At 36.3% G+C, this 1141702-nt stretch overlaps 4 protein-coding genes, 1 long non-coding RNA gene, 1 other non-coding gene and 2 pseudogenes across 11 annotated transcripts; 1 reads left to right on the top strand and 7 right to left on the bottom strand.

Annotated features, from left to right (window-relative positions):
* Positions 1-6539: 6539 nt before the first annotated feature.
* Positions 6540-6660, bottom strand: LOC122211314 (annotated as a pseudogene).
* A 4702-nt stretch (positions 6661-11362) lies between these two features.
* Positions 11363-59283, bottom strand: LRRCC1 (leucine rich repeat and coiled-coil centrosomal protein 1). Of its 2 annotated transcripts, XM_042924120.1 has the most exons (19): positions 59101-59283; positions 56560-56765; positions 56194-56259; positions 51380-51547; positions 48341-48516; positions 48035-48241; positions 33307-33500; positions 32887-33034; positions 31459-31607; positions 27612-27816; positions 26371-26510; positions 24549-24750; positions 23966-24151; positions 23046-23220; positions 22003-22166; positions 18384-18592; positions 18153-18290; positions 14365-14500; positions 11363-12076 (listed from the first exon to the last, which is right to left on the bottom strand). In XM_042924120.1, exons 1-19 carry the CDS (start codon positions 59187-59189, stop codon positions 11954-11956), a joined length of 3081 nt encoding a protein of 1026 aa, XP_042780054.1. In that variant the 5' UTR covers positions 59190-59283; the 3' UTR covers positions 11363-11953. The 2 variants fall into 2 exon arrangements, with proteins under 2 accessions (XP_042780054.1, XP_042780055.1); XM_042924121.1 differs by lacking the exon at positions 48035-48241 and having other exon boundaries at positions 59101-59282.
* Positions 59284-59384: 101 nt separating this feature from the next.
* LOC122211037 lies at positions 59385-67834 on the top strand. Its single transcript, XR_006198430.1, has 3 exons — positions 59385-59758; positions 65160-65312; positions 67751-67834. It is a non-coding gene; the product is annotated as an uncharacterized LOC122211037 (long non-coding RNA).
* A 10964-nt stretch (positions 67835-78798) lies between these two features.
* Positions 78799-92355, bottom strand: LOC122211036 (solute carrier family 7 member 13-like). Its single transcript, XM_042924122.1, has 4 exons — positions 91689-92355; positions 87002-87133; positions 82151-82512; positions 78799-79074 (listed from the first exon to the last, which is right to left on the bottom strand). The coding sequence occupies exons 1-4, from the start codon at positions 92353-92355 to the stop codon at positions 78799-78801; spliced, it is 1437 nt and encodes a 478-aa protein (XP_042780056.1).
* Positions 92356-137836: 45481 nt separating this feature from the next.
* On the bottom strand, positions 137837-137944 carry LOC122211338. The gene has a single exon (XR_006198638.1). It is a non-coding gene; the product is annotated as a U6 spliceosomal RNA (small nuclear RNA).
* Positions 137945-224278: 86334 nt separating this feature from the next.
* Positions 224279-929206, bottom strand: RALYL (RALY RNA binding protein like). 5 transcript variants are annotated; one of them, XM_042923553.1, is made up of 9 exons: positions 928602-929206; positions 606344-606622; positions 375725-375800; positions 349950-349982; positions 320240-320287; positions 309261-309424; positions 277015-277128; positions 261073-261245; positions 224279-225156 (listed from the first exon to the last, which is right to left on the bottom strand). In XM_042923553.1, the coding sequence occupies exons 2-9, from the start codon at positions 606597-606599 to the stop codon at positions 225139-225141; spliced, it is 882 nt and encodes a 293-aa protein (XP_042779487.1). In that variant the 5' UTR covers positions 606600-606622; positions 928602-929206; the 3' UTR covers positions 224279-225138. The 5 variants fall into 5 exon arrangements, with proteins under 5 accessions (XP_042779487.1, XP_042779489.1, XP_042779486.1 ...); XM_042923555.1 differs by lacking the exon at positions 261073-261245; XM_042923552.1 differs by lacking the exon at positions 224279-225156 and having other exon boundaries at positions 260995-261245.
* LOC122211328 lies at positions 369792-369900 on the bottom strand (annotated as a pseudogene).
* On the bottom strand, positions 560479-561604 carry LOC122211249 (glutamine synthetase-like). Its single transcript, XM_042924385.1, is given in 2 exon segments — positions 560479-560999; positions 561002-561604. Coding segments are annotated over 2 exon segments (1104 nt in total). The 5' UTR covers positions 561585-561604.
* Positions 929207-1141702: the final 212496 nt, after the last annotated feature.

The raw sequence follows: 1141702 nt of genomic DNA, 5'->3' as shown, positions 1-1141702 counted from the left end.
CATAGTCATGTCAGTCCACATGCAGGTGGCCAATTGAATTACAACTTACCCTATAGTAACCATTTGAACTAGCCTATCACTCTGGTCAGAATTGGCGGGCAAAAGGCGGGGTTTACATTCTTTGGCGGTTAGGGGTTCTGCCTTCCTATATGAGCGGGTTTCCAGTAAGGGTGTGCTCAGTGGCTTGACTAGGGTGGGGGAGTGTCTTAAGCAATAAGTAGGTCATATGGGGGTTATACATGAGATGGTGGGTATAGCACAAAATGGAGTTAGTCTTGCTCTGCTTGTCCAGGGGTAGGGGATTTTTGTTAAATTCCTTGGGTCCCACAATCAGCAATCAACTTTGTAAACAGAGAAACTGAAGTGTAGTCAGGGAGGCAGTGAATTGCCAGACTCACAACTAGACCCCAGATCTCCTGCATTTAGAAGTGTTCTTAATGCCTTATTGGAATCATATACTGTGTTACTTAGACTACTTGGCGCTCATAAGTTTGTGTGCTACGGTGATAGCCCAAACCATTTATGGTAAATGAGATGGCACACAGTTCTGAGTAAAAAAAAAAAAAAAAAAAAAAAAAATTTGTCATTCGATTACACATTTTTGAGAATCAGGTCTAAATTTTAAATGAGTTTTTTTTTTCACACTTGGAATAAATGCTCAATATATACTAGGTGAATGGAAATTCTATATGACAATAATTAAGAAAGCTTCATGCAAGATTTTACTTAATTTAAAATAACAATAAGCTAGCAAAAGCGGCTCACTAAAATGAAGTGAAATATTCAGACAGCGACATTAACAAGTAAAACTATACAGACCAAAAATGAAGTGAAATATTCAGACAGCATCATTAACAAGTAAAACTATACAGACCATTTATAATAAAAAATTTGTTTCCTTTTCATAGGTACAGAGCTTTATTTTTTTAACATTTATTCATTTTTGAGAGTGAGAGAGACAGAGCATGAGCGGGGGAGGGGCAGAGAGAGAGGGAGACACAGAATCAGAAGCAGGCTCCAGGCTCTGAGCTGTCAGCACAGGGCCCAACTTGGGGCTCAAACTCACAGACTTCGAGATCATGACCTGAGCTGAAGTCTGACGCTTAACCGACTGAGCCACCCAGGCACCCCCATAGGTACAGAGCTTTATAAATAACGAGATAGTCTTCATTTTAAGCCAAAAATCCAAGAAATCTATAAGCAAAATGTGAAATTAAAAATCTGAAGTAAAACATGAAAACTGCAACTAAAAAAAGTTGAACAATTTATCTGAAAATAGCTTTTCCTGTGGATTTGGCATTAGCAAAATCAAAGACACATTTTGCAAATTGATTTTATTAATAGAATTAGACACTATAGTGCTTACTAAGAAGGTTTTACTTTTAATTTGAAGAGGGAACATTCTGCCATAAATGCTGGGATGGGAATTGATAAAAAACAAAATTATTGTAATAAAAAAAAACCCCTTACATTTATGTTGTGCTTTAGTCAGCTAAGGGTGCCATAACAAAAATAGTGTAGTAATTCTCACAGTTCTGAAGCCTGGGAAGTTCAAGATCAAGGTGACAACATGGTCAGGTTCTAGTGAGAGCTCTCTTACTGGCTTACAGACTTTCTCTCCATGTCCTCACAAGGCAGAGACAGAAAGAGCTAGAAAGATCTCTAATGTCTCTTACAAGAACCCTAATTCCATCCTGAGGGCCCTACTATCATGACCTCATCTAAACCTAATACCTTCCAAAGTCTCCCTCCTGAAATACCATCATACTGGGGATTCAGGCTTTAACATATGAATTTGGGGAAGACACAATTCATTCCATAGCATGGAGTATCGCTTCATAAAAGCTATTTTGGAAATTTTGAAAATTGTGTGTTTTTTATTTCAGTTTTTAAAGGTTTTTTTAAAAAGCAATTATTATACTGTTAATGATGCTAATAAGTCACTTTATGATAGGAAAAAATAGGATAAAACAGGCAGAGAGGGAAATAATTAGGACCTGAGGTCCCTGGGTGGGGAAAAACACATATTTTGGAACAATGCTGGGAGTGTCAGACCACAGCAAACCCCCTCACGCTTAAGGTTCCTCTTAAGAAAGTAACAGACCACACTTACTCCCCTTCAGGCTTCCCTCAGGAATTTGACAAAAGACCTAACTGAAAAGAAGTAGTAGACCATGAAACATATGACCCACAAGGAATGATATGGCCATAGACTACCCCTCATAGAATGGAAACAAGTCAATCAGTAATGGACAACCCAGCACCTAGAATTGTCCAGCCAATAAGGGAGAAGAAACCTGAGAAGGAACAAGTGGGAAGGGAAGGAGGTTGACCAGAACCTTATAAAACAAGGACCCTCGCCTATAGTCTTTGGTCATTCACTTTGAATGTCCCCTCTCTGTAAAAAGAGACTTCCTACTACTCTTACTTTCTGATCTTATACTCTAATAAACTTTTGCCTGTTGCTTATTTTGTGTCCACCTCTTCATTCTTCAAAGAGGAGAGACAACGAACCCCGGATATTGAGGTGAAAAAAAAAAAAATCCTGCAACAACTTGAAATTTATTTTGCAGTGCTTTTGTATTTTTCACAGTAAATTTTTCCTTTGTTTAAATTAGCTGGCGTTCAACTAGAAAATATTCACAAATTAGCCATTTCAGTTAGTCTTCAAAATGTTATGTCTGTTAGAGAAGCTAAAATTCACTTATACCACTTGTTCCCAAACTTTACTGAGAAAAATCATCTATGGTATTTGTTAAAAATGCAGACTGTTGGATCCAAACCTCAGAGATGAAATCAGTATTGATATGAGAATTTGACTTGGAGATCTGCAGGTTTTGGTTTCAGGTAATTCTCACACACCTGGTGAAATACACTTTGTGAAAAAATGAATAACACCATAAAAAATAATGAAATTATCCTTTTCCCTAAAAACAGCTAAAAATCAAAGGCTGATAATACAAAAGTCTTCTTATTTTTTTGAAATTTCTGCTAAGGAAACTTTAAGAAACATGAAGTTAAAAAATCAAAATACAAATAATCATTAAGAGGGGTGCCTGGTTGGCTCAGTGGATAGAACATACAACTCTTGATCTCAGGGTTATGAGTTTGAGCCCCCTGTTGGGTATAGAGATTACCTAAAAAATAAAATCTTAAAAAAAAAAAAAGGAAAAAAAAAAACCCAAATGTGCAGAATTGTGTCATAATATGGTAGTTAAATATTTAAGAAAATCAAACCAAGTTTTAAATTTTTTAAAGATTTTTTTTATTAAAAAAAAATTTTTTTTAATTTAATGTTTATTTATTATTGAGAGAGAGACAGAACACGAGCTGGGAAAAGGCAGAGAAAGACAGGGACACAGAATCCAAAGCAGGCTCCAGGCTCTGAGCTGTCAGCACAGAGCCCATCATGGGGCTCGAACTCACTAACTATGAGATTATGAACTGAGTCCAAGTCAGAGGCTTAACTGACTGAGCCATCCAGGCGCCCCAAATATTTTTTATTTTTAAGTAATCTCTACACCCAGTGTGGGGTCAAACACGTAACCTCAAGACCAGGAGTCCCATCCCTCAACCAAATTTTATTCTGGTCACTGGTGATGGCATACTGATTTTTAAATGCATGAGCCTATTTAGTGGTCATGATTGGTTATAACTTCCAACTCTCAGGTCTCCTGGAAAGTAACAAACTTCCATTGAAAGGCTGCCTTCATCAGCTTTATTTCTCCCTTACTTAATCTGTTCTGAATTAGTAAGAATAAAATTTGGCTTCTTATTTTTCCTTCCCAAACTTTGCAACACACAAACATCTATCTTCTGTATTTTCTAGGTAAAATAAGCAAACAAACAAAACAATACTACCAAAAAACAACAAACTTAGTTAAAAAATATGTTTCAAGGATTATTAATCCCCTCATTATGATAAACATATTCTTTGTCCATCTAAAACCTGCGTGTTACAAAATAGGATAAGTAATGTAAAGACCTTGTCTTCACAAGCTTGTGCCCTATAAGTAGAAACAAGAAATGCCAAGTACATTTAAACATATATAGAAATAGAATTCACACAGATTTGAGAGAATTTAAATTTTATATGGTGACTTGTATTCTACCATACTGCCCTATCAAGGCAGTTTACAGAAAGAGCACATGTATCAAAAATATGGGATGACATTAAAAGAAACAAAAAGAATTGCCTCCAAAGCTCCTTGAAGAGTGGTATTAAGAATTCTAATTCTCAGGGTGCCTGGGTGGTTCAGTTGGTTAAGCGTCGACTTCAGCTCAGATCAGTCTGTGGGTTTGAGCCCCACGTGAGCTCTATGCTGGCTGCTCAGAGCCTGGAGCCTGCTTCAGATTCTGTGTCTCCCTCTCTCTCTCCCCCTCCCCTGCTCACACTCTGTCTCTCACTCTCTCTCAAAAATAAACATTAAAAAAATTTTTTAAGAAAAAAAATTTAAAAAATAAAGAATTCTAAAAAAGTTAATGCTTATGATCTGATATGTGGGGTCTGAATTTCAACCATACATGTTCAAATATAAGAATAAGAGATCCAAGTTTGTTATAACAAAGTATAATTCAACTAGTATACACTGCAAACTTCTATTATACATTAACAGTCCTCTAACTGCTCTTGTAGATAAAAAGGGAAGGCAAATAGGGTCAAACATTTACTGAAACTGAATGTCATTTATACCTTCCTGAAAAATCAAGTTGCTTAGCAACCCTCTTCCTTGGAAACATGGTTGCTAATACCATTTCTGTGAAGTTTTAGTAAGATAAAAATGCTTATCACCAAACTACCAAAGCTTAAGAAGACAGCTTGTGCAAATAACGAGCCATCACATAAAGGCTTCTTGATTATAATATGTTGCCCCAATTAAGACAAAAACTTATACATCTTACCCTCAGATACAGACCCTTCGGCAACTAAAACCTCATGTCAAAAGACTGTTGAAAATTTTTGGATTTATCACCAAGAGGGACTTTTCCAAGTCAAAAGTGTTGCTGTCGAAAGATAATTTCTCACCACTGATGATCCCCACGTCATTCAATTCCTTGTGCAATGCCAGGACACCTATTCCCTAGAATGAAAAACAAAAGTACTCTAAATAAACAAACAAATAAGCAAATCCTTCAATATGACAAGAGGTACCCAAAAATTATCTAACCTTAAAATATGCAGCATACTATCTTCGTCTACTGCAAACTGTTTTATTTATAAAAATACACACTTACATAATTATATGTATGCCATTTTTAACAAAAATAATTTATTCAGCAAAAATGAAATTCAGGCTCATCAGCAAATATTTTCCAGCTAAGTCATGTTAGCCATGAACACTACCAAATCAAATAATATGTTCTTTTAGAATCTCTGAGAAAAAAATGCTTTGTAAAATGGAAAAAAATGGAAAAGTCAAAATAATACTTTTGGGAATCTTTCATCAGTCAGTGGACCATCCAATAACTTATCTTTTTCAACGTGTGCACATACTACTGGTATCACACAGAATGATTGTAGCTGATACATGGTCAAGAACTTCTTCATTATAATACTTGCATGACTAATACGGATTAGGAAAAATTTTAAATAAACATAACCAGAACATCAAACTAGTGACTTATGTTATTTAAATTGTGGCTGATAAAGGGATGTAATTTTTAAAAGTAAGTTAGTTTCAAAAGTAAATAAAAAACTAACAAGAAACTAACAATTTGTGTGGTGTGAAAATGTGATGAAAATCATGATGATAAAACTTATGTGATACCGGTTTTTAAGTGTATTAGTTTATTTAGTGACCATAATCAGTTATAGTTTGGTAAACATTTATCTTTTTTAAAAAAATTCTTTAATGTTTATTATTTGAGAGAGAGAGAGAGAGAGAGAGAGCGAGTGAGCAGGGGAGGGTAGAGAGAGAGGGAGACACAGAATTGGAAGCAGGCTCCAGGCTCTGAGCTGCCAGCACAGAGCCTGATGCAGGGCTCAAACCTACAGACTGCGAGATCATGACCTGAGCTGAAGTCAGCTGCCCAACCAACTGAACCAACCAGGCACCCCAGTAAACATTTATCTTTTAGTTGACAGGAAGAAAACCATTTTGCTCTTCTAGTCTTTTTTTCTTTTTCTTTTTGACAGGAAGTAGAATTTATTGGTGGACATGAATAAGGAGGGGGCACTGCTGAGCTCTCATGAGTGCAGAGTCCAACATTTGTCCCAAGGGGCCACAATTAGGGATGTATTTGACCCCCACCCATCTGGGATGAGCCACTTTTCAGCACCATACCTTCAAATTCTTCCACATTAAACTTAATAAAGCTTCACTCCTTAGAAATGTGGATCTTCTGGTGGCTAGGGAACTTGAAGTTGGCCTTGCATAGGGTCTCAGTCACATGTGCCTCGTTCTGCAGGTTAGTATGGATGGACATGATGACTTGGTCGATGTGGACCCTGGCCACCGCCCTAGAGCTTTCCAAAATATCCCGCATACCTGTCTGGAGCCTAGATAGCATGAAGTCAGACATCAATGTCCACTGGAAAGGCCTGTCTCCAAGGTCCCTTGGGGAACCCATACAATCAACAGGCTGCATACACTACCAAAGAGGTACTATTTGCAGCCATTGCACCCTGGGTATCCTTCTAGTCTTCAGCCAGTTGTGCATCAAGGAGAATTTGCTCTAAAAGTTCAGAATATTTATGTGGGTTATATTAGTAAACAGAGCAAGAACACAGAGCAAGATTTCATAGGCTCAATAGTATTTACAAAATAGTAGGTGATGCATGTCAGCATTGTAAACACTGGGAGCAGAAAGGGCATCCCAGGACTGTAAAAGTGGACACCAATGTTGTTTACACTACTGTTCAGAAGAAAGTATCTGCCAATCAGGAAGCCTCTCCACCTCAAAGATTTAAAAATAATGGGAAGAAGTGGCACAGACAGATCCTCAGTGTCCCGCCATGATCCATATGCTAAGAAAACAGAATCTAAAAGTGAGACAGTTACATTACCAACAAGTACCGCAGTATGGAGATGAAAGTGAAAAACTGGCTAACAAAAATAAAGTAATCCATTCAGAGCTGTGGCAGCTACAAGGGCAGCCTATGGCAAGGTGGGTTGGGGAACAGGAGGATTCTTACACCCATGAAGTGTTAAATAATTATCTACTACGGGCAATTTTTCCCTACAATAATAAAATCCTGGAAAGATTTCAAAGATTCTTATGATATTTAGGCTTTAAATTTTCAAGGTTGTAAAAACAACCATCTCTTTAGGATTGAATAAAAGTATATTCCAAGACGTTTATGGAATAAAAAATATCCAACTTCATTTATAAAGTACTGCTTAATTAGATTGTTGTATGAGAAGACTGCAATTTGTACACTTCTTGGAGGAAGATAATGCAAAATTTAGTGTAATTACAGATGTTATAGTTAACAATTAACTAACAGATGTAACTACTTCTAGCCTTTCCAAAGCCTGGTAGGGGTCATGCTGGAAAATTGCACAGTAGCCTCTTGGAAAAGAATGTTCGGAAAAGAACATTCTGATTTGATGAGTCTCAGAGAAGACCCCATGGATTGATCCTCCCCAAATTCATTCTCAGTAGGTATATCCAACCAAAGAAAGCATGCTTGCTATTGTTTTGATTGTAGGTGGCTGTGTGCCTGACTCAAGACCTGTTTCAGGGAGTGACAATGGGGTGAGAGATTGGGCAAGGGGCTCTAGGGGCTTCCGATGAGAAGCAGTTAGATCACACTGTGATTTACACCCCAGGATGTGGTAATAAATGTTGGAAACACCAGTATGACAGAACCATAAGGAAAGAATACAGTTAGACTCCAGGCACTCTGAAAGAACTAAGTTATGTATTCTCGAACAGGCACTTGGACAAAAATGGTGGTCACACATCCACTTAATCTATAAATAAGTCAATTATACTAATATGTTCAGCAACTTGTGTCTCCCTGGATCATTGTGATTTAAGCCTTAAATTAGGCATGAGCAGCAATCTCATATCTCCAAAGGAAGTAAAGAAATAGAGAAGATAATTAGGGACCACCATTAGTGGTGGTATTGCTAGCCCATAAATCACAAATCAGATGGGACATCAGTCTTCTTGATGACAATCTTCCCAATGAGTAGTCACAACTTTGGCAGTGTTATTCTCCTACTCCATAAAATGTGGATTCATCTATTGTTGCAGATTTACTTACTGGAACTTGCAATGATGAGATCAACCTAAGGACATTACTGCATCATCCACTACATTCATGATCTTTAAATATTAGTAGGGTTTAACGAAGAAGGGTAGCAACTGCTTATTTTCTAATAAAATAGAGATAAATTGCTATTCCCCTAAACACTCTGGCCATGTGGGTGAGCATTTTGGAATTCCAAAGGATGAGAGCAGGTAGAGTATCTTTTCCAATTACCCTTCAGAATAATAAACTGGAACCTCTATACCTAACATCTTAACTTTGTAGGAGCTCAGGAGTATTGAAGACAGCATATCTTTACTTTAGGAATTTGGTGTGTTATATGTGCTAAGATAAGCTAGACTAGTGAGTTTAAGTTGAGGTACTTTCAAATCAAGATTTTGGACCCAGGGTGGGGGAATTGGACTAAGGTGGTCAAAAGGTATAAGTTTCCAGTTATAATATATATAAATTCTGGGGATGTAGTGTACATGATTATAGTTAACAGTTCTATATTATGTATTTGAAAGTTGCTCAGAGTATATCATAAAAGTTCTCATCACAAGAGGGCGCCTAGCTGGATCAGTTGAAGGAGCATGTGACTCTTGATATTGGGGTTGTGAGTTCAAGCCCCACATTGGGTGTAGAGATTAGTTATAAATAAATAAAACTTTAAAAAAAGTTTTCATCATGAGAAAAAAATTGTACTGTGTGGTGATGGATGTTACTAAGTTGATTGTAATCATTTCACAATATATACATACATCCTATCATAATTTTGTACACCTTAAACTTACAGAATGTTACATGTCAATTAATCTCGATAAAACTGGGGGCAAAAAGATTTTGGATCCAGAGATAGGTTACAGTATAGGCAGTCCTTCTTGGGCTCCATACTTCAGAAAGCCACATGATTTTTTAAACCTCTGATCTTTGAATCTTATCTATGCAAACCTCCCCTCCCCACACAGCCCTGGCCTCCACATACACCGATCATGGGTCAATATGGAGCCCATTTCTCTATCACACCTTTTCTTTGTGATTTCTTATTTGACTCATAGATTTAGAAGTTGCTGTTTAACTTGAAAATATTTGTGGACTCCTCACATTTCTTTCAATTTTAATATTTTTACTCTGGGTAGTGGCTGTCATCAACTTTTCCCACTTGAAGTTAGCTTCTTGGGGGTATAAATTTCTGATTGTCATAAAGTTTGACAAGCTTAGAACCATTATTTCTTCTAATATATAGGTTAGTTACATTTTATATATATCTTATTTAGAATTTATATAGATCACTCATGTCTCTCCCCTCTCCTTTGGTACTTCGCTGTACGTTGGTGCACTTCATGCAATCCATGTTTCTGAGGTTCTGCTTATTTTCCCTCAGGTTTTTTCTCTTCTTCAGATAATCTCCATCAACCTCAAAGTTCACAGATACTTCTGCCAGTTCAAATGCACTGTAGAGACCCTATAGTAAAATCGTTAATTTAAAAATATTTGTGTATCTACTATTGGTGAGCACTGTTAACATACCTTACTTTACTTTTAAAGCATGGTTTCCTTTAGTCCTTTGAATATATGGTGGTTGCTTTGAAGTCCTTTTTAAGGCTAACATCTGGGTCCCCTTGCAACTACTTTTCCTTTATACTGTGTATCAGTTCCACTTTTCTATTTCTTTGTATGTCTTATGTATTTTTTTTGATAAAAACTGGGCATTTTAAGGAATCTATTGTAAGCTTTTGCTGTTCTTATGGGGATTTAGCAAATTTTCTTGAAGAAATGTTTCATTTGCTGCATGCTCATAGGAAAATTTTCAGACTTTAAATGGGTGTTTTAAAATACTTTTCACCAGCTGTGGCTGTAAACCAGGTCCACAGAGTTCCTTGCACTGCCATTCCAGAAGTGGAACCTACTCTGATTTTTCAGGAATAATGTTTGGGTTTTCTTAATGGCTGTTGTAGGAATTACAATATGCATTTTAATTTATCAGTCATCTTTAGATTAATCTGACAAAATAAACTCGAGTATGGCTGTATTTCCTCCCAACTTTGTGTTTTTTTGTCACACATATCCCAATATATATGCTGTAAATTCAATATAGTGTTACAATTATTGCCATAAATGTCTTTTAATTAACAGAAGAAAAAATGTATTTATATAGTCCTATGAAAACTTACCCACAGGGATGCCTGAGTGGCTCAGTCAGTTAAGTGTCCAACTCTTGACGTTGGCTCACGTCATGATCTCACAGTTCATGGGTTTAAGCCCTGCATCGGGCTCTGCGCTGACAGCACAGAGCTTGCTTGGTATTCTCTCTGCCCCTCTCCCCGCTTGCTCTCTAGCTCTCTCTCAAAATGAATAAACTTAAAAAAAAAAAAAAAAAAAAAAAAAAAAAAAAAGAAACTTACCTACATGTTTATTGTTCCCAATAGTCTTCATTTCTTCCAGTGGGTTTAAGTTAATGTCTGGTATCACTTCCTTTCAGCCTTTTAGAAATTGAACATTTCTTTTAAGGTGGGTTGGCTAGCAATAAATTCTATCAATTGTCTGGGAATGCCATTATTTTGCATTTATCTTGAGAGTTTTGCTGGATATAAAATTTTTGATTGACAGTTCCTCTTCTTCCCATATCAACTGTGTGACTGACTGCCCTCTGGCCTCTACTGCTTCTGATGAGCAGTCAATCGTTCCTCTACATGAATCGTATTTTCTTGCTGCTTTCAAGAATTTCCCAAGAGTTTGACTATAGTTCCCAGGTGTGGTTCTCTTTGTGTTTATCCTGGCTTTTACTGAAGATCTTGGATCTGTAGGTTAATCTTTTTCATCAAATTTAGGAAATTGTCAGCCATTATTTTTCCTCCTGACCTCATTGTGCATGTTTGTATGCTTGATGTTGTCCCACAGATTTCAGTAGGAATCTTGCCTCTAATGAAATGGAGCCCTCTCTTTTAGAAGCATTTGCATTTTTTTCTGATTGCATTTAATTTTTAAAACTTACTTCAGTGGCTGTTAGTTCAAAATATTCTTTCTTTTAGAAATAGTATTTAGGTTTTTTCCTTTTTCTGCATGCATAGGAGCATAAGAGATGACAAAAGTTAAAATAAGAATTCTTTTATATACAGTGATAAGAAGGGAAAATGAGCATGGAACAGTAGTGTTGCTGCTGAGGAACAGACAATGTTCATAAAACCTTAAGTATAATCTTTAATGAAAAAGTCATATGCATTCTAAAAAAGGGGTCATTATGAGTGATGTGGAGATGGTTACCTGTGCTTTGTTAAGAATGCCACATCTTTATCATACAGACTTCAAAGCTTTTCAGCTACACTTACGAAAAAAATGGAGCTACATCAACTAAAGGATGACCAATATATATATTAGTTTTTCATCAACACAATAATGTAACAACAATGATGAAAATATTTTACCTCATATAGTCTAAATACTAATCTTAATTTCTATTTACATATTTGTAGGCAAATGTGTAATTGCCAAACAATGTATATATAGCACAGAAACAAGAAAGTGTCATAAATCTGGTTGATAGGTTTTTCTAATACACATATTATCAACAATTTATTATAGAAACCTACAGATACAATTAAAAAATACTTGATCAAAAGTCTTTTAAAATATAATCAGAATGAAATGTGTACAAAGAGACATTTCAAAGTCGTAGCAGTTACTACTATTACAATATTTAATCATTTTTACAATAGGTCTGCTGTTCCATTTCAATTAAATTCATTCTCAGAAACATCACATTTCTCGCTGAATTTCAGTTAGAGCAAAAGCAAGTTGCTTAATTTTTTCTTCCATTGCTTTTTTGTTCTTGCATGTTTCTTGCAGAAGTTCACGCATTTCTTCTTCAACTAGATGAACCTAAATCAACATATAAATTCACTTTTTAAAGAAAATATATTTTAAAAATGTATTCTGAAACAAAAAGTCAACACTTTACTCTCTTCAATTTTGTAACTTGTGGTATTCATTTAAAGCAAAGAGGTTAGTAAAATGTAACTTGTTCAAATACTAATAGGGAAATCAATGTGTATACTGTACACAAAGTACTTACATGTATATTGTCTATATCTCATGGGTGCTTGTGATGAGCACATAGGCATTTATTTTAACTCTATTTTAGAGCTTAGAAAATTTGTTCAAGTTATACAGCTTCTCAGTAGCGTATATGGACAGAAACCATTCTTTTGACTTAATCTTTCCACTGTCCTGTACTACGTATGAATAAGGAATCATGAGTTCAAGTAAAATATCAGTTCCTTATAAACTTTCAAAACAAATAACCTCCCTTCCTAAAGAAATGCTTTAATTTAGTCTATCTCATTTCTAAAATTGCTGTGGGTTATAAACTACCATCTTTTTGAAAGATAATTTTATCATTTCTTCCTAACCAATATTCTCCTAGGATTCTTTGTATTTGATCCTACTAATTTCTGCTTGAAATTCTCCTATGATACAACATTCCTGACAGTACTATCAATATGACCATTCCTTTCTGTTTATCTCCCTCTTCCTAATCTCTAACATAGATTTCCTAATTTTTTTTCCCTGAGAAAATTAGTATTTCTCCTAATTTAAATTATATTCATGTGATAATTTACAATGTTTTCATGATTATAACATTTAAGCTCTGGTGCCATTTCTCTAACTCTCAAACAGACACATCCCTTTGATATTATTAAGTCATCGGCACTAGAGGTCCAATATCAAACTTATTATTTCCCTTTCAACTAAGGGCCTAATCTTAGGTTTTATTTGGTATTACCTGATACACCCCTGTTAAACTTGGTAGATTTTAAAGAAAACTTCTGAAACATCTGTTGACATGAAATAAAATAAAGAACTACATTTTGAACAAGTTATACTTCCTTATTCATTATTTCCAAAGACCTTGTTGCTTCCTTCTTTGCACATAGACTCCTGAGGGTAATGTCACCTAATCACACAACTGTAATAATTATATGGAGTCACTCTTTCTGTTTATGAACTCTTTCCCAGTCACTGGTTTCTGAGTCTCTAGTCGTACAGGTATCTCACTTTCTTATTGCCACTTCAAAATCAAGGAAAAATGGAAATTTACAACTGTTCCACTGATCTAGTAGGTCTCAAAAGAGGGGACATATCAAACCAAACAGGTGTTACCTGCTGAGTTTTAAAATAACTGGGTCTAACTAAAATACAAGAGACTTAGGAAATCAAAGTCTCGGGGAGGGGGGGAAGCTCATGCATATGTATTATTAAAAAGCTCTAGGGGCATCTGGGTGGCTCAGTCAGTTAAGTGCTCTACCTTTTTTTTTTTTATTTATTTTTGAGAGAGACAGAGAAAGTGAGAGGGGGAAGGGCAGATAAAGAGGAAGAGAGAGAATCCTAAGCAGGCTCTGCACTGTCAGCACGGAGCTTGACATGGGGCTCGAGCTCACAAACCGTGAGATCATGACCTAAGCGGAAACCAAGAGTCGGACACTTAACCCACTGAGCCACCCAGGCGCCCCTGCATTCTACTCTTGATATCAGCTCAAGTGGTGATCTCGTAGTCTTGAGATCAAGCCCTGCATCAGGCTCTGTGCTGAGCATGGAGCCTGCTTGGGCTCCTCTTTCTGCCCCTCCCCAACTAGCATATGTGCACTCGCTCTCAAAATAAATATTAAAAAACAAAACAAAACCAACAAGCTCTATAAGGTGATTCTGATGTTGCTTCTGATTTAATAACACCTAAAATTCCTGTCGATGATATTAAATATCATTCAAGATTATCAAAGATAGTCTTAAACCCTAATTAACAAAACACATCTTGGGAGTTATTTCCAAGGTAGTGATGAATTGTACTTATTCACATTCTTACCCTGCCTATGTGTAACCAAAGGTGCTTCCATATGAGACTGATCAGGAATACGTCAATTTTTATTCAGAGATCATGCAGCAGGTGCACATCAGAATCAAACTTCTAATTTTGGTTTCCTTAGAATTCTACAACTAGTCTAAGTATTACTAGCATTTTGGCCTGATTGCACAATAGTTTTGGCAACATTCTTCATATCTATTCAGTCATTAAATCATAGTGCCTTTTCTCTTTATAATTCTCAAAGATATAATTTATTTAGCTATAATAATTTAATACTGATTATCAAAGCAAATTTTATTAATAGTACCTTGAAATTTGCAGAATCAATGTATTTCTGCTTTTCACTTGCTAGTTGTATTATTTCAGCTTGATGAGCTTCAACAATTGCATCAACTTGTTTTTTAAAGGCATCATCCATACTATGAAGCTTTTCCACAGCATCCCTTAAAAAAAAGCACAAAAACCGTATTATCTTTGTTTATAAAAATTAGGCTTTCTTTTCTTCTTAGATGGCAGCTCTTACACTCACTTTTTAAAAAATGTTTATTTATTTTTATTGAGAGGGAGAGAGAGGGAGCACGTGCATGGGAGAGGGGCAGAGAGAGGGAGAGAGGGAATCCCAAGCAGGCTCTACGCTGTAAGCACAGAGCCCGACATGGGGCTTGATCTCACAAACTGTGAGATCATGACCTGAGCAGAAATCGAGTCAGATGCTTAACCAACTGAACCACCCAGGCACCCCATCTTACATTCACATTTTAATGGAAGTATATATAACTCCATTAAATAGAAGAAGGTATCCTGGGTAATAAAAGACATAAGTAGTTCACCCAGCAGAATCTGTTAGTAACAGAACAGGGCAGGATAACATCAATGAAAATTTGTTACCCTTTTATCCTCTAAAAGTCAGAGTACTCTGGTTCCCATTTATTTTGAGTCTCATGGTATGATATATAAGCACATTCACAGATGATTGCTATCAATTTTTTTTCTCTATGTGTTTGTAGTGTGATAATTTGAGAAGTGTACGCTATAGGCAGGTTTAGGTTTATGAACATGTAGATCTGACTTTTCTATGCTAATGTTTAACAGATAAAACCCTGTGTTAATAAACACATTAAACAGTACTGTATTCACAAAATTTTAGTGCTATAAGTTTCTTAGAGGCAAAAAACCAATTCCTTTATATTAAGTATGAATAATTTCATTTAAAAAAGTTAAGTCCACAATGAACATATTTTCTGCTTTTGGCATAGCCCATAGTAATAGACTGAACACTGGGTCCGTGAATCAAGTCTTTCTTATGTTCCCAGATGCAAGCAACCCTTAGTAGCTGTATGACTTAAGGGCAAGTCACAAAACTCTGCTTTTAAGTTTTTTAAACTATACAAACAGGATAATCCTACCTGTTCTGCCAACCTCACAGAATTATTGTTGGTTGCAAAATAAGATATAAGAAAAAAACCAATTATGTATTTTTTAAAAAATTTATTTATTTAAGTGATCTCTATATCCAATATGGGGCTCAAACCCACAACCCCAAGATCACGAGTCACATGCTCTTCTGACTGAGCCAGCCAGGCACCCCAATTTATGTATTATAAAAGGCTATATAAATAAAATCTGTTTTTATTAAAATTCTATTAAGTTAAAAATATTCTATCTTACATACTAATCTTAGTCTACAATGCATAAAAGCATTAATGTATACAATCAGGTCTTTACTGTTTTGCTATTAACAACATGACAAACAATGCAATATAAGAGATTTTGAAAACTGTCAGGCTTTATGATTTATATTAACTTTAGGAACTGCTATTTATAGGAAATGATTATTTCTTTCAGGATATAAGAGACTCCCAATTGTGACAGGCAGGAGAGAAAATTTCAACAGGTTCCAAGCCAAAGTCCCTGTATTAGTGCTGGTTGAAAGCAAAGTGGAGCAGGGTCCATTAGCAGACAAACAAGACTACTGTCAGTCAAAACCTTTTCCATTTACACTGAGTTAAAATATAAGAAATCAAATTCCAGGTTCTATTAGATTTGATATAATGGGAACTGACCCCTACATGAGATTTTGCTGTTTATCCATACCACTCTTTAATCCTGACCAGAGTTTAACTGATCATTAAACTGTGTTACCTATTTTTCAAGGCAGCCAACTTTATAAATTATTTTAAGAAGTCCAGTTACATAGTTTACAAGGTGAAGCCTTCATTTCCTCTATGGGATTTCATAAAATCTACACACCGATGGCACCCAGGTATACATTTTCTTCCCCTTCTTTCAAATTAGCTCTCATCCTCAGTTTGTGCAGGCCTGCTACTGAAATCCGTTCTAGCTTCTTCAGGAGTTCACTGCCCCTGGTAGTTAAGGGACTGCCCATTCTAAACTCCACACAGAAGAGCCAAAAATATCACTAGATTTTCAATCAGTTTGAAAATAATCACAGTCATAAAAAAAAATATTCACCCAACAATTACTACTATGTGTTAGGCACTAAGTACCAAATAACTCATACAAGCCATATATACACATAAATACATTTACATATGCTTTTTACATCTCACCCATCCCAATTCAGTGTTTACATCAAAAGATCTCCCACAGAGGCAACACAATCCTAGACTTTAGCCTCTACTGCAAAGCTGTAATCATCAAGACAGCATGGTATTGGCACAAAAACAGACACATAGACCAAAGGAATAGAATAGAAACCCCAGAACTAGACCCACAAAAGTATGGCCAACTGATCTTTGACAAAGCAGGAAAGAACATCCAATGGAAAAAAGACAGTCTCTTTAACAAATGGTGCTGGGAGAACTGGACAGCAACATGCAGAAGAATGAAACCAGATCACTTGCTTATACCATTCACAAAAATAAACTCAAAATGGATGAAGGACCTGAATGCGAGACAGGAAACTATCAAAACCCTAGAGGAGAAAGGAAAAAACCTCTCTGACCTCAGCAATTTCTTACTTGACACATCTCCAAAGGCAAGGGAATTAAAAGCAGAAATGAACTATTGGGACCTCATCAAGATAAAAAGCTTCTGCACTGCAAAGGAAACAATCAACAAAACTAAAAGACAACCGATGGAATGGGAAAAGATATTTGCAAATGACATATCGGACAAAGGGCTAGTATCCAAAATCTATAAAGAACTCACCAAACTCCACACCTGAAAAACGAATAATCCAGTGAAGAAATGGGCAGAAGACATGAACAGACACTTCTCTAAAGAAGACATCCAGATGGCCAACAGGCACGTGAAAAGATGCTCAATGTCACTCCTCATCATCAGGGAAATACAAGTCAAAACCACACTGAGATATCACCTCACGCCAGTCAGAGTGGCTAAAATGAACAAATCAGAAGACTATAGATGCTGGAGAGGATGTGGAGAAACGGGAACCCTCTTGCACTGTTGGTGAGAATGCAAACTGGTGCAGCCGCTCTGGAAAACAGTGTGAAGGTTCCTCAAACAGTTAAAAATAGATCTACCCTATGACGCAGCAATAGCACTCCTAGGAATTTACCCAAGGGATCCAGGAGTGCTGATGCATAGGGGCACATGAACCCCAATGTTTATAGCAGCACTTTCAACAATAACCAAATTATGGAAAGAGCCTAAATGTCCATCAACTGATGAATGGATAAAGAAGTTGTGGTTTATATATACAATGGAATACTACTTGGCAATGAGAAAGAATGAAATATGGCCTTTTGTAGCAATGTGGATGGAACTGGAGAGTGTGATGCTAAGTGAAATAAGGCATACAGGGAAAGACAGATACCATATGTTTTCACTCTTACGTGGATCCTGAGAAACCTAACAGAAGACCATGGGGGAGGGGAAGGGGAAAAAAAAGTTAGAGAGGGAGGGAGCCAAACCGTAAGAGACTCGTAAAAACTGAGAATAAACTGAGGGTTGATGGGGGGTGGGAGGGAGGGGAAAGTGGGTGATGGGCATTGAAGAGGGCACCTGTTGGGATGAGCACTGGGTGTTTTATGGAAACCAATTTGACAGTAAATTTCATATTAAAAAAATAAAAAAAAAAGAGAAAGATCTCCCACATATTTTAGGACTTACTTTTGTAGTTCAATACTTTTGTCTCTTTCCGCTTTAAGTTTCTTTTCCTTGTCTTCAAATTTTTCTTTTACTTCTTTTACTTGCATTTCCAGATGACTTAGAAGCTCTCCTTTATCATGCCACTTCTGACTAAGTGTACTAATACAAAAAGAAATAATTTAAAAAATAAAATTAGTTATATGAAACTATTAAGCCACATTTTATTTCTCAATAGGAAATACTATATAATACCTATAAGCTTTTCTAATTTCTTCAAGTTCTAATTCCTTTATTTTCAACTGCTGTTTTAGTTTTTCTTTTCTTTCATTGTGTCTTTCCAGTTTTTCAATTACGTCATCCAGTTGTAAAGATTTTTCATCAAGTTGTTCTTGGGTACATTTTTGTATTTCAATGATCTTTTCTTGTAATACTTTGATTTGTTCTTCTTTTTCTTGTACACACTTAGAGAAACAAAAAAACAGCACTTTATTTTTATTAACCCAGATGTCTCATTTTCTATTTGGATTTAATGGTTTAAAATGATTCTAAAAACTACAGATTAAAAAATAAACTGAATATTCACTAAGTGTTTTCAAAAAGATTTACAGGACATTTTTTAATAACAATCAACAAGAAACATCACTACTACTTTGTTTTAAGTGCTATTAAGAAAGATAAAATTCTAGGGGCACCTGGGTGGCTTAGTCAGTTAAGTGTCTGACTTCTGCTCAGATCATGATCTCACAGTTTGTGGGTTCGAGCCCTACGTCAGGCTCTGCTGACAGCTCAGAGCCTGAAGCCTGCTTCAGTCAGATTCTATGTCTCCCTCTCTCTCTCTCTGCCCCTCCCCTATTCATGCTCTGTCTCTCTCAAAAACCAATAAACATTAAAAAATTACAAAAAAAAAAGAAAAAGGAAGATAAAATTCTTATGCCCTTTACACTTTTTATTTCAGTAAGTTAGCAATTATCAATCATGGAGAAGGAAAAGCGGCACAATAAAAATTTTCAATTACTGTAATTTTGCATTTGAAAAAATGTTTGCATGACAGAAAGAAAAAGAAAACTCTAGGTGGATGACAGATACAGCAAAGACTGATATGCACAGTACATGTGTGGCACTAATTAAACTGCTATTTCTACTATATTCAACAGAAGTGCTTTCTGCATCAGGATGAGCAAATAAATGCTTTACCTCAAAACAAAGCATGATTTTATCACTATTAAAATATCACATAAGAACAGGGTTTACATCTCCCCAAACTTTTTATGCTATCTTCTATACCATGAGCCAGACTTTATCCTGTATGTGCATACTACAAATCAGAGGATAATGAAAGATCAAAACCACCTTAGGCAGCGTTAAATGTCTGCAGGGATTAGGCTTCCTATAGGTGATTTATTCCAATGACTATTTCTTTGCTTTGTGGGGGCATGCCTGGATGTCTGGAACAGTCTGCTACATACCGACTACTGGTATCAGTCTCTGTAAGTGAGAAAAGATGAAATTGGCAGTTCTTATTTTTTCCTCTGCCCCACTCCACCTTGCCTTTTTTCCTTTTGGGAAGAAGATGGAGGCAAACACACAAATACTGGGAAAGGCCAATTTAAGTATATATTCATAAGAATTATAAACAATGCAGTTCAATTCCTCAGTGTGTTACATATGCAAAAATCTAAGCAAAGATGTTGGGTAGTCTCCTAGTCTTGACCAACATTTGCAAAAAAGTCATGAATTGTTTATTTTGTCCCCCTGACTCTCTGAAGCACTAAGAGTGAACAGTCTTGACATATGTTCTGGGAGTTCACAAAAGCTATAAAAAATTATTATGAAATAACCCTATTAATCAAAAAGAATGATAAACATTGCAGCATCAGAGAGTACTATGACCCAGATATACTGAAAAATACCAAAATAATATATGGGGCAGAAACAGAATTTTTAAAAAAACTTCTGCTTCTGATTTCCATAGTCAGAAGCTAACTACAGATTCCATTTAATTGAAAATATCACACTCCAAAACATCAAACATCAGTATCAGGTTCATTTGCCTTTTGCAGAGACTTGTTCTCTCTCTATAAACTTTCAATATGAGCCACTAATTTCCCATGATTTTGGGCTAGAGAAAATCCTGAGAAACAACACGATCAGTGACAAACTTTAAAAGACCTGAAGGTTTTCTATTCTATGAACATCCAACTTAACAATAGATAAAGGTCATTATCGGTTTTAGATGAATTTACTGCTGAAAGAAATTATGCCTAACTATCTCTCTCTGTTACATGGTTGGTGGGAAAGCACCCTAATACTCACACCTGTGAGGCTCTGCAGTGTTCTCTAAAGTAAATGTAGTAAGTTATGGGAAAAGAATGATGGGTTGAAAAATCTGAACTTTTTTTTTAAAACCAAAACTCTAAAACTAAAACTCAACAGTGTTTTGGCTCCACTGTATCATTCATTACTAGTCATTTCCTTCCTGCTCTGAGACTGACAAGAAGGCAGTAGTCTTCTGTAGAAGTAGCTTTGTCAGATCAATGTCTTGTACCCATAGTATCCCCTGCTTTGCTTTGTGAAATTTAAAAAGCAAATCACAAGTCTTTCTGTTTCATACTTAGCTTAACTCAAAGGAAAATATGTTTGGCTAGAATTTTAAAACAAGAAAAAAGGCTTACTGCTAAAAAATTTCAATAATTTTCACTGTAAGTTGGCATGTATCACAGATATATTTGAAATTTTGGATATACTGAAACCAAATTTCAATGGAGTGAACAACAATGTAATTGCTTAGAATGATACAATTCAGGCATTCATGGCCTAAACCTAGCTAAGGATATAGCAACATGGTGATACAGATTTATTTTCTGTACTTGATAAAGTCAAGTTCTCAAGGAGTTTCTTAAAAATGACTAAGAAAAAGAAAATTAAATGTTAGGCAGTTATAGCTACTCTGAAGAAGTTGTTACTTCTACTTAATCTCATTTAGAAGTTTTTTAAATACTCCTTTCTCAGTTTTTACACTTTTTAAAAAAACATTTATTTTTAGAGAGAGAGAGAGAGAGAGAGAGAGAGAGAGAGAGAGAAAACATGTGTGAGTGGAGGAGGGGCAGAAAGAGAGGGAGAGGGAGAGAGAGAATCCCAAGCAGGCTCCTCACTGTTAGTGTGGAGCCCAATGCAGGGCTCAATCTCACGAACCCTGAGATTATGATTTGAGCTGAAATCAAGAGTTGAACACTTAACCCACTGAGCCAGCCAGGCTCAGTTTTACACTTTAAGAGATAATCTCTAGAAGAAAATTTTGGAGATCAAATTTGATTCAGTACTCAAGATAACTTTCAAAAAAATTTCTCTGGAAAATTTTCATGTAACATACTTTGAAACAAGTGAACCTAGTAGTATTCTCTATTAAGATATGCCATATTGGAGAAGAAGGTGAAATGGTTTCCCCTGGGAACAAGCATAGTTTTACAAACTATTTCTACTTTTAAATACAGAATAGTTGGGTTTTGTCACAATTTTCAGAATTTAGCAATATTAGAAGATCCTAAACAGTGCTCTAAATGGATATTTTAAACATATAAAACATTAATTTTCTTAAGATTCCTAACCCTTTAATGACATTATTTTCAGTTATTTCACAGGACCATGATAACATCCCATAAAATTCTGAGGTAAAAGTAATTTAAAGTTAATAAAGGCCATACAGTCATTTTAAAAGGCAAAGGGCATAGATTACATAAGGAAACATCTGATAATCTGTCCCAAATTCCACAACAGTTGGGATTCACTGAGACAGATATTTATTCGATACTCTGATCCACAGATTTACAAAACTGCCACATGCTCTTTTCCCAAAATAAAGTATCAAACTTACAACTTTTAATTTTCCAATGGTTTCAGTTTGGTCTTCTATGATTTTGCACTTAATTCTTAATGCATCATTATCACGTTCATTTGCCTTTCTCAGAGACTCATTCTCTCTACATAAACTTTCATTTTGAGCCTCTAATTTGCCACGATTTAAGGCTAGAGACGATCCTGAGAAATAAACATCATGAGTTACAAACTTTTAAAGATCTTGGAGGATTTGTATTTTATGAATATCTAATTTAACAATGTAAATAAAAAGTAAATAAAAAGAAAAACTGAATAAAAACCCAAAATACATAAAGCATAATATAAAAGGAAACAGGAAAAGAACCAAAAGGCCCTTTAAACACCTGTGGCTATTTGGAAAACCTAAAGCCACAAACCAAAAACAAGTAACTCAGACATGTGATATTTAATTGATCAACTTATGACATTCAAACAATCATATTAAAGATTCTTATATGGAATGGACAAATGAGCAATTCTCCACTAAGACCAACATCTAGCTATTCATAATTTGTAATCTATGAAGGCCATAAAACAGTGTCTATCTCTTGCTTTAGTGATTGGAAAAGAAAGGAGACTAAGAGTAAATATACCTACACCTAAAGTGGTTTTCATTCATACACTATTCTCACATTTCTCTATGTATAACAAAAGTGTTACCAAATTTTTAGGAAAAAACATGAATACTGCATACTATACAAATAATTTAAAATAATTGTGTAAGAATTATTTCAATGACTTAGTTAGTTGAAGCACTGTAAATGTATACCTGATCAGAAAAGTAACCAAATTATGTTGGGAAGAAAACCAAAATTAAGAAAAAAATCAGAGCTGTAACTTCCTAACTAGTGTAATAAACTATTTCACATCTTAGGCATTTCATTTGGCTGTTTGGCTGGCAAATGCTTACTTATCCTTCCATATAAAGTGTTGCCTTTTTTTGGTATGTCTTAGGCAGAATTAATGAGCGCTTGTTTTTCTCATCAATACCCAGAATTGTTGGTTTAGAAGAATGAGCTATTTTCCCTTTGAAAATTTTACCTTGTTGTGCCAGCTCATGCCCCCATACTTTTCTTTCTGTCCTTAAACCATAAATTAGTGATTCCTTGGCGGCTAGCTCAGAAATGAGCTGGACTTTTTCATGCTTGAGAAGTTCTATTTGAATACTCTTCTGCTTGTCATCTTCAATCAAGATTTCAAGGGTGTTGATTTGATTCTGTATATCCCCAAAAAACATCAAAAAAAAAAAAAAAAGCACAGTATTACATTTAAGTGCTCTATTTTTTACTTTTTGCATTTTAGGAGAAAAATTGTTATCTAACCAAATACAAAGTAAATGCTCCTAAATTTTACATTACAAAGGTTTTCATTTTAAGATAAGTGTACGTCATAAAATAAAAAGTCAAATTTTAAGGGACTATTCCTTTAAGAACGCTGAATTTTATTCTAATATCAGTTATCTTAAAAGAGCAACTACACATGTAATACTCAAAATTTCTCACCCAGCATTTATATCAATAATCTAAAGGTCACTTTCTGGAATTAAGTTTTCTTGGGCAAAATACCGCTAATGTTTAAAACTGAGACAACAGCACTAAAAAGGTTAATTTAAGAATTACTATAGCTAGGTCTATCTAAAGACAACCATCACCACCACAAGACTATCAGCAATTTGTGTGCCATTTCCCGAACCTCAACCATCTGAGTATCACCATCACAATTTCTGCTGTATCACAGACAACTGGAACCTATTTACCTAAGTACAGTTCTTAAATTCACTTATTTTATTTAAATACCATTTTAGTGTAAGCAATACAATCTGTGAAATTATTGTTTAATCTCCTAGTTATATTACTTTTCTCATATGCATCATATATATACTTAGCATTAAAATCATCACAATATACATGAGACTATGATATAAAAAATTAAAGAGGAAATAAAATGTTTCAATGTTTTACCTGTAAATTTGCTGCTGTTTCCTGTTTCAATTTCGAAACTTCTGCAAGTTTTGTTTTTTGCTCCTTCACCATACAGGTCAAATCTTTAATTAAAGAGGAAGATTCATTTTCTTTTCGTTGAGCCCAAACAAGAGCATGCTTGCTCTTTGCTAACTCAGTTGCAACATTTTCAAAACCATCTTTAACCTATATTTCAAAATTGCATTATAAATAGCAGTTCTCCAAATATTTAGAAACTATTTGTTTCTGTGGCTGTGTTCTAATAAAACTTTATTTACAAAAATAGGCCTAGGGTCTTTAGTTTGCCAATCCCTGCTCTATAGAAATAGGAGAGTTCAGGCTTCCCAATTCTTATTCCGGTGCTGTCTTTACTTGACCATTTATAATCTCACTCAGTTTTTGCAACAGCACTGAAGAGTAGCTATATTTTTGTGAAGAAACTAAGGCTCTAAGAATTTAAGTAATTTGCTTAAAATCATAGAGGCAACATGTAAATAAAGCTAGAATTCTAAAATGTAGTCCTCTCATCCAACCATATCTTGCTGATTTTGTTTTCAATAAAAAGCTAGATGCCAATTCTTACATCTTTAAATCTTCTGGCTTCAACAGTTAAAGCAATACGGAATTCATTTTCTAAATCCATATACTGTTGGTTTAATGTATCAATTTTTTCTTGGTACTCTTTTATATCTTGTTCATGCTTTCTTTCTTCTTTAGCTACTTCTTTAGCTAAGGCTTCTTGGAACTCAGCATCACTGAGAAACTCCCTTGTTTCAAGTTCTTTCCTGGAATGAAATACAAATAAAAATCGCAGGATGCTATTCATCTGGAAAGAAAAACTTTAAGGCTGTTTAAATAGTTATTAAATATTCTATATTCTCTATTGTTAACTTAAAATCAGCTTCTCACTTTCAAAAACAACCTAGCGGAGGATGGTAGTTAGACGAAGACTATATATATTCAGTGGTGATGGGGATAAAAGGGGTCTACTGTATCTTAACTTCACTGAGATAGTTCAGAATCATTTTATGATTTCTGAAATTCTTCAGGTGCATTTGTAGAAGTCAAGTTCTACTTCACTGTATCTTCTTTGACATACAACTGTGACATACAACTAATATAGTCTGACTGGTACTGGTGGTTGGTTAAGAGAAAAAGATCAGTTAAAGTGTGAAAGTATTCACTGGTCTTTTGATATATAGGGCAAGTTTATTTAAATATGAGTTAATTCTTTACAGTTTTCCACTATTTTTCCTGAATAAGTCAAACCCATAATACAAAATCCATTATTTCTAGTTTTGGTTTCTTTAAATCAGAACAAGAAGTTAAAAGATATCTGTGAAGGAAACTAAGTGCAAAATTTTAGATTTTTACAATTATTTCCCCCCTCATCTTTTATAGTCGTTCTGCCCCTGCACATGTTGACAATTTTCCCCGGTGCATCAAAATTTAATTTATACAGTAAAAATTTCATTTACATAAGGGCAAAAACAAAACAGGTTTGGTAACAAACACAATTAACTCATGCAAATACACAATTCAACTGGTAGGGCAGTAAGTAGATAACTAGCTGCAAGTGTTCAAATTATTGTGGACTCCACAGAGCAGGGCTGGCAAACTATAAGTGATGGACCAAATCTGGCCGGAGACTCTTTTTTTTGGAAATAAACTTTTATTGGAACATAGCCATGCCCATTCATTTACATATTGCTTATGGCTACTTTATTACTACAAAAATATAGTTAGGTATGGCCTGCAAAGCCTAAAATATTTTCTATCTGGCCCTTCAAAGAAAAAGTTTGTTGACTCCTGCACTACAGAGGAATAAAGACTATTGATTAATTTAACAGGTAGTTACCTGGAGGTCAATTAAAATAGTTTTCTCGGGGCACCTGGGTGGCTCAGTCGGTTAAGCGTCCGACTTCAGCTCAGGTCATGACCTCACACTCTGAGTTCGAGCCCCACGTCGGGCTCCTTGCTGACAGCTCGGAGCCTGGAGCCTGCTTCAGATTCTGTGTCTCCCTCTCTCTCCGCCCCTCCCCTGCTCACACTCTGTCTCTGTCTCTCAAAAATAAATAAACATTAAAAAAAAAAATTAAAAAAAAAATAGTTTTCTCTACTACAATGACTGACTTTTGGTTGGGCTTGAAAAAATGCAAAATGAGCTTCATTATTATAAGTTCTTACCTCAATAAAGCCACCTATTTGTTTTTAAGCTATCAGTTCTTTCTGTAAGACTGATTTTAATGCATACCTAAACATGTTATTTTCCATGAGCTGATTTTGTCAGACTTCAGCACTGATCAATCAGTCTAGTTTTCGGTAAGTGAATAAGGTAGGGAGGAACCAAGAAGCTTTCTTTCTCTATTTTTAAAAGTAATTTTCCTGATGTATTTTTCATTTACCTGTGTTCTTGTTCTTTCAATGTAAGAACTTCATGAAGTTGTTGTACTTGTTCCTTTTCTTGATGAAGAGAAGTTCTAAGTAAGTTTATTTCTCTATCAGCAGCAGCAGCTTTGAGCTCCATCTCTTGGATAAGTCGTATCTGAGTAAATATATACATTACAGTATTTAGATAATACTCTCCCTGCTTCTATTTTTTTTTTTTTTTTTTTTTAATTTTTTTTTTCAACGTTTTTTATTTATTTTTGGGACAGAGAGAGACAGAGCATGAACGGGGGAGGGGCAGAGAGAGCGAGGGAGACACAGAATCGGAAACAGGCTCCAGGCTCCGAGCCATCAGCCCAGAGCCCGACGCGGGGCTCGAACTCACGGACCGCGAGATCGTGACCTGGCTGAAGTCGGACGCTTAACCGACTGCGCCACCCAGGCGCCCCTCCCTGCTTCTATTTTAATGCTACTTCCCCAAAGAAAACGGACTTCTAAATAGAACCTGGTGACTAAGTTGATTTTTTTCCAAATTTATTAAATTAATGATGCCATGGTCACATAAAAGTACAGTCTTAGAAGCATCGGACTAGCATTAACTATTGTTTAGTTACATCATAGACCTTAATAACTTCCACTCAAAAGGCATGAAAATGAAATATCTTCGGGATCCCCAAAGAGACTTTTAAAACTTGGCTCCCAGAACATAAGCCTAATAACCTCCAATATTTCCACCAACTATTCTTAAAACTGCTTTGCAAGTGCTAGTCAGAAATAACTCCATGGTGGGGAGTGGGGGGCCTGATTGGCTCAGTTGGTAGAGCATCCGACTCTTGATCGGGGGGTTGCTAAGTTCAAACCCTACATTGGGTGTAGAGATTACTTTTATTTTCAGCATGAAAGTGACGTGGGGTGGAGGGTCAGAGAGAGAGGGAGAGAGAATCCCTAGTAGGCTCTGCACTGTCAGCACAGAGCCAGATGTGGGGGCTTGTACCCCTGAACCGTGAGATCATAACCTGAGACGAAATCAAGAGTCTGACACTTAACCGACTGAGCCACCCAAGTGCCCAAAATAAAATCTTTAAAAAAAAAAAAGAAAAAGGAAAGAAAGAATTCCACAGGAATTGTTACATTTAAATTAATTTTTGCATATAGTCTAACATCTTTGAAGTTTACTCTATAACAATAAAACTTGTTTCAAGATGAAAGCTATGAATTTGTGTTAATTCACATGGTTGATGGATTTAAAGAGAAATACCTGTGCTGCTTGCTGTTGTCCCTTCTGCCTCTCCATTTTTTCTAATGCTTTTTCCAGGGTTCTTAAGTGTCTAATGTGATACTCTTGTTGATCTCTTGCTTTGATTAATTCAATACTTAGATTTTTTACTTCATTTTGAAGTTTGTGAACCATAACTTCGAGTTGTGCTTTGGAATTTCTCTCTTTATATATAATTTCCTTTAACCTAAAGCGAAATTGAATGTGGTTTTAAGTATATTACACATACAAAAGGTTAAAAATTGTAGTAAATATTAAAGGTTACAGTAAAGAGGAAATTTGAAGTAGGTTTCAAATCCTCATTAGGTAAAAATGGCTGAAAAACAATATAATACAACTCTCTCCCATCCCTGAAAACACTGTGCCAAAAGGGAAACACTCCATACAAATTAATAAAATTTTATCTTATATGAACTTTGCTATTCAACAGCAAAACTTTATTAAACACCTAATTTGTTTCAGACATTATGCTAGGTATGGGCTTAAAAGCAAGCTAGATGGATTAAGATACAGCCTGTGCCTTCAAGGAGTTCAAGGAGAGGGAAGAGACATGGATACAGTTACAAAGCTGTAAGAGAGAATTGATATATAAATAGATACCTGGAAGTTAACTTTGACAAAGTATTGATCCCAGCTTTGTAATAGTTGGAACCGTTTGATTACAACTGAAAACTCTTAACTAAGTTAAAAGAGAGAATCTGTTGACCTACATGACCATTCAGAGAATGGGGTGCACTATTCTGAGGAGCCCCTGAAACCAAGGACATGAAGACCATAAGGGCTATTTGTAATTCTCTACAGGCTGGTTTCTGTTTTCCTAATGTAGGATTCCTTGTAAGTATGGAGAGAAGGAAATGGGTTCACATCCTAACAGCCCTGAGAACCAAATAGAAAAGATTATCTTTCTCTAGTTCAACTTAGAAGAGAGTTCTAGGAAAGGTCTGATTAGTCCAATTTGGTTCATATGCCCACTGTATGCACCAATCACTGTGGCCATGGACTAAGGCATTTCGTTTACCCAGCTTGGGTCAGATGTTCATCTCTTGACCAATATTATATAGGCAGAGAGGCAAATGATGAAAGAATACAAGTCTGGTGTTTGAAAATGGTACAACATGGGTGCCTGGTGGCTCAGTCAGCTGAGCGTCCTCTGACTCTTGGTTTTGGCTCCGGTCATGATCTCATGGTTTCATGAGTTCAAGCCCCGCATCAGGCTCTGCACTGACAGTGTGGAGCCTGCTTGGAATTCTGTCTCTCCCCAATTCCACTCTCTTTCTGCTCCTCCCTCACTTGCACTGTCTCTCTCAAAATAAATAAACTTAAAAAAATTTTTTAAAAAAGAAAATGGGACAACAAACAGCAAAGACACAGCCTCATGAATAAATTACTGAGCTAGGCAGCCACTCCTATATATATTTACTATAATTTCCAAGCCACAACTGAAAAAAGTACATATATCCATCAGGTGCTATAGAAGTCATTTCTCCAATTCTTATCCTTACTATGTCTCCTCTTCCCTTTGAGAGTAGTCTCCGAACTGGTCTTCCTTTGTTTACTTTCTCAACGCCAGTTTGGTGTGAAAGAGCATTAGCCTTTATTCTGTGGACCACCATATTTGGTGAATGAGGCAGAGCAGCTACGGATCAGTACAATCAGAACCATCCAAGCAAGAGATAAGGGCCTAAACTAAGGTGACAGTCTCAGGATAAAGAAAAGATAGTTCAACATCTTTTAGCAAGTAGAATAAAGAAGATACCAATACCAACTGGTTATGGGATATGAGAACAAGAAAGAAGCAAAAAAAAAATGATTCCTAAATTGCTAGCTTTGGTGGCTGACTGGATGAGACACATCATTTATTAGAACAGAGAATATAAAATAAGGGAGCAGGGTAAGTCTACTTGTGGACGTGCTGATTTAAGACACTTATGAGCAAGGTACACAAGGTATTTCTGGTAAATAATCAGATGATCAGATCTGTTGTTCATCAAGGAGATCTGGATGACATATAAAGATTTGGGGGTTTATAGGTTATGTGTTCAAAGCATAGTAGAGAAGATTGAGTTTCTGAAATAATGTATATTCAGAACATGGCACCTAGATGTTAGACTCTATTAGGGATGAGGAATGCAGAGTACCTACCAAGTCCCTTAAGGGGATATGAAAGTGTGTGAGGATCTAATGCCAAACGAACATTTGAGGTATAAATAAAAGGCAAATCAGAAATGATTGAAGCTGAATTTTTAAGAAAATAACGAATATATAACATGGTAAACATGGACAACAATGGAGAAGTTAAGCAAGGATAAAGATGAAGTGTGCCCAAAGCCTTTCAATTTAAATGGAAGCTGGCTAGCAGCCCCAGACACTGCTTCTTCAAAAATCCCATTAAATAATACCTACAATACAGAATAAAGCAAAAATTCATACACCTACAATTAAAAACAAAAGAAAACATAATGTCAAAGTCTGGAAGAAATTTTGATTAGAAGAAAAACAAAACTAAGCTAAAATAAAAACCACCCCTAAAACACTCACGCTTTGCCTCATAAAACTACAACTTCATAAAAGTGTGTGTGGGGAGGGCGGGGGGGAGGATATATCCTCAGGGTCCCAGGGGCTCTGTAAATCTACCACTGCACTCTGTTAGCTAAGTATGCACCTAATGCAAATAAGAGTACTGTTTTTCTGAGGCCGTCATAGACTGTTAATTTATCCATTCTGTTTCTTTACCCCTGACCAGCATCTTCTTATGTCAAAGACAGCATGTCCCAAAACAAATAAGGCAGGAAGTTGGTGGGTGGTGGTAATAGTAATAGTAATAGTAATACTATAATGCATCATGCTTATATAACAGAGGTTCTCAGAGAACACATGATGAGTATCATAATTTTCCTTATAATGCGTGGGTACAAAGTATGAGAGAAGTAGGTAGTGGGGAATGAAAAATAACACACAAGTACCACAACATTTTATGAGTTAAATGCCTAAAAGAACCTGGGAATTGGGCTAGGAGCTGTGTACATCAACTTAACTAATCTATTAAGATCGTAGAAGGGAATTTATCCACTGTACAAACAGATAGGAAATGGAACTGAGAACAACTTCCCAAACGCTATCTGTTGGCAAATACTGAATCTAGAAACAGTGTGCTCATTCAAGGATAAGACACATAAATCAACAAGAACTATGGAGAAAAGTCTTGTAACCGTTTGAGGAAAAGTATCACTTTAGAAATAATTACCTACAGGAAACAGAAGATGACGTTACTATAATTTCAGAAAACTGGTATTCTTACAGAATGGAGTAAGACAAACCTGCATTAAAGAATACGTACAGGACAAAAAAAACAAAAACAAAAACAAAAACAAAAAAACAGACAAAATGGGAAATGGAAATGGATAAGATGGAAAAACAGAAATACCAGAATAAGAAACTTGGGCTATCTGGTACCAAAGCCCACTGCAGAAGAGAAAATGCAACAGAGACCAAATATGACCTCCAAAGCTGAAAGTTCGCCAATCCCTACCCTTAACAGAAACCAACACTTTACAGGAAAAAACTGCCAATCCCTGTTCCAGTCTCTTGCTCTTCTTCACTTATAATACTTAAACTTATCTAACACTTCTCAGCTTGAGGGCAGCAGCTTGACGGCAAATAAGTGTACCCTGAATCCTTCATTTACAAAAAAAACTTATAAAGCATTAAATCTTTATATAAAATGAGTTCAAAACAAACTAAAACCACATACATTGTTTTTGGTCTTACTACAGCTAGTGTAAACTGAGGTACTCCAGTTCCAAGTTAGATTTACAGACTTTGCCCTTACCTATCTGTGGTGAGCATAGCCAGGGCATGAAAACCTTTTTTCTCCTTTGCATGTTTGTGCAGTTCATCAATATAATTCCTAAGTTTCTTTTCAGCTTGTTCAGCTTTCCACCTCTTCTCTCTCTCTTGGTCTAATTGTTGAAGGAGTGTCTGAAAAGAAACAATAGGGTTATGTGAACCTAGAAAAGTTACCTAACCTTTCACTGCCTCAATTTTATCATTTGTAATATAGAAATAATAGTTATCTAATTAAAAAAATTTTTTTTAACATTTTATTTCTTTTTGAGACAGAGAGAGAGCATGAATGGGGGAGGGGCAGAGAGAGAGGGAGACACAGAATTGGAAGCAGGCTCCAGGCTCTGAGCCATCAGCCCAGAGCCCGACGCGGGGCTCAAACTCACAGACCGTGAGATCGTGACCTGAGCTGAAGTCGGATGCTTAGCTGACTGAGCCACCCAGGCGCCCCAATAGTTATCTAATTTAAAGGGCTGTGGTAAGAATTAAACAAACTAATGGAAGTAAAGCACTATATAGAACAGTGGAGAACAGTGCCTGGTACATAATAGCCACTCAATAAATGTTAGCTGGTATTATTATTGTCCTAGTGATTATTATCTTTCAAACATTAAAGCCTCTATACTTGAGAATAGGGGGAGGAAACCAATGGCATGAAAGGTGTGATACAGGTTAAAAAGCAATTATTCTACTGGAACAACAATGCACATTACAATTGAAAGTGTAAGTAGCACTTCACAAATAAAGCAAGGGCAAATTGATGGAAAACATAAATCAATGTGTACTAAAATTCTTAACATGAGACTGATTAAGGCAAATACTGAAGAATATTTAAATTTCTAAAGGCCTTTTTTTTTTCTTTTTAAGTTAAGATCCCTGCCCAACGCAGGGCTCAAATTCACGACCCCGAGATAAAGAGTTGTACGCTCTACTGGGTGCCCTTAAAGCCCTCTTAATCTGGGATCTATGCATCCAAAATTGGGTTTCAGCAGAGTATGTGAAAACCTTGAAATTATACACATTTTTTGAGTGTGTAAAGTAGACTTCTCAGAGAAGACCCATAAATTTCCTTAGAAATTTAAAAGGGTCTGAGACCCAAAAGAAAGGAACCACTGTTTTAAGAAATAAGACTTTGAAAATTCTGATGTTTTTTTCTCCATAAGCATATAACAAATGATTTCACCAAAATCTGACCTTAGATAAATGCATAATTTTCATTCCTTTACAATTTTCAAAAATAGTGTTACACAAAATCTGTAAATCAGGAAGGGAAAAACAACCCAAACCATCACCCTAATAAAATTATATGCAGTATTTTTTGCTCATAAAAACATGCATTATTTTACTAGGACTAATTCTACATTTAAAACTAAGATTATTCACATTCATTTTTTCTTAATCTCCTATGCCATACCCGGTAAGTGGTGTCTTCTGAGCTACTATTGTCTACTTTAATGAGCTCCTTTTTCTGTTCTTCTGATTCTTCTAATGTATTACAGTTTGCTAAAGATGATCTTACACATAAGTCTTTAAAGAAAGGTTGTTTCATTTTACGATTACAACTGCAAAGAGAAAAACACAGGTAATAACTCGGAAATGTATAGTATTTATTCTACTTTACACAACTTAGGTAATGACGGTCTATCAGAGAAAGGGATCCTTTTGTGTAAATGTATATAAACGTGCTGATCAAATCTGAGCCAGCAAGGCTGAAAAGTCAAATCTCTGACATTAGAAAAGTAAGAAATATCGCTCTAAGCTTTAAAGGAACAAGCCAACAGTATTAACTTGTATCTCTGCGCCTTATTCATATTTCTAAAACTAAAACAATTACCTCATAAAAGGGTTGTTTTTGTTGTGGTGCTTAATAGTCTGAATAGTTTTGGAATAGTATGGGATTTTTGATCTTCGAGGAATTCTCCTATTACATTCTTTTCTGTTTCCATATTCGCTTTCAGAAGTCACATCCGTATCTCTTTTTGGTCTGAGATCTTTCTCGGGCACATTACTTATTAAAGAATCAGAAGTCTAGAATAAAAGAACCAACAAGGTTTGTTAAAGTTCAATTCAGTATAAAAGATTTAAATGTGATATTTCCTAAAACGTTATGATTTTTTACAAGATTAAGAGTTTATAAACTAGGTATGTTTAGAATTAAAGACAGGAAATTCAGCTTCTGTATGGACAAATAAGTTCCAACAAGGTTGATTCTCAAGACAGCAATCACAAACTCTAGGAAAAATATAAACAACAATAAACAAAAACTATTTGGATACCCTAGAAAGTGAACAAAAGCTGGCTTATTCTATAGCTGACACTTAGAAAAAATGACCAGAACAGGGTGTTTCTATTTTTATGGTTTTTTTCACTTGAGAGCTTAACACAATCAGCAGTACGTAGGGAATCTGAAGTTTCAGGTAGAAAAACCATACACCTTTGGGCCTAAAGAATCACAGGCTAGTACAGACTACAAGAAGCCAGTAAAACATAAGAAAAAATAAACTGCTGTCCAAGACAGACAAATTTATAGTTCGAGTGAAAGCAAGTTAAATGTTTCTACATCTGAAGTATCAGTCTTTGGAGGGCTGTAATAGCATCTGAAGTCTCCACAACCTAACATTCACAATGTCCAGGATAAAATCCAAAATTATTCACCATAGGAAAAACCAACAAAATATGACCTATTCTCAAGGGAAAATGCAATCAGTAGAGACCTAACTTGAGAGGACTCAAATATTTAAATAAGCAAAAAACAACAGACTATTACTTGGGTATAAAAAAAGAATGAGATATTGCCATTTATGACAACATGGATGGACCTAGGTATTTTGCTAAGTGAAGTAAGTCAGAGAAAGACAACACCATATGATTTCACCCATATGTGGAATCTAAAAATCAAAACTAACGAACAAACGTACAAAAAAATCATCAAGTGACCCATAAATACAGAGAACAAACTGGTGGTTTCCACAGTGGAGGGGACTGAGGGATGAGAGAAATGAGTGAAAGAGATGAGAAGGTAGAGGTTTCTAGTTATGGAACGAATAAATCAGCATAGGGAATACAGTCAGTGGTACTGCAGTAACACTGTATGATGACAGATGGTAGACATAATTGTGGTGAGCATATACAGAGTTGGCGAGGTCAAAGCTTATACACATAGTTACTATGTGACCTAGCAATTTCACTACTAGATACATAGCAAAAAGAAATGAAAACCTGTGTCTACGCAAAAGCTTACTCATGAATGTTCATAGCAGCATTTCTCATAAGAGTCAAAAAATGGAAATTACCCAAAATACCCAAAAAGAATGGATAAAATGTGGTATATTCACTCAATAGATTAGCTGACACACAAAAAAATGAAGTACTGATACATGCTACAAAATAGATAAAACCTGAAAACATTATACTAAGTGAAAAAATAGTCACAAAAGGCCACATATTGTATGACTCTATTTACATGAAATTTCCAAAATAGGCAAATCCAGAGAAAAATAAAATTTACCAGTGGCTGCCTAGGACTGGAGGGAAATGGTAGTGACTGCTAATGCGTACAATTGAATCGCACAGTAAGTGAATTATAACTCAATAAGGTGCTTATTAAAAACTGATTAAAGAAAAAAGATTTATCATATAAATTACAAGCATAAGAAGGCTGGAATGGCTATATTAATATCACATATAACAGACTTCGAGAAAACAATACTTCCAGAGACAAAGAGGAACATTTCATTAGGAAGACAAAGCAGTTGTAAACACGTACATGCTTAATACCAGAGCTTCAAAATATAATAAGCAAATGTTCAGAGAATTAAAGTAAGAAACAGACCAATCTACACTCTTAGATGGAGATTTCAACACCTTGCATGCAAGGGCTAGAACCAGACAACAAATAAATTTTTAAAAAATCACTATCAGCAACTGATAGAACTAGACACAAAAATCAGTAATGATACAAGTCATCTTAAAATACTATTAGTCATCCTGACTTAACAAGTTTACAATACACATTCTGTTCAAGTGCACAAAGATCCACCAAGATAGACCATATGCTGGGCTATAAAATAAGTCTCAGTAAATTTAAAGAGTAAAATTATCCAGAATGTTCTCTGACAAAATGGAAGGAAATTAGAAGTTACTAGCAATAAACATGTCTAGGAACCACAAATATTTGAAAATTAAATAAGACAGTTCTAAATAATCCTTGGATGAAGGAAGAAATCACAAGAGAAATTAGAAAATACTTACAGCTAGATGATGAAAACAGATGTCTAAAAATTTGTGAAATGTAGCTAACGCAGTGTTTAAAATTTTTTATTGCTTTAAATGTTTAATTAATTTAACTAGACGACTGGTGTAAAATCAGTAATCTAAGCACATTAAGAATCTAAAAAATTGGGAGTTAAGACCGTGGAGTAGTAAGAGGACTCTGGACTTGTCCCCTAAATACAGCTAGATCAACATTAAACCATTCTGAACACCTAGGAAATCGATCTGAGGATTAATAGAACAACCTACGTAATTTAAGGGAGAGAACACTGCAGGTACAGCACAGAGAGGTGAATTGAGGGAGAGAAGAGCTGTGGTGCAGCAGAGGGGAAGGAGCCATTTTCACAGAGAGGAGAAAGTCACAGGGTGAGAGAGAGCAGCATATTGAGTTTGTGCAAGAAGACACTCCCCCTGAAAGCCGCTAGAGGGGGAGTGAAAACATGAACAGGGGTCTGCACAAGAAGACTGTTCCCCAAAAGCAATGACAAAGGAAAAAGGAGAAGGTATCACTACTATCCGTTTTTATACACAGCAGTGTCTAAAGTTTCAGAGCTCAGCCTGGCTGGTGCTCTGGCAAAGAAGCAGGGTGGAACACCAGGAGCAGGCAGCAGTGTCCAAGGATCCCCTGGGTCCCCCGGGGAGAAGCAGTTCCCCTGCTTGGAGTGCATTTGGTACAGGTGATAAGCTCTCTCCCCAGGCAAAAGACCTAGTGGGTGCTATCACGCTACCACATTCACCCATATAAGAACAATGAAGTCAGCTGAGGGCAGCAAATCCTGGTGCCAGCTGTGTGTTGTGATTTACCATAAACTGAGCCACTGCCACGGCATGGTGATGCGACCATTTCCAGTGACAAGGTGGCCCTGGCCACAGGATGGTGAGATGCTCCCTCAGATCACTGTGGTTTCAAACCGTGGGGGTCTCTGAAGTGTGGGGTTCCAAAACAGAGCCTCACCTGAGACAAAACTCTGGAGAGGTGCTTCCTGGTAGGCAGACAGCTAGGACACAGACGGGAAAGGCGGGGAGCTGAGGACACAGGAGGGGAGACTGATCGTCCATCTGTGTGGGCACAAACATCCCACTCTGGAGACTAGAGAGCAGAGTGAAGCCATTTTTACCATTAGCCCGCCAATAAGTATCTACCCCAGTGAGATAAACAACGCCACCAAGTGGAGAACAGAACTGTTAAACCAAGTACCGGCCACCTGTGCCTTCCAGGCACATCTCCACTAGGATTAAGTCCATTGGAGAATCAGAGAAACAGGCCACTCCCCCAGAAGAACACCAATGCCTTCCATGAGCTCAGTCTGCTGATCATAGACTGCTGCAAAATTTCAGCTCTAGGTGATCTAGCTTCGTTTGGGTTTTTTTTGTTGTTGTTCATTTGCTGTTGTTGCTTCTGTTTTTTTGTTGTTTTTTTTCTTTTATTTCTTGGATGCAGAATGAACAAAATTTATTATTTTTTTAATTTTTAATTTTTTTTCTCTTTTCTTTTTTCTTCAAGCTTCTCTTAAGCAGACCAAAACAAGCTTAGGCCTACCTTCCTTTATTTGATAGAAATTTAATTTAAAATTTTTATTTCATCCTGTTATTATTATTATTGTTTTTCTTCCTCTAAAATGACAAGACAGAGGAATTTACCTCAAAAGAAAGAACAGGAAGAAATGCCAGCCAGGGATTTAATCAATGTAGACATAAGTAAGGTGTCTGAACTAACTATAAGGATACTAGTTGGGTTTGAAAAAAGCATAGAAGACATCAGAGAATCCCTTTCTGCAGAGATAAAAGAACTAAAATCTTGTCAGGCCAAAATTAAAAATGCTAAAACCGAGATACAAACCCAAATGGAGGCCACAAAAACAAGGATGGAACAAGGCAGAGGAGCAAATTAGCAATACAGAAGATAAAATTATGGAAAATAATGAAGCTGAAAAGAGGGAAACAAAGGTCAGGGATCACAAAGACTTATAACACAGTGATTTATTAAAATATAACAACATTTGTATCATAAGAGTCCCAGAAGATGAAAAGAGAGAAAGAGTGGCAGAAGGTTTACATGAGCAAATTATAGCTAAAAACTTCCCTAATCTGGCGAAGGACACAGACATTAAAATCCAAAAGCACAGAGAACCTTCATTAAATTCAACAAAAGCCAGGCATTGCCAACACATGTAGTCAAATTCACAAAATCCACTGATAAGGAAAGAATCCTGCAAACAGCAAGGGAAAAAAAGTCCTTAACCTACAAGGGAAGATAGATCAGATTTGCAGCAGAACTGTCCATAGAAACTTGGCAGGTCAGAAAGGAGTGGCAAGATATATTCAATGTGCTGAATGGAAAAATATTCAGCCAAGAATACTGTATCTGGCAAGGCTGTCATTCAAAATACAAAGAGAAATAGTTTCCCAGACAAACAAGAACTAAAGGAGTTTGTGACCACTAAATCAACTGTGTAAGAAATTTTAAGGGGAATTCTTTGAGGAAAAAAAAAAGACCAAAAGCAACGAAGATTAGAAAGGACCAAAGAGCATCACCAGGAACAGGTAACACAATGGCACTAAATTCATATCTTTCAATAATTACTCTGGATGTAAATGGACTACATGCTCCAATCAAAAGACAAAAGGTGCCAGAATGGATAAACAAAACAAGATCCATCTATATGCTACCTAGAAGAGACTCATTTTAGACCTAAAGACACTTGCAGATTCAAAGTGAGGGGATGGAGAACCATCTAGCATGCTAATGAATGTCAAAAGAAAGTGGGAGTAGCCCTACTTATATCAGACAAAGTAGATTTTAAAACAAAGACTGTACAAAGAGATGAAGGAGGGCATTATATCATAATTAAGAGGGCTATATTTATGACCCAACCTGAGAACACCCAAATATATAAAGCAATGAATAACAAACAGAAGGAAACTCATTGATAATAATACAATAATAGTAAGGGACTTTAACACCTCACGTAACAGCAATGAACAATTCGCTTAGGCAGAAAATCAACAAGGAAACAATGGCTTTGAATGACACACCGGACAGGATGGACTTAACAGATATATTCAGAACATTTCTTCCTAAAGCAACAGAATACACATTCCTTTCGAGTGCACATGGAACATTCTCCAGAATAGATCACATACTGGGTCACGAATCAGCCCTCAACAAGTACAAAAAGATCAAGATCGTACCATGCCTATTTCTGGAATATAATGCTATGAAACTTGAAGTCAACCACAAGAAAAAATTTGGAAATCCCTCAAATACATGGATGTTAAAGAACATCCTACTAAAGAATGAATGGGTTAACCAGAAAATTAAAGAAATAAAAAAATACATGGAAGCAAATGAAAATAAAAAGATGGACTGTCCAAAACCTTTGGGATGCAGCAAAGGAAGTCCTAAGAGGGAATTATATTGCAAATCAGGCCTACCTCAAGAAGCAAGAAAGGTCCCAAACCTAACCTTAAACCTAAAGGAGCTAGAAATGGAACAGCAAATGCAGCCTAAAGCCAGCAGAAGGGAAATAATAAAGATTAGAGGAGAAATAAATGATACAGAAACAAACAAACAGCAACAAAAACAGTAGAGCAGATCAACGAAACTAAGAGTTGGTTCTTTGAAAGGACTAATGACATTGATAAAACCCTAGCCAGACTTACCAAAAAGAAGAGAGAAAGGATCCAAATAGATAAAATCATGAATGGAAGAGATCACAACCAACACCACAGAAATACAATTGTAAGAGAATACTATGAAAAATTATATGCCAAAAAACTGTGCAATCTGGAAAAAATTTCCTGCAAAACAGAAACAGGAAGAAATAGAAAATTTGAACAGACCCATAACCAGCAAAGAAATTGAATCAGTAATCAAAAATCTCCCAACAGGGTGCCTATGGGCATCTGACTCTTGATTTCGGCTCATGTCATGATCTCACGGTTCATGAGTTTGAGCCTCCCCGTCAAGTTCTGCATGGACAGTGTGGAGACTGCTTGGAATTCTGTCTCTCCCTCTCTCCACCCCTCCCCTATTCTCTCTCCCTCCCTCTCTCCCTCAAAATAAATAACATTAAAAAAAAAAAAAATCTTCCAACAAACAAGAATCCTGGGCCACATGGCTTCTCAGGCATATTATACCAGACATTTAAAGAAGAGCTAATACCTATTCTCAAACTGTTCCAAGAAATAGAAATAGAAGGAAAACTTCCAAACTCATTCTACATAGCCAGCATTACCTTGATTCCAAAACCTGACAAAGACCCCACGAAAAGGAGAATTACAGGCCAATATCCCTGATGAGCTTGGATGCAAAAATTCTCAACAAGATACTAGCAAATCAAATTCAACAGTACATTAAAAGAATTATTCACCATGATCAAGTAGGGTTTACTCCTAGGCTGTGGGGCTGGTTCAACATATGTAAATCAATCAATGTGATACACCACATTAATAAAAGAAAGGCTAAGAACCATATGATTCTGTCAACAGATGCAGGAAAAGTATTTGACAAAATACAGCCACCATTGTTAATAAAAACCATGAACAAAGTAGGGAGAGATGGAACATACCTCAATATCATAAAGACCATATACAAAAGACCCACAGCTAATATCATCCTCAATGGGGAAAAACTGAGAGCCTTTTCCATACAATCAGGAATAAGACAAGGATGTTCACTCTTGGGCACGTGACTGATTCAACTGGTTAAGGGACCAACTCTTGATTTCAGCTCAGGTCATGATCTCATGATTTGTGGGACTGAACCCTGCATGTGCTGACAGAATGGGGCCTACTTGGGATTCTTTCTTTCCCTCTCTTTGCCTCTCACACTCTCTCTCAAATTAATAAATAAAATTTTTTTAAAAAGTCCATTTTCACCATTACTAGTTAACATAGTACGGGAAGTCTTAGCCTCAGTAATCAGACAACAAAAAGAAATAAAAGACATCCAAACTGGTAATGAAGAAGTCAAACTTCCATTATTTAAAATTTTTTTTTAACGTTTTATTTTATTTTTGAGACAGAGACAGAGCATGAACGGGGGAGGGGCAGAGAGAGAGAGGGAGACACAGAATGGGAAGCAGGCTCCAGGCTCTGAGCCATCAGCCCAGAGCCCGACGCGGGGCTCGAACTCACGGACCGCGAGATCGTGACCTGAGCTGAAGTCGGCCGCTTAACCGACTGAGCCACCCAGGCGCCCCAAACTTCCATTATTTAAAGGTGACATAATACTCAATGCAGAAAACCCGAAACCCTACTAAAAAGTGCTAGAACTAATACATTAATTCAGCAAAGTCAAAGGATATAAAATCAACATGCAGAAATCTATTGCATTTCTATATACCAATAACGAACAGCAGAAAAAGAAATCAAGAAATTGATCCCATGTGCAATTACACCAAAAACAGGAAGATACCTAGGAATAAGCCTAACTAAAGAGGTAAAAGATCTACACTCTGAAAACTATAAAACACTTATGAAAGAAATAGAAGAGAACATAAAGAAATGGAAAAGCATTCCATGCTCATGAGTTGGAAGAACAAACATTGTTAAAATATCTGTACTACCCAAAGCAATCTACCCACTTAATGCAATCCCTATCAAAATACCACCAGCATTCTTCACAGAGCTAGAACAACCCTAAAATTTGTATGGAACCACAAAAGACCCCAAATAACCAAAGCAATCCTGAAAAAGAAAAACAAAACTAAAGGGGTCACAATTCCAGATTTCAAGCTATATTACAAAGCTGTAGTGATGAAGGCAGTATGGTATTGGCACAAGAAGAGACACACAGATCAATGCAACAGAATAGAAAACCCAGAAATAGATCCAGAACTATAAGGTCAACTCATCCTTGACGAAGCAGGAAAGAACATCCAATGGAAAAAAGTCTCTTCAACAAATGGTGTTGGGATAACTGGATGGCTACATGCAGAAGAATGAAACTGGACCACTTTCCTTTTTTTCGTTTTTTAATGTTTACTTCCGAAGAGACAGCAAGCAGGGGAGTGGCAGACAGAACCACAAGCAGCCTCCGCACTGTCACTGCAAAGCCCAATACAAGGCTTGAACTCAAAAACCATGAGATCGTAACCTGAGCCAAAATCAAGAGTCAGACGTCTAACCAACTGAGCCACCCAGGTGCCCATGGACCACTTTCTTACACCATACACATAAATAAGACCTAAATGTGATGAAAGACCTAAATGTGAGACAGGAAACCATTAAAATCCTAGAGGAGAACACAGGCAGCAACCTCTTTCACCTCGGCTAGGCAGCTTCTTAGCAGACACATCGCCGAAGGCAAGGGAAAGGAAAGCAAACGTCAACTATTGGGACTTAATCAAGATAAGCTTCTGCACGGCAAAGGAAACAATCAACAAAACTAAAAGGCAGTCTACAGAATGCGAGAAGGTATCTGTGAAAGACAAATCTAATAAGGGGTTAGTATCCAAAATCTGTAAAAAACTTACAAACAACACCCAAATGCAACACCCAAAAACAAATAACCTAGTAAGAAATGGGCAGAAGACATGAATAGACAATTTTCCAAAGACATCCAGGTGGCTAACAGACACATGAAAAGATGCTCAACGTCATTCATCATCAGGGAAATACAAATCAAAACCACAGTGAGATACCACCTCACACCTGTCAGCATGGCTAACGTTAACAACTCAGGCAACAATAGACGTTGGCGAGGATGTGGAGAAAGAGGATCTCTTTTGCATTGCTGGTGGGAATGCAAACCAGTGCAGCCACTCTGGAAAACAGTATAGAGGTTCCTCAAAAAATTAAAAATAGAACTACCCTATGACCCAGCAATTGCACTACTAGGCATTTATCCAAGGGATACAGGTGCGCTGTTTTGAAGGGACACATGCACCCCCATGTTTTTTGTTTTTTGTTTTTTTTTTTTTTAAATTTTTTTTTTTCAACGTTTTTTATTTATTTTTGGGACAGAGAGAGAGCATGAACGGGGGAGGGGCAGAGAGAGAGGGAGACACAGAATCGGAAACAGGCTCCAGGCTCCGAGCCATCAGCCCAGAGCCTGACGCGGGGCTCGAACTCACGGACCACGAGATCGTGACCTGGCTGAAGTCGGACGCTTAACCGACTGCGCCACCCAGGCGCCCACACCCCCATGTTTATAGCAGCACTATCAACAATAGCCAAAGTATGGAAAGAGCCCAAATGTCCATCGATGGATGAATGGATAAAGAAGATGTGGTATATATATACAATGGAGTATTACTTGGCAATCAAAAAGAATGACATCTTGCCATTTGCAACTACGTGGATACAACTAGAGGGTATTATGCTAAGTGACATTAGTCAGAGAAAGACAAAAATCATATGACTTAACTCATATAAGGGCTTTAAGACACAGAACAGATGAATATAAGGGAAGGGAAGCAAAAATAATATAAAAACAGGGAGGGGAACAAAGCATAAGAGACTCTTAAATATGGAGAACAGAGAGTTGCTGGAAGGGGGATGGGCTAAATGGGTAAGGGGCATTAAGGAATCTACTCCTGAAATCACCGTTGTACTATATACTAACTAATTGGGATGTAAATTAAAAAATTAAAAATTAAAAAAAGAAACATCAGGTATTGGGGGGATGCAGAGAAAGGGGAGCTCTCTTATACTGTTGGTGGGAATGCAAACTGGTGCGGCCACGCTGAAGAACAGTATGAAGGTTCCTCAAGAAACTAAAAATAGAACTACTCTACAATCCAGCAATGGGACTATTAGGTATTTACCCAAAGGACACACACACACGACTCGGATATTTATAGCAGCATTATCAACAATAGCCAAACTATGGAGAGAGCCCAAATGTCTACCGACTGATGAATAAAGAGGTGGTATATATATATTCAATGCAATATTACTCAGACATCAAAATGAATGAAATCTTGCCATTTGCAACAAGGTGGCTGGAGTTAGAATGTATTATGCTAAGCAAAATAAGTCAATCAGAGAAAAGATGAATACCATATGATCTCACTCATTTGTGGAATTAAAGAAACAAAACATGAACATATGGAAGGGGGAGAGAAGGGAGGGAAATAAACCACAAGAGAGTCTTAATGACAGAGAACAAACTACGGGTTGACAGAGGGAGGTGGGTGGGAGAGGGCCTAGATGGGTCATGGGTACTAATAAGGGAACTTGTGATGAGCACTGAGTGTTGTATGCAGGTGATGAATCACTGAATTCTATTCCTGAAACCAATACTGCACTACGTTAATTAACCAAAATTTAAGTTAAAAAAAAAAAGGGAAAAAAAGAGCTGAAAAATGAAGGGTATACTCAAAAGTAAATAGAAGAAATAAAAAAATGTAGGAATCAATAATACAGAAAACAGAAAGCAGATAAAATTAACAAAACTGGGGCACCTGGGTGGCTCAGTTGGTTGAGTGTCTCTTGATTTCAGCTCTGATCTCATGGTTCGCAGGATCAAGCCCAGCATCGGGCTCTGGGCTGACAGCGCTGAGCCTGCTTGGGATACTCTGTCTCTCTCTCTCTCTGCCCCTTCCCTGCTCGCTCTCTCTCTCTCTCTGTCAAATAAATAAACTTAAGAAAAACTAACAAAACTGATTTTTGTAAAGAAAAACAAAGCCCTTGGTAAACTGACCAAGACCAAGAAAAAAAAAAATACATGAAATAAGAGAGAGAGAGAGGGAGAGAGAAGACACAAATCCTCATGCTATAATTAAAGTAAAAAGAAATATTCCTCATGAGCAAATATGTAAAACCCTCATAAAACATTGATTAGAAACTAAATCCAAGAATATACAAAAGGATCCTATATCATAATTAAATGAGGTTTAAAAAATGCAATGTTTGTTTAACACTTGGAAATTAATCAATGTAATTTACACTATTATGTGAGTAAAAAAGAAAACCATAAGATCAGAAAAAGCATTTGACAAAAAAATATCAACAACATCAGAAAACTCAGCAAATTTGGGACAGAAGTAAACTCCTTAAGTTGATAAAAAGGCAATTATGAAAAACATAAGACTAACATCATACTGAATTGTGAAATATTGAAGGCTCTCCTAAGATGAGAAACAAGACGAAAGTGCCCACTCTATTTATCATCAGTATCGCAATGGAGATCCTAGCTCTTGCAACAAAGCAAAAAGGAATAGCATAAAGATCAGAGAAGAAAGAAAACTGTCTCCATATGATCATTTATGTAGAAAATCACCAGGAATATAAAAACAAGTACTAGAACTAATAAGTAAATTTACCAAGGTCACAGGACCCAAGCGCTATATGTGTGTGTATATATATATGTATATATGTGTATATATATACACATATATACATATATATATACACATAAATTATATTTCACAAATAAGCAGCAATCATGGGATCTGAAACCACAAAAACTGTTTGATTTGTGATACTGTAAAACATAAAACATTTAGGAATAAATTTAATAAAAGATATGCAAAACTTGTATACTAAAACTACTGCTGAGAGCAATGAAAAAGATCTAAATAATAGAAAGACATATATAGAATGATTTCAAAGTTATGCTGAGTGTGGGGTGCCTGGGTGGCTCAGTGGGTTAAACGATCGACTTCAGGTCATGATCTCACCATTTTTGAGTTCAAGCCCCATGTTGGGCTCTGTGCTGACAGCTCAGAGGCTGGAGCATGCTTCAGATTCTGTGTCTCCCTCTCTCTTTGCCCCTTCCCTGCTTGTGCTCTGTCTCAGTCTCTCTCTCTCAAAAATAAACATTAAGAAAAAAAAAAAAGTTATGCTGAGTGAAAGAGACCTTACACAAAAGAGTATATATACTGTATGACTGCATTTATATTAGGTTCTGGAAGAAGCATTCAATAATCTATGATGAAAAAGTGAGAAAAGTGATTGCCTTGGGGGATCAGAAGACAGTGAGAAAGGGTAATGCTGAGCACGGTAATGTTTATCTTCTTAGAAGTTTGGGTAACAGATATATATATACTGTCAATTCAGGGAAAACACACATCTATATTTTACATCAAAAGAGATGATGGTTAAAAAAAATACTGAACTCTATAGTTAGTTATTTTGGGGGAAGTATACCAATGCTTAAGTGTTTTGGGGGAAGTATACCAATACATGTAATTTACTTTGAAATGTGTCATAAGGTACTTTTTCAAAATTTATTTTAATTTTTTTTATTTGAGAGAGAGAGAGAGAGCACACACCCAAGCAAGGGAAAGGGGTAGAAGGAAAGAGAATCTTAAGCAGGCTCCATGCTCGGCAGGGAGCCCGACGTGGGGCTCGATCCCACACCCCTGGGATCATGACCTGAGCTTAAACCAAGAGTCAGATGCTCAACTGACTGATCCACCCAGGTGCCCCATGTCATAAGACAGTTTGATAAATAAATAAATGGATAGTTATATGATGGAATAAGTAAAGTAAAATGTTGGTGGCGGAATCTAGTTGGTGGGTATACTGGTATTCACTAATAAATTCTTTCAAGTTTGCTCTAAATTTGAAAATTTCATCATAAAATGATAGGGAAAAACTAAAAGACAAGTCTTCACAGAGAACTCTCAAAATCAGTATAATAATTCTAAGTCCCATAGTTAAAAGTATCATTGTAGTATAACACATTTTCAGTAATTTAATGACTTCACTTATAAATTACTACTTTTGAAATAACAGAGTGTATACATCAACTGAAATTAAATTTTACGTTTACCTTCCACACCAAGATTAGCAGATAAGAAGTTATTTACCTAATTTTGTTTTTAATATGTGGAGCAATGAGTCATGTTTTTTCCCCGTTAGCTAGAGTCCTATTTTTGGTTACAAGGTAGGAAGAACTGTCACCATAACTGAGTAAAAAGCATGATGGTGGAGAGAATACCAGACTGGTTATTAGAGATTTGGGTCTGAAGCTCAATTCTCTTACTAATAAGGATGCCTCAAGTCCCAAGTTTCTTTTCCATAAAATAAGAATGATATGTTAATCCCTATCTACTTGATTGGGTTGTTGTGAAAATGAAAGGAGGATGGCATAAGAAAAGCCGCAAAAGTTCACTTCATATTTAAGTTACTCAACTTAAATCTAAGTTCTGACATTGGTAGAAGAATCAGCCATTAGAAAAGATGTACGATGAAATCTGAGTAAATGGAGACGTCTGAAAGCTCAGTGACATGTTATCAACAATATCAAAGAATGTATAGGCTGGCATTGTTGTCCCAGTTCTATTACAATCTACCTATGTGGCCCAAATGAAATCTCTAGAGATTTCTGGCAAACAAAATCCTTTCATCCTTATTAATTCACTGACCTAAGGTAGATCTCTTGTTTATTGAAGCACTGTTAGTATTTTAAGTATGATAACAATTCAGATTAAAAATCTTTTGAAGCATAAGTCCATTAGCGTTTTCTACTCCCCACACCCACCTCACTTGGAGGAAAAATTTTTGATTAAAATTTAATTACAAATATCTAGGTCAAACAGACTTTTGACTAATAGCCTCTTTGGGCTGTACCACAGTATTTCTACCTTACATCCAGGTAGGGGTTAAGTAATAATCTACTGCATTCTGGGAGGTGTGATATTTAAGAAAACAGCTGCTACTGTAGATCACAGCCAAGAATGCTAGAGCAAGGGTTGGAGACCTGAACAAAAATAAATCTAGGAATTGTAGTTCATCCACATAGTTCAAATATTCTAAAAGCCAGGGTACCAGTAGTAGGGGTAAAAAAAGAATTAATATCTCAGGAAAGTAGAGATTAATCTGGTGAGGGTCTGCTGTAAACAGAAATTGAAGCAGGAACTATGTAAATTCACTTGTCATTCAGCTCTAAGTTCTAGAAGTGGTTTTGATCATTAAACAAGTGAACATAATAGAGGCAATTAGATAATAGAGGATAATAGATAATAAAGAAATTCACATAACCTGTATGATAATAAACATTGAGTCCAAAGAGTTCTGAGTTTATTTAAGGTTGAAATAAAATGTGGGTGGGTGGAAATAATATGAAGTACAGCAGAACAAAGGAATTACATAATAAACATTTGAAGGACAAAAAGGAAAATGAGTGAAAAAATTGTGTTACCTTTTTCTACTACTACTATTATAAACTATTATTACAAATCCTATTTCTGCAAAGGAAAAAAAATACATACATACCAATATGTTAACTGTAAAGTGTTTCTGGTTGGTTAGCTTGTATGGTATTTTTATTTTACGTACTCTTAACTATTTTTTTCAACAAACACACTGCTTAGAAAAATAGGAAAAATAGTTACGTCATTGAGAAGCTGTAAAATTTGATCATCTATTTTCTGAAGTTTCATGTCATTATTAAAATTGTTTTCATGATTAACTTTCTCTGGCTCAGAAGATGGACACACAGATATAAAGGATGTCAAACCAGTATCTGTTGGTGATGCAAACTGATCCAAGGGAACTATCTCATCGATGGGTGGTGTTACCACTGGCATACTATCAATTATCTATGATACAGAAACAAACCAAAATCTTTTAAATTTATATTATTAGTCAAAATTTGAAGTTATCTTTTATATTAAAAAAAAAAAAAAACAATACCATACCTCATCTTCACTTATATTTAGTGGAGAATCTGAAGAAAATAAGTTATCCAAAAGACCTTCTAAGCACTGTAGGCGTGATGAATTTATTTTTGACAAATTTACTGGCTCACCAAATATGTTCTTGCAATCTAGGATTCTAAGCTGTGGCAACGTCTGGAGCAGAATTGCTCTGTACCCTTGGAAACAACATATTCAAAGTGAAAAGTCCAGGCATTAAAAAGTTAGTTATTTCTAGAATACAGTAAATTTATCAGCTACCAGATATATCTAAATGATAAAATTAGTCCTGGAATGCAACAAATAAACTTGTAATAAAAGCTCCTTGGTCCTTCTCTAATATGTAATCATTAAATACAAAACAAACAAATAGTACCCACCACCCATCCCACAAAATCCTCCTGGTGAAGATCAGAAAGTTAAAAATCACCATTGCTGGATTTATCTTTCATAAAATTGCTTTAAAGTTATATCTGCATGATACCAGTAACAGTTTATTTTTTTAACTTGTTTTTTTATTTTTTAAAATTTACATGCAAATTAGTTAGCACATAGTACAACAATGATTTCAGGAGTAGATTCCTTAGTGCCCCTTACCCATTTAGCCATCTCCCCTCCCACAACCCCTCCCGTAACCCTCAGTTTGTTCTCCACATTTATAAGTCTCTTATGCTTTGTCTCCCTCCCTGTTTTTATATTATTTTTGTTTCCCTTCCCTTATGTTCATCTGTTTTGTCTCTTAAAGTCTTCATATGAATGAAGTCCTATGATTTTTGCCTTTCTCTGACTAATTTCACTTAGCATAATACCCTCCAGTTCCATCCACATAGTTGCAAATGGCAAGATGTCATTCTTTTTGACTGCCAAGTAATACTCCATTGTATGTACATATATATATATATATATACCACATCTTCTTTATGCATTCATCCATCAGTGGACATTTGGGCTCTTTCCATCCTTTGGCTATTGTTGATAGTGCTGCTATAAACATGGGGGTGCATGTGTCCCTTCAAAACAGCACACCTGTATCCCTTGGATAAATGCCTAGTAGTGCAATTGCTGGGTCGTAGGGTAGTTCTATTTTTAGTTTTTTGAGGAACTTCCATACTGTTTTCCAGAGTGGCTACACCAGCTTGCATTCCCAAGTAACAGTTTATTCTGAACAGAAAGCCAAACATGTCTTTTATTTGTAATATGATTAGTATAAATATAAATCAGGTAATGTGGGTAACAACCAGAAATCCAGAATTTTGCTAATGAAGCCTCAAGCATTAGTACAATTAAACATCCCCAACTGTCCCCCTTAAATTACATATAACTAAGATTAAGATAGGCAATGTGTCAACTATTCAAGAATATGTTTATTTTCCCTAAGTACAATTAAATATGAGAAATCTGATAAATCACCATTAATTTGTGTTTTGGCTAAAAGAAACACTTTAATTTTACTTAACCATAATTTTAAACAAAGGGCAATGAAATGGTTGGGAAAACTCCAAAATAAAGAAGGAGGTCTGGCAAATTAATACTAGAAATTTTGAAGGGAGATTAAGTAATTTTAGTAATAAGTATCCCTTCAATTCTAGGGGGATGGCAATCATGTTATAATACCTCATCAAATAAAGTGAAAAACAAAGGTTCAAACTGTAGTAACTAGAGACTCTTAAGACAAACTGTTAAGAAAAAATCCAACTTGGGTAAGTAGAGAAAAAATAAAGTTGTTTTAGCAATAAGGTTTCCTTTCAAGAAAAGAAAACTGAAGTTCACTATCCTGATTGTTAGGGAGACTCTATATTATATCGCCTGAGGAAAATAGTTAATCTCAAATCTATTATATTCTTGTCTGAAGTAAAATTATCAAAACAGGTTTCCATTCTGGGAAAAGCCTTCATACAGTTGCATATTAATAACAGAATGAAGCCAACTCTATAGCCAACTTCTACCCAAGCAGATCTTTAGAATATATATTCATATTCTACATTTGTCATCTTATTGCTTGGTTAAGCAACTTGAGATTAGTGAGTTCTAGAAACTGCAGTCTGGTCTGCTTTGTATTTGCCAGCTTTCAGGGATTCTGAATTAGCTCAAATGGCATTTCAGCAGTGTCTTCTATATATCATATTCAGTTTAAGCTTTCTTTCTTACAAAAATCATTTATTTATTAATTATTTGACACATTCACAGATAAAATTTAAAAAGTATACAGGAGGGGCGCCTGGGTGGCTCAGTCGGTTAAGCGTCCGACTTCAGCTCAGGTCATGATCTCTTGGTCCGTGAGTTCGAGCCCCGTGTCGGGCTCTGTGCTGACAGCTCAGAGCCTGGCGCCTGTTTCAGATTCTGTGTCTCCCTCTCTCTGACCCTCCCCTGTTCATGCTCTGTCTCTCCCTGTCTCAAAAATAAATAAAACGTTAAAAAAAAAATTAAAAAAAAAAAAAAGAAAAAAAAAAGAAAAAGTATACAGGAAAAAATTTTCCTAACATTTCCTGATTTGCAGCTACCCTTTCCACTATTTCTGCATTTCCTGACCTCCAGCTACTTAATACCGGAGTTAGCCATTATTACCAGTTTTTGGTGTAGCCTTCTAGATATTTTACATATATACTCAGCAAATACACACGTTACCCTTTGCGTACAAATGGCAACCTATTATTTGCAATGTTTTGTAATCGGCTTGCTTTTCTTTCTCTTAACAGTATATCTTGGAGATAAGTGCATACCAGTAGCTAAAGATTCTGTTTTTTATTTTTTTATGCCTGCACAGCATTATACTGTAAGAATATAACATAACATAATTTAATTTTGAGGCATTCACTTATCAAGCATAAAGCTGTTTATATAGAATTACTTATCTGTTCATCCTGTGTTCTTTTAATGGCAATTTGTCTTAAAAATTATTTGCGATTATGGTTTTTTCCAAACATGTAATAAAAAGTTGCAAAGCTTAAGACAAATAAAAGGAGGTCATCAACACCAGTTGCTGGAAATAAAGGATCTTTGAATATTAACTATTACAAAAAGTATTAAATTAATTGCTCATACCTGGTACACGACAGACAGGGTTATCTTCTCCATTTGTCTCCAAAATGAGATTAGTCAAGAAGTGCAATCCTACCATACACTGAAGTAAGTGATGGATACTATCTATACAATTACTATGTAAGTCAATATATCTGAGTTTATGTTTAATTCCATGAAGGGGGATCAAACCTGGAGTACGGGGGGAAAAAAAACAAATTTTTTGATACCACCAAAGTCATTTTTCCAAGAACTAATTAAAAAATAATTTTTACATGGGTTAGATATTGAGACAAAGGAGCAGCATTAATAAGACTCTGCATATAGCTACAGCTAATAAATAAGGTATCCGTAAAGTCAATTTTTGTTTTGAAGGAACACAGGTTTAGCATCTCTTTGAGGCCCTAGCCTGGAGGTCTCTGGTTTTCTTCAAACACAACAATGTACCTCCCAAGGCCAATGTTATGTACTTCTATGAGAAGCATAAAGGCATGACTTAAGGCTCTCGATCAATACATATTTTTGATTAGTAGACATAAGCAAACACTGCAATATCCTTCAATTTTGTTGGTTTGAGCATAAAATACAAATAGCACCCATTTGATTTCGTTCCCTGGTACTAATTCTTACATGAGTGCACCTAGAGCATGGTAATGTTAGGAACTAGGTTTGTAGCAGAGGCGACTGCTGCCTGGTACCATTCTCATTGACCAGCCTCGGACTTGAGCTGCAGCTGTGATGAATGTGGCCATGTACACTGCCAGTGTCTCCCCGGAGCACTTCATGTTTCTCTTTTCTTGCCTCAGAGCTCCCTTCAAAATGGAGCTTTTGAGCAAAGGTGCAGCCTGGAAATGTAAGGGAGTTAAAACCTCCAGGGATATTCCCAACAGAAGGGGGACTGTCAGTGGATGAATGCCCTAGTCTCCCTTCTTTTGGAAAGACCATTCAGAGGTGTACTCTATATTGTTCCTCCTGAGGTCTTATATACAATTTTGCTTGGTTTAGTACTCTCCATATATAAATTCAACTTTACCCACCTTTTTTTTTTCCTTCAATTTCTTCAACCTGACTGGTATACTCTTCTCTTCTCCATCTTTATTGGGCTAATTTCTACTTCTGTTCCTTACAGGGTTGCCTCTTCTTTTGTTCACAGTCCTCATCACTGACTTCAACTCATCCCTCATGTCCTCAGAAAAGTCTTCTCTGACAACTCTCTACAAGATCAGATTTTCTCTCATGCGTTCTTGTAAGTACTCAGCATTTCTTCTTAATTTCCTGTGACGTTTCTAAGTCCTTGTTCCACGTTACTGGTTCTTCCTCTCATGTTTTAACTTTATGTTCCTCTTACTTTTCAATTTTAAAGGCTCATTCCTGGTCTGCCTTCTCTATTCATATGCTTTCCAGGATGTCCTACAGTTTCATGGTTACAAATACCATTGATGTGCCAAATCTACAACTCCAACTATGATTCCCAATCTCTAAACTGCACGTTATACAAATACATAAACACATATGTCTAATAGGGTTCTCAAATTTAAGACAGAATCCTTACGTCTCACCCCCTCAACTCTGGTTTTTCCCCCAATCTTTCCCACACAGTACCATCATCCGCCTGTAACTACAGAAAAAACTCACAGCTAATTACCTTTGATTCCTTTTTTCTTCATTTCCTTATCTCAATCCATCAGCAAATCCTATGAACTCTACCCCCAAAATATATCCATTTGCTCCTCTACACTATTTTCACCTTAATCCGAGTCTCTCCTAACCAATCACTTGACTTCCACTCCTATCCTTCTAACATTCATTCTTACTCAGCAACCAAAGTGATCCTTTATTTTTTTTTAATTTTTTTTTAATGTTTATTTATTTTTGAGACAGAGAGAGACAGAGCATGAATGGGGGAGGGGCAGAGAGAGAGACACAGAATCGGAAGCAGGCTCTAGGCTCTGAGCCATCAGCCCAGAGCCTGACACGGGGCTCGAACTCACGAACCGTGAGATCGCGACCTGAGCTGAAGTCAGACGCTCAACCGACTGAGCCACCCAGGCGCCCCCAAAGCGATCCTTTAAAAACACATATATCACTTACTTGTTTAAAGCCCTCCTATGGCTTCCTATTGCACCTAGAATAATATGCAAACTTTTACCCTGAGTATGAAGCTGTGATCTGGCCTTTGCCTACTTTCTCATCTGTTTTCTTAGCACATTAACCCCTCATTACTATGCTCTAGCACATTACCCTTCTTTCTGTTCTTTTATCAGGACAGGCTTGAAGGTGAGGTGCCTTACTGTTTTTGCATGCTCTTATATAAAGTGCCTTCATTTATTGAACACATAAAATATTATCATTCTAAGAATTATCCATTAGAACTTACATGGTTTCCTATATTTTCTTCATACTCCTTATTACAATCTGATATGAAGTCACTAAAACACACTCTTTTTAGGTATACATATCAATGTATTCTAACAAGCATATACAGTTGTATAACCACTACTATAATAAGATGCAGAACATTTCCATCCCTCCAATCAACATGTCTCTGTTCCCATTTTCAACCCCTGGCAACTAATGATCTAATTTCTGCCACTAAAACTTGCCTTTGTCAGAATGCCACATAAATGAAATCATACAGTGCAACCTTCTGTGTCTTACTCCCTGCACTTAGCCTATTTCTTTTTAGATTTATCCATATGACTGCATGTATCAATAGTTCATTCCTTTTTGCTCCCAAGCATATTCCATCATGTGGATGAATCACAATTTGTTTATTATTTGTTTATTGTTTACTAAGTGGTAAACGTATAGACTGTTTCCAGTTTGGGGAGATTATAAAGAATCATATAAACATCATTATATAAACAGCTATATAATCATATAAACATTCATGTACAGGGTTTTGAATAGACATGTTTTCATTTCTCTTAGGTAAATACCTAGAAGGACTGCATGATTATATGGTGAGTGTATGTTTAAGATTATAAGAAACCTTCAAACTGCTTTCCAAAATAGTTGTATCATTTCAGTTCTCCCCATAGTGTATGCAAGTTCTAGCTGCTGTACAATCTCACCAGTCTTTTGTACTGTAAGTTTTTAAAACTATCTATTCTAGCAGGTATGAAGTAGATCTGATTACAATTGTAATTTGCATTTTCTTAATCACTAAGGATGCTAAATATATACATATATTTTTCATGTGCTTATTTGCCATTTGGATATCCTCTTGGGGAAGCGTCTGCTCAAATCTTTTGCTTATTTTCAAGGGGTTGACATAATCATATTTTTTGTTTTTCTTCCTCACTACAATGTAAGCCCTATGACCAGAACCTAATCTATTTGTTGTTGTTGTTTTTCATCACTATAGAACAGTATGTGATATAGTGATCGTCAATAAATATTTGTTGAGTGAATGAACGAGCAAATCTTATCCAAGAGTCACATTCTTCAGATAAGGAAACTGCATCCAAATAGTAATAATATACTTTGCTCAACAGCATGTAGCAGTGACAAAGCTAGGGTTAATACTCAATTCTAATATTTTCACATCGTTGGGAAAAAACGTTTATTTTTTAATTTTTTTTTTTTTGGAGAGAGAAAAAGAGAGAGCAAGCAGGAGAGAGGGGCAGTGGGAGAGAAAGAGGGAATCTCAAGTAGGCTTCATGCCCAACCCAGGGTTCTATCTCAAGACCCTGGGATCATGACCTGAGGCGAAACCAAGAGTGGGATGTTCAACTGACTGAGCCATTCAGGCATCCCAGGGAAAAAAGGTTTTAAAAAATTAAAGTATTCTTGAGGCACCTGGGTGGCTCAGTTGGTTAATCATCCAGCTTCAGGTTAGGTCATGACACAGTTCGTGGGTTTGAGCCATGTATCAGGCTCTATGCTGATAGTGCAGAGCCTAGAGCCTGCTTTGGATTTTGTCTCCCTCTCTCCCTGCCCCTCCCCCAACTCGTACTCAGTCTCTCTCTCTCTTTCAAAGATAAATAAACATTAAAAAATTAAAATATTCTTGCCATTCCAGCTTAATGGTAGGGTTCTCTTTAATTTTCTGTATATGAAATACCTGGCATAGGGCAGTATTTTTGTAGTACTGGGAGAAAAATAAACACATGAATAAAATTGTTTCAAATACTGATAGAATTGTGAAGATAATTAGAAGAAATCCGCCAGTTCTAACAGATAATTCTAAGAATAATCATGAAACTTTGTTCATTTTATCAGTGTATCACTTTACTCAATTAAAAATAGGTAACAATGTTTAACTTTGTAGACATGCTAAAAGTCAAAAAGAAAAAAAATTATTTGATCTTCAATTCGCAATAGCCTTTAGAATGCTGTATACCCATATGGCCCAATATCTTAGCACTAGCCACATACGGCTTTTTAAAATTAAGTTAAAATTAAATTGCAAATTTAGTTCCTCACTGCACTAGCCACATTTTAAGTGTTCCAAAAGGATACATCTGGCAATTAGTTGTCATACCACACAGCATAGATATATAATATTTTCATCATTGTAAAAAGTTCTATTATAACTATTCTTCTTTATATGATAGTATATTACTTATTTACGATTAAAACATTATTATTCTCCCAAACTAAGTCTTTCCCATCCAAGTTTTTTCTGTTGCCGAGCACCCTAGTTTATGTTCCTATTTTTTTATTTTAGCTGTAGCTTTGGCACCAAAAAAAAAGAATTATGACTGAAGTACACTCTCTAGATGATATTTTGGTCAAAAATGGGATTATTCAGTTTTCAGCATGCTGAGCTCAGCCTAACTCATCACAGGTAGCAAACATTCAGCATTATAGAAAATATAAGATTATCTACTTACCACTAAGATCATTGATGTGGTTATAAGATAAATTCAATCTAGTCAGATTAATTAGTGTTTCAAGTCCTAAAATAAAATAAAATAAAATAAAGCCTTTAAGGAATTAAAATAATTATTTAGAGCTACACAGTATTGCTATTTCAGACAGTTTGAAGCAAATCCAGTCAGATAGCAGTGAAATCAATTTTATTGGCATTTTACAAAATACTTAAAAAACTGATAACTTTTCTTGAAGAAAACTCTTTATGTAGTAAAAGTTAGGCTCAGTTTTCAAAGGTTTATATTTTATTCCATTCTTTTGGGAAGAAGAAAAGCATTTAAATCATCTTTTTTATGCAAAGTATCACATGAAAATCACTTACAAACCTTCTATTCTTGTGATCATATTGCAGGACAAATTTAAAGTGCATAGTTTTGTCAGTGTATTTAGCCCTTCAATTTGAGTTATTTGATTAGATGACAGATCTAAGTGTTGTAAATTCCAAACATGATCAATGGCTTCAATTTTTGAGATGTTATTGCAATGAAGATTGATGGCATGAAGGGTTGAATCTAAAGATAACTCTGATATGCTACAAGAGAAAATATATGTTATCAAAAATAATTAAGGAACAGATTTTAAAATCATGACCAAATAATTAAAATCAACCAAATACCATGTAGATGATAATTATGTGCTCTACTCATTCTATAATGAAATCCTTCCTACTTATGGTAACATTTTAATATCTCATAAGGTACAGTGCTTCTTACCACTAATCAGTATTTTGGACCATAGAGATAAACAAGAAATCCATTCAACAGAGGCAAGTGACCCTAGGCATTTCTAGCTTGTACATACATCAGCATATAATGAAGGCTGTAATTGTAAAGGCCCTGGAATCATAATACCCCAGTTCAAATCTGCATTCCACCATTTTCTTTTGCTAAATTACTTAAGTGAGTTAACCTCTCTAACCCCCAGTTTCTTCATTTCATTTAACCCTCACAACAATTCTCAGCAACCAGTATTGCAGAGAATACTGAATATCCTCAGTATTCTGAGATACTGAATAAAGATACTGAAGTTTGCAGATATTAAATAAGTTGTCCAAGTTCCTATAGTTATTACCTGAGGCAGTATAAATCCAGATCTGGCACTGGAGTTTATAATCTTGCCTTATTTACCATTTCCGACAGCTATTTAACCAGAAAGTAGTTGGTTTCAAAAGAAACCATTAGTTATTGCTATCTGTAGTGAAAGTCTATTTCTAGTGCTATTTCTAGTGAATTCCATCCTCCCTTCTATAAATTTGGAATGCACCTTCTCTAAATAGAACTCATCTCTTCATTCTCTCAATTACTGCCATTTATTACCAGAACCTTTCCTGAAGATAGTAGTTCCAGGAATAAAAACTACAGTGCACATAGTTCAGAGATGCTGGGTGGAGGAACAGTTGGGAATAGGAACACACAATGTTACAGGCATCTGTTCTATGTTCTGTAGCAGCTACCATAGAGGAAACCTAACTGGTGAAAGTGCAGGTTTAGTACTCAGGGAGTAAAATAAAAAACAAGGGATTCTGGTGTGCTTCCAAATTAGCATCAAGAATTTCAAATTCAAAATTAAAACACAAAAACACTTTAAATATGCCATAAGATCATTCAGCTCCTCCCTTAGAATTCAGACTGAAGCACCTAATAACTCGTGGCAGAAAATTAGCTACTGTCATTTACTGAGGTATCATTTAGTGCCAGGCCTTATGCTATTAACACATGCTCATAATGATGTACATTTATTTTCTGACACATTTTACTTTTTGGAAATTAGTACTTTGCAGATAATGTGGTACAAGAGAAAAAGCAGACCCTGAAATTAGACAGAAATAGGGTTTAAATTTGAACTTAATCACTCACAAGCTGTGTGAAGCTGAAGAGCTGTTTAGATCCTTTAAGCCTCCTGTCACTTATAAAATTGCCCTCTTGCAGAATAATTGTGAGGATTAGTGATAACGTATATAATATGTACACATAAATGGCATTCAGTAAATAACAGCTATTATTAAATATAAATGTAAATATTCCTTTAAAACACATCTCCTTGGGGTCTTGTAGCAAATTTTAGATCAGAATCCAGAACAAGATGGTTTAATTATCAGCAGCAAGGTTCTGCATATGGCAGGGCATGCCACAAAGGAACAGCATGTGCAAAAGCACAGAGAAGCCTACTATGGAACTGCCAGTAGCGCAGTATGGCTAATCATAGAGTAAAATGAAGAAATGGTTAAGAGGGGAGACCGAAAAGGTAGGCAAGGACCAGTCAGTAAAGCAGAACAAAGAACTTAGTATGTCATGCATAAACGGGTTACATGAAAGAGGGAAACGACTAGCTAAATATGATGTTTAGCACTTTCAAAAAGTATATGGATATAGGTATCGTAGTGTTCTGCAAAGGAGAAATTAGAATGCAGGTGTAGAGAATTGAGGCAAAACTAATGAAGAGCAGTAAAACTTCGCTCCACAGCTGCTAGAGATACCACGGTGCCACTTTTTGTCAAAGTAAGAGAAGGAGCAGAAAAGACAAGACAGAACCGGAGAATGCTAACAATTACAGAACAAGTAAAAAAAAGAATAATTAGAAAAACGAGGAGAACCAGTAAAGGAGGGAGGATGGTTAAAGGCTGGTAGAGTCAGGTCGTAGGGCAGTTTCCAGGTTGCTCAGAAGTCCAAGTGGAAAGGAATAAGGACAATTCGTGGGACGAGGTACTTCAGAGCAATTCTGCAGCTCTAAGGCGGGAGAAAGCCGGACAGCATTTGTGTGTGGTCAGGGTAAAGCTGTGCCGCCTCCGCTGCACCGAGGCAGCCACCTACCCACAACTGCCGTCCGGGGAATGCGCGGGCTGCTTCTGGCTGAGCAGCACCCTTTACCTTCGCAGGCCTTTGTCCATGAAGCACAAGTCCCCGCAGCTGCTGTCGCCGTCCCCATTTTCAACTTCCGCCTCCACCGGCGCCTCCATGGAACCGGCGACGGGAACCTTGATCTTAACCGGCGCCCAGAGCTGGGTCGGAGAGCCCGGAACACGCCTCCTTGGTGAGCGGAAGTCCAGCCCGAGAGGGCGGGGCGATGATCCCCCCACCCGCCCGTCTTCCAACCGACAGCCGGGCACTTTCCCGCCCTTACGGTGCCGCAAAGAGGGAAACCTGATTTTCTTCCCCAAGGGCTTCCCTCCCTTTTACGGTATCTAGGGCGCAACTCTCGAGACTTGCCGTAAAGGGAAACATCATTCCGCGTGGTAGCTGTTGGGGAAAGAATGAGTTTTTCCTTTGAAGCTGTTCTGTATGATTTTTGCGTTTTAGGTGGCTGACTTCTGAAGCCGATTTGATAGCAGTTTGTCTTTACAGAACTAAGTTAGTTGTTCCCCCACCGGCCATTGCACCTACTGTTGTTGATTCAGTCAGTAAACATTTATGGGATGCCTTTACATATGCCAGGCACTTACCTGTGCCATGAGGAATAAGTTGAAACCCATTCTCGTTCCTGGAAGCATTCACAGTTCAATGGAGGAAACAATTGACGTGCAACAGGGTGAGTGCTAGGAATAGCACTGGAGCATTTGTGCAAAATGTATAGAGATGTGGGTAGTGGGAAAGTTTTCTAAACAGTTATTGATGACTGAGCAGAGTCTTACTAGGTCAAAGGGAATTCTGGAAATGAATGACGTTTCAGGTAGCAAAACAATACCAGAAGGTCGAAGAGGCCACCTGGTAGGCTTGCTCTCTAACTCATGGGAATATTTAAAAATGGAGACAAAAGGTATGTCAGCTCTGAACCTGTCACTGTCTTGAACTAAACTCTTTGGTGGTCCCTCATTAGCAGTCAAATAAAAGCCTAACTTTCTAATCTAATATTGAAGATATTTCCAGTCTTAAATGTTAATCGGTCTCCTACTGTTTAGCTATACCTATCACGTTCTAAAATTTGTAGCCACCATTCACTACTTCCTGTTAATCATGTGCTTTGTCATATGTCTGCAGCTCTTTCTAACCAGAAATGGAGGTAGAATCTCTTTAACGGTTCCTCGATTCTGGGCTTGCTTTTGCCTTTTTTTGGAGGGGGGCAATGCATTTAATTCTAGTGCTGGGCAGAAACAAGTTACTCTAGCTAAGGACACACAGCACACAGATACATACATGAGCCCAGAAGTGCTTAGCTGAACCCATCCCAAATTGCAAAATATGGTAGTTAAATGGTAGTTAAATAAAGTGTTTTGTATTAAGCCAGTAAATTCCGGAAATGTGTTATGTAGGATTAGATGATTGATAAGTCACTAATCTCTGAATATCCATTAAAATACAGATTTTCAATGGGGAGGAGTATTATATAGTCTTACCTAATACAAATAGCTGATGTAAGAAACAAATTATGTTATGGGTGCCTGGGTGGCTCAGTTGGTTAAGTGTCCAACCTTGGCTCAGGTCATGATCTCACAGTTGTGAAGTCATGGTTGTGGATTTGAGCCCTGGGAGGGGTTCTGTGCTCACAGTTCAGAGCCTGGAGCCTACTAACGATCCTGTGTCTCCCCTTCTCTCTGCCCCTCTCCCACTCACGCTCTGTCTCTCAAAAATGAATAAGCATTAAAAAAAAATTAAAAAGAAATAAATTATGTTGTAATGGTATTAAGTGTATTGGATCTTTCCTCCAAAATCATGGACATTATAATTAATTAATATATTGATTATGGTCACTGGAGTTAAAAAATCTTAGCACTTAAGAATTGACTTTTTTTTTTTTATAATTTTTTTTTAACGTTTATTTATTTTTGAGACAGAGAGAGAGAGAGCATGAACAGGAAAGGGTCAGAGAAGGAGGGAGACACAGAATCTGAAGCAGGCTCCAGGCTCCAAGCTGTCAGCACAGAACCCGACACAGGGCTCGAACCCACAGACCGTGAGATCATGACCTGAGCCGAAATCGGACGCTTAACTGACTGAGCCACCCAGGCGCCCCAAGAATTGACTTTTTAGGGGCACCTGGGTGGCTCAGTCAGTTTAAGCCTCCGACTTGATTTCGGTTCAGGTTGTGATCTTAGGGTCATGAGAGTGAGCCCTGCCTTTGCTCTGCCCTGGGCATGGAGACTCCTTAAGATTCTCTCTCTCTCCCTCCCTCTCGCCCACTCCACTAGAGTGCTTCTGCACGTGTGCACTCTCTCTCAGTAAAAAAGAATTGACTTTTTAAAATGATAGTTTGATGAACTACTTCTATCGTTTGTCTGGTTGTTGTTGTTGTTGTTGTTGTTTAGCACAAATGCTTAGAAACTGCAGTTTTGCTTTGAAATTCTTTATGTGCACACCAAAATTTGTTAACTAAGTTTCTATAGAAGACCTAAATCCTAAGTTTCAAAGAGCCTATCATTAATATTCTAAATAATATGTAATTAACACTTTTCAATTACTGTAGTCTGTAGTTTTGTATTTTTAAATGGCACTTCAGTTTGTTTTGGACTTGCTTTACATGCTGTCTATAAAGTATTCATGGGGTGGGTGCAAAATGGGCCATATATTTGGCGTCAGTCTTATTAGTGTGAGATCAAGATGAGATAGGCAGTCAGACTGGGCAGCAAGTTAGCATTGTGAGGGAGACAGAATGAATACTGTCTACTCTGGGAATATTTATTTAGAAAGGCTAAATGTGGGACGAAGGTGTGTGCAAGTGACAAAGCAAGAGGTGAGAATAGAAAGGTAGGCTTGACTCAGATCTTGGAGAACCCGCAACAGTTTGTTTACAAGTTGGCATTTGGTAAAGGAAGGTAGTGATGGATTGATGGTGTGTTGGTTGCAGCAGTTGTCAGAGTGAGGTTGGGAGGAGATGCAAGAACACAAGATAGCAGAGTATTTATTAAGCAGGAGAGTGACAGGACTAGATTTGTGTTTTATAACATTATCTCTAGAGACTGAGTGGAGGTGGTTTGGAGGGAGATTAGAAGTGACTATATAAATTAGGAGGTTGTTGCAGTAAACTGAGTGAGAAAAATGAAGGCCTGGACAAGGGAAGGAATGATGAGGCGAGAACACCTGAGGAGGTGTTAGTAAGTTAGGTTTTATAAGTTTTGTTTACTGATTTGGATGTGGGGTATAAGGCAGCTATGGTTTTTTCTCCTTTTTCTTCATCTTAATAGTTTTTGAATAGCCTTTAGTGTTTTACTGCATTCCTGTGGGATCAAAATGGAATAGTGGTATTATATGCTATAATTTGTATTTGTCTTTTTCTATTCGAATCAATGTAGCACTTTTATGCTAATTTCTCAGATGAGATGCACAATGGCTTTTTAACCAACTAAATATATGTAAACTTAAAGATAAAAACCCAAAGCTTTTAAAATTTTACAATGACTTTCTACATATGGATCTCACTACGGAATATCAGGTCAGTAATGTGGGCCCATAGAATCATCCCCTTTGTGACCTCTGGCCTTGAAAATATTGCATTACTCATGAATTCCAGTTACTTAATTGTATATATCACCCCCTCCAAACACATGCTGTGCTTGTATATCTCTCTTTGTCAACCATTATATACAATATTTTTGTAATTTGTATTTTTTTGGTGTGATATTTTATTTATCCAGAATATTTGAAGAGTTAGTTCTCAAAAAATTGAATGTTTTAGATATCCGAATTTCTTTTTTTTCTTAATTTTTAAAAAAATTATTTGTTTATTTTGAAAGAGAGAGAAAGAGAGAGCCTGGGAAAGGGGCAGGAACGAGGGAGAGAGAGAATCCCATGTCTGTTCAGTTCTAACTGAAGTCTTTTTCATTTAGAACTTACTATTGAGATATGACATATTCTAGAGGGCCCTGAAACATCCCAAAAGATTTGTTTTCTCTCCTTATAATGAGAGATGTTAAACTAGTTAGACTTATTTTGTATGCTAAATTACATGGGAAGCACTGTCAAATAAATGATGATAAACTTTCTTAGGTTAGATTATATGGGTGAATACTATTAATATAACTGTTCTAGAATGTATATAAAATTCTTAAAATTTTGATTTGTCCTGGTATAATGAATGTTATCACTTGTACTGCTAATTATTGAAGTACTGTGTGTCATGGAAATAACCACATTTCCTTGTCAAGTCCATTATAATGAGTTCTCATCAGTTCTCTAATGATGAACATTTTTTAAAAAGTCTTTGGTCATTTACAGACAGTTATTGTTTTACTCTGATGCTTTTATAGAAGGTTCCCTGCAAAAGTGCTTCATCCTCAAGGAGATTCATGAAAAGTACTTTTGACAAATATAAGTTTCTGATAAACTTAAGGTCATATAACTCAACTGGGTAAGAATTTCCAGAACTGGTGGGAAAACTGGATTCAAGCAGAACAAGAATTAATAACATGGGACTGAATGAACTGAAGAAGAGGATTATAATTTTTATGACTTCTTATTTGAAACATTGCTGGTTTTCTAATGTTTGTTTTTTCAGATTTAAGGAAACATTTTCATTTAATCTGTCTATGACTTACAGCAATTTGGTAAAACATATTTTTGTAAACAAATATGAAGGTTTTATCTTTTTCTCCCTACTTGATCCCTCCAGAATTTGGACACTCTCAGTGAGTTTTCTTATCTTCATGGCAATATAGTTATTTGCATAAGTTCAATAAGAATGTGTTCTCTTTATAATAGGATATAATTGGAAACATTGGTTATATTGCCAAGACTTGCCTACAATGTCGTTTTTGAGAGAGATACATAGACTCAGATATGACCGGACAGCTTTAAGGAACTAAAGTTGACTTTACAGAGCCAATGAAGCCCCTTGGAAAAATCAGCCTGGTACCTTGCTTCTAGGGTCCTCACCAGGTGAGAAAGGAAGGTCACTTCTTGCAGCTGCAGTAACCTCAGGATATTTTGGCATCCTTGAGAATAGAGGAATTTACTCACATATATAGATAATTGTAGGCAAGTCTGATAGCAAGTGTTTGGCTCAGCTTCTTTGCCTTAGAGACTGTTAAAAGTTCAGTCTGAAGATTCCTTCTGAAAAGTTCTAGCAAAACAGATTTTAAAGAGCCCAGGGCACCTCTGTGGCTCAGTTGGTTAAGTGTCCAACTCTTGGATTCAACTCAGGTCATGATCTTGCTGTTCGTGAGATGGAGCCCCCCATCAGGCTCCATGCTGATAGTGCAGAGCCTGTTTGGTACTCTCTTTCTCTCCCCCTTTCTCTGCCCCTTCCCTGCTTATTCCCTTTCTCTTTCTCTCTCTCTCTCTCTCTCTCTCTCTCTCTCAAAATAAATACATAAACTTAAAACAAAAAGAGCCTATATGGTCAATCACTATTCTTGCTGCACTTACGCAAACAATCAGGCCAAGTTTTTTTGAAACCAGACTTATTTTTCAAACAAATTAGTCTTAATTTGGCTATCTTTGGTGGAAATGAGGGTGATTTTAGAAAAATGAAATTCAATAGCACACCTTTGTGGATATTAGATTCTAGTTCCATTGTCTTTGACAGTTTATTTTTTGCTTATAAAGTGGACTGTATCCTGAATTTTGGTTTCCTCAAGTATCTGGCTAAGACTCTCCAAACTAAAATTTGCAAATTTCTCCCTTCTTTTGACTTGTAATCATTGAGAACTAAAGCTGCCCTTTTTCCTGAAGTCCTGCAAACTGAAGCTAGATGACATGATATTGATGTCAGAGAAATCATCCCAACTGACCATATTTAGACGATCTTTGTGCCTGTTGCTCTATGGGCCACTAAGAAAGATCACCAGAGACATTCAAACTGCGAACCAGGAAAATTTATCAGATTGTCACTGTCTGCCATCACTCTATCTGAATATGCTTCAAGGCTGACGTCTAGAAATCTCACTGGCAGCACTCAGACACTAGGTTTATACTTTGCTCCAACCATTAACCTCTGTTTTCCTTTTAATTCTATAGAGATGCTTCATATTAATTACCTGATTGCTTGCACAATATAGGCCTAACTTTGGAAGCCCATCTGCAAGATTGCCTCCTGAAATGAGACACAACTATTTAACTGAACTGACCTATTCCCAAGACTGAGGCTGATTCTTTGAGCTATGGAGTTATCTATCAGTTTGGCTTCTGGATACTTCTTCAAAGTTTTAAAGGTGAGACTGAAGGAATTTAGGACAAGTCTCCCCAAAATGTGCCATTTCCTTAACTACCTAGAACAATCTAAATTGCGGGGGGTTCTTTTCCTGAATCAGAGTTGTGACCGAAGATACATTTTATCTGAATTGCCCATCTGTATGGCAGGCAAATATCCATCCAGTTACCAAACATCTGTTCTTCTTCTTATTGCCTTGTGCATTGACCTCCTCTCCTTTGAAGCCCTAGGCTCCTCTTCCATTCCTTAGCTTCAGGATTGCAATATAAGCCTCATTTTATCTTTCTGTCTTTGAACCTCTCATGTTTGTGAGGTTCCCATATATACAAAATTAAATTTGATTTTCTTCTGTTAATTTGTATCATGTCAATTTAACTCTTAGACCAATGGGAAGAATCTTTGAAGGGTAGAGGAAAATTTTTCCTCCCAACAGTTTACATTCATTGACCACAATAATGTACTTGAACAAAATAAAGAAATGCTCATCAAAAAAAGTGTATGTAACTTGACATTTGAAAATCATACTCCTAAATAAATGTAAATCACAGTTTATAGCTGTGTAATTGAAGCAATCCATATCAAGATCTGTGGCATTTGACCAAAAATATTTCAGGAGAAAGCTAGAAATTTGAATGAGTTATTACATAACAGTAACACAACAGAAGACTGAAAATTAATGAACAAACTTTTAATTCAGTAAGCTAGAGAGGAGAATGACATCAGCAAGATAGTGGAAAAGGAAGTTCCAGCCCTCATTTCCTCATAGAAACACTGATTTAACAATGATACATACCCAAAATACCTTTAGGAAGAGCCCAGAATCCAGTTAAGTAGTTGCAATACTTCAGACTAGTACAAACCAAGAACAGTCACATTGAAAAGTCTTAGAAGAACAATTCGACTTTATCTACTTCAGCCCCTCCCAAAGCCCGTACAGCTCAGTGCCAAAAGAGATCACCTGGCCTCTCTCAGAGGCAAGAGTAGAGCCTTTGGCCTACTCAGGATGAAGGTCCTGGCCTTTCTGGGAGCTGTCTGAAGGGCTGGTTTCTGTGTCACCTCACATGGAACACTGATGGAACTGGTGTAGTTTGGTGAGGGCAGCTAAGAACAAAGGAACAGAAAAGAATGGCTTGCTGCATGCCCCATACAGCTCTGCTAGAGAGGGAGAAGTTGCAGAACTTGAGACTTCTTTACAGGAAAGAAAGGAGAACAATGGAGAATCCTTCCGTGGCCTGGCCTCTGATACAGCAGTACCTCTTGACACCAGAGGGAACAAATTATGGGTTGCTGAAGAAAAAGACAGACTAGAAAAGCAATAGAAAAAAACACAACAAAACCAAGAGTTGGTTTTTTTAAAAGATAGACAAAATTGATAAACTGTTATCTAGATTAACAGAAAAAAAGAGAAAAAATAAGCTAGAAAAAGAGAAAAATATACCCCAAATTAGATGATGAGAGAAGAAAATGTAATCAACTTAAAAGAAGCAAAAGGTCATTTGGTATATTCAATAGTCTCTCATAATTAAAATCTTAGCAAGTTGAGAGTAGATGATGATGCCTTAATTAAGTAAAGGGCATCTCCCACCTATAGCAAATATCATCATTAATATAAAACATTGGAAGTATGCTCATTAGAGTGATGAGCAAGATAAGGATTCCTGCTCTTTTAAGATGAACCAATGTTGTAAGAAAGAAAAATGTGTTTTAAGAATTTAAAAAGAAGAAATAAACTGCTTCTTTTGCAGACAACGTGGTTTTCTTCATATATTCTCTTGGATTTTCTAAAGACATAGCAAAATAATTATAAGTGGTTATGGAGTGAGTATAACAGGAAATATGCAAAATTTTATGGAGAACACTAAAGCTTATAGAAGGATTCCTCTCTTTCCCAAAAATGTTTAATTTAGAGAAAGCTATAATCATTATTATAAAGATGTCAGTTCTCCCCGTGTATACCTCAACTAAAATTCCATCACAGTAAGAATCCCAACTGAATCTTTTATGGAACTTGACAAAATTATTCTAAAATGTGTATGATTTCAAAAATTAAATTGGAAGGTGAAAAGAGATTTTATATTTGAAATGACTATACATTTTGATTTAATGATTTTAATGATGATGTCTTCAAGTTCTTGATGGTCACCGTCAATGAGAAACTACTTAACACAGGTAAACAATAAAATAAATTTACAAAATTACTTTTTTCACAGTCCTCTGTTGTGTGCCTCTACCATTTAGTATTCTAGCCTCTCTACTACCGCTCCATGGACACCTAGAATCCTGCATAAAAAAGCTGAATTATACAGCCAGATAGTAAGTAATAAGTTTGATGAGCAGCCATTCTTAAAAGATAAACAAAAAGTTTGATCCAAAGATTGAGGAGAGAAACAGAGGCTCCAAGAAATCTTTTGAAAAAATAAATTGGTCCTCTGCTTTTAGGGAAGATCATCCCCAGCCCTGTGTGATTAAGAATGGCAAGAATAATCACCATGGCACAAGCAGCTCAAATGCTCAGAATACAGGTAAGTTCAGTGAAGAATATTTTAATACCACTGATATAAGACCTAAAGATTCCTGTCCCTGTTGTGGCACTAAATATTAAAATATTTCCATGGGAAAGTTCTATTGCTCTTGGGAGTTGCATGATTTTTTGCCTTTTTCCATTTTTTAAATCCTGAAAAGTAATTTTGAAACTTCACAAGGATTGCCTTTTTTTTTTTTTTCCACTTTCCCTCCATGTTTCTGGAAGTTTTCCTTAATTTAGCCATCTCATCCCTTCACAAGCATTTTGTTACTGAATCTAATTTGGTTTATAAATGACTGATTAACTTGTGAATTGTCCTGCGATTTTGTGACTTCTTTTAAGGCCAGAGTTAAAGTGTTTCACATGTTAACTATTTTTTAAAAAATCACATATGCCAGTGAACAAGTTAGTCACAGCTAATTAAGAAAGGAAGGTTTCAAAAGTTCTGGGAAGAGAAGTCTCCTCTGGGGGTGTAACATTGATATTATTTAACTCTGAAAGAATAATTTGTAGATGAGTACCAAAAGAAGAAATTGTAGTTTAATGGAAAGAATGTAAACTTTGCATTTAAGTGGGCAAAGGTTTGAATCCCATTGTGTCACTTACTCTTGGTGTGGTTTATAGCAAGTTGTGTTATTTTTTTGGGATCCACATTTCCTCATTTTATAAATGAGGATAATAATTTCATATTGTAGGATCAGTGATGTACTGCTGAGTGACAGCATACATGTGAAACGTATATTGGGATTAATTTGTATATCTATATTGTCCATGGGGATATATGTAAACCCATCTAGTATTAATTGTATACAGGCAACTACTCTTCCTCTAATTTAACTTAATCTATAGGTATTAGTCCACCCAACATGTATTCATTAATTCAAACATTTATTCATTCATTACTTTTGTAGCAGGATGAGCGATGGAGAAATTAACTTGTGTTTTGTTTATTTTTGTTGTTGTGTTGTTCATTTCATGCATATTATATAATAAGCCAAAGATGGTCTCTGTACATTGGACCCTAGGTTGTTTACTTCTTCAGAGCAGACTAAGACCTATTACTTCAAACTTTTACACATCCAGTTGTTTTAAACATAGTCCAAATAAACATATTATTAGCCATTTAGAGCTTGCTTACTTTGCATACCCTGTAAAACTGCATTTAACCTATGTTAGCCACAGGTAAGGTAAGCCCGGGGCAATAAAGACCCCAAGCCACTGCTGCCCTTAGGGGCTGTCTGCCTCCAAGTCTGCCTACTTGCTGCTGAGTGACAACACCTAAATATACAAACCCTCCATCTGGGAGTCTCCTTTTCCCCAGGGATTCTCCTGTCTTCCTCCCCTTTTGGATGGTGGCTTGCCATGGCCTCTGGGAAGTCTCATGCTGTGAGTGATTTCCTCTATATGCAAACCAGCTCAAGTGTTGCTAAATAAAGCTCATGTGTGCTACCACCACCTCCTGATCTTATCTTTTTTTCTTGATCAGCCTCAAAATCTCTGGAACCCCCTAAAATGCAACAAATTTATCTAGCACCTACTATATGAAGGATCAAAACAGATAAAGACCTTTTATATTCTAGTCAGGACAAAGTATTCTACTCAGAAGAGATACATAAACAAATTCACATGCATATATAGTATGTCAGGTAGTGATGAATGAGGGATGTTTACTGAGGTAGAGTAGTAATGATGGTGGTGATGTTTGTGTGGAAGCAAAGGGTTAATATTTGGCAGAAAAATATTTCCCAACCACGGTGACATATGAGAAATTCACCTTCAGTTGGTCTTTTTGCAATACGAACTAAAGGATTGTATCCTTTGGGGGCAAATATGACTGTCTTGTTGGTTCTGATAGTTTCAGCTTGTTTTTTGATATTTCTGTAAGACAATGAGAGCTTGGAGCTGACTACTCTTCTGTTTTGCTGCCATTACACAATCTGTTTTGGTTTTAATCACAAATTTGCTAGCTTGTGGCTTGTATTTTTACTATGCTTATGATACTTATTTTTTTGAAAATTTAAAAATTTAGGTGTACATTCTATATCTTTTTTATGACTTGTGCTTTTTTAGGTTTAATTAGCTGATCCCTATTTTAATGTATTAAACTTATTCTCTTAAGTATTTCTAAATTTAAAATGTATACTTTTCACATTTAGGCCTTGCATCTGGATTTTTTTTTTTTTTTAATGGCATGTGATGTGAGTTAGGAATCCAATTTTATTTCATCCATGTGAATAAGCAATTGTCCTAATGCTATGTATTTTGGTTTGGAAATAAAATAGTCTGCAAATCTAGTTTTACACATATTTGATGTAGAAAAACTGTAGGGTTTTGATTCAGACAAACTGGTTTTTAATACAAACTTTATCACTTACTGCCTCTGTGAGCTCATTCAAGTGATTGAACTTTCTCTTATCCTGTTTCTTTACCTTTAAAATGGTGGGTAGTGGGGCGCCTGGGTGGCTCAGTTGGTTAATTGTCCAACTCTTGATTTTGGCTCAGGTTATGATCCCAGGGTTCGTGAGATTGAGCCTCACATCAGGCTCTTTGCTAACAGTGCAGAGCCTGCTTGAGATTCTCTGTCTCCTCTCTCTGCCCCTCCTCCACACATGCACACATGCCCCCCGCCCCCCTTCCCCCCCCCCCCCCCCCCCCCCCCCGGTCTCTCAAAATAAACATGAAAAAAAAATGGTGGTTAGTAATGCCTATTTTCTGAAAGTTGTTTTGACAATTAAAGACAATATATATAAATTACCTGGAGGCACTAGATTTTAAAATTAAATATTTTCTAGTATTGTTTGTGTTATTATGTTTTATATAACTCTCCTCTTGATTTATATTTTTTATTCAATTCTATTCAATTTAATTTATTGTATTCTTTTTTTATTCCTATTTTTGCTGCTACACTTTACCCTTTAGTATATACTCAAAGTTAAAGATTGCTTAGAACTTTTAAATGTTTATCTTTAAATAAATAGTTAACTCAAATATGAACCAATGCAGCATGTTTCTCTTAAGGTTTGCAAAGAGACATATTGTGTATTAGAGAGCTACTTTCTTTATGAGAATGGGACAGTGTCTTCCCTCTGGTTCTGTGTAGCCATGCCTGAGGACATGATTTCCTTTGGCATCAGGACTTCTAAGAAGGAAATGTTAACCAATAAGTAAATCAGTGAAGTAAATTAGCCACAAGTGTAAGTGCAATAATCTACATTTGGGGATATTTTCCCTAGGTATTTTAGCTCTCCCGTAAAAAAAAAAAAAAATTAGACCATTCATAGTATATATATATTTTTTAACATTTATTTATTTATTTATTTATTATTTTTTTTTTTAATTTTTTTTTTCAACGTTTTTTATTTATTTTTGGGACAGAGAGAGACAGAGCATGAACGGGGGAGGGGCAGAGAGAGAGGGAGACACAGAATCGGAAACAGGCTCCAGGCTCCGACCCATCAGCCCAGAGCCTGAGGCGGGGCTCGAACTCACGGACCGCGAGATCGTGACCTAGCTGAAGTCGGACGCTTAACCGACTGCGCCACCCAGGCGCCCCGACATTTATTTATTTTTGAGAGACAGCATGAGCAGGGGAGGGGCAGAGAGAGAAGGAGACACAGAATCTGAAGCAGGCTTCAGGCTCTGAGCAGTCAGCACAGAGCTTGACGTGGGGCTTGAACCCACAAACTATGAGATTGTGACCTAAGCTGAAGTTGGAGCTTAACCAACTGAGCCACCCAGGTGCCCCAAGACCATTTATAAAAAGTAACTTCTTACATAACCTTTGAAAGTGGCTTCACTATAACATATAATAGAAAAGAAAGTGACCTTGCAAACATCATAAACATATTTGAACATTTTTGGTGAATGCTTATCATGTCCTGGGTGAATTTAATTATTCAAGAAGCAATGGAATTACATTTTGTTCTGATGTCTCCATGCTATATCCCTGATCCTAACATGAGCCTCTTAGATGAGAATACAGCAGCTCAGAAATACTGAAGGCTGGGCTATCTGAGAGGAGCTGGAGCTGCAGCGAAACTCTGACCTGTGGCCAACATGTTAGAATTGTAACTAACCAAAAGGAGAGTGTTGTCATGAAAATGGTGGAACAGGATTTCTCTACCATCTTCCCCTTAAAGAACCCAATGTTGCAATCATCCACAGATGACAGAACCTTTGTGGAAGTCCAGTAGTCCAGTAATGAAGTTCTAGCACACTGCTGGAGCAAAAAATTTCAATATTGGACACATTGAAGAAGGTAAGGCAAACAGCTTGACTTTGCCCACATCATCCCTCCCCCAGTATCTCCCCCATAGCTCAGGCCTTCTTGACCTGTGATTTCTCCCACAGGGGAAAGTGAAAGTATGAGTAAATGTCTAGCTTCAAGATACTGCCAAAGAGGCCCACCTCTCTCTTGCCATATCCAGGTGCTGAGTGGTGGGCAGGGTGATGGGGAGTGGTAAGTGGCTGGGAGCACCACAACCAGGGCCCAGAATGGAACATATCACAGGGATGTGGATCCTGCTAAAAAACATCACAGTCCCCATCAGGAGGTCTGCCACGAGCTACTGGGAATCTTCCAACTCACTAACAAGTATCCCTAGTGCTTTGTGTACCTCACTTATGCCCAATCCCATTCCTTGGCTCCCTGGCCATCCTCTTGAGAGTTGAGAGAATGAACTTTTTCAGACAGCTAGTGAGCATGTGCAGACAGCTGGCTCAAATATGTGGGCCAGGGAGAAACTACAAGCTTGAGCACTTAGCATTGTGCTAGGGAAAGCAAAGGGGAGACTGTTAGCACACAGCCTGGATTTTCAAGATCAAGAAAATGCATACAAATTTAACAATTCTGCCATGAGAGGGAGTAAGAGTGTGGAGCAGGTGTACCCATAGAAAAGGGCTGAGAAAACCTTAAAACCTCTAGTAGGGCTGACAAAGTATTTCTCTCCCAAAGCCAGTTAATAAAGACTGAGAGAGGTGACTATTTTAAATGCAAAGACAGAAATTTAAGGTTCAAAGAACATGAAAAAAGAAGGAATGATGACTCCACCAAGGGAATACAATCATGTTCCAGTAATCCGGAGATTGGAGATCTGTGATTTACCTGATACAGAATTCAAAATAGCAGTTTTAAGGAAGCTTAATGAGTTATAATAAAAAGTTCAACAAAATCAGGGAAACAATAAATGAATAAAATGAAAGGTTAAACATATAGATAGAAATCATTAAGAGAGCCAAACAGAAATTCTGGAACTGAAGAATACAATGAATAAAATGAAAAATGCAATAGAGCGTATTACCAGCATAATAGATTAATCAGAAGAAAAAGTCTGTGAAGAAGAAGGTAGTTCTTTTGAAATTATCCCCTTAGAAGAGAACAAAGAGAAAAAAAAAACTGAAAAGGAGCAAAGAAAACCTATGTGAACTATAGGATACCATTAGAGAAATAATCTATGAATTATTAGAATCCAAGAACAAGAGATGGAGAAGGGGGCATAAAACTTATATAAAGAACTAATGACTGAGAACTTCTTAAATCTGGGGAGATATTTCAGCATCCAAGTTCACAAAGGTAGTATGTATCCCAGAATTTCAATCCAAAATGATCTTATCCAAGACAAATAATAAAACTGTCTAAAATTAAAGACAAAGAGATAATTTTAAAAACAATAAGAGAAAAAAAATTTCACACAAGGAAGTACCCATTAGGCTATCAGCAGATTTTTCAGCAGAAACCTTGTAGTCCAGGAGGGAAATAGAGAGCTAGAAAAACAATAGAAGAAATCAATGAAACTGAGAGCTGGGTTTTTGAAAACAAAATTAAAACCCTTTATCTTGATTATGAAAGAAAGAGAGAAAACTTAAATAAAATCAGAAATGAAAGAGGAGACACTATAAGTGATGCCACAGAAATACCGAGAACCATAAGAGACTAGTATGAACAATTATACCCAATAAAACTAGATAACCTAAAAGAAATGGGTAAATTCCTAGAAATATACAATCATGAGGAAATAGAAAATCTGAAATCAGAAAATCAGTAATCAAAAACCTCCCAACAAAGAACAGCCCAGGACTAGATGGCTTCACTAACACATTCTACCAAACATTTAAAGAATTAATGCCAACTAAAATTGTTCAAAAAAAGTCAAAGAAGAGGGGACACTTGCAGACTCATTTTGTGAGACAATTAACCTGATACCAAAACCAGACAAGAAACTACAACAAAAGGAACCTATAGGCCAATGTCCCTGATGAACATAGATACAAATATTCTTAGCAAAATACTAGTAAACTGAATTCAACAGCATATTAAAAGGATCATCCACTTCAACCAAGCAGGATTTATTCTTGGAATGCAGAGATGATTCAAAATACACTGTGGAGAATAAGCTTAGGAATCCCCCGGGGTTATACCAATGGGTTAACAAGGCATGAAGAAGTACAAAGCCATAGGATGCTCACAAATGAGTTTGGGTAAACAAGATTAGGACCCCAAGAGAGGGAGCGGGGTGCAAAGGCACCCAATACAAAGGTGTATGAGGTAAGCGAGATTAGGTATTCAGGGTGGAGGCGCCTCCCAACTTAGTATGATAGCATAAAGCTGCTTTCACAGGAGAGAAGGACCAAGTTAGGTAAACAGGTAATTTGGGCTATAGACCCCTGAACTGTGCTGCAGGGTGAAGTTGCCCAGAGTGGAGATGATTAACAAAAGAAAATGTGCCTTGTTAACCCTGAGGTTATTTCCACTATCTGTCTTATCCCCTAGGCTAGCTGAGATAAACAGAGTTGGTGCCTCATGTGCCCTGTAAACAACCTTCTGCCCGACTGCCTGGTGCCCAGATTTTGTTTTGTATTAACCCAAACCCCTAACTTCAAATATCTTCAAGATCCCCTTTCCCTCACATCCTCAAGTTAATGTTCACAGATTCATTGTCTCTTTGTGCACATTCATTGCCATGTTCATAAGCCTTCTGATTCTAATAAAAACGGGGCAAGGACCCTTATTTGGGGCTCTTGTCTCTTCCTGGACATTAGCTGTCTCTTGCTTTTCATCCTCCATCCCGCTCTCTTGCTGGCCAAGAGAGAACTTTAGAGTCTACAACAATACACAAATTAATTAATGCGATCTATACACCAGATAAACAGGGTGAAGGCTAAAAATTGCATGATCATCTCAATAAATGCAAACAAACAAAAACAAACTAATTGATAAAATTCAACATTATGATAAAAACTAGGACTCAAGGAGATTACCTTAACATCACGAAAGCTATATATGACAAGCTCACAGGTAACATTATACTCAAGAATTAAAAACCAGAAGCTTTCCCACTAAGATCAAGAAGAAGACAAAGATGTCCAGTCTCACCACTTCTTTCACATATTACTGGAAGTCCTAGCCAGAGCAGTTAGCCAAGGAAAAAAAGAGCATCCATGTTGGAAAGGAAGAAGTAAAATTGCTTCTCTCTGCATATGACATTATCTTAAAAGCTCTACCCAAAACTATTAGAACTAATAATTGAGTTTAGAAAAGTTGCAGAATACAACTATACACTAATAATCAACTAATTGCAAATGAAATTAGGAAAAAATCTCAATTTCAATAGCATCATAAACAATAAAATACTTAGGAATAGATTTAACCAAAGACATTAAGGACTTGCACACTGAAAATTATAAAACATTGATGAAAAAAATTAAAGAAAACACAAATAAATGGAGAGGTATCTCATGCTCGTGCTCATGTTCATGAAGACTCAATATTATTAAATATCCATACTGTCCAATAGATTCAACTGCAAGCCCTATCAAAATCCCATAGAATATTTTTTTACAGAGTTAAAAAGAACAATTCTAGAATTCATATGAAACCAGAAAAGACCTCAAATAGCCAAAACAATATTGAAAAAGATCAAAGCTAGAGGCATTGTACTCCTGATTTCAAAGTTTATTACACAAAGATATGGTTATTAAAACAGTATGATATTCATATGAAGACAGACACATAGACCAGTGAATAGAGAGCCTAGAAATAAATCCACACATATATGGTAAACTGATCTTTGGTAACGATGCCAAGAATACACATTGGGGAAAGGATGGTCTCTTCAACAAATGGTGGTGGGAAGGATGGATACGCACATGTAAAATAATGAAATTGGACCCTTATCTCACAACATATACAAAAATTAACTCAAAAATAGATTAAAGACTTACTGGAAAGAATTGAAATCAGGATCTGGAAGAGACATTAGTATTCTTATGTTCATTATATAAAATGTGGAAGCTACCTAAATGCCCACTGACATATGAATGGATAAAAAAGGTGATATATACAGAGAATGGAGTCTTTAAAAAGAAGGAAACCCTGCCATATTCAACAATATGCATGAACCTGGAGAACATTATGCTAAGTGAAATAAGCCAGTCACAGAAGGACAATACTGCATGATTCCATGTATATGAATGAGGTTATCTAAAATAGTCAAACTCATGAAAGCAAACAATAGAATTGTGGTTGCCAAGGGCTGGGGTAGGGGGCAACAGGAAATTGCTAACTAATGGGTATAAAATTTCAGAATACATTTTAGAGATCAATTGTACAACAAAGTGCCTATACTTATACTGTATTAATACTTAAAATTGTGTTAACAGAGTAGATCTTATATTAAGTGTTCTTATCACAATAAAGTTTTTTAAAAAATAAAAAATAAAAGGAATTCAGAAGAAACATAGAAACATGGTTGGACAGTTCTGACTTGGAGTCTCTCATGAAGTTGCAGTCAGGTCTTGGCTGGGCTACCGTCATATAAACGTTTCCCTGGTGTTGTAGGATCCAGTGTGAAGGTAGCTTCCTGAAATGACTATCATGTTGATGCTGGCAAATTGGTTTTTCTCCACTGTGTCCTCTCTGTGGGACTACTTGATTGTTCTTCCAACAAAGGCCTGTGGTTGTGACCAGAGCAAGCAATCCAAGAGAAGAAGGCCTCAGCAGCAACGCCACTTATGACCTAGACTTGCAGGTGACACACCATTGCTTCCTTCATATTTCATTGCTCAAGAGCAACCTGGACTCAGTGTGGGAGAGAACTGCCTCAGAGCATGAATTTCAAGGGGTGAGAAGTACTTAGGCTGTCTTGGAGGTTAGATAATATGATTTTAGGGAGGAATAGCAGTAAGAATATCCTCTCTCAGTTGGGAACTTACATTTTTAGTTTTCTCTATATAGTAGACAATTTCAGTGGAGTCATATGTCTGTGTACTACACATGCAAAAATATTTAGTATGTGAGTTTAGAAGAAAGCCTTCCTTTCCATATTATGGAAATTGCATGAGTATTTTTGGCAAATACCTTATATATAAGTTTCCTGGAGCTGCTGTAACAAATTACCACAGCCTGGTGGTTTACAACAACGGAAGTTTATTCTCTCACAATACTGGAGGCTAGAGGCCAAAATCAGTTTCACTGGGCTGAAATCAAAGTTTTGGCAGGGCCACACTGCCTCCAGATATTCTAGGGAAAAATCCATTGTTTGCTTGCTTCTAGCATCTGGTGGCTGCTGTCATTCCTTGGCTTGTGGCCTCATTATTCCTGTCTCTACCTCCAGGGTTACATTGCCTTCTCTTCTGTCTTGTCTACTATCCCTCTACTTCTCTTTTAGAAAGATATATGTGATTGCATTTAGGGCCTATGCAGATAATCTAGTTAGATGTCCCTTGTCTCAAGATCTTTAATCACATCTGTAAAGACTCTTTTTTCCATATAAAGTTAGATACAGAAGTTCTGAGGATTAGGACCTAGACATTTTTTTTTAATAGAAGTGTAGTTCTATATACCATATTATATTAGTTTTAGGTGTACAATATAGTGATTCAACAGTTCTGTACATTATGCAGTGCTCACCATGATAAGTGTAGTTACCATCTGGACTTGAACATATTTTTCAGCATCATTATTTAGCCTTCACACTTTGTAGAGGTAAACACAAGGGTTTGAAAGTGAAACACATTCTTTTGATTGATATCACTGTGAAGTGTTTAGACCAGTGAGTAGGAAGCAATATGTAGTTTTTATTAATATAAATCTCAGATTTATAATATTCTTTTTTTGTTTTTGTGGATGCATCTTACATTCATTCAATGAATGTTGATTAAATATCTGTTATCTACTGTTTACCCATGTACTCGTCTTCCTGACAATGACTCTTTTATTTTGTTTGTTTGATGGTTGTTGGAGGAAAGTGGTGAAAAACATGTTGGGCACTAGGGAACTAAGGCTTCAATTACAAGCAAAAGAATTAGAATTGTAAACAATTTGAGGGCTCTTGGGTGGCTCATTCGGTTGAGCATCCGACTTCGGTTCAGGTCATGATCTCAGGGCTCGTGGGTTCAAGTCCCACATTGGTCTCTGTGCTGACAGCTTAGAGCCTGGAGCCTGCTTCAGAGTCTGTGTCTCCCTCTCTCTCTGCCCCTCCCCCGCTTCCACTGTCTCTTTGTCAAGAATAAATAAACATTAAAAAAAATTTTTTTAAAGAATTTGAATACGTAGCTGGGCGGGGATTTGATATATGTAGTTGGGGATTGGGTATGAAGGGGGAGGTTTTGTATCTATGAGGGTATATATATATATATATATATATATATATATATAATTTTTATTTTTTTAATGTTTATTTATTTATTTTGAGAGAGAGAAAGAGAGAGAGCTCATGTGCATGCATGTGCATGAGCAGGGGAGGGGCAGAGAGAAAGGGAGAGGGAGAAAAACAGACTCCATGCTGTCAGCACAGAGTATGACATGGGGCTCAGTCTCACAAACCATGGGATCATGATCTGAGACAAAATCAAGAGTCAGATGCTTAACCAACTGAGCCACCCAGGTGCCCCTGGGTGTATACATTTTAAAGCAAAGATTGAATGTGCTTAGTCATTAACCACTTACAGATTTAGGGTTGCCTATTTACAAAAAGATTTCTTCAAGATGTTTTTTTCCTGTTGAAATACGTTCATCTTGGTCTTCAGGTGGTGAAACATTAAATAATAATTGTAAATAACAAGTGATTTTATCAAAACAAACAGAACGTTGATTAAGGTGAACATGAAGCCTGTAACCCAGAAGTCCACTGAAAATAAAGATAAACCCATAGATATACTCTACTTTAGGAGAATGAATCATTGGTGTCAAAATTAGAAACAAAGATATAGCTATGGATCCAAATACAAATGGCAAACGCACCTGAAAGTAAAAAAAAAAAAAAAAAAAGGATTAAGATTAAGATTAGTGATGACTTTTTCCTCAAAAGTTCAAAATTTCTATAAACAATGTAAGAACATTCTCTTTCTGTTTGGAACAAATGTTTCAAAACACCAGGGAGAAAACTGCAAATATATTTTCAAATATATTTAAAGAGACAGTCTCGGTAGTATATTATAGAAAGTACATCAATGGCAGACTAAATGAGTGTAAAAAGTGGAACAGTATTTATTTATTTATATTTATTCTATAGTTGTTATGAATGCCTACTCTATTCATCAGATATTGTCAACTTATTACTAAAATAAGTGCTTTATTTTCAAGCATGGGAAAAAAGATACATTATAAGAAATCATTGTCAAAAATAAAAAATTAACTATTCCGTTCTAGTATTAGTCATTGAAGCATTCTTAGTTTTGGGAATTTGGCATAACTGTAATATTTGGTTATAATGCCTCTTTAATTAGGCGTATACCAATTTTTCCTAGAGCAGCACTATTACATAATAAAAACAGCAGAAATGTTGGAATCAGAAAAGCCTGGTTGGAAATGCAAGCTTTGCAACCTTAACTGTTCATTCCTTCAAGAAATATCTACTGAATCCCTATGTGCCACTTGCCATGCTAGGGACACAGAGGTATTTAAGACAGATACAGAAGATTCCTCTCCAGGGAGCTTAGTGCCACTGTTTAGCTGTTTAACTTTGGGCTACTGAATTAATCTGGTCCTCAGACCTATTTGCAGAAGGGAGCCAGAAGGAGGCTCCCTGCGAGTCCTGTGGGGCCCATTGCACCAGCGTCCAGGGCTGCTGTCACTGCACAGTGAGACCCTTGGGGCCCTGCACCCTGTTTCAACTGAAGGAAGCTACATGGTGGGCAGGCAGCCACGATAGATAAATGTGTTCAGAGCTTTTTAATCAAATATTCCTGAAATATGTGTGTCGTTGCCATTTAAGTTGGGGGATAAAAGGGTCTTTTCCAACCCATTTGCAAAATGAGGTTTTATCTAATGCTGGTCTTTTGAAGTCTTTGTGAGCATTGTACACAGGGCACTTCAGTAAAACGTGCTCAACAAAATGGCATTTCTTTTTTAAAAAAATATTTTTTTAAGATTTTATTTTTAAGTAATCTTTACATCCAATAGTGCTCAAACCTACAACCCTGAGATCAAGAGTCATATGCTCAACCAACTGAGCCAGCCAGGTTGCCCCAACAAAATGACATTTCTTAATTAACTTTAGAACAGTGATTTGTATACATTTCTTACACTTCTCTGAGGCTAATGGGTTTTTTGAACTGCCTAGTAGAGTACCTGAAACATAGCAGATAGTTACTGCTTATTTGTTGAATAAATAGATGACTCAAATCCAAGATATTGTCATTCACTTTTTTCAAGAGGAGAAATGGCCAAAGAGGGAGCCATTTTGAGGGGAAGAAAGTGAAGATTGTCTAGACTAGTGTGTCTTAAAATACGGTCAGTCAGTGGACTTCTCTGCATAAGAACCCCCAAGATAATTGATAAACATAAACTCTTAGGGCCCAACTGACATCGACTAAATTAGAATTCTCAAGAGTGAGTCTGGGAATTCATATTTTAAAAAGCACACTTAAGTGGTTATTATGGTCACTGGCATGAAACATGGGACTCTCATTTTACTTTGTACACAATCTCTACATGCAGAAAATATCTTAAACGGGCCATTTTGATTGTATTTATGACACAATTAAAGACTTAAACAAACACTATTTGAAACCTCTTAGGATTTACATTATAGCAAGGTATGTCTTACATTACACCAAGGCAAAATAAATGAAAATAAGAGAGAGGGAAATAAACATAGATAAAGAATGAATTTGTTTCACAAAACACATGCCACAAAGCTCCATATAGATTCTGAAAGCTGTCCATCATAAGGTATAAGCAAATCAGTTATTTAGGAGAGGCCCAAGTATTCTTGATGCTAAGATCAGAAAAAAATTTCCTTAGTAGGTCCTTTACAGAATAAAATATTCACCAGTCTTTTTAAAATAAATATAACAAAAATATGGGCTCTGGAATCAGACTGTTTAGTTTAAATTCCAGCCCGGTATCTTTTAGCCAGAGTAATTTACTTAATCTCTAAGTTTTAGAATTCTCTTTAGTTAAACTGGGTGACTAAATGAACCTCTGCAGGCTGTTTGACCTGAATATGCTCATGCCTCCTTTTTAACTAATTAATTTTTTAACCTGAGGCTTGAACTCACAACCCCAAGATCAAGACTTGGACACTTAACCAACTGAGCCACTCAGGTGCCTCTACTCATGCCTTCTTCTAATTCACTTTCTATGCTATTGTCAGAATGGTCTTTTCAAATGAGTCTAATTTAATTTCTTATATGTATGATTGCTTAAGTAGTCACTGTATGCACAAGTGCTCCCATCTGATGGAGCAGCGTGGGGCTAATATCTAGCTTGTGCTTTCTTCACTAGGCTGTGCCTGGGCACAGAGCTATGTCTGCCTAGAGGAAGGGGTGCTTTTGTATATTTTGGATAAAGATACTCTAGGAGCCTACAGGGCCCTACTGACATTACCTAGGAGGTAGTGATTTTATCTTGCAAGTTAAGTTCAGGTTCACAATGTTTATAATAATCCAAACTGAGGCTTAGATTAACATCTTATTGATCTTATTGTAGAAAATGAAGACTCTATCAAGGATATGATTAAGAATGGAATGCCGTATCACCTATGTTGGGTTGTGCACTGAAGAGATGATTTTGAGTTGGGTCAATATTCCCCCCCTTACCCCAAAAGCATTGTTGTCTAGCTCCTGGAAAATAACAAAAGTGATAACTATATTCCTTGTGGAGAATCAATTTTGACCTTTTACTCAATAAGAAACAAGCCAAAAATAGCTCATACAGCCAATTATATACATCAGTAAACTGGAACATAGAGATCCAGATCAGATGTTTCATAAATTGGACTCTAATTGATTAGAAGCATCCCCTATAGGTTAAAAAAGTTATATTCCTAGAAATAGAGTAGAAAGTTAATATTAACATTTTTATCTTGATTTACCTTATAAGGTCTGGGTAGATTGGGGTCCTGGTACCTTAGTTTAAGTAAACCTATCATATATAGCCCTCTTAAAACCCAGGTTGCTAATCCTGAATATTTTATTAAATTGATTAAATCTGAGGCTATAATAAGACAAGAAGCTAAGATGATTATCTGGGTGATAGCAACAGTTGGACTGAAGTAGTTATTAAGCATGGAGAAGATCAAAGGCAGTTGTCCTTCTTGGCTTGCTGTGTAGAACAGCCTCGATGCTGAAAGCACTGTACAACATATGTTGCTAACTATTGAAGTTGAAATCCCAAAAGAAATGACCCATTGCATGGAAGGGATTACTTTATCCATCCAGGTGACAGCAACAGCATCTAAAAAAAATTTCAAAAGAGTCAGTCACTTTTGCTTCATTGCAAATATGGCAAAAATTATTCACTTCTTCTTGCATCTGTACTCTTTGTAACCTGACTTGGCCCCTTCTTCTGAGAGGGAGTTTCTTTATCAATTCTTGAATATGGCCTCGTGGTCTATTTTGGCCAGTAGAATGCATTGGAAGTAGTAGTTTGCCAGCTCTGAGCCTATACCTTGAGAAGTATCACATGTTGCTTGCTCTCTTGAACCCTGCTTAGCTACCATGTGAACAAGCTCAACCTAGTCTGTGAAAGACAAACCATAGTAATTCTGGAGCCTGGAAATGCATCTTACAGACTTCCAAATACAGGGAGCATAATTGACCTAGGGCCCTGGCTACTGCACAAAGAAATACATTGTGGCATTTCTACCAAAGCCATGCTCCCACAGGTTGTTCCCAGCTAATATCTGTGAGGTAGAGGCACTAAGAGGTACTTATTTATCTGATGGCCAACTTTGGCTAAAGGGCTTCCTGGCAGATGTGCCAAACCTTTCCTATACAGCATATGAGTCCAGGGTGTTTTTACTTATTTTTTCCTCTTTCTCTTCTTCACTTTGGGTCACACTCGCATTGTGATCCCATGGCTCTTCCAGCCTTACTTGGCTTCCTTCTTGGTTTCTCTAACACAAGCATTTCTCTTACTAAATTCATTGCACATTTAATTCTTTCTTGGCATTTGCTTCTCCAAGGACTCAAGCTAACCTACAAGCTGAGTCCCCAAAGAAACAGGAAATCATGGCCAACCTCAATAAAGCTGCTTACCCAAACTGCAAGGGACTGCAGACACACATATGACTCCAACAGAGAACCAGAACTGCCTAGCTGAATGCAATATAAATTGCCAACTTGTAGAATTGTGAACCAAATAAGTGGTGGATGTAAATCAGTACATTTTGGGGAGGCTTGTTTGGCAACAACAGATGAGTGATAGTCACAAATACTATGATTAAAAATAAGAATAGAAGATTTTCAATGGGGGTAAATATAGATGCTTAACTAAGGCAAATAACTGATACTAGAAACATAAGGAATTATGTTGTGAGGGCATCAACTATACTGCAAAATTTCTCCAAAATTATTGGCCATTGATTATAATTAAAGTAGAGCTCAAAATTATATGATACGATTGCGTTATCTTTACTACCTATGATGTACTGGTCGTTTTCATTGATAATGTGATGAATTGATGGTGGTTTAGTTCTTTTCTTTTTTTCAACTGCAAGTGCTTTGACACCTACAGTTTTGCCTCTAATAATTTATTTGCGAAGTTGAAAACATTGAGCTTTGTTTTGTAGGTATTTCGGTTCTAAAATTCTGACAATTTCTTATTAATAGTGTTAACAACCCTAAAATTCAGAGAGATGATTGCAATTATATTGTAAGTTTATTCACTATACTCCATTTCATGATTTTAAATTGCATTTCAAACCTTCTAAGACTGGAATGAGACTTAGGAGGAACTTGTCAGGGCTCAAAGGATATTGAACTTAGAATCAGTCTTACTAGTGTGACATCCATCACAAGGTAGGCATCTAAGTCAGGCTGGTAAGGTGGCATTGTGGGGGAGGCAGAGATAATAGTGTCTAACCTGGAAATGGTAAGTTCTTTAGAAAGGATGATATGTGGTGAGGGTATTCGTGCACACCTAACAGAAAGTTAGGCTTGCTTAGATCTTGGAGAACCTGCGGTGGTCAGTTTAGAAGTTGGTATTTGTGTATTTGGTGGTGACGGGGTGGTTGCAGCAGGACACAAAACAGAGAGTGTTTAAGCAGGAGAGTGACATGATTAGATTTATGTTTTATAACATCATCTCTAGAGACTGAGTGGAGGCTGGATTGGAGGGAGATCAGAAGTGAGTGTACAAATGAGGAGGTTGTTGCTGTAGCCCGATGAGGAAAATGAGGGTCTAGACACTGAGTGGGCGTGCGGAAGGGGGAAATACCTGACGAGCTGTTAATGGGGTAGAGTTTTACAGGACTTGCTGATTAGTTTGGAAGTGGGTGTAAGGCAAATTACAGTTCTGTCTCTCATTTTAATAGTTAAAACAAAATCCCCTTTAGTGTTACTACTGTATTCCTGTGAGACCAAATTGTGGGAAGGTGTAATAGTAACATGTTATTATGAACTTATCAAAATTTAGGGGCACCTGGATGTCTCAGCTGGTTGATCATCGTCTCAGGAAATGATCTCATGGTTTGTGGGTTGGAGCCCTGTATCAGGGTCTGTGTGGACAGTGTGGAGCCTGCTTGGGATTCTCTGTCTCTCCCTCACTCTCTGCGTGTGTGCTCTCTCTCTTAAAAAATAAATAACTTAAAAAAATTTATATTTTCTTGGGGCATCTGGGTGGCTCAGTTGGTTAAGCATCTGACTCTTGATTTTGGCTCAGGTCATCATCTCACAGTTAATGAGTTCAAGCCCTGCATCAGGCTTTATGCTGACAGTGTGGTCTGCTTGGGATTCTCTCACTATCCCTCTCTCTCTCTCTGCCTCTCACCCCCTCTCCCACTCTCTTTCTCCTCAAAATAAGTTAAACATTTAAAAACTTATATTTTCTTTTCATTTATTTTTTAATGTAACATTTAAAAAATTGTATTTTCCTTTTATTTATTTTTTAATGTTTATTTATTTATTTATTTATTTTTTATTTTGAGAGAGAGAGAGAGGAGGGGAAGAGAGAGGGAGAGTGAGAGAATCCCAAGCAGGCTCCAACCACTTTCAGCACAGAACCTGATGGGAGGCTTGAACCCATGAACCATGAGATCATGACCTGAGCCAAAATCAGGAGTCAGATGCTTAACTGACTGAGCCACCTAGGTGCACCTATATTTTCCTTTTAGAAGCAACATAACATTTTTTGTACTAGTGTCAGAGAAGATGCATAAAACCACCTTTTGACTTTTTGAAACTTGTATAGTTTTTTTTTTCAAAATACATTTCAAAACTTATTTTTGTAAAGGCTTTGCACATCAGACTACTCCTCTTTGTGACCTTTGCTTTGAAAACCCCTCCACTGCAGGGAAATTCTAGTTACCTGAGTATCCCAGTATGTTGGCTCTAGTCACAGCTTCTCCCAAACCACATGCACTATATTTGTACACGGTCAGATACCTCTGTTCCTGTCTTTCTATACAATATTTTTGTAGTTTATGTTTTTATTGGTGTATTACTTGGACTTTATCTAGAATATTTAAAGAGTGAGTTGTATCAGTAAGTGAACTTTCTAGATAACTTCTCTTCTTTCAGGAGTAACTGCCTTTTTTTAAATTAAAATTTGATGGAATTTTTAAAATATATTTCAAATACTACTCTGCCTTTTTAAAGTAAACAAAGTAATTTAGCATTTTCTTAAAGGCTTGGTGTTTCCAAAAAAAAAAAAAAAAGGCTTGGTGTTTTCATAAAAGTTTACCAGTTGGTTCTGTGGAAATGTTATTTGGCATTAGAAAAATGATATTTTTCTGATCATAAGTGCAACATGCTAATCATGGAAAATATTAACAATATGAAACAATATAAAAAAGGAAATAAAAACTGTAATTTTATCATTCACATGACACCATTTACTACTAACCTTTTGATATAACTCTGTTTAGTCACATCTATGGTGTCTACTATATCATTATTTGTTTTAATATACCTTATTATCTGATATATATTAATGTATATACATACTATTACTTGCATTGATAATAATCCCTCCTAGTGGTGGCAATACAGGGCTTTGATTTGGTTTGTTTGTAAATTGAGGCATTTTAGTGCGGTGGTTGAGAACATGGGTTTTGGAGTTGGACCACCTGGTTTTGAGTGTGTCAGTTACCAGGAATGTAACTTTGAGCACCATACCTAGAGGTATTGGGAAGAGCATTTTTTTTAAGATCAGATATTGCAACTTGCTGTCCACGTTTACAACCCACTACCTTCAGTAACCTGGACAAGACACATGCTTTTATCATAAGAAGAGCATGATGGAGACCCAGTTTTGGATCTTAACTCTGTCCATTACTTAACTTCCCTGAGCTAGTTTCCCTACCTACAAAATGAAGAATGCACTGCCTATTCCAAACAGTTATTTTGAGGATATGTATCTGGGTGTGCCCTAAAGGGTAGAAATTCTAACAAAATATCTCTTCTTTGCTTCTTGCTGTGCTTGCTCCTGGTTCTCTTCATCTCTTTCCCCTTTCTCCTCTGCAGCCCTCTCCTCCTTCTCTTTCTCTTTCTAATTCTTGCTTTTCACATTCTACTATCCTTAGATCTTTCCCTTAGCACATGCCCCTTCTTTATAGATCATTTAGGTGATTATTTTTCCTTTCCTTATAAAAACCAAAGCATGAATACGTCATGTTTATATTCTTAGGGGTGTATCAAACATATCTACAGTGTACAGGAGTCAATGTTTATTGAGAGTAGGTAGTAGTAGTGACTGGTTTCTCTCTGTCTAGACACATTCATACCTGCAGAGATGATTTCCTGAGGGGTCAAAACTGCCAGGTAGGATATATTCACCAATACGTAAACAACAGCCACCATGGGAAGAACGGTAATCAGAGCTTTGGGAATATTCTCACCGGGATTTTTTATCTCTCCTAAAAAACACAAATAAAGTTATCAGAAGAGGAAGTATTATTGTGGGACTTTTGAAGAGTTCTTTATAATAAAAAGAGGAGAAAGTATTGTTCATGGATCCATGCTTCCTTATCTACATGGACTGATTCTACATTGGTCCTGCACAAATTGTGCCTGAAAGCTTAGATTTCTCATTATTTTGTACTATTTTGTTAAAAATTATTATTCCGAAGTTATCCCATAAATAGACTAATATATTTTTTAAAAAATTTTAACGGGTTTATTGATTTTCAAGAGACAGAGAGACAGAGAGCATGAGCAGGGAAGGGGCAGAGAGAGAGGGAGACACAGAATCCGAAGCAGGCTCTAGGCTCACAGTGGTCAAACACAGAGCCCAACCCAGGGCTTGAACCCACAAACCTTGAGATCATGACCTGAGCCCAAGTCAGATGCTTAATCGACTGAGCCACCCAAATGCCCCATAAAAAGTGACTAATAATTTTAACTGTCACTTTGGGAAACTATAAAATGTTACATTAACACTAACATTTTATTTTCTTTGAGAAAGAGTGAGTAAAAGATAAAAAAGTTTTAACTTGTACCAAATTAATGCTTTCTTTCTCATCTTACTCTTTTCCCACCACTGTTCAAATGAACAGTAAAAAATTCCTTTAGGAATACTGTCTCTTACAACTTGCTTGGTTTTAATGTGGAAAATTTCTTTTGTCCCTAACATGACCAACTTTGGTCACATCCTTAAGACCAGGGAGTATTACCAAGTTTTAAATGTGTCCAGGGAAGCAGTGGATTCTTAGTTTGTGTTTTCTACCATATTCCTGTCTTCAGTGCAGACTAAGACCATGTCTTCTGATCTCCAATGACAGAAGAGCAGCCTGTGGTAGGTGCCCTGCCTGCTTAGACTCTCCTGTTTAGGTTTTCCATAAAGTGACGGGAAAGTTTTGTCTAATGGGCCTTTTCCCGTCTCTTATTTACATTTCTAGCTCGGGCCAAAAGTTACCATTTGTTCTCAGAAACCTTCCTCACGGATCTGGGGAACTGGCCTTTTTAAAAGTTACCCTAGATCTTGCTCTTCAGATCTTTGGACGAGGAGTGGATGCAAATCCGAGCCGGTGGTGCCATTATTAATGCAACTTCCTCTGAGGGTCAGCCAATGCTGCAGTTATCTCCTGGATTTCCTTAGTGCCATGGGAATTTGGAGCAGATTACGAAATCTGAGAGTTTCTTTAAATTGCTGTGAAGATGAATGTGTGTCAAGTGATCCTGATTTTCTACACAGCATGCCATGTCATCTTCCCTGATGCTCCCTTGCAAGAGTCACACAAGTCATGTTATGGAAGCAGAGGACTTTTGTTCTTTTGCTGTTATGTGGATAGAACTCAATTCCTGACAGTTGTCTATGTCACTAGAGACTCATTTTAATTTTGTCAGACCTGTTACTGAGATGGATGCACTAATAGTTTTGAGAGCCAATATAATTTCTTATTTCAGACGTAAATATAAAGGATGTATGGTGGTGCTTGGGGTTCAGTGGTGTCCCTTTAGGAAGCCCTAGCATACGAATCTGGACATAAGCTGTCTATTCTGTTTATACTTGGCCAGGAATATGACAGATCAGAAAATCTGAGGACCAAACTCAAGAGAAATAGTTATTTTTAGCCAGGGTTATGCCTCTCTTTTTTTTAATTTTAAATATCCTTATTTATTTATTTATTTTAAAAATTAATTTAATTATTTTTATTTTAAAATTTTAATTCCAGTATAGTTAAAATACAGTGTTATATTAGTTTTGGGTGTACAGATTCAACAATTCTATACATTACTTAATGCTCATCAAGATAAATGTATTCTTAATCCCCTTCACCTATTTCACCCCTCCTGCCCCCCACTTCCACTTTGGTAACCATCAGTTTGTTCTCTATAGTTAAGAGTCTGTTTTTTTGATTTGTCTCTTTTTTTATTTGTTCATGTGTTTTGTTTCTTAAAGTCCACATTTGAGTGAAATCATGTGGTATTTGTTTCTCTGTCTTGTTTAGTTTAGCATTATACTCCCTAGATCCACTCATGTTGTTGCAAACAGCAAGATTTCATTCTTTTTAAGGCTGAGTAATATTCCATTGTGTATATATACCACATATTCTTTATCTATTCATCTATTGATGGACACTTGAACTGCTTCCATAATTTGGCTATTGTAAATAATGCTGCAAGAAACATAGGGATGCATGTATCTTTTTGAATTAGTGTTTTTGTATTCTTTGGATAAATACCCAGTAGTGAAATTACTGGATCATAGGGTAGTTCTATTTTTAATTTTTTGAGGAACTTCCATACTGTTTTCCACGGTGGCTGTACCAGTTTGCATTCCCACCAACAATGCACACGGGTTCCTTTCTCACCACAAGGATTAACCTGTTTTGGTATACAAGAAGCCAGATGTATAAATTTGGTGTTGTAGACTTACAAATAAAGTTAACAAAGTGGGTAATGGTAGCCAGTCCCATGCAACTGGCCACAAGATCTGATGGAATTATTACACTTGTTTTATTGGGCCTTTTGCTTTAATAGTCTGCAGAGCCAGAAAATTTCAGTAGACCTTTCAAACACCATGTTGATCTGAAGTCATTCACATTTCATTACCAGTGCTAGGTGTGGGATGCTCATCCTTAATTCAAGGCTTAGTTTGTTTTGATAACAAATCAAGTCAGGGAGTAGGAGGTTGAGATGAGCAGTCCAAAAAGATCCCAAATTGGGTTTATAGCTGCATTATGCTGTATCTTCAGGTGATGATTACTATCAAGAACCTTCCCGCTTGCTCTAGTGAGATGCTCTACCTTAGAGAGATACTAATATCTGGGTATTTACTTTTGCAGAACACATAACTGCCCACTGTAGGAAAGGGCTTTTTAGAAACTGCTGGAGGAAGTTGGATTCAGTTGTCCAAGGACCGTGGCTCATAACCCAACACGACTGGGGAAGTGAGGTGACTCAGTGGCCCCTGAAGGATGCAGATCCAGTCGGTGACCCATGAAACTCGGCCTTCACATATGTCCAGTATTTCATGTGCTTTTTTAATGTCCAAGCTAGCTGCAAGATGATTGCTATAACAATTCATTTGTGCTAGATAAATTAAAGCCTTATCATTATTTGGAAAACCTTGATATTGGTTTAAAAATTCACTAATTTCACTGCCAGAAATGAAAACATTACCTTTGTCAATTATTAAAAAAGAAAAATGATAAAATCCTTAAAAATTATCTTAATTTTTAATAATCTACATGAGAGAACAAATATCTTAATAATCAAGGAATATCACAGATTTCAATAATTTGAGAATCAGGGCTTCTAAGAAATCATAATGAAAAGTTTTGATAAAATGTTACAGACATTTTAAGCATAAAATCTATACTAGTAGTGTGACATGTAGGGGAACAAGCTCAAGGTTTTTAAATTTTTAAAAAAATTTTAATGTTTATTTATTTTTGACAGAGAGAGAGAGAGAGAGAGAGAGAGAGAGAGAGAGAGAGACTGAGCACAAGCGGGGGAGGGGCAGAGAGAGAGGGAGACACAGAATCTGAAACAGGCTCCACACTCTGAGCTGTCAGCACAGAGCCTGTTGCAGGGCTCGAACTCAGGAACGGCGAGATCATGACTGGACACTTAATAGACTGAGCCACCCAGGCACCCCAAGTTCAAGTTTCTTATAGAAACTTTGCTTGGAAGTTTTATACAACTTCGCTATTTACTATATTTCTTAATATTTTATATTCTTATAATTTTATAAGGCAAATGAAATATCATGAATTGTTTTCTATTTAATTCTTTTGTTTACTCTAGGGTGCTATGCATCTACTACCACATTCTCTTGGTACCATAACATTGCAGGGGGCAACATGGCCGTATAGTACATGTGCATAGGGAAACATAGGCATTACAACACTCCTTGTAATTGTGAAAAATTGTAAGAACTTTAAACACATACTAATGTGAAGGTGTGGTAAAGCCATCCTAAAGAATGTTATGCAGCAGTTAAAAAAATGTGTTAGGTCACTAAGAACTGATATAGAAAGATCCCTGAGACATATCATGGAATCAAAATTAGGATGTGGCATTTTATCATTGCTGGTAGGGTGTGTGTGTGTGTGTATATATATATATATATATATATATAAATCTGTGATAGTCTTATTTTTTACAAATAGATTATATTAATGTATTTCTTACATCACTGATATTTAACTCAAAATGTCTTGAAAAAAATGCTAGAATAAAATGTAGTAATGTATGAGAGTGATCTTAATTTCCTTTTGAAAACTTTATATTATAAATTCCCACATTTTGAATAAGGGACATGACCTGAAGAATACTAAATTCCATATTTTCCATATAAATGGTAATATACTGAGGTTTGGTGATGACTAAACTGTGATATAACCAACTAGTCCAAAGAAGATCAAATTGAATTCCAAAAACCAAACAAATCGGCTATATCTTTCTCTATAGAACTGTAGACAAAACTTTAAGCCTGCTACAAAAGTATTTCAGAGATGGATTTACCTGCTATGTTGATCAGGATTGATGTACCAGAATATGCAAACAATCCTTGGAGTAAGGCTTCTGCAATCTGTGAGGCACCAGGAAGTTCAGCGTCGAAAGAATTCTCAAACTTGGCCACGTTCTCCTTTTTCCCAATCCCTAACAGTACAATCCCAGTAAGGGAAATGAAGCAGAGGATAGTGATTTTCATCAAAACACTGATAGTTTGAAACCAAGCCACTGTTAGCACCCCTCGAGTATTTAGAAGTCCCAGTGACCACAAAATAGCCAAAGCTAGACATTTCTTTGGTAGCTCTGGAGCTGGACACCTGGTATAGAAAGGCTGAATTATATAGGTAGATATTATCAAGCTTTGCGTAGCTATTCCTAAGGGATACATAAAAAATTTGATCCAAAGACTGAGGAAAGCAACAGAGGATCCAAGAGATCTTTTGAGGAAATAGTAAGGCGCTCCACTTCTAGGGAAGGTTGTCCCCAGCTCTGCAAGACTGAGAGCGCTGATGATAGTCAGAACAGCACAAGCAGCCCAAATACTCAGGGAGACAGCTATGTTCAGTGAAGAGTATTTTAATACCCCTTTAGGAGACACAAAGATTCCTGCACCTGTTGTGACACAAAATAATAAAATATTTCCATGGAAAAATCCTATTGACCTCAGGAGTTGCATATTTTTTCTTTTTTCTTTTTTTTTATCCTGAAAAGTAATATAAAAATGTCATGTGGATTGCTAACTTTTATACATTTCTGCATGATTCTTCTGCAGCATGCTTTGTTGATTTACATAAGCATTTTATTGCACTTAACTTTGTTTTAAAAATAATTAACTTGTGAATCGTTCTAAGATTCTGTAAACTCTTTTAAAGAGTGCCAGAGTTAAAATGTTTCACATGTTAATTATTTAAAAATTCAAACATACCTGGTGATAGTTGCACAACACTGTGACTATAATTAATGCCACTGAATTGTACTCTTAAGAATGGTCCAAATGGCAAATTTTATGTTATACATATTTTATCACAAGGTTTAAAAAGTTATTAATGTAATATGCCAAATAGCCCCACCCAAGTGTACAATTTAAAGGGATGAGTTATATGGTACATGAATTATATCTCAATAAATCGGTCTTTAAGAAAACACATATGTCGCTGAACAAGTTAGTCACAGCTAATTACGAAAGAAAGATTTAAGTTTGGCCAGAGAATTTTCCTTTGGAAGTATAAAAGTTGATATTATATAACTCTGAGCTAATACTTTTGAAAGTGTATTCCAAACAGAGGAATTGTAGCTTCATGTAAAAAATGTAAACTTTAAGTAGGCTCAGGATTGAATCCCACATCTGACATTTAGTAGCTGCATGATTTTTAGTAAGCTGTTTTATTTCTTTGAATCCCTATTTCCTCATCTGTAAAATGAGGATAATAATTTCATTTTGGGGCACCTGGCGGTTCTTGATTTCAGCTCAGGTAATGATCTCATGATTTGTGAGATCGAACCCTGCATTGGGCTCTGTGCTGACAGCATGGAACCTGTTTGGGATTCTTCCTCTCCCTCTCACTTTCTGCCCCTCCCCTGCTTTCTCTCTTTCTCTCTCAAAATAAATAAATAACCCTAAAAAATATTTTCATTTTATCATAGAGTCATTTCCATGGAGCTGAATAAATAACCTCTGTGAAACATCTATTAGAGTACTGACCTATCATGGCTTAATAATTTCACTTGTGTGTACTGATGCCTAACAAATTGCCCCAAAAGTTAGTGACCTGAAAAACATTCTCACACAGTTCCTGTGGGTCAGGAATTTGGATGCTGGTAGCTGGGTCCTTTGGCTCTAAGTGTCTCATAAGGCTTCAATCATCTGTTGACTGGAACTGTAGTCATCTCAAGGCTCCTCTGGGGAACGATCCACTTCCAAGGTCACTCATACAGCTGTGCTTCAGTTTATTGCAGGTTTCTGGACTAAGGACCTCAATCTCTCTTGAACTATTGGCTGAAGACCTGCCATCATTCTTCCTATGAGGGCCTCCTCATAGGGCAGATCGTAGTGTGGCATCTTGCTTGTTCCATCAGGGAGAGAGAGTGTTAACAAGACAAAAGCCTTGGAAGTGACATCTCCTCATGTTTGCTGTATTCCATTCATTGGAAAGGAGAATTCATAAGTCCTGCCCATACTCAAGGGGAGGGGATGACTTTAAGGCATTAATACCAGGAGGCAGAGATCATTTTGGTCATCTTAGCAGTAATTAAGTTGTATGAAATAAAATTATTTTGTGGAAACACTCACTCTTTTATTATAATTAGATATCAATATTGTCCCTGTGGATAGACACAAACCAGCCTATTAATAAATATATTTAGGAGCTTCCAGTCCTGGATAAGATCTCAAATTTAATAATGCAATATCCAAAATGTCCAGGATACAATAGAAAATCATTTGTTATATCAAGAACCTGGGCAATCTCAACCTGAGTGAGGAGAGACAATCAACAGACACCAATATTGAGATGACGCAGGTTTTTGAATTATCTGCCAAGGATTTTAAAGTAGCCATCATAAAAATTCTGCAATCAGCTTGTGCAAACATGCATGTAAGAAATGAAAAAGTAGAAGGAGCCAGGAGAGAAATAGAATATATAAAGAGAAACCAAGTGGGAATTTTAGAACCGAAAAATAAAACAAATTAAAAACTCGGTGTGTTCAACTGCAGAATGAAGAATATAGGGAAAGAATCAGTGAACATGAAAATAGAACAGTAGAAACCCCCAATTTGACAATAGAAAATGAACTAAAACAAAACAAAACAAAAGAATATTATCTCGGTGATTTTTGTGGGAATATAACACAAGAGCTAATATCTGTGCCATTGGAGTTCCAGAGAAGAGGAGAAAGAGGGTAAGCCTGAAAAGTATCCAAAGAAATAACTGGTGAAACTTTCCCAACTTTGTCAAAATATATAAATATGTAAATTTCCCAAGAAAATCATAATCAAACTTCTAAACACCAAAGGTAACATCAACAACAACATCAACAGCAAAAATTGAAAGCTACACGACAAATGACTTCTCACTTTTAAGGGAAATACAGTATTTCCTGAATAAATGTATTTATTTAGGCCACTACTGTCTCTGAGTCACATGTGTAGCTTGTGCTACTATATATGTGTTAGTACATCTGACATATGTTTTTTCATTAACTCACATTCATTCATCCATTATTTGTAGCAAGATAAAGTACAGAGACATTAATTTACGATTTGTTTTTGTTTTGGTATATTGTTTATTTTAGTCTACAAAAATTTATTGAGCACTTACTATGTGCAAAGCTCATAGCAGGCCAAGACCTATTGTATTCTAGAAAGGACAGACAGAAATACTTTTGTACCTTAGGGGAAAAAGAAGTAAACACAAAAGAAGCACGTGTGCATAATATGTCAGATGGTGATTCCTGATGACTGATGATAGTGGTGGTGGCAATGGTGGTGTTTGTGTGGAATGAAAGGGTAAACAATTAATAGATGATAGTTTCCTAAGTACAGGGACACTTGAGAAAAGTGTTAACTTTAACTGAACTTAGTGCAGTTGGAGGTAAATGAGTGTCTTGCTGACGTTTCTGTTTACTGATTCCTGATTGAAGGATGTTCTTAAGCATGCTGTAGCTGACTGGATTATTTCTTGTATAACTTGCAATTTTCTAACTAGAGTTTCAAGCATAAGAGAGCTGGATACGAACCAGTCCAAGTATATAAGACTAGCAAGTATTTAAGCTTAGGGACAAGAATATTGGCATTGGAGGTTTGAAGTGATTGAATATGTCATATATGTTGAAAGTAGACCCCACACAACTGCTGATGGGTTAGATGTGGTTTGTGAGAGATAGACAGAAATACAACCTATCAAGGTGTGTGGGCCTGGCAACTGGAAGAATGGAGTTGCCTTTATACTTTTCTATTGTACAGATACATCTATTTGCCTTTTGGTGAGCATTTTTTCACTATTAAATCCAGTGCAGCAATGAACACCTTTTACAATATCTTCTTAGATACAAGTTTGAGTTTCTCTAGGATATTTATAAGGAGGGGAATTGCTGGTGACACGAAACTGCTGTTTCATTGGATGGTTTCAAATTTTACTCCTTTGCCAACACAGTATTGCCAGACTTAAAGTTTTTGCTGATTTGATGGATGTAAAATTATATTTTAAAAGTATATTAGTCTTTGCCCATATTATCCACGTTTATTCTATTTTCTGTATTTTCCATCTTTTATGTCTCTTTCCCTGTTCCTATCTAGGTATTTTATTTTGATGCATCTTCTGGTTCACCAATTATTTGTTGTCAAGTGCTTCTCAGGGAAAAGTGGTGCTAAATGGCAAGGTCTCCTCTCTAGGTTTCCTTTGTCTCCAGGACTCTGACTCCTTAAACCCTTGATGCTTTGATTCATTTCTAATTCTTTCAAATAGACATTTTTATATTGTATACAGCTTTTTGTTGTTTTTGGTGGCAGGGTTGTTTTGATCCAAGCTAGTCCACTCAGTTGGAAGCAGAAGTCTCTTCATCTCAAACCTCAGTAAATTTCATTCTCATGCTCAATTGATTAAAACTATGTCCCAATATCTTTGATACTTTACTCTCTATATCCAATCCCTCACCAAGTCTTCTTGATTCTATTTTCAAATCATATCTGTTTCTGATCATATGTCTGATTCTACTACAAGTATCTTGGTCTAAGCCACTGTCATTTTTCTTTTAGGTAACAGCAGAAAAACTCATATCTTCATACTTTAGCCCCTGTCTTTTCCTGATCCATTCTCTATAGGAAAAGAGAATAGTCTACAAGTAAATCTTCTAATGTCTTTTCTTTTGTTGGTTAAATTGAAGCTTAAGTACATCATATTTATTTTCACTTGTGAATTCTAAACATTCACTTGTGAATTCTAAACATTCACTTGTAAATTTGAACATTTTCTTACTATTCTTTGTTGGTGTATAATTAATAACTGATCTTAAACTCAGCTTTATTGCTTAATAATTATTTGCTTAATGATACTAATATATTGATAATGATTTAGTTCATAAAAAATGACAGTTTGGGTGGGTTTTTTTTTTCTTTTCCTTTTTTTTTTTAAGTTTACTTATTTTGAGAGAGAGAAAGCATGTGCAAAGGAGAGGCAGAGAGAGAGTGAGAGAGAGTATGAAGCCAAACAGGCTTCATGCTCAGTGGAGAACCCGACACGGGGTTCGAACACATGATCTGTGGGATCATGAGCCAAAATCAAGAGTTGGATGCTTAACCAACTGAGCCACCGAGGCGCCCCTCTTTTCCTTTCTATTGTTTTTAAATCCTTTTATATCTAGGACCTACCTTGTAGAGATAAATGTAAAAGAATGGTTATAGCAGTGTTGTTTGTCACTGTAAAAATTTTAAAGCCACGTAAATGTCCATCAATAGGAGAATGAAAATATAAATTTTGCTATATTCACCCAATGCAGTATATCAAAGTGGTCAATATGAATGAACTAGAGATTAGTGTTAATGTGTGTGTTTTGAAAAACATAAAATTGAACCAAAACACCACAAGTCTCACAGTATATATAATATATAGCTTGTAACTATATAATGTTAAAATTTTTAAAATTAAAGCCATATATTATGTATGCATATATACATATGTAATAAAAAATATGATATTCAACATGAGGGTTACCTCTGGAGGTATGTGGGGAAATGGGAAGGGAGAGATGCATAGGGCTTTTCAATAATGTTTGTAATGTTTAATTTCTTAAGTTGAGTGTTTATGATATTTATTATATTATTTACTAAATTAAAAAAATGTTTAGTTATTACTTTAATCATCAGTTATAGTCCCAGCTTACAACTCCAGGGGTTTCCTATTGCCCTTGGAATAATATATCAGGGGTGTCTGGGTGGGTCAGTTGGTAAAACATCCAACTTCTGCTCAGGTCATGATCTCGTGGTTCATGGGTTCAAACCCCACGTCAGGCTCTGTGCTGATAGCTCAGAGCCTGGAGCCTGCTTCAGATTCTGTGTCTACTTCTCTCTCTGCCCCTCTCCCACTCATGCTCTCTCTCTCTCTCCTTCAAAAATAAACATTAAAAAAAAGTAAAAAAAGAATAAAATAGCAACATAGATGGTCTATGAGAATCTATAAGATCAGTTTCCTGTCTGCCCAATCTCTTCTTATTCCCCTCTCCTCTTGTTCAGACACTTCAAATACTTTATTCCTCACATCCTCCACCAGTTCCTAGTTTTCTTGCTGTAAGCAGGTTACTTTTTTATGTATGTTCATTTGTAAAATGTGGATAATAAAAGTACCTATGTTGTTGGGTTGTTGTGAGGATTAAATGTATTGGAATATAAAAAGTTCTGGAAACAGTACCTGGCATATAGAATATGCTTAAAGGTCACTGATGACATAATTGGAAGGACCTTTCAGAGGAAGTGATATTTAAGTGCCAGAGATTGAGAGAGAGGAGAATTCTATTTTCTTTTTAAATTTTTAATGTTTTATTTATTTTTGAGACAGAGAGACACAGAGCATGAGCAGGGGAGGGGCAGAGAGAGAGGGGGACACAGAATCTGAAGCAGACTCCAGGCTTTGAGCTGTCAGCACATAGCCTGACGCAGGGCTCAAACTCACGGACCGTGAGATCATGACCTGAGCCGAAGTCGGGCACTTAACCGACTGAGCCGCCCAGGTGCCCCGAGGAGAATTCTAGACAGAAGGAAGAGCATATGAAAACCCTCTTAGATGAAAAACAACTTGGTGTTCCCATGCACTGAAAGATGGGTATTGTGGCTGGAGTGTTAGTGAGTGAAGGGGCAAGTGACAGAAGAATGATCAAGTAGGGTCTTTTAGTTTATAGCTTACAAAGTTGTATAATAATGGGTGTTGTATTTGTACTGTAAACTCAGGAAGTCCTGATTGGGGTAACTTACCTCTGAAGTGGTCCATAATGATCCCTGCCTCCTGGTATTCACTACTTTTCTGTAGTTTCCTCCCATATTGTGCTAGCACTAGTGTTGGTCTGTGTGACAAAAGGATACAGAAGAGTTGGTATGTCAATGTTAAGATTATATGATAAATTATGTTATAAAAGACAATGAACTTCTGTTCCCCATCCCCTCTAGGCCCCTCCCGTCCCCTCCTCTCCTCTTCTTTTTCTCTTTTTCCCTGTCTTTGGGGGAGCCATTGGCCAGGTCATGAGGACATTTTATGCAGAAACACACCAGGTGAGGAACTGAAGCCTCTTGTCAAAAGTTTGTGAGTGAGCCATCTTGGAAGAGGAGCTTCCAGCCCCAGTCAAGCCTTCAGATGGTTGAAGTCCTGGCCCACATGATTTAAATCTTGATATATTCAGACCCATTCAGCTAATGCTCTCTCAAATTCCTAATAGGCAGGAAATATGAAATAATAAATGTTTGTGGTTTCAAATCACTGAGCTTTGAGGGTGGTTTGTTACACAATAATAAATAAGTAGTGTACCCAGCATTGCTACAGTAGGAACTTCAATAAAGCTAGGGCAAAATGGATGGGATCTGGTGAGTGTGATGTAGTAGTGGGTATTGGAAGGAATAAATTAGAGGTCCCATAAGGTACCCAGGAAGTATCTCTGCACTTAATTAACAGGAGGATTTATTTTACATCTTCCTAGCTGGTGAATTAAAGATTGTGAATACATTCCTGTTTTTGTTGCTTTAGGAACTGGACAGTTCAGAATACTGTAATTCTCAGCATTAGTGACTCCTTGTCGAGTCTCTTCCCATTTAAGATGACTGGGCTTGGAAACTGACCAATGGAGTGATTGGCTATGCTGAGGTGAATTAGTTTCGTCCAGCTCTGGTGTCCACTTGAAGTTATGGAATCAATATAGTATTTAATCTCCAAAAGTCAAATGTTTGCATTTTTTCTTGTTCTGTGGACTCTCCAAAAAGAGGTAAAGGCATATAGTAACTTCATGCCTGTCTATGCTGAGTTTCCAGGAATTATTTCATTTACCTTTACTCCAATTGACCTTATTATTGTCTTTATTTTAGAGATAGTAAGTAGGCTCAGAGAACTTCTATAACTTGTGAAATGTCCACATATCATGTTGAAGCCAAGATTTAAACCTAGGTCTTTTGATTCTAAATTTCATTCTCTAAACGATTGCTCTTTCCTACATCCCCACAGTGGTCAAAAACTCCTTCCCAATAAGTGGTAAGACTGAAAGTTAATATATGTCATTTGATCTGCTTTTCTTTCAGACTTAAGAATTATTTGTCTACACAAGAACTTTTACAAAATGATTTCACAACATTAGATTAGTTTCTTTTCTCCCTACATGTTAGAAATATGGGTCAAATTGTCATAGAGACCTCAGCTAAATCCAGATGAATAGTTTTTTAATGATCTCTATGTGGCTTTCACTTGCTCTGACTGAGGATGACTCCATGGAAAGGATGGGTGGGATGATAGACTTCGACTAAGGAAGGAAGTATCACAGACCTGGGAAGTGCCTCTTTTTTGGGGGGTGAGGAGGGAGTGCCTCTTTCAAGGCACTTTAAAGTGGAATTTAAAGAGTAAATACCTCTTTTGAACTTTTTATTCCATATCAGGTCAAAGATCTTCTTTTCTTTTTAGTAAGCTATGAGATCTGGGGCCAAGGGAGAACCATGGAGCAGTAAACTAGTTTGTATTTGCTCATGCCTACTGGATTGACAGCTTAGCTGCCAAGCTCAGAGTCTTTCTACACAGTCAGATAATCCCCATCCTTTCCCAACCTCTCTATAAAAAGTGTCGGGTGGCAGGCCATCAGTCCCTTTCCTAGAGTGTCATCCTTGGTGTATCCACACCATCTGCCCCATACACAGCCCAGCATGCCTCCCTGGGCTGTACAGAATCCATAAGATTACCTGTAATCTGCCAGTTTTGTGCTTATAAGTTATTTTGAGTCTGTAACAAGTGTCAAACGTGGTGTTTTCTTTTGACCTGTGTTCTATAAACCGGACTTCTTACTTGTCACTATAAAACATCAAAACTGTAACTCAAAGACCTGGATTCTGGAGCATTTGAATCAATTTTCAAACCGAATATATACTACCTTCAGATACCTGCTATTTATGAGTTTCTTTGTCGGACACATTTTTCCAGAAACCTCATTGAGACAACCTTTGAATGGAAAAGATGGACTCTGATTTGTTACTTATTCACTAGGTGATCACAAGACTCTCCATGTGTTATTCCCGTAGTAAGACAGCCCACATGTGTATGCTAGATCCGGTTTTCTCCTCAATTGCCCATATTTTTTTCTTAGCCTAAATTCTCTGATACCTTTTTGCCTTCTGCAGGATTTATCTTTTATCCTGAGTTAATCCTTTCTGTGCTCGCACTAAAAGTGGATATAATTATGTATAGAATAGCTATGCAGGTCAGCAGTGATCTGAGTGATGAATACAAATGGATAATGTTGACCAGTAGGATCATAATGACAAAAGCAGTTTCCGAGCAGTCAGTTAAGGTGTGAAAGAGAACAAGTAATTGTTAAGAACTGGTGTAGACTCTTCTTTGGTATTATCTCTGTATAACATTTTGGCTTTAGTCATGCAAAAACGTTGAGCCCCAATCAATAACAGGACATTTGTGAGGTAATGTCAAGAACCCAAGCTGAGATAGAATATCAAGGGAGACGCCACCTAAAGGCCTGTATACTTACTGTGCATTCACTTAGTCACCATTTGTACACCATTTGTGCAACCAGACATTATTTTATGTTTATTCTTATCTATACACTGTCTTGGAGGGTGAATAAGGAATGAATCCTTTTTTAGAAAACCTCACTGTCTTTAGGGGGAAAAAGAAAGCTAAGTAAGTAACCAATTGAAAAAGAGTGTGGACTGTGACATAATAAGCCCAGAAAAATTGATGGACAAAAGAGGAATATTTGCTATTATTAGTCTTGGGGGATTGGGTTTAGCATGCTCTATTTGGGAAGCAAGGCTTTGGTTACAAATAAAGAGAGTTATAATATGTAAGTGTTAGATATTAGATGTCTTGTTCTGGTTGTATTTAACACACACAGCATTTGTGTACATAAACATAAGGAGTATTACTCTGGTTAAAAAATAAATATGCTTTTAATAAGTCAATCATTTGCCAAATATGCATAACTTATTATTTTTTTTTTTTGCTACAGTTTCAGGTAGATTTTTCCATATTATTCCTTCTGCTGAAATATATTAATCAATGAGATGTATATCTGCTTGAGATAGATTAATCTCTTTTTTGGCAGGTGAAACATTCAGTAGTAATTGTGAAAAGCAAGTTATCTTGTTGAAGTATGTAGACATAAACTAGGTGAACAAAAGGCAAATAAAACCAAAGTCCACTGATGATAAAAAGAAAAACATATATATGGTGTGTGTTAGGAGACTTGATGACATGGCCATGATTCCAAATAAAAATGGAAACATACCAGAGAACAAAAATAATAAAAAAAAACAAAATAATTGACATGGAGGTTATTATAAATAATGATGTAAAAAAAACCCTTATCTACAAACATTTGTTCAATACTGAGGAAGTAGTTTAAAGGAAAAAAAAATATTTGCTAGTTCTTCCTGTTATATGAGAAAATAACCTGACAAAAATCTCGATAGGGATGGGAAATAGCAAAACTGAAGACTTTTACTTAATAATTTCACCATTTTGCTGAACCTCTCATTTTTCATCAGTCTGTGCCACTTGCGCATTCAAATCTCTTGGAAGGAAACATTCAGAAACATTTCGTACTATTTAAGCATAAAGTTTTTTCACTACAAAAGGTTTCTAACTTTTCTATCTTCAAGCAGACAATGTCAAAGTTAGTACTTCCTGCACTCTCACCTGATATATTATGTAATCTAATAATATATTATCTGTATTTAATTGCTTTTTGTACATTTTTGGCATAGAAGGACTACAAGGTTTGGATTCACTTTCTTTGATCCTCACCTTTTCTTAAAATGGCTCTTAACAATGTCTGTCTTTTAAAGTAGTTTGCGCAATTAAAGACTATATATATTTTTATATATTTATGTACACACGTAATTATATATGTAATTAAATAATACATGTACAGTACTTGCAAGCAGTAAATGCTCAATTAAATGTTATTGATTATTGACTCTATTGCTGTATTTTATGTAACTCTCTTCTCCTGTCTACTAGACTATGGAGTTGTTGTTGATGACATTATTAATGGCCAATTTATCTACGTACCTTCAAAGTGTTTAGTGTCTTCCGCATGTTAGTTGCTTGGTACATATTTTTTTAAAGTCTATTTATTTTGAGAGAGAGAGGGAGCATGAACAGGGGAGGGGCAGAAAGAGAGAGGAAGAGGGAGAATCCCAAGCAGGCTCTGCATTGTCTGTGCAGAGCCTGACTCTCGGGGCTCAAAGCCACGAACTGTTGGCATCGTGACCTGAGCCAAAACCAAGAGTCAGATGCTTCACCAACTGAGGCACCCGGGTGCCTCTAGTACCTACTTTTTGAATCATTAAATGATTCAGATGCAAGATTATCATTTATACTTCATTTTTTTTCAGTTGTGAAATGTGGATTTCTGGTCTTCACCCCAAGAATTAGAATCTCTAAAGGTGCAGTCCAGGAATATGAATTTAGAAAAGAAATTCCAAAGATATTGAAAACCTTAGCTATAAACTGTGTGCTCTCTCTCTCTTTTTTTTAACCTTCTAGTCCAAACTGTACCTTTGTGTATTGCTGTGGATATTCTGTTACCCTTTTTGCCATATACAGGATACACCATAAAAGAGACCCTTGATTACTTTTAGAATATGGTTCATTGAGATGGTAGCTGTATTTGTGGTGAGCATAGCATAACATATAGAGTTGTTGAATCACTGTGTTGAATCACCTGAAACTACTGTAACATTGTCAACTATACTTAAACATAAAATAAATAAATAAATAAAAATTAAAAATAGAATAGGGATCATTGATAAAATCAAGATTGTTTGTGACCTACCTCATTTCAAAAAAACCTTAAACACCTAACAATAATAAATGCTATATCGCAAGATATGCCCGCTCTAAGCCTATTTACAACTTAGTGACTGACCACTGATTTAGCTTTAAGCTTTCTAGCAACCTAAGTAAAAAGAAATGCATGATATTACTACAGTCTGGGGACCTGTAAAGAAAACTAAATAATCTGCCTAGAAACACAAGCATTCCTGATACAAATATTACAAATATTAGAAAAAAATTTCCTCAGTAGGTCTACATATAGGGAGACTATTGTATAATGTAAAATATATATCACTTAACAATCTACTTGCAGTAAGTGTTGGAATGAGTTGCTAGAGGTTGTTTGGTTAAATACAATATTTTGGTCACATGAACGATATAGATGGAAGGACATCCATCTTCTAGTAGACAATTAGAAGAAAAATTCTTCCACAGGCTTATATGAAACATTTCAGATGTAATAAATGTATAGAGAGGTTTTAGTAGTTTGAGGAACCGGCAGAATACTTCTATTTTCATCAGTCCTCTATAGATATTTTGCCTCTGAAGTAAGTTTTTGAAAGATGAATGAGTTTGAGATTACACTCCTTCACAAATATCTAGACTGTAGCTCTTCTGTATTGGCCACTAAAGGTGGAGATTTATGTACTGATAGACATTTGAGTTGAGAAATCTGAGAAATACTTGGCAAGTCTAGTTCCTCTATTAGGTCAGCTATGGTAGTATCATTAAGAGGGCACTCAAATAATCATTGGTCCCGAACGTTGGTCAGTTTCTTCACTGAGATATAGTACAACATTATACACTCCACCTATGGTCCTTTTTGACTCAAATTTCACTGGTTGTATCTGTCATAATATAAAAAGATCATTTGGGTCCTTAGCCTTTTACAACAAGGATCAGTCTTGTACTTCTTTTCCCCTGAGATTTTAAATTGAAAACAGCCTAAGAAACTTACAGACCAATAAATAGAAAATCCGTACTCTTGATCAAATACCCCTAAAATGGGCTCACAAAGGCTTGAAAGATTTTACATATAGATATGAGAAAAGATGTGCTAAAAGTAGAAAATGCTCTTTACAAAGATGAAGGAGGTATTTTATTTTTGGAGTTTGATTCACTTTGTAACATCTGGACAGTTTGGGCTCCTAGAATCTTAGTTTAAGTAAACCTATCATCATTAGCCCAAGTTGAATCTAGTTTATGAATCCCACATCGTTTATTAAGAGGATTAAGTCTGAGGGAATAATAACTCCCAGATCAGTATTATTTGAATAGGGAACAAAAATCAACAGGTTGTATTGGAAGCTGTCCAGCAAGGTGTGACATACTCTTTAGCTTTGGGAATCCACAACTGTAAACTCTCCTTTGACACACCAATCTCAAGTTCACCTGGTTGGTATATCCTCTGGGTAGCAGCCTGGCCAAAAGGAAGCCTAGAGAATTCAAAATTAATTCTAGTTCATTTACCTGGAGTCTCTTGTTGGATTGACATGGTCCTGAATTATAAAGATAATGGTCCTAGATTATAAAGACAATGTTTGCTGAATCTTCTTACAGTGGCCACTGTAGGTTTCCAGGAGAGAATATTTTAGATTCTGGAAAATATGGATGGACGGACAATAATGAGCTTTTGTTTTTCAGAGCCATTCTTGGAACCTTTCTCTTGAAGGAATATACCCTGGTGCTCCAAGCCAGACGGCTGACTATTATTTGATTGTTATCTCCCTTAACATTACCAAGAGGTCTATCTGAAACAGGAAGTGATGGCCTCAATTCAGCACCTCCTATGCAAAACAACTTTTAACATCTCCAGATGTTAAATTTCCATAATAATTACTCAGCCTTTGTGTTGGGATTTTTTCATCTAGTTAGGTCCAGGACCCTGATGGGGGGAAGAGGGAGCAAGGTTGAGGTCAACACTGCCTCATGGGGATCTTGTTAATTGCAGCCTTAATTAAATGCTCTGTGAGACAGCTGAATGTATTTGGCCCCAGCCTCTGTTAGTCAGGTTTATTAGAATAATTGATGGACTTGTATGCTCGTGGGACAATTTGCTGGAAGCCAAATGTAGAAATGAAGGGTGGGTATTATTGGGAGGCAACTTTCCAGAGGTTTCTTGCACTTATGTACAACTAGTGAGCAGAGACAATGATTGCCTTTGTCCTAGACTATATTTTCAAGGATGTTTGTGTAGTGAACTGCTAGGGACATAAAGATAGTGTTTCCATCTAGAAGAAAAGGAAGGTTTGTTTACTCTATAATCAAGACAGTGCCTTCCTTTAGCGTAAAGGTACGGGAGACTTATTACCTATTATAAAAGATTTGGATTCCATAGCTTGGGGTTCCTCTACTGTCATGTGTATTACCTGGCCTTTTTCACTTTGTCTTGTGGTAATTGAAGTTTGGGGAACCAGGACAAAAATGGCATTTTTGCTACTGATATTGCTATGAATAATAAATTGTTTTTGTCTCCAGTGCTGGCATTCATGAAACTGAGGATAACGTGACCTTGTAATCGGGGTTAAATTGCAGGCTTGTCACAGTTCTTTTTTTTTTTTTTTTAATGTTTATTTATTTTTGAGACAGAGAGAGAGACAGAGCATGAATGGGGGAGGGTCAGAGAGAGGGAGACACAGAATCTGAAACAGGCTCCAGGCTCTGAGCTGTCAGCACAGAGCCCGACGCGGGGCTCAAACTCACAGACCGCAAGATCACGACCTGAGCGGAAGTCGGACACTTAACCGACTGAGCCACCCAGGTGCCCCATACTTGTCACAGTTCTTGAGAGTCTTGTGATTTCTTCTTTGGCCCATGAGTTATTTAGAAGTGTGTTGTTTAATTTCTAATATGTAGGATTTCTCAAATTACATTATGTTTGTTGATTTCTATTTTGATTCCATCCATCATGGTTGAAAAAAATACTTTGCATGATATAAATCTTTTCTAATTTTTTGAGACTTGTTGTATATCTTAGTGTTTGGTCTATCCTAAGAATGTTTCATATGTGCTTGAAATAAATGTGTATTTGACTTCTGTTTGTGGAGTATTCTATAAATGTCAATTAGATCAGATCTGTATCCTTGTTGATTTTCTGTCTAGTTTTTGAGTGATGTCCTGACATCTCCAACTGCAATTGTTGAATTGCTTGTTTTTCCTTTCAGTTACATGAGTATGGCTTAATGTGTTTTGGGACTCTGTTTTTAGGTATGTATACATTTATAATTGTTATATCTCTTTCATACACTGACCATTTTATCATTGTGAAATGCCTTTCTTTGTCTCTAGTAACTTTTTTTTGTCTTAAAGTTATTTTGTTTCTTTTTAATATCACCATTCTAGTTCTGTTATGGTTACTATTTACATATGTATCTTTTCCCATCCTTTTACTTTCAACCTAATTGTGCTTTGAATCTAAGGTGTGTCTCATTTAGACAGTTTATAGTTGGATGGATTATTTTATTCATTCAGCCAATGTCTCCCTTTTTATTGGCGTGTTTAGCATATTCTCATTTAATTTAATTATTGATACTATTGTATTTACATCTGTCATTTTACTATTTGTTTTTAATGTCATGTCTTTTTTGTTCCTCTGTTCTTTTACTACCTCCTTAAGGGTTAAACAAATATTTTTAATGTGCCATATAAATTCCTGTGTTGATTTTTTAAAATCTACACTTTTTGAGTTATTTTTCTTAGTGGTTGGGCTGGTAATTACAACACACACCTTTAAATTCATCAAAATCGATTTCAAGTTAATTCTTACTTAATTTGAGTAAAATATAGTAACTTTGCTCTTTTTATAGCTCATTTCCTCTTTGTTTCTTTGTGTTGTTATTGTCATGTATTACATCTGTATAGTTTATAAAGTCTATGCTTTAGTGTAATCTCAGGTATTACTTTTTAATTCAAAGAAAAGAGAAATGTATATACAATTATATACTCAGAGCCCTGCATATTTACCCATGTATTTACTGTTTCTGGTGCTCTTTCTTCCTTCCTCTCGATTCAAGTTAGTTTCTTTCAGCTTGAAGAATTTCCTTTAGTATTTTTTATAGGTCAAGTCAGCTAGCAATGAATTTGCTTAGCTTTTCTGATAATGTCTTTATTTTGACTTCATTTCTGAAGGGTGTTTTCACTGGATATCAAATTCTTGGTTAACAGGCGTTTTTTCCCTTTCAGCACTTTAACTATGTCATTCCACTGCCTCTGGTTTCCATTTTTTAAATAAGTCAATTGTTAATTGATGTTTTCCTGTACATAATGAATACTTTTTCTCTTGCTGCTTTCTCTTTTTCTCTGCTTTGGCTTTCACAGTTTGCTTTGCTACATCTAGATTTGATTCTCTTTGTGTTCATTGTGGGTTCATTCAGTTTCTTGGCTCCACTTCCTGATGTTTTTCATAAATTTCTGGCATTTACAAGCCATTATTTCTTCACATATTTTCCCAGGTTTTCTTTTCTTCTTCTTTTTTTTTAAACTTGCCTGGACTTAAACTGAAAAATCCCATTTCCCTCATAGCGTAAAGCTAATGATGTGTCTGCTCATATTTTAATTCTTTTTTTTATGTTTATTTTTTGAGAGAGAGAGAGAGAGAGAGCGCCAAGGAGGGGCAGAGAGAGAGGGAGACACAGAATCTGAAGCAGGGTCCAGGCTCTGAGCTGTCAGCACAGAGCCTGACACGGGGCTCAAACTCACAGACAAGGAGATCATGACCTGAGCCAAAGTCAGACGCTTAACTGACTGAGCCACCCAGGTGCCCCAGCTCATATTTTAATTCTTAATTTAAATTTTTACATTTGGATTCCTAGATATTGCTTCTGTAGCTGCATAGCTTAGTGGTCAGTTAATAATTTGAGATGTTGCACTCAAACATCTCAAGCCCATAAGGCTACTACCCTCATACAATCTATCTCTGTGTGTGTTGAGAAGCATATTAAAACTTCAGCCAATTTTTGAGTCACCTTGGATTTTATTTACTGCTTGACTTTCATAGTCTTCTCCTGCAAATGTGTGCAGTTCTTCAGTCATCCAAGGATGTGTAAAGAGCTAATCTAGGTCCTGTCTGACACTCTTATTAAAAATTGGCTGGTTTGGAGGCGCCTAGGTGGCTCAATCAGTTAAGCATCTGACTTCGGTAAGGTCATGATCTTGTGGTTCATGAGTTCAAGCCCCACATCGGGCTCTGTGCTGACAGCTCAGAGGCTGGAGCCTGCTTCGGATTCTGTGTCTCCCTCTCTCTCTGCCCCTCCCTGCACATGCTCTGTCTCTCAAGAAGAATTAAACATTAAATTTTTTTTTTTTTAAAATTGGCTGATTTATAGTAACCCCAAACTGGACTGCAAACCCAGGCTAGCAAAGATGTAGACTTTATCTGTATGTTTCCTACTTAATTTACTACATCAAAGGAGGCAGCTCTGTGGCTTTTTACCTTCTGCCTCAAATCAGGTCTACTAATATTAACATGTCTAAAATTTTTGTGAAACTATTTATTATCTTTTTGCACTATGAACCCTGACAACTCACAAGTCTGATTTCCTAACACTAAAGGGCTCTCTTCAGTGAAAAATGTTACTCTCCTCTGGAGATTTAGGATCACAACAGAGTATTTTTGTTCCTTGTATTTCAACAACTATAACTACCATAACTTGATTTTGTAAATATTGTAAAGTGATTTTTCTTACTCTTAATTTGCATATGTAGTATGAGAGCAACAATTTTCCTTCCCATTTTACTGACATTAAAAATAGAAATCCTTACCAAATTCACAAAGCTGCAGTGTCTGAAAGGCACTTTTTACAATTAGGTCATTTTACTTCATATATATGGCTGTTTTCATTAAGCCATCTCTCTTCCCATAGCAGAACATTTGTGTGCTCTAGGAGTTCCAGAGTACCTTCATATATATATTTTCAAACTTGATTATCACTACCGGTGTGTGAGCTGGGCAAACAACACGTCCTTATGTCATTGAAGAGTTGCAATAACTGAGGTGCAGCATAGTGTGTATAGTATAATCAGCTTATTAATGATTATCCTTTATTTTTAGGACTTGATGATAACTAGAAATGTAAAGCTAAAAAATAAATACTTTATTAGTGTATCTATGTTCATATGTTAAGCTTAACCGAGAATTGAGGCTCTTCAGTTGGCCTATTTTTTGGACAAAAAACTTAGTTTCTTTACCTATGAGGTAGTAATTAAAATAAATCTTGAAAATCTGAATAATTTTTATGGTAAACTGAAATTATGTACTTAGAGATATATTGCAGAAGGATTCATACATTCAGCAATAGGAAAAGTTAAATAATTAAGCTCTGTATCCCCAGTAGATTTTGGGGATATACCTGGGGACAAATCATATGACATATATTTACTAGGGGCAGATGTTAACCCAGAGTGCCCATGATGTCCTTAAGGAGTATATTCTAAGGAATTTTAATAAATATTCCTATTTTTTCTATCGTATTCTAATCAACTTAATCTATTGTGTTCTGCCTTTTTTCCTTTTCTAATTCTTTATGCTTTCCATATTTCTGCTGCTAGACTTTACTTTTTAGAATATGCTCAAAATTAAAGATTATCTTTAAACTTTTATCTTTATCTTTTATCTTTAAATTTTAAACTTTTATCTTTAAATAAGTAAGTAAGTAAATAAATAAATAACCCAGACATGAACTAATTTATCATAATTCTCTTAAGGTATGCAGAAAGATCCACTGTATATTAGAAATTCCCTTTACTCAGGAGAATGAGACAGAATGTCTTTCCCCTGGTTCTGTGTAGCCATACCTGAGGGAATGATTTCCTTTGGAGTCAGTACCACTAGGTAGGAATTGTTAACCAATATGTAGATTAGTGCCACAAGGATAAGTGCAGTAATCACACATTTGGGGATATTGTTACTAGGGTTTTTCAGCTCTGCCTCAGAAAAAGGAAAAAAAAAGGCCAGTCACAAAAAATGTCTATATAGGAGTGCCTGGGTGGCTCAGTTGGTTAAACATCTGACTCTTGGTTCCAGCTCAGGTCATGATCTCAAGGTTTGTGGGTTTGAGGCCCATGTTGAGCTCCGCACTGACAGGATTCTCTTTCTCCCTCTCTCCCTGCCCCTTCCCCGCTTTTTCTCTCTCTCTCTCTCTCTGTCTCAAAATAAATACATTTTTAAAAATGACTATATACTGTTTGAAAGTGGTTTCAATATAACATATAGTAAGAAAAGGAAGTGATTCTGCAAAAGAGCTCATTTTTGTTGAATGTTTATTTACCATGACCTGGGTGAGTTGATTCTAGTAGCTATAGAGTTGTGTTAAATTCTAGGATTTCAGTGCTGTATCCTTGAGATACTGGACATGAGCCTTTTGGATGAGAACAGAACAGTTCAGAAACCCTAAACTCTAGGCCAAGAGAACTGGAGTGAATCTTTTCCTACCTGTGGTCAATGTGGTAGAATTGTAACTACCTGTTAATGAAGGGCTAGAATAGCAAATCTGTTTGGCCACAATATTGTAGAATGTAAGGGGAAACTCTCCTGCTCTTTTTCCTTTTTTTTATTTTTTATTTTTTATTTTTTTATGTTTATTTTTGAGAGCAAGAGAGACAGAGCATGATCAGGGGAGGGGCAGAGAGCTATGGAAACACAGAACTCAAAGCAGACTCCAGGCTCTGAGCTGTGAGCAGAGCCTGATGTGGGACTCAAACCCACAGACCGCGAGATCATGAACTGAACCAAAGTCGGATGTGCAACTGACTGAGCCACCCAGATGACCCATCTACTGCTCTTTTCATTGCTTGGATTATGTCTGTACATTAGTTAAAACTTGGATTAAACCTGAATGTATATTGCCAACACTAAAACTGACTGTGATGTTTAACTATTTGGAAAATATAAAGTAATATTATTAATTTATATTACACAACTCCCTCAAAATAATTCATATAAAGAGTAAAATGTAAAAAGTAAGCCCATAAAGATTTAAAGAGGCATAAATACATGTTAGTCTAAATCTTGAGATGGGGAAAGACTTTTCAAGTATGAAAACAATGAAAAAGTAAGAGATTGATAGTGTCATACCATAAGTATTAAAATTATGGTTTAAAAAGTCAAATGAACAAAATAAAAACAAATTTTAATGTTTATTTATTTTTGAGAGACAGAAAGACAGTATGAGCAGGGGAAGGGAGAGAGAGAGGGAGACACAGAATCCGAAGCAGGCTCCAGGCTCTGAGCTGTCAGCACTGAGCCTGACACAGGGCTCAAACTCATGAACCATGAGATCATGACCTGAGCCGAAGTCAGATGCTTAACCAACTGAGCCACCCAGGCGCCTCTCAAATGAACAAAATTTAAAAGTGAAGAATAAACTGGGAAAAATATTTGCCTGTCTTCTTAAAAGGAAGTAATATAAATAGTTATGAACATTTGCAAAATTCTTCCCTCCCATTAGTAGTCAAAGAAAAAGTGAGTTATAATGCTGAGATATGATTTCCATAGACTAAGGGACAAAAGAATGAAAAAAGTATGCTGATGCCAAGTGTGGTCATTTTAATTCACACTAATAGATTTGTAGAGCCCTTCTGGAAGGCAACTTCTCAACACATTTCTAAATATTTATATGCTATTTGTATGCTTCACTTAGTAATTATACTTTAAGATTTTTTTTCTAGTAAAGCAATGAGAAATCCACAGAGATTTACATAGAAGGATGCTGATTGCAACAAAAAGTGTAAAATTTTAAAGTGAAAAATTGGAAACAACTCTGGGAACCAACAATGGGAAAATGTTTAAGTAATGATCAAACTTCATATGGTAGATAAATGTGTGTTCATTAGAACCATTTATGCTTAATAATATTTGTAAATTCTCACTGTGTACTTTAAATAAAACAAAATAAACACAGTTATAAGAGTGTATGTGCAGTGTGGTCCCTATGTGTGTACTTACAAGATAATTGGCTACAAGCAATCTTTATTTTGATTTATATTTTCTGTATTTAAAATTTTTTCCCTGATGAAAGTCTGTTATAACTAGGAAATATAGACCATTAAAATATTTGTTCAATAGAGGGGTGCCTGATGGCTCAGTAGGTTAAGCATCTGGGTTCATCTCAGGTCATGATCTCTTGGTTCGTGGGTTTGAGCCCCATGTCAGGCTCTGTGCTCACAGCTCAGAGCCTGGAGCCTGCTTCGGATTCTGTTTCTCCCTGTCTCTGCCCTTCCCCTACTTGTGCTCCCTCTCCCTCTCTCTCTTTCTCTCTCATTCTCAAAAATATATAAACAATAAAAAATTAAAAAAATATAGTTGTTCAAAAGAAACTATGCAATTGCTGTCGAGTCTTTAAGCTGCTACAGTTTTGTGTTCACTTGTTTTAATTATAAAAACCTGGAAAATACTCTGTTTCCCAAAGTTGGAAAGCTGCATTCGTAGAGGGTTTGCGGTGTTTTTACCCATTTGATAAAGTAAGAGAGAAACCCATCACATGAAAACAACGTAGTATTTTTTTTAAAGTTTATTTATTTACTTTGAGAGAGAGTGCATGTGGGAGGGGCAGAAAGACAGAGAGAGAGAATCCCAAGCAGGCTCTGTACTGTCAGTGCTGTGGAGCCCGATGTGGGGCTTGATGTGAAACTCGATGGGGGGACTCGATGGGGCCCAGTGCAGGGCTCAAACTTGTAAAGCGTGAGATCATGCCCTGAGCCAAAATCAAGAGCTGGGTGTTTAACCGACCGAGCCACCCAGGTGCTCCTGTAGTATTTCTTTCTTAGACTAAGGTGCTTAATGTACATTAGGGATCCATAAATGTTAGTTTTATAATCTGGTTATTTTAATTATCACTACCTGAATTGTATAGAGAATGCTTCAGCGTCTCTAGGGTGCTTTAAAAACGTTTTGTAGTTCATTGCAAACCAGACTTAATTTTGACAAATGGGTCACTTAGTACACATATTTAGGGTTTTACATTTCCTCTCTCAATACTCTTACAAAGGCATGATTCATCTTTTCAACATTACTTATTTTTTTATATTTCCAGCTACTTATTGATTGAGGCACAGTGTTTTGAGCATCTGCTTCTTGCTCAACTATGCTAATCAATGAACATACAGGGATGATTAAGACACGGTCTGGATCCAGTTCACCATTTTGACCCTGGCATCTGGGCAGGCTTGGGGAACACAGTATGTCTCAGTAAGTCTGTTGAATTGATGACCCTTATTCTCCAGACATTCCTGTCTAGAGAAGACAATATATATAAACCAAAACTGTTTTTTCATAAACAACTGGGAAATTTATTATTGCATACATTAAGAAATGCACAAGTAGACCAATATTAGGGTTGTTTGATGCAGTAACTTAACAGTGTCATCAACAACCCAGGTCCTTTCTAGATCTCAGTTCTGCCTCAGATCCACTCACAGTTACAATATGGTTGCTGCAGTTCCAGACATCACAGGCAGGCATAGTAGCTTTCAAAGGCCAAAAGAAAACTATCTCTCTTGGTATGTTTTTCTTGGAATTAGGAAACCGTTTCTCAGCTTCCCATAGCTTGACCTTCCCTTAGGTATCCTGGTTTAGAATGAGTTCTTTTGCCTACACCTAAAACAGAGACTTTTAATATACTGGTTGTGTGCTTCAACAAGGTAATACTAACAATAGCTAAAATTTATGTGGTACCTACTGTATGCACGGAACTGTGTTTAACATTTACATTAACTCATTTAATCAAATCAGCCACCTTGTGGTATAGTATAGATAGATGAGGAAAAGTATAAGAAAGTATAAGAAATTAAGTATTTTGCCAAGTACCTAGCTATTCACTTTAATTCATTCATTCATTGAAATTAAAATTTATATGTCTTTACATATATGTTTATACATATATATTAATATATATTTTATTATGTATTATATATAACATATATGCTTATAAATAAATAAATCCATAAGGCCACAAAAGCCAAGAAACAATTCAGTGATGAATGAACCATGAGAGTGGTTTGGCTTCTTTCTTGGTGATTTTTCCACAGATTCTATATTTACCCACCCTGAGAGGTGCTCCCCTTTACAGGGACTGGATTAGAGCATTCAAATCTGACTCACAGCCACAAGCTTATCCTTAGCCTCTTTCTCCATTCTGTCACACGTGGCAAGATTATGAAGTCCTGTCTGTGCAGGTTATTGCAGTCAGATAAATAGATTTTAGTTCAAGTCTTGGCTGTGGGAACAGTGTTCTGAAGATCTCTAGACATATTACTATACTTACAAGCAAAACTCCTTGGGAATAGTCTATAGTTCTTTTTCTGGCATAAAAACAGACACATGGGCCAATGGGACAGAACTGAGAGCTCAGAAATAAACACAAACATATATAATCAATTACCATTTTACAGAGAAGCCAAGAATACTCATTGGGGGAAAGGATAGTCTCTCCAACAAGTGATGGGAACACTGGATATTCACATGCAAAACTACAAAATTGGATCCCTGTCTTACACACTCTCACCCCAAATTTGGTTCAGCTATTAAGATTGATAATGACACACATGCACTAAGAGGGTATGGAAAGGTTTATTATTCTTCTGAGACTTTTCATGAGGGACAGGGCAGGGTCCCAAGCAGTTCCAAAAATGTCTTGACAGGACAGGTAAGAGTGACTAGCTTGGGATTCTATGATGGTTAGGCAGTGGGGCTAGGATGAGAGTTTGCGTTGAATGAATGGGGTGAGGTTTGTGTGATTTTAAGTTCCTGACAGTGACAATGGAGAGAACACCAGGCTTTCTTGTCAGCTTGCTCAGATGTGGGCATTAAGGGAAAGGGAGTAGTGGGGCTTAAAAACTGTCAGCAGGCAAACGTCAAAGTGAAGTCAGCCTCTTTAAGAAATGGATTAAACATTTTGCATTATTAGAGTGTTTCTTTGATCTGTATCTCTAGAACACTAGAGAACACTAGAGCAACTCCAAATTTTGATATATTAACTGGTATCCTCTCTGCCATTCATTCAATCATTCTACAAACATTTATGAAGTGTCTAAAATAAACATTGTTTCAGATGCTCTGGATAGAATACAATCAGTGCCCAGAACAGACAAACTTCAACACTGTAGCACTTAAATTCTTTAGCATTGTTTAAAATCCTAGGCTTGAGGGTGTCAGGAAATTTTTATCTTGATTTGAAATCAGTTCCTACAGAAAGAATATATACCATTCTAATGGAGGAGTGGTCATGTCTGTGATCTCCATGCTAGTACCTCTGTCCTGTGAGAAAGGAGATGGCATAGTTGGTGACACTAAAGATAACAAAGTAAATCTTGTTATTATTGTCATTCCAAAATTCAAATGAAGAATTTATATAGAACTTTAGGAGAGCCTGTGTTTTGAGTCCCTTATTCCTAGTTGGGTCTGGTGGTCTGTGTTCCTTTCTACATCATGGAATGGTAGAAAAAGGACAAATATTAGAGTTACACAGACCTTGCCCTTCTCGTTTCTGTAAATGATCTTGTTCTGACAATAAAAGTTGCATGTGGAAGCACTATCGCTGGAGATGAGAGCACGGGATAAATTGTGGTTCCTGTTTCGATTTTCTCTGTCTTGCTGATCTCAAGGCCAGCTACAGTGATGAGAAAAATAGGGACTGGAGGAGTCAGGACAGGGGTATGTGTAGGGTTGGAAAGAGAACCAGGAAAAGATAGTATCTAGTTTACTTGGATCCAGATGACATGTGTTCTGGTCTCAGGGATCTGAAACTTTGGGGGAGAAGTAGGAGCAATGAGCTTGGCCTGAAGGTTCCTATGTGCCTTCATCCTGTCGGGGAATAGACCTGTTCAGAAAATCTAGCTGCATTGCTATCAGGAGGGAAAGGATGATGATCTTTGCATCACTTAAACGACTCAGTTGAGCAGAAACAGATTCTGAACTATAAACTGACACCTAGACCAAGAAACTCAGGAAGTTAATAAAAGATTGCCTCAAGACTTCTGGTTTCTGGTGTGCCATGTAAAAAAGATCTTAGAAGTCTTCACTTTCTCCTAAGAACAGCTTTTACAGTGGAACAAACTTAAAAATCAACAATTGGGGGCTCCTGGGTGGCTCATTCATTTGAGCATCTGACTCTTGCTTTTGGCTCAGGTCATGATCTCACAGTTCATGAGTTTGAGCTCCACGATGGGCTCTGTGCTGACAGCGTGGAGCCTTCTTGGGATTCTCTCTCTCTCCCTCTCTTTGTCCCTCTCTCTCTCACTTAAAAAAATAAATAAACTTAAAAAAAAAGAAAAAAAAAATCAACAACTATTCTTAGCTCTGAGAACTGAGGTCACAGAGAAAACTGTTGCCCCCCCAAATAGGAGAGACAGATGGGCAGATACAGAGAATCACAACTTATCCAAGTGGAAATTCATGAGGAGAAACCTCTGCAATGATCAGTACCAGGATAGGTAAACCTAAAACGTATTTGGTGACTTGTTGGAAGCTCCATGTGGACAAGTCTGAGACAGAAATTCATGGGGACTCAGTCATCTGAGGGTCCTCACACTTTTGTGAGTTTTACTTCTGGGAGCTCTACCAGGTCCTCATAGTGAGTATCAGAGAAAAAAATCCCCTTATATTTCTAGCAGGGGAAAGAGGAAAGGAACTATTTTGAAATATGCCAAAATGTCCTGTTGTTTTTGCTTATTTGTTTTTAATAGATGTAATAGACGTAACATTGTATGTGTTTCAGGTGAACAACCTCCTGATTCAATATTTGTATATATTATGAAATGATCATCACAATAAGTCTAAGTAGCATGTATCACCACACATAGTTACAAATTTGTGTGTTTGTGTGTGATGAGAACTTTTAAGATTTACTCTCTTAGCAACTTCCAAATATACAATCTAGTGTTATTAATTATGGTGACCATGCTGTACATTACAGTCCCATGACATTTATTTCACAGCTAGAAGTTTGTACCTTCACCAATATTGACCACCCCCACCTCCCACCTCTGGCAACCACCAATCTGTATGTTTTAGTTTTTTGTTTTGTTTTGTTTTTAGATTCCACATACAAGTACTATTTGTTTTTCTCTCTGTCTGACTTATTTCATTTAGCATAATGCCCTCAAGATCCATCCATGTTCTGTGTGTGTGTGTCTGTCTGTCTGTTTCTCTGTATACCACATTTTCTTTATCCATTTATTCATGGATGGACACTTGGATTGCTTCCATATTTTGGCTGTTGTAAATAATACTGCAGTCAACATGGTGGTGCATATATCTTTTTAAATTAGTTTTTTCATTTCCTTGGATGAATACCCAGAAGTATAATTGCTAGATCATAAGATAGTTCTATTTTTAATTTTTTGAGGCACCTCCATTTTGTTTTCCATAGTTGGCCGCACCAATTTACATTCTTACAAATAGTGCACAAGGGTTCCTTTTTCTCTACATCCTTGCCAATGCTTGTTATTTCTTGTCTTTTTGGTAATAACTATTCTAATAGGTGTGAGGTTATATGTTGCTATGATTTTGATTTGCCTTTCTCTGATGACTAGTAATGTTGAGCATCTTTTCATGTTCCTGTTGGTCGCTTGTATCTCTTATTTGGAAAGATACCCATTCAGTTCCTCTACCCAGTTTTTTAAAAAAAATTTTAAGTATTTATTTATTTTTTGAGAGAGAGAGACAGACAGACAGACAGAGCGTGAGAGGGGGAAGGGGCAGAGAGAGGGGGACAGAGAACCCAAAGCAGGCTCCAGGCTCTGTACTGTCAGCACAGAGCCCGATGCAGGTTTGAACCCACGAACCAAGAGATCATAACCTGAGTGAAAGTCCGATGCTCAATCAACTGAGCCACCCAGGTGCCCCTCTTCTACCTAATTTTTAATCAGATTGTTTTTGTTATTGAATTGTATGAGTTATTTACATGTTTTGGATATTAACCCTGTATTAGATATATGATTTGCAAATACTGTTTTCTCATTCAGTACATTGACTTTTCATTTTGTTGATGGTTTTCTTTGCTGTGCAGAAGCTTTCTAGTTTGATGAAGTCCAATTATTTATTTTTGTTTTTGTTGTCATTGATTTCAATGCCAATTCCAAAAAATCATCACAAAAACCAATGTCAAGGAGCATAACACTTATGTTTTCTTCTAGGAGTTTTATCATCTTGGGTCTTGTGTTCAAGTCTTTAATCCATTTTGAGTTAATTTTTCTGTTTGGTGTAAGATAGCGATTCGGTTTCATTTTTGTCCATATGCCTTTCCAGTTGTCCCAACACCATTTATTGAAGGGACTGTCCTTTCCTAAATATTCTTTCCTCCTTTCCTGTAAACTAATTGACTAATTATGCTTGAGTTTATTTCTGGGCTCTCTATTTCTGTTCATTGATCTATGTGTCTCTTTGTGTGCCAGTATCATACTGGTGGTTAACATATAGTAGTAATGGTTTCAGGAATAGAATTTAGTGATTCATTCCTCACATATAACACCCAGTGCTCATCCCAACAAGTGCCCTCCTTAATGCCCATCACCCATTTAACCCATCCCCCACAATCTCCCCTCCAGCAACCCTCAGGTTGTTCTCTGTATTTAAGAGTCTCTTATGGTTTGCTTCCCTCTCTGTTTTTATCTTATTTTTCCTTCCCTTCCCCTATGTTCATCTGTTTTGTTTCTTAAATTCCACATGTGAGTGAAATCATATGATATTTATCTTTCTCTGACCAATGTCTTTTTGATCACCAAGTAGTATTCAGTTGTATATATGTGTGTGTGTGTGTATCTGTGTGTGTGTGTGTGTGTGTGTGCATTTATCCAAGTTTATTCATTTTTGAAAGACAGAACATTCCCATGCATGCAAATGGGATAGGGGCAGAGAGAGAGGGAGAGAGAGAGAATCTCAAGCAGACTGCACAGAGCCCAATCTCACTAACTGTGAGATCATAACCTAAGCTGAAATCAAGAATGGGAGGCTTTACTGACTGAGCCACCCCGGCCAGCTCCCTGATGGCAGAACTTATCACACTCACCAAAACTTTATAGTTAGCAAGTGATCATAGAGTTAATATATACATTGAGAGTAGGTATGCCTTTGGAGCAGTCCGTGGTTTGAGAATGCTGTAAAAATGAGAGACTTTTCCTTTGACCTCTCTAGGAATCTCAATTTAAAATGATCAATCCATTTAACTTTTTAAAGGTTTTTATTTAAATTCCAGTTAGTTAACATACAGTGTGATACTGGTCTCAGGTGTACAATATAGTGATTCAACACTTCCATACCACACCTGGTGCACATCACAAATGCACTTCTTAATCCTACCACCTATTTTACCCCCCGCCCCTGCCCCCCCACCCCCAATCTCCTCTCTGGTAACCATCAGCTTGTTCTCTATAATTAAGAGTTTGTTTCCTGGTTTGCCTCTCTCTCTCTCTCACTCTTTTTTTCCCTTTGCTTTTTTGTTTTGATTCTTAAATTCCACATATGAGTGAAATTATATGGTATTTGTCTTTTTTGACCGACTTATTTTGTTGAGCATAATACTCTCTAGTTCCATCCATGTTGTTGCAAATGACAAGGTTTTATTAGTTTTTATGGCTAATAGTCCATTGTACCCATACACCGCATCTTCTTTATCCATTTATCAATCGATGGACACTTGGGCTGTTTCCGTAATTTGGCTATTGTACATAATGCTGTTATAAACATCAGTGTTCGTGTATCCCTTTGAATCAGTATTTTTGTATCCTTTGGGTAAATACCTAGTAGTACAATTGCTGGATTGTAGATTAATTCTATCTTTAACTTTATGAGGAAATTCCAAACTGTTTTCCAGAGTGGCTGTACCAGTTTGTATTCCCACCAACAATGCAAGAAGGTTCCCCTTTCTCCACATCCTCACCAACACCTGTTGTTTCTTGTATTGTTGATTTTAGCCATTCTGACAAGTGTCAGGTGATATCTCATTGTACTTTTGATTTGTATTTCCCTCATGATGAGTAATGTTGAGCATCTTTTCATGTATCTGTTGGCCATCTGTATATCTTCTTTAGAAAAATGTCTATTTGTTTCTTCTGCCCATTTTTTTTATTGGATTACTTGTTTTTGGGGTATTGAGTTGGAACTGCCATACTGTTTTCCATTGAGTCTGCACCAGGTTATATTTTCACCAGGAGTGCACAAGGGTCCAGTTTCTCCTCATCTACATCTTTCCCTATACTTGCTGTTTTCTGGGTTTTGTTTTGTTTGTTTCATAACAGCTATCCTGATAGGTGTGAAGTGTTATCTCACTGTGGTTTTGATTTACATTTCCCTAACGATTAGTGAGTTAAGCATCTTTGCACATGCCTTTTGGCCATTTGTATTTCTTCCTTGGAAAAATGTCTATTCAAGTCTTTTGCCCATATTTGATCAGATGGTCTTGGTTTTTTTTTTGTTTTTTTGTTTTTTTTTTAATTGGTGAGATGTAAGAGTTCTTTATATATTCTGGATACTAATCACTATCAGATTTCCATTTAATGGGGAAAGGACAGTCTTCAACAAATGGTGTTGGGAAAGCTGTATATTCAAAAGCACAAGAAAGCTGAACCTTTACTTTATACCATATTGAAAGTTAGCTCAAAATGGATCAAAGACCTAACCATGAGAATTAAAATTATAAAACTCTTAGAAGAAAACATAGGCCAAAATTTCATGAGATCGGATTTGGCAATGGTTTCCTGGATATGATCTCAAAAATGTAGGCAACACTGCCACCACCAACAATGATAAAAATAGATAAATTGGGCTACATCAAAATTATAAAATTGTGTGAATCAAAAACACTATCAACAGAGTGAAATTGTAGCCCATAGAATGGGAGAAAATATATGCAAGCCATTTAACTTTTAGGTGCTTTAATGCTTCCTACGGAAGTGACTATAAATATAGATCCATAGAAAAAGACAGAACATTGAGGCTAAAAGAAATGCTGTAGCTGATGATTGATCATACTTGACAGGCAGTACTCAGTAAAGTACTGGTCCATATAGTACCCTAAAAAGCTGATTATTTAGAGCCAGCAATTGGCTCCCAATTTCAAAATAGTTATTTGGAAAAAATCTGGTAGAAAATTGTGTGAGGATGATATGTAGCTCTGTAGGTGTTTCAGAACAGGTGCTGTGTGATGCCAGGCATCACAAAAATATCCCCACAGAGAGAACCCACTAGCCAGTATACTCAAACAACCATTGGTGGGAAACCATTACAAAAGTGATGAAGGTTTGTGTGTGTGTGTGTGTTTGTGTGTGTGTGTGTGTGTGTGTGTGTGTGTGTGTGTGTATGTCTAAACATTAAGAGGTCCAAAATAAATTCAAAGTGGATGAAAGACCTAAATGTTAAAACCATCAAAAACCAGGAAACCATCAAAATCCTACAAGGGAAAACAGGCAGCAAACTCTTTGACCTCAGCCGCAGCAACTTCTTACTTGACATGTTTCTGGAGAAAAGGAAAACAAAAGCAAAAATGAACTATAGGGACCTCATCAAGTAAAAAGCTTCTGCACAGCAAAGGAAACAATCAGCAAAACTAAAAGGTAACCTTTAGAATGGGAGAATATATTTTCAAATGACATATCTGACAAAGGGTTGATATCCAAAATCTATAAAGAACTTATGAAACTCAACACCCAAAACCAAATAATCCAGTGAAGAAATGTGCAGAAGACATGAATAAACACTTTTCCAAAGAAGACATCTAGATGGCTAACAGACACATAAAAAGATGCTCAACATCATTCATCATCAGGGAAATGCAAATCAAAACCACACTGAGATACCACATCACACCAGTCAGAGTGGCTAAAACTAACAACCAGGAAACAGATGTTGGCAAGGATGTGGAGAAAGGGAAACTCTTTTGCACTATTGACAATAGCCAAATTATGGAAAGAGACCAAATGCCCATTGACTGACAAATGGATAAAGAATATGTTGTATGTGTGTATATACATACATACTATGGAATATTACTTGGCAATGAAAAAGAATAAAATCTTGCCATTTGCAACAATGTAGATGGAAATAGAGAGTATTATGCTAAGTGAAGTAAGTCAATTAGAGGAAGACAGATATCATATTATTTCATTCACATGTGGAATTTGAGAAACTCAACAGATGAACATAGGGGAAGGGAAGGAAAATATGATAAGAACAGAGAGGAAGGAAAACCATAAAAGTCTCTTAAACACAGAGAACAATCTGAGGGTTGCTGGATGGGGAGGTATATGGGGGGATGGGTTAAATGGATGATGGGCATTAAGGAGGGCCATTTCTGGGGAGAGCACTGGGGGTCATATGTAAGAGATGAATCACTGGGTTCTACTCCTGAAGCCAAGACGACACTGTATGTTAACTAACTCGAATTTAAATTCAACAACAACAACAACAACAACAACAAGTATTCAGAGGGACACCTGAATGGCTCAGTTGGTTAAGAGTCCAACTCTTGGTTTTGGCTCAGGTCATGATCTCAGGATTTGGAAGTTTGAGCCCTGCATTGGGCTCCATACTGTCAGTGTGGAACCTGTGTGGGATTCTCTCTCTCTGCCTCTCTCTCTGGCCCACTTCTTGTTCTCTCTCTCTCTCAAATAAATAAATAAACTTGAAATAATAAACAAAAAACCATTAAGAGGTCTTGTTATCAATATCATGTAATCAGAGTTCCAAATGAAACTAAATGAGTGAATTAACACTAGTACATTTCAGATAGAACTTGAAAATGTATTGTCTCATACTGCTCAGTGTGGGAATGCAAAATGAGAAGAAAGAAAAGAAAGAGAAATATATAAGATATATATTTTTGTTGAACTACTTAAAATTATATATGTATCCAGTCATATTTTAAAAGTCAGGACATAATTTAAAAAAATCTATCTTCAGTCACACTCCCATCACTCCTGATGCCTTCTCCCAGAGGAAACCACTTTCTGTTCTTTTCTAACTTTGTCTTTGTATATAATTTTATTGTTATTTAAAAAAATTTTTAGTTTACATATCAAAATACTTAGCTAAAGAAAGTTAGCTCTTTTATATACACCTCCCTCCATTTTCTCTCTTCCCATCTTTTTAGTATATGTCTGCCACAGTTGATTAAATCAACATTTAGTTTTTACGTTATTACCTTTTCAATAGGATTCTCAGCTTTATTGTGCCCATATTTTCTCTTGTCTTTTAAAAAATTTTCTAGGGGCGCCTGGGTGGCCCAGTTGGCTAGGTGCCCAACTTCGGCTCAGGTCATGATGTCACAGCTTGTGGGTTCGAGTCCCTTATCGGGCTCTGTGCTGACAGCTCAGAGCCTGGAGCCTGCTTCCGATTCTGTGTCTCCCTCTCTCTCTTCCCTTCTCCCACCCACGCTCTGTCTCTGTGTCAAAAATAAACATTAAAAAAAATTAAAAAAATAAATAAAAACTTTTCTAAACTCTTTTGTGTACCTATGACATTCATCCCCAAATATTTTGGCAGAGTTTCAATATCCTCACTGTATATTTAAACATTTTTTTTTTTTTGCTCCTCTACCTTCCTTCCTTCCTTGCTTCCTTCCTTGCTTCCTTCCTTCCTTCCACCCTCCCTCCCTCCCTTCCTTCCTTTCTTCCTTCTCTTTTTATATTTCTTAGAGACCTCCCTCCTTCTGCTCCAATCTACACTGTTTACTTTCTATCCTACTTCATAACTGGAGTCCTGAGACTTCCCTTTTTTGATGATTCTGGGAATTCCCTTTACGTTTTACCTTTGTTGGATATTCTGTGTCCTGGATATGATGTTTTTATTTTATATTTTCGTGGTTTATTCTCTGCTGGTATATATCCTATAGGAACTTCCTGAGAAGGGCTGTAACTTTATTAGTGCTTTCAGTTTTTGAGATGTTGTGAGGTTCATCTTCTTATTGGTTCCCGCATGGTCTTCCTTGGCTTTTAGCTTTCTCTAATAGCGATGTCAGTTACTATCCATTCTTCTCCTTTCTAAGTTCCAAAATTTTAATACATATCTTATTTGCTGTTGTTTCCTATCCTGCTTTATTTATCTTTATGTGTTTATACATATTTTATTCTTTTCCTGACATTTAGGAGGGAGGAGGTAGCAGCATATTTGTTCAATATTCCACCTTAAACAGATCTCTCATCAAAGTTTTAGTTACCAAAATTGTTGAACGACTAATACGCTGTCATAAGGTGAAGGGCAGGGGAGGCTCAGGAAAAAAAAAAAAAAAAAAAGCTTTTCAAGTGCCGAGTTGGTGCATTAAATTGCTCTGCCAGATGGAGATTATGCCTTTCTCGCTGTTAAGTATATATATTATGGGCTTTATTTTGGTCTTATTTAATTTTAAGTTTCACTAAACAAAATGGACACTAGATGGCTCTATAAAAGCATATATATTCAGAATACTCCATTTAATTGAAGAACTTGAAGGCATCATAAAATCTTTGATAACAAAAGAAAATTAATTTTTTTTTAGGTATAAGAAAATGATTTTAAAACCACTATTAGCTATTAAGGCGTGAATTCAGAATTTTGTACATTTTCTAGGTGCCCTTTGTCGTCAATAAATATTTGTCAAATATCTGCTAAATGCCAGGTACTATGAGAGGTAATGGGTCTGTAGGAGTGAGTAAGATAGACATGGCCTTGTCCACAGGGGATTTACCAGCAACAAAAACTCAGAAATGAAGTAAATAATTACAAATGATAACTTAAACAGTTTCAAATATGTCGAGTTTTGTGAAAAGATATAAGATGCTATTGGAATATATATCAGGTTACCTAGTGTAGACTGCATCAAGTATGGCTCTGCTGAGAAGGTGAGGCTCAAGCTGAAGTCTGAAGGATGAATAGATTGTTAAAGCAGCTGGCTGAAAAGATGTGTTTTCCAGGCAAAGGAATGGCATAATTAAGGTTCCAATGACATGGGAGAGAACATGGAACTGAGAGAGGGTGAAGCTGACGTCGGGAGAAGTGGGCAGGGGGAGTGGGACAAGAGGAAGCTGGTGAGGTCCACAGAAGTGACATTGGATTTCATATTGCGTCTAGGAGAGGTGAGAAGCCATGAAGTGTTTAAGCACACTCATATGTGATTTACATTTTTAACAGATAATTCTTGTTACCTTGTGCAATATAACATGGGTCCAATTTTGCAAAGTTTCCAACTTTTTTCAAGTTGTTCAAATCATTGGATTAGTAATGGTCACCAAAAATAATTGAAATTGTTGTATAGGAGCAGTGGCTTTGAGGATCTAACCTAGAACCTAGTTAGGGACAAAGAAGTCCCCAAAACGGAACAATCAAAAGAAACTTTGGAAGAGAAATATGTATGAATATATGTTGTATGCATGAGTATGTGTGAATGTGAGAGTATATATGAACATATAATTATAAATGGTCACAGTCAACATGAGTTATTTTACAATTATTTACTTTTTCTGCTGTTTATTGCAGTTGATACCCGGTTTGGATTATATCATGAGGTGTGAAAGGATTGATACTGAGTTATGATGGCATAACTTTGCCTACTTTGGGTCATTTCTGTTCTATCATGAATAACACAATGTCCTCTGTGGTGTGTTTGTACTAGTTTAGCCTTTATTGTATGAATTTTCATTCGGTCCAATTGAACAACCCAAACAGTAGGAACACATTATAGAGTTTTCATAGAATTTCTGGAGTTGGAAAAGATCTAAGACATCATATTTTTTTTGGATTGCACACTATTTTATTCTTTTAGGGTATGTCAGGATTGGCTGGGAAGTAGATGAAGGTTCAGGTTGGCAATGCTCTGACCACACTTTCCCTTTAACTGGAGAAGTTCTCCCTATCTGTTGAGCTTTTATGCAATGTTTTCTTTGAAGAGAGCTTTGTGCTACTGCAAAGTTGGGAAAGTTCTGATCTTGTTCAAATACTCATTTTCATGGGAGGATACTGAGGAAAATGGTTGTAAATGGATTTTTCCAGATCCAAATGAAAGAAATAAGATTTTCCCCTAGACGTCTAGTATAAGAAACTCACTAATTTTATCCCAATTAATGAATAATTGGTGTGTAAATGAATTTGTGTGAGTTGTTTTAATGAGAAAACCCAGGTTTTGAAATAACAGAGTTCCCATAAAAAGCTGGAATTAAAAGTTATATAGTGGGCTCATGAAAGAAAAAAAAAACATTGTACCAGTGTGCGTTAAAACATTTTTCTTTTTAAAATTGTACTGCTTTGTTTAGATGGTTAGGTATAATAACCTTTACCTTAATCCCTTACAGGTAAATGGATGTCCAATATATATATATTTTTTTCTGGTTCTTTTTAGAAGTATTTAGAGGGAAGCTGCACAGGAATCAATAGAAAAGAAGTAGCAAAATATTTTTCAGTTAAGAATTGGCAAAAGGGGGGTGCCTGGCTGGCTGAGTGGGTTAAGCATCCGTCTGTGGCTCAGGTCATGATCTCATGGTTTGTGGGTTTGAGTCCTGCTCTCAGGCTCTGTACTGACAGCCCAGAGCCTGCTTTGGACTCTGTTATCTCCCCTTCTCTCTGCCCCTCCCCCACTTGTGCTCTGTCTCTGTCTTTCAAAAATAAAAAAAAATTAAAAGAAAAGAAAAGAAAATGAAAGAATTGGCAAAAGAATTAACTGTAGCCCCCAATAGATGCACTGTATTATTTTAAAGTCACAATGTAAATACAAAGACATGGCTGCCATTTTCAACTTAGTAAGACGTAAAGATTCAAATGCTGGAATAATAGGATAAATGCTCTTTTTTTTTTCTAGGAGAAAATGGATTTTCTTTTAGGAGTCTGGTTAAGAGCACCATGAAATATCATTGGAGGCATACTGTGAGTAGGAGTAATAATCACAGTATTTAACCACGATGGGATGTGGGTGAAAGCAATCAAAATGGTTGCTGGCAGTAGGGCTGGAGTGAGGTTTGGGGGGATCCCCTGCTGTGTCAGATATTATCCTTCAATTACTGGATCCAGGGATGGCTAGGAGGAGAGAATGAGGAACTTAGGATAGTAGTAACCATTTACAAGTAGTATAAGCACATTTCAGTGTACTGGTGTGTTCTGGCTGAGATTTAGCCCTTGTTATGGGAATAGTTTCTTTGAAAACTGTTGTGCTGGAAATTTATCTGGATCTACCGTATTTGTTTCTTCAGCCTCTCTACTCAGCCATTTGTGCACTCATGGATTTGCTCTTCAGATTCAGCTATCACTCTGGCTCATGATCCCATCTTTGTCTCTTCCCACATCTACTGATATTTTAGGATTTGGTGGATCAAGTGTCTGTATATTCCTGGTGACTGACCTCAGTTTATTGATTGTTGATTATTTTTCTATAATTTTGGTTCAAATAGTTCAAAGGATGCTATCACACTATTCAATGTAAGATGGGGAGAATATAGTGATAGCATGGGGACCTTTGAAAGTTAAAAGATGTAATTAGTGCAATTAATTCAGATGTACTTAATATTTACACTCTGGTAAAATACTTAAAATATTTGTAAGGCAGTAAGTGGTCATAAATTTAGACATTTCTAAAAAAAAAGATGTGATAAACCTCCTGAGTTAAATGAAACTTTAATTAATGATTGTTTAATTAATTTAAGGGTACTCAAAACTATACTTAGTTACTGGGTTATTTTCACCCTTGCTGTAATGAAACACTTCCCGACTTGCCTGATCATAAAAACCACGTATGGTGCTTATTAAAAAATACTTATTTATAGGTCCCTTTCCATATCTACTGAATGAAACTTTCCAGGGAAAGACCTAGAAATATGAATATTAAAAATTACCCCCAATTAATTTGGGAGACACTGTTCTACTTTGTAGATCATGTTGTTGTAAATCAATGTTGAAGAACAGTCAGAATATTTAGTAGAATATCTAGAAAAAATACTAGCTTCTCAGTTTATAGAAGTAATATTTTTATAGAAAATGCATTCATGCTTTAATATCTCAATACATTAAAATGGTATAGGAAAAAATGGCATAAGACTTAGAAATGGACAAAAAGATTTTTGGATGTCTTCAGTGGAAAATTGGCATTGTCTAACACACACTTCCAGGTTATATATTGTGATCAAAAGCTATTTTACAACTTCATAAGTAGTAGAACATTGGTGATTATGTAAATGATTCTTTTCCATAGAAAGACAAATTGTGTCCAATGGAAATGCAGTTAATTATTGTCCTATTGGTATTGGTCAAATTTTCCTGTTCTAAGAAAATCTATTATTTCAACATTTCTCTATCTATCTATCATCTATCTATCTATCTATCTATCTATCATGTATCTATCTATATCTGTCATATCTATCTATCCATCTATCTCCTCTCACTGATCTTTGGACTATAATTCAGGAGTTGTAATATCTCACTGATTTTCTCAAGAAATAATGAGTCAAACAATATCTTTGAGACATCTTCATCTTCATCTTCATCTTAATATTTACATGACATTTATAATTATACTCTTTAAAATTTTTCAGTAGACAGTGCTATCCACATCTTATTTATGTACCCTGAAAAGAACAAAAACCAAGCCATCAATTTCTCTAATATAATATTGCTTATCTGCAGGTATCATGTATTCAAAGAGTATGCATGGTGCCTGATTGAAATTAATCAACCACCCTAGAGCTTGGTTTTTAAAAGGTACATCTAGTGTTAAGAGTTTTAAATTATTAAGAAACAGCTTCTAGAGGCAATTCTAATCTGGGGTGATTTTCTCCACTGTATTAGATGACATGACACATGGCAGTTTTCAGAGCAGGAGGATCACAATTAGGGTACTGCATGGAAATCTAAACTGGGTTTCCTGACATTTGTTTCCTGACCTGGAAGAGAAATCTCTAACATGTGCCCTGGTCCAGATTGCCCAAGAATAACTGATACAACCCTGATTCCATGTTGTGTAGTCTCTTGCATAGGTACATTTTGCACATTCTTTATGAGTTTAGTCCTTGAGCTCGCTTATGCAGGAGGTATAAGACATGTTTCCTGTTTCAGTGACTCAGAGTGGAGGCAAACACATAAACTTAATATGATATTAATAATAGAAGGGGGTAAAACTATAAAGTTACCATGGAAACAGCATTACATGAGCAAGGGGAGTTAGGAAATTATAACACAAAAGGTGACATTTAAATATGGTCATACATTTTTCTCTAGAGTAGAATATTTATTTAGTCTTTTAATTAGAAAAGTAGTACATGAATGTGTTCTAGATCTTAAAATGTCAAATGCTGAACACACCAATGTCAAACATTGGACACACCAGGGAGTAGAAATGTGCCAACAAAGTGGAGGTATAGGAAATTATGGCACATTAGGAGAATATGAGTAAGTAGTTCAATGTCAGTGGGACATAGAATATTGTGACGAATGACTAGAGATGAAGTTACAAAGAAGGTTTAGGTAAAGTTGTGAAGAATTTTGTATGCTATGTTTAGATGTTTAGTTTTTTCCCCTTTTAGGCAGAGAAGTAACTTGATTGGATGTGTATTAGAAAGATCATTTTGGGAATTGACTAAAGTAGAGAGAGTCTGAAGGCAAGGCCTCTCAAGGAATTTTATATGCATAGTTCATTTTAAATCTCACAAAAAAGGCAGATATTTTGATTTTCTGAATGAGGAAATTGAGATCTAAAGGAATCAGGTCATTTCTCCCCAAGGTTATGAACAAGTAAGTGGTAAAACAGGGATTTGTCCTCATACTTCTAAGCCTAGATGCTTTGTTCTCATCTTTCCTGCCATATTTAGTTACGTACAGCAGTGTATGTTACTAATTGTGGAATATCATTCAGAGAGTTTTGGGCCTGGATATGAGAAGACTTGCATTCTTATCCTATCAGTGATCTTAACTAGGTGGGTGATTATGGGAAATCAGTGAAGTATTTTGGGATTTCATTTCACTGTAGAGTGAGGAGGTGGGTCAAGCTAATTTCTAGGTTCACTTCCAACCTTAAAAGTCTATGTTTTTTCATAAATATCACTATAAGCTGGTATGTTTAGAGAGAATATCACAGAGGATGTGAGATTATTATCATTTCCATTTCAATGTAAGATGTGATGATTGTCTTTTCTCTCTGTTTCTTTGGCATCATATATGTGCTTTTAATATAGGACATACCACATTAAATCGTAATTGCTTACAGGGGTGGTGTTAAAAATATTTAATAACCACTTTGGCATAGGTACATAAAAATTGGAGGAACCCAGTTATAAACAGGTGGAAAGGTCATTTGGTGCACACTAGCCCAGTATCAGTTCTAATCGCTTGCATGTCTGACTCTCCTCTGGACTATGAGTGAGTCACCGGCAGGAACGGTGTCATTCTAATTTTGGATCCAACATCCTAAGGCAATGCTTGCCTCATAGTAGATGCCTAAACAATATTTGTTAGATGAACAGACAATTTCCAGTGTGTCCTCAGTGTTTGACAAGCTCATGTGCTCAATGCATGCAGCTGTGTTGCATGAGCTTGTACTGAGAGAAAAGGACACTCGAATGGCTTTGCTTTTAGAAGAAAGCTGACCACCCTGGGGGCAAGCAGTGACAGAAGTACCTAGGATACTGGGCACTCATTAATTTCCAATGATCTTTTATTGCTTCTTTCTAGAGTCAGTTATAGCATAAAACTTGAACTACTTTAATTTTTTTCATAAAAAATATTTCAAGGGCAAAAACATCATTATGTCTTCACACTGACTTTAAAAGCTGTGGCATTTTCTAGTTACAGTAAAAAAAAAAGTCAATGTAAGTTTAAGTCTTATCAGCATCTCAGGGCTCTTCTTTCTTAATCTCTTCCTGACAGAAAGAGATTTCTGTCCTTTCCCTTATTATCTAATCATGTTATACTTTGATTGTGAGTCTTCCACAAGCTCAGGATGGCTGACTCATCATTCTGAATTTATCTTGGAAGCAGCTGTAAGAATTAAAAAAAAAAAAGTTGGTCAAGGCATGTTGGTTACAATTCCTTTTATTTGTACCATGAACTGTACAATCTCCTGTTCTCTTGTGGCCAGACTGCCCTAACTATAGCATCAGTGCCTGGATCAAACTGGTAAAACAGCTATCTTGAAGATGTGGTGCTTCAAACAAATGTTTAGAAAATGTGTTTCTTCAAAGCTGTAATGATTTTATGTGATTTTTTTTCTTGTTTTTAGTTCTGTGTAATGAGGTTACTTTGTCCCTTTCTTCTTCCGTATTACGATATTCAGATTTCTTCTAATGTAAACATTGGTTAATGTTTAGCAGGATTTGAATGTCCTCCAGTTATACATTTTAGTGTCTCTTAGAGACTTTTCTTCAAATAGATTCAGTTCTTCCATGTTTTGAATTAATGGTATGTTTGTGAGCTGAAACACGATGATGCATGTATGACGTGTGAAACAGAAGAATACAGGGACATAATTAAGAGTCTGCACTCTGGAATCTTCAGCCTGAATTTAAATCCTGGCTTTGCCGTAGCCCTCTTCCCCAATTGGTTGTACATCCTTGCATCCTTGAGCAAATTACTTTACCTGAGACTTGGTGTTCTGATATTTAAAGTGGGGTAGTAATAATACCAAGGTCATGGGGTTCTTATAAAACATTTAGCATAGGATTTGGAACACAGTAAGCTAAAAATTAATGTTAGCTTGAAAAGCAAAAACATAATGGAACTCCAAAGCTTATATATATATATATATATATATATGTATATATATATATATAGTACTACCCAGCAAGAAATAATGGTTAGCTATTTCAAAATTCATTTCGTAAATGAATTTCATTTCTTGACGTTGATTGATTGATTCATTCCCATACTTTATTATTATGCACAGCACTCTGTGAATATGAATGTAACCCCAGTGGTTACATTTGATTATTGCCTGCCTCCCATCCAGTTCAGTGTCAGAGTTACTCTTCTTTTACTATTTAAATAGTAATGTCTTGAATCCTTTCAACTGTGACGAGATACTCAACATCTTTCCCATGAACATTTTTCTATGGTCCTTTCTTGCTTCTACATATACTTCTTGAGTTGTTGGCTACTCACATCTTGTCCTCTATACCTGATCTTTTCTCTTCACTCAAGTCAACCCCAAATGCTCACCATCTTTTTCCTTCATTTCCTGCAAATACTACTCACAGTGACATTTATGTGTTAGACCTTTTATTTTCTGAAGGATTCCCTACATCTTGGAATATTATGTTGGATGGTCCAAAACTGAATATTTCATAATTTTCTTCCCTTAGTACAGGAAACTGACTTTGTTCCTGAATCTCCCATTCTTTCACCTTGGGTTGCTCCAGCCTTTCCAAAAGGCTTACTATCCATTAATCTCTTTTTTACACAGACCCCAGAGCTCAATGTTTCTCCACTTCTATTATGTAGACCAATTCAGTTCTATGTCTGTATTAGTCCATTTTGGCCATTTTCCTGAGAGTTTTATTTTTCTAAACAAATAGTTTCTCCTTAGGAGGAAATCTACTGCCAGCTTTAAAATAATATTCCCTCACCACCCTTAACTCAAAGATAAATAAGCTATAATTTTTGCTAATTCTCCACACTTTATTCCCAAAAGAGTGAGACTTTAAATTGTGAGTCAGTTCACTTCAACCCTCTGGTCAAAACTCTGCCTGGCTTCCAAACTCAGAGTAAGTCAAGGTCTTTGCAATGTTAATGGGCTGCAAGACCTTCCTGGTCATCTCTCTGGCTCCATATTGTCCTATTCTACTCCTTTCTCATTCTTGTCCAACAGCATTGGCTTCTTTACTGTTCCTTGAACCCCAAATCTACCATACACATATTCATCGAGCACATTTCTACCTCAGGGCCTTTGTACTTGCCAATCTTTCCACCGCGTTAACTGCAAAACTCTCCAGTGAGAGACAGTAATATGGATAAAGACATAAAAGAGTATAGTGCTTTTAGGAACCAGAAGACTTTTTTTTTTTTTTAACATTTATTCACTTTTGAGAGACAGAACATGAGCAGGGGAAAGGCAGAGAGAGAGGGAGACACAGAATCCAAAGCAGGCTCCAGGCTCTGAGCTGTCAGAACAGAGCCTAACGTGGGGCTTGAGCTCACAGATCGCAAGATGATGACCTGAGCTAAAGTCAGATGCTCAATCAACTGAGCCACCCAGGCACGCGGTAACCAGAAGACTTTTAATATGGCCTGACTTTAAGTTCTGTACATGTATGCAGGGCAGCATAACTCCAAGTATTGGCTACAAACCTGTTGTATTGGTGCAGATTTGTGGATAAGTTAATGAAGCTTCAGCATCTCTTAGTTGCATGAACTCCTTCTGAGGACCAGAAGAAACCTTATCAATGTATTCAGAAGGTTATACATTTCTGTAAAATTTGTAAAAGTAAGGTATTTTAACTGAGGTTGGTTAGAACGGTGGTTTCTTTTCATTCTGACTCACGTTTGTCACACTTCTCATGTTGAGTGGTGTTGGAATGGTTGCAGGGAATTTTGGGATCAGGTATCAGGGAAGATGAGCTGGGGATTCTTTTATTTGACTTTAGTGGAATAATATGTGGTTCACAGTCACTTCTGTATAGTTAAGTTTTTGCTAACTATTTCTGAATGACTTCCAGGAATGCTACAATCTATTGTACCAGCTAAGTGTCAAGATATGAAGTTGTAAGGCTAGGAGTCATATTGTGATGTGAATGTGTCCTTTGGTGCCCAACACCAGCAGGAAGGTAGTGGACAGGATCACATGAGAAATCTTCAGAGCCAGAAGTTAATCTGAGCAAAATTTGTCAACTCTTCCAGCTTATATACAAAAGAAACTGTCACTTCCCCCAGTTTGAAAACAGTTTTAACAATCTACATGCATTTCCTACTAGCTGAAACAAACTCCCTAACTGCATTTTCCTTTCTTGCTTTCTCAATTCCTGGTCCTGTGCTGCTGACTCAGCATGCAGGCTGGGTCCCAGGACCCAGGGGAGGTCCTGCAGGACCAGCCAACAGAGTTTCTGGCTGTGTGCAGGGTAGAAATCAAACTCAAGCCAGCAAGATGTGAAAGCAGTTTATTGAAGGTATAGAGAGATTTCAGGTACAGACAGATGTCTGGGGACCACTGAGGATTGTGGTCTGGTGTACATGTATTTTTGGCATCCAGGAACTGAGTAGAACAAAAACGAGGGCCCGGAAGTTACCTTGGAGCCAAGGGTCTGGGCACAGAGATGTCGAGCACTGATGGTCTGGAATATGATGAATATGATGGCTTTCTCCAGTCATTCTCACCTGGTCCTTCCTTAGATGTTATCTATCTAAAGAAATCATTGACTGCTTATCCCTTATGTGGAGGAATACACTATTTGCATTTTGAGGCATGTGTAAAGTGGGGGTGCAGGTCCTAGCAAGAATGGAAACAGGAAAAGGAACCAAAAGCAGATTTTATGGAGTCCTTCAGTTTCCCTATCTCACAGAGTTTGAACCTGTGCAGATGACACCCAACTGAGTGACGTTACAAATTCCTGCCGTCTAATAAGATTTAAAATAGCCCATCACTCTTACTCAGCTGTCTATTCATCCATCTTTGATGAACTATCAAATTTCCTCATAAAATTATTCTAAAATTTCTTCCTTAATCTCACTGGGATACTAACTCACACCCACATGACATCCACAATTGATACATGATTACAGTTACCAACCTTCCCTGTTTTCCCTGGATTGAGGGATTTCCAGGGATATGAGACTATCAGGGCTAAAATGGGAAAAGTGTTGGCTAAACTGAGATGAGTTGCTCGTCCTATGTATTCCTGTCTTATTTATCAAGAATAACAATCTAAGTGACAGCTAATGGGACTTTAATCTCCTCTGTGCCATACAATTACGCTTTGTTTTTCCCACCTGCTGGTCATTTATTCCCACGTGAGGAAAAATTATTTTTCCTTCTTTTCAGATATGATCCCTACAGCTGTGTCCTGCTACAGTGGCCTTTGTCTTTGGAATCCTGCCTTTTCAATTGACATCTCCTTTTCGTCATTTTAAATGTTACCCTTTCACCAAGTTTCCTCCTTTCATCTATAACAACTTCCCTTGGCCTTTTTCTACTTATGCTATCATTCTATCTCTCCTTCCCTCTTATAACAGATTTCTCAAAAGTACCCTATGATCTCTGAATTCCTTCATTACTTACCTTGCTTTTGTCCTCAGCATTTCACTGAAACAATTCTCTTAAGATTCTTTTAATAGTTCTCTAAACAATCGCCAAGTGGTTCAACAAAGAGTCTGTTGCTTTTTATCCTTCTGCTCCTTTGGATTCTCTGATGCATTTTCCTTGTTAATTTTCTTGAAATGCTTTTCTGTCTTGGCTTCTTTACATGGCCCCCACCCCAAAACTCCCTTTAGCTCTCATTCTTTCCTTTTGTTGCCTCTACTGATTTCTTTTCCTTTCCCCATCCTCTAAAAGTTGCTGTTCATCAGTGTGTTGGGTTTAATCTTTTCTGTATATGTTCTACTCATTGGCATTTTATGTATTTTCATAAGTTTAACAATTGTGTCAAAGATGGTTCCAAACCTTGCATTTTTATATCCAGACCCTTCTTGAGACTGGATAATTTATTCTTAGCTCTACCTTGGATATCTTTTAACAGAAATCCTTCTAAGCTCTAAACTTAGAATGTCTAAGTACAAGATGAGGATATGTTTTTTTTCTCCACACAAAAAAGCTCCTCTTCCCAAGTCCTCTTTCTTTTAATAGTACGTCTGTTTTGAGGCACCTGGGTGGCTCAGCCCATTAAGCATCTAACTTCTGATTTCGGCTCAGGTCGTGATCTCACAGTTTGTGAGTTTGAGCCTTGCATCAGGCTCTGAGCTGCCTGCAGTGCCTGCTTGGGATTCTGTGTCTCCCTCTCTCGGCCCCTTTCCTGCTCGCTCTCTGTCCCTCTCTCAAAATAAATAAAAATAAACTTTAAAAATATATTAAAAAATAGTATGTCTGTTTTTATAGTCATTTGTACTCAGACACTTGAGATTACATTCCTCCATCCTAGGGCGTTCCTTTCTCCTAACACAAATTTAATCAATTGTCAAGCCATGTGGAGTCTAACTCAGAAATGGCTCTTGCTTTTTTTTTTTTTTTTTTAATCCAGGCCTCCTGCCCTAGGTTAGGCCCTCATGACATCATATTAACTTCATGTCCTCATCCGTATTCCCTATTCCCATTTCTCATGTGTCACCACCAATTCATTCTGCACTCTGCTTCCTTAGACTGACTTTCCAGCTTCTCTAAAATATGACTTACAACTACTTTTTTAAACCCTTACTCTCTCCTAGTCATCCCTTGAACATGTATGTGCTCCTTTCCAAGTGGTCTTCTAGTTATTATTTAAATATCTTCTGTGATAAATCAGTGTATTGCCTTGTGCCCATGCTTCTTTCTATTTAGAGTGACACTGTCCCATTGTAGGCTTTTAAAATTCATGTTTAAAATTCATGATTAAAATTCATAACACTTCCTCTAATATCTTCTGAATCCTTCATCATTTGTGGCCTTTTGATCATTTTCCTCTATTACTTTCTTTTGTTATCTTCTTTTGGTATGAACCATATGATATCCTCATAAAATTAAAATTCTGAGATGACAGAGACTGTCAGACATTTTCATATGCTCTTTATAGTGACTTGTGCCCAGTTGATGCTCAAGCAATGTTGGTTGAAATGTAATGGTTTTAATTTTATATGTTTCAGACCGAAAATATTATTTCAGAAGATCATGAAATTGCACTTGTTTCTACTTGCTGATTGGAAAAGCGACAGCATAGCTGAAGCAAATAGTCACCAGGTGGCAGTGCTACAGAGCTCTTCCTAACTTACTGCATTCTCTGATAGAATTCTCTGGATAGAAATAATTTACTAGGACATTTTCTGCCCCGATCTATACAAAATCACAGAATCATAGCTATTGGCTTTGGAAGACCCTTATGTCCTGCATTCTAGGTGTTAAGATGAGGAAACTAAGGTCCAGAGGGTGTGTTTGTGTGTGTGTGTGTGTGTGTGTGTGTGTGTGTGTGTGTGTGGAGAGAGAGAGAGAGAGAGAGAGCAAGCTAGAGAGGATTTTCAGTTATTTAGATTTTTTTTAATTTATTTTATTTTATTTTATTTTATTTTATTTTATTTATTTTTTTTATATGGAACGCTTCACGAATTTGCATGTCATCCTTGCGCAGGGGCCATGCTAATCTTCTCTGTATCGTTCCAATTTTTAGTATATGTGCTGCCGAAGCGAGCACTAGATTTTTTTTTTATAGATAAGGAAAATGAAGTCATGACCAAGGAGATGTATTAGTTGGAACACTTTTGATTGTGTCATAAATTCAACACAAATTGTTTTTTAAAGTTAAAAAGAAAGGGGGGCAGTTTTTGGCCCAAGTATCTGAAGAGTCCAGGGATAAGTCTAGCTTCAGGCAAGGCTGGATCTGGGGTTCCAGTCTCTAGCTTTTTATTCTGCTTTCTGCTGTGGTGGTTTTATTTCAGGTTTTTCATTTCCCAGCCACTCTTGTCTTTTGTTATCCTTACTGGTAGGTATATCTGCAAAGAACACAATTTTCTTTCCTAACAGTTTCAACAAGAACCCCGGAATTGAGTCTCTTTAGGCAGACGTGGGTCATGTTCCAGCTGGAGCAAAGGCACCATTCATCTCTCTGAGAAATGGAGGTTGGTTTGGGGCAAGGTCAACATGTATGGTTTTCCATGAATAGTTTTTCATTTCAGGATGGTGCCCAGCTGAGGTGGTGACTGGGCACTGAAGTCTAGCTGGGCTCTGCTTGCTGAGACATGTGGGGCATTGGGGCTGCATCTGCTTAGATGGGAAATTTTTTCTAATGTGCCTCAGGTCACTGTATTCAAAAGAATGAATGAAAGCTGAGTAGGTTTAAACAAAAATGTCCACTTCTGGTGGCAATGAAAAAAATTATGGTTAGATGTGTTTTCCTTTTTCTTTATTTCTATTTCTAAATGGGAAGCATGATTGCGTTATACAAAATGTGTGGCGATTTAGAGTCAGAATGCCAACTTGGGATCTTGGCTCTGCCAAATGTTAGCTGTGCAAATTGAGAGGAGTTTTAATATTTCTCAGCTTCAGTTTACTTATAGATAATACTACATTTCAAGAAGGATGAAGGATTAAATGAAACATAAAAGCCCATCACAGAGCCTGGACACAGTAACAGTGCAATTAATGTTAATTAATTGTGGCAGTTTTTAAACATGAGCTCCAAATTCCTTGACAATCTTCTCAGAAAAGGATGGAGTCTATGTCCCCTTTTTTTGAGTTGGGGAATGCTTGTGACTGCATTAAGTAGTAGAATATGGAAAAGTGACACCATGTGACCTCTGAGCCTATCACAAAATACCACATAACTTCCTCCTGGAATGCAGCTTGAAATGCTTCTCAGAAGTTCCCTCTTGGGACACTCCCTCTTTGAATGAAGCCATCATGTGGTGAGAAGCTCGAGCCACACAGAGAGACAGATTTCCCTGCAAGCTTTCAGTGGGAGGAATATCAAAGAATTTTAGGATCGTGTTTTTAAAAATGCCATATGTTGTGTTAAGTACTATGGTGAGTGTGATTTTCTTACAAATACTTATTTCCTTGATTATTATAAAGATTGTCTGTAACTATAATGGTTAAATTTATGTGTCAATTTGGATAGGCTTTGGTGCACAGTTGTTTAGTTAAACACCAGTCTAGATGTTGCTGTGAAGGTAGTTTTCAAAAATGTCAAAGACCAAGCAAAGACTTGTGAGCTGAATTTGAACTCAGGACTACAACATCAACTCTTACCTGAACTTCCTGCTGCTCTGGTCTATGGATTTCAGGCTTGCTAGCTCCCACAAATGCATGATCCAATTCCCTAAAATAAATACCCCCCACGCCCCATATATATCATTATATATATTATATCTATAATATAATATATTTATATATTATATCTTTTTTGAGAACCTTGACTAATATAACTAAATATAGTAATAACAAGACACAGAAATCTTTTTAACATAGAATAATTTCATTTCCATCATTAGATGATTCAGGTACTTGATATCTGAATCCACACTTTAGAATTTAGAGAGTACTTATGCAGTTGTTAAATTATTCTACATATGGTTAAGGTTTGCAGCCCTAATAAGAATTTTAGCCTCATCTCTCATAATGCTAATCTTATATCTCTTATAATTCCCATCGTATAGAGCTCAACTCAGTAAGCCTCTGGGGATTGGCAGTGTGTGAACAAGTTTGCCATAGGGAGAGTAAAACTATTATTGTGAGGGCTGTGTGTCTACTTAAGCACATTCTGCACTGCCATTTTTTGTTTCACTGTCTCATAGACTCATTATGTAAATGTCATTATTGGGCAATTAGTATTTGCAGGTAGGTGTGGGAGAATAGTTTCCGCTATTGACATAGAGATTTGTGATCTGATGATTGGAGATGTTAGGCGACTCATTTACAAGTGTTCTCTTGGGGGAGTACATCAAAGATGCAGCTTCATGATTTAATGAATTAACTCAAATTACCCATCTTTTCCCCACGTCTTACCAACTTTTATGACTCCTATGTCTACCCATCTTTATGTGTCTCATCTGAGCCTTGCTGATGGAATCAACATAACTTTTTCCAAACTTCCGTGTAATCCTACTAAAAATGATTCTTCATTTTGTTAAATTATACTGAAATTTTAAGAGGAGAAACATGTAGTATAATGCAAAAATTAACCAAGAATCAAAAGACCTAGATTCTGATATTAGGTACCGGCTCTTTAAATTGAAAGGAGTTCCTGGACATACCCCCTAGCAGCCTCAGTTTTTATCCAAAATGACAAGTTTACAAATTTGGATTCTACTACTTGGTAACTAGTAAATTTTTACTTGGAACTGTTTCTGAAGAAATCCTTTCTCCAAGCTGTTACAGCGAGTCTTTGCTAAGATGTTGCTAAAGGGAAACAGCTGAGATGTGTCTAATTTATAGTTTATTAATTATAACCAACTGCAGGGAAAGGAAAGCAGCTATTAGATGGGGTGGGATGAAAGAATGAATTTTTAGAAAGTATAAGACAATAAAATATATTCTTCAGATTGAGGGGTGACTGAGCAGTTGATCTGAGTTGGGAGAGAGACTAATAAAAACATAAACTGTTGCTAGAAACGAGATGAAAAATGTCTTTTAAGGCTTTTAGGCAACTAAACAATCAGTTGGAGCCTCAGTAAGACTGCAAGAAATTCTCCCATCTGATGAAAAAGGCTAAAAGATTTGGTGGCATTATCGCCTAAAGGAAGGCAGTTCTAGAAACAGTGTGGATCCATGTAAATCTGCTTAGGACCTTTGGAATAAAAAGGTTTTGGGACTGCTTCAGATAAAGATGCAGCAACTTCTCTTCCTTCCGTCTCTCCTATAGTGAGCCTTTGCCTGTTTTTCTCTAGTGTCATTTCTGAACCAGTGGACCTGAGCCCTTTCTGAGTACCTGGCTGACTCTGAACCTTGCCTTTTGGTTTCAGCTCTCATTGGCAGCACCATCTGCCCAGTGGGCGTCTGCATCATTCTAACTGATCTGGAGCCCTACCCAGGCAGTCCAGTCTCCTGACAGGGAAAGTCCATGCTATTAAAAATTCAGTTATCTCCAGCTGTAGCTGTTGGAAGCAGAAAATTCCCTTAACTGGGAAGACACTTGCAGCAGTCCACAATAAAAAAAAATGCCAAAGCTCGTTCTAAGAAAATTCTCATTGAGAATATGAGCTTTCTTTGTAGACGTGATGATGAATGGAGCCCATGAAGTGCCTGGCTTTTTATATATGTATTAGTGTATTCTCATAGCAACTTTGCAAGTATTTACTGCTATACCCAGTTCACAAAAAGAAACTGAAGTTCAAAGAGCTTATTAGAATGTCAGAGCTACAGATAATGAAAAGCATCAGTATTCAAACCTAACATAGCTATCTAACTCTTTCCCCTACTTTGCTAAGCCTGCATGGCTCTGAATGTGCTACTTAGTTTTCTGTGTCATTTTACAATAACTAAATTAAAAATTGTAGTACTTGGTCTGTAAGGTTGTCATTTCTTTACTGAAATATATTTACTAATGGCTAAAACTTGTAAGCTTAAAGACTTGATAGAATAAAAAAGGTAGAACTAAAAGTTCAAGTACTTGGCCTAAAGAGTAACTTTTTAATAAAAATCACTTCATGCCTCTGAGACATTTATTTGTAAGATATTTTGCAAAGTTTTTAAGATTCAGTGTGTCTAATGAACAAACTGCACCTCTCGTCTCCCATACTGCATCATCAACTGTGAAGGGACCTTATTTATTTTATTCTCTAGTTTTCTGGGAGAATCACTTAATTTCTGATTCTGACAAACAGCATGAAACTGTTCAAATAACTGTCTCTAAAATGATAATTTTTATATTCATGGTACCTTTTGAGTATTACTGACATATTCTCATGTGATGACTTGGATTGGCAACATGGAAAAACTATTTTCCCTCCTGATTTGCTCTTTGTGGAAGACTAGGTTCCAAATGGATATGTTTACTCGAGTGTTGAAAGGTACTATTGAAATAATGTGAGAAAAATCCCATTTTAAGAACTATGCTACCAGATTACTTTAAATTTCTCCCAATGTGTTAATAAAATGCAAAGCTGGAACTGGGCTTTTTTGTGCTAGAGGCAATTTTTCTCTAGAGGTTTCTTTTCCTCTGCTTTGCTTTATGGAGTGTCAGATCATGGAGTCTTCTTTGGAATCCTAGGTAAAGCTCTTTTAAAGCAGGAATTGTTTCTTGTTTATCCTTGAATAAGCCAGGAAAGTAGCCATCTGTTTTGCTTAAAGGTTCTTAATTTTGATAATCTTATTAGCTTGGTCTTAGCTTATTGCCTTGGTCAGGTATTTATCATGCATTTTATTACAATCCTATCAGGTGCTATTGTTATCCTCATTCTATAGAAAAGGAATCTAAGAATCAGAGATGTTGAGGACTTGCCCAATTTTATGCAGCTAGAAAGTGGTGCAGCTAGAATTTGGCCCAGACCTTTCCATGTCCAAGATCCAGGCTTTTTTTTTTTTTTTTTTTTTTTTAATTTAACTTCATGTTAGTTAACATATGGTGTAGTATCTATTTCAGGAGTAGAGTTTAGTGATTTGTCACTTACATATAATAACCAATGCTCATCCCAACAAGTGCCCTCTTTAATGCCCATCCCCCATTTGGTCCATTCTCCCACTTGCCTCCCCTCCAGCATCCCTCAGTTTGTTCTCTATATTTAGGAGTCCCCTATGGTTTGTCTCTCTCTCATTTTTATCTATTTTGTTTTTCCTCCCTTTCCCCTGTGTTCATCTGTTTTGTTTCTTATGAGTAATATATGATATTTGTCTTTCTCTTAGTGATTATTTCACTTAGCATAATACACTCTAATTCTATCCACACTGATACAAATGACAAAATTTCATCCTTTTTGATGGTACTTGGTCTCTAAGGTTGTCATTGCTTTCCTGAATGTATTTACTATAGACTAGAAATTGTAAGCCTAAGACTTGGTAGAATAAAAAAGGTAGAACTGAAAGATCAAGTACTTGGTCTAAGAAATGACTTATATATATGTTACATGGAACGTATTTACTTAATTTCTGATTCTGACAAAAAGCATGAAACTGTTCAAGTAACTGTGTATATATTACTATATATATAGCAATAACTTGATATATATATCTTGATATATTTCATACATGTATCATATATACATCATATATACATATGTGTCATATGTATGTATGTACCTGACATATATAACTTGATATATATACATACATATAACTTTATATATATATATATATATATATATATATATATATATATATATGTGTGTGTGTGTGTGTGTATATATATATATGTATATCATATACACACGGTGTATATCATATACATACCACATCTTCTTTATCCATTCATCAGTCGATGGACATTTGGGCGCTTTCCATAATTTGGCTATTGTTGATAGCCCTGCTATAAGCATTGGGATACATGTGCCCCTTTGAGTCAGCATTTTTGTATCCTTTGGATAAATACCTAGTAGTGCAATTGCTGGGTTGTAGGGTAGTTCTATTTTTAACTTTTTGAGGAACCTCCATACTGTTTCCCAGAGTGGCTATACCACCAGAGTGGAAGAGGGTTCCTCTTTCTCTGCATCCTCACCAACATTTGTTGTTTCTTGTGTTGTTAATTTTAGCCATTCTGAGGTGACATCTCATTGTAGTTTTGATTTGTATTTTCCTGATGATGAGTGATGTTGAGCATCTTTTCATGTGCCTGTTAGCCATCTGGATGTCTTATATGGAAAAATGTCTATTCATGTCTTCTGCCCATTTTTTTAACTGGATTGTTTGTTTTGGATGTGGAATTTGAAAAGTTCTTTATAGATTTTGGATGCTAACCCTTTATCAGATATGTATGTCATTTGCAATATCTTCTCCATTCTAAAGGTTGCCTATAGTTTTGCTGATTGTTTCCTTTGCTGTGCAGAAGCTTTTTATCTTGATGAGGTCCCAGTAGTTCACTTTTGCTTTTGTTTCCCTTCACTCCAGAGACATGCCTAGTAGGAAGTTGCATACAGCCAAGGTCAAAGAGGTTGCTGCCTGTGTTGTCCTCCAGGATTTTCATGATTTCCTGCTTTACATTTTTAGGTCTTTCATCCATTTGAATTTATTTTTGTGTATGGTATAAGAAAGTGGTTTAGTTTCATTCTTCTACATGTTCCTGTCCAGTTTTCCCAACACCATTTGTTGAAGAGACTGTCTTTTTACCTATTGGATATCTGTATGCTGAAAACTATAGAATTGCTTATGAAAGAAATTGAAGAAGACACAAATAAATGGAAAAACATTCCATGCTCATGGATTGGAAGAACAAATATTGTCAAAATGTGTGTACTATCCAAAGCAATCTACACATCCAATGCGGTCCCTATCAAAATAACTCCAGCATTTTTTCACTGAAGCTATAACAAACAATCCTAAAATTTGTGTAGAACCAGAAAAGACCCCTAATAGCCAAAGTAATCTTGAAAAAGAATATCAAATCTGGAGGCATCACAATTTCAGACTTCAAGCTGTATTACAAAACCGTAATCATCAAGACAGTATGGTACTGGTACAAAAACAGACACATAGATCAATGGAACAGAATAGAGAACCAGAAATGGACCTACAAATGTATGGCCAACTAATCTTTGACAAAGCAGGTAAGAATATCCAATGGAAAGAAAAGATCCAGGCTCTTAGCCTCAGTGGTGTACTGTCACCTGTGGCCATGGAGTCCCTTGAATTTCATCAGAGATCTATTGAACCTAAGTCTGTCTTCATGAGACTTGCAAGAATAATTTTTAATTTTTTAAATATTTACTACATTTTGACTTGAAAGTAATGATGCTATTTTCTTAGTTTCTCTATCTTTCTCTCTTTTTTATTTTTTAAATGTTTATTTTTGAGAGAGAAAGAGAGAGAGAGAGAAAGAGAGAGAGAGAGAAAGAGAGAGAGAGAGAGCAAGTGGGTGAGGGGCAGAGAGAGAGGGAGACACAGAATCTGAAGCAAGATCCAGGCTCCAACCTATCAGCATAGATCCCAACACGGGGCCCCAACCCACAGACCGTGAGATCATGACTTGAGCTGAAGTCAGACACTTAACCAACTGAGTAAGCCAGGTGCCCCTCTATCTTTCTCTTTGGACAAAGAATTTTTAGTACCTGGAGTTGATTTTAGGTTTCTACAAATATTTTGTTTGAGCTTTTACACACTGTATTTTTTTATACACTGAATATTTTGTCTTCCATGAATATTTCTTAACTGTTGGTCCATGACTCAATGAACAGGAAAATACAGTCACTGAGTTGAAAAATAATACTAATAGCATAAAACTTAATGAGTCAGTTTAGGTCTTTTCTTTTCTTTTCTTTTTTTTTTTTTTTTTTTGGTTTCAATCAAAAACTTAGAAAATTTTAGCTATTTCTATAAAAATATTCATATTGCAAGAAGAGTTAATGAGTTTTTAAATAAAATATGAAGTCAGAAGTCATTAGCCTTGTGTTATCATCCAAATTTTCCTTTTGATTTATTACATGGGATAGAATAAATTTTCTTCTGCTCCCCTTTACTCCCAATTCTCCTCTTCTTCTTTCTCCTCTTCCTTGTAGCTTTTATTTCAATGTCTGAAAAGTCGCCATGACATAATTTTTTCAGTTTTGTTGAGATATAAAAATATATATATATATATATATATATATATATATATATATAACATTATATTAGTTTAAGCTGTACAACATAATGATTTGATATATGTATATACTGCAAAATGATTACCACAATATGTTTAGTTAACATTCATAACCTCACATACTTAACAATTTTTGTGTGTGTGTGTGATGAGAACCTGTAAGATATATTTGGTTAGTGTAACCTAACCAAATAAGAGTTTGTCTACCCGATGTGCAGGAGGCCAATAAAAACTAACACTGAGCTTTTGCAGTGAAGAAAGATGTTATTTGTTGGTGTGGCATGACCCAGGAGAATGGGGAGCTAATGTTCTACAGTCCTGAACTCCCCAATGGCTTGCAAGTAAGGGTTTTAAAGAGCAAAAGTTTAGGGCAGTGGTCTCCTGAGAGGTTGGATGCTGTTGATTGGAGGCCCGTGATTCATGCTAGCAGGTGCTCTGGTGCCAGTTTTTCTGATCCCCCAAAGATCTTTTCCATCTCAAGAAACTTGAAATTTGAAAAATATCTTTATTCTGTATGTTGAAGATTTCATTAGGTACATCTGGTGATTGATCCTATCTTTAACATAGTGCTGATTGTAAGCTAGTAGGGTTGCATTTCAACAGCTTCCTGGACTGGTCCAGCCATGCTTGGAGGCAATATGACCTTCATTGTTCATGTCTTCATCTGAACTGACAAGATGAATGTCAGTTTCATTAGCAACTTGCAAATATACAGTACAGAATTATTAACTATAGTCACCTTGTTGTATATTGCATCCCCAGGACTTATTTATCTTACAACTATAAGTTTGTACCTTTTGACCACCTTCACCCACTTACCCCCTTCCCCTGCCCCCTTGGGCAACCACCAATCTGTTCTCTGTTTCCATGAGTTGTGTTTTTTTTTAATATTGATAGATAAGTGAGATCATACAGTATTTGTCTTTCTCTGCCTGAGTTATTTCATATAGCATAATGCTTTCAAGCTTTATCCAAGTTGCTGTAAATGGCAGAATTTTCTTGACAGAAGAAACAATAACAGCAGCTACTATTTATTGAATGATCACTATATGCCATATACTATGATAGATACTTTGTATGTATTGTTTTATTTACAATAATAATATAAGATAGACAGTGATGTTATCTATATTTCACAGATGAAGAAACAGAGGCTCAGATAAGAAGGTTGGTTGGCAGAAGTCCACATAGCTAAGTCATTGGGACAGCCTGAACAAGAACCCCCATCTGTCCAGTGCCTAAGATGTTATCCTAAACCATTGTGCTCTTCATCAAGGCTGTAATAGTAACCTAAAAGAACACATCCTAAAATTAACCATCTTCCTTCCTTGGAATTAAATATGCAATTGGTAGTTCATTCCTATGAAATATATTAGGACTAATGGATAAAGAAGATGTGGTTTGTATATATAATAGAATACTACTTGGTGATGAAAAAGAATGAAATCTTGCCATTTGCAGCAACATGGATGGAACTGGAGGGTATTATGCTAAGTGAAATAAATAAGTCAGTCAGAGAAAGACAGGTATCATATGATTTCACTCATATCTGGAATTAAAGGAACTTAACAGAAGACCATAGGGGAAGGGAAGGTAAAGTAAGTTACAGAGAGGGAGGCAAACCATAAGAGACTTTTTTTTTTTAATTTTTTAAAATATTTATTTATTCTTCAGAGAGAGAGAGACAGAGCATGAGTGAGGGAGAGGCAGACAGAGAGAGGGACACAGAATCCAAAGCAGGCTCCAGGCTCCGAACTGTCAGCACAGAGCCCAACGCAGGGCTCGAACCCATGAACTGTGAGATCATGACCTGAGCAGAAGTTGGACACTCAACTGACTTAGCCACCCAGGCACCCCCAAACCATAAGAGACTCTTAAATACAGAGAATAAACTGAGGGTTGATGAGGGTAGGGCACTGGGGGAGGTGGGTGATGGGCAATGAGGAGGGCACCTGTTGGGATGAATACTGGGTTTTGTATGTAAGTGATGAATCACAGGAATCCATTCCTGAAGCCAAGACTACACTGTATGCTAGCTAACTTGACAATAAATTAAATAAATAAATAAATAAATAAATAAATAAATAAATAAAATTACTTACCTAAAACTCAAAAAAAGAAAAACCATAAAGAAATATACTAGGACTGTATACCAAAGGATCGAAACCTTTTAAAATATTAGAAATATATTTTATTGAAGAGCTCATTAATATGAGAAAATAATAACCATTCAACTACTTGAGTTAAAAATTTTTGAGATTTTAACGAATAAAAATTAAGTAAAACCTATATTTAAGGAGTTATAGCACCATTTTTAATGTTTGGAGAATATTAAGGTTTGGAGGGACTGATGTTTCTTCACTGTTGTTGTAAAAGTTCATGGCCAGTTCTGTTTGCAATAGAGAGTTCTGTTTACTAATTTCAGAGTGGATGAAAAGTTCAGAGACTTTTACAACTGGAAGAGACTTTAGAAGTCATTCAGACACATAACTTCAGGAGGTATAGCTCAGTGGTAGAGCATTTGACTACAGACACATAACTTGAAGTTTTCCAGGCAGATGCTTGTCTTATTTTTTCTTAAACACCTTCAGTGATGGAATATGTTCTACCTCCTGGGGCATCACATTTTATTTTACAGCTCTTGTTACTTCTTTCTTTCAATTTAGTCCAAATCTATATCTGTAATTTTCACCCCATTGCTCCCTTTTCTATCCTTTTCTAAGTTACAGCCCAGATCTTATTTTCTAGTGCCTATCCCCCTCTCCCCTCTTTCTGTTCTTTCCATTTGCTCCTTATGTAATTCTGGGTCCTTTTGTCATTATAATGGATTTTCACGGTATATCCTTCATTTAAAAAAAAGTTTATTCTTTTTTTTTTTTTTTTTCAACGTTTTTTATTTATTTTTGGGACAGAGAGAGACAGAGCATGAACGGGGGAGGGGCAGAGAGAGAGGGAGACACAGAATCGGAAACAGGCTCCAGGCTCCGAGCCATCAGCCCAGAGCCTGACGCGGGGCTCGAACTCACGAGCCGCGAGATCGTGACCTGGCTGAAGTCGGACGCTTAACCGACTGCGCCACCCAGGCGCCCCAAAAAAAAGTTTATTCTTAATTGTATGGTTCCAAACCAAAGACAATGCTCAAAGAACTACGGTTAGTAAACCGTAGAATGAAACAGTGCTGTTATCTTTCTTCATCTATATACCATATTTTATGTAAATAATATATACAAAGACTGAATGTGATAATTTCATGCAAACATTGGAAGGACTACTTAAAAACTCGGGGCATTAAACATATATATTTGGGATTTGGGACTGGAAAAAGAGAAGATTAGTGGAATCAGAAAGTAAATTGTTGAAAAGTTTGAGAAAGAGGCTGCTGAGATGGGAAAGGTCTCCCTCGTATACCTACCCGAGTCTTGGGAAAATGTCTGTGAATGTGGCATCACTATTAACATCTCCCTGTGGAAAATGGAAGACATACAAACACTATGTGAGCCACACTGATACCTTGGGACATAGAGAATTAATTTTAATAAATCTGATTGTAGATGCCTCATTTTTTTGCATTTATAGCTGGCACTTGAAGGAGTATTTTTCTAGTTTACATGCTTTTTAAAACAGTGATTGTTGGTGTTAGCAAATGTATTCCACCAAACCATTATAGATCCTGACAAGATATGAGGAAATTGTCATGAGAATCAACAATTTACGAAAGCTGACTAAAATGCACACAAGTAACATTTATGCCAATTTTTTTTTTTAATTGTGACAAAATTCTGGAGCCAAGTTCTAATATGCTTTTGCTCATGGGATAAGTTTTGGATTACATCCTGTCACCAATTTAGCCAACTTACAAAATCTACTATCTATTCTTCCACAATATCTTTAAATTTGGAATAAGCCATTACCATGGGCTTCATGGAGATTAGTGTTCTAAGATCAAGCATAGTGCTTTCCTGCTCCAGTCAATTGGTCAACTGAAGTAAGTCTGCTATATAACACCATAACAGCTTAAGCATAGTTAGTTCACCAGGGGACAATATGGGCTTCACCACTGAGGATGTGTCTGCAGAGTGCCTAGTGCAACAAGATTGCCCACGAATGGCAACAACTTGTTTCACCGCGTATTTTCATCCTGAACCAGCCAGGTCAAAGCAGACCTGACTGTTTTTGAGTTTGGTTTTGTTTTTCTCACATTGTTTACAAGTTTACTTGGCTTAAGGGGAAGATGTCCATCTTGATAAGAAGCTGAAAGGAGGGCTCAAATCCTTGAAAGCAGGTATTGTCTATGATATTGAGGCATTTTCATGTAAATTCATTTGTGTGGTGTTGTGTTTAGGCATGTCTGGAAGGCTGAAAGAGATGGTAAGATACAGTCTTGCAGATCTCTAGCTAGTACAATCTAAATCAGAGGAGTGGCCTCAGAAATGTTTATCTCAAATAACCATTCAAGTTTCATAGTATAAAATACATGAATGATGACAATACATTGTAAACATTGGAAGGAAAAATGTTTGTGGATCATTTGTTTTGTTGTTATTATTAGGTTTTGAAATGTATATATATATACATACATATATATATGTATATATATATACATACATATATATACATACATATATATATATATGTATATATATATACACATATACACGTGTGTGTGTGTGTGTGTGTGTATACACACACACACACGTGTATATGTATGTATATATTTTATTTTTTTAATGTTTATTTTTGAGAGAGAGAAACAGGAAGACAGAGCATGAGTGGATGAGGGGCAGAGAGGGAGGGAGACACAGAATCTGAAGCAGGCTCCAGGCTCTGAGCCATCAGCACAGAGCCCAACATGAGGCTTGAACCATGATTCGTGAGATCATGACCTGAGCTGAAGTTGGACGCTTAATCGACTGAGCCACTCAAGAGCCCCTGAAATTTATATTTTTATGTGGAAACAATTTAATGAAAATATCTTTACCAATTACAAAATTATTTTCAAGATTTCCAAACACACAAAAGCAGAGAGCATAATAAAACCCATATACTCATTACTCAGCTTCAATAATTATCAACATTTTGTCATTCTGTTTCATTTATTCATTTCCTTCTCTTTTATTTTTCAAAATATTTTAAATACACACACACATATATGAGAAGATATACATATGTATATCAGATATACATATTTATCCTGTTATATATTAAGAAGATACACACAGATACAGATACACACATGCACAGTGTCTTCTTTTAAAAATATTTTTTTTTACATTTATTTATTTTTGAGAGACAGAGACAGAGCACAAGTGGGCAGGGGCAGAGAAAGAGGGAGACCCAGACTCCAAAGCAGGCTCCAGGCTCTGAGCTGTCAGCACAGAACCCGAGTGGGGCTAAACTCACAGACTGTGAGATCATGACCTGAGTTGAATTCAGACGTTTCACCAACTGAACCACCCAGGCTCCCCTCACAGTGTCTTCTTGAACGAGGATCAACATGCAGCACTTTTGCTTTGCTCTTGTTGACATGTATGGTTTACATATCTCACAAATTAAGGAACTGGGGACACTCTTAGCTAACATGCTTCTCTCTTCCCAGCCCCGATTCCACTCCAGCACTCCCTCTCACTGTGCTCCCTAGGCTGTCCTTGCCATGGCACTTGTGTCTTCACATGCAGGCATTCTGTCTGGGGACATAACAAGTCCCTTCTAGTTTATGCACCAACTAGGGTAGGGTCCCACTGACTGGTCCTTTACCTAAGGGTCAAGTGTGGAGTTTGAAGAAAGTCAAACATTGGCTTAGAGAAGGAGGGCAACAATGAGAATTCAGAAGAAAGAGAAAGAAACAGATTTGTAATTATTTGCTGTTTGTGTTTGTGAAGGTTTCCTGAATGGAAATCCGGTTTGAATTGTACTTTAAAGGAAATCTATATAACATAGCCCCTTTAATTCTGAAATTTAATTAATCAATGACAATGAAATTTCCAAAGCTTTCAAAGAAATTTTTGAAATTAAGGCAAATGTAAAAAGGCTTTTATGTAAAATATTGTGATTTTACACTTATTCTGAAATTCCCTGCAACTTATTGTGATGTGGAAATTATGATACCGTTTCTTGTTCTGCTCCTTTGCTTCTTTTCCTATGACTAATGGCTTTACAGGGAGGGAAGTCTGTTTCATTTAAATCTTTTTTTTTTAAGTTTATTTATTTTGAGAGAGAGAAAGAGTGCAAGTGGGGGAGGGCCAGAGAGAGAGCGAGGGAGAGAGAGAATTCCAATCAGGCTCCACGCTGTCAGCACAGAACCCCATGTGGGGCTTGAACTCATGAACCAAGAGATTGTGTTCTTAGCCAAAACCAAGAGTCGGTTGCTTAACCAACTGAGCCAGCCAGGCACCCTGGAAATGTTTCATTTAGAATTACTTTCTGTAGGGGCGCCTGGGTGGCTCAGTCAGTTAAGTGTCGACTTCGGCTCAGGTCATGATCTCACAGTTCGTGAGTTCCAGCCCCGCGTCGGGCTCTGTGCTGACAGCTCAGAACCTGGAGCCTGCTTCAGATTCTGTGTCTCCCTCTCTCTCTGCCCCTTCCCTACTCATGCTCTTTCTCTCTCTGTGTCAAAAATAAATAAACATTAAAAAAAAATTACTTTCTGTAAATGGCATTAAATTTTATTTTGCAAATCATTCTGTTCCCACTCAGCTCTATTTTTGCAAAATTATCCTAAAGTTTCCCTGAAAAATCAAGTTAAAAAATTATAGCTACTTAATTAAAGATTATAGCTTAGTTTCATAAAGAATCCAGAAATGACAGGGGTGCCTGGGTGGCTCAGCCAGTTAAGTGGATGACTTTGGCTCAGTCCATGATCTTGCGGTTTAGAGCTTGAGCCCTGCATTGGCTCTGTGCTGACAACTCAGAACCTGGAGCCTGCTACGGATTTGTGTCTCCCTCTCTCTCTGCCCCTCCCTCATTCTCGCTCTGCCTCTCTCTCTCTCAAAAATAAATAAACAATAAAAAATGTAAACAATCCAGAAATGACAAGAGCATTTAACATTTTCCCTTGTTTCTTCTCAAAAACCAATACAACTTTTGAATTTTATGCATAAATTTCCAAAATTATGTAATTTAAAAAATAGAGACTTTAGTATAAGGCATAGTAATCACAAAACACAAAATAGGAATAATCAGCATGCTCTTTATACTAAGTGTGACATAAAACTCAATTAATAATACAGCAATACAATTGCTCTTCCCTACAAGTGCAGTTTAAATCAAAATTTTTGACTAATTATAGATTAGAGCTTATACTTAATCATAAAAAAACCAATATTTTTAAGCTGCATCTGCATTCAGAAAAGTTTGATGTTTTTTCTGTTATGATTTGTGACTCAGATTTTTCTCTTCTCACTAGTGCTTATTTAATGATTGCCCATTATGTTCATCCCACCTCCGCTGTCTGCTAGGAATCCTCCCCTAAATATTTCAGCTTTGAATGGTCTTCCCCTTTCTTGAATTCTTGTTGAAAATTAAATATTTTGTCAAAACCAGCAGTTAGCACCTACTATTTAAAATTCTTAATTAATTGTTTTATGTCTATTTTATGTGCCATTTATTTATAACCTCAGTGTTTCCATTTCTGAGAAAAACTAAACATTCATCATAAGAGAAATGTAGGACTCAACATAATACTGCTCGGTGGTTTTACAATATAACCTATCATTTAAAAGTCCCAATAATTTGGATTAATTTTTAACACTTGAACAATGAAGCTTTAATCTCATAACCCAGTTTTAAGCACAATGAGTGAATAATTCTTAATATTAGGAATTCAGGAATTGTTGAATGTTATAGAACAATCAGTTACATACAATCAATTAACAATTCTTCCAGCAAATGAGTATAATCAAGACCCACAGGAATTTATCTTTTGAGTGGTAAATTAATTAAAAGGCAGCCTGTGTTCCCTTCATTGTTTTCAACAAATATATTTATTCAATTCCTGCCAGTAAAAATGATTTTTCCTTAAGTATTCTAATTAAAATTCTATTTAAGTACTTAATCCTTTTAACCTATAAACAATATATTTCCTTAATGTGTATTTGTACATTCAAATTATTATTCAGTGTAATGTGGGGTTATATACTTTCCCAGTGTAGTTTGAAGTTTGCTTAGAAATAGTACATGTTTTATCTATGGCAACATTTCACATGAGTATAAGGCTTATACCCCAGTTAATCTGGAGGAATGTTTATCTTGAGTATGTCTGTTTTATTCACACATACATAGTTCCTTTTTTTCTTTGTCTGACAGATTATCTTTCTTATGAAAAATTTTAGTTTTTGATAAATGTAATTTAACCATTCTGTACCTCAGTTTCTTCATCTATCACGTGACAGTAACAGTGGTTCCTTCTTCATCAGATGTTGTTTGCATTACATGTATTTTATACTTATAAAGCACTCTAAGTGGAGGCTGGCACATGGTGAAGAAATGTAGCTATTATAACTGTTAGTTGTGGTGGCTGATGAAAGTGCTATCACAAAACAACACTAGTTGAAATAATGTTAAATAATCAATATGTCTGATTTTTACCTCCGTAGAATCTACAGTAATGAGTGGTCATTTTGCTGACATAGAATAACAACAATTTGGTGGGTTTTTTTCTCTCTGTTCCATGAGGACCTTTGAGTCAACTAAAAATTCAACCTTATATACAAAAGATTTTGAATTAAAGCACTATCAGGCAGCAAAAGTTTCAGCAGGTGGAAATATATTAACAGCAGAGAAATTATATTACATCTCACTTTTTTCATATATTTATATATTTTTATATCTTTTTCATTAAAATTTTTATTTCTCTCAAATTTGTGAAATTATATCTCAAATAATTCAACATCCTGGTCCATCGGTTGATGCTATTGAATGAAAGGAACATTTTCTAGAGCTATTATACTGTGAACCAATCAGAGAGAGGCTGAGAAGTTATACTCTGGACTGAGAGTCAGTAATGCAATAATTTATTTTTAAAGGAATGAAGATTCTTCACATGAGCAAAGAATCTTATATTGGGCCCCAGAAATATTCCATATAGAGTGAAAAGCCAAGAGAATATCACGATTTTTTTTAAAAAGAAAGGTCTATACTCATTAGGCTGTTTTACATGGACAACTTCTGTACAGTATAATCCAACTACTACTAATTGTTGTGAATGAGTGATTTAATTGCAAATGAAATAAATTATAAACAAAGATGGTATGTTTTTCTCCACCTAGGCTATCACATTCTTCATAATTGCCTTAAAATATTACAAGTTCTGCCTTAGGGAAGATTCACCCAAAAATTGTGTTATTGTATTAGGTTTATGAATTTAGAAAATGTTAATTGAGAAACTCCTTGACTCGTTACAGAGTATCTGTTTGCTACCTCTCTTTCAGAGTTTATTATTGTGAATGGGAATGATATTTGCACATTAACCTATAGTTCTGACAATACAAATCAAGATGTGAAATGTCTTTATATTTGAAAAGTGTTTGTTTTTTAGACAGAAAACCAGGGAAAGAATGTACTGCTAATAAGCCCATGCCTTCACAGTCCACTACTCTAAGCCAACCAAAAAAAACACCTTCCTCCCAGAAAATCAAACCCCATATCTGTCAGGTCTAGACCAGTGTTTGGTTTAAGACTTATAATTTTCTTAACTCTCAAGTTAAGATTTCTTTGATTGTAAGAAATAGACTTATAAAAAAATTTTTTTAACTTTTATTTTTGAGACACAGAGAGAGACAGAGCATGAGCATGGGAGGTGCAGAGAGAAAGAGAGGGAGACACAGAATCCAAAGCAGGTTCCGGGCTCTGAGCTGTCAGCACAGAGCCCAACACAGAGCTTGAACCCACAAACTGTGAGATCATGACCTGAGCCAAAGTCGGACACTTAACTGACTGAGCCACCCAGGCGCCCCGTTAGGAATAGATTTCTAAATATAATTCCATAGACTGCCAATGCTTACTATACTTGGAAACAAATTATTTTTTATTATTCCAAAATAAAACAACTGCCAAAAACTGAGCAGTTGCTATCATTACATTCATTTAAAAGAATATGTCACAGACTTTGAAAGTAATTCTAAAAAGAATAGAAACAGCTTCAACAATAGAAGTGTTATCAAATTGTGTGTGGTGAGCTGAAAACATCATTCACTCCTAATTTGTGCATTTATATTCCACTTTATGGTCAAAGGTTTGCGAGAGGTTAACACTTATTTGGAAATACAAGTTCTGGTATTTTAAAAAAGATAGTCACACTTTATTATAATATTATCGCACCTTTACTACAGGAATTTTTACCACTGTACATTAATAATATAAGTACAACAAATTCTTTCAATATAGTATTCTTTCTACTTTTGTGTATGGATTTATGGAAGCAGTATTTTTTGGTAATTTAAATGACAGTATTTTAAATTCTTTTGGGGGAGATAATTAGATGGAACAATTCATCTTTTTATTTGCTTGCTTTCTTCTAGCCAAAATGGTACATTCATAGAAACATTACCTGTGAAAATCAGCATAGTCTCCTTGTTAAAATATTATTTATCATAGCTTACTAATAAAGTTATTTAAAATAAAAGTTTTGGAAACAATCATACTTGACTTCAATCATGACTCAAAAATGTTCTTTCAGGAAATTCAGGGATTATGTGTTGCTGTAAAAGAAATTCTTTTGTTCTATTTTAGCAGTACTGAACTGGGTTTCTTGTTTTTCTGGAATCAGTAAGAGGAAAGCAGTGATTAATGAGCTTCTCAGCCTGCTCTTTGTGTCACCTGTGACACTGAAATAGTGCATTTGCCAAGTGTAAATTGTTATTTTCCTAAGCTCAATTATTAACATTAAATTTCTGTGAACGCTTCAAAGCAACTGAGGTAGGAAAGGGTCATAGTTGTCTGCCATTTGCCAAATAATAAATGTGTATTTATTGACTGTTTTAATAGGACACTAGTTTCTATTTACAAACTCCTCAAAATTTTAAAGAATTTATCAAAAGCTTGTGTGTATAGTGAGAAACACTTTTTTTCTTTCAATAAAATAAAATTTTATTTATGGCACAAAAAGTCCCATCTCTTTAGAAGTGGATGTTTCTGCATTATTAGTAGGACAAATCACATTGTTAAAAGGTCAACTGATTATTGAATGAGTCCAGGGGGAACTGCATCACTGTAGGCATACTGGGCTGGAAACAACTGGGGGGAAGTGAGACCCTGAATTAATGCAGAATCAAGTATTCTGCATTAATGTGATAATTTGACTAATATCTGTAAACTTCAGGAGAATAGGGTGTCATTTTCACTCAGCACTGCATTCCAATACTCTAGTACAGTGTCTGACACATAATTAATACTTAACAAATGTTGTTGAATGAATGCGATTGTGAGGAGATGAGACCCGAGCCAGATCACACCAGTCAGAGTGGCTAGTATCCAAAAGACAAGAAATAGAAGTGGGGAGCTAAGATGGTGGCATAGTAGGAGGATCCTAGCCTTGCCTGGTCCATCAAACACAGCCGGATACCTATCGAATCATTCTGAGTACCCAAGAAATCAACCTGAGGACTGACAGAACAAACTGCACAAGTAGAGGGAGAAAAGAGGACACATTGAGGAAGGTAGGAAGTGCGGATATGTGGCTTGGGGGACAAACAGATCACCCATGCTGCCAAGGGAGCAAGCCTTGGTTGTGGAGAAAGGCGAGAGAGAGTGGAGCGCACAGGGATACGCATAAGGCCACTTTCCCAAAGTCACTGGCTGGGAAAACCAGAGGGGCTGATTTTCATGAGTTTTTGCCACCCGCAGGGCTCAAAGACTGGAGTTTTAGAGGTCCCTAGGCTTGGCTGGGATAGAGACCTGAGGATGCTGCCCCACTGCTGGAGAGGAGGCAGGCAAACAACCCTCGGGCAGACTGCACCATCTGAGGACTGCCTAAGTCTCATGGGGAGAGACTGTTCATACTTTTTAGAATGCATCTGTGAGAGGTGGAATTGCCTCTCTTGAAGTAAAAGAGCCAGTGGGCACCATTTTATCCCTCTGCCACTCAGCATAAGTGCAGAGGCACCTGCTGAGGGTGGCTAACCCAGACACTTGCTGTTTAGCCTGCTTTGCTTTAAATCCCACACCCTTGTTCTCTTGTGTGACTGCCTTTCTGAGTCGAACATGAATCAGTCCCAGTGTAGCAAGACCCCTTCCCAGAGGACCAGTACAGGTTCCCATTACAACAGGTCCCTGAAGTTCTGAATTTTTTTAAATCAAAATATATTTATTTATTGTTTCAAGAATAGAATTTAGTAATTCATCACTTACATATGACACCCAATGCTCATCCCAACCAGTGTCCTTCTTAATGCCCCTCACCCCTTTAGCCTTTCTCCCCATCCAACACCCCAACAGCAACCTTCGGTTTGTTCTCTGTATTTAAGAGTGTCTTTTAAAAAAAAATTTAATGTTTATTTTTGATAGAGAGAGAGAGAGCATGAGCGAGGGAGGGGCAGAGAGTGAAGGAGACACAGAATCTGAAGCAGGCTCCAGGCTCTGAGCTGTCAGCACAGCTGACACGGGGCTTGAACTCACGAACCAGGAGATCATGACCTGAGCCAAAGTCAGCCGTTCAACCTACTGAGTCACCCAGGCACCCCTGTATTTAAGAATGTCTTATGGTTTGTCTCTCTCTCTGTTTTTATACTATTTTTGCTTCCCTTCCCTTATGCTTATCTGTTTTATACCTTAAATTCCACATATGAGTGAAATAATGTATTTTTCTTTCTCTGACTGACTTATTTCACTCAGCACAGTACACTCTAGTTCCATCCATGTTGTTGCAAATGGCAGGATTTCATTCTTTTTGACTGCCAAGTAATACTCCATTGAATATATATACCACATCTTCTTTATAAATTTATTAGTCAATGGACATTTGAGTTCTTTCCATACTTTGGTTATTGTTGATAGTGCTGCTAAAAATATTTGGGTGCATATGACCCTTTGGATCAGCATTTTTGTATCCTTTGGATAATCCAAAAACCTAGTAGTGTAATTGCTGGGTTGTAGTGGAGTTCTATTTTTAATTTTTTGAGGAACCTCCATATTGTTTTCCAGTGTGGCCTCATCAGTTTGCATTCCCACCAACAGTGCAAAAAGGGTTCCATGTCCTTGCTAATATCTGTTGCTGCCTGAGTTGTTAAATTTAGCCATTTTGACAGGTGTGAAGTGGTATCTCATCGTGTTTTTCACTTGTATTCCCCTGATGATGAATGGTGTTGAGCATTTTTTCATGTGTCTGTTAGCCATCTGGATGTCTTCTTTGGAAAAGTGTCTATTCATGTCTTTTGCCCATTTTGAAGCTTGGAATTTTAGAAGTCAGCAGGCCTGGCTGGTGTAGAGCCCAAAATGCTCTGTGCTTCTCCAGGCAGGCAAGCGACCTAGAGATAGACAGCATGAGATCAGTGATCTGAAAAACTCCTGTGACACACAGGGGAAGTTATTTGCTCCTCTGTAAATACTTTCGTGATAGCAATAAACATGGACTCCTGTTTCTGGGGACAAAGGAGCAGGTTGAACCCCACCTTCCCCCACACCTCAGCATATACAGTAAACAGAACAGCACCAACACTGGCTGTCTAACCTGCTGACACCAAGTCCCAACCTTCCCTGCACTCTGCTGGTACTGCTTTTTCTCAAACAAGTGTGCCTAAGGACCAGAGCAGTCAGCTGCTCCCCTGGAAGACCAGTACAGACCCCTGCTTGCACCAGAACTGTTGACCATAGAGTTCTGCAAAGCTTCAGCACTAGTGGAAATAGCATCAGGTCTCTTTTAACAAGCAGACCAGAGCACACGTAGTTAAAATTCACCACACTCTGGCCAAGGTCCAAAGACCCCCCACTGCAGGCAAGGATAAACGATGCAGAAAACTGACCTAAAGGATATAGCAGTCGAAACACAGCAGCAGAGTGCATGTAGCACACATCAGAGACACTTCCTGAAGCGCCAGGCCCTGGACATTATAGGAACTCTTCTTCATAAGTCATTACTCTCAGGAGCAGGCAACATAATGGGCTTTTATTTAAAAAAAATTTTTTTTAAGTTTTTATTTATTTTGAGAGATAAAGAGCACAAGCAGGGGAGGGATAGAGAGAGAGGGGGACAGAGGATCTGAAGTGAGCTCCACACTGACAGACTGACAACAGGGAGCTGAACGTGGGGCTCAAACTCATGAACCATGAGGTCATGACCTGAGCCAAAGTTGAATGTTCAATGACTGAGCCACCCAGGGGCCCCCATAACAGGCTTTTCTAACACACAGGAGAAGATGGAGACCTAGACAAAATGCCAAGACAGAGGAATTCATCCCCAAAATAAGAATAAAAAAAGGTCACAGCCAGGGATCTAATCGAAACAGACATCAGTAATGTACCTGATGAAGAATTTAAAGCAACAATCATAAGGATACCAGCTGGGCTTGAGAAAAACATGGAAGACAACAGACCCTTACTGCAAAGATAAAAAAGCTAAAAACCAATAAGACTAAAATCAAAAATGCAATAACTGAGATTTGAAATGACAAAATGTATAATGACAAAATGGAAGAAGCAGAAGAATGAATAAGTGATATAGAAGATAGAATTATGGAAAATAATGAAGCTGAATACAAGAGAGAAAGAAAAATTTCGGATTATGTAAGTAGACTTAGGTAACTCAGTGACTCCTTCAAACATAATAACATTTGTATCATAGGAGCTCCAGAGGAAGAGAGAATAAAGGGGACAGAAGGTTTATTTGAGGAAATTATAGCTGAAGACTTCCTTAATCTGGGTAAGGAAACAGACATCCAAATCCAGGAGGCATGGAGAACTCCCATCAAAATCAACAGAAGCAGGCTGACACCAAGACATATTGTAGTTAAATTTGCAAATTTAGTGATAAAGGAAAATTCTAAAAGTAGCAAGACAAAAGTCGTGCCTAACTTACAAAGACCTAGCCTAATAAGGTTAGCTGCAGATCTCTTCAGAGAAACTTGGCAAGCCAAAAGGGAGTGGCATGACATATTCAAAGTGCTGAATGGGAGAACTCTGCAGCCAAGAAAACTTTGTCTACCAAGGCTATTATTCAGAATAGAGAGATAAAAAGTTATCCAGACAAACAAAAACTAAAGGAGTTCCACTTATAGTGGAATCTAAGAAACAAAACAAAACAAAATAACAACAACCCCTGCCCCTGAAATGAATTTACAAATACAGAAAATAAACTGGTAGTTGCCAGATGGAAGGAGTATAGGGGAATGGGAAGAAATTCATTTTTAATTTCCTATTTTGTTTCCTGCTTACCTTTGTGACTTTGGAGGATGTTTCTCAAGGTCTTTTGTTGTGTCTCGGTCCCATTACTTCTTTTTCAGTTTTATTTTATTTATTTATTTTAAAAAAGTTTTTTAACGTTTATATTTTTGAAAGAAAATCATCCCCAGGGTGTGAGTGGGGAAGGGGCAGAGAGAGTGGGAGACACAGAATCCAAAGCAGGCTCTGGCCCTGAGCTGACAGCACAGAGCCCGACAAGGGCCTTGAACTCATAAAATATGAGATCTGAGCCTAAGTTGTTTGCTTAACCGACTGTGTCACCCAAACGCCTGCAGTTTTATTATTTTTTTAATGGAAATGATAATAATAGCAATTTTTTAGCAATATTTTTATTATTTTTTAATGGAAATGATAATAGCAATAACCCTATAGGCAGTTGAGCTCAAGATTATAAATTGCTGTGTAATTATGAGTTGTTAGTCATATTACTATGAACTGAATAAAGCAACTCAGTTTATTGCTATTTTTATCGTGGTGTATTTTTATCGTGAAAGAAAGGAGGTTCCAAGTTGTCCTCTCTATTATTCTGCTTTCTCCTAGGTTATTTTTTTTCTTTTTTTTTTGAGAGAGAGAGAGAGCGAGCATATGTGAGTGGGGGAGGGGCAGAAGGAGAGAGAGAATCTTAAGTAAGCTCCATGCCCACTTCAGAGCCAGACACGGGTCTAGATCCCACGACTCTGGGATCATGACCTGCACTGAAATCAAGAGTCAGAAGCTCAACCAACTGAGCCACTTAGGCTCCCCTGTGTAAGGATATTTTTAAATAAATATATGGTGAATGACTGCCATATTTACCACACATACCATAGGGAACATAAAGGTGTACTAGAATATGAGAGGCAGTTTCATGTAATGAAAGAAACTGAGACATTAAAATCCCGTCTCTGCCACTTGGTTACACTGTGACCTCAGAAAAGTTACTTAGCTGATCTGAGCCTCTGTTCTCTTATCTGTAAAAGGGATTAATAAATAAATGCTCACCTTACATGATTGATGTGAAGGTTAAGAGCTGTTAATTGAGTCACAAAAACTGGTATATTGCACGTATTCATCAAAAACGAATAGTTATCAATTAGCTATTTCTGTTCCCTTTCCTTTCCCTACCCTGGATTCTGGTCCTAAGCTATGTGATCAAGCATATGTCACTTAAATTTTTAGGCTTCATCTTGTCCATTTATAAAATGAGCATCTGGGGTAGGTAACTGCTAAAGTCCTTTGCATTCTTACATCTGGTGATTTCAGAAATGAGCAGTGTTTGCTTCAGCAAGGCTTCCCCAGACATGTCCTGGAGATACTGGTCATGATTTAGTCTGCTATGGATATGAATAGATGCAGTTGTAATGAAACCCCAGGAATCTGAGGGCCAACAATGAAGGAAGCCAGACGGTCATGACAAAGGGAAGCACAAAGCATTAGAGGCACATTTCTTTACTTTATAAAGAGATTTGGTGCCACTTCTATGCAGAACACCTATAATTCATGGACATGACAACCCTGACACTGTCACCTAAATCAGGGAAATCCTGTGAAATTCTCTTTCTCTTCTGCCTGCAGTGAGAGGGGTCAGAGTTTCACATGCCCCATTTATCTCAGCCTTTCCTACACTTTAAAACTTATTACCCAGCACCACTCTACAGATCAACAAATGCTCATTCCTTTAAATTAGTCTGGATGCCTAGGGCTGAGTACTCATTAGGAACCAACAAGAATGGTTACCTTCTCCAATGGACAGATTGCATCCAAAGTAAAGCAGACTTGAACAAGCATAGTGCATGCTTCTGAACAGGCATGTAGATCTGGAGGCAGCTGCATAGTGATGAAAGTTCCAAGTTCTTCTGTGACAAATGACATCATTAGAAAATGGTGGTGTCTGTGCCTTATTATATGGACATTGCCAATGATTTTCCATCTTTTGCTCTGCATCCAATATTATTGACCTTTTAAATTCAAATTTCCTTGCCTTAGAACTTCCCATTGGCCACTTGATGGTGTGTATAATGTATAGTGGCATAAAAAGGACCCACAAAAAATCTAAGGATATTACTCATGTCATTATTGCTCTGGAAAATAAGTAAACTATATGAATTTACAATATCACCCTTACATTCAGACAAGAGGGACCCTGGCCCTGCTATGGTTTTCCATTGACTGTGATGTTCTTAATGGGCCAAGGAGTCTATGGGGCTAGTGGGACATGCCTTTTCAACTCCTGCACCATTTCCCCATCTAGGCCATGTTCTGGGTACCTGGGAGCCTAGAATTCCATTCCCAATGTTGGACTTATGTGTGAAGTCCAAATTAATATTTTCCTCCAAATTTGGCCTCTGGAATGATTAATGATACTCTATTCTAAAGGGGAAATTGCATCAATGGTGAGGACATCCCTTGGTCCAAGGAGTGGCTAAGGAGTGGTTAGTTGCTGGATGAGAGATATAGATACAGCTTGGATATAGATAGAGCTTGGATGTGTAAGTTGGGATAGAAATACCTGTGGCATGAGAATCCTCATGGTGAGGGACAAGTCAGGTCCAAGGAAGTAGTGGGGAAGGTGTCAGGGACAGGAGCTGAAGTCAGTGTTGATGTGGGGCTGACTTTCCCTACACCATCACATTCCTGGGTGGCATTTTGAGAAATCCAAGAACTGTGGAGGTAGGAGGATATAACACGCTTTATTTAAGAATTTATTGGCTTAATTTATAACTTTAAATATTTGGATGTGTGCCATGTGAGTCTATGTTGCTCCTGCCTCAAGCTCCCCAAATATTGAGAGGTCTGTTGGTCCTATTTAGAAATTCATCCTTAGTGTGTAAATTGAGATACGATTCTTCAACTTTCTTGGCTGTCTCATACACTACTCCTGTTTCTTATTTGAAAAGAAATATGGAAACTCAAAGTTGGTTTCACAAGTTTTCATTTACCATTTGTTATGGTTATTGCCCTTGACTCCGAAGGGTTTCTCTAATGACCCTAAAAAGCAAATTTGTAGTGACATAGGTTATCTATTGAGCTAGTCAGAGGAATTGCAATATTGATTATTCTCAATTCCTAGACTTTGGGAAATATTGAAAGGATGTCTCACGCTCAACTTTAATATTAACGCCTGAATATTGGTCAAACTGGCTGCAGTCAGGGTCTATGGACCTGAGTCAGAGGATTTTAAACATTTAAGGTTCAACCTGATGGCTTTTCTCATACTGGGCCGCTGAAGAAAGGAGAGAATAAGAAAACTGGTTAAAGCACAAAGAAGGATTACTGGCTAACTTCAGAAAGATGCTAGAAAGTGATCAATTTTTATAGAATATATTTGAAAAATTTACAAAAAGTTAATAATAGTGTTGCTATCCAGAGTGGGAACATCTCTTTCAAAAACTTGTTATCCTGGAGTCTTGTACATCAACGCTTCTGACTTCCTAAGTACAGTAATAGCAACACCTATTTATATACCACTTGTCATTCGAGACTCTCAGAATGGTAAATAGCTGCTGTTTGGAATCTGCCTGTAGTTTGAATATCAAAATGACAGTATAGTTCAGAGCTTCATGGTTCACCTAAAGAATTTGTCTTGTTTACTATTTAAGTGCTCTAAGCTTCAATTTCATGATAATGGAAACTAAAAGGAGAGATAACTTCTTCACCTATGAAGCTGCATTCCTGTCTGAACCATAAAAGGGTTCAAGAAAATCAAAGAGTGACAAGGATTATGGTTGCTTTCATGTTCTGGGAATTGTTTAGTTTTAACAACTACGGAGAAGCTACTACTGTTATGAATCAGAATATATTATTTTTTCCTACTTTGCCTAGTATTACTTATTTTTATAATTTGTTGGTCTCTGAATCTAGGAGAAAAGAAACTACCATAATATTTTCTCCTCAGAAACAATAATAATTAGTAGATATCTCAATAACTTATCCAGTTTTTTTAAGATGAAAGTGATATATTGGTAGAGTGATTAGCATGATTATATTACTATCTTCAGGATAAGAGAAAAGGGAATTCTTCACCAAAAAGTAGAAATGAGAGGTGAGTGAGAAGAGGGCTGCCAGCAACTCCAAAATAAGCAAGCAATAACCTTTCATAAAAGATTACAAAAAAATCCTGCTTCATTGAACTTACCTATGTTCACCTTGTATTATCTAGTGGGTAATTTTCTCTGTGTGTGCACCCATAATTTTTTCTTTCTATAAATTTCATGAAATGAATGATTCATTTTTTAAAAAACTACATTGTCCAAAAACCAATGTACAAGAAGAAATAAAACTGACTGACTGCTATTATACTATTTCAAAGCTTCTTTATGCATCTGCAAGATAGGTTACCAACTCAATTTCAAAATAGTGTTAAAAAAAGGAGGTGAATGTTACCTACTGGTATAACAATAGCAAAAATTGAACAAAGACATTAATAATTATCACTGCAAATTCTTCACTGCAAAATGGAGTAAGAAATGACTACTGCTATCTAATTTTTTTCTTTTTCTTCAAATTATTATTTAAATTCTAGTTAGTTAACATTAGTGTAATATTGTTTTCAGGAGTAGAATTTAGTGATTCATCAGTTACATATAATACTCAGTGCTCAACACTACATGTGCCCTCCTTAATACCCACCACCCATTTAGCCCATTCCCTTCCCACCTCCCTCCATCACCCCTCAGTTTGTTCTCTATTGTAAAGAATCTCTTGTGGTTTGCTTACCTCCCTCTCTCTTTTTCCCCCTTCCCATATGTTCATCTGTTTTGTTTCTTAAATTCCACATGAGTGAAATCATATATTTTTCCTTTTGTGACTTATTTTGCTTAGAGTAATACTCTCTAGCTCCATCCACATGGTTGCAAATGGCAAGATTTTATTCTTTTTGATTGCTGAGTAATATTCCATTGTATATTCCATCCTATTTCTTCTTTATCCATTCATCAGTTGATGGACATCTGGGCTCTTTCCATAGTTTGGCTATTGTTGATAATGCTGCTATACACATTGGGGTACATGTACCCTGCCAAATCTGTATTTTTATATCCTTTATGTAAATACCTAGTAGTGCAATCCTGGGTCATAGGGTAGTTCTATTTTTAACTTTTTGAGGAACCTCCATACTGTTTTCTAAAGTGGCTATACCAGTTTGCATTCCCACCAGCAATGTAAGAGGATTCCCCTTTCTCCTCATCCTTATCATTATCTGTTGCTTCCTACATTGTTAATTTTAGCAATTCTGACAGGTGTGAAGTGGTATCTCATTGTGATTTTGATTTGTATTTGCTTAATGATGAGTGATGTTAAGCATCTTTTCATGTGTCTGTTAGCCATCTGGATTTCTTCTTTGGAAAAATGTCTATTCATGTCTTCTGCCCATTTTTAAACTAGATTATTTGTTTTTGAGTGTTGAGTTTGATAAGTTCTTTATAGATTTTGGATACTAACCCTTTATCAGATATGTATGTCATTTGCAAATATCTTCTCTCATTCCATAGGCTGCCTTTTAGTTTTGTTAATTGTTTCCTTTGCTGTGCAGAAGCTTTTTATCTTGATGAGGTCTCGATATTTCATGTTTGCTTTTGTTTCCCTTGCCTCCAGAAACATGTCTAGTGAAAATTTGCTATGGCCAATTTCAAAGAGGTTGTTGCCTGTGTTCCCCTCTAGGATTTTGATGGTTTCCTGTCTCACATTTAGGTCTTTCATCCATTTTAAATTTATATTTGTGTATGGTGTAAGAAAGTGGTTCAGTTTCATTCTTCTGCATATTGCCATCTAGTTTTCCCAACACCATTTGTTGAAGAGGCAGTCTTTTTTCCGTTGGATATTCTTTCCTGCTTTGTTGAAGATTAGTTGACCATAAAGTTGTGGGTCAGTTTCTGGGTTTTGTACTCTATTCCATTGATCTACATCTCTGTTTTTGTGCCAGTACCATAGTGTCTTGATGACAGTAGCTTTGTAATATAGCCTGAAGTTCAGAATTGTGATGCCTCCAGCTTTGGTTTTCTTTTTCAAGATTGCTTTGGCTATTTGGGTTTTTTTGTGGTTCCATACAAATTCTAGGATTGTTTTTTATAGCTCTGTGAAAAATTTTGGGGGCATTTTGATAGGGATTGCATTAAAGGTGTAGATTACTTTGGGTAGGACAAACATTGTAACAATGTTTGTTCTTCCATTTGCTATCTAATGTTTCTAAAACAAATGTGGAATAAAATATAATAATGTAAGAAAGAGTTGACAGTAAGCTACAAAGAGGATGATCATATTCCCTTAAATCTAACAGATCAAATATTTGATATATGAGTTACCCATACTTTGCCTGAGAATAGAATTTACATAGTTACAAGAATGTGGAAGGAAAACAAAAAATCCCTTAGAAGTAATTCCATGTGGTTACTCCACATGGATGCTAAATTCTGTATTCCTGAGACTGTGGTTCCCTTACAACATAGCTTCGATGATGCTTTTTTAGATGGGCAGAGCTGAGTTAATAGATTGTTCTAGAAGGATAAAAGGGCTCTTCAGACGTGGATCATGTTGCTCATTCTACTCTGTGGCCTTCTACAAACACCAAGGGTGGATGCATTTACAAGGTAAATACGTGAGGTGATGGTTGTGTTAGTTAACTTGGTAGGGGAATCCTTTCACAGTGTACAGATAGGTCAAATGATCTTGCACACTTTAAATATCTTACAATTTTGTTTGTCAATTGTATATCAATGAAGTAGAAAAATTTTAAGAAGAAATAGCAAAATAGTAAAAACCTCTGTTCTTCTAATATAGGAGAATACAACATTTTTCAAATAACGAAAAGAAAGAAGAAAGAAAAAGAATGAGAGAGAAGGAAGGAAAAAGCAGAAAAGGGAACACAGAGGGAAATACAATATGGGCTGAGGAAAGGGGGAAATTAAAGAGGGGGAGGGACGGGGTCTGTGTCCTTGACAATTGTACCTTGTGAGTTTTTGTGTAGTGGTGGCAGGAGGGTGATGTGAAATTGAATGGAACATTGCTAACACTGGATGTCAGATGTGTCTCGGTGTCCTTGTGAGATGTGTGTCTGGTGGTGGTTTATGTATTCCTACACAGCTCGCTTCAGCTGTGTTCACTTTCCCTTATTCATCCAGTGGTTATTATTGTTGGAATAAATTCAGGTTTTCACAACAAGCATTAAAATAGAACTGGCTATATTTGTGTAGCTTTTTCAGATAATTGTGGGTTTTTTTTTTTTTTGATATTACACCAAAATTCAACAAGTGATACGTTCTTAAACGTTAGTTGCAATGTAGAATCTAAACTGTATTAATGAGCTTTTCATACTCTTTCATTGAAATCCATGGCCTATGTTGTATTCTGAATGGATATTTTTACCCATGAATGATTTTGTAACATCATTTTTTGGCCACTTGGAAAATGGTCCACTGAGTTATGCAGACTTCCACATAGTGACACATTTCATCATAAAACATTTAAAAATCACATTTTTGGGGGCACCTGGGTGGCTCAATTGGTTAAGCATCCAACTTCTGCTCAGATCATGATCTCACAATTTGGGGGTTTGAGCCTTGCATTGGGGTCTGTGCTGATTGCTCAGAGTCTGGAGCCTGCTTCACATTCTCTCTCTCTCTCTCTCTCTCTCTCTCTCTCTCTGTCCCTCCCCTGATCACACACTCTCTCTCAAAAATAAATAAGCATTAAAAATAATAATAAAAATTTTTTAAAAATCACAGTTGTTAACATTGCCACTAAGCTCATCAGAAACCTCATTATTAGAGAGCTATACAGTAACAGATAAAGTTTCCCCAAATTCTCAATATTTAATAAAATTATTTTACCATATCATCAAAAACATTCTGAAGTGAAATTGACTTTTTTTTTTTTTTCAAAGGGAGGGTGTGTGGAGGTGAAGAAAACAAGGACTGTTGGTTCAGCTTTAGACCCACTGCCTTATTCAGGCTAAGGTACCAGCATTTTCATCCACATTCCTTTTTGTACCATTGAAGTGCAAATGTCAGCACAGTGAAATAGATCAATAATGTTTTAGTAGTTTTATGAAAATACTTTGACCTTACAATACTTTTGACCTGAAAGTGTCTCAGAGTTTGCAAATCATAATTTGGACTGAGCTTCTGCTCTGTACCAAAGGCTCTACTAGACCCATTCTTTACCTTTTATCATATATACAATTGGAAGAAACTCTGAAATTGCAACATTTCTTAAATAGCCTTAAATATCTACAGGAAATTTTCAGGGCAGGTTCTAGGTCAGCTCTTTTCAATAAACTGTCTTGGAAAGTGGAAAGGAGGATAATAGAATATTTTTCTTCCAAATTAAAAAAATCATTTCTGGATTTTAAAAAGTTAATGTTATATATGCATATTTTTTATTTGATGTGAACATTGAATTTTAATGGCTTATAGAAAGTATTTCATTACACTGATGACTTGATCTGTTAGAGTTGATGTTTCAGAATGTTAGTTGTCTTATGGTCTGAGAAAGAGAGTCCTGAAATACCACTCTCTACCCCCACCCCAGGATCACTGGTTATAATGACAATGGACTTCCTAAGACATAGCGTATTGAAGCTGGAAAAGGTAGGAGAAAGTGCCCCAGGAATTCTTACACTTAGAAAGAGGAAAGACAGATGTTCCCCAGTGGCTCAGTTGGCTAAGTGTCTGACTCTGGCTTTAGGCTCAGGGCATGATCTCATGGTTTGTGATTTTGAGCTTTGTGATGACAGCATGGAGACTGCTTGGGATTCTCTCCGTTTTTCTCTCTGCCCCTCCCCCACTTGCATGTGTGCTCTCTCTACCTCTCTCTCAAAATAAATAAATAAATTTAAAAAAGAAAGAAGAGAGACATGCATGAAAGAAAACATTTTAGTAGGCTTCACTAGGTGATCTGGTAACATCATTCTGAATAAGCTTAGCCCATATCTATCACTAGGAAAGCAGGATTGTCTCAGTTTCCATAGTTTGTCACAGAGGTTTGTATGGATGTTTGCTAAGAAGCTAGAACCTGGAAAAAAAATATGCCTTATGTTTTATCACAATGCAATGCATGTATTTGCCCCACATATACCTGATAGTTGTTGTTTAGTGAAGTTTTCTATACAGCCTCAATTCATTGATTAATTCCTGTCTCTTCTTTACACTGGCTGCTGGAGAATTAGAAAAGAGAGACAGAGAATAAGGATTTGAAGCATATAATGTTATCTTAATGCACATGGAACCGCTGGTATAACACTGGCAAGAGACATTTTCAGTTGGAAATTAGAAAATTGGTATGCATGATTAGGTTTAACTGCAACAGAAAACACAAAAAAGTCCCATAAATAATAGTGGCTTAAATAAGATCGAAGTCTATTTCTTTCTCTCATAAAACAAGCCTGGAATTTGGCAATTCAGGACTGTACAGAGTGTTCATTATATCATCAGGCATCCTGGTTTTAATATTTCTGTTCTGCACATCAGTATGTGGTTTTATCTTGAACTTCACATCACATTTCAGGCAAGCAACAAAATAAAAAAATATTATCTCCTCCCTTTAGGAACATCCACATGGCATTTTTGGTAATATCTCATTGACCCAAACTTAATCACATGTTTTAATTACCTAGCTGCAAGGGGAGATGGAAAATTTTGTTTCTTAGCTGAACACATGGATATAAAGTTAATGTTGAATGAAATTAAAGTGACTATTTTTCTGTCACAGAAATAGTCTCTGCTTTTGTAAACAACCTAGTCTTTTTCACCCCAAATATTCAAATTGGTCATATTTTAAGTGTCAGGAAAAAATATCTTAACATTGCAATTTATAAGCAATAAAATCTCTCTCTCCAAAGCCCAGAATTTGAATTTAGAGCTGAATAATTGAACAGTTTTAAAACTTGAGGTCCACATAAATAGTAAACAGTTGAATTTTAATATTTGGGAAGAATGTCTGTGTACTCTCCTCTTCTTCAGCCATGCAAGTCAAAACATATCTGTGGCTTTATGACAGCAGATTATATTTAAAATTCTATTAAATACTGCTTGAATATTAAAGAGAAATTTGAGAGATGCATTAAAGTTCTGATAAAACAATGTATCATCCCCTTGAATGTAGACTACTCCTGGGAAATGGAGGAACCAAAGTTGTTTTTCATCTGTGGTAACATTTGTTTTCTTGTTTTGATTGCACAGCCTTAGTACTAGAGAATCAATTTTTGGAAATGGTAATAAATATTGTTGATCAGACAAAAGGTAAGAAATTGATTTCTTCCTTCCCTTTGAAAAGAAAAGTCTAATATCAAGATAAATGCTAACCCTAACTGCAAATGTAAATTACAAGGGAGCTTTAAATAATGAGTATTTTTATTAGAGTAGACTCAATTAAATTTTCTGGATGGCCTTTTAGGACAACAGGGTGACATCTACAAAGTCAAATTTATTTAAAAGCTTGTGGTAAAAGGAAGAGCAATTATTGAAAACCCAGAGAGAGTTGATGATCATTTTCTAGGAGGGACCATAGTCTGAAATGTTTTGGTGTCAATAGAAATGCTGAGAACAATAACATGAAACATAATACAGAATTAGGATGTTATTATCTGCAATCTATTTTTTCTAAAGAATTTATTAGTGATACTAAGTGTACAAAAAATTTTACAATTTCATGTATGACCTTATTACAAGTACTTAAACATTACTTACAGGGTTCAATTCTCTCTCTCTCTCTCTCTCTCTCTCTCTCTCTCTCTGTCTCTGTATTGGCTTCATTTTTATAAAGACTGTGAGGCTGGAAAATGGCCAGCAGAGGCTTTGGCCTCACAAGACCCTCAAAGCTTCAGATCCTGGAGAAAATAAATATTTTTCCGAAGGCTCTGGGGAAATACCAGGGAGAACTCTGATTAGACATATCTAATGGAAGTCAGCCCTATGCCAACAAATGCGTGAATGAAGGGTATTTTCCCTAAGACAGCAATGTTGCATGCCTCTCTCTCTCTCTCTTTCATGCCCACACATATAATGCACCAGGTCTACTATAAGTATATTTTATTTTAGTTTGTGAGAAAATAATATGCAGCCAATTTTGGAATTACTTTATAGCCATCAAGACGAGTGGAACATCATTAATCTTATCTTTTGAATATTCCAATAACTTTCTATACTCAGAAACGAATTGAGAATTAAGATAATAGTATTTCAATTTATTTGAGAAAATGACTCACTTTTAGGTCATTTTCTTTAATCTACCTAGTAATAAAAGCTTTACTTCAGGACTTCAGAAGTGCTGGAAGAAGGTAAAATTTACTTTGAATACTTCAGAAACTATAAAAATGCTGTCTTTGAGTGTTCTATATTGATTATATATGTAGATTACCTTTTTAAACTGCCTTTCTTATGAGGTATTAATTTGTGCTTGGAATATTTTATGTCCTTGGTAACTTGATTGATTTTGAACCAAGTGAGTAAAACATAGATTCTTCACTTAAGTAAAATTCAATAGAAAGGCTTTCACCTGACATCAATCAGATTTTATTGAGGGTTTAATGTAATTGTCTTTGGTATAACATTTCATTTCATTAATAATAGAAATAGGAGTATACTCCAGATCTTGAAATGAATTGTAATCAGAACTATGGATATGATTCCAGATCACGTTCGAGTATAAATTTATTTCAATTCCAGCTAACTTGATAAATGATCATGCCTTACATGTACACAATTCCATTTCCATTATTATATTTTTCCTCCCAACAACCTCAAGAAGTAGGTAAAATTATATTAGCATAAAACTTGACATAAAAAAGTTATCCACAGTGGTATGGAGCAGTTGGAAGGGCCCCGGACTTCATGGTGGATTGGGACACAAACAGTAGGGATGGGAGGGCTTGGGTGCATGGAAGGATAGGGCTAGGAACACAGAACACAGTTTCATATTCCAGAAAGAACTCGTCAGATGTATGGATTATGGTATAAAATCAAATGGCTGCTGCTGATTCTCCTATATGTTTAGTTCTCATCTGTGGGATGAGAGTTCACCTGGCAGGAATGTGAGTGGCAGCACCTGTACTACAGAAGAATACTGGGTTTGGGAAGGAATAGACTAGGGTGTCCTCAAGGAAGAGTATGGGCTTATAATTACTGGGAGTACACCTGCAGAGATAGATAAACGTACAATATATAGTGTAAGTCTGGTATAGGGTTCCAGCATATTTGTTTCAAAAGCCACAGAAATGATATACCTGGTCCATAGTGAGAACACCAGATAAGTCAAAGCTTAGTCTAGGGTAGTAGTATTTATGACTTATCTGGGAGCCACTGCCAGACTTAGAAAGCCAAGGCAGTGATGTAAAGTCCAAGAGATGAGGGAGGCCATACAGTTTTAAAAGAAAACAATAAAGAATTCCTTGTTTTTTGGGGGCTGGGTGCTGGCCATATATCACAACAATGAGTTCACCTGTCTGTAGGCATAAGGCTTTTTGAGACATGAGGACACAGTTGATACAGGAGAAGCAAAATATTAGTTCGAGGGTGGTGCAGAAATGCAGTGGTCAGCGATGGGCTCAAAAATTCAGACAAGCAGTTAGCTTTAGGAATATCTATCATGAGTAAGAGGGCCTCAACCACTTAAAGGATTAAAATACTTTATTTTTTTTGAGAGAGATAAATGGGAAGATAATAAGGAGATTATATATATGATCTACAATACATAATAATATACAGTATCTAATATCAAAAAGGGCAAGGGATATGAACAGATGATTCATAGGAAAAACACTAATGAAAAAAAAATAAGAAAAGACCAAATTTTCTGATGTAGCAAAATAAAGAATGAAAGAAAGAAAGAAAGAAAGAAGGAATGAAAGAAACAAAGGAAGGAAAGAAAGGAAGAAAGGAAGAAAAAGAGAGAGAAAGAAAGAAAACAGGCAGATAATTTTTTGAACCATCAAACTGGCAAAAATTAAAAAGTTATAGGATCTACATTAGGTTCCTAGGGCAGCTGTAACAAATTACCACCAACTGCATGGCTTAAAACATAAATTTATTCTCCTACAGACCAGAAGCTGCAATCAGTTTCACTGGACTAAAGTCAAGGTATTAGCAGAGCTGGTTCCTTCTGGAGGTTCTAGAGGAGAATTTGTTTCTAGCGTCTAGAGGCCACTTACAGTCCATCCTCACATCACCCCGATGTCTTGCTTTCATCATTACATCTACTTCTACACCAAGTCTTTCTTCTAAAGACATTTGTGATTATATTTGGGGCTGTGATTGTTCTGGGGGCCCATCCAGATAATCTAGAATAATTTCAAGATACTTAACCTAATCAAAATCTATTTTTCACTTAAGGTAATATTTAACAGTTTCCAGGGATTAAGACCTGGTTCTTTGGAGGCCATTTCTCAGACAATCACAGCATCTATTGTTTGCAAGGTTGTGGGGAAATGTTTTTACTGACCAATATGGCAGTACCTGGCAGATGTCAGATATTTAGACTTTTGAGCCAGTAATTTAACTTCTAGGAATTTATCTCACAATAAAGGGTAGAGATATATATGTAGAAGGATGGTTACACTTAGGTGTGAAAAAATGGAAAGCATTGTAAATGTCCCTTATAATATTGCTTAAATTAATTATAGTATTTTTGTGTAATGGATGCACAATTGGAAGCACACTTTCACTGTAGAAAATTTGGAGAGTACAGAAAATGTGAAAACCGAAATAAAAAACGACTGTGCTAATAGTTAAGAGAAAACCTTCCAGTGTTTCAAATGTGTATAGCACATAAAATTGTAACATAAGATTGGGAACCTATTATAAATTCTGCATTGTAACTTGCATTTAAAATATTTTGATTATGGAATACATACAGAACAGTATGGAAAATAAAATACACAGCCTGACATTATATCTCAGAGCAAGCACCTAGGTGATCACAAGGGTCATGAAATCCAACATTATCAGCTTTGGCAGTTCAGAAACCCTCTGAAGATTTCCTCCCAGCCCCAATCCTTCCCAAAGGTAGCCACTGTTTTAAATTTTATGGTGATGAGTTCTTTGATTTTCTTTGTAGTTTTATTATCTAAGTTTTATTGCCTAAGCATAATTACTAACACCAAAATTTAGTTTTACCTGTTTTTGTATTTTATACATATAGAATAATTAGATATATGTTCTTTGTGTCTGGCTTTCTTCTCTTAAACACGAATTTTTTGAGGTTTATTCACAGGCTATAGTCAACTTACTTTCATTTCTATGTTGTGTAAAATTGTATGAATATATAACAACTTAATCTATTTTATCATTGATGCAAATGTGGATTGCTTTCATTTTTTTTAAACTATTTAAAAAATAATTCTGCTACACTTCTCTTCTGTTAATTGGTGCTTTTGTCCTCTCTCAATAAAGAACTTTAGTATGCTTTAACTCCATGTATCCCTCTCCTGTCTTCTGTCCTATTCTTGCCTTCTTATTTTAATTCTCTTATATTTTAAACCTCTCAAGACATCTAAACATTTTTATACAGTCATTATTCATTTGGGTGTACCCACATACTTATTATTTTTATTTCGTTTATTCCTTCTTGTATCTCTTTTTTGTTTAAATGTTATTTTTTTGCCTAAAGAATATCTTTTAATATTTTATTCAGTGTGGCTCAGCTAGTGGCAAATCATCTTAGTTTTATTTATCTGAAAATGCCATTTCATCTTAATTCTAAAAAATGAAATTTCATTGTTAAAGATTTCTAGGTTAGTAGTAATCTTTTAGCACATTAAAAATTGCATTTCATTGTTTATTGATGTTCACTAAATGTGTTGATAAATTAGAAGTCAATTTCACTTTTGCTCCTTTGAAGGTAATCTTTCTTTTCTTACCCTTAACATTTTCTCCTTTTCTTTCTTTTCACCAGTTTTACTATATTGGGCTAAATGAATAAGTAGATTTTAAACCCTGTCTAGTCTGGTTTGAGCTGCTCTAACAAAAATATGATAGACTGGGTAGCTTAAACAACAAATATTTATTTCTCATAGTTCTGGAGGCCAGGAAGTCCAAAATCAAGGTGCCAGCAGATTTGGTGTCTGGTGAAGTCCTTCTTCCTGTTGCATAGATTGCCATTTTCTCACTTGTCCTCATATAGTAGAAGGAGTGAGAGGGCTCTATGGGGGTCTCTTTTATAAGGATGCCTATCCTACTTGAGAACTCTGTCCTCATGACTTAATTATCTCCCAAATGCCCCGTTTCTTAATACCATCACAATGGGGGTTAGAATTTCAACATATGAACTTGGGAGGATATTCAGTCCATAGCAAACTCATTCGCTGAGTTCTTAATTTTACATATTTTATTTTTGTTCTAGATAATCCAATGGTACTTTTTCAAATATGTGATGCCAGTTGTGTATATTTCTTAGTTATTTGCTATATTTACAATCTTTTAAAAATCTCTGTGAACATAGTATTTTATCTCCTCAACCAAAAGCATAATTAGCTACAAGACTGTGTTTAATAATTCCAATATCAGAAGCCCTTCTTCATTTTTTTTTCTGTGCACTATTCTTCATGAACTCTTAACTCCTATATTATCTTAGAATATGTGTCAGACATTATGTTTGCAAAAAGAAAATGTTTGTAGGAATAATTATTGAGACTTAGTATGTTACTTTTTCTCAAAGAGTTTTTCATTTGCCTCTGTCTAGCATGCAGGGCACTAGTTATAGTTGGTTCTCATTATTCACTGTGGTTATATTTAATAAAATTACTGTGAGCACTGAATTTGCAAATATGGAACCATTGCTCTTAGGTGAAACACAGAAATAAGTTCCTGTGAGCCTCTGGTCACAACATTATCATCAACCAAACAATACCTAACCTTGTTTCATGTGTATTTTTATTTAAAGATACCTAGGGGCGCCTGGGTGGCTCAGTCGGTTAAGCGTCCGACTTCAGCTCAGGTCATGATCTCGCAGTCGGTGAGCTCGAGCCCTGCGTTGGGCTCTGGGCTGATGGCTCAGAGCCTGGAACCCGCTTCCGATTCTGTGTCTCCCTCTCTCTCTGACCCTCCCCCATTCATGCTCTGTCTCTCTCTGTCTCAAAAATAAACGTAAAAAAAAATAAATTAAATATACCTTAATTTTTACACACACACACACACACACACACACACACACACACACACACATTTCTTTCAAATAACTAGTTATATGATCTTTGAATGATTAAAAGCCAGGGGCTTTGGCTTTGGAGGCTGTTTGTATTATATAGGTCAACATCCTTGCAGAATAAGCCAGTCTCATCAGCATTGAAAAACAGCCCTTCCATATAACCCTTTCCTGTCACACCTAGCAGATATTAAACAAATTCTACTGTAGTTTCCTGATCTGCAGAACTGTTTTGCTTATTATTTTAACATTTTTTACCTATAACAACTTTTGAAATGTGGAGACCAGCAGCAGCTGAAAAGAAGGGTTTAACATTTTTCTGATCCTGGGTTACATGACTATACATTTCTGAGGCTAAAATTTTAGCCTCATGAGTATGCTCCTCAATATACTTTCCTTATGGTTGCCACCTCATGAATCCACAAATGTAGCCACTTTTCCATGGCTTCATCATACGTTGTAGATGTAACTTTAGCACCTTCCTCAGTGGCCTCGTTTACAGATTGACAACTTTTCTCTTTCTTTTTCTGAACATAGTGTATTGCTGACTCACTAACATTGAACTCACAGCCAACAGCACTAGAACTCATGCCCAAATGAAACTTATCTAGCACACACATTTTCTACCTAAGACACATGACAGCCTTCTTGTGCTTAGGAACACTAGACAATACTTCAGCACTCCACTTGGAGGCCATTTGTTTTTAAGTTTGTTTATTTTGAGAGAGAGAAAGAGTATATGCTCACACGCACTCATGTGTGTGTGCAAACAAGGGAGGAGCAGAGAAAGAGGGATAGAGAGAATCCCAAGCAAGCTCTGTACTGTCAGTGCAGAGCCTGATGCAAGGCTTGAACCCACGAACCATGAGATCATGACTTGAGCTGAAATCAAGAGTCAGATGCTTAACCAAATAAGTCACCCAGGTGCTCCAGAGGCCATTTTCAGAAACAAAATCACCACTAAAAAGCACAAAATAGGAAAAACGTGAAACTAAGTAGACTGCAAAAAGGATACTTGTGGTATGAAAGCTGACATAGGAAGGCAGAACATCACCTTATTTGACCTCAATTGGAAATATGTATGTTGAGTGACTCAAATTTTTTGCCACTTTGTGCATGTCCTCAAATGACCATGGAAATGCCATGATTATTGATTTGGGGGTTGCAAATAAATTTTAGTGAATAGATGAATAATCAGGATTGACTTTATCTGGTATTTCCTAAAACCAGTTTCAGGAATTAAGATTTTTGTGTCACCCAGATGACTAAAAGTTGGAATGCAGTCTTTGTGAAGGCAATTACTTCCAGTACACCCTTATTCCAGCAGTGTAACCTTTTGGGGTCCCAAATCAAAACATAGCTTTAAAATCCAACTTTCCCCCCATTATCCCTGAGCTGTTAAGAACATTGCTCAGTCACCCAGTTACTTTTTATCAGCCTAAGGATAAAATATTCCAAGACTTCTTCTCTGAATTTGTCCAGTCCTGTACCTTGTCCATGCTTTTAAATTTTATCATATCCTGATCATTTTTACATCATCATCATCAGATGACAACCTGTGAGATTGGATTCCAAGATCTTTTTAGCCTAAAACTTTGAAAAATGTACTATTATATTTTTATGAATTTGTTTTGTTAAAGCACAGGGATAGATCACACACTTGGGACTGATGGGAGTGTAGTTTCTTCTAAAGAGTATAAACATTTCAATTTTCAGTTATTGTGGGAAGAGGTCAAGATAAGGTTTAACAGATGGGTTTGAGGTTGAAATGAAGTGAGGGGTCATTTTGCTCTGAGAAATGAAGTGTTACTGGTGATGTTTTTTTGGAGAAAGCAGTAAGCTGCTATTAGTCTTGAGCAGGAGATCAAGATTGAGGAAAATATTCACCTGGTAAGGAATCTAGGTTAAGCCTGGGCCTTGACAGAAGTTGTAAGTTATTCCTTGTATTGAGATACCTTTTATTATATCTTTAGCAACATATTATTAAATGCAATAGTCTAGAATCAATTGTCCCATGGGGAATTATGGATGCATCCATTCAATTCCTGGTAGAAAGAAATACAGTTCTCTTCCTCTGACATCAGAGTGTATTAGGCCTTGGTAATAGACAGCTATGACCAACATAGCAGCGACCTCACAATAGCCATCTCCATTGGAGGTAGCATAACAAGTATATTAGTTTCCTAGGGCTGCCATAGCAAAGAACCCAAAACTGGGTAGCTTAAAACAACAGAAACTTATTGTTTCCCAATTCTAGAGGTTAGAAGTCCTAAATCAAAGTGTCAACAGGGCCTTGCTTCTTTTTCAGCTTCTCTGACAGCTCTACGGATCCTTCCTTCCCTCCTGGCTTCTGGTGTTCTCTAGCAATCCTTGGCAATCTTAGACTTGTAAATGCATTACTTGTGACACGTGGCTTTCTTCTTCCTGTGTGTCTTCACACCATCCTTATAGTGTGTGGGTCCAAATTTCCCCTTTTTATGACCTCATCACGTTTACAGGTACTGTGGTTAGGACCGAAACATATTTTTCTTAACAGGACACAATTCAATCCATAACAAAGAAGAATCCAAGAAAGAAGAATGTTAGGGATCTGATCCTGAACATAAGTGAAGCAGTGTCCTAGGACTGTTTTACATTCCTCATTGAGGCATCATTCTTGTAGGTTTATACTACATTGTAAAGTATCTTATAGCATAGGCAGTGTGGGGTATATATCAGGTAAGTTTCAGTCAAGGGAGCAGAGTACTGTGAGTTTTGGAATAAGACATTTATTATGGGGTTTATATCAACACAACTGTAGGATCTGGGGAAACAAAGGTCCAGAAAGGGACTTGGAAGTACAGGAAAGGAGTTGTTAACATGTTCATCTGAGAAATCTACCACATGTAGTCACCAAAGTGGAACTGAAAGGGAGAAGGTCTTGGGGAAATGCATGGGAAGCTGTTGCTTCTATTTGGCTCACCCCAGGTGTGGCTAAAGACAAGAAGTTGTTTTGGGCTTAGGACCACTGTCAGTGAGGAATATGAGCAATTAGGAAAAAGGATGGGGTGTGGAATGAAGGATAAAGTGGGACCTACTGGGACTACCTGCAGCTGTGTGTCATCATGTCTGATTAGGAAGGCTTTCACTCCCACATTCCAAAATTTGCCTGGGCAACTCTGTTGGCCAGTTCTAACCTAAAATATGTAGGGTGGGGGAATCCTAGAAACATAATTTTCCACTCTAACAACATGCCACAAGAGAAGGGCAGAGCTCTTCAGGGAGTCACAAACTGAACATGAAACAAATAAAAATTTATTACAAACTTAATGGAATTATAAGAAGGAGAGCTAGTGAAGTTGCACTAAATGGATTAGATTGTTTTATTTCACAGACAAGGAAAGTTAATAACATGAGCTATATTCAAATAAGGCTTATGAGAAAGAGAGTAAGCATTGTCTATGACCTGGGTATAAAGACTAACTTTCCCTTTTGGAAACTGAATGCAAAATTTAGGAGAACCAAATCATGACTTAATGTATTGAGCCACTGACTAGCACAGTAAAGTTCAACATATATTTGTGTACAGATTTTTTGTTTGAGTAAAGATGTTTAATCAGGTGCTCCCTTCTTCTCTTCCCTACTTTCTTTCCCTCAAAGACCAGGTCATCTGTATTAGCATTTTCCAGAGAAACAGAATCATTGGGATGTATAGGTATATACATATTTGTTTATGTGTGTGTGTGTGTGTGTATTGTGTGTAACAAAACTAGTAGAATATATGTAAATACATCAAAAATAAATAAAATATAAATAATAACATAATATAAATATAAATAAATCATATCTATTATATTTATTAGGAGGAATTTGCCTTATGGCATTGTGGAGGCTGACAAGTTCTAAGATCTGTAGGGTGAGTCAGTAAGCTGGAGACCCAGGAGAGCCAATGGTGTGGTCCCAGTTTGAATCTGAAGGCCTGAGAACTAAAAGAAGCAATGGTATAGCTTTATCCAAAGGCCATCAAGATTGAGATTCAGGAAGCACAGGTGTTTTGGTTATTTTAGAAGGCAGAAAAAAGCCAATGTCCCAGTTTGAAGGCAGTGAGGTAGAAAGAATTTCCTTGCTTAAGTGAAGGGTCAACAATTTTGGTTTATTCAAGCCTTCAACTGATTGGATGAGGCCCACCCATTTTAGGGAGGTCAATCTAATTGGCTCAGTCTACGAATTCAAATGTTAATCCATCTAGAAACAGCCTCACAGACAAACCCAGAATAACGTTTAACCAAATATCTGAGCACCCTGTGGCCCAAATTGATACATTAAAATAACTATCACATCACTGTTCTCAAAAATTTTACAGGCTTGGGCTTACTCATGCCCTGGAAAGAGCCTCTGAGTACTTTTGTTATTATCTCAAGTTAAGAGATTTAATTGTTTTTGCTTGTTTGTTTTGTTTGATTTTTTTCTATTTGAGTGTGTAAGAAAAAAACCCATATTAACCCAGGATTTCTCAATGGGAGGGGCTGTTTTTATCTCAAAGGCATTTGGCAATGTCTGGAGACATTCTTGGTTATCACAGTGCTGAGAGTGTGAGGGGCTTGACCTTGTTGTCTAGTAGGTAGAAGGCCAGAGATGCTATTAAACATCCTACAATGGACAGGGCAGCCCAATATAACAAAGAATGATCTGGCCCAAACTATCAACATTACCACTGTTGAGAATCCCTAAGCTGTAATCCAAGAAAGATTTAAATATCAACTTCAGTTTGGGACTACTTAGAAAGTTCTCTTTATTCACTGAATAAGCCCAAAAGTTGAGAGAATAAATAGTTTCAGGAGCTAAAAGTTGAAAAAAAAATTAGACTAAACAGGACATTTTTCAGCAGGGAAATATCCTGAAAAAGATGACCAGAGTCACTCAGAGATTTTAAAGATAAGTTTTCCTCCGAGGCATGGCTGACTTCTTTTCCAGGCTAGTTTACCAGCTCTTCATGCATTTGCTCAATATGAAAGCTGAGAGATTGTATCAGTGTTGAATAGAAACCGCTTTTCTCCTAAACCAGTGCTATAGAGGAAGGGATCCATTCATATCAATTTGGAAGGTAGTTGGAGCACATATGTGTACATTTTTAGCAGTGATGATCCATGATTTTTCAAGCAATACTCAAATACCAAGCGTGTTCTAATGAGGTTATATAATATTTCTGTTTTGTATTCTCCAAATGATTTCAGGAGTGAGGTGCTAGAACAATGGTCACTTCAGAGGACTGAATGCTATTCCTGGTGGTGTTTCTCATGGCAAGTTTTAGAAGAGGGTGTTTTGTGGGAATGCTGTCATGTTTCCCATCCACACTTTGTTTCACCAGCACCTATATCACCACACACATACCTACACACCAAGAGTAGTGCTTACATTGTGAATGTCTAGTTTAGCAACGAAAATGGAATGTAAGAACATTAATTTGTATAGCAAAAAGTTATCCCTTTTAGAAAAATAAGATATTTTAAAACCTTATATTTTGGGAATGCAAAGCAGCTACTCCTTTCTTATGCAAGAAACTAGCTCATTAGAAAAGCTGGCCAATTTACTTTGTATGGCACAGGCAAACTTTTTTCTTGTCAGTTTGGAGGCTCTAATGACCTAATTTGATCAACAGGAGAGATATCAAGGTTTTCATCTAAGTATTTTATTTATGCTAATAAAGATTTCTATTTTACATTTCATCTAGAATTTAAAGGTTTTGTACTTGTGTTTTGATAGAACAGTGTCTTTTTTATGTAAATGGTCGTATTGAAGCTTTCTATTCTTGGAATTGGAAATACAGATAGGCAAGTCATAAAAATAGCAAAGCATTTATTTCAGAAAATACCCTGAATACAGTAATTGGTCACTAAAAAGATAAGGTTGTAATTATGGCTTTTCCGAGAAATGAGAACCTGAAGATTTTATAATGAGATCATTTCTAATATCTGGCAGGCTTCATTTTCACAAATTCTATTTTAATATACATATGGGTTATTTCATTCTAGGTTATTTTATTTCTACTATCTAGGGGACTATAGTCTTTCTTTCATCTGTGAAAGTGAATGTATAATTTCCTGATAAATTTAATATACTCTTTATATTATGGTGTTAGCCATGCAGAAAAGCACATAAATAACTGAAATATCTTCTCTCTAAAAGGAGACATGGTATTATAATTAGATCATTAACTGTAGTATAATTGTTTATATTTACAGAAGTTAAAAATAATGTATTTTTTCTTGGTCATGAACCTCTGGATTATATCTAGATAGAAGAAATTAGACTTCATAAAATTTTCTGACCATTTTGGTGAGAGATTTGTTTTTTCTGTTTTCTTGTGTACGTATTTAATTCCAATGAAGAAATGTTAATAGTTGTTCTTAGGTCACCTTTATGTGAGGCCATGCACTTTATGATGCATTTCCCCCATGAATTATTTACATTTTGGGGCTGAGTTGATGTGGAAATCATTCCTGTAACATTTTTTTCTCCTTAACATTATTTTCTTGTTCTATTGGTGTAGTAGTTTATAGTGACAAGATTCAACTGGTGAAAGTAATTTGAAGCAAAAAAATCATTCCCTGAATCCTCAATGTATAGACACTTCTGAACAGGTTCAGCTGCTTTGGAACCCTTTGTTCTTTGTATATGCATCCTACTATGATTGTTGGATGTCAGAGCATCCTGGGTACCTTTTTTTTCAAGATGCCATTATTTCTTTAAGTGAGAGAAAGCCTACTTAATTTTTTTTTAAGTTTTTTCTTTTATAAATTTAAATTTTAGGCAGTTAACATATAGCGCAATATTGGTTTCTGGAGTAGAATTCAGTGATTCATCATTTACATACAACACACAGTGCTCATAACAAGTGCCCTCCTTAGTATCCATTATCCATCTAGCCCATCTCCAACCCACCTTCCTCCATCAAACCCAGTTTGTTTTCTATTTCTCTTGTGGTTTGTTTCCCTCTATTCTCTTCCCTGCCCCCCTTCCCATATGTTCATCTTTTTTTGTTTCTAGGTTTGCTAATTTACACACCAACCACAAGTGGTTACTAGTCACTCCCAACATCAAGAGAACTTGGTGCCATCAAGTTCTTTCTCCCCACCCCCCCAATATTAGTAAGAAGTGACAATTCCTTATTGTTTAATATTTATTTCCTAATTTAAAAAATATATTTTTTGACTATTCTGTATTTTTGTTGTTCTATGAATGGCATGTTCTTATGTTTTATCCTTTCTTTTTTTAATGTTTATTTATTTATTTTAAGAGAGAGAGAGGATGCAAGCAGGGCAGAGGGGTAGAGGGAGAGAGAGAATCCCAAGCAGGCTCTGTGCTGGCAGTAGGGCTCAATCCCATGAACTGTGACATCATGACCTGAGCCAAAATCAAGAGTCAGATGCTTAACCAACTGAGCCACCCAAGTGCCCCTGTTTTATCTTTTCTTAATATGAATTGTTGATCTTTCAGTTTTTGTTTTATGGGAACTCCCCACCCCCACACAATTATATGGATTAAAAACTCATAAATTCATATAGTATGATTTACTTTTAGTAATTGTCAGTGATTTTCATTTTTTATCTTGTTTTATTGCTTTGGTTTGAATTGCACATTGCATATATAGAGGCTAGAGCCTCTGTGTAATATTGACTATGTGAGGACAGATGCTTGCTGTAGATTTTTGATAGATATTCCTTGTCAAGTTAAGATTCATTTTGATCCTGAGGTGCTTGCGTGGCTCAGTTGGTTAAGTGTCTGCCTTTGGCTCAGTTTATGATCTTGCAGTTTGTGAGTTTGAGCCTTTGGTCTGGCTCTGTGCTAACAGCTCAGAGCCTAGAGCCTGCCTTCGGATTCTGTGTCTCCCCCTCTCTCTCTCTCTGCTTCTTCTCTGCTCGAGCTCTTGCTTTCTCTCTCTCTCAAAATAAAGAAGTAATCTTAAAAGAAGAAAAGAAACATCTGTGTTTGATTACCACATCCTATCATTTCTTTGTTTTCTGTTTTATTACTTTATACTACCTTCAATATTTCATTCCTTCTACTTGGATTTGGTGCTTTGTTCTTTTTCTAAGTTCTTAAACCGCTTTTGTAAATCAAAATTCTTTTTTTTTCTTTATGATCAATTTTATTGCCTCTGTATAAAAATCACATAGACACATCTTAGAGGATACTGACTTAAAAAAACTCGTTAAAAATCTCAGTATAGCATACACTCATAAAAGCTGCACATACCAGAAGTATAAAGTGCAATGAATTTTCAGAAGGTAAATACATTCATGTTACTATCCATCCAGATCAAGAAACAGACATCTTCAGCATTACACTGACTGCTTTTTTAAAAATTTTATTTTTTTAAATTACATCCAAATTAGTTAGCATATAGTTCAACAATGATTTCAGGAGTAAATTCCTTAATGCCCCTTACCCATTTAGCCCATCCCCCCTCCCACAACCCCTTTAGTAACCCTCTGTTTGTTCTCCATGTTTAAGAGTCTCTTCTGTTTTGTTCCCCTCCCTGTTTTTATATTATTTTTGTTTCCCTTCCCTTGTGTTCATCTGTTCTGTGTCTTAAAGTCCTCATATGATTGAAGTCATATGATATTTATCTTTTTCTGACTGACTACTTTTGCTTAGCATAATACCCTCTAGTTGCATCCACATAGTTGCAAATGGCAAGATTTCATTCTTTTTGATTGCTGAGTAATACTCCATTATATATATATACCACATCTTCTTTATCCATTCATCCATCAATGGACATTTGGGCTCTTTCCATACTTTGGCTATTGTTGATAGTGCTGCTATAAACATTGGGGTGCATGTGTCCCTTCGAAACAGCGTACCTGTAATCCCTTGGATAAATACCTAGTAGTGCAATTGCCAGGTCGTAGAGTAATTCTATTTTTAATTTTTTGAGGAATCTCCATACTGTTTTCCAGAGTAGCTGCACCAGTTTGCATTCCAACCAGCAGTGCAAAAGAGATCCTCTTTCTCCACATCCGTGCCAACATCTGTTGTTGCCGGAGTTGTTAATGTTAGCCATTCTGCCAGGTGTCAGGTGATATCTCATTGTGGTTTTGATTTGTATTTCCCTGATGATGAGTGATGTTGAGTATTTTTTCATGTGTTGGTTGGCTATCTGGATGTCTTCTTTAGAGAAGTGTCTATTCATGTCTTTTGCCCATTTTTTCACTGAATTATTTGTTTTTTGGGTGTTGAGTTTGGTAAGTTCTTTATAGATTTGGATACTAACCCTTTACCTGATATGTCATTTGCAAATATCTTCTCCCATTCTGTCAGTTGCCTTTTAGTTTTGCTGATTGTTTCCTCCGCTGTGCAGAAGCTTTTTATTTTGATGAGGTCCCAGTAGTTCATTTTTGCTTTTGTTTCCCTTCGGAGATGTGTTGAGTAAGAAGTTGCTGTGGCCAAGATCAAAGAGGTTTCTGCCTGCTTTCTCCTCAAGGATTTTGATGGCTTCCTGTCTTACATTGAGGCCTTTCATCCATTTTGAGTTTATTTTTGTGTATGGTGTAAGAAAGTGGTCCAGGTTCATTCTTCTGCATTTTGCTGTCCAGTTTTCCCAGCACCACTTGCTGAAGAGACTGTCTTTATTCCATTGGATATTCTTTCCTGCTTTGTTAAAGATTAGTTGGCCATATATTGTGGGTCCATTTCTGGTTTCTCTATTCTGTTCCATTGATCTGTATGTTTTTGTGCCATGTAAATCATAATTCTTCATATTTGTTATATTTCAATATATACATTCAGGCCTATAAATCATCCTCTAAGTATTAATTTAGCTGGATTTTAGAAGTAGTTCTAATTATTTAATAATACTTACTATGTTTTTTTAACCTATGACTTGTTCACATGTATTTTATTATTTTTCTGATATATGAGCTTTGGGGGCCCACTTTTGATGTTACTTTCTAGTTGTACTATATTGTGTTATGAGAAAGTAGTTTTTTTAGTATTTTTGTTGAGATTTGTTTTGTGGCCTAAGCCCTGGTCAGCTTTTAAATGTTTCAGGACTGCTTTCCAAGCATGCATCCTGATATTTTGGTGTAGACATATGCATATATATGTGCATATATATATATATATATATATACTCACATATTATGTGAGCCTTCTAAGTTATAGTACTACACCTTATTAATTTTTTATCTATATGATCTATCAATTACTTGTTTGTAGTGTAGGTTTAAACAAACCTCTCATTTTTATTGTAGATTGTCTAAATTCTCCTTATAATTCTGTCACTTACAAATACTTTGAAATTAGGTTATTGTGAATTTTTATATTTTTTGGTGTATTGCTTCTTTCACCATGTATAATGACCTATTTATCTCTAATATTTTTCTCCGTTGAAAACAATTTTCCATGATATTAATATATCTTGTGTTACTTTACTTAGTACTTCTTCTACGTATCTTTGTCATCTCATTACCAGTAATAATTTCTGTGTAATTATGTTTTACCACTATTCTCTATAAAAAGAATTTAGCTGCATATTTTTCCTCTTCAGTTCTTGTTTGCTTTTTTTTTTAATGTTTATTTATTTTTGAGAGAGTGCAAGCAGAGAAAGGGCAAAGAGAGGGGGACAGAGGATCTGAAATGTGACAGCAGTGAGCCCGATGTGGGGCTCAAACTCATGAACTGCAAGATCGTGACCTGAGCCAAAGTTGGATGCTCAACCGACTGAGCCACCCAGGTGCCCCTGCTTATTTTCTTCTTTTTAATGTATGCCACTAAGAACATACAAAGTCTAGATTATAAAGTCACCTGAAATGATTCTGCCAAATGGATGTTAATGTTATCAATTTAATATGCAATTAGGTTTATTTTGTTTCTTTAGTTAATTGTCACTTTTAGTAATTGTTTTATTTGATTAGTACTGTGTCTCTCTTCACCATCCTCTCATTTGGTTTGAACCAATGGTATTAGCTTTCTAAGTGTTCATCTTTTACTCATAGGTATATTCAGATTTATTACTTAATTTATCAGTTGATTATATTCTTTGATGCCCACCATGATGTAATTGATGAATTATTTCCTCTCTATACATATTTCCTCATTTTTTTGTTATTTTGTTATTTCTACATTCCCAAGTCATATGGCATTTATTTACCCCCTATATTATTTATGTTTTTAAAAAATACTTTTTAGGTGTAACAAATTACCCTCAAAACTTAATCTAAGACAGGGACTCCTGGGTGGCTCAGTCAGTTAAGCATCTGACTCTTGGTTTCAGCTCAGCTCATGGTCTCACAGCTTCATGAGTTCAAGCCCTGCATCTGGCTCTGTGCTGATGGTGTGGACTCTGCTTGGGATTCTCTGTCTCCCTCTCTCTCTCTGTCCCTCCCCCACTTGCACTGTCTCTGTCTCTCTCAAAATAAATAAACTTCAAACAAATTGAAAAAAAAACTTAACCTAAGACAAATGTTTATTGTATTAAGTAGTTTCTGAGGGTCAGCAGTCTACCAGTGCTTGGCTGAGTGATTCAAATGCAGGGTCTCTCATGAGGTTGAAGTTAAGCTGTTGGCTGGTATGGTAGTCATCTGACAGCTTAACTGCAGCTAGAGGATATATTTCGTTTTTTTTTTTTTTTTTTAAGTTTATTTTTGAGAGAGAGAGAGAGAGAGGGAGAGAGAAAGAGAGAAAAAACATGAGTGGGGGAGGGGCAGAGAGAGGGAGAAACAGAATCTGAAGCAGGCTCCAGGCTCTGAGCTGTCAACACAGAGCCAACGCAAGGCTCGAACTCACAGTGAGATCATGACCTGAGCTGAAGTCAGATGCTCAACCGACTAAGCCACCCAGGCACCCCAGCTGGAGGATATATTTCTAAGATGACTCACTCACATGGCTGTTGGCAGGATGACTCACTTCACTGCTGGTGATTGACCTTGGGCCTCAGTTCTTTGTCATGTGAGCTTTTCTTCAGAGTTGCTTGAGTGTCCTCATTACATGGCAGCTGAGTTCTCTCAGAGTGAGTGCTCCAACACAGAGCAAGAGGAAGCTTCAGTGTCTTCTATGACCTAATCTTGAAGTTGCATACCATTACTTGCATTTTTTATATTTGTTAGAAGCAAGTCACTATGTCCAGTTCACAACTGAGGGGAGGGGGAATTAGGCTATACCTCCTGAATGGGACAGTAGCAGAGAATTTGTAGGCATATTTAAAAACAAACAACCAACCAAGCAAACAAACAAACAAACAAAAACCTACTGTTCATCCCTTGGCCACAAAGTATTCTTGTCATATGCAAAACACACTTTCTTCTCCCAGAACCCTTAAGTGTTTCCTACCATTAACACATCACCTTGAAGGTCAAAATCTTGTCATTTAAATTAGCTCTAGGTACTTCTCAGGATCCTTGGGTACAGTTCCTTTGGTACATCTCTTTAAGTACAGTTCCTCTAGATCCGAATGCCTATGACTAAAGAGACAAGTTAGCTTCCACCTCATGTACCAACTATATGATGGTAGGATAAGCATTAAGGTAACCTCTCAAATTCCTATTAAAAGAGAAGGGAATTGGTGATAAAAGGAGTCACTCATCTATAGCAATTACAAAAATTAAGCTGAGCAAATGTTGGCAATTTCTAGATTAAGACTCAGTTCTATTCCTGCTAGGAATAATATCCATGGCTCTTGGCTGCCCCTCTGGGAGGTTGGCTCCACCCTCTGAGTCATCCTCCTTTTCCAAGAATGGTGACTCATGTTCACAGCCAAAGAGTTTCTCAGTCATCTTCATGCCAGAATTCTGAGTCTAGAGACCTCTTTCATTATGTCTTATCTCTGTCCTTTTTATTCTAAGATGGAAGTGTTTCTGAAAATAGAATTCTATTTAAAACTCTGTGGGTTTCCTGTGAATCTTAATGGGGACTCACTCCATTAGATAAAAGCCATGCCCACAGTCTCTTCAGGATAAGCCTCCTACCCCCTCTCTTAACCTTCTGCTGAGAATGCTGAGGGATAAAGCTCTTAAGCCTCTTAGAAATGCAACTGTTAGGAGATGCGCCCCAGTGAGGCATATCCTTAGGCTCTTTAGAGTGCCTTTGTCTCACTGAATGGTACTCTTAAGCACCACCTTAAAGCTGTCTGCAGTCTAAAGAAATAATTTTAATAAAGATTGAAGCCATGCCCTGCTTCATCTTTAGACCAGGTTTTCCTGGCAGTGCCCTTGATTTCATCTTTACTTGGAAGCCATTTCTTAATTTTAGTATCATTTGTGATTTGGTAAGGCTGGGAATCTTCAAACTATCAAGTCTTATGCTCACTTCGGCAGCACATATACAAACTATCAAGTCTTGACTCCTTTTAACAGTTATTATTATTTTTGCCTCACCTCTGTTCTTTCCCGTACTATTACAAACATCAAGAATAAACCAGCTTTAACATTACGATTAAACCTTTGCTATATCACCCAGTTCTTTAGGTACAATTTCTAATTTCTACATAGATACTGGTCACAGTAACACTAAACTTTCTGTTACTGTATAATGAAGATTCCCCTTCCTTCAGTTTCCAGTAACATGTTCCTCACTTCCCTTTAAGGTCACATTAGAAGACTTTTCAAAGTATAGACATCTACCCACAGCCTGTTCAAGGCATTTTAGGCTTTCACTAACAGCCTTGTCAAAGTCCTTCCAGATTAGCCCACTGCCAGGTTTCAAAGCCACACCCACATTTTCATTAATTTCCCATGAGAACACCCCACTCACAGCTACTAAAATCTGTGTTTGCGGTCTCTGGCCATGTAACAATTTATCTAAAATGTAGTAACTTCAAACAATGAAAATTTATTATCCCATGCAGTTTCTGAAGTCTAGGAGTAGATTAACTCAGTGATTCTAGCTTTAGGTTTCTTACAAGGTTACACTCAATGTACTGGCCAGGGCTAAGGTCACCTGAAGGACTGACAAGAGCTGGAGTTTCGGCTTCAAAATGGCTCACTCACATGGCTTTTAGCAGAAGGCTCAATTCCTTATCTTGGGGACCTTTCCATAGAGCTGCCTGAGTACCCTTATGACATGGTGGTTGGCAGTTGGTATTCCCCAGAGTGAGTGAGTCCTGAGAGAGAGAGAGAGAGAGAGAAAGCCATGCTTTCAAAAAATGGCATAGTCTCCAAAATCATACACCATCACTTCTGCTTTTTGTTTTTTTCCATTTGTAAGGAGTCACTAAGTTCAGCCCTCACTCAACAAGAGGGGAATTAGGCTAGGCCTCTTGAAGGCAGGTGTATAAAAGAATTTTGGACATATTTTAAAGCCATCAATTCCCAACTTTGTTGTAGTCTTAGATCTATAGTTCAATAAATTCACTGCTCACCATCAGTTCTTTTTCTAAAGTTCCCCGATCATTTATCGGTTGAGCGATTTTTCATACTAAATCTTCTAGGACACATGGGTACAATATTTCCTAAGTTTTGCATTTTCCAAATGGTCTCATTACTGAAGGTCAGCTGGGCTAGATAAAAACTTGTGCTTACGTTCATTGCCTTGAGTACCTTATAGATATCACTTGACTTTGCTTTGTGTACAATGTGTTTATGTGAAGATTATGACAATCTAATTTTATTTCTTTTATATAAGTGACTTGGATGTTCTTTTCTTTTGTTTGTTTGTTTTGCTTAGAGATTTTTCTTTAAATTTAAAGTATAATAATTTTATCAGTGTATGCCTCTGAGTTAACATTTTTATCAGTTTACCAAGTATACAGTATCTGCTTGCAATATATACACAGGGATATTTTTTATTTCTAGAAGTTTTCTTGAATCTTGAATTATGATATAAATACTTGCTGTGTTTATTGTTTTAGTTTTTTCATCAGGAAAAAAATGCATATATTACATGTGTACATGATTGTTATGAGTTGAATTGTGTCCTCGCCCATCCCCACCCCCAAAAAAGATATGTTGGAGTCTTAACTCCCAATACCTTAAATATGACCCTATGTGGAAATAGAGTCATAGTATATGTAATTATTTAAGTTAATACCTTGCTAGAGTAGGTTGGGTCCCTAATCCAATGTGACTGGTGTTCCTTATAAGAAGATGGCTGTGTAAAGATAGAAATAGAAAGCTATGTGACAATGATAATAGAGATTGGAGGTATGTAGCTATAAGCTAAGGAACCACCAGAGATTGCATGCAAACCACCAGAAGCTAGGAAGAGGCAAGGAATAACTAAAGGTTTCAGAGGAAGCAGGGCCCTGCTGACACTTTGATTTTGGACTTCTAGCTTCCAAAACTGAGAGACAACAAATTTCTTTTGTTTTAAGCCACTCAGTCTGCAGTACTTTGGTATAGTCACCCTAGTAAACTACTATAACAATCTTCTTTGCCTGACTTTCACTTGTACTATGTTCTCTCGGATTCTTTTTATTATTTGTTTCCTTTTTTTTTTTTCTTCTGTGAGGATTCTTTCTGTCACTATGTGAAGAGAAGTTTCTTTAGTATAAGATTCAGGATCCCCCTGATGTTTAGAATCCATCTTGTTTCAGTAGGACAATAAATACTACTATCACCTGCTTTCTTCCTTCCCTTTCACTTATCAGCAGGTGCTACCTCTGAACAATACTGACTCTGCCTTCCAAAGTGTGTCCCTCTACCCCCCAAGATGCAATCTCTGGAACCCTTCATTATAATTCCCCTTTGCCAGTGTTTGACACACCAGACATCAGACCTGCTTTCAGAAGTTTCTTTTCAGTGTAGAGCTCTTTTCTTTGGGAGACTTATCCTGCATTCCACCTCTGCCAAGACACCCCTACACAATTTTGTGTACCTCTTGATGGACTCCCCAAACTGCTCTGGTCTGGTGTCTGGGTACTTTTTTCCTCTTTCATATAAACTGGGGTTTGTGGGACTTTTCCTTTTAGTAACACTGTGAGTAGTGGTTATAAATGCTTTTAATTGGAAGTCTATTTATATGGACAGCTATAATTTGGAATCTGTATTATGAAGAAAATTTCAGTGAAGCTAAAACACTAGGTCTCCTAACTTAAAGGATCTGTATTCTCATTTGTTTGGAGTGTACACAATGACTGTCTTGGTTTCTTGAAAATAGGGATCATTGATGCTATGACAGTTCTTTAATTTTATAAAGCCAATATGGCTTCCACTTCTGTTTTATCAGTTCACAGGTTTTGAAAGTCATAGTGGAATTTATATCACCTGCATAAGATGCAGGGAAGTATGGGTTAAAATAAGAGTTCATAGGGGCACCTGGGTGGCTCAGTTGGGTAAGCATCCAACTCTTGGTTTCAGCTCAGGTCATGATCTCATGGTTCATGGGTTCAAGCCCTGCACTGGGCTCTGCACTGATAGAGTGGAACCTGCTTGAGATTCTCTCTTACCCTGTCTCTTTTCCACTCCACTGTTCATGCTCTCTCTTTCTCCCCCCGCCCAAAATAAATAAACTTAAAAAAAACTTAAAGAAATAAAATAAGGCTCATATTTGACAGAGACTAAGATCCTCAACTTCTTCAAGCTTCATTCCCCATACTTATAAAATGGTTTTATATTAGCTATTTGCATTATTGCTCTTAGTTCTATATTTGATAATTTAAGTGAGCATAATATTTTAGCCTGGAGCCTTGTATGTGAAAGGTATTCAAAAGTTGGCAGATGTTATTATTCAAAATAATATTATACTGAGTGAACCAATGATATATACACTAGTTTGGCTTATTAGCCATTTTAGCATTCTGAAATTGATTTAAACCACAAAACTCTTTTGAAGTCTTGGAATATATCCACCTGTCAAAGGAGACTGAGAAGGTGATTAAAAAGCACTGGTTAGAAAAAGATACTTGCAAATACATTTTCTCACTTAGCTTAGAATGGCACATGCTGATACATTTTGTTTTGGCAGTCTTGATTTTTATAAAGGCTCAGATTAAAATGAAAACAATTGAATTGGAAACTTTGTATCATCCACTTCAGAGAATATTACAACAACTTCTGCTGTGGACACAAGTGCATTTAAAGGGAATATATGCCCACATACATTGTTTATGTGATATTTGGAAAATAATATTATTTCCCTCACATGGAGCCTAAGGACCTCATTTAATTTTTTTATGAGAATTCAAAACTCATAAAGAGAACTGATGGTGTAGAAGACTGAACGTTTTTATTCTGTGGTAAACAGAGACAAGTTGACTTGCTACCCAGTTTTTATGTGAATATTCTGGTGTTACCATATTTGTTTCAACTATAATTTAGGGCAGTGCTTCCCAAACCTGGCTGTCTTTTAGAACTACCTAAAGAACTGTTTAAACAAACATATCCCTTACAACTATAGGGCCAACTAATCTTTGACAAAGCAGGAAAGAATATCCAATGGAAAAAAGACAGTTTCTTCAACAGACGGTGTTGGGGAAAACGGACAGCATCATGCTGAAGAATGAAACTGGACCACTTTCTTACACCATACATGAAAATAAATTCAAAATGGATGAAAAATCTAAATATAATACAGGAAACCATCAAAATCCTGAAGGAGAACATAGGCAACAATCTCTTTGACCTCAGCCATAGCTCCTTCTTATTAGACACGATACCAGAGACAGGGGAAACAAAAGCTAAAATGAACAATTGAGGCTTCATCAAGATAAAAACCTTCTTCACAGAGAAGGAAACAATCAACAAAACTAAAAGGCAGCCTACAGAATGGGAGAAAATATTTGCATGTCTGACAAAGGGTTAGTATCCAAAATGTAAAAGAACTTACCAAACTAACACTGAAAAACCAAATAATCCAGTTAAGAAATGGGCAGAAGACATGAATAGACATTTTTCCATAGAAGACATCCAGATGGCAAACAGACACATGAAAAGATACTCAGCATCATTCATCCTCAGGGAAATACAAATCCAAACTACAATGAGATACCACCTCACACCTGTCAGAATGGCTAACATTAACAACACAAGAAAAAATAGGTGATAATGAGGATGTGGAGAAAGAGGAACCCTCTTACACTGCTAGTGGAAATGCAAACTGGTGCAGCCACTCTGGAAAACAGTATGGAGGGTCCTCAATAAGCTAAAAATAGAACAGCCCTATGACCCAACAATTGTGCTGTTAGGTATTTACCCAAAGGATACAAAAATACAGATTTGAAGGGGACATGCAGCCCAATGTTTATAGCAGCATTACCAACAGTAGCCAAACTAAGGAAAGAGCTCAAGTGCCCATCGACTAAGGAATGGATAAAGAAGATATGATATATATATATATATACAATGGAATATTACTCAGCCATCAAAAAGAATGAAATCTTGCCATTTGCAATGATGTGGATGGAGCTAGAGTGTATTATGCTAAGCGAAATAAGTCAGAGAAAGACAAATACCATATGATGTTACTCATATGCGGAATTTAAAAGACAAAACAGATGATCATATGAGAGGCAGAAAAAGAGAGAGGGACACAAGCCATGATACTCTTAATAACAGAGAATAAACTGAAGGTTGAAGGAGGGAAATAGGTGAGGAATGGTTTTAAATGGTGATGTGTATTAAGAAAGGCACTTTCTATGATGAGCACTGAGTATTATATGTAGGTGATGAATCACTAAATTCTACTCCTGAAACCAATATTACACTATATGTTAACTAACTAGAATTTAAATTTGAAAAATAGTAAAAAAATAAACACACATACCCCTGAGTATTTCCTACACCTACTGAAACATCCTCTATCTCTTACAAATCTCCTGAGGTGATTGATGAAATTGTAATTAGAGACATTTCAGATTAGTCTTTATTTCCTTGGATTTGAATTAAAATGACAAAAAAGTAGGTTGTGTAGTTAGGGGTGTTAGAACAACATAGACTGCTGCTTCCCAAAGTGTGGTCCATGGATCAGTAGCTTCAGCCTCACATGAGAGCTTGTTAGAAATGCAGAATTTAGGTCTAAAGCCATACCATCCTGAATGCACCCCATCTCATCTGATCTTGGAAGCTAAGCAGGGTTGGGCCTGGTTAGTACTCAGATGGGAGAAATGCAGAATTTGTGCCTTTCCTCAGATATGGTGTATAAAATATGCATCTTAACACAATCCCTAAATGGTTTGTACATATACCAAAGTTCTAAAAACACCGACAGGAATTTTATAGAATAGGTTTTGAACTTTCTATCCAAAAACTGGACGTAAAACACTTATGAACCAGAATGGAGATGCAAGATCAAAGGGGGAAATATTGTTGGTTGTTTATATACAACATGAAACCTTCACTGTAATTGCAATTATAAAATCCTAGTTCATTGTTTAGTCTGAAGCTAGAATTGAGTTCACCCACTACACTCATTATTTCCTTGTTGCTTATAAACATATGTGGTTAGGAAGGTGAAGGTCTCAGTTTGAATTGTGTCTCATGCTTATCTCACTGACGTATGAAATATGTAATAGAGGTAGCAACAACTGCACAAAAGCAAAACCTAAAAGTGAAATACTTACCCTAGCCTCTGAGAAAAGATTGTGCAATGTGGCACACTTTATTTGGTGAACAATTTAATTTACTGATTCCTGCTAGGCTTTACTAATTAGCTCCACCTATCATCCCTGCCACACTGGCGCTTCTCTCTTAAATTTCCATCTTGTCACAGCTGTGTTTTAGAATTACTTAATTTTTTTTCATTCTTCAAATCGTAATTCCTTGAGGGAAACTTGTATTGTGTAGCTACAAATGTCCTCATCTGCCCCACCCCCCATTCCTAACATAATTCTTAACAGGGTGATGAGTAATTAGGGTGATCACATATCCTGATTTAACTGGGGCAATTCTAGAATAAATCTGCTGTCCCACAGTAGTTATATATAGCATCCACTTTCACTTTCAGAAATGTCCTGGTTAGAACTATAAATTATGTGGTCTTCCTGTCAGTAACGAAGATGAAACTGAGTTGTGCTTAATTTTAAGAAGACCCCTTCCTTCAGAGGAGCCTGAATAGCTGTTGCTACATCAGACTACTAACTTGCCCAGCATCCCTCCAGCTTACTCTACCGCCATTTCTTCCACCTTTCTTTGCGATAGCTATCTTTGATCAGTGTTAAAAAGCCAATGTTCAAAAGATCAGGAATGACTTGACACACTTCTTTGGTGCTATAGTATACTAGAAATAATTCACTGTCTATTGTAGCCATTTAATTTTATTTGAATTTCTCTTTATGGTTTACTATTTTTTTTTTTTAATTTTTTTTTTCCAACGTTTTTTTTTTATTTATTTTTGGGACAGAGAGAGACAGAGCATGAACGGGGGAGGGGCAGAGAGAGAGGGAGACACAGAATCGGAAACAGGCTCCAGGCTCCGAGCCATCAGCCCAGAGTCTGACGCGCGGCTCGAACTCACGGACCGCGAGATCGTGACCTGGCTGAAGTCGGACGCTTAACCGACAGCGCCACCCAGGCGCCCCTATGGTTTACTATTTTTAAAGTCGATTGTATTATACATACTGTATGTTTTTTTTTCAGCTTTATTGAGGCATAACTAAAAAATAAGATTTTCAGGTATTTAAAGTGTACAATATGGTAATTTGATATACATGTACGGGTGTGAAATGATACCCCCACTGAGTAAATTAACACATCCATCACCTAACATATAATTTTTGTTGTTGAGAACTTTAAGTTTTACTCTCTTACCAAATTTCAATGAGGAAATACAATGTTACCAACAATGATCACTATGTTATACATTACATCCTCAGACCTTATTCGTCTTATGTTAAAAAAATTGTTTTGATGTTTATTATTTTTGAGAGAGAGAGACAGAGACAGAGAGATAGCAGGGGAGGGGCAGAAAGAGAGGGAGACACAGAATTGGAAGCAGGCTCCAGGCTCTGAGCTGTCAGCATACAGCCCGAAGCGGGGCTCAAACAAACAGACTGCAAGGTCATGACCTGAGTTGAAGTTGGCCACTTAACCGTCTGAGCCACCCAGGCACCCCTCCTTATATATAAAAGTTTATATCCCTTTATCAGCCTATCCCTATTTTCCCCACCACTCCCCCAGCCCCTGGGAATCAGTTTTCTACAAGTTTGACTTCTTCTTCTCCTTCTTCTCCTTCTCCTTCTCCTTGTCCTTCTCCTCCTCCTCCTCCTCCTCCTTCTTCTTCTTCATTATTATTATTATTTAGATTCCACATATAAGCAATGCCATGCAGTTTTTGTCTTTCTCTGTCTAGCTTATTTCACTTAGCATAATGCCCTCAAGATTCATCCATGTTGTCACAAATGGCAGGATTTTAAAATGCTGAATAATATTCCATCGTATATTTATATCGCAACATTTATCCATTCACCATTAATGGACATGTAGGTTGTTACCATTATCTTGGCTATTGTGAAAAATGCTGCAGTGAACATGGGAGTACAGACATCTCTTCAATAAACTGATCTTGTTTCCTTTGGGTGAATACCTGGACGTGGAATTGCTGGCTCACATGGTTTTTCCATTTTTAATTTCTTGAGGGACCTCCATGCTATTTTCCATTTTGGCTGCACCAATTTTCATCACCACCAAGAGTAGACAAGAGTTTCCTTTTCTCCACATCCTTGCCAACATTTGTTATTTCTTGTCTTTTGGATGATAACCATACTAACAAGTACGAGGTGATATCTCATTGTGGTTCTGATTAACATTTCCCTTAAGATTTAGTGATGTTGACTGCCTTTTCATATACCTGTTAGTCATTTGTATCTCTTTGGAAAATGTCTATTTAGATTCTTTGTCATTTATTTATTTGTTTGTTTTAAAATGTTTATTTATTTTGAGAGAGAGAGAGAGAGAGAGTGTGTGTGTGTGTGTGTGTGTGTGTGTGTGTGTGTGAGTGGAGGAGGGGCAGAGGGAGAGGGAGACAGAGATTTCCAAGCAGGCTCCATGCTGTCAGCACAGAGCCCAACCCAGGGCTCAATCTTACCAACCGTGAGATCATGACCTAAGCTGAAATCAAGAGTTGGACGTTATTCAGTTTTCAATTAGGTTACTTGTTTTTCACTATTGAGTGGTATCAGTTCCTTGTATTTGGGGGGGTGGGGTGGGTATTAACCACAGATAATGTGGTTTGCAAATATTTTTTTTCACTCCATAAGTTGCCCTTTCATTTTGTTAATAATTTCTTTTACTGAGTAGAAGCTTTTTAGTTTGATGTAGTCCCATTTGTTTTAGTTTTTTTTGTTGCCTGTGTTTTTTGTAGTCTTACCCAAGAAATCATTGCCAAGACCAATGCCAAGGATGTTTTCTTCTATGTTTTCTGCTAAGAGTTTTATGGTTTCAGGCCTTATGTTAAAGTCTTTAATCCATTTTGAGTTGATTTTTGCATATGGTGTAAGATAAGGGTCAAGCACAATTTGGAATTTATAGCTCTGATGACATCCATTAAATCTAGAGATCATGATGAGGTACAAATTCAAAACTAAAGTTTTACCTAAACCTTAATTCATCTCATCTCTTTAAAGACCTGGATTCTGTAATGGTCTTAATTCTGCCACTTTACCTTCTCCTTTTCTATTTGTACTTTCTCATCAACATGGCTAAGTCCCTTTAATTTTGGGGAAAAGTCCCTTATCCCTAAGATCACCTCTCACTGAAACCCATTAATCAAGCTTTTTGAAAGTGAAGTCAGTGTCCACTGGATTTACTTTCTGATTTCCATAATTCTGGTTACTCCACTGATTATACTCTACCACATGTGATGTCCATTTTCCTCTCTTTCTTGTTATGATGCTATTGGCCTCATTTATATGTCCTGGGGACAGATGGACCTCAGTTCAAATACTGATTCCACAACTTGTTACCTGTTGACATTGGTCAAGTGGGCCTACTTTATCTTCTTGTAAAATGAGAAATACTTGCTTTTAGAGGCATGTTTTCAGGATTAAATAAACATAATATAGAAGAAAGCACATAACACATTGATTAATACTTTTTACTACTTCTTATTGCTTCCCCCCACTTTTTTTGAGTTTTTATCCCTCGGCTTTTAAGACACAATACTTAGCAAAGTCTCCTCTTACCCACTGCCTGCTTACTCCTCTGTTTTGTAATACTATCCTTTTTATAATTAAAAATTTTTTTCCTTAATGTTTATTTTATTTTTGAGACAGAGAGAGATAGAACATGAGCAAGGGAGGGGCAGGGAGAGAAGGAGACACAGAATCCAAAGCAGAGTCCAGGCTCTGAGATGTCAGCACACAGCCCGACGCGGGGCTCAAACTCATCAACTGCAAGATCATGACCTGAGCGGAAGTCGGATGCTCAACCGAGGCACCCAGGCACCCGTGTAATACTATCCTTCACTTCAAATGCCTTTTTGGTTTTCTTTTCTTCTTCTCTTTATATTATTTCTGAGGGAATTCATCTGTTGCATGGTTTCCTTTACTATGTATATCCTCATCACCTATAGATTCTTATCACTAAGCTAGATCAGTCTCTTGCAATCAGACTCAACTGGAAAATTCCACAGATATGTGGGGCTCAACATCTTCAAATCTGAATATTCTTTCCCACATTTGACCCATTTTTATATTTCTTTATCTAGCTACTGGTACCACTATTCACTCAATCTTACAAGCCAGAAACCTGAGAGTCATCACACTTTATCTTCATTGGAATTTTTGTGTAACATGTTACTCACTCATCAGTTCTATATTTTAAATAATTCTCAAATCAATCCTTACTCTGACTGTCGTAATTTAGCTCTCACTTGTCTCTTAACTGATCTTCCCGCCAGCCCCAGGCCATTGTAATCAGTGTTCCATATTATGGTCAGAATATTTATTTTAAAATACAAATCCCATTGTGCTAGCTTCTGTGTATAGGATTGTTTCAAACTTTTTTGCATGATATACAAGGCCTTCACTGACCTTGCCTTTGCTTACTTCTTGAGTCCCATCTTCTAAAGCTTTCACCCCTACTCTCACACAATCATGCCAAACCACTGATAATTACAGAGACCCAATCTTTCTTCTCTGTGTGATTTTTTTTTTTTTTTTGGTATGTGCTATCCATGTGCATGACAAAACATCTACTTAGTGTCATTTAAGACCATGCATAAAGCCTAACTCTTTCTGAAGTCCTTCTCAAAAATCCAGATAAAATTGATCACTCCATCCTTTTGTTGTCACCCCAACATAAACCTATCTCTATTACTTCCATAATAAATGTTTGAGGAATAGCAACATTCTTGTAATAAATTAAAAATGTCTTTACCCAATTGACTATTTTGAGTGGTGACACATATTTGGATGCATATATTCTGATATGCTTATTAAAAAATCCATTCCATTACTTTGTATTCAAAGCATAAACACAACAAGTATGTTATGGGACTCAAATTTGGAAAATTAACTGTTGCAGCTTAGAGATTAATTTTATTTGTGGGAATATATTTTCTGTCATTAAATCAAGGAACTGAGCTCTGCAGTGTCTCTGTGTTTAGACTTTATATATAATAATGTAATGGGTGGTTGCCCATTCTAAAAAAATAGCATTCTCAGAAGAATATGATAACATCCTGCCAATTCTAGTTTATGACTTTTTTATAATATGTTATTTGGTAAAATGATTATAGGATGATTAATGATTTGTTAAATATTTTCTACAGTTGCCTAGTCAAAAGACTTGGGAGATTTAAGTTTGAAAAGTCTATCTCTTAAATTATTTGCTGGTTTTCAGTGAAGCAAATAAAGAAAAAGGCAACATGTATTTTACCTGTCAGAAATGTAAATCTCAAAAAAAAAAAAAAAAAGAAATGTAAATCTCATAAGCTCAGCTGGAACTATAAAATGCATTTTATCCTTCTCAGGCAGAAGTACACATAAGAAAATGATTTGAAATACTGAAAAATAATGGGCACTTGGTTTTTAATCTGGAAGTCTTTGATGCTTAATGACATATGGTAAATATAACTGAATGAATAAATGAATGAAAGAATGAATGAATAATAGGCCAAATAACTTTGCATATTTTCTATGTGTTTAAATCAGATTTATCCTTGAAAATTATATTAATTTTTAATAAAGTATTGAAATGCCATGGCACTTCAGTACAAACTCTGTTTTCTTTTTTGGTCATTAACTTTTTTTTTTTTATATGCCCATACTAAGCTGGATGCTGAGGATACATAAAAGAATGAACAAAAAAAGTTCCCTGTTATCTAGAAGTTCACAATCTAGTGTGGGAAACAGAAGTATATACAAATAATTAAGAGATGTTGTGATAAGAGCTCTGAAAGAAATATGTAGAAGGAATGGTAAGAACTCAGGGGGCTAATGTTCGGTGCCAGGCAAGTGGGGAAAGGAGATGGAGTCTCAAGGAGGCTTGCTTGGATGACCACCAAAAAAGGTTCATTGTATTCAAAACAAGATAGTGTGTATGTTTGGATTCATATGAAGTTAATTCTCAAATTTAATTTTTTTATTTCAAATTTAATTTTTAATGCTAAGAAATTTTGTCTAAAGAGATTTTTCCTTAATAAAAAAAAAGATTAAAAAAAATCACAAACTTCTTGTGCACAGAAGACATCTGGTAACTCTGTGATGGGCCTTGGGAGCGTCCATGCACTGTCACTCCTCACTCTGTGCCCCACTGTTCAGCTCTCCTGGGATGTTGTCTGGGAGAAAGGGAGACTCAAATGTCCACTATAGAAGTTACAGGAACCTTCGCTCAGACTTTGGTGGAATGCCTCCTTCCTAAACCTTTTTGTTAATAATGGATTTTGCGTGTGTCTCATCATTAGTTTCTCCTTCTATTTAAAATATATTCAGATATCTTTTACTTTGAGACTAAGCATATTTCACTGATGAATTTCCCCATTTCCTTTCTACATACTACACATTATTATAGCCATATAAGTAACATATTGCAGAATTAGACTTTTTCCTTTATTAGGAGTTGGCGCATACTGGAAAAGGCAATAATATTTCTAAGATAATACCAAGAAGATCATCTCTTCAGAAAACAAGGAATTAAAATATAGATGTTAACGCCATGAGAAGTACACAGATTAGTAGAAACACATGAATAGTTCACTGACAGATAGAAACTGAAATAGAAGTAGTAAGAAAGTTCTCTGGGGACATAGACAAGACATGATTTTTACTGTGTGGAGAAGTGGCAGGGAAAGCATAGAGAATAAGTGGCATTTGATTTGGGCTAAATAATATAAGTTTTAGGAGTAGAATTTTGTGATTCATCACTTACATATAACACCCAGTGCTCATCCCAACAAGTGCCCTCCTTAATGCCCATTATCCATTTAGCCCATCACCCAACCCAACACCCCTCTACCAACCCTCAGTTTGTTCTCTGTATTTAAGAGTCTCTTACGGTTTGCCTCCCTCTCTGTTTTTATCTTATTTTTCCTTCCCTTCCCTTATGTTCATCTGTTTTGTATCTTAAATTGTACATATGAGTGAGATCATATGGTATTTATCTTCCTCTGGCTGACTTATTTCACTTAGCATAATACCCTCCAGTTCCATCCACATTGTTGCAAGTGGCAAGATTTCATATATCTATATCTATATCTATATCTATATCTATATCTATATCTATATCTATATATCTATATCTATCTATATATATATATATATATATATATCACATCTTCTTTATCCATTTGTCAGTCAATGGACATTTGGGCTCTTTCCATAATTTGGCTATTGTTAGTAGTGCTACTATTAACGTTGGGGTGCATGTGCCCCTTTGAATTAGAATTTTTATACCTTTTATACAATTTTATACAATTTTATACAATTTTATACAAATACCTAGTAGTGCAATTGCTGGGTCATAGGGTAGCTCTATTTTTAATTGTTTGAGTAACCTCCACACTGTTTTCCAGAGTGGCTGCACCAGTTTGCATTCCCACCAGCCGTGCAAGAGGGTTTCCCTTTCTCAGTATCCTCACCAACATCTGTTGTTGCCTGAGTGGTTAATGTTAGCCATTCTGACGGGTGTGAGGTGGTATCTCATTGTGGTTATGATTTGTATTTCTCTGATAATGAGTGATGTTGAGTATCTTTCCCTGTGTCTGTTAGCCATGGATGTCTTCTTTGGAAAAGTGTCTGTTTGTGTCTTTTGCCTATTTCTTCACTGGATTGTTTGTTTTTGGGTTTTGAATTTGATAAGTTCTTTCTAGATTTTTGATACTAACCCCTTATCCAATATGCCATTTGCAAATATCTACTGTCATTCCATTGGTTGCCTTTTAGTTTTGTTGATTGTTTCCTTCATTGTGCAGAAACTTTTTATCTTGATGAGGTCCCAATAGTTCATTTTTGTTTTTGTTTCCCTTGCCTCTGGAGACATATCTAGTAAGAAGTTGCTACGGCTGAGGTCAAAGAGGTTGTTGCCCATTTTCTCCTATAGTATTTTGATAGATTCCTGTCTTACATTTAGGTCTTTCATTCATTTTGAGTTTATTTTTACGTATGGTGTAAGAAAGCAGTCCAGTTTCATTCTTCTGCATGTCGCTGTCCAGTTTTCCCAACACCATTTGCTGAAGAGATGGTCTTTTTTCCCCTGGATATTCTTTCCTGCTCTGTCAAAGATTAGGTGGCCATACATCTGTTGGCTCATTTCTGGGTTCTCTGTTCTGTTCCATTGATCTGAGTGTCTGTTCTTGTGCCAGTACCATACTGTTTTGATGATTACAACTTTGTAATGCCGCTTGAAGTCTAGAATTGTGATGCCTTCAGCTTTGGTTTTCTTTGTCAGGATTGCTTTGGCTATTTGGGGTCTTTTGTGGTTCCATAAAAATTTTAGAATTGTTCTAGCTCTGTAAAGAATACTGGTGTTATTTTGATAGGGATTGCTTTGGGTAGTATTGACATTTTAACAATATTTGTTCTTCTGATCCATGAACATGGAATGTTTTTCCATTTCTTCGTGTCTTCTTCAATTTCTTTCATAAGCTTTCTATAGTTTTCAGCATACAGATCTTTTACCTCTTTGGTGAGGTTTATTCCTAGGTATTTTACGGTTTTCAGTGCAATTGTAAATGGGATCGATTCATTGCTTTTTGTTTCTGTTGCTTCATTTTGGTGTATAGAAATGCAACCAATTTCTGTACATCAATTTTATATCCTGCAACTTTGCCAAACTCATGTGTCAGTTCTAGCAGTTTCAAATTTTGGGGTGGTGGTTTGCCCCATAACCTGAATTCTCTGATGAGCCTAGGAAAAGTTGTTGATTTGGAGTAGCTGTTTTTCTATTGTAAAGATGGGAGTGCTGACTACCAAGTTCTTCACATGTTAGAACTATAACCAGAAGTTCTCTAATCTCTTTTCTAAGAACTTCTCTAAACCAAAGTAATTTGATCTGTATGGAATTGGTTGAACTATTAGACTATCCTTTCTGAGTCTGAGTTATTAATCTCTCTTTATGTGACTGCCATGCAAATCATGTAAACAGTACAGCACATGTTTCTGTGTGTATGCATAGGCAGAATTTAATATTAGCTCTCAACATGTGAAATGTGCATGTCCCTTTGCTCAGTATTTTTCTCTATTCAGAGAATATTCAGTGATTCAAATTCAAGAACACTCTGCTGTGGAAGGGAGAGTTTTAATCATCATAGAAGAGATGAAAGTCACCACTCTTTGTCCTTTAGAATGTCAGCTGCATAAACCAGTTCACTGTTGTGTTTTCAGCGACAGAACAGAGACTGACATCACAGTGGATTTTTAATTGTTACCTTATTCATCATCTTGGAGCTCCATTAAGGCTGGAAATTTGTCCATCACCTTGCTCAGTTGCTATTTCTTCAGTTGTTGTCATGCGGCTTCCATTAACTTGGCCACCATCTCCTCAATGCCATCTTCAGTCTCTGCCCATCAACCCGTCCAAGGATGTACCATTTTCCTCCTGGCCTTTACCATCTTTTGCCACTCTCCTAACCAAAACTGCAGTTGATGGAAGACTGAAGCACCCAGAGCTTAGACTATATGTCTGTCAGTGAATGGCCAAATGCAGCTGAATAACTAGCCAAATGTGGTGCATAAAGGCAGGGAAGAGAGGACATGATGGTGACAGAACAGAATGAAGGGTCAGTTCTGCCTCTGTTTCCCACTTCATATTTATGTTACCTTCATTTGAGATCCAACCAATATAGTTAATTAATTGGCAAAAAGGAAAGGTAGGCAGTTAGAAAGGTATTAAAATACCCTAAAAGACTGTTGGGAGAAAATTCTTCATGGTTTTTTGTTTGTTTGTTTGTTTGTTTATGGATGTCTTACAAGGAGAGTCTGTGTTCTGGACTACCTTTTAAGGGTGTTTTTGTAGGTGAATGGCCTTGGAAGATAGACATAGTGTCTCGAATTTCCGGAGCAAAGAGTGGACTTTCTTTCTTTCCAGTATAATAAAGATGGCTCCCTTAAGGGCAAAGGACAGGTTTACTTGCAACCCCTGTAAATATTTGGGTTCCCCAAACTTGCAGTTCCTCAGCTGTGACACAAGTGACTGTGCATAGCATCCACCAGGGCCCCTACTTATTGCTCGAATGTAGAGGCAAAGGGAACTGACAAACATAAGCTTAAAACTCACGCTGCTTGTTCTGCCATAAGTAATAAAGTCCATTGTCCTTGACCCAGAAGTCTTCCGTCTACTGTCAGTATCAATAAAATGGTAACAAGTTAACTTATTAGAGTGAAACTTGAGACCTTTCACGGTTCGTGACAAAGGTGACTCATCCTGTCATTCCCCCCAAATAAGCTCCCTAATAAATTATGTTTTTATTAACTATATTAGTATTTTTCACTTTCAAAATGTATTTTGAATGCAGAATATTTTAAAATTCAAAGTCTATTGATCTCCTTACAGTTGAAATTAAGAAATATTATTAAATTTACTGCAAGTTTATTAACAATTTGATGTACATAGATAAGCACTTGAGCTAGTGAAGCAGGTAGCAATGACTTATTAATATTCAACAACTCTGGGCTAATATAGTGATATAAATTGTTCTGTCTCTTTTCCTCCCTTCTGTAGTCATCTGAGTTACAGTTGATGATTCTAAGTCTATTTAGTGATTTAAAAGGAGAGATTTATTTTACCCTGGTATTGCGTTGTTCTCCCCAGTGAATTGTTCAATTTTTTCTTTATTCATTTCAGAATATCTTCTATAACTCTATTCTAAATACATTTGCTTTTACATTATTTAAGATAAAAATAAGTATTTAATTTATTGAAGCACCTATCAGTTCTATGTAGGCTTGTTGACAAAAATTGATTTTTAAAAACTGGTTTTTATTAGCAAGAAAAGAACTATATGAGAGTCAAGGATTTGGAGATAAAAGATACTTTATTCACTATGACATACAATGTTTTTTGTTATCATTTTCTTGTTTTGGTTTTTGGAATAAATATCTAATCTAAAACTCAAGGATATATTATTACTAATAAAATTAATAAAAAAAGGATACTTTTCAGACCTCAAACAGCATATGGATAGAAATAAAATCAAATGAATATCACACATTCATACAGTTTTTACTATTTGCCATATTGACCAGATACTGATGAGGAAATTAAAGTACAGAACGGTCAAGCAACTTGTTCAATGTCACATAGCTTGGAAATGAACAGAGGAGTTCTGATTTTAGGGCCAATGTTCTTATCTATCTCACTGTGTTGCCTCTCTTAAATTTCATTCTGTTTCTACACAGAATCCAGAAACACAGAAATCCAACTTGTTTCTGTCTTTCCTTCACCCCCACATTAAATTATGATATTATTATTAACCACAATCTACTTCCCCTTCCTCTAAAAACTGTATTTTCCTTCAGTTGTATACAGTGTCAAATGATTGAACACAAAACTGCAGAGGGTATATTCACACAAGACTTTAATAAAGTATATGGGGGCGCCTGGGTGGCTCAGTCAGTTAAGCCTCCAACTTCAGCTCTGGTCATGACCTCATGGTTTGTGTGTTTCAGCCCTACATTGGGCTCTGTGGTGACAGCTCAGAACCTGGAGCCAGCTTTGGATTCTGTGTCTCCTTCTCTCTCTGCCCCTCCCTTGCTGGTGCTTTGTCTCTCTCTCTCTCTCTCTCTCAAAAATAAACATTTAAAAAAAAAGATAAAGGATATGTCATAGCAAGAGAAAGATAACATAGATAAATATCAGAGAGGTGTGAAACATCCAGGTACAGCTCACAGGGCTCTTTCTTTGCACAAGATGTGCTTCATCTTCAGACTGTGGGCCACCAAGAGAGTACAAGACATCTTGGTTTCAGGGGAACGAAGGCACAAGTTTACTGGGGGTATTTTATAAACTACTGGTCATATAGTTGAAGCCACTGGTCTTGTAGCTAAAACCAGACTGCATAGCTGCTTACACCCAGTGCAAACTATTAATATGTCTTTTAAAATAATATATTGCAAACTATTAATATACATATTTTTTATAATATAGAATAGATCAAAGTTTTGTATAGTTTTCATTGATATGTGTTTGAATTCACTTATCTTTTCTCCTGTCATGATTCATCTGCTGTTATTCCAATCCAATATATTTTTCATTTCCCACTTTGCATTTTTTTATTTATAGAAGTTTCATTTGGACATTTAAAAATATCTCCCATGTCTCTACTTGGCACATTCAAATTTTTTCTAGCTTTTACAATACAATATAGTATAATATTATAATATATTACAATATAATAGCAACCATAATGTTTTTGTCTACAAGTTCTATCACCTGTATCATTTTGGTTCAGTTTCATTTAATTCATTTTTCTCCTTAATATGGCCATGTATTCTATATTTTAAATGCCTGATGATTGGTTCAATGCCAGAAAACAGTTTGGCCTTTTGAGTTAGGTGGTACCAAGGCAGCATTTAGTGTAAGGTAATTCTTCCCTACTATTGAGCAATATCCTTTTTAATACTATAACGAACATTAAGTGAATTGTGAAGTTCTCCACCATGACTGCTTTCCACTATTCCTGGCACTATGAGATTTCCAGGCACTGTTCCCTTTGTGGGTGGTCCTTCTTTAAACTCAGGTATTTCCCTCATATGCAAGTACTGATCAGTACTCAACTCAGTGCTCAAGGAAGAACCTCTGATGGTCTCAGGAGTTCTCTCTCTGTGCAGCTCTTGCTTGTTCTGTACACTAACCTCTAAATAATAGCCATCTTGGCTTTCCTGAATGCCTAGCTCTATTTCTTCAATTCAGATAGACTAGCTCAGGGTTTTGACTGGGTTCCACCTCATTACCACCACCTAGAAACTATCTTCAGACAGTAAGCTGAGGCAATTGTAGGCTCACCTCATGTACTTCCTGTGTCTCAGGGAATACCGTCTTTCATTATCCAATGACTTGAAAACTATTGTTTCATATGTTTTGTCAGATTTTAATTCCAACCCATGTTAATCTTGGCTAGAAGCAGAAATCTATTCATTTTCAATAAACAATGTGGATGAGCTAAGACAGATTGTCTCAAAGAATTTTAGATTTCAAACAGCACATTTTAATGACTAATTAGTACAATTTATTACTTTCTTGACCAAAGGTCATTACCAGGGTCCAGGCTTCCCTGGAGACAAGCATAGATGTACCAGAGAGACCAAATGCAAGTTATCCTTATTTGCACACAGTTCTCTGGAAATGCCATTGTTGTAGACATCCATATGTTGCTCTGCTGCTTATCATCATCTCCTTTTCTGCCTGGCTAGTCTTGTCTAACTGTCCCATGCCAAACTGAGCTTGTACTACCACTATACCTCATTCGCTCTTGAATCATTGCATTACCGAGCTGTGTTATAATTATGTGTGTACATATCTATCTCCCTATCACCCTAGGATCCTCGCAGGCAAAGACTATGTCCCTAAAGCATCAGTGCCTGATGGTCTTGGTGCTTCATAATAATACATTGAATGAAATAATGAATAGAATGAATGAATATTTGAATATAAGTTATTTTAACCAATAATTTAACACAGAAATATTTGGAAATTAATGTTAGAACTGTTACATAGTATTTTTAAGCTGTTATATACAATCATGTTAAAATACCTGTATTGTATGGAAGAGTAGTTTTCATTCCATTTACTTTTACCAAATTGTTTTATAGTTTCAAGAAATCTGGCCTATAATCACTCTTACAGATACTTTGTATTTCAGAGACTGGCTGAATCTTCTCTGATGATTACTTCACATAAGATTCTTGTATATGAAGCATACAAGACAAGTGGACAAGTTAGATTTTATTATCATAGTGTTTGTGGTTTTGACAGACCGTAAATCTCTGAGGTGAAAAGTAGGATTTTATTTTATAACTGAACATATTTTTGTTTGCCTTGACTCCGTATTTCTTCTTAGCAGTAGAAAAACTAATTTTCAACTCTCAGGTACTCAGTCCAGTCCAAAGGTGTTTCTGCCATATTTAAATATTATTATTTAAATCAGTTGGTCTCACAAATGTCTCCCAGATGGGATCTCTGTCTCCCATTCTGTTCCTCTGAATTGCATACAAACCAGGCAGAACATGTGTAGATAAGCCTTAGATAAGTTTGGGTGAGACGGAGTGGAGGAGGCATGTCTAAGCCCTTGGACTTACTTGTTGCTGTCTCCATGTAGCTTCAGATACCCATACAGTCTGTACTCTTGGCATGGGTAATATGTGATGCAGCTATGTTTGGTGACTTATGAATAATCTACTGCAGCTGTCTAACATGGAAGATTCTATGAAGCTTCCAACACAAAAGGAGCCCTTCCCTTTGCTTAGCGAGTTTACCTTTTGACTTTAATTTGACTCATGCCATCAGCTAACGTCTACAGCTTCCTCTGATTAAGAAGAATGCTATGTTGACATTAGTTTCATTTGGAAGATGTTTCAAAAAGCTTGAAGAATGGAATAACTTTCTCCTGATCACAGATACTCCTGAACTTTTAAGAAGAGCCCACTGGGGACTGTCCCAGGAAAAGGTGAAAGTTGGGTTGGGTGGGAAAGGAAAAATAACAGGCTGCTTTGTTCTCCCACTCCCTCGGAATTCCTACTGTGGAATTTGTCTCCCTCTCCTGAAGTCATGTATTAGCGCATTCTATGAAAATACATACCTTTTCAGATCTTTCAGTTTTCTGTTCTCACACTTGTATTGGTATATGTGGACTGGAGCAGCTGCGTCTTTGAGCAAGTAACCAAAAGAAAGTGGTTAGAGCCCAGTCACTATTCTCAAAATATATGCTGGTCCAAGGCATATCACTTGTACTGAGGCAGGTGCAAAGAAGGAAAACAGAACATTTTGTACTATGATTCATGTTATTAATCACTAAAATAAATAGCTCACATATTATTTTGCTTCACAGTAGACCATTCCCCAGTCAAGGCCTCACAGACTACTGTGTTCGAATTATGTGCCTAACCGTGGAAACTTCCAAGGAGTTACAAGACATTTTACTTCATTGTTCCCTAACAGTGGCTCAAATGGTCATTCAAGAATCCTGGGAGATCATAGAAATGAGTTGAATATTATTTAACTGAGTTGTCATGAGGCCTTCCCAGTTGTGCAGTCTTCTGTAATAAATTTGGGTTTTTCAGGAGTGAGAATTCAGACTGGTTCATCTCCCTTTGGCTACTTTTTTGCTTTAAGGTAGCAGCTGGAATTCTTTCCTGACAGATTTATTTCAGGTTATCAAACATTTATATCCTTAGCTCTTCTACTTCTTAGACATAGAAAGGAAAGCCCTTTTTCTAGAAATGAAATTGGAAAAAGTCCTTCTTATTTTCTTTTTGCTTGAGGCTATAGCTTGAATCCTGCTTTGAATTGCTTTTCAGTATTCTTTCATTAGGTAGGGATCTACATGCAACATGTGTTCAATAAATGCTCATTAAAAAAAAAGAAAGCCTAGTTGCTCAATTTAAATTACATATGAAACATAAAAATGACAGTTCTATTGGCATGTGAAAAAGAGGAACTTTAATATTTCATAACTATCCAAACTTTTGTATGGAGTCAACTTTTGTTGATTATATAGTGAAATAAGTGTTTAATCTAGTTCATTGTATGTGATGAATGAACTTTACTAATGACATTGATAAGATAATAAATGGAGAATTTGACACAATTTAGTTTCAGAAACATTTTTCACACCTATAGCATTGAAATTATTGGTAGATTTTTTGATAAGCCATGTTTTATTCACTGGGTCTGTGTCTCTATGAGAGGTTAGAATCAAGCGTGAAAGGAGACCTTCATCAGCATCTCAAGTAAAGTCACATATACAGTTTGTGTTTAAACTAGATATAAAGGAAGACAATGAGTATGAGGTCCAGATAAGAGAGTTGAAACAACATCCCTGGACCTGTCACATATCAATCTGTGCACACACAAACCCAACTAGGATATGACTATTCCCTGGGAGCCAGGCTGTGTGCTTTTCTCTCTCAGTGATTCATGTCTGGCAAGGGAGTGCTGTTTTACTATTTGTCTATAAAGAATAGATGCTTTCAGCCTTAGAACCTAACAAACAAAAATCATTAAAAAGTTAATAATACTTTCTTCCAAGTGTAAGGCTAAAACTAGAATTTTTAGGATATCTAAAATAACATAAACAGAACACAATGTGTAAAGAGAAATTATGACTCCAGAGAGGATTTGTACTTCAAAGATTCTTTCACTAGAACAGAAAATTGACAGCAAAGCTAACCTTAGAGAGATGCTCTTTTTGTTTGTTTGTTTGGAGGTGATCAGAGAGAAGTGAAGTTGAGAAGGATGAGTGACTCTAAGTGGGACTTCTTTCTAAACTTTTAAAATGCATCTAGCTCAAATAGTAATGCTCTGCAACAAGGGAACAGAAAACGGTGAAATCCATGGATGGCTTTCTTCCAAGGGCTTTCAGCCTCAACTTGAAAAGGAGTTATACATTAGATTACTGGGGCATGGGAAAGACTTGTGGGCAGGATCATATTGAGAAGACATATCTTGGGCAGATTTCAGGTTATCTGGCATTTTATTTGTGAGCAAAGTGGGGCCAATATATCTTTTACAGAACTCATCTTACCTGTAGACCTTCTCGGAGGTATATAACCTGGTTCTGTACCTGGGACAGGCTAATAATTTTGGACATTTTCTAATAGGCGATCATTAAGGATTTCTTTGACACAGTTACGTTCATGTGTGTGTATGTGCGCGTGTGTGTGTGTGTTTGTGTGTCTTGATGTGAAGGTGAATGAAAGAAGTATAGAAAAGGATATCTGGAGGTTGAACGCTCATTTAAATCTTGCTTGCAAAAAACAAAAGATCTGAATTTGTAGAACTCCCCCTCTCCTTTGTTACTGGTATTACATGAGCCAAGAGGCATATCGTAGTAATTCTTCTAACTGCCGACAGTTCTCTTTCTAATACAAGTCATGGTAAATAAAATTTTGTCCTTCTTCCGTTTTCAATAAATCAAGTTAGCACATTTTATTGATTTTCACCTTATTGTCTTGACCCCTTAATTCAGCCCTGAATACCAATGTATAAGATCTTTTTCTGCCCAAGACTTACCCTGAATGTTGAATGGGCTCCAAGGGGAAATTAGGAAGTAGGAATTGGGTACTGAGGTTTGGTGAAAAATGCATCATCCAAGAAAGAGTATGAGCTGGTGGGTAAGTGGTACTTTGCTATCTATACTAATTGGGCAGCATTGATTGCTACGTCCCTAATTCCCGAGAGGGCTTTATTTCAAAAGTTTAGGATACTTGTAACAATTTATAATAAGGTGTTAAATTCTGCTGATCATTCTTTCTGATAGATCCCTTACTCCAATTGCGCTGGTGTCATAAAATGACCATCTATGGGTTAAATATAAAGGCTTTTGTTTCAGTGAAACCAACATCTACTTCTAATACATGCATGAGGGACACCATAGGTATATCTTTCTATTTCAATCACCCAATTCCTCTGCTTTCTCCATTCTTGCCAGTAAAATTGCAGGAGGTTAGCCCCTTCACCGTCTTTGTTCCCAAATTATTGAAGATTTTGTTCATTCCTTCAGTTTTTTATGATGTCTCTGTAGACGACTTCCAAAACAACACCTTCAGTCCTGGTCACTTTCATGATATTTAATCCACATGCTAGTTAATTTCATACTGGATGTATTGATGTGCTCTAAAATCCAACATGTCTAAAATTAAAAAAAAATCTATTAATCTCTTCTTGATTCATCCATTTCTATAAACAACAATACCATCTTCCAGTTAACAAGACTTGACTGATATGTTCAAAGAGCAGGAAAGTATAAAGATAGAAGAAAAATCATATATAATCCCACATTTTTATCTTAGTTCATTTTTTATAATTTTGTGCATATAATTGCTATCTTTTTTTAATTCTAAATTTTCTACAATGTCATTAGAAATTCTACATAATTATAATTTTAATGATTACATAATTTGTGAATGCTCTTGAAACATACTTAGATAGATTGTCAAATTCATTCTCAAAACACTTCTCAGTTAGTACTCCTGCTAGAATTCTGTGGGAGTGCTTAAATATAAGAATTTAAGAGTTTAACCCCCGCTGCCTGCTAACCACAACTGAATGTTAGTATATTTTAATATTTGTTATTTTTATAGTTGTTAAACAAAGTCTCAATGTTACTTTAACTTGCAATCTTATGTTTATTAGCTAGTCATTGCAGTATTGCACTTGTTATGCATTAGTCAGAAGAGATGGCACAAACACATTGCTATGAAGTCCCAGTCTGGCCAAGGATACTGAATTTATCAGAAAAGAGATGGTTACACAAAGTAGAAGCAGATGTGATGTATATCCATGCAGCTTTTTCATTAATCCTCATCTCCTATGGGGTGATGATTGTAGGGTTTTTCCGAAGGTGTGAAAGAATCAGAACTATCATTTCACCAGTTTCTATTATACTCAGGATTATATCACCACTGCTAAAGAATTATACTAACAATGTTCCTGTAATGTCAATGTTCCTAACAATGTCAATGTATTGACAAATATCAAGCTCTCCTAGTTTCTGAGCCAAACACATCATTAGCAAGGCCATAGCCTCTTCCAGAAGGAGTCAGTGCTCAGGTGAATTGAAACATGGTCTTTGCCTCCAGCTAGTTGATGTTCAAGAAAAGATTGTCAGGTTTTGTTAGTTATCTATTTATGCCATTTTCCCAAGTATCTATTGATGCGCTTGACATTTCTTAGCATTTCAATCTGTTTCTAAATTAAAGATATCAATTTTAATGTTCAAAACTTTTTATAGTTTGTTTGATGTTATTAACTTAAGGACATTAATTTTTTTGTAATAAAATCTTTTCTCTTGTGAGTTCTTATTGCTTTTATGCATAGACCATTCTTCATCCAAAGAAGGGATAGTATAGTGTTAGTGAAGATCTTAAAAAGATTGACTCTAAAATATTGATTAAAATATTTACTCTAAAAGTAACTATTTAATTTATTGTGATGAGTAATGCAAGGAGTGGTATTAAATTTTATGTATTTTTAAAAGTGCCTAAATAATTGTCCCAGATATATTTATTAAATATTGTACCATTTTTATTGATATAATAAATGCTTTCATTAAATATTAAGTTCTTTCTTTCAGTCTTTATTTTTTAAATGTTTATTTATTTTTGAAAGAGAGAGTGCAAGCAGGGGAAGGTTGGAGAGAGAGGGGGACCAAGGATCTGGGCTCTGCACTGAGAGCAGCAAGCCCAATGTGGAGCTGAACTTGTGACTCTGAGATCATGACCAATCTAGGCAGGGCTCAAATCCAGGAACCACAAAATCATGACCAGAGACAAAGTCTCAACCGACTGAGCCACGCACGTGCCCAAATTTTAAGTTCTTTTTTAAAATGTTTATTTATTTATTTTGAGAGAGAGAGCAGGAGGAGAGAGGGGTAGAGAGAGAGTGAGAGAATGAAAGTGAGAGTGAGCGAGCAAGAGAATCCCAAGCAGGCTCTGTACTGTCAGCATGGAGCCCGACGCAGGGCTCAAACCCATGAAGTATGAGATTATGACCTGAGCCAAAGTCAAAAGTTGAAGGCTTAACCGACTGAGCTACCCAGGTGCCCCTAAATATTACGTTCTTATATATAAGCAGGGTGATCCATTAAAAAAGCTTATCTGCTGTTTTTTCTTTCTTTTCTTCTCTTTTATTTTGATTTCTTTAAAAACATTTTTTTTTAGTTTATTTATTTTGAGAGAGAGAATGAGTGAGCAGGGGAGGGGCAGAGAGAGAGGGAGAGAGAGAGAATCTCAAGCAGCCTCCGCACTGTCAGCACAGAGCCTGAGGTGGGACTCAAACTCACGAACAGTGAGAGCATGACCCGAGCTGAAATCCAGAGTTGGACGCATAACCAACTAAGCCACCCAGGCACCCCTTTCTCTTTGATTTCTTAACACTCTGGTTTAATTGTTATTGTAATGCAATGGCAAGTTTTTCTTTCTTAATTGCTTTCCTTCAAAATTCTTTTATTCGTTATTCACTGTATTTGTTTTTTTTTTTTAATTTGATTTTTTATTGGTCCAGTTGGAATTTAGAATAAATAAGAGTTCCATTAGAATACAAGTTTCACTGACATTATCATTGCTTTCCTAGTATGTGCAAGGCGTGAGCTGGTTGTCGGATGATGAAAATCTAGAGTAACACGCTGGTCTTCTCAAGACCTGTCATTTAGTCTAGAAGACAGGCAGTAAAACAATAAACAGGTACACAAATTATGAATCAGGAAGTACGATGAAACATACAACCAAGATGTTTTGGTAAAGATTAATGGAGTCAGGGCAAAGGAAGGGGAGACCTGCATCAGAATGGTATTTACCCTTAAGCCTGGAAACTGGTGAGCAAGTGCATGCTGGCTTTACAAAGAGATGGAGGGAGAGCATTCTAGACAAGGGACTAGCAAAGGCAAAGCCCTAAAGTACAAAAGAGCTCAGTGCATTGAAGAAACAGAAGAGGTAAGTGACCTCAGACATTAGAGCTTCATGGACAATGACAAGGACTTTGGATTTATTCTAGGCATTGAGATAGTATTGAGTTTTTAAATAAAGGTGTAGCAATTTATATTGACATTTTAAAAAGATGACATTTAGATTGCAGCTACAGGTAGAATAGAAACAAGGGAAAAAAGTAGGAAGTGGTTTCTGGAATATTGGAGACAGACTTGAGAAAAGTAGAGGAATTCGGAGTATATTTGGAGGTAGAAACAACAAAATGTGGTAGATTGAGGATGGGAGGTGAGAGAGAAGAAATCTAAAATGACTCCTAGATTTCTTGGCTAAGTAAATGAGTAGGGAGATGTGCCACTTACAGAGATGGTACTCTAGAAATAGGGTTCACTTTAGGTGGAAAAACAAGAGTTAAGTTTTGGCTTATGAGACATCCAAGTGAAAATGTCTGGTGAGAAGCTGGCTGTACAAAGAGAGAGGTCAGGACTGTAAATATACTTTTGGGACCCATCGGCATATAAAAGGGCATTAAAAGCCAAAGGAGTGGATGAGAGCTTTGAAGCTTAGGGGAAAATGTATATTGAATTAATGTACAAAGAACTGGTTTATTTATAACTTCATACTTACCGTCTAGGAACATCTTATATCTATTCATATATTCATACCTTTTATTCTATGAATAAAATTTTGTGGTGTGTGCTATATAGCTTTGTATATTTCTTATTGATTTTATTCCCAAGTATTTTAACATTATAAAATGCAACATTTTCATTCTATTTCCACAGTTATTATTTGTATATTACAAAGCTATGTAAGTTTTTACTTTTGTTGGATATTTTAAAAATTGTAAAATTCATATTTGAGTCTAATAGTGTTTCTTCCTACTTTCTTTAGCCAAGGAGGCTGATAATTACATCCTATCCAAACAAAAAAATGTTCTCATCCTTTCTAATGGTCACACTATTCATTTACATTTCTTATTTATTGCACTAGCTCTGTCTTCTAGGATGAATTAGAAATATTAATTTAAGGGGCGCCTGGGTGGCTCAGTCGGTTAAGCATCCGACTTTGGCTCAGGTCATGATCTCACAGTCTGTGGGTTCGAGCCCCGCATCGGGCTCTATGCTGACAGCTCAGAGCCTGGAGCCTGCTTCCAATTCTGTGTCTCCCTCTCTCTCTGCCCCTCCCCTGCTCATACTCTGTCTCTCTCTGTAGCAAAAATAAATAAAAACATTTTAAAAAATTAAAAAAAAAATAAAAAAAGAAATATTAATTTAAATAGACAGTATTTTTATTTTTAATGCAAGTTCAATTTCAGTATGAAGTAGAATGTTGTTTTAAGATGCATATTTGTGGGGGCGCCTACGTGACTCAGTCAGTTGAGCATCTGACTTCAGCCTAGGTCATGCTCTCGCCATTTGTGAGTTCGAGCCCCGCATCTGACTCTGTGCTGACAGCTCAGAGGCTGGAGCCTGCTTCAGATTCTGTGTCTCCCTCTGTGTCTGCCCCTCCCCTGCTCACGCTCTGTCTCCCTCTGTCTCAAAAGTAAATAAACATTAAAAAAAAAAAATTAAGATGCATATGTGTGTGTGTGTGTTTGCATGTATGCACATGCACATGTGTACGTGTGTGTGTTTTGTCATAAAGCCCTACTTGGTCATGGGGCATATTTTATATTTTGTTTAATTTTTTGATAATATTTTGATTTATTTCAGATTTTTACATCTATATTAATGAGTCATCTGTATTAGCTTTTGGACGTTACTTCTTTTGTCAAGTTTTTGTGTGAGAGTCATGGTAGTTTCATAAAATGTGTTGTATAGATTCATTCATGTCTTTTTATGAGCTCTGAAGTGGATTACATGGCAAGGAAATGAACTATTCTTTGAATATTTAATAGGTTACATGTATAAAACCTGTGAGCCTGAAGTTTCCTGGGGTGTTTATCCCTTTATTTTTAACTTCTTAATATTATTTTTCTTATGGCTGTCTTCAGGACAACATCACAGATTTTGGTTGTTTGGCTACTCAATATGTTGGTTTAACATATCTTCATTTATTGTTTTTAATGGTATTTTATCACTCTGTGTTTAGGCATTAAAAAAAATACTTTGCTTCACTTTCTGTTGCTGCTTGCCTACCTCCATTCCTTCCTCCTTCCCTGCCTCCCTCCTTCCCCCTTCCTTTGTTTGTTCTATTCTTTCTATTTCTTCTTTCTCTTTTGGGGTGCAGACAATGCTTGATTCTGTTACCTTTGAGGATTTGTGGGGTACATAATCTGTTTCTAATTCTATTAGTGATTACCTTTATATAAAATAGAGATTTGACACTTGTAAATTTCACCAAGGTTGAGGGTTTCAGATATATCCTGAGGATCTAGAAAAGTCCTTTAATCCTTTGAGGCACTTACGCTGTTTATATCTGCTGGTTGAAAGGGTAATTTAAAAAGTGCTCCTTGAGCCACTTCCATCAGAGCTATAAGGAAAAGGACTTTGGCATAAACTGTTCTTTTTATTTTGTAATGTCTTTTTAAACTTTTTTATTCTTGATATCTTTAGTCAGCTATTTCCTAACATTGTTCACTAGATTAAGTGCCATGAGAAAAAAAATGTGTCTACGTCCACTACTGCATGCCCATTTTCACATATAGAACAGAGTAAGGGCTCAACAAATATTTGATGAGTGGATGAGCAAGTTTCTCTGTTCCGATCATACCAGGCTATTCTCAGACCAAACTCACGTAGTTGTTTCTCAACCTGGAATGCAGGGATTTTTGGATTCTCTTCTTTATAGCTTATTCAGGACATAATAGCCCAAATGATTCTTCTAATCTTTGAGCTAGACCCTATCATTCCTGCGCTCACAATCTCCTGCTGTTTTCCCATCTAATGCAGCATAAAACCAGTGAACTCCGAATCACTTGTAAGGCTCTATGATCTGAAATCTTGGCATTTCTGTGGCTTCATCTATTTTTCTTTTCCTCATTTATTCCAACCCGGCTATACTGCCCTCCTTGTTGTTCCTAAATGCACCAAGTACATTCCCACTTCAGGGGATTTACTTGTTGTCCCCTATGCTCAGCACATTTTTCCCATAAAAGGTGACAAGGCTCACACCCTCACCTACTCCATCCACACCTTTGCCTGAATGCCATCTTACCAAGGAGTCTTCCCTGATCAGCCTATTTAAAATACCCTCTTTCCTTCCCTGCTTTGCCTTTTCCTCTGTGTTCATCATCATTATCATCTGCAATACTTTACATTTGCCTGTCAATTGGCCTATTAGGCATTACCCCCCCCACCCCCGCCCAGAAGAGTATAAGCTTTTCAAGGGCAAGAATTTCAGTCTTTATTATTTACAGCTGGACCTATATTGCCAGTAAAAAGTTTGGCACAGAGTTGGTACTAAATACAGAACCGATGAATGAATGAATAAATGATCTCTCTTTACTTGGAAACTGGAGCTGACATTACCTATTCAGTTTTCCTGTGTGCCACAGTGATAATGCATACACAGGTGTTAACTCGGCATATTGTGGTTGCTTAAGAAATCACAGCTTTTAAAACTTTTTATAATAAGGTAAAAACCCAGAACACACACTATTTCTTTTAATTCTCCAAACGTTTATGGAGAAGTAACTTGTTATGTACAAGGTACCATGCGTGCAGGATATAAGGGTAGAGAAGGCGCAGTCCTTATTCTTACAGATGCAACAGAATAAACATGGGGACTATTTTGCATGCTCAGGTACCCCAAATTCTTGCCTGAATCATAATTAGATCCCTAGAGTGGTTCTAAATATCTCAAGGGCTGATAGGAAGACTTTTGAACAACAAATAAGACATTCACTTATACATTCCTGCTCTCCCAAAATGCCTTTGAAACGCCAGAGTAGTGCATCTTTCTTTCTCGAAGTCATACTCTTTTCTAGGAATCTGCACATCTCTATAAAAGGTAGATCACAAACTTGCAGACTTCTGATGGATCCAAAGGTCTAAATCTCTGCTTTCATATATGCTATTTATACAACTCACATCTCTGTATCATCAATATATATGTACATTTATATCTACCGATGTATAAACATTGAGATATAAATCACATACTTTCATTGTGGAATATTTTAAGTGTACAAAAAGACATAGAGAAAACATAACAAGTACCAGTGTAACTTATACTTTTATGAAACCTTAACATTTGATATTTACTTGATTCAAAATATTTGATTCAAATGTATTTCCTAATAAATTAAATATTATAGATGTTATTTAATACCCCCATTCTATTCTCCCTTCTTTTTCTCACTACAGATAATCCTAAATTTGTTGTTATTTATCCTTGTGAGTTTATTTTTGTAACTTCTACAACTATTAAATCCTGGATATAAATCACAGATATGGTTTCATTCACCTTCAGATTCATATTAAAACAAAACAAGACAAAAATAGGACATACCATTTAAAACTCTCGATGTCTACCTTCTGAAAAATCAGGAAACCTGGCCAATCCAGGGCCATGTTTCTGGATCAGGCAGCCTGCTGGAACTACGAAGTGGCTCTCTTCTCATCAGCACAGTGGCAATTAATGTATCCTGAGTGGCTTCTTGCCTGTTTCTTTCATTTATATTTATCAGGCCTTTATAGGTATTTGCATTTGTGATTTCTGTTTTCTGAACTTTAACCCATTTAAGATAGTTTCCTTCTTATCTTCTGCTTCATTTCTACCTCAACTTATTTTGTTGTGTTTCTGCTTTGAAGTTTTGTTTAAAAGATGGAAGCAAAATGTGTCACATTGTCACCAGTGATTAGTTGACCTAACTTCACAAGCAGTGGGCCTATTTCCCCACAGTTTTCTTGAGCTGAATGCAGTGAGTAATGCTTCTTTTCTTTCCCCTAGCATTTCTATAATGGAACTGATGTTATTTAGAGTTAGAAGCCCACACTCCCTTTGTCGTCTCTTAAAAGCTCCCTTTTAAATTATTACACTAAATCTTCAGGGATTATAATCCCATATAATCTATACTTTGTTGATCTGGTATATATTTTATCCATATTTGTCATCAAAAGGAATTCTTAAGCCAGGAATGGGTAATGAATAAAGAGAAAGATCTATGATTTCATACTTCAAGTCCTGTGTGCAGAAAATTACGGCCAGTAACAAAGAATTGTACATTTTAATTATTCACTTTACTTTGAGAATAGTTAATGAACATCTGTGAAGGTACATACTCTCAATTTATGATAATGACTATTATAAATGCTACAGTTTGTTGAACATTAAGGATAGATAAATGGAAATGAGAAAAATATCCACATGTGGATTCTATTTATTTTAATATAATTTATTGTCAAGTTAGCTAACATACAGTGTATACAGTGTGCTCTTTTGGGAGTAGATTCCCGTGATTCAACACTTACATAAGACATCTCGTGCTCATCCCAACAAGTGCCCTCCTCAATGCCCATCACCCATTTTCCCCACCCCCCAACCCTCTGTGCTCTGTAATTCTTAAAAGTCTCTTATGGTTTGCCTCCCTCTCTGTTTGTAACTATTTTTTTTTCTTTCCCTTCCCCCATGGTCTTCTGTTATGTTTCTCAAATTCACCTGTGTATTCTCTTAATAGACAATGCCTGCAATACTGGGGCATCAGATTATCTATCCCAGGCAAATGCATCTCTTTGGCAGCAAACCAAGAAATCATCCTGCTGATTTTATTCTCTTGTAGAACTGTACACAGGTTCTATTCAGCTTCAGAATCCAAGTGCAACAGTCGCAAATTCTCTAATACTCATTATGGCCACCAAAAAGAGTGCACCACAGGTGTGCCTAGGTGGCTCAGTTGGTTGAGTGGCCAACTCTTCATCTCTGCTCAGGTCATGATCCCAGGTTGTGGGATTGAGCCCCGTGTTGGGCTCTGTGCTGAGTGTGGAGTCTGCTTGGGATTCTCCTTCTCTCTCCCTCTGCCCCTCTCTCCTGCTTGCTTTCTCTAAAAACAAAAAAAATAAAAATAAAAAACAGCATACCACATTGTGATTTTCACATTTCCAGGAAAGGTAAGTACATTCCCAATCCAGATCCTAGGTTCTCGTGTGCAAATTTTTAATTTTTGCTTTCACAATTTTATTTTTTATTTACTTATTTTTTGTTTTTTTTTTTGTTTTTTTTTTCCACAATTTTAGTTTTAGATAACTTTTGCAGGATGGGATTATATAATTTTTCATTAGCTTATATTTGAAACACATAAAGAAAGTAGATAAATTACCATAAATAAATTAAAATACAAATATAAGATACATACCCAGGTGATTTTAGATTTTAGTTTCTTTGAAAAAAGGAGGCCTTAATTCTTCTAGGTGTCCTTGGTGACATTACATGTACATGTCTCTCTGCTTTTAATGAGGAGCTTACAGTCATTCGCAGTGCACTTGTCTGACAGCACAAATGCCTCTGGGGTAGCTTTGCTTTCTATCCTGAAATATTTTCCTAAAATTCCATGTTTGAATGAAAAAAAATTCCTTCTAGAAATGTAAACAAGGATGTAACTTCTGTCAAGAATTGAGGGCCCTCTGGCTTTCTATTACATGGCAAATTAATGTGTTCTAGAATACCAGTCACTCCATGAAAAGCGTGGGTATTTAAAACATATAACACACATTTTAGTAAAGTTATGTCACTTTCATTATTGCACTAACTTTATGGCACTGCAGGGACATAAAAAGTCAAACTGAGTATTAAAACTAAGTGCACCCCAAAGGAAAGATACACACCAACTTTGTTTTAAAAGAAACAGTATTTATTAAGAAATTATATGCTGAATTCTCCTACAGTCTGTGAAGATGGTTTCTTCCATTTCCACAGCACAAGACAACAGCAAAGAGCATCTGGAAAACACTTGCAATGCTTGGGAATGGAGCGTTCCTAGTAATAGGAGATGCAATGAAGTGATATGTGCACTATTTAAACTTTTGGGAACCAAAAACAAGACAATCTTTCCTTGCCAATATAGTTTTCACCTGTATTGGCACTAACCTGTCCATGGGATCTCCTACTCACACTGCAGTACTGGGTAACAATTGGATCATTTCAGTTGAGTAGAGAATGCTCAATTTAATCACACATCAAAGCAACAGTCCTTTCACTATTGAATCACTGAAATACTTGCATTCTTTATTAATAAAAATGGTGCTTATGGAGGGCAGAAATATAACCTTTTCAAGTATTTTATCATTATGATCTAAAGTACTTTAAACTATAAATTAAAAATAAATTATAAAAACTAGCTTACGATGTATCTTTTCTTACATGACATTGTTGGAAATAAGCTTTAAACATAGAATTGCAATATCACCTGACTTTATATATGATCAACAGTAAAACATGCTAATCATAAAAATAGCTTTTACAAATATACATTTGTATACAGTGTCTCCCTTACCGTTCATAAATGTCCTTCACATTTTAAGACTTTAAAAGACTTAAAAAAAAACACAACATAATTAGCAAAGGGGAAAACACATTTACAATCTAAACCATAAAAACCTGACAATTATATAGCTTAGAACATAGAAGAAGTGGAATTTCTAAAATTGAACAATACTGTCCATTTTATTTATTTGGTTTTTTTTTTTTTTTTTTTAAATAAATTGAACCAAAGAAGCTGCAATCCAGTAAGAAACCTCCTTTCACATTTCTGGGGGTTGTCACAGTTTCTCTTTTCTGTTCTCGTGGCATCATTCATTACTTCAGATCACTTTATCTGTAGAAACTGGGAAAAGAAAAAAAAAGTATTTTAAAATATTGAGATATATGCTTCGTTGTTGATAGCATACGTATATATAAGTTAGGTTCTCAGGTGAAATCAGGAAATGATAAAAGATGTGGATGTTTAGGAAAAACACTTGAGAACTTTAGGTTCTTGGATCCTTCGTGGGAGGCAATGCTAAAATTATTTACATTTACAATATGTTATGAGTTTTAAAGATCCAGTCCATTTATTATTGCCCGAGATCAGCAATTATCTTCCAACCAGAGCCCTTGACCATGTCAGAGGGGAGCCACTTGAAGTCTAGGCTAGGGGAAGAGATCTGAGTTGTTTTTGCATTTTTGAGGCTCCTCACCAGAGTGACCATGGGACACTTCCCCTGTAACAGGCTTTGAACAGTGTGGTCCCAAGCCTTATGTACCCGGGAAAGGAGAAAAAGCAATACAGATTTCTGATCTGAGATACACAATCTTGGTTATAAGAGAAGAAAGCTAGATGCAAGAAGGGCAGTGAAAGACCCATCGTACAGCCATGAGCCAGAAACACCACATAAGAGCCAAAATTTAATTGGTAGAAGAATTGAATTGAGAAATTGCATATGAATACGAAGATAAAATAATGCAAGATTTCAGTAGCGGGAAAAGGCATGCATTTGTCTTAGAATCCTATCAAGCTGAAGGTTTATATTTAGATAGAAAATATAATTATACTTATTATCCCATCAACCTCAAAGTTTTTGCAGTTAGATGGAAAATCTGTATATATGTTTTAAGAGACAAAGACAGGCAAATCAAGGTATCAATTTGGATGGGAGTTGCTGTTGAGAAAAACACTGTGTGTCAGTTGTCAGTCCTGGGGGAGCAAATACCACCCACCAGTAATCAATCTCAGCGAAGGATTCCAAGCATTTTTGTCCATTGAATTTTGGTATCAGAGTTGGCGAGGAAAACAAAACACAGTCAGCATTGGGTGGAACAACGTTATCCAGCTCCAGTAGTGTGCTTTGGTCCCTCATGGCTAGCGAGTCCCCAAGGCAGCTGATTCAGGACAACTGGCCTATACATAACTCTTCCTGGCTGCAGTAAGAGGGCCCTGAACTCTGCCCCTTGGAGGCTGAAATACTGAAAGTTGTGTGTGACGATCATTAACATACACATTTAAGCAGAATACAGAAACACTCCTTGAATTTGAACCGGGAAAGATATTTTCATACAAGTGATAAAACTGACAGGCTTTGTGGCTCTCTGTTTCTTGGTAAGGAAGTACCGCAAGCCCAAGGCATGTTCTTACGTGGTGGAGTGGGCATTGAAAGACCATAGGCACAGGCTGCCTTTCCCAACAGTTGCTGAATCCTACGAATACCCAGAGATTAGGTAACTTGAGCTTTCATTAAAATTTTGAAGCCTATACAATACAGGGATTATGAAAAAGACTGAGTATGGCAGGTGGGGTGGTGACAATTGCTCTGGATGTCTGTTGCTCCAGATCTCACCTGGCCAAGGTCCCTTGTTGAAAAGTATCAGTGAACTAGTATGGTATTTTCTCTTCCTTCATGAATATGCATTTGTCACTCTTTTTTTTTTTTTTTTTTTTTTTTTTTGCATTTGTCACTCTTAAAAACATATACATCTGAGTAATTTCAGTTTACTGGGATGTTTTCTTCCTTAGTGAGTACGTATCTTAATTCTTGTTAGATATAGAATTAAACACAAAGTACTTGCAAGAATAGAAATCATGGTACTAATGTTTTTGTGTTAAGAAAAAAATGTTTGAATATTTGAACTGCAAATACTTGTGTTATGTAAGCGAATTTAGCCTGTTAGTGTGCCAGTCCTGTGGTTTCAGTTCTAAATATGCGATTAAAAATTAATTGAGATATAGGATTTCAATTTTATGATTTCAAATCTTATGACCAAATCTAAAGTTTGTACATGTTATTGGAAAGTCTAAGAAAATCTTAGGCCGTATCGATACATTGAATTCATCATATTTTAAGAATTATTTCATTCTCAGAAAGATATGTTAAACTAGACAAATGAATTTTAAAAACTGTATAAAATATACTAAATTTACAAATGCCATTTACAGTGTCTGAATGCTATTGAATTAAGAAATCTGGAACAATCATTTTTCAGAGGACTTTCAGTACTTTGTAAACCTTGCTATACTTGATTGTAATAATAAAGGCCTAATAATTTTGATTTTAAAACTTTCATAAATCAAAAGACTAAGAATTAACAAAATATGCACCCTTAATAGTCTAGTCTCTCATCCAAAGCATTTAAACTTACATCCTTTAAGGGCTAAGTACATTCTGATACTGTGATTCTCTCTCTCTTTTGCTCTTCTGCCCCATTTCCTCTTTCCTTTCCTCCTCCTCCTCTTCTTCCTCACCCAGTCTATACTATATGCTTACTGATCACACATGCATGTGTTTTTAAAAATTAAATGTTACTCAAATGTGTTCTTCATGCAGTTCCTAGCAGTGTTCTTGTACATACAGTCAGTAAGTCTTTAAAGCACAACGTTTTGAACTTATGGTACAAAGCAGGTGTGCCATGAGTTGTGTGCTGTAAAGAAGTTTGGGGTGCCTCGGAGGCTCATTCAGTTAGGTGTCTGACTTCGGTTCAGGTCATGATCTCATGGTTTGTGAGTTTGATCCCCGCATTGGGGGCTCTGTGCTGACAGACACCCTCACCCCTCTTGTGCACACACTCTCTTTGCCTCAAAAAATAAACTTAAAAAAAAGGAAGTTTTATACATTTTCTATATGCACATACCAAAAATGATCCATTATCAATGTGAAAATGAATATGTGAATAAATAAAATTATGTTTAACCTGTAGAATGATGTTGACATGTGAACATAAGGCATAGTGGTTTTGGGTTTTGACTGGTAACACTTGTGTTCAGGAAGGAACTAAAGGTCTTTCATTTATATGATTGCAGTTGCCCTCTTTCTTGTGAGGCCTTCATAGATCACTCTTATTACACATGCAAGATGTTTAAGATGCCACAGCAGCTGTGTATGTATTGAGTTTCTTCAGGTTAAGTCATGGCAGATAACATTCATTTAGTATATTCTTACACCATCCTGCTTGTCTCAAAAGAGGTAATGAGTGGTTGTTTAGAAACTATCCATTGTAAGAAGAGAAAAACAGCCTGCAGGTTTTTTGTGCATATTCCATTATCACTAGTATGATTTCTCCTTGCCCCTTCTTTTGCCTCTTGATTGTGAGTGATTACATAAAAATAATTATCCTGGCAAGAAGAAAAGGAGGTTTGAAAATAATTTACTAAAGTCTTACTTGCCATAAAGCTTCAAAGCATTTGCCCGTCCCTAGTACAAAACAAAAGCTCCATTAACTTTGCATTGTGAAGTAAGTGTTATTAACCATATGGATACAAGTCATGAATACAATTCTCCTTATCGAAAAACAATGGCAAAATATATTCACTAAGCCTTCCATAGAGCTTCCAGTCTGATAAAAGGATTGCTGTTTACTTCTAAAGGCAGGGGAGAAAGGGCACAACTATGACATTCTTGTTCCCTTTTTCTCAAGAATGACAGTCACTTGAGCTGATTGGCTTACTATAATGTGAAACTAATTGTGCTTTCCTTCTCTTGAATAGTGGGTAATTTATCTAGTGGCTATATGGGAGTCTGGATGCTTTTAAAACTAATTATCCTGATGATGAATGCTTTTCCAACTCTCAATCTCTCCCATTTCTGAAAAACAAAAACAAAAAGAGCCACTCAGATGGGCCTGAATTGTACTGAACCAAGCAATGTACTTCTACTTGACCAAGTTAAAAAGGAGAGTATTAATCTACAGGGAAAGCACATTTAATTTTAAACCTCATGAGTATATATAATATATATAATATATATATGTTTATGCATTTATTGATGTAAAATTGGTATATTTTGTATTGTAATATTTTGTATTGGTATATATTGTATTGTAATGTAATAATACATTATATTAGTTCAGGTGTACAACATAATAATTCAGTCTTTGTATATAAGGTGATCACAGTTAGTCTAGTTATCATCTGTCACCATAGAATTGACTCCCTTTGCTCTTTTTACCTCCAAACCACCTTTCCCCCACTAAAAACCACCAATATATTTTCTGTATCTCTGAGTTTTGTTTTGTTTCTTTTTTGTTTTTTAGATTCCAAATATAAGTGAGATCACATGCATGGTATTTGTCTTTCTCTGTCTTATTTCATTTAGCATAATACCCTCAAGGTCCACCCATGCTGTCTCAAATGGCAAGATTTCCTTCTTTTTTAATGGCTTAGTAGTATTGGATATATATACCATACCTTCTTCATTCATTCATCCATCCATGGACACTAGGTTGTTTCCATTCTTGGCTATTGTAAATAATGCTGCAATGAACATAGGGGTGTATATATCTTTTCAAATTAGTGTTTTCATTGTCTTCAGATAAATATCTAGAGGTGGTATAGCTAGATTGTGTGGTAGGTCTATTTTAAATTTTTTCAGGAAACTCCATATTGTTTTCCACAATGGCTACACCAGTCTATATTCCCACCAACAGTGCACGAGGGTTCCCTTTCTCCACATCCTCTCCAGCATTTGTTCTGTTTGTTTTTGATAATAGCTATTCTGAAAGGGGTGAGGTGGTATCTCATCGTGATTCTAATTTGCATTTCCCTGATAATTAGTGATGCTGAACATCTTTATAAAGGTATAGTAATAGGTAGAATAAATACACTTTACTAACAGTTCTGCCAAAGAAAAATCACATTTTGGGGAGCCTGGGTGGTTCAGTTGGTTAAGAGTCCGACTTTGGCTCAGGTCATGATCTTGCGACTTGTGGATTCAAGCCCCGCATTGGGCTCTATGCTGACAGCTCAGAGCCAGGAGCCTGCTTCAGATTCTGTGTTTCCCTCTCTTTGACCCTCGCCCTACTTATGCTTTGTCTCTCTCTCTCAAAAATAAACATTAAAAAAATTTTAAAAATCACATTTTTAAAGAAGCCTTGTGACTTTTTTAGTGTCAGAAATGACTCTGTTATCTTTCTAATTGAGATTTATAACTAATAAATAATGAAAGAAATATAGACAATTCATATTTTTTAGTTAGCATCCATAAAAGCAAAAAAGGTGAAAGAAAACATGTGGAAAATATAGGCTGTGTAACATTTTATAGAAAAGCATAGTCTAACAAGCAGGAGTTACCTAAATTTGTTGTCACCACCCAACATGTTTACTGAGTAACTGTTCAGCCATTCACTTTTTATAGACAATGTGAATACATTTGGCTTTTACAATTCAATTCAAATTTCTAAATAACATAAACATTCCTGGAAGCTACTGTACATTGTAAGGTAAAACTTGTTTTTTATTAATAAGCTCTTGGGGCCAGAATTGCATTATACTTTGCTAAAAGAATCACATCACAAAAACCATAAATGGCATGGAAACTAAGATGGCTACTCACTCACTGGGATGGCTACATGTGAAGGCAACTCCTCCATTATGTAGTTTTTGGAGGCTTAGTCTCCATTCCCGAGCTGATGGCCATTTAAGATCTAGGGGCTGGGGGATGCCGGAAACACAGGCAAAATTGAAAGTGTGGTAGCCCATCAGAAACTTGGAAATAAAGTAATTGGGCTGTCTTCTGAGATTTTTAACTCTAAAATCAAGACTTAAATGATCAGGGTAGAGAATATACAGGGTCACTTAAGAGAGGCAGAATTTTCTAAGTCTTTGAGTCTAGACTAGAACATAAGTGAAACTTACTAAATCTGCCAAAGAAAAGTGTTGATCTGAGGGAGACTTGTTTGACACTGCAAGTACAGAAAAGTAGGAGAGTAACTTCTTGGAGGGTAACTCAGTTGCACCCATTCGGGAGAAGGTGTTCTCCACAGAAAAAGGCATCCAAATCCTGGAAGTGAACCTAGACTATGGTGACAGATGTGGACACATCAGGCAATCTCAGAACATTCAATCAACTCTTTGCTCCAAATCCATGCTCCCCAGGCAAGACTTCTGATTATAATTTGTAACAGTATGCCCTTTGGAAGAGAATGCTCAGGCCAGAGGACACAAGACTGGCCTCCCTTTCAGTGATGGGAACCACCATAAATTCCTAAACAGATCTGATATACCAGATTGGTTACTTCACATTTCTCTGAGGTATTGTTCTACTCCCAGCATGCTGACAAGTAAGTTCTGTGAGCCTATGAAGCCACATACGGGTCCTTATGGATCTGTGTTGCTGCTATCTCTCCTAGTTTCCCAGTACTTGCCATACATATTTTATGGTCTTTAATATAGGCAATATTTATAAACTACATGTCAAAGAATATAGAATTTCATTGAACTTGAGCAATAAGAAATCAGAAATTACCTGACCCTCTCCTATTATAATAGGTGAAGATACTGAGGCCCAGACAGTTTGAAAGGCACGCCCAGGTAGTTGATAGAAACACTTACTAGACCCAGAATCTTGACTGCTATCCAGAATTCTTTTCCTTACATGTTTGGTTCTCAAACTTTAATAGGCCTCAAAAGTGGCATAGTAAATTCAGATTGCCAAATTTCTGATTCGCTAATGCTATGGTCTGAATGTTTGTGTTTCCTCAAAATACATATGTTGAAATCCTAACCCCCAATGTGATGGTATTAGGAGGTAGAGTTTTTGGAAGGTGATTAGGTGATGAGGCCAGATCCCTCATAAATGGGATTAGTGTCCTTATAAAAGAAGTCCCAGTAGGCTCCCTTGCTTCTTCCACCATATGAAGACACAGCAAATGACTGCTTGCTTATAAACTAGGAAATGGGCTCCAAGCAGACACCTAACACTGCCATGATCTTGGACTTCCCAGCTGCCAGAACTCTGAGAAATACATGTTTGTTGTTTGTAAGTTTCCCAGTCTGTAGTATTTTGTTATAGCAGTCTAAATGCACTAAGTCAGCTAGGTCTGGAATGAGGCCCAGGACGTCACATTTCTGATAAGTTTCTGAGTGATGCTGATTCACTTCGCTGTTGAGCAGCAGTCTTCTGTGAGTGGGCTGTTTGCCCTCCTATGTGTCCAGCTGAGAGTAAGATCTCTGTTCTTTCCTCAAGGCTACTTCTTAGAATTATTTATTTGGCTGGCAATCCCGAGAAGTGAGGTAACTCCTCTCTGGAATGAGCCATGTAGTTCTGTAATAAATCTTGTGTCTGGATAAAGAATAGGCTTGCTTACTGCTTATTGGAAAGCTGGATTCTCTATACTCAAGATCTCTCTTTTGTAGGGCACTGTACTGCATGTAGGCTTTACCTGGCAGAGGCATCTTGGACTTGGGTCCTGAGTTTAGGAAACCAGGACAACTATCCTGATACTCCTATGTCTTTTGCTTTGAGTAGCAAAGTCTTTTGTCTTATCAGCATCCATGGAACTAGGGATGTTTAATTTACTAGCTTGAATAGTTATTTTGGTAAGAGTTCTCCTGCTTCAGTTCTCCTAAATACCATCAACCTTACTTAAGTTGGGTCAATTCTGTTAATTCTTTCTTCCTTTTTTAAAACTTTCTTAATGTTGATTTATTCATGAGAGAAAGAGAGAGAGAGAAAGAGAGCACAAGTGGGGGTGGGACAGAGAGAGAGGGGGACCGAAGATTCAAAGCGGGCTCTGTGCTGACAGCAGAGAGCCTCATGTGTGGCTCCAACTCACAAACCATGAGACCGTGACCTGAGCCAAAGTTGAATGGTTAACTGACTGAGCCACCCAGGTGCCCCTAAGTTGGATCAATTCTTGATCAACTAGAGGGACTCTTAGCAAGTCATGACTCCACTGGCAAACCATCTTCTGGACGTCCTCACTTCTTTTCTGTCTCCATACCACCTCCTCTCTCCTTACTTACTTTTTTGCTTCTAATTCCTAACAGTTCATTTTTGAAATCCACGCCCATGATTCTGCCCGATAACTCCCATGTTTTTATCCTGTTCTCCATTTGTCTCCCAGTGTTCAAGAAATAAGTATGGCTAAGATACAAAAAAGGTCTTACATGTCTATAATGGATCACAAACATTCAAATAGGTAGGCTTTGTTATTCCATAACCAAATAGAAAGATGAAAAGACTGGGGAAATCACTTATTTGGTATAATATAATAGACTTAAGTTACTGCATGAGTAATGCTGTTTGATTTCCTTTTCTAAAACTGAAGGAAAATATAATACAATATTATAAAACCAGAATAAAATAAAAAATAATGTTAAAATAATTTAATTCTATGTACCAAATCCAAATACACTGTATTCCTACAAATATTATAAAGTGACTGCCAAGTTTTGCATCATTCATATTTTCATTTACTTTATGCGACTTATAGAGAGAATATAAAGTTTGATAGTGAAGTGACAAGAGTGTGGTAATTAATGTAAAAGTATAATTAGAAATGCCATCTTCTTTATGGATGCTTGGTGTTGGTTCATGGCTTACCATATGTGATTTTAAAAAACCCACTCTTTTCAGAGTTAAATGCCATCGTTTCCTATAACTAAATATGGCTCTCTCTAACAAGGACATTAGAGCAGTAACAGTTTTTAACATCTACACGCAAAGAACATTTGTGTTTCTAGAGTGCATTTCATTTAGTTAGTATCACAAATAAAATGCTAATAACGCAAATAGCATGCAGTCTCTTGGATTCATTATAGGAATAATTTGTTTAGTGAAGTAAGATGCAACAATGTCAGGAGCCATATATTGTCTTTTCCATTCTCGCTCCAAAGCATCAGAGAAGCAGAGTAGCAGAGTCGTTAATTAAGCAGGTGACCTAGGATTGTAGAGTGATCTTGTCTAACCTCCCAACCAGAGCAGCAGTGCCTTCCATGGTAATCACTGCTGATAGGTACATAGCTTTGGCCTGTTTACCTTAGGGGATATAGAACTCGTTATCTCACAAGACATTTTGCTCCTTTTGTAGAAAATCGTGGCCAGAAAAGAATTTGCTATTTTGAGTCTAAATCTGCCAAATGGCTAGGTTATATATTGCGCCCAAATCTAAGGAGTGTGGTGACAAGTCAGGCAGGTAGATGGAATTTGAGCATTACAGAAGTACTAGGTGGCTCCCATCTGTGGGGGTATGGATTCAGGTCAGATATCCTAAGATGGCAGGAGAGAGGAAGGCAGAGATCTACTACAGGGGGGAAATGGATTGGTATTCGAACTTAAAAGCTGGCATCTGAAGAATGAGACTTTCTGGTTCTGATTTATTTATTCATTTGTTTTTGGGGACCCTGTTTGTTCCCAGAATAAAGGAAGATCCGGTTATTAGAAAAAAGCCTAGAGCAACCGTAATAAGCTTACAGCAAGAGAAACAGCAAGAAGGTTTTAGAATCTGAGGCATTTGAATTACTTAGCTGAGGCTTCCTAAATTCATTCCACGTAGAGACTGGTGTGAGTTATTCTTAGAATCTGGGACTGGGCTAAATCTGTGGGCATGGGCCACAAATCATCATAATAACTCTTATTTGTATAGTGTATAGAAGTTTATAAAACACTTTTGATTTTCTTTATAAACCAGTGAGGTAGATTTTGGGGCAAGAATCATCCTCACGTTATTCATTAATTCTTGAATCAGAGAGTGAGCTTCTTGCCTGAATCAAACCCGGACTGTTTATTTAAGGCCAGTGCTTTCCTTAATATTCTATTCTGCCCAGTTGTGGGAAGGAGGAGAGTAGGGAAGCAGACTGGGTATATCATCAATTTTAGTACAGGTGATCTCAACTGGGATATGAAAGTACACTGGTGCCCTATGAGGAGTGGGAAAAAAGAGATGGAATTATTGGGGATGTACCAGGATTTGCACATAACTTACAACCTGCCTTTCCCTGATTTGTAGCAGATTTGCCTGGATTTTTTTTTTTAATTTCCATCTTGAACTAATTTAAAAGCCATTTTAATTAAAATTTTGCTTTAGTCATCATCTGTCTAAAGGAGAACATTTATGTTATAAAATACATTTGATTAAGAAAAAAGAACATTTAACTTTATAGTAAAATTATCTAATGTGGGTTACATAATTTTATTTAAAACATCTATGTAAAAAATTTAGTTAATACTGAAAAAAAGTTAATCATATTGCTAAATTTTATGATTTACCAGAACTTGGATATTCTGTTATACATACATTAACACAGTAACATTTCTTTTTTTTTCCCAAAACTCTTCCCCTGATACTTTCTGAACATAATTATGATTGTGTTTTGAGTATTCTGGGCTCACTGACAATCACATTTGAGTAGCTGAATTGATAAATTATAGTAATTTTATTTGGCACATAACTTGTGTTTGGTCATGCATCAATTTCTGACTTCTCATGCTAATTATATAGTGTCTAACAACCGTTAGTGACTCCCAATGTTGGAAATGGCAATGATAATTTTAGGATAATACTCCAAATTGTGTAAGTTAATTCCAGTGCTAGCTGCCAAATGCTGATTAATGCTAAGATTATTATGAACTTTGAAATTTCATATATTTTACTCCTTTCTATAGTTCTTTGAGTAATTTGTTTTGCATCACAAGAAGAAATATTTTAGAAATCATTTTATGTCTAACAGAAAAATGGGATTTAAAATTGATTGATTTAGAGGTATAAATTAAAAAGCCCTTGGAAATTGTATAGTTAATTCATGATCATTCAGAATAGCTGGGGGAAAGGCTGTCATGGCTATTTAACAATTCTCATTTAATTAAATTTACTGTATACACCAAACTATTAGAATATAAAAAAAATAGTTTCAACTTTAAAATTCAGTAAAATTAATCTGAGAGATCAAGTGACATAGTAAAGTGATGACATACTTAAGCTATTATTCTATTTTTTATCAGCATATTTGAGAAATATAATTAAAAAAAATCTGAAGGCTTAAAGCTTTGGGATAGTTCCTAGTAATAGTATTATCAAAATACTCTTAGCACTCAAATTAAGCTGGACAGAATAGAATCCTAGATGATTCAGAAGAGATTTCAGAATTTTGTAGTACCTAAAACTGTCATGATCATGAAAAATCCCAGAATTGTAATATAGATAGAAGGAATTAGAAATTGGGCTTTATCTGTTTTATGTGTGACTGATTATGTCCTATCCTCTGTAGGTGACTTTTTAAAACTAGGTTTTGGATATCACCTTATTTATCTGTGTTTTCATTTTTTTTTTATTATAAGAGAGTATAGAATTGAGAAACAGTGTCAGCTATGTGATTCTGTATGGATCAAGATAAACAAGAGCTTGGATCATTTAATTCAATAAATTGATGAAATAATTCAATATAAGTTGAGTTCTCTCCTAGAAGATTTCTATGAAGAAATCATCCCCAAATCAAACTTTTTATTTGAAGAGGTTTTTTTCTTTGTAATTAAATTTCTCTAGCAAGTCACACTCAGTGGACCTGAAAGGATGCTGTGACATCATCTGTTCATGAGACTTAGCTGTAAAAATGCACGGAAAACTCATGATGACTACACTCTGTTGTGTGCTAAAGAGGAAGGGCCCTGGGTCTATGGGGCTCTCTGTCGTGTTATCTACACCTGGCGTTATTTTGCTGAGTAAACACCGTGTGGTATTACTTGGCACCTACATATAATGTATGCTACATCTGCACTGCATATCTGAAGCTATACATTATTTCTATAGCATTTTACAGTCATCTTAATGAAGAGAAGTCTGAGGCACAAGGGAATAAAGTCACTTGCCCAGCGTCTTAATGAAGTGGTAAAAAAATAAATCCAGCCCAGAATTATATTATTCTGCTCTTACTTGAGGGTCACATTAAGTAAATACTTGATAGGACATAAACATCACAGAATGGACGCCCATGTCTGCAGGTAGGGCAACATGTTCTCCCAACAAACCTGCCTGTAAACACTTGGGGTGTTGGTGGGAGGTATTAGGGAAACAGTTGCTCAGGTGAAGTTTTAGGCAGAATGCTTCCACTGACTTTATTTGTTTGGGCCTTAGGAGCTGCATTTAGACTAATGGGATTTTGGTGGATAAGTGCTGGGAAGCTGATAGGGCAGGCACCTATGAAACTATTCTAAAAATCTCTGTTTTGCTGCAATAAATATGGGTAAGTGGAAGAGCACAGAGAATTCATTTCTGGGTCATAAGGAATTGCTTTATTTGTATTTACTTGTATATGTGTACATAGCCATAATACATTTTAAATAAACTTTATTAATTTTTAAGGGTTGATAGACAATGATGTTTTGTGATTAGATTGCTATATCTTTTTGTTGTCTCTCATTTACTGAACCCATTTAGGCTATGAAATGAAATAACCAATTTTATCACTTTATATGCCATAAGAAAGTACCATACCTCACATAGAAAAAAAATCAATTAAATAGCTGCACTTTTCCAACTTAATTTACTTCCAGATATAGTTACTCAATTTATGTTTACAGAGATGGCTTAAATAAAAATGTCCTTGCTTAGCATCAGTACATACAGAGATCAAATGTGGCCACAAATATCAGAAAAGAAAATGTATTTTGTATTTTAAATTTTGAGACCCCTTAAAGTTATGGGTAAAATTTAAGAAAAATTGGACCTGTTTTTGCAGTTATTACTTCTCATATGAATATTCTGAAATTTCAAGCTATTTAAATTCATATTATTATTATTTTTCTTATAGTAAAGGTTAAGAACAATTTTTAAAAACAGACAACATTAAATACTTTTCACAAGAACAAAGATTGTTTTGGGGCGCTTGGGTGGCTCAGTCTGTTAAGCGTCCGACCTCAGGTCATGATCTCACGGTTTGTGAGTTAGAGCCCCATGTCAGCTCTGTGCTGACAGCTCAGAGCCTGGAGCCCGCTTCAGATTCTGTGACTCTCTCTCCCTCTGCCACTCCCCTCCTCATGCTGTCTCTCACAAAATAAATAAACATTAAAAAAAGTTTTAGAAAATTTAAAAAAATTAAAAAGAAAAGAACCAAGATTGTTTCTCTTTAGCACACGGATACATTTCTGAGGAATGCGGTGCAGTCTAGGTGCTGAAAAGGTGAAGGTATGTATGTGATTTAAAAAAGAGCATTTTCAAATTATTAGATGAGTCACTAATTTTTGTGGGAAGGGAAGGTAACGGTTTTTTTGTCTTGAGCTATGAAAGCTATCTTACTTATATATAATAACATATGGCACCTATCACTGTATTTAACTATGAAATGTCTGTATGACTAATTGTGTTTTAGGGTACCTCCACTGATGTTAGATAATTTCTTTTGAGCTGTTAACTTCTTCCAGCCTCTGGGTTTTACAGGCTCACCAACAAAGTGAAAAAGGTAATTCTTCCTTGCTGATTTAGATGCATATTTATTTATCTTATATTCTCTTTATTTCTCTGATTGCTGAGGCTAGGACTTCCAGTACTATGTTAAATAACAATGGTGAGAGTGGACATCCTTGTCTTGTTCCTGATCATAGAGGAAAAGCTCTCAGTTTTTCCCCATTGAGGATGATATTAGCTGTGGGTGTTTATATACCAATAATGAAACAGTAGAAAGAGAAATCAAGAAATCAATCCCATTAACAATTGCACCAAAAACTAGAAGATACCTAGGAAAAAACCTAATCAAATAGGTAAAGATCTATACTTAGAAAACTATAGAATGCTTTTGAAAGAAATTTAAAATGATACAAAGAAATGTAAAATCATTCCATGCCCATGGATAGGTAAACAAACATTGTTAAAATATCTACTACCTGAAGCAATCTATACATTTAATGCAATCCTTATCAAACTCCCCATTAAAATTTTTCATAGAGCTAGAACAAAGAATCCTAAAATTTATATGAAAGCACACACACACACACACACACACGCAAACAAAACCACTGAATAGCCAAAACAATCTTGAAGGAGAAAAGCAAGAGTCATCACAATTCTGGACTTTAAGCTACATTGCAAAGCTGTAGTCACGAAGACAGTATGGTACTGGCATAAAAAGGGATACATAGATCAATGAAACAGAATAGAAAATCTGGAAATGAATCCATAACTATATGGACTAATCTTCGACAAAGCAGGAAAGAGTATCCAATGGGGAAAGGGCAGTATTTTCAACAAATGTTGTCAGGAAACCCAGGCAGCAACATTTAGAAGAATGAAACTGGGCCACTTTCTTATGTCATACATAAAAGTGAACTCAAAATGGATGAAAGACCTAAATGTGAGACAGGAAACCATCAAAATCCTAGAGGAGAACATAGGCAGTAACCTCCTAAACATTGGCCATAGCAACTTCTTACTAGATATGTCTCCTGAGGCAAGGGAAACAAAAGCAAAAATAAACTATCAAGGGGGAGCACCTGGGTGGCTCAGTCAGTTAAGTGTCTGACTCTTGATTTTGGCTCAGATCATGAGCTCACAGGTTCATGAGTTCGAGCCCTGCAACGGCTAACAGTGCAGAGCCTGCTTGGAATTCTGTCTCTCCCTCTCTCTTTCCCTTTGTTGCTTGCTCTCTATCTCTCTCTCAAAATAAATAAATAAACTTAAAAAAAAATTCTCGTCTCCCTCTCCTACTACCCTACCCTGCTTGCAAGTGCACGTGCTCTCTAAATAAATAAATAAATAACTAAATAACTATTGAGACTTCATCATGATAAAAGGCTTCTGCACAGCAAAGGAAACAATGAACAAAACTACAAGGCAACCTTCAGAATGGGAGAATATATTTGCAAATGGCATATTGGATAAAGGGTTAGTATCTAAAATCTGTAAAGAACTTATCAAACTCAGCACCCAAAAAAAGAAATAATTCAGTTGAGAAATGGGCAGAAGACGTGAATAGACACTTTTCCAAAGAAGACATTCAGATGGCTAACAGACACATGAAAAGATGCTCAACTTCATTCATCATCAGGGAAATACAAATAAAAACTACCAAGAGATACCACCTTCCACCTGTCAGAATGGCTAAAATTAGCAACACAGGAAACAACAAGTGTTGGCAAGGATGCAGAGAAAAGGGAACCCTCTTACACTGCTGATGGGAATGCAAACTGGTGCAGTCACTCTGGAAAACAGAGCTCCTCAAAAAGTTAAATATAAAAGCACCCTATGACTCAGCAATTGCACTACTAGGTATTTACACAAAGTATTTACAAAAATACTAATTCAAAAGGCACATGCACTCTGATGTTTATAGCAGCATTATCAACAATAGCCAAACTATGGAAAGAGCCCAAGTACCCATCAACTGATGAATGGATAAAGAAGATGTGGTATATATATACCACATCATAACAAAAAGGATGAATACACACACACACACACACACACACACACACACATATATATACACATATATATACACGCACCACATATTCTTTATATGTATATATATATATATATATAATATATATATATATACACACACACATCTTCATATATAGAATATATATATATGTATACGTATACATATATATATATAGTGAAATGTTACTCAACCATCAAAAAGAATGAAACCTTGGGGTGCCTGGGTGGCTCAGTCGGTTGAGCGTCCAACTTCAGTTCAGGTCATGATCTCACAGTTTGTGAGTTCGAGCCCTGCGTCAGGCTCTGTGCTGACAGCTCAGAGCCTGGAGCCTTCTTCTGATTCTGTGTCTCCCTCTCTCTCTGCCCCTCCCCTGCTCATGCTCCGTCTCTGTCTCTCTCTCTCTGTCAAAAGTAAACATTTTTAAAAAAAGAATGAAATCTTACCATTTGCAATGATGTAGATGGAGCTAGAGTGTGTTATGCTAAGTGAAATAAGTCAGTCAGAGAAAGACAAAGAAATACCATATGATTTCAATCCTGTGTTCAAAACAGATGAACATAGGAGAAGAGAAAAAAGAGAAAGAGGGAAGCAAACTATAAGAGACTCTTAACTGTAGAGAACCAACTGAGGGATGATGGAAGGATTGAGCAGCAGATGGGCTAAATGGGTGAAGGGCATTAAGGAGGGACTTGTTGGGATGAGCCCTGGGTGTTATATGTAAGTGATAAACCACTGAATTCTACACCTGAAACCAACTTTACCATACATGTTAACTAAATAAAATTTAAATAAAAACTTGACTTTAAAAATTAAATAAGTAAGTAAATAAATAAATAAATAACAGCATGCGTTAGATAGCAGCAAGGTAAGGGCCAGCAGTGGGTAGTAACCCAGAGGGCCACCTCCTCCTGAGAGTCTCAGGGCTCTGGGGATATACCACATAAAAGTGTTCTTTCATTTTTATCACTTCTGAGACATTAAACTCTGTAAAGTTCAAGGTACTTTTCTACTGTAATTTAACAAATCAATTTGCATGCAGGGTTTCTGCCAACTTCAGGTAGAAAATTGTGCAAAGCACATGACTGCAGGAGGGTGACGGCCAATCAGCATATCATCAGAGTTATCATCTCATCAAGCGTGAAGTGCAGGTCAGCACGACTGAGCTCCGTGCTCCCAGAGTGGTGCACAAACTGCTAAAGGCACCCAAGATAGTTAGGTGGGAAGGCGCGTTAAAAACTGACTCACATAGTGAGAAAATTACCCTTCTCAATGTTCTTTCTTCTGGTTTTCTGACTGCATTAATGATAAAGTGTCTGCTGGTATAGTTCTTACATTTCTCTCTTTTTTTTAAACAAGATGTATACAGGGGGCGGTTGCGCTTGGGGGGCTCAGTTAGTTATGTGTCTGACTCTTGATTTTGGTTCAGGTCATGATATGGTGGTTTGTCAGTTCAAGGCCCGCATCGGGCTCTGCACTGACAGTGCAGAGCCTGCTTGGCATTCTCTCTCTCCTCTCTCTCTGCCCTTCCCCTGCCTGTGCTCTCTCTCTCTCTCAAAATAAAAAATAAACTTGAAAAAAGTTAAAAAGAAATTACTGAGCTGAATTTAAAATAAATGTTTTGTTTTTTCATCATATTTACCTTAAATATACTTCCTATTTATAAAAAAGGATACTTGGTTTTTCATTTACTGGAATGAACTGAAGTTTAGTTTTAAAGATACATTTACTTTAAGTAAAAAAAAAAAAAGGGAGTCAATTTGATTTAAAAATTAAGTTAAAAATACTACGAGTGGTGTATAAATATGGAAAAATCATAAAGGTTCAAACAAATTAAAAGTAATAAAATTTGTAAGCACTAATATGTGAAAATATCTAAGGGTGGTGGAATCTTACAGACCCTGGGTGAATCTTGATTCTGCCTTTCATTAACAGCATGACCTCAGAGAAATTACTTAGCCTTTCTAAAATCAGCTATTTGTAAAATATCTATCCCTAAATTCATTTTATACAACACAGGAAATTATGTACATGAAAAAACTCAGTGTTGTTCCTGGAAGGTAAAAAGTATTTTTCCCTTTACTCCTTTTTTTTTCAATTTGGAATGAAATAAAAATCTTCCCTTTCCTTCTGTGTGTATATGTGTATATGTGTATGTGTGTGTGTGTGTGTGTGTGTATGTGTGTGTGTATACCTTATATCCTATTTTCTTAGCTTTTCTGCTTTTTTTAAAGATAGGCTATTTTCCCACATTTTTGAGACAACTAAGGCCCAAAGTGATTTCCCAACTTGTTTAATTCACACAGACTTATATGGCAGGGGTAGTTGTTACTTCCAGTAGACCAGTAGACCACAGACTAGCAAAGTTTGCTTTTAGAAACTGTTACTGAACATTATTAAAATGTATTCCTAAAAATGTGGCAAGATAGGAAATATTAAATATGCATAAGGTATCCAGAATACTTATCAGGTTCCAGTTGATAAGAATTCTTATCAGGTTTCCAAAGGGCTGTACTTGCATTTCATCTCAGGCTACCCTGGAGCTGGTGATTTTTCCATGTTCAGAGCCGTTCTAAAGACAGTGAAGGGTTTATAAGGGAAGAGCCTTAACCATGGCTGATAGTGTGGCCTGGTTTGCACCTGTGAGAATTTTAATGTGTGGGGAATCAGCCAGACATAGTCCCTGACTGCTTTGGTCATAAAGGTACACAGTGCAGATGGGTGAGCAGGAAGATGTCTCTTTGCAACTCGAATACTGCCTGGATTAAAACTTCCGTGCATTCCATGAAATGCATTTTTTAAGCAATTAACTTTTGGAATGTGGGGAAAGAATTGTAAAAGGTCAGCATCATTTAAACGATTAATCTCTTTTCCATTGTGATCCTGTCTGTTGAGCTATGAATAAAACTGAAAAAAAAAGTGCCACTTTTTCCTTTCTTTCAGTTTCTGATTTAATGAAGAGCTTTCATACCTTTTCCCATTTCTCCTTTCGCAGATTATTAGATTCAGTGTAGCTTGAGTAGGTATAACATTAGTTCCATCAGAAATACTGCTGTTAATGACTTTCTTAGCTTGCTCGAGTACAAGTTTCTTGCACTGATATTTATCAAAGAAGGTAGTCTTTTATCTATTCATTGATTTTTATTCTGAAGAGTTTTTAAAGTTCATTATGCTCAGTAACTTTAAAACTAGCTAGGAAAAAAAAAGATCTGTAAAGTCCTATGCATATAACACACTTGGTGATGGGTCAGCTGTATTTGGAGCACTAACAAAAATCTGAAACTTGAAAAAAAATTGGTAGTCATTTGGCAGATAAAATGCTTAGTCCACTAAGTTCAACAGCCTCTGGAAAAGGCAATGAGAGATCAGTATCTGTAATTAACTGACCCTTCCCCAAAACATCTATTAATCTATCCAGTAAATATAATGTTGGAAAATTGTCTTCTATAATTTGAATTCTCTTTAAGACTTTCGATGAATGGACAATCTAAGATATAGTTTCTGATATTTTCATATTGAGTATTACTTATGCTTAACATTTTATATTTAGAATAAAGAAACATAGCTAAGGGTTCCAATGTTTTCATAGATTCAGTATTATAGAAAATAAGAAGTATTACTAACATGCAGATCTGGGAAGAATAAAATGCTAATAATTTTTTTAAAATTTAGCATTACTAGAATGTTAGTGCCAGAAAATTCAAGGAATATATCATTGTTATGTCAGGAATCCTACATCTATTATTTAATAAGATGAATGGATAACTTCTATGTGCATTCTTTGAATATAGAGATAGGTAGGCAAAGTTTAAGACACTAATTTTCATCTGGCTAAACAATGTGGTGAACACACTCACCTGAGCTGTTTATGCTTCAGTGTCTGGAGTCTGTACTGACACAATTGTCCATAAAACAGTAAAGAGTGAAAAGGCCCCAGAGAATTTAACAGAATGTGCATCTAATATGCCATGGTACACAAAGGCAACATTAGAAACCAGGGAGGTAATATAGACAAAGTGTGGCTTAAATTTTATGACCCTTATATTACCATGGTTACAGTGCCATTTTTTATAAATGCCATTTTAACCAATGCAATTTGTGGAATCTTTATGTCTCCCCCTAAACTGGAAGTAATTCTAGTTATATTTATTCTTTGAAAGTCAAATGAAGCAAATCTACGTCTACTAGGCAATCAGTGAATTATTTTTTTCTCGTGAGTGGCTTAGAGAAAAATGGAAACATTTTCAAACATAGGTAATCAGCTTTGCTAAGCATATGCATAAGTACAAGTGTTCATATATTACGGAATTATTTTCTTATAGAAATAAAATTCTTTTGCTTTCTTATTCATTACATTAATTGCTTAAATTATTTTTATTTCTTAAAAACATTGTGCAAATATTAGCATTTTAAAATTTCACATATCAGGTGCCTGGGTGGCTCACTTGATTAAGGGTCTCTATTCTTGATTTCTGCTCAGGTCATGGTCTCACGTTTGTGGGATCAAGCCCTGGGTTGGGCTCTGTGCTAGACATGGAGCCTGCCTGAAATTTTCTCTCTCCTCCCTCTGCCCCTCCTCACTTTCATGCACCCTCTCTCTTTCTCAAAAAAAAAAATAAATAAATAAAATAAAATAAAACTTCACATATTATTTCAGCACTAATTTCCTTAAAGCTAGAGATTTAGAAAGCACTGGTAAACTAGTGGTAGTTAACAAAATTTACTTTTTACTTATATTACTATTACTTATATACCCTTAATAGGTCCTATATTTAAAATATCATGTCTATTTTCTTCAGTGAATTCCAAATAGACCTTTTAACTGGCAAATTCAAATTTGAACAATGAAGGGGTGCTTAACAATGAACAACTGAGTAACAATTAATTTAATATTACAGTCACTGTATTAGCTTTACGGAATATATGCAGATTGAAGAATATGTTTTAGAATATAAATCCTTAACTAGAATGTAAGTTTCCATCTGAGAATGAGGTGCCCTCCACCCCCAAAAGAGGCATTTTCTTTCTCATTCAATGACTTGTAACTAGCACTTAGAATGGTGCCTGAGCATAATAATCACACAATTAAAATAATCATAATAATCATTGATAAGTATTTGCTGGTTGCCTGAATAAAAATGGCATGAATGGGAAAACACATATGTAGCTAAACTGTTTCTGTTGCTTAAAACTCTTAACATCACTAGGACCCTCTTTGTAGTAGATTTTGCTGTTTGGAATTCTAGAATAATTTACAGGAAGAGAAATTATTTGTTTACCTCTCAGAATCCTAGAAGAGTTTATTGATTTAATGTTGCTTGGCTAGACAACATCAGAATTGTGGTGTGGATTTTAGCCATCTGGCACAAAAATAGGCTTTCTGAACAAATCATATATGTGGGCTATTTTAAGAACCCTATGTTATTGATATGAATATGTAACATCTTACTCATCCTTAATGGAATTACCTCTTAGGCAGCCAGAATACGACATGTCTACTCCATGGAACTCCCTGTATGTGTTTGACTACTTGGATGGGAATCCCTATCCATAAATGATCTAGTCTCTGTGTTCAGATCAATTGTGAGGAGACAAAGATCCCATTGGTGAGGATTAGGAGATGGGGGTAGAGTGAGATCTAAAGACCAAACACAAAAATTTAGAATTTGTCAAGTGTGATTATGTATAGCTAAGAAGTGGTAGACCAATCTTCTCTCTAAATGAGATAATTATGTACCTTCTTTTATTCCTTGCCTAGTTCATTCTTCTTACTATACCTATAGAAATGAAAATAATTTCTTCAAAATTGAAATCAGTGTAACTTTTCTCAGAGATTTCAAATGGTTGTGTCAGGCTACAAACTCCTATACTACAGTTCAACAGAGATTATCTCAAAAGAGTGCCTTGATGTATGACACAGATTGTTAATAAAATATGCTGGGGGTGGTGGTGCCTGGGTGGTTCAGTTGGTTAAGTGTCTGACTCTTGATTTCGGCTCAGGTCATGATCTCACAGTTGTGAGATCAAGCCCTGAGTCGGACTCCACAATGTGGAGCCTGTTTGAGATTCTCTCTCTCTCTCTCTCTCTCCCCCTCTGCCCTTCTTCCCCGCTCATGTGCGCTTTCTCTCAAAATAAATAAACTGTAAAAAAATAATAAAATATGCTGAAATTTTAAGACAACAAAAGTTGTAAGGGATGTGTATAAACACTGTAATTTAATCATTTAAATGTTTTCCTTTCAAAGTTATTAAAATTTCCTACAACTGGCACTTCATTAAATTTTGTTACTTGAGGGAAGAGATTAAGTTTGCCATACACATATACTTATAGCAGGGATTTTTATAAACATGATCTTATTTAATCCTTTCAATAACTTGCAAAAACTTCCTTTAACAGATGTTGAAGTAAGCCTCAGGGAGTCAATGATTTGCCTAAGGTCTTGTAGTTATTAAAAGACTTGCCCATCTGAATCTAAAACCCAAATAACCCTTCTGAATTGCTAAACTTACATCTGGCACTTTGTAAGGGTAAATGGAAATGCTTTTCTCCATTTAAAAAGGCAAAAAGACCAACTTATCCTTGGCTTTTTTCTTAGAATGTCTCTTTGGAGGTCCAGGGAATCTAGATCTTTCCTTCTAACCTTTGACATAAAGATAAATCCCATTAGGGGTTAACCTCATTCTCTAATGTTTACAGTGTAGTGATAGCTCCAAGATCATGGGCCAAATAACCTCTAGGTATGTGATAATGTTGAATTTTACCTGAGCCGGAATCCTGAGAAACAGTGAAGGTTAAGAACAACACTCTTTGCTGTTGCCCCAGTCCACCCTTTGTGTGGAAAATGGTTTACTGCAAGGAACCATCCTTCCCCATTTGACTTAGGTAAGACTTATTGATGCCTACTTGTTTACCTATGACACAGTTAGACATAGACCCTCCAAATTCCCATTCTTGGTCTCATAAAAGATTAGCTGAACTGTTTTATCCCTGTTTGATCAATGAGAATAAAATGCTTGTTAATCAAACTTTGGTTAAGCTCCTCTTCTTCCAGGACTCTGAACTTTGGCCCACTATCAGCCTGAGACTGTATACAACCCTTCTGGGCAGGGACCTTCTGGGAAAATAGGCTGGCCCCAGGGTAAAACATTACCTGATATATTATTCAGTTTGTCAACTTTTCGCCCCATTTTCCCATATCCTGTTAGCTCTAGCTTTGTTTACTCTTCTCCAGAAAAGGAAAAACCCTTTTAGTTTAACTCTTGAGAAGCTTGCAGAGCTTATGGTCAAGGCTCTTTATTCCACTAGCCCCATCCTCCCTTGCAATGATCTTTTCAAGTAAAGCATTTACTTACTAAATTTATAATTGTTTTTAATTTGACATATGTAAAAGGTAGCTCTGGATTGGGCTCTGAGACCTCTTAGGAGCTGTACAGGAGATTGTCACGAGGTTCGGCTTTTTGTCTCTTGGGGAGATAACTGTTCTGCTTTGCTGCGTAAAATGCATAAGATTTCATCCTAATGACCAAGACCTTAACATTCTCCCCAGCTTGACTAAACTTTAGATGGGTTTCTTCCAGTCCAGAGGCTCCTGACCTTCATTTTCTTAGAGCATTTATTTTAGAGAACCTACATTTGCAAATTATTTTTCTGCCCCTTTGAGATGTAAATCTTCTCCCAGCTTCTTGCCAGTTTTACAATGTAGGTATTTCTTTCTCAAGGATCTGCAAGCCTTTCCTTTGAAATGTACTCATCGAGGAAGATAGCTCCCCCTATCTCCCAGTCTCTTTGAGAGGGTAGGCACCTAACTTAGACAAGTAACTATTAGCTAACATAGGTGGCCTAATCACCTTGATCAACCTTTGTACTAATGTCTTCTGGTACTTTCCACCAACTCACCCAGGCTTAAAAACTCTGCTGACTTTTGTTTCCAAAGAGTTGAGTTCAGTCTTTCTGTTCCATTGCCATGGTCTTGAATAATGTCTTCTTTACCTGCTTAACTCCATCCAGTGCAATTTTTCTTTGATATTAACATTGTGATCACTTTAGTCCTACCTTCTATGCATATAAATCTGTGACTGCTTACTCAAAAATTCTATTTTCTGTTCTATACTTGGGAGGAAAGGGCCTTTTTGTTGGCAGGATTGTTTTATTTCTCCACAACTTTCATTACTAGCCTTTGAAATCTGACAGCTTTAATGCTTCAGATTGCACTACTTTCCTCTAGAACATTATGACATTTCTAGAAAAGTAGCTCTTTTTCCTTGTTTTTGTATATTTAAGCTTATTTTTGGACTGCCTCTCATTTCCAAGACTTCAGAACCTTTCTATTCACTTCCTTTTTTGTTTGCCTTTTTTGTATAGATACTCTGGGATGGTGAAAATATTTTATTTTGTTTGGATCTATACTCTCGATTTATTACACTGCCTTTTAACATCATTAGAGGTCGTTTGGAAATTACATGTCTACCACAATAGTTCTAACATCTCAAAAGCCCTTAGCTCTAAAGCCTTCGCTTTTGAATTTGCTATTGACCATGATACAGCCCTAGCTGCATTTGGAACCAATCTATCATACTATCTATCATACTCATCTGGGCGTAATTTAGTTTTGAATTCTCTGAAGTTTATTTTCTTATGAACTTGTGACTTTCAGCTTTTTGTGTACTTTCTGGGCTTAAAAATTGCAGATTGGGAGTGAGAGAGAGACTTATTTCTTGATTTGTTTTATAACTCGGTGTCCTAGCTTTGCTAACTAAATTCAGGTTACTTCAAATTTGCATTTTTATCACTCACGGGAGGTAATAATACAGAACCACCGAAAACCAACACAACAGTCAATACTGTTGTGTTGACTTTGATGTGTTGGTTTTAAGTCTCCTTCTGTTGTTCCTCCTCAGTGCCTTTAAGATGCACAGAATGCTGCTTGAATGACCTAGTGACTAAGTTATAATGAAAATGGTTTGCTTCTCTGCTTTGTATAATAATCCTCTAAATCACAGAGGGCATGCATACAAAAGTAATATTTAGAACCCAATCTGATTAGAATACACAATAAAATGTGCTTGAAATAGGAGAAGGCTCATAGTTTGGGTGAATCTGAGGACATATTCCTCTGTTTATCAAATATTCATTAACATTAACATGTGCTAAGCACCATACTAAGGAAAACGACAAAATAAAATAAGCCCTGAGAAATTCACAAATCAATAAGCCAGAAGGAATGGAAATCACTAATTACAATATAGCCAGTTAAGGTTGATGAGATATGTATGGAGTGTGGTCTAAAGAAAGAAGCAAACTCAAATGTGTCCAGGAAGGTTGGGGGCTTTGTTCAGGGATGGATTCATGAATTGTGACAATAGTCTTGAAGACACAAGATATGTTGATCAGCCAGACAAAGTGAGGAAGAGTATTCAAGTTAGAAGGAATAGCACATACACACAGTATGATGCAGTATGTCAAGGACCATCAAATAATTCAGCGTCCCTCTATCTTATCCACCTCATCCATCCTCCTGTGCCTTGTACCATATGCGAGAGGGATACAAAACCAAAAGAGACCATCTGGTCTGCAAGAGGCTTTAAGTTTAGTTGGAGAAAGAGACTTTTTAAAAAGTAATAGCAATGAACTGAGTGTTCTAATAGAAGTCTGTGTGAGCTGTGGAGGACATACTTAACTCTAACTGGGAATATCAGTAAGGTTTCTAGAGGGCGTCATATTAGAGCTGAGTAATAAAATAAAAGTGGATGTTCACCAGTATGAGGAATAGAATGACATTCCAGGAAAGTTAATTCCTGCCCCTAACCCTCACCCTGCAGGCAACCTATGTTCATTTAAATGCAATTTACAATATTGTACTTTTTTGTGCAAAACATCTTTCACTTGGCGTAATTTCAGTAGTTTGTTCCATTTTGTTGCTGAGTAGTGTTCACTGTATGAATATATAACCACACTTTATATATCCACTTTCTGATTGATGGATTGTTTCTAGTTTTTGGATATTATGAGTAAAACTGCTAAAATATTCTCACACAAGTACTTTCTAGACATATATTTTCATTTCTCTTGAATGCTTAGGAGTTGAACTGCTGCCTCATTATATTGAGTTTTATAAGAAATTGCCAGACATTTCTAAATGGTTATTACATTGTGTCTTCCTAGAGAGTTGGAATGTTCCATATCTTTGCCAATATTTCACTACATCAGTCCATTTAGCTGTTCTGGAAGATGTGCAATATTACCTTTTAGTAGCTTTAATTTGTATTTTCCTGAAGACTAATGATTTTAAGTGCGTTTTCATGTGCTTACTTCTTTGGTGAAGTATCTGTTTACCCTTCCTTCTTCATATACCATGTGCTCTATCTCAAGGCTTCTCCATTCTGGCTACACATTAAAACATCTTTGGACTTTTGCTTTGGCTCCATCCTGACTCTGATTTAGTTGTATAGCTTGAGGCCCCTGTCACTGGTATTTATAAAAAAGCATGCTTGATGATTCTATGTGCACCCAGGTTTGAAAACCTTATCGCTGTGGTCCAGTGGTTCTCAACTTTCTTAGGTATCAGAATCACCTGGAGGGCTTGTTAAAAACACAGATGGCTGAGATCCACTTCCAGAGTTTCTAATTCAGTGAGTCTGGGTTAGAGTCTGAGAATTTGCTTTTCTGAGAACTGGGATTTCTAACAAGTTTCCACATGATGTGATATTGCTGGTCCTGGAACGACCATGTGAGAACTGCTGCTTTAGCCAAACGAACCAACCCGACTTCTCAATAGACACCAGATTCTTGCAAGCCTTTCTTTGGTATATTCTGTTCTCTCTGTTGATGTCCTATCTCTTTGTGTTCCTTGCACACACTTTTTCATTCTTTAAGAACCAGCATTAATGTCACAACCTTTCTGAAGTCTGCTCAGATTCATTTGCTCCATCATTTGTCTGCTACACTCTACTGTGATGACTCACGTGATAATAGTACTTATCACACTGTTTGGTTAACATCTATTTGTTCTGACTGCAGTACTTCCCTCGTGTACCCATTGAGAGTGTTATAAGATCAGAAACCACTTCACCTTGTTCTTTGAATCTTTAGCCACAAACAATATCTGGCACATTACCGAGTTTCCACTATTTTATTTAAAGAATTTTTTTGGTTGTTGTGAGTAGCTGGATAAGTAGTAGAAAATGTGACATATAAGGCTTCTCACATGCTTAAGATTCTTTAAAACTACAATTGACCATCTGTAATTAAATTGGCAGCCAGATCACAGAAGCCTGAGAGCAAATGTACAGCAACAACTCAAATGAAAGCCACATATCATCATAGGTTACAGTTAGCATTATCTTAAAAAAAGAAAAGAAACGAAAAAGCATAAGAAGGGGACTTGAAAGGAATGACTTTGAATTGAATAATCCAGCAAGTATAAAATCAAAGAAAAATTTAACAAGATGAAAGCAGAGTATGATTTTTCTCAGCATATTTGTTTCCTGAAGGCTTTCTTATCAAATAAGAAGCGTTTTTTTAATAAATTCAATCTCCAGAGACTTTAAAAACACAAAGTTCCATATGAGGCTTGTTGTTAGAAATTTTGTAATGTTTTATTGAAAGCTTCACTTGCAAAATGAGATGGTAATGATGATGGCAATGATAACAATAGCTGCAATTTACTAGCTCACCGTGTGCCAAAGAACTTTAACTCATGATGTTCATGAGTTATCTCATTTAATCATTACAAGATCCCTATAAGGTAGGTATTATTATTCCAATTTCACAGATGACAAAACAGAGGCTGAGAGAAGTTAAAGAGTTTGTTCAAGGTCAGTATTCAAACCCATTTTTGGGGAGGGTTACCAGATAAATTACAGGAAGCCCAGGTGAATTTGAATTTCAGACAAATAACAAACTGGTTTTTTTTTTTTTTTGTTATAAGTATGCCTTGTGTAATATTTGGGGCATGATTACATTAGAAAATTATTCATTGTTTATTTGAAATTCAAATTTAAGTGGGTGTCCTGTATTTTTATTTGCTAAATCTGAAAACCCTGCTTTATCTCATGCCAGAAAAATTTGCATCAGACCACTATGTTGCATTGTGTCCTAATTCTCTTATATAAAGTCCATTCCCAATTTACTTACATGAAATTTATAGACCAAACTTCAAACATCAAGGCCCTTTACAATCTGGACTCCACCTTTCTGTTCTTCCATTCAGGGGAGTAACAAGTGTCAAGGCTCTGAGACAGGAGCTGAATGATGTGGGCCTGGAGGCCAGTGTGGCTGCCATGGAATGAGTGGGAGAGAAGTCAGAGCCAGATCAAAGGTTATGGAATGCAGGGCTGTGGAGATCACTGTGAGGACACATGTTTCTACTTTGAGTGAGGTAGGCAACTCTTGGGGTGTTTAAAACAAAATGACATGATCTGACTTAAGTTTTTTTTTTTTAGTGTTTTATTTTGTTTTGAGAGAGAGTGCAAGCCCAGGAGAGGCACAGAGAGGGGGACAGAGGGTCTGAAGTGGGCTTTGTGCTGATGACAGCAGTGAGCCAGACATGGAGCTTGAACTCAAGTGCAGCAAGATCATGACCTGAGCCGAAGTCAAAGGTTAACCGAATGAGCCACCCAGGCTCCCTGACCTGGCTTAAGTTTTAACAGGAGCATACGGACTGCTGTTTGGAGAATCACGCACAGAAGCAGGGATGTATAGCAGATATTCAGGCAGCAGCAGCTCAAGTGGCTGCTTTTCTTGACGGTGGGTTCAGGCTTCAACCTGTGTTACGCTGTGCTCTGTGTGACAACTTCCAACTCGGAGCTGGGGAGAAGGGCATCATTCTCTCAGCTTTAACTTGGAACCTGGTGTTTCATCCTGAGACCTGAAGGGATGCTACTCCAGGAGCACCTTGTGGGTGTTGCATCTTTGGGTGCAGAAGAGGCAGCGCTCTGGGCAGAGAACAATGTTCTCTCACAAGAGGGGACAGCAAAGGCTGTGGCAAGACTGTGCACTGCAGGGGAGAGCAGGTGGTAGACAGGCAGCAGGAGCACATATCATGTGTCTGAGCATAAATGAGGCATTTCTAGGATCTCTTCCACCTCCAACTGGGAGAGACTTGGGGGTGGGGCTGGCAAGGTACTACAACTGTTCAGGGGTTCATATGAGGCTGAAGGACTTTTATTATTAGTCCTACTGTGACCTAATTTACAGCATACCTGGATACGCATGGAAGAAACGGGGTTAGCAAGATTAAATAAATGAAGTTCAAGGGGATAAGAAAACACAAAGGGAGATGTGAAAGGATACAGTACAAAAAAAACCCCACAAACACTTGGCAAATTTTTAACTGAATGTCTGTTTTGTGCCAGGCATGTGCTTTTTAGACATTACCCCATTTATTGCTCACAACAATCCTTGGTCTGGCATATATTATTACCAATCCCCTTTTATAGATGAAAAAAGGTTGAGGCCAGTGAGGATACAGGTAAACAGCTTGTGCAAAGTCATGAACTGTTTCTGTCAAACTTCAGGCAGAGTTTGCATGTTGTTTTTTTCTTTTTTTAAAGTAATCTCTATGCCCAATGTGGGGCTCCAACTTATGACCCTGACAACAAGAGTTGCATGCTCTACTGACTGAGTCGGTCAGGCACCCAAGAGTTTGTGTTTTAAAAAATGTTTTAACATTTATTTATTTTTTGAGAGACAGAGAGACAGAACACCAGCGGGGAAGGGGCAGAGAAAGAGAGACACAGGATCTGAAACAGGCTCCAGGCTCCCAGCTCTAAGCTATCAGCACAGAGCCCAACACGGGGCTCAAACCCACAAACCGTGAGATCATGATCTGAGCTGAAGTTGGACTCTTAACCGACTGAGCCGCCCAGGTGCCCCAAGAATTTGTGTGTTTAAAAACAACTAAGCCATCAAGCCTCCTCTGGGGAGAGGTAAAAAGTTTATCCAAAGGAGCTAGGCAGAGTTCTTTAGCTAAAATAAAAATGACTGAAATAAAGAAAGATGCCAAGAAGAGAAAGTCTGAAAATCACTACAAGGAACACTTATTACAGAGACCAAAGCTCCTGACGAGGCAGGATTCCAGGCTGGAGAGCCAGGATATAGATGTCCACCTGTCACTTTTGCCTCCTATCAAGCACTTAGCCATCTCCCATTTCTGTTGAGAAGAGCTGGCCAATTAGCTGTAGTGGCCCTGGTCATTCATACCTCAGCAGTAAGTCACCCAGGCCAGGTCACTTGCGGGACGCATGCACCATGATTGTTCATCTGATCCCTAACTCTGTCCAAATTATGGACTGACAGAATTCAAGACGAAGGTCTCAATGCTGCACTGAAATACAGGTCCAAATCAAACAGGTTAAGTAACCACTTTCTTGCTTCCTTGTGATAAATACCTCTAACTAATTCAGTTGACACTACCTTTGGGAGTGTGTCTCCCAAGTTCTTGCTGGTTCCCTAGCTAGCATTCAGCCCAAATGATGAAAATGAAAAGAGAGAGATGCATGGCTGATAAAAGGGAGCACCCGGGCAAAGGATTTCATTAGGAAAAAAATTAAAAGTTTCAAAAAGGAGACATTTTCAGTCTGTTCATAAAGACTGAAAATATTGATCAGAGTGCTTTATGCATTTCAGTTTTTCAGGGGTGTATCAGAATGCTTGCTTAGAGGTCTCTCCAACTCTAGGGTTCAATTTGTGGTCCAAACCTTCTCCAATGTGCATAGAAATTCAATTCCTTAAAGCCTATGTGACTTGCTGCTTAATTTAAATTTAATTTGAGTGTTTTGGTAAATGCCGAAAGATGTATTACAACGTAGTACTCAGCGTGCATACCTAAGCATTACACAATCTAGCTAGGTAATTCTACTGTGGATTCTTACTAAATTTACCTGATTTGATTGTATGTAGTCAGCAGAAGCAAAAGTAATTACAAGTAGGTTTCAAAAGAGCTCAAATTCTCTAAAATCCATTTAAATGTTTGGTTTGTCTATAGTTTCCTTCGTGAATTGATGGTTTAGCTTTGTACTTTCAGACCTCAACCTGATAGAAGTACAGATTTCTGGGCTCTTTCCCAGATAATCCACATCAGCATTTTCAGAAAGCACCTTAGGTATTTGGATACAAGTCGACCAAGAACTTTGATTTGGAATACAACGAAGAACCTCTCTAAGGTCCCTTGTCATATCTGACAGCTGTGTATCGTCCTGGAGTGTATATACATAGAAGCTTGGGTAGAGTTCATTAGCAAGGTACTGAGCACTTACTTTTCTATAGTATTTCCATTATGACACAGACTACTTTTATTTTGGATCATGTTATTTTATTAAAAAGGTGATTACAACTTTGGCAAATTTAAAAAAAAATAAAAAAGCTTGGAAGATAAACATCTTATTTGGGAAGTTTCCGGTAGTTTTATAAAAAAATACGTTCATTATCTATCCATCCATCTGTCCACCCACCCACCTACCTACTTATCATATGAAGTATCTAATGTATATTGGATATTAAATATTTATTCTATAAAATGGTCTAGGAACAATGAAGGCTGATTTGAATATTTTTTCTACACATATACTGTTTTTTTCTACACATATTTTTTTTCTACAACACATACTGTTGCTGTAATTTGGTACCCTTTGACATAAAGTTCCAATCTTACTCCTGCCAGAAGTCTTTCTGACCACTCCAGCTCTATGTGATTCCCCATTAATAAACTATATTTCTCATGTGGTTTCTTACCATAATATACTGCTTTAAAAAAACCACATCTGTAGCCCTTATCCTCAGTCAATTTTTAGACTTCTGGAGGGAAAAATTATGATGGTCCTTCTTTATTCCCATAGCAAAAAACTCTGTGCCATTCATTAGTGTTCAGTCAATAAATATTTGCAAATGGATTTATTCAGAAAGAGGAATACGATAGTGTGGTAATGTATGTACAATGCATTAATAGAGTTCAATTTTAAATAAATTCAAATATTAATTTCTAAAAATTAATGAAATATATAGGCATAGATGATTATAGAATCACAAATTTTTAGCTTTGGCTGACCTCTCATCAATTATCAAGTACAAGTCTATTATTTTTTACATGAGGAAATTAGATTCTATAAGGCACTAAGCTACTTGAAAAAAAAGGAGCCATTTATGTGAACATTTCATTTCATACATAAAGCAATAGTTTTAGTTACCTTTGCATTTTTTGTAGCACCTCGTTCACACACAATAGGCACCAAATATCAGCTGACTGGATTGCTTCTTGGAAATCAATTTCACTAACTGGATATTTAGAACCGGATGATGAATAGATAGCTCATGCCTTCAGCTTCTCACATGCTTCACAAGGGATACCACCACCTACAGCTGCCCTATTAGCTTATTTTGCTGGATCTCCCTTGCCTCAGACAGAATTCTTGTTTCCTGTTCATTCCTGATTTTCTTTGAGCACCTGCCTGAGCATGTAGATTCTACCTCTTCTTTCTGACTCCTACTGCGTGTGCTAAAAACCTAATTATATTGTATCCTTGCTGAATCTGTAATAATATCTGCCTTTCTAAAAGAGAATATTTATGCTTTTATTTTCCTTTTTTGGGAGCCATGGATTATTTGATCTGGAAAGGAGAAAACAGTGGACACCAGATAGAGCAATTTTCTCTAGAGCAATCACTAGGAGGGACTCCCTAGTCTCCATTTAGATAGCTCATTCATTGTTTTCCAAGTCTTGGAACCAAAGTGAGATACTAGAGAAGGATTTAATTCTTCAGGACCCTAAGCTCCCACTTGTAACACAAGGGTTGAGGGAGAAAACCCTAGCGTCTCCAGGCAGAAATAGGTCTAATCAGTTACTTTCTGTGTGTTTAGAGTGTAAACCATACACCATGGTTTGGATTTATTCCCTTGGCTGCATGATCAACCCTTGCTCCTTCAGATGTGGTGTTCCTGGAACATAGACTCAGAGTAAAGATCAAACAGAATGGATTTTAGACATATCTGATATAATCTTACTATTTTGCTGATAAGAAAGTTGAGACTCAGAGAAGTTACTTGTTTAAGGTGATTCAGTTGGATTGGATAGTGATAGATCTGGGACTAAAACTGGCCATGCTGCCTCTTTCATGGCTGCTGACGTTTGGTAACTGTCTTACTTCTTAACTTCTTTTACTTTATCTGGTATTTGAAGTGATCTCATGCTCAGGTAGATGACCGATCTTGCAGCTGAACCTCGAAGTTCCTTGAAATTTTCATATATGGTGACTTTTCCTCTGAGCCCACTTCCATCACTGTCTCCTATAGATCTTCTTATCTCTTACTTGTCACATGTCTGAAATATCTCAGTCTCCAAGTACAATCATCACTTTTCTCATATGCGTTTCATTAAGAGAGTTCAAGCACAAACTATATAAATGTAAGTCAAAGGATGATAATCTCTGGAGAGTGAGGAGAGACAAGCATGACCTCTCTTTAAAGGCATAGGACTCTTATTCCCTTTCTGCCTCTATTTTCTCCTTCTCAACCCCTTCATGTGTTCCTGTCTTCCTTCCTCAGGTTCCCCAACATGATTCATCTAGTTATCTAGTCTTTACTAATGTCCTCAGTGCTCTTTATTTATTGTTTTTTCTTTGCACATATCTGACAAAAATCCAATTTTGAATATGTTGGCTTTCTCCCTGCTTCTATCAGGGCTGATACAAGTCAATGGAGGAAATCCCACAGCTGGGCTGACCAATGTCTCTACAACAGTGGTTCTTAAAGTGTGGTCCCCAGACTGGTAACATCAGTATGATTTGGGAACTTGTTAGAAATGCAAGGCCCAGACTCACTCAGTCTACTGAATCAGAAACTCTTGAAATGAAATACAACAATATGTATTTTAACAAGTTTCCCAGGTAATCCTGATACACCATAAAGTTCAAAAAATACTACTATATCAAATCTTTGTCTTTAACCTCAATTTGCTGTTGGTACTAGCTGTCAATCTTTATATGTTTTCTACATCAGCGATCCTCTATGTTTTGCATACTAGCTTCTTTAAATCTCCATTTTCCTCAAATCTGTGGTCCTGCTTGTCTCTCCTCACTCTCCAGGGATCATCACCCTCTGGCTTATATAGTTTGTGCTTGAACTCCCTTAAACACCTGCCATCAAATCCTCAGACTTACTGCAGTTAGTTTCAGTGCAAGAGTGTTCATTTTCTTTGTGTTGAAGGCCAGCCCATACACCATACCTTTCCCTTCAGCATCAGGAACTTTTTCTCTTCATTCAACTTCTCTCTCTCCACTGGCATCTTCCACCCAACCTCTGAGCTGTCAGCACAGAGTCTGACCCGGGGCTCGAACTCACGAGCTGCGACATCATGACCTGAGCCAAAGTTGGATGCTTAACTGACTGAGCCACCGAGGTGCCCGGGGGGTTTTGATTTTAAGTGTCATAAAAAGCCCTGTAGGATTTTAAGCAAGGGAGCAACATTACCTGATATATAGTTTATGAAGATTTTACCTTTCTTGTGTGGAGAATGGAGTGCATGGGCTAAACCAAGAAAATCTGCTTAGCTGTAGTGGAGATGTAACTAGCTTTGGGTTATGATTTGGAGGTAGAGTTAATGGGAGAGGATGGAGAGAATCAAAGGTAATCCTAGTCTTTTTGTTTTTAACAACTGTGTGGATAATGATGTTGTTAGACTGGAAAGGGATAAGATGACTGGGAAAAAAAAAACAAAAATGTTTTGTTCATGTTGAGTTTCAATTATTTATTGGAGATAGGCACATAAATGCTTGAGTCTAGAATTCTAGGAAGAGATCAGGGATAGAAATATAGATTTAGGAATCTTTGGCCTATAGATGACATTTGAAGCTCTAAGTAATCCTGGGAAAGTATGCAGAAAGAGAATGTATCCTATGACAAAGTTCTGGGCTACTCTAATATTTAAAATGAGTAGCCACTTGTATGGCTCAGTTGGTTAAGTGTCTGACTCTTGGTTTCAGCTCAGGTCATGATCTCACAGTTTGTGAGTTCGAGCACACATCAGCGTGCACTGACAGTGCATAGCCTGCTTGGGATTTCTCTCTCCCTCTCTCTCTCAAAAAATGTATATTATTAAATAAATATAAAATATATAAATAAATAAATATAAAATAAATATAAATAAAAATATAAAATATAAATTAAACATAAATTTAAAATATAAAATAAATAAATATAATTAATTAATTATTAATTAAATATATATATATATATATATATATCATGGAAGTATGGAGTGAAAATTTCTAACATAAGAAAATGAGAATGAGCAATTGGTAAGGTAGGATATTTTCTTAGAATTCTCCTAAACAATTCTCAGTCAAATTCTGCTGAGAAGTAAATGAGAATAAGGACAGAGAGGTAACGAATGGAAATGGGAACATGGAGGGCTCCAGAGACCCTGGCAAGAGCAGTCACAATAAAATGGTGAAATCAAAAGTCTGATTAGAATGGGCTGAGGAAATTAAGTTATTGAATTAGAGTCTGGCCTGAGGAGAAGCTGAAAAAGTTGTAAGTTCTTCATTCTAGTCCCTCTCAATAGATTTCTGAAATCAAAACCATTCAAAAAGTAACCAAAGCCCTTCAAACTGAGGCAGGCTTTTGGAGAAATAAGGGTGGTTATTAAAGACTCATATTTGAAAAGTTTAAATGAAGGTTCCATGCAATTTAAACAGAACTGGAATGTTAAAAAATCAATATAGAGCTCCATAAATGAAATTACTGACAGAGTGGTTACCATGCCGAAACAACAACCACCATGTCAAAATTAGTTAAGTAACAGTAAGTATTGTTAACAAATTGGAATCTGATATTACCTGGGATAAGTCAAGTTTAATATGGTCAGTCCACAGAGATATTTGAGAATTGGCAACACACACACACACACACACACACACACACACACACACTCACACTTGTCCTCTCATCATTTTTATTAGTCAATCCCTTTAAAATAGTATATTTAGTTTCATGGATGATAAAATATGAGAGACCACATCTTCATCAGCATAGATTTACCAAGTCCTTGGTGTGAGTATAAATAAAACACATAAAGAATCAAGTCTTGGCTAAATCCTTAGCTCATAAAAACTGGTTATCAAGCAGCACTAGCACTGATGATGGCGAACTGGCCATATACCAAGGGTCATCTTAGTCTGCAGACTATAGAAACAACCATTGGCCATACAACTAGTAAAGATAATTATCATCACTGAGTGATACTATTGAGTGAGAGAGGGAGCCATGTATCTTCCAGTAGATGGTCATTCGTTGCCAAGATATTATATCCACATGTAGTTCACATATAATTGCACAATGCAAGATTCTTTTTATGATGGAGCATCCAGAAGAGAGAACCTTTCATTTGGAACTTCAAATATAACTAATCTCATATATAATATTTCAACTGTCCATTAACTTACTCGGTCATATTTTAAGTTGGCAGAAATGTATTGAGCACTTATTATGTGCAAAGCACTGTAGTGATGTTGCCTTACATATATGCATATAAGAAATAAATAACCCCCAGATATTTTATCCTTATTTCAGAATGAGTGAGTGGCTGACATGCTGGTGCTGTTACCAAAGTGTGTGAACACCAAATGTTTAGTTCCTACCAGCTCATGACCCCCATCTTCATCGAAGTCCTCCTCTATCCCATCAGTCATCTCTTCTCCATCCGCATCTGGCCCTCCTTCAGCAGGCTCCTCTGTAGAGTGATCTGCATTCTCTGACACACATTCATCTTGGATCAGCTCTATACTCTCTTCCAATTGCTTCTTCTGAGCTTCTGGGGGGGAGAAAGCAAATGACTACTACCTTGGGTTGCTCATGAGCCATTTGGATAAACCATGAAAAAACAGTCTATGAAAGGGTAAATTCTGTGTGAGGAGGATAAGGTAATATTATGTTCTGGTTGAATTTATTCAGTCATGTAAATTACGTGCCTAATCTGTGTGCATTTTCATGGAAGTATGTTTACTTTTAAATGGAATTATCAAAAATTAGGAAATCTAGATGATACTAGTATATAAAGAAATAAATATTTACATAAATAGATGGATCTTTCCAGCTATATATATTCTTTTCTAATAGGGGTATACTCTTAGAGGAAAAAAATATAACAAAAACAGAGGGTAAAAATCACATAAAACATAGAACTTGTTCACTGAATGAGGGACGATGAAGAAAACTCATTGACAAGTTCAAACTTAATTGAAAAAGAAAAAAATTCCCCAAGGAAAAAAAGTACAAAAGCACATGTGTTGTCTTTCAGACAACTTTTCTATGTGAACAATAATTTGAAATTTTAGAGTCTAGATTCTAGACTAGACTAGAGTCTGGCAGATATGGTTAACTGCAGTGGTTACGAATAAAATTCTGGTGATGGATTTACTAACTTTGTTATGCAAAGCCAAAGTGGTTAACCTTTCTTGTGCCTCAGTTTCTTCATCCGTATAATTAGGATAACTACTTAACTTCCAGGGTTTGGAATAGTGTTTAGTAGAGTTATTTGCAAATAATAAGTGCTCAACAGATGAAGCTACATTCTACATTAACAGAATTCCCTACAATTACCAGGGTGTGCATGCTCCATTTACAGAAATTCACTCTGATGGGAATTATGCTGACAACATAATAAATATTTCCCCTAGTGGTTGGTTTTCATCTCCTATGAAAATATCAAAAAGCATTGGGTATTGAATACATGAGATCAGTTACTGTACCTCCTTCTCTTAACTTATTCCCATGTATACATGGCTATCTCAAAAGCTGGGTGATTTTCACTCATTTTGATCATTGTAATTTTATCAGATAATTATCCCATTATCTGATTTGAGTTTTAAGAGATGCTACCTTTTAAGCTTATATAGTTATATTTTTATGGCAATAAAGATATTTTATAGAGCCAAATAAATTGAGGGGTGTTCATTCCTAGTCTTTTTCAAAATGTGATTTAAAGAGAAAGTAAGCATTGATATGCATATATTTTGACTCAGCACAAATATTTTCAAATACAAGTAACATGTAATCAACAAACTGATAAAAATGATGTATAAATAAGCAGGTATCCTCTTCTATAAATTGTTTAAAATTGTAATAGTTACTTGTGTAAATACATGTGTTTTTGCAGTTTAATTCTCCAAATAATAAAGTTTATGTATTGAAAATAAGGCAGAAGGATAGGGTTGTGCTCTGGTCCTGCTGTCAGAGGACAGCATTCTAGTTCCAGCTTAGCTACTTGCCAGTGGAATCATGTGCATTGGGCCTGGCCACTCGGTCAGGTCCTTTAAATGTATTAGGTCAACCTTTCCTCATCTGTATAAAAGCTTTGATTAAAAAAAACCTACCTCTGGGGTTGGCTGTGAGGATTAACAGAGCTTCTATTTTGGAAATGTTTTGCATACTATGAAGGACTACATAAATGTGTACTGTTACATACTAAAAGGAGACTGTGTGCTCCTCACTGTGAAAGTGTCAGGATAACAACACCAGTAGGCATGGAACAAGAGGGCTGGTAAGATCAGGAATAACTGAAAAACTTGTGGGGCTGAGGCTCCATTTCAGAGGAGGAGAAGAGCTGGTAGGTCCAAAAAGGCTAAAAATAATTACTATAGGCATCTTAAAATGACAAAACCTAAGGTCTTTTTCTTCATTTACTTCCCATATATAGACACAGACTATACATTTCATGATGTTTTTCTATCAACTTGTCAGTTTTGCTTTTTTCCACAGATCAGCATAACTACTGTAGTGATGACGTAAATTCTGCTTTTAAAGCTACACTTTTTATCTTCATATATGTGAGTGTACTGATGAAAGCAAGTAGCTTAAATTCCTTCTTCTCTGATGTCTTATCTACATCACTTTTAGCATAGAAAGTCTTATGAAGACTCTAAAGTGATTATTGTAAAACTTAACCAAAAAGTTTAATTGGGAGATTACCCAAGTCTCTGGATTAAAAGGAAGGCAAATCAGGCAAGAGACACAGACACAGACCACATGCTGAACTTAACTGTCACTGAAAACTGCTAGTTTTTATTCATCTCACCTTCTTTCCACCTATCACTGACCTCTGTAGTTCTTGACCTTTAACCTATCTACACATTCATGACCAGCACCAATGGAGAAAAAACTGTGATGGGCAGACTAGTTTGAGCACTGAAGTTTTGAATCTCTGCTGTTGATCACATCCCATGCTCTACCTGATAGCCTCTACTATGGCTGACCCTTTGGACAGCACAATGCATCTGGCAACTCTGGTTTCCATCCTTCAGCCTTTCTCCTTCGAGTGATTTTTGTGTTTATCATTTGACCCCTCCCTTTTTGCCACTCTAGGTTACCACTCGTTCAAAATACCACTGCTGTCATGACCTGGTGCTGATATTTCAGGAATGAGAGAGGAATGGGCATTTGGGATTGGACAATTATTATCCTATACAGTGAAAAATGTATTGTATAACTTTTCCTAAAGCCAGACTTTCTGGATTTTAGGTCATTATGTTTATTCTTTTGTCATAATACACAACTGTACTTTTGCTTAGGATTAATATTATTTTGGAAATTCATTTGGCTTGACATATACATTTCTTCTCTAATGATTTTCAGAAGTATTTGTTCTCTGGAAACCCTCGTTTTTAATGTTGAAAGTAATATTCTTATTTTCCCCCTCTGGAAAATTTTTGGCCAAAGAACCACAGAAGATTTTCAGAAAACCCATGTGGGATCAGAACTTAAAGATGCCTAGCCCTCATTTGGCTTTGTGTAGCAATTTGTTGCAGTTATGTTTGAAATCCATGCTGACTCTCCTGATCTTCCTAAACTGAATGACATCCCTTCTTCCCTGATCAATCAAACCCCAAATCAAACGTTGTCTTACAGTTAGTCTACTCTTGTCTTATCCTTCTCTCTGTGGTGTTTAAGTTTCTTTAATACTAGAGCTATTGCCTCAAAAGGTCATTGTCACACTCAAAGGGGATAATATAGATGTTAATCTTTTGTAAAGTGAGAAGTGCAATACAAGTCAGTTATCAAGAAATAGTTTGATTTGCTCTGTACCCCTTACTGAATAGAAGAGATAATATAAGCTATTAGAAACGATATAGAATTTAAGATCCATAATTCTGTTAATTACTAATCCTATTAACTATAGCTTTCTTCTCTAAAAGATGAGCATGAAAATAACATCTTTCAGAGAGTTGTTGTATACTCAAATGAGTGTTTTAAAATGTAAAGGCGACACAAACATGTTATCGTAACAGGCTCAAAAATGGTTATTGAGTTGAACCTATATTATTGCTCTAGGCAAACAGTTTATGTCAAAATCATTCATTACTATTGACCATTAAGCATCTACATTACAAGGCAATTTGGGCTTTGACATGGTCCCTTCGTTTCTGTTTAGACAGACATAATGTTTTAAGTTAGTCTCTGCTTTTTCGTGTATGTTATACAACATACATGCAACTCCTCTGACAGCCAATTTCAAAGGCAATAGTGTTCAATGCAAAAAAAAAAAAAAAAAAAAACAACACCAAAAAAACCCTAGGACTCATCCTCATTCATCCATTAATTAACTTGAAGGCTAAATGCATGGAAGACATTATCTGGTTTGAGAGAAAAAACTTTAATTACAATGGCAGTCAATTCATAGCAGTTTAACAGAAATACAATCAACCTGTGCTTCAGTAATATGTAGTCATCATAGATTTTTGTCATTACCTCAGTAAGAAATGTTATAATCGGTAAACAATGATAGGTTCCAGGAATAAAATCGCACATGAAAGCACATCTTGTTTATTAAACTGTTGGTTCACAGTTTAACAAGCAGTTTTGATCCAGTAATTATTTTGCTGAAGTGGAAACAAAGCAGCTTGTTCTATTTTTTATGAATAATTATCTAACTTTATTTCTCCTAGAAACGAGGAGTATTTTTTAGTTTATTCCTGCCTTTATAACATTTTCTTCACCTACATAATTATTTTTTCTGTTGATCACTTTTTCCTTTTTATTGTGAGTGCTGAGCGTATATGTACTATGTATGTGTGTGCACGCCCATTTATGTCTCTACCACTAAAGTTCTTTGGGGAAGAAACATTTTTATTCATCTTTGTAGCCCTGATGGTTCACTCAGAGCCTTACATGCAAATGAAATATCTGCTGAATATATTCATGAATTGTGATGGGACCAAAAAAATGAAAATAAATGTGTGGGTGTCAAATTCTTTTCATAGAGTCAGAGTGATTGTTGAATTTGGCACCATGGTTGCAAAAATATGAATCCACAGAGGTTAAAAGAAACATCCTTGTCACATTTTACATGAGAGTCCCATACCATTAAGTCAAATAAAATGCGGGGTCTAAGAGTTTCTTAGAAGATTGTTCATTTTTACACGATAAGTCTTCAGGAGAAAAAATAAAATGTGAAGTGTGCAAGGACTTATGGGAGGATGGCTGCTTTGGAACACTGGCATCTTTTGGAGTCCCTGCTGAATTCTTTAAGTCTGAATGACAGGTTGGCCATAGGATTTCTTTGGTGGGCAGAGTGAATTTTAGATATTTTTTGAAAGAATGTATTAAGAACCAAAAATCTAGCAGCTATATGCCTAAAAGATATCTCTAATATTACATAAATAAGGATTTCAGGAGGAAAAAAAGGTTATGGCTCCAAGTTAGTGAGTGCTTACAAAGTACTGACCATGCAGCATGCATTAACCACAGGCCTTGAGACATCCTGCAAGGTAGGCCTCTTTATCGTTTTCCAGGTGGAGAAGAAAAAGGTGCCTGTGGTCACACAGTTAATAAGTGCAAGTGTTCGAGTTCCCACTTAAGGTTTTCTGTTTCCATAGCCTGGGCTATTTCCTAATATATCTCTAGAAAAAGGCCTAATTTGATAGAGCTTTGAATCTCCTCAGTAACCAGCTAATTTCAAATTAAAGACTGAAGAAGTCTGTTTGGTTAGGGGCACATGCTCCAACTAAATAATGGTTATCAAAGGAAAAGAAGCACAAGTGCTAGTTAAGTACTTCTGTTTATGGGAATATGCCTCAGGCTTTAAAAAGCCACGAAAGAAAGGAATTTATATTAAATTTCAATCTTCATATTCAAAACACTTTTTGTATGTCTCATTTCTATTTCATAAGCGATATATGACATAGAAAACAAGTTAGAATTGTTGGGATATATATTCAAAGTATTTTCATTAAATTCAGTTTGCTGCATAGCTATTATCATTAATATAACTCTGAAAATTGGTTGAGTTGGCAGTTAAGTTTTTTGATAGGCTGGCTTAATTGATAGCTAATTACTAGCTAAATTGTACTTAGCAGATGGTTGGAAAGAATGTTGATATAAAACAGTCACATTATTCATTAGAGTCAAGCTAGTATTCTATAACTATTGTTTTCGCATACCAGTATAAGCTGTATTTAAAAAAATTCTATATTACAACACCTGTATATAATATGAATTTAACTCAAAGATTTCAATAAATGCTTTTTAAAAAGATACAACATATTATGCATGGTATTACTAATAATGACATAAATGAGCATAAAGAAAGTTTCATAGGATAATTGCTTTCACACTAAAATGTCAGTTACAGAAGTACATTCCTGGAGAAAATGATCTCAAAGTTGTTCTCATTGAGTACCCTGGATTGTTAAGGTCACCACAGACTCAATATAAATAATAAAAAAAAATTATGTTTAGGTTTGAAAGAGACAGAGACAGAGTGCAATCCGGGGAGGGGCAGACAGAGAGAGGGAGACACAGAATCTGAAACAGGCTCCAGGCTCTGAGCTGTCAGCACAGAGCCTGATGCAGGGCTTGAACTCACAAACTGTGAGATCGTGACCTGAGCTGAAGTCAGATGCTTAACCAACTGAGCGACCGAGGCACCCCCAATATAAATAATTTTTAAAATTACAGATCCATTGTGTTTATTTAAACCTCACAATTTTAAGGAATAGATATTAATTTCCCCCATTTTACTTTTTAAAAAATGTTTATTTATTTTTGAGAGAGAGAGAGTGTGTGTGTGAGCAGGTGAGGGTCAGAGAGAGACGGAGACACAGAATCTGAAGCAGGCTCCAGGCTCTGAACTGTCAGCACATAGCTGGACATGGAACTCAAACTCACAAACTGCAAGATCACGACCTGAGCTGAAGTCAGACGCTTAACCAACTGAGCCACCCAGGCACCCCAATTTCCCCCATTTTATTTATTTATTTACTTAAAAAATTTTTTTTAATGTTTATTTATTTTTGAGAGAGACAGACAGAGTGCGAGCGGGGGAGGGTCAGAGAGAGAGGGAGACACAGAATCTGAAGCAGGCTCCAGACTCTGAGCTCTCAGCTCAGAGCCCGATGTGGGGCTTGAACTCACAAACCGTGAGATGATGACCTGAGTGAAGTCAGATGCTTAACTGAATGAGCCACAAAGGCACCCCAACTCCTATTTTATAAATTTCAAAATTTATAAATACCAAGTACCACACAACTAGTAAGTTTTGGGATTCGATCTAGTTCTGTTTGATTCTTAAGTATGGGGCCTTATAGATGTCTTGCTAGTGTAAATCTATTTGCCACAAGGAGGATGAATTAAGGAGGAAGCAAACTAGAAGTGGGGTGACTGGCTACCAGGTGAGGCTTTGGAGGATGAAAATGTTCTAGCTGCTTTGTGGTGATGGTTGTACTGCTCAGTAACATACTAAGAAGTCATCGAATTACACTCTTGGAATGGGTGAGTTTTATGCCTATGCAATAAAGCTGGTAAAAAATAAGATGAGTTCATTAGAGCAAGTGAGAGATGAGGGCTTGGGTACAGGCAATAGCACTGGCAAAACAGAGAGAAGAGGTAAAAATATGCTAAGGTAACATTTTGCAACACTGGTTGTAGAAGGAACAGAAAATGTTAATTTGGCAATTTGATTCACAGGACTTATAGAGTGGTGATGTGACAGAGACTGGACACAGTATATTTAGATAAGAAAGTGGGGAAAAAGATTTCTATTTTGAAAGATGGTGATTGAATTATTACCAAGGACCTTAATGTACCCCTCAGCTCCCTCCTGACTATAGGCTCCAGACCTCTTTTTTCTTAGAGCATTTACTTTAGAAAACTTGGAATTGTAAAGTTTTTTTTATGCCCCTTTGAGATGTAAATCATTTGCAACCTAGGCCTGCCTTTCTTAAAACCTAGAAGTCATCCCCTTGAAATGTAATCATCAAGAAAGATAGTCTCTGTGGGAGAGTAGAAGCTTATCTTCCATAACAGTCAATTAGCAAACACAGATGGCCCAGTCATACCAACCAACCTCTTTACTAATGTCCTCTAATACTTTTCCATTAGCTTACTCCAGCGTTTAAAAATTATCCTGCCTTTTGTTTTAGTAGTGTTCAATTTCCACCCCCTACTGCACTAGTCTTGACCCCTATTGCAATAGTCTAGAATAAAGTCTTCCTATGCCATGTTTAATAAGTGTCCAGTGCAATTTTCTTTTACAGTTCCCTGAGGGATAGCCATTGGAAATTCTCCAGTAAGCAAAGGGAAAAGTTTTGCTCCAACTGCTAAAGACAAGTCATTTTCTTTTCACAACTTTAAATTTAGCTTCTTTAAAACACTTAATTTTTGTAGTTAAATATTTCCACAAGACTTGTTATGAAAAATAGCAGTCTTCTGTTCCTACCTGCTCACCATTTTCAGCTCTTTTAAAGGCTTTCAACTCAGCTCATTCTTTTAAATACATGCCCTCATATTTCTAAATAGGTGTTTCTGTTGCTGTCTCTTGATCAGTCTTAGGCTTTACCTATTGGTATCATACTTAGGAAGCTGAGGACTCAATTCTCTGTCATACAATCCCCACTTACGTCCCATCACTCTAGGGAGTTACACTGTAAATTAGATTAGATCAATGTTCTGTGTTTACTTAATTTTAAGTATGAAAATGCTTTGTGCAGCTAAGTTGTTAGTATATAACACATAATTTTTCTTTCCTGAACAGTATTATTTTCTTTGGTGTTAAAAAGTGCCTTGAACTTGTCATCTTATTTCGTTTTGTTTAATTCAGTTCCCTGTGTACAGATACATACTTGTGGCAACTTTAACTAGACCTGTAAATCTTGTTTCAAACCAATTCACTTACCTACCCGTTAGCCATTCTATCAATTTCATCTTGAAAAAGTCTCTCCCGGAGCTTTTGAGTTGTTCGGATTTCGATTTCTTTCTGGGTCTGTTGCACAGCTCATATGCTAGACTCTCCTTTACCACCATCGTGTGATTCCCCTTGCTCTTGCCTCAGTATTTCCCTGCTTTGGGAAAGCCACGTTTCTCCTTTCTTGGTTGACCTGTTTTTTGTGAACTACTTCCTCCAGTCCTTTTCAGGGAAAGAGTGAACTGGAGATACATTTTTTGATATTTATATATCTGCAAATGTCTTTAATCTACCCTCACATTTAATAGTTTGGGCATTAGGTACAGAATTGTAGCTTGTAAATGATCTTTCCTCAGAATTTTTAGGGTATGTTTTCATTGCCTCCTGGTTTTCAGTGTGGCTGTTGAGAAGCCTATTGGTATTCTGATTCCTGTTTCTTTATATGAAAACTGTTTTCTCTCCTTTCCTGTCTCTCTGGAAGATGGTAGGACCTTCTCTTTGCCCTCATGTTCTGAAATATCACAATGAGATGCTTTGATGTGCATCTTTTTTCATGCATTGTTTCAGGCATTCAGTGGATTCTTTCAACCTGATTAATGTTCTTCAGGTTTTTTCTTAAAAAAATTTTTTTACATTTATTTATTTTTGAGAGACAGAGCACAAGTGGGGGAGAGGGGCAGAGAGAGGGAGACACAGAATCTGAAGCAGGCTCCAGGCTCTGAGCTGTCAGCACAGAGCCCGACGCGGGGCTCGAACCCACAAACCATGAGATCATGACCTGAGCTAGTCAGATGCTTAACCGACTGACCCACCCACATGTTCCCTTCAGGTTTTTTTCTAAAATTTTTTTTGATGATCTCCCCTCTTTCTTTCTGTAACCCTATTATTCAGATATTCATCCAGTAATTTTCATATCCTTCCCCTCCTATTTTCCATATCTATTTTCTTCTTCAGTTTTGTCTTCCAATACTGAATTATTTGTGCTATCACATGTTAATTTCTAAAAGCTCTTTTATCTGTCTTCTGAATACTCATTTTTAGTGTCATGTTCTTATTTCATGAATGCAATATTTTCTCATTCTTTCTATATTAATCAGTTTTTTTTTTACTTTTTCTTTTAAAGTTTTATTCTTTCTTCTGCACAATGTTTCATCCAAGTTTTCTTTTTTTCTCCCTTTTTTGATATCTCCTTTTCATGGTAAGTGTTTGCAATTATTGGGTGATGCTTGTCCATTCATTGAACAGTGAGGTATTAAAATATCAAGGGGCAGCTTTGTAAGCAAAGGGATATTGTTTTTGCAGGATGATGTGGTTGACCATTTTCTTGGGTGATGCCTATGCCAGCATCTTTAAATCTTTCTTTTTCCATTCATCAGTTGATGGACATTTAGGCTCTTTCCATAATTTGGCTATTGTTGAGAGTGCTGCTATAAACATTGGGGTACAATGGAGTACTACATGGCAATGAGAAAGAATGAAATATGGCCCTTTGTAGCAACGTGGATGGAACTGGAGAGTGTTATGCTAAGTGATATAAGCCATACAGAGAAAGACAAATACCATATGTTTTCACTCTTATGTGGATCCTGAGAAACTTAACAGAAACCCATGGGGGAGGGGAAGGAAAAAAAAAAGGTTAGAGAGGGAGGGAGCCAAAGCATAAGAGACTCTTAAAAACTGAGAACAAACTGAGGGTTGATGGGGGGTGGGAGGGAGGGGAGGGTGGGTGATGGGTATTGAGGACAGCGCCTTTTGGGATGAGCACTGGGTGTTGTATGGAAACCAATTTGGCAATAAATTTCATATATTGAAAAAAAAAATCTTTCTTTTTAGGATGCTCATCTCCCTAATTAAAACTTCTGGTGTCTTGCCAATAGTCTGGCAGCTGAGGGGGTAGAATGCTTGGAATTTCTACAGTAGTTGTGTAAACTTTCACTTCTCTCCTTGTCTTCAACTGCACTCAAATTTGTTGTTTACCAGCTTTGGGATCTGCTTTTTAGCTATTCTATAGGTAACTTCTCCAGATTTCTAGTAGGTAAGAGACAGTTAGGAATACAGGAATCTGATTCCTTAACAGACTTGCAGCCATGTGTATACCTCCTTTTCCAGAGGAACATGATGTCTTTGATTTTCAGCCTTTTGGGATTTCTGTGGTTAAAATTAGACTTAGATTTCTAGGGTATGTATACTAACTCAGGTACCTTCTCCGTCTGTTGTCCAGTTTCTAAAATTTTGTTCCCATTCTCTTTATGCCTAGAGGTTTTAAAATTTTTTAAAAAATTTTTAGAGATTTTTAAAATCTCTAACTCTTCTAGAGATTTTTTAAAAATCCTACCATTTCAATGCAGTTTTAGGAGAGAACAGAGCTCCATTCATGTATTTAATTCAATATCTGTGACCAGAGACATCACCGGTTTAATCCAGTGTGTAAATGCTAGCAGTAAGGTATTCAGAACAGAAATAGCAGTCACGTTACAGGTGGCAGCAGTCACATCATAACTGGAGCAACGTTTTCCATTCTGAGTACCTCAATCTGGGGTTGACAAACCATACAATGACCAGACAAGAGAGACGACAATGGTGCAAGATGCAAAACCAAATTACATGGGTAGCAGATGAAAAAATTACTGACATCTGTCTAGGGAAAAGAAGGGCTCAAAGATGCCATGACAAAAGTTTGAATGCACCTAAGTGGCACATCTATGGGCCAATTATGCTGACTCTCCGTTCAAAGGTTGGGAGTGAGAAAATTATAGCTCTTTTAAAATATTTAATTGGCTGTTACACTCACAGTGGTTGGACACTAAACTTGGTTTCAGGGGGCGTAAAACAGATAACCAGACCAAATGAGAGCAAAAGACCTTTTGGTTTGGTGCAGTAGAAGAAGAACTGACCGTAGGAGTCTGAGACGCTAATATCACTAGGGTCCAAGTAAATGACATTAATGTGTGAACTGGCTAAATAAAAATACTAGCATACTGAGAAGAGTATGCCATGTGTAAACAGATAGCAGTATTGGAAGATACTAACTTTTCAAAAGCAGTTATATATTTTTGTATTTACTTGTAATATTAGAATTCTTGGATATTAATTAATTAATAATTAATTTACGTTTAAATGTTTATTTATTTATTTGGAGAGAGAGAGGAAGGGAGGGAGGGAGGAGGGGCAGAGAGAGAGAGTAGAGAGAGAATCCCAATCGGGCTCTGCATTACTCGCGTGGAGCCGATGTGGGGCCTGAACTCACTAACTGTGAGATCATGACCTGAGTGGAGATCAAGAGTGGGATGCTTAACAGACTGAGCCACCCAGGAGCCCCTTGGATATTAATTTATTTTTAAAAATTCTTTTCCTTTTGCCAAACATCTGGGCAGGATGAATTTTCCTGTGGGACCTGGTTTGTGGCCTCTCCAATGCTTAGGTCAAACTCTGGCTATTATCATTGGAATTGTCCCAGCACACTGGCTGGCCATGTATCAGGCATACCACTGAGAATAAAGCTGAATTAAATAAAGTCTATTTGCCTTTTCACATCAGAGACTTTATACCTGAAGTTTGATTTTTTTTTTTTTTACATATAGGTACCTGTGGATTAATTGTGCCCATTATAGATATCCAGTCTCTAGTTTTCCTTCTTGCTTCTTTTATCCCTTTTGGTCATTTAACATCACTGTGCAAACCACATATAAATCGTGCCATTCATATGTGGCCATTTATATGTGGCTCTTTTAAAAGAATCATCTAGGAATGAGGCACAGTTGTAAGTTAAATTGATATGTGTTATTTGTTGTTTTCAATGATCTACATAGTCACTACATTCCAAAGTTATGTTAATTGAATTATTCAATAGAAAATAATAACATATGCATTATGGATTCATACTATTTGTAGCTTAAAAGTTGGGATTTATGTTTGAGGTCATAATCATTCCTCTAGTTTACATTTGAGGGGTTGAGACCTAGAGAAGTTAAATGACTTGCGAGGTTGTGCCTGGTACATAGTACATGTTGGAAAGAGTTAGAAAAGGAAGAGAAGACATGACCATGTGCTCAGGAAGCTTACAATCTCAAAGAAAGAGACAGGATGCCATACGAATATCTATTAGTCAGTATATAGAATACAAAATCAAGTAATGATACTTCATTACAATTATTCCTCATAGCTTAGAAATTCACTACAAACAAAGAAGAAAAAAAATGATACTATGACTCGAATACTGTACAATCTCCATGTTGTGTGGTTTTCCCCATCTTTGGTTCATGATCTTCCATTTCCTGTCAGTATTTTATGCTGGAAACTTTGTTTTTGTTTTTTTTTTCAAAAGTTTTGGGTAGTATTTATTTTTTATCTTTGAGAGAGAGACAAAGCACGAGCGGGGTAGGGGTAGAGAGTGAGGGAGACAGAATCTGAAGCAGGCTCCAGGCTCTGAGCGGTCAGCACAGAGCCCAATGCAGGGCTCGAACCATGAACTGCGAGATCATGCCCTGAGCCCAAATGGAATGCTTAACTGACTGAGCAATCCAGGTGCCCCTGTGCTGGATACTTTCATTATCAAATAACTAAGACTGGGAATGGGAGATGTATGAAAGAGTAATAATGAAGAGTAAATGTTAGTTAGCCAGCAGATAATTAGTTTGCAACAGAGTAAGCATTAAAATGAGTGCTCCCTTAAATTTAGTAAGGAGATATGGAGTATTTTTTAAGAATTTTATCATATTTCTTGCCACTTTCTATAATCTAATCTTGAGTCTTTCCTTACAAGGAAAGACTTTTCTTTTCATAAAGAAAATATAGAAAGTAATCACCTTATCTCCATTAAATACAAATGCTGTTCAGGAGACAATTGCTAAGTGAATGAAATTACAAATTAAATAATTCCATTTTCTTCCTAACATGTTAAAGTAAGAAAGACATAAATATCAAAAGACTAAGCCTATCATTTTAAAAATAAATGTCTCATGACTGGGAAAGTTTAAACACGTACAAAAATAAGGTGACAGCCTCTCATGAAAAGAAAATGCAAGCTTTGAATTTTGGCGTTACATTTATAGATGATCTCCCAAGAAGATAAGTGAAAGGTATTATTCATTGCAGGAAACTGGAAGGTATAATATGATAGAATAAGGATCACATTTTTCTCTTTGAGGTGATTTATATTTAAATGAGTTCTCCATAATCCTTTAAACTGAAGTGCAAATTGGTTATCAAAGTCCTTTGCTGTAAGGGTTGTTTTACATAATAACGAATTTCACAAAAGTTCTTCAAAGGGAAATATTGATTTAGGCAACATCACAGGATAGTTCAGTCACAGAAACACTTTACATTACTGCCATAGACAGCATATAAAAAAACATCCTAAAATCTAAATTTCTCTATTAAGAAGTGTAGGCAGTGGTTTTTTTTTTTTTGTTTTTGTTTTTTGTTTTTTTTTTTCAAATAAATGCTCAGTAGTGTGATTACTGGATAATATGGAAGTTCTATTTTTTATCTTTTGAGGACCCTCCATACTGCTTTCCATAGTGGAAAGTTACAATCCTTCCCATGGTGCACAAGGGTTCCGTTTTCTCCACATCCTCACCAGCACTTGTTTCTTGTCTTTTTGATACTAGTCATTCTAACAAGTGTGATGTAATATTACTTTGTGGTCTCGGTTTGCATTTCCCTGGTGATTAGTGATGCTGAGCATCTTTTCATGCACCTGATGGCCATCTGTTTGTCTTCTTTAGAAAAATGTTCACTCAAATATTTTGCCCATATCTTTTTATAGTAGAAAATATGCTGATAATAGAAATTTTTAATAAAAACAATTCTGTATTATCTATTTTTTCACATTCACATTGGTGAGAATCTGCCACATGCTAGGTATATGGCTCATGTTTTTAAAAAAATGGGTTGTGTGAAAACAGTAGGAAATGTTCATTTGCAGTTATATGCTTGTGTTAGTACCAATGCCAAACAGCTCTAATTACTGAGTCTTTACTCTGTGCTAATTACTGTGCCATATAAGTTACATGTGATATTTTATTTGTTTCTCACAAAGTGAGGTGGGGATTATCATCTTCATTCTATAAAGGAGAAGGCTCAGTCACTGGCATGTGAGAATCTGAACCAGAGTTTATATCTCTCATTCATTATGCTATACCACCAACTCACATCTGGCTTCTTTTCATTCTTGAGTCCTATATGGCTCATTGGCAGGAGGTAAAAGCTCTGGTCGTCACCCCAGTGGTACGGTGAATGAGTAGGCAGGTTCCTCTTTGCTGTAGCTCAGGGGCTGCAGGATCCCCACCAGTTCTCATCAATTAAGAGTAATCCAAGTAGTGTCATGTCAGTGAGATCCTGGGACCAGGCCCTGAGTGGAACCTGAGATTGAAACTACAAATGGGAAGGGCACTGGATTCACTCATGAGACCTGGGTTCGAGACCTAGGTCTATCACTCACTAGTTAGGTGACTATGGAAAAATCAGTTTACCTCCCTGAATCTTTGTATTTTTGTCTCTGAAATGAGGAGGCTGGATTTGATCCATGCCTTTCAAAACTATATTTTTTATTTTTTAAAAAGTGAAGCTCTTTTAGAATATGAAGCCTTATGTTGAATCCCAATATTTAAAATAGATGCAGGTAGAACAAGGGCTGAATTTAGAGGAAGCAAGAATTCATCTACCTCCCGGGCCTCCTTCTAACCTTCATCTTATCTCCAGGGAGCCTCTGAGGCATGTGAGGCCTTGCAGAACACGATGTGCACTCGCTCATCTCCAACTTTATCCCAGTTCTCATATTCTGTGATTTAAAAAATATCTGTAACCACATGACAAGGGCATTAGAATTGTATTAGAATACAAATAGGGTCAAGGCTGATAATTCAAAGGAGAAGGGAACATTAAGTTATAAAAGATATAATCAAATGACTTGGCCGCGGGTGGTCAGGGACATGCTCTTGATTTTGAGGATCCTGAAACTGGGTACTGAAGTTTTGCAGGGTTGTAGCAACGCAGGAGCTGGGCTTTATGATCACTGTTTTTGAAATCTGTTATATTTCTGCAGTTTGTTTATTTAAATATGAATATTATTTTAGTCTGACAGTGTTATTCCATTAATTGGTTTTATTTTCTTAAAGTTGCTTGATATTGAGATATTAACTTGTAATTATGATATAATTATTATTATCAAAATATTTTTTCTTTTTAAAAAATATGAATTTTAGACAAATTGGTTCATGTTCTCCAAACAGTAAAAACTTAGATTGCATTGTTGCAACTCTTGGCTCAAAGACTTTATTCACGTATCTGTATTAAACTGTTAAACTCAGCCAGTGTCCCCCCGGCCCTGAGCTGTCCCTGTGATTGACAGTGTTTCACTGGTTTAATTCCGACGTGTCTGTGGCCACAGATCCTTTTCACTTACCTGCCTCCGCCTTCTGCTGCTTCTCAATTTTCTCCAGGCGCCCTAGCAAGGAGTCAATTTTCGTTTTGATCTGGGTTAATTCTTTCTTGATTGTCTGTAACTCATCTGACTTCACTGGAAAGGGGAAAAGGGAAAGAAAGCAATAGAACGTCAAATGTACCACGACTCATGGAAAACACAAGTCACAGACACCCCGTGTTTTCTCAAGACTATGTCAAATCACATAGGATACTTTTCAGTCTCATTGGTTTCTTGTTACTTCCAGTGATCCTAGAGTACCAGATGACATTGGGAATTACAGTGATTTTCAGTGACGTGAGCATTTGATATACTGGCATTTCATCTTTTCACTGTTAGGCAAAGGGACAGAGTAACCCAGAAACAGCTTATCAAATAACTAAATGATACTAAACTCAGTTTTGGCAAATAGTAGAGTTAATCTGCACTGTAAAATGGATTCAGCTTGAAGAATGATAAAATCACGACAGGTATGTTAATACTGCTTTGAGATCTATGTTGTAATACATATTTGAGAGGTCAATGACATTCTTAAATCTAGTTCCCTGGTATTTTATTGAAACCAGGATATAATACTTATCCTCTAAAGAAATGTTAGATGCTAGAGAAGTCTAACAGAACTCTTGCCACGTCACCTACTCTTTTTTTTTTTTTTTTTTTAAAGTGAGGCAATGGGTTGTACATGCCCCCTTTTAAGCCGTGGGGCTGGAAGGAAGGAGATTCACTAAAGTTCCCACTGGTATTTAGCATGGCTTCAAAGAAAAACAAGTGGGGGGCTCTGGGGGCTCAGTCAGTTAAGCGTCCACTTTAGTTCAGGTCATGATCTCACGGTTAGAGAGTTCAAGCTCTGCGTCGAGCTCTGTGCTGACGGCTCAGAGCCTGGAGCCTGCTTCAGATTCTGTGTGTTCCTCTCTCTCTGGCCCTCCCCTGCTCGTGCTCTGTCTCTCTCTGTCTCTCTCTCAAAAAATAAACATTGAAAAAATTTAAAAAAAACAAAGAAAAACAAGTAGGACTAACACAAGATTGGCAACCTTTCATTTTACCAAGTAAAATGTTAACAACAACAAACATCCTACTATCAACCTAATAATTATTTTGTAAAGAAAGGGCTTAAGAAAAGGACAATCTCCTATGTAAAGGACAATCATTTCAATAAATATATTTATGTTTATGAAAAATTCATTGCAGCACTGTTCTTATTTTCTCCTTTTTCTGAGAACCATTGGAAAATTTGCCATGAACCCACAAGAACCAGAGTATTAAAGATTTCAAAGCTATCACTACAGAACATCTACATCTGCCTATGAACTTTCAGTACCTACTGAAAAGTTTTCAGGGTTTTCAGGTAGCCATGCCTCAGCAAAGATGCTTCAAGATCTGGGGCACAGATCTTGATTTCAGCCTATTAATTCTTCTCTGTCACTTTTGCTTTCAAGTTTATGATGATCTCAGCTTGATATTTCCGAGAAATTTTGGAAGAAACTGAGTGTTTAGTTTAATTCTTTAGTCTCCAGGAAAAAATTATAATTAATAAAAACTAAATGCAATTTATGCTTGCTTGGAATGGAGATATTTGTCAACTAAGATATATGAGATACTATACATGATAACTTATGCACCAATATACATTAATTGCTCAAAGGAAGAACAGATTATTTCCAATATAAAAATGAGAGAACATTTTCTATTATAAAATCAGACATTTTTTATAAAAAGAAGCTTTTTATTTATGATGTAAAGTAGTTTGCAAAATAAAAACTGCAAGAATCCAGGACCCTGTGGAGTGTTCCTATTATAAAGAACCAAACTGAAAGTAGAACACAGTTTAAAATAGAGAATTGCTCCTTATGTCAATTATTTCAGAGACATCAAAGTACCATTGTGGAACTGCAGCTAAATTTGAAAAACATCATCTGTCACAATTGCAAATTGATTCCACTTTGAAGAATGATTTTTATTTCCTTTGATGGAAGCATGTCATGTAGTTTTACTTAAACCTATCAAATTTAATAGAAAATATTTTATAGCATTAGATTTCAATGCAGCAGAAATGGGACTGTGGCTGGAAACTAATAGAATAGATGTTTTAGTAAGTAGAGCCACTTCTCAGCTCGGAAATGCAGTTGACTAATTTTAATTTATTTATCTCCTTAAAAAATAAACAAAAACCCCACCAATGCCCCATTTTTTAGAAACTACATTACAAACCACTAGAAATCTAGGCTCACCAAGTAGGAACTTACCAGTGTCCAGGGAGTCAAGGCTGGCTTTAAGTCTAGACTCAAGTCTAGCACTGTAGGAACCCCTTTTAAGATCAAAGTCAGTCCATTATAAAATTTGAGTTTAATTAGTCCATGGTATTTAAGCTTAGAGGTAATAAGGATGTAATCTGGACAGGTTCTGTTTGCTTTTTCCTGTCTTTACCAGGAAATGCCGAACATTTCCAGCCTGTGCAAGTTGCCTGGCTTCAGTCTTGGAATGGCTAGCAGCAAAGGATCCTCAAGGTCTTGAAAAGCAAGGCTTCAAAATCGTTTTGGCTGCTTCTTGAGCAACTGGGAAAGCTATTTTCTTATTGCATTTCAGTGCTATCCTTGGAAGAAGGCTGCCACTTACCTGGCCTAGTTGGTTATAGTCCTGTTTCTACCTTTCTTCAGTTGGATTCACAATCTATAGATTGGGTGTGGTTCTGTGCTAATGTGTCGGTTTCAGGATGGAGTTCCTGAGATGAGCCACCTCTATAGCTCACGTGATTCCCTCTCAAACTTTTCTCTGCCTTTTTTTCTTGGGGGGTGGGGTGGGCATGGGGCTCCTGTTAACCATTTCTCTGCTGCACCGCAGATTACATTAATCCCCTACTCCATCAAAATAGATGCATGTTTTACAAGTATAGATTTCTAAACTTAAAAATTTTTAAATCTCTGCAACTTAGGTTTCTGATACTTTTCCAAAAATAAAAATGAGTTCAGAATTAAGGGTCCAAAGTATTCCAGTTCATTTTCATTTCTTTTCACATCTTTTTTCCCCCTGTTCATTTTCTGCACACTCTCAATTGGGCTTCTGCCTTCAATTTGCCCAGTCTACTGCATAGTGCCTTCATAGTGATAGTTATAAGTCATAAACCTTTCCTACGGAACACTTCTACAGTGTTCCCATTTCTATAGGAAAAAGGCCAGAAACCCACACACATGTGCACAAATGCTATAAACTGGTATTCAGGGTCTGCTCCAAAGTATATTTCCAGCTATAGATTCCATTTCCTCTCAAAGCAAACTCTTCACTTGAACAGATAATCTTAGTGCTTACTCAAATAGTGCATGGAACCAGATAGACTCTAGTTCACCTCTATGTCCCTTTAGGAAGTCACTCTCAATCACTAGGATTCAGGTTCAACATCTGCAATTTCCATTCTCTACTTTAGAGGCTTGTCATAAAAACCTAATGAGGTAATTCATATAAAGCACTTAGCACCATGCCCAGAACATCATCAAGCCCAGTAAATGGTAGTAGCAGAAGATACTATTTCTATGACTATTATTATTATTGCTATTATTATTATTTATATGTTTATCCCAGCAAAGACTCTCTATCCTGCAAATATATCTATTAAAATCCTATATGCCTTTTAGGGCTTCATTTAAGTCTTGCCTCTCCTGTGGATTCTTCTTTGAGTAACCCTCTGGAAGGTGCATCTCTCATCTATAATTTATTTAGTGGCATTTCATAATTACCGCTAGACACATACTGTGTATTGATTTTTACTTAGTATGTACACTTTTCATATTAAATTGTGAGCTTCTTGAGAGTGAAGGCCTGATTAGACACTGAAGAATTTCAGGAGTCATGCTTTTGAGTATTTTCTGTGTTTTAATAAATTCCTTCTTCTCTTATTGACTGATGAAGCTCCTGATGCATACCATGAGGTCCTGGGCTTTGAAGTCTGTCCTCCATAATTAGAAAATGTATTAACAGGTTTCAGAAGAGATTGTAAATTATGTTAGTACCTACTGAAAACTTTGTCTTTTCATCATTAACCAGAACCATAAAAAATTATTCAGACTGCAGATTAAGAAATTATTTTGATCTCTGACAAGGCAACATTTGAAAAAGAAGAAATTTTAGACAGCTGTTTGAAGAAGACATATTAATGGATTTATCACATCATAGGCTCTCAACAACCAAACTGTCTTGAATGGAGAGAAAGCATCCAATTCCTTCTTTTTCTTTCTTCCTTCCTTCCTTCCTTCCATCCTTCCTTCCTTCCTTCCTTCCTTCCTTCCTTCCTTCTTCCCTCCTTCATTTCTTTCCTTTCTCTTTCTCTATTTCTTTTTTTCCCTTTTCTCTTTCTTTCTCTCTTTTTCTCCTTGCATGTTTAAGAGAATTTAACCCAGTGTCTTACACATGGGAAGAAATTAGCAAATTCCAGAAAATTTGTAGGTATGTGCATAAGTAGGTAGGGTCACTGGATGCAATTTCAACCTAACCAACAAATCTTATTTAAAGCTTTGTGTATGTACCAGACAGTAAATTGGAATTGAATGTCTAATGGAGAGATTGCAAGAAGTGCAAGAAGAAAATCAGCGTGGAAACATACTGTTTCTTAATCAGAAGCACTATGATAAAAGAATAAGCACACATAACTTTGGCAACCACACTTTTGCATTCTTCCCTAATTCCACCTTAATTCTTCGAAATCCATAATCCTCCTTTTCAAAGATACATTGTATAGACCATGGTGTCTTTATTTTTAGGTAGAGTATTAGATTGTGAGAGTCGGGAGTATTTTTTATTAAGAATAATGCAGAATACTTTTAATCAACTTGCTGTTACATAACTGTTATGCAAAAGCAACCCAATGTAGACAAGTTAGGGGCTTGGGAAAATGAGAGCCAATTACTAAAGGTTATGAATTTTACAATTTAAACTTTATTGATTTGAGAATTTGAGAAAATTGCTTTACTTCCCAATCAGCTCCAAATTACGTTCCCTTGACTCTTTCTAATTAATTTAGGCTTGCCTTTCTAATTAATTTAGGCTCTACTCACAACTGTTCATTGTTTCTTGAATGTATCTTGTGTTTTTAGACATCTATAGCTATGTTTTTGTTGTTTTTATTTGTCTGCCCTACACTCTCATCTCCTCTACCTGGTAAATGCCATTTAATTTTTAAATCCTCAGCTCAAATGTTTCCTAGAGAGTAAAGTCATTATCAAACTTGATCCTCTTCTTTAATAAACTCATCCTCTTTCTTCAGATGACACTTTAAATGATCTCTTCTTTAAAAAAAATCTCTCTTGCTAGGGTGCCTGGGTGGCTCAGTGGGTTAAGCATCCGACATCTGCTCAGGTCATTATCTTGTGGTTTGTGAGTTCAAGCCCCACGCTGGGCTCTGTGCTGACAGATCAGAGCCTGATCTGCTTTGGATTCTATGTCTCCTTCTCTCTCTACCCCTCCCCTGTTCATACTCTGCCCCCCAAAAAATAAACATTAAAAAAATTAAAAATCTCTCTCCTTGACAAAAACAGGAACTGCTCTCATTTTTGACTCAAGTGTTGAACACATTTATTCAACAGTATTCATGAAGATCTGTTATTGTCTGGTTCGCTCCCAAGAGCTGGGGATATATTCATAAACAAGAGACAGAAGTCCCTGAAATGATGGAACTTCCATCTAGCAGTGGAAGAAGACAACAACAAATACATTTTATTTGTTTATGAATATAAGATGCATACAAGGGGGCGCCTGGGTGGCTCAGTTGGTTGAGCGTCCGACTTCAGCTCAGGCCACGATCTCGTGGTCTGTGAGTTCGAGCCCCGTGTCGGGCTCTGGGCTGATGGCTCAGAGCCTGGAGCCTACTTCCGATTCTGTGTCTCCCTCTCTCTCTGCCCCTCCCCCGTTCATGCTCTGTCTCTCTGTCTCAAAAATAAATAAATGTTAAAAAAATTTTTTTAAAAAAAAGATGCATACAAGAAGTTAGGGAAGACCTGGCTAGGGAGTAAGTACATTTAAAATTGTTAATTTTTTAAATTTGCATATAAGTAACATACATTGTTATATTAGTTTCAGGTGTACAATATAATGATTCAAGAATTTTATACAGTACTCAATGCTCATCATGACAAGTGTACTCTTAGTCCCCTTTATCTATTCCACCCATCCCCCCATCACCTCCCCTCTGGTGACCATCAGTGTGTTCTTTGTATTTAAGAATTTTTTTTGGTTGTTTTGGGGTGCCTGGGTGGCTCAGTTGGTTGAGCTTCCGACTTGGCTCAGGTCATGATCATTAAAAAAAAATTAAAAAAAAAAAGAATTTTGTTTTGTTTTGTTTTGTTTGTCTCTCTTCTTCTTTGTTCATTTTGTGGTACAGCCCCTCTGTAAGAAATGTGGTGAAAACCTCAAGACAAGGGAAAGCAACCTGGCTATGTGGGCAGGCGTGACCTTCCTCAGGACTCTGTAACATAGACCGCCCATTCAGACTGTATGTTACCATATACGAGAGACAAAGGAACAAAATTGTATAAAAGGTAACCCTCTGCTGAGCTTTAGGCTCAGCCTTTTGGGTCTTAGCCCACTGAGCCTGTACTGGCACGAATAAAGCTGCTTCCTGGAAAGAAAAGCATCGGTGTCTCGACTCTCTGTGTTTGACTCACTGCTACATTTCGTGGGGGCTCACCTGGGAGGTGGGGATGGTGTTTCACCTCCCTTGTCGCTGGGGTGTGAATCTCGGGTCACCAGGAGAGGTGACCTCACCTGTCTCCAGCAGACCGCTCAATCAGTAGGAGACTAGCCACCCCTGGCATGCTGGGGTGAGGTCCCCAGATGAACAAAGGAACCTGGTGAGGCCCAGGAACGAGATCAGGGAGTACCACCCATCAGACTGGTAAGAATCTGGGTTTGTTTTGGTAGACCTGCCCCTAAGAGGCAGAAGGGGAGCCTGATCATCTCCCAGAGCTGCCTGAGTAGTTCCATAAGAAATGAAACCACAACTCTAAGGTTCTGGGAGCTGGGCAGTGGGTTGAAGTCACTGTGTGACTGTGTGTGAATGAGACAGACGAAAGGTTTTGACCTGACCAATGGGATGAAGCTAGTGTTGAGTCCTGATCCATGGTTCCATGGTGACCTCATATGGCTTAGGGCAGCGTCACACTTCCTCTGGGGTCCCTGATCCGGGTCAGGGCTTGATACTGAACCCACTAATGCTAACAAGTGTCTGAAATATCTCTGAGAGGAGAGCAGCCGGAAATGGACAAAGGGAGTGTGTGTCCTCTCCAAATTAGTCCCTCCCTTCTCCCTTTTCCCTCTCTTGTGTATGAAAATTGTCTGTTAGGGGGAGGAAATGGGTGGAAAACAGAGTAAACTGACTCCCCTAGAGTGTATGTTGAGGAATTTCAAAAAGGGATATTCAGGAGATTAGGGTGTGAAATTTACTCCTAGAAAGCTCTGGAAATTCTGTGAAATTGACTGACCATCATTCGGGGTGGGCTGGCCCTCTGAGGGCTCACTTGATAAGGAACTAGTTAAGTGCTCAGAGTCATTGTGGGGGATCCAGGCCACCCCACCCAATTTCCTTACATTGTTTGTTGGCAAGACCTGGTCCTATTCCACCCACCTTGGCTAAAAGTCTGTATTGAAGAGAACTGTAAAGTTATGATGGCTCATGTCACGGCTTCCTCCAAATGCCGGCCAAAAACTGAAAAACCATACTGTTGGGAGAGACTATGAGGGGACCCCACTGCCATATGCCCCACTGTACCCCTCATTGCCACCTGAGCCTCCAGCTGCCCTGGGGGCCAAAACCCCACCAGAGCCGGCCTCTAGTCTTGAGGCCTCGCCACCTCTAGCTCCACTGGCCTCTCCAGATGTGACTGGTTTGCCCAGACCACTGGTCCTAACCTCATACACCCCTCCTGGAAGGCGATTAGAAGATCAGGCCAGTGGAGACAGTCCCTTCTTGCAGCAACACTGGGGAGCCCTACAGATGCCACTGAGGGGAACTAGGGGACCTATTTACCAGGAAGGCTAGATCTGAGAAGGCCAGCGTGTTTTTCTGTACCAATCCTTTACCACTACAGACCTCCTAAATTGGAAGCACCAGACTCCCACCTATATGGAGAAGCCCCATGCTGTGATTGAACTAATGCAGTCCATAATTCAAACCCATAAACCTACCTGGACAGACTGCTGCCAACTCCTCCTGACCCTCTTTGACATGGAGGAGCATTGCCAAATTATTCAGGCAGCCCTAAAATGGTTGAAGGAGAATGCCCCTGCTGCGATGCTAGACACTCAGGCTTATGCTTGGGCTCACCTGCCTGGGGAGGACCCCAAATGGAACCCAAATGACTCAAGTGTAGATGGAGGGCTCGCAAAGACTGGATAGCATCAAGAAGCCCTTCTAAATGGCATGAAGGAATGGGGGAAGAGGACATGAATATCAGCAAAACATCAAAAGTGTTCCAGGGACCCAAGGAGAGCCTGAGCCAGTTCTATGAGAGACTATATGGGGCATTTCATCTCTACGTCCCTTTTGATCCAGAGGCGCCTGTCAACCAACAGACAGTCAATGCAGCTTTCATAGGTCAGGCACAAGGGGACATCCGGCACAAGCTGCAAAAGCTAGAGAGTTTTGCTGGCATGAATGCCAGTCAGTTGCTGGAAGTAGCAACTAAGGTGTTTGTCAACTGTGACCAGGTGGGGTGGAGGGAAGAATGCCAGAAGATGCAGAAAAAGGTAGACTTGTTAGCTGCTGCCTTGATGGAGCAGTTGGAAAGCTCCCAGAAAGGTGCCCCACAGGGATAGGGCTGGGGCCAAAAAGGTATTGCAGGGAGGATCATCTCACCCAGGATCAAAGTTAGGATGGAATCACTGTGCTCACTGTTGTCAGGAGGTCCACAGGAAAAATTAATGCACTCTGCAGCTGACTAATTCTCAGCAGGGCCCCAAACAGAAAGAAAGAGGCCATATGGTCCAGGGCCAGTACCAACCAGCATCACAACCTCATGGGGCCCCCGAAGATGATTTTGTGGGGCTAACTGCCATGGAGGACTATGAGGAGGACTAAGACAGAGTGGGCTCTATTTTGTTAGCCTGCCAAGAGCCTATGGTCCAAAAGAATGTGGGGGGCCAACCCATCAACTTCACGGTAGATACTGGGGTGGAACACCTGAGGTGACCCAACCCGTGGGCCTCCTCTCACAGAGACAAGCCACCATTGTGGGGGCCATGGGCCGTTGGACATGCCATCCCGTCCTGCTTCCTTGGAGATGCAGGTTAGGTGGGCATGAAATCATCCATGAATTCCTGTACCTCCCTGACTGCCCCGTGGCTTTAATGGGTCGGGACCTGTTGGGAAAGCTGCAGGCCCAGATAACTTTCAACTCCCACAGACAAGCTGCTTTGACCCTACAAAAGCCAGAAGCAAAGATTATGACTCTCATGATTCCCCAAGGGGAACAATGGTGCCTCTACAGTCTCATGGGGACCTAAGCTTCTCTTCAGAGCACTAGGGGTGTGGGGTGAGGACAACTCACCAGAACTGGCCCAGAACATACCTCCAGTAATTGTAGAACTAAAGCCAGGGGCAGGACCCATTTTCCAAAAATAATATTTCATCCTTTGTAAGGCACACATGGGAATACAGAAGCACCTGGAGAGACTTCTAAAATATGGGATCCTCCAACCCTGTCAGTCATCTTGGAACATGCCTCTCCTACCAGTCCAGAAGCTGGGCACCAGTGACTATCGGCCAATCCAAGATCTGTATGCAATAAGCCAGGCTGCTGTCACCCTGCACCTGATTGTCCTGAACCCATACACTCTCTTGGGTCTTATCCCTGCCGAAGCTGCCTTCTTCATATGACTAGACTTCAAGGATGCCTTCTTCTGCATCCTACTGGCCTCCCAGAGTCAACCGATCTTCACCTTCCAGTGGGAGAATCCTGAAAATGGTGACAAGGTCCGGGTGACTTGGACCAGATTGCCTCAGGGGTTCAAAAACTTCCCAACTATTTTTGGCACGGCAGTAGCCTCAGACCTAAGAGCCTTCCCAGTGGATCAAAATGGCTGTATTCTGCTTCAGTATGTAGATGATTTACTGCTGGTTGGAAGGTCTCAAGAGGATTACATGGAAGGAACTCGGCAGCTCCTTACCACCACCACCACCACCACCCCCCATGGGACACTGGCTATAAGGTTTCAAGGAAAAGGCCCGAATCTGTCAATAGAAAGTCAAGTACCTTGGCTTTCACCTCTCCCAGGGGCAGCACCAACTCGGCCTAGAGAGAAAACAAGCCGTTTGTTTAATCCTGGTCACGTTGACCCAACATCAGGTTCTGGAGTTTCTCAGGGCCGTAGGTTTCTGTAGAATCTAAATACCTAACTTCTCAGTCTTGGCAAAACCCCTTTATGAGACCACAAAGAGGGGAGAGCGGGAACCTCTGTTATGGGAGCAAGTACAGCAAAGGGCCTTTGAAGAGATCAAACGGGCCCTCACCAACATGCCTGGTCTGGGGCTCCCAGACATGTCCAAGCCCTTCTTCTTATATGTTCATGAACATACTGGAGTCGCAATAGGAGTTGTAACCCAGATGTTGGGGTCATGGCATCCCCCGGTGGCATATCTCTTCAAGCAGCTTGACTCTGTTGCCCAAAGCTGGCTATCCTGCCTATGGGCCCTCTTAGTGTCTGAGGATGACAAGTTAACTATGGGACAAGAGTTGACAGTCTGAGAGCTACATTCAGTATTGACATTAATGGAGTACAGGGGACAATACTGGCTAACCAACGCCCAGATGATGAGATATCAGGGAATGCTATGTGAAAACCTGTGCATTCATCTAGAAGTAGTGCAGACCCTAAACCCTGCAACCCTACTGCCTGTGGGGCCAGGTCAACCAGAACATGACTGCACTGAAGTCATGGATGAGGTGTTCTCCAGCTGACCAGACTTGAGGGACATCCCCTCAAGGGCGTCCGATGTTGAGTGTTTCTCTGACGGTAGCAGTTTTGTGAAAGAGGGAGAACATCTTACAGGGTACTCCATGGTGACCCTGAATTCTATTATATCAGCCAAACCCCTGCCAAGGGGGACTTTGGCACAGAAGGCAGAGCTCATTGCATTAATCCCAGCCCTCCAATGGGTGGCAGGGATATGTGTTAATATATACACAGACTCTAAGTATGCCATCCCACCCTCCACTGTACACGGGGCTTTATGTAAAGAGAAGGATCTAATAACCTCAGGAGGAAAAGACATAAAGTAAGGAAATCCTTGAACTCTTAGACGCTGTGTGGGCCCCTAAAAGAGTGGCAGTCATGCATTGATGCATGCATCAAGGGAAGACCCCATGGCTGCAAACCCTAAGGCAGACAGAGAGGCAAAGCTAGCAGCCTCCAAAGGAACAGTGGAATCAGCGGCTTTAACTGCTGCACTGTTCCCTAGTCCACTGGCAGAATAGGACCCTAATTACTCAGAACATGAGAGTACTTGGTTTAAGACTGAAAATGGAAGCTACCTCCCAGGTGGATGGGGGAAATTTGAAGATGGCTGAGTAGCAATTCCTGAGGCCCTGTCTCCAGCTTTTGTCAAGAAGTTCCATCAGGAAACACATACTACCAGGACAGCTCTCGAGACTACGTTGAGACGACATTTCTACATCCTTCGACTCTCCAGCAGAGCCTGAGTAGTATGCTAGCAATATGAAATGTGTGCCTGGAATAACCCACATCAGGAACCCAAGGCCTACCCTAGGGTGCAGAGTGTTGGGGGAACCCCATTTGAAAATATCATGGTGGACTTCACTGAGCTTTCCCAGGTCCAAGGCTGTAAATATCTGTTGGTTTTTGTGTGCACTTTCTCAGGCTGGATGGAAACCTTCCTACTCGCATAGAAAAGGCACATGAAGTGGCCCAACTTCTTATAAAAGAAATCATTCCTTGATTTGGGATCCCTCTCACTATGGAATCAGATAACAGGCCAGCAATTGTGGCTGAGCTGGTGCAGCTGGTGGCAAAGGGGTTAAAGATCCCAAAGATCACCTGGAAGTTACACATGGCATATTGACCCCAGAGCTCCGGGAAGGTGGAACGAACGAATGGAACCCTGAAGCTTCAATTAAGTAAACTATGTCAGGAAACCCACCTACACTGGGACCAGGCATTGCCAATCACCTTGTTACGAATCAGGTGTAGCCCCCCAAAGCAGACGGGATTCTGCCCTTATGAAATCCTTTATGGCTGCCCTCCCCCCATTATCAAGGGCATAAAGGAGGATCTAAATGAAATAGACAATCTAACCCTAAGGGAACAGATGCGGGCTCTTGACTCTACCCTAACCACCTTACACCACTGGGTTAGGGAGCGATTAGCTGTGAGTCTGACCACAGACGCTCACCCCTTTAAACCAGGAGATGCTGAATGGGTGAAGGAGTGGAATGTCAAATCCCTAAAACCCCTCTGGAGGGGCCTGCTCACTGTCATTTTGTCCACCCCTACTGCAGTAAAGGTAGCTGAGGTGGGTCCCTGGATTCACCACAGCAGAGTGAAGTCGGCATTTTGAAACTGGGAGTGCATTCCTGATCCATCAATGCCACGCAAGCTGACCATACAGAAGAAGCAATCTGCAATTCCAGAGGCTCTGGGAGACTGCAGCTCTGCTTTAGTCACTCCGGAAGCTGACTACACACAGCAGAAGCTTGAGGAATCAACGATCTGGTGGAACAAACACACTGTCCTTATTTTCTGTATCTGTTTCCTTATGATGATGCACTGTCCTGCTTTGTTTCTTACTGTTCTTGTGATTCTTGCTCTACTTTTCACCATAGGATTGGCAGAGGCCACCCTGGCTGGTTGGACGTGTGGTGAGAGATTTCTGTTAGCACTCACCTTCCCTTTGTGGATAGGATGCTTTGTTGGTATTGGTTGCTTCTAATCTGGTCCCCTTCTGTAGACCTCGATTCCTCATTAGGTGACCCATATGGTCACATAACCAGATCAGGCCAGGAAGTCACTTGGATCTTACTATACCATGCCCACTTCTCATGCCAAGGAAAAGTCCTGGGGACTTGCAGACACAATAAGACCACCTATTCTATCTGTCAGTGGAAGAGTCAATACACATGCTATGACCCATAATAAACCCCCAGTGAAGACTGGTTAGAAGTCTGATCCTACCAAGTGGGGGGCCTTGGTCAGCTGGACACAAATTGCTACCCCAAAATGACCAATGTCAATGCTGTTTGATGTATGTGTGGTTGTAGGTATTGGCCCAGAGGCACCTGTCATATGAAAAAAGTGGGCACTTGTCATAGAGGGCCCAAGGACTCTTGATATATACCATGTGGAGGGTTAGATTGGGAGAAGAAATACTGACTCAATGACAAATACATGTGTGAGGAAAACAGTTCATGTGCCTATACACCTGAGTTTTTATGCCCCAGCTGGAGCTGTGTTTCATGAGCTACTTGGAAAAAAGAAGGCAACAACAGCACTCCTTCAAAAGGGGGGGTGCTATATCAGGTTGTCAATCAAAGGCCTGTAACCTTGTTAATTTTACCATCATTAACCCAAATGGCAATGGGGCACCCAAATTGGCATCTGGATCTGTTGGCAAGGCAGAGACACAGGGACTATGCTATATTTCAAGAGAGTCACTACCCCCCATCCAACCATGTCCCATCAAGTCTTCCACTCCTTCTATGAAATAAGAAGTAGCCCCCTTCCCATTTCAGTCACAGCAAGGAACTTGTTTCTAGCCCTAGCAGAGACTATAGCTCAGACTCTGAAGATCTCTTCTTGCTGTGTATGTGGGGGAACTAACATGGGGGATCAAAGGCCATGGGAGGCTAGAGAATTAGATCCCTGTGAACCTTGTGATGAAACAAAATACCCCAGTCCTACTACTGGGGTTTGGCTCCTCAAAACCTAAATTATTGGGAAAAACTGCCTTGCCTGGTGGGGAAGAAAGTTCACCATCTCCATTGGAAGCTTAATGTACCTAGGCCAAAGATTTTAGAACTCATCTGCCAAGGAAACCCAATGGTGGGGGTCCCCAGATCACACTGAGCCAGATCCCCACCCCTTGTCTAACTCCTCTCATCTCTGAGAGGCCTAGGACAATGTCCATGTGGCCATCGAATGGTGGGCCCCAGGTGGACTATACTGGATATGTGGAAGGACAGCCTATATAGTACTTCCCTCAGGCTGGTCAGGGTCATGTCTGATAAGAACTATTCATCCATGTTACTTCCTGTTCCCACTTGTCAGAGGGGAACATTTGGGAGTCCAAGTGTATTGGGACAGGGAGATTCAAAGGAAATGGTGTGCCCTACAAATTGGCAACTGGAAAGATGATGAATGGCCTCCTGAGTGTATCATCCAATATTACGGCCCTGCCACCTGGGCAGAGGATGGGTCCTGGAGCTACCGCACTCCCATTTACATGCTAAGGCACATAGTCAAACAGTTGTAGAAATTATTACCAATGAAACCACCAGAGTTCTTAACTTACTAGCCAAGCAGCAAACCAAAATGCACAATGATATCTATCAAAATGGCTTGGCCTTACATTCCTTGCTTGCTTCTGAGGGAGGTGTTTATGGAAAGTTTAACCTGAGCAACTGCTGCCTACAGACAGGAAATGGAGGAAAAGTCACAGAGGAGATGACAGATCGAATGAGAAAGGTTGCTCATGTCCCAGTCCAAACCTGGAAAGGTTGGGGCTCCAGGGAGTTATTTGGTGGATGATTTTCAACTCTCAGGGGATTCAAAACCCTCATGGGAATTATCCTCTTGAATTTTGGGAGCTTGCTTAATCCTACCTTGCCTAGGTCTCCTGGTTATACAGTCTGTCTCCATCCTCATTGAGGTAATGGTCAAAAGGAAAATGGCCACACGTGATGATGTTATGGAAATATAAACTCTCAACCAAGATGATGTTCTTTAAACCAAAATAGGGGGTCTGAGCATCAAAGGGTGGAATGTGGTAGATCTCCTCCTTAAGGAATGTGGGGAAAACCTCAAGACAAGGGAAGGCAACCTGGCTATGTGTGCGTGTACGACATTCCTCATGACTCCGTAACATAGACCTGTGAATCAGACTTGTGTTACCATATATGGGAGACAAAGTAGCAAAAACTGTACAAAAGGCAACTCCCTGCTGAGCTAGGGGCTCAGCCTTTTGGGTCTTAGCCTGCTGAGTCTGCTTAGCCTGCTGGCATGAATAAAGCTGCTTCCTGGAAAGAAAAGGCTCTGTGTCCCGACTCTCTGTGTGTGATTCACTGCTACAATTTGTTTCTTAAATTCCACATTTGATGAGCATCATTCAGACTCTGTGATGTGAAAAGACTTAAGGGGCAAAGGTAGAAGCAATGAGATCACTAAGGAGACTGTGGAAATAATTCAAGGGACAGATGGCAGACTGGATTGGACCAAGGAACTAGCAGTTGGGTGGTGAGAAGTAAATAGATTCTGCATATATTCTAAAGTTGAGGGGAAAGGATTTGTGGATCGATTGGAGATAAAGTGTAGGTGAAAGAGGAAAGTCAGAGAGAACTCCAAAATGTTTGGCTTAAATAACTGGAGGGACGGAATTGCCATTTATGAGGATAGGGGAAGACTTAGGGAGGTTAAGGCTGTAGGGGGATATCATAAGTTTTGCTTTAGACTTGTTAATTGTGAGATGCCTCTTAGTATCCAAATACAAGTGATAAAGAGGCAGTTGGGTATATGAGTCTGGAGCTTATGGGAGAGATCAAAGGTAGAAAAATAAATTTGGGAGTAACCAGAGACAGTATTTTATTTTATTAAATAGGCTGAGTTTGCCCTAGTAGTTGAGAATATATACCTAACAGGTGTTTTAGAAGACATCAATAATGCTATCTGATGTGGGAAACAGAGGCAGAAGGAAATGGCAGATAAAATTAAATTTCCTTATAACCTGCAGCCCATTAACAAATACTTGAGGCTGGCAGAGTAAAACGTTTCTCCAGGAACTCCCTACTGTCTTAATGTTAATGCTTTGATAAAGGGAAAAACCGCTTTAGCCTGACAATAGCTAGGCCTCCAGTATCCTGTGTCTTCTTTAGTATGTTAAAATCCCTTTGGAACCTTCCCCTTCCCAAGTATATAATTAGTGTCTCTTCATGGTCCTGAACAGCTTTTTCTGCCCATGGGTCCTGTCCCTGTGCTTTAATAAAATCACCTTTTGCACCAAAGATGTCTCAAGAATTCTTTCTTGGCCATCAGCTCCAAACCCCACTATTATTCCAAAAACCCCATCACTATTTTCATGGTGCAGCCACTCTGGAAAACAGTATGGAGGTTCCTCAAAAAGTTAAAAACAGAACTACCCTATGACCCAGGAATTGAACTGCTAGGTATTTACCCAAAGGCTACAAAAATGCAGATTTGAAGGGGTATATGTGCCCCAATGTTTATAGCAGCATTATCAACAGTAGCCAAATTATGGAAAGAGCCCAAATGTCCATTGGCTGATGAATGGATAAACAAAATGTGGTATATATACAGAATGGAATATTACTCAGCCATAAAAAAAAAACGAAATCTTGCATTTGCAATGGTGTGGATGGAGCTAGAATGTATTATGCTAAGTGAAATATGTCAGTCAGAGAAAGACAAATACCATATGATTTCATTCATATGTGGAATTTAAGAAACAAAATGGATGAATATAGGAGGAAGAAAAAAGTAGAGACAGAGGCAAACCATGAAACAGACTCAACTATAGAGAACAAACCGAGGGTTGCTGGAGGGAATGCGGGTGGGAGGATGGGCTAATGGGTGATGGGTACTAAGGAGGGCACTTGTTGTGATGAACACTGGGCATTGTATGTAAGTGATGAATCACTAAATTCCACTCCTGAAACTAATATTATACTATATGTTAACTAACTAGAATTGAAATAAAAAACTTGAAACAAGCAAAATAATATTATCTTCAAAGGAAAAATGTCTTTTCCTTTTCCTTTAGATAATTTTTACAACAAAACCCTGCAAAAGTACAGACAAAAGAAAACATACTGTCATAATAAGAAAATGTTTGGTTGTCCAGAGGCAATACTTTATTTTTCTATGAGTGATCATAGGACTTGAATTTAGAATTATTCTTCAAGATCAGCAAAATGATAAGTGAATAAAAATAAAGTTCCGAGAACAAATTACTTTAGCTTGCTTTTAGGCAAGAACAATACTAGAGAAGCTAGGAGTCAGGTTACATCATACAGATAATCTTAAATATTTTTCCTAAACCATCACTATAGTATTTTACTTTGGAAAAAAAAAAAAAAAGAAGCCACATTAAATCATTTCAGACCTGCTCTCTCTAAAGAGTTCAATGATTTGGTGATAAATGTTATTACATTCTGATACAGTCAACAAGATAATGTTTGTGCCTTTTCCTGAGAGATGAGATATAATCCAAAAAGGAAATTAGGCATATGAGATGATACCATCTTTTTATATCAAAAGATGTGTGCATCTCTGATTTATGTGGTGAAAAATTTTCAATTTATTTTAGTCACCTGTGGGTCAAGTCTATTCAGGGACAAATAAAGAATCTTTATTTAACTGTCTAGATCAGTGCTCTTAACAGAGGGTAATGACCTGCATGGGACATTTTGCAATGTCAGGAGACATTTTTGATTGTCACAGTTTAGAGAGGTGGCGGGCATCTTGTGGGCATCTGGTCTGCTAAACATTGTACAGCATACAGAATAGCCCCCCACACCACACCAAAGAATTATCTGATCAGAAATGTCAATAGCGTCAAGCCTTAGAAACCCTAGTCTAAATAACTACATACCCTCCTTCACCAACACCATGTTTATTAGGAACAGTTTTGAAAAGTTAAAAATGTTTGCAACCATGTGGACAATAATTAACAATAATTCACATTAATTTGTTTCTCTTTTTATTTTTTTTAAATTTTTTAAATGTTTTTATTTATTTTTGAGGGAGAGAGAGAGACAGAGCATGAGTGGGGGAGGAACAAAGAGAGAGGGAGACACAGAATCTGAAGCAGGCTCCAGGCTCTGAGCTGTCAGCACTGAGCCAGGCGCAGGGCTTGAACTCACCAACTGTGAGATCATGACCTGAACCGAAGCCGGATGCTCAACCAGCTGAGCCACCCAGGCGCCCCTGTTTCTCTTTTTATTTACTTTCCCCAGCCTTTGATAAATTACTTAAATATAAATAATAAGGGAATAACTATAATTTGCATAGGACTTAATTTATCAGTCGTATTTACATACACTACTTCATCAGTAAAGGAATTTGAGAACCTGACAATTTACATGACATTCTCGAAGTCATATAGTGACTTTGTGTAATGTAATAATCTGAACAGGATTCAGGCTTAAACCTAGGTCTTTTGACCATGAATTCTACACTCTTTATTGTGCCATGCAGTTCATTTGATGGGAACTATATGATTGTCAGTTTTAGTTCTTTCTCTCACTATGCACTAAGAAACCGTGTTAATTTTAATTCAGTCAAATCCAGAAAAAATGAAGACCACTGGTTTCCATAAAGTGTATTTTAAGAACTCTTTATCATTGTCTCTTCAATTTTTCTACTTCTGCTTCTGTTTGTCCCTTTCTTCTTATTCATATATTTGAAGCTAGTTGAACACGCAGAAGCTAATTTGCTACCTTTGTAAATAGTTTTCAAAAGTTAGACTCTAAAAAATTTTGCTACAATAAATCGAAGCAATTTGTGTCATTGTCCATTTATATGTGTAAATATAGCTTGGCAATTACCACATCCATGAATGGAATTTCCTAGAAGAAAGGAATTACCTATTTGTGCATATATGTGAGTCATAATACCTATGCCCACATACATCTATACTAATTCTTTCTATATGTTTCTAGAAAGAGAATATAAAATGGAAAATGAGTGCGTTTTTTAATCCAATTATTCTTCAAGTACCTGCTGTGTGCACCCTTGTGTCTAGCACATCATTACCAGCTGCACTTGTGCCATCCTCATCTTTATGGTAAGTATACAAAATATGCATCATGAAAATTGTTTTACGGGCTAGACAAGTGAATGTTAGAGATGTTACACGTTTAAGACTGCCTAGCAATAACGTCTAATTCCTAACGCTTACCCTAACACTTAACCCTAAACTTAATACCCTGGGGAGGTCTCTGAAGTGCAGGATGCGAGGCACATTCCCTCACCCTGCCCCTAAACCTAACACTGGCCTGAACCCAACCCAGAACCCTAGATCTGCATAAAAAACAAGGATGGAGTTGGGGTGCCTAGATGGCTCAGTCGATTAAGTGTCTGACTTCAGCTCAGGTCATGATCTCCTGGTTTGAGAGTTTGAGCCCCGTGTCAGGCACTGTGCTGACAGCTCAGAGCCTGGAGCCTGCTTCGGGTTCTATGTCTCCCTCTCTCTACCCCTTGCCTGCTCACACTGTGTCTGTCTCTATCTCTCAAAAATAAATAAACATTAAAAAATTTTAAAAAATAAGGAAGATGCCGTATGTGTATATATATGTATATACATATATATACACATATGTATACATACATATATATAATTGAATATTACTCATCCATAAGAAAGTATGAAATCCTGCCATTTGGGATGACACGGATGGGGCTAAAGAGTATTATGCTCAGTGAAATAAGTCAGTCAGAGGAAGACACATACCATATGATATTTTAGTCATCTATGGAAATTAAGAAACAAAACAAATGAACAAAGGGAAAAAAAGAGAGAGAGAAAGAGAGGCAAACCATGAAACAGACTCTTAACTACAGAGAACAAACTGACAGTTGCCAGAGGAGAGGTGGGTAGGGGGACGGGTTAAACAGATGATAGGGATTAAGGAGTGCACTTGCGATGAGCACTGGGGGTTGTATGGAAGTGTCAAATCGCTATATTGTATATCTGAAATGAATATTATACTGTATGTTAACTGGAATGCAAATAAAAAATTAAAAAAATTTTTAAATCTATTTGTGGGGCATCTGGGTGGCTCAGTCAGTTAAGCGTCTGACTTCAGCTCAGATCATGATCTCGAGGTTTGTGAGTGGGAGCCCCACATTAGGCTCTGTGCTGACAGTGTGGAGCCTGCTTGGGATTCTCTCTCTCTCCTCACTCTCTGCCCTTCCCCTGCTCATGTTTTCTCTCTCTCTCTCAAAATAAAGAAATATACTTAAAAACATCTATCTCCACATTCCTAAAACAAAAACAGAAGAAACTCAAAAATCCGCCTAGCAAAAGGGCAACAGAATCAAGTTTGGAGTAGGCTGCCTGACTCCAAAGCCATGCTTTATTTTTGTTTGTTTGATTCTTTCCTGCCCCTCCCCATGCCACGAGATGCTCATCATAATGAACTGCCTCCTTAACCTCATGGAATTTATAATTAGTGGAGGAGGCAAACGTGTCAGCAAGTTCAAATAATACACATGAACGTGAAATATGTAAAATAGTGGAGGAGTAAGTGAAATGTACCTATTGGTTGATATTGAAGTTATCTCCTATTTTTTGGCCTCCCCCACCAGATTGTAAGAACCTGAAAACATGTTTATTTCATTCATGGAATATTAGTTTGGCAGTTATGTAGTCATGTAGTAGGTGCTGATGAATTGAACTTATGTCAACTATGTGGGCAAAGACAACTAAAATTAGTTTTCGTGGGGCTAAAGGGCTGTGAAAATATTCATGAAAGAATGGGTCTCTGAACGGTGACTGGAAGGATGATTTGGATTTCAGCGAGCAAAAATGGTCTTCTAAGTAAAGGAGGTAGGAAGTCTTAAATTACAGAGCTTGAAAATGAGCATCAACATCTTGGTTTCCTTTAGACCCCGGAATATAGGCCAGAATTTGTCCCCTTGTGTTACTTGACTCAAAACTATCACTAATTTTCTCTGAGTTGCAGCATTTCTAAAGATGCAGTTCATAGTCAACTATGCAATATATGAAACAAAAAAATAAAGTGTGAAAGATAAAAATAATATTGGTGACAAATATTCCACACCTATGTAAGAGTATACCCTGTGCAATGCAAAAGTAACCTGAAGAATGAATTTGTGATCTATAGTGGAGAGAATAGATGTATATACAAATAACCATAACATGAAGCAACAGGCTTAAGTCCTGTAACAGGAAGACGAACAATTGGTTTGGCTTTATGATGATGCCTTTGTAGCACAGAGGGGTCCAAACTTATTTCGTAAGAGTGGTCTTACCTGAGCTGGACCTTGAGAGCCAGGTAAAATTATTAATAATGATTATCTACATATAAGATAGATAACACAGTTGATAACAGATTTCTTGAGATAAAGGAAAGGGCATTCAGGTGGAGGTATATGAATATAAGTCTAAAACATTTAAATGAGTTCATTTAAGTGAGGGGAAGCATGGGGGGGAAATTGGAAATGGAAGTAGCAGATCGGATATACCTTGAAAAGTCACTGAAGATTTTCCATTCTTATTAGGTAAATGGTAGCAATTTTGATATTTGAGTGAGGAATCCCCAAACTATTTGGTTTTGAATAATTCTGCAGTTGGGCATGGAATTAATGGGTTGGGGGATCACATAGAGCCAAGAAAACTAGTCGAGGATGAAGAATAGTCAAGGCTCTGCTTGTCAGCACCTGATCTAGGAAAAAGCAGCAGGAGAAACAGCAGAGGTAAAACATGTTATTAAGAGTTTTGATAGGATTTAATGCTCACAAACTTTTATAATCCCACAATGGAAAGATTAGACCCTTTCTGGAACTTTTAGTAGAGCAAAAAGAAAAACATAACTTGTATAGAAGACCTGAGAAAACCATCTCAAATGCCCACAATCTATATTGATATTAGGATTTTATCAAATGTTTTGCTATTTGCCTTTTTTTTGTTGTTATATTAATGAGCCACATTAAAACCTGGTAAAAAAAGCCCAGAGGAGATGCTCACAAATATATTTACTTATTTATTATAAATACACTATAATTATTTTGGTTGGGCTGTTTTGTATCTAAATATTGGGTTGTGATGTTAGCAGGGATTTATTACTGTTTATACAAAGTGCTAGTCTGTGTTCAGACAGAAAAGCCATGTGCATCTGAGAAATTCAGTTACGTTTACCAAGATGAGCTAAATGGGCCTGAATCTCATTTTCCTAAATTAATTACTTAACTAAATAATATCCAAGAATTTGGCTCTTAAAATAAGAAAACATCGAAGGATATGCCAAGATCTCCATACTTTGTTTAGGTTTTGTATGCATATTACATTCATGTTATGGGCTGAATTCTGTTCCCTCTAAAATTTACATGTTGAAGTTCTAGCCCCCAGTACCTCAGAATGAGCCCATATTTATAGATTGGGACCTTAAAGAGGTAATCAAGTTAAAACAAGGTCACTTGATCCAATATTCCCTACTCCAATATGACTAGTGTACTTACAAGAAGGAAATTGGGACTTGCACACACGCAAAAAATGATGTAAAGACCCAGAGAAAGATGGCCACCTACAAGCCAAGGAGAGAGGGCTGATGTAGCAGCTTCCCCCACAGCCTCTGAAGAAACACTCACGACACCTTGATCTCCAACTTCTAGACCCAAGAACTGTGAGAAAATAGTTTTGCTCTTTAGGCCTTCCGGACTATAGTATTTTATTGTGGTAGCCCTAGCAGACAAATATAACTGTCATACAAATTTCTCAAACTATTGTGTTGATCAGGTATCACTTTGCTGAGTCTTTCCCTCAGCCTGGGATGAAATTCAAACTCTACAATGTTGTCCACAGTTTTCCATTGTCCTGTTACCCAACTTTATCTTTTGTTTTGCTTAGTTATTATATCTTCAGTTTCTTTTGGGTTTTTTTTTTTTTGAGTTTATTTATTTATTTTGTGCGAGACAGCACAAGCAGACAAGCCAGGAGGAGCAGAGAGCAAGAAGGAGGGAGAGAATCCCAAGCAGGCTCTGCACCGTCAGCATGGAGCCCGGCATGGGACTTGATCCCACGAACCAGTAGATCATGCCCTGAGCCAAAATCAAGAGTCAGACACTTAACCAACTGAGTCATCCAGGTGCCCCAATATCCTCAGTTTCTTAACTGACATATCTAGCAATAAATTTTTGCTTTAGATAATAATAATTAATAATAACCCCTATTATTATGGCTATTATAGTTTATTATTAAGATTTTTAGAATATGAGACACTCTCTAAGAGTTTCATGTGTGTTGGCTCATTTAATCCTCACAAAACCTTTACAGAGAGGGCAATAAGATTATCATTTGTATTTCCCAAACTAAGGTACAACAAACAAAATATGTTGCTCCAAAACACACAGCTAGCAAATGGCAGAGCCACTGCTGGATTCCAGTTATAGCAATTTTATGTCTCATACTTTTAACTATTATACTCTGTTATACTAATAATGATAGTAGTAGTAGTAATAATAATAATAAACCTCATTGAACATTGACTATGTGACAAGACATGTCTAAGAACTTTATAAGCATAAGTACTTAATTCCCACAACAACCTAGTGGATGCATAGTGTTGTTATTTCCATTTTCCAGACAGAAAACGGAGGCATATAGGGATTGAAAGATTTCCCCAAGGTGAAAAGTGAGTAGGTTGTCTAGTAAAGATTCCACCCAAGGCAATTTGACAGCAAAACCTCTGCTCTTCTCCACCTAGGTACTGTGTCCTGGAAAATAAGAGTGTCTCTAACTCTATCTTTCCAAATCCACTTATCCATCTAAACTTAACTCAATATCCTCCATTAAGCCTTCTCTAAACCCTCTGGCCAACAGTAATTTCATTCCTTAAAACCTAAAAGCATAATAGGTCTTTTGGCCAAAATTATAGACGGATGGGGATGGTTAGTGATATTTTGCTGGATATTAAAATTGTGTCTCTGGTTGATGCTTTGTCTCCATATTTAAACAACATGCTTTTGAAGAAAACCCCCAACACAATACTTCCTTAGTCTTGGGGATAATTTCTCAACAACTGTTTCTTAAATTTAAGTGAACTGTCTTTAATTTCCTGTTAGGTCCTTCAGGGCTTTTGTGTTCAATCTATCACCATTCTGTCATCAAAAGTACATGGAGAGGACCCCAAAGACATCAAAACTTACTATGGTTTTTCTTGTCAGACATTAGAATTTAAATTATTTTAAAACTGATTTAATATTTTTTTTTCCCAGAGGGCACACATTTTTCTACTAAGAAACTACAGCTATAGCTCGTAAGTATTTATGTCTTCTTTTCGGCAAAACGCTTGTTAGCAACATCATCTCTTTATCTTATGATTCCATGGGACAGGACAAACTGATTACAGTAGTTGGGGGATACACTCCAAGACCCCCAGTGGAGGCTTGAAACTGCAGATAGTACTGACCCCTGTTATAGTATGTCCTTTCCTATTCATTCACACCCATTGATAAAGCTTAATTTGTAAATTAGGCACAGTGAGAGATTAATAACAGATAGAACAATTATAACGATGTTCTCTAATAAAGTTACATGGACATGTTCTCTCTCTCTTTCAAAGTATCTTATTGTACTGTACTCATGCTTCTTGTGAGATGATAAAATGCCCATGTGAGAGAAGTGAGGGGAATGATGTAGGTGTTAGGCTACTATTGACCTTCTGATGAAACGTCAGAAAGAAGAGCATCGGTGTCTGCACCCTGGGTGGCCATGGGTAACTGAAACTGGAAAGCGAAACCGCAGAGAAGGGGGGATAATTGTGGAGTTTTAGTGCAAGCTGATTTGCAAAGGGACAAATACCGAGCGGTAATTTAATTTTTTAAAAGAGCGATCTATTTTAAACACTTACCCATATTCAACTTTGGCACATTACAGTGTTAATATATTTTTTCCTTATGTGGTTTTTTTCTCCACAGCAGAGTTTAATCAGATTAAAATTATGAAATAAGAAAAGACAAGTTGTCCCAGCTATAACATTAATTTCCTCTTGTGTACTCGCCAAGTCATTAAATACTGGGAAACAGCTATTAATAAAAGAGCAAGATGTACCTCTGTAAATATTCATTCACTTAAGCCAATATTAACATAGCATATTTTACACTTCATTCGAATTTTTCATTTGTGATTTAAATTTGAAAACCATTGTTATTCCCAGGCACCAAGCTAATTATAAAAGTACTATTAATTAATGAATATTTATACACACACACACTATTATAAAACACAGTCTGCCAATATGCTTTTAGAGGTAATGTGCAATTGTGATTTTAGTTGTGCTTGCTAGTGGATTATATACATATATTAGATTAGATATATATCTATATCTCTATATCTATGTATATAGAGCTATATATCTATCTATATACATAGATATAGAGATATAGATATAGATTAGATTTTATATATAGATATATATAGATATAGATATATAGATTAGATTATATATATATAGATTAGATTGCTTAGATTTATATTTTACTAAAATAACACTAATCTACAGTTAGTTTTTATGAATTAAGCCTCTAAAAGTAAAGAAGTAAATGAAACACACATAAGATATTTGCTCCCTGTTGTTAGTCTGTTGTTTTTCTATACTAATAATTTTATTAAAATTAACATAACTTGAGAATTAATATGTCCACAGTAAATTTCGGTTAAATATTTTATACAAAATATTTTCATCCCATAATTTATCTAATATTTCTACTTGTTACTTGTGCTCATCTTTCCAGAGTAACAAAGGTACTCTGGAATGCACAGTTCCAAATGATGCTAGAAATTAAAATACACTAAATTTATTTCAAAACGTCTCTGGTTTATATTAAGAAGTATAGTTTCACTTAGTTTTCCCTGAAGACGATCACATCTGTCACAGGAAACCAGGAAGAGAAGAACAAATTAAACCAATGGTTCTATCACTGGATTTAAGAAGAGTCTCATCTTACATGTAGTTTAGTAACAAACCATGAAGTTAGTTTGGATTATTTTTCCAAGTAGCTGACTTTAGCGATTTGCTTTTCTACAAACTGCCTTTCAGTATTTATTTATCCCAATGTAAGAAGAAAAGTCAATAAATTTTTCAATACTTGGATATTAAGTAGAGGTAGAAACATGAGTATATTCTATGTTTGGGTGACTCAACTCCCAAAAAATAATATTAAATTAAATTCTAAAATAGGATTAATAAGTTATGGTTGATATGGAAACTGGAGGAACATCCATATATACCTAAGGCCTCATGTCTCCTGAAAGGAGGTGGAGGTTTAGGAACACAGCATTTGTACATGTGGGGGTGGGGGAAGGTACTAAGTATACACATGTTTGGAAAAGGCCTTGCTTGCCTTTGCTAGAAGGCAGGGAAGAATGTTACTGACTGACCCCTGGGTTGGTGGGAGAGGAGAAAGGAGCTTCAGTAAATTCTCCTAGAGCAAACAGAAGATGACACGTAGCACCTTACAGTATTTAATCCTTGGAGAGTTTGAGAGTCCCATTGACTCCAGAGACATTCCTTGAGGGGAGATGCATTGTTGGGTGTAGACAGCCTATCACAATGTACACCTGAGAACAAAGAGGCCTTCTCACGCGTCAAAAGAGAAATCCAAGGTAACTACTAGTCAATTTTATAAAAAATTCTATTTTCTCTTAGCCCCTCACTGCCCACGAGACAAAAACAGCTTCATGTGCACAGATGTTGAGGAGTTCTGTAAGAAAGCAAACAATTAACAGAGCACAGCTTTTTGTAGGAGATGAGGAAAACAGCTAGAACGGGTGGATACCGTGGATGCAAAAACAATGTTAGAAAATGTTGATAAAAATGCATGGCACCCTTAAACAGAAACACCTGACTTACGATGGTTCAACTTATGATTTTTTGACTTTATGAAGGTGCAAAAGCTATATATATTCAGTAGAAATTGTTTCTTGAATTCTGATTCTTGGTTTTTTCCTGAGGTGTGATAGGATACTCTCTCCTGATGAAGGACAACAGCTGTAAGCCATAGCTCCCAGTTGGCCATGTGATCAGGAAGGTAAACAATTGATACACTTACAACCATTCTGAACCCATTCAACCATTCTGTTTTTGACTTTCAGTACAATATTCAATACATTACACGAGATATTCAACTTTATTACAAATAGGCCTTGTGGTAGATGATTTTGCTCAACTGTAGGCTAATGGAAGTGTTGTGAGCACATTTAAGGTGGGCTAGGTTAAGCTATGGTGGTCAGAAGGTTAGGTATGAAATGCATTTTCTAGTTATGATATTTTCAATTTATCATGGATTAATCACCAGAAATGATAAGATGTTGGAATATTTTTAAAAATGTTGAAATAATGTACATCAGATGTTAGGGAGGAAAGGAAGCATAATGCAAAAATTCTAGATCAACTCAAAATATACATATGTGAGGGAAACAGACTTTTTTGGATGTGTATAGATTCAGAAATTATGTTATTAATTTACCTGAGAAAATTATTTTATTTTTTTAAAGTTTGTATTTATTTATTATGAGAGAGAGAGAGAGAGAGAGAGCAAAGGAGAGGCAAAGAGAGAGGAAGAGAGAGAGAGTCCCAAGCAGGCTGTTACTGTCAGCATGGAGCCCAGTGTAGGGCTCAAACTCACTCACTGTGAGATCATGAACTGAGCCAAAGTTGGACGTTTAACCCACTGAGCCACTCAGGCGCCCCCAAGAAAATTCTTTTAGAAGCAACCTAAAAATTAAGAATTAAATGAGAACAGATGCAAATAATTAATCTTATAAAATTTTAAATTGAGTCCATTGGGTACAATTCCCAAATTGTACCTAATGGGTAATAATGATGACAGACCCTGGGAGTTGTCAAATAAGAATATTTGAAAAATAAAAGATGTATAATATATAAATATGTAACAGAAGCTGGGAACTCAACCTCCAATGTTTATGTATAAAACATGAGCTTTTTGGAGACAAGGGGTATAGAGGTAAGGTGGTCAGTATAGAGTCAGCGAGGAAGGAAAAGCTTTCAAAAGTTCATGCTTGGATGGAAGGTAGTATAGCTACATTTTGACTTTAAGAGATTAATAGCTGAGTACAGATTTATCCATAACTTTTTAATATGTTAATATAACCATGAATAAACTGAAAGGCCAGGTAGAACATCCAAATTAAGGTCGTTATGATGGAAGAGATAAGAATTAAAAGAAAATTCATTAAGCAAGCATAAGGAAAGGTAAAAAATAGGAAATGATAAATTATATACTTGAAATAAGGATGGAAGGAATATAATCCAATATATTAATTAATCCAATCAATGTAAAAGAATCAAATTTCCCTAACAAAGAATTTCATACTGTTTTCAAAATCAAAATTGAGATATGTTGGTTTTAGGAAATATACAAAAATAAAGTACAGTGTTATGGGTTAAACTATGTTCTTCCCAAAGATTTGTTGCAGTACCTGTGAATGTGACGTTATTTGGAAATAGATCTCTGCAGATGTATCCAAGATGAAGTCATTTAGGGTAAGTCCTAATCCAATATGATTAGTGTCCTCACACGTAGAGAAGAGACACAGACACAAAGACGCAGAGGAGGACACCAAAATACAGTGAAGGCAGAGATTTGAGTGGTGTGGCTCATCACAGAATGCCAAGGACTGCCGGCGTACTAGAAACTAAGAGCAAGGAATGGAACAGATTTGTCCTCTAGAAATTCCAGAGACAGGGCACAGCCCTGCTGACACCTTGATTTTAGATTTCCAGCCTCCAAATATCTGTTGTTTTAAACCATGCAGTTTATAATAATTTATAACAGACGCCCTAGGAAACTAATACACAAAGAAAGACCAAAATATAGGGGCACCTGGGTGGCTCAGTCTGCTGAGTGTCCAACTCTTGATTTTGGCTCAGGTCGTGATCTCAGGCTCCTGGGATCGAGCCCTGCATCGGGCTCCATGATGAGAGCCTGCTTGTGATTCTCTCTTTCTCTCTCTCTCTCTGTGCCTTTCCTCCCCTCTGTCTCTCTGCTCCTCTCCACCATTCATTTGCACTCTTTCTCAAATAATTAAAAATAAAATAAAATAAAGTAAAATAAAATAAAATAAAATAAAATAAAATAAAATATAATAAATGGATATATGGGGGAAATGTGAACCAAAAGAAAGCCTTAGCAGTAAAGGATAAAAGCATCAGACAAATCAGAATTAAAAGCTCAAAAATAGTAAATGGGATATTATATAAATGTAACAGTTATAATTCTCCAAGAGGTTATAGAGAGCCAGTACAGAAAAGGCCACAGACTCAAGAGATTATACTTTGGAACCAGATGCTCTAGAACCTGGCTGTAGTTCTTGGTTCTGTTATTGAATGGCTCTGTGGCTTTAGGGATATTACTTAACTTTTCTATGCCTCATTTTCCACATCTACAAAATGAGAATGATGGTAATACTTCATTTATAGGGCACTTATAAGAAATGAATGAATATATGTAAAATTAATATTTTAAAATGAATTAATATATGCAAATTAATATATGTGTTAATGTGTGATTGAACAATAGTTGTTATAACCACCAAAAAAGTGTTAGCTATTATTCTTTTTCCTGTTACTAATGTAAAACACTATATAAAAACCACCCAAGCAATGTGGGTTATAAAACCAAACCTCAAGAAAAGAAAAAACTTTATAAAGTCACTATCATGGTAGAGGAATTTAAATAGTCACTCTCAGAATTTGACATAATTTTCCACAAAAGAGCAAGTCTAGAGAGGACTGGTTAATACGATCAACAAGGTAAAACACACACTCTGGTCTATCCGAAAAGTAGAAAATATATTCTACATTTCATTTAGAACATCTGATTATTATGGAACCAAAAGAAGCTCTTATAAAATCTTCAAAAAAGATTTTTATAATCCCCATGCTCTCTCCATGATCCAAGAAAACCATAAATCAAAAAATAAAAATGCCAAAAAACAATGGAACAATGTCAATATTAAGATACCGACTTCCAAGCAACTTTTGGACACGACTCCTCTTCTCTGCAACAGTGAGGTGCATAGCAATCAAGTGGCTGAGTCCCACGTAGTTGTGCTTGCCCAAGAATGGCCACCAGCTAGTGGTTCCAAAGCATTAGTGGTAGCATCTCCTCAGGGAAGATTTAGAAATATGTAATTGTATGTAAAGTCATTACAAAGACTGAGGAGTACTATTGGCATTTAGGGTTTGGGGGTCAAGACTGCTAAAGTTCAACAAAGCTCAGAATACTCTCACACAGTGTAGAACTTCCATGATCAAAGTGCCAATAAAGCCCCCACTGATAAACACCGTTTTAAAAGTGACTACGAGGCAACAGTGACTGCAGATGCTTAAGATACGTGTATTTGAAATTAAATTAGTATGACCATAGTAAAAAAGTCTTCTATAAAGCTAGCAGGCAATTCAAAGTTCAATTTTTTACAGCAAGAACCAAATTCAAGAATTTTCTTTGCTTTTGACAATAATATGAGAGCATATAAGACTGTTTAGAGATTGCTGCAGAAACTAATTTTTCTTTTACTACTAAGACTCAAAAAGAGTATTCGTATTTATCCCCAGAATAGATAAATCGATAAATGAGTACATAGGGAACTGTAAATCAATTTAATTTGTTATTTAGATTATATTAGCTAAGTCAGATTCTGAGCAAAACACACTTGAGTCATTTACCAGAAGCATTAGTGCTTCTGGCAACTATGTTTTTGCACGTTCTCATGTAAAAAAATATTTCAACAATGTTCTTTCTTAGTACTTGTGATGGTACTAAGGTAAAAGCAATGTTCTTTTTTTTTAAATTTTTTTTAACGTTTATTTATTTTTGAGACAGAGAGAGACAGAGCATGAACAGGGGAGGAGCAGAGAGAGAGGGAGACACAGAATCTGAAACAGGCTCCAGGCTCCGAGCTGTCAGCACAGAGCCTGACGCGGGGCTCGAACTCACGGGACCGTGAGATCATGACCTGAGCCGAAGTCGGACGCCCAACCGACCAAGTCACCCAGGCGCCCCGGTAAAAGCAATGTTCTATAGTAGATGGGATGTGGGGAGGAAAATGAAGAGACATGGGTTCTAGTCTAGGCTACGTGATCTTCTCTGTGTTTACCCATCAATTTAAAATTGGGATAATAGTATTTGCCTTACTTGTCCGAAGATGTTGGGATGCAGAACAACTACAAAGTCACCATAATGGCCTGCCACGCTACTCTGGAACTTTCCCTCTCTCTACCTCTCTCTTATTTCCAGCCTACATTTTCCTTCCCTCACGCTGCTGAGCCACATTGGTTTCTCTGGTGTTCCTTGACTGTTAACCTAAGGTCTCAACACTGATATTCCTCTGCCCACAATGCTCTGTCTCTGAGAGCTTCAGGCTCACCCCCTCACTTCCCTCCTTGCATCAGGTCTCTGTTCTAATGCCACTTTTTTCAGAGAGGTAGTCATAGACCATCCTGTGACACTTTCTCTTTTGCTTTATATTACTTTATCCTTTGACATAGCAGTGATCTGTGTAACATTTCATATTCTAATTTGTTTGCTTACTGTCTGCCTCTTCTCTGCTACAAAGTAACCCCAAAGAATGCAAGAAATTTTCTTATCTTTTCTTCTGAATAATATTCTAATAACAAATTAGAGTTTTTCTGAATCCCTCTATATAAAAATTTAGCAGCGTGTTTAGTCAGAAAGCTTGTATCTCTACTTTTCACTAATTCATGTGAAGTTACATAAACCTTATTTTATTTTTTGTGACATAATATATGCTTTCAGACACCATAATGATTTAGAATAGTATGGCAAGTTACATTTTTAACATCTCTGTTATATCATTTGCCTATCTTTATTATCCCAGTGCTCAAATATTCAAAGCATGCACTAATTTTGTATACTACTTCTCTGAAAGGTAGTATATGCACTCTCGTTTGAATTTTTTTTTTTCTTCCCTAAAAGCGACATGTTATATTTCAGGACTGTAATATGTCACAAACCAGATGGGCTGAGAGCATGTTATTTGCTCTGATAAAAGTTTTCAAATTGGTCCTGGGTTTTTGTTATTCATGCTTATGTCTGTCTCCCCTACTGAAATGTAGCCTGAGGGAAAGCCGAGTCCATTTCTTATCCATTATATATTTCCCTAATACTTTGTGCACAGCAGAAACCCCATGATTATTAATTTATTGTACATAGGCATTCATGCAAATGATGAGCAACCCCTCCCTTTTTGAAACATAAGTAAAATAAGGAAGGTTACTTACATTTGGAGCCTGATGAAGATGACCCACTGACGGTAGATCTTGATCCCCCTTTCATGGAAAAGACTCCTTTACCCCTGCGAGTCGCTGTGACGGCCACTCTGGGACGCTTCAGTGGAATTACTGCACGGGGAGGTGGGGGCACACGCCCATGGTAATCAAATAACCTTCACAAAACACAAGCATGGCTGAGAGTTGGTTTATGCCTAAGTGTTCTATCAAACGTGTGAAATGATTAAGAAAATGGCCTTGTAAAAAGTGTCAGTAAATGTTTCTGTTATCGTTGTTCACACACAGGTGTTTATTGGAAGTTTCGTTTTTCACTAAAGAGATAGGACGCTGATATAGTCTGTGCATTCTAGACATTAGAATCTGATCCTCCAATATGAACTCATCTTTAAAGTGTGACAGGTCAAGGAACTTTGCTCCAATGGTACCGTGCAATTTGTTGAAACTATGCTAAACTTTGTTCCCGAGTATTTCTTTGCTTCATTTAACAGATTTACCCTTCTTAGAATAGAAATCTTCCTCTTACACATCAACACTTACTAGCACAGTAGCTTGAAAAGAGGGAAAGATCATGCAGAATCAGGAACAAAGCAAAGGAAATTATTGTTCCATCATAACACAGCTCGTAAGGAAAATCATTTTGAAATAACTCTAGATTAAAGAGACCAGCTGTGAGAGACAAATCAACATGGTGCCATACCTGTCTCTAAGGACTTTTTAAGTAACAAAAGATCCCCGGACTGTACAAACAAGGAGACTGAGTTTAAATAAAATGGCACTAGCAAGAGGACAAAATTTTGTTGACTAGAGAGTCCTTGTGGAAATACGTATTGGGATATCTTTTTATTATTCTGACCAGTTGCTAGACATGCAAATTGAGACTAGTGATATTTGTATAGTAAGCTGTTGAAAATTTCTCTAACCAAAAAAAAGTAAAAATCCTAGAAGCTTTTACTAAAAAGTGAAAAAATGATATTCACCACAATCAATGCATTTCCACTAAACAATGAAAGGAATAAAAGTATGAGAGTATTTACTCATTTATATACATATGTAATGCATAGATTCAAAAACTTCATATTCTTCATATTGCATACTTAAAAACAGCAAATTTTTACATACTTAGCACATTTGAGAAGTGTAAAAAGTCAGGGAAAAACATGAGGATGTATTAGTCATTCCTTTACCAGTGAACAAGATGTGTTACTATTTATCCGCTAGAATGGACTTAGAATGATCATTGATATTACTTTATTGTGATACCACTATATGGATTATATTCTCATAACTGCTTTAAAACAGTCAGTAAGAATAATCTAATATGGAAGTCAGAAGTGAATTTCTATAATACGAAGGAAAAAATTTCTACAACAGGTTATTTTATAACATTACATCTTACTTATGTATACAGATGAATCCCTTTTTAGAAAATAATATATGAAATATAATAAAAATTAAGATAGGCGGGTGTCCAAATATTCACTCAGAAACATTGAAAACTCTGATACTATGGGGGCAAAAAAGTAGTATATAAACCACACTCGAAGCAGAACTTAGTCCTGTGAATGTCTCCCGCATTAGACAGCTAAAGTGTTCAAAAACTATTTGGAAGCATGCTGGGGAGAAACTAAGAGATGTCTGGAAAGGAAAAGAAATGGAATGAGACAGAGTTCAAGAGAGGTGCCATCCTCTGTGAATAAGCAAAGTCCATTAGAACCGAAGAACTGCTAGCAAAGAATGGGTCATGGAGGTCAGCACATTATAGTTTACTTCAAAGGGAAGCGTCAGGATGAAGCTGAAAAGGGTTATGAATATCATCCATACCACTGGGGGCTGGAAAATCAAAAGGGTCAACTAAGCCTGCCCCTCATTTCAATCACAAAACAAGGACCACATCACTTATTTATAAGTTGAATTCACAGAGCACCTTAAGCTAGTGAACCAAAATATGAAGGCACTTTTTAGGAGCTCTAACACCCAACACTGTCGAGGGGAAAAAATATGGCAATTGACTCATCTCTTCCAGGATAGATGCTGCTGCTTCAGATGAGGGGCAGCCTGTTTTGGAAGGACCATCTCCCCTGGCCATGAAAGTGCAATTTAGCTGGTTCATTAATTAAGCTGATCTATAAATTGGGTTAAGAAAATTTCTAAAGCACAACTAAACTATGCAACAATGGAAGAACGCTATAATGAAAATGCAGGCCAAGTAAAGCCACCATAGCCACCACTACTCCAGTTACAACATAATTGAAGAATATTTTACAGGAAAGTGAAACAAATGATTATCACTATTTCTATTGCTTCCCCCGACCAAGGATTGCAAAGCCTCCAGTGTTGGCCAGGCCTAATCTCATGTTGAGAAAACAGAGCTGCATTTGTTCATTGTATTTGTGACATACTTTTAGTATGTCACATACTCAGTATGTGTTTAGAAACATACTCAGAAACATACTCAGTATGCATGGTGCCCTTTGCCATCAATTCCTATAAGAGCGTAACCCTTGATGAGTTGCTTCAAAGGGCAATAACTCCTTTCTCGTCAAGAAGTAGGGAAAGTTTTACCAATTCTTTCTGCTATTCTGATAGCATATCAGAATATGCTGGAAGATGTGCAATATCAGAACTTAAATTTTGACAAGGGATATATAACAACAACAAATTTAACAACAACAACAAAAGCTAAAGAAGGGTATGGACACTTCACATGTCAGTAAAATTTTGAATTTACAAAATTTAATGGAGCTGAGGAGTTTCTTAATTTTCATTGGCTACACTTTCTTTTTCAGAAATAAAAGGAAAGAAGATTGGATATTGTCCGAAGGCACAAAAACATAACAAGAGAAGGATGGGAAGTGGGGGCAGATTTTCTAGGATTCAAGGGTTCTTCTAAATGCAGACAGAAGTAGGTGAAAGCTAACTCATTGGCTTTCTCATCAGAATTCTGTTTATAGCTAATCTAAGAAATTTTGCCTTTACAAGGTATTAGATTAGCAAATATTGTTGAGACCATGGAAATAGTCCACTTAGAATTACAGACTGACAGCAAAGATCGCAAATGCAAGAGAATTAAATAGAATCTAAATTTCAAAGGTCAGTTAAAAGCTTAAAACTTTTTCCTCTCACTTGTTTTGTTCCTTCAATTGTTAGAATTATTTACCCTCTCTTTTTCTTTAATCGTTCTTGCTTTCCCTAATATGCATAGAATACTGTTTTCCCTCTAATATTTATTGGGCAAATAGATAATTATTTATAGTGAAGCCAAACACATAATTTTTCCTTCTTCAATGTCTACCTTAAAATAAGAACCCTAAAAGACCTACTCTTGAGCAGAATAAAATAAATGTAACCAGATTTTAATAAAAACAACCCATTAATGAAATTTGAGGATTTAGTTTCCTTTATTTAATAAACATACCTACTTTTCATGTGGTCATTTCTTGTTTTGCATTTTGTTTGCTTTAAAAGTATCTGAGATATGTAATTTTATTACCCAGTAAAAGATAAAAAATTGGTAAAGAATCTTAATATTTATACACCTGATAAAAATAAACATAGCTTGTTTCTAAGAAGGATATAGATATTAGCTATTAAAAATTAGCTGTGTGGGGTACCTGGGTGGCTCAGTGGGTTGAGCATCTGACTTTGGCTCAGGTCATGATCTCACAGTTCATGGGTTCGAGCCCCGCACCCAGCTCTGAGCTGACAGCTTGGAGCCTGCTTCAGATTCTCTGTCTCACTCTCTCTCTGCCCCTCTCCCACTCACGCTCTCTGCCTCTCAAAAATAAAGAAATGTAAATAAAAATAAATAAATAAATAAATAAATAAATAAATAAAAATTAGTTGTGTTTTGGACAAAGGCAATTTAAACGCATAGTGACATATAAAATGAATGTAATTTTGAATGTTTGTTTTAATTAAAACCTTGTTAGTATTAAGCTTTAATAATAATAAAGCAGAATTTTTGAAAAAATACATGAAAAAAACATAACTCCCAACATCATACTCTAAAAGTACTATCATTTTCTAAATATTTTCCACAGGTATCCTTATTTTTCACATAGTTGAGAACCTAATCTATGCATGGTCATGTATTCTGGCTAATTCTCCTTGGTTTATATTAAAAACATTTCTCAAGCCTGCTATGTGGTCTTCCTAATGTTTATTTTAATTGCTGTGGTGCATTTTCTCAAGTAGATATACCATCTTCTAATAATCATTACCTGAGAAACTTTGACTTATGCTTATTTTTCACTAATGTGATTTTAAAATTTAAAAAAATGTAATATTTGCATAATATTTTGTCACTGAACACTAAATTTTAATTTAGGTAAGTTATTTAGATAGATAGTTTTCAAGAATTGGTAATTATCTGTTTTTTCTTTCTAAATTTCCTTCATGAGAAGAGTTGTTCATTTTAATTACTTGTGAATCAAAAGTTAATGTGGCTAATGTTAACAAAAATATGTGGTCTGGACTAAGGGCTCAAAAACTAGGCTGCCTAGAGTCAAAACCTGAGAACAAGTTCAGAGCCATGACCTCACTGAGGCTTTTTAGCATATGTGAAAATCAGTAACCAGAGCATCAGAGATCTTCCTCTGTGTCTTGATTCAACCTTATCCTCTTCAGCATGCTTAAGTTCTGATAGTTGTATAGTCTACAAAATCAGATTAAGGTGTCTCTTTATTTTTCAGAAGGGATATATTTGAAATCCACGTGAATGATTCTTATAGCTTATAGTTATATTTATTTTCTATACTGCTTGAACTACTCAAAATTCATAAAATCTGTCTATAATTTCCACCTGACTTCAAGTAAGCCTTTGGTTACAACTGAATCCACAGAGAATTTTCAAAGGCACGCTCCACTGGAGACCAGTAAATGAATAACTTCTGTTGTTTTTCTGTTATTGAAATTTTCTAAGATTGTCAGTGAAGTTGTCTCCCTGGATCTTGGACATGATTTTAAAGGCAAGGTGGTTGATGGGGAACCTGGTGGCTCAGTCATTTAAGCATCTGACTTCAGCTCAGGTCATGATCTCACAGTTGGTGAGTTTGAGCCCCGAATCCATAGGGCTCTACTCTGACAGCTCAGAGCCTGGGGCCAGTTTCAGATTCTGTATCTTCCTCTCTGTCCCTCCCCTGCTCATGCTCTGTCTCTCTCTCTTGAAAATAAATAAACATTAAAAAAAAATTTTAAAGGCAAGGTGGTTGAAATCCTGAGTGGTCTTTTTTGCATTTTTTTTTGGCCTTATATTAATATAATCTTTATCTTTTGCACAACTCTGCTATCTGCTATATTTTGTATACAGCTTTGGGTAATGAAAAAGTTAATATATTCAAACAGCAGTTGTGAGGTTGTAAGTGAGTAAAATGATTCTCTTATTTAATGCTTATAATTCTGTAATGTGGCTATTGTTAGGTCATTTTGCCCATGAAGAAAACTTGAAAAAAAAGTGATGAAGTGACTTGGCTAAGTTTAAACAGTCAGCACATGCACAACTAGGCCTGAAATTCATGCCTTCTTACTCCGAATCATACCCTTTGTCAAGTGTACCATGCTGTTATCTCCAAATGTTTTAAGTGGTATAATATTCTATTGGATGGTAATTTAAACTTGCATGATGAAACATACATTGCCTCTTGCTAATATGTTTTCCCAATATTTGAGAATATATACTGTGCTCTATAATCAATAACCTCAACAACTGCAACTTGAGGTGGAGTTTTTTCATTAACGACAACTGTAAAAGCTTCTCTTCTGTTAAGATACACAAGGTCAAAATTGTGCCAGAGTTGAACAATGCCTATTTCACATCATTTAATATGTGTACATGTTTTTTATATGGTAAAGCACTTCAGGCATTTCTTTTCCTCTATTAACAGAAACTTACTCATCCTGGAGGTTATAAATGGCTCAGTGTTGTTCCTGATACTACTGAAAAAGGATTGGATTAACACTGCTAATATCTCAGAAATGGAAAACATTCCTTGGGGGGATTCAATATAATTTTAAATGTATGTATCTCTTTTTACTTAACTTGGAAGGGCATAAATATTTATCTTTAGTTTTAATACCATGTAATGTCCTTCCTTTAGAGTCAGACTTGACCTTTTAGAAGAAAATGCCATCTATTGTTGTAAATTATTGAGCAATGGTTTGTGTAATATAAAAAAAGTTTAGGGGCGCCTGGGGGGCTCGGTCGGTTGAGTGTCTGACTTCAGCTCAGGTCATGATCTCACGGTCCGTGAGTTCGGGCCCTGCGTTGGGCTCTGTGCTGACAGCTCGGAGCCTGGAGCCTGCTTCGGATTCTGTGTCTCCCTCTCTCTGCCCCTACCTCACTCATGCTCTGTCTCTCTCTCTGTCAAAAATAAATAAACATTAAAAAAAATTTTTTTTTAAGTTTAGAATAATCACTCAAGTCTATTATTTAGTGATAATCTTCATGATCCTCGTAGCCATGAACAGACACTCATTTAGTCTTTAGAAAAGTTACTGCTGGGCCAACGTATTAGAACAATGACAATACAATGGCGCTTTACGTAAAGCAGTTTTCTAAGCTGAAACTATCTAAGGGTTGAAAATCCCCAGTCACATTAAAATCCCCAAATCTGGCAGAAAACGGATAACAATAGGATGTGGATGTATGTCAGAGACTAAGCTATTATCTCTCAGCTTCAGACCCACCTTTAACCACAGTTGGAGTTGGGACTCTGCCAACTACATTTCCGTGGGGGCCAGCTGGCTCCTTGCTGGGTTTAGCCCACTCAGTCACTACTCAGATGACTCCAGTTTAAGTGATTTTGCAACACATGCAGGACAGTCCCTTCACCTTCCCTTAAGAAGGTCTAGGTTTCAAACCCCAAGTTCCCCCTCTGGGTTCAGATAAAGCAGCACCAGCTGAGCAGAGTTTCTGCTCTGTAACTCCCCTTTTCTACATTAAATTTTGATAATCCCCAACCTCATCCTCTGTTTTCCCAAACTTGGAGTTGGTAGCTGCTTCCTGTAGTGGCTAACTCCATTACACCACAGTGTTTTCTTTTTGCTTTTTCAGTTCCTTAATACCTAGTTAGAAAGTTTTTACATACAATTATCCCTGTTACATGTAACTAAGTGATTTCTGTTTTCAGAACCAAAAACAAGGCCGCTTGGGGTTAAAGGAAATAGCTGAGGGTCCTCTCTCTGCAAGTAAGTGTGTTTAGCTCCAACCAGAATGCGCTGGGAGCAGGAAAAGGGAAAACCATAAAACAGAATAATCTGGAGTCATCACAATAGACTGTTTTGGACCAACTGACCCACCAGTTTATTTCTCACAGGGACGATGCTACATGAATATCAGTCAGAGAAATGCATTCATTATTATTGTTAATGGTTACTGTTAACAATTATTAGTAGTTAACATTGATTACGCAGTAAAAATATACCAAGCATAATGCTGATCATTATACATATGTTATTTCATTTAATCCTCAGAACAATCTTATGATGCAGAAATTAATTTCTTGCTCACATTGTGGATGAAACAACATATTTTGTAGTATTAAATAACTTGCCCAAGTTTGCACCACTAGTAAAAAGAGAAAAAAAATTAACCACAAATTCAAGCAGAGTGTAATTTATGAGAGATTACTGTGGATAAAATTGTTAACACTTTGTAAGCTATTTATATTGTCCAGCCTCTCCATTCTGTTTTCCTTTCATGAGAATCTATTTTCACAGGGAACTCCTGACTCGATCCACTAGTGGCAAATGCTTATATCTTTCTTAGCCAAGTGTGAGAAATGGAAAATAAACCAGTAAGAGCACAGATTGCTTAGATAGTCAGTTAGCAACACAACAATACTGATCTTTTGCGCACTTATAAGCCAAACAGGTTTTATATAAGACAAACAAATTATTTTGGGAATTGTTCAGGGTTAGCTTTTTTGTGTAGTGGAGAGCCATCTGAAAGCTTCACGCTCTGTAACTATTTGGCTGATTAAGGCTCTTGCTCTGTGGCAGGTAAGGATAGATTTATCTATCATCTCTATCTCTATCTATCTATTTATCTATCATCTAGCTAATGATTTTTATTGAGCCATTTTAAGCAGAAATTCTTAAAAAAATTTTTTTTTGACATTTATTCATTTTTGAGAGACACAGAGAGACAAAATATGAGTGGGGGAGGGGCAGAGAGAGGGAGACACAGAATCTGAAGCAGGTTCCAGGATTTGAGATGTTAGCACAGAGCCCGATGTAGGGCTCGAACCCACGGACTGCGAGATCATGACCTGAACTGAAGTAGGATGCTTAACCGACTGAGCCACCCAGGTGCCCCTAAGCAGAAATTCTTTAAATGTAGAAGGATGCCACAATATTGAAAACATTCGAGAGATTACAATTCTAAAACAGTTTTATACTGACAGATTAAAACACAATGTACGTTAATTGAAAACTTTATTCATAGCAATTAAGACATTGTTCTACATCCTGAAAAAAAGCTGTATTAGAAGATGTCTTTAGCATTGTCAAAAACTAAAATTTTCAAATGGTATGCAGACTATTGAAATGTTATCTTTCCTTAATAGTAAATGGGATTTTTTAATACTGCCAGACCTTCAGGTCATTTTGAGGACAAGTTATTATAAACTATTTAGTATTTAAAATAAAATACTATATTTTATAGAAATTATAAAGATCCTTTGAGAAAATTATCATTTAAGATTCATATTTTGTCATAAAGGCATCACTAGTGAAATAACTTGCTTAACTGAGCAGCTGAACATAGTGGTTATGAAGGTAGGATTGTGGGTCCTATTTCCCTTTAGGTAAGGCTGTCTCCTTTTATTTAACTCTGAATTGTTCTCCTTCTGTTTTGCATATTCACACAGTCAGTTATTGAATCTAAAGGAATAGTTTATGATTGTAGTTTTGTCATGAATTTACTCTATGATCTTGGGAAAACCAAAGTCTCTCTAAACAAAGGAGATGAATTAATACAAATTGGGTATCCAGTATGTTTTGAGACTTAATGATAGTGCCTGAGGATACAATAATAAGAAAAACTGGGCATCTTTCCTGCCTTCATGGAGGAAGAGAGGCAGACATAAATCAAATACTGTCACCACAAAGAAACGCAACAGTAAAAACCAGAAGTGCTGTGAAGGAACAATACTGGGCGCTGAGAGAGGCCCACAGAGGAACCTAATTTAGTCTGAGAGTGGTGTTCATGCTGAGATCTGAGGGATGAAGTCAGGTTAACTAGATGGCAGAGGGAGGTATGAGGAGAAGGAGCAGCACAGAGGAAGGTGTTGGGGTGGGAGGGTCCATGGTGTTCTTGTGGAACTGAAAAAGGAGCCGTGTGGCTAGAGCAAAAAGAACAAGGCGCTCCCAAGGGATGGTGACATTTCTTCCCTATTTAAAATGTCCATTACAAACTCTTGTTCTAAATGCAAAACTATTTTGCATTTTTATACCTTGGGATTTTTTGTTATTTTGTTTGACTAGAACTTACAATTAACAGCTTCAAAGATATTTACCTCGTTTGTGTGTGTGTGTGGTCTAATGACCTATGTACAGTCGGCCCTTGCTCTGTGTGTCTCTGAATTTCCATGACCAATATTTAGTTAAATAACACCAGTCTCCACATAGCACAAATCAAATTTCAGTTACCACAATATACTAACTGTGAGTAATTTCATACAGTCTGAACTTTGCTGCTGGTTTTTCAGTCCACAAATCACTGTAAATAACAGATGTGCATCACGATCAGTGATCAGTTACATCACTTCATTCAAAGTCCGTCTGGTTGTGGTGCATCTGTTATTCAGTTCACACACAGACAGTAACCGTGTAGTTGTATTGTCTCCTTGTTGCCCGTGACAAACCCATGTGGCACTTGACAAAAACGGACACTCCAAAGAGGAAATGCAAAAGATGAAAATGCAGCAAAGAACAGAGGAAGGATAGCACTGGAAATGAAATAAAATTAGATGTAATGGAGAAGTCGAGGAGGAATAGCTGAGTGAGGATTGTTGACACTCTTCTATTGGAGAGACTCTAGATATCGAGCCTGGGGACCTTATTAAAGCAAACATATTGACATAAATGAGGAAAATTGTTGTCAAGTGGTAAAAAGGGATGAGGATGCCCCAGAAGAAGTGACAGTCGCAAAAGAACTACACACTGAAGAACTCTCAGAGATGGTTCACAATACTGATATACTGCTGACGTTGGTCCAGCCTGAAAAAAGAATATGACAACTCACCAAGGCACAAGAGGTGTGCTAGTTCCGTGCTGTAAGTTGTATGAGAAAGCAAGCACGGTTCAAACTACTTTTGACAGGGCTTTTTTACAAAGAAGTAAAACACGTTAATTCTCATTTTTTACTGTTTTAAATTATAGTGCACTTAAAGCTATTTTACTGTGTTTCCCTATAATTTATAACCAACAGTAGGAGAGTCTGTAATGTTTTTACATTTTTAGACCTCATGGAAAATTCTGTTTTTTCCACTGGTTATTAACATCACTTGGTATGGTTTCCTTTATGGTCCAACACTACTATGCAAAGCAAGAACTGTCTGTAATTTTATTGCATCTAACCAATACAGCATTGCAATGTGTCAGATGAAAGCAGATGTATTTTGGAAGGTTGGAGTCATTTTCTGAGTTTACCAAACTCTCAGTCTTGAAGAATTCTAAGTCAACAACAGAACCGGAAAACAGTATTGGTTAATTAAATTTTTGGAATGTTATTCAAATATTCAATAACTGAATTTTAGGCTTAAGAACCTCTGAAGTCCTAAAAGTCCAAGATGCACTAGGCTTCAGTAAGCACAATGAAAATAGGAAAATCTGCCTATATTATACTTCTTGGGACTTAAAAGAATTTTCTTTATTTCAAATATCAGTCAAGAATATCTAGGAATGAAATGTGCAAAACATTTAAAAGATCATTTAAACCAAGAGGAAACAAGAATGAAAAATTTACATACCGATTGTAGAAATCTTCTCTGTAGTAATCATAGTCAAAGACATAACCACTAAGGAGGGAAACAAAAAATTAGTTGACACTTGCTCAACCACACTCATTCTGGCATAAAGTTATGAGGTTATTACTAGAAATTTGTTACTTTTTAAATACTTAGTTCTCAATGTAATTATGTTTCCAAAGGGTTTTACAAGACAATGTCCAATTGGATACACTGCCAAGTCAAATTATTGTATGTCTGGCAATGCAAAGACTAACAATGGTATGCATGGTTTGGGATGGAAGATGAGAGCAGGTAGCAAAACAAAATTTGCTAATATTTGTAATTAAATATGAATGAAGGCCTTTTTCCAGACCAGATACAACATAGTTATCATTTTCTTCCTAAGGTATGTACAAAGAGGCTAACCAATGAACAAAAGGTATGGAAAGGAAAGGCTTAATGACTCACTGACTATAAGAATGCTAAGTAGAAATGTCGTTTTTTTAGAAATTTAGCATTTTTTCATCCTATTTTTATTTAAAAAATTTTTAATTTCTCATTTTTTTTTGGAGAGAGGACAAGTATGCATAGGGGAGGGGCTGAGGGAGAGGGAGAGAGAGAATTGAAAGCAGGCTCCATTCCCAGCCCTGAGCCTGATGGGGGCTCCACGGGGCCTCCACAATGACAACGATGTGGGTTCCATGCAGGGTTCAAGGTGAGGCTAGACTTGGGGCTCAATCTCATGACCATGAGATAATGGCCTGAGCTGAAATCAAGAGTAGAACGCTAAACTGACAAGCCACCCATGTGCCCCTTTATTTTCACTCTAAAAACTTATGATTCAATCCACAGAGAAAAAAATCCACCTTGGCTGAATCTTGCCAACAATACCTTAATATTTTAGAATATGTAAATAGCAATAAGTATATTTCAGTGAAAAGATTAAGTTTCTTAAAGGAATACATCATAAAACTGCTCTTATCTACTTGTATAACTGTTGGAATTTACAAAGCCCTTTACATGCATTATTTTCTTTAATTTTAGTACTCAGAACAACTCGGTTGGATACTGTAACTAGAAGAAGCTAAGGTGCAAAGGACCTAAGTGATGTGTTCAAATTCTTTTTGCTAGTAAGTGACGGAGCTGAGACTGGAGAAGGCTCCTGAATCCATGTCTGAAGCATTTTTCCATCTCACTGTACAACCCTCCCCCACCTGCAAGAAATTTAAACTCACGATGAACGAAGTATCTATACTATAAGGGAATGATGATTTTTAACGTTTATTTATTAATTTTTTATTGGCATGAAACATACATAACAACATTTACCATTCTGACCATTTTAAGCCTACAATTCAGTGGCATTAAGTACATTCACAATGTTGTTTAAAGATCACACAATCCATTTCCAGGAATTTTTCATTATCCCCAAAAGAAATTCTGTACCCATTGAGCATTCTGTCGCTCCCCATCCCCCAGTCCCCTCAAACCCTGGTAATCTCATCCTACTTTCTGTCTCTGAATTTGCCTCTTTTAAGTACCTCATATAAGTGGAATCATACAATATCTGTTCTTCTTAGACTGTTGTTTTCAGTTAGCATATTATTTTCAAGGTTTATCCCTATTGTACCATACATGAGAATTTCAATCATTTTTTTTTTAAGTTTATTTATTTATGTTGAGAGAGACAGACAGACAGCACAAGCAGGAGCGGGGCAAAGAGAGAGGGAGATAGAGGATCTGAAGTGGGCTCGGTGCTGAGAGCAGAGAGTCCGATGCAAGACTCGAACTCATGAACCACGAGATCATGACCTGAGCCAAAGTCAGACACTTAACTGACTGAGCCACCCAGGCACAAGAATTTCATTCCTTTTTATCACTGAATATAATACTGTGTGTACACACACACACACACACACACACATCACTTTTTGTTTACTCATCTGTTGATAGACATTTGAGGGGTTTCCACCTCTTGGCTGTTGTGAATAGAGTAGTATGAACACTTTGTGCAAGCATTTGTTAGAGTCCCTACTTTCATCCCTTTGGGATACATGTAACTAGACTGGAATTGTTGGATCATAAAGTAATTTTATGTTTAACTTTTTGAGGAGCCACCATGAGACAGGCAAGTAATTTTATATTTCCCAATTGATCCATTTAACAATCCTTTATTTTGTAACTATTTTTTTTTTAATCAGGAAAATTGAAAGAACGTATTAAGAAGCACTTGTTATTCCTGGTTTTAGAGATAAAGGTGTTTATATCTTTTTACACTCACTGCATAGCGGGGAAAAGCTGGATATAGCATACCAGGCCTATTAGAGTTAGTTCTGCCTCTAACACTGTCTAATGGAACATGGTGAGTTTGAACTCAAGTTCTGAAACGCAAAGTGCAGATGTACTCTCAGTGAGTGTCTGGATGGAGGGCGATGGTCAGGCCAAGGCTGCTGCATTGTTATGCAAAACAAGGAGGTCATGGAGACTATTGTCTAAAGAGAAAAATAGCCACTTTCCTCTGACAGTCACAGATTGTTAAGGTAGTAGTGCTTTATGCTTCAGTTTGTTTTGCTGATTTCGCTGGTGTAGACAAAACTATGATGTTAAGAGATTTTAAAGACCACCTATTGGCTACCACCAATCCCTACTGTGTAAAGTTCACCTCAAAACCTTTCTGATACAGCAGTGCATATGCCTCTTTCACTGCAATTTACTTGCTTCTGTGGAAACAAGGCATATGATGACACTGGATCCAAACACGTGTCTGGAAGTCTCAAAGTTTAAAGTTATGCTACTTCGACTCACATTTGTCATGAGTAACCATCATATTTTCGTATGTTTATTTTTAAGAATATCTTGGTAGATCTGTAGTTCTTACTCATCTTGTAACTGGAAGTTTGTATTCTTTGACTAATATCTTTCCATTTCCTCTACCCACCCCCAACCCTCCAGTCTCTGGTAACCACCATTCTACTCTGTTTCTATGAGTTAGGCTTTTTCAGATTCCACATGTAAGTAGTATCACACACTATCCTTCTATGCCTGATTTATGTCACTTTGCATAATGCCCTCAAGGCCCATCCACGTTGTCTTCAAATGGCAGGATTTCCTTCTTTCTTATTGTTGAACACACACACACACACACACACACACACACACACACACACACTACACCTTCTTTATTCATTTTTCTGTTGATGGACACATAAGAACTAACTAGTAATTGGGTGCCTGGGTGGCTCAGTCGTTAAGTATCTGACTTCAGTTCACGTTATGATTTCATGGTTCGTAAGTTCAAGTCCCACATTAGGTGAGCTCAATCCCCGCCTCAGATGAGCTTAAGCCCCACTTTGGGTAAAAAAAAATCCGTGAGCCCTGCTTCGGGCGAGCCCTTCTCAGTCTCTCTCCCTCTCTCTCTCTCTCTCTGCACTCTCAAGTCAGACTCTCTCAGTCACTTGCACCCTATCTCTCTCTCTCTCTCTCTCAAAAAAAAAAAAAAAAAGGAGCTAGTAATTGTGTGATGTGATGGAGAAGTTGGCTCATGCTTGGTGGTAATCATTTTGCAATATATTAAGTGTATCCAATCAACACATTGTGTATACCTTAAACTTGCACAACATTATATGTCAATTATATTTCAATAAAGCTGGGAAAAAAGGAATATGCTGGTAGAATACAAATGTATGCATAAAAGCATTTGTGTTTATATAACACAAATGTGTTTATATATTGTGTTTATATAACACAAATGAGGGTCCCAACAGCCAAAGCACAGAAAAAAAAGATTATCATTTTAAGAGACTTATCTAGATTTTGTTTAGAAACACAGCATCTGGAGAAGAAAACATTCTACTTATTGAAGCCTTATTCTTTGTATTTTAACATACATAATGTTATTTAATCTTAACAACAATCTATAAGATGTAGAGTATTATTCCAGTTTTACAGGACGCTGAGGTCTAGAGAATATATATATATATATATATATATATATATATATATATTTTTTTTTTTTTTTAATATGAAATTTATTGTCAGATTGGTTTACATACAACACCCAGTGCTCATCCCAACAGGTGCCCTCCTCAGTACCCCTCACCCACCCTCCCCTCCCTCCCATCCCCCATCAATCCTCAGTTTGTTCTCTGTTTTTAAGAGTCTCTTATGGTTTGGCTCCCTCCTTCTCTAACCCTCTCTAACCCTCCCCCATGTTCTTCTGTTAAGTTTCTCAGGATCCACATAGGAGTGAAAACATATGGCATCTGTCTTTCTCTGTATGACTTATTTCACTTAGCATCACACTCTCCAGTTCCATCCATGTTGCTACAAAAGGCCATATTTCATAGAGAATATTAAATACCTTAGATAACACAGGTCAAGTATTCTAGTAAAGCATATTCATTCATGTGCTCATTTATCAAAATTTGATTAAGGACATGTGTGTCAGGAACTGTACTTGGCACTTAGGTTTACAAGCAAACGGGTCACCTGCGTGGTTCAGTCAGTTAAGCGTCTGACTTCAGCTCAGGTCATGATGTCACAGTTGATGAGTTCAAGCCCTGCATCGGGCTCTGTGCTGACAGCTCAGATTTTAGAGCCTGTTTTGGATTCTGTGTCTCCCTCTCTCTCTGTTTCTCTCCCTCTCTCTCAAAAATAAAAAAATAAAGATTTAAGAAAAGAGAAGCAAGGTAGGAGCCTAACTTTGGTAAGCGCCAATTAGCAAACACAGATGACTTTATGATATTGATCCATCTCCCTTCTATTGCCACTAGCTCACCCTGCATCTCACAAACTCCCCTGCATCGTGTTTCAGCAGAACTGAGTTCAACCTCTGTCCTCTATTTAGAGAGTCCTGAATACAGTCTTTCTGTGCCTATCTAATTTGTGTGTTGCATTTTTTTTTCTTTGACAGTGATGGAGACAGATAAAAAGCTTAGAAGAAAACCATTTTACATTGGAAATACTCGGAAGTAAATGAATGGGATAGAGAAAGACAGAAGGGGAGAACTATTTAAAGAGATGAATCAAGCCTGGCCTCTCTGAGGGGGTGATATACAACTGGAGGCTTGAAGGATGAGAAAGGTCCTATGAAGAGCCAGGAGAGAAAAGGGACAGAGGGAACAGAAGGCACAAAAGGCACAGGTCAGGAAAAACCCTGATGGACTCAATGAAGCCAGAGGGTCAGTCCAGGGCTACTGTTATTACTCAGACAAGAACAGACACTGTCCTCAGCAACACTGCAGCAGAAAACATGGAGAGGGGTCAACAGGTTCAGGACACGTTTTGGAGGCAGACTCAAGTGGATTTCTCACTGAGTCAGTGTCAGAAATTGGGCAGACTCCGTTATCTTTCTCAACCTGGGAAAGATTGGGAGGAAGAGGTTTTAGAGGAAAATCTTGAGTTCAGTTTTGGACAAGATAGCATTTGGATGCTTCTGATTCAATCAAGAAACACTTTCATGGGTGATTGATGAGTCTTACTGAGGTGAACCCCAAAGAGAGGGCTTGCTGGGAAAGTGAGTCCAGGAGTTATGAGCATGCTGATGGCAATAAGGCCATTAAAAAGGTGAGATCTTTAGGAGTGAGCATAGAGAGAGAGGAAATGGAGGTCGGTCTTGGGGATCGTAGAATTGTAGAGGTCAGGGAAGAGGAATAAAAGCAAAATAGTTTGGTCAGATGTTGACAGGAGACAGAGTTTGAAACTATGAAAGCTCTGAGTCTGGGCCCCGGCTTGCCACTGACTTTGTATGACATCTGTGCTAGTTTGCTAGGTGGCCATAACAAAACACCACACACTAGGAGGCTTAAAGAACAAAAATTTATTTTCTCACAATTCTGGGGGCTAAGAATTCAAGGTCAAGGTGTCAACAGGTTTGATTTCCTCTGAGGCCCCTTAAAAAAATTTTTTTTTACGTTTGTTTATTTTTGAAAGAGAGAGACAGAGAGACAGAGCAAGAGTGGGGGGTGGGGGAGAGCAGGGAGAGACAGACTCCGAAGCAGGCTCTAGGCTCTGAGCTATCAGCACAGAGCCCGACACGGGGCTCAAACTCACGGACCAGGAGATCATGACCTGAGCTGAAGTTGGACACTTAACTGACTGAGACACCAGGCACCCCAAGACCACTTTTTTTTTTTAAAGTTTATGTATTTTGAGAGAGAGAGAGAGAGAGAGTGAGTGAGTGTGAACTGGGGAGGGACAGAGAGAAAAGGAGAGAGATGGGGGTAGGAGGGGCAGAAAGAAAGGGAGGAGAGAATGCTAAGAATGCTCCCCACACTGCCAGTGCAGGGCCCAATTCATGAATCTTGACATCATGACCTGAGCTGAGATCAAGAATCGGAAGCTTAATCTGAGCCACCAAAGCGCCTCATGAGGCCACTTTCTTTACTTGGCAGATGGCTACCTTCTTGTCTCCGCATGTGGTCGTCCCTCTGTCTGTGTTGTCTGAGTCCTAATTTCTTCTTCTTATAAGAATACCTGTCATATTGGATTAAGGTCCACCAATATGACCTCATTTTAACTTTAACACTTCTTTAAAGACTACCTCCCAATATAGTCACATTTTGAGGAACTGTGGATTAGGGTTTCAACAGGTGAATTTTGGGGGAATGAATTAGCTCATAGCAACATTGAACAATCTATTTAATCTTTGCAAACTGCAACTGCAAAATGGAGTAGCACAGTTTCTAGTGACAATTTTTAATCATTTTTCATAGAGCTGATATTTAAACCCAAGTTTATCTGAATTGGAAGTTGGTGATTTTTCTTATTGTGTCATGTTGCATTAGATATTTGTTAACTTAATAAACTTAATAATGGTAATGCTTTAGCATATATAACTATTTATCTTCAGATGTTGAAGAGAGCATTTTAAAGATTTATGAACATGATGATGAGAACACTTAAAGATACACAAATTCATCTTAATTTTTATATATGTCTCCTCGCTCTTTTTAAACTCCCCAAGTGCCAACTATGACATATGGACCAATTAATAAATATGCTATTAATGGGGATGACAATGATGATTCCACTCATGTGTCTCATACCATTAGGAAATACTTCAATAATTTAACAGCCTTCTGGAAGTTTAAAAATGCATGAGAAAAAAGAAATCATTTTTATCTTTCTTAGCTGCTGCTTAACTTATCTTGTCCAATCTGCTTATTTTTTGTTCATTCCTGACTGCTAAGACATATTTGCAAGAACAAGTGGTAGCTGAGCATCCTGACTGTTTGATCTCCAAGTCCCACCGTCTGCCATCAGGAACTCAATTTTACCTGTCAAAGTTCAAAATGAAATGAAATGCACAAACAGACCTGTCTTGGTAATCATGACAAGCCTGTTTTTGTCTTAATGGTTTGGGCTTTTAGCAGAAATGTCATGGCTGTAGTTGGTTCAGGTCATAGGCTGCAAAATCAAGCTGGCTTTCCAAGGAAGAAAAAGAGATGCAAAGCGGTGAAAAGAGATAACCACAGGGCAAGTCTGATTTGTGACAATTATGCTTCCCCAGTTTTCCTGCCACTAGCTCCTTATATTTTCTTTCCCCTTCCCCAGCTTTGTCTCTCTTAAAAATCCCTTCCTTTTCTTTCTGTGTGAAACTCTATTTGAAATTAGTTGTCAAAAAATGGCATTTCCAGAAGTCATGTTCAGGTTTTTAAGGTGTTTTATGTATTCTAGGATTTTATTGCCGGGAAAGACTTGTCTTTCAAGTTAAAAAAAGATAGTCTTTCCTTTCCTCATAAATGGTTATGTTCATGAGATAATTTTCTTTTCTCTTCCTTTTCCCTTTTTTTTCTGGTTTTTGTTTGTTTGTTTTTGTTTTTAAAGGTAGAAATTTTGCAACTTGCATTGTAGGAGCTTTGTATGACAATCTGGTTCTTAGCCTACTGAAAACAAAATGGTCATAAATTACATGTTTTAGGCAGTTTCTAAAAAGGAACTAAGCCAAGGAAATGTCAAGGCTTCTGTTGTTTAAAGGCGTGGTCACTGGCAAGGGGCAGGTACTTGACTTTTAAAAAAGTGAAACGACAGTTTGAATATTTCACACAAATAAATAGTGCATATTTTAAAATTTTTAAATCTGGTACACTTCTATGACTTTTATCCTACTTTTCAATGTGTACCTTTGTTCTACCTGCTCAGATTCCCTCAAAACTTAATGAGAAACTGAAATTAGTAATTGTTTAGAGTTGCACACTCACAATCTTTATTTTATTACTGAAGATTAAATGACACCAAATAGCTTCCCTGAAATTTAATTTAAACTTTTTCATTTATAGAAGAAGAAATCACAACTCATTAGGATTTGCAATATATGAGATCAATTTTATCTAATCCCTTTAAATTCATAAAACCAGCTTCCTCTGACTAGACTAATACACAAAAGTATTTCTTTTTATTTTCCATTGCAGAACTTCATTAAAATATAATCTGAAGAAAATGAATAAACTTCCTAGCACAAGGAGGGAGCTTTTTAATGGTTTCATTACAGACATCCTGCCAATAGTAACTACTACTGGAACCTTCTCAATTGCTATATCTGGCTTCCCAAATTAAATGGAATAATCAATTGCTGAGTATTTTAAGTCAGGCACAATATTGGGAGTTGTGAATAAGAATATCTGCAGAACATGGCTTCTAACTTCAAGGAATGTCAATCTAAGTGTAAGGGATTAGACAAATATACATATGAATATAATTTAAGCAGAATTAGAAAAAAATGCCAAAATAGAGATTAAAACTTCTATGAAGCTTATAGACAGAAGAAATAGGATGTGGTTGGTGGGACACAGATATCAAGCAAGGCTTTAGAAAATGATGGCATTTGAATTGGTCTTTGTAAAGGTTAGGAATTTGACAAGTGAATGTTCAAAAGGAGGCCATTCCAGAAGGTCAAGAATTGGTGGTAGGAAAACGTGGAATAAGTTTGTAAAACAGTGTGTTTTTATTACTCTATGTCATTAGCACAACTTTTCTTCAGAGTACCTGTGGAAGTCATCAATGCAGAGGTCATGATGTAGGCTAACTGACTGAATTTCTGGAGCATACTTCTCCACGGTTAAGATTGTTGGTATAAGTATCCTCAGAGGTACCTATAGGATCCTATTTCTAACTTGTCATCAAATCTGGTGTAGGTTTCCAAATGCCAGAGAATATACAGTTGAACAGATTTATAAACTTTGTCAAGATAATATGTATGTGGCCAAAAATCTGTCTATTTTCTTTTAGGGAATACACAAAAATTTAATTTTACTTTGGAGTGTGTGTGTGTGTGTGTGTGTGTGTATGTGTGTAATGGATAGACACACACACATACATTAAAAATTCAAAAACAGTGAAAGAAGCTACTTAGTCTAAGTTTCAATGACAAAATACTTGATTTACTACCAAGGACTCTGGAATTGAGGGAGGAGGTGAGTGGGAACCTAAAGAATTGTGACACATTCATTGAGTTCCTTAATTGGGGATCAGACCTGGGAGCTTAGCAAGATGCAGTAACTAAGAAATTGAAAAGATGAAAACAATCCAGCCAGCTCAGGTATGAGTTCTGGTCTTTTAGACGATGGAGTCAAGCTCCCTGTTTCACACACTTAATGGATAATTACTTTAATTAAAGCAGGTGAAGAGAGTGCATTCTGGGAACAAGAGAGAAAAAGGAGGGGAAAAAGAATTATTTTTCTGTGTTTTGGCTGAGTTAACACAGGGATTGGGATTTTGGAAGTATCGTCCTGAATGGGGCATGCTTGCTGCCTTTCTCTATGCCTGGTTCTGCTTACACATGAAATTCCAAAATTGTGTTTAGTTTTTGCTTTTGTCTTCTGGTCTAGAATAAATGAAAATGATTCTTTTTAATTAATAATTACTTGATAAAGCTATAATGAAATGAAAATTTACTTTTTTGCAAACAGCATGACGTACCTAGTAAGAGAGCTATAACTGTGAAGGCAAGAGAATGAAGAATCTAGCTATTGAGAAGGTCTGGCCTACAGATAAATAGTCTTTCCTGGACCACTGAAATGATCTCCAAACTGGTATTTCTGGTCCCAAGGATATCTACATCTTTGCCCATGATATAGACTGCTAGTGACTTGAAAGCAACCTTTTTACAAAATATCAAAAATAAAGTAACAACAAAAACTCTTCAATTATTCCCCGTGGCCTACAAGGTAATGTTCAGACTCTTTAGTATTTAGTATTTAGTATTACTCATAGTATTTAGTATTTAGTATTCATTTAGTATTTAGTAGTATAAATAAAAAGTATTTAGTACTTTTAGTATTCAGTGTTCTCCGAAACACGGATCCTTCTTCAATATTCTCTAATAATTCATTCAACTACTCTTTCAACCATTCAGCATTTCTCAACACGTACTCTTGTGGCAGAGAAACATTCCTTGTGGCCATAGGGAGACATTCTCGTGTCTCTACACAGTCTTCTGTATTATCCCAACTGGTTGCTCAACAGTTTCCAATTACAGGTTTTTGCTCAAACTCTCCATCTGTCAACATGTTATATCTTCTTTCAGTTGAATATTATCCATTCTTAAAAGCCAAACTCAAGCCCCACATCTTCCCCAAGTATAAAGTCTGTGGGGTTACACTGAATTCCATGTATTGTGCTATTCCTTGATTATAGTCTTTTTGAATTGACACTTAATTCTTGCTTGTCAGCTCTCTGCTTTTCCTGTCACTTAGCTAATCTGTATAGATTTATTTCTGTTAGCCTTTCCCTTCACAAACCAATCTCTTTATTCCATTCATCATTCTTGTCTTCCTTCTTTGAACTTAATCTAATTTGTCTTAATTTCTTGACATGGAAGTTTCCAGAGTAAAATATTCCAGGTGGATTCATGTCAAAATCCTGTAGAGTATTATCTATCTCTTTGTTTTAACTGAATTCAGCCATAAATGTTCAGATTTCATTCTTACAGCTCCTTATGCATACTTCTGTCTGACCATATCATATAAGAAGTGACCATCTATGAGTTTATTGCACTAGATTGTGAGCTCTGAAAAGGCAGAGTGTTTGCACTCATCCATTTGAAATATTTTGAATTGAATGTTATGTGTCTGTGACAATTTCTGCTATAATATGTATTGTTATTACTTTTGGTAGGAAAAAATGTCTATATTAAAATTTTCAAACACCTGAATATTAATATTAGTATGTTTAGACCATTACAATTGCTGTGTTGGGGCACCTGGGTGGCTCAGTCGGTTGAGCATCTGACTTCGGCTCAGGTCATGATCTCACAGTTTGTGAGTTCGAGCCCCACGTCGGGCCCTGTGCTGACAGTGCCCGGCCTGCTTCAGATACTCTGTCTCCCTCTCTCTGCCTCTCCCCCACTCGTGTGCATGCTTTCTCTCTCTCACTCTCTCAAAAATAAATAAACATTAAAAAATAAAACAATTGCTGTGTTGGGTTAGACTTTTCTACCAACAATTTTTTTTTTATGTTTAATTACTTTTTGAGAGAGAGAACAAGCTGGGGAGGGGCAGACAGAGAGGGAGAGAGAGAGAGAATCCCAATCAGGCTCAGCAATCTCAGCACAGAGCCCAATGGGGCTTGAACCCACGAATGGTGAGATCATGACATGAGCTAAAATCGAGAGTTGGTTGCTTAACCAACTGAGCCACCCAGGCGTCCTGAGACTTTTCTGCCAATAAATTGATATCTATTCTAGATCCACCTTTTTTTTTTTTTTTTTTTTTTTGCTCTTGCTTTGTGATAATGGAGCTAGATTCTATAAACATTGCCCATTTGTCTGTTGGCACTATGTTAGGGTTTGTCAAAGGGCACTGGAGGAAAACCACAAGGCAAAGAAGAGGAAGCAGCTTCTTTTCCAGGTTTCCATAGGCTTTTCTCCTTGCTCATCTGGCACTGCTGTCGGCAGCATGTGGGAGAGCCAGTGATGCTCACTGGCACCCCAGCAGGAGGGTGCCTACCCATTATCCCAGGCCACCAACACCCCAACTGATTTCTCTGTCATACAGTAGGCTGCAGTCACACCATCTCTTATGGGGGGTGAATCTCAGCCTCAGAGAGAGAGGCTCTTCAAATTTCTTCCTTCTTTGGATACTCTCCCTCAGATTGCAATACAATCTGTACAAGAAGACTAGTGGGCATTAACTAAAGAGTAGTGTATTTAAAAAACTAGATAATAATTCCACTGGACTCTTACTTTTTAGACATCTCTGGGAATAGTTTAGCATATTTCAACAAAGTTTCATAAGGATATTAACCAACTGGAATGCATACAAATGAAAGAAATTAGGATGGCAATAAGTCTCAAAAAATGACTCTGTATGAAAATGGTTGAATTAAATAAGGATGTTTGGTCTAGAGAAGAAAAACTTTGGGAAAGAAGGCAGCTAACTATTTACTTATTTGAAAGGTTGTCTAGTGACAGAGGCGTTGAATTTATTCATTGTGGGTCCAGAAGGCAAAATAAGTATTAAAGGGTAGTAATTATAAGGAACAATGTTACTGCTAAATATAACAAAGAAATAGAATAATGAGTTCCGAATATCTTGAGTGTCTAGTAGTTTTGGCAAGAAAATAGAATCATAAAAAGAAAAATAGCATGACAAAACACTGTATGATCTAGTATAACAGTGTAACAGATACATGTGCTTCAAGAAGAGCCTGAAAATCATTTGTTAGGGATTTTGTAGAGAAGAGAATCAAGAAGAGAATCGATGCATTACACAGTTCTGGGATATCTTCCAAGTTGAAATTTCATGATTTTATTAAATCAAATTACTTTGTTAAAATGTAACATTTAACTATTCACCTACAAGTCTTTGGAAACATGGTGACCTGAATCTTGTTTCTTTTCTGCTTAGCACCAGTTCCAGTCTTTTTGACTTTTCTCAGTCAAACTTATGCAGAATTAAGGAAGAAATCAAAATTGAACTTTCATATTATCTAGAAATAAAAAGAACGTTTCTTCCAAAACCTATGGGACACACTAAAAACTAGACTCAGAAAAATATGTACCTTAAACGTGTTCATTATTACAGACTAAACATGAAAAAGAAGAGAATTCAGTCTTAATCTTACTGGATAAACAGCAACACAATAAGCCAAAGTAAACTAGGGAGAGGAAACTAATATCGGGCTTACGTCTGAAAATCTATCAGCATAATCTGGCACAAAAACAAATGAAAGGAGGAAAATATGATTTTCATCAGTAGATGCTAAAGAGGTATTTGATAAAGTTCAGAGGCATTCCTTACGATATACTCTAAGTAAAACAGTCCAAAAGAAAACTACATACATATGTGCCCCAAACAAGAAGGAATACCGACTGATTCTTCCATTCCTTATTGACTTGGTTTATACTGTGTCAATAACCACCTTCACGGGTACCATCATGTATAAACATAGCTTATTGTTGTAGTCTGTATTCTACTTTCACCGAATTGCCAGTTTTTATCCCTAAATTGCACATTTGTAGAAGGGAGCATCTCCTTCATAATTACTATTCTTCAAGTTTTGTTTTGTTTTTTTTTTTTTTATAATATTCTCAGCTCTAGATAAACTTTAGAAACATTGTCAGTTCTTCCCCACCACTGTCATTTTTTTCCCAGTCTTTCTTGGCAAATCATTTTGTCCCTTCATGAAGTTTTCAGTTAAAGAACATGACTAAAAGGCTGTTAAACATATGTTTATAAATTAAGTTGATCCTTCTGATGCTGGTGTCCAGAATCAAAGCAAAGTCAGTTGCTATCTTTATAAAATTCTGTCTGGGTTTGGTACATGGTAAGACATATTTTCTCTTGATGTCTTTCTGTTACCTTCACAAATAAAAGATGACATAGCTGAAGACAGAATTCTTGTTACAATCTTTTCCCTCAAAAATATCTGTTACTGACGTCCTAGTATAACATCACAGAGAAAACTGAGTCCAACTTTAGTTTTTCTCTTAAAGTTAGCTTTTTTTTTTTTTTTTTTGGCATGGATACCAATAGCTTTGTTTACATTTCAAATTGTAAAAACCTCATTTATAAAATCAATAATTATATTTTATCTTTCATTGCTTACTCTTTCGTGCTCTGTAATATTATTTTCTGTGACAATATCTATTATTTCCAGATTAAACTCTATGAATTTACATCCATTTCTTTTTCCTTGTTCTCATTTTGCCACTTTCCTCTATTTTACTCAGGAAATGTTTTTCCCTAATATCACTTATTGGCTCCCCCCCCCAAGTGGGGTATCAAATGTGCCATTTACTTCTTCCTATGAGGCATTGTATCGAATCTGGAGTTCAGTTAAAGATCAGCTGGTATTTTCCAGATTAGTCTCTTCTTGCCACTTATGAATATTCTTTAGAGGCACTTTTGTTCTGAGCCTTATTGAGCTAAATTAACAGGCATTTTCTTTAATATTCTTCAGTTCTTAAATCTTTTGTTTTTATTTTTATTTTTAAATTGAGATAAAATTGGTGTATAACATTGTATTAGTTTTAGGTGTACAGCATAATGATTTGATATATTGCAAAATGATTACCAAAATAAGTTTAGTTCACATCCATCACCACACATAATTAAAAAATTGTTTTTCTTTGTGTTGAGAACTTTTAAGATCTTCTCTCTTAGCAACTTTCAAATATACAACACAGTAAAATTAACTATAATCACTTATGTTGCCAGGACTTACTAATCTTATACCCAGAAGTGTGTGTATTTCAACCACATATTCATTTTGAACAGAATTAAATCTTACTCAGAGGCATGAGGTCCCTTTGAGACCTCACAATATTGCTGGGCTTACTTGTAGTGAGGAATTTTTTCATAAACTGCCCGGCTTTTTTTTCTCATTAGTTCTTTTCTAAGTCAATATTCAGTGTTTACATTATTATGACTACGTAAATATTATTTACAGTTGAGCAAATGTGATTACATTTCCTTCTTGTACAAATTGTTTACTTGGCCTTTGTGATGGCCTCATATTTTATCCTTCCTGGAGTTCTCCATTGTCCTGCTGTAACCCGGACGGGTCCCCTCTGGGTCTGCTACAAAGCTACAATCTTGGTACTTTTCTTTACCAGTCACTGGGACCTTTTTCTTTTTTGTGTTAGATGTTTTTTTGGTTTTTGTTTGTTTGTTTTTTGTTTTTGTTTTTTGGTTCATCAATGATTCTGGTGGAATGAGCATGAGTAAATTTCTTAAAAAGGATCTGCTAATCCTTTGATTTCTGAAAATGCAGTTGATTCTCATTATTCACGGATTCTGTATTTGTGAATCTGCAACGATTACTTATAGCCCTCAGATCAATACTTGTGTGCTTTTGTGGTCATTAACAGACATACCCAGAGTGGCAAAAAGTTTGAGTTCCGAGGCAGCACACAAAGTTTCTTTGTTCAGATTTGACACTGCAGATAAGTATACTTTTGTGGTCTACTTATGCCACACTTTTTGCACTTTTGTGCTTTTCATTGGTGATTTTCCTGTCTGCAATGGCTCCTAAATAGTATGCCAAAGTGCTGCTTAGTGTTCCTAACCACAAAAGGCTGTGACGTGCCCTAGGGAGAAAATATGTGTGTCAAACAAGCTTGCTTTAGGCAAGAATTACAGTGCGGTTGGCCATGAGTTCAATGTTAATGAATCAATGATATGTAGGACATAAGCTATCTTTAAACAGAAACACACACAAAGCAAGGTTATGTATTAATTGGTTAACGAAAATGTTGTGACCAGAGGCTCACGGGAACCTAATCCTCTATTTCCCTTAAGAGTAATGGTTCAGTATTTGCTGATGCAGTGGTTGGAGTGACTTTATAGAACCGAACTACCACAAAAATACAAGAGTCAAGTGGATCTTTTCCTTATCTTTCTTTATGCTTGATTGACAAAGTGTTTGGTAGGAGTGACAGTCTGGATCTTCGGGTTGGATATCACTTGCAGAATTTTGAGGGCATTACTTCGTTGTCTGTCATTTCCTAATGTTGAGAAATTTGATGTCATTTTGATTATGAGTCTGTGTATGTGACTTTTATTCCTCTACTTGAAGGTTTAAGGTCTTCTCATCTATAGTAATTAAACTGCCTTAGTCTGGATCATCTGTCATTCTCTGTGTTGAAAATATTTCCTTTGAAAACTCCTGTGTTTCAGTTTTAGGACATTTTCTGGCATTAATTATTTGATAATGTCCTATTTTCTCATTGTGAAACAATTACTACTAGATATTGCTCTCTGAGAGTAAGCCTCTAATCATTTTTAAATCTTTACTATTTTCCAGCGCTTTGCCTTTGTGATCTTTTAAGTTTATATTCCAAACTTTCATTGAACTTTTCATTTCTGCTATGTTTTTAATTTCTAGGAATTTTTTTTGCTTTGTTTTGAGATTTTTTTGGTTTATTTTAGTTTAGTTTATACTCCTTTTACTCCCTGTATTTTATACTCCTTATATTTCTTTTACTTTTGTGGAATTCTGATTTTCTCTGGGGTTTTCTTCCTGTCACGTTAGAGTATTTTCTCAAATATCCGGTGATCTTCAGATCAGAATTCAGAGCATGGCACCAAAAACCTGGCTGGATGTTGGATGTGTGTGTGTGTGTGTGTGTGTGTGTGTGTGTGTGCATACATATGCAGGACTTGCTGACTGGAGGGTCTCATTGCGGTGTGATGGGGCAGGATCCTAGGGTTTACTGGGATTGTAAAATGTGAGTATTACCAGATCTTCTGAGATGGCCAGTTTTCTCAGAGAGGATAAACTGCTAAGTCTTAATTAAAGAGAAATCTCATCCAGGTCTAATGTTGAAAAATAATGGCTCTTTAAGGTTGCCCTAATTTTTCCATAAGCCATTAAGATGGTGGCAGGATTCCCCACCCCACCCCCTGCCCCCAACTGTGAAGCTAGAGCATGGGTTGGAGTGTTAGGAATTAATGTGATTTCTGGCACTCAGCAAACATTTCACATATATTAATTTTCTTCCTCATGGTAGAATATCTTGCAAAGCAAAGGGAGTCACCGAAGACCAGACAGGAGAACATAAACTCCGCTTTGAATGCATACATTTTTTAAATGAAGAAAATGAAAGAGAAGCAGATGGGAGGAGAAGAGGGGAGGAAGAGAAGGGTGAGGAGGTGAGAGAAGGATAATGGGAGGAGAGAGAGGAAAAAAGAGGGAAAGGAAGAGGAGGAGACTGAGGAGGAAAGAAAAGAATAGCGAGAGGGAAGGAGGGGAAAGGAGGCAGGAGAGGGGGAAAAGGGGTGAGGGGAGCTGAAGAAAGGTTGAGCACAGGGTTTCTCAGTCTCCCGTGATGTGGTTACTCGTTAATTTGCCAGTTATGTCATTCAGTGTCTCTTCTAAGATACCCTTGGTGCAGCCAAATGGCACTCCTAGTTATCTCCAGGATAGAAACTAAGGCTGCCTGTGTCCCATCACGACTTTTTGTTTATAACCTATCTTTCAAGAATTATCAAGTAATCCCTCACACCACAAAGATATGCTTATTTTTATTTTTTTCTCCTATAGCAGATTAGAGTTGCCAAGAAATGCCTTGTATTATAGATACAAGCTTCTTTGTGTTTATACACTTCATGAGATGACAAGGTCCTTAAAGGCAAAGACAGTCTTGTCCAAAACTTCTCAATTACTGTAGTGAAGGACCAGCTTTTTCTTTTAAAAATTTCCCATCCATCACAGACTGATAATTTTCTAAAACACAAAATCATACACTTAGATGTCAAAGCAGGATAAGAATGCTATAAAATGTTCTAAATGCTTTCTCTTCCCTTTTGTATTTTACTAGTCACACTGGTTAAAATCAGTTCGTGGATTGGCACTGTTTTACTGAATCCACTATCTTGCTTTGATCCTGGAAATATGATTTGAGAAGAATTTTGTACAGAATAAATTAAATCACATCCAAATGTAATTAAATTGATATTCAGAAATAAAGATAAAGTTCCTGGATTTGATTAGAATGAAATGGCATCATAATATCCACTTCTTGTTTTTAACTCTTGGTTTGTAGTTTGAAGGTTTAAATGTTAAGCAGTTAGCAATGTTCTCAAAAATAATGCAAATTGCAGAAGTTTTTCAATCTACTCGACATTTAAGTCTAAATAATTTGGGGCCACCCTTTGTCTGTCATTGTCAAAAGTAAAGTTTCGCCTTACTAAATTTTCCAGCAATGATAAGTTGGTGTTGCGATCTTTGTAGTATGGAAGAAAGCTCAATATTCAATCATACTAATAGGAAACTATTTCTGTCTAGTAGTCTGGTTTTAAAACAGAGTCTGACATTGTTATTACATAATATTTCACACATACACTCACAGTGGTCTTCACATAATGAATTTGCACTTAATGAAATTAGACAGCTATTCATTGAACAAAGGGCAGCAATGCTATCAAATTACTTCTTGTGAACTTCAAACTAACAACTGGTAACTGAAGCAAATAGGAATGAATGTTTGGATTTATTGGGAAGCCCCCTAATCTCTGACTCGGTGGTCTGACATGGGAATCTGGAGTGCTCAGCATGCCAGGGGTCTACTGAGATTCATTTTGGTCATCAAAGGCCCATGATTAAGGAACACATTTTTAAAATCACTTCTTTAGGGAGCCTCACTTTTTAAAAGGCTTTCAAGATTTTTAGTATCGGATAGGGCTGTAATATACACTTCACTGAAATGCCCCTAGCACGATAAGATAATTTAACCAAGATCTGGGAGAAATATCTCATCAAGTGTTTCATCTTTTTTATGCTTTTCATTGAAGCTAAGAGGAAGCGATAGTCCAGGGTTGTCTACTGTTGAATTAAACCAGAGGCACTGTTATGTTATTTTGAAGTTGAATGTGGCCTGCAGGTTCTAATGGTTAAGTTCTGAATGTGGTCTAATGAAAATTTCACCAGAGAAATAATGTTTCTAAAGACATGAAACATTGGGGGTTGATTTTTCATTTTAATATCTACCTTAGTTGGCATCCCAAAACAAAGTTGTTTAATACATTTTTTTTTTTTTTTGCCCTGATTAGCTTCTAAAGTGTAAGTGATGCCTGGCTCTTGCTAATATTTGGCAGCTATCGATTTTACTGTGATAACTGATTTGTTCTGCAGAGTTAAGTAGGGAATCTTTTGAATCAGAAGTATTCTGCACTTTGAAAATGTCATTAAAAGTGTTGAAAAGGTCACATTTTGAGATTGATGAAATAGAGATCAGTCATTCTTGGCTGGATGAACAGAATTTAATTGGAAGCGAGGCTTTAAAACTTTTGCCAGCAGTTTCATAATGCAAATCTTAGATTCACACTGCCTCTGGAGGGAATAAATAACTCTTTATGTACATGATTATTTTCCTGAATAATTAAAGCTATTGTGTGGATGTTCATGATGATTCAAATGAACGTGAAACCCAGAAGAGAGAATGAAGCATCAGTGTGCATGAAATTGACCGCTCTTTAAGCAAAAGCCCCAGCCGGGACTCCATTTTAAAATGGCTACCAATGTGCTTTGTGTCTTTATGGAGATTACATCACATCTCTGTGTCTTAGTTTTCCAGTATTAAAATAATTACAACATCTATTTTCTTTATATGAGAATCAGTATAGATGTATTGAACAATAGGAAATAAAGGCTAATCAATAATTTGGACCCTTGAGGAAGGGGTCCAGGAAATTATTTAGGTAAGCAAGTATAATTCCACTGGAAAGCCCATTTCAGGTACCTTTATGGAGTTAAAAATAAGAAAAATTAATTAGCTTTCTTTCCTTGGATGTGGGTCGACTTTAATTTAATGAAATCAACACTTCATTTATTTTGAATATTTATTTCTTCTGAGTATTTTCAGGACAGATTTAAAAAGTATATGAAACTAAGATCTTATTTCCAATTGAATCAATAGCACTATCTTCATGTAGTGTTTCTAAATATGAAACCTAAGTAATCCAAGCCATAATTTATATTTTATTCATATCTATATCCAATAAATTTATGTTTCATTGGTCAAACTATCTGCTTACCCTTTCCAATGTAGCCTGACACTTTAAAAACTCATGTTCCTCAAAGACAGTGCTGGTGGTAATAAGAAAATGGTAGTAATTGTGTAAGTTAATATACTTGTCAAAGCTCTGATTGTTTTAAATTTGATTCCAGGATATCATTTAAGATTACTTCTTCTCATGAGTAAGATTTTATGTATGACAAGTTTAGTTATTTATTTTCTTATGTATGGGTATTTGATGTCTACAAATTCGTTTGGCTACTTTAAAATTGTATGAAATGAAGTGATCATAAATCCTTTGTAGACTTTAAAGGACTTCTCATTAGACTTGCCTTTTTAATATAATTATAGGGTGAGGATTGCTATGACTAAGAGCTTAGAGGATACAGTAAGATTTTTAGCCAATGTTACTTACGTTACAATTTTAACAGCATTTTTATCTTAAATGGACATCTAGCCTTTATGATATCAGATTCGTTATTGGGTTGAGTGGATTTAATGATTGAACAGGTGTTTCTCCTGTCTGTCTGTCTGTCTGTCTGTCTGTCTCTCTCTCTCTCTCACACACACACCAAATGACAGATTGACTTTTAAATACCTTAATTTATTATGATCAAATATCTCATCCAAATTCTAGGGTGGGGAGAGGTTACCTGAGATATATAATGATACCAATTCTCAAAGTAAAACTGATATGAACTGTGACATTTGGCTTAATGTGACACTTTATTATATGGATGAATTAGACACTAGTGGAAGTGCTGATAACACTCTTTTGAAATATCATCAGCTATAAAGTCCTGCACCACTGCTTTCTTTATAAGCAGAACTTAAATAAATCTATTTAATGATCCTATGTATTTTCTTCCCTCTAAGTAACACTATACTCCTGCCTGCTATAATCTGCAATTACTTTCTTTTCCCTGAGGAGAACATTTCACTGAAGAAATAAAAGTCGTTTCAGTCACCATGAGTCTCTCTGCTTCCTAAGACATTTTCAAATGGTAAGGACTGAGGAAGACTGTTTTTGATGACTCTACTCTATTTTATTATTGGAGAGTAATGAATTCTTGCTCCTTAAAAATGTGTCCTGGGGCCCATGCATTCAAGACACCACTGTCAGGATATATACATACATGACCGATGACCCAATTTATTGGTGATACTGTACCTGTCATCACAGTGCAGTTTAAATGATTTTGACAAGTACAGAAGAGTGGCATTGACAGGTGCAGAAATAAATAATGGGTTTAAGCTTTCAAATGTTTTTACAGCATTTCCCTGAGTGGCAGGTTGATAAATTAAAATTACAGTTGTAGCATCAGGCCTGAGAGCACAAGGCTTTAGATTACAAAAATAGCGCCGTGGAAACTTTGTGTACTCTCCAGAGAAGCAGCCTGGAGGGCCTAGGGAAAAAATGAAACAAGAGCACTTGCTAAAGGAATCATTAATTTTGCGGTAGCACTGTCTGAGTCTAAACAAATAGAAAAAACAAGATTTTTAGAAGAGGAAAATTGGCTTTATCCCCTTATCCCTTTTTCCCTGGAGACTCACAGAAAATTGAAACCACACTATCAAAAGATAGGCATTGAGTCGGCCATTCGTGGTTTCAGGATGTCAGATGGGTGTATTTTGAGCTTCGGGACAGATTCTTGTTAACCTTCCCTTAGTTTTGACGCTCCACCTGGATTTTAGCCTATCATACTGTCACCATGATCCCACAAAGTTCAGCTGAGAAACCCCTAAGACATCACTCCATCACTCACTGACTCTAATACTCTCAAAAATGTTATTTTCATCAGGCATTTCTGTTCCATTATTTTTTTGTTGTACACATCTTATTCAACGAAAATTGTATATATTTAAGGTGTACAACATGACATCTTGATACACATACACACTGTGAAATGATTACCATAATGAAGCTGATGAACATATCCATAACATCACATAGTTATTTCTTTGTGTGATGAGAGCACTTCAGACCTACCTTTTTTTTTATAGTGAATTTCAAGTATACAATATAGTGTTATTAACTAAAGTCATCGTGTTCTAATTCCTATTCATTCTATATACCTGAAAACTCTGCATCCCTAATTCTCCTATTCCCTGGCAACCATCATTCTACTCCCTGTTTCTGAGTTCAGTTATTTTAGTTTCCACCTATAAGTGAGATCATGCAGTATTTGTCTTTCTATGTCTGGCATCTGTAATGTCCTTCAGGTTATTCCACACTGTTGCAAATGGCAGAATTTCCTTCTTTTTAAAGGCTGGATAACATTCTATTATACGGAATTATGTAATATTTCATAAATACAATATTTTCTCTATCCATTTATCTGTTAATGGACACTTGGATGTTTCTATGTCTTGGCTATTGTAAATAATGCTACTATGAATATGGGGGATGCAGATATCTTTTCAAGTTAGTGTTTTCACTTCCTTTGGATAAATAGAAATGGAGCTGCTGAATCATAGGGTAGTCTTATTTTTATTTTTGGAGGAACCTCCACACTGTTCTCTGTAGTGGCTGCACCAGTTTACTTTCCCCCAACAGTGCACAAGGATTCCCTTTTCTCCAGGTTTTCACCAGCACTGGTAATCTTTTGTCTTTTTGATAAGAGTCCTTCTTTTTTTTTTTTTTTTAAATTTTTTTTTTTAACGTTTATTTTTGAGACAGAGAGAGACAGAGCATGAACGGGTGAGGGGCAGAGAGAGAGGGAGACACAGAACCGGAAGCAGGCTCCAGGCTCTGAGCCATCAGCCCAGAGCCCGACGCGGGGCTCGAACTCACGGACCGCGAGATAGTGACCTGAGCTGAAGTCGGACGCTCAACTGACTGAGCCACCCTGGCGCCCTGATAAGAGTCTTTCTAACAGGCGGGAGGTGATTTCATTCTGCTCAAGTCATGAATGAGTCTTTTCAAGTCATGCCTGAACTACTACAACAGCTTTCTAGATGGCTCTACTATGAACTTTGGGAAACATCACTCTTTGGTTAAAAACAAAACAGACAAGCAAACATCCAATGATTCCGTTGACTCCACAGAATGAAAGGATACTCATCCTCTTCCCTCTCTCAATATTCTAGGCAATTTTTAACCTGACCTTGAGGATTAACTCAGGTCCTGCTTTTTGGCTAGAAAAATTTCCTGATAATCTGGCCATTTCTTCCAACTTCTCAGTTTTTATTTTTATTAAATTTTTTTAATGTTTATTTTATTCTTGTGAGAAAGAGAGAGACAGAGCACAAGTGGGGGAGGGTCAGAGAGAGAGGCAGACACAGAATCTGAAGCAGGCTCCAGGCTCTGAGCTGTCAGCACAGAGCCCAACATGAGGCTCGAACTCACAAACCATGAGAACATGACCTGAGCCGAAGTCGGCACTTAACCAACTGAGCCACGCAGGTGCCCCCAACTTCTCAGTTCTTAAGATTAACTCTTAATTCCTAAATGATTGGTGAACACCGATTACTTTACAGCAGTCATATAATTTTGTTTTGTGTTTTCATGCTTTACTGAAACCATACCTAAACTGGTGTTGCTTTCCTTTTTTCATGCTCCTCTCATTAAAGTTTTTAGTATTGTGAATGACATTTTCTATAAATCTAAGTACCCTCTGGAACTGTCTCCCTGTCTTCACGCTATTTTACTTTTTCTTGTCTATCTTCCTCAAAGATCTTCTGAGTATGGCAGTCCTTCATTTCTGTGCCGATTTCAGTCTCTTGTGAATTTCTATTCCCAGAATTCAACTGCATTACTAGGAACTGAATATTCAGGCTTTGGGGATTCAATTAGTTAACATTTCTATCATTCAGTGGAACTTAACTCCTTTAGGAAAAAAAAAAAACTATTAATATAATTTTTTGTTGCACAGTATAGTGAAATAGTAATAGGTTATTTATTTTGCTGTTTACTAGGTGTCAGACACTGCTAAGCACTTTGCAATATTATATCATTCAAGACAGTCCTAAGAGTTAGTGGAGAAGAGCTAAACAGATTGCCCAAGGTACCTAGCTAGGAAGTAACAGAATGGAATTCAAACCAAGGAAATCAAATTACAGAATTTAAGCTCTTAAAATAGGTCGCGAACAATACATCAATGTATAGCATCTATTAGTAAATGTAAGGTGTCATACAAAACCCAGAAAAAAGTAAAATAGTGTAAATATTGGACCTAATAAGAGTGTCAAGATTTAATAATGTCTTCATAACAACAGCAGAAGTATACTGAAGATCCAAATTCAGTTCCAAGAGTGGAAATAAAAGGGGGAAAATATCCCCCAAGAAAAACTATTAAAAAATATAGATGCTAGCAATTATGTGAGGATCAATTTTTGCTGTCTTGGCACTGTTCGCTTCCTCTTGTTTGGATTTAGTAGAATGGGAACACTCCATCTCAGGGCACACAGGAGACTGAGGCTTGACTGGATCATGATTTGTTCACTCACTGAATAGAGAAAAATATGAGAATTTTATTATTTTTACCTTTGATGTGTTTTGAATGTCTCTCAGAGAAGCTTGAGAAGTAAAAATTCTGAGCTTTATCAATATCATTTTTAAAAATTATTCTGAGTTATTTAAATTATGCTAATAGAGTGAAAAGATTCTGAATTTTTAAAAGATTTTTTTACATATTTATTTATTTTAGAGAGAGAGAGAGAGACAGAGTGTGAGCAGGCAAGGAGCAGAGAGAGAGGGAGACACAGAATCTGAAGCAAGCTCGAGACTCTGATCTGTCAGCACAGAGCCCAACAGGGGGCTCGAACCCATGAACTGAGAGATCATGACCTGAGCTGAAGTCGGACACTTAACCTACTGAGCCACCCAGGTGCCCCTGAAATTTTTTTTTTTTTACCCACGCATAATATAATTCTCCTCAATAATAAAACCACTCATGCAAAAATTCATCAGCTGAAATATTGGTATGAACAAAAATTTCAATTCCAAAATACAACTGATTCATATTAAAAGTCTTGAAGTTAAAAGGTCAACTTCATGCTGAAGAGGCAAGAAGAAATAATTCACATGGAAAGTTTCATTTAGTGCCTTGAGTATATTTTTAAAGTGGCTCAGTGTCTGCAAAGTGTCAACAGTCACTTGTGCTTGAAGAGAACTCATGCATTGTCTTGACACGCCCTTTTACACTGTGAATCTTAAACATCAAATGAACAAAAGCTTCCTTTCCCTTCATCTGTATTTTTCATTAAAAAGCTATAAAATCCTTTTTCAAGGCAACTGGTTTTACACTAAGATTTATATCTTAGAATCTTAATTGAGATGATCACTCAGTTCTTGTTCACTTTCTTAAATGCACACTTGATGCCTGTTTTCTCCCAGCTTATTTCCAAATTCAGAATCTATGTGATGCCACATAAAAGGAAACATTTGCCAGAAGAGTTTTCTTAATTGCTCTAAAATGTAACATTTTGAAGATGAGTAGAATATCAGATGCTTAGTGCTCACTTGTTCAGCACTGCAAGCCTAAGCTCCACACTAAAAAACAAGTTTGCTTACCTGATTTTTTTTACTGTTGGGTGAGTGAGATGGGAGGTTTAATTTTTAAATCTATTATTTAAATTCATTTTGCTTAAAAAATAAATATATTTTATATTATATATTTATAATAAATTTATGTATGTAACATATATTAAATACACAATATTTATAATGTAAAATATGAAACATTTTAATCATTTAATAAAAATTATTTATTAAATATTTAAATGATAGTATTTACTAATTTAAAGTTTAATATATTTCCATAGGTCTGGGACAACATCAAAATGAGTTTTTATGCATCTGAGCATAGGTAGTATGTTCTTTGTGTACCATGGAAGCTTCCATGGCATACTATCTTGTCTTTTTACACGTATCCTGGTCTGTGATGGGTGAACTCCAAGACAGTTCTAGATCAATGTGCCCACCTCCACCATATGCATGGTGGATGGTCTTTCTGATGTCTCTTCTGCCTTCAAAGTCCCCAGACCCAGGCCAGAGACTCTTCAGTTCATAGTGGACATGTTCCACTTTGCTAATGACCTCAGAAACACAATCTATATCACCTGCCATCTGAAGGTCACTCCGGCTAAGTCCTGGACCAGCTAAACAAAGCCTATTCCTTCATCGAGTCCTCCAACAGTTGGTCCTGAGTCGAAGGTCCTGCTGATATCTGTCGTTGTGGTAACACAGGTAGCTGTGGCCTTCTGGGTTGCGCGAGGAGGCTGTCCCACCTAGAGAGACGGCAGCACAAGGCCGCTTCCCAAAATCACAATTGCAGTCACGTGACTAAAGAAGCAGCTATTACGGCGGGGCCTCTGAACCTCCTGGGAAAGGCTGGTGATCATGGTATGGAGAGGTCAGTCTCTCCTCATACCTCTGTGATGTTGGGCATAGGCTTGGCCAGGGTGGTATCCCTGACTCTGGCTACCATTGTCCTGGGTTTGCCAGGAGGTATCACACTGCTTCCTTCCCTGTGATAAGCCCTGTGTCTATTTCCCAATAAAAGAAGAAAGTGAAGGAAAAAAACCCAACTTTCCCAAACTGGGAAAGACTATGGGAAGATATATTTCAAAGATTTTCTGAAAAAATTCCAGAGACTCTACATGTCTATAAGAGCAATCTGTGCATTCATGTAAGAGAAGGGGTGGGAGAATGAAACCATGATGTAGACAATGGTTTCCAGGCCTGCCTCGACAGCCTTGGATCACACTGCATTTATTGGCTTCCCCTGGGTAAACAGAATGAGACTCTGGGATGAGCCTTCCTACCTGACTCTAAGCCAAAGTTTATTATTTTTTCCTGACATTATTTTATTAATAATTTACTGATGCATATGGGGGCGCCTGGGTGGCTCCGTCGGTTAAGTGTCCGACTTCAGCTCAGGTCATGATCTCACGGTTTGTGAGTTCGAGCCCCGTGTCGGGCTCTGTGCGGATGGCTCGGAGCCTGGAGCCTGCTTCAGATTCTGTGTCTCCCTCTCTCTCTGCCCCTCCCCTGCTCGCACTCTGTCTCTCTCTGTCTCAAAAATAAATAAAACATTAAAAAAAATAATTTACTGATGCATATGAAAGAAAGCCCCTCTCATATCAATGTATAGTTGAAGGTCTGAGATCTGAGATTTCACTTAACTTCTATTCACAATTCCCTATTCTTTTTCCATAAGCAAATAATTCCTGCGTTATAACTTTCTTTGACAATTTTTTTCCATTGGTATATTCAGATTGAATTTATGTTGTGACATTTAAAAGTTTTATTTCATAAATACTGCAGCACATTTATGAAAGAGTTTTTTCCCTAGTTTATATTAAGAACAGATGCACATTAAAAATTTATCAATATTTGGCTCCATTTAAAAAATTTAAATAACAATTACTAGTTTTCATCATTTAAATACAAAACAGTATCTGTGCTTATCTTGTTTGATAGTTTACTCCACAGTTTTGTTTTGTTTTTTCCCCTCTCCATTATAAAAACGTTTTTTTTTTGTTTCCACATGTAACCCAAAGCATGACCTATTAAAGTGGAGTTGTAGTCTCTGAACTATTTCTGAGCTCTCTGATGGATTCTTTGGAGCATTATAGATGAGTATACCTTCCACATGTGTAATAAAACCGAATCTTTATGAGAAATTATGTGCCAAGAACAGTGTTAAATACTTGCTCTAAATTATCTTACTTAATCACCATATCACAAATAAGGACCCAAAGTTTGGGAGTTTAAGTAATTGCCTAAACTAATCCACATTGCTTGTAAGTGTCAGAGCCTATGAAAGCAAAAGCAACTTCTAGAAGACATATTAACAAGTGCTTTAGGACACTGGCAGACAATGGACAAGTATGCAATATTTAGCACTGATCTGTTCATTAATATGATTTTTTTATTAAACAGAATTAAAATTAATGTGAGGTGTGCAGGGTCCTAGAAAAACTCACTGGTATAGACTTAAAGGCCAACTCATACCAAAGACCATATACCATGCATTATTCCTTTTGGTATGTGACTATGTTACAAGTCACAAATTTGAGTAATGCTTCTTATATTAGACTACCTGTTGCTTAGTAGTCTCATAGTGTCCATTATGTTCACTATCATCTTATGCTCTTACCAACAAGGTCAGAAGACAGATCCATACAAACCTTGGACAATTTTATTTAAAGTAATTTTCCTGGAGAAAAATGGAGAAGTTTAGCTATGTATTGAAATATCCAGTCAGCAGAACCATTTGGGTTGCATGTTCCGCTCCACTTTAAAGACCCATCTAAGGAACAGCAGCAGCATCCTTCTTAGCTGCTATGCCAATTTTCCTATTATGGGTATTTGCTGAGTTATATGTCATTCTTTGCTGGAAAGTTTTTTTTCTAGGCTCCAATACAGAGTTTTAAACTCCTGATAAGTGTAATACAAAGATTACTTAGTCTGCCCTTGTAAAACAGAGGTATGAAGTAAAAAAAGGAATTCCATCTCAGAGTAGTTAGGAGAACAGGAAATGCTGCAGAGAAACTGCATTAAGCGAGGCATGAAGAGAAGCTATTTCAGCCCTCTTGACTTGAGGGCAGGTCACATATGCATTCAAAATAAAAGATTTCTTCAGGCTTAAAGATTTTTAACAATAGGAGCTGATGATCAATGAAGGAAAGAGGCATGCTCCAATGATTTTTTTTTGGACCAGATCAACTTGACCTTTCATTTTTTCATGAAATCCTCCAATAAATGCATCTACTCCATTTTTCTCTCAGCATCTCTAACAATTATTTTGATTCTCATGATTCGAATGGGTTTCTCAAATGCTTTTATGAGGAGGAGAAGGAGAAAGGGAACCATATTGCTCAAGGAGTGACAGACATATTCAAGGACGGCAAACAAAGAAAATTAATATGATCATTTAAAAAATACACTCCCATCCCATGTTTCTGCTCATTAAGCTTGAGTATAGTGGCTGTTTATATGTGATTTTTTTCTCATCAACTATGGCATGTTTCCCTTTAAACTATCACATATTCTGGCACTTTTTGATACTTTACAACATCAACCACAATGCCGAGCATGCCAAAGTCCCCTAATGAGATATTTTAATATATTAATCAAAAGACCATTTGGTAGATCAATAAAAACAATTGGCTGATTCTTAACTAGCAAATTGCCTTGGAAATAGTACATGTATATTTTTGTCAACAATATATTATTATTAGAACATGTACTGCAACTCAGAATACTACCAGAGAAGGCAAGTGTTGGTCTTACTCAATCTGCCTCATGGTTCCTTGGCTTTGCCTTCAGAGAAGCACCTGATTTCTCCAGTGGAGAAATAAAAGTGAAATGGGAGAAAAGGAGAGAAGACAGTACAGACTTTGAAGACAGATTTAGGAAAAAAAGGGAGAAGAAACAGTAGGGGTAGATGAAGAGAAAACAGTGCAAAAATGAGAAGACAGACTAGGAATAGTGAAACTGTGGCTCAGGGGAATTTGTGAAACCAATCTGAGTATATCTTTGCATGATGAGAATATAGAAAATTACCGTATACCTTTTTTGGCTTTTTTAGAGGATACAGAATTTCATATGCATTCATTTGCTGAATTTCTGAGGTCATAAAACAGCCTACTGAGCATTTTAGTTAAATCTTTATAAAATGTAGATAGCAGTGTTGCTGAGGATATGACCCAATGATGTGGGATGACTCTGAATATGGAATTATGTGACTGAAAACACTATCCCAGAAGCCCTTGTTAAAAATCAATTAAAGAACTAAGATTTAAAATATTTAGACATGTACTCACCCAACAGACAGGAAAGGCTCCTTTGACTCAAGTCTGTGAAAAAATATGAAAAATTTACTTTAACATAGTAATTTGCTGTACACTTAAAAACTGTTTTCATATGAATCTGACAAAATTATTATATTTGTTTAGATGAAAATGTACACTTTAGCACTAATAAAAAGCTATAAATAATATATCAAGATCTAATCTTGACTAATTCAAATTCGGGCTGTCTTAATGCAGAGGCTAAATAAAATGAAAAACTGGAATGGGAATGTAGCATTAAATGACACATTAAAGTAATAATACTGTTAGTCTAATTCTGATTTGCACTCTCTATATCTACTTATTTCTTTTTTTTAATAGGAATTTGTAGAAGTTTTGATATATCTATTTGTGGTTGTTGTAGTAGTAAAGACATTTATAATGTATTTGGTTACATACTGGCTGAGTAATTTGTTTTTAGTAAATACTCTGTAACAAAGAAAGAAGCAGAGTGACATTCACGGTCATTTATGGGCAGGAGCAAGACTGGGGGGTGGGCTGAGGGGAAGTCAGATCAACAGATTAGAATATTACTGCCTCCTCTGTGTCTCCTAAGAATCAGGTATTTTTGCACCTCCTAACATATTAAAAAAGAATTCTAATTCTGAAGCCTCCGATTAGCTGTGGCATCTTGAGCAAGCCACTTGAAAAGCTTTCTGGGGCTTACTTTTCTCACTATAAAATAGGCTAGTATTGTTTCCAGTTAATTTTCATATTTCACAAATTAATTGTATATTCTTTGCAAAGAGCAAATCAATCAGGAGAGTATACGCTTCTAAATGTTCCCTGGTTGATAATTAAGGAGACCAGTGGTGGTTGTATATCGGCCACTTCGTTTTCATACAAGTTTCTTAACATACGATTATCTGTTAAATAAAGACATTTTGATCTGAATTCTGGTGTTTAAGATCTTTAAAGAGCCTTCATGTTTTAAAATATTTTATTTACATATAAATAGCTGTGGGAAAATGGTAGGAAATTTAATCCTGTAACCAACACCACACAAGCTGACTACATATTGAAGTGGACAATTCAAAGGGCTTGTCATAGAATTAGGCCAAAATACTGTACTTTTATATGAACCTACACAATGAAGGCAATAATCACTTTTTGTCTCTATTTTGTTTTATGCTTATAAAAGTAGTTTATTATAAATATGCCTTGTCCCACTTAATGGGCAGAGCTGACACAGCTCCCTGCCACTTGTCATGCTGCTTTAAGTGAACAATCATAGCCCGAAGGGCCTCTTTTAGGGAACAGGCACCCTAGCAATCCCTCTGGGTAGTGGCAGGTAGGGAAGCAGAGAAAACCAATAGATGGTTCTCAGAGTTTGGATGCATACATTTATGCAGCCTTTTCATTTTCTGAATTCTGATTTTATTCACACCTCCCTGGAAATTATTTGCCATGTTGTGTGTTTGTTGTTCCCATATATTTAAGATATGATTAAGCAAACAGAACTAACGGGAAAAAGTTGAAGATAAATAATGAAATATATTTGGATATGCTTGTTTTATAAGACATGACCAGTGCTAAGTGATCAAAAGAAATTACCTGGAAGAAATGAGGGGGATTCCATGCAGTGTGATGCAGGGGACCATTTATTTATTTGTATCATCAACATCATGACAGTAATGATTTTCCATTACACTCTAATCAGCAATACTTAGTAAGTAGATAACATGTGGGTATTAAATGGGATCCCTTTAGCCAATAATTTCAGACTCACACCTGTCAGACCTTAGTGTATGTGTGTCATTTGCTTGTTTGAGGTGCTAGCCCACAGGCTCCTAGTTCCCCATTCCTGCTCCCTCAGTGTCCCCCTTGCCTCTCACCGCTCCCTGTTTCTAAGCGGCATTGAGGAATCCAGTAAAAGAAACACTTAAAATATCTGATTCCTCTCGTTTTCATCCTCCACATCTCAATGAGCAATGCACTGGCAATTTTTCCTTTATGTGACTTTCACATCCCTCTCTTCACTCTATTCCCAGGCTGGTTCTCATTATTTACCCCAGCCTAGCTGGTCTCTCCAAACGTAAATTCTTTGTTCACAGCTGCTGCGACTTCACACTGTTTCACACTAAAACCTCCTTCAGTGTCCCCACTCATATCATTTGTTTAAGGCCTGCATGGTGCTGTTTTCATTGAAGTTATCACGAACAACATGAAGAAAAGAAAGACCCACCACTTTGCCTTTCCCTGTGCAATTACTGAAACGCTGAGTCAGAATGTGTTTCAAGTAGTATTTACTTATTGATTTTCCTTTTCTTTTTCTGAAGGCTTCAGACAAATGGTGGATTGGAGCATTGTAAGGACATATGTTGCCCCACCGGCACCCATGGCTGATATGGTTAGTCTCACTAGCCGGTGAATTGTCTCCTTCTTCTTTTACTACTCCACTCACTTCAACTATTTCCTCCCAAATGTTCAATGGAAGAATTCAGGGGAAAATTCAAAATCTTCAAAGTGATACTGGATTGAGAGTTCTGACCGATGTTCTGTAAACCAGGGATTGGTGAACTCTGTTCTACAGGCCAAATCCTGCTTACCACCTGCTTTTGTAGAACCCACAAATTAGGAATGACTTTTATGTCGTTGCCACACAATGTTACATTGGTTCTAGGTGTACAACATAGTGATTCAGCATCTCTACCAGTTGGGCCATGCTCACAAGTGTACGTTTTTCTTTTCTTTTTCTTTTTTTCTTTTTAACTTCTAAGTGTTTGTTTATTTTTGAGAGACAGAGACAGACAGAGTGTCAGTGGGGGAGGGAGAGTGAGAGGGAGACACAGAATCCGAAGCAGGCTCCAGGCTCTGAGCTGTCAGCACAGCAGGGCTCAAACCCTCGAACTGTGAGATCATGACCTGAGCCGAAGTCGGATGTTCAACCAACTGAGCCACCCAGGTGCCCACAAGTATACATTTTCAAATGGCTGAAAAATATCAAAAAAGAATAATACTTTTTGTCACATGAAAATTATATGAACTTTCAAATTCCAGAGTCCATAAATAAAGTCAACTGAGACACAGTCACGCTTATTTATTTACATATTGTTTAAGGCTGCTTTTGTGCTATAGTAGCAAGTTGAGTAGTTGTAACAGAGACTGTACGTCCACAATTTGAAAATATTTACTCTATGGCCTTTATAGAAAAGGTATGCCAACCTGGGTGGCTCAGTCGGTAAGCGTCCGACTTCGGTTCAGGTCATGATCTCCCGGTCCATGAGATCAAGCCCCTCGTCGGGCTGTGTGCTGACAGCTCAGAGCCGGGAGCCTACTTCGGATTCTGTGTCCCCTCTCTCTCTGCCCCTCCCCCACTCACACTCTGAGAAAGAGAGAGCTCTCAAAAATAAACAGAAACATCAAAAAAAAAAAGAAAAGTTTTGCCAACCTACAACTACATTGTTGAAAGAAACTGGAAACAACCCGTCAAAATAGGCACTCTTTATTTTAATATATATCAAGGTATTCTCCCAGAATTAGAAGTTCAGAATAATTTGAATTACCTTTCTACATCACCAAATCTCTGCACCTACTGCTGACAGATCAACTCTCCTACAATGCTATTTTCGCGTCACCATATTTCTTGACAATTTTGATAACCATAGGAAGATGCCCAAACTTTTCAGTGTGTCATTCGAAAGCTTGTCAGAAACATGCCTCACGCTAACTTTCCATGTCGCTCTTTATCACTTCTCTTCCCAACCACTTTATTCCAGGATATTTGTCTATTTATGACTTAAACAAATCTCCTTTGCTTTGATGTCTTTAAGCATTCTTTTTCTGTACCAGAATACTAGTTTTTAATTCCTTTCCCTATGATCTACTTGTCTTATGAGTTTATCTAACTCCTTCATAAAGCTAATCCTGACACCTTCATCTTACAGGGACAGTCTTGTCACTAAGCTTCTATTACTTATTATCTCAATTACTATGACATATTGTCAGGAGAATAGTCTTGGGTTAAAAGTCTAGCTTCCAGTTTCAAGATTGGTAAGAATGTAAAACTTGCAAGTCTGCTTAGAGAAGAAGCTCATCAAAGTTCTGTGTTAAACCTTCTAATGGTCCAAGGGAGGTTCTGGCTGATGCTCCACCAGCTGAGCAGGAAGGAAAGATTATTGTCCATTAGTCATTCCAAGCCACTGAAAATGAACCCTAGGTACCTGGAGCCCCAAGCATTTTCAGTGGTGATACAGAGCAGGAAATCTGTGGGGAGCCACCATCAGGCAATCCTATGCCACATCTCATCCTCAAAATGATGGCACACTGTAGAGGGAGGTGATAACTGGCCCACACTGAACAATGCTCTGCTTTCTAACCAACTGCTTAGTCATGGTTTCATTACATAAAGTCAACTTCCCCAGCCTTGAGTTAATTCAGAGATGTATTTTTTTACATATCTTCTCATTAATTATAATAGCCAACATCATAAGCAACTTACAACATATCTTGTGATGAGTATGAGATTATGTACTTAGAGCAACTAACACAGTTTCTGGCACAAAGTAGACTGTGATGGTCATGACCATGCCAAAGATACGTTGTTAATTCTATGCGCTGAAACTGCCTGAAAATGTGAAAAGCTCACACTTGTGATTTTAGTCCTGAAAAGTGAAAAAAATGCAAAAGAAGGAAACTACCAGGAGAAATATCCCTTTGGAGAAAATTGTTTACAGTGTAATCCTTAGAAACATATGATTACATTGTGATATGCCCAGAGAGAACTTTTCTGAGTTTTTTAAACAAGGTAATTGTTTTGTGAAGAAAAGGACTGGTTTTGTCTTTCCTAAGATTTACTTTTAACATGAACTGGGTAGTGAATTTAATAATACTTCATTCAGGACTGGCTAGAATTAGGAGTATAATAAGATAAACAAACTATAGCCTTTGGAAAAATAGGCACAGTAAAGAAATAAAAATAGAATGCAAAGTGAAGATCAATATTTGGGGTTAACGGATTTATAACACTTTGTATTTAATAACAAAAAAATCTAAGCTGTATTTATTAAAGACCAGGTGTTACTAAAAATGCTTTATAAACACTGATTTATTTAAGCATCATGATATCCTCTGAGATAGATCTCATTTTACAGATGAGGAAACTGATACCCAAAGATGTTAAATGTTTTGCCTAAGGTCACACAGCTAACAGTGGCTAAGCGAGGATTTTAATTTAGGCATTCTGGCTCTAAACTTCATGTGCTCATGTCTTGCATTGTGCATTGTCTTTCATCAATTTATTTCCTTTGTTTTATTTTGCTTATATGTGCCTAACGGCATTATCACATTTCCTTTCTTTATAGTTTCTAAACTCCACTGAGAAATCTTATCTGGTCTCACATGTTGATATGCTGGATATTTCCAAACTTAAAAAAAAATTTTTTTAATGTTTATCTATTTTTGAGACAGAGAGAGACAGAGCACGAACAGGGGAGGGGCAGAGAGAGAGGGAGACACAGAATCTGAAGCAGGCTCCAGGTTCCAAGCTGTCAGCACAGAGCCAGATGCGGGGCTTGAACTCATGGACCGTGAGACCATGACCTGAGCCAAAGTCGGATGCCTAACCGACTGAGCCACCCAGGCACCCCTGATATTTCCAAACTTTTGTCTTTAGTATTACTCTATTTATCCCTCTGTATCTGTCCACCATATATCTCTAATTGTAGATGCCTTCAACTTAACATGTTCCAAACAAAATTCATTGTCTGCCTCCCTCATTCTGTTCTTCTTCATCCTTAACTCAATGGCATAATCAGCCAATCAGGTGACCAAACTAGAAAGATCATAATCTCTCTCTTCAACTCCCTTCCAATGGCACGCACTTTCAGTTGACCCTCTAGTTCTGCTGTTTCTACTGCCCAAAGTCCTCTTAGTTCTTTGCTTACTTCTTAATTCTTATTATTACAGTTTAAATGATCATCAACCTTTATGTGAGCTATTAGAAAAACCTCCTCATTCACCTTCCTTCTTCAGTATTCTTTGGAATAGCTATATCTACTAGCAAAATCATCTTTCTAAAATAACTATCATGCAATATGATCATGTAATTCCCCTCATTACACATCTGTGAGTGCTTCCAGGAAATGTTTTCTCATAAAGCACCATTGGTTGGTTAGGAGTGCTTTATAATTGTTCTGATAGCACCCTGTAACACCTAATCATGATGTATTAAGCATTCCTAGTATATTTAACAAGTCCCCTATTAAGACTGTATACTCCTTGAAAGTAGGAACTCACTGTATTTCAAGTACCTAGAGTCATTCCTACTTCATAGGAGGCTTGTAGGAATGATTTTTTCAAATGAACTTTCCCTGCCTTACTCCCGCACCCCTACTTCCAGGATTCACCTACACAGTAAAGTCCAAATCCTGTAATATAAGTAAAAGTTTATTCAAAATCTTGTTCTAGTTCCTTCCCAGCTTTGTCTTCTGCCACTTCAGCCTACAAATTCTATGCTCCAGCCAAGCTGAGCCAAATGCTCACCGTCAGGGTGGCATCTTGCTTTCTCACTCCCTGTGCTTGGGGAGATACTGTGTTTTTGCAGAAATGACTTCAACTACCTTGTTTTTGTAAAACTGGTGGGTTTTTTATGAGTCCAAAGTGACTCATAAGTATGTTCCCCTATGATATTTATATGGTTTTGCAGTAAAAATTGCCAAGAAGCAACACTATTCACCGCCATCTGATCTATTCTCTTTAGCAATGGCAACCCAAGCCTGACCTACATTTAAGATGGATGTTCCAAAGAGCTTAAGGACACAGTTCCTAGAATCAGTCAGCCTGATTCTAGTTCTGACTCTAACATCTCCTGGCTGTGTGGCCTTGAAAAAGTAAGGCGCTTTTCTTTATGCCTCAATGATCTCATCTGCAAAATGAGGTAATAATAAACTGAACTTTTAGGGCTGTTGTGAGAATTAGATAAGTAAGTAATGAAATAGATAACTAAATTAATTAGATAAATAAATAAATGGATAGGTAAATACTTAATAGATTTCTGCCATCATTGTTATTATTATTTTTTATCCCCAAGTGCTCAGATTGTTCCTGGATTCATGGCCAGTTAACAGATATAGGGAGTCCAGGCTGGGGAACAGGTTGGTGCAGCAGTTGTATAACAGCGGATCACGCGGGGCTATGTTGGTGAAGGTATGTAACAGATGGACATGTATGCCTGGAATGCAGGCAAGACTTCTGTGCTGGAAATACAGATTTGGGAGTCGTGTCATCAAAACAGAGTTAGCATAGGACATCGAGGGAGAGAATGGAGGCCCCCAGAGAGAATGTGTACAATGGGAAGAAAAGGATCGAGGAGAGATACCTAGGCTCACTAACAGGCCTCTAGGTGTATAGATGCCAAGTTCAGAAAGGGACGCCATGGTGGTCCGTGTCATTGTGAGTTAATGCTTAGCTAACAGATTGCTTATTATTTATGGAATGATTTGACATGCCATGTTATGAACAGCTTAATAGCATTTTTTGAATTATAGGAATCTTACTCTGATATTTAAAGTTTACATTTCATCATCAACCATTTGTAATCTAAACACATCTACATGACATTTTCATCATTCCAAGGCCTTATGATTTAAACAGGCTTTTTTTTTTCAAGGTAAATGATTAAATTGGAGCAAAAGATGACGATTTTGATCAAAGACAAGCACTTGTAAACTGATTCATAGACGTCTTCCTTTACTGAACATTTTACATACTAAAATATAACACGATTCTATCAGTATTCTTAAAAATTCATCTACTGCCAGAAAATTAAAAAGCAAGCAAGAGTCTTCTTTATGTAATAGGAGCAGGATACTCATAGGTGACTGTAGGTGAATTCTCTGACAGCCAGTAAAAATCAGAATCTGTATGTAGTACTTACCTTGGCTCTTCTCCTCTCCTCACTTAAAGAGAAAAAACAGAAGCAAAAGCAGCCCAGGTTTCTGTGCTGGCCCACCAGGGCTTAGATGCCTAGAAGCTCTTGTCTGGGGAGCAATAAGCTTGTCAGGAAGGACACACTATATTGGTGCGTGGCATGGGAAGAAGCACTGGTCTGTACAGGCACCAACCTCCTCACCTCCCCCTGCCTGAGGAAGTCTGAGTACGACTCAACCATGAGTGTCTTTGGTGGAACAAGAGTTCCAGACATTTTTGTCTCCGGACCATGAGCAGGCACTCACAGTGCATTCTCGTGCCAACCATAGCCTGTTCCCAGGTGTGGCTCTTACCGGGGCGTAGTGTTGTAACAGATGCACGAGGGTTATCCCAAGTATAGCCTTTTATGGTGTCCTGTCAACTGCACTGAGAAATCTGAGGCAAAGCAGGGCTCTGGGTGAGGCTGTGAGGGGATGGTCTGAGATGGCTAAGAGTGGGAGCAATCATTTCCTTAAAAGCTTCTATGCTCTAAAGCTGAGAGGTCAAATAAGTTTTAATTTTTGTGTCAGTTCTGACTAATTGATGGTGGCTGCTGGGAACAAGGTGTTGATAAGGATTCTAAAACCTATTCAGGCCTCTGGCTGTAAGAGGGTTGTAATTAACCTATGTCTGCCACAGAAACATAAAAGGAAAGGAGAAGAATGGTGTGCGAATATGTATTTACCAACTCTGTGAGAATAGAAGGTACAGAAATTTGCTCAAACTTATAAAAAGGAATAAAGAGGTATAAAGCCTGCAGTGGGACCCAGGTTTCTGGACGTAGAGCCCATATGCCAATGTGTACAAATAATAGTGTATACTTAATGCCTCATAACGATAATAGCTGATATTTTTAATTTGACATGCTATTCACTCCTGCAGTGAGATCTGTCTACAATGGATTCCATTTCTCTGGAGTAAAAAACAGCTTTCCCCTCAATTTCCTGTGATACCTTTTTACAAGGGCTTTCATGCTCAATTGAAATTTCTGCTTAGAGCTATCATCAGACCTCTTGGTAAGTTCCATTTGCAGTTCCCACCATCTGTGCTCCTAACTCCAGGGACAGGTTAATGGATGGCTGTGGTATCAACCAAGAATCTCAGGGGCAGTTTTGGCACGCACGGTCCTGACTTTTGCCATTTTGGAAATTGAGGCTGCAAGGCTCATGTCCCCGCACAGGCTGCAGTGCAGCTTCACAACGCTGCTGGGAGGATTGAGCTGCAGCGAGGGGAACGGACATGAGGTATAGAGAAGATCCTCAAGGCAAGAAAGATTAACTATTGGCAGATTCTCCTGGGAGGCTTGAAGCGCTTACTCCAATAGCCCAGGGGTAGGGCTAGAGGTAGGAGTAGTAAGATATTTGGCCAAGGCAGAGAGTATAGAGTCTCACCCTTGTTTTACTCTGATTCCAGAATTAACCTCACCACACCTCACACTGGAAAGGAGTGCATACAAGTGCATGGAGCTTTCCATTCAAATAAGAAAAAAAATATTTTCTGAAAAGAGATATTTTCAGGGGCGCCTGGGAGGCTCAGTTAAGCATCTGTCTTCAGCTCAGGTCACGATCTCATGGTTCCTGAGTTTGAGCCCTACATTGGGCTCTCTGCTGTCAGCATAGAGCCTCTTTGGATACTCTTCCCTCTCTTTTGCTGCCCCTCCCCTGTTGGTTCTCTCTCTCTCTCTCTCTCTCTCTCTCTCTCAAAAATAAGTAAGCTTAAAAAAAAAGAGAGAGATACTTGCAAATTCAGTTATTTTCATGTTGGATGATTTGCTTATCTCAGTTCCAAACCTAGGTAGTGAAAGGAAGTAGATTTATGAAAAACCAGCCATTGGCTGCTCATCTGTCTCTTTCAATGGTTTTATTTAGTTACTTGCTAATAACTATTAAACTGTGTGTCTGCCAAGAGCACGGACGGGGAAAGCAGGTAATCAGTCACAGAGTTATCCAGTTTCAAATCTCCATCCTCAGTCCTGCTTTTTTTTTGCAGCCTTATGATGTCATTTATCTTTCTACTCCATTTTAAATGAAGAGATCAGAGGCAATACAATGCTGTACAGTCTTTCGATTGCCTGTCAGAGTAAGTTGTACAGAGTGTGATTGCTGCTAAAAGACATAAAACACACCTTTGCAGGCCAGTCCCCTGCTGGTTGAGATGAGCAGTTGGCTTTTGTCTCACGTGCCTCCCTCAAGCCCTCCCTCCAGTCCCCGTGCTTCCTCTGTGTCCCCCACTCTCAGACCCATTCAGCTCCGAGATGCAGCCTCAGCGTCTCCTCTGCCTTCTCTTAGTAAAATGCTTGAAACCAATTCAACCCAAGCTGTAGCTGACGTCTGATACGGGCATGGGAAACAACAGTTCATCTCTGCATGTTCTGCTTAACTGTGTTGCTGCCCTCTTCCCAGTGACGAACTTGTCTTGTAGATTAATCTCCCTTCTCGGTACCTTCAACCTCTCTCAGACCCAGAGGTTTTTTCCCCTCGGATCTTTGAAAACATGAACTCCTGGCACCAAATTTCAGAATTTAATGACCTCGAATGCCACATGCTGACAAAATCGGGTGATGCCAATCATGTACCTAGAGTACTTAATATTACCTCTTCCTGGATTGTGTAGAAAGCTCCACCTGACTGGCAGGGGTGCATCTTGGCATCATGTTAGTGTCTGTCTAGCCCTGCAGCTAGAGCTCTTGTACTAAAGCTTGGGTTTATAATTCCAGGTCCCATCTGTTTCTAGGATGCTCCCTGAGTCAACTATGCAAGACTGAGCCGGGACCCTAGACCTGGTGGATATATCCTTTTTGGCTTCCAGCAGTCTCCACAGTGCTGAGTCTAGTGGTAAATCGTTAGTTACCATGAACACCGAAGAACATTTCACCCAACTGATTCCTTCTCCCTGAGGACTTCGTCACTGAGTTTCATACCACTTAGTCAACCTCACCAGTTGTTTCTTTTGAGTCACCTTTGCTAGATCCTGACTTCAAATATCAGTGTGTTCTTGAGCTCAGTCCCTGGAATTATTCTCTTTTCTATCATTAATTACCCCTTTGGTGTTTGTTCTCATCCAGTCTCATGGTTCTGAATGCCATCTACACAGTGATGAATCACAAATGTGCACATCCAGCTCAGACCTCTGCTTGAACTCCAGATTATGTATTCAACTGCTCACTTGACATTTTCACTTAGATATCTGATAGGTATCACCACTTTAACAAAAAACTAAACTCCTAATCTCTACTGCCTACCTTGGCTGACTTCGATCTCTGCCTTGAGTTTTGCTCATCTCACTTAATTGTAATTTCATATGTTCACATGCTCAGTCCAAAAACCATAGGGGTTTCCATGGTAGATAGTCTGCTCATTATCAATTTTTCCTTCCACCCATTAACATCTGGAGTCTATGTCCCCTCATCTTATATGTGAACTGGCCTTATACCTTGCTCTTCTAAATATAACATGGCAGATGTAACACTGCGGAATTTCCAACCCAGGTTTTAAGAGGACAGGCAGCTTCTTCCTCCTTCTTGAACTCAGTCACTATGTAAAACTGATTACCCTGAGACCACGGTGCCATAATAAAGCTTAAGCTCACCACATGGAGAGACCATGTGGAGAAAGATGCTCAGTCACCACAGCTGTTCTAGCCAGCCCCAGCTGAAGCACCAGATATGTAAGCACAGAAGGCATTTGGACATCACATAGAGCAGAACCGCTCGACCGAACCCATGCCAGATTGCCAAATATGACAAAAAATAAGTTTCTTAAGCCAGTAAATTTTCCCCAGCAGTAGATAATAATATCCTTGCCTTTGTTCCTTCTCTAACAGTCCACATCCAATCTGTAAGTTTGCTGGCTCCACTTTCAAAATATATCCACGATATAACTGCTGTTTTCATCTCAGCGGTTACCACTTTGAATCATTATAATCTTTTGCGTGTTTTCCCACATTCCTCCCTTGTTCTTTCATAACCTATTGTCAACAAAGAGCTAAAGTGACTTTTCAGAAATTTAAGGGTGCCATGGTAATCCTTTGTTTAAAATCTCCCAAAGGCTCTCCATTTCACTCAGAGTGAAAGCCAAAGTACTTGAGTGGTCCGCGAGGCTTTACAGGATTTGGCACCCTCACTTCATCTCTGCCTTCTCCTCTCACCTCCCCCCGGCCCTCAGCTTTGCTCAATTCTACTCCAGAAACATTGGCTCTTTTGCTTTTTATTAATAGTTGGGTGTGCTTTTGCTTTAAGGACTTAGTGCTGATCATCCCTCTCCCCAGAATGCTTTCCCCTCAGGGGAAACCTTACCTGCTCCTCACCTTCTTCAAGTCTTTGCTGAAATATCACCTTCTCAGCTGGTCTTCACTCCCCACCCTGTTCAAAATCGGATCACTTCTCACCTTCCCACCCCTATCCCTCTTGCCTTGTTTTACTTTTTCCATAACACCTCCTGCTTTCTAACATAGAGCTTAAGTTAATTATTGATTTTTGTTTATTATCATTTACCTCACACTTGAAGGTAAGGTCAAGGAGTTTGGTCCATTTTGTTAACTAATGTATACTCAGTGCCCTGGACATTGTTCAGTTGGTGCTTAATAATTGATAAACAACTGGATTAGTGATTCTATGTTTCCTTCTCCTCCACTAAATCCACTGAGAATCTCCAATATAGGCTGAATTTGGTAAATCCATGAATTGGGTCTGTTTTCTTTAAAAAAATTTTTTTTAATGTTTGTTTTTGAGAGAGCTAGAGAGAGACAGAGCACGAGTGGGGGAGGGGCAGAGAGAGAGGGAGACACAGAATCTGAAGCAGGCTCCAGGCTCTGAGCTCTCAACACAGAGCCCAACACAGGGCTCTAACTCATGAACCATGAGATCATGACCTGAGCTGAAGTCGGACCCACTGACCACTGAGCCACCCAGGCACCCCTCAGTCAGGTCTGTTAATAGAGGCTTAGAGATAAGTTATCCTTCCAGGCTGGAGATGGTGTGGTTCATTCAAATTGCTGATATCAGAAATTCTTCTCCAAGTCTCTATCATTTCTCAAAAGACTCTCAGGGCTGACCTCACGTGTAGTCCTTCATTTCTCTTTACCAATTTGTGTTGGTAGACAATGTCTAAGTACTGTCTAATTACTAATTGTCTAATTATTGCCTGCCTGCATAAAGCTGTTCTTTCTTGCTTTTTGTTTATTCAGCATTACATTTTTAAAAATAATATATTTTATTTTTCAGTTAAGTGGATGCCTAATATTACTTACTTCTTTCATAATCTCTTTAAGTTTTTTCGTGCCATGTGTTTCAACTTTTTTTGACCTAATTTAGCCCATCTTTTCAAATATTGGTTATGTAATTTTTCTTTCTAAACACTTTAAACATGAGATTCATTATCTTGAGTTTAGGTAGTAAAGAGTAAAAAAAATAAAAGGAGAAAAAGACAATCTTCAGCAAATCAAGAAATCAGCAGTTACAATTTGACTTCAATTCTTCTAGAATTCTCATAATATCATGTTAATGTCTCCACCCTGATGCTGTGAATAGTTTCGTTAAGAGTTGCTAAGCAGTCTGACTCCAAATGCTATTTTAGACCTGATTATCTGTTATCTGTGGGTCATCCTCTACCTCTTTTTCCCCTTCTTGATACATACACTCTGATACATTTACCATACTCAGACTCATTACCATTGGTTCTCCTGTACTCATTGATTCTCCCTGTTAAGAGTTTGGAACACAGAACCTGTCCCCTCTTTTATTGTCATGTCCCATGTTCTGTATACTAAAGGACAAAACCTGGGCTTCATTCCAAACTATTCTGTTACTATTTGTAGCTCACATACACGATGCCCTTTCAAAGCATCGACAGCAGCAAAGCGACTGAATTATAGCTTTAAATACAGAGGGACAGTTATTGTCTGGCAAGCGCCATTGTCTTACTACTGGCTCACTAATCTGTAGTCAGAAGAAATGCCATCACTATGCATTCCTGATTACTTATTTTATTGCATTACTTAAGGGCTCATAAATTTTGACTTTTCATTTTTGAAGATTAGATGACTTCAGCAGCTCTCCTTGCACCCTGCTCCTTACACTCCCCCCGCCATACGCTGAGCTCCTAATCCCATCGTGGCACTGACAGGCCACTTCCGGCAGTCAGCCCTGGCAGTTAACTGCTTCACCCCACTAGGCTGTTGGCCTGCGCTGAATGCTAATGAAGTTGCCTTTTTTAGAATACTAACTTTTCTAATAACCACGGTAACTAAAGAAGTGTAGCTCCAAGGATGAAGGGCTATACCTATTGAATTGGTTTTTGTACAACAGTAAGCACAAAAAATCCTCATTGTTGCCTGTTGTGTGTTTTTGTGTGATGTTTATCATATACCCTTGGAAAATCTGGCTTTTAAATCTCTCTCTCTCTCTCTTTTTCTTTTGGTTATAAAATTCTCATTAAAGAAAATTTGCTATAAGGTACTAAAGTTACAAGAAAAATATCACTCATATCCTTCCTGTTCAAAGAAGTACAGCTAATATTTGATCTTCATTTTTTTCTCTGCATGTTTGTTTCATTTATTAAATAGTTTTGGTTTTCTGCTTATATATGATGCTTACATAATTATATGCTGTTTATATAATTTTGCTTTGCTGGTTTTTCTACTCAAATCTTAAATTTTTCCCATGTCAGTATGAACAATTCATGAACATTCCATCTAATGGATGTGCCATACCCATTATTGTACAACATTTTGGCTGGATCAGATTACTCAATATTTTAAATAAAACTGCAAAGAACATCTTAAGGATAATTTCACATATTTTTAGTTATTTAAATATTTAGAATTATTTTCTTAGATATACTTCTGGAAATGGAATTGCCTACTCAAAAGATATGAATACTTTAAGATACTGGATGGGGTTTGAAGGAACAACATGAACAAACTTGATAATAAAGGCTTTTGTTTCTGGATTCAAAAATAAACAGCAGAATACCAGAGTGCTAGAAATGGGAATCAATGAAGAAACGGTTTAACTCGATTCCTTCATGTTATAAAAAAGTTAGACTTAAAAGAGGTTGTATTGCTTATAATCACCTTGCTGGCATGGGCAGGTAGTAGCAGATACATGATGTGGTTGCAGGTTTCCTAAATTCCAACACAGTGCTCCTTCTAATGACCATGGATATCTTTTCAGAACGAGTGATTCTGACATAGAAGCAGAAGATACTTCAAACAAATATTAAAGTGTAAACCATGAAACACTGCAGTTTCATTTGCAATGTAATATGTTTAACTCAGAGCAACCACCTTGTCCTTTTATTCCACCATATGCTAAACATAAATGAAGAGTGTGTCACTGTCTGGGTTTGGAAGAAGATCCCCTTGTACCCTAAGTATTCTGATATGTAACAATACCAATAAAGTTGAATTCTTAATTGTGCTATAATTCCACTAGAAAGAAATTTTGAAAGTTTAATAGAGTTAGTTTCCAAAAGAACACATTTTTCTGAGAAGCGTTCATCACACGTGGCTAACTCATGATCTAGTGAGACTATGCTGTCGTTTTTGCCCTCATCTTTCGAAGCATCAAAAAAAAGGGACATTTCAGGATTTGCTTTTAAGCACTTATAACTCAACTTGGGAGAATTATTCTTGCATTTAGTTTATGTAATTTTTATAAGAAAATTTGTGGACTGTTTTCTAATTAATATATTTAAAGCCAAACAAAGTTAATAAACTTATAAACTTCATTTTTTTTTACAGTGCAAAACTTGTTCATAATTAAAACTTTAAAATATCTTTCTAGGGCCGCTTGGGTGGCTCAGTCGGTTAAGTCTCTAACTCTTGATTTTGGCTCAGGTCAATCCTAGGATCATGGGATTGAGCCCCGTGTTGGACTCCACGCTGAGTGTGGAGCTTGCTTAGGATTCTCTCTCTCTCTCTCTCTCTCTCTCTCTCTCTGCCCCTTTCCTCCACTCACACATGCTTTCTCTCTCAATTAAAAATAAAAAATCTTTTTATAACAACATTTTCTATTAGTTTATAATTTGTGATAAGTATTCTCAAACTTTAATTGACCAGGAGAAAATACATTTTTATAAAGATAAAAAAATTATGTTTATAAAATACTAATACGTGATTTTAAAATCATTTACCTTATAAAAGTGAGAAAAGATGACAGAAGCCAACAAGCTGTTTGGCTTCTCATTACTTCAGTCCTATCCATCTAGATTGTGAATATTCATTTCATCTTTTCTCGTCTCCCCATTTTGTATGTACTCAGACTTTCTTCTACCTCGTGACACTTCTCTTCTCACTATTTTTTTTCTTATTTACAAGATAAGCAGTCTGTATGGTCACAAAGCATCCTTGCATGTGTGATGGGAATGCTATGGTAGAAGCCCTTGCACAGAGGAGCAGTCAGTGAGGTGGTACAGAGCACTAACTTCTCAGGAATGGACATAATATAAAGAAATTCCCATCAATCTTGACACAAGCAAGTCCATAAATATCACTCTCAATTGTACTTTAAGAAAAATGGGACAGGGGCACTTCACTGGCTTAGTTGATTGTCTGATTCTTGCTTTTGGCTCAGGTCACGATCTCACTGTTCATGGGTTAAAGCCCAGCATCAGGCTTTGTGCTGACAGTGCAGAGCCTGCTTGGGATTCTCTGTCTGTCTGCCTCTCTCTCTCTCTTTCTCTCTCTCTCTGCTTCTCCCCCTCTGTCTCTCTCAAAACAAATAATAAACCTAAAAAAAAAAAAGAAAAATGGGACAAAACCCTAGAAATTTAAAACTCCCTCTTTAAAATTAGGGAAAATATTTCCCTTCCCTTCTTTTTCTTTGAGCATTTAATTTAGAAAATTGTCACTGCTTTGGGGAGAGGGGAAAGTGGGTGATGGGCATTGAGGAAGGCACTTGTTGGGATGAGCACTGGGTGTTGTATGTAAGCCAACTTGACAATAAATTATATTAAAAAAAAGAGTGGAAAAAAAAAAGAAAATTTGTCATTGCAAAGGGGTTCTTCCTTCTTTGAAATGTATGTAAATTCCTTTGAAAACTAGATATGTCTGTATGACCTAGGCATATCTTTTTTTGAGGACATGGGAGCCATCTCTTTGAAAGGTAAGCATCAAAAAATATAGAACCTCTATCTTCCAGTTTCTGGGAGGGTAGGAATCTAACTTTGGTGTTTGTGGTTGCAAAACTACCTGTCATAAAGATATGAGAAGTTTAATTTTTGTCTGGATAAAGCCAACTGCCAATTAGTTAACACAGATGGTCACCCCATTTACAGATGACTTTATGATGAACTACGCATGACAAATGGTGCTTTCAAGTCCTCTTACTTGAGGATTAGCTATTATCTATCTTGAGAACATGCATAGAATGGGTTATGTCTGCTTTGCTATATTAAAGGGTGAGATTTCTTTCTGTTTTTGTGAACTCTTAGCAGATTATCTGTGATGTGCATCACATTCTGGGTGTTCATTTAATAAGAAAAGTGTTTTCCTTCTTTATGAACTATGTGGAAAGGATTTCTGGGTTGGGAAAAGATTTTTTTTTTTTAAATTACATTAACAACAGTGTAAAAGGAGGGTACCATTCCCACACTAAAGATGTTTTACTTTTTGATTTGTTTAAAAGTAGGACTTCAGACACATTTCAATTTCTTTTATGATCCTTCCATGTAGTCTTGAGGAAAAGGAAATATATCCTGGAATTTTGAACTTAATATGTAGATTGAGAAGGCAGATGAGACATGAGCCCTTGATGGGCAAACAAAGCAAATAAATAACCCTTTGAAATGAAAAACAATCAATTTCAATTATCTTAGGTTGGAAGCTCAGGGACCCAAATTCTCTCTACCAAGGGCCATCCTCAAATAAGAGGTCACTAGATCTAAAGATAATGACCAAAAAAATAAAATGATGAAAACATATGAAATCAGCACTGACAGTGAAGACATTTCATCTTGTGAACAAGAAAAACATTGTCTTTTGGAAGATAAAATCCAGAGAGCACCTTCCTCCCAGGCAGAGAGCACTTCTGCATTGACCCAACAATGAGAGGTGACCACCATCCTCCTATGCTTCGTGGAGACCAGTGGCGCTTCTGCTGTTGCTCTAACTTTAATACCCCATTATGCAAAGCAAGAAGAGCACAAACATAGTAAGACACAAAGAGCATACAGCATAAAAGGCCATAACACTTGCGTCCTGGTAAGGAGGCTTGGGTTCAACAGAAAATCCTGTCTTCACAAATGAAAGAAAGCAACTATTTCAGGACCGGTTGTAGCTTCTAAAGTACAGTAAAATTGTGGCTAGAAGAAAAGAGTTGCATTTCTTCATTTGTACCTGCTAGCTGTGAGGAAGAGGTGGAATTTCAGCCCCTTCTATCCCATGCTAAGTTTCCCATTCTTTTTCCATTTCTCCCCATCCTAGAGGAGTATTAAGTAACAGATCAAGAGGCACCTGAGCGAAAAGTTGTAAACAACCAAGCATTGTCTTTTTCTTCTGGTCCTTGGGGCTGCGTAAGTAAACTAACTAAGTAGTCAGCCTCTCTTGCTTTCTGTCTCCTCCTCACATGCAGCTAATAGGGGTAATGTGAATCCAGGCTGCTCTGTAAATCTAGCCATCTTGGAACATCACTGTTTTTGACTTTCATGCAATTTGTCAAAGGATGGTAAACTGCCTTGTGAGAAGCAGAAAAAAAGTCTGTGTTGTTATTGACAGACTTCATGAGGAAAGTACCATTAATTGAAAAATATTTCATGTGCATGAGTGTGTATGTGTGTGTTTATTGTATAACTAGTTCTGAGGGTAGTATCTACCAAGCTGTTTAGATACTTTCATATGTGATAAGTTTTTCTGAGAAGGGAGAGTTATGGAAAAAGTTTCTTATCACAAATTGGAGTACTTGCTTTTAATAGATGGTTACATAAATTATCAGGCATCCCTTTTCTCTTTGACTGCCAGGAATCCCATAACTAAGTTCGATGCTCACTTGTAATACCTTATTATTGCATAAGTTTTCTAAGTATAATTTGCTTGATCCTATCTGCCACACCCCACCCCAATTCCCACCTAATTCTTGATTCTTATTATTAACCTCTTTTTAAAATTGGTTGCATGATTTTGCTTCCTTTGATTTTATCATAAGTTATCTGAAATCAAACAAATAGAATCATAGTCTTTCAAAAAGCCTTAGTTATGGATTCTCTAAGGAATTATACCATCTAGTCTCCCTTTACAGTTACTGTGTTCTTCCCATGTGCAAGAAGGTATTTATTCATGGATCTTTATGCATTAAAAACTCACAAAAGACTGCAAACAGGCCATTCCTTCCCCTAGCAGAAAACAGCCTGTAGCAGAACTATTTTCATGGGCATTATGCCCGTATTTCTATAAATGTTTTAAATTAAAAGGTTTATAACTTACATTTGTTTAATATTGAAATATGAGGGACATACTATAAATTAGCATAATCTTTTTCTCCCCCCAAAAGTATCTTTTTAGGCGGTTATAGAAACTGTTAACCTATTTAGCTGACTGTATGGATTTTAGCAACATCATCATAGCTCAAGGCTCCTTTAAGATAACTTCTTAAAATAATTGATCATAGACCTTTCTCTTTGAATAATCATAACAATGAGAATCACTAAAATTTGTAGAGCATCTATAACAGTTCCAGTCCTTAAATATGTCATCTTTCAGGAAACTTTTATTCCTCCTTCAAGCAGATAAAGAAGCAAATGAAGAAGAGACGGAGTTCACGCAACTGAAATTGCTGAGCCAGTTTTAGGAGGCAGTCCTGTCTGACACCATTTCCACCAAACATACTCACGTAAAACATCTGCACAGTTTTAAGCCATCCACAAAGTAAGTACTGGGGACCTTTTCTGGTTCAACAGCATTTCATGTTTGCTTGAGAAGTGTGAATTGAAGAGAACTCACCTTCAATTACATATATATATATATATATATATATATATATATATATATATACTTGATCTTAGCCAAAAGGCCGAGAAGCGATATATATATATATATATATATATATATACTCAGCTTTGAGTTTTAGAAGTGGACTTTTTTTTTCTCTTGTGCATATTTGCGACCACACTTTTCCTTGCCAGTAATTTGATTGCCCAAGACTGAATCAGGAGCTAAAAGAGACTGCGATTGCTACATAGACCCAGCGACAACTTAATTTCAAGTTGAAGCTTGTAGGCATGTCAGTGCTGGGGCTTGTGTCCATTTTAAAAGGGCAAAGGCATCAGCACAGGGGGTGAGAGGAACAGTTCCCTGTCCTCCTCACATTCCATTTAAAAACCACAGAGTCCATTCCTAGATGGCTTTCCTCGTGGGCCCACCGGAGTAGGTAGGTGAAATGGAAGCCTTTACCAGTGCAAAGGGAGACGCTGATACTGAAAGTATTAAGCTTCTGAAAATGTATGTGTATTATCCTTGATAGTATAAAAGGAGACAGAAAATAAATAAAATAACCAATAGCTAACTGGTAAACATTCCTCAGCAAACAGAGCAAGTCAGTGAAGTGGAGATATCCAGGATGCTTTTCCTCCATATTGATTTTTTGCTATTTTGCATTGGGTGAAATTAGCTTCTATTGCTTTCATTTCATTTGATTTCATTTCAAGGTCCTAGGGAACATTTTGGGTCACCTGAAGGTCCCTCTTCTCTATGTTGTGCCAGAGTGGCCATGAGGATGGTAACAGAACTCACGTAGGTCAAGTGGTAAACAAATCACCAGAGAAATTTTGCTGCAGAGTCACCTTACTTGGCCCAGACTCTGAAAGTGTTTTGGTCATTGAAAGTCCTATAATATAACCTGCATTCATGTTATCGCCACTAATTGTGGTGATCTTAAAATGGTAATTCTATAGGTCATCCTAAGACAATCTTAAGGGAGCCTTATAGTTACTTGCAGTGACAATCTGGATGTCCATGGTCTTCTCTGTGAGGTGGGAAGGTTGCTAAGAAAGGCATCTGTATAATAACCATAAAGCCATATTTGGGAATGATACCTAGTAATATCCATGCAATGAATGGGATGACACTGTGTTTTATGTGTCTCACTGCCTTGTGCTCCCTGTGACTGGGAGGGCTGCCTCTAGGTGAATGAAAACCTGTACTTGGTCAGCTATGATAAGTAGTATCTTTGTTCTCTGGTTGGCAGTTTTACTCACATCAGAGAGGAAAGGTCTGTCTCCTTTACAAGCAGAAACAAAACCATCATACAATTATTCTCATTTAGCTATTATTTAGCATTAATTGGAACTTGGCATGCTGGGAAACTCGCTTCCTGGGGGAGGATTTTATTGTAGAGCACCATAGATACTGTGTAATGTACATAGCACATTCGAAGCAGCAATTTATTAAAAGTCACAATATTTTCCCTAGAGAATGGATTTGCTATTCACCATTAGGACTAAGTCCAATATTTATGGAATGTTCACACATGATTAATTGCGTTTCATTTACAAATAGCCTCTAATGGGAGACATTTTTATTACAAGTGCTATTTTAATGAATTGTCTATCTTTATGAATTCCTGTAGAAGACTGAAATAATTTCTTTTCCTTCCTTTCCCCAACCTTACACCTGAGCCTGCTGGGGCTTCTCATGTCTTTCTTATGTCTTCTATCAGACTCATGTGATCATCCCCTCACTTGTCTAAGGTGGAAATCTTGGCCATATTTGTGACTCACTCATCCTTCCATCCCATTGCCAATTGGTCACCATATTCAAATGGCTCCTTGTTGCCTGTAGAATAAAAGCTGAATCTCCTTAATCTGATAAGCAGGCATATTAAGATCCTGACAGCCTGAGCCCCATAGCATTCCAGTTATCCATTCTTTGCCTTCACCAAGTAGACTATATTAGTTCTCACCATGAGATGCTCTTCTTTAACTCTGTGTCTATTCCCTGGTCACATTTTCTTTTGCCAGCATGCTCTCTTTCTCTTTGCCTATGAGTGAATGCCTGATTGCTCAGAATTCTGATCAAATGTCACTCAGACTTCCTCCTCCCCTCCCCTTAGGCAGGATCAGTTACTCTCTCATTTGTTTTCTTATAGAACTGTATGTATACTTCATTTATGTTCCTTCTTTGTGTGTACATTTAACTCATGAATACCACAGTAAATATTTTAAGGCTTTAGTATGTTTTTAAATTTTTTTGTGGCTTCCACGTATACTATGTTAATTCAGCACATGATAAATGCTTGGTGAAGGCTGTCTGGCTAAACTGAAAATCCTGTTAAAAGAAGTAACAAGGTTAGGGGCTCCTGGGTGGTTCAGTCGGTTAAGCGTCCGACTTCAGCTCAGGTCATGATCTCGCAGTTTGTGAGTTCGAGTCCCACATTGGGCTCTGTGCTGACAGCTCAGAGCCTGGAGCTTGCTTCGGATTCTGTGTCTCCTTCTCTCTCTGCCCCTCCCCAACTTGTGCTCTGTCTCTCTATGTCTCTCAATAAATAAATAAATGTAAAAAAATATAAAAAAGAAATAACAAGGTTATCCCTCAGTGTGTATTCCATGTAAATACTACTTTGCGGTTCATGACAGAGATAAAATGGATGCAGGTGAAGGAGAAAGTCTGATAGCAAATCATTTACATCCCCAACAGGGTAAAGAGATCTGGAGACATAACAGTTTAGGGCATGAAGGTAAATCAGAGGTTACCGAGAACCCGAAAAATAATTTATTTTTATTTAATTTTGCTTTCTCCTTGCCTTGTGGCCTTGGCATTTGCTATGTCATTTGCCTTGAAAAGCAGTGACCACAGTGCCTATGTGTCTTGTATGAATGAATGAACAAATAAACGAAGAATTGAAATTATTCCAGCTTTCTCATTTCATGGATAAGAGACCCAAAGTTACAAAGAACAGGAAAGCAGAAACAACCTCTTTTCAAGCTGCCACCATATGCCCTGCACTAAGATTAGGTGCTTTTGCCTCAACTATTCATTTTATCCTGTCAAGAAAATTCTACAACTATTACGTGAGATAAAGAATCTGAAGCTCAAAATTTGTGCCCCATGATCACAGAGATCGGTTGTAACTCTGGTTTTTATACTGTGTAGTGTAGTCTTTCCTTTGCTACCTGCTGTCATGGTAATCATGGACAGTGTAAGTGATTATTAGTTTTGCTGGGTAGGAATCTCTGCTTTTTATAATCTCTGTGCTTAGATAGGGGCAGGTGAGTAAATATGCGGAGCAGTGATCTAGCGGCAAGATCCCTAGAATTGAAGGCTGAAAACCAGTGTTCAGTTCCTAATCTTGTTATCTTAGTTCGGGCGAGTCCTTTATTGTTTTGGAAACTTAGTTTTTTCATTTATAATACAAGGCTCATAATACAAACCTTGTGGACTTTTGTGGTGAACAGATAAATAGTGACTCTGAAAATACAGTGTGTCTACATAAAAAGGAGTTATTACTATTATTAAGCTTATGTAAGAATGAGAAAGTGTGTATAAAAGGGTGTTCTTAGACGTGCATTCCACTCTCTTTTGTTCCCTTTGTTACCTCTTTGTAATTTCAGTACAACCCAGCCTTCATTTGAGTAAACAGATGAAAACAGGATAAATAAGCATTTCTCCACCGATGTAATTTGTATACAATATATCAGATTAAATGAACTTCTGCTTTTGATTCTTTTGAATTCACAATTCAATGTAATTTAGTAATAGAGAAATAACAGTTAAAAAGACATCTGTTTCTTGTCACAAGCTTCTATTCTCATAAGAAAAAACAGTCCAAGAACAGGGAAAATCAGAAAATCAACATCACTGCACAGTGGTAACTCTTTGATGAGAAAAAATTTAAAAAACCACTGACAGTTTGTTTTGTTAATTATTGAAAATACGGCTTTTGAAATGTTCTACATTAGAGGCAGTTCTATACATACATTTAAAAATGAATCTGATCACAAAAGAACTTGCATTTTTTCAGTTTTTTGTAAAGGTATCCTCTCTACCTTAAGCAAGGTACAGAAAGTATCACTTCACTTTGGCTGGTGACTTCATTTCGGACCTTTAATACCAATATTGTCTTATGATCATTTATCAAATTTGTTAAGGCCTGTACTTTTCCATTTTTATATAAATTTTTAAATTAAGTGAAGTAAATTCACATAGCTAAAATAACATGAGCAATTAAGACATATTTTCAATATCTATTTTATGATTTCTAATGGTCATGCATTAGAGAGCCCTGGGGCATTAGCATGGATAGGACCTTGGCACTCATTTAATTCTGATCTTTTTTATTTCACAGCTTGGGAAATGAGGCTGTGAGTGGCTGAAAGAAGGAGATACGCTAGTTCTCAGAGAACAAAGATGAAAAAAACCAGCTCCAAGCTATCTTTTGAGTACTCTTCTTACTGTACTATATTAGAATATAATCAATTTTGACAAGTAGAACTCAGTTCTCCTTTATCCAAATAATATCAGGTTAAAAAAGGGGGCCTTGCTCAACACTTACATTAGTTCTTTGGATGTGGATACTGATGGAATGAAGACACATATCTGGGAGACGACCAAATAAATTGGATGACAGGAGACCTCAATAGCTTGGAACAATTGGCAAAGTCTAACAAAAGGGGATTTAACAGAGAGATGCAAAATTGGCACTTAACAGTACAAAAACCAATGGCAAAAGTTCATGAAGTGGGACATATGGCTTAGCAACAGAACATTTTTTTTTCAAAAGTCACTATTTAAAGAAATTTTTTTAATGTTTTTATTTATGTATGTATTTACTTAAAATTTTTTAATGTTTATTTATTTTTGAGAGAGAGACACAAACACAGAGGGTGAGTGGGGGAGAGCAGAGAGAGAGGGAGACATAGAATCTGAAGCAGGTTCCAGGCTCTGAGTTGTCAGCACTGAGTCTGATGCTGGGCTCAAACCCATAGACTGTGAGATTATGATCTGAGTTGAAGTCGGACACATAACCGACTGAGCCAAGTAGATTCCCCTGTTTTTACTTATTTTTGACAGAAAGAGAGACAGAGAGTGAGCTGGGGAGAGGTAGAGAGAGAGGGAGACACAGGCCTCAGGCTCTGAGCTGTCAGCACAGAGCCTGAAGCAGGGCTCAAACTTGTGAACCCTGAGATCATGACCCAGGCCAAAGTCAGAAGTTCAACCAACTGAGCCACGCAGGCACCCCCCAAAAGTGGCTATTTTTAAAGAACTAAAAGTTCTGTGAGCTTACTCTTGTCCTCTTATCCAAATGAACTGAATTTTACTTAACATGATAGACGTTTATACAGAACAATAGAGAGGCTAAATACAGTTTAATTTTATCTATTGAGCATTGAGATTATAAATGTGGACACTGATAAACTGGGGCAACGAGAGGGGAAAGACCAGAATGTTAAATTGACTCAGATCCAAGTATATTAGGAAAGGTTAAAGGTATTAGGAAGGTCTGTTTGGAGAAGGGAAGGACTACATTTGTTGTTTTAGAGAAATAGGGGTGAAATGAGCATATACTTTGTGACAAAAGAGGCTGAATGATCAGGTGGAAAGAACTCAAGGTATGGCATCAGACAGCATGAGTCTGAATATTGGTGCCATCATTCTTACAAGTGGTGGGACTTAGGGAAATTCCCCATGAGGAATATCTTGTAGAGGGGTTGTTTTAGTGGAGATGGGAAGGTTAGGTGTACAGATCCCTGCCAATCCTGGGTGACATATCTCTATGTTGATTGTCAGCATTTTGTTGTACTTTATGCCAGGAAGGATTGTCCTTTAAAACATTTGATTCCTTATAAGGTTATGTTGCTTTTTAAAGTTGCAAGAAGTTTCCACTACTATATATCATAAAATTGCTTACTTACCTATAAAGTGCAGAAAGGGGCCTCTTGTTTCCAGGTTTTGGTCTGTATGGTTTGGGTTCTCCTGCCATGTTGATATCTAAAAGCAAAAAATAATATAGCACTGATTAGTAAAAATTAATCCACTTGAGAAAAGTAAATGATGAGTTTTTTTTTCATTTTGCCATTTGCCTATACAAATGTTATATGCCATTCATTTATTCAACAAATATTTGCTGAGCATCTACTTTAGGCCAGGCACTGTTTGAGATATGTCATGTACCAAACAGGTTAGATTTATGCCCTTGTAAAACTAACCTTCTACTGGGGGAAGAAATAGATGGCAAACAACAACAACAACAATAACAACAACAATGAAAACAAAAAGAAAAATTCATAACATATTAGAAAGTGATAAGTACTATGGAAAAAGACAATGTTGAATGAGGTAGAGAAATCAGGAATGCTTAGTAAAATGAAGAAAGAATGAAATATCCTTTTTTTTTTTGAATGTTTATCTATTTTGAGAGCGAGAGGGAGAGAGAGAGAGAGAGAGAAGAGAGAATCCCAAGCAGGTTTCATGCTGTCAGCATGGACCCCGACGTGGGGCTCGACCCCATGAACTGAGAGATCACAGCCTGAGCTGAAATCAAGCGTTGGACGCTTAATGGACTGAGCCACCCAGGTGCCCCCCAGACATCCTTCTCAATTGGGTTTTTGCCAGAAATGTCTCAGTTTGCATACACATTTGCATGGATCAGAGCTTTGTTCTTAAGAGGAATTAATTTAAATGATAATATCTTTCACCTATGTAGAAAAGGCGTGTAGAAGAGTGGAACTCTAGAGGATACCAGGCTTACTGAAGGAACAATACAACACACACACTCATAAACTAGAATGTGCAGTTATAGAGTTCCTGGGTAGTCAGAAGAAGAGAGTACAACTTTTGCCTTTGTGAACTAAAATCATGATAAAATCTCTAGGATAAGGCAATAAGATGCTTAAGTACCTGACAGAAGAGTATTTGCATACAACTTCCCAACCTCTGTTTTAAAGAAATGTGTGAAACTGTTAAGGGATTGGAAAGTTGGGTGATAAACGTTTGGAAAATCACATAAAAACCAAGATTTAATAAAGTTAAAATTTCTAAATCATGATAAAAAGGAAAATCTATATCAAATATATCAAAATAATGTTTGCTTTTTTTGACATTATTTTGATAGAAAAGAAGGAGAATACTTCTCTTTCTTGTACAGTGGACTAGGGAGGACTAGGATTAGGGAGGAATGAGTGACCCAGCAGTGAAAACAACCAAAATTTCTAGATAAAATACAGCTGACCCTTCAACAACACTGGTGTGAACTGCACAGGTCCATTTATATGCAGATTTTTTTCAATAAATATAGTACAGTACTGTAAATGTATTTTCTCTTCCTTATGATTTTCTTAACATTCTCTTTTCTCTAGCCTACTTCTATTGTAAGAATACAGTAACAAGAGTACATGAAACATACAATATATGTATTTATTGTTTATGTTATTGGTAAGGTTTCCAGTCAACAGTAGGCTATTAGTAGTTGAGTTCTGGGGGCAGTCAAACATTATGTGTAAATTTTTGACTGCACAGGGGCTCAGTACCCCTACTCCCATGTTGTTCAAGGGTCAACTGTATAATATATCTCTTTTTTAAAAAATACAACATTGAGGGGCGCCTGGTTGGCTCAGTCGGTTAAGCATCTGACTTCGGCTCAGGTCATGATCTCACCATTCGTGAGTTCGAACACCACCTCAGGCTCTGTGCTGACAGCTCAGAGACTGGAGCCTGCTTCAGATTCTGTGTCTCCCTTTCTCTCTGCCCCTCCCCGGCTCATGCTTTGTCTCTGTCTCTCAAAAACGAATAAATGTTAAAAAGACTTTTTTAAAAAGTACAACACTGAGCTAGTAAAAAAGTAAGGAGTTCATAGAAGCCTATGTCTGAGTCAAAGCAGGAAAGGAACTCAGATGGAATTGGAAGACTGGCTCTGGCTTAGTCCTTGAAGACACTTACTGAAACCAGAACTTGAGCTTTAGCTTTTATGTCCTTGTGAATTAGAGGGGACAGGGGACAGTGCCCACATTAAAGGGTATGAACCATATAATTACTGAATTCAATACCCATATGGTATTAAATCTTTCAATACCCATATGGGTTAAAATCTTTAACTAAGAAGAAAAGGAAGCTTCATCCTTCTTCCTAATAAGGAATATCCACAAAAAATTCTCTAGTAAATGTCATAGTTAATAGTGAAATATTGGCTACATTTTCTTTAACATCAAGGTATTTGATTACTTAATTAGCTAATTTTTATATTATGTCTACACCCAACATGGGGCTCAAACTTATGACTCTGAGATCTAGAGTCGCATGCTCTTCCAACGGGGTCAGCCAGGTGCCCCTCATGTCAAGAAATTTAGAAGGGTATTCACTAGTACCAATTCTGTATCACATTGTACTGGATTTCATAGTGCATGAAGTAAGACAGGAAAACAGTACCAGAAATGGGAAGGAAGAAATTAAACTGTCATAACTGTTGATAATAACTGGGTCCACATAAAAACTCCAAAATATCCATGGACTATTACAATTAATAAAAGAGTTTAATAAACTTCTTGGGTTCAATGCCAATATACACAATTTAAATTCATATCTCTACACAACAATACATGTTTTAAAAATATAATTCTAAAAGATGTGATTTACATAGTATAAAAGTAAAGTACCTAGGGATAAATGCATTATAAAATTTTAAAGATGTTTATAAGGAAAATTATATAACTATATTGGAAGATTTTATGGTTACCTCACATAAATAGAGAAATTAGAAAACTTGATATTTAACAAACATTTCAATTCTCCTGAAGTTGATTTATTGATTCCATATAATGTCAATAATATTTCCAAACATTCTTTTTATATCTATGTGGAGTTGGTAAGTTAATTCTGAGATTTACATGACAGAGTAAAAAGTCAAAATAACCACTTGGAAAAAAACCCAAAGGTGGCAAACTTGCCTTATCCAGACTTATTTTAAGCTACAGTAATTAAGACTATAGTATTTGTACAAAGATAGAAAATGAAACATTGCAACAGAGTAGAAAACTCCCAAAAAACACGCATATATGAATGTCTGAATTATGACAGAAATAACATAGCTGATCTGGGATTAAAGATAGGCTTCTGAGGCTGTAACAACTGATTACATTACTGCGAGGATAAATATGAACTTGAACCTCTACCTTACACTGTACAGAAAAATAATTAATTACTATCAGATTAAAACCCTAAATATGACAGGCAAAAATATATAACTTTTTTTATTAAAATTTTTTTAAGTTTTATTTTTCATATTTGAGAGAGAGAGAGAGAGAGAGCGCATCAGCAGGGGAGGGGCAGAGAGATGGAGACAGAATCTGAAGCAGGTTCCAGGCTCTGAGCTGTTAGCACAGAGCCCAATGTGGGGCTCGAATTCATGAGCAGTGAGATGACCTGAGCTGAAGTTGGAAGCCTAACCGACTGAGCCACCCAGGCACCCCCCCTCCAAAATATATAACTTTTAAGAAGAAATACAGTAAAATATCTTTATGAGATCAGAGTATGAAAGGATAATCCTAAACCAGACATAAAAAGGCACTAGCCTTAAAATACAAGATTGATAAATTCTACTACATTACAGTAAAATAAAAAGAATTTCTGCTCAGCAAAAGGCACAAAAAGACAATGCAAAGAAAGGCCACAAACTAGATGAAGAAATCCTTGACAAAGTATTTGTTTCTGGAATACATAAAGACTTATTTATATGAGTCAAACCACCAAATAGAAAATTCGGCAAAGCTCTGGATGAATGAGCATTTCCGTTGTACTCGACTTTTAAATACAAGATTTAATTGTGTCTTCAGGCCAACATGGCTTATTTAGAAGCCAAGGCTCAGGTACTCATGACTCAAGAGCTGTGCCTTGAAGGGACCATGCAAACAAGGCAAATGACACCATAACAGTAAAATCTGTGGTCAATGATGGAGAGACATGCTGAGGTTTTCTTCTCTAATTGTCACACATTGTGTAAGTTTCCCATAGGTAGGACTAGAGGAAAAATGACCGAGATTCAATTTTCTGCCATTCTTATAAAGATAGGGGCTTTGGAGTAAAATACTGAGGTACAGAAAATAAAGTGTTATTTCTTAAATTCCCAAATTTAGAAAGAGTCATACCAAATACTAATATTTAGAAATCCCATATTGTCTTCAAGAAGGGATACGGGTTTAATCATTCTCAACAAATTTTTTTTGAGATCATCCAAAATATCCTAGTTAAATTCCTACTTGTTTTACAGAAGTATCTATAAAGGTACCTCTATATCAAGAAGGTGGGTTCTATTATCTGAGTATTAGAATTATATTCTTGTAGAGAGAGTCAGCAAAATTAGGTAAGCACCATTCAAAGGAGGTCTCTTGAAGTGTTTATGTTTGGGTACAATATACATCATACTGTGTGGAAGAACTCCCCCAAGCCGTTTCCAGGCATAGGGATGAAGCAGAAGGGAGTGAAAGCCTTACCCACGGTTAGGAGATGACTGGAGACAGGAGACCTCCACAAGGAGGGAAGATGGGTATCTGCATTTTGTCCTATGACATTATAAGGCTACGTAAGGACCAACTAAGAACAGACCCCATATTTATTTTGAAGTTTCAATATTTCAAGTTAGCATGAAAAAAATTGGTGGAAAATATAAAAATTTACTCTAAAATTATTCTTCTAGAATTAAACCTCAGAATCAAACAAACTGAAAAATATCCTGTTGGGCTAATAACTATATATTTTCACAGTAAACTACTTAAAAACTTATTAAATGTTCTAAAAAATTTAATCAGTTTTCCTTGCTTCTTTATATTGAAGCTAAATAAGTGATGTCAACATACCATGACAGAAACAACTATAAAGTTAGAGAACTGGAAAAAGTCAATGAGATGAACCTATTCTGGTTTGAGGTAAATGAGATGGGGCAAATGGAGACAGGTACTGCTCCAAAGGGTCTTTCTCAGAAATGATATTCAAAACATGTTAATGCATTTCTTTGACCGATTTTTGTTAGTGTGCGAGAAAAGATGATGGTAACAGCATTCTATTAGTTCATGCTTTATGACTCTTGGGAAGATACCTCTACGTCAACACCCAAACACTGCGATCCCCATTTTATGCTATGACATTGCTCCAATGGCACAGACTACTGAGTGCCTCCCTTTGACTTTGGACTTTTACCCTGCACGGTGTTATTTACCCAACAGGTGTTCAGTGGGTCTGTCTACTGGTTGATTAAATTCATACAGACCAGAAGGTATATCCTTGCACAGGTTGTAGTGTGTCTAGCCAAACACACTGTCAGCACATTTCCTAAAGTGATATTTATTTGAACTATGTTTTGGAAGATGTTAACAGGTATATTGCCAAGCAAATAAATCATGGTAACATAAGTTTTGTAAAAATGCTATAATTTATCTCTCTCTTGGATATTTTTAATGCATATGAAAGGATAAGATTCTGGAAAAAAAAGAAACATTCAGTTATGTTTAACTCAAATGTGTGTGTGTGTGTGTGTGTGTGTGTGTGTGTGTATAAACACAGAGTCTATTTTGGATGACACACGTGTAAACATTCAGCAAAACGGTGTCCTCCCAGAACACAGGTTTATGAAATACACTGAAATATTTAGAAAACATTTTACATTTATTTTTTGGCCATGTTTCAATTTGGAATATCCTCAGGTGAAAATTTATTTTAATCTTTTCAACTGAGTATTATTTACACTACTACAATAAATAGGCACTTGCTACTTACCTCTACCACTAGTGATCCCTGTTGGCATCTGCCATTTCTAGAGGAATTTAACATTGCCATTAAAGTGATGCCTAACTTATATTCCTGGGGCACCTGGGTGAGTGTCTGACTTTGGCTCAGCTCATGATCTCACAGTTCATGAGTTTGAGCCCCATGTTGGGCTCTGTGCTGACAGCTCAGAGTCTAGAGCCTGCTTTTGATTCTGTGTCTCCCTCTCTCTCTGGTTCCCCCCCCCACTCATGCTCTGTCTCTCTCTCAAAAAAACCATTAAAAAATGAAAGTGATGTATAACTCATAGTATAATAAAGGTATATACATCATCAATATCATTTTTTTAGATGGAAAAAAGAAAAGAAATATTTTTTTCCAAAAGAATTACCTATAAGTAATATAATCTTGAGATTTTTTTGTTTTGTTTCCTTTCCCAGTTTAAATAAAAGTTTAAATAATTCAGCCATGGCATATAGACTGCTCGGAAAACTCATTCAGAGCCTTTTATTGTTCACATTTAAAAGATTTAGGGATTCATTACTATTCCATTGAATAAAAATTCAGGAGATAAAGAAAATAGTCTGTTATGTTTGACAAGTGAATGCATGAAACCATACATTACCCTAGTATAAGCACCCTATCATTTACGAGTGTTTTTGCATTTATTAGTTTAGATCCTCAAAAAAATCCTGTGAAATAAGCAGAGCAGGAGTCATTATTCCCACATCATGTACATAGATGTTTGAGGTACCGAGAAATTAAATGGCATTCGTAATAATATCGTTAGCCCAGTTCACTACAACTGTCTCTCTTATTGAGCATGGCCCATGTGCCAGGCACCGACTGATACCTTGCCCCTGTCCTGAGAGAGATGACTGTCTGAGAGCGGCAGCCTTGAACCGGAGCTGCACCAGACCCACAGTCTAGCACTTTCCCACTATCACATTGCTCTTAACCGGATTTTGGATGTCACATTTTCTATGCCACTTAATGCTGGTTTGGCTGTGGAAAGTAGCATATAAAGTAATAATCTCTGAGTCCCCAGGAGTTTTGGCATCATGGTGCAGGATGTATGATTAAAAGACTGCTGTAGGGAGCAATGGGGGAACCATGATCCACCCAATTGATTGCTTGAGATTTCTTGGCCAGGTAGGTTCACAACCCTGTGGTTTGATGGAACTGCCTGGAAGTGTTTTTACTCTAAGGAAAAAAAAAATGCACCAGACTTGCAAATGCAAGTACAGCCTACCTTGTGCTCTAAAACATGGACATTTGAAGCATTTTAAGCTGAAAGCTGAAAGTGGAGCCAACAGGGTCAAAAGTACCTGGGTTTCTAATCTTGGTTTTGTTTTGTTTTTTTTTTTCCTTCACGGAATCAAAGCTAGTTTTAACACTTGAAAACTGTCCTTAATAGTATGTTAAAATATACACTGTTATGGGAATGAAACTGTAGTCTAATTTTACTGGGTAGTCACTGAATTGTGACCATTTTAATGAGCCTTTGGACCTGGTTTCATAAATTAGTTCTGACGCAGCACTATGGCATGCTGGCCTCTGGTTATTAGAATACTAATGCACAGATTGCTGGTTGGCCAGATTCCCATGTTACCAGAAAATACTCTATGCTCCCAGGCTCTGCCTGCAAGGACAAATACAAGTGGAAACTTGGACTTAGTACTAATTGCTTGGTAAGTCTGATCACCATATGTGACTTAGGCAGATTCAAACTGTGTTTTCCTCAATGGAAACTGAAGCGAAAGAAGTGGGCATGGATAGTTGATGCCTTTTTTTACTTACTGTCTATTGTGTTCAATGGTTATATTAAGAAGAAAATGAAAATGCCACAAATCATTCATTTTCATTGATCAAATAGTCATCGAACCTTCAGGATGCGCCAAATATGGGGTACATGTGTATGAACGCTGTGTTCTCTAGGATATCACAGAGAGAGATAAGCCAGCAGCTAACTACAGCAAATACGATAAACACCACAATAAAGAAGAATACTGTGTGCTTTGGGAACATGGTGCCCCACCTTCTATGGCTGAGAGTGCTCTTAAGGATCCATTCTTGGTGCATAAGGTGGTTTCCTTCAAAGACACCGGTTATAATGTTAGCTGTTTCACTGACCCACATCAATCAGCAAACTCTTATGAAAGCCTCAATTCTATCCATTAAGCGGTAGAGACCTGTTTCTGTTCTTTTGTTTGTTTTATTTTGCTTTTCTCATCCAAACTCCCACTGGCTTTGATTTTCCTGAAGTGTAAGTGGCCATGAAATCTGAGGAAACTTTGTGGCATTGGTGCATATTTAATCAATGTCTAGTTTAATGTTATTTAGCAGAGAATACAAGCACATTTTCACATAGGTATGAAGCAATTTTTTTAATCAAATTTGAATTTACTTAATCCTTAAAACTTTTAACTTGCATCATTTTGTCTCTATCACTTTATCTCTTATATTACCTTGAGTAAATTTTTTGAGGAAAGTTTTTCTATATTCTATGAATATCTCTAAAAATCTCTCCAAAGGTAAAAATGAAGGACTATATATGTTTTATTAAGAGACAAATGCTCCAGAAACCAAATGAATCAAATCTAAAATGTGGACAATGTTCACCAGCAGCACCATGAATTTGTTTAGGACCTTGCATAACAATTTTACAAACACACCTAATGACCTATTGGCATTAATAGTAGAGACAACTGTTGTGATAATAAGAACTACAAATACCTGGTAAAAAATAATCTTAACCATATGCTCATTATCAGTTCATGGACTTAGCAGTATTAATTTCTTTGTATCCCAAGAGTTTATTTAGTTTCATACTTGAGGATAGAATGTTCCTTAAGGAAAGTAAAATTCAACCACAGGATCTGGATTAACAGTTTCCTTGAGAACACTCAGGTTTCCATCAGTGAAGCACAGCATATCTGAAGATTTGGGTATTGCTTCTCTCTGCTCCCTTCCTTTTGTAATCTTTCTCTTTTCATATATGTATAGATAAATTATTTTCTCAGGTCCTTTTTTGTGTTGACCTTGAATTCAGTGTTTAAAACACCAAAGCTACTGTGTTTAGAGTATTTTGTGATTCATAAATATAATGAAACACCAAAGCAAATGTTAGGTAGCTAAATGCATTTTATGTCGAGATTACTATACAACTCTGATACTCCAAGTGTGGTTGGCAAACAGACAGCATCTGTATCCTGTAGGAACCTGTTTGAATTGCAGACTCCAGGTTCTACCTCAGACCTAATGAACCAGACTGCATTTTAACAAGACAGCCAGGTAACTGCTATGCACATTCAAGTTTGAGAAGCAATGGAATATAACATATTTAGCTTAAATCCCTTCCTTTAATTATTGAGGGCTTTACTTGTTTTAAAACTGTTTTGAAAAGAAGGTATTAAGAATTTGGAGCAGATAGCATCACTCATCATCAGGAAATGCAAATCAAAATGAGATATTACCTCGCACCTGTCAGAATGGCTAAAATCAAAAACACAATAAACAACAAGTGTTGGTGAGGATGGGGAAAAAAGGAACCCCTGGACACTGTCGGTGGGAATGCAAACTGGTACAGTCACTGTGGAAGAAAGTATGGGGGTTTCTCAAAAAACTAAAAATAAAACTACCTTATGATCCAGTAATTCTACTGCTGGATATTTAGCTAAAGAACACAAAAACACTAATTCGAAAGGATAGATGCACCCCCACGTTTACTGCAGCATTATTTACAATAACTAAATTAGGGAAGCAGCCCAAGTGCTCACTGGCAGATGAGTGGATAAAGAAGAGGTGGTGTATGGATACAATGGAGTATCACTCAGCTATAAAAAAGAATGGAATCTTGCCATTTGCAATAACATGGATGGATCTAGAGAGTATAACGCCAAGTGAAACAAGCCAGTTAGAGAAAGACAAATACCATATGATTTCATTCATATACGGAATTTAAGAAACAAAACAAACAAATGAAAAATAAAAGAGACAAATCAAAAAACAGATTCTTAACTATAGACAAGAATCTGATGGTCGCCAGAGGGGAGGTGGGTGGGGAATTGGTTGAAATAGGTGAAGGGGATTAAGAGTACACTTATCCTGATGGAATCGCTATATTGTACACCTGAAATCAATATAACATTGTAGTTAACTACGCTGAAATTAAATTTAAAAAATTGTGAGTGGAAAAAATTTATATTGGGGTGTCTGGGTGGCTCAGTTGGTTAAGTGTCTGACTTCAGCTCAGGTCATGATCTCACATTCGTGAGTTCAAGCCCCGCGTTGGACACTGTGCTGGCAGCTGAGAGCCTGGAGCCTGCTTCAGATTCTGTGTCTTCTTCTCTCTCTGCCCCACCCCCGCTTGTGCTCTGTCTCTCTCTGACTCTCAAAAGTGAATAAACGTTAAAAAAAAACTTTAAAAAAAGAAAGAAAAAAAATTAAGCATTTAGGGAAGAAGCTTGAAAAATGCTTTTCTAAAGGCTTAGAATGGACGAATGGTATCTCAGTGTCATTTCTGATGATGATAATAGTTCCCAGCATTTGTATATCATTTAACATTTGATCACATTTTCACATACCTTAAAATTTTTTCACAATAAACTTGTGATGTGGGTCTTATTGCGGATTCCCATTTATACAAATTGAAGTTGAGAAAGTGTAAGTTCTTCGCACAAGACAGCATAGCTAATAGATAGTGGTGCCAAGATTCTGAGTTCAGGTTCCCACTCAAAATTGCATCATGTTTTATAGATGAAGTTTGACTTTTCAATTAAAAACAAGGCTATCACTTTTGGCAATCCTTATAAAATTCAACGGCAAATTACTAAAATATTTCATAATTTCATTTATTAAAGAGATAAATTTTTCACAAAGTCTTCAGGAGCACATATAAAGTAGAAAACAATTAAGTTAAATCTTATTGCTAACATCCCATGAGAAAGTAAAACTTCAGAACTCCTTCCCTGAAAACGAAGCCTGGAAGAGCCAGAAATCAAGGAAATACAAAGGACCTAACCTCCTTTACCAAAAGCAGGAGAGAGATTACCTGATATTTAATTACCTGTAAAGACAAGAATGTGCAAGATTTAATCAGATCAAAATTCTTTTAGATATTGCAATGCAAAAATAGAGGATTTTTAAAAAATGTTTTATTTTTGAGACACAGTGCAAGCAGGGGAGGGGCAGAAGAAGAGGGAGACAAAGCATCCCGTCAGTGCAGAGCCCAACCTCACAAACCATGAGATAATAACCTGCTTTGAAATCAACAGTTGGTTGCTTGCTTAACCAACTGAGCCACCCAGGCCCCCTCTGCCTCTATCATATCCTCTCCAGCCACATTCCCTCTCTTGCCCTGCACACCTCATATCCTACTACATTCCCTCACATTCTTCCCCTCCCACCATTCTGGTCTCCTGTTTCTCAGGCATTTCAGTTGTGTGCCTCTGCCTTTTGTGGCCTCCTTTCTCCCTAGATAATTCCATGGCTAATTCCCCTAATCCCATCAAATCTTTGCTCAAATGTCACCTTCTCACCTATTTAATGTGCAGCATTTCATTTCCTTAACACTTCTCACGTTCACAATTCCTGTTACTTTGCTTGAATTTTTGCTTTCCAAAGGATTTATCACTTACTAATTTGTGATAAATCTATTTATGTATTATGCCGTTGTTTATTGCTAGATGATGCCCTTCTCCCCATGCTAAAATGTTGACTCCATGAAGCCAGGGATCTTTGTTTTGTTCACAAATATATTCAAAGCACCTAGAATATTTGGCTAATAGATTGACCTAATAAGTGACTGCTGAATACATCAATGACTTAATGAATTAGTGAATGTTTTATCTGAACTTTCATGACTCAACATGGCTGTCAAAAGTAGACATTGGAATCAAAAATAAGGTTATAGTTATGGTGACCATACAGGTTAGTATCTAAATGAGTCACTTTTGGGTGTCAATAGGGCATTAAAATTATTAAAATTATATTATTTTGAAAATTTACTTAATTGATCAACAAACTGATTTATTATATCACTGGTTCTATAATGAGAGGTAATCAAAAAGATTTTTTTTTAAATCCTTGATCTTCTATTACTTAAAAAATGTTTTTAACATAATTTATCGTCAAGTTATCTAACAAATAGTTTATGCAGTGTGATCTTGGTTTCGGGGGTAGATTCCCATGATTCATCACTTACATACAACACCCAGTGCTTGATTTTTTTAAATAAAGCAAAATTAAAACAAATTTAGGTTGACTATCTGAATATTAAACATAATATAAACTGAATAATTTTTCATGGTGCTTTGATCAGTTTATACTGTGTCACATTTTTCTGTAACATTTATTTTCAATCATCTTATTTTAAATTTTTCATAAAATTTCACAAGTCTTCTTCAAAGGTGCATTTTATCATTAAGTTTATTCAAATTATTCTACTTTGTAAATATAATAATTTTAACTGAGAAAATGCTTCTATAGGTGCTCAGGAAGATAAGTGGAAAATATTCTTAATTCTATTTTTATGCTGATATGAATAACTTTATCAGCCCAAATATTTTCATAGGTACTGTCTTTTTACTTCCATTTACAGATGACTTTTCTTGACACATTTTTATAAGATAAAAATTGTCAGAAATGTCTTAATATTCTTTTGAATGTCTCAGCAAAGGTAGATGCTGTACAACCATGGGTATTCTCAATGTCATTTCATTTTCGTATAAAATAAAACTACCTAATTATAAATAGGACTTCATAAAAGGTAAAAAGACTTTTCCCTCAAGTTGCAATGTTTCAAAGAATTTTAACAGAAAAATTAAAATTAAATCTTGTATATCTCTAGAGCTGTCACTGTAATTTATTTACACCATTCATTGTTTCTGTAAGAATTAATTTGTCCCTTCATTTATGAGATTTGCTTTTAATAATCAAAATTCTTTATTAACTTCCAAATTTGAATCTTGCTGAACATTTTGATTAGAGATTTCCAACTAATTTTGAAAAAAATGTAAGAAAATTTACAGTATTTACAAAGTAGTCCCTCAAAGGCTCAAACATCTGAAATTCAATCAATGAGAGGTAGCAGATAGAGATTTTGTAATAATATGCCAATATTCTTAGTTCAAAATAAGATTTATCACCATTTTTGTAGTTCTGACTGTATAAACACAAAAATATTTATAAAATGTGATACTTACAGGTCAGTCTGTATAAACCAGTAGAATATCATAGCTTGTTTGATATTTATAAATGTGATTTTTTATTTATAAAAATATTTATTTTTTAAATTTATATTTATTTATAAATGTGATATTTATTTTTTATTTATATTTATAATTTTTTTATATTTATATTTATATTTATTTATAAATGTGATATTTATTTTTTATTTATATTTATAAATTTTTTATATTTATAAATATTTATAAAATGTGATACTTACAGGTCAGTCTGTATAAACCAGTAGAATATCATAGCTTGTTTGATGCAATTATGAATTATTTATATACAATAACCAATTCCAAGTACATTTCTGCTCCACAGCTTTCATATTTACTAAGAACGTTATTTTTCCTACCGTGTTGTGTTCTACTCAAATTTGTTTCATATTATTACTGAAAAAAATCACATAATTTTATTTTCAATGTTGAATTTTTAAATTTACATTTACAATACCATTCACAAATAATGTCATCAATTTATAGTTTTCATTTAACAGTCAACAATAAGGGTTTTAATTCTAAAATAAACATTTAAAGACACCAGTAAATTAGCTTATGGCCTATTAAAATTTATGAACAAAGTAATTAATCATTGTTATTAAAAGGCTTTTGGAATAATTATTATGGCTAGAAATTGCCCATAAGGTGGGAAGCCAGTACAATGTGACTTTCAAAAAGAATTTTGAAAGAAGTTTCAAAATTTTTGAAAGTAGTTTCTTTCTGAAATTTTTATTTATTTTTTATTGAGATATAATTAACATATAGCATTATATTAGTTACAGATGTACACCATGTTGATTTAATATATGCATATATTATAAAATGATCATGACAGTAGGTCTAGTTAACATCCGTCACCACACATTTTTATGATTATTTTCTTGAGATGAGAATTTCTAAGATTTATTCTCTTAGCAACTTTTAAATATAAAATACAGTACTATTATTTCTGTCAACCTGTACACTTACATCTTCATGACTTATTTACTTTATAATTAGAAGTTTGTACCTTTGACCACTTTGGTTCAATTCACTCACCCTGTATGCCATCCTGCTTCTGGCAACCAACCATCAATCTGTTTTCTGTATCTATGAGCTTGGCTGTTGAGTTTTGTTTTTTTGTTTGTTTGTTTGTTTAGATCCTACATATATGTGGTATCATATAGTACTTGTCATTTTCTGTCTGACTTATTCCACTAAGTATAATGGCCTCAAGTTCCATCCATGTTATTAACAAATAGCAGGATTTCCTTCCTTTTTGTTTTTAATTTTATTTTAGAGACAGAGAGAGAGATAGCATGAGTGGGGGAGTGGGGCAGAAGGAGAGAGAGAGAAAGAAAGAGACAGAGAGAGAGAGAGAGAGAGAGAGAGAGAGAGAATCTTCAGTAGGCTCCACACTCAGGGCAGAGCCCTAAGCAACACTCTAGTCCCTGAACCATGAGATCATGACCTAAGCCAAAGTCAAGAGTCAGATACCTGACAAAGCCATCCAGGTGCCCCTTGATTTTTATCTCAAAAGAAATTCTTGATATCTGAGTTAGACACCTGGCTCAGGGGCTCAGAGGTACAAATCACTTGTGGAGGGTCTAGAATATAATTTTAGAGACCTATTGCTTATTGGTGATTTATGGGCATTAAAAGAAAATATTAATATCACAGATATGTAGTGGCATTTAGTTAAAATATACTAGATTTTTCCTGAAGTACAAATTTCTGAACTATAAGTTAATCTGCACAATATATATGCAATATCAAAACTGCTTTACCCGTTTTACAGAGAGTAAAACTTTAGGCAAGAGATATGAATAACTTGCATAAGACCATGCGGCTAGTATTCTGGCAGAACTCACGTTCAAACTAGATTCTTTGTGACTCCAGAGGTACCTTCCTCAAACTACTCAAACTACCCAATTACCTTCTCCTGCTTTAAGGGTAGAAAATTTATCCTATTGCTCTTGGCAACCAGAAATGCCTAAGAAAAAGAAAGATAGAGATGTTTATCTCCATTGCATATTGAATGACTACTGCAGGCAGTTTGCCACTTGGGTTAGTGCTTATTAGCTTTTGATGAATATTCTGAAGAGATAGGATCTTGAATGTGTTGTATTTGGGGAAAAGGCAGATCCTAGGAGCATTATTTAATAGTGATTGATTACTAAGGTAGTTTAGAAAATATGTCTACACATTCCTTCATACATGTAGGAAGCAGAATAATAGTCCCCCAAAGACACACAGAGCCTAATTCCCAGAACCTGTGCATATATTATGTTACATGACAAAGATAAAATAAAGTGATTTTATTTTATTTTTTAAATTTTTTTTAACGTTTATTTATTTTTGAGACAGAGAGAGACAGAGCATGAACAGGGGAGGAGCAGAGAGAGAGGGAGACACAGTATCTGAAGCAGGCTCCAGGCTCTGAGCTGTCAGCACAGAGCCTGACGCGGGGCTTGAACTCACGGACCGCGAGATCATGACCTGAGCCGAAGTCGGACGCTTAACCAACTGAGCCACCCAGGCGCCCCAAAATAAAGTGATTTTAAAATAGGGAGATTATCCAAGGTTATCCAGGTGGGCCCAGTGTAATCACAGTGGTCTTTAAATTCGGAAGTGGTAGGAAGAAGAGAAGGTCAGAGTGACACAATGTGAGAAGGACTCAGTTCACCAGTGTTGACTTCAGAGTTGGAAGAAGGGAGCCATAGGAAAAGGCATGTGGGAAGCCTTTAAAAGCTAGGCAGGACAAGGGAACAGATTCTCCCCAAGTGTCCTCAGAAAGGAACACTGCCCAACTGACTCCTTTACTTTTACCGAGAGAGACCTATGTTGGACTTCTGAACTACAGAACTCTAAGATACTAAATTTGTATTGTTTTAATCCACTAAGTTTATGGTAATTTGTTACAACAGCAATAGAAAACTAACACAACACCCTCTCCTTCAAGAAGTAGAATGTAATACACCTCTGCTTGAGTGTGGGCTGGACTTGCTTCTAATCAATAGAATGTGTGACTCCTTCTAAAGAACAGAAAGTGGCAGAAAATGGTGTATCATTTTCTAGATTAGGTTACAAAAAGACTATCTTCCACTTCGGGTACACCCTCCCTTTCTCTGGGACTTCTTCCTCATTCCGAAGGACCTGGGTGCCATGTCATCAGACACCCTGTGGAGAGGCCACATAGTAGAAGAGCCAAGCCCTGCCAACAATCACATTGGTGAACTTGGTAGAGTATCCTTACCCAGTCAAACCTTTAGGCAGTTGTAGCCCTAACTGCAACTTGATAAGAGCCTTGTGTGAGACTCTAACCCAGAATCACCCAGGGAAGCTATGCTAAGATTTCCTGACCCACAGAAAGGGTACAATAATAAACGTTTGTTATTTTAGGCTATGAAGCTTTGGGAACTTGTTATCTAGTCATAGATAACTAATATAATTACTCTGAAGTTTGTATTTACCTATCAAAAGTGAAGAAATAAATAGAAAAGAAAAAAATGCTAATTAGGTGAGTATCACTCTTTCGATAAAGAAACTCTCATGTGAATGCACATATTTCATTGGAAAGTTGTGAGAAAGTCATCCAATGCTTTTAGCATAACAATGTACACACATAAAATCTGGCATTTCTATAAATATAATGTAGTCAACTTTTATTCAGATTATAAATCAAATTCAAACCTCAACGTTGAGAATGAAATTTCTCAAAACATTTTATTAAGAATACATCCATCCACTTTTACACATATTTTAGTGGATTAGAGCTGTCAAAACTACTCAGACCAACAAAGGCAATTAACCTCTAATTTTTTTCCTCTGTTCTTTCTTCTGTTTTGCTTTTCTCTGATCTATTAGTCTATACCTAATGGAACAAAGCAGGCCATAATTAATGGGCTTTCTTACTTTGCTATATAGAAATATTCTCTAGACTGCAATTTACAAAGTTCAATAACTTCCAGCTAAATATATGCATGTGTGTATGTGTGTACACACACGTATATATCCATTAAACAAAGAAAATAACAATTTACTTTGTGATGCTTTTATGTTGAATTTCAGATAGAATATTATTATTAAAATGGAGCTTTTTTTTTCCTTTATGAGTGTAATTTGTCTTAGGTAGCCAAATATATATACTAGCCAGGCTAACCTTACTACATGACAAGGAGCCAGGTTGTCTTCCCATCCTCTTTAAATTTTGCTAACATTCGGATAACAAATTCTGTACTCACCGCGTCTTTTAAATGGAAGTGTTGGTTAATCAAATCCATTGCTCTTGCACTGCTAAAATATAATTCCCCATATCCAGCTTAAATATCGACTAGTGTATAAATCATTTCCATGTATGAATATAAAAGAGATACACAAACTGCACACTGGAGATTTTTTTTTTTCCATGAGGCTGAATGAATTTCCTTACTTAAATGTTACAGTAGGGAAAATAGTACTGTTAAATAAATCAGTGTCTGTTTTTATTTTCTCTGTGAAATCAGAACTAGTTTTACCTTCTTGAAACTAATTCCTAAGGAAATACCTAGTGGATAGAGATTATGTGCTTTTATTTTGTGATGGCCTCCATTGCTCCAGTAATATTTTATACCACACCTGATCTGAGTTTAATTACCAGTGTATCATCCAAGAATTATGTTATCAAAATTATTTCCAAATTTTATTCTTATTCAGCAATCACAGATTAGGTCTATATTTCTACCTAAAGGATATAAAAGCCCTTTCCTCCTTAATTTAAATTCTCCTTGTTAGTGTGTCAAGACATATATCATCACTGCTTAATTAAAAGGGGATGAGATATAGCATCACTGGAAATTTCAAATAAGAATGGTTGAGTTCAAAAACAAATGAGCAAAGGAAAAAAAGAGAAAGAAAGTGAGAGAGGGAAGCAAACCAAAAGGCAGTCTCTTAACTATGGCGAACAAACCGTTGGTCACCAGAAAGGAGGTGAGTGGGGGATAGGTTACATAGGTGATGGAGATTAAGCACAGCACTTGTGGTGAGCACTGGGTGTTGTTTATAAGTGTCGAATCATCACCATATTGTATGCCAGAAATTAATATTACACTGTATGTTAACTAACTGAATTTAAATAAAAACTTAAAAAATGTAGAACGTTTGAGTTCATACTCATTGTCCCTAAATCAAGTGAAAAATTGGTAAAGAAGAAAAATAATTTTTGTGCATTTTAAAAAGAGAACAATAATTGTGATTTCATTCAGTTATCAAAATATTCTTCCATTATGTAAAGGAAAATGTGCTCGTCTACAAATCCATTAGTCCTGCTAATGAAAAAATAGAAGAGCCTTTTAAAATATATCTATTCAAATGTCTTGGCCTCATATGTGAAGCTTATTAGATAATAAATCACAAGAAAGCATCATCAGCAATATGAATATTAAAATATGAATATAATTAATTATGCACAACTACTTCTTTCCTCAGATTGGGGCCCTAGGATTAGCAGGTGACACCGTATAAATTATTATATTAATAGTCCAGTTGTTGGGAGGCTAGACATGTGTTACTAGTGAGCTCCTAAAACTACACATAAATATAATGGCATTACACCATCAATATTTATTAAGAAAGTGACAATTCTAATGCTGGCAAGGCAAACATTTCTTAATTATGGGTGTGGTTTGTAACTAGGATTTCACTCTCATCAGAATGTTTTAAGCACGTTTTAGCTTCTTTGGGAAAGGGTAGGGGACTGCCACTGAGGGGCTGTTATGTGCGTTACAGGATTCTACTGAATTAGTCTCCATAATTGTATGTACTTATCTCATCTTTTCCTTTCATTGTGAGAGCCGCTTATCAATAAATTGTATTTCCTTACCTAAAATCTCTCTTCTTTGCTTTACTCTGTTTCTTTTCTAATAAGAAAAGAATAAGAAGCACTTGAAAACATTTTATAACTTCATATTTCAAATATTCCTATTGTCTTTTGGGGGGTAGATTGTGGAAGCTTCAGGGGTAATAAAATCCATGATATATTAGCCCAGATAATGTATATTCCTGATTCTTTATGGGTATACTACTGATCTCAAAAATTCAGACAAATGTAGGTTGCCTCTATTTGTTTATCGCAACAAATCATAACACATTTTCTGTAAACCTTTTTGGAAAAGCCCAACTTAACCACAGCTCACATGATTTAGAACTCTGTCTTCAATACTTTTAGCTTAATGGCATTGTCAAATGTCAAGAACATTCAGTAAGAGGCTTTTTTTTTTTTTACAATATGCTATATTTTACCTTTTTTTATAATAGCTGTCAAGTCATAAAACATTTGCAGTGAAGAATGATTAAACTAAGTGGATTACAAATTCAGTCACAATATTATAGAACTAGAATCTTCTTGGATTTCTACTGTGGCCACACAGTTCTATTATTACCTTTGTAATAATATTTACAACACTTGTGGTTCAATATTATAAAACAACATAAGACTGACAGATTACTTTTCATATCTTACACAGGCAATTTTATATAGACACAATACTCATACACTCATACTCTAATTCAACCGTGTTGCAAAATCTACCAATTCAGTAGAAACAACTGTTTGCCAATTCTATCAAGAAAATATTTAAACATTTTAGTTTGACCTCACAAGACTGAATTGAAGTCCAGTTTATTTATGGTTATGGCATTTGTTAGACATGTGTACACAGTGATAGACTAAATATAAAGGAGGGACATTTAAGATTTAAAGTCCTTGCTACATACAACAGTGTCCTCCACACCTTGAGAAGGTGCTTCTGTTGACAGCATGTTATTCATGTGTGTACTTGGGACAGAAAAGACTGATATGGGGTCAACGATGATTTTCAGATATGTCTATAAAAAATACTGTTACTTGTTTTGAGAGACACAGCATTTGTTCATAGGAGATATGGCTGCTTCTTTATTTGTTGGGCCACACCAATATTTTATTCTGATCCATCCCTTCTCTGGTAACTTTATAGCATACTTGTGTAGTTCTGCCATGTTCCAACAGCTCCTTCAAATTGCACATCTACCCTATGTCATCTTGACAATTAAACCTCAATGTCCCATGGTGCCTAAGCATCAATATATTCATAGCTGCTCTAGCACCAGGTTCTGGAGCTACGTGCCTGGGATCAAATTCTACCTCTAATACTCAATAGATTGGAAACTTGGAAAAATTACCTAACCTAATCCACCAAAAAAAAATGTACTACTTCATAGTGCTTTGGGGAGTAATTAAATGAATTAATACATATAAAACATTTGGAGAGAGCCTGGCATGTAATGTAATTACTGATAGGCTGTTGTGGTTATTATTATTTTAAACCTTCCTCTCCTTCCTTCTCTTCCTCTTCTTCTCCTTCTTGTCCTTCTCCTCCTTCTTGTTCTTACCATTATTGTCATCCACCTTTCTATGCTTACTGGATGGTGCCATCTGTCTTTGTTACTCCTGATCTCTCTGTCCCTCATTCAATTAAAGAGGACTTGTTGGGATGGGAAGCGTTGACTTCTGGAGTTCATATTACTTGTGAATTATGTGCACTTTCCTTTCCTTTCATCATCACACTGAAAAGGGGGACAGATATACCTAATTGGAGAACATCTCTGAAGCCAAGGACAGGAGATCTTAAGAAAATCATTTTTTTTTAATGTTTACTTATTTATTTTGAGAGAAAGAGAGAGAGAGAGTGCAAGTGGGGCAGGGGCAGAGAGAGAGAGAGAGAATGAGAATCCTAAGCAGGCTCCATGCTCAGTGTGGAGCCTGATGCAGGGCTCAATCCCATGACCATGAGACCATGGCCTGAGCCAATATCAAGAGTCTGACACTCAAGTGACTGAGCCATCCTCAGAAAATCACTTATAAAGCATGAGGATTTTGACATGAAAGGAAGAATGGTATTCAGCTTCACCATTGGATATCTAATTAATCACTAAGCTTGTTTGATTTTGCTGGGACTACCCGCAGAGGGGAAAGAAAACTGGGGAGAAGGTAGAGTGGGACGGTCAAGTAGAAAGGCGCAACAATCACCTATTCAAATACACAATTCAAATCCAGATTCTGCTTGGGCTCACCAACATGTATGAGTTATCCATCATGAGTGGTTGGTATTTATAGATATAGGCTTGGCTAAAACTGCCTCAACATGGGGGCAAAAAGATGCATACATCAGAACATTATGGAGTGATTCTACTAATGGGGTATTAGACCAAAGACCTGGTCTCATCAGAAACCAAACTCTTGGTCAAGAGTGCCTGTTACCATACTTATCATAATCACATAAAATAGGATAAAAAGAAGAATAGTGTGGCCACAAAAGGACTAACACTTTTCTAAGGTCACATATGTAAGAAGACAATGTCTAGGGTCCTTTTGTCTCCTCCCCACATGAGTAAAGTAAGTGCAGGAAAGAAAGCAGGGACATCAAAGCAGGTGGATCACAGCCCCCCCCCCCCGCCCCCGGCTGGAATGGCTGGTTGACCATTTTCAACCGTGAGCACAAGGGCATCATTCTAGGGGTAACGTCATAGTAAAAAGGAAAGTGCCTCTGTCCCTACAAAGGCCACCACATCAGTCCTGGATAGATGTGTTCAGACTTCAACGTGTGAAAGTAATTTCTATCTTGTTAAAACCACTGCATTTTGTTATAGTTGCCTGATCTCTACCTAATATAGTATTGATAACGTATTTTTAAAAATAAGTCTTCTCAAACAAATTTTTAAAATGGGGGTCCCTGGGTGGCTCAGTCAGTTAAACATTTGACTCTTGATTTCGGCACAGGTCATGATCTCATGGTTCATGAGTTCAAGCCCCATATGGGGCTCTGTGCTGACAGTGCAGAGCCTACTTGGGATTCTCTGTTTCCACCTCTCTCTTCTCCTCCCTGCTCTTTCCCAAAAATAAATAAACAGTAAAAAAATTTAAAAATGAGTCTTCTCTTTAACTATTTAACCAACAGCTTATCTTAAGCATGTTGACTAAAAAGGCTTTTACTATATTGTAGATGCTATGTGATTGTCTCCAAATGCCTTGTCTTTTCTAATTTATGTCCTGTGAATTTTTGCCTAAGTCAAAACTCAATTTAACTATCACTTCTTGTGGGCACTTTTCTCCTGACTTCCTGGTAAAGATCCTTTGTCTATGCTATTTGGCCTTACCTCTTTCATACTGTATACAGCACGATACTTACTGTTAAGTTTCCCTAAGAGACTGTGCCTAAGAGTTTGTCAGCACATAGTAAGTGCTCCAAAATGGTGTGTAAAATAAATTAACACATGATTCAGAAGAAGGATAACGGATGCAGAATTGCATTTAAGGCAATGTGAGATGGCCACAAATCTACATTTGTTATAAGCACATGCATCAGACAGCAAGACCTGTTAAGACACTATTAAAACAACATGTATGAAAAAGTAAAAAGGTTATAAACAATGGTGATGTCTAGGGTGAGAAACACTGCAAAAAGGTAATAATACTTACTTTTGTACAATTTCTATTATCAGTTACTGAAGAATTCTGTCTAGATTTCATTCTGCATTTCTTTGAACATTTGGCATATAATTTTTTTTAACTTCACTGCCTCACTTAACTAGTTATTAGACAATGGGGAGGTTAACTTATTGTGCAGTTCAATCCTCAGAGCATCCCTGCTGCCATTACAGAGAATTCTCTTTTCAGAAAGTAGCAAAAACAAAAATGATCAAGTTAATTGCAGAGAAGCAGATGTTAGGGCAACTGAGGATTGCCAAAGAAAGTAGAAAGAAGATGAAGGACGTAAAGGACAGAAAGGAAAACTGGGGGAAATGCCTGCTTATTGATATTTTGCCTTGGATCAAGACCTACGTCAAATCACAATCAATAGGGTAAATACTAACGTCTTGTGTTAAGAGCAATGTTTGGGGATTTTTGAATATGGTTACATACTTCGGTGGTATTAATCAACTATTAAACATTTGCATTCAAGCAGAAGCAGATTCCAGATTCTGATCACAGGATTAAACATTAGCATAGTTTGAAGTCAAGATGCAAAGACGATGTATTTGAAGTGATCCATTCATGTAGAATGCTAACACAAGAAAGAGATGTTTTCCTGTAAGCTACTTTTTTTTTTTCCTGTAGTAGCTACTGGCTTCAAAAACTTTTGAGATAATATATTTCTCCCTTTGTTTTTTAAGTAACTCAAAGAATTTCAGATGTAGGAACATGGGGTAGGATTATAATAGACGATCTTGACTCTACAGATTTTTTAAAGAGTAAATAATAAAAGCCGGTTAGAACTAGATCTTCTCCCTTTTCATCTGAGCTGCTCTTCTGTCTTTCTCATTTTATATCCATATCACCCAACAACTATTCAAGCTCTACCATGATGACTGAAAAACCTCACATTTTATTTGACAAGTAGGTAAACTGTGCTTAACATTCCTACATCAGACCTACTGTTTTCACGTGTAAATAAACACTTGTGTTAATAAACGTCATTGCATTGTGGCCAAGGGTTAGGGAAAAAAATGTATGAAAAGAATGCAGAATCCTTCCAGACAATAAGAAGATTAGATGAAAAGTAGGGTTACAGAATTAGACCTTCCTACCCAATCAGCTAAAAAGAGTTTAAAGGGAATAAGACAAAATGAGAGAACAAGTGATTCACTAAGTTGCAAAACTCATTCTCACCTGAAATATGTGTGCTTGGGTTTTATTTTTAACCAAGCATAGGGAATTCAACTTTGAGAAGAGTTTCAAGGTGTAACCTGGTTTGAACCTGAAAGAATGTAGGGTCCAAGGTTTCTTTTTGGTCTTAAATATGTGATGAAGAAATAAATGTTTATATCGTGATCTTAGACCGTGTCTCGATACGCTCAAAGCTTCACTAAAATTTCAGTTCTCTGTATTTTTTAATATTCATAGTTTTTCTACCTGATATAAAGTACTGTACCTATGCCAACTCAAATAGACAGTCATATGCTTGTGATAGCACTAGTATTTGTTCAAAAAATGTATTATTATGATGATTATTATTGTGTTATTTGAGTGACTTCCCGCATCCTATGAGAGGTGACTATTGCGTTTGGAGAGGATTCAAACTGTTATTGCAGATATGCAAGGGGAAAAAGAGCCAACTTTTAAATTTTGGTATCCAGAGTAAGATTTTTGGTATTGCAGCTAGAAAATAATCTTGAAAGTCTGGTTTTTGTTGAGAAATAAAAGGATTTTCTCTGTGCTTTTACTCTTTCTTAGTAAATATTGAGACACCTTGCAGGCTCAATAATCTTAGGGTCTTCCATAGCCTGGAGTGGTGACTGCTTCCACTAATCTGCTTGAACTATGAGACTTGTTGCCTCTGGAAGAGGAATAACATGTATAAGAAGTCCAAGCCAAGGAAACACAGATGTGGAGACCATGTGCTTTTAGCCCCATGGAACATGGGAAGAAGACAGGGATAGAAGCAGGAGGTAGGCAATGAGATACGTACATCAGAAGTCCAATAACTGGTTAAAGAAGAAAACAAAATTACAGGGGTTTTGCCTAGTTTTGGTTTGCGATTCTGGAAGGAGAGGTCCCAGAAGGGTATTATTTGCATAAATAAGAGATGCCTAATGTGAGGAAAATTCTGTGTGCCACCTAGCCAGTGGGAGCCTCATGAAGAAAATTGGATAGTTGTAGAAAAATAAAGAAGCTCCATTTTCTTTGCACTAGTGAGCAGCAGACAGTAAATCTTGCAACTTACTTATAACTCACATAATACAGTCACGTATCTTATAACACATATATGTTCTTAGAAACCACTGGACTACGCCACATTGCACAATAAAAACTACACGGTTTCTGGGAAATTTCAGGTTGATACACAGCACTCAAAAAATTCATCAGTGATACATTAAAAAAAGTATAGAACGGTAATAAAATAAAAAAAATCATAATAAAAACGAAAGCACAGTTTTACACTTGCTGAACCATTAAGAAATCCATAAGCATTACAGTAAACATGGCACTTTATCTTGAAAAAAGACATTTGCTTGTGCAAGTGGTCCTTGGAAAGGTTGCAGCTTGTGTGTTAATGTGAAGTGGAGGGAGGAGAGGGATCTGAAGTCATAAGGAAGGTTGTACATCAGATATGGATGGAGTAAGGTGACTGGTGAACTGAGACACTTGGTAGATGTTTCAGGTGTGTGTGTGTGTGTGTGTGTGTGTGTGCATGTATGTGGTATACGTGTATGTGTTTCAGGGTGTGTGTGCATACTCCTACGTGGTTACGTTCAGCTGGGTGTTTTCTACAGTTAATTGTTTTTCCTAGATGAACTTATGTATAGGCAAACAGAAAATTTGCACTATGCTTAAATTAGTCCTTAGTATATCCATTACTTTGGAATACATTCACAGTTTCAAACAAGCACTATAGTAGAATTGCCTGTACCTTAAGGTTTTTATATCGTGATCTGTCATTTGTCATTTCTCAGGTTTGGAAAAGTTCTAAATCAGGAGTGCCATCCTAGATCTCTGCTTCCCCAACTGAACTGATTCACTGCAATGAGTATCACAAAAATAAAAGGCGATTCTGAAACAGTGACTCTCCTTTAAAAAACCTTGAATAACCTTGATCTTTTTGAGAGTATTTTTTTTTAAGTTTACTTATTTATTTTGAGAGATAGAGGGAGAGCAAGAGGGGCAGAGAGAGAGAGAGAGAGAAAATCCCAATGCAGGGATGCAGGGCTCGAACTCACAAACTGTGAGATCATGACTGGTGCCAAAATCAAGAGTCAGATGCTTAACCCACTGAGCCACCAGGTGCCCTGTTCTTTGATTAGTTTAGATTGGCAATTTTCAAAGTGTGGGTCACAAATAATACTTGGCTGATATACACACTGAACTGCATGTGTGTATGTTTTTTAAGTGTATTCATTTATTTTGAGAGGGAGAGAGGAACAGTGCATGAGGGGGGAAGGGGCAGAGAGAAGGGAGAGAGAATTCCAAGCAAGCTCTGCACTGTCAGTGCTGAGCCCAACATGGAGCTCGATCTCATGAACTGTGAGATCATGACCATCAAGAGTCAGATGCTTAACTGACTGAGCCACCCAGGTGCCCCCTGAGTTGTGTTTTTAATGAGACTGTTGTAGAATGAAATGGAATCTAGTTTCTTTTCCCACAAAGATCAGGCAGTTGGTGCTCTGGGTGCACAAGGATAAGTTCAAATTTGTCCCTTTGAAGTGTGGCTTCCTATTTTGCTTGAATGGGACCTAAAGAGAGAAAATCAATGGCAGGAGAGTGTCTGCCTCAATCCAGCAGCACTTTTAGGCAAAAACAAGGAGCACCTTGTTCATTTGTGGGGATCACATAATGGGGTTGAGACTACCTCCCTGGCCAGAGTAGGGGCAAGAATCTTTGGAGTCAGGGTGATTGGGGAGCTTTGAGCTTAGAGTTATGGATATTGGTATTAAGTACATTCACACTGATGTACTCAAATCACCACCATCCATCTCCAAAACTTTTTTGTCTCCCCAAACTTAAACTCTATATGCATTAAAAGGCAACTCCCCATTCCTCCCTTGGGCCATCCTCTGACAACCACCATCCTATGTTTGTTTCTAGGAGTTTGGCCATAAGTACCTCAGATAAGTGGAATCATACAATATTTATCCTGTTGTGACTGGTTTATTTCACTTAGCTTATGTCTTCAAGGTTCATCCATGTAGGAGCATGTGTCAGAATTTCTTTCCTTTTTTAGGACAGAATAATATTTCCCTTTCTAATTTCCTTTGATGTTGACCAAAAAACTACATATTTATTTCTGAATATCCTATGTCCTGGTCATTTTGTTGCAGCGTTTAGGATACGTGTGTATTTGGTTGTTCTAATAAGCATCACGCTATTCAGTTACCCCTCAGGCTTTTCTTGGTCAGATGAAGTGTTCCAGATTCTCTGGCACTAAGATCTATTCAGTAACTCTCCAGCTATGAATAAAATTGGTGACTAAAATGTTGGAACCCTTTTCTTAGACCAATATATCCTCAAATATTGAGCATAAACTGACAGTGTTTGCACTGGAGGCACTTGTAGGAGCTTGGCAGGGGAAGACAATCAGCAAGAATGCTAAACTGAATTTCCTTTTATATTCGGAGGCTCATTGTGGTCAAGTTCTGTTTCAAATGGAGGAATAAGGAAAACTCAAATGCAAAGTGACCTCTGAAACAGAGGAAAGAATACGGAGTAAAAAACTTCTCCATTTAGCTTCATCCTGTGTCAAGGAATCACTATCTTATTTTAGAATGCTGTCATTTTAAAGCTTTGAAATGCTTTCTATAGAAATGACTACATTAATCCTGCAGCCAATTTGCCTGAAGTTAGCAAGTGTTACAGCCATCAAAAGTGCTACAAAAATAATTGAATACATTTTTAAAACTAGTAGATACTGTGACTGTAATTTATTTTCTTAGGATTGCCAGGAAAGAGCAGAAAAGAAAGAACTCCATCAGGCACCAAAAAAGGGATGGATAAATTGAATAATGCCAAGCCTAATGCTATTCAATGATCTTGCTTGGTCAATAAGTAGCATCAACTTCTGCTTTCAATTATTTTTTCCTTTAGGAGCACATAGAATTGAGGACAACTATCTGTTCTTTCCTGATTTAAACTATATGTGCACAAATCAGCCTGATGGATAACCTAATCCGACTGCTGAAGGACAGACTGATTGTCTGTAACACTTCACCAGGACCAAGGTGTAATGGATTATCCCAGCAAAGATATTATTTTCCCTTGGGGGATGTTCCATTACACCTGCATTTCCTTGCTTTTAATGCTTGGTACACATCAAAATCATTGACCTGTAGGAATTGGTGTCTACGTCTCTCAATTTTCTCTAGATCTTTCTCACTCCCTGAAGCCACAGTTAGGACACAAGCAACTGAAGGCAGGGAGCTGAAAGAACCCGAAAAAGGAGGTAATCAGTTATTTGGATGCATTTCTTCCCCCCCTTTTTTTGCATATAGTTAACTTCTTAGGGTTAGCCTTTTAAAAAATACTTCTGTTCCAATTAACTATACTATACTATACTAATATTAACTATACTATACTATACTAATATTAACAATTTTTTTTCATTTATTGATCATGTATCTCATGTTCATAAGTGCATACTTTTTGCTAAGGACATCTCTCCAGAAAAAAATGCAATTTAATAATAGTTTGAAATGTGTCAAAAAAATTTAAAGCACTGTGTTATTTGAACGCTGACTTCTGTCAGCAAAAACTGTTGCTATTATATATATAAATGCTAACCTATAGTCTGTGAGTGTATTGATGTTGTATTGGATATTTATCCATGAAATTCATAAGGCTGTAGACTAATGCCTGTCTAGAGCCTTGTCAATGTTTCTCTATCTAAACTTGGAATGGACAAGGTTATCAAGCACATTTGAGCTCTTTAAAAAAGTAATCTTTATATGACAATTAAATTCTAGTTTGTATCTTTTCCATTTTTCTTTACCTTCTTTCATCTTTAGCCCCTCCCCCATTCCCCATCTACCTTCATAGATTCCTCTTTTGGTTCTCTTTCCCTTGAACCTGAAAGTATGGCTTGGATATAATAGGTTAGTCTAATTTCCAAAACTTAGATAATATCGGCCCATATCTTCAGTCTGTTAGCGACTAAAAAAATATGCAGTGTGGAAGGCTGTAAAAATTAAACCTTGTTAAACTAAATATTTTCTTCTGATAATGAAGGACTATGGGAAGGCTTATATGCTGTGGTGCAAATTCTTTTTCTTTTTAAAGTGACATTTTCTTCTGTGGTTACAGAGGCATTCTGGGAACATGCCCCTGGAGGAGGCTACAACAGGCAGTGCCCCAGAGGGGCTAACAGTGCTGTCACCAATGTCCTTTCCACCTACTACACAAGACATGAGGTCTTTTCTTTTCCAGGCCTTTTTTTTGAGTCTCATCCAGGGTATGGTACTCGAGTAGTACATGGCAGGGGAGTCAGATCCCTTTAAAATAACCATTCTCTCACATCCATTTTGGACACTATGACTTGGTAAACCATAACTTCTTTTCTTTTATTTATTTTTTTAAACATTTTTTATTTATTTTTGAGAGATCGAGAGAGATAGTGTGTGAGCAGGGGACAGGCAGAGAGAGAGGGAGACACAGAATTCGAAGCAGGCTCCAGGCTCTGAGTTGTCAGAGGGGCTTGAACCTCTGAGCCTGGAACCAACGTGGGGCTCTTGAACACACAAACAGTGAGATCATGACCTGAGCCAAAGTTGGATGCTTAACCTACTGAGCCATCCAGGAACCCTATAACTTCTTTTCTGATGGCCCCCTAACGAAAAAAAAATCCTCCCTCCTTCCTTATTTCTCTCCCTTCTTCCTTCATTTTTTTTTTTTTTTTTTTTTGCAAGACTCTTCAGGCCTCAGACGACGTAATATATTAGTGTATAATTATGTTAGTAGCCCAAATAGGTGTCATCTGGCACTTCAGTTACATTAGGAACATAATCCTCTCATTACATATGCATTTCCAGGTACTTGTCGTCACTGAACCATCTAGCTTAGACTAGGGTAGCTTTCAATTACTGAAAGCTTGTGCCAGAATAATACAGAAACTTCTCAGCCATTTGGGGAGAGCCATCAACCTTACACACTATACAATTCATTTTTGTGATTCATTTTTTTTAAGCTCTGGAATTTTAATGCAAGTTCATAAATGTATTGATGTGTTTGGTGGATAGAAATGAAACCTTAAAATGTTCCCTTTAAATTACAGAGTTTCTTTTTAGCATAAATTATCCTCTGTTGCTTTTGCTCTGTAGCCAGTGAAGAGAGAACTTTGCTCCTCTTTTCTTCTTCTGACCTTAGCAATAACCCTCGGTACTCAGTCTTTTGTCCTTCTTTCTCAGAGCTTCATCCTGCAAAGAGTAACTAACTCTCCAAGTTTCAAAACAGTCTTCCCGTGGATGAATCTACATCTTTCAAAATCTTTCACTTAGCTTTTGAAGGCTTATGTTTCCAGAGGGACATTAAGCATGTCTAAAGTATAATATAGAAAAAACTAAGCTGGGCATCTTTCTTCACTAGACACCTTTTCTAACTGCTCTTTCCTAAGCACTATGGCACTTAGTACAATCATTGTTATACTTATATGAATATTTTATTGGCTACGAGTTCATCAAGAGAAGGAACCATATCTAATTTGACCATGTATCAACACCTGGCACAATGTCTGACATAGAATAAGCAATCAATATATGTTTTCAATGAAAATATGTAATCTATTTGTATAAACTAGATCTGAAAATTAGTCTAGTTTTCTTGGAATTACACCCAAGCATTTCATATGGATATGTTCTTTACTTGATATGTGTAAAGTCTATGTATATTATATAAAAGTGTGAAATAACTGTTAGTTCTATAGGGAGATCTGCCAGATGTAGATGATTTGGGTTGAAAGGGAGAAAAAAAGGTCATAAGATATCTTCCTTAAAAGTCTGACTATTAATGGTACATTGGCTAATGTTGAAGAGTGTTGTATAAAGGTAAATGTATGTCAATAAATATTTATTTTGTTTACAAATCTTATGAGTTAAGATTAAATTTAGCATTTATTTACCTTTAATTTACTGCAATGAAAAGTTAAGTGTTAACTGCTAGTAGGAACTGAAATAGTTTTTCCAGTGACTCTGAATTTTAAATATGGTTCCACCTGAATGTGTAGTCATTTAGACCACAGTATTTGGAACCAGACAGAAATTTCATGTCTTGGCTTTCTCACTATTACCTTTAAGCTACTTAACATCTTGAAGCCATAGTATCCTCATTTGTAAAATATGAAAGGCCTAGTACAGAACATGTCAAGTAAGAACTCTATAAATGTAGCACTATTTTAGTTGTAATATTAGGGTCTTTCTTTCAAAATTTGCAGTAGGGCTGAATAGGATTTATAAAAAGAAACACATGAAATATTCCTTTTAAAAATGTTTTTGTAGGGGTTGGTGAATGGATAACATGAATTATTGTTCTTATTTATAAGAATATAACAATAATTATTTAAAGATTTTTTTAATGTTTATTTATTTTTGAGAGAGAGACAGAAACAAAAAGCGAGCACGGGAGGGTCAAGGAGAGAGGGAGACACAGGATCTGAAGTAGGTTCCAGGCTCTGAGCTGTCAGAGCTTGAGCACGGAGCCTGACATGGGGCTTGAACTTATGGACCACGAGATCCTGACCTGAGCTGAAGTCAGACGCTTAACTGACTGAGCCACCCAGGTGCCTCTGAACAATAATTATTTTAAAGGTCAGGTAAAAGGGCTTTAGATAGAGCAAGCAACTCTGGAAACTCAAAGACAATCGAAGTGGTTGAATATTTTCTTAGAGGATATTTAATTCAGAATCAATAATCAAATTCAATTGTGAATTACATGAGAATCGACCGCTAAGCATGTTGGTTGGAGGAATTTTAGTTCAATGAAAATGGAAATGTTTACGTAATAAACTCATATATGACAATATGAAATATGATGAGACATTCTTATGCCTCAAATGCCTAAGCCATTCTTACATAATTTTCATGTTTATAGATATACATATAATATATATGATATATGTAATATTTGTATATTATATTGTCTTATAAGTCATAACTTACAACAGCATTTTTATACTAGTCTTCTCCAATGTGTTTAATTTGAAATTAATTTATTTAATGTTGGTTTTTTCATTTTTCTTGCTAGATATTCGGTGTAACTTATCATAATTACTTTACTGTAATACTTCCCATGCTACCCATGTTTTTACATTTATCTGTACCTTCAGCATTCACATAATGAATTCCTCATGCATCATTTTCCCCTATTTCATGGATAGTGCTGTTTTCATTTAGAAGAGACAAGATGCAGGGACTTAGATCAGACACTTCTTATGAGAATAATCAACATGTCTTTAGTGACGGACAAGAACAGAATATCACAAAACAACCGAATGCATTTTGGCATTCTAGGACTAAATATATTGCTTCTACAATTCTATTTATATATACATATTGAATGACATAAACCTTTTTGCTCTTGCGGCTGGATATTTTTATCCATAATGCCCAAAGTATAACTCTGTTATACTATGCAATCTTAACATAAGGGAATAGAAAATGACAAATTTTTATAAGGCTATACCTTAAAAATGAAAGACAAATTTATCTTTGGCATATTCTTTCAAGGTAAAACTAATAAATACAGAAACTATAGCCAAATGTATTGTTTTAGCCAATTTTAGTATTTTTAAAAGATGAATAAAGATCTCTTTTTTTTTTCACTCTAAAAACTATTCCATTTAGTAAATTAGTTTGTCAGAGATTAAAAGTAAGTGGTGATATGCACAATAGGAATAGAAAATGGAATTAACAATAAAAGCTATTCAAGGATAAGCAGAGATAAATCTGTCTGCCCATTTGCCGATTCAAATAGACTATGCAGAATTTGTATGTTACAATCTGTGTGCATAAATCATGCAGTTCATAAACAAAGAATAAGATTTATTTGTAACAATAATCCCAAATAAAATGATTGTGTATATTTTCCAACAAAAAATTTACTTTGTATGTAGGCCAAAACTCACATTTATTTTACATCAATAGCAAAAATTCATTCTGCCTTTTAAATATTTTTGTTAGTCTCCTTTGAACATTTAATCCAGAGACAGGTGACACCCTATGTACAGACAAATCATTCGCATCTCTGGACTTGTCTGTTTGTGCTGGGTGAGTGGTTTCAATGCTGACTCCTATTCTATCAAGTGCTCATTGTGGCCGATGCACAAGGCTAGGAAAGGATTTTACAGATATTTTCCTATCTAACAAAATAACCATATGACATAAATCCTGTCATCATTCCTAATATATAGATGAACAAACAGGCTAGTGGGGACAGGGAGGGATTCTAACTTTGGCCCACTTGATCCCAAGACTAGCACTTAAAAGCTCACACTAAAATTTAGTTTTTTTAAAAAAAAATAAATAACAAGGTATTATTTTTCCACTCTCTCCATCTTTAGGATTAACTTCATCTTTCTGCTTCCAGTGCTACCACTAATATTGTATACTTTTTATTGTATGTCCTCACATAAAGTATTATGCAGATAAACTCTACTTGATAAGGCAGATAGATTAGGGATAAAACCATGGAGTGTCAGAATGGAAAGGAATCCTATAGTTTTAGCCTAGTTTAATTTCTTTTTTTCTTTTTCAAGCTTTTCTTTAAATTCCAGTTAGTTAACATACAGTATAATATTAATTTCAGGTGTAGAATGTAGTGACTCATCACTTACATATAATACCCAGTGCTCAATACAACAGGTGCCCTCCTTAATGCCAATCACCCACCTAGCCCATCCCACCACCCACCTCCCTTCCAGCAACCCAGTTTGTTCTCTGTAGTTAAGAGTCTATTTTATGGTTTGTCGTTCTCTCCCCCCTCCCCTTGTTCATCTCTTTTGTTTCTTAAATTCCACATATGAGTGACATCATATGGGATTTATCTTTCTCTGACTGACTTATTTCGCTTAGCATAATATTCTCTAGCTCTATCCATGTCATTGCACAAAGAAAGATTTCATTCTTTTTTATGGCTGAGTAATATTCCATTATATGTAATATATAATGGAATTAATATAATTAATTAATATAATATATAATGACATAATGGAATGTATATATATATATATATATTATATGAGATATATATATATATATTATACGTATATATATATATATACGTATAATATATATATATATAATATATATATATATATATATATATATATTATATATATATATGCCACTGTGGGGAATAAGCTTAGGAATCCCTCGGGCTTACACCAATGGGTTAACAAGGCATAAAGAAGTACAAAGCCATAAAATGCTCACACCCGAGTTTGGGTAAACCAGATTGGCACTTCAAGAATAGGGGGGTGCAAAGGCACTCCAAAATAGAGAGGGGGTGCAGAGCCCCCAGAATAGAGAAGGAGAGGCAAAGCCCTAAAATAGGAACAGCCCCAAAGGTGCCCAGTACATCAGTATATGAAATAAACAAGATTAGATATTCAGGGTGGAGGCACCCTCAATTTAGTCCTCTGGCAGAAAAGTTGCTTACACAGGAGGATAGGGCCAATTTAGGTAAATTGGTGAATTGGACTCTGGACCACTGCGCTGCAGGCAGAGCAGCCCAGAGCGGAGATGGTTAACAAAAGAAAAGGTGCCTTGTCAACCCTGAGGTTATTTCCCCTACCTGTCTCATCCCTTAGGCTAGCTAAGATAAACAGAGGTGCTGCCTCATGTTCACTGTAAACAACCCGCCTCCCGGCTGTCCGGTGCCTGGATTTTGTTTTGTATTAACCCAAACCCTTAACCCAAAATATCTTCAGGACCCCCTTTCCCACACATCCACAAGTTAATGTTCACAGATTCATTGTCTCTTTGTGCACGTCCATCGCCACGTTTGTAAGTCTTCTGATCGAAATAAAAATGGGGCAAGGACCCTTATTCTGGGCTCTTGTCTTTTCCCGGACATTAGCCATTGCTTGCTTTCAATCCTGCATCCCGCTCTTTTGCTAGACAAGAGAGAACTTTAGACCCAGAGTCTACAACATGCCACTTCTTCATCCATTCATCAGTTGGTGGACATTTAGGCTCTTTCTGTAATTTGACTATTGTTGATAATGCTGCTATAAACATCGAGGTGCACGTATCACTTCAAGTCAGTACTTTTGAATCTCTTGGATAAATACCTAGTACTGCAATTGCTGGGTCGTAGGGTAGTTCTATTTTTAACTTTTCCAGGAACCTCCATACTATTTTCCAGAGTGACTGCACCAGTTTTCTGGCATTCTCTCCAGCAGTGCAAGAGACAACAGGTGTTGGCAAGGATGCAGAGAAAGGGGAACCCTCTTTCACTGTTAGTTTAATTTCTTGGTTTGATAACATGAAGAAATTTTTTGTATGGTCTAGGTGAATGAGAAAATATATCCTGGGGATCTGAAACCTATAGATGACAGATGACAGGGGTACCTGGCAGGCTCAGTCAGTAAAGCATGTGTCTCTTGACCTTGGGGTTGTAATTTTGAGCTCCACGTTGGGTGTAGAGATTACTTAGAAAGAAAATCTTAAAAAAAAATAAAGTTTTAGATGACAGATGACAGGATGAAAGCTGAGTATAACACTAGGTCTGTTGCCCTATATTTGCTTCCTGATACATAAACTAGTGGCTCATTTGAATGTTCTTCATAATATCCTTTTGCCTGATAGCAGGAAGCATCAGCATGCCCCAAAGAAAACTTAATAAAATAGTGGGCCACTGTTTCCATTTTTGTTGGTTTTTCTGACTTTCCCCAAAACATATCTGAATCTGGGCCCCCAAAATGACCAGAATGAAAAGCATATCAATTTTTCAAAATAAGCATTTAAAAGTCAGGATTATAAAATTGGCTTTGTCAAGTAAATTATACATGTCACATCCTTTTAGGCATTACAGAAACATTAAATGTATTTTATTTTGATTTATTTATACTAAAAGACATTCCCCCTCAACAAACGTTCATTTTAGGATCTCTTATGTTTTTGCAGTATAACAGTTTTTGTTTTGTTTTGTTTTGTTTTGTTTTGTTTTGTTTTTAGTACTTCCTAGATGTTAAGAGCCCTACATGAATAATCTTACTCATTAGATTGTAACTATCCTTTTTTTTCCCCCATGGGGAAAGCAAAGCTTATGGAGTTTAAGAAAGTTATCCATTTAGTAAATGGAGAGGCTAGTATTTAAACACAGACAGGGTTATTAATCATTCATGGTTCATTCAGCAAATATTTACTGAACTCCCACTTCATCTCGGGTACCAGTTTTAGGGATAAAACCTTGAGCAAAACATGTGATTCCTTTCTCATGGCACTTCTAGACAAACAGGATGAACAGAAACTCAACAAAAACACACTTGTGAATACATATTTACCAACAGAGGGGAGGATTACATAGGAAAAGCAGAGAGAGCTATGAAAGCCTCTACAATGGAAGTCTTCTCTATGCTGGGCATCAAAGACAACTTCTGAAGAAGTTACATTTGACCTGAGGTCTGAAAGACTCGGTGTTAAATAAGGAAAGGATGCAGTGGGCGGTTGGGGATTTAGGAGCATCTTATGAAAGGGAACAGGTGAGTGAAGTCCTAGCTTATTGAAGGATGGGAGGAAATGACATCAATGTGGCTGAGGCACAAGAGCTACATGGAAAAAAGGCTGACAATCAGAGGTGGACATGCCTGCCTATAAAATACCTTCTAGATCATTGAAGGACTTTGCTCTTTTTTCTAAGGGTAATAGAAAGCCATTAAAGGTATCTTTTATTTATTTATTTATCTATTTACTTATTTATTTATTTGTAGCTGAACATGAAGACTATATTTGCATTTTAAAAATATCACCCTGGCTAGAGTATTAAAAAGCAAATGGTATCCTGAAAAGAATGGATATGGGAGGCACTGTTTGGAAGGCTATTTCAGTAGGCCAAATACAAAGCATTAAATTTTTGCAGTAGGTAGGTCACTGTGAAGGTGGAGAGAAGTGGATGGGTTACAGAACAATTTAAGAGACAAAAACAATGAGATGAAAGATGGAGGGTACAGGAGGCGCCTGCAGGGCTCAGTTGGTTAAGCATCCAACTCTTGGTTTCGGCTCAGGTCATGATCTCACGATTCGTGATTTTGAGCCCTGAAATGGCCTCTGTGCTTACAGAGTGGAGCCTGCTTGGGGGTCTCTCTCTCCCCCTCTCTCTGCCCCTTCCCCCACTTGTGCTTATTCTCTCTCTCTGTCTCTCAAAATAAATAAATAAACATGAAAACAGTTTAAAAAGACGGAAGATACAGGAGTAAGAGATCTCAGGAGGATATACTGTTTGCATAATCCGTATGTATCCTGTTTCCCTGTACTCCAAAAGAGAGATTTTTTTAAAGCAGAATACCATACTCTATGCTCTCAGCTAAAATACTTCCTGAGCCTTATGCTTAAAAGAGGATTAACAAGCCCATTCTGCTCACCACACAGTTATTGGGAAGGCCAAGTAAGCATGAGCTCTGCCATCCAACAGTGTGGGTGCAGGTTTCAGCTTCATATCCTACAGGCTCTGTGGTCACAGGCAAGTCAGATTTTCCAAGTTTTCATGTCCCCTTCTACAAATTAAAGATGATGATAGTATCTAACACATAGGGTTGTCATAAAAAGTAAATCACATATTCCATGTGGCTTACTTGCTTACTTTTTGTCAAATGAGAGTTTTCAACCAACAAAAATGCTCCTGCTCCTCCCTCTCACTTCCTCTTCTCTTCTGCCCCTGTTTCTTCTGTACGGGCTCCTCCTGTACCATCTCCATTTTCTCCACCTCTTCCTCCACCCACCCACTATCATTAGCACCCTTCTCCTTTTCCCTATTCTTCTTATTCGTTAATACACTCGTTCATTTATCTCAATGATTTTTTTCATTCCCTCCTGTTCCCATTCCCATTTTCCATTCCCATTTCCATTCCCATTACCACCACCAACTATTGGCCTTTATTATTTTATTCCTCTACTAACTAATGAACTGTGTCATTGCTTCCAGTCTTGCCACTTCAAATCATGTGATACACCCCTGTCAGATTAATGTTCCTTAACTGCTATTTTACATCATGTCCCATGGTCTTGCTCAGAACCTTTCAGAGCTCCTCACTGTTGGCGTGTGGAATGGAAATATAGTGAGGAGTTGGGCCTTTGGAGTCAGAAGCTGTGTTTTGTTTGTTTATTTATTTATTTAATTTATTTATTTTGGTTCAGGCACTCACCAATCTAGGAGGCACTTCTTGTATATCTCTAAGGCTTGATGTCCTCTTCTGTAAAGTGGAGATAATAATTCCCTACAGGCTTTGAAGATCAGTTGAGTGATGCAGTCAGATGCTTAGAGCCAAGCCTCATACATCTTAGGACACACTCAGTAGTTGGTATCATTATCATTATGGAATGAATGTCATACTTTAAGCATACAACTCAAAATCTTCCCATCTGATGTCTGTTTATATTTACATCTGATAACCCTCTTCCCAGCAGAGCCACTCAACAGGAATTCTATCTTGAGAAATAAATGTAACCCCTCTTCATTCTCAAAACACACTTACTACCTTCCAAGTCTCCTTTTCTGTTTCATTCTATACCTTTCTCCCTACTTCTAATTACCCACAGTCTACCTGTCTTTCAAAGTTTAAATACCATGGCAGAATCACCTTGTTTTCTCAAGACTGAAATGGAATTTTGTACACTACTTTGTGTTGTGTTTGTGTGAATTTCCTGAGAATAAAGACTTCCTCATGTACACTTACAACCCCTATAAGGCCTAGCAGAGTGCATTTTTCATTGAATAAATGTTTGCTAAATATGTGAATGGATTCAATGCTTATCACTTAAAAGCGGAAAGTAACTTGGGCAGGAGCCATGAAAAAGACTTGGTAAATATGACATGAACATGAAAAATTGAGCAAATCCTTGGAAATTGGCTCTCTTATACCATGGGCAAAAAATAGATTTTTTCTGCATCATATACATATATTTTGGATATTCTATATGTCATTGCATATTTTGTTTCTAAATATGGATTTAAGCCAATTTCTCTTTTATAAACATTGCTGTTAGAAATGGCATAGTGCTGTCTTATTTCTGTCTTTTTAAAAAGTCCAAATAGAGTTTAAATCATATATGTAGAGTTATACAGTCCACAAAATGTCAAGTGACCTGTTAAGTAGTAACTAAAACACCTGTTTCGGAATTTCCCTGATTTTTCAGTGATTATCTGTAAAAAAGACATTACATAGGACTATACTTCCAAAAGGAAAACTTATATAGGAGGAATATAGATCAATTATGTTACCAGTGAGCAGGTTTGTCTATGTATGTAGTTATTCAAAATAATGGTTATTTAAGGATTTCTTGATTTTATATATTCAAGTTGCCTTAAGACCATTTTACGTATCTGGATTTACTTTTACAATAAAGAACTACTTTAGTTGTATTAAAATTTTGTGAAATTGTAATATTTTATTGTTTTATATCCAATGAAAATATAAACCTACTTGCTTATAAAGCATAATTATTTTCATAATCCTCATTTTAAATTTAAAAGAAACTGATGATTTCAAACTAAGATTGCTCAATACTATTAAATGTGTTCGCTACTCCTATATGCATCCAAGAAAAAAACCATAAAATATATTTATGCAGGTTGTTTACAACTAGATTAAGCTTTTCATCATTTCTAATGTTTATGAGCAGAGTATATAGGAATCTGTATCATTCATTATGAGCTTCACGTATCTGGGTTCTGGCAGTTTTATTATCTCTCACAGTAACTCATATTTCTAAATTGAAGGACTCACAGACATATATTACATAATGTTCACACTCAACTAGAACACGGTGAATGTAAAAATTACTGTTATTAAAAGAACTGGAAATTAAGTTTTTTAAAGAACCATCATTCTTTTATGTGTGAACAGATGTATTATCTACTAAAGGACATGACAACACTGCTTTGATTAAAGCATGCATCGAACTAATTAATCTACTCGAGTGGTCCATTCCAGTCTTATCAGAGTTCTTGTTGAATACTATCTTTTTTCCTTGGTAAACTGACTAGATTGATTGGATTCATTGTCCAAAGTAATTAACTACCATTATCACAAATCTAATTTCTACTGTAATGGGAAAAGAAACAAGTGTGGCCTATATCCATTCTTGGCTGGTCTTTTGTCATGACAATGTATCTTCCTATATTATTTAATGACTTTGGCAATTATATTATATCTAGAAAGAAAAAAAAACCCAACTGTGCTTAAGCCACCTCCTGAAAGATGAAAGTGACATTTTTAATACAACACAATTGAATAACATTGGTACTCACATGATTAACAAATAGTACTGGCGTAGGCAGTGGGAAATTTATAGATACTCATTAAATACATACAATTAAAGTATATACATAACTACCTTATTTGCCATGAAACTTAGACCATGATAAAGAGCAGGTTGATCACATATCAAGGAAAAAAAATGAATTAAACTATGTTTCATAATTAATAGATGATTGTGAAATGAAATATTCTCAGAGCTCATAATACTATTTCCATTATGAAAATAGCAGTAAAGTGTTCCATTGGGGAAGATTAATTAAACATTGTGAAATATACAGAGTACTTCTACTCCGAGTTTAATTATGGACTATTGATTTGATAGCTACCTGGTGAAGTTCCAAGCACAAATTCCAGGGAAATGAGGAACTTGCCTATAAAATCTTAAACAACATAATGTGCATAGTGTGGGGGGAAATGATGGAATAAGGTACAAAGGGATACTTGAGAATTTTGGTTATTACATTGATAAAATGTGGAGGAGGATTATTTTTTTCCTCAGTTTTAGAATGATTTGTCAAGTAACAGAGTAGAGGCCAAAACAAGTTGCTTTAGAAGTCCTCAATCAAAGCCTGTGGCTCTGGGCCAAAAGAGACAAAAGATGAATTCTAAATGAATGTCAAAGATGGAACTTCTTAAGTTTGCCAGAAATTGGAGTAGTAGGTCAAGGGCCTTGGACATTTTTCCTCTAACACAGATAAATAGATGACTAACTGAAATCTTTAACAAATGTGCTTAGCACTCTGAAGTGGATATATGATGATGAATTATTTCTAATTTAAATACAAAGCCTAAATTTTATTTAACAATAGACCATGTAAAGTTTTTAAATTATGAATCTGGAATCATTATTAGATTAATAACCATAAAGAGGAGTTCAAGTTTAACCTTTGTAGCCATGCACATTTTTAGAAACTGCAAAGAATATTATGGTTCCATCACGTACAATTTTATTAGAAAGGTAAATAAATGTGTTCTGATTTATCTATGTTACTAAGTGTAAGCAAAATAAGTCAAATATAATAAAATATAAGATAAAAAGTAAAACCAAGGACTGCAAAATATTAATGAATCCATTGATTTATTCATTCATTAAGTGCTCACTGAGATCCTAGCATGAATTGAGTACAGAGCCAGAGAAGGTGATTCAAAGATTTAAAAAAAATCTATTTAGTTATTATAGTTTACTGGAATAAGCTAAACAAAGAAGAAATATAATTTACAAGATGGCAATTACTTTAATAAAGAAAATAAAGGATGATGAGAAAGCATTTAAGAAAAAGTTATGAGAATGGTGAGTACAGAAAAAGTAGCTGTAAATAGGAAGAGGGACTGTTGCAATAATAAAAAGAACTACTTGAAAATTTATGTTAAATATAAGAGAAGAATATGTCGTGTGTATTGCCATTAAAACTTAACTTTTCAGTAGTGACTATTTTTTTTTAACAAATTAACTAGTGCTGAATAAGCTCCTACTCTTCCAAAGAAAGTGGGGAGGCACATTTATTGGTCATCATTTCTAATGGGCAATAAAATAAACCCACTCCTCCTCTACGAAATGAGAAAGTTAGGCTAGGTAACTCCACAGTCTTTTTGCTTGATTCTTTTTGTTTTTGTTATTAAAAAAATTTTTTTAATGTCTATTTTTTGAGGGAGAGAGAGAGAGAGAGAGCAAGAGCAAGCAAGCAGGAGAGGGGCAGAGTGAGAGGGAGACAGAATCTGAAGCAGGCTCCAGGCCTGCTGACAGCCCAGAGCCCCATGCAGGCTGGAATCCACAAACCAAGATCATGACCAGAGCCAAAGTTGGATGCTTAACCGACTGAGCCACCCAGACATCCCATCTTTTTTGCTTGATTCTATGTCATTAGTGGGTTCCATTTATTAAAAAATGGAGCATAAAATAATATGAAAGTCCCGATAATTCTGTCCGACCTGATCCAGGTCTATGAACCACTGTGACTGTGATGTGCATGACAACTTTATTTCGAATTGGAAGTAAATCAGTAGTTAGTGGCCTGCACTTTTAGTGGAGGTATAAGATACATGCTTATTAAAAACAAAACAAAACAAAACAAAACAAACAAAACAAAACAAACAAACAAAAAAAACAGATGCCATGGCATACTGTCATCATAACTAGGTAAAACTGGAAAATTCCCTACTAATTCTACTCATAGCGGTACCTGAAACTATCCTCAGTCTTCCTCAATGAAAAGAAATCTTAGATTCTTAGATTCTTCCATGGTAATCAAAGGTTTTTTTTAGAGAAATCTAGTCTCACTCATACTGATGCCTTGAGAGAGAAGACAACAGCATATTTTATTATTTCAATGTTTTTTAAATTATCTAAAATTTAACATGCCTGATAAAATGAAAACGCTATAGGGAAAAATATTGAGACTAACTTCATATCCCGCTGTGAAGCGAGCCTTTTTTGAAATTGTAGATATTTTGTATTCTGTGAAATACCAAGTGTATGAACTTGACATTTAATTTTAAAAAAGCTGATTTAATTTTACTGCCTTCATAAATTAAAATGAAAACAAATCATGCTTGTTCAAACACAGATGTGTTCTCTTTTGTATACAAAGGTGTCACAAGCAATATCACACAAATTATGCATATATATAACATATACATATATGTAAAGTGAGTGATATATCCATTTTGAGACATTGCAGTTCTGATGGCTGTATAATGGCTTGAGCCTGATCTGTCTTCCCTCTTTCACAGTGTTTTCTTGGAACCAGCTCTTTCTTTGAAGGATGGTTGGGCAGGGTGACAACAGTGGTCTGTGATCCAGAGAGAAACCATCCACACCACAGAAAGCTCCAATCTCTGACCTTGGATTCATTAGCCTGGCACGCTAAACAACTCAGGTAAAAGCTTGAAATGAATTTATCAAGCACATAATATTTTGCCTTCAATTTTTTATTGAATTCCATATTGCTCCCTTAATAATTTTATCTTTTTTTCAATTACCAAGTCCAGAAGGTAAAATGTCTCCTCAGTAAAAATTCTTGGAAATCTCAATTATACTCAGAGAGGGAAAAAAAATTGTATAGCATGGAGATCCTTTCAGAGTCCCTGCATTATCCTAATAGCTTCTCTTCAAATGTCCTGTTCTAAGCTTTCGTGTCAGAAATTTGCCAACGCTGAGAAAAAAAGTTTGTGCTCTAACTATTCAGGTCAATTTAATGTTCAGTATTCATTATTGACACAGATTGTATATCCACATTTTAAGCACTGAAAGCCCTTGAGAGGGCTTTCACCCACAGTCACTTTAAATGCTTTGGAAACGAGGTCACTTTTAGTTACAATTCAAGAATGTCTAGTTGATACAACCACTGAGTAGAAAGAATTATGGAAAGGACAAGAAAGAAGGGAATTTAAAAGTAGGCAGTGTGGGGCGCCTGGGTGGCGCAGTCGGTTAAGCGGCCGACTTCAGCCAGGTCACGATCTCGCGGTCCGTGAGTTCGAGCCCCGCGTCAGGCTCTGGGCTGATGGCTCGGAGCCTGGAGCCTGTTTCCGATTCTGTGTCTCCCTCTCTCTCTGCCCCTCCCCCGTTCATGCTCTGTCTCTCTCTGTCCCAAAAATAAAAAAAATAAAAAAAAAAAAAAAAAAAAAAAAAAAAAGTAGGCAGTGAAATGACTTTATATGACCATTCTAATTATATTCCCAAATTTTAAAGTGGTGTAACAAATTAGTGACACAGATTTATTACATAGGACATGAAGCCTTAACTTGCATATTTTCAGCCAGTATATCTTGGATTTGGTTCAAGTTACTCCTTATAGTCTATGTCTTTGTAATGTTGAGGGTCTGGAAAAAAATCAATCACTGACTTACTGCTGAGATTAATAGCTACAAATCTGAGGAGAAACAAACAAATTGTTCCTCTAAGTGGTGCAAAATTGATTTAAGAAATAATGAAACGTAGCAGCAGAGCCAAACCTGGCTAGAAGGAAAAATGAGAAGGTAGAGAAACAAGTTTTAATTCTGAATGTGTTATCAGCCATAAGTCTTGAGTTCTCAAAACATAATGATATAAAAAAATCTGGAAGTTTTAAAAATTTTTTTTATGTTTGTTTATTTTTGACAGAGACACAGACAGACAGAGCATGAGTGGGGAGGGGCAGAGAGAGAGGGAGACACAGAATCCGAAACAGGCTCCAGGCTCTGAGCTGTCAGCACAGAGCCCAACGTGGGGCTCGAACTCACAGACCACGAGATCATGACCTGAGCCGAAGTCGGATGCTCAACCAACTGAGCCACCCAGGTGCCCCTCTGGACATTTTATATCAACTAACAACTAGTATAGCTGCAATAGAAATGCTTGAGATTTCATGTCATTTCCAAATGTGCCTTAAATTTGGGGGGAAACACTGTTAAATTAGCCAAGACTTAAAGTGTTTTTGATTCCTTTTAATACTCCTTAAGAAATGAGTAAAATAGAGTGGTGAGTAGACAAAAACAAAAAAACAAACAAACAAACAAAAAAAAAACCCTCTAAAATCTGACACCAAAAAGGCCTTAGCACAGGAACATCATCCATGGACACTTATGAATATGAAAAGGCAAACAATATTTCATCAACAGAAAAATCATAGTGATTTATTTTGGGGAAAATGACTGCAATTTCTACTTGCTAAAACAGGTACATAAGGAAGGCTATCTATTCTTTTCATCCTTCAGCAACTATTGACTGAAGGCTTTCTAGTGCCAGACCATGCTGGGGATACAGCAGTGAACAAAGAGGTCTGGTTTCTGTCTTCAAGAGCTAAGGCCAAATGACTGGGTACATTACAATTTATACACAGGGCACATGTAGGGTATAAAGGAAAACATAAAAAAGATCAATTCTAGTAGCCTCTACTGGCCTCTACTCCTACACAAGGAGTTAGAAAAATGAATCAGTAGCAGGTGACTATCTAAGCTGGAACCTGAAGGAGAAGTAGTTAACTAAGAAAGGAGGGGAGAGTGCTCTAGACAGAAGAAGCAACATAAGGAGCTACTGATGAAAAGAATTCCTCAGAATCAGAAAGAAAATTCAGTATCCCCTGCAAAGTGGGATGGCAAGAAATGAATCTACAAAGATGGTGCCTGATCAAGAAATGCCTTGTAAGTTTTTTTAAAATAAAAAATTAAATAATGCTTTTTAAACATATGTTTTTATGCAATGATAGAAACATATATTTCCTATAATAAAGTTTATATGGGAAAATAATATTAAGACTTTCACTTAATACTCATGTAAAAACTGACCCAGAATAACTGAAAGGAGAACCAGTAAAAATTTTAGTTTATAACACAAAGTGATGATGCTTACTTGCCAACTGAAGTTACCTCTAAACTTACTTGGTTTTTCAGGAAATTTGGCAAAGTTTATTAAAAGGAGAACAGGTCATGGGGATATATACAGTACATACAACAAAATCTTAACTTCATAACTACTTTCCTGGATATCTCTATTATTTTACTTGTCTAGAAGGAAGACAATAAAATATCCCAGACATTACAACCAATAGAATTCTATAAATGTTATTCATGACAAATAACCATAGGGAGAAGTTCATAATTTCTCTTAAGTCATATCATTTTATAATAGTCATAAAAAACTCAATAATGACTGAAAGCTATAAATGACTTCATAGAAAGTAACTTAAACTAACTTTATTGCCACATAAGTATGGCGATGGTAAGTATTTGTTATGAAGCTATACTGTTATTAAGTACATGAAAAGCTATATAGCAAGGTATAAAATGTCCCCTAGAAAATCTTCAAGGACAAAGAATTGTTTTTCAGTCATATTTTAAGCATTGTTCCATACCAATGATTGGAATGCTAGCTCCAAAGATTAATGGGATATATTCATCATTGTAACATACGTTACATATTTCCAGATTTAATGATCTGGTCCCAAATTGAAGTTATATTATCGTAACTGATGTGGTTACACTGAATAACAATATTTAGAACATGTTTTTGGAAAAAAGAGTATTACAGTCTAATTTGTTTTTAGATACAAATTATCAAACTTTTATCCTATGCCGGAAAGGCAGACTTAAACCCCATTTTGCCATCCAGGTACCCTCTGTGAAGCTGCCGGTGGTAACAGAAGAGGGAAAGGCAAGTTTGTTGTTTTCATGTGGAGCCATAGGGAAACAGTGTTCCGGTTTTGGGCTGCCTACCTTAGTAGAATTTAACGTTCTGTCTTTCTATCCTTGGAAAGCCCTCAAAGAACATCTCCACTGTCCACATCAGGTGGCTATAGGATCCTGAGGGCACCAAATGGCATTGGGTTAATCAGATTCTTTCCAGAGCACTAGGGAGTTACACACGAAACCCAAATCAGTCAGAAAATGTTGGCAACTGAAGTTATGAGGTAGCATGCCTTGACTAAGATAGGCAAAGAAGCAAAATTCTGGGTCTGACTGATGAGGAGAATGCTTCCCTTCTCTTATTCCCCTGTCACTCCAGAAACCACAAAGACAGTGGAGAGCACCCCAAACTGTCGCTTTTGAGCAGAGAGCAACAATTCTCCCTCCAGCACCCCAGTCAGTACTTTTTCCTGGAAGAGGATCCATGTCTTAACCATGGCAGCGGTGAATTACAGCCACAAGGACTGCCTTTCCTTCCAGAAAGTCTTAATCAGAGGTCAAAGCATTGAACTGCTGGTAAAATGCTTAGCTCTGTCCAAAGAAGCAAGGGAACCGAAGCACAAAATAGTTGTAGTACAATCTGGACTCAAATTGGCAAGACAGAGCAGCCATTTATACCCAGAACTGTTTCTCTCGCAGAGCCTTTCCTTGGCCCCCAGGCATTCCTGAGGTCATGAGCCCTCAATTCCAGGGAGGTCCTACAGCTGGAACTCAAGGCAGAACAGCTCAGGGCCAGGCACTAGTCCAGAGGTAAGAATCCTGGACCCTGGGTCTGGAGTGCCCTGCCACTACCTGTGTGACTCTCAGTGGATCTGTGAGCAGCTCCAGGCTTCAGATTTTCTCTCACCTGTGGAATATGTCCTACTCCTCACTGATATGTCAAGGTTTTGGATGTGTTCCCATCTGGACCTGTATAGCATTATAGAATTTCTTATACTAGGGAGGAATCATTTGGCTGTTTGTGTAAAGGAGACCCCAAATAAAGGGCTTAAGGGGGATCAAAGTTTCTTTCCCTCTGATGTAAAAGTCTGGATGAAGGCACTTTAGGGCAGTGTAATGGCTCTTTGCTCCTTCCCAAACCAGGCTCTCCAGGTCACCTGCTCGGCCATTCTGAGGGCTTGGTTTTGAACCTCAGGGTCCAAGGTGAGCTATGACTATCATATTATTGCTCCCAGAGCAAGACTGAGGACATGGTAAGGTTCTATAGATACAACTGCTTCCTTTTAGAGATACTGCCCCAGATGTTGCACACATCTTTTTTTCACACTTCACAGCTCAGCAGTTACCTGGCCACCAGAAGGCAGAGAAATGTGGCTACCAACCCAGGTAATTATTGATGATTCTATTATTGTGCAAGAAGGAGTGAATGATTATCCAGTCACTGCCACATTTTTTTTTCATTAAACTTTCTTTTTTTTAAATTTTTTTTAACGTTTTATTTATTTTTGAGACAGGGAGAGACAGAGCATGAACAGGGGAGGGTCCGAGAGAGGGAGACACAGAATCTGAAACAGGCTCCAGGCTCCGAGCTGTCAGCACAGAGCCTGACGCGGGGCTCGAACTCACGGACCATGAGATCATGACCTGAGCCACCCAGGTGCCCCTTCATTAAACTTTCTACTCTATTGATTTTTTTTTCTAGGTTAGGGAATAGGTATATACTTATTTGCCATTTTGTTAGTTGTTTTCTGGCCGATTTTGTAGCTCCTCTCTTTTATTTCTTCCCTAGTGGCTTCATGACTTTCTTTGGTGCTATGCTTAGATTCCTTTCTCATTTTCTTGTGTGAATTTACTGTAACTTCTTGCTTTGTGGTTACCGTGAGGTTCACATATATCATCCTCTGCACACAATGGTCTATTTTAAGTTGATAGCAACTTAAATTTGAACACATTCCAAACTCTGTATTCTCCCCTCCTCCCACGCCTTAAGTTTTTGACGTCACATTTTTACCTCTTTTTGTTTTAGGTTTCCCTTAACTAACTATTGTAGTTATAGTTATTTTTACTACTTTCATCTTTTAATCTTCTTAGTAGCTTTATAAGTGATTAATCCACCACTTTTACTATATATTTACCTTTTTTTTAGTGAGGCTTTTACTTTCGTATGCTTTCTTGTAATTATTTACTGCCATTTGTTTTCAGCTTAAAGAAGTCTCCTAGTGTTTTTTATAAGGCTGGTTTAAGAGTGATAAACTCTTTTAGCTCTTACTTGTCTGAAAAACTCTTAACACTCCTTCAATTCTGAATGATCACCTTGCTGGGTAGCATATTCTTGATTAGAAGATTTTTTTTTTTTCAGCACTTTCAATATGGCATGCTACTACTCCCTTCTGGATGGCAACATTTCTGCCGAGAAATCTGCTGTTAGCCTCATGGGACTTCCTTTGCACTTAACACTGTTTTTCTCTTGCTGCTTTTAAGATTCTATCTTTAACTTTTGTGGTTTTATTTTATTATTATTTTTATAATATTGGCAAAATGTTGGCAACTGGAGTTATGAGGTTGCATGCCTTGACTAAGACAGGCAAAGAAGTACAATTCTGGGTCTGACTGGTGAGAATGCTTCCCTTCCCTTTTTTCCCTGTCACTCCAGAAATCACAATGACAATGGAGAGCACCCCATTTAGCTTACTTATTCTTGAGAGAGAGACATGGTGTGAGTCGGGGATGGGCTGAGAGAGAGGGAGGCACAGAATCTGAAGCAGGCTCCGGGCTCTGATCTGTCAGTACAGAGCCTGACATGGGGCTCAAACTCACAAACCGTGAGATCATGACCTGAGCTGAAGTCAGATGCTTAACCAACGGAGCCACCCAAGTTCTCCTAACTTTGGATGTCTTAATTGTAATGTGTCTTGGTGTGGCTCTCTTTGGGTTCCTGGACCCAAATTTATGTGCTTCCTGGCCCTGGATGTCTGTTTCCTTCCTTAGGTTCTAAGAGTTTTCAGACATTATGTCTTCAAATATGTTTTCTGCCCCCTCTTCCCTTTCTTTTCCTTCTGGGATCCTTGTAATGAGAATGTTATTTCACTTGATGTTGTTTTAGTTATCTTCAATTTTTTAAAGTTCTTTTTTTGGGGTGCCTGGTGGCTCAGTTGGTTAAGTGCTGCCACTTGATTTCAGCTCAAGTCATGATCTTGTGGTTTGATTTCAAGCCCTGCACTGGGCTCTGCGCTGACAGTGCAGAGCCTTCTTGGGATTCTTTCCCTCCCTCTCTCTCTGCCCATCCCCACTCGTGCTCTCTCTTTCTCTCTCTCTCTCAAAATAAATAAATAAACTTAAAAAAATGTGTTCTTCTTCTTGCTGCTGGGTCTGGATGAGTTCCGTTGCTTTGTCTTCCAGCTCACAAATCCCTACTTCTGTTTCATCTAGTCTGCTGCTGAACCCCTCCAGTGCATTTTTCAGTTCAGTTATTGTATTCTTCAACTCTGTGACTTTGTTATGTTTTCCATCTCTTTGTTGATGTCATCACTGTGTTCCTCTATTCTTCTGCTGAGTTTGGTGAGCATCTTTATGAACATGACTTTGAATTCTTTACTAGGTAGATTACTTATCTCCATATCATTTGGATCTTTTTCTGAAGATTTCTTCTTTTGTTTGGAACATATTTTTCTGTTTCCTCATTTTGCTTGACTGTTTGTTTCCATGTATTAAATGAAACAGTTATCTCTCTTAGTCTTGAAGGCATGACCTTGTATAGATGATGACCCTTCTCACGCAACCCTGCCCTAGCTCATGGGAACCTTTGTGATTGTCTAAACTGCCTGATTCATTCTTGATATACCCTCATTGTTGATGGTGTGCCAAGACTTGTTACTAAGTCAAGGGGAGGAATTTCATTATGTACCTAATTTCAGGCTGACTGGAAGCCAAGCCCTCAGGCAGCAGCTTTTAAGATATGAAAATATTTATAGTCCTGTGGATCTGCAATTGTAATACCTGTAGGCCTCCACACCAGGAGACCTGGATGTTTCCAGGGTGACAGTTGTCAAAATCAGGGCTCCAGGTGAGTATGTAGGCTCCTTTCTGAGAAGTCTCATTGGGTTGTAGCAAGGCCAAGGGTATGTGCAAGGATGGTGTCTTCCTGCTTATGTTCCCTGTGGTTGCCTCCTTAGCCTCTAGATGTGTGGGAAACTTGAAGCCTGTCCCTCAGGCTGAAGCTCCAGACTAAATAAACAGGCCATTTTCAGAGGAAGACAGCTTGTTTCAGTCTGCTGTCTGTGCAGTGCCTTGGAATTGGTGGCCTGCCAAGAGCTGTCTTTCAGATTGTTATAGTCCTGTAGGGCTCTGGGACACCAGCCCTCTTCACCACCAGGGCCAGGTGATCCAGGGGTATCTGCTGTGTAGACCACACATACCTGCTGGCTTTAGTGAGGCAGCTGGAAAGTGTAGCGGGCCAGGCACATTCCTGAAGCCTTCCTAAAGCCAGTGGGAAAATGTCTTGCCTGCATGTGCTCACAGGCTTCAGCAATGCGGCAAGGAACAGCCCTGTCTGTGTATATGCTGGTTTTAGGCTATGAATGGAAGGATGATCTGACTCCTTGCACCATGTGTCTTAGCAAGGTGGTGGGGAAGTGTCCTAAGCACCTGTCTCCATGCTCTCCAGCCTCAGCAAGTGCCATGACCACTCACCTCACCTGTTCCAGCAAGGTGGTGGGAGGGTGATATGGCCATTCTCGCCTACTTATGCTACTAAGCTATGTGGGGAGTGCAACAATGGCATCCACTAATACCTCCATCTCTGGAGAGCACCTCAATTGTCCACCCTCCCCCCGCCCCATGCCCAGCTGATGCCTCTATATCAGATCCAGCAAATGAATCTCCCTCACATATAATTTAGGTGTTTTTCAAACTGCTGGGTTTTTCCCCCCTTGGGTCTCAGGTAAAACAGGACAACATGTAAGCTCTCCACAAGAAATCTCAGTTTCCTATAGCATTTGGGGATGCTCAGACATTGGTTCCACTGCTTATCCAAGGCAGATGGTCAGGAGCTCATCTTTCTGGTATAGATCCCATGGGACGGTATAGATCTTTCTGATATAAGTCACACATTGGGCACCAAAACATTGCTTCTCTGGGAGAAGTGCCTGTCTGGTGAGATCTCTCCCTATTGTGTATTGCCGTGCTGGAGGTGGGGTTTTGTAAGGCCATGTCTCTGCCTCACTACCAGTCTCGATGCTGTCCTTTTATTCTTTGTTGTGGAGGGCATTGATCTAGTTTTCCAATCTTTTCCAGAAGGAAATTATCCATATGTAGCTGTAGATGTGGGTATGTCTGTGAGAGGAGGGAAGTTCAGGATATTTCTTACGCCACCATCTTGGAGGACCCTACAACAGATATTGATTATACTCTGCAACTTAAGTCAACATTGGCAAAAATTAATAATGCAGGCAACTTACTGAGAATTATGGATCCCAAGCCCCTTCATCCTTTAACAGCCAGATAAGCAAGGCAAGTCTTACTTAATTGGGCTTGAAGTATATGGTAAATTAGTACAACTGTTGATTTAATTACTGTCAGTAGTAATCTAAGAGAAATGGTATTACTAACGATTCGTAGCTTCCCCAAACAACTAAATATGTTAGATGGTTGTTTCCATAGGACAAAAGCAACTCCAACTGATTTTAACCTGATGGACAACTGTTTTCAGTATAAATGAACTCGTTAACTTAGCGTGATTCCAATTTCCAGAGACCCATTTCCACAAACATAAAAGAAAATCTCAGCAACAAACATATTTATGAACTTCATGACACAATGTCTTAATATCTTGTTCCTGTGCTTGCTTACTCCTTTCTTAAATATCCAAGTAACAAAGAATATTTTTAAAGTATAATTTTAAATGATTTGTTTTTCTTTCAATTTCAAATAAATTGTCCCATTCATTCAAGTCAAATCTTCTCTCAAAATCTAGCTTGGTTTGGAAAACTGGTCTGTTAATCTGAAAAGTATTTCTCTCTAAATAGTGAATCAACAAACAAATTCTAGAAACCTTCATGTTGTGTCATTGCTAAAGCTTCTTTGGGACATTCTATACCCATTAGTCAAATTTGGGGGTATCATCTTTGCTAGAAATGATCATTTGAAAAAGGCTAGATTTGTATAAATAGTTCTGGGAGGACAAATTCAGTGCTAAGAAAAATTTTTTGACCACTTAAAATTTGAGTGGCCATTTTTCCCTTGCTACCTTAGCAAAACCAGAAGTGAAAAAGCAAATGAATTTTTCCTTGCATTCTAATTAAAAGTAAATTATTTCTGATTTTGTGTGAGTGAATTTTTATTTGTGAGCCAACCTCTCATTAATTACTGACACTATAAATTAGACAGAATTAAATGTTCCAGGTAGTCTGTAATGCGTTTACAGGTGCTGTATATTTTTGATATTTTATTTTATATTGCATTGTTATTATATAAAGTAAAATATCAAAAATATTATAATCGCAGAGTATACGTAAATGATAAGTTATGGCTATATGCTGCACATTTCAAGACAAACTTGAGTTGAAAGATACTATTCAAGTATGAGAGGGAAAAAAGGTATGAAATAGTCAGATATCTACATGAACCCAGTAGAGGTGACTTCAAAGTCAAGATTCCCATTGCCTGTGGAGCCTATTAAGAAGACAGATACTAGCAATTTGAAGAACAATGTGTGTTTATTTAAGGAAATACATCCAGCTGTTCCTCTAAGGCAGTTTCAAGTTCACTAGGGGTCAAAAGAATCATATAATATAAAATATAACACTTCCCAATGATAAGCAGCCGAGGGCATGAAGCATTACAAATATATATGCCACACTTTCTATAAGGAGTTTCACAAAATAGATGTGGATTTTATCTTTATTTTAAATATAAATGAAATTCTCAAGATAATATAAAGTCAATGATAAAAGACCATTAAGACCTTGAGTCAATATTAACACATATATAATGTAGCCTTATATAAGTAAAGGTGTCAGAAAGTCCATAATCAGAATGGGAGTGCAATTCAGTAAATAATGCCAAGAAGATCAATAACTACAAAAAGGAAAATGAATCAAAAGGTTACGCCAAACAATTTAGCTGTTCTAGACCAAAAAGTGTGTAACTACTCACAGTGAATTACTAAATCACTGCAGAGCACTTCGATTTTCTAAGTTCTGGAAACCTTTTTTTCTTTTGCGGAAAAGACGGCAAATGTATTCATATGTGAATATTTCATTTGCATATATATGTAAAACTTTTCCTCAGGATATTTTTTTCTGTTTTTATAGGACTCAAAAAACAGGAATATTGGTCAAACAATATATTTTGCTTTATGAAGTTAATTTCTTTGTTTCCTCAAGGGACATATAAGTTTATTCTTTCACCCTGGTCAACACACATATTTCAATTTAACTTCTTGTGTTCAATTTCCTAGAGATTAGTATCAAAATTATAAATAACATTTGAAATTGGAATGGAAATTAAAAGTGCCATAGATTACTAGATTATTGCTTTTACATGTTCAGTTATAGCTCTACTACAGAAATTATATTAGTCATGTGTAACAAAATGCTTAAAACAGTACCTGGCTATATAGTAAGAATAAAATAGATGTCAAATGTTATTTTTATTGTTTTTGGTAGTATTATTAATTCATTTCTGCTGTCCCATTTTCTACTTGGATATAAGCAAAATTCTAATCATAAAATCATATGAAGTTAGAACTCAAATTTTTTTAATAAACATTTTATGTTTGGTAGGAGGTAGGCAATTTCTAAAATTCTGATGATCTTCACAGCCGTTCAGTAGAGAACATTTACGTGAACAACTGGGGACAGAGTCAACGTCATGGCTCTTTTGTAGGTCTAGATATAAATGCAGCACAGCTTCTCAGAAGTGAGAAGCTAAAAGAGTAGGGGAGGTAGGATAGCCAAGTTGTTTTCTGAAAGTAGAGAAGTTAAAAGAAAATGTACAAATGATCACCCTCTACAAAAGTGACCTCTGACTTTGTGGAGCATTGCAAAACACAAAACGCATGGACCAGAGAGAGAGAGAGAGACAGAGACAGAGACAGAGAGAGAAAGGAAGAGAGGGAGGGAGAGGGAGAGACTGAGTAAGAATTCCTCCAGGTGGAACCAGTCACAGGCTGGAGCCTGTAAAAGCAAATCAAATTATTAAGGATGTGAGACAGACCAATATGTATTTGTATATAAGGTCAATCAGTATCAGGGGTGTTATTAGTCAGCTTTTGTACATCTCTGATCTTAAACTGGTAACTATGGTCCCATTCGGCACGCATAATCAGAGAATCCTGAATCTATCCATGCGGACATGATTCCACGAGGAATGTACAAAGTTACAAGTTCTCAATCCATATCAGTTACAGAATTCATATTAGAAACTTGAGAGAAAAAAGACTGGAGAAATTTCAGATGTCGGACCAGAATTCCAAACCAGCATCAACAATAGAGAAAAAAGGATTGAACTTAATAGTGTCCTCCAGAGAGCTTTACTTATCAAGCACAATTTATTTATTTATTTACTCTTAGTGCAAACTGAGAGAATTTTTTGAAACGTAGATCATATGAATCTTCAAATGATTCTGTAATAAATAATGTCATCATTTGTGAATTAAGAGTCATGATTAATTTTATCTTCACAGTTATATAAGGTATCAATATAATATTTGTTTTAAATAAGACTCCATTTTTATCGTTGATATCCAGTTGGTAATAAAGAATTTCAAAAAATACAGATTTGTATGAGATAAAATGTAGTAATAAAGATGTATTCAACAGCTAAGACAACTCATGTTCCAATAATCGAACATCAAACCTATTATCCATCTTGACCACTGAGATGCCAATTCTACATCAAGACTGGCAGGGGCGCCTGGGTGGTTCAGTCAGTTAAGCATCCGACTCTTGATCTTGGCTCAGGCCATGATCTCACGGTTTGAGCTCGAGCCCCGCATCAGGATCTGTGCTGACAGTGGAGAGCCTGCTTGGATTCTGTCTCTCCCTCTCTCTGCCCCTTCCCTGCTCGCTCTCTGGCCCTCTCTCAAAATAAATAAATAAACTTAAAAAAAAAAAAAAAACCTGCCAGCAGTCTTATTTCTTCCTGCAACTACTTTAAAAAGCCTTACAATTCTATGAAACTATGAATTTATTTTTTCTCATAGCATGATTTTAAAGATATAGAGAATTAATAATCCAAGGATATTTACAGGAAGATAAATCAGAGATATTCTTGTTCAAATAATTTTTCTGATGTCTATATGACCACAATTTGATTCTCCTTCAATTAACAATTGGATGTCTTGCCTAGTATGAAATGTAATGCTTTTTAAAATAACTTTTTTTATCATTTTCACTTTAATAAAAGTAATGCAAGAGTCACTTAGAAGTATGGATAGTGTTTCTAAAAGTTAACATGCATTATATACAAATTCAGTTACAAATAAAAAATATTGTTTACTTTAATTCTGTGTCTTACTCCATCCATCCAATGCCTCAATGCTTTTTGGATCTCCTATCTTTTCATTAACTCTCTATTGCCTCCTTTGTGGCCCTCTAATATCCCAGCTACCCCAGAGAATTTGCACATGTTATTTCTGTCTGGAACTCTCCAGGAAGAAGCAGAGTTTGTTCCCTCTTTTCCTTCAGGTCTGAGTAAATGTCATCTTAATCACAGTGGCTGTTCCTGACTACCCTATAGAAAATAGCAGTTCTCCAACCTACCTTCAAAAATTCCCCTTCCCTTTTGCTTGCACTATTTTTCACTAGTACTTAGCATCACACAGCATATTATGTATTTTTTTGTTTGTCACCTTTGTCTTGAACTTTGTAATATAACGGGTGATCAATACATATTTCTTTAAATGAATGAGTTTCACACGATGGCTATGCATTGTTATGGACAAAGCATTGCATCATGCTCTGAGAATACTTCAACAAGAACTAAAGGTACCTTACAAGAAAAAACCTCAGATAGAACATAGGAAGTATAAATAAAATTATCAAATAGCATCTGAAAAGAGAGAAGAAAAGGATAAATTTGATGTGGAAACTGAAGAGACCTTCATGAAGGATTTGACATTTGAGTGAACCCTTGACTAGAGATGATTTCTACACATGAAGATGCTGGTGAGGACTATCCATCAACAGGAAGATGTATGGGCAAAAACACAGATATAAGAGAAGCTATAGTGAATTTTGTGGATGATTCAGTAGCCTGATAAAGGCTAGAACAAAGTGCTATCAAGGAAAAGTAGGCAGTGAGTGACAGTGATGTAAATATGTGTTTATAAGGTCATGTTTGTATTTCATTTACCGGTTCAGTGATTCCTAACATTTGGGAATATGAAAACACTTCTTCAAAACATTGAAACATAACAAAACCCCTATGTGATATAATTGGTTGAAAAATCATATAAGATATATGGCATTAAAAGCCATTACAAATTTAGTACCATCTTTTCAATACATTTTATTTAATTAAACATGTCACTTTAGAAGCAAAAAAAATAGTATGTGTGTATATATGTTGTAAAAACATACATGGGAGATACACACATAGGTGTATATATATATATATATACACTTTTTATCACCATTATACAGGCAATGGTTAATATTTATATGGATTTTAGGGCCTCTTGCAGTAAATCCATGGTCACATGGATTTGGAGCACATGAGCCCAGAGCCACAGTCTAGGCAACAAGAACCCATAAAATGAGTAGGAGAATTACATGATGAGGTCTATGTTGTGGAAACTCTGAGGGTTAGAGATTGAAGATACCTCAGAAAACATCTGTGCACAGTCTGCTAATGTTATAGAAAAAGAAATTGCAACCCATAGAGATAATAGATATTGGCCAAGATTACAGGTAGAGGACTATGGCTAGTATTCAGGTTCCTGAAGTGATCTCATTAAGCATTTCCATAATGGGATGGATAAGATGGATAAGCACCCAAAAATATCACTAGTAATCAAAAATGAACATCTGTTCCTATTTGGTAAAATAAGATGAAATGTTACACACTTAAAATCAGATGTACACTGTTCTCTTTGCTGTGGTATGGGGGTTGTGGTATTTTCAAAATTCAGTATCTAATAGCATATGGATCCTACTCTAGTTTTTCTCTGAGTCTGTATTTAAAAAACATATTCATCTTCAAGAATTTATCTCTATGTCTCTTTCAAAAACTAAAACAATATGTTTGCTCAAGGTCATTTGGAACTTTGACAAGGGAGGTCGTAAGTATACATTGTTTTATACATACTATAACATTTTGAAAACTTAAACATAAACTGCACACCCCAATAGATTGATATAGTATGCATGAAAAAAATTCTATGTCTAAACACTAAAGAACAAAGTTATTTACAGTAATGATGATTCTTTCCTCCACCTAATGTGTAAAAACCGGTTTACATATATTAGAGTCCCTTAAAGTGGTTTCTACCTGTCTGGCTCTGGCAAAATCAACGTTCGACATATGCGAACATTTTTTTATTACCACGCAACAAATTCTGTATCTAATTGAAAGTCATTATGCAGTTGCGCACAGGTAAGACCTGCTACCTGAATGAACACTGAAGCTATTCCATTTTCCACAGTTACTGCTTCACCAGAAGCATGGAAAAGAGTACCCTTCCCTCCCTTTCCTTCACCTCTGTGGGGAATTATAAATAACCAATTTAGACACGAGTGAGGAATGGATTTCAAAGTCCCACATGAATTTTCAAAGGCTTAGTGTCATTTACACTTTAAAATGTCTTTTACCAATATTCTGGCTCGCTCACTCCCTCTCTTCAAACCCCTAGCACAGCCACATGCGCCTCGCCTATTCCTCTCACCAGGTCCTCTAAAAGAAAGTTGCATTATTTCCACTAAAGGATAGTACAGTAAGTCTTTAGGGAACGAGGAAATTAGAAAGTTTATTTATGTACTTTCTCAATTTTAAAGAAAATCATAAGAACACTTGCCTTCTTTCTCACATTGAGATTTTGTTAAGTGTGCAATTATTGCCTTAATTGGATTACAATTGCCTTGAGGCTAGTTTATGCCTTTTACATCATCAAACACACACACATAAAAGATATGATTGAAAATGGAAATGCACAGGATTTTGGTGAAGGGATAATTCAATATTTTTATATACCCATTGGATAGCAAACAATTGCATTACTTTCCACTTCTGCAAATATTATTAGTGTAAGATAGAAATTCATTTAAGGATTCTATTTGCTTTTATTGCTAACCTTTCTATATACTTTAATTTTATTATATTCCTGCTCTCCAATATTTTATATGATTAGAATATAGAAACAGTTAATGCAGTATAACATAGCTAACAGATACAATTAAACATAAGTAATACATTCGATGTTTTTTTAAGTAAACCATTTAGTACACCCTACTGTGTTCATCCCTGTATAATTATACATCTTCTGACTTGTCTCATGTAATTCACAATTTCTTCCTGCTGCTTAATCGCAGACTTCAGCAAGCACATCTTAAAGGAGAGACTCAGTACAATTTGTCTATAATCTTTTATTTGCCATGTGCATTAAGGTGATGATTGCCTACATGGAAAAAAATGAGGGGGTGTATAAAAGATACAGGAGTAAAGGCGCAGGACGGTCTTAAAGTACATGCATAATTTAGATTCATTCTTGTGGGAGGAAATCACAAGGAAATTAATCAGCAATGTATTTGTAGACTTTGCACCAATCATTTTTGTAAGAAACAAGTAACAGTTATCCTATGTTATTTCTCAGTCACAAGGAAGAGAGGCATCAAAAGGCAATCAGGCACAGAAAATCAAACTGGCAGTCCCGGCCCTCAGAGCTTTCTGTGGTGCATAAAACTTCTTCGAACAAGAGAAATGTTAGTGTTCCGGGCTCAGGTGGAAATAGACCCAAAACATTATCACACTAAAAAAATATTACATTTCTATCACATTTTGGCCTTTTGATAGAGTAAGTGTTGTCGATAGTCTTTCTGTATTTTATAATATTTAATAACATCTAAAGACATCATAAGGAATAATGAAAAAGTACAGACTTCGACTAAAGAACAAGTTGTAGTTACCTGTCTAAGGTGGTAAACAGAGTCAGTGATCAGAAACACTGGGCTGAATACGGGAAAATTTACTTTAGACAATAGGGAAGATGAAGTGGTAACGAACTGAGCTTACTAGAAAGAGAGGTGATTGGAAAGCTTTTCATGGCAGGCATATTGCTTTACCATAAAACACAGTTTTATTATAAGACTTTGGTTTTTAGCTAAACCTAATGGCTTTCAGTAACATAATCATCTTTGTTCTGGACTTTAGGCCAGGGTAACTGTGCTGCTCCTTTTCAGTCAGAATCAATTCCTTTGGGGTAGATTACAAATGACTCCTTTTAACCCTTTAAAGTGGTGCCTGTAGCGAATTATGTTCCAAATGTGCTCCGGACCAAGAAGTTTGGCAATGAATACCCTGTTACATATTCAGCTTGTCATTCACAATTAACTCTCTCCCTCTGTTCTGAACTGTTTTATTTCTCCCAAGAGTTATAATTGAAATTGGATAAATAAATAGAAGTTTTAGGCTAGCTTCCCAAACCTTTCAATAGACTTCTAGGAAAGGAAATCTACCACTTCTGGAAAGGAAAGGAAAAGAAAAAAGAAAGAGAGAGAACTATCCAGTGATCATGCCTGAATGAAGGCTGCTGAGCTAGACTGAAATTCCATTTGATCTGTTTCTCTGTTGATTTTGTAAACCTTTCCAAAGGTTTCCATAGTAACAAGTGAATTATCCCCTCTCCCCCCAACATTTTCCAAGCATGTAACAGGGATAGATAAAGGTTAGAGAGAAAAAAGCTACAATATTTTTTCTACTACCAGGATAGATCTGAAGAAGTCATGATTAGTCTTTTAAGGAATCAAGTATGTTTCTCCCACTACAGTCATATGAAAAAGTTGGGTCAGAATTTACTTACATCTCTGATGTCTGCGTTTGCTTCTGTACATGGTCATCCTGAAAAAATCCGACTTTCTAAGAAGTAATTGCTTTGACCACGGAGACAAAGAGACCGGTTGGGCTCCTGCTTTGCAGTAAGACTGTTGCTCACTGACAGAAGGTAACCAGCAATCACACAGTGAAAGCCAGGGTAATACCATTCTCATAAAATTACAGGGGAGATGCTACAGCCTGTAACTACTCTATCTAATGCAAATCTTCTAGAGGAAATTGTATTTCCTTCACCTCCCCCCAACTGGTATCAGTTAAGTTCTCTAATAAAATCTGCACTATTAAAGTGCTGTGCTTGAAGCAATGTTGAATTAAGAACAGATTCGTGTATTTAACAAGAACAGTAAAACTGAAAATATAAATAGGAAATATAAAAACCCATGTTTGATATTTATAGAAAGCAAAAACTATCCTTTGGGTTCATATGTCTTTCAGCCACCCTATAGTGCTTAGATGTGTATTTTATTTTTGAAACTCTTCTAAATTCTTTCTCTGAGCTCTCAATGCACTTTGCATGTTCAATTATTAAAGCAATTATCACTTTTAGTTCGGTCTATTTCTCCAAACAGACTGTGTCTCAGGCAGTGCAAGAGTTGTAATATTTTTACATCATTTCCCCAGGCCTAGAATTGAAGGGGCACTCAATAGGGTCTCAGGCTCAGTGAGTGCCTACTATGTGCTAGGTATCCCCTATGTGCTATGTGCTATGTGTCCCCTCCTGAAAGGAGCTTTTCACGAATCTTTCCCCCGCCTTCATCCTTCCTGCCTCATTTTTGTCCTCAGACCTCTATTTTCACAGTATTGTGGGCATATCCTTATCTGAACACATTGCACACTGTCAACTGGGCAGCATGGAAGCTTTGTCTTCATAAACCTTGTACTCTCTGTGCTGAGCACTGCCTGGCACCCAGCAGAAACTCAGGAGTGCTACCTCTCCCAACCATTCCAAAATTGTGTATGATTTCAAATCTCCTCCATGTGCTAATTAGGGTGTTTGAAAAGCAGATTTATTTAGAATACAGAGGATTTATCCACCAGTGAATAATTTCTATGTAATAAGACTTCCTGATTATACATTAAGCTTCATCTTCCAGCTAAAAGCAGAAGACATTTTCAACTGCCAAAATTCTTTTCCAGTGTTAACAAACTCAGTCTACTTATTGATAGGAGGTGATATCAACTCCATAATTCTTAGTAGAAGGATTGTTTCAATGTCAAGAATATTTTTACATTTAAGTAATTACTATATTTCATGATCACAGATATCAAGAATAGCATTTAGGCAGTTTTTTTAAAATAGTATTCCTGTCCAGTTTCTTGACTTTTGACTAACAAGCTGTAGTATTTAGTAAGATTCTTTGTCAAAGACCACTACGGTTGTATTTTCATACAAGAAATGGTCAGTTATGGAACACCAGGAGGATTTTCCTTGTGTTTTCTCTAATAGTGATATTAAAATTTTCAATAAATAGGCCTTTTCTTACTGAGATGTAATACACCTTATATTCCACAGCCTTTACCTGCTTCTCTCCATAGCACTTTATAATCACCTGATATAGTCTGTATTTACTTGTTTTTCTGTCTCTGCCTATTAGAACATTAGCTTTCAGAGAACAGGGCTTTCTTTTTTCAGAGATATATATCCACAGGGCATATCAGTGCCTGATATAAAGTAGGCTTTCGGTAAATACTTGCTGAATAAAGGGCTCTGTATAAACTAATTTAAATAATAAATACAATACAACTATAGATTATTTTCCAGTAAATTTGGACAATAGTCAAATTCATGCTAATTGACTAAAGTTACTTTCTTACTTAATGCAAATACTAGTCATTTCATGTCTATATTTTGGTCCTGAGTTCACTGTTTTGAATGAAATTGTATATACTTAGAGGTGTGAAGATAAATTATAAATTTATGAAACAAAGTCACAACCACGAAGCAAGTTCTCCTTTATAAAAATTATTCATGCCATCTGGCCAATAAACCATAAAAATCTCTTATAAGCAAACAAAATTAAAAGTTTGTCCGACATACATGTATACATATCTATGATATGAATAAACATGTCATTGGTGATTATTAAGAAGAAATAGCTTAATGATATCATGACATGAATGGTATTAATTTTAACATTATTATATTACACAATCAAATTAGTTTTTCTCTTTTCACATTATTCTGTATTATCTGTAATTAATATCAATTGGAACAATTTTTGTAAAGACCATGTAACAATTTAATTAAATTCATGTACACACACCACAACTCCTGACCCAGCTTCACTCATCACACAGACACAGATACACATTAAAACAAGAATCCTGACTGACACTCATCAATGTTTGGTACACCTTTGCACTCTCAACCTTGTAACAGGGTTGACTTTCTTAGTTCCATGTAGGGATTTTCATCTTGTCAACACTTTTCCTGCATTACTTTTCTTACCACAGGGAATACAGAGGCATCCATCCACTCTTTGACTTCTATCTGTGTTTCATGCTTCAAACCATCAAAGTTGGGGACCTCAAATATTCCTGATGAATTAAGACCAACTTCATGAGTACCATGTTGCAGTACAGGTAGGAATATGAAGTGGCTGAGGGAGAGGAGAAGGTATTGGCTGGGAAACTTGCAGCCACAAGAATAGGGAGGAGGAATGTGGACACACGGAACAAAAAAAAAAGCGGTTAAAGAGAGAAGACAGGTCCAGGCATCTCATTCTTTCTTTCCTACACTCTTCAAGAATCCAGACTAAATGCAGTTGTTTTATCTTCAAAATCAGCTTTATGCCTATAATGTCAGAGGTCAAAAGAAGCAGTGCTTGCTTTATAAAACATCTCTCTATTCCCTGCAACATAATTTCCTGTAATGGACTCAATCTTTATATTCCGTATTTACAATACAAATTTAATGTGTTGATAAATTGGGAAGGATGATTTATCATCTAAAATCAAACGATTCTATCAATGTCTTTCTTCTTTTCAGGGAAGGAACTATCTAAAAAATAAAAGTTCCTGGCAAAGTAAGGGAAGACACATTTTAACATAAAAGAATAACCAGAAGGAAAGAAGGAAGGAAGGAAAGAAGGGAGGGTTGGAGGAAGGGAGGGAGGAAAGAAGAGAGGGAGGGAGGAAGGAAACACAGAAAGAAAGAATGTGTGTATTGTGTGTGTGTGTGTGGGTGGGTGTGGGTGTGGGTGTGTGTCAGAATGAGGAAAAGAAGTACTGTGTGCTGTGTATAAAGCACTGTGCTGAGTACACATCGTGTCTCATAACCTTTGCAATTCTATTACTTAGCTACCCCTACCTTCCTTTTAGAAACGAGTAAGCTTTCCCCAGACGAGGGCAGGTGCAGATAATATTCAGGGACACTGCATGGCTTACGTAGTTGTGTTGAGATTATTTTATTGTAAGATAGATATGATTTTAGGACTGAATAAGGGACAATGCACAGGGTAGCTGCTGGAAAAGACTTATGTAGAAGTGTCGTTATAATGTCACTAGTAGTGTATTGAAATCAAGAAAACGATATTTGCTGGAACTCGTCACATGGAATGAACATTGTGGTTTAATGAGAGCTAACATTCATTTAGGGAGTGCGCATTAGGTGTTAGGCTGTCTTCTCAGAGTTTTACAGGATTACTCACTGAATATAAAAACAACCCTAGGATGGATTCCTCCTCCTCCTCCTATTACTATTATTATTATAGTTGTTGTTGTTTTTGCCCTTTTTGATGTTTAGCAAGATAAGGCTGAGAGATTAAGTGTTCTGACTAAAGTCTCACGGAGAACAAGAGGTAATGCCCTGCTTTGAACTAGTTGATCTTTCTCTGGAGCCGATGCAGTATAACATGTCATGCATGTAAGGTTGAAGGGATACTTTTGGTAGCTCTTTAGGCAACAAGGGTGGGAGACCCACAGAGACCTATTTCCATAGCAAATAGTGGTGTTTAAATTCTCAGAGGGGTGAATGCAATTAACTGCAGGGCTTTGGCTGCTGGCAAGGACATCCACGTTCAGAAGCACAGTGGACTGCTCGGGACTTTCTCTTTCTCTTCTCTTTCTCTCTCATGTCACCTCACCCACCTTTCCTCTTGCTACCCCAGCCCTCATCCTTTCCTCCAAATAAGACACTGAAAGAAGATTTAAAGAACACCAAGAGTATCACAGTATTAGCCCATCCAGACGTTCTGATTTCCTTATCTGGTTTAAAAATTACAATATGTATGTAAGTGATGAATCACTAAATCCTACGCCTGAAACTACTATTACACGGTGCATTAACAAACTGGAATTTAAATAAGCACTTGGAAGGAAAAAATAAGTAACAATGATAATATGTGTTAATTTTGATAAAACTTTTAAGAAATTTATCAGACTTAGTATGTGAACTGTGCAGAAATATTTAACTTGAACTGCATGATATTTATATTTCGGAGAATTACTAGAACAATACAATGGTAAAACCAAAGAGGTGTAAAAAGTTAAGTTGCCAGAATTCCTCATTTACAGATGTCTGGTCTGAAACAGAGAGCTCTGACAAATTTGCCAGACTGGAAACCGAAGGGAACTGAGGGGCATGACCTCAAGCACCTTGAACCCTGTACTTGCAGCAGGGGCTTCAATCCAGGACTCCCGGAGTTAGCCTGGAGCTTCTCCCTCTGAACTCTCTACTCTGAAATTATTTCCTTAATTGATATGAGTGATACCTCAACTTTCCTTTGGTCAGTGTTTCTCAGGTTTTCACAGAAAGTTACCCACAATTCACCTTCTCTTTTGTCATTCTTGTCAGTCTACAGCACAATGTACAGATGAGGATCTTCTCTACCTGTCCCTCAGGCACATCAGCTGTCCCTGTGGGAACTCTGCCTTTTCTCCCCTCAGATATGAGCTCTGCCTTCTTTATTAAAACATCTCCTTGCTGGTACAGTCTCTAAAAATTCTTGATGAAAGTCCTTTGCTCAGGTACTTTCATGGATAACATCCAAGCATTTTCAACCACAGCGCAATCACTGACCCATCTTTTCAACAATTTAAGAAAATATATCTGCATTCTCTGTACATGTCTATATCAAATGATTTGCTGTCTTGCCTAATGTTCTGGAACTGGATCCATATCTCTTTGCCCAGAGTCAAGTGCTCTTCTGTTGGTGGATAATCTAAAAATAGCTATTAATTAAAATATTGAGTGGCTATCATGTTAAAAAATTTTCTTGTCATTTTACCTAGTACCTCCCTTTACTAATAGATTTATCACTGTTCTTTTTTTTTAATCAGAGAAAACATAAAACTTCCTAATGTTTCATCCAAGTTTTCATTTGTAATATAGGTTCAAATGAAGGGAAAATTTCCAAAATGATGTTTCTTTATACTTGCCTGTTTGTACTTGACAAACAAATCAATTGTAAATTCCTCAGTTTGGTTCATTAAATGTTTTTTACGTATCTGGAGAAGACTTTTCTAAGATTTTTTTGTAAACTAGAATAGGATTGTATTACTAAGGTTTTATCCATTTCTTTGGACCTTCTCCAGTTTCTTATGGTCTAATATCAAAAAAATCTTTGAAATCAGTAAATTTTAAAAGTATTTTAATACTTAAAAGTATTCAACACAGTTAAATGTTTCTCTTTTATAACTCACCCTACAATTGATTTTATTTTTACTGAATCTCTTTAGTGGTAATTGTTTTTGAGAATCTTGCTTTTGCCTACTTCCTTTTCTGTATACAGTTTCCATTCCATCTTGTCTTAGTTTCATCATTCTTTCCTTATAGCTTAAATCTGATTATTCAGCCTTAGTTTTATCTTCTTAGTGGTCTTCTTTTCCCATTCATATTTGAATAAATTTATTTGCATTTTCTCGAGGCTAGTGGTATTCTATCTTTTTAATCACATCCTTTGGGTGGGCCCAAATATTTAATGGTTACTAAAAGATTTTTAAAAATTTTTTTAATGTTTATTTATTATTATTTTTTGAGAGACAGAAACAGAGCATGAGCAGGTGAGAGGCAGAGAGAGAGACAGAGAGAGAGAGAGAGAGAGAGAGAGAGAGAGAGAACACAGAATCCAAAGCAGGCTCCAGGCTCTGAGCTGTCAGGGCAGAGCCCAATGCGAGGCTGGAACTCACAGACCATGAGATCATGACCTGAGCCGAAGTCAGACGCTTAACTGACTGAGCCACCCAGGTGCCCCACTAAAAGATTTTTTTTAAGAAGACTAAAACATAAGCAATAAAATTAACCTTGAACTTCCTACGGATTGTAACTGGAAGTATGAAGTAAGGTATTTATGCCTGTGTAAATAGTTTATCTCACTTCAACATATTTTAACAAATGTTGACTGTTACACACTGAAAATGTAGCAATCCTAGATCTAAAAAGTACAAAGTCTCAGAGGGGCGATAACCACATACAGGGTAATATGTCTGTAACAAATTACCTCACAGACCTATGAACACAATAATAGAGTTTACGGGACATGGGCATGGTGTGGAGGAATTGCCCTACCATGGTCCCTGGCGGTGTTTTATTGATGAAAAACACTTCCTCAGTAGCTTAAAACTCTGTCTCAGACCTAGCATCTTCACTGTGTTCTGAGATGAAGGGATTCTTATGAGTTTATAAAGAATAAGAAATAATGGTGAGACATTGAAACATCCTTAAAATCATAATGCTTTCCATGATTGTGAACATAATGTGTAGAATTTCACTGTAATAGAATTTACAAAATAAGAATTATATATGCTTTATCATATCTATCTATCTATCATCTGTCATCTATCTGTCTATCATTTCCTATTTACCCATTATCTTCCTATCTTAAAAACCATAGAGTTGTAAGTTGTAGGGCCACCTAGCAAAACAGTGTCCAGGGTGCTTAGAGGATGAACCATACTTCAGTGGCCAGACTCTAGTTAGGAAAGATCTTTAAAGAAGCAGAGAAGAAGGGTGCCTGGGTGGCTCAGTTGGTTAAGCTTCCGACTTTGGCTCAGGTCATGATCTCATGGTTCATAAGTTTGAGCCCCGTGCCGGGCTCTGTGCTGACAGCTCAGAGCCTGGAGTCTGCCTCGGATTCTGTGTCTTCCTCTCTCTCTGCCCCTCCCAGTTCATACTCTGTCTCTCTCTCAAAAAATAATAAAATATTTAAAATTTAAAAAAAAAGAAGCAGAGAAGATAAAGGGTAAGGGTGGTGACCAGCAGCGGCACCTGAGGCAGAGGAAGGCAAAATGTAGCAAATGTTCACGAGAAATAAAGTTCTAAATGCCCTCTTGCACAAACGTTTGATTCCCCAGAGCATTGCCCTTCTCTTTTTCCACTCAATTTTTATCTCAGTCAACTTCTTCCATCAAACTTGCCCTCTCTTCTTTCTTGCTTTTGAACAAGAGCATCTGGCCTTATCTTTCTATTCTATTTTTTCTTCTGCTGTATTTTATCTATATAAAATTATACTTTATTGGATATATGTGGTAGTGGAGTATAAGCAAGGGGTAAGTCACCTCAAATTCTTATTGGTATGAGGCAGAGAATAAGTACATTATGCTAAAAAAGCCTGACTCACAGGATTTAGCGCTTTACTGTATGATTTTCTGCTTTGAAGAGTATACTACATTGTGGTTAGGACCAAACATTTTAATTTTATGTCATCACCTGTACGGTTGACCAACATTAGTTTCATAATGCAGGCAATATACATACATATGAGAAATTTTAATTGAAAATAGTTCATCGATTAATTCCAGAAGTCAAATGGAATCATATTTGACTTCTGTAATATTTATTACAGAATTAATTATTAAGTGATTAGTTAGTGCCAAAGATTTTACTTATATTGTTTTATTTAATCTTGAACCAGCTATGTGAGAAAGGAATTGTTATCTCATTTTACAGGTAAGAAAACTGAAGGTCAAGTGAGGTTGAGTTCACAACGCTGGCAGAAAGTAGAGCTGAAATTTGTATCCAAGTTTGTGAACTGCAAAAGCCATGTCTAATCTATGATACCACTAACTTATATATTAAATGAAGAAATGTCAGGCAATAAAACCAAATTTAGAAAAAGCAGGGAACAGAGACCACCATCTAGGATTTTAATTCAGTTTAAATTGCTGGAATTACTGCTATCCTTTTGGAATATGCACCTGCTTTTAATGTGTGAAACAATGGGAGAACAACTTTGATTCACAGAATTTCAATATGGAATACATTCTGATTCCCATCCCAGTACTTCAAATAAAGGATTCTAGAGATGCATGTACAAGGATTCGAAAGATATTTATGTAAAGGCAGCAGAAGAGCCTAATCAATGCATATGATATGTATTTGTATTAACTTGAGATCCAGGAAGGATTTGGAGAATGTTCTTCAAGAAAATGAATCAAGTGAGTTAGAATGACTTGGAGAAAGTTTCCAATTAAAATTAGAGAAAATTAGGTCAGAAAGTTCAGTGTACACACACACGCACACACATGCACACACGCACACACACCCTTGAAAATATTGGGCTAGACATTATGCTAGTTTTATTGTGATTTAAAAATACAATATTTAAGATGGACAAAGATCAATACCAAGATGTATGATTGTTTATGGGCTTTTCAAACCTGCTAATTAAACATGACTTTCTATTATGGATCACATTCAGCATATACTGATTTCTAATGATAACATCAAAATTGTTACTTCAAAATTTCTAATCATTTCCAATGTAAAATGTGCATAAAATATCTTAAGTATATTAATAGAGTTCATTTCAGCCTGTCTACAAAAGTGGTATACACAGCAGTCCTGTTCTCCTAATTTCTTTCCTGTTCATATTTAGCTATAATTATCACATTGATGAGCTACTTCAGCCTGCTGAGTTGAATAGATTGAATTTTCAGGTATAATTTAGCATTACATAGCCCAAGGGTATTTCAGGAATCCAGCTCCAATCCTCATTTTGTGTGTATTTGTGTCTGCTAAAGGGCTCAGAACCACCTGGATAGTCTTTGACCTCACATATGTGTTCAAAGACAACTATTTGAATAAACTCTGCATTTGCCATTACCAGCACAGCAGTATGTGAACAGTAAATATGTAAATGAAATTCATGATTCTCTTACTGTTATAAAAACCATTTTTAGATGTTTACTTAAATGGCCTCAGATACAGAAACAGGACTATGCATGGAAAAAGGAGTCTCAAATTTTATTTTCCAAACGCTTTCCTTTGGTTTGATGAACATTAAATCTCAAGTTATCTTTAAATCATGTCTTGGAAAGCTTCAGAAAACCCACCTGGACTGTGCAGTAAATACATAAATGAGTCATTAGGGGGCTCACAAAATATGAACACAAATACAGCATGTGAAAGGTGATTATTCAATTTCAAAAACCTTTGGTTCCCAACTTCTTTTTTTAAAAGTATTTATTTATTTTTGAGAGACAGGGAGAGAGAGCACAAGCAGGGGAAGGGCAGAGAGAAAGTGGGAGACAGAATCCAAAGCAGGTTCCAGGCTCTGAGCTGTCAGCACAGAGCCTGACCCAGGGCTTGAACTCACAAGCTGTGAGATCATGACCTGAGCCAAATTTGGAAGCTTAACCGGCTAAGTCACCCAGGCACCCCTGGTTCCCGACTTCTAAGACTCCTCAAAGAAATGTTTGTAAGAAAGTAGCAATAGAGAAGGAACTGGGATTTCAGCTTATAACAACCTGATCTTGACTCAATGAGAAAAAACAATTGTCTTTTACGATTTTCTGGAAGACATTATGGTATGTATTTTCAGTAGCATAAATACCTATGTTTCCACCAGGATTAAATAGCAGATGTTTCTAATCCTACCAGGATTAGATTATATTTTTTTCTTATAAATTTAGGATTCTATGTATAATACCTCACTAAAACTAAATTAACTTTAATTTTTTTTTTGTTTATCCAATCCATATACTCAAATTGTGCCATGTGGATAAAGTGATGCTGAGTGAAGATAGACAATACAGCTATACAACTGTTTGTATAGTTTTTATTTTAGTGAAGACATTGAGTGATAACATAAAAAATATATTCTGAAAAATATATATATATTCTGTACGTTCAAAAATAGGTGCTCTAAACGTAGATTTGTGGCCCTATGACAGTGTGTATAAAAACAGCCCTTGACAGTAAGTCAGTCCATTCTTCTCTGAGATTCTGTGGAGGAGAGCTCCTTCTGTGGAAGGAGTGCTCAAAGAATAGTCACAGGTGGCCACAAGGTGTTGGTGAGAGATCTACCAAGGTTGGTGAAAAGCTTATAGAAATATGCGGTTGTATAAAGTGGATGACGATACATAATTGATATTCAATAAATAATGTTGAAGAAGTTATTCTTTTTTATTTTTAATTATTTTTAGTTTTTTAATTTTAATTTTTTAATTTTAGAAGGAGGGAGAGAGCACGTAAGCAGGGCAGAGGGGCAGAGGGGGAGAGAGAGAATCCCAAGCAGTCTCCACTCTCAGTGCAGAGCCGGACGCAAGGCTCAATCCCATGACCATGGGATCATGACCTGAGCCAAAATCAAGAGTCAGACACTCAGCTGACTGAGCCACTCAGGCACCCCTGACAAAGTAATTCTTACGTTAACTTTGTTACCAATTTATAATGACACTCCAAACAATTGTTCATTACTCAAATTAAGATGATAATAGTTAATAGAATTGCATGCCTCATTACTTCATTCCACAAATACTTATTAAGTATACACTGACACAAGATAGAAGGGGGCACAGGAAGACAAAATAACCATGGTCTTAATCTGAAATTTTACTAATAGATATCATGTGAATCCAAAGATTTTTAAAAAGAGTATTTAATGAAAATACCAGTTAAAATATTTGTTCATATCAATGAGGATAAATGAATATGGTACCAATACCTAAATGCTGATTTGAGTTTTGCAGAAGTGCAGTGAGTGGTGATAGAAGCTCATGTAATACGTCAGTAAGTATCTGACAAGAGCTAATTCCATGCAGATCACTGGGCAAGACATCTTGAGAAATTTCAGTGGAAACAAAGCAAATTATATCTATGCTGGAGAATATCATAGGAATGTAAGCCAAGATATAGGTATGTGGGCTGGTGCTCATGACCTGAGTGGGTTAGTAGCAGCTGCCCAAATATCCTAAAGCAGCTGAAATAAATAAATTGCTGAAAAATATGTGCAAAGGTCTGACACATTCTTAGAAATAATGGTTAACAAATATGACTTCAGAGAATGGTAATAAGAAAAATTTTATAATGAGAACACCAAATCAAGGCATTTCTGGTCAACTGTCATTCCACTTGACATTAATCAACATCTGACAAAATTAATTATTATCTTTCTCTTGAAAACCCTATTCCTTGGCTCTATGCTATTGCTGTTTTTTTAAAAATTTTTCTTACAAGTACAAAATTAATAACTGTAGATCAAACTTTGTAAAATGACAGACTCATATTCTTAAGTTGCTAAATATATTTAAAGCTCAAGATTTGCAGCCAGACTTGCTTATTTATTTAGATAGTTCTGCAACCCAGCTGCATGAGCTTGGGCAAGTTGCTTTACATATCTATACCACAGTTCCTTCATCTATAGAAGTTTCCTCATCCAGGGGCACCTGGGTGCCCTAGTCAGTTAAGTGTCTGACTCTTGACTTTGGCTCAGGTCATGATTTCATGGTTTGTGTTAGTTCAAGCCCAATATTGGGCTCTGTGTTGACAGCACAGAGCCTGCTTGGTAGTCTTTGTCTCCCTCTCTCTGCCCCTCAAAACTAAATAAATACACATTAAAAAAAAAAAAGAAGTTTCCTCATATATAACATCCTCCCAGGATTATTGTAAGAATTAAATGAATGAATATATAAACAGTGCTTAGAACAGCGATTGGCATAAGCATTAGCTGTTCTTACTAAATATATCCATGTAGATGTCCAAAAGCCATATGTATCAAATCCAGCATGTGCAAAAAATATGCTTCTTTCCCATTGTTTCTGGCCAGATCAAAATATATCATAAAACTATAATCCACTACATCTGTTTCATTTGTTCACTATATTCCTAGCAGCCAGCTCAGTGTCTGAAACATACTAGCTGCTCTACAAATATTTATAAATAAATGAAACATATTAGTTTTCTGGTTTTACTGCAACAAATTACCACAAACTTAGTCATTTAAAACAGCAAAAATTTATTCTTATAATTCAGAAAGTAAGAAGTTTAAAATAAGTCATTGGTCAGGCAACAGTCTTTCTGAAGAATTCAGAAGAGAATCTGTTTGTCTTTTCCAACTTCCACAGTTTGCTTATCTTCCTTGGCTCATGACCTGGTCCACCTTAAAAGTATGTCACTCCAACTACTGGTTCCATTGCCACATCTCCTTTTTCTTCCTTTGACCCTCTTGCCTCTCTTAAAGGATACTTGGACTTACCGATGGCCCATTCAGAAAATCCAAGATAATATCCACATTTTAAGATCCTTAATTTGATCATCACTGATCAAAATCCCTTTTGCCATATAAAATAATATATATCTATATATATGTATATGTATATATATATATGTGTGTGTGTGTGTGTGTGTATACACACACACACACACACACACACACACACACAAAAGTTCTGGGGATTAAGATGTGGGTATCTTAAGAAAGTCATTATTCTCTCCATCACAGTCTGCACTCTGACTCCGAAAGAGTCGTGTCTATCCCATATACAAAAGTCTCAATACAGTAGAATAAAAACTCAAAGTTCAAAATCTCATCTTGTCACCTCAAAAGTCCAAAATCCAACTGGAAAAACTCCATTATGTCTCAAGGACTGGGGATAATCCCCCATGGATCTTGGTTCCTCCCTCCAGGACCATAGTTCTGCTCTTTGGGCCCATGGTTCCATCTTTTGGTCCTAGGCTCTGCCCTCAGAGTCATCCACAATTTTTCTTGACAATAGTGCATGTTTGTAGTAGAGGAGTTTTGTCATACTGTTTCTTGTCTGTAGAATTTTGTTGAGTCCAGCAGTCTTTTTATTTCTTCATTTATTTTTTTAAAAATATATATTTATTTTTGGAAGAGCACAAGCAGGAAGGGGCAAAGAGAGGGGGACACGGGATCCAAAGCAAGCTCTGCACTGACAGGCTGACAGCAGCAAGGCCAATGCGGAGCTCAAACTCACAAACCACCAGATTATGACCTGAGTCGAAGTTGGTCCCTCAACCAACTGAGCCACCCAGGTGCCCCAGCTGTTGTTTATTTTGTTCTTTCTTTGTCCCTTTCAGATCAAGATGGCAGTATTTCTGCTTGTATAACATCCTTAAGAACCCAGTGGTCTCCCATATATGGCATGGGGATTCACTCCATTAGACCAGAAGATCGTCCATAATCTTTGGGGGGAGTCCTCTATTCCTGGATCCTGCCAAGATGGCAGAGAGGACCCATAAGACATATGCATATCTCTTCAAAAACCCTCTGTATGACTGAACACACTTACCTTTCTATCCTTTCAAAGCATTAACAAAAGATTGGCCAGCCACACATCTCTGGAGCATGCTTTCCTGACAGTGAATATCCTTATTTTGGCATCTTTTGTAGTATGGATAGACTGAGAATTCCCAACATTATCAAATCCTGATTCCTTTTTGGTTAACAGTTATTTCCTGAATTTACCTCTTTCTCTTTACATTTTACAGTAAATAGCAAGAAGAAATCAGGTCATACCTTCAATGCATTGCTTGTAAATTTCCTGAGCTAAATATCCTAATTCATCACTTACCATGTAAATGCATTACATGTACCAGATAACAGTTCATCTGCTTTCCACAAAACTGTAGTAACAGTTAAGCAAGCTTTCTACCATTATATAACAAAGAAGCCCTTTTTCAATAACATGTTCCTCATTTCCTTTTGAGTCCTCACCAGTATCTCTCAACTTAAACATTTAATGTACTTTCTATCAATGGTTTGCTTAGTATGAAGGTAAGTATTCTTTAAGGCAATGTAGATTTTCTCTATATTGCTCCTCACTTTTTTTCTGTATCCTTAAACATTCATTTTCTACTAAAAGTTTGTTAAGCGCAATCTAATTTTTTGGATCATACTAAAAATTCCTCTAGCCCCTAGCCATTACCCAATTCCAAAACTACTTCCTGATTTTTAGATATCTGTTAGAGTTACAACCTACTTCTAGGTAAAAAAAATCTTTATTTGTTACATATTCCTGAGGATGCATATTATCATAATAATAGTGACTTAAAACAACACAAATTTACACCAAGATACATTATAGTTAAAATATCAAAAGTTAAAGATAAAGAGGAAATTTTAAATGGTAGAAAAAAACAACTTGTTACATACCAGGGACTATCAGCAGATTCCTCAGCAGAAACTTCATAGGCCAAAGGGTGATATATTTAAAGTACTGAAAGGAAAAAACTTGCAACTAAGAATTCTCTACCTGGCAAGGTTATCATGCAGAATTGAAGGACAGATAAAAGGCTTTCCAGAGAAACAAAAGCTAACAGAATTCATCACTATTAAACTGGCTTTAAAAGAAATGTTAAAGGGATTTTTAAACTTAAAAGAAGGGTCTCTAATTAGAAACAAGAAAATATATGAAAGTAAAATGTCACTGGAGTTAATTTTAGCTTTCTAATATGAAGATTAAAAGACAAAAATAGTAAAAATAACTCTAACAACAATAGTTAAGGGATACATAAAATAAAAAGATATAAAATACAACAACAAAAATATAAAATATCCCAAATAACAAAAGGCCAGGACTAGATAACTTCACTGGTGAATCCTATCAAACATTCAAAAAAGATTTAATACCTTGGCAAGCTCTTCCAAAAAACTGAAGAGATGGGAATGCCTCCAAACTTACTTTATAAGGCTAGTTGTTACCCTGATACTAAAACTGGACCAGACAGCACACACACACACACACACACACACACACACACAGCCAATATTCCTGATGAACATAGATGCAAAAATCCTCAACAAAATATTAGCAAATGGGATTCAACAATATGTGAAGAGGATCAAATACAATGATCAAGTGGGAATTATTCCAGGGATGCAAGGATGGTTCAACTTCTACAAATTAATCATCATGATACACCACATTAGCAAAATAAGGGATGAAAACCAATGATCATCTCAATAAATACAGAAAAAGCATTTGACAAGATTCAACATCCATTTATGATAAAAAGTCTCAGCAAAGTCAGTACAGATGGAAAGTACCGTAACATAATAAAGGCCATATACGACAAGCCCATAGCTAACATCTTATTCAATGGTGACAAGCTGAAAGTTTTTCCTTTAAGTTCAGGAATAAGACAAAGATGTCTACTCTCACCACTTTTATTCACCATAGTATTGGAAGTCCCAGCCAGAGTAATTATACAGCAAAAAGAAATAAAACGCATCCATATTGGAGAGGAATAAGTAAAGCCATCATTGTTTGTGGGTGGTATAATTTTACATATAGAAAACTCTACACAATCCACCAGAAAACCTTTAGAACAAATGAATTAATAAAATTGAAGGTTACAAAATCAATACGCAAAATCTATTGTGTTTTTATATAATAATAATGAACTATGATAAAAAACTTAACCTCATGTACATTTGCATCAAAAAGAATAAAATACCAAAGAATACATTTATTTAATCAAGGAGGTGAAAGAACTTTACACTTAAACCTATAGGACATTGATGAAAGATACTGAAGAAGAAACAAATAAATAGAAAGATATTCTGTGCTCATGGTTTGGAAGAATTAATATTGTTAACATGTCTATATTACTTGGGGCACCTGGGTGGCTCAGTCAGTTAAGTGTCCGACTTTGGCACAGGTAATGATCTCACAGTTTGTGGGTTCAAGCCCCACATCAAGCTCTGTGTTGACAGCTCAGAGCCTAGAGCCTGCTTCAGATTCTGTGCCTCCCTTTCTCTCTGCCCCTCCCCTGCTCATTCTCTCTCTCAAAAATAAACATTAAAAATTCTTTTAAACATGTCCATAATACTCAAAGCAATCTATAGATTCAATGCAATCCTTATCAAAATTCCAATGGCATTTTTCACAGAAATAGAACAAACAATCCTAAAATTTGTATGAAGCCACAAAAGATTCCAAATAGCCAAAGCAATCTTGAGAAAAAAACAAAGCTGAAGTCATCATGCTTCCTAATTTCAAATTATATTACTAAGCTATAGTAATCAAAACAATATAGTATTGGTGTAAAACTTAACACAAAGATCAATAGAACAGAATAAAAAGCCCATAAATAAATCCATGAATACACGGTCAATTAATTTACAACAAGGAAGGCAAGAATTTGCAATGGGGAAAGGACAGTCTCTTTAATAAATGGTGTTGGGATAATGGATAGCCATAGGCAAAAGAGTGAAAGTAGACCACTATATTACACCATACACAAAAATTAACTCAACATGGATTAAAGACTTAAATGCAAACCTGAAACCATAAAACTACTAGAAGAAAACAGGCAATAAATTCCTGGACACTGACCCTGGCAATGATTTTTTTGAACCTAATTCCAAAGGTAAGGGCAACAAAACCAAAAATGAACAAATGGGACTACATCCAAAGAAAAAGCTTCTTCACAGCAGAAGAAACCAACAACAAAATGAAAATGCTACCTGATTAATGGGAGAAGATATCTGCATATCATATATCTGATAAGAGGTTAATATCCAAAATATATAAAGCTCTTCTACAACCCAGTAACAAAAAACAAACAAACAAAAACAAAGAATCTAATTAAATAATGGACAAAGGATCTGAGTAGACATTTTTTCCAAAGAAGACATAGAGGTGGCCAACAGGTACATGAAAAGATGCTCAACATCACTAATCAAAATCAAAATAAACAAAATAAATCAAAATCACAATAAAATATCACCGCACACTTGTCAAAATGGATACTGTCAAAAAGACAAGAAACAAGTGTTGGTGAGAATTTGGAGAAAAGGGAACCCTAGTTCACTACTGGTGGGAATATAAATTATTGTGGCCACTATGGAAAATGGTATGGAGGTTCCTCAAAAAAGCTAAAAATAGAACTACCATAAGATCCATTAATTTTATTCCTGGGTATTTATCCAAAGGAAATGAAAACACTCATTTGAAAACATATATATACCCCAATGTTTATTGCAACACTATTTACAATAGTCAAGATATGAAGACAACCTAAATGTCTACTGATGAATGAATGGATAAAGAAAATGTAATACACACACACACACACACACACACACACATATATATATGCACACATACATACATATACATATGTGCATATACACACATGTACATGTACACACACAATGGAATATTAGTCATAAAAAAGAATGAAATCTTGCTATTTTTGACAACACAGATGAACTTTAATGAACAAACAAAACAAAACAAAACAAAACCAGGAGACACAGAGAACAGATTGATGGTTGCCAGGGGAGAGAGGTGTAGGGGAGTGGGCAAAACGGTAAAAGGTATTAAGAGGCATAAACTTTCAGTTATAAAATAAGTAAATCTTGGAGATGTAATGTACACCATGATGACTGTAGTCAATAATATTATATTCTATATTTGAAAGTAGTTAAGAGAGTAGATATTGAAAGTTCTCATCCTAAGGAAAAAAAGTGCAAGTCTGTGTAGTGATGGATGGTGGATCACTAGACCTATTGTGACTTACACTTTTGTAGTGTATACAAATCCCAAATCATGTGCACCTGAAACTAATATACTATGTAAATTACACTATTATTTAAAAAATCCTGAATGACGGACATGTTAAGAATTCCCTGTAACAATAATTCACTGTAGTATGTACACTATAAAATCTACATTTAAAATTTTTCGTAAGAAAAATTAGGAAAAAAACCCTACAAATTTATTTTCTTAATGGCTGTAAATCAAAGTATAAAGTTAAATTGTAGGTCATGTTGCATTCCATCTGGATGCTTCAGAGTAGAATCTGGGGAACCCATTTCCTTGCATCTCCTAGCTTCTAGAGGCTGCTGGCATTTCTTGACTTAATGGCCTCTTTGTCCATCTTCAAAGTACATTATTTCAACAGCTGGTTCCATTTTCATATCTCCTTTTGCTCACTTGTATCATGCTGCCTCCATTTCATAAGGTCCCTCATGATTACATGGACCCATCCAGATAATCCAGGATAACGTCTCCCCATCTGAAGATCCTTAACCACATTTGCAAAGTCTCTTTTCCACAGAAGTTAACATATTCAAAGGTTCTGGGGATTGGTACATGGACATCTTAAGGGGGACATTATTCTGTCTAACACTTTGAGTGAATGATACCCTATACGCAGGTTTCTTTGGCCACATTCTAGGGATCTTTCTCTCATAACTAGTCCTCTTATTACTCCTTAATCAACATACACTTCCTATGTACGTTGCCCCTCCCCATTCCTACTATCATGACTTTTTACCACTCAAACCTCTCTCACTCAGCTCCAATCTTTCCACTGGTCAATACAGAATGCCCTAACTTACTTACATTTTTAATTCCTTGCTTCCAGATGACAATGGAATAACATCTAAAATTCTTAGCATGATGTTTATGATCTTCCAAACTCTGGCCTCAACTTTTCTTCTTTTATAGTCTTAGCTTCCCCCACCCTCCATAATATGGCAAAGGAACAGCTCTTGGTTGTTTTATAAACCTACCTGTCCATTAATAGCATTTGTTTATGATGTTTATTTTTTGAAAGGTCCTGCTACGTAACTCAAACAAAATATCTGTCCTGAGCTTTCTCCAGTACCCTCATTTTCGAATTTGTTTTTCCTTGTTCTATACTCACATGATAATTTATTTATAATATTGACCACAATCTACTACAACAAATTATAGTGATTTGTTTTATAATTAAAGTAAATATTTGTGTCTGCCTCTCCCATAAGATTAATTATGAGAACAGAGTCAGTTTCATGGGTAGCTTTATATCTCCTATAATGCCCAACACTCTGTACTTAGTGGGTGCTCAATAAAATGTTACATGAATTGTGAAATTGTAAATTGAGAAACAAACCATCAAGAGGCAAGCATATACAAAGTTGCTTAACAGTCATTATGTTGCAAAAAAGAGTGTTTATTGTGGCTTAATACTATGAGGGAAAACTAAATAAATCGCCAGTATCCTCTTTTGTGATTTTTAGGAAAATAATTCTCTACTCCTTTAGCTAAAGAAATGGCCATGATAAACAATACTTCATGTTTTGAATAGACCAGATTCTCTCTCCCCCCACCTCTCTCTATTTCTCTCTTTATCTCTCCCTCTCCCACTCCCCCCATCTTCCTCTTTCTCTATTTCTGTGTGTGTGTGTGCATGTGTGTATGCGTGTGCTTGCATGCACTGTTATGAGTTTTATATTTCTCCTCTATTCCTGTATGGGAGTAAATCAACTCAATGAAATCTAATAAGACAGAAGAACCCTGCACCTACTGATTCACCAGTACAGGGAAAATACAACCACATGGCATAATAAGCAAATGGGAAAAGGTAAATTACAACCACAAAGACTCACTATTTAGTAGTACAATGACATTCGTATTGCTTTTCTCGTGTAGACCCTAATGCTTATAATTATATGGAATATCTTACTGGATTTAATAAAAGTAGAATATGGTATCTTAAAGTTTTCAAGAGTGGTGATGGAATTGAACTGACAACATTTATTTTTAGTTAACATTCCCTGTGATCATAGATGAGAAGGCCAAGATTAAACTCTAATTATAGAGGAGGATACAAATTGTTTATCCATTTAGTTTAAAGTTTTGTTCCTTGTACAGAATGCTGACTATGCTCTTTTGTTACCAACTAGGAATCAGTTGCAGAAAACAGATTCACTTGTAGGTACTTTGTACAGAAAGGCATTTACTATAAGGCATTAAATAGCTTACAAGATCACTGAAAGGGATGAAGAAAGAGACTTAAATTGAGCTTTCATCAAAGCTCACTCAAAGCTACGCTGCAGAACTGAGCACCCAGATGAGCTGCCACCATTTCTCTTGGCTCAGGAAGTCACTTTCTGAGTACAAAGTAGGCTCTAGAATCCTGCCACCATTGCCATTGTCACAACTAATCTGCCTTTAGGATTAGGAAACAATAGCTCACTCCTAAACTACACTGTGCCTATTACAATAGAAATCAACAAAATAAATGACTCATGCTTGGCATTTTTAGTTTCCCAGTTTCCAAAGCAGAGCAAGTAAAACCAGGAAAAGGTTGGAATAGATGCCTGGTCATCATATTCATCATCTATGGTGAGTTGGAATACAAGAAATGTCATAATATGTTCATTTAATGCATTACTTTGCCTTAAATAGCATAAACTCAAAAAATTATGAAACTTCTATGAATAACAACAACATTTTAAAAATGAAAATCCTGTTATGTTTCTCTCCACTTACAATACTTAAGAGCGTCCATTAAATTAATTAAATCCATGGGGATGGTACCAATGGATTGCACACAATGTACAAGTTAGTCTCTGCTCATAAAAAAGTTTACACCTTCTGCTGGAAAGACAATGACTGAAAACATGACACCAAAAGCCCAGACTAGTACTTCTAGATGTAATAATCTAGATGTAAAATTTATATTGAAAAATAACACATACAAGTTTTACAGAGGATAAATATGGAGCTTGATACATTGTACAAAGTGAACACACTATGTAATCAGTACCAAGATCCAGCAACTGCCCTACTCTTACCTCTTCCCAGTCACCTCTTCTTCAAGTAAACACCATACCAACTAATAACATCATAAGTTAGTTGTTTTTGAACTTCATATAAATAGAACCATATGCTATGTACTCTTGTATTTGCCTTCTTGTGCTCAAAATTATGTTTGCGATATTTAAATTTTTTTTAAATTTTTTTTTTTCAACGTTTTTTATTTATTTTTGGGACAGAGAGAGACACAGCATGAGCGGGGAGGGTCAGTGAGAGAGGGAGACACAGAATCGGAAACAGGCTCCAGGCTCCGAGCCATCAGCCCAGAGCCTGACGCGGGGCTCGAACTCACGGACCGCAAGATCGTGACCTGGCTGAAGTCGGACGCTTAACCGACTGCGCCACCCAGGCGCCCCTGTTTGCGATATTTAAATGCGCTGATGGATACCAGAATATTCTATTCATTTTAATTACTTAAGAGCATTTCATTGTATCAATACACTACAATTTTTCTTGTACATTCTAATGTTGACGGACTTTAGGGTGGTTTCTAATTTGGAGCTACTAGAAAGAACATATGAAAATACTTTTATAACTCTTTTGGTAAACATATGTATTTGTTTTTAGGGGGTATATATTTATATCTAGGAGTAGAATTACTAGTTCATTAGGTGATCTATCATCAGCCTTAATAGATGTGACCAAGACTTTGCTTTAATTATTGTAGCTATATAATATTTTCCAAAGTGCTTATATCCATTTTCACTCCCACCAGCAATTCAAGGGAGTTCTTGATGTTCCACATCCTTGCCAACGTTTGTCAGTACATTTATTTTAATCATTTTGGTGGGTGTGTACTGGGATATCACTATAGTTTTTAATTTGCATTTCCCTAGTGATTAATGAGGTTATAAACTATTGTGTTTTTTTTTTTTCATTTGTATATCCTGTCTTCTAAAGTGCTATTTCAAGTTTTCCTCCATTTCTCTGTTGAGTTTTCTTTTAAATTGATTTGTAGGACTCCTTTATAAATTCTGGATAGGAATTCTTTGTCAGATATATAAAAATACAGGTAGAGACAGATCAAATGATTTCTTCCATACTTTGGCTTGCTTTTCATTCTCTAGATGATATATTTGATAAATACAAGTTCTTATTTTTAATTAGGTCTATATTTTCATTTTTCCTGTTGTAGTTATTAATTTATGTTACCTTTAAGAAAATTTTGTGTTCACCAAGATAATGAAAATATGCTCCTATGATTACGCGTTGAAGTTTCATTATTTTCACACTTTGATCTCCAATATAACTGAAAAAATTTTTTGTATGATGTGAGGTGAGTGGGGCTCAGGTTATCATTTTTAAATGTTACACCAGACTTGCATTTCTAGAATAAACCCAATGTGATCATTATACGTTATCCTTTCTATAGATCACTGCCTTTGACTTGCTAATATTTTCCTCTTGTTTAGATTTTTGGATTCATGCTCATGAAAAACTTGGACTGTATGTTCCCACTCCACTGATGTTAGCATCGCTTCTTTTGTGTGTGCTTTTTTTTTTCTGTGTGGAATCTCCCTTCCCTGCTTTTCCTCCAAGAGAGTTAGAGCCAGTCTCCTTTGTGGTTTTCATAGCACCTGGAACAGTCCTCGGTTAAAGGTCTCCCCACCTCCCCAGGAGAGTATAAGCAGAAAAAGAATATGCCAGTATTTGTGGTTTAGAAGGTGCACCATACATCTTTCCTGAATTAAATAGGGCTGTGCTTCATTCCTTAGGGACATAATCAGATAATTGGGAGATCTTAGTTTTCATTTTTGAATCGTATTGTACCCTTTCTCAATTCACACTCACTGCAAAAACTTGATGAAAATACACTGTTCTTACTAAAATGCACAATTTAATTTCCTCCAGCAAAAAGATTTAGAGAGCCAAAACATAATCTATACTTTCAGCTAACCAGAGATGGCTAGAATGTCCCAGATTTGATCTCAAGAGAGACATGCAGAAAAAGAGAACCCTCCTTATAATCCGGAATGCCATACTTTATGTATGACAGAAACCAAAGTCCCTTCTGTTTTCCTTCAGTCACAGACCATCACAAGCACATTTCCCATTTCTAAATCTTTTATAAAGCTATCCTGACAAACAATACAAAATGTTTGCATTGCAATAAAACTGAAGAAAGTAATTTTAACTTTTAGGTTTAATAAATACCAGCCATGTGGAAATTCTCCCAACAGTGCTTTAACCTGTCTGTAAAATGTTATAACTGTAAAATGATTTCTTTTCCTTTTAACCTCAAAAAATCACTTTTATAAGGATAAGGATTTTGGCAATCACACCTTCAAGAGCAGTTATGTCATTTTTTTCCTCCTGTGGATTCACATTTCTCTTAGCTTCACTGATAAATTCATAAAAATATATGAAATAACAGATGCTATCTCCAAAAACAGAGGTCTCACCCTCCAGCATTTTAGGCTTCGCCATCAACTTTCTTTCTCTTCATTTTCCCACATTTATTTGAATTATTTAATATGTGGCTGTAGAACTTAGGCTGATTCCATCTTGCATATTATTTAAATGTGATGATGGCAGATATTTTTAAGGTGCAATAGTTCTTTACATTAGCAATTTATAAGTTGCATCTTATCATTGGACATATATTCAGCTTTACCTGTACCCTGTTATTTTGTTCCCTAACCTTCTCAGATAATTGGATTTCAAGGTCTCTCCCAAATAAATTCTAAATTGACGAACATGACATATTATTTAAAGCGTAAAAGAAGTTTTATCCAAACTCGTCTCACACTTCAAACATTCTTTCTACAGTTTGGAAAAAAAACAGATAAAAACTATGAGGAATAAAGAAGTAGCTCATTTAATCAAGGGCACTTGGAAGGGCTGAATAAATGAAAAAGAGGTCTTATTTATCCATTTTAAAATTTGTTCTTTAATTTATCCCAATAGAACAGTAGAATTAACTTACACGAATTTATTATCTTTCTCATACTGTTCCCATCTTAGAGTACCAAAAGGTGCAAAGTGAGTAAAGCGAATTGCGCAAAAGGGCAAGTGGGAGAATGGAAACAGGAAATAAGAATCAAAGGACTTACATAACTGTCCTTCTGGAATAAGTGTCACTACAACTATCTTAGAGATTTCAGCGAAACATTTGCCCTCCAGATGTCGTTGGAGAGCTAATAAATACCCAGACACTAAAATGTTACAGAATTTTTGCAGAAAATAAAAGCAGCATTTAGAACACTTCAGCAGCACACTTTATAGGACCCTAAAGGAAACAATGTACTACATGTAGTTTGAATAGGTTCAATGATTTTGTTGATTAAGCAGCACATTTTTCATTCTATCTCAAGTGACTGCTCCATCTAATAAAGATATTTGCCAATATAAAACAGAAAGTTATGGAAAACTTAGATTGCAGTGTCCTCAAAGGATTTGACTCTAAAATAAATTTGATCATCCATGTGGAAAAACAAGGTCTGTGTCTATCAGGAAATCAATTAACACAATCATTTGAGTGAGTTAAATAATATTGTTGTTTTTCATTGAAGTATTTTTTTCCCATTCAGTGCGCGTCCCTCAGGAGTATTCTCAGTACAAATTCATAATATACAACACAGGAGGGAGCACTGGAAATTGTAAGATATGAACTGAAATGAAAAAGAAGCACAGACCCAAAGATCGTATTATGCATATGGCAGGTATTAAATAAGTGATTTTAATTGATATGATGGATCTACGTAATATAAGAACACATATTTTATTAACTTGTAATCAACTATGTTAAATTAAACCCCTAGAAGCAATACTTCCTTGGCGGAATTAAAAATTGTAACATTAATTTTGGCTAACATGAACTTTAAATTTGTGATATTTCAGAATACAGACAAAATGAAGACATGATTATACCAGGATTAGAAATCATAAAGTTACCATTTTAGTCATTTCAAGTATGTGAATTATGCTTGCTTATTTTTAGACCTGAAAGGACTATTTGTATATTCAGCTGTTAGGAAGAAAGGCATGAAATGTGTACAATGTTGTCATGTTATCTGGTGAATTATACAAAAATAAAAGCACACACAAAAATAAAATATACGTGTGCTTTTATCATTTCAGATATCATTTGATATCATTTCAGATATCAAATGAAAGCAAATCATTTTTCCCCAAATAATACAAAATAAAGAATCAAGTGTGGGAAAAGGGGGGGGGGCAAAATTAGGATAATTCCTATGAGGAAAATAATATTTTTTTTTTTTTTTAATTTTTTTTTTAACGTTTATTTATTTTTGAGACAGAGAGAGACAGAGCACGAATGGGGGAGGGTCAGAGAGAGGGAGACACAGAATCTGAAACAGGCTCCAGGCTCTGAGCTGTCAGCACAGAGCCTGACGCGGGGCTCGAACTCACGGACTGCGAGATCGTGACCTGAGCCGAAGTCGGACGCTCAACCGACTGAGCCACCCAGGCGCCCCAATAATATTTTTTTTAAAAACCCAGGAAATGGGTTAATATGAGAAAATCACACGCCGGGCAGTTTGTAAAACATGACATTCTCTTTCACACCTCGTCCGCTCTATGTCTGACGTTTCTGTTTGTCTAGTTCCCTTCCCTCTTTTCCTGCTAGTACACACTTTTTTATGTCTTAAGACTCACTTCACACGACACCACCTTTGTGGTGCTGTTCCCAACTGCTCTAGGCACAATTATACTCAGTTCTGTCACAATGATTGTTTTGAAAACGTAAACTTGTAACAAAGCATTTGGTACCAAGGGACAGTTTGGGATTGCTTACGTGCGATTTCCCGCATGAGAAACATGAGGTGAACGCAAAAAACAGCGCCAGCTGACTGGCAGCGAAAAGCAGCAACTCGAGCTGATGCACACCTCAAACACGCTATTTCAGGTCACTGGCCTAAGAGTCACATCCATCTGCATCTGCTACAACCTTCCCTCGGATTTCACATCACCGTCCTTCCTCTACCCCGCAGTAACACAACCACAACTCTTCTGATGCCGGAGCAAACTTCAGATTTTATGTTGTGTCATTTATGTATTTCTTAACTATTAGTAAATATCAACAATGCTACCATCTGTATTAGGTTCTTACCACTAAAAAAAAAAGTCACTAACGCAATTTTTGAAAATCCAAACCTTGATTTTCTCATTAGCCTCGTAGCTTCATATTTCACAATTTTGCATAGCGTGTTGGTTTTTAGAAAAGCAAACATTGCGTCATAGCAGAACTGACTATACTCCTGTTAGTTGCTTCCTCTTCTGATTCAGTGGTGCCTAGTGTATAAGGTTGCATTTATTTGTATGCTTACCTATTTTGTCCTCCATAGTGTGTAAATGTGCTAACCTGGGAAATAATCAGGTACTTGGAAGAAGCTGTTGAGTATCATTATGGCTGGAAAGTCCTAAGTAGGGTAGTGAGGTGAGGGGCAGCAGTGTGGAAACAGGTAGGAGTTGGGTAAGTGCAGGGCAGAGACTGGACATTAGCCTCACCTGGTGGTCTGGAGTTGACGGGCGATACTGGAGATGTGAAAAAATGGACTGCTTTTTCTCTCTCAGCTCCAGTCAATCACCAAAATCCATTGATTTCACCCCATAACTACTCTCTCATTCCTTTTGTCCATGTACCTTACCAGTTCTAGCTCAAGCCTTTATTATCTCTCCCTCTTTATTACCATAACAGCCTTTTTCTTTTTTTGCTATAGACTGAATGTCTGTGATCCCCCCCCACCAAATTCATATGCTCAAGCTTTAACGTCCAATGTGATGTTATTTGGAAATAGAATCATTGTGATGTAATTAAGGTTAGATGAGGTCATGACAGTGGGGGACTCATAATGGGATTAGTGCCTCTACAATAAGAGACACCAGAGAGCTCTCTCTCTCGCTCTCTCTCCCCCCTCTCCGTGCTCAAGCACACAGTGACATGGTGTCCATCAAAAAGCCAAGGAAAGAGACCTCAAAATGACATCTACTTTGCTAGCACCTTGATTTTGGCCTTCTAAGCCTCCAGAACTGTGAGAGAATAAATTTGTTTAAGCCACCCAGTCTATAGTAAATTCTTTTGGTAGCCCTAACTAATACAATCTCATAAATACAAACTCTTTCTGATATGTGTTATAAGATTGTATATAAGATATGTATATAAGCTATGCAGAACTTTTGAAACTCTTAACTGGCTTACAAGCCTCTTGGATAAAATTTAAATATCTTCACATGTCATGTCAGTGCTTTCATGATTTTACCTCTACATACCTCCCCAGACTAATCTCTTGCCAGGCCCAACCTCCCAAATGCCAAATTATCTGTTATTTCTTAAACACATGTCATATACTGTTTTCTCATCGATACTCTGTTCACACAACTTCTCTGTTTACAATGTCATTTCTCTTCATCTGTATATGCAAATCTTCCAATTATCCTTTAATAGTAGCTCAATCCTCAGCTCCTTCAGAAAGCTTTGCCTCAAGCTAGTCTATGCTTTCATAATTCCTGCTGAATATCTTCATCTTTTTAAATATTGGATTATAAGTTCCTTGAGGGCAGTGATTACCTTCCTTTTCCTAATTCCTTCTATGTTATCAGGTATATAGTAGGTACTCAATAAATATTTATTGAAAAACACAAATGTGCTCAGCATAGTGATTTTGCTCAATATCATATACGTATTCAATAAATGACTTCTGTTGCCATTATTTCCTGTATGCACTAATGCTAGTTTAGCATTACGTTTCTTTAAGAAATGTGAAAATAACAAAAAAAAAGACTCAAGAAATAGCTCCATGTTGAAAGAGATTCAAGTACTTTTGCTGACCTTTCGTAGCCTCCTTTTAAATTCTTTATCACATACCTGTTGTTGGTTGTATTAAAAAATGCTACACATTGTGTAAGACAGAGGAGGTTTGCGTATGGAAGGAAATCCATAAAGTTGACAATAGGCCACAATAATCAGGAGGTGTCCACTCTCACATAGACCACATTTTAAAAAAAGGTGAGAAAAGCAAGGTGGTCTTGTTTGTACAACTTATGGTATAGTTAAATTTGAAATTTGGAAATAATGATTTTGTTTTTTTCAGTTGGCTGATAATTTGAGAGAAAAGTAGTATCATTTGACTTCACTCTGAAGAACACATTCTGAAAAATCTACAGCCCTAGCAATCCAAAGAGGTTCAACCTCCCATAAATGGAGAAATGGAAAGTGGTTTTATTTTCCACTTGCACTGTATGTGTTTATTTCTTGAAAAATACTATCTGAAGTGTCTAAAAGGAAAGTAGTTCAGGCTAATAATTTAGACTAGAAGTACATGTATTGAAGGCACACTGAAAATGTCATAAAAAAGTCATCTCATGCGGGAGCCAGGTTAGCCACTGCTATGTTTTCCTTAAAAACTGTTTTAACTGAGAAGGTAGCTGAAGTAATTGCATCTTTTATTTTCTTTTTTATTGCATGAAATATCAATAAATACTGATGGTTTTAAGCATTTTCCATTCAGAAGCAATCTTGATGAATAATTTAATTAATACTTTAATTAGATATTTATTGTGATCATTAAGAAATAGGCAATTTATTTATTCTTGATACTACAAATTAGTATTTCCTAGTAAGTAATCTCTCCTTATTTTCACATACCATTACCATACTTCCTTTTATTTCATTTTAAGATTATTAGTAGTACCTTGACCAGGTTTCAATTGTTTATATCATCTCTAATCTATATTTAGTACTGTCTGAAAGTAACTGAACCATGTTATTCATAATGCATTTTTCTAATGTAACAATTTTAAATTTTTATTAGTCTATTTAATAAGACTGATGAAGATCAAATTTTATTTTATCCAGGACATTCACAGCTAGAGAAAAAAAAAGTTAAGCCTTTATGGCTGAATTTAAATGGCTCCACCTTGATGAAATCTTTCTGCTTCTGCATTTCCTTAATTCCTCATTTCATCCTTCAAAATGCAAAAGTGCACAACACTTATCTATGTATATGTAATCAAGCCTAAGCACCTGACAATATTTTGAGAGAATTACAACTTCTACATTCATTTTGTGTTCCCCCATGACTCCAAGCACAGAAAATCCTCAATAATCATTTGGTTGAAGCTTAACTATGGCATAACTAGCTCTTATTTAGCTTAGAATAATCTGTAACACTGTTTTAGGATCTGGTGCAGACCTTAAACTGTCATCTACTATTAATCATAACACATTGAAAGCCATGGAGAGAGATTCAGGTATCTCACGGATTCACTATAAAATCACTCTGTTCACGTGACTAAATGTTATTTGGGATATGGGATTTGGGATATGGTTTTGACTGCAACATCTTCATAAAAAATAGGAAAAAATAGCATTATGCTTACAATTAAACATTGCACATTTACATGCAAGCCACAAACTAAGACCTGTTTCTGCCACTTGGACATCTACAACATCTCACAATTTGGAGGAAGAAATGGACTGCACTCTAATATTACAGTATAAGCAACCCAAATTCAATATCCATATTTCCAGATCAGTGATTCATTGACTTTGGGATTTCTGGATCAGAAAGACTCCAAAAGGGAAAATATTCTTTCAAGTAAGGACAATAAAAAATAGTATCTCCTATCACGATTGTTTCATAAAGAAAGACCATCCAATATGTATACACCACAATGTAAATGCATGGGTAGCATAGCATCTGTGGAAAGTGGCGAGCTAGAGGAGACAGACTTTTTCTCAGTGTCCATACCATGAAATATTAAGGAATTTGACAGTGAAAGACAAAGTTAGACTTTCAAAAGAAAAGAAATGTTTGAATCTGGCAATATTTGTATTTGAGGTATGAATATCATCAAATATTTGTTCCCTAAGTCAAATCAACCTCTAAGATTTCAATTCATAATTGAGTTTTGAAAACATTCCCCAAACTTTGGGTGGTAATTTTTGTAGTTATGAAGTGAATTTTAAACTAATATTTGGGGAATCAGGCAGTTCCATTCAACTCCCCTATATCTTATATTTAAGGGGTATTTTGTAAGCCTGTATTAAGATGGATTAGTTAAAATCATTAGTGGGAAAACAACAGAATTGGTGAATTGGTTATATTTGAATACACATTTTTTTAAAAAAAGAAATTCCTCAGTGTGCTCTCTGAAGCCACCTATATTACCTGAAGTTATATTATAACTGAGAAATAAAAACATTTAACAAGTATATCTAAGATGGTTCATGGAAAAATGCAAGTCAGTTTTCAAATGAATATTTATACTGCTTTCAACTGGCATTATAATAAATTTGTTATAGATTTTATTTTTAAAAATTCTTAATTTTAGGGGCACCTGGGTAACTCAATCTGTTAAGTGTCCTACTCTTGATCTCAGTTGAGGTCATGATCTTATGTTTTGTGGATGAGGCTGCATCAGGCTCTGGGCTGATGGTGTGGAGTCTGCTTGGGATTCTCTCTCTCCCTCTCTCTCAGCCCCTCCCCTGCTCACTCTCTCTGTCTCTCTTGAAATGAATAAATAAGCTTAAAAAATAAAAATTCTTCATTTTAATTATTCAACGAAGCATATTTATGTTTTAAGAACTTGGGGCACCTGGGTGGCTCAGTCAGTTGAGCTGACTCTTGATTTGGCTCATGTCAAAATGAGCCAAATGGTCTTGAAATAGAGCCCTGTGAGACAGAATCCCTGCTTGGAATCCATTCTCTGTCTCTGTCTCTGTCTCTGTCTCTCTTTCTCTCTCTCAATCTCTCTGTCTCTCAAAAACAAACAAACAAAAAAAAAAGAACTCAAAACTACTTAAAAGTAGCTAGAACTGGGGCACCTGGGTGGCTAAGTTGGTTGAGTGTCTGACTTCAGCTCAGGTCATGATCTCACAGCTCATCTGTGGGTTCAAGCCCCATGTCGGGCTCTGTGCTGACAGCTCAGAGCCTGGAGCCTGCTTCAGATTCTGGGTCTGCCTCTCTCTCTCTCTGCCCCTCCCCAGCTTGTGCTCTGTGTGTCTCTTTCTCTCAAAAATAAATAAATATTAAAAAAATTTTAATACAAAAAGTAGGTAGCACTGAATTTTGTTTTCCTTTTTTCCCCCTAAAAAATTGGCATATACCTTCTTATAATCAAAATTTAAGTAAAAATAAGTAAGTTTAAATCTAGGGTACATATTTCAATCAATCTATATCATTTAAAGAACATCTTGTAAAATATTCTGCAATCATAGATTCCTTGCATTACTAAGCAAAGAACAGACCACACTAACAAGGAAAACAGGGGTCATTTTGTTTAATGCATATTTATTGAGTACCAATTATATGCAAAAAAATATATATCCACCAGGATTATTCAGTCTTGATGATATAATGATAAAACCTTTTTATTTTATTTTTTAAATTTTTATAAGACTTTAATTTTTGAAAAATTTTTAATATGAAATTTATTGTCAGATTGGATTCCATACAACACCCAGTGCTCATCCCAACATGTGCCCTCCTCAATACCCATCGCCCACTCTCCTCTCCCTCCCACACCCCATCAACTCTCAGCCCTCAGTTTATTCTCAGTTTTTAAGAGTCTCTTATGGTTTGCCTCCCTCCCTCTCTAACTTTTTTTTTCCCCTTCCCCCTCCCCCATGGTCTTCTGTTAAGTTTCTCAGGATCCACATTAAAGTGAAAACATATGGGATCTGTCATTCTCTGTATGACTTATTTCACTTAGCATAACACTCTCCAGTTCCGTCCATGTTGCTACAAAGGGCCATATTTCATTCTTTCTCATTGCCAAGTAGTATTCCATTGTGTATATAAACCACAACTTCTTCATCCATTCATCAACTGATGGACATTTAGGCTTTTTCCACAATTTGGTTATTGTTGAGAGTGCTGCTATAAACATTGGTGTACAAGTGCCCCTATGCATCAGTACTCCTGTATCCCTTGGGTAAATTCCTAGCAGTGCCATTGCTGGGTCATAGGGTAGATCTACTTTTAATTTTTTGAGGAACCTCCACACTGTTTTCCAGAGCAGCTGCACCGGTTTGCATTCCCACCAACAGTGCAAGAGGGTTCCCGTTTCTCCACATCCTCTCCAGCATCTATAGTCTCCTGATCTGTTCATTTTAGCCACTCTGACTGGCCTGTTGGCCATCTGGATGTCTGCTTTAGAGAAGTGTCTACTCATGTCTTCTGCCCATTTCTTCACTGGATTATTTGTTTTTCGGATGTGGAGTTTGGTGAGTTATTTATAGATTTTGGATACTAGCCCTTTGTCTGATATGTCATTTGCAAATATCTTTTCCCATTCTGTCAGTTGCCTGTTGGTTTTGTTGATTGTTTCCTTTGCAGTGCAGAAGCTTTTCATCTTGATGAGGTCCCAACAGTTCATTTCTGCTTTTAATTTCCTTGCCTTTAGAGATGTGTCAAGTAAGAAATTGCTGTGGCTGAGGTCAGAGAGGTTTTTTCCTGCTTCCCCCCTTAAGGTTTTGATGGTTTCCTGTCTCACATTCAGATCCTTTATCCATTTTGAGTTTATTTGTATGAATAGTGTAAGAAAGTGGTCTAGTTTCATTCTTCTGCATGTTGCTGTCCAGTTCTCCCAGCACCATTTGTTAAAGAGATTGTCTTTTTTCCATTGGATATTCTTTCCTGCTTTGTCAAAGATTAGTTGGCCATACTTTTGTGGGTCCAATTCTGTAGTCTCTATTCTATTCCATTGGTCTATGTGTCTGTTTTTGTGCCAATACCATGCTGTCTTGATGATTACAGCTTTGCAGTAGAGGCTAAAGTCTGGGATTGTGATGCCTCCAGCTTTGGTCTTCTTCTTCAAAATTACTTTGGCTATTCGGGGTCTTTTGTGGTTCCATACAAATTTTAGGATTGCTTGTTTTAGCTTTGAGAAGAATGTTGGTGCAATTTTAATTGGGATTGCATTGAATGTGTAGATAGGTTTGGGTAATATTGACATTTTAACAATATTTATTCTTCCAATCCATGAGCACGGAATGTTTTTCCATTTCTTTGTATCGTCTTCAATTTCCTTCATAAGCTTTCTATAGTTTTCAGCATACAGATCTTTTACATCTTTGGTCAGGTTTATTCCTAGGTATTTTATGATTCTTGGTGCAACTGTGAATGGGATAAGTTTATTTGTCTTTCTGTTGCTTCATTATTAGTGTATAAGAATGCAACTGATTTCTGTATATTAATTTTCTATCCTGCGACTTTGCTGAATTCATGTATCAGTTCCAGCAGACTTTTGGTGGTGGAGTCACTCGGGTTTTCCATGCATACTATCATTTCATCTCCAAAAAGTGAAAGCTTGATTTCATCTTTACCAATTTTGATGCCTTTGATTTCCTTTTGTTGTCTGATTGCTGATGCTAGAACTTCCAAAACTACGTTAAACAACAGCAGTGAGAGTGGACATCCCTGTCGTGTTCCTGATCTCAGGGAGAAAGCTCTCAGTTTTTCCCCACTGAAGATGATATTTGCAGTGGGTTTTTCATAAATGGCTTTTATGATGTTTAAGTATGTTCCTTTTATTCCGACTTTCTCGAGGGTTTTTACTAAGAAAGGATGCTGAATTTTGTCAAAGGCAAACAGGGGCCATTTTGTTTAATGCATCTTTATTGAGTACCTATTATATGCAAAAAACATAGATCCACCAGGATTTTTCAGTCTTGATGATATAATGATAAAACCTTTTTAGTACTTACAAATTCCTGTTTAATGATCCCAACTGTACAATTTGGCCTGTGGAGGAAGTACAAAGAGCCAGAGAGAACAAGAGGAAAGAATATTTAGACTGATGTTGAAGAATATAGTAGGAATAGAGAGAGGCAGGGAATAGGAAATCCAGGCCTAAACCCAGCCCTACTCTGAAACCTGCATGATCCAGCAGTACCCGCCTTTCTGAGTACTTCAGTGGAATCACCTGCAAATGAGAAACCCGAACTGTCAAACCTCTAAGTTCTCTCCCAATTCCTAAAATTCTATAATTCTTTTTTAATACCATAGTCAACTTTGTATAAAGCAAGATATTTGAAAATTTGTCCAACAGAATTAGAAAAATACATTTCTAGAAACCAGAACTTCTTGGTGAGAATATATTATTAAAATTAATATTTTTTGAGTCATCTCTTTAAGAAAGATGAGAACCCAGATGTTTCCTTCTTGATGCTCCTTCTAAAGGGAGAGTCCAATCAGAATTGTTAATTGGTTTGCAAGCATTGTGTTCAAAATGAGTCGAATGCTAAGGCAGAAAGTTATGAATAATTCCTTAAATGGCAAAAGCATGAAAACCACACAAAAGATCTTTCAAATCCTTTACGTGTCTTCTCAGGGGAAACAAGTTGGAACTAATCTTGAGCTGAGCGTCCATAACCAGGATCCCAGGGGCAAATCAGTGCAAGAGTTGGAAGAAGATGGGCTTTTCTTTTTTTGTCGGCAGGAAATAGTTAAAGAAGATGCCTTAAAATGAGAAAATTAAACCCTGTTGTGGAGGAACAGGCTCCCAAGAATTTTGATATCAAATAAGCAAGAGTCAGCACAAACTGCCTAGGGGTGTTTTGAGACTAAATTAAGAAAGATGAATATAAAAATAATGAAAGAACTAAGAATCACTTTCAATGCACGCTTTCAGTCTGCCAACCTCTCTATTTATAGAGATGCATTAAGAAGTAAAATATTTAAAGTCAGTGTTTGATGGAAAATAAATGAAGTTGTGCTTATTTAATGATTACATAATTTTTAAAAGAATTTGTCATTTACTAGTCTAATGTATGGAGCCAGGGGAAAAAATTAGATATACCTACTCTAATGGTGATGGAAACAGACCATTTACTTGAGGCCTGGACTGTAAAATGTAAACTGTCATACTATATTGAAAGAGTCTTATAAATCCCTAACATTTATTTTACACAGAGTTGATAATAAACATATCCAAAAGCATATCACTGTTCCCAAATGGTAGAGCCCAAACGGCTTTGCCCAAGCATAGAGACTGATAACGCAAAAGTGGGCAAGTACTATGTTACCTTCAGTTTAAAATATGGAGTCCAAGAGTGAGGAGTAGACCCTGTGAGATGGGACAGGCAGGGATGGTGTGACAAAACCAACACTAGATTGGGAGTTCTGGCTTCTATTCCCAGCTTTCTATCACCTACCTATCAGCTATTTACCACTAGCTGTAGGTGATACCTACACTGATTTACCACTGTATTATAACAGCTCCAAGGCAGGACCAAGTTTTTCTATTTTATTTCTTGTATATAGCATGGTACTAGGAACATCACAGTGATCTTAGAGTTGAAAGGGTAGTTGACCTGTATGCTTGCACTATAAAGTGCCTGAGTGGAAGTTTGGATATTATGCTGAGAAGACTGATTCTGGGCAGAAAGAATGTGAATGCATGAATGTGATGATTCTTTCCTTCAGATAAATGAATCAATGAGATGTTGAACAAATCACTTAACCTCAATCAATCCTCCTTCCAAATAACTCATTTATTGGCATATCTCTCTGATTCTCTATTGTTTACTTCTTGATTTGTTTGCAAGTTCTTTAATACCGTTCTCTGTCTCACCGGGTCCTTCCTGAGCTCCAACTCTAGTTTGGTCTCACTCCATTATCAACCATGTTGTAATATCAGTCATCATAAGCAAAATGACTTTGTCATCTTTCAATTCTCCCTCATATTCATTCACCATGATGACTGCTTTATCCATACAGTGTCTCAGCAATCTTCTCTATTTACTTCCCACTGTAATTGCCCAAGTTTAGAGAATGACTTTGTAAAGTGGCCTCCCTGCCTTAACAAACTGACCCAAAGGGTCTTCTCAGCATAACATTTGAACTTCTGCCCTGTATAAACTTGGCACTTAACACTGCAGCCACACGGATCAAATACCCTTTCAACTTTGAAATCACTGGGTCTTTACCCCTGCTGCTCTGTTTTTTTAAAACAGCAGACTGTATCTTCTTCTCCAACACTCCTCCTCTGCACACACCCCAGAGTTTTATTCCTTTCAAGACCTTTACTCAAAAGCTTCTTACGCCATAAACACATCTTTCTTTCACTCAGGCAGAACTTATTAGTTCTTCCTCTGGGCTCTCACGGTAGCATTCAGCACTATTGAAATGACCTGAAGAGACCATGTGAAATAAAGTCTTAATCGTGTTGGAGTCCCCTACACCTAACACAATGACTATTCATTAAACATTTTCTGATCATCGTATACATTGACAGACACAGACTTCCATGGTAGGCATTGGTAGTAATTTATAAGATAATTGCCTGCTAGCATCACATGCCTTTTCTTCATCTCCCAAGGTAAGCCATGGGAGAAAGGTGACACAGAGCCTACAGTAATGAGAAAGCTTAGGAAAGAATTCATGTCTCCAAGGCATGATTTCTTCACAAAGCATCACCCAGGCCACAGCCTATGCGGAAATATCCACTCTTCCTAATTCATTCTCAGAGAAGCACCACCATCTTCTGCAGTGTACTAGGTACAAGGTTTCAGAAGGGATCCTTACACAGCACTGCCTACTAAGGTACTTGGAAGGACTGGCTGATTCTGAGTGCAGATCAGGAAAGGTACAAGATAGGCCAGTTACATTCTATCATACCACAAACAGAGAAGCCATTAGAGATGATTCAGGTCATGTCTAAAGTTGGAGCCAACTTGAACTGGTTCTCACCGATTAAAGTTGGAATGGTTTGAGGGAAAAAAAAAAAAAAGGAATAGCTGTAATAGATTGAAAACATTAAATATTTAAAAACATGAGTTCATAGTGATGGTAGGTAAAACGCTTCATTAGTCACCTTTAAATGATACTAAAGAACCAACTCATTGTTTTGAATACTGATAATCAAGCATTTATCTTGATTTTCTTATATCCACTGCCCTGCAGCATAAATCAGAGGAAGTTTCTTTTTACAGAAATACTACAGCAAATAAATTAAGAATGAATAACAGAAAATCAACATTTTGGAGTCCTTGATGAAATACTAGATTCAGGCAATGATTGTAAATGGCCCATAAATTCCAAAAAAAGGGACAGATAGTGTTAGTGTGTTGATGGAAGTACTCTAATACTATAAAGTATTCTTGTCAAGACTTGAACCTGAACCTGATCAGGTCTCTAGATTTAATAAGCAGTTTACAGGAAATACTTTGGAACAGGAAAGGTAGTGGAACAAGTATTTTGAAGACTCAGAAGATTAAAATTAAAAATTCAATCAGTCATTCATCCTGTTTTCTTCCACAAATGAGTTAAATAAAAAAGAGAGGGAGACCCCATCTCTCTGAATAAACCCACTTCACTTCTTCCCTTTCACCTGACTAACTTAAATTTATCTTCACAAATCAGCACTTAGCATTAGGGTTTATAATCAGATTATTTACCCATCTCTGTCAATAGACAGAGCAGAGACAGAGACTTGTTAATTTTGTATTACTAGCCAATTACCAGAGTGCCCAGTACACGGCACAGAACAGATGCTCAATAAATGTTTGCAGAATAAGTAAATGAATGAACTCCCAGCACCATCAACTTGCCATTTCTCTTAGTTTTATAACTCCTTTTTCCAACTTGTCTGATCTGGGAGTAGGGAGCTAGAGGTACCAAGGAAAGGCAAGATGGCAACAAAAAGGTTTTCACTGATTTCAGATAAAGGTTTGCAAAGCTTACCTTTTATCAGCATTCTCAATACCTGCTACACATTAATATCACATGGGGAAAATTTAAAAACACTTTCAGCTGGTCACATCTTTAGAGATTTTGATTCATTTGATTTTGGATGGGACCTAGGTATAAGATTTCTTTCTTTCTTTTTCTTTCTTTCTTCTTTCTTTCTCTCTTTCTTTCTTTCTTTCTTTCTTGCTTGCTTGCTTTCAACTCTTGAGGAGATACAAGTGTGGGGCCAGCATGAAGAAATGCTTTGTACCTGTTTTTTAATGCATTTTCCATCACACCCTCTCTCTCAAACTCTAACATCTCTTTGAGTAGAGAGTTCACTGTTATAGCCTCAGATCCTAGTTCAGAGCTTAGCTCACAGTGTTAGTGCTCATTCTCTCTCTCTCTCTCTCTCTCTCTCTGTGTGTGTGTGTGTGTGAACGTATGCACACTCATTTCTTATGTATGTTTTGTTCATGTGAATGAATATGAAAGCCCTTTTTCAAGAGACTGTCTTCACACTGGTGCTTCTCAGAAGTAAGTAATACAGGCCATGAAGCCAATAGAGAGAAAAATGGGTATTTCATAGCAGTGCAAAATGTGGTATGGTGGTGGATACATGCGCTAAAGCTAATTCCTAAAGCAAGAACAGAACCCCCACGGTTGGCAGAATCAAAGTTCTGTTATCTTCGCTTTATTGAGAAAACACACGCAGATCCAGTCTGTCGATGAGTGTGCCATTAAGGGGGCTGCTGGTTCTCAGCGTGCAAAGCCCAAACACATCTACATTGCAAAAAATACTAGATTAAGCAAAAACTGGTCCAGTATTGCTTTCCATTTCTTGTTACCAGATGGTTCTTTTCAGCATGATCTCTCATTTGATGTTATAAGAGAGCTGAAAAATAGCTTAAATCAGATGGCTTAATCAAGACCTGAGCTCTTTTTTATTTTTTACTATGTGAAGTTTCAAACATATGCAGAAATGAAGAGATTAGTGTAATGAATACCACAAACCCATCATCCAGCTTAAATAATTATCAGCTCAAAACAACTTTCTTTTTTTATCTACTGTCCCACCCCAGGTTATTTTGAAACAAATCCATAGGTTATGTTTTCCATAAGTATTTCAGCGTGCACAACTAAAGAATGTGCTTTCTTTGTTTAAACAAAACTATAATACTATCTATCATAACATCTACAATTAATAGCATAATTTCTAAATATCGCCAAATTTCCAGGTAGTAGTCAAATTTCTTCGTCTCAAAAATATTTTTCTTTATACACTGTTCAAATAAAGATCCAAATAAGATCTGTAAACTAATCACAGAGATAAAATGTATATTAGTGTAATTGTAGCATAAAGACCAGTTTACAGAAGGAAGTTCAGAAATGAAAGCACATTCCTATCATGAAAAGCGTGATAAACCATGGGAAGGAGTTTGCACACTATCCTGAAAGCAATGAGAAACCACTGAAATATTCTAAGGATTGAGAGACATGAGTATATTTAAGAGGAAAGGAACTAAAAGTTGCTGGAAAAGAGATCACATATTGAATCATGGGTTTGAATAACTCACAAACTTCTTTGTTTTCTGTGGGAACTGAAATTGGAGGTCTTGTAAGATCATGAGGAAAGCAAGTTTTAAATCTGGATAACTACAAGCAGTGTGGGTACATAAGAAGAGAACAAAATAAAAACCTGAACATGACCACATAGAGCTACTCCAGCTCAAGGAAAAGAGGGGAAAAAAGTTTCGCAGGATTCCTTCCATGCTGCCAGCCCAGGTTATCTGGGAACAAAAAGAGCAAAGTCAAGAAATATAAGAGCATAAAATTAGGTGAAGTTCTCTGTTGTTTCTTAGAAAATGTATGTAATTAAAGAAAATATGTAAAAAAAACAACTATTGCTATAAATGAAATCCATGCCTATCCATGCCTATAACAAAATCATTCATAAAGTCTAGGAATTAATCCAAAACGGCCCAAACGGTAAGAATTTATAGACTATAGATATAAAATAAAGTTCATAAATAAGGCATTTTAGATGTATATGAATATATTAAACATTACGTCCCGAAAATAAATATATACTTTCTTTTCAAGTTTTCTTGGGAAATATATTCAAAATCTGTTCTATAGTAAGTTTCAATTATAAATCCAGTGAATTCCTTAGTTTACAAATAATATATACGTGGTTCTCTGGTGACAATATCAAATAAAAAATGAAAAACCAAAATCCCCTTCAAAAAATATCCTCAAGTAAAAACCTGGAAGCTAAGGAAATGAAGAAACACAGTTATAGAATCTAAAATAGAATGATTAAAAAACACTGAGGGGGAGGATCTATAATATAAGTCAAAGTTGTCACCACAGGAAAATTCCTAGTTTTAAACACTATACATCTAAGTATGAAAATATAAATTAAGTGAATTAATTTGTAAGCTAAAAAAAAAAAACTAAAATAAAATGAGTCTAATGAAACAGATGAGAAAAACTAATAAAGACAGAAATTAATGACATTTAGAAGGTACAAATACAGTATAACTAATACATAATTCCAGCATGTGGTTCTTTGAAAGAAATGATTAGATAAAATACTTAATAAACTAATTATGAAACAAAAAGAGAAATCACAAAGTTAGAAATATTAATGAAGAAATAATTAAAGAAAATAATTCTCCATGTTCTACTCTATTACTCTATGTACATAAATTGGAAAATTTACAACAGTCTCTTTTCTTCAGAAGAAATATTTAACCCAGATAGGCCAACTGTAGTAGAGGGAATTAAGAAAGTTGTAAAAACACAGGCTTAGATTATTTCAAACGTACTACCAACCAAATTTCCATGGAACAGATGTTTCTGCTATTATGTAAACTGATCCAGAGCTTATTAGATAAAACTTTAAAACTCCAAACCTCATTGAAACTAACACCTGATAAAGAGATAACCACACACACACACACACACCCCTGATAAAAACTACGAGTCAATCACACTTATGATGATTGAAGCAAAAATTCCAAACTATAACCTGAAATGAATATTTGACTAAATAGCCCCGTGTATTTTATTCTTGGATAGACAAACTTGGCATTGTGAGGATACTGATTGTCCCGTGTGCATGTGTAAATCCTACATAATACTCCCTCCCCTCCAAAAGCAAGCAAACAATAAAACTCTAAATATTACTTTGGGAGACTTGAGAGGTGATCCACAGATCAAGAGGAAAGATAAACATGTACAAATATGATTCTGAGTGAATGAGGAGAGGGGGCAGAAAGAAAAAGAATATTGAGTGGGAAAAGTCTTATCAGATTTTAAAACATATAAACACATTATAAAGCTATGATATATAAACTAGTTGATATGAGTGTTTATATGGATATATATAAGTGAAAAGCTAGAGATAATTCAGGAATTGCTTCTAGATAATATTGTGAAAGTAATATTTTGTTTCAGTTTGGAAGAGATGTTTTATTGAAATAAATCATGTTGGGACAACTAAATTGACACAGAAAAATACCTTATTTCTAACTATAAAATATCTTCAAGTGGGTTGTGACCCACACATTAAGGATAAAAATATAAATATAATTGCAATTGCTCTAGAAAGAACATGTTATATTTTCTTCACAATCTTAGATTAAGAAAGGGCTTCCCAATGAGACATACAGAGGCAAACATCTTCGAAGTTTGATTAGTGTCATTGCAATTGCATATGTAGACTACACAGTTTTTCCTAGGTATGATTTTTAACGTTATAAATAATAAAATGGTCACATTAAAGAAATAAACACAAATCAATAAGAATATATATTTTTTACCCATCATATTGATAAAGGTAAAAAGTTTTATAATACATATTTTTAACGAAGGACAGAAGATGAAACAGATATTCTCATTCACTCTTTATGGGAATGAATGTGGATTCAACATTTTTGGAAAACCTACAATGTGTCTACATGTTCCCTATTAGGTACTAGTTAAATATATTATGGACTCTTTATTCAACAGAATATTTTGGGATAAAAATAAGTTAATAAAGAAAAAAAATCTTCATAACAGAATGAGGTGCAGGCAAATAGAATGATTATATGTATCTTTTTTTAAGTTTCCTTCTATTTATTTTTCTTAATATAATTTATTGTCAAATTGACTAACATACAATGTGATTATACGTATCTTGAAAGTGTACTTTATGTGCATAGACAATTTCTAGAAATAGGCACAAGAAACATAATATTTGAAAATATTTTGCATATATAAAAATCAGGAATTTAAATAGTATGAAAAGCTTATAAATAAAAGTAATGATTCTCTGCCTCACTACTCTCTACTTTTGGTATCGATCCTTAGTGACAATTAGTTTTTAACAGCTTAAAAAAGTTTGTCATTTGCGACAATCTGGATAGACCTTAAGGGTATTAGTATTATGCTAAGTGAAATACGTCAGACAGAGAAAGACACATACCATGTGATTTCACTCACGTGTGGAATCTAAAAAAACAAAACAAATGAATAAACAAAAGCAGAATCAGACTAACAGAGAACAAAGTGGTAGTTGCCAGAGGGAAGGGGGTGGGGAGGTGGACAAAATGATTCAAGGGGTGTGGGAGATACAGGCTTCCAGTTATGGAATCAGTAAGTCATAGGAATAAAAGGCACAACATAAGGAACATAGTCAGTGGTATTGTAAAAGCATTTTATGGTGACAGATGGTAGCTACACTTGCTGGGTGCATAGTATGATGAAAGTTGTACACCTGAAATTACTGTGACATCGTGTGTCAACTATACTCAAAAAATTAAAAAAAAAAAGTGCTCCAGGTAGTTCCTTGCATTTCTCTAAATCATGTGATTCTATGGCTTCTCTCGATTTAGCTACTTTCCATTATGTCTTTTGACTTCCTTCTTTCATATTACAATATAGGCCATTTATACAATCACTGCTTCTCACGTCCTTTCGATACACTCATGTCATTATTTTTATTTTTCTATAGTAGCAGGTAAATGTGAAAAATTTATTTCTCCACTTCTTGTCTCATTAATACAATGGTATTTATGTTCCCCCTTCACCTTGTTACCTTGTCAACCTTGCCCTCCCTGTCACTCCTCTCCACCTTTCATTCCCAAACAGTTATCTATAATTTTAAGTTTTGACTGTTGGTGCAGAAAGCAAATGCATTTGATCTTATGACCATCAATCTTCTGAATTTCAACATGTTTGATATAAAAGGTAAAAGCAATAAATAATGTTTATATTATCGTGACAACGTGAAGCCAAATGGCTAACTGTATTTCCTTTCTGGCAAAGTTTGCCTTGACCTCCCACCTCCTCCTACACCATTCTTGAAGACTTTATAGCCCTTTTTTCTTGTTCTTGGATTAGCAACCTCTGTCCATGTCAAGTTCTTCTGATATCTCAAGCATATTGTGACACTGCTTAGGTCACCTCTAAGGAAGAACTTGCCTCAGCAGCTGGAAATGCGGACAGCAAGTGCTGCCTTTCCTCAGTGGACAGCCCTCATCAGATTGTCTCATGTGCAGAGAGCAGCAATGACCATCGCCACACCCTGCTGGGCTGGCGCACTGCAGATGACTGATCCAGGCAATAGAATAAAAGATTTCCCATTTGTGGCCCAGTAGAGAACAATTCAGTCAGAGTTTCCCTCTCACTCAACCCAGTCCTGCTTCCTCCAACCCTTTTGAAAGGTGTTGATCCCAACAGCAGTCCTCAATAAACATCTCACATGCTAACTTCCATCTCAGAGTCCACTTCCCCAAGAACTCAACCTGCTGTTTTCACGTGACCGGCACCTTGGCCAGGAACCTGGAGATCATGCCAACAAAAAGGATGCGGGGACAACCTAAAGCCACTAGCCCTAAAAGGAAGTTCTCCAGGTGCCAATTCTCAGTCATCCCACTTGTAGTAAATGGTCTTCCCTAGAAACAGGTCTGAGTCAGCGTAGTAAGACCTCCCTTCACTCTTTTCCTACTGGACAGCGCTTATCTCTTGAGGGAGGCCACATCCTGCTGTGAAGGAGGCATAAAGTCGAAAGGAGAATCTGGTTCATACAAGACTGAGACACAGTCTGCTTTTTTTGTCCTGCCCCAGTGCACTCTTCTCCCAGTGCCGCCCCTTTTCAGTACCATGTCTGAACAACCCTTGACACAGGATATCCATTAATTTCAGTTTTCTATTTCTCTTACTTGGTTTGGACTGCTATAACAAAATGCCATACTTATAAACAACAGAAATGTATTTCTTATAGTTCTGGAAGCTGAAAGTCTGAGATCAGGGTACCAGGATGGTTGGTTCTGGTGAGAACTCTCTTGTAGCTGCAGACTGTTGACTTTTTATTGAATCCTCACAAAGAGGGTGAAAGAGCTGTCTGGGGACCCAGTTCTTTCTGAGTTGTTGGAAATTTTTACCGTGACAGCACATTCTTTTGTTTTTCAGTAAAAGAAAACGAATTTGACAAATGGTAACACATTTAATAAGCAACTACTCTGTACTGTGCACTGCTCTAGATGGTTTTTGAGGTTACAAGAGATGGAGCGAAATTCAACATCAATTATACAATTCAAAAAAGAACTTGCCACTGAAACAGCAGAGCGGTCTGTGCATTTGTCACTATATGCTAGATGTCTGTTGAAGCCTATAGATTTTTAGTATGCTTTAAAAGTATAGTGAAAACAATCTTTATTTTCAGCAGCTGAAATTTCTTGCACTGTCATAATGTGGTCTCAGAAATAATTTTTATAGGGGCATCTGGATGGCTCAGTTGGTTAAGTGTTAGGTCATGATCTCACAATTTGTGGGTTTGAGCCCCACACTGGGCTCTGTGCTGACAGCTCAGAGCCAGGAGCCTGCTTGCATTTTGTGTCTCCCTCTCTCTCTGCCCCTCCCCTGCTCATGCTCTGTCTCTCTCTCAAAAATGAATAAACATTAAAAAAAAGAAATAATTTTTAACATTATGCAAAATCTGAATCAGCAGCTTAAAGTGAACTCGTTTTTGCCACATAAAACATTTTTCCATTCCATTTCCATTTCCATTGTCCTGTGTATTTTAGAATAAGTTCAGCTATAAAATTATAATCAGAGGCAAGCAAAATGGACAAGAAACCTTCCAGGCTACTTCAGATATTAAATGAGAAAATAGTCAGTTGATTTATCTCACATGGTTCCTTAAACCCAATGCATTTTAAGACATAATGAGTTTTACTCATTTTATATGCATTTAAAGCATATAAAAAAATACACAGATAATGCTTTCTTTAATTGTCACCATCTTCCTATTTATGGGAAATCCACACTCAATTTTAGATACGTTTATTGTTTACATTCATTTTTCAAGTATAATAATAAAATGTTGGGGCTTTAAGGGGTGGTGAAGGAAATAAAGGCACTGACACTTTGTGAATGCTTACTAGTTACCAAGCACTGTGAAGCTATTTTCTAGACTGCTGGTTTTCTTGCTATGAAATCAGAATACTAATATCTCTTCTCTTAGGGTCCAAATGAGGACTGAGTGTGTTTAACACACAGTATCCAATCAATGATATTATTTGCCTTCACATTCCCATCTTCATGGATTAATTGAAATGAGATTGATCATATTCCTATGAATTGAAAAATCTATTTCAAGGAAACAACTATTTTTCAAGGGTGCCCGCAGAGTCACTGATTAATACTGCCTGTCAAATGAGAACCTCAATAATATCAGAAAGAAAGCTGTCTTGGGCTCCTGGATAGCAACTCTTTAAGGGCATACAGTGTAATTAAAAGGATATGAGGCTGGGTCCACAACACAGTGAAAACCAATCTTGCCCCTTTATATTTGGTTAGATAGCAAATACGTCTCATTGCAATAAGAAGAGCAAAACAAAACAAAGAAAAAACACCCGACTTTGGTTTTTAACTCACCCCCCTACACTTTGGCAACTGTGAGAAAGAGGCAAATGATTTAACATCATATCCAGCTTGTAGCATCACGTGAGATTGGGTAATATATATGCACATAAAGTGCTAACCATTGCTGGCTCTCAGTGATGGCTAATATCGTAAGAATAACCAAAAAGGGACGTTGCTCCAGTGGACCATACTGCTAATCTCTGAAAAATAATTCCAACGGAAGTCAAAGCATCACCTTATCCAAGCTGAAATTCAGGACATTCATAATCTATTTCTTCATTCTCTTGGTCAAAAAATATTTATTGAGGGTCTACAATATGCCAGATGCTATTCTACATACTGTAGTAATAGTGGTGAAAAACATAGACCCCCTGAAATGAAACAAAACAAAAACCTACCCTTGATGGGTTTATCTTTTAGAGGGGGAAGATAAAGAATAAGTATAATAAATAAGTAAGCTATGCAGTATGCTAGAAAGTGCAAGTTCTATGAAGATTAACGTAGGGGGAAAATATAAGCTATGTGAAAATGGGGCAGTCACTATTTTAATTTTATTAAACAGGTCTCTACTAGGAAATGCCATTTGTGCAAAGACCTGAAGTAGAAGAGGAAGCAAGCCATCAGGATTTCAGAAGGAAAAGCAGTCCAAGTAAAGGGAATGACAGTTGCAAAGGTTCTGTGGAAAAGAGAGTTTCCAGGAGAGCAAGAATGCTAAACATGGCTGGAGCAGAAGGAGCAAAAGACAGAGCAGAATGAGATGAGGTCTGGGATGGGGGTGTGTGTGTGTGTGTGGCTAGAGGACATTTAAGGACTTTGGTTTCATCCCCAGTGTGCTTATATCTATGTATAGATAATGATTTTGATGACAATATTCTTAGAACTCCGTTGGCTAAAAAAACAAACTCTTTTGCTCTATATCATTAAAAAACAGTGACAGGGAGTAAAAGCACCTGAAAAAAGAGTATCCTTTATTAATAAATTTTACCCAGGGACACATTTTTTTTCTAAAGAAAACTTGTTTTCAGAATGCAAACATTTCTAGTATTAACCTCTGGTACCCACCCACAAGTTTCATACCCTGTTTGTTTTTAGCATTGGGCTAATTGGTGTACCCAGTGATATTTATGCAAGTGCGCTGTAGACACTAACTTGCGCAGATGTTCAGATTTTCCTTTTTATGGCACTTGTAGTAGAAACCACATTTCTTGCTTTCCAGTGAATCGATGCAATGTCTGAATTCTGATTAAATAATCCTGGTTTCTTGGTGTGATCTAGAGTGACCATATAATTTATCATCTAAAATAGGACACTTTGGTGGAGGGCAAATGCTAAATTGGAAGGGCATAAATCTGAACTGTCCCAAACAACCAGAATATATGGGTCCCAGAGACAGATCGAACAACAGTTTTAGAGTTAAGCAGATCTAGAATTGAATCACTCCCTTTGTAGATTGAAACACACTCCGTAGGCTGTCTTCGACCCATAATGCGGAGTTATAAATCCCAGCCCAGTGTTGCTTGGGAGGATTTATTCAGATGAAAATACAAGCAGGTCCAGTACAGAGCCATTAGAGGAATGGGATCTAAGCAAACAAGGGAGGTAGGAAGAATTATGTTCAATTATTATAGAAACCATTGAAAGGGGATTATTATAGAACTTCATTGGGCTAAGTTACCCTAAGGCCATAGCAGTACAGAACTATCGTTACTCAGTGACCATCAGTGTAACCAGCAGTGGCTCTGAGCACCCTCTGGCATATGTAATAGTACAGTCCTTATTTCTTTTACTAAAATTGAAGTGATGGAATCATGAAATAGAGTATCCATAGTTGTACTACTATGAACAATGAACCTCATCATAGAAAATAATTTTTAAGTTTCCAGGTAGCAGATTGATTTAAAATGGTAAGTTTTGATAACAAAAGTTTCTTTGGCAAATATTTAAAAATTTCCCCTCCTCTTAAAATTATAATACAATACTGTATCTACTTGCAGAAACACATTTGACACCAAATTGTCTTATACTTCAGATTCCTGTGGGTAATCACAGGAGACTGGAATCTTTATGGGACACTCTAGGCTCTTGAGATATAATGACATGTTCAATTTTCATGTGAAATACAAATTTTAGGGTACCAGCAAAAGATTCTAAGATGCTTTCTATACAAAGACATCGAAATATTCTCATTTTCTGAAATTAAAGATATCCAGACCCTTTCTCTACTCTTTCAAATTGCCTTATCCAATCTACTTGCTTTTATTTCACAAGCTTTTTCCACAGAATTTGACATGCTCCATCCCAACTACAATTGGCTCAATCCTACTTTGCTCCCTGAATCTACTTCAGTGGTTACCTTTATTTCATTTTAGTACTGAAATATCTATTTCTATTTTTAACTATCTTGCACACAAATATACACAAATATATTTAAAACCCAATTAACTACATTAGATACATATCAAATGACGCATGTAATATTTTTTACTAAATGAGCGATGATGCTTACCGTATGATTATAAAACACTGGAATTATTTTTTTCTCCTTTCTAACTCATTTGAACTTTATATGCTGAAACGCTTCTTGAAGAGATTTTAAGTATCTATTTCTTCTATAGTACTGTGAACCTAACATAAAGTTTTAGATTTTCCTTATGTTAATAATTCATCAAGTATGAGAAATGTGTAATATGGTCAGAGAAAAGAAGAATCCTCACACAAAAGATTATCTCCAACAAACTCATGTTTAGCTTTGCAGTGAGAACCTACCCTCTGGCACCATCTATTGACTGCATTGCTTTCCTTTCTCATCAAACCACATGCAAATCTGTAGTGAATGAATAAAACATAACTTTTCTTCCTCATTTTTCATTACTGATGAGTAGCCTGAGCCATCGACACTGACAGTAGTTGATGCATTCAGATATGTCAGTAAATTTCATGCTGCGCCCTTGGAATCTGATCGTGCCTTCTCACCACTAATGAAAACTTGCTTTAATGTGTCTGCAGGAGTCCACCTCCACAGGTGCCCACCTCCACAGGTGATATTCATGCTGAAATGTCTAATCAGAGGCCAAAATAATCTTCTCCAGGCTTAAATGACTCTGTCAAATCTCTCTCTGTCTTTTTCTTTTAAGCATTATAATAAAGCTGGAGAACCACAGACACAATTGTCTGTGGTGCTGGCTTTGAGCCTGGGCGTTTAAAAGACAGCTGTGTGAAGAAGACCAGTGAGGTGTTACTATTTAGTTAGATATTTGGACACGGATCATTCAATTTAATATCATAAATAATATCCATTTCCAAATTATAGATGAGGAAACTCAGTGCATAAAGATTAAACATCTTGAATTAGGCCCTCAACATTTTTCAGGTTTTTAATTCAAATGTCGTTTTTTTAGTCTTTTCCTAGCTTTCTTGCCTAAAATTTAATGAGGACACATTAAAGAGGACACTTCTTATCCTCTTTCACTGTTTAGTAATTATCACTGTAATATATTTTACTTACATATCTTGTTTCTTGCCCTTCTCTCTCCACAGGATGTTAACTGCATGATACTGAAATTTTAGTTGTTTTGCTCATGACTATCATCCTAGCACCAGAACAGTGCTGGCAAGAGTAGACACTTAATAAACATTCATTAATGAATAAAAGAGTAAATGAATGAATAACTAGTCAGTGGTGAAACTAGGAATTGAATCCAGGACTCTCTACGAGCTCTTCCTATTGCCACAAGCTATGACACTTTAATCGTTTGCAAAACAAAAATAGCTCCAATATCTCATATTCACTTAAGCCACAAAGAGAACAACGTTGTCTTTTCTTTCCACTTTTTCTGAATTAACCAGAAAAAGGAAACATTTAAAGTGTTTCTCCATGACCACTCACTTCTCCAATTTTCAGTAACATTTCTTTCATTGCTTTATGTACTAAGCATATGCTAGGAAAAGCTCCCTCTCTTTTTGGCCTTCAGTTTATATATGTATGTGTCACTATATAAATATCTGAATCTTTTGACACCTCTCTATACTGCCTTCTTGCAGGAGATCCACAGCCCAATGATGAGGACTTAAATGGAGTATCGTTCTAAAAAAAGATTCCTTCACTCATCTTTTTATTTTTCCCAGATCCTCCCAGGTGCTCATGATGAGAAAGCATGTACCTAATGACCTACAAGACAAAATAAGAGAGAGAGAAAAGTTTTCTATCTTTTTCAATGAATATAGTGACTAATTAGAAGCAAAGATATGAGAAAAAAGAAACTGAAAACACAAGAAGACAAATTTTACAATCTCTGCTAGGTCACTTTAAAGAAACCCACACCCTTACCTAGTTTATTTCCAGCAAGAATGCTACAAAATTTATTTCATTGTGGATGAAAGGGAAGAACATATCCCTTTGCTAAGGACATGGTATCATATGAGAAAGAAGAATCTATCCTAGTGTCAGTTATCAGAGAGTGAAGACCAGAGGCAAATACTCAGGTAGAGGAAAAACAGCTAGAAGAAAGGGCTTAGCCTACTTCTAAGGGCCCAATAGATTTTGTAGAGATAACATATCTACACTTCACTTGAATGGAGGTCTGGATTCAGGAAGGGGAGTCCTGAGGACAGGTAATCTTTATTCCATAACTCAGATCATCTACATGCCTAGACAGCCTTGGGGAATTTGCTTACCTGTGTCTCAATAGCTTCATCTCTATTTTTTTTAATTCAAAAAAGTTTTATTTATTTAAATAATATCTACACCCAACATGGGGCTCGAACTCACAACCCCAAGATCGAGTTGCACGTTCCTTTGACTGAGCCAGCCAGATGCCCCTATCTTCATCTTTAAAGGAGGATTAATGATATCACATCTAGTTCTCAGGGTTGCTAAGAACTTAATGATTTAATATGGGTAAAGCACTTACATCAGATTCAGCACACACTGCACTACATAATGTTAGTGTTATGGTTTTTAGCAGTACGTATTTCATAGTTTCCTCTTTGCTTGAAATAAATCTTTGGTTTAGCTGTTGTATTGCTATATTTTTAAAATATCCCTTAGGTAAAGGATTGTCTATTTGTTTTGAATTCCATATTAAAAGGGTTCAGTACTTCCCTAGAAGTGTGGCTGCGATGATAGTGGAAACACATGACAGGTTCAAGGGAAAGGTGACTACGACAGAAGCTGTGTCCAAAAGTCTATACCGCTGCCATACTGGATTATTTTGCCAACACAAAATTGGAGATTTTGGCTTATAGTTTTATTATGGATCAATTTCATAAAACTCCTTATGAATACTAGCATTGTAGTGTGCAAAGGACACAAGGCATGGAGACAGATTTAGATTTGAATACCACCCCCTCAACTGTAATCCTTGGGGCAAGAAAATTCAGTCCTTACAAACACGCCCATCCCTTATTACTCTTTCTCCCCACATCCCTATCCATATCCATGGTCCACTCCAATCCCCCTCATTTCTATTCTTCAAACATGCCAGACATGCTCACACTTCAGGACCTAAGCTGTTTCCTCTACCTGAAATATTTCTGTCCCCAAATCCCCATGAATAACTTCCTAATCTCCTTTAAGTCTTTATTATAACTTACTCATTAAAATCTCCTCTCCTGACCCTATTTCAGATCTTGAAGATCTAGGGGTTTGGAAGACAATGGCTGCCTGAATTAAAATCTCTCCACCTACCTTCCCCTCAGAACCTATGAAACCAACAAGGAAAGCAAATAAAACCACAGATGATCCACACTTTCAGCAGCAGTAGGAAATAGAAAATGCAATAATAACCTTTACATTGTAAGTAGAAGAAAAAAATTCGATTTCAGGCATTTCCACTACCTGCCTTACAAGCCCATGGGTGTAAAGAGGAAGAGAGAGGAGGCTTAAGAGACTCAGCTAAAAAGAGGAGAGGAGTGAAGATGACTGAGATAAAATGCAAATGAAACCATCAGTAAAGAGACAAAGTTCAATGTCAAATGCCAAAATACTGAACACAGGTCGGGACTTGAAGTTATTAGCACTGGGCTAAGGAAAAATGAGTGGTAATGCAAGTGGCAAATACAGGGCATCATTGCTTCTGGGGAGAAGGGAGGAGTGTGATGAATTAAGAGGGGAGTCATAACTAGTATATATGGACATGCAGGAAAAGAAGGAAACAAGGAGAAACTTAAAGAAACAAAAGAAAAAAAAACAACCATCAATCTCTCCACTCACCACACTGCCATCAAAAACATGATTCATAAAAGAAGTTGCACAGATTAGGGCAGAACTAGGACAAGTGGGCATCCTTACATAGGAGGGATACAGGAATAGAAAAGAGCAAACTATATCCATATAAAACTATTATGAAAAATCGGTAAAACTGCATCAAAGCATTTCAGTTGATGAAAACTCTCCCCACAAAACTAAAAAAACAATAACTGTAACACAATACACGAAACTGAGTTAAATATCCCCGAACAACACTTTGGAAAGTTTTAAAGGATATTTTGAGTTAGAATTACAAAAATTGGGAGCAGAAATGGATAAAAAGATGAAAAAATAAAATGACAATTAACTGAACCCAGAAAAGAAACAAGAAACATAATCACAAATGAAGACTAAATTACATGATGTCCAAGGGAGAATGGATTCTAATGAAAATTTATCAAGGGTCTTGATGAAAGAGATAATCAACCAGAAAGAATAGCACCATTTGTCAACAAGATAAATACTTCTAAAAGATCCAAGAATCAATGGGTGGAAAAAGGAGAGGAACATTTTGGTGACAATGAAAGGAGGAAGTGAGGTGCTATTCTTGTGGGAATGTTACACATACAGGCTGGCCAGATGGACAGAGCACATGGTGATGCTGTGCTGCCACAGGGCACCCAACTGACAAAACCAAGGTGCCACAAGAGGAGAGCTCTGTTAGGGTTTCTTCTGGATACCTGGACACTTACAGATGAAAAGTGTGTATTTTCTTTTTTAATTTTAGAGAAAGCAAGAGAGCATGTGAGTGTGGGAGAGGGGCAGAGGGAGAGAGAGACAGAATCTTAAGCAGGTACTAAAGCAACTTGCTTGCACTTAACAACTAGAGGAGAAACATGTTTCCACTTTGAATCTATATGATTTTGAAAGGAGTCACTGATAATAGTCATAATTCTAAATTTCGGAGAGCACCTTACAGAAATTTCAGAGCAAATATCAGAATAATCCCTTTAGACAACACTACTAAAAAGGAAGGTGTTTCTTGGTGGACGTGTGCAAAAGTAAATTTTAGTAATATGATCAGATAATCCTAATCAGTAAGAAAGAAAAAACAGACGTTCTTAAGAAGGCGTGTGATTCTACAGGACTCTCAAATCGACTCCTGTTGGAAAAGTACACTCTATATTATAAAAAGAGGTCAAATAAACTGGGAAGAATGGGATGGGATGAAAGAATTGAAAAAAAAAATGGTTATCTGAGAGTCTCAAGTCAGGAACAGGCAGAGGTTCAGAAAGCCAAGAGGTGGTTTTAATCATGTTCAGACTAACAAAGCCAGAGATGCAATAAATCCACAGATGGGGTCATATGGCATGAAGTTAACTGTTGAGAGTAAGGAAACTGTATTATCCCACTTCTTCATCTCTAGAACAGAAAACTAATAGTAACAGAAGCTAATTTATTGAATACCTATATTTCAGGTATCATGCTAAAAGCCTTATGTTGAATAAGGTCTCCCCTATATTTACTGTGCCATTTTATTATATCTTGTAGATCTAAAAAAATATCAAATGACCCCCAAATTATTCACATCTAAGGACAAGGTGACATAATTTCACTTTATATGAAAAGACATACAGGCTTTTATGACCTTTATTTAAATCTCTCAACAGTGTATGTAATTGCTAGAAAGCTGAACACAATGTCAGTAGAACTGGAGTTTCCACAATGAGAGGGGTGATTATTGTGCTTGACACACTATACCAAGAAATGGCTAATAAGAGATCATTGTGCACATACAGCATATCCTGATAAAATTATCCAGGAAAACAAAAAGCCTGAAAACTCTGTCATGAAAGGAATAGCTTTTCTGTAAAAATAGTACTTAGAGGGCATGACAGCCACTAGAAAAAAAAAAAATTGGAAAGGATGTAAAGCATAAGATAATTGGATTTATTTTATCTTCACCCAGAATAGCATATCAATGAAATATTCTTTCATGTTTTACTTTGTCTTCAGTAAATATGGGTAATAATATAACATACTTCCTCATAGAATTATTGTAAGAATTAAATGAGAAAACATATATAAAACATTTCACATATTACTTAGCTCATTACTAATGTTCAAAAAACACCACTCTCAGTAAATAGGATGTATGCTTCAAAATGGCAGAAATAAGGAATCATGACTACTTCCCATACCCTTACACCATCATTATCTGCCAAACAGTAGCTTCTCTCTAGTTACATAATTAATATATACATCTGGACTTTTCAGGGTCAAAAATAAAACTGTAATTATAATTTATAGGGTTAGAAGCTTCAACTCAATAAGTGTAGTAGAACCAAGCTAAAGGAACATAGTGGTATACCATTTTCCCACCATTTGGGTATCATTAGAACAAATTCAAAGAAATTGGAGTAGTTATCAAATTTAATATGTTGACCTCCCCCAAATCCTTGGAGTTCTCTTCTCAACCTGTAATATACTCCACTATCGTTTCCCTCCTATCTCTTTGACCTTTCCTTCCAAAGTTTTTAGTGAATTGTTCACATTGTTTAAACTTAATTCCCAGGAAGTTCCCTGTCTTTGCATTTTATATTCACTCTATCTGGTGATGCCTGTATCTAATTCTATGTATTCAACCATAATTTACATGTGATGACTCCAAAAACTACATCTCAAGTTGATGAACTCAATGTCTAACCATCTGCTAAATTTGTAGTAGACAGTACATAGTATGTACTGGAATATTGTTTGACCATTATTAATCTAAAGCAAATACCTTCTAGGTCCTGTTAAGTACTTACAGGAAGCCAGGCATATGGTTGGTCATCCTCTTCCCATTTTATGCCATAATCCCAATTCCAGGCTCAACAAACAATACTATCTCAAATTAGACAGAATGCATTTTGGAATTATTCCCAAGTATTGCTATTCTCACTGTTCTTGCTGAACGCATAACTGAATTCTATTATTATTACTCCAACTGATGTTTTTCAATCAGCCTCGGTCTTGATGGCTGAATTTCCCCAACATTATAAAACATGTCTTTTAATTATTTATAAAACCATATTCAGTAAATTTTTATCTTTACCCCCCCAAATCCTTTCCAGGTAGTTATAGGATTCTATTTTTATCTTTACCCCCCCCCCCCGAAATCCTTTCTAGGTCATTATAGGATTCTTATTTTGGTAAAGAGAGCTTACAAACACATTTGAGAGTGTTCTCAACGCGGAGGGGGTCCTCGGTCCTTGTGGAAACCCTGTGGTTCGCTGTCACTGTTTGTGGTCACTTCTTTCTATAGCTGTTTGTCGTGGTACTGCATTCATCTTAGCTGATGCTGAATAATTTTATAGATACAAAGGACCCTTTGTTCAAGCCATGCTCATCCTTGGTGATGTTTATTTCTATTCAACATGAACCCTTTAGAGTTTATTGACATGGAAGGAGATAGTCGAAAGGCCCAGTGAAAGGCCCAGCTTGCCATTCTTACTGTTATTTCTTCTATATCATCCCTAACTACGGACACTTTAGAATATTCTCAATGGGTCTGTTACAAGTGGTTCCCACTCACTCTGGGTATAATTTATGGTCCTTGGAACTAGAAAGAACTGATAGTTGCCAGGAGAAACCAGATGACTAATTATTTAATCCCTTAACATATTTTTAAATCTATTACTAAGTAAGTCAGTACACTCTGACCTGAGTACTGAGCTTCTTACAGAGTAAGTCATGGTCTTTATGAGAATTGTTTTCAATGGTATTTAGAGACTTTCCCCTTTTTGCAGGTTCACAGTCATGTTCCTCATGGCAGAGGCTGCTGGAAATGTGACAACTAGAGAAGTAAAATCTTTAGTGCCTTTGTTTGTTATTATTACCTATTATTACAGATGTCTTGTTTAGTGTCGTATCCTCAGTGCTTGCACACAGAAAGTGCTAGAAAATTTTGCGGTCAATGAATACATGTATCGAGTACGGCAGGTTGTGTTATGAGCCACGGAGAATATAAAATTGAGTACATGTAGTATTTTGGCTCCAACAGCTCACAGTGTCATGGGGCAGACAAACATTTCATAAACAGCTATAAAAATGAAATAAATGACAAATCCCGAAGAATGACAGAGAGGGACAGATTTACTTAAACTGGGATATCTGAAAAGGCTTCATGGAAGGTATAGTGGGCCAGCTGGGTTTTCATCAATACATTACAGCCTTGGGAAGGCAGATATGAAGAGAGGGGGAGATACGGCTGGCAGACAGAGGATGTTGGTCGAAAGCACGGAGAAAGAGAAACAAATGAAGGGGATGTGTTTAGGGGCAGCACATAAATCTATGTGACTAGAGGATGTTATATTATTTATATATGCACTTCTCATTTCCATTTGAAAATCATGCACAAAAAAAGATCTAATAATAACAAATTCTAATCTAACCTAATCTTGTATCGGATTAAAAATTGACAGTAGGCTGGATCTTCATCTCATCTGCCATCTTTCCGACTACAACTATGATGATGCCACTGACTAATGAGGTATTTTGGTAAGAACTGTGTTATTTATATTCATTATATCATTTGACCGTGGGTCAACACTACTTAGAATTGTTTTGAAGATGAAGCTTAAAATAGTTAAGTAATTGGGGTGCCTGGGTGGCTCAGTCAGTTGAGCATCCGACTTCGGCTCAGGTCATGATCTCACAGTTCATGGGTTCAGGTGCCACGTCAGGCTCCGTGCTGACAGCTCAGAGCCTGGACCCTGCCTCTGCTTCTGTGTCTCCCTCTCTTTCTCTGCCCCTAACCCACTCTCATTCTGTCTCTGTCTCTCTCAAAAATAAATAAACATTAAAAAAAATTAAAAAAATAAAAAATAAAATAGTTAAGTAACTTGCTCCAAATCCAAACAATTGTTAAGTGGGGGCTGTCTCTGACAGTTCTTACTGTAACAAACACCACGATGCCTCTGTATTAACAGTAAAAACAGTGTGAGATGCACACATACTCATCTGCCTTAATTTGGAATGATTTGATCAGTAAAGCTAGCATTTTTGCAAAAATAAGCTGCTTGCTATTCATTTTCCAAACATCACTTGAAATTTAATCTTCAGCTAGTATTGACTCATAGCCTGTTTTTAAGTTGTCATTGTTCTTGTTGGTATCCATGATGTATTACTATCCTCTCTTATCTTAAAAACAAATATTTTTACCCCCCCCCCAAATTTTATCTATGAAATTGATCAAGGTCTTGTTTTGTAAAGTTACTGTATTTCAATCAAACATCAAATACCCTTATTTTATTTTTAAAATGTTTATTTATTATGAGAGTGCACATATGTGAGTGGGGGAGGACTGAGGGGGGAGAGAGACAAAGACAGAGACAGAGAGATTGAGAGAGAGACAGAGAGGGAGAGAGAGAATCCCAAGCAGGCTCTGTCTGTACTGTCAGCACAGAGATTGATGCAGGGCTTGATCTCATGACCATGGGATCATGACCTGAGCCAAAATCAAGATTTGGATGCTTAACTGAGCCATCCAGGAGCCCCTCAAGTATATTTTAAAATGTGATTTTTGGGGTGCCTGGGTGGCTCAGTCAGTTGAGCATCCTACTGCTGATTTTGGCTTAGATCTTAATCCTGGTGTTGTGGGATAGAGCCCGGTGCCAGGCTCCAAGCTGAGCATGAAGCCTGTTTAATATTTTCTCTTTCCCCCTGCCCCTCCCTCCACCTTTCTCTCTAAAATAAAAATAGTAATAAAATAAAATATAATTTTTTATTGAAACAGCTATCTTTTGTATTTCAAATTGTGCAGCTAAAAATAAAGAACGAGGAAAAAGAACCAAAGAAAGAAAGATTCAGTCTCTACTTTATTTACCTGATGTGATACATAGTCATCCTCTAACATCCAAACTCTAGGGGTCATCAGTTTGTGATTTATCTAGCTATGAATTTTATTTCTAAAACAGAATATTTTGAAGTGATGCAAATATAGTTTATAGCATATGTCTAGAAATGTGCATTAAAAGGAGATTCATTCCAAGCCCAGTCTCTAGGATTCTAACAACCACACTTAGTATTCAGGGAAAAGAAGTCCAGTTCTATCAGTTGTAGTGAAGATATTAATTTATGCTATCTAAGTCTGTGCGTAAACTCTCCACAATTTTATGACCAGAGGAAGTGCATCCATTTAGTGTTACTATCATAAACATTTGTGAGATAGATATTTAAACTGAAATCTATTCCATTTTGAATGGAAATGTGATACACATGGCATCAAGGCATTACAGAGTTTTGCTCCCAAAATAGTACCATATTGAGTCAGTTACTTAATTAAGGCTACAGGAGTATGTGTAGTGGGAATTCAATGTCACTGAGATGAAAACACTGTGTGTTCCTCTGGGAAAAGCTTTCCTTCATTCTTATTCAAAATAATGCTTATTTGGAGATATTCATAAGGCTTTCCACAAACTATCTTCTAATAGTCTCTGTGCAGTACTTTACAAAATAATAGCATTTAACATTGCTTTTAGCTAGAGTAAGTCAAGGTCACTACTATACTGGAATATACTAAATGTCAAGTTCAGACAGAAAGATAAAGGGTAGATTGTGTGTGTATCTTTATATTATTATATAATATAAATATTATGTGATAGATTTAAATAAATATGAATCCTATTGTATTTTCAGTAATCAAAAAAGAAAATCATTTGGATATTGTTGAAATGCAGAGATGTTAAAAATATATTAATCTAATTTGTCAACTTAGGGATGCTATCAGAAAAGGAAATGCGGTGTGAGAACTGTGATCTCATCCTCTTATGGTCACCACTTTTCTTCTAGAGTGTTCCTAAAACCTTCTATGTCTTTTAGAATTTTACTTGGGATTAGTGTCAAGTTCATCAGTCTGGTGTTTGTACAATAATTTTTTATTCCAGTAAAAACACATGAGATTAATCCTCAACAAATTTTTAAGTGTACAATATAGAGTGGTTAATTATAAGCACAACATAGAACAGCAGATCTCTAGAGCTTAATCATCTTGTGTAACTAACTTTTTATCCCACTGAATAGAAACTCCCACTTTCCCCTTCCTTTAACCCCTAGCAACAGCCATTTTACCCTCTACTTCAATCTGTTTAGCTATTTTAAATTCTTCATCTCAGTAGAATTTTTCAGTACTTTACCTCTATGGATGATTTATTTCACTTAGCATAATGTCCTACAGGTTCATCCATGTGGCCATATATGGCAGGATGTCTTTTTTTTTTAAAGCTGAATAATGTCCCATTGCATGTGTATGCCCAATTTTCTTCATGGATTCATCCATCAATGGATGTATAAGTTATTGCCACATCTAGACTATCATGAATAATGCTGCAATCAACATGGGAATTTAAATATCTCTTTGAGATCTGGATTTAACTTCTTTTGGATAAACACCCAAGAATGGGATGCCAAATCATATGGTAGTTCTGTTTTTAATTCTTTAAGGAACATCCATATGTTTTTAACAGTGGCTGTACCATTTTACATTCCCACCAACGATGTGTCAGGGTTCCAATTTCTCCACATATTTACCTACACTTGTTACGTTTTGTTTGTTTGATAACACCCATCCTAACAGATGTGAGGTGATATCTCATTGTGGCTTTAGTTTGCCATTTTCCTGACTTATGAGTTGAGTACCCCTTCATATACGTGTTGGCCATTTGTATGTCTTCTATGGAGAACTGTTTATTTAGGTCCTTTGCCTATTTTTGATTATTTGTTTATTGGTTGCTTTTCATTATTTTTTTGTCACTGTTGCTGTTCTTGATTTGAAGGAATTCCTTATATATTTTCCATATTAACCCTTATAAGATCCATGATTTATAAATATTTTTACTCTGTTGATTATTCCCTTTGCTGTACAGAAGCTTTTAAATTTGATGCATACTTGTTTATTTTTGCTGTTCTTGCCTGTGTTATTGGTGTCTCAGCCAGGAGATCCTTACCAAGACCAATGTCACGAAGCTTCTTATGTTTTCCTCTAAGAGTTTTACAGTTTCAGGTCTTATGTTTAAGTTTTTGATCCATGTTGAGTTCCACTTTGTGTATGGTATAAAATAAGGATCCAAATTCATTCATTTGCATATGGATATCCAATTTTCCCAACACTGTTTGTTGAAGACATGGACTATTCTTTTCCAATTGTGTTTCTTGGAACTCTTGTTAAAGATGAGTTGACTGTGTATGTGTGGGTTTATGTCTAGATTCTCTATTCTGTACCATTGGTTTATATGCCTGTCTTCCTGCCAGTAGCATTTCTATACCCTAACAAGAAACTATCTAAAAAAGAAATGAAGAAAGCAATCCCATTTGCAAAATGTCAAAAATAACAAATGTGTAGGAATAAACTTGTGAAACAGTGAAAGACCTACACACTGAAGACTGCAAAACATTGATGAAAGAAATTAAAGGAGACAAAAGTAAATGGAAAGACATTCTATGTTCATGGATTGGAAGACTTAAAATTGTCAAAATGTCCATACTGCCCAAAGCAATGTACAAATGCAAGGCAATTCTTACTAAAATTCCAATGACATTTTTTACACAAATAGAGAAAATAATTCTAAAATTCTTCTGGAACCACAAGGGACCCCAAATAGCTAAAACAGTCTTGAGAAAGAAGAGAGTTCCTTATTTCAAAATGTATTATAAAGCTACAGCAATTGAAACAGTATGTGATCAATTTTCATTTGAGCTATTGATAATACAAACATTTATATGTTTCAGACTTCTAATTCTATCCAAAACTCCTTGATTTTAAAAAGAAAGGTCTAATCTCATGTGCAAGTTTTTCTTCCTGTATTACAGCATTTAATTCTTTGGAAATGCAGATAGATTTACTAAAATATTTACTTTTTTTCTGATAATATTTGTAGCTCTGCTCTCCTTTATAAATGTGTGTCATGTCTATGCTGAAATAGTCATTGAGCTAGGAACTAGGACTATGGTAATTATCACTCTCATTTAACACTTTCCAGTTTATTATTATGCATAATACTGTTCCATCACCTGAACCTCGTTTTCACCGAGAAATATAAGCAAAACATTTTTACATCCCAATGACATTTTTTTTTGTTTGCTTTAGGTTTACACTGTATGAATGTTCCAGAATTTGTTTAAGAAATCTGCTATTAATGTCCCTTTGTGTCAGATACTTATTCTATATCTCCCCCCCCACTTTTATTTAGTACATTGCTGGACTTAAGCTTTGAATGTTATAAATCGGTTGATCAAATGAAGGGGGGGAGGTTCATGGGAATGGACTAGGAAAAGTATCAAATATTCTTCTTTGACATAGTGTTGTTGTTGTTGTTGTTGTTTTAAACACTGCCGGATTAGATTGAGGAAATGTTTCTAGCCTGTTTATTTTGCGAGGTTGGATCTACACCTCTCCTCAAGAGGTGCTATTGCCTTTGTCTTCCTTTGTGTGCTGCTGGATGAGGATGCTGTGTTTGGTGCTCTGGCAGTGATTGTGCAACTATCAAGGACAAACCAAGAACAAGTAGTCACACCTTAAAAGACGATCTTTCTGGAAACAATGCCTGTTCCTGACTTTTAACTGAAGTTAAGTAGTCAACGGAAACTATTCTTCATTTCCTGACACCAACTATGCTTCTTGGGCCAATGCTATTTCATGACTTGATGGGGAAACAGTAAGTCCAAGAACCTAAAAAAAGGACAGTCATAAATCTGCCCTCTTACATTACCTGTGGCGGTATCTTTTCTTTTTTTGATTTAGTATATATGAGAAAATAATTTAATGTATGTATTTATTTTTTATTGCCACAATAACAAATTGCCAAAACTCTGGCGCTTTAAAACAATGCAGACTTAAGTATCTCACACTTCTGTAGGTCAGAAGTCCAGGTGAGCCAGCCTTGCTCCTCTGCTCCAGGTTTCACAAGGCTAAAATCAGGGTGTCAGCTGGCCTAGGCTAGGGGTCAAATCTGCTACCAGGCTCATCCAGATGGTTACCAGAATCCAGATGCTTGTATTTATAGGACTGAGGTTCCTTCCATTCCTTGCTGGGCGTCAGCTGGAAGCTTCTCTCAGCTGCTCAAAGCCTCCTGCATCCCTCATTTTCATCTCTTATATTTAAACCAGCAATAGTGCCTGGAGTCCTTCCCCCATTTCAGATGTCTCTGACCTCCCCTTCTGTTACATCAGTTCTTCCTCCATCCAGAGAGACTTTTCTGCTGTTTTTAAAAAATTTTTTATGTTTATTCAGCTTTCAGAGAGAGAGAGAGAGAGAGAGAGAGAGAGAGAGAGAGAGAGACACAGGGCGTGAGCGGGGGAGAGGCAGGGAGAGAGGGAGACAGGATCCGGAGCAGGTTCCAGGCTCCAAGCTGTCAGCACAGAGCCTGATGCAGGGCTCAACCTCACGAAGCATGAAATCACAACCTGAGCCGAAGTCATACACTCAACAGATTGAGCCACCCAGGTGCCCCCAGAGAGTTCTCTGCTTTTAACAGCTCATGTAATTAAAGGGGACCCATGAGGATATTCCAGGGTAATCTCCTTATCTTAAGGTCTCTAACTTAAATTACATCAGCAAAGACCCTTTGCCAGGATTCACAGTAACTGATTCACAGGTTCTAGAAACTAGGATATAGACATGCTATGGAGTCATTTTCCCAGTCACACCATCTATGAAAGGTATTTTGTAAACCCCAAAATGTTCAATGTTCCCGTTTAGCAGTCTCTTGACTTGACATGGAGTAGCTATTAACTCAGTAACCTAAAGTGGAAAATTTGAAGTATTCAAAAAATAAAGCATGGAGGGGTGCCTGGGTGGTTCAGTCGGTGAAGCATCAGACTTCGGCTCAGGTCATGATCTCACAGTTTGTGGGTTCGAGCCCTGCGCTGGGCTCTGTGCTGACAGCTCAGAGCCTGGAGCCTGCTTCAGATTTTGTGTCTCCCTCTCTCTGCCCCTTCCCCGCTCATGCTCTGTCTCTGTCTCTCAAAAATGAATAAATGTTAAAAAAAATTAAAAAAAATAAAGCGTGGAAACGTTTTATGACTGGCTAATACTCAGATGTTAGAGGTCCAAGTGTGTTGGTGACCACAGGCCCTTCAAACTGCCATGGGATAATGTATATCAGTTCTAAGGTCACACTTGTGATGATAGGTAAAGTTAACAAAACAGAATTTAGTAAAACTTGTATTAAATACTGTTAAGTACCAAACAGAGCCTACAATTTTGGGTGAATTCTTTCATTAAATGGATTTTTCTTCAACAGGAAAAAAAAGGAATTTGCTATTATTGAGGATTGCTAGGTCTCATTTATTATATTATAAAAACATTTCAATGAACATCCTTGTACGCTTGCTTTTTTCCCTAGGATGGACACCCAGAAATAGTTTCCAAGCCTAAGTGTATGCACATTTTTGAAGTATTTTTCCCACACTCTCCTAATTATTTCCTCTTTAATATTTTCCAACACGGAGGTAAAATACTGGAGCTCATTTTTATTTCCAGCCATTCAGCAAATGTTTATTCAGCATCTACTCTCTAGATACAGGAGATATAGGGCTGAACGAAATAGACAAAAATTCCCGCCTTATTAGAGCACACACATTAATAGAGCATGACAGACGATGGTAAAACAAATGTTACCTAGTATTAGAAGATGATATGTGCCACTGAGAAAAACCAGGGAAGGGATTAAGAAGTAACAGTAACAGACTAGATTCTTTGTGCAGTCATCTCCAGTAGATTATCATTCTGAGCTAAAGTCCTACACATCATCAAGTGCCCTGCTTTTTGCCGAGTCAATCAGGAATTGGGGTAATCAAGATGTCAATAATTGTAATTATATACCAGTTCCCTGATCTCAGAAAATTACCTTCCATATTTCTTTTACTGGCCAGTCCACTGAAATGGGAAACTTCACCATTCATATTTTTGTTCTTCTCTCTACTTTTGCCAAATGTCCTTCATCTTTCAATCTAAGATTGTGTGCTGTCATGTAAAATGCTATGTCTTTTCCATTAGGCATCTCTCTCTCCCCGCTCTCTTCACACTTGGGGTTTTCTTTGGCATCTCCGAGCTAACTGATCCTCCCCATCTGCAGCTGACTCTTTCAATGTGTTTGTCAATAAAACTTCATTATCTTGCTTGTCATTTTCCATAGTGATTTCTTCAGAATTTAACTGCCATGTGGGTTGGCATATATATGTATATATGTATATATGCGCGTATATGTACATATACATGTATACGTGTATATGTATATATACGTATATACATACACGTATATATACACATATACACATATACATATATACATGTATACACATATACATATATACATATATATACATACATATATATACATACATATATACACGTATACATATATACATATATGTATACGTACATATATATACGCATACATATATACATATATACATATATACACATATATATACATACATATATACATACATATACACATATATACGTATATATGTATATGTATACATATACATATACACGTATATATGTGTATATATGTATACGTGTATATGTGTATATGTATATGTGTACGTGTATATGTACACGTGTATATGTATATGTATAGTATACGTATATGTATATACACACGAAAGAACACCTACTTACTCTTTCAGTGAACATTAATAATGACCTTATTATGTAGGATTTAAATGTGGTAGTGAGCAAAAGCTGTTGGTCTATCTTCAAAGGCATTTATACTATAACTAGGGAAGAAGACAAGTGCCAACACAAGCAGGAAGTACTATAAAGAAAACAAACAATTATGTCTAGTGGAAATCACAGTGGGTACTCAGGAAGGCTGTTCTAAAGAGGTATTACTTAATTTGCAACTTGAAGGATGAGGAAGAGCCACAGGGAACGCATCTTAGTACATCCTGTGCTGGAAGGAAATATTCTGTGAGCTGAGAAGACGCATCAAGGCTGGTGGCTGTAAAATAATGAGAAGAGGGAACTGCGACTTGAGATAAAGGAGAAGAGGTAAGTACCATTTATACCACACTAACCGGTTAGCAGTGAGGATTTTATTCTGTATCCAAAAGCCATTGAAGGGTTTTTGCTCATTAGGTGGCTTCATGTTTATATTTTTATAAAATTACTTTGAGCTTCTAGAGAATGGAGTGAAAAGATGGGGAAGAGAGAAAGACTTTGCACTAATTAGGAGGTTAACAGTGTAGTCTTAAGTGGATCCATTGCTGGCAATGGACACAGAAAGAAGTTAATTTAGTGGTTGTACAGTTTGAAACAGGACTGACCAGGCATGCTAATGGACCGGAGAGGGTGTGGTGTTCAAGAGAAAGGGGAATCAGCTTTCTGACTTGAACAAATGAGAGGATGGATGATGGTACCATGATTCAATTTCAGCTGTAATATTATGAGCTTAGAGAAGAGGTCTGAGTTAGGGAAATAAAACTGTTACTTATGAGAATACCAAGTCCGAAGTGAAGGAGACAGGGAAAGGGACCTGAGAAAGAGTGGCCTGAAATGTAGTAGGAAACCTCAGAGAAGACAATGTTTCAGGAAGAAAGAAACGTTATCTGTATCAGTGAGAGATTCTATGAGGAAAAACTAAAAATTATTCACTAAACTGTCAATCTGGCCAGTGGGTGAATTCAACAAGGCTTTCCCCCCACCACCACCCCCACCCCCCACCCCCACCCCGCAACCGAGAGCAAGGGAAGGACCTTAGGTGAGAATGAGTTAAGAATGAATGCATTACCACTGAGGCTTCCTCAAATGTCACTTACAAGAGGAGAATCAGAGACCCAAATTCTGAAAACTGGAAAAGTATCCCAGTCTAGGAGAGGGATTATTCCCAAAGAATTGTTCCACCTAAAAAACAAAAAGGGGAACCTTCGACCTGAGAGAGGAATGCTAAATTTTAAGATTTCAGAAGCCCTTTTTAGGTCATTCAATCCAGTCCAGAAATGCAAGAACCATCCTTCTATTGCTGCAATAATTTAAAAGCATTGTAACATACTTAGGATATAATATAGAGATACATTGTTAAAAAACAAGGGTAATGTAAATAGGAAGGTGAAAAGAGGTAATGATACTGATTTTTTACTTTGTCCAGAATCAGTCAGGTGTTTACATTTTCCCTGGAATAGGGATTTGGTTGGTCCTTGAGCATCCCATGAAATAAAGCTTATGAAAACATAGCAAACTGTAAGGTGCTCACCAATACCAGTAGCTAAGGTATTATTTTATTCTAAAACATTACTGATAAAAGGTCAAAGGCTGATAAACTCTGATAATATATATTAAAACTGGCAGGGTTGCCTGGGTGGCTCAGTCAGTCAGCGTCCGACTTCAGCTCAAGTCATGATCTAGCATCCTTGGGTGCAAGCCCCATGTTGGACTCTGTGCTGACAGCTCAGAGCCTGGAGCCTGCTTTAGATTCTCTCTCTCTCTCTCTCTCTCTCTCTCTCCCCTTCCCCGACTTGCGCTCTCTCTCAAAAATAAATAAACATTAAAAAAATGTAAAACCTTGGCAGAAACATATATATAATAACTTGATAATATGTGTACAATCATTCTCCTATTTTAACTACATTCAAAACTTAATCCACACTTGCAAAGTTTGTATTAAATTAATCATTATTAAACAGTACTATGTTCTCAGGGAGTTATATATTTATGCTTTTTCAGTGTCTTTTTAAGGAATTATTAAAATCAATATTCCTGAATTAATATTTTATAGCAATCTCAAATTTCACCTGAAATACTCTGTGGCTGGCATGAATACTCACTGAATTTCATTTTCCTTGTCAAACAGATCCTAAATTTTTAGAGGAATATTCTAGTAGTTTAAAGGTCTTTTATTACATCTAATATTTACTTGGATAAATTTTAACAGAAACATCAGAATGAGGAAATGTGAAGAAAGGGCTCCATCGTGTGGCCAGAAACTAATAATACAGCAGCAGTAGAGAACGGAAGTCCATTTTCTGTGTTCCTTAGAGGGACAGAATTTTGCTGGCTAATCATTCAGAGGGTAAAACAAGGCAGAATTAACACAATGTAGGCACACAGATATAGCTGCCTGGTGGCAGCTTGGAATTTCCCCACGCAGCTCTAAGTCAGTATGTCCAACACTAACTTATGTTCTGTCCTCATGCGCTAACTGAAGTGAATGACAAAAATCCTTCCAAGAGCTGTTTGTAATCCTTGATTCCACGTTCTCACCTCTTGATCCCATGTTCTCACTCTCTCTGTAATGCACTCAAGTTGAGAATACTCTCCCCATACTTTTCTAAAAGAACTATCAAGGTCAGTAATGATCTCAATATTAAGGGAACTGAATTCTGCTTACTATTGGTGACTTACCACTGGGCAATAGGGAGACCCCACGAGTAAAATCTTTTTCAAAATACTAATTTAAGGGTTTATTAATTTCACAAACACATCTATCCTCACCACCAAACCTCCCATACATAGCAAGGAATGCCTTTTAAAGTTGAATATGGGTAATAGTTATTTCATGTGGTGAAATAATAGCTAGCTCAAAATGATGTTTCATACCTCTAGAATAATATAATCTGGGGCACTAATGCTTTTCCTAATGAACAACTTGCTACCATTGAAGATTTAAACAATAAATAAAAGAACAAAACTAACACCATGTCACAGTTGAGGAATGAAACTGAACTAATATTTGAAGACAGAATAAAAGTAAGAGCAAGTTCTTTCTTCAAAGACACACTTAAATTTCTGTTAGAGCTATCACCATTATTAGCATTTGCTTGTTGAGAACTGTGCATATTGTAATTGACTTTTAGTTAGCCATAAGTAACTTGAATTAAAAAAAAAAAAATGTTTATTTTTGAGACAGAGAGAGAGAGAGAGAAAGCACAAGCAGGGGAGGGGCAAAGAGGGAGGGAGACACAGAATCCAAAGCAGGCTCCAGGCTCTGAGCTCTGAGCTGTCAGCACAGAGCCCAACATGGGGCTTGAACTCACAAACTGTGAGATCATGACCTGAGCCAAAGTCAGATGCTCAACCAACTGAGCAACCCAGGTGCCCCAGTAACTTGAATTTTTAAGCATTGTGATATGTACTCTCCTTTAAAAAGACAAATCTATTTAAAATTTTACCCTGATTATGTCATAAAGCGAAGTGTCTAATTCTTATTTTTCATAAGACTTCAGATCATACAAACAAATCAATCCACTTAAAGTTTTTTCCACAGGTCACAACTTAGGATGTAAACCTCAAATCTTATTACTTGAAACATGGATGTCTATTTTTCAAATGAAAAAGTATTTCTGCTTCCTTTTTTTCCCCATTATTTTCTACATGGACTTTTCATGACCCACAGGACTTTATGTTGGGAGAGTCCATCTATATTGGTGTTTTGACCTTTCCCATAGGACAGTAAGGAAATTAGACAGGGACTTATTTTATGAACTTTAAAAGGGATTTCTCTAGAAAAATTATACTAATGCACATGAGATTGTGTTGAGCATATGACCTGACCCCTGTACACATTAACTCTAAGGACATTCTTCCTCTCCCACATCTGTTGCTGCCATTTTTTTCCCTAGGAAATGATGACAACCCTGTAAAAATCAGCTCAGAGGTCAATGGCCCTGATTAAGTTCTAAAATTTCCAAAGTCTGAACATAGTCTGGCCCCCCAAAATAATGAATGTTCACGTCTGAGACTGAATTCTGGGCTCAAGGAAAATCACTCTTGAGATTTATTTGACATTACCAATAAAGCAAACACTTCTATATTCTTCCTAGAATAAATTTTGAACAAGCCTTTCATGCTAAAATATAACTTAACATAAGCTTTTCCCTTGCTTCTCTCTAGGATTACCACCCACTGCTCTCTTTGCTTCATGGCATCAAACACATCTTTCTTTTCATTCTTATAGCAACAAAGCTCCAATTTTCACACACTACTACTTTTACCTTGAATTGTTCTCTCCAAATTCTACTATTGATGCAATAATATTAATTCACCATGGCCTCTTCTGATTAATCCTATGAATTTAAGGTTCTAACTCAAACATTTAAATGAACTTATTGATGCTATTAACAATAATTATGCAGATATACCTTCAGGAATAGTAAGTGGCTATGACTAGAGAAGCTTTTGCCAAGGGACCAAAGATGATTCATTTTACAGAAAAAGAACCCGAAAATAATGGTTGAATTAGCGCTCAGAGTTTTAGGGATTTACACAGGGTTGACATTACATGTACCTGTAATAGTCATGCCTTGGTGGGGCAGGATTTAGAACCCACGCTTTCCAGTAATCCTCTTGGCTTCCTTAGGGTTACTGCCCACTATCATCTAAATTAGTACAGCAAACAGTGACGTAATTAAAAACCCTTTGCTTTAGCAGTGAAATTGGTTTTACAAATTTGTGTGCTTTATGAAAGTTCTACAGTCAGGTTCTGGTAGAATCTATTGACTTCCAAGTAGTTGTAGATTGTTTAAGCTAGCTACTACAACTTAATTTAAGTTTACAAAACTTTTAGTGAGAGTGTAAGCAGTTAGTGTTCTTTTCTGGAACAAAGTAGCATATAAATTCATACTGACATTGACAAGCTACTTGTGCAAAAGCCCACGCTAACCACTAACCACCTCTCTGGTTTTCCTTTACTTTTCTTTCTCTTTTTCTTTTTTCTTTTAATTTTTTTTACATTTATTTATTTTTGAGAGAGAGAGACAGACAGACAGACAGCACGAGCAGGGAGGGGCAGAGAGGGAGGGAGACAAAGAATCAGAAGCAGGCTCCAGGCTCCGAGCTGTCAGCACAGAGCCCGATGCGGGGCTCAAACTCACGAACTGTGAGATCATGACCTGAGCCAAAGTCGGATGCTTAACCGACTGAGCCACCCAGGTGCCCCTCTTTTTATTTTTCTAAAACATGTTTAAAATATGACAGCAGAGAAAGAGGCAGTTGAAAGCTGATGCAGTTGGAAAATAAAAGCAAATAAGTAAAAAATCCATAACAGTTCTCCAGGACTAGTTAAATCAAGTGAAGTGAACTCAGTTTAATAAAAGAGTATAGGAAAAGAATAATAGTCAATCTTAGAAAATTTCCACAAAATATTACAAAGTATCTTAAAGTAGAACTTCGTAAGACGGTTCTACATAAAAAGGAAATGTGATTATATTTATTTAATAAGATTTTTGAACACCTATTAGCTTCCAGGCTCTGTGAGGAAGACTGAAAATATCATAGCACACAAGGAAAGGCATTGTGGCTTCTGCCTCTACTGATCTTACAGTAATTTATTCTGTCATTCTTCAAGGGCAGGCATCACAGAGATGCTGTTTTACCACGGCCAGGAAATGCCATGTGCAACACATACTTAGCCTGCTCCTTACCCTCTAAAATATGTAAGTGTTTTCAAAAAAAAAAAAAAAAAGAAAGAAAGAAAAGAAAAGAAAATGAAAAAAGGAAAGAAGGGAAGAAAAATCTGGCCATGGACCTCCCTCTTTTACTAAAGCTTGCTCACTCTGAGTTTACAGCCATATGCAGAAATAAGAAGTCGAATTAAAGGCATCTGAGGTCCCTTCCAGATTTAAACATCTAAGAACCTATAAACAATTCTAGTGGTAAGCTAAGAAAACTATTCTTGAGGAAGATGGAAGAGGTAGCACCAGTGTCTACCTGGAGAGATGGGGAAGATGGAAAGAACAGGGACCATTACGTGCCTGATTCCATCTCTACGTGTTTTCCAGATTCTGCAAAGCATTCTCAAGTCAGGGAAGATCTGTGTTGCCTGGTGGCCTTTATGATTTTATTGCTATAATTTTAGCACAAAATTTGAGAGTAGACAGACTTTTTCTATGTTCTTGTAGGATCAATTCTGACACCAACATTAACACCTACATGGACGGTAACGCTAATGCTAATATTAACAGCAACAGCCACAACTGAGTCCTTATTGTGTGCCCGGCACACAGAGAGTATTTTAAATTTATTATCTTGGAAAATTCACCCTAACAAACAATAATGCTTATTATATCAATTCTATGTGTGAGGTGCTCCATTAATGGATCTCATTTTACATATGAGAACAATGAGGCTTAACAACCACGTTAGCTTACAAGAGTTGGTAAACTGTAGAGCTATGAACTTGAAAGGGAAGACTTCTTAACTCAAGATCCTATACAATGTAGTCCAAAGACGGAAGTTACTTGGTCGGCCTCAAATTCTGGAGCTGTTATAGTAGAAATAGCAAACTTTATATATGGCATCTCTCAAGGGTTCTGAAGCAAATTATTCTAAGTAAAACCTGCAGAGACTTCTGACCTCCAAATGATTCTGTGTAAATTAGGAAAATATTTGAGAGACCGTAAAACCTATAATGATATTAATATTTTGCTTGTGTAAGGCATTATAAGTTTTTAAAAGGCTTTCTTTCCTGTATGTTATCATACGGGGTCAACCAGAATTCTGTAAGTTGTAAGAACGGATACCACAAATATGATAAGATTAAGAAAATGAAGCTAAAGAAGTTAAGAAAGATCTCAAAAGAAAGAAGAATCTAAATTAGGTCAAGTAAATTCCATGAGCCAAGCACAGTAGGTGCGTGAACTTGAGAAAATCTCATGCGAGAGATAAGCATGGAAATCATTTATTTATAATGTATCGCTAAAATTAAAACAAAATTCATTTATAAAAGATATTTGCTCACCTCCCACTACTGCCAAGCATTTATGAACAGCACTAGCTAGATCCAGGAACAAGACAGACTTACAAGTCAGAGTGATTTCTGCACTGCTGCTCCCAGTGTGGAGGGCGGGTGCCAAGGTCCTATAACCTGGGCAGTGGCACAGACACTATGCTAAGAAAGACTTGATTAAATGCTCTGCAGTTCAGAAATGACTAACCAGGGGCCCCACACTTTCATTTTGCACCGGACCCTGCAAATTATGTAGTTGGCTCTGACCAAAAGCATTGGCATTGCTTGACGGGTTTGCAGAAACCAGATGTTCAGTCTCCACCCAGACCTCCTGAATGGGACTCTGCATTGTAACAAGATCCCCAGGTGGCTGGTGTGCACACAAGTTTTGACAAGCCCTAATACAGACCGGAAGTTCTCGGGCAGACGGCAACTGGTCTACATCTTCCCTTTGTCCATTACTTTGTGAGTCTGAGCAGGTCACGGGCCTTCTCTAAGTCTCAGAATCTTCACTTGCAAGATCGAGAAAATAATAGTTGCTAAATTAAATAATACAGCAAGATACTCAGTGCAGTGACAGGCACGTGGAAGTTATGGTAAATTTTAGCTTAGCAGTGCCATTATTATTACGTTACGGCTTCATTGCTTCTACTTTGCCGCTGTAAGTATTGGCAAAGATATTCAGGGGCGCCTGGGTGGCGGTTAAGTGTTCCACTTCAGCTCAGGTCATGATCTCATGGTTTGTGAGTTCAAGCCCCACATTGGGCTCTCTGCTGTCAGCACAGCTTGGGATCGATCCTCTGTCTCCCTCTCTCTTTCCCCCTCTCCTTTGTGCTCTCTCTCTCTCTCTCTCTTTCTCAAAAGTAAATAAACAGTAAGAAAAGATATTCAGGGGCTTAAAATATTGCCCAACTTGCTCTCAAATGCATTGCCACTTACTTTGACGAATATTGTTTGTCTATAATGCTAGCTGTATTTACAAATGAGTTTCTTCTCACGTCTTTTAGTAAGGTAGATCCCTTTTTCATTTTGAGATGGGTTGTAAGCAATTTCCCTGATTTCTCCACAAGGCATCAGTTCTCTCTGACAGCAGACCCCTGGAAACAAAGGCTGCCCAGTCCTGCTTACAACAAACCCACCTGAGAGTGTGGGTAATTCCATCTGGGCCAACTAACTCGGGATCTTGAAGACTACAGCCTTGGAAGCTTATTATTTATTTTTCATTTTTGTTTTTGCTAATGATGCTTCTTTTGCTTTTTTGCTTCTAGCACGGGTTGGGTCAGGCAAAGTGTGAGAAGCATGGTTAGTGCTCTGCCAAAGGGTAAAGCAGGGCCATAAATGGGAGAAAAATGGACCCTGAGCTCAGAGACAGAAACGATATATACAGCCTGTCAGGGAGGAGAGTTCAGTGTAGGTCTGGAAAGTGATTCAGAAGGGAGTGAGGGAGTGATGAACGGTGTGAGGGCCTTGAAGCTCAGAGTGCTGGATGCCTGCTGCTCAGTGTAGGGTGACCTGGTCTCTGAAAAGCTCTCAGGAGGATCGGGCAAAATCTTCTGTGCCTTCTCCAGGGTAAATCTCACCTGACATCTCAGGCTTGCTTCTGATTTTTATTTATTTCTTATTTATTTTTATTTACTTATTTATTATTTTTTTTTTTGGAGGGGAGAGGGGAGAGAGAAGAGTCTAATTTTCGAGGCAGTGATCTAAGTCTGGACCTAGGTCCATCTACCAATGAGCCCTCTGTGGCTGTGAGTCAATTATTTCTCTTCTTTTATAGTCAGTTCCTGATCTGGAAAATGAGGAATGGGCTTACGATGTTGTCTGCATTTTCTTCCAGGGTCAATTTTCCATAATTTACAGAGCTGGTAGTTCTCTTATTGTTAGTTATGCAGAACTCAAGTGTCTTTCCGAGATGTCCTGTGGAAACCTAATTTTTAAAAAAAAATTTTTTTGATGTTTATTTATTTTTGAGAGAGAGGGAGAGAGGGAGCATGAGCATGAGCAGGGGAGAGTCAGATAGAGAGGAAGACACAGAATCTGAAACAGGCTCCAGGGTCTGAGCTGTCAGCACAGACCCCAATGCGGGACCCAAACTCACGGACCGTGAGATGTTGACCTGAGCTGAAACAGGATGCTTAACCGACTGAGCCACCCAGGCACCCCTGGAAACCTAATTTTCAATAGTATTTTTATCCATAATTCTTTTACATTCCACAGTTAAGGAGTCACTGCTCTAGGGAGTATCTCTGCTCATTAAAATGAAGTTTCAATGCTTAAAAACTATCAATAACTGACAAGTTAGGAAGACTCTTTCATAACTTTTTTTGTGTCACACTAGTCAGTGGCTCAGTTACATGCCTCTCTTTTTTATTACTTTCCAGACTTCTATAGTTGTGTTTACTGAGACCAGTTATCAGTTACTTCCATTGAACTGCTATCTGCTGCAGTTACTGTGTGACTTCCCATAACTTACTTAACGTCTCCACGTCTAAATTTCCTCATCTAAAATGGCAATAATAATAGCAAGCTCCTTCAGGAGATTGTTACGGGGATTTAGTTAATTAATACACGCACGATACTTAAGAGTCAGTGTCTTGCACATGGCGAGTATTCAATAGGTTCTACTGTTATCGTGATTATTATCATCAAAAGTCAAGAAAATATCACATGAGCTTTCTGCCAACATTTTGAGATTACATTCAGAATCAGTTACTTCTTCAAAGAATCAATAGAAAGTAAGAAGTTCAGGGATATGTATTTTTAAAGAAGTGTATCTTTTATGTTTCTGCTGTTTCCAACTAAGAGTTTACTGTACTAAAATTGATTTTTTTAAAGGATTCATTTTCAGTTCTTATGAAAATGGAGGCTTTAGGGTTTCAGACCGTAATTCTGTAAGACAAGCATAACTCTTCCCACTTTAAACCTTTTATATTGAAATTATGTGTTTACTCAGATATTTTATATTTTCTAGCATTTGATTAACTTCTTTACCTCAAGCAATTCATAAGCCCCTAATCTTTTCAAGAGCTTCTGCACTCCATGAACTTGGATCACAAGTAAACATGCTTTGCAACCACCTTCAAAGGGAAGAGTGAACAGAATCCATTCTGCACAGTATATTTTACTACCGTAACTAAATTATATTTACTGGAAAATACAAGCAATTTACATGCAGTGACACTTTTTTTTTTGTACAGTGTCACTGTGGATTCATAAGCATGCATTTTAAAGTGACATTAGCAATGCTATTCCAAGCATATTGAACAAAAGTGGTCTTACTCTTTTTATCCCTTGTTTATTCAGAGGACATTTAAATGATTTTTGTAATTTCCCCTTTTACACCAAACCACACAAAACAGTACTCACAAGTAGCACAGACACATACATTTTCTGAAAGTTTCTAGATTGTTGTCATAAAAAGAAAATGAGATACTTCAAATAAAAGAATCATATTCTCTCAAAAAGAAATATTGAAGCCTATTAATTTTTAGAATCCCTGCATGTTTCCCTTCTGAGATAGAGTAATAGATTGGATCTATTTCCTTTCTTGTAGCTACCTCCCCAGGCTGGTAATGGCTGTTTATTGGCTTTATAAAATGCATTAGTGGTCTTGTTCTGACTCATAGATAAGCACCGTACAGACTATTAAAAAGCCTACAAATGGGGGACTTTGAAACAGGAACTATGCCTTTTTGCTGCTTTTCTGTGACATTTGCCATCCCTGGAACTGATATGGCCAGGTATTCATGACTTGGGTACTACACAGATAACCAACCACATGGGCCATTTTTGGTGCAGTTTTTGGTAATAACAACAACAACAAAAAACCCCCACTATTTTTAAGTCTCACAAATTACACCAAAGCCAGAGACAGTAAATAAATAAATCCTAAATTCTTTTTACTACTAGAAAGAAACAAAAATTCCTCAAATAAAATCTTCTACATGGCAAGCCAGACAAAGCACTATCTGGGAGAAAAAAGTTCAGTGTCTGCTAGAAGACAGGCTAATAGTATTATTATGAAAAGAGTTCTTATTAGTAAGACAGCTGGACAAATACAAGTTTTTAAAAAAATGGGAATGAGTAGAGGCCCCTTGCTCAGTTGGTATAACATGTGACTCTTGATCTTGGGGTTGTGAGGTTGAGCCTCAGGTTGAGTTGTAGTCAATACTTAAAATAAATAAATAAACTTAAAAAATGGGAATAGTCAATTTAATAAAAAATAAAGAAAGACACATAATCAAAAACATAAGGAAAATCGTTCAAGCTCAAAAATACAAATCCCACATTTTGTCTATCAGGATGACAGTACTTTGTATTACAGGCATTGGGAACTGACAAAGATGTGTCTATAACAGGAAAGTCTCTAAACTGTCCTCAACATTATAACATATCTACAGTATACAGAAAATATGCATATACTGAACTACTATATACACATACTTATGTATTTCTGCCTATGTCTCTCTATGCCTAATGTCTAACGATAATTGTTATAACAGCTATGTAGAGGGTGGCCACCTATCACCAGTGCTTGCTCAGGGCTTTCCTGGTTTTAAAACACAAAGTCCTGGGGTGCCTGGCTGGCTCGCTCAGTAGAGCATGCGACTCTTGATCTCAGGGTCGTGAGTTCAAGCCCCATGGTGGGCATGGACCTTACTTAAAATAATAAAAAAATAAAAATAAAAAGAGGCTATATCATTTGAAAGTCAATCAATCAATCAATGACTCAATCAATCAAACACGAAGTCATACATTCTGGAAACTACCTCAGTCCCAGAAAAACTAAGATGTGGTCACCCTAGGAAGAAAAAGTGTTGGCAAAATGGAAAAAAAATGTGTATATCAGCATTATTATCTATAAAAATAATCACTTTACTGCTCTGATATACATAATAACTTCTAGGAAGTTAATGGCATTTTCTACACATCAAACCACAAGATATTTATTTACTAGAAAACGCTATGTGAATAAAATATTCCTAAAAAGCACTCTGTGGTATGTTCTTAAAAATATCACTTTCCATATTCTGCAAGTAGGATAACCTGTGATAAAACAACACCACAAATGTGGGCATTAAAACCCACATGCCTATAAGAAATGGCATTCCGGTAGCCACAAGGCACCTAGTACCTAGATCATGGTTTCTGCTGCCCTTCTCCATTAACAGGAAGAGCTCTTTGCAGAAACAGCTGACGCCAGTACTGGGGCAGGTAACAGACAAGATGAGCCTGGAGCATCTTGGAGTGTCAGGGAGTTAGGAGGTATCAAAAGAAACAAACACAACACAACACACACACACACACGTACACACTGACGGGGATATGTCACAGAACACAGAAACCAAATGAAAGAGTTTCCAATGGTCAAAGCTGGAACAACGTGAGTAACAAAATAAAGTACTGTTGGATTATAACCTCCAAATAAAACAAGCATCCACGACTCAATACAAATGTAGATAAACAGTTGAATAAATTTATAAATTCAGGAGAAAATCTACAATTACATTAGGTAGATACCTCACAATAGAGAAGGGAGGGCCTAACTCCCCACTCCTTAAGTGTGGGCTATGCATAATGATTTCCCTCCAAAGAATACAAAACACAGGGCAGTGGGGGAGAGTAGCTTTACAAGAAGAAGCCTGACAAACACTAACTACTTCAGCCAGTTGATAAAGGTCAGCATCAACAGTTATAAATATGTTGATAGTATGTACCTTTATATGATGTGATGAGAATAGCATTTTACATCTGTGGTCTTCCTTTCAAAAATCTATAACCATGGATGGGTTCCTGGGTGGCTCAGTTGGTTAAGCATCTGACTTCAGCTCAGGTCATGATCTCACAGCTTGTGAGTTAAAACCCTTCATCTAACTCTGTGCTGACAGCTGGGAGCCTGGAGCCTGCTTCAGATTCTGGGTCTCCCTCTTTCTCTGCCCTCCCCCCCGCTCACACTCTGTCTCTCTCTCTCGAAAAAACAAACATTAAAAAAATTTTAAAAAACTATAATTATGGTAAAAACATCAGACAAAATCCAATAGAAAGGCATCTTACAATATACATGATCAGTACTCTTCAAATCTATCAAGGTCGTCAAAAACAAGGAAAGTCTAAGAAAATGTCACAGCCAAAAGGATCCTCAAGAGATAAGACAATAAAATGTAATGTGGTACCCTGGATGACATCCTGGAATAGGAAAAAGGCATTAGGTAAAAATTAAGGAAATCTGAATGACTTTGGTTAATAATAATGATCGATATTGGTTCATTAATTGGAGCAAATACATCAGATGCTCATAAGAGGGGAAACTGTGCACGAGGGAGCTGGGATCATATGGCTACTCTGAAGTACCTGCTCGATCTTCTGTAAATCTAAAACCACTCCTGCAAAAATAGTCTATTGATAAACATCCAGTAGTCAATCTGGCACCAGTTACAGTGAATTTATACTCCAGCCAATATTCTTAACCATTCACACACCTCATGGGCTCAAGGGTTTGGATTTCAAAAACTGAACAACACTCAGAAAGGAATTCTCATTTGCCAAGTTCCTAATATAACACGGCATCAGTGATAGGAACTTTCACGTATGTCATTATCTTTAATTCTTTAATACTATGAAGTAGATATGATTCCCATTTTACAGGTAAGGAAACTGAGGTTGAGAGGTTAAGCTGATTAAGGAGAAACTGTAAATGAAAATGCTGTTCAAATTTGAGCCCGACTCCTTCCACCACTCCATGCCTCCAACAAATCCTAATTACATAGACTTCTTGAATGCATATAGTATGTTAAGACTGACACAATTGAGAAGTTTTTGCTAGCTTGAGGCAGAATGATAATAGGAAAGGTCACTGGACTCTGAGCTGAGATCCTGGTTTGAGGCTCCTCCTTTCACACACTAACTGTGAGATCTGGGGTAATGTTTCAACTATCCTGACTTCAGATTCCGCACCTGTTTTAAAAAGGCCAATTAGATGGTACACCCCTTAAGTGGATGGGCTTGGTCTTAGGAAGCATATACTCCCAGCACTCAATGAAATGCCTGCCCCCTTGCAGATAAGCAACCCCATCTCTGCTGACTTAAATGGAACTGAGGAATTATGGCAGAGCTAGGTCCATGGTCAAAGCCTTCGAAAGACCTTTCAGAGGCAGCTTTGCAAAGAGGTGTTCAAGCAGCCAGAATTCAGAAAATTTGTGTCATTCCTACAAAAATCTTGGGAACTTGTGAATTTAGGATATCGCAAACTTTATTTCCCTTTAAGAACCTCCTAATAGTCTAACAGAATCATGCTCAAAGAAACAGAAATGACCCTGGATGGAACTATGAAACAACTGCTTAGAATATGAATGCCTGCAGCCCTGGGGAAGGCGGCGCGAGAGGCAGGTGAGGCAGGAGAACACGACAGGATTGTTCCAGCGACACTGGACTCAAGGGACAGCAGGACTGGGTGGTAGCACAGCCCTCAGGGGCCCAGGGCGCTGACAAAACAGCAATGCTAACTCAGCCTGACCCTAACATTTGCAGGGGGAGGGACGAGAGAGTAAAAAGAGGAGCTTCCGGGTGCTGGGCCCCTCTTTTCTCATCCTCAGCACAGTCCTGCATGAAGGGCTCAAGGCTTCATGGGAGGACACCTTGGCCCACATACCCAAGCTCCAGCCACAACCCCACAGCCTCCACCAACAGCTGTCCCTGGGCCACCCGTCAGTCTGAGGGGTTCGTTATGACCTGAAGAATGAACCTGAAGGAGAGGATGTTGGAGCCAGCTTGGGGCCTTTGGATAGGGAATTGTGGAGTCTTGAGTATTGTGACTGTGGTTTAAATCGATGCCATTCAACGTGTATCCATGCATGGTTGCTGTCTAAACTTTTCCTGAACTCAAGGGGATATCTACAAAAATTAAGAATAAAAGCTTAGCAACTTGAGAGCCACTTGCTAGAGTAATTTTAGGTCTGTTGAGGCTAAGAATAAAACACTTCAAGGCTTACAATTTATATATCTTTTAAAATGAATTTTAAATTTGCAGGAATTTATTTTTATAGTATGTTATCAAATTATTTATCCTTAACAGAGTGCGGGACAAAAATGAGCCCTTCCCTCTTCAGCATTTGGGAAACACCTGTTGAGAAGAAGGATATAGGTTGTAAGGGCACGCACCTTGGACCTACACGGTCCTCGCCAAGCGAGGCCAGAGAGGATCTCTCTAAAGCTCAGGATCCAGGGCAGGTGAAACAGTTGTCCAAGCTGACTGAACGGCCCTGCTTTCCACAGTTTCAGAGTAGAGGACAGTGGAGCTTACATAGTGGGGGATTCTGTCTATGGGCTGTGGACATGGAGAAACCCATTTGTGAAAACTCTTGAATACGTGACCCGAGTTCAAATTTTAAATGAATAGAGGCTACTGAAATATCCTTTGTAAATCAGAAAATGTCTTAGCATAAAGAATGAATAGTATTAGTCAAATGTGTGTTTATGAATTGGTTTCCTCCATAACCATACTAAGGAAAAAGGTTTCAAACTGTAGGTCTTAATATGATACCCCCAAAACATTAGTTCTGGATCTAGTAAGTGTCCCAGAACTATACAACAGCAAATGTACAATGTCATGCCTCTTAAAGAGATCTCTAGACTTCTTCAGAACAATTTGGGTAGTGTGGCTATTGGCTGCACATCTTTAACTGCTGATTTAACATTACTCAATTTTGACTTAGAAATTACATCACAGATACATATTTTCACCATTTGTATGGGTTTGATGTTATGTGTATATATATATATATATATATATATATATATATATGTATACAATTATATTTCCTTAAAATTGGTCTGTCACCAATGTTTCAGTCTCTTAACATAAATTACTTTCATGCTTTTTACAAGGTAATTACCAGTCAGATACTCATTAACTAGGTGTATATTTAAATTAAATAGAATTAAGTGGCCTTAGGAGGCTTGTTTCTTTTAAATACAAAATAAGTTTTATTTATAAAAAACCCTGAAAACAGACATATTTTCATAATCTTTGGTAAATGACATTTTAAGAGCAGGGACTGTTGAGGCCATGGATACATTTTTTTTGCATTAATAAAAGAGTATCACAGGTCGGCCTCAATGTTATATGTGTTAGGGAAAAAGGAAAGGAAATTGTTAATTTCCCTTAGTATAGTGAGAAAAAGGATCCTGAATTGCACCCTTCTCAACACTTACGTAAATCATTCTATGGCTAGAGTACGTCACAGTTTCTAAAGTCTGTTCAGGTGTACGGAATTTGTCTCCTTTTATTCCCACAAGAACTGCAACAGAGAGAGCAAAAGGACACCCAGTTTTCCACGGTCCAGGAACATGAGACAAATGGTCAGTCAGTGACCCGCCCAGCACCACACCCAGGCTGCTGATCTGGCCAGCATCCTTCCTCCGCTGCTCAAAGGCTCCTTCTCCCTGAACTGTCATTTTGCTAAATCAATACATAACTGGTTTGTCTTTAACCTGGAACATCAGAGATGTACTTCTGCAATTTAAACACCAGTTTGAGGGTCTGAATTAATATTTAATTACTCTCCTTCCAAAATTGCCTTTATACACGTTCCCAAATTTTAGTACTGAATTACCACAGTTCCTATCTGTACTCTGGCCAGAGACAGTCAAAGGAAATTAAGTAGTTAGTCTGTAAAAAGTTAACGCATATTGCTGCTTCTACAAATTCTACTTCTTTTTAGGAGAAAAAAGAGGGAAGAAAAGAGGAACAGAAGAAAAGAAAAATTAGGGAAGACAAAAGAAAGAACAAAAAAGAAGACACAGAAATGCTGTTTTCGTTTTATTAAACTAAATTTAAAAAATGAAAATTAAAAATTAAAATTTATAAAAATTTAAAAAATCCAGTATAGAACTAAAAGGTAGCAGTCACATGCATGATACTTTAGATGTATCATCATTACACATGCGTGAGCACGCACACACACACACAAATACACCACTTCTGGAAAGAGAGCATTACTTTCTCAGCTTCCATAAACATTTTTATGGAAATAAAATGCTGATAAGTCATTAATACAGTTAGGAGCAAAATTAGAACTTGATTCTGTGACGCCAAATCTTTCCACTAAAGCACACTGAGTTTTTTCCTCTATATAGTTATAGACCTGAAACATACACACGTATGGTATATTGCTCTTTAGTGACTAGTCATATTTATACCCTTGCAAAAAAGTGCATTATCACAAGACAACATCTATTAACTGTACAAAAACACAGGGCCATGTGTAAGAATACCTGGCTGTGCAAAGTTAGGTTGGATAAACATTTAGAAGCATATACCAACCACATTTGAATTATGTGCATGTAATGGAAAGACTCTTTACTTCTGCACAGAAAAACTTAAAACATATTGGTACCTTCGAGGGAGAATTAAAATGGTATTCAATTAATTTATTCAGTACTTCATATTAAGTTATTTTCTGTATACACAGAATGATACTAGGTTCCAAAGCTATGTTCTCGTGTTTTTTTAATTAAAACATTAACAAACATCTTCAGTCTTTCTCAATTCCAAACTTTTAGGCACATGTGCAACCAAACACTGCATGTAAGAGCTGTTCTCAACAGCAAGGTCATTAGTACTTATGGCATGTTCCTGCTCAAATAATGGAAGGATTTTTTGCTGGCAACGATATATTCTATTTCCTATGATTGAATGTAAACTCTCCACCTCAGGTCAATTTGCAGAGAAATCTTTGTGAAAGATGGACAGTAGCAGAAGCGTTTTAAAGAAAAGGAAGCTATTGGACATGTGTATGAGGTGCAGGAGCGTGATGGGGATAGGGAAGCACCCAAAACAAGTGAGGGTGATGAACAGCAGAGAGCAATGCAGAAGACGTGGGCCAATTTGTTTGCAAAAGCTACTGAAATCGTAATAACCTAATATGTACTGCGGAGGAGTTAGGAGAGGGTCAGGAGATAAAATGGACACAAGTGTGAGGCCAGCTTATACAGGAACTACTTTCAGAGGAATTAACTCCACAAAAAAGCTCTGGCTATCCAAGCTTCACTCCGGTAGGTTTAACCTGGCAGTTGGGGCATTTCAGGAGAAAGGTTGATGTCAACCGGCCATAAGCATCATAGTTCAGTTTTTTAGAGGAGGTCAGAATCCAGGGTGGTGTTCTTCCCCACTGGGGACACAGTGTGCTAGGTTACTGAGGCGGGACCTCATGCTGGTTGGGCCAACAGAATAGGGAATGAGAATAAGACCACCACATGATCTGAGTATTTACAGGGCTTGTCCCTAGCACAACAGGATCTAGGTTTGGAGCAAAATGACTAATAATGGATCCAATGTACTGAATGATACTGTGGCTACTGACACGGACCCACCTACCCTGGTTGGAATCACCTAAACAACTAAACAGGGCTGAGCCTGTACACTGGGAACATTAGTTGTGAGACAATCTGCAGAAGGTAGAGAATGATAGGATTGAGGGGCAGGTTAATTATGATAAGGTGCAGTGAAGAGAGGGTATCTACTATAGAAGAGGGAGCAGAGTAGGGGTTAAGTGGAATCTGTGTTAAAATGGTGATGGTTGCGGTGATAGTCCCTACCGTAAAGCGTTGTCAAGAGGATTAAATGTTACTTTTGTGGATTCCTTAGAATAGTGCCCAGTTCGTAGCCAAATTAATGTTTGTAAATAAAAACAGAGAGAAGATGGTCTTTGATTAGAACATAGAGATACACATGCCTGAAGTTGTGTACTAAGATGGAAATCCAAGTAAGAGGTATTGATTTAGTTCAAAGATAATGTTCTTTTATTGGAAATACTTAAATGAAACTTGTAAGGTAGGACTTTCCCTCTATTTAACATTCAAAGGGAGGAGAGAGAGAGAGAGAGAGAGAGAGAGAGCGCGAGCATACACTTAGGCTGAAAAGTTAAATGTTCTCCAAATCAATTTCTGAGACTTCCCTTGATTTACTTTATAATAAAAATTCACCTTTTCAAGGATAATGGGAGAGCTAGATCTTAGGAAGGTAATGGAACAAAAATTGTGTATGCAGGTAGAATGTTTGAAAAATCCAATTGTCCCAAGATATTTTTGGTAGTACCACATTTTCACCACATGGTGGCACCAAAGCGCTTTCCAAAGATTTACCTCTCTTCCTTTATACATTTGTTGCATTTGCTGTTTTCCTTCATCTATCACATATAATAAGTAAAAGCTACACAGCATTCTTTATCCTCTAAAAGCGAACAGGAAACCTGACAGTTAAGTTTCTCTTGGTAACAAATCCCGAATGTGACACATCGACGGATTTCAAATGGATGTGAGGTTAAGGTAAAGAATAAGAATAGATGGAAAACAACCCTATTAAAATGTGCGCAATTTCAGAGACAATAACCTCTTAAAGAGCGTGTGGTAAGTCTCCTTGTATTTGAAATACATATGTGGAAACACCTTGAGTGCTTTGCAGAAATTCAAATTAGCAATATGCAGGAATTCTTTCAAGGAAGTACAGTACACTCCCCTAGCGGATACAGTAAAATGGAATTATGTTTTTGGTGCTAGGGTACAGACAATCTCAGTGTATTTCACATCGATCTCACATCAACTATCAATTTGCACGTAAGGCACTCGGATCTACCGTACTGTGTGCTAACATGTGTCCTTCACGTAGGTAGAAAAGATGTAACATAAAAGTAGTTGACAAAACAAAAAGGCAGCCAAAATGGATACCCTGCATTGACAGACAATAAGCCTCATCTCACTTAGTGTATTTTTCCAACTTCCACACCTTACAAGCAACCCCAAATAAAATATTTGAATGAGCAGGATATGGAAACTCATTATTCATTGTTAGAGGTTCAAATAGATTAGAGTCGTGCTATTAGGAGACGGGGACTATGTTTTATAAAAGGAGAAAAACATCCATCGTATTTCTAATTGGTCGGAGAAAACTTTGTGAAGGACGAAGGAGCTATGCTATGTATTAGCCCTCTCATCCAAATCACGGGCTCCATAAAGGTACTGGGTTCCAGGCTCTGCTATTATAAAGAGCAGGCAAATGAATAGAAAATGCCAGATGGGCACAGCTGTTATTTTAAAAAGCCTGGGAACGAGGGTCTAGAGAAGGATGGTGAGGTTTCCCTTAACCTGGGCTCAGGGCATGAGGCATTTTCCACAAAGGGACATTTTAGCAGACACCTGAATGAGGTGACAATGAGCCACAGAGACACTGGATTTAATCAAATCCTAACACCAAGAACATATCTGTAGCCTGTAAGTGTGAATGCCCAAGTATGTCAGAAAGTGTTACTTTTTATTTCCAAGTCCAGTTTGCAAGACAGGAGCCTCACTGGCCTTTCAGGCAGCCAGGTTCCTGGTCACATCCCAGCTCCACAACGTCATCCAGAGGCGATTTGGGTGACTTGCCCACCCTCACCTGTGTTCCCTCTGCCCTAGAGAACAGAGTGACAGCCCTCGCCTCACAGTGTGACTGAACCAAGTGAAACATCACACCAACAGCACAGACCTTTCTTCTCTCCTCTTTTATTCCTAATTCTCTTATATGTTTTAACCATCATACAGTTGGAGGAGGAGAATGTCTTTATTCATTCACCCATTTGTCCAACAAGTGTTTGTTAGGTTCTAAGGAAACAGGGGACTCTGCTGGACACGGTTGTTTTAAGGATGAATGAGTTCCACTCTAAGCCTTTATAGGGAATTGAGTCTGATGCGGGAAGCAAACAAGAAGTCACATTAGATGTGATAATTACTATCAAAGTCATTCACAGTGTCAGATGAGAAGACAGAGGAGTACTTACTCCCGATGTCCCAAAGGAATTTGAAAGAAGAGTAGAATTTCACCCGACACAGGGAAACAAAGGAAGATTTTTACATAATCACCATCACCATCATCATCATCATCACCATCAATCTAAAGTGGTAATAGAGAGTGTGCCACTTATTACTTTTTAAATGTTTATTTATTTTTGAGACAGAAAGAGACAGAGTGCAAGCAGAGGAGGGGCAGAGAGGGAGACAGAATCTGAAGCAGGCTCCAGGCTCCGAGCTGTCAGCACAGAGCCTGATGCAGGGCTTGAACCCACGAACTGTGAGATCATGGCCTGAGCCGAAGTCAGACGCTTAACTAACTGAGCCACCCAGGTGCCCCGAGAGTGTGTCACTTTTCGGGGGGGATTTACAAATAGTTATTTTAATACCATCCCTCCTACTACTTTTTCTCTTCCCTCATTGGCTTTCTGACACTTTCTAAAACCTGCTAGACTCTATCTCATTGAGACATTTATAACTTATGTTCTTTACGCTTAGGATATTCTTACCCTCAAGACTTCATGTGGTGGAGTCGTTCTCTTCTTGTAAGTCCCAGCTTAAATATTATCATTTCAGTGAGACCTTCTTAGACCACACAATACAAACTACTCTCCCCATCATTGTTCTGAATGACAGAAATTTGTTTCTTTTAATGTCCTGATCACAAGCTGATATCATTTTGTCAACTTTTTAAATTATCTGTCTCCCCTACTCCACTGTACGTGCAATGAGGGTCAGGAAAATTCTGTAATCCCAGAAGTTACTGGTTCTCATGTATATCTTGTGCTTAGGAACTATTTATTTCTGTAGTGGATAATTGGAAATGAGTGAAAGAATTAGGACAACTAGAGAATAGATTAAAAAACTAAGCAGAGATGAGGAAATCCCATGTTAGAAGTTTGCACTAGATCTTAAAGCTCTGGAAAGTCCTTGTAGGATCTCAGTAGACAAATGGCACCAGTGCATTTTTATTACAGAAAATCACTCTGCCAAGGATGTAGGGGAATTGATTGGAATGAGAAAGACTAAAGTCAGGGAGATCCACTAAGGGCCTGCCATATTAATTCAGGTGAGAGAGATTGCAAAAGCTTGGCTAAGTTAGTGGCTATAAGGATGGAATAAACATACTAAAGGTTATTGCAAATGGATAGAATTAGGTGTGTAACTGATATAGAGGGATAATGTAGAAAAAGTCTAAAAGGAATTCTGGATTTTTGACTTAGGCAATTGAGTAGATAAGAAAATAATACTTATATGGAAAAATGAGAAGTTTTGATATATTTCAGTCTGGAGGTCTGGGGAAAGGTCTAGGATGTAGACTGGGGAGTCAAATACATCAGGGCATTAAGGAACTTTTATGGAAACAATACATGGTTATCTGACAACAAGGAGAGGATGGGCTTACTTAGAGAAAGAGTATGCAGTGAGAAAATTAGAAGAAAATAATAGAACCTTGGGAGTGACATCAGCATCATGGCTGCAAAAGACATCTCTTGTTTTTGTCTCCCTTCAGCAGCAGTTCAGCATCCATCCATGGGCGAAAGTGTCCTTGTGGGAGCTGTGGGATCCAGTACACGTGCCAAGAGATCTAGGCAGACTCCCACACATCTGTGCATCTGGTAAGAAGCATGGAGACCTCAGTTCTGGTGTGGACCCTGTAGTGGCCTGTGAACTGGCTCTAGTCCCTCTTAGTTATGGTCGGGGAGCCCCTGTCTCAGACAATCACCCATGGATGAGAGGGCCTTTGTGGAAGTCCTGGTTTCCAAAGAAGTTCCAGCATACCATTGGACCAAAAAATATGAGACCGTGAGAGGAGCACCTTGACTTTACCCACATCTCCCACACTACTCCCCTCCCTGCCTCAAGATGGCATGGCTCAGGGCCAAGGGAGGTATTTGCAGCCTGTGATTTCTCTCATGGGGAAAGTGAGAGCATGTGAATGAGACCCCAGCTTCCCTATTGGTGTGGGATGTTGCCAAAGAGGCTCGTTTCTCTCTCTACTCATCCAGAGTAATGAACTGTATGGTTGGGCAGGAAAAGGCTGGGAGAGTGACACACAGGACTCCCAGAAGACATTAAAAAGATGTGGATCCAACTAACTACATTGTGGACTTCATCAAGAAGCCCAACCCCGAGCCACTGGGATCACCTCACATGCAACACATCCCAAATGGCCCACGGTCACCCCCAGCACTCCATGCACTTTACCCACACAATACTCTGCAGCCGGCTCCCTGTGCACACTTCTGATGGCGGCGACAGAGTGAGCTTTGGCAGATGGCTAGTGAGCACACACACAAAAAAACAAGCCTGAATCTGTGGAGCCAGAGAGAGACTACAAACTTGAGCTTTAGTGCCACCTTTCATAGAACAAAAGGGAGGCTATCAGCACCCAGCCTGGTGATGCACTGCAGGATCAATAAAAGGCACACAAGCTTAAGGATCCTGCCACAAGACGGAGTAAGGAGTGTGGAGAGAAGTGTATCCACAGATAGCCAGAAAAGGCCCCAGAAGCCCTAGCCCTAGGGCTGATGAAAGGCATTTCTGTCCCACAGAAAGGCAGTTAGTTACAAACGCCTGAAAGAGGTGTCTGCTACATCACATGCAAAGACAACAATGCCGAACTTCAAGAAACATGGAAAGTCAAGGACACATGACACCATCAAAGGATCACAATAATCTTCCAATAAGTGATCCCTGAACATGGAGGTCTATAATATACCCGGTAAAGAATTCAAAATAGCTGTTTTAAGGAGCCTTAGTGAGCTATCAGAAAACACAGAAAGACAACTCAATGAAAAGTTTAACAGAGATAGAAATCATAAAAAAAAAAAAAAAAGCATCAACCAGAAATTCTGGAGCTGAAGAATGCAATGAATGAAAAAAAAATGCAAGAAAGAGTATCAGTAGAAAAAATGATAAAGCCGAAAATGAATCTGTGAGGCAAAAGATAGGATCCTCGAAATTATCCTGTCAGAGGAGAACAAAGAAGGAAGAAGCCTCTATGATCGATGAGACAGATACCTTCAAAGAACTGATGTAGAAGTTACTGGAGTTCCAGAGGAGAAGAGAGAAAAAAAGGTGCAGAAAACCGATTTAAAGAAATAATGGCTCAGGCCTTCCCAAATCTGGGGAGAAATTTGTAAATCTTTCAATAAATGTTGCAGGGAGAACTGGAAGAAGAATGCAGAAGAATGAAATTGGACCCCTTTTCTTAAACCAGTAACAAACATTAACATTTTAATGTATTAAAATTTAAACATTAGACCCAAAACCATAAAACTCCTAGAAGAAAACATCAGGGAAACACCTCCTTGACATTGGTCTTGGGAACAATTTTTTTGGATATAACACTGGAAGCACAAACAATAAAAGCAACAGAAATGAAATTTAGTAACTAGGACTACTAAAAGGCTTCTGCACAGCCAAAGAAACAATCAAAATGAAAAGCCAACCTACAGAGTGAGCGAAAATATTTACAAATCATATATCTGATGAGGGGTTAATATCCGAAGTACATAAAGAATTTATGCAACTCAATAGCAAAACCACAAACAATTCAATGAAAAAATGAGCGGAAGAAGTAAATAGACATTTTCCCGAAAAAGACATACAGATGGCCAAAAAGTACATGAAAAGAGGTTTACCAGGAAAATGCAAATGGCAGCCACAGTGAGATCTCACCTCACACCTGTCAGAATAGTTATCATCAAAAAGACAAGAGATAACTAGCACTGGTGAGGTTGTGTCAAAAAAGGAGCTCTTGTACACTGTTGATGGGAATGTACATTGCTATAGCCATTATGGAAAATGGTATGGAGGTCCTCAAAAAAAAATTAGGACCTCAAAAAAAATTAGGAGTAGAAGTACCACATGATTCAGAAATCCCACTTCCGTGTGTATATCAAAAGGCAATGAAATCACTATCTTGGAGAGGTATTTGCACCCCACCCCATGTTTATTGTAGCATTAGTGTAGATATGGAAGCAACCTAAGTGTCCATCAGTGGATAAATGGTTATGGTATATATATATACATATACATATATATATATATATATATATGTATATATATATATGGACATATATATATGGCATATCCATATGGCAGACGATGGCATATATATAATATATACAATAAAATATTATTGAGTCATGAGAAGGAAGGAAATCCTGCCATTTGTAACAAGAATGGACCCTGTGGACATTATGCTACATGAAATTGTTCAGAGAAAGACAATACTGTATGATATCATTTATATGTGGAATCTAAAAAAAGCCGTATTCATAGAAACAAGCAAAAAGAATGGTGGTTGCCAAGTTGCTTAAACCAGCAGGGCATTATTTTTCTCACTTGGCTCCTAGTGATGGTCATCAGTTTACCTGAGCCGAGGTCTATGGAACTCTAGTTTTTGTTTTTGGGTTTTTCTTCTTCTCATGTTGCAAGGTGGCAGCAGCCGCTGTGACCATTGCATCTGTAAAATGCCGGGAGACAGAGCAGAGTCGGCCTCACCTGACCTACTTAAAATCCTATCAGTAGATTGAGTTCTGTGCAGAAACTCTGAAAATCACTACTTCAGGAAGGCTGGGGAGGTGGATGTTTGGTTTTTCTAATCATCTCTAGTGGAAATATTCATCTGCCTTAGCACTGAAAACATTTTTGGTTTTCCTCTTCTTTGCATTTTGTTTCTATAGGCAATGTAGTTTATTAGTAAATACCATAGGTTTGGGGACAAGACAGACAGGCTCCACTCCTAACTACCTGTCAGACCAGAGGGCACAACTTTCTACAGGTCCAATTCCTTCTCTGCAAAATGGAGATACCCCTTGTTATAAGATTAAGTGTAGAAAATACACACTGCAGGGGCTCCTGGATGGCTCAGTCGGTTAAACGTCGACTTCGGATCAGTTTTTCATGGTTCATGAGTTTGAGCCTTTCATCGGGCTCTCTGCTGTCAGCACAGAGCCTGCTTCAGATCTCTGCCTCCCTCTCAGTCTGCCCCTCCCCTGCTTCCACACTCATTCTACCTCTCTCTCTCTCTCTCTCTCTCTCTCTCTCTCTCTCTCAAAAATAAATAAGCACTGGAGTGCCTGGGTGTCTCAGTCGGTTAAGCGTCCGACTTTGGCTCAGGTCATGATCCTGTGGTTCATGGGTTTGAGCCCCTGCACTGGCTCAGTGCTGACAGCTCAGATCCTGGAGCCTACTTTGGATTCTGTTTCCCTCTTCCCATGACCTCCCCTGCTCACGCTCTATCTCTCTCTAAAAGATAAACATAAAAATTTTTTTTTTAATTTTTTTTTCAACGTTTTTTTATTTATTTTTGGGACAGAGAGAGACAGAGCATGAACGGAGGAGGGGCAGAGAGAGAGGGAGACACAGAATCGGAAACAGGCTCCAGGCTCCGAGCCATCAGCCCAGAGCCTGACGCGGGGCTCGAACTCACCGACCGCGAGATCGTGACCTGGCTGAAGTCAGAGGCTTAACCGACTGCGCCACCCAGGCGCCCCAACATAAAAATTTTTTAAACAAACATTAAAAAATTTAAAAAAGAAAATATACAATGCATTTTAGAGAATAATATACAGTAAAGAGATATAACTGGTATCAATATTAATAGGATCCTCTCTGTATGTATCAGATGCATTTATCTTATTCTCTGACTACATCTTAGCTCTGCCATGCCTAGTATGGAATCTTCTCCAGGGATGGAACTACATCTCAAACATCTTTGCAAATTTAAGATTTTATATAACCTTGCTTTACATATTATAGGACATCACTAAATGTTTCCTGAACCTGTTGCTGAGTTTAAGTTCTCTATGATAATCAACAGCACCAGGATGCAAACTGTTGAAAAAAACACATACAGAATTAAATATAACACCTTTCCCAATATGAGTGGGCCTTTCAACAGGCTCTGCTTGATGTTTATTTCTAATATCATGTTGTCAGTTTGTTCAGGATAGCAGAATCAGGTTCATTCCAATAATCAGGGTTTGCATTAAAAAAAAGATTATGAAAGTAATTTTTTCAAATTCCCTCCTTATTCCTCTCAAACATATCCAAATCAGCTTGGCATAGGTCTGCTCCAACAGATGGGCTGTGCGTGGAGCCCCAAAGGCCTGCAAATTCAGACCGTGAGATCTGAAAGGAAAGCAAATGTCAGCGATGAGGATCCTCCTAGGAAAACATTTTGCCTCAAATACCAACCTCTCTTTACCTATTAACTTCTTAAAAAGCAGCCCTTTCTACACAGTGTGCAAAAGCAAGAGCGTGTGCTCAGCAGGCAAATAACAGAGAGTGGATGGTTATAAGATAAACTAAGTCAGTCAAGCCAAGAGAAAAAGTCTAGCAGAAACCAAAAATGTGGAAACATAGCTGACAATCAGTCTATGATTTGTCTCTACAAAAGAACCAAATGCTTCAGTTCAGCTCAGCCTCTGGAGAGGTGTTACTGTTTCACATGAGTGAAAAAAAAAAAAGTATTACATTTGATGAATACAGGATGAGCCCTACTTAAGGGATAGAGTATAATTAATGTGCAAACTAGCTCTTTTGTTTTTAGAGGAAACAAGCAAAATAATAAAACCGATATTAAAGCAAACTAGTAACAGCAAGTTTTCAAATTAAAAGTTTCAGGAATAAATAAGTCAAATAGTGATAGAACACGCTGTGAAAACCCACAAATATATGTGCTTAGGATATTACCCATCAATTTGGCGAAGACTGGCCACCTAAAAATTAGATTCAAAGCCGAAAGTGACCCCATCATCAAATTAGGTCAGGCTATGAGAACGAATGGGGTTGTACAGCCGATGACAGAAGAAATAATACATGTGTATCCTGCTAAACCCTAAACCAATTTCTCACATCACTCTAGTAACAAAAGCAGAGTGTACTTGGAACAGTTAATCTGAAGAAAAGCCTTTTTTTATATATATATCTGAAGCCGAGCTTCCTGTGTTTAAGAAACACATACACATATATTTACAAGTAATTCAATCCATCCAAACACTTATTTGAGGGGAGGGAGGCATATAAAAGGAATGAACGATAAAACATTTAAAACATTAGATTTTTTTCTAATTAGAGATATTAAAGGAAGTGATTCCTTTTTATGTTTCTTTCTTTTAAAAAAAATGTTTATTTATTTGTTTGGAGAGACAGCAAGCAGGGGAAGGGCAGCAAGAGAGAAGGAGAGAAAGAATCCCAAGCTGAAAAAATGCTGAGCATGGGGCTTGGTCTCACGACCCTGAGATCAACCTGAGCTGCAACCAAGAGTTCGATGCTTCACCAACTGAGACACCCTGGTACCCCCCCCCTTTTTATATTTCAATATTTAAAAGATAATTTTAATCACAACAGTAGGTTCAATATACATATCATCTTAGATTTTTAAAATGACATTTCACTGGGGTACTTGGGTGGCTCAGTTGGTTAAGCGTCCAACTTTGGCTCAGGTCATGATCTCGTGGTTTGTGGGTTTAAGCCCAGCATCAGGCTCTGTGCTCACAGCTCAGACCCTGGAGCCTGCTTCATATTCTGTCTCCCTCTCTCTCTGCCCCTCCTCACTCTTAATCTCTCTCTCTCTCTCTCTCAAAAATTAATAAACATTAAAAAAATTACATTTCACTAATATTTATCTATTTTTTAATGTTTATGTATTTATTCATTTACTTTTGAATGAGCATGCATGCATGAGCGAGGGAGGGGTAGAGAGAGAGGGAGACAGAGAATCCCAAGCAGGCCTTGAGCCTGTCGGCAGTGAATCTGATGCAGAGCTCAAACTCACAAACTGTGACATCATGACCTGAGACAAAATCAAGAGTCAGACGCTTAACTGACTGAACCACCCAGGTGCCCTGACATTTCACTAATATTTAAATATGGATATATTTGCTGAGGTCACTTGGCTAACTTCTACAGGAGGAAGCAGTTTATTTTGCAATATAGTTTCTTGACTTAAAAATAAATACAAAGAATCATCTAGAAATTTAATGCTACCATAATAAATCTTTTCTTCTAGTCAAGATTATACATATAAAATATTTCACCTACATGAGGATTTAATATTCTCTATTTATAATCATAGTGCATTTATGAAATTAAAAAAAATTTTTACATTTATTTATTTTGAGAGACAGAGAGAGACAGAGCACAAGTGAGGGAGGGGCAAAGATAGAAGGAGACAGAGAATCTGAAGCAGGCTCCAGGCTCTGAGCTGTCAGCACAGAGCCTGATGTGGGGCTTGAACCCACAAACTGTGAGATCATGACCTGAGCTGAAGTCGGACGCTTAACCAACTGAGCCACCCAGGTGCTCCATGAAATTTTTAATGGTCAGCAATACATGATAATAAGGGATAATGGCAAGCTGGGCCCTTTAAATATTTATTAAATGTGTTATCCATCCCTATGATAGAAAGTTACTTTTGCATATAAAGAAATTAGCTCAGGCTTATGTATTTCTTACTGCAATGCTTCCAAACCAAAAATTACATTTTTTCATAAATAAAAATTAAATGTTTAAAATAATTTAATGCTATATTGTGTTATAGGATGGTATTTTTAATAATTATATATAAAGTACTGTTCTAAATCTAACAATTGTTAATTATATGTCAGGTATTTTAATTTACTCAACAAACAATAATTGAGTTAATATTACGTGTGAGACACCGTGATATTCATGGGGGATAGAAAGGTAAACAAGACCCTTCTCCAGCCAATGGGCTTGTAATCCACACTTGCTATTTATGCACATGCAGAAGGCAATATGTGTAAAATAATGTGGTACTTAGGACAACAGAAGTTAGGGAGGACACATCATTCCTGGGGGGAGAAGTCTAAGGAGACTCCCTAGAGGAGATGACCTCAGTACTCTTTCCAAAGGGATGAGAAACATTAAACTCTACAAAATGTAGAAGTATGGCATTCCAGGGAGGTAAGTGTAGGAACCCAGGCAAGGCACTATGACACAACACCAGGTAACACTAAGGAGGAGCCTGAGGCCGGAGAAACATAGGGTGCAGATAACAGAGGTCCGTAAGTCACATTCCAGAGCCTGGTCTTATCTTGCAGGTGATGGAGTGTCACTAAAAGATTTTGAGCAGAGGAATGATGGGGTCATCTTTATGCTTTAGAGCATGGGTGGGCAAACTTTGTCTGCAAAGGGCCTGATAGTAAATATTTTAGACTTTGTGGATGCTCTGGTCCCTGTTACAAATACTCAACTCTGCTGTTGAAGCACAAAAACATCCACAGACAATAAGCAAACAAAGAAGTGTGGTTGTGTTTCAATATATGTCAATTTACAGACATGGAACTTCATGTAATTTCTGTTTTAAAAAATATTTATTATTTATTTATTTATTTATTTATTTAGAGGGAGGAAGGGGCAGAGAGAGAGAGAGAGCGGGAGAGAGAACATCTCAAGCAGTCTCCTCATTGTCAGAGCAGAGCCCGATGTGGGGCTTTAACCCACAAACTGTGAGATCATGACTTGAGCCAAGATCAAGAGTCAGTCACTTAACTGACTGAGCCACCCAGGCGCCCCTATGCAATTTTCATGTGTCACAAAATAGTATTCTCCTTTGATTAAAAAGAAAGATTTAAAACTGTAAAAACCATCTTTTGCTTTGGGTCATCCAGAAGTAGATCTGGCTTACAAGCTGTTGTTCACTCAGCCCTGCTTTAGAACTAATACTCTGGCCAGATCTATGGAGCATGAATTTGAACGAGACCAAGGCTAGAAGCATAGAGAGCTATGAAGAAGTTATTTTAGGCACTTACTATGAGAACTAGGTGAATCTGGGCACCTGGGTGGCTCAGTTGGTTAAGCATCTGACTTCGGCTTGGGTCATGATCTCACAATTCGTGGATTCAAGCCCCACATCGGGCTCTGCGCTGACAGCCCGGAGCCTGGAACCTGCTTTGGATTCTGTGTCTCCTCTCTCTGCCCTTCCCCCTCCCCCACTTGTGCTCTCTCTCTCTCAAAAAATAAACAATAAAAACATTTAAAAAATAAAAAGAACTAGGTGAGTCTGAAAAGGATATTTATAGTAGAGATTGAAAAGAAAGGGGAAAATCAAGAATATTTGGGTAATAAATCAGCAGAATTTGGTAATTTAGAGATAAGCATAAGGGAAGTATTACAAAAAACATGCAGGTTTCTGAAGTGAATGGCTGGATAGATGTGCTATTTCCAAATACGATGGAGAATTAGAAGAGGGTATAGTCTAGGGCACACAGTGATAGATCCAGAGAAGTCTGAGAAACGTGAGAGTTGTGGAGATCAGACTTCATTCCGCTGGACGACCTAAAGCCATGTTTCACTACTTTCTCTCTGCTTTTATACTTATGAATGCACTTCACTGTCCTGGGAAACTTGCATTCTTTCAAATTTTCTTATTTCAGAGAAGCTAGTCTTTACAATGGTTCATTTTCCTACTTTAGTTTATACTCATTTTATTAAGTCTGTAGCTTCTCATTTTCTATCTTACAATCATTATATTACCTTCAGCTCTCATTCTGCTTCTTTAAGTAACCCTACCAATCTCTCCCACTCTGCTCTACTGATACCAGTAAGAGTTCCTTTAGTTGCTATATACAAATCAAGTCCCAGGGAAGAAGCTAAGGCAAAAGCAAATCAAAGAAAATCAATGAAATAAAAAAAATGCTTGTAAACTCAAGGGTTCCTTTCCTCTCTATTTCCCCAACCGGCTGATGCAGAAGTATCCAGGGGAATTGGGACCAGAAAACATTTGTCTGCAGGTATCAAAGAGCAGCTTGGAGAGAAACTAGAGACGTTGGAGGAAAATAACCCACTTCTGTGTCTTTAATGTGGGTTAGGTTGGCTTCACCGTTACCCTTGATCCCACCAGACTGTCTGGTCACATGGGCATCAGAAACAATAAAGTAATTAAGGCCGGTGAATGTAGGGTTACTTAAATTGGCACAAGGCATGAATTAACAAAAATGTAAGTGGAAAAAAGATTTTTTTTTTTCTGTGCAGGATTGTTTCTCCTAATGCTGGAAAACGAAAGGCCCTGGCCCAGACGCTCCTGAGAATTTAGAATGAGGTGTCACAGAGGCACACATAATGAGACTTTGCCAGAGAGGAAACATACGGTCTTGAAATGACAGTGTCACGGAGAATAGCAGCACAATTGAAGGAGCTAAAATATGGATCAGTTGAAAAATAGTAAGTTATGTGAATACAAAGAACGCAAAACTGCCAACAGCAATAATGAGGACAAATGGACAATGGAACACAACAGTAATTGCGCAGGGCCTGTTTGAAAGGGTCAGTATATTTGAGCTCACCCAAACACCCTGAGTTTTCCTCAGTCTTTACGCTGAGCCCACACAAACAGAATTGTGACTTAGGTGTCACAATTTGCATAGTTTTGTGGGGTTTTTGTCCATATGATAGTGAACTAATAGGATGTCTAGGAAATTATTAGCTGAGCAACTTCTCATGGGATGTATAAGAAATGTGTCATTTCAACTTTGGTGACCAGAAGAAGAGAATGAGTAGTTTGAGAAAAAGGATGTCTGAGTTTCTCCAACCCTGTAGGGTGACCCTGAAGATTCCAGCTGCTCAGTTTACATGGAAATTTTTCTATTCTGAAGGCGCATGCCTTAAGCATTAGGTGCATAGTGCAAATCCCTCTTGCTTTGATTTCTTGGGGAAAAAACCCCACAAAAATAAAACTTAAAAATTTTTTAATGGTTATATTATTTCAGAGAGAGAGAGAGAGACAGAGCGTGAGCAGGGGAGGGGCAGAGAGAGAGGGAGACACAGAATCCAAAGCAGGCTCCAAGCTTTGAGCTGTCAGCACAGAGGCTGATGCAGGGCTCAAACTCACAAACTGTAAGATCGTGACCTGAGTCAAAGATGAATGCTTAACCGACTGAGCCACCCAGGCAACCCTAAAACTTCTGATTTTAATTTTGTTCCCTGTGATTTTCTAGCAGGGGGGAAAAACTATTGCCAAAAGATGGGATTTTTCATGGCTCTTGCAGGTATGTTTCCTATTAATTGTCACCATTTACACAGCGGCTCCTTTTTAGAAAGCACAATTACAAACACTTTGTCTAACATTCACACCCGTGAAAGTGCATGTTATCCACACTTTGAAGGGCTTACGGAGGTTAAGAAACTTATCCAAAGACACAAAACTTTATGCGCTGCTTCCAGGATTCAAACCTAGTTCTACTGAGCTCTAAAGCTGCATTCCAGTTACTCTACCCAGTAGTCCCACTGTAAGCCAATCACATAGCTTTCTGGTAGGCGCCCTAGTGCTTTGTGAGCTGCTCATCCTGTGTCCAGTTAAGTCTGGGCACCAAACTCTGTAAATCAGATCCCAACAATGCCCTTCTCATAATGAGTCAAGAGGTAAGACATTGAGCCGCTTGTTCAAGGACATTTTCAAATCTTCATCAACATGGTTGAGTAATTTATTAATTTGGAGATATCATAATTTGGTGATTAAAAGTAATCTTTGGGGAATTATCATTTCTCCTGGAGTTTTTTCCTTTATCAGAGTTAGTAGAATGCACTGGTGTCCCAGTACCAATTCAATAGGGCTTACTTCCTACTTAGTGCTCTAGTTTGCATATTTAAATATGTGCATTGTTCATTTTGCTTGTGTGTGGGGAGGTTATATACCACAAAGCCAGTTAGCTCTAATGTCCATACTCTAACTTGTCAATGCTATAAAATGTTACTGGAGACGATTTCTTTTTCTCTCTCTCTTTAAAATCAACCATGCTCTAAAAACTCAAGGTTAATAAAGGTATGACTGGAAGATCAATTTTCTAAATGGAGGTGGTTCATTCAGGCTGAAACCCCAACTTGATAGACTTCCCTAGTTTAAATATTCCATTAACGAAATAAATCAGTTTTATTTGAAGATTTCAATCTAGGATCAATAGTTGGAATCATTTAGGTTACAAAAAAAGTCTCACAACTGTTAACATGAAAATGTCTCCTCTTTCATTTAGCCAAAAGGACATTTGGTTTTATCTGAAGTAATGATTGTGGCAGACACAAGAAATAATGATTTGTGCTAATATAGTAAAATTTATTCTCTTAAAATTTTCAGGTTTTTTGTTGTTAGTACATATTTTTAAGTAAAGTAGAATGATTCAACTATTTGCTCCCCAAAGTTATTAATAGCAATATAAATATTCTGAATACTGAAAATGTTTTTACCAAATTATATTCCTAATACTTATAACTGGATTTTAATATAATCTTGTTCATATAACAAACCTTTTAAAGTTTTCACTCAGGACGAAAAAAGAACTTTTTTTGGTCTTAATTTTATAACTTAGTTTTTTTAGTACATCAATAAACATTAGGCAACATGATTATACTGCTCAAACTATCCTATTTTGTCTAATTTATTGTAGACTGTATCATGAATTTTTCCATTTCTGAAAAAAAGTTATTAAATGAGAATAAATATCTCAGAGATGTTAATGCTTTTTAGGTATCAGATTGATTGACAGATGATACTGAATGTGGGCTGGAAAATAGAAGCCAGGTACATAAACCTAATGAGGTTTGGGGTCAAACTATGGATGTAAAAGAAGCTAAGTAAAAAATGTGGAGATCTGTAAGAAGACATTGTGGGAGTTGACATAGAAAGAGCTACAAAAGGCATTAAAATGGGCCCAAATGCTACCATTAATGAGATGGTGAGAAAACAAACAAACAAACAAACAACAGTGAGCTTTGAGGCACAGTCCCATGGAAGCTGAATAGAAACAAGGAGACAGGGAAGTTCTAAGAAAGAACTGTGCATATAATGGTGTGTTCAATCAGAAATGGGAGACTGGACCTGAATTTAGGCAGCTTTGAAGGAAGATGCTCACTTTGCAATGGAAAGATTAATCTCAAACCAAAGCAAAATATATATGTGTTCCTCAAGGTCTCAGATGAAGAATGAATAAGCCGTTGTGGCCTCTGCTTTATTTTTTCTTAACTTTTTAAAACATTATTTATTTATTTTTGTTTATTTATTTAATTTTTTTTAAAGTTTATTTATTTTGAGAGAGAGAGAGAGAGCATGAGCAGGGTAGGGGCAGAGAGAGGCAGGAGAGAGAGAACCCTGATGCTGGGCTTGAACTCGGGAATTGTGAGATCATGACTTGAGCCGAAACCAACAGCCAGATGCTTAACTGACTGAGCCACCCAGATGCTCCTATTTATTTACTTTTTGAGAGAGAGTGTGTACACATGTGTGAGTGGGAGAGGCGCAGAGGGAAAAAGAGAGACAATCCCAAGCAGGCTCCACGCCCGTGTAGAGCCCATGGGAGGCTTGATCCCATGACCAGGAGATCATGACCTGAACTGAAATCAAAAGTCAGACACTCAACGAGGTCTCTGCTTTAAATGAATCAATTTGGAGATGAAAAAATGCTATCTGTGAAATTATAAATGGTCTGTGCATAGAGGTTTACATTGGATACATAAAACCACAAATGGCTGATAGATCTGAAGCTTACCTTCTAACAGGTCCATGATTTCTGCTCTGTGAGAAGGCGCATGGCTACACATTATTAAATAGTTTAAATGTCCATATTCTGTTTCATATGATCCTCTATTAGAGGGTAAATACAAAAAGCGTGTGCCTTTACTAGAGAAAAGCCAACTGATAAGCTACCATGGATCTTTACTAGAGAAAAGCCAATAGATAAGCTACCATGGATCTTTTCAAAAGCTCTGTCCAAACAGAGAGCATGGTGTTTAGTGGTAGCCACAGTTTCTTCTGCAGGACTCTGATCTGGAGATTGGAGATGCATGGAGAAAGTTTATTAGTTGGTAGATCAAAAGCCACAGTCTTTAAGACACAACACAGATAACATTAAACAGCTGACGGTTTGTGTTGCAAAAACTATTATCAATCAGAAGTTATGAATGAGCAGAATTCATGAGGTAGAGAAAATCAGATATACAGAGGACAGTCTGAATTCAGTTGTTGATAAAATAAGAATTATAGAGGCAGAAAGAACAAATTTGGATCCTTACCTCATACCATATACAAAAATTAACTTAAAGTGGAATCAACTCTAAAGTTGAATATGGTGACAGTTTCACAACTCTGTGAATATTCAAAAAATAATTGAACTGTATATGTTAAATAAATGACCTAACCATAAGAATGAAAAGTTTAAACTCTTAGAAGAAAACATAGATGTAAATCTTCATGATCCTGGATTAGACAATGTTTCATTAAATATGACACCTAAAGTACAAGTAACCAAAAAAAAATAGATACATTGAAATTCATCAAAATTTAAAAATTTTGTGCTTTGAAGGACACCATCAAGGAAATGAAAAGCGGAGTCACAGAATGGGGGAAAATATTTATAAATCACATATCTGATTAAAGTAGGTATTTCTCCAAAGAAGATCTGCAAATAGTCAATAAGTGCATTAAAAAATGCTCATATCATTATCAGCCTTCAGAGAAACACAAATTGAAATAGTAATGAGATAAGGCTTCTCATCTATTAGGTTGGCTATAATCACAGGCAGATAATAATAAATGTTGACCAGGATGTGGAGAAATTAGAACACTTATAAATTACTGGTGAACATTTAAAATGGTGCCATCTCGGAAAACAGTCTTACTATTCCTTCAAAGGTTAAACATAAAGTTACCATATGACTCAGCAATTCCATTTCTTTTTTTTTTTTAATGTTTACTTAGTTTTGAGAGAGAGAGAGAGAGTGAGAGAGAGAGAATGAGCAGGGGAGGGGCAAAGAGGGAGACACAAGCAATCCGAAGCAAGCTCCAGGCTCTGAACTGTCAGCACAGAGCCCGTTGCATGCTCATACCTACGAACCATAAGACCATGACCTGGGCCAAAGGCAAGAGTGGGACACTTAACTGACTGAACCACCCAGGCACCCTCATTCCATTTTTTTTTACGTTTATTTTTGAGAGACAGAAAGAGAGAGAGAGAGGCAGTGTGAGTGGGGGAGGGGCAGAGAGAGGGAGATACAGAATCAGAAGCAGGCTGCAGGCTCTGAGCTGTCAGCACAGAGCCTGATGTGGGGCTCGAACTCATGAACTGTGAGATCATGACCTGAGCCAAAGTCAGATCCTTAACCGACTGAGCCACCCAGGTGCCCCTCAGCAATTCCATTTCTAAGTGTGTATCCAAGAGAAATGAAAAGCAATGTGCGCAAAAAACTTGTACATATATGTTCATAGCAACATTATTCATAATAGTCAAATAGTAGAAAAACCAAAATGTAAATCAACTGATGAATGAATAAATAAAATGTTGTACATCCCCATGCTGTGTCTTGTATGAAACTTTAAAATATTATGCTAAGGGAAAGAAACCCATTATAAAAGACTACACGTTATATGATTTCATTTATATGGAATGTCCAGAATAGGCAAATAAATACAGACAGAAAGTAGATTAGCTGATGCTTAGAACAGAGGGGATGGAGGTGGAATGGGGAGGGGGGTCACTGCTAAAGGCCTGGGGATCTCTTTATTTGGGTGACGAAAATATTCTAAAGTTGATTATGGTGACAGTTTCACAACTCTGTGAATATTCAAAAAATAATTGAACTGTATATGTTAAATAAATGAATAGTATGGCATGTGAATTATATCTCCAAAAATGTTACAAAAAAAAAAGCGCTGGATCCCATCAGTCTCTTAATGACTTTTTAGTGTCCACAAATTATAGCCGTGCCCTTCCCTTGAACTCTGGCTGTGTAATACAAGGTACCAGTCTTCCTCATTTCCACATTTTCCATTACAAGAAGTCATCCTTATTATCACATAAGTTTGACTCTACTATATGAATTTATAACACACTAACAGAGTTCTTACCCGAAGATGCCTGCAATTCCACAGTCTACACTGTCTTAGTGTGTGTCATGAAGCTGTGCCATTATGCAGAAAGATTGTTAATAAAAATTAAAGGGAAGATCCCAAAGTCAAAGGAGCAGAAACCATTCCTCTCTTGGGTGTTAGCAGTGAATGTTTAGCAGAAAATATAGGGTTATCTTGGGGGACAACCTGTTTCCAGTGAAGATTTTCTTATTTTTATATAGTTTTAAAAATTTACTTAAAAACAATCAATGTGTTCAATATGTACTATAGGTATCTTTCTGGCCTTATTCCTTAAATTAAAATTTGAACATCCATAGAAAGGGTTAAAGACTAGTCTAAGTTTCAATATTCATACTGTCAATGGCATCTACTACAAAATCAAGCGATCTTTCTCTAAAACCTATTAATTAATTGGAGGCAATTTTTCTTGTGTTTATGACATGTGCTGGGCCCAGTCTCTCTCCTAATAGAAAACTGATATACCAGTGCACATACACGAAAGACCTTGAAACACACAGCAGTGCTTGTTAATACGGTTAAAGCTATGAATTTCAAACAGTCTGTCTTTGTTTTTTCTGGTCCTGGAATTACAAACCCTGATTCAACCTTCAAGCGATACCTGTGAGGGGCTGAACTGTGTCTGCCAAACACATATGTTCTGAACACATTTGTATTTGATACAAATAAACCAGTTGAAGTCTTAACCCCTCGTACCTATTTGGAAACAGGGATTTTGCTGATGTGATTAGGTGAAAATAAAGTCATTAGAGGGAGCCCTAATCCAACATGACTGGTTGCCTTATGAGAAGAGACACAGGCACACAGGGAACATGCCCTGTGACAACAAGGCAGAGGGTGTAAGCGATTCATCTACAAGCCAAGGAACACCCAGGTTTGCTGGCTGTCACCAGAGGCTCAGAATGAACCAATATTGTTGACACCTTAACGTCAGACTTCCAACCTCCAGAACTTTTAGAAAGTAAATTTTTATTCTTTTAAGCCACCCAGTTTGTGGTACTTTGTCACAGCAGCCCTAGGACTATTGTCTTATTATACAGTGCCCACATGTGACACATCCTATATATAAAACAAATCCACTGTGGCCTCAACTTCTTTTTAAGGGAACCAATTTCACCTGGGAACCTGGAGATTTAGTAAAGATAGCACAGGGAAAGGTTTTTATTGTATAATTGTCACTTATGCGAACATTTGAAAGTAACAAAGTAAAAAAAATTATAAACTTTTTATAATTTGTTTACAAATTACATAGGGGGTATATGCTCCCTCTGTCCTTATCATACAAATCATTTAAGATTCAGAGACAATTTTTTACTTATGTGGTATGGTAAACAAAAGATATTTTTAGAAGCAGATGTTTTCTACAACCTCATGGTAGTAACAATCAGCCAGTTCTAAGAAGAGCAGAATTATTTTTTTTCCTTTGGGAATAATATAGGGTAATGTTAACACAGCTGATGGTTCTTTGGAAATAATATTTTGTAAGTCATAATTCTTAAAGTACTCCATTCTGTTCATTACCATATGGGCTGGATGCAAGTAGCATGAGAAAGCTCGTGGTTTGTTCGTCCTTTGTACTCCAAGTAATCTGCTCAATGTATGGGAATCAAGGAGGACATCCTCACTCTGACACTACCAAGAGTCATGGCTGTTGGTGGAATGACATAATCCACAGTTTAACAAAGGAGACAAAAACAAAGATAAGAGGCTATAACACAAAATGATGACTGATATAGCAAAGCGTTTACAAAATACTGTTAGTAAAGAGGACATTTAAGCTAATAGTGTTGAGAATTTCAAGACAAACCTAAAGAAAAGGACATTTTATAAAGCTCTTAAAGAAGAAAGGTGCATTCCCTATGTCTCGAAGAAGAGAAACAGACCAACTTATTTTTCATATAACCCTGAGCGGCTGAGATAGGAGAGTATTTTGATTAAAGCCAAGAAAAAAGCTCTGATGCTATTCAAATGCACCCCATGGGTCCCAACTTAGGAAAACTCTGAAGAACCTTCAGAGGAAGAACGAGTTTTTATTAATGAAAGTATGTAAAATTTACAGAAATATTTTAAAAGACACTAAGGTATTCATTTAAGAGATGGATATAACTTTTGAAATTTTTAGATAATAGAGAAAATCAAGAGACCGACTTCGTTTTGTTTCAGCACACACTTATTCACTGGCATAGATGTTGTATCATTGACTAAAATATAGTCCTAGTAATTTAGGGAAAGGAGTGGGATATATCAGATATGTATCATCAATGATCTAATAACATAAGTCCCACATTTGTAACTACATTGGCATGCAAAAGAAGCCATCTGAGCTTCTGCATAGTATATTCGCCACAAGGTCATTAATTATTTATATGCATGTGTACACACATGCATATAAAACATCTATACCCACCTAAAATCAAAACATCTACGGTTACAACCTCAAAAGATGGATGCACTTTTTGTTAAAATAGGTAATTATTGAAAAATATATCCCTCATATAAATTCTAAATTACCTCTCTGGTAACTTTCTTATGAAAGATATGAGAGACACTGCTATTGCTATCTTTCATGCTGAAAAAGACTTTCTAAACTACATTAAGTGTCTAAGGTAGTATCAGATACGTCTAGACTTCAGGAGACAATTGTGTTTACTATCTATTAACATTGGGTCAATTGGCCTTTACAAATGTGGGGCTCATTTCTGCATGTCAAGAGCTGTTCTCAGCAAAAACAGAATCTGCATTCCAGAACTCTAATTCTGTTTGATGCCTATAGTCTCTGTCATACCATATGCCAGTTCTTTAACCATAATCAAAATCTCAGAGTATCCAGGCTGTGGGAATCCTTAAAATGTTCAGTTTCAACCCCTTCCCTGCCATCGTCCCTACCTCCCTCTCTCTCTGTCACTCCCTTTCTCTCTGGTCCTCATCAATGATTTAGTTATCAAAGGTAAACTAGAGCCAGAAGTGTAGCAAGATTATGCATGAAAAATGCTCATATACCATGTCTGGATATTAAATATCTGTCATGATAATATGGAATACATTCATAATCATATATTTGTGTTCTAGTCCCTAGATCTTACTCAGTTGGTTAAAAAAATGCATTAGGAAGATAGCAAAACTGAGCAGAACCACAGGCAATAGCAAATGAGGAACCCTGAATAAAACTCCATATAAAGTTAAAGCTGGAAAATCATTAGAGAGCATATAGTCTAATCCTATTTTTAGAGGTGAGGAAATCGAGACCCAGGAAAGCTGAAATCATATGGTGCAATATGTGCAAGAAGCTGTGTTCAGTCCTTTGTATATATCATATCATTTGATATGCATAACCATAGGTGTCATCCCCATTAACAGGAGGAAATGGGGAGGACCAAACTGGAATGATTAAGTAACCACCTGTAACCAGCGCAAAGAGTTAGGAGTAGACTCAGAATTCCACCCACCTCTCTTTTCACCAATGCCTGTGCTTGGCACTGACTTGTTACACTGAAAGAATAAAGGCCAGTCTGTAGGTTTCTGGAACCTCAGTCTAACCTTGAAATATACCCTTTTAACTTTTCTGAAATGGATATTCATTTCATTGTTCTTACTTGAAATTAAAAGGGTACATACATGTATGTATGTATGTATTTTTAAGTACATTTAAAAATTTATTGTAAGCAGATGAAGTGTAAAAGCAGTCACATATGATGATGCAATGTGGAGTCTAATGTCGGTGCTCTTCCTGTAGTTTTAGAGATCACTAACAAAGCACATTTACCCAAAAAGCATGTCTCCGTGTCTCTCAAATATACTATAGGCTAAAAATGTGTATATGATATAAGGCAATGCTTATCTATTATTGGACAATATCTTTATTCTTTTTTGTAAATCAGAGAGTGATAAAGGCAGAAATAAATTTAATAACAAAATATATTCTATTCTCTTTATGATTATTGAAACATTTTATGAAAATTATCATTTTACTACTTTGTCCTGATAAACACAGTAAGCTCAGTTCAACTAAAGTTATTGGCTCTTTCCTCTGTTCCAGATGCTATTGTGGGATAACATAACCTGTTATAATCACATATTTGATTTGGGGATCACTCATTACCTTTGTTCAATAGTATTTAAAGGCCCACATTCAATTAAGAATTTCATTAATGAGGTTTGATGTTGATGATGACAAAAGATTCAGTGACATTAAAATTAGTGATTGTTTATAGCAAAAAGTTCAACGGAGTTTAAAGAAATTTAAACCATACATTTTAGATATCGTGAATAGTCATCTCTGTATCAATTTGCAAACTGCATCTATATACAGAGAAAGAAAGACACACAAAGAGAATGAAAGCCTTGGTTATTTCTGAGTAGAGTAAACACTGGTATTTTTAAAAAGAAACTTGCTATCTCCAAAACTTTAAAAGTTAAAAAGAGTTCTGTCCCTGTGTATTTTCATGATATTATCTACTATCATCTTCCTATGGCTTTTAAATAGAATTGCTGTTTTGAAGTATGGAAACCAAGTAAATTACAGGAATGTTTACAGAGCACCTGAGTTTTATAGATAGTGCTTTTTCCTCTTTTCTTTTTTCTTTTTTTTAAGCCTCCCATCTTGGGTAGAATCACCAGACACCCTCCCCTACAAATACTCTGGTTAGCTGCTAACCAGTAAAATAAAAGCCAGAACACAGATGAACAAAGGTACAAAAGTAACAACGGAACAACAAAGGAGAAATAAACCATTGTGAAGGTATAATCAGAAGGGTCTTAACAATAAATAAAAGCCACAAAAATCATGAAATTCAAGAGGTAGTCATGACAGATTCTAGCTTCAAATTATTTAACGATAATTCATAGTCTTGAGGTCACTTCTGACACATTGGATCTGTAAATTTCAGTTTCCATGATTTTTTCACGTTCTTTTTCTCATCATTATCACACAGTGCTACACCAAAGTCTGGCTTAAATAGTGTCCTCTTTAACTCACGATGTAGAAGCATTCTGTGAATGATATTGTTGGGAGGCAATTCTCCATGGGTTTCTTGTGTTTCTGTGTGTCTTATGAGAGGTACTAACTGAACTTTCTTTGAACTATCTTTTCAAAGACCGTTGCATATAGCAAACAGCCTAGGAAGACAGGATCCTATTTTCTTCCTCTGGAGCAGGGGAAAACCAGCTTCTAACTATTATAAAAAATTTGTGGTTCCCTAAGCAAGCTCAGGTTTCTGTCCTGTAATACAACCTCCCAGGCATTCATGCACAATCTTGGCTCATCTACCTTACTCCTCTGTGCTCTGATAGCTTGAGGAACTGACATATGCTGATTCTCATGCTCTTTGCTGTACTGTGAGTAATAAAATCCTCTGACTCTAATCCAGGAGTCTTGGGTCTTCTGTTAACATTCATGAAATTGTGATATCCTCTGACCCAAGAATCTTGGGTGTTCGGATAGCATCCATAAAGTTGAGATAGGCTAACTTGTTAGCATGCAAGCTAGGTAAAACCTCAGACTCTTCACAATTCTTGAATGGTATCTCTCATTAAAATATCATTTTAACACTGTGGTAAATATTGCTCTTGTATGTTGTTCAAGAAAGTCCTATTATACATTAATTTCATAATATGGCCAAATATTTTTGGTGTGCTTCTAGTTCAAGGCTTCTAGACCTCCTACAGGAGATAAAGATACAAATAAAATTCGGTTACTAATAGTACAGAATTTACTGCATAAGAACAAAATCTAGAAATGAGCTACACACCTACATAAATACCTATACTTAATAAGACAGAATATACATGTCAATGAGAGAGTCGATGGGTCATATAAGTGAGAAAAAAGTACAATCCAGGAATTGTAGAGTTAATGATTTCTTCCAGATTTGATTGCAGATATGCCTTTTATATAGTCTACTTTCATGGCATATACAGTCAATGTTTGGAAGTATCCAACAACACCAAAAAGAAGGCACTCACCACCTTGCAAAACACTCATTTCCATATTTGATAGCTGTGGTTATTAACACATTATTTCTTGAATTAAAAACTGCCTAAGGAGAAATTCTATAGCCTCATCTGCCTACAGCTCTAATCTTCCTTCTGCAGAAGCCTCCTTCAAATGCTGTGTAATATTCTCACTCTCAGTTGGGCTCTTAGTCAGCCATTCGTTTCTCAGTATATGTCTCCCTCTGCGACATCTGCACAAACGATCATTTAAGCCCAGATACACAAGTTTTCATATTGTCTGTTAAATTCTACTTTACTGGTATCAACCTTGAATTCCATCCTATTGAAATAATTTTGAATCTCGATTCTGTGTTATGGCTATAGCAAGGCTACAACGTAATTTTAATGATAACAGGACGTACTACAAAAATTACTGAAAGAGCTTTGCAATTATATATTGAACCAATGATTATGCATAGGCTTAATGTTTGTTACCTATGGAAGTTTAGCAAAAACAAAAAAAAATGAAGTACAAAACTTCTGAACACCATTGAAGGGGTTTCATGTGATATTTCCCCTTGCTATTTTTAGGAGGATGATAGATTAATTATCTGACCTCTCTTTAGGGAAATGAACTAGGAAGATTGTGTGTTGCAAAATGTTCAGAGCAGAGGAATTAAACCACATAGTGTTCAGTGTTATTAATGATAATGTATGGCCACTGGAGCTAAGAAGCTTTCATATGTTCCCTTCATTTCTCTAAGTAATTAGATCCTTTCATTAGAATACAATCAATTTATCATGTTCAATGTACAGATAATATGATGATTGATGTCTTTGCCACCAGCTACATGATATAGAAATATTATATATGAATTTTTAATAATTTTCTAAAACAGAGTGTCTGAATTTATTTTATATTCATATGTTTCTTTTCCCTTTTGGCATTCTTATTGTTCCTCTCCTAAAATTTGACATAGATTGTTAATTTAAGTTGCCATTAGCTCTCGGGTTCTGACATTACCAGATATTATCAGCAGAATATGATTAATATAATAATTGGGTTTTTAGCTATGAATTAAAATAATAAAATACATACTATCTGTTTAAAAGTATTTTCCTGAACCTAATCTGATGTTCTAAAATATATTTTTTCACAATTATGTTCATTAATATTTCATAAACCATTATATATAAACTATGCACCTGTATGTAAAATATATGCCATTTCTAAGTTTGTTGTAGGATTAATCTCATCTGAAGTTAGTAAACTTGTATTATTTTAACTAAATAATACAATAACCTGCTAATTTAACATAAAATTAGTGACATGGAAATTAAACATAATGTCTATAACTGGCATACTGGACAGGCTGAATCTAAAAGGATACAATTAGAAAAAAGCTTTATTTTTTCAAACCCATATGTTCAATATGCTTTTGGGGATTCCCTTTCAGATCCCTTGAAACACCTCCATGAGATTTTGTAGCCTTGTAGTCATTGTCAATGATTAGAATGAGTCCTATACTGGAGAGTGGGGGAAAGGACAAAAACAAAAACAACTCAAACAATTATTAATAACTCCAGTCCTAAGTAAATCTAAATTTCACATTTACATCCAGTTAACTGTACTTTTCCTCCTTCATTTTGGGGTTGAACTTTGGGTCTGGAACCCCCAGTGGGGAAGGAAGTGGGACTTAGTCTTTAGCTCTACAACTCTGTATTTTCCAGGGTCAGTGCAAGGAAAGGGAATTTAAGGCAGATGTGCAAAAAGCCTTTGTACTAATTTCTCTGTAGTTCTCACTTGGCTAAAGCTTGTTGACCACCTCACCATGCCCTCCACTATGGCACATCTAAAAACGCCAGCCTTTGCATAGGGCACATTTGTGCCTTCTTCAGAGACACTGCCCAGAACATATTCCCTTTGCATAGGACTGCACAGTCCCTCAAATGTGCTATGTGTGCTCTAACATCCCATCCATCCCAGCAACCTCTCCCAGTGGCACACCTTACAGCTTCTTTCTGCCTCATCTAGTAGCTCTTATGTTCAAGTCATGTTGATCACTTGAATCATTTCATCGACTGCAAACTTATACGTTGTACATATTCTTTTTTTTAATGTTCTTTTAAAAAATGTTTATTTATTTTAGAGAGAGAGAGACAGAGACAGAGCGTGAGCAGGGAGGGGCAGAGAGAGAGGGAGACACAGAATCCGAAGCAGGCTCTGGGCTCTGAGCTGTCCGCCCCGGGCCTGACGCAGGGCTCAAACTCACAAACTGTGAAATCATGACCTGAGCCGAAGTAGGAAGCTAACTGACTAAGCCATCCAGGTGCCCCTACATTGTACATATTCCGCAAATGCAGAAATACAGACCTTTTCCCTTATCCTGCCCCCTGCCCCCTCTTTTTTTTTTTTTTTAAACAAAACCAAGCTTGGAACAAAACCAGGGCATGGGAATCAGGTAATAGTCACTATGTTCATGTACATTCCTTAATGTCATGACCTGAGCCAAGCTCTTTCAAGAATTATCTTACTGAGTGTCCCTCAAATGCAATGTTAGTTCTACACATTGCTGTAGCTGGGTACTTCATCAACTGAGGAGAATAATACTAGCCTGGGCCTTCCAGAAGACCCCAAAATTTTAAAAGTATTCCCTTGGCTTAGAGGAGAAAGTATCAGTATCCTCCTGTGTGGGGGGGGGGGTGGAGAAAGTGGGGTGGCATCAATAGAAATAGAGGCGGGCATATGAAATCACACAATATTCTCCATGAAGCTGACAACTCTACTTCCATGGCTTTCCATGCCACCATTCTTTTGAATTTATGGCCCTCTCTTATATGGGTGGAAGGAGAGAAGGAGAGTTAAAAGCTACTGAGCACATCTGTTGTCAGTTATTATGAATGTGTTTAGACATTCTTAGTAGAGTGTAGACTATTCATCATCTGTTGTTTGATTATTGGAGTTTCAGCAATAATCTGAGACATCTAGAAGGTCCCATTCAATTGGTCCTTATATTTCATATAAGTACTTAATTTAAAAATTTCAGTTAATAACTACAGCATGTTACAGTGTTTTCCCTAGAATATCCTTCATTTTGATTCTTAATCATAAAACTTCTCCTACTGGAATAAGTTTGGAAATGCTGCATACTATATCTCTTCCCTGGGAGATAAAAAAAATTCTGAAAAGCGCTATAGAAAAAATATATACTTATTTAATTTTATTTACACATTTTTTATATAAGCTACTTATTTTTATTTATTATATCTTATGGAATAAGTACTGCTAGAACACCATCTGAGGAACAAGTATTTAAAAATAAGATTTAAAAAGTAATATAATACTTCTGAAATTCAATGTGATCACTTTGAAGACAAAATGAATTGTAGGTTAAAGTCAGTTATCAAAGCCTTAAAAACATGAGTGATTCTCTAGGACTTATTATCTTGCCACTCCATCTCAAAGAAGCTTGCAACTTCAAGTAAATGTAGGAATTAACAGAAAATCTACTCTGATACTCTAACATTTAGCTGAAAAGGCTGTATTTCAGTTTTGCCATTAGAATGAATGAAGAAAAGATCCACTTTTAATGTATATTTATTCTATGACCCTATGTTCTATGAACAGATAAAATGCAACATCAAGTACAAATAAATTTGTATTTAACTGGGCTACATCCCTACTTTTTTCCTCCTTAAGCACGAGCATTGCTACTTGAAGCCTTTGCTGAAGTTACTGATTGTTGTGCTTAATGATACGTTTAGTGGCAATCCATTTTTCAGGCTTGGACAGCTGAGATACCAATGTTGCTCCTTAATCCAGACAAAGTGAACCAAAATGAGTCATATAATTTTCTTACAGCGATGTAAGAATCACAAAAATATATTATGTGGGACTCTAACAATACCGGGTCAAAACATAGGAAAGAACATGCCTCTTCAATAAGTCCAGAGCATTATCAGGCCATGAAATATGCTTATAAAAAATAAGAATATGAGATTAACCTTTAGCCCTAGGACCACCAGAAACCTGCAGTGGACAGTTTTTGAAAGAAAAGAAAACATTATTTAGTATTATTTTCCAGCTCAACTTTGCCATATTAGCTTAAGACCAAGCATTTAAATAGTTGCTTCTCTGGATAATAACCATCTGTAATTCAAATTATAGGTTCATTATACATTTATCAATACATCAAATGAGGAAAAGCTTCCTAATTTTCTAACAGATTGGATCTTAAGGCTTTATTTAGGGAATTATTAAGGAGATAGAATTTAGGCCTTGATTACGTCAGAACTGGATTTAAACTTCTGCTCTGTCATCTTCATTGTTCATCACAAATTCTTTTAAGTTGGTTTTCTCACGTGAAAATGGAAATCGAACACCTCTAGGTTCTTAAAAGCTTAAATTTGGCTAGCACATGGTAGTTCTCAAAACAAGGCTGGTGCCCTATTGGAATCAGGAAAGTATTCTAAAAAGCACACGTGCTAAGGGATTCCATACCTTTCCTTTTTCCAACCTGACACTATATCTCAGTATTCAGCACCCTGGGCTGCAAGTACCAACTTACTTGTGTGTACTTTGCATGATGGGTATCTTGAAGATAGGGACCATTTCTTGTTCCTCCTTTGTTTCCAATATACAGCAGATTAATAGGTGCATTTGGCATGTGGTAATATAAAAATAATAATTTTCTGGATTAAGTCATGTGACAATGCAAACATTTAGATGTGTTTTGCTTGTTTTCATGATTATTAAAGTATATTTAAATGAAGCATAAAATGTTCATCTGAAAATATTTTATATTACAGTGTGGACATGAAAAGCAATAGTTGTTCAATATATATACACATATATGTATATGCAATATGTGTGTGTGTACGTATTTACACTTAATGCAGACACACACATTACTTGTATTTCCCTCATTAAAAACTTAGGTCTAGCACCTCCTTCCAGTTATACTAAATGCAGATTATCATCAGTACTACGAATCAATAATATCCACTAATAATGTTGACAATTATATTCATTAATAAACATTTACTGAGCTCATGCAATGACTTTAGAATGTACACAGCACCAAATTAGACTTTTCCCACAGGGCTTTTATTCTAAATTAGACAGACAGACCAGACACAAACATAGAGAATGAAGGTTAATGCATTCAGGGAAAGAATGAGTGACATCATGGCATATACATCAATACCTAATACTTAAAAGGAAAGTGAAAGATTCTAAATTGCTTAATGCAATTTCATCACCATTATAAAAAAAAAAATACCTGTAACAGCCATCAGGACTCAAGCACACATTCTGGGAGAAGGTTGACACAAATGTCTCAAGTCAAGGAAGGACCCTGAATACATTCATCACTGAACAACTAGTAAGGCAGAAACAAGGGCTGCATTATCCTAGATTCTGAGTAACATGGCATAGAACAGAGTTGCTCCAGGGATAGCTATTCATAAAAGGCTTTAAATGGAAGTGAAAAATCACCTTTCTAGCAGTGTCTTTATGATCCTAAGAAGATATAGGAGATGGAAAGACATGTGTTTCAGCGGATCTATTATCTCTATGTGACCATTATTTCCTTTTTTTTTAACTCATGAATCTTTAACACAAGCTTTAATCAAGCTTCTTTTGCTTCTGCATATCTCAGTGATTACAAAATGATATTATTTCATGGGAAAAGAAACTTGAAATAAATTACATTTAAATATTAATAACTTTTAAAAAGAATAATAAATAACCAAAATGATTAAATCTCTATTAAATACATCCCTAAATATATTTATTAAATTTTAAATCTAGAAAGATATATATTTTTTAACATTTATTTATTTTTGAGAGAGAGACAGAGAGACAGAGCACAAGCGGAAGAAGGGCAGAGAGAGAGGGAGGTACAGAATCTGAAGCAAGCTCCAGGCTCTGAGCTGTCAGCCCAGAGCCCGATGTGGGGCTCGAACCCATGAACTGTGAGATCATGACCTGAGCTGAAGTCAGATGTTTGACTGAGCCACCCAAGCACCCCTTGAAAGATATTTAAGAAAGGTAAAAAAAAATTATGTGACTGTACTACATTTGTTTCCATATATTCCTCTGTATATGTTCTTCCATATAATCTGTTTTCATATCATCCAGATTTTTTTTGTAATTAACAATATATCCACTATCACTGAATATGTGAGTTAGCTTGACTTTGCAATCATGGGTTATAGTCAGACTCTGAATCTTTCTCACTGAATAACTACAGCTAGTAAATTTACCATTCTAAGCCTGTTTTCTTGACTCTTCAGTAATAACTTATATCACAAGTTTTTGCAAGGATTTAGTAATACAAGAGATTTTAGCCTCCAATCAATGCTTGGCATCCAATACATACTATTTCATCAAAAATGTTGGTTTTATTTAGTAAGTTGTATAATTATTCAGGGATGTTTCCTTCACTCTACCAGAATTGTAAAACAATTTCATCATAAGATCTGAAAGTAAACAGGAAGAAAGTTTACTACAGCTGAAAGATACAGCTTTCATCAACTGATTTTATTACTCATATTCAGGAAATCAACAATTAGTTTGGAAAACCTTCCAAATCAACAATCTGGAAGCATTCTTAACCTAGCCACCCACAATTCTGATTTCAGTAAGAACACATGTAAAATGAAGAGCAAGAAGTCAATAATGTTATTTTATTTCATAAAGAAAGCATTGTTATTTGTTAGAAGACCAAGAAAATGTTGGACCAGTTTCACCAGATAAGTAGAACACAGGGACAAGGAAATCAAAGACCAAATCACTACCATTGATTCTGTTACTAAGGCAGCTCAGTGTCTTAGTGTGGACACTAAGATAGATGGAGTCAAGAAATAAATCAAGAATGTAATCAATTACTTAGGAGTAAAGGAAATTTAAATTAGTGTCTCATAGCATCCCAAACTACAGGTAGCATTTAGTTATAAAAAGTATATATTTAATATTGGTAATTACAATGAGGCATAAATCTATAGCATATTTTATGAACTTATTTGTAGGTTATTGCCCTAATAGGTTCTAGACCACACTAACCCCTTATGGAGGGGTTAAGGACAAGTTCAAAGTCAGTTACTTTGTTAGCAGCTGAGAGGACTAGAACATAGCTTTCCTCGTATCTAACTGGTGTTTTCACCGAACACCATCTAGATTTTTAAATAGTTTTCTTACCATCATCTGTGAACTATAAATAGGAGGATAATAGCAATGTTCTGGAAAATATTCAATATTTTTAGCAGCACAAATCACACGGGTCATGTGAAGAACTGACAGCCTAGAGAGCCTTTAACAAGTAAGTGCACTTGGTTTCAGTTACATTATAGAATGGGGAAAGAACTGTGGTTCACATGCCAGCCTGATATATCATTACCAAGATAGTATGATTCTTTGCGGATTTATGCCTTTATACTCTTCATAAAATAAAAGTATAATTTGAACAAAAGGCCAAGTTAAATTTGCTGTAACAGTAGTTATCATTATGATTTAAGCATTCTTTGATATTTATTGGTTAACATTAACCAGTGATAATCACTGTGATACCACAGTGTGATAGCACTGTTGGAGTATGAAGTTATGGTTAACCATATATGAACAGCAAGTCACCGGCAATTTGTTAGCCACTTAGGAAGGACTCAGATACACTGAAGTTTATAGATAGGGAAATCACAATGAAGCTTTGTGTGGAACTCTTTTCTTCTGTTTTACACTAAAATAAGTATCAGTAAAAAAAAAAAAAAAAAAAAGATACCTCATTACCCTAATTTTATATAATTGATTATAAATGCTTTAAGTGGCTGCCTGGTGATTATATCAATCTGGAAATTTACTTGGTCTGATTAGTTGTAGACTATTTCAAGAACACAAATAATATTATGCAATAAAATATATCATAATTAAACTGTTACAGAATGTCCTCTATTGATTGGGATAGATAACTACTCCATAGTGTTGATTAAAAGTCTTTTCTCTGTGGAATAATCCATTGAGAAATTTGTCATAATGACAATTTCTGGACAAATTTTCATAAAATACATTGCTTACTGTATACCAGATACTATAATAAGCATTTTGCATGGATTATTCCATTTAATACTATTGATATCCTATAAAGTGGGCTAATATTATCTTTAATAACAAAAGGGGAATAGATGTTTAGAGAATTCCAGTAACTTTTCTTTGTATACAATAAATCATCTTATTATTTATTTATGTATTTATTTATTTAAATTCAAGTTAGTTAACATAAAGTGTAGTATTGGTTTCAGTGATTCATCATTTACATATAACACCCAGTGCTCATCCCAAGTAGTGCCCTCCTTAATGCCTATCACCCAGTTAGCCCATCCCCCCACCCACTGCCCCTCTAGTAACTTAATTAAAGCGAGATTTGGAGCTGGAACTTAAACAAAGATTCATCATTATATTAATAGCTTTCTAAGACATTTAAACCTAACAGTTACTGAACACATAGTGTGCCAAGCCTCTGCAGAATACTTAGCATGTTATCGGTTAATGCAGTTCTCACTACCCTATAAATTATATGTGCAACAAGGTGGTATTATGTCAGACTCTGGGCATGCAGAAATTAAATCTCTGGTGAATCTCTGTGTACAGTGAGTGAACATCTGGAGTTAGAATAGATAGAGACCAAACATATTTCATATATCACACATAACTATGGATATGGGGAAACAAATCATCAGAAAGCAAAACTATACAGTGGTTTTAAAACATGTTCTCAAGTTCTCTGACACTCAAATGGAAAGGTGAGGTCTCTACCAACTCCTTTTGAATTTGGCTTATCTGGAACTAATAGAAAGGAGAGGAAACGACACTGTGGTCTTTCTAAGGCTAATCCCTGTAAGGCAATGCAATTTGGGTCCTACTTGCTGGAACACCTGCCCTTGGAGACTTGAGCGCACATGGAAAAAGTCTAACCACAGAGTCACCAGGCTGTGAGGCCAGGCGACACTGAGAAGCCACAAGCAGGTGCTTCGGCTGACAGTTTTTGTCTTTGCAGTCTCCTGAATTAGGCACCAGATATATGAACGAACAAAGATTCCAGGTGACTCTAGTTCCCAAACACTGAGCCGTTCTGCAGAATTTGTGTATCAGCAACACATCACTCCTGCTCTGCCCTTTTAGATACTGACCACACAATCTGTGAGTATAATAAAGTAGTCGTCTTATCTTGATAAAATTTGGGGTAATCTGTTATGCAGTAACAGCAACTGGAACAATGCTGTTTAATAATTTTAACGATAGTCATAATGATAAGATATGCCTCTGACAGCAGAGATTCTTTAACTGTAACAGACCATTACCAAAAAGGACTTGAAAATATATTTTAGTGTTCAATATAGAGAATAAAATACATGGGCAATCAATTAATATTTCATTTATGGATTTCAAGCACATAATGAATGAATGAGTGGGATGAAGGTAAAATGATCTAAATCTGTGCTGTTCATGGTAGCTAGTCCCTAGCCCCATGTGGCTATTGATTAAATTGAGATGTGTCTAAATGTGAAATACACACCAATTTGAAAACTTATTATGAAAAGAGATGTAAAAAAAAAACCCCACTGATAATTTACATTGATTAACCACTCAAACACTATTTTGGACACTGTCTCAATAGTGTTTATATTGATTACCCATTGAAATGATAAAATTTGGCTAGTGGGTTAAATAAAATATCTCACAAAGTAATTTTCACCTGTGTCTTTTATTTATTATTGTTACTTTGACTCCAAGAAAATTTAAAATTTAACTGTGTTTCGAGTGACATATTTATTGGACAGAACTAGCTTAAACTATTATTCTTTCTTAAACTATTAGATACTTACTAAATAAAGAAATAGAATAGAATCTAATTAATCGTCCTCATCTTGCCATAACTTCCTGCAATAATGAAAAGCAAGAAGACTTATTTTGGTTTTCCTAATGACTTCTATAACCCAAGTCAGTAATATGTGAATTTTAATTGCTATCACTCTAAAATAGGGACAACAACAACAAAAAAGACTTGGTTTTAGAAACACACAGTAAAGCTAATGGAGTCACATTAGATACTGAATTTTATTAAAGCAAAGATGCTTTATTTACTATTTCTTTGTAACTATTTAAAATTCTCATTATTTTAAATTCTTTAATTTTACACTAAATAGCATGAATCAAAACTTTTCACATGTTTTATTTTCTCATTAACTTTAAATTTCTTTTCTCTCCACTCTGACCTTTTACCAATGGAACTGATTTATATTTTCCTAGATTTTCACATCTCTGAAACCAGAGATCAGAGTGATAAAAATGTGATAAAATGATCTTTAAATGGAATCGAAATATCTTAGGCACTGTTAAAAAACATTTTAACATTTCAAACATAAGAAGATCTAAAGATTTTAGTTAAATTATGGAAGTTTTTCTTTGAATGTTAAAATAGCTGTGCACATACAAATTAGTATACATTTTAGCCTTTCTACCCCTCATCAAAACCCACGCACTCTAACTGCAGGCTGACTTCTTTTTTCCGGCAAACTGGGGCTTCCCTTTACCACTTGCCATCCGTTCCTCTGTCACTCTTAATTCCAGACTTCACTCTATCTGCCAGGCTGCTTGAGAGCTGCCACGGGTTTCATCTTAAAAGCCTGACATTTAGCCTTTTCTTCTCAGCTTCAGTCAATCAACTATTTGAACTTTGTGAATGTACCTTGCAAAATAGGTGGATAGTGTCAACCTGACTAAAAACTGTGAGATTGACTGTTTCCTTCCCTCGAGAAGTGTGTAATTATGCCAAATGCAACTGTTGGCTTGCTTGTCTGATGGCCTTTCCATCATGCGCTCTCCTCAGAAAGCCCTGAACACTGTCAGATAACAGCTGTGTGAAGCGGTCGGTGTCACCTCTGGGAAAACACCTGTCAGCTTCCATGTACAGTCAAAAGTTCAGTGAACAAGAAGACAGCCAAGGAGGTGGAATTACAAAAAGAGAAATAGATGCTGGTAGACCAGAAATCAGATTGGCCAGGAGTTCTGCCAATGACCAACAGTCGTTATGTTCTAGAACGGTATAAAAATCTGACTGAGATTTACAAATTCAAGTGCCTTCAGGAGCCAGGCAGGTAAAATGTATTTGTATTATGACTGCTACTAGTACTGTGAAAATCGTTGCTGGCTTGCTATATGCCAGGTATTATGTTAGGCAATATACAATATATTCATTTAACCTTCACACAAATGCTATGAGGGAGACACCATGATTCTCTACATTTTACAGATAAATAAACTAAAGCACTGAGTAATGTGCCCAAGGTCACACAGTAAACAAATGCGGGATTCAATTTCGAGCTGTCTACTACCAGAGACAGTGGCCTTAATCTCAAGCCATACTGCTCTTGGGAGTGGGGACACCTATGTAACCTGGAGAGCAAATGTATTACCTGAAGGCATTCAATTCTGATTACAAGAAGCAAATGCATCTGCAGTCCAATTCAGCTACTGATTTATCTACCATCACAGGCAAAATACAAGTTGGCACAATTTTTTCTAAATTCCAGCCATGTGTTCTCATGTAATTTCAAATAAACATAAACATCTAGCTGTGCAACTAAATTTTACTGACAGTAATCAAAATGCATGCTTTCAAAAGTATTTCCTATAGTTATAACTACTTTACAGTATTCCTTAATCTTTAAATTCATTTCGTGTTTTATGCGTAGTTCTCAGGTAAAGAAGAAATTAACAAAGATTTTATGGTTTACGTAAATAAAGTTTCTCTCTTCTTCAGTCTAAAATGAAAGTTTTAATGAGTCTTTTTTTCAAACCAACAAATAAATGATCGAAGAAAAAAATATACTGATTGTTGCTGATGGTATGTTATTTTATGATCAAATCTATGCCTGTGACACTTTACTTTTAATATTAACTATTGGATAAACTATTATGAAATATTCTTCTTTTTTATAATTAAGGCAGGGTGTGATAGGATAATCATTTACTTTGCATCCAGTATTTTGATTTCCAAAACCTGTAGTCATCAAAGTTGAAGCTGCCTTCAGTTACTTGCTGTCTCAGAAGCAAGATTGCTGACATAACTTCTCGTAATTTTTTTATTCACTTAATTTTCTAGTATGGACTCTTGGATATGCAAGAGAGAATTCTCGCCCATCATCTTGACCTGATTAATAAATAAAGAAGGGAATGTTCAAGTCTGTGTGCATTATGGCACAAATTGATGTACCTGTGCGTTTAGACCCAGCTTCTGCTGTATCAGCAAGACAAATCCCCAAAGAATGATCCTTTATTGACTGAACCATCCTCCCCCATCTTGTGAGGAAGAATACTTTCCATGCTGCATTAGACAATTATTGACCAGTACTAATGTCTAAAAATGTAAAGTAAATTGCCTCATGGAAAAATGTATTCTCAAACTAAACGAAAGCAAAAACAATTGTACCCCTTCTGGGATTCTACGGAAAGAAGCCAGCCTTTCAAACTATCTTTAGTTACATTTTAAAGGAGTTCAAACATTTTTTAAATATTTATTTATTTATTTATTTATTTATTTGAGAGAGAGAGTGAGAGTAGGGGAGGGGCAGACAGAGATGGAGACACAGAATCTGAAGCAGGCTCCAAGCTCTGAGCTGTCAGCATAGAGCCTGATGCGGGGCTCAAACTCACCAGTCTTGGTGAGATCATGACCTGGGCCTAAGTTGGACGCTTAACCGACCGAGCCGCCCAGGCATCCCCTTTTTAAAGGAGTTTTAAGGGGCGCCTGAGCGGCTCAGTCGGTTAAGCGTCCGACTTCGGCTCAGGTCATGATCTTGCAGATCGTGAGTTCAGGCCCCGCATCGGGCTCTGTGCTGACAGCTCAGAGCCTGGAGCCTGTTTCAGATTCTGTGTCTCCCTGTCTCTCTGGCCCTTCCCCTCTCGAGGTCTGTCTCTCTCACTCTCTGTCTCTCAAAAATAAAAATAAACATTAAAAAGAATTTAAAAAAAATAAAGTTGTTTTAAAATGAACTTTTCGTGTTTCATATAAAGGCATATATTTCAAATACAATATTTTGTATTTATATTTGATTATAAACAAACAATAGACACCTGTATTTAATTTTGACTTATAAATAAAAAAGAAACAGACATACATGAGATTTCAATGGGAGATTCAGTAACAAAATAAATAGAAATACTTTGAATAGAAAAGACTTTTAATTTCAATTGTAAAATAAGAATATAATGTCATTATTATAAACCACAGTCATTTTTTTTCTTTTTCATTCACAAATCTGAGGTTGAAGACCTCTACATAATGAAGGGAGTGAAATGAAAATTAAAAAAAAACCCTGTTATGACTATTGTGATACTGGGTGAAAATGGCCAGAATTTTCTTCATTCCTGAAACTTTTATATGTCACATAAATAAGGGTTCAATTACGGACACAAAAGAGAAGAATATGATGAGAATTCTTTTTTTTAATTTTTTTAATGTTTATTTATTCTTGAGAGAGAGAGGGGGGAGAGAGAGAGAGAATAGGGGAGGGGCAGAGAGAGAGAGAGAGAGAGAGAGAGAGACAGAATCCAAAGCAGGCTGAACTGTCAGCACAGAGCCCAACACAGGGCTTGAACTCACAAACAGCGAGATCATGACCTCAGTAGAAGTCTGATGCTTAAGGGACTGAGCCACCCAGGTGGCCCCATGATTAGAATTCTTAATCAACTTTAGTCTGATGACAAAACAATGGAGACAAACCCAAAAATTTAGATTTGATGATGGTTTAAAAATGCAAGATAAAGCATCATTTATTCCCATTTTCAGCCATGACAGAGTTACTAAAATCACCTTGCCTTAAAACCTGAACAATGTATGTGAAACAAACACGTTCAGACATTTAACAGCAGAAAACACAGGACAGAATACCCAGAAAAGGAAATGTGAAGTGAACTGGCTTTCTGCCAGGAGGCACTTGCTAGATCATTGCATAGGAAAAGTAGGCAAAGGATGCAGCTGAGCAGAGAGAGCAGGCTTTTTGAGTTGAGGAGGCAGAGATGTATGCGGGAGAGAATGGAGGTGGTTGGGATATCTAAGCATTGGAGAAAGACATCCAGAAGTCTGCAAAGGGTTTGCATGAGGTTGTTGGCCATTCTAATGGGTGTGTAATAAGTATCTCATTGTTGTTTCAAGTTGCACTTCCCTGATGATCACATATGACTTCGGTGAAGTGTTCGTTAAGGTCTCTGGCCATTTTTTAATGAGGTTGTTTGTTTTCAGGATGGACTTCAAAAGAGAGATTACAAACAAGCTAAAGATTTAAAGGAAAACATGAATATAATGAAGGGGAAATGAAAGGTATATTAAAAAGCCAAAGTGAACTTCTTTGGATTAAAAACCACAGTATCAGAAGTGAAGAACTTAATGGATGGAATTAATAGCTGACTGGAGACTACCTCCAAATTGATCATGGAAGACACAGCAGTATCAAATAGCCAAATTGAATCACAGAGAAAAATAAATGGAAAAAAAAAATTACAAGTACTTCAGAAACCTGATAAAAATATCAAGATGTTTAAAATACATAAATTGGTGTTTAAGACAGAAGGGGAAAGCAGAAAGTATATTTGAAAAATATTCTAAATTTAATGGAACCAATAAACCTGTCAAAATCCTAAGCCAGATAAATTAAAAGATAGCCATACCAAAGCATATCCTAATCAAACTGCTGAAAACCAATGAAAAAGAGAAACTCTTAAAAGCAACTTGATGAGAGAAGACTTTTTGTTTTATTTGCACATAGGAGCAAAGATCATCATAGCCTTTTCATCAGAAAATGTAATTAGAAATCAATGGAATGACATTTTGAAAGAGCAGTAAAAAACTTGTCAAGCTAAAAATTCTCTATCCAGCAAAATTGTCCTTCCAGCTAAAAATTCTCTATCCAGCAAAATTGTCCTTCAAGAATAAAGACAAAGTATTCAGACAACCAGCAGCCAAGAGATTGATTGCTAGCATATCTGCATGATGATTTTCAGTAGAAAGAAAAGGTCACCAGAAGGAAACCTGGGTCTACATATGGAAACAAAGAACACTGGAAATGGTAAATATGTGGATAAATACAAGATATTTGCCAATTTTTAAATTTCTTAATTGTGTGAAGCAAAACGTTTAAAACAAAAATATTACTAATATATGATGAGTTAATAATATATGTAAAGTGTAACATTAAAAAATAGCTAAATAAGGACAATAAGCGACATAGTGAGATTTGAAGGTAGATTTTTGGTGGTCCTACAAAGATAGGGTCTATGTTAAGTGTTGGTCCTGCTTTGTCCCAGAAATCCTGTTTTATGCCTTTCATACTGACATAATTATTGAAGAGAACACTCTTTCACTCTCAAAGGAGCCCTAGTTTTTAAAGAATATATCATATGATATCTCTAATGAAGTGAGACAATGTGCCAATATTTATGCCATAAATACTGGTTTAGAGCAATAGGTAAATCTGATGCCTGAGAATCTTCTAGGGAGCCTGTTAAAAATAGAGCTGTCTCCCCTCCCTCAACACTCTCCCCAATCCTAGTAAATCTGGGGCAGGACTTAGGCCTTTAAAAATTTAACATATTATTTGAAACAACTCAAATTTTGAGAATCCTCTATTGTATAAAAAAAACCAATAGCAAACCAATAGCAAACACCAATGTAAACATCTTGTGCAAAAATTAACACACTTTACCGCTACAAGGCTTTCAAGGGATCCTTATGGCCTAAGTGTTTCTTTCTAATATACTGTGTAGCCCAGAAAGATCTTGGAAGGCCTTTTTAACTAAATCACTAACAGACCTCTCAGTCCTATGGAAGTCATGAAGAAAAAAGTGAGGGCAAGTAATACTGTAGTTCATTTCTTATGCTGATAATTTGAATTACTCTAAGATGTGATTATGTCCATATTCAATGAAAATGAAGAATGGAAAGAAGTTGTTCTATGAGACGGGAGAAATTTAAAAAGGAACTGTAAATAAGACAGTCATATTCAGATATATGAACATAGTCACTTTGAAAAACCTAACATAATCACAGACTTAAGAGTATATTGGTTGTGTAAAACAGCATTAACTCTCTTATTTTATTTTATTTTGTTTTATTTTACTTTACTTTTAAAAAATGTTTAATATATCAAAAGGCCTGCTTTAACGACATGCTAGTGCCAACTTAAAATAATCCCAATAACCCATCAGGAACATGCTCAAGTTGACCAGCCAACTCTTATTTCTAAGAGAGAAAATCCACCAAGAGAGGAAATCCTAACCTAATCCCAGAGTAAGTAACCCATCCCCCCACCCCAGAACTCAGCTACCTCAAAGAAAAAGCTCTCCCCCTCCCTTCACAAATACTATGCTCTGTCCAGATAGCTACGCCTATTGGACAAACACACCTGATTAAAAGGAAACAGTGGTTATGTCTCCCCACCTCCTCCCCACTAATGTACTAGACAGCTTCAGTAACGGAAAAAAGGGGGGGATGTAAAAAGATTAAGAACTTGACCCTTCTATCCTGGTCAAAAGAAAGCAAGAGATGTTAACTGGGCATGAGGAATAAAAAAAGACCTTGATATTCTGACCTTTGAGTTACAGCTATTAGGACAGTCAAGAGAGGGGCAAACACGGAGGCAGGATGGAGAATTAGGGGTTTGATGGCTGCAAGTCTAGTCCACTAAGTTTTTGTACTGGAAGTGTTCATCGCCAGTTTCAACGAGAAGACACATGCGGATGAGGGCTCCTGTCACCAAAAAGAGGTCACAGTTGGCAGAGGGGCGATGGTCTTCAAAGTAACCTTTCTCCTGGCCGACAGTCCAGGGAATGTGGATGCTAGCACCTCGGTTCGCCACGCTGGCAGAAAAGTCATTAATGTTGGAGGTTTTGTGGAATCCCGTTAGGCGCTGGGCATTATCCAGGCCCCCCTTGGGATCATAGGCTTAGATGTGGTACTGGTGCCGCTTGCTCAGTTTCTCGATGGACTCCTCAATGTACTTCAGACCATTCTCCTCTCTCATGGCCTTGGTGCTGAAGTCGGTGTGGCAGCCGGCACCATTGCAATTCCCAGGAATGCGCTTAGGATCGAAGGTTCCTATCACTCCAAAGTCTTCACATACACGATGCAAGATGAAACAGGCCATCCAGAGATGATCTCCCACGTCGGTTCCTTCACAGTGTCCTATCTTGAATCCCATTGGACAGGCATGACCTCAGCATTTGTCCCACCAATCTTGATGTTGGTGTACAAGCAGGCCTGGTAGTGAGCCTCCACAATGTCCCATGCCACAGTAGTGTATGGACCTTGGGGCCCAGGGAAGCCGTTGGAAGACCAACCAAAAGGGGGCCCACCTGTGCCCATGAGAGTATATTCCTGCTCCATTCCAAACCAGGTGTGCTGATTGCTCACCATGTCCAATATCTGTTTACAGGTATGCCTTAAATTGGTCTCTGCAGGCTTTCGGTTGTACTTGAAGACTTCACAGAACACCAGCTGTTTGGGGTCCTTGCAGAAAGGGTCCCGAAATATGGCAGCAGGAACAAGATACATGTCAGTGTTGGAGCCTTCAAACTGAAAAGTACTAAAGCCATCAAAATTCCACTGAGGCAACTCTTCTATATACTTGGGTTCACTTTCCAAGGTCCAGGTCTTGCAGCACAGGCCTTCTCCAGCACCATCAATCCAAATGTACATAGCTTGGACTTTCTCGCCCTGAGGCAGGGACATGTACACCTGCTTGATGCCTTTGTTCATGTGGGGACTCGCAGAGGTGGCCATGATGGAAGCTGTTCTGGGCTGCGAGCAGGCAGCAGGGCGGGTGGGCTGCGAGAGTGAGGTGTGGCGAGAAGAGGAGGCTGGGTGTACTGCTTAGACGCTCTGCTCTTCTCCCATTCTCAGCTCTCTCTTATTTTATTTATTTTTTTACTTTTTTAATGTTTATTCATTTTTTTGAGAAACAGAATGAGTAGGGGAGGGACAGAGACAGAGAGAGGGAGACACAGAATCTGAAATAGGCTCCAGGCTCTGAGCTGTCAGCACAGAGCCCAATACAGAGCTTGAACCCACAAACTGTTAGATCATGACCTGAGCCAAAGTCAGATGCTCAACCGACTGAGCCACCCAGGTGCCCCATTAACTCTCTTCTTGTAAAGAGATGGGGAAACTGAGGCTTAGTGAGTTTCAATAATTTAAATAACTCATTCAAAAAATAATAATTCTTGGTTCTAGAAAAAAATTATTTTGTTGCCTGGCTCTTATTTCAGTTTTTTTTCAACGTTTATTCATTTATTTTGAGAGAGAGTGACAGCTGAGTGGGGTAGCAACAGAGAGAGAGGGAGAGAGAGAATCCCAAGCAGCCTCCATGCTGCCAGCACAGAGCCTGACCTGGGGCTCTATCTCATGAACCAGGAGATCATGACTTAAGTTGAAATCAAGAGTTGGATGCTTAATCAACTGAGCTACCCAGGCACCCCTCAGTTTATTTTTAATCCCATATTACCCAGTAAAGTTTGGATTATTTACTCTCAAGATGTACTGTCCAAGTCTGCCCCTTCAATAACTTGGATAATTGAACCTTAAAAGTCTGCGACCATATGAAAAAAATCATATGAGTATGAAATATCAGTTACATTATTTCTGAATAGACATCCAGAGGGTCAAAATATGCTTTTATAGTACATGAATAAAATGGCTAAGGAAAGCAAAAGTGCCTACTGCTATATAATACATATGATGTACATGAAACCAAAAAGTAAATAGCTCTAGCATACATAAAGAAATTTTTAAAATCTTTGGTTTTGCCATAGCTTTCTAAAATCTTTAACCATTCACTGTTTAAATTCAGTTTCTAATTTGGGAACATATCTTACTCTTTGAGATTGTTTGTTTCTTTTGTAGTCCATACCCTGCCCCATCACTTTTTCATAGTGTAAATATTTTTGGGAGTTTGTCAGTTTTTTGTTCCAATGCAGCGAAATATCATCAGGACATAGTTTAAAAGTTTTCTTGTTGCAGAAGCACTTTCTCTGAAAAAGGTAAAGAATAAAGCGTATAGAATGAGAAAGTATGAAATTTTCTATGCAATTCAAGATCATCATTCTTTCTTCTAAAGACATCCAAATGGCCTACGGTCTAATGGCCTCTAGGAAAAAATACACACCATAATACTTCCATTATGGATGGATACTAGTAGCCAAATGACTGAACTTTTGCTTGACCTAATTCAAATGAATTGGTTTTGTGTTCAACATATTAAAGCACAAGGCAATTAATCCCTTTTTTCTTAAGTTACTGGAGGGGGGGATGGGATAAAGAAAAGAAGGAAACTAACAGTTTTGTGCTGCTATATTTACTTTATACAAATTATTTTATTTAATCTTAATAATCCTTTGAGGTAGTGGTAATACCACATTTTACAGATGAGGAAATTGAGGCAGCTCAGAATGGTTATGTAAATCGCTCAACATTCAGTATGAATAAATAGCAAAGTTAAACTTTGAATCCAAATTAATGTGACTCTTAATCATTTCAGTGCACAATCTGGAAATAAGGCCTACTCAATAGTAACTTCAGGAAAATTCAGTAATTTGTCCTTAGAAGTAGCTGTGATATTTTCTAAGTATTTTCTGGGTATTAAAAAAAAAACACCTAGTCATAATCACTGCATGGTTTGCATCAATGGAGCCCAAAATACCTGCTCCTGCAAATCACTTTACCTTCCAGAACTTCCCGAATCTGCCCAAACTTGATCTCTTTTATAGCATTTGTATTTCCTGAGAGATTACTGCTGCCTATGCCCAACCTTCTGGCTGAGTCAGACAATGCCCATTTCATGCTGGGAAGCTCAGGCTGCCTGTAGACATGATACCTATGGCTAGAATTCAGTCTCTAGCAACGTCCCATAGCAAACCAGAGATGTTTCTTAAAAGGAGCGTAATTATTTTTAGAAGATGGAACACATATATAGTCCAAAACCTAGAGGTCCGCTTGCTAAAAGTTCCATTCAGCAATCCTCTTTGCCATGGACACTTGAAGTATCATTATTGGATCTGCTACATCATGAGCTCTTTGTGGCAGGGAAATTTAAACTGCACCCTGAACTTGCTGTGGAGCCTTCTCTTTTTCTGGTCCCCACTCAACACTAGCAGCCTGTCACTTTGTAAATGGGTCAAAATTACACAAATGTGGTGTATGTAAATGTTCCACACCCTTTTGAAGAGGGAGTAGAGGGAGATTTCTGATGGGTACTTTCACCAGTGGTGGAAAAGAACCTTATTTCTTCCTCAAGGGGACTTGGCCTCCCCTTTAATCAAGGAACTCTGGATCTGTGAATTGACATAGGTCTGGAAATGGAGTGAGAAGCCATGGCTCACCATTGTGGAGACTTGAGTCAGGTTTATGGCTACCAGACCTAGAGCTTTTTCAGTTACACAGACCAAGTGATATTCTCCTAGTCTGCCCATTTATTTTGCTAGGGACATGATAATCAATTACTACCTCCAAAGATCTCCAGGGGCGAAGGTATTCTGATGGCCTGTGGGTCTCTGCTGCCCTTTAAAATAGATGTTTCTACCTGTCTTTGGCAACTAAATGCTGCCACAGGATCCTGCTACTCTGAGATCCTATAATGCCCACTGAGATCAGGGTACCCATTTTAACAGTAGTGTGCTAGGTTGCATAATGTCTTCCCTTCCTCCCTGCAAAGATGTCCACATCTTAATATCAGAAATCTGTGAATATATTACATTACATAGTAAAATAGACCTTGTAGATATAGTTAAGGATCTTGAGATGGACAGATTATCCTGGATTGTCTGGGTAGGTCCAATGTAATCATAAGGGTCTTTTTAAGACATAGACAGGAGGTCAGAGGAAAGAGCTACTACACTGTGCGTTGAATATAAAGAAAGGGACCATGAGCTGTCTCTAGAAGCTGAAAGAGACAAGAAGCAGATTTTCTTCTGGAAAAAGGAAGCAGCCCTGCCAACATCCTGGGTTTAGCCCTGTGAGACTTATTTCAGACTTCTGACTTCCAGAAATATAGTAGAATAAATTTATGTTGTTTTAAATTACTAAATCTCTGACAATTTGTTATAGCAGCAATGGTAAACTAATACAGATATCACCCTATAAAATAGTGCTTCTCAACCAGGATTAATTTTGTTCCCTCTAGGGAACAATCCACAATATCTGGAGGCATTTTTGATTGTCATGATTCAGGGGAGGGTAATGCTGGCATCTGGAGGGTAGAGATCAGTTCATCCTGCAATTCACAGAAAAGTCCCTCAAAACAAAGAATTATCCTCTCCAAAATGTCAATAGTACTAGATTAAAAATTCCTGCCCTGCATCATGCATGACCGTGAAAGGCAAGTAACCGCAAAGTTTTTCAAGAATGTAGGTGTTCCCTCACTAATATATTTTTCAATGCCTCACTGAGGGCAATGTCTTTCAGACCTTCTCATGAAGCATAGTTGCACACAATAAATCCAGTCCAACGTTTCTTCTTCTTTTTTTTTTAATGTTTATTTATTTTTGGGAGAGACAGAGATAGAATGCGAGTGGGTTAGGAGCAGCGAGAGAGGGAGACACAGAATCTGAAGCAGGCTCCAGGCTCCGAGCTATCAGCACAGAACCCGACGTGGGGCTCAAACTCATGAGATGTGAGATCATGACCTGAACTAAAGTCAGACGCTCAACCGACTGAGCCACCCAGGCGCCCCCCAGTCCAACATTACTAAATCTCTAAGTCTTTGGTTTCCTTCCTCCATATCATACTGAAGTAGCATGTCAGCTTCGTTAACTATAGGCTACTGTCATGGAGTCTAACTTTAAGCCAACGAACCACATAATCCTTCAGAACCATCTCCTACTGCACCAGCTAGTCCATTTAAAAACAGAATCTCCTTAATTGCTCCCATGACAAAAAATAAATGCTATCATGTGATGTAATAGATATGTTACCTAACACAATGTGAGTATCATATTGCATGTAACAAGTCAATGTTTTACACCTTAAAGTTATACAATGTTATATGTCAACTATATTTCAATAAAAATATTAAAAGAAAAATTTAATTACCTCCCCAACCCTGAATCTCCAGCAAATATACCCTTATCAATGAATTCAGCTAGATTTGGGTTTTTATTTCATTTGCCTTGGTCTAACATCCACAGACTCCTTTCCCATTCATTCCTTAGGTTTCAGTCAACATATTTGCAAAGACTTGGAATTCTTTCACGTGTAAGCTATTTCTTCCCGGGTAATTTTTATGTACCCATCCCTCTTGGAACATGATGAGATTTGATCTTAGTTACACTTATAGGAAGTTTTGGCATCCTCCTTCCACATGTTCACCCCAGATAAGGTTATCATAAGATTATCAAGCAGAAGGCTAGTCTAAGATACTGGAAGGAAAGCTACTTCTAATGGGATGGGAGTCTCAAAGTGATCTGGAGGCTCAAGAGTGTCAGTGTCATCAGCATTCAACAACACACGTACCCATCCCAAGATTCAGAGTCCCATTCTTGATCAGTTAATGCCTTCCCTTTCATATGACAAATCTGCTGAGACTGAATTCAGTGAGCATTGTAATACAGATTTTCAGCAATATCAACCCTGCAGTTTCCAGAAATAAGATCTTAGTTTAGGGCTATATGGAACCTCTCTGATTCTCAGGTAGTGATTTAAGTTGAGAGTTAACAGGTCTGAGCTTGTCATTTTCTCTTTGCTATTTCTCAAGTACACTCAAAAGAACCCATCCCACACCACAATCCTTGCAGTCATCCTCACAGTCAGATTGGCCGCATGCAGTTCCACATGGGCTCCCAAGGCCCATCACAATCAACTACAGGCATTCACTCATGCATTAACTGCATACATATTTATTGAAATTTATTCTTTACTAGTTCTTTTTCTGGGAGTTGTTAAAGATTCTAACAACTTACCAGAATGTTTAATGTGTTCAATAAAAATTTTAGAACAGACTATTATTAAACAGATCTTTCTTCAACCCTTAATAATCTCTTATAATGCATTTGTATTTGTAACACTTATAAAATGTTTTTGTATACAGCCTAATCTTACTTAATCATAGGAATCTTCTTTAGAAACTATCATGAGTTGGGGTGTCTAGGTGGCTCAGTCGACTAAGCATCTGACTCTTGATTTCAGCTCAGGTGATGATGTTGTGGTTGTGAGATTGAGCCCTGAATGTGGAGCCTGCTTAAGATTCTCTCTCTTTCCCTCTGCCCCTCCCCCTCTAAAAAAAAAAAAACAACAAGGAGAAAAAGAAACTAGCATGAGTTTAGTAAGACTAAATAATACTAAAATAAATATTTCCTGTTTTGATACTAGACATGGTACATAAGTTAAATGATACTGATCTTACAATTCTTTATTTTGGCAAGGTATTTCATAAATTTTCCTATGCCAGCCACATAGGCAACTTAGAGAAACCAAACTTACAGGTTGGTGGATTTACAAGTCTTTGAAATTCTGCACTCAAGCAGTATTAATTATTTTATCATCATCTACATATATAATTTATATAGGCCTGGAGAGAGATCTTCTAGGATATAACTTAACACTGTCCCATTCATTAGTCACCAGAAGGTAGGTGGCTGGAGTCTGGGAGAGGTCGCTAATAGAAAATAGAATACAAATTTTAAAAGACATTTTTAAAGAGAGATCATAGAACAAAACTAACAAAATGAACATCAGCAGTGATAAAATATAAAGCCTTGATTTTACATTCAGATAAGTAAATTGCATTAACACAGTATGAAAGAGCACTTGCCTAATTGTATTTTATATGAAAAACACTTTAATATTTTTTGATTGAAAAATCATTACAATGTAAAATAAAAGCACTCCTAAGTAAGACATCCATTAAACTTGGATTGCATTAATATAAATGTGATAAATTACAGGTTGAAAGGTTTAGGTCCTAGGAACACCTTCCCTTCTAAGTTCAGACAATAATTGAAAAAGTCTATATATTTAAAGTCCTCACTGTTTACAAAAAGTAACCAAAAATTTGGGGAGAAACCAGGAAAGGACAAGAAGGGAAACAATAAAAGGTTTAAAAACCATTCAAGAGAAAAATGTCGAAGGGCTTGGACTATTAGCAGAGAAAAACAAACAAACAAACAAACAAACAAAAACAACTGGGAGAATGACAGCAGTGTTCATCCATTTGGATGGACATTAAATGGATAAAGTGTTAGGCTTCTCTAAAGATGCAGATGGTGAGTTTAGGACTGTAGTAAACATCACAAAAATACAGAATTAAGTTTAGTCCAAAGATATATTCCACAATAATAATAGTCACTCTTGAAAGTGTTCAAAAGAAGCCAAATTACCATTTGTAACAGATACTATAAAGGGGCATTTGTATTTGTATAATGGGTATAAGATTGGGCTGTGGATATCTATGGCCTCTTGCTTTCTAAGATTCATTATTCTGAGTACATAGAGCACCTGCTAAAAGGAGATTTATAGCAAGAGATGATAGAGAAAGGCAGAACTACTTAACTTATATCTTTGGACCACTTTTTTCATCAAATATATTGACCTTAAGGCTGGAATTGATAGAACAAACATGGTTAGAAGACTTAAATCTGACAGAGGTAAGACAACTGTAAAATAATGCCCGGTCACCTGAAATTAGTTTATGTAATGACATTTTTTCTTTTTGTTTCATATAGATACATCTTCAACTTTTCCAGGAAAATTTTCAAAAACACTTGCACATACATGTCAAAATCTAGGAACTTCTGAATTCATACTTAAATCTTTTTATATTGTTAAACTTATGGCCTTCAACGTAAAAATAAAAAAACAAGCAATTAACATAACATTTGGCAAAATCTATAGTAAAGTATATCTCCCAAATATATATAGAATCATGCTATTAAAATAAGCAACAGATTTATAATATCATAAGCCTTGAAAATGAAATAATAGAGAAGCATCCCTTTAAATTATTATCTTTAACCACAGTTTGAGGAAAAGCTTTATTTCTAGCAAAGCAATTTCCTGTACATAAAAACAACACAGAAAAGATCTAAGTTCACCACAACATATTGACCGCTGGGAATTAGGAGAAAAAAAAAATTACTCAATTTAATCACTCAGGTTTTGCTTACACTAAATGCTTTAAATCTGTCCCAAACTACTGGTGTTTCTAAGATAAAGCACAGAGTTTTCCCTTAGGTTCCTCTGCACAAAATTGTTCCAAGAGAGTTGGATTAAATACAGAAAGAGTATACTCATCCATATGCTTAACTATTTAAAAGATATCAAATTAAACGCATAATTATATTAATCATATGTAATTTTTTTTTCATTTCTAATGTCCATTTCTATGAGATTATACTTAAGTTTTACATTTTAAGTGACTCAAGTTTGTTAATATCTGTGTGGGGTTGCTAGATAAAGTTGCTGTCATAATTATGATAACAATGGAGCAAGGAAAGCTTTCTGTTTATCCACTAGGCCCCATCCTTACCCCCAAATCCTTCCATGTGGTTAGGTGATCTATTGCAAATTTGTGGGTCAATAGATATGTTCAACATTCTTAGGTTTTCTCCAATAAAGACATCTCTTCTTGTCCTTTTTTTTTAAGTTTATTTTTTTGAGAGAGAGAGAGAGAGAGATGAGTGTGCCTACATGAGTAGGGGAAGGGCAGAAAGAGAGTCCTGAGTGGGCTCCACCCTGTCAGTGCAGAGCCTGACGTGGGGCTTGAAGCCACAAACCCTAAGATCATGACCTAAGCTGAAATCAAGAGTTGGAAGCTTAACAAACTGAGCCACCCAGACGCCCCTTCTTGTCTGTTTTTTGAGATATACATCTCCTGAAGTAAACTAGTGCCAAGACATGATGTGACCTTGACACAATTCTGCCAGAGGAATTTCCTATCCTTTTGGGACTGTGGCCTTGGAGAAACTGACTAAGCAGCTGGAAGGAGCAGAAACTCAGACTTGAGAATGCAGACTGACTCAGATCATTCACCATTAAACCATGATTCCCATTTTATAGCTGAGGAAATTGAGGCGTATATGAGGAAACTGTGATCATCTATTGTTACATCACATTGGCATGCATAGTCTATTTCCTGAGAACCTCTTTTATGAGTTAAATGTAGTCTGTTAACTAGCCAAGTAAACCTTAGAAAACTTATATCTAGAATATTAACAATCACATAGAATAACAAGCTACCATTTTTTAAGATTTTACTTTTAAGTAATCTCTACATACAACATGGGGCTTGAACCTACAGCCCTGAGATCAAGAGTCGCTTGCTCTACTGACTCAGCCAGCCAAGCACATCACAGGCTACCATTTGAAAAGAAAATTTGAACTAGTCCATGAGAAATTTAGGATCATTTTTCAGATGTGCTCAAAGTAAACTTTCCAATGTATATTCAAAGATTCCAGCTACAAATATGAGAAATTATCTTTTGCAGACAAGTCATCTGATAACTTGCACTTCTAAAAATAGGAATTTTTTATTTTCTTTTTCATATTAATGATGACTGATGAAAATATTTGCTTCTGCTCCAGAAGCCAAACAATATGAAACCCCAAATTACCAGACAAGCTTTAAAAATATAGTGAAAACAATGTTCATCATGAATTCATAGTTTTATAATTTTGAAGATGTAAGTGATTATTAAATATTAAATGGCACTGATAGTAACATTGATGCTAAACATTCGCCTCTACTGTCAATGTAGAAGAAATTTAAGTAACTCTAACACAACCCTCTGACTCTTGAAATTAAATCTTCCTGCGTGATATTTCTGTCCTACTCAGGAAAACTGAATTTTTACCTGCTGCTCTTGGGGGCATTTGTTTGATTGTTTGTTTGTTTTTCTTGTGAGCCTATTTTCTTTTTTGTTTTTCTTTTTTTTATTTAAAAAAAATCTTTTTTTTTAACATTTATTCATTTTTGAGAGTGAGAGAGACAGAGCACGAGTAGGGGAGGGGCAGAAAGAGAGGGAGACAGAATCTGAAGCAGGCTCCAGGCTCTGAGCTGTCAACACAGAGCCTGATGCAGGGCTCAAACCTATGGACTGCGAGATCATGACTTGAGCTGAAGTCAGACGCTTAACCGACTAAGCCACGCAGGTGACCTGAGCCTATTTTCTTATGAGAGAATCAAGTCAAGATGCTATAGAAATAATCTGCACTTTCTGTTCCCATGTTCTAATAATGTACCAGCTGGCAAGGTACTAGTCCCCTACTGAAGGCATTAGGAAGTTTCTTGGCTACAAGGTCGCTGTTTTCCTGTCCTTGGAACCAGGAGAGATCCAGCTCCCCTGTGTAGTTCATCTGTTATAAATGCATCATCGGGTAGGTACTCCTAGGATTACCCACGGACCAGTGACTGCAATTCCATTCCAGAGGCCACACTTCTCAGTGCGCCAAACTCTTTCCAGGCAGGCATTCAGACTCTCACATCCCAAGGACTCTGCCATAAACCACAGGCTCCTATTTTGCACATATGGTGATTACGGCCTGTGTCCAAGGCTTCTCTGCAGGGTATCCCCAGTGTCTGGTCACCTCAAGAGATTAGCATAATACTTCTCTAACTACAATGTGCACAAAAATTACCCAGAGATTTTATTAAAATACAGATTCTGATTCAGTAGGTATCTATTTGAACCCATGTGTCTCCCAGGTAAGGTAGATGTTTCTGGTCTGCAGACCACATGTATAACAAGGAGTTAAGTTAAAGTAATTAGTAGTGATTTATAAAGACAAAAGTGGCAAGGAGGTCTCTACTTGGTCTCTACCTTCTTCCTAAGTTTCCTTCTGCAACTCTTTAAGTGCCCTGCCTGCCTGTGTCCCTCCACAAGGAGTAAGGTCTCTGGGTCACAAGTCTTCCTCACAGGTGCATGGTGGTCAATATCAAAGCTGAATACCTGAGAACCTTGCCTCTGAATTTCCTGTTAACCACCATTCGCCCACTTGCCAGATCCCTAATTACAACAGGTTGGGATTCTTTTTTTTGTTTTTCTCCATAACATTTTGATATTATTCTTGGCTTCTTCAACTCCATTCTTCACTGCAGTTCTAGGTACTGACCTCTACAAATTTGCATAACCTGTCCTGATTGTTTGGGCCACATCTTAATATAAAACAAGTTGACTTAGCATGCTGGTGCTGCCGTGGACATTTCAAGTAAGATGATCGACACGGACGCCTCAAGTATTTACCTACTTGTTTTTTAAAACAAAAAGTGTTACAAAACTAAATAATTATCTGATAACCAATGTTACTTATCCTCTAAATATTGCTATATCCCAAAGCCTAGAATGTTCTCACATTCTAGAACAAATAGTTTGATTCCTTTCATCAACAAATGTATACTGGAAATATATTGTGTCAAGTACTCTACAAAGTGATTATGATTTAACAGTCAGCAAGACAGGCATTGCTAGCAACAGTCTTTTTTTTTTTACATTTATTTATTTTTGAGAAACAGAGTGAGACAAAGCATGAGCAGGGGAGGGGCAGAGAGAGAAGGAGACACACAACCTGAAGCAGGCTGCAGGCTCTGAGCAAGCGGTCAGCTCAGAGCCTGATGCAGCACTTCACCCACCAACTGTGAGATCATGATGAGCTGAAGTCGGACGCTCAACCGACTGAGCCATCCAGGTGCCCCAGCTAGCAATAGTCTTAATAGTCAGTATTGATTAGAGAGATTCAGAAATGTATTTTACCAGATTAACAGAATTCACTCAATTATATAATATGCATATAAATAGACTTTTGTTAAAGAGCACATAAAGAAATTGCATAATTCTTCCTGCTTTGGGATGATTTGTAGATTACATTAGTATAAGTGTATTAGCAGAAATAGTAAATTGGTGAATCTGGAGTATATGTGCTGGTCATATGTTGTCATATGGATGAAATAGGTTTTACTTCTGTTTTTGATGCCGTTAAAAATGGAGCACGTCAATGTCAGTGCTGAAGATAATTACAAGGGGGCAGAAAAGGCTGAGCAAGTTTTAACCCTGATGGTCAGCTATAGCTAACTCTCTTCATACAAGTGACACTGCAATGAGTAAAACCACAGGCAAGTAAAATAAATGTCTACCATAATAGCTGGTGAACTTTCCTCTGGTGGAAGGAAATGGGCAAATTTGGGGGACCTGAAAAGGGGCCTTAGGAGAAGGCACAGAGGGTAAATATTGGTGCTGCCGAGGACTTGGGACTTGCAGAGCCTCTTGAGCACCATATGTGCCTGCGATGTCTCCTGTAGGTAAAGTTGTGAAGGCACAAACCAAATATGTCAGAATGGCCTTCCTTGTTCTGTCTTTCTGCTCTGCTATATTACTGAACTCTGCTGCTGAGAGATGGTACATACAGCTCATTCCCTTGGTGGCTTTTCTGAGTTGGTGGGAGTCACAGACAACGCTGCCAGGAGTAGTTTTTTTACTGTTCTCCTTGCCTTTGCCTTTGGGGGGTCAAGCCATTTGGGGTGGGGCCATAACATGTAAGTCAGAGAATCACTGGTGTATGTCATTGTGAAGCTTACAGTCTAAAACTTATACGATGTCTTTAGACATCCATATTGTAAACACCTGAGTTATTGCTAGGTCTAAAGGATGTCAAAATTACATTATACCTGCATCAGGAATGCAATATGTAAAGCCAACACCAGAAAATATATAAAATGATACTTTTCTTTCATACTGCATGATTTGATTTCTAATAATCAAATAGGAGACAATAAAAAAATAGGACTAGTAGGTCAAAATGCAAACAAAGCTAAGGAAATGACCATGAGCAATCTTCTACAGGGCTTCTACTGAACATTAAATAACAAGTTATATCAGTTTTCTAAATTGCCCAATTGATCAAAACCTAAACAAGGGTCACTCAAATGGAACTCTTCTAGGATGACTTTGTAAGAAAAGAAGCCTATTGAACTGAACAATGATGCAGAAATAGCTAATACTTTTTGAATGCTCAGTATGCACCAGTACCTAGCTAACTGTTTTACATGCGCATGACAGGTAATTTTTAGATTCACCATTTTGCATATACAAGGAAGCAGACTTAGAGGCATACGGTTCATGAAGTCACATGACTAGTAAGTGGTGTGGTCAAGATTTTAATCCAACAGGGATTCAGGTGTGGCTACTGAGTTTTCACATTTAATCACTAATGTAAGCAGAGTAGATTAACAAATACTTGCAAGTTATATTGGACTGTAGCCTCTGAAGCTTGGCATAGCTGTGGGTCTCTGTGAAATGTCAGTAGACAAAACCACCTTACATACTGAAATCAGAGAACCACCGTTGGGGGAAAATCTGAAAGGCCTAGTAGAAAATATTTCATAGATACAGGCTTCAATACTTCAAAGTACTTGGAGGATTTTCTAATGACCTTAACAAGCCATGAGCTTTAGCCATGAGCTTTGCAAAGAGAAACACAGAACGAAACACAATTTATATTTGCTAATGTCGTTTCTTTACTAGAGCCCATTACCTAGACATTATTCTTTCCATATTCTTTAACTACTCATACACACCTGGTTCTGTTTTAAAAATTAGATTAGCTGACACTCATTTATCTTTAACTCTGGTATTTTCAGTGAGAGGTTTTCATTATATTTTTCACAGCACTGCCATTTACTGAAGAAAAAATGCAATAGCATGCAGTCTTAAATCCTGCTACGGTCAGGTCCTTGGTTTAAGAAGGATTAGATTTCCAGAGATTGACATTAATTGACACAATTCTTGATCTACTTACTGATCTATGTGTTCAATAAAGACTTACTACAAAAAGAAAGGCAGAATCTTCTGAAAAATACAGAAAAACTTGCTATCGCACTTAAACCAAGAGATGATACCTTTGCTTTACAGGCACAAAATGTGGCAGGAAGGATTTAGTAATACAGAGATCCAGAGAATGAGAACAGCTAACTGATAAAAACCAACAGTTTTGAATCTAAAAGTTTTCAGACTGAGTTGAAACCCTCTCTTAGAATGTCTTTCCCCAATCAGACAAGCAAGGTGCTGGACTGCACCTCTGTAACAGAACCCCTAGGCATCTGTGCCTATGATCTCTTCTCTTCTTGACTTTGAAATCCGCCCTCCAGTCTCAGTTGCCACAGATACAATATTTACCCTAATCCGAATTAACTGAACCAAAATTTTTTTGAATGTTGAGAAAGCAGTGAGTCTCTCAGGAGAAGATAACTCCGTCAAAGAAACACACTACATTCAGGGGAAGAAAAGCATTGCTACAAACGCTAATTATAATTGAGAAACTGAAATAGCAATGAAGAAAGGAATGAATGGTGATGATGGATTCCTTAATAAAAGTATCATTATACCCCATGCTATGGTGCTGCTGTTGTATCATTCCTTCAGAATCTGGTATGTATCTATAAATTTATCTATGGCACTAGACAGTTTGTGCCTTTTGTTGCTGTTATTATTATTGTTATTATTATTATTTGTTGTTGCTGCTTGCTATTATTCAGCATCTGTTCTACCTTCTTTTGGTAATTTCTTCTTTTGAGAAATTGCCTCTTCTCCTCTTGTTTGTAGCTCAGCGGTAGCTTTATTCAAGGTGTATTGCCCTTCTCTACCCGGAGGTAGAGGGGTAACAAAACTTAGCATGTGGACACTCTCTCTTTAGAACCTGAATTGTGCATAAGAATGAAAACTGCAAATGTGCCCCCATGAGTCTAGAAAGCAGTCATACTTTTTACACTTTGGAGCCATTTTGGGTTTATCATTTTCCATGCCTGGTTCTCCAATCCTTTCATGGTTGCAGTAAGCGCTCACATAGCTGTTCAATAAATTCTGTTTTTGCTTAAGTTAGTTATATTTCTCTCTGGCAACTTAAAAAACCCAAACACCTTGCTCACATGTGACTGGAGTTCAGTGTTCTCATTATGCCTCTACAACTCCCTATAAACTTATCACCCACCCCTGTTTGTCTCCCCGCTGTCTCCTTCCCCTCGCCCCCAACTTCTTGCCCCTTCATAGCTGATCTGTGTTAGCTCCCTGTGCTGACCTGATTTTATCTATTTTAAATCTTGACCTTAGTCTGGTCACATCCTGAAATACCTAACTTTTTCCCTACCTTATATTCTGAAATCAGATGTCATTATCATTAACAGTATTTTTATCAGCCAGATATTTGCCTTATTACTCTTTATTCAGTAATTATATACTAAGTTTTCCCATTCTATTATATTACTCTTAATGCTCTCATTATTACCAATAGTCTAATCTAATAAGCTAACGTCAAAATCATTTACATGAAAAATGAATCAGCATGAACAGCAAATTTAATTCCATCAGAAATAAGTATTTTCCAAACTGCTGATGGGTTATAACAAAGGCTAGGTTAATGGCTTCGTAATTTTAAAAATAAATAAAGGACAAAAAGAGTCTCATGTCTGCCTTTTGAGATTATCCTTAGATAAATTTCATGGTTGTATAAGGAGGTTCAATAAAATTCTTATTTGCTTCTAAAAAAACTCCATGCCTACTTCCATAAGTACAATTGTTCCTATATGTCTTTATATTGTGCATTTGTTTGATTTCAAAATAATTCTTACATTAAATACTTATAAACTTGCTACAAAAAACACTTCATGCAAATTACTAATATGAAAATTAAAAAATACTGTTTTATCACCTTTTCACCAAATATAAAAAAATATGGCTCAGTAATTCCAACAAAAATGTTAGATGAAGAACTACAGGAATGAGTACAAAGTGCTATTCTGGGTCTCTGTTAATGAACATTAAATTATTTTTCAGGAAAAAAAAAAAGATGATAATTATGTGGAAATGTGATTAATGTTTAGTGGGATTTTATTATGTTACTTAGGGCCTAAAGTTACTGTTGATTGCTATTGTGTTCCTTCACAGTGTTAGTCCAATGCAGAGGGTTAAGGCTAGTGACCTTCAAAGGGAAGAGAATGATGTGTTTCAGGGGCACTGAACTCAAAGCATAGTACACCAAGGGCAAAAATCAGAAAGCGCTAAAAGTAATTACAGAGGACAATCCTCACTGAAATTTACAGCACAGGTTGAAAAACTATATCCACAGTACCTAATTATCTCTGTAGGAGAACTTTCATCTCCAGCGACCAGAAATTTTAAATTCAAATTTTAGTATATATAGGTCAACATAAACCCAGGAAAAAAAAACCCTGATAATTGCAAAACTGGGAAATAAATTAAACTCATAGAAGTGATTTCAGCCAACAGAAATAGTGCAGAAGTCAGGCTAACAGAAATAGCAACTATCATTCCAAAACAAATTTTTAAAAACTTTCTTAAATGTAATACAAGAAATGCTCTAATCTACCACTAAAAGAAAAGCCCATAAACAAAATAACAAGATCAGTTCACAATTAGTGACTTTTCACCTTTTAAATGTCAGTTTTGCAGAGTCCATATCTTTTCACAAGGAAACAACAGCCTCAAATGAATCATAAAGGTCAGTTGAAAGAAGAGAAAAAGGATTTGACGCATTTTTTCAATAGAAAAAGGTTTGGATCATTTGCAACCAAAGGGGATTTGGCCAGGAACACAGGTGCATCGGCTGGGTTAATTTCAAGAAAGAGATTTCTATGCATGAAATTTCTGTATCCAGTATCATTTTGAAAAACAGTTTAAAATGAACACACCAAGAGTCTGGGGTATTTTATTCACAAAAATGCTCAAGTATTCCAGTAACAACCTGCACTATTCCAGGGAGAAGAGGAGGTTGTAATTATATGGTTAACAATATGATCCAGTGTAGGCATGTATCATTCTTATTCACACAGAGAATGCACACGCTCTAAGAATATATTTACTAATTATAGATTGTGATGTAAAGTGATCACAGTGATACAAAAGAAGTCACAAGAGTCCTTTTATTCCTCAGCCTTGCCACTTTCCCCCTCTGCTTTCAGACTCCTATCCTTCTATCCGGTAAGTACCGATTGCTCTGGGTCCACCCCAGGCCTGTACAATCATGGAGAAATTTACCTTGATAAACACATGCATGGGAGAACTTTGCTCACATCATGAGTAACTACCCCCAGTAATATTTATAAAAACTGCCTACACAGAGAAAGCAATGCTTAAACAAAATGAATGCATTTCTGTCACCTAATACCATAGTGAGGATATATATTTTCATAGAAGCCCTTTTCTGGCATCTGGACAATCAAACTATGCTGAAAAACACTATTCTATGTAAGATGAAAAAATATTTTTAGAACAACTTTCTGCTTTCCATATACATTAAAAAGAGCTTTGACAAGTTAGTTTTTTTTTTTTTTTTAATTATAAAAATGCTACCAATTATCAATTTAGACCTGAGACTATTTCCTAGATGCTTGGTAAATGAATTAGTCTGCTTCTCTAAATTATGCTGCATATCAACTAATACCCAAATATCAGTGGCTTTAATATTTAGTTCCCATTCAAATCTTATGCCAGTGGGGAGAGTTCTGCTGCCCTGCCTGTTTCAGGCTGCCACAGAGGGTGGGTCTGCCCTAATGCCTTCTCAGTGAAGGAACAGCTGGCCCCAAGGCATGCTGTTGCCTTTTTTTCCTTAATGTTTGTTTGTTTGTTTAGAGAAAGAGTGCTTGCGTGCCTGAGCAGGTAGGGGTGGAGAGAGAATCACAAACAGGCTCCACATTGCTGTCAGTGCAGAGACCCACGGAGGAGGAGGTGGGGATAAGGGCTGGATCTCATGGACTGTGAGACCGTGAACTGAGCCTAATTCAATAGTCGGATGCTTAACCAATTGACCCACCCACACGCCCTGACATGCTCTTGTCTTAAAGTGCAGGAATGGAAGCAGCAAAATCAAACTATGTGAGTGCATTTAAGGTTTCTCTTTAGAAGTACCATGTCCCCTTACGTTCTAAGGAGTCAAAACAAATTTTATCAGCAATCCTGACAACAGGGTATAGAAATACTCTACCTCCAGAGGCTTCATAACAGGGTGTGGAAGGAGTCAAAACTTGAGACCAACGTTACAAAAATTACAGATGTAAATAATTTGTTAGGAATGTGATAAACATTCAAGATATTTTCTTGTCTTTTATAAGTCTCTCATGGTGGTCAGAAACTCAGTCTTCTAGTCAAACAAACTTGATAAGACTCTAAACATGATGCTCCTAAGTTTTGGTTTTGAGTAAACCCTCTCTGCCTCAGTTTTCCCATCTGAAAACATTAATTATATCTGTCTCACAGATTTATTCTAGGTATTTAATGAGGTACTTAATGTACAAATCTTGAATATCCTTTTAAAAGTTTTAAACTACTTATACATTAATATGATTTCCATCTCTCCCTCATCCATCATCTCTACACATCATAGCACTTTGCTTTAATTCTGAAAAGTACAGGCAATGTACAATTTAAATAGTCATTTTTAATACGATTTTGTATAAATCACTTTTGTCCTTAATCAAATAAAATGACCTTATTTTGTTTTTATCATTTGTCACGTTGTCCCTGCAAATACATAAGATCTGAAAGCAATTAATCCGGGAAGGGAGTGAAAAATTCCATAAAAAAAACATGCTGTAGAGGCAAGTCTAGGTGAATAGGTCATTTTAAGTTCTGATGGTCTTTCTAATGTTCATGATTTTTTACAAAAGTAAATTATCCAAAACAGTGAAGGTTATAAACACCATCCCTAACCTATTCTTTCTAGTTCAAGTCACTACATGTCATTATATTTCACTCTAAACTGTTAGCCAGTAGCTTGATTGTTATGGATATACTGGTGGGATACCTAAATGAAGAAAGTGTTACATAAGTTACAATGATCCTCATATACTTATGGGAGGATCTACATGTTTAGTCTGGGGCTGTTTCCCAAAGATAAGTGGCCACATTTTTTCTTTTAAGTTTATTTATTTATTTTGAGAGCTAGAGAGAATGGGTGCACAAGGAGCAGAGGGGCAGAGAGAGAGAGAATCCCAAGCAGGATCTGCACCATCAGTTCAGAACCCTATGTGGGGCTCGAACTCATGAATCGAGGGATCATTACTAGAGCAGAAATCGGGAGTGGGATGCTTAACCGACTGAGCCACCCAGGCGCCTCAAGAGGCCACATTTTAGAAGCCGAGGGATCATTACTAGAGCAGAAATCGGGAGTGGGATGCTTAACCGACTGAGCCACCCAGGCGCCTCAAGAGGCCACATTTTAGAAGCCAAAACTATTTCCAAGAAAACTAAAAGAAAGCTTAAAACATATTATTAAATGAAAATTTCTAACCAAAATCTTAGTATTACTTTTATTCATTTATATGTTTATCGATTAGGAAAATGGCACTAACCATTACCAGTTAGTGAAAGAGAAGGGAAATGTCTCTCCTCCAATGAATTTGTGGCGTGGAACAACCTAGTGATGTTCCATAAATCCATCAAGAGTCCAACTGATGAACACGTACGCACAATGGGCTATTTACTTAGCATCAGGGATGGCTTTGTATATACAGCAGACATTAGAAGTGATAAATAATTACAGGGGAGTAAACATATTATATAAAGTTAGGATCCAGAGATAGCATATAAAGGCAAAAAATGGTATTGACTCAAAATCATCCTTGAAAACTTCCTTAAACAGACCAAAAATATAGGACTCACATTATGAAGGGTAACACATCACCATACTTGACTTTTTGTAACTAATAATATATCAAAAATTCTACAGTGGGCCTAAAGAACACTTTTGACATTTACTTTTTATTTACTTGGATTTATCTAGAATTATTTATCCTAGGGAAACAAGGTACTGTTGTATATGAAGACCTGTTGCAAAGGAGTTCATAAAATAGGGGTGAAGATGATTGTGATTGAGTTTTTGATAAGGAAATGGAATATGTTGTGGATAAAAGGACTCTTATGAGACAGAAGAGCAAGACTGCCCCAAACTACCAGGTGCTGAAGAAAACGACAGGTCAAGGGCTTATAAGCTATAACTGGAACTATGTGTCTGGAATCTCTCTGACATTTGTTAATAGCCACCAATAATAATTACAATATAATTTGGAAAGCTTTATATTTTTGATTGTTTGGATTGTATTTATTTGCACAGATAAAGACACTTGGACCTGGGCTTGTAATATTTTTTATTAACTTATAATAGAAACACAGGACAATAATTAACGCGGTCACCTTGATATTACTTGCTTTTCAGAAGATGTACACTCCCATTTGAGTGAATGCATTCTGGCTGTAAAGCAAAACACAATCAACTGCCAGAAACTGCAATAAATTGTTACATTTCCAGTTTCTTAAATGTGTGATAGTCTAATTAACTTAAAGTGAAAAATACTGAGATGATTTCAGCTAATGATAAGACATTGTTGCCTACAAACACAAACAAATGTATTTCAGCCATGATTACTTAATTTTGCAAGGAACTTTGTTATTATAAAACTACTATTGCATCATGATAATCAAGTTTCTAAAAGAAATCTATTAAGTTTCAATTCAGTAAGAGAATAAAGAAACAGGAGAAAATAAAACTCTATTAAGAATGTGATTATGTCACATTAATTCTTTGTTTTAAAGGCTTTTTTTAGAGTTTAATTCAGTATTCTGAAGTATTTTAAAATAGTTTGTATATGGAGATGATTCCTCTCACAGCAAATGTTTCCATAATAGTTATTTTTCCCAGTTCATATCGCTAGGCTAATAATATATAGATATCTACTAACATAGATACATGTATAGAAAAAGAAATAGGCAGGAAAGGCCAAGAACATTAATTTTCTTAAAGGTCCACTGTCACCTATAGCTTGATTTTACTTGGGTTTATGACCTGATTTTCATTAAATTCTCATTCATTTTTTTTTTTTCAAGGCACAGGGGCCAGGAAACTACTAATTTTCATGGTGTTGTGAATTATCTCAAAAAGGTTACTTTTCACTCCTTTCAGAGATTACTAAATAATTTATTATATACTTTTTCAGGAAGACTTCTCATGCACAGTTGTGCTATTTCAACCTTGAAACAATGTGAAGTACATAGCCCAGTACCCAAAACACACCTCACTTAAGGAGTAAAGTGAGGCTCATTGTTGAGATCTTCAAGAAACTTCTTAGCACAAGTACATGCCATTGGCCTTTCTTCTGTGCTTGGCAGCAAGTAGAGCTGTCTTTACCTCAGTGAATTATTTCAGATTTGCTTGCTTTTCCTGAAATTGTTTAGAATTTGTGTGTTTTAACATTTAAATTTTGTAAAAGCACTAGCATATATTTCCTCATCCAGTTCATTTATGTATGTGTGCGTGTCTGTGGACGTATGTTTGTCTGTGTGACGATGTATATGTGTATGAACTCTTTTCTGCCTCATGCCTCCACACCCCTACCTCATTATCTTTAACCACTTTATTCATTAGCCACTTCTCTGTTACCACTGTGTGTTATGTTGAAGACTCTGAATATAATAATTTGCTGACTTCAAAAGGTACTTCTTACATATAATGATTTGATGGAAGTATTTTAAACATGAAGCTGCTGAATTGCATTGAATCAACATGAGCACTCCATTCCATGAAGCTGCAACGAAATGTCAACAGTTGGAATATGAAGAATCAAGTGGGTCTACTTGGAAGCCGAAGTCGAAACAAAGGTCCAAAATCAGAGTAGCAGGTTAGAACAACAGCCAGGATTGTAAGACCAAGTAGTGTTAAGGAAGGAACTATAGACATCAGAACACGACTGTTTGCATTTGCTTATAAATGGTGTTATTCTCATCGGTAAAACTGGGCTAGTTTGCTTATAAGAGCAGGGCGTGCATATGGGTAGGACCAAACTGGGAGATAGATGCACTAGTTAATCTCCAACAATGACCCCATTTTTGAAGAACTACCACTGCTGCATCCCCATGCCTCAACTAGAGAAATACAGATCTCACTGTAGTTTACATAAGAAAACAACCAAAAAACGTTCTAAATTTAATTGTTACGTAGAGCCATTTTATTTCTAGTTCCCAGAACTTTTTGGAAACCACATTGCTCCAGTTCTGTGCAACACTGGAGTGAGTTTCAAACTAGCTTTCTCTAACTTTTTTTCATTTTCTGTATCTAATAACCAAGTCATAGAACTTCTTCTCCTAAAAGTTTCTGGCAGAGTTACTCCTTCTACTTTATTCAACACTCTACTTTTGAACTCATCAAAATACACTAAAATTATATATATTTCTGTCATTCTGTAGCCTCCGGAAAAAATGTGAAGATCTGTAGTACCAAGGCAATGTTTTATTCCCTTTGTGGTTGGCATTGAAAGCAGAGTTGAGGATAAATGAATGATTAAATGATTCCTTTTCATTTACACAGTTACTATTTTGGTCCAACCATGGAAGAAATGACATGGGTTTATTTTAACAAATATTTATTCAGGACTGTGCATGAGCCTAAGACATGGGGATACAACCCTAAACAACCTAGATGTGGTCCTCTGTTCCCAACACTTTTCCTCTATCTTTCTATAATTATCTTTCCTTGCTCTCCAAAGTAATCATTCACTGCTATGATGTACCTCTATGTATTATCCATTTCTGAATTTTTCCTTACAGCTCTTTCTTGCTCAAGCTATTTCTATTAACTAAAATGTTCTTACGTACAACTCTACCAAGTCATTAATTACTTAACATTTTAACTCAAAAGTCATCTTTTAGAGAGGAAAGGCCTTACTTCATTAACCCCACCTCAATTTCTTCTCTTACTTATACTATGCTTACCCAAAATGTTCATACAAATAATCTATTCATCCCAGAATTTGAGCTAGATCTGGAATTAAACGATTCTGAGGTAGAAATTATACCTTATATCATTCTCATCATCAAGCCACAGACAACTATCCTAACCATGTTTTTAAAAAATAGTTATTTTGTCAAATAGCTTTATGTCAAAAAAAGCTTAATATTTTTGTTATAATTATTTCAAAAAAGCTGATTTAATGTGCCATTTATATTCTCCACTAGGCTTTCTCTGGTGTCAATCTAAATTCCAATAAGAAAACAAAAGAGGAAACTGCAATAAATATAATTTATAATTATATATAATATAAATTAACATATATAATATAAATTAAATTTATAATATAAATTAAATTATATAACTTATAATTCTATAATATAGATTAACATATATAATAAATAATATATAATATACATTACATTTTAATAGAACTTTCATTTTAATAAAAATTTGAGTGATTTGCTGCAAAAACTGCCATATTCTCTTGATAGCATCACCCTGGGTTTGTGTCTAAAAGTCAATAGCTTTGAAAATTCTTGTCTGTGTTTCACTTTCCTTGTTTTCCTTTTAGGTATTAGGCTATACTTATACCATGAGTGATAGCTACAGAACTAAGATTCCATTGCAATGGTACAATTATTTTCTTACCTGGGAAAAGTTTTTGTTTCTATGTTTTTATGATATTTTATAGTTATTAAACAGAAAAGATAAAGTTCACTACGAAAGTTATAAAGCCTTTAATTTTGTAGTAAACTTTTGTTTTTTTTTTTAATAGAGTAAGAGGGAGAGAGAGAAAGCAAGCAAAGGATGGGGTGCAGAGGGAGAGAAAGAATCTTAATCAAGCTCCATGCTCAGCCCAGAGCATGACGCAAGGCTTGATCCCAGGACCCTGAGATCATGGTCTGAGCCACCCAGGTGTCAGAGTAAACTTTATTTTTAATATTGAAGAAAACTTTTAGAATAATAGTATTTCTAGAAACTCTGTTTATAATTTTTATACTTTGAAAATAATGACTACTTTATGAATTTCTAAAGGAGTCATTACTGTTATAACATAAACCCACTTTTTCTTTTACAAAGTATGGTAGAAAATATATAATAAATGAAGTTTATATATTAAAAAAATAAACATTTTAACTAAGTCTACATAAGCAAGTATTTTAAAAAAATTTTTACTATTTTTATTTATTCTTGAGAGAGAGACAGAGTGTGAGCAAGGGAGGGGCAGACGAGAGAGGGACACAGAATCCGAAGCAGACTCCAGGCTTCACAAGCCATGAGTTCATGATCTGAGCCAAGGTCTGATGCTTAACCAACTGAGCCACTCAGGCACCCCTATGTAAGCAAGTTTTTAAGTTAATTTTTCATGATTAAGTGGTTCAACAAGAATGGTATGATACTATTTGAAATCTGCCTATAAATATCTTCGATATTATGGAAGCAAATAATTTTGTCCATATATCTTGATTCAACTCTGCTATGTTACCAGGACTGTTCAATTTTTAGAAAATATCTTTATTATTTCCTGCAATTCTTCACTGGCATCTTTAGTGCTGAAAGAAATGAACTGCCCACCTAGTTTTTATGACTTGTGAAAATAACCTTCAAATGTGAAGCAGAAGAAAAAGGGGGCAGGAGAAGAAATTTATTGTCAGACAAAAGTTGAGATAAATTTTTACTATCAGACCAATATTAATGAAATATTAAAAAATTCCTCAGAGAGAAACATGGAAAAGAAGAAAGGAAAGAGGAGTAGTAAGAAGGGTAAATATTCAGGTAAATATCAATCGTTACTGGTTATACAGAACAATAAAAATAAAATTTAATGATTCTTAAAATATATATAGAAAATGTATTCTGGGTATATGGTGGTGGCAGCATGGGTTTTTGGTCTCCACAAATAGTTCCATTAAAGAGGACCAGAGCAACTAGATGAAAGCACAAATCCAAATACCACATGTACAATAAATTATTCGTAATGGTATTATATATATATGTATGTATATATATATATGTATATATATATATATATCAAATATATACATATTTTATATATGTGTATATATATATATACACACATATATATACACACACACACACCACATTTAAAAAATATATAAATGTTCATTTATTTTTTAGAAAGATACAGAGCACGAGTGGGGGAGGGGCAGGGAGTGACAGACACACAGAATCCAAAGCAGGCTCTAGGCTCTGAGCTGTCAGCACAGAGCCCGATGCAGGGCTCAAACTCACAAACCATGAGATCATGACCTGAGCTGAAGTTGGAAGCTTAACAGACCGAGCCACCCAGGCTCGTTTTCTTTATCCATTTTCTTTATCTAGTCATCTATGGATGGGTATTGGGTTCTTTCTGTATCTTGGCTATCAGAAATAATGTTCCAGTGAACCTAGTGAACAAATATCTCTTTGAGATCCTGATTTAAATTCTTTCAGATAAATACTCAGGAGTGGGATTGCCAGACTGCATGGTAACTCTATTTTTAAATTTTTGAGGGACCTCCACACGTTTTCTATAGTGACTGCACCATTTTACACTCCCACCAACAGTATAGGAGGGTTCAAATTTTTCCACATCTTTGCCAACATTTGTTACTTTTTGCTTGTCTAGATTATTTTTTATAATAGCCATCTTAACAACTGTGAGATGATACCTCATTGTGGCTTTTACCTGCATTTCACTGATAATTAGTGATGTTGAGTACTTTTTCATATACCTAGTGGCCATAAATATAGGGGGGTTTTTTTGAAGAAATATCTATTCTAATCCTTTGTCCATGATTTGTCTTTTTGCTAATGAGTTACTAGAGATTCTTACACGTTTTGGATATTAACCCCTTATCTGGTAGATGGTTTGCAAGCATCTTCCCCAATTCCACAGGGTGCTTTTTCACCTCCTTGGTTGTTTCTTTTGTTGTGCAGAAGCTTTTTAGTTTGATATAGATGAACCCTGAAGACACTAGGCTAAGTGAAATAAGCCAGGCACAGAAGTACAAATACTGCATGAGTCCACTTAGATGAAGTATCTAAAATGGTCAGACCCAGAGAAGTGAAGAGTAGCATGGTGGTCGCCAAATGCAGGGGAATAGGGGAACGGGGAATTGTTGCTCAATGGGTGTGAAGTCCTTGGTATGCAAAACAAAGAAGTTCTAGAGATCTGCAGTGCAGTAGTACTAATAATTAGCAGTATGGTATTGTGCACTTTAAAATATTTAAGAAAATAGATCTCATCTTAAGTATTCTTATAAGGGAAGGGGAAGGGAAGCGAAGGGAAGGGAAGAGAAGAGAAGAGAAGAGAAGAGAAGAGAAGAGAAGAGGAAAAAGAAAAGAAAAATATCACAAAAAATATAGGTAATTGGTGGAGGTGATGGATAGTTACCATCCTGATTGTGGTGATGATATCACAGGTATATGCATATGTCCAAACTCACCAAGATGTATTCATTATATACGGGCAATTTTTTGTGTATCAATCATACCTTAATAAAAAGTAAAATTAAAAAAAAAAGTAATTCTTAATAGTCAAACATTGTAACTGGGTATCTATTTGGTGACAACCTCACAGAGAAGAATGACTCCAAATGACTTTAAAAGTTTTTTTGCGGGGCGCCTGGGTGGCTCAGTCGGTTAAGCGGCCGACTTCGGCTCAGGTCACGATCTTGCGGTCCGTGAGTTCAAGCCCCGCGTTGGGCTCTGTGCTGACAGCTCAGAGCCTGGAGCCTGTTTCAGATTCTGTGTCTCCCTCTCTCTCTGCCCCTCCCCTGTTCATGCTCTGTCTCTCTCTGTCTCAAAAATAAATAAACGTTAAAAAAAATTTTTTTTAAATAAAAAAAAAAGTTTTTTGCGATTACCTAGTAGAATATTCTTCATGGGAAAACCATTAAAAATAAGAAAATATTAAACTGTTTTTGGAAATCATAATAATGTTGGTGTTGGTGGTACTGATTTTATGAGATTCTTTTATGTATGTTGAGGGATAATCAGGTAAGTCATTATAAAATGTTGTTAAGATGTGAGATTTCTGGCAATGCTGAAGGAGATGTAGATGTAAGACTGATGAGGTTAACTAAAATTCCTATAGTCTTGATTTTAAATAGGAAGTATAACTATAAATGTGAAATGTTTTTTTTTCTTTAATGTCTATGTATATGTTTCTGTGTGTGTTTATGTATTTGTGTGTGTGTGTGTGTCTGTGTGTGTGCATCTCCTAGCTCTGACTCCTGAAACAACTGAGAAACAATAACAATTCAGTAGCATTGAGCCTCCGTAGCACCCAGAATGTTGGAATGAAGTAGCTTTTTCCAAGATACTATAAAGCTCTTTGGAGACTGGCTGATTCCCAGTTTGGGGCAGGGAATTATGATCCTGGAGCATTTTATTATCAGAATACAGGAAGTTATCAAAGACTAATCAAGTTATATAAAAATGACCCAGGAAACAATGTGAATATAGTGGTGTCACAAGGCAAAGTCGGGATAATTTGATCATTAATGAAGGTAACAACTGAAAGGGACTGGCAAATTATTAGCGATGCTCAATTCTTGAGCTCATCAAATTATTAAAAAATTTTTAGGGGTGCCTGACTGGCTCAGTCAGAACATGTGACTCTTATTATTGGGGGTGTGAGTTTCAGCCCCACACTGGGTATAGTGCTTACTAAAAATTTTTTTAACTAATTTTAACATTTAGAGAATGCTAGGGAATCACTTTACTCTTTTGAATACTCATATAAAGGGAAAGAATCAAGGAGTTATCCTATTTCTTTCCATACAATAGTAACTCAGCATAACCAAATACATAATGAAAGAAAATTCTCTTTTAGAATAATTCCAGCTGATAAGCAAAGAAAACAAAGGATAGGAAGCAGATTACCAAAATCATCATATCTATCTACGTACCTATCTATATATATTCAGTAGCTGTTAGCATCACAAAAGAAAAGAAGACAGTACTTTTTGATGGACATGCACAGAGTCACCCATGACGAAATCTTTAAACATTTCCACCTAAATTTGACCAAGCTTCTAGATATAATTAAAAAATTTCAGGAAATACAAGGAACAGAGAAGCATGTTAAATGATACCACAGGGTGCAATCACCAAATTGCAGAACTGCGAAACATTATAGGACAAATGATCCAATTTTTTTCAACATATAAAATGCAAATGGAGGTGGGGAATATATTAGGAGAGGTTATAAATTAAGAGCCCTAGGGATATAACAATGAATCCCAGTCTCTGTCTCTCATTTGGATTCCAATTCAAATAAATCAATAAAAAGAAGTGTAAGAGAGCAAATTCTGAAAAGAAGGAATTATTACTAGATTGATGTTAAGGGACTGTAGAATTACATTTGGTGATATCATGACCTTGTGGCTGTTTTCTTTTTAAAAAAAATTATATATATACGGAAATATTTGCAGATTAAATGACATGTCTGGGGATTTGCTGTAAAACAATCCAGGGAGTAAGAAGAAAATGGTAGAGATACAGAAAAAATTATATGGTTGTGCAATGATGATTGCTAAATGGGGTCAGGCATATATCCAGTTCATTAGACTATTTTCTTCACTTTTATATATACTTGAAAATCTCCAAACTAAAAATGTAAGAAATCAAGCAAACTTTGTACAAAATTAAAATTCATGACAATTATAATACAAAAAGTGAGGGGTCAATGAATACAAACAAAGTATTGTATGAACTCAGGGTTATTTGGAAAGTAGTGTGAGGGACAATTTACATTAAACTAATATATCAAAGATATCAGTTGAAATACCCGAAGTAATGCTACAAAAATAGCAAAAGTATGTATAACATACAAGCAAATAGAATGGAAAATACAAAATAATAACAGATATTAAATAAAAAAGGCAAGAAAGAAAAATGAAAATGCTACACAAGGAATAAATAGGAAAAAAAAGCAAACCTACGGATGTAATTTCAAACATATAAGTAATTAGATGTGAATTAAATTTCTAATAACAGATGAATTATTACAATTAAAAAAGCTGTCAAACTGTATTTTTAAAAAGATTATATGTTGCTTATAAACGTTTTAAATATTAACACACAGAATCACTAAAATTAAAATGGTTGAAAAATGATATGCTATGCAAACATTAATCAAAAGGAAGTGAGTTAATCTATATTGATTAGACAATATTTTTCTGTAAGACAAAACTAATTACTAGACATAGAGATATATCATACTAAGAAAAGAATGAATCCATTAGAAAGATACAATTTCAAGTTCGCATTTACCGAATATTATTGTTTCAAATATGTAAAGCAAAAATTAAAAGAACTAAAAAGACAAAGAGATGAATCCATAATCATAATCCACTCTCTAAATAATTGATGGAAAAGAAGAGAAAAATCAATAATGATACAACAAATCATAAATTCAATTAGTGATTTTTGCCTATTTGACAACATACAGAAGGCTATATAGAACAGCTGCAGCATATATATATATATATATATATATATATATATATATATATATGCTGTGTGTCAAGCACACAGGGAATTATGAAAACTGATCATATACATGTAGAACAAAAAAAAAAGGTCTCATTGAATTTTAATCAATTTATTCTCTAGTTATAATGAAATTAGGCTAAAGTGAATTATAAAAATTATAAATTCAGTAACAAACTTTCTAAATAACCAATAGGTCAAAGAACTATCAACGTGAATTAACAAATACTAATCAACTAATTGATTCTGAAAGTATGATGTGTTAAAATTTGGGGGATGAAGCTAAAGCTGTGCTCTGAGAGAATTACAGAATTAATGCATTTTTAGAAAACATGAAAGGCTGAAAGTCAGTTACCTAAGTTTCATACATGAAGTTATAGAACAAGTAGCAAACTAAGCCAAAACAAGCAGAAGAAAAGAAATAATAAAGATAAGATTACAGAGTAATGAAACAAAAATAAATGAGCAATAGAGAAAACACACAAAGCCATAATTTGGTTATTTGAATAGATGACTAAACTAAAAAAGAAAGTTAAGGCAAAAATTATCAAGACTAGGATTAGCAAATAAAAAGATATCACTTAAGGATCCTAATGGCAATAAAATATGAGAATACTATGAAGAGCTTTATGCCAAAACATTTGAAAATGAGTATCAAATTAGCAAATCCCTTAGAAAACTTCTCCTTCTAAAACTGTCACAAGAATAATTTTAAAAAATCTGAATAGTCCTATGTCTATTAGAGCAATTGAATCTGTATTAAAGATCTGTCCATAAAACACTACCAACCCACCTGGCATTATTGGTGGATTCTCCAATGTTTATAAAGAAATAACACCAATCATGTGCTAACTCATCCAGAGAACAGTAAAAGAAGGAACACTTCTCAGTTCATTTCGCGAGGTCAGCATCTCCTCAAGAGCAAAACTGGTAAGAACCTAACAAAAAAAAAAAACTGCGGGCCAATCTCTAAATATCTACCAAAAACAAAGAGGTTAAAAAAAAAACCAAAATATGATGTTGCATTGATTTTAGGAGAAACTGAGGTAACATTAAAAGATCAATTGCAGTTCATCACATTAACAGAATAAAAGAAAAATAAAGTATTAATTTCTACATAAACAAAAATATTGAATATAATCCAATACAATTAATAGCAAACTAGAAATATAAGAAATTCCTTCATTTGATGGGCAGTTTCCACAAAAAGAAAATCTTACGGTAAATGATAATAGCAAAATATTGACAGCTTCCTCATGCAATGAGAAAAATAGATCTGCTACCATTATTACTCTTCAATATTATTCTGGAGGTACTAGCCAATGTAATGAGGCAAGGAAAGAAATGAATACATATTGGAAGATAAGAAATAAAACTACCATTATTTGCAAGAGACATGGTCATACACATGGAACATGCCCTTGAAAGCAAAGATAAATTACTTCATTTATCAGAAGTAATAAATGAATTTAGAAGTTCTGTGAGTATATCAATAAATGTGCCAGTAATGAACAATTAAGAAATAAAATGTCTAAAATGGTACCATTTACAGTAGTATCAGTATTATTCACAGCATAATATCTATAGCATATATGTAATGCTATACATATATTGATATCAAATAAATTTCTACATATAATTACCTATAAAGTATATTGTAAAATGGCATATTGGATAAAGGATTAGTATCTAAATCTATAAAGAACTTAACAAACTCAACACCCAGAAAACAAATAATCCAGTGAAGAAATGGGCAAAAGACACGAACATACACTTTTCCAAAGAAGACATCCAGATGGCTAACAGACAAACGAAAAGATGTTCAACATCACTCACCATCAGGGAAATACAAATCAAAACCACAAAAGGATACCACCTCACAATTAATGGCTAAAATTAACAACTCAGGAAACAACAGTTGTTGATGAGGATGCAGAGAAAGGGGAACATTTTGCACTGCTGGAGGTAATGCAAACTGGTCCCGTCACTCTGGAAAATAGTATGGAGGCTCTTCAAAAAATTAAAAATAGAGCTACCCTATGACCAAGCAATTGCACTACTAGGTATTTTTCCAAAGGATACAGAAATGCTGATTTGAAGGGTCACATGCATCCCAATGTTCACAGTAGCACTATCGACAGTGGCCAAATTATGGAAAGAGCCCAAATGTCCATCCACTGATGAAACGATAAAAAACGATAAAAAAGATGTGGTGTGTATGTGTGTGTGTATTGTGGTGTATATATGTATATTTATAATAAGTCAGAGAAAGATAAATATCATATGATTTTACTCATACATGGAATTTAAGAAACAAAATAGATGAACATATAGGAAAAGAAGGAAAAATAAAATAAAAACAGAGAGGGAGGCAAGCTATATGAGACTCTTAAATACAGAGAACAAACTGAGGATTGCTGGAGGGATATGGGGTGAGGGGATGGGCTAAATGGGTGCTCAGCATTAAGGAGGGCACTTGTTGGGATGAGCACTGGGTGTTATGTGTCAGTGATGAATCACCAAATTCTACTCCTGAAACCACTATTATACTATATGTTAACTAAGTTGGATTTAAATTAAATAATATATATTCTATATTATATATATAATGTATTTGTATACATGTAATATATATTGGTAATTATATATAATTTAATATACCACTTATTCTATGTCCAAACTGACATTTCTTGACAGTGAGGAAAGAACAGTTTCTTCAAAAAATGGAGTTAATTGGATATTCATGTGAAAATAATTGAATTTGTTCACTAACCTGCAGCACACAAAATATTCAATTCCAGAAGTATTAAAATTTAAATGTAAATGGTATAATGGACAAACAAAAAGCCACTTAGAAGGAAACCTGAGAGTATGTCTTCATGACCATAGATGGAGTAGGCAATCACTTCTTCAACAGGACAGAAGAAGCACAAACCATCATGGATATGAAACCTTCTTGTGGACTTAAAGCCTATGCTCTCCTCACATATGAGGAAATCAGAGTGCAGAAAGTATAAACGTTTGTTGAGGCTCAACACCTCCAGAAAGCTGAAAATCTAGTATTAGGACTCCAATTTTCTGAATTCATTTTATATAGTTTTGAGAACCATTATGCAATAAGACTTTTACTTTTTCTGGTGTTTATGGCATTTTACAGGTGCTAGGCAATGTTTTAAGCATTTTACACATACCGATGCATTTAATCTTCACCACAACTCAATGAGATGGGTATTTTTATGATTATGTGTATTTTAGAGACAAAGGCACTGAGACCTTTAGTAACCTGCCCCAAATCACATGGCTAGTAAGTAAAAGCTACGATGCTAACACAGGAAGCCTGAGTCCAGAGCCTGCACACTGAACCATAAGCTTTTACAAGCGTTGGAGGCTGCAATTTCAATTTCTCCATTTTTAGTTTCAATTCAAATAAATTAGAAATTGCAGTATCTAAAAATGTTCTTGAGGTTTAATATTCTGGTCTTTTGCCGCCTATTTTTAGATGGTTTCCAAGCTCTTAAAATTCAAATCAACATTTTCCCAAAGCCTTTCTTCAAAAATTCTTACAATACTGTATATCCCTTTTAAAATTCATGTAGCACTTGATGTTGTACATTACAGCATGTTTTATCTTATAGTTTCCACCTTCTATAGTATGTTATTTCATGTGTGTATTTTATTCCATAACTGCAGTGATTAACTTATGATATTTTATCCTTTTATGGTACTTGATCTGCATTATTTTGTGCTTTATATTGTATATTAGAATATTTCCCAAGAGCAGTCATCTATTTTGTTGTATTGTATTATTTTACAATATTTTATTTTATTTTGACATAGCCTTGTTTCCATGCCCCTTTAGAGCTTAATAGACAAATAGCTAACAAAATTCCACACAGATAGTTGGAAGAATAAATGTTCGTGTTACATATAGTATTCTGAAATCAATTCACAAGTGACTTTCAGACATTTTATTAACAAGTTTGAAGTTAATTTGAGGTATTGTATTCTATCTATCATTAGGCTCAGCTTTGCTCCAGGGAATAAGTTAGAACTAACAAGATGCTTCTAAGTGTCACTTAGGAGTTTCCAGTGATGGTCTTAGTGAAAAAATTGACGTGAACAGTATTTGCCACTGCTTTCACTGATTTAGGTTCAGTGACTGAGTCAAATAAATAATTTTAGAGGCATGAAGACAATTCCCCAGGCTTTCTGTCATCTGTGGGACCATGTATCTCCCTAGCCAACAGACCACCAGTTCATGGAAGTTTGCTAATTAGCATTTGTTTAGAGCATATTAAGTAGCTCCATTTAATTACTAAAAACCCTATATGCATATTGTGCTTTGCAGTCCTCAGAGCATTCTTTTTAATACTTATTATCTGAGAACAGTGGAGGATGAGGAGGAAGGTTTCAGAAGAGGGTTAGAACATTCCAAACAATTAGCAGATATTATATGTATACTTTGGATAAGAGAGTAAGGATAATTTACAGTAATTTTAAAAAATGTTAGAAGGATGTGCCAAGACTTTTGTCTTCAGGAAAACATGGTTTCTTTAACAGCCACTACATTATAAGATTTCCTTAGATGTAAATGAGATGAATGAAACGAATTATCTAGCTTCTATGAAGGATGTTGGAAAGAAATTTTTAAATAATCTCTTTGAAAATTTGAGTGAAAATTACACATATGTAAAAATATTATTACTAAAGTCTACTGGTTTAGAGTGGCAACATATTTCTGCCAACCACAGAAAGAGTAAATCAAAATGAATTTCCTGGATATCATCTCATAAGTAATTTTTTACACCTCCACTCATGTATACCATTCAAGACCCTTCATGGGCCTGTGAATAGGTTTTTGAAAACAAATAAAATGGCCATGTAAATATAACATTTGCAATTGATAACCATTTTGAATATCTGGGCAATATACTATTTTAGGGGAAATTGGCTGTTTAAAATACAAGGATATGTTGGATATTTCTTTAGTGGAAAAAGAAAGCTGGAATGGCAAATAGTTTCCGAGGAAGAAAAACTCTAAGGTTTATAACTCAAATTTCAGCTAATTTGAAGGATTAATTTATGATACATACCCTGGGAAGTGAAAGCTTTGTCAAACTATCAAGTTGAGAATGTATGATGACACTATTCTCGTTAGAAATTGAGACAAACACTAAAAGTTTTTTCTTACTTGTTTATCGGAAGAAATAGTAATACGTTTATATAATGATGCCTTGCTAAAGTGTTCTTTAGTACTGGCGGCATTCTTTGGATGTTTTCTATGAGAGTTAGAAAGCCTCACAAGATCTGTGCACTTGTCAAAGGGTTTTGCAACAGATTGCACTGTGCAAAATGATTATTTGTACTCATCATGTCAGCCCAGGCCATCAATCTATCCTTATTAGACGTTCAGACATTGTATCTAAATTGTACCTAAAAGTATCTGCATGAGAATAATAGTTACCAAAATGAAGTAGAATAGATATAATGGTAGAACTAATGTATCTGTTAGAGAAAACATCACCTAGGAAGGCTGCAATTCTTTCTTTGTTTTACCAAGCTTTTAGTGGTACTGTTAAATAATAAATACTTGAACATCATCTGCGCATCTGAGTAGTCTCAGAACTGTTTTTCACTTAACATTTTTCCAAGGCTTTCTTTTTCATAATTTTTAGTGGTGATCTGAAATGTTTGAATGGAAGGACTGAATGAAAACAAAAATCACATCTCTAAAAGGCATTATATTCAAGATGTGAAGGGAAAGGACTTTAAAAAAAAGTCTTTTTGTTGTTGTTTTATGCTTAAAATCAGTAAACCTATAAAATGTCAACTATACAGACAGATCGATTTGTTTCTGTGTTTGTGTTTAAGGATTAAAACAAACTGGTGATATAAATGGTAAGCTATAGTCATGAACATAATTGCTATGAAAGGTACATACTGCGTTTTGTTTTCTGAATAACTGGAAAAGATGTGTTCTTATTATAAATTATGAATTATTTTCAAAATAATTCAAAGCATTGTTTTCATATACTTTATTTTGACTAAAACTACTATAACATTTATGAATTAATGGAGTTTATTTTGTTACAATTGCTCTAAAGTAGTGATTATTAACCAGTAGTGATTTTGGCCCTCAGAGGACTTTTGATAGTATCTGGACACATTTTTGGTTGTCACTACTGGAAGGGGGTGCTACTGGCATCTAGTAGGTACAGAGAAATCAGAGATGCTGCTAAACATCTTATAACACAAAGGAATGGCCCCCAAAGTCCCAATGTTTCAATACTGCCAAGGTTAGGAAACACTGTTCTAAAGACATATATTGCTATGTAAAGTTCACCAAAACTTGCAAAACATGCAAACACCACGCTACTTAATGACAGATAATTATATTACAACAACAATAAATAAATATAAACTATTCAGCAAATAGCTTGTGACAATTACACTAACTCTGAGTGTAGTCTGTATTCCCAGAGGACCTCACCCAAATCAATTTCCAGGCTAGAATAGAAAATTAATAATTGACAATTAAGTGAAGAAGTGAATGAACCTCTCAGCAGTGAGAGGAAATTAATGTGCATATTAAATAGTATGCCACATAATTAAACCATTACCAGCAAATCAAATAATAGTTAACAAAGAAAAGATATTCTTTTGAAGCCAATCTTCATTACAATGAACACAGTATTGTATTTCTATACACTTGGTGTCATAAGTATGACATTCAAGACCCTTCACAGCCTGGCATCAATCTTACCTCCCTCTACTCCTCTCCATGAGACCACTTCTTCATCCACAGGGTGGGTCACTCACTTCTGCCCAAATTAGGACTCCAGGTACAATGTTTCATCCACCTGGAATTATTTCTCCATACCTGACCATGCTTTTAACACTGATCTTAAATTCTGCCTAACACTGATTTTAAATTTCTCCCTCCCTTGAGTCACCTCCTATCAGACCTGTAATCAGTTTAACTAATCTTTTGTTCTCAGCAATTACTGACACTACCATTACGGACTGCCTGCACCGTCTATTCAAAATCTGTCTAGAATCTTACAGCCAAAAAAAAAAAAAAAAAAAAAAGGAGAGGACTTCTTTTAGTACTAGAAGCCACAATATCCATACACAAATTTTTTACCCCAAGATGTATACCACATGCAGGTAAGGTTCTAAGCACTTTACAAACATGAGTTCTGCATTATAGTATGAACTAAGCACTACTATTTCTATTTTACAGAAGTAGATTCTTAGTGATTAACTTCCTCATGTTATTCAACTACATACAGCAAAGAAGCTAACTGCTCACTAAAGATGGCCACCCATCTATACGGCTGCTGGTGAGAATGGCTGCCCAGGCCCGCTTGTACCTAGCCATGTCAATGGCACATAAGCACCACTTCCAGGCTTGAACTACAAAACTGCCAAAGCATCATCCTCCCTCACTTTTCAACGGTCTGCTGATATGACTTCTTTCCAGGTCTATGGTAGTCACTCACTAAAAGAACTTCCTACGGCCTGGTCCCTGGATGAAAGAGAACAGAGCCTCCTCCCTCAGCCCGTCTCTTCTTCAAGGACAGACAGTTCAAGTCTGTCCAGAACCATCCTGGTTTATACCTGATTTCACAGCATGATCATTAATAGTACTTCTCACTCTCAGAAGTAGCCTGGTTTAGATGGTAATATCTACAGTTACTGTACCGATATACTGATATGGAAAGAATTGATGGCAAGAATCAGGAGTGAAAATAATTAGGGTCATAATATGTTGAGCTTGATATCCTATACGACCACTTGTGTGATGTAACGCAAGGTAATTTCTTTGAGCTTCAGTTCCTAGCCAGCAGAATAGGCATAAATACTCATATTACTTACCTCTCAGCATTGTTGTGAGGAAGAAAAGAAGAGAATCTGTGGTTAAAGAGGTTTGAGAATGATACAGTACTGGGTAAATATGTAGTAGCTATTAATAAGACAAAACTATGAGAAGATGCCATTTTGGGGACTGTAGCAGAAGTTCCCCACAAATAAATCTTTCTTTAAACCAATGTATCATTCACTATAACCTTTGCAAAAATATATGAGTTAACATCTGATGCTTATTAAAGACTAGAATGTGTTTAGAAAAAAAATGAACCCGGTCTATTTAATAACTATCTTGGGGGTGTCTGACTTCAGAGAGACCATTGGATATCTAGTTGCCTTACAAGGCGACCACTGTGCTTTCTCTCTACAGCAATCCCAATCTGTTAACTACTTGCTTTCCAGGGGACTTGCTGCTTCTCCTTCTCCTTCTTTATCCGCCTCCTCTCTTTCCTCCCTTTCCATTCTTTCTTTTCCTTCTTCCTTTCTGTTTCCATCTTCTTGTGTTGCTCTTTCAATGGAAGAAAAAGCCCTTTAGTGAAATTGATGTTCCTCCAATCATCCAAGCATTCATCCAACCCTTCACCATTTACCATGGAAGTATCAACACTCTGCTAAGTGCTAAGAAGTTTAATATAAACATAAATAGTCAAGGCTTTCAAGGTACTTAGCTTAAGAGGGGGAAGAAACAGATACCAGTTACAAAATAGTACATATAGAAACATAATTGAAAAGAAGATATGTGCTAGAAAGGGAAATAAAACATTCCCACTATGTTTGAGGGATCAAAGTAGGTTTCCTTAAAGTAATGATATTTAATCTGAGATGTGAAAGATGAATAGTTAAGTGAACAGAGTGAAGAAGTGGGGAATGAGGTGAGATGGTAGGGAACTTAGTAGGGAAGGACGTTCTACACTGTCTCACATAGCATGTGCAAAGGTCCAGAGAAGGGAAAGAATATGAATTGTTTAAAGAACTGAGAGAAATCAATTTAGATAGAACACATGGGAGGGTGGTGATGTAAGTCTGCAGATGAGTGAGAAATAAATCACAGAGGACCCTGTAGGCCACAGCAATGGTCTCAGTCTTTTTCCTGAGAACAATGAGAAATCATTCAAAGTTTTTATTAGAGGGTGACATCATGAGATTTGTACTTCAAAAAGATCACTCTTCATGCAAGATGGTAGCTGAGGATAAAACACATTTGAAATCCATCACTCCTAAGGCATGCTTCATAGACTGTTATAAGAATTTGTCTGTGTTTTTCTTCTTTCCTCTTACTCACTATGGATCTCCAGGATCCTCCTTTCTACCACTGCATTTCCATTACTTCCTTCATGGTTAAGACTAAGAATATCTACCAGATTTACTTTACTTTTTTATTTTTTTATTTAAAAATTTTTTAATGTTTATTTTTGAGAGAGAGAGAGAGACAGAGACAGAGAACAAACAGAGAAGGGGCAGAGAGAGAGAGAGAGAAAGAGAGAGAGAGAGAGAGGAGAGAGAGACAGAATCCAAAGTGGGCTCCAGGCTCCAAGCTGACAGTACAGAGCCTGACACAGGGCTCGAACTCACAAACTGAGATCATGACCTGAGTTGAATCAGACACTTAACCGACTGGGCCACCCAGGCATCCCATCCACCAGATTTACTTTAAAATTAACGATGTATTCATCATGTTTCTTCTTTGAATTCCTTCAGCATTTGCAAGACATTTATAATGTAATGAAATTAGTTTAATTCTATTTTACATATTCTTTTTCTAAACTAGACTTTGCTCTTCACCAACAGAGACCTGTATTCAGGTTTCAGAGCAAGGATGATTTCTATAGATAAATTATGTTTTTGCTTTGCATTCCTCCTACTATTAATTACTGACATCTTAAGTTCATATATTATTGTGTCTTTTGCAAGCATCATAAGAGTGAAATAATCTTAAAAAAAATCACAAATGTTTATTTATAGTATGCATGTAATCAAGCCAGTGTAATCAGTAGAAATTTGCACTAATATAGACTTAGTCTCCAACCTCTGCATGATATTTTTGTACAAAAGAATGCTTTATGCATGACCTCTCATATAAAAATTGTCAGTATTAAACATTTGAAGAGTTTGTTTCAACTTTCGTAAAATGTGTTTGAGAGAAAAATCTGCAATGACCAAACTTAGATTAAAAAATGCAACAAATATTTCCAATATTAACAAAACTTAAAAGCGAAATTCATGAAATACTAAAGGAAGGTTATATTAGTATTTCACCTTTTTAAATTTAAATTTTATTGAACAACTAAACTGAGATACACTTTTATAAGGAGCTTTACCTTACAGAAACTGTGTTTTTTTACAAAAATTATTCAGAATAATTTCATAGCTGGATTCTGGTTTTTTAAGAATCCTAACGAATGTGAGCCAAAATGGAATCAATTGTTGTTTGCCACAGAAAGCTCAGCAATCCTCCATGACGTATCAGAGGCATGAATCCAGGGATAAAAAGGGGATATCCTTTTTATACTGTGGTACAAAAGACATGTGGAAGAACTAAACACGTATAAAAGCAATTAGAGTTAAGTTACAGCCAAGTTTCCCTTTCTGTACAACACCCACAGGGTATGCTGTGATTAGTGTTTGGAAAGTAGCAAGACCAACAATCCATCTCTCCACCCAGTTCATTTATTTGAAATCACTTAATGTGTTCAATTATCATAGCTCCAAACATATGATTAAGGGTATTTATCGGCTAACTATGACCTGGGAATGAAGACACATCAATCGGGAAAAGAAGAGAGCGTGATTGAAACATGTGTCACAGCCTGGGGACAGAACTCGGCATGGGGTCACAGAGCCCCAAAGTCTGAAGGAGTGAACTGTGAAATGAGAGACAAAGGCATAAACTTTAAAGAAAACTGCATGGAAATAGGAGAAGAAGGAAACATGTCTACCTCACAAGAAGTTCTGGTACATGCCTTGATCATAGGCTAATAAAAAAAGAAAAACTAGAGACATTGTTTACAGTTTGAGGAAGTAAGTATTTTTGTTTGTTTTTGTTTAATTGCTCTGGAGTAGTGAATATATTGAAGTCTAAACCCAAGGAAAAAGTACTATGTCTTAGTTATTCATTTATTTGTTATATGTCTTTAAGGAAAATGACCTCAGGAAACAAACTTTGCATTCAATAAAAACATTTCTTGGGTTCATTAACATGTTGATAAAATGGATGGATCACTGAACTATTTCTTGGCACTTTTCCCCTGTTATGGTATAGAATTTAGAAATCTCTGCCAACAAGAAGAAAAAAAAGTCCAAGAGAGAGAAGTTAATCAAGACTTTAGACTGTGACCTACTTTCAAAATTCAGATTAGAGTTCCAGTATTTTGAGCTCCAACTTCTCAGCACCCTTAGTTACTCTATGCATTGTAATTTTTAGGTTGGATTCAGCAACTTTTAAAATAAATTCTCATTTTACATGAACTTGAAAAGAATACAAAATATATACTATTTAGGATTTCAATTCAGAATTTGATGATGATTCCATGGTAAAAGATTCCATGGTAAAAGTCCAAAGACACAGAAGGTTTAATAATACAGATATATGGAATTATTGGTCTTAAATCTTCAGGTGTACTAATGTAGTCAAGTGAGTAGAATTATCCTTCCTGGATCCATAATGGTTGACTTGCATCTGCTCTGAGGAACATTTCTATATTTTCCAATAGTTTTATTAAAGACAGACAATGAAACCTGGCAAGGTAGATAAAGTTTTCTCTGCTACTTAGCTGGGCAGATGGCCTTGGGTATAGAAGACATTAATATGGAAAGAAACTTAAGCATTAAAGATAAGATGCTTAAGCTCTCATAAATGATATTTTTAAATATTAGAATCAATAAAAGTATTTGCACACATGGCCTTCGAAGTTTGCAAATCAGTAGCATTGAATGGAGGTGACTTGAGGAATCTACAGCTAAGAAAGCAGTCATCCACTCTAGGAAGTTTAGATAGGCCAGGGTTAACTATAGCGTAGAGCTGGGGGATGAAACAGCTGTGTAGAAAGTAGATTAGATTTAGATTTTCAGAGGGCATATTTCTCCACAGATCCATCTTTAGCCAATATTCTTTATACATTTTCCTTGGGTCAGCTTACCCATTTCTATAGCTTCAACACCATTTATACTGGTGACATACAAATCTCTACTCAGTCCAAATCTCTCCTGTCAACTTGGACTTGTGTATTCAATGTACAGGTACTGTATACATATGCTTCCATATCTTCAAGCATGCCCATCAACCTTAATACATCTATTCATTCCTGCACTCACTGTCTTACACAAAAAAAACCTTTTCCCTTAAGAAATCATTATCCATCTTCCTAGTGATCTCCAAGACTATCCAATAGAAAACTCAACCCATAAAATGGGAATCATTCTTGATTCTTCTGTTTCTCATTGTCTCTGTCTCACTCACTGTACCAACTAGCTATTTAGTCTTATTGATCCTACCTACCTTTCCTCATTTTTCCTTCTTCATTTCCATAATTGGAAACCTGAACTCTTTCAGCAGGCTCCTAGCACATGTTCCTTTCTAATTTTATGTCACACTAATCTGTCTGTCAAACTGCTGATGGATTATTTTCTCAGTAAGAGACAATTCAGCCTACTACTTTCCAAGTTAAAATCTTTTCGTGTCAAAACAGCCATTAATATTTACATTTAGTAAATGCTGGATTTCATCATATTCGTAGCTTATTGTCACTTTAAGGACACCCTTATAACTTCCATAGAACTATAAGAATTCACATATTCTATAAAATGTTTAATTTTTCCTGGTACTACTGATGTTTAATCTCTAATTTGTACATAAAGATATTTAAACATGTAGTGATATGAAAAAATGGCTTCTCTCTAGAAGAAGGTATTTAAATATGTGTTGCTATCAAATAAAGTAATAAAGGTAACATACTAGCCCAGTGCAAGGCTTCATTACAATGAATTTTCTTCTTACTCTAAGAGAAAAAAGAATGCTTAGACAGGTTGTGGGTACATGAAGCTAATATCAATTTCATATGACAGTGGTCTATTATTTAATCCATAATCAATTCACTTCAAATTAAGTGCTCGTAGGGCTTGGTGGGGGCTACAAATCATAAAGGGTTTATTTGAGAGTCCAAAAATTCAAGGAGCAGGTGATTTACTAAACCTGTTTTCCCTTGTCACAAAAAAACAAAGGTATAATATTTAAAGGTAAAATATTAAAGGTAAAAATTTAAAGGTATAATATTTAAAGGTATATATAATGGATATACCTTCTGGAAAACTCAGAGTCTTCTTCAGGACTTGACTGGGGAACCAGCTCCCTATAGGGAACAACTGGAAAACCTGCCTGAATTTCTAGCAATATGGTTCAAGAAAAGGTGGGGGAAATTCAGACATTTGACCTGAAAAGCAGTTACTAGCTATTATAAAGCCCTTGCTTTGTATAAAAAGACATTCAGCTTAGACACAAATAGTGAAAGACCAGATTTCAACTGAAGGAAGAAAGTCTTTAACTTGGATTCAGGCAGAAAAGGTGATTATGGCTGATCAAGATATATGCTCCAGAGTTTAACCTGAGGACACAACAAAGAGAGGATCTGAGACAAATGATTAGAAATGAGAAATGATATCTTATTAGAAGTACAATTTAATTCTGTGCCTCTCAAAGCATAGTGATTTGGTGTCATCATTTTTTTCTTTGGGTTTTCTAAGCAAGGCACACAATTTTTAGTATTGATGTTCTCCTCCTCCATTGCATTCTTCTCAAAAGGAGAGTAATCAACTGGGCAGTGGGAGAAAAAAACAGGACTCTGAAAAATTAGCTATTGTTCATTAGTAAGTGAATAGGACTTTTTTTTTTTTTTGAGAGAGGGAGTGTGAGTGCATGAGTGGTGGGGGGCGGGGAGGGAAGAGGAGGGGCAAAGGGAAAGGGAGAGAAAATCTTAAGCAGGTTCAATGCCCAGCATGGAGCCAAACACGCCTGGTCTCGCAACTGGGAGATCCTGACCTCAGCCAAAATCAAGAATCAGACAGTACACTGACTAAGCCACCCAGGCTCCCTGGTGAATTGAAATTTTAATTGACCTTATAGTGATAATTAATTTTTTTAAATAATAATTAAGTACATTTTTATAAGTATGTACTAGCTTCATAACAGTCAGGATACAGACAATAAATGAGCATTTCTTTGACATTTGCTCGAATGAGGCCCTGAAATAAGAATTTCAAATTAGAGGGTGCCTGGCTGGCTCAGTTGATTAAAGCCTCTGACTTCAGCTCAGGTGGGTTCAAGCCCGGCTGGGGCTCTGTGCTGACAGCTCAGAGCCTGAAGCCTACTTTGGAGTCTGTGTCTCCCTCTCTCTCTGTGCCCCTCCCCACTCAGCTCTGTCTCTCAAAAAGGAATAAACGTTAAAAAAAATTCAACTTAGGAAAACAAAAATGGTCAGAAAATTCCCACTTCAAGGTAAGAAGTGGAATGGAGACATTAAGGAAAATACAAAGGAACAAATGAAAAACTTACCAATGTCTTTTGTAAAGCCTTACCTTTCTTTAAAATATTAAAACATGAATTAGAGAAAGGTATAAAAACTATATTCTTTGTGGTTAGTCATTATAAGTGAGTCTATAGCAAGTACTTATGTAAAAATCCTTTTTTCCCTTCAAGATTATTACTTCAGACTTCACTCTTGTTTTATTGAATTTTTTGCCCTCCCCAATATTTTTCAGAACTATAATTATGTGACTTGATAATACAATGTTCTTAACACTCTTCTAACTTGATTTGTCTATGCTTTTAGCTTGTTTCTTTTATATGCTCCTTCATCTTTAGGTCCGTGGACCTGAGAGAGGTACATGATAAATTATGTAATCCCAGATACCGATGAGGGCTGTGAAAAAAATATAAAGTACAGTAATGAAACAGATCATGTAGGCAAGAGGGCAGAAGACTATCCTATTTTAGGTTGGTCAGGAAAAGCCTCTCCAGGGAAGGAAAATTTGAGTACAGCACACGATCAAGCAGGGAGCAATAAATTATTAGCAAAGACCTATCTTCTGAGCAGAAGGAATAGTAATTCCAAAGCCTCTGAGGCAGGAACAATCTTGGAACATTTGGGGCATATCAAGATCAGCATTACTGATGTGGTACAAGAAGGCAGAGAGGAGGAGATGAAGTTAAAGATGTGAGGCATTGGAGGTAGAGTAAAGAATATAAATCTTACCCTGGGTAAGATGGAAAAGCATTAGGGTTTGAAGAGTATCATCACATGTACATTTTAAAGGGACACTGACCAGAGTGGAAAGAGGCAGACTGTTAGGTGGTTACTTCCGTAGTCCAGGTGAGATATAATGGTGGCCTGAATGGATGGCTATCAGTACCCATCTAAAAGGCAACTGGGTTTGGGATATATCAAAGGCATGAAACATGATGATGCGTTGTATCTGGAGTATGGGGAGGATAGAAGAATCAGAGCTGACACCTCAGTTTTTGTCTGCAAAACTGGATTAAGTGAAGGTTCCATTTCTCTTGATGGAGAAGCCTGGGAATGAAGGAAGTTAAGGGTGTGAACAACCATGAGTTTTTTTCTGGGCATATAAAGCTGAGAGAAGATGTTGTGCAATCAATTTAAAATATGAATCTGGACAGGGTAAGAAACATACACTAAGGGATCACTGATGTATTAATTCTGCTTTTTCCTCATGTAGAAAAATACATTGTGTAATTTTTATTTTTTAATCTGCATATTTACTACAATATAGTTCCTCCTAAATATTTGCATTTTACTTCAGACTGTATTCTTTCCTTTGAAAAAAAACCTGTAGTATTCCTTGGACTTTAGACAAATATCTGATTATTACACATGATTGAACAGGCATGATGTACAGGATTCCATAGTACATAAGAAAGACTGGCTTATATTCCTTTCCCAGTTCTCAAGATTGACTTCTGTTTGCTATTTTCTATTGCTACTCCTCTAACAATAAAAACAGGAAATTAGGAAAATGTTAGCCCTCAGAGCAAAGGCTACAAAGCAGAGTTACTTTTTTCTTAGCATAGTGTTTCCTGGAAGATAGAAACCATTTCAAGTCAAATAAAGTTACACATGATGCATATTTTTTATTTCCCTGCCCTGTTAGGCTTGGTGGGGGCAACAAATACTGCAAAGCAGAACTAATCATATTTTGTAGAGAAAATAAGAACCACGTAAAACAATACGAAAACAAGAAAGTAATGTAAATTACAAATATGCAAACATTATAACTGGTTAAATAGGAGGTAGACACTATGGCAGGGCTGGCTTAATAGTAAAACTAAAAATAGGCAGATATGTGCAAAGACTGGAGCACTCATGTGAGAACCATAACTGAGCATGACTTACCAAGTGGCTGGCCGGCGATGATCCTGGCATTTTCTCCAGCCACCGCAGCTCTCGCATGCCGCTCACTCATGTACTGTACGAACGCATAACCTTTGTGAACTGAGCATCCAACTATTTTTCCGTACTTTGAGAATATGGCTTCAATGTCAACTTTCTTGACAATGGCTGTATTTAGATTGCCGATGAAAACACGGGAGTTGATGGACTTGGGGTCATTCTTATTGGTGACATTGCTGGTCTGTGTTTTGCCAGTCATGGTTGGCTCACCTTGTTTTAATCCTTAAACAAACAAAGAAAAACAATCAAGAGGAAAATAATTAGATTGAATGGATACTACTGGTTTTTAACAATTTTTCAATAGTGTACCAGGTAACCTCAGATCCCTAATTATTACTGGTCTTCTTGAGAAGAAAATTTAGTAATATAAAAAGTGAACATTGCATTATAAAATGCAGTAAGAAAACACTATTAACTCTTAGCATATAGTCATAAATAAATTCCTGACTTATTTATTCCAAATTCAGGACTGAATAATGACTAAACTGTTTGTCATTTTTATTTTAAGTCTCTCACTTTTTCAGAAGCAAGTTTGAGGAAGAATCCGCCTTTTATTGCTGAGAACATACATTTTTAGTTCTACATTTTCTGTGAAAGGTACATATATTGGCTATTTCATTATCAGAACCCTTCTATCAGAAACTAACAATTCTTTGCACTAAATGCTGTAGAAGAGAAAAAGGGTTTAAAAATTAATTTAAACTTTTAACATAAGAAAAACATGACTATAGAAGTAAGGGATTTAACCAGAGTTAATTCCATAGCTTCTCTCTAACTGAACCAATATCATATGTTGCTTTAAAAAACAACAACAACAAAAAAGAAGGCAGCACATGTGGCTAGTTTTTATCAATGATCAGCAAATTAGTGGACTGGGTATCTGTGTTGAAATTTGTATTCTCAAACTCATTTTTAATTCATTAAACTAACGGTTCCTATGTTGCCTAAGGACTGCCAGTATTTCTAAAATTGTTTTCTGAGCTTGGCAGAGTATTTAATTGTGCTTAATTAAACTCAATGAAACTTTTATTTCTAAGCATTCCAGCACTTACAGATTTATTTTTTTAAGGTTTTAAACATTTATTCATTCATTCATTTATTCAACAATATTTGTTAAGCACCTCTTTCCTTCCTTCCTCTCTCCTTCCTACCCTCCCTCCCTCCCTTCCTTTCTTTTCTGGATAAGCATCTTCTTCTAAAGTGACTAACATTTTTAAAAAGTCAGTGTGGTAAAAATAAAATTTCAACAAGGATATAATCTCGGATACTGATGATCATTGTTAAATATTAGCTTATTAATACTTTTTATCAGTGATATATTTTTATAGGAGTAATTTCTTTTAAAAACTTATAGCTATAAAAACAATTAATAAGTCCATCTTATTTTTTTTATAATTTCAAATGACATTTTAAGTTGAGCATTAAAATGGTAGAAGTCTTAAAGGTTTGTAATTGAATATGTCTGAAAACTGACTATGCATTTAAGCCAGTTACTTCTGAGATCAAGAGCAACCAAATAACATAAAATGTTTCAAATTAAGTTGTTAATTATCTTGGATTATTAAAATTTTACTAAATATTGGACAGTCAATGTTGTATATATCTCTTTAAAATCAAGGTTGAGTTCATAAACATGTATTTATTCACATAAAAAGAGTATGGCATCATTAAAAACAAAGATTATATTGCTGCTGCCTTGTTTTGTTTCAGTTTAGCTAGATTTAAGTGGTTGGTTTATGAATTATTCAAGGTTAGGGTTGAAAGAAAGGAAAGCTGATGATTTTTTTCCATTTTGCAACATGAGCTGTTACATACTTCAAGACAAATGCTTTGAGAATCAATTTTTAAAAAGAAAAATTAAGGTGTACATATATATTTTAAATGTTTAGCTTTCTCATATAATTTAGTGTATTTTAATAACGTTGAGAAGGAAAAACAAACTAAATATCCATTTTGGGGGCTTCAGAATCGATAGATTGTTATCTTTCTTACCACTCTAAGCCAACATCAATAATGTAATCCATAGCAATACTATTATTTTCTTTTTGCTCTTATGTGATCGATACTTTTAGCAATATCAGTTACTTTCAAGTAAAAACAATTACTATGGTTGATGTTTTATTTCCTGACAAGGGACAAACTGGTTAAAATGCAAACTCAAGAACTGTGGGATTAGGTCAGACCCATGGCTGACAGAGCCCAGTGGTCAAATTGAAGATGACGGCATAGCTGTACTCGACTTCTCACCGTAAATATCCGCATGCTCTCTCTGACTCTGTCCTTTTACTCTATGTAAATGACTCTCGAAACGGCAATTCCAAATTGCCAATCGTGTAATTCTACCTACGGACTCTTCATCACCTTAAAATCTGTATGTGTCTGTTTTCTCACACAAACATTACTTGTCTGTTTCTAGCAGTATTTAAAATGATACAGCTTCGTCACTGTGCTGTATATTAACATTTCAATATTCTCTGCAAAATCAAGTCTTCATTCATAGTGTAATATTTAGCTGTACTTCTTCATTACATGAATCTTCAATCAGTTGAAGAAGGACTTCCACTTTCAGACATAATGTAATAACAGGAGATTATAAATTAACCTTCCTGATTCTAACTCCTGACTCTAAAACCAAGCTAATATAGATGAAACAAACTGTTTTTGGACATTAAACCACAGGTACTGCAGGGGCCATGACATCTCAGTGAAAAGAAACATATTTTAGGTCATCGTTGCTGAGATACATGTGTATGTGTGCATGTGTGTGCAACTGAAAACACAGACAGCTCTCTCACTGGGTTGAGGCAATAGAAATCAGAGTTCAGGGAGTCTGAGGAGGCAGGAATTTTTGAGGCAGATTTCTAGAAAGAAGAGAGCTAAGACAGACAAGTCCAGAAATAGGCTTAGGGATCCTTTAAATCTATGCTGGTTCCTAGAATATGCATGCAAAAGGTGAGTGTCTATGAGGTTGGTTAAAAGTTATTGGAGGCTGTGAATTTCCAGACCCATAAAAGTATGGGTATCATCACAGTTTCTACCAGCAACAGTGGAGTGTCCAAACTGGCCCCTAGAGCATTAAGTTTAGACATCATAAGGGCTAGGCCTTAGTGATGGGGATAAATGATCCCTACAGTGAAAAGTACTCTGGGACCACCCTAATAAAACTTAAAAACAATCTTAAGATGTTCAAAATAAACCAAAAACAATAAATGTCTACCAGAGCAACGTGTAATACTTCTTTAAAAAATAAAACTCAGATGCACTCAACATAAAATACAAAATCTTCAGTATCCAATCAAACATTTCTAGATATCTCACAAATCAGAAAATATGACCCATAACTAGGAGAAAAATTAGCGATATAAAAAAATAATCAAGGGGAATGTCTAAAGATGAAGATTATATCTAAAATAAATAATGTATGTATACATATACACACACACACACACACACACACACACACACACACACACACACTTAGTGGATATTACAGGTGATAAGAATCTGCAGAAGAACGGATTTGTGAATTTGAAGTTGTAGAAATAGTGAACGTCCAAGGCGTGTCATAGAGATAACACATTGAGAAAATAAGGGCCTCAGCGAGTCATATGATGCTATCGAGCTATTTAATGTAATATACTTGGAGTCTCACAGGGGTAAAAATGTGCAAAAGAATAATAGCCAAAAATCTTCCAAATTTGATGAAAAGTATATGATCCCACAGATTCAAGAATCTCACTGACTCCAATCAGAATAAACACAAAGAAAGAAAACCACACCCAGACACATCAGATCAAATTATTGAAAACCACTGATAAAGAGAAAAAATCAGGGAGCTCTGAGGCACTGGAAAAATTGCTTACATTGTAAGAAAAAAACCCAGGAAAACAATAGGAGATGTTATAGCTACAAAAGAAATAACAAGAGAAAAATGATTTTTTTGGTGAAGATGAAATTAAATATAGAACTTGTCTCTTCATTTTTAAGCTAGAAGTTTGAATGGAGCTACTGTTAAGTGTTTATGAAGGCTACTGTGTAATAAACTATAAATCACTGTCGCCCCACAGAACTTTCTGTAAAGATGGAAACATTCTATACCTGCACTATCCAAAAGGATAGTGAATAACTGTGCAACTTTTTTAAAAAAAAATTTTTTTAATGTTTATTTATTTGTGAGACAGGGAGAGACAGCATGAACGGGGGAGGGTCAGAGAGAGAGGGACACAGAATCCGAAACAGGCTCCAGGCTCTGAGCTGTCAGCACAGAGCCCGACGCGGGGCTTGAACTCGCGGGGCTCGAACTCATGGACCGTGAGATCATGACCTGAACCAAAGTCGGACGCCAAACTGACTGAGCCACCCAGGCGCCCCAACTCTGCAACTTTTGAGGACTTAAAATGTTGCCAGTGAGATTGAAGTACCAAATTTTTAATTTTATTTAGTTAAAATTAAAGCAGTATTTTAGTGGTTTTCCATACCCAAAAAGGCTAACAGGACTCTGGTCTTTCAAAAATATAGAGTCAACAAAAATCAGAAATAATTTGTTTTATTTATGTATTATGGAGGTATTTTGGTCCCAGAAACTTACAAAAAATATGATGGTATTAGATATATTTCAGAAGAAGAACAAGCAAAAATTCAAACAGTTGCCATAAGAAGACTAACATAAGAGTAAGATTTTCTTTCTGGAAATATCACACTAAGATGGTGAATGCTCTATAAAATCATAAAGAATGTGTTTAGAGTACTTAAAGCCTTTTACTTATATTTGAAGAAGATTTTTACCCTTGGATCTAAAAAAGATACATTAATTATGAATTAAAGACAACATTAAACTTTATTTTAGAGAAAAAAAAATTTGGAGCAGACAAGATTAACAGGACAATAAATTCTATCCTCCTCTTGATTTCATGGTCCTGAATTTCCAATTTAAATTTTAGATTTATTCAGATATTCCTATTGAACAAAGAATGAAGAAAAAAAATAACAAGTTCAACAAGAAATACCCAGGTATTCAAGAAAGGCAGCTAACAATATTAATAATACTATATTCAAGAACCTGGGAAAAGATGAAAGGGATACAAAAATGAGTAAGAAAAAAATATCATGCCCTAAATGTTATAATCTGCTACAGTAGAACTAGTACTCAAATAAGTTCTATAATATAAGGTTAAAACCTTGCAAATGCTGCAAGGTTTACAAACTAAAGTTGTAATTTCTGGAAAAAAAAAGACTAGAGAAAACTTGAATCAGAAAATATTTGGGGCATCTGCGTGGCTCAGTTGGTTAAGAATCTGACTTCTCCCGCTTCATGAGTTGGAATAAACTTTTAAAAAAGAAGATATTTGAATTCATCATTAGAGGATATTACAAAATTCAAAGAGCATAGCTAATTTCTTAGCATGCACAAGAAGACAATTATTTTCCAAATACTTTTTAACTCATTTAAATGTACTTGAATATTTCTCCCTTTAAAAAGTTGGTATAAAACTGCTTAGATTTATGACTACAAAAAGGGAAAAAACTGAATTGAAATAAGCTAATGTATTTAAACATCTCTTCTTGGATGAATAAATCAAAAGAATGTCCCCCCCCAAAAGTCTGAATTTATTCTTTAGAAAACCATCCATAACTTAGGAAGGTATAACTTATGTCTACCAGGGCAGTTACAATCCTTCAATGGAATTCATAAAACTTCAAAAACACTGTCTTGTGAAATATCTTCAGATATCCACTTGCCACAGGACAATCAAGCATATGTGGTCATATCTCTACCATTCATAAAAATAAATATCATAATTATATGAATATTCAAATATTTTTTTAACTTTTTTTAACATTTATTTCTTTTTGAGAGACAGAGAGAGACAGAGTGCAAGTGGGGGGGGGGGCGGAGAGAGAGAGAGGGAGACAGATCTGAAGCAGGCTCCAGGCTCTGAGCTGTCAGCACAGAGTCGGTCACGGGGCTTGAACTCGTGAACTGTGAGATCAGGACATGAGCCCAAGTCGGATGCCAAACCAACTGAGCCGCCCAGGTGCCCCATGAATATTTGATTCTTAAATCTCAACCTACTTCCTGAAAGAATCTAAAGGTGACTTTTTAAATTTTTTTTTAACGTTTATTTTATTTTTGAGACAGAGAGAGACAGAGCATGAATGGGAGAGGGTCAGAGAGAGGGAGACACAGAATCCGAAGCAGGCTCTAGGCTCTGAGCAGTCAGCACAGAGCCCGACGCAGGGCTTGAACTCACGGACCGCGAGATCATGACCTGAGCCGAAGTCGGACGCTTAACCGACTGAGCCACCCAGGCGCCCCTTTAAAGGTGACTTTTTAAAAAAATGTTTTGTTTATTTTTGAGAGAACATGAGTGGGGGAGGGTCAGAGACAGAAGGGCATAGAGGATCTGAAGCGGGCTCCGTGCTGACAGCAGGAAGCCCCATGTGGGGCTCAAACTCACCAACCACCACATCATGACCTGAGCCAGAGTCGGACACTCAACCAACTGAACCACCCAGGTGCCCCCAAAGGTAGCTTTTTAAAAGAAAATATTTTGGGAACATGTACACATGAAGGAAAATACAGTAAGACCTTGGATTGTGAGTATCTTGATCTCTGAATGTTCTTCAAGACAAACAAACATTTCTAATGAATTTTAACTTGGCAAACGAGTGAAGTCTTGCAATATGAGTAGTATGTGATGCCGAATGTCACATGATCACAACTGAGCCAATGGTTCTTGAAATTCACTTTGGTATACAAGTGCATGTTTCCAGAATGAATTATGCTCACTTAAGGCTTTACTGTATATCTATATGAAAGAAAAAAAAAGAAAAAAAAAACTTCCAACCTGAAGATATTTACTGTTAAAATTTTGTTGTATTTTCTTTTTCATTTCTTTCCAGTACTTAGGAGAAAAAGAGTTGTAAATTACGAAAAAAAACCCCACATCAAATCTGCATACCAAGTTCATTACTTATTTCAATACCCATTTTATTACACTGTTAAATAATCTTATTGGATATAACTTAAACAATCACATAGTAATAATCTATACCATCATTTTCTTCATTCTCTTTCTCTTTCTTTATTAAGTTTATTTATTTATTTTGAGAGAGAAAGAGAGAGAACCAGGAGGGGAGGGGCAGAGAAGGAGCGGGACAGAGGATCGGAAGCTGGCTCTGTGCTGACAGCAGAGAACCCACTGTGGGACTCAAACTCATGAAACCTGAAATTATGACCTGAGCCAAAGTCGGACACTTAATCAACTGAGCCACCCAGATGCCCCCTTCATTCTCTTGATGAGCATTTAGCTTGTTTCCAACTTTTTCAGATCACAAAAATATCTCAGATGAACACTTTGAGAAATTTAGTAAGGATACATTGCAAATACTAAAATTCCTTGGTCAAATAGGAAAGAAAAAACTTGTAAATCCTCAGCTATTTTCTAGAAAGGTTAAACACCTTTCTACTCCTACCTGTTACTGGTTGTTTTAACTCACTCAAAGCAATGTTGATGCCTTCCAGCTCTTCCTTAAGTACCACATTCAAAATATTTTCTGATTCATTAGGTTGAATAGGAAGAATGGGTAATCAGACCATAAGCTAAATAAGAGAGGGATATTCTCATCTCTGAAATGAAGTTTAAGAACTTAGCTAGACTGGCACTAATAACAGAAATAGCATAATTCTCTTGTACTCAGAAAAAAATTAACTAGTGTTTGGAGCTTCCCAGGGATATCACCACACAAAGTCATTATTATTTAAAGATATAATAAAATCACTCTGATTTCCTTTGTTAAATGCACATTTCATTAAGTCTACGTATTATATTTTAATATATTAATGTTCAGTACTGTTCAATATTTATTAAAAATTTAACTATTGAATATAAAGAAATTAAAAACACTATTAAAATATTGTGTCCTTCAGTAGCCCTTCTATCTTAGTATTACAATTCAGTTGTTACAACTACGAGTAACATTCAGTGCAAAGGTGAAATTTTCTATTCATTAAGTTTTGAAAATATTAATTATATTCACATCAAGTATTCTTTATGCTTTTTTAAAACTATGTGCCTCAGACACTGTGTATAATATTGTGGCAGTAGCCCCCTCTAAGAACCAAGAAACCCAGTTTTCCTTTTCCTTTTTAATTACTAGTTTGTGTGTAAAAAAATGTAAAGATATAAAAGACTTTGCTTTCAATAAGAACTCACTGATAATAAAGGTGATACGATAAATTTCACAGAAAGTTGATTAATAGGAGGTATTTTAGGAATAAAAATGGTTTGAAAATGCTATTTAATGGGATATAGAAAGCCTTTAAAATGAAGCAAATGATAGTATTCCATTCCACAGTTCCAGGCAGAACATTAAAATTTAATGAAATTATTGTAAGCAATAGAAAAATAAAATTACTATAAAAATAAGAATTGCATTAATTTTATAAAGCAAACAATGTTAGCTAAAATATCTTAATAGCAGTGATTATATTTGAATAGAACCATTAACTACTAAGAAATAAATATTTTTAATCCGGAGATTAAGTGGTTGAGTTGAAAACAAAAACAAATAAATATATAAGTATAAATAATGTAACAATTGTAGCTACAAAAAAGTTATTATTTTACGTTGGTGATTTTAACTATAAATTAGAAATCAAAGGATATTATTGAGTCAACATTTCAAACTTAGTTAAGAAATGGAAATATTAATCAAGTTCTGTGTTAAACTGAATTAAAATCATTTTGGAAAATACAAATGAATAAATGATTGAAATTTTATAAATAAGGAGTAATAGTAATTGTTAAGCCATCTCTTGTGAAGCATTTAATGAGGTGCTATAGATTGAACCATTATTTAGCAGAGGGTTATGGTCTAAAGAAACCATCAGGGAAATACAAATCAAAACCACCTCATGCCAGTCAGAGTGGCTAAAATGAACAAATCAGGAGACTACAGATGCTGGCGAGGATGTGGAGAAACGGGAACCCTCTTGCACTGTTGGTGGGAATGCAAATTGGTGCAGCCGCTCTGGAAAGCAGTGTGGAGGTTCCTCAGAAAATTAAAAATAGACCTACCCTATGACCCAGCAATAGCACTGCTAGGAATTTATCCAAGGGATACAGGAGTACTGATGCATAGGGGCACTTGTACCCCAATGTTTATAGCAGCACTCTCAACAATAGCCAAATTATGGAAAGAGCCTAAATGTCCATCAACTGATGAATGGATAAAGAAATTGTGGTTTATAAATGCAATGGAATACTATGTGGAGATGAGAAAGAATGAAATATGGCCTTAGGTAGCAACATGGATGGAACTGGAGAGTGTTATGCTAAGTGAAATAAGTCATACAGAGAAAGATCCCATATGTTTTCACTCCTATGTAGACCCTGAGAAACTTAACAGAAGACCATGGGGGAGAGGAAGGAAAAAAAAAGGTTAGAGAGGGAGGGAGCCAAAGCATAAGAGACTCTTAAAAACTGAGAACAAACTGAGGGTTGATGGGGGGTGGGAGGGAGCGGAGGGTGGGTGATGGGTATTGAGGAGGGCACCTGCCGGGATGAGCACTGGGTGTTGTATGGAAACCAATTTGACAATAAATTTCATATTAATAAAAAATAATAATAGTTAAAAAAAAGAAACCATCACCTTAGTTCATGAGAGGTCAGACACATCCATGTGTAAATCATGATCAATCTGAAAGAGCACTGGTCAGGCCAGGCCAAGTATCAAGAAGTAAAGCAAGGAACAGATAATCAGTACAATTCCCTTCTTTCTTCATGCATTAATCAACTTGGGCTGCTATTAACAAAATCCCCTAGTATGGGTGGTTTATAGAGCAGGTTATTTTTCACAGTTGTAAAGGCGAGAGTCCAAGCCAACTGGTTCAGTTCCTGGTAGGAGATCTCTTCCTGGTTTGCAGAAGGCTACCTTCTTGCTGTGTCTTCACATGGTAGAGAGAGAGCAAGCTCTGGCCTCTCTTTGTTTTCTTATAAGGATACTGATCCCATTATGGGAGCCCTACCTTCATGACCTCACCTAAAGCTATTTACTTCCCAGACACCCCATCATCAAGTAACATCACATAAGGGGTTAGGGTTTCAACCATATGAATTTTGAGGGGACATAATTTAGTCCATAGAAGTTCACATTACCCAAGGGTAAGAATCTACTTGTGTTTGGAGTTTTCATGAAATGGAACAAACTTTCTTTGAGCCATTAGAGACATTGTGACTGGTGTTGCATCTATTATTTCAGGAATCATGTAAGCATTTGTCAGATCCCTACATTCAATGTATAAGATTCCAATGAGTTTTTACAAATAAAATTAACTATCAGCTTTAAACTGAAACCAAGATTCGAAGAGATAAAACCATGTGGTGATATAACTCAAAAGTATTCACTTCATGGAGTTATCCTGAAATATACTCATAACCTCTACAATATGAACAAATTGATATGAATCTATGAAATTTATTGCATGCAATGTTCTTAAAAGCTTTCTCCTCTGCAAAACAGAACCTTCAGTCCCACAAGTTGCCTAAGATACTGACTGTAATCATACTTTTAAGATAACTCCACTGGTCAATATGACCTAGGCAGAAGATTGCTTTGAGTTACATAGAGAAGTCAAAATAACAATAATTAGCCTCTTTCTACTTGACTAAGGAAAGTAAGTCAGTCTGGGACAGGGCCTTTGTGATATGAGGGATACGTAGCACTGACTGGTATTTGAACCATTATCTGGCAGAGGGTTATGGATAATGAGGCACCATTACCTTGGTTTCTGACTGGTCAACAACATCCATGTAGAAACCACGGCCTATTTGAAAAGACCCCTTAGCGGGCTGGGACCATGAAGTCAGAATAAAGTATGGAACAAATAATCAGTGTCACTTCATTCATCACATACCCCTTCTTTTTTAATGCCTGTTGTAAACATTCTAAAAGAGGTTCCATTTAAGATAGTTTGAATTTTAAAAGATGGTCTATAAATTATTAAAACTATTTCAAAAGCAGTTATGCAACATGTACGCTACTCTATATTTACATCCACGTAGAACTTATTATATACCTGTCATTGGTTAAGTGCTTATTAAATGTTCACTCACTTACAGTAGTTACGAGAGGGTTGTTTCTTTTTCCTTCATTTCCTCTGGGATCTGGAGTATTTCCAGAAAAGCGTTCCAATTTACACAAGGAAGACACCAATCACAATAGTACCCAAGAGTTCTATATTGAAAGGACTGATAATCACTGTAACTATTCATGTTATGCAGAAATGAATAGCCACAAACTGCTAAGACTTTGTCCGTGATTTATGTTAAGAATTATATTAAGAATGCCAGGTAACACAGTCTCTTAGGAATGCCCAGAGATGGTTCTGGTAAATTTTGCCTCATACAGTTTCCCTGAAAAAATATAAACTAGAGTAGAATGCATATACCTTCATATTCACCTCCTTCTGAAGTCACACTATTATAAATGGTACGATATAGTTGACATTAATAAAATCTAAAAATGTAAATATGGACATTCAAAGTGAAAGCGTCATAATATTCACTTATAATTGATGCATTATATCAAGACAGAAATGAAGAAACAGTAAGAGGATTGTTCTTGTGTATTCACTGGAACGAAACTCTGCTCTGCCCCCCATATTCCTCCACTGAATAAAACATCTTTCTCCATTTTGAACTCTCAGGTCACTTAAAGCTAAATTGCAGGAGATAAACACTGTCATGCCCACAGGAGAAATTCACTCACTCCTAGTTAACAGGTCCATTCCACTCTTGTCCTCTTTGTTCAAACTGTCAATCATGACAGTTCCCTCAGGAGTTAAATTCAGACCACTAAGTGATTTCATGTAGGCTACTAAACTGCCCGCAGAGATGAACAACTTTCAATCATTATTGATGTGGCTTTGGAAGACCAGCCCTAGAGTAAAAGGTTTTAAATCCCACAACCAATCCCCTGACATTTCTTTGCTCTCTTGAAATACAAATAAATGCCCTACAGAGGTGCAATGGTGAACTGCCCTCCACAAACTTGAATGTTTTGAGCTGTATTAAGTAGCAATAAAAATGATAGAGTGAAAATGCCTACTGTATGTCTAGATCAGATAAAGTTCCTGTTTACAAATTCCTTAAACTCAACTGCTATGAATGCAGATGCAGCATCATAAATGATAGCATCTAGCAATCCATGTATTGCAAATAACTGATTCAGAGCATAATTTCTCTTTGGTGGAATAAATCCTGTCCCTATTGATGCAATAGTCTGTGACAATACACAAAATGTTCCAATTGTCTCCCACCCACAGCTACATAAGGCAGACTCTTCACATAACATTAGAAAATACCAGGAATGTGGAAGTTAAAAGTTATGGATGCCCTTTCTGAATAGAAGCTATAGGGTAATTATTAATTATCGCCTATTTATAAACTTAGTGAAAGTTAAGCTTTGTTAAGATCTTATGCCACAAATAATAGCAAGGAGAGGGTAACTGTAGATATGAGATAACAATGCCACTTAAGTGGCTTAATTCCCCAGACATTTTTAGTCTTCACACAGACTTTCTATTAGGTTGTAAAACAGCATAACTAGCATAAATTGTCAGACTCAGGGAAGAAAACTACTTTCGTTTTTAAGAATGCTGGTGTTGGGATTTATTTCACAAGGATCATTAACATTTATTAGACTAGTTCTATATTGTACTGTACAAATGATCTATAACATTTTTAAAAGCTGATTAAGAGTACACTTTTCACAATGAACACTGAGTATTGTATAGAATTGTTGCATCACTATCTTGTACACCTGAAACTAATGTAACACTATATGTTAACTACACTGGAGTTAAAACAAACTTTTTCAAAGTTTACCTTGTGAGTGGGCTTCATCCCATGAAAAGTAGCCAGCTCTGCCTCTTTCTAGATGAAAGAAACCAATGTAACCTCTGTGATGCTTAGTTTTCTAACTGATAACTTATCTGGAGCTGAATTTGGACTCTGGTTTCTACTGCTTTCCACCAGGTCTTTCCCAAAGTGCTTTTGCAGGGACCTCTGGATTTATGACACAGATATGACACAGCTTCTAATAATAGTGTATCTGAGATCACTGTAATTTTGGAGTTAGCACGTGTTCTCCAAAGAGGTTCTTGTGAATCAGCATCCTGAAGAGGTTTTAATTAACAAGTGACACATCACAGCCTTGGTTGATATTTATCTTATACTCATGGAACAACTGTGACTCTACATGTACCTTGCCTTTAGTATTATGACCTAGTCCTAGAATATAAAAGCATATACATAATAGGATATCACAGAAGGTCTGGGGGTGTGGTCTATACATATACTTTCAGAAATGATTTTCATGTTCCATCCATCCTCTCTTTGAGTGTTTGCTTTTGCAAGTGAAACCTACAACAGCTTGCAGAGGAACGAGGATGATTACCTGCCTCTAACCTTCCTCATCTATAACATACATTCCATGTACTGAGGTAACAACATTCAGTGTTGGCAAGGGCTCTATTTAAACATTTGTTAGAAATTTCTGAGATACTGCTACAAATAATTCTTATAATTTCTGCTAAAAATAATGAGATAGTCTATGGGGGTAATATTCCGGGAAGGTCAGAGACTGAGAGACTGAGCAATCCTACACAGACCGAAGCATTTATTCAGAAATATGATATATGGGGCTCGTATTAGCTTCCAAGCTGATGAGACAGATAGAGATTAAAATTCATATTGTAGACTGCACGCATATACTGATAGCAACGGTTTATGATTTACAAATGCCTATTCTATACCAACGTGACAGGACGTATGCCTCTCAGAACAAAATGAAAATTGGATCTGCAGCTGGGGAGAACTCCAGCCTGAATAGGGAGATGATCTATAGTCAGATATCCTCCTGGGGACTGGATACCCAGGGAAGCTTATATATGAAAAGTAGAAAACAGCACTGAGTCTCCTCTTTATACAGTCTTTGTCTTGTAGTTAGTATCTTTTATCGTTGCTTCACATTAAAGAGACCCTTAACCGTGGCTTGACGTGAATTTGGGTTCAATAGAGTGGTCACTGAAGACTTCAAAACAAATTTCACATACAGATTTTTTCTCAGAACATATTATTATTTAAAATATTTCAAACTATATTGCTGAGAGATCATGTAGGTTCAAAATATAAGCAACAAAATAGCTTTTTCAGGCTATCATTTCATTTAAGATATTTAAATCTCTGGTTAGTGAGTTATACAAAACCTTGCAAGGAGGGATAAACTTGTTCATTTGATTTTATAGAGAATTTTAGTGAAAAATACATAGAAACAAAGTGAACTACTTATGGCCTGTAACTATCCTCTCACGCAGCTTTTATTTTCTTACTAAACGAAATGCAAGGATGATGTATATTATGTTAATATAAGTGTGTGTGTGTGTGTGTGTGTGTGTGTGTATACGTTTTAACACTGTTTTACATACTTTAGCTCAGGGCTTCGAACACAAGTGTTTAACTCTTGTTGATTTCATTTAAATTCGTAAATTAATATTTAGAAATGAATGAATGGGGGATAAATGTCTACTATTCTTTCTGTTTCTTTACTGATATTATCAGTTTGAATTAAACATACATCTACATCAACACTACTCCTCCAACTCCCCAACCGGTAAATAACAATTACATTTTTTAAAAATAATTTTGAGATAATTTTATAAAACAGTAGTAATTGGTAAATCCATTGTTTTCAATGATTACATGATGAATTTTATTGAGGGTCAAAATTCCTGACAGAAGCAGCCAGAGATTTCAATGAAGGAGAAAATCTGACAGGTTAACATATGTAAAAGGCTCTGTCATATCTCATGGGGGAAAAATATGTTTTTTTCCCCTCTTTTGACATCTGAAAATTTATTCCATCCTGCATATATATATATATATATATATATATATATATATATATACCATCTCTGTACATACATGATGTACAATCACTATCTTTGCATGTGTAGAATAAATAAATAAATAAATAAATAAATAAATAAATAAATAAATAAATATTTGCAACTATATATTCATAACCTTTCTGGCATGACCCACCATCTAAATCAAATAAAAAGTCCTATGCAAATTAAATATATATGTAAATCAAACAGGTTGAAATATACACTGGAAGGGATTATCATATTTCTCTAAAGAAGAGTCACAATTTTGAGAATCAAAGATTTGTAAGAAATACTTTTTACTATTATTAATGGTATATATTTTTAAGCATCCTCACAATTTTTGTGAACAGTTTTGAAAGGAATGTGCCCACTACTGAATTAAGGGACATGAGATTCCATATTTGGAATGGATCTCATTATTTTTAAATGGCATATAAAGACATTTCTCTCTACAAAAACATTTTAGCATCCACGATACACAACAGATTCAAACAGGAAAGAAGAGCTATTTTTAAAATTGAATGGAGAGTGGTTCTCTCCATTGTATAAAAAGAAAGGTTGTTTTTACTAAAGTATAGTCAGAAATAATAGCTATCACTGTGTAGCTATTGTTTACTTGATAGCTGTGTAGTTTATTTGGTAAAATAAAATTGAATATCACTTAGGGTCATAAAAACAAACAGTAATGACCTCAGCTTTGCAAAGATTTATACAGAAAAACATAGGTATTATAACTACATAAGTAGGTTTTATGGGTTTGAGAGTCCAGAAGCCAAAATGATTTTTAAAAGGGTGCTGATATTTTCTTACCTATTGCATATTCAGCAGGCATTATTTGTAGTGTTATCTTATTATCTCTAAGTTCCCATAAAACACTTTACATATTAACAGCCACTTTTAGAGAACCATCTGCCAGAACTCTAAGGGCTCTCCAATGTAATTCCTCCTTTATAGTGATACTAGCAACTGCAAAACCCTGTCTCTTTCTGGGGTGACCCACATCTGTACGCCGCGATCCACACATCACACAAACCTTGCTAAGAATGTGGGCCGAGGGCACATAATGCCTATCCTTAGACTGAGACAAAACTGATGTGTACTCTTAAATTTTAGAAACACTGGAGATCAGGGGCACCTGGGTGGCTCTCGATGTCAGCTCAGGTCTTGATCTCAGGGTAGAGGGTTTAAGCCCCACATTGGGCTCCATGCTGGGGGTGGAGGCTATTGTAAAAAAAAATTGGAGCTCAAACTAAATGTAACATTCAAAAGATCTTAACTCATTAATAGTTCTTATCACTCTTCAATGAGAGAATATTCCTAAGTATGCTTTTATTTGCGGAAGAAGCATTGTACTTCCTTACTTTGTAAAGCTAAAGTGAGTCAGAAAACCTAAGTGAATGTCACATATTGGTGTTTCTTATCTTGAAAGAAGGAGTTTATATTAGGTAACTTTTCATAAATATGAAGTTTCTTCCATATTTTATGTTTTATCAGAAAATGAGTCTGTATTATTATAATTATCAACAAGAAAGTTAATTATAGAATATATGTATAATTTAAAAAAATAAAGCAATTGAAATCTTGTTTAAATGTAACAAGATATTACACTTCCTGATATAAAATCTCAAAGATGAGTGCTCAGGAAATATCCCCAAATCATGAGTTTGTGCACTAAGATTACAAACCATGGTTGGGTATCAGCAGCTACAACTCTGATAGACACTCACCATTTGTTAAATACTGTCTTCTGGCTGGTAAGTTACTTCCTCTAAAAGGCAATGGAAAAAACTAATCCTTAATATCTACAGTCATTACATGTGTCTTAAAATCTTAAAATAAGGATATTTTTAAAATGTCAGGGCTTAAATATGCTTTGCTTTGCACATGTAAACAGTGTGATAAACAAGGAAGAGACATAATCTAAATTGGGAGAATTAGTCAGAAATTATAACCTCTAAGCAGAGAAATGACAGTGAGAGGCCAGGTTCAAAGCTAAGACACACCAACAACCAGAAGTATGAAAACATTTTAGACTCCTGATAACCAAGAAGAGGAAAAGAAAGAGAAGCTAAGTACAAAACAAAATAAAACAAAACAAACAAGGTAACTATCAAGATTTTAACTAGACTCACTCCCCTGCCAGTTCTCCATTGGGTTAGGTTATTAACAGCTGCCCCTTGGTGGGCTCCAACATTTATCAGATGCTTTCCTAGATGGTTCATAAGTTATCACTGAACTATAGAGCAAGCAAGGCAGTTTTATCCACATTCTACAGACCAGGAAAATTATGCACACAGAGGCTAACCTGGCCAAGGGGACACGACTATGCAGTAATGGAATCTGGATTCAGACCAATGTCTGTCTTGATCCATTCCATCATGCTATTATTTCTTATGCGGTTGCACAACACATTTCAAAATTTCAATACTGGAGGATTAGACAAAGATTCAGAGCAACCCAAATGTGCTTAATCTAACTAAGGCTGTTCCTTCTCATTCTGAAAAGATCCTCTCCTTTGAAGCAATACACTGAAGCACTAACATCAACCCTAGTGATCCATACATCAAAAGATGTTTCCATCCAGGCAGATAAACCTTGTACCTCTTTAAACTGTAGCATTCAACACATTATATTGTTTTTAAAGTTTTTTCTTTCTCTAACTGAACACCTTTTATGATACAATATACATGTAATCAACACGGTATGTATATTTCTTCTACAAGTAAGGCAAGCAAGTGTATAAGTAGAAAAATATTCTTGGAATCCCAAATTTAGTTATTTAAGAAATACAGTCATTATCATGTTCATTTACATGTTCAGGGATATTTATCCTACTTAAAAAATCTGGTTATAAGTAATCCTTAAATTCTACAAAACATATCTACCAAGTTGAAAAGATTTATTTGAACTCCTTTATTATTATAATTTTTATAATGCATCATCAGTCTGTTATAATAGGAGTAGCAGTAGCCTAAGAGTCATGATCTAAGGCAAATGCTTAATTTATTTGGATTCTTCATTTCCTATGAATAGAATGACTTATACTTTCTATGGGATAAAATCCAATCACAAGTAAAACTTCAAAAAATTCAGCTTTAAAAATATAGATTATTTGTACAGTACTTAGTATACAGTACAAATAAATAAATGTTAATCATAAACACATCTGTCACACTATAGTTCCTTTCAAGATTTTGTATTTAAGTTATATTTTGTATATTTATATAGCAATTCAAAGCTCACTTTGAATAGTTAATGCTTAACTATTATTATCTCATTGATTCTTATAATAACACCATAACATGGATGGGATTGTTTTTGTTTATGGAGAAAGGCTAAAATGTCCAGTGATAATAATCATATACCAAAAGGTTAAATCCCAGGCCAGCTAACACTTACTTCAGCTCTTACATTATACATCACTCCTTCTCTTTGTGATGCATATTAACATAAACTATTAGATTAATTCAATCATTTTTTAAATTTTTTAAATGTTTATTTATTTTTGAAGGAGAGAGAGAAGAGCGTGAGACTGGGAGGAGTGGATAGAGAAGGAGACACAGAATCCGAAGAAGGCTCCAGGTTTCCAGCTGTCAGCACAGAGTCCGATGCAGGGCTGGAACTCATGAACCATGAGATCGTGACCTGAGCCGAAGTTGGACACTTAACCGACTGAGCCACCCAGGCGCCCCTCAATCATTATTATTGTAGTGAGGGTCTCAAGCACATGGAAAAGTGTTTAACACTGCTCATGAATTAGAGGACGTTATTTTGTTCTCAAGGTATGTGAACTTGAACATCACATGGTATTAGAATTCTATTCTAAAGGATAATAATCTTAAAAAATAGTGTTTCTGAAGCACTGTAAGACCTTTTCATGTGTCTAACATGCCTTCCATTAATTTTTTTTTCTGAATCATTTCCCTTTACGATGATAGCGACAAGAGCACATTGACTCCAATGCATCAAGCTAACAAGTGTTTATTTAAATTCTTTGACGCATAGTCTTAGAAATGCCAGTCATTAATCTACTGCCAGGTATCAACTGGTGAAATATGTCCTTAATTTTCCTTCTTCAGAAAGGGTTAGCATTGTACACAAGGCTGGCCAGAGCAAAAGCCTACAATTCTCTTAGCTAATTGTGAAATATACCATCATCAAGACCTAACAATTACTATGTGAAATACACTTTCAAACAAACTGCTTGTAATTGTCTACAATAGTATCTAAAGTTATTGGCTAGAGCTCACCTCTACAAATACAGGGTAAGACCTTCTTTGTGCCAAATACGCACCGCGCCCTGCCATTGAAGTTACGGTAAAATAAACCACTGTTGGCTGTAAAGTCACTCGAGCTTATCTCCTGTGTCACAGAGCAACAAAAGGGGCAAACAGAAACCTATGTACTTAATGAGACCGGACAATCCATCTTTGATGGTGGTAAACTAATATACTTTGTACTTAGGCAGACCTTTTTATTTCCTCCTAATTGCAAGATACTAACCAGATGCCACAGCCTGAATTTTAGACTGGAAGCACATTAGTTTATCTCACCCAACCACAATTTCTAAATATTGGTTCATTATAGAACTGCATACCTGAAGAATCCATTGTTAGATTTTGCTATCTGATAATTAAATAATTACTTTTAGAATAAGATGGAACACATATGGACCAATGATGCCTGTGTCTCACAAACTGAGAGTTATGAATTCAATTTTGTGAACCTGTAGTCAATAAGAATAAATCAGAACAGAATTTTTCTTACACTCAATTCTATTTCTAGATCTGATGGATAAATAGGCTTTGAGGATAGTATCCTAGTAATTCTGGAATGCTTTTGTTTAAGTAAAAGAGACAGGGCAGGAAAATGCAGAATAGAAGCAGCGGACAACAGTGCAAACTCCACCATTATTAATATACCAGCAAAATGAAAACAAAAACAAAAACAAAAACAAAAAACCTTAGTTCTATGGTATGTTCTAGACACATTTTTCAAAGCATAGTGATTTCCAGATAAATATCAGCTAGATGACAGCTTTTCTCTGATTACATAAGTACATACAATTTTTTTGTTAAATTGAACTCTGCCTTGTGACAGGTTTCAGATGTAGAAACTTATATTACCTTTGTTACCTTCAAAAGAGAGAAAAATATCTGATAACCTAAAAATTTAAAGAGTAGATCGATTTAAGCTGAAAGGATTCAATCTAAAAATGATATTTCAACCAGGTTAAATTTTACATGTATTCTAGCTCAAGTAATATATTTAAAGGCCACACACAGTGTAGGGTATCCTATAAATGCAGATTTTTTGTTTTGTCTGTTGAATCATTTAAACCATATTTTTAGATAAAATACAAAGTAACTGGAATTACTCTACCGTGACCTAACATTATTTTACTTAAATTTCAAAGCCATTTTATTTTATTATTATTTTTTAATATGATATTTACTGTTAAATTGGTTTCCATACAACACCCAGTTCAAAGCCATTTTTAATTCTAATGAGATTTAGAAAAACTAAATACAGTGCTTCCTTTTCCTAAGAATAACTATTGTTTCATTTAGCTAATTAACTATATTTTCAAACCTGAAAAAATCTAGTAACCTTTGATTATTAGTGTTTTAGAAAACAGTAATTTGAACTAGAAACTTTGTAATAATTAATGACAAAAATAAAATGTGGAAAAATCCAATCTTCCATGAATTAAATTATAGATATGGAGGCAATAACAGAATACTAAGATCATAGAATCTGAAATTAAGAGGGCTTGGTTCAAATGGCAACACCATTTCCTAGCATCTGTATGACCTTGAGAAAGTTAATTTTCCTCACCTTCATTAACTCTATCTGTAAAGTTGGGATAATGATATCACTTTTCTCATAAAACTGGAATAGAGATGAAGGCAATTATTATAATACCTGGGTACATAGCAAACACTTAAAATATTAGTGACAGCACAGTGATCTAGTTGGTACAAAGATGGTCATTAAGGAAGAATAATAATTATGCACATAAATAAACCAGAAGTTCCAGAGAATAAAATCATTCTAATGTCATGGTTAATTTGTTCAGTATTGACTTTGTCATTGTTATCATTAAATAGTAATTATGGAGTTTTGTGTTATGATATGCTAACAAACATAAAGAAGATACAAAAACGTACAAAAACAAACACTTAATAATAGTTACACATGAGTAAAAATAACAATATAAATAAAAGTAGCCACTATATATTGAATGTCTCCATTTAAAATGTACTATTGTCAACATGTTTATGATCTTTATCTCTTTAAACCTACCACCTAATAACAATTGTTAAATTTTAATGTATTTCCCATGTATCTTTTTATTTATTGTATTTTGAGGTACCATTTAAAAATTTTTTAAATGTTTTATTTATTTTTGAGACAGAGAGAGACAGAGCATGAACAGGGGAGGGGCAGAGAGAGAGGGAGACACAGAATCGGAAGCAGGCTCCAGGCTCTAAGCTGTCAGCACAGAGCCTGACGCGGGGCTTGAACTCACGAACCATGAGATCATGACCTGAGCCGAAGTCAGACGCTTAACCGACTAAGCCACCCAGGCGCCCCTAGGTTACCCTTTTAAAAATATTTCCAATCACATTCAATTTTAGATTTTTTTCATTTAATATTAAATCATCTAAAAATTTCTGAATTATTCTAGGCTCCTTTTTATTTATTTCCTTTCCTGAAAAGATTTTTAACTGACAAAAGTAATAGAATTTATTGTTAGAATATAACAAAGTAAAACAATATTGAACAAGTATAAACACAAATTCATCTTTCCAAACCAATACTAATACACCTCTCCTCTACCTCAATTAAAATGGGAATTATTTAATGTGTATTTGTCCATTTTGTTAGAAGCATATACAAACATATACAAAACATGTATAAGAATCTACAAATTCTTACTCATGGAATTGTTATCAGGAGGGAAGTGTTTCTGGAATTGTGGAGCCTAGATGAAACTGTTTTAGAACCAAGACAATGAAAAGGAATTGAGTCAAAATCTGGTGCAGACTAACGGTGAATGGGAATCCCAGGATGCTGAAAAGATGCAGGCAGCTGTATTGCCCATGGGCATACAGCATCTGACTCTCACTTCTGCCCTCAGATGGGCGTGAGTTGCTGTTGATACTAAATTTGTCTCATAAGACAGGAGAATCCAATACTTGTAACATTCTCATACGCAGCATGACATAGATTGATGATTTAAATTTTTCCTAACTGAAGATTTATACATTGAGTATAAAAGAGCAGGCATGTGGGTACAGCAATAACTAAACCTCTCTAGTCTCCTAGTTTGTGAACTTGAGGCCAAGGGAATATGATCTGAGGTACAGTGCCTCCACTCCTTATCTGTATTCACTTCTTATCTTAGACAAATTAAATCTGGAACTTAATATAGCTTTATTTGCTGTGTGTGCGTGTGTGTGTGTGTGTGTGCGTGTGTGTGTGTGTGTGTGTGTGTCTGTCTGTCTCTGCATACTCCATAACATGCCTAACACATTTGAGCTTCATATCATACATATAATTTGCAACTTGTTTTTGTTAAATAACTATAATATGCAAATACCTTCAGGCCAATACAGATAGAGATACTCATTCTCTTTAAATCTTACATATTTCCTACAACAGATTGAAATAATCTGTTTAACCATTCCCTTACACTATTATCATGCAAACACTTCTTAATTTTTGCTACTACAACCAGTATTCTAAAAGTACTTGATAAAGTGTATGCTTAATATACTGGTTTTTCTTTCTGTAGAAAATTTATCAAAAGTCATTACTGGGTAAAATTATGTACATATTTTAATTTTTATTAAGTACTGTGATATTAACTTCCAAAATTATAATTCATAGCTTTCATAGTTCCACCAAAAACATACGAGGGTTCCAATTTTCTCATTCCCACAACAGCATTAAATATTACTGTAAGTTTAGTTTCTACTAATCTTATGGGAAAATGGGTAGCTCATTATTATTTCTCTTTACATTTCTCTATATTTTTAACACCAGTTATATATTTATCATCCATTAACCTTTCCTCCCTTTTGGATTGCCTGTTGATATCATTTGTCTATTTTTTAAAAACTGGGTTGATTGTATTTTCCTTATCAACTGTTAAGTGTCTTTGCATAATAAACATAGTAAGTCTTTATTTTACTTAAATTTACCTTCAAAATTCTTTTCCCCCTGTCTCTATGGTAACTTTCCTTAGCAAGGAATTATTATTCTTATGAAATCAATATATTTATCTTTTCATTTAAATTATTTGGGTTTCATGCCTTGATTAATATACATTCTTATACGTTTCTAAAACTTCATTATTGAATCTTTCCTTCTGGATTTTAACAATCTTCTGGGAATTTTTGTTTATATTCACTATTTTTATAGGGTTAGAGGTAGAATTGATTTCTTGTCCAAATACGTCAATACTACATATTAAGTATGCTATCATTTCTTCCAGGGAAAACAAATGGAGCCTCTTAACATACTAAATTCTCATTTACAATTTGATATTTCTCTAGAATTTTTATTCTAGTCAATAACATTTTCTTTAAGGCTGTGGCAACATTTATCATTATTCTGATGTTAAAATGGATCAATGGGTCAAATGATTCTGTAGTATTCTTCCTTTTCAAATTTTTCTGTAAAATTAATTCTTCAAAATATACTCTAAATTACTTTGGCAGTTTCTTTAAAGAGTGGATCTTTTATACACATGTATCAAATCATCACATTGTACACCTGAAACTTACATAATGTTATGTCAATTGTATCTCAATAAAGCTGGAAAAAATGAATACTACACATCACTTTTAAAGATGGACACTTGAATTTCTTCCCTTTATGACTAGGAATGATCTCAGCATGTTCTCTATGGTCACTTTTATTCAGCATGTCACTGGAGATACCAACCAATTACATAAAACAAAATGATACACACACACACACACACACAGAGTAAGTCTTTGATGGGACTTGAATTACGTATATAGACTGAAAAAAAAAAAAAACATTTTAATATTGTCTTCCAAAAAAACAAAAATTTCCAAGCTATTTCTTAGTTAATTTTATGATATTCAGTAAAGTTAAACAATTTTTTGTGAATAACTTAACACATATAAATAGTATATAAATAATTTGTTTTTGTTTTTTACTCATGAGAAATTCATGTTTGTTTAAAAACATGTAAAAACTCAAAAAGTTATGGGTCACCTGGGTGGATCAGACACCGGTTGAGTGTCTGACTTTGGCTCATGATATGATCTAGTGGTTTGTGAGTCGAGCCCTGCACTGGGCTCGTTGCTGTGAGTGCAGACCCCGCTTAGGATCCTCTGTCCCCCTCTCTCTCTGTCCAATCCCCACTGGTGTTCTCTCTCTCAAGAATAAATGAAAACGTAAAAATTGAGAAAGTTAAAACACGCAGAAATAAAAATAACTTCAAGTGTATAACTGTCGTATTTCCATCTAATTTATTTTGTAATAACTTTTTACAAATAAAATTTTAATATGCTGTTTTTGAAATACTTTAATATTCTCTCATAGGAGTTTAATTAATATTGCACTTTAAGAGTTGCTTATTTTTCCCTATTACTAATATTAATTAAGTATACATCTTTGCAGCTTTTAATTTTTATCTTTACGATGGGTTCCTAGAATAAAAATGATTTGGCCAAAGGATGTATGGGATTTATAAACTTTCAACATGATAAGTGAAGCTACATGCCTTTTTTTTAAGTGTATTTATTTAGTTTGAGAGAGTCAGAGACAGTGCAAATTGCAAATGCAGGGGGTGCAGAGAGAGAGGGAGACAGAGAATCCAAGCAGACTCCACCCTGTCAGCATGGAGCCTGACATGGGCTTGAACCCACAAAACTGTGATATCATGACCTGAGCAGAAACCAGGAGTCAGACGTTTAACCAACTGAGCACCCAGGTGCCCCTGAGCGAAGTTACATCTGATTTTTTTTAACCCTAAGAACAGCCAATTACTCAGACACCATTTGCTGAACAATCATTTGTTTAGCTAATGGTCTGCAATACATCCTATAGGATATGAGATATTCTTATATACATCAAAATTACATTAATTATTGTATGTAGAGACCTGTAAGTATGTCAACATATAATGGTGCTGCTCTTCTACTGCATTTTCTTGTGAGCACTATACAGAAATGTAACCACTTAATCTTAGATAAAAACCTTAGAATTATTTGTCATTTGCCAAATTATTTTAAAAATATTTCCAACAATTTGGTAAATGACAAACAATCTGAATAAAAAATGGTCAGAAGACCTAAATAGACATTTTTTCAAAGAAGACATACAAATGGCCAACAGGCGCATTGGAAATATGCTCATCACTACTCATTAAGGGAATGCAAATCAAACCTACAGTGATACAGTCAATTATACTAGTCAGAATGTCCAGGATCAAAACAAAAACAAAAACAAAAAAACAAGAAATGACAAGTGTTGGTGAGGATATAGACAAAAAGAAACTCTTGTGCATTTCTGGTGGGAATGTAATATAGTGCAACCACTGTGGAAAACAATATGAAGGTTCCTCAAAAAATTAAAAATAGAAATATCATACAATTCAGTAATTCCACTGCTGGCTATTTACTCAGAGAAAATGAAAACACTAATTCCAAAAGATACACGCACAATTTGTTTTTTGCAGCATTAGTTGCAATAGCCAAGATATTAATGCAACATAAATGTTGATCCATAGATGAATGGATAAAGAGGATGTGATGTATATCATATACATACAATGGAATTTTTCTCAGCCATAAAAAAAGAATGAGATCTTTCCATTTGTGACAACACAGAATGACCTAGAGTGTGTTATGCTAAGTGAAATAAGTCAGACTGAGAAAGTCAAATACCATATTATTTACTTACATGTGAAATATAAACAAAAAAAGAAAACAACCAAAAACCAGATGCTGACTCATAAATACAGACACCAAAGTGGTAGTTGCCAGAAGGGTGGGATTGGGGGGTTATTGGCTGAAAAAGGTGAGGTGGATTAAGATGTATAAACAAACTCCCACTTATAAAATAAATAACTCACAGAGATGAAAAGTACATCAGAGGGAATATTGTCAATAATATTATAATAACTTTGTATGGTAACAGATGGTAATTATACTTACTGCAGTGAGCACTGTGTTATGTATAGAACTGTCAAATCACTATGTTGTACACCTGAAATGTAACATTGTATGTCCACTATATTTCAATAAAAAATTTAAAAATTGTCATTTTGATTGGATTGCTATATAAACTACAAATTAATTTAGAAAAAACTCTATACCTTTACAATGGCCAATCTTACCTTTAGAAACAGGGCTGGTATATTTTCATTTGCTTAAGACTTTAAAATTTTTTTGAGTAAAATACTAGCATTTTTTTAATGCAGTTAACAGGTCCCAATCCTGGCTATATGAAATAACCACATAAGGAGTTTTTAAAAAATGACACCTATATGCTATCCCTCAAATTTTTATTTTATGAGTGACAGACAGGAATAGAAATGTAGGTCTAAAAATTGACGTAAGTATTCTGCACTGTGAAGGAAACAATCGACAACACTAGAAGTAGCAACATTTGGAATGGTAATAGATATTTGGAAATGACATAATTGATAAAGGGTTAGTATCCAAAATACATAAAGAACTCACCAAACTCAACACCAAAAAAAAAAAAAAAAAAAAAAGATCCAGTTAAAAAATGGGCAGAAGACATGAATAGACGTTTTTTCCAAAGAAGGCATCCAGATGGCCAACAGACACATGAAAAGATGCTCAACATCACTCGTCATCAGGGAAATACAAATCAAAACTACCATGAGCTATCATCTCACACCTGTCAGGATGGCTAAAATCAGTAACATAGGAAACAATAGATGATGGCCAGGATGTGGACCTCTTACACTGTTGGTGGGAATGTAAACTGGTGCAGCCACTCTGGAAATAGTATGGAAGTTCCTCAAAAGCTAAAAATAGAACTACCCTATAACCCAACAATTGCACTACTAGGTATTTACCCAAAGGATACAAAAATACTTATCTGAAGGGGCACATGCACCCCAATGTTTATAGCAGCATTGTCAACAATAGCCTAATTATGGAAAGAGTCCCTCAAAGACTGATGAATGGATAAAGAAGGGGTGAGGTGTATGTGTGTATGTATATGTATGTGTGTGTGTATATATATACATATGTATATTTATGTGTGTGTGTGTGTGTGTGTATATATATATATATATATATATATATATATATATATAATTGAATATTACTCAGCCATTAAAAAGAATGAAATCTTGTCATTTGCAATGACACGGATGGACCTAGAGATTATTATGTTAAGCAAAACAAGTCAGACAAATACCATGTGATTTCACTCATATGTGGAATTTAAGAAACAAAACAGATGAACATAGGGTAAAAAGGAAAAAAAAAGAGAGAAGCAAACCAGAAAACAGACTCTTAGCTATAGAGAACTATCTGAGGCTTGGTGGAGGGGAGGTACCCACGGGGATGGGTTAAATGAGTGATGGTTATCAAGGATGGCACTTGTGATGAGCACTGGGTTTTATATGTAAGTGACAAATCTCTGAATTCTAAACATGAAACTAGTATTACACTGTATGTTGACTAACTGGAATTTAAGTAAAAACTTGAAAAAAACTAAAAATTGACACAGATCAAGAGATCAATATAATTGAATATTCTTGTACACTTATATTTAATCTAGTAGTTTTTCAGTCTCTATATTTTGGTTTTCATGTAGTCTACAAGAAATTATCATTTTGGGGCACCTGGGTGGCTCAGCTGGTTAAGCATCCAACCAACTCAGCTGGTTAAGCAAACCCAACTCGGTTTCGGCTCAGGTCATGATCTCACAGCTTCGTGGGTTCGAGCCCCACGTTGGGCTCTGTGCTGGCAACACAGAGCCTGCTTGGGATTCCCTCTCTCCCTCTCTAGCTGCCCTTCCCCCACTCGTGTGTCTCCATCTCTCTCGAAATAAATAAACTTAAAAAAAAGAAATCATTCTGAAGTATGTTTATGTCCTTACTGCCTTGACCATGGACTTACAGAATAATGTTAAATAGTAAGAATTTTGATGATTTTGATTGGTATATCACCAAAGTTTCACAGTTTTATAAATAATTATATTGGCTAATAAATAAACTGTGTTCCTTTGTGACTACATATTGACATGACTCATTATTTCTAGTGTTCTAAATCATCTATAGAGAAAGTGATATTGGATGTGTAGCAACATTTGAAGGGCAAACAGTATGCCTTTTCTTTTTAATGTTTTCTACCTTTGGAGAGCAAAAGAAACATGATTTACATAATTGTCCCTTATTAAAGTGCATCAGAAAATATACTAAAATTTGAGTACAGGTTTAGAACTTATCTCCTGGAAAACTGCATGTTTTGTAAAAACAGTGACATTTCCTACACACGCATAAAGCAGATTCAATGACTACAATAAATATGCCATATTTAAATGGCATTATAGATTATGAATTATATGTTACATTCAAGGTTATGAACGTGAATCTCAGAAGTACTAAAAGAAATGATCTGATCAAGTTTGACATCCAGAATTGAAGATTATTGTTTGATATCATCTTGTCATTCCAAATAATTATAATATATGTGAGGGAGGTTGTATATGCTCAACTTAGTCTTGTCAACAAAATTAATTATTTGACAGAACTAATTATTTTGAGAATCAAAATCCGCTCAGGGGATAGAAATTGCACTTTTACATGCAAACCTAGTTCCCAGGCCACACTGCCAGAACATTCAAGATCACATTTAATTTCCATTAGTGAGGCCAGTCATTATTTTAATATGATTACACAGTGTTGTAAAAATGTCCTTTTTTTATGAAAAGCAATTAATTTTCATTTAGTAACATTTTGGATGCCAACTATTTAGAAGTGACTCCTCAGAATGCAGATTTTTCTACAAATAACCATATTAACCCTCAAATCAGTATTAGATTCAAGGCAAGGACAAACAATACAACACAAAGACCTGGATTTAATTACCATCATTAATACCACATTAATGTGAAATATTCCCATTCATGCCAGGACATCAATGCAAAAAAGAGGTTTTCCAGTTCCAGAGCTACAGAGTAAGATGTAGCACTTAAAAATAGTTCATTTAGGGGCGCCTGGGTGGCTCAGTCGGTTAAGCCTCCGACTTCAGCTCAGGTCACGATCTCATGGTCCGTGAGTTCGAGCCCCGTGTCGGGCTCTGGGCTGATGGCTCAGAGCCTGGAGCCTGCTTCCGATTCTGTGTCTCCCTCTCTCTCTGACCCTCCCCCGTTCATGCTCTGTCTCTCTCTGTCTCAAAAATAAATAAACGTTAAAAAAAAAATTAAAAAAAAAAATAGTTCATTTAAAACATTTATATCTATATATATATATATACATATATATATATATACATATATATATATACATGTATATATATATATGTATATGTATATATATATGTATATATATATATATATATATGAATGAAATAAGCATGTGCAAATGTTTTTTTCATCAGATTTGATTACATACTGATTGTAGATGTTGTAAGTTATTCAGCCTTGATTATCAGTAAAGTTTACCAGATGTCAAGAAGTGAAAGACCAGAAAAAAGGTTGCAGAATAAATACTGCAACTCAAAAAGACTAAAAAGCAACCATTTGCAACATTTTGAAGATCAGGTTTCTTTAAATCATCATACTTTTCAGTTTTATAGAGAATTAAGTATAACATACATGGCAATAAATTTATACTGTTTCAGATCATTCTGGATGTAGACGAAAAGAAATTATTTAAAATAATTTATTTATAAACTCTCAAATCAAGAGGATACATTGTTTCTCAAGAAATCCCAATAGATTTTATGATCTCCCAATTAAGTCCAAGGTTAGGTCTTTTCCTTGAAAAAGGAAGGAACCACCATCATTTATTCTTGATTGGCTTTGCCTTAACTGAGAGCTCTCTAAATCACACTGCAAGAGCACAACTCACAACAGATCCTTACTGCCTGTGTTCAGTGTTTTAAACAAGCGACTGCTTAACTGGTCAAAAGGTAGTAATGTGAGTAAATAAAATCTGCATAAAAAATAATTCTTAGATCTTATTAAAGATTTTCAATGTCTCCCACTTTATTTTGTCAGCTTTACTGAGTTATAATTGACTATATATATTTAAGATGTACAATTTGATATTTTGATATATGTATACATTGTGAAATGATCTCCCTTATATGTGGAATCTTAAATAGTCAAACTCCTAGAAGCAGAGAGTAGAATGGTAGTTTCCAGATGCTGGATGGAGGAGGAAAAGGAAAGATGTTGGTCAAAGGGTACAAAGTTTCAGCTATTCGAGATGAATGAATTCTGGAGATCTAAAGAACAGTATGGTTCTATATTTAACAAGATTGTGCCATATACTTGAAATTTGCTAAGAGAGTAGATTAGCAAGCTCAGGGGGCAGGGGAGGTTGGAATAGGGGGTAATGTTATGTGAGGTGATGAATATGTTAGCTTAATTGTGGTGATCATTCTGTTTCCTTAAGATTTGCTAATAAACCTCACAATTCACTAAATTTAATTTTTGCTCCTATTTTCTTTAAACCAATATTTTATTGAGAACAATAAAGAACATCTAGTTTAAAGAAGAGATTAAAAAAATTCACTATAAGGTCCTCCACCACAATGTAAGATCACCTTAAGAAAGCTGATCCCAAAGACAATTATAGCAGAGTCCTTTCTACCACAGGTAGTATGAAATTAAAAAGATTGGCAGTGATGTCAATCATTGATTTTCCTGCAGAATCACACTGCAGGAGCACAACTCACAACAGATGAAAATCTTCCTAAAGTTTGTAGGTGCTCAATGTATGAGACTGCAGCAATGGAAAGCACCAAGCATGAAGGAAGTCTTCTTGATATTTTTTTCCTACATATTCTGTAATCCGAAAAGGTAAATTGACAATTTACTCTCAATCTTGGTTTCTTAGAAAAGATATTGTATTCTATCATTAAGCAAGTCTATTGAACACCCACCATGTGCCAAGATGTTAGCTGTCCTTTAGAGAGCCTTTTATATGTCTGGTATCATATAATGCTCTTAACATTTTTAAATAATTATCTCAGTCAATCCTGATAACAATGTTTGGGATAAATACACAAGTTCTAACATGTCAGGAAACTGAAACTCAGAGGTAAAGCAACCTGCTTAACATAGATCCCAGGTAGCGTTTGGTAGAAATGAGGTTCAAATCTAGGTCTGCACCATTCTAGAGGCTGTGCACTCAAACACAATACTCTACAGACAATCATCTTTGAAGGTCTTTACTCTTCTTCAGATAATTTAATTAAATTCCATAAGGAGAAAAAAAAGGAAAGAAAGTTGCTTACATATTCTCCATATTGTATTTCTACCTTTTATTCACAAGACTGTTCCCACAGTAAATACTTAATAAAGTTTTGTCTAATGAAGCATGCATTAATAAAGTAGCATAAAAACAGGAAAACATCAGCAAAAAAATCTTTTACCCCTTGAATAAATAGGAGTTCACTAATCATAGCTTGGGAAAAGAAAAAAAATGGTGTTGGATATTTTCTGAACTCGGTCTTTTGGGATTGTAGAAAGTTTGTCTTACACCCTCAGGAAACAGAATATTCCAACTTTCTAAGTATTGTGGCCATGGTTTGCTTTCACATCATTCATAACATGTAATAGTCTGTTGAAAAGTATGTTATCATTACGCTATTCCAAAAGAATGTACTGAAAAAGGCAGTTCCATTTGGATATGAATAAGAACAAAATTTATAGAGCTGTATGAAGCTTTGATGATTAAACTCAAATGTATATCAATTCCAGCATCTCTTACTTTCTCCACCTGAGGTTAAAAATATAATTAATGGGCATATTCAATACTAGTAAGGTGCATCTTGAGTGCTTCATTTGAGGTGCCATGTTAACAAGCCCTGAAAGGAGATCCATTAGCAGCTGCAATGAGGCTTTTTTCGTCAAAGTAGGTAATTAATGGGATTATGAATAATGGCTATTATTCAATTCAATCACAGAAAATGACACTGAATATGAAAAGAAGGACTTGATATTGCCCAATAAAGTAGTTAGAATTTTGAAAGAGCTAATCATATCATGGGAATAATACCCCAGGGTAATGATACTAAGTCTACAACACAGAAACTCAAGACAGCTTATTCATTTGGAGCATGGAACTCTTTTATGAATTTCTAATTTATAAATTTGGGTATTATATTAACTTCTATAGGTCACACGATAATCATGTGGCTTTTGGTGGTTAGTAATTACAACTGAATTATGTTGACTGCCAGCAAATAGGAGAGAGATGACTTCTTCACTAGTCAAAAATAAAAGCAAACTTCAAATTCACTCATTTCCTCTTCTGAAATTGTGTGTATGATATAAAGGAAAGAAAACATTGTTAATAATCCATTCAATGTCACCCCAACTTACATAATCTTAAGAGTTTGGTACATTATGAAAGGGTAGAAAGTTAACTTCCTTACACAAACCCCACTCTTTCCACTCTACACAAATGTACAAATCAGGAAAGAGTTGTTAAATCAATGAATTGATTTTGAGTCCTCTAATAAACCACAGCTATTAGTAGGTATGGTCACCATGTTATGCAAAGAATAAACCCATACTTAGATCCCTGTTTTATGGACCTAAGTTGGTTTGGGACTTACAAAAGGCCTTGTAGGTTCCCTCTCTCTTGTTCTGCCTCATGCGTGTTTGAGAGTCGTTATCACAGAGACAAGTTTCTGTACCATGTGGCAGTACTTACCAGTTCTCTACGTACTAACAGAAGATAGTAGGATCTCAAGATGTGAATGGAAGTTTTAATGGATGGTAAGAGGCTAAGTGGTATCATGGTCCAGTTTTTTCAGGGTTTGAATTAGAATACTGACCACTTGAGCAGCAATTATGAGGGCATTCTCGGGCTTTAACTATCTGTATACTTCATGTGCTTAGCCTCTTGAGGAATTCCAATGGAAATAAGAGGAAGATTTCTGTTTTTCTTTCATTTAAGGGCCATTTTACGATGGAAAAATATTAAAATTGTCCTAACACTACAGTGATTAATTATAATAAATGCTGAAAAACAAGAGAAGTTTGAAGATAAAACAGCAATATTACCTTGGATCTGACTGAATGAGGTTTGAAATTTTCTTAGAAAATTTAAGTCAGGGGTGGAGGTATATATGCATATATGTATATATACATACTTAGAGGTATATTCATAGATATTTATATATAAAAATATAATCATAACTTTTTTCATAGATATAGGTAATCTAATGTTGCTTTACTAAGAGATTAGTTTTGAGAATTCTATTATATCTTGAAATGATTTATTTTTTTATTTTTTATTTTTTAATTTTTTTTAACGTTTATTTATTTTTGAGACAGAGAGAGACAGAGCATGAATGGGGGAGGGTCAGAAAGAGGGAGACACAGATTCTGAAACAGGCTCCAAGCTCTGAGCTGACAGCACAGAGCCTGACACGGGGCTCGAACTCACAGACCGCGAGATCATGACCTGAGCCGAAGTGGGACGCTTAACCGACTGAGCCACCCAGGCGCCCCTATCTTGAAATGATTTAAATATATACTTTGTAGCTTCAGTTGCCTGGTTAGAGAATTGTGCCAATAAAGCCACGGTTATGAGTTGACTATTACAGAAGCATCTAAACAAAACTAAACGGGACAAGATCTTGTCCATCCTGTCAAACTTCCTTTTGGGGGAATCTACAGCATTCCAAATGTAGTCATCCAAACCACAACTGAGCACTTGGTGACAGTACTAACTGGCTTGCAAACGTTGGACCATGACCATATTTGATATTTCATAAATAACCAGTCCTTTCATACCTTGCTTTTTGCATGGAAAAGAGACCTGGGTCTGAATGGCCCACTAGAAACTAATACCACAGCTAAACCTAAAATAACAAAATGAAAAGAAAAATGAATTCAGTGTAGTTTTTGTTTGTTTGTTTTTGTTTGGTGATTAATATCTCACTAACTGAAATCCTTTGTTTTACCATAAAGAACAACTTTTCTACTAGAAAAGGCAGATAGCAATCGATTAGTATGTACCTACATATGTCAGACATAGTGCTTTCCCTTATTATATCTCACCAAACCATACAAGATATTTCAGAAATGAACAGATGGAGACTCAGAGAAGTTCATGACTTTTTTGAAATCCTATGATTATTGAGTAGTGAAGTAGTCTAATTTCAAAGTCTATCTGTTATGTTTTGACTACAAAATACCAAATAGTAATTAGTAACTGGTAACTCAATGGTTTCTCCATCCTTCCCTGCTTCTTCTGAAGGGACACCTTATGCACTTGCTTCTACTTATACTGGTGACAAAGAGACAAAAGTTGGAAATAGAAGAGAAAATACAAAACTCTGCTTAATTTTAGGGTCGTAAAAAAGCAAGATAAAAAAAAGAGAATTACCTAAAATTTTCAGAGTGAAGCTAAGTGAAAATGAATGGTCAATGAGATAGTTAAAACAATTTCCAAATGCCATATGTCTTACATGAATAAATTAGTTACCTTTCCCTAAAAACTTCCATATGCTAGATAAATGCAGAAAATTATGAAATTGCCTATTTTTATTTCAGGTATGTTTCTTTAAAATACTATCTTTTGGTGAATATTTTTAAAACAAATTAAAAAATAGTGAGTGCTAAAAATGGAATTTTTTAAATCAACAGAGTTTTTAATAAACCATCACAAAATCAAAATGACACTTTTCAAATCGATGTCTCACAGTATTTTACATCTCTCCCACACTGTTCCAGTTATCCGGAAGGAGGTGGAATCTGTGTTACCACTTCAGGTGCCTCTAACAAAGGCATATAAAGCATGCACATTTGCTAGTTTTCAAGTCAAGGTTTTTTTTTTTTAATAGAATTTTGTTCCCCAAGGAGAGGCTGAAGTGAAGATCTTAGTCTTTATTGTGCATGTCAAAGATGAATGTGTGTTGTGTTTACTCTAAGTAGGTGTTGAAATTATATAATAATTGGACCCCTCTGAGAGTTTGTAATCTATTAAAGGGCAAATATAACTATAAATACAAATATAACACAAGAAAATATTATGTGTAATGCCTTGTTAAAGATGTATCCATTCATTTATATAATATATACCTATTTGTATTATAAGCATTCATAGGAAGGAAAAACACAATATCCTCATAGTATCCAATATACTTTATGGAGCCTGAGGCATTTGAATGGTGAGTTAAAGAGAAGGGATTTCAACAGATTAAAAAAACATGAACAGCTTCATAGAAAATTCAGTTTGATGAATACAATGCATCCATATAAAGAAGTAGCTTGGAGATCTGCTGAAAAGATAAATTAAGGTCAGACTGAAGATTTTAAATGCTAAGCAAAAGAGTTTGAATGTAATTTAGAGAGCAAGGAGGATTTATTGGGGTTTTTGTTTACTTTTGGAGCATGGATAGAATACAGTACAGAAATACCTGCAAAAATATTTTGTAATCAAATCTCTTAAAAGCTCTGCTGTACTACACTATTAAATTACATAGTAAGTTTCTTAAGAGTGGTTGCTTCTAAGGGCAGAGGTTATTGTTCTGGATTTGGAAAGGAAAGTTACATTTCATTATGTATCATTTATTTTTATTTTTTTAAGCCATGAGCGTGTGTTCTCTGCAAGTTAAAAGGTAAGGCAAATATATTTGAATCTTGCCTTCTCTCAAATTAATACTTTGTTTTTGTCAAGAAGTAAGGTTAGAGTTCTAAAAAAAGTTGGTTGTTTATAGTTCTAAGTTAAATACTGAGTCTATAATAAAAATGTGTGACTTGTAGAAAAATGCCTTATTTGTATGAAAAATTTTGCCTTTAAAAGTAAGATTATTTTTTATAGTTTTACTAAAATAGCAAAATGATGTGGATCTAGGTAGTAAGAATAAAGAATTGAATCTAATGTTCCAATAGAGACACAGAACTGGAAAGAAATCTCTAAGTCCTATTGGACTACTTGCTTCTTTTTTTTTGACATTTATTTATTTTGAGAGAGAGAGAGAGAGAGCGAGTGGGAGAGGGGCAGAGACGGAGGGAGAGAGAATCCCAGGCAGGCTCCACGCTGTGAGCGCTGAGCCTGATGCAGGGCTCAATCTCACAAACCCTGAGATGATGACCTAAGCCTAAATCAAGATTCACATGCTTAGCCAACTGAGCCACCCAGGCACTCCTGGACTGCTTGCTTTTTAACTGAGGAACTGATTCTACAGCATCCATGAGAGATCATCATCAAAATCGAAGACTACACACCACTAGAATGGCCAAAATCCAGAACACTAACAATACCAAATGCTGGTGAGAATATGGAGTATCAGAAATTCTCATTCATTGCTAGCGAAAAGGCAAAATGATACAGCTACTTTGGAAGACTGGTGGTTTCTTACAAAGCTAATCATACTCTTATCACACCAACCAGCTATTGTATTCCTTGATATTTACTCAAAGGAGTTGAAATTCTATGTTCACACAAAAATCTGCACATAGATATTTACAGCAGTTTTATTCATTATTTTCAAACTTGGAAGCAACCAAGGTCTTATAGTAAGTAAGTGGATCATAAACTGTGGAACATAACATAATGGAATATTACTCAACACTAAAAGGAACTGAGCTATCAAGTTATGAAAAGACACTGAGGCACCTTTAATTTTTTTGAACGTTTATTCATTTTTGAGAGAAAGACAGAGCATGAACAAGGGAGGGGCAGAGAGAGAGAGGGAAACACAGAATCCAAAGCAAGCTCCAGGCTCTGAGCTGTCAGCACAGAGCCTGACGCAGGGCTCAAACCTACCAACCATGAAATCATGACCTGAGCTGAAGTCGAACGCTTAACCAACTGAGCCACCCAGGCGCCCCCAGACATTGAGGCACCTTAAATGCATATTAGTAACTGAGAGAGGCCATCTGAAAAGGTCACATATTGTATGATTCAAACTATGTGACATTCTAAAAATGGCAAAACTCTAGAGGCAGTAAAAAGATCACTGTTTGCTAAGGGTTGAGAAGGTAGTGAACAGGCTGAGTCCACAGGGTTTTTTGAGCAGTGAAAATACTCTGTTGAACTATAATGATGGATGTCATTACACATTTGTCCAAACCCATAGAACGTACAACTCCAGGAGTGAACTGTAATGTAAACTATGGACTTGGGTAACTATAAATGAATCAATGTGGGCCATTAATAGTAACAAATATACCACACTTGTAGAACATGTTGATAATAGGGAAGATTATGCACATTTTGGGGGAAGGATATACGAAAATTTCTGTACCTTCCTCAATTCCACTGTGAACCTAAAACCACTCTAAATAAAACTGTCTTTAAAAAAACATCTATAGACCAATTCTTACCATAGGTAAATACGTATTTTATAAGATTGTGAAACTCATTTTTTAAAAACATCCTTAGGTAGTAGGAAGATTTCTCCTGGAGGTTTTCCCTTTGGTTCTTGTTAAGACAAGTAGTGACTCTGAAAAAATGTTAGGGCCACTTTCCAGAGGCCCTCTTCTTACTCACTGAATCCAACAAACTCTCTTTTGAGACTTAGTACAAGACAAATTGATGGGAAGCCTCCGTGTGTGGAAAATTGGTGCTCTGCCATGTACAGGGAGAGTGGCTTGGTTGCCCTGTGGGCCACAGAGGAATGATGAGGACTGTGGCAGAGTGGCCCGAGATGAAGGGTCAACTCTTCCTGGCCCACAGGACAGGGTGGAAGCATTATAAACACCAATGTCATGATAATCTATGCACAGGGTACCCCTCCAGCAGAGCCATGCACAGCCTACATGACCATACCTGGCAACCCTCCTCCTGAAAAGGTACACCTCTGAGTCTTCTTGGCTTGGTAAGAACTGCTCTGAGTTCTGTCCTATCCCTGAGCATGAAATCTGTCAAAAAGACCTGAAAGCCTAAAGGCTGCTCAATGGCGGACAGAGAACCTATGAGCTGGTACATTACCTGACAGCAGGAGATAGAGCTGCTCCTCCCTCTGTGTCCTGGTTTGTTACCACTTGAGACCTTCTAGTCCCTTAACCTGTTCCAAGCATCATCAAAGACACAACTAACAAAGATTAACAAAATGCCTGAGACTTTAGAACTAGGGAAAGGGAAAACGGAATACTAGAATAAGAGGCTTCGAGTAAAGCAATACTGCTACAGGAGAAGGATAACGGCTTTTGTAGAGGGGGAAAAAAGGAAGGAAGGAAGTTGGGAGAGAGGGAGGAAGAAAGAGAGAAAAACAGGAAGTAAGGCAGGAAGGTGGAAAAAAAAAAAAAACTATCCCCATAGTTTTGCCTTTTCCAGATCATCATATGGTTGGAAACAGACAATATGTAGCCTTTTCAGATTGTCTTCTTTCACCTAGTAATATGTACTTTAGTTTCCTCCATGTCTTTTTGTGCATGGAAGAAAGGAAAGAAGGATAAACCCCCTAAATAAAAAACCCAGCATAAAGACTAAAGAACTTCAGGAACTAAGAGACAAAATGTTGTTCACTCCTAAGAAGCAAAATATATCAGAAAACACATAAAAAGATAAAAATAATTAGGGGATATAGAACAATGAGAAGGTCATGAAAAATCCAGGGGGAGAAAATGCAAATACAAGACATACTCGAAGGAAAAAACATGAACTCATATAGAAGGGGCAGAACTCTGAAAGATGATAATTAATAATAATAATCATAATCATAATAAATTCCTAGTTTAAAGAAATGTTTAATTTTGCATCACAAAAAGGCTAGTTCCAGACAAGATTTTTTTTTCCAAAAAGTACACATAGGCATATCCTGGTAAAGTTCCAGAGAATATTTTGTGATATCTAGACAAAAATAAAGTAACAAGGAAATAATCGTATAGTGTAAGACTTACTCAGTTATATCCCAGGAAAGTAGAATATGGTAGTGAGAATACTAAAATGATTCTAAGTTTCAAACAGACATAAGATGTCATTAATAGTGGTTACTTGGGCTGGGGACAGGTAAGGTTATAAAGCACAAGGAAATGAGGAAAAGAAAAGTGAGTCTCATTTTTAAGACTGTTTTTTAAAATCACATTGATGAAAATACCATACATGATATGATCCCACTTCCTCAACTGAATGTGTGGGAATATTTATACAGTAAGCAATATGGAAGACAGTTAGCAAAAAGACTTTTTATATTAGGGCTTTAGAGTTTAAAATTTTTCCTACCTATACTTTTCATCATATCTTAAAATTATTATCATTCATTACTTATATAATATCAGAGGAGATGATAAAAGTATTCTTACTTTGGGGGAAAAAAGTTCTCCGAAGTCCCTCATAACTCCTCCCAGAGGTCTGCAGTTGTATTTACAAAGTACCATGAAATAAATGATATCCTTCCTCCATATGAAGGGTCTTTAAAAATATGAATGAATATTAGAATGTATTTGAATGTAAATTTAAATCCCTTTGAATGATCCCTCCAGGACTCTTTCACCTATGCTCTAGAAATCCTTATTCCCTTCACAGAAATTGTCCACCATCTTTTGCCATTCTGAAACTTAAGTTTTGCTCTCTAATTTATCCTCAGCCTACATTATGCTCAAATATTTTTCTTCCTAAAATATATTCCTGGAAACATCCATTTCCTTCACATAATACATATGCATTCTCATTACAAATCCTCCTCCAGCCCCTGACTTCCTTTACCCCTTCCTCCCACAGTCAAATGTCTTAATTGATTTATCTCTTCTCATTGACTGTGTGGTCTTATTAATAAGACAGGTCAGACCTTCAGGGCCTAGAAGAGACATTACAACACCAGCTAAGGGCTGTGTGGTCCAGGAATTTTTCCAGGTAACACCTGTGAGGGAGATGTTAAATATTATTTTAGAAACAAGACCCTGTAGCCCACTTATTTCCATGGTGGGTACAGTTATTACCTTGGAAATGATCTTCTTTATAGGAGTTAACCAGGTGGCCCTCTAAGTCAGTCAAATGTATGGCAAGTAATCATCTTCCTGAGAATAGGGAGCAGGGAATAATCTTGACCTTCAACAGTCTGACTAACACTGCCCCAAACAATTGTCCTTTGGTAATAACAAGTGAATCTAATGGAGGAAATACCTCAAATTAAAGAGTACAAGAAGCTTCCTGGGGAGAAAGAGGCCAAGGCTCAGAGGTTCACCCAAGGTCCAGAGGAGACAGAAGCTTTATATTCAGGAGTAAGGGCAACAATAGGAACCAGGGGCATTTGAAAATGGGAACCTCTTGGTCACTGGGTTCCCAAGTGTCCATCTATGTTCTTTACACTAAGAAAGCCTCCAAACCCATATCAATTCTGGAAGTTGATAAACCTCGAAAAGCTGGTATTAAGCTTTTTGCTCAAGTGTATAGGTGATGATTCATGCAATTAATTGGGCAAGAACAATATTCAAACAAATCAGTAGCAATGAACTTTGTGAAGCCGGCCATACAACTTATGATGAAAGAAAAAAAAATCACATTTGTTGCAATCATTTCCAGATATGAAGTATTTGTACCATGAAAATAACTCTCTGTAAAGTGAAGTTATAATTCATCTCATGATAAATTATTTCGCTGTTACTCTACCTTGCACGGATGCTAACACTTCAATCATTCTTTCTCTATAAATGCTGTTTTGTTTCCAGTATTAATGCAAGTGCAGAGTTAATGTTTCAAAATCTCGTTCCATGGATATAAACATCTTTCCTCTGCTGACTTCACAGTCATGTTAAAAAACACTGTTGCCTCAGTAACACTTTTCTCTGATAGTAAATCACTTGCTGCATACATCCCAGCCAAACTAGATCAATTTTATTTGCTTTTGTTTCTTGTTAATATAATTCAATAAATAGGGTGCCTGGGTGGCTCTGTCAGTTAAGCATCCAACTTCAGCTCAGGTCATGATCTCATAGTTCCTAAGTTCGATCCCCACGTCAGGATCTGTGCTAACAAATCAGAACCTGGAGCCTGTTTCAGATTCTGTGTCTCCCTCTCTCTCTCTGTTCCTCCCCCACTGATGCTCTGTCTCTCTCTCAAAAATAAACATAAAAAAATTAAAAAATATATATGTCAATAAATAAATTCATTATAAAATTTAACACCCAAGTCTTGTACACAAACGTAATAAAGAAGTTCTTTGCAAACTTTTCCTGTAAAGGGACAGAGAGTAGAAAATTCAGTCTTTGGAGGCCACTTAATATCTCTTTCAATCCTCGATTCTGTCACTGAAGCTTAAAAGCAGCCATAGAGAATATGCAAATGAATGAGAATGACTGTGTTCAATAAAAATAAATCGTTATTTACAAAAACTGGTGGCCAAAAAAAAAAAAATTACAGACTGGACCTGTGAGCCATAGTTGTTGACCTCTGCCCTATATAAAAAGCTGGGAAATAGTGAAGAAATGGGCAGAAAACATGAATAGACACTTCTCTAAAGAAGACATCCGGATGGCCAACAGGCACATGAAAAGATGTTCAACGTCGCTCCTTATCAGGGAAATACAAATCAAAACCACACTCAGATATCACCTCACGCCAGTCAGAATGGCCAAAATGAACAAATCAGGAGACTATAGATGCTGGAGGGGATGTGGAGAAACGGGAACCCTCTTGCACTGTTGGTGGGAATGCAAATTGGTGCAGCCACTCTGGAAAACAGTGTGGAGGTTCCTCAGAAAATTAAAAATAGACCTACCCTATGACCCAGCAATAGCACTGCTAGGAATTTACTCAAGGGATACAGGAGTACTGAGATGCATAGGGGCACTTGGACCCCAATGTATAGCAGCACTCTCAGCAATAGCCAAATTATGGAAAGAGCCTAAATGTCCATCAGCTGATGAATGGATAAAGAAATTGTGGTTTATATACACAATGGAGTACTACATGGCAATGAGAAAAAATGAAATATGGCCCTTTGTAGCAACGTGGATGGAACTGGAGAGTGTGATGCTAAGTGAAATAAGCCATACAGAGAAAGACAGATACCATATGTTTTCACTCTTATGTGGATCCTGAGAAACTTAACAGAAACCCATGGAGGAGGGGAAGGAAAAAAAAAAAAAAAAAAGAGGTTAGAGTCGGAGAGAGCCAAAGCATAAGAGACTCTTAAAAACTGAGAACAAACTGAGGGTTAATGGGGGGGTGGGAGGGAGGGGAGGGTGGGTGATGGGTATTGAGGAGGGCACCTTTTGGGATGAGCACTGGGTGTTGTATGGAAACCAATTTGACAATAAATTTCATATATTGAAAAAAAAAAGCTGGGAAATAATTTCACACTTTAAAAAGTTTTTTTTTTTTTTAATGTTTATTTATTTTTGAGACAGAGAGACACAGTTGAGCAGGGAAGGGGCAGAGAGAGAGGGAGACACAGAATGTGAAGCAGGCTCCAGGCTCTGAGCTGTCAGCACAGAGCCTGACGCAGGGCTCAAACCCACGAACTGTGAGATCATGACCTGAGCCGAAGTCGGACGCTTAACCGACTGAGCCACCCAGGCGCCCCTAATTTCACACTTTAAATGTCTTTTTCTGTTAACCAATCACCAGTTACAGAGTGTACTTATTGTATATCAAAGATTCAGCCAAAAGTGGAAGTGCAGTGGAGAACTTGATTTCTGCAAATGTATCCAAAGAATTCTACTAAAGTATGTTTATCTCGGTTTTCTTATCATTATCCTATAACCAGTAGCCTGACAAGGTTAGCGCAGTGGGACCAATATACTAGGGCACAGACAGTTCCAACCAGTGCTGGTTAAAATTACTTTCCCTGAGAAAATTCTTTCTGTCTAAGTTCTAAACAATTGCTTTGGTTATTTTGAATTTTAATGTTTTATTATTTCAAATTGTCATGTTTCATAATTTGTCCTTAAAACGAAAAAAGGAACCACTGCATTCTACATTAATTTAAACAATTTTGTTATACGGTCAGTCTCCAAGACATCCATAAGTATTCCCTTCAAGAGAGTTCATTTCCATTTGTGAAGTTTTAGATTATTTGAACCCACTTGAGGAACAGTTCATATCTCTAACCCCTATGGTACTATATATCCCTGTGCCTAAAGAGTAGGTTACATATCAACAAGAATGATACACATATAAAAATAAACCAAATCTGTTACTTCTGTCATTCATAACTGTCATTTCAATTAACTACTTGCTGTTTCCATGTATTTGTAAATTTTCTCGAATTTATTGCGAAATGGGATTTTTATGCATCTCTTTCAAGCTTAGCCTTATGCTAAGATTTTTTTCTGTTTTTGTATATATCTTTTGTTTTATGTGAAACTTTTTGAAATCAAAACTAATAAAAAGTGTTCTTTCACCAAATATTGGCATGGATAGACTAACAAATACATTCATATGATCAACTGAGCATAAATATACAAAGAAAATTAACTTGGGTCAAGTCACTGAAAAATCTGTAGAAAGTAAAACTAGAAAACAGAATTTTACTACTCATTGTGGTAACTAAAATGTTTGTTTACATTTTTCTCCTTTTTTTTCCAAAAAATGTATTATTACAATTTAGAAGTAATGCTTTATGGTAATGAACACTTTTTTTATTTTTTCAATTCTTTATATATGCTGGCATGATATATATATATACATATATATGTATACGTATATATATATATACATATATACGTATACATATATATGTATACGTATATACGTATATATACGTATACGTATACATATATATGTATGCACACGCACATGAAGTTCAATAGTAGAAAAATTTCACTCTTTTGGTTTATTTTTTGGCCATTATGATTACTTGTTTCATTTCAAAATTATTACTAAGCATGTTTTGTTGAACAGAGGAGGGGAGTCTTAATACTCCACTCTGTATTTCAAATATACTAGGCACGCTGCTGATATACTCTATCACATGAAGAGTTAGGAAGCAGATCATGTGGGACCCTGTAAGTCACAATTTTGACTCTTACTCAGGAAAAAAGGGAAAAAAAAAAGCTTTTTTTTCCCCAGTTAGAAGAATGGCATGATACAACTTACATAATAAAATAAACACACTGGTAGCTTTCTTGAGAATATCTTATAATGGATTATAGGGGAGTAAGCGTAGAAGAATGGAAACTGAATAGGAGGGTACTGCAAAACTATAGACAAGACATAATGGTGGCTTGGACAAGAGTAGTAACAGTGACAGCTATAAGAGCACACTTCATTTTGGATATACTTTGAAACTAAACCCATTTAATGTCCTTTAAGTTTCTGGATCTGAGATGAGAAAAAAAATAAGAAAACTCTGAGGATCTCCTGAATAATACTTAAGAATGGAATTGTCATTAACTGAGAGGATGAAGCCAGTAAAAGGAGCAACATTGGTGAGAAGATCGGAAATTCAGATTTGGATGTGTTCAGTATGATATGTCTACTGGCCCCTGCCAGTGGTGATGTCAAGCAAGTAGTTTAATATATGAGTTTGGAGTATGGGAGAGAAGTCTGGAGGATATAAAAACGTAATTGTTCCTAGATATAGAGAAAAATGAAATGCATTGGACTAAGTGAGGTTACCATGTAGAACTAAGGATGGAATTCTTAAGCACCCCAACATTAGGAAAGTTAGGAGAAGAGGATAAATCAGCAAAGATGCCTGAGAGGGGGCAACCAGACAGGAAGAAGTCATCCATTCAATGTATGCAAAGCTACTTGATTTCAAGAGCAAGTCATTGCCTGAAAAAGTTGGTATATACAACTCAAAACATACATTCAAAAATACTATCCACTTTTAGTTATAATTATAATAATGTTATATTTTAAGATCTACTTAAATGGATTAGCCTATCCAATTCACAGATTATTGAATGAACTAGTTAAACAATTAGTTCATTGCTTCATTGGAGCTCACCATGCTCCAAAATAACACTCACACATCACTTAAAATTCATGTTGATAATTAGGTTTTACTTGGTTTCACAGTTTTGTTCCCATCTCATGAATAAACATGTTTGGGATTTTTATTGGTGTAGAATAAAAGAACTATCACATATATAAAAATATAAAAATAATTTGAGTTAATACTACAGATTAGCAAGATAATTCTTTCCTTTTAAAGTGCTCTCTCATTAGTCATGTTTAAGAGAAACAGTTCTACTAGACTACTCATCATTCCCTGTACACACCCTGACATTTCACACTTTCCTCCCTTGGCTTATGTTCTTTCCCGTGCCTGGTATCCTTCCACTTGATGAGTTATTTCTCTTCTGAATAGCACATCCAGAATTATTAACTTCCTCTTTGGATATCTTATAGCATTTTAAATATATCTGCATTATGCTGCAGTGGTACTTTACTAGATTGTATTCTATTTAATTGTTTATATATTTACTTTACCTTCAATAACTCTAAGAAGATTGAAACCTTGTCTGTCCTGTTACAGCTTTTTAGCCTCTACTCTTATTCCTGGCAGAGAAGGCACTTGATAAATATTTGTTAAATGAATGAGTTTATTGATTGGTAAGGTGCTATCTGTTTCAAGAAAACCTGTCAACTCAATGAAAGTTTTTCTGGAAAGAGAAGCTGAATTCAACAGATGCCAATTTAAAAATACATCTTAATTTAAGAAATATTAAAATGGAAAAATTATTTACATTTCTGAATTGACGTAGTTCAGTAATGTCTATTCAAAAGGCAATCTAAACATTAAAACACAGACAATGCATGAAATGAATAAATAAAAGAAGATATAAAATATTCCAAAGTAAAACCATATTCTATCTTGGAAGATGACACTGCATATAAAATCGGCAGGCTTTTGTTCAGAAATGGTTTTATATGCCAATCCCATCTGTTTTGCCTCTTAACAATTTTACAAAAATATAACAGCTTCTATCTCTCTGTTCTTTCTTGGTGATAACTGCCCTCACAATTAGTCATCTCATGCTTTCATCAATTATTACATTCCCACCCTCCAGTTGATGATGTCCTTGCATAGTTACATACAGGCAGAATTAAGCTTAAGGGCAAAGGAACATTATTTTGGTGATTTGCAATCATTTGTGTTACTCTTCAATCAAAACAAAATTGTTTAATGTTTATTTATTTTTGAAGGAGAGAGAGACAGAGTGCGAGTGAAGGAGGGGCGCAGAGAGAGAGACACAGAATCTAAAGCAGGTTCCAGGTTCTGAGCTGTCAGTACAGAGCCTCATGTGGGGCCGGAACTCACAAGCTGTGAGATCATGACCTGCGCCAAAGCCAGATGTTTAATCAACTGAGCTACCCAGGTGCCCCTCATTTGTGTTATTATTAAACAGAAAGCAGAGGACTGTTAAACTGACATTAAAGTTTTCAGAGTATTGGCATCCTAAGAAAGTTACCAGTCAGTCACAGCCTCATGGTCTGATTGACCACAAGCACTCAGAGGTCTTCAGTGACTTCACAGGGTACACACTGCAAGAGTAATTAATAATCTACATCCCAAGAAGAAAATGAAGAAGAAAAAGTGTATACCAACACCAGTGCTTGAAAATCTGATCTCTAACCTCCAGAGCAACAATTTTAAGGTCTACCTTGTTAGAGCATTAGCAAAGCATCATGCCATGTTAGGTATGTATGTAAATTAAAGGAAAATAAGAACATTTAGAGGTATCCAATTAGAAAATGGAAATAATTTTATCTTTATTTTAAATGCTAAACCTCTATGAATATTAAATTTCATGTTGGTTTTATTCTAATTCTCTGGTTTATGTTGTCTCATATCTTTTTAAAAAGTATACTAGGGGCGCCTGGGTGGCTCAGTCGGTTAAGCGTCCGACTTCAGCTCAGGTCACGATCTCGCGGTCCACAAGTTCGAGCCCCACGTCGGTCTCTGCACTGACAGCTCAGAGCCTGGAGCCTGCTTCCGATTCTGTGTCTCCCTCTCTCTCTGACCCTCCCCCGTTCATGCTCTGTCTCTCTCTGTCTCAAAAATAAATAAACCTTAAAAAAAAAATTTTTAAATGTATACTGTACAGTAAAGAATCACAAAATTAGCAATTACATAACGAGGTTAACTTAGACACAATACAGAAAAATAATATATTACGTATATCATCAATCTAAGCACAAAATCAAAAGAGCTATTTTACCTGGGCAAACCTGCTGAAAACTTTCATTTACTAACAGTAAATCAGTGACCTACAAGTGTCATTTTTTTTCTGATAAAAGTGCAAATGCTATTAAACACCACTATTAAACATGGCACACCAAATTATTCTTATGATGCAATCCTTTTCATCATGAATGCTTTAGCGGAGATCATCCTATATCTACAAAAATGAAGGTGAAACAGACACACAGTTCCCTACAGCAATTTTAAAAATAAAGGCAAGTGCTGTGAAGCACTACTGAAAATATACTCCTTGATATGTACAACCCTTTGTTGTACAAAATCTATGTTCTGTTGGTCTCATTTCATGAGTTAGCTCCTTGAGTGTAGCAATTACAGACTGATGGAGATTTTGAGGTTGCTAAAACTTGAATGGAACCTAAGAGTGGATACTTGGTGCTGAAGGGTACAGATAAAAAGTCCAATCACTTAAGTAAAAACCAAATCTATTCATTGAGTCTCCATGAGAAAAAGTCACAAACAGAATAACACTGGTTGTGCTTAATAGTTATTATAACACTGGCTGTGCTAAATAGTTATTTGCCACAGATCATAGGATTAAAGATAGAAATAACTTGGTTACACGTAATTTTTTTTTCAAAAATGCTATCTTGGGGCACCTGGGTGGCTCAGTCAGTCAAGCATCTGACTCTTGATTTCATCTCAGGTCATGATCTTATGGTTCATGGGTTCGAGCCCCACATCAGGCCCTGTCCTCTCTCACTCTCTCTCTGCCCATCCCCAGCTTGCATTCTCTCTCAAAATAAATAAATAAATTTTAAAAAATGCAATCTAATATGGGAAACTATCTTATCCTCACTTGGAAATTTAAGAAAAGGTGGGGGGGGGGGAAGATGTTATTCCTTTGTTCTCCATAATGTGATTCAATCAATTTATTCTTCTTTAATTTTGTGTATTTGTTAGTTTCAGTGGTTAAGTACTAAAATAAAGCATAAACATTTATTAACTGAAGAAAATCCACTTATTAGTAAGCTTACCAATTTTCCCTATAAAGTTGTGGATATAAGTTTCTAGAACAATATTAGAACATAGCTCCTTTTTAAAATTTCAGGGCTTCCACCCACCACTTAAATTAGGTATTACTTACATGCATTAAAAATCAGACTTAAATATTCAATATTATGAGGATTGACAACTGTATACATTTATACAACACTGCTCAAGTAAGATATAAGGCATTTCTAACACCCTAGAATATTCTTTCATCTTTTTTTTTTTTAATAGAAACCTCCAAGGAACTAGATTGTGACCAATATCTGGATTCTCAATGAGGAAGTATGAGATTCTTCCATGAAGTGTGTCCTAAAAAAACAAGACTAGATTCTGGTCCTTGTTATCTTTGTTACGTCTATACTTTAGTCAACATTAAATGTTTGTTTACTCCGTATAGAAAAACAAAGCAGTTGTTGAATAGACCACTGCCTTTTTAAATCAAAGGAACAGTTTTACTTAATGGACTCATTTTGTTGATACTATATTTAGCAAAGATTTTAAGTCCTAGAATCACCATTTTGGCTAATCCTCAGGTATTTACTATGATTTACTTTAAAGTGCATTAGAAATTATCTAAGGATATATAATTGTATTAGTTTCAAATTCAAGTATTAGTAAATTGAATAATGTGGTGAAAATTCAGATTCTTAAAATTTTTCTTTAAACAATTAAGCACATTTTTAATTAGAACTTGAAAATTCGCAAATGTATAAATAACCTAACTTGAATATTACTGGAAATTTGGATTAATCAAGTTATACTCAGGTATCTACGTATGTATGTATGTATTTATGGAGGTCATTGTCTATTTTTTATTTAATTTAAAAAAAAACAGTTCACTTATTTCTTTCCTTATTAATTCCCAAATTCCACAATCTTCCCTTTTTTTGTGGGGGGATCTATAAATTATTTTTTTTTAATTTCAGTGTGTTGACATACAACTTTACATTAGGTTTCAGGTGTAGAACACAGTGATTCAACTTCTCTATATGTTATGCTATGCTCACCAGAAGTGTAACTACCATATATCCACCACAATGCTACTGCAGTATTATTTACTATATATTCCCTATACTGTGCCTTTTATTCCCATGACTTGTTGATTTGATAACTGGAAGCTTGTATCTCCTACTCCCCTTCGTCTCTTTTGCCCATTCCTTAACCCCCTTCCCTCTGGCAGCCATCCATTTGGTCTATGTGTTTATAGGTCTGATTCTGCTTTTTGTTTATTTGTTTTGCTTTAGATTCCACATATAAGTGAAATCATACAGTATTTATTTGTCTTTCTCTGACTTATTTCACTTAGCATAATACCCCTTTAGGTCCATTCATGTTGCTGCAAATAGCATAAATCTCATTTTTAAAAATTATTTTTTACGTTTGTTTATTTTTGAGACAGAGAGAGACAGAGCATGAACGGGGGAGGGGCAGAGAGAGAGGGAGACACAGAAACCGAAGCAGGCTCCAGGCTGTGAGCCATCAGCCCAGAGCCTGACGCGGGGCTCGAACTCACGGACCGCGAGATCGTGACCTGAGCTGAAGTCGGACGCTTAACCGACTGAGCCACCCAGGCGCCCCCTCATATTTTTTTTTTATAGTTGTGTAATATCCCTCTGTGTGTGTGTGTGTGTGTGTGTGTGTGTGTGTGCATGTGAGTGTGTATCATATCTTCTTTATCCACTCACCTGTATATGGACATTTAGGTTGCTTTCATAATTTGGCTATTGTAAATAATGCCACAATAAACACAGGAGTGCATTTATCTTTTCAAATTATTGTTTTTGTTATTTTGAGTAAATACCCAGTAGTGGGATTATTGGATCATATGGCATTTATATTATTTAATATTTGAAGAACTTCCATGTTTTCTACAGTGGTTGTACCAATTTACATTCCCATCAAAAGTGTAGAGGGTTCCTTTTTCTCCACAACCTTGCCAATACTTGTTATTTCTTTAGACAATCTTTTTAATTTCTCATTACACAAATTGGTTTTACTTTTCTAGGTCATCATACAAATAGAATGCTCTATTAACTCTTATCTCTCTAGCTTCTTATGCTTTGTATAATGTCTATAAAATGTATCCATGTTGGTACATCTATCAGTATTTTCTTTCTTTTTTATTGTTGAGTATTTTGCTGTATGAATATATCACTATTTTTATTAATTCAATTTCAGCCATTCTCTTGTAGACATATATTTGGATTGCTTCCAGGCTTTGTTTATTATAAATAGGACTTTTGTGAACATTGATAAAAACATCCTTATGGTAAGATTAAAAATAGGAATCTAATAAAGGACATTTATGAAAAACCTACATTTTATATCACACATAATGGTGAAATATCAATCCTTATTTCCCTAAGAAACCAAAAAAAAAAAAGAGGTCTTATATTACCATTTCTATTTCAAACACTGGAGTATCTAGCTAGCACAATACTCTAAGAAAAATAAATAAGAGGCATAAAGATTAGAAAGGAAGAAGTAAAATGGTCATTAATCACAGATAACATCACTATTCATAGAAAATATCCTTCCAAATGTTACAAAACATCTAGAAAAATAATACTTCAATTTTGTAATATTATAGGATGTAAGGTCAGTATACAAAAACAATTAAATTTCTGTATTGCCTAATGAACAATTGAAAAAGGAGATTTAGAAAAATACAATTTACAAAAGCCATATCTCTCCTTAAAAGCCACTTTATTGAGGTATAATTGACACAAAAATCTATAAAAATCTGTATATATTTAAGGCATATCATAATAAGTATAATGAATAAAGAGAGTAGGAAGACACATTTAGATATGATGGAATGTTTATGGCACAAATAACTTCTTAAAAATGGATTGTTCTCAAATTCTAATTGTCCTTCCCTGGCCAAGACTTCTACACCTCCTCCTGTTGGAACACTGAGATCTATTTCTGTTCTTCATAATAGTTGGCATGTATTCTGTAGCAAATATGCTCAGAGAGCTATAAATTCAGATGATATTAAACATTACAATAATATAAAAAATTAAAGAAATATGGAAATATTCAACTTCCTTTAAACCTTCTTCATTGAATACTTTTATTTTACTAGCTCCTCACTTTATAAGACCATCCATCAGCTGCAGAAGAAACTAATTACAATCAAGATTATTAAATCTACCTTGGGCACACTTTCATGGTTGTGCTTTATTGCTCAGAATCAGCAATCTGTAGGGATATAAAAGTCATTTCTGCTGTTACTGGTCCTTGTAACTTCTAGTAAGATCTCCAGAAAATGCCATCTCTTTTAAGACCAGTAAGGACTCCACCAGTAAGAACTCCACCATTCTCCCGCTATTTTGAACCCCTAGCCTATCACTACTTTTTTTGACTTTCTTCTCCCCATCTCCTCTTGAACTCATTTGCCTACATCCTCCAAAATTCCCTGTATATTTTTCTACAGAGTAATTTCTCCCACCAAGGTTTTAAGTTGTTTTTCTAACTCTATCCAATTTAGGATGTGCACACAAGTCCTTAATTACAAAGCCAAAGGCAATCATTAAGGTGCATTCCTAAACAAAGACAGTTGTCTTCCTAAGGGAGTCCTGTAGACAGACTTAAAGTAAGCATTTTTTTTCCCTTACTGATGCAAGATCATTGTAAGTACAATGCACAAACTCAAGATCATTAACCCATTTTAGTTTCCTTTAGATACTGATGATGAGTCATAGTCATGAGTTATTCACAATTAAAGTGCACCTTTCTATTTTATCTTTTCCAGCTATTTTCAATGTTCCAATTTGGAATGTATGTTAGATGGATGGCCCTTAAACAGTTCAAGATAATGTTGTTATTTACACAGCTTTAAATATAATTAATAATCAAAGCCTATTTATTTGAAAACAATAAGAGCTAGGCATCAAGAAGTTAGGCTCCCCACTCCCCTACGAGTTCGTATGTGTTAGACAATTAAACTAGAAAACATTGTTAAGTATTGCAAACAGGGCATATCCTAGGTGCTCAGTAAATATCTGTGAATTACTTGATATCAATTCCTTTGGAAACAAAAACAGTTCCCAGTATGTGTGCGTGCTCTTGCACTCTCCCTTCTCTCTCTCTCTCTCTCTCTCTCTCTCTCTCTCTCCCTCTCTCCCTCTCTCCCTCCCTCCCTCCCTCCTCCTTCTCTCCCTCCCTCTTTTCAGTAAGATTAGTTCATAATGCTATTATGGATCAGTATGAATTTTTTTCAATTCAGCCCTAAATTCTAAATATTAAGATGCTTTTTCCAACTTCAGTCACACTTAGTCTATAAAAACTGCTGGACATTAAATGATGCCCTCACCATCTGAAGTGGTTAATGTTTCCAAATTGTCAGCAGATTCAGTAATCTACTCTGAAAATATTGACCCAAATGGAAAACAGCTGGATTTTTACTAAGAGAATACGTTAGGATTATGATTAAGACACACATTGTCTTCAACATCTAGAAATCGGACTTGAGAGGGCAACAATATAAGCAGTAGCCAAGTAATCTGAAAAAGAGTAAGTGTACTTCATGCTGCATTACATTTCTTCTCTCAGGAATAATCATTCATTATACCAACAATATACTAGTTTCCAGAACAAAGACACCAAAAACTGTCAACTGATCAACTATCTTAAAGATATGAAACAAAATGGTTTGAAAATAACTACACTCATCATTCCCAAAGTGCAACTAACCCTTAATTTCTGAATGTCAGGCAGTATTTAAATCCTAAACGTAGATTCCAGTCATTCTAGGAAAATAAACCTGTACCTGCTTTGCAGTGAATAAAATGATTGGTCCATACTTTCCTTTTAATATATAAATGTTTATGCTATGTTGTCCTCTTTGATTACAGTGTCTATGGGAGAAAGCATGAGATATTGATTTCTGCATTCAAAATAGGAACCTTATTTTAAGCATCCAATCATCATGTAATATTGGTATATAATGTTAATGGACAGTCAGGATCTCCAGGAAAAAGATGATACACATAATTGGGGGTAATTTAGGAGAGTTTAATAAAGGATCATTTACAAAAGTGTATGAGATTAAGGGGGATCCACAAGGGACATGCACAGCTCTGTGTATAGTGTCTGAAGGGACATAGGGAGGCCGTGGGAACACAGCTTGCAGAGAGTATCTGAAGAAGAGAGCCTCAAGGCAGAAACTGTGCGAGAAAGAGAAAGAGAGAGAGAGAGAGAGAGAGAGAGAGAGAGACAGCAGGAAAGCGCACATGAGAGAGGGCCAAGACTGTCTTGGTCAAACAGGTGCATGGTCACTTTAATTAGAAAACTCCTTAAAATAATATCAAGAGATTTTTTAAAGTTACAGAGGAACAGTTTTTTTTATTTAATTTTTTTAAATTTACATCCTAGTTATCATATAGTGCAACAATGATTTCAGGAGTAGATTCCTTAATGCCCCTCACCCATTTAGCCCATCCCTCCTCCCACAACCCTCCAGTAACCCTCTGTTTGTTCTCCACATTTAAAAGTCTCTTATGTTTCCCCCCCTCCCTATTTTTATATTATTTTTGCTTCCCTTCCTTTATGTTCATCTGTTTTGTATCTTCAAGTCCTCATATGAGTGAAGTTATATGATATTTGTCTTTCTCTGACTAATTTCACTTAGCATAATACCCTCTAGTTGCATTCACGTAGTTGCAAATGGCAAGATTTCATTCTTTTGGATTGCCGAGTAATACTCCATTGTGTATACATACCACATCTTCTTTATCCATTCATCCATCAATGGACATTTGGGCTCTTTCCATACTTTGGCTATTGTTGATAGTATTGCTATAATCATTGGAGTGAATGTGCCCCTTCAAAACAGGATACCTGTATCCCCTGGATAAATACCTAGTAGTGCAATTGCTGGGTCGTAAGGTAGTTCTATTTCTAATTTTTATGAGGAAATTCCATCCTGTTTTCCAGAATGGCTGCACCAGTTTGCATTCCCACCAGCAGTGCAAAAGTGATCCAGAGGAACAGTTTTTATCCTTAAGGATTCTGATTTGTCTTATTAAGGTTAAGGGCAAACATTTGTAACTTCAAAGGCAAAAATAGACAATTCCCAAATGTAGGGATATTGATGGACTACTTAGCATTTTGGCTTGTGCAGAAAGTAGTTATCATAGAACCTGGATATTAAAGTTATTTTAAGTTATTTTCATTTAGACATTTAATTAGATTTCCTTTTCTATCCTCTTATGCCACTCAGTTGCTTCCCTCTGTCAGAGCACATCTTATACTGCTTTGTATTTTTAATTTATTCATCATTGTCTTTCCTCCATTTGGCAATCAATTTTCACCGTTGGAGGCAGTATTTTTACTACCTTAATCAGGATGTCTTTATGGCCTTTGTCAGTATATTCTGAGGGGACATAGTCATGGATTTTATTATGAAAAATAACTTACACACATATTAACATGTATAAAATCTTGGGTTTTTAAATCAAATTTGTAATTGACAACATTAATGCGTATTCTGTATTGACAAAGGTTTTAACCTTTGTCACCAAGACTTCACGCTTCAAAGAAATCAGAAGGGAGTCTTAAAATAGTAAAAAGAAAAAAAAAGTTTTATCTGTGAAATTTTTTAAAATTTCAATGAACATTTTAGTTGGAAACAATAAAAAATTAATGAAAATTATTCCTCATCTATGAAAAAAAGGATTTTCAATTCTTATATACTTGTACTTGCTTGGTCAGATACAATTATTGTTTAAGCCTATTTGACAGGTGTCATATCTTCCTCTGAATCCTGATGGGAGTTAAGGATATTGCTGATAGTCATTTTATAAGAAATAATGCAAGAAATATTGTCTTTGCTCTGAGAATCAAGATGAAATGCTAAAATCCCTTTCCGTGAAGCTGTAATCCAATTCTTTCACTGAAATCCAACTTTCAAAAACTGCTTACTATTTTTGCCACTGCATAAAGTGATTATTCCAGGGAACTGGAGGCCCCTATTATTAAATTTAGACATAGACAGAGAGTGTTTATGGTGAGAAAGACACAGGGTTAGATGCTGCAGAAGATACACAGTCTCCCCACACTAACAATGTGGTTAAAAAAATAGATGTGGATACGTGAACAATGTAAAGAAATAGAAGGCCATGTGTGAGTTAGATTAAAATGACAAATACAGCCATCATGTAGACAATGAGAATAGCAAGAGTTGAGACTTAATCAGGAAAATAAAGTATAAGTACAATTTGTACCTTCCAAAGGGATAAGGGAATCAGAGAGAAGCAAAGAATGATTCCAAAGCTTTTATCACAATGTTTTACTCTGTGTATGGAATAGGAAGCCCTTCCGGTGTTCCTTTTATTGTCTATTATCTTTCTGAATCACCTCACCTTCCAAAACCATGGCTTAATATTCACCACGTGAAAATCAAATGCTGCAGAATTGGTTCTGCTACAGATGTATTTACACCTGAAGTCCAGGTGGAGTTATGGCAGTTACCTACCAGATCTTTTCAAACTGAAAATGTTTCAAACTGAATTAAAACTTCGTTCTAAAGTTGTACTCCTTTCTGCAGTTGCTACATCATCACGTAGCTCCAAAATTTTCTCCAAATCAGTAACACATCAGAAGCCTGGGAGAGCACAACAAATGTGTTTGCTCTGGTTCTGTGGGTATCTTTGTAACTAGAGTAAATGCATTTGCGAAATGAAGCGAGGAGGGAATAAAGATACTGTTGTAGATAGATATGGGTTGGAAAAGATAGTAATGTGAGACAAGAACCTTCAGGTATTGGGGGAAATAAGACATTGGCTCAAAATCTTTAGAGATTATTATCGAGTAAACATCTCTGTTAACCTCAGGGAAGAATGATAAAAGAGCTGAAGGAATAGCAATTTGATGAGATTTTTTAAAAGCCGAAGAGTAAAATACTTCAACTTTCCTGATTTTGATCTTTTTGGAAAGCAAGACCGATTTTCTACAAAAGAGTTAAGACATTGTGTATGGAGGTGGATGCTTGAAAAGTGTTTTCTGACTATTTAATAGGTTGATAAAAGTTTTATCTAGAAATAATTCAGTGTTAACCTACCCTTGATAAACATAATCAATTGTACATAGGAAATAGAATATCATTCCTGTCACATTCTCATCAGCATAGACTCGGACCACTCCATCCAGCACTTGTAGGAAGAACATCTGCAGAATGTTCTGGAGATTGCCATCTGGAGAATGTCAAGTCCAGACTGGACTTGCCATCTTCAAAAATCAAGAAATCAAGATAAACTAAAACCAAGATAAAGCCTGAGAGATTATTATATACTACAACTGCAAAGATACTTCATAAGTAGTAACTATGGAATTTGAAATTTCATTGGAGGAACTTATTCCACATATACAATCTTTTAAAGAGATAGAAAATGCACTGAGCACCATTCAATTTACTCATAAATGTGCACTTACCCAATTTCCTGGTAATAACAATAGATTATTACTAATTAATGCACGTTGCTAGTGGGGAAAATGAATTAGAAATTTACTTTCCCTAAAGGATTCTTAACACTTTTGTTAAAAGGGTTTTTTGTTTTGTTTTGTTTTGTTTTTCTCAAACAATTTCAAGGATTTCCAAACTTTTGGGCAAATAACAATAGTACTTTTTATGGGCACAAGCATGAAACTCCTGAAGTGGGTAGTACTGTCAGGTAAAATTCTGTTCCCAGGTGATTTAACCTTTCTACTTTGAAATAATCTCTAGCCAATAGTTGAAATTACTCCTAACTCTCCATTTCTTCCCCATTTTAAATTTTTTTTTTTAACGTTTATTTATTTTTGAGACAGAGAGAGACAGAGCATGAACGGGGGAGGGTCAGAGAGAGAGGGACACACAGAATCTGAAACAGGCTCCAGGCTCTGAGCTGTCAGCACAGAGCCTGACGCGGGGCTTGAACTCACGGATCATGAGATCATGACCTGAGCCGAAGTCGGACGCTTAACCGACTGAGCCACCCAGGCGCCCCCCCCCCCCATTTTAAATATTGTAGTAAAGATGGCTTCTGCAGTGGTGAAACTGGTAAACACCTAAAACTAACATAATATTGTGTGTCAATATTAAGAAAATTAAAGAAATTTATTATTTCTTCAATTAAAGAATAAATTAAAGAAATTTAGAATAAATTAAATTAAATAAATTAAAGAAAAAATCTGTCTTTTATTTCATCCTACACCACATAATAAAGAGAATGTCATAATGAAGAAATTCTTAATGCATCAGAAATAATGACTCCTTGAATTAGAAGTCATTTTAAGTAGTAGGAAAAAGAATTTCATATCAATGAACCAAATTTCATTTTATTCTTTTAAGCAGAGATTTTTTAAATTAATTTTACTGTAATAGCTTAAAGGTGATAATATTATTTGTAATAATATTAATACCAATAACCTAAACAGTCCATAGAAAAGGAACTTCTTTGAATAATATGCAGGCTTCATGTGTTAGATCAATATAATAAATGTAAGATAAATAATGATTGTTTACAGCCTATAAATATATAAAATTTCATGTCTTGAAGTGGCAATGATTTCATAGAGTAGGCTAAAATGTTGAGATGTTCTCAATTTAAAATGATTTATAGTAGTTAATGTAAACTCAAAGGACACTCTTAAAAGAATTGTATACCAAATGAATACACACGAAAGAATTAAATACATAGAATGCTGGATATTATATTTAAAATACTTTATCATGTAATGACTAGTCTTCTAAAGAGCAAAAAGACTACATAAAGTGGAAAATTTCATTCTTTAAAACATTCAAAGTTTAAAAGACAGTTTAAAGACCTGTTATTAAAAGTAATAAATAAATATAATTTGCATTTGGGTATTTTGTACTAAATATTGCTAACTGCATATATTTACCTTCACAGTTTCACTTAGCTCTTGATAAAAGTATTTTAAGACTATTAAATGCTATTCTTACTATTCTTATTATTCTTACTAGCTTTTAGGATCTAAGGCATCCCTTCTAGCAGACTCAAATGTATTCTAACATTATTAACTTAACTGGATTATCTACTAAATGCAAAACTTCTTCTTTGACATTCTTTGATTTTCAAGTGTAGAATTCAAATTAGACTCTTCTTATCATGATGAGCACTGAGTAATGTATAGAAGTGTTGACTCACTACACTGTACAGCTGAAACTAATGTAACACTGTATGTTTCTGATATTGGAGTTAAAATTAAAAAAAAACTTGTTAAAATAAGTTAGATTCTTCTGTTTTTAAATTTTTTTAATGTATGTTTATTTTTGAGAGAGAGATACAGAGTGCAAGCTGGGGATGGTCAGAAAGAGAGGGAGGCACAGAATCCAAAGGAGTCTCCAGGCTCTGAACGGTCAGCACAGAGCCTAGATGTGTGGCTCGAACTCATACACCACGAGAACTCATAAACCACGAGATCATGACCTGAGCCAAAGCCAGATGCTTAACCAACTGAGCCACCGAGGTGCCCCTAAATTAGATTCTTCTTAAGAACTTGTAGCATAAATATTACATTACACACTGACAGTGTAATTCTTTTTTTGTTTTTTAAATAAGCTCTATGCCCAGCATGGGGCTTGAACTGACCAACGTGAGACCAAGAGCCACATACTCCACCAACTGTGCCAGCCAGGTGCCCAGAGGGTTTAACTCTTAAAAAAATCCTGAATAAGGCATTTTCAAAAGGCAGAAGGGGACAAAAATAAATCAAGCTATTAATATACAGATTATTCTAAAGGAACCTGACCACTCCTCTCCTCCCACCTCTACAGCCTCGTAGATATGTGCAAGAATGTACAGAACTACAAGAAATTAATTTAAAGCTTCCTAATTTGTTCCTTCATTTTGGGCTGAAAAAGGACAAAAGCTGTGACTCACCAAGGTCAGGGATTGTGGTATGTCATGAGAAGAATCTGCAGCACTGTTTCAAAGACAATTCCATTAAAATAAATCATTGAAAGTGTGGAAACTAGTAGGTAATCAACATAAAAGATTTTCTGAATAAAATAAAGTTTTTGGAGCTGTCAGAATAAAGGAGAGATTTGGGGATAGAATGTAGAAGTCAAAATATATTTTTCTTTCTCATCCAAGCTCTAAATAGTGGCCAGATTGATTCCACTAAATGATCGAACACATCTACTTTCTTTTCAGATTTGACCACACATGACAGCAAGGCTCCTCTCTGCCCTCTCCACCTCACTTGCATGCCAATCTCTCTATGATTTGATCTCTTTCCAACTTATTTCTCCCAGTTCTTTTATGTATTTTTTGTATTCTAGTCAAATGGACTAGGTTCCAAAACACTGAATACTTTTCTTGACCTCTAAGATTTCATAGTTCTCTTTGACTGGAATTCTCCTTGTGTCCCAAACCTACCGCTTCTTCAGCTCAATTTAAAGCCTTTCCCAAACTCAGAAATTAGCTCCTTTTCTGAACTCCCTTGGGACTTTTATCTTCATCGTTCTTTTGCCATCATTTTTTCCCTTGTGTTATTAAAACTTCATGTATTTATCTCTCTTAAAAGAGAAAATGAGGGACACCTCGGTGGCTCAGTTGGTTAAGGGTCTAACTCTTGATTTCGGTTCAGGTCATGATTTCAAGGTTCATCGGTTTGAGCCCCACATGGGGCTCTGCACTGACACGCAGAACCTGTTTGAGATTCTCTCTCTCCCCCCCTCCCCTCCACTACTCATGCTCGTACTCTCTCTCTCTCTCTCTCTCTCTCAAAAATAAATAAACTTAAAACAAAGAAAATGTGAGGCAGCAAACCTTACACATAGAGATATTATGTAGCCAAAGACCCAAGAGGTTCTGAATGACTGAATAAATGGTAAATGATTTGAATTATCAAATGAAGGAATGAATTGGAAAAAGCTATTTTTCCAAGTCATATATACATGACTGCTCAGTAGAAAGAAATTAGCCAATCCAGGGTAAACTATTAGAATATTTTTTTAGAAAAGGCTAAAGATTAAAGTACCAATCATTAATAAAGCCATAAAAGTACTTCTACCGAGAAGTTTGCAATTTCATATAACAGACACACTAGTTTCTATGTGTAAGTCATTGTCCAAGTATTGTAATTCAATATACTCCCCAAATTACGAGATTTATTTTATATAACTAGTGTTCCCATAGTATTTTTTTAAACAGCCAAGTAAATACCTTAACAACTTTACCAATATAATTAATTTTATCCTTATAAAATCTGTTGAGAAAGGCTAGTACCCCCATTTTACAGATGCAGAAGTGATACTAACAAAGGTTAAGAAATTTGCCCAAAGACACATTTAGGATATATAATGTCTATCCTGCATCTTTCAAATAGGTTTGCCCTATAAAATGCCTGTTTGTTTATTTTTGTAGAATGTTAGCTGTATTACAATCCTATGTGTCCAAATTTATGGTAATGTGGCATTTGGGAGACTGAGAAACTTCTAATCCTTGTTGTTATTATGTTTTAGTTTAAAAAACTTTAAATAAAAAAAACCTATGTTTTAAAATCCATATTTCTTTTTACATCAATAACTTTTTGATATACTAATTCAACACATTTTTTTTTAACCAGGTGTGGTGTAATTTGATTTTCTATATAAAAAAAATTTGGATATCAATTTACCTTTTAGGAGAAAACATACTTTCGGATACAACGCCTATGTTACTTATCCTAGTTTCACAAAAGAATCTCAAAGTCAAGAGGCAATGCCCCATGTTACAGAAAACTGACAATGATGAACTCACAGCAAGGAAACACCCTTTCTGAGACATCAACATGGTTTGATTTGAGGAAGTCTACCATGACATCTGCATTTCGGAGGGTGAGCTCCTTGTAAATGATTGTGATTAACAACCAAAGCTTTCTATACTAACAAGCCAAGTTTGATTGTAATTCATTGGTGTGTAATCATCCCTCTAACGTATAATTATACACAATGACTAGTGAATTAGGAAAAACAACAACAAAAAAGGACATGGAATAACATTCAGCTTTCAAGAGGCAGGCTCTGGAACGCAAACTGGCATTCTGCTGGCGCACTGCTGGTGTATCATAAGAACCACTCCACAAGATCATTCAGAGAATTATTGGAAAAGTAAGTGGCATTCACATCTGATGTATCTCACAACAGGCCAGCAGGCCACAATGTCAGTAAAACATCAAATTGCCAGCGAGATTTCATGTTGCTACTAAAATCTGAAGCATGCAATTACTTTAATTTTATACCTTTCTTGTTCAGCTCAAAAAGGCTTTTTTTTGGCAACAGGAAAAAAACCCTCACAATAAGTCACACCTTGGCCTTTCAATCCCACATGTTTCAAGAAAACCACCTCCTGTTTTTAATTTCATCTCAAACCAGATGACTACAAACATTACAAAGTTATATTTCTTGAAAACTATGCCCTTGGGAATTCAGTTTTCATCTGAAAAGAAAGAGATAAATATTTCCAAAATCCTGGTGCAGGGCTTAAGAGAACTATTAAAATGCTATTGTCTATATTCTATGCTAGGGATGTAGATCTTTATTCAATCAAGTGATTTAATTCAATCACATCTTTTATAAAAAAAGATGATTTTAATTTTTTTCTTAAAATAGATTAATTGGATTTTAAGACAATTAAAAAAATGTCTTCATATATCAAGAAAAAGGAACAAACTGCTGATAAATACAACAGCATGACCGAGTCTCAAAAAGTATTAGGAGAAGTGAAGGAAGCCACATTGGTATGATTTTATTTATATAACATTCTGGAAAAGGCAAAACTATAGGCACAAAGTAGACTAGTAGTCGGTAAAGGTAGGCTACAAAGAGGCCAGTGGGAATACGTGAGGTGATGGAATTGTTGTATACCAAGACTGTGGTAGTGTGTATGTAAGTCTATGAGTTGTCAAAGCCAAGAGAACTGTACACTAAAAAGTGTGATTGTTATTGTATGTAAATGATTCCTCGGGGAACCTAACTTAAAAATTATTTTCACTGGGGCACCTGGGTAGCTCAGTCGGTTAAGCGTCTGGCTTTGGCCCAGGTCATGATCTTGTGGATCGTGAGTTCGAGCCCCCCATCAGGTTCTGTGCTGACAGCTCAGAGCCTGGAGCCTGCTTCAGATTCTGTGTCTCCCTTTCTCTCTGCCCCTGCCCTGCTCGTGCTCTCTCTCTCTCCCTCTCTCTCAAAAATAAAAATAAACATTAAAAAAATTTAACAAAAGTATTTTCATTTATGTTTCCACATTAACTTCTCAAAACTCAATAGAAGATGGATGGGACAAGAATATTTATATCTTCATTATCTTAAAGAGGAGTAACTTGATGCTCAAAGAAGTTAAATGACTTACTTGAGGACAAGACGCTAATATGTACCAGATATATTCTAAGCCTGGGTCTTCCCAATGTCAAATCCAGCATTTTTCCTATTAGAGTACACTCCTTCTTTGTATACCCTAGAATAATGTTCAATTCAATTAAAATTAGTCAAGTAAAATTAGTCCCCTACTCTTACATTTCCTCCTCAAGGCATTTCCTATTGAGATTTTCCATACTTACAAAACAGTATTGAATATGACTGCCAGGCAAAAGTTAATTTCATAATGAATTTAATATAATGGTGCATTATGCCATTTTGGCAGCAAAAATACCAGTGATTTAAGGCTTAATTAATTAGGGATGTTGTCCAGGTCACAGAGAATAAACAGACCATTGTGTATTTTATCAGATGGATGACTTCTAGAGAGATATGTTTATCTCTCAGTAAATAGTATTTTGAGAGAAGCACAAAAAATCAAATTTCACCCTGATACCAATATATCAATGTTATTAGGGATGTTTGAAAGAAAAGGACAGTGTTAAACTGATGCAAGGAGTGAGAAGCACTCTAATACATATAAAACTCAAAGATCTAAAAAAGGAAATGGATGTTTGTATATTGCTCAAGAGTATGGAGCCAAGATCTTGTAATTGTAGGCTACATAAAATACAACTTCTTGAATCAGTATCTGACAACAAGAGTATGCAATATATGTTGAATGAATGAATTATAACTTGAGTTATTCAACACAAAGATGGCTTGCTTTATGAGGTTGTCATCTACACTATGAGGATTTGCAGGGTTTCTATGGAAGAGTTTCCTCCATTGGACAGGTGGTTAGAAAGACACGAAAGATTTTTTTATTAACTATGGTATGGTGGGAGAAAAACCTGGAGTGAGAGTAGAGATGAGCTTGAATCCACGCAACTTGTGAGTGGGACTAAAAAGTCAGAAAATAGAAAAAAATACTAATTTTTTAAACGAAGGCTTTTAAACAAATGATACAGGAAAAACTAGATCCACATGCAAAAAAAAATGAATCTAAACACAGATCTTACACAAAAATTAATTCAAAATAGATCATAGACCTAAATGTAAAATTATGCAAAACTATACAATTCCTAGACAACAACATAGCTGGAAATCTAGTTTACTGATGACTTCTCAGATACAAAACTGAAATGTAAAATACAAGACTCTAGAATTCCTGGCAGATAACACTGTTTGAAAATCTAGGATTGGTGGTAATTTTCTAGATACAAAACTAATAGCATAGTCCATGAAAGAAAAAAAATAGGTTGGACTTTTATTAAAAATAAAACTTCTGCTTTGGAAAAGGCTCTCTTCAGAAAATAGAATGATGAGTCACAAAATGGAAGAAAATATTTCCAACATGTATATCTGAAAGATGATTGGTATCCAAACTACACAAAGAACTCTTACAACTCAATAATAAAAAAACAAATAATCCAATCTAAAAATGGGAAAACCTGAATAGTCACTTACCAAAGCAGATATACAAATGACCAGTAAGAATGTGAAAAGATGTTCAATTTTATATGTCAACAGGGGATTGGAAATTAAAACAATAGTGATATACCACTACACAACTATTACAATAGCTAAAATCCAAAATACAGCACTAAATGCTAGCAAGGAAGTGAAGCAACAGGAACTTTTCTTTCATTGCTGGCAGGAACAGAAAATGGTGTTGTAATTGGGCAAATGTATTACTCGGGCAGTGAAAATATTCTATATGATACCATAATGGTAGATACCTGTCATTATACATTTGTCAAAACTCATAAAATATAAAACATAAAGAGAACCCTAATATAAACTATGGAGTTTAGTTATTATCAATATCAATATTGTTTCATCAGTCTAACAAATGTACCACCCTAATGCAAGATGCTAATAACAGGGAAGACGGGGAAGGGGGGAATAAAAGCTTATATAATCTTAGTACTTAGGCGTTAACAAAAGTTTCTAAAAACATTCAATTAAAGGATATTAGATACAAAGAATATAATTCAAATTATAACAGATGTACTAAATACAAACTTAAAAAATAATTATGTTGTGCCATGGACAAGTCTAATTTCTGCATTTGATCTCTTTCAGGACTATACATTTAATAGACTTGTGAATTAGCAAGTGGAAAAATAGATTGTTATTTCAAATTTTATTTTAAAATTTTACTAAAATTCCTAGCTTCCTGCAAGACCAAGATTTTGCAGACACTGCACTTATAGGATATGCTCATTTATCTAAATGTCTAACGTAAGTTATTTCTTTATTGTCAATTATGCTGAAGATGTAAAACAGAATGGCCATTCATTTTAGTTTTGAATTATGTGGGCCTTCTAACAATCTATATTATTCTTCATTAGATTTCTTTTGGAAGACTCATTCTTACAATATTCTCTTAATTTATATCAGTGAATATATTTTATTTATGATAACATATAAAAGTTCTTAGTAGGTACATCTGTCAAGATTGGTCTTTTATTCAAATGAAAGATGTTATAGATCACACATTTATCTTTATTAAATTTTATTGCAAACTATCTAAAACATGGTTTCTATGTTTGAAAGGATGGAGTTTCAGGGATTATCTAAAAGTGTTTTTAAAAAATACTTTCCCCCTAGGTTCCTGGGTGGCTCAGTCAGTTGAATGTCCAACTCTTGATTATGGCTCAGGTCATGATCCTGGGGTTGTGGGATTGAGCCCGTGTTGGTTTCCACACTGAGTGTGGAGTTGGCTTAAGATACAGTCTCTCTCTCTCTCTCTCTCTCTCTCTCTCTCTCTCTCTCTCTCTCTGTCTCTTTCTCTCTCTCTCCCCTTCTCCCCTGCTTTCACTCTCTCTCTAAAATAAAAAATAAGGGGCGCCTGGGTGGCTCAGTCGGTTAAGCGTCCGACTTCAGCTCAGGTCACTATCTCGCGGTCCGTGAGTTCGAGCCCCGCATCAGGCTCTGGGCTGATGGCTCAGAGCCTGGAGCCTGCTTCCGATTCTGTGTCTCCCGCTCTCTCTGACCCTCCCCCGTTCATGCTCTGTCTCTCTCTGTCTCAAAAATAAATAAACGTTAAAAAAAAATTTAAATAAAAAATAAGTTGGGATGCCTGGGTGGCTCAGTTGGTTAAGCGGCCAACTTTGGCTCCGGTCATGATCTCGCGGTCCGTGAGTTCGAGCCCCGCGTCGGGTTCTGTGCTGACAGCTCGGAGCCTGGAGCCTGTTTCAGATTCTGTGTCTCCCTCTCTCTGACCCTCCCCCGTTCATGCTCTGTCTCTCTCTGTCTCAAAAATAAACGTTAAAAAAAATTAAATAAAAAATTAAATAAAAAATAAGAAATTGGTAAAAAATAAAAAATACTTTCCCCTTCAGTAATGAAATCCATGGTACACTGCTCCAATTAAGCCATATGTAAATAATGTACATGCACTGAGATATATTCAAAATACACTTTACAAAAAGATAATAAAAACTGCTTGTAATCCAATCCTGTAAGCTGTTATATCCACTAAATATATATTGGAGTGTACTTTCTTATCATTTTACAATGCCCTTATTATGTATTTATATATACATACATATATATATATACACACATATATATATATGTATGTATAATGTGTATGTGCATACCATACACTTTTATAATTATTCCCCTGGCTGCAAGCTCATTATTTTGAATATATTTCTAGGTCACTAAAATAAAATTTTACTTTGTTTGTTTGTTTGAAGCCTAACACGGGGCTTGAACTCACGACCCTGAGATCAAGACCTGAGCTGAGATCAAGACTCAGACGCTTAACCTGCTGAACTACCCAAGCACCCCTAAGATTTTAAATTTATACTTAGATTTGTTACCTCAATAGTTTGGTTTTTTAAATTTCCAAATGGTAATACATTCTTTTTTTTCTTTTTAATTTTTTTGTTTGAGTATACTTACCACACAATGTTATATTAGTTTCAGACGTACAACATAATGATTCAACTTCTCTTTACTTTATACTATGTTCACAACTGTAACTACCATCTGTCACCAAATAACACTATTACAATGTCACTGACCACACTCCCTATTTTGTATCTTTTATTTCCATGACTTACTGATTTCATAACTGAAAGCCTGTATCTCCTACTCCCTTTCACCTGTTTTGCCCATCCCCCAACCCTTCTTCCCTCTGGCAACCATCAATTTGTTCTCTGTGTTTTATAGGTCTGATTCTGCTTTTTGTTTATTCATTTCTTTTGTTTATATAGATTCCACATATGAGTGAAATCATATCACATTTGTCTTTCTCAGTCTGTCTTATTCTATCCATATGGTTCAAAATTCAAACGGAATGAAAAGATAGATGATAAAATGGCTATGAAAGTTCTTTCTCCATTGCTGTCCCCCTCGCCACCTGAATTCTCTTCTCACCAGCAACTAATGCTATTATTTTCTCATGAATTTATCTAAAAATAACTTATACATATATATGTAAATACATGTATGGACTTCCCCACTTTTTATAAGATGGCATTGTACCACACACTCTGTTCTGATTTGTGCAAAGCAGTTCACATCAGTAAAGATTTTTCCCATTAGTTTTTATAGTTTCATAATATCTCATTTAATGGATGTAGTACCATGTGCCCAGGCAATTCCCTTCTGATTGGCACCTTATGTTACAAACAATGTGGCAACAAAGTTCCTGTGCATTCTTGATTTTACACGTGTATAAATATATCTGCAGGGTACATTTTTAGAAGTTTCAATCAGGATTTCCTGATTGAGTGGCATTTGTATGTAAAACTGATGGACAAGGTCAAACTGCTTCCATAAAGGTTCAACCAATTTATACTTCCGCAAATATTTTGATTTATCATAATTTATTTAAGCCGTCCTCTGTTACTGCACTTCTAAGCTGTCTGCAGTCATTTGCTATTACTTCCAAGGCTCTCATGAACATCCCAGGTTGTTAATAATATTTGTATCATCCTAAATTATTTCCTGGTGAATAAATCCTAGATGTATAAATGATGGGATTCTTTAAGATTATTGATTCTTCAAATGAATTTTCACTGTGCTCTCTTACAAAATTATATCATTGTGTCTAATAGTTTTTCAGGTGAATCTCTTGAACTTTTCCACAATTCTTCCACCCTTAGAGTTTTAAACTCCAATAGTCAATACTTGCAACACACCCTTCTAACCTTTCAAGATTCTCATACCCTCACTCCTTCTACACACATTCTAACCTATACAGCTTTACGTATCCATCCATCTATCTGCCCCACTTTGCTTCACTCCCTCCTGGATTTAGTCAAGATCCCATAATTCATTATCTTGGCTGCTCTCCAAAATCCAACATCCTCACCCTTGTTCCTACCTCCTATATCTAGTAAAACCTAAATTTCAGATCCACCTAACAAAGAAATTTCTATGCTGTTGGGCCTAGCTGGCAGTGTTTTCTGGCCTTTCCTACAGACTTCCCAGCAAGGAGAAAAAGTATGCCAGCCAGTGTGAAGACATACTAACGTGGTAGTTCTACACTGTGAAACAATCCCTTCTTACAGTTTCCCAGGTCTGTTCTCTGTCCTATTTCCCCGGAGATGGTATTTTCAGTCTTCTACCACATTGCATAAACACACTATTCCACTCTCCTCTTCCTCACTCACAGGAGATGATTTTAGGAATTTATAGAGATAATAGTAGCCATTAAGGGGGGGGGTGGGGGAGGATCACCTCCCTTCTCTCCAGGCTTTCCCTCCCTTTGGTTAGAAACATCTTTGTCTCCATTCCTTCAGTGCAAAAGGGTGTAAGGCTGACATTGGCACTTCTGCTTAACTTCTTTGAATGACGCTACACTGTTTTTAGGATCAACACCTTAAAGTGACCTAAAGTGCTCTTGGTGATTTGAGCCTTTACTGTCTCATTTTTATGTCTCTTCACTTCCATTTACAGCTTATACTCCCATGCAATTCCCTTTTGATGTCTCTTCTAGATGGTCTCATGGACCCTTTTGCTAGGCTTAAAAAAATTTTTTTAAGGTTTATTCATTTTTCAGAGACAGAGAGAGACAGAGCATGAGTAGGGGGTCATGAGTAGAGAGAGAGAGGGAGATACAGAATCCAAAGCAGGCTCCAGGCTCTGAGCTGTCAGCAAACTCACAGACTGCGAGATCATGACCTGAGCAGAAGTCTGATGCTCAACCGACTGAGCCACCCAGGTGCCCCAGTTAGACTTTAATCGTAGCATTTATCACACTATATACAATCACCTGTACATAGACATCTATTCCTTCGCCTTTTACATACAGAGTAGAAGCTTCATAAATATAAAATAATTAATGAATACACTGGCTTGTATTTGTTTGGCTTATTATCTTTTTTTAAAAAAAATTTAGGTTTATTTATTTTTGAGAAAGAGAGAGAGAGAGAGGCAGAGAGAGAGAAGAAGACACAGAATCTGAAGCAGGCTCCAGGCTCTGAGCTATCAGCACAGAGCCTGGCATGGGGCTCAAGCCCACAAACTGTGAGATCATGACCTGAGTTGAAGACGGACACTTAACCAACTGAGCCACCCAGGGTCCTGCGGCTTATCTTTTAAAACAATTTTTGTATCTTACTCTCAGTATGTTTCAGAGTTTCTAATAACAAATGCTTTCAATTGAAAATATAATCAAATTAACTGACCACATGATTTTTCGTCGCCAAAGAATTCTCTGTTCTCATGCTCTCTTACTTCATGTTAAGAAAAACATATATACTGCATTTGAGATGGAAGCTGACTTGCTAAAAATCATCTGCTTATAATATAAAATAGCTTCATAAATAACCATTTATCAACACTAATGTTTTTTGATTTTATATTTTAAATGGTATAACATATAAAATTCTGTATTTATTTTTTCAAGGTAACAAAAATATTATTTATGTAATACAACGTTCTTCCTATCAATCATAAACTTAAGGTAGCATTATAAAGATGAGTAGGTTCCAACTCTGACCTACCTTTACTTTTTTTTTAAATTTTTTTAATTCTTATTTATTTTTAAGAGAGAGAGAGAGAATGAGTGGGAGAGGAACAGAGAGAGACACACACACAGAATCCAAAGCAGGCTCCAGGCTCTGAGCTGTCAGCACAGAGCCCGACATGGGGCTCAAACCCAGGAACTGTGAGATCATGACCTAAGCCAAAGTCGGACACTTAACTGACTGAGCTACCCATGTGACCCCCCCACCTTTTCTTTTATAGGATATATAAAATACAATATATTTTATATATGTGAAATGCTTTTTTTCCTCCTCAAAACAAATACTTCATTGCATTTTTTTTCTTAAGAAGAAAAAAGGAAGGATAACAGAGCAGCTCTATACTAGAAGAAAGCATAAAACAGTGTCATGAAAAGCCAAATTTGGAAACAGAAATGAATTTCTGTCCCAAGATTCAAGACTTGATGCAATCAACAATAAAAATAAGAACAATTTTAGATTTGGAATAGAACCTTAACAATGTCCTCTAAAATGAGTTGTAAAAAGATTTAATTTTCCATCATGTTTGGGAATATAGAACTGTACTTTTTTGACCTTATGGTTTAACTAATATGGACATTTCTATAACTATCCATTCTGGATCAGGATATGAATATACAGGAGTATAAGTTATCATCTTTGACATTTGCAATATCATTTATATAGCCAAAAAATCAATTGACACATGCAAGGAACTATTAAAATACAGTTGAAATTGATTATTTAAAGCAATTCAAACATTGTATCCTAATAGAGAATTAAGTTTAGGTTAACAGGATATTAATTTATTTGCTATCAAAATCAAATTTTGAGCAGATGTCTAAGGTTTTTTGCTTGTTTGTTTGTTTAGGGAAAGAGCATGTGAGCAGGGGAGAGAGGCAAGTGGGGGAGAAAGGGGGGGGAGAAAGAGAGAGAGAGAATCCCAAACAGGCTCCACACTCACCTCAGAACCCAATGTGGGGCTGGATGCCATGTCTCTGGGATCACGACCCGAGCTGAAATCAAGAGTTGAACGCTCAACCAACTGAGCCATCGAGGCTCCCCTAATGTTTTTTATACTATTTATTATTTGACAGTTTAAAAACTACTTAATAAGAATCTGGTATATGGCAGACACTTCTTGGCACTGGGCTAAAAGTATAAATAAGATAGAATTCGATATCTTGTGGATGTCATTACGTAATTCAGAAGGCACTTAACTAAATAAGTTCAATACAATGTGGTTAAGAGGTTAATAATATAAGAGAGCAAAACAAGTCACAGAAACATCCAGGAAGGAATATGTAATGTTGTCTGACCTAAAATTCAGTTTGAAGGGGTAAGTAATTTAAGTTCTCTAGTTGAAGATGAATAGAAAGGGGACAGGTATGTGCAAATAACAAGACAGGCTTAGAAGAGTTTAAATTTTGGTTTCCAAATCAAATACAGGTATCCATAAGCATTGTAAGTCAACCATCATCCATGATATACGTATTTAAAAGGGACAAATTAAGCTAGAATTACTTTTAGTTACTCTTTATTGTTTCCAAGTGCCAGGCACTGTGATATGTATCTGACCTTTAACTTACTATATTACTCATTCTGTCTGGAAGGTAAGATGGACTGCTGCATATCTCAGAAGCTTAAAGAAGTTAACTTTAGAGTGACAGCACAAATACACTCATCAGTCACATTTTCAACAGTAAAAATTTGAACAAAGCATTACATCTTACCTCTGCCTTGCTAGTTACCACCCATAACCTCAAAATATAACCATTTGTGCATTATTAATCAGTGCCTCCATAAATGATTTAAAGCAATACAATGCAGCCAAGACTCTTAAAGGATTTACTTTAAAAATATTTTTTCTTAAAAGATTGCATGACCGCTAAATTATTAAAGAATTGTCACTGCATTTTGGCATAATGTTGTGTTTGTTATCAATAAAAAATCAAAGAGTGAGATTAATGGTGAGATAAAAGGACATTAGGAATAAGCAATAGCTGCGTGATCCCCATAAGTGGTGTAATGACGTAAGACAAGGCATAAAATATGAGACAATGCAGATACACACACAAGCCACAAAGTTCTATAAATCTACAATGATGTCACACTACAGCAAAATTATAAAGTGATTCTGTTCTTGTAAAGAAATGTTTCTAAATGTTAGTAAGTCCTTTTTCTGGAATACCGCATAACAGCATGTCCTATGTAGTTAGAACTTCTCAGGACATTTGGTAAAGAGTGAAATGCCTAACTAGATAACAGTTAATTCAGGAAAGGAAAATGTTATCCATGAAAACCACTGCTGTCATCAAGGAGCATTTAAAAATTTTAAAGTGTACCCCAATGTTTATATTATCCATAGCGGGGTTTAGAAAAATACTGTGAAAATGACATCTTGTAATATCCCCTTATCTGCTCTATGAATCATTGCTACATAATTTAGGGATGGAAGAAAACAGCTTTTGCTGCTTTTATTAATGCAGAGCAAATACAACTTCCAAACCCTGTATTACATTTATTCTTCACAATGACAATTGGGATGGAAACTAAGATTCTAGAAGTGTTAAAGTTGTGCTTGGCTATGAAAAGGGAATAAAATAAGATTTTTTTAAAAGATAAACATTTGCATTGTCAGTACAAAATAAAATAGAGATTTGCATTGTGAGTACAAATATAAAATAGAGATTCTGAATTTTAGATCAGCCCTTTTATTTTCTGATAGTTTTATAAACTCTGGGTATTGCAGAGAATGTATGGACGCTCAAAGCAATTCCTATAATTGAGCATCTATAGAGGGCAATTATGATAATTCACTATGAAATGTACTTTAATATCCTTGTCAGAGTCAAATACCTAAATGACAGAGAGTGAAATTGTTAAGAATTTTATGACTAATGTAACTGCACTTATTCTACGATGAAGTAACACAGACCAAAAGTTCCTATGATTCGACGTTAAGAAAAGACAGATTATTAATAACATGCTTTGCCCTTATGAATCTCAGTCACCTGTAAGTCATTGAGTATCTTTTCCATTTGTATATTCCTGGCTCATAATAGGATGCAATAAATATTGAATTAATGACGAGAAAGAGATTAATAAATACTTAAAGTATGCATGATAAGCAATAAATCATTCATCATTCTCTTTAGAACAAGGTCAACAATCCAACACCTTCAAAGATAGAATCAAGTCAGGGAATGAAGCTTAACAGGGAAGCATATGGGCTCTGCAGCCAGATGTCTAGGGTCAGAATTGTGATTGTGCCACTTACTAGTTGTCTGACCTCAAGAAAAGAATTAACCTCTCTAAATCTTAGCAACCTCTGGCTTCCTCTTTGGTATAACAGCTATAGCCAAGTTCAGATGGATGTTGTGTTAAATGAGTAAATAAATGTAAAGTGCTTATAAAAGCTTAAGACTGGAACTTGAAAGGTCATCCATTAATGTGCCGAAAAACATGTGAGAACCTATAATGGTCCAAACATCTGTGCTACGCAGGCTGGGGTAGCCCCTCACACAGTCTCTGTCTCGAGCCACCAAAATGAGCCAGAGAGACAACTGTATTTTACAACTGTGTACATTGTGCTCAAGAAAAGAGGAGACATATCTAAAACAGACTGAAAGAGGAGACAAGGTATACTTGAGTTCTAAAGGATGAGTAAGGAATACAAAGTTATCAGACAAAACTGAGGTTGAGGTTAGGGACGTAAGCAGAGGACGCAGCATGGGTGCAGACAAGTTGGAGCAGAGATGCCACTAGAAAGAATTTAGGAAGTCAAACTATATTAACTGATCAGGTTAAACTCACATACATTTTGGAGGGTTGACAAATAAATTTCTAAGATTGCAAGCACAATGATAAGACAGATGTGGAAATTTACATATAGAAGTTGACTTAAGCATGATTTCAGCTCAGTTAATTTAGAGCTCCTAAAAGCAAGAAATTGAGTAATTGAACTCATAATTCATAGTTAAGTCAATAAGCAAATATAAGGAAGCTTTTGATATCTGATTGCCATAAACGTTTCTGTGGCTGATTCTGTGTTCTGTCAGATTTAGGTTATCTCGTTTTGACACTTAAATCCTGGATGACATAATTCTTTGATATGAAGAAAATGGTCCAGAATCCCATAAAATACTATATTTTCTCTACAAATACAAAAATCTGAGCAATGGGAGGTACTTATTTGGGCAAAAATCAGTTCTTTTGGAAGATGGCTAAATCACAGATTTATTATATTTGAAATTGTTTTCCCTTGCTCTGATTAAAGGTTTCTTCTTCTCTCATAATGTCCTCTTTTTTTCCTGTTGGAAAAAAATAATCCCACTCTTCTGGTTTTGTATTCCACAGTGAATGCCTTATCTTTTACACCAGACTCAAGGTCTGCCTTATCCAGTCCTAAAACCCTGAACAATTTCAATAACTAAAAAAGGGTTAACATGAAGGAAAGCACAGTCTGTTTTGAAGTGGCATTAGCTGAACAATCAGGGAGGACCAATTAACTCAGTCAGAAATTTTACTCACATAATAGGCCTCTACTTCAGAATTGTTTCCTAATCAATATTCCCAAATTTGTTTGATGCTTGGCTCATTTTTTTCCCCTTGGCATGGCAGTGCATTTTATATTATACTATGTATAGCTTTCCCAATTGAATCCATATAAAATAACTTGTTTCAGATAATATGCATCTTTTACGCATTACTTTGGACTTTCTGAAGTTGTGTATCCTCGTTTCTAGCAGAGCAAAAACCTGCTATACACAATTGCTGGCTTTTATTCATTAATAAAATAAAGATTTCCCGAGTATCTCCCACGTGCCTGGCACTGTGCTGGGAACAGGGATTCAGAAATGAATGAAATATAATCCAGTCTCTGAAAAGGCTATAACTCTATTATGAGAGAGAATTGAGGGATTAAAAAGGTACCAAAGACTAAATGTTAAGGAAGAGCTTCCTGAAGGATTAGATACATGAAGCAGTTCTTAAACTATATGGGAAAGAATATGCCATGTGAGGGAAGAAACAAACAGGTTCCATCAATGATTCAGCCAGGCCATATGGTCGAGTCAGTTGAATGATTACCAGTCCCAGGCCTCTGGGTCACGATTTTAACTCCAGTTGCCATCTGGGATAAGGACATCAACTTGAACACCAGTCAGGCTGATTTGAAACGTGAGGTCCTTATCAAGTGCAGGAGAACACTATTTCCATCATCCCTGCCTCCACTTAAACCACTGGCCCTTAACCTGGCAAAGGTTTCAGGTTGTCTGTGAAGCCCATGCAGTTATATACAGCAGTCTGTCTGTATGTGCAAACTTCTGGGCAGACCTCAAAAGCTCACACCAAGTTTTCATAAAGGTTTGCCCCACCTCCCTGTAAAAACAGGAACTTCTAGACCTTTAATTATGTGTCTACCTGATGCTGGCTACCACCACCCCAATCTTGCACCTGTAGAATATGACTCTGTCTGGATAGGCATTCTCTCCATTCTGCCTTCCCTACCTGGAAGGAGTTCTCTATACATCTGGTAACCACCTGGCAGGAGCCTCACATCACAGTATATTCGCTTTGTTTCTGGTAGAAGCATTAAACCTGCCCTGAGACCAGAATTACACTGCTTTTGATAATGGAATTCTGGAACTACATGAAATCCATTTATTACATCTAATCCTAAGCATGAGTTTATACCCAAATCGTAACCGCTGCCAGGCTTTTATGTTTAAGACTGAGTTAGCCTACAGCCGGGTTTGGCAAAAACAAACAAACAATTACAATGGTACAAGATTTTATTAAAGAGAGGGGTGCCTGTGTGGCAGATCTCATGGTTCACGGGTTCGAGCCCCACATCAGACTCTGTGCTGACAGTGCAAAGCCTGCTTAGGATTCTCTTCCTCTCTCTCTCTGCCCCTCTTCTGCTTGTGCACTCTCTCTCTAAAAATAAATAAATAAATTGAAAAAAAGAAAGATTTTGCAAAAGAGAAAGGCAAAGTTCCACTTCCACCTAAAGCTCTAAAATGGTCTTTGTCTGCTTATACTTACATGCTCCCAAAGTACACAAGATTTTTTTTTAAACAATGAAACTCATCTGAGATAATATTAATGAAACTAGCAGGCTTTTTAACTCATTTCTGAATAAGAGTTGCTCATGTCATTGACACTGTGCCCCTGAATAAGGACAATATCACCAACAGTCTGAGACAATTGTTCAAGACTGAATTAATTGTCCTTTCCTTTCTCTGGGCTGCCTTAGCACTTCTGAGTATATTTCTCTGACTGCAGTCTCTTGTTTTGACTATATGTAGATCGTATGTGTTCATTTATCCATCTTGTTAGCTCTCATAGTCTTCATGGGTCTGGACTCTGTCTTGCTCTTGTTTACATTCCTTACCCTTAAAATGGATTCTTGGTATGCAGCTCGATCAACTTAACAGGATAAATAAATTGTAATGATAAAATGTTGCTTCCTTACCAATCATCATAACCATGTTCATGGCTCTCTCACTGTGTTACTTTTGTAGATATTATGCCTGAAGTGGCAATTCAAAATAATCTCTAGTTTAGGAAACTCTGGATGTTGTACTTGTAAATAGCCAATAACTCCAATTGTATATGTACACACACCCTCACACACACACACACACACACACACACCTCTGTGTGTGTAAAAATATTACTTATTCAAATAATGTAATATAATATCACATACCAAGGAATTAAGAGAATTTTTAGCAGTCAGAAGTATCAAATTCTGTAATAGTCTAATTCTCCAAAAGATATGATGAGACGTAGTAGGTAATTCTGTATAGCACCTATTTGAAGCAGTATAAGATAAACGTGGTCCCTTTAAATCAAATTTGTAAGATCAGGAAATTGATTAACTTTCCTCTGAGGAAAAATGTCCAAAAATATCTTAATTGTTAAGTATATGCGCGTCTGGAAATGCAAAGAATAAAAATTTTCCTTTTGGATATTCTTATCTAATGATCTACTACATTTATATTTAGAAAAATAAAGGTCAAGAGAGAAGTGTAGAAAAACACTTGAAAAGTTCAATGCCAAATACAATGATAGTCTGTGAACAACACAATCCTGAGAGCCATGGCCGAATTTCTTGAACTCTTGAAGAAATTTGCAGCTGACTGAGACTCATATAAACACATGGCCATATAGTATCTTCCTTCTAAAGAGTGCTACCAAACACTGATTTATTTCAACATACCATATCTATATTAATAACCAATGTTTTCTTTGTTTTTTACCAGTGGGAGTAGAACCAAAGTAATTTCATAATACAAACAAAAAATACACTACTCAGCTTCATAACATTGGCAACAATCTAACCACAGTAAATTCTGTCTCTAACTTATTACTGATGCATTTATATACTTTGTAACAGTCCATTTTATTTTAGGATATAAATAACTATTATTGAAATATGTGAAGAGGAATGAACAACAAATATGAAGACAGGTGATGGGCCTCAGACTCTGGCAGCATAAAACTCAGAGCTCTAGTTAGCAACTTAGGAAAAAAAAACAAGTGTCAACAACCAGCCAACTGTCACCCTGAACAAAGTTGGAAAGGTCAATATGATGCTTTGATGGGTAGAAAGACTGCCTTATGGGTAAGAAACTTTTTAAAAAAATATATCTATAGAAAAAAGGAAGAATTGCACTGCCATATCTATGGGGAACCATTTATTAAATGGGTCAAGGAACACATATTTCAAGAAGGACTGTTGGCAATAAAGGGCATAGATTCAGCCTATAATAAACATCAGCCTGATTCTCACTGAAATAACACTGTCAGGGCTGCCCTTTAGAACACTGATCCAGCACTAGCACATATCAGATACAAGAACAACATGGCAAGTAAAAACCATGGGCGTTTTTTAATTGCATTACCAAAAAAAAAAAAAAAAAAAAAGTACCAAATAGAAAACTAAAAGAAGTCAAGAGTCATTGCCAAATATTCTTAATTTTGAAATGCTAGCGAAAAACTCTTAGCCATAAGGCAAACGTGTCTGGTAGCATCAATTAATGTTACAAGCACTCATTTTAATATATTAGGGTTGGCAAAACCAAATACTTAGAGAAATTGAAAATTTTTTGTTATTCCAAGCATTTCAATGCTCCCTCTCATTGCAAAAATTACCTAGTCCTAATTACAATGATCTTAAGGTTGCAATTTTTCTATCAGCTACTCAGAATTCACGTTTCATAATCCAAAATCTGAATAAGGCATTATTGAAATCAAATCCTAATTCATAATATCACTCAACGATTTGGCAAGTATGTCCACTATGTACACAAATAAAATAAATGTGATTAAATTGAAACTGTCATGTGAATTTAATTGTTCAATGTTGCCCTTGGGCTCCCAGCAATCATTTTGGAGTCATAAAATTTTTTTTTGCATACCATATCAACATTTCCCTCTCCCTCTCCCTGTCTTGGATTTACTTTCTTACCACTATCTGAATTTAAGAAATAACTTAAAGGTTGATGGGAACAATGAACCAAAAATAAAGGCTGATAAAAGAAGACCAAATATTTAAAGACAATAACCATCATCTTACCACAAAACCCAGCTAGGCTGCTGAAATACTGGAGGACTGAAAGTGGATTCAAGAGGGAACAGATCCAAGGCCACAATTCCCCCATAGGGGCTCACTTCTACTTTCTTTGGCTAGAATTAATCAACATTTACTCAAACAGGAAAAGGAGGAGATGATGTCCGAATTTTTCTAAGGTCTGATAGTTCTTGAATTGTTTGTGCACCACATAAACAGAACTCATGCCTGGAGTCGAAATGTATAAAAAGGGAAAGTAGATTATCAAATGCTCAATGTCTTTTTAGAACATGAAATTTGGCAGCTGTTAAATTGAGTCACTTGATAGAATCTTTAAAAAATTTTCACCCCTTTTGCCCACAAAATTGGAAAAACGAAGCATAATGAAACGGGACTTAATAAGATGTTATTTTCCTGCAGTTTAAAGTTCAATAAAATTCCATAAAGTGCCTAGCTTTTGCATGAAATACATGTGGAAAAAATGCAAGGATTTTTGCTCTTTTATAGGCCTTCAAAAAAGCAATTTAAAATTGAATAAAACAGAAAGATATTATCTGAACTGTAGGTATTGTGAAAATTGTGCTGCGAAAATTAAAATACTAGTTTGCACCGCAGCCATAAATTACTAAACTAATTATCTAGTAGCAGGCATAACTGAATCATTCAAAGGGGTAATTAGCAATCAGACATAATGAGTACTGCTTCTATTTCTTGTCATACTGTATTTAGCTTCCATGCAGCCTGGAGGAACTGAATTATTTCCTATCCTTCTCAGAGGGCATTACTGCTATATTGAGTGCATCAGCCCATATTATTACTCCCAGAAGTTTAATTCTTCACTGGACTGCACATTTCTGATTTCCCCCGTCAAAAGTTTCCCTGTTCTCCCAGGTTCTTTAAAAGCAGTCATCTCCTTAGTAATCATTTCTTAATATATATGTAAACTGCATAGGAACCCAATTGTGGATTTCCTTTGTTGGTTTTAATGAATTCGGATTTAGTAACTTACGCTATCTCATTTTAAATGGTATTTTCTGGAGTAATACCCAAAGTTTTATTTATATGTATAAATTAAAATCCTGCAAAAATTTTCCTATGCCTTTTTAGACAAAATTATAAACAGTGCTCTAACTCATTCATTTGTTCACGTTTTCCTGAACACCTTCTGAAAGTTCAGACTCAAGCGTGCGTCCTGAGACATGAAAATGAGTAAGATATGGTCCCTGAATCACGCATCACACAGTCTACTAAAGAGAGATACGTACTAGAATATTTGCACTAGATTGTGCTAAAGGAAAAAAATGAGGCAAATAAGAGCAACCATTTGTAATAACATGCTATCCTATGTCCCTTGCCTTCAGTGTCTCCTCAGATTACCGGCAAATTTAAAAGATTAGATGGAAGAATAAAATTGATAATGCAAGTCAATTAGGGGAGAGAGTTGATTTTTGAGAAAAAAAATTAAAATTTAATGCAGTCCATTTTTTTTATTCAGTTGAAATTTATTAAACACCCATGACATGAAAATGCATTGGTTCTGAACCTTAGCTTCAAAAAGTTAATGTTCCAAGTTACTGATCAGAAATTCTCAGGTGGAGCAGAGTTGGGGAGCCAGGGCTGGGAACCACTGCATGAAGGCCCCAAACAGTAAAAAGTGGCAAATCCGTTGCTCAGTCCCTCGGTTTAGCTAAAGAATGCATGGGGACATTTATGGTAGAAGACAGAGTACAACTATAAAGGAAAGGGTTTTGAATAATGAGAATGAGCTTTGCAAGCAGCACTCAAAGAAGATCCGATGCTTTTATTGTCCATAAACCATCAAGGAACACAGAATCCCTTTCTGTCTCTGCTGAGGAGGGTGCTAAGTGCTTCAAAGCCCACCACTTTTGCATTTGGGGAGAGGACTGCATCTCCTACAGTCCTGTTCTGTCTGAACTAAAATAGCAACGAATAAGAACAAAAAGAAAGACTGATAGAAATATAGACATAATTTAGGAGAAGCAAAGTTCTGTTCTTTAAGGACTTCTTTTTTAACATCATCAGAGGAGATCATTCTGCCATTAGCATAGAAACAGTAAGACAAGGCAGAAAATTAAACAGTTCACAAGACCCGAATACCCCGGTTCCATTATTTGGATAGACTGGATCACACGTCTGCTGGATACTGGCATACTGTCATTACACTTGAAGAGACAAGTGGCCCATTATAGTGCTTCAAATTCTGAACATGTTTGGAACAACACAGAGGGAAAGAAGAAGTCACCATGACTCCAGCATCCACGATGGAGCAAGCACAATACGAAAGCACTTTATTTTTTATTTATTTATTTATTTATTTATTTTTAACGTTTATTTATTTTTGAGACAGAGAGAGACAGAGCATGAACGGGGAGGGTCAGAGAGAGGGAGACACAGAATCTGAAACAGTCTCCAGGCTCTGAGCTGTCCGCACAGAGCTGGACGCGGGGCTCGAACTCACGGACCGCGAGATCATGACCTGAGCCGAAGTCGGCCGCCCAACCGACTGAGCCACCCAGGTGCCCCACGAAAGCACTTTAAATGCAGAGACTAAGCATGCATCAAACTCCTATATCCCAAGATTTCCATCTGTGATGAGATTCTCAGTCCATGTTTCACCATAAGACAACCAACCGGCTCCACTGCTCACTGATGGATCAGACAGAAGCTTCAGGCTGTGAGAGGTGAGTCCCCAGACATTGACTGAAAGTACGAACCCCCAAGACTCAGGAAAGACATGCCAGGTGTTCTCCTGGCCTTCATTTTGGGCTTGTTACCTAACCAGGGTCAATGGTTCCCCAATTCACAGAGTTACAGAGGCAATATCTGAAGTTATTTCCTGACTGCAGAAAAAAGCAGCAGCTTCTAGCAGGGCTTTTGTTAGGTGAGAACAAATTCTAGAGTGTGAATAATCCTGTGTGAAGGTTGTTCGTCATCTCTTCATAACCTGTGCGCTATGCAAGGAGCCAGAAACTGACTTGAGGCAAAAAAATCTTTTTTTTAATTAAAATTATTTTTAACAAGCCAAATGGAAAATCTATGGATTGTTCATCAATTCAAATAGCCGACAACCAAACGACAAAAGCCTTAAACCCTGCCTACCACATATATATGCACACAGTCACCCACATGGACACAAACACAAAACCATAGAACACTTAGGATATAAAACTAGACAATGTAGTAGGGTAGATGAGCTGGGGGGTAGTCGGTAATAAATGGAAGGTCCCTCCTTCCACCTTCCTTCCTAGTAATTTACCTCTTGTAACAACCAAAAATTGATGTCGACTCTGGTTACTTATGTATAATCACATTTACATATTAAACCATACAAAATCCTTCTCTCAGTACAAAATGGTGCTTATCACAAAATTTTTGTATGTCCTACCACCACTACCCATGATCTAAGGCACATTATAATGTATTTGCTTTCTTCGTGTCCTTCTCTGTGGAATCTTTTTTTTCCCCCAGTATTGTTAACATACAGTGTTATATCAATTTCAGGTATGCAATACAAGGATTCAGGAATTCCATACATTACTCAGTGCTCATTGTGATAAGTGTACTCTTGGTCCCCTTCACCTATTTTACCCATCCCCCCATCTATCTCCCCTCTGATAACATCAGTTTGTTTTCTATAGTTAAGAGTCTGTTTTTCCTCTTGTCTCTTTTTTCCCTTTGTTTGGTTTTGTTTTGTTTCCTAAATCCCACATAAGAGTGAAATCATATGGTAATTTGTCTTTCTTGGAATGACTTATTTCACTTAACATGATACCCTGTAGATCCGTCCATGTTGTTGCAAATCTTAAAACAGTGTTCAACACAAAGGAGGCAAACCTCAGGTGTTCCTGAAGGAACAAAAACATGCAGGCATTTTTAGTTCTGGCTGTCTACATTAATATACATCCATATTCATCTTCTTTTTTCATCTCTCCTTGCACAATCTGAAGCAATTCTCTGTCCTAAGATTCCCACAAAGGGTCTTCATCTAATTACTACATTATAGTCAATCAGTAAATATTATCGGTCTCACTGAAGAATGAATGAATGACAAGTGTGTTATTCACCAGGTTGCAGCCAACCACTGCTGTTGCTCATTCTTCGCTTGACCTACCTACTCTCTTAAATGAATCAGGACTTGGATAAAATGTAGGGGAAAGGGGAAGATTGGTCTGGGGCCACAAAGTGTGGACCTGTGTATGCTCTGAGATACAAGTCAGAAATAAAAGGAAACCCAAAGGCAAAGCAAATCATCCATACAAATATCACTCAAAAAAAGAGAGACACCCAGGAGAGGGATAAAAAGAGGAGAGCCAGGATCCAGGCAAGAGTGTTCCCAGCCAGAGTGCCTTCTGAGAAGGTAGAGAATGTGGCAGCTGCACCCTACAGGAGCCTGTGGCTCAACCCAAGTAGGGGCAGATGGTACACAAGTTCTCAGGGCAAAATGCAACACCAGTCACATAGGTAATGAAACACAGCTACTGATATGTCAATTAGAGCCACAAATTGAAATGCCTTGGAGTCGCACAAGTAATGTACCTGACTGAAGGAGGCTCGTGCAAGTAAATGTAGACTGACGGGACCCTGATGGGAAGAAAAGCTTGTGTCCTCAATTTTAAGTTTTTACAGCCTACAGTTTATGACTCCAGAAAAAAAACAAAAACAAAAACAAAAAAAAATGCCAGACTATTTTTGAATTATAGAAATTTAACAATGATAATAATGTGAAATAATATGAGTGGGAGAGTAAAATTCCAGTTCTGGTTCCCATACTAACTTCCAGTATGGCATTGCCGAACTGGTTTAGTCTTTACGGAATCATGGAAGACAAAAGTGGGATTCTAGCTTATTGATTATTCATCAGTAGGAAATGCTCCCTACGTGGCTCCACTCAGCTCCCCAGCATCATACTCCTCTGTGGTTGTGCTTTGACAGCCCTCACTCCTGAGGTCTGCTATTCATACCCTGCTGCCACCAAAGTCCCTGTTCTGTCACTCCACAAACATAGCCTTAATAATTAATATTCAAGTGAGCCAAGGAAATCTGTTATTTCCCACAGATATGGTCCTGCAGAGAATAAGTTGAAAAGCACAGATTTAGACTAATTACCTAATTATGCAGGTAACAAAATAGGTATTCCAAGAAAGAAAATGACTTGCCCAAGGCTATGTAGGTAGTTCATGACACAGTCACAACTAAATTCAGTTCTTTTAATTCACAGCCTTGTATTAAGATGACCTTAAAAGACCCTTTCAGAGATATGTCCATGAATATAACTATTAAGGGTTTTTCTTCTCTCCTCTCCTCTTCCCTCCCTCCCCTCCCGTTTTTCTTTTTCTTTCTTTCTTTCTTTCTTTCTTTCTTTCTTTCTTTCTTTTTCTTTCTTTCTTTCTCTTTCTTTCTTTCTTTCTTTCTTTCTTTCTTTCACTACACTCTTTCATGTATACACACACTAACACACAGGCACATAGACACATATAAGCATATAACTTTTTATTCTAAAAATGACTGTAAGGGGCGCCTGGGTGGCTCAGTCGGTTAAGTGTTCAACTTTGGCTCAGGTCATGATCTCACAGCTTGTGAGTTTGAGCCTGCGTCAGGCTCTTTGCTGACAGCTCAGAGCCTGGAGCCTGCTTCAGATTCTGTGTTTCCCTCTTTCTCTCTACTCCTCCACTGTTTATGCTCTGTCTCTCTCTCCTTCAAAAAGAAATAAACATTAAAAAAATTAAAATGACTGTAATTTTTATTCTTTCTTGGTTAGACCTTCTCATTGTGGGCATTTCCAATAGTCCAATATGCATGCTGCTTCCCTAAGGAATATAGAAACAATACACACAAAGAGTTTGCAGAGCAAAACAGAGAAAAACCACACATTTTAGAAAGTACAAGCACAGCTATCAAACACGAGGAACACACAGAATATAAAGTTAATTGTGTGCATAGCTTGGAGGGACAGACAATTAAAATATTACAAGGACTAATTTAATTTCTCCAAAGAGGTTTCAAAAACATCTAACAGCACACATAAAATGCAAAAGAACAAAAGCCAAATTTGGTCTTTCCTCTTTTCTTTGACATTTTCAACACAACTTTGAAATTCAATATTTTAAAGTAGCATATACAGTTTTAAAACACATCAGAATAAATACTGATTGGATTCATCTTTTTCAAGAAATTGAAAGAATTAATTATCAGAAAAAAGAGAAACATTAAATTATTAAATAATTGTATATATAACATTATTTGAAAACAAAAGGGCATGGATGTGTGATTTAGTTTGGCACAAAAAAAACACTTAGAATCATTGATTTTGTCACAAGAGGGAGCCCATGTTTTTCAATTAATTCAAACACATTGTGAATAAATGAAATGAAGATAATTTGAGCCTGATTAAATACGTAGCTATAAATTTTATAGCATAATCCATTATTGATAACAAAGTACAAATTAATATTAAAATTATCATCTCCTCTTCATTTCAGTTTATTTGGCTGAAGAATGAAAAAAATAACACTTAATGAATTATTTCCCAAATAAAACAAGATTTATGATATATAAGCGCAAATTAAGTCTGTACTACACATAGCTTTAATACAAAATTAAAACTTCAAATATATTGTTCGGGTAGTGTGCTAAAAAGGGTAGAGACCAGTCATTCTTGGTTCATAATTATGTACTAAATATCCTTCTAGATTATCTTAAATCTTTCTAGAACAGCTGGTGGGTGGATAGCAAACAAAAGGAAAATTACTGATTATCAAGTCATGTATGTTACTGAAAGATACTTAACTTCCATCAAACTGTAACATCTGTAAACAGAAGGACATTTAGCTATCTTCTAGCAGAGTTGTAAGAATTAATGAGATAGCCTGAAAACTTTAGGAACTGGCATTTGGTAACTTAATAAAAAAGTTTCCCTCTACACTTTGAGTAAATATTATACAAAGTTCCTTGATAATAAATATGTTTAAGTCTCTTTCATAAAAATAAACTCTTTCCTGATACCCAATTCCTTGCTACCCACTGACTTTCAGCACTTATTCTTTTTCAGTCTTAATTTCTCAAAAGATTAGCATCCATTGGCCACTATAATTCTTCACTCTACCAAAACCCCTTGCATTAACTTCCTGGTAAATTCAATCTACCAAAAATAAGGAACTTTTTTCAGTTTTTATTTTGCTAGGTCTTTTTGAAGCTTATCAGGCTTCTTCCTTCTTAAACTTACTTCTTCTCTCTGATTATTCTTTCTGTTTCTTCCATAAGCTCCTTTCTGATGATTGGTTATGTCCAGGGTTCAACCATGGACTCCCTGATTGTTTCATTTTATCTATGTCTCCAGAAATCTCATCTTCTTTCACAGTTTCACTACAACCTCTAGAAAGATAACACAGGTAGACAAATGGGTCTGCTAGAATGACCCATGGGTCTATCTAGCATCCAAATCTAACCCATTTCTCTTTTTTGCCAAAAATTCTCCCAGTTTGTCTTGGCTGGCTCACTTATTGTTGGCTCATGTGTGTTCACTTATGGTTGGCTCATATATATATATATATATATATATATATATATATATATGTGTATATATATATACGTATATATATATATGATATATATACGTATATATATGTGTATATATACGTATATATATCATATATATATATACGTATATATATAATTTTAATTACTTATCCACAAAAAGGTAAGTAAGATAAAATATAAAATTCGACTTCTCTAGCTTCTGTTGCAAAACTAAAAAAAAAAAATGAAACTACTGGCTTCTCACCATCAGCAATGAAGCAGACCTACACAGCATGTTTGCTTAGGTGTGGTCCATTTCCCCCAGTTCACCAGCATCTTCACCATACTTTACCAAGTTGCTGGAATTGGAGGTCACTACTCATCATCAAATTTGAGTTATTTGATTTAGTAGGACAGAATTAAGGAGAAGGTAAAGCAGTTTTCATATCCAAGTCAATTACAAAAATGGAAAAACAGAACTAAACACAGGGCTGTGCAATTCAAGAAAAATTCAAAGAAAGATGTTTTGTGTCCAAAGAATCAACTGTTAGGGGATTAAGCCAACTGCTTCATTCAGTGTTGGCCTGGTTCTCATTGAGATTATGATCACAGAGCATAGCCTGAGCACCCACTCTGTTCCAGCAGGGAATGAAGGGTTTTATATGCAGACATTGAGGGAATATGCATGAAGCTCCTTGTATCCTAAGATCTTCATCTGTGATGGGATTCTCACTCCATGTTTCACCACAAGGCAACCAACCAGCTGTGCTGATTTACTGATGGATCAGACAGAGGCTGCACATTATGAGAGGTAAGTTCCCAAACATTAACTGAAAATAAAAATACCAGGACATGCTAGTTGTTCTTGTCTTCATTTTGGGCTATTTAACTAACTAGCATTAATGATTCCCCAATTTATAGAGTCATAGAGGAAATATTCCTTGAAGTTATTTCCTTATTGTAGAAGATCCTCTAATGGTGCTTTATTAGGTGGTACCATTTGCTTCCTCTGCGATGTTAGGCTTCTCAGCGAACCTAACTATGGGTTTCTCTTCTTTAAAGGAGGGTATTAATATCCATCTCATAAAAGTTGCAGGGAGAACTAACCACATACTGTAGTATAGGCATACCTTGTTTTATGACACTTTGCTTTACGGTGCTTCAAAGATATTGTTTCTTCTAACAAATTAAAGGTTTCTGGCAACCCTGCGTTGAATGGGTCTACTAGTGCCATTTTTCCCACAACCTTTGCTCATTTTGTCTTTGTGTCATGTTATGGTAATTCTCACAATATTCGAAAAATTTTCAATTTTGTATTTGTTATGATGATCTGTAATCAGCGATTTTTTTTAATGTTTATTTTTGAGAGAGAGAGAGAGAGAGTGAGAGCAGAGTGTAAGTGGGGAAGGGGCAGAGAGAGAGGGAGACAGAATATGAAGCAGGCTCCAGGCTCTGAGCTGACAGCACAGAGCCCAACGTGGGGCTCAAACTCACAAACTGCGAGATCATGACCTGAGCCAAAGTCAGACGCTTAACTGACTGAGCCACCCAGGGGCCACTGTGATCAGCGATCTTTGATGTTACTATTGTAACTGCTTTGAAGTGCCACAAATTGCACCCATACAAGATGGCAAACTTAATGGATTAGTGTGTGGGTCCTCACTGCCTCACTGACCGGCTATTCCCCTGTCACTCTCCCTCTCCTCAGGTCTCCCTATTCCCTGAGACACAACAATATTGAAACCAGGTCAATGAATAATGCTACAATGGCCTCCAAATGTTCAAGGAAAGGAAGAGTCAATCAATGCAGCAAACTTCATTGTCTTCTATTTGAAGAAATTGACACAGCCACCCCAACCTTCAGGAAGCACTACTCTAATCAGACAGTAGCCATCAATACTCCCTACCAGCAAAAAGATTGTGACTCGCTAAAAGCTCAGATAATGGTTAGCAGTTTTTAGCAATAAAGTACTTTTTTAACATTTATTTAATTTTGAGAGAAAGAGAGAGAGAAAGCATAAGCAGGGGAGGGGCAAAGAGAGAGGGAGACAGAATCCAAAACAGGCTGTCAGCACACAGCCGGACATGGGGTTTGAACCCAGGAACTGTGAGATCATGACCTGAGCCAAAGTCGGATGCTCAACCGACTGAGCCACCCAGGTGCCCCAGTATTTGATTTATTGCAGTTATAGGGAACTGAACACACAGTATTTCCAACATAGACCTGTAACGTAATAATGTTACCCAGCATATACTAAGTACTTAACCATGTGTCCATGATCTTCTTATCTTTGTAAGTATTAGCATGATTAGCCCTCACAGCAGCCTTATAAAGTATATGTATGGCCACCTCCCCTTACAGATGAGGAAACTTATGGGCAGAGAGGAAGGTCACACAGCAGAGGAGTCAGAACCAGTACTAGAAGCCAGCATTTTGACTCCACAAACCCAAGTACTATACACTTGACCAAAATAATATCCGGACTCCCACTCGGTAAGCGGTAGGTTTTAGGTATGTCTGTAGCATGACATACAAGTTCCTTAATGACCAAACATTGGCTGTTTTCTGTTATTCCCTGCCTTGATCTTTGCAATACAAACACATGCATAGAGTATCCACCTCCCAAGCCTACATGCAAACACGCCGCTCAGCACTTCTTGCCTCTGCAAATGCTCTCCTATAACAGGAAAGTCTCCTATTCATCTTTCAAAGTAGCCCAGAAATTACTGAGTCAACCTCTGTCTCTCTCCTTCTACAGGAGCTTCCATGGAAACTACCCCACCTTTGACAGGTAAGCATCTTGGAGTTAGGATCTTATTCAGTTTTATGTCCTCAGGGCATTTTATAGTTCTTGATATGTAGAAAGCAAGCAGAAATGTTGTCATATGAGGAATAAGGCAATGAACAAATAATACAAGCCTTATAAAGGTTTTGATACCGAGGAAAATAGATTCTATGTGCAGCATTTAAATTTGAAGCATTTAATTAGAATCAAATTGCAAGTGCTAAAATAAACTGATCCTAATTTAAAAGCAGAGTATCCATAAAATATTTTATCACTTAAATTTAGCTGTGTCATCACAATAATGTGTATTTATAGCTTTTTTTCATATTTATACAAAAAGAGTGTGGAAAAAATTTAAATTTAGAAGAGTTTGAAAAGTAAAACCACATAAGAGTAACAAACATCTCAAATGCATTTCTATAGCTTTTCCTACTTTTCTTTCTTTTTGCCTTCTTGCTGCTAATATCTACACATTCAGTGATATTCTCTTCTGTTTTAAATGGCAAGTGTTGGGGCATCTGGGTGGCTCAGTTGGTTAAGCACCCGACTCTTGACTTTTGGCTCAGGCTATGATCTCATAGTTTGCGAGTTCGAGCCCCACATTGGGCTCTCAGCTGACAGCGCGGAGCCTGCTTGGGATCTGATCTCCCTCTTTCTCTGCCCCTCCCTCGCTTACTCTCTATGTGTCTCTCAAGAACAAATAAACTTAAAAAGAAAATTTTAAATGGCAAATGTTTATAAAACAATTTTTTCCCTCATTATTTTAACTTAATGTTTACATTCAGTTCATTTTGAAGCAGTGCTCAGAGAAGCATATACCTATATCTGGCGGTGAGAAAAACATTTGGGTGTATTTTGATCCAGACAACAATTTTCAAAGTTAGCTGGAAATTGCTGTTTATGCCTAAGCATTTTAAGAACCCACACAAATGACTGCAGGAAAATTATAAGGACAAAAGTCAACACTTTAAGGACTCTAGTCACAGGCGAAATCTCATTTATCCTGAAAGGCCCCAATGCTTATAAGGTAATGTGAACTGTGAAGGGCCATGAGGTAGGGGCCTGAATTCGAAGACATTAAAAGAAAATACCAGAAAAATCTTATTTTTTGAATTCAAATAAACCCCTAAAATTTTATTAATATTCTGGATACTTAAATCATAATATGAAAGAATGCCAATTTAAGACAGCATAAATCTAAAGTTTTATTCAGTGTGCACTGTTTTTTTTTCTCTTTTCTCAGTTTTTCTATTTTCTGCAGCTCACCATTCTACCTACTCCATAGATCTGATTATATTAGTGTCCATGTTTAAGGGTTCTAAAACAAACTAGAAAAGAATAAATATTATTGCAGTTAGCTCAAAAATGAGGTAATTTTGAATCTCCACATCAGATCCTTCAAAGCCCTCTTCTGCTCTATTGTCATAAACATCACAACCACTTTTGTAATCTGTATTGGCCAACTACAAAATTCACTCATTCAATTGCCAGACTGGACTATGGCCTCTCTCCTAAATACACCTAGGCTTGAATTCAGGGGTCCACCTCAGCAACTCCGATAAATTACGAGCAACACGAAGACAGGGACGTTTCTTATAAAAGTTTGACTTTTCAGAGATCTCACAGTGCCTTATAAAACCCCTAGAAAATGAAATTAAATAAAGCTTCTTCCCCTGAAAAGTCTGAAGAAAGGAGAAAATATAAAAATCTCTTAAAATGTATAAATTTGTAATTCCAACTTAGTTTGAAGACTGTTTTACATGCTTAAAGAAAAAAATGCTTGAAGAAAAAATATTTTTTTCTTACTTAAAAAACTCATCACAGGGGCGCCTGGGTGGCTCAGTCGGTTAAGCGTCTGACATCGGCTCAGGGCATGATCTCACAGTCCGTGAGTTCGAGCCCCGCGTCGGGCTCTGTGCTGACAGACAGCTCAGAGCCTGGAGCCTGCTTCGGATTCTGTGTCTCCCTCTCTCTCTCTGACCCTCCCTCGTGTTCTGTCTCTCTCTGTCTCAAAAATAAATAAAAACATTAAAAAAAATTAAAAAAAAAAAACAAAACACCTCATCACATAGATAATTATAGGAATTTCAAAGCATGTAAACAAATAGACAAAGTCCTGATAATACTAAGTGGATGATAAAAAACGTGGAGCAATTAAAACTCATTTACATTTAGTGAAAATGCAAAATGACAAAAGTATTTTAGAAAATTGTGTGTGTGTGTGTGTGTTTTAATGTTTATTTGTTTATTTTTAGAGAGAGAGAGAGCACAGGCAAAGTTAAGAGAGAAAAAGGGAGAGAATCCTAAGCAGGGTCAGTGCTGTCAGCACCAAGCCCGATGAGGGGTTCAAACTCACAAACTATGAGGTCGTAACCTGAGCCAAAATCAAGAGTCAGACGCGTAACTGACTGAGCTACCCAGGCACCCCAGAAAGTAGTGTTTTTTTATACTGTTAACATACACTCACCACATGACCCAGTCACCCCACTCTTAGAGATTTAAGCAAGTTAAATGAAACCTCTGTTCACCTAAAAGCCTATATGTACGTATTTATAGTACCTTGGTTCATAATTGCTCAGAACTGGAAAAAACTCAAATATCCCTCAGTCAGGAATGTATAAACACACTGTGGCATATCCATAGAGTGGAATGCTACTCAACATAAAAAGGAAGGGATTCTTGGGGCGCCTCGGTGGCTCAGTTGGTTAAGTGCCTGACTCTTGAGTTCAACTTAGGTCATGATCTCTGGGTTGGTGAGTTAAAGACCCACATCCAGCTCTGTGCTTATATCCCAGAGCCTACTTTGGATCCTCTGTCTTCCTCTTTCTGCCCCTCCACCCAACCCCCCCCCCAAAAAAAAATGAATAAATGTTAAAAAAGAAAAGGAAGGGACTTTTGATACATGGAACTAAATGAATCAATCTCAAATGTTAAGTGAAAGAAGAAGCAAGCCTTAAAAAAGACTACATATGTAATACTATAAGGCCATAAAATTGATTTGTCTTTGCCAGGGGCTTGCGAATAGAGTAAATTAATTATGAGAGTCGCTACATGAGAGTCGATACATACAAGTGCTTGCCATGTTCCGCTATGTTAGAAGGTGAAAGAGGGACAGTAAAGTATCCCTCAGACTGAGAAAGCACTTTGAGACTGAAAAACAAATAAAGCCACACCATAATTTACATAGTTTTATTTAGGGTAAAAACTGACAGGGGGATCAGATGAACAGCAGAGTCCTCTGCAAAGTCCAGAAATTAACCCACAGTCTTATACAGTGAAGGGTAGTTATCTAAAGTGGCACCATCTGTGTGTGCCAGAAAGGATATCAGAACAAGCCTTCCAGGATTCCAATCAGGGCATACATTAACCTCCATGGGGCCTAGAGCTGGCAGTCCAGAGGGAGATCATGGTGGACTGGACATGAACAAGATGGAGGGCCAAAGATGGAATCAGTATTGTAAGCACTCCTACAAACTACACTATTCAACCCCTCGAAAACAATCCTATATGAGGTTGAAACTATCTTTATCTCCTTTTCTCAGAAGACATGGAGGTTTAAAAAAGCCAGAATTTGAAGTCAGGCTCTTGCTGTTAATCAATTAACTATTCTGTCTCTCTCAGAGGAGGGACATATCAAAATTTTAGAAGTCATAAGAGAGAGATTACTGTGACCATTAACAAATACTTTTTTTTTAACCCTCAAAGAAAGTATGCATACAAAGGTATGAAAATAAATTTCATTAGTGTTGGCCAACTGAATACTCCAATATTATTACCTACCTAAAACTCTAATATCGAAAATCACTTATATATGATATGCTGTAAATACTTTCTCTCATAAAATTTCAGAGTAAGTTACCATATTTTACTTTAATTATGATTTACAAACAAAAAATTATATAACTTAGAGATATTATGAATTAATAGTGATTCTATTATATTACTGTACTGATTTAAAATTTATTTCTGAAAGTAATTATGACTGCACATATCATTATGCTTTACACTACATTAGAAAGTTTGAAATTTGGCCAGTGAAGATTATTGGTACGCATGAGTGAAGGATTGGCAAGTATAAATCCCACATAGCCAATCAAATGATTTTTTAATTTCAAAGAAATCCAAATATTAACACATTTTCAAACACATTTATCTTAGGTGTGACCATAAGAATCTGACAAGTTATTAAATGTGGTTGAAGAAAATACTAGTATAGTTCTCTGTGTCTTATCATTAAAATCATAAACATGAATCAAATGGAAGCTATAATCAAAACAAAATCACATATATATATGAAAAACAAGATACCAGTCCCAGTCTAGCCTCCATGGTGCAGAATGAAATAGGTGAAAGTTCTGAAATCAGAACTACAGATGACAAAAATAGCTTATGGGTACCAGAACCCCTCATAAAGGATGATATTAAAAAAATAAACTAAAACAACACTTAGATCAACATGCACATTGAGACAGTCTTATAGCATGGTGCAACTGCTTGTATTATATGTAACCTAGGCTTGAAATTAGCATTTAATCAAGTTGGTCACCTCTAGACATATCCCCTAGGTCATATAAAACAAGGACATCCTTACCAGGACAGTGTGGAGGACACATTAGAGAAAAAAGAGCAAGTTGGAATAAAAATGACTCCTATTACTGCTGGAAGGACATTATTAATCCACACTTCAGAGAAGGAATCACCCTTTCTATCCAATCCTACATCTCCATGAGAAGGACGGCTCTAAGGGAGTGACTCTGGGGGATACTGTGCAAAGAGGAAGTAGAAAAGACTGGCTCCTGGACTGAAAACACAGTTCAATGCCAAGTTTTCAGGAGTGAAGAAAAGACCAGTCCTAGAACTATGGACTAATAGTCTCAGGAAAGACAGGCTGGCCTCAGTCTCTCTGGTGAGTATGATGGAAATATTCCTGAATATCCTATTCCTGAGGAACAAAGAAAACGTAGGGTCTATGATATTCTGAGATAAAAATAGCAAGATCTAAGTAAAGCACATCGTATGACCCGATCTCATATTATGGGGGGGGGGGGGAATAGTATAAAGTAATTACAGTACCTGACTAATTTATTTATATTAATGTACATATGTATCTGGAGTCAATTAAAAATCCCGTTTAAAAAGAGACTTTATTCTATTTTCTCTGAAAATTCTGAAAAATACAAATTATTTCATATCCTTCTTTTCAGATAATGTCTGATGGGCATCAATATACTTACCACCATAAATCTGTACTTTGAGGAAAAAAAAATTCATCTAAGACTTGTAACATCTCTACTACTAAGAGTGATAATGTTATGTCTATACTAGGTATTTTTTAAAGAAGGGAATCACATCTCTTCTCACATACAGAAATAACTTTGAGTTACATATAGCTATGAATTCTAATATCTGTGTGGGCTACTAAGCTATAGTACAGAGAGAAATAATCACAGATTCCTAGAGTCACAGAATCCTAAACATCAAAGAATGTAAAAGCTTTCTTTTTCTAGCCGTTTTTCTTACTCTTCAAAGTTCCTCAGATGGGAACTGTGCATCCTTTAAGAGACTAATATCCTTTCAATCCATCTAAAATCCAATTGGGGCAATTGAAGAGGTCATGTCATATTCTTGGAATAGCTGTATTAGTGTCTTCAGAATATCAGTTCATTTTCTTCCCATTCGTTACTTTCTAAATATTATTTCTTGACATATTAGAGATTACCACCATGAAATCAAAATATATATTTCCAGTGTCAGGTCAGGTATTTCAACAAAATAAACAACAAAAACAAAATCTCAAATCTCTCAAATAAGTATACATGTTCTTTTCTTAACTTAAGAAAATTATCAGGTAAAGAAACAATTCTATCGTTAATATACTTTGACTCTTATTGGAATGGTACATTCATTTTAAAAAAATATGTTAGCTACCCATATAGATCCTACATTCAAATGTTTCACAGGGCTTTCTAGTTAGGTAGATCCTCAGCTAAAAATCTGTACAGACACAAGCTTTTTCCAACGTCTTCAGTTTTGAGCTGAATGGTGCCACCCATTCATGCATTAAAGACTTAACACCCAGGACTTCAAAATGGGACTACATTTGGAGACTAGGTCATCACAGAGGTAATTCAATTAAAATGAGGTCATTTGGGTGGTCCCTAATCCAGTATGATTGGTGTCCTTATGAAAAGAGGAAATGTAAGAACACAGAAGTTGTTCATCTATCAGCCAAGCAGAGAAGCCTAGGAAGAAGAAACCAATCCTCCTGCCAACATGCTGATCTCAGAGTTCTGGCCTGCAGAACCGTGAGGCGATAAATTTCTGTTATTTTAGGCCACGCAGTCTGGTAGTTTGTTATGGCAGCCCTAGCAAACTAATATACCTTCCGGCAACGTTCTTGAGAACAGAAGACACCATTAAGCTGAACAATGGAGGTCCCCACGTACAAATACCTGATATGAACACCACAGATCGAAAAAAAATTGTTCTTGTCATGATATAAAATTTAAAAAATATGTATTTTGCACCATGTATAATCATCATCCTTTTTTAGGTGTTACGTATTACACAGAAGTATAAAATATAATACCTTCACTGTAAGAATTTATGATCTAAACACAGACAGAAAGTAACATCTATGAAATAAAAATAAATACTACACGGCAGTTACAGACCTAAGTGCTCACCTGCGTGCTATCAATTATAAGTGCTATAGGAATTATGAATGGCAAGTTCTGGGTACATTTGCTACTTGACTGAAAGGAAAAGAAACACCTATGTCTACAGAGATAAATATCTGTCTCCTGATGGGAGTATACAAAATCCAAGGTTTTATAGAGTTTTAGCTTTAGAAAATGCTATATAGGAAGAGTTTGTTTGTTTTTAAAGATTTCCATAAACACAGATTCCTATGCTACTAAACTCTAAAAAGATTAGACCAAATATTTACTGAGTGATTATTATACCTGACACTTTTCTCACAATTTTATGTAAATATCATGTAAGTATATTAGTTTACTGAAGTCACCTTAACAACAACAACAAAACTCCACAAACCAACAAATCTAGGGTGGCTTAAAACAACAGAAATTTATTGCCTCAGTTCTGGATGTTAGAAGTCCCAAATCAACATGTCAGCAGGGCCATGCTCCTTTGAGACTCTGAGCCTCTGTTTTTCTCTTTTTCGCTTCTGGTGGTGAGCCACAATCTGCTTTGTAACTCCATCTCTGCCTCCACCTTCACACGGCATTTTCCCTTGTATGCTCACATCACCTTCTTATTAAAGATAGTTGTATTTGATTTAGGGTCCAATCTACTCCACTATGACATCATTTAAACTAACTATATCTGCAATGACCCCATTCCTAAATAAGGTCACATTCTGAGGTACTGGGAATTAGGATTTCAACATGTCACTTTGGGAGACATGATTCAACATATAGTTCAACACAATTCAACTGGATAGGTAGGTGACAGATGATAGTTTTTTTTTTAATAGATTGATTTTTAAAGAATTTTAGTGTGTTATAGGTGGTGGGTATAAGGTATATTATATTGGTCAAGTATATACAGTACTTTTATAATGGGAAAAGATAGGATAAAATAGGCAGACCTGAGGTCCTTGGGTGGGGAAAAACACATATTTTGGAACAATGCTGGGGGTGTCTGACCACAGCAAACCCCCTCAGGCTGAAGGTTCCTCTTAAGAATGTAACAGACATCACCTACCCCTCTTCAAGGGTAGTTTCCCTCAGGAATTTGACATAAGACCTAGGAATGGCCATAGACCATCCCTCACACAATGGAAATGAGCCAATCAGGAATGGACAACCCAGAACCTAGAGTTATCCAGCCAATAAGGGAAGACCCTGAGAAGGAACAAGGGGGAAGGGGAGGGATGAAGAAGGGCTGACCAGAACCTTATAAAACAAGGACCCTTCCTTGCCTATAGTCCTTGGGCATTCATTTTCCAATGCCCCCTCTCTGTAAAGACATGTTTCCTACTATTCTTATTATACTCTAATAAACTTTTGCCTGCTGCTCATTTTGTGTCCACCTCTTCATTCTTTGAAGTGGAAAGACAACGACTCCCAGGTATTGTGGTAAAAAGAAAACCCCGGAACATTTCATTTTGTGGAACAAAAATGTCCGGCTTCCAACACTGGTTCTGACACTGTTTTTGCTGGGTTATCTATCCCTAATGGATGGGTGCCCATCCGCTTCCTCATCTGTACAAGGGGTGGCCATATAGCTGTAGTTTATAAGGCTGCTGTGATGACTAATTATGCCAATGCCTGTAAAGATGAGAAGATCATGGACATATTGTTAAGCACTCAGTATAAGCCAGCTACCCTTATTACATTACTATATTGGTAGGTTAATTCTCCCAGTCATTTTTATGAGCTGAGTGTTAATGTAATGCCCTACTTTATGGAAGAGAAACTCATACTCAGGGAGGGTAGCTGACAGGCCTAACATCACACAGGAAGTTAATGGGACATCTTGGAATCCAGCTGGGTGACTCTGGAGCTCACACACTACCTGCTGTTGCATGTTACCTCGATGGTGCGGCAGGCATTGTCCCGTCTCAGGAGATAGTAAGAAATAAGTTACAGAAGGTTACGTTAGAGGAATATTTTCCACATCACCGTAACATGCTTTGAAAGTTAGCAAGCAATTTACACATTTTTACCCATATATTCTAAATCTATCTAATGAGGAAATTTTAAAATAAGTAAGCTTGCAATATTAAAAAATTCAAAATGATTATTCATAATTTTATTTTAAAAAGGACATCCATGTCTTGTGTTAACATGGCTTTTTCCATAGCCAGATTATTTTTATTTTATAACCTCAGATTTTTTTTTGATAGATAAGAAAGCACAAGCATATTCTTTGAGAAAAAGAGAAACTGTATTTGAATGTTTGCTTCAAATGAGTAACTCTCTAATGCTGGTTATTTATGCACCCGAACCCTGACCTGGAATGACAGTTCATAGATAAAACATGAAGCTTTTAATTTCTAAAAATTTCTTTTCTGAAAATCCTTTCATGAGATAAATTCAAATTTTACACTGGAGTAAACCACTGACATACACTGGTCTTCTCACAGTGGTTCTTATTGTCTCTATAAAAAGCTAGGTCTCAGGTGAAGAAGAAGAATGATTTTCTAGTCCTTACATATTACCACTTTGTAAGTGACTTTCTTTCCTCTCTTTGAACAAAAAGAAGAGTTCATTTGCATTTGAACTCAACAACAGAGTATAAAAAGGAAAAGAATCTCCAGAAAGCAATGAATATTCCCCCAAGACAAAATTGTCTTCAAATATAACTAATGCTTAAAACATATGACTGTATGACAAAGGGACAGAAATGATTTTGAGTCACAGAACTGGATTGAAATCCTAGCTATAGTGTCCCTGAGAAATTTTTTTATCACTATCTGGGTTTTCTATTCTCTCATTGTAAAAATAAGGAAAAGGTTATTGTGAAGAATACATTAAATTTATGATTAAGGTAACTAGTGAATTGTCCAGCACAAAGAACGCACTCAAAACATGTTCCTTCTGTGGCAAATCTAACGGGTAAGTGGAAATCTATGTTGTAAATCTCCGTGAAAACTGGGACAATTTGTTTAGTGAACTCTCCTGGAAATCTATGTTCTGTCTTTGGTTGTTTCCTCCTGCTTTTTTTAGAGCAAAACCCTAGAATTTGGGGTGAGGACAATATATGTTATTTACCTGAAGGTAAATACCGAACGAAGGTAATAGTTTTGCCCATGTTCATGACATATAAGAATAGTGGGTAGGTACTGTTGAAAAGAAGGCTAGGGCACATGTCTGAAAATCTATTTGCCTGCAAATACAATGTTTTACTTACAAATTGTTATGGGAAATTTAACTGGAGATTTTAAGAGGCTAATAGTCAGCCTTTCCCCCCCACCCCGACCCACCTCAGATACCCAAGCCTCTCCTATCACATCAAAATAGTGTTTAAATGCTTGCTGTGCATCAGCCACTCTATTTACATGAAGGTTTGGGGACACAAATATCTTCTAACATTTAAGACTGGCAATTCAACTGCCTTAGAGGTACACATGTGAAACAAACTAAAAATAGAGATGTATACCTGTCCACATCTATTTTCCATACAGAAATATAATGTAGCCTTTGGGGGAAAATGTTGTCTTCTTTTCCTCTAAAAGCATTTAAAAGGTCTCATTTATTTCAGTCCTCATTTAGGATATTGGTCCAAAATGCACTGGGACTTTATTCAACAAAAGAATAAAGATCAAAACTACAGCTACAATATCAGGTTTTTAAAGATGTCAAATCTCAACAGCACTAAACCGGTTCTTCATTGTTCCTTATGTTATTCTTATTTTGTAAGTACTCAAACAGCCTGTGCAATTCTTCACTGCTTCTTTTCTGCAATGATTTCCTTTTCAATGATTTAAGCAGTCTATTCTCCAAAGCAATGCTCAGAAATCCAATTACCATTCCAACACCACGCTTTTGTAAGCCCGGAGCATTAAACCATAGAATATGCTTCCTCTTGCCCCTTCCTTACACCTCTCACTCAAGAACTCTGCATTTTCCTATCAAAAAAGGTTTTGGTTTTGTTTCGCTTTGCTAGGCTTTCTTTGGATAAGGAAAAGTGGCCATAAATTACCTTAAAACAAACAGAAAAAAAAAAAAGCATAAATCCTTCATGTGGAAATAAGTCCAAGGGAATATATAAAAGAAGAAAAAATTAACAATAAGTTGTTTCTCGTTTAAAACAGTGTTTGTCTATCTTACCTTAAAGGTGGTTTATGGATTATAAATTGCAATGTATTAATAAGTGTAAGTAACTTCTTCCACATTTTACTTCTAGTTTGTCAGATAAATGAGGAAATTTAAAGTAGAGGGTCCCATGGTAATTATATAATAAAAGATAATTTCCTATTTATGTATGTTTTTGTTCTAAGTTCATTCATCTCACGAATATATTGTATGTGTGTTTCTATGTGAGCTTGTATGTGTGAGAAAATAAAGGATAGAAAATGATAGAGATATTATAGTAAAATTTCTAAGTTAATTTCTGGAAGCAATAGGAACAGGCACTGACAAAAGGTCAAGGAAGGAGATAAATCTTTAATGAATTAAGGCTGACTAAATCCATTTAGAACAAGAACTCTGTGTTTAAGATTTCCTTTAACCATGAGCCATTTCTGACCAGCTGTACTCTAAAAAAGACAAAAGAATGTAAATCATCTAAACTCTAAATATGAACTGAAACCAATTTTTCAAAGCCCAAGTTAGAAGGAAGCCAAGACACGTGTGGAAGTGATGGAAATCTTCTGAACACAGAGTAAAAAGCCCTTATGATCAATGACCATCTGGCCACCTGGAAATCTTTTTAGTCTGACATTAGCTTTGGGAAAGAAAAATATGTTAAAATAATTAAGAGACTATAATTAATAAATTAAGAATTTATATATTCTACAGAACTCTTCGCAAAATAATGTCAATATTAACTTAAAATATATTGAACTGCTTTATGTGTGTATATATTTATATATATTAATATATTATATATTTATATGTATGCTTTTATATACATTTAAATACATACATACATATATGTACATACAAAGTGGAGAGAAAACCTGGGAAGACAAATAATAAATAAGGCTGAAGCACAGGATATGTAAGAGCAGAGAGCAGAAAATGACATTAAAGACTTGACTGTGAAAAGTCTTTTGTGTAAATATGTTGGGCATCATTCTGTAAGGTCAGTGTTACCTCAAAATAAGGTTTTTGGAGCAGTGGCAATAGAGAAACACAGAGTGCTTAATTAAAATGCAAACTATGGGGCAAGCTCAGAATCTAAATTTGTAGAATGTATTCTAGAAATCATTATTTTTCCAAGTTCCCCAGATGCTTCTGGGGATGTTTACATTTGAGAGCCTCTCCCAGATAAAGCATAACAGGGACACAGCATCATCGGTTCTGCTCTATACAAAGAAGACTGGAGTCAGTGAGAATAGACTAGAGAGGCTGAGGCAAAAAGCTGGAAGTCTAGTTGAGAGGCTATCCCAGAGCTAAGGCAAATGATGATATATGGCCTTGTGTTAAAATGCTTTTTTGACACTAGGTCTTCTCCATATACTCATGGTTCTTTTCCATTTTGCATTTCTGAGTCGATACCCCTTCTTTGGTTTTAACTTATTAAATGGGCCTTTAAAATTAGTAAAATGACCCTGAATCTCAGTTCAAGGACATATTTGGGGAGACTTTCAGCCAAAGATGAAGTAAAAGGATATACTGGCTTTCTTTATACTTTGGGTAATATATGTACATGTTTTTCCTATATCCAGTGTCCCCAGAGACACGGCATAGATGTTGCAATGGTAGCAACCAAATCCAGATTAACTGTCACCTCAAATTCTGTCAGTTACTGACAAGCACCACACACACACACATAACACACACACACACACACAAACACACCTTGCTTCCTAACAACTGATGCTGCAATTAGATCCTACTGTTGGGCTGATCAAGTTTCTAGAGATCCTTTGGAGTGACAATGGTCCAATGGAGCTAGGATTAGATATCAACTTTGATAATTACCTGGAAAGAAAAGTTTAGAATTGTTTGCTACTTTGCAAAATTAGGCAAGGAGCTATTCGAAGAACATATAAAAGTTAATATCATAAATTTGTGTTAGTGGTTCTAATGGGCCTCTCACAATGGGACCAGAAAAGTAAATTATTAGATTCAGGCAGGTCTGAAAAACAACGGTATAGGAGCAGAACAGAGTAAAGGAGTTAAAAGTACTAGACAGACACTGAATTCCAGACAGAACAAAGGAAGCAAATTCAGAAATGATGACAAAGAGTAAGTTTGTAAAGCACAATGGAGTTAATGGACATTTGTACTAAAGGGGTCAAGGAAGTGTAAGGGGTCCTAGTGATGGTGTAAATTATGGTCAACAGAAAAACAAGGAGGCACAAAGCAAAGTTGTCCATGAATCTATAAGAGAGCCACAAGAATAAGTAAAACAACATGGCTGGTGAGCATTAGCCACAGAGAAGGGGGTGGGGGCTGGACTAAAAAGCTGGAAAATAGCAATGGGAATTGAGATGCTCACGATATCTTCTTTGCACTTCAACATTTCCACATGTGGAGATATCAGAAATCAGAAATCATAGATGCCACCATGAAGGGCAGTGAAGGAAATGATGTATAAAGGAGAGACCCAGGTTGTACCTGGCTCAAAAGAATGTTGGAAATTGTCAAGAAGACATATGCCTGTGTGGCTCAGTCGGTTAGGCGTCCAACTTCAACTCAGGTCATAATCTCACAGCTCGTGGGTTTGAGCCCTGTGTTAGGCTCTGTGCTGACAGCTCAGAGCCTGAAGTCTACTTCAGATTCTGTATCTACTTCAGATTCTGTATCTCTCTGCCTCTCCCCCACTTGCACTCTGTCTCTCTTTCTCTCTCTCAAAAAAAAAACAAACATTAAAAAAATTTTTAATAAGATTTTAAGGCAATGGAAGGGAGGCCTACTTAAGATTGAAGGAGGTTGCAGGTGATAGAATGGAAAGGCTAAATGATACTAGTAGTATGAGAGAGGTAAGGAGATGAAGGAGGCAAGTGCTTGGTTTCTGCAGGGAGACAGAAAGACATCGAATTCACTAAATTTTAATGGAATTACATCAAAACTAGAAAACTAAATTCAGGGTCCTACTTATATTGATGTGAATGTAGGTTTTAGTTAAGTACTAAATGTGGGGTTTATAGACTCAACTGAATTCTAGCAACAGAATGATTCATTTCTATTGGGGAAGGGAGACTTGGGATCAGAATTTTCCCTGTTCTACTAAAATTATTCTAGTTGGACACCAGCAGTTCTGGACAGCATGCAAATTAAGTTGTTATTAAGCATTTACAATAGTAACTAACACTTATTGAGTGTCTAATATGTGCCAAGGATTGTGCTGTGTTTCATAGAGATTACAAAATTTTATTCCCACAAGAAACCTATGACAAAAGCTTTACTATTACTTCCATCTCCTAGATGAGGAAGCAGATATATAGGAAGAGGTTAAATAATGTGCTCAAAGTCCCACAATCAGTAAATCACAGAGTCGAAATTCAAACCCAACCATCTGACTCCAGACTCCATATTTTTAATCACCATGCTGTATGAGGATGTCTCTATCAGACACTATAGATCTTGTCAAGTGTGAGCACTTATGGGACTGTAATCAGAATATGGAGAGGTCAGCAATTACTTTGTGCCAGGAAAACTAAAGGATGCATTACACGATAAATTTCCATTCCTATATTTTCTTTAGACCGTTTGATCATTCCCCTGTTCAGCCACTTAGGGAAAAAAGAGGTCTTTATGTCTTCAAGAAGGCGCTTTTATTGCAAAAAAAGAGATACAGAGAGATACATAGAGAGAGGGAGGGAAATAACAGAATGGAAAAAGAAAGTTCTGGGCTTTTGATTTCCAAAAGCTGAGGTTCTGAGATAATCAGCAGAATTTTTAAAACAGTGTTCGGATTTTAATATTCTACTAGTTGAAAAGTACTGGGAGTTGTCTGTAATAGGGAATAAAAGAAAGAATTGGAGAGGGGAGCTATATCAATATAAATATGAGATGTGTATCTAATGTGGAACCTTTGTTGTGCTCGTGTCCTCTCTCCTAAGGTAATGTTATGATATTTAACTGTCCAGCATAGAGGGAATCCTACCCCCTTCGCAATTTGGTATGTGCCCTACTCAACTATGCAGTGAGAATAATAGAGATGACTATAGTCGTGGCAATGAGGACTGTGAAAAACTTAGTCCACTCAGGAAAGTACACCATAGAGAAAAAAAAACAAGACAATGGAAGACTGACTGTCCCCATGTGCTTTTATGACACTATGCTAACCTCTTAAATTTAGCTGCAACCCCAGAGAAAAATAGTGTCAACATCAAAAGAAATTAGCTCATGCTCTATAAGAAGGTGTTGCCAGCATGTTTTTCTCTATCTACCAAATACTGAGGATCCTAACTTTGACTTTTCAATTTCTGCCCTCCAAAGAGGTCCTTGCTTTGCCAAAGTCGTTCTCGATTTCAGGCTTTGGGCAAGAAGAATCAGGAAGAACAGACTTACTTCATATTTTTGGAACATCAACAAAAGGACTTCAAGAGTCTCCAACAGTACTTCTAAAAATGTTCTTCCAACCGCCACCCCCATCTCCTAACCAATACACATATTACAGCTATTCCTACACTCTCTCAGAAGCCGCCTCAAATGCATCTTGTTTCCTCTTTTTTTGTTCTAGTTTTTGTACACTAATTACCTATCATTCAGCCAGACATAGCATAGATAATCTATAAATATTATTTCCACTTTGAAAAGGAATAAGAGAGAAAGAGAAGTAGTAAAAATGTTGGCTGGTTACTTGATAGCTTATTGCTCTATAGCAAGAAATTGTGCAAAACAGTATCAAAGAAGGCTGTGCTCTCCTAAAGTATGTATTCAAAAGAATTTTCTCTGTACTTGGTCTAAGAATTGAGTAAACAGTATTGACTTTCATTTTAGATAGGCAGGCCATAAAATTTATCATCCAAGCTAGAACACATTTAAGAGTAAAAAGATGACTGCTAATACTTTAGTCTAGACAACTATAGCACCCAAATATTTATAGCAACATTATCAACAATAGCCAAATTATGGAAAAAGCCCAATGTCCATCAACTGATGAATGGATAAAGGAGATGCAGTACACACACACACACACACACACATACACACACACACACACACACACACACACACACACACACTGGAATATTACTCAGCCACCAAAAAGAATGAAATGTTGCCATTTGCAACAACACGGATAGAGCTATAGAGTACTAGAGTGTTAAGTGAAATAAGTCAGTCAGAGAATGACAAATACCATATGATTTCACTCATATGTGGAATTTAAGAAACAAAACAGGGGTGCCTGGGTGGCTCAGTCGGTTGAGCAGCCGACTCTGGCTCATAGTCCGTGAGTTTGAGCCCCACGTCAGGCTCCATGCCGACGGCTCAGGGCCTGGAGCCTGCTTCAGATTATGTGTCCCCTCTCTCTCCGCCCCAACCCTGCTTGTGCTCTGTCTTTCTCTGTCTTTCAAAAATGAATAAACATAAAATTTTTTTTAAATAAAAAAGGAGGGGCGCCTGGGTGGCTCAGTCGGTTAAGCGTCCAACTTTGGTTCAGGTAATGATCTCACAGTCCGTGAGTTCGAGCCCTGCGTCAGGCTCTGTGCTGACAGCTCAGAGCCTGGAGCCTGTTTCAGATTCTGGGTCTCCCTCTCTCTCTGACCCTCCCCGTTCATGCTCCGTCTCTCTCTGTTTCAAAAATAAATAAAAGTTAAAATTTTTTTTTAAAAATTAAATAAAAAAAGAAACAAAACAGATAAATATAGGGAAAAAAAGAGAGAGGCAAACCATAAAATAGATTCTTAATGATAGAGAACAAACTGAGGGTTGCCGGAGGGGAGGTGGGCACAGGGATGGGTTAAATAAGTGGTGGGTATCAAGAAGGGTAATTGTGATGAGCACAGGGTATTATATATTAGTGACAAATCACTAAATTCAACACATGAAACTAATACTGTATTGTATGTTAACTAGCTGGAATTTAAATAAAAACTTGGAAAAAATAAGAAGAAATTACATTAAAAAAAAAAGCTAAGTGCACACTGGGACTGTTACACTAGGGCAAATTAGGTGAATGGTCACCTTAGTTTTTGAGGACCTTCAACAATACTGAACTCTCACAAATTCAATATATCTCCTACACAGAGGTAAGAGTAATCCTGTAATAAAATATATGAAGGGCACCTGGGTAGCTCAGTTGGTTAAATGACTGACTCTTGATTTCAGCTCAGGTCATGGTCTCAATGTTTATGGGTTTGAGCCCTGCCTTGGGCCTTGCACTGACAGTGCAAAACCTGCTTGGGATTCTCTCTCTCTGTCTCTCCCCTGCTCTCTCTTCCTCTCTCTCTCTCTCTCAAAAAATAAACAAAAATAATTTAAATATATGAAACATGGTTCCAGTTAATACTTACAAAAATCCACTTGCCACTTTCCCTTTTTTTCTTTTAGATCGTTAAGAATACCAAGTCTTTGCATTCATTCTTATCTCTTCAGGCAACAACCATCACCTATCCTCTCTGCCTATTTAATGCCTATCATTTGGAACTTGCTTAAAAGCCATCTTCTCAGGGAAGCCATACCTGCCCCTGGTCCTCCATCCAGCCCCACTCCTGCCACAGACCACATTGGCTCTCTTGGTTATTGCACTTATCACAGGCCAAATTCTATTTTTATTTTCGTAATATTTAACGTCAGTCTTTACCAGTAGTTCTTATGTGTAATGAGGACCATGAGGTATAATTTTTATAACTATACAATGAGGTATAACTTTGCTTATCTTTGTATTGCCAGCTCCTAAGTTGCATTTTGGTTCACCAATAAATACTTAATAAATACTGACTCAATAAAAAGTTAAGTGGATAAATGAAGAATAGGAGTTTCTTTCATTATCAAAGGGGGATAATTACATAAGAAATCTCAAAGTGCCTATAAGCAGTAAACGTATAGGATACAAAGATACCTAAAAAATTATTTAATTCATCTTTAAATGATACATAATCATTCACTTTTGCTGGCATTAAACAAGTCTGACCTTGGTATCCTAGAGTATTAACAGGTATGTTAGTGGTATAGCACTTTTTGAATAAATGAAAAAATGAGAAGGAAGTGTGGTAATAACAGAACTGACGACTTTCTATAAATATACACACAAAAATTCTATACACACATATCAAAATTAAGTAATACTGCCATGGCAACAGAGTAATTTATGTTTGCTAATTATACAAAAATATTAATTTTTCGTGTCTAGATGTGGTCTGTACATAAGGCCACAGTACCTGTATGACACAGAGTAATTTAAGAATTTAGTCAGAATTTTAGAATTTTAGAATTTCAGCATGGGCTGCTGGATCCAGGCAAGAAAACTTAAAAAAAAATAGAGACAATATGATATAGTGAATGGTACCAATTGGCTTAAATCTGATTCCAGTTCTGCAAGTAAGAAATCATGTGAACCCTTATTACCTTTCTGGCAGACTACATGTGCAAAATAAATGTTTTCAGTGTTGATAGTCCATTACAATCACTTATGGACTTTTCTAAAGGTGTGGGCCTATTCCCGTGTCTCCAGAGCTCCAGGTGACCCAGGACAGTACAGGCATAAGGACGCGAAGTGACATAAGTGGTCCCATACTACTCTTCCTCAATATGACTCAGGCAGTCCAGGCAGGTTCCAGCACAGACCTCTATGGTCTCTCCCACAACAATATTTTTATTATTTGGAGGGAAAATAAAGTATAAACACCAACAACCCATGAAGAAAAATGCAAAGAAATGAAAATGGCTTCCTTTTGGGTATTCAGATGTTCAGGAAACTTCACCTGTAGCAATAAAATGGCACCTACACTTTTTAAAAACTATTAGATTGTTAATTATAATGTAAATGTTGACAGCTGAATCTTAAATGCATTTTCACATCAACTATGTTCAAAATCAGTTATTTGAAATACAATGAAATCATAGTGGAAGGCATAAAACATAGGAATAATAGAGTATCTAAAGATGCTGTGTACAAGTCAACTGAGACATTTGGTCTGCCTTTTCATTTACTTTCCTTAACCTGCCATTATAGAAACCAAAGATATTTAGTCATTTGAAACACAGATGTAAGTAAACTTTCTAAGCCACACTCAGATATGGTAAGAGAGGCTATTTTTGGCAAACTTTCTTCTAGGGAATTCACATTAATGAACTATGAACAAAAAAGAAGTATGACCATCAGGAAGAGGCCAAAAGTGAATAAACATAGCAAAAATGTTATTGGCTTTTCAACAAAGATGACCATTGATAAAGATTTTATATTAACAGAGATGAATATAATTTTCAAGAAAATTTACAAATTAATAAAACGTTATTAAGAGATTATGAGAAAATGATAAATCTCATGGGAGGCAAAAAGACATGAACATTGTGAGTCCGTTTTTCTTTGGAATACACTAGAAATTCTGTTTAAGTATATGCTTTTATTAATTCATATTGAAAAAGGATTTGAAGTTACATTAATTAAAAAAAAAACTAGCATAGTGTATGTGATTTTCAGCAAATATAAAACCTCTCTGACCTATATGGCATTCAAAGAAAAATAAGGTTAGAAATGATAATATATGCCAGCAAGCACACTCTAGGCTACAGACTTAATGATGAAGGATTTGGTTCATGACTTAAAATAGGAAACAAGAAACTGATCTTGATTACATTAGGAGCTCCCTATAATAACATTCATTCTATATGTAAATCGTTTGCAAAATGAAGATTATCTAGTCAATTCAAGTAAAACCTTATGCATTTCTCCTTCACTTTGAGTAAAGCATAAGGTAAAAGTTGTAACAATTTGCACTTTTATGCATGTTCTAACTGAAGATTAACTGTGTTTGACAACTCTAAATATAAGGCTTTCTACAAGGAATACATTCCAGAGAAGCATTGAAAAATAAGGCAAAGTGAGAGAAATTCTGTCTTGTTATATGCAAAACGTATAGTGAAAGATATTGGAAGGATATTGTCTAACTAATTTAAGCTGCCCATTCAAAAGCATATGTAAATATACTGAATATAGGGGCACCTGGGTGGCTCAGACGGTTAAGTGTCTGACTCTTGGTTTCAATTCAGGTCATGATCTCACAGTTTGTGAGTTTGAGCCCTGCATCCAGCTCTGTGCTGACAGCACAGAGCCTGCTTGGGATTCTCCCTCTCTCTCTCTTTCTGTCCCTCCCTTGCTCTCTTTCTCTCAAAATAAATAAACTTTAAAAAAATAGTTTAAATATACTGAATTTAGTATTTGATATAGCTGTGTCTGATAAGAGGAGGGAGGTACTTTTCCCTCTGTCTGGAAACATATAGTGTCCAGTCAGGATAATACCTTTTTTCCCCAAGAAAACTGAATATTTCTATATATATTTTTTATATATATATATTATATATATATATGTGTATATATATATATATATATATATAATATATATATATTTTATATACATATATATTGTATATATATTTATATATATATTTTATATATATATTTTATATATATTATTCATTTATAATTCTTTAATAAAGATGTTGCATAAGATATAAAGGTAAGTAAGAAACAGAAAACTGAAAAATATTAAAACTTCAGAAAGTACCTAAATCTATTTAAATTCCCAGAACTTGCTCTTAGTGGTCTTAAAATAACCACTTTTAATTTAGGCTTGTAATTTTGACAACACATTTTGAAGAATTAGAAAAATTTCATTTCAGTCATGTATACAAGTATATACTTAGTACTGATAAAGTTATATATATATATATATATATATATATATATATATACACATACATATATACATATAATTAATATTGGTATTATAAGAGCAGTGAGAAAGGAATTATAGTAAATATTCATTTAGGAAAATCTTTATTAATCCTTTTTCTGTCTCTGTTGCATTCTTTCTTATTTTTTTCATTTTGTTTCCTCTTCAGTGAACTTGCCATCTATCCCCCAAAGTCTGCAGGGCTTTGCTTTCATAACCTCCTGTTAAGCTCACCAATTACTGAGTACACCTTGGAATTTGGGGTCAAGTATTTTGACTTTGTACTATATGCCTCTACTTGTGCCCAACTGCTCACACCATCAACTCTAAGAGGAGCATATAGTTACTTAGGCCTTTAATGACAAAGTTTTCCCTACATGTCTAAATCTATTTTCTAAGGAGCCAAGAAGATATCTACCTAATTGCTTTTAGCATAAAAATTATTTGAGAGAGATTGCAGTTTACTTTTATCATTAATATAAAGGCTGAAATTAAAGGAAAAGGAATCTATAATTAGAAGCTTATTAAAGAAGTAAAAATGAGACCTTAGTTTCCCAACTACTGATAACATTTTACCATGTAAAAGCCTTTGGGATTAGCAATTCACTTGTAATATATAAATGAAACCCACAGTAAAATCTCCCTAGACCAAAATGTCTTCCTTTACTTAATAAGGTGTCCATATCAGAAGGAAAATCTAAGTGAATTTCCTGGTAAAGAACAGATATAAGGCTTTGTCTTTTATAATATTCAGAAAATAAAACATTACTGCTATCAGAAAAAATAAAATAAAATTCTAGCGCATGCCTACTCATCCACAGGGTCTCAGACTTGCTTTATTTCCCAAATTTGATTACACCCCTTCCATCCACTTTCATTCCACTTAACATAGTTTGTAGTTTTACTTATATTTTTGTATTTCTTTTATTAATACTTGTTCCTCTGTTGACTTCAATAAATTTTTAAATTTTTAATTGCCTTTGTACTATAAAACGAATCATGGGGATTAAGAATTAATAGGGTTTCACACTCAGATATCACCTCACGCCAGTCAGAGTGGCCAAAATGAACAAATCAGGAGACTATAGATGCTGGAGAGGATGTGGAGAAACGGGAACCCTCTTGCACTGTTGGTGGGAATGCAAGCTGGTGCAGCCGCTCTGGAAAACAGTGTGGAGGTTCCTCAGAAAATTAAAAATAGACCTACCCTATGACCCAGCAATAGCACTGCTAGGAATTTACCCAAGGGATACAGGAGTACTGATGCACAGGGGCACTTGTACCCCAATGTTTATAGCAGCACTCTCAACAATAGCCAAATTATGGAAAGAGCCTAAATGTCCATCAACTGATGAATGGATAAAGAAATTGTGGTTTATATACACAATGGAATACTACGTGGCAATGAGAAAGAATGAAATATGGACTTTTGTAGCAACGTGAATGGAACTGGAGAGTGTGATGCTAAGTGAAATAAGCCATACAGAGAAAGACAGATACCATATGTTTTCACTCTTATGTGGATCCTGAGAAACTTAACAGAAACCCATGGGGGAGGGGAAGGAAAAAAAAAAAAAGAGGTTACAGTGGGAGAGAGCCTAAGCATAAGAGACTCTTAAAAACTGAGAACAAACTGAGGGTTGATGGGGGGTGGGAGGGAGGGGAGGGTGGGTGATGGGTATTGAGGAGGGCACCTTTTGGGATGAGCACTGGGTGTTGTATGGAAACCAATTTGACAATAAATTTCATATATTAAAAAAAAAATAATAGGGTTTCAATAAATATTTGTTGAAATGATGAATGTTGAATACAATCAAACTAGTAATTAACATTTTTTGAGTGTAAGCATATGTCAGGCACTTCCAAGCACTTTATACATGTTAATGGACTTCCTTTTTCCCATACTGGCAATAGATTCTCTGATAACCCTCAATTCACCAGGGCAAATTTACAGGGGCAGGTTTAAGTCTCTGGATATTTGTCACCCAGCTTGTAAAATGGCAGAGGTGAGATTTGAGCACAGGGAATCAAGGAGTCTGCCCCATTGGCTCCTAACCATTATTTTATGCAGTTATTTTTAGATATTAGAAGACATACGACAATTTCCAACAGTTGGAAAAATATCTTGTCTTCAAAGGCATGTAATTTTACTGGAAGAAGGTATTTAAATAAATAACCCTGGTTGAATCTTCACCCACTATTTAACAGGGAAAAAGAGAAGTAACAGTTACCATTATTATGTGCCTGGCATTATGCTAAGTGCTTTACATGGATTATCTCATTTAGTCCTCCTGTTATGGGGGCCCCACTTGCCAAAGTAACTTACAGACAGACACTTGGTAGAAAACTGTTGATGGAATTGCTTGTTCTAAAGAACAAAAAACAGGAATAAAGTGAAAGGAGTTCAATGTTCCCCATATTGAGCAATTGAGATCAGCTGGTCAGAGGGAGGGGTAACAGAAACAGTGTAGGGAAACTGAAGGGATCAGTGAAATATTGAAACAACATGAAGTCACCAAAAAATGAAAGTAAAAAGGAAGGAAGGAAGAAGGAGGGGAGGGAAGGAGGAAGGAAGGAAGGGAGGAAAGAAAGATAGGTAGATAGTGAAATAACCAGCTCATAGCTAATCTGAAGCTTCATGAACCCCCTCATCAGGAGGTTATTTTTTCCAATGATGCTCTGCATTTCAGGATTGAGAGTGGAAAAGGCAGACAAGAGCATGAGAAAAAGTCAAGTATAAAATATTTGATTTGCTGATTTTGCAAGGAAGATATGTTTTTGGGAAAAAAATTCTGATTATTGCAAATTCCTGCCCATATGGTGTTTATTTCATTTTTAACAAAATTTTGGGGGAAAAACGTGTTATCTTACTTTCTAAATCTAGAATAAGATCATTTATTAATCTTGGGTGCTTTTGAAAAAAGAAGTATCTTTCACTTTTGGTAAAAAAAAAAAAAAACTATAACTTACTGAAACAGGATTCTCCTAGAGTTTATTTCCCTTCTCATTTTATATGTATATCATAAGCTGGGAATTCAAGCAGAGAATAACTACATTCTACTACTTCATTCTCCATAATATACCTTTTAAATTCCAACTTAAATAATTGTGTGATATTTTCTTTGAGACTCAAAAAGAAGACAATGATAAAATAGATGAACTTTTCTCAAACATAGTAAATGGTTATTATTAAATCATTTTTTAATTAATTTATAAAATGTTCAAGAAGTTAACATAGTATCGCCATAGTATGTTAAAAGGGTCATTTTATTTTGGAATTTGATCTCAACAATTAATTTAAAAAAACTACATATTGCAAACAATGTCTTGCTATTTTAACTGGCTTGTTGTTTACATGTTTATACTTGAAAAAAAGAAACCAAAAATAAAGGGCAATGAAAAGAGTGTTCTGTTTTGTTGAAAAGAAATAGTGCAATGATGAGAGCTTATCTATTGTGTGCTTAATAGATGACAGAACATTCTTTTAAGTATTTTACATTAAAACAGTAAATAAAATCATTTACCTTTTCAAAGAAAATTATGCAGTCATTAATATTATAATTCCATTTTACGGATTAGAACACTAAAAAGTAGGGTGGTTAGGGGAAACCACTAACAGGTCCATGTTTCACAATCTAGGGAGTGTTAGAATTAAGATTTTAACCCCAGCTGTCTAGAAATTCTTCATATCATTTAATACCACCTCTCCTTTTGAGAACAAAAGAGAATGCTTAAACATATGTAAATTTTGGAGTAAATAAATTATCAGAACATTTTTTTTCCTGTTTAATGATTAAAAACCTGTGTCTGGCATATAGCAGGCACTGAAGGAATAATCAGTAATTTTATATAAAAATAATATTTAACTACTTCAAAAAATATCAATATAGATGTGGTTTTACTCTTGTTTTCCAGAGACCATATTAATGGGAGATTCTGAGGTTCCTTGGCTTGGCCATTTCTCAGTTCAGTTCCACAGTAAAAGAATGACATGCACTTTGTTCTCCAGCCTTATAGAGTCATTAAAATATAAAAGAGATAGTCTGGACTGCAAGATGAAACTTCATGGAACACATACTTAATTCTTAATAGGTTCAAAACAGTGACTTTATGTTTGAAAAGAATGAATACAGATACCTGTTGTAACTGGATGATTTAGTTCTGCCCTTTAGACCTTTAGGTGAAGTGAATATCGTAGCAAGTGACAATCTTAGGTACAATATAGGGAAAGTGAAGGAGGGGACAGGTGTCATATCAATCACTCCTTATGAAAAAGTGTCATCAATGAGTAAGAATCATTAATCTATAGAAAATATTGTTTATTTTCACTGGGCCTTAGATTTCTTAGTCTATAAAATAAGACTATATTAAATGAGCTCTATGACAACTCTCTCCTCTAAAATTCTATGATCCCAAACCTTAACATATGCAGCCCCGTGGAGGGACCATTCATCCCGCTTTGCTTGAAACTATCCCACTTTCTGACCTGTTGCCCTTGAGGAATTATTAAAAGCATCCCTTCCTCTCAATACTATCTAGTTTAGATACTAAATTATTCACACTGTAGAGAAACAGAGATATATTAGTGTTAATTCTCACATATTTATCCTATAGTAGTTAGTATAATATTCAAATAATTTTGTATATATAATGAATAAAATAATGCATAATATACAAGAGTAAATGCAAAGAAACTGTAAAAATCTGCCCTTATATACATTTAATACAATTTCTAATATTAAAATATTTGCTATTAAAGTTAGTTTATATAGGATTATACATGATCTAGTGATGGGTAGACTTGGCTTTTAATCCTAATCATATACTCCCTTAGGGAAGTCAAACCTACATTTTTTTCCCCATAATATAATCAGTATGGAATTGTGCTGCTAGTTTTTCCATGTGAGGATGGCTGTGGTTAATTATATCACTTTGCTAAACATTCAAGGGTGACATTATTCCAAACATTAATAGAAAAGTTTAATGCATGATTTACTAGTTTCTGTCTTTTCTCCTAGACAGTAATGCTATATGTGGGGTTGCTAGAATTAGCAAATAAAAATATAGGACGTTCAGTTAAATTTAAATTTAGATGAACACTGAATAAGTTCTGAGCACACATTATGTCCAAATACAGCATGGATGTCCGATATTTTATCTGTAAACACTACCTACATGAAATTACCATTCCTAGATTTCTTGACTGATGGTTACAAGTACTTTGAAAAGAACCAGATTATGTCCATGCCAGATATTGGCTCTGTGCCCTTAAGAAATGTATGTAACCATATTAGGACACAGAATCCACATCGATAAAGTGACAACATTGGGCTCTAACTCACAGAGCTATGGAGAAGATTAAATGTGATGATGTGTCTACTCCATAGTAAAGACTATGAGTGATAATTATATTATTATTTTAAAGAAAGATACACAAAATATTTTTGTCATTTTTCCAGAATGAGTTTTAACAAACTCACCAAAATCCATATTCTCCTCTTTTTTCTGGGTACCATAGCTGAAATATATTTCCCTGGTTTTCTTGCAATTGAGTATGGTTCCTCACAGCTGAGTCCCAGACATGAAATGCCAGAGAAAGTACTGTGCACCATTTCCAGGCCAGTATCATACAATTTTTTCATGAGTAGGCTTTTTGTTGTTTACACTAGCTGCAATGGAGACTCCCTCCAACACCTACCAGGTCAACTTTGCAAGCCTTAGACTGTCAAATCAGACTAAAAAAAATCACAGATCTTATCCAATGTCAAGTTTTACTGATAATTTTTCAGAATAGCAATAATTATAAGGCAAGGCAAAGCAGAGTGAAGTCTAGGACCAAACGAGGACTCGCTCTTGCCCAGATTTAAATTTTTTTTTCATTTTTTATAGTTTATTTATTTTCAAAGAGAAAGAGAGTGTGTGTGTGCACAAGTGGGATAGGCACAGAGAGAGAGAGAGAGAGAGAGAGACAGAATCCCAAGCAGGCTCCATACTGTCAGTGCAGAGCCCACACAGGGCTGGAACTCACAAACTGAGATCACAACCTGAGCCAAAATCAAGAGTTAGACGCTTAACCTACTGATGTGCTCAGGGTGCCCCTAACATGGGCTCTTAAGAGATAAATGCAGCCATCACTTATATAAAAGACAGCTTCTCTCATGAAACACCTCCCTTTTATATTTCAACTGATATGTAGTTTATATGACATCTTCCAGCAAGGCATGCTCCATAAATGTATAGATTTTCCTGCAATCCTGATCAGATCGGGAACATTTCATAGATTAAAAAAAATTCCCTGATGATAAATCATCAATATAGTGTTTTCCACGAGGCTGGCCACTAATCAGCCTATTTAAAGGAAATCAGACTTGTTCACCTTTCTTTCTTTTGGGGGATTCCCCTAGTGAGGTAGATTATGCATTACAGACCCGCTGCAAACCAAACCCTATCAAAAAGCCAGGTGATGACAACAGAAGAACCTCAACCTGCCTGGGTGTCTGGATGGAAGAGATCTGCTACGGGCTCCTATTTTACCTACCCTGTGCTAGCACAATGAACCATGACATCAGGACCTGAGCAGAAACCAAGAGTCAGACATTTAATCACCCAGGAGCCCCACTTAAAATTTCATTTTCCTCTTAAAGTTGACTCTACATTCAGACTCCACATTTCTATCTAAAAATAGAACAGCATAAGCAAACATACACACACACAGTGACAAAGACACAGGGAAGTTAATATATCAAGAGGCAAGTAAAATGCATGAGACACTAAATCTGTTCAGTCTTGAGTCAAGATATTTGCATTACCTCTGCGAATTATTTGTCTACTAACACAGTTTGCCACTGTTGATCATTGTTGAATGTGGGTGATAGTTACATAGGATTCCTTCAATCATTATCTTTACTTTTGAATGCTTTAAACTTACCAAAATAAAGTGGGTGGGTGGGTTTTTTTTTGTTTTTGTTTCTTTTTAAAAGTAACACTCCGTTCCTGCTTTTTCATTCTTTGGAACTCTAGAACTATTAGCCATGATAAGAGGCATCAAGCTGTGCAGTGTGCGGTCTTCCTGCCAACAGCTATGCTAACAATGAGAACCAAAACCCCGAAAGGCATTTACCACTGAAAATATACAAAAAAAAATACATAAAATATATACAAATATACACTGAAGAAATATGAATATACTACAGAGATCAAGTTGTAACAACAATCTAATACACTATCTGAAAGAGCCACTAACTAGTACTGAGCATTTATCATTTGTCAGACATTGTTTTGCATGCCATTCAAGCAATGCCTGATTTCACTTCCAAACAAAACCTATGCTGTGTGTGTTATTATCATACCTATTCTACAGAAAAGGAAATGGAGAAATAGAGGGGTTGCATAGCTCATAGCTCATCCAAGGCCACACAGCTTATATTCTGGTTCTAGAACACCCTTACACACAACATAGCTAAATACTGTATCAGTCTATGTAGTGGCCTCATTTAGAAATGTGCTGGAGATAACGTTAAAAAAAAAACTCTCGCAACTTAATAACAAACAGATAAATAACCCAATTAAAAATGTTCAAAGGAAACCCTTGCCCACTACTGGTGGGATTTTAAAATGGTACAACTGCTTTAAAGTTTGGTGGTCCTCAACAAGTTAAAAATAGAACTACCATATGATTCAGAAATCCCACTTCTGGGTATATACCCAAAAGAACTGAAAACAAGGTCTCAAATAGACATTTGCATACCCATGTTCTTAGAAGCACTACTCACAATAGCCAAAACACAGATGTTTATTAACAGATAAAAGGCTAAACAATATGGTAAAAACATATGATGGAATGCCATGCCATGCTAACCCAGGATGAACCTTAGGATATTACACTAAGTGAAAGAAGCCAGTCACAAAAAAGACAAATGCTGTGTGATTCCATTTATATGAGGTACCTAAAGTAGTCACATTCATAGAAACAGAAAGTGGAATGGTGGTTACCAAAGACTGGCACGTGGGAGAAATCAGGAGCTGTTACCGAATGAATACAGAGTTTCAGTTTTGCAAGACAAAAAGTTCTGGAGATCTGTTTTACAGCAACATGAATATACTTGACACTACTTAACTGTAGAATTAAAAATGGCTCAGAGGGTAAATTTTAATTATATATATATTTTATCAAAATGATTTTTGGTAATGGCCAAAGGATCCAAATCAATGTTTTTCCAAAGAAGATATATACCTGGTCAATAAACATAAGAAGATGCTCAAAATCTTGATAGATTGTTAACTATCAGGGAGATGCAAATTATAGCCACAATGAGATACCACTCCATACCTACTAAGATGACTATAATAATAATTAAAAAAAGAGATAATAACAAGTATTATTAGGGATATGGAGAAATTGGAATCCTCATATACTTGTAATGAAAATGTAAAATGCTGCAGACACTTTGGAAAACCGTCTGGAAGTTCCTTCAAAAAGTTAAACAGAGGGGTGCCTGGGTGGCTCAGTCAGTTAAGTGTCTGACTTCTGCTCAGGTCATGATCTCACAGTTCGTGGGTCTGAGCCCCACATCAGGCTCTCTAATGTCAGCACAGAGCCCACTTTGGATCCTCTGTCCGTCTCTATCCCTCTCTCTTTCTCTGCGCCCCGCCCCCCCAAAATAAACATAAAAAAAGTTAAACAAAGTTACTATGCTACCCAGCAATTCCACTTCTAAATATACACTCAAGTAATAACATATGTTCACACAAAAACCTGTACACAAATGTTTATGGCAGCATTATATATAATAGCCAAAGATGAAAACAATCCAGATATCCATTATTTGATTAATGGATAAATAAAATATATTCATATAATGTAGTTTAATTTTGTTTAGCAATAAAGAGAAATCGGTACTTAATTACTGTACTTAATTGTCAGTACTTAATTACTGATCCGTGCCACAATATGAATGAATCTTAAAACATTATGTTAAGTGAAAAAAGCCAGGCACAAAGGACAACATATTATATAATTCCATTTGTAGGAAATGTGTAGAAAAGACAACTCTGTAAAGACAGATTACAGAATAGTTGTGGGGGGTGAAAGGGATGGGGATGGGAATGGTTGGGGGATACCATAAAGGGCTTAGAATTTCTTTTTTTGGGTAATGAAAATGACCTAAATTTGATTTTGGTGATAAATGTATAACTCTGTGAAATATTAAAAACATGGGATTACATATTTTAAATAAGTGAATTCCATATATGAATTATATGTGTTGGAGGAAGCTTTCAAAACTTAAAATAGAGAATAAAATATAATTTGAAATGTATCTAATAACATTTGAGGAAAAGAATATAACCAATATTGTGGAAGAGGATGATTCTATTACCTATGCATACAATGAAGCACATATGTGTGTCTACACAGAGACAGAGAGAGAGAAAGAGAGAGACAGAAGAAATAATGTTGACAATATTCTTGTGTTATTACACAAGTTTTCTTCTCTGTTTTTAGATGTTCCAAAGTCCATTAAAATTATTCTATGTCTGCACCAGCAAGCCTTTGAAGATTATATTTGAGAACTAGAAGCTTTGACAGTGTAATCACCCATCATCTCCTTTCAATGCCACAAAGGACAACTCCAGCAAATCCTGAATGCACGGGGTTCTATAATGCTTCTAGAAAGCACTGGTATTTTATTTATTTCAACATGCCTTAGACTCTAAGACCATGGTAGTTGAAATGTTTCCTGATTACACAAACTTAATTTAAGTATTCAGTTTTGATGTTCCTGGGTAAGAGGTTGTATGCATATGTTTGTGTAAATGGTTTATTCAAAATGGTGATATTATATCAAAAGAAAATGCCCAGAAGTGCCACCTCTTATTTTCCACTTACCCAGCACTTTCCAATCCAGAATATATTTGAATACATTTACCTAACATTACATTCTCAAATGGTACTTAGTAAACCAAGAAAAAGGTAAGGGGATTTTTTTTTTCATTTATTTTCATCACCACCTCCACCCTTATCACCACCCCCACATGACTTTATATTGCCAAACTGATTATGAGAATGGGAGTACAACCCAAGGTCACAAGAAGAAATATAACTGGACTTCCTAAATCCTAGGAATTCACACTCTAACTGGAAGAAGAAATAATAAGCACTTAGACACACATACATACGTAACACTTAGATATACATACAGAATTCCAAAAGCGTTAATTTAGCTATTCAACACTGACAGTATTTGTGTAGCCATTTAAGAATGCAGCAAAAGCAGCGGTGCCTGGGTGGCTCAGGCGGTTGATTGTCCGACTTCAGATCAGGTCATGATCTCGCAGTCAGTGAATTCAAGTCCCGCATCAGGCTCTGTGCTGACAGCTCAGAGCCTGGAGCCTGCTTCAGATTCTGTGTCTCCCTCTCTCTCTGCTCCTTCCCCACTCACACTCTGTCTCTCTGTCTCTCTCAAAGATGAATAAATGTTTAAAAAAATTTTTAAAAAGAATGTAGAAAAGCAATGTCCTAAAGATACATTAACATATATCTGATAGTGCTTACTTAAACAATATACTGTAGCCCAAATTTAGAATAAAATAGATGGTATAGCTAATTGAACCTTTAGTATTTTTTTTTTCCTTTTCTTCTAGGTTCTAAATGGCATGAAATCATCTTGTTTCCTTCATATTTAGTAAAAACCTATAATCCTCTTGCATTGTTTTTCTAGCTTATAGCCATTACCCAGCAAGAATGAAAACACACGTGGATCATTAAACAGTAAATTAAAATCAATATCGTTTCAAATAATAGCCTACAAAAATAGAATAGTATATTCAAAGAAACAATTCTCTTCTCTTATTAAAACTTTAACCTCAAACCCATCTTTAAAACTACAGCCCAAAGGAAATATGAATCTTTTGAGATGAGTTGAAAGTCTCAAAATGCCTGTGGGTTCCAGACTTAAGTCTTGGACATGATATTGGCAACAGCTGCTTTTAATACCAACATCTAGCAGGAGTCAAGTACTCATGTTTCTTAAAGCCAGGATCATCAGGCTGTAGGATAGTGTTGATTCCTTCATTGTGTTTGAACTAGGGCAGTGGGCCAATGATACCTGATCTTGTTTCAGGCAACTGGTAAGCAGTTGATCATATGTTTAAAACTTTTTTTTAGAGAAGCTCTGAAAGCTCCTTTTATTTCTAGAGGAATCTTTCTTACCACTGGGTAGTCTATATACTGAAATTTAAGTCATGGATTCAAGACACACCCAACAACAAGGAATTTTACAGATTAGGCAGTCTACGTTTAATGGAGCTCCTGACATGAATTAATAAAAAATAAGTAAAGTTAGGTTGAAATCTTAAGCTTATTTTATCTCAAGTAGCATGTTTATCACGGTAATGTTTTTGTGAGAATAAGTCATTCCTATTTCATTATTTATGATCTACTTCTCTATAGGAGAATCACTTTATTATAAATAAACAAAACAACAGCCTATCTCTTCACTATTTTCAAGGCCCTTTGCCAAACCTGATGTGAAAAGCAGAAATGGAAAAGCAAGCATCATTTTTCTCAAGTTGGCACTGGCTTTGGAGATGATCGAAGTTTGTATTCAAGGGAGAGATTACATAAGGGCCATCAAGAAGAAGGAAGATCTCTGAGCCTAAAGTAAAGTGAGAAGTTTACAAAATTGACTTCATAAAGGAGAAAAGATTTGAGCTGAACCTTAAAAAACAACCAGGATTCGACAGAATAATTGGGAAAAGTGTTCAAGGAAGAAAGAGCATGAGCAAGCCAAGAATGAAAATCCTACTAGGTATATTAATTATACTGGAATTTAAAAATTTTTAAAGAAGAATGAAAATTCTAATCAGAAAGGTAATTAATTTTACTACAATGTTTTGCAAACTTCAAGGACACGCTCCATTAAAATATTTCTCAGGGCACCTGGGTGTCTCAGTCGGTTAAGCCTCCGACTTCAGCTCAGGTCATGATCTCCCGGTTCATGGGTTCAAACCCTGCATCAGGCTCTGTGCTGGCAGCTCAGAGCCTAGAGCCTGCTTCGAATTCTGTGTCTCTGCCCTTCCCCTGCTCATACTCTGTCTCTGTCTCTCTCTCAAAAATAAACATACATTAAAAAATAAATAAATAAATAAATAAATAAATAAATAAATATTTCTCACAAAGGGTGCTACTGACCTTTTACATGAGAATTTTTCCCATCTACAACAAGATATTTAACATCCTTGCCCTCTACCTACTAAATGTTAGTAACAAGGTCCCCTTTATTCTTTTAGTTATGAAGAAAACCCAAAATTCCCTCTTATGTTCTTAAATGCCTCCTAGTGGTAAATCTTCACTATATCCAACCACTGAGTCAAGAAATCTATGAAGTTCATTTTCTAATAGAATGGAAGGAAAGAAGGAAGGAAGGAAGGAAGGAAGGAAGGAAGGAAGGAAGGAAGGAAGAATGGAAGGAAGGAGGGAAGAGAGAAAGGATGGAAGGGCACTAAGTACATTGTAGTAGAAAGGGTTTAAGTAATAAAGGACCTTGTCATAACTGACTGCTGACCTGTTGAATTTTAGAGATGACAGAGTTCTGATTGAGCACAGAATTTCAGTGATTTTCAAGTTTCATATTTTATCAGCACATCCACTGAAAAAAAGTTTAAAAATCACATACCCAGTTTCATGGAAATTAAAGACCAGAGAACTTACGTAATTTATCAAATTAAGAAGGTCTGCTATAACTAAAATGAGGTGCTATTACAGATTTTTGAGAAAGGACAGCTTAAGTCAATATAGCCAGAAATTGTTATTAATTCACAAAACTATATTTCCTTAAGTAATCAAATGGAAAACATTTCCCTACCTTTCTCTGTTGGCTGACATCTGAGCAATGAAAATCCCTTAGGGGAACTTCCACACTTAAAAAAGCTAATCGTACCTACACAGCTTTTCCATAGCTTTTTCTTACAGGATTTAAGCACCTTGTTTATCTTTAAATTTTTATGTGTAATACTGACATACACTTCATCCCACGTCCCTTAAAAATGATCCATTTCTGCCTTACAGTATGGTTGATACAATCACAGACAAAATACAGAGCTGATTTAGAAGTTTTGCCACAGCTCCCTTCACCAGCTGCCATCACTCTCATATTCATGGCCATAAGACCACTAGTGCTATAGGCTAGATCTTAATACATTCTTCTAAAGCCTCTTCAGTTTATGTGACCTCCTCAGAACTCAACTTTTCCCTTGGCTTTTGAGTCTGAACATTCTTCTGATGTCAATATCTCCCCCAGACTCAGATAGGAAGCTCCTTCCTAGCTGGACAAAAGTCCTGACACTAGACAGACCACATGACTGGGTTAACAGGCAGGCATTTGGCATGAAAGGGCAATTGGACAATGCAGTTCTGTTCTCTGCACACTTATATTCCCTGATAAAACCTGAATAAGATGGAAATGAATAAAGGAATAATTATGCATATAAATTAATATTTTTGAAAGCAATATGGCTTTGTGTAGAGTTTCAAACCTGAGGCTGAAAGCTGAATACAGACCACAAATTTGTAAAGGTTGCTTAGCGTATGGTTTAAATATAAATAAATTTAAATGCATTCATTATACTGAGTGACATTATAAATCTATGTTCTTGGGGCGCCTGGGTGGCTCAGTCGGCTGAGCCTCCCACTTGAGCTCAGGTCGTGATCTCATGGTTCCTGAGTTCGGGCCCCATGTCAGACTCTGTGCTGACAGCTCAGAGCCTGGAGCCTGCTTTGGATTCTGTGTCTCCTTCTCTCTCTGCCCCTCCCCCTCTCACTCTCTGTCTCTCTCTATCAAAAATAAATAAACATTAAAAAAATTATAAATCTATGTCCTTACACATGTTTGAATTTGCAATCACTAACAGAGTACTTCAAAGCATGGACTTTAAGGTCAGACAGATTCAAGACTGTGCTCTGCAAGAAACTTTCCAGCCGGAAGATGGGATGCTAACAGAAACTACAACATCATAGATGTATTGTGAGCATTAACATAGATAACGAATGTACAGTCCCTAGCACACACTCTAACACATACTAATGGTTAAATATTAGTTCCTATTGTTCTTTAGTAAATGGAACTCCTGCTGCTAATAAAATCACGTTAGAGCAAGTACGTGAATAAAATGCTTTGCCTAAAAGCAGTACCACCTGAGCCTAATGTCACAAACATATTTTTATGTAGACTGCCTTAACAGAAACTGACATTAAGGAAGTGAATTTTAGCAGATGACAGAACTATAATAAGATTTCTTTGGAGTGGTTTTTAAATGGGCTCCCATGCAACCAGTTCTGAACATGAGTTCCAAAGCAATGTAGTTTCCAGCCATGTGTTCCATATATCACTCTTTCAGGTAAGTAACTTCATGAACTAAGTGTTTAAAATTAATAACATAAGGCACAGAATCCAAGGGTGAGAGGACTACTACGAAAGAAGAAATCAGGCTTACCTTGAGTTTTATAACAATGAAATGTTTCCTAGGTCCTCTTAGCTTTCACATTATTTGTCAAAAGAAGAACTCAAACTTACAACCTCATTTTATCCAAGAGAAACATGCAGGCTAAAGGGGTTTTTTGTTTTTTGGGGGGTTTTTTTGGTTGTTGTTTGGTATACAATACCTGAAAAATAATAGAGATTAATAATGCATTGGCAAGGTTAAATAAGAAAGGGAAACTTTACCTTGTAAAATCAAAAAATGTTCTGTAAACTGAGAAGTGGATTAGAATGTTCAGAGCGCTTGGGGACCAAGCATTCTGTAAAGTCTGATTTATACTACAAGCATCATAATGCCTACCTACTTCAGAATGACAAATAGTACCACGCTGAAGTCGCAAACAGCAGCCCCAGAGCGTTAACAGCAAATGTCTTCCATCTTAATAGCTGAGTCTGTGCCATTCTGTGCACTTAAAATTCTGAGCATTTAACACTTCTTGTTGCATCTAAATCCAGATACAAAAACCTTCAAATCAAACTATTTACCTCAACTGAAATCTGCCTTGAATAATTCATAAGAAAGAAGAAAGATGGTAGGCAAGAAAGCCAAAGAGAGTTTTAATGAACTCTAGAGTTTCAAAAATAATGGCACAGAAGTTATTACAGCTTTTCCCCTCACTCTGGAAAACAGAGTATCAGTCACTCTAATACTGAATACTTCCAGAAAACAGAAGGAGCAATAAAAGGTTCAGCTTTCTGCTTGTCTGCAATTGATATACTAACAGCACCACACAGATTATTACCAGGGGAGGCTCTTTCTGAATGTGTGACAGTCGAGGAAGCATCTAAAGTATTCATATTCAAATGTTTTATTTTTATGCTGTTTCTTAAAATTCCATTGGTATCTGGAGTCTCAGTTAAAAAGAAACTATGAAAATCAAGACGTATAGTGGCTCTGGCCTACGTTACACCAGCACCTGCTTTTACGTGGCTCTTCTACCCTTGAAGACTTATTTGGCCTGATGGGCAGGGTTAGGGTTAGCAGCGATCCCACCTATGTTTCCTTGGAAATCATAAAAAAAGGCCTCACATTCTCCTCTAATAGATAAGCATCTCTTCAGTGATTCATTTGGCGAATGAACCTAGGATTTTTATCAAATTGAAAAAAAAGAACAGAGGCTGTTTGAAGTGTTAGTACTGTGTAGGTCTGTATTAGTCTCCTATTGCTGCTCTAACAAATTATCACAAACTTGGTAACTTTTTTAAAACAACACAAATTTATTCTGTACAATTCTAGGGGTCAAAAGCCCAAATCAAGTCTTATTGGAGCTAAAATTAAGGCATAGACACTACTGCATTCCTTGTGGAGACGCTGAGGAAAATTCCTTTCCTTGACTTTTCCACCCTGGAGAGGCTGTCCACATGCCCTGGCTGGAGCCCTCTCCTCTGTTTTCAAAGCCTGTCATTCCAACCCCTGCTTCTCCATGCCATCTTCTTCCACCTTTGATCCTCTTGTTCCCCTCTTATAAGGACCCTGTGATTACACTGGACCCAACTGGATAATCCAGGATTATTTTCCATCTCAAGATCCTTAATTTAATCACGTCAGCAAAGTCTCTGTGCTATGTAAGGTAACCTATTTACAAGTGCTTGGAATTAGGAGGTAGACGTCTTTAGGAGGCCATTCTCTGTCTACAATTAGGTTGTAATACGTTAAATGCTTAATGGAAATAAATGTACATATTAGGTAACAAACCCCATATGGCTGATTATAAACAAAAACAAAACAATCTCAGTAATTGTAACAGGACCAATTTTTTTCAAAGTAATATTTTCTAAAACTATGTTTCATAGAACTCTAAAAAGCTTACTGACAAACTTTAAAAATACATATAATAAGTATATATAAATTTCAGAGTTGCTACTCTCTGTTAATTAAGAATAATGGACGCAAATCATGAGATATCACTTTATACCAGTTAGACTTGGCTGGTATCAAAAAGACAAGAAATCACAAGTGTTGGGGAGGATGTGAAAAAAAAGGAACACCTGTGTACTGCTGGTGGGAATGTATATTGGTAAACCCACTGTGAAAACCAGTAGGGGGTTCTTTGAAAGTTAAAAATACAAATACCATATGATTCAGTAATTCCACTACCAAGTACTTAAGAAAATGAAAATGCTAATTCTAAAAGTAAATGTACCCCTATGTTATGGTATTATTTGCAATAGCCAAGATAAGGAAGCAACCTAAATGACCATTGATAGATAAATGGATAAAGAAGATAGGATATATAGAGACACGATGAAATATTACTCAGCCACAAAAAGGAATGAGATCTTGCCATTTGCAACAACATAAATGGACTTAGAGAGTATTATGCTAAGTTAAGTAAGTCAAACAGAAAGACAAACACCATATGATTTCACTTGTATGTGGAATCTAAGAAACAAAAAACAAATCTATAAATACAGAGAATAAATAGGTGATTGCTAGAGGGGAGGTGAATGGGGGAATGAGCAAAATGAGCGAAGAGGAGTAGGAAGTACAGGTTTCCAGTATTGGAATGAGTAAGTGATGGGGATGAAAGGTACAGCATGGGGAATAGTCAATGGTATTGTAAGAGTCTTGTATGGCAACCGATGGTAGCTACAATTGTGGTGAGCATAGCATAGCGTATATAGTTGTTGAATCACTCACTGTCTTGTATACCTGAAACTAATGTAACACTGCAGTTCAAGTGTATTTCAATAAAAAAAGAGATAGAACTGGGCATTTAAAATATAGGTACAATCAAAATGTCTACATCAAAGAAAGCGATTTTCTTGTGTGTGTGTGTGTGTGTGTGTGTGTGTGTGTGTGAGTGTGCGTATTTGTCTGTTTGTCTGTTATTTCCCCTTCTGGTCTGCAAGTGCTTGGATACCCAGTACTTAGAACACAAATAATGTTTGCTGAATGGATAAATAAATTAATGAGTGAATGAATGAAATTATTTCAGATGGCCATATGTTAAAAGGCAAAAATCAACTTTATCATTCCAGATTTTTTAAAGTAAAATAACATTGCTGGTTGAAATATTAAATGTAGACCTGAGATTCAATCATTTTCTAAGAATCAGGGGCTCCTGGCTGGGTCAGTTGGTACAGCATGCGGCTCTTGATCTAGGGGCTGTGAGTTTGCATACCATGTTGTGTGTAGAGAATACTTAAAAACAAATTCTTAAAAAAAACTAACTATATAAATGCTTTTTTAGACAAGCCTCATTTCAAATATATAATAGTATTTTTTAAGTCATTACACAAAAACTGAATAATAAATTTCAGGTACAGTGTAATCCATGCAAAAGGGAAAATAAATAAATAAATATTAATGGCATGGACATTCCATAATTATTGAACAGTTTTAAGAAGGTAGTTTTTAACTAGCACAATATTCATGAATGTCATTCTTGAAAATGATAGTTTACAAATGCTCTAATGATGATTTAATATTATTTAACTCTACTACCTTTCACAGAGATTGATCAAAATAGGCATGAAATTCAAACTGAAAGCAAAGTATAGGAATATAGTTTTGGTACCTCATGGCTCCTTTATATACATCATTTAACATGTGTTAGATGATTTAGCAATAACATAATCAGGATACTTAGATAAAAATCACCACCTCTATCAGTGTACTATATTAATGCAAGTCTAAAAGCAACCCCTGAGGTTACACTGTAATTTACTCCCTTCTGCAAAGAAAGAGATATTTCTTATCTTTTGAATAAAATATGGCACCAAACAAAAGCATTTAACAGACTGCCCAGATAGATGTTTTTCTTATAGTTATAAGTATGCAGTGTTTATTGATATGCTATAATGAAATCTTTACCAGATATAAATATGATGCTTATTTATTGAAAATAAACCTATAAATATTTTGACTCTGAATTTTAATGACTTAATAAGGAGATATACTTTCTTTGATAATTCACCATTAGCTGCAATGGATTTCCACAAAAAATATAATAAAAGGAAGTCCAAATACTATATTTTTCCAAATACGTGTTTCTGGCAAAACATTCAGAAACACCGAAGATAAAAAGAAGAAAATAAAAATCATAACACACAGACAACCACTGTCCATTTAATACATATTCTTTCAGACTGCTATCATAAGCCCATGTTTTTTACTGGGATATCAGTATTTTATATAATGATTTTTAAAATGTGTTTGATATATATACATAGACACATGCATACAGTGGAAATTTAGGCTTTATGTATACTTTGTTTCTGTCTTCATTGTCATATTTTATTTCCACTGCAACTACAGCTGCATTTCCAACAAAAGACAGAATAAAATTTTAAAAATATAAATTTCTATGTATTTTACTAATGAATTTTTGGAGTGGAGTTAGTTTCAATAACTTGAAATTTGAAGTTGAAAATACTTGAGGATTCCTGTGACCAAATATTTATACTTGTTTTCTCTTTGTAAGAAGAAATGCCAATATAATTAGTTCTAAAAGCTCTTCAAAATAATCTGTAAATGAAATAATTTACCATCTACACCTGTGCTTTTCTTTAGATTACAATGGAAATTCAAATAAATGTCACTGTATTATTTTTCTATTGAAACACATTTAACACATTAAAAATGTTAACATGATCACCAATATACCTTATAAATACTGACGAAGTTAAAGTGCACATTGTCTCCTGAAGTAGAATCTAATAATAGAGAACATTCATATGAGGACAAATTATTTTATTGGAATGCATTCTCTTTCCTTTTTGAAATTGACTGTGAAGTAAAAATTCTTAGAATGAGAAATATCGATGATGAAATTCTTAAAAATTAAGCATACCAGCAAGAACATTACTTCATACATCTTTTCTCAAGGATATAAGTTTAAGTGTATTAATTTTTTCTTTTAATTTTTTATTGAAGTATAATTGACCTATAACATGATATTTAAAAATACTCATCCTAATTTATAGGTCAATGGCTAGAATATTCTTGCTTCTAAAATAAGTATTCAATTCTTAATATGATCATGTTTTAATTTGAAAGTTGGTTAAACAGTTTTAGAAGTAAATGTGTTTTTAGTTGTAAATATACTCTTATTTAATTATTGCTTTGTTGTATAGAGATTAGTTATTTATCAATTAAAATACTTCTTTTGTGCTTTGACATTAACTTTTGCAAGAAATGTACTAACTGCTTACGGATTTGTTAGCGAGTTCTGAGAAACATGTTTGAGCTTGTCATATGCAACTAGATTAGGTCCTAGATCAGGATGCTTTTGAATTAACTTGAGGTAAGAATAATAACTACGGATCATTTTCATTTGAAAATTTTCCCTCCTGATTATTGACTTGTTTTATGGTTTTTCAGTTTTGTGTGATGACTTACAATCTAACAAGCATGTCAAGAAGAGAGGCTTGGGAGGCTTGTGGTCATGTTATATAAGGAACATTATCTGGAGAGAAAGAAGCCCGGAATGTGCAGGGAGGGAAGAAAAGGAAGGCAGCACATACATTGTCTTCCGATGTAAATTAAAGGCAGGGCTAGCATTTGGAAATGAATAGGACTTGATTAGTAAGTCTCAAGTTTTTCAACAGGAAGAAGTTTCAGAGATGTAGATTTCAGGTCAGGAATAAGATTTGTACAAGGCTGATAACAGAAATTCATTTATGGAACTTACTGAAAGCCTATTACTTGCCAGGTACCACGCTTGGAACTTTACATTCATTATTGTGTTTAATTTTCACAGCAACTTAATCACATATGCACTATTTTGTGGTGAGAGGACTAATTAATGCTTAATAAATGTTTAATTAATTCCCAGATGTATGACTAGTAAGTCATAGAACCAGAAGTTAAACAAAAAGAGTCTGGTTATAAAACCCCATTCTTACATTTTTTTTTTTTTTTTTTTTGTAAAATAAAAAAGATTAAAGCACTTGCTGGGTCATCTCTTGACGCATCAAGCCCAGATAGCTGAATCGACTAGGCTTGTGTGTGAAGTAGCCTTTAAGATGTCTGCTTCCTGGTATTGATGTCCTCGTTAATTCCTTTCTCATGAGTAAGTTGTTCCTAACCGAGGGTATGTGGGCAATGTTGAGGAGATGTCATTCCTGTGAGTAAGTTATAAAAGATTGTGACTTCGATTTCCAAGCTGATTCTATCGGCTTCTCGGTGCACATTCGTTGATGGAGGAGGGGTCATATTGGAGAGGGTCACTTGCCAAGGAACTGAGAGTAGCTACCCATCAACAGCCAGCAAGTACTGAGGCCTAGGTTAACAGCACTCAATGCACTGTATTCTGCCAACAACTTTAGTGAGTTTGGAAGCAGACTTTTTACCAGTTGAGCTTCCATATGAGAAATCCCAGGCCTGGTGCACATTGTGATGGCACCCATGTAAGACAACCTGAAATAGAAGACCCAGGTAAGCCATCTGGATTTCTGACCTACAGAAACTGTGGTGGGATAAATGTGTTGTTTTAAGTCACTAAATTTCAGGGCAATTTGTTATACAGTAATAGATAACTAATACACTTCCCCAAGGCAAAGATTATGCTTTATTTGACTTTACTATCCAGCAACAAGCATAATTGCTCAAACACAGAAAGCAGTCCATTAATGTCAACTAAGTGAAGAGTGAATGAAGGAAAGAAGGATTAGATTAAATGATCTTTAAGATAATTTGAAACTTGAGATTTTATTATTCCACATGGAACATAATTATAGTAGTCTATTTACCATGGTCCTACTCACTTTATCAGAAAAAAAAAACATTACAAGTGAAATAGTCTAAATTCAATAATAAAGATTTTTTTTCCTCTTTCACTCCCCCAGGCTTATTGAAATATAATGTAGATACAAGAGATTCACTCATTATAATTAGATTACTTGATAAATTTAGGAAGTGAAAGATATTCACATCAAGATATACAGCATTTTCAACTCCTGAAAAAGCTTCCTAGTGCCCCTCTGCAATCAACCTTCTTCCCCTCATACAACTACTGATCAGCCTTCCCTCACTATAGTATCACATTTTCAAGAATCTCATATACAAAATATTGTTGTTAAGTGTTTAATGTGTGCTACACATCACTAGGTACAAAGATATCAGACTATATAAAACACTTGTAGCTGTCTTTATATTTTTGGTTTTCACTCATAATTTTATGTGTAAATCTCTTCAATAAATTCCCTCTACAAATAAATAATATTATCTATATGAAAAGGACTAAACTTTTCCAATGGTATTTTTACTAATCAATCTTTAATAAATTAACCTGACTGAGAGGACAGTTTACAAAATTTCTCAAAGACCCCTTTGATTTATCCAGATTTTCTTTCCCTGTGAACATTGAGAAAAAAAGAACTATTGTACTATATTAAGCTATTCTTCAGTGGCCATTTATCAGCACTTTTTTATTTAAAAGCTAAAAGAAAGTTGAGGCTATCGTGAAGCAGGAAAGGATTTTATTTAAAGTTAGAATTCTCTAGATTCTGCTATAACTTGGCTCTTTTAAATTGGTTCTTGCTGATTGAATTTTCAACTCTGACACAATCAGGCTTCTTTTGAAAGCTTGGTATTTCTCCTAGTTGCCTGTAAGAGACATGCAATCATCTAATAAAAATGCTAAAGACATTTCCTTGAATATAAGGGTTGATGATGGATGGATGAATACCAGTGAGACATACACAATCAAAGCACTCCACAAAACTCAGCACTCGTCACCATTTGCTAGGAGTAGTTGTATCAGCTGACTTTGAATTCCTGCAGTCTTTCATTTAACAAATATTTATTGAAATCTCACAATGGGCTAGGTACTGCTTTAGCTCTACCAAGTATTTCTTCAACTGGCAGAAAATGACTAATAGTTACTAGCACAAATACAGGAGTCAATTAAGTTGGATAAGTGTTGATATGTCTACAGCATCAAAGCTCCATTTTACACTGTAAGTTATCTAAATAAATCCCCAAGAGTGCCAATGCTGTCTATCTCAACTTAGAGACGCCCTCTGGTAACCATTTACAATCGAACACTCACATACTGAAGTAAACAGTACAGTGAACAGAACAGTCAGTTTGGGACTACACTAATCTAGATGCAAATTAGGTTTGGACTTGCACTAAATAAGTTTAAGGGCCATCGGAAAAATAACCTGACTTCTAGAGTCAGTTTCTTCAGATATAAATGGGTGCTGTATATATATAAAGATATGGGGCAGGGTTCTCCCTGTTGCTTCAAACATTTCAGCAAAAGCCCTACATTGAAAACAAAAAAGGACTGTGAAGAGCAGCAGCTAGTACCTCTCCTGGGGTTTCCTAATAAGCAGCCAAACTGGCCCCTAACATGGCAAGTCCTCTGCCCTGTCGGAAGCATAATTACGGAGTGCATTAAGAGAAAGTCAAGGAGGCAATGAGACGTTATCTTAGGGAGGGGTTTTGGCTTATCTCCTCTCATGGAGACACATTCTATACACATATCCAAGGGGACAGTGCTACAAGATCTAAGAGTAGTGAGTGCCACACTTCTGAGACAAAAGACCAGGGAGTCCATTCTGACCACAGGTTGCCGAGCTGTGGAAATGAGCAGGCCAACTGCTGCAAGACCACTGTGATGAGAAGCAGCAGTGACAAGCTCACATGTGGTCCCGAGAGTTTGGAGGCACGTGTGAACACTGATGACTGCCCCTTTCTCTCCTGGAGAATTCAGAAAGCAGGAGGCCGGCTGCAACATCCACACAGGCAGAGCAAGAAGAGAGGACAGCAGACAGGCAGACACATCTACTTTCCATTACCTGGCATGCCAGCAATGCCTGCATTTCCTATTGACTCAGTGCATAGTAATCTGCCATCTTTATGGGATCCCACTGAGAAGAACCCCCTGCCAAAGTAAGAGAACCCTGGCGGAAGGAGGTTGTAGGATTGGCTGCCGTGTGCTAGAGCTGGGTGACGGCTAAAATGCTTATGTCCCTCGTCAGAAAGCTGGGGTTCCCAGATTGTGGTGGTATGGGGGGAAAGGCAGGACTCTAAAGAGCCTACCAGCACAGCCCACAAGGTAGCCAGCTCCTGCCAATGCCAGAGGTACTGATTACTGAGAATGACTAGAAAAACCCCAGTCAAGTTGACAACTATTTCACAAGGCAGAGCTAGAGCCAGTGTCAGGCTTCAGCTGAGGGAGAGGGAGACGTCGTGAATTTCATCTGAATTAAGAACAAACAGCCTAGAAATGTTAATAACGGAACATAAATTTCAATTATTGAAATTAACTTGTGTTCATAACTGATAGTCTGCAACTACGGCCCCTGCCTGGCATGTATCAAACTGCAGGGTCATAAGATTTGATAATATTGTTGAAGAGAAAAAGTAAAAGTGTGTTCTGCTTCTACTGGCTTTGAGTTCAGGCCATTGAATAAAATCATTACATAAGGATTACAGATAATACACGTTAAATGCCTACCATAGTACCTGGCACACAGAAAATGAGTTTAATAAATATGAGTTATTGTTAGTTTTATTACCATGTCTCTGGCACTGTTAGTTACTTTACTTATATACATTACCTCTAATCCTCCCAATAAATCTACAAGGTAGCTACTATTATATTTATTTTATAGATGAAGAAAAAGAGGAAACAAGAATGAAAGAGGCAGTCTGTACCCTCGGAAGCTTAATCTAAGGGAACCAGAGTGGTACATTAATGATACTAATGGCTCAAACAGAGACTGCACAAGATGTCGTCGGAGGCCAACTCAGACCACACATAAGCTTTCCCAATGGATCTTTCCTCCAAAATAGGAGTCAGTTACCCAGTGAAGATGCCCCCCAAATAGGAGTCAGTTACCCAATGCATCTGCCCCCCAAAATAGGAGTTACCCAATGGATCTTTCCTCCAAAATAGGAGTCAGTTACCCAATGCATCTGCCCCCCCAAATAGGAGACAGTTACCCAATGGATCTGCCCCCCCAAAACAGGAGTCAGTTACCCAATGGATCTGGCCCAAAAAATAGAAGTCAGTAAAAAGAAGGGACGAGATTTCCAGATATTGGCTCTACAAGAGGTTCAGAATGGATGAAATATAGGAAGGAAAGAAGGGAACTGAGCTATAGGATGGCATGCTATAACACAAGGCTTTGTGACCCTCCTTTGTCATTTACTCTGAAGACAAGAAAGGAAGTATTCACTGGTGAGTAGGGATCTCTGCATGGAACCCAGAAGTATGGTGTTGCCATATGACAGTCCTCCATTGCTGAATTAAGCAAACGCATGAGCTCTCTGACCTCTAATATCCTCATGTGCAATGCCCATTAAGGTCCTCATTTTTATTTTTTATTTTATTTTATTTTTTTAATGTTTATTTATTTTTGAAGGAGAGAGAGACAGAGCATGAATGGTGGAGGGGCAGAAAGAGAGAGGGAGACACAGAATCTGAAGCAGGGTCCAGGCTCTGAGCTGTCAGCACAGAGCCTGAAAAGGGGCTCAAACTTACGAACCGCGAAATCATGACCTGAGCCGAAGTCAGGCGCTGAACTGACTGAGCCACCCAGGCGCCCCAAGATCCTCATTTTTAAATAGAGTAAAGATAACACCTACCTGGTGGAGCTATACTGAAATGCTAAGTTAGGAAGTGCTACATATGTCTTAACATTATGAGCTCAAACACTGAAAGTGTTAGCCAACTCACCCTGATTTTTGTTAAAATAAACAATTAATTACATCACTGCCAATTAAATTCCTCTGCACTCTGATGCACAGTAAGCATCAAATAAATTAAAAATACATTCTTTGTACTAGTCTAAGAATCTTCAGCTGGGTTTTTAAATTTCTATTTCTACTATAACTTCTAACAAAGGCAAAAGCAGAAAAACATGGCAGGAAAGTCAGGATGGATAAGGGCAAAGGCTAACTATGGAGGCTTCCCTTGAAGTTCCCAGAGTGGCAACAGTAATTACAGGTTTGGTGCTTCTTGCAATTATAGCAAATTCTCAAGTGTAGTGTTTCTCTCTCCACTATAAATCTGCAGCGACTCCGTGACCTAATCCAAGTATCAGAAAAGACCCAGCTCTGACAGCGTGCCCTCTTCCCTAAGTAGATGTTTGCACTTCTTGTACAAGTGCCAAGAAAAAGAGAGAGAGAGAGAATTAACATTATCCAGGTGAAATTTTGATAATGAGGGAATTTTGTGAAGCAGCAGAATGATACTGTGGGAAGAATGGGGCCTCTTGTCTCGGACACTAATGCCCTCCTGGATAGAGAGCATGATGGAACTGGCTACCAAACTTAGATGAAGTGGGTGAGCCGTCGAACTCAGGGCTAGCCACAGACCAGCTTATGGGAGCAGTCTGAAGGATGTCTGAGATTTATCTAATACCAAAGACTGGCCCTGACAGGTGCAGCTAGCACAGCCACAATGTAGAGGCCAAGGGGCTTCGTTAACCTAAGAACTGTTTGGTCAAGTTCTGATACAAACAGGATCAATCTTGAAAAAGAGCATGTGGAAGATTCCAGGAAATGGGTATCAAGACAGAAAGTTATGAAATAGTCCAGAACCATGTGGATATTCCTCCCACGACCTAGGAAGCTAGGGAGAAGCCCTTCGGAATGGCAAGCAAGCATCAGGGCTGTACTAATTTGATAAAAGGATAGAGAGACACATAGAGAAACTAAAAAAAAATCAGAACTCTCTTTGGCACAACACTTTTGGGGTTGGTGCCAGACCTCGGTTCCAACCTGCACTAAATCCTGAGGCTGACAGGGCTATATTCTACACCTTCAATGCCTGGTTTGATCACTAGGCTGGACTGGTGCCAATGGGTAAAGCCCATGGCTGGTGCTTATCAGAGAATTCAAATTCACAGAGTGGGAAAAGATGAAGTTAGGGGAAAGGAGGATGAGATTGACAGTTAAGTTTTTATAGGATACTTTACCTGATGAAGTCATTTTATTGCACCCATGTAATACGGGGAAAAGGAAGCTATAAAATGAAAGAGATAGGAAAAAATTCTCAGAAGTATAATGGTCCTTGAAATGTGTATTAGTCTTCATCCAGAGTTCAAAGAATATCTATTATAGAAACAATATTATGCTTTCATGAAAATGCATTGTCGTTGATTAAAATAGAGTCCTGTGATAAAAATCTTGTGGGACATGCTCTACAGGAATTAGAAGAGTGACATGATAGATGAAAATTGTTTCAGGTTCATATGGAGGGCACTGTATAATCACGATGATGATAGCTTGCATTTGTAAAGGATTTTCGTTTTCAAAGAGCTTTCATACCCGTCGTCTCTTCTGATCCTTACAACAACCCTTCGAGCTAGGTAGGGCAAGAATTATCATCCCCACTTTAAAGGAAAGGAAACTTTATATCTTTCTCAAATAGGTAATTGTGTTAAAATGATTATATAACATTTCACTCTTCTTGATATCTGCACTAGCCTACTGAAGTACTTAGGCATTTATAAAATAAATTACAAAAATGAGAGTTTCTGAAAACTAAATTTTGTAAGATGAAAATGTTCTAGAAGAAACAGGCACAATTAAAAAGAACAAACTGTGTGAACATATATGTATATTAGATACGAAAGGTGGCACAGAGAAATTTTTTTGAATAATACAATTTAAGTAGCTTCCTTATGTTTGCAACATTTCCATTTAACTATCTGGCTACCATTTCAAGTTTCATGTGTCAAAAACTAACCCTCATCTCTCACTTTCCCTATCTCTAACTATGAAACATCCCAAATTTGACAAATTGGTTTTAGTTTGCCTCTTCCTTTTTACTAACTGAAATCAACCACCCCATCTTTTTCCTGCCTTCATTCCATCTCCACCATGCACTCAATTTCACACTGTATCTTAGTGTATCCAATTATAAGCTACTGTGATATACCATTAGGGATTCTTTTCCTCACAAAATATTCATTAGATCCTTATTTTTTGTCCTCTCTAAAGTAAAACCTACTTTACCTGCCTTTCAGAATCCTTTATTATCAAGAAACAAATGCCACTCAATTTCCAAACATCCCAATTTCATATTTAATGAACCCTGGGTCCTCCTAGCCCCTCCAATGCTTTATGGTCTTTCCTTCCTCAAGCCCTTGATATCTTGCTTTTCATGTAGAAAGCAAAGTTTCCCTGTTTGTTGCAAATATTTCTTCTCTAAGCTTTACTGAACTATCACTTCTATGATTCTGGACCTCTGTGGAAGGCCCTCTTTTATGAATATCCACATAATGTCTTCTACTGATCCATATTCCTTAATCTGTGTCTTAGGTTATACTGAAAACCTCTGATAGGAGGCAACATATATTAATATTCCTGTGACACCCTTAGGTACCAAGTCATGATGAGGACATAGGGGTGCACAATTACATTAATAATTATATCAAAAAAAATTTTTTAATCTGAAAACAAATGCATTCATTCATCCTAACCATGCATTATGTTAAGTGCTGAGAATATGATGGCGAATAAATAAACCTGCTGCTGGGGTGCCTGGGTGGCTCAGTCAGTTGAGCATCTGACTCTTGGTTTCGGCTCAGGTCATGATCTCATGGTTTCGTGAGTTCGAGCCCTGTGTTGTGGAGTTTGCTTGGGATTCTCTATCTCCCTCTCTTTATGCCCCTCCCCCACTTGTGCTGTCTCTTTCTCAAATAAAAATAAACTTAAAAACAAACAAACAACAACAAAAAAAAAAACAACTGCTGCCTACCTTCACTGAGCTTGTGGTCTACTACGAGGGTGAAAATTAATAAATACCCTCAATGGGGAATTCTGACTGATTACCATCATTTAAAGTTACAAAAAAATAAAATGAATAAATAAAAGAGGAGATTCAATCACTCTTTATTATGAAAGAAGCTCACAAATGAAATAACACCTTTTGCTTCATGAAGCATAAAGGGTTGATGAATATTGCTATTTCCCATATGGCAGCACAAGGACCACAAATGGTTCAACGTTACATGAAATATGAAGATTAGGGAAATGCCTGGCATTTCAAGTTGGCAGCTGGAGGCAAAATCATTTATAATTCAATGATATATATTTTCATATTCATCTAACACTGTATGCTTAACATTGCTTAATTTTTAAATAAAAATGAATAATTACAATTATCCTAATAAGAATATAAAATAGCTTGAAGAACTTTATGTTTTTGGTTATTCACTAAAGGAACAAATAAATTATGTTAATTTCAGTTAATTCTTTAAATTTATACAGTAATATTGAATCTAACTTGCAAATGTCTGATAATCCAAGCCATCCTAGAACATTCTGCTTAGTTGATGCATTTTCTTTATGCATCAGTATGTATTATGTACAGATTTTTGCAAGATGAAGACCTATTTGAGGATGTGAAACCATGGGGAAAAAAAATCAAAGACAATCTTAAGAATAACTATTTCACAAGAGTTATGCCAGTCTATTTCAATTATAAAAAAACTTCACTACAGTATTCTTTTATCCTTGTGCTGGTTTAATGTTGGTAAAATATACTATATTTAATCCCTATTCCAAGTGTAAATATTTTAATGAACCCATGTTCATTTTGTTATTCTTACAATTTTCCCCAATCATTACACAGACAAAAATGAAGAGTGAAAACATCTCTAATGCAAAAAAAAATTCTGTTGATATTAATTTGGTCATATAATCTATGATTTAGAGGCATTTAAAAATCACATTAGACAAAGATTTTATTTCCAAACATCTATGGAATTTATGTAATCAATAGATCTTTAATGTTTTAAAAGATGATTTCTAGTTTTTTCCTATATACAAATTCATTAGTATTTAGAGAAGAGCAAGAAAAAAAAAAAGCCACAGAAATAATGATAAAGTAGGTAAAAAGAAAATGAAAGAAAAACAGTGTCACAGAAACTAACGAAGAAAATCAGATCAAGAAGGCATCAAGATTACATGGAATGAAGGATGGAAACTGGGTAATTGACTGAGAAATTAGGTCATAGGTAAACTTAGTCCAGTTTAGTAAATGAGGAGGAAGTTGAGGTCCTGACCCTTCAAGAGATCTGATGTAATAAAAAAACAGCTGCCCACCTCAAGTGTAAATACAGGTTGAAGGAACTGCAGGGAACTAGGGCATATGCATATGATCTTTAAGACAGTGGGGAGATGGGGAAACAGAGAACAGGTGGAAGAGTTCAGGGAAGGAGACTTTAAATTAGAAGGAGGACTGGAAGAAGGAAGAGATGCACATGTTCATTGTTAAGAGAGGAACAGGTTGAGAACAAGGTCAAATGCTGAGAAATGGGGAAACGGAAACAATTTTAAAAGATCATACCAACAATTATAGAGCATGAAAATAGGAATGTAAAAAAATGATAAAGTGAGGGGCACTTGGGTGGCTCAGCCAGTACAGCGTCCAACTTCATCTCAGGTCGTGAGTTTGAGCCCCCCACTGGGTTCACTGCGGTCAGCACAGAGCCCGCTTCAGATGCTCTCTCTCTCTGCCTCTCCCCTGCTCACATTCTGTCTCTCTCTGTCTCTCAAAAATAAATAAATGTAATAAAATAAAATAAATGTAAACATAATACTTAATGGAGGCATTTAAAACTACTCCGATAAAACTAGGAATATAAAAAAGATCCATCCATCAAAATTTCTATTAATATTAAAATTGGTAAGGAAGAGAAGAAACTGTATTTGTAAACGACAAGCGTGCTTACACATGAAAACCCAGGGAGTCAGGAAAATTATCAGAACTAATGAGACCGCTGCAAGGATGCCTGATCCTTTTGTACTATCACCCTACAAAATCAGTAGGGTGCCTTTACACCAGAAATAAGTGATTCGAAGGAATAAGTTGGATAAAACCCCATCCCTTTCACAACAGCAACAAAATAATAAGGTTCCCAGGAATGTCCAAAGATGTGCCAGCTGTCATTTGGAAATTCACAAAATATTAAGGAGGTACTTGAGCACACCAGAAAAAGAAGAACGTGAGTGTGGTGTGCAATGTTGTTGGAGAAGTGCACTCAATATTGCAAATAGGCCCATTGTTCCTGAATTTATCTACACACTGACATCAATTTTAATCAAAACCTTAGCAAAGTTTCCCACAAAATGAGAGAATCTGATCCTAAAATTTATAAAAGAGTAGACTGCCAAGAGGAGTTGAAACACTTTTCAACTTGGAAGAAATGAAAGAAGTTAAGGCTCATTCCCTACCAGATATCCAAGATTAATTTTTAAAACTGTGGCAATAAATAAACAAACATAGCATACCGAGTTACATGGCGATGGACAAGCAGGTCACTGGAATAGATTAGAATCCATAGATGGATAAAAGATAGAGGAGAGAGAGATACGTACATCCATATTTAGAGAGAAATACTATTTAATAATGGTAGTATTATAATTCAATATGGAAAGAAATGAGCTGTTAATAAACACTGCTGGAACAAGAAGTATTATCCACACGGAAAATGTAATAGTAGATCCTGAATACGCTTCACACAGATACACACACATACACAAATCACAGTGGATTAAAGACCAAGATATAAACAGTAAAACTTTAAAAGTACAGAAAATATTATAGGAGAATCTAACTTTAGTGGAGAAGGATACTTAAATGCTCTCATGAAGAGAGGAGAGGGCCTGGGTCTTGCCTTTTGTTTGGATGAATTCCCTTTACTTCTTGGTCGTGGAAATCTTCCTGGCTTCTCGAGCTGGAATCTCCAGCTGGGATTCCTAATGGAATTTTGGGCTAATGTATTACTGATTTGCTCATTCGGCCTCACCTTGACTCCTAGTGGCTTTGGTGGACCTTCTGAAATCAACCACGTCTTTCATCAGCTCCTGCTAAAGCTACCCAAGCAGTCGGCTTCTGTAGGTGAAACACCTCATGTTCAGTTATGGAGGCTTTGATGTAAGTACACTGCTTGTTAATGCACATATCACACCTCCCACCGCAAAGCAAGCAGAAACTTCTACATCTCTCTAGGCCACTGAGGAAGGGCTAATTGAGATCCCCCTCTTTTCTTAACATTTTGTGATACAAGTACTCTACTCTGTTTGAGCCCCTGCCATTAATGCCAGCCTATCTTACGCATCTGCAGTCTTCTCCCCAGTTTATAACAGGAGACACAAGTACCTGCAGCCGCCTTTGGCTTCCCCACATCCCTTTCCACTTACAGGATTTTAAACAGGAAGAGGTATGTACTTGGCTGCTGGCTTCTTTTTTTCCCTACGCTCTAAAGGAGCAAAGCTCTCCTATTTTTCTTCCCATCTGATCTAAATTTATCTTACATCATCTGATCCCCATTCTTAGGGGCACAGAAGCCTCATGGCCTAGTGAACTCAGGTGGAAAGATTATCTTCTCTATAATCAAAGTCCACCAGGGGGATGACTCTTGATACAGAACATGGACAAGCAGGGACTAGACATTACCAATGAAGAAAACACATTGGTTCATATTTCAGACATATGATGCCTCATATATGTTGTAGAGGAAGAAGTTACATACGGATTGGAAGCGAGGAATGAGGGAGTCTATGAAACAGGCATTATTCTTTCTATTTTGTAGATGAATAAGCCAGTGCTTTGGAGAAATGAAGTAATAATCTGCACAATATCAAATGGAGCAAAATCAGAATTCTAACCAGGACTTGACAACAAAATGCATGTTTTCTATAGTAAAAAATTACCTGATACTTTGACGAGCATATGGACTACCAGCATTCAAATTTCTTATCACTTGATGGAGTAATGGATGAAACGCAATTAGCTAAACATCTTATGAAATCATGTTATTCATGAACATTCTCAACATAAACCTTCTAGCATTAATCAACCAGTATTAAAGCAAGTAAAAGGCATATTTTCATAGATCTTGAAGGAAAGGATCATTTAAATGAAAATCTTTTCTTTTACAAGCTGGCACCTGTGGGAAATGTTTTAAATTATCATTTATTATGATATATTTATTATATTATCATTATATTTATTTAAAGTTGTATTTTTTATTATAGCTGATATCAGGAATATATATATAAATACACTATCAGAGTAATATGAATGCTAGGAAGTTTTACTTTTTTATTTACAAGTACTTGCATGTATAGGTTTAATAACTATTGACCTCTCATGTATGGGAGTGAAAGTTGTACAATTAGTCAAGGTGACATAAACCATTGTTTTTAAACCAGTGAAAAACACTTTAGTCCTAATTTGGTTACCTCTCTCATCACTGTAATTATCAACAATCAGCATAATTAAATAATCATCATTAACCAATCCATGAGGATTACTAAAATTGTATCTTTCCAATGCCTCCTAGAGTGAGACTGCCCATGGAAGCAATTAGAATTTTCTTTTTTTCTTTCTTTCTTTCTTTCTTTCTTTTTCTTTCTTTCTTTCTTTCTTTCTTTCTTTCTTTCTCTCTTTCTTTCTTCTTTTCTTTTTTTTTTTATGTCATGCTCAAATGTAAATTTCCTTGTTCACGCTGAAGCCTGATCTAAATGAGAAAGTGATTCGGGACATACTCACAGAGCATGGAGCTGAGTCTGAGAAAACAGTCAGCAACCAACAGCAGAACAGATACTGAAAAACCAGGCAGCTTCCAAGAGCAAAACTGAACTTGAAAGCCAAGTTCACAGACCACCAGCAGTTTGATGTAACAGGTCAAAAACTAGAAATACAGAGCCAGAGCACCTGATTTGGTATGTGGTAAGCACTCAACAAACGAACGAACAGTATGAATTCACCTGAAGCAAGAAAATATGAGGCAAAAGGAATCATATCTTGTATTATAGCAAATTCAATGCAGGGTAAGGAGCCTTATTTTGCTCTGGAGATCAGTAAAAAAAAAGCCAATGAGGGGCACCTGGGTGGCTCAGTGGCTCAGTAGGTTGAGCATCTGACTCTTGGGTTTCAGCTCAGGTCATGATCTCATGATTCGTGAGTTCAAACTTCACATCGGGCTCTGTGCTGGCAGCATGGAGCTGCTTGGGATTCTGTCTCCCTCTCTCTCTACCCCTTCCCCTGCTTTCTCTCTATATCTCTCTCTCAGAATAAATAAAATAAACTTTAAAAAAAGCCACATGAAGTGTCTCAAAAACAGAAGTTACCATCTAGACGTGGCATGTCAGCTAGACCCTGTGGGTACCATATGACTATCATAATTCTAGACTCTGCTCACAACTGTGAAAAGCTATGGTTTATGAGTAATGCATTTTGTTCATTTTATAAATAACTTACTCAGCCACAACCACAGTGAGATTTTACAAAGGCCAATTCTCCCAAACTCATTTATTCTTCTCAGAGGGATGCTGGGGTCTATGAAACTGAATGTTAAATGTATATATTTTATTTCTTTTCATATGTCTAAAAAGACACAAACTACTAAAGAAACAAATTAAACTCTCAGATGCACATTTCTTTTCAAAAATAAGAATGTTTAATTCACAGACTGTATGTGTTAAGAGTTAAATGTGTCAAGACATGACCAATATCATTTGAATACTTTGAGTTCAAAGCACCAGAGACAGTATTTAATGGCTGCCTTTAAGATATAACTTATTTAAATAACACTAAAATTTATTTTGCAGTTTACAGAGAAATAAACAGTTAAGGGATATAAGCACAAATACAATTACCTTGAAGGTAAAACTATTAAGTGCAAATCTATTTTTGATCTCAGTTGTTTCAAGATAATTAGGGAAAAAAGCACAGTTCACCTTTTCAAATAAGAACTTCTCAAACTAACATGCTCTAGAAACAGGCTACCATAATGAACACTTCTTCAAAGGCACCAAGTGAATAGCATTACCTGTCAATAATCTTATCACTTTGTTAAATTTCGAAATAAAACATAGGAAGATACTCAACCACCATTTATTTCTTCTTCAAGATGGTGTACAGTGACAACTTTGGTAATATCAGTAATTATAATTTATTTCTATCTGGAAAATTTGGGGGGGCTCTGGGTTAAGCACAAGGTCAGCCAATGTTGGTTTATCGATTTGTCGTTTGCTTGGAAAGGTGTGCATTTGCAACTGTTCACATGAAAATAATCCCATTTCATTAGTTTCTAAGATGAGTGGGATATATCTGAGAAGTGGATGGATAAAATACAAGAATGTTTCAAGAAGCATTAGTATGGAAAAGGATTGCCTCAAATGTTCTAGAAAGCTGAAACTAAATCTATCCCTGAAGATGTAAGGTTCCACACCAACCTGAGAACAGAGGAGTACAAATTCTTACTGCCTGAGACTGTTGTGAAAATAAAGTAAACCTCATTTAAAATGAAGTTGGGATAGAAGAACGGTAAGCAAGATGTGATATATATGTACACACACACACACACACACACACACACTATGGAATATTATTCAGCCATAAAAAACATGAGATCTTGTCATCTGCAATAACATGGATGGACCTAGAGGGTATTAGACTAAGTGAAATAAGTCAGAGAAAGACAAATACCATACAATTTCATTCATATGTGAAATCTAAAAATCAAAACAAATGAATAAACAAACAAAAAGTAAAATCAGACCTATAAATACAGAGAACAAACCGATGGTTGCCAATGGGAAGGGCAAGATGGATGAAGGGGAGTGAGGGATACAGGCTTCCAGTTATGGTATGAATAAGTCATGGGAATAAAAGGCACAGCAGAGGAAATACAGTCAATGATGTCGAAATAGCATTATATGGTGAAAGATGGTAGCTACACTTGTGGCGATCATAACACAACATAGAGAAGAGTTGAATCACTATGCTGTATGCCTGACACTGATGTAACACTGTATTCCAATTATACTCGAATAAAAATATTTAAATAAATACATAAACCTTATTTTTAAAAAATGGATTTAGGAAGCTCTGAAGGAGGGTACTCTCATGCATGTACCACTCATCGCAGCCTGGAGAACCAGCAGAAAGAGGGAAGGTAAGAATTGTTGACAAAGAAGGCATTTTTCACATAGGAATTTCATCTCCCACTGTAAAGAAGAAGAGGCAAGATGCCTCTCTGCCTAGCAACAATGCACTAACCACAACCTGCTGCCAACAAGAAACCGCCACAGCGTCAAAGTCTCTTGTTCATCTCCGGTGAAATTTTAAGACAACCCTCCCAATTTCCTTCTAAAACCTAATAAAAGCTGACCTTCCCTTTGTCTCTTTGGACTTGCCAATGGTTTACCACAGCTTGCATGTCCCAAATTGCAGTTCTTCTGTTATTCCCAAAGAAATTCAGTTTGTTAGTAAAATAACCGGCTGCCTTATTTTTAAGGTTGACAATATGAAAGGTGGTGTTACCTACAAAGAAAAATGGTTTGTGGAAAAACACAGTTGCTCTTAATGATGTCACCTCAAAACGTTTACGCTGTTTGCCAAAGCAATATATGCACCTTCTCTTAATAACCCATTATGGATATAACTATGCCATCCATTAATTTAAACTCTTCAAGATTCTACCTATCGTTCAGCCCGCGCCACATTTTGAGGGTCATGAGATCCACAAATTAACACACACTCTGTATGTCACTGTGTCTTAAACTTGCTGCTCATGGGACTCACTTAAGGCATTTGATTCAAACTTCGAGGCCCTTTGATAAAGGGCACTTTAACATACCACTCATGAGACTCAAAAAGAAAGGGTCTAGAATCCATTGATGTATTCTTTTCTCACAAATGATTCTAGGATTTGGAAAATATGTCTGTGTTCAGCATATCAGTATTAGCTATAATTTCATTAACTATCTACTTCTTAATCCTAAAATACTATATTTTAGATTATTTTTGCATTCTTTCCTCATTTGAAAACCACTCTTTTCATTTCAGTGGCTCTTTTGCAGTTTTACTGTACTATTTTTTTTTTCCATCTCTAAGGTCTAAGGCTGTTATAGTATTCTAAGCAGGGTAAACTGACTTGCTTGGATGCCTCTCCCCATTAGACAACTCTATTCTTAGCCAGGATCAATGATGCTGAAGACAGAATCCAGTTGGCCCCCAAGAACTTTAATCAGAAAGAAAGGAAGATGCCCTCAATGAGTAAGAAATGAATAAATTCATGAAGATCAGAGTGGAGTGAATCTGCAGAAAGTTCTGTTCCAACCTTGGCCCATTTCTTCACTGATTTCGCTATTCTGTTGTATCCAAGTTCCATTAATTAAATTTCTTCTATTCCAGTCATTTGATGCTCAATTTTGACACCTTACCAAGTACCCTGCTTCCTCAACAGGAAAGGCAATGCCTTATATAGGCCACCTTCCCCATGACCTGGATTTCTTTGTCTTACTTTTTGTCATAGGCCCCAGTATGTACTTATAATTGCCTCTGATGCAGGCAGCTAAGCAGTAATCTTCTGGACTTACACATATTGCCTGCTTCCAGATAATTAGTTTATATTTGTCGACAATAACATTCATATACCATTTTTTTTCACTCAGATCCACCTGAAATATTTCTGCCATACTTGGAAATCTATCTGCCAAATTATGAATTATGCTGGACACACACACACTCATCAAATCTTTTGTGAAAATGTAAAATAAACTTATCCTCAGCACTGAGCTTTAGTTCACATTTTTCTGTGCAAAGAAGTGCCTCTTTTATCCCTTGTTTCTTGCCTATAAGTCAATTCTCTACCCATGACAAAATAAGCCATCCTACAGTGACTTGATTTTAAGTGGTCTTTGGTGTGTGGCCTTAAAAAAGGCTTCTTACAGCTGAAAATACATTATATACATTACATACATGGTAATTTTCCTTGTAAACATATTTACTTATTCCTTTAAAGGATTCTAGCAGCTTTCTCGTCTCTGAAACTGTTACTTTTCCTCAATCTACTGTTTGTTTTAGTACACCAGTTTGCAAGATAAGAAAGTGCAAATCACTAGTCTTTTTTGGAGCCCTTTTGGCTGGCAGTCACATTGCTTAACCAGCCAGGACTCTGGTGCACTGACCACTGTACAGAATACTGGATACATTTTGGCTAAGGACTTCACATTTTACCTTGACATATTTTCAACACCCTTTGTTGGATTGTATTATCTTTATGAGCTATTTACAACTTCTTTAGCAAATTAAGTTGAATGTCCATTACTGTTTATTACAAAATTTATTAGCAAAGTGATTCAAGATCATAAGAAATGAATAGTCCTTGGTAAAGCATGTGGCATAAATTTGCATACTACTGTTGCCCCCTGTGCTCAATTTTCAGAAAAATGTGATCAAGTAATGTTCTCTATAGCTTCCTGTTACTGGCTTTAGTGTGTTCTATAAAAATAGCTTTCGGTCTTTGATTCAGTAAGGATTAAACTTCCACTGAATTATGCATAAAATGCCTACTTCATTTTTTCATTGGAGAAGTATTTCTAAAACATTACTATGGGTTTCTTCCAGATTGTAAATAGTAAAAATATGGTTAAGTTATCATTTTAAACTTGAAGAAGCTCACAGTAATAAAGACTCATATGTTTAATTAGAGATTTGGCTCAAAGAGGGTATCAGGACAATTTGTATCCATTATAATATTTGGGTATTTTATGTGGGTTGTAGTCAAGATTCTTGATGATAAAGAATAGAAAATTACTCCGGATATCTTGAGGAGAAAATGACCTTAATGGATAGGTGATGGGTAGCTCAGAGAATCAACGGGAATGAGGGTGATTCTGTCTTGAACACGTTCAAAAATCAAAGGAAGCCTGCTGGGTCACAGCCAAGATGACCACACGAAGGCTGTGTTTTCAAACTCTTCTGGTTCCTTTGCTCCCATGACCACTACTGTATGAAGCCTGCTGTTGCTGTTGCCACATGCAAAAAGATTTTAAACCATTCCTATTTCTCAAGGGTATATCAGAATAAAAATAAACACCAGGAGGATGCTTATGATTGGGTGAGTGTAGCTCACTATCTTCCCCCCATCTGCCAGGATTCTCAGAAAACAAATAAGTGGCCCTTCTGTTTTCCATAGTGGTAGATTCCAGTCATGGATGCTCACAGAGAGGGGTCCAGTAAATTTTACTGGATGTTGTGGATCTGAAAAGGAATACTGGGCTTCCTCCACTACAATCAGGAGGTGGCAGGTCTCCACCGTTATTCTTCCTTTAATCCTAAAATCTCTTGTATGATTCATATATAACTTACTTTAGTTGCTGCCACATACTTTAAGCATTTTGGGGTTTTCTGTTTGTTTTTTCTTTTTATGTTTTTAAAATTCATAGAAAAGACTTTTCTACTGCTAATCACAGCTGTTAGGTATCTTGTAAGCTGGATGCGTTCAGTGTCATTATCACCTTCCACAGCACTGAATTATCACTGACTGTGTTTTCAGAATTCACCAAAATTAAAATTCGCCAATATTAATTTTTTTCAAGAATGTTGTCCATTGGTACAAGTATCTTCAAACGGTGTAGCATAAGGAAGAGTTCTCCAAACTTCTGATGAACTTAAAGGTTTTTTTCACCTCTAGTGATTTTTTTATGTTATCAGACAGTGTTCCGAACTTAGCCTCTTTAGGATTTTGGATTTAAGTGTCCAGTAAGCTCACTTAAAGAAGATGTCAAAAATGTCCTCTATACATATATGTATGATTACTACAAATGTGTTCTCCATTTTTCCTACATTTGAGCTCCAGGGATCATACAGTACTTATATTTCTCTATAGTTGCTGTCACAATCATAAAAAATCCAATAGAGAGATATAATGAGAAAATAGTAAGTTATAACTAGTTTTGTAATTTTTATTTTGTTTGGTTGGTTGGGGGAAAGAAGAATGGAAGGTATAAAATGCCAGTAAATGTCACTAAATACTTGACACTAAGAATTTCTAAATATCTCCCTTTTAGGATATTGTCCACAGATACATGTCATGGTGAGGTATAAAATAATATCAATGCCTGATATCACAAATTTTCTTAATTGGGTAATATAAAATACATCAATGCGTTTAGCCAAGCTCTTAGCACATAGTAAATATTGAATAATGAGAATTGAAAAGTTTCCTTTAACAGGGAAATAGAAGACAGTAGGTACAGAGATTCTGGAGTCTTTTCAGAAACTACACATAATGCAAGATCAATGGGCTTCTCTGTGAGGAGGCGTGAGAGAAATGAATCATGAGGAAAAGAGAGTAGCACAATTAATCCTTATTCCCAACATCATGGACCAGATCGTGTTATTTAATCTTTCTGTACTAGCACATTTTGAGGGTTTTTACCCAGAAAATAATAATCACCTCATTAGTGAAACTGTCTTGCTCTCATTTCTCTGGAACAAGGCAAATCTGTGATCTCTGATAATCTGGTTTTCCATACCAATTGTCCCATCTAGCAACCCTCACTTCCTATCCCATGAAGTAAACAAATAGTATTGCCCTCATCCTTCTGCCAGGCTTATGCATGTTTGCGTATTTCCAGTACTGAAAATATTTCCGACCACCTTTCCATCTGAACTTTGTGCAATTATTCAAGTTCTAACACATAGAGCTAATCACCCACATCTAGCTATACAGAAGATTCTCCACTCATGTTCCTCTATAGCACACTTCCTGTTTCCCAGATTGTAACTCTCTTTGGTTTCCGTGTTCCTGTCTTTGTCCCTCACAAGACTCATGACTGGTACACGCTCAAACACAAAACACGACTTTGTGTGTGTGTGTGTGTGTGTGTAATTTCTCATATCCGAACTATTCTGAAAGTATAGTCACGTATTCATATACGTGAAAGTAAAAACTTCTGATTCTTGACAATCCTATTATTTCAGCAGTGGGTTCAGAAGACTAAGTAACTCATCTTCATCTTCTTATTTACTTAAATTTAGTATTCATAACCAAGTTAAAAAAGTGGTATTTCCCTTTTATACAGTGAAACTAAATAATCACTGTTTTAAAATTTAATTTTTCAATGCCCACTGGGAGAAATATTGAGTCACTCATCTTAGCAAAAGTATATATAAACATATACCCTTGGAAACAAAATGGTTGACAAAGACCGAAATTATTCAAAATTTGTAGGATTTTGTAAAGCATCACTGTTGGAATTTTATGTGTACCACTGCTGTTAATAAAATTTGATATTGATGGAATTAAAATGAAGAAAGGCCAAATAAGACTCCCTGCTGAAATCATAGCTTATGTTGAATGTTCAGTATCTGAATACGTCTAATCCTTTTGTCTTGAAACTGTGCCACCAAAATGATGTTCTATTTTAAACCATGATATTAATTGATTGAATGCTTAAATAGTTTTCTTTAGGAACAAAAAGACTCATTAGAATTTTTTAATGGTTTGCTATAGGCTAATGTATCCTAATAGGAGAGCGCCTTCCTATAACTACTTAAACTAAAGCATTTTGTGAGATATTGGTATTTTCTGTTCACTTGTAAGACTTATTTTCCTTGTTCTTTTATAATATGAAACTCAGCTAGTTTATTTGCAGTGTAAAAGATTCAATATAATTATACTCTAGTAACACGCTTAAGGTGAAATCAAACTAGCGATTATGGGAGAAAGAAATCGTCCTGGATATGTTTCCATAGTCTACTCCCCTTCCCCAAATTCCCTTCATCTACCCTTTAATTCTAGATGAGCAGCTCGAAGGAAAACAACAGAACAGGACTGGTGCGTGTCCCTTGTGGCACAAGCATTTCAATGCCAGTACTGGACCCCTCAGTTCCTTTTCTCCATGGTGACTAGGTGGCCATGCTCCCCAGATGGTGCAGGTAAAAGATGGTGGGACCGAGTCTATCTGGTCCATGGGTGACCATGTGAAGCAGAGCTCTCTGCAAACTCACTTAGATTTACTGTAAACCAGAAATAAACTTTTACTGTGCTAAGTAAAGGAGATTTCAGAATTAATTTGTCACCACAACACTACCTGTGATTAAACAGGAATGCCACTTAGAGATGGAGAACACTAATGGGCACCTGGCGTACTCTCCAGGACTCTAAGATAAATGAAAGTATTCAGATATCAAAATGAGTATTTGCAGCTCAACAAAAAATTTCCATTCTTGGTGAGGAATCTTTGATTTAAAACAATTGAAAAACAGCTCAAATTATTATAACTAAATGGAAATACATTGGTTTGTTAAATCCACAGAAACCTGTTGGAAAGGAGAGGTTTGAAGATGGGATGCTTCAGGAGCAAGAACCAGGGGGTGAAATGTTGGCAAGGCACTCTTCATGTGTCATCACTGCATCTCCATACAGGTGCCCTTCATTCTCTCTCCATACAGCCAAACTCTTTCCACAAGCCAAGAAACATGGCTTCTGATGGTTCTCAAACCTCTGCCATAGAGAAAAAGTGAGAAATGTATTCACGTCTTTTTGCTCTAATTTAACAATCTCAAGGAAGAATATGATGGTCCACCCTAGAGTTAAATTTTCCCAGGTGGGCCAAGCAACTGTCCAGCAAAGGATGTTGCCTGTAGACACCATTAAGTTTCAATGAGAAACATATAGTTGAAATAGAAGCAAACCCAAAAGTTGTTTCCAAAGCAAGGGGGTTTCTGTTCAGACAAAACATCCATGTTCAAAATCCATTATGTACATAGCTAAAATTAAAAAACAATTTTGTTTTCTCATTCATTTGATGGCAAAAATGGACCTAGTCTGAACTAATCTAGCAAACAAATTTGGCATTAACTTGATGTGAAACTACTGCATTTATTTATTTTTTTAAACATCAAAGTTTTATTTTCTAAACAAAATATTCTACTTTTTTATTATTTTGATTTGTATTTTGATTTTATTTTTAAGTGTAATACATGTACATGGCAGAAATTCAAATGCAATGTTTACCTGTGAATGCCAAATACATTTCAATTAAAAATATTTGATTATGGGTTGCTGGCCAAATGATTCTGGGGTATTATACAAAATATGGTATATGCATTATATTACTTTCCTATTTATAAATTCCAGAACATGTTTCTAAGGGTTTTAGAGAAGAGACGGTGTATTAGAATTATACTAGTACAAATATAAAATCCATAAAAATTAATTATGTTTACCATAATTTAAGAATACATGTGTATTATACTCAGAGATCCATCTATATCTGCATTTCTCTTTCTGAAAGAGACAGTGAAAGAGCATGTCTCCAAGTAGAGTCATAAACATTTGTGTTTCTTACACATTTAACTTCCTGATTTCAGCTACAAATTCTTTTTTTTTTAAATATGTATTTCTTCATTTAGAGGGGCAGGCGAGAAACGGAGAGAGAGAGCCCCAAGTAGGTTCCACCCTGTCAGTGCAAAGCCCGACACAGGGCTTGATCCCACGAACTGTGAGATCATGACCTAAGCCAAGATCAAGAGTTGGACGCTTAACCAACTGAGCCACCCAGGTGCCGCTCAGTTAAAAGTTCTTAACAAGAAAGTTAAATATGTCAAGAAACATCAACTCAGTGCAACTTGTGCATATAGTGCAAGTTTGTGACTTGTTGAAGTAAGGAGGGGTATGATAGAATCACACATATTAGAGACGAGAGTTACCTTAGAAATATTTAGGACATTTCCTCATTGCCACATGAGAAAATTGGAAAAGGAAGGAAAAATGTGACTTTCCCAAATAGCATGGATCTGGATCTAGAATTTTTTTTTAAATTTTCAATCAGTGAAACATGTTTTTTTTTTTTTTTTTTAATTCTAGCCCAGTATGGTAGGAGTCTTTTCAATATTAGTTATTTGCTTGGCTAAAAGATGAGATAAACCAAAAGGATAGGGGGAAATCATAATAAAATTCAAGTAGTCTGGAATGAGAGATGTATAGAAGTGTTATTTCTCATCAGGAGAAAAGTGTGGGAGAATTGTTATGTATGATAATGCAATTTGCTAAAATCAAAAGATTCTGAAAAATACTAGAGTACTTCTATGCTGATCCTAACCTTTTGACTTTTTAAGGCATCTGAAAAATGGTATTTTTTGACAGATGTAAATATATTGAAAGATATGAAAAATTATGAAACATATAATGGTATTGTGAGAAAATGAAATACATTTCTCCCAAATTGCTATACAAGTGGCCTTATTTTCAAGAGAATTTCTTTTTTTTTAGAGAATTTCTATGCAGTGTTTCCCCCCAAACTCCACAATATAATTTGTGCCATTTTCTGTTGTAGATAACCTGAAAAGATTACTATGTGATGCCACAAATAATCTGTTTCCTGTTATTTCCCAATTTTCTCATCCTACTCTCCACCTTTGTGAAAATCTGCTTTCAAAATAGTTAAATCTAGGAGCTCCTGGGTGGCTCAGTTGGTTAAGCATCAGACTTCAGCTCAGGTCATGATCTCACGATCCATGAGTTTGAGCCCCGCATCAGGCTCTGTGCTGACAGCTCAGAGCTTGGACCCTGCTTCAGATTCTGTGACTCCTTCTCTCTCTGCCATCCCCAACTCCTACTATGTCTCTCTCTGTCTCTCAAAAATGAATAAATGGTAAAAAAAAATAAACACAAAAATTAAATCTAGCTGTTATTATGGTGTGCATGGATATGGTGAATAGCATACCCGATGCAGGAACACAGCTGACTAACCAACCCCCAAGTTACTCCGGCCAGACATCTCATAAGCATCCTCTTCCATCTCTGATATCATTAGTTATCAAATTGTGTAAAAATTTCCCTTACCTCTGTCATTTTCACCCCAACCCCCATTCAGATCCTTATTCATTGTTGTTTGCAGTGTGTGTTTGCTTTATCTAACTGAACTAAAACCTTTGCTGTTTTAAGGTAGATTATACCAATTTCTCAGGCTTTACTTTGCTGGTTTGAAAATTATATCCACAAAAATTGAAACATTTGTCCTCTTGGATCACACTGCTTTTCAATGGCTCTACTGCTAATCATTTTCATATTCCCTTTCAATTCTGGAGATGCCGCCTTCCTACATGTTCTGATGAGAGGTAGGGTCTTCCCTCTCACAGCAGAACCTGAAAATTCCAGTTAACAGCTTTCTCTGACTCCGGATATCAGAGCATAAACATGTGACTCTAGTCACCAACTGCAAGACATCAAGTAGGACTATGACTCCAGAGCAGGTAATAAATATAAATAATTAAGGGCAGTGAAGAACTGACTACAGCAGAAGCCGTGGTGCGTGTCCACGTTACGTTCACGCTAACAGTGTCAGTGGGGGCTTTGGGACTCCAGTATCAGCAGCAGGAACAATCTACCCACTCTTTCAAAGGATGATTGTACCAGCCAGATGCCTTAGTTTCCTAACCATTTCTAAGTCTGTGGTTTTAGCCAATTTTCCAGTCTTTCATTCAATTCTATGAGCTAACCATTGTCTTCCAAAAATTTCCTTTTATGTTCAAAACCCATCATTGCTTTCTGTTGTTTGCCTCCAAGAACACTGATTAATATAATGTCAGTACTGAGTTAGCACACAAGCTTACTGACCCTTAAAGCTTAATTCTTCTTCCACTGTATGTACCTCACTGCTTTCTAAAGTCATTCACTTTCATGTTCTAGACACTGTCAATGGTAGGTTTCACTGCCCATAGTCTTTTTTTTTTAGTTGTTCAATTTTTTATTCACTTATTTATGATATAAGATGGGTTATCACTACTGCTATCAATTTTTATATAAATAGTTTATAGACCCCAGGTAGTATATTGACTTTCGTGGACAACATTAGTTTTGTAACATAGTAAATATGCTTCATCCTACAGAAGAGGACTGATTTATAGGTTATTAACGCAATTTGACAAGGAAAAACAGGTAGTGTCTAGCTGGAAATGAGAAAAATACTGAATGAATATATGAGTGAAATATTTGTGTCTTCGATATATAAGAACAGACTAGTTGAACCTTATGTTAAGTACAAAGTGTAGCATGTGTATAGATCTCAGAACTCCCAGTTGTTTATTTTCATGACTGACTGGTAAGTAATTTACCATTGAAAGGAATACTAGGTAAATAATCAAAGGGTAGAAATCGGTCACTTCTTTTTTTATTCATTCATTTACTTGTTCATCAGCAAACAGTTTCAATTTTTTTTAAGGCTTATTCATTTCTCAGAGACAGAGAGACAGAGTGTTGAGTGGAGGAGGGGCAGAGATAGAAAGAGAGAGAGAGAGACAGAATCTGAAACAGGCTCCAGGCTCTGAGCTGTCAGCACAGATCCCAATGCGGGGCTTGAACTCACAGACCACGAGATCATGACCTGAGCCAAAGTCGGACACTTGGCCGACTGAGCCACCCAGGGACCCCATCATCAGCAAACAGTTTCAAAGCACTAACCTTGTGCCAGTTGTCATCCCTGGTTTATTACTTACTAAAGTTTAATAATGTCTGTCACTGCCAGAGGAGATTTGCACAATGAAATGCATGGGAGGGACCTGTAGCAAGTTAAAAAGAAATTCAAAACTATTTCCTAGAGCTGAAAGTAAGGTGTTCTCTGAATTTCTGTATCCCAGGTATGGCATACCTTTCTGAATCATACATTACTTTCACATAAAATGTGTTAATTTATTTTTCTGATGTAATACCTTAGCAACATTGGAAATGCTTCATCTGAACTAGAAAAAAATGTGAATTAAGGAACAAGTATAGAATATACTTTCTTCATAAATATTGTTTGTAAAAAAGAAATGCAATGCGATGTTTTATAAGTTAGCATTCATGAAACATAAGTCTCATCACAACATAATTTACACTAGCATAAATAAGTCTGAATCACTTACTCTTTCGTAACTTAACTTAATCATAATAGTAGATGACACTTTGTTTAATACCAAATCACAATCACACTTTTAGTGTTGTTAAAACCCTAATAATTTGTTAGTTGGGGGAAAAGAATAAGCCAAAGTTATGTATTAACACACTTCTCATTTTTCTTCCACCTTATATCAATACGTTGCAATAATGGACTTTTTCAGTAGGTCATATGCCACTTCACTGAAATATAAAAACAGGGGTGCCTGGGTGGCTCAATGGATTCATTGCTGACTCTTGATTTCGGCTCAGGTCATGATCTCAGTTTGTGAGTTCGAGCACCGCATCGGGGTCTGCACTGAGAGTACAGAGCCTGCTTGGGATTCTCTCTCTCTCCCTCTCTCTGCCTCTCCCCTGCTCATGCAGACTCTCTCTAGCTCATGCTAACTCTCTCAAAATAAATAAATAAATAACTTAAAAATTATGAAATAATAAAACATTTTTATTTTACTTTCCATTACTAGGTTATTGTCAAAGCTGTCAGATGTCTGTATTGCTTAAGAACATCATTTGCTGGTCACAGTACAATCCACAATAATTGATTCCTTAATACAAGTCACATTGAGTGGACCTTATGTTCTTACAAAAGTAAACGCCATACTATGAAAATGGCAACCTTCACCACTTTCCCAGCCATGATGGCAAATGGTGTGTAGAAGTTCCCAACTGTAACCATACTAGGGGTGGGACAAGTAGTAACAGCATATACTTTTTTTCTTTTGTTTTGTTTTGTTTTGGTCTCTCCCTCTACCAATCTCTCTCACTCTCCATCTCCTTCCCCTTCCCTCCCCCCATCTCACTGAATGATGTTAGGTTAGGCAATGCCTACTCTATTTCTAGCACCCAGCCCTCACCATCCTTTCCAATCTCACATTTGAGTTGCATGTCTAGCTCCCTGAAGGCACCTGAGCTCGAGAGCTGAGAGTTATTGCCTAATGAGATTACACATGAATTGTAGGGGAGCATACAGAACAGAAGAAAAGCTATACAAGACTCTCTTCCTGTCTTTTAGGAGCCAAGAATCCATTACTAAAAAAAAAAAAAATACTACTATAGAATCTAAAACAGTGGTTCAAGGGGCGCCTGGGTGGCGCAGTCGGTTAAGCGTCCGACTTCAGCCAGGTCACGATCTCGCGGTCTGTGAGTTCGAGCCCCGCGTCAGGCTCTGGGCTGATGGCTCGGAGCCTGGAGCCTGTTTCCGATTCTGTGTCTCCCTCTCTCTCTGCCCCTCCCCCGTTCATGCTGTGTCTCTCTCTGTCCCAAAAATAAAAAAAATAAAAAAAAAAAATGTTAAAACAGTGGTTCAAAGCTTCATTCCACATAGATATACGCCATGAACGGAGCACATTTACACCAGTATTGCTAACTTGCCATACTGTGATTTTTTAGCAGCAGAAGAATGAATTCTTTTCCTCTAAATCAAAATCTGTAATTAAAATCTCAGGGTGTTGGGAAGTAAAGAAACAGAAACAAACGTAAGCAGTTAGAAAATGTTCCCCAAGTGATTCTTGGATACCTCCCCTATTCAACCGGCTCTACCCTTCCCAACTCGTCCTCACACCTCCTATTGTGAATCACCAGTATGCAGAAATGGTGAAACAAAATCACAGTGCACAGAGCTGCTCTGTGAGGGAAATGATGCCAAAGGTCTCCCCTCTTCTCAAGGGTGGTTTGCACTGTACGAACTTACCAAGGCTGAAACTTAATTTCCCAGGATTCTCTCTCCTGTGTGCTATTTATTTGAGACAGACAGAGAGACAGAGCACCAGCAGAGGGGACAGAAAAAGAGAGGGAGACACAGAATCCGAAGCAGGCTCCAGGCTCTGAGCTGTCAGCACGGAGCCCGACGTAGGGCTTGACCCTATGAACCATGAGATCATGACCTGAACTGAAGTCAGACGCTTAATCGACTGAGCCACTCAGGCACTCCCACAAATTATTTTGTAAAAAAATAGTATTTATTTTGAGAGAGAGAGAAGACAGAGAGTGAGGGAGAGGGAGAATCTCAAGCAGGCTCTTCACTGTCAGCATGGAGCCCAACACGGGGCTCGATCTTACAACTCTAAGATCATGACCTGAGCCAAAACCAAGAGTTAGAAGCTTAACCGACTCAGCCACCCAGATGTCCCCACAAATTCTGATATGTGTGCGTGTGTGTATGATACATATGCATGTAGGTATATATGTATATGTCTGATATATACGTATATACCACATATATATTTCACATATAATATGAAAGTCTTCAGTGGCTCCCAATTCCTGTAGGAATTTCTAAACTGCTAAACTGCTATTACCAACTGCTATTACCAGAAAAGAGATCCCTGTAGAGGGAATAATTAGGGACACATGAGATACCGAGATGCCCGAAACCATTATGATCCCAATAAAACATCTGAACCTCATGTAAACCTTGGTGCCATCCCCTCTATAGCTAGCACCATGCCAAATTTGCTACTAACCATCCATATTCTAAGGAAAGTTTAACCATGATCAGGCACTCTAAGAACTAATAAACTAGGTCCTGGTTGTATCCTCTACCTCAGGCACTCTCTGGCATTCTGTGTATATTCAAGAAATATTTACTGAACGAATTGAAGGAATGAAGCAATTACTGACTGAACGAATGAAGTTTCCACCCACTGAAACTTCAACAGAATAACACTGATTCTCTACTGCATTTTCAGTCATCGTAATTGTTTGACTTTAAATACAACAACCTGGAAGGTAAGAATTATTACCGAATTGTACAAATGAAGAAACAGAGATTAAGCGTCTTGCTCAGAATCACACAGTGTGTGAGAATAAACTGTGTCTATCTCACCCCAAAGCTGGGGCTTGTTCTGTTACACCAGGCTGCCTATCAAAAGAACATTCTCTTTGGTGAAGCTTCACACAATCTACTCGACTTCTTCACCCGTCCACCTCCCTTGAGAGTGGACTTCCAGTGCCAGTTTTCTTATCTTTCTTTGTTTATTTGCTAGCTATTCTCAAACTGTCTTCGGCAGATTTAGAATGCCATCTGCCTCCAGCCTTTGACTCCTGCTTCCCCCAAATTTTGCCTCATGAGTATGACTCAGCTTGACCTGCTTCTGCTTTCCATTTTAAACCTAGCTAAACCTCATCAAGGGATGAGAAAAAATAGTCATTGGCTTTTCAGGTGAGTTGTGGCTTTGCATTTCTTCTTTGATGTACTTAATATATGACTAGATTCACTGCGACTCTGATGCAGCCACGTCACCCTCTGTGGCAGCGAGCTCAGCTCTCTTGTCCCAGTTTCCTTTCCATCCAATTTCTTCCAATGCTTCCCTAGTGCGTGTACTTGGGCTACTTCCCAACTTCCTGGTTCTCTGTGGCTCTGACCTGGGCACCTGCTGCCTCCTTTCCAGCACAGCCTGAGGCTTGAATATCGGAACGCTGGAACAAATTCCAGGTGGCTAGAACACCAAACTTGTGTAATTCTGATGGGATCTTTCACAAAAAGCGACGAATGGAGCTTATCACGTGTATAACTAATTTCATTATTCAGACCAAAGGCACGGATCAGTATTTCACATGCATTTTCAAATCACAGTAAATACAATCTTCCTTCAACTCAGTGGCATAATAAGAATTCAAGATTTTCCAACAGTAGTGCTTCTACTAGGACCCAAATTCATGTTATTCTTCTTAGAGGAGAGGAAATGCTAATCCACATCAAGAAACATTGCTTCTTAAAATGGCAAAACACTAGCATTTCATATTTTTCAGGGTTTTTTTTTCTTTTTTGTATTTGAAAAGTTGTTGAATGTAAGGTAATATTTTGGCACTGATTCACTGTTAGAAAAAGCAGTCTGGAAACCTGACTCCCTGAAGAACACAAGTGAGAATTATCCAATTTTATTGTCCTCCACAGATTCATAGAATTGTTGGTGTGAAAAAACCATGGCAATGAATCTAATTCATCCCCACACTCAATGCCTGCAGGCATATCACATACGTCCCTAGAGAGATCGAAATGTATTCTATTTTTAAAGATTTCCAAAAATCCCACAACCTCACTCAATAAATCCTTGCAATGTGCAATTACTTTCCACACCAGGAAACATTTCTTTACATCTAACTAAAATCTCGTATTCAATAGTATCTTTGTGCCCTCTGCTTCCTCTTGTCCTATTTGTAGTCAAGATTCAGAATGAATGCTTCCTGTACTGTCTTATTTATTGACCTTCAATCTTCTTTGGAATGAATAACTCATTAAAACTTGCTTGACCATTTCAGTGTCTCTTCCACTAGAAAGTTCCTGAATACTTCAACGACTTTTACAAGAAGGTTTTAAATGAATACACGCTGTCTTATAAGATTCACAACACCATTTGTTGAGTTAATACAAAATATTCACTTTTACTGTCCAGCACAAGTGCTAAGAGCCTGGGAGGATCTTAGAAAATATTTGATAGTTGACAAGGGTATGATATGGGGTTTCAAAATTCTAGCAGTAGCTTCAACAAGTAAACTCTAAAAAAAGATTAAATAGTATTCAAATAATATTCTTGTGCTCCATAGCAAGAAATGAATGCATACTACCTTTAACTGTATTTAATTTTCATTAGTTTAAATTTAATGAACCATATGTGGCTGGTGGCTAATGGATTGCACAGTGCAGGTCTAGTAAATATACCTATAAAATTGTGTATTAGAGTTTTATTTGCAAATTATTCAATTTTAGGAAAGTGAGGTTTTTTTTTTTCTTTTTTTTTTTTCTCTCAGAGCACACTATAGGAATTAATTTAGATTAAAAGTGATCAGTTTAGGGGTGCCTGGGTGGCTCAGTCAGTTAAGTATCTGGGTTCAGCTCAGGTCATGATTTCACGGTTCATGTCTGTGTTGACAGCTCAGAGCCTGAAGCCTGCTTTGTATTCTCTGTCTCCCTCTCTCTCTGCCCCTCCCCTGCTCATGCTAGCTCTCTCTCTCTCTCTGAAAAATAAATAAACATTAAAAAAAAATTTTAAGTGATCAGTTTATTACATGCAAACTGAGAGGGTCTGGTATTTATTTTATTATATAGTTATTTTCATGAAATTAGTATTTTCAAAGTGATCAGACAAAATATGAAAATGTACAGTTATGATTATTAGCTATGACTAAAACACTTCTTTTTTAAATTAAAATAAATGATTCCTGCAGATAGTTAAGGGCCCTGACAATTTAAATATTAAATCCAAATAAGGGCACCTGGGTGGCTCAGTCAGTTAAGTGACTGACTCTTGGTTTTCAGCTCAGGTCATGATCTCATGGTTTCATGGGTTTGAGCCCCACATCGGGCTCCGTGCTGACAGTGAGGAGCCTGCTTGGGATTCTCTGTCTTCCTCACTCTTTGCCCCTCCCCCACTTGCACTGTCTCTGTCTCTCAGAATAAATAAAATTTTAAAAAATATATTAAATCCACATATAAATAAGTATAATAAATGTTTTCTTACTTTCCAACAGTAAATTTGACTCTTTGAATCTGCAAACAAATGATTGCTAATGCAGTAGCTAATTCAATTCTTTATTCTATTGACTTCACAAGGGTGTATGGTTAACTTAACAAATGTGGTTTATGCTGATTCAGTAGAAATCTACAAGTCAACAGCATTAAATTATGGAAATTTTTGCCTGCATTTGTTTGCACTTTTAAAACCATTTTTCAAAACAATTTAAAGATCTTTATTTTATAATTCAGAATACTTCACCTCCATTCCCTTCCCCCCAAAATAAAATTAGGGTTATACATTGTGAAATAATGGGGAAAATAATATTCACTTTAATTTACATTTATTAAAATTGATTAATGTGGTTAAATAGATGTACATATATATATTCACACAAACATTATATATACATTTTTTTTCGTTTTTTCATTGTCAGATTCTATTTCTAGCATTCATGTATTTTTTTTTTTTTTTTTTTTTTTTTTTTTGCCACCAGTCTAATCACCCAGTTCTTGGTCACCTTATAATTGAATTACTTCAACAAATTTGTATCTGTTCCCTTTAACCTAGCCCTTCTCCGACAAGATACCAAAAAAACTACTTCACATATAGCTCTTGCCTTACCACCCTCTAACCTACACCATTTCTGGAAGATTTTTCCATTTTTATCTCCTGAATCTTAGGACATAAAATCAACAATCTCCTCATTGTCTCATAGTTCAGAATTTTAAGCGCTTTTCAATTCCTCATTAACAAAGTTTCACCAGTGCAAACAAACTATTGGAGTGCCTTATTTTCTCCAAATTTTTCTCAGCCTGAAACCCCAGATCAGTATCTTCATCACCACAGATCCATCATTTCCTTTCAGCCCCCTAAAAACTATGCTCAACATTTGCTAATGTATCATTCACTTTTCTCATCTTTAATCTTTGGCTAATCAATCCTACCTTATAGATCCCTTATCTCAAACCTCATAGCAATAAGCTACATAATTTCACATACTCATAGAGGAATATGCTTTGTGGTTTTATGCAACACCATGGCATTCACATTCATACACACACACACACACACTCACACACACACACAGAGTTATGTCTTCCTCCTGCCTAAAAGCTATAATTCTAGGGTATTCTACAAATTTCTTTATAAAATTCTGTTCCCAAAATGTTTCATTTTTCCTTGATGAATTAATAAAATGACCATATCTCATCTACTCTAAATTTTAAAGGGATTAAGAAATTTTAAGTCCAATGACTTAAATAAAAAATTCAAAATAAAAAACAATTATAAAATATGATTCATCATGTTTAATTCCTTCTTCAACATTTTTTTAATTTACTACATGAAATTAGTTGACTTGGTGGAATAATTCTCATTTACCTTAAATGCAACATGTAATATGAGCAGCTTATAAGAACACTAATGTGTTTTGTAAAATTATTTTCCCTACTGTTATCAGGCTGTCTGTGGAGATGGAGAATCATATCAGAGCAAAAAATTCTTATTTCCTTCATGTGACATAGGAAAAAAAGTCATTTAAACTTTCATAAAGGTAACTTTCATTAGAGTCATTAAGTTTCTTTTGGTTTCTCAGTTAACCATTTTCCAGATTAACTACTTTTAACTTTGATTTTTAATGGGAAAATAGCCATTAGCAAAAAAAGTATAGCAAATTAGACTAGAATGAATAATTTTTAAAAAATCAAATCTCTTAAAAACTGAGAACAAACTGAGGATTGATGTGGGGTAGGAGGGAGGGTGATGGATATTGAGGAGGGCACCTTTTGGGATGAGCACTGGGTGTTGTATGGAAACCAATTTGACAATAAATTTCATATATTGAAAAAAATTAAATAAAAGTAAAAAGAAAAAAAAATTGAGAACTGAGGGTTGATGGGGGGTGGGAGGGAGGGGAGGGTGGGTGATGGGTATTGAGGAGGGCACCTTTTGGGATGAGCACTGGGTGTTGTATGGAAACCAATTTGACAATAAATTTCATGTATTGAAAAAAAAATCAAATCTGGCTCATTCAATACAGGATGGTATACTATAAGCACCAATAACTTAAAAGGAAACATCTTAAAATAATGACAAATTTTTCTAGATATCCAAAAATACAAATTAAGAATTTCATTGCAAGTCCAGAAAAAAATGATTAAAAGTTTCTGCTTTTTTTTTTTAATGTAGTTTGAAGTCACTCGCATTCATTTTCCCAGTGCCTAAGGGACTGAGAGAAAGATCTCCCAAGGAAACCTTAACCTTACAATTAGCATTTTACTGGACTGAAATAATCAAGACTCCTCAGGGCTAGACACACAGGAATTAGTTCAAGGCAACCTTTAATTTAACTTTGTAGTGAATGTCTGTAAGAGCTATAGGCAGTATGTGGGAATCTATGAGAGGACACTCAAAATCAGGGAAATCAATCTTTCTTTGCCTTCAATTGATCTTACATTTCTACTCTGATCCACAGTGTGTCGACTGCATTTTTTTTTCCTGGAAATTTACTTGTAACAATGACTAGAAGCACTACTGGCCTAAATGGGTGGGGTCCAGGAAGTGTCTTCCTGCCCTATCAGAGAATTGTTCTGCATTCCACTCACTCTTTAATGTGCCACCAGGATTACAACTAGCATCAAGAAAACTTCAGAGTTTGTTTTATTCACAGTGTTACCAAGAGTCGTTTAACATTTTAGAAAAGTTGACAGCAACACCACTCATTCTGTTTATGACACCAATATAGCACATATGTGTCAGTCTGCATCACCACTGCTGGGTTGTGGTGATATTCTCCATATTTATTACAGACATCATTTGCCCCATTATTCCATATACAGCTGCAAACAACCTCATACCTCATTTTGAATCTGCTCTAACCATTTACATATTCCTTAATTTTTTTCTAATTTTATGACCAATAAAGCACTGTTTTTTCTTGTGAGGTTATATAGGGAGGTAATTTATATTGTCTATGACTTTCATTTCAGATTTCTAAAGGGCCTTGGTGTCTAATAGAGTTAAGAACCACTGTTCTAAGCCAATTGTGATCATCTCTTTCTCTTACCAAACGTTCAATATCCTTACCAGTTGGGAAAAGCTAAGGTGAAGGAGACGTATGAGGAAGTCTTCTGATGGTCTTGGGGGAAAATGTGTGCTTATTGCTTACTCTAAAAATGAAAGGAAGAAGAGGACAGCTTGTGAATACTTTACATTTCCATCCTCACACCTTCAACAGGTACATGATGTTTGTTGTAGTCATTTTGTGACAATGAGGTAACAAAGCTTGGAATAAAAGGGCAAACGCCACTGAAGAAATGGACCACCTTGAACTATTCTCTCAATCTTCTTGATATGTGTAAGGGAGCTTACATGGTTTTAAATTACTCTTATTTGGATTTCATGCAACCTAAATCATATTTATGTGGTAAAAATTGAATTTAATATCTTACCTTCAAATCTGGTTGTCATCCATTATTTCATGCCATTATTTCCCCAGAACTTTTATCACTACCCATCCCCCTGAGACACCTACTCAATCTTAAATACTGTTGATCTGACCTCATAAATATGTGACATCCATTTATATTTCTCATTTTGAACCTTCAATATCTTAAGTTAAATGACCATATCATTCTATCTGCACTTTTTGCTACAGCCTTCTAATTGGCCTCACTGAGTCTCTCTCATACTCTACCACTTTGTTTACCCATAAAAGACTTCCTTTTCTAAAACAAAAACAATTAATCATATTAGTCTTCTCAGAAAAAGCAGCTTCTTCTTACCGTAGAACAGATTCCCAAATCCTTAACCAGATGTATAACATGAACCCCATGATCTATACACCAGCCATGATGTTCCCGATGTTCCCCTTGCCTGAAAAATTGTACTCCCACCACCACCACCACCACCACCACCACCACCACCACCCACACACACAAACTCACTTTTCATCCCTAAGTCATAGACTTTTTCAGGTAAAGTCAGCTTAAACCATCACTTCCCTGGAAAAGCCTTTTCTAACCCACAAATTCAGTCAGTCAGGAGTTACTCACTCTCACTGAACACTCTGACTTTCCTTCAAAATTAGTTTTTGTAGTTCTTAATTTAGTTCTGGCTTCTCCACTAAATCAACAACATGAGGGTAGTTGATATGACGTATTTGTCACTGTAGTCTAAATTCCCTGCAGAGCCCCAAAGTCAAAGTGATCAAATGATACTGCTAGAATGAATAGAAGAATGAACTATTTAGTCCCTCCTATTCTGATTCAAGACAGAGCAAACAATTTTCCTAGGATAAACTTTGGCTCTCTCCCTAGATCTTCCTCAGGGAGGAAATCAACTAGGCATATCAAATAAAGAGTGTGGTCCTCTTAAAAACTGTATTTGCCAATATAAATTAATTATTCTGATCTACACACTGGCCTCACATAATTGTGATTAGTATGAGATAGAAGCACTCTTGGTATGCAGACAAAAATCAAGATTCATTACAAAGCTGAAGGCTTTTCCCTAGAAGGTAGTAAATTTCTCCAAGTAAAGCCATCTTGTGAGGCCCTACTGGTGTAGCCTTCCAAAAGGACTATTAACCAAAAGTAAATTTAAATCTTGGGCTCTCACTGTGATAAGGACAAAAATACCAAACTATAAATAGTTATCCTCCTTCTGAGGAGGACTCTTCTATTGCTCAGCTTGGTGCCAAGGACTCTGGTGCTGATTTAGGGATTTAACGCAGAGAAAAATTAGAAGAAGCCTTGGGAGACTAAATTGATTTACACAAGAATGCATCACATGCCACAGAGGAAGAAAGTTAAGAATGTGGGAGAAGGGGGTCAAACTAGAATGACAAAGACCTGGAGCTAGAGGTGGAATTTGGAAAACAGACAGAGGAGAAATTGAGTTAGCTGTGAACTCTCTTAGATGGATCTGACTCTGGAGAGAAAGAAAGGTAGGAAAAAGATTTCTTAGGAATTTCTTAGGATTTCTTGGTGTGTGGTCTATAATTTCAATCCCGCTATACACACAATCACTGAGCAAAATCTTCTAAGAAGTGTCCAGAGTTTGTTTTATATTTTATTTTAAGGGAGATCATGCCTTAGGGAAGGAGTATAGGATTACAAAGTTTGTCCGATAAATTTAGTGAAATGCCTTCAGAAACTAGAAAATTCTAGCACACCATCTTCATTCAGGGTGGCTTTCGCTAAGTTGAGTTAAAGGAAAAATTACCATATAAAATAGAATCCTTAACATTGCTTCCAATAATTTCTTCAGGTAGCCACAATAAATTCTCTTTTAAAGGACCATGTAAAATATAAAGGTAAGAGTGGAAATAAGTGAAAAAGAGACTAAAAAGACAGTAGAAAAGATCAATGAAAGTAAGAGCTTTTTTTTTGAAAAGATAAACGACATAGACAAACCTTCTAAGCTCACTGAGAAAAAAAAATGAGAGAAGGTGCAAAGAAATAAAATTAGAAGTAAAGTGAAGACATTACAACTGGTATCACACAAATACAAAAGATTATAAGAGAATATTATAAACAATTATGTACCAAAAATTTGGATACCTTAAAAGAAACAGGTAGATTCCTGGAAACAATACAACTTCACAAGCCTGACTCATGAAGAAATAGAAATTCTGAACAGATCAATGATGAGTAAAAGGGCCTAGAATGTACAAAGGAGGAAGGGCAGTCTGTTCAATAAAGGATGATGGGAAAACTGGACAATCACATTAAAAAGAATGAAACTGGGGCGCCTGGGTGGCTCAGTTGGTTAAGCGGCCGACTTCGGCTCAGGTCATGATCTCGCGGTCTGTGACTTCGAGCCCCGCGTCAGGCTCTGTGCTGACAGTTCAGAGCCTGGAGCCTGTTTCAGATTCTGTGTCTCCCTCTCTCTGATCCTCCCCCGTTCATGCTCTCTCTCTGTCTCAAAAACAAATAAACATTAAAAAAAAAAAAGAATGAAACTGGACCCCATCTTACATCATACACAAAAATCAACTCAAAGACTTGAAAATAAGGCTTACCTTGAACATAGGATCTGCAAATGTAAAACTTCTAGAATAAAGTATAAGGAGGAAGCTACTTGACATTGGTATTGGCAATGATTTTTTGGATTTGACACCAAAAGCAAAGGAAATGAAAGCAAAAATAAACAAGTGGAACGACATGAAACTAAAAAGCTCCCAAACAGCAAAGGAAACCATCAACCAACGAGAAGACAACCTATGGAGTGGAGGAGCTATCTGAAAATCACATATTGAGTATTTAATACCCAAATTTACAAGAAACTCATACAACTCAAAGGAAAAAGGAAAAAAATAAAACAAGTAACCCAATTAAAATACTGACATAGGGTCTAAGTAGACATTTTTTCTAAGAAAGACATACAAATGACCTACAGATATCTGAAGAGGTGCTCAACATCACTAATCAGCAGGAAACCGCAAATCAAAACTACAGTGAGGTATCACGTCACCCTGTTAGGATATCTGTTATTAAAAAGGCAAGAGATACATGCTAATGAGGATGTGGAGAAAAAGAAACCCTTGCATACTCTTAGTGAGACTATAAACTCATATGGCCACTATGGAAAACAGTGTGGAGGTTCCTTAAAAAAAAATTGAAAATAGCACTACCATATGATCCAATAATCCTACTTCTGGATATAGATCTAAAGGAAATGAAATCATTAACTTAAAGAGACACACATACTCCCCTGTTTATAGCAGCATTATTCACAGTACCCAAGGTATGGCAACAACCTGTGAGCTGACAATTGAATGGATAAAGAAATGTGATAAACACACACACACACACACACACACACACACACACACACACACACAGAAATACTACTCGGCCTTCAAAAATAAGGACCAACTGGGCACCTGGGTGGCTCAGTCAGTTAAGCGTCCAACTCTTGGTTTTGGTTCAGGTCATGACTTTGCGGTTGATTGGTTCAAGCCCCACATCAAGCTTTGTGCTGGCAGTGCAGAGCCTGCTTGCGATTCTCTCTCTCTCCCTCTCTCTCTGCCCCTCCCCTGCTCAAGCTCTCTCCCTCAAAGTAAATAAATAAACTTAAAAAAAAAAAAAAGGAAATCCCATCATTTGCAACAACAAGAATGTACCTCGAGGCTATTATTCTAAGTATTAGCAAGCCAGACAGAGAGAGACAAATACTGCATGGTATCATTTATATGTGAAATCTAAAAATAGTAATAATAACAAGTTCAACTCACAGAAAAAGAGACTAGAAATGTACTTGCCAGGGGATAAGGGATAGGGGAAGTAGAGAGAAGTAGATAAAAGGATACAAGCTCTCAGTTGTAAGATGAGCAAGATCTGAGGGTCATGTATAACATGATGAGTACAGTTGGTCACACTGGATTGTAAGACTGAAATGTGCTAAAAGAGAACTTAAATATTGGCACAAAAATAATAATAAAGGAAAATATGGGAGGTGATGGATTTGTTAATTTACTCAATGGGGGGGAATCTTACCTATCGATCGATCTATCTATAAAATCATCAAGTTGTACACTTTAAATATTATATGTATTTTTTCAAGTAAACCTCAATAAAGCTACAAAAATAAATAAGTCCTGACAAGAAGGCTGTAATAAATTTTATTTAAAAAAATTATAATTAACTCAGGCTTGTAAATAAAGACCTATACAAAACCACATTGCCATGGGAAGTCATTGTCAGATTTTCAAAAAATAACCTAGGGTGTTTAATAACAAATATATCTGTGTTTGAAACTAAAAACCTCTTATACAAAATAATTATTCTGTAATATAATAGCTTTCAAATGAACTAAGATATTTTATTACACTATCAAATACAAATGAAAATATTTATATTTCATTTTAGATGAGTATTAAAAAAGAAATATTTACTCAGTACTGATAACCCCACTCAGAGGAACAACTTCTAGATGTCTAACAAATGCCTATGAATCTGTTCTTTTTAGGTGGTTGAAATATTATTTCTAAGTTAGAAAGTCAGTCAATGTTTAATCTTACATGTTGCAACAAATCAGTGTGCCCTACAACTAATGAACGAATCATACTTTCTGAGTGACTCATTGATTTTTTGCAAATGTGAATTTCTAAAAGTAGAAATTTGATAAAAGTTCAGGCTACAGGGAAATGATGAACATTGTCACACCAGGAATCTATTTAAATGGAGGGATGGATTTTATGAAACTGTATGTCATATGTCTGTGCTGAAAAAGCATAAAAGAAGGAATACACTGGAGATACTGCTGTAGTAGTTGTCTGGGGGAGATATAAAAGGAAGTAAGACACACTTTCTGTCCCGCAGATGCATAAAATCTAGTAGGAGATGAAATGTGTGCACATATAATCAAGACAGTATGTTAAATGACTCATCAAAGTAGTGATAATAGCAAAACAACAGAAGCTCTATGAAGGTCCAGATTTGGTCTTTACATTCCTCAACATCTAGAAGAAAGCCTGGCACATAATAAGTGCTCAATAAATACTTGTTGAATCAACAACAGTTATAGGGAAGAACTGTGTATATACGTGTTAATATGAATGTGCCTATAAAATTATTTGTAATTGTAAACTCTTAACAGACTGGAATGGCTTGAATCAGCATGACAGTCTGGGCACTTTCAAATCCCTAGCTTCCCTGGCAAAGTCTGGGGATGGCCCAAGAAGGAGACAAGGAGACTGCCACCTTACCTACCTTGAGTTTTTGTGAAATAGTTTGAATATTTTCCTGCTTAAAAGAGTTTACTTTTTTTTTATTTTCTTTGTAGAGCAGAAAAGGCATAGGTTTTGCAGCAATAGCTCAATGTTCAAATGCTAGTCCTGGCCGCTACCCAGTGGGCAGCCAGTGTGAAAATGGCTTAACCATTCCAACCTTGTCTATCTAATCCACAGGTGGCAATGAGAAATAATTGAGCATCAGCTGACAGCAGATTATTTGTCAAATAGTTTGCATTCAACAGATACCCTGTCCATTTCCCTAGCGGTTTTTAAAAGCAGCCTAATGCCACATTTAAACAAATTATCTAGTCTCCACCATCTGCTAGTTGTGTGGCTGGGGGGAAATGAATTAAACTGTCTGATCCTCAGTTTCCTCATTTATAAAATGGGGATTAAAATGATACTCACCCACAGGTATAACAAAAGTACCAATTGGCCTTTCAAATATTCTAATATTCAAACTCACTGGGATTTTTGAAAATTTATTTCCTCTCAGTATTTATCATTTCTGTATCTCCTGTTGATTAGCTTTCATTATTAATTTCTTATTCCTCATTAATTTTGGTGAAATTCATATAAATGAAGTGAATATAATAAAAAAACAGTAATCTGCTGAAGGGGCCTCAGCCTTTTAGAAGATCTCATTACTTAAGAGTATAACCAGAGAAGGAACTAGATAAAACGAGACTGTGGAGGATCTTTCTCTCTGGACTTAGCACAGGAGGATTCGTAACGCAAGCCCTGTAATAACAAATTGAAAGGAAAAAACCTTTCCAGTATCTCTACTAACAAAGTAAGAATTAAATTTAAAAGATACTAGTACAAAACTTTCTTAACTGGAGGCTCTCCCTATCAACTTGCTTTAAGGTTAGGAGAGCAATGTTCTCTGCATCTCCCTCTCTACTGCAGAGTAGGAGTCAAAAATACACATTCATATGTCCATATAAAAATGAACAATTATTGCATGCTGTGAAATTAGCTTCTCTAGGTCACCTTGCAAACTCTCACTCCCATCCCATTCGGTGTGTATGAACATAATTCTTTTTTTTCATAAACTGATAATACAACCAGTGTATTTAAAATGCCAAAAGATTTATTATTATGAATGTATAAGCACAATGTGTATTTCAATATACTCTGCAATACCAAGTACTTTATAAACCTACTAATATATTCAAGGAGCAACCATATTACACCACTGATGGACAGTGACAAAACAGAAATAAAAATCACCAATCTTAAGAAAACTAACTAGGACAAATGTTACCTAGTTAGGACAGATGTTACCTAGAGAAGAATTTCAGATTAATAACAGGAGAGTTTATCAAAGAGACAACAGTCCATAGATAAAATGGGCTACATTCAAGAGTGGCTAGGTGGCTACATTCCAAGGATACGGTAGAGGTAAGTCCATTATCCACTGGACAGCAATGTAATAGAAGGAAACTCAAGTCACCTCTGATAGGTGGAAAAGTCCCTTTGTATCATAGGATTTTTTTAATGCTAAGTACAAATAACAGACTCAACCACCTTTTAAAATGGATACCCTAATACAAAATTCACATTCAAAATAAATCACATTAAGAAATAGCCTGAAGGAGGGGCACCTGGATGGCTCAGTCGGTTAGGCATCCGACTCTGGCTCAGGTCATGATCTCAAGGTTTGTGGGTTCAAGCTCCGCATCAGACTCTGTGCCAAAGGCTCAGAGCCTGGAGCCTGCTTCGGATTCTGTGTCTCCTTCTCTCTTTATGTCACTCCCCTATTTGTGCTCTCTCTTTCTCTATCAAAAGTAAATAAATAAACATTAAAACATTTTTTTAAAAAAGAAATAGCCTGAGGGGAAAAATGTGAATAAAACAACACAGTATTAAGATCACTTTTAGAAAAGGAGTGTGGGAAAATGAATTCAGAGTTCAAGTTTCCTCTTAATTATTGCTCCATTTAGAACACTGTATTTTTTCCATTCTTTTATTTTTGTTTTTAAAATTTTTCTTCTTCCAAGTTTTTATTTAAATTCCAGTTAGTTAACATACGTTGTAATATTAGTTTCAGGTGTAGGATTTGGCGATTCATCACTTACACATGTAACACCCAGTGCTCATCACAAGTGCCATCCTTAATACCCATCTAGCCCATCCCCCTGCCCACCTCCCCTCCAGGAATCTTCAGTGTGTTCTCTATAGTTAAGAGAGTTTAGAACATTCTAAACAAAATTTCTACTTAACCAGATTCAAGGTGACAGAAAATTATTATTCAGTATGGCAACGGTTTTAATGGGTTATCATAAATACACATTTTACTTTAACATAACATCACATGATATTTAAAGTTTAAAGGAAGAGTAATCCAGACATGATAAATTATCATTACTTTTAATAAGTTTGTTTTGTTATTAACAATATGATTTCAAAAAATCATGCCATAATACAACACTGCCTCCCCCCCGACACACACACACAAACCTCTACCCGTTACAAGGTGGTCCCAGGTCCGTAGAGCCTTGGGTCATTTTCTATTCCAAAATAACTCCATTTTACCACCAAACAAAGAGAGTTGCTTTTCTGAGCAGAGAAAATAAGTCTTCTATTGATCCTTCTCCTTCAAACAGTGTTCCAAATCCTCCCTTCTAATTACAGGATTTTAGTCCCCACAAAGCCACTTGCCCCTAATTATTCTTAGCCACTTTCCCACCGGAGAGTTTTACTTGTGTTGTGCTTATTTAGCAATATTGTTACAATAATAATGAGAGGGGCCACTTGTCATTGTGAATGGTGCAGGACACTGATTAATTTGCCTTTGTGAAGTTTACTACTGCCCTGATTCTGAAGCAACATACCCATGACATGCTTTTATTCACTTACTTACTTACTGGCTTATTGGCTTATTTATCTCATCTCCGGGGGAGCCCCAGGAAGACCAGTATAGAACTGAGTGAGCCACGGACAGTATATATATATATACAGATTTCAAAAGCACATTATAAAACCAAGAAAAATGAATGTAAAACTTGAATTCATAAGCAAATATTGGGAAACAAATCCTTTATTTTACAAAACAGCCTTGCAAAATAGCACTTAACCACAATTACTTCTGCAATAGTTTTGCAGTATAGCAAATGATTATTAAAGTTGGCAGGTGGGGCCTGATCTGTGTTTTGGATCACTATGAAATGGTCGCCCAGAAGAGATATTTGCGAGGAAGGGATATATGTGGGCAATGAAGCTGTAGGCTAGCCTTCTGTGGTGGGCATCATCATCCATGGGCCTGCACAATGTCTTTTGAAAAACCCTTTAGTGTTTAAAGGTTATTTCAAAATATGAGTTTCACTATTCCAGTTCAGAAGCCCAAACTGAAATTCCTAGATTTCCTTACAGTTGGGAAGCAGGCAAGTGATCTCAGCTCCAAATAATAATAATAAATGCAGAAATCAAGAGATACATGCATTTGAATAAGAATAAAGTCAAAAAGAAGCTTCAGCCTCTGTGCACAGTTTCAGGATTCTGCAGTGGTGTCTGGATACTCCTGGAGACATCATCAGAGGTAATAAGGACCCAATGATGCAAGATCAAGTTCTCTGCTCAGACCTAACCTTACTGGGATGGTAGGCACACCTCCCTTTTATTGCATAGTAGCCACTGGGCAAATGCTCTTACAAGGCCAGTCTTACAGCATGCTTCTAAGCTTATCTCCTGAAGACTTAGCCTCACTCAAGCTTGGTTTTCACGTCAATGTTTCCCAAGCCTATGAATACTATGAACTACCAAATACCTTATAATTAAACCTCTGCTATTTACAGTCTGGAACCACTGATTGCAATTAAGAACAATGACTGATTGATTGGAAACAAGACTGAATTGGGAGAGAAGATATCAGGGCAGACTCCAGAATCTGAAGATCAGGTAACTACATGGGATTGATCTGCTACCAGAGATGTCCATTCTTCTTTAGCAAGGTGTTACAGCAGAAGCTCTAGGGAGTTTATGGTACCCAAAATCAAGTCAGACTCTTTAGATCTCAGCTATTCTACTTGTTCATTTTCTTAAACTGTAATATGCAATGTTATTGTGAGAACTGGATATAATCTATGTAAAGTTATCAGCAGCGTTCTCAGTACAAGCTGTGGTTATACAGACAAGAAAAGGGCAACAGTATAGCTCTAATAAATCACCTAATTTGTGGATCTAGCCTCAGAGAGGAGCAGTTAGTAAGTACTAAATAGAGTACCTGGAATCCTAGCAAAATAATATTTGTTTGAGGTCCTGGCTCCAGTTCTAGATGTATTCTGAAAATATGATCAAACTTAGGTAAGAAGACAAACCCAGGAGAAGTCAGGAAATACAGCCTCTGAATGGTTGCTTCTTGGACCTGGGAGTATCTAGAGACTAATCTCAGACACAGCGATATCAAGGCATAGAGTAGAAAATCTAAGCCAATGGTGTTAAGCTGCTCTTCCCTAACTTGCCTGTGCCAGGGTTGCCTGAAAAACTGGGCAGGATTCACTCTGCAAGTGAGGACAACTTTAACCATAGGTAAGCGGGCCAGAAACGTCATAACTCCCCACTTATCTTAATTTACACACACACATACACACAATGCAAACCTTTACTTGCAACTTTCTGTCACTGACTTGGAACCAGTAAACAAGTTTGTTCTCATTAAATATTTGTAAGTTGGATTAAATGTGTAAATTAAATACCTCTGAGAAGATACTGGAACATGGTCTTCTTGTTATTTTGAGCTCTGCAAAAATGTTGAAAGTTGATAAAAGAGCAATAGCTCCTGATGGTTAGTTGCCTGGCATTGTGCAATGATTTGATCAGTGCTACCCAGACAATTCTGTATGTTATGTGGACAATTCACTGAGTAGAATAACCAGCTTTGTAAAGTTAGGCTCATGGCAATCTAGCCACCAAATGGCCTGGGAAGAATGGATGTCAGTGGGACATTCAATGAGTTCTTGCAAGAGGAGCTGAAATGGATCAACAATAAACAAAAGATATAGGAAAATGCATATAAGACAATTTCAAGTTCAGTCATAGCATCAAACAGCAGAGTTGATCTTTGGGAATGCCACAGCCTTGGACAAGATGGCCTGACACAAAAATATCAAATGATGAGTTCTTTATTCGAAGTAATTTTGGCATCAAAGCTTAAGAAGCCAAATCAGCAGACACTAACCATCTGCAGAGAAGCTAGAGTTGCCGATTCTGGTCAAAGCCAAGCAACACAAATGATAAGAGGACTAAAATACTGAGATGCAGTTTATGCAGACTTTTTCTGCTGAAACAATAGCCAATAGAGACCTATGCTTTTACCTTGATTAGGACAAAGGTAAACCTACAGATAAACAGTAGTTTTGGAGAAAAGAAGGATGAGTTAGATCAAAATTAAATAGGGGCAGATTCTAAGTTTTTAAATGTTTATTTATTTATTTTGAGAGAGAGAGATGGTGTGTGTGCACAAATAGGGAAGGGGCAGAGAGAGAAACCCAAGCAGGCTCCGCGCTATCAGCACAGAGCCTGACACGGGTCTCGAACTCATGAACGGTGAGACCGTGACCTGGACCAAAATCAAGAGGGGGACGCTTAACAGACCAAGCCACCCAAGCACCCCAGGAACAGATTCTAATTAATCAAAAGGGACAGGATAGTCTACCCTATCGAAGATTAGGATGATTAGGATGGCTGATCTGAAGCCTGGAATCAAAGATAATGCAGGAATAGACAGAAGAAAAAAGTTACCAAAGGTTAGGGGAGGAAGGAGAAACCTTAAAGGTTAAAGATACCACAGACATGATGGGGTGGCAAAGAATGGCAGAGTATAGAAAGATGAAAGATGAAAAAATGAAAAAGAAATGGATAGGACAGGAAAGAAAAAAGCCAAGAGCTTACAGTTCTTAATAATAGTCACATGGAGGGGGTAAAAAATACTACAGCAGTAAACATGTTCATTTCATAAAAATAGCTCATAAATGTCATTCTCATAAATGTCAATTCCTTATTATAATTTCTATTTGTGTGGACTCATGTATCCTGACACGTTTGCTTTCAAGCCATGGACTGTATTTGCAAGTTTCCTATAAAATCAATATTTTGGCATAAAAATTCCAAGCCTGAAGGAACATTAGAAACTTTCATTTATCATTTTCCCCTAAAACAAGAATAACCATTCATTTGTATAATCCATATTTGTTAAATCACTACTATAATATGATGACATGTAACTATTTACAATAACATGATAAACAGTAATAATTTACAATACAAAATCAACATGAGTAATAAAATTTTGTTTAAAAAAGGACAGTCTGTCAACCAATCATTGACACTATTAATTGAAGCATCTGAGGTTGTAAAATCATCTGAACTTGGCAAATCTAGTCAGATGCGGAAGTCAATTTGTTTAAATATTTACATATATATTTTTAATTTTTTTAATATTTATTTCTGAGACAGAGAGACAGAGTGTGAGCGGGGGAGGGACAGAGATGAGAGGGAGACACGAAATGTGAACAGGCTCCAGGCTCTGAGCTGTCAGCACAGAGCCCAATGCATGGCTCAAACCCACAAACTGTGAGATCATGACCTGAGCCAAAGTCAGATGTTTAACCAACCGAGCCACCCAGGTGCCCCTATATGTTTTGTTTTTTAATTAAGCAGTGTGATATTTACTTATTACGTAAACATTCATTCAATACTTATTGTAGAGCCAGGCACCTCACGAAGGCCTGTGGCTACCAAGGGAGATACAATAGAACACTCGCCTTTAACAAACTCCAGTCCAGGGTGGAAATACCCAAACCACTAAACCCTTGCATTCAGAGTAATTACGGATAAGTGAAATAGAAACAGAAATGCATAGAAGGTACAATGGTAGCCCCAAATAAGAAAAAATTAATTCAGGTTGGAAGGCTGAGAGAAGACTTCACAGAGGGAAAAGCGGGTAGTAACAGGTAAATGGGAAAGCTACACATAGTGCCTGCAGAGCATGCACCGTAATTATAATTGTATTAGTAATTATAATTAATATATTGCATTATTAACATATTAATTAATTGATTAATTAATACATTAATTACAATTATTAGCTAGCCTCACTAGCTTCTATAAAGCTCCCCAAAAGCAGGATTGGTCTTTCTGGTTCACTGATATTTAACACCACATCTAGCACAGTGTATGGCTCTCTGTTGGTGTCAAATTTCCAGTCATGGAGAAGTGAATGAATGTGCTTCCACATTCTAGAACATGGCAGGCGGACAGACAGGAAGAAGTGGGAATGAGAGGGAGATGCTGCAGGGTGTTTTAAAAGGGGGTTTTGGTAATGTTTGGAAACAGTTTAGACTACTTTGAAGGTGATATCATTTCAACCAATTAAGTTCATTAACTACTTACAAAAGACAGGAAAACACTCACATATCCAAAAGATAATATTGAGTAAATATAAGGTATGTATGGATGGCTCAGGAAGAGACTGAGATAGACATCCGTTAGTAGAGAAATTATGATAGTGTTTATTTCACTTCTATGATGACGTTTTTCCAAACTGTCTTTGTGAGAAAAAGGCTAATATTTCCTAAAGAATACAAGTACCATTGTACTATTGATATAACAGGGTCTAGGTGCAGCTTCCTGAGTAACACTACTGAACAGGAAGCTCTAGCTGGTGGCTCTACACCACCCAGTATATCCCACAAACCTATTCTCAAATAATGTCTTACAAATAATTTTAATAGAAACATAACGAGGCAAGTGTTACAGAGGGCAAACCACAACCGAGTTAGTACCAACATCTTACACATTCCCCACCTGAGTCACTTACTCACTTATGTCACTGCCTGGCTCCTGAAAGTATTTAAGCATCCTACCCTACTTTAAAAAAATTTTTTTTAATGTTTATTTATTTTTGAGACAGAGAGAGACAGAGCACGAGTGGGGGAGGGGCAGAGAGAGAGAGGGAAACACAGAATCTGAAACAGGCTCCGGGCTCTGAGCTGTCAGCACAGAGCCCAACGCAGAGCTTGAACCCAAGAACCGTGAGATCATGACCTGAGCCAAAGTCAGACGCTTAACCGACTGAACCATCCAGGTGTCCCAGCATCCTACCCTACTTTAAACAAGTTAATCTTTTTTTTTAAGGAAGAAAAAGAAAATTGCATAATTTAAAAGCATGGTTACAAAAAAAAAAAAAAAAAAAAAAATATAAAAGCATGGTTACAGAATATTTCTTTTGAGGAAACAATCTAGTTCTCTACATTTTATGGAACAAAAACTGTTTTTTCCTGATTAACTGTCAGAATCATAAGCTTTTCTTAATAGGTTAATTTGTATTATACTCAATCATATACTCTTCTGTGAGATCACGGGATGCAAGTGCTGTAAAATTCAAACTGAAGAGGAAGTAAATTCCGTATCAAAGTCCCCTCCCACTGTGGCAAATGCCTACATAAAAAAAAAATGAAATTCCAGTTACATAAGATCACATTCTTATGATACATAATAACTTTAAGAAGTATGGGCCATTTTAACATGAAATTAGACACACTGGCAATTTTCCTAAGCATGATCAATAAACCAATTGCCACGTCTCAGTGTAGGATCTATACAATGATATTTAACTTTTTATGTAAGTTGTTTTTGCTTTATTTTCAACAGTAAACAAAATCCCAAGTTACAGTTAGTCATCTGTTTGCATGCAGTTCTTTCAGAGAGGGGGCATTTAGAAAAGAAAAATAAGTACTTTAAATAAGAATATATTCCTTAATTCACTTACACTTTTAAATATTTCAATTATAAAATGTAAGACTGCTTGTTCTGTTTGGCCTTCCAGTTTCTCAATATTGTATTATTTAGGTGATTCTTTGCTGAGCCAGGTAGACGAGGATCAATGTCAGGATTGATAAATGTATGTACTCTATTTGCTTTTCAGAGTGCAAGGAGGATGCATCCGATATTCCACGTGAGCACAGCAATGCTTATCTGCATTGCCGAAGGTCTGCCAAAGTCCCATAAATTGTAAGAAGCTGACAGAACTAATATTTCATACAACTGTGAATATAACTCGTTAATAGTATAAACCTACTGGCAGTAAATATCCTTCGTCTCTTTCTGTGAGAGGATTTTCCCATGAATTTTCATCAAGAGGTAACCTATAGAATTAAATCTTTAAAATACACCACTTTGATAGAAATTATTCTTCAATGCCAGACTCACAGCTCTGAATTTGTGATCCACTTCGAATGTAGAATGATTTCATTCTTTACTCCTGTGATCCTTACCAAATAATCAATGGCTAAACGTTTTGTATCAGTTTGCAGAATACTATGCATTAGAGAGATCTGCATACTTCCATTGTGACCCTTGTTTCAAATTCTGAACAGGAGAAAAGGCTAAAGGCCGAACTGGGTTTTTGCTTACCCACACATTATATACAGTAATTATAGATGGGACAAAACACCTGCTTCATCAGATTTCCCCCCCCCACCCCACCCCAGGCCATTTCTTTTTCTGTACCATACTGATACACCAAAGAAAGCCAAAGCAAAGCACAACTTGACTAAACAAAATATTACCCAGGCACGCAGAAGTGACATGAGATGAATCTGCATCACCTTGGCTAGCGGGATCCCGCTGTACCACATTTAAGAGTAACTGAAGCCTAGGTCAACCATTTGTCTGTTCAGTAAGCAATTACAGAAAACCTTTGCTTATCCATCATCATTTGGAAATAAACACCTACTTCAGTGATTTCTTTAGATAATGGAAACTCACTCCTCTAAACACTAAAGCTTTTGGTTTGTTTAATTTTCACTTTATGTGAAATGTATTAAATATTTCTCTGTCATCTTGTGCTGATGCCTTCACAGATTAACATGTATAGGCCTGGGTATTCCCACACTAAATGATTTGGAAGGACTATGCTTTTTGAGATATATATAAAATATATTTTAAACAAGGTTTTGTAGCCTCACTCACTGTGAAGGCATTGTTGACAATTTTTGCTACTGTAGATTTTCCTGGCTTGCAGTTGACTTCTCTCTCTTTTTTTAAAGTTTATTTACTTATTTTGAATGACAGAGAGAGGGAGGAGGGAAGGGGCAGAGAGAGAGAAGGAGAGAGAGAATCCCAAGCAGGCTCTGCGCTGTCAGTATGGAGCCTGGTGTGGGACTCAAAATCACGAACCAGGACATCATGACCTGAGCCAAAACCAAGAGTTGGATGCTTAACCGACTGAACCCCCCAGATGCCCTTCTTCTCTTTTTGTCTTTTTGTTACTTTCTGTGCAATGGTTTCCTGAGTAACAATAGAGTTCCCCCTAAGTAAATTATGTCAACTTTAATATGTGTATGTGTATTATGTTCAGATATCAGTTGTCAGTTCAATCCGATTAACAGTATTTTTGTCACCTGCATAATCATAATGATGACAACAATAGCTATGTGACATGCTCTGTATTAATTAATTTACATATGTAACTTAGTAAAGTCCTCATTACAATTGTATGAGGTATGACCTAGTCTTGTCTACCATATTTCACACATGGGAAAACTGAGAAAAAAGATGTTAAGTGAATTTTCCAGGTTCCCACAGACATTAATGTTAAGAGCTGGACCTCAACCACCAAAGGCTGACTCCAAAAACTCTATTTTCAACAACTTTCAAATGATAGTTATTTATTATTATGCTATAGTTATGTGAACAGTGACTTTAAGGTAAATGTAGTATATCTATAGAACAGTTTTCTTCACAACTGGTTTACATATCTACTAACCTCATTTATGTCTCACACAATCATCTCAATTTTAGAGCCAAGGGAAACTGGGCTCAAAGAGCCAGAATTTGAACACAGAATTTCTACATGTTAGCCTGCATGTTTAATCACGCAGGTTACTAAAGACTATGCGGCATAAATGTGTTCGAAGAAAATGGTAATGTTTAGTCCAGAAAAGCCAAGGCTTAGCAGAGACAGGATACTTGTCTCATCAAGTAGTGACTTAATGGAGAAGCACAAGACTTGCATCAGGTCTTCTGCAAGCAGGACTTGGAAGCGCCAAAAGTAGATTTCTGGCACCTGTAAGTTTCCTTGTCATTTCCTTGTGCTGATGGAGAAATTGTTTTCTAGTTTATCTAGGTTACACTCTTTTGGTGGTTCAAATTTATGCAGCTGACTAAGCTGCAATTTTGTTCACGTGGGCAAATGAGAAATCACAAGCCTCTGGACTGAGACTGATCCCAAATCAGTCTACCTTAGCCGGATTAACCCCACCTGACCCACCCTAGTTTTTTGGTATTTAGCTTCTGAGAATGTACCTTAATTATTTGTGAGCTCATCTACATCTTTTTAAAAGAGGTTTCTTAGATATTATTTAGAATTTTGAGGCTCCAGTGTTGGAAAGGATTTTGAAGTTACCAATTTTGACATATTTCTAGAAGAATCCAAGTGAAATTCCTTAGAAAATAGTCATCTTCTCTGAAAGCATAAGGTATCATCTTTATTATGTCTATTAGTGAGAGTCTTAATTATTATTATTGGAACTTTTCCTGAAGATCATTAATCAGTGGTCAGACAATGGGTTCGTCAGCACTGGACCTCTTTTTTTTCATGGAAATATTCTGTAGAATCCTGAAATATAAAACAGATAAAAGAGTTGATTTGAAAGGCTGGCGGCAGCTGTACTAGCTCAGTTGTACAAGCTGCACACTGAGTTTCAGCCCCACTCAGAGTTTACAATATTATGCTTGTTTTAATAGAAGTCTTAATATATAATGTTACCCTAGAGAGTGAGTTGAGTTAATATTGCAAATAATAATAATCATTTCCAAGATTTTTTTTTAATCCAGTACCATAGCCAATTTCAGGTTGTTATACTGTTAAAAATACTTCCTGATTAATTGATCTTAACATCTTAATTTTCTTGGATAATTCTTATTCTAGGAGTGGCCATGTTCCTAGTACAGTTACATTAATTTTGTTCTACCACTTAGTGAAAATAGTACTATATATCAAAGCACGAGAATCTGCATTATGGTCCCCTCTGTGACTAATACTCATCTTTCAGTTAACTTCCCTCATGTATAAAATGAGAATAATGCATAAGCTTCCTATTTCACAGGATCTTTACAAAGATGAACACTTCAAAATATTCTTTCAAGTTTTTAGAAGCTGGAGGAATGTAAGATATCTTTTATTTTGTAAAAACAATTTAGGGGCACCTGGGTGGCTCAGTTGCTTAAGCATCCAACTTCAGCTCAGGTCATGATCTCATGGGTTTGAGCTCCTCCCTGGACTCTGTGCTGGCAGTGCAGAGCCTGTTTGGGAATCTCACTCTCTCTCTCTCTCTCTCTCTCTCTCTCTCTCCCCCTCTCTCTCTCTCTCTCTCTCCCTCTCCCCCAAAATAAATAAACAAATTTTGAGAAAAAAAATTTATATAAACAACAACAACAAAGACAGGTATTTCATATGAAAACACTTTAAGGAATCTGTAATTTCCTGGTGCACTCATTTACTATGTTAGCTAATTCATACTTTCATTTTTTTCTTTTAGCTGATTTGATCTATAATAATTATCCAATGGAAAGCATATACATTATGGTACCTACCATGATGCTGAAATTTATTAAGCACCCTGTGAATGGGAGCCTTTATATTATCTCCTTTTAGAGGAAAGTTAATGATAAAACATAGAAAGAAAAAGAAAACAGAGAAAATGTCATGTGCTTACATGGTGAGTTGAGTATCTTTTACCAGTTTTTACAAGGTGTATCACATTCCTATTTACAAAAGTAAGGAAACTGTCAGTTTGATGAAGTACAACTCACAATTCATTAGTGTTGAACACAGAAGAAGTATTCCACATCAAAAAAGACTGCTAAAATATTCACAATTACCAGCTGCTCAGAAACCATTTTATATGGATAAAAAACATGTCACATTTAATTTATCAGATGCTTTCTACTGTCATACTTTTCTTTCGTTCAATGTACTGAAAAGTTATGAAAACAACTTTAGTCTCCACTCTAGCCATGTATAGACATTAAGAATAACACAAATCCATTATCTACCACAATATAATTGTATCTGCATGGATGAATAATCTTCTGCAGCTTCTTTGCACTCTATTCTGAATTAACTATTCCTTTAAAGATATTTGAATACACAACATTCAGTATCTCTATTAGGAAACTACCATTTTAATATAAGGGAAAAAAAAAACCCACATTCATTCCTGAAGCTATATTCTTTGAATGAGCTAGCATTAATAGCCCCATTTCTGTAGTGACTACAATGGGAAACATCATCCAAAACATAATGCCATATTAATTTTCTAACAACACTGAAACGAATCAGATATGCACTCAAACACTGAAAATAAAATAGTCATAGTCTAGCTTTCCACTGTGTGTAATTCTGTGAGGTAGGCTTCAAGTAAAAATGTAATAATTGAATTAACCCTTTTCAAAGATTATCAGACACCAGACCACAATCAATTGCTAACCCTGCTTTGAAAAGCCCAACAGCAATCCTACTAACGCAACCACAAACACGTGCAAACACACACACAAACCTGAAAGGTATAATTATCAGCAAAATTAAAAAAAAAGAGCAAACAATAATCCACGTGTAGGTTTCAGTCTTCTATATAATTCATTGTAAATTTAGTGGTGTTCAAACTAGTCTAGGGAGGGTTCTTCTTTCCCAGGCTCAGGTAAGTGTGCAGTGACACATCTTCTGCTCCACGGCACTGCACATGGTTCAGCCGTGGACCTCTTAAATGGGTGCCCTAGTGGCTTGGTCGGTTAAGCGTCCGACTTCGGCTCAGGTCATGATCTCACGGTCCATGAGTTCGAGCTCTGCGTCGGGCTCTGTGCTGACAGCTCAGAGCCCGGAGCCTGTTTCAGATTCTGTGTCTCCCTCTCTCTCTGCCCCTCCCCTGTTCATGCCCTGTCTCTCTCTGTCTCAAAAATAAATAAACGTTAAAAAAAATTATAAATAAAAAAAAATGGGTGCCCTCACTTTCAGCTTTCAGTGTCAACCTCAGTTATGGTTGTGGCTCTACTTAAATTACTAACAGAAGCTGTTTTGAAAACCATGAAAAAGAGGGGCGTCTGAGTAGCTCAACTGGCTGAGTGTCTGACTTTGGCTCAGGTCATGATCTCATGGTTCATGAGTTCGAGCCCTGCATCGGGCTCTGTGCTGACAGCTCACAGCCTGGAGCCTACTTCAGATTCTGTGTCTCCCCGTCTCTCTGCCCCTCCTCCATTCACAGTCTGTATCTTTCTTCCTCTCTCTCTAAAAAATTAATAAACATTAAAAAAACTTAAAAACATGAAAAAGAAATAATGCTTGTTTCTTTAGATTTTGTCATCTAAAGAAACATATACAAATTTCTTAGTAATTAGATTTGCTTGTCAAATTTTTAAATGATTCCCCAACCACTCTAAAAGATATTCGACAACACTTAGGTTTATATACTTTAAAATTATCCTATCCTGTCACCTAAAGCATGCATAAAATGGAAATAAGGTCTTTCTCTGACATGAAATAAAATATTAATATCTATCCTTCCAAAAAATTTATGCATACTTTGTTGCAAAAAGGGTATTTTTAAATGTCAGACTGTAAGTGAAGAAAAAGTGAAGTAATTCAAAGAAAGATAAAAGAAGGAAAGGAGAATAATACAAGCCTGGATTGTAACTAGAGACAAAACATGTATCTTGCAGTTTTGCACATATTCCAGAGATGCACATCCATATTAGCTCCAGTGAGTACATTGGTTATCACAAGTGAGAAACATTCGATTGGAGTGTCCATCATATTAAAAAAAAAAATCTGCTACTAAGGTGAAATATAATTATTTTGGGAACAAAAGACTGAGAGAAAATTCTCCTGTAGTCTATGCAGAGAAGTCACTATAATGTAGAGAGCAGTGGAACCAATCTCTAAAATTACTGAAAGTCTCGCAGGACATTTTTACACTTTCACTTAAAGTGCACATACGTTGTACGCCACACTAGAACGGTTATTAGTCTTAGTGTTCTTACTCGTGTACAAGGATATCCCATTAGAAGGTTAAACTTCATGTTTGTTTTTCTGTCTAGGAAGACAGGAGCTACAATGGTTTACTTAATTGCCTTTGGAAGAACTAATCGCTATACCGGATGTTACATGGGCCTCTATCTCAATTTTTACTAAAGCCCCCCAAAGCAGTGAACTAGACAACAGGGCACGTACTTCCACATTCCGAAGTGCAATGTTCAACCACCTAGGCAGAACGAGCAAAGTGCGTGGCCAAATTGGGTCTCAAGACACTCAGGCCAGTGCTCCGTATAGGTTAAAGATTAGAAAAGATAGATGTCAGAAATATTAAACCACTCTTTTCTTTGCAGTAGTCGGAGTGCCGTGTTTTTGTTTTTTTCTCTGCTCCCAATGGAGAAAGGAAGGGAGAGAATGACTTCCCTTCATCTCTAGTCAGGTGAGAGAGAATTCAATGAGACACACTGAAAGCTTAATATGTACCCCCTTGGAGTTTCGGGATTATGTTTCCCACTCACAGCCCCAAAATATGTTAAGAGAAACTTAATGCAATTGCCTGCTCAGCTACAGGGAAGCATAAGCAACTATATTAGAAACCAGCTATGATGGGTGCCTGGGTGGTTCAGTCGGTTAAGTGTCTGACTTCAACTCAAGTCATGATCTCCCGGTTCGTGAGTTCAATCCCCGTGTCAGGCTCTGTGCTGACAGCTGAGAGCCTGGAGCCTGCTTCAGTTTCTGTGTCTCCCCCTCTTTCTGCCCCTCCCCTGCTCATGCGTGTGTATACGCTCTGTCTTGCTCTTTCTCTCTTTCAAAAATAAATAAACATTAAAAAAATAAATAAATAAATAAATAAATAAATAAATAAATAAATAAATAAAAGAAACCAGCTATGCTTCCAAATCAACAGAGAAGATTCTTTTTTCCATGGAGTAAACAAATGTCAGCCATGCAAAAACAATACTGGACTAAGATAACTTCATCCAGGACCAAGGAGTCATCAGAGAGAGAAGAAAGACATGTATTCATCACATTCAGTAGCTGGGAATATGTTCTAGATGGCCAGCAAGAGGAGAGATGTTGCTGTAGTCAGAAGCTCTAGTGAAGAATCTCTGAAGGCCATGGATATACCACATTAGAGTCTGCTCTGAAATCAGCAGGGCTTAAGGAAGGGCAATGCCAACCACAGCAATGGCGGTGAAGTATGGCTTTTGCTTCTGCTCACCCTACACCTTTCCCCACCGCTAACCCGAGGTAAGTCAAGAACAAGAGGCAGTTGGGTAAGGAAGAGGCAGTGACAAGAAGACTAAAGAAGAACAGAGAGGAGAGCAGAAAATGAGCTGACCTTGTGTCCCTTTCCCACTATCTGCATCCAGTCAAAAATAGACCTGAGCTGGATAAGAGGAGGCTGAACTTCGGAGAGGTTTGGAATTTTGACTGTAATGCAAATGGACTAGTGAATGCACTAATAGAACAAAATGTCAAACATTTTAGAATTTATTCTTCACAATGCCTAAAATGTCAAGGTCAAGAAATACAAATAAGACTTGAGGAAATGTTCCAGATTAAGATAAAATACAGAGACATGACAACCATCTACAATGCATGATCCTGGACTAGATGGTAGATTTGGGGAAAAAAGCATAAGGCACATTCAAGGTAAAATTGACGAAATTTACATATAGACTGTGGACTAGCTAATACTGCTGTACCAATGTTAAACTTCTCGATTTTTATAATTATACAATTATTTTATTATCATATAAGTTGTAAAAAGTTGACCCTTAAACAATGTGGGGGTTAGAGGTACTGACAGCCCACATAGTTAGAAATCCATGTATAACTACTGACTCACCCAAAACTTCATGACTAACAGCATACGGTTGACCAGAAGCATTACTGGCAACATAAACAGTTCATTAACACATATTTTTGTATGTTGCAGGTATTATGTACTATATTCCTACATAAAGCAAGCTAGAGGAAAAGAAATGTTATTAAGAAAATCATAAGGAAGGGGCACCTGGGTGGCTCAGTATGTTGAGCGTCCAACTTCGGCTCAGGTCGTGATCTTGCAGTCTGTGGGTTTGAGCCCCGTGTCAGGCTCTGTGCTGACAGATTAGAGCCTGGAGCCTGCTTCGGATTCTGTGTCTCCCTCTCTCTCTGCCCCTTCCTCGCTCCCATTTAGTCTCTATCTCTCTCAAAAATAAATAAACATTAAAAAATTAAAAAAAAAAGAAAATAATAAGGAAGAGAAAATACATTTATAGTACTGGACTGTAAAAAATCTGCATGTAAGTGGACCCACATAGATCAAACCCATGTTGTTCAAGGGTCAACAGTATATAATTTAATTTAGTATTAAATGTTAAATTAAGCTTTTAAATTAAAAATTAAGATACTATATATGTTAAATTATACTATTCTGTTTATAATTTTCTATTTATGTATGAGAAAATGTCCTTGTTCTTAGGAAGAATAAACCAAAGCATTTATATGTAAAAGAACACGATGTTCGCAAATTACTCCCAATTAACTTTAAATTATATTATCTCAAAAATTTTAATTTTTTTTTAATTTTTTTTAACGTTTATTTATTTTTTGAGACAGAGAGAGACAGAGCATGAACGGGGGAGGAGCAGAGAGAGGGAGACACAGAATCGGAAACAGGCTCCAGGCTCCAGGCCATCAGCCCAGAGCCCGACGCGGGGCTCGAACTCACGGACCGTGAGATCGTGACCTGAGCCGAAGTCGGACACTCAACCGACTGAGCCACCCAGACGCCCCCAAAAAATTTTAATATTAATATATGCATGTGGAGAGAGAGAATGATAAAGTAAATGAGAGAAAATGTAGACTGGTGATCCTAGGTAAAGGGCACATGAGATTCTTTGTATGAGATTTGCACCTTTCAAAGTGTGCAATCATATCAAAATAAAAAGTTACAAGGAAGTGAGGAAGGAGTACTATCTTCTTCTACCCTTTGTCTTCAAGTCTGCTACCAAAGAGGTTCAAGGTCAGGACCACAGATTCTCTACTCTAGGTTATGTTTCTCTAGATATGATGATTAAAGGAAGGTTAACTTTCCTCAGGAAAGAAGTGTCACCCTAAAACAACAGATTTGGCTCTAAGGAGGGAGGAGCACGAGGAAAGTGTTTCTAGAGAAAGGAAGATGATCACGTTGGGTTTGGGAATATGGGCCTGGGGGCTTCCTCTTTCCTTCTGTTTCTCCTTCTTTCTCCAATGTCTTACAATTCAGCTCAGTCTGCTTAAGGAAATACCATAGACTGGGTGGCATAAGCAACAGAAACCTATTTTCCCATACTTCCAGAGGCTAGGAGTCTAAGATCAAGGTGTCAATGAGGTAGGTGTCATTCTGAGGTCTCTTCTCTTGGTTTGTAGTTGTCTACCACCTCACTATATGCTAACATGCTCCCTTCTTTGTGTCTGCGCATAGAAAGCAAGATCAAAAAAGCCCTCTGTCTTTTCCTGTAAGGGCACAAATCTCATCATGAGGATTTACCCTCATGACCTCATCTATCCCTGATTACCTCCCAAAGGCCCCAACTCCAAACACCATTGAATGATGGGTTAGGGCTTCAACATAAGAATTTTGAAGAAACAAAAACATTCAGTCTGTAACACCCAACAGTATTCTATTCTTGGTTTCCTTAAAAAACAACAACAACAAAAACTCCTTTCCCAGGCTAACAGGAATCTTTGGAAGGAGTTAATGAAGTCAAACTAGACAGGGGAAATTACAAATAAATAACAAATATAAGATGCCCAGCCTTACTTATAAGCAGAAAAGGATCAAAAGCCAAACTAAACCAAACAAATGACAATAACAAAACACCAAGATACTTTGAAAAGATTTTTGCTTGGAAAGGGATGTTGTTATAATGCTTTATAAGTGGATATGGTATTAAAGATAAATAAACAAACTCAGTAAAACATCCACAGAACATCTACTTAGGAAATGTTACTTTCTTTTTTTTTTTAAATTTTTTTTTTTGTTTGTTTATTTTTGAGACAGAGAGAGAGAGACAGAGTGTGAGCAGGTGAGGGGCAGAGAGAGAGGGAGACACAGAATCTGAAACAGGCTCCAGGCTCTGAGCTGTCAGCACAGAGCCCGACGCGGGGCTCGAACTCATGAACTGTGAGATCATGACCTGAGCGAAGTCGGACGCTTAACCGACTGAGCCACCCAGGCGCCCCAGGAAATGTTACTTTCTAATGACTCCTCCAAGACAAGTCAAAACTAAACTAAACAAGGAGACTTACAGTATAGCATTTGTGTTTGTTTGTTTCCTGTTACATCAGTTGAATAATAAGAAACGTCCTTCTAAATGTGCTATTCTGGAACAGCACATCTAAAAGCCATTCATTCTGATCTTTAATATTCATTATTTATTGAGCAAATGTTCACCAGGAATCTATTATTTGCCACACTGTTCCTGGCTTGGAGAAACACCAGTGAAGGAGATAAACAAGTTCAGTTTTCCTGAGGTTTATATGTCAGTTGAGAGAAACAAAACGAGAGGAAGGAGAAGTGTACGTGGAGAGGAAACAGATTACAGAACAATAAAAGAATAACTGAACATTACAGTTCCAGATTTGCACTATGCAATACAGTAGCACTGGCTACATGTGGCTCCCAAGCACCTGAAATATGGCAAATGTGACTGAGCAACTTCATTCTCAATTTCATTTAATGTTAACAATTTCAAATTTAAGTAGTTACATGCGGCTACTGGCTACCATAATGGACAGCACAGTTCTAGACAATGCTAAGTGCTTACAAGGTGGGAATATGTTGCAAAAAGGTTACATTTGAGTCTAGTTCTAAATAAGATGGAAAAAGCAGCTATTCAAACAACTGGGGTGTGATAATCCAGGAAGAGGGAAGAGTAAATACAAAGACCAAAAAGCAGAATGCACGAGTGAAGTGACGAATGAGTGTAAGAATTTGAAACAAGGCCCATGTGACTGAGCTTAATAGCAAAGGTAAGGGGGGGGATGATCTAAAGTTGAAGAGGACTAGGCACCTTTATATATTTGTAATATTGGATTTTGTAGTAGAACTGAGAGGTTGGTGCAAAGAAAACATGAATAATCTGAGTTCTATACTAATTTCAAAATCCTTAGCTCCAATAGGTTCCTGTCCAAAGAAAAAGAGCCAGGTTATTTTGGAATGCATCATAAACAATGTTCCTTTTGGCTTTCCCCGTAAGTGGAATAAATCTGATGAGAGATGGAAAAGGTATATTTTGTGTCAGTCTTCTTTTTATGTAGGAAATAACATAATGTTATGTTGTTAAGCTAGATCTATAATTTGGGGGGAAAGAGCAGTTAATTCTTTTTTAAAAAAGAGTCTCACCAAAGAGGACCATTCTAGTAAAGTTAATAGAGGAAAGTATTAGCTATGACAGAAATTTATGGGATTGAGTGGTACTTGAAGTGTTCTAGAGACAGCACATTTTTATTTAGCATGAAGCTTAATCAACTGTGCTGTATGAAGGAGAGATCAGACAGCTTGTAGTCCACAAGTTCAAGGCAGCTGACTTTGGAATGTAAAGCTAGAGGAAAAAAATATGTTTCATTAGTCAATGAGAATCTGGAAATCTACACCCCACTCACGAAATTCATACCTCGAGGGATGGAATTAAAATCAAGTGGTTTGTCATAATTTCATTACCACAAACTAAGGATTCACCCTTATCTTACAAGAATGATGTATTATATATGACTCTATCCATACAATGATATTTTTGTAGCCAGCTTTTCTTTTAATATTGACCCCAGGTAACCACTTCTGATTTTTATTTTGCATGTGACGTCACTAACCTGAGAAGGACTTTTTTTAAATGTCATCTGCACCTCTTAATATTTTAACAAATCAGAAATTAGAGGGTTTAAGTCTACATTTTCTGGATATAGGTAAAACATTCAGTGAAAAGAGAAAGAGGGAAAAATTGTTCCTCAAGACACGTGAGTTAGATTTGTTTTCTTTTGTTACTATGTTCCTTGAATAGAAAAGCTTAACTCTAATTCTGTAAATCAAACCAGATTGGAGGACAGCTACACCAAAAATGAGAAAGGCATGTTTTATGTGGACTAGGGTATTATTTAGAAGGCAGTATAAGTACAGAAAAGCTAATTAAAATACATTCTATGATGATGGCCTCCAGGATGAAAACACTGTAAGAATTTCTTCTACATTTATCCCACATGCTACTATTCATCAATGTCAGATTATTTAAATATAAATCTAAAAGGAAATTCTCTATCGTGACTACTGCTTTCAACTGTAAAAGAATGGCCTAAAAATAATTTTCTTTCCTCAAAATCCCAATGCCCCCATTGTACCCAGAGCCAATGCAGAGATAATTAATTTCACAATAGGGTGGGTAGGGTAAGTCAAAGATTTCATATATATATATATATATCCATGCATATAGCATGAAATTTAAAAAGCAGAATGTAGGGGGCGCCTGGGTGGCTCAGTCGGTTGAGCGGCAGACTTCGGCTCAGGTCATGATCTCACGGTCAGTGAGTTCAAGCCCCGCGTCGGGCTCTGTGCTGACAGCTCAGAGCCTGGAGCCTGTTTCAGATTCTGTGTCTCCGTCTCTCTGACCCTCCCCCATTCATGCTCTGTCTCTCTCTGTCTCAAAAATAAATAAATGTTAAAAAAATTAAAAATAAATAAATAAATAAATAAAATAAAATGCAGAATGTAGGTATTAAAATGAAAGCATATTCAACTTAATGGGGACCAAATGCAATCAGGAAATGAGATTTCCCCAATGTGAATATTAGAGAGTTGGCTAGCAGCTCCATTGAGGTAGACAATGATAAGGCAGATGCGTTCAACTTTCTACCTGCCAATATTGTTTTTTTCTGATGATCAAAAATACAAATGATTTAAAATGTTGACTATGGTGAGCTAAAGTGCTAAAATCTATTAAGGAAAAAAAAAAGAAAACACATTCCACAGAGTTAGTCTTTCTGGTCTAATTCTAAAAATGGCATTTATTATTGAGGTATATACTCCAGAGATTAACTAGATTCAAAAGTATGCAACCACTGACTTTTCCAAAGATAGCAATCACCGCTTCCAATTCCCACATAAGCTGTTGGACTCAACTGTAGAAAGTGAAACTCATCTGATCCAAGCCAGATCATGTCTGAACTTTTTATGGAAATAAAGGAGTCAGCAAGCTTTCTGGATCAAATCACCTGTATCAGGGAGGTGATCATTGTTGACCTAGCCATATAAAGAAGATAAGGAAAATTCCTATGATCTGCTATTAGGAAAATGAGCATAGACAACGGATGGTCAAATGTCAAAAGACTTTCTATGATCCCCTCCTAATATTTTCCTGTTTTAGCTGTTTTAAGTATGCATGCATTATTTTTTTCTTATTAGACTTATTAGTCTAATAAGTCTTATTAGACTTATTAGTTTCTGAGGATAGACTTTGTTTTTCATGCGTGTTAATAGTGTTTATAGTATCTAAAAGAGGGTATTTTATTTACAAGAAGACCACCAATATTGAAGGCCACGGATAACCTGTCAGGTTTTTACTGGGTACTTTTATAAGTTATCCGATACTCATGAAAGATTGATCAAACAATTAAAACAATTAAGTTAGGTGTCCAACATTAACACACAAAGCAAAGCTATGAATTGTTTACTTAAAATGTGAATCCAGGGGAACCTGGGTGGCTCAGTCTGTTGTGTCCACTTCGGCTCAGGTCATGATCTCACTTCCGTGACTTCAAGCACCCTGTCAGGCTCTGTACTGACAGCTCAGAGCCTGGAGCCTACTTCAGATTCTGTGTCTCCCTCTCTCTGTGCCCCTCCCCTGCTCATGTTCTGTCTCTCTCTCTCTCTCTCTCAAAATAAATAAACATTAAAAAACATGTGAAGTCAAGGGGAAGGAGAAAATGGGGATTTATTAATCACTGGGCATAAAGTTTCAGGAAAGTAAGATGAATAAGTTCTAGAAATCTGCTGTAAAACACTGTACCTACAACCAACAATAATGTATTATACACTTAAGTTTTGTTGACAGAACGGATTTCATGTTAAGTGTTCTTACCATAGTAACTTTAAAAAAGATAACATTATTCAAAGGTCGATGACACTATTCTTCTGGAGGAAAAAGGAAAATAAAAGCAAAAGCAAAAATAAAAAAATTAGTAGCACATAATTAACCAAAGGCAAATAGAATCTAAGGTACCTATGATTACTCCGCTGTAAAATACTTAAGAGTGATTCTGTTTTCCTCTCCCCTTCTGGAAATTTTATTCCTTAGCTCAGGAAGGTAGTAGAATACAGTCTGCTTTCGTGCCTAAGTGGCTTAAAATAACAGAGGACTGCTGATATATTTTTAGGCAAATCACCCAGGGACCTTCTGCAAGATTTAATTGTCCGGTTCACTTCTGGATCTTAGTTTAGTTTCCAGGTCACCCCTCCTCCCCTCCGGCTCTTCTTTGAATCCAAAGAATGGCCTCTGGGGACTCATCTTTGCTGCCATTATCTGGGCATACTTCCATTTGAGTCTTTCTCAGCTCTCAGATCTTCTTTTAAAGGTCACTAGGAAGACAGACACAGCAGCCAGCAATAATTGGGAAGTATGTGGGAGTTTAAAAATAATAAACTTAGAGACATTTTAAGGGTAAGTCCTTAAAAACCTAAAAATTATTATCAATGGTGTTCAATAAATATGGAGTTAAGATTGCTTTTTATTAGCTTGTTCTTTCATTGACTGGTTGCTTGTTCCTCCCCTCCCTCCCCCCCCCACCCCACATAGGATCACACCTCCTATAATCCTTTAATTTCCGTCTTTCAAGCTTTGAGTCTTCTCCTTCCCCTTTGTATTGTCTTATCTTCCGTATCAGACTATACACCTATAAGTATGATAGGCACTGAACCAAACCCTGTATAATCCTTTCATTTCCCTCTCTCAAACTGGGGACTCTTTCCCTTCCCATGTGCCTGCTATATTTTCTTAATAATCAGACCCTGAAGATAAGACCTAAAAAAAAAAAAAGGTATGTGTTAGGCAACCAGACCCATAAGTCTCAAAACAAAAACAAAAAACAAAAAACAAGTGAGATGACACTTCAAACTGACATTTTAATAAAATGCCCTTTTGTATTACACACACAAGTCATCGGCTTTTTCTTACAAGGAAATGCATTATTTGAGAAAGCCACATTGCCTACTCAAAATGTTAAAGGATGGGGCTATTAAGTGTAGACTTAAACAGCTTCACCTATTTTATGAACTTGATAACATAAACATGTAATTTCACATTATTTAAGATTTGAATATACACCTATTTACTACAATGCATTACATAAACTTAAGGAATTATTATGATTTGCAAAATGGTAATGGTGACTCTGAATCATCAAGAAGAGATGGAAGCTATGTGTTTGACTACAGAATATTATGCTTAATAAGTTGGGGCATGTATAGCACATTTTAGAATTTATTCAAACATTGTTACTGATATGAAAAAATAAGACAGTGATAAAGCAGCAAACTCTATTTCTGCACTGCTTAGTCAGAGCTAAATTTACTCGTATGACAAACATTTTGGCAGAAATATAATTTGCATAGGCTTTTTAGATAGGTTTTTCTTTTTTCTTTTTAATTTTTTTTTAATGATATTCTTTGAGAAACAGAGTGAGCAGAGGGCGGGGGCAGAGAGAGGGGAGTCACAGAATCCTTAGCAGGCTCCAGGCTCCCAGCTGTCAGCACCGAGTCTGACACGGGGCTTGAACTCATGAACCGTGAGATCGTGACCTGAGCCAGTCAGACGCTTAACCGACTGAGCCCTCCAGGCACCCCAGGTTTTTCTTTTTTAGAAAGCCTACCTTCATCTATGCTATGGACTCACTATGAGCATAGTACTGACCCAAACTTAAGGGTGTATAACGAAGAACAACTTTTTATGAGGTTTCTAAAGATGGCTTCAAGAAAAATGTGAAGTCTAAGTTCACAGAGTCTTCTAACCAGTCCAAAAGAGCATCTGCTTTAAAAGGTAACATTGGACTTGACTGAATCCAAATAAAATGAAGATTACCATAATAATTGGATGCTGTGGCTTCAGAGTTAACACATATCATAACTGTACAGGATAAGATGAATACTCTTCTTTCTGTGACTCAGACACACAAGCTCTGGGATTCTGATTTAACAGTAAAGATCACAGACAGGTGTTACAAATGCAACACCCCTACAAGTACAATGATGAATATTATGGTGACTAGCTGCCAGAATAGGTCCTAATAGATTATTGATATAAGCTCAGTCTCGGCAGAGATGTTTTGGTGAGCCTGGATATCACTCTAGCCATCAAGATATGTTAGAATGTCTTATTTACATTTCTGGTAAATGGAATATATATGCACTATTCTTCCTGCTTAAAGAGAGTTAAGTGTATAAATTCCTCAATAAAATGCAGTTTAAAATACCACTCTCTCTTCATCATTTTCAAGATAAAATACTATCTATTTTGCACAGCATACCATGCCCTCCATGGCCTTTCTCAGCAGGCTTACATCCTACAACTTGTCCAAATGAATGTAACAGTTGAGTTTTACAGAACTTCTTGAAATTCCTCAAACAAACCACCATTTCTGTACCTTTGCCCATGCTATATCCTTTGCCATAAATGTTTAAAATGTTGGTTATTATTCCTTATGTTGATTTCATGCCTCAAGATTGGGTCAGCACCCACAGTTTGAAAAAAAAATATGATCAAGGGAGAGAGTATGAAAGGGGAAGTGAATCTTGGGTAGAGTTTTGTGAGATCCAAAATTTATCTCCTAGTTTGGGAAGAATGAACCTTCAAAGAGAGGCAAAATCCAGAAACATTAGAGGAAAATATAGGTATACTGTAAGGGAAGCAAAGACAAAAATATTTGAAAAAGAAACTTTACTTTTACTCCTCATTTATACTAGGTAAATAATAACCCATTTATGAGTGTACCATAGGGCATTCTGCCAACTCCCAGAGAATGATACCTTGGTTGTTTCTAGTTTATTCTCAGTATGAACAATGCTGTGATGAGCAGTGTTATGCATGCATCTTTATGCCCCTAATCTACTATATCCTTAGAATAAATTCTTATGTAATTACTAAAATGGGTAGGTAAACAGTGTAACACTTAAAATGTGGTATATACAGCCAAACTCATTTCCAGAAAGACTAAAAACTATACTCTTGTGAACAGAAGATTAGAGTGTTTGTCTTTATGTACTTGTTACACTGGTAACTTGAGAGCTAATATTTTATTCACCTTTACTCTCCGATAAGTGGAAATACCAGTATTTTATTATGTTTTTAATACCCATTCCTTTTAATCCAGTGAGGTTGTGCATTTCTTCATATATTTATTTGCCATTTGTATCAACATTGCAAACTGAATGTGCACATTTTTGTTTAATTTCTATTAAGAAATTAGTTTTTATTATTTTATTAGTTCTTTACATATTCGTAATACACTTTTCTCTTATTTGCCAGTTTGTTTTTAATGTTTTAACTATGAAATAATGCTTTTTAAATAAGTCTTAAAAGGATTCATCCAACATTTTTTTTTCCAATAAGGCAGAGTTTCACTAAAAACAAATTAAAGGCATGATACTAATCTATATCCTCACTATAAAAAACAAAAGTCAATTCTATAGCATGGTTGTCATTTAAAATCCAAGGGATATCATATTACCGTGAAGAATACAAGAGTTCTAACAGAATTTGCTTGTTGAATAATAGGCCACAGTGATTTATACTGCATTAATAAAAGAGAAAATGTTTTTATTTAAATCAATGGAACAAAAAATTACATAAGGGACATTAAACCTAAAAACTTATTTAAAAAGTGGTAATACACAAAGCAAGCAAAATTGCAAGAGTTCCTAGCTTAAGGCATTACCTTTCAAGTACACATTTGCCAAGGCAAGACGTTTTTGTATCTACAAATATCACACTCCAAAGTGATTACTGTTGACATGTGAAATTAAAGCTCACAAAGGACAAAGGTAATGCAGTAGGCAGCAATTGTTTAAAGTATAATGTCTGTCAGCTTAATGTAGATTTAATGAATGATGCTCATTGTGCATTAATACCATATGACAACTTCATGAAGAGCTCTTGAAAATTTTCAAGTGTAGGAAAACCTGGGGAAGGCTTGTCTTTGAAAAAAGTCATTCGGAAAACTGACAGATTTCTAGGTCTAGAGATGGTGAGCTAACCCAAATGCTCTTTGCAGTTGTTCGGGATTTGTCATGACCCAGAACTGCTTTATTATAACAGCTCCTATTGTGTTGGTATGACAATGAACGTACCCAAGATAATTCCCAGTAATTAACGTTACTGTGCAAGTTCTCAATGAGAGACAAACTCAAGTATTAATTAAAATAGCAACCAAAGCCCATCCACTTTTTTCAGTGTAAAAGTTCTGGTCCTTCTTAAAGCAAACTCTAATACCTTTTTGGTAAACTCTTTAATCTTTTTTTGAATTGCTTTCCCCAGTGGCAGTAAACAAGCTATTTATAGTGCATTATCTTCCAATTCCTTTGTATCCTAGTCTCTAAGCATAGTCTACATTAACAATAAAACAAAAACAAAGCAAAACAAAAAGTATTTTATCAAGATATCCAAATGAAATAAGTTGTTGTTCTACACTCTCATAAAAAAGCTCTCATTAATAGGTTTCTACTGCTTTACAACTTCCAAAGAGAAATCACTGTCTACATCTCAGGGTTTGGCAGTATTTTTTTGTGAAGGGTGAGATAGAAAATATTTTAAGGGATGCCTGGGTAGCTCAGTCGGTTAAGCATCAGACTCTTGATTTTGGTTCAGGTCATGATCCCACAGTCCAGGGGATTGAGCCCTGTATCAGGCTCTGCACTGACAGTGCAAAGCTTGGTTAGGATTCTCTTTCTTTCCTCTCTCTCTGCCCCTCCCCTTCCCACACTCTCAACCACTCTCAAAATAAATAAATTTTGAAAAATAAAATATTTTAGATTTTGAACCCTACTGTATCTGTCACAACTACTCAACTCTGCCACTGTAGCAGGAAGGCAACATAACACTTCAGATAAACAAGTGTGTGTAACTGTGTTCCAATAAAACTGTATTTACAAAAACAGGTGGCAAGAAGGATTTGGCCCATAAACCCTAGTTTGTGGACCCTTCATCTATTTAATGAAATTCAAACATACACAGTCCTTCACATCACACCAAAAGGTAGTTCTAATGCCTCATCTCTTACCACTTCCTCTAATGCCAAATCTTCTCTCAAGTGTTTCTCAAGGCCCTTCTCATCCCAAACTGAGTTAATGACACCCATCCCTGAGCTGACATTACCTAGTAATGTACTGTATGTAATGTACATTGTAATATACATTGTACTTCTATGCCTACCACTTCTTTCACAACTACTTCTTAGAATCTTCACGTTAAAGATATTTCATTCATTTTTAAATCCTCTGCACCAAGCATACGATGGAAGCTCCATCAATTTTTTTTTGAAATATAACTGAAGAAATCTTACTAACATCAGAGGTGGAGACTATTAGTTGCCTCTCAATATACATTAACACTTTGGTCCTTAGTATTAGACTCACAATTTAAGTCAAACTCATGGCTGCTAGGAAAATAACAATTTAAAACTTCCCTTACAAGTTCTGTCCAATGGGATCAACACTGAGGTAATGTATGCAAATTCTGGGTCATGCCCTTAACAGAAAAGGTCATAGAATTTTATGCGAGAAAAAAAACAACAACACGTTTTTAATCACCCTCATTTCATTGTTTGACGATTGATTACATTTTTATCTTAAGTATACAAAATGATAACATTTTTACCTTAAGTACACAAAAACAAACTAAAGTAGTTATAATTAATATACTTAATGCCAATGTTTTGATCTAACACTATATTTCTATAGAATTATGAAAATATTTTAATTGGCCTGGCACATTATTTTAAAATACTCTTTGCTATTATGACATTATTTTAAAATAAAAACAGCTAAAAGTTCAAGGCATAAAGCAAAAAAGTAAAATTTGTAACTGTCCACTTATTGTAGAGATTATTTCAACGAGGAAAGTTAAGCAATTAGCTAAGTGCAAAGAGAAAAGACTCTACTTTTATCTCTTAGAAAAAGAGTGAACATTCCAATTAGGACAGTAAGTGGTCATTAGTAGAGAAGCAATCAGAAAGACTAGAATCTGATACAGTTTAAAATGGACCACAAGAAACACATTACCTAAAACCGTATACTAAGGATAAGACTCGTAAATAAACAGAATTTTCACTGAAATTCAGGCACCATAAGTGATATAATCATATGTAACACTACAATGTTTGCAATCATATACATACATTAAAATTGTTAATATGAAATAAATCTAGGAGTTTATAAGCATTAACTACTTCTTGTTTTTAAATAAACAAAATGGCACAAATGTTTTTCTTGTTTGTACTTTTCCACAAGAGGCACAGACCAGAAGTTATCTGCTATCCATATAGGATGGTGCTAGCAAAGTAGAACCTTTGAGGGTCAAGAGGCAAGCCATGTTGGGATAGTAACTGGTTGATGTTGAAACAAATTATCTTCATCTCTAGTTCAGGACTAGAGGTGGATAAATGAAGAAGAATATACAGAAGGGTCAAATTTGGGTTCACATTTTCCGACTGTCAGTTCAGTGTTTGTTAGTTGTCAAGAACATGAAGAAATACACAATAGTCATCTATCTCTGAGGCTCTCAACTTGAAGGTGAAGTACTTCTGAAGGATGACACTTTTCAAGACTTGGCATTGCCACTACATGGCTAAAAGGAAGGAAGGTCAAAAGCCAGAGGAGTTGAAGATATCAAAGAACTACCAGCTCAAGATATTTCATCAGTGATGAAGAGTGATTCTGTAGTCACTGCACGGTCTGTCAGGAGGACAGTGTAATTAATGAATTTATCCAGGAAAGCAGAAATCTTAAATCAGTGAGTGAAACTGACTAGGACATCAAGAATGGTGATTAAAAGAATACTTATTGTGTGACGACAATGAATAACAAAGGTAGTACCCGACAGCTGTAAGGTGCTCTCTCCCTGTAACAAGGAATCTATAAAAGTGGACCTGATGACCTCCACTGAAAATTTCTATAGAAATAAGGACATAGGACTTGTAAAGGGTAACGTCACTCTTTTCCCAATAGCACAGCAAATATTACGTCACAATGAGAAAGGTTATTAGAGGGGCACCTGGGTGGCTCAGTTGGTTAAGCATTCAAGTCCTGATTTCAGCTCAGGTCATGATCTCAAGGTTTGTGAGTTTGAGCCCCATGTCCAGCTCTGCATTGCAGGTGTGGGGCTTGCTTGAAATTCCCTCTCTCTGCCCGTCCTGTACTGTCTCTGTCTCCAAATAAAATTAAAAAATACTTAAAAAAAGAAAGAAAGGTTATTGGAAAATTGGGTAGGGATGAACTATGTATATACAGTTTAATTCAAGCTTCACAGAATTAGAGTACTAGAGGTAATTTACAGTACGGGAGGTAAAGAGCATGACATATTTTGGAACGTTTTCTGATAAAAACATTATTATGGGTTATGCAGGAGGCAAATGTTAGTGACAGAATTCTGAATCTAGCAACTTCAGGACAAAGTTAGGAGGTAAACTGGCTACCACCAGTTTCCCCCAGTGAGAAATATCGCAGAAGTTCACCTTCACTGATCTGTAGGAGTACAGACAGCAGGGTCTAGAGAGGCATTAGTAATTCTGGAACAGTTAATACTAAATGATGTAAAAACAAAAGCTCATACCAGTAACCAAAACTTAATGCTTTTTACAAATAAAATATTCATTGAAAAAATAATAGGGACTTGAAAAATTCCAAACGTAATACCATCCTTGTAATGAAATTCCACTGAATTGGTTCTTACTATATTGGAAATTTTAATATGTTTCAGGCACTCTTCAACAAAACTCGATGAAGTGGACTCTAAACAAGGGAACTGAGTCATGGAATGGTTAAGAAAGATCACTAGTAAATGGCTCATCAAAGTATCACTCAAAGTTCATCTTGTTTGAAATACAAAGTGAAGTTAATGTTATCCACAGTGGAAGGAAGAAAGGGAGGAAGGGAAGAAGAGAGATATGTAGGAGTATTAACTATACATGATATTAAAACACTTGATTGATTGAACAGTAAAACCACCAAGATATTCAACAGTCAAATCATTAGTCTATAGTCAAACCACTGATCTACTAATTTTTAAAGCACTCAGTGAAATAGAAAGTCCTTTTAATTCATTAAATTCTTGTACAAAATATATTTATTTAATCTTGTATGCAATATTTTTATTATATATTTATGGCTTTTCCAAAAAACTTGGGGTATGTTTTACTATTTTAAAAGATAATGATTATAATTTATGTAGTATTTATTAAAACAACTTCTATTTACAAAATGTTTATTAAAGTATCCTTATTCACAATCCAGACACTAACATAAACATGTACACACACACACGCTTCAAAATTCACTGCACCACAGTTCTATCGTTTCATATGTGCTATTAACTACATTACATGATCCGACTACAGAACACCAGAGACTCAAAAAGAAAATATTTAAAATGTTGATTACATAACTGCTGTAGTGACATTCCAATCTCTTTTAACGCATTCTAGTATTCCAACCCTGTGATTACCAGAATAATTGCTGCACTGAGTCATATTGTAGCACTCGTCTGTTGCAAGATGGCATGTTTAAAAATTTTAACTGACAAAACGCTTGTTTGATGATGGATGATGGAAATCAGAATACAAAAGAAACTCCCCTTTACAGTAAATCCCTGAAATTTAGTATGGGTGGTCACATAAACAGTCCCCCATTTTCCTCACTTGGTTTATTTGAAGATATTTAATTTAGAACTACATTTGAAGTGCTTTTACCTACTAACGTGCTGGTTTACTAATTTAACACTGTACATTGAATTGCAAAGAGGAAAACAGATTTTTTTTTTTAAAAAAAAGAGCTCAGCTCTAGGCCAAAAAATAAAATGACTTTTTGTTAAGGTATATATGTTGAGATCAAAGGAAAATATTACTGAAAGTTCCAAGGGCAGCCTCTTTTAGAAACCTAGGCTGTCTAAAACCTTCTAACAAACTCTTTTAAATGTAAAGGAGTAAAAAAATGGAAATGCTTTTTTTTATAGCTAGCTTGTTAGATGTAGGCCAAATTTATGATACAATGCAGCTTTATTATTTATGTGTTATATGAATAGTGCACTGCATTCCTTTGTATAAAATACACTTAATTTTGCATGCAATATATTTAGGATATATTTATGAGCTTTTCCTAAAACTTGAGGCATGTTTTACTATTTTAAGTGATTACGAAGGCTTACCATTCATGTAACATTTATTAAAACAACTTCGATTTATAAAATCCCAAGTTGGAGGAAACAAAGATGAATAAGTTATGGTCCTTGCCCTTAAGAATCATGCAATATACTGCAGTATATCTTTGCTTTGAGGAACATTATGTCACCGCTTAGAGGGGAAAAGACTTTCTGGTTTTAACCATCTCTTCTATCATGCTTCTATAACAATCCTGGTCCCATTACCCAAGAATAACTGATACTTGGAACTTCTAGTTGTAGACAGAGGCACCAACTTTACTAAAACAGCCTTTTCACTACATTAAATAGTATGAAGTGATGTCTGTAGAGTACTGATGAACACATCCCTGAAAGTGCTTAACTGACCTGCAAAGTAAAACAAAATACATACCAAAGGGGAGGAAGAGCTGATTGCCAAGAAGGCTGGCTGCAGTCTGGAAGACTCGAGTCTGATTAGGAAAAGAACCGGGAAAAAATGGGAATACACTATCAAGGCACCAGTCATCCCGTAAAACAATTATGGATGAATGGATCCATTCTAGATTGAGCCATCCAATGCAACTTCACAAAAGGTCATCTTAACCACATATCAACAAAGTCAAGTCTTGGTTGAAGTAGGGTCTCTGGCTTTCAATCTTGGCTCTGTCACTTATAAATTATTGACCTTGAGTCTCTGTTTCTTCATCTGCAAATGATGATCAAAGGCCAAATCAGAATGTGTCAGAATTAAATGACATAATGTACGTACTGAGTTTGGCACAGAACCTGTACACATACAGCAAAAGCTCAGTAAGGGATAACTTATTATTTATTTTTCTCTTTTTCTAGTTTTCTTCACTTTTCTTCTGCCTATAATTTTTCTTCCTGCTAAAATTATTTCCAGGTAATTTTCATCTTCTATCATTTCTTTTCTTTCTCCATTTTATTCCTTCTTCCTGTCCTTTTATGGGCCCAGAATCTTGAGCTATGGTGGAGAATGTTTCACAGGAACTTGAGAAGAATGTGTACTCTGATGCTGTTGTAGGGAGAATTCTAAACTTGCTAGTTAGATCAAGTTGATAATGCTACTCAAGTCAGCTAATTCCTTACTGAATTTTTGTCTGTTTGATCTGTCAGTTACTGAAAGAGGGGTGTTAAACACTCCAACCATAACGGTGAATTTGTCTATTTTTTTCCTTTAATTTCTATCAGTTTTTCCATCATATATTTTGATACTCTGTTGTTAGGCAAAATGAAGTTAGGATTGTTATGTCTTTGCATAAAGTTGACCCCTTTGTCATCAAACAGTGACTCTCTTTACCCTTGATATAATTTTCCCTGTTCTCTCTGCTTTATCTGAAACTAAAATAGCTACTTCAGCCTTCAGCTTTCTTTGAGCATGGTATCTCAATCTTACCTAGCCCTTTATATCCAAGTCTGTGTCTTGAAGCCCTTTCAGCTATGATCTTTACTTATGCATATATATATATATATATATATATATATAGTACATATAAATATATTACCATATAGAAATATATACTATGTTACCTTATATAACTATATACACTACTATTTGTATATTATAATATATATTACTCTCTATATTATTATTCATGTTACATATATTGCTATATATTATTGCTATTGTTACTATATATTACTACATATGTTACTGTATATTACTGTATATGTTAATATATATGTATGACTATAGTGGAGTTCAGATGGATGGTTGGTGGTCATGTATGAAGAACAGGAAGAGCTCATAATCTTATGATTAAGTCTCAGGTTTTCAGAGGCTCTATGCCCCTGGGCTGTGACTTTCAAAAGGGCTTTTTAGTTACCACCCAATCCAAATGACACAAGAAGACTAAAGGGGCTGTAGGGGGAGAAATCCCCTTGCAATTGGGATAAGGCTCTGGGAAGATCTTTTCTCCTGGAGAACAGGTCTTTGTCGTGGAGAATGCTCGGGACATATTTTACAATGATTACTCTTCCCCTCCCCCTTCTAGAACAATGAGAGGGTCTTTCTCAGTTCCTCAGGGAGCAAAATCCATGACAGTATGGGAATACCCTCTAACACTATACCCCTAAAGAGTTTTTCACAATCACATTACTCTGTTCCCTCTGGAAATTCATCAAAATTACCACTTTGGTGTTCCTTAACCAGTTTATGGCTCCAGTGGCTTCTGCTCCAGGTAAGCAGATTTTGGATGCGCCTCTCTGGACTAGCCTATCTTTCTACATTTCAGCATGGTAGTTTGCCTTGACGTCTCATTTCTCTGATGTGTCCAAGAAAAGTCACTGATTTTTTTTCAGTATGTTTGGCTTTTCTTGTAAGGGCAGGAATGAAAACTTCCGAGATCATTACCTGTCAAAATTAAAATCACAAGTCCCACTCCTGCTTTTAAATCTCTTCATTTCTTCTTTACTTTTCCAACAATTGTCTTTCTTCCCCCCTTTCTTTCTACTCCTGTACCCAGAAAAGGCTTTTCATCACCATGCAAATAATAGTCTTCCTTAATAAATGACTTTCCATTAGCAAATTTATATATTTCAAAAAATGAAAAGAAGTTGAAAAATGTGCCATGGTAACTCATCAAATCTAAGTAAGAATTGCTGTCATGGAAAACTCCAGGGTACCAGTTTTTCTCTGACTCCTGTTAGTTCATAAGTTAGCCAATAATCAGAGTTAGCTAATAATCACTTTGTAGAAAGTAACAAAAGCTTCCTGACAATTTTAGCTGGAACCATCAGGAATCTAAAATCCTGTTTTAGTTTTCTAACTCCAGTTGACTTGAGTCAAACAAAAAATGGAGCATACAAAAGGCATTAGGAGAAGCCTTTATACCTACACCTTGGAACAATGTTTTTGTGTTCCGATATACAGCAGATACTAGGTAACATTTGCTGAGTGAATGAATAAATGACTCCATTTCATTTTAACTTCAAAAGCAACTACAAATAAATATTAAGGTCTGTATATTTGGTATTTACATTTAATTGTGTTATGTAGACAACAAGTAAAATGTGTATGTATATAAATCTATAATTATATATGCAGTGCAACTTTTTTTTAAAAAAATTAATGTTTATTTATTTAAGAGAGAGTGAGAGAAACAGAGCGTGAACTGGGGAGGGGCAGGGAAAGAGGGAGACACAGAATCCGAAGCAGGTTCCAGGCTCTGAGCTGTCAGCACAGAGCCTGACACAGGACTCGAACCCGTAAACCATGAGATCATGACCTGAGCTGAAGTTGTACACTTAAGCGACTGGGCTACCCAGGTGCCCCGGCGTGAGACTTTATTACAGTGAAAAAAATTGAGGGTGATTTTGTGTGTGTGTGTGTGTGTGTGTGTGTGTGTGTGTGTGCATGTGCGTATACATACATGTATGTGTATGCATATATATATACACATACACACACATATATATATGCATACATACCACATACACATATATATAAATAGAGAAAAAGGGGGGAATGAAATGACAAACATGCATAGGGAAAACATCAAGTTTAGAATGCCCGTCATATCCCTACCTAGATTTCATATTACTTTAGTAACACAGACCAACAGTTGGTATTATTTGCTTCATGAAAACCCTTCATGAAATATATAGTAAATCTGACGTCATTATTCTCATTTTGATAGATGTGTGTGCTTTCCTGTAAAATCACTACTACTGCAAAAATTTGGAATTTCAATTCCAAATGTTGAAATTAGAATGTGGAGAAATATTTACCCAGCTCGTGTTTTAAAATGAAAAATATTTTGGGGCGCCTGGGTGGCTCAGTCGGTTAAGCGTCCGACTTCGGCTCAGGTCACGATCTCGCGGTCCGCGGGTTCGAGCCCCGCGTCGGGCTCTGGGCTGATGGCTCAGAGCCTGGAGCCTGCTTCCGATTCTGTGTTTCCCTTTCTCTCTGCCCCTCCCCCGTTCATGCTGTGTCTCTCTCTCTGTCTGGAAAATAAATAAACGTTAAAAAAAAAAAATTTAAAAAAAAAAAAAAAAATGAAAAATATTTTACTTAAAAACTTATGTACACTGACACCATTTATGTATTTTAAGTATAATGCAAGGATTTTGCATATATATTTAAAAATAAGTTGTAGAATAAGAAAAAGAACAATACTAGTTATATAATTGAATTCCATTTTCACAAATTACTTTAGAGAATTTGTACCTTTTGAAAAAAAATTCTTTTATGACTCACACAGTTCAAAAGATACATCTTCCTTGGAAGTTTAATAGGAACACATTCTAATATATTTAAGTGATGAAAGGATGGAAAAAATATGTTTCTTCACCTCAAATAGCTCCATCTTTCCTAACTTCTTCTATGCATCAATGACTCAAACACTGTTAATAAAAGCTTTACTTACATTTGGAAAATACTGAAGCTTCCTAAAAGACCTCTTTTCTAGCTATGATTAAAGGAATGTGAAGTTAAAAAGACAACCAGCAAAGCACTTCTGAGCATGTCAGCTGATATCTGCAACAACCTTAAGAAGTTAAGGAAGCCCTCCCTCTACCGTGTTAGCTCAGACAATGAAAAGGAACAACGGTTCAGTTCCCTCTTCTCAGCAGGAGAGAAGGTTATGCATTTGGTCAGCTATTCATAACATAAATGCAGTTTAGATTCTAATAGATGTATTAAAACTACTGTCACACCAAGGGCAAATTTGACCCTTTATAAAAGTCAAACATTTCTTAAAAAAAAACTTTACCATCTATATTCACTATGAAGACAGTGAGCACTATGACAAAATATTGAGAAATTCTTTCCAGCTGACTTAGTCTTACTTAGCATGAATAAATACAACGGTCCCTCCATTTTGTAGAGAAGTGGAATCAATCTATTTATTCTATAGATGTAGAATGGAGATGAACCTTCTTCAAGATACCCCCTCAAACACTACATTCCAGGTCCTGACACAACCACATAACTGGCTGAGACTCAGTCACAGGAAGAAGCTGATGTATACACCCGACCCTTGAACAACACAGGTTTGAACTGTGCAAGTCCACTTATACATAGACTTTTATCAATAAACACAGTAGTATTTTTTTAACGTTTTTTTTTTTTTATTACTGAGAGACAGAGACAGAGCACGAGCAGGGGAGGGGCAGAGAGAGGAGGAGACACAGAATCCGAAGCAGGCTCCAGGCTCTGAGCTGTCAGCACAGAGCCCGACGTGGGGCTCAAACTCACAGACCGCAAGATCATGACCTGAGCCGAAGGTAGACGCTCAACCGACTGAGCCACCCGGGCGCCCCAGCACAGTAGTATTTTAAATAGATTTTTTCTTCCTTAAGATTTTCTTAATAACATTTTGTCTCTAACATATTATAAAAATACAGTATATAATACATACAAAATATGTGTTGTTTATGTTATGGGTAAGGCGTCTGGTCAACCATTGGCTATTAACTACTAATGGAGAGTTGAAAGTTGAAAGTTAGACATGTAGGGGTTTTTTTAAGAATTTTTTATTTATTTTTGAGAGAGAGCAAGAGCCAGGGAGGGGGAGAGACAGAGAGAGTAGGACAGAGGATCTGAAGCAAGCTGACAGCAGCAAGCCCAATGCAGGGCTCGAATTCAGGAACTGCGAGATCATGACCTGAACTGAAGTTGGACACTCAATCAATGGAGCCACCCAGGTGCCCCCAGACATGGGTTTTGACTGAATAGGGGTGGGAAAATACAAGGGTCAATTGTATTCAGATTCACTTAAAATAATCTTGGCTGAGTATCAATGCAGAGCATGTTAAGCACTTTAATTCACTTAACTCTGTTAATGGCCATTCCTAAGCAAAAGGTTTATCCATATCAAAACGAATATGTATTGGCAGGCCATTCTATATCCCCCTCCCCTGCCAAAAAAAAAAAAAAAAAAAAAACCTAAAAGAATTTAACAAGTAAAATGTTAATGAGCCACCTTTCATTCATTTGATTCAAAATACATAAAATTTTACAGATAACAAAACTGATGCATTAGCACCATAACACCTCACTGTTAATTTGCCTATACTGTAAATATTATAATGGCAAAGATTATATTTGTCCTATTCTCCACTCTATTCTTATCATGCTCCATATTGCCATTCAATTGCTGAGTATTTATTGGGACCTTTCTATATATGTGGCACTGTGCTAAGCAGCAAGGTTTTAATCAACAAATAAAACACCTGATGTTCGTTACCAAATGGCCAGTAATGCGGGAAAAAGAAAATTAAAGAAGTGTGCATGAAAAGAATTTATAAGTGTTATAATTACTACAAACACACCCACACACACACACAACAACAACAACAACAACAACAACAAAACCTACCACATGAAGTTTGCCACAGTTATAAAGTCAATGAAGATTTTAGGAGGATGTGATGAGGGATTTGAATTGAAAGATATACAGGAAAGGAGGGGCAGTCAGAGAAAACAGCATGTGTAAATGGCCAGTGGCATAGTGATGTGAAGGGCAGTGATAGAAAACTACTATGGCTGGAAAATAGAGAATGAATAGCAGGCTAATACATTGTAGATGTAGGCAGAAAATTAAGCTGGTAACATTTAGTTCATATTAAGGATGTAGAACTTCATCCTAAAAACAACAGAAAAGATCTCCGTGCTGTTCCACAGAGCCACTTACTTGGTTTAATGCTCTGCTATTATCATATTAAAGTTTTAACAAATTTCAGGAAAAAGCTTTGCACCTTCATTTTGCACTAGGCCTAACAAATGACATAGCCAATCCTACTGCAGGGAGTTAATAGTGGATTAAGGTAGACATGTTTCATGGCTATCTTAGTTGTCTACACACACACACACACACACACACACACACACACAAATGGTAACAGAGTAAACTGAAGATGGAGGGAAATGGTATTTAAGAAGAAAAAGGTAAGTGCTGGTGACAGCTATAAATATTTAATAATTTCAATAATGATTGAAATAATAAAGAACAAAGAAAGGGAAAGAAGGAAGAAGAGGAAGGAAAGAAGAAAGGCAAAGCATAAAATAGTCAGTTTTCATGAAACCTAATATTGTGCTTTTCTAACCATGGCAAATTACATTTCACTTACCAAGAGAAAAAGCACAGCTCTGCTCGTGACACGTCTTTCCTCAAAGATTTTCAATAATACAGCAGACACTGATAGTTGCCTAAACAAAACCTGCCCCCTTTCCTTGTCCTCCTTGCTAGCAGAGGCCTGCTTTCCTTCAGTTGAAACCCTTCTTTACAGGACCATGTGCTTTGGTAAGCCAGTCAGGACAAATCCATTCCCTTGGTTGGTTATCAGTGGGTGTGGCACAATTCCGACCAAGGATATGATGAGAAATGGGCTTGAGAACTTTCCTCATTGCTAAAGAAGCATGCAGAATGTCTCCTCCTCACCTCTTCCACTTGATCCCAGCACATGACTCTAGAATTAAGGCAGCCATCTTGACATCGTGAGGAAAGAGACAGTAAGCTCAGGGTAACAGGGAAGTAAGATGGTAAAAACTCACATTCGGCTGCTGAATTACAGAGCCTCTGAGCACCTACTTTGGAAATTCTAAGTCTAATGCGCAATCATAAAATTCCTTTCATTTAATCCTACTAGATTTAATATCCTTGAGGTCAGAGGCTGTTTTATTCATCTTTACTTTGCCCCTAGCATGCAGCACAGTGTTTTCAATCTCCTAGCTGTGGTTATGTTACGCAAGATGAGTTAATTTAGGATCTAAGGATTACGTGTAGCTAAAATATCACAAAATAATATTTGGTACTGATTTACATGTGCTTCATTCCTGCTGTTCTACCTTCCATTTAACATGGGATCATTATGTCGAATAAGAAGTGGGTATTTTTGCTTCTATAAATAATAAAATCTAGCTTTGGAGTACTTTTGAGAATACCTAACCTAATTAAATGAAGTGTTATTAAATTTTAATTAACACGTGCTACTCAAAATTAATCAGATACATAACTAAAATCATACTAAATGGTCTCTCTCTGTCTCTCTCTCTCTCTCTCTCTCTCACACACACACACACACACAAATGAAGCTCTCTAGTAACTTCAAATTAAGTTTTATTTTGAAAGCGTTTGCTATATTATTTTTTCTACTCAAATAGAGAGCCCCCTATCTGTGCTGACTTTTTACCTAGTCAGAATAGCAACTGAGAAAGATTCTACATGTAAAGAAGGATAGTCTCAGTCTCTTAAATTTCAAATTCTTGAGAAATGCTGAGCTTAAATCATTAAATTTATGGATGCAGAGTGAGAATAAAGATTTGAGCATGCTAATACAAAATATAAACAGATCCACCAGAAAACAACCACAGTTAAATTTAACAGTGTTTAAGCAGATAGGAGAAAGAATACAGGACAAAATGACAAATTACTAAGATTTTGCTTTTATTCTAACCATACTTGCCAGAATGAGTGTGTAATGGGTAACAAAAACCTTTCTTACTTTTCTAATTTTCTATATCAACTGATACAAATGTAAACACAAGTATTAATAACTTGGCAAAACTTATGGAACTAAAATAATCTATCTTTTTTCATTTTTGAGCATAATACTACGCAAATACTTTTTGAGAGAAGTCCAATAAATTATTTAGAATACATGAAACATGGTTATAGAAGAGAACACCAACAGTACTTTTCCATGTCTTTCTTAGCCTGAATGTCTAAAGATTGTAAATGTAAATTGCAAACCAGGCATTTAAACAGATTTAGGAGATGCCAGAGAGGAAACTGATTAGCAACAGAAGTAATAATAATTTCTGAGCAATCAGAGTAAAGATGTCTTTGGTAAAGTCATGATAGAGACATGAGTTTAAACCGCTTTCTAGGGGTATGTGCGTGGCTCAATCAGTTGAGTGTCTCACTCTTGATTTCAGTTCAGGTCATGATTGCAGGGTCCTGGGTTCAAGCCCTGTGTTAGGCTCTCTACTGAGCATGGAGTCAGCTTAAGATTCTCTCTCTCCCACTGCCCCTCTCCCCACTTGCACTCTCTCTCTCTAAAAAATAAAATAAAATAAGATAAAATAAAATGAAATAAAATTAAAATTAAAAAATAAGTTAAACAGCTTTCTAAATTGATTATCAGGGTCTAAGTTAACAAAAATTACAGCACACTTTTTGTCATAGTTTTATATACATCAGTAATCAGTAATACATGCATGTGCAATTTCCCAAACTGAAAATAATTTTATAAAATGCTAAGATTCTTTGTATTTTAGTCAAGTAACTGGACAGAACAGTATCACTTGTGTTAAAAGTTAAGTCTTACCCCAACTTTAATGAACTATTATTATCAAGGCAACCTATAATTTTCATTAAATTTAAAAATTCAGGAGATAGTCTATATAATTTTAATATTTGTGTCTTTGGTTCAGAAAAAAATTGCCAGACAGTAGGATAGCAGAATGTAAGCAATTTCCCACTCAGATTAAATATTCAGAATTGGCTATAAAGCATGCAGTCAGTGGGCTATTCTATGTCCTTGGGTTACGTTCCACAGATAGGCGACAGGAATCCTCATTGTTTCACAGGCAGTCTATTTAAGTAGGCTTAAATTAACAAGAAATTGGGCATCAATTAAAAACAATTTTAATTCAGCCAATTTTGACCAATATGCAGATTCCTCTGAAATCAATAATCTTCATTATTTTGCTTAAGGTAAGGCAATGCCATGGTTCAAAATTCAGGATGTACAAAAAAGGCACTTATTCAAAAGTCTCCTAACGTAAGATTCTCCCTCAGACCTTTCTTCCTCAGACCAAGGTCCCCCTCAGACCAAGTCTCTTTCCATGAGTTGCAAATTGTATCAGTCTCTTCCATATAAATTTCAGTATATATTCTTGCATATTCAACAAATATGTATAAATATTCCTTGCCCTCTTTTATACAAACAATTCTATATGGTTGGTATAAAACTAGTATACACACTTTTGGCATATCACTTAATATAACCCCCACATCACTACTTAAAGACTTACTTAGTTCTTTTTAAAGGTGCCTATTGTTCTATAATGTGGACAAACAGAAGTTATTTAACCACTGTTCTCTTGTACATATGGGAATACACATACAGAAAAATTCTTAGATAGATTGTGTGGATAGAATGTAGTTTACTTTCTTCTTGCAGGACATTTAGTTTGTGTCCAGTGTTAGCACAAGTAATATTAGGTAAATAAATTTTAATCTATATCCTGTTACACATATGAGAATGTACCTATGGGAAAAATCTTAGATGTGGATGGTAATTTCAGTAATGACTGCCAAAATGCTTTCCAGTTATACATCTGCTTCTCCAAAGCCACACACCAGAGAAAGGTTTTAAAGCCATTTGATATGCTTAAGACCTTTTTATTTTTGTGAACTCTTTGCTCGTATATTTAGCCTATTCCTCTATTAATTTATTCATCTTTCTCTTACTAAATCACATAAGCTCTTTACATGTATCTTAGGAAAAATATATCACAGTCTGTCATTTTTGTCTTGCATTCTGCTTATTGCACCATGTCTTTTAAAAACAATTTTGGGGGGTACCTGGGTGGCTCAGTAGGTTAAACCTCTGATTTTTGATTTCGGCTTAGGTCATGATCTCACAGTTGATGGGTTAGAACCCTGAGTTGGGCTCTGCACTGACACAGCAGAACATGCACAGGATTCTCTCTCTCCTTCTCTCTGCCTCTCCCCACTTGCCAGTGTGTGCACCTACGTGGTCTCTCTATCTCCAAATAAATAAATAAACATAAAAAAATTTTTATGGGTGCCTGAGTGGCTCAGTCAGTTAAGCATCTGACTCTTGATTTCAGCTCAGGTCATGATCTCATGGTCTTGAGACGGAGCCCTGCACTGAGTATGGAGCCTGCTTAAGATTCTCTCTCCCTCACTCCCTCTGTCCATCCCCTGCACTAAATAAATAAATAGATAGATAGATAGATAGATAAATAAAATTTTTAAAAAGTCTTTACATATTATTTTTTAATTGGGTTCAAGTTTTGTAGCATATTTACAAAAGCCTTATAACATTTATATGTTATATATATATATATATATATATATATATATATATATATATATACACATATACAATAACTTTTCTTCTTTCTCTGGCTTATCTTTTCTTTTAATTATGTGTTATTTTTGCTCAAATCAGAATGTTGAGGGTTTAAGGTATTATATATCATTCCAAATTTAATTTTTTTCAGGTGGACACAAGATTGTGCCAACGTCATTCATTGTACAATCCACCAGATTTGAATATCATTTTTATTTTATAGTAAATTCTTACATGTATTTGCTCTATTTCTTTGTTTTATTTTTGCTATTGTTCCATCAGTCTCTACATGTATATACAAAACTACATTTCTCAGATGACTGAAACTTTATAACAAATCTCCATATCTAGTAAAGCTAGTTTCCTCTCACTACTCTTCATTTTCAGACTTTTTCTTTTAGCTCTTCATTCTGTTTTTATTATTTAGAAATAATGTCATCAGTTACTAAAACAACCTCCATGGTATTTTACTGGGCTCATGGAATTTCAGAAATTTACAGCTAATCAGTCCTCTTTCATAAACTCAATCTTACAGGTACATAGCATAACCTTCATATAGGTCTTGTACGTTTCTAGAGGTTTATGTACAGTATTGTGGTTTCACTAGTAGACTGAAAAGGAGTCTTTTCTACCATTCTATATTTTAAAAATCTTGTTTATGAATAGAAAATTTTATTTTATTGCTAAATTCCTTTATCATTTATAATAGTTTTTTGTTTATTTTTGATATAGTTTTCATTTAACTGATCATTATTTGCAAAGATCATTATCTTGTATGCCTAGAAAACATTACAAATAGATTAAACGTATAGTATATATCAATATATGTATCAAATACGTATGTGTACATATATGTATCAAATACTTATGGGTACATAATATATATCAATATATGTATCAAATACTTATGTGTACATATATTTATATGTTAACATTTTTGCTTGTGTATGATCATTTCTCTTGTTATTTATTTGTTTATTCCCTTATGGTCATAGTACATTCTTCCATTTTTCTTATCAGGTGAGCCCATTTTTCTCCTTTCAAAAAACCTAAGTATGAGATTTCTCTTAAGAAGTTATTTATTTATTTATTTATTTATTTATTTATTTATTTATTTTTTGAGAGAGAAAGAGAGCATGATCAGGGGAAGGGCAGAGAGAGAGAGAGGAGAACAGAGAATCAAAGTGGCTCTGCACTGATAGCACTAAGCCCAATGTGGGACTTAAACCCACAAACTGTGAGACCAGGACCTGAGCCAAAGTCAGGGCATTCAACTGACTGAAACACCCAGTCCTGAGCCAAAGTCAGGGCATTCAACTGACTGAAACACCCAAGTGCTGCAGGAAGTTTTTTTTGTTTTTGTTTTTGTTTTTTTTAATTTATTTATCCAGTTTAAGTAATCTCTACACCCAACACGGGGTTTGAACTCAAAACCCTAAGATCAAGTTGCACGCTTTTTCAACTGAGCCAGCCAGGCACCCTCTTCTTAAGAAGTTTTATTCTTAACTAACTTCTTAAGAAGTTTTTCTTTTAGCTTTTTCAATTCATCATTTTCTAATTTTACCTTTACTAATGTTTCTTGCTTCTCTTTAGACCTTTTTCTTTCATTAGTTAGGTGCTTAAGTTTTTGCGAATATATGTGTTTAGGTCCGTGAATATGTCTGAGCTTTGCTGCCTCAATTCCAACAGTTTAGATTAGTAAGCATTTCTATTTTATCAACTTTCTAGAATATCTACAATGTTTTGTTACTTTTTCAAATGGGAGGTTTTTGCCGACTGGTTTTTGTTTTTAATACCAAAGTGGCCATAAACTCTTTAATGTTATTAACTTCTTGTTTCGGTGTGTTATTAGAGAATGCTTTCTACACTATTTCTACTTTGACTGACTGATTGAGACCCAAGGCCATCCTTACACTTTAAGATGTTATCAGTTCCTATTAATCTTCCCCCGACACTGAAAAGAAAGTATATTTGATCTTTTTAGGTTATAGCAGTATAGAAATGTTACATATTCTATATGAAGTATATTATATATTTAATATGTTAAATATACAACTGTTTAATTTTATTATTTAGACAGTATTTATTTTTGTCATTGACTGAAATAGGTAAATTAAAGTTTTATTTACCATTGACTGAGATAGGTAATAACGTGACTCTGTTCTATTTAATTCTATTTTCTTTGTGTTTTGCTTTCATCGATGTTTATGCTATACTGTTGTAGACAAAATAATTGTAATTGCTATACCTTCATTGTGTCATGTATACTTTAACATAATTGTATGTTAATTAGCAGTTATGGGCCTTAATTTAACATTTTATGATGTAGCGGTTATAACCCCTGATATATGTTTATTGTTATTTGTTTGTGTATCATTGCCAATGTTTTTATTCTCATGCTTATATTATCAATCTTAAGAACTGTTTTATTATAGAAGTTATCTGTTGCAGAAAGGACAAAATTGGGCTTTGATTTGTGATCAAATATAGCATTTTTCTTCTTTTAATAGTCATCCTAACCAAATATTTTTATCACAAATGCCTGTCTTGGTTCTGACATTTCAGTTTAATATGTTCTGCCAATTTTAAGTCACATTTTTTTTCACATTTTAACATCTCTAAACTTTGGATACATTATTGAAATCCATGGGGGTCATTCAATAATCAGCCTCATACAACTGTTCTTGGTCAGTAGCAGTTGTTACAGCTTTACTGCCTGTATAAACCATCTGAAAAGTACACGGACTTCTCTGTTATGCTGTGCAACATGATGAGACACCTGCAGTCAACAAACCACTTGGGGAACATCTGACATTTGTCTGAAACCTTCTGTTGACCACATCAGGAAGAGACCTAGAAAGCGTCAGCATCCTACAAATGGCATGAAAATACCTGGGAGGGAGAGAAGACTGTTCTAGATTTTTAAAAGACTTGAGACATAATAATAACAAATCTCTTATCTTCTCATATATTCCATGAACTCTTGATCCTCTGTATTTGGTACTTGCTCATCCATGCATAAGATACTTGAATTTTTGGCAAAATGATCAATCTTCTTATCTGCTATGTGGCCACTTTATTTATTTGTTTAAATTTATTTATTTATTTTGAGAGAGAGAGAGAGAGAGGGAGGGAGAGAATCCCAAACAGGCTCTGCACTGTCAGCACAGAGCCCAACATGGGGCTTGAACTCACGAACCATGAGATTCATGACCTGAGCTGCAGTCAAGAGCTGGATGCTCAACCGACTGAGCCACATGGGTGCCCCATCCATATTTATTTTTTTAAGACTTTCTGTTTTCTGCCTTTTATGTTCTTTTGCTTTTTTTTTCTTATAGAATCCTTGTATAGACCTTTTGTTGATTCCTTTCTGATTACTCATTCTTTCAGTTTCTGAGTTTTCCCTTACTGATCTGTTTATATGGGGTTTTGTGTTTAGGAAGGCTCAGAGTTATGATCTAAGATACATGGGATTTTTTTTTACAACCCACAATTTGGGTTGAGGCTCAATTAACATTTACTTCTTAACAGCTAATAAATATAGGCCACTATTTTTTTTTCCACAACTTAAAAACTCCCTTAATTCCCCTGCCATGGACACAGACTTCTTCCTAAAAACATGGCTTGATGAATATTCTTTATTTATTCCATCCCTTTGTGGGAAAGAAACTCTATCTGGAAAGTGACTAACTCAAACCAACACCCCATTCTGCCCTATTCAAATAAAGGATCTGGCTTTGTGACTCAGAATGCGTCTTGCACCTTTGAAAAGTGAACCTGATAGGCCTTCAAACATGTGCAGCTGTAGGAGTCCTCACTTCTCTTTTTTCCTCATTCACCTCCTTCCTCTCTACATGTATGGCAGGCCTTCTAACTTAGTGTCACCAAAAATATAATTGGAAGTTTGTTTTGTAATCTCCTCCTGGCTTTGAGTCATTTTCAGAACAAGAAAAGGAAAAGCTTGTTCTGAATGGCATTTTTAAAATATTACTGTAATCAGTCAAACATTTTAAACATACGTATGGTTGTGCATTTTTTTAAGTGTATTTATTTTGAGAGAGACAGAGAGCGGGAGAAAGTGGGGGAGGGGGAGAGAGAGAGGGACAGAGAGAATCCCAAGCAGGCTCCATGCTGTCAGCACAGAGCCTGATGTGGGGCTCAATCCTATGAAGCCATGAGATCATGACCTGAGCCGAAATCAAGAGTCGGATGCTTAACTTAAAGTTTGGCTGTAAAGGGTGAAAACATGTAAACTAGAATTGAGAATGGAAGGACAATTTTGTAGTCTTTCTTTAAGTTTCTGCTTGATCAGTTTAACTTTCAAGTGGGACACTGACTCTTCCTCAGCGAAGGCTCATTTTTTGCACTTTCGGAGGTTTTAAAGCAAAGATGCCCATCCGTGTGGGCTTAGAGACTGATTTATCACATTATAGACCAGTGTGAAGTGTACCTATAAGTGGTTGAATAAAAAGGAAAGGACAAAAGGCAAGTCTAGCCTCCATACAAATGTGCAGAGGAATTTCTGACACTTCCTTCAGAGAAGGAAAAATACTGCTGGTACTCTCGGCACCTATGGATGGGAGCACTGGCCTGAGAAGGGCCAAGGCAGAACACGAGTGTGTCCACCACAACACCAGAACTTGACCTATACTTTTTAGCAGATGGTCTAAAAACACTTAGCCAGGTAGGCAGGGTCCTAGAACTAATAAAGCCAGCAGGCCCATCCAAATTCTAGCTTTAGAAATGATAGTTTTCTTTTTATCATTCATAATTGTCCCAAAAAACTCACCCAGTCAAAATATTTGCTTAAGAAATCCAATTTGGGAAGAGTCAAAGATAAGATTTATTTTGAACACTGTTGGAATAATTTTTGCCATTCAAAAAGGTGAGTGCTTTCTGAAAATCTCTTTGCCTTAAGACACTAGAGCTCCATGCTCCTCTTCTGTTTTCTGTCCCGATGTGTTATAGAATGCCTTTCTTCATTTCATATTAATATTTTACTCTCCCTTCAGTTTCCCAACCCAAATTATCCCACTGATGTCGAACTTTTCAGCAAAGGAGATAGAACACTTCATGGAATGAATAATTACCATTATATTAAATTACCAGCCAGTGTGGTTTCCTTACTTTTAATGGAGGAAGAGTGAAAACAGGATTAGAAGGTAGAATATAAGCATTTTAATAAACTATATGAAAATGACACATTATGAATCCAATTTATGCTCCTAAATTATTATCTATAAATAACAGAAAATAAATAGATCTAATTCAAGGAAGTTGAAAAACATGCAAATTTTTTTATTCGTTTGTTTTTCATGCAATTTCTATTACTTTTCCTAAAAAAATTCACACAATTAAATCCACAGAGTTTTTTTTTCTAATTGCCCCATGTATATATATTCCACTAAATTAAAGCTTATTCATATTTCCTAAATAACTACATGTTTCATTTCTCCCAATTCCTGAACATATTGTTTATTTTATGTAAATGAGCATCTGTTGCTGAATAAATATCAGCTAAATGACTAGATGAATTATTAAAGGAAGGAGCTAGAGGTATAGGAGTATTTTATTACTCCATGTTAAGAATTTTTAAATGAAAACAATTTACCCTGAAACAAAAAGCTCTCTGATTCAATTTTCACATGAGCAAATATTATATGCTTAATAAATACCGGTTATACGTTTGGATGAGGGGCACTTTTTTCCTCAATAGTTCATATATTTCCTAGGTTTTAAGCTGAAAACAGAAAACCTAGATCTGTCTTCTATTTTATCATCTCAATTTTTCACTCTGTTAGGTGCAAGTACTTTCCACAAATCAGCTCTGCAACTCATGTTTCCCAAAAGTCATATGAAAAACAGTTTAAGTTAAAAAATAATGTAACTTGGTCATAGAGCCTTTGTCACTAGTACATGAGAATTTCAAGATCAGGGGCGCCAAGGTGACACAGTTGGTTGAGCATCCGACTTCGGCTCAGCTCATGATCTCACAGTTCACAAGTTCAAGCCCCGTGTCGGGCTCTGTGCTGACAGCTCGGAGCCTGGAGCCTGCTTCAGATTCTGTGTCTCCCCCTCTCTCTGCCCCTCCCCCCCCAAAAAAAATAAACACTAAAAAAATTTCAAGATCAGAAACTGTTCATTAAGTTTACTGTATATCAAGTCTGCATCTGAAATTCTCTAGACTAAATGGTCTTATATCACTGTACATAGTGCAAATTTCAATGTCATCACACATCTTTTACATTCTGTTTTCATTATCACACAATCCCATTTATTCTGATTTATTGTGATAAAACTAAGAAAAATAAGGCAGCAACATGTCTAATAAAATGTATAGTTATGTTGAATAAGCAAAACAATCTTATGACTTTTCTTTATAAAAACTGGTGTGATTCTGAGAAGCAGAAAATGAGAACTCACTTCTTTTTAAAAATACAGCATAACATATTTGTGGGAATTCATTTCACATAGAACAGAGAAGAATAAGATTTAAAAGTGCTAGTGGTTTTGAACTGAGAGAATGGTTTCGAAGACACAGAGAGAAATCTCCAAAAAAGGTATCTCAAGTTAAAAAAATTGCTAGGTTAAGGTCTTCACTGATACCCCATTATATTAGTAGACAGTTGAACAGAAGTACAAAAATGATTTTGATTCAAAAATATAGCTTTAAAACTTGGAAAAGACATGATGACTTTTATATGCTATCAATATATTCCTAATAAAAAGTAGAAGTGTCAGAACTGAAATGTGGTTGATACACAGAGGCCAAAGAAATGTGTTGATTTCTGCTAACCTAAGATTCAGACAGAAACTGAAATATGCTTATAACCACAGATGTGTACATATGAAATCTTTCTTCATTCAATGGACCAAAAAGAAAATAGTGTTATTCTGAAAAATCAAATAGAACTATTAAATTGTTAACTATTTTGCTCATGATTGAGTATTATAATTCAGGAGCTCTGCCACTGCTAAGTTTTAGCTTCCAGTCAGACATTTCTGTGTTAAATTTCTTAGCATGGTTTAATGAAAGACTCCTAAATACCTACATCTCTCTCTGATTAGCTATCTTGGAAAACTAATTAAGTGATCAATAAACAGAAGGAGTATAAGTCAATAGAACCTCTGATAAGCATGCATGATCTTCAACCTACAACAAGACAATTGTCAGCAATTACAGGGGAAGCTATATCTTAAAGTTCATTAAAACACACTTGTAAAGCTATTAAATGTTATCTGGAAATGTTTTTTAGACTATAATGCAGTTCTTCATTACTAAATTTCAACCCACAAAGTTTTTTTTTAATTTTTTTTTTACTTTTTTTTTTTTTTTTTTTTTGAGAGAAAGAGACAGAGCATGAGCAGGGGAGGGGCAGAGGGAGAGGGAGACACAGAATCAGAAGTAGGCTCCAGGCTCTGAGCTGTCAGCACAGAGCCCGACGTGGGGCTTGAACCCACAAAGTTTATTTTTAGGCAAGGTAATAACAGTCAACACATTTTATCCAACTAATAATGTCCTCTGAATAACAACTATATTTTGTATCTATAATTTATTCATTTATTAATTTGTTGAGCTAACATTTATTTTACTTCTAATATGTGCCAAGTCCTGTGCTATTACAAAGACAGAAACATCCATATGTCACTCTACCAACCACTGGTCACACTGTAATAAGAATAACTGAATTTATTATTAAAAGTAAAAATGTACGCTGAATGTTCCTTAACCTCAACAGAAGGTTGGAATCGATGAAACTACATTAGTATTAATATTCAATTTTTCTGTTTCATAGACTCTCTGTTATATAACCACAGGACTTTAGATTCTCCATCTCAAAGTCTTCCAAATTATTTCTGGGAGTTCCTCAGGTGTCCAAACAAGTTCTTGACCAGTCATTTCTTATTACTTTCCTCCAGCATCCTGATAATTGATCACTGCCTCGAAGCATTTGGAAGACTCCCTTTAGCCACGTGTCTCCTATCAATGCTCTTTCTAGAACCCAGCAACCCCTCCCTCAGGTGTTGTCTTCTGTTGTCCAAAAGCTGTTCATACTGACTTCACTTCACTGTGCCAGAGCCAGATTTTATTTTATATATGATTGGTACAAACACTGCTAACCTGCACTCTGGCCACACACAGTCACCTGTATTACCAAAGCACTGACACCTGTGTTATCTAGTTCCTCATGGAAAAATACATTATACTTTTATTTATGATCCTCCTTTATTTTTTTTTTCCTAAGTCTATGACCTGGTCATTAGAGCAGAGTCAAGAAACAGATTTCATATCTCTCCATCTACCCTGACTCCCAAGGATCTGAACAAAAATTATCTATTTTCCAGAACTCCCAAACCTAGCCCATTCACATGGAACCTGTTCATTCATACCAATACCCTGGGGACCCACCAGACCCTACAGTCATTGTGCTATGCAACCTGCTGAGCTTTCTGTCTCAGTGCAAAGCATGTCCTTAAACTCCACTGTCAAAGGCTTCTATGTTACATTAATGAATTCTTCTCCCTTCTCTCCTATGTCCCCCATTTGATTCATAATTACACCCCCTCCAGACCCCACTGCCCTCCCCAACAGCCTTCCATTTTCTAAAATCCTGTGCAGATATCTTCATAAAAATGCAAAGCTGCTTATCTCATTTTTCTGCCTACATACAACCATTAAATGGCTTTCCATTGATGTTATAGGATAGTCCAGGCCCCAGATTCCATTAAAGAAACTCTCAGATATATTTTATGATATGGCAAATGCAATGGATAAAATATTGGACCCGGATCCAGACTTAGAAAGGAATATGACAAGTTGCAAAGCAAAAGGTGTGTAAAGGCACAAGATGTGCACTTAGTAATATAAGCTATATGATGATAAGAGGAAGGCAAGTACTGTTCAAACTATAATTAAGTTATTTCAAGGAAATAAAACATTTGAAATCTCACTTCTTTTAATATTTTAAGTTACCGTATATTATATATGTTTTCAATTTTTTAATATCCTTATACATTTACAATTTAGAATAAGAGAATTTTTTGTGTTTTCACAAAAATTTTAAAGTAACAGAGGAATTGTAATTTCCCCCATGGATTATTAAAATCGCTTCACATAATTTCAGCTGGCACAATCATTTCTGTGGTCTCACACTACCACACAAAGTACAAAATACCCGTACTCTCTTAATTCTAATCTTACAAAACATTAATCTTTAAAATTTTTTTCCCCTTAATTTTTATTTATTTTTGAGAGAGAATGCAAGCGGGTAGGGACAGAGAGAGACACAGAATCTGAAGCAGGCTCCAGGCTCTCAGCTGTCAGCACAGAGCCCCACGAGGCTCGAACCCACAAGCCGTGAGATCAGGACCTGAGCCAAAGTCAGGTGCTTAACCGACTGAGCCACCAAAGCACTCCTGCAAAGTTTTTCAGTATCTTCCACACTGTCATGTGCAGAACTGGTTGCTGATTTAGGCTTCCCACTACATGTACATCTACTCCGGAAAGGCAACAATGCCAACATTTCTAAGATTCCTTAGGCAACAGGTCAACTGTAATAATCAGCCGATTAACTGCATATTCATTTGGTTGTGCAATAGTGTGTGGGTCCCCCTACCAGATCATTACCCAACTGACTGATTTTTTTTTTTTTTTACGCAAGAAAAACTACTGATTATTTTAGATTTGGGAAGAACCAGATAAACTTGGGGCAGATTTAATGTTTCCTACAGGTTTCTTGAGTGGTGTACCTCTCAGTTAAACAAATGCAGAAGGATGTTTTCTTCTCTAGGGAATGGGAGAAACATGACTTTTTTGTGACTCAGCATGCCACTTCTTTGCATACAGAGCCCTGGAAACTGCATAGAATAATTATCATAAGGAGCCTGGGGCCTTACAAGAGAAGGCAAAGAGTAACGTGGCAAACAGGATAAGGTGTCACAGCCTCAGGGAAGATGTATCCTGGGGCCTATGTGTGGGATTCAAAGCATTGTTCACTAAGATAATACTCTGGTTGCTTGGGAATGTTTTGGCTTTGAACTCTCTGATCGGAGTTTAGCATGAAAGAAATTCCCATGCTTTGAATAATTACTACTTCTGTAGGAATCCTCCATTCAGCCAGTAGTAGGTGCTAAATTATGGTTTTGAGGATAATACACCTTCAAATTACTTGAAAGACCCATACAGTAAAAAGAGCGCATGCTTGTCATGCAAACACAACTTGATGAAAAAATCTACTTCATAGACCTTCTGGAATCACCTACTCTTTTCCCCTCCCTGAGAACAATACTACATTTTGACTACTCACCAGACCTAGCACTGTTCCCCACCTCAGCAGCTTCTCTCCATCAACTCTGAATTCTTCTGGCTGTAGCTGGAGAAGAAAGCACAGTTCATGCTACCACACTTCAGATACCCAGACATCACTGACTGATTTTTGTCCCAGAGAAAGAGTCTCTCCTATCATCAGCAGGACCAAACAAGGTCAAATTCCAAACGAAACAAGAATTCTTAGACCCACATGGGAGAACGTTAAATGGAATAGACTGCATTTGCAGAGAATACTACTCAACAATTGAATGTAGTGTGCACTTCTTATAAACTCCTTTGTGTAAACACAACTATGAATTTAACATGGCGATTTCATATATTATGCAAACTGTAATACAGGACAATGGCATCTATCAGGAGCAAAGAGAATATAGTCCAGCTACAAAGAGAGAACAAAAGCTGTTGGTTTACTCCTACACTCCACTTGCACACTGAGAACCAAAACCATACTTTGTTGTCTTTAATGAAAACTCTCAACAAATTCTGACTTTAACTGGCCCCCATGCCAAGATGCTGCCAAAGCTTTGTGAGGCAGCATTCTCCCTTAATCAGATAAGCCAAAATTCAGCTTTGTCTTGTCTGCAGGTTCTGTTGCTAATGTTTGGAGAGAGAGAGACCACGTATGGCAATAGAACTACGACACACCATATCTTGAGCAGCCAGCTCAGAAGGGTCAAGACTTGGTCAATGACTGGCAACTTCCCTGCTTTTTGGCCCTTCTTCTAACTCAGGACCGAGCAAAGAAAGCCAACTATGCCCTGGAATCCATGACAAAAGATTCCTCCCATTCTAGATTGCCCACCTCCAGCTTCCCATGCTAACAGCTTCCATACGGAAACACTGACACCTTCCTGGATTCTGTATTACTCCTGTCTGCCTCTGAGTCTGCCAAACACAAGAGATGGTGGCTGACTCCATTGTTAGAACAAGCTTTGACTAAACGGCCTCTTTTTGTTCTCATTTTGGTGGCCCTCCTCGCTTCCCACAGGAGCCAGCTTTTGACAACAGGATTTGAAAAATACAGGAGAAGCTTTTAGAAGAATTGGCAGCATATTCTTCAGAACTACTAATTTTTCAATCAAGTTTTTAATAGAGATTGGGGCTTTCTCTGCCCATCCTAGAGTTTAAATGTCAGCTGAGCTCTGGATACTATTGATCTCATAATGAAACCAAAGATACCCATAAGCAAGCATTCCTGAACAACATAATGTAGTTCACATATAAAACTCGCTGTCAAATCCTGCTCCTTTTAGAAAAGTAACTGTCTTCTATATCTCTCATTTTTCATTCTTTTGTTCAATACCTGGCTATCTAATCACAATTCACTTTTATCTCTTTCGGCACCACTTACAGTAATGCTACATAGTCAATTTATTATCTTTAAACCCTTCTTAAATGGCAACGACATTTTCTAAGTATCCAGTTTTTTAAAAGTTACCTAAATAAGTTAAAAAGTAAAATAAAAAGGATTACCTACTTCTTTCTTCTAGGGAATGGAGACAGAAAAATACTCCACAACTCCTTATGCAAGGAGAGAAAACATACAATGTGCCTCCTAAGAGAGGCACATAATTTTTCTCCAGAGTGGATGACCACTCAGAAAAATAACATTATGGGTTGGTTTAAGTAAAAAGTAAATATCAGAGCTTTCTGCAACAAGAAAAATAAGAGAACCGTTATGTATTATTCATACATAACAAAACGTGAAGAAACAAAGAAGCACAAGAAAGAGAAATGGGAAGGTTTCTGCTTGGAGGGTGGGGATCATGAATCTAGGCAATTACTGCAGAGGGTGGGGAGATGAGGACCTCAATGTCTGGTGACACATGACAGCCTGTGAGAAGTTCCAGGAGTGAAAAAGACTTTGGGACTATCAAGAATAATAATCTAATAATCAACTTGTTATTGTTTTCCATACTGTGTTATCCAAAATGGTTTAGAAAAACTGTGCTAGGGGCATGTGGATGGCTCAGTGGTTGAGCATCCGACTCTTGATTTTGGCTCAGGCCATGATCTCATGGTGGTGAGCTTGAGTCACAAGACAGGCTCCACCCTGGGCATGCAGCCTGCTTAAGATTCTCTCTCTTCCTCTCTCTCTCTCTCTCTGCCCCTTTCTGCTTCCCCTCCCCGCCCCCCCCCCCCCCCCCGCTCACACTAGGGCAGATGTGTTTTGTCTCTCTCTCTCAAAAAATAAATGAATAAAAAATAAGAATAGAAAAACTGTGCTAAATTCAAGAGCTCTGTGATCGTGATTGATTTGGAAAACAAAGACAAAAGATGCCTGTGCTTACACCAACACAGAATGTACAAAAGACATCAGAAGACTGAGAATTCAGTGGAAATGTGAAACTGGCCAAGACGTTACTGGGAGAAATGTAGATGTCAAGTATTCCTATAGGTAGTGTGGGAGAAATGCTGACTTTTCTATAATAACTTGGATGGAAACTTATCTAAATTTTACTACTCATTAAAGGAAGAATAACTTCAAGAGGCCAGAGGATTTAGGAACCCCTAGGCAGCTGACATTTAGGTGACATACGATTCTATAATTATAAATGTTAATTAATAGAGACTCACAATTGGGATTTGCTTTTTTTCTCTTTTCCTTTATTTCTTTTTGAATTTTCCTTTATTGGTGAGTTTATTAGTATTTATAGTTAATTATCTATTTTGCATTTTAAATCTAGAAGTAGTTTCCTTTCTAACCCTCTTTTCACTTTTTCTATTACCCTATTAAGTAAAAATACAATACTGAAGTAATTCTGAAAATAAATTTATTAGCATTACCAAAATTCAAAAGACAGGAACATGATACAGAAAGAGAGGACAGGAAAAAGAGCTATTTCACTGCAATCTGAGGCCAGGTTTGTTTGTGGGTTTTTTGTTTGTTGGCTTGCCTGTTTTTTTTGTTTTTAAGTTTACTTATTTTGTGAGAGAGAGAAAGAGCAAGTGTGAGCAGGGGACGGGCAGAGAGAGCGGGAGAGAGAAACCCAAGTAGGCCATGAGCTGTCAGCACAGAGCCAGACCCTGGGCTCAATTCCACGAACCTGTGAAACCATGACCTGAGCCGAAAATCGAGTCAGATGCTTTACCAGCTGACCCAGGTGCCCCGAGGCCAGGTTTTTAAACTGTGTTTTCTCCGGCTAACAATCCCATGTTGGTAAGAAAAATCCTAGGCTCAAATTTTATTTCCAGCAATATGTGGAAAATACAGAAGTATCCATTTGTGACTTGGTAAGGTAGGGCTTTAGGGTAGAGAGAACACCAGTTACATGGACATATACATACATGTGTATTAATATATACATATATTCCACAAACATAGCTAATATATATTCCTCATATACACATTATATAATATATATAATCCCTATATTTGTAGATTACATATGTATTTTTCATTTTATTTCATTTGCCTTTTCAGAATTCAGCCACAGGAAATTTGAGATAATATCCTCCCTCATCTAAGCAACAACTCAGTAGAGAAAGTATCATTTATTATTAATTAACTCCACTGAGACTCTACAAGGGTATGCCATTTTATTGGTTATGAATTGAGACAAAAAAATGTCACTTTTACAAAGACAAGCCTTCTCCATTCAAATAAGCTCTCCTGAAACCAGACGGCTTTTATGTTTAGAATAAGCAAATGTCCATTATTAATATACATGGCATAACATTTTACTAGTTTTAATAATTCTCAGTCACCAGTAGTATAAACCAGCCAACACAATGTCGGCTTTGGTTCTCTAACAACAGCTTAAAGTCAACATTTTTATAATTAATACTTGCTAGAGACAGAAATATAATTCAACTGATATTTCAGTTATGAAATTTATGAAAATTATGAAATTAAAAATTCTGAAAACTTAAAGTTATTAAAATATAAAGAAGTTAAATTTAAAAAGTTAAAATTATAAAAACTTATATACTGTATTAAAGAATTTTGAAGATAAAAAAAATTTATTCTGTGTATTGATTCTATGTTTATTCTACATATGCTTTAAGACCAGCTAAAATGGCCCTTGTTTCCCAAACCTCTATACATTTTTATCAAACATTTATTTAATACCTACCATGTGCCAGGTTCCCTGATAAACTCTGAGAAGACCAAATTAAGCACAGAACAGTGTTTCACATAATGAATAGTGTTCCTTAAATAAGATTGGACTTCTGTCAGTGGTTGGCAGTTAGAAGATAATAAATTCTAGTTCATAAACTTTAGTTCCCCCTCCCGTTCCCTTATTTCACATTTTCTACCTTTATTGAAGCCTATGTTTAAACTCACTACATTGAAATTACATGTTTGTATGACTGCTTCCCCTAGAAGGAATTGTAGGGTTTCATTTCAGTATTTCAACCCTAACAAATAATGTCTCTTCCAGAATTGAGTAATTAATCAATTAATCAGAACAGGAAAGAGACCTAGAATATTAGAATTTAATGAACGTGTAAAGACGGGGACTCTTAAAAAGAGGAAAGTATATAAACAACAGGTGACGATGGATATTTAATATAACAAGTTGAAACATGTATGATACATATCTTGGTGTGCCCAGGTGTGGGTGGTTTGTTGCTGGGGGAGAGGTTGGGCAGCCACAGAGAGGATCTGTCTTTCTTAGCCATAGTTTTGATTGTCATTTAATGTATCCTGTAAAATATTTACCCTCTCTTTCCTCCCTCCAACAAGCACTGATTGTCTTCCATGCAACAGAACTGTCAGTATCTAATATTTTCCTAAAGCTAAGACGTAGCAGTTCCTTTTGCCTAAAGCCAAAATGAAGGAAACATCCCCGAAATAGACATATTCTCTTCCACAGTAGTTCTTATTCATAACTAAGGAACCCACTGGAAACTGAGGTTTGCAATTTACAGGGAAAAACCAAATACTTTGATTTGTAGTTAGCTCTGGGTACACTGTACTGATTTTTCTCCTATGTATGAACCATTAGGCAGGAAAACGCTGTGGTTTTCTCTTAAAAAATAATATAAATACTATAAAACAAAAAGAAAAATCTTCATGAAATGGCAATTCCCAACAAGGAATTGCAAATGGACAATAAATATATTTTAAAGTTCAATCTCATGGGTAATTGAAAGTGTGGTATTTCATTTTTCACCTACAAATTGGCCAAAATAGAAATCAAAGCTGGAAACAGTCTCTCTTAACAATTCCATACTGGCACACATGTAGGAAAATGGAAGCACTCATACTCTACCAGTGAACGTATAAATTAAAAAAAATAATTCTGATGGCATTTTTCTAGTATAAATCAAATGTTTTAAAAGCATTCTTGCACTCACCCAGCAACTCACAACTCTTAAGAACATGACATGTACATTGATCAAAATAACCTTAACATTCTCTCAGTGTGACTAAACTTTAGAGAGACTTCTGACTCTAATCCCTAACCTCTTCCTTTTCTTAGGACTTTGGAAAACTTGCAGCTGTGAATTCTCTTTGCCCTTTGAGACCTAAACCTTTTTAAAAAGCCTTTTGCCAGCTTTACAATCTAGGCAGATCTTTCTTTCTCAAGGACCTGGGAACCATCTCTTTGAAATGTAAACGGAAAGGGAGACAACGCCCCCTATCTTCCAGTTTCTGTGGAAGAATGGGTCTAACTTCTGCTGGTGCCTTGCCACAAATGATAAAACTACATCCTGTCACAAAGACTGGAGAAAGTTTACTTTGCTTCTGAGTAAAACCAACAGATGTAAACACAGATGGCCTCTGGTCTTCCTCTCACTCCAGCACTTAAAAGTCTTTCTGCCCTTTGTTTCGTAGAGTTGGATTCAGTTCTCTTCCATCCACTACTGTGATAGCTTTAAATAAAGTCGGCCTTGCCTGTTTAACTTTGCCCTGTGCAACTTTTTACTTCGAAAGCATAAAAAATTATACATTCCTGAATTTATTAATGTGTGATTTGTGATAGCAAGGAAGTAAAATATTAAATGTTCAATGATACTGTTTAAATAAATTATAAGTATTGGGAAGCAAATAAAATATATCAGAGAAAAGTATTTTCCTTTTATACATCTCCACACACCCCTTTTAGATGGGGAAGCAAAGAAATGATAAAATGAAAATATCTTGCATCGATTTCCATTCTTGGGGTTAACATCTTTGTTGGATAATTATGGCTTCATAGAAGACAATAAAATGCAGAACAATAAATATGCAACTAAAATACAAAAGGAGTGCAATGTGACATTACAAATCTTCCACAGACACAGAATTCCATGTAATTGATGAATGTGAGGTTCTGCAACTATTTATATAGCAAACTAAGCCACTGAAAAATGAGGCCCTGTCACAGTTTGAACAGATAACAAGTGAAGAAGAGAGAATCAGCAATGATGACAGGACAGATGCTTTCAGTGATTTGAATATCCGAGGATTAAGAGATACAGTAGCACAATGGTCCTCAAACTTGGCTGCCCACTGGCATCACTGGGGAATGTTGAAAAAAAATATTGATGCCTTGGGGGTTGTGATTTAGGGGCTGCGGTTTTTTAAAGGTCCCAAAAGTTTAGAATGTGCCAAAATACTGAGAATCATTGCTGTAACCAATACTCTTGGTGCTCTGCACACATCTCTCAGTACTCTGCTCTTTCACCTGACTTCCAACCTGAGACTCAGCCCACAGGTTTTATCTGCCCACTGGGGCTGGACTAATCTCCTTTTTCCTCTTATTTAAGATTACCAGCAGCCCTCCCTTTGCCTGGTTCTATGATAACTGACATTTGATGGTAACGTGATTTGATCTCAGTATTCACAGAAGTCAGCAAAGTGAGGATTTCTCAGTCATCACAAGAAATCCGGGATCCAAGGTCATCCCTCAAGCCCAACAAAAATTTTTAATAATCCTCTACATCCCCTAATGATTCCATCACCCACCACTCTCCAGCTCCTAAAACCACAAGCTCTTCTAGAATTCAGGTTTAATTATCAGCAAAATTCTTGACCCACACACATTCTTCCCTAAATATTCCCATCATCCTCTGACTCAAATCCTATCTGCCCCTGAGGGTGATGCTTCTCTTAAGCACTATTAAGGAGGCTGGTTTGTCTTCCATAGCCTGTGAAATAATGATTGGGTTTTCTTTTTACTTTTTGCCACTTCCAGTCCATTTCCCTCCATTCTTCCTAAAATCTCCTCTTCTAAATGTCATGTAACCAGATATCACCCACGACCCCTCATTTTCTTATTTATCTACCAATCACCTAGTTAATACTCCTCTTTCCTGGAGGATTTCAGCTCATGGTTTATTGTCACTTTCTCCAGCACTAACTCAAAATTGTTGGTGATTCAATGATCTTGCCAATAACCTGTCCTCACAGTCTCTTGACCTCCTCTTTTCCATAATGTGACCTCTACCCAAAGTCATCCACTCCCACCCTATCAGACCTTCCTCACATTTTACTTATCAGATTAAATCGTTTCGTCCATCATAATGATAACTTTTTTGCATATATCCCCAACTCCTTAACAACTCTCCTGCCTCATTGTACACACGTAGCAAAAGGTCAATCTTGGCTACATCCAACACTCCCCGTACTTTGTTTCTGCTTTCACGTAACCAAACATGGTGGGATGAAAAGACATATCTATGCCATCTTTGAGACCTCTATCTTTTCAGTTATGCCAGTCAAAAATATTCAAGTCACCCTTGATTTTGCTCTTTCTCTCACACCATAAATCCAATAATCAGCAAATCCTGCCAATGAAATCTTCATTATATATTTGGAATCTGATCATTCGTCACTACCCCACTGCTACTGCTGTGGTCTAAACCACCATCATTTCTCACTTTTATTATTTCAAAATCCTCCTCAGTGGTCTTGCTGCTTCCATCAACCTGGCACACATACGTATTCTCTTAAAATTTAAGTCAAATTGTGTTACTCTTCTACCCAAAACTGTCTTCAATAACTTCTATTCTCACTCAGGAAAAGAAAAATCCTCAACACTGCATACAATTGCCTCTATTATTCTGTCTGACCTTATTTCCTATGACTGCTCTCCTTTTTTTAGTCCCCATCAGTCACACTGACCTCCTTGCGGTTCCTCCAACATGTTAGAAAAAGTTCTCACCCCAGAGCCTTTGCACTTGCTGTTCTTGAGGTTAGAACTGTCTTCCCAAGATATCCATATAACTCCTCCTCTTGCCTTCTTCAGTCCTGTATCAAATGTCATCTAAGTCACTACCTTTTCAAAATGGTAACCTCCTTCAACCCAGCACTCTTGGCTCCCCGTGCCATTCGCCATAGGATTTGTAAATATCCACCATATTACATGATTTATTTTTGTTTATTCATTATTTGTCTCCCACTGGTATGCTTGTCTTCAGGCTTAGTCCCACCGTCTTAAAAACATGAGGTAAAGCTCAGATCTCAATAATACTTTTTATCACCTAGTAATTAGCATTATTAAGTTAATGATAACTCTCAAGTCACAAGATATATTTATTATCTATTCTCTGGAATACACACTTAAATAACTTTTTACACCTTTGAATGCATGTTAAGATTATTTTTTAATCGCAGCACTGAAATGCACCACTGTAGTTATCACTGGAATCATAGGTTTGATCAAAGTTCCTAGCTCCTCAGAGGTGCAAACCAGAGCCATGTTTGGAATTTGAACAATATCCAAAATCTCATGGAGGCTAAATTATGTGCTAGAATTAAAAAAAAATAATAGACATATTAAGTTTTTGCTTTCCAACATCATATACAATTGTATTTCTCCCTTTTCATGTCTCCCTTCCTGTCTCTCTTCAACTCTCTGCTCCTTTGTATTTCACATTTTTATTTTATTTTTTTCCAAAGAGAAAGGAATTCACCTGAATATTTCAGTTTAAATACAGACACCCAACCAGGACTTGCATTGAATATGCTCCTAGCATAGAAGTGACACTAATTTTAGGTTTCCAAATTATTATATCTTTCACTGTAATTAAAATAATTCAAAGTAGATATTTTAAGATAATGGAAAAAATACTAGTTATAATGAAAGAATTTGGCCCTATCTTTCGCCATTATGAGGTGTATGAAGGGTCTCTGTCAAATGAGTTTTAACCCATGCCTCTTCCAGCTAATGACTTCATAGCCTCCTTTAATCCAAAAATCTTTAGAGAATGCCCAGCCTGACTACGATAAGGCTAAATATGGTTAGTGATCTATGAATTCTTTATATTGAAAGTCTACCTTCCTGCAGAGTTCCCCCTGGACAATCTTCTTACGGAATGGCAAAAACATCAGTAAACAAGAAAAAATTGAAAACCACATAATTGGTCCTTAAATATTTCTAAGTGACTTATTTAAGAATCTAAACATTTCATTATTTAGCTAGACATGCACTGGCTTGTTAAACAAAACACCAATGTCACTATTATAAGAGAATAAAAATGAACTTTATATAGCCTAACATACATTTCTCTAGTGTTGAACTACAGATGACTTTAGAAGCTAAAAAACAATTGCTCAAACAGAGCAATTTTCTGCATTACTGCTTGACTTTCTGAGAATAACTAACCTTTCACATAATGGAAAACTGGAAGAAAATGGTATTACTAAATAAGATATTTTCACACCTGGTAATCTGGGGAAGGAAAAATTTTATGCCTATCATTGAATGAGATTGCTTCTCATTGTGGTATTTTCTTTAGCCACATTTTATTATAATACAGGAATAATTCTCTAAAGCCTACTTTGCAGTATTTGCATCTATTTAATTTACTGTTCTTTTTTTAGCTTATAAAACAAAATTACAGTGTGTATTACAAAATGATATCCTATTTTAGTTGATTTCCTTAATTTTCTGACCTCCAATTTCTTTTTATTTTTTTAATCATCTTGAAGTAACGCTCCATTTAATAAATATAATTGACACCTTTTATTATTCCACTAGACTATGTATTCATATCTGGGTATCTGTCATTTCAGTAACCGTAAGAATTACATGACATATCTGGGTATCTGTCATTTCAGTAACCGTAAGAATTACGTGACATCATATATGCTCCAAGTCCCTATCGCTCAGCAAATTTTGAATCTCTTAGATATGCTATCCCCTGTCCTTGCCTTAAGTAATCCCAGAATCCTTGGTGATAAGAAAAGCAATAAATCTGTAAGAGATGCTTTTAGCTACAAATAATAGAAAGTCTGACTAACTGTGGCATAAATCATGAGAGTATTAATTGATCACTAAAATTATGTCTGGTTCCAAGATTCATTCAGTGATTATATAAAGACCTAACCTCTTTTTATCAACTGCAACATCACGTTGGATTATCTTCCTCAGGTTAATTACATCTTGGTCACAAGACAGATGCTACCTCTCCAGGATCATGTCCTCAAGCCAACGTCCCCTGAACAAAGATGGAGCAAAGAAAAAAGCTTCCTTCTTTATAAGATAATTTCTTAATATGAGAGGGAGCTTTTGCCTTTTTCTTTCTGTAACTCCTTTTAGGTGGTGTTGCTACCTACAAGCAGAGCAGGTGGATAACACAGACGTGCAAGTGTATGACTTTTGCTTACAACAACTTGTCTCAAGTCAAGAGAAAAGGCAACAAGTCAGAAATACCCAGGGAAAGTATCCAAGAGTAGGCTCAGGTTAATACTTTTACACATAACTCAAAATTTACACATTGCTATCATATTTACTGTAACACAAATTCTTTCCAACTTGCTCCCTCAACTTTTTTTCCAAAAAGGACTATCTGGAATACCAATGATTGCGCTTCTAATTACTGTTTACTATATTTCTAGGTGATATATTATACTATGATGCTATTAGAAATAGGGAAGGGAGATGTTTGACTTCTATGCCAACCAAGAGTGAAGTATGTAATTGACATGTAGTTGAATATTCTGCTCCATTTTGCCAAGTTTCAAGGGTTTTCTTGGCTCATTTCACTTTTGAAAACTAAAAAGTAATAAGCATTCTGTAACTTCTCCTTGTGTATTTGATCTAACACATAAAGCATGAGTGACAATACACAGTCACCTGATTTTGGTGACTTCATATATTTTATTCCCATCTCTTGCTTGGATTTCTGCTCTTTAGCTATTAAAAACAACATTCTCCTTTGATCAATACAACGACTTCAATATGAATGGCAAAACAAATAAATAAACAGGACCATATAAATCATGGTTGAGTTTTTGAGTACTGGAAAGATGAACCTTTAAGTTACGACCCCCCTCCCATCTCCCATCTCCCGTTGCCTTTTTATTCCCAGCAGACCAAAAAGTTCATAATTTGAAAGGGACGACACCATAGGGTAAGGAGAAAGAAAAAAATAATGATACTGTTATTTACTTACTGTTCATGCATATATGCCTTAGAATTACTATATGCCAGCCATACCACTAAGCACTGGTCTATACTAGAGAACAAAGTGATAAGGTCCCTGACCTTGTGGAACTTACAGTCTAGTGAGAAAGGGGGCTACCACTAATTTAACAAAGGCATACATATATAATGGAAATTTTCTCAGTGGTATACAGTGCATATATACCACATAGTACATATAGAGGAAAATAAAGGGGAGCCTTTCAGATAAAATTCCTAGGAGGGAGGTCTCTCTGAGAATGTACTTCCTAAGAAAATCCCTGAAAGGTAAGAGGAAGCTGGATCCATACCAAACCAGGGTAAGAGATCTCCAAGGAGAAGAAACTTCATGCGTAAATTCATGAGGTAGCGAAGAACAGGGCATGCTCAGAGAATTGAAAGGAAAGGATACTTCTGTGGCTGAAGCACAAAGTACACAGAGAAGACTGGAATTAAGAGGAAACAGAAAAAGAAGGCAGATGCTAGATGATGGCAGAGTTCAGAGTTTTGCTCAAGAAATGGGAAGTCACTTGAAGCTATTGAAAAGGTGTAGGAGGAGAGAGTGAACTTATCAGAGTACAATATATATGTCAGATAATTTTATTCATATGTATATTTCATATATATGTGCATATACATATATGATATTGCTCTTAATATTCTTGTATTTTCACCAACATTGATTAAAGAACAAAAGTTTGGGGTGGATCTTTAGGACAGACTAGCCCTGATGAATTTCGAAAAATGGTCTGATAATTCATACACAGTACTAGTCTGACGAAGAAAATTCTGGAAACAAAGGTAAAGCAAATATCAGGGGAATGCAGTTAAACAGCAAAACACTCAAGAGAGGACACCCTGGGTAGAGCTCTTTTTGGCTTACAGTGCTAAATTCTTTCATTCACATGTTGTAACACCCTGCACTTTTTAAGTCATTTTGGGGATAAAAAATATACTCAAACAGCTTAGTGCTTGATAAGTGTGCAGATAATCAAATACCCCATTCCACTTTTCCTTGCAAGGGAAGATGATACTAAACACACACACACACACACACACACACACACAGAGAGAGAGAGAGAGAGAGAGAGAGAGAGAGAGAGAGACAGAGCACAAAACCGATATGATTAAATCAATAGCAGAAAACATCTGAAATAGCCTTGTGTTGGTTCATATATCTAGAATTCTCCAGGGATATTGAGGATATTCCTCAGCGTCCTGAGGGGTTTTAAGAAACTGCTCCATATAGAGCTTCCACTACAAGTTGGGTCTTCAATTGGGATTGACACTTAGAAAGCAAGCCAAGGTTTAGACCTAGGAAAAATCTCCTTCTATGCGTGTTAACACCCTTTTCAGTGCTAATGAGAGTGCTGCATAGCTAACAGTGTGGACTTGCCCCTCACACAAATCTCTGTCTTGGTGATAACACACCTCCTCCTCATGCAAATCAAAGTGTGAAAACATAGGCTCACAGCATCCCAGAGTTTTAAAGCTGGAAAACAAACCGAAGTGAAAAAAGCAGTTTGACGACTCTCCATGTTTTTACCTCATGGGATCACAACAAAACACATTATATCCTCCCAAAAGATTAGTTTTCATGCAGACTAACCACTTACGGGAAGGAACACACCGCTTCTCTTCCGGTTTCGAAAAAAAAAAAAAAAAAAAAAAAAAAAAATATATATATATATATATATATATATATATATATACACACACATATATATGAAATTCAATCCAAGTTTTACCCCAAAAAATTGTATGGATCACCTATCCACACCAGTGCAATTCAGGGTCCTATGACTACAAAGCTGAGATATGCTATTTTCAAGGAAGCATGATCACTACAAAGATGAAGTCAGGGTCTTTGAAATCGCATGAACCGTTATTTAATGTATCTGGTATTCATTATGTATATGGTGTTAAATCCAGAAATAAAAAGCTATTACCAAGTTTCTTATGATACTTCCAATGGAAACTTTCCATCTGCCTAGATTAGGAACATAAACATATTTTGTTATATATACGGCATTGCATATTCTGGTGTTTCAGGGAAAATAAGTCAATATATTACCCCATGACTTTCAATGAAAATTTTAAAAATATCTCTAAATCAATACTTTCTGTGTAGAAAGTTCAGCATATTGTTCTCTGCCACATGTGCAATTCCTATCTAGCGACATTAGAGATACTGTTGCCGAGATTTAATGTAAATAGTTTACTCTTGAAAGCTTTTCAAGGGCAAACAGAAGAGTACTATTGTATATTCATGACTGAGACACAAATTTAATGTTGTAGTGAAGAGGAATCAGTAGACTCTATCTTCTCATATGTACTAACAATCTTTTCAGAGAAAGTCACTACAATGTGAATTCCTAACCTCATATAATTAATAAGAATTTCACTCACCAGTACCACTATCAAGGGTCCAAGATTTGTGTCTCCCTTCCACTTTCAAGGACCCTCAACAACGGTTCCTGGTGATGAGGAGATTGTAACTGCAACATATTATATGGTGATTTGATCAACTGTGATTCTGCTAAGAAAATGTGGCCAAATGCAAAGGAAATATTTTTTCACATTGAGTAGTTTACCACACACAAAAGCATGGAATATATATTCTTTCAGCATTTAAATCTCAGCTCAACTATTAACACTTCAGAGAAATCACCCCTATCTGGAGGGTAAATCATTCTCCTTCTAAATCATTCTCTAAGGTAGCCTCACCCAGTGGGCTAAAAAATGGCCCCAACCCAAGATGTCCATGGCCTAATCCCAAGAATCTGTGACTGTTACTTTATATTTATGGCAAAAGGGATCTGCAGATGAGATTAAGGATTTTGAGATAAGAGATTATCCTGGATTATCCAGAGAGACCCCAAATACCCCAAATATAATCACAATGGTTCAAGTAAGAAGGAGCCAAGAAGTTTACAATCAGTAGTGGAAGATATGATGGAGGCAAGAGACTGGAGTGATGCAAGGGAGGGGCCATAAAGCAAGGAATCCAGGGGAGTTCTAGAAGCCAAAAGAGGCAAGGAAACAGATACTCTCCTGAAGCGTCCAGATATAAAACAGCCCTGCAAACACTTTGATTTTAGACTTCTGACCTCCAGAACTTTAAAAGAATAAACTTGCATTGTTTTAAGCCCCTAACAGCAAAAGGAAGTTAATATACTTAATTGCATTTTCTCCACAGCACTTGCCCCTACCTGAAATTCTCTTATTTCTGGATTTTACTGTTTATTGAATTTCTCCCCAAATTTAAATATAAATTCCCTAATACGAGCTTAGAACTTATTTATCTTATTGGCTGCAGCAACGCCGGCACTAGGAAGAATGTCCTGAACATAACAAGTACCACATGAATATCGAAGGAGTAAGTAAGAGGTATAAAAAAAGACACAGAGGCAAACATCAAACCTTGTTCTTTTGATAATGGTGGCTTTCTTCACTATTATGTCAGCATCACCTTTATCTCTTGGGGAAAAAAATTGGTGAGGACAAATTGCTGAGGATAAACGTGTGTTTTAACATAAACTAGAATCTAGTACAGTAAAACCTTGGTTTGTGAGCATAACTTGTTCCAGAAACAAGCTTGTAATCCAAAACACATACACACAATCAAAGCGAATTTCATTCAGCATCACATACTGCTTGTATAGCAAGACATCACTCGTTTATCAAGTTAAAACTTATTAGAAATCTTGGCTCATCTTGTGGAACACGCATGGAATAAGTTACTCACAATCCAAGGTTTTACTGTAACAGTAATTGCTTTATTGAAAAGTCCAAACTTTCCTGGGGTATAAATATCAAATCACTTTATTTTATTCTCTAACCACTACACTGCTCTTTCCTTTCCCTAAAAGATATCTACAGCAAATACAAATTTAGTCCAATTTAAACTTTAAATATCACACCTGATTTAACACTCGCCTCTTCATTGTCCTGTGATTCTCCTTACATTCTCTTTCATTCCACTGCTGTCTACATATAAGGGCCTAAGGACTGAGTCAATAGGATGACCACAGAAGGGCTAATTCACACACCTAATTTTAATAAAGTTTCCAGAGGTATACTGAATGAATGTGTATGATTTTCAACTTTTTTTCTCAAGTTGCTTAACTGTAAAGTGAAGATAACAGCTTTACTTCCTTACCATGGAAAGAAGTTGTGAGATTCAAAAAGCACAGGTTACAAGAAAGTACTTTGTAAAATGCAATGTAGTAAGACTGTAGAAGCCAGAGTCAATTACAATATGGAGGGGAAGTCACATTTGCTGAGCCTCACTATGGTCCACAAAGATGCCTTCCACATGCAACAGCACTTAACCGTCCTGACAATGCAAGTGAGTATATAATAATTTGAGGCTCAAAGACAGTAAGAATCATGTCCGTATTCACACTGGCTAACATGAGGCAGATTTGGATTCAAAGTCAGTCTCCAGAGCTCTTCTTCCTAAAATATCATAAATTTTAACCAAGAAACAAACAAAAAAAACCCCAGCTTATTATCAATGGGTCCTTCTGACTTAAAGATTATGATACAATATACAAATAACATATATAGATCACACAGTTATGTTTTGAGATTAAACACATAATGATGATCAATATGATTTCTTATATGCAAGTGTAGGCTAATGAGCTGTGACATGAATGGTACCATATTTTTTAAAGTAGATTGCTAAAGTAAACTTAATTTTTTCCCTTTAGAACCAAAATATAAAGACTGTCTCAAAGCCACTGACACCTAGTTGACTCATTTCGAACATTACATCTGTAGAGAACTCGCTAAGAAATTAAAAAAACTGACAAGAGGATATTTTATCTTTCCACGGGCTATCCTTAAGAAAGAAAGGAATGTTCAATGAGAAAAATTACTGCTGATTTGGTAATTCAAACTGCTTGCATAAGAACTCTAATATTGGCATCCAACTTATGTATTCACCACTTCCCAATATGGTTATGAAATATTAGATTAGCAGGTCATACTGTATTTAATCTGAACATTTGTTTAACATACTGAACAAATAGGCTGTTTTCAAGAACATGACTTACAGGCATAAAATTATACAAAATTGTCAAGACCAAAGGAATAGTCTCTCATGGTATCAGCAAGTTTTATCAATGTTGGCTACGAGATTTAACAAAAAGGTTTTGATTTGCTCTAGTGTTCAAAAAGGAAATCTTGGATTAAAAAAACTTTTTTTTTTATTTTTACTTTCCAGAATAAAAATTCCAATGTTTCTTCTTAGCTCCCAAGCTAAATACTACCTAAGAAGTAACCTCAGCTTTATAATACTGTATACTGATCACGCAGAGTACTAAATATTCACTGAATATACAGCTAAGCTCCCTGAAGTTAACCAAAGGAGAACATTTGTTTGTTTTCCCTCATATTAGGTTGCAAAGCAAAATAATAATAGTAAAAAAAGTCATTGAAAACCAACTCTGGAAGGGAAAGAAGTAAAGATCATTTACGCAGACCTATCAATGGCTTCCTAAACTAAGGCATACGCGTGCACCACCACCAACCCTCTACCACATTTAATTGTTAATATTTTTAAAAATTCATATTTAATTTTTATATTTGAGCAATAATTCTTGGTATTTGATCATGACCCTGGATGGGGGGGGGGGGGGGCTTCAGAACAGCTTGGTGGTTGAAAATGTTTTTTCCTGCTAATTAACTAATCACAAAGTGGGTATACGTTTTAGAATGAAAAAGAATAAACGAATAAGGAGGGAACAGTAAAGAGAGATAAAAAAGATGTCTCTTCTATGGTTACTTATTCCTAGTTCTCTTATGTTCCACCAGACTTATGTTAAATAAAAAAGATAGTAATAATGTACATGGGAGCATGATGCTTCTGCTATTTAAGTAACCCTGTACCTCTCATTTCCACCACCCCCCAATCACCTCAAACAAAATATGTCTCCTCTCTCCTTCCTTATCATTATATTGTCTGATTTTTTTCTTTCTTTCTTCTTTTTTTTTTTAGGAGAGGAGAGAAAGAGAGAGCATACACAAGTTGGGGAGAGGGGCGGAGGCAGAGAGAGAGAATCTTAAGCTCAACACAGGGTTTGATCCCATAACCCTGGGATCATGATCTCTGCTGAAATCAAGAGTCAGGCACTCAATTGACTGAGCCACCTTGGCACCCCTATACTGTCTGATTTTTAATGGAAAGGATTTTTCTGTTCAGTTGTCAACAAAAGTATCTTACACATACATTTTGCACAGTCTTTCTTTGTATGAATTGTGTATTTTCACCATTGATGAAATTTCAAATGATGTCAGCAGCAAGAGTGAGGCTTTTCCCAAAACATAAACAAAAATGTATTTAGACCCTTGTGTAATACTATCCCCTTGAGTAGAATAAAATGTGGCAGAGGTGAAAGGCTTGGCTTCTGAGATGAGTAACAAAACAACTATGGTTTCCACTTGGATGCTCTTCCTTGCTCTTAGCTTACTTGGTCTGAGGGAAGCCAGATGCCATATCGTGAGCTGCCTTCTGAAGAGGCCCATGCGGCAAATACCTGGGCAACAGTCAAAGAGGACCTGAGGCCTGCCTAGGGCCACAATTGAGTAAGTTCCCTCAGGAAGACCTTGAGATGATTCGAGTGCAGCCCCATGAGTGGCTTTGAATCGAGGCACTCAGACTCTGGATTCCTGATCTACAAACACTGAGATAATACTTGTTTGGTGTTAAGGTGCTAAGCTTTGATTATGTAGTAAAAGAAAACTAACATAAAAAGCAATAAATTTTCCCTCTGACTATATAAAACATTATGATTATCAAATTAATTTTCAGTGCAGAAAAATGCAAATCTACCATTGCTAGATTGAAAGGAATCAATCAAGCAAACACATTTAACTATCTGCATCTATATCTCCATATCTGTCTGTATCTATATCTCTATTTATGTCTGTGTCATCTATCTGAGGGGGTTGTTGGCCATGGAAAAAGCCATCCTGTCATTACGCAGAGTGAACAAGCTACTGTATCCTGATGCCAGTAAATACCAACTTTATCTAATTAACTTCACTAGTTTTGAGTCTGTGCTTATCAAGTAATTTTCTGATTATAATATAGCTTAGGAGCCATTCACATAAGCTGAAATTACTGCCTGTTTTTTTTCCCAAAAATGTCAATGTATTTTCATGATGATTTATAAGTGAAATTGTCATTTCACCTGCGATGTGTTCTGGCCCATGAGACAATGGAATTTCTCATCATGCTGATAAAATCAGGTTTCTCAGCCAGATGTTCTATCACAGGAAATTTACTGAGTTCATGAAAGCCACTCTGAAATTTTTCAGGTAATAGCCTGATGGTCTTCTCTCCAGATGGGTGTTTTTGCCTTTAATATCTCTTTTTCAATTAACCAGATATGTACTTTTCCCACTAATAACAGAAAATAATCTTAAAATCATTTTGAGGGTAGCTTAATAAGTTTAAACAGCTCCATTGAGCTAATTTAGTACCATAAAATTCACCTATTTTAAGTGCACAATTCCATTTTAGGACATTTATACAGTGGTGCAACAGTTATAATAATACCGTTTTAAAATGCTTTCATCACCTCAAAATTGCCTTGTGCTCATTTACAGGAGTTCTCACCTCCACCCCCATCATCGGGCAGCCACAGATCTACTTCTGTCTCTACAGCTTTGTCTTTCCTACAACTTCAAAATAAGTGAAATGATACAATGTGTAGTCTCTTGTGCTGGAGTCTTTCATTTAGCACAATATTTTGGATACTCATTTATGTTGTTGCATGCATCAATACTAGTTCATTCTATTTATTGCTGAAAAGTATCCATTATTTACTCAAATAAATCGAAAACTTATATCCACACAAAAATCCACATATGAATGTTTTAGTAGCTTTATACGTAATTGTCAAAATTTAGAGGTAACCAAGATGTCCTTTAGTAGGTAAATGGATAAATCAATTGTGGTACGTTCAAATAAAGGAATATTATTCAGCCCTAAAAAGAAGTGACTTATCAAGCCATGAAAAGACACAGAGGGACCTTAAATGTATATTACTAAATGAAAGAAGATAATCTGAAAAAGTTACATACTGTAGGATGCTGACTAGGACATTCTAGACAAGGCAAAACTATAGTCAATAAATAGATCTGCTTTTGTCAGGGTGGGAGTAGGGGGAAAAGAGGTGAATAGGTGGAACACAGAGGATTTTTAGGGCAGTGACATACCCTGTATGATATCATAATGGTGGATATATGATATTATGCATTTGTCTAAACCCATAAAATGTGCAACACCAAGAGTGAACCCTTTGGTAATCTATGGACTTTGGATGATTAAGATGTATCATTGTAGGTTCATTCTTGATAAAACAAAACAAAAATAAACAAACAAAAAAAACACCGCAAAACAGAAAAAGATGGTAATGGGAGAAGATATGCGTGTATGGGTGCCAAGAGTATATGGGAAATCTCTGCACCTTCCTCCCAGTTTTATGGTAAACCTAAAACTAATCTTAAAAATCAAGCTTTTCTTTTAAAAAAAAGTTCTGTAGAGATTTTGGAATATAAGAGCCTTATCAGATACACACTTCCCAACTATTTTCTTCCAGTCTCTAGCTTTTTATTTCTTATATTCTTGTTTTCTTATGTTGGTTTTTGAAGAGAAAACATTTATAATTTTGATAAAGTTCAATTTATCATTTTTTATGTTTTATGTTTTCTTTTGTTTTCTGTTTTTGTCATACTGGAAAATCTCTGTCTAATCCCTAGATTACAAGGATTCTCTTCTGTTTTCTGATACAGGCCTCATCGAGCCAAAATCAAGATGTCACATGGCAATGTATCTTTCTATAGGCTCTGGAGGAGAATCCATTTCCCTGCCCATTCAGGTTGCTGAGAGAATTGAGTTCCATGTGATGGCAAACGTGAGGTCCCTGTTCCTTTCCCGGCTATCAGGTGAGGACTGATCCCAGCTTTTAGAGACCACCCACCCTCCTCTCTTCCACCTGCCTTCCCCCGTCTTCACAACCAGTAATTCCAGTCAAGTCTCTCTCACAATTTGAACCTTTTCTCTTTCTGAACACGGCCTGAATAATTCTGCCTTTAGGAACTCTTGTGATTAGTTTATAAGTTTCATAATTTCTGTTTTTATATTACTTTAGTCTTTGAGTCTTTTAGATGCTAACGGGAATGGGATTCTTATTGATTTTTAATGCTATTTCTGGATTTTAGGTTTCTAGTTGTGTGTGTGTGTGTGTGTGTGTGTGTGTGTGTGTGTGTATGTGTGTGTGTGCGCAGTCTGTGACCTAGTCTGACATAAAAATTTTTGAATAGAAAAATATACAGTTTCAACAATAATACAAACATACCAAAGAGACAACATTAAAGACATTTAACTGTAACCATGTGAAGTCTATAGCAAAAATGGATTTCTTATAACATAACAAATATCATAAGAAAAAAAATCTGTGTAATTTTTAAAACTGAGTAAGGAAAGCCATAATGAAGAAAGAAGGGATAACATCCCTAATCACATTGTGAATTTATGGCAGAATTTGAGAGTCAGCTCCATAAAACAGTGCTCACACTGGCATCCCATGAGATCCCTTGATCTACCTCTAAGTTAATCCATTCAAAGTAATTTGTTTGACTCAGACAGTAAAAATTACTTTTAAATGTTAAACATGTTTATTTCCAGTCTTCAAAACTTTAAGAGACACAGAATGAATTTCTTCTACTTTCGCATTTTAAATACTAATAACAAAGAATGAAAATGTTGAGGAGTGCCTGGATGGCTCAGTCAGTTGAATGTCTGACTTTGGCTCAGGTCATGATCTCGCGGTTCGTGGGTTTGAGCCCTGCTTCAGGCTCTGTGCAGACAGCTCAGAGCCAGGAGCCTGTTTGGGATTCTGTGTCTCCCTCTCTCTCTGCCCCTCCCCCACTCACATTGCCTCTTTCTTTCTCTCTCTCTCTCTCAAAAATAATAAATAAATAAATAAATAAATAAATAAATAAATAAATAAATGAGGGGCACCTGGGTGGCTCAGTCAGTTAAGTGTCTGACTTCGGTTCAGGTCATGATCTCACGGTTCGTGGGTTCGAGCCCGGCATCGGACTCTGTGCTGACAGCTCAGAGTTTGGATCCTGCTTCGGATTGTGTCTCCCTTTCTCTCTGCCCCTCCCCTGCTTGCACTCTGTCTCTTTCCTCCTCTCTCTCAAAAATAAACAAATATTAAAAAATTTTTAAAAAGAATGAAAATGTTGCGTGAGACATTCTATATGAATATTATAACGTCAGTTTCATCCTTAGCCAGTACACTCAATAGTAACGTTTTATAGACAAATATGTGAAACTGATACACACAGATACACAGACACACACGAACCTCATGTTAGCCGGTCAGTTGGAACCAAGATAAAAAGGTCCCTCATGCTGTATTCCCTTGAACAAACCAAAATCCTTTTACAGCTCTTCAATATTAGCATCCTCCTCTTTCTTCTCTGAACAATTATTTTGAAAACCGATGTTTTGAAGTATTAAACTCTATTTTCAAAATCTCAACTATTAACTTCTATTCCAATCTCCATTTGCTTTTGTCGAATGTGAATCATCAAGAAACTTTCAAATAGCATCTTTGAAATCTGTCATTTTGCGGTTAGTTCCAACATCACACCGCTCCCGTTGACCATTATTTGTTCCATTTCTTCCTTCTCAGAGACACCAGTGCTCTATCTCCTGTAGTTGGCACAAAGCAAATGGTAGAGGAGCTCTTGGTATACACAGGCATAAAAGACAATCTGCTCTTTTGATCTGTTAAGAACTGGGCTCTCTCATGGTTCAACCTTTATATTGGTGAGTGTTCAACCCAGTCTTCCTATGATGCAATTCACATAACTGCCAATGTCTGAGTCTGTGGTCTTTCTTCTACAACAGTATTATATTTTGGGAAGGGGGGGGCAGAGGGACAAGAGGAGAAGGAGAGAGAGAATCTTAAGCAGGCTCCACACACAGCGTACAGCCTGACACAGACCTCAGTCTCAAAACTGTGAGATCATGACCTGAGCCAAAATCAAGTCAGCTGCTTAACTGAGCCCCCCAGGCCCCTCAACAGTATTAGAGTAAATAGTAATGACGAGGTATTCGCTATAGTGTGGCATTCTAACAATGAAATTATGCAACAGAAAAAAACTAGCTTATTTATATTCTTACCTTAAAAACTATTGGAAATGATCAAGGTAAACATGTCTGCTACAATTTTAAAATATCAATGATCAAAAATATGTGCTTCAATTAAATGTCTACATTATTAACTTTCCAATAATACACTTAGAATTTGTTTCTATCATTCAACACATACTAACACATATTTCTCACAATAAATATTTCTAGAAATAGGAAAAAATATTGACCATAAATATACTATAGAATCACAAATACTCAGTTGATGACCTTTCTTAAAATAATAGTTAGAATTGTTCGTACACATTAAATGTATTACTGAAGTCACTTAGATATTACTCAGCCATTGCTAATCAGCCTGAACTACTAATTAAACTTAATGGGATATATTTTCCTGTCATCCACAACATGTGGTTTATAATTCCTAAAGAAATTAAATTAGATATCAGAATTGAAATTGGAAGAACAGAAGGCGAAAACGAGCACTCTTAATTCAGACAACAATTAAATAATATATTTTGTAAGATGGAATCATTAAATAAGGACTAGAGGAAAAAAGCAACCTTTGGCTCCATCTGTATTCATGCCAGGAGACCTGCATCCCCACATCTGCCAGTCACTCCCACTAAGACTTCCGTTGAATTATGCAGTTGCTTACTAAAGCATTCAGTGTGTCACAGCATAAGGGGCCACCAGTCCATAAATTTCAAATTAATTAGTTTTTAATTTATCTGTATTCACCAATATACTCCTAGCCTCACTATGCAGGAGTCATTCTTTCCCATATTAATTATATCATTCCTACAGTGTAAAGTAACAAACGTGCTCTTGAGAGAGCTAAAGCATTTGGAGAAAGAATCAGTTCTAAACTCATAGGAATCACCTAAACAGGAGCAACACACAGCAATATGACTCTGCCATTCGTGTTCAGTACTAATTACTTAGTACTCTTTCATCCTCTGGATTTATTATATGTAGTAGTGACAGTGTTATATTGACTTTTTTTAAATGTCCTTCATTTGACTGTACACGCTAATATATTGGTGTGTAACATTCAAGCTTTTTTTTTCTCCTCCCTGTTAAACAATATGCTTCCCTTGCCTTTGAAGAACTTAGACGCTAAAGAAAGTAGGGAACATTCATTAAGATGAAACCCAGCAAAGGACCCGTCCTGTTTTCCCTCTTACTGGAAAAGGCTACAGCACATGACAGTTAGCAACACTTTGTTACAGAAACTGCATGGATGGACTGGACAAAACAACCATCCCAACAGAAAGGAGCCATCCTAAGGTGGCCTCGGTTCTGCATTTTTACTTCCAATTAACACTGAAAATTGTGGCTATACTGTAATAATTGCAGTTTTTTGTTAATTTGTAAAGTTTATTGTAAACTATTCCTATGGTTTAGTGAAACCTAGAAAGGAATTAAACTGCAAAGTAATAGGGGGCGCCTGGGTGGCTCAGTCGGTTAAGCGTCCGACTTCGGCTCAGGTCATGATCTCACGGTTTGTGAGTTCAAGCCCCGCGTTGGGCTCTGTGCTGACAGCTCAGAGCCTGGAGCATGTTTCAGATTCTGGGTCTCCCTCTCTCCCTGCCCCTCCCCCGTTCATTCTCTGTCTCAAAAATAAATAAACATTAAAAAAAAGTTTTAAATAAAAAAATAAACTGCAAAGTAATATAATTACCTACTATTATATAAATAGCATATAAATATAAATAATGTGTTTATTATTACTGTTTCTCCTATTAATATTGTTTATTTTACTTTACTGGATTTTATATGAGGCCCAGTTTACTCCCAACAACTCTCTGAAAAACACTACTACTTGAACCTACACATTATACACTGGATCTCAAATTGCTTTTCTTCTTTTTTCCTTTTCTTTTTTCTCTTTCTGTTTTTTTTTTTTTTTTTTTTTTTTGCAACAACTTAACACAACAGAGTTGTGTCTAATTTCAAGACATTTTCATCACTCCCAAACAAAACCCCATTTCCATTAGCTCTTGGTTTCCATTCCTCTTCACCCCCAGCCCCCTGGTAGCCCCTTATATAATCTTTCTCTCTCTATGGATTTGCATGTTCTGGATCTTCATATAAGAAGAATCAGGCAATATGAAGTTTTGTGACTGGGTTTTCAACTCAGTATGATGTTTTCAAGGTTCATCAGTGGTGAAGCATGTATCGGTACTTCATTCCTTTTTTATTTTATATAATATTCCATTGCATAGATGCGTCACATTTTATTTATCCATGCATCAGTTGATACACATTTGAGTCGTTACATCTTTACCTGTTATGAATAATGCTGCTATGAATATTCATGTACAAGCTTTTGGGTGAACATATGCTTTCATTTTTCATGAGTATACACCTAGGAGTGGGCATGCAGAGCCATATGGTAAATCGCATATTTTTAACATTTTGAGGAACTGCCAAGCTGTTTTCCAAGATGGCTGCCTCATTTCACATTCCCACCCACAACATATGAAGGTTCTAATTTCTCCACATCTTCGTCAACACTTCTTGTTATCAGTCTTTTCAATTATAACCATCCTAATGGGTATTAAATGGTGTTTCATCGTGATGTTAGTCTGAATTTCTCTAATGGCTATAGTTTACATTTCTCTCATTGCTAATGACTTTGAACATCTTTCCCTATATGTATTGTCCATTTGTTTATCTTCTTGGAAGAAATATTTATTCTTATCCTTTATTCATTTTTAAATTGGGTTCTTTGTCTTTTTATTTTAGAGTTGTAAGAAATTCTTTCTGGGTTCAGTTTCACTTGTATTGAAGTAGTCTTTGGTGGCTTCTTCAGTGAAAGTCTCTTTGATGTTAGACTCCCTTTTTTGAAAATGTCTTTTTTTTTCCATCATTATCTTTGCTCTATCTTCTGGTGATAGTCTGTTACCCCTGGGTTGTGGAAACATTCCTGCAGGAATGTTTGCTTGTTTCTGCTGGTCCCAGGAGGTTTCAGGTGTTTCACTTTGAGATCTCCATGATGTTAAATCAGACTCCATATTCATGCATGGCCTACTTGAGGGTGGGGGGGTGCTGTGGACTGAAATCACCAACAGAATCACTTTTCTTTTTCTTTTCTACTCAGAGCCTGAATAGATGACCAGCTTTCTTGGACAGAAGGCAGAATTTTTCCAAACCTCCTCTCACGAGGGGGTCCCAGATTTATGAAGGAGTCTCAGTTTTAGGTCCTTATCTCATGTGAACCCAGGCCATGTCTTTTCCCCTCTTCCTGCGAAAGTGATACTCTCAGGGACATCATATCACCGGTGCCTACTGCTCTGCCTGTGAGTTTCCACATCACTTCTTGAATCTTGGACTTTCCTATTATTGCTCTGGAGCTTACTTTTGTATTATGCATTTCTGTGTGTTGCAACCTGAGAGAGTCATACACTACACACAGTATACATTGGATTACAGATCACTTTTAAGAGTGATGCCTCCCATGGAGGTGGTGACTGTGATTTATAAGTATATGGGTATGGCTGAAAAAAGCAGAATACCAAAGGCCTTCTAAATAGCCACAATAAAAAATGAAATGTTGTCATCAGTTTACAATTGCCACTATTTGAAGAACCTCTCAGTATATCTGTCTCTTAATCCCAATCTCCTGAAGTATGTGCTAAAACAGAGGTATCCTAGTCCTGATGGTTTCATCTCATATATACGATTAGCCCTTCAGATCAGAGCTGCCAGAAATTATTTAAGTTGTTCTCAGGGACCCGTGTAGAAGTTTCCCCACAAATCCTCACTAGAAATCATTCTACTGCTTATACATTTTTTTAAATGACCTGCCGAAGTGGAGCAAGTCTGACACTGGTAAGTATTGAGAGTCATGGTAACAAGTCTTCAGTAAAATAAGATCAGCAACAGAGTAGACTATCACCTGACACTAAATCTGGTCTAGTCAAAGTTCTTGGAATTGTCAATACTCTGATTTCAACTGCAGTGACGGAGTTTACGTAAACCTTGGTGTAAAATAGATCTCAGTTGTTCCACCTAAACTCTGAACCCTTTTGCTCCAAATAGGCGTGTAATAAGATATCCTGTACCCAGCATAGATGTCAGTGAACATCCAGGGAACAAGCAAGTAATTTTTTTGGCTGCAGTTTTCTGGGTTTGCCGTTTTAGAGACAAAGAGAGAGAAAGAGAGAGAGAGAGAGAGAGAGCAGAAAAGGGCCAGAGAGAAAGGGAGACACAGAATTCAAAGCAGGCTCAAGGCTCTGAGCTGTCACCACAGAGTCCGAAGCAGGGCTTGAACTCATGAACTGCGAGATCCTGACCTGAGCAGAATCCAGACGCTTAACTGACTGAGCCGCCCAGGCACCCCATATATTTTCAAATGGCACTCCAGAAACGAGAAAAAGAGCCTAGCATAGCCAAGATGCGGGTGTCCAAAGCAGCGTCTGATTCACAGTAAATGCTCAGTAAGTGTTATGTGAAAGACAGCTTTGGGTGAGCACCCCTGGAAATACAACGCAAAATAAGGAGTGGTGGCTACTTTCAAGGATCTTACAATTTTGTTAAGAAAGTGTAACAAAAATAGCTAATAATTAAAACATATCATACAATTTAAATAAGAGTGAAAGCCTAAAGATAAGCGACATTAGCCACTCTGTAATTAATTATTAATGTATGTTTTAAGTACTTCCTACAGTTTTCTGGAGTTCAGAATTTGGGAAATTTTAGACAACACAGCTTAAAGGATTTAGAATTAGAGCTGGATATTTTGAGGGAGTCCCAGGAAAATACTCAAGGTGGTCCTAAAACCCACAGATTACCATGAAACCATTTTTCTTTTTTATGTGAAAGATGAAAAGAAGGGATTATGATCCTCTTCCTTTATCAAGATTGCCAAGCAAGATCACTCTGCCCTTTCCTGTAAGATTCCTGCAGATCTGCTCCAGGAGTGAGTAATGAGCACATCTGCCGCTTAAGGCCGGGCGTTCATCCTCCTTCCCAGTAGAAGTCCCTGCATACTGATTAAGGAGGCAGGGAGGTATCCCTTTGTTTCCACACCAACTCAGAGGATTGGCATTTACCTACTGAGGTCGTAATTTAATTTCACCAGGAGCTCTCAATCTCTCTCCCAGGTAAAGTACCGAGGGCAAAAAAAAAAAAAGTCAAAACACACCCCTTGCAGAGGGCTAGCCTCATCTATCTGACCCAGCTTTGAAGTCTAGGATCATTTGATATTTGCAGAGTCCCACCTTTAGGACTAAAGATGAAAAAGATAAGGGAAAAATCCTAGGATTATTTGACACTGCATTTGCTAGGGAAGAAAGGAAATAGAGTATCATTGGTCTTGTTCTCTTGGAGCTCTGAAGTTTCCTTTTCATTGTTTATCAAAAGAAGAGGTGCACAATCTATTCCAGAGACAAAGCATTTCCCAGAGACATTTGAGAGACACTGAACAAAAGAGGACTAGGGTCTGAATGGGCACAGTGTGCTAGGGAGCACCCTGAAGGTGAGAGGAATGAAGCAAGCAAAATTCACACTGGCAAGAAACCAACAGGCATATTTAGGGGATTGTGAATGAGCCAAGTTGGCTGGTAAAGATGATTTCTGTAACAATATAATGGGATATGAGGCATGATAAATGGAAGTTGAAACTAGGCTGCAGAGTACCTTGAAAGCTATACTACAGAGGATCCTGCAAATGTCAAGGAACCATTTAAAGTTTCTGACTCAGGAAGCAACAAGATCAAAAGGAGTTTTAAAAGATAATTTTCTGGCTCTATCTAGGTGAGACTAGATGGGAAAGTTGAGAAAAAGGAGACTCATGGTGTTCGCAAATGAAGACACCATCATCACATCAGGGTGAGGATTGTGGGGAAAAAGAAAGGGAAGAAAGGAATGAATAGGTAGAAGTCTCTGAGTGGTACATTCCAAGGCTGGTTAACTACCTGGACAAGGGTGGTATCCATTAAAACCAAGGACAGTTATTGTCAGCTGCCTGAACCCTGAACTGACTGACAAAGCCACCAAGGCCCTCATACCTAAGACACCATGGATCAGAAAGAATAGAGAACTACCCGTCGCCATTCATTCCTTCTCTTGACTTTATTATTCCTATGAGATGATGCTGGCCTGGGATAAGTTAACTGTCACAAGTGTAATTTCTCACACGTGCTCTCACAGATGATGTTTGAGCCTTTGTTGGTTATTCTTCCATCTTCTATGTCTTTTCTTCTTGGTCCAGTTTCCTCTCTGCGAATTCTCAACATTAAACTATTTACAGTGGCTTTGTCAAAGACTACTCCCAGATAACATTCATGTTTTCTTTAGGCTTGTTGGGTTTTACATAAAGACTCCCCTAAATTACCCAAAGGAGAAAGAGGTGTGTTGGAAGAATATGTGTGAATGGCAATGGGAACCGGAATTTGCAAGGGGGACTCTCCCTCCATCTCTATATCAAGGACTGTGAGTTCTCTGCTCTTCTCTGTACACCTGCTTGAATCGTACTCCTGACAACCTTCCTTGGGTAAATCCTGATTCCTTATTCTCCATTACTTTGATTTGTACTGAACCATCATGGACATTCAGCCCTGACTTACCTCATGATCTTTCAGCTACAGCTTTTGTCTATGTTATTTTACTAGTACACAGTACAGAGAAAGAAACGGAGAAAATCTAATTGGCCACATCTATTTCTGGGCTAGGACAGAGTTTATATGTCATTATCTGACCTTGAGTTTGTATACCATAGGCTAACCTATGGGTTGGACACATTTAGGCCCAGGACTCACTTCTGCTATGAAGAGATGCAAAGAGAGATGAAGAGTGTTGCAAAACATACCATCATTTTGTTGGAGTGTATGCTGCTGTAGCAAATTACCACAAACCACACAAAATATCTTCTAGTTCTGTATTTTCGAAGTCTTACTGACACAGGTGTCACCGGGCGAAGATCAAGTTGCCATACGGCCACATTCCTTTTTGGTGGCTCTAGGGGATCCAATTCTGTGCTTATTCAGGCTATCGAGAGAATTTACTTCCATGTGACAGCAGAACCGAGGTACCTGCTCCCTCTTCGACTGTTAGGTGAGGACTCATCCTTCTTTTAGGAGAACCCACTTTCAAGGTCCCTCCCCCCATCTTCAAAGCCAGTAATGGTGAGGTAAGTCTCTCTCACAGTTTGAACCTTTCCTCTTCTTGACAAACTTCTGACCACAGCCAGAAAAGTTATATGCTTTTAAAGACTCGCGCCATTAATTTGGACAACAAAAGGAAATCAAAGGCATCAAAATTGGCAAAGATGAAGTCAAGCTTTTGCTTTTTGCAGATGACATGATATTATACATGGAAAATCCGATAGACTCCACCAAAAGTCTGCTAGAACTGATACATGAATTCAGCAAAGTTGCAGGATACAAAATCAACGTGCAGAAATCAGTTGCATTCTTATACACTAACAATGAAGCAACAGAAAGACAAATGAAGAAACTGATCCCATTCACAATTGCACCAAGAAGCATAAAATACCTAGGAATAAATCTAACCAAAGATGTAAAAGATCTGTATGCTGAAAACTATAGAAAGCTTATGCAGGTAATTGAAGAAGATATAAAGAAATGGAAAGACATTCCCTGCTCATGGATTGGAAGAATAAATATTGTCAAAATGTCAATACTACCCAAAGCTATCTACACATTCAATGCAATCCCAATCAAAATTGCACCAGCATTCTTCTCGAAACTAGAACAAGCAATCCTAAAATTCATATGGAACCACAAAAGGCCCCGAATAGCCAAAGTAATTTTGAAGAAGAAGACCAAAGCAGGAGGCATCACAATGCCAGACTTTAGCCTCTACTACAAAGCTGTCATCATCAAGACAGCATGGTATTGGCATAAAAACAGACACATAGACCAATGGAATAGAATAGAAACCCCAGAACTAGACCCACAAACGTATGGCCAACTCATCTTTGACAAAGCAGGAAAGAACATCCAATGGAAAAAAGACAGTCTCTTTAACAAATGGTGCTGGGAGAACTGGACAGCAACATGCAGAAGGTTGAAACTAGACCACTTTCTCACACCATTCACAAAAATAAACTCAAAATGGATAAAGGACCTGAATGTGAGACAGGAAACCATCAAAACCTTAGAGGAGAAAGCAGGAAAAGACCTCTCTGACCTCAGCCGTAGCAATCTCTTACTCGGCACATCCCCAAAGGCAAGGAAATTAAAAGCAAAAGTGAATTACTGGGACCTTATGAAGATAAAAAGCTTCTGCACAGCAAAGGAAACAACCAACAAAACTAAAAGGCAACCAACGGAATGGGAAAAGATATTTGCAAATGACACATCGGACAAAGGGCTAGTATCCAAAATCTATAAAGAGCTCATCAAACTCCACACCCGAAAAACAAATAACCCAGTGAAGAAATGGGCAGAAAACATGAATAGACACTTCTCTAAAGAAGACATCCGGATGGCCAACAGGCACATGAAAAGATGTTCAACGTCGCTCCTTATCAGGGAAATACAAATCAAAACCACACTCAGATACCACCTCACGCCAGTCAGAGTGGCCAAAATGAAGAAATCAGGAGACTATAGATGCTGGAGAGGATGTGGAGAAACAGGAACCCTCTTGCACTGTTGGTGGGAATGCAAATTGGTGCAGCCGCTCTGGAAAGCAGTGTGGAGGTTCCTCAGAAAATTAAAAATAGACCTACCCTATGACCCAGCAATAGCACTGCTAGGAATTTATCCAAGGGATACAGGAGTACTGATGCATAGGGGCACCTGTACCCCAATGTTTATAGCGGCACTCTCAACAATAGCCAAATTATGGAAAGAGCCTAAATGTCCATCAACTGATGAATGGATAAAGAAATTGTGGTTTATATACACAATGGAATACTACGTGGCAATGAGAAAAAATGAAATATGGCCTTTTGTAGCAACATGGATGGAACTGGAGAGTGTGATGCTAAGTGAAATAAGCCATACAGAGAAAGACAGATACCATATGGTTTCACTCTTATGTGGATCCTGAGAAACATAACAGAAACCCATGGGGGAGGGGAAGGAAAAAAAAAAAAAAAGAGGTTAGAGTGGGAGAGAGCCAAAGCATTAGAGACTGTTAAAAACTGAGAACAAACTGAGGGTTGATGGGGGGTGGGAGGGAGGGCAGGGTGGGAGGGAGGGCAGGGTGGGTGATGGGTATTGAGGAGGGCACCTTTTGGGATGAGCACTGGGTGTTGTATGGAAACCAATTTGACAGTAAATTTCATATATTAAAAAATAAAATAAAAAAAAATAAACTATAAAAAAAAAATAATAATAATAATAATAATAATTTGGAGCCACTCAGATAGTCCAGGGTTATTTCCCCATCTCAAAGTCCAAACACTTAATCATAATTGCAAAGTCCCTTTTGTGCATCAGGTAACATTCACAGGTTCTGAGGATTAGTGTAAGACAACTTTAAGGTGCCAATATTTAGTTCCATGTATTAGTATTCTGCTGACCACAACCCCCAAATATCAAAGCGTACAAAGGGAGTTGTTCTCCCTTGGAAAGAGAAAAAAGATAGGGACAGGCAGGCTTTACAAATACATCTAGTTCACGACAGCAGTTTTGCTCTCCCCAGTCTGGATCCATCCATTTCTATCCTTTAAAATTCAGCTGCAGTCCAATCTCCTCCAAAACTTTTTTTAAACAACTTGAGCTCATATTATTGCATCCTTTCTCAGACTACATGTTAAATTCATGAGCAATGCCAGTTTTCCCCCATTATTTAAATTTATTAATTCAATCATCCATTCATTCAATAACACTTACAGAGATTTTGTTAAAGGAACTCCTAAAGGTATAACAGTTATAAATATGAATATATATCATTATTGACTTCAAGGAGCACATGTATTTTATGATCATTTATTTGGTTTCCTCAACAAAAATGCTAGCTTCATGAAGGAAGAATCACACCTTTGGTTCTTTCACAGAATGCTAAGCCAAGGCACAATCAGTAAATACATGAATGACCAATTGCTAAAAGTAAAAAAAAAAAAAATCACTTCAATACTACAGACATTTAAGCACAAACTAGTAATTTAAATTGCATTCAGAATGGGAGACTTGGCATTATTTACCACACATCATCTCATTTTTAAAGTACCTTGTCAGGTCATGATTACATAAAATTAATAGAACTTTACTATTTCTTAAAACAATTTTTCTGTCCTGTAAATCAATATATTTACTCCTATCAAAGGGAAGTTTCCTGTCAAAATATGTCAAGCGTGACTGACGACTGTCCTATGGTTATGAAGAATACACTGAAAACTTAGAGATAAAGCAATAGGGAATCACACACTATAATTTTAAAGAAAAAGCATTTAACACACAAGGCCAGTATTTAATGAAAACTTGTAAAACCCAAAGTCCACCCTTTTTCTGTCTAACAATACTTATATTTAAAGTAATCTGTGGTTCATCAAAATACAGCTGGAGACATTAAACTTAGTTCAGTCATGAGGCTTCCATTTGTTATTGAAGAACTAAGTAATAGTTGCTTCTAGACAGGTAGGTTTCAAACGAATTTGACCAGAACCCTCAGCTTGAGGCATATTTTACCCTGTGACCAACTACACATAAATGCATAATACTGAAACAAAGCTTTCATAAAATGTCTTCTCTTTATTACATGCCTATGTACTCTGCCATTTTCTATTCTAATGTATTTTACTCAACTCTATTCTAGTCTTTTAAAACTGCAGCATGTAACCTAAAAAACTGATTTCATAACCGATTAATAGATCACCGATAGGATGGAAAACTACTGTTTCAAGCTGTTCTACACAATCCATCTAAGAACTTAGAAACATTTTTTCCCATTATTAATTAAAACAATCTATGAAAAATAACTCACAGTTTTTACTTTTACAAAACAGAATAGGATAATTTGCTAAATTATACTTAAATGTATTATCCATCATTATAAAAATAGTTATAAAAGCCAATAAATTACAGTTTTATTTACTTTTATTTATAGAAATGCTCAAGAAACAGATTTGAAATTTGTTTAATATTTATTATTTGGTGTCAGCAGAGAAAGAAACTATAAATATTTGCTAAACACACTGACTGTTTTCAGTTTAGATTTGTAAATACTCTTAGCTCACAGGTAAACTGAAAATGTTATTTTGAGTCACCAGTGTGGATCAGAACAAACATTCTTATGCATACAAAAGCCACAACAAAAAAAAGTGCAGTATATTTTTCCACTAATAAAAGAATACAATTGACAGAATGAAATGTTAAATCAAAAAACCAGGCTTGAAACACTGAAATTAATAACATCTACAAATAGAACCTTATCAAAAACTTCTGATCTGGAACCATAACTCTCACAGTCACTGTTATCATGCAAATTTCTATCAACAGAAAAGAGGTGACTTGATTGCCATGAAAATATCCCAAGTATGTTAGTGACGAAGTAGAAGAATATTTTTTAAATATAGCTTTGAGTTCAACAAGTAATGAGACAGAATTTCCTGCTGAGTGTTTTATTACATAAAGTCTATTTAGCCAGGAAATCAATTTATAAACATATATGGATTTTATTTTTTAAACTTACAAAAACTTGCATTGATACAATGAACTTCAAAAAGCAATCTATACATCTTGAAATCACTAAGATGGCTATTTTAATGCCATGTCTTAACTAAAGCAATACAACACGTTAAAAACATGAAATTTTCAAGTATCAAATGCTTAGAAAACTAATAAATCCAGGTAGAATTAATGAAAACAAGCCCAGACATTTTGAACTTATATTACAGAACCCTATTTTAAGATTCCAAAATAGTATATAGAGAAAATTGAACTTCTGTGATATATTGATCAATAAGTAATACACGAAAGCTAATGCGACTCAGGACTTTTCTGAGATGACTTATAAACCAAATTCACTTATTAAAGAGTTTTACTTCAAAACCAATTTAAAATTTAATTTAATTCTATCTAAAAAAATTCATTAATCAATCCAAAACTAAGTAATATATTGTAATTATAATAATAACAAATGAATCTTTAGAAACGATTTCCTGTAGTTACACAAAAATTGGTGGGACTAGTCATATTTAAACAAAACTGGAGTGTCTTAAGGCAACACAAACAGTTAAATAATATATGGATGACAGAAATTTTCAATCCCAAAATTTTCATCTACTGTATGTTAAAATGTTTATCACACCACAAAATTACAAAAGTAACCAAATAGATAGGAAAAAATAATCATAAAATAGAATTATTGACAATTTGGTTTACTCTAAGAAAATCAGAATTATTAGGGTTTTTAATCATTACAAAGAGAAGAATTATTTCATATATATTTAAGTTTATGATTTATTTTGAGAGAGAGAGAGAGGGAGAACATGAGCACGAGCAGGGGAGAGGCAAAAAGAGGGAGAGAAAGAATCCCAAGCAGACTCTGCTCAGCATGGAGCCTGACGCAGGGCTCAATCATAAGCCCTGTGACAAGATCACAACCTAAGCCATAATCAAGAGTCCACCACTGAACTGACTGAGCCACCCAAGAGCCCCAATTCACATAATTTTTAGGTGATTGTTCTGTGATCTTAACAAATATACAGTGTAATTCCAGAGCTTACTCGTTCTCTGCATGTTACTATTTACCTGGTTGGTCACTGTAATGGGCTGCATACAACTATGGCCACCAACAGTCTTTCCCATTTTACACATACCATTCCTACAATTGAGATGTGCAATTTCTCCACCCCTTTAATCTGAGCTGACCTTGTGAATTGCTCTAATCAACACCATGAGGCTGATTATTATATATGAAACGACATTCCTGAACTTCAGATTCAAGCAAGTCCTTAACAGGACTGGCAGCCTTCACTTCTCTCTCCGAACCCTCAGACCACCATGCTGTGAGATACCAATCTAGCCATCTGGACATGTCACATGGAGAATGAAGGGTCTCTGGCTGAAACCTCAACCCAACCACCAGCTGAATGTAGCTTCACAAATGATCACTTCTGAGATAGCAGAATCATGAGAAAAAAGAATTGCTATTGTGTTAAGCCACTAAGTTTCAGGATGATTTGTTACAAAGGAATGGGAAAGTGAAATGATCAGTTTACTTTCCTCATATGGTCTTAACCCTTACTTCAGGAAATATCTAACTTCAAGCACAATCCTTCTTGTATAGCCGCCAGAACCCAGATAGAACATATTAAAATAAAATGAGTTAACAGGTATGTGATATAATACAAAACAACTCCTCTCCATCTCTTGCCTTTTCAGGGAATGCACTTAAGCTAGATATTTCTGCCAAATCTGATCATGGACCTGAAACATCAAGGGCTTTGTCTTTGGGGTCCTAACATGGAAGGCAGTGTGTGTGCTCACATATCACACATCCAGACTTATATGAGACATGTTATCAATGTTTCCTCATAGGCACTGTTGTATATTACATGCTTTTCTGTTTTTGTCCTGGTTGTTCAGAACCATCTATAAATATGACAATTAAAAGTAGCATGAAAAGGATTAACAGTGGTTTGATCATTTTTTTTAAAAATAAGCATATATAAAGGCATAAGCAGGAAAAACATATTTTTAATGAATATCTGAATGACTAGGTGGAAGACAATATTCTAGTCTCAAATTTAATGCTGACAGAGTATCCCTATTCAAGTCGCTTAACTTCTTTATGCCTTATTTTACTGAACAATTAGAATGATAATACCTGTCCTGACATACATCACAGGAAATTTGTTCAAATAAATGAGATAATATATAAGAAGGCACTTTTGAAGACTACCCGAGAGAGTAGTTAATGACACATGAGAAAAATGTAAGGCATAGAATACAGGAGTTGGAGAAGAACTTAGAGGTCAGGCTATGCAACATCGCTTCCGCATTATCATTCACCTTGTGCTTGACCTACATTGTAAAGGCAGGTCATTTCATTTCCAGACAGCTCTAATTGTTAGTAATGAGTTTAAATAATCTGTGTCCTTGTCACTTCTGCTCTTTGGCCTTATTTCTTTCCTCCAGAGCACCACAGAACATTTCTATTCAACCCCCGATTCAATTCACTACAAAAGCATTTTGTCAGGAATTGAACTAAGACGTGGGCTACAGATATGAACAACACATTAGTAAGACAAGGTTGTGCTCTGATATCTCTCACAGGCTAGCGGAGACATATAGATGACAATAAATTAATGTCCTTCAGTGTGGTAAGAGCTGTCTGAAACTATAAGGATGAGGCAGAGACACAAAAAGAACACAAAAGAGGCAGTGGTCAACTCACCTAGGAACATCAGGCAAGCTTGCACAGAGATGGCATCTCTACAACTGAGTCTTGAAAGACAATTATGGGAATAAGTTTGAGGAAATATTAACAAAGTGAATTTGTGAGGAAAGGTAAACATTAACAACTCAAGCATTTGCTAAAATGCTCCCATTATTCTCTTTTTAATTTTTTAAATTTATTCACTTATTTTGAGAGTGAGAGTAAGCGGGATAGGGGCAGAGTCCAGTGTGGGGCTCAAACTCACAAACTGTGAGATCATGACCTGAGCCAAATCGAGAGTTGGATGCTTAACTGAGTGAGCCACCCAAGTGCTCCACCTCAGTAAAAATTCTTTTTTTTTTTAATTTTTTTTAACGTTTTATTTATTTTTGAGACAGGGAGAGACAGAACATGAACGGGGGAGGGTCAGAGAGAGAGGGAGACATAGAATCTGAAACAGGCTCCAGGTTCTGAGCAGTAAGCACAGAGCCCGACGCGGGGCTCGAACTCACAGGCCGTGAGATCATGACCTGAGCCAAAGTCGGACGCTTAACCGACTGAGCCACCCAGGCGCCCCTCTCAGTAAAAATTCTTAAACAGTCTTTGTATGAACTTCATGGTATATAATTTATAAATCCACTCATCCCTCAGTCAAACTGGTATCATTTTTCTAAATGTTACAAATCTGAAGAAGAATAAAGAAGAGGAAGAGAATTAACAAACCAAGACCTGGACATAAATTTATCTTTTGTTGAGACAACCCAATACTGCACATTGTTCATTGGGTGGAAAGCAGGGTAGAGGAAAGCAACAGAAAAAAACCAGCACTTGTATATAAAAAATACCTAGTCTATCTTCCAACTAAGCCTTTTATAGGCTGACTTTACTGTCCTTTCTGTAGGGCTCCATTTATTTCAACCTAATTGTAGAATGTAGTATTTATTCCTCTAAATTGTCATTTTGTTTTGAGACACTGGTTCCACTCAAATGAGAATAACTGAATCCTGGGTTTTTCTTCATTATGGAAATTACTTACACCACTAATTTGTATGATATCTTAAATCCTGAAAAAACAATCCACTGTCTTTGTGCTCATCTGAATCATCGATTAAAAAAAATAGACAGAAGAGGGCCCTAAGCAAATCTCACCATTTCGATCCTCTGCCATCTTGAAAATCTGGTAAACAACCTTGTGTGCATGTGGTTACCTCAGTGCCCATACTGAAGGGACCAAATAAGCTGGTGATTCTCAAATCAATGTCAATAGTCTCTAGCTGTGCTCTAAGTTCCAGAACTGTGTGTCTAGTTATCTTCCAAGATTTTCACATAAATATGCAACAAGGACTCTCAATGTTTCAAAACACCTTGTTGTTTCCATTTATCCTTTAACCTGCCTTTCCCTTGGGGTGCCTGGGTGGCTCAGTCGGTTAAGCATCTGACTTCGGCTCAGGTCATGATCTCACGGCCTGTGAGTTCGAACCCCTCATTGGGCTCTGTACTGGCAGCTGAGAGCCTGGAGCCTGCTTCGGATTCTGTGTCTCCCTCTCTCTCTGCCCCTCCCTGGCTTGTGCTCTGTCTCTCTCTCTCAAAAATAAATAAACACTAAAACAAAACAAAACAAAACCACCTGCCTTTCCCCTGTAATTATTTTACTTGCTTAAAAGCAGCCTCATCCTAATAGTATCATCCAGAGATGATGATTCATTAACTTTTGTCACAAAATAATGTGGTCCACAAATAATAATAAATTATAAAATATCCACGGTCCCATATCCTCAACAAACATTTCTTCCTATTGTACTGGGAAAATCAAACCTGTGCAAATTCAGGAAATGTACCTATCCAATCAGGAGAGCTTATGGAATCAGACAGAGGAAACATGCTTTGGGTACGAGGTGAGCCTACTGCTTACTTGTCTGGAGTCACTATTAGCCAGCCAACAAGTGACCACAAACCAGGCATGATGTTATTTCTGACCTCATATAAGAAGACGTATGTTAGTATCATGATGATGATGATGTTGATGAAAATTTATAATACCAAAAGATTTGCCTGCTGTGAACTCTTAGGATTTTATGGCTGTACTTGGCATTTTGCAGTCCCATTAAATACTTAAGTGGGTCTTCATTTCTTCCAAGTGTCACTGCTCTAAGTATGACCCTTCAACTCCAGGTATAGCCTTTGGTAATTGGAATTTAAGTAGGCAAAAACAATGAAATCCTGCATAAATTTTCCTCTGTAATTCTAAGATTCAATAATCTGTGACCTAATGTTCCATAAAGTGATTCAGGCTGAAAGCTGGGCTCCACCAACCACCTGAATGTTTTCCAATTACCTTTCCTGGCCAGGTTGTTCATACCATCTTTTTCTCAGCAAGTTTTCTTTATTTTATCAAGAATAATTTTTTGTTGTTGCTAAAAACAAAACTTTTTAGTGGTACCTGGGTGGCTCAGTAGGTTAAGTGTCCAACTCCTGATTTCGGGTCATGGAGTCACAGTCCTGAGATCGAGCCCTGCATCAAGCTCTGCACTGGGCCTGGAGCCTTCTTAAGATTCTCTCTCCCTCTCCCTCTGTCCTCCTCCCCTGCTTGTGTGCTCTCTCTCTCAAAAACAAAAACAAAACACACTTTTTAAAAAAGATCTATACTTTCCAAAAGTTTGTATTCAGAGTCAAAAACCATTTAATAAACACCTACTGTGTTCTGATATTATCTCATTAAACCTGAAAAGAATCCCATAAACTAGATAATGTTAGATAGGTACAGAAGAAAGTGGGTAAGGTTATGGCTCAAGAAACAAGCCTGGTTCAACTCCTAGGCATGCATGCTATTCATTGGGTAAATTACTTAACCTCTTTGTACTTCAGTTTCTTAATTTAGAGAGTGGGGATGACTGCACTGGTACCTACTCCCTAGAGTTTTTTGAGAATAAAATAAGTAATTCATTTAAGGCCTCTAGAATAAGAAAAGTGAATTGAGACACACAGAGGTTAAGTCACTTGTTGAAAGCTATACAGTCAATTTGCAGCATATCCTGTTTCAGATAACTTTCTCTTACTCAACTCAGTGCATTTTCTCTACCACGGCTGCATGAAGAACCTATATTTTAACAGATATAGACAAGATGGGACATCAAGTAGACCCAAGATTACTCTAAAGATCCTCAGGACAGCTAGCATGACCTTCAGAAATGGTTTTCTGTCAGAGAATGTCTCTTAATATGAGTCACTCCCACTTTACTCTACAGGAGGCACTTTACCTGTTGTTAGAGTTAAGAACACACTTGACTTAATGAAAACTGTTACATGTCAAAACAAAGGCTTTTGCTGGCAAATAAAAGGTCTTTTTCAGAGCGCCTGGTTAAGCGGCCGACTTCGGCTCAGGTCATGCTCTCACAGTTCGTGGGTTCCAGCCCCATGTCGGGCTCTGTGCTGACAGCTCAGAGCCTGGAGCCTACTTCAGATTCTGTCTCTCCCTCTCTCTCTGCCCCTCCCCCGCTCCTGCTCTGTCTCTGTCTCTCTCTCTCTCTCTCAAAATTAAATGAACATTAAAAATTTTTTTAAAAAGTCTTTTTCAAAAATCAGAAATGTTCTTCTCTATGGAACATATGCTTAGAGAGAAAAAAAACTGCAGATACTTTTGCATGTAACTCCACTCTCGCCTAGAACCTTTGATGATATTGTATTAATGCTAAGAACTACAACAGAAAATGTGGCACCCTGAAACAGCTGACAGATGTTGGCAAACAAGCCAACGCATATTACCCTTCTCAACCTCAGAGATAATTATACCCTTCCCCAGTAAGTAATTAGACATACCCTTTGCAGTTCTGGCCTTTGGTGGACCTGTATAATTGTGGCAAATTGCTTCTTTTGCCATGACACTAGGTATTTCGTGACATTTAATGTGTGTCTTTCAAAATATTTTTAAATGAAAACTTACTCATGATGATAATAATTTTGTTAAGTGGTATCCTTATTTACGCTCCTAGTTATAAAAGGGGGAAAACCTTCTCATTTAGTCTACAGTGAAATTATGTGCAATACAGCGGTCCCCCTCTTATGGCAGGAGATATATGTTCCAAGACCCTCAGTGGATACCTAAAACCACAAACAGTACCACCAAATCCTATATATACTATGTTTGTTCTATACATGCATACCTATGATAAAGTTTAACTTATAAAGTAGGTACAGCAGGAGATTAACAATGATAATTAGAAAATAAAACAATTATAATAATATACTATAATAAAAGTTATATGAATGCGGTCTCTCCCTCTCAAAATATATTATTATACTGCATTTTTCTTGTATTATACTGCATTTTCTTTTTCTTGTGATGATGTGAGATGATAAAATGCCTATGTGTGAGACGAAGTGAGGTGAATGACGTAGGCATCGTGACATAGCAACAGGCTGCTGGATCATCTGATTCCAGACTGCTGTTGACTGAGGATAACTGAGACAACAGAAAGCGAAACCAGAGACACGAGGGAACTACTACTGCATTTCACTCATTCATCCATTTCCACAAAACTGGTTTTGGAAAAGCTCAGCGGAATCTCTGGAAAACAACTCTACATATGTGCATTAAGCACATGCAAAGCCATTTCAGATGTGAGGTTACAATTATATTATTATTTCACTTTCCACATTTTCTTGAGTGTCTATGATTAGGCAATATTCCATAGATAGAAATATAAATAAGGCAACATTCCTCTATTAAGAAAGTTCCGGTAATTAAAAAAATAAGTCAACCCCCTAAGTCAGGATTTCAAAGATCTCTACCCACCAGTCCTAACAGAACTTTCCAGAATAACTTGCACTAACCTCCATCAATGACCTGAAGCATTAGTTAAACCTAGCTTCTTCTGAATTTTTAAATATATCCTGAACTTACACATTCCCATATATTTTCTCTAAAAGTTTTTCATATGCTTTTCCCAGTACTATCAACCTAAATTCAACATATCTTTTAGCCTTATCTCAAATTATTCTCTATCATTACCACCAATCAGAAATAATCTCTGTTGCCAGCATTTTCAAATCACTTTTATATGACATGCCAACCTCTGCAGCCTAGTAATCTGGGTTTGGCAATTCTTACATAATATAAGGGAAAATGTGTGAAGGCAGACTCTATATATAAATTTTTTGTCCTATACACAGTACCTTCCACATAGAAGGTATTCATTACGTATATTTTAAATAAATTAAAAAAATAATAAAGACTTTCAGCTTTAAGCATGTATGATATCATGGGGCGACTGGGTGGCTCAGTCGGTTGAGTGTCCAACTTCGGCTGGGGTCATGATCTCATGGTTCGTGACTTTGAGCCCCATATCAGGCTCTCTGCTGTGACTATGGAGCCTGTCTCAAATCCTCTGTCCCACTCTCTCTCTGCAGCTCCCCTGTTCGCAAGCTCTTTCTCTCAAAAATAAACTTTAAAAAATTTTTTTAAAGGATGCATCATTTTGTGATACAAAATTGACGTACTAAGCCTTTTTAATTTCATTTAGTACATACAAATACGCACACATACACACAAACACACACCTCAGAATTCCCATAGTATTGATATTCTAAAATTCAGGATACATTTTCAAAAGCCAAAGGCAGTTGGAGCTCCCAGGATGCGTACTCAACCTAGGATAAAGGAGAATTAACCCATCTCCTCCCCATAGCATGTGGTACAAAGACTTCATTGATCACAGGGCCTGCAGACCACATGAACTCTTCTATAAGAGCTAGTTGAGACATTACATTAGTCAGGGTTCTCTAAAGCAACACAGTCTACACACACACACACATACACACACACAAGCGCGCACTCACACACACACACACGTGTGTGTGTGTGTGTGTGTGTATGTGTGTATTCTGCCTTTTTGTTCTGTTGGGGCCCTCAACAGATTGGATGATGCTCATCCACACTGGGGAGGACCCTCTGCTTTACTGGGTTCACCAATTCAAATGCTAATCTTTTCCAGGAACATTTTCACAGATACACCCAGAAATAATGTTTTACCAAGTATCTGGGCATCCCTTAGTCCAGTCAAGGAAACATACAAAATTAAATCTGATCCCATGATGGGAACCAAATTTCAGCTTTATTTACACTCCCCCACCTGTACTTTTCTGTCTACATCATTTGAGGGCAGGCTAGGCAAGCATTAGAGTTGACTGAGTTGGAAAGGTACTCATAATTTGAACAAGTATATTCAATACTATGAATTAATCTTACATAATTAAAATATAAAAATAGCTCATTGCTTTCAAAATAGAAACAACAGAAGATGAAATCAATTTAGCTTATGTTGATACTAAAAAGATAAATAATTTTCAACAAAGGGAAAAGAAACCTGGTCCACTGGAAATAGCAGAATCTCTGAAAACTTTGGAATTCTATGTTTATTAGAAGGTAGCATAGGTTGCAAATAAAATAACCAAACATTCCAGTTTCTGTGGATGTCCCCAGGATGTTCATGATCTCACTGCTTATGGGTTTAAGCCCTGCATCGGGCTCTGTGCTGATAGCTCAGAGCCTAGATCCTGCTTCAGATTCTGTGTCTCCCTCTCTCTCTGCCCCTCCCCCATTCAAGCACACTCTCTCTCTCTCTCTCATTCTTTCTCTCTCTCAAAAATAAATAAACATTAAAAAAAGAATCAGCAACAATATTTTCATACATTCACGGATATTTATTCTCCAAAAGATGATATGGATTGGACTCAAGGGGACCTGCAATGGCGTGCTGTACCCTGGACTGGAGAGTTGCACGAGGAAGAAATGGAACCTTAAAAGTTAGGAATACTTTCTGTATAAATGATGTCAGAGGAAGAAATATTCCTTTCAATTATCTGGGTATAAATTCTACTTTATTCAGATAGTGGGTGAAAGATTTCTTAATTCGAGAGACCTTGCAAATACAAGATCCAAAGAGTATGGCTAAAACTTACTCATAAACGACTTTTATAATTTAAGATCTAAGACAAGTACTGTAACAGCACTCAACAGGGCTCGATCGCAGAACAATCAGAATCTATCTTTCCCAAAGAATTACTTTTCAAATACCAGGCATAAAAACGCCTCTTTTCATTAAACAGTAAATAAAGTAATATGAGGCAACACACACACACACACACACACACACACACACACACACACACACACTTTTAAGGGCTGTGATACTGGTTGAGAGGTAAGTACATGTCAAATAAAATGCAGAGGAGATTAGGAGGGAAGTTTTATCAAATGTAAATAAAATGGAAAATTGAAATCAGAATTTGAAGCAAAAGCAACAGGGTACTTATTCAGGAAACTAAATCCATAATGTAAATGACAAACTTCAGAGGATCCTCCAATAATGCAAGGGAAATAAAGATGTATAGAAGAAAATAAAAAATGGGGAGACTGATATTCTTAAAGAAAGGACATAACATGGGAATAACATCCAAAAACAAAATAACTCAATTCAAAACTTGAGTTTGAAAACCGAAAGGATTATTTATTTCAACATAACTAAAGAAATCAACACAGCATATTCTTTTCTGTAAGGGATAGGGGTGGAAAATCCAGATAGAAAAAAGCAGGTCATGTACAACAGAAATGGTATTTGCCCAGACTTCCCCTCTTTACCACGAATCCATAAAAACTATTCAAGCAATGTCTATAGAGACACTATCCATATGTCAAATATGGCCTATAGTCATTTCTTTCACCGGCTCTGCATAAAAAAACAAAACAAAACAAGAGACTGAATATTAATTCAATGAACCTCTTCATTTTGCCACAGACCTTATCTATTATCTTACATTTGGCACCTTTATGATTTACTTTTTTTTTGTTTATTTCGATTTTTTATTTAAATTCTAGTTAGTTAATATCTAGTGTAATATTGGTTTCAGGAGTAGAATTTAGTGATTCATCACTTACACATAAAACCCAGTGCTCATCCCAACAAGTGCCCTCCTTAATACATATCATTCATTTAACCCATCCCCCCACCCACCTCCCTTCTAGCAACCCTCTTTTTGTCCTCTATAGTTAAGTCTCTCAGGTTTGATTGCACTTCTAGGTACTTACCCAAAACATACAAAAATACTGATTCAAAGGGACACACACACTGCAATGTTTACAGCAGCATTATCGACAACAGTCAACTTATGTAAAGAGTCCAAGTGTCCAAACTGATGAATGGATAAAGAAGAAGTGGTATATACATATGTGTATATATACGTATATATATATATATATATATATATACGTATATATACACACACACACACATACACACACATATGTATATGTATACATATATATATATATATATATATATACGTATATAGATATATACTTACATAATGAAATATTCTTTCCTGTGGCTGAATAATATTCGTGTGTGTGTGTGTGTGTGTGTGTGTGTGTGTGTGATCACATTTTGTTTATCCATTCATCTGTAGATGGACACTCTGGTAATTTCCGTATCTTGGTTACTGTGAACAATGCTGCAGTGAACGTGGAGGTACACATATCTCTTCAAGATCATGATTACATTTCTTTGGATATGTACCAGAAGTGGGACTGCTGGATCATATGGTAGTTCTATTTTTAATTTTTTGAAGAAATTTTGATATTATTTACCATAGTGGCCACACCAGTTTATATTCCCACCAACAGTGCACAAGGGCAAAGTAATGATTTAAATGTTGCCTGCTTCAGTTTTCACAATTCTGTAAACAGAATATCTTCCCCATCTACATTTTTACAAGAGTATGGTGAAAGAAAAAAAAGGCACACTAGGTAAAAATGACTTGTAAACACTACCTAGAGCTTTCTTACCTGTCATGTTGCATACAGGAAATACTCTTTACACATTATTCCTTTTAGAAATTTTTAAAAAGTATTTAATAATGGAGAATTAGGAGCAAACAGCTTTGCACAGAAAGTATAAAAAACATCTGGCATGCTAAAAGCAGAGTAGAAGTTGAAGAGGGAGATAGTGCTCCATAGTATGACTTTAAAGTAGTTACCTCCTAATGTACCAAGGTTGGGAGTAAAAATAGGGCTGCATGGCACTGTAGTTTCCTCTTCATTTCACCATATTTTGCCTTTAACTTGCTGATAAATCTGTAGTAAAAGGCTCTAAGAAAGTATATGGCAGACTGTTTGAAAAGTCACCTTTTACAGTCACTAAGGAAAATCAGCCTGGACTAGAGTATTAAATTTTGCACATGGTTTTTAAAAGCAATTCAGCAGTATGTGCATACTATGCGTTTCCACTTTTTCTAGACAAAATCCATACAATTCTATATTTCTATCTTGAAATTTCCTATAATTAATAAACTAAGTTTTGTCTGTAACAATAACAAATGGCCATTATTTCTCTGGGCTAATAGAAAAGGTCATTTCAAATTGGCACATGACATTATCACACTAAACCTGACTGTAGATTAAACAGAATATGTATGAAACATAAAGATAGGACACACCTGAAGTTCTGCTTTACACTAACTGCTCACTCAGCTCATCTGGATTTGGAGTTTAGCAAAATTTTTTAAAATTCTGTACCAAGATATTAGCTGTCATTTGACCATCATTAAAACTTTTGAAAGCTAATGAGTCTGTTTCTCTAAAATTAAAGAGTGTGTACATATATATAGTATACATATATAAATATATATATGTATACTATATATACATATATAAATATATATGTATACTATATATACATATATATAAATATATGTATATATAGTATACATATATATAAATACATACATGTACGTATATGTAGATATATATGTATATACATGTCTATATATATACGTATATATAAGTATATACGTATACATGTATACGTATACATGTGTGTATACGTATATATATATACGTATATACGTAGTGTATACGTATACACATGTATACGTATATATATACGTATGTATATACGTATATATACATGTATACATATATACATATGTATGTATATATATACTATATATGTGTATATATATATACAGCAGCTAATATAGATACATATCTATATATGTATATATATACATATATACATATACTTATATATATAAGTATGTATATATATACATATATACATATATATTATACATATGTAAATTGATTTTCAGTTTCCTTTCTATATAATCTTGACTGTTTAATGAAGTAAGATGTTGGACTTTATAAATAAACTAATCTAAAATAGGAATAAAATAAAAAATTCTATACTAATATTATGTAAATTTTTGGACTAATTTCAACATATTTTCCCTACTATAAACAGTTTAGCTTTTTACATTTTCCTGTTACTTTGTTATTGATAGCTCAATTACGTATGTATAAAGAAAATAAACTGAACTGAAATATAATAATTAATACAGGTATTATTACTTTTTAAAAGTTTCTGGGAAGTTTTTTCAAGATTTATTAGGACCTTCTAAATGCGGTATAGTACAGTGGAAAAGGCATACTCAAAGATATCAAGGATTTGGTCCTTTGAAACGATCTAATCATATCCGTTGATTTCTAAAATTCAGGTTCTTTTACTATAAAATGCAGAGAAAATACTCAACTCCTTATCAATTGCAAGACTACAGGATTCCACATCTATCTTTTATCACATCCTCAAGTCTTTGTTTTTTGACCTTTAAAAATAATAGGACTGTACGGGGCACCTGGGTGGCTCAGTCAGTTAAGCGTCTGATTTCACCTCAGGTCATGATCTTGTGGTCTGTGAGTTTGAGCCCCACGTCAGGCTCTGTGCTAACAGCTCAGAGCCTGGAGCTGCTTCGGATTCTGTCTCCCTCTCTCTGCCCCTCCCCCGATCACACTCTGTCTCTCTTCCTCAAAAATAAACATTAACAATTTTTTTTAAAAAATAGGACTATAAAGTTAAAAGTTTCACTTAGTATCTTAGACATGTGTTAGTAAAGTTATAAATTTTAATAGCTTAATGATAATAGTTAAGTTGCTGGAATATATTAGAAAACTTTAAACGAAAGTTATTCTAGGAGTTCCTCTCCACTGATATGGATCTCAGACAGATGAAGAATAAACATTTATATGATATCATCTACCACTTCTGACTAATTGCAAAATTTAAATAAATCTTAATAAGTGTCAAACAACCATCTGACTACAATAAATGCTAGCAGGGCAAAGAAAGAACATAAGTCACTTTTTAGCACCTTTCTATTAATTCCTTCCCTCTGTTACCAAATAACACCAGTTTTTGAAGACATCTCCTTATATTTTTATATTCAGCTGTTTCACTATTGTCTGTACAGTTCACTGTTGTTCATCATGTTGTCCCTTTTATCACAATTAACAAATACTTTTGTTTAAAAGGTAGTCCCTCCATGACCATGAAATAAACAATATATAAAAAGAGAAGCATGGTACAATGTGGTGTTTCTTTCTTTCTTTCTCTTTCCTCAGCCCCCTCTCTATTGATTCTCAATTCAAAATCATTAATAACATCATAACAAGAGAGAGGGCTGAGAGGAAAAATGTCTCCACAGCTCTCCAGTGTAAGTCTACAACCTGGAGAGACAGCTTTGGAGAACACAAGATGACTAAGGACTATGCACACGCAGACTGTATCAAAAGCAAGAGAAGAGAGGATCAAATTATTGCTGTTATCATTCTGGAGAAACAATATTAGAATAATCATTAATGATGTATGAATTCTGACAACCGAGAGCTCCTAGGTGCACTAAGAGAGATACGTCAGGTGTTATCCCCTGAGAAAGGCATGGCATTGTTTGCCTATCAGCAGATTATTTGATCCAGGCTTCATGCAGTTGCTGAGCAGACCATTACTGGCTAATCTTTACTTTTAATTACCCCCATGAGCCCTTGAATCGTTCTTCAAGCTGTCTGTGAGCCTAGACCTGGCCAATTTCTTTATGAGGATCCTGAAGAGATATCTCATAACACCCTGAGGTACTCAACCAAACTTGTCTCAGATATTTTAGTACCCACCATATAAATCTTATTTTTCCCTCTTAGGTATATAAAAGTATCCCCTTAACAAATTACAAATGAAGCTACATGTACTTTATCAATGATTCCTATTACTATTATGAATGATTATAATTTATTAGCTCAGTAGGTAATCTTAAACATAACAATTATTTATATTTTGAAACTTTTCACTTCACAAAAGGTTTTCACAAAATATATTCATGTGACATAATAATACATAGAGGGATTGTTTCTATTTGAGTGTCAGTTTTGAGAGTTATGGGTTAATGCAAAGCAAGAGTAGTCTGGTTCCCACCATCTATTTTATTTACATAACTGAAACACTAGCACACTGTTTTTACTGTTATCTCTGCCTAAGTAGCAGAACTGTGAGCAGATGGTGAGCTGGTTCACTTAGTTTAGACATGTCTGGATTATTACACTTGAAGGGGTACTTTATTATAAGTCCTTGGAAAATAAAAGAAATTCTTTTTTTAGAATAAACTTTAAAATAGAATGTAGAAGCACCAAAACTAAGCCATGGATTTATTTAACGATTCACTAACAATTAAAGCCTGCATTCTATCATATATCATGTTTATCCAAGTTTGGGCCAAGTTTTTATATAAATTGCCTCATTAAATAATAGCAAAAATTTGCAGGAGTAACTCAAATAGAGCTAAATCTTTGATCCGCTAAGGGACACTACACGAATCTTGACATAAGCGCAGTGACATGCTGGGAGTATTGTACCAGTTATATGCATCTAATGAGCAATCTAATAAGTATTGGGACAAGCCAAAATGGTCTAGGGCACTACAAAGTAAACATCAAAAAGGACGTAATGGTCAGGTGAATGCCAAGGCACAACTGATGCACTTAAAGGCATGGTACACTTGCTCTTCTAATGGAGATAACTCCTTTGTACAACTACAGCCACCCAATTAAGTTCTTGCAAACTTCGTTAAAGAAACTTGTATATTCTTCCTGGGATGTCTTTCCACACATGACCATCGGCACTTTGACAATCTCGCAATTCCTATAAAACATCTACTCATATGCAGCTCGTGATGGATCTGAAGGTCAGATTTGCCCAGGTTCATGAAGCTTATATGCAGTAGAGCTGAGCCTTGGACACAGCAGGTCTCACTCCAGAGCCTTCGCTGCCCACCATCATGCCTTCTGAGGGCCATAGACAACTCATGGCAATTAGAAAATAATGCTGGGGGATGATCAGCCTTTTTCTTTGAAGAGTGGGTAAGTTCTTCTACTCAGTGGTGATGAAAAGCATTCATCCAGGTCTCTCTTCCTCCAAGGCCAACTTTTTGGTCCACACTACCTAGACCGTGGCAATAGTCCCCTGGTGGTTCATCCTCCATATTAACCTACTCACTACCTATCAGGTCTCCAAGCAGAAGCAGCGTTCAGCTTTGGGACCCATCCAGTTCTCCAACTTCATTTCAAATCACTTCCCCTGCATCAAGTTTGCTCCAGCCACAGTGGTGGCCTTCCTTCAGTTTTTGAACGTGCTAAGGTCTTTTCCATTACAACCTCTATGACAGCTCTCTCTTTCTTTACCTGGAAGGCTTTCCCTGGCTTTAGATCTCAGTTTCAGTGTCACCTCCTCAGTGAAACTTTTCCATTCTCTCAATCCAATATAGCTCTCCCCTGTATATCTCTTCTAAAGCGCCCTATTTCTTACATGGCATTTATGCTTTGCCGTCTTATATTTGTTTTGTTTCTCTCATAACTTGCAGGTTTCTTGAAAATAAAGACCACAAGTTCTGTTCACTAATGCAACCACCTTTGGTCTAAGCATAGTGCCTGGTGCAAAGACCACGTTTATATGATTAAAGGGGGGAAAAGGATGGAAAGAAGGGAGAGAGAGAGGAGAAAAAGAAGGGGGAAGGTAAAGGAAAAGAAAAGTGGAGAAGGGGCTCATTTCTGAGTCTGTTCCAACTGTCTTCGCTGTTGTTCTTTACCTCTTCACCCCGATCCTTGCCTGTAACTTCAGGGCACTAAGCCTTCTTCGGTTTGTCCCTGCCAAGCTTAAACTGAATGAATGCTTGTCAGTCTTACAAAAGCAGTTCTCTCTTAGGGTCACTGTCACCCTTTTGCCATCTCACTGTGGCTTCTGAACACCGACACGATACTAGAATATTTAGGTCTTGGTTTTCCACACTCTCTTTTCTGTGACGCTCTCTGCATTTGCTTTCAAAGCTGCACTTTCTCTTTGTCAATTAGGATTCCTCCCAGGCTGTGCTTTAATTATTAAAAAGTTCTTCTTTGTAGTGAGGGTAAATCTGCCTCCCCATAACCTTTATTCATTGATCTGGGTTCTGCATTCTGGAGCGGTCTGAACCTCCATCCTCGTCACCCTACAGCACTCACTCCTTCAGATTATTTAAACATGGTATGGTGCATACCCTTGAGTCTACCCTTCTCCAGGCTAAACATTTACTTTAATGTTAATAAACCTTGTTATGAAAATATGCCACCTAAAACTATTCAAGCATCTTAGATGTGATAAGTTATATGCATATGGCCAAAGAGCTAGTGACAATGGTAACAATAACACAACAGTAGCATGTGTGAAGATTTCCTCAGTACCTGATTTGCTCGCTTCAAGCATTTGCTATTTGAAGCCTCCTTTCAAAGTCCCCAAGCAGAATTTGTCAGTCTTGCCTTAATGCCACCCATCTAAGAAGCCCAAATTCCTTTCTACTTACTACACGATGGTGAAATGATTTGTTTCTAATTAAGTGTGTCCTAATAGCGTGTCTGAAGTTGCTAATTATTTTCCAATATCCATTCTCCTCTTCTTCCTTTCATTGAGGAAAATTTCTCAATGGGTCTCTTGTGTATCTGCACCTCTCACTAGCAGAGACACTGACTGTCTTTTATTCCTGATTCTAAGGATGTTTGTGCATCAAAGAACTTTGGGAGCTACAGATAGGGTCTTGCTCCCTCTGGAGCAAGGGTAGATTTGGTGCTGACCAGTATAATAATAAAGAGCATGTTGTCCTCTGCTGCAAAGTTCCAGCAAGTTTGCTTGCAACCACTTGGAAAAAAATGAGTTTTCCTAAGATCAGAGTCCTTCAGCTGTTATGTACACCCACTCCATGCGTAGCATCTGCCTGAGTCACTCCATGTCTCCCTCCTCATTGGTCTTAAAGACATGTGACCTTGAAAACCCATGCAGCCTGCTGTGTCCTGAGTAATAAACTCTTCTGTCTCTGACTCAGGAGTCTTGTATCTTGTGTGATCATCCATGATAGCTTACATATCCAGTACAACCTCAGACCCTTCATAGTTCCTCACAAGTGCCAAGAAGTAGCCAGAACCTTCCTTCAGATTTGAGTAAAGGAGATTTAGATGATTCCACCTCCCCACCATTGATTATTCCAGCTCATCCCCAGACACTGTGATGGGAGAGACAAGCCGTACCTACCGTGCTTTCTGAATTCATGATCCAAAAAACGTGAGAGGTAATAAATGATCATTTTTGGTTTAAGCTAATAGGTTGTGAAGGAACTGGGTTGGAAGCAAAGACAACAAAGACCTGGTAATGAGGCGCTGCCCTAACAAGAACATAAAGGTGTATCAGCAAATGTGAGAGTGCATGGCAAGCGTAAAAGGCAGAAGAGTTCTGAAAACAATTCTGCTGGTGGAAGCTGGATGTCCTTCAGGATAGTTTAAATGAAAGTACAAAATTGATACTGAAAACTGAAGAAAGGAAACCCCTGTCCCGTTGGACAGCTCTGGCTACTCACAGTCTGAGGAAATTTTGGCTATGTATTTGGATGAATGTAACAAGAGAAAAAATAAAGTTGTGTATGTATATATGCAGATTGCTTGGTAAACAAAATTGCTGAAAGCACAGAAGGTAAAAGGAATAATAAAGTCATCCCCCATGTTAAAAAGTTTGGAGTCCTGGGGTGCCAGAGTGACTCAGTTGGTTGAGTCCAACTTCGCGAATGTCACGATCTCACGGTTCGTGGGTTTGAGCCCCGCGTCTGGCTCTGTACTGACAACTCAGCCTGGAACCAGCTTTGGATTCTCTGTCTGCCCTCTCTGCCCCTCCCCCACTTGAGCTCTGTCTCTAAACAATAAACATTTTAAAAAGTTTTTAAAAAGTTTGGAGTCCTGAATTTTTATGTTCTTTTATTACTCCTGGGAACCAGCGGGAAAGGTACAAACTTTTGAGTCAAATGTCTTGGCTGAGTTATTTAACCTTTGTTGAATCTGGATGCCTTCATGTATAAAGTGGAATAACTTCACAGGGAAATATCCTGGGATGTTTATAAGAGATAGCAAGACCAAAATACTTGCTTCTATTTCATTGAGGCAGGTTGAAAATACATATTTATTTATCTCCTGACTGTCCCCCAAATCACTAATTGGCAGTAAAGAACAAAGAGTTCATTAAACTACATGAACAAAATGAAAGGCACAACAAAAGAACCAGTAAGAGCATCACACCTATTTCAGATGATGTGAAGCTCTTAGAAGAATGACAACAGAGCCTGCAGAGCAGAGGCTGTCTGACTGCAGAGACAAATACAAAGAGAGGGAGACTGACTCATGTCGTCCCAGAACCACTAACTCAAGAGTGTGTGACTCCAACTTGTGCATAGGTAATGACCCCTCAGGCCACTGTACCATGTGAATGCAATCTTGCAAAGTGGGTTATCTTTGAGAAATTAAATCTAAGAGACCCCAGAGAGGAAGAAAATCAGCACAGCAAAGAGAAGAATAAGGCAAATTAGGCCATGAAGCAAACTGTGTGTGTGTGTGTGTGTGTGTGTGTGTGTGTGTGTGTGTAGAGGGTAGCAGGGGGCGGGTGGGAAGGATGAGTAATTAAGTGAAGTCTATGTATTTAACTATGGGACCCTTAGCTCTATTCCCCCACTGAGCTTTCAGAACATGGATAGAGAGGTGCATAACTTCAGACAGAAACCTAGAGTACTCCACTCTGGAAAATCTGACGAGCCTCAGAGAAAAATTCTGTGGATACTGAAACTTTGAAGCCCTCCTAGATACAGAGTTTAGTCCAGATCACTGATCACCCTCTAAAAATCGCATCAGGTATCAAACCTCCCACACCTTCTGTTTATTCTTCAACCCTTCCCCAGGCATAGAGAGCCTTTAGTGCCATAGTGCCATACTTTTTTTTCTCTTTTCTTTTTTTCTTTAAGTAGGCTTCACAGCCAGCATGCTGCGGGGTTTGAACCCATGACCTTGAGATCAAGACCTGAGCTGTGATCAGGAGTCAGATGCCTAACCGACCGAGCCACCTGGGAACCCCTAGTACCTTACTCTTAAATATGAACATAACCAGGGATTATCAGACATTTGAGGAAGCTTCAAACACACACAAAAAAAAAGAAAGACCAACAGAAGCAAGAAGAAACAAAACAAAACAAAACACGATGAAACAGACCACGAAGTGAAAGAAAAAATATTATAAGGAAATAACAGCAATTATACTGACAATGCATCTCAGCAGAAGTTGTGGAGATTATGTAAAGAAGGGGAAGACATTTGTATTTGTGCATATATATATTCATGTACACGTGTATACACACACATGCACGTGCACACACACACACAGACACACACACACCTAACATCTGTTAATATACTAAGGTAAATATTGAAGGAATACTTAATGAAACTAAAAGTGCTTTTCCCTTTAAATACAGAGAGGTAGAGGAGTGGGGAATGTGTCTGCTATTTTTCTTTATAGGCCTATTACTACTATTTTTATTTTTAGGCTACGTGCATCTATTACTTAAATTTTTAAAATACACATTTTTTAAATATTCAATGCCGATCCTAAGATGTAACTGTTTCTCATATGTGAGCTTCTTTGCTCCACCCTTTCTATTGTTCTCTGCTAAGGCAAAAAGGCTGTACTTAGCTGGATAGAGTTTTAAAGTTACTGACTGAAACATTCCCATAAACGCCCAATTCGAGCTAGTCTTGCCATGAGAACATTGTTATTCATGGTAGTTAAAGTCTCAAGAGCTCTCTCCTCACTCAAAAACTCAAGAGCACTTGCTGTCTATTTTATTCATGTAGCAATGAATCATGTTATCACCTTATGACATTTCTTTTATCATCTTAAAGAATTAAGCTTCAGTAAAGAATGCATGTTCTCTAAAGACATTTATTTCTTTGTAACACTGTTACAGTTAGTAGGTCCTCAATAAGTATCTCTTGATTGGAACTGATTGTAGCAAAGAAGGACTTTCAATATTCCACATCTCAGGAAGTCAAGGTGGGGTCAAAATCAGCAAAACTTCAATTGACATTAATTATATATTTGGAAAAGACTCTAATACACCAGATCAGAACTGAAAGGAATTCTAGATAAAACAATTTTCTGGAAGATCCAAATTTCACATTATTTAATTCTTAAAGATAAATAATCAAAAGTAAAATTATTTAATTTTATACAAACTTACAGTTACAAGATGAATAAGTTCTTGGACCACTTTCTTATACCATACACAAAAGTAAGCTCAAAATGGGCTAAAAATCTAAATGTGAGACCTGAAACCATAAAATTCCTAGAAGAGATCATAGGCAGTAATGTCTCTGACACTGGCTGTAGCAATATTTTTCTAGATATGACTCCTAAGGCAAAAAAAAAAAAAAAAACTAAAGCAAAAATAAACTATTAGAACTGTATCAAAATAAAAACCTTCTGTACAGCAGAGGAAATAATCAACAAAACTAAAAGTCAAACCTACTGAATGGGAGAAGATATTTGAAAATGATATATCTGATAAAGGGTTAGTAGCCAAAATATACAAAGAACTTATACAACTCCACACCAAAAAAACCCACAAATAATCCAATTTTAACATGGGCAGAAAGCATGAACAAACATTTTACCAGAGAAAACATACAGATGGCCAACAGACACATGAAAAGATGCTCAATATCACTAACCATGGGAGAAATAAATATCAAAACCACAATAAGGTATCATCTCACATCTGTCAGAATGGCTAAAATAAAAAACACAAGAAACAGGTGTTGATGAGAATGTGGAGAAAAAGGAACGCTTGTTCACTGGGGCATCTAGGTGCCTCAGTTGGTTAATAGTCCGACTCTTGATTTGGTTCAGATCATGATCCCATGGTTCATGGGTTTGTGTCCTGTGTCGGGCTCTGTGCTCGCTGTGTTGAGCCTGCTTGGGATTCTCTCTCACTCTCTGACCCTCCCCTGTTCTCCGTCTCTCTCTCTCAAAATAAGTAAATGAACTTAAAGAAAAAAACATGGAACCCCTGTGCACTGCTGGTGGGAATACAAACTGATACAGCCACTGTGGAAAACAGTATGGAGATACCTCAAAAATTTAAAAATAGAAATACCATATGATCCACTAATTCCACTACAAAGTATTTACCCAAAGAATACAAAAACACTAATTCAAAAATACATATGCACCCCTATGTTTATTGTAGCATTACTTACAACAGCCAAGATACAGGAGCAACCCAAGTGTCCATCGGCAGATGAATGAATAAAGAAGATGTGGCATATATGTATATACAATGGAATATTACACAACCATAAAAAATGAAATCTTGCCATTTGCAGCAACATGGATAGAGCTAGAGAGTATAATGCTAAGTGAAATAAGTCAGTCAAAGACAAATACCTTATGATTTCATCCGCATGTGAAATTTAAGAGACCAAAAAAACAAAACAAAACAAAAAAAAAACAAAAAAAATAGACTCTTAAATATAGAGAACAAACTGGTCATTATTAGAGGGGAGGTGGGTATGGGGCAAAGGGAAATAGGCAAAGGGATTAAGAGTACACTTACGTGATGAGCACTGAATAATGCATAGAATTGCTGGATCACTATATTGTAATACCTGAAATTAATATAACACTGTATGTATGTTAACTATACTGGAATTTTAAAAATAAATTAAAAAATTAAATATCATAAAAAATAACATAAAAATAAAAATAAGTTCTGGGGATATAATGTGTAGCATGGTAATTAGTTAATAATACTCTTATATACTTGGAAGTTGCTAAGACAATAGATTTCACCACAAAAAAGAAATGGTAATTAAGTGATATGATACAGGTGTTAGCTAACACTATGCTAGTAATCATTTTTCAATATATAAGTGTATCAAATTAACAAGTATACAATAAACTTACACAGTGTTATATGTCAATTACATCTAAAGAAAGCTGGAATAGAAGATAGATGGATGATAGATAGATAGATAGATAGATAGATACATACATACATACATAAAATATCTTACAAATCAATAATAAAAGGATGAATGCATTAAGGGGATAAGTGGGTAAAAGCACAAAAGATAAAATTTACAAACTAAAAAGTAAGAGATGTTGCAAATTTTAAAAAAGTTTGACAGAAAGGAAAAGATATTCCATGAAGGCAAATCACTCAAAAGTGGTAGTTCTTTTCACACAAGGAAACTGAGGCTTAAGGAAGTTAAATAAGTTTCCCAGTTACTCATTTGTATCACTTATGGAAAAGATGTTGAAATGTGTTAAATCTGTTCAATCAATCTCTCTCTTATCATTACAGACCAAGTGATGATGTATTTCTGTTGGAGATAGAATACATAATATGTCATTTTATCACATAGACTAAGAAGATAAAAGTTATTATTTGATTGTGCTCTTAGAAGCATGAATCTTCTTTTTTTCTTTCAGATGAATCAAAAGACAAACGGATAAATGCGACTACCCGCCAAAGTTAGGAAATGGCTGAGTGGAAAGGACTAATTAGCAATGACGAGATTCTTGAAAGTATATGAACAATTTAACTGTGGAATTTTTCCAAAGATCCCAAATGCACTGAAAATTAGGGGAGTTATCTGGTTTACCTTGATATTTCTGTTTATAATTTGATACATGGAGAGATACAAAAAATAAAGATGTAATAGGGGTGCCCCCCCCCGAAAGGGAACAAAGGCAAGGTAATAAAAACCACATCAGGATATTCCAGACAAACGAGACTGGAAAGCCAAGTATATATCAGTGCCACAATGGCTGCCCAGCTAAAAGTTTTATAGTCAACAGATGAAGCACAAAATGAAAGGAAGCTACTCTCCACTGTGTATTAGGAAGTGATTAAAAGTTTGAGTTGAATCATGACATTTTCAAGCATTATCTTAGCAGCAGTTTTAGAATGAAGAGAAAGAGACAGACCAGTTGGAAAGTCACTGCATCATCAACACACAGGAGAGGCTAGAATCTCTAATGATGACGTTGGTGCGTGTGGACTAAAAAGAATGGATGAAGGAATTACACTTGGTAAGTAGTGAGGGTGACTAACACAAAGAGAGTGAAAAGTCACCAGCATTTCAGTGTTTTGAGTTTTTATGAGTGGAAGAGGGAGGTGGCATGGTGGAAGGACAAAGCAGTGACAGTAATTCCTTTTTTTTTTTTTTGTCTCAAAATTTCAAAACTCAATTGCTAATTATTCTAACTCTGCTCAGTTTCTAAACTAAAGGGGACAAAAGTTGGAGTGAGTTAGATGCTTTGAACCACTCAGCTAATGGATGTGGAGTTAGTCTAGCTACTCTACACTTCTGATACCATCATGACTGTACCCAGACACAAGACCTGTTACTGTATTGTCTCCACCAAATCCATCAGGTTCTTTCTTATAAAATGGAAAATTTTTTATTTTCCAAAATATGTCATAAATAAAAATCCAAATGTGAAACTGAACAAAATCACCTATATCCTAATTGCCAAGAGATATCTGTATCTTTATATCTATATCTATAGATATCAAGGGATTTTCCATGTTGACAAATATTAATCTACTTGGTTACTTTTAATGACTGTATTTTTATACTATATGGACTTTCTCTACTCTAGTCCTGAGAACAATGGAAGTTACTTCAAGTATTTTGATCTTATAAATGATTCTGTATAAAATATTTAGTTGTTTCCTCATAACGTGTATTTGAAAGGGATGGAAAAACTACCTTAAGAGAGAGTTTGATGGACTTAATGATAATCCAACATCTATGGAAATATTGGCAGACATAAACATGCAAATTAAGTATATGAGAAATAACCAGAATTTTATAAATTTACTTATGAGCATATAGCCAAAGAATATTTTTAAGAACAACAAAAAATAAAATACTTAAAAATGTCCTCTAAGCCTCCTATATCTGAAAGAACCACATCCAATATCACCCTCAATGGGAAAAACGGAGAGCCTTTCCCCTATGGTCAAGAAGAAGGCAAGAATGCCTACTCTCACCATTACTATTTAACACAGTACTGGAAGTCTTAGCCTCAGTAATTAGACAACAAAAAGAAATAAAGGGCATACAAATCAGCAAGGAAGAAGTCAAACTTCACTATTTACAGATGACATGATACTCTATACAGAAAACCCAAAAGACTTAAAAAGAATTATTAGAACTCATACATGAATTCAGCAAAGTCCCAGGATATAAAATCAATGTGCAGAACTCTGTTGCATTTCTATACACCAGTAATGAAACAGCAGAGAAAGAAATCAAGGAATGGATCCCATTTGCAACTGAACCGAAATCAATAAGATACCTAGGAATAAACCTAACTAAAAAGATAAAATATCTGTACTCCGAAAACTACAGAAGACTTATGAAAGATATTGAAAAGGACACAAAGGAATGGAAAAGCATTCCAAGCTCATTGACTGGAAGGACAAACACTGTTAAAATGTCTATACTTCCTAAAGCAATCTACACATTTAATGCAATCACTATCAAAACACCACCAGCATTCTTCGCAGAGCTAGATCAAACAATCCTAAAATCTGTATGGAACCACAAAAGACCCTGAATAGCCAAAGCGATCCTGAAAAAGAAAAGCAAAACTGGAGGCATCACAATTCCAGATTTCAAGCTATGTTATGAAGCTATAGTCATCAAGACAGTATGGTACTGGCACAAAACAGACACACAAGTTAATGGTACAGAACAGAAAACCCAGAAATAGACCCACAACCATGCAGTCTACTCATCTTCAACAAAGCAGGAAAGGATATGCAGTGGAAAAAAGACCGTCCTTCAACAAATGGTGATGGGAAAACTGGACAGGGACATGCAGAAAAATGAACCTGGACCACTTTCTTACACCATACACAAAAATAAACTCAAAATGAATGAAAGACTTAAATGTGAGACAAGAAACCATCAAAATCCTACAGGAAAACACAGGCAGCAACCTCTTTGACCTCCACTGCAGCAACTCCTTACTAGATACATTGCAAGAGGCAAGGGGAACAAAAACAAAACTGAAGCACTGGGACCTCATCAAGATAAAAAGCTTCTGCACATCAAAGGAAATAATCAACAAAACTAAAAGGCAGCCTATGGAATGGGAGAAGATATTTGCAAAGGATTCATCTGATAAAGGGTTAATATCCAAAATCTATAAAGAACCTATCAAACTCAACACCCATAAAACAAACAACCCAGTTAAGAAATGGGCAGGAGAACCCCAATGTTTATAGCAGCACTATTAACAACAGCCAAAGTATGGAAAGAGCCCAAATGTCCATTGATGGATGAATGGATAAAGAAGATGTGGTATATATATACAATGGAATATTACTTGGCAATCAAAAAGAATGAAATCCTGTCATTTGCAACTACATGGATGGAACTAGAGGGTATTATACTAAGCAAAATTAGTCAGAGAAAGACAAATGTCATAGGACTCCACTCACATGAGGACTTTAAGAGACAAAACAGATGAACATAAGGGAAGCGAAGCAAAAATAATATAAATACAGGGAGGGGGACAAAACATGAGACTCTTAAATATGGAGAACAAACAGAGGGTTACTGGAGAACCGGTTTGTGGGAGGGTGGATGGGCTAAATGGGTAAGGGGCTTAAGGAATCTACTCCTGAAATCATTGTTGCACCAGCTGCTAACTAACTTGGATGTAAATTATAAAAAATAAGTAATTTATAGAAAGAAGAAAAAAGAAATGGGCATAAGATATGAATAAACACTTTTCCAAAGAAGACATCCAGATGACACATGAAAAGAAGCTGACATCTCTCATCATCAGGGAAACACAATGAGATACCACCTCACACCTGTCAGAATGGCTAAAATTAACAACACAAGAAACAATAGATGTTGGTAAGGATGCAGAGAAGGGTGAGCCCTCTTATACTGTTGGTGGGAATGCAAACTGGGGCAGCCACTCTGGAAAACAGTGTGGAGGTTCCTCAAAAAACTAAAAATAGAGCTACCGTACGATCCAGCAATTGCACGATTAGGCATTTACCCAAAAGACACAAAAACATGACTTGAAGAAGTACATGCTTCCCAATGTTTATAGCACAATTATCAACAACAGCCAAACTATGGAGAGAGCCCAACGTCCATCAACTGATGATGGATAAAGAGGTGTGTGTGTGTGTGTGTGTGTGTGCGCGCACACACACACACACACACACACACACAATGAAATATTACTCAGTGATCAAAAAAATGAAATCCTGCCATTTGCAACAACATGGATGGAGCTAGAATGTGTTATGCTAAGTTAAAGAAGTCAATCAGAGAAAGACAAATATCATATGGTTTCACTGAGTGGAATTTAAGAAATAAAACAGATGAACATATGGGAAGGTAGGGGAAGAGAAGAGAGGGAAACAAAGCACAATAGACTTTTTTTTAACGGTTATTTATTGATTCTTGATAGAGAGAAAGAAAGAGTGCGAGAGAGGTAGGGGCAGAGAAAGAGAGAGCCGGAGAATCCAAAGTAATTTACATATATTTCTTTCATGACTCTGAACATTTTCTCTTCAAGGACAGAGAACTATACATTTCAGATATTGTGCCTACCAAGGAAACTGGAAGGATATAAATTTTTATAAATTTTTCCCAAGAAATGGCTAAATGACTGACTGAACATAATAATGTATGCACGTTTGTCAAGTATGAATAAATGCATGAATAAATGAATGCATGAACAGCATGAGATGAAACTGAAGAAACATGTAGGACCTAGATTAAGGGCCTTTTAGAGGACACACGAGAGGAGGGGGAAACCCACAGTATGGGAATGGCATATAACTTCTTACATATGTCTAGTGTTTCAGTGTATGTGTGTGTGCATGCACGTGCGTGTACAAAATGTGTGTACAAAATAAAACTCTGGTAAGTCAGTTTTGTTTAATATCAAATGATGTGCCCTGCCCCACCACCATGATGCAAACACAGATGTTCCCTGTCTGACAGTTTTGGAGATTCTCTTCTAAATACTGATTTTCTTACCATTTCTAACTGCACACAAAAGCTGCAGGATTTTGTCAGTTGATGCCCTTTGTGTCCAATGTTAGTCTAATTGTCAAGAGTCCACCATTTATGCTAAAGTGTACTTAGATTAGCAGTGCTATCAAAATTCTTCTATGTTGTAATGTTGTATGTGCTCTCACACACTTGAAAACTTCTACACCCAGGATGGAACTTAATTTCCTGAACTTGGCTCACTCTTGCCACTTCATTTCATAGCCCTCCTCCACCTTCATTTCCCCATACTATGCTATTTTCTCTAACTGGAACATTAACTACAACAATCACATTTGTCTTTTTTGTTTTGTGAACTTTTACTCATCCTTTATGTCTCAGATTAAATAACACTTGCAGGACAAAGAAGTTTTCACTGAATCCTCAAGAATGAGGGAGTGTCTCTTCAAATCACTCCCCTCAAACCTCTACATTGTGCTTATTGAAGCATTTATCTCACTGTATGATCTTATCTATTTACCAGTCTGTATTCTATGCTTAAATGCATGTTCCCTGTAGGCTAGAAAGGTGTCTTTTAACTTGTAGTGGCAGGCAGAAAGCAGTTCATTGATTAATATTTGATAAATGGACCCACAAATATCACATATCACAGTAATAATAATTGTACAAGTCAAAGAGGAAAAATTGTTTTCTAAATCACTATTACAATAATGAAACTAATTTCTAAGACTTGATGCATGGTGCTTAATGACCCATAGCTATTGTAACCATAATTAATTCTTATCAACTTTACATCATTCCTTAACAGTAATAGGGGAGTCAGGAGGAATATCTTCACAGAGGGTGACTCTGAAGTGACTAAAGAACTTTCAGATGAAAATACCAAAACCAAAAATTTATCAATAAAATTGAAAAGCTAGAATTGTGAAAAAGAAGATTACATAACTTCTGTTCAGTAAGAACTGACTGAATTATCATATTCTGGTTATACTTACAAACAAAAATATCTGTTGAACCCTCCCTCAATGAACTTTTGTATGAGCTTGGGCTAGCAAGAATTATAAACAAAGGTTTTAGAATGAGAGCACCTAGAACAGAGCTTTCAAATATTTTTTCAAACCTTTTCAAGAAATACACTTTTCTGGAGATCCAGTATAGACACATAGCATATACATGTACGAACACCTAACTGAATCAATTCTTCATGAAACAATACCTAACTTACTACATGCAAGGTGATTTATTTTCCAAAACAATCCCTGTAGACATGCATGAATTATCATACTAGCTTAACAGACTTCTGAACAATAAATTCTCCCAGTTAAAATATTTAAGTTGGATGGTTTTATGTTTCCTTTACTTGTATTTTTTCTTTACTTATATTCTTTCCTTTACTTATATTATTTATTTTGACTGATAAGTTGAGCAATAGTTGCTTTTTTAATGATTAATAAGAACAAATTGAAAGAACAAGGAAGAATGAGGGTGTGAATAAGACTGGTACTCACCAAATACCTAAATAAAATATTAAGCTCTAATCTGAATAACTATGTGAATTTTATCAAGAGATAAAGATTGAGATCTTACCTGAAGGGATGCAACATCTATCTCATCTAAATAAACAAGTACTCGTACTTAGCCCACTATACATTAGTATCAAAATTATATTTTTGACATGCTATCTATAGTGATCAGCTCCCCTCCTCTTATTACCATTATGAAAAACCTATTCCTCATTTCCTTTGAGTCTTTCATTCTTCCAAAAGCATACTGACTTTGCACATATAACAGGCATGGCCCCTGTGATAAAGACACGATGGAAAAAGAAGGGAGACATGGTTTCTATCTTCATGGAACAGCAAGCTGATAACAGCCAGAAGACAAGCACACACAGTCTACATTGTGCTAAGTACTACAAAGAACATATTGATGATGCTGTAAGAGAGAAAAACAGGAGTGAAGGAAGACACAAGGTTCAAACCAAAGAAGTCCTCCTTGAGTAGGTGCAATAAAATCTGAGACATCAAAAGTGAAAAGAAATCCGTTGTGCAAAAAAATCTAAGGTCAGAATTTTCATGCAGAGAAATGGCCAAGAGTCTGGGCAGAAATAATGCTTCTTTAAGGAACTGAGAAAGATTCTGTGGCTGAAACATAATCAGCAAGAAGGAACAAGACAAGGTTGGAGAGATAAGCAGAAGCCAAATCAGGCAGGGCCTTGTAAGTCACCACAAGGAATTTGGATTTTGTTCTAAGTATAATGAAAAGCTGCTGAAGGGCTAAGCCAATGTGTGACATGATCTGATTTACATTTTTGAAAGATCACCTCTAAATGCTATGTAGAGAATGGATTAGAGAATGTAAACATGAAAGTCCAGTTAAGAGACTTTTTCAGTGAATCTAAGCCGGGAATGAAGTAACCTGGCCTAGGGTGGTGGCAATGGAGATGGGGCAAAACAGTGGAAAAATTCAAGATTCACTAAAAGAACCTATAAGACTTGCTCAGTATCAGAATAGAGGATAAAGGCAAAGAGAAGAATTAAGAATAACTTCTAGGGGGACAAGGGTGGGTAAAAATAACTTCTGACTATCTAGTTTGAGTAACTGGGTGGATGGTGATGCTATAAACTGAGACAGGGATGTTGAGAGGAAGGCAGGCACTTCCATAATATTTGTGGGTCCCAGGGCTAGGTCAGAAAGGAAGGTACACAAACCACCCGTCACCTGTCATTCATTCTATACAGCGTCGCTTAGCTTCCTCTTGCTTTTCTAGTTGTGAGTATTCCAAACTCTCACCACTATCCTTGCCCACACTACCTAGTCATCCTCCAGTGGCACCAAAGAGGCAAGCACTTTATCTGAACTTTGTCTCATTCTGAGTGACCACCCTTGAGCTAACCAGAAGAACTAGAGAGACAAGAGCTTATCAACATCCTCCCAACATAACCTACTGGCCAAAACAGTATTCCGTATTAAATTCTACACATCAAGAGAGAGACAGGAAGGGAAGGAGGGAGGGAGGCAAGGGAAGAGGGAGGGGGAAAGAAATAAAAAGAGGGAGAGAATGAGAAAGAGGACTCCTCCATCCTACTTGTTCCCCCAATTCCCACCTCAAGTTGGAAGACACAACATTCTGTTAATGGGGCAATTCTCCAAGGTAGATGTAGCAGGCAGTGGATGCTACAGTAATGGATCCTCTGCTCTCAGGGTACTTGTGTTCCTGCAAGGCTCCCTTTCCATGTATTTCAGGTGTAAGTGTCAAGGACAATCACATACATCACCCTCAGCTCACAACCAAAGGCCTACCTTTTTATAGCACCCCTCTCCCCCATCCCTTAACACGTGACTGTTACATAAGAAGCTACTTAGTTCTCAGTAGCATATGAACCTTAAGGGCCTCTTGTACATCAGGGACCATATTACTATCGGTCAAAGCGATTGAATCCATCTTTTCAATCAGTGAGGTTTTACTGAGTCCATAAAATATGCTATTCATAAATTTCCATGGTATGTGCTCCCCTTTCCTTATCTCCCAAAGTGAGATAAAGAAAATTGGTCTGCACATCTTTCACCAAGTTAAACATCACAGTCTTAAAGAAAACCTCCCAGAATCTTCTAATCAATAAGGTAAACCCATGTCTAGGCTTCTGTAACTCATGGCATTTACTTCCATTATAGCACTCAACACTCTGCATTTTAATTCAGAGTTGAGGATATATATTATTTGGTTCTGTGTCTGTGGTTACCATATAAGTGTTCTTAAATATGTACTGCTGAATTAATAAAGTTAATTAGTGTGTTAATACAACATAGATCCAACAGACGATTGAACATGGTAGGTGTTATAATTTGGATCCTTTGATTTACATGGATAAATTTCAACTTACACTTGAAATAGATTTATTTATTTATTTTCCTTAAGTATCATAAGCATAATAATACTTACCTCTGCATATTATTTGTAGTTTACAATGTACTATTCAGAAAATAAATAATCTCAAATGTTCCTCAAAAACTCATAGGCAGACTGGTATCAATGTACCCATTACAGAGGTGATTTAGCAATGCTCATTTACTCACCCCAGATCACAGGCACAGTATACATTTACCTCAAATATTTATAATATTCATACTACACCTAAAACCAAAATGATTAGTTTAGATGAATTATAATTACACAAAAATAAGTACAGGCATATCTAATTTTATTGCACGTCTCACAGACTGTGATTTTACAAATCGAAGGTTTGCGGCAATACATCAAGGAAGTCTACCAATGCCATTTTTTCCAACAGTACTTTCTTGCTTCGTGTTTCTCTGTTATATTGTGGTAATTCTTGCAATATTTAAAATGTTTTCATTAAATTTACACTTGTTCTGGTGATCTGTGATCACTGGTTAAGACTCACTAAAAGCTCAGATGACAGCCAGCATTTTTCAGCAATACAGTATTTTTTAATTAAGGTATGTATATCATTTTTTAGACATGATGCTATTGCATACTTAATAGGCTACAATACAGTATAAACATAAATTTTATATGCTCTGGAAAATCGAAAAATTCATCTATGCACTTCATTGTTATACTCACTTTACTGCAATGGACTGGAACCAAATTCACAGTATCTCCAGGGTAGGCCTATACTTAAGGTCATCTATAAAACATAGCAATTTGTCTGCTTTGTGTAAACAACAACAACAACAAGGCTGGCAGGTTCCAGGAAGAGGGGCTGCAGCAGAATCTGAACAGCATTGACTTTATCCCTCCGGCTGCACTCCAGTTAATCTACATTCAAGCAGATATAAAACAAGAACTGCTATGTTTTTCTCACTTTAGTTTCAGATTTCCTTTTGTGTTGATGCAATTGTGAAAACACATTTGTATCACTCCGGTACCCAATAATAGCAGGTAAGATTCATTTAGCATTACTATGAACATTTTACAATACCTTGTTCAATACAAGGTACTTGATTCCATTACCTTGTTCCTAAACACCCTCTTTAAGTTCCATTGCATGTTGACAAAGCCTAGGTTTAGAGAAGAAACAGAACTTGCATAAGATTCCCCTGCTAGTAATCAATACAATAAGTATCTAAACCCAGTATTTCCCGAGTTTATGCACTTAACTGCCATTCTAAGCTGACTCCCCCATCATCAAATCCTATTCCTTGTTACCTCCATTCCAGCAAAAATTCCTGAGTTATAACTACTTGTCCCTCTGTGAATATGAAAATAATTACTCACAGTTCTCCATCTCTTTGTGATATATATATATATGTATATATATATATATACACACACACACACACACACACACACACATATATATTTTTCTCTACTTTCTATTTCCCTATAAGATTAATTTATTTTTTAAATGTTGTTTATCATAGTACCAAAGTCTCCCAATGGAATTAATTAATGAATATTCTCTACTGCATTGTAATATGCAAAGTAATAAATGCTTTCTCAGATTAATAGCTGAAGCAAAACTAAGGTGGTTAATGAATCTCAAAGCCTATTTACTCTGAGGCAATAGTGATTATTGTTCTTTTACAGTCAACCATATCATTAGGAGGAAATACAAGAGAAATATATTTTACCTCACCTGAAAGTGTTGAAGATGGTGTTTCTATAAAGATTTCAGCAAGATACATTCTAACACCATATGATATAGACATATAATATTTTTAAATGATAGTTTAGTGGGATTTACTAAGATAGTACAATTTAAATTAATAAATGAATATGTTTGAGAAACTTTTAATAAAGGGAACAAAAAATTTTAGTTATATTAATAATGAACTCCTAATCACTAATGTACAAATTCTATTTAATTTTTCCAGACTGTGGTTTACAGAAATTGTTCTTCTTTTTTGGTTTAATTGCATAAAACTCACTGCAGAAGGAACTCAGTGAGTGGCTATTTTCATCACCTGGGGGAAATAAAATATTAGCTAATATGGAAATTGTTTCAAATAGCTATTACGTGTGCATAAAAATTATGTTCTTATGTAAAAATCAGGAAGACATTTGGAAGTGGGTTATATTTTTTCTTCTTTTTAGTATCATTTACCATAATCTTCAAGAAAGTATCATAAAACAATGTCAATCATTTCCGGTATGAACAACATTTCTCAAAAATTAGTGTTACAAGAATATCTGCTTTCCAGCTGTAAATTTGTTAGGGACAAAAATACACCATATTTCAACATGCAGAGAAATACTGGCTTTTGATTCACAGTAAAATCATGCATGTTATATCAAGCCAAATCATTTAAAAATGTATTATACTTACACAGATGATAAAACAAATGATTAAATATATAAATAGGAAACAAACATGTTTCTGCAGTCTTAAAGAACTTTGACTGCATAATTGTTTATAACAGGAGCCACATTAATCTCTTAACGTAGTAACATAACATTTTCAAGAGATGAGTAATTGATATATTACCTAGTCACAATTAGCTACCTTGTTAGTAAGATTTGGGTAACCACGTCAAAATTTTGCACTTAATGGGGCACCTGGGTGGCTCAGTCGGTTGAGCGTCCAACTTCAGCTCAGGTCATGATCTCAAGGCTCATGAATTCGAGCACCGCATCAGGCTCTGTACTGACAGTTCAAAGCCTGGAGCCCACTTCGGATTCTGTGTCTCCCTCTCTCCCTGCCCCTCCCCTGAGCGCTCTCTCTTTCTGTCTCTGTCTCTGTCTCTGTCTCTCTCTCTCAGAAATGAACATTAAAAAAAAATTTTTTTAATGTTGGGACATAAGGGTGTCCAGTATTTCCAGAATACCATAGTCAAACATTGATCTAGATGACTAAGCTAAGATTATCAAGACATCCAAAAGATCAAATCATTGGTGTTGCCATAGCCAAAAATTAAAGGACCCCATTTTCTTTAGTTTTATATCATTCAGTCACAGGAAGGGTGTCTGACCCATCTCATGATAACTCTTTGCCTGTCTACATGTCCTTTGTTATCAACACTTTTTTTAGGAGAACAAGGATGGCAGTAATATTTTGTTTGCAATGTCCTTATCTCCTCACTCTTAGATCATGCTGTCTGTGTCAGACCCAGTTATAGCTACTACAACTTAAGAACTTCAAACATCAGAGATTCATTTTATTTCTTGTTCTTCACTTCGGCTATGCTGCATCCTGCATCCCCATCCACTTCTCTTGAAAAAAAAAATATGCTTACTCTCCACACTTTAAGAAAAACAACACAGAAATATCTTCTTCATTTTTAAGTCACACTTACTATAAAGGGAGTGAAAATTAGCAAATGGGTCGTTAAACTGAAAAAAATCTATGAAGTACACAGTCTCAACTTTACCTGCCTATAGTTTTTATTTATGTTCACTGTAATTAACTCTGGGAGTGACTTTGACATCACATCATCCAAGAGCAGGCACTAAATTATCCAGCTTCCAGGATGGCTTGAAAATGTCACTGAATTATAATTCAAATGTGGGAGTTCTACTGTTAGTCTCTAAGAAGAGTTTAAAAAGAATTTCACTTGGTATTGTGCCTACTGCATCAGCACGTATTTGTTTTTTAGTATTCATCTATTTATTTACTTATTCATGAAAGAGTCACTTAACACCAACCATACACCAGGCAGAATGCTAGAAATTTGAATAAAGCCAATTATATGCCTTGAGGCTCAGAAATCATATGGTAGGTACAGAAGAGCCATTAAGTTGATTATTAGGTTTAGCTTCCACGGAGTTGTGCACTGGTGTTGTGGGAGCCAAGAGAAGGGGCATCTGACTCAGGTCTGGACTCAGGAACATTCTCCAGAAGGAGTGAAATGTCACTAGAGTTCTAACCTTTAGGGTATGAAGGTCTTCCCTGATACCAGTCTGCGGTATTTCCAAAAATTATTGCACCAAAGGATCCTTTGTGATAAAATTATCCTATTTCATAGAATCTTAGGCACATGTTTTAGTCACTTTTTAACATCTCTGAAAGAAAGCTATATTATATAAGTGAGGGTATATCATAGTTTAATTGAAAGCATTTTCCACATTATCAGTACATAAAATGATGCATCTGACATTCAAAGGTATGTTAAATTTGATCATATACAGGAAGCTATCATCCTGCAAGACAATGCTTAAGCAATGTTTCTACTGAAATATCATAACTAGCCCCAATTAGCTCCTTCCCCTCCCCCCAATTATAAAGAATTGAACATAATCATCGTCTCTATCAACTTGGAAAGTGGCTCAACAAAACTGTCTATGACCACTCTACCCACTTACAAGAAATAGCTGCAGCCTGCCCATAATTTTCACAAGTACTGAAATAAAATGTTATAGAATCTCTCTTCTAAAGAATCTAATTTTTTTTTTTACCAGAAGGCATGTTAATACAATGTTTAAATTATTGGGTAAGTGACTAGTTTATAGAACATCTGACTAGTTTCATCCTCAACCATCGTTCTACAGCCTGATTACACAGAGCGAATCAAAGACAGGCATGTTTATGAAAGACCAGGTAGTGAGAACACCTATCTTCAAGGATGATCTATTATAAACTCTTTCCAAGCATTCTGCTTTTCAAGGGATCTGAGAAAGTCTACCACATACAGACCAAGTTATACAGGCCTGAAAAAAATATATGTGACTAAGCTATACAAGTGGTTTAAAAAATTTACGCTCTCAACTTTCACTCAAAATTCTCTTTCTTAGTGTACCACTGACCTAGCTTTAAGTGTTAAATATACTCCAGGTTTTTAATATTGCATAAGTATCCTCTTTTGATGTCTATCTAATTTAAAATAATGTTGCGAGGGGCACCTGGGTGGCTCAGTCGGTTGGGCCTCCGACTTCAGCTCAGGTCACGATCTCACGGTCCGTGAGTTCGAGTCCCGCGTCGGGCTCTGGGCTGATGGCTCAGAGCCTGGAGCCTGCTTCCGATTCTGTGTCTCCCTCTCTCTCTGCCCCTCCCCCATTCATGCTCTGTCTCTCTGTCTCAAAAATAAATAAACGTTAAAAAAAATTAAAAAAAAATAAAATAAAATAATGTTGCGAACATACACATTGAAGAATAATTTATTTCAAATATATTTCATATTTATTGTATTTTAAATACTTTGAGACGTTTTTCAAATTGATTTTTAATATGAATTTTCTAAACTACTTTTATTTTATAAATTATAATGGTCTTTTTTCTAAAAGAAAATACTGGCCTTAACTGGCATAGTAGTTTCTAAAAACTAAGCTCACACAGCGAATTTAAACACAAAGTGTCCATGTCTGAAATGATTATTCACAGGGAAACAAGAACACACTAAGCGGATCACAGTTCTGAAAGAGCTTACCTACGAAAGGTAAGATTTACATATTAATGAAACAGAAAGTTTGCATAAGCTCAGAAGCTAAGCTGTGCTCCTTGATGAGCAGGCTTCTATTTAAAAGGACTCTAACCCACTACAACTCTTTGTATTATCATTACGGATGTCAGTCTACTGGCAGCATATATAAGCTAGTTCCAATTTTATTTCTGGACAGACCCTAGCATACTGGTTATGAGACCAGTCATATCGGCTATCCCACCTCTATCTGGAAAGTGAATTAGCTCAAATGGAAGAGTAAACAGAAGACTGATATTAGCACAATATAGAAATCATTCGGTTTCTATCTGCAGTGTTCAATTTAGTAGCCACCGGTCACATGTGGCTATTCAAATGTAAATAAATTAAAATTAATAAAATTAAAAATTCAGTTTCTCAGTCACAGTATTCACATTTTAAGTGTTCATCAGCCACATGTGACTGTCGTAGTGAACAGGGCAGATACAGAAACACTTCCCTCATTGCAGAAATTTCATTGGATAGCAATGGTTTGTACTTAATTTTTCCCAAGAAGTTAGGGGTCTGTGCCACCAAGGAGCAGCAAGTGAACACAACGTCCATTACCGCTGAAAGCAGCAATAATTTGGTTATGTGTTATGGCTCCTTCATCCTCTTGGCTCAAGTACTCAGTCTTCTAAGTGCTTATTTCATGCTCCCTGATCTTCATGCATTTTGCTCCTCTCCATAACTTCACAGTGTTGTCCTTTCCTTATTCTTCCTTCCACCTGCCATCTTCACCATTTCTTATGGTTAATTCTTACTATGTCCTATTGTTTCTTTATTAGGAAGTTTACATTTCCTTTTAACTCTGCGGAGATTTTTATTAAAATAATGCTATTTTTCTTCATGATCTGGTTACATAGACACAAGGAGATATACACCTAGGTCCATTTTCCCCATAGACTATACAAATTTCACTGAGTAGCTCAGCAAAATGTTAGATTTGTCAAAAACGTAGGTATCACATCATCCCCGAAGTGTCTGCACAGACTCTAGGAACAAAGTAGCCAGGGCTCAAATTCTGGATGCAGCATTGCTGCAAACTCAACATGTAAAACTGACTTCTACCTGTACAACAGGGGGATTACACTTGGATCACAGCATAATGAGGAGGAGGAAAGGTAAGGTGGTACCTTACAAAAAGCAAGTGTGAATGTTAATGTGTGACATCACTCACAAAAACTCAAGTACTTTCACATGCCACTATCAATTCTGACTTCATAAGGCTTTTGTGTGTGTGTGTGTGTGTGTGTATGTGTGTGTGTACATGTCTTCATGGGGGAGAATACTTTAGTTTTCTTACACAAGTAGCTGGCAATCATTTCTTCTAGGGAGTATAAGGAGGAGGATGTACCTTTTAGTTTATAACTTTTTAGACCTTTTTTTTTTCTTGCCACACGCAAATATTATTCAAATGAGTCATTCTTAAAATGTTCTTTAAAGATCCTTTGTCTCTGCTCTTCTCTGTGCGCAGTGAGATGGATGAGTTACTGTGGGTAGTTTGACCCAGAAATCACAAAAGTCATCTGAACATCTTCATAGAATAAAGTAATGGCTGGTTTATGAATTAAAGATAAACAAGCCATTGTCTATAAGACAGGGAAAACCTATCTAAGATAGCAGCAAAAAAAAGAGCCACAGGCAGAAAAATAAAGATGCAAGTTGCAAAGGAGATGAATTAAGAAATATGGTCTGGGATTTTTTTCTATAAATAATTCAAGTTTCAATTTTTCTGTTTTTGATATATTCACTCCCCTGAGATGAGTAGTATTTTTAATGTAAGACCATTTACACTATTTAGAATCAATAAATAATAAAGTGTAAATATTCTCTTTATAAACAGAAGGGATCCATCTGAGTGCTGATGACCATTTTGAAAAAATGTTATGAGGGGTAATGGCAGTTTTTGCATTTTATATGTCAAAAAATCTTTATGGACATGACATTTACTCAAGTAGTCTGATTTTTCCAGTAACACTAATAATATTAAACTTTGTATCATAGTTAGTTATACACTGAACTTTTTGAATCATGAATCAGATAAATAAATCAGTGCTTTTTAAACACTAAGTAATGAAGGACCAGTCTTCCCTCCTCCTTCCCTATTATGGCTGCTAAAATAAAACATAATAACTGGGAAAGCATAATAAAACATGACACACAAAGAGAAAAGCCAAAATCTTCATCAGACTCAATAGGTAAAATCACACTGTTGCTTTGCTACTATAAAAACAAAATCCAAAAAGGACAAAATCCAAATAAAAATATGCAATCATTGTACTTCTCAAATGTAATTAATGAGAAAACATGAAATTCATGCTACGGATTTATTGTGAAAATGGTAAATATGGATTTGTGAAAGTTGGCTTTTAATATGCATTTTGTGTGAATATTAAGTGATAACATTTATCTTGAATCAAAATACACAAAGATGTATAATTTCCTTCTGAGAAAAATACCTAGTGATTCAAAATAAAACAAATTTAAGAAAAATGAGGAGCCCTTAAATGGATTCTGATGCAAATTTTCAAAATAATATTCAATTTAAGCATAAAATAACCTTTTTTTTACATGCAGAAATCTATTTTCACACAATAAGACAACTACCAATTATATCCATATTCTGAGAATAACCCAAAAAGTAAGGAAAAGAGAACACAGATAATTCTTAATGTTTTTTGGGGGGAGGTTTGTTTGTTTGTTTTTGTTTTGTTTTGTTTGAGAGGGAGAGAGACAGTGTGCAAGCAGAAGGGCAGAGAGAGAGAGGGAGACACAGAATCCAGAGCAGGCCCCAGGCTCTGAGCTGTCAGCACAGAGCCTGACACGGGCCTCGAACTCACAAACCATGAGATCATAACCTGAGCTGAAGTCGGATCTTTAGCCAACTGACCCACCCAGGCAACCCTAGAACATGGATAATTCCTAAGGCAAATTATAAAGAACAATTTCTAGAGGTTAAAAGAAATCCACGTTGATAGCTTGAAGTAAATGGAGAACTTCATTCCTTAATTACTACTGAAATGTCATTTGTGACATACCTAAATCTTCTTATGAAACTCTTCATAATAGGGGCACCTGGGTGCTTCAGTCTATTAAGCATCCGATCGGTTCAGGTCATGATCTCACAGTTCACAGGTTCAAGCCCCTCGTTGGGCTCTGTGCTGACACCTCAGAGCTTGGAGCCTGCTGGGGATTCTTTCTCTCCCTATCTCTCTCTTCCTCTTCCCTGCTCATGCTCTGTCTCTATCAAAAATAAACAATAAAAAAAAAAACTTAAAAAAAACCTCTTAATTATAAAACTTGCCAATAATACAGCTTGCTTCAAAATAAAAAGGGCAAGTTTTATTTTTATTTATTTATTTTTTAAGTTTGTATTTATTTATTTTGAGAGAGAGTGAGCATGAGCAGGGGAGGAGCAGAGAGAAAGGGAGAGAAAGAATCCCCAGCAGGCTTCACACAGAGTAGAGCCCGAAACAGAGCTTGAACCCCCTAATGGCAAGATCATGAATTTGGTCACTTAACCAACTGAGCCACACTGGTGACCCTGAAAAGGCAATTTTTAAAAATACATGTTGAAGAGAATACTGATCTTTTTCAATAATCATAAATATTTTTAGTGAGACACTGAAATTATGTCTTGTTTCTCAGTGGGTCTATTCCTATATGTATAGTTCTCACATTTCCTTCCCTCACTTTGCTACTTGTACCTACAGCTTCACACACTGCTACTAAGACCTTGTTTCTAAAAACCTGAAACTATTTCATCAAAATCTAGATGATGCAATAGCCTTTGCTTCTCCAGATCAAATGTGTGTTCTCATTCCAAGCCTCATATTCACTTGCCGGTGATTCTGTGCTACTCATTACACATCCTTATAATTAATTTCTTTGTTAATAGTTTTAGAAAACAACACCTGCCCCCAAAACACCTAATGTTATGGGAATTACAGCAACTTGCACCACATTGGAAATAGTTGTGAAAAAATGTAATAAAGAAACAAAAGACAGTAATATCATTATGGCATGACAGAAGACTGGAATAGCATTTTTCATCTTAAAAATACAATGTGAAATCAGGGTGCCTGGCTCAGTCGGTTAAGCGTCCGACTTCAGCTCATGTCATAATCTCATGGTTCATGGGTTCGAGCCCCACATTGGGCTCTGTGCTGACAGCTCAGAGCCTGGAGCCTGCTTCTGATTCTGTGTCTCCCTCTCTCTCTGCCCCTTCCCTACTCATGTTCTGTCTCTCTCTGTCTCTCAAAAATAAACAAACACTGAAAAAAAATCTTTAAAGTACAATGTGAAATAAAAGTTCTATTTACAGGAAAAACTATGATAATTCACAGAAAATATAATTTTTATTCCACATTTATATTCAGAATTATTAACCTCTGCTAGAAATCCTCATGTAAATTAAATCTACATTTTATACTTAGAACTACATTTACATCCACATAAGGTTTCCTGAAAGACAGAATTCACAATGGTTAAGAACACAGAATCTTAAAGTGATGGATATGTTAATTATCTTGATTGTGGTAATCATTTTACAATGTATCATATATCAAAACATCAAGCTGAATAGCTTAAATACACATAATTTTTATATGTCAATGATAACTCAATAAAACTGTTAAGGAAAATAAAGTAAAAGAACACAGAATCTGGAATACAACTACCTGAGCTGCAATTCTGGCTTTGCCGCTCTGTGACCTGGGTTTACATTCTCTATACTTCAATTTCCTCACTAGTTACAGTGATTACTAAAGGTATTCATGCTTGCAATGTGCTTAGAATATTGCTTGGCAATTAACTAGTACTAAAGAAGTTGTTGATGATTTTATTGTTTTAAGTTTATTTTTTGCAGGGAGACAGAGAAACAGAGATGCAGAAAGAGAGAGAGAGAGAATCTCAAGCAGGATCCGCGGTATCAGTGCAGAGCCCAACACAGAATTTGATCTCAAGAACCATGAAATCCTGGCCTGAGCTGAAATCAAGAGTTGGACGCTTAACCAACTTAGCCACTCAGATGACCTATTATAATTATTATTATTACACTCTCTTCATAGGTTTTTGCCTAGGGATGGTTCTCCAGCACCATGAATTCTCTCTTCTATATTCTAAATATATTTTCCTGGGGTTCTGATTGAGTGCAAACATTTATACACAGCCACATCAAATCATAACACATCTTAGTGTCAGCCAACAAAACAGTTTCCTGAATTTCATGGAATTCATCACCATTCATCAGTATATAATTTTGGATCAAGGTACAGGCAGTTAGTGGATTAACCCTGCAGCCAACTTCGAACATGGAACAGAGAGTTTCTTATTGCTTAGAGTGGGAAACTATGCATGCTAATCATTGACATTGTAATCTAATCACCAAATGATAAAAACATCATGGGAGGAAGCAAAATCTAAGTGCTGGATCTAATTATGTTACTATTCAGTAGCTTGATGGAGAAGATGGCAAGTTGCTGCAGTCATTTATACAACCAAACATTCAATAGACCATTTTGGGCCCCAGTCCAAACTGTGACTGGAAAGCTAGTAGCTATGCATTTCAAATCAAGATGAGTTGTTAGAGAATTAACTAAGGGGCTCCGGGAATTCTAATTCTAATGATCTTCGGGTAACAGCAATCCGGAAGTGGAGGCTGTGAGGATAAAATAGTATTGTTTGTGAGAAAAAGGTCAGGTGTAGAGTCAGACAGGCATATTTTCAAATCTCGGCTCTGCCATTTGCTAAAGGACACAGGCTAGTGACCTAAATTTTCAGTTCCATCATCTATAAAGTGGAGATAATAAGACATCTATCTTTCAGGGATTGTATAAATACTAGAAATGACGACTACGTAATACTTGGTACACTGTTTGTATTCAAGAATTGGTGGGGCACCTGATGGCTCAGTCGGTTAACTATCCAACTCTTGATATCGGCTCAGGTCATGATGTCATGGTTCATGAGTTGAAGCCTTGCACTGCGCCCTGTGCTGACAGTGAAGAGCCTGCTTGGGATTCTCTCTCTGACCCCCTCTCTCTCTGCCCCTCCTCTGTTTGTTCTCTAAATAAATAAATAAATAAATACTTATATTTATATTTATAAATAAATACAAATAAACTTATTTATAAATATATATATTTATGTATATATATACATAAATGTATTTATAAAAAAGTTGGTGTTGATCTTTATTGGTAATCATGAAATTGTAAAATACATTAAGGAAGAAATCAACGTTTAAGCATCAAACACAATTGCATTATTATAATATTCTCCAGAATTATACAAACAACATGAAGACTATGCTAGATTATGCCTCACACACTGTAGGTACATAAAATTGGTTATGATCATGCTGCTGATGATACAATTTATGAAAACAGACTGAAACAAATAATCCACGTACATGTGTCTCTCAAATAAGCATGACCGGTACAGAGTAATGTTTTAAAGAATTAAGACTGTGAAAATAAAATATAATAAAAAGGTTCAGCAAACTATAAAATAAAGTTTCAGTGGCCCATGACCTTACAACATGGATCCTTCCAATGAATAAGACAAAACATGTTCTATTATGAACATTTCTCTATTTTCTGCACTAGTAGAGGGAATGATCCAGAACAGCAGGTGATCTTCACTTCATTTCTACTTGGACTCTTTAATAAGTGCTTGTATATATTTTGTTTACATCATAGCATCCTTCTTGTGTTTTTGAAAGTTAATGAGATATTCTATGAATGACCCACTAATTGAAGAAGAGAAGCTGCTTGTGCTGGCACATACACTATTGAGGCCAACAGTGATACAAGCAGGCTGCTAAAAACAAAAATAAAAAATAAAAAAAAACATTTAGCTTGAGAAATCTATAATGTATTGAATGCCAGTTACCAAAATGTTAAATATAAGACCTAAAGGCTTATCAGCTGTCAATGCAACAACTGTAAAGGCGATTTTAAAATTTGAAAAACAATTAAGTTACACACACATTTATTTATTTATGACCAGGTTTGTACAATTCTGAGACTATAAAACCAGACAGCTTATAAAGACATGGATTTCATTTTTTAAACATATCAGAATTTCTACCCTGATGTGTTTACTGTCAACCCAAAGTTGTCAGCATCAGAGATATACACTTATCCCAACAATGTTGTCACACTCCTCTTTAACAATTGCTTTTGTATGGAGTTTGCCATATGAAAAAAGTAGCTGCATTACCTCATAACCACATTATATATGTTGTTAATAAAAAGTAAAGGAAATGACAAATGAAAGAAATCAGCATACTGTATAAACAATGATAGCTGCCTGTTCATAGTCATCGTACTGGAGTAGTTGCACACGTGCACACACTCACAGAGCTGGGGGTGGGAAGGTGAAGGGGCAGTACATCAGAATGCTAAATTTACTTTGTAATGTTTATGAATTACTTGATAGAACACTGGTGCCCACCCCAAAGGCACCTTAAAATAAACTGGAAACTTCTAATATGCTGATTTCCAAGCTCCTCCCTAAATCCCCATAAACCTGAGTCTCAAAGCTGCAATCAGAGCACTGAAATTTTTATCTAACACCCAGATGCTTCCAAATTGGATTAAGGGCCACCCATCATTTATTAAACACATTGTCATGTGGTGGTTCAGTTTATTAAAGGTGATGCTGACAGCAGCCATTAGAGTTAGATGTTACCATCCCCACTTTGCAGATGACAAGAGGAAACTTTTAGAGGTAGATGCAAAGCTAGTATTTGAGTCCAGATCTCTCAGATTCAAAAGGTGTGTTTTTTTTACAACACACCAGACTTAAACCAAAAAGCTTTCAGAGAGTTTTGTAACTGGGGCCAAAAAGTGGCCAGTGAAAGGAATCTCACAAAGAGCCAGAAGTTACATTTTGTCTGGTCAGCAGTAGTGTTGTTTTGAATGTTTTGAAAACTGCATGGGAACCAGCTGGATATCAGGGAATATCAAAAAGACAATACCTCCCGAAAAATAAGGAGGAGGCTCCTTATTATATATTATATGGATAGCCTTCTTTGAGGAGTATACTTGCAAAACTTGTTAACTTAAATGTTTAATGTTTTTCTTTATCATTGTTATTATTATTATTTATGTGTTCAGGTGTGTATGTATATAAGCTTCTCCAGTTCACAATCATACCTCCCACAAGGATGGCCGCTTCATGTAGCCAGTACAATCTTCCAACTAAATGGCCTCCTTCCTTCTTATTTATCTTTTACCCTGGGATCCTAGATACAATAGGGTTCCTATTTAGACAAGGCTGCTACTCTGAGGTAGTCATGTTAGAGAACCCTCCCATATCACAGAGAGGCAATTTCAGCATTGTTTGTGACCTCTGCTTTCAAACTTTCTTATTTGGGGGCACCTGAGTGGCTCGGTCAGTTAAGTGTCCAACTTCGGCTCAGGTCATGATATCACAGTTCGTGGGTTTGAGCAGCACGTCGGGCTCTGCACTGACAGCTCACAGCCTGGAGTCTGCATCGGATTCTGTGTCTCCCTCTGTTTCTCTGCCCCTCCCCGGCTTGTGCCCTCTCTCTCTCAAAAATAAATAAACATTTGAAAAATAAAACTTCCTTATTTTTTGAAATTTGACATTTAAGTAAGAAATAATGTATTTGAGTAACACAAAGTGCTTTTTTTTTCTGTCAATCGTTCCAATAATCAGACAGGGAAAAGGAATTTAGCACCACTTTCTACGGATGCAGTAACCAAAGCTGCGGCATGCAAAGTGTAATGTGAGCTCAAAAGTCAGAGTGGGAATTACATCCAGGTCTTCATCTGCCCATCCAAGGCCCTTTCAAGGTTCTCTGGTCTTGGGGACGCTGAGAACTCTTTCTGGAAAGCTGAAGTTGCTCCTGAAGGGCCTGGAACCAACACAGCCTCAACAGAAAAGCTGATCATTGACCAGTTAAAAAATTTACCAGTTAAGCTCTTTCAGCTTCTGAGAGTCAAGTCTAAAAAATTTAATGTACTAACTATATTGTGAATGGAAAAGGATAACTCATGGCAATTTTTCTAATTTGTTAGTGTATACAATTTACTTAGATATAAAGAGAGTCCTGACCTTTTTTTTTAAAAGAACTAATTAGGGGTGCCTGGGTGGCTCAGTCGGTTGAACGTCCGACTTCAGCTCGGGTCATGATCTCGCAGTTGGCGAGTTAGAGCCCCGCGTCGGACTCTGTGCTGACAGTTCAAAGCCTGGAGCCTGCTTCTGATTCTGTGTCACCCTCTCTCTCTCTCTCTGCCCCTTCCCCACTCATGTTCTGTCTCTCTCTGTATCAAAAATAAAGATAAACATTGAAAAAAATTAAAAACAAAAAAGAACTAATTATAGGGGCACCTGTGTGGCTCAGGGGGTTAAACATCTGCCTTCAGTTCAGGTCATGATCTGGCAGCTTGTGAGTTCAAGTCCCGCGTCAGGCTCTGCACTGATAGCTCAGAGCCTAGAGCCTGCTTCAGATTCTGTGCCTCCCTCTCTCTCTGCTCCTCCCCCACTCGTGCTCTGTCTCTGTGTCTCTCTCTCTTTCAAAAATAAATACACATTAAAAACAGTTATATATTATTTAAACCTAGTAACACTGTGAACACTGTTTTTGCTTACTAAAATCATGTCTTCAGAGTAAGTTATTTTTGGAAATGACTACAGAAATAATCACATAAGCTTTATGAAGAAATTTGAGACAGGAGTTGAACATATGGCATGCACAAAAAAGATACGTTTAAGAATTCACCAAATATTTTTTAAAAAGCAAAATGTCAAAGTGGTACTTTGGGGAACATACTATGGTGAGACAACATTTTTGTAAAAGCAAACAAAAAACAAAGAAAAAGAAAAGTAACTTGATTTAGGTAAAACTGATGTTAATCAGGGATATGTAAACATACTTGCAGAACCTGCAGGCAGTAAGAACAGGCACATTTACAATGCAAGTTTGTAGGCATTCAACATAAACCAATGGAGTCAAAATGTGTCTCTCTGTAAACAAGAAAAAAAATTTAAGACCTTATTCCATTGTTTACTTTAAGGCAATCATAGAATATTGTTTACAGATTTTAATCCATCAGTATTTTCCAGATATTTTCATCTGAAAAGAAAACAATATTTTGTGCTCCTCTTTCCTTATTAGTTCTTTTAGAGCTATAATTTTTAGAGCTATAATTCTGTCTGTCAATAAAATGTTTCTGGGGTGCCTGGGTGGCTCAGTTGGTTAAGCATCCAACTTCGGCTCAGGACATGATCTCCTGGTCTGTGGGTTCAAGTCCCGCATGGGGCTCTGTGCTGATAGTTGGGAGCCTGGGGCCTGGGGCCTATTTCTGAGTCTGTGTTCCTCTCTCTCTCTGCCTTTCCCCAACTCACACACTCTCTCTCTCTCTCTCTCTCTCTCAAAAATAAACATTAAAAAAAATAGGCCACAGACTACTTTGAGCAGCATCATTTTTTACTATTGCCATCAACAATATGAAGGCAGAAAACCCTCATTAAACCCAAGAGTAAGTGAAAGAAAAGCATTTGAAAACTTCCATTAAAATTAGTTTAGAATAATCTGCTGAGAAAATCATTATTTTCTTCCTGTACTTTTCACAACTGTGCTGTGACTCACACAACAGACAAAAAACAAAAATGAAAACAAAAAACTGAACACCAAATGGTTCTAGTTCTTTCCTGCAAACTTAAGTCATCCTGGCAACTTTGGAGGACTCAAAAGGAGGCTACGTATGTACAGCTTCTCTTCTCTAGAAAAGATTCACAGCACCAGGCACTCTTCTTATGGCAGGTAAAAAGCCCAGTTCACCTGAGTGACAAATGATAAATGGCATAAGCATCCTTCTGATTTCCAATGGTTTCTGTTTCAAAAGAATTAACATTTCTTTGTTATGTTGTCGGAAATAAATTAATTTACAACTGCAAAAAGTACTGATATCTACTCCTTTCCCATGTAATACTGTTTTTATTTTATATGTTTTGAGTAACTTCCACATGTGAGTGACGTATTACTAAAAAGTATTATTTGTGCTGGTAAGCAACCAGAATACTCAAAAATCAGTACACATATATGTGGTGGAACTATTAAGAAATCATTATAACATTTTAAACTTTAAATTTTAAATGGTCTGGAAATTTTTTTAATTAGAAGTTCACAGTGTTATTGCCCATGCAAGAAAAATATTCTACGAAATGCAACTGCATAACCTATTTCCTAGTGGTTCCAAAGTAATCATGAAAGGTATGTAAAAATTGCTCATGAAAATACCTTAAATAGATTATACACTACTTACATGTGATTTGCTTTTTTTTATCCTAAGTCCAACACGTTTTTTTTTTTAATATGAAATTTATTGTCAAATTGGTTTCCATACAACACCCAGTGCTCATCCCAACAGGTGCCCTCTTCAATACCCATCACCCACCCTCCACCCCCTCCAACCCCCCATCAACCCTCAGTTTGTTCTCAGTTTTTAAGAGTCACTTATGGTTTGGATGCCTCCCTCTCTAACTTTTTTTTTTCCTTCCCCTCCCCCATGGTCTTCTGTTAAGTTTCTCAGGATCCACATAAGAGTCAAAACATATGGCATCTGTCTTTCTCTGTATGACTTATTTCACTTAGCATAACACTCTCCAGTTCCATCCACATTGCTACAAAAGGCCGTATTTCATTCTTTCTCATTGCCAAGTAGTATTCCATTGTGTATATAAACCACAATTTCTTTATCCATCCAACACAGTTTTTCTACCAAGGTTGGACAAGAAGACAAATTCCTTGAATAATGGATAACTGCTCAGCTTGTGTTTTCACTAAATATATAACCAAAAAATCTATGAATTAATGTAAGTTAAAAGTGCACATAATGCTACAACACTGTACTAAAACAAACACAGAAAGATGTAAGTATGGGAATAAACATTATTTGAAATAAAAATCAAAAGAAAATGCAAAGAGAATCAACTAAAATATTCACAATGGGGTATAGCAAACTATACTGTGAAATTCTACACTGCCATTAAAATTATATTGCAAATGATAGTCGATGACAGTGTGTTTAAAGTTTATTGTTAAGTGAAAAGTTTTTACTATACATAATATTATGAGAAGTATATTATTAAGTGAAAAGTTTTTACTATACATATTATGTAGTATACACATAAACATTTATATGTATTATGTATAATTTTTACAAGTATACAATTACTAATGTTTACTAGAAATTATATCATTACTTATTTAAACAAAACTGAAAAAATATATACCCTACAGTATGAATAAGAAGGAAGATGTAATTTTGAATCTGCTCACTAGTGTCTGATTAAAATTTCAACATCAATACTATCGCAACAACAATGCTTCCTTTTAAGACTTTTTGGGCATTTTTCATTTTGATTTCATTTTTTAGAAAATATACATTTTGAGAATATATGCATCAATTTAGCTATTTGGAAGAAATCATCTAATGAAGTGTAAAATTAAAAATTTAGATTTTCAGAATGAATAATATTCTGTACCAATTAAAGGAAATCATAAGGCCAAACCATTTATTTTCACTTGTAACAAAATCTAAACCTATCTTCTTTCCTAGGTATACTGTAAACCTAATCAGAGATTATGGGATTTCAATATAGATATGATTAAGCTGCTTCTCCTTTACCACAGAAAGATCAAAAACAACTAAGGATTAATCTCTAACTGAAGATCAGACAGACCAATATAATGCTCACTAGATAAGTAAAAATACCAAATTCACAATAATATTTTGCCATGAAGGAAAAAGGGATGACTGGCTCGTTACTAATTTGAAATAAATTTGTTTTGCAATTACACATCTGAATCAAAACTATGGCGCATTCAGTCAAAACCTCAGAACCCAAAAATCTGGAATTAGCATGCTTTGAGTGTTTCCAACTCCCTTCAGGGGTATCAAAAACAAGAAATCTATCTTATAGTAAAATTTATTTAAATTAATAATGTCACGCATGCCTCTTTTAGGGACAAAGCAACATGGCATCAAAAAGAATGGGCAAAAAAGAATGAGAGCTACTCCTCTAATTTGATTCTATATGGCAAATAGATACCTAATGCCATTTCTTGAGAAATGAATTCCCTCCCCTACCCACTCACACACATTCATGTGATCATATCCCTCTCAATCACCCAAGAACACACCTTGGAAGACCTGTAAAGGGTATACTGACCTAGGCTTACCTCTGAAACAACCAAAAAATGAGAGATGATGGATCAACACTCAATGTTCGTATTTCCCCATCAAATTCCTGATGACTCACAAGTTTTAGCCAAAGATACTAACTCACTTTAATCTTGGAGGTTACACAAATTATTTAATATTCTATAAACTTGTGGTGTTCTTTTCAAATAATGTGTCATTCTATATATAGTCATCTAAAACTGGTTTGACTTTATTCACTAAATTATGAGTCATACTTTGTGAGTGGAATTACATACAGAAATGAATCTTCTGATTTCATACAAAATCAGAAACCATTTTAACCCTGAACTTTATTTTTACCTCTTAGGGAATTTATCACTGTCTGCCTCTTCCCCATTGAAATTTCCATTCTCATACATCATAGAGTATCTCATGACACACAGAATGGTGAAAAAGCAAATTGTCAGGAAATATATTTACTGGACAAATATTATTATTCCTTAGCCAACTGACCATACTTTGAGATCGCTTTTTAGCAGGAATGAACTTCAAAAGATTTCAATTTAGATTCTTAATAAAAAGTGAAGGCTAAAATTGAGACAATCAGAGAGTATTTCAAAGTATATCTTGGCTAATCTCTGGTAAATGCAAAACATCAAAAAATTGTAAAACATGACATCGTCCTGAGACTTCTGAACCCTCCAGATACTAGATAGCTACGAGCACACGTAGCTATTGAGCACTTTAACCTTGGCTAGTTCTGTGCTCTAAATGTAAAATGCACATTGGATTTCAAAGACTTAACACCAAAAAAAGTAGAAAATTAAAAAAAATACTTTTATACTGATTACATGTTGAAATGATCATTTTTTATAAAATTACATAAAATATAAAGTTACATAAACATATTATGAAAATTAATTTCACCTGTTTCTTTCTACTTCTGAATGGGTCTTCTAAAAAATTTAAAGTTATGCAAGGTGGCTGGCTTTCAGCGGGCAGTACTGATCTAGGGACTGTCTCCCCATACTGTTGCTGGCCTCCTCCTCTATTGCCCTCTTCCCCCTTCGACACCTTCTTTTTTCTGTTATTTTTTTTTTCTACAGTTGCGACAATGTCAGGAGGGAGGTCTGGAATAAGGAAGGAAGATCTAGCAATTCTGAAATAAAAACTACAACCATGATGGAATATGCTAAGAAATTAAATAAAACAGAAATTATGTTCATACGACTGGTTGACTAATCTAAATTATTAATAAAACGACAGCTAACTCTTGAACAACATAGGGGTTAGGGGCACAGACTCCTGTGCAGCTGAACATCTGTGTATGACTTCTGACTCTCCAAAAACTTAACAACAACAACAACAACAACAACAACAACAAATCCGCATAAAAGTGGACCTGCACAGTTCAAACCTGTGTTTTTAAGGGTCAACTGTATACTGCTGTCCACCTAAAACATCTAAATGCATTGATATTTCTGAACTCATTTTATATGTTTTATAGCATTTAAGAGTTTCTAATAAGGTATTTTTATTTGAAATTTTGAGTAATCTCAATATAGTTCAAAATAAAATTCATTTTCCCAAACAATGAACTCTACTTTAGTGAACAAAACATTTATGAATACAAAGTCATACACTCCTATCAACTGCACCTCTTTATTGCTGACCTCTTTTTTCTTCAAAAGTCTATCATTCCTTTTCATCTCCCAATTTCCTTTCCAGATGGCCGTCTCTAAATCTTTTTGTTATACTGTTCTTTTCCTTGGCCCTTTTACTTTTCCCGCTATACATTTCCCCTGTATGAGCTCAGGCTCACGTATTCCTAACTACAGACACAGTATCAAGAGAGTAATGTCATATTTCCCAATGGGAGGGCCTTGCAAAGTCACTGCAAGTAAGAAGAGAGAGGCACTGCTTTCCAAGTTTTTCAGGTGCCTTAATAATTGAAGTAACTAGGGGAGCCTGGGTGGTTCAGTCCGTTAAGCGTCTAACTCTTGACTTTGGCTCAGGTCATGATCTCACATTTCATGGATTCAAGTCCCACTTTGGACTCAGTGCAGAGCCTGCTTGGGATTCTCTCTCTCTCTTTCTCTGCCCCTCCCCTGCTCTCTCTCTCTCTCTCTCAAAATAAATAAATCTCAGTAACTATAAGTAATCATCTGTAATTTTCTTAATTCTGATGACTTCATCACTGTCACTTTTCACTTGCACCGTTTCCTTCAAGTAGATTTGTCAGTTCATGAGGATACGTTCAGTGTCTTTTGTTCTTAGGCTTTTTTTTTAAATCTCCTAAACCTCACTTAGATGCCACAGATTCTCAATAAATAGTGGTAGAATGAATGAACAAATGTTTAAAATCTCACAATTGCCTAGCTCCGAATGAAAGCATTGTGTTTTTTTTAAGCTTCCATATACAGGGAGCTGAGGTGAGTGTGTATTTTGTTAGACAAATGTCACTGACCTGATGATATACAAATCAAGTATCTCTTTTTCTCCATTTTTAAAACAAGGCATGGAGGTGTAAGTGTGGAACAAAAAGGCTTGTGCTCAGATCTTCCGTCAGACATTTGACAGCAATTTTGACACGTCATCTGTCTGATCTTCTATTTCTTCCCAAATATTACTATCTGGGATAATAATGTATTCTTCCAGGGTGTAACAAAGATGAGGTACAATAGGACTAAGCACTTAGCAGTGAGTGTGAACCCACAAGGAATGATCTATAAATGGAATGAAGTTGTAGCTGCTGCAGCCACGTAACTAGCAGTAACAACAGCTATTGTCTATCTACATAACTGGATTTCTGACTTAAAGAAAAAGCTTCAACTAGAAAACAAAATATATTAACAAACACGCTGTACCTTCTTTTAAATCTGAATCATTTACTGTTATGTTTAGAAAGTATTTCATTGTAGCATCCTATATTCATTTCCCTGGTTCTGATCAGTAACTTCCTTACAAAATTGAACTTTGGGTTGCAATAACCATTGTAGGGTTTATTTCTGTGTTACCTGAATATTCCAATCAAATATAATCAAGATAAATGCAAACATTGCTTACCTACAGCTCTTTTCTTAAAGTTCCAAAAGAGAGGACTAAAATCCTACACAAATGAAAAAAATCCTTGAAGGCATCAATTGTCTATAAACCTCTAGAAATGTCTCTGACACTTTTTATCACGTTTTAAAGTTTTCCTTTCCACCTTTTTCCCTGTCTGCAATTATGGTTTTAAAAAAAACCTTCTCTAGGGGCGCCTGGGTGGCTCAGTCTGTTAAGCATCTGACTTTGGCTCAGATCATGATCTCCCCATTAGGGAGTTCAAGCTCCGTGTTGGGCTCTGTGCTGACAGCTCAGAGCCTGGAGCCTGCTTCAGATTCTGTACCTCCCTCTCTCTCTGCCCCTCCCCTGCTTGCACTTTGTCTGTGTCTCTCAAAAAAATAAACATCAAAAAAATTTTTTTTAATCTTTCTCTAAATTACATTTTAACACTCAGCCTCTCCTCACAACACTTTAACTTCTCAGTATCAGCAGCATCTGCCTTAGTTAGCCACATGCCTTCCCAAACTCTAAAATGTGTTCATCATTGGACTCTGCTCCACTTTCAAAATCTGGAAGAATATTCTCCTCTGACTAAAGACATCCATCCTTACAAATTTCTCATTCCATTAAAAATAGTAAACTTGCTATTAGTTTTCATTCTGACCTCAGGCTCTCAATTCTTACCTGTTCTTAGTTTATTCATCTCCTGGAGCTGCCCTTGCCCCCCTACCCAGCCCAGATTTATGGCCCTTCTGTTCTACAACATACTATCTCTAGAAAGCCCAGCTCTGTGTTTTGCATCATGTGTGCCTTGCTAATCTTCTAACCAAGCAAACCTCAGTTGTTTGCTAGACCCATTCAGACTACAGACTAAGTACTGCTCAAGAAAGTGAGGCAATTGTGTTGACTAAAATGTGCGGAATTGTTAATTTTGCCAACTTCCTCCTTATGGGTCTAGATTCTTTTTACAGACCTCTTGCATATTCTCTGCTACTTTCCCCAAGCTCCTATCCCCATATCCGTTCATCTGAACCTATGACCTCGCACTTACCTGAGAAGACTACAGTCACCATTACATGCCAAACTCCTGGCAAACAGGCTCCTTATTAGTCTTATTACTACTGAATCCCCATCCTGCGTACAGGGCTACACAAATAAGGAATTCCTTACTTAACTAATAACCTGACTCAATTTCTTTCCTTTTCTAAGATGTGAACATCTTCTTATGCTAGTACTGATCACACGGACCTCCTTAGAACAGTCTGAAACTTGCTCCTGAAAATTACCATCCCACCTCCTTATACTTCCATCCCTTCTTGCCAGGGGATTCCAACCCGAAAAAAGTAAATATGCAAATTTTCTTTTATTCTGGCTTAACAATATACTCTTCATTCAATAATATTACTCCCTTGAGTACTATTTAGTCCCACAATTAGCCTTAAACTTCATTTACTTCTTGGTTTTGTGTCTTCAAGACCCTATATGACCTCAAACATGGGCAACTGGCCTTCTTTCTGCTTCTATTTAACTGTAATATACGTATTTTTTGTCAATGACAACTAATAGACTTTTCAACATTTTAAGTGAAAGAAAAATCAAACAGATAATTTGAAAGAATACTATGAAATCTGCATAATCACTCCATGCATTCAAAAATTTCAAAAATGATAGGGCACCTGGGTGGCTCTTTGTTGGTTAAGCTTCTGACTCCTGATTTTGGCTCAGGTTATGAGTTCACAGTTGGTGAGATCCATCCTGGCAGCGCAAATATTGCTTGGGATTCTCTCTCCCTCTCTCTCTGCCCCTCCCCTGCTCGTGCACACAGTCTCTCTTTCTCTCTCTCTCTTTCAAAAATAAACTTAATAAAAATTAACAAATGATTTGTTACACATGCACACCACACATTTCATGATGATGCATGAATGTATGGCACTCATCACTAAATAATGCGCCATGCGTCTCATAATGTCATTTATCTAGCTTATATATAATTTTTCCCAATTCTACCAAGATTTGAGCCTGTTTGTTGTTGTTGCTGTTTTAACTAGGATCAAATACAGCTTTATGCACTGCATCTGTTTATCTTTCACTCTCTTCTAATCTAGAAAACTCCCCCTACCATAGTGTGACTTTGGAAGAAACTAGGCCACATATCTAGTATGGTTTTTTGGGGTTTTTTGTGTGTTTCTTTTAAGTAGGCTTCACGCCCAGTGTAGAACCCAACTCGGGACCCAGCTCAAGACCTGAGCTGAAATCAAGAGTCAGTCACTTAACCAACTGAACCACCCAGACGCCCCTGGAATGTTTGATGCAGGATACTAAACCTAGGAAATTTGTCTGATTATCTCTTCATGGTTTAGTTTAACCTGCTCCTCTTTCCCTGTATTTTTCTGTAAACTGAAAGTTAAGTTTAAACAGGTTTATTAGATTCAGCTTAAACATTCTAGCAATAATATTTCAAAAATGGGGCCAGAAAGAGACTTAATATCGCATCCATCAGAAGGCTTATGGTATCAGGCTGTCTATTAATGAAGCTAGGTTTGATCACTTATTTAAAAAGACAACGGCTAGATGCAATTAAGAAGTGATACTTGAGCACCATGAGAATATGTTTGCCCAACATACATTTACCTAATGATTTTAGCATCTGTTGATGATTCCTGACTCATTTATTTCAATGGGAGTTATACATAGTAATTTTCTATTTCTAGCATTTCTTACATGAATCAACTCACATTATTTTGTACAGAACTGGTCCCTCATCAACTAAAGAAGAGTTCCTCCTTAGAAAAACAGGCTAACCATTTCTTTCCATTTGATTATTGTCAGCATTGTTTCTTTTTTTTTTTCAAGAGTTTCACTATGGACTTACAGATTTTACTTCACTGAATGTTTTTTTAATGTTTATTTGAGAGAGACATAGTGAGAGAGCACATGTGTGTATAAGCAGGGGAGGGGCAAAGGGAGAGAGAGAGAGAGAAAGAAAGAATCCTGAGCAGGGTCTGTGCCATCATTGCAGAGCCCAATGCAGGGCTTGATCTCACGAACCATGAGATCATGACCTGAGCCAAAATCAAGAGTTAGATGCTTAACCAACTAAGTCACCCAGGTGCCGCTCATTCAATGTTGTACAATCCATTACAGTCACTCTTACTGGAGTAGACCACTGAGAAGACAAGACAGTTGGTTAACCCTCAAGCTGGACCCATGCAGTCAGAGGCTCCTTACCTCCTCCCGTCCTTGAGATGTACATTCCACACACTGTTCCTACACTAGGAGTCATTTCAAGTATACAGTCTTAAGAGGATAATGTGTTGTTGAGCCCATCTGGACTGGATCTACTAAGACCTATATATAAACTTTTAAGATTCTGGTGGATAGATACAGAAATCGACTTGTCTTGCGGCCACCCAATGTAAGTTCTCTTCTTATTAAAACTGTCACAATCGAGACAAATGTGCCTCTTGCTTCAGTTTCTCCTTACCCTCTGAGTAAAGGGGCCAGTTTCAAATTTCACCCAGAAAAAAAAAAAAAAAACCTGAGGTTGCAAACCAACAACACCTGACGTTCAATTTTTTTTTTATTTTTTTTAACGTTTATTTATTTTTGAGACAGAGAGAGACAGAGCATGAACAGGGGAGGGGCAGAGAGAGAGGGAGACACAGAATCTGAAACAGGCTCCAGGCTCTGAGCTGCCAGCACAGAGCCCGACGCGGTGCTCGAACTCACAGACCGTGAGATATGACCTGAGCCGAAGTCGGACGCTTAACCGACCAAGCCACCCAGGCGCCCCACCTGATGTTCAAATTAATTGAAATTCGGCAACTGGAAAGCCCTTCAATCAGGCTCTCATCTATAGTTACAGTTTATAAATAAAGCTGATACAATCTTACTCATCTTTGGACATTTCCTTACTTTCTGGCACAATGAGATATCCCAGGATCATCTTGTACTTTTTCTGCCCAGACCTAGAAGCAGCCAATTCTCTAAAAAGCTCTGGTCCCCTTGAGTAGGAAATGGGATTTAGAAACCATAATTTGTGCACTAAGTGTGCTCATTGCTGCTGGAGAGACATTGTTTAGAAGAGCTAATGAATACATTTATTTTTAAAAGCTTTACAGTATAATTTAACATATGATAGGTTAGTCCCCTCTTCGCTCTCATTTTTGGTATTTATCCTGGATATCCTTGCATTTTTATTTTTCTATATTTAATTCAAAATCAATGTATCTACTTCTAGGAACTTTTTACTGGTCTTTCTATTGAGTTTGTGTCTCACACACACACACACACACACACACACACTCACAAACACACACACAAACACAAGTCACATACAATCTTGGGAACTGATCTCTTCATGATGCTGTCACATCATATCCAGGATATTATATTTGTTCAAGTTCATTTATTTCTTTTTTAAAATTAATGGATTTTAACCACAGATTCAAGGACCTTCTCCTCAAGCCTCACCCTCCTTTAAGTCTATTCAGCATTAGCCCTACTGAACAACACTTCTCCTTTACAGACACACACACACACACACACACACACACACACACACACACGTAAGCTTCAGTGGGTATTCTCCTCTTCCTCTTTTTTTTTAAATTTTAACCAGACCCTTTAGCATACACTCAGAAAAACTGCAGGTGCTTCCCAAATTTTTGCCTTTGGAGAAGTTATTCCCTTCTAAAGTTTTAGTGTAGATAATTTTTTTACTATCTATTTCTAGCTTTCAGTGTGTTTTCTAACTTTAGAGCTGAATTTCATTGCACATTGGTCATTTTATCCAAGAGTTAATATTGGAACTTCAAATCAGTGATATGTCCAAAGCTGAACCATTCTCCACCAAGTCAGGTTCTCCTCTAGGTATTTTTATTTTCTGGTTTTGTTTTATACCACTAGTTTTCAAGTTATCCAGATTCCAAAACACAAAGGTGGGTTTTGAGAATCCTTCTGGCCTTGGCCTTCAAATCCACTATTTTTATGGACTTGCAGATTTACCATTATCTTTGCAATCCATTTTCTCACATTCATTCACACTGCCTTCACTGTGGTTTATGTTTTCCATTCTTTATTGAAAAATATTCACTTTTTTAAGTTCCAAGGAAAGTATTTAATAATGGAAGATCTTTCACACATCTGAAGAGGCAATTAAAAACAGTATCCTAAAATAACATCTGGCAGTTATATGTGTTTTATGTTATTAACAAATAGATTAAATGAGCTTGAAAAAAATGTCACATCCAAATATGTGTAACAGTGAAATTCTGAGGTGAAGATGATGTTGATAGTGAAATGTTAGTAGACAGAAGAGACACCTGTATTTATAGATTTGCTGTGTTATGGAAATCAGTAGTTCTGTTTTACTTGTGCAAAAGACTAATTTTCCACTTCACACTGCAAAACCCTTGAGTAGAAATTACATTTTCAATTTAGTAAGTCAGTATTTGTTGAGTTTTTTCCCCAGGTCCTCTGCAAAGCCCCACAGACATAGAACCATCTAATTCTGTCCTGATCACAGAACCACAAGTTTCCATGATTGGGTTCTCTTCAGAAAATCCTAGAGTTGTGGAAAGATTTGTGATGCTATGGTTACTTAAAGGTCCTTTCGGGACCAGTAAATATCTCTGTGTAAATGGTGCCATTTTCTATTATTTCTGGCCACAGCACTCACTACTGAAAGTGACTACAGTAACTTTAAAATATGTACCAAGAATAGAGACCAGTTGTTTCAGATTAGCTAAAACAAAACAAACTCCTCTCTGCAAATGGAACATCCCTATACAGAAGGAGGGACATAATGGTGTCAATTCAGACATTCCTCTCACTTGTGCCTTTACTCCCTGTGAGGCTTTAAGGAAGTTACATGTAAGTCTCGGTTTCCTCAATATAAAATAATGATATTACTTACGGCAGAACAAATGAACTGCATTCATTTGACACATCAATAAATGTTAGTCTTAACTCTTCTCGCCATCTCATCTTGATTAATGAAAACGTTGACTCTCCCTACTCCAATATGCTACCAACTTCCCAACTGACTCAAAAATATGTGGTTCCTTTTATAATTTAGCATCTGACTATCAAAATGTGTATCTATACACATGGATTCTGTATGAATGCAATTAATGTCCACAATTAAAGTTTAAACAAAATATTCAGCTATATTATTCAGAGCAAAATGTATAGAAAGATAAATTTGTAAGTTAGCTGTAACTTTACATATTTATGCAAATAAAGTTTCTAATTTTCCCTTATTATGAGGCTGCTTAGTGATGCATTCCATTGCATCTTTCAGAAAATCAGGACAGGGTTCCCATGTTCTCCACCATAATTCTCTCCATTTCGATTTATATATGGCCCAAGAAATAAATCTTACAGCCATGACCCCAGCAAGGACAGTCCAGAACACATTTATCCTAAACACTAACTAAAGTTCTCCCATTGCCTTCTCTGCAACTTGGAATGGAGAAAATGAAATCAGCACCTCTATATACTCCAGATTTCAGCCCCAGAAAACAGCAAGATAATGCAAAACAAACAAAAAGCTTTAAATTTACAAGAGAATTACAAAAACACAAAATCAATTAACCATAATGTAAGTTTGCTATTTAACAGAAGTCTAACAAAACAAATGAACAGCAACAACAAAAAAATGCCCCAATATTTCCTTAAAAATCTAAAAGCTATGAGAATAACCAAAAGTAGTAGAGGTTGTCAATGGCTGGATATATCTCTTCTACAGACCAAAATTAAATAATAAAAATGATAAATATTATATTTCTATAAAACTTGCTAAATGTGGACTAGCTGTGTGTGCATACAGAAATCACTTATTAACTAAATTTTATTTAATAATTATCCTCAAAATCAAAGTGTAGTGAAAGTAATTGTCATTATCGTCATTAATGTGAAAGTTTATGTTGCCACAGCCAATTACTATGGAGGACTTTATTATATTTTAAAACATCACACAGAATTATGAAAATGGGATTTAAAAAAATAAGTTTATTTTATTTATTTGAGAGAGAGAGAGAGAGCACACACACATGGGAGGGACAGAGAGAGTGAAAGGGAGAGAGAGAGAATCCCAAGCAAGCTCTACACTGTCAGCACAGACCGGAGGCAGGGCTCAAACCCATGAACCATGAGATCATGACCTGACCTGAAATTAAGAGTCAGACGCTTAGCTGACTGAGCCACCCAAGCATCCCAAAAATGGGATTTTAAAGGCACATTTGCAGGTCACTAGAAGTAGCAAATAATAATAATATGAAAGAATAAGAAAACAATAACAATAACTTCAGAGCAGTGAGGAATTTTTTAAATTAGTTTTTAATTACATTCCAGAGCTCCATAAACAAGTTTCAGGAATAAAATTCATCACGATTGCAGTTTTTATGCACAAAATGGAATTCTCTTAATGGCAATGTGATAAAAGAAGTGAAGAAAAAACTGGATTTTTTTTTAAATTTTTTTTTAACGTTTTATTATTTATTTTTGAGACAGAGAGAGACAGAGCATGAATGGGGGAGGGGCAGAGAGAGACGGAGACACAGAATAGGAAGCAGGCTCCAGGCTCTGAGCCATCAGCCCAGAGCCCAACTCGGGGCTCGAACTCACAGACCGTGAGATCGTGACCTGAGCCGAAGTTGGACGCTTAACCGACTGAGCCACCCAGGCGCCCCGAAAAAACTGGATTTTAAAATCACAGCTTATCATTTAAAAACAAGAGTTTTCAAAAGTCAGACAGAATATATAAATTAAATTGAAATAACATGCTTTCTTCAATTTCCTTCTCATCATGCAAACAATTCTAAATATCTGCTTCTCTTCTACTTCCAGTGTAGAGTTTTATGTGATTCGCTGCACTGTATAATTGCTTACAATACCAGCAAACAGTAAAGAAGTCCAGACCATACTCTTACTCAAGAGGAATGCTTTCAAGAATGTAACAAACATTGGAGCTTTTTCACACACTTCATACCATATAAGCTCAATTAAAAAATGACTACTGTACCTAAGAAACAGTTATTCACATAGCACATGATTCTTTTAACTAAGAAAATACAATATTTTTGGCATATGTATGTGCATTACTTTTCTAGTTCATTATTTTTTAGTCTAAAGGCATCATTTGCTTGCATAAATACAGTAGCTCTTCTAACCAACAGCCTTTCATAATAATTAGAGAAAATGAACTGGCTATCTTCTTTTTAAAGGCAGTATAACTTTTGTGGTTAAGAATATAAAGAGTGCCTTTATAAATATGTTTGAAACTTTCCCCCCATCTACATAACATCACTACGGTGTGGCTGCTTCATGAATACTAAAAAAAAAAAAAAAAAAATCAGTGTGCTCCTTGCTTGCCTTTAATCACGTAAGGATAACTATAAAAGGAAAAAAATAAATGTTTATTTTTAATTATGAAAACTCTATTCAAAAATTTTTGGACAAACCACACACTCAAGACAACACTCCAAAGGGGGGTTTCTTTACAATGTTCAAGACTGGAACAGAAACTGTAAAATTAATTCAACAATCCAGGATTTTTCAAGAATGTCCAAATTCTGGCATCCCACGGAAAAGTTCTAGGAAATGTAACAGGCTCTTTTACCTTTGTGATGATTTCTTTGCCAAGATACAAATAATAAAATACTCGAGGTCAGCTAATGGTCCAATAACCAATTTAATTTATGTGTCTTCCTACCCTCACCCTTCATCTTTACTTCCCAAGCCCTTTCTCCTTGCAAAATTTTTTTTTTCCTCTCAGAAAGCAGTGGAAAATAATCTGGATGATTAAGTTGATCAGAATCCGGGTGGATTGCTTACTAAATGGAAGAACAATATTATTTTTCCATGAGAAGCCAGTAGGCGGTGCTAACTCTAGGATACTACATTCAAAGATTTTAAACCAAAACACGCATAGAATAGGTGATCAGTTTAAAGAGTTGTACACTTCCCAGTATGATTCATGAAAGAAGAAATTTCAAAAATTTTCATGTCATAGAATTTAACATAAATATGAAATTTAATGAATTATGATTATTAAATAAATGAAAACTTAACATGATTTAAAGGTTCTTAATATGATCCTTAGTTACAGAATGCAAAGCACAACTACGTATTTGTTTCACATTAAAATCCTGTGGCCATCTTCTTCTGCCCCATTATAGTGTCAATCTCATTTGTAAACATCCTACATACAGTACAGTACAAGCTCTGCCCCCATCTTTTGACCCAATAGCCCCCATCTTAGGGCAGCAATGAAAATTCTGGTTTGATTATTCAAGTTTTTTTCTTTTTCACTCACCGTTTCTCTCATTCAAAATAACTTAATGATTTACAGTACATACAACCTAAGAAATATTGTACACGTGCATTAGCTTGCATTTTTAAATAAACGAGCACTTCTATTTATATACATTATAACAGCGATAAAATAACACAGAATGTTGAAGTGGCTTTTTAAATGTTTTGTTTGCTATTTAAACCATATGGAAGACTACATTTTAGTAATGTGCTCGCCACACACACACACACACACACACACACACACGCCAAAATGTAAAGCTTGGTAACATAATATTTGTGTCACATCTTAGAACTATACCCTTCATGATATCAAGTCTGATAGTCCACAGACAAGATATGAGCTATCTTGTTTATATAAATGCAACAGGACTTTCTTCACAGAAAAAGCTACCCTGAGTATAAAAATAACTCACACTGCAACTTCCAAAGACCAGTAAGAGAGCACTGTGAATTTTTTAAAAAAAGCTTTCTAGACATTGCAATAAATGTTATTCTTCTACAGATAAATGATCATTTGTACTCATAACTTTTTCACCACAGAGAGTAAATAAATATAATCATAAAACTTTCATTCCACCAACTGAGATTACAGACTTCAAAATATTTGCTTTAAAAGCCACAAAAGTGTATGTAATTAACCCATTTTTATGGGCCCTTTTGTATTGTGGAATTAGTTTTGTCTATAGATAACCTAGAAGAAAACTTAGTCATAGAAGTAAAAAGTTATTTCATTTACTTTAGATTTACTTTAACAGAATGCAAATTATATACACATAACAAATTTAAGGCTGAATTTTTTCATTTAAGGGGGGAAAAAGAACATCAAAGCTTAAAAGTCAAATCATTTAAATAATAGTTACCCTCCAGATTTTAAGATTTAAAGTATGACAAGAAATTTGTGTGGACAGCAAGTTTTCCAGCAGATTCTGTCACTGTGCTTAAGTGCAGAAAAGGTTTTTTATTACCAACTGGTACATCTCCAAAAAGCTGTGCTAGATGATACTAGAAATAAGTAACAGAACAATCATAAAATATCTTAAACTCCACAGAATACCTTCAACACTGAGTACTGTAATGCTACCAATACACCGAAATCACACCATCACCAACCCCTACCCTTTGCCCGGTGCCCAGTTCTCAGGGCAAAACCTTTGGAACCACTATCAGGTGGTTCTGTCCCTTTAAAACTTAAGTAAAAGGCTATTTTGTACCTTAGGGGTGTAGTCTAATTATTCAAACTAACAGTCCCGTCCTCAACATTAAACCCAACTGACCATCACTGAAAGTAACTATTTCCCCATCCCCTGGAAGACGCCAGAGAGCACTTAAAACCAAAGCAACACAACCAGATAAGAAAAGATCCAAAGACAACACCACTAAGAAAGCAAAACCCTTCGGAACAGACAAAACGGGCTGGGAAAGACCTACTGCGTTGTTTACTCAAGCCAAAGAGGAGGAGTAGGAGTTGAGCTTGCTGGGGCTGGGGCCATCCTCAGGGATCTGGAAATGTCTCGAGCTCCCGGCCCGCGTGGCCAGGAGCCAGCCCCCTTCGGAAGATGCTGCCCCTGCCACTTCTCCCCACGTCTCCCGCGCGCTCCGAGGGGCCGCCCCAGCCGGCCCGCGCCGCGTCCTCGGCCCTCGCCCCTCCTGCTCTGCAAGTGGCCCTCGGAGAACTTACAGGGCCCGCGTCCCCAGCCGGCGCCGGCGGCGGCGCAGACACCGCCCGCGGCGGAGATGACCTGGGCGCAGCCGGGGGAGGGACTGTATTTTGCGCACATCCAAAAACGATCCCGAGGCAGGGAACGGACTTTGGCTTTCCCTAGCTCCCGGCACGGCTTTCCCCACCGCGGGCTCGGACACTGCCCAAGACGCGCGCGCGCGCGTACACACACATACACACGCGCGCTCACACACACACACACACACACACACACACACACACACACACACACAGCTTCCTTTGCCAGGACCAGTGTTGCCATTGCAAACCCGGGAAACGCCTCCAAGGGGACCAAGTACCTGCTCTCTGCGAGCTGCTCAGCTGTTCACTTCATCCTCCGTTGACAAGGAAACCAAACCGCACTTCATTTTTTTTTTTTTCCAGAAAAACCTTCCACTGCCATCATTTGAAAATTGATTTACGGGGAGGGAAGGGGAAGGAAGAAGGGATAATATATAGATATCAGGATATCTATCATAAAATTATCTCGGTTTTTAAAAAATTCAAATGTGCAAAAGTCATAGTTAATATAAAGGAGGAAAAAAGTATTTTGCTTAAAAATTATCCCAGTAACCAGCTGCAAGAAAAGTTTCATGTTATCAATGGGTGTCAAAAACAGGAGGGAAAAAACGAATTTGTTCTCACCGGCTTCCAAAAACGGCACAAAAAATAGAAAATTAATGCCTTTGCTCAGTGGTTTGTACCAGTATTGCAAAGCCACAAACTTGTAAACACTGCCGTAAAATCCCACCTATACAAAAATCTTATCAGAAAAAGAGTATGCAAAAAAAAGAGTTAGAAACATGCTTTTTATTTTTACAAAGGAAAAAAAAATAGGCACCATACTTCACATCGTTTTTTCCATAAAACCAGTTGCATATTTTGCTGGACTTGGGAGTCGCTCCCGGCGGGCACGGTCGCCACGGACTCCCAGACACAGCGCCTTGTCTACAGAACCATCGCATGCTAGAAAAACTTGGATTCAGGAAAAGGCTCAAAACCATGCTCCTCCAGCTTTCCCAAATATAAACAATAATCAAAGAAGTGGAAAAAAAAGAAGAAGAAGAAAAACAAAAACAAAAAAACAAAAAACAAAAAAAAAGGACAAAAAAAAAAGAATAGGACAAGAATGCCACTGAGAAGGTACTCACCGAGCGGGAGTAAAATGTTGGAATAAAAATGAGATTTAGTATAAAATACAGTATGGCGGTGGAAGAAGGAATGAAGCGCGTTTTTTTCTCTCAGTCTCTGCCTCAGGCACTGACACGTGACTCGGAGCAGGGCTGACTTGCAGGCAGCCGGGAAGGACCGAGGCTGCGAGGGGGGAAGCCCCACGGAGCCCAACTCCGGCGGCGAGGCGGCGGCGGCGGCGACTGGGAGCCCGGCGCCTGAGAGCGGCAGCACCAGTGGCGGCGGCAGCGGCAGCTCCCGGCGAGGCTGCCTCCGCTGTGAGCCCAGACGAGCAGGTGCCCCTCACGCTGAGGCTGAGCACACGCACACGCACACGCAAGACAGGCAGGGCGCCGGGGAGAGGGGGAGCGGAGCGGGGTTGGGCCGGAGGCGCGCAGCTGCCGCCGCCTGTGCCGCCGCTGCCGCTATTACTGCTGCTGTTGCTGCTGCTGCTGCCGCTGCTACCGCTGCCCCCCGCCGCCGCCGCCTCCTCCGATGGGGAGCGCGTGTTCTGGGGCAGCCCTGGGCGTGCTGATACAACGCCCAAGAGGAGGTGAACAACTTGCTGCTCACCTCAAAGTTGTTGCTTGCCACTTCCTTATGCATTCATCTATTTTTTTTTTTTTATTTGAAGGTAGTTACCTGGAAAGAGATCCCACCCCTTTCTCTCCCGAAGTTTCACTATTAAAACCCTATGTAACTCATTCATTATTTTTTTCCTCCCTGAGTGCCCATTTCTCATCCCTCCTAAGCTGCCTTTGCCTCTGCTGTTCCTTTCCCCTGGATCTGCACTTCCCCCTCGCGGTTCTCAGGGAACCTGGCGCGGCGCGATACTGGGGGCGTTGTCACGGGCAAAGCCACCGTCAATCTTTATTGCCATCAGAACGGACAGCATCTCTTCTGCCGTCACCAGAGAAGAATGTTTGCAGTTTGAAAGACAAAACAAAATCTCTCGTTTAGGAAACCCCGTTCCAGGTTTCTTTCTGCAGGTTGCAGAGCAATGGGTGGGGGCATGGGTGTCGTTAATTTATTCATTCGTGGACCAAGCATTGTTTGTTTCGTCTGCCTGTGCGCGCGTGCTTCCAAGCTCCTCCGTTCTCCATGGCAGAGGCTCCTGCCTGACTCTTGCTCAAGTTGTGGGCTGGGGCTGGAAGTCAAAGGAGAGGTTCAAGGGAAACAAGTGAGTCCATTGTGTAAGTGCTCTCTGAGAGGGAGTGAGCACTTGGCGGTCGAGAGGGGGAGACGTGCACCAGAAGTGAGGCGGTGGCGCAGCCCGCGGGAGCCCAGGTGGCTGAGCCGTTGATTCTGAAGGTGAGGGTGAGAGAGGGATTTCTCTCTCCACCTAGCAGCTGACTTAGGGAACCTATCGCCAGAACAAAGATTCCATCCACCAATTGCTGGTTGCACTGGGATTCTTCTATTGCTGCCTGTTGAAGAATCGGCTTTCTGGGCGCTGGAGCACATGTACTTTCTTCATTTGTGTGCAATATTAACATCAGGACCATCTCCCTATGGCTGCTTTGAATCTGGGTTGTGTGGAATTAATTGGCATCTCTATGTTTGAGAATGAACAATTAACACAGTTCCGCAGTTCACAGATTGCTGCCCCTGATCTTTATCTCAGTGTTTCTAATGTTGACATTTAAGATAAAATGCCTCCATCAGAGATGATCTAACCTGGACAATTCTGAAAATTAAGTACACATCCATTATAGAGAGCTTCAACTGCAAATATGTTTCTCAAACATTCTGGTCAGAATTCATTGACCAAATAAAGTATTAATCCACAATTTAAATAAAAGGGATTTAAAATAACCATTAAAATGTCATTAAATATTTATTTTGGTGAGTTGCCAACTCTACACCCACTTATTATACATACATTACAGTAAGGATTGCTGATTAGAAATGCTGGAAAAGATGAATGCATCGAGGTGGATTTGCTAACTTCAGAAACCTCATTGATTTCTATTGGGAAATCATAGGATTTTACGCTGAACAATACAGACCAAATGTGCTTTTCACTGTAAAACATGTTGGGCGTCTTCTTTTTGTTTTTTTTTTTTAAATAAGATCTCTTCACATGTAGTCTTTTTCTTCTCTGAGTCATGAATTGCTTTTGTCTACCATTAAAACTTAGTTTGCTACATTTTCCAAATGTTTTCTTCCATGTCAAAAAGTATCGGATTCTAAAAACTTGAGAAGAAAATGCTATTTTAATGCATATTTTCCCTTACATATATCACAGCAGTGAGAAACTTCATTTTAAAAATGAGTTCTGAAACTTTCAAGTAGCCTGGGCAAAGCCTAGGTTTGGAAGAGTTATGCAAGAAGAACTTTGAAAAACAAGCTGTTTAGAATTGCACTGCAGTAATGGCCTCCAGCCAATCACAGTGATTGTCAGGCTTTTATTATTCAATAAAATGACTCCCCTTTATGTTGAATGCAGTTCTGCTGAAGAAAAAGCAAGACATCAATATCCTCCCTGCACATTTCCCATTTGCTTACATAATTACAGTATGGTGCTCAAAATATTCCACTTATTTTATTTCCAGGTGCCATTCTCATCTCCTAGGCTGCATCACCATATGAAAACCAACAGCATACAAAGTGAGATTAAGAGAATTAGTATGTATTGAGCAAAGCTTCTCATTTAGTTTTTGTAACTGCTCCATAATGTTGATATTATACTCATTTTACAGATTAGGAAAATGAAGTCAGGGCATTAAAGTAATTTGCTGAGGATCCCATGGTTATTACATATTACAAGTGTGATTCAACCAACGTTTTATCTGGTTTTACAGCTAGAATAAAATATTTCAAAATAAAACATGAAAGATAGTAAATATTTTCAAATACTGGTACTAATATTAACACATGCATCAATTTCTAAATAAAGTAAGTAAATATAAAACAAACCTGTGGGGATTAATTTGACTATATTACTCACCACAAATCACAGTAGTACACACTATTTTCATTCATTATGTTAATTCCATAAAGCACAAGGAGAAGAAGCAAACCTTCAAAAGAAGAGATTAAGAGGTTACTTTTTTTCTTTAACAAAATCTGTATACAAGATGTGGTCATGTACTTCCTGGCTACATTCTCAGGAGTTAACTACAGAAACTTAGGCAAAGTTGCAATTGTGAGCTGTTCCTTTTTATCCCTGTTCTGTGCAGCACATGACGTGTTCAGTGTTCCGCACCATTTGTTAGTTTTCATTGATTACTGATCTGACAATCGTTCATTCTAAAGAGGATATAAAATATGTCAGTTTATAAATTTGTAAGCTGCAAATCCAAAATATCTCTTTAGATTTGAAGAGTTAAAGATGAAAATGTGGTAATCCTAGAGACAAAAATAAGCCTCTGAATAGGTATTAAAGGTTAAAAGTATTAAGTTAATTTTAAAACACTTTATCGTGTATTGATATAATAGAAGCATACAAGAAGCCTGAAGAAAATGAGAAGGAAAGGGATTTATGCAAAACAAAATACAAGTTGGAAATATCCTATAAAGGAAAAATACATGCCATTTAATAACACTTACTATATTTTACATGCTTCACATATGTACTGTTATAAAATCCTCATAGTCAGAAACTGAGATTCTAAAAGACTCAAAGACAGAAGACAACAACAGAACAACAAGGCGCTTTCATATCCAGTAAGAGAGCTAGACCATGCAGCAAAAAAAGTAATTTTAATGACAAAGTTCCATCATACAGCTAAGAATTTGAGAAAATGATGGTGGATGGGAGGAAACTATAGAAGAGCAAGAGGGATGGGGAGGAGGATGAATAGAAAGAAAGGAAGAGAGGAAGAAAGAGAGAGGAGAAGAAGTAGGAAAGGAAGTTGTAAGACCAAGAGCACTGGGTGGGAGGCCTGGAAAAATCTCCAAAAAAATATATGAGAAATACAAGACAAGTGCAAACACTGGACAGATTTAGGTCTTACAGATGAGTCCTAAAAAACATGTGACAAAAAGTACATTCAAAAAATATTACAGAGTTTACAATATGTTTCTTTAGCACAACTAAATGTTGCCTGAAAACTCTAGAAAACCATCTTGCTGAGGTTAACGGAACTATGTACCCGAGGAAGTCATATTTTTAAAAAGAAAGAAGATCAGAAAGAGCGATTTTCATTTGTTTTTAAAAATTAAGAGATATATTTCTCCTAATGATCCTGACTGGTAAGAGAAGACAATATGATTTCATTGGAAAGTTAATTTTGCCTAAGGAGAACTAAATAAAGACGAATGACAGAAAACCAACATTTTAGTATCAACCCACAAGATCTTAGACTCATAGGTATGAAGTAGCTCCTTTACATACAGTGATATTGTGGAGTTATAGTTGTGATTCTCCTGTTTATTTTTTTTCTCTTTGTTTACTTGTTTTAATTTTTTAAACCTGGGGTTTAGAGACAATAGGGATTTAAGTATCAATATTAACTTAATTGTCTGGAATTTTTTTTTCTTTGAGGTAAGGATTATTCATTTGTTATTTGTTTATAGATTATAGCATTCAGAAGATGAATGTATGAGATTCATTGGTTATTGTCAGGTCTTGGGCTCCTGTCAATAAAAAGCACTTGGTGTTACCATGAAATTTAGTAAGTTAATTATTTCTATTAATACAAAGCTTACATTTTGAAAACAAAATTTCATAGGAATGAAATTAAGATTTTTCAAAAGACAGATAAGTACAATAGAATCATTTTATGGTGACAAATCATACGACAACGTACTCTACAAGCCTCTACTATAGTGTTGAACACGTGAATAATCAATATTTGCTAATGTACATCTTTTGCACTAACAATGTATGAATAGGCATTTGTTCAAAACTGATTATACAAAATGCATACAATGTGTGGTATGCATAATTCTGTATTTTCCAGATTCTGTATTTGGTCTTATTAAAAAAGTAAATAGTTTGGGGATACCTGGGTGGCTCAGTTGGTTAAGGGTCCGACTTTGGCTCAGGTCATGATCTCACAGTTCATGAGTTCGAGCCTCGCATCAGGCTCTAGGCTGACAGCTCAGAGCCTAGATCCTGCTTCGGATTCTGTGTGTCTCTCTCTCTCTGCCCCTCCCCTGCTCGTGCTCTGTCTCTGTCTCTTTCAAAAATAAATTTTAAAAAACATTTAAAATTTTTTAAAAAATTGTTTGCTTTTATATAACCTTTCTCTTTTATATTTTTAATTTCCTCTGATATTCTCTCCTCTCTTGTTTATTTCTGTCTCAGACCTCAGATCTCTTCTATCTTCCTAACATATACATAGCATATGTGTGGGGCAGGATTAGGGCATATTAACACATTAATTCCTTGACTTTTGCTTTTACTAAATTTATGGAAATCTTTTGTACTAGCAAATGTGTGAATAGACATTTGATTAAAAAATGAATTTGGAAAATAGTCAATTATGTATGTGATATGTATATATATGTATATTACCCAGATTCCTTTTTTCCCCCATGGATTTCTCCCTCCTCAATGTTGAGAGGGGTCAAAAAAACATGTTAAGTTCTGAAAGGATCAGAGCTCTTGGCTGTTTGGCTTCAGGGAAGTAAATTATTTGTTATTTTATTCATTTAAAGCTCCCAAGAAAACAAGAGCAAAGATCAAACACAGGCTTTCCAAATAAAAATATAATGATCTACTAGTAGGCCACTGGGCAAAATATGAATATTTCAAACTACAAACTTATAAATACACAAGCATTCCAGTTAGGCCTCACATCAGAAAAAAGCAGCACACCATTTATTACAAGTACTCACATATCCTTGCATGAGTGCTAGGCTCAGACGCATTTATCTTTACAAATTACATAAAATCACATGAAGGACTTTTCTCTATTGTCACCTAACTATAAAAAGATTTCATTAAAATTTGATATACATCATTTTTTGCTTGTTTTCAAAGAGAATTAGTAGCTGACTTCTTTCAAAAAAAAAAAAAAAAAAGAAACAGAATATTTTATTAGTAGTCCCTAAATCAACTCTGTGCAAAACCCAGGAGATAACAAACGTATGTAAATTCCAGAAAAAAATTAATCCGTAAAATTGGTACTTGTTTTTATCACAATTAAAAATTAGTCTGTCATTATTTTGTTATTTGTTCAACAGGACATAGAACATGTTTTAAAGCTTATAAGAAGAAGTCAAGAAACATTCTTCAAATATTAACTGAGGAACAATTAGTTTTAAAGGCTATTATTAAAATATTAAAGTACACTAAATGAAAGTTAATAAAGAGAAAGCAAGTCTAGCAAATTAAAACTTAAAGAGTTGATTGAAGAATATACTACTTTGGGGGCACCTGGGTAGCTCAGTCAGTTGGGTGGCTGACTTCAACTCAGGTCATGATTTTGCAGCCCATGAGTTCGAGCCCCGCGTCGGGGCTCTGTGCTGACAGCTCAGAGACTGGAGCCTGCTTCAGAATCTGTGTCTCCCTCTCTCTCTACCCCTCCCCCACTCACAATCTGTCTCTCTTTCTCTCAAAAATAAATAAATAAATAAATAAATAAATAAATAAATAAATAAATAAATATTTTTTTTTTACAGAACATACTACTTTTGGGGGGAAGGAGGGACTTTATACATAAAATTTTGTCAAAAAGTAAAACATCTCCTAATTTTCTTTCAGCAACATAGTAGGAACAGACAAAGGTTCTATTGCTTAATAAAATGTTTCTGGAATCGAGTATAGTTACTGATAAAGCTAGAATCTTTTCTGCTCAGGATAGAGATCATTGTAAGAATCCTGAAACATAATACACCATAATTTTACGTTGACTTGAATGTTATTTATAATGTATTTTTCTTGTCATCAATAAAAATCTGGTGGTTATGACAAGTATAACACTCACATAGGTAAACAGGTTAGGTAGGCAAATCGACTATTAAAACTTACACAATTTACTCATTCACATCCTATAAGCTGATAAGCTGTATACAAGTTATTTTTTTAAAGTTTATTTTGTGTGTGTGTGTGTGTGTGTGTGAGAGAGAGAGAGAGAGAGAGAGAGAGAGAGAGAGAGAGAGACAGGGGGAGGGGCAGAGACCAAGAGAGAAAGAGAGGGAATGCCAAGCAGTCTCAGCACTGTCAGCACAGAGCTTTATGCAGGTTTCAATCCCACCAACTGTGAGATCATAACCTGAGCCGAAATAAAGAGTCAGATGCTCAACTGATGGAGCCACGTAGGCACCTCAAGTTGCGTACAATTTAAATAATGATTATAAAAATATTCATTTGTTCTTATGGAAAAAAATTATTCTGTTACTTTGGTATTCTAAAATATATGGGTATGTGGGTATTTGCAAATAATCCATCAACATGTAGAATTACTTTGTAACCTGTTCGAGCAATGTTAGGGATGCATAACAAGTAACGATTGATGAAATAATCTTATAGCTGAAACTTTGTTAATGTGACTCTGAAAATGTTCTCAAAGAAATCTATGCTTTAGCTCACTTCTCCAGGAGACACTGACAATATGGATCATAAAAGACATCCAAAAATTTCAGGTAGCACTTGGGTGGCTCAATTGGTTAAGCATCCAACTTTGGCTTAGGTTATGATCTCATAGGTGGTGACTTTCAAGCCTCACATCAGGCTCTGTGCTGACAGCTCAGAGCCTGGAGCCTGCCTCAGATTCTGTCTCTCTCTCTCTCTCTGCCCCTCCCCCACTTGTGCTCTGTCTCTGTCTCCCTCAAAAATAAACATTAAAAAAAAAAAAACCCCATCAAAATTGGATTTCTTTATTCCAGTCTCAAGTTTAACTAAAATGGAATCAACGTATATCAAATGTAAAGATTCTCGATATTTTAAATTCAGACCAAAACAGAAACTAAATCTTTGCTTACTGATCTTATTTCATTCATTTGAATTGTTTTAAAAGAGCATGATTTTAAGATAGATTTTTTTTCATAACATAAAATTTCCTTAAAAGTTGGAGAGAAATCAATGCATCAAGCACATAAATGAGTAAATTTCCTTAACAAAGGATAAATTTCCCTCCGAACCTTTGTTCTCACTGACTGATCAAGGAAATACACAGGTTCATCAGGAAGGGTTAACTTTATTTTAATGCTGAAATCTCAAAGGAGTTTATTTCTTTCTATCTGTATAATGATGCTTTTGTAATAAAAACAATAATTTTCACATAAATACTTTATATTAATTTTCTAACATTAAAGTGAAAGCATATCTGTAGGAATCCATTTATTTCTATGCTCTAACCACAAAGGGTTAGGTTTTTGAGAACCTGGAGTTAATGTGTCTCCTACACATTCATAAACATCAGCTTTTCAAGCAAGCCTTTCCCAAGTACTGGGTTATAGTCAGATTATGGTTGAATTCTTTGACAAGTTACTGGGGTGCTGATAGAGGGTGTTGCTGAATAGATATCCATATGCTTTAGATACCAGGTGTTCAGACAGTAGAAATGATATTCTCTGTGAAAATTCCCGGCCTGATATGTATCTTTCACACAGATGGAGAGCAAGGCCACTTCTCCAAAGTGTGATGAAAGGTATGTACCAGTCGATGGGCACAACTTTTTTGCTTTGAAAAAAAGCACAGGGTGATTTAGCTATTTACCCAGAATCCTGCCAAGAAGAGAAACCAAAGAAGAGCAACAAGGCCTGAACTTTTTAAGGACAATTATGTCAATAAACAGCCCAAACCAAAAAAAATCTATGATTTTTAATAGAGCTGCACTGTAAAGGATCTTCCAGGATGTTGAGCTTAAAAGGCATTCCCGGAAGTGTCCAAATCCACACGCCTACTGAATGAGATTATTATCATTATCCTTTTAACAATGCAAGATGACTGTCCCAAATAGCAATTCAACAACATTATAAAACGTTTATTTCTGGTAATAATTACCCAAGACTAGATCACTTTTATAGATGTTGCTAATTTGTGCCCCACTAAAATGCTGGGGAGCAAAAAAATTTCTGAGACAAGTGTACCATCATTATGTATTCATTTATTTTTTGCTCATCTATGTGTTTCTTTTGAAACCACCACAGAAATGTAAAGACGGATAGAAATTAAGATGCACACCCTAGTGCTTCAGCAAGGCTTGGCTTTAAACTGAACAAATTTTTCCCTTCCTCATCCTTGAAGCTCCCCCTTCCCCTTCACTTGTTTTTCTGTAGAATCCTTTGTTCCACGAACTTAGTATCAATATTGACATCTCGCTGACCTCAATGTATACTTAATAGGGAGGTTCAGATGGCCAGCACCAGGGCTAGTCTTGAGACTACCTTGAAGACATGACTAACACAGCTGGCAACATGTAGCAGATTCCTATCAAAACTGCCCAGATCCTTTGTTTTCCTATAAAACTCCTCAGCCTTTAACCCAGTGTGGGCTCGCAGTCTTGGAGGCATTAAACTACAGCCTCCTCTGCCTGGCAAAATAATGAACTAGCTTTCTTCTTTATACCCAAGCTCTGTCTTCACGTTATATATTTCGGCTCTGGAGCACAGAGGTCAGTTTTCAACAACACTTCCAGTCATGCAAGTAAGTTTTATTTCAGACATGCAATGCTGTCTACACTGCGCTCAATGCTGGGAAGATAAAGAGGAACAGTTGTTATGCCCTGTGTCTCTAGATGAAGAATGTCCAATCACAGCTGTGTGGCCTTTTACAAATCCTACCTATGCTGCTGCTCGTTTGCTATCTCTCTCTTTCTCTCTCTCTCTCTCTTTCCCATTTTCCACTTTAAGAATCTGCTTCTCCCATTCAACTGAAGTCCTTTACACCTCACTGCTCTTTTCTCTCAGCAACAATCTTATCTCCTACATTACAGTTATAGCCAAGCTAAACATTGTAGAATAATTTGGAGTTTTCAGGGGCACCTGGGTGGCTCAGTCGGTTAAGCGTCTGACTTCGGCTCAGGTCATGATCTCGCAGTTCGTGAGTTCCAGCCTTGCGTCGGGCTCTGTGCTGACAGCTGAAAGCCTGGTGCCTGCTTCAGTTTCTGTGTCTCTTTCTCTCTCTGCCCCTCCCCCACTTGCGTTCTCTCTCTCTCTCTCTCTCTCTCTCTCTCTCCCTCCGTCTCTCTCTCTCTCTCAAAAATAAATAAATATTTTAAAAAATTTTTAAAAAGAATAATTTGGAGTTTTCAAAGGTAGGAGGAAGTATAGAGAAGGCAGGTGAGAGCAGGTGAGGGAGAAGGGGAAAGAGAGAGATGGGAAGATGTCTGTGTGAAAGATCCAAGTGAAAATCTCCATTGTATAATTGGAAATACTTATCTGCAGCTCAAGAGAATGATCTAAACTAGAGCTAATAAATATGGATAAAATCAGTTAAAGTTATAATGACCATATGGCATAGATATTATTGGTATCCTCATTTTACAGATGAGGAAAGTGATATATAGAGAGATGATGTGATTTGCCCACGGTTACACACTATTCTGCAGAGTCAGAATTCACATTCAGGCAGTGTTACTTCAAGCTCTTAACAAGCTCTCAAGGAGCATCAACATTTAAGAAGACTACAAGGGAGCTGTCAGAAGGAATGGAAACCAGGAGACTTCCAAGAAGGCAAGAGTGGCAAGAGAGGCAAAGGTTGATGAATTTTGTATTGAATCAGTTGATATAAAAGAAAAGCTTTAGAAAGATTCTAAAAATATCTCATCAGCGTGAACTGTGTAATCAGAACACCATAGCTGCTTGCTGGTGCCCATGCTTGAGAAGGAAAACCTCACTAGTGTTGTTTAGAGAGGTCATGGCGAGGTCATGACTGCTGGTTGATCCTTGAGTTAGATGGGAGTGTCCTTACCCCTCCCCTGTAGTTTGAAATGTACATTCCACACTCCTTTCCCACACTAGGAGCTATTTTAAGAATGCAGCCTTGAGAAGGTAATGTGTTATTGAGACCACCTGGACTGTACACATGGCTGAATGCTGTTAAGGCTTCTATATAAACTTAAGATTCTAGGAAGCAGGTGCAGAGATCTACTCAGTTTGCAGCTGCGGGAGACAAGCCTCCTATGTCGGTTCCCTTGCTTATTAAACCCACCGCCTACCAATCTGGCTTGATCCTTTCTTCCATCCCTACTTGGCTTCTGTGTATGGGAGCAGTTTCGTGTTTCACCTAGAGAAACTCCTAAGTTTGTGAACTAAGTGTGGTGACAATGGCATCAGAAAGGTGTTAAGGGGACTCTTAAACTGACTTTGCAGCCTGATTTTGGAAGATTGAGAAAAAAAGAGCAAGATAATGTGATGCCACCTATTTCCTAGAAAACGGAGGTATCGTTTTAAAAAAAAATTTAGGGGAATAAGCTGGTGTTGGGAAAAGTTATACATTAGTTTGAGGGCGTATTGTGCTAGAAGTGACAGAAAGATATACAAATGGAATTACTCAGCAGATAAAAAGTAAATTTCTCAGTAATCTCTTCAGAGACTTAAGAGTAATTGGCATAGATTGGCACAGATTTTTGAAGCTCTTTGATCGGATGAGTTCTCCAAAGGAAATACCTCAAGGGATCACAGGGACTGAAGTTCCAGTGGTCTAGAGTTAAAGACAAGAGAAAGAGAAGGGGTATATGGAAAAAAAGCTGCTAGAAACTTTAAGAAGGAGCATGGGTAAGTCAATAATTTTTTTTCAAAATTTTCTTTGTTCAAATATTGTCAACTTCATATAAAGATGTTCTTACCACATTTCTTTGATTATAAGAAGGATATTTTCACATGTTAATATATTGTAATTGGCTTATACTTCACACCAGATGCATACCCTTAATACAGAGGGTTTTTCCCGCCATTCTTTTAAAATGTTTTTTTAATGCTTATTTATTTATTTTTTGTGTGTGCGAGAGAAAGAGAAATCAAACAGGGGAGGGGCAAAAAGAGAGGGAGACAGGGAATGCAGGGCTCGAACCCAGGAACCCTGAGATCATGACCCGAGCCAAAACCAAGAGTTGGATGCTTAACCGACTGAGCCACCCAGGCACTTCTCCCCATTCTTGAGAAGCTTTTCTAAAATGATGTTGCATCTTCTATTTTATAGTATCTTAGAATTTAAAAATCTATTTTACTGGTAGTCACAGACTTTCATTTATGATTTTTAGATATTTTATTACTGTAAAAAAGAGAGATTACATGTTAACTCAGCTTATGTAAAGAGTGGGAGAACATAACATATTTGGGAATTTAAGATGCATTAATAATCCAGTGGTGGGATGCGAGTATGGATGCTAAGGGTCAGAAGAATAAGCTTGTTGTTTTTATGCCCCACTTTCCTGCTATGCAAATATGTAGGAGCATTAAAGAGATGACATACAGGTATCTGCTACATACATTGTTAATACTGCCTACATTTACAGTGTGGACAAGTGATGAGGAATAATAATTATAATGAAGCAGTTTTAAACAGGTTGAGGAAGAATTAGCCATAAGGAAGATACTGCTGAGATGCTTATGAAGGCTATGGAGTTGTCCCTTGTGATGTGCTTTGTCAGGCAGAACTAATTATCTGTGGATGATAAGAGAAAATATGGTGAAAAACAGCAGCCATTTCCCATAGCGGGAGTATCCATTTAAAACCCAACAACTCCCTGAACCATGAGATAATTGAAACAGTACCAAAGCTGGCATGAATAACAAGGCCTGTAAGTGGTGGGGGCAGGCAGTGAAAATAACTTCAAACACATCTCAGAAAAATTAAATTTTATTTCCACCGATCGACTTTCTCCAATCAGAAAAAGAAGAGCGCTATTAAATGTACCCAAAGTAAGACTTTCTAACCAGAAAATTAATTGACCTTGCCCCCATGATCTGATGGCATGACCTGATACGTCTCTCAACTTCATACTTGGCAGTTTTTAACATGAAAGCAAACTTTACAGATTTTTTAGCATGTTTTTTCTATGTGTTCAGCTACCAAAATTAATACTTAAGGGTCTTTAATAAATGTGAGGGTCTTTAATAAATGAGATTTTATAAATCTCTTAATAAAAGAGATGCTACCTAAGAAAACGTAAATATTTTAACCAAACTTTCAGACTCTGTGTCAAAAAGGAAGTTATTTTTGAACTTGGATTCAGTTAATAGCAGCAAAGAATGATTTACAGGCTTGATGGCTGACAGCTCTGTCTCACACTGCCCGGCTTCAACATCCCAAAATTTCCAGGGCTGGCACATTGTTTCAAGAAGTCTTCAACACCCAACAACATCTACGGGTCCATCCTGCTGTACTTAGACCTCGACTTTCTTTATGCTGGGACCAAGAAGGCTTCTCCAACCCCGGGCATCACAGCTGTGTTCTGGTCGGGAGAAAGGGGAGAAAGTAAAAAGACAAAAAGGTAAGGTAAGCCAGAAACTTGACTATGTTTAACTAGCACTTTAAGGAAATCAGAGTTTTATTAGAAAAAGAGGAAGAATGCATAGTATTAAAGCAACTAGTACTGTTTGTAAGTGTACGAATCTGGTATCTGAAATTAAGAGAAATAAGAGAACAAGAATTCTGTATCTTCTAGACTTTGCGGGAACTGCAATAGTGGTACTAATACTTGTGTATTCGATAAAGGAATAGTCTGAAAATTGCAGAAAATTTACGGGCAGAATTTTTTAAAAATACAGCAGAATTGCTGCTGGAAGCATTTTTGGAGTCAAACAAGAAATAAGAAAGGTAATAAAAAGTGGATATTTGAACTTTATCAATTTATTTTCTCTGTGTTTTATATTGATTTTCTGTCACGAAGGATAATCAGAAGTTAATTATAAATGGAAACTGTGATGAACTAGGTTACTGACAGAAAAGACTGAATATTTCTATTATAAGTATTAGAGAAAATAGGATTTTTTTCCTGTAAATTGAAAATAATGATGAGATATAAATAAGGCTTTTATGTGTTTTGTTTTATATGTTCATTTCTTTGTTCCTGCTGAATTCCTAGAAAAGGATAGTGTAAGTTCTAATGAACTTCATTGCTATTCATGTATTCTTTTCTTTTCTGCTGCCTATCTCCGCATCTCTTCAAAAAGGCAGCATATTCTTTGAGTTTATAATGACACCAATACCTAAATGCAACCTGCAAGTAGCAATATAAAACCAACTTAAAATCAGGAGATTTCACAAATAACTTATTTATAAAGGGAATTTTTTAAAAAGCAAGAATGCATATGCTAAGGAAATATTGAATTTACCAAAATATTCGCAAACAATAATAACATTAGCATATTAAAAAGGAATAATGATTAGAGCATAAACTTACTGATGCTGACTAACATTATAATTGTAACAGGTCACGTAATTTCCTAAAACAGGTAAATGTACTCTTCTCAAATATGATGTTTATTTATCAAGAAAGAAAATTATTTCTACCCCCTTTTATCGGAAACTAATTATCAAAATATTTAAGGTAAAATATATGGATATAAAAGGATAATTATAAACTTTCCTGTGTTATGGAAACAAAATAAAACTGTTTAATAAAAAAATCTTTATTGTGAAAGAGTCAAATTTTCCAGCCAATCTTTGAAAAATAACACAAGTTTTGTAATTCAATTTTTATCCATTAAAATGTCTATGTAGTAATTTTAAACACAATTTCTTTCTTTTAGTAGACTAGCATTTATAATTTATGGTATTTTCTACAGTATTTGCATGACGATGCTGAAAATTAGATATCAAAATTTTGGTAAAATCAAGGGCATAAATTACGCTGACACCATTTTAAAGATACCTTATGATCAAACTGGGTCCATAATGACAATTACTAATGCAAAAATCATTTTTTGTGGTTCTCTAAATGAGCTATTTTAAAGCTGTACCTAGTTTTTGGCTTTTAGGTATTTGTAATAGACAGCAGCCCAAACAAATTTTATGCATACATGTATAACTTTAGGGTGAGGAAATCCTACACACTTAAGAGGCACATCTTGGCAGAGAAGAATGTTGAATATATGCAAAGGGATTCTTCCTAACTTACGTGAACTGAAAAAATGAAGCTGATTGAGTAGTTGCCTAGAAAGAGAACATAGCAAAAAAGAGTCAGTTTAGGTGTGGTTAGAAGAGAGTCAAAGTATAGGAAGGAAGGGAGGTGGGGAAGGAAAGAAGGAAAGAAGGAAGAAAGGAGGGAGGGAGAAAGGAAGGAAAGAAAGAAAATTCCTGCCTGAGGTGGGGGGGGGGGTTGGGGGGAAAGCAACTATTACAATATTTTTAGATTTTGTTTCGTTTCATTAAAAAAAAATAACTGGGGGCGCCTGGGTGGCTCAGTCTGTGAAGCGTCCGACTTCGGCTCAGGTCACGATCTCGCTGTCCGTGAGTTCGAGCCCATCGTCGGGCTCTGTGCTGACTGCTCAGAGCCTGGAGCCTGTTTCAGATTCTGTGTCTCCCTCTCTCTCTCTGACCCTCCCCCGTTCATGCTCTGTCTCTCTCTGTCTCAAAAATAAATAAACGTTAAAAAAAAATAAAAAAAAATAACTGTTATAGGGATGGATCGATCCAGTGCAGTTTGGAGAAGTGATAGGTAATATGATCTTTCAATGATGCAAGTTTAGTGAATTTTTATATTTAGAAGTTATACTGGGAGTGGGGAGTGTATGCCCCTTTTTAGTGGCAGAATTCACTGAAAAGTAAACTTCAGGGAATTGCTTTATTGACATTTGGGAATTTGGGAGGTGAAATGAACTGAAGTGTGGGCCAAAACATCACAAATGGTCGGTGTAATAACTGAACAAAATTGTCTGGCTTGGGAGTCTGCAGTCAAAACAGGTTATTTCTTTTGTATCTCTTTCCTTGTCTTAAGGTTTACTCCTTGTCTTTTTATTCCAAAGTATAGACATATTTACAGACCCAAATTCAATTAAAATCACATTCTAATGCTTCCCTTCAATCGTACTAGCAAACAACGATTTCTTCTTTTGCTGAATCCATTACACTTGCAGTTTGGTTGACTTTCACAATATTTTTTGAAATTCAGTAAACCACAGTTTGAAGTAAATCCCTTGCTCTTTACTTTGGAGTATGCTTCATAGAGTTCCCCATGTAAGATGCATCTCAATTATAAAATAGCACCTACAACTTAAAGCTCCTGCCCTTTTGAGTTTTAACTTGGGCTTCATGTTTGGAAACAGTGTTTTTCTCTGCCCAAGCTATCTAATCAGTATGGCAGGTCTGCTGCAGTGAGCACCCAGCCGGGGCTCTCGTACTTCTATTTCCGCTACTCTGAGCACCATTGTGATCCTTACGAGTTACCACCTGGGTACCCCAAAATGAATTCCATGAATGCCACATAGCCTGTACGTTAAACTACAAACCTACTCTCCATTCAGACATTTTCATATTATACAAAAATAGTACAAAAATATATTTTATATGCACCATTCATTTTGGGTATCTACTATGTAATACTGTTTGATTTACCTCCTTAATGTGTGTGTGTGTGAGAGAGAAAAAAGTCTGTGTTACCTTTCTAGCTAGATCCTGAAGCCATTGAGACCAGATGAGTACTAAATACCCTGCATTATGTCACACGTAATATTATTGGCTAGAGTAAAAAATAAACATAGTATCATAGTTGACAGTAAGCTGAGAGATGGAGTCTGAAACGCAGTGTTCTGCTTTATTGGAATTAATCCTTGGCATTATTTGGGTATTCTTTAAACCTCTGGCACTGCACACACGTGCTCACACACACACACACACACACACACACACACTTTATATTTAAACTTGCTAAGGCATCAGTCATACTCACTAATGGAAAGCACACCAAGGTCACACATGTGGATGACCACCTTTAACAGGATGATATGCATGTTGTCTACCAGCATGGGATTCTGTCAGTCTCATGCATTGCACAAAATTGGAATAAATGCTTGTCTAATAAATATTTTGGCCGAGTGATCCTTTAGAACAAAGGTAAGGAAGGGATCCATCATGTCGAGTTAGCCTGATGTTGTTGGTGAAAGTGGTTCAGACTCCTAAAGACCTCACCAGCAGGTCTGTTTTGCTGGTACATAGAGTAGCAGTTCTTACTTCTTTGATATTCTATCAGAGAGGGCTGTTCAAATGCACATGATGCTCCCCAGAGTTACCAGCTTACTAAGATTAAGCACAGCCTTACTCCTCCTCTCAAGAAAGTCTATTGCCATAGAAACAAGTAAAACACTGTTTTATGAATATGTTAGAAAATGTAACTTATCAAACATGTAAATCGTTTGCATTTTTCAGGATTTTATTAGTAGTAGCAAATTGTAGCCTCAAAAAATGAATGTATCACACCAAATCTTTGCTACCCAGCAGTTAAGGACAACTGCCTAAAGAAACAACATTGCGTTTTGATCATTGGGTTTTCCTTAAAGTGCTATTATATTGATTCTGTGATCACTCTTCTATCAGGATAACCATGATACTTTCACATTGATATTTACTTTTGGAATTCATTTTTCAGTAGTTTAAGTAAACCTTGAGAGACCTCTTCTGAGGTCATCTTTGCTCTAGCACCTGCCACGGTGCTAATAAAAAATTAGAAGATTGGTGTAATCATGATGTTTTATTTATATATGCTTTTATCACATGTCAGCCTTGTGCCAAATGCTCAAACAATGATAATGAAAACAAAACAAAAACAAAACATAGGCCCTTGTTTTCTTTTCTTTTCTTTTTTTCCCTGTCTGATGGTATAGGGTATATATGTAGAAGAATAATAAAAGTCTGAAGAACGTTGTAACAAGTCTTCATGTTACAGGATGGTTTTGAGGAGGCAAAATTAGAGACAGTGAGACTTTCAGTAGTGCATGTGAGAACTGGTAAAGACTGGAACTAGACCAGAATGAGGGAAGGCAAAGCAACACAAAAGAGAAAGTTGACCGGATAATCTTTTATGAGGTAAAATGAACAGCTCTTGATTATCGAGTAGGAAGCAGAATGAGAGCCATGGAAGGGACAAGAATGACTCCGGAGACTGGGGATTGACTGGTGACCAACAGTGGTATTAATGGAGTTTCGGAGAAGAGTAACCGATTCAGTGAGGGAAAGGTGAACTCAGTGTTGGAATGCTTAATTCGAGGCACCTTTGGAATTTAGTCATTCATATTCATCAGGCATTTGGAATCAGGGCAAAGGTCTGGGTATAATTTGGGAGCCAGCAGCATACACGTGGTAGTGCAAGACACAAAAATTGATGAAATCCTTCTCATAGCTTGTAGAATGAGAACTGTAGGGATTGTGGATTTAAAAAATGCCAACGTTTGAGGGGCAAGCAGAGAAAAAACTAAAAGAACAGATGGCATTAGAAGGCAAATGAAGGGAGTGAAGATTTTCAAAAGTGACTAGTCCACACAGCACCTAGATATTGGTTTCTAATACCATTCTCTAGTCAAAGGAACCAGGACTCCTTGAAGAAATAACTGATTTTAGGGCTATGGCAGGGAGCACACAAGTGATCCTCGAACATCTTATAGTCCCAAAAAGGAAGTGCTAAAACACACACACTCACACACACATACACACGCACACAAAAAACAAAAACAAAAACAAAAACAGGTAACAAAACAAAATCCCACAACACATGGATAATATTAAGTCAAAGGAACACAGAAATCAACTGAAAAAGTCCCCCAGTAGCCAAAGATAGAAAAAAATTGACCGATAAAATAAGTAGTATTGGCTTTTAACCCAGAGTATAAAGTAAATATCCACAAGTCTGTATTGATATAATTAAATGATTGAATATGTAAATAAATGCAGGCAAACAGATAAAAATCTCCCATATAGATGAATTCCAAATAATTTATGTAGATACACTTTCTTCAAGGAAGGAGAGCATAAGTCCCCACTCCTTAAGTGCAGGCTGCTAGTAGTATTTTCTTCGCAAAAGTATAACACAGAGAGGAGCAAAAGAGTAGCTTTGTAGTAAAGAAAGCTTACAAACACTACCTCAGCCCAGTGGTCAAGGTTAACATCAACAGTGATAAGGCATTTTGATAGCATGTATCCTTATTTGATGTGATGAGAATAATATTTTGCCTATGGTATTCCTCTCTATATTTCTAAACTGCAATCTAACCTTGAGAAAAGGGTTGCATTCTATAATATATCTGAGCAGTACTCTCCAAAACTGTCAAGGTCATCAAAGGCAAGAAAAAGTCCTTAACAGGGAAAAGATAAACAGTGCTAATATGTTTAATGCAACGTGAAGAGTATATAATGAGCAAGTATTCAAAAATGTGAACTTCTCTTTCCCTCTCCTCCTTGCTCTCTTCCTTCCTCTTATTACTGACGTTTAACAAACAGAAGTCTCTCTTGCAAATGTGGTTGTGTACATCTGCTTATTTGAAGATTTAAGGCTGCAGCCTTTCAAAACATTTCTCTTAAGTTCATACCTGTGTAACCCTCTCCCAGCACATCTTTATTTATTCTTGTCACATCTCAACTATAGATTAATTCAAGAAAACTGGAAAATAAGATCTCATCTGTAATAACAAATCTGAGATGGTCTCAGACAGAACAGTTTCTTATAACTTCCAAGGAGTTGAGATAAATCAAAGCAATTGAGAATGCTTACAGCTTTAGAACTGTCCCACCCATGAGACATGGTGTGTGGCAGAGATTAACTCCTAACCTTATAAAAAGTGATTCTTCCTGGATTTTCTGGACAAAATCTTTTTAGCGATAATCTCTCCCTTAAGATCACCCTTCCCTTTTAAGAAGTGATTATTCCAGGAGAATAAATACAGGAAGCTGAGGTCAGCTGTATATCTTGTAAGATACTTGTCTAGAGCAAAGGTCTTGGTATCTTGTGATGTAGAAACCCTGGGAAGCAGGCAAAATTGACTTGAGCATCCCTTTACCTCTTTTATTTCCCCTGTTAATGCTTCTGTATATCAGTTGGCTTTTTATGCCTGCCTATTTATGTAGCCAAAGCCTCTCATTGAATCTTACCACTCAGACCTGCTTTTCCTCACCTGGTGGTGCATACTCTACCCACTTTCCCTGTCAACAGCAAAATTACCTCTCTTTGGTCTCATTCCTTCATACTTCTTATTTTGTTATTGTGTTACTAGTTCCTCTGCCATGTAACACATTTAGCAGGGGAGTCAACAAATAACATTGTAAGTAAAGGGCAATTCCCCAAGTAGGAATCTGAAGCCACTAGTCATTAGAGAAGGGTGAAAATTTCATGTATGTGTTGAAAATTTTCTGCTCCAGGTCAGAACACAAAGTAGCTTCTAGGTAGGTTTTGGGGGGGTGTTTATGAGGACCATATACATGAGATGTCTATCATGAAAATGTTTACATATATATTGTTTCATTGCATGTATATAATTCTTCCTTGCGTACATGTAGTATGTGTAAAGTTGCTTATTTGAAAATTTAAGGCTGGAGCCTTCCAAAATATCTCTCTTGACTTCCAATAGATATGCAAAAGAAGGGGAAATATATATATATATATTTAATACATATATATATATATTTAATACATATATATATATATATATTTGTTAAGAAGAGTTCTTGAATGAATTCAAGATGAGTGTTAAAAACCAAAAGCAATGGGATTCAAGCCTTAACATTTTTAGAATCACAGAGAAATACTCAATTTTTTGTGTGAGATTTGTGGGAAACAATGTTGATCATTTGAACAACAAGGCTTGCTTACATTTCACATATTCGAAGTATAAATCAACAAAAATAGATTCCGCAACATGTTATGGACATAGCATTGAAATTGCAGGTAATTTAGTCAGTGGAGAATGAACACTAAGCACAAAGGATGTAACACATCCCACTAGAACTCCACAAGTTCAAAGCCGATGCTAGATGGCTAGGTCATCCAGGAACATAATCACTTACATTACTTAGAAAGGTAGAGGGTGAGTGGCTGTAACAAAAAGATTGGGGAAAAAATACAGTGGCTTAAGTAAGATGAGAGTTCATTTCCCTTTCGATTGAAGTGTCAGGCATATCCAGGTTGGTAGGAATGTCTACTTCACAAGATCATTGTGAGACCCAGGTTCTCTTTCTGTTTGGTTTGCCCATTCATCATCATTGCTCTAGTCCTCTGGGTCTACAGTGCATCACTGACACTGCTGTGTCCCAGCTCAGAGGAAAGGAAAGACAAGAAGACTTCTGGGACAAGCTATTTGCTTTTAAGCAAGTAAGGCAGAAATCTCACACATATTTTGTGCTCATGTCCCCTTGGTGAGAACCCGATCACATGGCCACAGTGGAAATACTGAACTTTGCTTCATATGATGAAAAGCTGATGTGTTACCTTCATCTTAAGGAATTGAATGCAATGAAAATAACAATATCCCATTATGTTTTTTAAGAGAGAAAATAAAAACATATCTATTGATCAAGGCATGTTGTACTCATTCACTAAATACGAGGCTTCTTCCTTTCTCCAGGTGATTTGGTCAGACCTAGCAATCTAGGATTTATCTGGTAAATCCATGATCTGTGGTATCTACTCGAGATACCAAAACTCAAAGTTTCTATGGGCTCAAAGAGAGCAACACTGGTAAATAAATCAGGACTGAGAAACAAGGATTCACTGAGCCGTGCAGTAATTTTATGCTTTTTAGAAAATCATTCTATCCTGTGTTTTTAATTTCTAACTGAAGAGGATTATATTGTTATGTCATATTATATTACGCTACATTTATTATATTATATTTATTATATTATATTTATTATATTATTTTGGATTAGACAGTTCCAAATTCCCATAGCTCAGGATCCCTTTAGAAAATGTTGCACATTCACCGACACTTGCCTGACATTTGCCTCCATTATACTTAAGTGCTCATAGATTTATCACTCATGATACTCAAAAGAAATGCTCTGCTGTATAATTTGGATTTCAGCTTACCTTCTACATACTTTATATCATTGCAGTTGTCTTACTATGACATATTGCAATAAACATGCTGCTAATGAAATGCATATTTTACATTATGGTTCTAAGAAAGGTGAAAAAGTCCTCTTTTTCAATATTTAACTGTTGAATGCTATGGAAGATGATCATGGTCATGGCTATTATACAAATCCCTAGGGAAATCCTGGTAAACATTAAAAGAATCAAATTTTAGGTATGCGGTTACTACTGTCCAAAGATTTCATAAGAAAACATGGCTGAAAGATGTGCTCTGTTTAGTCTATAAAATTGTAATGAAACTATAATAGTAAGTTTAACATCATTAGAAAATAAATTATTTTTCATGTTTCTTTCTGCATTCTCTGGTTAAGATTTGCATGTGAGGGACCTGAAGCACAGGAATAACCTATGAGAGAGTCATTAGTAACAACTATATCCAGACATCACCTTGGGTGATCCAAAATCATGCAAAGATCTAGGCAACATTAAGCGGCTGGTATTAGGGAACTCTATAGAGAAGAAGGCCTCACCTGTTTCAGCATAAACAGGCTCCAAAAAGCCATGGCATTATGAGTAATAATAATGTTACTACCTTTTTCTCATGATAGGAGATACGAAATTAGCTAGTAATGATACCTTTGACAATAAAGAACAGGAAGAAATGGTTTCTAGGCATAAACAGGGGCTAAACACCAGGAAAGAGACTTATGAAGAACATTCAACAGGAGATTCCTTATAATGTGCCACTTTGGCATGCAGATTATTTTGAGCTCAAGACAATGAAGGCCCAAAAGACTAATGAGCTTTTTTACCTTCCTTTTAACTACCGCTCAGAATTTAGATAGAGGGCCTGGTCCAGGAAGAGAGATATCAGCAGAGATAACTAAAAACAGTATGGGCTAGGTTATGGGATGCTGTGGGAGGTTGGCAGGGCCTGTTTGTTCAAAGTCCCCTCTGTGTCCCATTGTTTCTGCCTGGCATGGCAAACGCTTGTTTACCAAACATTCATTTATTCTTCCCATCTTCCTATGAATTGTCTTCCCTTTCTTTCTTTCTTTCTTTCTTTCTTTCTTTCTTTCTTTGTCTCTTTTCTTTCTTTCTTTCTTCCTGTCTCTTTTCTTTCTTTCTTTCTTTCTCTTTCTTTCTTTCTTTCTTTCTTTCTTTCTTTCTTTCTTTCTTTCTTATAATGTTTAGTTTTGAGAGAGAGATAGAGAGTGTGAGCAGGGGAGGGGCAGAGAAGGAGACATAGAACACTAAATAGGCTACAGGCTCCACGCTGTCAGCACAGGGACCCACGCAGGGCTCCCAACTCACAAACTGCAAGATCATGACCTGAGCTGAAGTCTGACACTTAGCTGACTGAGCCACTCAGGTGCCCCCGTCTTTCTTTTAAAGCCCCAGACCACTACCCCCTTCTCCTTAGCTCAGAATGGCATATAAGCCTTAATTGTCTGACTATCTTTGAGACTCTCATGTCGTTGTGGGGCTCCTGTACATAGAAATTCAGTTTGCTTTTCTCCTGTTACTCTGTCTTATGTCAATTTAGTAACAGACCAACCAACAGAACCTAGAAGGGTAAAGGAAAAAATTTTCTTCCCCTATACTTACAGGTACTGATTGAACAGTGAACAAATATGCAATCCCTTTTTTCTACCCACTGATTTAAATATTGATACATAGTTATATATCATATAGACACATGAGTTTTGTATTACATATTTTAATTAAATTTGTTATATTGGAAGGGCCCCACAAAAATTTTTCCCCAGGGCCCTACGTACTCTACAGGGAGCACTGCCTTCTAAAATATTGAGAGATAGAGAAAAAAATAGATATTAAGAAGTTTTTGTATATTATGAGAGAAGTTTTGTATATTATGTAAAATATTTTGTGTATTTTTCTTTTGGTACCCCTTTGAGAAACTTCAGTCATGATTTAAATTGTTATTCTGCCTGTCAGATCAATATTTCTTTTATGAGCAATACCAGTTTCACAAATGAGAAAATACAGACGGAAAAAGCGATAATCCGGAGATTACCTAGTAATAGAGCTGAGGTTTGAGCCAAGTTGTATCTGACTCCAAAAGTCAGTCTCTTCAATACAACACAACTTGTTCTTCATCTGGTGAGGGAATCTTTCAGGCTGTCCAATTTTTGTGCTGGTAACACTTAGACTCATCCGATTCCTCTTGCGTTACCATGGTATCAAAACAATCTCACTTTAATTTGATTACTTAAATACTCTTTACTAATAAAGAATAAACTCGCTAGGATAATCTGATCAGATATTCCCAGCAATTGTCTTATAAATCATAATTTGCTTGCTGTGGGTTTGATTGGGTGAATGCATTCTCTGGAGTCAGATGATTGCCTGAAAATGACATAGTTAACTAAGTTTCTCTGTGCAAATATTGAGGATTAAGTCTACCACACTCATCTCCTCTGACATTTCTAACTCCTCAGGATGTAAGTTATCAGTATGTAAGCATCTACTGATCTTTCATCATCTTAATTTCAACATAAGTAGTACCTGTCAGTCTCTGGCCCATATATGAGTCAATAAATATATATATTAAATGAATGAATGAATGAATGAATGAATGAATGACTATCTGAATAGTTTTGCATCCATACTGACTTAAGATGAGATGATTATTGAGTAATTTTAATAACCTAAACTATCTGCCAGATGTTATCATATCCAAAAATTAAAAGTTTTAAAGTTCATATTCTGATAAAACTATAAAGATTCAGTAGAAAGTAAATTAATAAAATATATTATTATGGTGCATAAAATTGTAAAAATATTATTCACAAGAAAATATGTATCTTAGCTGTATGCAATAATGTTTTTAATCAAAATCCTCTGATATATCACTGCTCAAAGACAATATAAAAATTGATGCTGTGGAGAAAATCTGACACAAGAAAATCATATAGATACATACTATAGTTTATTTATAGAAAAAATTGAATTAAGCATTGCATTCCTTTGTTTAGTAAATGCTTAACAGTTGATACAATAAAATTTAAAAATCATGCAACCTAATATTAATAAAGAAATACAAAAAGGAATAGATTTTTTTTTTTTTTATTTAATTGGATGTATTCCAGAGAAGCCAGCTTGGGGGAGGCAGGTCATGGGATCTGGCTTTCATTTGTTAATGAATCATTTTATTTTTCAAAGATGTTGGTAAGTAATCAGGGAGACAGGTCAAAGCCCTAGTTGATCCATAGGGTAGAATGATCAATGGAAAAGCACAATGGGCTGGAAATGAGCATTGTTTCTACCAGTAATGATGATCTAATTTATAACAATAAAAAAAGAATGCATTTGCTATTATCAGAGGTCGTATTTCTCCTAGAATAAGTACGGAAGAAGGTAGAAGGAATTAGCTCTGTGCAAGAGGTTTATATTTAGAATTTGGTCAAATGAAAACCATGCTCAATTCAGTCTGTATCTCTTTTTTTTTTTTTTTTTTTTCAACGTTTATTTATTTTTGGGACAGAGAGAGACAGAGCATGAACGGGGGAGGGGCAGAGAGAGAAGGAGACACAGAATCGGAAACAGGCTCCAGGCTCCGAGCCATCAGCCCAGAGCCTGACGCGGGGCTCGAACTCACGGACCGTGAGATCGTGACCTGGATGAAGTCGGACGCCTACCCGACTGCGCCACCCAGGCGCCCCAAGTCTGTATCTCTTTAGGCCAATGCTGTTCCTAACCACAGTAATAGTGAGTGGTGGTTTGCCACTGAACCATTAATATTCTCCGGCGCTTTCAAAAATTCTATTTTATTACAACGTATCTTATACAGGAACCAGAATAATCAGCCAGTAGTCACTCCAATAAAAATTCAGAGAGTGAATTAATTGATGGATAAAGCATTTTGCAACTGGCATCATAATGGTTACTTGATTTATTTATACCATTCAACCTTTAGAATATTAATTACCTAGCCTGCTTAGGTAGATGTCTAATTGAAATGATGAAAATGTTCTATCTCTTAGCTTTTAAACACTTGAAACTGATTGATACATTTCTTACCTCTCTTTGTATATTTCTTCACATTTGATAAAGTACAAATATATAATAATGAAATTGAAAACAATTCCTGGTTAATAGGTAGAGTCTTCCTGCTATATGAAACATTGGTTGTGAATCAATTATTTATGTCACCTGACTTAATACCATCCTGATAACAGATATGTGTTTTCTTAGATAACTGGTGCTGGGGCAATAAAATTAAAAAACAAAATCTGCTCCTAACCCAGACAATTCTCCATAAAAGTAACAAAGAAATAAAACAGTTTTTTCATTGTTTTTCTTTTCACCTGGCACTTCCACTGTTCTGAAAGAATTGAAGTGAAAATAGCATCCAAGAGAAACAAGAAGAATTATCAGTGCAAAGTGATGCCTTTATAAGAATAAAATGCTTTTTGTCAGGGGCGCTTGGGTGGCTCAGTTGGTTAAATGTCCAACTCTTGCTTTAGGCTCAGGTCATGATCCCATGGCTGGTGAGATGGAGCCCCGTGTCTGGGTCTGCAATGACAACAAGGAGACTGCTTGAGATTTTTCCACCTCCCTCGCTCTCTGCCCCTTCCCCACTCATGGTTGTTCTCTCTCTCTCTGTCTCTCTCTCTCTCTCTCTCTCTCTCTCCCAAAATCAATAAACTTAAACAATGTTTGTCATAAAAAAACAAGTTTATTATGCAATGAACATTAAATCAGAAAATGATGTTCATCATAGGTAATCTGCTAAATGCTGCAAAAACAGAAAGAAATCTCTTTTCTATAGCCAGATAGAACCTATTCATTACTTGTTCTCAGAATAAACAATAACTAGTCCTCAAGTAAAAGGACTTGATAGCACTGTTACCATGCATAGTTCATCCTAGATTCCCCAGGTAATTGGGGTGACTATGTTAGCTAACTGACTTTATCTAAAAGAGAAACAAACTTCTCAGATCTTTATGGCAGGAATTAGTTTTGCAACTTAGAGCAAGATACTCAACAAAGTTAGCTTTCTAACCCCTTCATAGAAATGGGACAAAGGGGTACTATCCTATGATGTTTACCTTTCAAAGAGGTGGCTCTCAGGTCCCTGCGCAAGACTTTCTTGGATCCTAAAGCTGACAAAAGGTCTATCTAGTTTCAAAAGAATTTATAGGGGCGCCTGGGTGGCGCAGTCAGTTAAGCGTCCGACTTGAGCCAGGTCACGATCTCGCGGTCTGTGAGTTCGAGCCCCGCGTCAGGCTCTGGGCTGATGGCTCGGAGCCTGGAGCCTGTTTCCGATTCTGTGTCTCCCTCTCTCTCTGCCCCTCCCCCGTTCATGCTCTGTCTCTCTCTGTCCCAAAAATAAATAAAAAACGTTGAAAAAAAAATTAAAAAAAAAAAAAGAATTTATATACATTCAAAGACAGGAAAAGGTACTGAAAAGTTTTTTACAGTAAGTGCTCTAAGAAAAAGAAAGGGAAGCAAATCTTTTCCTTTATTTTCAACAGGGAGAGTCAAACTTCTTATTTTTAATTTGTATTTGTCCTCACACTGGGCATATATTGTTTTCTTTCAGGATTACCTTGCTGATGGCAATAAATTCAGAGCATAATGAATGCCATAATTTCTTCCTTGGAATATCCCCATTTCTCTGTTTATTTCCTATTTAGTATCATCCTAGTGTTATTGAATTAGAATACCCGGTAGCTTTGCTTTTAATAAGCCGTTTATTTCAGGGCAACTTGGTACTTTGAACCATGCTTTGCATGAACCACATATATACATACATAATACACATATTACATATATAAAAAATATATACATGATAATATATATTTCTAAATCTCTGTGGGTAATGAAGAAGTCTCATGCTAGAGGACCTTAATATCTCAGGGTATCTGACTTGAGCTTTTCTAATCACCATAGTAAGCATTTTCTTTATAAACACTCTTATTTTTGATAAATGGGATTATTTTATAATTGGGATTGGTGGTACAATCAGAAGCTTAGGAGGAAGACAGACTTCCTAAACCTTAATTTACTCAATCTTAAAAATGGAATTTTAAATGGCTACTTTGAATAGAACAGTTACTTGGTGCCAGGCAAAATTCTAAGCAATTTCTATATAGTAACACTTTAATCCTTAAAACAAATATACCCAGTAGATACTACTATTATCATTCTTTTTTTACAGAAAGGAAACAGAGGGTTTTAGCCACTTTTCCACTTTCCCAAGCTCACATAGTTAACTAGCTCCAACACTGGAATTTTGGCTCTGTGTCCCAATTTTTAGTAGGTACTATGTTATACCCACCTTACAGGACGATGTAATAAAGAGGTAAATTAGATGATGCGCCTAGTGTGATGCTCAGCACAAAATAAGCACTCAGCAAATATTACCCTCTATTGCTATTTTGTGGTTCATCGGTTGTTGCCCTTTTTCTTTGCTAACTTCAAAAAGCCTTCATTCAACCTGTTCTACAGGCAATATTAACACATAAGTCCAGAATCTTAAGGTTGGGAGATTTTGAGTATTTTGATATTTTTAGTTTTTTAATATTACAAACTTTTTTGAAGTTAACAAGGATTGAATGTAAAACTTATCTACATATGGAGACTGAGTGTGGTTTGGGGTTTTCTGATCCTAATAATTCTTTTGTTCATTTATTCATTGATTCAGTCAATAGGTATCTGTTGAGTGCCTACTAAATTCTAGACACTATGCTCCATGAGGAGTCCACACTTAAAAGATTTTGAGAATTAATGAGTATTAGAAGTTCAAGGCCCAAAGAGATTCAAAACTATTATTAGAGCTTAATCTTCAAAGAAAATTAGCATGAGCTACACAGAAGACTCAAAACCTTTTGAATCTGCCCTGTCATCTTTCTCTAAGTGATTTGTCCAGATTATCTGTTACTGTTTCCTCAAAGCAAAATAGACTTGAATGACCCAAGATTTTCATTAATAGTTGTCTTTCCTTTCCTTTCCTTTCCTTTCCTTTCCTTTCCTTCTCTTTTCTTTTCTTTTCTTTTCTTTTCTCTTTTTTCTTTTCTTTTCTTTTCTGTTCCTTTCTTTTGTCTCAGCTAATTGCTTTTAGAGTACCTCTCCATCTGAGATAGTCTTAGTTAATATTTTAAGATTTTGATAAAAAACCTAGGCTTCCTTTTAGAAAACTCAAAGCCCATAAAAGCAAAATGATGAACTTATGAATGGTGGAAGCAAGAAGTCTGACATGATAAAAATGTTCAAATTTGAATAATTAATACTAAACATAATTATACCCTTGAAAGTTTCTTTTGTGCTTCTCACATTGGGGTCAGTTCTTTCTACCATCACCAGTGGTAAGTGCAGGTGTGGGAATCCTGTTGAGTAAGCATAACAGGATTTGGGTGGTTTGGTTTCAAATTCCAGCTCTGCCTCTTATTATGTGATTTAGGGCAATTTACTCAATCTCTTTACATCTCAGCTTCCACATCTGGAAAATGGGTTGAGATTGTAGGGGAGGAATAATAATTTTCCCTCTACCCTTCTAAGTTCTTATCTGAGATCCCCAATAATAAAAGACAGATTAACCAGGAAAAAAATCAGAAGTTTAATAACATATATACTTCCTGTGTATATGGGAGATTCATGGGAGATAACACAGGAAAATAACTTGCCTGAAATGACCCAAGCTACCACCTTAAATATCATCTCAAGCTAAAGACAAAAGATGTTGGGGGTGGGGAGCCAGTTATGAGAGGTTATCAGATAAAACACAGCAAACAAGGGTAAGGTTATCATGTAGATTTGGGTCCTTGCTTTCTCCACTGATAAGAGTTTCTAGAGCTTTAATCATCTTGGTATAGAGAGGAAGACACCTTTACACGTTGAGATTGTCCTTACAAATGTAAAAGTCTCTTACAAAAGAGTAACTAATACTAGTTTTCAGAGCTTGTCCTAAGTTTGCTTTTTCTTAAATATAACCAGCTCAAGACAGTCCTTATTCCAAAAAGACATATTTTGAAGTGGCAAATGCTGCTCCCCTTTAATATTATTATGCGCTTCAAATTTTAGCTGTATTAGTCAGGTAAAGAATGTAAAGCAATTATTAAATACTAACTGTGAGTGTTAAGTGAGAAAATTAATTCATAAGTGCTCAGTAAATCATGAGCCCAATAAAATTCAAAGATTCTATAAGGCAAAGACTTTCTGTCTTTCTTTCCATATCCCCCTTTGCACTATTTCAATATAGCTACTGGAATGATCCTGTTGAATTAAGTAAGAGCAAAATATACACGTCCTCACCTTGATCTATCCTCACCATGATCCTTACTTGGTCTGCATTCCATTTGCTCTCTGACCTCATTTCCTTCTACTGTCTCCTTTGCTTTCTCTGCTCAGGTCATACGAACTCAGGACCTTCTTGCTGTTCTTGGAACAGGAAAGGTACAACCTGTACCCCCCCCCACCTCCCTACCCCCCAAAGCCTACACAACTGATGTACTGATGTTTCCTCTTTGAGAACACCTTGTGACCTGTTCATTTCACAGCTTGCTCCTTACTTTCTTGAGTTCTTTACTCATATGTCACTTTCTTTTTTGAGCTTTCTGTAACCATCCTATTAAAAATGACAATTCGCCTCCCAACACTTCCTAGTCTTCTTGAAGGCTTTGCTTTCCTCCATTAATACTTATTACTACTTAATATATGCTAGAATATACTTATTTATGCTGTTTATTATTGATTTCCCCCACTAGAATACAAACGTTATGAGGGCAGGGATTTATGTCTGTTTTGCTGAAGACACAGGAAGAGTCTAGTATTCACAAGACCCTCGATAATCACAAGATAGTATAAATTGTCCAATCCAAAAAAAGTAGGCACTTATAATTGTTCCAGTATGGATAAAAGAAGTAATGTGGATCAGAATCTGTAGGATGGTATTATAATGGGGGAGACATGAATTGTAACTTAAGATGATTTGTGCAACTGAGGCAATGAGAGAGAAACCAGTTGGGAAAAATATAAAGTTATATCATCATCAATTATTTTAGTTTTTTACCATTTATTTTAGGTAATCGATGCCTAGATATTTAACCAGCATGCCAGACATTGTCGTTGATCTTAGCCAGTTTGCTATATCATACAATATCATACGATCCAGTACCTCACATTTTCTATTAACCAGAAATGTCCCATAATATGTAAATGTGATAAACTAATAGTGTCCTTTAAATCCCAAGGAATGGTTCAGTCTGAGAAACCCTTCAAGAAAGATCCTATACATTTATAGGTAACAATTAAGTTCTAATTTTAAAGTAAGCAGTAGCCACATCACTTGAGAATGCTATGGACTTCTGCTACCCTGCCTATTAACTAAGTTAGGTTAAATTAAATTAAATTGAATTAAATTAAAAATTTGAGAAACTGCAGAAAGCGTTCTCTTTGCATTTGTTAAATGAAATGTGGATCTGTTTTGAATAATGGGAGAGTATCTTTAGTTTTGTAGAGCTCTGATTTATACAAAAATTATTTGAGTGTTTTTCTGTACTGTATTCTCTGAAATGCCGTTTACCAATTTGTGACATCCCCATCTTATCTCAGAAGTATTTATGTCTAAAGAAAATTGTGGCCCATAAAAATGATCTTCCGTAGCGGTGCCTGGGTGGCTCAGTTGGTTAAGCATCTGACTCTTGATTTCTGCTCAGGTCATGAACTCATGGTTCGTGAGATCAAGAGTTGCATCAGGCACTGCAGTAAATCGTGGAGCCTACTTGGGATTCTCTCTCCCCAGCTCTTTCTGCCCTTCCCCTGCTTGTGTTCTCTCTTCATTCTGTCTCTCAAAATAAAGAAATAAACTTAAAAAAATGATCTCTCCTAAATAAATATATGATGTAGGATATAAAAAAAAAACACTGTGCTTTTGATTTCACTAATTTTATTTTTCTTGCTTACATCTAGGTATTGGATGCCTCAAATGAAATGCTATTATTGTTCTTAGACAGTTTCATTGCTATCAGCTATACTTTGCATATTACTCAGTGACTTACATTTTCTGTGGCATCTTCAAATGATATTTACATTTGATAAAATGTGGTAAAAATATATTCTTACTGAAATAAACTAATTGCATTTGTTTCAGATAACTTTCAGAACCTACACTCTGAAGCAGTCTATGCATTTGTGTCTTTGTTTTGATTGTTGTAAACTTTAATTTTCCCTGAGATATCCTATAATATTTTTTCTTTTTCATTTCCATATGTTCTGATACTAAGTTCAACTCAGACAAACCAATAAGGTGGAGTAGATTGGATGCAGAGAGGGCAAACCTGAATTGACAAGTGTGTGGATGGACCCCTTTTCTGACTGATGTTACTTGGAGCTAATCTGGAGCTATGCATTGGTTTCCTTTGGCTGATCCTAGTTAAGACCTGTGGTGCTAATGTCCATACATATTAGCATTTTTGCTCTAAAACGTATTCCAACTGAGTCGATAAATTGTGTGGTCATTCTACCAATGATTCCCTCTTTCCACAATGACCAGCCTGCCATCCAAATTTTCAAAGTTCCCACCCCTGACTACCTAAAAATGTATAGGGAGATTTAGAAAGCAGACTCTCACTTGAGAAATTCTAAAATTAAGTGTAAACAAACACAAAACCCATGCAAACCACTATTCCTAAATTTTTTGAAGAAATGAGCTCACAGAGCAGTGCCTGAGATCCAATTCATGTATTTTAGGATTAATTCAGAAGCTTTAGTCCAAATGTATCAGATGCTTCATGTCAAGCACCAGCAGTAGCAATGCTATTAGCATCATAATGAAGGACACAATGACACATTAGATACCAAAAGAATGGCTTATATTTTTCCTCTCACAAAATTACACAAGTTGGCAAACATCTAAATTTGTATTGAAAACTTCACTTCTTTTAGCGGTAGCTGGGTATTGCCCCAACTCTACTTTTCCTTAATTTGCAAAATATTCCCAGTCCATACATATCTGGGCATATGTACAAGTTTTAAATATTATAGTCACGTCCTTAAAATAATTTATCTTTTTGTGACAATTTTGATTTATGCATGATATAAGTGACTGTTATGGCCTTTTGATACTTAAAACTTTATTTTATCTAAGAAATCAGAATAGCAAATATGTTATTCAAACCAACCAATCTCATTTTGGCAGAAAGGAAACTAAGCTGTAAATTCTGACTGCCTAGTTTTTAATGTTTTATTTGATCAACATGAGGACATAAGGATCATTCAGGATTTGATGCATTTTTTTTTCAAACATGTACCTTAATGGATAAAGGGTATGTTTTAGATTTGAACAGATCTGGGCTTGAATCTCAACTCAGTCAATTACTAGCTTTGTGAGTTGGGGAAGTTATTTGGTCTTTTTCATCTTCATTATCTTTGTTTATAAAATGAAGATAACAATGCTCCCTTTCAGGCAGTAATAGGATTACATGAGATGATGCACTTGATGTGTCCAGCATAGTGCCTGGCACATAAGAAGGGCTTACCCTTTCGTCCTTTTGTCCGTCAACAAAATTACCAACACTTTGAAGGAAAAAACTGTATTTATTATTTTTTGTCACATCTCTTTCTTACTCATCTATCCCAAAGTGCCTCATACATGGTACTTAATAAATATATACTACCTTTATTTAATAATTTCTAGAACTTGACTATAAACCTGGCATCTCTTAAGGTTTGTCGGATAATACCTATCACTTCCCTGTACTCTAAATCTCATCCTCTCCAGTCTCTTCCGGCGATCTCATTTCGCAAGTACTGCCCCTTTCACCTTCACTTTCAATCCATCTATACACTAGCACTGTTCTTTTAGCAAGTAAATATGTTCAAACTAATATTTCCAATCTAAAGAAGACAACGGTTATGACTCCCTCTAGTCTACATTCTAATCTAGGACTCCAGTGTTCTTCTTGCCCTAGAACCAAGCTCTGAGAAACAAGTTTTTTGCAATGACAATTGGTATTCTTACCTTGGCTTTGTCACCAACCATTTTCCCCTCCAGCCTTAGCAACTGGTCTCTGACTCACTCTTCAGTACTTTTTCTCTCCCCCAAAGCACAATAGCCTACTATTTACCAGATCCAGAGATACTTACCAGTCTTTATCCTGCTTTGCCTCTTGACTTCTCTATTGATTTGACTTCTTCATATGTAATGCTGAACCTAAGAGTCAGAAGTAAAATCCAACATTCCATTCATTAGTTAAACCAACCAGCTATAGAGGAAAAACAAATCTGAATTTGCTTGATTACTGCACTTTCATCTGTTATAATTGTATATTTCCTTAAATTAGGGGTGTAAATTAGGGGTGCCAGGGTGGCTCAGTAGGTTAAATGGGTGACTCTTGATTTCAGCTGAGGTCATAATCTCATGGTTTGTGGGATTGAGCCCCATGTGGGGTTCTGAGCTGACAGCATGGAGCCTGCTTGGGATTCTGTCTCTCAATCTCTAGTATGCATGTGCGCTCTCTCTATAAAATAAATAAATAAACATTAAAAAAATTAACATTGTCATTTAAACTAGTCTCTTTTTTTTTAAGTTTATCTATTTTGAGAGAGACATAGGCAGCATGAGTGAGGGGGTGGGGGGAGACAGAGAGTCCCAAGCAGGCTCCATGCTGTCAGCATAAAGCCTGATGTGGGGCTCAAATCCATGGAATGGTGAGATTATGACCTGAGCCTAAAGCAAGAATCGGACGCTTAACAAACTGAACCACCCAAGTACCCCTAAACTATTTTTAATTTAAGCAGGGGATTCGAGATGTTTTCTATTGACCCTGATTGTTCGATATTAGTTATCTTCCTTGACAAATATATAAACAGCATTTTAAAATATTTTTGGAAAATTATGCATAAAGTTATTTGATACTACCATACATTTACCATTCAATGTTAGTATTATGTATTTTATGAAAACTGTTCTCCTTCCTAAGTGATTGCTTTTGTTTATTGAGCCAAATCTATTAAACCAAAGAAAATGATGAGAATTTTCCTTAAATGTATACCAAAGAAATCTCTTACAGATATAATTGTCACTAGGAGAGTTGTTTATTTGAAAAAAAGACTAGTGTCATTCTGAAGGGGAGTAGGAGCTGACTCGAGAGAGGGCTGAGGAGCAAAGAGAGTGATGGATGTTGCAGCAGGCACTCATACTCTGAGGCAGGTGGGGGAGCATGGGGCTTTTTAGAAACTGAAAGAAAGTTCATGTATAAACCAGGAGAAGTTAAGTAAGGAATAGGTTTTGACAGGCCTTTGGAGAATTTAGAGATTTAGGTCTTTCTCTTTAAAGTAATGAAAATCCTCAGTAATACCTTAAGCTTGATGGTGGTGGGATGAGGGAATTAGATGAATTTTATAAAAACATCACTTTGGCTGTGGATTGGAAGGGAACAAGAATGAGTGCAAAAAGGCTGCAGGGGCTACCATCGTTGTCCAGGAAACAGATTATAATAGGTATGAAGACTAGAAGTATGGAAAAATTTAAGGCATTTAGAAAGTAAAACTGAACATGGAAAGAGGTGGTAAATGTTTGTATAAAGGGTTATTAAGGTAAGAACTGTATGAAGTATCCCTTCAAAATATTTAATTGAGCAGCTACAGTACATAGTTGAATAAGTAATGTGAAGGGAACCAGGTTGAGATCAGAGAGAACACTTAAATCAAGACTTTTGGTGGGAGTAGGGATGGCAAAGTTTGAGACTATAAGGTGGATAGGGAGAGGAGGATATTGGAAGCGACACAAATCTCCCATTTGTATCTACTCCTCCGTGCCATATGCTTCCCGATAACTTCCCCAAATGCTCCTGAAGTGTCTTCTTTCTTCATTTCTGGTGACCCATCCGGAACACTGGAACTGTTGTACATTTGCTGTGATACTGCTATTGCCTGCTTAATTGTGCAGGAGGAAATTACGTCCTTTCATTCCCATGGCAGCATTCCAAGAGATTATATGTGTGTAATAGACTTTACTGAGGATTAGAGTATGTTTGTGTATGTACACAATACACACATCCGGTTATTTAGGGCCCATTGTATTAAGGTTTATCCTTAGCATGTCTTCACAGACCATTCTTTGAACCACCCTTTAGGAAATCTCCATACACAAAGTAGTGTATAGTCAACTTGACTTCATTTTAGTGACTGACCATTATTCATCATTGTGTGCTTTTCTTGTATGTTTAATATTGACATTCAAAACCTGAAATTAAAAAAATGATAGGAAATTCCAAATGATTGACTTGTTATTAGTCACTCAAATAGTCAATCAATTAACCACGCACAAAAAGTATTTAGTCTTAACTTATGCAAAGTATTACATTAGAAAGCATTGGATACGAAAAAGCAGACTCACTCAAGAAACATTTAATGTAATCAAATACATGAAACACATCTATATATGCACCCGGGAAATAATCCACTTATTTTTCAGCTATTTTTTAGACATATACTCCTGTCTGGGAACTGTGTTAGTCCTTCACATATGTCAATTCTAATCCTCTCAAGGTAGATATTTTTATCCTCATTTATATAGGAGGGAACTAAAGCTCAGAGTTGTGATGATAGAAAGTTAATTTTCATTATTAAGAAATTAATTCCTTCCTAGAATAACATGCATATAATAGTAAATGGCATCTTGAATAGGTAGTAAGTTGGAATGCAGAAAACTTCAAAAAAGGAAAGCATGCAATGGTTGCAGCCACTGTGGAAAACAATATGGAGGTTCCTCAAAAAATTGAAAATGAAATTAGCATATGACCCCCACTAATGCCACTACTGGATCTTTACCTAAAGAAAAAAACATTAATTTGGAAAGATATATATATATCTGGAAACAGCTCAAGTGTCCATCCAGAGATGAGTGAGCAAAGTAGAACTGGTGTGTGTGTGTGTGTGTGTGTGTGTGCGTGTATACATGTGAATAGGTGTGTGTGTGTGTATATATATATATATATATATATATATATATATATACATATATATGCATATATACCTACAATGGAATATTCTGAGCCATTAAAAAAGAATGAAATCTTGGGGCGCCTGGGTGGCTCAGTCGGTTGAGCGTCTGACTTCAGCCCAGGTCATGACCTCACGGTTCGTGGGTTCGAGCCCTGCATCGGGCTCTGTGCTGACAGCTCAGACCTTGGAGCCTGTTTCAGATTCTGTGTCTCCCTCTCTCTCTGCCCCTCCCCCACTCATGCTCTATCTCTCTGTGTCAAAAATAAGTAAACATTAAAAAAAAAAAAATGAAATCTTGTCATTTACAACAACATGGATGTACCTAGCAGGTATAATGCTAAGTGAAATTAAGTGAGATAAGTCAGTCAGAGAAAAAGAAATATTATTTCATTCATATGTGGAATTTAGGAAACAAAGCAAATGAATAAACAAAAACAACAACAACAAAAGAGACAGACAAAAACCAAACTATTAAATACAGAGAAACAAACTGGTGGCTGCCAGGGGCTAGGTGACAGGATAGGGGGAATAGATAAAGGGGTAAGAGTAGTCTTGCCTTGACAAGCACTGAGAAATGTATATAATTGTTGAGTCATTACATTTTACATCTGAAACTAATAGACTGTATTAATTATACTTGAAAAAACTTGATAACATACAGAACTTCTTGAAAAAAAATTAAGTTAGAAAGGTAAAAAAACACACTAAAAATTTAAATGAAAAATAAATCTGATATTGTGATGGCAATAATTTTAAAACATAAATTATGTGGACAAATTTTTGGAAAAAGTGTAACTTTCTAAAATTGATTAAAAAAGAAGAGATTTGGGGCACGTGGGTGGCTCAATTGGTTAAACATCTGACTCTTGATTTTGGCTCAGGTCATGATATCACAGTTCTTGAGTTTGAGTCCCAAGTCAAGCTCTGCACTGACAGCACAGAGCCTGCGTGGGATTCTCTGTCTCTCTCTCTCTCTCTCTCTCTCTGTCCCTCCCCTGCTCATCCTCTCTCTCTCTCTCTCAAAAATAAAGAAAAACTTTTTTAAAGTAAGAATAGAAATTCAACTAGAATCATAAAATTATGTAAATTTCCTAGCATTTTTAGGAAAATTTCTTGTTTTGAAATTAAGTTTTTAAGATTTTTGAACATGATATGGTTCATGATATAGTTTGTTTTTATAACATTGCCAGTAAATAAACACATAGTATTTTAAGTGCATGACTTCAACTACAGAACTTTTGACCTCATAATCATTAAAGAAATGTAATGAGTATTTATAAAATTACCCATAAACAACATGTTAGGACTAGTTTAAATACATACTAAAGAAAAACAGATAATTGCAGCCTTGCACATGTTTAGAGAAAAAACAAAACAAAACAAAACAAAATAAAACAGAAGCTCTCTTCAAGTTTTTTTTTTATTTTTTTTTTCAACGTTTTTTATTTATTTTTGGGACAGAGAGAGACAGAGCATGAACGGGGGAGGGGCAGAGAGAGGGAGACACAGAATCGGAAACAGGCTCCAGGCTCCGAGCCATCAGCCCAGGGCCTGACGCGGGGCTCGAACTCACGGACTGCGAGATCGTGACCTGGCTGATGTCGGACGCTTAACCGACTGCGCCACCCAGGCGCCCCCCTCTTCAAGTTTTTTATGACACAAGTGTTACCTTGCTACAAAAATAGAAAGTAACCATATGAAAATGAAACTTTATAGTGGAATCTCTATTGTGTACATGTTGAGAACAACTTAAAAATATTAGCAAACCAAATCTAGTAATTTAACAGTGCAACTAAATTGGTTTACTCTAGACATGCAAGCTAGTTCAACATTAGAAAATATGTGGATGTAATTTATTGCATTTATAAATTAAAGGTAAAACTACAATCATCCCAACAGATGCATAATCATTCATGAATTAAAACAAAAATATACTTAGCAACATAGGAATAGAACTATAAGGTGAGAACATTTGGAGAAAAAATTAACATTTAACAGTAAAATATCAAAAGCATTTATCTTTTAAATAAAGAATAAGACACGGATACTCACTGTCCTGATTTCTATTCAATATTGTTGTACAAAGATCAGCAGGACAAAAGGAAAGGAAAAGACATACTGTTTTGAAAAGGAAACAAAGACATCAACATTCACAGATACAAGATTTACAACACAGAAGCCCCAAAGGATCTACAGCATTAATAAGAGAGATTAGGACAGTTGCTAGATATTAAATGAATTCTCTACATCAGAAAATAAAAGAAACTTCTATTTAAAAAAATATTATCAGGATATCTGGGTGGCTCAGTTGGTTAGGTGTCCAACTTCAACTCAGGTCATGATATCACGGTTTGTGGGTTTGAGCCCCAAGTTAGGCTCTGTGCTGACAGCTCAGAGCCTGGAGCCTGCTTCAGATTCTGTGTTTTCCTCTCTCTCTGCATCCCTACTGCTTGTGCTCTGTCTCTCTGTGTCTCTCACAAATGCATAAACGTTAAAAAAATTAAAAACATATATATTATCTGAGTACAACCAAATTATAAGGTACTAAAAATAAATCTCACAAGATATGTAAAAGTTTTTCCTCAGAAAATCTTAACACTTTATTGAAAGACATTAGCCACCTTAATAAATTCCATTATATGCAAGGAGGGGAAGATCCAGGAATGTAAAGGTATACATTCTCCAACAAACAATAAAAGATTCAATGCAATTCCAATTAAGATTTCCACAAATTATTCTCATGGAACTTCACAAGCCTATTTTTAGATAGATAAGAACAATTAAAGAGCAAGGATAGACAAGACCATTTTGAAGGACATTTTGTGATACTTCACCTAACAGATAATGAGATTTGATAGAAATCTCTAGAAATGAAGGTAGTATGATATTGTTACAGGGAAGAAAATAGTAGAGATACAAATGTAAATATATATGGTGCTCATTTATGAGAGAGATTGAAAATGAAAGAGATAGTTTTTAATAACTGCAGAAAGAAAAACTAGTTAAGCATCTTGTAGGGGCCAAGGGCAAGCTGCCCCAAGATGGGCCACTTTAGTATAAAGATTATTTTGAGTTAAAAGTAATCAAAACTTAGCAGATGCAGGAAAAGCCCTCTGCCTCCCCCTCAACTGCCTAAATTTACATTGGAAAGGAGAGCCTATGCCAGGAAGAGAGCTATTAAGAGAGACTCCCCTTTATCTTAAGAAACTTATTCACATAATAAGGCAATCTTTGTTTTAGGGAACATGTCCTTTCATCTTCTTGCTAATGGTCTTCTCCCCTTTATCTTCAGACCCCTCCCCTCTCCTGAGCTCATTTAAGCTTCATGTTGCCTCATTGTGTTTGGAATTTCATGTCTGTGTCGATTCCCCATATGTGCATCTATTAAATTTGATTTTCTCATATTAATCTCTTTTGTATTAATTTGATTCCAAGTCTAGCTAGAAGGACCATAGGTCACAAGCAGGTCTTCCTCCCTGACAATATGAACATCAAAAGAGATAGAGGAAGAGAAAAATAATACAAAAATAAATGCTTTACACACACACACACACACACACACACACACACACACACACACACACAAAGTTTTATGAAGAAAAATAAATCAGTAAGGGGTCAAAGAGTGACAAGAAGGTACTAGTTAGATAAGGTTTTCAGGGAATGCTTCTGTGAGCAGTGAACTGAAATAGGGAACGGATTATGTAGACATCACCAGAAACATGAAGTGTGAAGGATGCGAGGGAGAAGTGTTTTAGACAAGCTCAAGGCACAGCAGGAAAGCAGAGGCAGAATGAGACAGAGAGTAAAAGTAGTAGAAGATGAGGACAGGGGTAAGTGCTGAGTGTACCAATCATATAAGGCCTTGAAAGTTCTGGGAAGAATTTTGGACTTATTCTGAAAAAGAAGGGAATAAATTGATGGGTTTGAAGGAGATCTGACTTAGATTTTTTTTTCCAAGTTTTCAAAGTTTCATTTGGTAAAATGCATATAACATAAAATTTACACTCCTAACAAATTTTAAGTCTACAGTTCCATAGTGTTAAGTATATTCACATTGTGGTACAGCCAATCTTTAGAACCTTTTCATCTTGCAAAGATGAAAGTCTATTCCCATTAAACAACGACTCTTCACTTCCCTCTCCAGCTCCTGGTAGCCATCATCTACTTTCTGTTTCTATGAGTTTGACTTCTCAGGATACTTCATATAAATGGAATCATACAGCATTTGTCTTTTTGTGACTGGCTTATTTCATTTAGCATGTCCTCAAGGTTCATCTTGTAGCTTGTGTTAGAATTCCCCTCTTTTATAAGACTGAATAATACTCCACTGTTTCTATATCACATTTTTAAATCTATTTATCTATTGATGAACATTTGGACAATAAGCTTCCATCTACTGGCTCTTATGAATAATGTTGCTTTGAACATGGATATACACATATCTCTTTGAGACTCTTTCAATTCTTTTGGATATATATCCAGAAAAGAAGTTTCTGGATCTGATCTGATTTCTTTTAAAAGCAATATTTCAGTTGCTGCACGTCAGGAAGACAAGGTGAAAGCAGGGAGACCAGTAAGAAGGGCTTATCCCCAAATCCAAGAGAGTGATGAAGCTCTCTTGGGCTAAAACTATAATGGTGCAGATAGTAGTAAAATGGTCAAATTCTGGTTAGCCAACTGAATGTGTTTCTGTATTAGAAGAGGGGCCTGAGAGAAAGGAGTTGTTGATCACTCTAAAGGTTTTGGCTTGACCAATAGGAAAGGAGGCAAGAAACGGAGATTATTAGGGGAGGTTTGCTTTAGAGTGTAGGGATGGATGATCAAGAGCATGGTTTGATAGTCAAGTGGGCATATTTAGTAGTGAATTCTACATTTTTCTATACTTGAAGGTAGAACTAAAGACGAAAGATACAAATTTGAGAATTGCCATCAGTGTGTAGATGGTATTCTAATCAGGAGACTGGATGAAGTTCCCTAGTGAGTGAGTATAGATGGAGAAAAGATGTTCTTAGACTGAGCCCTGGGGCTAGCTGACAGAGATTGAGAGGAGAATAATCTGGTTTGAGAACGAGAGCAGAAAGAGCAGTGAAGGAGATGAGATGCAAGGTGAGTGGTAAGTCTTGAGAGTCCAATGAAGAAAAATTTAATTAAAGAGGTAGTAATGAAAGCTGTCCAAAGCTGCTGACTTCAAAGGTAGTTACCAAAAGAAAAAGTAAAAATGATCATTAAAAACATGCAAATACATTATTTGTACTCAATTAAAAGAAATACAATTTTAAACTACATTGGAAAACAGTTTATTACCTATCGGGTTGGTAAACATCCAAAATTTTGACCACATTGCCTGATGAGGAAGCTGTGAGGAAATAAGCACTCTCATATATATCTAGTGGGAATGAAAGATGTTCAGACCTGTATGAAGAAAATTGAACAATAATTAGAAACATTCCAGTTACATCAAGGCATCTACTCTAAAAGCGCTCTGGGAAATATGTATAAAATGTGACTCTTGACTAATTTTCAGTGCCATTAAAGTAACAACAGCAACAGCAACAACAAAAATCCATGACTATAACTGAAAAAAAAATCCAAGAGGAAGCTAATCTATTTAAGAAGACTTGGGGTGCTTGGGTGTCTCAGTCCATTGTCTAACTTCAGCTCAGGTCATGATCTCACAGTTCATGAGTTAGGGCCCTGTGTGGGGCTCTGTGTTGACAGCTTAGAGCCTGGAGCGTGCTTCGGCTTCTGTGTTTCCCTCTCTCTCTCTGCCCCTCCCCTGCTTGTGCTATATCTCTCTCTTTCTCTCAAAAATAAATAAGCTTTTTAAAAAATTAAAAAAAAATAAAGGAGACATTAAAAAAAAACCTAAGTTCCAAATTCAGTGTGCTGACCTTGTCTGGATCCTCCTTAAAATAAAGTAAGTATACAAACACATTTTTGAGATAATTGAGGAAATTTGGTTATGGACTGGATATTATTTCATTTTACTGTTAATTTTGTTACTATTCTTTCTGTTCAATGTGATAATATATTTTTTGGATTTCGCAGGAAAATGTTGATAGTTTTAGAAGCACATACTTAAGCAGATGGTGATAAAATACCATAATTTGGGGGAATTTGCTTTAACAAATTTCATTTTCATGAGTTTTAAGTGCTTCAGCAAATGAAAAAAGGAAAATGTGACAAAATCTTGATGATGGTTGGGTTTTGAGTGATAGGTAAAGTGCGTGGTTTGAATACGTAAGGACTTTAGATTATGTCTTCCAGACTCATCCATGTTTACTATATGTGGCAGGATTTCCTTCTTTTTAAAGATTAAATAATATGTATATACCACATTTTCTTTATTGATTCATCTATTGATGGGTACTTAAGTTGTTTCCATGTCTTGGCTATTGTCAATAATATTGTAATGAACACGGTAGCACAGGTAACTCTTCAAGATTCTGCTTTCACTTCCTTTGGATACTACTCAGAAGTAGGATTGATGGATCATATGGTAGTTCTCTTTAATTTTTGAGGAAACTCCATACTTTTCTCCATAGCAGATGAACCATTTTACATATCCTCCAATAGTGTACAAGTAACGGAAGGACAAATACTGCATGATTCCACCTTTATGAGGTATCCAGAATAGTCAAACTCATACAAAAGGGAGAGGGAAAAGGGGAGTTGCCATTCAACTATATGAAGTTTCAGTTATGCAAGACAAATACTAGAGATGTGATGTACAAACTTATGCCTGTAGTGGAAATATTGTACTGGGCACTTAAAAATCTGTTGAGAATAGATTGATCCCATGTTAAATGTTCTTACTACAAAACAAACAAAAAATATGTAAAAAATTGTAAGGGCTATATGGGGCTTTGTTGTATTATTCTTCTTACTCTTCCATATGTGTGAAAATTAATAATAATTTTTAAAGCTGCTGATATTACATAATAAGAGTAAAAATTTTTTTTCAACGTTTTTATTTTTTTTTTATTTTTTTTTTATTTTTGGAACAGAGAGAGACAGAGCATGAATGGGGGAGGGGCAGAGAGAGAGGGAGACACAGAATCGGAAACAGGCTCCAGGCTCCGAGCCATCAGCCCAGAGCCCGACGCGGGGCTCGAACTGACGGACCGCGAGATCGTGACCTGGCTGAAGTCGGTTGCTTAACCGACTGCGCCACCCAGGCGCCCCAAGAGTAAAAATTAACTGTTGGAATTGGCATTGCAATGGTAACCTTCACAAGAGTTGTTTCACTAGCCAGAAAGGGATAAAATCCTGGTTTGTATAGGTACAAAAGAAATTAGGTCAAGAGGAATTATCAATAGGGACTGTGGATGAGTCTTTGGAAGAATAGTGTGGTGGGGACCAAAATAATGGAGAATGATATGTGAGATAAAATTTTGTTTTTTAAAAATTTTGAATTATTTCAACACGTTTTGATGAAATCAGGTTATGTTATTCCCATAAGAAAGCATTATTGTAAGTTCTTTTGAAAACATGTAATTAGGGTGAATGGGGTTAGAGAAATTGGAAAAAAACCCAAAACTTTTGTGTTTATCTCAAAATGGGAATGGTCTTACCAAAGAGAGCAAATGCTTGAAATCTCTTAGGTAAAATGCTGTCATCCCTGGACACTTGGGTGTACCAATGTCTCTACTGGCTATTCTTTTTCTAGTTTTCTATAGGTTACTAATCCTTCTCTATTTGATACATTCTTTCTTTAAATGTAGGAGTACATTCAATTTTGTCAAGGAATGTCTTGACCTTGGAGTACTGTTTCTTAGGGAGACTTTACATAACTCTTCTATGGACCATTATGAGTTAATCTCAACTTTAACTCTCCAACATTGATATTAGTTTCTTTAAAAATAATGGCACAATAGTGACTTAGTGCTTTTGTTCCCCCTGTTATGTATGTATGTATGTATGTATGTATGTATTTAAGTAGGCTCCATGCCCAATATGGGACTTGAACTCATGACCCTGAGATCAAGACTCACACACTCTACCAACTGAGACAGCCAGGCACCCCAGTGATTTACTATCTCAAGAAAGCCTTATTCTATCCCTTGTATATAAATAACAAATAAAATTTGGTAACAAATTTTACTAGGCAACACCTCAAAATGTAAATGAGCAGAATTGAAAGTCATCAGACTAAATATCTTTATTAACTGTGGAATATAACTAATATTTAAACTTGAAAATTAAATATTACACTATTGAATGCTTTTTCATGATGCTCTCTTGTCAAGAAAATGTTAATAAGAATAGATTTGGTAATTTTAAGTTTCTTCTTTTGGTGATTAAAAGATTCAACTTAACTATATTTTCCTCCCTGAAATTCCAAAGTTAAATAAAAATATTTAAATATGGAATGAAAAATCAGTAAAGGTACAAAGAATTTACACAGATGGAACAATATAGAGAAAGTAAAAATCCCTGAGTTAGGGAAATAATTATTCCTGAATGTACTTCACTTGTTTGTATTTTATCTCCCTTTTCATCATTCTAAAAATAGAATTGCTTCTTATGCTTGTTCTTGCCATGCCTTTCATATTAAAAGGTAGTTTCATAATTATTTTATTTTAAACAACAGAATACTTACTATTTGGGTAAGACACCCTCTTCCAGAATGACCTCAATGAAAACCAGTGTTCATTTTGAATGAGACCATCAGTTGTAATAAAAAAAAAAAATCAAAGGAATTTAGCAAGTTTGAATATTTTTTCCTAAAGTGTCAATATCTCCATTGCAAATATAGATGCATAGTGTTTCAATTAAGTTCCTTAAACAACACTTGATAGAAATGTTGTGGAATTTATTATAGTATAATAGGTGGTTTATATTTTGAGAGCATGTACCCACATTTGTAAGACAAATTTTTCAAAAGATGGTCTTCATATTATATATGTGGGATCAGATCTCCAGAGGCGTATCAGTCCTAACTTGAAAAGGTGCTATTTTTCACAACACAGAAAGAAGTGAAGATGATGTATTCTTAAAAATGTGTTAGGTGGCCTTAAAAATTGCCCTGATTTTGATAAAGCCTGTGACATGAAAGATGCATTTGCAAAGATTGACTACAATGTTTAATGAAATGTAGCAGTAAGAAAAAAGAAATATTTTAAAATGAGTATATTTTAATATAATTTTAATAATTATGATGAACAGTTATGCAGACTTTTGTATTTGATTTGTCCCCTGGTGACCTGCACTTCTCAAAGTCTTCGTCATCTCAGGAATTAGTCTTCATTTTTATAATTGCTCAGGTCTTAGACCTTGGCGTGGTCTTGAAATGTCTCTTTCTTTCACACCCTACATCTATCACAAAAGCCCACTGACTGTACGTTCAAGAGATACTTGGAATCCTACCACTTCTCACCATTTTTATCTTATGCATGTCCCGGTGTCCACCAGATCTTACCCAGATCACTGACAGGCTCTCAACTGGTCTCCCTGCTTTTACTTTTACTCTTCCCCTAATAATTTAATGTAACACAGCAGCCAGAGTGATCCTTTCAAAACAGAAGTTGGGTCATACTAATTCTCTGCTCAAAATAACTCTACAAATTGTTTTTCTCAGAGAAAAGCCAAACTGTTAGAAATGGTCTACAAAACCCTTCATGTTCTGGCCAACCTCTAAGCCATCTGTCCATTGCTTGATACACTTACCCTCACTTTCAAAGCTGCAGCCAGAAAGACCTCTTTACTTTTTCTCAATACAACAAACATAATTCTACCTATAGAACTTGCACTTTGCTATTCCCTCTGTCAAGAACATTCTTTCTCAGAAACCCAATTTATTCTCTCCTTCATTAATTATATCTCTGATCAAATGTCTTGTTATTAGAACCAACTTCTCTGACAATCTTATAGGAAAATGGTATATTGTACATTTCCTGTCTGAGACCTAGAATTAGGCAATTATCCAAGTAGCCCAGATTCCTTCTAGCAGGAGATGGTATTTAAAGATCACACTTTGGAGAAAGGATTGCCATTCCTAATAGGTTGATCATTGTTACTAGAATTTTTCAGTGAAAAGCATTAGAAAATATGTGTGTGTGCTCTATTATCTATCTATCTATCTATCTATCTATCTATCTATCTATCTATCTATCATCTATCACCTATCACCTATCTATCATCTATGTATCTGTTATCTATCTATCTATCTATCATCTATCTATCACCTATCACCTATCTATCACCTATCTATCATCTATCTATCTATCATCTATCATCTCTCTACATAAATATAGACGTGTATGAAGAAAACTTAGATAAATATTTTAAAAATAAGATATCTGATTTTGCATGAAACTTGAATTCATATTCAGTAAAACTTAACCTTTCCTTTTTTTATATGTTTATCTCCTCTCCCCCACATTGAATAGCCTAAATTGAAAGGATACTAGGGTTGATAAAATTAGAATTGTTGATTTTATCCTACATTACACCCACAGCTTCTTTAGAATAATAATACCAACATTAGCGCCAATTTAGTTTAAAAAAGAGCTTTTTTCAAATGCTCTACTCATTCTCTCCTATTTATTCACAGTTGTATTATACCCATTGTCAGAACATGCTGCCAATACATTCTATACTCTCTTCTTTATGTCCTCCATTAATTTTGATTCCATAGGTAAATCACTAATCTGTAATCTTCACCACCAGTCCTCCTAAGAGGACAAATTCTTTGCAGTCATTTTCATTGTCTGAAGCTCATTATTTAGTAAATTTTAAGTTAAGACTCATCAGAAAAACATGCCCTAAGACCCTGCATGCTGATGACAAATTTTCTGCAAACTTTATACTTGAAATTAATCTTGACTAGATATGAAATTATTGTAATTTCTTTTGATTTATAAAATGTTTCTATTTTTTTTTAATCTTCTATTTCCCTTAAAATACTGCCTGGTTATTTGCTCTTCTCATTCTATATTTTAGACATATTTGTTTTAAGTTTCTACTTCTTCCCTGATCCTATCACCCCATTTCTGAGTTATATTGTTCTTCCATATTTAAAAAAATTTTTTTTTACATTTTTATTTATTTTTGAGAGACAGAGAGAGAGAGAGAGAGAGACAGACCCCAAGTGGGGGAAGGGCAGAGATAGAAGGAGACAGAATCCGAAGCAGGCTCCAGGCTCCGAGCTGTCAGCACAGAGCCCAATGTGGGGCTCAAACCCAGGAACTGTGAGATCATGACTTGAGCCAAAGTTGGACGCTTAACCGACTGAACCACCCAGGCGCTCCCTGTTCTTTCATATTTTAAATGACTTTGTTTCATCTTTTTATCCATTTTGATGTACTGATGTTTTGTGGCCATTTCCTCTGACCTGCCTTCATTGTATGGATGTTATTTATTTTGTGTCTTAGTCTCTCTTTCTTTCTTTAAAAAAATTTTTTTTAATGCTTATTTATTTTTGAGACAGAGAGAGACAGAACGTAAGCAGGGTAGGGGCAAAGAGAGAGGGAGACACAGAATCTGAAGCAGGCTCCAGGCTCTGGGCTGTCAGCACAGAAATGGGGCTCAAACCCATGAAACACAGGTTGGGTGTCATTTTGGTTGTATTTATGTTTATGAAATTAATTTCATTAAACTTTAAGATAGCATTTCTAACTTGGATCGAAATTTCTCTTCTGTTGTTTTTATGAAGAGTTGAAGTATATAGCAATTTATGTCATGAGAACTCCTGAATTCATGATTCTCTCCTTCAGTTTATTCTATCTTCTTTATTCTGTCTCCTTTTTTTTTTTTTTTTTGCCTCTGTTGTTTTTATTTTGAGTTTTAGTCATAGACATTTCTCCTGAGCACGGATTATTGTCATAGAAAAGAGATTAGTTCCAAGAGTTTATAGGGTACAGGATGCTCTGCATCTTTGCACTTATCCGAAACCCCTTGTTCTCTTATCCAAGGCACCTTGTTCTCTCTCAATCATACGCACTCCCAGTTTTGCTGCCATTCTCGAACTGATTTGCTGTGCTTTCATATAAGCTGTGGGTTATTTCGTGTTCTCAAGTTTTATCAGATGCCCTTTTGCTTCCTTCTCCCATTGTCATGCAAAGATTAAGTATCAGGGGTCCATTCTCCATTTGCTTGCATTTTGGTAATCATGAGAGTGTTAATTTTCTTTCTGTAGATATTGTCTGTGCCTTTTTGTTTGACTATCCTCATTGCTCAGTATGTTTGTCTGCCCTCTTTCCAGAATTCTCCTCTCACTTGAATAAACTGAATCAACTTTACATGATATCAAAATTATGAAGAGAAAGAAAAGAATGAAAAAATCTAGAAAAAATATGATTTTTTTTCAAAAGTTGTGTAATTATGGATATCTGTGAGCATCTCATTTCTTGATAGATTGATATTGTTTAATCATAAAATGTCACCAGCCGAAAGATTGAAATACGTTTGCCCCCTTATATGGGAAACAAAGTTAAACATCTAGGTTATCTCCACTACTGTTCAACTACTGGCCTATTTTTATTCCTGTATTTGCATATTCTTGAGGTTGAGGAGGGGCTAATTTTGTTGTGAAGTTTGAGAGAACAATAGAATGCTTGCGCAGTGCCTTTCTGTCTTCAACATATGAATTTTAGGGGGATGCAATTCAGTTCAAATTACCTGCCTTTCATGGTGACTACATGGATAAATTTCACAAGGACAGGTATTGCCTTATTTATCCTACAACTACCAGCACCAGTCTCTGTGTCTCTGTGTGACTAGGGACATTGTTTTCTGGGAGATACATACCATCTTCATTCCAATTACAATGATATATATATATATATATATATATATATATATATATATATATATATACACACACACACATTTAAGCTATCATATATCCCCTTCTACCCTAAAATTTACTTTTTGTGCTGTGGCTTTACAGATAAGAACTATATTCACATTTATCTTTTGGAAGTTACATATAACTTTCCATCACTGCATAGGAAGAAAACTCATCAAAATTCAAAATAGCCAAATAGAGCTGAAAATAAATATGACCAAATCACACCTACCAAAAGAACAAAATTCCAAGAAGGGCATTTAACGAAGACCTGAAACTAAGATAAAGCTTAGTGGTTCATTCATTATATAGTAGTAACAAACATTAAAGATAAATAAATATGGTATAATTAGTGGAGAGCATCTTAATGGTAACTTCTCATTAGAATGTCCTATTCTAATTATTTTCATGCAGTTTAAAACCCTGCCTGCTTTGCTTGGTACATTTCATAGAATGTTGTTAAACGATGTTGCAGATTTCCCTAAATTTCTAATACAACAGAAAATCTGGATAACGTTTATCATATTAGACAACACGAAAGTAAAGGCTGAATGAAATATTGAAACAAGTAGAATAATAGAGAGTACTTATGTTTCCTAACCAAGTCTGTAACATGATTTCGGTAATTTAGGTTGATTTCCTTAAAGATTGACTTTTCAAAATTATCTAATTTTGTGTAAATTCTCTGAGCATTTAGTGCTACTGAGAGATACACAGTTTGTGATGATTTTAATACTTTAAAACATTTAAAATCATGCTAGATTAAAATTATGAAATATGATGTGCAAACATAGGGATGACTTTCTTATTTTTACGTCATTCAAAATTTGCCAATACCTTTTGGAATGCAGTTTCTGGTACTGTATCATTTTTTTATTAAAGTCCAATAATTATTTGGGTTATTTGATTTATTTTAATATACTTACTTGTAGGTAATGCATCATCTATTCCTCCTCCCTCCCCCTAAACTGCATTTCCTACACTGTTTCTACACTTATTCTGGGAGGCCATCCAACCAGTCGAGTAATTCAGACACTTAGAGTCATTCTTCAGGTTTCCTTTCCCTTACCTGCTGTATTCAGTTGGCCAAACTGTTTTGTAGATGTTTCTTATGAAATATTTCTTATTTTTCTCACACTTTTCTCTAGCCATTATCTATAATTTCGTCATTATATTTTATCTCTGGATTATAGAAAGGAATTACCATTATTCTCACTTCTGTGCCTCCTATATTCATCTTAATCTAGCTGTCTCCCTCATTGTGAGCAGGGGGATCTTTCTAAAATATAAGTGGTCATATTAATCTTCTGATTTGAGCCACCTATAGGTCCTGTTTATAATAACATGAAGTTACATTTATTAGGTTGGCATAAAACACTATGCAAAATCCAGTATTTGTCTACAATTCCAGTCCCATTCATCAGTTTTCTCTTCCTCTTATCCTGTAGAAAGCCATGTTTAGTTCTCAGAAAATATACTATGTCTTTGTACATGCTCTATTAAACTGGACATCCTTTCTTCCTCTGATTGACTTCGATTCCATTTCTCCTTTAAGTTCTGTATGAACTTTTTTGTCTGCTTTGAAGACTTGCCCTGTCATGCTAGCCAATGTCAGATGGTTTATAGTATTTGTCATACCAACTTAGTTTGAGTTTTTAATTCCATCTCCTGAGTTCTACCAGCTCATGCTTTTTTTTATTTCTGTTATCCTAGCATATTACCTCTGAATTCTTATTTCCCTGCTTTGGTATTTTGGTTTATAAATTTATTTGTTGTATTAGTTTATACGTCCATGATTATATTATGGGCATAGTTTTTATTTACTGCGTGAAGAGATTTTTCTGGCTAAAGTTTTTTACGTGCCGTCTGTTTTCCTGTTTCCTTTCGTCATGGGAACGTCTTGCGTTTCCCTTTGGTTTCTTTACAATTATTATTTACCTTCCTTTGAGATGCGTTCTTTCTGAGCTGAGATGCTTATATGGAGAAGGGGATAAAGTTTAGTTTCAAGCTGGTGAGAATTCTGTGTGACATAGATCATGTGTGCATGTCTATGTGTGTGTGAGGGAGGGAGAGAGAGGTAGAGAGGGAGAAAGAGAGATAAGGGAGAGGGAAAGAGAGGGAGAGATCTTCTGGTCGTCACTACTCTCCATGCAACAGAGGTTGGACGCCATAGATATGCTTACAGTGCATCTTTACCAAGTCTTACTTACAAACTTCTTTCTGAAAATCTGACTTGTCTGTTGGGTGACTTTGGGTTGTTCTAAACAAGGAGTTATTTGCCACTAGGTGTGTGCCACTCTCCTCCGAGTAGGATTCTTAACCCCATTGTCTGATGTCAGCAGCAATGGGCCATCCTCTCTTAATGTCCTGTGACATTTCTTTTTGGTTTTGATTGCTATCGTGGTCCAGGAATGTAAGTATCTCTTAATTTCATAGCAGATGATATTTGGGTTTTTCATCCTTGCTCTTCTAATCAATTTTAAGTTCTATCTGAGAAGGGAAGTGGGTGATGCCATCTCTCTCTGCTATATTAAAATAAAAGTGAATTCGCTATTCTAAAATATTAATTTCAAAAGGATTTGATTTTGCAGACTAAGCATCTTGAGGATAGGAAACTTTATATAATATGATTATATATATATATATATATTTTTTTTTTTCTCACCCTCATTGCATGGTCTAGCTCCTGCTACCCTGCAGAGTTTAATGTGCAGTAACTGATGAATGAGCTTACACAAGTCGAAAGGACGGTGGTAGTGCTACAAGTGAAAGCCATTACAGCCAAAGGACAAACATTGCAACATGGATACTAATTAAAAAGTGTATGGCATCTGGGAATCAGTTTATTTTGTGAGATTTATTTAACTGTAATTTTGCATTTTTTCATTTTCCCAACTTTAAGAATAACATTTTTTTTTAAGTTTGAAGCTTTTTTTAAAGCTTTTTTTAAAGCTTCAAGTCATTCAACCCTAGGACCACACAGTTCTCTTTCCCAGGCAGACTTCCTTAAGTACCGACTTTCAAAAGCATATTTGCCACATGTCTCTGTCCCTTTCTGAGCTTTTAGAGGAAAGTGCATGTTTTCCTCTGTGATATTAAGATACAAAAAAGTCTTCCGTTGTTCTGAGTGTTAGCAACCCTTTGATGAACTGGTAAGAAATTATATTTCTAGGTTCAAAGTGTCTTTAACACGTGTGTCTTTTCTGTGGGGTTTTTTGATATTATCATGGGCACTATAGCATGTTGGTTAAGAGCCAGGGCTCTGAAATCAGACATTCCTGGTTTTAAATTCAGACTCCCCACATCCTATTGAACTTATGCATGGTTTTAACCACTCGGTATTAGTTACCTTATTTAAAAAAGGAGAATAATAATCCCTATTTTGTAGTGTTGTCTGTATTATTCTTGCACGTAAATGTCAAACACCAAGGTTAAAATATGCTTCCCTAATTCATACTACCTGACACTTATTTATTATTGGCACTTTAGTAATCTTTCATTCAGAAGTGATTTTTAAACTCAAGGGTTAGTTAATTATACAAAATGTAATCAAGGCTGCTGAGATTTATTGCTAATAATAATGCCTTACTCTTTCTCCTCAAATTCTTAGGGGCTCTGTTCATTCAGACATTCTGTTCCAGCTACCCTCAGTACCAAAGCTTCTGGGCGATGCCAGTCTCACGTCGAGTCATTTCTCCACAGTACAAAACAGTTGTATTTTTCGACGTTGAACAAGATAGATGGAAAACATGAAATAAGTGAATTTATAATTAGACACATATTTCTGTTTTCATGATCAGATATCTTTTAAACTTTAAAGCACAATATAATGGTATGCTAAGAAGTTTATTACAAATAAATTTTTCCTATTGCCGTTCATCAAAAATAAGTGGCTATATGTTACAAATAAATATACATATTTATTTTATAAAATTGTTTAAACATACATGTTAACAATATGACATATATAAAAATATTTTCTATTGAGATCATTTATTCATGTTATTTTAATGATGCTATTTCCACTAAATTTAGATCTAAACATATAATGTGTAAAAATGGCATAACACATTTGCCAGCTTGAAAAAAGTTCACAACTTATTATATTTTTAAATGTTTAATTGAAGTGTAACATACATATAGGAAAGGACACATATCATAGCTCTACAGCTTGATGAATATTGACAAACTATATATTCCCATGTAACCAGTATCTGGATTAAGAAAGAACATTACTAGCACACCAAACCCCCCATTGTATCTCTTTCCAGTCATTGACCCTATTCAAGAGTTACTATGTACTGACCTCTAACTGCATAGATTAGTTCTAACCCTCTTTGAACTTTAAATACAAGGACTCCCTATAGTATGTATTATTTCACACTAACTTAATTCCCTCAATATTATGTTTCTGAGATTCAACCATATTTTGTCTATTTTTTTTTTCATTCTCATTGCTGTATATAAGTACATCATGTCAGTACACTTCATTTATTTACCTTTTAAGCTGTTGATAGGCATTTGGGTAGTTTCTACCCAGGAATATTACGAATTGTATTGCTATGAATATTTTAGCAGAAGTCTTGAGGTCAGCATATGAACTGATGTCTGTTTGAATATAAAGTAGAACTGGAATTGCCAAATCATGAGGTGAGTACGTATCCAGCTTTAGGACATACTACTATACAGGTTTACCGATGTGAATGTACCATGATAAGGATTTCTCCATTGGGTCCTTGTGCCCTCTTGACTGAGGAGTCAGAATCATTTCATAGTGCTTCTGAAATCTTTGAGCTTCAAAGGGAAAAGTGAAATTTCTTATCTTTTTCCTCCTCGGAGTCCATGCAAAACGTTTTCCTTCTTCTCCAGAAATGTATCTCAAAGGATACTGACAGTGAAAGTCCCTGAGGACACATAACTGGTGTTACTACGTTTTCCTCAGAACAATAGGTGCATGCTTGCCTTGCATTATCATAACTAAGATGCTTCTTCAAACATTTCTTCACAGTTCATAGAAAATATCTTGAAAGGTGGCAGTATATATATAATCTCCAGATATCCAGGTAGATAAACAAGCCTCTGGCAACTTTTAATTGGCATTTTTACAGAAGTTCTGCCTACCCAGGCACCCAGATATAGATGGAAATAACTGATCTGCTGGAATTCGCCCAGACTATATTTATGCTTGTTTTATTCAGCGAATATCCAGGAGTAGTATTCAGTGTATCTCCATAGAATATGCCAGCTTGATATTATTTATGAATTTCAAAAATTCAGAACAATAATATGGCCAAAAATAAAAAAGATTACTTAAAATTTTAGATGTGCAATTCTATTTCAAATTTCTCCAGGAATAAATTACTGTCATTCTATGCCAATGGAAGTGTTTGCTCTTAAATAAAGTTTCCATGAGGTTACATCATACCCTCTCTCACTAAAAATACTAGCAGAGGAGAATGAACTGTGGATAATAACATATACCAATGCATTTATAGGAATTACTTATATAGGGATTAGGAATATGGTTCATTCCTTCATTGACATGTTCTGCTTTGGCATTTCACCTCATACTAGCCAATGAAGTCATACTCTTACTTTTGTGCAGGAATCAATGAGATTTTCAGTTTCCTTTATTTGCTTCAATCAGAAACTCATCCTGCATGAAAGGATATTGTTCTCTCTTGCCCTCTACCCTGCTCCCATCTCTCTCTTACTTTTCCAGGGCATTGAGTGGTTGTGTGTTTGATTTTAAAGAGACTTTCTTACTGCATCCAATTAAGAGCTGTGCTGTCGATCAAATGATTGATATTGCTTTGGCTAGGTGTTGACAGTATCATAGAAAGTACTATATTAGATATAAGTTTAGAATATTCTGAATTATATATGATATTAGAGAAGATATTTAGTAATTTTATGATACAAAATATAAGGCAATTCTCTTAACTGAAGCAAAATCACAATTATCAATTGCGTAAGAGACAATGGGGTCTACAAAACAGAGAGGCCATTGATCTGGATACTGTACAGACTAGAAGTAGGAGAGAGTTGGGACCTTAGGCTGGGCAAAATTAAGTTCCAGAAGGCAGGTATCACAAATACATAGATGGTAAGGTTTAATTTAAGATTCACAAAATCCTGATATATAGGTATGAATAATGAGGAATTTTCTCTCATTATAAAATAAATTTTTTATTGAAGTAAGTCATATATATATGTCATATATATACATACATATACATATATACATACATATACATATATACATACACACATATATGACTTATGTGAATTAAGTCATATATATATGACTTACATATAGGTCATATATATCTTACACACACAAAATCAGTGAGACTCCACAAAATGAACACACATGAAACCAATATCTAAAGGAATTTTCAGAACAATTAACACCCATAAAACCATTCCAGTGTTCCCTTTCAGTCACCACCAGCCCACTACCTTGACTTGGAGCATAGTGTATTAGTTTCATGTGCTTTTGAATTTCATACAATTGAATCATCCCGTAGGTACTCTTTAAAATTTTTTTTTAGGGGCGCCTGGGTGGCTCAGTCGGTAAAGCGGCCGACTTCGGCTCAGGTCATGATCTCGCGGTCCGTGAGTTCGAGCCCCGCGTCGGTCTCTGTGCTGACAGCTCAGAGCCTGGAGCCTGTTTCAGATGCTGTGTCTCCCTCTCTCTGACCCTCCCCCGTTCATGCTCTGTCTCTCTCTGTCTCAAAAACAAATAAACGTTAAAAAAAAATTTAAAAAAAAATTTTTTTTAATGTTTATTTATTTTTGAGACAGAGAGAGAGAGACAGAGCACAAGCAGGGGAGGGGCAGAGAGAGAGGGAGACACAGAATCCAAAGCAGGCTCTAGGCTCTGAGCTGTCAGCACAGAGCCTGTTACAGGGCTCGAACTCACAGACCACGAGATCATGACCTGAGCTGTAGTCGGAAGCTTAACTGACTGAGCCACTCAGGCAGTGCAGTAGGTACTCTTTATTGACTAATTATGCTTAACGTTATATTTGTGAAATACTTCTGAATACTTTGTATTTGCAAGTTATTCATTATTGTTGCTGTATCATAATCATTATATGAGTTTGTTAAATTTGTCTTTTCAAAGGTTGGAACTGTTTGTTTGGGCCCATTACAAAGAATGCCTTTATGAACAAGATCTGTTGTTTTCCACATTGGTCTACAACTGATTCAGCATCATTAATGAAAAGAGCATGCTTTACTCAATGTATTTCAGGACTGCCTTTGTCACACATCATATGGCCATATGTATGGGGGTCTGTTTCACTGTTGTTTTTGCTATTTCTTATGCGGACATATTACTTCTCTGTTAGTTGATCCATAGTTGTCATCGGTCCTCATGTTAGATATGCCAGTAGGGTGTTAATACAATTTCTGAAACAGTTAAGAGCCCTTGAGAAAATTGTACCTGGCAAATCATAAGCTTCTCCTTTGGTAAAGACATTTTATAAAAATAAATTAGACTAGGTAGGGCCTGGGTGGCTCAGTTGGTTAAACGCCTGACTTCAGCTCGGGTCGTGATCTCAGCATCCATGGGTTCAAGCCCCACATTAGGCTCTATGCTGACAGTTCAGAACCTGGAGCCTGCTTTGGATTCTGTGTCTCCCTCCATCCCTGCCCCTTCCCTGCTTGTACTGTCTCGCTGTCTCTCTCTCTCTCTCAAAAATAAGATAAAACATTAAAAAATTAAAAAACAAAGAAAATTAGACTAGTTAGAGTCAGTATTAAACTAGATTTTCCTCCCCCCAAATGCATGTTGTTTACAAAATCACAGTCTCTTTGTAAGACTGGTTAGGCTCCTCTCAAGTGGATAGGTTTTCCAAAGGGACCCTGAAATCATTGACATCTTTTATAAAATTGCTTAAGAATTTTTATCAGAAATTCTAATTATTTTCCAGAAGAGAAAATAGATCATATCAACCATCAGAGACCAGTTTTAGGACAATTTGCTTTCTTCTAAATATTTTTATAGCAAACACATATACATGCTCAATTGCAGACTCCTGGATAGAAACGTACTCCTAGATTCTGAAATTGGAGACAGGCTAGTTTTTTTCCTCTTCAGTTTATTTTAACATTAGTCTTCAACTCAGTCATATAAAAGAAGATTAGGGGCGCCTGGGTGGCGCAGTCGGTTAAGCGTCCGACTTCAGCCAGGTCACGATCTCGCGGTCCGTGAGTTCGAGCCCCGCGTCAGGCTCTGGGCTGATGGCTCGGAGCCTGGAGCCTGTTTCCGATTCTGTGTCTCCCTCTCTCTCTGCCCCTCCCCCGTTCATGCTCTGTCTCTCTCTGTCCCAAAAATAAATAAAAGACGTTGAAAAAAAAAAAATTTTTAAAAGAAGATTAAAAATTTTATAATTTCTTTTCCTCCTCCTTTTCATTAGACTGGCTGCAAAGCTCATGATTCAAACCACTTAGAATGATATTGAAGGATTTTTATCCATATGTTCAACATTTTCTAATATTTCAGCCAGATATGAATTTAACAATCTGGCTCTGAATTTTCCATAAACAAAAATAATTCATATGAGGAAAATAAGTAATCAGCAATAGGTAAATATTTTGTCCAACTCACTGTTATTTCATAGTCACTATCATTTAAAAATATCATGTGAAAATAAGTCAAAAACAGTGGGAGAAAAATGACTTTTCTGATCCTTACAACTTACTACTAAGAATTCTACCATGCCTAATGAGAAATTTTAATCTGTGAAAGGATTGTTTTGAAGTGTTATTAGTAACATCTGTTTATATATTCATTTATTTTAAAAGCCCATTTGATGGGGTAGTGATTGGACCCTAGGTAGGTACTCTGTATCTCCTTCCAAAATAAAAGGCATCATATTAAACAAAGATATTAAGTTTGCTTTAAAACTTCTTTACATTTTCTTATGATAAAGGTAAAGTCAAAATGAAATATCTTTCAAAAAACCAATAAAGCAGTACATTTATTTCTATACTGCAGTTTTTTTTTTTTTGATATGTGTACTATTAGCATGATTTTTACAATTGAACTGGTGCAAACAGAGAGTAAATCAGTACTATAATCTCCAAACATGCTCCCTGGGTCTTGCATCTAAAACCATCTGGACACTATGACAGCATTCTATTTATTACATACAAAAGCCTGGATCCTGCTGATGCATAAACAGTAATTAAACACACAAGCCAACCATGCATGCCAGATCGGCGAGAACTATCCTTTGAGTATCTTAGAATTTCCATGCCAATGAGCTTATTGAGAAATTGGCTGGTGATTAAAGATTAATGATTTATGGTTGCAAGTGAGGTTCATTTGGTGCTTACTGAAATATGTTTGACAGCATCTTTATGATTTTTCTAGAATCCATAGTCTTAGAGGTAATTATTCTTAAGAAAATGGCTCAATATTAAACATGAGTTTAAGATGCCATCATACAAAATCTTATACGTTCTTTCATAGGCAAGTTTACCTTTCTATGCCTTTAAGTATAATTCTTAAATTTTGGACAGAAGAACTATTTACGATGTTTATTTTCTAATTTTGCTTCCGTAATTCATATCTTCTCTGCCTGATCGCAGCCCGTGCTTAAAGCCTAGTGGACATGATGGATGAAAAAGAATTATAATCGAGGCATTTACAAAGAATCTTGGTTTTACCTTTGGTTAAGCAGCATTTTACTTTTTAAAAATGTTTAGGTTTTTCAGGATTTGTTCATTCCCATGAGAAAGCAGGTGTTGGGGAGAATTATTTGGTGAAGTGTTAAATAAGTTGATGCAGTTAAGTCTGGGGGGGGGGAGGAGGCTCACAACCTATGTTTTAGAGTAGAATAGATTCTTGAGTGCTACACCCTTAGAGCTGTTGGAATCTGTTAATTCCCTCATACCAATGTAACATATAATTTCCTTTATAAATGCTGTAAAGTATAACTGAAAATATGACTGACCTCTTCATAACCTTAATGGTTCTATAAATACAGAATTAAAGTAATTTATAAAGCTGTTAAAATTAATTCTGCCATTAAAATAAACTCCATAGTACATTACATTATTACTGGAGTAACCTAATTCTGAACTTCTCTGAGTCAGCAAAATGAATCAATGGTGATGAATGATGATTAGTGCTGAGCAGTGCATGGATTAAATGCTTGCCTGGTCAGGAAGGCACTTTCTTCCAATACAAACAGGCTTGTCTTCATTGACTACTTTTTTTCTGGACTATGGACCTTCCCCTCTGTGAAGATGTTTGGCTTGGGAGGTTAAGCCTTAGCAGGCACATATTTGGCAGACGCTGCTTCCCCTGTTAATTTTTTCTTCAAATTCTCAGCATCAGCTTTTACTCATGGTCCTATTTTGTTCATTGGCAATGTTTGTGCAGTTCCTGGGTTTGACCTGAATTGCATTTTCTTTAAGAGTTAGGGGTGTGCTGTGAATAGCCTTAAAACATAGGTTGGTAATTTTTAAATTCTCTCAGGTTTTACCTCTACATTGATGTGACAAGAATTGCCCCAGTTTCTCTACTCAGCATAGGATAAATGTAAAAATATCTTAGGTAAGGTCTGCAACCAAATTAGAGTTTCTGCCACTTTGTTTAACCAAGACTTCTATTTTCTTAACGATATCCATAACCTTTGAAACTCCATTGTTTTGTCTGTTGTTTCTGCTCCAACTCTATTAGGTGATTTTTTTTTCTGGGCCCTATTTTTCACAGTAAAAAAGAATTAGTGCTTCCCTAGAGACACCAGAGAAGAGTCTGCCAGTAAATAAAATGTGCGGAGATGCAGATGCATTCACTAAATGACTCACTCCCAACCCAAACTCACAGTGCCACCATTCAAATTTCTGCTTTGGCCAAATTTTCAACAATTATGTGACCTAGACCTTCATGGTTACTGTCCAGTTGTTGAAAGCAGAAATACTAAATCTCCAAATCACAGGGCTTACTGTGCAGTCTGAAATAGTAATTTGAAACTATTCCAGAAAGAAAAAGAGAAAAACAAATGAAAGAAGGCAGTGAGAAATACTCAAGAGCACGGATGGTTTCCATAAGGAAACCATGTAGGCTGCCAAATCAAACTCATTCAAACACTTTTGTATTAAGTATCAATAAAATGGAAAGTGAGATTAATACTTACAGTCTAGGTAGAGAACCCCTACATAAAGCTTGATCTAAACAATGAAATGGACTATGCCAGTCCAGGATTGAACTAATGATTTGGATAAATAAGATATGAGAAATAAAAAAAGTGAAGACAATTTAGTAAGCAATACAATCCAAGTCAATAAAATTCTCAGAGGGAATGTTGGTAAAATATATTAGCAGCCTTAAAAATATTCATGTGTTTTGACCCCAAAATTTATTTTCAAGGAATTTCTTCTTAGAAATCATGGATGCTATAAAAATTTTGACTAAAATGATGAATACAAAGGGATCTTTGAATATCAAAGAAAATTGCAAATAATATAAATGACAAACAATAGGTAGTCATTCAAATATTGTCAAAAGTATTTAATAATATGGGGGAAATAACAATGATAACTGGAAGAGTGGGTTACAAAATATGCTGCATGATTTTATCTGTGTTGAATATAGGTGACAGGGACAAAAGATTAAAATTTATAAATAGCCCACTGTCTATTAGAGCTGAGTCCCTAAAATGGTGTTTTAAATTTTTTTTACATTTTATTTTGCAAACTGGCGTAGGGATGCATTATAGGAGATGCCGAGTGAATGAGAAGATAAGGCTCCCCAAGAATGTGCATGTATCTACACTGAATGTGTGTGGGGAGGCTAGACCCCATATTTTAAGATAAGAAGAGAGTAATAGGGCCGATTGCAGTTTTATGGCTTGAAGAGAATGGGAGGAGAAAATTTAGTGGAATGAAGTCTTATTGATAAGATGACTAAAAGGCCTGCGGGAAAGCTCTATAGTCCTTGCCAAGGTTATTTGGAGTTGGACTCATTTTTTTGTAGTTGTAAGAAAGTGTTGAACCTGGTCATAAGGTGCCCCAGTTTTATTTAAACCAGTCCACCACCTATATACATTGTGAATACTGGCCAATTCCTGGGTGCATTTTTATTGTCTATGTTCGTGGTTTGTATTCTTAAGTTAAAATAAGTCTGTGGCCCAAACTCTTCTTGAAACTTGCAATTATTTTTGTCTTTAAAATATAGCCAAAGAAAAATGATGTTGATTGATCACAATCTGGTAAGACTAATGCTAGATATTTAATGGGCATTCGAAAGATTTCAATTTCCTTTCTCTTAGCTTTTCATTTATGAATAAAATATGCTCGTTAATCATATGGTACGGTGTGCGTTTGGACATAGATAACAGAAGAGAAACTTAATAGCATATACTAAGTAAGTCATGGTTTTTTCTTCTAACACTATATTTTTATTTAAAAAATCTGATCCAAAAGGTCAACTCCTTCTTGGAGAAGTGGTTGAAATATTTTTGTAAGTAGCCTATTCTAATTGAGAACCAGAGGTATAAGTCTGCAGTGTGTTTGTATTGTTTGGATTGACCTTACTGGATTGGTGTCTCAACTCTTGGTCCAAGATTTGCTTTTACAGGATGGCCTCTCCTAAAACTCTTAAAACAAATCAATTATTCAGAATGCTAAATAGAGGACAAGTTCATGAGTGTCCTTGACTTTATTTTATTTCTTGTGACATTTTTCATTAACCTATTGTGAAAAAAATATATAACCAAATGTATATCTTTTCATTAAAAGTAGCTTTTTATCTGGGTTTAGTGAAGCAATGCTGATCAGAGAAGCCATCATGCTCTCCCGAGCTCTGGATGTTGCAGGTGACTGATTAAACATTGGTGTCTAAACAAGATAGGTTCCTATTCCCATATCCCAGATTCAAGTAACAAATTTTTGCCTTTAACTTTTTAATGTATTTTTTAGGAATATATTATTTGCAAAAAGGATTCAATGACTTAAAAGTAAAAAACCAAAAACCCAATACACTGTCCTAGTGCTAACGTTAAGGCTACTAGCCTAAATTATAGTACATGACAGCATTTGCTGCTTGAATTATTCTTGGATGAGAAACTCTTTCAGACATTAATTGCTTAAAAAATTTTTTTTGTACATACTGTTTTATATTTTTCCACTGCTCTATAATAAGCATGCATCATAATCCAAAAATAAAACTTAAAAAAATGTCCCTCAGCTAAGGTAGCAGAAAACCCCTTCCTCACAGTAAGGACAGTCTTGAAAAAGGGGAATAAATGGTTTTGACTTCTCAGTTGCTCAGTTTGTCTTCTATACCCTATGACATTGTACAGACTCCCTGTCAGTTTGGGTCTGTTTTTCGTTTGTTTGTTTTGGCCCTTTGGGCTAGGCTGGGTAATCCCTTTGGCAGCTGACTTATTATCTCTTTACATGTGAGAAAATAAATTTAAGACAAGTGTACATTTTTAAAAATTTTCTTAAGTATTTATTTTTGAGAGAGGCAGAGTATATTCAGGGAAGGGGCAGGGAGCAAGGGAGACACAGAATAGGAAGCAGGCTTCAGGCTCTGAGCTGTCAACCCAGAGCCTGACACAGGGCTTGGAACTCATGAATCTGGAGATCATGACCTGAGCCAAAGTCAGATGCTTAACCGACTGAGCCACCCAGGCACCCCAAGACAAGTATACTTTTCACCTCTTCCTCCTCCATCAGTACCACACTGGTCCATAGCTCTGCCATTTCTCTCTCTTTTTTTTTTCTTACCGTCGCTCTCCTGCAGTATTGAAATAACCTACTCACTGGTTTCCCTTCTCCTTTGACCTCACAATCTATTCTTAACAGAGCTGCCAGAATGGTGCTCTAAAAAAAAAAAAAAAAAGAAATCAGATTCTGTCAGCCAATGCTCAGAAACTGCCAGGAGTCTCCCATCTCAATCATAGTAAAAGTCTAATGTCTCTATACCACCCTTATCCTCTCCCCAGTATATTTCTAGTCTCCTAGCTTGTCTCCATCATGCTGGGAGTGTTCCCACTGAGGACTTTTGAAGATATTGCTTCCTTCCTAGAAATGCTCTTCCCTTAGAAATTCCCATGACTTGTGTTCTCACTTCCTCCAAATATTTGTGTTTTTTTTGTTTTGTTGTTTTTTTTGTTTTTTTTAATATATGAAATTTATCGTCAAATTGGTTTCCATATAACACCCAGTGCTCATCCCAAAAGATGCCCTCCTCAATACCCATCACCCACCCTCCCCTCCCTCCCACCCCCCCATCAACCCTCAGTTTGTTCTCAGTTTTTAACAGTCTCTTATGCTTTGGCTCTAATATTTGTTCAAATACCACTTTCAAAGAGAGGCTTAGATTAACCACTCTATTTAAAAAATTACAGTTTTTACTCCTGTATTCCTTATCCCATTCTCCTTTTGTCTCTATGTAGTAATTATCAATTTCTAGCAAAATATATCTTACTTATTTTTGTATTGTTTCTGTCCCACCATAGTATAGTTTCCATGGGCACAAGATTTTTTTGACTGTTTTGTTCACTAATATATCCCCATGTCGAAGTAAAATGATTCTCATATAATATTGGATAAATAAATGTTAAGGATTTATTCAGATCATTAATGGAATGACTATCAGGGTGGTAAAACTGGCAAAACTTTTGAGAAACCAAGTATTTTAGGCACTGAAGGAGGAATAATATTAATAGCTTAGAAACAAAACTTGTTAATGTATTATAGGACACTATAATAATAAAGTTAGGGTTACATTTCTATCAGGAAACAAATCATTTGTGTTTCTGCTAAACAAAAATCTACACATGCCAAGTAATTTCATAGCATCTGAGCTGTAGTCAACAGTAAATAGTAGGTTAAAGGCATGTTCACCTAGATAAAGAAATAATCCTGGAGTGTGACTGTTAAACAATATTCTCCAATATAACCTTGAAAGGGCAGGCCATTTTTCTTAAAATTGGAATGTCCAGAAGAGTGATCACCATGTATAGTACATACTCAATAAATCAATAAAGAAGGCAAAAATGTCTGGCTGGAATGATATGAAAATCAGCATGGAATTGCTGTTTTCCTCCCAATATATGATATAGCTAAACATGGATTTTGTATCCAGTGAAAGAATCAGACTCAAAATTACTTCGCAATTAAGGACAATTATGCATGTTGAAGTGTATTTTGACTACCTCCTTCCCTTCTGAGTGTTGGCTATACTTCATGACTGCTTCTAAATAATAGAGTATGAAAAGTGGAAATTAAATTTACAGCAGAGAAACTTGGCAAACATTACCATGGCCAAGTGACCAACATGAACATTATTGGTGATAAGTCAGGGTGATAACACGTACTCTTCTTAGGCTGTGAGAAGAGCATTTCACTTCCATGATATTCTTCCTAAAAGTCTTACATGCTAGGCTCACCTTGAGAAAAAAAACAGACAAACCCAAATTGACAGTGTACAAAATACCTCACTGGTAGTCAAGAAACTGTCAAGTTCATGAAAAACAAGGAAAATCTGAGGAATCATCACAGGCCAGAGGAGAATAAAGAAACATGAGTAGGAAATGTATTGTGGTGTCCTGGATGCCATCCTGGGACAGAGCAAGATTAGTGGGAAAAACTAGTGAAATCTTAGCTGAACTAGTAGTAATATGCCAATGTTAGTTTCTTAGTTTTTCCAACGTGTCTGGGTAGTGTAAGATATTAACGACAGGGGTCGTCACCACCACCCCCCTCTGAATAAGGGGGACAAGGGAATTTGTTTTTCAGATTTTCTGTGAATCTAAATCTAATCTAAAATTTAAAAGCAAAGTTTATTAAAAATGTGCTCTGACATCCCTAGACACTTACCTCAACTTACTAGAAAGCAAAGGAAAAGAGGTAGAGAGGAAGAAATAAATAAAAAAAGAATCAATGCTTGAAGGAAACATTTCAGAAAATTTTAAATATATATTTTTTATTACCAAGTGATAAATCAGGGTAAGACTGCCTTGTGTCTTCACATCTTTCCATCAGATTTCCAGTCTTTTAGCATATGCTCATTAGTGTTTCATCCTGGAGGAAGAAAGTCGCCTTCTGTAACCATATGTTAAACAGAAAATTAAAAAAAAATAAAAGACTTTGTTTTCCAAAAAAACAAAATTTCATTGCCAAACCGTGGAGCACTGGTTTGAGATGATTCCTCTCTTCAGAAGCATTCTACTCACAGAATGTAATTGTTATTATTTGGATATTTTAGGGATTATTTCAGCAAATTAGGCATGAATGCTCAAGATAATTGCTTCAATTATCCATTCCTCTCTGTTCATATATGTATATTGTGCTTGGTTTTGTTTTACTTCACTTTTGTTTGGTATCCTAAGTACCAGAATCATTATGCAAATCTTAAGAAATATTGAGAATCTTTATATGCTCTTATCTATTTTCAAACCACAAGAAATACCCATCAGGTTAATCAGTACAGTGTGTGTGTGTGTGTGTGTGAAGTGTGTGTGAAGTGTGTGTGTGAAGTGTGGTGGAGAATATTATATTTTGACTTCATGGAATCAATTAACTAATTTGTGCCCTTTACTCTTTATTGTATTAGCTTATTAAAATTAAGTATGTTGATAAGGGTTGATTTATTATTTTTATTTTTAAATAATTCGTTTATTTTTTATAATTTACATTCAAGTTAGTACATGGTGCAACAATGATTTCAGGAGTAGATTCCTTAAGCCCCTTATCCATTTAGCCCATGCCCTTCTCCTACAACCCCTCCAGTAACCCTCTCTTTTCTATATTTAAGAGTCTTTTATTTTTTGTCCCCCTCCCTGTTTATATATATCTATATCTATAGATCTATATCTAATCTATATCTATATCTAAATCTATATCTAATCTATATTTATATCTATATCATCTATATCTATATCCATATCTATATCTATATCATCTATATCATCTATATCATCTATATCATCTATATCATCTATATCATCTATATCTATATCTATATCTATATCTATATCTATATCTATATCTATATCATCTATATCTATATCTATATCATCTATATCTATATCTATATATCTATATCTATATCTATATCTATATCTATATCTATATCTATATCTATATCATCTATATCATCTACCACATCTTCTTTATCCATTCATCCATCGATGGACATCTGGGCTCTTTCCATGCTTTGGCTATTGTTGATAGTACTGCTAGAAACATTGGGGTGCATGTGTCCCTTCAAAACAGCATACCTGTATCCCTTGGATAAATAGTAGTACAATTGCTGGGTTGTAGGGTAGTTCTATTTTTAATTTTTTGAGGAACCTCCAACCTGTTTTCCAGAGTGGCTGCACCAGTTTGCATTCCCTCCAGCAATGCAAAAGAGATCCTCTTTCTCCATATTCTCGCCAACATCTCTTGTTGCCTGAGTTGTTAATGTTAACCATTCTGACAGGTGTGAGGTGATATCTCAGTGTGGTTTTGATTTGTATTTCCTGGGTGATGAGTAATGTTGAGTATTTTTCATGTGTTGGTTGGCCATCTGGATGTCTTCTTTGGAGAAGCATCTATTCATGTCTTCTGCCCCTTTCTTCACTGGATTGTTTGTTTTTTGGGTATTGAGTTTGATGAGTTCTCTATAGATTTTGGATACTAACCCTTTATCTGATATGTTGTTTGCAAATATCTTCTCCCATACTGTTGGTTGCCTGTCAGTTTTGCTGATTATTTCCTTTGCTGTTTAGAAGCTTTTTATTTTGATGAGGTCCCAATAGTTATTTTTTCCTTTTGTTTCCCTTGTCTCCTGAGACGTGTTGAATAAGACGTTGCTCTGGTTAAGGTCAAAGAGGTTTTTGCCTGCTTTCTCCCCAAGGATTTTGATGGTTTCCTGTCTGTTTAGGTCTTTCACCCATTTTTGAGTTTATTTTTGTGTATGGTGTAAGAAAGTGGTACAGGTTCATTTTTCTGCATGTCACTGTCCAGTTTTCCCAGTACCCACTTGGTGAAGAGACTGTCTTTATTCCATTGGATATTCTTTCCAGCTTTGTCAAAGATTAGTTGGCCATTGGATTGTGGGTCCATTTCTGGGTTCTCTAATCTGTTCCATTGATCTGAATGTTTGTTTTTGTGCCAATACCATACTATCTTCATGATGACAGCTTTGTAATGCAGCTTAAAGTCTGGGATTGTGAGGCCTCCTGCTTTGGTTTTCTTTTTCAAGATTGCTTTGGCTATTCTGGGTCTTTGCTGGTTCCATACAAATTTTAGGGTTGTTTTTTTTTAGCTCTGTGAAGAATGCTGGTGTTATTTGGATAGGTATCGCACTGAATATGTAGATTGCTTTGGGTGGTATTGACATTTTAGCAATATTTGTTCTTCCTATATAGGAGTATGGAATATTCCATTTTTTTGTATTTTCAGTTTCTTTCATTAGCTTTCTATAGCTTTAAGTGTACAGATTTTTCACCTCTTTGGTTAGATTAATTCCTAGTTATTTTATGATTTGGTGCAATAGTAAATGGGATCGAATCCTTGATTTCTCTATCTGTTGCTTCATTATTGATGTATAGGAATACAACAGATTTCTGGGCATTGATTTTGTATCATGCAACTTTGCTGAATTCATGGATAAGTTCTGGCAGTTTTTTGGTGTAAACTTTGAGTTTTCCATATAGAGTATCATGTCATCTGCGAAGAGTGAAACTTTGACCTCCTCCTGGCTGATTTGGATGTCTTTTATTTCTTTGTGTTGTCTGATTGCAGAGGCTAAGACCTCCAATACTATGTTGAATAACAGTGGTGAGAGTGGACATCCCTGTCTCCTTCCTGACCTTAGGGGGAAAGCTCTCAGTTTTTCACCATTGACGATGATATTAGTGGTGGGTTTTTCATATATGGCTTTTGTGATCTCGAGGTATGATCTTTCTATCCCTCCTTTCTTGAGGGTTTTTATAAAGAAAGGATGCTGTATTTTGTCAAATGCTTTTTCTGCATCTATTGAGAGGATCATGTGGTTCTGTCCTTTTTTTTATTGATGTGATTGATTGTTTTGTGGATATTGAACCAGTCCTGCATCCCAGGTATAAATCCCAGTTGTTCGTGGTGAATAACTTTTTTAATGTATTGTTGGATCCGGTTGGCTAATATCTTGTTGATGATTTTTGCGTCCATGTTCATCAGGGAAATTGGTCTATAATTCTCCTTTTTAGTGGGGTGTTTGGTTTTGAAATCAATGTAATGCTGACTTCATAGAATTTGGAAGTTTTCCTTCCATTTCTATTTTTTGGAACAGCTTCAAGAAAATAAGTGTTAACTCTTCTTTAAATGTTTGGTAGAATTCCCCTGGAAGGCCATCTGGCTCTGGAGTCTTATTTTTTTGGGAGATATTTTTTACTATTTCGATTTCTTTACTGGTTTTGTGTCCGTTCAAATTTTCTGTTACTTCCTGTTTCAGTTTTGGTAGTTTATATGTGTCTAGGAATTTGTCCATTTCTTCCAGATTGCCCATTTTATTGGCGTATAATTGCTCATAATATTCTTTTATCATTGCTTTTATTTCTTTTTTTTTTAATTTTTTTTTAACGTTTATTTATTTTTGAGACAGAGAGAGACAGAGCATGAACGGGGGAGGGGCAGAGAGAGAGGGAGACACAGAATCAGAAGCAGGCTCCAGGCTCTGAGCCATCAGCCCAGTGCCCGACGCGGGGCTCGAACTCACGGACCGTGAGATTGTGACCTGAGCTGAAGTCGGACACTTAACCGACTGAGCCACCCAGGCACCCCTCATTGCTTTTATTTCTGCTGTGTTGGTTGTGATCTCTCCTATTTCATTCTTGATTTTATTTATTTGGGTTCTTTCCTTTTTCTTTGATCAAATTGGCTAAGGGTTTATCAGTTTTGTTAATTCCTTCAAAAAACCTATTTCTGGCTTTATTGATCTGTTCTACTATTGTTTTGGTTTCGATAGCATTGACTTCTGCTCTAATCTTTATTATTTCCTGTCTTATGCTGGTTTTGGTTTTTATTTGCTGTTTTTTTCCAGCTCTTCAAGGTGTAAGATTATGTTGTGTATCTGAGACCCTTCATCCTTCTTTAGGAAGGCCCGGATTGCTATATACTTCCTCTTATGACTGCTTTTGCTGTGTCCCAGAGATTTTGGGCTGTGGTTTATCATTTTCATTGGCTTCCATGTAGTTTTTAATTTACTCTGTAACTTCTTGGTTAGCCCATTCATTCCTTAGTAGGATGGTCTTTAGTCTCCAAGTATTTGTTACCTTTTCCACATTTTTTCTTGTATTTGATTTTGAGTTTCATAGCATTGTGGTCTGAAAATATGCACAGTATGATCTTGATCTTTTTGTACTTGTTGAGGGCTGATTTGTGTCCCAGTATGTGATCTATTCTGGAGAATGTTTCATGTACACTGGAGAAGAATGTGTATATCACTGCTTTAGGATGAAATGTTCTGAATATATCTGTTAAGTCCATCTGGTCTAGTGTGTCATTCAAAACCATTGTTTTCTTGTTGATTTTCTGTTTAGATGATCTGTCCATTGTTGTCAGTGGGTTGTTGAAGTCCCCTTCTATTATGGCATTATTATCAATGAGTTTCTTTATGTTTATGATGAATTGATTTATATATTTGGGTGCTCTCACATTTGGAGCATACATGTTTGCAATTTTTGGATATTCTTGGTCGATAGACCCCTTGATTATGATATAATGCCCTTCTTCATCTCTTGTTACAGTCTTTATTTTAAAGTCTACATTGTCTGATATACGTATGGGTACTACAGCTTTCTTTTGTCAGTGATTAGCATGATAGATGGTTCTCCATCCCCTTACTTTCAATCTGAAGGTGTCTTTAGGTCTAAAGTGGGTCTCTTGTAAACAGCATATAGATGCATCTTGTTTTCTTATCCATTCTGTTACTCTGTGTCTTTTAATTAGAGCATTTAGTCCATTGACATTTACAGTGAGTACTGAAAGATATGAATTTATTGCCATTATGTTGCCTGTAGAGTTGGAGTTTTCTGGTGGTATTATCTGGTCCTTTGTAATCTTTGTTGTTTTTGGTCTTTTCTTTTTTCATGTTTTCTCCCCTCAGAGATTCCCCCTTAAAATTTCTTGCAGAGCTTTTTTAGTGGTCAAGAACTCCTTTAATTTTGTCTGATAAACTTTTAATCTCTACTTCTATTTTGAAAGATAGCCTCGCTGGATAAAGAATTCTTGGTTGCATATTTTTCTGATTCAGCACATGGAATATATCCTGCCACTCCTTTATGGCCTGCCAAGTTTTTTTGGTAGGTTTGCTGCAAACCTGATCTGTCTTCCCTTGTAGGTTAAGGACTTTTTTTCCTTTGCTGCTTTCATGATTCTTTCCTTGCCTGAGTATTTTGTGAAATAGACTATGATTGGTGGTTGGTTGATGGTTGATGGTTGGTTTTTGTTGAATCTAAAAGGAGTCCTCTGTGCTTCCTGGATTTTGATGTCTGTGTCTTTCCCCAGATTAGGAAAGTTTTCTGCTATGATTTGCTCACCAACCCCTTCTACCCTCTTTTCTCTCTCTTCATCCTCTGGGACCCCTATGATTCAGATGTTGTTCCTTTTTAATGAGTTGCTGATTTCTCTAATTCTTAAATCGTACTCTTTTGTCTTAGTCTTCCTTTTTTTCCCTGCTTTATTTATTGTTCTCCACAAGTTTGTCCTCTACATTGCTGATTTGCTGCACTGCTTCATCCATACTTGCTGCTGTGGTATCTATTTTAGATTGCAGCTTAGTTATAGCAATTTTTTTTTCATCCTGACTAGCTTTTATCTACACACAAAGAGATTCTAATCTGTTTTCAACCCCAGCTAGTATTCTTATTATCAACATTCTGAATTCTGATTCAGACATCTTGCTGATATCTGTCTTGCTTAAGTCCCTGGCTGTCACTTCCTCCTGTTCTTTCTTTTAGGATAAATTCCTTTGTTTCATCATTTTGAAGGAAGAAAAAGAATTAATAAGGAAAAAAATTAAAAATTTAAAAACAACACAAAAGTCAAATAAAGATGTTAGATCCTAGGTGTGTTCTGGTCTGTTTGTTGAAAGGAGCTTGATAGATTAGAAAAAAAAATGGAAGAGAAGAAGAGAAAAAAGGAACATGTTTGAAATTTTAAAAGAATAAATACAATGCAATATAATAAAATGAAATGATGGAAGTAAAAAAATAGAATTTGAAAAACTTACAAAAAGTAAAAATATAGTAGAAAAAAATTAAGGAACAGTATTTTTAATAGAAATGGAAAATAATAATTTTTTTTCTCTTTCTGTAATCAAGAATAAGAAAAGAAAAAAAATTGAATAGATGGACCAGCAAACAGACTGAAGTATGATTGAAATTACATGTGTTTCCCCTATGTGTTTAACCTATGTCTTTTGGAGTTTGTGAGGCAAAGTCAACAAATGTCTGAATTTTTCTTAGAACCAAACAGGACTCAAGGTAAGAGTGGCAGAAGGAGCCACCATAGTGGAGTATAGGCTCTGTGGGAATTAGCTTGCTTGCACTGATGGTGGTCCCAAAGTGCATGAAGCCTCAAAACCAGATGTGCAATATAGCCCTGGTAAAGTGAGGTGACAGATGCAGACTCTGACAGGGAATCTTAAGTGGCAACTCAAAGAGGAGGCAGCGGCAGTCAGTATCACCCAGCAAGGAAAGCTGCTAAGAGAACAAAGTCTGGTCAGATCACAGGAAACAAAAACCAGATCAGATTGATACTAGTCAAGCATAACTTTTTTTCTTCCTCCCCTCCATCTGTCCCTTCCATCCTCCTCTTCAGCTTTGGGGAAGTTACAAGATGCCTGAAGAGCAGGAGTGAGGAGCTAGCTACAAGGAGGGAGAAATGAAGCCAAGAATGCTTTCAACCTGCTAGCCTGAAGCATATCCAAGGGAGCAGGCTTTTTTTTTTTTTTTTTTTTTTTTTTCAACGTTTTTTTATTTATTTTTGGGACAGAGAGAGACAGAGCATGAACGGGGGAGGGGCAGAGAGAGAGGGAGACACAGAATCGGAAACAGGCTCCAGGCTCCGAGCCATCAGCCCAGAGCCTGACGCGGGGCTCGAACTCACGGACCGCGAGATCGTGACCTGGCTGAAGTCGGATGCTTAACCGACTGCGCCACCCAGGCGCCCCGAGGCTTTTTATCTTTAAATGAAGTTGGGAGTTTTCCTCTCCTCCCCTCCCTTCCATAATCCTTCTTTCTCTTTAACATTCCTTAACTGACTTTACTTTTAAAATCAAAGGCCTGGAGATATAAGATTTTGAATCTAAAATGGAAATTTACTTTTAAATGAAAGCTGGAGTTTACTTATTTTTGTTATATAGGACTGGGTATGCCAATCATTGAACCTGGAGACCTTTTTTATTATCTGAGAATGAGTGGGAAAGCTATTGGGTTTGCACTGGATCCCATCCAGGGACAAGGGGTAAACTTGTCCCACAAAAAGGGTTTGAATGGGCAAAGGGAGAAAATAAAGTTTTCTAAATCCTCCTGCCAATTCTACTCATTCATCATACTAATTACAACTCTATGCAGTATGTTCAGTATGTTCTACTTGGTTTATATTATTTGAAATTGGTTTTGTTCCTCTTCAATTCAGTATTCTATAGAAATGCCATGTTTAATTTTGATCTTTTGGTACAATTGCCTGAACATGTTTTTATCTTGTATATTATGTACCCAATGCAGTTTTCAATGAATAAACTGTTCCTTAAAGACTTCTAAAACCTTATTTTGCTCTACTTGTGCCTTATGCACACAACAGTTGTATTATACAATTGTGTATTCAAAATCTGAGGTTTATTCCTATAAGGTAGTGATTTTGAAAATGTGTTCTTTTTTTTTTTTTTTTTTTTTTTTGCTTTCTTTGCAACACTGCATTGATAGGTTTTTCACTAACTGCTGCCAGCATAAATCTCTGCCCTTTAGCCAGGGTAAGCTTTGGGCTTTGGATACTTAATTTTTTATTTTTTTCCTTTCTTTTCTGTCATTGTTCACAGACTCTTCTCAAAGATTTGGAATACTTTAATACCTATTCAGCTAAATAATACTTGTATAGACTAGAGCCTGCTTGGTATCAATATTCTCAGTTCTAATTTCATTGCTCTTTTCATACTTCAGGAAAGTGATTTTTGGACTGTGGCCCAGGCGCAGGGTTACTATTATGGGATGGGCAGTTTATGAGGGTTGCCCCATTCTTACTTTAATAGGGGCCTCTCACCTTTTGCCTGTTTTGTGTTTTTAGTCACCAGGTATAATTCCTTTGAGGAAGATGTCCACAAAATAGATTTTGGAAATCATTTCTTTATTTTTTTACAGATTTTATTAAATTTATTACTAATCTCTACACCCAGTGTGGGGTTTGAAACTACAACCCCCAAATCAAGAGTCCCATGCTCCATAGACTGAGCTGGTCAGGCGCCCGGAAAATCATTTCTTTAAGAGTCGTTTGAACACTTCATCGAGTTATTTTTTCTTTTGCCTTTCAAAATTTGCTAAGTATTAAATAATACTTTGTAGTTTCCTTTAACTTCAAGATGTTTCATATCAAAACTTTTGCTATTTTTTGATATTTCTTCATAGAATTTTTAATGGCTAAATCAGCCCTGTCATTTAATGAAAGAAGAAATCTTTTATCTTCATTTAAAAAATATTGTACCAATGATTCCTTCAACTACTTTAATTGTATTTAAAAGATATAACCAAATTGACTTCATTATATTCTTTAAAATGTAATTCTGTACATCATTTTATATTTTCATACTATAAGAGTAATACACACTCTGGGGAAAGTAGGGAAAATATAGAAAAGAAAAAAGATTGTTCACAATCCTATAGCTTTGAGAAAAACCACTATTAATATTTAGTGTATAATCTAGTGTTTTATTTAAGTGTTCAAAAAGTGTTATTATACTGTGTTTAAAGCATTGAATTTTGCTCTTTGATTTTAACTTAGCATTTAAAAACTTCACTGAGCTTCATGTTAGGAAAAATTGTTCTCATTTTTATATTTTTGTGTATTGACCCTCAGTAGAAAAGTACCTATCTGTCATTTTATAAGCGTTATTATTTTTTAAATGCAAAAATTCTTACAGAAATGATGAAAAGCACTGTCCTTTTGATGTGTTTTTACTATGTTAATAAGTGATTTTAGCAATTATAATAAAATCTCCATAGTATTTCACTGTTTGAAAAGTCTGTCATATAGTCATGTAGAGAATTTATATATATACTCTCAGTAAATACAAATTCTATCATTTATATGTTTATACATACACTGAATTTTTAAATATGTTTATAATTATATCTATAATTCTTTTTGCCTTCGTAACAACATAGTCCTGTTCCAGTCACAGTTTTTTAATACACTGTTATTGACACAGACAGTGTGGCATTTTGCTCAGGAAAAAATAGTAGATAAAAATGGCAGCGTGTGGATATTTTAGGCATAAATTGTATTCTAAAGGCTGGTACTGCCAAAAAAAAAAAAAAAAAAGAGAGGCAAAAGGCAAGGTGTTCGCATGACAGTATAAGCCCAGGTACAGTTTAATAAATAAGAACCAAGAAGGATCTGATTTGGGGAAAGTATGTATTGGAAGATTTGGTAATGAGTAGGTAGTGGGAGGACTATAAAAAAAAAAAAGAGCCAGGCCATGATAGCACGTCTGTCTAAATAAGGTGAATAACAAAAGCAAAAATAAAGCTCCGTGAAATGTCATGAGCCAGAATGTGAGAAAATTAAATTTGACACATCACCATTGACCTGGGTGGAATGGAGTAGACACATACTATGTCCCCAGTACTTTGGGACTTTCAGGGACCCAGCCTACTGCTTTAAGTGCCTATTATTAAAGAAGGTCAAATGTAAGTCATAAGTCCCTTTTCTCTCAAGCAAATGGAAAGACAAGCAATTTCTACACATAAGATACTTTGCTGGATGTTGACTCAGTGGTTTGCTGGAGCCAGTAAGAGAAGGCAATTGTGGGCATCCTTCCCTGTGTTCAGTATATCCAGCTGTACATCTGACTTCATGTTCAGCAATATGTTGGTAGCTTAAGATTTTCTCTGTGGTGGTAATGTTTACACAATGAGAATTAGCAAACACTACAATCAGGCCTTTTGATTCCTTTCCTTTTTTTCTTTCTTTTTCTTTCTTTCCCAGAGGTCTGGTTCATTACCATACCATTGTGCTGCATCTCATATGTTAAATATTCATTTTCTGAGACGGGGAAGTACATCCAGGGGATAGCTGAATAGGATTGAGATGAAGCAAGCTCTAAAACCCCAGGGCAAATTTCCAGTAAGTTCAAATATTGTGACGCCACGGGGACTTCAATGCTAGTCAATGAGCTATGGAGACGACTTTCCAAACAAAATCTGTATCTCAGCCCTTACTTTTTACCAGCCCATTTATTCTTGTTTCTGCAATCCCACATTGCCCTGTACAGTTAATAATTCTGGAATTCCAGGGAGGTCTGTTTACGGGCAGCCCATCTCTACCTGTCTGTCTGTCTATCTATCTATTTATCTATCTATCTACCTATCATCTAAATTTCTTTCTATCTTAATGTTTCTCTCTCCATATTCTTTAAAATCAATGGAAAGTTCAACAGAAAGTAATAAAAATGCTTACTGATAAGGAGAAGGAAATAGAAAGTTGGATGGATGGGGACAGAGATGAAAGCAAGATTTCCATGATCTGTACCGTTCTACAGTTCCGACTATGGAAATATGTCAACATTTTGCTCAGATATAAACAAAGTAAAATAAAAAAGGGGAAATAAAATACATTAATTTTAAAACAGACTGAAAACAAGGAACCTAACTATGTAAAGACTTATGAAGGGTCTGAGACCGTTGCTAAGATAGCCCCGTGGGTCTTTTTCTAATAGTTGTTTTTTATTGTTGAGTTTAAGAGTTCTTTATATATTTTGGGTAATAGTCTTTTATCAGATGTACTTTTGCAAATACTTTCTCCCAATATGTGGTTTTTTTCCTCATTATTTTGACATCATTTTTTTCAAAGCAGAAGTATTTAATTTTAATTAAGTCCAATTTACACATTATTTCTTCTGTGACTTTTGCATTTGATGTTGTATCTAAAAAGTCAGTGCCATACCCCAGGTTCACCTATGTTTTTTCCTATGTCATTTTCTAAAGTTTTATAGTTTTGTGTTTTTCATTTAAGTCTGTGATCCATTTTGTGTTAATTTTTGTCACAGGTATAAGATTTGTGTCTAGATTCTTTTCTTTTAATTAATTAATTAATTTTTTTGCATGTGGATGTTCAGTTGTTCCGGCATCATGTGTTGAAAAGAATGTTTGCTCTGTTGTATTGCCTTTGCTCCTTTATCAAATATTTATGTGGATATATTTCTGGGCTCTTTGCCGTGTTCCATTGAACTACTTGCCTTGTCTTTCACCAGTTATACACTGTCTTAATGACTGCAGCTTTATAGTAAGTTTTGAAGTCATTGATGTCAGTCCTCCAATTGTGTTTTTCTCCTTCAATACTGTTTTTTGTATTCTGGGTCTTTTGCCTCTCCAAATAAAGATTAGAACCAGTTAATTGATCCCCACAAAATAACTCACTGGGATTTTGATTGGGATTGCATTGATTCTATAGATCAAATACCAATTTATGTTAATAATTCTAAGCAACTAGTAGTAGATAGGAACATCCACAAGCTGATAAAAGACATCTCTCTCTCTCTTTCTTTGGTTTTGTCCTTTTTATTATTTTATTAGATGTAATTTGTTATATTTTATTTAAGGATTTTTGTGTCAATGTTCATAAGGAAAAATGGTCTGTAGTTTTCTTCTTGTAAGGTCTGTGATTTTGGTACCAGTGCAAGGCTGGCCTCATGAAATGAGTATTAAATGTGTGTTTAAAAAAAAATTTTACATTTATTTATTTTTGAGAGACAGAGAGAGACAGGGCGCAAGCTGGGGAGGGGCAGAGAGAGAGGGAGACACAGAATCCGAAGCAGGCTCCAGGTTCTGAGCCATCAGCACATAGCCCGATGCGGGGCTCAAACTCACAAACTGTGAGATCATGACCTGAGCTGAAGTCGGTCGCCTAAACAACTGAGCCGCCCAGGCGCCCCTGAAATGTGTTTTTAATCTATTTCTCAGAAATAATATAAAATTATTTCTTAAATATTTGGCATAATTTCCCAATGAAACCTGTTGGGCCTGAAATTTTGTTTTTAATAAATATTTTTTTACTATAAATTCAATTTTTAAAGATAAATATAAGGGTATACAGGGTATTTACATTTCTGGAATAAACTTAGTTTTTGTCTTTCAAGCAATATGATACATACATGTTGAATTGACTGGCATTAAGTTGCTCATAAAATATCCCTATTATCCATTTAATGTATAGAGTCTGTAGTAATATTTTCTCTCTCATTCCTAATATTGGTGACTTGCATATGATCTCTTTATTTTAAATGTTTTTTAATGTTTATTTTTGAGAGATAAAGAGACAGAGCATGAGTTGGGGAGGGGCAACGAGAAAAGAGAGAGAGAGACAAAGAATCTGAAGCAGGCTCCAGGCTCTGAGCTGACAGCACAGAGCCCGATGAGGGGCTGGAACTCACCAACAGTGAGATCATGATCTGATACCAAGTCGATGCTTAATGGACTGAGCCACCCAGGCGCCTTTTTAAAATTTATTTTATTTTTTTTTAATTTTCATTTTTAATGTTTATTTTTGAGAGTGAAAGAAGCAGAGCTTGAGCAGGGGAGGGGCAGAGAGAAAGATTGATCTCTTTATTTTTTTAATACATCAAGTTAGACTGTTCTTTCACTGTAATTTCTTACCTGACCATGGATTCTTTAGAACTGTGTTTAACTGTGTTTTCTAAACATTGCAGATTGTTCTATTTATTTTCTGGAATATTATTGTATTTTTAAAATTATATCTTAACGCCAGTGTGCTCAAATAACATACTTTGAATGATTTCAATCTTTTAAATTTATTGAGATTCACCTCATGCCTGGAATATGGCCTATCTTGTGAATGTTACAGGTCACTTGAAAATGATGACCATGATTGTTTTCAGTGCTGGTTTTTTAAATGTTAATTAAGGTAACTTGATTGGTTGTGGTGTTACATAATCTGCAGCATATTAATTACCTGTATGTTTGCTTCTATTGTCCATCAGCTCTTGAATGCTCTATTTTGTTGCTGTTTTACTTTGTTTTCCTCTTTGTTTCAGTTTGGATAGTTTCCATTTATTTTTTTTCCATTCACTAATTCTTTCCTCCACTTCACTAATTCTTTCCTCCACTCTGTCAAGTGCCATTTATTCATCGAAAGGATTCTTAATTTCTTATATAGTGTTTTCATTTCTAGCATTTCCTGTTAATGTCCTATGTAAGTTTCCTTCTCTATGTTCAAATTCCTCATTTATCATGCAGGTTTTTCACCTTGTACTTTACATGATTTAACATGTTAATTACAATTACATTAAAGTATTCATATAACATTTTTAACATTTTGTTTGTCTCGGGGTCTACTTTTTTGTTGTTTGTTTTATTTGTTTTGCTTTACTCTCTTCTCTTCTTGGCCATGGATTATACCATGGCTTTGCTTTTGTGAATGTCTAAAGATGCTAAACATTGTAAGTAAAAGGATCACAGAGGCTGAGGTAAATAATATTTACATTGAGAAATACACACCCCTGTTCCTTTTTCTTACCATCCGCGGGAGAAGATCAGTGTTGTGTCTGCCAATCTGAGCTTGAGGTAAATGGGTTTGTGATTGCTAAAGTTATTTTCAGTGCACAAGAGGCTTCAGATTGCTTCAGTTTTGTGCTACTGTTACCTTGTGCAGAAAGTGAAGCTTGAAAGCCCATTGAATCTGTGCCTCCCTGGTACAGTCTGTTCAGCGTTCTCGCTCTTCTCACAGTGGTAGCAGAATTTAGTGTTACGTTGGTTCAACGTCCTGGATCTAAGCTGTGTATTTTCCTCCATTCCTCCCCTTCCATGCAGTAGGTGTAGTAGCAGAACCCTTCAGTGTATTGCATATTGATCAGTGTAGGAGGGGGGATGGAGACACAAGTTTCCTGCACACCCCCTAGTAGGTCTTATGTCACATTTAAGTAGACATAAATAAAATCGTAACCTCTCTAAATTTTACTTATGATTAACTTAGTGAGATAATGATTGCTGGATGGTATATTGAAAATATCTCGAGACATATTCCTAATGCCTGGGCTTCTACATTGCTTAAATTATCCTCACTTTTTAAAATGGAGTTCTCATTAAAGTGCTTGTTTTCTTAAAAAGCTTATGGAGTATAATTTTTATAAACAATTAGGGCAATGAATAGGAACAAAATCAGCCAACAATGCCATGTTTTCAAACACTAGTCTAATGAAAAATCTCAAATGATTTTATTGACAAAAATTCTGGAGGTATTAGAGCTTGCTTCATAAACTGAAGTTAAATTTATAGTGCCAATGAATAAATGAAATTCCCAGTTGATAAGCAATTATCATAAGGGGAAAAAGCCACTGCAGTAAGTGCCAGTTGGCAAGTGGCACCCTTGTTGGCAGTCTCTGTCGATGCTACAGACTGAATCAACATCCTCGCTGAACTATCATCTCACCCATAGAGGTGTTCTGTGTACAACATGGTTGACACATTTTTTAGGAGAATACTGGAATGCTCTTTTGCTATGCCTATTGTTTCTATTCTGTGAAAACACAAGGAAAAATAGAGAGGATTTCACTTAATTAAAATATATTTTGTGTTTAGAAACCCTTGCATGTCTACTTTCCCAAATTTCATTGACATGTTTGATATGTTTTAAAATGTGAACATTATTAAAAACATAGGTTTGTATATATATATATATATATATATATATATATATATATATGTATATATATACACATACATAACATATATACACACATATATATAACATATGTATACATTTATATAACACACACACACATATGTGTGTGTGTATATATATATATACATATACATATACTTATACATATACATATATATATATATATAAACATATGTTTACTTGCCCAGAAATCCTAGGCTAAACTAATGCCAAAATTTCAGGAGCAAATGCTTATTTTACTGATGTTAAATCAGTTTGAGTTGCTAAACTATAGACAGCAGTCCCCTTGCAAAACAATGACAGAAAAGCCTGCAGCAGGAGGAAGTTTTAGAAACAAGTTAAGTCTGACCCAAATGGAAAGATTCTAACCATAGAACAGCTGAGCTGCATATTTGTAATATTGTGGGAGCAGTTTCTAGAATAATAGGTGATTCCACAAAAGAAGAGGCAAAAGAACTTAACCTCTTAGTAGGTAAACTGAACTCCAAACTGACTTAGTGAACTCAAAAGAAACACTTTTACTGCGGTGAGTTGACATGTTTACTTGTTTGATATAAAGACAGTAACAGAAGGAGAAAGCTGCTTTTTTTTTTTTTTAACTAAGAATAAACATGCCATTCTCAGATGGTTCCTTCCCAAGATGCATTTGACACCATCCATGCTTTATGTGGCTCAGAACATCGTGGCCAGGCCTCATATCTACTCTTTGTACATGGAGATAGCTCTATTCGTTAACATTGAGTAGATATTTGTAGAAAGAACTTGAATCTTAATGACATCATTTGTGATTGCTTCCTGTATCTATATATACAAAATAATTAATATCATCTGTTTTTTACTTAGAAGTATCTTTTTACTTAATATCTTTTAACTTTTATATAAACATAAGATGAATAGATAGAAAATTAAGTACACAAGTATACCAGGAAAAAAGAGCTAAATATATATAAAATATAATGGTAATGAAAAGTAATTTTTTAGAGTGATAAGAATTTTCCTAACTCTGTGCTTATGTAATCATCGGTTTTCTACAGAAACAACAAAAAGTGTATGGTTATTGTCATTCTATTTTAGAATTTTTTTATTCAATAATTTGTTAAAACTTTTTTCATGACAATATTACATTCCCACAGAGGCACTTTATTGTTTGCACAATATTGTATTTTATGTTTGTATTACATTTTATTAAATACTTCTTCAATTATATGTATATGTATTTGAATATTTGTAAATAATGGGATGGATACTTCTTTAGCTGAATTTTTGCATATGTCACTTCTTTCAGCTAAATTTTAAAATAGATGCAAAATATAACATGAAACATTGAGTCTATATTAAAACTTTGAAGGTTACTAAAATGTCTTAAGTTGGCTGATACTTGGATACTTCCTTTTCTCTGTCTCTTTCAAATTTACCCTTTAAATTATTAGTATTAAAGTTATATATATATTGTACATAATATTTCAAATGTGAAGGTCTTAAGAGCATGTACCATGTAACTTTCGTCTTTTATACATAACACAGTATTTGATGCATTGAAAGCTGACAATTATGTACAGTTATGTATTTAAGTATCATATCTGGGAAATTAAACTACTTTGATTTATAAGAGAAAGTTAATGAATTATTGTTAGGATAAAAAATATTGTTTTAAGATAAAAATGAATTGTTAAGATAAAAAAGAAAATCTGACCTAGCTCTCTCATCCTGATTATGGTCACATATTTGAAGAATTTGAAAGCTAAAGAAAAGTTAAGTTTTACTCAAGGTCTTAAAAACCAAGCAAGGTAAGATATGATCTTGGTCACTTAGTAGCTGGAGAACAAAATTGTTCTGAACATGAAGATATTCCAAATATACGAAATTCTTTATAATTTAACTTATTTCAAGTAACACTTTTAAAATGTGCCCATATATATATGTATGTATATATATGTGTGTGTGTGTATAGTGTGTGTGTATATATATATATATATATATATATAGTACTTATTTATTTTGAGAGAGTGTGTGTGAATAGGGGAAAGGCAGAGAAAGAGAGAGAGAGAGAGAGTCCTAAGCAGGCTCTCTACTGCCAGCGCAGAGCCTGATGTGGGTACCTAACTCAGAACCCATGAGATCACTATGTAAGCTAAAATCAAGAGCTGGGCACTTAACTGATTGAGCCACCCAGCCCCCGCAATGTGCTATTATTTTTCTTTTTTCTTGGTAGTGTATATTGTCATAGATATTGATTCAGGTTACATTGAAAAGGTAGATGTAGTTTATCATATACTAACTCACCTTAGTGAAGATTTTTTGAACATCTACCATATGCAGGATGTTAGGTATTTTGGGACTTAAGACGAATAAGCTGTAGCTTGTCAAAGTCATTTTAATATATTTAAAAAAGTAGAAGAAGCCACAAAATTATAAGGTAGATTTTAATAGAGAGGTAAAAAGAAATACCATCATGAATTACAAGAAAAAGTGATTAGCTTGGTTAGGAGATTAGGATACATTTCAAGTAAGAAGGATCATTCGTGTTAAAGAATGGTTCATACTCTGAGAACAAATAAGAGTGAAGACAGGGTTGCCAGATAAAATATAGGCCTCTCAGTTAGTTTCATTTCAGAGAATCAGCTTGTTTAAGCATAAGCATGTCCCATGCAACATATGAGATGTACTTACAGTTCTTACAAAAACTATTTATCTGAAATTCAAATTTACCTGGAATTATTTTGGAAAAAGCTCATTATTCAGTGTTGACACAGAGACGCAATGCTGATAAATGAGTAGCATCAAAGGAGCTATGTTCAGGTCCTGGATCCAACACTGACTAGCTGAATGATGTTGAACAAATTGAGAAACATCTCAGTTTTGTCTCAGTTTTGTTCTTCATTAATGTGAATAATAATTATGAACCTCCTTGTCTCACATAGTTGTGAACATCCTGGGATGGGGTATATAACCGTATTTGGTGAGTGATGGAAGAATTGTAAACTTAAATTACCATCAGGACCATAGTGTGAGCAGGAGGAATAGGGACACACTCTTGAGTAGAATTTGATTTCTAAATTTAAAACAAGAGAACTTAAATAAAGTTATAGTAAGCTTATAGTAAGACATGATATGTAACATTTTTTGACAGTTGGTATTACATAGGCACCGGCCAAGCAGAATAGATACAATAAATAAGCAGATTCTTTTCTTCTTTTTCACACTGACCTGTCTTGTGATAGGCCCGACTTTCTGTATAGTGTGTAAGTACCAGAAATTAAATGCAAGAAAAAGGAAGAGTTAAAAGGTTGTTTGAAATTTACCATCATGACTAATAGCACTTCAATTTTATCACTCTCCCCAAACTCTCACTGGTAACTTGTAAACAGAATTTGTGTTTTCTTCTCTTGATTACAAAAAATATCACATTTGTAACGAAAATTCACAAATACATAAAAGCAAAAAAGACTTGTTTAATCCAGAAATAGAAACACTGATAAAATTCCCAATCATTTAAACCTGTGAGAATTGACATCTTAACAACAGCAACAACTATACACAACACACATTATATTAAAATCTCCTACAAGTTAATTGAATAGAAGATTGTAAACAATCAGTTGAAAAATGGGCAAAGGATATGAACAAGAATTAGAAGTAAAAATGGCTAATGACTATATTGCCACTTGTTGAAACTTATTAAACATATATAAAAGTGAAATAAAAAAGTTTATGTTAAGTTCAGAGAATATATGAAGAAATAATAATATCTTTGTTGTTAAACATATGGGAGAATGGGCAATCCCTTATCTTGATGATAGGGCAAATTAATGCATGATTTTTGGAGAATAATTTGAAGTAGCTAAAAAAAGAGTACAAACCCAAATAGTTGATAATATGAGAATCTATTTCATAAGAAAAAAAAACCCTCGCACAGACATATTTATAAGAATATTGTCTGTAACATTATTTGTAATAGTGAAGAAAATTGGATATAGCCTAAATGTCCATTATAAAGGAATATCAAAATTAATTATGGCACATTGATATATTATCATGGCATGAAGGTAATAAACACTGATACAGATCTGTATGTGTTAATTAAAAAGGTGATTGTGAGTTCTTTTACATAAAAATCTTTATTGATACATATATATCAAGATATATTATGTTATATAGTATATATAATATCACATGACATTCTAAATATTATATTACAGGTGTATATATATATATATATGACCATTCCTTGATTTAAAAATCAAAAGTGTGTGTGTATGCATGTGTGTATATGCATTTCTGTGTGATGTACATGAGTGTTTATACAGGTAAAGTAAAATGCCTTCTGGGGCTGGAAATGGAGGGAGTGAGGTCCTAAAATTATGAGGATAAAGAGAAAAATACCTTCTGGAGGCAAGGAAAACAGTCTTAAAATGTGACATCTTTCCCAGTAGATGTGTGAATGGGACAGAATGAGAAAGAGAACATTATCAAAGAAGACTGAAGTTTCATGTTTGACTTCTATAGAAATAAGGATATCTGAGGCTATAAAGAAAAGCTATTGAGTTTTGAAAAATAAATAGGTTTATGTTAATGTGTGTGTAGCTCTAAAATGAATAACTGACACTAGAGCTTTGGGTTGGAAAGCCATCTTCATAGAAATTACAGGCATATGAACTGGTAAGTTTGCATAGAGTGGGGCGAGAATGTTGAATACAAAAGACAAAGGAACTTAAGGGATTGTGAAATGCAAGAAAGTCAAAAGTTTGAAAGCTAGAAAACCAATCATATTTATCATTTCCTACTGCTACTTTCTCCCAGCAAGTAAAATTATGATCTTGCTGATAGCGTTTCCCTTATTAGAATGCAGAATCTCTTTGAAGCTTAGTAATGCATGCGGACTACCATGCTTAATGTTGCCAACCAGTCCAGAATGTTTACAGTATTTTGAAAGCACTAAGACCTGGATATCATATTCCTCATTATTTTACATCAATTGGTACATTCTCTCAGTTTATGTGTGTGTGTATTGACTACCTGATACTGAACCCTTCAATTATGAAAGAAAGTGTAATTTATATATCATACTTATCTTACATGGCTTAGTCAAGGTTTAATATGTATGTAATTAATAAACTAAAAAGAAGAAAACACCATCTTGTGGCAACTTCTTCAAATTACCATCGGGCTTTAAAGACATAATCCAACCACTTAAATGGCCCAGCTAAGCAATCGCTTCTACAGTAAATTTCAGTATTGTATATTTTGTGAAACCATATAAGAATAATGATGATCTGAATTAAGGAGTTGTTTGCAATAAGTACAGACAGGAAAACACAGACACTTAAGAAATAGTTATTGAACATATTGAAAAAATATCAGGTTGAATTTCAAGTGTCCATTGTGGGTGACTGTTAGGGTCTCTAATTAAACTAGAGAATACTAAAAAAAAAGGTGATAAAACCTTGCACAGGTTTTTTGAGACAAGTCAGCTGCAATTATTGTAGAAAACCAAAGAGAAATGTCCAGCTAACTGTTGGATCCTGAGCAGGCAGAGTTGGGGTCTGGGCTGAGGTTGGAAATGGAACAGTAGATGTCATGGCCATCAACTTCAGTCACCAGAGGAGTTGGTGAGATCAGAGTGAGAGTTTATAAAATAAAAATAGAGGAAAACATACTGTATAAAGCATGGACAGTAGAAAAGCCATAATCTAATATTAGCCGGAGAGGGACTATTTGGAGCAAACTCAAACATTATACATTATACCTAATATTATTTATTTCATACTTTGCCTGCTCTTGAGATTGAAAACGTTTTATCTGTTATTATACTCTATGATAATCAGTAGGTTCAGAGTCTAGCCCTGTTTGTGTCTAAACCTGTTGCTTAACAATTGTCTTTTTATGGTTAGTAGAGTGATTTGCTAGGCATTCCAGCAAAGACTATTATTTCATGCATATGTGTATTATATTTCTTACTTTAAAGGAAACCTTAGCATTAAATTTCTGTAATATCAAATTTTTTTATTGTGTGCACATTAAAATTAAATCACAGAATTTAGAAATTTATAACTTCACATAAAACATACCTGCTTGCTGCGTCTTAATGTCATAATAAATAAGTACACCCACAGCAAGTGAGCTGCTCCAACATACTGATCCAAAAAATTTTTGCTGTTCAACAAAGATATCGTCTATAGATGATATCTTTACAAAAAAAAAAAAAAAAAAAAAACACAAACAAAAGAGAGAAAGAGAGTAGTTTCACCATCCCTCAAAGGAGATAATGTGTGTGGAAGCAAGCACCTATGATAGTACCTCCCGAACAGAGGGGATTAAATTATATTTAAAACTGGCATATTACCATCATTTCACAAAAATTCCAAATTGCACAAGATTTTATAAATACCCCACAGACATGCAATTTTTTTTTATTTTTATTTTTTCATAAGGTCTACAGCCCAGTAGTGACAACTGGTGCCAGGATTGTTCTGTCCCCATTCCATATAATTTAGTAGTTTGCCTTATGAACAGTGAATTTATGACCAGAGAACATGATTTAATGTTTCCACATTCAACAGAAGTTGTCATTTTCAATCAACTTGAGTGTATAAAAACTTCATATATCTTGAATTGTTGTTTTGAAAATAACGAAATTAGCTTTGTTAAACAAAACTCCAGGTCGCAAAGAACTTCCTCCATAGAGAACTCAGTTTCAAACACACTTATTTTCCATGGGACAGTTTCTAAGGCCATTCTCTACTCTTTTGGGTCATTTTGATCAAAGCTACCACTTTTCAACCACTATTTAACCAGGACTGGTTGTTTATTCCTTCAAATTGTCCAGATTATTAATTTATCATATAAATAAAAAATACCCATTCCTTCACCCCACCTCTCCATCCAAATATCAAGACCATTGCATGCATCCATGAGTAGAATCTTTGTCACTAAGCCATTGCACACTTTATCTTCACAAAGTAGAAAGCTGAATTTTTTGTTACAGTTGTAAAGATATTCTTGACTTTGAAAGAGTCTGGTAATAATGATAATTATGATAGCAGTCTATCTGGCACCGATCTGGGACCTGTGTATGCTCTGCCTATAACTCTACAGTATCTTGAGAAGTAGATCATAATAAGCTCCTGTTAAAGATGATGACTGAGGGGCGCCTGGGTGGCGCAGTCGGTTAAGCATCCGACTTCAGCCAGGTCACGATCTCGCGGTCTGTGAGTTCGAGCCCCGCGTCAGGCTCTGGGCTTATGGCTCGGAGCCTGGAGCCTGTTTCCGATTCTGTGTCTCCCTCTCTCTCTGCCCCTCCCCCGTTCATGCTCTGTCTCTCTCTGTCCCAAAAATAAATAAAAAACGTTGAAAAAAAAAAAAAAAAAAAAAAAGATGATGACTGAGAGTCAGAGATGGGACGTGACTTGCACTAATCATATAATTAGTAACGAGGAGAACAAATAGGGAAGTAGAATTTTCTCTTTTCAAACCGAAGTCCTGGGTCAAAATAGTACAAAGATGGTAATTGTTTCCATGTTTTCTTCTTAATAGATGTGATTATTGAATTAGGGGACCAAGCAGCCAATTTAGCCAGAAATTCCAAATATTTGAAAGTTCTGAATCATGCCTGTATATACCTTTCTCATTAACGACATGTAAATTGTTTTTGCAAGTCCCTGTCTTAGAGAAAAAAAACAATATGGATTATTGTGTATTCTGAAGTGTGGACTCTCTTAAATTTTTACCTTTCTACTCACACATCAGGAGTTCTGGGGAAACTGCATACTTCATGTAAATTTTCCTGTTAGCATGACTGCTACTGTATTTTGTAAATTCAAGCAAAAGAGTGGGAAATTCAAAGACTACCCGATGAATTTTTTTTACCAGCTGCTGGAGGCTGGCTAGGAAGATTACAATTAGGAAGGAACCGTTGCACTATAGCTGACCCCACAACAATACAAGATGATAAAGGAAACCAAGGACTACAATAACTCAAACATCTGCATAATTTTAGCTACTATACAAACAATTGGACTGCAGTGTCTTTGTTTGTGAACAGAGAAAAGACACAGAATCCTGACTCAAATGAGATGAAATGCTGAGTTTATCAAAGTAAGAGCCCTGCTTCAGAGATTTGTTACATTGTACTCACTTAGTGATACTGCAAAAAGTTGAACATTTATTTCAAATGAGTTTGCCTCCACCTTTTAATAAAACATGAACACTGTGTGCCCTTTTCATTAATTTTTTCCAAAAGGGTGAGATAATGCAAGAGGATAAAGTGAAATGTAAAACTACCCAAAGTTTAATTAAAATGCTTCAAAAGGAGAACTTTATTAATATTTAACTTTTCTCTTCTAGTAAAGATTCCTAGCACATTGAAAACATTTCAACCAAGAGTGAAAAGAACTCATTATTCCCAAACTCATGATAATTATATATTTAAAATATAGCATTTGCCATATCGTATAGTAGATGATGGTTTGGATCGTAGAATTTACATTAAAATTATATGTGTAAATATATTTGCAAAGTAATTAACTGGTTTTCCTCCAAGTCAGGGCTAAGTAGGCCATTGTAAAGCTAAAAAGGAATGCAGAAATAGGCATATGAAAGAACACATTAGATCAGGCATATGAAAGGCCCCGATTCTCTATTCCCCATCATATCCGTGATCTTCCCTGTGTGCCTTGCAGTTCACATCCCACCACCACCACAAATCTAGATTGGCTGGCGACTGACTTTGTTCCATGGGATGTATTTAGATGTTATGCCAGCAGATGTGATGCAAAAGGAGACTTGGAAATACATTTGTGCATTTCCACTTGTCTTTTGTTCCTTTGCTCATGCAAAAGAACATGCCTGAGCTAGTCCATTGGGTAATGAAAGATACGTGGAACAGAGACAGATTGTGCAGGTTTTCAGCTGACGACATCTGTGAATGAGATGTGGCAAGGTCTCAGAACCACAGAAGCATGAATGAGAGTAGTCAAGATCAGTCAAACCCAATCCAACTCAGTGGAATTCTGTAAATGCATGAGGCAAATACATGTTTATTGTTTTATGTCATTGATGTATTTTGGTTGTCTGTTACTCAAACATTATTGTGGCAATAAATAATACACTACCTTATGCATTAAGAAACAAAATAAAACCCATCTTGAGGTATTTCCAAATGAAACCATGTGCTGTGGGGAGGAGATAGCATTTGTAGCAGATAAGAATTAACTGATCTTCTGATTGAGGGGACTGTCCTCTGTCTCTTCCCACCATATCCACTTTTCTTTGAAACCATGGATGTTTTTTGCTTTGGGGGAAAAATAAGAAATGAGGATAGCTTTATCAGTACCTATACCTATCCTGAAATGATTTATTACTGAATTACCCCTTCAAGTGTGTGTGTGTGTGCGCGTGTGTGTGTGTGTACACGCGGGTGAACATGTGCGGGTAGTCTGCCCCAGAAACACTCATACTTAAGTCAAGTAAAAGAGATACAGGGAAATGTCAAAGAAAAATTGCACCACACAATTTAAACAGGGAGGAAGACTTTATTCAATGCTATTTGAATAAGGGAGATTGAATTCAAATCTGCTGAAACGAAAGATGAAAGAGTGTTTAAAAACTGGAGTGAGCTGGTGGAAAAGTGTTGGAGGACATCAGTGTGAACATCAGGTCCATGTGATCAGGCCATCTGTATTTGTCAATTGGCATGGTCTTGATTAAAGTTAGATACCTACCTTCTCACAGAGACTGGGAGACAGGGATATCTTTCTTGATAGTTATACTTGAGAGGGATGACTCCCATGTCCTTGAGAAAGACATTCCTGGGATGTAAAAGTGGCAAGGGGCTGGGAGAAGGATTACATCTCAAAGGGGCAGAAAGAGAATTTATAATTGCAAGTTTTCTAAAGTTAGTGCTCTAAGAAAAGGGAGGTCTCGAGCCTATCATCAGGACAAAAACCTGTCTAAAGTTTAGTCAGGCTGAGAGGAATGTTAAGGCTGTCTTGGCTAGAAATAATGTTGGAAGGGGAACGGGAAATTCATATTAAGCTACATTCATCTGTCTTTTTCAATTTGGGTATACTTAGTCTCTCTGTTCCTTCTTCTCTTTGCAAATTAACTATGTTCTATTTGGCATAGAATGACTTTTTCTGGTCATTCAACATTTCTAAAATGTACCAGGAACATAAGCTAGAATATATAATTTTTATTCATCGAGAATTGACACTGGTCCTGAGTCTATGTGTACTGGTGAGTCTTGTTGTTTGTGACAGTCAAGTTTTATAAAGTCACCACAAACACTGAATTAGTGAATAGGAGCCATTGTTCTTAGAGACAATGCTAGAATAGATTTCTGTGAGCCTCTGGTCACATTTTCACCAATCAATCAATACATTATCTTGTTTTATGTGCATTTCTACTTAAAATGACTTATTTAATATATGTTAAAGTCACAGCACTTTTTTCACTATTTAAGTTGCAAAAAATAAGTATCTCACAAAATAAAAATAAAAGAGAATTCTGATGTAATCCTAAATAAAACAAGTTAATAGTGGGAATACTATTGACCCGTACAGAAATTTAGGAGGAAGATGTGTTAAATTCAGACTGATATATCTAGTAAAATGAATACTTAAATTTCCCCTATATTAGTCATATTCCTTTCCAAATAGAAAACCGTTAGTTGTAAGATTCAATTAAAAGTTACTTTACCATATGTCTGGCAAGAGGTACCAATATAGCATGTGCCTTAGCCTAACTCTGTGTTAAGCAAAAATTCTTTGTATTTATTGTAAATGATTCCAAATTGGTCCTGCTCTGGATTGACATTGTAATCAAAGTGACCTATAAAAATAATAGAATGTCAAAGTCTGGGAGAGACCTTGTTCCTCATTGTTTCATCATATATAGCTACTACCCTAAGTTTAGTCATAAATGTTTGCCATTGCCAAAACTATTGCGGACCTGAAAATACATGGAAATCAGGGCACACGTTAAATGAAGCACACTTAGTCCTGTTCTAAAATATGAGTCACATAACATAACTGAAAATGTTCCTCTATTCTCATGAGGGATTACCTTGAACAGTATTAAAAAAAATAATGTTTTATGGTTTTATTTTATTTTTTGAGAGATAGAGACAGAGTATGAGCAGGGGAGGGGCAGAGAGAGGGAATCCAAAGGAGGCTCCAGGCTCTGAGCTGTCAGCACAGAGCCGGATGTGGGGCTTGGTCCCACAAATGGAGATCATGACCTGAGCCAAAGTCGGATGCTCAACTGACTGAGCCACCCAGGTGCTCCTGGAACAATATTTTCATATATGTCATATTTTCAGTGTGGCAGGGGGCAAAATTGTTATAACTCTTATAGGATCATCTACCAAATTGGTTTTTTGATAGCAAAGGCATGATAGAGTTCAAAATAAAAACAAACAAAAAACACCAAAAGTTGCTGTTCCTTTGAGCCCTAATACATACATTTTAAATAAATGAAAACAAAATTTCAAAGCTAAAAGCAAGAAACGATTCACAAATAGATAATTTTATCCCCAGAAGTAGGTAAGATAGCTTACCTGCAAGTGCAAAACAAATGCTTTTAAAGAAGTTTGCCTCTGAGCTTTAAGTTTGCTTTTAAAATCATGATTGAGGAAGCATTTCCAATGAGTCAGGCATCTAACAGTGATCTTTTAGTTGTGCCCAAGCAGGAATAATCACAACATACTTAGTCTGGTCTTTCCAAAGTGTCTGTTGGTGGGACAAACAGATGGACTGATTTTGGCATATAATAATGGTGACACCTTTAAATTCACATAATTCAAGAAATTTTGCAATTGTAGATGGTGATTCAGGAGTTATCAGGGATTGTTTCAACTTTGTACCTAGAATATGTCCAAGTTATTTACAGAGTATATGATTTGATTGCAAAATGTCTAGGTAGAATTGACACATCCATTATGATTATGGTTTGAAAAAATATGAATATTCATTGTATTTTAACTAGAACATCAAATCAGAAAGGAATAAACCAACATGTATACATATACACACACACAGACATATATATTATGTATGCATATATACGTATTAAGAAACAAAATAATTTCTTTAAAAACTATAATACACATGGAAATAAGATATGTGACTTTGCAAATGTCTATGTATTTTGTGGATCAATGAAAAATTTTTGAGACTCAGGAAATATTATTCTATGTGTTCTCATTGTTTTTCCCCTTATGTATGATATAACCTAAAGCCATTATACGTATTATCATTTAGCAGGGATTATACATCAGGCAAGCCAAATATGGCCTGCCACCTTTTTCAGTAAAGAGAGCTAAGACCTGTTTATATTTCTTGATATAGTACTTTTTTAGATTTTTAGATATTAATTTACAAAAATTAAGACTATTTTGTGAAAATAATATAAAAATCAGATTTCAGTGTCCATTAGTGAAGTTTTATTGGAATATATCCACAATCATTCATCTACATGTAGCATAAGTGTGCTTTTATGCTAAAATGACAGAAATGACTTGGGAAAAATACTTTATGACTCAAAAAGTAGAAAATATTTACTAGCTGGCCCCTTGAAGAAAAGTGTGTTGACTCATGTTATACATGATAACACATAGAAACAATATAATTAAAACAAGCTTTTATTTTACCTCAGGTTATTACAAGTGAACACACATGCTCTCCCACCTTGATCCATTCAGAAATGGAAACAAATAACCAGGGGGCTGGGAGCAAGCAGGTGGATAGAGAGTGGAAGAAGTCAGTATTGATTCAAACCCCTTTTTCTCTTTAAAAAAGCATAAGAGTTTTCTAGAATAATTCATCTAAAAGAAAGGAAGAAAAAGACAGAGAAAGAAAAAAAAGGGGAAGTGTCATGTGAGAATAGAATATTTGACTTTTACTATCTTCAAGTGAGACAATTTAAGGTTCCTGTGATTATGTCACTTGATGGCAGAGAATTTTAATGAATTAATTCTGAAAGTAAGTAGTTTCCAGACTGCTGAAAATGTGTCGTGCGTTTCACAGTATGGATGACTGGTCAATTAACTTGGTGGAGATGAAATTTCATACATGCAGCCTTAAAAATTTCATATGTAGCTATGTAGTTACTTCAAAGATAGTTTTCTTCTCCTGTGAAAATCCTAGTGGCAGCATACCTATATAGTAAGGACAAACTGCTAAGCCAGGAAAAGGAAACTAATGTGAATAATCAATTTGTCAAGAACATGTAAATAAAAATGTTATTTTACTTATCTCATAGACCCAGAGCTTACTTATTAATAATTTCTCTGAGCTTAAAAAATGAACATGTTCAGCTAGAGCTGGAAGTTTTTCTACCTTCCTTACAAAATCTCAACTTTCACAGGTGTTAATGAAAGAGATGTAAGTGTATGGAAAAGAGAATAGGCACTGAATTATTTATAAAGGTGAGCAATAAAGAAGTGTAAAGAACTGGGTGCCTCAGAACATGGTGGTGAAATATGGATCTTTTTTTTTTATGACACCTGATCAGAGCTCTGATTAATAGGCCCCCGTAATCATCACATTAAACCAGTTCCGGTACCAGAATGCATATGTAAATTTGTAGTCAGAATGACTAATTTATTTTATTCCATATGAATAGCTTTTGGTTACATTATATTTAAATTCTACTTTGGAAACAAGCACACGTGGCACATTACAGCAGACATATAGTATATATCGAGAAGCAAAAGATATATGCATTCCTAAAATTGTCAACCTTTATATTACGTACAGTCTTATGAATACTTAAACAAACATTCTCAACTCATTCTTGGTTAACAAGGTAATGTGACAGAGAAGAAGAAGCCACAGGTTAGGGATCCTCCGGCAACTGTAGATCAGTGCATATGGTACATCATTACCAGGCTGATTTTAATGGGGTTTTAGAGCTTTAAATTTCACATCACAGTTGGTGCCGATATACATTTTACTGTTATTGCCTTCCCCTTGCCAAATAAAGATAATTGACGATTTTAGTGATTTTGAGATTTCAAAGCCATGCCTATATTTAACTTTAATTTCTACTTTTGCATTATCTTCATTTATTCCCAAATCCAGTTCGTGTGGGTAACTGTTAAACATTTAAATGGAACACACAGGAATTCAGCCTTCAATTCATTTTAATTTTTTTTCATTTTTTTCTCAGATTGGACTGTCCAATCTAATAGCTTTTTGGAAATTAGCCATATATATATATATATATATATATATATATATATATATATATATATAATATGTACATATAATGCATACATATATACATATATATAATTCTTTAATATATATATAATAACAATATTATGAGTTCTAAATTCTAAAATTTCATTACAATCTTTATGGCAGGCTGTGTTAGTTCATATGAAATAATTTAAGGAATAAAGTTATTAAAGCAACAAATTTTTGTTTCTGTCTTCCAATTTGTACAAATCATAATAATTTCTATCTTTGTGGAACTCCTAAGAGGTGTACATTTAATATGATCTATTTAATACAAAATTACATACTATTACAAATGTGTTTCAAATTACTTATATGTGTCTCCATGATGCTTCCATAATGACACTGTAATTTACTTAAGGACCAAGAGTATGTATCACACACTTTTATATTTCTTACAGCAAATGACACGATACCTGGCATCTAACATTTTCTCCAGGAACTTCTACTAGAAAGGGAAAGGATCAAAGAAAAGCATCAAGCCCCACTCTGACCTTTCCATTTGAAATAGCAGAATCTCTGGACTCTAAGTGGAGCACATTTCACCTGAACTTCAGAAGTAGCTTCTCACTGTGACAAATGGAGACGAAAGGGCTGACCATTGTTTGAATAAGGGTATGAGTTAGAAAAACAATTCCTTTTGGATAATTTTCTCCACTTAGTTTTGAAATCACCATAAAATCAAATCAGGCAATATTTTGCGGGGTGGGCTGTGGGTTGTGTGTTTCGTGAGTTCACGGGGAAAGAAGTGACACAAAGGAGCCACGCTGACTTTGAGATGAAATGGGGGCTACCTTTGTGAACCACAAACCTGTGTCTTGAATTCTGTCACCTTATTTCATGTCACTTCAGTTTTTAACAGCATATTTAAGGGATTAGGAATCAACCTGCAAGAAATAACCTTCCTTAAGAGTCGTGTTTATTTGTAAGGAATTTAATACAATTAAGTTATAAAATCAATGTATAATTAGAATGATATTAAACACTTTATGAAATGAATAATTAGACATTCCAGAAGTAGTCAAAATTTGTATGCCATTTAAAAAAGTTCCTGGGGCACCTGGTGTCTTAGTCAGTTAAGCATCAGATTCTCAGTTTTGGTTCAGGCCATGATCTCATGGTTTCATGAGTTTGAGACCCCTGTTGGGCTCTGTGCTGTCAGTGAAAAGCCTACTTGGGATTCTCTTCTTCCTCTCTCTCTGCCCTTACCCCAATCACACTATCACTGTCTCTCTCTAAATAAGTAAATAAACTTAAAAAAATAAATAAAAAATAAAAAAATTAGCATTAGCAATATCAATATTACTTTACCTTATGCAGGACATAATCATAGATATTTGACCTCAAAGTGATATAAATATATATTTGCTATAGAAGATAGAGTATCATTTATCTACCCCGAAGTCATTCTCACTTCTTCCTTCTCAGCAGAAACTTACCTTATAAAGATATCCCCTACTCCTTCCTTCCATCCCAACTCCCCTTTTCTACTGCCAATCCTAACCCAGCCTTAGGGAAAGCTAATATCACTCTGGACCGGGTTCTGTAATGAGTGTGTGAACTGCTTCAGTCCCGTGACATGTGAGAACATGTGTAAGATCTTTGGGAAGTTTTTCCACACCCTAAAAAGGAAGACATAGAAAACAACAGTATTTATTTTTCCTTTGGGTTTTACTGAGTTATGAATGAATGTGCCATTTCCAATAGCAATGACCTTCTTGCTACAGCTGTGAGAATGAAGCCATACGGTGAATGATGGAGCAAATGGATGAAAAACTGACCTTCTCATTGAGTCACTGCATCAACTGATCTTTATTTTGTTTTTGACCTGAGCTGTCAGCACAGAGCCCAATGTGGGGCTTAAACCCACGAACCATGAGATCATGATCTGAGCCGAAGTTGGACGCTTAACTGACTGAGCCATCCAGGTGCCCCAGCTGATCTTTATTTTTTTTAATGTTTATTTTTATTTGTGTGTGTGTGTGTGTGTGTGTGTGTGTGAGAGAGAGAGAGAGAGAGAGAGAGAGGCAGAGAGTGAGGGAGACACAGAATCCAAAGTAGAGTCCAGGCTCTGAGCTGTCAGCACAGAGCACAATGCAGGGCTTGAAGCACGAACTGTGAGATCATGACCTGTACCGTGAGATCATGATCTGAGCCAAAGTAGGACGCTCAACCGACTGATCAACCAGGCGCCCAACCAGTCGCCCCAGCATAAACTGATCTTTAGACCACTTCTCATTCACCACAGACACATTTTTCTGGATTTCCTGCAAAGTAAAAAATACATTTTCTTATTAAGCCAGTCTGTGTGAAGTCGTTCAGTTATTTGCAGCTGAAATACATCCTAATTGATGCCCCAGCAACTTGAGCAGCTCTTGAGAATTTGTTAGAGATGCTCATCAAATAATAATAATAACTGTCTTTGAGGTCTTACCGCTTGCTAGGCATAGCTCCACATATTTTAATTGTGTTATCTCAATAATTTTCCCACCAACACACAAAAGCTGAGAGATAGGTATTATTTTTATTAGCCACATTTTATAAAGAGACAACCTGGGACTTATATTTGGAAGATAGTGACAGAATCAGGATTTGAACTCAGAGTGTTTGGCTTTAGGGCTTGAATTATGCTGGCTCTCCAGAAAGTTATATATTCTAAGAACAGACGCAAAGTCTCATTGAGGCCTATAAATCATTTCAGATATCGAATTTGCAAGTCTAAAACAAAAAAAGAATTCATTGAGTAGGTAGAGTTTGAGTTAGAGTCATAAAGGGAAGGGGAGGTTAAAACAACCAGGATATAATAAGAAAGGTATCTCAGGCTCAGGTGAAAGGGTGAACAACAAAGGTGGAAGTGGACTTGTCACCCTTCTTTGAGAAGTGTAGGTTGTGTTGCCCAGATTCATGAGAGGATTAGAGATAAAAAAGGCTGGCAAGAAAGGTAGATAATATGGTAGAGAGATTAATGCCTCCCCTCCTGCAAGGTATGCACATCATAATCTCTGAAATCTGTAACTATATTATTTTACATGCAAAAGGGAGTTTGCAGGTGTGAGAAAGTTTAGAGACCTTGAAATGGGGATTTATTCTGGATAAATCCCAGGGTGGGCCCAATTTAATCACAAGAGCCCTCAAAATCAGGGAAGTGTCTCCTGCCGGAAGAGTGGAGAGATGAAGCAGAAAACGGGGTCAGAGATTCGAAGTGTAAGAAAGACTCAACTTGCCATTATGTGCTTAAAGGATGGAGAAGGTAGCCATGAGCCAAAGAATGCAGATGGCCTCAATGGATTAAGAACAACCCCTTACCTGACAGGCAGCAAAGAAACAGGGGCCTGAATTCCTAGAACGAAATTCTGTCAACAATCTGAATGAATTTGGGATGGAATTCATCTCCAGAGCCTACAGGAAGGAACACACACCTGCCCACACCTTGAATTTGGCCTGTACAACCCGCAGCAAAGAACTGGCCGAGTTCTACTATTCCAGATCTCTGACCTACAATGCTAGAAGATAATAAATATGCCTTGTGTTTTTTTTAATCACTAAATTTGTGGTAACGTTTTATAGGCAGCAACTGAAAACCAGAAGAGACACTAAGCAGGTATAGGAGACTAAGCCAAAGCCAATATAACAAAACATAAAACTAAAGCTTCCTGTATGACGTTGTACCGGAAACTAGTTCTTTTAAGTAAAACATGGAATTAAGCAAAGTTAGCAAAATGTTTGTTTGACTTCTTGCATTTTAAATTTGGTCAGGAAATGCTAAGATGAAGGCTCAAGCCGAAAAATATGCGGTGCTTTTAAGACTTACTTAGGTTGAAGTTACCTTGGATTTATTGTAAATGGCTGATATAATCCATCCTACTATAAATACATTCAATTAAACATTTATTTAAAAATTAAACTATATTTCATCTACTAATTCATTAATATGATATTTAACTTTATTTTTCAAGTTATCTGATTATTTTCCTAGATCTGCATTTTCCTTTTTTTCTCATATTTTCATTCTGCCTCTTTCTTACCTTTATTATTTCACCTGATCTTAGCAAAAAGGCCAAGAAGTGATATATTTATTATTTCATAAAACACTTTTGCTATTAACATTTTTTAAAGAAGGTAGAAATTTTTTTTTTTTTTTGCCATTTATAAACATGTAAAATACTGCAGTTACCATGGGGTGATATTCTACAACTTCTAAGTAGATATGTATTGAGTATTTCAGGCTTACAGAATTGTATGGCAGTAACACAGCACTAAGGTGTAAGATTTAATATGATTGCTCAAGAGTTTCTGATGAAAAATAATTAGAGCTTGAGTCGTACTGAAATGAGTGAATATTTCCTTCTGGCTGAGCTTTCAACACATTTTTATACATGTATGCTAGGGGAAAATTTTAAATGAATTATTAGATAAGACTAAAGAGTCGCAACAGAGAATCATCCAAGTAATGAATAAAATGATGTCATGCATGAATGGACAGAAGAAGCAATAAAAATTTATTAGGGAAGCATACCAAAGATCAATAGCAATATAATTTTTATCTGTCAATGTGAGAAATAATTTCAAGCATTAAATGGCTTAATAAGACAGTAGGTTGATATTACCAATCATACATTTTTATGCATATAGGCTAAATAATCCTGAATTATATGTTTTTTAAGTTTCTAATGAAAACACCAGGAAAAATGAGCTTCTACTATAATTTCCATGCACTATATATGCTAAAAAAATGCAATCTGTTGTAACTCAAGCATTTCTCTTATTTTATGTCTTGTATTTTTCACGTTGATATTATCAACTAATTCATACATTGGGAATTAAAAACCATTTTTCTCTGTTTCCTTCTTTTTCTCTTTTTGGTTTGTTAATTTTCCCATAAACTCCTTTCTGCCTAATTAATGCAAAATTTTTTGCCACTGATACAAATAAGAAATATTAGGCAATGAAATGAAGCATTAGTGCTGAATGTAGTCCAGATCATAAAACATATATAGTAAGTCTCAATCTTGTTCTTACATTCTCATATGGTTGCTTCTGAGTATTGTCAATATTTCTATAAGGTGTGGACCTATAGATAAAACCTTTATAAAATAGTACCTCTGCAACACAAAATACAAGTTATAGAATTGATTAAAAAATTCAAATTGTTTTGTTTTAATCATAGATATAAAATTTAGCTCAGATAAAAGTTGATATATTAATTTATATAACATAAATTTTGACATAATTTTTACACAGTTTCTTGCCAAAAAATAACGTGAAGATTGCAAACTCATTAGTTCACTAGATGTAAGGAATGGCACACTTTGCAGAAATCACAGAGGGCTTCACAGCATTAATAATCATGTCTTTTCTCACAAGAGCTTTTATTGATGCACATTTATTTCACGTAGTTTGATTGTAATAAGTATCAGACATCACTGGTAAAATTAAATACAGATATTTGCAAATAGACATTTGCAAATACAGATATTTGCAAATACAGATATTTACCAGACATCACCAGTAAAATTAAATACAGATATTTGCAAATACTATACTATTTTTTGTAGTCCATATGTAAATATTTCCAGTGGTTGTGGTTTGCTCCCTACTCTAACCTTCATTTTCATTTTCATTTTCAATAAAATGTAGCATCGTTGATAATTGTATCTGTTCTCCTCCTGTCTCTCTTCATTTTCTTCCTTTTCTTCCTTTTCACCACCCTGCTCCCTCCACACATATATAGACAGCCCCACTCCTAGACTCTATGAAGATGCATTGGTTTGTAGTTAGGTCTCAACCTGAAGTAGAAGTAGTGCTTCCTGCCAGCACCTCCTCCACACCCTGAGGAAAATCAAGGCTCCGATGTAATGGGATTTGGTGGAGAATGAGACAAAAAGGGTGAAGCACATGTCTAAGCTCTGAAACTTGCTTACATACAATGGACCAGGTATCAGGAGACATTTACAATGTCTTAAGTTTGGTAAAAATCGAGGCTTGATGTGGAAAGGCCTTTTAACACTAAATTAGAAGCAAAATGATTTCACTTACTATTTTTCTTCTGGTTATTCTGAGGTACAAGGTAGTGAAAGGTGGAAGTGTTCAGAGGATGAGGGGTGATGAATCATGGAAAAGAACTGGCCCAAAAGCAGATGCATTTGGAGAAGTAAGCAATTAGACCCTGATTGAGCAACAACCACTCCGGGATGATTCAGAGACCAAAGCCAGCCTTGAAAATTGAAAAGAGCAACTTATTGTGCAAAAGTAAAGTAGAATGAGTAAGAAAATAATCTCAAAGTTACTGCTTACATTTTTAATTATCATCATATTTATTAGATCATTTATATGGATCATATTTTAAATATTCATCCATTTGAAAAACAGCTTTTCTGTTGAGAAAAAGCAAAATTGTCTCTATTAAACTGGATCATTGGTTTTCTCTGCAGTCTCTAAAATGGTGTATAATTATAATGTTTTACAGTTTTGAACTTAAAATTTGTGAGCTGTGGAGACATATTTGAGCTGCAGTCAGAATCCTGGATGGGATGGGCTGCTGGGCTGCTTTTCTCCATTTTCTATCTAGATCCATTGTCTGTCTTTTTCAATAGTGACCTGTGTCCCGGATGCTTACCTTCTTGGACTGCAATATCTGAATATCTTTGGCCTTGTTTCTAGTAAGTTTCAGGGAATAGGGGGAGAAATGAAGAGACTATAGGACAGAAGGAGAAAGAGACCTAGGTATTTCTTCTCTATTTCCTTTCTCCCTGATCTGACAGTAGCTGAACACGTCTCTGATGACAGCTCCAGCTGGAATGCTCTTTCTGCTTCATCTTCATTATCCCTGGGTTCTGATAACACTCTTTCCTTTTCTTTCTCTTTGAAGCCAAGGGATGGCTAAGGCTTATCAATCAAATTATTAGTACCCTAGAGCCAAAACACTTGTTGGATCCTCTAACTTGCTTTCATGTCTCCAGTTTCCTTGCAATTCCATCAGAATGTGCCTCTGTTTTTCACCAGAAGTACGACTGATATAGGTGAGGGCATTGCTGACTGATAGGAATGTATTAAATGAGGGGGGAAATGTCACAGGATATTACAGCTCTAAAGTAACTGATGAAGGCTTTATGACTGATGTGGGATTATACCTATATTTTAAGGTTAGCTGGTTTAGTATATAAGATAGTTAGGAATTTGGTTTCAGAGGAACCAACTAAAACAAGAAAAGAAAAACAGAACAGGAAAAAAGAAAGGAAGCTAGAAAAACTAGAATAGTCAAAACAATTTCGAATAAGAAGAATAAAGTTGGATGATTCACATATCTGATTTTAAGAGTTGCTATAAGGCTATAGTAATTAAAACTATGTGGTATTGCTGAAAGGATTGGACCATTAATCAATGAAACAGAAAGGGACTTCACAAATAGGCCCACATATATATGGTCACTTGATTTTTTACAAAACTATGAAGACAATTCTATGGAGAAAGAATAGTGTTGTCAAGAAGAAATCTTGTGTTGTCAAGAAGTGGTATTAGGGTGTTCCTGGGTGGTTCAGTCAGTGTAGAGTCTGACTCTTAATTTTGGCTCAGTTCATGATGCCAGGGTTGTAGGATTGAGCCCTGCATTGGGCTCCACACTGAGCCTGCTTAAGATTCTCTCTTTCTCTCCCTCTGCTCCTCTCTCCCATTTACATGGTCTCTCTCAAAACAAAAGAAAACAAAAAGCAAACAAAAAAACTCAAGTGGTATTAGACTAATTAGGCATCTATTTGTAAAATAATGAACATTAACCCATATTCACACCGTATAAAATAATTTAAAAAATTAATCACAGACCTCAATATAAATTCCCAAACTATAAACTTTTAGGAAAAAGACAGTAAGTTTATAACCATGGTTTTAGGAAAAGTTACTTAAATACAATACCAAAAGCACAATTTGTTCAAAACAAGGAAAAATGGATTTCATAAAAATAATACTTTTTGTTTTGCAAAAGACTCTTCTAAGAAAAACAAAAATACCTGGCTGGGAGAAAATATTTGCAAGATAAATCTGGAAAGGAAGCTGCATTCAGAATACAAAAAGAACTCTCAAAACTAAGTAAGACAGCAAACCAATTTAACAGTTGGGCAAAAGATATGAACAGACACTTCACAAAAGACAATATACAGATGGCAAAGAAGCTAAGAAAATACACTCAACATCGTTAATCACTGGGGGAATGCAAACTAATCACAGTCAGATGCACTGTACCTTCATAGAATGGCTAAAATCAAAGACACTGCCAGTAACAAGTGCTAGCAAGGATGTGGAGCAACTGAAACTTTCACACATTGTAGGAATCCAAAATAGGACACCCACCGTGCATAATAGCTGGCCAAGTTTTTGTAAAGTTAAAGGTGCACTCGTCATGTGACTCAGTAATCCCATTCTTGGGTATTTATATGAGAGAAATAAAGACTTGTGCTCAAGAAGGACATGGATATTTATGATCACTTTACTCATAATAGCCCCAAACTGGAAGTCACTCAAGTGTCCTTCTATTGTGACTGGATAAAAAACGAGTACCTCTGTGCAGTGGAACACTACTCCATAATACAAAAGAATTATCTACTGATGCATGCAAAGGAAGTGTGTACCATTCGTGATGCTAAGTGAAAGAAACCACTATAGTATTTATACAGTATTTAAATAGTATTCTTGGAAATACAAACTACATGGACAGAAGAGATATTTGGTGTATGGGGAAGGACATGGCTAAAAGGATTTTGAGGGAAATTTTTGTAGTAAATAATACAGTTCTATATATTGATTGTAGTGCTGATTACACAACTAGATGTGTTTGCCAAAAGTCATAGAAACTTGCAGTAGAAAACAGTGTATTTTATTGTAGTGAATTCTACATTAATAAGCCTTTAAATAATAAGTAAACATAGACTTTTTGGCAGATAGGGAGAAAATCGGTTTGGCAAGAACCAAGAGTTTATATTCAAAGAGGTAATGCTGACATGGTCTGTTCAGAGTATAATGAAACATATTAAATGTTTCACTTGGGGAAGATCTATTTATTAGTGAAGGATAATATTGTATTAGCTTTTTGGTCAACCAACCCAAATATTTCTATTGATATTGGTTCTCTAGTCAACTCAAGCACAATTACATAACTTGTTTTTCTACATGATTAACCTGTTTTTAAGAACTTAATTGCATGCTTTATTTAATATTTATATTTTGGATCTTCTTGGTTTTGGTTTTGGACTGTTATCTCAAATAGTAAATACACATATAATTATAAATCTGCTATTAAATATATTGTTTATTTTCTTGCACTTTTGATAATCTTCATATAAGGCAAGTAAAGCTTAAGGATCTTTATCTTAGACCATACTCATATTTTCCCCATTGCCTTAAACATTTCTTTCGGTAGTTGGTTTGTTTAAATCAAGACACAAATCTACACACTTCGTGTATTTCTGTGTGTGTGTGTGTGTGTGTGTGTGTGTGTGTGTGTGCATATGTGCATAATTCTTTTTCATTCTATAACAGTATTTCACAATTAGTGCTTTTTAAATTTTGGCCCATCAAACTTTTGGAAAAGCCAGGTTATTTAGACTATGGAATATTCTACTTACTAGATTTGGTTGAGTGTCCTTTGTAGTATCATTTAACTCATTCCTTTTTCACAGCTGGTAGCTTCTATAAACAGAGACCTAGAGGCTTGGTAGATTTGGGTTGGCTCTTTTAGACTTCCTTCAGAGAATTGAATTTCCATCTTCTGCCAAGGTGGGTAGGTGCCATCACCCACCTGCTTGGTGTGATGAGAGGTGGCCTAAATGCTTCTTTAAACAGACTTCTGTCAGCCCACCTACTGGTATTGCAGTTTCAATTCCTATTTTCAGGAGCCCTGTTGCCGCCTGCTTCTAGGTCTATTACAAATTATGCAGAATAAATTTATCCTCTGCTTTCCCCATATTACTAGCTTCAGATACAGTTTTTTGTTTCTTAAATTAGTTCCCACATATTCTTCTGCCCGCAGATTCTAAACTTTTGTGCTATTGTCTCTTTTATCAGTGTATTTGACCTGGTAGGTTAATGTCTTCAGAAAAAAACAAAACAAAACAAAACAAAACAAAACAACAAACTTTAAAGCTTGGTTTTAGAAGAGAACATACTTACATGTGTGCTTTTGATCCATCATATTTAACTGTTTTTAGAGTAGGTATTGTGTCTTTATTGATGGGAAAATACAAAAATATTTTTGTTGCTCTCAGAGACAGTGATACAATCTGTTAAAGTTTAAAGGAAAAACACTGCATGAGGTAAATGTGCTTCAGGAAAAGACTGTGGTCAGATTGCCAAGAAGCCTCACGTGTCATCATCTTACACCGCAGGTGGGGAATTTGCTTTATCTGGCCCTTGCATCTTCAGGTTTACAATATTTATGTTTTTATCACAGTGAGTGTGGATCTATCTCTTATTTATGTATTCATACATGCAATGAATTACCATACGTCACAGAGTGGACTCAACGTATACATCACAAAGAATAATATGTAAAATCAGGTTGCCAGTTGCCAATTTCCAAAAAGAAATAGAGCTATTGTGTGAACATGCATATTTATAGGAACACGGCCAGAACAATAACCCTTTAAGCAGATTTACATTGGAAGCCAAATTATACATAGAAGTTTGCTGAAGCAGGACGGGGAAGTTGTATGATCCAGATATTTATTGGCATCTGAGTATGAGAGGACTAGATTTGCCAGAGGACCTGGTGTGATTGAGTTACTGGCAGGGAAGCCATCGCCTTTGGACAGGGCTTCAATGGGCCCTGCCAAAACATGCTCTCCAGTGCTTATTTTGTATGTGCTTCTGCTGCTAACACATCCCCTTGAAAAAAAAGAAAAGACATTTCAGATTGACCCTGGACCTCTTTTTTCGTATTTTAATGTGGCTTTGCTTATTTTTTCAATGATATAATGCCTCTTTTATACTTAGAATCTTAGACGCCAACTTTACACCCAACTTATTAGCAGGATCCCTATTTTGCCCTTCATAATCACTAGCATTTATCGTGAATTATTAGATGATTCTACTCTATACATTATAATATTTTCATTTCTGTGTAAAACAATTTAAATTTTATCTCTCAAACAAAATTAAACAGGAAATTATTTTTTAAGTTTATTTATTTATTTTTGAGAGAGATAGAGAGCTAGGGAGGGGCAGAGAGAGAGAGAGAAAGAGAGAGAGAGAGAGAGAGAGAGAGAATCCCCGGCAGGCCCCACTCTGTCAGCGCAGAGCCCTACGTGGGGCTCAATCTCATGAACCATGAGATCATGACCTGAGCCAAAATCAAGTTGGGCACTTAACTAACAGCCACCCAGACAGGAAATTATATAAAATATTTTGCATAATTCATTTATCATGCTTACCAGCCATGATAAAAATATACACAAATATTAAGTATGTGATTTAAATTTACTTCTCATTTTTAATAATGGAAAATGTGAAGTAGATACACATAAAATATGTTATAATTTACTGTAATACATTTTAAGCATCAAATTAATAAAATTTTAATCAATATCACAGCTTTTATTAAAACAATCCCAAGAAATGGGAAAAGAAGTGTTATCAAGGGAAATCTTCTCATTAATTGGTTTTTGCTTTTAAAAACATAAGAAAAAATAACTGAATGATTCATGAAGTAGAGCTTGGAGGATGAAAGTGAAACTTTGTCCTTGAGGTAATATTCTCAAAAACTTGCTCAAATTAGGCAAAAACAAACCTGATGATTTTAAGTCTCTGCTGCTTATAAGATTTTAATTTAATACTTGTTATCACATGAAAAACAAAACACATATTGAAAAATTAATTTACAAATGTTGTAGTATCATTGGCTTTACTAGGTAGGTTTATCTTGGTTTCTATAATTAGATTTATGTATAGATAATCAAGAGATTCCATTCACAGGTGCAGCTTCATATTCTCACATCTGGTAAAACTACATCAAGCTCTTTTTAGCTTAGGAATCAAGAGTCACAGAAGCCAAGAGATTTCTGCTGCTGCTTCAGTTTGGATTCACAAAGTTGAGTCTAACATTGGAAAAAGAACTCCTAACCACTCTTTGCCATAAGCAGAAAGGTTTTCTGGAGACGAAAATTAAAGAATAAAATTAAAACGATGTTATTCGAACTTTTAAAAGATAGAGAATTCTATGGGGCTCTTTGGTGGCTCAGTCGGTTAATTGTCCGACTTCAACTCAGGTCATGATCTCACAGTCCATGAGTTCGAGCCTTGCATAAGGCTCTGTGCTGACAGCTCAGAGCCTGGAGGCTGCTTCGGATTCTGTGTGTCCCTCTCTCTCTGACACTCCCCTGCTCATGCTTTCTCTTTCTCTCTCTCTCTCTCTCTCTCAAAAATAAACATTTTAAAAAATAAAAAAAAATAGAAAATAGAGAATTCCAGTAAGTGTGAAATGCATGCTATAAATTATATCTGAAATAAAGGACCAAAGTAGCTTTAAGTATCAGAGAAAGATGAAACAGCAACCAAGGATGGGAGGTAAGAGATGGAAGTGTACCATTGAAGGGCAGTCAAGTTAAAGAATAGACTTTATCTAATTGCAAGAGAAAGTATTTGGGATGCATAGGAGATCATTGGAAAATAATATTAAAAAAACCCTCATCATCTGGTATAGTTTGGAGCTCAGTGTCCAAAATTTCAAAAAGAAATGTATCCATAAATGAATCCAAGATACATAGTCACATGAGCTTTGATAACACAGTAAATTTTAGCATTCTTTATGTGTTGTAAGGAAAACTAATCACAGAGAGGAATGAACTGTGTTTTTTGTTAAAACACTGAAAGATTATGAAGTTCTGTATGAATGAGGGGTTTGCAAGTGAAATTAAATTTATTGAAAAAATTTATTATATATTATGTTAGAGATACCACTATTCAAATGGATCCTTTAGTCATCTTCAATGTAGCAGATATTAAGTAATTTTTTAAAAATTAAGCCTCTGGCAAATTTTGATAGTACATTTTATTTTTATTCTGATTGCCAGTTTTTCCCCACACATGTGAGATTGATCAAGCTGTTCACAATAAATGACAAGGGTCAGATACTATGTAGTGAGTAGAACGATCACACTTTCTAAATCAAGGTTTCAGTAACTAACTCCTTTTTGTATTATTTTGAATAAATAAGATGTCTGTATTTAAGAGGCTGAATGAAATATGTAAACTTTGAAAACACCATAAGAATATTAATACATTGGGTTTAATGCATTTCAGAGTAAAATAAAATTAAAAAAACGAGAAATGTTTTCTGGATTCAGGGTTTGAACATATGTATCGACTTTTTAAAAAGTGTTCCATTTCTAGAAAAGTTTCCTTTTCTAGCATTGGTTTTGGCCTTGGTCATCTATTATTGTCTCATTTGATTTATTTTCACTGATTAATTAATTGACTCAACAAACATCTATGACATGCCTATTTGGGTTTGTGAGGGATATAAAGAATATGTAAGAGGTATAATGATGTATACAAAGTCTCTATTGTCAAGAAGTTTACTCAGGTAGTTTGCATGAGAGATAGGTATCCAAAGGTGTGTGTGTGTGTGTGTGTGTGTGTGTGTGTGTGTGTGTGTGTTAAAGTGGGAAGGTAAGGCGTGCAGAAAAGCTATTATACCAATGACTCTGACTTCAACAAAAGGATTTAGTTTTAAATGAACAAGTCAACTCCAGATACAGTTATATCACATAAAATACACATTTGGACAATTTCAGAACCATTAAAATATATTACATACTTAACCTGTAGGTAGAGATGAATAAAAGAGTAGAGACCATTTTTCACTTTAAGAACAAATTCAATGATTTTCAGTAATTTTAGAACAAAGGCTTGGTAACATTTCTTAATGCTTTTCTTTCTGTGATATTTCCCAATAGAGTAGATTATTCCCACATTTGCAATCTTTTGGGGGGAAATGAGTTTTCAATGACTGTTGTGAAATGAATTGCCTTTTGTCTCACTCTTTGTTTTTTCATCTGGAATGAGTTTCTATTGAATATTTGGTATATTATTAAAGAAACTGATGGGAAATGGTGGGGAGCCATCACTTCAGGAAAAAACTGGAAGGTCACTGCTTCAGGGAGATGCTTTTGCACAGCTCCAGAGAGATGCTTAAAATATTTCACTGACTTCTTGTCCCTGAAAGAAAATAAAAATATGGTAGAAATCAGGAAAGAGCAATACAGGAGAAGTAGCTGGAGGGATTGAAGTTAAGAAGAAAAATTAAAATAACTGAATATGCATAGTTTGATGAAACAACTCAGAAGGCTATAGCAGCTGAGTACAAATATCTGTGCTCTTAAAGGAGATAATTCTTTTTTAATGTTTATTTATTTTTGAGAGAGAGAGAGAGAGAGAAAGAGAGAGAGACAGAGAGAGAGACAGCGCATAAGCAGGAGAGGGTCAGAGAGAGATGGAGACACAGAATCCCAAGCAGCTCCAGGTTCTCTGAGCTGAAAGCAAGCACAGACCCCGACTGGATGGAAGTCCAGATTGACCTGAGCCTAAGTTAGGTGCTTAACCGACTGAGCCACCCAGGTGCCCCTTAAAGGAAACAATTCTTAATGGTGGTTTATAGGCATTATGAAGTGGAGTAGTTGTAGATTCATAAAAAAGCAAATTTAAATTCAATATTAGTGAATATTTTAAAAGCGAAGTGTACCAGTTTGAGGAAAAGAAAAATATTCCTTGAGGAACATCTTGAGTTATTCCAAAAGAAGGAGGAACAGAACAGAATAAGCTGTTGGCTGTTTTCAGTGAAAGCGGAAGATGAGCATTAGTCTGGGGAGAATTTATTTTTTCTTTGGTTTGATTGTTAGTAAATTTAAATTAGCATCAATTGAGGACAACTTTTGAATGCCCAAAAGATAATAATATGTAAGTATTTGGAGGCTATCAGAGTTTTAAAAAATTTTTACCACCAGAATGATCGGTGGTAAGAAAAATCCTCATATAGAGGAGCAACCTAATTATAATTCAATACAATCAAATCTTGATCATGTATTGTAATGCATTTGAATATAGAGGGTGTTGTGTCAATCATAAATGATTTTTAAACCTCATTCTAACAGCTATATTCAAGCTCTATCACACTGTTCTGGTGCTGTTAAAAAGGAGCCAATTAACTGATGGATATTTTATCTCTTTTTATTTCTCTGCTCACCCACTGGGGTAGTGTTGGATGAGTAATGAAATTGCCAAAGTAGAAGATATCCTGAGGAATGAGAAGAAGAAACAACAGGTCAAATGCTCCACAAAGCAGACAATTACACTTAATAACTTAGAGGTGGTTGTGGTTCATTACTACTCACAAGGGACATTTCCTAAGAAAAGAGAAGCTAGTGATACTTTTAAAATAGAAAAAAGTACACTACTCCTTGTAAGTCAAATTGTGTAATATCGCACTATCTTATAGGCACTGGCATGTGCTAACATCTGGAAAAATTAGTATTCCCAAAGAACAAGTTAAGCTAGCAAATTTACTGCTTGGTGAATTTTTATTTACCAGTGAGAAGTAATATGAACTTATAATTTTAATGCAAAATATAAGTTGAACATATTCTTTTAAAAATCTTCAGCTACCTCTTGGATATAGTTTTATGGTTGTAGAGGCAGAAAATCATCTCTTTCCAGGAGAAATGTTAATGTCTTCTCACGCACTCTCATAAGGGTGGCTCTAAGTGCAATCATGGAATCATAGAAGCACTGAGTGAGGAATGGAGAGATGAGGGCATGGAATCCATTCCTCTACCTGCAGCATGGTTTGGCCTGAAGTACCCCAGACAAAGAGGCAGATAGTTACTTAAACATTTCAGGGCACCTGCGTGGCTTAGTCAGTTGAGCGACCAACTCTTGATTTTGGCACAGGTTATGATCCCAGGGTCCTGGGATCAAGTCCCACGTGGGGCTCTGCACTGAGCATGGAGTCTGCTTAAGATTTTCTCTTTCTTTCCCTCTGCTTCTCTCCCAACTCGTGCTCTCTCTCTCTCTCTCTCTCGAAAACAAAACAAAAAAAAATTAAAAGATTTTCAACATGTGAGAGTCCATCTCTCCTTCAATGACCTCTTCTGACGTTACAAACTAGAGCTATTCTTGTTCTACTTTTTGTGAAAGTAAAGAACAGCTTCCAGTTATTCTCCATGTAATAATTATTTGTACACTTGGGGAGAGTCTAGTTTATCTAACAATATTTTCTTTGATGGTGACAGCAGGATGTGTCTTTGAGATTGGAAAGGGTCTCTTATTGTGCCTACTTCCTTTCACTTCCATATACTACTAAGCCCGAAATGACAATTCTTGTTTTGGCTGTTTGTAGTCATTTTGACTACAGGTTTATCCAGTGTCTTTGTCTCTTGGGAATGACTACAAACTAAATTTGTAGGCTTGCTCAGGAATTCTGCAACCCACAAGGGAGATGATTACACCTGAGACTATACCACCCGAGGGAAGTAGATTAAATACCGGAGATCTCTAGATGTAATATCTCTCATGTGGGTTTTATTTGAGGATGTCTGAAAAATAATTCAGCAAAAACTTTTAAGAACTACCCTTATAGATCTTTAATAATGTATTAGGCACTGCCCTAAACTTTATGTGATTTATCTTATTTAATTATATTTATGATCCTTCAATTTATATATCTTTATTTCCATTTTTAAACAGGAATAAACTTGGGTTTGCCCAAGTTTACACAGCTAGTTATATGTTGAATGCAACTGTCAAAATTCTGTCACTTTAATACAAAGTGGTCATGGTCTTCTGGTTCTACTAAGGAGGCAGTATTCAGCATTTCTAATTCACAGAAATGGCTGAAGCAGAACATATCCATTCATGGGTGAGTAAGGAAGCAGGCCTTTAGCTTATAGACTGCAGTGTGGTAACGACTCAAATAGCAATCAATTGATAAAACTCACTCATAAAAATTTTCTTCAAACACTTGATTGGTGAGTGAGAATAAAGGCCTTTGATAAACAATTATATAGACCAGTCTCAGCGTAGGATGAGAATTGATAAAAGCAATCCAGAAGAAGGAATAGACCTATGATGAAGATCTGTGTCTTCAGTTACGTCTAGCATTTATATCCTAGCTTCAGTAATAGATCCTGTGTCATTGGTTAAGTATGTAATACTTATGTAATTGGTTAAGTATATAATCCTAAATTAACTCTGCAAAAATGTGTGTTGTTCCTATTTCAATGAACCTTTTTGATAATCCTATATGGTCTAAAATGAAATACTTTTTCTAGATAGAATGATGGATAGATAGGTGGATGATAGAAACCAGGTTTTGGAAAGACAGCATAATGACAATTTTTGTCAAGGGCCTGGTACCATTGAATGAGTGAAACTATAGCCTTTCTCTGAAGCTTTATTATCAGCATTTATTTATACAAGTGTTTTAGGCCTTATCAAAACCAGAGTTTATTTACTTCTCTAGGTTTGACTTACTTAAGTAATTAGGTAATATTTCAGGACCATGGAAAGTTCCTAGTCCTCCCAACCCAATGGTCCGTTTATTCATGATCTAACATGATATTAAGACCATTCTTTTAGATTTTTCTCAAATTTCACTTGCCCAGTGACCCTCCTCTACATTTTAACTTTTCAGTTTTTAACTGTACATTTATCACCTTCTCATATTGTGTATGTGTGTTTACTTATACATATACAGATTATAAAATAAATAATATATTAATTGCCACTATCACTAGAATATAAGTTCCACAGGCCAAGGATAATTGTTTTCTTTGTCTACTCTTATATTTCTAGTTTCAAGAATAATTCTTGGCACATAGTAGTCCCTCAATAAATACTTATGAACGAGTAAGTCAATGGCCACTCATTGTCTGCACTAATTTCAACTCTCCTCCTAAAAGATTATTATGATTATGATTATGATTTACAAGAGAAGGAAAATAAACTTACTGATTTGTGCTTACCACTGGGCAACTACTTCCAAAGGGGTAAATATTCTGACTCCTTTTATCGACATTATTTTATGAAGTAATGTATGCAGCTTAACATAAAAGAAGACTTTGAGATAGTCCAGTGAGCATATCCTTTTCTGTTTATATTATTTATATGAAAACATCATGTAGACAGTTTGTAAAAGAAGCAATTTTGCCAAAAGTCTTTTTGTAGGTATAATTGTTTTAAGTGGTATGATCCTTACAGCTATCCTGTGACATCTGTTCTGTTCTTGCTCCAAGTTTAAATACCTTGTACAATATTTCTCCTTAGTATAAAGTAAGTGAGTTAGCTGTCTGACTGGAGTTGTCTGGCTTGAGTCTCTTCTTGTCTACTATACTGTTTTGCATTATAATTTACTTTTTCTGAAGATGGAAGGGAAGTTAATTGCATGAGTTAACTTGGGAAAGAGAGTGTGTCCTGTCTCTTTTAGTCCCATACAGGAGAATTTCACCAAAAGTCTTCCAGAACCCTGAGCTACAAGTCAAAATGGCAGAGATGCATGTTCATCTGTAGAAATTCTGATGTTAGTCATCAGGTCAACTGAAAGTACTCCAAGTTTTCAGCCTAAGAAAAGTATCAATTTTACACCAGAATGCTTTAAGTTGATTGGTTTATGTTTATGTAAAAATAAATACAGGTATATACCAATTACTAAGCAGTAAAAACAAGAGATTAGGGTCAATGCCAGATGTTCCCTAGTAACACAAACACAAAACAAAATGCTCCTGTGTCAATTCTGAGGGTTGTCCAGGAGTCAGATAAAATGCCAAGGCCAGCAGGTAAAATTTGTGTTTTACAAAGTCACAGATCTTTATTTATTCTTTTAAATGTTTATTGATTTTGAAATAGAGAGAGAGAGAGACAGAGAGAGAGAGAGAGAGAGAGAGAGAGAGAGAGAGAGAAAGTGAGAACACTAGTGGGGGAAGAGCAGAGAGATAGGGAGAATTCTGAGCAGGCTCCAAGCTGTATGTGCAGAGCCCATAGTGGGACTCGAACTCACAGACCATGAGATCATGACCTAAGCTGAAGCCAAGAGTCAGATGCTTAACTGACTGTGCCACCCAGGTGCCCTACAAAGTGCCAGATCTTTAGATATCCACTTTTAATGGTGAAGACTTTTAAATAAATGTATTAGAGACACTTGGTTACAAATTAACAAGGTTATAGACAATCTGCAAGTATGCTAAATGCGTCTTTGAAAATTCACCGAGGTTTTTAAGATAACATAAAATCGCGGGCTTTTACTTGGACTCTGCTATTGATTAGTGAGCTGCTTGTGCTGAAACATCCACATAGTAATTAGTATGTACTCTAATTAGTTCAACCTTTTTTCTGCCTCCTCTCTTCTTTTGAGGATTCCTTAGCAATACAGGAGGTTAAGAGGTTGTAAATGTAAAACCCTGTATAATTTTGTTATCATTAAGTGTGTTTGATTCAATTACAGCCTGAAAAGGAATATGGTGATTCCCTTAGCTTTTTCCCTATTACTTTAAGGCTTAATTATGTTTATATATTTCAGGTTTAAATGATAACACATTACTTAGCTGGTTTATTTTGTGTAAATATATTTTTTACTATGATAGAAACAGTTTAAGGGGGGACTTCAGGTAAAATGACATCTCTTTAGAAATTTCTTTCTTAGCCTGAACCAACTGTCACTTAACATACCTATGAGGCTAGAAAGAGGAATAAAAACTTCTAACAGCGCTACCCAGGAAGTCTTTTGATAGTCAACAGATTGGCAAAATCTGAGATTTTCTTTTCTACTAACTATAGAATTTCTGGTGCTGAGATGACTTCTGAAATTCATGATGCATGTGTGTTTTGCCACTTGAAATGTGACAAATCCAACTTTGAAGATAAGTACAGATAAGCAGTGTCTGCTGTATGCTATATTGGCCTTGTTTCAAAGATTCTTCCAGCAAGTCCTGTCTAAGAAGTCAAATACCTATTATGTTAGTATTGCTTGAATAAGAACCCAAAGTATGGTTTCCTGAGCCCAAATTACATTAGTTCCTCATTTCCTGGTTCATGTGGATGACTGGAAAAAAAAAAGAAAAAAAGAAAGAAAGAAAGAAAGAAAGAGAAAGAAACTAAAGGGGAAACTGACAGTGAATCACCACATCCTACTTCAAGTAGCAAAATTCCATACATGCAGGTTTTAGATGGCTGGGTGTGTCATGGAGGGCAAAGAAAAAGTCCTGGTAACAATGCATAGTTGGTATATTGTATTGCCCATCCATTTGCTGTAAGGGAGATTCAGTCAGAGCAGGTAAACACTCCAGCAGAGCTGGAGTAGAGGCAACATCCATGGGTGCTGCAGAATGGCTGAGTTCTTTCCAAGCAACCTGCCCTAAGCATGTAGACCTCACAAGAATATTTTTACTCTCATGAAGTGGATCTAGGGTGAGATAAACAGAAATTCATATTGCTGTTTATTGGTGGACCCCTATCTGGACAAATATCTTCTAATTTGAGGAAAAAAAAAATACTGTGTCCTATTATCAGAAGCTACAAAATATAATTAAAAGCTTATCGTGAAGATTTAGAGGAAGAACAAGTCTCATATTATAGGTACATCTTAGAGATGCAAAATTTTGAGAAGATCTTTTGTGTTTTTTATGGGTTAGGAAGACATTGCTTCTGTGAAACCAAAGCAAAAATTAGAAGCTATATGGAAAATACACACTAAGAAGAATATTGGCAAGGATAGATTTCAAAGTCAGTGGCAAAGATGAAAAGAGGTGAAATAAATTAAAATAAAAGAAAGAAAAAAAACCCCAAGATTCATAGAATTATCAAAATCAATATTAGAGGATTTATTGGGTATTATTGATTCCATGGAAAAGAGATCACTAATGAGGTGACAAACCTGAGAACATTTTCCGATTTAGAGGGAAAACATGTAGAAATAAACTTAATGAGTGATAGTGATTAACATGGAAATACAAATTACAGGCTAACTAGGAAGAATCCAAAGCAAGAACAATAGGCAATTGTTTTTACAAAAATTTGAAACTAAAAACAAACTGTAGATCCTATAAGCATTCAAAATATGTGAATTAAAAAGAAATACAAATTAAGCTCATCTTAAGCTTCTCTCATGCTATACTAAATTCCTAAAGCAATGAAGTAATACTATCAAGCTTTCAGAGAAAAATATTGTCAACCAAAAATGTTATACATAGCCAATTTCACTCCTAATTAGCATAATGGAGAAATATATGCTAATAACATGCAATAACTTAGAAAAGATGCCTACTGAACATTCATTTTTGAACAAAAAGATATGTTGAAAGCAATCACATTTTAAAGGTAAAATTAAAAATATTAAAAATAAAAAGAATAAAAATGATTATTTACTGAGTGAATGCTAAAGGCATTGTTCTTACTTTTCTCATATTAATTAATTGAACCCACAAAGATAACACAAATCTAGAATCATCTTTATTTTTATAAATAAAATAATCAAGGTAGAGTAGGTTGCATAACTGGCTGGGCTCATATTACTTAAGAGCCGGGATCACGTTTAGGCAGCTTGGCTTCATGACCTCTGTCATTCTTCTATGCTGCCTCAAGAGTATGGTGCAGTGCCAATGATGGTGGCATGTACCACTGAAATTATTTTTGGGACAGAGAGAGACAGAGCATGAACGGGGGAGGGGCAGAGAGAGAGGGAGACACAGAATCGGAAACAGGCTCCAGGCTCCGAGCCATCAGCCCAGAGCCTGACGCGGGGCTCGAACTCACGGACCGCGAGATCGTGACCTGGCTGAAGTCGGACGCTTAACCGACTGCGCCACCCAGGCGCCCCGGCATGTACCACTGAAATTAGATGCATACAAGCCTTTGCAGAACATTTTCCCTATATATTTATACGTTATTCAAATGTTAAAAAATAATTGAAAACAACCTTGAAAGTAATAATTTTGACTAGAGGCTAATCCTTTTGTTGAAATCCTTTGTGTGTAGGTATACATGTGTATGTATAACTTGGTTTAAAATATTTTATTTTTTAAAGTTTATTTATTTTGAGAGAGAGTGAGTGAGTGAGCATGAGTGGGGGGGGGGGGGGGGGGCGGGGAGGCAGAGACAATGGGAGAGAAGGAATCCCAAGCAGGCTCTGCACTGCCAGCATGGAGCCTGACATGGGACTTGATCTCATGAAGCTTGAGATCATGACCTGAGCTGAAATCAAGAGTTCGACACTGAACCAACTGAGCCATTCAGGGACCCCTAAAACTTTTTAAAAGTATACATGAACACTACCTCAGTGTTAAAAGCATACTGCAGTTGGGGAAGTTCCCAAGACGATCCTTAGTCAGTGAGTCATTAGTGGGACTCTCAGAACTCAGTAAAGCCGTTATAGTCATGGATACAGTAAGTATACATGGATAGTGTGAGGATACAGATTAAAATCAGAATAGGAAAAAGGTATTAATTACAATGTCCAGGAGAGACCAGGAACAAGCTTCCCGGTTTTTTTTTCACAGTGACGTTGTATGGATAAAACTTATTTCTACCGGCAATGATGTATGACAACATGTACAAAGTATTCCCAATCAAGGAAGCTCTGTCCACTCCAGATATCAAGGTGACACCATGTAGTTCAAGGCCTTCACCATGTATTACATTGTTAACATAGACTATATGTCATGGCCCAAAGCTCTCATGAAAACAAAGACATTCTTATCAGGCAGGATTTTCCAGGGATTTAGAGGCTACCTCCAATGAGCCAGGGACAAGTGCCAAACCTCTTTATGACGTACACAGTCTTGATAAGGAGAGTTAATCCTTTACTGCACACGTACTAATAATATATTAATTGATGACTTAAAGAGTGAAAATCCCCCTTTACCATTCTCTTGTTGTTGCCATTAGGTCATTTGCAGATTAAAAAAAAAAAAAAAAAGTCTTTTGATAGTATAAGCAATGCCTGAATGTCCTGGTATGTAGTTTTTTGTTTTGTTGAGTCTTAAGTGGTGAGCTGGAACAAAGGGTATATACATATGCAAACTTTGGGTTGACATTTGGCAGGATTTGGGGTTGACATTTCTTTATGATTTGATAAATTGAGTCTTCTGAAGCAGGATCACAGTTTTTCCATTTTTTTCATGTATTCTTTAGCATAACTTTTAATAATTTTTTACATAAGTAAGGAATATTAAATCTTTCACTCTCTCATTTCTTATAAATTTGACCTTTACCCTTTACATTTTATAATTATTTATCTTTATTTTACTGATGTAAGAAAATGACTTCTTTCTGTTGTTGATCTTAAAAGCAATCATTTTAACTCTTTTATTACTTCTAATAATTCCCAGTTAGTTTTTATTTATTTATTTTCTAAGAGCACAGATATAGTATTTGCACATAGTAATGGTGCATTTTCTTTTTATTTATTTATACATCTGTAGTTACTTTTTTCTTTTTTCTTCTTTCTTTCTCTCTTTCTTTCTTTCTTGCTTTCTTGCTTTCTTGCTTTTTTGCTTTCTTTCCTTCTTTCTTTCTTCTTTCTTTCCTTTCTTCCTTTTAAGCTCTATATTCAACGTGGGGCTTGAACTCACAAACATAAAATCAAGAGTTGCCTGCTTTACAGACTGAGTCAGCCATATGCTCCAACTTTTTGTTTTACATCGTACTTTTCTTGCCTTATTACATTGGGTTGACCTTTAAGAAATATATACTGGTGGCTACATTTATCTTTGCCCCTGATTTGTAAGTGATTGCTTCATATTAACTACATTATTTCCCGTAGTTTTTCTACTGGGAAGCCTTAATCAAGATAAAGATCTTTCCTCCTTTTTCAAATTTATTCAATTTTCTTCTACCATGCACAGTTGTTAAATTTTTGTCTAAAGCTTTACTGTGTCATCAAGATGTCTATGTATTTTCTTCTTCCTTAAAACTATAAAGTAGTGATATTTGATATTGATTTCCTAAAACAGAATTTTCCTTCTCTGGAATGGAATATAGTTGTAATATGCTATAGTATTTTGTTTGGTGTTATTTTGTATTTATGGTGTGACCCTGTTGCTTAAAATGTTTTTAAAACCTGATAATAATGAAAAGTGATTTAAAATAAAAGCAAACATTTGTGAACAAGCAAAGAAAGCAAAATCCATTTTAGAAAACATAGATAGCAAAAGCAAATTTATGATTTATAAATAATAAAATAAGGCGGCAGGAGTTGAGCCAATTAGATAAATTATGTAAGTTTAAATGATAGATTTCTTATGTTACAAGGCAGAAAATTTCCTGTTGATTTAAATAATCCACCTCAAGATGCTTAGAGAGACTCTTCAAAAATAAAACAGATGACATTATGAATAAAAGATAGGTAGCAAATTATTAGATGAAGAAAAAATATAATAAAATCATCCTAAGAGCAATAACCTTCACATTTGACCACTTTATATGTATAAGGTGGTTTACAAATATTACCTTCGTTGGTTCGCACAACCATCTCCTAACTAGGTAGTATTATTATTATTTTATAAATAAAGAAGCTGAGATTTAGCAGAATAAAGTAACTTGTTAAGGGCAGAAGAGTATGTGGACTGGCTAAGTTTAAAACTTGGGGCTATTTAGGTCAAAGCTCATGTTCTTCTCTCTTCTTACTATCTTATATTGGCCTGCCATAGCAAAACACCACAGACTTGGCGGTTTAAACAATAGAAATTTATTTCTCACAGCTTTGGAGTCTGGGAAGTCTATGATCAAAGTTCTGCCTGATTTCTCGGAATGCTTGGGGTTGAGGGGGAGGGTGAGTGAGAGAGGAGAGAACAAGAGATTGGGAGGGAGGGAGATGACTCTTCTTGTAAGGATACTAATCCCACAATGAGGGCCCTACCCTCATGATCTCATCTAAACCTACTTATATCCTGAAGACCCCATCTCCAAATACTATTGCCATGAGGTTGGGGCTTTAATGTGTGAATTTTGAGGGGATACAAACATGCAGTCCATAACATTAGCCTATATTGATAATCAGTATCGCTACTTAGAAACTCAAGATTGCATTTTGGATTTGAGGAAACAGGACAAAGCATGGAGTCATAATGTCAAGTTAATGTAGACATTAATGCAGTTTGGGACACTAGATTTGGGAAAGAAAAAGGTACAGAAGAAAGACAATTTAGTACATTTTCAGGCAACAGATGTTGTATGGACTTAATTTTATCTTTGGGTAACTAAAAATGATTGGATCCATGCCATAGGCATGAATAATAAAAAGTAAAATTATTTTGATATGCATAGTTTATGTACAGACACCATGACTCAATATGCCAATCCTTGGTCTCATAAATAGAATATATTTTTAGATGTAACTATAGCTTTCATATACTTCTTGCTATTTGAATTATAATTCCATTTCCTTGGAAACTGGGCACTGGAGTTTTCAAGTATTCTACTCTTATCAAAAATTTCTAAGTTACTATTTTACTATAGAAATTATTTTAGCTAATCCATTTTTAAAAATAATTTGAACAGGTTTTTCAATAGTTTGTTTAAATTTAGGAATAGATTCAAAAAATAATGCATTCATCATTTAATATCATATATTTCAATTTTACATTACAGCCATTTTAAGTGTGTATTTACACTGTAAAATGCGGGTTCAGTAACACCAAAAGGCCTCAGAGGCGTCTGATTTAGCACAATGAGAATTCTCTCTGACTGTTTACATTGGCAGTTTCCATCTCCTTCAAAGTAATATTTGAATCTCATTTTTTTTCAGATGATAAATCATTGCACTATCAGAATGTTTATATAGCATGAATTATTTCATTCTTCAGGTGAAAGGGAAAATGACAATATTTTTATTGCATCAGTATGGAGCATGGAACTAATTGTCATGAAGGCTGATTTAAGAAATGCTCCCATTTAAAACACATTTAAAGTGACTTTGCAGTCTAAGCTGTAAACAAGAAATTACCAGAATACAGGAGGCCAATATGACTATTTTAGCTATCGCAATAATTGATTTGAACGGCTGCTGCTGATGCAATTGTGCAAACATCAACATCTATCACTGGGACAGTCCACAGGATTAGATTGGCAACACCACATCAGGTTGTCCAGTTTGTGCTGTGTGTTTGTCTGTTGTATACACACATTATATAGCTTACTTGCTGTCATCAAACATGGAGTTCACTGTGATAATCTGAGTTTTTGACAAGCACCAATCTCGTGTTTAATTATTCTTCCAATGGCAGAATTTGGGAAGGGGGCCAGATTTTTCAAATATAGAGCTATCAGTCTAATTATCTATCTATAGGAAGACATTCTAAACTCAAAATATATTTGTTGTAGTTTTGATGACTGATTTTATATTCGTCAATAAAAGTGCAGACTTACTAAATTAAAATAAAATCAGATAATACCATCTGGTACCATGGCAGCAATTAAAAACATGTTTATATCATAAATAATTTTATTTTTTAAATAAAAGGGGAGAAAATTCTAGCATTTTATTGCTTTGCAGTGTTTCATGCATACAGTGTTTCAAATGCCATGAAGTTTGGGTGAAGAAAAAAATAAGATTATTAATAGAACTGGAGTACTTTATATTTTGTAAGATATGGAAGTTAAAATGTCACAAACTACATGATTGTGATGACAAATGTTTATTTGCAACATCATTTTCCCATGTAAAGTGTCAGAGCGTAGAGATGCTCTACGAGGTAGGAAAATACTGAGCACAATTCTTATTGGATTTCATGCATTTGAGGACTTACTTTATGTATTTTCATTTTCCAAATTGTGTTTCACAGAACATAACTGCTACAAGAAGTTCTGTAAAAAAATAATCTATGGTCAAATAATGTTGAAAACACCGCAATCCCTGTCCTCATCTTGGAAGATCATAAGGAACGTTAACATATTAAAGGCTCTGAGAATTACTATAATGAAAACCTTGTAGGTTCAATGACTGATTCTCAAACTTATTTAATTATTGTATACTTTTAAAGTATAGTGTTACATAAACACAAACGTAGGTCATGCTTTGGAAATGCTAATATAAAGAATAATCCTATTGTTTTCTAGGATATGAAAATAGTAGATATTAATATTTATAAGCATAAAAATCATGACTGGAAGGGGTATTAAAAATGAGAAATTATAACCTTATGTTAGGTTCTAGCATCTTTCCTTCAGCTTGCAGTCAGATAGTCTTCCAGCATATTCTTTGAAGTTTCCTGTGTAGCTCAACTCAGTTACTCCATGGTATCTGCCTTTGCTATTCATGCATAGCTCTGATTCTTAGGTTGTTTCTTTTTTTTTAAGGAATGGAATAAAGAACAAGTCGACTTTCATTCTTTTAATTTTTTGTAATGTTTATTTATTTTTGAGAGAAAGAGAGTGACAGTGGGGAAGGGGAAGAAAGAGAGGGAGACAGAGAATCTGAAGCAGGCTCTGCACTGTCAGTGCAAAGCCCAGCACGGGGCTGGAACTCACGAACCATGAGATCATGACCTGGGTCAAAGTCGGACATTCAGCTGACTGAGCCACCCAGGTGCCCCAGTTAGGTTGTTTCTGTTATTGCATTGAATATACCTCTGCATTGCTTTCTCTGGCCCTAATCATACTCCCTATTCAGAGGTGTTGGTGATCTAGGAGATATATTATCCAGATAGTGGGTTGATCATGATTCTCTGCTTTTTTTGGTTAGGGAGTTGAGTTAGAAAAGCCCTATCAAAGATGAAGTAGTACATTATATGAGAAGCTTATTTGGTCCATTCTTGTTGAAAAGAGGCTAACAGGAATCAGAGAATGCTCCCTAGTGGAAGAGAAGAGATGGCTTCTCCCAAATTCATGTTGGATAGGGAGAACAGGGAGTATTTCTATAGCCTCAGGCAGGAGGCTCTCTAGATTGAAACTTTAATGTTCCTATTAATCAGTTGGTGATGTTAGTAAAATGCAGATTACTGGTGTGGGGTTAGGTTCAAGATTCTGAATTTCTAAAATTCTTTTATGTGATGACAGCATGATGGGTCCTCTGACCTCACTTAGAGCAGCCAAGTTCTAGAAGATCTGCAATGCTTCCTGGCTTAACTAGATAAGAATCTCCTCAGTCAAGGAGGTTAATGCAGAATTTTCCAAATTCTTCATAAGAATCACATAGAGGTTATTCTTACAAATATGGATTCCTACTTCCCTTATATACTAAATTAAATAATACTTTTTAGGGAAAAGGCCCAGAATTTTATTTTTTTTTAATTTTTAGTAAATACGTCAGGTGGTTCTTACTTTTATCAAGTTTGTAAAACATATAGTTAATGCAACGATTTTCCGAGTTGATCTTCGGACTACAAAGTGATCACATTAGGATCTGTCCTCCTGAGGATCTTATTGGAAATTAGCTTGGATAACCTCACGAAATGTCATGATTCAAATCTCTCTGAGACCGTAGTGCACACCCGTTTGTGAATCTCTGATTATGGGTGCTACTCTTTGATGTGAGTAAAGAGATATTCTCCAGACCTTTTAGAAGGTGTTGAATATCCTAGCCTGCCCACATTCACCCAAGTAAGATTGCTTGAAAGCATTGCCCCTCTGAGGTCAGTGTGGTTATGACAGTGGTAGTTAGTGAAAGGATAGCGAGAAAAGGCTCCCTAGGGAGAGTTCCGCCTTTACCAACCTCCATTAATCTGAGAGGTTTGCGTATAAGGATATAAGAATGGCACAGGCAAAGTTTCTTTTGTTAGCAAGTCCAGCCACCTAGCTGAGTTTAGAGCAGAGTTTTATTCACAGGAACTAGTAAGAATCGGGAAGTAATTCCAAGGTAGGAAATGAAACTTCTTGGTATATTTGAAAAAACATGTACTTTTTGAGTTGGATAGACTTTGTGTTCAATGATAATCGCACAATTAATAATAGCTAATTGTTATTCGGTGCTTACTGTGAACCAGGCAGTGCTCTAGGTGCTACACGTCTATTTTCATGATGTTACACAAAGTGACTTTACCCATCTACATTCATTTAGTCTTCTATTTTGGTTTCCAAACCATCATTTTATCCCCTTCGTGCAAAAAAAAAAAAAAAAAAAATATTTTCTACAAAAACCATAGCAAGTGATTTCATCTTCAATGTCAGTGGCTTCTGTGCCCCTGTAAACGCCGTTTCATAATCTTTTCTTTTTCAGTTGGTCCTTTCCTCCATTTCATCTGATCTACCTTTTCCACATCATGGACCTGGAGCTGTTCCATTTTGGATACTTCTATACACCATAACTCACTGTTAGGCCTAAACTTGTATATGTTAACCTCAAATATACCCTTTTGTATATGTCCTTTTCACCTATAACTATGGTTTTGTGATTCCTGTAATTTTGTCCAGTCTATCTGGACATTTTTGGCTTCTTTTCTTTCTTTTTTTTTTAATTTTTTTTTTTTTAACATTTATTTATTTTTGAGACAGAGAGAGACAGAGCATGAACCGGGGAGGGTCAGAGAGAGGGAGACACAGAATCTGAAACAGGCTCCAGGCTCTGAGCTGTCAGCACAGAGCCCGACACGGGGCTCGAACCCATGGACCCTGAGATCATGACCTGAGCCGAAGTCGGCCGCTTAACTGACTGAGCCACCCAGGCGCCCCGGCTTCTTTTCTTAATAAACCTGGTCCTTGTTTGTCACTGTCACTATGTCTCAGCAGATTCCTCTGTTCCATATCATTAGGCCTCACCATTCCTAGAAAATCCTACAATCTTCTCCTCCTCTCTGGTTGGTCAGCTGAATACCAAAAAAGGAACCTGAAAGACCAGGTGGAATGGTTCAGTTATCTATTGGTGGTGGGGGGTCAGTTTTCACAGGGCTGTGAATACACCCATCAATCCTTTCATTTATTCCTGATCTTATATCCCTGGAACATTACTCGCAGGAATGAATCCAAAGCATTATTGCTATCCTGAAAACTCTAACAAAAGGTTCTTAGGTCTGCCTGTATTTATGAGTCACCTAGAGAGATTTATATTCTGATACTCAGGCACACACCAGAGGAAATAAATAAGAATTTGAGGGATGGCCCAAGTAATATTGTGTTAAAAGAATCTTCCAAGCTGATTCCAACATGCAGCCATGGCTGAAGCCACTGCTGTAGTGTGGTTCCCAGTGCTTCTGTTTTCAGTAGAAAGATGTCATCTCATATTTTCAAAGATCTTGAGACTATCACACTTGAATTCCCTTTGTTTCTTTCCCTCATCTTCCTGTAAATTTACACATACCAACACTCATTCTAACTCCTTTCTGTTTCAGAGATGAGATCCTTGGTTGTGTCCACGCCTGATTCCCCCACCTTTGTTCTTGAAAGCATTTATTCTTATTCTCTCTGTCAGTCTGTCCTCTCCCTCTTTATCTGTTTCTGACTTTCTACATGTTGTCTGACTTTCTGTTTCTGTGTGTATGCCTCTCTCTATTTCCATACCGCCTTGTGTCTTTCTCTATGGCTTTGTACTTGTATATGTGGTGCTCTGCAGGTGTGTTTTCTGTTTCTTTATGGCTCTCTATCTCTTTTTCTGTTTCTCTGTCTTCCTGTGTCTCTTTCTGTCTTTGTTTCTCTGTTTCTCTATCTCTGTACTTCCTTCTCTGTATGTTTCTTTTTTTTAAACTTTTTTCACGTTTCTTTATTTTTCAGAGAGAGAGAGAGAAAGCAGGGAAGGGGCAGAGAGAGAGAGAGAGGGAGAATCCCAAGCTGACAGCACAGATCCCAATGTGGGGCTCAATCCCACAAACTGGGAGATCATGGCCTGAGCTGAAATCAGGAGTTGGACGCTTAACCAACTGAGCTACCCAGGTGCCCTTCTCTCTGTTTTTGTCTCTTTTTCCCTCTCATCTCTCTCTCCCTCTCCAACCCCCATACCATCACTGCCCCTGTATCTGTCTCTAACTCCTTATCTACCTCTATCTTTCCAATCTTTATCTATTAGCTGCTTTTCTTAAGCCTGCATGTATATCCATATCTCTCCCATTAAACAAATACAACCATTACATGATTCTGAGTGTCACTCTACTTCCTTCTCCCCTAAAATTCAAAAAGAATAACCTAACATGATGACTATTTACATTTCGTACTTCCATCTACTTCTCAATAAATTTCAATCTGGCTTCTATCTTACCACACCACTAAAACTTTTCTCATTTTGTTTGTCAGTGACTTTCAGTTATTAAACCTAAGAGATACGTGTGCTCATTAGTTCAAGTGGTAATTTAATTCTCTGGGAAATTTGACCATGTTAAACAATCTTTTCTTTCTAATGTTTTTTTTTTTTTCTTTCTTCTTTTGGCTTCCAATGACGTAATTCTTATGATAATTGGTTTTCATTTTTTTTTTTGTCTCTTATTTTTACATCTTACCCTTACATATTGGTGTTTCCTAGATATGGTAGATTAAAAAAAACGTGTCCACAATATTTTGCAGCTCTTTCCCAAAAGTGGTTGAGTCTATTTCCCTAAGCCAATCTGAGCTAGCCTTGTGTCTTGCTTATACCAAGAAATGTGGTGGAAATGACATTGTTGATACTGGAGCCTAGGCCTCAAGAGGCTTTACAGGGTCAACGTTTGCTGTCTTGAAATACAAGAGAAGCAGTCTATGATAAAAGATTGCGCAGAAATGGAACCCAGTGGCTCCAGGTGTGTCCCCTAAGACCAGTCTCCCGGAGATCTGTATGTTAAATGCAGTCACGTGAATGAGAGCAGGCAAGATTGCCAGAAGAATAATTTAATTAACCCACAGGGATTTGAAAAGTATCTCATCATTTTAGTTTCAATCAATTAGGTTTGGGGATGGTTTTACATGTAGCAATAAAGAAAAGATACAGAATTTCTACTGTTGCTAATTTCTCTCCACATTCTTAAGCTATTCCAGAATCACCTTTCAATGTTCTAACTACATTTTTAATGTTTATGACCTACAATGTGCTTTTTTTCAGCTCTAACCTGTCTTGAATGCCCCAAAGAAATCAGTCCAAATTTTAATTGAAATCAATAATTGAATGTCCCACAATTACCTCTAACTCAAAACATCTAAAAATTGAACAAATACCATATGCTTTCTAAATTGTTTCTAGAACCACTATCCACCCAGTTATCCAACCCTAAAACCTGTTAGTTATTTCCTCTAGTCCTGTTTTTCCTCAAAATCCTCATCTAATAAATCTCCTAGTGTAAATCTAAGCTATTAAATATTTATTAGATAGCTAGCTTTTTACATTGTTGTTGGTTCTCACCACCCAGACATTTGCCATCTCTTGCCTGGTATTTCACTAATAACTGTTGATTGGTTTCTTGGGCTTCAGCTTCAGGCCTCCTTGAATTTTTCCTACACAGTAATGTTACTAAAGTAAACAGATGAGTATGTGTCTGCTTTCCAGTTCATCTATAAAATCAAATTAAATCTTTTAGTGTGGCACACAGAATTCTCCTATTTGACCCCTAACAACCCATTCAGCCTTACCATCTCCATGTCTTGTGTCTATGACATTTTTTTATGAGAAACATTAAACTATATAAATATACATATATATATGGTGAAGTTTCAAAGGTTTAAAAAAAATTAATGCTTATTTATTTTTGAGAGAGAGAGACAGAGAGAGAGAGAGAGAGAGAGAGAATGAGTGGGGGAGGGGCAGAGAGAGAGAGGGAGACACAGAATCCGAAGCAGGTTCCAGGCTCCAAGCTGTCAGCTCCAACTTGATGCAGGGCTTGAACCCACCTGAGCTGTAGTCAGAAGCTTAGCCCACTGAGCCACCCAGGCGCCCCCCCCCCCCCCCAAATCTGAGGTCATGACCTCAGATTCATTTTTTTTAATGACACCTTTTTTGGGGAGGGACAAAGGTGGGAAGATATTTTTGTTCATTTGCTTTAGGCTTACACAGCCTCCAAGATGAAACTCAGAAATTACCTTCCCCAAAGTCCTGCAGGCTGGGTGAAGACGATGGCTTCTGCATTTTGCTATAATATTGTGTGCATATTTCTATCATAGAAGTAGCCCCACTGTATTGGGAGTATTTGACTTCCCATCTGTCTCCCTAAATCTATTGGCTCTTTGAGCATAATTAGCACCTTTTTTCCCCCCACAATTTCCAACATTATGCTCATTGCCTGATTTAGAGGTAACTCCATATGTGTTTAACTTTTATTTTGAACTCATTTTTTTCAGCCATGCTGTGTGGTTAGTAATATGACTTCATACCATTATTGCAAAGTATAATTGCCTAGTGCAGAGTAGATGTGAAGTAAAATGGAAAAGCTATTAGTTCTTTTGTCTTCCCATTGAAGAAAGAACACTAGCGACTGGAGCAAAAAGGGAAAAACTAGACACCAGGAGGCCTGGATATAAGCATGAGTTATATGTTATAAAAAGAATATTAAGGATGAAATATGTATAACTTCTTGGGTATCATATGTTGTTCTTTCTGAGAAACTAGGCAAATAGAAGCAGGTTCTTTGGATACTCCACTAAGTTTTGTACATGTTTCCTAATGTGCTTGCAGGCCTGGTTTATCAAGATTCAATATTCTACGTAAGTTGGGTAAAGCTGAATTAGGAAGGGACCAACATAGGTTGTACCAGGTCATATACTTTTTAGTTATTAGAAATGTTCCTGTCCTTGCTTCACTTACATGCAGTATCTTTATATTTGCCTTGTTGTATTTAACTCAGAATGCCTATCTCTCAAGGCACTTTTGATTTTGATTCTTGAAAGGCAAATAACATGATCATTTGTAGGGAGGGACATACTTGGGTCTGGAGATAACATAAAAGTTAGACATTTTGCAGTTGCTTTTGTTTTGTTTAGTGATTCTGAGTAATGAATTTGGAATGTCAAATAGCATTTAAAAATGGGGGAAATATTTAGATTTATCAAGGTAGGTGTCATAGACTGAACGTGTATGTTTTCCTCTCCCCAGTTCATAAGCTGTCATCCTAACCCCTAATGTGATGGTGTTAGGAGGTAGGGCTTTAGAGGGGCAATAAAGTCAAGATGATGGAGTCCTCATGAATGTGCTTTATCTCTTTATAAAAGAAACCTCAGAGAGCTCCCTTACTCTATTTTCCTCACTATATGAAGATACAACAACAACAAAAAAAACAGGTCTACAATCTGGAAGAGGGCCCTCATCAGAAAAGTGCCATGCTAACACTGTGATCTCAGACTTTCCAACCTTCAGAACCATGAAGGAGAAATTTCTGCTGTTTATAAGTTCTTCAGTCTGTGGTATTCTGTTATAGTAACCTGAACTGACTTAAAAAACAATTGCTTAAAACAAGTTGAGAAACACTATTTTACGTATGTGTCATAGGTTCTTAGAAGAATCTAGAAAAGAAGCAGTTAAAGGGAGAAGCAAGGAAACCTGGAAATGAAGGGACCATACTGAATAAGTTTTTAAAACTCAGGATAAGTTAAAACAATAATGAGAAAATAATATGGAATAATTAACTCAGATACTTTAAGATGATAGAAAGGAAAAACTTACTAAGATGTCTTATGTTGGGGAATTGAATAAATGACTAATAGTATAAAAATCTGTATAATATTTTAAAATTTCTTGAGATTTCATTCAGACCCATTTGTTACTTAGAAGTGTGTTGTTTAGGGGTGCCTGGGTGGCTCAGTTTATTAAGCTGCTGACTTCGGCTTAGGTCACAATCTCATGGTTCCTGAGTTTGAGCCCCACATTGGGCTGTCTGCTGTCAGCACAGAGCTTGTTTTGGATCCTTTATCACTCCCTCCCTCCACCCCTCCCCCACTTGTGTGCACATGCTCTCTCTCTCAAACATAGATAATATACAACAACAAGGAGAAGTGTGTGGTTTAATTTTTCACATATTTGGTATTTTCCATTTATCTTTCTGTTATTGAGGTCTAGTTTAATTCCATTGTGTTCTGAGAGCAGACATTGACTTTTATTTTATTACATTTATTGAGTTATGTGAGTTTTATGCTCAGAATATGTTCCATCTCAGTGAATGTCCCACGTGGGCTTGAGAAGAATCTGTATTCTGCTGTTGTTTGATGAAATAGTCTATACTGTGGATTATATTCAAGTGGCATTGTTGAGTTTATTTCCTTACTGATTTAGTGTCTGATGGGTCTGTCCATTTCTGATAGACGGGTGTTGAGGTCTCCAACTCTTATGGTGTATTCATCTATTTCTTTTTGCAATTCTATTAGTTTTTGGCTATCACAGAAGGACGTTCTGTTAGGTGCACGAGCATTAAGGACTGTTATGGTTTTTTGTTTGTTTTTTTGTTTGAGAATCTATTCCTTTATCATTACAAATGTCCCCCTTTTTTTATCCTTGATAACTTCCCTTGCTTTAAAATCTGATGTCTGAAATTAATATACCTATTTCTACTTTCTTTTGATTCAGACTAGTGTGGTGTATTTTTCTCCATCCATTTACATTTTAATCCCTGTAAACAATGCCCCCCTTTTTCTTGGGGTGAAATCTATCTATTTACTTTTAATCTGTATGTGTCTTTTCATTGAATGCGTCATTCTTATAGACAACATATATTTGGGTCTTGTTTTTGATACATTCTGAGAAACTGTGTCTTTTAAATGGTGAATTTATACCATTGATGTTCTAAGTGACTATTGGTACAGTTGAAATAATATCTACCATATTTGTTACTGTTTTTTGTTTCCTTTGTTCATATTATTGTATTCTACTTTTTTTCTGCCTTTTTATTTTCATTTGATCATTCTGTGTAATTTTATTCTCTCTCTCCTTTCTTAGCATAGCAGTTTTACTTTTTCATTTTAGTAACTGCTCTATAGTTTGCAATATCTATTTATATCTAATTCATGTCCAAACTCAAATAATACTTTCTATTTTGTGGGTAGTGTAAGAGGCTTATAATAAGAAAGTAATCTTAGTTCCTTCTTCTCCACCCTTGAAATATTACTGTCATTAATTTCACTTATATATTAACATTATAAGAATATGCATTCACATGCACATAAGCATGCATAATCAAATACAACGATGCTATTATTATTTTGAACTAACCCTTATCTATTACTTCAATTAAGAATAAGAAAAGTAAAAGTTTTATTTGACTTTCACTTATTGTTTCCTTGATGCTTTTCCTTACTTTATGTGTACCTGAGATTCTGACCATATCATTTTCTTTCTCTCTAAAGAAGTTTTTAAAACGTCTCCTGCAAGGCAGGTCTACTGGCAACAAATTTCCTCAATCTTTATTTATCTCAAAAATATTTCCCCTTTATTTTTGAAGGATAATTTTCTATGTATGGATTAGTAGTTTTTTTTCTCAATACTTAAAATATTTCACTCAACTTTCTTCTCACCTGCATAATTTCTAAAGAGAAGTTGGAAGTTATGTTTACTTCGTATATTTAAGATCTATTTTTGCTTTTCTCTTCTTGAGGAATTTTTCTTCATCTTTCATTTTCTGTAGTTTGAAAACAATATGCCTAGATTTTTGTTTGATTGTTTTGGTTTCTTTTTGGCATTTCTCCTATTTGGTATTCTCTGAGCTTCTTGGATCTGTGGTTTGGTGTTTAACATTAATTTGTTAAAATTCTCAGCTGTTATTGTTTCAAATATTTCTTCCGTTTCTTCTTTCTTTCTTCCCTTTTTGATATTCTCATTATGCATATGCTATGTTTTTGACATTGCCCCACAGTTATTAGATATTCTGTTCTCTTTACAGTTTTTGTTTTCATTGCTTTTCAGTTTTGGACATTCTGTTGAGAAATCCTCAAGCTTAGAGATTTTTTCCTCAGCCATGCCCAATCTACTAATAAATCCATCAAAGGAGTTCTTCATTTCACTTACCTGTTTTTGATCTCTAGCATATTTAAAATTTTTTAAATGTTTATTTACTTTTGAGAGAGAGAGAGAGAGATGGAGCACGGATGGGGGACAGGCAGGAAGAGAGGGAGACACAGAATCTGAAGTAGGTTCCAGTCTCTGAGCCATCAGCACAGAGCCAGACACGGGGCTCTGTGCCGAGAACCGTGAGATCATGACCTGAGCTGAAGTTGGACGCTTAACTGACTGAGCCACCCAGGTGCCCCTCTAGCATATTTTTTAAATTTCTTTCTTAGGATTTCTATGTCTCTGAATACATTGTCCATCTGTTCATACATGCTATTTATCCACTAGAACCCTTTAGCATATTAATCATAGATGTTTCAACTTTTGGATCTGAATATTCCAACATCCCTGCCATGTCTGGTTCTGATGCTTTCTGTGTTTCTTAAAATTGTGTTTTTGTCTTTTGGTGTGCCTTGTTATTTTTTCTTGATATCTTAACAGGATGTGCTGACTGAAAGGAGCTGCTGTAAATAGGTCTTTGGTAATGTGGTGGTAAGGTGTTAGGAGAGAGGAAGCAACTTATAGTCAGACTTTCAGAGGACTGTGAACTTCAAAAGTGTTTCTCAGTGTTTTTTCCCTCTTAGGTGGGACAGAATGGCTATAGTGGGTTGGGTTGTGTATTTCCCTTTCCCTATGTCAGTTGTGCTCTGATAATGCCTCAGCAGGTTAGACTCTGATTTTATCTGAAAGCAGGCCTTGTTTAGAAGAACAAAGGAGTCTGGCATACTTCAGAAAGGTAGCATTCCCCTTAACCCAGCTGAAAGCACAAGGGGATATTTCTCCCATATTTCCTTAGGGATTCTATTCTAATTCTTGGAGGTAAATCTCATAATATTATAGGGAGTCTTGATGACTGGGTTCCCAGGTCTTTTTAACCCTCAGACTTGTCCATACTGAAGCTCTAGCAACTGACCAGTTATGATTCTGGTTTTCCTATCCCAGCATTAGCTGTCATTGCCATTTCAACTCATAAATCATTGCTCTGGTAAGCCATGATTTTATGTATTTTTTGTCTCCCTCCAATGTTGGAGGCAGTGTTTTCCCCTCTGAGGATCCAAGAGAGTTGTTGATTTTTGACTCTGTTCGGATTTTTCCATGTTGTTAAGATGGAGTGGTGACTTCCAGGCTTCTTACATGTGGAACTGGAAATCAGAAGTCTTTCCTTATCTTTTTATGGAACAGGACGTGATCAGGAACAGAGTACCGTGGTTATCCATGCAAAGACTTCTTTAGCTTGATCAGACAAATTGTATCAATTAACCTTCTTGCTACTAGATTGTTTAACTACTTACTAATCAACATAATTAACATGTCCATACTCTTCTATATATAATTTTATAAATACATCATTAGAAAACTTATCAAGTGCTATATATAATTCGAGTTACATGCTAAACACTTTTTATTCCTTATCTAGTAATCTCCTTAAAAAGAGAAATTATTTTGGTCAAGCATAACAGTTCATTTATTCAGTTAAGTTAAATTGTTGTTGAGTATCTGATATTTACTTTCAGTGATAGATACTGGCAATATCAAAATTTGGTCCTTGCCCTCAAATAGTTTATATAATACTCAATTATATACAAAGCAATTGCTCCTGGGAAAAACATTCTAAACTTAAAAATAACCAATCAGTATTTTTCCTCATTGCAGAATAATGGCAAATCAGGCAATATGATTACTTCAATTAAACTTGGGAAATAAAAACAATCTATGTGATAGTAACAAAGATCAAATATTATTGTGTTATATGTATGCACATGCATACACACACAGAGGGACACAAAAAAAGATAAGGAGTGTTACTGGTGGAGAATGAACAGTCATGTTGATTTTGACAAAGAGTAGGGGTGGGTAGAGCATCTCTCTTAGATTTATCTTGTTGATTACTGACCAATGATCACCAAGCATTATGTTGTTTTCCCTATAAGGATTTGATTATAAACTATTCCAAAAAATAAAAATAGATTGGCAGTGTGGTATAATGCATTCAGGTACTCACCTCATGTCAACAGATTTGTATTAATTTTTTTGGTAAAAATGTTGGTCAAATTCTAATTTTTTGCATGTCTCTTACTATCTGTGAGTCCTCAACGTTCATAAAGAAAGCGTTATGATAGTCCTAAGCAATTATCTGTAACTTTAACATTTACTTAAAATGCTGGTTCAGGGGTGCCTGGGTGGCTCAGTTGATTAAGCTTCCAACTTCAGCTTAAGTCATGATCTCGCGGTTCATGGGTTCAAGCCCTACATCAGGCTCTGTGCTGACAGCTCAGAGCCTGGAGGCTGCTTTGGATTCTGTGTCTCCCTCTCTTCTGTCCCTCCCCTGCTTGCACACTGTCTCTCTCTATCTCTCAAAAATAAACATTAAAAAATTTATTAAAAAACACCACTAGTTCATAGTTTTTAACTTTTAAGAATATTCTGTCACTATGTTGAGACTGGGAAAAGTATAATTATTTAATTAAATATATTGTATGTCTTTTAAATATTTAATTTTATAATTCTGTACATTTTATCATCTTTTATCATGGGATTTGAATTTGACATAGGACATTTAGAGGTAAACAAAAATAACTGGATAAATTGAGAAATAAAATTTATGATTCCAACAAAAAAATCTTACACTCATAATCAGACACACATGTAATTTTTTTATAAAGAATATGTACAGGGAAACCTGACTACAGTATGAAACATCAAAGAACACAGGATATGATCAACATTTTATTTGATATTATTTTATAACTTGTATGCATTTGTTTGCATCAGATGTACAGTAGAATTTCTGCTTCTGATTTTACTTTAAAATTAAATTCTCATATCATTCTGATCATCAAAATAGTTATCAATTTTCTTTACTTTAAAGATTTATGTTAGATATTTTGCAAGTCAAGAAGAATCTTAAATCCAATAATACTCGTGCTAAATAAATACATTCAGTTATCTTTCATTAAATGTGTTCTAATTGGTTTCCTACTTAGTAGATCTTTCAATCTATGAAAACTGTTTTCTGTGTGTAATTACACTTAGGATTTATTTTTATGCAAAATGTAAGTGCTTCTTTTGTGCATCTTTCTCCTTAATGGTTCCCTAGTTACAAATGTTATCAAATCATTGCCCTTTAAACAACCCTGGAATTCTTGGCAACTCTCCAACCTAATTTTGAACGTTTTAATTATTTTCTAATAAGCAAGAGTGCCATAGTCACAAAGTATAAGGCAATATGGGTTCTACATCTAAAATATGCTCCAGTGAGGCAGCTAAACATGAAGTTGTGCACCAATAGTGCACAAAAAGCTACCAAAGCAGAAGAAACCAAAGTGGAAAAGGGCAACAGCTTCTTTTTGGAAGGCAGAACCCATGTTCAATTGTTTTTTTCTTAAGACACCTAGGATAGGAAGATGGTGGCGGAGGACGCTGGGCTCACCACATGTCCTGCTGATCACTTAGATTCCACCTACACCTGCCTAAATAACCCAGAAAACCACCAGAAGACTAGGAGAATGCCCATTCCTGAGCCAAGTGCAGACAAGAGGCCCATAGAAGAGGGTAGGAAGGGCGAGAGGTGGTGCCCTCTACACGGACTGACGGGAGGGAGCCGGGCGGAGGGGCGGCCTGTCAGCCAAGCAGAGCCCCCGAGTGTGGCTTGCAAAAGTGGAGGGGCCGGATGGAGTGTGTTCTGACAGCAAACGGGACTTGACATCTGGAAGGTTATAAGCTAACAGCTCTGCTCGGAGAATGGGAGGGCTGGAGGACAACGGGAAGGAGAGTTGTTGAGCCCCGGACGACAGAGCTCAGCTTGGCAGGGAACAAAGGCGCTCGCCAGCGCCATCTCCCTCGCCCATCCCCCAGCCAAAACCCCAAAGGGAACCAGTTCCTGCCAGGGAACTTGCTTGTACCTCGCAAACACCCAAAGCTGTGCTTCTGCGGATCCATCCCTCTGGGGTGGTCTGATTCTCTCCTGGTGCCCCAGGGCCCCTCCCAAAGCGGATCTCTGAAGGAAAAGCCAGCTGAGCCTGCCCCTCCCGCCCCCGTGCACCTTGTCGATCCACCCCAGCTGAGACCCCAGATCCCCAGCATAAGTCTGGCAGTGTGCAAGTAGCCCAGATGGGCCACGCCACCCCACAGTGAATCCTGCCCCTAGGAGAGGGGAAGAGAAGGCACACACCAGTTTGACTGTGGCCGCAGCGGTGGGCTGGGGGCAGACATCAGGTCTGACTGTGGCCCCGCCCACCAATGCAAGTTATTCAAGGCAGCACAGAGGAAGTGCCCTGCAGTCCTGCACCACTCCAGGGACTATCCAAAATGACGAAATGGAAGAATTCCCCTCAAAAAAACGTCCAGGAAATAACAACAGCTAACGAACTGATCAAAAACGATTTAAACAATATAACAGGAAGTGAATTTAGAAAAATAGTCATAAAATTAATCACTGGGCTTGAAAACAGCATAAAGAACAGCAGAGAATCTATTGCTACAGAGATCAAGGGACTAAGGAACAGCCAGGAGGAACTAAAAAATGCTATCAATGAGCTGCAAAATAAAAGGGAGACAACCCCGGCTCGGATTGAAGAGGCAGAGGAGAGACTAGGTGAACTAGAAGATAAAATTATGGAAAAAGAAGAAGCTGAGAAAAAGAGAGGAAAAAAAATCCAGGAATATGAGGGGAAAATTAGAGAACTAAGTGATGCACTAAAGAGAAATAATATAGGCATAATTGGTATTACAGAGGAGGAAGAGAGAGGGAAAGGTGCTGAAGGTGTACTTGAAGAAATCATAGCTGAGAACTTCCCTGATCTGGGGAAGGAAAAAGGCATTGAAATCCAAGAGGCACAGAGAACTCCCTTCAGACGTAACTTGAATCGATCTTCTGCACGACATATCATAGTGAAACTGGCAAAATACAAGGATAAAGAGAAAATTCTGAAAGCAGCTAGAGATAAACGTGCTCTAACATATAAAGGGAGACCTATAAGACTCCTGACTGATCTCTCTTTTGAAACTTGACAGGCCAGAAAGGATTGGCACGAGATCTTCAATGTGTTGAACAGAAAAAAAAATATGCAGCTGAGAATCCTTTATCCAGCAAGTCTGTCATTTAGAATAGAAGGAGAGATAAAGGTCTTCCCAAACAAACAAAAACTGAAGGAATTTGTCACCACTAAACCAGCCCTACAAGAGATCCTAAGGGGGATCCTGTGAGACAAAGTACCAGAGACATCGCTACAAGCATGAAACCTACAGACATCACAATGACTCTAAACTCATATCTTTCTATAATAACACTCAATGTAAATGGACTACATGTGCCAACCAAAAGACCTAGGGTATCAGAATGGATAAACAAAACAAGACCCATCTATTTGCTGTCTACAAGAGACTCATCTTAGACCTGAGGACACCTTCAGATTGAGAGTGAGGGGATGGAGAACTATTTATCATGCCACTGGCAGTCAAAAGAAAGCTGGAGTAGCCATACTTATATCAGACAAACTAGACTTTAAATTATAGGCTGTAACAAGAGATGAAGAAGGGCATTATATAATAATTACAGGGTCTATCCATCAGGAAGAGCTAACAGTTATAAATGTCTATGCGCCGAATACAGGACACCCCAAATATATAAAACAATCACTCACAAACATAAGCAACCTTATTGATAAGAATGTGGTCATTGCAGGGGACTTTAACACTCCACTTACAGAAATGGATAGATCATCTAGACACACGGTCAATAAAGAAACAAGGGCCCTGAATGATACATTGGATCAGATGGACTTGACAGATATATTTAGAACTCTGCATCCCAAAGCAACAGAATATACTTTCTTCTCGAGTGCACATGGAACATTCTCCAAGATAGATCATATACTGGGTCACAAAACAGCCCTTCATAAGTATACAAGAATTGAAATTATACCATGCATACTTTCAGACCACAATGCTATGAAGCTTGAAATCAACCACAGGAAAAAGTCTGGAAAACCTCCAAAAGCGTGGAGGTTAAAGAACACTCTACTAAAGAATGAATGGGTGAACCAGGCAATTAGAGAAGAAATTTAAAAAATATATGGAAACAAACGAAAATGAAAATACAACAATCCAAACGCTTTGGGACGCAGCGAAGGCAGTCCTGAGAGGAAAATACATTGCAATCCAGGCCTATCTCAAGAAACAAGAAAGATCCCAAATACAAAATCTAACAGCACACCTAAAGGAAATAGAAGCAGAACAGCAAAGACAGCTTAAACCCAGCAGAAGAAGAGAAATAATAAAGATCAGAGCAGAAATAAACAATATAGAATCTAAAAAAACTGTAGAGCAGATCAACGAAACCAAGAGTTGGTTTTTTGAAAAAATAAACAAAATTGATAAACCTCTAGCCAGGCTTCTCAAAAACAAAAGGGAGATGACCCAAATAGATAAAATCATGAATGAAAATGGAATTATTACAACCAATCCCTCAGAGATACAAGCAATTATCAGGGAATACTATGAAAAATTATATGCCAACAAACTGGACAACATGGAAGAAATGGACAAATTCCTAAACACCCACACGCTTCCAAAACTCAATCAGGAGGAAATAGAAAGCTTGAACAGACCCATAACCAGCGAAGAAATTGAATCAGTCATCAAAAATCTCCCAACAGATAAGAGTCCAGGACCAGATGGCTTCCCAGGGGAGTTCTACCAGATGTTTAAAGCAGAGATAATACCTATCCTTCTCAAGCTATTCCAGAAAATAGAAAGGGAAGGAAAACTTCCAGACTCATTCTATGAAGCCAGTATTAGTTTGATTCCTAAACCAGACAGAGACCCAGTAAAAAAAGAGAACTACAGGCCAATATCCCTGATGAATATGGATGCAAAAATTCTCAATAAGATACTAGCAAATCGAATTCAACGGCATATAAAAAGAATTATTCACCATGATCAAGTGGGATTCATTCCTGGGATGCAGGGCTGGTTCAACATTCGCAAATCAATCAACGTGATACATCACATTAATAAAAGAAAAGAGAAGAACCATATGATCCTGTCAATCGATGCAGAAAAGGCCTTTGACAAAATCCAGCACCCTTTCTTAATAAAAACCCTCGAGAAAGTCGGGATAGAAGGAACATACTTAAACATCATAAAAGCCATTTATGAAAAGCCCACAGCTAACGTCATCCTCAAATGGGAAAAACTGAGAACTTTTTCCCTGAGATCAGGAACACGACAGGGATGTCCACTCTCACTGCTGTTGTTTAACATAGTGTTGGAAGTGCTAGCACCAGCAATCAGACAACAAAAGGAAATCAAAGGCATCAAAATTGGCAAAGATGAAGTTAAGCTTTCACTTTTTGCAGATGACATGATATTATACATGGAAAATCTGATAGACTCCACCAAAAGTCTTCTAGAAATGATACATGAATTTAGCAAAGTTGCAGGATACAAAATCAATGTACAGAAATCAGTTGCATTCTTATACACTAATAATGAAGCAACATAAGGACAAATAAAGAAACTGATCCCATTCACAATTGCACCAAGAAGCATAAAATACCTAGGAATAAATCTAACCAAAGATGTAAAAGATCTGTATGCTTAAAAGTATAGAAAGCTTATGAAGGAAATTGAAGAAGATATGAAGAAATGGAAAAACATTCCGTGCCATGGGTCGGAAGAATAAATATTGTCAAAATGTCAATACTACCCAAAGCTATCTACACATTCAATTCAATCCCAATCAAAATTGCACCAGCATTCTTCTTGAAACTAGAACAAGCAATCCTAAAATTCATATGGAACCACAAAAGGCCCCGAATAGCCAAAGTAATTTTGAAAAAGAAGACCAAAGTAGGAGGCATCACAATCTCAGACTTTAGCCTCTACTAAAAAGCTGTCATCATCAAGACAGCATGCTATTGGCACAAAAACAGACACATAGACCAATGGAATAGAATAGAAACCCCAGGACTAAACCCACAAACGTATGGCCAACTAATCTTTGACAAAGCAGGAAAGAACATCCAATGGAAAAAAGACAGTCTCTTTAACAAATAGTGCTGGGAGAACTGGAGAGCAACATGCAGAAGATTGAAACTAGACCACTTTCTCACACCATTCACAAAAATAAACTCAAAATGGATTAAGGACCTGATTGTGAGACAGGAAACCATCAAAACCTTAGAGGAGAAAGCAGGAAAAGACCTCTCTGACCTCAGCCATAGCAATTTCTTACTTGACACATCCCCAAAGGCAAGGGAATTAAAAGCAAAAATGAATTACTGGGACCTTATGAAGATAAAAAGCTTCTGCACAGCAAAGGAAACAACCAGCAAAACTAAAAGGCAACCAACGGAATGGGAAAAGATATTTGCAAATGACATATCGGACAAAGGGCGAGTATCCAAAATCTATAAAGAGCTCACCAAACTCCACACCCGAAAAACAAATCACTCAGTGAAGAAATGGGCAGAAAACATGAATAGACACTTCTCTAAAGAAGGCATCCGGATGGCCAACAGGCACATGAAAATATGCTCAATGTCACTTCTCATCAGGGAAATACAAATCAAAACCACACTCAGATATCACCTCATTCCAGTCAGAGTGGCCAAAATGAACAAATCAAGAGACTATAGATGCTGGCGAGGATGTGGAGAAACGGGAACCCTCTTGCATTGTTGATGGGAATGCAAATTGGTGAAGCTGCTCTGGAGAACAGTGTGGAGGTTCCTCAAAAAATTAAAAATAGACCTACCCTATGACCCAGCAGTAGCACTGCTAGGAATTTACCCAAGGGATACAGGAGTGCTGATGCATAGGGGCACTTGGACCCCAATGTTTATAGCAGCACTCTCAACAATAGCCAAATTATGGAAAGAGCCTAAATGTCCATCAACTGATGAATGGATAAAGAAATTGTGGTTTATATACACAATGGAGTGCTAAGTGGCAGTGAGAAAGAATGAAATATGGCCTTTTGTAGCAACGTGGATGGAACTGGAGAGTGTGATGCTAAGTGAAATAAGCCATACAGAGAAAGACAGATACCCTATGTTTTCACTCTTAGGTGGATCTTGAGAAACTTAACAGAAACCCATGGGGGAGGGAAAGGAAAAAAAAAGAGGTCAGAGTGGGAGAGAGCCAAAGCATAAGAGACTCTTAAAAACTGAGAACAAACTGAGGGTTGATGGGGGGGTGGGAGGGAGGGAAGGGTAGGTGATGGGCACTGAAGAGGACATCTTTTGGGATGAGCACTGGGTGTTGTATGGAAACCAATTTGACAATAAACTTTATATATTGAAAAAAAAAGACACATAGGATATAATAATTTTTAAAACACTCTGTAGATTGTTATCTGATTGCTTCCTCCCCTTTAATTTGTAGATTGATTTAATCTGGGCTCTCAAGAGACACAGTGATTTTCTGAACCATCAGTGCAATTACCTATCAAAGTTTGAAATAGTTTATGAAATGACATTGCTTAAAGAAGGCAATTCTTTCAAAATTAAATGAGGTCAAGATAACAATCATAACAATCATATAATGATGGTAGAATGTAAGGTCCATTACTTAAAACATTTGGGTTAAATAATATGAGGCACAGTAGGAACAGAATTCACCGTATAAGCAAAAACACTTAGTGTAAAAAATTTTTTCCTGATGTTCATTGTTGGGTAATAAGAATAACAAAAATATGAAAATTATGACTTTAAATATTTGGAAAAATCACACAATTTTTAAAGGTTGAGAGTAGTTACTATCAGTATTGGTTATATGGCATAGTGTCACTGCAATATGTGAATGCACATGCATTCGTTAGTTTCACCGGGAACATCATTTGATATTAGTAATCAGATACTCTAGCTAGTGTTTTTCAAAAATAGAACTTCATTACTTGAACATTTATAAAACACTTGACCTTTAACTAGTTAACATTTTTAAGCACTGCAAACTATTTATTTATTTATTTATTTATTTATTTAGAGAAAGAGAGCACAAGTGTGGGAGAGGGGCAGAGAGACAATCTTAAGCAGGCTACATGCTCAGGATGGAGCTTGATACAGGGTTTGATCCCATGACCTGGTATCATGACCTGAGCCTAAATCAAGAGTCAGTTGCTCAACAAACTGAGCTACCCAGGCGCTCCTAAATTTTTTAATTAATATAGAACATGGAATATTTTGACATCATAATTGTATGATTATTTTATTAATTTTGATATGTTGAAGTTTCATGAAAATTATTATTTTAATTATTTAATTACATTTATTTTAAATTTAGTTTCAATTTTAGTAAAAAACAATGATTGTCATTTTTATAAAATAATGGAATACTTTTATTAGCCATTCTTTGCAAAATACTTTTTACTTTCTATGTCCAAAGCTTCCTCTTTTCTTTTCTTTCTTTTTTTTTATTGTTAATATTTTTTTTTATTTTAGAGAGAGTACAAGTAGGGGAGAGGGAAAAAAGGAGAGAGGGAAAGAATCTGAATCCCCACAGAGCCTTATGCCGGGCATAATTCCACATTCTTGGGATTATGACCTGAGCCAAAATCAAGAGACCCTGGGACCCTTTGGCTGTTGTGAATATTGTCTGTATAAACGTGGGTGGACAAATGTTTGTTTGAGTCACCTCTCAATTCTTTGGAGTAGAGGATGAGAAGTGGAATTGCTGGATCATGTGGTAATTCTATGTGTAATTTTTTGAGGGACGGCCATTCTGTTTTCCACAGGGGCCAAACCAATACATTGCCTCCAGCAACGAATACAGAGGCCTCTCATTTCTCCACATTCTCGCTAACATTTGTTACTTACTTTTTTTTTTTTTTAATACATTCATCCTAATGGGTATGAGGTGGTATGGGATAATTTTGAATATGATTCTATTCATTCTATTGCTAACAAATAATACAGTTATAAAATCCAGAATGAGTAGTAGATAGACATAAAATCATTTAAGCAATTAAAAGCGAAAATTTAAATCAACCAAAGTTTTTGCAGAAAATATCTGGGACTACGTTGAAGACATCTGTATTATTTCTGTGTCATATATTAACACATTATTGCTGTGTAATTGTTGTTGCATAATATTTCACATGAGGGTTCTATTTATGAATAAAAATAGAAAATGATCGGGGAGAGGATTTAGAAGTAGTTTAGATTGAAAATGGAATTGTGGTAGGTCTTTTCACATATATGTCCAACAGGATCTGCTATTGCACATGTCCTTTGTAATGTGACATGTATCTTCTCCTGTCAGGTAAGTAGGTAATCACTTTCCTTTGGTCCAGAATAGTTTCTCCAGCTGACCAAAGACTCTCCAAGTAAAATATTGCTACTCAGTAAAGTTTACATCTGTTTTATGTCCATTAGCCCCTTTAAGATCTCAGAAAAATCTGAGGGGTGTCTGGGTGGCTCGGTCAGTTGAGCATCCGATTTCGGCTCAGGTCATGATCTTGCAGTTCATGAGCTTGAGCCCTGCATCAGGCTTGCTCCTCTCAGCTCATAGCCTGCTTCAAATCTTCTGTCCCTCTCTCTCTCTGTCCCTCCCCTGCTTTTGCTCTCTCTCTCTCTCTCTCTCAAAAATAAATAAATAAACATTTAAAAAATGATGTCAGAAAAATTTCAGATGGTTCCCTGTAGACCTTCTCAGCTAGACATAAGGACTTCTGAGAATCTGGATGACATTTTCCCAAATATTCTCACACGTACAAAATAGAACTCTGCCTTGGCGAAATTAATAGATATTGTTTTTAGTGAATGAAGTGAATCATAATAGTATTTATAGAAAAATCTACAAATTTTTAAGAGCCCTGTACTGTCTAAAATACCACCTAACTGGCTAAAAGGAACAGAGATAATTCAAAATGCAAAGAGCTCCCAATTTCTAAGGAAAAGAAGCAGGCTGAGAGAACTATTCACTGTACATACTAGCTATTTCTTCTAGGAAAGGAGAGATGACTGAAGCAAAGGCAAAAATCTTTGAAAAACGATGGATTAGGGGCCAGACCCACAATCTACTTGACTTTCAAGTTGGGGGGATGGTAACGTGTGTCCAACTATATTTAGAATTGCCATGGACCTATGACAAATCGCTGCTTTCTTTAAAATGCAAGTGTCTGTTGCAATTATTTTATCTGTGCTTCATCAGTGTGTGTTGCAGGCAAACGATCTGCCTTTTTATTTCACATGTCTCTGGATCAAGAGCAACTGAACCCTGGATGCAGCTGCATCCAGGAAACCTCAGGCACATATGGACATAATTTAGATAATGACATTCTGGATTTTGAGGCAATGCCTTCAGGGTATCAGACTTCTGGAGGAGGGAGGGGTGTATTTTGAATGCCTATAAATTGCTGTGGCCAGAGGGTAGACAATGGTAGAATTTTTCCAAAGATGTGCACACCTATCCCTCTTGCCCAGCATGGCTGTTTGCTATGTGAATTTGCTACTCCTCCCATTAATGAGTGGAATGTACTTCTCTTCCCTTTAAATTTATGCAGGCCTTGTATCTTGTTTCTACCAACAGAATACAGTACAAATGATATTGTGTAATTGTTGGCTTTATTATTTAAGAGACCTTGCAGCTTCCATTTTCACTCTTTCATTTTTAGTCAGGCTGCCCACCATGTAAAGAAACTTCAGGTAGGCTTCTTAATGAGGATATGTTCTTGGAGAGGGGAGAGGCAGAGAGGGAGATGGGGAGGAGGTGGGGAGATTGATGGACTGATTATGTCCAGGAGAACCTAGAGACCGCAGCCAACTCTTAGCTGAATGTAGCTGCGTGAGTGACTTCAGTGGAAACCATGTGAAGTAAAAAAGTAGAACTTGTCGACTAAATACAGCTAAATTTTGGAGTGTTTTTTTATACAGCAAGAGATAACTGAAAAAAGATTTGTTTATCTTAATCTTTGGAAGAGATGGTGGGGGTGGTGGGAACATATGTCTTCTTTCACTTATGGCTTATATTTTCCAAAATAGAAATATTTTCACTTCTGGATGAGAGTAGAAATGTTATGGGCAGTATTATGGAGAAGATTTAAAAGCATCCTTGTACTATGGCATAGTTAACTTCCTTCCTTCTTTATTTAGTTTTAGCAGCAAATTAGCAAATTGACTGCTAAACTTACTGTAGTAATTTCTTTGGAATAGCATCCACATCCTTTTCTTTATTAGTATACTGATGATTATTCCATTACTATTGCTTGATTCAGGCTCTAAGAACCCAAGAAATTCAATTTTTTTGGAACCAGAACTAAATATTGTTGTTGTTTTTTCCAGCTTTATTTGATATATAAAAGATTATAAAATGTTTTAAAATAACGAATTAATGTGACACCTTATCAGTCTTAAACTGCAAATTTCCAATAGCCATCCATCTATTCCTAAAGTAATATATGATTTAAAAATCACAGGATTATAATTGGCACAGGAACTCAGTGAAATGGAATAGCTTTCCTGACTACATGAAATCCAAAGTTGTTTCATTGGAAATGGATCAAATTGTTATTTCAGGATAAAAGGGAAATTCTAGTGAAATCTAAAAGATAAATTGCAGGAAATAAATTACAACTCTACCGTTTTTTTCTCATAATATCTATTTACTTAACCCAGATTGAATTAACTTCTTTATCTTTTTAAAATTTGATCACATATTAACTTACTGGATATGCTCATCAAGAGAAGTTAAAAGATACTGACAATTTCATAGATTGTCAAATCTCATTTTAGAAGATTCCTTTAGTTAATGTTGATTTGATATTATGTGTCAAAAATATTTCTCTTTTGGGTTGCTACATTTTAATTTAAGATGTATATAATCTCTTTAGGCATCTTTAAAATCTCTTCTAAATGATAATGATTACATACCAAATTATATTTGGTATTATATTCCAAAATAGAACGATAACATGAAGCCTTTTAGATGTTTCACATTCTCATAGGTCTTTTAAAAATGAAAGGATAGATTGTTAATTTTTTTAGTTTATTCATTTTGAGAGAGAGAGAGAGAGAGAGAGAGAGAGACAAGGAGAACAATTGAGGGAGGGGTAGAGAGAAAGAAAGAGAGAGAATCCCAAGGAGGTTCCACACTGTCAGCACAGAGCCCAATGCAGGGCTTGAACCCACGAACCTTGAGATCATGACCTGAGCCAAAACCAAGAGTCAGATGCTTAACAAACTGAGCCACCCAGGCACCCCAATTATTAGTTTAGAGAAAAAACCTAGAAGTTGTCTTTTTTGAACTTTGTCCTATTAAGTATTTAATTTATTATCAATAAAAGATTAATATCTCAGGGTGACTGGGTGGCTCAGTCTGTTCCGCGGCCGACTTCGGCTCAGGTCATGATCTTGTTGTTTGTGAGTTCCAGCCCCGCGTTGGGCTCTGTGCTGACAGCTCAGAGCCTGGAGCCTGCTTTGGATTCTGTCTCCCTCTCTCTCTGACCCTCCCCCGCTCACACCCTGTGTGTGTGTGTCTCTCTCTCTCTCTCAAAAATAAATAAACATTAAAAAAAGGATTAATATCTAAGGGGTCATATGGTTTCCTACCACTTTTCAACATCAAAAGTCTGCATTCCTATGTAGTAGGAAAAACATTGCTCCTCAACACATCACCTGGTGCTCACTATATCGAATCTCTGTAAGTTAAAAAAATTTTTTTGATGTTTATTTATTTTTGAGAGAGACAGAGACAGAATGCGAGTGGGTTGGGGCAGAGGGAGAGGGAGGCACAGAATGTGAAGCAGGCTGCAGGCTCCGAGCTGTCAGCACAGAACCTGACGCGGGGCTCGAACTCATGAGCTGTGAGATCATGACCTGAGCTGAAGTCGGACGTTCAACCGACTGAGCCACCCAGGCACCCCATGTAAGTTAAATTTTAGTTATTATGTATGCATGAATTTTTAAATACATTTTTGATCTTCCTACAGTGCTTAAGTGTGACTAGAAGAAATTGAACTGGACTAAAAGAGAAAATCTCAATGATGTTGCTATTTGAATGGTAATTATAATTATATTATCAAGTTTAGACAAAAGACATCATCCTCTCAAAGAAGGTAAACATAGCCAATACATTATAAGGTAGGGTGTTTCATTACTGTACTTTTTGAAAGAGGTATTATTATAAAAGCTAATTAAGCCTGGGTGGCACCCCAAGCTTCTGACTCTTGATCTCAGCTTAGGTCTTGATCTCAAGGTCACGAGTTCTCAGGGTCTCAGAGTCATGGATGTGAGGCCTACTTAAAAAAAAATAATAATGAAGAAATAGCCTTAAACAAATGCTGACTGTAGCTATAATATAAAAATATAGTAAATATAACTAAACTATACCTAAGTATAACTTAAAATGAGAGCCAGGAGAAAATAAAATTTTGCTAAAGATGAAGTGATGTCAGAAAGACAAAGGAGGAGGTTAGAGATGAGAAAAGTAGTATTATCCCTATAAACAAAGCAAATTAAATAATGTGGGCTGAGCATCACCAGAATAAAGAAAATTCTCAGTTTTGATGTAATGTTGGAAAGAGCCAAAGAAGGGAGTACTTCTCAAATCTGTTTGAATGATAGGCAGTCCTAGTAATCCTTGGGCACCACCGTCAAAATAGATGTATTTTTTTCTAGCATGTGAAAATGGAGTTCTTTCACTGTTATGAAATATGACTATATTAAATAGTCAAATAAATTCATGACCTAGAGAATATGTTTTAGAAAAAATCACTAGCTTTCATCCAAGCCTGCTGAATGGATCCAATTTTTCCATGAATATTTACTTGCTTTTTGTTCATTCTCTTTTGCCATCTGCTAGAACTTGCTATAAGGAAAGTGGCAGAAATCATCAATGCTTAAGACAAAAATTTAAATAGAAAAAACTTAAAATTGGGGATATTCTCTTCAATAAATATTTTCCCTGTGGTTACAAAGAGGCTCATTATTAGAGGTATTATCAAAATAAATTTAAGTGTTCCACATCTTTTGGTTTATACACACGGCTAGATAACACAAGAACTCCTCAATTAACATTCAAAATTCAGCAAATATTCAAATTAATTTGCAACAGCTAATTATATTTTAAAATTATATGAAAAATTCTTTGACTTTTAATAAATGCTGTATGAGTACTGTAATCAAATGGAGTTGAATTTACATCCTAGCTTTTTTATTAAATGTTCTTGGATGATTATTTAATCTCTCTGAGATTCTGTTTCCTCATCTATACAATTATCATATTAATGCTGATTCTCATGAATTTTGTCATGATCAAATGAGTTGAGGTAGTAGTAGCCTATAGGTTTATATAAACTCAGCAAATATCAAATCCTGAAAATGATTTGCAAATTTTTACCAAAAACTCTATCATAACCATAATCTCAAGAATTATTCTGAGTTGGAACTATTACTAAATCATAATATCTTTATGATAGTTTTCCTTTGATACATATTAGGAAGCATTCAGATACTTTCATTTTCTAATACCCAGTATAATTTTACTCTCTAGAATCAATAATACATTGATATTGGTCATACGTTCAATTGGACAGTAAATATTTACTAGTTTTAATTTTGTACCAGATACAAGGTTTTGGCCCTGTAATCACAAATATCATTCAATTGGATGCATCTTTCCCAGAAGTTTAGTAATTTAATACATTCCCTTCCTCAGCCCTCATTGCCCAGTTATTTTGCTAGTCCTCTGTATTATTATTTCCTGCTTTGTAGAAGATTAGTTGGCCATATATTTGTGGGTCTATTTCTGGTTTCTCCATTCTCTTCCATTGATCTATATGTCTGTTTTCGTGCAAGTGACATACTGTCTTGATGACTACAGCTTTGAAATTATAGTTTGAAATCCAGAATTGTGATGCCTCCAGTTTTTTGTTTTTTGTGTTTTTTTTGTTTTTTTTCAGGATTGCTTTGGCAATTTGGGATCTTTTTTTTGGTTCCATAAAAAATTTTAGGATTGTTCATTCTAGTTCTGTGAAGAACGCTGGTGGTATCTTGAGAGGGATTGCATTAAATGTGTACATGATTTTGAGTAGTATAGACATTTTAACAATGTTTTTTATTCCAATCCAAGAGCATGGAATGCTTTTCCATTTCTTTGTGTCTTCTTCAATCTCTTTCATCAGTGTTCTATAGTTTTCAGAGAACAGATCCTTTCCTCTTTAGTTATGTTTATTCCTAGGTGTCTTATTGTTTTGGGTGTAATTGTAAATGAGATTGATTCTTTGGTTGTTTTTTGTTTTTTTGCTGCTTTGTTATTGGTGTGTTATAGAAATGCAACAGATTTATGCATGTTGATTTTATATCCTGCAACTTGGCTGAATTCATCTGTGAGTTCTAGCAATTTTTTGACAGAGGTTTTTGGGTTTTTGACATAGAGTATAATGTCACCTGCAAACAGTGAAAGTTTGACGTCTTTCTTGCTGACTTGGATGCCTTTTATTTCTTTCTGTTGTCTGATTACTGAGGCCAGGACTTCCAGTACTATTTAAAAATAACAATGGTGAGAGTGGACATCCTTGTCTTTTTCTTGACTGAAGAGAAAAAAAAGCTCTCCATTTTTTCCTGTTGAAGATGATATTAATTGTGGGTCTTTCATATGTGGCCTTTATGATATTGTGGTATGTTCCTTCTATCCCTACTTTGTTGAGGATTTTTATCAAGAAAGGATGCTGTATTTTGTCAAATGTTTTTTCTATATCTATTGACCGAATCATATGGTTCTTATCCTTTCTTTAATGTGGCATAACACATTTGATTGATTTGCAAATATTGAACAAGCCCTGCAGTCCAGGAATAAATCACACAGGATCATGGTGTGTAATTATTTTAATATACTGTTGATTTGATTTGCTAGTATCTTGTTGAGAATTTTTGCATCCAGTGTCATCAGAGATATTGGCCTGTAATTCTCCTTTGTAGTGGGGTCTTCATCTGGTTTTGGAATCAAGGAAGTGCTAGCTTCATAGAATGAGTTTGGAAGATTTTCTTCCACTTCTATGTCTTGGAACAGTTGGAGAAGGATAGGTATTAACTCTTCTTTAAATGTCTGGTAGAATTTTCCTGGGAAGGCATGTGGCCCAGGGCTCTTGTTTGTTGGGAGATTTTTGACTGCTGATTCAATTTCCTTGCTGGTTATGAATCTGTCCAAATTTTCTATTTCTTCCTATTTCAGTTTTGGTAGTCTGTATGTTTCTAGGAATTTGTCCATTCCTTCCAGACTGCCCAATTTGTTGGCATACAATTTTTCATAGTATTCTTTTATAATCGTTTGTATTTCTGTGGCATTAACTGTGATCTCTCTTCTTTCATTCGTGATTTTATCTATTTGGGTCCTTTCTCCTTTCTTTTTGATATGTCTAGCTAGGGGTTTATCAATTTTGTTTATTCTTTCAAAGAACCAGCTCTTGGATTCATTGATCTTTTCTACTGGTTTGTTTTGTTATATCGTTTGTTTCTGCTCTAATTTTTATTATTTCTATTCTCCTGCTGGCCTTAAGCTTTATTTACATTTCCTTTTATAGCTCCTATAGATGTAAGGTTATATTTGGGAACTTTCTTATATCTTGAGGTAGGCCTGCATTGCAATATACTTTCCTCTTAGGATTGACTTTGCTGAATCTGAAAGGGTTTCTGACTGTCATATTTTCATTTTCATTTTCTTCCATGTATTTTTAATTTCTTATTTAGCTTCCTGGTAACCCATTCATTTTTTTAAATGTACTTTAAGACAATTTTATTTATTTATTTTGAGAAAGGGAGAGAGGGCATTGGGGGAGAGAGAGAAGGATAGAGGGAGAGAGACATAATCCCAAGCAGGCTCTGCAGTGTCAGCATGAAGCCTGATGCATGGCTTGAACCCATGAACCATGAGATCATCACATTAGCCAAATCAAGAGTCAGTCACTTAACCAACTGAGTCGCCCAGGTGCCCCTAACCCATTCATACTTTAGTAGAATATTCTTTAACTTCCATGTATTTGAGGGCTGTCCAATTTTTTTTCTTGTGGTTGACTTCAACTTTCATAGCATGGTGATCTGAGAATATGCATGGATGATCTTGATCTTTTTGTACATATTGAGTGCTGATTTGTGACCCAGTATGTGACCTATTCTGGAGAATGTTCCACATGTACTCAAGAAGAGTGTGTATTCTGCTGCCCTGGATGAAATGTTCTGAGTATATATGTTAATTCCATCCAGTCCAGTGTGTCATTTAAAGCCATTGTTTCCTTTGCTGATTTTCTGCTTAAATGAATTGTCCATTGTTGTAAGTGGGGTGTCAAAGTCCCCTACTATTATTGTATTATTTTCAATGAGTTCATTTATGTTTGTTATTAATTGATTTATATATTTGGGTGTTCAAGTTGGGGGCATAAATATTTACAATTGTTAGATCTTGATGGATAGATTCCTTAATTTTGATATAATGGCCTTCTTCATCTCTTGTTACTGTCTTTAGTTTAAAATCTAGTTAGTCTGATATAAGTATGGCTACTCTGGCTTTCTTTTCACATTAATTAGCATGATAGATGGTTCTCTATCCCTTCATTTCCAATCTGCAGGTATCTTTACGTCTAAAATGAGTCTCTTGTAGGTAGCATATAGATGAGTCTTGTTTTTTAATCCATTCTGATACCTTATGTCTTTTGATTGGAGCATTTAGTCCATTTGCATTTAGACTGATTATTGAAAGATATGAATCTACTGCCATTGTGTTACCTGTAGAGTTGGTGTTTGTGGTGGTGTTCTCTGGTCTTTTATAGTCTTTGTTGCTTTGGTCTCCTGTTGTTGTTGTTGTTGTTGTTGATGTTGTTGTTGTTGTTGTTTTCCCACTCAAAGAATCCCCCTTAAGATTTCTTCCAGGGCTGTTTTAATGGTCATGAGCTCTTTTAGTTTTTGTTGTCTGGGAAACTCTATCTCTCCTTCTAATCTGAATGACAGCCTTGCTGGATAAAGAATTCTTGGCTGCATATTTTTCCCATTCAGCACATTGATATTTCCTGCCACTCCCTTCTGGCCTGCCAAGTTTCAGTGGACAGGTCTGCTGCTAACCTTATGTGTCTTTCCTTGTAGGTTAAGGACTTTTTGTCCCTAGCTGCTTTTAGAATTCTATCTTCATCTTTGTAGTTTGCAAGTTTCATTATGATATGTCCTGGTGTTGCCCTGTTTTTGTTGAATTTGAGGTGAGTTCTCTATGCCTCTCTGAGTTGAATGCCTGTTTCCTTCACCAGATTAGGGAAGTTCTCAGCTATAAGTTGTTCAAATAAACCTTTTGTCCCTTTCTCCTGTTCTTCTTCTTCTGGGACTACTATGATAAGGATATTGTTTTGTTTTATGGAATCATTGAGTTCCCTAAGTCTCCCTTTGTGATCTAGTAGTTTTTCCCCCCCCTCTTTTCAGCTTCATTATTTTCCATAATTTTAGCTTTTGTACTACCTATTCTCTCCTCTGCTTCTTCAGTCCTCTTTGTAACTGTATCCAGTGGATATTGCATCTCAGTTACAGCATTTTTTATTTCAGCAAGACTAGTTTTTAGGTCTTTGATCTCTGGAGCACAGGTTTCTCTAATGTCTTTTATTCATTTTTTCAAGCCAAGCTAGTAGTCTTATGACTGTTGTTCTAAATTCTTATTTAGATGTATTGTTTATATCTGTTTTACTTATATCTGGTTGTGATTTCTTCTTGGTAATTCTTTTGGGGAGAATTCCTTTGTTTTGTCATTTTGGCTAAGTTTCAGTATTTTGTGTGTTTTAAAAGTTTGTTATGTTTCCTGTACCTGAGAGTAATGCTATAATAAAAAGAGGTCATACACTGTCCAGGACCTGACACTTCTGGAAGAGTTTCTGGTGTATGCTGTGTGCATTCTTCTGTTGCATTTTGGCTGCTCTTTCCCACTTGTCAGTCCTTTGTAGAGCTCCTCCTTCCTTGCAGTGGGGAGTGTTTGGACCTTTGACTAGGTGTGCTTTGACTTGTTAGTTCAGATAAGCCTGGAAAAAAAAGATAAGGAAGAAAAATATTGATTCCTCACAAAAAAGAGAAAAGGAAAAGGAATGAAAAAAAATCACACAGACAATAAAAAAACTATAAGCATGATTCCAAAGAAAAAGAAAGAAAAAAAAAAAGAGAAAAAAGAAAGGAATAGAAACGAAAAAAAAAAAAAAAAAAAAGAAACCTGATTTCTACCCCCCCCCCACCCAAAGAGAAAAGGAAATGAAAAAACAAACAAACTAATAAACAAAAAACTGTGAGCCTGATTCCGAAAGATAAAAAGAGAAAAGAAAAAAAAAAAGTAAGCCTGGTCCTGTTTCAACCAGAACTGCAGGGGTCGTTTTGAAGCACTCTCTTTTCAGTACACTTGGTACACGTGGGGTGCTGCCTGTGCTGGCCTTCTGGATGAGAGGCCTGCTCCATTGGCTCAGAGCCAATTTTGCCCCAGTAAATAAGCAGTTGCTGGGCAGAGGGGGACGGGATTTGGTGTAAGCCTTCTGCCTCCCTTGGGGACCTCTGTGTTGCTCTCTGAAGTGCCACTGTGTTGGTATTTGGGGGGAAATGGCTATCTCCCAAGCTCTTGGACAGGGGATATCACATCCCCTGCTCTTCAGGCAGCTCTCATAGGATAACAGGGGTGGCCAGCTTGCCCTGCACCATAGTTCTGTATTTTTTCTTTGGCGCAGAGCTGGGATTCAAAACTCGAAATATTAAAGAACCTGGCAGCACAGGGACCCACCCTCCCGTGAGAAGATTCTCCACCCTGTGTCTGATGTCCTTTCTCCCAGAAAAAGTCCCATACCTGCCAAGTGTTTGGAATCTATGTTGTAGCATCGCTAAAAGCAGTGACAGGGTTATATGCCTTCTGCCTACATCCCTCGTATATCTTTTTAAACACATTCTTGTTAATGTTTTGTTCTATTTTTGAAAATGGTCTTAACTGATTTGCAAGGGTTATTTATGTTTTGATTTCTTAGGTTATATGAATTTGCAATATTTTCTCCCATTGTTGGGCTTCTTTCTACACTCTCTTAATGGTGTAAAAGAAAATTCTCCATGGCATTTCTATACATCTGGAATCAGCTTTTATTTCAGACTATTCAAGACTGTATAGGAAACAGCTTTGGAAAATAGAGATGGTGTCTCCCTTTAGATCAAAAGGAAGCTTTATTTCTTGATTAAGAATAAGAAGATAATGTCTCCTTCTGGGAATAGTTTGACCACAATAGTATCAGCTTTCTTATAAGACTAGGATATTTCTTAACTTGGTCCCACTCCTGTAATGCATCCCATTGCTTTTTTTTTATATATATATATATGAAATTTATTGTCAAATTGGTTTCCATACAACACCCAGTGCTCATCCCAAAAGGTGCCCTCCTCAATACCCATCACCCACCCTCCCCTCCCTCCCACCCCCCATCAATCCTCAGTTTGTTCTCAGTTTTTAAGAGTCTCTTATGCTTTGGCTCTCTCCCACTCTAACCTCTTTTTTTTTTTTTTCCTTCCCCTCCCCCATGGGTTTCTGTTAAGTTTCTCAGGATCCACATAAGAGTGAAAACATATGGTATCTGTCTTTCTCTGTATGGCTTATTTCACTTAGCGTCACACTCTCCAGTTCCATCCACGTTGCTACAAAGGGCCATATTTCATTCTTTCTCATTGCCACGTAGTACTCCATTGCGTATATAAACCACAATTTCTTTATCCATTCATCAGTTGATGGACATTTAGGCTGTTTCCATAATTTGGCTATTGTTGAGAGTGCTGCTATAAACATTGGGGTCCAAGTGCCCCTATGCATCAGCACTCCTGTATCCCTTGGGTAAATTCCTAGCAGTGCTACTGCTGGGTCATAGGGTAGGTCTATTTTTAATTTTTTGAGGAACCTCCACACTGTTCTCCAGAGCGGCTGCAACAGTTTGCACTCCCACCATCAGTGCAAGAGAGTTCCTGTTTCTCCATATCCCCTCCAGCATCTATAGTCTCCTGATTTGTTCATTTTGACCACTCTGACTGGCGTGAGGTGATATCTGACTGTGGTTTTGATTTGTATTTCCCTGATGAGGAGCGACGTTGAGCATCTTTTCATGTGCCTGTTGGCCATCCGGATGTCTTCTTTAGAGAAGTGTCTATTCATGTTTTCTGCCCATTTCTTCACTGGGTGATTTGTTTTTCGGGTGTGGAGTTTGGTGAGCTCTTTATAGATTTTGGATACTAGCCCTTTGTCCGATATGTCATTTGCAAATATCTTTTCCCATTCTGTTGGTTGCCATTTAGCTTTGTTGACTGTTTCCTTTGCTGTGCAGAAGCTTTTTATACCATTGCTTTTTCAGGCGTCTCCTAGTGAGTCACATTGTTCATTGGACATTGGGGATTAGGGAGCCAATACAGGTGATACTGTGCTGTCTGTTGCTATTGTGCTGGGTAGTAAACTGTCCTTTGTATTTGACCCGGTAGCTTCTGCCTTCTGTAAGTATCCTTACATCTCTAATAATTTTTAATTACATATTTTGAGACCATGTTAATTAGTATATTTTACATTGAATATCTTCTGGGTTGATTGGTTCTTATATTGTTTTAAAATACACTTCTTTATCTCTCATAATGTCTGTTATGTTGTCTGCTTTGTCTAATATTTGTATCAGCATATAGTTGATTCTTTTTAATCAAACATGATTTAAAAATGTTTAATGTTTATTTATTTTTGAGAGAGAGAGAGACAGAGCATAAGCGGGGGAGGGGCAGTAGGAGAGGGAGACACGGAATCCAAAAGTCTCCAGGCTTTGAGCCCTCAGCACAGAGCCCCATGCATGGCTCAAACTCATGAGCCATGAGATCATGACCTGAGCCGAAGTTTGACACTTACCTGATTGAGCCACCCAGGTGTCCCCAAACATGATTTTTTAAAAACTTTGGTACATTTGTTTTGTTACACTGAATGTACACATTGATGAATTTGTATTTATATCTACTATCTATTCGTTTTTTGTTTGTTTGAAATTCTGTTTTCTGCCTTTTTGTCTTCTTTTCAGTTTTTCAAGGTTTGTTATGTCCTTGTTTCAACAATCCAGTCTGAAAATTTTTATTTTTTAATTTATATAGTTAGTGTATTTTCCCCTCAATTTGTGTTTAAATCTACCATCTGATTATTTGTGCTATATTTTTCCACCAGCTTTATATTTCCTTTTTTTTTCATTTTGTTCATTCTTTGGATAAAATTAAGCATTTTTGATATTCATCCTCTCATCATGTTTGTAAAATATTGTTTGAGTGGTTTACATGAGAAATTACTATATGTATTATTGATTTATCAAAGCCTGATTTAACTTAATGCTTTTAACGCTCCCTTGACAATGCAGGGACTTTAAAACATTTTAATTCCATTTATCGCCTCCTGAGTTGTCTGCCGTTTGTCATTTACTTTAATTATTCATAATTTTAAATGCACTCAAGACAGTAATGTTGTTACATGTAATCAGTATTCATTTAGATGTATCTACATATTTAATTTTTTAACTCTTTATTTCTTTCTGATCTCCGGCTTTCACATAAGATCATTTTCCCTCCACCTTAAGTATTTTTTAAGTATTTTCATTAGTGTGGATCTGATGGTGATACATTTTCCTAAGTTTTATATATTTGAAAAGGTCTTTACCTTCATTTGAAAAGCATATTTCCCCTGTAAATAACATTCTATTTTAGTGCATTTTTCTCAAATGTATCATCTTCTGCTCTTATTTCAATAGAAAGGTCACCTCCCTGTCAGTTCTATTGCTCTTATTTTAGGTAATGGGTCCATTTTTTTCTTCTTTCTTGCTTTTAAGATTTTATTTCTTTTTTAATCTTTGTTTATCTGATGATTTGCCTCAGGGTTGTTTTATTTCTATTTATTTTGCATAAGCTTCATTGCACTTTTTGAATCTGTGTTTAATGTACTTAATCAGCTTTGAAAGATGATTTGCTTTGTTCTTTCAAATATTGCTATGTACTCTCCTCTTTGACTTTCCATCTGAGACACTGTTTACAAGTTATGTTAGGCATTTTAACATATCCCATTTGTCTCTTAAGTGCTTTCGTGTATTTTCCATCTTTTCTCCCCTACCCCATTTCTCTCTCTGTGCTTTAGTCTGGATCTAATGAACTATCTTCCACTTCATTAATCTTTTTTTCTTTTTGGGGGGTGGTGGCTAATCTGCTATTAAACTTATCTCTTGTATTGTTCTTTTATTTTTTTTAACGTTTATTTATTTTTGAGAGACAGAGAGAGACAAAACGTGAGTGGGGGAGGGGCAGAGAGAGAGGGAGTCACAGAACCCGAAGGAGGTTCCAGGCTCCCAGCTGTCAGCACAGAGCCCGATGCAGGTCTCGAACCCACAAACTGCGAGATCATGACCAGAGCCAAAGTCAGATGTTTAACCAACTGAGCCACCCACGCTCCCCTATTGTATTCTTTATTTTAGTTATGATATTTTCAGATCTGTAATTTCTATTTGTATTCCTTTTATATACTCTTTTGTTGATACATTATGCCTAATATCTGGATCAACTTTGAATTTCTATAATCAGTTTCTGTTATATATTTTCTGTCTCTTCCCAGTCACCTTTAATCCTCTACTGAGTCCTCTATTGGTTTTAACTGACAAACTAGATTATTTTCAAGGTCCTCATCTTTGGGATCCTCAACTCCACATTTTATCTTTCAAATGTGTGGGTTTGCCAAAAGTTTGTCAGTTTCACAGCCATAACTAAGACAAAGGCAAATGTTCATATTAAAGTCAATAATTGAGGTAATTCAGTGACAGGTTTTCGTCTGTAAGGGGTGTTTTATTCCCTGTTTGTCTTTACTCCTTTGGGGGACCCATCTTAAACCCAGGGCTCATCACCAAAGTGCTTGTACCTTGGTGGGTCCTGAACTCCAACTCTTGCTTTGTCAGTTCTGTGAGATGGCCACACGCACTGCCCAGACTCTCAAATACCCATTCTGCCATTTGTAGATTGACAAATGCTTTGAGAGAAAATGTCACACCAAGTATTGGTTTAATAAATTTGCACTCACTTCTCTTCAGGATGATGGCATTTTGGGATATGGCTAAGTTGGCTTTCTCTGACACCTTCTATCACATAACCTCTAGTTTTTTTAAATTTTTGTTGATGGGATTGATCAAAGGAAAGTTAATTTACCTTAGTTAAAAAACCTTATATTTAACACTAATAATATTGTGAAAATAATATCTTAATTTCCTTATAAAGTTTTGCTTTTCTTATTTTGTTTTTGAATTAAATCTGGAGAATATGTTTTACATGGTGTTTGTATATACTTTAATCTCTTTTCATATGGACCTACAATTAAACAAGCACAATATATTACATAGTTTATTATTTTTTTCCACTGATATGTAATGCTTCATCTGTCACACACAAAGTTTTCATTAAAGTGTGGTTTTTGCATCTGTTTTTTCATTTGGTTTAATTAATCTAATTGTGTCTTACACACTTTTTGAAATACTATGTTTTGTCTTGAAATACAGTAGAGACAATTTTTGTTCTTAAAACTCTATTGGCTTTTATTGGCTCTGTTATATAAAATTTAGGCAGATCTTTTCAAATTTTGTGGGAAACACTGAGTTTTATTGAATTGTACTGAATTGATAGTATAATCTTCAGAGAACCTAAGATAGTGAATAATCTATAAACATTGTAGAAAATTTACCATTTATTTGATTTAATGAATGTAAACAGTTTTGTTCATGATCTCATGCTTAATTTTTGTTAGACTTACTATTAGGTAACACTTTTAAAATCAGATCTGTTTTCCATTTTGAGTTCATTTTTGCGTATGACAAGAGGAAGGGGTCTAACTTTATTTTACATGTTAATTTCCATTGTCCTAGCATCATTTGTTGAAGACTATTCTTTCTGATTGAATTTTCTTGAGACTGTTATCAAAATTGAAGTGGCCATTAATATAAGATTTTATTTTGGAACTCTTTAGTTCTATTCCATATATTGTCAGCACCACATATTCTTAGTTACTGTAGATTTATTGTAAGTTTTCAAATTGAGAAGTGTGAGTCCTCCAACTTTATTCTTTTTCAATACCATTTGGCTTCTTAAAGATCATTTTTCATTTCCATATAAGTTTTAGGATCAGTTTGTCATTTTCTGCAAAACAAAAACAAAAAACAACCAAAAAAACCTCTTGGGATATTGTGTTTACTTTATAAATCAAATTGGGAAATATTACCATTTTAACAATATTACGTTTCTAGATCCATGAACATAGGCGTTCTACTTCTTTAAGTCTTTAATCTCCTTCAGCAATGTATTATGGTTTGCAGGTGATAAACTTTGGATCTGTTTAGTTTATTCCTAAATACTTTATTTCTGGATGCCATTGTAAATGGAATTGCTTCTTGATTTCATTTTGTGATTGCTCATTGATTGTGTGTAGAAATACAACTGACTTTTAAATTTTGATCTATTGATCTTCTATTCTGTATCCCTGATGAACTTTTTTTATTCTAAAAATTTTCAGTGAGTCTGTAGGTATTTTATATATAAGATCATATTATCTGTAAATAAAGATAGTTTTATTAACCCCATTCCAGAAAGACATTATTATTTGCACTTTAGGTAGAAAAGAATGAGAATTATAGGACTTATATGTGTGTGAACAAGTGGCACAACTGAATATGGATATGACTCTTTGAGACCAGATTACTTCTATCTTATGAATCTCTAGCATGATACTAAGAAGAAATACTAGAATCCAATAAGGTACATAAAAAGAATGTCACCCTTGAAAAAGAGTACATTTATTTTCCACTGTAAAACCTTTCTTCAGTCATTCATAATTTGGTTAAATTTGCAGCATCTTTATGATGCTAGAGTAGAGGGTACACATCACCCATAGCCATTTCTCCTAACACTCTACCTATTAAACAACAATTCTCCATTCCCAACTTCTCCCAATCCCTGGCAACCACCCTTCTACTATCTGTCCTTATTAATTTGATTCTTCTAGGTACTTCATATAAATGGAATATGCGGTACTTGTCTTTTTGCAACTGGTTTATTTTACATAGCATAATGACCTCAAGGTTTACCCATGTTGTATCATGTATCATAGTTTCCTTTTTTTTTTTTTTAAAGCTGAACAACATTCTATGACATGTATGTATTACATTTTATTTATCCATTCATTCATCCTTGAACACTTACGTTGCTTTCACTTCTTGGTTATTGTCAATAACATTGCTATGAACATGGGTATACAAATGTTTCTTTAAGATGGTACTTTGTATTCTTTTGGGTAAATATTTAGAAGTGGTATTGTTATATGGTAATTATATTAAAGACTATTGTAACAGTGCATTATATAGGGAAGAGACTTGGTCATTCAAATTGCAGCATTATTTTCTTTAGTTCCAAAGCAAGGAGCCGTCCTTTGGGGTAGAATTCTTCTATAATGTTATATAAATGTTATATAATACTGAGAGATATGAAATTTTAAAAAATATTTATTCTTTTAACCTAATGTATTTAACTACATTTCAGTAGAGCACCTCATGGACAAATATGTCTTAATATACATGATGAGGGCCTTGACGGTAGTGATGTTTGTAATCTTTCTACTCAAGGCTTAGGAAAACTGCATTAGATGATGAGTAAGTATTTGCTGAAGTAATGAATGACAAATGGATGTAAAACATGAAATGATAACTAAAGTGTCAGACAACATGATTGTTGAAAGGAAAGTTAATAAAGTTAACTACCACATAGTACTATTCCTACCACATAGTACTATTCTTGGCCAATTCTTTTTTAGTTAGTGATTATATGACAAATGTGACAACATATCTTTTATGAAAAATTAATATCCAATAGTGAGCAAAAACCATGTTATTACCACAAACTGTATAGTGAAAATGTATTAAAGAATAATAAGATCTTTCATTGTATTAACAAAAATATTTGAATTATTGACCAAAACAAAAACTACTAAAGAATCATTAGTGTAATCGGAAACATATCTTCAGGAAACATGTTGGGCTCAGGTGCATTTGTAGATCCAGAAGTACATTCCACTGATAGGTTCATTTAAGAGCAGATACATACAAAACTAAAGCATACTTTTCTTTGACTTTGTTTGTGGAGTGGACTTATTATTCTTTTACAGTTTTACAAGGAAAGCCAAATCAATAGCTTTGTTATCTTCATGAACAGAGAAATCTATATGCCATAGTTACCAAAATTTCAAAAGAATTTCTCTACTGAAATCTTCAGTACAGTATGAAGAGACTGTATTTTCTTTGGGCAAAGGTTGTTTCTCTAAGGAGTTCTTTTCGCATATTTTGGAGTGTTGTTCCATAGAAAGCACACAAGTATATCTGAAAGCTTGTTATGTTCTGACTGTAGCCCATCTATTACTACCTTTGTGAATTTATAAAATAAAAGGGAAGTATATGATCTTTGTTGTTGCCTTAAAACTGTATTCCAATTGTCTTATTTGTATGATGTGCAGCATACATATATTTCATGCACATGTGTGGGTATGTGTGTGTATGTGTTACTTAAAGATTGACTGGTGAGACTATAGAATGGATATTTTCATTGCACAAGTATAAACAGACTTGCCAAACAATAGTGTTTTGTGCTGGGAATCAACGCTGATAGAAACCTGTGTCCTTGCTCTCCTTTTTTGCCCTTCAGTTTGGCACTTATCATATCTCCCTTTTTTTCTACCTCAAAAAGAATCTTTAGGGCTGCTGATCAGGGAAAAGACATCCAAAGAAGACCAGAAGAGCACAAGGCTCTGGTGCTAGATATTTAACAGTGCTTCAGCTATAGTTCCTTAAATTCTATACATGTTAGGAAGGTTTAAAAAATATTATATTATGTAAAATGTGATATATTAAGAACAAATACCAATGAATACGTTTAGATACACTCAGAACAGTTAACATCATGGTGTAATGTTAAAGTAGGGTGAAATATTATAAACTATGAGGAAAAATAATGATTTACTTAAAAGAAAATCACAATATTGGTTACATTTAAATATTGAGAAATCATAAGTAATAGTAATAATGGAAATTTAGAATGTAAAGAAAACATCAAGAAACTTTTGTCACACTTACAAATAAACTGCTTTCTTTTCCCCACATTCTCCTGTAGGCCTAAGGCATAGCTGTAAGCAGCATTATAATTGTGGTGATATTGCATTTATTTGTTTTTTCTGAGAGAAGTGGGGAGGAAAGGAAGGAATCACTTTTAACATAGTATTTTGAATAACCTTAAAACTTTAAAAATTACTTTTAAAAAATTTTAGTGTTTATGTATTTTTGAGAGAGAGAGAGAGAGAGACAGAGACAGAGCATGAGTGGGGGAGGGGCAGAGAGAGAGGGAGACACAGAATCTGAAGAAGGCTCCAGGCTCTGAACTGTCAGCACAGAGCCTCATGCGGGGCTCAAAACCACGGCGCTTCAAGATCATGACTTGAGCCAAAGTGGTACGCTTAACCGACTGAGCCACCCAGGTGTCCCTAAAATTACTTTCTGATTTAAAAAATCAAGCTACATGCTAGCCTGTTAATCTAACAAAAAGAAAGTATAATGGAAAAACATGATCACAATTGTTATTGATAGTATCACCCTGTTGGTATTTATTTAATTCCCATGACCATTTGACTGCAGCCTGAGCATGAGCATAAACTTTGTAGCTTCACAATTGATATTGATCCTGGAAAGACCAATTTAGCTACAGCGGTTTGTACTGACTACTAAAATAGCTGAAATGCCTGTACTAGTCATGATTCTGGTTGATTTGACCTCTGCATTGGCATGAAAATGATGACCTCTTCAGTGTTTTTGAAATAAAGAAATCCAATCACATCTTTATGTTTTGGGATAATAAAACATAATATTTTAAATATTAGTCACATTTTAGTTCTCAATTGCCACTTTAACTGCATTACTTTTTTTTGGTCATAATTTCTATTATACAATGATAATATGATTATCAGTCTAGTCTTATGAAAATGCTAACATGAGCTGAAATTCCAACACTTTATTTGGAAAATTTTAATGTTAGAAGATCCTCTTGGTATATATGTACTTCTTGGCATGTGCATGGTTGGGGACTGATCGTTCTTTCAGGATTTATGTGAATAAGAAAAGCTCTTCTACATGAAAATCTGTGCTTGATGGTAGGGATCCTAAAAAAGTCAGGTCTTGCCTGATGCTGAGGCTTTTAAAAATGGTGATCATTATTCTTTTGCCCTGTCTACCCCAGGAAGCTTTTCAGCTGAGTTAGAACTCTTCAGGAAGTGGAAAGAGTAACAAGCTTTAATATCCCAGAAGGATGATATAGAAAAGAATATAAATAAAGCTGGAGGAATCTAAGGCTAAAGATCTTATGGAGCTTCAAGATGCCATATTATCAACATGATTACAAGTCCAAAATGGTCATCGTTTCAGTAAAATTTTGAAACCTTTCTGAAAACTTAATAACCTTTTTTTCCCATTTCCTAGTAGTGTGTAACTATAAAAACCTTTCAAGAAATACTAAATTAGTGCTGGAGATTAGCTGGGTATTGCCTACAGTTTCACAGCCTTTCTTGGAGAAGTGTTCAGCTTTTAGCTATAGATAAATAATAAAACTCTGTACTGCATGGGTGAAGCAAAAATGATAAGACCCTCTGCCCACCTTGAACAAAAATACGTAAGTCTAGGAAGAAAAGAGGAAGGAGATAACTGTAAAAATAAACAAAAAGCAAAGAATGCATTGGCAGTGAAATTGCAAAATGAGAGGGTAGCAAATCATAACCTCAAGAAAATTTTGCCAGATACAAAATGCTTCAGATAAATTGGTGAAGACACTAAGAGTTTATGCATGATTTCCTCTCCTGGGAAATAATTACAGGTTTTCAGGAAGGAAATTGAAGAAAGTTTGGCATGTCCTATAAACATTCCCTGTTTTGGAGAAAATAATGAAAGATGCATGGGTATACCATAAAATAAATGAGATACGTCATACACTTAGTTCCTTCCCTCACCATGAAGAAACAGCATTTAATGGTTCAAAGGGAGGGCTAAAGTAAAGCACATACTTGCTTCTAGCCATTTTTCTCTAAGCCAGTTTCTTAAAAGTGGCAGGGATTTACTCCAGCATGAGACAGTTCTGCCTAGTCTTGGAGAGCCAGGTCTAGGGGCAAGAGTACACCACTGAGAAGGTGGCCCATTTGGGCTATTTCCAAAAGGGAGGAGACAAAGCACAAAGAAACTACACTCAACCTCACTAAAAATGACTTTGGTCCATGGGAATTTTGGTCCATGGCATCATATTTCTGATGTCATTACATTTGCATTAAGGAGGAGCATCAAAGTGAAACTATTCAAACATAAAAAATAGTTCAGAATTGCACGGATGTAAAAACATTAATATTTTAAAAATTTATCACCAATACGTGCTTAAAATAATATTGAAATGATTATTTTGGATAGCAGTAATGATAATGATATAGCTGGGTACACATTTTTAAAAAATGTACAAGATTTACACAAAGAATGAACACATACTATTCTGCCAAACATTTTATTGAGCTTTTGACATGTAACTAGTACAACTGAAAAAACAACTTTAAATTGTATTTAAATTTGAATAGCCCCTCAAGGCTAGTTGCTACCATACTGAACAGTTCAATTATACAGCTGTAATTGAAATGTAGGCCTTTCCACATATGAGAAGGAAAAGAGTTAAACGTCAAATTTTTCAAGAAATCTGGCCATATGCACCACGTTTTCCAAGTATTTTCTCTATGACATAAATATTCCACATGTAACTTTTTACTGTGAGAAAACAGCATTGAGTTCATCACCACTCATCTGGCCTTATGAGAAATGTTAAAGGGATTTGTTTAAGTGAGAAAGAAAAGGCCATAATTAGAAGTAAGATCACTATGTTGCACACTTGAAACTAATACAACGTTGTATGTCAACTATACTTTAATAATAATTTTTTTAATTAAGCAAAAGAAAGTAGTATAGTAAATACAAAAAACGTGTACATAAAATGTTTATTGAATTAAAAAAATGGAGATTATATAAATGCCTAAAAGTCAAGAAAAAGTTAAATGGATTTGGTGCGGTAAGTTACCACGTTCTCCACATAACATAACTTAATGTTGCTTCTGTTTTGTGGTCACTGTCCTCTGGAGTTTCAGATACAATGAGACATAATAATTAAGGAGCAGTATGATCAATGCCTGTAAAAATTCTATTATCCCTTATCTTGTTCTGGAGACCACTCTGCTATTACAACTTCTCAGTGAATTTTAGTTCTGTATGAATGGCTCATCATACTCATATTTCATATTGATTTTACTAATTACTGAAACTCTTAAGCTTTTTTTCCAGACACAATAAAACAGTTAAGTTTTGAATCTCATGCATGCCATAACACTAAATTGAAATTTCTTTTCTAATTTTCCACTGTAAAATTATAAACTCACCAAAAGATGAGAATATTTCTTAGTCAGTAGTGTTTAGCAGACAAGAATTAGCCAAACAATAAATATGTATTGAATTAAATAAATGGCCTCTATTCCATTGGGGACCTGCCCATTGAAATGGGGCAAAATATTTCTTAAAGTTTGAAAAGTTAGTTCCTTAAAGTTTTTCTGTTGTCGATGAGTGATCGATCAAATTTCTGATCGAGTCATTGCCCGATTCTGAATATTAGTCTATGTATCTATCATCAGCTCTTCTTGGCATTTTAATAAATCAAAGATGATTATAAGTACGTAAATTACTCAAAAATAAATAAGACCAGGATTATATAAACTTGAGTAATTGCAAAGTTTGATAAGCTATCCTGATAACTTACCACTAATCACTTGTACATTTTTATTGGGGAAGCCATAAATCACCCAACCAAATTTCTTTGTTACTTAACCAATAGATTATCCATTACTAAAACAGATAATGTATCTCTTACAAGCTGTTTCTTTTTCTTTTTTCTATGGAAATATTTGTGGAAAATGAGTTTAATTTTAAATTTTTAAAAATGTTTGTTTTTGAGAGAGAGAGAGAGAGAGAGAGAGAGACAGAGTGTGAGTGGGGTAAGAGCGTAGGGAGAGGGAGACCCACAATCTGAAGAGGGCTCCAGGCTCTGAGCTGTCAGCGCAAGAGCCCCATGCAGGGCTCAAACCCATGAACTACGAGGTCATAACCTGAGTTAAAGTCAGACGCTGAACTGACTGAGACACCCAGGTGCCTCAAAATGAGTTTAATTTTAAATTTAAGAATACTTCACTTTTCAAAAAATCTACTGATATTTTAATGGCACAGGCATCATATTTGTAACAACATAGAATTTATCAGAAAAATATGGGGTGTTTCACATGGGAAAAACACAAGAAACAAACCAAAATTAAAATGTAAGAAAACAGAAAGGAAACCGGTTGAATTAGTTTAGAACAGCTGTTACTGAACATAGAACAGAGAAAGCTCCTTCTGAGGGAGATTTAGCCTATTTCTTTAATCTCTTTTTTTTTCTTTATTTATATATTTTTCAACAACAGATGGATTAGGACTAGCTGAGTCCCCACGCATGAATGTTTTATATAGGTATGTGGTGCTTATTTTGGCTAGGTATGGCTGAGTACTTTCTATTTCACCTGCCAGGTGTCCTTTAAAGTGACTTTTAAGATTGGCTTTTAGGTTGTCCTATTCTTGCCTGTAATCGGAATCTGGAGTCATGAAAGGAAAAAAATATCATTCCTTTGAAATTCAGTCTTGCTCTTGAACTCACTGTTTGAAACATGTTGTTACCAGAAAGTTATGCTCTTGGCGGGGTCTTGCTTTTTTCAAGTTTTAAGTATTAACTCTAAAAGCCAGCATTACCGCTTCATATAAATTAGGTTGCTGCAAGTGTGTCCTGCGATTTTCCTTCTAAATGTACATTTTTTGGTCACAAATGCAGCCAATATTTCGTATTTTTCAAACAGCCTGTTTTAAAGTGAATTCCCTTACAAGTAACTTTTATAATCTTATAAATTTATAAACTTTTATAAATATCTTGAGGGGATGAACAGACCTTATAATAATATTGTCTTGCTTAATCATTACTTGAAAGACCGCTTCCTACATATTATTTATTTACTGGAATTTCTCTACATTTGGAGGAGACTTATCCTATCTTTGGATAAGTCTGTCTTTATAACCATAGTTCTGTTTGGATTTTAACGGTGAGCGTTCTAGATCCAAACTGCTTGAGTTCAAATCCCAAATCAAATACCTACTTGCTGTGTGAACTTGAGCAAATTATATAACCTCACGTTGCTCATAATGTGCAAAATTGGGGTAATATTCATACCTTCCTCATAAGATTGTCTAAATATCTATCTATCTATCTATCTATCTATCTATCTATCATCTATCTATCTTTATGGATTGTCTAGAGATTTAAAGTAGTTACATATGTCGTGGACTTAGGAGGATTCCTGGTGATACTAAATACTTTCCATGTTAGCTATTATTAGCAGTGCCAATCAAATATAATAATAATAATTATTAAACCCATTATTATTTAAGACCATACTGTTTGATCAAAAGTGACTCATCATCCATTTTATTGCACTTTTAGGGTTCCTCATAAGGCAATCTTTCATGCAATCCTGTCTACAAGTATGTTGCTTCTTTTTTTTTTTCTGATTATGATGTTGATAGTCAAAAGTATGTATATCTCTTTCTACCCAACTTTCTTCCTTAGCTTCTCATTTGGCATTTAATGTGGAGAAAAGGAAGGGGTCAATAGAAATTGAAGGGAAACATCCGGAAATCTTCTTTTCATGTAGCTGAAAATTGATAGCCTTTATCTATAGAATCATTGGCTATAAAATCAAATGTACTTCTTTGCCTATGTAATCAAATGCATTAATGCATTTAGCATACAGTAGATATATTCTAAATCATAATAGAGTAACATGAATGGTATTAAATCTTCCTTAAAAACATTTTTTTTTCAGTCGGTGGTCCACAAATCTCAGCATGCTCTTGAGTTGGCCTCACACAGAGCCAGTCTAGCCTTTCCTAATAGGTGCTCTTTACTAATATTTCTACAAATCATTTTCTAGCAGTAGTGGTCTCCTCACCTGGTTTAACTGGGGTGGTCTGTATTTGCACTTATTTTCCTGGTGTGAATGTTAACAGTGCCCCTTTTTTTTTCTCAAAAGTGTCCGAGTTAGGATGATACTTATTTAGTTGTTCTAGTCAAAGACAGATCTCCAAATTACTAACTTCCTCCTTTATCATAACTTACTAGGAAGGGCTGGCAAGGTTTTTTTTTTTTTTTTATGTTTCTCTAGCTGAATTTAACAGTTTTAAATATTTATTCATGATTTTTTTCTTCCCAGTACTTGTGAACCAATGTCATTTTCTTATTTTACTACAATGCTGTCTGAGTACTTTGCAAAGATCTCTTCCTTATTATCTACAGGAAAGAGCATCAATATTCCAAATCTAGTTTTCTGGATATATACACATTTAAAAATACACCTACAAATACTGGCAATATTTGGCACTGGTTTGGATACTGTTCAGTTCTTGCAATAGTCTTAAGATAGTCTTGCAAATATTTTCCCTTGGAAACTAGTGATGTAGATTTGATGCTGTCATTTTTAAATTATGATATTTTCTGGGGCCTCTGAGTGGTTCACTTGGTTGAGTACCCGACTTTGGCTCAGGTCATGATCTCACAGTTTGTGAGTTCGAGCCCCACATTGGGCTCTCTGCTGTCAGTGCAGAACCCGCTTTGGATCCTCTGACCCCTTCTCTCTCTCTCTCTCTGTCTCTCTCTCTCTCAAAAAATAAATAAACATAAAAATAATAAAATAAAATTATGATATTTTCATCATAGATGTATATCTAGGAATTTTTGGAGTAAGAGTATTTTCCTAGTTTGCTAAATGATAGATTTGAAGATTTACTTTCTAATTATAACTTTAAAAACATTTAAAGATGAATCAATCATAATAGGATCAATTTCTTATGTTTTCATGATATTGTCACAGAAAATATTAGAGTAGGCCTTTTCTGTCTAAAAAATGGCAGAACTCAGTAATTATTAAAATAGGAGACACCGCAGTGGCAAAATTAAATAAGCCAGTTTTGTTAATTAAGAACGTAAGTTTTATGTCAGTTTATTTTAATAGTTAAAATAATTGAGGAATGATGTTATAAAAAAGACTGAAGCTATGCCACTGGAAGCGATAAAATTTTAATAGTACCAAAAATTAAAAAGCTAAAACTAGTACTAAGACCAAAGAATGGGAAATCTGTTTGATTTTATCATAATGGTTCTGTTGAACACTTGCAGAGTTGGTTTTAGGGGAGACATTAATTTTTTTTCTACCTTGCAGTTTGAAATGACTTCATCATTTAGTCATGTGATGATCATTCTTTCATAAGATGCATTCAAAAGTAGTAGGTATTGCAAAAATATCAGAACCAATCATGGAGTGTGCAGTCCAAAACACAGCTGTTTCAGCTTGCATGTCCAGCTCTTGTAATGATAGGGAATGTCTGAATTCTACTCCCTAAACAATGAGTATGCATTTAAGATTTAGGCACAGATTGAAGGTAGTGGGCAAATTGTGGGCAAATTGATCACTTCACATGTTCATAAAGAAAATATATCAATGACTATGTTAAGTTAGCAATATTTATAGATTTAGCATTAAGCAAACACAATAGTCTCCACCTAGTTTCTCATTCCAAGTAGACAAGACTCAAAGTGACAGAAGGAGGTAGAGTCTATATCTGAACTTAAAATATACAGCCCAGGAGAACATCCTGTCAAATATAAGATGACAGATAATTTCTCTTCCACCAAGTGCATGAAGTAATGAGTTTAAATCTGACTGAAATAGGACCATATCCCAAAATAGGTATAAAATCTGTAACAGGAAATAAGGGCAGAGATAATATAGGATACCTGCTACGTAAGGGAGAATTGGATCTACAATGTTATACTAGTGAACCACTAAATCTCTCCCTTATTTTTAAAGTATTAATTTCATAGGTATATACCTGTAGATTTATGTTTTGCTTAACCACGAAGAGAATAATTTTGAAAAGAAATACCAGAAAAGGATTCAAAATATTTATCACATGTCTCAAATGTCTCCCAAAAGAAAGGGTACCCACAATGAAGAGCCTTTTCAGTCACCATATATAAATGATTCTTTTTAAATATAATATTTCTGTATATTTAGTTGATTTTTTTCTATTTTTACTTCTTTTTTAAAATACAATTATTTGTATTCAAGCTGTGCATCATGATGATTTGATATACATATACATAATGAAATGATTACTACAGTCAAGCTAATTAACATTTTCATCTCCTCACTTGTTACCACTGTGTGTGTATGTATTTATGTGTATGTGTGTGTGCGTTTGTGTGGTGAAAGCCCCTAAGATCTAGTATCTTACCATATTTCCACTATATGATCCAGTATTATTAACTTCAGTCAACAAGTTTTACATTGAATCTCTAGAACTTACTTAATAGAATTTTAATGACACTTAGCCTTTATGCCAATAAGTATCAGGTCCTTATTGTTAGGAAAGCTCCTAAAAGGGCCATTACGTAAATCTGTATGAGGACAAATTTATTAACCTTTTGTTTTTTGATAAGTAATGAGTTCACATTATGAGATAAGCTACAATACAGTAAATATAAAAATCTTAGCTATACAAATAATTCTAGAGAATTTTTGTTTAGTATGAACTCACTTCCTTCCCACTAGGCGCCTATTTGAGCCTTATTCAGAAAAGAGAGCAAGAATATTTCTCTTCTGCTTTCATTTGGATCCTGTTCTTCCTTAATCATGCTGGTTTGGTCTCATTCTTGTCCTTTTTTTTATTCCATGTTGGCCTGTGTCCATTCATCTTGAGATGACACTCTCCTCATATTAGATTTGATAGATTATTTGGGGAGTTCTCAGTGTCTCCAGCTGTGATTTCTCAATATTTAGAAATTTGGGGTTCGAGTATTCATTGGTTGTATTTGTTTAGCAAAAGTTTATTATTTCTATTTGCCTTTTAAAAACAGAGCCATGAAATCGCTAGAGGTTAGGAAGATGCAGGCTGTCAACCAACATGTGCATTTTAATTATGTGTGCTGCAGCTGTTTGGGAATGCATTCATCGGTAGTCTTCACCATTGTCTGAGGGCTAAGTAATTTGGCATTTGTTGTAGAGAAGACAGTGTCTGACATGAGTGGTATTTAAGGGATCTTCACCCATTATGAAATATAAAACAATGAAAATAAAACCCAATCCACTTTGTTTATTTCTTATGTCAGTTATAAACATCTTTTTAATGTAGCAACATGTAGCTTTAACATTATTTGCCATCTCTAGTTGCATAAATTAGGGTCTCTTTGTATTTAATATGTTTACCATAATTAACTCCTGGAAGCAAAATTGGTCATTAGAGATCAGAAGAACAGAGTGAATCAGCTGCCACTTTTCTTAACACAGACTTAATAATTGCAACCATTAATTGAGTACCAGATATATGATAGAACTTATTCAGCTATTATGTCTAATCCTAAGAACATTTTTGCAAGATTTCTATTATTCTTGTTTAATGTGTAAGGGAACCGAGCGTCAGAATGATTACGTGACTTTAACTCCCTAATTGATTAAATAAACATCTATTGATCACCTACAATCAGTTATCTCATTTGTATTGGACATGTTGCCAGCTGTGAGGTATACATATGGTAGTGGAACGAACAGGCATGTCCTTTGCCCTTGTGGAGCGTAAAGGATGACATACTGTTTGGTAACATCAGGAAGACTGAGCTGGCAGTCCTGCCCTGCTGTTTTCTACTTGTGTGCCATTAGCTAGCTGTGTGCCACTTTCTGGTTGTGGCAATTCATAGGCAGCTAAATTTCTTGTTTAATAATCATCAGTTTACTTCATGTAAGGATTACAGTAATGTTTGCATTATAGAGTTTTTATGAGGCTTTACTAGGTTCATAATAAGTGATAGTTGTTTAATAACATGATGAGCATTCTAGTGCTCAATAAAAATTATATTAATGCATTTTAGAAAATCTTATACAGTGTCAGAGACCATGAAACCTAGGTACTGCATGGATGTTATTCCTAAAGCCAAATTATGTTCCAAGACGGATGCCGACTTCGGTAGTTTCATGTATATTTCAACCAGCCGGAAGAATAGAAGAAGCTCATGGTCTCTGCTTATAAGGACATGTCTTGAAGGTTTTAAGGCACTTTTGCTCAAACCAAGTAGTCAGGAGTTAGTCAAGTGGCTGGCACTTAACTGAAGGTGACCAAATGGCAAAGTGTCTGAAGCTTGCCTCTATTTGCAAGTGAACTGTTTAGCCTGCTATAGTTTCATTGGTGCTGGCAGAAGCTATGTGGTTCTAGGGGAAAGGCAAAGGACTGTATTACGCATAGCAGAGGAGGCAGCAGGAGCTTTATGTATGCTTCGGTTCCCCTCGCTTCTCACTTCCATGGGGGAACACACCTGTGGGCCCACATAGATGCCATGCATACACTGGATCTGTGTCACAGCCGTGGAACCCTGTGCGAAAGTCACCCCAGCCGTATAAGGGCACGTATAGAAAACTTGTTCAAACTTTGCCCCCAGAGGAATACATTCTTTTTATTTTCTGGGTGGGAAACATATCTGTCTGTTGCCTTGGAGAGAGAGCCTATGTCTATCTTCCAAGGCTATATGCTACACAAACATCTTTGAAATGAGAGCCTGGAACAAATAATGTGCAGAAACATGGGAGACCTGTGAACTGTCTCCTAACGTATTCTGAGGAATGATGTGCTCAAATCGAAATCAGGGAGGTCAGATTAATGGAAAGGAAGAATTGGAAAATAGTTACTGGGGAAAGCTGATGGCAAATGCCGTATCCCATCAGGCTTTACCGTGAGGTTTAAATCATGTCCCTACCACTCTGTTTCAGAGAAACCGATCTTGTCATCATATGCATTCCTAGTCCTCTGCATCAGTCTTTATTTCATTTTCTTAACTTGGAATTTCAATCTAGGGAACATGTACTGAACACCTGCCAAGTTACCAGCATCATGTTAGGTCTAGAAAAATCATAATACTAAATGAAATGTAGGCTCATCTTTCTGTGGCGGTGCGACTTGGCCAACACAGTTTGCTCAGTGACACAATTATAAATTATCTTAATTGTGGTCTCTCCAATTCTGGACTATCCCTGTCGCTGTTTGACTTCTTTGTCATTTGGCTGTTGGCCATTTTTTACAGTCAAGATCTACACGCCTCATTTCTAATTTTGTTTTCAAACCGCATTGAATGTGCCACCTCCTGCTGAAATCCGTTCTTATCTCTGCCTGCTTCTGACTAAGTTTGGACAAACCTAGCCCTTTTACATGTGTAACTGAATCAGCTGCCTATGGCATCAGAGGAAGGGGGTTGTAGGTTCCATTTGGAAAAGGTTTAAATATTGAATACCATTTCTTTCCTGTGCATTTATGGACTTCATTTTGTATTTAATATTTAACTTATTGACAAAAATCTTGTTTCCCTGTCTGTATCATGTGCTATACATTCTGGTTTCCATTCCTTTTCCTGGATGACGTGTTATGGCTTTCACCTTTTCTGTGGAAATAGCTTACTGCTTCTGACTGGGTTCTGCTTCTGCCTGTTACTGCTCTGCTGACCACACCAACTCACAGCCTTTTGGAGTTTTGAAAAAGTAACCAACAATGAGGAATAATATGAGAACCTTTTACCTGCTCCCCTCCATTTCTCTTTTCAGGTTTTACACTTTCCAAAGAAGATAAGCAATGGACGAATGCCATACGAATATCTAGTAGACAAAAACTGGAAGGTAGACTTTGCATTTCAGAGAAAAAACAAACTCTCTGAAATAGTTTTGACAGACCCGGAATATGAATATCCAAGAGAAAGATAAGGCTATAGCTGTGGGCTTTTTGGGACATGGGCTATTGGGAGTAAGTTCACCAGGTCTAGAAATGAGTGTGTGTTATGATCACTGGGAGGGAAGTGAGGCTTCCCCCTCTATTCTCTTTGCCATTAGCTTCAAGCATCTCTCTCGCTGAGGCCTAGGGCGGGGCTTGGAGCTGTATGCGTCATAAAAGAACATGGAACTGGAAAGGAAATGGAAGCCTTAAATTACTGCAGTAGGAAAAAAACTGTTTCAGTTTGTTTGTTCTCCCGTTGCCAAAGTAGTTTTGTTGTAACTACATGTGTAAGTAAATAAATTAGACATAGTCATCATTAAAAATAAAGGGAGTTATGCTGGGATTGTCATGTCACTCATTGAAAGAAGATCTATGTGCTTTTGAAACAAGGTATGTTGTCAAGAAGTTTATTATTAAGAACAAACTACAGGAATAATAATAATTAAAAAAAAAAACTATAGGAATGAGTACAACCTATGGGCAACCAGCTAGAATAGTTTTTCACTGGGGATTGAAACAATGGAAGTCAAGGATTGCTCTGAAATTTTTATTGATTGGCTGTCATTTGTAAAAAGGAGAAAGCAAGTCACAAAACATGACTCACTGAGGGAATATTAAGGACAGATTTTGTGTGTTAATAGTTTGTGGCTTAAAACCAGTTGAATCAGCGGTTTAAAAACGCTATGTGTGTTACTGGATCTATAACACATGTTTGGAGAAGGGAGATGTACATTCTCAAAACTGATCCCAGATACCTTGCATTAAAAAAAAAAATTAAAAAAATAATCTTTATTTATTTTTGAGAGAGAGAGACAGACAGAGCATGAGCAGGGGGCAGGGGGGTTGGCAGAGAGGGAGCAAGACACAGAATCTGAAGCAGGCTCCAGGCTCTGAACTGTCAGTGCAGAGCCCGACGTGGGGCTCAAACTCACGGACTGAGAGATCATGACCTGAGCCAAAGTCGGAAGACCAACTGAGCCACCCAGCCATTCCTAAAAAAAAAAAAAAAAAAAAAAAAAAATGTTTATTTATTTTTGAGAGAGAAACAGGACATGAGCAGGGGAGGGGCAGAGAGAGAGGGAGACACAGAATCCGAAGCAGGTTTCAGGCTTTGAGTTGTTAGCACAGAGCCCCACATGGGGCTGGAACTCCCAAACTGCAAGATCATGACCTGAGCCAAAGTTGGACGCTCAACCGACTGAGCCACCCAGGTGTCTGAATATCTTGCATTTTAGAGAGAAAAATAGTTTTTTCTTTGGGACTCGAAGCTTTCTTGTTCCAGATTGCCTGATACTCTATAACTTTTGTAAGCTTACTGAACCACCTCTCCCATGCGAACACATGGTCCCCTTAGTGGGACCATCAGGCACTGGGCAATAGACTCAATCTAATGGCTCTGAGATTTGAACCACTCTCAGTCACACTAATTTTTGTGTTTGTTTAATTTGGGTTAGAGAAGGCTCCAGTTAATTTCCCTTTAGGTTTAAGTAAAAAGTTGCCTTGGTAAGCTTTTGGCTGGTGGTTATTATTTTGCATTTTTAAATTTATAATTATATTTAAAAATAAAGCATGTATATTAATATGTCTCATAAAAGTCAGACAAACTGAAACCTTTTTTCCCCAGTAACCAAAGCATGTTTCAAAATAAAGATACTAAGGACATTATTGAAATAGAAGTATTCACTTAATGACACCAAATTTAAAAGTGGATTTTTGTTGCAGTTTTATGTAATGGTTATAAGATAATTAGATAATTTTAGAATTGAAATTTTGAGGCATTAAACATATTAATAATAATTTCTTAACACTTTTTTAACTGAGATATTATTGTACGTTGCTATAATGTCTATGCATTTAGGGCCCACACATTATATATCCTTCTTTGGATAACTTACAGTATGTTGGTTGATTTCTGAATACTGCAGTCTTTTTTACATGTAGTGTCTATCACTTTAACTATTAAGTTTCAATATGATGAAAATTGGACCCAATCTTAATCTATGATTTATCCATGTTTCCACATTATTCCATTAATGAGATCATTATTTCATTTCTAGTCGCTAGTCAGGGGTAGATATATAAATTCTTAGCTAAAGGGTAGAAATTAGATTGTTCATTTTATTTACTTAATATTTCTACTAATTAAGCAAGTTCCTTCTTTGAAATCCTTTGAGGGAATACACACAAGGAAATTCACTCCAAATGACATTTCATCTACAAAATTAATTTAATAACTTTCTCCTCTAGTAAAAAGACTGTGCCAAAGACAAAAATCCAAAATTACTTTTTCATTGGCATACAAAGATTCTTCATGTTGACAGGGCATTGGCTCAGGAGACTTGAAGCAGAGAAGATATTTATTTTAGTCTGCATTAGCACCCATTTTTAATCACTCTTGATTAACCCATGAGTGGTGAACCTCTGTAATTCTTTGATTAATCAAAAGCACCTCCAGCTAGGGCTAGATGGATCATCTAGATCCAATAAAGCCATACTCTTCCTTGGAAGGTTTAAATCCAGTGATGGCCCAATGACTTTGCTAGAGCAATGTTGTATATATTTCTGTTTACTACCACTAATCATACAGTTACACCATGAAAGAGAAGTGAGCTTTTGTCTCTAGAGAAATATTTGTGGACTTAAAAGCATTGTGTTATCATGCCGGTCCATTTGAGTCAGCATTACTGACACAAACAATGTACTAGCATTTTTGGGTCTGAGTTCTTTCTCCCTCTCTCCCCATCTTACTCTCCTTTCCTTCCTTCCTTCCTTCCTTCCTTCCTCCTTCCCTTTCTCCCACCTCTTCCTATCTCTCTCTTTTTCTCCCTCCCTTGCTCTTTCTCTCCCTCTCTTCTTTCATTTTTCTTTGCCATATAAAACAAACAAAATAACCATTCATTCAAAAATATTTCTCAAACATTTACTATGTTCCATGGAAGGCACTGGAGATGCACCAATAAATACAATATGGCACTTCCTGTGTACAGTGTAGTGGGGAAGAAAAACAAATTAAACAATTATAAGACATTCATTTTTCTTATCCACCCAGTGACTATTATTTACTACATAATAATTTAGGCCCTTTGTAAGTGTTAATGTACTAGCTGGATATAAGAAAGACGCCCATTGTGCTGTTCTCATGTTGATAGTAGACTCATAATTCTACAGGGACACTTATTTAAGGATAACACAATTCCTGCCTTAATAGCAAGCCTTCAACAATGGCGATGTGGCAGTACATGGCCACTATTTTGGTTTCGTCAGAGCTATGTCCCACTCCACAACACGATCTTCAACTAAACCCTTATGCTATCTTCCAATCGTATATCTATATAAGAGAGACCAGGAGCTTTATTTCTGAAAGCCCATTATTCAGACTTTTGCTTGGCTTGATAGCCAGCTAGAACCAAAATAATTCTCAGAAGCACCTCAAAAACAGTTCTACTACTGAAAAGTAACTCCTAAGGCCTATGTGGAAGTGTGACTAAAAAATCCAGAGCACTATTTACATTTTAATTTTACTGAGATGTATATTAAATATAAGGATCCTAAAACACTATTTACCAGGTATGGTGAGGTGGAGTAGGTATCTGGACAATATAGATATTCCGTCTGAATCATTCATGCTGAAATGTTTTTTGTTTTTCTTTCAATGGAAGAGAAATTTTCTCAAGTTAGATAAACTTTATTAACTTTCAATTTCACTTTGCTTACTTAGGTATAGCTGTGCTTCTAATACCCTGACAGTTTTGGGAGGGCAACATCATATCTTCCTTTTATTAATTTTTTAACTTTTAGCATGACAGCCCTTTTCCACAAGGAGAATATTTAATAAAAATATATTCTTCTGACTCCAAAACCTAAGAAGTCAAGTGTAGCAAAAGGTAAAAAGAGTCAGCTGTTCCAGACGCCTTACTAATTTGTGTGCTGTCACTTGCTTCTATTACTTCTTCAGGATTTCAGCACGCACTAAACTAGCAAGGCAAAAAAAAAAAAATACAGCATCTGGGCATTCAACCAAAGCTCACATGCTGTCATTAAAACTGAACCACCTTGCGAAAAAGATTTGCTTAAATGATTTTTTTTTCCTAGTGCAGGTGCCTGAATTTGTCAAGCTGTCTTTTTAGTTTGGTTGATTATTTTGGCTCTTGAAAACATATTTATAACAATATGTACAATCATTAACAGTGTGAGGTCACATATTTATTGTTTTTTTTTTCACAAGGTAGAAACAAAGTGTCCTTACTGAATGAGGTGATCACACTTTTCTACTGAATTGACCTCTTTAGTATAACTTATGTAACAGTTTCATAATGATTATTCCTTCTTGATCTTTAAGCTTAACCATGAAACCAATTTTCTTAAGGGGGAGAAAAAAGTAATCAGTAAAACTGTACATCTGCCAACTGTGTATGAGCTAAATTTCTTTTCCAATTAAAACGCAATGCCTCTTACATTTCTTCAGATGAGAAGAGTGTTGGGAATAAGCGCCACGTACAAGTAAAATTGAGAAAATATGACTTAATTACCAAGGCATTTTCCACCCTGAGAATCCTTACTTAGTGTCAGAAACCAATAGAATGATGACATATTATATTTTATATTAGAATAAATATTAACACACTAATACTTCAGGTCTTCTTAGCGCAAAACATAGATCAACTTCTGGGACAGTGGTGTTGGGAGAGAAATTGAGAGAGAGAGAGAGAGAGAGAGAGAGAGAGAGAAAGAGAGGAGAGACTTCTTCCTACAGAATTATAAGTGTTTGTTGTGCACTCCCCACCCACCCCAAAGTTTTCAGACATTCACTTTTGTGAACTTTAACTTCTCAGGTCACTGTCTCTTACTTAGAAGAAATACTCTATTGCTTTGTAATGCTACAAAAATTGTATTATGTTGCTTAAAAATCATAATGAAATCTTACTGACAATTTAACAATTTTAGGGGTTCATGTTAAGATGAAATTCCTTAGACTGATTTATATGCTATTTTCATCACTAGAAAATAAGTCCCCCGTCACTGTTATAGGTGGACATAACCTATTTGGAGAATCATTCTCTCCTTTTAATGTTTGATATACTTTATTTTTTGACTTTGTAGAAATGAGTGACTAACAATACTGTATTCTAATTAAGTGAAATTCCAAAGGGAAGCCCATGGACGAAATGAATGCTCGAGGCTTTAGTGCCTTATCCATTTTTAATAATCCTCTAGGCAGTATCTATTTTCTCTGTTTTCATACCCTTCTTTATGCTACTCTTCCACTTTGTAAATCTCATTTAAGGAAATAGCTACTCTTTTGGTTATAAAGGATCTTGTAATAATCACTCAGTAGCGCTACTGTGCCTTGTTCCTTCTGTCTTATTCTCTTGAATTACTGATGAATTTTTTAGGACTTAATCAGCTTGTTCTTTGTCTATTTGACTACATATGAAGAAACACTGCTACTTAACTGCACAATTAAGTTATAGTTTTCATTATAATGCATTTTTTCATATTCTTAAATGCAACAAGTAATGGGATTTATATTGTTTTTGTTCAGAAAAAATTGTCATTACAGTTCCCATTTGTTTCATAATTATCTCATTCTTGTTTTTTTTTTAACTACACAACATTTCTGTCATTTATGATTTATTGAAAATGCTGCTCATTTGAGATTCACAAAGAATTAAAATGAATCAGTAAAATTTGGAAATGTTAATCTTTTACAATTAGTAAATAGTTTACAAAGAGAAAAACTACAGTTTTCTATTTACTCTGAATCATTCTAGAACATCATAAACAACTTAATATTTTAGGGCCAAAAATGAAATCATTTTCAATGTAAAAGTACAGACCTGTCTCTTTACTATTCTTTGTTGACTGTAGTATGTGATTCTTAATTTGAATTGGAGACACTTTTCTACCATGTTCTTCTTAGGATTTTAGTTTTTGAAAAGGCAGAACAAGCACAAGTAAAATTAAGGAAAACTTTTCTGCCATTTTTTTTGTTTTATGGACATGATTTTGTTATCCCTAACATAATGAAAGCCAATAAAATGTCACAAAGAATATGAAGCAAGTGTGCCTGCTGACTATATATTCTACATAGTCTTATCTGTGTCCTCTGCAACACAAAAGATGCTGTATGTATCCTTACGCTAGGGATCTGTGATTAGTGTGATAAGTGAATCTTCTGTCTCATGCTGTTATTTCAGGAAAACCAAGATTTTCACTTTATTATAAAGAACCTCAAATAATAGCTAGTCATTTCCCCTGGAGTGACCATTGATGTAGGTTGGTGACAATACCGTTTGAGAAATCTGGGTGACAATAGAAATAGGAGAACTGGGAAAAGATGTGAACAGTGGAGGCAAAGTTGATGGTGAAGAACACGTTTCCAACCCTTTAACAGTTTTAATGGGATCTACCATGGATCACATCATGCCTATGTCTCTTGAACCACTAGTTTATCAATGCTAATAGATTGTGGGCGAGACAGAGAACTTGTCTACAAGACTGCCTTCTGTAAGGCAGGTTCTCCTTCCTAGCTCTGTAGCTTCCCACCCGAGTGCTTTTGTTTTCTTTTGCTTAATATCTCTATGAGTTCAAACTTTCCTCTACTAAGTGGTAATACTGAGAGTACCTACCTCATGAAGTTTGAAAGGGCTGAATAAGATAATACATGCATAGTTCCTAGCAAATAGAGGACCTTGAGATTATTGCTTAATATATGGATCCAAATTAGAAAGAAATGGTCTTTTGTTATATTTCAGATTAAGGAGAGAAAATAACAAAATTCCACAAGAAACTATAATAGCACTATCAGCCCAGAATTTACACCATGGTTTCTTTTTTCTTTTCTTTCTTTTTTTTTCTTGTCTTCTTTTCTTCTTTTCCTTTCTTTTCCTTTCTTTGCCTTTTTTTTCTTTCCTTCCTTCCTTCCTTCCTTCCTTCCTTCCTTTCTTATTATTGTTTATTTGTTTACTATGCCTGTATGTGCTGAATTCTTTTTCTTTTCCTTTTGTTTTAGACAGAGTGTGTGAGTGGGGGAGGGGGCAGAGGGAGAAAGAGAGAGAGAGAATCTTAAGTAGGCTCCATGCTCAGCCTACACCCCAGTGAGGGCTTGATCCCATGACCCAAACTGAGCCAAAATCAAGTTGGATGCTCAACCAACTGAGCCACCCAGGCACCCTGTGCTGAATTTTTGAAGACAAGATATGTTAGTAATATTTTTTAACAAATAAAATACTAATATTTAGATAAAATCTTGGAAGCATAAATAAATATTTGCCAATATTCTATTTTGAGCTAAGTTACATTTTACATTTTACAAAAAGCTGTATATACACATATACATATGTGTATTTACATATGCATACATGTCAATAGATACCTCTACAAACTTTCTTTTACTAACTTGATTTACTAACTATGTATACTTTTATGAATTTAATTTCTTTATAATATATACTGCTTACATAAGATGTACTTAAATATAGTAAAAGAGGAAATCAGGGATCAAAGAGGAGAGAAAAGAGACAGTATGGGTAGCAGATTAAGAGTACAGGTATTTCAGTGCAGACTTGGGAAAGATAAAGGAGAGCAAAAAAGTGCGCCTAGGATTTAGAAATATTAGAATTCAGTGTACCTTTGGTTCAAAGATCCTACTATGAGAATTCTAGAGGATCCTCAGAGCACATTCTTCCTGTCTTCCTCCCCTGTACTCTCTACTCCTCTCTAAGGGTAAGGCAGTACCAGAGGTAATTAACCGCTCTACTTAAAAGGAAGGGGGTTGCTCAAAGAAGAAGTTAAGGGGAAGTTAAATAGTACTTTGAGATAAAATATGAACAAAGTAAAGAAACAATATACCAAAACCTATGGAAAATAGGTAAAAGAGTGTTTGGAAGTAAATTTTTGGCTTTAGGCATCTATATTAGAAAAGAAGAGAGATCTCCAAGCAACAACCTAAACTTCTAACTTAAGATAATATAAATGGAAGCAAACTAAACTCATAACAAGTGGAAGGAAGGGAAAAAAGATAAGGATTAGAGCAGAAATTAATGAAAGAGGGAATAAATGAACAATAGCATTTTAAAAACCCAAAAAGTTGTTTTTTAAAAAGATTTAAAAATTTGACAATCTTTATATAGACTGGCCAAGGAAAAAGATAGAAGACTCAAACTATGAATATCAGGAATGAAAAGGGAGAGATTACTGCCAGCCATGCAGATTTAACAAGGATTATAATACTATAAACAGCTGGGTAGCAACTACTTAGATGACTCAAATGAAAACGACAAATTCCTAGGAAGACTACTAAACTACTAAAATGTACTCAAGGTGAAATAGAATATTTGAATAGACTTATAAAATATATTGAGTTAGGAATTAGAAAACTTTCACAAAGAGAAGCCCAGGCCCAGATGGCTTATCTGCTAAATTCCACCAAACATTTACATAAGAATTTCTTCCAATTTTTCTTATACACCTCAAAAAAGTAAAATAGGAACACTTCCTAACTCATTCTATGAGGCCAATGTCTTTAATGTCAAACCGTTTCAAATTCTATCTGTAAAGCCACAGTATTCAAAGCAATGTGATTCTTTCATAACACTTAGACATATAGACCAATGAGATAGAATTGGGAATTTAGAAACAAGCCCTTCTACTTATACTTAATGGGTGCCACGATAATTTAATAGGCAAATAATTCAACAAATTATATTGTTCCTGGATATATGTATATCTACATATATGTGTATATATCTACATACATACATGTATGTATGTACATCTACATGTATGTATGTAGATATATACACAAAATAATTAAGTGGGACCCTTTCTCACACTGTGCATAATAATTATAGAAAAATGAATCACAGACCTAAATGTAAAGGTTTGAATCTATAAAACTCTTAGAAGGAAATGTAGTAGTCAATTTTTGTGACTGGATTCGGCAAATCCTTCTTAGATACAGCACCAGAAGTTCAAACAAATGAAGTAACAATAGATAAATTCATCTTTATAAAAATTTTAAAGTTTTGTGCTTCTAAGGACACATCAAGAAAATATAAAGGCAATCTAAACAATAGGAGAAAATATTTGCAAATCATATGTCTTATACAGAAAGATTTTATAAAGAACTCCTACAACTCAATGGTAAAATACAAACAAACCTATTAAAAATAGGAAGGATACTTAATATACATATCTCCAGAGAAGATTTACAAATGGCCAATAAGCATACAGAGCGTTCTATGTTATTAGCTATCAAGGAATGTAAATGAAAACCACAATGAGATACCATTATATTGGCTTATTATCCATTATAATGGCTGTAATAGTACAAAAAAAAAAACAACACAACAAACAAACAAACAAACACAGGATAAATGTTGGTGAGAACATTGCACGTGGGAATGTAAAGTAGTGTGATTGCTTTGGAAAACAGCCTGGCAATTCCTTGAAAAGTTCAACAGTTACCATTTGACCCAGAAATTCCAGCAAATTTGAGAGAAATGAGAACTTCTGTCCACAGAAAAACTGATGCACGAATGTTCCTACCAGCATTATTCATTACAGTCAAGCAGACACAACCCAAATGTCCATCTGTTAATGTACTGATAAACAAAATCTGGCATGTCTATATGATGGAATATTATCCAGCAATTAAAAGGAATGAAGTACTGACACCTTTCAACATGGATGAATCTTGAAAAAATGATACTATACCAAAAAAAAAAAAAGCCACATATTGTATGATTCCACTGATATGAAATGCCCAGAACAGACAAATCTTCAGAGACAGGAAGTAGGTGAGTATTTGCCAAGGTCTGACAGTGGAGGGTAGAGAATGGGAGATATTGCTAATAGGTATGAAGTTTCTTTATAGGGAGACAAAAATGTTTGAAAATTAGACTGTGAAGATGGTGGCACAACTCTCAAGCTGCCAAAAAACACTGAATTGTAATCCTTAGATGCCTCAATTTTATGGTATGGGAATGATATCTCAGTAAGTCTGTTAAAAATATATAATGATTAAATTTCCAAAGAATATTCTATTTTTTTTCTTCACCATGTAAAATCACTGAAAACAGTATGAAAGTATCATATTCTAATTTCATTGCTAAGCTTTCCCTCAAATAAAATGTAAGAACCATAGGACACTGTATAGAAGAAAACATATGTGTTGTCTGATGACTCACAAAGAAATTCTTTGTGCATTATTTTTCTATTCTCCAGTGATAAAATTACTGTGGAAACTCTGATATTATCTTACTCTTCACATAGAAATGGAGTTACACTGACTTAAAATGGCAAGAAAAGCCAGGAAAATAAATGAAGATATTTTCACTTAGAGGCTGGCTATAAGGTTAGCTGCTTGATTATTGAATCAAGGATTTGTTGCTGTTCCCATTGTGTTCTGAGTCTTTAAAAGAAGAAAGCTACCTATTTTTTTTGTTTGTTTGTTTGGTGGATTCTTTTTTTTTAATTTTTAATTTTTTTAATGTTTTTATTTATTTTTGAGTGAGAGAGAGACAGAGTGTGAGAAGGGGAGGGGGTCAGAGAGAGAGGGAGACACAGAATCTGAAGCAGGCTCCAGGCCCTGAGATGTCAACAAAGAGCCCGATGTGGGGCTCGAAAATACGAATGCGAGATCATGACCTGAGCTGAAATGGCCGCTTAACCAACTGAGCCACCCAGACGCCCCTTGTTTGGTGCATTCTTGAGAAGGAAACAAGGACATTGATGCTCCAACTCTGGGTGGCATTATTCTAACGAGTGCTGACCGTTTTCCTGTGCCAACTTTCACCTTGAGAGGGTGCATTATGGGACCTAAATATGCTTTACTAAAAAAGCTGTTACTTTGGGAAGTCAACCATGGGACTCTAGACTTATGTTAGTGCTGAGAGATGGGAATGTTCCCCCCCGCCCCAAGAAACCTTGAGGTTTGTGCATGGATGTAGGTGGTGAGAAATTAGAGTATCACTGTGTGCTCCTGCTTAAGCAGGACCAAGCTTCCATGGTGACATCATATAACAGGGACATTGGCTTTAGGGGGAGACTCGTTAGACTTGAGGGCTCACTCTGCTACTTAGGTATGGTGGCTGCTCTATTCTTCCTGGCCCTTTGCTGCTATTACAGTGTGTGCGATGTCAGCTAGGTAATCGTTAAAATGTCTGAGTACTGACTGTGTTTATACTCAAAGTTTGTGAAGATATTCACACCAGTTATATGAACAAAAAAGTATTTTAAAAGTTGAATTTAAATAAAATAATGGATGAAAACTAGGTTGCAAGGAGTGGGTAACTATTTTAGCCAGAGGGAGTTTAAAAGGCATTATTCTCTCTTTATTGGACACAAAACCTATTTGAAATTTCACTTCTATTAATCATGTTCTTTTTCATCTTCTTTGTGTAATATAAAGATAGACAATGACTTACTTTCACCTTGATCAATAATAATGCAAAATTGGCTTTAGCATGCAATGAATGTAGACTATATTTAGAGGGGCTAAACCGCTGCTCTTTGTTCTCAGGAGATATGTTGAACAAGAAAGAAGGGCAATTTATTTTGACTTTTTAATTTTCTTTTTAGAAACTTTGAGTTCTTTCATTCTTATATAAGTGCTTCCTTATTCAGTGAAATCTAATAAATAACCTAGGTATTTGGGCAGTTCCAAAAGGATGTTTTAGTGATAACCTTGAAAATCTTTCTACAGAAAGCAATATAATAAAAAAATGGAAAAAATGATGTGGGCAAGTTCTTGAAACCATAAGGGTATGTGGAAACAAAGCAAGAATTTATAAAAGTTACTGACAAATAAGTCTCTATAACTTAAGAACTAATTATTTTGTCTAAATTTTTCCACGCAGTTTTTTTTTTCCTACTTCTACCATGCTTAAGCTCTTTACATGTAGCATTTTCAACTTAGGAAAACTGAAATAGGAAGAGGATGCATAAGTTGATACATTTTCTTGGTAAAAGTCTCAATTGAAGTAGATCTAGTTTACAATATGATGGCTAATAATACTCTTAATAATACTATATTGTATACTAGAAATTTCCTGAGAGATTTCAGGTGCTCTCATCATAGTGAGAGGTAAATATGTGAAGGCTTGGAATGTTAATTAGCTGGACTGTAGTAATCACTTTACTACATGTATGTATATCAGAACATCACATATGTATATAAATGTATGTATAACTTCTATTGAAAAAATAATTTTTAGGGCCACCTGGCTGGCTTAGTCAGTTGAACATCCAACTTTTTTTCTTAAAAATTTTTTAATATTTATTTATTTTTGAGAGAGACAGAGAATGAGTGGGGGAGGGGCAGAGAGAGAGGGAGACACAGAATCCCAAGCAGGCTCCAGGCTCCAGGTTCTGAGCTGTCAGCACAAAGCAGGAAGCAGGGCTCGAACCCATGAACCATGAGATCATGGCCTGAGCTGAAGTCAGATGTTTAACTGACTGAGTGACCCAGGAGACCTGAATGTTTAACTCTTGATTTCGGCTCAGGTCATGATCTCATGGTTGGTGAGTTTGACCCCCACGTCGGGCTGTGAGCTGGCAACAGAGTCTGCCCCTCTCTCTCCCTCTCTCTGCTCCTGCTCTGCTAACTTTATCAATCAATCAATCAATCAATCAATGTTTTTTAAAATAAAAATTAAAAAAAAAAGATAAAAATTATTGAAGAAATTAGTGAGGGAACTGTTGAACCAATTGCTAACCTAAGTTCATATTATGTAGTAAATACAAATTATAATATGCCTGAGATATTACAGGAAATTTGGGTTGAGCAATTTTGTTGTTATCAAATGATTTAAACATGTATAAAACATTTCCATGGATGTACAGATTTTTGACAAAATCCATCCAAACTTAAAGTGAATCGTAGTCATTACTGGAAAATGGTCACAACCACTATCAACTGCTGAAGTAGAGTTTAAACTTGAACAACATAGCCTTCCAATTATAAGCAAATACATTAATGTAGCTATAACAGTACATTAATATAAATGTACTGTATTTTTCTCACTCAGATACACAAGTGAATCAGAATGAGAGTCTGAAAAAATGACTTTGAGTTTGATCTAGTCAAAAAAGTTTCACTACTTTCAGTATTTTAAATATTTTAGAATTTACATGTTTTAGAATTCCTTATAACTAATCTCTTTAAAAAGTTTTCTTAAAATATAACTCACTATGCAGTTCACCCATGTGCAGTTTACAATTCAGTGGTACTTAGTACCTTAACTGAGTTGTGTATGCAACACTACAATCACTTTTAAAACATTTTCATCCCCTCCAAACTCCATCGCATACCTATTAGCAGTCACTCCCTATTTCACCCCAATCCTTCTAGACATAGAAACACTAATCTACTATCTGTCTCAAAAAAATGCCTATGCTAAACATTTCATATTGGAGGAATTATACAATACATGGTATTTTATGACTAGTTCCTTTCATTTAGCATAATATTCCCAAGTTTTATCTATGCTGTACCGTGTATTAGTGCTTCATTCTTTATGAATAGATAATATTCCATTGTATCCATTCCAGATAACTGATTAATCTTCCTCTAGCTTCTGCCGTATTTCACTCTTTACCTTTACAAAAAAATTTTAGATAAGAGCCTAGTTTCTTTTTTTTAAGAGCCTAGTTTCTTGATCTTGATTTTCTCCTTTCATTTATTTAATACATTGATACACAGTCTTCTTTTTCAATATTTCACTAAAACTATCCTTATGAAGAGGAGTATTATTCTTCCTGTTGCAAAATCTTGTGGTTTTCTTTCTTTCTTTCTCTTTCTTTCTTTCTTGCTTTCTTGCTTTCTTGCTTTCTTGCTTTTTCTTTCTTGCTTTCTTGCTCTTTCTTTCTTTCTTTTGTTTTTTTCTTTCTCTTTTTTTTTTTTTTTGGTTTAAACATTTTTTTTTTTGAGAGAGAGAGAGACAGAGTGTGAGTGGGGGAGGTGCAGAAAGAGAGGGAGACACAGAATCCAAAGCAGGCTCTAGGCTCTGAGCTGTCAGCACAGAGCCCCATGTGGGGCTCGAACTCACAAACTGCAAGATCATGACCTGAGACAAGGAAGTCAGACCCCTAACTGACTGAGCCACCCAGGTGCCTGTGTGATCCTTTCTTTTTTATATTTGCATATAAAACTTTTCTATATCCCCTTTAATATTCTTTACCATTGATATAATTTGGAACGATCCTGAGAGATGGAGTCTACTTTTCTGAAATAGTTTGGTAATACCATATTTGATATCAGATGTAAGGAAACACAGTTAAGTAATTTCACGTTTGAGTGCCAGTTCCCAGAATATTCTTCATTGCCCACACTAAAGTCTAAATTTATATTTTCAGTTTTTAGCCATAGTTTGCACTTTTAAAGGGTCCCCGAAATTGGGTACATTTTCCTCCAGAAAACCACACACTAAATAAAGCTGTTTCAGCTGCAAATTACCTTTCATGAATGAATGAATACACTCTTTTGAGTGAATTAACACCATAGAAAACCAAATTTCTGAGTAAGACTATTTGCTTTAAACAGGATGCAAGCATTGCTGTCAAATTACATATGTATAGACAATATTTTTTTCATAACTAATTAATTTTTCTATAGTTAACATTTTATTCTTGGTAGGGGTCAGTGCCTGATTTTTCCTTTATAGATGGTTTCCAATGAAGAGATGAGTTTCTGTTTCATTATCTTAAAAATTATATCATTTCATAGCTAAAGATTAATGAATTCAGTTTTATATCTCAAAAGGTCATAAGTCTATTCAGTACTAACATTGATTTTTCCATGATCTGGACTCTACAGATATTTTAAACTCGCATATTTCTTTTCTATGACTTTATAGAATGCATGGAGCATTGATATATTATTTGCAATATATATATATGTGTGTATATATATATATATATTTTTTTTTTTTTTTTTTTTGAGAAAGGGAACATTAGTGGAGAGGGGCAGGAGAAAGAAAGAGAATCTTAATCAGGCTCCATATTCAGCATGGAGCCCAATGTGGGGTTCGATCACTTGACTCCAGGATCATGACCTGAGATAAAATCAAGAGTTTGGTGCTCAACCGACTGAACCACACAGGCACCCTGTTATTTGCAATATTAATTTTATTTTGACATGGAATAAAATACTATTGAAATGATAATGCTTTCTGTTAAGGAAAAAATGAAGCAGTGAAATGCAAAAAATTTTAGTCATCTTACAAGAGAGAAAAATAGTTAAAAAATTTTAAATACTGAAATTTTAATATCCAATAAAATTTTAAAGCCATGCAAATGTTGAAAACGAATTTCAGGGACAGTTGTTGAGTTTTTTTCTTCCAAGACTGTTTTATACTGGTAAATAGGGGGTTTGACAGTACATTATCTGCATTCAAATAACAGTCCTCTCAACTCTTAGCTATTTAATTCATTTTGCCAATTTAATTGATGACTATCTTCCTAAGACTTTTAATTTTTAAAATAGGAAAACAAGCACTTGTGTTATTGTTATTTTTAAAGTTAAGCAATACAAATAGTTTAAAATGAGTATCTTCAGGGAAAAACAACATACACATAGCTACAACATACACATATACATGTGTCTGCATATATAATTTAAAAAGAATAATTTGATCCAACTATCTCTCAACTTTTCTTAAAAATGTTAGAAATCCTATACAAGAAACCAAGTGAGACCCTATGAAACTCTTTAATAGATTTGTCTCCTGAAATCTTGAACCTGGAAAATGAGCCAACAGACGGTTTAAATGAGTATATGATCTAAAGAAAACTGCCGCCTTTCCTTTTTAAAAACTTTTTTTAATGTTTTGTTTTTGTTTTTGTCTTTTGAGAGAGGGGAGAGGGGCAGAAAGAGAGAGAGAGACAGAGAGAGAGAGAGAGAGAAAGAGAGAAGGAATCTGAAACCAACTCCAGGTTCTGAGCTGTCAGTACAGAGCCAGACCTGGGGCTTGAACTCACTAACTGTGAGATCGTGACCTGAGCCAAATTTGGACGCTCAACCGACTGAGCCACCCAGGCGCCCCTCTTTCCTTTTTAACATTTAATTTTCCTTTTGCTGTTTTTGAAGATCAAGCATTCGAGAGTTCTGCCATCCCATTTTCTGATGCGTACATTTATATGCATGATGCATTTCATTTTTTAATCTTAAACTTGCTGTTCCTCTTCCCTAGTTGTCTTCCCTTGAATTATTTTGCCTTTGTCTTTCCCGAAAGAGATAGCTATTTTATCTTTGCTTCTACACCTTATGGCTTTCATGTGTTCTTATATTCACTTTCTTTAGCATATTCTGTTTTACTCTATTACTGTTAAGCTTAAAGCACACTCATTCCTCAAAGGCTGATGAATAGCTGGAGGAATTGAAGAAAAGAGGAAATTCTTTAATGACATCTTTAACAAATGTTGACGTTCACCCAAGGTTAAAAAAAACGAAACACTTTTTTTTCCTTGTAGAAAAAATATTCCTATAATTGTTATGCAAAATATTAACTTTCTAATATCATTTATATATTTTCAATTATAGAAATTAGTATTTAAGAAATAGAAATTAATATTTAAAGATTAATGCTAAATCTGTATAGAGTGTATAGAACCTTGAAGTAAGTAAAATAAGTCAGGAGTACCACATACTCTAGTAAGTATAGGCCTTGTTCTCAGCGAACACTTAATTAAAATACAGACCCCCTTGTATTCGTTTTGTTAGATGAATGTCATTAAATTAAAATTACTAAAGTTCAACAGTACAGAACTTAATAGCATATATAGATTGTATAGAACAATCTATTAGACAAAATCAGCAAGTTAATACCTGTTTCTTGAGTAACAGAAACCTTTGTGGAAGTGGCACTTCATCTTATATTGCCTTTTAAATAATCTCAACAGTAAATTTTGTGTGATGAAATGATGGCTTGTGTACTTATTTCTATGGCCTGCACGGTGCCCAAATTTTTCCCAAGAATTCTCTTTCGCTAAAGGAAAGGTTTTCCTTAAGATCCAGGAAGAGTCTCAAACCTAGTATCTCAGAAGACAACATTAGCAGGAACATTATATGAGTCAATGCCTTCTTGGGAGAAAATCTAGAGTAAGTTTATATTTTGTAAAACAAAAAGCTAAATAAACATAATGTCTGAAAAGACAGTCTAGGCTGTTTTTAAAATATTTGATTGATAGTCTTTCATACTGGGTTAAACATTTCTTGAGGATAGGTATTAAATCTGCCCATTAAATACAGTTAGTTCTCAGTAACTGTTGAATTAATGAATACATGAATAAGAAATTAAATATATGTGTAACCACAATGCCTGTTATGAAGGAATCAATAAGCTGTACCCCTTAGTGCTAAAAAATCTTCAAATTCTACATTCAAACTGTTTGAAAGCAAGGAGTAGAGAATGGAGCTGAGCTCTAATGATCTCTGTAGGAACTATGGTATAATATATTTAAATCCTTAGTTTTGGTGATTGACTGAAACATGTACTTATGCTGAAACATAAGTATCTACTCAAAAATCAAGAGTACAAATCTACTTTTGAAGAATACTGGCCATGGTAGAAATTGCATTCTTCATTTGAATCTACAACAATTTTAGCATGTTATTCAGTGTATATCCTTGAAATTCAAACCTTAGTGGAAGTTTTTGTGGAAATTTACAAAAACAAAAACGAAAACAAAAAACAAGAAACAAAAAAACCTTCTCCAATCTCACCTAAAGAACTTGATGCACGATCTTTAGTATCTTATTAATGGATCCTGCATTTTTTTCTTAATTACACTTATAATAGCTAATAATAACAATTGGTCATCATTACTACACATTAGGCACCTGCATTATCTATTTAAAGCTATACATTAATCCTTCCCAGGACATTACAGTTATGGTTTTCACATAACGCAAGTGTCAGTTGCCTGAGTGTCTCGGGTGCTGCTTTTCAGGTAATAGTCACTTTTACTGCCTTGACTTTCCATTTTACAGCTGTCATCCTACGCTATTTCTGAAGAGGGTGGGAGTGGGGTTCCGATGGTGGTAGACCACCTATGCTTTCAAATTCATGTTGAATCTTATCTCTCTTCTCTCACATAACATGACTTTTCTTTTTCCTCTTTCTCACTGATTCCCCTAAAGCAGCACTCTCAGATGATACCTGTGTGTAGCAGGATTTTACTGAATGCATCAGGGAGAAGCAAAGGAGAGACTTCTTCCCAGAACTACAAATAATTTAAAATTGATCGCTAGACATGCCTGTTCTTCAAAGTCCTTCTGTCCTCCTTACCCCCAGCAATTTCTCACCAGCTACTGTTCTCTTCAGGCTCCATGCCCCTGTCAAGGTTCTGTGCCTTCTCTCCATTTCCTTCTGGCTTTGCTTCCTTTTCTCCTTTTCAAGACTTTCTTCCTATCATCTATTATGTAAAGGAAATAAATACTTCTTATTTTGCTTTTGCTTGATTCTCTTCAAGGTCTCCCTGCACCGGAGTTTATTTATCTATAATCTAGATGTCTTAATCAAGATGTGGGGTTTAATAAAGTAAGGTTCTTACTTGGGGAAAATGCTGCCATTATTTTTTTAAATATATAGTTCTTCCATTTTAACATGATCAAATTACTGCTTAAGGCTAATAAATGGCAAGGGGGGATTTGAACCAGGCAGTTCCCCATACTTAGTGCATGTCTGTGAACGTGTTCATCCTTGATATGTAATAGTGGCAGACGCTTGGCAACTTGAAAGCTAATCTTTCAGCTTTATGTCTAACCAAGACGGACTAAAAATTCGCCTCATCTTGACTAAATTTTACACAGGTTTCTTCCTGACTGTAGGCTCCTGACCTCCCTTTCCTTAGACCACTTACTTTAATAAATTTCAGTTATAAATTCTTCTCTGTCCCTTTGTGATACAAATCTTCCAGTTCTTTGGCAGTTTTATATCCTAGGAATGTCTTTCTCAAGGATCTGATCTCAAGGAACTTAAGATCAAGGATCTTAAGGATCCCATTAAAAGGTAATCATTGAAGGAGAGAACGTCCATCTCCCTTTCTCCCAGTCTCTGTGAGTGTAGGAGCCTAACTTTGATAAGTGATAATTAGCAAACACAGAAGGCCTAATCACATCGATGAGCCTCCCACTTATTCTCCAGTACTTTTCCACTAGCTCATCCAGTGCTAAAATTTCTTCTGCGTTTTGTTTCTGTAGAGTTGAATTCAATCTCTCTTCCCTATTACAATATTCTTGAATGGAGTATCCCTTATCTGTTTAACTCTCTACAGTGCATTTTTCTCGGACTTGTGTCATGCCCAAATATTTGTGCACTGAGTTGAAGGCACATCCCTGATATCACAAACCCCTTCAAATGGTTTTTTGTTCCTTGAAAATTGTACTGCAGTTGTAAAAGTGTTCTATTGGTTAGCCAGATCAAAGCTACTCTCCTGTTCTTGCTGTGGAGAGGACACCCTGTGGGGATTGTTTTTTTAAATGAACCTGAATAGGTCTTTCTTTGGCTAAACTACCACATGACAAGATGTCATTATTAAGACATGGGTGAGGACAAATATGGCTGCCTTTTAATTAACTAACGAGTTAATTTAATGGCTCCTTTTTAAAAGGAGGATTCACACGCATGACACTTAGGTGAGGTTACAAACTGCTCACATGCTTACCAAGTTATTTGTATGGAGTTTTCAAGTAATTCATGCTGCATTTACCAAGTATTCAATTTTCATTTTTTTTTCTAAAATTGAATCTGTGACCTAATAGGTTATAAATTAACTTTTATAAAGAATTATCTATGCTGGATTCTCTCAGATAAGGGTGCTGAATGCTTTCTTTATAAACTAAAATATAAACCATAACAATCTCTATTATCCAGACAGTTCTCAGATGGCTTCTGACAGCAGCAACAAAAACAAGAAAAACATTCTCTTTTTCTTTTGAATTAAATCTCTTTCTGGAGATCTGCTTTCTGAATGGAATAAAGCTATCAATCTATCAGTTTATCCATATGTAGTTTTGCTCTCAATGTCAGTGTCAGGCAATACAATCCAAAACTCTCTGCTGATGGTTTCTTTAGCAAAACCTTTGTCTACCTGCAGTGCTAATCTCTAGTTTAAAATTCAGGATGAGATCTATTTTGTTTGTTTGTTTGTTTGTTTGTTTGTTTGTTTGTTTTTTTCCTTCCTTCCTTTTTCCCACTCTCTATTTTTATTTTAACAATGTGATGGAAAAATATAACTAATCCTGTATGACAGCATGCCTTAATATCTACTTAGTTTCGATCAGCCTCTTTGAAATCATGTTTCACAGCAGTCTTATTTAATTTCTGAAAATGATTTTAGTCCCCTGATTAGTGAATCCCCCAATACCAGAATGTAATATAGACTCTAGCTTTATCACTGTATGTGTATATGTGTATAGTTGTGTCTCGTTTTGTGTATTACTAGTTATCTATCTGTAGAACAATATACACATATGAAGATAAGTATATTTATATTTATTTTCATATAATATGGATTGACTTGGGTGGATCATTATTAAATAATCTTTAGAAGTATTTTGTAAACATGAACCTGAATTGCTTGATAAAATATAACTGTTTATTTTCGGTGTTTTGAAATACTAAAGTATACTTTAAAGTCATTTAATTTTAATAAAATTTGATGTGCTGATATCATATCCTTTTAATATCTTAATCACTCTATATCAGACACTGTATCAGGGGCTAAAGTTTCCAAGACAAATAAAACATGTTCTTATCCTTGAGGCCTAATAGTGGTGTTTCTTCACCCTGTGTGCAGCTTAAATCACTTGAAGAGCTATAAAACCTTATGGGCCCCATCCTAGGAGATGGTGATTGGCTTAATTTTAAAAGCTCTCTAAAATTTTTAATATGTATCCACTATTAGATGCATTATCTTATAGTGTCTGAGGGGAGACTGGAATACACATAAACAGATATTCAGCACCATGTGGTAGGAACATTGAATAGACTTGCACAGGAACTCTGGGAAGTGCAGAGGGTGAGAAGAAACCAATGGACTTGTGTTGTGGGATGTCTTTTGGGGAAGAGGGGCAGAGAGGAAAGTGGTACCATGATTCCTGAGGTGAAGTTTGAACATAGAACTGTTCAAGCAGTGGAGGGAACAGTGGGAAGGAGTGCGAAGCATCAAGGGAAGGAAATGCAGACAGAGAAGAATATCTACAGAAGGATCATATAACAGCAGCCTGGTGTGTAAGAACTACTTACCCCTTACCATTCAACAACCCTCAGGTGTACATCCGGGAGTTCCAGGCATGGAACTAGACTAGAGATCAATGACAGTCATTAAGTCTTACACTAGTTTTTAAAAAAAAATTATTTATTTTTGAGAGAGAGAGCCTGAGAAGGAGAGCAGCAGAGAGAGGGAGACAGAGGATCCAAAGCAGACTCTGCAATGTCAGAGCAGAGCCCAATGTGGGGCTCGAACTCACAAAATGTGAGGTCACGACCTGAGCCAAAGTTGGATGCTTAACCACTCAGCCACCCACGATCCCCTAAACCTTACACTATTTTATAATGCATGTTCAAATCCACATTTAACAAAGAGAAAAATAGGGTAAAGGAAGAAACACAGTAAGGTTCTAACCACTCAGTTTTGAGAGCTGCCTATATAGATATCTGTTATGTAATCCTAATCTACACTGGTGATCATCAAGAAAAGGAAAGATGCTACGGCCTGATCATAGTCATGCATGGAAATACTGGTTTTGATATACTATAGAAGACATAATTCCTTAAACATGTATAAAATGAAAACAAACTCCTTCCTTAATAATTTGACTTTCTTATTCCAAAAGAAGGCTGAAAAAAGTATTAACCCCCCTGGCAAATGAAACATAATTGTCAAAGACATGTAATGTTCCAGGCACTCTAGATCAATCTTGATCTGTAAGGCTGAGTCATATATTTTGCCAAAGTATTTTTCTTCCATTCCAGTAAGGTCAGTTAAATCATCACTGGTTTTACTGTTACCCTTTTAAAAATTATTATTGAAAAATGGGCATTACCAGATCAGTGTGAAAGAAAGAAAACATATTTTCCTTCTACCCTCCTCAGATGCTATCAAGATGGTTTTAATGCAATAAAAAGGATTTAAATTCACAATGCCAAAGAAAAGGGGTTGATGACCAAGAAATAAAAAAAAATCAACATTCCTAAGATATACCAAAAGAAAATGAGGAATGGTTACTGGTGAAATCAAAGCTGCAAGCTAGGATAAGTGAGTAGGAGGCTATAGCTAAGGGGATAGCAGAAACTTTTGTGGATCCTGGGGTGAGGGAGGGGGGTTAGCATGCCAAGTAAAGAATGGGAATGAAGGGTGCCTGGGTGGCTCAGTTGGTTAAGTGTCTGACTGTTTGGGCTCAGGTTATGATCTCACTGTTCATGAGATCTATCCCTGAGTCGGGCTCTGTGTTGACAGTGTGGAGCCTATTTGGATTCTCTCTCTCTCTCTCTCTCTCTCTCTCTCTGTCTCTCTCTCTCTCTTTCTCCCCCCCCCCCCCCCGCTCACATACTTTCTCTCTCTCTCTCTCTCTCAAAGTAAATAAATATTAAAAAAGAATGGGAATGAAAATGAGGTGGGGGGGTTAATTATAAATCAATAGGTGGAATGATTGACCTTTCTCCATTCGAGACATTTAACACCACTCACTCATCACTAAATAAACGGAATGAACTCTTTGATGAAAACTAAGGTGATTAGTATGGACATGAGAGCCTCGGGACATTTTTGTTTTAGAGTCCCAAATTGTGAGGTCCTCATCCTCTTGAGAATAAGAGTCACACTCAGAAATGGTACTCCGCTTTTATTGTCTCATTCTTACGACTGATGATCACCAGGTTTTAGGCAAAAATTTGTACAATGAAAGAACCCAGTGTATTCAAGCATACAAGATAACTTTCGTGTAGTAGTGCTAATTTAGGGACCTAAGGACATTTTTTTTTTAAATTTTTTTTTTCAACGTTTTTTATTTATTTTTGGGACAGAGAGAGACAGAGCATGAACGGGGGAGGGGCAGAGAGAGAGGGAGACACAGAATCGGAAGCAGGCTCCAGGCTCTGAGCCATCAGCCCAGAGCCTGACGCGGGGCTCGAACTCACAGACTGCGAGATCGTGACCTGGCTGAAGTCGGACGCTTAACCGACTGTGCCACCCAGGCGCCCCTAAGGACATTTTTTTTTAATGCAAAATTTAAATTTGTAGCATTGAAGAGATTGAGGAAGATATTGTGTCTTCAATAAACAAAACAAAACAAAACAAAAATCAGAATAAGATGCAACAGCAATGGAATGATTAGAACACAAGGAAGAATAATTTGAAATGTATTAAATAACAAAAATTCCACTAAGTAAATTTCAAGATCAATTAGCTTTATTCAATGATTCGTGAATTGGGCAGAATTGGGCAGCATCCTACTGGGCAATAGGAAGGAGCTCTGCCAAGGTATAGAGAAGGGAAGGTTCTTAGAGGCAGAAAGGGGGTATAAAAGGAAATTATCAGAAAGAATGCACTGTTTCAGTCAAGATCGCCCTCCTAAGGGGAACGGAATAGGTCTATGGAGTGGATTATCTCAGAGCTGACCAAGTAATCTCAGTTTGACTGGTTAAATTACATTCTGGGAGAGGGAGAGGGTGAAGATGCAGTTAGGTTAGGTATTAGGTCTCACTTTGTTATGGGGCTTAACACAGTGACTCCATTTGGGACCCTTGTCTCCTTTTTAACAAATGTTAAGTGTGGGTGTTGAAATGCAATTCAATGGAATGTTTGGAAGATAAGGAAAAGGAAATATTTCAGAAATATATATATGACAAAGGAAATCAGGAAATATTATTAGAATATTAGAAATATAGATTATTAAAGCAGGAGGTGTATTTTCCAACTAAATTGGTATCTGACAAAGAAAAAAAAATAGAGAAAACAAACGGAGAAATTGTCAAAGAAATAATGCAGGGAATTTTCCACACTGAAGAGCACAGTGCTTTAGATTCAAAGACCTATTTGCATGAAAACACTCATTCACAATATTGGGAAAGTCAGGAACACCAAGGCTAAACAGAATATTCTAAGGGTGCCTTGGTGGCTCAGATGGTTATGCATCCTACTATAGCTCAGGTAATCATCTCAAGGTTCATGAGTTTAAGCCCTGCGTCTGGCTCTGTGCTGACAGCTCAGAGCCTGGAGCCCTCTTTGGATTCAATGTCTCCCTCTCTCTCTGCTCCACCCCCATTCATGCTATCTCTCTCTCTCCACCTCTCTCTCTCTCTCTCTCTCTCTCTCTCTCTCTCTCAAATAAACAAACATATTTTAAAAAATAAAGAGAAGATTCTAAAACTCCACAGTGAAGATCCTCTGGGTAGCTCAGTTGGTTGAACATCCAAGTCTTCATTTCCACTCAGGTCATATTCCCAGGGTTGTGGGATCAAGCCCTGAGTTGAGCACCTCACTGAGCATTTAGCCTGCTTAAGTTTCAATGTCTCTCTCCTTCTGTCCCTTTCCCCAGCTCTCTCTCTTTCTATCTCTCTCCCTCAAATTAAAAAAAAAAAAAATTCCAGAGTGAGAAAGCAAACAAGTCAGAAACAAAACAGTTCACCTACAAATAAAGGAAATAAATTGCCTGACTTCAAAATTTCAGCAAGAACAGAGGGTTTGGGAGGACAGTGAAGAATGCTTCCAGGGTGACTGGCTGGCTCAGTCAGTAGAGCAGTAGACTCTATCTCTGAGTTGTGAGCTCAAGTCCCATGTTGGGTGTGGGGTCTACTTAAAAAAATAAGAATGCTTTCAAAGTTCTTTTCTTTTCTACTGCTAATTCTGTACCTGGAGAAACTGCAATTGACTGTGAAGATTGAGTGGAGACTCTTTAGACATTTAAGAAATCATAATGTTTATTTGTTATGCATCCTATTTAGCATGTTATTTTAAGAGGTACTTCAGCTAAATGAAGGATTAAACAAAAACTTAAAAATAGATTTAAATCAGTTAAACAATGAAGGAAAGTCCAGAATGAAAGGGGTACACACGTTTAAATGTCAAGATTGAGCCCAAACTGAAGCATGTAGGTGGCTCAGTGGTTTGAGCATCTGACTCTTGATACCAGCTGAGGTCTTGATCTCACAGTTGTGGAATCAAGCCCCACACTGGACTCTGTGCTGAGCACGGAGCCTGCTTAGGATTCTCTCTTTCCCTCCCTCCTCCCCCTCAAAATAAATAAATAAACAATAAAAAAAAGATTTAGCCAAAAAGAAAAAAAATGCACTGGGAAGATGATGTCCATAGATATGTATTTTTTATGTTTCAAGGTTTTTTTTTAAATTTTTAATGTTTATTTTTGAGGGAGAGAGAGATACAGAGCGCAAGCAGGGGAGGGACAGAGAGAGAGAAGACACAGAATCTGAAGCAGGCTCCAGGCTCTGAGCTGTCAGCACAGGGCCCAAAGTGGGGCTCGAACCCATGATCCATGAGATCATGACCTGAGCGATGTCGGACACTTAATCGAATGAGCCATGCAGGTCCTCAAGTTTTTATGTTTCAAGTTTGTATTTAAATTCCATTTAGTTGACATACAGTGTAATATCTGTTTCAGGAGTAGAATTTAGTGATTCATCACTTATATATAACACCCATTGATTATTACAACAAGTGCTGTCCTTAATATCCCATAAGGAACTTACCAAACTCACATCCCAAAAACAAATAATCCGATGAAATGGACAGAGGTAATGAATAGACATTTATCCAAAGAAGACATAGAGATGGCTAACAGATGCATGAAAAGATGGTCAACATCACTCATCATCAGGGAAATAACAAATCAAAACCATGATGAGATACCACCTCACCCCTGTCAGAAAGGCTAAAATCAACAACACAAGCAATAGCAGGTGTTGGTGAGGATGCAGAGAAAGGGGAACCCTCTTGCACCATTGGAGGGAATGCAAACTGGTGCAGCCACTCTGGAGAACAGTATGGAGGTTCCTCAAAAAGTTCAAAATAGAAGTACCCTATGACCTACCAATTGCACTACTATGTGTTTACTCAAAGAATACAAAAATACTGATTTGAAGGGACACATGAACCGTGATGTTTACAGCAGCATCATCAATGATAGCCAAATTGTGGTAAGAGCCCAAATGCCCATTGACTGAGGAATGCGTAATGAAGATGCCGTATGTATACAATGGAATATTACTCAGCCATAAAATAGAATGACACCTTACCATTTGCAATAATGTGGATGCAGCTAGGATGTCCATAGATTTAGATAGCATAATGGTGGAGTTGGAAAATACAGAATACATGAAAAAAGCAAACAGATTGTTTTTATAAATGCAATTAGTAACATCAAGAAAAAGAAAACCTTCCAAGAACTGAATTGTAACAGAATTCTCAACATTACAATAATCAATATTTTATACTCATAACACCATGAAAATGCATTCATTTCAAATGTTAAAATTGGGAATGCTTGGGTGGCTCAGTCGGTTAAGCATCCAAATTCGGCTAAGGTCACGATCTCACGGTTCATGAGTTTGAGCCTTGCATCAGGCTCTGTGCTGACAGTGCAGAGCCTGGAGCCTACTTCGGGTCCTGTGTCTCCATCTCTCTCTCTCTGCTCCTCCCTTGCTTAGGCTCTATCTCTCAAAAAAAAAAAATAAAATAAAATAAACATTAAAAATTCAAAAGATGTTAAAATGAATTGAAAGTCAAAGAACAGAGAATGCAATTTTACTGAGTTAATGGGATCAATTTTCACAATATGAAAGTAAAAGTATCCATGGCAGAATTGGATAGTAAAAGGAGAAAGAAGAAGGAAAACTGGAAGGGTATTATTATCCATATCTTGATATTTTAATGCTTAGTGTTACTAATACTATAACTATTTTATGGAATTAGAAATAAAAAAAATATAAATGACATCATTTAAACATACCAAACTTAAGCAATAAGGCATCTAAATTTTGTGATGTAATTATGCTAAACGATATGTTAAACGTACGCTAAACAATAATCGGGTAAATGATAAACTGGCTTAGGTCAAATACATCATAACCAAAAAAGCCAACTGCATTTACTACACATTGATAAAGGAAAAAAGAATAGCAACATAAATATGTCATTTAAAAATATGGGAGTAATCACCAGTGGAAACAGTGAGAGATGAACATGTCAGGGATGAGGCAAGATAATGCTAAATTTGATTTTTAACAATCTTATTGGGTTTTAACACAAATTTATATATTAATTTAATAAACAGATACAAGTTGAAAAATACAAATTTAGATGTATCTCTACAGTCATGAAATTTATTAAGGTAGTCAAGCTCCACTCTCCAGCAATTATTTTCTGATGGTAACCAGATGGCTACCACCATAGGGAATAACTGACAGCTAATGATTTTGCAATCCTTTTAAAAATCTAGTAAAATTCATGCTCAGTTTATTTGATCCTCATTATTCTGACTACACCTTACTCATATTTAGAACACTTACTGATTTCTAAGTATATTATAACTCCATTGCATTTTTAAATTTTTTATATAAGTATAATTAACATACAGTGTTATATTAGTTTCAGGTGGACAATACAATGATTCAAGAATTCTATACATTGCTCCATAATCATCAACATAAATGTTAATCCCCTTTATTTCTCAGCTGCTTTTTTTTTTGTCTTTTCCCCTGTCTTCTATAATACATTAGAATGTGTTCACAGTCTTGATAACTCACTCTTGGAAGTATGTAATATTCCTGACATAATTTTCTCCTCATCCTTCATAAACCTGTTTTTAGTTTCTTTTCTGTGTCTTCAGTTGAGTTCTTTTTAGTCTTTTTATTTCTCCACAGGTACTAACATTTTTATTTTATTTTATTTTATTATTTTATTTTACATTTTTTGCAGTTTTTAATTTATTTTTTTAAATTTACATCCAAGTCAGTTGGCATATAGTGCACCAATGATTTCAGGAGTAGATTCCTTAATGCCCCTTAACCCATTTAGCCAATCCCACCTCTCATAACCCTTGAGGTACCTTCTGTTTGTTCTCCATATTTAAGAGTCTCTTATGTTTCATTCCCCTCCTTGTTTTTATATTACTTTTGCTTCCCTTCCCTTACGTTAATCTGTTTTGTATCTTAAGGTCCTCATATGAGTGAAATCATATGATTTTTGTCTTTCTATGACTGACTAATTTCACTTAGCATAATACACTCCAGTTAAATCCATGTAGCTGCAAGTGGCAAGATTTCATTCTTTTTGATTGCCGAGTAATACTCCATTGTATATATATACCACATTTTCTTTCTTTTTTAAAAAATTTTTTAACGTTTTTTAATTTTTTTTTTATTTTTGAGACAGGGAGAGACAGAGCATGAACAGGGGAGAGTCAGGGAGAGGGAGACACAGAATCTGAAACAGGCTCCAGGCTCTGAGCTGTCAGCACAGAGCCCGACGCGGGGCTCGAACTCACGGATCGCGAGATCATGACCTGAGCTGAAGTCAGCTGCTCAACCGACTGAGCCACCCAGGCGCCCCTATATACCACATTTTCTTTATCCATTCATCCTTCGAGGGACATTTGGGCTCTTTCCATACTTTGGCTATTGGTGATAGTGCTGCTACAAACATGGGGGTGCATGTGCCCCTTTGAAACAGCATCCCTGTATCCCTTGGATAAATATCTAGTAGTGCAATTGCTGGGTCATAGGGTAGTTCTATTTTTAACTTTTTGAGGAATCTCCACACTGTTTTCCAGAGTGGCTACACTAGTTTGCATTCCCACCAGTAGTGCAAGAGATCCACTTTCTCTGCATCCTTGCCAACATCTATTGTTGCCTGAGTTCTTAATGTTAGCCATTCTGACAGGTGTCAGGTGATAACTCAATGTGGTTTTGATTTGTATCTCCCAGATGATGAGTGATGTTGAGCATTTTTTCATGTGTTGGTTGGCCCTCTGGGTGGCCATCTGGCCATTGTTTTTTCTGGTTGTTGATTTTGATAAATTCTTTATAGATTTTGGATACTAACCCTTTATCTGATATGTCATTTGCAAATATCTTCTCCCATTCTGTCTTTTTATTTGGATGAGGTTCCAATAGTTAATTTTTGCTTTTGTTTCCCTTACCTCCAAAGATGTGTTAAGTAATAATTTGCTTCGGCCAAGGTCAAAGAGACTTTTGCCTGCTTTCTCCTCAAGGATTTTGATGACTTCTTGTCTTACGTTTAGGTGTTTCATCCATTTTGAGTTTATTTTTGTTAATGGTCTAAGAAAGTGGTCCAGGTTCATTTTTCTGCATGTCTGCTGTCCAGTTTTCCCAGAGCCACTTGCTGAAGAGACTGTCTTTATTTCATTGGATATTCTTTCCTGATTTATCAAAAATTAGTTGCCCATATGTTTGTGCATCAATTTCAGGGTTCTCTATTCTTTTCCATTGATCTCAGTGTCTGTTTTTGTTGATTTTATATCTTACAACTTTGAAGAATTCATGGATCAGTTCTAGCAGTTTTTTGATAGAATCTTTCAGGTTTTCCATATAGAGTATCATGAAAGCTTGACCTCTTCTTGGCCAATTTGGATGCCTTTTATCTCTTTGTGTTGTCTGATTTCTGAGGTTAAGACTTCCGATACCATGTTGAATAACAGTGGCAAGAGTGGACATCCCTGTCTTGTTCCTGACCTTAGGGGAAAGCTTTCAGTTTTTCCCCACTGGGGATGATATTAGAGGTGGGTGTTTCATATATGGTTTTTGTGATCTCGAGGTATCATCCTTCTATCCCTATTTCTTAAGGGTTTTTATCAAGAAAGGATGCTGTGTTTTGTCAAATGCTTTCTCTGCATCCATTGAGAGGATCATGTGGTTCTTGCCCTTTCTTTTACTGATGTGATGAATCACATTGTTTTGCAGATATTGAATCAACCCTGCATCCCAGGTGTAAATCCCACTTGGTTGTGGTAAATAATTTTTTTTTTTATGTATTGTTGGATCCGGTTGGCTGATATCTGGTTGAAGATTTTTGCATCCATGTGCATCAGGGAAATTGGTATAGAGGTCTCCATTTTAGTGGGGTCTTTGTCTGGTTTTGGAATAAAGATAATGTTGGCTTCTTATAATGAATTTGGAAGTTTCCCTTCCATTTCTATTTTTGGAACAGCTTCAAGACAATAGGTGTTAACTCTTCTTTAAATGTTCGGTAGAATTCCCCTCGAAAGCCATCTGGCCCTGGACTCTTGTTTTTTGGGAGATTTTTGATTACTAATTTGATTTCTTTATTGGTTTTGGGTCTGTTCAAATTTTCTATTACTTCCTATTTCAGTTTTGATACTTTATATGTTTCTAGGAATTTGTCCACTTCTTCCAGATTGCCCAGTTTATTGGTATAGAGTTGCTCATAATATTCTCTTATTATTGTTTGTATTTCTGAAGTGTTGGTTGTGATCTCTCCTCTTCCATTCTTGATTTTATTTATTTGTGTCCTTTCCTTTTTCTTTTTGATCAAACTGGCTAGTGGTTTTTCAATTTTGTTAATTCTTTCAAAGAACCATCTTCTTCTTTCATTGATCTGTTCTACTGTTTTTTTGTTTTGTTTTGTTTTGTTTTGGTTTCTATAGCATTCATTTCTGCTCTAATCTTCATTATTTCCTGTCTTCTGCTGGTTTTAGGTTTTATTTGCTGTTCTTTTTCCAGTTCTTTAAGGTTTAAGGTTAGGTTGTGTACCTGAGACGTTTCTTTGTTCTTTAGGAAAGCCTGGATTGCTATATATTTCCCTCTTATGACCGCGTTTGCTGCATCCCAGAAATTTTGGACTGCGGTGTTACCATTTTCATTGGCTTCCATGTACCTTTTAATTTCCTCTTTAACTTCTCAGTTGGCCCCATTCATTCTTTAGTAGGATGTTCTTTAGTTTCCAAGTATTTGTTACCTTTCCACATTTTTTCTTGTGGTTGATTTCGAGTTTCATAGAGTTGTGGTCTGAGAACATGTATGGTATGATCTTGAACTTTTTGTACTTGTTGAGGGCTGATTTGTGTCCCTGTATGTGATCTGTTTTGGAGGATGTTCCATGTGCACTGGAGAAGAATGTGTATTCCGCTGCTTTAGGATGAAATGTTCTGAATATATCTGCTAAGTCCATCTGGTCCAGTGTGTCATTCAAAGCCATTGTTTATGTGTTGATTTTCTGTTTAGATGATCTGTCCATTGTTATAAGTGGGGTGTTGAAGTCCCCTACTATTATGGGATTATTATTAATGAGTTTCTTTATGTTTGTGATGAATTGATTTACCTATTAGGGTGCTCTCACATTTGGAGCATAAATGTTTACAATTGTTAGATCTTATTTTTGGGTAGACCCCTTAATTATGATATAATGCCCTTCTTCATTTCTTGGTACAGTCTTTATTTTAAAGTCTAGATTGTCTGATATAAGTATGGCTACTCCAGCTTTCTTTTGGTGAGCATTATCATGATAGATGGTTTTCTGTTCCCTTACTTTCAATCTGTCTTTAGGTCTAAAGTGAGTCTCTTGTAAACAGCATATAAATGGATCTTGTTTTCTTATCCATTCTGTTACCCTATGTCTTTTGTTTGGAGCATGTAGTCCATTGACGTTTAGAGTGAGTACTGAAAGATAGGAATTTATTGCCATTATGATGCCTGCAGAGTTGGAGTTTCTGGTGGTATTCTCTGGTCCTTTCTAGTTTTTGTTGCTTTTTTTTCCCCCATGTTTTCTCCCCCCAGAGAGTCCCTCTTAAAATTTCTTGCAGGGCTGGTTTAGTGGTCAAGAATTCCTTTAATTTTTGTTTCTCTAGGAAAGTTTTTATCTCTCCTTCTTTTTGAATGCAAGCCTTGCTGGATAATGAATTCTTGATTGCATATTTTCCCAATTCAGCACATTGAATATATCCTGCCACTCCTCTTTGGCCTGCCAAGTTTCTGTGGATAGGTCTGCTGCAAACCTGATCTGTCTTCCCTGCAGTTTAAGGACTTTTTTTCCCTTGCTGCTTTCATGATTCTTTCCTTGTCAAACTGTGAATTTGGCAAAATGATATGCCTTGTTGATGGTTGGTTTTTGTTGAATCTAAAAGGAGTCCTCTGTGCTTCCTGGATTTTGATGTCTGTGTCTTTCCCCAGATTAGGAAAGTTTTCTGCTATGATTTGCTCACATACCCCTTCAACCCCTTTTTCTCTCTCCTCATCTTCTGGGACTCCTGTGATTCTGATGTTGTTCCTTTTTCATGAGTCACTGATTTTCTAATTCTTAAATCGTGCTGTTTTGCCTTAGCCTCCCTCTTTTTTCTGCTTATTTTCCATAATTTTGTCCTCGATATCACCAGTTCCCTGCTCTGCCTCATCCATCTTTGCCACCATTGCATCCATTCAAGATTGCAGCTCAGTTTTAGCATTTTTTATTGCATCCTAACTAGCTTTTACTTCTTTTGTCTCCACAGAAAGGGATTCTAATCTATTTTCAACCCCAGCTAGTATTCTTATTATCATTATTCTAAATTCTGGTTCAGCTGTTTTACTTGTATCTGTGTTGGTTAAATCCCTGGCTGTCGTTTCTTCATGCTCTTTCTTTTGGGGTGAATTCGCTTGTTTCATCATTTTGAAGGAAGAGAAGGAATTAATAAGGTAAAAAAAAATTATAAAATTTAAAACAACACACAAAAAAATCAAATAAATGATGCTAGATTCTAGGTATGTTTTGGTCTGGTTGTTGAAAGGAGCTTGATAGGTTAGAGAATAAAGGGGTACGAAACAACAAGAAAACGTTTGAAAATTTGAAAACAGATGAATAGAAAGAAGTAGGAAAAAAAATGAAATGATGGAAGTAAAATATAATTTGAAAAATTTACAAAAAAGTAAAATATAGTAGGAAAAAATTAAAGAAAAATATTTTGAATAAAAATTGAATATAAAAATAAATTTTTTCTCTTTCTGTATTCAAGAAAAAGAAAAGAAACGAAAAAGAAAAGAAAATTGAATATATGGACCAGCGAACAGACTGAAATACAATGGAGATTACATTGTTTTCCCCTAGAAGTCAAACTGTGAAGTACTTTATTGTCTTTAGTAAACTAAGCAGGCAGAGAGACTAAGCAGTCAGAAAGACTTGTGGTGTTCCTATAGAGGGAGGTTGGCCCAACTGGGCAGGGCTTAGTGTAATGGCTTCGTTCTTCACTAGATGGCGCTACTTAGCTTACTCGGGTGGATTGCTGTGCTTGTAGGTGTGTATGCGCATGGGAATGAGGGGCGAAAATGGCGTCACCCAGCTACCCAGTGTTCTACCCAGAACTCTGTTCTCCCCAATCAGCAATCACACACCTGTACTTTGTCTCCGGCTTCCGTCCACTCCCAGTATTTACACTGCCCATGACCAAGCCATCAGGTTGCCAGTCGGCACCTGCCTCCTGAGTTTTATCTGAGATGTGGCTGTGTTTCCCAGCCCCTCACTTCTGATGGCCTGCAGATTTGACCTGCTCAGACCTTCTGGCAGAGGGTCTCACCGGGCAATGGCCAGTGCTGGTGGCATCCAGGAACATTTGCTGGACCGTGCTGCTACTGATGCCTAGAGAATGTGGCTGGGTGCCAGCTCACCCCAGAAAAACTTCACACAATCATGTAGTAGCAGCGTTTCAGGGACTATGGTAAGTCACAACACCCATCTGTCACCAGACTTCCCCCTTAAAGTCCTTGTTCCAGCACTAGTGAATGTGGTTTTTCTCTGGTGTCTGCTGAGATCAGGTGGCCACACAGCCATTACAAAATGTCTTTCCAGCAATGGAACCTCTTCTCCCTCCTCTCCAAGGACCACTTGGACCCCACTCTGCTCCTGGGAATTCACCCTTCCCACCAGAGCACTGCCAGGTATTGAGCTGCAGAGTTTCAGACTCTGTACTCCCCTTGTTTATAGAGTCTTAATGGAATTTAAACCCTCTCCTTTCTCCTTTTTTCCTTTTTTATTCAGTCCCTGTGGTTGTTTCCACTTTTCAACTTTCTCTCCAGCTACTTTTGGGTTGGGGTGCTTCTCCTGTACTCCCCCCCTTCACCCAGTCTATGGCCTCTTTCCACAGACAAAAACAGCTCCCTGCTCTTGGTGGCTTCTCTCTCCCACTTCATCTCTCTGCACTGTGCACCTGCTGAGTTCTGTGGTTCGGGTCATGCAGGTTGTTGTGTTAACCCTCAAATCAGTTTTCTAGGTGTGCAAGATGGTTTAGTGTTGATCTGACTGTATTTCATGGACACGAGATGCAAAAAAACTTCCATGCAAGTTTTCTTCCTAGTCTTTATCAAATATCTCCAGCTCTTTCTTTTTTCATGTACCCCTTTGGTGTTCACTTCTATACATGATTCTGTATAATGACTCCAAAAACTTTATTTAAAGTCTGACTTTTCAAAGTTATTCTTAATGTATAAAATTAAATTGTACACTTTTATTTGAATAACCCGTTAACATCATAAACTCAAAGTGTCATGAACTTAAAACCACTCTTCTTCTACCTGCCCCATTCCATCAGTCTACTGTTTCACTTGAAATACACTTGTTATATATTTGTTTTACCACCATTCAGGAAGAACAACACTCTGCAGGAGATTATTGGGTTTACCTTCTTTACTGATTTTTTTTATTTTTGTTCAATAATGTCAGAATAAAATCTCCTTTAACCTTGATATTGGTTTAGATGTCACCCCCTTTATAAAAACCTGAAGTAGGCTCCTTACCTTTCATTCTTCCTCCTTACAGATGATCTGTCTTAGCTAAACTAGATCTTTGAGTTTCTCTAAAAATGTGATGGTCATTTTATTTTCAACTTTTTCCTTTCAAAAAAGCTGTTATCTCTTTACTTCATTTGTCTATATCCTACCCAATCTTTAAATACAACTTGATTCCATTCCCTCCATAAAATCTTACTCTTCCTGTACTTGGAGATTGCTTACTCCTTTGAAATTTGTAGAATTTTCTATCATACCAAGTACTTGACATTGAAACTGCTCTATGTCTTAAGTAATAACATTTTCCCCCTTGAACAGTGATTTTTTCCTACCCACAGATACTAGGGATTTCTTAAGGACAAAATCTATCATAACCCCTTCAAATTCCTAGCATTTAACATTGTGTCCTATACATATTATATTCTCACAGTATATTTTTTGATGAGAGAAATAAAAAAATCTTTGAAAAATACATTTTGCCATTTTTTCCACATCATTTATACATTTAGAGAACTATAGTAATGCACTAACTTTTTATGGAAAAATGATTTTATCACATATTGTATCATCATGTACTAAGATAAAAAATATTAACACATATACCTTACTGATTATGAGATGCTGATTATGCATTAGCTGATTAAGATGTTCTAAAAATATCCCTGTAGGAACTATGACTTTTACCATATATCCATGGATTATATTTTTAGGTTAGCAAAACAACATGTATTATTAAAAAATAATCTTTCTAGGTTTCCACTGAAAATAATGGCTGGTGATCATTTAAATTTTCTTGTTTTCTCTCTGTAAATATTGTTTAATTATTTGTTTTATGGGATGCGTGTGTTAGGTATTTAGCCAAGTTTTGTTTAGTAAAAATGATGTTGGCTTGGGAATATGTGGGTTACATTCAAATAAGATTTTTTAAAAAGTCAAGTAAACAATCAAAAAGAATGGGAAGACATATGGAGGAAAATAGTTATCTGTATCTTTTTCATGCCAAAATTCTCCATAGAGCTATGATCAGCTGACTATCAAACATAAGAGAGATGAAACTGGAAAGTGGTGTATACATCTTGATATTCTGTGTTCTTCTCAAGGCTGAGTCCTTACTTCACATCTGGGAGGGATAATTCCCTCTCAGAATACTGGATTTTGATTACTTCATGCATTTGTAATTCAGCTTAGTTCATGTTGCAATTAATAAATAACCCTAGAATCTTATTGTCTTGTTACAAGTATTTGTTTTTCACTCATATTACATACTGATCCATGCTTTCTGTAGTAGTGCTACTCATAGCTGCATTCTAAGTCCTCAGCTGTTAGAGAAGTCTACGTAGGCTGGTGCTTTTATTTGTGACAGAAGGAAAAGGAAACGTGGTAGTACCACATGATGGATCTTTAAGCTTCTGTTTAGAAATGATGTGTGTCGCTTGTACTCATTCCAATAACTAAAGCAAATTCATGACCCATCATCCACTGGGAAAGGACGATAAATAATTTGAGCGAAAATATATTTTCCCACAATTTATTCTCACCATCACACATATTCATTTACCTTCCTTCTGCATAGAAAACATCCCCACTTCCTTCCCAAGGGAGATAACTTAAAAGTCTCATCCATCACAGCACAAGCATAAAGTCCAGGTCTCAGGATGGTCTCTACCTTGGTTTTGGTTGTGGATTCTCCTGATCTAGAGATTTATGAACTAAAATGACAAGTTATGTCATCTGGACACTCAATTTATAATGCTGGGAAGGTACCTGCAATAAATATTCTTATTAAAATAGGGAAGAATGGGGCACCTGGGTGACTCAGTCGGTTGGATGTCCAACTCTTGATCTTGGTTCAGCTCATGATCTGGTGGTTCGTGAGTTTGAGCCCCGCATTGGGCTCTGCACTGACAGCGTGGAGCCTGTTTGGGATTCTCTCTCTCCCTCTCTCTCTCTCTCTCTCTCTCTGCCCTCCCCCCACCCTCTCTCTTTCTCTCAAAAATAAATGAATAAACATGTTAAAAAGTAGAAAAATAAATAAATAAAAGAGGGAAGAATGGGCAATGTCGTGGAGTCATCTATTTGTTACATATCCAGTGAAGTCCAACTGTGGATCAGTTCCATGTGCTTTCACTTTGAGTCAGGTAGATGGATTAGTCTCTGGGTGGGCATTCTTGAGTTCTGGGAAGAAAGAGTAAAGAGGAGGTTGGAAACACAATGACTCTTAAGGTTCTTCTTGGGAACACACTCATAACTGCCACTCACATTTTATTGCTCAAGGAAAGCCACACAGGCAAAACCGACTTCAAGAGCTCAGGAATAGGTACAGCATATTTTGAAAAATAATGCAGTCTATCTCATTCAATTGGCCTAAGGCTAATACAAGTACAAGTTCAGAGGGAGATTTGTGTATATGGATCTGTTAAATACACACACCATAGAAAGAGCAAGAGTGTCTTCAGTTTTTCAATATAGTATATGATGGAGACTAGTTTCCTTTAAGTAGGGAGAAATATTTAGAAATATATCAATTTTTCCCTAGCTATCTCTTCATGAATTCCTGGCTTCTTTGATACATGTGATGATTAAAGAATAATATCTTTGCCAAGGTGATATGCCTCCATTTTTAATAATTTCTTTATATTATCTACTTCAGAATCAGCTAATTGTAGTCCAACCTCATCTCTCATTTCCTGTCTTCCTTCACTGAGAAGTTTGCATATACAATACAGAAGAAAATGTATTGAGTAAAATGTATTGAATAAAACATTGCTTTCCAAAGTAAGTTTTGATCAAATAAACTCAAGTTGTGTTTTTATGTTGATTTTATTTCTAATGTTTGTGATCATGTCAGGAACAGGGAGGAATGGAACAAGAACATGTAGAAAAGGGAATTTTAGTGAATGTTTTTGAGATTTGAGAAGTTCACATGCAATGACAGAGGATTGCTCTGAGTTCTCCTGACTACATTTTCTGTAATACTAATCAATAATCTGTCCGAAAAACAATAGGGTAAGAATAATTGATATTAACTGAGTATTCAGTCATTCAGATATCATAATGAACTACTTTCTAGACTCACCAGTAGCTGAAATGGCAGGAGTCACTCTGTGACAGTTCTGCTGTCCTATTTGTAGCTTCACTTTTGGTCTCTAAAAGCAGTATCTACTCAAAGTGAAACTAAATGATTTGGTCTTAAAATACAATATATTTCAAATGTATAAACCAGTTTGGGTAACAAGTATTCTTAGAGTGCAAGACCATTATGATAATTTCAAAAATATCAGTAGCCAATGTTAGCTAAAGATGTTTGTTTGACAATGCTAACATGTTTTGGGAAGCATCTAATTTATCTTTAAAGAGATCAGCTATTATTTACCTTGTCTTTGAGTTGCTATTTGGGATGAAAGTGAAGTATAAAAAACATTCTAAAAATGCAGAGAATAAAACTCAATAGAGAAATTGTAATACAATGTGTTATGAAAGCTTCATGCTATGTATTATGTAAAATGGAGTCATTAGGTCTGGTGCCACAGAGGAAGATAGATTTTTTTTTTTGGTCCATTATCATCACTTTGTGATTGCATTACTAGGTTTGTTTTCTCTGTAAACCACAACTACCTCAAGAAAAATAATTAAACAATAAAGAAATTATTTTTTCTTTCTTTATAAATACATTTCCTCCTGTTTATAATAGTGACATAAAGAGCATTGTAACCAAAATTAGAATTCTCATTTGTTTTAATCACACATGAAACTTTTTAATTAAAATTTACCACATTCAAAATCATTAAGACAGCTTCAAGACATTTCAGATTTTCTGAACATAAAG

Source organism: Panthera leo, chromosome F2 (genome assembly GCF_018350215.1).
Source record: "Panthera leo isolate Ple1 chromosome F2, P.leo_Ple1_pat1.1, whole genome shotgun sequence".
NCBI classification, from domain to species: domain Eukaryota; kingdom Metazoa; phylum Chordata; class Mammalia; order Carnivora; family Felidae; genus Panthera; species Panthera leo.
This window is presented reverse-complemented; position numbering and strand designations above follow the sequence as displayed.

Excerpts from the sequence above, each read along its gene's own strand:
- LRRCC1 (XM_042924120.1), bottom strand. The coding sequence starts at position 59,189 with ATGGAGGCGCCGGTGGAGGCGGAAGTTGAAAATGGGGACGGCGACAGC. Across the intron at positions 26,511-27,611 it reads GACAACAGCAAGCAGCACAG|ATACGACTTATCCAAGAGAT; the intron begins GTATTTCTCTTT and ends ATATTTACTCAG. Across the intron at positions 22,167-23,045 it reads GCATGAGCTGGCACAACAAG|GATCGTCTCTAGCCTTAAAT; the intron begins GTAAAATTTTCA and ends TTTATTTCTCAG.
- LOC122211036 (XM_042924122.1), bottom strand. The coding sequence starts at position 92,355 with ATGCAACTCCTGAGGTCAATAGGATTTTTCCATGGAAATATTTTATTA. Across the intron at positions 82,513-87,001 it reads TCAGGAAATCATCTCTGCAG|ATGCTGTTGCTGTCACCTGG; the intron begins GTATGAATGTGT and ends AATTTTTTTTAG. Across the intron at positions 79,075-82,150 it reads ATCTACCCAGACCTTATAAG|GTGCGTTTGCCATTTGTATT; the intron begins GTAAATCAAGAT and ends TTTTACTTTCAG.
- RALYL (XM_042923552.1), bottom strand. The coding sequence starts at position 606,599 with ATGACTGGCAAAACACAGACCAGCAATGTCACCAATAAGAATGACCCC. Across the intron at positions 375,801-606,343 it reads CATCGCCGGCCAGCCACTTG|ATATCAACATGGCAGGAGAA; the intron begins GTAAGTCATGCT and ends TTTTGCTTTTAG. Across the intron at positions 349,983-375,724 it reads CCCCTTTCTGCACTTTATAG|ACTTGAGTCAAAGGAGCCTT; the intron begins GTAAGTAAGCAA and ends ATTTTTTCACAG.